Here is a 1,027,369-nt window from a genome sequence, read left to right on the forward strand (position 1 = left end):
GCTAAAGAATCATATTTATACTGCCTGGAAAGGATCTTCAGGGGTCTCTAGTCCAATCTCCTGCCCAAAGCACTACTGCCAGCACTAGCTCAGATTGGCCTTGGCTTTCTCTAGCCAAGCCTCAACAGCTTCATGGGGAAGGAATTCAGACACCTCTCTGATGGCCTGCTCCTCTGCTCTATTACCATCTGAGTGAAAAAGGTCCTCTTACTGTCCGTCATCAGGTTCCTAATATGCCCTTCATGGCTGTGAATAGCTCTTTGATATATTACCTGTCCATTACCAAGGCTCTTCATCTCCCCTTTGGCAGACTAAACCAGCCCTGCTCCCTCAATATCTCCTTGTAGGTTGTGGGGCCCAGGACCCCGAGCATCCCTGTACTCCCCATGATGCTCCCTCTGGTTCTCTGCATCCCTCCCGAGCCAAAACTGGACACCGTATTCCAGATCTGGCCTCACCCTCACCAAACAGCGGTGGGTCTAACAAACGCCTCTTGGTGTGCTGGCCGCACTCCTCCAGACTTTTATCATGATATAAAGAAACTATCTTTCTTTGCCACCCACACCTACAATCCTACACCTCAATTTGGTGTAGTGAGGCCTGACTGAAAACTCCATCAAAAGCAGTGGAACACCCTCCACGTATTTCACTGGATCAGACACTCGTATTTTATTGGCTTTACCACAAATCGGATGATGCCGCCAGATGCCCACAGAGCACAAATTTGAATTTGCCTTCCTAGGATACTTGGGCTTTCCCCTCCCTCATCCAAATAAGCAGCGTCACCCAGCTGGGATTGCAGAGAACGTTACGTCTCGCTGCGTCCCTCTCAAGCCCAGGTACTTGGAAAGTATTTTTAAAATCCCTTTTTTCCCTTGGCAGCTTTGAAGCTCCCTGCGGCTGCAACACCCACATCATTCCTTGGCACCTCATTCACCAGGGCGATGCAGAGCAGGTTCTCTGCATGGAAGCAGCCTTCTCAGCAGCCTTCGGATATGGTGGTGGGGAGGAAACACCACTCAGAGTGGATGTCGAGGAGAGCAATGGGACTTTCATCCCACGTGGTCACAACCACAGGTTTCCAGATTTTTATTTTTATTTTTTTTCCTAGATGCATCTTTACAGAAACCATATACAGTGATGGAAGTGGGAAAGAACTGGACATGTGAACAATAATGCAAGAAAATTATGCTTTGCCATATTTCTGGAACTTCCCTCTCCTCCCCAGCAGAAAGAATGGGATTTTTTTCTGCCGTAGTTCAAGACCTTTATGAAATAAAGAGAGTTGTCCCTCTCTTCCTAGGCTCCACTCAACCAACAGGATTAGAAAAAAAGAAAAGAAAAAATACTGCATTTTTTCTTAAACATCTTCTGACTTAATCAGTTCTATAGGGGCCAGGTGGAGTCCTAGAGCCCTGGGCTCATCAGCATTTTTCCCCAGAGCATCTCTCTCAGGAAACATGCAGTGAGTGGCTGTCTCAAGGTATCCTCCCACTAAAGGTCAAAAATCACTGCAGGGACATTTCTGAGGCACTAAGGCTTCTGATTCAGCTCAGACAGACCCAACCCCTTGGCCGGCGGTGAATGGGGAGGGGGAATTATTGACACCTTGCAGCACCTGTAAGAGAGGCTGGTGAAGACCGAAAGCACCATATGGACATTGAGGCTGGCAGCATCAATGCTGGGCTGACCAGACAGGGCTTGCTTCGATACAAGACCACAACCAAGAGGTCTCGGTGCTCCTGTACTGCTTCGGGAGCAGCACAGGATGCCAGCTGTGAAAGCAGAGAGGCAACTGCAAGCAGAAAAAATACAGTTTTTCTCTTACATTTCTTTGGAGAAGTCCTGTTGAGGACCACTGTGCAAAGACCAACACCCGCTGGCACAAGCAGACGCACCGAGACGGCAAGTTGTGCAGCTCTCGACCTGGGATCAGGAGGTTGTCCCCAGTCTTGCTTGCTATGAGTATACAGCAGATCTGCTTGAAATAGTATGAGGGGAAGTATCAAAAGTCAAAGCCATCCTGCTCTGCAAAAAATGACATTTGGAGAATCCCTAAGCCTGGTCCCAGACCCAAGCCTTTGCATTTCTGCATTTAGTCATTTGTAGCCTAGGCTTTTCTGGCAGAGATGATGGATGGCCAGGTGAGAGGTGGTTAACGACCAGAAGTTGGCCTTGCCCTGGGGTCTGGTCTCTTTTGTAGCCTCAGAGAATATTTGGAAGAGCTCAAACTGACAAGTGCAAGCTGGAATCCATAGAAAAAATATCAGAGGAAAGTAGAGAGAGCTGTACATTGGGTTCGTCTTGCTAACATCTGTTCATTGCACCACAGTCATACCAAATTTAACATGAAATAGTTTAAAATTCTGCTTCTATTTTTAGCACAGTCCTTTTTCTAAGCTCAAAACCAAAGCTACTGCACAGGAAAATAATGCAACAGCTGTTTTTGGCCAGTGACCTCAAGACATGGTAAACAGCTGGAAATGTGCTTGTGCAGTGCAGCTTGTATTACCATAAATACTCGTCTTCTCATCGTCACTGTTGCATACTACGACAGTCGTAGGTTTTGTTTGTTACTGCAAGAATACACGGAATTTCCTTTCTGTGGGCAATGCTCAGACTTTTGAGTTTGTTTTCCTCCAGTACAGAATGAAAAAAATGTAAACTTTTTTCTGAACAGAATTTCTTAATTTGTCTAAGGTTGAATTTCATAAGAGTTGAGATGCTTCTTTGCAATTTTGACCAAGCGAAAGGGAAAAAAAAAAAAAAGTGATTAAATCAGTATGAAAGTAAGTCCAAGTAAGTCAAAACAGGACAACCAATCATCATTGTAGTTAAACCTATGGATGACTATTCTTCACAAAAATAGTGCTATTCCTCCAAGAGTTTTCAGTTCATTCAAGCAAAATTTTCCTCCAGAAGAAAAATATTTCTATCACAATTATTCTGGTCAGATCTGACATGGCACAAATTGAAGGGCCAAGGGATGGAGGTGTCCTGGGGCTGATGGCTTGGATCTCATACTCTCTGAACCCTGTAACACCAGGCTATCTCTGGTGCTCATATTCTCTGCCATACCATGATTTTGACTCAGGTGGCAGATGAGCTCATCATTGCAGCACATGGCAAATGCAGCAAGTGGCCTGCCTGGGGCTGGCAGACCTCTGTATTAACTCCAGAGAAGGGGTTTCCCATCAGACCAAGAGAAGAGTCCCATGAGCTAACTGGTCGTAAATTACAATAAATTTCCCTTAGAGTTGCCAGCCCAGGTTTCCTTTCAATTGCTACCACCTCTCTGTCCTGGACAGTCCTTCCTCCTTTTCATACAGATGCATTTTGTTACTTTTGTGTTAAACTGCACCAACTGTGGCGCAACCCATTTGTGCTGCATGTATTGCATGCACAGAATGAAACAACCCCTGTTCAAACTGTCTTGCAATGGAGCTGAGAGGCAATACATTATTTTTATTTTTTTATTTTTGAAGTTCAGCATTGAGGCAGAGGCCATTGTGTGGCAGTCAGGTTTTTAAAAGCACTTCAACACCTATTTCACTGTCAGGGATCAAGAATGATTTCCAAAAGCAACTGAATATATTACATGAGAACCATTCCAGATGAGTGTTACTGCATTTGCACCAAGGATCAGCATCACGTTGCCACACCTGGTTTCCCAAATGAATAAAAGAACAGTACAGAAAAGTGAGCCCTCCAAAAGATGTGTAAGTTCCCCTCTCCACAGTCAGCATGGCAGATGGCATGCGCTTTGTGTTATATGATCTGTGAAGACATAGAAAGTAATTTCCGCACTACAGCTGCACCCCTAAACAGGTTAATCTCGACAACACTGCTATTGCAGGTGAAAACATTATTAGCATTTAAGAAATGCCTGTTGCTGAAGACAACTCTTTATGTAATAATAATAATTTATTATGGAAATCCCCAGGCGCTTTACAATTAAGAAGCCCAGTGTCGTAGCCCATATTTTCCAAGTGTAAATTCAAAGCCCAGACAAGCAAAGCAACTAGACAGTGCAGAATGAATGTTTTTAAACTGCAGGTCAGTGCTCTGACCTTTTCCTCCTCTTGAAGGCATTTTATGCAATACCTGTAGCCTTCAAAGAAGTTTGCAGTCATCTTTTAGCCACATACTTCATCTGCGTTTATGCCTCATGCTGTTTACATTCTCCATACCTCTAGTAGTCCTCGCTCAGTTTTCCTAGAAGACCTTAATTGAACATGCTGCTACATAGATGCTAGAGGAAAGTACAAGATAGCACCTTATGGTATTATTTCAGGTATTATTTTCCATGGGAGCTCAATAGAAAACCACTTTGAGACCAAATGCTCAGCAGCTTTGAAACACACAGAGTTGACTAGCCTTCTCTGAAAGTCATTTCCAAAAGATGATGGTCCCCCAAACAACCACGTCCCGCCACTGAGGTGATTTGTGCACCTTGGCTGCACAAGACGTCGTTGGGTTGGCAACAGAGCCACCCTTGTCCCTTGCTGCAGAGCTGTCCCCTGGCACCTCAGCGCAAGGTGGCTCATGGCACATCTTTATGTGCTGTAGGTGACAGGGATTGTTCAAGAAGTGACAGTGATTTCCAAGGCCAAGACGACTTCCCTGCCACCAGAACAGTCATGAGAATGAGAGCTATTAACACTGCTTATATTATCTAGCTGCTGCGAGCAGTCAAGCAGTCAAACCCATGAATGAGGAAAGAACTGAACCGCTTGATACCTGCAAGAAACCCTCTTTGCAATGTGGTGTTAAACACAATTTGAGAAAAAAATATAGAGGAAAATGAAAGAAAGAACAAGACAGCCCTAAGTGAAATAAAAGCCTTTATTGACTTACTAGCTTTTTTGCCTACCAAATGTCTGTAACTTCCATTAAAGACAATAGTTAGTCATTCCTGGTATTAATACCTTTTGACCCAAATATCCTTTCATGACTTGTTCTAAGAACCAGTCCTAGACAATTCCTCAAGGGAGATTTTTCCTTGATTTCCCAAGGCTTTAGGTAGCTCCTGCAAAATCCAAAGGGCTCAGTGATGAAATATCACACTGGGAGTTTGGGGCTAAGGTCCAAATGATAGAGGAAGAACATTCAATGGTATAAAAAATCATTATTGGAATGACCCAGAGGGCAAGGGAGGGGGATGGAGCAGGGAAGGGAGCAATTTGGGAAGACAAGAGAAACCGTGTAACTCAAGAAAATGGTGGAAAGGTCCATTGGAAAACAAAAAGGAGGAATCTGCTAGCCTGGGCAGCTTAGTGGGAACTGCTTTGCGATCTGGGCCCATTTCTTTCCTTCCATGCATCTGGGAAGGCAGCTCTGCTAAAGGCTCAGTGGAGCAGGAAAAAGGAAGTGCACGGGATATTTCATCCAGCATCTACTCAAAATGAATGCATGTTGACTATTTCTGTCAAGATTGTTTTGCTGAAAAGCTATAGAAGTCACTACAATGACCCTCCTGCAGATTTCTACAGCTTCATTACGTTAAGGTCACTGCCTTTTCTCAGCATACAAGATGATTTGATATGTTTTTCCCAACTTGCTATACTTCACAATTTTAGATTACAGGAAATGTTTCTGGGAATGACGTGGCAGCCTACACAGCGTTTGTACAAATGGAAAAGCTTTATTAGCCATTATAGACATCTGCTACAGCTTTCCAAAATAATTCACCAGTCAGCAACAAAATAAGAGATTTTCTTCAATAGTAACTGCAAATAAATGGACATTAGTCCTTCAGCTACAGCCGATGCCATGCAACCTATACATGACACAGAGAGACTAGAACATTGGCTATGTTTATTTTGCAGATTTTGGAGAGTAGTGGGGCACAGAGGGAAGCTGTGTTCATCTTACTTGCTCCACCTGTGTACAGCATAAGGGAGAGAGAGGGTGTGATTTGTGCCAGTTCTCTTGTTCCAAGTTGTTTAATAAGTCCTAAACATCAAATTCTCTCTAAGTACTTCAGACTGATCCCCTAAACTTGATTTGCTCAAATTCTCCAGAAATTTCTGAAAGTCCTGGTTCACATTTTTCAGCTTGGTAGTAGAGAGACGTAAGGACAGAAAAAAAAGAGACTAAGGAGATGAGGCTAAAATTCTTCTGCCTACATCTTGTTTAATTTACCATGGCAGCTCCACAGCCCACTCGCAGTCCATCTGCACTTCTCCACAACCTGCCCTGCACCTGGCCCCTTCCCACTCCCAAAGCTGGGCCCACCACACAGCTGACAAGGAAATAAATGTCCTTGGAAAGGCACTTCTGTGCCTGGAGAGCAGGATGTACTTGGGTCCAGAGTGCCTTCTGGACGGACACACCACTGTTGGCTGATATGGCCAGAACACTTTAATCTATCTGTGTGTATGTTACATGACATTTATATGCAGCAAGGTGAAATTGGATGAAGAACATAGAATACTTCTGACATGCTTCTTCCCTTGCACTGCAGGATATCATTTTGTCTAACAGAATTTTTACTTCCTGCAGCGTTCTCACCCTCCCTGCAGTCTCACCACACTTCTATTTTTAGATTACCATGGCCAGAACTTTGCAGATCGAAGAAAAACCAGAAGTGATTTGCCTTTAACAACTGAATGGGGGCAGGTATCAGGGAGCATCCTTTCTTTCTGAGAGGCCTGCATGCTACCTATGTCGTAGCTTAGCCATATCAAGACATTTTTTCTCCACTGATAAGACTCAAAAATCAGAAAGTGTTCAGATCACCAATGGCAGTGTGTTAATTTGTTTGGTTCAAATCCCAACAAATTGGGTAATTAAGCTTTCTAAAGGCTGATCATTTGGGAAGCATTATGGTATGACATCTATATGTAAGTAACAATGACTTTAGACTAAAGTGTAAAGACAAGTTGATGTTTAACCTGGGAAATGAGGTGCACTTAAAGATATGAATTATATAACTTGGTACAATTTTGTGATAATGCACAGACTATGTTATTTATTTGAGCAGCTGTTTCTCAGAATTTTTCCTGCGTAATACTTTTAATATCCACTACTGTCCTTTTGTTTCCCAGAGAGGTCACAAGTGTGACAAAATAACAAGCTGTTAGCATATTTTGCTTTTTCAGATAATTCCTTGATCTCAGCTATTAAAAATTGAATGTTTACAGCTCAGTATCTGCACAGGTTAACCAATAACTTCCTATAGCAACTTCAGCTGAGAGTTCAGCTCCACAAAAGTAATGCGCTTTAATTAGACCCTATCAGCCTCATCAGATAGTCAAAAAGTCAGAGTTTTGGTTGCGGTATAGTCACATCCTGTGTCAAGAGATAGTGATCCTTCCAAGAGCCACTGCTATACCCCAGCAACCCTATTATTTCAACCACCGGAAATCTCAGCTCCAATGCTCCGTGCAGATAATTTCTGCTCTTTCCCAGAGGTTACTGACTCACTGGGTTGGCCCACACAACAGGACTGGGAGATGAGGGCTGTTGCACCACTTGTCCAGGCTCATGGACATACTGGAGCACATAATGGCTTTCTCCCCATTTGCGTGCCCACACTTGCACATCCCCGAGCACCCAGAGGATGGTGTGGTCCCAGCCCTTGCTCTGGCCTGCAGGAGGGGCATAGACTGAGAGCACACCCACAAACTGGGACTGGGCAAGTAGCAGAGGGCTCCTCATCCCATAGGTGAGATTCTGCCAAGAGATCCCAGGAAAACAGATAAGGGATACCAACCTGCCACAAGTTTCAGGAATTGACTCATTAACTTCCTCGGCACTTGAGAAAGGCTCAGTTAAGAAGAAGCAAACTTCTGACCTCAGAAAGCAGCCAGAAACGTTAGCCTCAGAGACTCCTACCAGGAGCCTTCATCTGAACCTGGGCTGTTCCAACAAGTCTCCCTCCTCACCCACTCAAGAGGTAACTTAACCTAGGAAGCTGACAGAGCAATAATACCTTGCAGTAAATTGCCTAATAAACACACCCCAGTGGCTTTTGCTTGTGCTGAGATGAATCTTCCCTCCTCTCATGCTCTTCTACTCTCCCAAACAGGTAGGCTTCAGAGGTGCAGCTTCATCCTAATTACACCACTACTTTTACCAAAACTGGCTCAGTATTGGAGCACACTTTATCTGGTTGCATTCAAGCCTTCTCTAACCTGATTTCTTGGATATGGCAGATTCATTTTCCCACCTCAGGTCCACTCAACCAAGACCCTAGTGGCTAAGCAATCACCAAGCTCCATCAAGTCCTTCTGCACAGGTTAACCATGAGATTCAGCCATCAAGCCTTCCACGGATCGTCTTCCCTGACTGCTCTCTGTGCTCCTTCTGCCACATCTATCCACAAAGCCAGGTATGTCCATGGTTCAAGACCATCCACCTTAAGCACTTCCCTAATCTGCTCTGCTCATTACAGAACTTCACTTCCTACTCCAGTTCCTACCAACACCAGGCTCATATACCCCCTCTACAGAGTGACCTGGGCAGTTCCCTTTAGTGGTCCCGTCGTACTGTTACTTAGTTTGTTGCTCCATAGTTGGCTTTGGTGCAGATAGTAATTTTCTCCCTGGTCAGCATTTGGGCAGTGAGCCCTCTGCACGCACCACAAGGTTGCAGAAGGACGTTGTCCCAGCTTACTAGCTAGCCAGTGTAAGCTGCAGGCATACTTTTGCCACTGAATATAGTCCCACAATGAATCGTAAGGGGGCACCAATTCCCAGTTCCCTGACCAATTTCAATGAAATTAGAAATCTGAAATCAAAATCTCAAGTCAAATTATGAATCTCAAAGCAAAAAACTCAAAGCTCTTGCACTGGAAGAAATGCATGCAAACACATAGCTCTCCTGATAGGAGACTTTCCTTCACACAAAAGTCAGCTCAGAAAATAGGGAATTCCCTGGCTTCATTCCAGTTCAAATGGTGCATCTCAGGAATGCACCACTTTGTCCTTGGGGAAGCTGCAGTTTGTTTCACTCTTTTGAACATTAGTCCAAGTTTAGCAGGTCTAACCTGTCGAAGAAAAGCAGATCTCAGTAATGGTTCATATGATATCTGCATTATTGGGTGCTGAGAGGTCCAGTGAGTTAATATTGACAGAACGCTTCACAGTGAGAGAAGCCATGTAAACACTCAAGGTAAATGATGCATAGAGCTAATCTGATTGTTTTGTTAATTCTATAAAACCCACATAATTTTGCTCTTCTGTTCAGATTTTCCGGATGCTTATTTCAGCTCTGAAACAAGACTCTGTTCACCACTAAATATAGCAAAGCTTTAGTGAACGAGGCTTGAGTCAGGCCTCTTCGTTCACATTTGTGTCACTTCTGCATTCGAAGGCATGACAGCATATTTTGTACAACACAAAAATAGTATCTTCTCTCTCTTTGTGATTCCCTTCCTGCTGTCCCACTCATCCTCGTATAAGGTGATTGGTTTCCTGGCTCACCATACACAGCATTTGTCCACCAACAGCAGCGGCTCCTGAGTCCTGAAGTCCACAGTGTCTCTTGCTTTGATTTTCTAATTTTTGATTTTTGATTTTTTTTTTGATTTTTTGATTTTTTTTCTTGCGTTTCAGGCTGAAACACCCATATGAATCGCAAAGAACTTTACTGTATATTAATTCAACAGAGCCACTTATGCATTGCCATTTCCAGGGACAAAAATCAAGGTCAACCCTTTATGGATAGATGGAAAACAATGTTAATGCTAGCTGACAACTTGTCTCATATCACCAGGCCATACAGGGGTATGATATATGTATATACATATGGAAAATGTATATATTTATTGATAGTTTTGCAACAGAGAAACATCATCCTCAGTATGTATCTACATCATCCAAGTATGTATCTACAAACACATCCAAAGGCTGACACTGAGAGCTCACTGTCCTCCCCTCACCAAGACCTGAGCATCTCCTGTGCCTTTGGCAACACAATATTTATTAATCCATCTTGAACAAAAAGCTTCGAAACAGAAGGATATTCACCATGCTTTCTTGTACATCTAACAGTCTGCTGTCTCTCATCTCTACAAAGCAATATTTGGGCTGCAGTACCACAAAATATTTGCTTTCATTAACCAATAAACGTATTTTTTACTGGAGGAGAATCAATAAGCAGCAATTACCCCGTTGCAAGGTAAACTGTATGAGCTCAAGCCTGACCAATATTAGTGCCTGCATCTTTTTTTCTGTCATAACAAAAATCTACAATTGCTTGTCTCTACCTCTAATTCAACAAAAAGACACTTGTGGCAAGTTCATAATCTCTGTGTCATTAGAAGTAAATCCCTTCTGTTTTAATGAGATTGTGCAGTCTCACACAGGACCTCAAAGAGAGAGGAGCTGAAATGTTAAGATCAGACTGAAAAAAAATGCTGCATACAATCTCCCTGCCCTTTTCAGCCTACTTCAGGTCTGAAACGTGTATTTCCTTCACAGGTTCAGAAATGTAAAACTGGTCTCAGGGAACTTTCCCATCCTATTTCCACCCTGGAAACCTGAAATTTCTCACAATACGTCATGGTTCGAAGATCAGCTCCTGAGGAACAGACATGTGAACCAAGCTGACTCTCCAGCCTTTATTAAAGTGCACTTATTTCTTAATCTCAAGCACCTGCATTTCCTTTGAGGCAGGGGAAGAGTTTTGTGTGGGCAAGAGGTTCTTTAGAATTGCAGCCAACAGAAAGGGTGTGTCGGCGGGAGGAGAGGAGCGATACAAGCGAGGATTCTCCCACGCCAAGCACACAAGGCGACTGCCAGCAATCCCTTTGGGGATACTCTTCCGCAACCCACCTGGGGAAACCATAGAGGTATTACTCAAACGACCAAGTTTCTGGAAAAGACAAACAAGTGGGCTGAAAGGCTCAGCTCAGGAAATGTCTAATTTTACTAATACAAAAGAAGGAAGCAGCCTGAGCGTAGGCCTCTTTTGATGTGGGTGCCCGTCATCTGCTGGTCATGAAGATGTACCCATACCACTCTGCAGCTATAGCCTCGAGACCTGGTCCAGTGACTCCATCTATTTCCTTCCCTTGAAGCAGTGGTAAGTCACCAGTATCAGGAAGTCACCGTGGAGATGTTTCCAGATGTGTCCCAGTGCTGCCTGCAGTTGGAGATCCTCCACCAGGGCATCTCCGCAGGCACATGCCAAATATCTCTGTCCCTGATGCAGATGTAGATGTATAGGGCAAGCATACAAAATACCTAACCAAAACATTCCCCCAGCTTCCAGCAACTGGAGGCCCATAGTCTTCCTGAGACAGACACAAATTCTGAATATTTGCCACCCACAGAGAACTTCCCTTCTATAAACATATCTAATAAGCCCTTGAACCCAAATCAACTTTTGGCATCCACATTATCCTACAAAAAGGAGGTCTACAGCTTAAATATGTAGGGGGATAAAATACTTTTTTTTTTTTTTGGACATATCTCCTGCTGGATTTTCATTAAGTTCTGGCAAACCCATCCCATCTTTAATTTAAATGGTTCAGGTTGCAGTGGACATAAAGACCTGGCAGTGAAGGCTAATAAAGTATATGTGCAAGTTCCTGAGATGTTCACAGACCCCAGTGTGAACCAAGCTGTAGATGTCCTCACCAACAATATCTAAATATTCTAAATATCTAAAATTCTGGTCTGCTGAAAATTGAGCATCCTGCCCAAAACCAGAGAGGCAATGACCTCACTGAGGTTTCTTCTCATGCACTTATTACATCCTCTCCACCCAAAAAAGTGCTTTCTCTGTATCATGATGCACACTAATAACTTTTATATGGTGACAGGCCACCGGTCTATGCATCACAAAACTCAATGGTGGCTGAGCTGGGCCAAAGGCAAGTCCTACCTCCAAGTTGTGTGCTGAGGAGTCAAGGTTCCAGCGCATGTCTAACATGTGGCTATGAGGTAAGCGTCTCTTCTGCTCACACATATTCCAGGACCACTGGGGAAGAAGAACTCTGAAATAAGGGTGAGTGAAGGTTTCTGGCCCTGTGTTTGTTTATTTACCTGCTAGGGTAGTGAAGGGAAATGGGCCATAAGGTCTCCATCAAAGCAAGCCTCAAAGCTAATAGAGAAACACACGAAGGGCAAAATATTTGATTATAAAGTGTGGCAGGAGATGCATAAATAGGAATGAAAATACCTCACAGCTCATTTCAAGAGAAAAACAGGGTCATATCAGCACCGGGAAATTGTCAGCACATAGAGAAACATTAACTACTCTCAGATGCAAAAGCTAAAGTTCGCTGTGCTACTGGCATGCAAAGAGAGACATAGAAATGCTGAGGTTAATCCACACTGATTTCTGTTTCCTGCCTCTGCCTTTGGCCCAAGCCTGTTGCCTGAGATGAGGTTTTACGATTATACTGGCTTATGCAAAGTGATACAACAACGCTCCGATACAAGCAGAGCAATCTTCCTTTCAATCCCAAGTAATATTCTGTTTCCCAAAGCACAGTGAGTCTGCATTCAATCATCTCGGTACTCAGTCAGCGAGGGGGCTTTATCTTTTGCCAAGCTGTTCCCTCTATGGCTCCACAGACACCTCTCTTCGCTGTACCTCTGAGCCAAGTCTGATGTCAGAACCTTTTCCTTTGTAAAATGGCTTTTCAGCACTGGAGAGAAGCTGAAGCTAAACCAGAAATACGGTGAAAAATGTTTGGATCCGACACAAACCTCATGCCATAAACTTTCTCAGAGCATATCTGGAAGACACCTCCCGAAATTCCTGACTCGTGCAAAACAACTCTTTCTCACTGAGCTTTGCCTGAAAGCATCTGCTTTTTGCTTCCTAATTTTTCTTGCCTGTGAATGCATCCCTGCATGCTTTGGCGATGCCCCTGCAGCTCAGAGGAGCAGGAGCAAGGGCAGCGGTGGCAATGGCACCCTGGCTCTGCTGAGCTCTGGCTCCGTGTTCCTGGCTGGCACGCAGCCCTGCCGCTTGGCACAACGGCAGCATGCCACATTTCAGGCACACCTGGGACTAATTTGGCAGACGTCATCTATGGAAACTACAGACCTTTTCTGAGGAGACATGGGGCATCCCTACAGGGAAAGGCAAAAATGAAAACACTCATGGGTTGGGATAAAGCCAGCTGATAAGTAAAGCCAAAGCTGTGCATGCAAGCAAAGCAAAATAAGGACTACTTCCCAATGGTGGGCAAGCATTCAGGCATTTCCAGGAAAACAGGGCTCCATCACATCTAACAGTTATTTGGGAAAATAAACATAACTCTTCCTTTCCCCGTGCTGCACATGACGTCAGTCGGGGTCAGCTGTCCTGGCTGGGTCCCCTCTCAGCCCCTTGTGTACGCCAGCCTGGTGACGGGCAGGGCAGGGTGAGAAAGTGAACAGACCTTGACTGAATAAGTGCTGCCCAGCAACAGCTAAAACATCCGTGTCTTATCAACACTGTTTTAATCACAAATCCAAAACATAGCATCATACCAGGTACTATGTAGAAAATTAACCCTATCCCAGCACCTGCACACGTCATATGCTGGTAACAGCCTAAAACTTGAATCCCTGTCTTGAAAGTGAAATGGGCATCACTCACAAACATGCCTTGGCAGGCTGAGCCACAAAGAACATAGGGGACATTGGGAACATAGGGCGATACATGCTGAGACCTTGAGTTGAGAGTATGCCACCACTGCCCTGCATGCAGAAAGCTGGAGTCTGGAGCAAGTGAGCTGCAGGATACTCTGATCCCATTGCTCACACTTGACACTTTCCAGACTGCATTGTTCCCAGAGAAGGCAACAGGAAAAGGAAAGTTCAACTGTGACGGGCCATGACATATAAAAGTAAGGTCATTCTTCCGCCAATCTATGCCATATAATCCGTTCTAAAAAATTACCAGGAACTGCACTGTGTAATCAGATTTTCTTCACTTGTTTGCATTTACCACACAAATATGCATCAGTGATGCTGTTTTGTGTATCCTCAGCAACCTCTCAATGTTAAGACAACAATTGGTAGCTGTGGTGTGCTTCTGTAGGACCAGCAGGCACGTTAGTCCTGGGAGTCAAGAGCCCTGATTCACTGGTTCATTTGCTAGGGACAGTTAGCAGCAAGGAGGAAAACAAAACCCTGCATTATGAAAAGAACACTTCATGGAGCCAGCTTACTTGTAGTTACTGAAACAGGTGGGAAAACATCCAGCTAACCTGCTACTTAAAATACAAATGCATTCTTGCAAAACCTGAGCAAGACGACACTCCAGCAACAGACGGGGATGAGCAATGCCTCTGTACGTACACCTTGTACTCAGCCCAGGAGAAAAACCCCATATGTCTGACCTGATCATATTATTTCCGTCAGGTACTGTCTATTCCCAGACAACCTCTTGACAAGGAACAGGGTCCAGACTTTGCTACCATGCACAGGTACATTGTGTGAACCTCACAGGGACAACAGCAGGGAAGTTCATTCTTGACTGATGCGCACTGGTTTCATGAACTGACTTCAGCTCATATGTACTGATGTGGTCTGAAATAGAGCACTTGCCCCTGAACATCTTTTTTAAAACCTTGCTTGAAGTTTGGCTAAGAATACTTTTCTCAGTTCTGTGACTGTTTGTGCATGGACTACTGCAAAACTAAATGGCAAATTATCATTTTGGTTCACAGAACAACATTTTCCACTGGTATTAATCATTTCCTCCTTATCTTTGACTATTTTCTGATCCCGGGAAATTTTTTAGGAGGAAAAGTATAAGGAAAAGCTGAGTTTCTGATGGATGGAAATGAACAAAGACAGTGAAAAGATCTCAGATCACCACAAAAGAATTTCTGAACGAGTAAACCACCTTGTGTGGCTGAGCCACCAGAGCTCTTAAGAAAGTGCTGGAAGCAAAATACCTTGGGCAAATGAAGAAAGCTGAATCAGAGGAGAACTAGGGAGCCCTGCACTTCGGGTCTCTTGGCTTCGAGAGACTGGATAGACACCAAGGTGCTCTTCCCTTGTCTAGTTGGCTCTTCCCTGTGTCATGCCATGATCCTTATCCCTTGGTCATCTAAAAGCTGTGCCCGTCATTCCCTCTTGGGCACCAGTTTGGGGCAAACCAAGTAGTTTCCCTGATGGGGCAATGCAAGATGATTTCTTCCAGGGTCTACGCCCCACAGGAACCATGTCAGATTTGTGTCAATATATTGCCTCAAAATTATTCTAGAGACCTTGTGCCCTTGCCCCTTCCCCCCCCTTATGCCATCCCACTTTACCCCAGTGCCCTCAATACAAGAAGTATTTGCCTTTCTCTCCTTGCAGTAAAGGTACAGGGGTGAAGAAAGGCTGCTTGGGCACCAGAGATCTGGTGATCTGGTGCCCAAAGATCTGGTTTGCCCGTGCCCCATCTAGTGTCTTCCTGCCGGGAATATCTCCTGGCAGCAGTAGGGGGTGAGGCAGTTCAGCACAGTCACAAGAGCGGTGCCCAGAGCAGCCACTTTAAATTCAAGATATTTCAGGTTGTCCATGTCATGCTGACAGGAGCCACAATTTGCCACAGCACACACATGGGGATAGACCAGGATTTGCTCTGAAGGGCTCTCGCAGAGGTGCTGGCATGGCCGGGGAGGCAGCTCCTCTCCCACAGCCCCTGCCTCCTCCCCAGCCAAGGCCAGTGCCAAGGACAAGGGAGCGGCATCCCCTGGGGCCATGACATTCCCTCTCCTGCAGCTGCTGGCACCGCAGGAGAGTTTGCAAAGACTGATCGTCTCCTCAGCGTGCGTGGGAGGGAAGCGCGGCAGCGGGTAGATGAGAGGTCACGGCCGGGACATGGCGCTGCAGGTAGGGAACCATCCCGTGCCCTCCCACTCCTTCCCGTCTCACGTCATGCCCTGGCAAGGGGCAGCTCAAGGAGCAGGTCCCCATCTCCTCTCTGGAGACAAACCCAGTCTAACCGGAAACATTTCCACACAGCCACCGGCCGTGGCCTACCTCCGCTCATCGGTGGCTGGGAGCAGGGTTGCGTAACAGCAAAGATGGGCGTGAAAAGCCCCTCGTGACACACACCCGCACCTGCCCGTGCCCACAGCAAACCCTCCCACAGCCCTGGTGCACAAGGCAGGGCACACGTCCTCTTCCTAGGTGCTGCTGGACACGGCAGGATGAGCATCTGTCCCTCCTCGCAAGACACCAAGCCAGATGGAGATGGCGAGGCTGAGGGGGGCAGATATCACATGCTGGTCCTCTCCTCCCAGCTGAAGGATGCTCTGTTTTTCTAAAGGGAATCACACAGGCTTAAATCTCAAAGATGAAACATTAACCATGTTGAACACAGAGGAAAAAAGAGCACTTTGCAAATTCTCAGAACGCGTGTAACATAGTCTTTGAATGCTTGATTAATATTTCTCCAAACTTGCTGCAAGCTTAAACACTAAAACCGCACCCACTACCTGATGTAGAAAAGGAATGAATGAAGATGCTGTGTGCTGAGTATCTGCCAAAGAGTACCTGCAGTACCACCTGTGTGTGTACTACTTTATCTCACAATATATGTGATTCAGCATATTTGACCTCAGACAAGATGTCCTCATGCATATCATGCACAAGCTTGCAGAAAGAACAAAAAACACTGCGGAAAGAAGAGACAAGGCAGCAGCATGCATGCGGCAAGCCCTGATGACAAGCTGTTTCTTCCTCCTCTTGAGGATGCCTCACTCCCTTGGTACTTTTCCTTCTCAAAAACATCTCTAAGTCCTATCTAACTCTACAGTAAAATATGTGTCCCGTCCCCCCCCCCCCTTTAGATCACTAAACCATGGAAGTGAGCTGGCTGGTAATCACTGCAGACTTTCTCTAATTAGTACAAACTTGTCAGGGATTGCAGGCGGGGACATGCCTGACATGAGCAGGGGAAATTACCCAACACTGGGCTGAGCTGGGGGCAGAAGGGGAGCAGAATGAGGCATTTGGAGAGCACCAGGACAGACAGACATAGACAGACAGCCGAGCAGGACCACCCCTGCCTGCAGTATGCCTGCACAAGCCCAGCGCTGCGGAAGGGAGCGATGGGAACTTTGTGCGCACCCAGGGTCACTGGTCCTGCCTGGGCAGCAAGGGGATGGCAGCAAAACCTGGTGCTCCCCATGCCTAGCAGCACAGCTGGGCTGCAGGAGGTCTGCAGTTGTGCCGTTGGTTTGGGCTGCTCCTGCTGAGCCGCCTTCTGGCAAATAAAAGGCACACCGCATGCCAGGTGCACTTGAACTCTCGAGAGTCTCCTTCCTTTCTAGTGATTTTTGTGAACACAGAGCCCGGTTTAACATGCCAGGGGCAGGGTGTGAACTTGCCCCCATCTCATCCCAAGGGCTCTGGCAGCTCATCCCCTTCCAGCCCGGGGTCCGCAGGTCGCATGCCACTGTATGGACTCTCAGGCCAATACAAACTGGTGCGAGCTGCCTGAGCTCAGAACTGGCTCTATTCAAATTCCTTGGAAAATAAATTTGAAACAACAACAAAAAAATCAACTCCAGAGGGTCTGCTGGCTTGGAGGTGGGGATAGCAGTGGCTGCCTGCTTTTACATCACATAACATGAAGATACATTAAGTAGTTGGAGGTACTCACAATGAAGAGAAAATGAACTCTGATGCTCATCTTCACAATACAAATATTCATTTTGTAATACTGTGTCCTAGAATTAACATCTGGGATTCTAGCAAACAAAAAATCACATCTCCCCACAGCACTTCCACAGAAATATGAGTTTTCTTTCTGCTGCTACTCTTAGGAGCACATTCCTGCCCTTTTTAAAAAAAAAAAAATATGACAAATGGAGCCACACGTGCCCTCAAATCAGTTCCAGATGCTGGAAAAAAAAACAGAGGATAGTACTTGTGCTCGTGATTTTACAGCCTAAATGAACACAAACAATGAAGAAGGAAGAATACCTAGAGAAGGAAACAAAGTCAGAGACCTGTCTAAGGTCACAAACGGTTTATGGGGCTTAGCATAGATTAGAGTACACATCCTTTGGTGTTTTAGCAGCTCTCATCCCACCGCCCTAAACCAAACCGTGTTTCAATAATTCCTGCTTTACCTTCACACTTTCCCTGACTTGTAACACTGTGCCCCAGTAAGGATCCCAGCCCTGGCCATCCCCACAAAGAGACACCTTCTGCTCACAACGTGGCTTTTAGCTTCCTAGCATATACCCAGCTGCACAGGACTATTGCAATAGGCAGATTTCTAACAGTGCTATCAAAGTGCAAGTGATAACAGCCGGATGAATTTTGATTGATTATTCGTCCTCTCCAAGTGATTTGGGGTGGGGGGTTGGGAGTGGCAGACATTAGGATATGAACAGAAGTTTTTCCTGGTTACGTATAATTTTGTAATAACAAAAATGTCTATTTTTTTTCTAATTTGGGAGGTGGGGGGAACCAAAACTTGTTGCTCTCTCACTAAAAAAAAAATACATTTCCACACGGAGGGAAAAAAAGAAGAAGTCTCTATGCATCAGCTTGTGCGTGTGTATAAATCAAAGTTTCATTTTTGATGAGACCACGTTTTCACAGGAAAAACCTTCCAGTTTCAAAAACCTGGATCATTCCAAATGGCCTCATCTCCATCAAAGGCTGCTACCAAGCCCCTCCTGAGGCCAGTGCATGGATGGGGACAGCGCGGCACGGGACGAGCATGCAGGCAGCCCTCGTAGCGAACAGCCAGCAAGCACTGCGGCTGAGCTGGCCTCCCCAAATCGTGCTGCCCTGCAGCTCCTGGGGTGCTGATAGGCAGCAGCCCTTTTTAATCTCAGATAGCAGCTATCAATGATGCAAAATGACCTCACATTTTCCCAAGTGCAATAAAGTCACAGCTTTTCCCTTTCCAAGTAATGATAACAGGCTCCTGGGAAAGTATGGCGATGACGAGTTCAGAGAGCAAGCCCCCGTCGGTCGGGGAGCCAAACACCCGACCGGGGCCTGAGCCCAGGCTGCTTGGTGCAAAAGGCACTCATCGTGCAGCCTGCAACCTGCCTCACGTTCTGCTATTACGCAGGAACAAAGTGACATCCCAGAGAAACAGACTCCTTCTGGGTGTCACTTGCAGCCTGCTCACCTTCCCTAAAAGCCTCTTCCCTTTCATCCCGAGGCCGTGCTGAAACTGCGGCACTGCGGCCGCTCGCCCTCGCGCTCCCCCTTTGCTTCTCACTTTCACTCCCATTGGTTTCACGTTCCCTTTGCCACGCGGAAAAGCTTTCAAGCTCATCCAGCCCAGCAGCAGAGTTTATCCTGGTTCCACCCACTGGGACTTTCCTAGCTTCCTCCTACACGCGAGGGGAAAAAAAGGCAGAGGGAGGCAGGCAGCAGGCACCTCGGGGAGCTCGATGAGCCGCGGTGCTCCCTTCCCTGAGCTAGGTTTCTATTGTAGGCGGTGCATTCCTCGGGAGGGAGGGTGCGCGTGTGTCGGTGCCTTCCCACACTCGGGGCAGCTCTTATTTAATGGGGGTCTCCATGCAGGGCAGAAGCCAGAGGAGATTTTGCTGTTGCCAGCTCCCAGCCAGGCTCAGCGGCAGCTCACACGTCAAGCGCCGGCATGGACCGCAGGGCTGAGATAACCCTGGAGGAGGAGGCTCCGGTGATCGGCCAAGCCTCCAGGATGCACCTCAAGGAGGACTTGAGGAGGATACGATGCGCTGTGCTGCTGTGCCTGCTGGCCGTGCTGCTGCTGGCATTGCCCACCGCCTACCTGCTGGTTGGAAACCTTCGAGCCCCCACCTCCTGCTCTGGCCAGGTAAGGCTCTGCCGTGCATCGGACCTGCTGCCCTAAGAGGAGGGGAGCGTGGCGTTCCCCATCCCCCATCGTTTGCTTATTTGTTTTTCTGGTTCTTCTCTCTTTATGAGTTTCTCATGTTTAAGGGAAGGCGAGAAGTTCGCCGTTACCTTCCGCCTTCCTTACTCAGAGCCAGTCTGCCAGGGACAACTCTTATGATTGTTCGGTCTTTTTAACTAACGGTTTCTGTTCCTCTTGTCGTAATTTCACTAAGGTCACAGCACAGCATACACCTTTAAAACTTTTACTGGCGTGCTGCAGAAAATGCTTAAGAGAAAGCTCTAGTTGATGGAAATTTGTGTCTCTCCGCTGATTTCAGCCAGATTTTGATACTACGGGTCATTTTCCTCCTTACTTTTGGATTAGCTCTGAGACTTCCCCTACCATGTCCTGTTCCAGCAAACATCTGCTGAGTGTGCTGCTGATGTCAGTGGGTCAGTGCCTTTTGTACATGATTGGGCAGACAGCTGGGGCTCTCATGTATTATCAGTGCAAACTCCTGCGGAGATAAGATTTGGGACAACTACAGTCTGATCCTAAAGCTTGCATCCCACTTTTTTACTCCCCAACAAAGCTTTCTCTATATCCAGGGAACTTCTGAGCTCTTTTGCTTTGACAGACAGCTAAACTCTCTTTGCTCCTAGAAATACAGGCTGGCTGGTGCAGTCACTTCTAATGCTCTCCTGTGCTGCCCTACTCCTGCTTATGTTAGCCTGCAAGTGTCTACACTCACTGCAGACTATGAATCCAGTAGGACTGCCACATGCCAGAAGGAAGAGTTGTGCATTTGGGTCTCAAGAATTAAGGTTTAAAGGAATTTTAGTTTCAGGTTTGAAATTCCCCACCTAATAAGCCTGCTTGTCATATAGCCGTATGCATACTTAGGAACAGCAAAAGAAAGCAGTGTTAGTAAGCGGCCTTGAGAGCAAACTTCGGACGTAGGAAACATTTTGCCTGCAGATGTTTGGACAGTCTGTCAGCTGTGTCTGTAGCTGCACGCATGTGCGTGCTTGGCTGCACGGAGCAGCACTAGCCCTGCTTTGAACCTGAGCCTGCACAGCCGGCGTGTCACACCCAAGCAGAGCCAGCTCCTGAGTGCATCTTCCACGTTACCCGGTTATAACTTCAGGCACAGCTGAAAGGAAGTGTGACAGCCCTGCACAGTACGTCAGACTGCTCAATTTGCTGATTTCTTGCACGTGTACATTCTGCTGCGCTGTCCCTCTCACTATTATTTAGGCCAGTTGGAGCGGGCGCACACAGACTAAAAAGGCATTTCGGATGGTCTCATTGCTCTTTCTGTTCCCATCCTCTGAGGCTCTGCAGTACCAAGCAGAAAGTTCCATTCTTGAAACAATCGTAAAAAGAAATAGTATCATAATGTTAGCTGTTTGATAGGACTAGCGTGTTCCTGGCTCTTAACCCTGCTGGAAGAGTTAGTGGAGAAAAATATTTGTGACCGGGTTTAGCTTCTTAAGAGGAAAAGCGCAACATAAACCATTAGATTTGCTCTAGCCTGGATTACATGAGCATGTATTTCCATGTATCTACACTGACTTATTAGTGCATAGTATTCCCACAGTGATGTAACGAGGTGATCAGATGAGTTACAGCCGTTGCACGTCCCAGTGAGGGAGGGAAAATCATCAGGGCTGGCCGCCTGCCTGTGGCGCTTGTGCCAAGCCGAGTGGGTGGAGCGCCTAGCTGCAGTTCCACAGGATCCTGCCTTTGCTGCCTATTTCATTCACTCCACGGATCACTGATGGTGTCACCAGTGTTGTCCAGCAACAGAGCGCAGCTGGGCGGATTTGTCTGCCTGCGGAGCTTGCTGTTAATCCCCCCCTAAGAGCCGTGCCACGGGCTGAGCGTGGGTGCTCAGTCCCACAGCTCAGCACAGCCCAGCTCAGTCCAGGGGAGAGTTTCTGGGTGTACAGGCTCTCAGAATCACGTCTTTTCATGTTTCCATCTGCATTTGAAGACTGAGAACTGCATGGCTAAAGGATGCCTTCTTCACACACCCCATTGAAATCCTGGGCCAGAAGAACTTGTCTGGGACCAGGCATGCGTGCTGGAGCTCTCTGCGCACAGCTTTTGGGTGCGAGTGTCCTGGGCGTACCGGGAGCAGGTGGACCGGCCCCAGTTTGCACCAGATGTGGGTTGACTCGCTGTCCCTTGCAGCAGTGAGCTCACAGAAGGAGCTCTCTCGGTGCCCCAGGCCCAGAGCTCAGCCCGCACCTGCCAGATTGTCCCCTCCTCCTGCACTTGGGCCAGCCCGGGGCAGCCAGAGGGACTTGGCTCCGGCATCTCCTGGGAGGCACTGGTGCAGCCAGGCAGGTGAGAAGCAGACGTAGTAAATCCCTGAACCCGTCCTTCCTGGAGCAAGGAGGAGGAGAAGGGTTGTGCAACAGGGGTGTGCCTCTTCAGTTTGCCTGCGGGGTATGACAGTTTGCTCATCTCGGTTTCTGTGTGGGTGCACATGCTGTCACATTCTCCTTGGAAGGGGTATAAACTCACCTTTTCCTCTGGAAATGCCCCTTTCAGGAAAGAGCAGGGCAAATTATGTCATTACAGCAACATGTGTTAACCATCAGCTCTCTCTTTCTTGTGGTATGCTGCGTCTTGCATGAATAATTGGTGCCTTGATGATGGTTTCCCTGCACACCTTCCAGGCTCGCTACATGGCTTCCCTTTTGGAAGTACAAATCACTTTCTTCCGTGCTTCAAGACAGAGTGAGGTGAGGAAATAGAGTTCTTTAAGTAATGACACATGGCTTGGGCTATTAGCAGGAAATCTGTAAAAGGGAAGTCAAATTTCAGCCTGAGTGCACAGATCCACCAAGGGGAAGAGCACAGCAGCCAGGAAAGCATCTCCATCTGTCTTAACAACTCATTCTGCTAGCCCCGTAACGCAGAGAGTCAAGTCCTGACCTGCAGATGTTGGTACTTGGGCTTGTGTTGGTGGCATCCTTAGCATGGCAGGGCCACAAGCAGTGAAAAGGGAAATTCAATCCAGAAACTGTCCAAAAGGTTGCACATGAACATGTGTGCCATGTCAGCCTCACAATGGAGACGGGAGGTGCCACAGGATGGAAGGGACTTTAAAGTCCTAGCAGCTCCTCCTGGATCTCCCTCCTGCAGTACAAAAGGATATAGCAGCAAAGCTTAGATGAGACAGGCAGAACTATAACCTGTGCAGAGCCAGAAGCCCTTATGGCCTGTCCAAATGGGAACAGAACCCCAAATGGCTTCATGATCCTTAGGGATGGAGAGGTGCTTGGGGAGCAGCAGGGAGCATTGCATCCAGTCCTCCGTGTGCGGGACTGTCTTTCCAAAAACCACAAAAATGCTGCTTGATAATGCTTATGGCTCTCGCGGGCAGAGAAGCCAGCACATGCCATGGCCCAGCCAAAAACCTCCCACTGGAGGCATCTTTCAGCAGCAGGGGACCAGCAGCAGGGGACCTGTCCAGGCCATGCAGCAGCCCTGGAGCATGCAAAATTGGAGGTACAGGTACTGTGCATGCCCTGCAGAGCCCTGCCTGTAAATTAGCATGTTGCGCTAAAAACAGAGCGGTGGAGGAGCTGGGGGGGATTTTGTTTATTAATCCCCCTGCCTCCAGCACCAAGCTGTGTTTCCCAGGCAGTTCCCCTGGACAACCCCCTCCTTGAGGTGTGAGAGGCAAAGCGCATGCTCAGGGGATGTTTGGTCCTTCTCCTTGGCTTTAGCGAGACATGGATGTAGATGCACTGGGGCTTTTGGACGTTCTTGGTATCAAAGCAACAGAGCAGTGTGTTATGTGCTGCAGTTTTCAGGGTAAGCAGAGCTGTTGGAGAAGTCCTTTGTCCCCAAGTCAGCTGTAAGGTGGGATTTTCAAAGTCACTTGGCACTGGCTACAGTCTCTCTGGAGTAACTGAAGGGAAAATTGAGGCCATGGTCTGAACTTTTCAGAATCACAGCTAAGCAATAAGGGAGAATAGAGAAAAAATCTAATTGCGTAAATGATTTCTGTACTGTCTCATGCTGCTTGGCTCTCCCTCATTTCCTTCATCCTGAAAACTCCTTATGCATCTCCACTACGCCATCAATCTACATCTTTAGGACAAATATTATTAATACCTGGACATTATGTAGCATTTTCTGGTACTGAAATATTTTTCTATGGAAGTTTAGAAGATTTGTATCCCTATCAAACAGCACAATTGGGGGAAAAAAAAAATACCTTTCCCACTTAAAAGAATAATTCACACTCTGGAGCACCCTGCTTATGCACTGCCCCTTAGCACGTAGAAAAGCAGCTGCTGCACGAGGACTATCCACTCGGCATTCTTTGGAAACGAGTAAATTGAAGTTCCATGAAAAGCTTCTTTGTGATTTTTTAGTCAAGACCATTTCAGCGTTTTTGATAAAGCAGCAGGATTCTTCTTGAGATCCTTCCCACTTCCCCATCATTTCTGCTTGTATTGCAATGCTGCGCATATATAAACTACTTCACCAGAAGTTAGGCTTTAAATAACTGGTCCCACTGAAGTTAGATGATTAAACATAGGTTTGTGATTGATTTATAGCTCCCTGTGGTTCTTAGCATTGTTAGGAAATATGTAACTTGATAAATATGTAGAAAGTGCCACATAAATAAAGCTGCAAATATACACATAGGCATCTGGCAGAAAGCAAGGGGGATGTTTGAGGGAAATCCTCGACACAAGCTTGTGCTTCCCGCCAGGGGAAGGACAGTAACCTGGCTGTGACTGTGTCCCATCAGCTGTGTTCAGATACCACAGCAAGCAGGCAGGACCTCAGAGAAAGTTGCTGGTGACAATGAGAGGCGCAGACACCTCGGCACCATTCCTCTCTCAGCCAACACCGAGCTTTCTCCCAGCCTCTCTCCTAGATGACGTTTCCTGCAGGGCAGATGACCCCCGTGCCTGGGCTGTGTGTGTGTGCGTTTGCAGCAGAAAGGGAGGGAAAAAAATATAGTTTTCCTTCTCCATTTCTTTTCCAGCACACTGGAGCCATTATTTCAGAAATGATGTTTTTCTGCAGCAGCACATGGCTGCTCGCTGCTGGTGAAACACTTTGGGCTCACCAGATCAGCCAGCAGTCCCATACAACCTGATTCTTCCCCTCACATACTCTCCTTGCTATAACCTGTGTAAATTATGCATTTTCAACTTCTCCTGCAATACTTGGAGCTGTGTGAGATGCAGCCACTGGGAGACAACTTCAGCACCTACATGCTGGTATTATTTCAGCCTGGTTTTTGAGCAATGCACATCACACCGTCTGTTGCAAGCCGATCAGTGGCAGCTTGCTGTACCCAATAAATTCATTGCAGCCATCCCTGATGCACACCATACCTCACCAGGCAGCCCCGAGCTGGCTGCGTATCACCAACCACTGGCCACCTGCAGCCACACTGCCAGCATCATCCTACCAAGCACCGTGCCTGGCACAAGCACAAGGGACGATGCTCCCCATGCTCCGGGGAGGCCGCATCCAGTGTCAGCATCCCGCAGCTCCTTCCTTCCCCCTGCAGCGTGCTGGGTTCAGGCTGCCATGGCAGGGCTTGCTCCTGGCAAGGAGCCACGGGCCATGCAGGATGAGTCAGGAGCCACCTGGAGGCGCACGGCATGCAGCCGGTGGCTGCCCTTTTTTTGCTGCTTGACCCAGATGTCAGCACCGCTTGGCACAGGCCCTGCTACCACAGGGACGGGTCATAAATATGCTGGTGCGTAGTGCTAGAGGAACATTTAAGATGCAAGCGAACATGAAACAGCCTGCCTTGCCTTGGGGCTCCCAAGAACTCAAGGCAGACATAAGTGATAGACTTACAGTATGAAATAACTCAGAAAGGGAAGCAGGGGAAGCAGCAGGTCTGTAGCTGGTACAACTCTTAGTTTCTTTGCTAGCGTTTTGGATGCAATTTGCTCAGCCCTGCTGAGGCGTGAAGCAGGGAAGAAGGGAAGAATGTCTCACATTGCTCTGCTCGCTCTGTTTCGCTGCATGGATGGAGACAGGAGTCACCAAGCAGTGGTGCTGGGTAGGCACACGGTCCCATAAGAGCGTTAGCGATGGCCTCTGCCCCAGCACTGCCACAGGCTCACAGCCCACGAACAAGGCTGGAGCCAAACCCAGCCATCACACGAGCCCAGCTCCTGTCCCTGGCACCTTTTCTGAGATGTGGGTGGTTTCTAACAAACAGTAAAAAAAAATAAATAAATAAACCTCTTGCAATGAGGCAAAGCTCTGTTGGGGCTTGTCCTTTTACTTAAAAGCTGTAGCTGAGGTGGAAGATATCAGTGTCACATCTCATGTTTTCAGGGATAACACAAACTGGACCCTGGTGGAGGAGCCCTGGAGCTAACCATTTGCACTTCTCTCCCACAGGTCGCAGACGAGAGGGGCTCTCACCTTCTGAAGCAGCGGGCAGTAGAAACTGGTAAGTTTGCTGTCCCCTTCCCATCCCCGGCACATTTGTTTACTGAGGTTTTGCAATTGCTGCCGCTGCGCCCAGGGCTGACACCTCCCCGCCCACTCTCATGGCCCAGATCCCCACAAGGCAGGGAGGAATAAGCCACAGGAGGCAGGGAGGTGGGGTACAGCAGGGGCCGTAGCGAGGGGCGAGCACTTCTGTCCCCATTCCAGCACGGGCCCACACCTCCCCAGCAGCTCACTGGGACCAGTAAAACTCCCTCAGAGAGCCAAAGTGCGGTTTCGGGAGCCCGTGCACACCCTCACCCAGCCAAGCAGGGGAGTGCTCCCCCTCCACTCACTTAACCCTTCTTTTTTTCTCTTTTCCCCTCAGTCACAGATACAATTCCCAGTGCAGAGAAGCCAAGAGCGCACCTGACAGGTAATGCTCGTTCAATACCAAAGCGTTCCCCTCAGGCCTTACAGCTGTCGCAGTGCAAAAAACCTCGGTTTATACGGCTCTGATAGGATCAGGTGTTGTAAGAAGCAGGGGAGCAATAGTCATTGGCTTTGCTCTGCGCTGCAGATTTACCACGGCGGTGTGCGTAGGGAAGGGCCTGCAGAGGAGAGGCAGCCAGGACCGGTGCCGCTTCTCCTGGCGGTTGCTGTCACCAAGCGAGCACTCGGGCCTCTGAAACCAAGCATCAGTGAGTGCCCGCTTTCTTAGGAAAGGAGCCCAAGTGAGCTGTGATTTACGAAGAACTACCAGCTTCGAAGCCAAATGAGGTCATTAAGTCCAGTTTTAGGGCCCCTATTTTTGTAAGCCCTGACTGAAGCCACACATACTACGTTCCTATGAAATAGCCACCTGTTTTTGGTGTGATCATCTCTAACGCACGTTGGAGCAAGCAAGGGAAGAGCTGTGCCCAGCTGAACCCCTCTGAGCTCGTACATGTGACAGGAAAATGCCCTCACAAAGCGCTGCTGTGGGGCAGGTGATCTCGCTGTGGAGCTGGGGCTCTCATCACGTCAAGGCCCCTGTCCTGAGCCCTCCTCCCTCCCTCCAGGTCCACCTTCCTGGAAAATTTAGGGATTACCAGAAGGGGAACAGGTTCACGGCGGGTTCCCATCTGGATGGGACTGAGTGCTGAAGGGCCCCCCAGCTGCTCTGAGCTTCTCCCATCTGTCCACTAAGGCAATTTGCACTGCAGTCTTCCCCAGCACCCTGTGTGCTGTCCCAGGGGAGCACCATAGTAACCTGAACCACGCAAGACGCTGCATGAAGCTTCACACAAATTTACATACAGGGTTGAAGCAACTAGTGCTTCAGGGCTGAGTTTTTCCCTGGCATTGTTTACTTTTGCTAATCCACAAATTCCTTCCTAATGCACACTCTCAGTCCCATCTCCTTCCTCTTGCTAGAACATCCAAATGGGCCTGTCCCTGCTCAAAGCACATCCTTGCGTAAATGCAAGCTGGCAGGAGCAGAAGGACCACGTCTGCTAATGTAGGTCCCCCCGTTTCCCAAGTTGCCACATGACTGAGACCCAGAAGCTCCCGGGGTGGCTGACTCAGAGCTGCAGCCAAAGTGCTGCGCTGCTGACAGGAACTTCCCTGGGTTGCACAAAAGTCCACTTGTCACAGGGAAGCACCCAACAGTTTACTCCAAATTTCCTCAGGCCTCCCGTTTGCAAGAACTCCTTCGCCATCATTCCCAAGCAGCGCCCCTGGGACGCTGCCTGTCCTCCTCAGCCTGATGTTTCAGCCCCATCACTGTTAGCCATGAGAAGGAAAAAGCTATGTTTTTTCTCACTCCTTTTGTGTGCAAAATGGAGCTGGGGACCTGAGCTGAAGGCATCTAGGCTGCTGTGCTACATAGCCATCAGGAAACCAGACGTCCATGAACTTGTCTTTAAGCTTTTTTTTTTTTTTGAATCTCAAAATGGTTTGTGTTAGGAGGGACCTTAAAGCCCATCTAATCCCTCCCACCAGCCCAGGCTGCCCCCAGCCCCATCCAGCCTGGCCTTGGACACTGCCAGGGATGGGGCACCCACAGCTCCTCTGGGCAGCCTGTTGAGCCCAGGCATATTTTGGGGCTTCTCTGCACCCTGTAAGCAATGACTTCCCAAACTTAGTGGTGCATCATAGTCAGAAAGCTGTGCTGTTCTAAACTTGTTATATAACTTCTTGAGTGTCATCCTGCTCTTTGCTTGTCAGAATCTGTGACTGACTTGTGCATAGAAAGTGAAAAAGGAATAATTATTCTTTAGATATTTCTTGCATTCCACCAAATCTGGCACCTTCTTCAGTTAAAATAGTAGACTAGGTACTCTCCCTCACAGGAAATCTCTTCCAGATCCCTATCTGCTCCTCTCTGTCTCCTTCTAGATTTAGGAACATATATTCTGAAGGTGAGAACAGAGGAGTGAGGGGAATGAGAACTAGCTGGAGTACTTAGCATGGGAATGCACCACTGAATTAACAGTAGCAGGATGACTCAATGTTTTGGTCTCTGTTCCTTTATGAAAAATTCTCCACCTGCTCTTGGCCTTTTTAACACGCATCGAGCGTGTTGAACCCATCATGACACTGACATCTCATCTCCCTGGTGGCTGTAGCTAGTAAAGAATGGCATGGTCAGCATAAATAATCACTTGGGACTTTTCTCCATCCCCATTCTGCCCCATGCACTAGTTCATACTTGGTGCTGGCTGCTCCATGCTGTGCCATCATCCCCACTGTTGTACTGGGCTGTACTTCAGGGGAAGATGCAGACCAATGCCTATTCCTCCTTGTCACCAGCCTGGAGCACAGCTGGATGCAGCATGTTGCAGAAACCCCATCAAGTACCTGGCTGGCATTTATCATGCTGCAATGCTAATTATAATAAGCACTCCACTAAATCTGGGTAGAAAAACACTTTTTGGTTCCACTTGGTTGTCGAACCTTCTAAGAACAGTTATTAAACTCCCAGGGCACAATCTTGAGCAACAGAGACTCTGCAGCCATTGTGCTTTGCAATACGGCATGCCGCACAAAGCTGTACTCCACAGGAGACTCATACCCTCATCTCTTTCTTATAATACAGCTGACAGTATTAGGCCATCACACCAGTGAGGGCCATGAATTGTAGAAACCCCACAAGTTCACCAACATGCCATGAATGCACCCAAGAGCTGCTAAGCAATGGGGATTCCCCAACAAGAAACTAAACCGAAAGGGATCTTAGGAAAAGAGAAGAAATCTGGCATGTAAGTGATACCAGAAACTAAAAACGCAGAGGAAACTTGAAGGAGCTGTAGCAATTAATCCCTTACTAAAAGCAGATTTTATTTACTTAGAGGATTAGCATAATATGTATATTTGCTGAAAGTGCGGCTCCATATACTTAAGAAATAAATCAATGACAAATACAAATAGTGCTAGAAAAGGAGCTATACTGTATTCAAAGGCATTTGAACATGCATTTTTTCCTCTTGGTGTATCTCTAAAGCATAGAAAAATAAAACCAACTTGGAAACAGAGCATCATTTCAGTGAGCACTAGCCTAAAAGGAAGGTTATAGCTACAAAACTTAGAGTTGCCTAATTCTAGAAGTTATGAAATCATGTACTTCGAGATGCGTTTTAGTTATTTAAAAACATTGAAGAATTGAGTGTCACTGACATTTTAAGTGCGTCATTGTACACAGCAAAAAAAAATTCTCATGAAGCTTCTCCTCAATTTTCCCCCAAACTTCACAAGATGGAAAAGAGCCCAGGACATTTTTGGGAAATTTTCTGATCCTCTACCTCAAACAAGCTTCCCTCTGTTACCACCTCATCTCTGAGAGGTCTTACCCCAAGCTGTTGTAATCAGCATGACCCAAGTGCTACTTTAGTTTTTGCCAGGATGCAGCCCAGTCCCTGGATGGACACCTGAGGCAGATGAGATGAAGGCAGAGGAGGATGAAGGCAGACCACAAATACTTTCACTTTCTTTTACTCCTCTCTTTCTGTATCAGGCAACGCTTCGTTGGCTCTAAGCCTCATAGTCCTTATAATACTTCTATATTTTAGCTTGGCTTGCTGTCACAATCCCTGTCTATTGCCCTCCCATACAGAAATACTCTCTTCATGTGCTTTGCCTCCTGGGAAAAAATAGACAGATATAATTCTTCAGCAGCACTGACAGGCAGGCTGAGAAAAAAAAAAAAAGCCATTATTTTGTTGGGCTACTTGAAGAATATGCAGGAAATTGCACTTCTAACATCAGCTTGTCTCCTTATTGGTTATCTATTGCCAGAAAAAAAAAGGATGCCATGGGACTGAGCATATTCATTTTCCTGAATCTCATGTCACCCAGAGTAAACATAAAGGTCATTGCCAAGCACTTCAAAGTGCTCCCTTACCTGCATTCAGCTTGCCTCCCTGCCCATGCACACACACCTCTTCCCCAAACACTGAATCAAAATCAACTTTAAACATTAACCTAAGTTCATGAAAAAGAAAAAGGGTTGGTTTCCTGGAAATCAGTTGACTCAGTCTTTCTCAGTGTTTAACATCAACTTTCCAGGTTTGCTCTAATACCTGGCAGAATCTCAGCGGTATGTATGCTCTCCACCACTTCGGCTGCTGTTTTAGCACAACAATTTTATGTGGCAGTCAGTTAAGGGCAGAGAAAACTCTTCTGCTGCTGTGCAGAAGGAATAAGTGCTAGGGCTTGTTCTGCTGACTGTCGTGTGAATAAAGTCAGAGCGGCAGAGGAGAGGTGAAGGGAAGAGGGCAGCAGCTCTCTGATTCTTCCTGAGAGCCTCTGCAGCCTGGGGAGCATCCTCAGCCTCTGCTTGGATCAGACCAATGCTAGGGTCTGGATTAGAGATCTGTTAACTGCCAGACCATTTTGTTTGTTTGTTTGTTTTTAAGTAAGAAATAAAGCTGAAGATAACATTAAGCTTAATGTTTTGCTCCATCAAAACATTTTCAAAACACTGAGGTAAAACTGGGTTTTAATATGTGTTACTTCGAAACTGGTCTTTTTAAAGCACATTGGGGTATTCTAGTTTTATGGTAAAATCAAAGGGCACCAGTAAATGAAAGGCAGTTGTACAGCAAAAGGTTTCGTTGTGAACACCCAGAAGGAAAGCTGGGTGCAAGGGCTAACCAAAAGCAACTTGGCAGGAAGAGAAGTTCAGGGGTCTCAGTGCTCGATGACAGATTGCGCTGACTGTTGTGAAACTTTTGCAAGCAAATAGTGTCTGTTATCCTCTGTTAGCACTATGGTGGCATAAACATAACTTCAGTCCATTGCAACTCAAGAAAATGTTGCTCTAATGCTTCTTACTGCTGCCCTGAACCAAGATGTACAGGTGTGAACCATCGCAGCACAGGTCTGTACAACTCCCTAGCACTGCTTTCACTTAAGGACAAGGTTCGTACTCTGAGAGCCGTGGGGTAAAGCAGTCTGTGCTTCTCGATGGTGCTGTGAGACTCAGCCTTTGGGAAGGACGGCCTTGTCGCACCACCTAGGACATCCAGTTGTAGCCCAGCCCTGCAGGCAGCCTGCTTTGGCCGAGGTCTTCCAGCTTTGGCTCCTGATGGCTCAGATCTGGGCACCACTAGACACGGTCCAAAAATGCCACTTGCCAGTTGGCCTGCAGCCAACTTTGTCTCAGCTTTTTAGCTGTAAAATAAGAACATTTCCCTCCTGGTGTTTTAATTCCCCTTTGGAGTAGAGATCCATTATCATGTTCAGCAGGATTTCCCCAGGCAGAGCAAAGTAACCCATCTCTTCTCCCTCTCTCTTTGTCCTGCAGTGAAGAAACAAGACCTTTCCAGCACCATGGGAAACCACCTGCCAATCCTGCAGTGGGAAGACAAGAAAGGCTTGGCCTTTACCAAGAACAACCTGAGTTATTTCAGCAACTCACTGGTGATACCTGTGTCTGGGGACTACTACGTCTATGCTCAGGTCACTTTCCGAGGGCCCATTGAAAGTTCAGGGAAAGCAAATTCTGTCACTGCCATCATCACCAAAGTCACCGACAGCTACCCCGAGCCCACCCAGCTGCTGACCAGCACCAAGACCCTCCGTGAAGAAGGGAACAGCTGGTTCCAGCCCATTTATCTGGGAGCTGTGGTCTCCTTAGAAGTAGGGGACAAGCTGATGGTCAACGTTAGCAACATTAAGCTGGTGGATTACACTAAGGAGCACAAAACCTTCTTCGGTGCCTTTTTACTGTAGGTCTCTGGCAGCAGCTGGTGGGGGCTGACGTGGCCCTGCTGGACTCTGGTTTGGTGGGGGCGCGTTGGGGTGCTGGTCGCTGTTCTGTTCTCCTTCTGTACTGTCACTCACCTGCAGCACTCTCTGCAGCCTTAAATTAAGGGGTAGGGAAAGCTGAAGCTGCAGGCTGAATTGAAACAAAGCAAAAAACTCCAGAAAAATGCAAGTCAGGCTAGAGGAAAATAGAAGGTTTTGAAAGCAAAAGCTAACAGCTCTTCAAAACTTTGTATGCTGGGGAGGGACCTGTTATATGTGTGGGATAGGCCTATTTATCCTGAATACTACAGCTAGGCTGCATCACTAACTCCTCTTCTAATATACAATTTCCTCATCTTGAAAAAAAAAAAAAAGTGTTTTAAACTTTCCCCAACACTTCCAGTATAGTTTTGCATTACCACACTTCAGATTCTCAGTTCTAAAAGGTAATTATTTTTTGTCATTTCCTTACAAATAGATTTGCTCAGTACTTTGCACTAATATAAAACCCACATTAATCATTAACTGCTTAATTAATCCCTTCCAACTTCCCTGTAAAGTAGATTAAAATTATATTGCATTTTGCAGAAGCTACCTGATTTTTTTTTTTCTCCAGGAAATTGTTTACAGTTATGTAAGTCAATATGCAGGCTTAAGCCTTTATGCAAAACTTCTAGGGAACATGCAGAAATGCTTTCTGTTTCAGCATGACAGCGGAATCCCCCTGTCAGATCCTAACATTAGGAAAACAGAAAAAAACAAGGCAGAGGCACGCAACAAAGTTTTCTGCACTATTTAAAATCAACCAACGAAATTTCAAGAGAAACCTTCTGCAATATCTGGTTTTCCAATTCGTTTAATGCAAAGCAAGTGCAACTAAAGAAATCACTGCCTTGCTGCTCTCCCCCCTTGCAACCACTGCTACAGCAGTCTGCAAAACGCAAAGGACTCCCCAGCCTTTGCCTGGGCGAGGGCTGCCAACCAGCAGCCCGTACAAAAAGTTCTCGGATCCAAAGACAAGATCATGGTGTGCCACAGCCAGGTGCAGAGCTCAGGAGCACTCAGCTTCCCATCTTGCACTTCTTTTTTTCATGGACTTGCTGTCTCTCCGGGAAATTCCGCAGCTTTCCTTCTCCTCCCACAATAAATACATCACTGACAATGACTCAGGTCACGTTCCAGTAGATGCAGGCCTCGCACTCTTAACTGCCCGGAGGTCTCACACCTGAGCACCTACCACTCAGCCATTCTGCAGGGGCTGGCTAGCGGCCAGGCTTTACTCACTGCAGCTCTCTTTTTTTTTGCCTTACCTCATTGGGCTCCCTCCGTTTTCTTCTTCTTGGTCAGAAGCAACAGCAAGGCGTGATTCCCTAGCTATTGTTTCCACCCAAAGCCATGGCAGGGCCCAAAAGCACGCTGTTAGTGCCAGGGAGGCACCAAGGCTGGAGAACCCACGGGACTGGGGACAGGGGCTCGCAGCTGAAGGGCTCGAGTGGGCAGAGGAGCTCCCTGGTGGAGGCAGCCCAGCTACAAAAGACCACGTGCGACATTGCAGCCTGACCGGCAGTAGGCTGCTTTGGCCACAGCAAGCCACTTCCAAGCAGAGACAATTTATTGCTATATAAAGATCTGTTTGAGGTGAGAAGGCAAAACACTACAGAAGCACAGAGAAGGGCCAAGCAGATCAGAGTATGAAGGGAAGAGAGAGGCAGAGAGGTGGGAAATCCAGGCAATATCTGGGTCTCTACCTCTTCATGGCTTGGGTATAAGCACTTCTGGGCTAACAGCAAGACTATGCTTCTTAATCCTAGCAGATCTTTTATCCAGTTAAATCATCTCAGAAAAGCAAGCTTTTTGACCATCCTTCCCTATTCTGCAGTGCCTTGGTCCCGTAGTAGGTTCTCAGTCACCCTTCACTGTTCTATCTACACCGAGGCAGTATTAAGCACAGTATTAAAATACACAGTATTAAAAGCTGGGGTGTTGGCATCTTGCCTTGCTCTTCTTTCCTCAGTGGATGTCTTTCTTACTTCCTGCTCCTCCTTGAGTCTAGGCATCAGATGTTGGTCCACTGTACAGTATAGCCCACCTAAGACACCTTGACATTGCTGCTGCATCAAAACCTCCTTAGAGTTAGCTTCTCATCCTTTCTTTGACTTGTCCTTCACTTTCCCCACACCCACATCTCAGCTGTCCTCTTGATCCATTTCTCCCTCAGGCACCTTCCTTCCTTCTTGGCCCTATCCATTAAGCATAAGGACACCTCTTTGCCCAAACCTAAATTTCTACACACAACTTCTCTCTTATAATCATCCCAGTGCACAGAAAACTGGTATTTGAAAATAGATCAAGACAGCAGAAAGTAAAGGTAGCATACCTGCTAGTAGCTGCAAATGCCCTTGGCCAAAACATCCTGTAGTTCTTTTATTAGCTAGATTCACTTCCATTTTTAAACCCTTATTGCTACGTTTCCTTCATCTGTTCAGTCTTTTATGCTAAAACTACCTCTTGGAGACAAGAGGAGTTATTCCATATGTATCCACTCAGCACCTAGCATACAATCTGGTCTTGTTATTTCTCAGAAAGGGCAACTCATCATTCACCACCTTGGCAGGGCTGTTCCTACTGCTCAGAAATCCCATTTTTTCCCTTCGCACCATCAAAAAATGTGGTGAGATCGCAAGTTCAGGAAAAGGTTGTTCTCAGGGAAACCCTAAGACTTGCCATTTCTTAGATTTTCTCAAACATTCTCTCAGCACCCCATACTGAGTCCTTCTGAGCTGCTGATCCCTTCGTTGTGTGCCCAAAATACGATCCAAATTCATGAAAACATGACATTTGCAGGTCTTGCAGACCACCACATGGAGGCACTTAATGTGACTAGCACACCAAAGAACATGGCATATCTCATAAAGAGGAGACTTAAGTGACCTCTCCAGGACAGGTGATTCTCAGCAACTATGTGGGAAAGCTTTTATGAAGTTATAGAGGATGAATTTGATGTATCCTTGGAGAAAATTGGAGTGCAAATTCTAGCTGTACTAAGTTACAGAAATTCAGAAAGCTCTTTACTTCTACAAATGAGGTAACGTAGCATTCTTCTGAGGCCATAGGGCAATCCTGATAGGCTTGTAGAGCAGATTTCCATAAAAATTATATCTAAAGTCATCATCACTTAATTACTGTTGCACTGAATATGATAAATATGAGTTTCAGGGGACAGAAATTGTGCGTGCAGTATATAACATAATAAAAGAAACTTCTAGGGAATACATACACATATAGACATGTTTATATATTTATACATATTCCATACAAGTTTTAGGAAGTGCTTTGGCAATAACAAGCCCCTTCTGTAACAAGGTACATCATTTTTGTCCACTGTACACTGATGATAATTTTCTCAAGCAAAACCTTGCCTGCTGCTCTAACAATACAGGTGTGACTCTTGTTCCATTAGCCATGTCACAAAAATATTTATTTTAGTCCATAGCAAGCTCTCCTACCCCATTATTTACACCAGCTTGTAGCACGTTTAGCACAGTAGCACACTTTATATATATCATAAAGTAATTTATCTGGCATTACTTGTTTTAAAGTGGTGCAGGCATATTAACGTGCACACATCTACCCCAGTGGAAATTCTCCCTTTCTCCCCTTCCCTCCATACAGCGCTAATGTTTCTGTAATAGTGACTAGCAAGTATAATAGCAAGCACACGGGCTGATTCTGACCCAGGGACTCCACAGAAGCCAATAGCACAACCTCAGGGTAAAGCTGCTTAAGATAGAATTCAGGCTCAAAGAGAAATATTGCAAGTAGACTGAACCCAAGTTGCGAGTGATCTGATTTTCCCAGAGCTAAATAAGGATAGAAGTGTTCCCAGAAAATCACGTTTATTGAATTAGAAAATTTCTTTAATGTAAATCATTTCTGGAGATGTGAAAATGCGTATACATCAGCATTTTCAATTGAATGAGAAGATGATGAAATCGGGCCTTGTGAACAAGTGACCTTTCAGTTTGTGGTCACACTGAAACTATGTTTTGTTTTGGGTGGATGTGAAACTAGAACAGTTATAAGAAAAAGTCCAAGCTGGAGGAATAGGGTTCAAGTAGGCAGCTTGTGCTACATGAACTAAAATAATTACATGATTTCAGATTTTGACCCTTTCATTTTCCAGTAAAAGAGATATTTAAGCACTATACAGAATAAAAACATTGAAAGAAAAATAAATTTATTTTTTAATATGAAGTATGATCAAAATATTTTTGTTCTTAGGAATTTTGTTCTTCCCCAATCACTTTGATCTCCAAAAAGCTGACACTAAATATAACCCAAATTCATACAATGGTTCACTTACCTACTGCTTCCTTTCCCCTTAAAAACTAATAATAAGCATTAACTCTCTCTCTGTATAGATATCCAAGTAAATTTAAATCAAGCTATAAAGGATTACAGCTCCAATCTTACCAACATACGCTTTACTTAGCATGTGCCTAAGATGGGTGACATTGTAAAAGCGAGCTCAGTTTTCCTATCTGGTGTATTTGAGGAGTAAAATCAAATTAAAAGCGATGGGTTTTACCTATGCTTACCCTGAACTACACCATTATAGGAGGAACCCCCCAAATAAGGAGCACTCACACGGACCATCGTCAGCACATGTATGTTGGCAGGATTAGGGTCTAGAGGTGGAAAGTTAAAGGTCATGTTCCTTAGTAAAACATGACCCAAATAACAAACAGTAGGCTGCTGAGATGATTTTGGACATTGCCGTTAGCAGATGTCAGCTTGAGTAGACCCCCAGAAGGAAGGGATGTGACCAGTCTGTATCACAGCGCAGCACAGACCGAGTGGGATGGATTAAGGTATTACTTGTGATTTTCAATACAGATAAACCATATTTTGAAAGATTGTCATTTTTGAACTCTGTATAACTGATCATATTGTGCTCTGTGTTTATTAATCTCCTGGGTGGCCCATCATTTCAGATGAGAAATGAAGAGAAAATTCGTTCTTTAGAAGAATCAGACAGCGTCAATAATTTTTGCCCAAATCTGGGTATTAAGCACCAGTATAGCATTTTGCTACTGTAATGTATTTTCATTAAGTGATTGTATATTGTCTTATGCTTCAGTACCGATGTTCACTTTTACCGGTAGAACAGACAGACTTAGTTTTTTGTTTCTAAGTTTTATGATAATAAAAATGCAAGTTAACTAACGTGAGAGCTTCTGATCCTGGTCCCCTTCCAAAGACACTAACCCAACTGCACACATAAGGTTGATCAGATAATACAGCCAAACACCCATGCTGCTGTGTGTTAATCACTGTTACTGCAGTTAGCAATCCTGCACCAGAGTGAACTCAAATGTTTTTCTTTGCCCCAGGAGTTAATAGGGCTTCCCTTTCAAAAGACAAAACAGAAGTCGACCAGATTTTCTTTTCCATTCATTTTTCCCCTTTGCAGTGTGGGAAACAGCTGGTTCCTTTTTTTTTTTTTTCTTCTTCTTCCTTTGTCATTTCTTAATACATTTTGAAGAAAGCCCTGTGGAAAAGCAATGCTCATCAGAAACTGCATCGCAGTCATACTGTCAGTCCTGAGTCAGGGCCCACAGCTGAGCAGATAAGGGAGATGGGAACCATGTTATTCCAGCCAGGTTTGAAAATCACCACCTGACCAAAAAAAAAAAAAAACCATTTGCCCTGACTACAGCTATACATGAGAGCACCTTGGCAGTTTAGGAACTCAGCATTTCCAATTTCTCTGCTACTGACTGTCAGACGTAACCCAGCTGGGAAGCATTGGCCAAATGAGGGTTCAAGACTTGAGTGAAGGCAACAGAGCTCTGGGCACCCTTAGTCCTGTTCTGCATGGAGCTTTGCTGTCCTTACACACTCAGTGTAGTAGCAGTACCCATTGGATATGTACTTCTCATCCTGGATGGTGTTATCTTCAATCCTTTGCTGCCAAGAACATAAACTCTTCCTCTTCCGCTAGAAGAGTTAAGAAATATGCCTACTGGGACAATATTTCTGATCTCCACAACTTGTCATTTTCCTGGCTTGAATGCCAAGTAGCATTTCTAAGTTAATTCAGAAGTGATTTCTGATTTAAAGCTACGTGCTCTGGCTCAAGTAAGGTTTTCACTTGGAAACTCTGATGGAGGAAGCATGTTTACCCTGGCTTTCATCCACTCACATACCTGAGATACTTTGTTAGGCAGGTGGCAGCTTCGGTAGAGCAGCCAAGAGTTAATTAGTAGGAAACAGGCTTTCCCCCATAAGAATTCCACAACAAAAAAGTGTGTTTCTTTTGAATTCAATAGCTACCTCAGATTCAAAGAATAGCAAAGGTGTTTTTTTCTTTTTTAATCTTCCTGCTTTAACCTGAGCTAAGCGGAATTCCCTCATTTTATTGTACTTTGTTTAGAGTGAAATGGCAGTAACATAGCTGTAGTAGCTTGAGTTACCATCTTTGTAGTCTAAATACACTGGCATGTACGTTCCCTCCACATGAGGATTTTGCTTCATTTTCCCTACCTTTCTCATCCAAAAGTTGGATATTCTTAATAAATTTTTATGTTCTCTTTCTAGCAAGGGTAGAGATTTCTAAAAGGCCACCTCCCCTGGAATGGGTGGAGATAAGACCTTCTCGTCTCCCAAAGCTGCAGAGGAATGTATAAAAAGATAATATTTTACTAGCTAAATGCAAGTGAGATTATAATAGCAGCACTCAGCAAGGGACAGCTCTCCCCAGCCCCCACACAGCACTGCACTCCCTTCCCAAGAAGGCTGGATAAAGCTGCCCAGATAGTTACTGCCTGAGCAGAATCTTCACTAGGTTTGGTGTTAACAACTACATCCATGGACATGGGTGGTGAAGGGAGAATCTTACTTTCATGTGATGCATTTGTTATTCCACTAAATTCACCCGGGACAGTAGGAAAGTTTAACTTCTTGAGGTGCCCAACCACAACTAGATCTGCAGCTCACCAGCTTTGTTCTTGCATGAAGACCCCTTTTCCAGGCTGGGAACAATTTCAAAAGTCACTTAATACACCCAGCTTTTGGGAGAAGCTTTGAGTTCACTCTGGCAGGGCTTGAAGACTGTCTCAGTTGGTGCTCCATCCTGCAAGATGCTTAGGAGACAAAGTGGGTGAATGGAAGGAACACTCATAGGAAGAGACTTTACTTCAAAAGTCTCTGCTCATCGACAGGCAGCTGAATAAGGGCCAATTTTTTCCAACACACTCAGCAGCTGTCAGACAGGCTCTCAAAGCTAAGAATCCATTGATTCAGTTTTTTTTGACGCCTGGTGCCAAAGCCAGACAGGAATCTCTTCAAAAGTGAAGAAACAAGCCAAGTTTATTAATAGCAGCAGTTCCAAATTCATTTTGCCTTAGAAGTATTACTACGAGTCCTTTGGAATAGCATGCAAAACATCGCCTCAAAAGCTAGAGCCTAGTACCATAAACACCGGGTTACTGTAAATAGTACATCATTAAGTTATTAAATATTACATTAAGTCTTAAATTATTAAATACTATATTATTAAGTGCCATAAGTAGGAAGGTTTGGGTGGTTTTGCTGAATTATGAACTAGCTTCCAGATGCTCTCATTCTTGTACAAATCAAGCTATGTTTTCATTGATTGCAGAGTTCTATCAAAATGTCAAAAAGGCACTGAAAATGTTTACTGCGTATTTATTGGTACTGTACATATAGATGTCAGTTATATGTAAGAAATTGCAAAAAACATGGTATAAAGTTGAGATCTATTAAACGTAACAGCTATTTACTTTAGCAGATGTCTTTGATGTCTTCTGACAAGGAAGTTTATACATATTTTTTTAAATATGTGCTTTAAAATAAAAAAATAAAAGCACTTCTATTCACCTTGATTCCTGAGTCCTCCTATATTCTAATATCTACCAAGTGCTCATATTTACAGCTGGGAAAGGCAGACATTTGTTTACCCATAACAACATGGTTAAGTGTGCTATATTTTTCACATAATACATGATTTCACAGATGTGTAGTTTTTTTGTATGCAAGCTATTAATACATTTGCATACAGAATATACACTCAGGGCGTTATTAATCCTAATATTTCAGGAGCAGTGAAATTCATCCCTCTTCATCTGAGGACCAATTTTGGACATTTTCTTGAGCCTTTGTTTTAAGGCCTGCAATTAGAATATTTTGGTCCAGTAGCATACAATCATATATCAGGGAACTGAAAGTTATAGTCTCACTACTCTTCCCCCTTCCCTTCCCCCAGACAAAGCTAGCTGAATCTCACCATCATTTAAGGTGCTTAACTCTGTGGAGAAAAAAAAAACACACAACCAAAGAGTCAGTACATCCTGAAAACCACCTACCATGCTTCGGTATGAAAAAATCCCTATTTAACTGCTTTCTGCTCTATACTAGTAAGATTTAGTAAAAACTCATTATGTTCTGAGATTTGTATAGAATTTCAAAACATTTGAGCAGGACTACATCTGCAGTCCAGAAAAGACCTTTGTGTGGGTCAACTGAATTCTGAAGTCTCACAACAGGATCCATTTGACCAATCCTATAAACTAATGTTTCTGCCAGAATGGCAATGAAAAAATCCTTTAAAAAAAAAAGCATTAACACATTTTGTTCATGGCTGTCAACTAAAGTTAGTGGTGGCTCCTACCTGCAGTCTGGAAGCCTGGCATTAGTCTGACTTCCTCAACAGTCAGAGGGAGATGGGGTGGCTTGCTCTCTGGGTACATCTCCCTTTCTCTATTAACTGCATACAGCTAGAAGTTCCAGCACAGCTGAGGTTAAGCAGTAGGAATCACGCACTGAGCTTCAGCTCTGGGTTGAGAAAGTGACCGTTTGGGTCAGCAGCTTGGTCTGCGGCCTCTCAGCAGCTGCCAGAACTGGGGCCTGAAGCTGGCTACTGCACCAGCCCCTGTGGCTGTTCCCCTCCAACCACCAAGACTACAGCAAGGCATCTGGCTTTTCCCTTGTATTCCACCCCTTTATCTGATATAAATTCGTTAAAGTAGGAGAGCCCTGCCCTGTACCACAGGAGGGGAAGAGGTCCATCGCTCCCTGCTGATGGTCCAGCCAGGGGATTACCGCAGAGGCACGCAGCAGTCTCCCCTCTGCAGGCAGGATACAGAGGCAGTTGTGCACGCAAAGGTGAAAGTGGAAGAGAACTTAATCAAGCAAACAGCTGCCAGAGCAGGATTATCTGTCAAATCATGCAGAATAGTTTTGTTCACTACACTTCCCCTTTCTCATCAGTTCCTGAAAGCAAAGGATGGAAAACGGCATCCTTTCAAAGAGACGGCTAGTGCTGCTTATGCCCCAGCCCTTCAGCTGGATGACTTCACTTTTTGCAGATGTCCCACTTCCTTTTCTGCATGTAAATCAGGGAAATCTCTAGCACAAAAACAAGGAGATATGAAACAACTTTTTCCTATAGCAGTGGGACTGTTCCTCTTTGCTACTGAATTATCTGGCAAGTAGGTATTAACGTGTGGAGAACTCCCCTGTCTGTACAAATATCTAGGTCCACTGAAACTAGACAGTTCCTTGGGCTGTTACCACCACCTTAATCATGGTGACATCTCATTAGTTTTCCTTCAGAGGTCATCCCTTCATACTTTAATGGAGGCGGTTAAAAGAAGAGGTGAGACAAAGGACTGAAGAAGGCTTTTTCTTTACCCACTGTCTGCATCTAGTTGTCACTTCTGGCTAGGAACATGGGACTGATCTCCTGCGTATCCCATTACTGCTGCCCTTCTACAGTCATAAACCAGATTTGGATGCTTATTCGTCTGGCACATCCGCTATTCCTTACCCCAGCTCCTCAATTACAGTCCAAGCTTCAGAAAAGCACTTATGCAACTATTCAAAGTACATAACCACAAACCATTTCTTTTGGCAAGCACAGTTTTATGTGGGAGTACTTTCTTGCTTCAGTGGGGCACCATGGGGATCGTGCTATAAGGTTGTAAATGCAACAAGGACACCATAGATCTTTAAGGAGGTTTTAGTTTGTTTATTCTCATAGATGGTTCCCAAGAGGTAGCTGAGGAAAACCCACTATTTTTACAGCACTGATCCTGGGCAAAGCAGCACGCTGGCACAGTTGCCACAAGGAATTTTCATGTAATTTCTTCCCAGAAATGCCTCACTGTGTCACAGGGTGGATCTCCCGAGTGATAAAGCTGACTATCATGCTACACCAGCACCTGATCTCTACTTCATGGAAAATCCCAGAGGAAGGCACACATGCTATGATCATGGCTGGAGTGAGTCAGCCATGACCTCAGGGCTGACCTCCTGCAGGCAGAGAGCAGGTCAAAGCAGTGCCTGCAGTCTACCTGCCTATGTCTTCTGCAACCCAAGCCAGGAGAAAAGGGACACCAAGGGACACAAGGCAGGTTCCTGGGACACCCCCAAGCCCAGCGGTTCTGAATTGTGTCATTTCTCCACCCACCCTTTAGTATATACATCACCAGGATAAAAACTTCAAGTGCTAAAGCCAGCCATCCTTATTTCCTAAGTTACGGGTTTATACCCATCTTCTGGTAGCCTAAGAAGCTAACTGATAGCCTCCTTAAGGTGCGCAGCCCCATCATAGCTTGTCTCTGCTCTCTACCCACCTCTGCCACCCTTTTAGAAGGAAACTCATCCCCCAGCCCCAAAGGCTCCCAGGTCCCCTCTGCTCCCACACAGGACAACTCTCCTCCCACAGTAGACAATACAGCATAGACTATTTTACATTAAGATTTCTCTAGTGCCAGATCGGTACGAATACCAGTCACACATTTAGTTTTATATTTTTACAGCTTAGAAGTCAGCAAACAAACAGCAACTTCAGCTTGTGCTTCACAAAACACACCCGTAGTCCTCACTGAAGGGCTCCAGTATCATTTAATTGACCTCAGGAATCGTTACCCCAGCTTCTGAGAAGACTCTGCCTTCAGTGGCTTTCCTCCAAGCCTTGAATAAGCAACCAACCACCACTCAGAGGAAGGAAACCAGACTTTTACCCCACTACACATACAGTACTGGCAACATGCAGCACACTTCATTCAGCTCAGGGCTCTCTTACACCAAGCTTTCCATGATGGTCATACACAGCCTTCAGAGTAGTCCCATACTGCAGCTGCAGGAGGAGGGGAAGAAAGCCAAGTGACATTTGACCTCTCTTGCACTTGTTATCAAGCCAGCAGTCGGGCTAACCTCATGCTCAGGGCAATGCTGCCACTCCCTTCTGCTTCTTGGAAGTCACGGGAGCAAATGGCTCTGCCTCAGGACAAGCTGTTGGTATGAGTCTGTAGGTCACCCCTTCACCTCCCAGAACACCACTTGGTAACACAAGAGGTTTTTGTGAGGAGATTGCAGCTTTAACAGAAGTTCTTGAAAAAAAATTTGTCCACTCAGAAATGAGATTTCTAACAACCTTGGAGACCATGAGGGTCCTCACAGTGCAGGTCCTCCAGGGGTCCCCTACTGGAAGGCCCTGCCATGCTCCACAAAGGCTCTCAGAGCCCTTGACCCTTTTTCCAAGGGCTGTGCCACTAAAAAGTGATTCTTCTGAGCTGGAGCTTTTTACATGACAGAAGCTACAGTAGCCAAGAGTATTGCCAAGTCTAAAGAGACCTGGCAAGAACCAGAAACCACACAGACCCAGGAAAAGGCCATCTCACCCTTCTCCTGCTTTCCAGGGAAGGAACTACACACACCAGGAGCAGACAGAAGCCGCAGGTTCCTCTTGTCCAGGCTCTCACACAGTGCCCTGAGTGTACCTTTACTCCCTTCACCAAGTGGTCTACACACAGCCCATACCTCCCAGGAGGCCTGTTGGGGTCTGAGACACATTGCCAGCCAATAACCCAGCAGGCAGAGCATTCTCCCACTAAAACAAAAGACTGAAGACCTTAAAAGCACAAGAAACATCCCAAGGTATCAGGCGAGTCCTTTAACAACAGTGGTAGGAGATGCTGTTTAGGGAAAACACATGGGTCTGATCACTGGTTTTGTTGCATTTCCCTCCTGTACTATTGCATCACCATCCACTGTAGCAATAACTTCAGAAAGTACATTCATGCCTATTCCTTTTAATATTAAACTCATGACTAAAAGAAAGGCTCGTGAACAGATTAGTCACTCTGTAAGCAAGTTGGTAATAATTATTTGTGCCTCAATTTCCTCTGAGGGATTCCTTAAATTCCGTGTCTGCTGTGCCAGAACACTCCTATCAGTTTCAGTCTGAAGATTAGAAAAGCCCTTGAGCCAGGGCAGCACATCTCACCTGGAGCACAGGAGCTATGAGATTAGTCTCGTCTGGGACACACTCTCCTTCTTGGCTGAGGCTTTGGAACACAACAGTTGTGTGTCAGCATCCACGTTTCCTGTTACTTGTCATCCAGGAACCTGTATCACATTAGAGGAACCTCATCAGAAGCCACAACCATGTTGTCTTTACTTCCCATAGGGATACAGCATCTGAGCTGTGGGCCTTCCTCGCTACCAAGTCAGATGTGGAGCCACAGGGATCAGCACAGATGCTAATAACCCAGAGGCTGGTCAGCTTACAGCAACATTTGAGAGCATTCTCCATTGAGCAGAGAGCTTCTTACCAGGGCCCTGTGTCAAAGGGAGCTGCAAGGACCAACTTAGCCAAAGAGGTCAGGACTAGGTGATAGTCCCAGCTAGCTTCCCATCTCTGATAGGAAACACCACTGAGAAGATAAACCTTTTTGTCCTGCCTTCCTTCCCTCATCTTTACATGCCCTTAGTCTTTGATCTGGGAGACACAAAGAAAACAGATTAGCCAGGATATTGCTGGCTTGTTAGCCTTTTCCCCTTTTTAAGCTTTCCGATGTGGCTCCTCAACAAAACTCAAGTATTTCTTTTCTTCTTTCCCAATTGACTCCAGAGCACACAGCCACAGAGCCAGGAGCCCACCCCACGCTTCTCGGAGAGCCATGCTCCAGGGATTAAGGAGGAGCATAAGGTTGCTATCTGCCACAACACCGCCTTCCCACACAGCAGGAATTTACAAGGAATTTCAGAAGTCAAGCCAACAGGCTCAGACTGCAGGATGATGTCTCCTCGCTCACCCTGTAGTCATCCCTGTCAACTACTTCTGTGGATAGGGTTCAGAGAAAGCCTTTGGCTGAAGAAGCTGAGCACTAACTCAGAGTCACATGGAACAGGAGACATCACATAAGCATTAGCCTGAACTATTGCATTATTTGAGCATTTTCCAATCATGTCCTTAAAGAGACTACTTTTCAGAGTTGACTAAATAAACAACATAAGAAGTCTCCCTCAACTCCTCACTGCAGCCTCCCCAAACAAGACATAAAAACCTCACTTTTCCCCGTACCTTCAGTGATGGGCACATCCAGACACCCGGGCCCTGGCACACACTGCAGACCACCCCCCTCTCCCACCCTGCATAAAGAACCCCAGTGCAACACAACCACCTGCTTCTCCCACTCACCCATATATCATCTTCCCCAAGCACACAGCTGCAGGAGCAGAGCAAGTTGGGGCTAATGGAGCCAATTAGCTGTCATTAACACCTTCTTGACCCAAGCCAGTGCTACCCCATCAGCCCACCTGCCCTGAGAGGACTTCTCCAACCTAGTGCAAGCTCTGTGTGTGTCCCTCTGTGCTGCACCTCCGTCTTCAGGAAAATACAGCAGCTGACAAAACCATATCAAAACCCTCTAGCACTGCCTTGGTGCTTTCCAGCTCTCTGAGATGTCTCGGATTCTTCTCCCCTGCTGCATGGGCCTGGCCTCCAAGCCAAGGTTCCCATCCCCATCACCACTCTTCTGACTTGTGCACCCCACTTGCGAGTGATGCCCTGATCCCCATCCACAGATGGCTCCCTTCACTATTGAGCTCCTTGCTGTCAATGTTCTCAACAAGAATATGTACTGTCTACATTGGAGAACATGTTATGTTCTCCATACTCTCTGTTTCCTCTGTCTTTGCGGCCTTTCCTGCTTGTATTCAACAACCTAAAGCAGCATCCTGTAATGAAACCAAACTACAGCATCCTATAAATACCAAATGAAATTAGTTATCAAGAATGTCTCCCAAACACCACCATGTGCTCTGATGCCATCATACAATATATTGCTTGTTTTCTTAGGAATAACTCATGTGTTCTCAGAAGACCAGGACATTTTGCGGCTTTTTACTCAGTGGAGGTATTCACTTAACTGTATTCAGTTGGCCTACATTGGGAGGGTATCTGAGGCTCATTAGCATATTTATCCATCTATCATTCCTGTGAGATTGGGAAAGTCCGTTTTTGCAAATGGGGAAGTGCGGAGACACTAAATGACTCGTCTACAGTCACACAGGAAATCTGCAGTGGGGGGAAGAAAAGGGAATCAGACAGGTCCCCCTGGGTCGCCACTTGTCCTCTCACCTCTTTGCCATTCCCCAGCTCCATATGTGGGAGCTGCTGGTCAGGAGACAGCGAGAGCCCCCACGTGTGGAGCCAGGCAGGTGGGGATGGTGCAGACATCCCCCTCCTGCACAGGCTGAGCCAGCGGTGGCTGCTGCTGTCCCCTGCACTGTGACATGGGCTGTGCCTGCCCGCCACTGCCTGCGGCCACCGAGGAGGTAGCTCGGATGAGTGCTGGAACGGATGGGTGAAGGATCCCAGGAATACCATGCTCAGACTCCCCATGGGGCAGTGCAAAACCCCCGATGGTCAGTCATCAGGAGTGGAAATATATTTGGAGATATAGAGTGGAAATACAGTGGAAATGCAACCTTCTTTGGGTAAAAAAGGGGTTGTTCCTGTGTTCCCCGTGATGTTTTTATGGGATGTGTCCTGTCTGAGGAGCTTGGGCTATGAAGAGGATGATCCCCATTGTGGTGACCCACTGGAAATGGGGAGGGAAGTCAGGATTTAGTGAGCAAAGTTCAAATCACAGAGGGGACAGAGGAGAAAATCTCCAGGATGGTCCCGTGGCAGGCAGACTCTGCAGCATACTTGTGCCTTGGACCAGATACCCTTGGGAAAACCCTCACCGCCAAGGGGAATACCCTGCACTCAGGAAAGCTTCCGAAGGTCCACAGCCACACAGCTGCCTGCAGTTATTACGAGCTAGCAGAGCACACACTGGAGCACACACACATCAGGCTCCTTAGCAAGCAGCAGAGCAGAAGTTTCCAACTTCTGCTGCAACAGATGCAAACACCCACAGCCAGGCTCAGCGGCCATGGGGCTGGAAAAGGGCTCACCTCCGTGTCCTCATCCATCCCTGCCTGCTGGCTTCCCTCCTCTCGCCCTGCAATGTGTCTCCCCACGCTCATGTCCTGTCTGTTGCTATCTTAACAGGAAACCAAAGCCAATGTTGACACAACATTCCTCTCCTCGTCCACCCCTGCTGGAGACACATCATTAGATTTAAAAAAAAAAAAACAAAAACAAAAAAAAAAAACAACAACAAGGAAGACAGATTAATCCCAGCCTAGAGGGTTTTACTTTGAATTAATATGGGCTGTCTCTGCTCCTGAGCTAAAGCTATTGATCCAGTCCTTGATTATGGTCATACACTTTCATTCCCAGACTTATTATCACCTGTGCAAGATGAGAGCCTCTAATTAGCAACTGCAGTTTCTGGTCTCACTCCAGAGAGTCACCAGCCAGGAAGCCAGCAGCCTGCCAAGCCCTGGGGACAGGTGGGGGCAGCAGGGACAAGTGCTGCTCAGGAGCTGCAGGCAGGCGCACCTGCAGCCCGGCAGCTGCCCAAAGCCTGCGTGGAGCTTTTGGAGGTCAGCAGTTCCCTGATGTTTCCCCGGCCTCCCACAAAACCGCTGAAGTCACAGGGGCAGCGAGAGGTCCCACGTGCAGCTCCTTTGGGTAACAGATATCTGTCCCGTCTTCCAGATTTGTGGTGAAGCAATAAACTTTTGTGAAGCATTTATTATCCTGCCAAGTGACTTGCTTTGCTGTTAGCACCCCACGTTTCCCCCTGGCTGCCCGTCACCAGTTCCCAGGAGCAATGCAGAGCAGAGGAGATGTCAGACCACAGTGCCGTGGCAGGGCCTCCAAGGGGAAATCTGCTGGCATGAAACACCTTCACCAACTGCTGCAACAAGCAGGAGAGGGGGGGTGCCAGAGAATAATTACCAGAGGCTGTTCATAAAATGTTGTGAATTCCCTTAAATAACGTTCCCATGAGTAGTGTGAGTGGCTGCATGTCAGCCATCCTCACCACGATGGGACAGGCTGACGTCCAGCAGGGGAGCCCCTGTCCTCTCCCAGAGCCTGTGCAATCCCACCAGCATCAGAGGAAGTTTTTTCCACACTGAATACAAACAATTTCATGTCGGGCCAGAGCCTCCCTCACCCAGCTCGGTGGGAAATGCAAGCTCCAGCTGCTGCTGCCGCCTGTCCTGAGCATCCAGCTGTCCCCCCCATGGAAATTACTGTGGTTTGGGGGCAGTGGTTGTTGATAGCTGGGCTTCACCTGGGTGTGATGTCAAGGCATGGCTGGGATACACCCTTGGACCCGTTAAATAGACACAGCTCATGAGACAACGTGCCGTCATAAAGTAAGACATCACCTCCTGCAGATGTTTCCAGCTGAGTGAAGTCAAACTCTGCACTCCAGAGATCGCAGAGAACAGCTGAATTAGCACCCCAGCTGCTGCAGTATGCCAAAGCAAGCAGAAAAATATGTGTTTAATTGTGCAGGCTCATAAATACAGTGTTCCTACAGAGACCCTGCACCATCTCTGCTCCTGATACACCACAGCCAGAGAAAGCATTGGCCTCCTTGGGGCAGCATCAGCAAGAGCAGGGGGTAAATCACTGCAGAGGAGGCTGACCGGCAGCAGGACACTCACCTCCTCTCCCCAGGGAGCTGTATACAAGCTTTTACGCAGACTTCTACGCAGACTCTTTGAATTTTCCAAGTACACTTTTCTATAGGAATCTTTGGGATTAGGTGTCCAAAGAATTTCTTCCTCTGGAGATAACCTTTTATTTGACTAATCTCTCCAAAAACAGAGACTTCCTGAACAACGTCTGACAGAGCCATAAATCCTGCATGCAGTGTGTGACTTGTAGATTGCTGTACTTTCGGGAGTTTGGGATGTTGGACTGAAGGTCTTTTTGGCAAGAGTTGCATCAGAGCAGACTGCCAGATGCTGTGAGTAAAGGCTCGATGACTGCAGGGGCCTGTCTGCACCGCAGCACAAATGTTGCTCTGCACCATGCCAAAAGCCACGTGCACAACATCTGCCTGCACAGCTGAGCTGCATCTGAGCTTTAGCTTGAACTGAGCAAGTGTTCATGCACCGAGGTTCTTGGACAAGACCTTTCCTTGAATGGCTCATCACTATCAAATTTGTCCTTCAAGTATTTTTTTTTTAATGGATTTGCTATTTCTAGGGATCTCTCCCTAGGATGTTTCTTCCCTGACTCAACTAGACTCACTGAATAAACAAAGTATGCTGAGAAAACTCACAAAACAAACAAACAAACAAACAAACAAACAAACAAAAACAGCATGAAAACTTTGGGACTTTGACTGTTTGTCTCCTGTGCACAGACAGACAGACAGCCTCCCTGTAGTTACCCCAGGGACCGAGCACTGTAGGTATCACCAGGGCTTCTCACCCAGGACCTCACCAAGTGCTCTCCCTTTCCCAAATTTACTTAAGCAAAATTAAGGACTTGTCTGTTAAGGCTGGAGACAAGATAAACATGCAAAGGGATATGTTGACAATTGCAAAAGAGAAGAGACATGGAAGGAGGAGCACAGCACAGAAATGCATGGAAATGTCTGGGAGCAAAGCAACGGAGCACCCAGAGGGCAGGAGAAATGTAAAACCTGAAGACTGTAGCACGGGGAAATTAAACATAACTCCACTTTCCAAAATTACACAGCAAAGCCAGGAGATGGATCTGAGCTCACACTTGTTCGACACCACTGAGCAAACTGGGATTTTCATTTTGGAATATTTGTTTTGGGGTATGTTGGTTTTGTTGGGTCTTATCAGTTCCTTGAGACAGGCAGCTTCGCTCAGCCAAGAGCAGGGGGCTGGTCGAGGCATTCGACCTCCAAAACGCAGCCTGATGTCTTCGACGCCTCTTCTTTTGTGGCTGACTTGCACAAGAGGTGCAAAGCTCCAGCCCCACAATTTCCCATCGACCAAACCCCAAGAGGGGAGCAGCTGAGAGCCACGCTCACCTGCGAGCCCCTGAGCAGGCACGCGAGCATCGCTCACTCTGGTTTCCCCATCCCTGATGGCAGGAGCTGCTGGACGCCGGTGAACTCTGCCACAGGGGCTGCAGAACAGGTTTTCCTCTGGGGAAGTCACCTCTGAATCTCCCTGACATGCCCAGGGGTGGTTTTAGATCAAACCTGACATTTCAGAGGCTGAGGTTTGGAAAAATGTGATGGTCGCCCATAGGTAACAGGAACCTAACTGTGCCAGTGGGCAAGCATGGGAATCCTACGTCCTTTCCCCAAAGGAAAATGTGAGGGGTCATCTCCATGTCATTGGATCTGTAGTGAATGGTTTGCTTGCCTTCCTTCAAGCCCGACTGTGAAAGATACGGGGGAAAACAAAAACAAAAACAAACCCCCCCCAAAAAAAACCCACTTATTTCTGCATTTACTCCTCACGTAAAAGTCCTCACAGCTTTGAAATATTTAACATTCAAATATGCAAAACTATCAAAGCAAAGAGGGAAGAACAGGTTGAATTTGTACAAACAATGATTTTTTCTAAGCAAGTTTAATGATGGGAACACGGAGGCACTTGTGGCCTTGAAGCCTCAGTCTACCACACTCGAAACCAGAACTTCCATCCCAGGGCAATTTCTGACATTTGCTTTTTCTACCTTAAAGGGGGACGAAAAGTAAAAATGTAAAAGTTCACTGAATAAAGCCACCCAAGAATTTTTTTTCTTTGAAGAAGCTGAAACAAAAACTTCTGTAATTTCTAAAGAAATATATTTCATTTCCAATGTTGGTGTTTCAAAACATCTCCCCTACAGATATTTTTCATTTAAGTTTCCTTATCTTCAAACCAGAAGTTTTGCTTTAAAACATGATATTCCCATGAAAAATACCCAATTTGGTGTATCATAATGTCTCGTTGGGATTATTGTTCTAGTTATATTCAACTTTTATACAAGTTAAATTTCAAGTTTAGGTCCTGAACCCTACTTAATGGTTTTCTTTCAATAAACATTTTCAAACCGCTGCACAGAAACACCTAACATGCTGCAGAGAAATAAAATTTAGAATGATAATGGGTTTAATGCTCTCAAAAGGAGTCGGTATTTCAGTACCATGCCACTCATTTCATACTAAATGACAAAGAACAAACATTGCAAACCTCGAAGAAAATGGCATTAGACTTGGAGTATGTATTTGTTAGTTCTACGCATACTTTTGCCACTGACAAGAAGCCAGAAAATGACTCACATTATTTTTCAGAGGAAGAAGCTTACAACCAAGAGCCCTTTAACATACAAATGAAATGAGACATGCAGGAAAAATAAAAAAGGGAAATAGATCAGCAACAGAAAAAAAAAATCAAAGAATCAAAGTTGCTTTTGAATTTTACAAGGTAGTTTTGTCTTCAAGGTCATCAAAAAGATTAAAAAAAAAAAAAAGAGAAAGTGCTTGACAAAACATAGGAAAAAATGCCCTGGTGAATGGGCAGAGAGGACAGCCCCCCCCACAGTCAGCCCAGTTTTCTCTTTCTGCTTATTTTGCATTAACATGCCAACTACCAACTCTAAATACACCACAGGTAACAATTTTGATAACAGCACTCAGGCATGCATTAGCAATACATGCACAAAGATGACATTTGGATCGATTCCAGCCTCAGCAATTTACTGACCCTTGCTACAAAATCAGGACAGCATTTCCCCACTTTGTGAACATCATTACAAATTATCCTCTCCGACCTTTAGCAAATAACATCTCCAGCCACAAAGCAGCTCTCTGACCTGCAGGGAGCACTCGATGACACCTCCAGCTTGGATTCCTCCTGTCTTTGTCTGAAGGTTGCAAGACAAAGCTGCTGCCAGCACTGAAACCTCTGCACAGACATAAATACTTTCCTCATCTCATGTTGAAGTTACCAAATCCCATTGCCCTTGGCTTGCAAAGGATACTTTCCTTGTTTCATTATTCCTGGCTGCCTTTTTCTGCTTGGTTTGCTGCTGTAAGAGGTTTCTGTGGAAATACCATTGTAGGAAGAGGGACCTTAGGGGAAACTAGGGAAGTCTGGGTTTTTTTGTTATTTACTCTCATCCTTGGCTTATCACATCAATGAAATGGAACAGGATGTTGTATTTATAAAGCACGAAGATAAGGAATATAGGAGTCTTGTTTTTTAATTTATTTTCACATGGTGTAGACACAATAGCTGCTCGTATGTCAGTTCAAGGCGTGCTGAGGAGACCGGGGACAGCTCTCAGGTCACCGTGCACGACACAGAGGCAAGGAGCCAAGCACCCCAAACCACAGCCCGGGCTCAGATGGGCATGCTGAGCTGCTGGGCTCTCATCCCCTGCATAGGGCTGTCACATCTCTCTGCTGGTTTTCATCCCTGGGTGCCCATCTGCCAGGAGACCGGCAGACGACTCCAGTTACTGATGGGTGGCTGTGAAGTCAGGACTCACCTGGGAAGTCCTGCATCGGGGGGAGCTGAGGTTGGGGCCATGGCTGGAAGCAGGGCAGGACGTCAGCCCTGCGTGGACAGAGACTTCACGGGTGGCAGGTAAAGGAGCACACCATCGTGGCACACTACAACGAAAACCAGGGAGAAGAGTGCCCTTAAGACCTTGGAAAACCAACCTGGGACTTAAGATGCTGCCAGTGGTGCATGCTAGACCTGTGACACCTCATAGACACCTCTGTAGACAACCTGGTGAGCTCCTTCACTAACCTCTAGTGACTTGTTCATGGCTTAAGTAGTCAAAAAGGTAAAAAGCAGAGAACCAGAGGTGAATTAGAAGGTCACAGAATTCACCTATGTCAAAGCTGGACTAGCAATGAGGGCTGCTAACTTTCAGGAGAGTTCCCAGTACCATTTTCTAGTTCTTCAACTTTTATAATACCCCTTGTGTGGCCTTTCTGCAGCTGGTCCTGAACTCCACCAGCCTCAGCAACGAGCAGATTCCCAAAACTGATGGCCATCATGAAACAGCAGTGCAAAAACCTCCCAAGGAGATCTGGTAGAGAAGCAAGAGCAAACAGTTTTGAACAGCTTTGGGAAGCTTTATTACTTCAGGAATATTGCAAAATATGAGTAACTTTGGCCTGGAGCAAAGAGGCAGAGAATAAAGAAACCAAATGTACACATGGAAACATGACAAACCCCAAAACCAACATCTCTCCCTCAGGAGTGTAGAAAAAAAGCACAGATGTTTTCTTGGCTAGGAGAGGCCAAAACATCTCTCCAAAGGCCCTTCCAGAAGAATTAATAGCACCACATTAAATGCATGAGGCAGGCCTGCTATTACCTTGGCAGTGATCAGCAGTAAACAGGGTGGATTCTCACCACGCTTTAGAGAACAAAGGGAAGGGTTCACTCCCTATTATCTCTTCTGAACATCAGCTGCGAGTTCAAAATCTTCCCAGAACAAAACCGAGCCTACCAGGAGGCCAGGAATTGCCTCCCAACATCGCAGTGGTTGAGCCTTTGACCGGGGCAACCAAAGGATGCCAGAGCCAGAACCAGATGACTCCACTGTGCCTGCTCTTGAGAAGCAGCCTGAATTCCTTAAATCAGCCCCAGATGGGACACGGGGATGCACAGGGGTACAGCAAGCCCATGTGCCCATTGTCATTCCGTTTCTCTTGAGAGGCTCCATGTCAGACAGGACAATGGTTACAAGGGTCCAAGTGCTGGATCAGTCCTGCCTGAGTCTTATGAAGGTTGGACAGAGTTGAATCTCCTGGCCATGGGGTTCAGGTTGCATGAGAAAACTAACCAAAAGAAGTTTGTCTTCTGTGACACAAAGAGAAAAACCTTCTTAGATATCAAATTGTTTTTCATTTCATATAGAGGCCATCAAGAGATCAGTAAAGTTTGTTCTTATCTTTGGTCAGAGGCCAGAGTGATGGATGTTGTCCAGTTTCCCTTCCTTGACTTCCAGGAAAAGACTGGTTTTCCCCCAAGTGTTCTGTTAAAACTGGATGGGAATAGGCTACCTGATTCTAATTAATAGGCTCTAATCTCTAAGAATCCTAATGCAACTTCCAATTAAAATGTCAGGAAAATCTATCACTTTCCCTCTGATTCAAAGAGCTCATGTATCTTCAAAATGGCCAGCCTGCACTGCCTGCTGCTGAGTATTGTCCCAGATAACCAATGTATGATTTCAGACATGCTTACCTGCTTCAGAAACATACAGGATTGGAGCGCAATTTGTAGTGCTTAGTCAAATGAGCCCACTATAAATAGTGCTGTGTAGGTAGCAGCAAGCACACCTTGCCCTGTGGGTCAGTATATACAATTTCAGACAAATTACATGCAGGAATTTTAAAATTAAATATTCTCTATTCAACAGTAGAATATCTGGAGTCAATAGACTACATAGCCTCTCCCTTCCTGTTGCAAGAAGCATCCCACATAGGAATTAATCATACCTCAGAAACAGTACAACCAATGGCAGAGCTATTGGCACCTACCCATCTCATCACAAACAGGGAACTCTTGACATAGCTTGAGTCATCTTCCTAGTAGGTCTTTTCAAGCCTACACTCATCAGCTTGCAAGCGACCAGACTTATGATTTTCAGCTAATGTGACTTTGACCTCTCCAGTTTGGGCCAAATTAAGCAGCCCACAGAGGGTGATAATAGCTGGCTGTAATTTAGTGTGAGCCTGACCCCACTCCAATGAGCAGAACTGATCAGAACACAACAAAAAGAACTTGATTTGCCTTGGCTTGCCTTAAAAGCCAATGTGATTTGTTTTCATCTTGCCTTGCATTTAGCAAGACCATTTAGCATTTAAGAGTAAGAATATGAAAAAGAGAAACTGAACAAACAACAATCAGATCATTGGTTGAACTGACATTCATTTTTAGCAAAAAATCTCCCTTCTGAGAACTTACCTACTAAATAAAATCATTTTCTGGCCCATCTGGCCATTTTGGATACAGACTCAGAAGGAGGGCAGTGGCAAAATGCCACAGCTGAAGCAGCAGCACCATCCTGATACCTGGCCAGGAGCTGCACTCCATGCTTCTCAGGCAAGGCAGTTCATAACAAAAAGTATTTAAAAACACATTTACATTTACAAGGGTATTGCTTTACTGACTAGTTTCTTTTTCTAGATGCAAAATTGCATTTTTACTTGTGTCCCAGTAAGATTTGGCTTCGTACAAAAGAAAGCAAACTGCAGTCAAATGAAAGGGAGGAATGAGAGTGAAAAAGGTTCCAGCAGTGCACTGAGCCTCCTGTCCTTAAACACCTGATTGCTAACAACACTCTGCTGCGCAGAATCACACCAGGGACTGAGGTCTAAACCAAACCTGAAATGAAATATCACTCAGCTTTGTGTATCCTGTTCAAAAAATAAGGATGGATGGGCTGATGGACGCACCTTAGCTCAGTAACTTAGACCCCAACTTTACACAAGCTAGATATTTCCAGCAGCTTCTTGCAGCAAACTAAATGCCCTCCAGGCCAGCTGCACTGAAAAAGGCACACGGGACATTTCCATGAGGGTAAAGTAAAGGCAACTGTGCAGTTGAAATTGGATCAAGAGCATCTGTGAATTTGAAGTTGAGCTTAGAATAGAAATCTGAATGCTGTTCTCAGTGAAGCTTTGTCAATGGTTCATTTGTGAAAGGAAACCAAAGGCATGAAGACCAGAAACAGGGACTCAAATCAAGGATCCAATGGGAAATTCTGTTCATGCCTATACCCTAAATCAGGGTCTATCATAAAGAAAGCTCTTGCTGGTGCCATTTTGAATTTCTAAGCAAGGTGGTAATTTGTAAAGCTACATTGTACAAGCAAGAATTTCTTACAGCAAGTTTGTGCCTACTCATCCCTTGTGTTCACTGCACTAAGTAATGGTCTGGCTCTTGCATTACGGCTGTTATGCATGAGGCAGCAGCTTGAATAACTTCCAGATGAAATTACAGAAAGCTGCGTATAATTAAATTTCTAGCAACACTGAAGCAAAGGTTTTAGTTCTAGCCTAAACATACCTTCTTGAAGTTCTTTACTAAAACTCAGAGAAGGGAGAGGAATGGGTAGAAGACACTTTCTGTCAACTCAGATATATTTACCAAGCATGGAAAACTGCTTGCATCCTACGCCAGAACATGTTAAATAAACCCATTCTGAAGTAATAAAAACTTCTCTTTGACAGCATAGGTCAACAGTTCAGCAGTGTATGATTTCAGCAGGATTTCCATCTAGTCTTCCCTGTGCTAGGTTCCATTATTTACTTGGCTCCAAGATGCTAGCAGAGCTCTGCAGCACTGCTTGAGTCTGCCCCATTTTAGGGTGAGGATGCGTGAGAAGAATGATACATGCAGTTTTCCAAACCAAGCCAAAAGGATCTGGTTTGTTTGTTTGTTTGTTTGTTTTAATGTTAACAATATCACCAGTAACTGGTTTTGTGGCTTCTTTTTGTTTGTTTTTCTTTTTACAAATGTAATTGCCAAAAAAGAATGCCAATTTATGGGAACAGAGGATTTCTACCTTGTGTATGCCTTTGGGTCTAACATCTGAAACTCCATGGTAAACACTTGGGATTTTAAACTCAGTGCCAAAGCCAGGCTTGATTTTCAAGCCTTTCCTTGGTTCCTGAAGCTATTTATTATAATTGAATAAATTTAAAATATGATATAACCTCCTTGGTGGACTACAACATATGAGACATTAAAATGTACAGCATTATGTTATGGCCTTACTTGTTCCAACATTACTAAAGACGTACATTGTGCTTTTAAATGGATAAAGATTTCCAATGGCAGATGGATGATCCAAGACAAGTCTATGCTCTCTTACAAAGCTATTGGACTTTGAAAACCTAATAGATTAAGTGCTTATTTTTAAGTGTTTTTTTCAATTAATTTCTGTTACTTATAAATCTTACACTTATTAATTCTATTTCTAGACAATTCAAAAAATTTGGTTTTCTTCTTTGGCAATTTGCATAGAGGAAGCATGTTTTTTTTAACAAAAGCCAGCAAAATTCTGCATACAGAAATACCTGCACTCAAAAGGAGTCTGCCACCCGCCCCAGGATGGAGCAGGCAGAGGACTGCTGGCCCCAGACTCAATTCCTTGGGGCTTTGCTCCTGTGCTGCATGGGCTCGAGGTCAGTTCTGCTTTGGGGTGAGGGCAGAATGTCAAATTGCTCCTTGGGGAACTTAATGGCAGTGAAACGTAAAGAAGCACCAAGTAACCAAGCACGTGTCTTGTATCAGTTCATTTGTCGTTAAGACAGATGTTCCTGTTTTAGTCCTGCAGTAAAAAGGAAACCAAGCTCTACTTGGATATTATTCTCTAAGCTTTTTTACAATGCCAGCAGATGTCAATGAAAGGCTTTACAGATCCTTCCTTGGAGTCCCCTCCTGGGGAGGAACTGAGCCGTGAGCTCAGCTGCACCAGGAATCCCCTTATCAGATGAACCCCCAAGGCTCTTCCCCAGCAGAGAGAAGATAAGGGAAGGAAGGGAGGATGCGCCCCTGGGCTGATGGGAAGCCCGTCCACCTTCCCAGAAATGCCTTCCAGACATGGGCACAGAGGGGAAGGGGAGACAGGGCCAGGCAGGAAAGAAAGACGTAAAGGGTGAACTGAGAAGCCTGCGCTGGTAAGAGCTGACTATGTTGTAATCAAATTTTCCTCACCTTGCCCCTTTGACGTCCCTACCCATTGGTGTAATTTCCATGTTCCTTTCAAATCAAGCAGTGACTTAAATCCCCAGGGTTGAGCTTGCAGGAGAAAGCTCTTGGAAATATTTAGGCTTTTGCCCATATGGGAAAGCATACTTGTTCAGGAAGGGATGGTGGCAACTAAACAAACATGCCCAAAGGAATAACTGATAAGGAGAATAAACAATGACAAATATTTTGAGCTTCCCAAACCTGACAACCAGGGAAAAATCTGAAGGAAAAATAAATCTTTAGAGTGAGAAAGCTTTCTAGCGGCTTTCTGCCGCTTAATTATTTTTTTTCACACAATGTGTAATGCATTATGGAATATCCCCTGAAGTGATCTGATTAAGTCAGAAATCATATGTTTTGCTGTTTTTGCCATGGAGAAATGGTGGGATAACATTATTTATCAGGGTCTCGGCCTCCATTTATTGCCAGGTTCCCTTATCAAAGCTGTAGAGATATGGAAACAGATGATGCAGAATTGGTGCCTTTCTAACCACAATGATTAAGGACAGTGTGGCGCTGGGTCATAGGGGCCCGTCTCTCTGGGATAACCCCTTCCCACCTCTGGGACAAGGACACCAGATTTCTGTGTGAGGTGGGAAGACCTGGCTGAGTCTGAGGCAGGCTCCTCAGTTGTTCCCCAGAGCAGTGAATTGGATGTGATCCTCGAAGAAAATGCCATCGAGGAGCTTCCAGTAAACTTCCAATGAATCAGCATATCCCAATAAATATTTCCAGCTTCCTTTCCCCTTCACTTAAAGTAACTGTGTAGTCTCCAGCCCTTTGAATAAATAATCGGTGGCAGCAGAATGCATGTGTGAGTATGGTATTTGAAGACCCCTCAGGTTTCCCATGAACTATCAAGAGAAAAGGACAATCCTGGGAGACATAGCTGTGCTCCTGACACATTAAGGTCATCTGTCCACACTGACCACGGAGTGAAGCAAAGTTGGGAATTTGTGATGTGGATCTGGGTCATGGCATGATCCTGTTTGCTCTCCTGTTAATCCTTCCAGCCATGGGCTGGTTTTGGAGTTGAGGTGGGATGAGTTTAACAGGCATCCAGCTGCTGCAGCATCTCTGAGTAATAGAAGCTGCAGTAACAAAATGTCCCAAGTAGAGCATCTGGACATGACAAAGGTTTCCTTGAAGAATTGCTGGAAAGGAAGCAGCACAGTATAATAGAAGTGATCATTTATATAATGGGGTCATTACTGTAACAAGATTACAAAACTACCCATCTGCTTCTTAACCTTTAACCTCAGCTGAAGGAGGAAATCAGACCATGATGTCTGCCTACAGCTGTGCATGTCCAAGGTCTGTGCTAAGGCCCTGGTCTCTGGGAAGAGACGTGCCAGGAGATGCTGTGCTGGCCGTGCTCAGTTCTTGCACAGCACATGTGTTCCCAGAGCAGTATCCAGCTCATGGCACACGCTGGAGCAAGCAGAGGGTGAATTGCTATGGCCTGACACAACGCTGGTTTGGCGCCGCAGGTGGCTGTCACCTTGTTCTTCATGGGGATGGAGACAGGAGGAGACCAGAAAGGTCCCCAGTCTTTGGAGTGATTCATTCTCAGACTGGAGACACCGCCTTGCCTTGCCTCGGAAGCATCAGATCAAAAGACTCAGAAGCATCCTGAGGTTTCCGGGTGTTGTTTTTGCACGCATGGCAAACCCAGGCAGCTACCTGTGCCAGCGACTAGTCCCAGACCGGAAAAACTCGAGTGCGTTCAGCAGACACCCAAGTCTGCAAATCTGTAAAATATCTGATCCTGGCCTGCTTCCACAGACCGGCAAGGGCTGAATTTCCCAGGTCTGCTGAGGCATGAGGGACAGCATGCGGGCAGGGAGGCTGCCCCGTCACCCTGGGCTCTGGGGAACCCCGTGACAGCGACACTGACCTCGTCATGGGCATCTCCGAGAGGCACTGGCAGCTCAGGCCTCCTTCAACATTCGCAAGCAGAGGCTTGGTTCCCCTCTTCCGAAACCATCCTGAAGTTGGGTATGGGCCTCGTGAGGCATGGCTCTGCCATGTTTACATAGCTTTGCCTGAGATGTCAACAACATCTCTGACATTTCCACTGCTTTAAGCTCTCTGAAGCAGTGACTTCCCCGACCATTTGGTCACATATGTCCAGAGAGTTTCAAGGAAAATAAGGAGTGTTAAGTCCCTACTGCTGGAAACAATATCGCCTGCTTAGCTGAACCCAATTGCAACATCTTCCAGGAGATGAGAACACAACAAACAAAAGCATCGTATGAAGTATGTACAAATGAGTAGTTGTCTGCTTTTCTGCTGCTGAAGACAATGACAGCTCCCACTGCAAAAGCAAAAGAAAAGCCCTGGCATTTTAAGGCCAAGACTCTAATGTGCAGCACATGCTGCAGAAAATCAAAGAATTCTGGAGTAAAATTTAAGAGGTGCTTAGGGAACCTGGATGCCTTTTCTGTCACCTTTGAAGGTCCCAAGTTTCCAACTTGTCCTTTGCTGTGCCAGCCCGCTCCCAGTAACTGGCCTGGCAGCTCACAGCATGGGGACACTGCGGGGAGCCAGGTGCCCTGGGGAGCTCCATGCTCCGTGCACAGCAGAGCTGGCAGCGTCACAGGCTGCTTAAGGCACACAGTCACACAGCTTTCCTCTTGTGGTGACAGCAAGAATGTCACACCAGGAGCGGCTGGTAGCTGGTGGCCAGGAGGTAACCCCCTGGGCCAGCTGTGTGGGTAGCACTGTGGGTATCAGTGCCTGTCATCACAAATATATGGCACGACGATTTCACGCAGCCCTTTTGTTGAAGGGATTGGTCCCTTCAGCACCTGTCCCTTCAGCACCCATCCCTTCAGCATCTCTCCCTTCAGCACCCATCCCTTCAGAATCCTGCCTGGGAAACTTTCACAGTACAGGGCTGGGCACGATTTGTGGATGAGGCTAGGACACCGCTGGTGCCGGCCACGCTTGTGGCTGGTGCTCCTGCAACAGCTACACCTTGTCCCAGCCTGCAGGAAGGGAAGAGGAGAAGCAACTGAAAGGGCAGCATGGAGCAGGAGTCAGCATTGCAAAACCTCGGAAGCAGAACTGCTCGCTTCCTGAACGCATCTGCCAGGCAGCTGGCATGGAAAGGGGAACCCAGCTGCAGCGCAGACGCTGGGCAAGCTCAGAGAGGCCACAAGGAAGGAGGAGGAAGAAACAAAACTGAACGCCGGCGTCCTTACTGTAATTGTCTGCACGCTGCTAGGTGCTTGGATGAAGAGCAGCACAGCCCAGAAGGCTTGGCAGTCAGGGGTCTGAAGGGGTTTTCAGGCCAGAAGGTGTCTTAGTTTTGCTGGATTCATCCAACCTGTGCTCGAGGTGTGGGAAATGCAGCGCCCTCGCTGTTAATGACAGCAAGGGGATGGAGCTGGTACAGAGGGGAAGTAAGGCAGGAGGTGTGACAGGGTTGTCCATCTGCTCTAGGGCTGAGAAAAAGCTGACGGAACTGGATGCTCTGCAGACTAATAAAAATAGATTTAGTCATCTTGCTACATGTGAAATGACTTCCTCAGCCCTGTGGGACAGGCTGGGTGTTACAGCAGTTCGGGCCTGCATCTTAGAGGTGACGCTAGCAAGAGGGAACTGCCAGAAAAAGGCAGAGTAAACCCAATTCCACAGCTCAACCACAGGTCTGGCGTTTTGAGACAGTGGTTTTCCAGCTGAGCTATGAAAAATGTGAAACGTTGATGTCAGGAGTGTTGCTCAATGCCCTCGCTACCCAACACACCTAGCAGGCAATGCTGCCCTGCAGCCCTCTTGCACTGGGGCCACCCCAAGGCACAACCTTGGGATGTTCCTCAGACACCTTCTCAAAGAAGCTCCCTCTGCTTAGGTGAAGAGATATAAAATAAACATCTTAAGAACCAGCAATGCAAATACTTTTGGTTTGGGGCAGTCACCTGGTGGTGGTAGTTACAAAAAACTTCATTTAACTGATGTGTCCGTTTTGGTCCCTCTAGGCAGCAGTAATTGTACCACACATGCCTTCCATAGGAAGGGAAGGAAGAGGAGTGACTACTGTGGTTGTTTCTTGAGGATCAAATTGTGCTGTATTGATTGAGTCGCTTTAACCTGAAATCTCATTTCAGCCTTTTCTTTAGGAGCTTCCTCATGGCACAAGGGAATTGAACAGCAGCAGCTCCCCTCCCAGCATGACCCCCAGAGCAGAGGTGCACGCACAGGGGAGACCCTCATTTCACCTGGGATTTCATGACAGCTCGATGGACTGCAAAAGGGAAGAGGAGTGGAGGCCAAGCAGAGCAGCTGAAGCACTGACAGCACAGCCCTGGCAGAGAGAGGGAGTGCTGGGGGCTGGAAACATCAAGCCAAGCAGCTGGCAGCCCTCCTTTGGCTCCTCGTAGACTCCGGAATCAGATTTTGATGAGCAATCGCCCGTTTCTCTTTCAGGAGAAGCAGGCTGGCCAGGCAGGCCAAGGAGGACATGCATCACCCTACCTGCCGTGGAGGTACCTGCTGTCATCTCCATCACCTCTCAGAGCCCAGGCACCGTCCAGCCTCAGATGTAAACGCTGAAGCACGCAGAACCCCAGCGGACCAGGAGGCCTTCATCTACCCCGCTCTCATCACAGGCATCAGCGATGCTCCAGCAACCCCACAGTTCGGCATGGGGCACGTCCCTCTCAGCTGGTGCAATGCTCCATTTCATGTCTTCGCTGATTTACACCAGCATAGATCTTTGAAATAGCTCAGGTAGACAAAGAAAAACAGAGGGCTGCTGCAGCTCTTTCTTCTGCTCCTGATGTTTATACACTGGCTTCAAAAAGATTTTAATAATAAAAAAATGAAAATACAACTAGGCCATTGATCCCAATATTGTTTTGCTGAGCAACAGACCTCCTGCTTGCCACTGAGCAAAAAGGAAAAAGCAATTATAAGAGATGCCTGGATGAATCCCCTGATCTGTCGATATTTCTGATGGAGATAAATTTGGTTGGTAAAAGCAAAGTTCCAGGCCTGAGAAAAAAGGAACCTATAGACATTAATACCAACAGAAATCAAACTGCCAGACTCATTCAAGGAGTGGGGAAAGACAGGGAGAAGGAGGGGGAAGAGTAGCTCTGTGATTCTGCAGGGAAAAAGAGAAAAAGGAAAGAAAAAAAAAATAGAAAGGGAGGAGGAAACTGAGCTGGAGGATTTAGTAGGACACTGATCTGGGAATCAGCCCCTCATCAGGCACCTGGAAATGGACTGAGTTAATGAAGAGCAGCTGCAGAGTTTGAAAGTTGGCTCTTCTTTTGGCCAGTAATTAGCATGTAAATGCTAAGTCTTTCATAAAGAGCTCCAGGCCAGGTATCTGCCAGTGCAGCAGCATGGGACCAGACTAGAAATCTTCCTGCCCTTTGGAAGAGACAGCAGATAAAGCCAAGTTCTGCAGTCTTGATTCATTCCTAATTCCGTGCAGATCACAACAGCAAGCATGGGAGATGCCTTCAGGTCTGACTCCTCCGGTATGACAGACCATTGATCTTATGGTGTGATTTCCCAGTCTGGTTCCTTGCGGATATGTTTTGCTCTTTTTCCGGGGAATTTTGCCAATTAATACCAAGTGAAAACCTGTCCCATGGCACTCTGTCCTTGTTTATCATAGCTTCTTGAGACATGCCAGGGAGGAACAGGGTTAAACTGTAACAAGAAAGTACTGTTGGGCATTAACAAACATCCTGGTGGTGGGGACAAGGATGCATTGGTACTGACTGCCTGGGCAGGGTGAAGTCTCCTCGGGGCAGGCTCTGAGACTTACAAAGGTCCTTCAGAAATATGCTGGATCACACCCTGCAAAGGCCACCCCTGCAGCCTGTCTCTGTCCTCTCCTAGCCGCTGGGACAGCAGCTCCTGCCTTGCTGCAGAAGCGCAGACCCTGCTGGGTCCCCGGTGCCGCCATCGTTCCCAGCTCAGGTGGTGCAGCAGGACACGGGGCTTTGCTCTGCTTTTAACTTCTGCAGCCGATGGGGATCCATCTAGAAGGCTTCTTTCCGAAGGCTCTTGATAAGAGCTAGGTATCTCTTGGAGATGACCTACGCTGGAGATATCCCTGTGTCTCTGCCCTAGATTCACTCTGTAAAGGCACGAATGGACACCCACCCCTCCCTGGTTCCCCCAACACATTCTGCTGTGTTAGCCTGCAGAGCTGGTGGGGTTTTCTCTGGTCTCTTGATGGTGGGATGGCCTCCACAAAGGCTTTTAGAAGAACTGGGTTTTGGGAGACCATGTGCATGGTGCTTGCTGCAAACACGCCAAAGATGCACAATGATTTCACGGCATGAAACGCAAGGAGTTTGCGGAAAGCAGTGGGAGACTGCAGCAAACTTTGGGCAAGTTGTGCTTGAAGCTGGTCTGAAGGCTGTGTGTACACGCTGCTTACTGAGGAGCAGCTAAGATGGTTTCCCAGAGCTCTTTACCAAGAAGAAGAGGATCCCTTTGCTCTTCCCTCTTTTCCACCCTCTAGCTCTGCATCCTACCTTGTGAGGCTGATGCTGGATGTGGGCTGGGATGGACGCCAATGCTGCAGCCTCCAAAAGCTGCGTGTGTTATTCAGAACTAATACATTTATTTTTTCTATCTAATGTAAAATTAAGGTCAGACCTACTATAAACTTTTTTTCTTCCTAAACACAGAATACAAGTTGGGAGAAGGAGGCTGATTACGTATTTTCATGGGAATTAAACTATATCGCATTTTTTTTTTATGAAATAGTATCTGAATTTAACACTGTAGCCTCATTTTTAAATGTAACATTGAAACATTTTAAAATAGTATCTGAATTTAACACTGTAGCCTCATTTTTAAATGTAACATTGAAACATTTTATACTGAAAAATGTTGAAACGTAGCAATTTGGCTCAAAAATAAAAAACTGCAGATTTTAATAAATTGTCTTGTTTGACCTAAATTTGACATTTCAAACAACACTGCAACACTGAATTAAAAAAAAAAAAATCATGCCTGCTTCTAATTAGCACTGAGTGTTACCATCGGTCAGGTGAAATAACTGTGGTCTTGAGCTTCAAGTCGATTGCAAAATGCTTCAAGTGAAATAAGCGCTAACGCAAACAACTTTAAACAGCCCAGCAGAAGTCTCCTTGCCAGGATGTCACAGTTTCATTAATTCTCCACCACTCTACGCATTTCCCGAGCAAAGGAGAAGGCTGCAACAACAGAGACAGAGAACAGGAATTTTTTAAGGCCCTTTCAGACCTGATAAAGAAGCAAGAGGGGACACAAGTCCTTGGGGTGCGCTTTTAAAGTCTGTGAAAGTGCAGGTGGGAGTAGGAAGCCACCGGTGGGCTTTATCGGGGTTACCCGGGAGCAGGGTGCAGGCGGCACGAGGCGCGGAGCCTCAGGTCACCCAGCTCTGCAGCGCTCAGCTGAATGAAGTAGCCATGGCAGCTGGCCTGGATGCTCTCTGCTCAAATTTAATCAGCCTTATGCTGCTTTAGTTTAAGTAAATTAAATTAAACCTCAGCTAAACCCAAGTAAACCACATGTCTGTTCAAAACAAGGGGGAAACTGGCTCCACTGCAGCAGCTGGGAATGTCGCCGCTGCCAGCCCTGGGGCTGTGGCTTCGTTCACAGAGTCTATAAAGGCGGCCATGGGGGTTGATGGAAAAGCTCATGGACAGAAAACAAGTGCAAGTTCAGCAGGGACAGGCAGAGTGGGGCATCAAGAGTAGGCAGTATCAGATCCTGGGAGATATCCCATACTGGTCATCTCATACAGGACAAGCCCAGGAAGGTCCCGAAGGGCAGGGAGATATCCTCACCAAAGTCATCCTCTCCAGTTTCCTTTTTCTGGGGCACAGATTCATTATGGTAGCCACACAGGGCTGTTATTTCCCACACTTCTTTGCACTGCTGTATCCTGTGATTGCTCCTGGCTTATAGGAGATGAAGTTATATTGATCAGACCTGTGCCAGCCCCAAAAGTCCCTCTGTGTTTCTCCCAAGCCATTGCCAAGCCCTCCCATAAGTTGCTCAAGACAAGAAAGCAAAAGGAGCCCCTCCAGTCTTTGCATCTGCTCTGCCTCCTGCAGAGCCAAAGCCAGATCCTTATCGCCAGGATGTCTGGGAACATTTAGGCACTGAACCAGTTGGGATTTCCTCTGGGGAAGTGCCCTAAGGATGGCAGGGAATGAAGGGGGTGAATTGCACGCAGCCCTTGAAGTACTTCACTTTCATTCATCACAAAAATCATCCAGCATTTCATTCTATGGATGCCAGCACGAACCCATTCCATCCACATTGCCAAGTGCTGAGCTGATATGTGTAGGCATGAGGAATGAGTTCAGGTGAAATATGCCTGAAATACTGAAATATTGCTCTCAGAGGGCTCTGCTCACGCTGCAGGCAGCAGGGCAGCTGCTTGGCAAGGCGCTGGGCTGAGCAGGACACGGTGCTGCCCCAGGAAACCCCCAGTGCCCCCCGCCAAGCATTGGGAAATGGAGTGGGGCCCAGAGGCTTTTGGTGTTTGCCTGAACTGCCCTTTGGAGGGCTTGGCTTAAATTTTATAGTTATTTATAATATAAATACGCACTATCATGCTTTAGAGGCAGAGGAGGACCTCAGCTAGCTGCTACCTGCTTGCACAAGAATAAGTCCTTGTCATTGATAATTAAATTTCCTTTGTCATTATCAGCAGTGGTCTTGACAGTCGTTGCAGTAAACCAGTGTGACAGCAAAGTGGGCAAACACCTTGCACAAGTCTTTTCTTTTTCTTTTAGTGATCCATTATTTGCTGAGCTGTCCAGTGCCAAAAAATAATAAAAATAATAAATAAATCCCTGCTGGAAGAAAGCCCAGTGTTTCTGGTTAGGTGATCAAAAGAGTCTGGCCCACCACACTATTCAGACAGTGAAATAAAAGTGTAAAGGAAGCCAGACCTGGGAGCACTGAGTGCCGGCACACCAAATGATGCTGCCAAATGCCTGAGATGCTGAGACCCTGCGAAAATCCGCTCCACGCCTTGTTCTTGTCCAACCTGACAAATCGAGCCTCTGAGCTTAAAAGTGAAAGACGGCACCCACACTTGTTTTTGTGGGTGAGGAGCGAAAACAAAGCCGTTAACCCTGCCTGCCACTCAGTGGCTGTAGGAGCTGGCACCGCAGCACCTGCTGCCATGTGAGAAATGCCCACGTCCTCACCGCAGAGCGAGAAACCGCGGTGCAGAGACCTCACCGGGCTTCCTGCCGCCACCTCATTCACCGCTGGGGACGGCAGGAGGTGGTGGGACGCGGCCGGGACCAGGGCTACGAGAAGAGAGCTCTGCCTCATTACCAGAAGAGAGGAGAGGAGGAAAGCACTGAAAAACCATCTTCAGAAAGGCTGAGAGGGCTCTGAAGAGTTGGTTACAGAAAGAGATCCAGTCCCGAAGACTTTCGCTCTGCACAGCACCAGGAGAAATCGTAAGGACTGCAGTACTATTTTCGTTGTCATTTCTCTGGGGGGCTTTATGGAAGCAGGGCTGGCTCGGCTTTCTATTGTCAAGAAACAAGGCTGGTTTTACACCACTTCATAGATTTTGGAAGGAACCCATCTGTGCAAAACAAGCGTGAGACAGCACCAAATCAAGGCTTCCCACTTCCACTGGTGCAAGTGCTTTGCATGCATTTCCCACAGGTTCCATTCATGGCAGACAAGCAAAGCACTGAAGAGTCAGACTTAATTTTCCTCTTGGGATCAATAAGTCACCTCCAAAGCTCTGTAATCTCAGCTAGACTGTTCCCATCCTACACTTGCTGTTTGTGGGGAGTGGGTAGCTGCGTGAGCAGGTGCTTCTGCTCCCTGGAGGAATGACTGACATCATGTAAAAAGCTACATTGAAATAGATGTGAGAGTTGTTTGTGCGGATATTTGTGAAGCATTTCCAATTTGCAAGCACAGTCAGGAGTGGTACTGCAGGAATCCCTGTGCTTGTAACCAGAAACCGGTGTCACTGCGGGCCAGGCAGGTGCAGGTCGTGCAGACGGGCAGCTCATGTTCATCTCATGGTCTTTCTAAGCATCAAAAGCAGGCTGGTGTGGGGCCTGAGAGATTCCCTGCATGTTATGCTCTGCAGGAAGGTGAATTTCCAGGGAAGATGTTAGCAAACCTGCTTTCCCCACTCCTGTTCTACAGCTTGAGGTTAGCAAAGTGTGAGCTATTCAGTGTAACTACTTGAAGAGATTGTCTTTGCTTCAGGAAACTGGAAGACATTTTTATGTATTCTGGAGAGGCAGAGCACCCAGTAAGTGGAAACAAATATAGTTGTCGTTCCTTTCAGTATAACCCAGTAAGTGGAAACAATAGCAGGGAGCTTTGTGAAAGCAGGGCAATGCAGCCTTGGGCTTAGTAGTTGTATGCTTTGCTTGCACTTCACATTGCATTTCCAAATCAATTTCCTCTCAATAGCAAAGATCTCATTTACCCATCTGAGATATTTGGGCCCATTAGGGTTCAGCCTGGATGGCTTCCCACACAGCAGCTGGAGAGGAGGCTCAGCCGGCGCCTGCCAAGGTTCCCACAGGAGACATCAGCGAGCACAACAGCAGGCGGGGAAGCTCTGCCAGTGGCACCTAAAAAAGAAGGAAAAAAAAAAAAAAAAAAAGGTTAACGCAGCAAAGAGCAGCACCAGCACCATGTGGCTCCCACTGTGACCGGGCTGTCCCCATCACCACAGGACCACAGATGACACCAGAGAATGGCCTCGGTCATGTTCTCTGGGCTAGGAGAGGCTCCAGCCTCAGCACCTTCTGCCCAGCCTATGCAGAGCTCAGGTAGCAGGGGGGCTTGCAGAAGATAGAGAAGCAGAAATGGTTAAAAAATGGAAAGGAAAAGCAGGTAGGGCTGGTTGGCTGAAGCCAGCAGCACCGAGCTTTATAACTGAAGGGGCAGAGGAGGATGAGAACACCCAAAGTTCAGAGTAACAGAGCCACATGTTGGGCTGGCAGCTTTGTCCCAGCACAGCCCCGGGTCCCTCTCAGGTGGCCACCACAGAGCACAGGAAGATAGCTGGTGACTTTGAAGATGGAGAGCAAGAAAACAGCGTCACGCCCTGGAGCAGGTGTCCTGCAGGTGCAGGAGGGTGCCCCAGGACAGCCTGGTGCAGAGGGTGGAGGAGGCTGTGGTAACTGGAGGAGCCTGCGTGTGGTGTGGGGAACGAGAATCATGGGTTTGATTCTGCTTCCATTAGTATTGGGGTAAATCAGGAGCAGGCCATGGTGCAAGAACAGCAGAAAAGCAACAAGCTCTGAATCATGGGGAAAATCTCAAAATCAAAATTAAAACAAAATTGAGAACTTTGTAGAAAGTTTTGAGACTTATGAGGATGGGCCTTTTTCTTTGCATCCTACCACGTGGAACCACCGGGATCGTCACAACCAAAGAGGCAGCTGCTGCCAGACTTATTGCAAACCACTGAAGTCAGCAGAAGACCAAGGCAGCCTTGCTGCAACCTACAAGCAGCATCCCTAAAACCAAGCTGACGTTTCACTGCCTACAGCCTCGGGGCATCTCAGCTCCAAAATTAAACATTCCTTACCGAGTGCTTGCTAAGCAGGGCATGGAGCCTTGGATTAAGAGAGTGCTGAGAAAAGTGAATGGTGGGTACGTCTCGTAATGGACAGGATATTTCTCTAATTGAGAGAGTTTCCTGGCTCTGACGTAACCAGGAGAATTATTTCTCAATGTGTCATCTTTACTGTCAAGCTGCAGCCACATGCTCAGTATGGGCTCAAAATTGTCTTGCTTGCGCCATCAGCGCGGCAGTTATTTATAGGTGGCATTTACACGCCGCTGCTCTGAGCACACCTGCGACCATCCCAGTTTGAGGGCACTCCTGTGCACTGGGCTCCGTCAGGGACACAGCCGAGGGATGGAAGGACACGGAGGCTCTGTGACTTCCACGCCAGCCATCCAAGTCCCAAACAGGTTCCTCGGCCTTTCTTCTCTGCTTGCTGTGGCTCAGGATGGGCAGAGGTGATGGGAAACCAAGGAGAGGTGCAAAGCTTGGAGCACTCTGCATGTTTACCTGAGCAGCAAAATCATCTTGAGTTTGCAAAACGGAGACGGAAATTGCTCAACGGCAAAATATCTATTGCTTTCTGCTTCCAGTCAGGCTAAAAATAAAATAAAACTTTGTGCCAGGCTCATTGCTGCTGCAACCACATTCAGCCTCAGCACAGCAAGACTGGGGTGAGCACAGGCTGATACCACGCTGGTTTTTGGCAGTGCAACTCCCAGCCCCAGCCAGGACAAGAGAAAGGAAGCCGGGAGTGAGCAGCCAGCCCAGAACCACTCCTCTGCAGATCTCTGTGTCCCCAGAACTTGCCCCGTCTCCTCCTCCAAGGTTTCTGCAAACAGCTCCAAGCAGTGTGTATCCGAAAGGCTGGAGGCAAGGTCTGCTGCAATCCTGCTCCTGTAACGTCCCGGCTTTGCGTTGGGGCAGGAGATGGATGCACCCTTGGGTGGTTTCAAGCTGCCTTGTTTTTGCCAGGCTCTGTCTTCTTGCCTTCCCCTGTACTTTGCAAAACCGGTGTTTTATCTTGGTTCTGATTGCTCGGAGATGATTGACTTGGAAGTGCCACACAGCATGTGCTGTGATGGGGAGGAAATTGTTTTTTCACTGTGGGTGAAAGCCTGCATTAGGGACCTGCCAGACAAATTGCTGGTGTGACGGGGCTGATGAGGCTCAAGGGATGCCTGACTATTGTCTGTGTGGAGCTGTGGGAATTGTGACTGGGGAACAGCAGCCAAACATGGGGGGGCTGGCTGGATGCCCTACAGCAGGTTTTCCTCCACCCTGGCACAATCAGCTCCCCACAGTGACATTTTCTACTCCTGAGCTGCACACCCCAGCAGAATTGGGGCAGGGGGGGAAGGACCAAGCCCACCACCTGTGGCCCTTTTGCTGCAGCAGGTCCCACAGACGGTGATGGGAAGGAAACATTCAAGTCCGGCAGTTTCTGCTGGTTTCTGCTGGGAGCCAAACACGAGCAGCACAAGGAAGGGTTGGCTCTGGGTGGAGGCTGCGTGCGTTGCAGAATGTCATGATAAAGGGGAAAAGGGAATAGTGGAGGAAAGGAGCACGCCAGGTACTTCGGAGGAACTGCTCGGGTATGGCCGTGAGCCAGGGCATGGCTCCTGCTTCTGAGCACTGTGTGAACTCCTTCCTACCTCTGTGCTGTCCCCCTGTCCTCTGCGGACACATCCACATGGATAGCAGAGCGCCACCCTCAAACACGTACGTACAGATGCACAAAACCTTACAGAGTCACTTCAAAACAGACCTTTTGGAGCCCTTGCGTTCTTGCTGCAGGCAGTAGAAGATGCTCCCGTGGCAAAGCCACCCTCCTCCAGCACTGCAGAACACGTTCAGCGCGCCTCCGCAGCCCATGGCTGCGCTGCCAGCGAGGTCTCCGGGCACTGCAAAAGGGAAATCCCTGCCAGCATCATGCCACTCTGGGCTGTTTTACACCCAGTCCCCTCCACCCAGTGGCTTAGCACAGGCACCTTTTAAAAATAAGATGAAACCTCCAGTACTCTGGTATTGGAGCTCAGAGCTTGACCCAAGAGTTTTAATGATTTGTCTGGTCCCAAAGCCACAGTCAAGCTCAGAAATAAGAGCAGTCCCACCAGACGGAGCAACAAGCAAATTTCGATCAAATTAATGGGGACTCATCTACGCAGGCTGTGTTGTCAGCACACTGGAAGGAGATAAGGCTCAGCTCTCACTGCAGAGATTTCACAAAAATTGATCATTTTAAACCCTTGCAATATCTAGCAGAAGTAATTCTATTTCACACCTCAGATAAACAGAAAACATCCTCCAACATCTCCTGCTGTCTCTGGGAGTGTGAGTATGGAGCTGCAGTTTCCCTGGGACAGGATGTCTGGGTCAGGGGTAGAGAAAGCAGAGAGAAAGGTCAAAGTAACACGCAGATGCTAAAATTATTCCAACTTCTACTCATTTTCTAATCAGTTCTGAGCTGAGAAGTAGATTAAGAAAGAAAAAAAAATCATTTGAAACAATGGGCAGGAAGGCTTCCAGAATGAAAGCTGCTCGTGCCAGGCTCCCGCCTCATTTTCCTTTGACCAAGCACTTTGTTCAGCCTGGCTGAGCACCCAGCCCCACGGGAAGTGCCTCCGACAGGGGGCTGGCAGCGAGGCCGGGGTCTCCATCCCGGCCTCACCCAGCCAGGGGGCCCTGCAGGCAAGGCTTCAAAGGTGGAACTGGGGTGTCAGTGCAAGGACATGTACTGCACGCGGCCGAAGAGCTAGTGGAGGGACCTTGGAGATGCAGGAGAGTTGCCTAACTGTACGGTTTCCGAGGCTGACGCCTCTTACCCATTTACCGCAAACTACTTCAGCAGCCACCTGTTAAATCATTTCAGAAAACACATGGAAATATTAAGCAACAAAAAAAAATTCCACCCCGTCTTTCCATTCAGTCAGATATATGTATATAAACATATTTTTGAGTGAATAAAAGCAAACAACAATGAGTTGAAGTGTCATTTGTACCTTTGCGGTCCCAGTAAAAGTTCCCCTTCCCTTCTCCGGTTGCCGGTTCACAGAGAACAGGTACAGGGGCCAAAGCTGAAATAACAAAAATAGGTAGAGGGGAAATTCAACAACCCGTGTGCGATGGTGGCTCTGAGGTTAGGCTCATCGCCGAGCCTTGGGACTACTTCCCAGCACCTCATGCCATTGTGACCTTCAAGATAACCGCATGAGAGAGGGCTCGTCGGTGCTCTGAATCCTGAAATGACTGACTGCTTACTCAGGCAACATCCTTCTGGGCAAATTAGTCACTTTTTGTCACTTGTTCTGGTTTCTTTGCTTTCGCGTTGGCTCTGTGACGTGGCACTGGCCGGCCCTGCCGTATCTTCATCACCATCTGGTCGCTCTGCTCAAAGGGCGCCTTCATCTCTTGGGTTAAGCCCAAGGTTCCGCTAGGCAGTTCTGTGCATCCTGGGCTGTGTTTGCTCATACGGGGATTTCTCCAAAGACCCTTTATCTTCCTGGCTGTCCTTTGCGGCTCTTACTATTCATGCTTTCCCAGAAATCTGCCTGACTGGAGAAACAGCCACACGCCTTGCAATAACTGCAAATAAATTTGTCTTTTCCACACCTCTGCAAAGTGTGACTCTCACATCACTGACCGTGATTACTTCAATAAATGATTCTTATTCCTTCAAAACTGGCAGGCCTTAACCTTTTACTTAGGTTTGTGTTTTCTCCTTTGTCACTGCTCTGCCAGGAGTGAGCCTTTGGCTGAAAGGGTTTCAGGAAGGCTGGGCTGTGGTTTTGAAGATGCAACCAAAACGTTTTCTTCTGGCTTCCCACTGATGCCCCATGGTCACTTCTTCGCAAAGTTATGTACAGTCCCTTAATCAATTTCTGCCATCCTTGAGTCGGTCCTGCATCTCTCAATTTCCCTCTCACTCAGTTTTTAAGCTCTTAATTGTACAAATTCAGTGCTGAGCCCAACAGAGACGTGCTGCCCCCAGAAGAGCACCCCTGGGGGATGCATCCCCTGACGAGACCTCCAACCCCTTCACCAGCCCTCACTGCCTGCATGGGGCTGCCTGGAGCTGGCCTCGGACCCCCATTGTGAAGGGAGACTTTGGGGGGATTTATATTGTCCTAATAGCTAGTTCCAGGCAATCTCTACTCCATGTTCTCATTACACTGGCACTCTGTGCTCTCTTCCCTCTTTTACAGTAATACAGTTTTGCAAGCAGAAAGGGCTGGTCAGGATGATCTAGTTGGCTTACTTCATTAGCCACAAGGTTTTCCTCATTTTGCTGAGATTAGGTACTACCCAACGGGAGCCAATATTATACTTTTCTGTTTGACTCTAGGTGACAGCTCAGATTCTCCATCAATCACCTGCTTTAATGTGAGCCAGAGGTGTCTGAAGGCCTGCACACGAGGTACATGAAAGGCTGGCACACAAATAACTGCTGATCTCAGCTGCAAGCCATAAATCACACGTGTGCTTTGTTACTGCAGAGTGGCAGCTCTATTCCTCAGCAGAACAATTATGCTAACAACTCTCATAAATAACTTTCCTCTTTATTGTCACTTGATATTGGTGTGAACGCAGCTTGCCTCATGTGCTGATATGCAAGACCATTCACCAGGCATGAATTTGGGCAGAGCTTTTAAATCTGTTTTTTAAGCTTTAGCTGGTGTAAATTGGGGATGATTCCACAAAAGAAAATCGAACTTTTTTTCCCCTCCATTCATTTACCTTTCATCTGTTGTAAGTTTGGAGAAACTTCATGACTACACTTCCTTTCCAGGCCATTCTGGTTTTCTGCCCCTCCCCAAATGCTGCCATGCCGTGCGGGGCACATGGGTGTTAGCCCAGGCACCACCTATTTGCCTCTGGGAAACACCGTATCTGTATCTGGCTGCAGGCCAGGACTGGATTCTGCTTTCGTCACCAATTTCCTCCATGAGCATCAGCCAGTGACTCGTGCTTTGGATGTGTCACTTTACGCAGAGATGTGAAAGGGCAATGATGACATGTTCTTCTTGCTCGTGTGATTCACGTGTGATGCAACCTCTTGGGACAGGGCCCCCAGATTCATCCAGCCCACCCTGAGACCTGAGTGGCCATGGCTGGAAGCTCGGCCTTCCCTCGGTCCCTCCCAGCTCCCAGGCGGTGGACTTGCCACCTCAGGGAATGAGGAGACAACCAGCCCACAGAACCTGGAGATGTGGCAGCACCTCCAGTCAAAAAGCCAGTCCTGTCCCCAGTAGCTGTGCCTAAGTAACGAGAAGCAACTGCACATCATTTACTGGATGGTAAAGGTGTTGAACGGCCCGTTTGGAAGTGCTGGTCTGCCTCCTCAGCCCTGCTCTCAGTCACACTCGGAAAAAGCTGCCACCTCGGCCCTGCTCTCAGATATAGCTGCCACCAGCACCACCAGCAACCCTGGTGCTAAAATTCACAGTTTGCTGGGATGGCAGCAAGCCTCCGTTCTTAGCAGCACCCCTGGAGATCCGTGCCTGGCCCCTTCGCTGGGGGGCTTTACCACCATCTTAAGGGTGCCAGGCAAAGGGCCGACAGGGCCCGCTGGTGACATCGGCACAGCGCTGACACACTGCTCCCCACCAGATTTTGTTCCCTGGACACCCCCAACCTCCTGTCCTTTCCCAGGGAGGATGATTTTCATCACCCCTCACTCTGGATGAGCACTATGGACCCATGCAGTGACAGGATCTTCCCTTCACCAGCCTCCTGACGGCACGGCCTTATCAGCACAGTCCCGCAGCCGCGTTGGGCTGTGCAGCGCACCCGGGCATAGACGCATCAGCATTGCTTAGCGCAGGAATGATAAGCCTAATGACAGAGATACCTCACGGGCTAAGCACACAGGGATGTGTTTATCACCATTTCCTGCAGATAAGGACCTGAACCACAAATAAACCCGGCACATACTGCAAGTCCTGTGTGCGTCCAGCCCTGTGCATGTGGCTCGTTCTGCTCGAGCAGCAACTCCTCACAGCACCTTTTTTTTTTTTTTAAAGCATCAGTATTGCTTGCTAAGAGCATCCCTGAGCATTACACCCAGCAAAGCATCACTGGTCCGTGGAGGTAATTTTCTTTATCAATTATCCCCCAAGACCAAGTCTTCAGGCCTGAAGAAAAGCCTGTTAAAAAGGCTGGCTTTGCACCCTTGGCACCCCAAAAGACAGGCGCATCTCTGCTGCAGGGCACACAGCCAGCTGGAGTCCAGAAAATCGGAGAACAAGCCTCTGACTGCCGTCAGAGCCACACCAGAGGCTCAGTCCCTGCGGCACGTTCTTCTGACACCTCTGCTTGAACAAAGGGGTGCAGGGTGGAGGGAGAAAAGCTCATCCAAGCAGCCTGCCAGCAACAAGCTGCTACCTGGCCTCTCACCCTGCATATGTGAGCAGCACCGGAGGAACCCTCTGCACCCCTGCAACCTTGTTTTGCCTAAGCCCTGCCTCTGGCTGTATTGTTAACCTGGGATTTCCGCTAAAGCACAAAGCATATGTGAAGCCCAGCTTGTTTTCTTCTGAACTCAACAATAAGCCTCATTTCCCAGACTGCTGTTTTGACTGGCCAAATGGACGCTGCTATTTGAACAGTAAGGTGCTTGCTTGAAAACACGAAGTGATTGGCTAAGCTACTCCAGAGTGACGAGCTCAGATCCGATAGCCTGGCTTATTTTTAAGTCTCTGCTTTGTTTATTTCAGCTAAACTCTCACACTCATCCAGGAACTGGGTGCTGGATCCAGGACACGAATGGAAGCGCATCCAGCAGGCTGTGCAAACAAACTGGCCTGAGTAGCTTCCAGCTCCCCGCCCGCAGCCCCCACGCCTGGCACCTGCACAAGAAGCCGGCCAGGAGGAGGTACCTGACCAGAAGGGGGAAAGGGTGATGGGAGAAGCTGAGATCCAAAAGCTAATGCAAAGCATGGGGAGGGAAACATTTTACGAGCACGGAACCGATGCTGAACTTCATCAGCTTCCCAAAAGGCCCGGCTGTTTCAGCACATGTGGCTGCTCGGAGGAGTTGTTTCCCTTTTCCAAACAGAGTAAACAAGGGTGCTGCCAGCTGGCAGGGAGGGAAAGGTCTCCGTAAAGAGACATCCACTCAGCAGCATCCTACAGAAAGCCATTTGCTGCGTGCAGCATGGTCAGCCACCACATTGCACATGCTTCAGGCACGTCTCACCAGCAGCCACCAAGCACACGCTTTCCCTGAGCTCATAGCCTGCCCTGCAAAGCTGCTTTCAGTGGGTTTGCGTCAGCATTTGGTTGTTCCTTGGTCACGTCCTCATGCTATGCCACGCTTCAGAGGATGACAGCAGCTCTGCTCCCTGCACACAGCCTCCACTGTTGGTTTTATTCCTTCTGGAGCAAACTGCTCACGCCTTGCAAGGACCAGCCCATCCATGCTCCTTCTCTGAACCAGCATCTCGCAGCCCAGCCAAGACTGGCATTTTGCAAGGGGCTACACATAGAAGTGGAAAAAAAGGTAGGGTCACTGCTTTAGAGGGTTTGCAGGTGGGATGTAGGGGAAGCAGGGGAGGCAGCATGCATGCTCCCATTTAGAAATAGCAAGCAGAGAAGAAGAAATCACAGTGGTGTTTGCAGAAAAGTTTCATTCCCGTAATCACCATGGGCAGAAAACCAAAGTCCCCAGGTCCTAGGGAGGCCCAAAAGCAGAGGGTGGGCTTCAGAGCACTTGATCCCAGTCATGGAGAAGGCAGTAACAGAGGGAGGATGGAGCTGGCACTACCCAAGCCCCCTTAGCCAGAGGACTCTGCACCCCGACACCAGCAGCCTCAGAGCTCCAGAGGAAAACCACGCCAACGAGTTTTCTTTGCCTCTCAAGCATGTTGCAGAAGCTTCTGGCAACAGCATTTTGTAACACAGATCTTAAATGCTATCTAGAAGTTAACACAACACTTGCTCTACTGCCAATGGACACATCGCAGCGGAGCTGTTGGAAGGGATTGTATGCAGAGCTTTTGACCAACAGAAATATAGACGAATGCAAATTGGAAAGAAAAAAAAATACCAACACCTCTATATTCTTATAAAAGAATAAGAACAATAATAGTGTATGGTAGACAAGGGAAAATATGAGCTAGTTGGGGTTATTTCTGTGAACAGCAATAGAAATGAGCTTGAACACACTGTGGAAGTAGATGAGACCATAATTCTTAATAGGCATATATTTAATAATCCAAAGGCTGAAAGGAGATGATTAATTGCCTTTATACAGAATTCTTCATTAAGATTTATGCCAAGGAGAAAACAGCATTTTCCTGGGATCAATGCAACTTCACCAGTAATGTTAAAATAAATAAATAAATATGTGATCAGTAACTTTTTGAGCCCTCTCTTTTGACAAAACCTGTACAGCCCAAGCCACATCAGCCGCTTTCACCACTGGTGCTGCTCCTGCCCTGCCCCTTGCTAACACCAGGAGCGGGGCAGGGGCTCGCAGCCAATGTCTCGCACAAGCACAAGTGGAGAGGTGCTGTGGCTTTTATCCCCCCGTCTTCCTCCACTGACAGGGCTTTGGACAAGCAAAACAAACAGCAACACATGCCCAGAGAAACAGCCAGGCTAATCGGACACAAAGGAAAGGGAGAACTGAGGCAGCTTGCATTGGGAAGCGCAGGGAGAGCAGAGCCGGGAGCAGAGCTGGTATCTTCTGCCCTTCCCCGCTGACCCCACCACTGTGCCCCTTTAGGAAACCTCCCGTGGGCTTTGTCACATCCTCTGCTCCCAGCTCTTCTCACGCTAAAGGGGACAGCGAGGAAAGGCGGCAGGGTCGGCCCCAGCGGGTGCCTCGTGGCAGCGGGTGCAGGAGCTGAGCGCGGCGGGCACCATGGCCCCAGGCTACCTGCTGTGCACTGATCCTGCTCCAACTTGTGCAGGGAGCAGCGGAAGGATGTCTGCAGCCCGTGCCAGGTGGCAGAGCCTTCTGGCATTTTATCACCTGCTGGAAAACACCAGGAGACATCACCGGTCCCTTCCAGGACTCCTGAAGCTCTTTTAGCCCTGAGCCCCCTCTTTCCTCTCTGAAGAAACTGATTCTGGGGAAATCACCTTTGAAATGGGAATAAGGTGGAGGAAAGGCTGGGCTAAAGGCTTCACTTGGGACACTGAGGAGGCTGGATGCACATACAGCAAGAGGAGTTACCCCCTGGTGACAAAACACGGACGCAATAGTTATTAACCCATTTTTCCTAGGAACACTTTATTCCAGGACACTGAGAGTGGACCTCAGAATCGAGTGCTGTGCCCTGAGAAAGCCACCTTTTCTACCATGTGGCATGGAGAGCAGCAGGAGGCTCAAGCTAGCTCACACGCTGGCGGTTTGAACTCAGCAGCTGCTCCACGTGGATCTGCAGCACAGCACTGTGCTGCCTGCACTTGCAACCAAGCATGATGTGTGCATGCCTTGGGCCCCCTACTCCCGATTTCCAGCCCTGGCTCAGATAAGCGGAGCACAACTCTTGCTCACCATGCTTTCCCCATGTAGCAACAAGAGGCTGCATTTACTCAGGCATTGGTGTCAACCTCAAACCACAAATCTTCAGCTGAAACCAGCACCACCACAAGCCATTTTGACCACCCCCCATCATCACCCCCATGCACAGCACCGTGCTTGGACAGTGTCTGCAAAGCGGTGAGAGACAGCAGCAAGCAACAGGTCTCATCCCCGTTAGTGCTCATCCAGGGTCCATCAGAAATCTCTGCAAAGCTTCTGAGTTCTTTAAGGAGTTTTCAGCACTTCCTGATTCTGGTCAGGCAGAGCATCTTACAAGAAGCAGCCTCTTGGTTTTGGGCACCACAGGCTCCCCAGAGCCCCTGTGGTGGCACTTGTGCCCACTTGGCTGCTGTAGCCACCTCCCGCTGCCACATCCCCTGGAGAAAGTGCTGCTGATGTAGTCAACCTGATTTAGAAACTGCTTTAATCAGCACAATCCCTTTGTGCTGGGTCCTGTGAGTCACTTGGAGGCAGCTGGCCTTAGAGGGGTCATCAAGGCCCTTGTTTGGGATTTTCAAAACCTCACAGCCCACAGCACCAGTCCCACTGGAGGTCTGTGAGGGGTTCTGAAAATCCATCTCGCCACCTGATCTGGGCTCTCTGTATCGCAGAAGCTTTGGCTGGCTTGGCTCATGGCAGAAATGTCAAGTTTGGCCTTGAACATGCACAAAATACTTGAACCCGCACTTACAATGCTGTAAATTCAGGCTAAATGTATTACAGTTAAGAGAGCTGGTGTTGGAGACGTAAAGCTGTCATGGGGAAAAGTCACATCAGGCCTGTGGAGTCAACAGCCTGGCCTACTGCCACCCTGGGCTCATTTGTAAAGCGGCCCAGAGGGATTTTTTTTTTTTTTTTTATAAATGTCCCATTAATGTTAACAGCTAAATCCCTGGCCTGCTCTAAAAACCTCACTCCTGTTTATGTTAGATGCAACATCTTCATTTAATTTGCTCCCAGAGCTCACCAGCCATATCTTCTGATCATCTTGAAAACCATCCAGCTCCAACCCCCTGCCGTGGACAGGGACACCTTTCACTAGGCTGTGTCACGCAATCATCATCCCTTTAAGCATAAATTGTTGGCATGTTGGAGGAATCTTAAGAAAAAGGCAGTTTTCCAGATGTCTCATTCATTTCTCAGGGTCCCTCAGCCCTCCACTTAATGCCCTATCAGTAGCTACGGAAGACTAGAAACACGAGGTTAGTGATGATATTTCTCTGGCTTTATTTGAGAGCCTCCTGTTAAGCTCAGCTCAGGAACAAGCTCTGCCTGTCCAGAACTCGCAGGCACAGTTAGCACCACCTGAACCCATTTGCAGTTTGCTGTTTGCAACCCAGCTAATGCTCGTCCCCCCTTGCCCGCCCTGTGCCAGACCTGGGCAGCAAAATAACCCAGGAGCTCGAAATGCTCAGAGTGCAGCCACTCATCCATGCTGTCACTGATGGCTCCTGATGCAACTTCCACATTGTTTCGGCCTGAAAATAAAATAATAAAAAAAAAAATCTGTGGTCCAACCACATAACAACATGCAACGTTATCAGGGGAGATACTTCCCTTTCCTTGCTGCTGTGGTTTTTCTCTTGTTACTGGAAGCTCTGCTGTGCCTTATGAGCCACAGTTCATCACTGACAATGAATCTGGATTACAACAAAACCGAGTCAGAATACTTGGAGGCATGAACCAAGTGTCCTCAGCTCGCTTGGCTGACCTACGGGGCTGCAGCATGATTTAACCGCAGATGGGATTCCTTCCTAATAAAGAGCTGCACCACATGCAGCCTATTGCACACAGCGCAGCAGTCGCCAAGAACTGAGGATGAATACTTTCTGCGTGAGTATTTAAGGAATCCTGATGCTACTTTTGGTTTCAGTCGAAAACTATTTCCTCTCTTGAAGTCAGTTCTCACTCGTGGCAGTACGTGAAACCGGATGCCGGCAGGAAGGGAAGAGGAGTGTTTGCATCACTGTGCTCCAGGCAGCGCTGCCACCTGGGTGGTGAAAGGTCAGGGACTCCATCGCTCACCCACCTCGTGCTAAATCCTTGCTTGCAGCGTGGCCGCCAATGCCCGAGCAGAACAAAAAGCACAACCCCAGCTCTTAGGGAGAATGCAGATTCATATTTGTAAGCCAGGTCATGAACTGACAGTTTTAGTTCATATCAAGAATGTGCTGAGAATCTGAAACTGGAAAGTAATCAAAGAGAAGCAGAAGAGTGGGCAGCTAGTAAAAGACTAATAACGACACAGCAGCAACCCCTCCTCCTGCAGAAAAACGGAAAGTGTTGTGAAGAACCGGCACAGCTGCCGCAAGAAGTCTTTCAGAAAGCCAAAATGAGTAACACAGCTCCTGGGAAGGGGGACACAGCTGAACATTGCACAGGAGAGCAGCACACATAGCTGCTGAGATGTGACATATAGAGAAAGGAGGGGTTAGAAGGAACGCTATGAGTTTTCTGCATTCAGCAGAACTAAGAGAAGAAAAGGAGGCCTGCAGGGGTTTTAGTGGGGGTTTACTTTAGAGCTGCCCTACATCAAGGCAGGCTGAAGACAACACATTCAAGTGCTCACAGCTCCGACTTGCATATGATCGCTCATTTATGTGTGTCCACAGAAGACACAGGGAGCAAGGAGCTTTATCCCATGCTCCATGGGCAAGTTATCTCAAAATGCTGTTCCGCTGGAGGTTGCAGCAATTGTTAGAAATGCCCAGCAAAGAACAATAACTGGAGCAGGGCCAGGCGATGGCTCCCCTGCCACTGCGATGAGCACCAAGCAGCAGGAGATGCCACACACCCGAGGGACATCCTGTGCCGGCGCTGCTGCCTCTGCCTGCTCCAAGTGGCTGGCGACGAGCCCAGCCAGGCCGGCATCCCTGCCACTGTGTGAGGTGCTCCACGAGGGTCAAACAGCACCACCACAGTCCTGGGGCACTTGCAGCCCTCAGCTCCTGGAACCCTCCCCACCACGGCTGGGCACCTTCCACATCACGGACACGGATTTCTGTGTCCCTCTTCCCTCTCAGCAAGGATGTCACCTTGCCATGGGCCGGGAAAGGAGCAGCCAAACAATTATCAGGGTTATGCCGAGCAAGATTTGTGGCCGCCCTCTTCTCTGCTTCACTTGCAGGTGCCAGGACCAGCCCTCTGGAAACCTGGTGTGTTTTGTGTCTCCCACTCACCCCCTTTTTTTAAAATATGTATTTTATGTATTTTTTGCAATTGCTGTATGCATTCTGGAGTAAAAGAACTTGGTGGGGCCGGTGACCCAGGCCTGCCAGCAGAAACGACCCCCATGCTGTGGCAAAGAGGTCACCGAGGTGCCAAGAGCCAGTCCCACCTGAGGAATGTTTGATTCAACAGGAATTCCCCACCACTGATGCCAAGAACATAGCGTATAGAAAAACACTTCACTAACTTTGGCTCCAAAAATGCTTCTCGTCTCGTTATCTGTAGAGGCCAATAATTGCTACCTCAAAGAGCCTCACTGGCTCTGACACACCAAGACCACGCTGGCCCCTCATGCCAGGCATGGGAAGGAAAGCTTTGTTTGGAGTAGCTGACATTTTGCTTACGTCTCCATTCGTCATGATGACAGCGAGGTTTTTCCGACATGGCACAAGATCTGCCTCTGGCTGATGTTCAGGGCTGAAATAAACAGCAGCAGCCCCGTGCTTGCAGAAGCGTTGCCTCCTCGCTGCTGCGTGGTGCTCGGCTGGCTTGCTGCAACCCCAGCCCAGGTGCTGAGCATCATCCCCCCAAAAAGGACCAGAGCCCTAAATCCCACTTATCCAGCTTATTTCCTCCGAAGCACGCAGGGATTCATAGAAAGGGGAGGCTAACTGAGCTGCTCAACTTGTTCTGGGAGAAGTGCAGGCATAGCAGCACTGGGGATAAAACCCACCACTGAAATTGGGAAAATAGTAGGCATTTTGCCCGTGCTATTAAGGTCACAGAGTGCTCCTTGTCAAACTCACTTCCTTCAAGCTAGAGATGTCTCCAGGTCTGCCTGCACAGCCTGCAGGGCTGCACAGCAGTGATGCCACACTCCCAGCTAGAGATGCCATCCCTTGGATGGCTGCTTTGACATCAACCTGCTGCGGGCACAGGCAATGTCAGAGGTCCTCAGGGACGGTTGGGTGCCTGCAGCCCGTGGATTAATGTGAGGGATATGTTTCTCAGAGGTGCTCGCACTCCTTGAGAAGAAAAGATGAGAGAACGAGGAATCTCTTCTTCAGAAATGCTCAGGTCTCACGTCAGCACACGTAGCTGCCCTGTATTTCCCAAGAGCTCAGAGGCTGGGTGCCGAACTTTACAGCAAGCTTTGCAGTTTATGTCAGGATACTCGAGGCAAGGTGCTGAGCCCTTATGACCATAATTTGCTGCTTACAAAAGAGTTGAGCTGTTCTGAAAGCCCAGCCCAGATTATGGGTTTCAAATGCTTGAAAATCTGTCCCAGAGCTCTTAATCCAACTTCTGGGCTCATCATGAATGGAGCCAAGCCATTCTCAGAAGGAAAACTTGGCAAAAGCAGCCCTCCTACACTGTATCAGTAGAAACTGCACTCACAGCTGATGCCAGCAGATCCAGCCTGGAGAGCAATTAAAGCCTGTGGCAGCCCCTCTCTGCTCGGGGGAAGTGGTGATAAGGGGGCAGCAGCCAGGCACAACAGGTCCCACACGGAGACACGCTCCCCAGGCTGCTCACACCTGGGTGGGTGCTGACTGCTCCCCAGCTCCACTCAAACTAAGCCTGCACGTGCCACGGAGCATGTTCCACGGCCGTCCCGAAAGCTGCAGGTCGCGTATGGGCAGGATCAGTGCACACAAATGCCTTTACCTCTGCAGAACAGGGAGCTCAGTCCTCCTCTCCCAGCAGCACACTGCCAGCGAGGCTGTTCAGTAGGGTTGGTCTTCCCCTATTTGTACTTGCAAGAAGAATACTGACCTGAATGTAGCTTGCTTTCTTTTTTTTTCCTTTTTTAATAGTGTCTTCTAACAGCTCTCTTGCAACAGCATACGTACTGCCCATCCAAAATAAAGTCTGTTCAGCTGCTGATCCGAAAGATTTCCCCTGCACAGCTAATCCCCAAGGTCCTTTGCTTGTCTCTGAAGGCCAGGCTGTATGCTCCTGGATGGCCTACCTCAGTAAATTATTGGAAGAATAGCAGGCATTTAGCCCATGCTGTTATGACCACGCTGCTCCTTGTAACAATGAGTTTCCATCATGCTAGGGATATCTTCAGGTCTATCTGCAAGGGAAAATTATTTTCTCACATATTATCTATGCTTAAATTTGGCAGAGTCTGGCCGATGATGCATGAGAGGAGGAGGATTGAGCTGATATAGTCTTAGCCGTGTTGCTCAGTAAAAGTGGTTGAAGTGGCTAAGAGCTAAGATGGATCTTTGCCATTAACAATCAACTTATCTGATTTAGTGCTTGGACAGCAGCAGATGAACTGATTAAAAACATGCTGCACTTGTGGCGTCTCACACATCAGTAAGTGAAATATGAAGTGACAGAAGGGCCTGAGAAGCGTTTGCTGCAAGTAGACACAGCGAGTGCTGCAGGAGAGGACTGGTACAAGCACTCGGGCACGGTGCTGGGAGCACACAGGGAGCTGCCAGGCTCTCCCAGCCCAGGAGACCTCAGCAGCACCAGGTGTGCAGAGGCGTGCGCTGCAGGACAAGCTCTGCTCCAAGGCCACCGCCTTTTCTCTTTAGCTTAGCACCATCTAGAGGGATGCATCTGTAAAGCCGAGGTGCCAGGACGCACCAGCTGATGGCACACGTTGGGCAAATAACGCCCATCTGACCACGTTGGATTTGGGGGCAGGAGAAACAACTGGAAAGCAAAGCCACAGAAGGGCAGCTCCCTCCTCCAGCTCTCCTTCCCATCTGGACAAACACAAGGCTGTGCTGCAGCCATCCCCCTCATCCTGGGGGGCTCTTCTGCAAATGGGCAGATGTGTCTTCCAGAGAGGAGTGGAGGCTGTGGGATTGGGGCAGGATTTGGGGGGTTGGCAGGAGGAGGATGCTGGGGGTTGTTTTTTTCCCCCTTTTCTTGACTTTATTTTTTAATTTTAAAACACCTACAGATCTTGCATCACCTATTCCTGCAGGCTTCAACTCATCTGGTGATGCAACGGGAGCCTTCTAGGCTTAAGAGCCAGCATCTTCCCTCATGTCCATTCAAGCCCTCGTTTTTCACCAGCACTGCACAAGAGCACATCAGGATGCCTGCTGAGGTAAAGGTCTCTGCACGGAATTTCAGTTCTCAGCCCCATGCATCAGAGCTTACTGAAAACTCCTGACATGAAACACCAGAACAAGACCAAAGGCGAGGTGCAGCGACGTTATCTTCTGTCTATCTCACACCGTGATCTTGCACTTTCTTCTGCAGCAGCCCAGGCTGCCAGCTTGCAGCGCCTTGACACGCAATACCTGCTCGTCATCAGCCACATCTCTGACCTTATACAATCCCAAGGCAAGGTCATTGAGATCAAAGTCCAGCCAGTCTGATGCAGTGAGGAGTGGTTAGTGGGAGACAGGAAGCACGTTGCCCTGCTCAAAGGGCAAAGCACAGCCTCCCAGAACTCACCTGACTTTTGGATTAAGGAAAAAGTAGCAAGAAAGACCAAGAGCAAGGTTTAGCTAAGGATGCACAAAACTTGTGTTTCTTTATTAACCGGCTGCAGTGACCCTGAGGATCCCAGAGACACCAAGACCAACGCTGCTGCCTGCGTCTTGCCTGCTTGGGATTGCCCTCACCTTCCCTGTGCACAGCGGGGCATGGTGCAAAGGGGCTTGGGGAGGGAAGGACACTCACATGCCAAGAAGTGCCTGCAGTGCTCAGACAGCAGCAGGAAAGAAATATCCCTTTACCAGATGACCTTTACAGTCCCTTCCAACCCAAACCTTCCTTCACTGCTGCTCCGTACAACCCAAGCGCATGCTGCAGCAATCCTCCATGGCTCAGCTGGGAGTCTGAAGTACAGGGCTGACTTCTCCTGCCTCCAGGAGGATGGTCTCCAACCCATCTCTGCCAGCCCCCAAGCACCAGCATCTGCTCCTCCTGCCGCCACCAAGCCCAGCCGATGCTCCCAGACCTTCCTGCTCCCCTGCCCACGCCCCGCTGCACCCACAGGGAGCGCGTCACTGAGCAACATCCCCATCGCCAGCCCTGCAGGAGGAGGAAGGAGGAAGCCGGGCTGCAGAGACACAAAACCACGGCAAAACTGGCTGCGAGGGAGCCAGACAGGCTGGCTGGGAAGGACAGCTTTGCTGAGCCCGGGAGAAAATGGTTTGAGTAATTATTAACGGTAAGGAAACCTTTCATTTGAGGCAAGAGAGCTTAAGAGGAATTTCTGCATGGTAATACTCTGCATACTTTGTGCTTATGGGAGGAGAAAGGCTGGTGATTGAGTGGTTTGAAGCACAGCCCGGACGCCAGCAACTCCCTTTCAGCCTGTTAGATCCCCTCCCTCCATTTCCAATCTTACTTTTGGCTGCAACCTACCTGGGGCATGCACAAGCCCCAGCGGATCCTCCTCAGCAGGGCTCCTGTCTCTCTCAGCTCTGAGCTGTTTGGGGAGGGCTTTCAGCATAACCTGAGCTTTGCGTTGCTGCGGTCTGCTGACAGTTGTCTGCCCCTCCCCAGCCTGCCGCTATGTGGCCAGGAAGATGGGGACCCTGTGCTGCCAGCAGCCCCAGGAGCCACCACCCAGCCCGGAGCAGGCAGCCCCGCGGAGAGGCCACCAAGGTAAGTTGTTCTGGGGTTAAAAGCAGGGGTGTGTGGCCGTGTCCTGATGAAGCACAGCCATCCCAGAGCAACGTCTACCTGGGGCGGTCTTTGTGCCCTTGCATCACCAGGCACCAAAACACAGCACCACGAACCCCAGCCAGCAGCCAGAGCTTCCTGTCCATGCTGCCAGCCTTCCCCAGCCCCTCCTCAGCCCATTTCAGCCCCCAAAATCCCAGTGGCTCAGCAGATCACTCACACAGTGCCCCACAAGCAGCCCCCCCCCCCCCCCAGCTGCCCCTGATCCACCACTGGGGGCTGCTCCCACATCACCCAGCCACACTGCTCACACCAAAAATGAAATGCTTCCCAAACATCAGGCAGAAGGACCTCAGAGCTCACCGGCACCATTTCAGTGGCCCAGCTGAATCATGCCCAAATCTCCCTCGAGCAAACAAGCCCAGAGCTGCACCCAGGTGTGACCGTGTGGCCTCCTACCCCTGCCAGGAGCTGGGGCCTGCAGGAGGCCGGGCTCTTCCCCCTGCTGCTCCCACACGCTGGCTGCCTGGGGGCTATAAACCCTCCAGAATATCACCTTGCAGTATAACAGGCAGATCCTTAAGGGAAGAGGAGGGGTGAAGAGGGACGTCTCTCATCACTAATGCTTTAATTAAGTGCAAACGAAGGAAAAGCACATCAACCATCTGGCCTGCAATGGGAACAGAGCACAGCAGGTGCTTGGGTGTGTGAGCAAGAGGAACCAAACTCCTCCACTGAGCACGGTTAAGCTCGTTCTGTGCGGTTAATCACTGGGTGTTTGTTGCAATCAGGGGAGCTGCACCAATTAGCACTAACAGAGGATCCACAGCTTCCTCCCCGACCCCTCACCCCCTCAGTGCTGTGGGTGAGGGGGCTGCGTCCTTCCCCGGGGACACCAGGGCTTACACGAGGGACCTGCTCGGTCGGGGCTTGGCTCAGCTCCATCCTCTGGGGCAAGGCCCTTGCTGGGGAATTCTGAAGGTAGAGCACTACCATTCAGTGAGGTGATGTTTTCGTGGTGCCTCCATGCTGACTGAAGCAGTGCCTCCAGTTCGCTCCGTGCCACCAGCACAAGCCACGTGCTCGGTCTGTGCCTCCCGAGCAAGGAGCGCTGCGGTGTCCCGGAGCTGCCAGGATGGAGCGAGGAGCTCACAAACCCCACCAGCTCCTGGTGGGATGCAGGGATGATACAGGGGCACCAGCAGTGTCCAGGACACGGCATGGAAGCTGCTGAGCTTCGTCCTGGGGCCCTGCTGGAGAGCTCTGTGCTAAAACCCGGCCCGACTCCCTGCACTAACCTAGTACTGGCCATGGCTGCTACCAGCAGGTTTTCCAAGCAGCAGTTCACATCCCAGCCTTGTCCCTTCAGGAATGGTCTTTGTCCGTGGCTGATCCTGACCCCCTCTCCTTTCCCTGATTCTTGTGCATTTGCAGATGTAAACGTGGTGGTATCGGCACCCCCACAAGCCACAGCCTCACTTTCCATGAATAACGATGCAGCCCAAGCCCAGCCCTGCAGGTCCTGAGGGTAACGGCCCTCGTGGTCCTCTCCTGAAGGCCATGAGCTGCCTCCCCACCTCTCCGACCAGGGGATCTGTGTGCTGGGAATCCTGAAGCCCAGGGACAGGGAAAAATCAGCAAATCCCTCCTGTACCTGCTCTCGGCACAAAGCACAATGACAGAGAACACCCTGATCGATCTCCCTAACAGAAATTTCCAGATGGCAGAAAAGATGCGTACCAATGTGTACCAGGTGCTCCTGGCACTTCTGGGCTCTGAGGAAGAGCACGAGCCATTGCATTCCACCAGCAAATCAGATTTTTATGCCGTGAAACCAAGCTGTGCTCCCGATGACATTGCTCTACCTTCAGACCACTTCCAACAAGGTAAAATCAGCTCAGGAGCTGGAATGTGGAGTCCGAGAGCCTGGCCCTGTAGAAATCCCACGATGTTTTGAACACCCCCTGTGCCCAACAAGCCGGTGACCCAGCAGGATGCGCAGCACACCGAGGGCAGAGGGGCTGCAGGGACCACCGCCACATCCCCCCGCCAGCAAACCCTGCGCCGTCACAGAGCAATGAGGGCAGAATTGCAAAGCCCACCCCTGTGGGGGCAATTCTGCCTGACCTCTTCCTGTGACAGCCCCGGCTGAGCCAGAAATAAAGATGGATGGAAGGAGGCTGGTGGGGAGCACGGTGGCTTTTTCTCCTGGGGGGCATTTGCTGTCATTTCGGTGTTTGCTCAGAGCAATGCCTGAGGCTGCAGTGGGGGCTGATGCTGAGGCTCACTGGGAAGACTTTCTTTATCTCTCCATTGCTCCTGATGGAATGAGGTGGGACCAGGAGGAGGGAGCGGAGTCATCCCGCACCTCGGGGCAGAGCTGGCACTTGGCTCCTGGTCCCCAGCTCCCTGCCTCTTGCTGCCACCATAGGCGATGGCTCAGCCTTCAGTGCCGTAGACTTCCCTGCTACGGTGCCACACGGGGAGGAGATGATGGCAGGGTAGGGTGGCCGTGACTGAGGGCACGCTTCGTGCCCCTGATTTTAGAGCCTTTCCTGGCTTTGTGTGCACTGGGAGTCCCACGTGGAGCTGTGTTCCGGCACTGCAGGAGATGGGATGGGGGGCACCATGCACGCCCGGCTGCAATGAGGCTAGAAACCACAGCCCAAAGGACCTCTTATTCTGACCAGTGCCACATCCTAGGACCACGCTATGGTCCAAGCTGTGTGGTGAGGTGGCCAGGTAAGTGACAGCGCACACAGTCACAAGAAGCTGTGGGGACAGAGGAGGACACCAGCAACCCTGGCCCATGCAGCTCTGCATTCATGGCCTCAACTAAGCCCACAACCCCTTGCAGGCTTACAGCACCTCATTTCATTCCCCATTCCCTCCCATACGCCAAGTGCTGGGGTCTCCTGCTCACCACTGCCTCCTCTTACATGCCGTGTGCAAGCACAGCAGGGGGAAATGAGGAAAAGAAAACCAAAAGGACTCAACCTGGCCCAAAGTGCAGCAGAAAAGGGAATCTAACAAGAGCCATGCCCCAGGCTGCCCTGCTGTGGGCCTTTTTTAAGGCCTAATTCCATGGATTTTCAAATGTCCAGCACCTCATCCCAGGGGAGCTCGCAGAGGTGGCAGTCACTGGACACTGCCCCAACCTGGCCCCTGAATGGCAACTTGGACGAGGTCTCAGCCATTGACTTAGCAGTGCCTGGCACAGGACAGAGCTCCCTGTCACCAACAATTGCATGCCACAACCCAAATCCGGAGCAGACACCACATTTGTAATGCACAGATGTTCCCTGTCCTTCTTCCAAAGACCCCATGTACTGCAGTGCACAGGCATGGGGCTGCCATCTCCTGCTGTTCCCCGCTGCTCTCCCAGACCCCTGGGTCAGAGCAGGGGCCACCCAAGGGTGCTCTGAGCTGCCACAACATTGTTCCTGGCACCCAAAGCAGCTCCTCTGGACAGAGCAGGTTTCAAAGGCCAGCAGCTTCCTGATAACTTGCATGTTTATTAGAGTTCCACTTGTTCACCCCGATAAGTCCAGGATGGGGCTTACAGCCCTCTCCTCTGCTTCTCCTCACTGCTGTGCATGGGCAGCCTGTGTTTCGGCCTCCTGCAGCCCCCAGGGGTCACCTGCCCGGGAGGCAGCACTGCTGCGTGCTGAGCACGGCGCTCTGGATGAACTGGCACAGGCAGGGCACGCTGCTCGGCTCCACGTGCCCGGCTGCTGTGGTCGGGGGGAGCCGGCCGCTGACCAGGAGCCGGACGTAGCAGCCGCTGAAGATGACCAGGAGCTGCTGGGCCATCACCTGGAACGAGCAGGAGAGGCGTCAGTGTCTACCTGCGTGGGGAGCACATGGTATGTTAAAATCCATTTGTGCCCTCGTTCATACACCATCCTTGTCCGATAGAAGCAGGGCAGGAGCCAATGACAGATACGTAACTGCCCCAGATCCCCTTCTGGTCAGCAGTGCTGGCACGCTGTCCCCATGGGACGGTGACATGAAACGAGCCGCTGCCAACCACCTGGCCCAGCACCACGCTTGGTGCCAGCAGCGAGGCCAGCCCTGGGGCAGGGGGCTGCAGGGGTGGGGTGGTCAGGGTGCCAGGCTGCTCAGGGACCCTCCTGCTCTGTCACCTCCTCCTGCTGAATTTTTTTATTACTATTTTTTTTGCCTGTAGTCAGCTGGAGAGCTTCAACCTGCAGGGATATCACCTGCATCAAATTTACTTAGTAACAGCAAGCAGAAAACTGCAAAATAAATCAAAATCGTCTCTTTTGAAGCTTCTTGCTGAGCGGGAATGAGGACACATTTGTCACTCAGCAGGGCACAAGTCTTTGAGGGCACAGTCCGTGGAGGAGACGAAGGCTCAGCATGGCCAGGCCCAGCCCCAGCCCGGACACAGGCACCAGGTCCCCGTGCAGACCCTGGGGAGAGGTCGGCTTTATGGACCTGGCCCGTAAAAGAGAGAGCATCAAGGCTATAAGCGTTGATGGCCCAGCATTGCCAGCCCTGGAGGAGGTGTGGGTGGACCTCCAGGTCTGCAGGTGTTTCTACTGGGGCAAAAGGAGGTGTCCCCATGGCGGTGTCTGCTGGGATGAGGCTTGGAGGCAAGGTGCCCCTGGAGGCATTCTGCCCATCGAGGAGGGATACTTCTCCTTACCTCTGGTGGGCCCTCGGGAATGAGGCGGAGCAGCTGGTTGCACATCACAGGCTCCTTCTTGAAGTTCACCCCATTGGATAGGAGAGGGGACTCCTCGCATGAAGCCTCCTCTGCTGCCGGCTCAGGCTGAACCGCCGCCTCCATCACCACGCAGAGCTGGTCCAGGCTGTGCCGCAAGCCCGACTGGAGGAGAGGGAGAGTTTGGGGCAGCAGTGGTGTCCTGAGGACACCACTCAAAGCACATGATTTCCTATCAAAACTATCCTCCCAGGAGTTAAAAATAAATAAATAAATAAATAAATGTGGGATTGGCTACGAGCCGTTGCCAGCACTGGGAGCTGAGAGCCTTCATCCCGCAAGGGAAGGTTGGACGTGGTGCTTAGGGACATGGTTTAGTGGGTGACATTGGTGGTAGGGTGCTGGTTGGACCAGATGATCTTGGAGGGCTTTTCCAACCCTAATGATTCTGTGATTCTGTATGCTCTGCGTGCTGGCAGCCGTCCCCAGCAGGGTGGGGGCAGACTGGCACGGTGAGGCTGGGCTTTAAGGACGACGTGCGTGACATCGGCCCCTATGTGCAGTGGTTCATTACAGTCAGCCCCCAACCTGTGCCTGTCGGTTCATCCAGGGAGGTGAGCAGCCGTGGGATTTGGGGGCTTGCACCACCTCACATCCCGTCCCGTGGCTGTCACCGGCCAGCAGCACGTGGATATGCACGCAGCCACAAAAAGGAAGAGACTTTCTGAGGGCTAGGAGGACAAAAACCCCACACAGCTAGCCCAGTGTGATGTTTAGTTACTCCTCAGGCTATCCCATTTATTTCAGGAGGACAGCTCAAGGTGTCAGCTCGTTCCAACAGCGACACATGCCGTCAGAATTCACCCCTGACTCCTGGCAACTCCTTTAACAAAAGTCACAGTTAATTATCCAGCCTTACACAGCTACGCTAAATAAATTCCTACTGAAGTGGGCACCAGCACATGAAGTTTGTCCCCCTCCCAGTTCACCCAGCTCCCAGTATACAGCAGGGGACACCCAGAAGGCAACTCCAACACGTGCTTCTCATCGCCCACCTCCACCCCACCAAAGCGGGGCCCTAGGGGTGGCCACGTGTTTGTCCCCGCAGGCTGTGCCCGCTGTCCTTTACCTCTCGCGTCCGCCGCAGCTCGGCGAGGTGGGCTGACAAGGACCTGAGGCAGCGCTCAGGGCTGAAGTGCACGAACCACAGCTGGGATGGGGGGGTTAAGGAAGGGACCTCTCCACAATGTCCTCCCCAGAGCCCTCACAGAGGAGAGGACCTCACAGAGGGGGCTGGTCCCCAGGGGCCGCTCAGGACGCAGCCAGCAGCTGAGTGCCACGTCGCAGCGCTGATTTTAAGCTTGCTCTGGGCTAAGGCAAAACCTCCAGGACTGGCGAATGGGCAGGAGAGCGGTGGCAGGGAAGGGGAATGTTTCCCCTCGGCCCAGACCTCCTCACATACCTCCTGCACCACGGCAGGGACAAGTGGGGTGACGCATGGCCACTGCTCGTCACTCACCCCAGTGGCATCAGGTCTGAACAAGCCGATGGGTCACACTGACTTAGCCCCCCTAAACTCCTTCCTGCAATCCTCTGTTTCTGGGAACCCATTCCATTTATTTGTACAAGATTTGCTGTACTCGCTGTACGACGGAGGCACTGCTTGCCAAGAGTCTGCCACGGGGATGCGAGTCCTGCTTCGAGAGCAGCAGCCCCCCGAAGGCAGCCACGTGCTGTCAGCCAAGGGACTCAAGCCCAGCGAGGAAGCCAGAGGGATGACACAGACCTGGCACAACAGTGGGCAGAAGAAGCCTAAACCCGTGGGTCCTTTCTGCTCTCAGGCAGTTCTGGGACATGTGAAGGCTGTGATAGTCCTCACTTACTCAGGTGTGAAACTACGCTGGGCTGAACAAACACGTAATTCAGGTTCTTCAGTGCTTCCTCCTCACGCTGCATGACCTCACAGCTGCCACTGCTGCTCCTGTGCTCCTCTCTGCTCCTCTCCATTTGTTTTCACCCCATGTTTTGCCTCGTTCCCTCTCCATTTGTATTTCATGCCTTTCAGTACCTTGGGGGTGGTGCGAAGTCCACCACTGAATCTGGGACAGCATCTCCCTCACCTTCCTTTTACACTTTCATGCTGTCTTAAAACACACTTCTTTCCTCTAAACATTTGTCCAGTCCAGAGAAGGCATCCCTAAAGAGCAGCAAATGAGGCTCCCCCATCCCTGGCTTCTTCAACCTGCACTGTTATAAGGTGATGAAGGTCAGAAGTGCCTGGCAGCTGGAGACGTGGCTGCCAGCTGCTCACTGCACGAAGTTAGGATTCTCTCATGTGCCTGAAGGAGGGAGCCTGGGGCTACAAATGACTCCTGAGAGCAGAGGCGCTTGGATGCTGCTGGCTGAGCTCCTCTCTGCAAGGCACAGCACAAGCTCCTAGGGAGAGGATTTCTCTTGTTTTGTTTTGCCATAGGCACATTGCTGTCACTCTGCTGTTAGTAAGAATCATCATTGTCATGTAAACACAGTACGCTTGCAGGAATAATTGTCTGCCCCAAGGACTAATTCCACTTCCCTGTTTTAAACTCTTTATTTCCAGTGGCCTTTGGGTATATCTCAATCCCTGCGGACAGGAGAAGAAAAATACCCAATTTCCCATGCCATCCAATAGGAAGAAAAAAATCCTAGAAATGCCACCCTCTGGAAATCCTCCTTGATCACCACATCAATAAATAATCCCCCCATCATTAGCTACCCAGCAGGGATACGAGCAATTCCGCACGGAAAGGATACTTGTAGGATGCTGTGTGGCCCGTTCAGGACATCTGTAATCCCCAGAATTAAACTGTGTTTGATAAAGAATTCATTGACAGCTGCCAGCCTCACATCCGTATTCATATTGATCTATTAAAGAACGCAGGAAAAATTAACATGCTCTGTGACAAAACCTGGGCCAGCCTACAGCTGCAGACAATCCTGCAGGCTGCTGGATGACCCCAAACACCGTGTCTCTGAAAGGAAGGCAGCGACAGAGCTGCAGCCAGGGCAGGGTTGTCACCAGCCATCAGCATGGCCTTGCCACCCCCGGCTGATGTCTGTGCAGACAGAGATCTCACGAAAGGTTACGTGTGTTATGGACAAGACGTGTGAAGTGGATGGGCTTCCAGCATCGTGTCCTCTCTTCCTTCCCCCAGCTGTCCCTAAGTGAAGGACAACTCCACAGGTGAGGAGCTGCCTTTTTGTGCTGGACCTGGGGCAAGGTGGGTGCAGGAGCATGGCCAGGCCCTGCTCTGCTGGTGCTCCCATGGGGCTCCCCACCAGCAGTGGGAGCACAAACCATGCAATGGTTGCTTTTTCTCCAGCAACAGCAGGCACTTCGAGCCAGCTTTCACCTACTTTGTAGGCGTTACGACACCTAACTCTATAATACCCTTGCCTGAACCAGATCTCTGAGGCTGCTCTAAAAATACTCCCACCACCCCCGATAGCCATGTTCTCCATCTGCATCTAGGAGGTGAGCCAGGTCCCAGCACGTTGGTGGGAGGGAACCCTGCTCCCGGCGCTCTCCGTGTCCGCACACGAACCACCTCCTCTCACCTTTCTCTGTCGCCGGTCGAGGACCAGTATCACGACCACGGTGATGGCCACGGCAGCCAGGGTCACCAGCACACTGGCCTCCCAGTAACGCCCGAAGGAGCACAGCTGGACTGTGGAGTAAATGTTTGTCCAGAGAGACATGTAGAAGACCTGTGAAAACCCAGAGAGATGGATGATGCTTGGAAAACTGTGGAAGGGAGAAAAGTCAAGGGGAGAAGAAGCCCTGCCATAAATTAATTAAGTCACCTGGGATTTTTCAGAGGGTGAGAAAGGACAGAAGTTCTTTCCAATAATAAATGGGGGAGGAAAGGGTGTAGAAGGACTGAGTGAGCATTAGTTTATTATAAAAAACTACCAATCATTAAAGACAGAGACTGAACTCTTAATGATGATTCATACCTATGAAGGATTTCAATCCAGTTCTTCCATTTAGATAAGAAATGCACTTGCTGAAGCATATTGATAATACTTGCAATAGTCCCTCTATTTAGAGAGCTCCTATGTCAGAGCACTCAAGGTGGTGCAGAGGTTGCTCAGTTACAGCAATGCTCAAATGATGGACAGTGACACGGGGCTCAAGGACTATGCTAAGGACTAGCAAATGTGGCCTTTGCATAAAAAACAGCAAAACTGAATTTGTTTGGCCTTCACTTCAGGTGTCATGCACCTGGGCAGAAGATTGCCTAGAAGCAAGTATGCTATGTGCAGCACAGCTTGTCACAGCATCCCCTTGCAGTGATACAACTCATTCCACCCCTGCAAGTGCTCAAGGCCAGGCTGGATGGGGCTTTGAGCAACCTGATCTGGTGGGAGGTGTCCCTGCCCATGGCAGGGGGTGGAATTAGATTATCTTTAAGGTCCCTTCCAACCCAAACCATTCCATGATTTACACTAAACAGGCACCAAAGCCCTCGAAACAGCGAGCACCAACTCCTGCAATACTAGTGAAAGGAGAACGCACACATAATGACTACAAGAAAAAAAAATCTAATATGAAGGAGTCAATTTTTATCACTCCTTCAGCATGCTGGAAAGTAACCTTAAGGTAGCTGTTGGTGGCTGGGGTCTTTGGAGGAGCTTGTCTTGCCAGAAGAAGCAAAGCAAGACTAGACAAACCACTTGGTAACCTGCATTGCCTGGGCCATTGGTCTGAACGAGCATCAGGACCAGATCACCTTCAGGTTTTTAAATTCCAGTTAGAAAGAGCGTGATAGGGTACTACTACCTCAGCAGATGCTGGTTACCAGCCCACTCCGAGGAGACTAGCAGCAAGAGGCTGGGGAAGGTGTCTCGCCCTGTTTTTGGAAACACGTCTATGGCAAGCCTGGGAGAGACCTGCAAGAGGCCCTTACCACAGCGATGGCGATCTGGAACGCCCTGGAGTTGTAGAACATGTACCGTCTCACTTCGGGCTTCAGGACGGCCTCCTGGATTAACCTCCTCCACTCGTCTGCTGCCACCTGCTTGGGAAACAACCTCGGGTCACCGGCGTGGGGCTCAGCGCCACCAGAACAGGCCTGGGCACCGCTGGTGGGGCCAGGCCCCAGCAAAGCAAACCGGGCCCCGGGGCACCTTCCCGCGGAGTGTACCAGCCCAGGCTCCATTCCCATCTGTACAGCTGTCACAGACCAAAAACCTGTGTCCTTGCCTCATTTGCAGTGAGTGATAACTCCCTGAAAAGCACAGGGAAAGTCACAAGAGAAAAGCGTGCTTTTATGACAAAGGACAAGGCGAGACAGATTGTCCCGGTATGTTCCATCACACCGCAGTGCTCTCAAGCAAGTCGGCTGAACCTACGCTGAATGGGTTTCTTCACGGAGGTTTAAGCCAAGATCATTACAGTTGACTTGAAGTCAATGAGGAATAGATTGAAATTAAACTGAAACAAGTCACTCTTAAACCAAAAAAAAATAAAAATAAAAAATGCCTGTGGTCTGGGTGCAGGTGCAAATGGTGCCAATCCAGCACTCACTCCTACAGGGCCCCGGGGGAGTGCGGAGTTTACCTGAACCCCGAGGGACTTCAGCTTCTCTGCACAGAGCTCCATGTCGAAGGAGGTGGCCGAGCAGTTATTGTCCATACTGAGCACCATGAGCACCTGCCCGTTGGGGGGGTCTGCAAGAGGAATACAGGCCACCGGTACGTGTGTTAACTGGGTGCAGAACCCCCTCGGATATTTCTAAGAGCATCACAAAGAGCTCCAAAAGCAGCACAGGGGTCTGCTGTCCCCTGTGAGGAAAGCACCCACAAAAAGGGAGGAAACCCAAAACACATTCCAGGAGCGAGCAGTCACAGATAACCTGATGCTCTGACCGTCAGCAGGATAACGCCTTGCCTCGCTGATCCCTAACTGGGAGGACAATGGACTCGAGCTGCTCGGTGCTGGTAAGGCGCTCTCAGAGATTCCCCGTTCCTACCCACCCCACCCATCAGGAGAAAATGCTCCAGCAAACAAATCAAGGTGTTTTCCAACAACCACATTGTCTAGGATGTGGCAGGGCTGTCCCTACGAGCTTTTGGCACCCAGGTCCCTGCTCTAGCATTGGCAGTGTGGCTCTGCTCAGGGCTCCCTGTGATTTCTGGCTTCAGCTAGGGCTAGGATCAGAAATGTAATCCAGGGACCCAAGCTGCAGTCAGGAGCCCAGGAAGCGTGAGGACAGCCTGCCCTAGATTTGAGGAGCCGTCTGCTCGGAGCTGAGACAGAGCAGCCTTGGAGCTGCAGAGCAGAGCTGTGATCTGGCATCCCATCTGGCACTCATCTAGAGTTTACACAAGCTGAGCTACGCCAAGAGGAAGAGATCGGATCCAAAGAAGTGGCGTGTTCAGATGAGATCCTGTTTCACCGACACATTTCACCCAATTTTCCTGCCCCTCTGCAGCTCCGGGGCCAGCCAAGCGTCCCCTGGGGCTGCTCCCTGACACCGCCTGCTCGGTGCTCTCCACTCTGCTGTGCTGGCTGAAAGGCAGCGCACACTCACCCTTCCCTTCTCTCCTGCTTTCGTCTTCCATCTTCATCATCTCTTCACTGCTCAGGAACGGGAGATGCCAAATAAAATGAGGCAATTGCATTACAAAAGGGCGTGACTGCATCAGCTCCAGAAGGGAAGAGTAGATGCATCTGAAACCTCCAGGATAACAACGTCCTGTTTGTTTGCTGAGCTTAATCTCCTCCAGACACCGAGGCATGGAGGCGGTGAGGATGAAGCAAGAGTGAAAACAAATGGGCTGGGCTCTCCTGTTCCCCACAGCTTTGGTCAAGCTGCTTGGCACAAAGCCTACTGGGTGCCAATATCAGATACCTGAAATTCGCAGAGGGGCTCAGTTCCTTGACCCCTGCTGGGGCAACAGGAGCTGCTTCACCCCGCTGAAAGCTGAGTGCTAAGGAAGTGCTGCGAATTGAGCAAGCAAGAACCTGCTGAGCACAGCACGCAGGTCTCGCTGCGGCAGGGCACCCGTGGCACTACCTTCTGCCTCCTCACAGCACTGAAGCATGGCTACAGGGAGGGAGCAAACTGATACTGGGGAAGAGAGTCACTTGGAAAGCAAAGCACAGGTCGTTTCCCAAAGATTGCTTGACTTTTGAAAGCTGAGAAAAGAGGACTTCAGAGGTCCTGGGTTTCAATAGTTAGATGTCCACTCACTCCTAAATATCAGGCTTTCCAAAAAAGTAACGTGTATCCATCCCCTTCCCCAGATGCTGAAACATCCATAACATTTACTTACTTTTGCAAATGAGGTGCTGTCAGTGAGCATCGCTGAAAAACCTGCCACCTGCCATTTAAGAGCACTGTGCTCAGCACTGCATTTCTCAGCAAGTTCCCAGAATCACAGAGCAGCCCAGGTTGGAAGAGGACCACAAAAGACCCCCCAGTCCAGCCTCACTCGCTTACCTTTCGCCCACTGCAGGGATCCTTCCTTTAAATCGCTCTTGCAATAGAAGATGGAGGAAAGCGACCCGTTTTTCTCAATTCCACCAGCTTGACTTTTATAGGCCATGCTGATACCTCTCCTTCGGTGACTCTGCGTCGTGTTGTCAGAAGTTCAGCACTTCATCTCCCTCCCTTATCTTTGGCAGCTCAGAAACACCCAGGCAGCAGGCAGCCAGCTTGCTCTTCCTGTTGGGGACCAGGTTGTGAAATCTTCACTCACACTCCCACTGGAGGCTTCCTCGAGATTCTGCTTTCCATGAGCAAGGAGGCATTTTCTAGCCCTGAAAAGAGGAAGGAAAAATGCACACATCTTGCAGAGAGAGCAATTAAAGCGTAAGAGCACAGAGCCCTTGGGTGCACCCTGCTCTTTGGAGCCTGCGCCCTGTGGATGTTACCACCGGGCGGGTGGTGGCCAGCCATGAGTGCAGCGTGCACAGGCTCTCCTTTTGCTTGAAATACTTTTTTTTGTTGTTGTTGCCACTAGGTGAAAAAGTTATCTCCAGATATTCCTTAAATTATTCCAACGTCCTTAAATATTCACACTTTGCAAAGAATCAGTCACGCAATAGAAAGGACTTCTCTTTGTGAGGGCAGAGTGGGGAATTCCCCGACACACGCTGCAGTCAGCGCAGGAAACACGCACGCACCTGCGCAGGGGCGAGCAGCCCTGCTCAGCCAGCAGCAGCTCTTTGGCACGCTCTGCTCGTCTCTGCCACCGTCCTCTGCTCCCTGCTGTGCCCACGGGTTTCCTGTGTAAATGCTGCTGGCGTGGGGCTGCAGCCACCAGGAGCTGCGGGTGGCTGTTCAAACCCAAGGCGTGCAGCTCCGAAGTTTAATCACCTTCCATTCAGGGAGCTCAGCTGCAACCCTGCCGGCTCTCCAGAGCTATCGTTTCATTTTAACCTCAGCTCCGCGTTGCTTTTGCACCGGGAGCCTGGTTTGAAGGTCCCTTGCGGATCTCAACAGCTCTCCTTCAAAAAGGATTGCTTTGCTTTCTTTACCGGTGGCTGTTGCTGCAATCACCCCTTGCACAAAGCCAGGAGAGCCGCCAGTGAAGGACTGTCAGACAGGAAATTGAGGCAAGGGAAGCAGCACAAAAGGTTCAGATGCTTGCAAAAAACCTGCAAAAGGCTGGAAACTCAGCACTCAAAGGAGCCAAGCCCTGGTGCATGAGGTGCGTATTGTACCTGTGTGCATGGGGATGGCCGCAGCACCTGCTCTGAATGCCGGCTGCTCCCACGTTTTTAAAGTTTTACTCCAGAATGAGTCTGCTGCACGTCCAGTCCCTGTGCAACAGCCCCCGGTGAGGTGCCCACAGCGGATCACGCTGCTCTGCAGTGCGTTTTCCTCACAGAACACGGGCAGACACGTTACACAGCACGTCCCCATGCACTGACAGTGAACTCAGGGAATGTCACTTCTTTCCCCTTGGCCTTCGATCCCTTCGGTTTAGTGTCAAACAGAAGGGAAAATGAAAAACAAGATAAAATAATAAAAAATAAAAAAAAGAAGGAAGCGATAAAACAGGAGACAAAAGAACAAACTATTTAAAACCTGCCACCCTGCTCTTGCTGCTGTCGCGTTACATTAGAGGTGAAGCCAGGTTCTCTGCCTCGGACACCTCGGGAGCACCAAGTCCCAGAGCAACCCCCAGGAGCTGCCAGTGACTGGCGCAGCAGGGCCAGGGCAGCTCACTCCAGGGGCCGCTGCGCCTTCCCCAGCGCAGGTGAGCCCAAAAACAGCAGCTTTGCTTTACACCATTTGTGCAGTATAGACCTCATTTGGCTCCATTGCCTATCGTTGCAGAATGGCTGCCGGGGGGAGGGGAAGGGGGGAGGTTGGTCCCCCCACGTCTTCCTCTGCCCTCTCCCATGCTAATGTGAGGGGTATCCTTACCTCCTGCACTCTTATTTTTTGTGCAAAACCATTCCCTTTGCCTCCTTCAGCCTAAGGGCCTTCCCAGACACCTCCAAGCCCCAGCTATCTCAGCGAGTCCTGCTGCTGCATTTCTGCAGAGGCTGCCAGAGGCTTACCTCGCCTGGCTCGCCTCCTGGTCCTGGGGTGCCGGCTCAGCTCCCTCTCCTCCTCCTCCTCCTCCTCCTCACTGTCCTTCACCTGGCACCGCTGGGCTCCGTGCTGTCCCACGGCAGGACAGGGGGGTCTCAGCCCAAGGAGGGGACACGGCAGGGCAGCCTTCCCTGCCTCTCCCTGGAGGACGAGCGATCAGGCGCCGTGAGCTGATGGCGAGGCGCCTGCGCCCCCGCACTACCCGCTCTCATTACCCCAAGCTGCAAGCACCGACTTGCAAAATCTCCCTGGTGCATGTGACTTTTCCCCAGGCTCGCTTCAGAGCTGTGGTTTTAACCCTCTACAGTTCCTCAGAAATGCTTCCCCACCAGGCGCAGCCATGGGAGACTCAGCAGCAGGAGCTGGAGTCACCTTTTGAAGGATGGGGGTCCAAACCTGGACCCCGGAGGGCTTCTTCAGAGGGGGCATGGGCTGAGCAGTGGCACAGTCAGAAGGCTCTCCTCCTCCTCTTCCTCCTCCTCCACCAGCCGGGCAGGATTCACCAAATACAAATCCCAAAGTTGCATCAGATGAGTCGCCGCGAATACATTAGTCAGAGACAAGCATCAGCAGCGGGGCTGGAGAAATCAGGAGAGGTGAGCAAAGACCTCAAGGCTGAGAACACGCTGCTGCCTAATTAGCAAATGGTCACAGCAAAGCACAGTGGAGCAGAAGCAATGGGGAGGGACCCGCAGCCCTCCCCAAAACAGGAGGCTGTGCTGATATGGAGGGCGGGTGGGGTTTCCTCTCCATTACGTGCTCCAAAAAGCAAAGAAGGGTTGGACACACGGCCAGACAGACCCCCCAGAACATTTCACGTGCTGGGGGCTGTGACCTGCCTTCAGGCCAAGAGGTAGCGCTGGGGATCACAGCTGCAGAGCCCATCAAAAGCTAGAGGATCCCCAAAGGCTAAGAACAGAGTCAATCAAATATCATAGTGCCTGCTAGTGAACAGTTAAAAAAAATATAAAATGCTTCATTGCCCTGTCAGAGGACACTTCCTGGAGAAAAGGCTGCTCTGCTCTCTGAGGGCTCGATTTCTGCAATCCTGTTGGCTCCAGACTTTGCTGAGCAATGCGTTCATTAAATCACATGGCTGCACGGGGAAGAGAATTGCCTCCAAAACCACTTACCACACGGCATCTTGTTACGCTGGAAGCTGGCAACTCACAGAATAACATCACCCAGCTACTGAGAAAATCAGATTAATCTCGCCGCTGTCACTCGCTGAGGCCCGGCTCACATCCCCACCCAAGGCAGGCGAAGCGCTGGGCTCTTTTGCAAACGCTCATCAGATCTGGCTTCGTTTCCTCCCCTTCTTGCCCACGCAAGGATCCTGACAGAGGCAGAAGACGGCGACCAAAGTGCTTAGAAAGAGCATCGTCAGCTCACTGAGAAAAAGCGCCCAAGGCACTGAAGAGACAAGAAGCCTGAAAGCAATTCCCCTAATTACCTGCAGCACGTACACCGTACACCTCTTGTTTAGCAAGAAGCGTGAGTGCACTGATCTTGGCATCGACACCTCGTCCTATCAACACAAGCAAACCCTGCCAATGTAAGAGGGGTGTTGCAAAAAAAAAACCAGAAATAAAAGAAGCAATTCCAAGTTTAAAGGGCTCCGATGTAGCCAAAAGGCTTTAAACCATTAAATCTCCAGGATCCTAACGAAGGCTGAGAGAGGGTCGCAATGTGCCAGAAAAAATGCACGCTGAGGCAGGAGAAAGCCTGCTGAGCAGGACCCAGCTGCTCTCCAGATGCCGGTGCCGAGCAGACCCACTGGGCAGGGGGCTCCTTCCAAGCACGCACCTTCTCCACCTTGCTGCATGTTCGAGTCGGGCTCCTTGCTGCTGTGGTGAAATTGTAAGCCGCTGGGCTTTCCCTCTGCAGGTTTTCAAAGCACCTGGTTCACGCCTACCTAAGGAACCAGGGAAGAAGCTCCACAGCACCTTACGCCAATCTAAACCGAACGCAAGGCTTTCCAGTTGTTTTTCGGAGAGTTTTCCAGCCAACAGCCCCCCTGCACTTGCTGATCCCAGGGTCACACCATGCAGGTGCTGGCCCAAAGGAGCCGGCGGAGCTGCTGGTCAGCCGTGTGGAGCCAAGGTCTCCCAGCCCAGCTCTTCCCGACTTCAGCAGTCATCAAATCACATGCTCAGAAACCTCTGCCAGGTGTTAGTTTTCTGAGCACCTTATTCAGGACATAATTTTGGTGCTTTTGTTAGTCAGATGAGATCTTACCTGCTATCTTCTCAATGCAAGCAGACACCCTGTAGCCACAGGCAATAGATTAATCGCTGAATGTCTTACAGACTATTTCAATAAACAGCAAATTTTAGATTCTATTTTGGATTCTAGCCTGACAACAAGCTAGCCTTTGCATAGATGCCTTTATACCCAGGCTTCTGAAGCACAAAGCTGGGTCTGTAACGTTCTTGTCCCACCTATTAACAGTCCCACCAAAACTTTAGCATTAAGCAGAGAACAGAAATTCAAGCCTCTTAAAAAACCAGCAGGGAGTACTGCAAATACAAAGTCAAACAGTAAACTAGAAGGGAATTTGGAAGGTCAGGCGAAAGCTCACCAGAAAGAAGGAACTATCTACCTAAAACAGAAAGAGGACACTGGCAAGACCCCAAACAGACGTGGGGTTCTGCGGCTGCACGGCGCCCAGCTGACACCCTGGGAGACTGGCCTTGTTTAAAAAGCCAGGCAGAAGCAAAGAGCCTGTGCCCTGCGAGTGGAGGTCTTCCAAACGTCCCTGGGTTGGGTGCTCAAAAGCTGAAATGGGAACGAGGGAAATTAAAACTGAACAAAAACCACAGACTCTTCTACTCCAGAAAGCAACGCGTTGGCTGAATGCTCGGCTTGTGCAGGCTGGCAGGGGATTTGGTTTTGTGTAAATCAGAATTAATGCAGCCCGAGGGTTCTCTTAAGCTTCCCTCTTTGGCGTCTAAAGAAGCAAGTCCTGACTTATGTTAACCCAAGGCAGAGCTGCTGGCAAAGCCTCCCTCTCCCACTTCACTTGCTCTCACTTGCCAGTCCCGGAGTCACCGCAGCGGGCTCGCTCGCCCTGCTAGGCAGCACCTCCAGGCTAATTCATTCCTGGTGCAAATTAAGCCAAGGACTTCTAGCCTCGGTGAACCTGGTGTAAAATCAACATCTGGCCTCTCTGAAACAACTCCTGGTTTATCTCAAGACTCCGTCATTCTGTCATGGGGTCTCAAAGCTCCGCATCCAAACAGGGGGCAGAGACCTCACCCCATGCACAACCACAACAAGTATTTCTCTCCTCCATCTGACACGGGACACTTGTATTAACGTGCTGCAGCACAGCGGCTTCATTTCAAAACTAAAATACTTGCCATCTGAGTCTGGGGGAAGTTTAATTGTCACAGTTTCTGCAGTGCCGTGCAGCTGGTTATTGGTTGGGTTTGTGTATTTGATTTCACCTTTCTCAGCTCAGGTTTGGACTTCTCTTTGGGGAGTTTCACGCTATCAGTTTCAGATCATTTCTCCCATTTATCAAGATCATTTTAAATTGTAATTCAGTCCTCTGTACTGTTTGTATCTCTTCCCAGCTTGGTGCCCTGGACATACATTATAACTGTACTCTCTATTCCATCGCTCTGCATTAATGAATAAATTACAGGGAACCTGATTCCGGGAAAAAAACACTGCTGTTTGAAATGCTTCCCCAGCCTGACAGCAACCAGTTAGCCCTGTCTTCTGGGATAACCTCATCCTCTGTCCTCTTCTTAACGCCATTTCTGAGATCTTGCCACTTACTTTAAGTCCCGCTGCTTTAAATACTGAGGCACATACTCTTCAGTCTCTTTTTTTTTTTTTTTCTTTTTCTGACCCCCAAGACCATATTCTCTATTAATTACATGGTTTGATAAATATAATTTTTCTGCAATATCTCAAACCAGCCAAAGCTGATGGCACATCACTGTTACCTCTGCCCTGTTTGTAGTGGTCTGCACGCAATTGCAGGCTCTCCCTTCGTGGGTCTCGTTTGCAGCTGTGCCTGCTGCAGCAGCGAGCAGCAGCCAACACAGGCAGATCTCATTTCTTTGGATGAATTTGCACTTTCAGCAGAAGTTGAAGATAACTTTCATCAGTTTGTTGTTGTTTTTTTTTCCAGTGAGCCTTAATGAGAACAAAGTTGTCGAAAGCCTCGCCTTGCCCTTCCCCTCTTCCAGCACACAGTCTTCTTTTACAGAGTGCTTTTTTTTTTTGTCAAACAGCTCCACAAAGCTGACAGATTGACAGTCATTAAATACAAAAACTTCATTTCACAATATTCCTAAAATACATGTTTCAAATGAAAAATGACACTCGCTTAAGGCATAAAGTGAGGTTCTTTTTCTTCCCTACTTCTGCCTTTTTTCCTATGAAGACTTAAAATATTATGCTTTTTATTATGGTAATGCAAAAGCCTCTTTCTTGCACCTCAGATTAAAAAAAGGACACTTGCTATGTGCCTTGGATAATGATTTGGCTATTGATTCAGCTGGTGCTTTATTAGATTATTTTGAGACAGCCTAATATAATTGCATACCTATTTATTTTCTATTTCTATGCCAGTCCAAGATACAATCTTTTCTGCAAGAAATTAATACTTTCTCCTTTCAACCTCAAAGAAAGATTAAACTAACCTTCTTACTTGGATTATTTTGGGGAACTGTCTTTTTCAGCGGAACATTTATCTTGAGGGTTTTTGATAGTCTTTTTACTAATGCTTTGAAGCCAAAACCTCAGTTGTGAACAGTCGATTCTAGGCTTTTCTTTCTTATTTTGCACTAATGCAAGAACTACTGGTGTCAGATAAGTGGAAAAGAGACTCCAGATGAGGAAAGAAAAAAAGGAAAGGGAAAAACAACCAGCTTTCATATAGGCAAAGAGAGAGGAAGGTAAAAGGAATTGTATTGTTCTTACACAGTTATCTGCAACCAACTTGTCCTGCTTGCTGCATCTGATGGGCGTGAGTGCAGGGAAAACAGCAGGAGTCTGGAGCTGTGGACAGAAGGAAGGGAAGGACTGCCAGCAGCCTGACGGGCTTATTCCTAACATTAAAAGCTCCAGACTTATTAAAGATCATCAGAAGTTGTGCAAGGGTCTTGCAAAAGCAGGAGGAATTTAAGGTTGGCAAGTTTGGATTTACACACTGGAATACGCTGAATGATTCCTGCAAGGCAAATCCTCTACGTTAGCACCCAGCCTGGCAGGACAGCAAATGGCTCCAGTCAAAACCAGCTGCAGCCACAGCACTGGGAAGACTCAGGGTCCTCTCTCATGCTTTCGCACTGTCCAAGTCAAGCTGCCTGGGGACCTTCTGATAAAGCATTGGCAGCCAAAATTGCTCCCCTCTCGATGAAAATGTTCCCAAATTCCTGGGTTCTAGATGTGTGGCTAGGGATGATCTGCCTGCTTTGCTTCTGTTTGGACCCTGGGAACAGAGCCAGAAAGGAAAAGGAAGCAGGGATGATCTTCAGATCAGAAAATTACTTGCCCTGAAACTGAAGTCACATGCTAAATTTCAAACAAAATGTTCCCATAAAAATAATTAACTGCTTCTTGTTCTTATTTCACAGGAAGCACCATCAGCACTGGTTTGCCACGTGCCTGCTTTCTGGGGCACCTCCTGGGATCACCCAGGCTGTGAACGACCAGGGAGGGTCACCCCTGCCACCCCTGCACACGCTCCTGTCCACTGCTAGGCCCTTCTCCTACTTAGATTCTGTATTTAACTGCAAGAATTGTACAAGGGATGAAGCCCAGGACATACTGAGCCTGAAAAGACAAAAAAAGAGTCAAGCATCATCAGACAGAGCAGAGGTGTTGAGGGGCTTTGATTTCATCCCTCCCTTCCAGAGGGGGGTGCTGAGCATAAGATCAAATTGTCCCTTTTATCCTTTTTGTCTCTCTTTGGCCACAGCCGGCACACCATCTCTCTCCTGCAGTGGGCACTTCATTCCACATCCCCACTCGCTAACAAGGCTGCAACCATCCATCTAGGTGGTCTACATAGGATACTGATGTCGAAACTGCCCTGAGGTACCGAGCAAATTTGCGCTCAGCTTGCCCAGAAATGCCAGCGGCCAGTCCGTCCTCAGCATCACCTCCAGCAAGGACTCGAGCAGCCTGCCTGTGCCAGACCGCAGGAGCTTTATCTGGAGCGCTCCTTAACAGGCAGCAGCAAGGAGATGCCGACCTTCAGACCGAACATCACAAGCTGAGCAGGGAGCAAGCTCCGTGAGCACAGGCAAGCCCTAAAAATTGAGCTCGGGCTTCAAGCAGCACAAATGTGTCCTAATTGTACCTTGTACTGCACGTTAAGCCATCCAGATGACGCAAATATTTTGGTTTTAATAAGCCATTTGTCCATCTGGTGCTCTCCCCACGGTACAGAGGACAAGTCTTCTCAATGGTATTTTAGAAATGAAAAGCATCAACTGTAAAGTACACATGATGTCTAAAAAGAAATACCCCAAAGACCAGCTCCAAACCATTGCTGATGAACATGGATGGGACCGGTGCCAAATCATGCTGTGCGAGTCCTGTACTATGCCCACATTGATCCCAGAGAACTGCTCATCTGCACGCATCCTCATCCAGGAGAAAACAGCCACAGCTACTCACCGGACACTGCACGAACAAAGCGGAACGTCGGTGCTGAACACTTCTTTACCTCCATACTGCACCAGGACTGACTGGGCTGGCAATCTGTCCGTATTTCCAGAGGTCAGAGCTCAAAGTAAAAGAATTGGTGCTATAGATGCTTAAAGCAGCTTCTGATCCCTTTTTGGGGTATGAGAGCAAGTTACATCACATATACATGGGTTCACATCTGCCAGGGACAATGCAGACAGAGCGGCAGCAGGGAGACTTCAGGGACAGGTCTGTACTAGCAGCTGGGGCTGGTTTTACTAACCAAACTCGTTGCAGAACAGGTGGAAGTCTAGATCAGATGCAAGAAGCTGTGTGTCTACCTCCATACCTCTGTATTTCTAACTCCATACACCTGCCGGTAGAAAACTGCTCCCTGCTGAGCGTTTGTCAGGAGTCTGGCTTCAGCACACAGACAGCAGCAGGCCTCCTTTTCTCAGAACACCTCATTGTAAGATTAAAGAATCTCAGTTTAAAACAACACATCTACACTGTAACCAAAGCCAGCCTTCCTGGCGAGCAGTAATTGGAAATCCTTGCTTCTGCGAGAAGTATGCAGTCAGGTAATTCTCACCAGCTGAATCTCATGGAAACATCACAGAAAATTGATGTACTTGCAAACACTGGAACTTCTGCGTGTTCTGAAGAATAAGCCTTCACATCCTCTTTTGCCAGAAAGGAAATAATGGGGGGAGAGTTTTACTTCTTTTTTTTCCCCTTTCTGTCTCTCCCTGTTCTAGAGAACCGGGGTAAGAAGTGCTCATTTAACAAAGGGATACGACAAATCAGTAGGAGAAAGTGGGGACACGCACCATATTTTTTCTGGACAAAGAGCCTTCTTTTCCTGATAAACAAACTGGATGAAATTAGTAATCATAGCCTGGAGCTAGGAGAACTTTTTTGAGGAGTATCACACTGGAATCTGAGCAGCTGTTCTCAACAGGAGGAAAAGTTTCATCTCCAAAGGACAGACCAGAATTAGCATGGCTACAACCTTTTATGAGGCCATAGCACTTCTCCAGCCATTAGACGAGACTGATTAAAAATGCTTTGGTCCTGTTCTCCTTGTACCAAACCTGGCTTTTTCCCAGCTTGACACATTTTACTTCACAGGAGGCATTTGTTTCAATTTTACAACCCATTTAATAGCCTCGATTCCTAAAGGGATGCTTTCAGAACTACAGTACACTGGCATTAAAGTATTACTACAGGAGACACCACAGCAGTCTCCTCTTTCATTGCCCTGCGTGACTGCTGGCAGTTAGTTGTTTCTTTAAGACTTCCATCCACCCTGCTTTCCTCCCTCCCAATCAAACTCCACAGGTCTGAGAGGCTTTCCAACGCTGCACTAAAGGTCTGCAGAAATACCCAAGGTTTTGCCTGAGGAACAGCGTCAAGGTTTCTTCCAACTGCACGAACTGCAGGTTGGATCAGCTACGTGCTGATTGAGGTCTCCTTTTTGCAAAAAGCTTGAAACTGAACTCAAAAAAAAATCAAAGTTACATTTAATATTCTGCCGGGGGAAGGTGTGGTGGAATAAACTGCTAAAACATGAAAGTTCTTGATGTACCTGTGTGTATTCTTGACTGAAGAGTGAGACAATTATTTCACGCTGTTCCTGAGCGCAGCAGGATGCTACAGGATTCAGCATGACCTTGGTATAAACAAGCAGTGCCTAGGACTTGACTAAAGGAAGGACAATTACTGCACAGTCCCTGGCTATCAGACTATACTAGTGAACTGGCAACGTTTTATTTCCCCTAATAGTCCGAAGAACATTTGTTCCTGAAGGTTTTCAGAACGATCTGGCTGGCTCCATCAGACTGCAGCCAAGAGGAGGAGCTCTCTAACGGGTTTTAAACTTACCTGCTGTGACCTTCAGATATTTGCTTTCTCTTACCTTCTTTTATCAATATTTGATATTCATTCTTTGGTCCAGACTCTTCATGCAACACACTGAGAGTACCGACAGTATTCAGAACAAGTTAGCAGGCACAAGAAGACTGACTAAAGAGACTTTGGAGTTCACAGAGTGTTTTTACTTTCACGTGTCATGGTGCCAGACTTGTAACTCAAGCTAACAGCATATACAGAGGATATTCAATACAGAGAAACTCAAGCACCTGAAGATTATCAGCGAGCACTGTACAGCCAGAGAATTCTTCTTACGAGGTTTAACCCTGTATGAAGGCTAACAACACACTGAAAAATGCATTTTGGTCAACAAGAATACAGTTACACAGGTCTAACAATTACTGACTCAAGGCCAGCATCTCCCCCCCCCTTTCTACTTCTCAGAGGAAAGGCTCTCATTGAATTCCATCCCAAAATAAGGGAGCATTAATGTGCCAACCTGAACACATGTTTAATAACTTAACACAGATCTGAGACATGGTCATGTAATGTTTGATTAAGCTCTAAATCTACGTCAATGAAGAAACTAACAGAAGTCCGACAAGATGCTGATAGCCTACAGCTCACTGAAATAATTTAACACCTTCACAAGAGCAGTCTGGGTATGGCTATGAGCTGTACGTTCCACCTGAAGCTCAAATGCTGCTACCAGCATTTCCCCCACACTTACTCCTTCTTCCACCACTACCCATTGATGCGGTAATTCACGTGGATTTCAGGTTTGATGTCACACACCAGTGACAACAGCTGGGAGAGGACCACCTCACGATTCTTCTGGAAGTTCTGCTGGATTACACTCATCTTTTCCTGGGTCTCTTTCTCAACCTCAGTGGTGCAGCTGCCATGAGATCCAAGTGCCTACAACAGCAAATGAAAGAGGAAGCTCACATGCAAGTTGTTTGACAGAGAAAACATTATGATGAGCTCTGTATTTTGTCGTTCTGTACTGCCTCAGTGCACCTCAACCATTAGTCTTTGCTGGGGAATAACTGCTCTGAAAAGACAGGAGTACACTCGGATTGTACTCTCAGATTTCCCACAAAACTTGCCCTAGTTTATCACCCACAGCCCATGCGTTTTTATCTTCTCATTCACCAGCTACCGGTTTAGAGCAGAAGCTTCTGAAGAATTCCAGAAGTCAACATCCCACTGTACCAGCAACTGGAACTGTGAATCCCTGCACACTGCTGTACCTGATGGTTTAAGAAAATTAGTACTTGTGATTTAGTTTAAGCCTGGTCTTCACATCATCCCACTGCTAGAAGAACCTTTATAACAAGCCAGGGATTTTTAACAGGACTGCAGGCTGTGTGACATAGAGTTTCTCGCAGATTACAGCATCTCCCTTGCTCCATAAGCAAAGGCAGAGAGAGCAAGCTCCCATTTTAAGCGGCGAAAACAGAGACATGGAAAAGTATGCTGAGACAGAGAGTACCCTGGGACTCAAATTCAAAGAGCTTCTCTCTTTGTAGAAGGGTAAGTTAAACAGAACCAACTGTCACGCAGTAAGGTCTACTTTTTAGCCTGGAATTACCTGGTATCATACACCCAGTGAACCAAACTAAAATGTGATTTTAACAAATTAATTTTGACCAACTGGCAGGAAGGCTATCGTACAGAAAACAGAGGGGGCGTTACTGTGCTAACCGAAAACTGGACAGAGGGGAGAGCTGCCAGATCGTTTCCTGAAGATTTCAGAAGGAACGGCAGGGACACACAGCAAGCAAAACCATCCTACCTGTGCTACAGCCCTCGGTGGGAAAGGGGCCTCAGATGTGCACCTCTGGGCACTAACTCCTCTTGCTCAGAACCAGAGGAAGACGTACACTGTGGCACACCGCCAGGCTGCTGAGCAGAGCACGAGCCTTACAGCTTCCTCAGCAAAAGAGCGCTGCCCACAAGGCAAGCGGTTTCTACCAAGTTAGCACTGTGGACGCCAGCTGGCCATGGGAGGAACGGGCTCTGTCTTTTCTGACGCTGCCACACAGAGCGGGTCTGGGGAGGCTGAGAGCCCCCCAGAGCACCAGGGGGTACGTGAGCTTACCACGCTAATTCACTGCCCCTGCGTAGCTCTGGCTCTCAAGACACAACATACCACACTGATTCACTTCCACCAGTCTCTCCACGACACGTGGCTGTGCGTCACAGGAAGGCAGTTAGGGAAGTAGACCTCTGGCAACACGTTCCACCCCGAGGGTGATTCTCAGGGCAAGTACCCCCAGTTTTAGGGCTAAGGGGCTGGGTAGGTAACAGTGAGTGATCTAGCAAACCAACCGCTGCTTCCTTGGCCTTGAATTCCTTCTCCCTCTGCAGGCGGTACTGCTCAATCTCTGCCTGGGCTTCTTCTTTGGCCTGCTTCAGCCTCCGATTCTTTCCTGTTTCCAAAGAACAAGACGTGTGAAATAAAGAAGAGAAAGTACTGAGAGCACGTTGCCCCTCACCCCTCCAGCGACCTGATGCAAACCATGACTGTAGCATTTGCTATCGCAGTACCCCCTTCTGCAGGGGGCTGTCAGCACCGCACGAACTGCACACCCGCACGGCTTTGTGGTGTCAGCCTCAGAGGCACCAGCCTGCCCCGAGTAACACCGAACCACTGCCCGGCTCACCAAGCAGCCAGCTTCCAGCAGCCAGAATTGGCGCAGTTCTCACATCCAATGGATACATGAGGCAACCCGCAGGCCTGGCTTTGCTCACGTGAGCATCTCAGAGTGATCCCAAACAACACGGCAGGAAGAACAAAAAGTTTTAGCTTTGCTTCAGGTCAGTTGTGGAAGCAAGAGAGAGAACTGGGTACCGCATGACTTCCCCCCCGGGCTTCCCATCAAACCCTTCACTCAGGGTTATCCTCAGAGAGTGTTACAACAAGCTGCTCCTTGCAATGCCATCAGCAGGTACAAGTCACAGAATCACAGGATCAGTAAGATTGGAAAAGCCCTCCAATATCATCTGGTCCAACCATCCCCCTACCACCAATGTCACCCACTAACCCATGTCCCCAAGCACCACGTCCAACCTTTCCTTGAACACCCCCAGGGACAGTGACTCCACCACCTCCCTGGGCAACCCGTCCAAATACCTGACTGCTCTTCCTGAGAAGAAATGTCTCCTCATTTCCAACCTGAACGTCCCCTGGTGCAACTTGAGGCCGTTCCCTCCAGTCCTATCACTGGTTACCTGTGAGAAGAGGCTGACCCCCAGCTCCCCACACCTTCCTTTCAGGCAGCTGCAGAGAGCAATAAGGTCTCCCCTGAGCCTCCTCTTCTCCAGACCAAACACCCCCAGTTTCCCCAGCCGCTCCTCACAGGACTTGTGCTCCAGGCCCTTCACCAGCTTTGTAGCCCTGCTCTGGACACACTCCAGGGCCTCGATGTCCTTCTTGCAGTGAGGGGCCCAGAACTGAACCCAGCACTCGAGGTGCGGCCTCACCAGGGCCGAGCACAGGGGGACGACCACCTCCCTGCTCCTGCTGGCTGCACTACTCCTGACACAAGCCAGGCTCGCGAAGGGAAGAACCCCACGAGGCCAGGCAGAAGGCGGGCCCCCACCCCCGGGGCTGCTTCTGGGGCCCGCACAGCGCGGGGCCGCCCAGCGCCGGGCCCAGCACCGCGCCGGGCCCCAGCCGCGGCCCCAGCGTCCCCTCTCCGCCCGCCCCGTGCCGCACTCACGCTTGCGGGCCTCGGCCACCTTCTCGGCCGCGCGCTTCTCGGCCTGCAGCAGCTGCTGGATGCCCTGCGACTGGCTCGCCATGGCCCCGCTCCTACCGCTGCTGCTCCGCCGGCGGCCTCTGCGTAATGCGTCACCGCGCCGCTGCGTGCTGCGTCACGCCTCCCGGCCACGCCTCCTCCAGCGGCACGCGCGCTCGGACACGCCCCCTTCGCACAAGCCACGCCCCCTGGACCAGGCCACGCCCTCCTGAACACAGGCCTCGCCCCCCGGAGCTGTGTCCCCCCCCCTCCCCGCTCCCCCCCCCCCGGATTTTCGCCCCATCCCTTGAAAATTCCGAAGGGAGCCTCTCCTAGGCGACGGGCAGGGGGATGGGATTCGGTTTTTTAAAATTTAAAAGATAAAAAAGTTATAAAACATACATTTTAGAAATTACAAACTTAATAGAATCATAGAATCATAGAATCATAGAATATCCTGAGTTGGAAGGGACCCTTAAGGATCATCAAGTCCAACTCTTGATACTGCACAGGTCTACCCAAAAGTTCAGACCATGTGACTAAGTGCATTTTTTAATAAAATTAATACATTTAACAAAATTAACAAAATTAACAACATTTAAATTATTAACAAAATTAACAAAAGTAACAAAATTTAAACTAACAAAATTAATAAAATAAGGGTTTTTAAAGTATTTATTAAATAAATAATTTTAGAAGTTAATTTTATAAATTCTAAAATTAATAGGATTAATAAAAATAAAGGGTTTTATCTTCTACTAAATAAATCAATTATAAGATATAAATTTTGTAAATTCTAAAATTAATAAAATTAACGAAATAGTAAAAATAATTAATAAAATAGTGGTATCAGTTGAAATCATGGATCATTTTTTAATAAAATTAAAATTATTTTTATTTATTATAAATTGATTTTATAGATTTATAAATTATAACTAAAAAAACTTAAAGGGTTTTGATCATTTTAATTGTCGTGGCAACCCTGGAAGCCCGCGGCGTGCTACTGGCGGTAGTGCTAGCATTAACGTTAATGCTGATGCGGATGTTGGTAACGGTAATGGCAATGCGAATGTTAATGTCACTAATGCTAACGGTACTGTCGCTAACGGCAGCGCTAATGTTAATGCTGATGCTAATGTTGTCAGTGTTAACGTTAATGCTGTCAATGTCGCTGTCACCGATGTCAGTGCTGCTGTCACTGATGTCAGTGCTACCCCACCCGCAGCCCCGGGGCCCCCAGCACAGGGACATGGCGCTGCTGCAGAGGCCCAGGGGAGGCCGCGGGGCTGTCCTGGGGCTGGAGCCCCCCGCTGCGGGGCCAGCTGTGTGCTGGGGTGCTGGGCTGGGGAAGGGAAGGATCCAGGGAGACCCCACAGGGGGCTTCCAGGGCCTGAAGGGGCTGCAGGACAGCGGGGGAGGGACTTTTTGTCCGGGGTACAGTTATAGAACAAAGGGTAATGCCTTTAAATTAAAAGGGTAGGTTTAGATTAGATATAAGGAGGAAATTCTTCACTCAGAGGGCGCTGAGGCCCTGGCCCTGGCTGCCCGGAGGAGCTGTGGGTGCCCCATCCCAGGCAGTGCCCAAGGCCAGGCTGGATGGGGCTGGGGGCAGCCTGGGCTGGGGGCAGGGGTCCCTGCCCATGGCAGGGGCTGGAAACAGACGGGCTTTAAGGTCCCTGCCAACACAAACCACTCCACAGTTCTCATATTGCCCCCCGAACACAGAGCCACCGACACACAGGATTCATGGCCACCCCAAATACCTGCGCTGAGAGCACCTGGAAGGCCGGCCCCATGTACAGGCACCAGTACTACCCCACCCAGCCCTCGGCCCTCACATCCCCGTGACGATTCAAAGCCCTGACCGCGACTCCCTGGTACTTTTTGGAGCATAAATCACGACAATTGCCAGGGTGGAAGTGCCAGAGCCGAGGCAGTGACTCACATCCCCTCAGGGTGGTGGCTGGTACACAGCTCCCATTCCCCGTGATGGAGGGGACACGAGACAATGAATCAAATACTTATTTACAGAGGGGAATGGGAATGATGAGCGTGCAGCAGGGTGACCTTCAGCAGGGCCCGGAGATTAACTAAGTGGGCCTGTCAACCTAGCCTAACGCTCGCTTCAGCGAAAGGAAGATAAAGATGGGGAGAAGAGCTCTGGCCATAAATCTCTGTTTTGAAGCAAGCCGGGGATGGGCAAAGTGTGTGGCCACGGAGCAGGAGCAGCTGGGTGCGGATGTGGGCACGTCCCCAAGGCACTGACAGCCTCATGGGGATACCCAGCAGACCTGGCCAAGCCAAAAAAAGCCACCTCAAGGTCTGGTGGTGGTCAGCTGGTGCAGAACCAGGCTGTTTTGAAACAGAAATGGCCCAGAAATGAAATTCTTCTCATCTTGCTCCAAGAGGAGCCCCCTGTCCTTCTCCCACCTGTGCAAAAGTCTCCAAATATTAAACTCTTCCTCCAACTCCCGCAGCCCTCGGATAATGGTCGTTGTTCCCATTTCCATCTAGGAACTCACCGTCCCTGTTAGCTGCTGCCAGTCTTCAGAGATGTTCGTATGCTGCTAATTAAAGCGCTTGAGCTGAACCCACAAATTACTCCGCGGTAGAATGCTTTGAAAGCATTGCAGCTCATCTCCAGGGGCTTGCAGAAAAGCAACAGTCACCAGGATGTTATTTTCCTCCAGGAAGACTGGGCTTTTTGGACTTGCTGCTCCTAAGATAACGATTCCCTTTTCTACCACCAGACATATCCTGGTTATAATTGCACAAATCTTTCAGGCAAAAATCCCACCTAAAGTACAGCTTTGGGTTGACCAAATGATGAGCTTTTGACAACTTCGTTTTGATGCTTAACAAATAAGATAATAATAGCTTGTATATAAACAATTCTTCCTTTGGTTGCGCTGATTTTCAGCTTAAGATTGTTCAAAAGCTAACTGAAGCCTCTTGGTGTTGGTCACATGAAGCACATGTGAATTTCAGAGCTCTTTGATCCATTTTCCGCTTCAAATTTTGAAAAAGAATTTTCTCACTCACTGTGAAAAATGGGTTTCCAATTCCCAGACCTGCATTGGCATGCATAAAGAGATACTTTTACAGCTTTAACCCTATCAGCAAAGGATTTACAATTGAGCAGCGTAAGTACTTCTGAACTTGTCTTTTATTCCTCCAAGATTAATTGTACACGAGCTTGTCACTAGCTAGTACAGAGGAAAAGGCTGCTGCTGCAGCTGGTACTAGCACCCCATTATTTGCCTGGTGCTGATTCATTAATACCATAAACTCAACTCATCCTAAATTTCATGTACCCCACATTCAGTGGAAGACTGTAGGAAGAGCATCTTTAGAAGACAAAGGCTAGCCCCATTCTCTGCCATGGGAAAATGAGTTGCTAAAATCCTTCTGACACAAACCTATTGCCCCTGGACTGCCCTGCCAGGGCTGACCCACCCCAGCCTGGCTCTGCCTGTGCGTGCACTGAGATAGGTAGCAGCAGGAAAAGTTCAGTATTTCAGAAATACTGTCTCGGTGTCAGGAAAAGGTTGGGTTTTCTTTCTTGCAAGCCTTGAAGACCGATTTTCATTTTGGACTGGTGCCTGTTGCCTTTCTGCTTTTGTTCTGTACTGGCTCATGACTCTAGGCACATGCTAAACCGGTTTCAGAATCAATCAATAAATCAGATATTTCTGGAACTGGGAAGAAAAAAAAGGGAACAGATTTCCTTCGTCTTTGTTTTTCTTTCAGTTTCTAAGCACAGAAAACATGCACAATGTTTTTTGAACCTGAAGTCATTACGGATTCCAACACATTTCATAAGGAATGAGATTTTAACCATTATGTTTGGCTTCTTTCCAAATCAGGTAATCACATTTCCCCTCTCTAAATTCCCCTGCACCTTCAGTTGGATGCGTTATGCTCCATTCCCTGACTTATGTTCTGCTGTGCAATTGTCTGCTCTTTCAAAAAGGTTTTGTGTTGAACGCCTGGGAACTGAACTGGTTTCTCTCTTCTGAGGTTTAATTCATTAACACAAATCACTGCGGCATTGAGATGATGCAACTGTTGGTTGTGGATAAACGATCGTCGGTTGATAGTTTAAAAACTACCAATAAATAATTAACTAGAATTCATAGTTCGGGGAATATTTTACATTTATGAGCTGAGTAATAGAAATCCAAGCACAGCATGGCAGTAGAATTTAAAATTGAAAAATCAAACCTCCAACTGTACAAGTTGATACTGCTTGAATGTACCCAATCTACACCAAGAATTTGGCCCAAAATACCCAAAATAAAAGAAAACCTTTCATTTTTCATTTGTAGTCTGTGATCAAGGGCAATTTAAAGCCTGCAATAACCCAATTGCAGTGACAGAATTACACCAGCAGAATGGACTTATGTTTGTACCATAAAGAATTGATTAAAAAAAAAAAAAAAAACAGTTCAAGAAACCATATTTCTGGTGCCAGCTCTCATTGCCTTTCTCTGGGACAAGCGTGCAGCCTTGGGATGCTGCGAGGGAAGCCGTGCAGGCTCGCCTCAGTGGGTAGCAAGGCAGCACGGGGGCTTCCCAGGCTTCGCCCACCGCACATATGCCCGGTGCTCCCCTCAGATCCTCCTGCCCACCGCCGCATCCCAATCTCCCCAAGCCATGCCACAGCCCCTCTGTGACCCAGGTGACAAAAAATAATTACCCCCGAGCCTGATGCTTGCAATGCCATCAGTATCCCAGTGTTAGGGAGCATGGCTGGCAGTCAACCACATCCATACAGCGCTGCCTGGGACAGGGTTTTAGACGTGATGATGGCAAAATAAGTCAGGTCCTGTTGCACGTTGGTAAGTGGTTTATCCTCTAACACGTAGCACCAAAGCTCTGACTGCTGAAGGCAACTATCAGTTCTTCATCAGCTTCTGCAAGAACACAGTGTTGCTCCTGTTCCACCTGAAGGAAACCTGCTCAGTGCTGCTTCCCCTACTGTTTAGCCTCTCCCTGGGCTTTTCAGCTTGGCTTTGTCTGCCCCAAACCACTGCTTTCTGGTGGCTGCATTTCAGTGATGGATGAAATAAACCCCGTGTATGTAGATTGCCTGGTGCTTTGAGACATGTTTGAATAAATGACAGACTGCAGTAGAAGTCTCATTCATTATCAATATTGCTCAGAAATATCAAGTGTCTGACGCCTCTATTTTATTTGGATGCTCATTACAGGCTCTGGAGAAATGGAAACAAATACGCTGTGGCACACCAGAACCGAGCAGCACAGGGATGCCAGCCAGCATCGAGCAGTGGGAGAGAGCTCTTTCGTTACTAGACCACAGGGGAAGATGAGGCTGCTGGGGGATGCTTCTCTAACACGTTCTCCTCCGAAGGAACGGCACCTGGGGTGCTAGCAAGGGCCCTGTTTGCCCCCGGGCTCGAGGAGATGCCTAGCAGGAGTTCCCCGCAGGCAGGCTCCTCACAGCACTGCTCACATCAGCCAGCCGCAGGCCGCCTGCCTGCTAAATGAAGCAGAGTTTCTCCATAAGCAGCAGCGAGAAGCTTCCCTGCCGAATTTCAGCCAAGTGCTCTGGATGGCCCCGGGAAGGGGAACGTCACCCACTCCCGGCCTAGCTGGGGTCGGAGCCTGCGGTCAGACAGCAAGTGTCTGCCCTCGGAGCTGTGCGAGCACCTACACACCGCTACCTGCTGCAACTGCTTCGTTCACAGCATTCATGGAAAAATCCTAATAACTAGCTTCTATTTTCAGGCTGTTAAACACCTTGGGAAGCCTGGGCTCTGTATCCCCACGCTTACCGGCCCCATCCCTCACACGGGGCTGTGGGAAGAGGCCAGAAACAGGCCAGCAGCCAGCACAACCCTCCCATGCTCCTGATGTTCCTGCCAAACAAGCCCCAAAGATTGCTCTGCTCTGGCAGTGCTCAACACCTATTTGACTCCCGGTTACCAACATTGCAGAATTAAATCCACCTAGCTTACCCGAGTTACCCCCTCGTTCTCCTCTTGCTCTTCCCTCACCAGACCAAAACCCAGCTCCATCCCACTCATTTCAATTGCAGTTTTCAAGACAGCTCTGAGCTGCAGGAAAAAAAAAATAAGAGTGTTTTCCCCACCACCTCATCCATCAGCTTCACGGCTCTCCCTTCTGCTGCCAGGAAGGGTTCTTCAGCAGCTGGTCACAGTGGAGCCAGCCCAGGGCCATTCGGTTTGCTGCATTACAGAGGCTGCAATCATCATCTGCTTAATTGTGTAACGGGCAGGGGCACGGGAGCCGAGCTGGGTGCCATGTAATGAGATTGCAGTTCAGGAGGTTTCAGGACATTAACAGTGTGAATAACCTGAAAGAACCATAGTAACAAATTGGTTATCAAGAACAATAAATTGTCTTCTTACATAGGTGGCCTGGGGTTTTCCTTGCTGGGCTGTTTTGTGCCTCGGAAAGCCATGAGTCTGTCTACAAGACTATAACAAATTCAGCACAGAGCAATACCCAGGAAAAGACCAAAAGCACTTGATTAAACACTATTTTGGGAATGCAGAAGACAAAGAAAATGAAGGCTGCTGGCTTTTAGGTCTTTAAGGTGAGGACACAAGTAATGCGACAGCTTTCATCCCATTTCCCCTCCCCAATCTACAGGGCAGTCCTTTTGGGGAAGACTTTGGGACTGACATTGCAGGGCCTGGAGCCAGGACAAGACGTGGCTGCTCCGGGCATGAAGGACATGGGCAAGAGCATCCTCCAGCACTGAGAAATGCAGAGCCCCAGGATGTGCTGAGCTGCTTGGTGGTGGGCTGGGGACCCCCATACCCCAGGCCCAAGCAATCCAGGGTGGTTCCTGCAGTTTTCGCTACACAACCACCAAATGCAGACTCCAGGACATTGCCAAAGAATCCAGCTGCCTTTCCACCATCTGCATGCCGGGAGTCAGCAGCAGGGCTGGGCCAGGGCTTATTCTGCTGCCAGCCATCTCCTGGGTGCTCTGGAGTGTGCTTCACCTGTAGCAGCCCTGCAGGAGGGTGCTGGGGCTGCAGCCCCTGCCCGGGTGCCCTCCATCAGCCAAACCACAGCTGGGTGGCAGCCCCCAGGCTCTGTGGTGCGTGAGGAGCATGGAGCAGCTGCGTCGCTCCTGGTACGAGGCTAAGTGTTCAGCTGGAGTCTCCACGTAGACAGACGGGACAAGCAGCACCAACTACTGCTGTCAGCAAGGCACACAAAGCAGCTTTAGCAAAACAGTTCAGATTCAGGGCCACAGCTCCCCGTGTTAATTTGAGGCAAATTTACAGCTCATGTCAGAAATTAGATCCAAGTCAAGGAGAGCCCTGAGACATCCAGGGACTGAGCCAGGGCAAGTGTGTACCATGCTGTCTATTGACCTGTGTGAATTTTGGCATCAGAGGAAAGGCAGACTGTGACCCATTTAGGCTTTCAGGCCTGTTGGGAACTGCAGGAAGGCTGCCCTGCACCCCATTCACTGCCCCCTTCTTCGGGAGACTCTTGCAGAGGTCTCTGGGCCAGGGGGAATCCAGATGGAGACAGGCAGGTGGGGCATCCCAAAGCCTGTTGCACACTGCAGTGCTGGAGGAGTCAGCACCAGGGAAGACCGAGAGGGCAGCTGGGAGAAGTTGCCCTCTTCCAGCATTGGCAGCCCTGCTCACACAGGTGAGGCTCCCCTCTGGGAGTAAAACTCACTCCATCCCATTGCATCTTCCCGTAGAACAGCTTCCAGCACCTTAATTTAGCTCTGCTGCCATCCCCAGAGCCACCCAGTCACCGCAGCACTCTTCTCCCACGGAGGAAACTGCAGGCTAAATGGACAAAATACCTCGCTGCTCCTAGGACACCCAAAATCCAAAGGCCACGGACTCGGGACTGGTTTCCCCAAACTCCCCTGCACTCCCTTCCCAGCAGGGCAGGATCCCTGCAGCCTCAGCTCACTGCCACGAACTGATGGCGAAGGTGGAGAAGAGCAATCCATTCCCTCAATCTGCTGGTGACGAGACATGGGATCCCAAGAGAGACGTTACAAATCTGTCTCACAGATAACAGCATGATTTAGGAACCCAGGCCATTACTTTGAGGAGGACAAGGTCTGTCAAAGCATTGCTGGCCCCTCAGCACCGCGAGCAGAATTGCCGTGGCTGTGTTGGAGCTCTGCGTTCACCCTTGGCCTCACCTGAGCTCCAACAGCATGGATCAACACAACCTATTGATTTCAGCAGGATTTTGATGGCAATCCTAATGCTCAAGGCAGAACAATGCTCCTGCAAGAACTTCTTTGCTTACTTAAGGCTTTAAATCGTCACTTGGGTTTTGCCAGTGTGCGTGAGCTTGCTCTTTCCCCACATCAGGTGTTCTGTTGGATTGATCTTTTCACTGCGTTCTGCAATCAATGTGTCTGGGCTTAGAAAGACGATAGGCATGGAGTTCAGCAGCCAGCCTGGATGGCAGTGCTGCAGCACTGTTATTTGGGTTGTATCCACCTCCCTTTTAAGCACAGACCCTGAGGGGCTGCATGTGTGGGGCTTTCAGTGGCTTTGAAAAGGTTTCCCACTGAGACGAAAGGGCTCAGTAGTAGCAGGTGCCTGTGATAATCACACCTTATCTTCACAGACAGGTGCTGAAACATTTGAACACTGCAAGGCCAGGCTTTTAAAACCATTTGGGCATTTACAGATGACACTAAAGGCCACTTAGTAAGAATCCCTCTTCTGGGATTCTCAGAATAAAGCCCCTAAATCCTCCTCACAAAGATGACAGCCTAAAACCTTTAGGTCTTGCTCGTACACTAGAGCTGCACAGACTTAACCACGTGTAAACTGACACCCGCTCTTACTACCATGAATGCAAATACAACTAAGATTATTTATTCTGCTCCAGCTGCTGCCAGAGGAAGGAATCGCTCTGCCAGTGGAGGCATCTTTATACAAGTGAACCTGCCCTCACCCACGGAGTTGTACCTTGCATCAGCATCACTAAACAGACAGGAGGAGACTCAGGTGATGGATGCATGGAGAGAAGTGAACCCCGAGGAAGAGACCTGGAGCAACGTCCCCACAAAGGAGGCAGCCGTGCCTGCACGTCTAGAGGCAGGCATGAGGAAGTCGGAGGGAAGTGCAGCTGATTCATCCAGGGATAAGTTTGCCACTCCTGGTGTATGGATCCATCGTTTTCAGACTCGCAGTACACCTGCCCATGTATTTGCAGCATTTTCGGGTGTGGACAGCTTAGTTTGCCACACGTGAATCCATTGTCTGAGTGACATCTGTATTCAAGCAGAGTCTGAAAAACCTCTGCTTTGTACCTGGCAAAAAGTCCACCTTTGCAGCCTTTACTTACGTGGTCAGTAACCTTCATGGTCCAGCCACGATCCTGGTGAGATGCCAGCATAATGAGACAGAGGTCTCAGCGTGGTGTGACTGCACTGATTCTTGTACTAAAGGATGAATGGTGGAGTTACCCACAGCTGTTTTAGTGGGAGCTTCTGGCTGATTTATGTAGCAAAGCCGTACAATCAAGTGGAGGTCAAGCATACACAAAAATAGAAGCTCTTCTCAGGTTCTTCACATGAAGCATTAAATAAGGACTGACCCCTGATTAGGGACTTTGGGCATTGCTAGTTTCAAGAGACAGAGTTATTTACTGCTGGTACTTGGCAGCAACTTTTGCATATTAATTCTGACAAGTTTTCCATGGGTCCTTGCTGTATGGAAAGAAGACGTTATTAGCACGTAGCACAGGTAGAAGTGCCACTCTTCCAGGTGGAGCTGTGCAGGCAGAGCACGCAGCTTTCCTCCCCCCTCCTGCAGGGCACTACGTGCCAGTCTGACCTACACAGCAGCTGCCCGTTTGTCCTCACTGTGCAGATCCCTGCAGAACAGCAGACCTTAGATAAAGGCTGACAAAACCTCCCTTCCTCAGACCACACACCTAACCCAGCAGCTCACCGGGCAGCATGCTAGAAGGGGCTCCGTGAGCCTGGGGTTGGTGTGGAAGCCAGGATCCCCTGGCAGAGCCCGGAGGCATCGGTGCCATACATTCTCTTCACATCCGAACTGCACTGATTTCACGACCTGCTGCTGATGGAGCCCCCATGGAGCAGTACACGTTAAGTCTACCTGGCTCCAGCAGCACAGCCCCAGCTGGGCTCCTTGCCACGCTTGTTGTTCTGCCCAACATGAAATACAAGAAAGTGAATTTGCAATAAAAAGGAAAAAAAAAAAAACATGAAATTTCTCTTTGCAATCTCATTCTGCTCCAGGGCAGGACTCTGGCAGACTCCGAGCTCCAGCTCTGTTTCAGCCAGCCCGGCGAGGAGGATTAGATCAAAGTTTTGCTTGTTCCTACCACAGGCGGGGCGTCCATAGCTCTGGGAAACATGGTCTGGCTGCTGCTACTGATACTGAAAAACAGCTGTGATGGGTAAAACCATCAGTTTTTTTCCATTCAAGCCCAAGTTTACTGGTTCATGATACCTAAGCTCTGGCATTTTGTTTAAAAGGAATTTTTTGTCTGTCTACAATGCTCCAGAAGATCAGATTCAAGATAACAGGTGTGCAGATATCTGCTATATCCACACCTGGAATTGTGTTTAATAGCAGGCAATTTAACCCCCCGATGTTCCTCATTTTGTATGGAAACTGCTGGGATAGGAGGGCAGCGAGCGCCAACCGTGCTCGGTTGCTATGTAATTTCCTTTTCTTTTTTTTAATAAAAAGATGTCTGTTATCAACTCCAAACATTTAATACATACAAAAAGTATATATACACAGACATCCCTCCACGCCCTTCCTCCTCCCATTTTGGGCTGACGCACTGAAGGAATTGCATCCAGCTAAGTGAAACACCCCGCACGATCAGCTACACAGTTCATTACAAAACGCTCAGACCTCCCCGTTTAAATCCATTTCCCGTGAATGACGACTGGTGTTTAAATAAGTACATAGCATTTTCTAGAGCATTTCACTCACTTTAATTAAAAGCTAATATTTATAGAGCCAGGCACATGTGCTATACACCAAGAGAAAAGAGGTCTCCCCTCCTGCCTCGCCAGTGCCTTTCTGCAGTAACGACCGTGTAATCGCTGCTAAACTGGAGTAAGCACTATTGATTGGTGCCTCTAATAGAGCATATTATTTTAAAGAACTCGCAGGAATGGACTATTCAAGCTCGTTTTATTTATTGAGACTATGAAGGCTGTAATCACACGGGAAAACAGCTGGTTATTTGTCACGCACTGGTCATTCAGAAGGTGTATCCGACACCACGGCCACCGAAGTGAAGTAGAACAAGCACAGCCTCTGCTGTGGAAGGATTTTGTCATCATCCCATGGCACAAACTGGACTGTGGCAGCCCACAGGCTGCTCCTGGCGTCACAGCAGCTTCTGACCTCCTCTGTGAGCACAGGAGGCCAGCAAAGCAGGACCCCGTGCCCCACACAACACCTTGCCCCTAGAAGCAAGGGGGCAGGCAGCACCTCCCTGACCGCCGGTGCCTGCAGACATGTGGCATATCACCAGCTTCAGCTAATGGATGCTGCTGGCATTGCACCCCCACGGCAAAACCCCAGTGTTTCTGCTTCAAAGAGGAGCCTATCTGCAGAAACACTGGAAATACGGGCTTCCCACAAGGTAACTGCGTGTCCAGGATTAAGATGGAAACAAGCTCGTGGAGCAACACTTCATGTAAGTGCTCTTAATTTGCCTCTTTTTGCCTAGTAACCAGCACCGTTACTCCAGAGTTTTCTGCATTACAGCGTCATTTATTGGTAATTACACATTATCTTCCCTCGGCACATCCCATCACGCAGATACCGGCCACAGCATCACAGCTCCCCAGAGAGCTGGGCTCGTGCTGCGGCTCTGGGAGAAAATAGCAGGGAGCTGCAGCAGGGGATGGCCCTGCAAGGGCACAGAGCAAAGGGCAGGGGACAGTGACACCCTACCTAGGCAACAAAAGAGCTTTGCTGATAACAGCCAGTGACCTCCACACATCCCTGGGCACAAAAAAAAACACACAAAACACAGCCTGGCTCCTGGGCTGAGCTGAAATACATCTCCTGAGCCAAGGGGGGGAAAGCCCCAGGCGGGCTGCTCAGGGCAAGCAGAGCCAGCTGGAGCCCAGGCAGGACACTTCACCTGCACAGTTCTGCCCTTCCACCAGGATAATTAAAGAGATATTAAGCAAAATCAGCCCTTAGAGGAGCTCCATCCCTGCTCTCCTGGCAAGCACAGCCCCCCTTGTCAGGGGCTGTCGCCATCCCTCCTTTCACCAGATCCTCTCCCTGCTTTTCTCCTTGTCTCTGCTTCACCTTCACTAAAAATTTCCCACTACAGTCTCATCACAGGTGCTTTACCAAGGAGCACCTACATGATTTAATGTCTTTCTGTTGCCTATTAAATCCAGGATCCTAGGAAAGAAGTACTAAATCAGTCCTGCATGTTCCTTGTCAGACCATTAGCCATTTTGACTTTTAGGCTCTTTTCCACTTAAGTCTGGGCTTTAAGTGTTTTCTCTCTCAAATTTGTTCTAACACATGGCATGTTATATATCAAATAAAAGGTCCTGTTTGCTGTTCTTTCGCTAGCCGTAGTGCTGAGGATTTCCTCGTGACAGCTTAGAGGTAAGCTCCTATCTGTGTGCAAACACCCGGCGTACGGCAGTGCTGGGTTTCTTCCCCTTTGGGGGGAAGAGGTGATGGAGGCTGGTGCTTGGAGAGAGATCTGTGATGTGGGAGGTCAGTAACCGAGCGTACAGCACTACAGACAACCCTCCTTTTGGAGGCTGTGATCCTGACCCATCTGTCCTGAAACAGGGAATTGATTTGGTTCTCGGAAGGCCAAAGGAAGTTCAGCGGTGGTGGCAGGGATGGTTTTCACAAGAATAACCCGCTGCAGCTTTCTGCTGGTCAGAAGGACACAGTCCCCTCTGTTAGAACAAGAGACAGGCAACTCTGATAACCTGAAAGATTTCTTCTTGTGTTTCTGTCCCTAGCATTTTGTTCGATGCTCCTTGCAAAGTCTCCTGTCTGCAGTGAAACAAATGGCCATCCGGAATTGCAGTGGTTAACAGCTCTAGGAGCCTCCCCGCCTCTCTCTGAATTATTCTATGCATCCCAAGGATCTAATTTACCGCTTAAATGCTCTATTTTGTCCCCAAAAGGAGCGCTGCCTACACCAAACACCAGGCGACAGGAGCACTGCGGAGCTCACTATGGAAGCTGCAACTTCACCTTCGGTCCTGATTGATCTGAGACAAATTAATCTAAACAGTACCTACTTGTGCCAAACTCAGTAAACTTGGTGCTGTTGGGAAGCCCACTGTGTGGGATTAGTGCAGGGAAGCATCCAGACCCCCTCCCCCAGGGAAGGAAGAGCACGTCTCATGCCTACCAGACTGTGGACACCACAAGAATAAATAAGGAGGGGGGAAGGCATGGTGGTGTTGGACACTTGATGTTTCTGTGACCCTAAAACACATAAAAAGGCTTGCAAGCTGCGGGTGGAAATCACCCTAAGACGCCCCTGCAGCTCTGGATGCTCCTTCTGAGCTAAATCCCTACAAAGGTAACAGGGCAGCTCCTGCTTCTAGCACAGACAGCTGCACTGGCTGTTCATTTAAATATAATGGTTAGTTCAGGAGTCAGCAGTCCCCTGGGTATCCCAGAACAAGGGAAGAGCTCGGGTGGTGGAAGACTTCAGCCCCGATGAGCGTTTATTGGCAGGAGGAGGTCCCCTGGCTGCAGGAGGGCAGGAGCCCCTGGCGAAGCTCAGAAGGAGCGGGGTGGCTGCAGCTGCCTCGTGCCTTGCTGGCAAAGAACTGGGGCTTTCTGAGGGAGCCCTGGTTTAGGCTCAGTGCCTTTTCAAGGCAGTGGAAAAAATACTCCCGGTGCAGATGTACTGATGAGCCCCCAGCCTCGCTGGTCTCCTCTCTGGACTGGCCAGCGGTACGCGTGGTGCTGGGGAAGAGAGCTCCTGCGGGGTCAAGGAGGTGAGCTGGGACTCGGGTGGGTGCACCAGGAGAGCAGAAAGCAGCTGTTAATGCTGACCCTGCACGGGCTGGGGGAGCTGACTTCGGTCCTGAGGGCTGCCTGGTGCAGTGCTGGGTTCCCTGTGTAACCCCTGCCCTGTGCACAAAGGAGAGGAGGGCGTTAAGCACCGGCTGTCCCTGCCCACCCGTTCGTTGGCTGCTCTCCTCCTTTATCATCCCTGGAAGCTTTATTGCCAAGTTTTTATGCAAAGTAGAAAAGGCTCATTAGATGAGGTCTGAAGTGCTCCTCTGTTGCTGTTAAAATGCAGCAACCGTGTAACTGAACAAAATGTTCTGGTTGGGTTAATGCTGTGTGCAGGTAAAAAATGGCTGAGCTGCAGAGCAGCGAGAAGCCGGGCCTGGAGAGGAAGGTGAACGGCCGGAGTCTGCAAACGTGGCAGGCTTAAAGTGTGGGGAGAAGCCCAGACATCCTCACTCGAAGTTTAGTACCACATGTGCTGAAGGTCTCTGACCTCCCTTACAGAGCTCCGGAGAGCAAATCCAGAAGAGGACGGACGCACCCCTGGTTCACTCTGGTCTCTCACCCTTTTTTGGAGGCCATGGACACGCAGAGATCAGTTTCACGAGGCTCTCGGGGTTGCACTGTTTAGGGTCTGGTCCTCAGCTAGTGCCAGCTGGGCAGCACTGTCACAGTCTACACAGGTGAGGTTGCTGCAAGTCCCTCTGCCCACCGCCTCCAGGAGCACCTGATCCACAAACACCAGCCCAGAGCAAATCCTGGTGGAAGAGGGCTAGGGGTTAGGTTCAGGGGGGCAGTGCCTTGGGACATGTCAGCAGCTCTCCTGCACCCCTAGGTGAGAGCTCTCCAGGCGGGCAGCCACAGGGAGCAAGAGCAAGCTGGAAGTGCTGGTGGCCTCTCAATTCTGCTTCTTCAGCTTGAGCTCTTACAAAAAGATGCTGAGATGGGGAATCGCAAGCTAGCCATAAGGAAGGTTTTGGGCCTTGTGATAGTGTTTTGTTTTTAAAAAATGCAATACTGCTGTGTGCAGGGAACTCTGGGTCCTGCTACTAAAAGTCACAATCCCTTCATGCTTCTTTGCCCGGGGGGAAATCCTCTCGTGCTGGTGCCTGATTGAATCCCCAATGCTTCCAAACAGCAAAAAGGGGGTTGGACAAGGATTATATCTTTATATCTTTTGCAATTCCTTTATTCTGAAGGTCTCCAAAGGTTATAGAAGTGGCACCTGTTCAGCTGAATCTTGCACTGGGAGCAAGGGTTTGATTGCTTCTCTTTTGCTTATGCTATGTAAAAATTGTTTTCATCTGCCTGCTGATGGGCTGCAGGGAAAGCGGAACACAGGATGTAGAACTACAGAATTTATCAGATAAACCCGTGCTTAAAATATCCTTCCTCGCTGCATCCCATTACATCTCTTCTCCCTGTTCCTGGTCTCGTTCAGGATACTATTAACTCAATGGCTTCAGTCCTGGCTCTGCTTACAGCACAGCATTAAGTCAAAATTGAGCATCAGCTGCTTGAGCTGCAGCAGAATTCATCTCAGTCTTCTGTTAGCTGTAGGCCAAGAGCCCGCAACCAGGAACAAGGTAACAAGTAATTCATATAGAAAAGGTAGAAAATTAAATCTGTTCTACTAAAGAGAGGAAGATTTAGACAGGAAAAAATCCATTTACGCCCCAAGTCCCTGCTGTTGCTCCTGATTTCCAGCAAGGACATGATGCTGGGGGCGATGCTGGCTCGGGGGCAGCCTTCCTCCAGCTGCCCAGGTGAGCAGCTGTGCAAAACGTACTGCGAAGTCTGTCTCAGTATGGCTTAGGCTGAATGAAGACATCTTTATTCCAGGCTAAACGAGATGTCTTAATGCCAGCCAGTAAATTATCTCGTGTAATCTAGCTGCTGCCTCCTGCTGAAGCAATGCCCGTGCTTGGGAGAGAAGGAGCCGTTTCCCTGCGAGTGTCTGCAGGGCAGCCCGGCGGTGACCTTGCTCCGAGACCTGCTGCGGAGCTGCCAGAGGCAGAAACCTCTTCCCCTCTCCAGGTAGACACCGAGATGCAAAGAGCCCAGGCGAAGGAGCAGGGTGTTGGGCTGAGCTCTGCTGGCTCTGCCACCAGTCTGTGGAAGGATCATTGCCTCACCCATGTAGGTTTTTTCTAGCTTGTACCAGCTTTTATTTAGATAGGAATCTCATTAATAGTATTTAGGAACAGAGTGGCTGGGGTTGGTAATTCGGATAACAGTCACTGACTGTCCTGTTGGCTGAGAGCAGCTTCAGTGTGTTCTGCTCCGGCGCGACAGAGGCAGAGAGGATGCTGCACCAGGAGCAAGCCTGAGGCTGAGCTTTTTTTCCTCCCCGTCCCGGATGGCAGCATGTCCTGCCTGGATGCATCTTAAACTGCTTTGTAGTGGAGCATATGCTTAAAATTCGGAGTCAGTGGATGCAGGCTTGGAGGCTAAAGACACCAGAGACTGCCAGACTGAAGCACCAGTTCTGGCTGTGCTGTGATCCCGTACCTGCTGCTTCACGCTCAGCGTGTTGCTCTGGGAAGACTTTACTCTCTGTTTGGTGCAGATTTATTGCCAATTGACTTTTTCCATACCACGCTGCAGCCTGCAGAGCTTGTCCTGCTTATCTCGAGTGTCGGAGAGGTACCTGGGAGGTGAGGAACAGCAGGAGCAGTGCTTGCTAGGTTGTTCACCAGGTTCATGCAGTGAGAGACGGAGCCCTCCCATTCCCTTTGCTTCCCCCAAGCAAGGTGGGCTTCCAGGTGGATGGAGGCTGGCTGGAAAGCTGCTGGAGAGAGACTGGGTGTGCTTTAGCCTTTAAAAGTCTGTTGTAAAGCAGCTTGGGCCGAGCACACCAGGAACTCCAGCATCTCGAAGGAGGCTCAGGCTGGGTTATGCAAAGGGGGTTTAGCATTCACGGCAGCGTGCTGGCTGCTGGGCTTCCTGCACTTCATGCATTACTGCTGCCGGGAGCTCAGCGAGGGCCACGAAGCCAGCTCCTCAAAAAAGAATAACATCATTTGGTGTAATAATCCCGGTGGCTTTCTACTCTTTGCATCTAAAAGGATGCAACCAGGTGCCTTCTAGTGTAAACCCAACTGCTTAGTGCAGATGTGACTCCGTCCAGGTTTCTGTTATTTCTGCCTTTCCTTGCTTTGATATGCGGGATGTAAAATCCACAACTGCTGTAACTAAAGAGATTCAGACCTTCCCCTGGGAGATGCTGCAGTAAAAACCTCACCGAACGCCTGCTGGGGCTGCCTGCAGTGCTAACAGGAGGAAAGCAAAAACCCGGGGGTCTCAGACATGCATCACCAACTCTTCTGCAGCCCAGCTGGGGACACAAAGCAGGAGCAGGCTGCGTGATGTGCTGCAGGGCTGGTGGCTGCCAAGGGTGCTCCGGGCTGTCCCTTGCCCTCCTGGGAGGGCATTTGGCCAGATCTCCTTCCTCTGTAGCTTCTGCAAAACAGCTGTGGAAATAGCTGGCTCCTAGGAGGAGTTCTGTAGTGCACTCTGTCCCAGGGTTTCAAAGCACAGAGGCTTATTTCACATCCCTCTTCAACCCTGCCGCTGGGTCCCTGGGGATTTGCAGCCCCACGGACCACCCTGCACCAGGTAACAGGCACAGGGGGCAGAAGGCTGAAACCACCCTCCAGGGCCCAGGGGGGTTGGTGTAAATACAGCTGGTAGCGGTTAGTGAAGGATGATAAATAAATACTTATTCTTTTCACGCCTGCTAGTTGGCTCACAAACAAGTTTGGCTTCTTGTGTCTGCAAAGGTTTTGTGCTGGGTGGTGTTATCTGGAGTTCAGGCACGGGGACGCACAGACCTGTGCACACGCCTGCATGTCCAGCGGTGCAGTTCTCCATCCTCCTGCGCAGGTGACTAGGAAATAATTTAATTCTCGTCTGAAATATAAAGTCATGCTGAAAATCCATAAGGATGAAAGTTTGTACCAGTGAAACTGCTCTCCTTCAGGGGAATGTGAGGGCTGGGCTCCGCGCGTCGCTGCCTGTGTGGGGCTTTGCTTGGAGCGAGCCTGGGTTCAGAGCCTGCAGCGACGGACGATCCTCCGCGGGGGAAGAGAACAAACACTCCAAAACGTAATCAGTCACTGGGGAGATGCGGCGGGATTTAAATGATGACATAACGTGCTCGTCTCGTCTCTGCTGCCTCTGCTAATGAGTACGATTTGGGAGCATTAGAGATGTATCCGCGGGCTTTACTGTGTGTGAGTCAGGGGATCGCAGCCGTAATTAGCCTCATCCTCTGCCAGCAGCCAAGCCACTCGCCTGTCCAGCACAGGCAGAAGTGCCCCGCGAGTGCCCTGCACATTTGCCCAGCCCAGCGGTGCCTCCGTCGTGCCTCGGGGCTGCCGGGCAGTGCCTTCGGCTGGCTGTGCGGGCTTCTCTCATCTTGGCTCCTAGAGAGATCTGAGCAACCACTTCTGTTCTGGAGAGTTTCAGAAATGTGATGACAGCTTAGAGGCTTTTTCATGCTCTGTTGGCTGTTTCTCACTTTAGGAGAACTTTCAGCATCCTGAACAGCTATTTTTTTCCCCTCCAAAAACAATATTTGCTTCCCCCAAATGCATAATTACTATAAGAAAATGGGTTTGGGGGAAAACCTTCACAAAGCCTGACCATTTAGTGGAGGGAGGATGCTCAGCTGAGTCCCAGAAGTCAGCTTGTCAATCTGTTTGACCTTTCTGAAGAGATGTGGGTGCTCGTTCCTCACCAAGACAGCGCAGGCATCTCCGCAGGGGCTGTTGTGGGAGCAAATATGGTGGAGGGGAGGATGCAGAGATTTCAGATAAGGGGACGATTAGAAACGACGGGGTGTGTGGCCAAACGTGGCTGTGCTGAGCAAAGGCAAACTCAGGATGAGTTACTCTCTCTGAAGCCTTTTGCAGCGCGGTCTGTGAGCTCTGGCAAGCTCCTTCGTGGTGCGGAGCCCTGCTGGAGCTGGGTGCCTGTGCTCCAGCCACTGCAGCTGGCCGTGGTGCTGCACGCCAAGGCACAGCGAGGGCTGCGCTCTGCCGAGGTGCCCATGTCTGTTCCCTGCACTGGAGACGGGGACCGTGCTGTTTAATCGCTGGTGGCACCACCAGGCTGGAGGCAAATAAAAGCCTGCAGGGACAGGAGCCAGGCTTCAGGCTTGCCCTGGCTTTTTTTATACCCCTTCTATGCTCCTCGTTCCCCTCCACGGCCTTTTTGGTGAGGTTTGGTGCTGAGCTGTGGTGGGTGCTGGGAGCTGCTCCGTCAGCCACGGTCCTCTGGCACCTCTCAGCATTGCCCCTGATGGCACGGGATTAATTTTGTAAAAGAAAATAAAATGACTGATGTGGTTGAAATGCCTTTGCCCTGCTACATTTAATCAGCGGCAGTAGGTATTTATTGCCTTATATACTACTAATCAATAGCGATTAGTACCTCATTAACCTTTTCTGTTCTTTTGATTGTCTTCTTGCAGTGTTGTAATAACAGAGCATCCCTCTCCAGCCAGCCAGAGGTGGTTCTGTAGGCTGCAGAAGGAAGCACAGGTGCTTCTGACGAGGACTGTGACCCTATCACTAAGGAAGAATCACCGTGCCACCCATCCTCACCAGGATGTGGCAAATCCTCTCGGGGTTTGCTCACCTCCAAGCTCCCAAGGCAAACATCTCAGCCCCATAGCTCTGTGACAACGGCTGAGCGGGAAGCAAAACCCTCAGGGGTGCAAAATCTCTGGTGTGGGGGAAATTCCCCAGGAAGAGAGAACGGCCTGGTGCTCTGGTGTTGTTTCGGGGTGGTCACAGCAGTCGGGAGAGCATTGCTCCCCTGTGACTTGTTGAGTTTGCACCTAGGATGCACTTACAGCCTCTGTGGTGACAGATGCACTGAAAAAACAAAGTGAGCGGCCGTGGGGAATCGCTCCCTTCCTCCCCGGTGCATTTGCTCCCCCACATCTGTGTGACCAGCCCTTGGAGGCGAGTTCCGCGGCTTGCTGGGCTGAGCGGTGCTCCCGGTGGAAACCTGCGAGGGACGGAGTGCGGCAGTGCAGCCCGCAGGGAATTTAGCATCACAGAAAAGGTGGGGGGGAGGTGGGCCCGAGGAGCGCAAGGTGGGCCCAGGAGACTGACAGGCTTTCACAAGCAGCAGACTGGGATACATTTATTCAAATTAGATAAATTTATTCAAATTAGATTAGCTCTGTGTGGGTTCATTAATTCTCAGTGTGAGTGAAGCCCCCTGAAATTCCCATCTGCTGGGAGGCTGAGCTCATACCAACGAGCTCTGCGGTGCTCAGGCCAGCTCAGAAACCGTCAGGTGCATTTAGGGACCCCCTCGGGAAGGGGCTGCGCTCCCCCCAAGTGCGTTTGGTGCCCTCCAGCCACAGCGACTGCTCTAAGTGCCACAGCTCACATGCAACAGGACTGAGAGGGGTGTGAAATGGGATTTAATGGGTGTGAAAGCATTCCAACAGCATTGAAACAAAAGCATGCCTGGTAATATAGGTGAAGCTATTGCTCTTTGGTTAACTTTTTAACGTAGGTAGTATCTATAAGTGATCCTGTGGTGTCCAACCTGTGGAAACAGTGTCTTGGTGGTCTGGAGCAAAAATACTTGCCTCTGATCTGCTGCATAATGGGGAACAATGAAATTCCCACCCAACCGAATTTGTTTTGGGCTGGATTTGCTCACAGCAGTCTCAGTGTGGCACTGAGCAATGCGAGCATATGGATTTCTAGGTATGCAGCTACAGAAGGGTTTAACAAGCGTCTGAGTTTCCTGCCCCTCTGCCTGCCTGAACCTTGCTCTTAGCATCTGCCGTTGGCTGGAGCACGTCAAATTGAACTTCATCTGATTAAGCACGGCAGTGCCGACAACTTGGAAATGGTCCTGTTGTGAGTGGATTACACTTGTGCTCGTAACTCAGGGCTCAGAAAATCCCCCTTGAAATGACGATTTCCCACCGCTCCTCGAGCTTTGCTTCAAATGTGACTTCTGCCTGTTACACCTGGAGCTGAAGCGACGGAGCACGCGTCTCTGCTGCTCACGTAGCACCCGGCGTGGTGGGGAACTTGTGCCTGCATTGTGCTGCGCTCAGCCTTCCTGCAAAGCAAAACAAACGGTGAGATGCTGCTGGACCCCGCAGTGCCTGGGACCTTTTTAAAAACCCCCGATGACGCTTTTTCCTCTGCATTGGCTGTTTCTGTCGCCCGCTGAACTGCGGCACTCAGCTGATTCTCATCCGTGCTGAGGAAAGCACGTGCTCAAGCCGTGCAGACCAGTCCAGCCGCCCAGGGACAGAGGATCGGGAGCCAATCTGCTAAACGGGGATTTAACCAAGAGGCAGCCCCGAGTGCTGCTGTCTCCTACCGCTCCCAAGCAGCACAGGGAGCCTCTGCTTCCTCCAGGCCCTTCTCACAGTTCAGCCCAATCCTCCAGCTCTGCAGCAAGGGATTTCCAACCAGAAATAAGTTTCCCCATCTTCTTGCTACGCTGCCTTTTAATTAGGAGCACAGCTGCTCTGGAAACGCGGAGCTCACTTTTCAGAGTGTGCTGGAAAGTGATTAGAATGGATTAAAGTGGAAAGGTTAGGCAATTTATTCATCTGGCACTTAGCAAATGCGTTGGATTGTTTTGTGCTGCGGGGATGATTTAAAAAAGAAAACAACACCTTTTCAGCTCTCACTAGCCCTGAGGTACCCTGCTGCACGAGCTAGGTGGTGGATCTGAAATGCTGTTTGAGTAGAGCTGTGCTGCATGCAGTGACTGTAACGGAGCTGAGGCGAACGTGCAGGTGCTGTGGTTTCCTTCCTGGTGTCTGCACCAGCCCCTCTGGCTACCGAAGCTCCAGCTGAGTCAGGACTGAACGTGGACTCTTCCAGCCCTCACAGAACTCAGCTCCAAAGGACGACTTCCCTGAGTGTTTGCAGAATAACGCTGTTTGTAAATGGCATCAACTTTCCATCCTGAGCACCTGCTGCCGAATATCCAGCTGGCAGAGCTCTTTTCTTTCCAAAAGGACTGTTCTGATTTATGGTGGTGAGAAGCTGGCCCGTTTTGCTGAGCAGCCCTGCCAGGGCACTGCGAGCCGCCGTTCCCTGCAGCTGTGGGGCCCTTGCTCAGCAGCTTTACTCCTGCTGAGAGCTCCGAGAGGTTTTGCCTGGGTGTGGGAACGCTCCTGTGCCTAAGGGCAGGATGAGCCCCTTTTCCTCTCTGGTCCAAAGATGTGCGCGGCCCTCAACTGTACAGCTTAAGTGCTTAAAGCAGTGGAGAGGATAAAGCCTCTAGAAATTAATCAGCCTCGCTTCAAAGCTGAGGGTCTTTGAGAAGATCTCAATCCCTTTCCCAAGGAAAAGCAGTGGGGGCCCCTGGTTGGATGGTACAAGGTGAAGACCCGACTCGCACACTGTGTGAACAACCTCAATCTGAAGAACACCTGGCAATAAAACGTTGCAGGTGTTTTGGGAGCAGCTGTAAGCAGAACTAGAAGAGGTGTCGAGGTGTCGCATCCAGCCCTGCTCCAAAGGGGTGCCTTGGAGATGTCCTGTGTCTACCAGCAGCTGAACGGGGCATCCCAGGGGCGAGCAGCCTCCCCCAGCAGAACCCTCGCAGCAGCAAGAAAACAGAATTCTTCCCGAGCACAGCTCCTCCTGTTGACTTTGTGTGTGCTTCTGGGGGATAGCATTGGGTTCAGCTTGTCTGCAGTTGGGAAACCACCTTTGTGATAGCTTCAAGAGTAGCAGTCAAAAGATCAGGGCCAAATTCCACCACTGGGGAGCGTTGGGTCATTGAATACCAGCGGTGGCTGTGGTTCTGACGCTGCCAGGGAAGACCTGGATGGGCTGCTCCAGACTGGGGCTAGCGCGCTGCAGGGCTGCTCTTTCTGCGTCGGCTCATGTCGGTGTCCTCGGTACCTTCTGGTAGGATTAAAAAATAAATAAAAAAATTTGGAGATGCTCAGATACTGTGCTAGTGAGAGTCACAGCACTTTAAATAGCAGAGTCTTCAAGGGATTTCCTAAAATTAAAATTGTTTACATGCAATGTGAAGACATGAAATATCTTGTTTGCCCTTCGCATTTTGTTTGGCTGATGTGGGCGTATTTTTGTTTTTACTCACTTTGTCATATATTGCCCCTTTTTTTCCCAGCAATGTTGACTGTTCCATCTGCTTATTTATCACCCACAGTTAGAACCCGAATTTCAATTACCAATCTGCTTTGTTTGGTCTTGTTTTATACGAGGCATTGAAAGCTCCAACAAAGCTTTAATACATAAAACTACTTGTAATGCAGCTGTTACAGCTTTTCGATCATATCCACGAACAAAATGAATTCTATTGCTATCAAGATGCGTCTGATAAATTAGGTTTAATCCTCCTTGACTGCAGTGGATAGAAGGCACTTCAGCAAAGATAGAAAGATTTCATATGGATGAGATGAGAAATGTTTTTGCTTCAGAGATGTGAAAGAAGCTAAGATCTCAGGTAGTAAGAAATAACTTATCTAGCAACTGGAAAAGCAGTCTTTGGATTTCTGCACTGGCTTCTAATCTTGAAGGATCACATTTGGATCTGAAGGGTATTCGATGGGAAGAATGTGCCAGGTTTCCACCCTCTGGGCGTTCTGCTGTCTGGCAGCAAGTAACTGCAAAAGGCAAAGCTCAGCTGTAGCCAGGTGATGGTTCTGGCGCTCCCGGTGCTGGGGAACCTGCAGCGCTGCTGGCTTTCGTGTTCTGTCCCAGCATAGCTGGGTGGCCAGGAGATAAGTTCCTTGCTAGGCTCTCTAGACACACATAAAGCCAGTTCTCCCTGAAAGCTAACAGCCCAAACTGGTGAGGAAGCTAACAGCCCAGACTGGCTGATGTGGAAGTAGAAAAGTGGGTGGCTAGGTGTGAGGCAAAGTCCTGTGCTCCCCTAAATCCTGCAGGTCTGTGCTGTGTGATCTGCAATCTGGCTGCCCATGGCCCTGCTGGCTTCTCGATCGCTGTGGCTGCATCTGGGGATCCCTCATGGAATGGTGCTGTGAGGCTCACCTGGCTGCTCCTTGCTAAATGCTGTCCATGAGCTTAATTACATCTTGATCAGGTTTACCCGAGCTAGCGGAAGGGTGTTTAGGCGTGGTGAGTTTGGGTTTGACTTGAAGCCTGGCTTCGTGAATTGCTCCGGTACCAGCCGAAAAGCCAGTCCATCCCCGTTCCGTGGAGCACTTGCCTAAATCCCACTGACGCGTGCCTAAACCACAACAGCTGAAGCTCCCCACCGAATCACAGCCAAACAGGTGAATTCCCGCTGTTATCTACAACCGGCCGCCATTCCACCTGGCGTGCCAGGCAATGGAAAAAAACCGCCGGGCGGGTCAGATAACGGGGTCACGGCGGGCTGGAGGCCGGCCGGCCCCGTGGGGCTGCAAGCTGATCTGCCCGACATGCTCCAGCCCTGGCAGGGACGGAGGGGAGCGGGCTGGGGAGGCGGCGGGACTCCCCCCCAGGCTCCCTGCCTCCCCCCGGGCCTCCCCTTTGGCCTCCCCCCATCCTCCCTCAGGCAGGGGCTGGCTGCGCGGCCCATCCGTGCGATGAGCTGCGCGCAGGCCTCAGCCCGGTCACAGGGTGCCGTAACCCCTCTGCAGCCGCTCAGCGGCCCCCCCCGGTTCGGGCTGGTGATAGCGGTGTGTGCTGAGGGGGGGGGGGCGTTAATTAGCGCCTCGCTAATTGCCGCTCGGCGGGGGCGGGGCCTAGGCTGGGGGGGGGGGGGGGCGCGGCCCGGCTCTGTATAAGCCGTCTCCTAGCAACGCGCGGGCACGTCACTTCCTGGGGGAGCGGGCGGCCAGGTGGAGCGGCGCGGGGCCGGCTGCGGGCCGGGCTCGGAGCCCCGCGGGCCGCGGGTTCGAATCCCGGCGGCGCCCGCGACGGCGGCGCCATGAGCGCGGAGCCGGACTCGGCTTCGCTGCGCTCCTCGTCGTCGTCGTCGGGCTCGGCGGGGCCGGCTCCGGTTCCCCCCCGGCCGCTGTCGTCCAACGTGCGGCGGCTGCACCAGGCGCTGACGGCGCTGCTGAGCGAGGCGGAGCGGGAGCGCTTCGTGCTGTGCCTCAACGCCTACCACGGCCGCCGCAACGTCTGCGACCTGGTGCGCTCCCTGCGAGCCCTCCTCGACGGGCCCCGCCGCCGGCAGCTCCTGCCGCTGCTGCGCCTCGTCCTGCCGCGCTCCGACCAGCTGCTCTTCGACCAGTACACGGCCGAGGGGCCCTACCTGGCGCCCCCCCACCCCCCGCAGCCCCCCGGGGAGCTCCGCCAGGTCAGCCTGCGGCGGAGCAAAGCCCACCAGGGGCTGGGCTTCAGCATCCGCGGCGGCGCCGAGCACGGCGTCGGCATCTTCGTGTCCCTGGTGGAGCCCGGCTCGCTGGCCGAGCGGGAGGGGCTGCGGGTCGGCGACCAGATCCTGGGGGTCAACGGCAAGCCCCTCGACAGGGCGACCCACGCCGAGGCCGTCAAGGTAACGCCGCCTTCGGGCTCTGCCCCGTGGCCGGAGGGGGAGGTGGTGGCGCGGGGAGGCCCTCTCGGTCCCCTCGGGGACCCCCCTCATCTCCCGTGGCTTGTGGTGCTGCTGGATTCCACAGGAGCTGGGCTTTAAGGTGTGTAATCCGTCCCTAAACTGTGCTGCCCGCTCCCAAAAGTGGGGAAACTGAGGCACGGGGAAACTGAGGCACGGGGAAACCAAGGAGCTCCTCTCCCCCCCCCCCCCCCGGAGCAGGGGCTAGTGCCAGAGCCAGAACTGGTCCTGGGGTGCAGGTCCTGGGGTGCAGGTCCTGGGCACGGGAGTTCAGCTTTAAGGTGTGTAATCGGCCAGCAAACTGTGCCGCCTGCTCCCGAAGGTGGGGAAACTGAGGCACGGGGAAACCGAGGAACTCATCTCCCCCATCAAGATCAGGGGATGGAAGTGCCGAAGCCAGAAGCGGTCCTGTAGTGCAGGTCCTGGGGTGCAGGTACGCAGCCGAGGTGCCTGCGGTGCAGCCAGGGTGCCTCAGGCAAAAGCCCCTGTGTGCAGGTAGGTGGGGGGCAGGCAGCCGGGGGGCTGACCCGGTGCCGTTGTGGGGTTTGATCCACCTGTAAGTGACCCGAGCCCTTCCCTGATGCCGTAGCCGCGATCTGGTGGCTGGGCTGCGGGGCTCGGCTCGCGGCGTTCCCGTGGCACAGGAAACCTGCGGAGCTGGGGAGCCGACCCTTAGGGCTGGGGTCTGTGGGCGGCGTGCGGAGAGCAGGTGGATGGGCGACGGGGCTGCTCCGGGGCTGCTTGTGCTTTAATTCTTCCGTAATGAGCTAAGGCACTGCTGTCCGCAGCCCGCTTCGCGTGGCGTCTTTCTCCAGCTGTGCGTTAATCTTGTGCGGCTCTGAGCCGTGCCTTGCACAGCCAGCCTGCCTGCTCCCCACATGGGCTTTATAAGTCTGTGCCCCGGGCAATGGCACAGCTTCCAGCCTGGCAGCGAGTCCTGGGCAGTCCTGAGGCTGGAGGAGAGGTTTGCGGGAATTCTCTCTTTCGCTGCTTTTTTGTTCTAGTCACAGGGTGTAAGTTTCTGGAAGTTTGTCCTGCAATTGTGTGCTCTTAAGGTTGCAAAAGCCACGTCCTTTGTGTGCAGGGATGGGATGGGTGGAAGCCAGGCGTCAGGAATTCTCTGTTAAGTGACTTCACCTCCAACTCAACCCACGGTGCTGGGTAATTCATGTAATAACTTTCAGTTTGTTCTCTAATACAATGTACTCCCTTTTAGACTCTGAATTAGGCTCTATTAGCATTGTGTGAAATAAGTGCTTCCTGCACAGGAATAATTCCTGTAGGATGCAATTTGCCAAGGGGCTGCTCTGTGACAAGAGCTATATTTTGCCAGCGTGATCTTTTGATATAAAGAGAAGCTTAGAAATTGTCTGCTCGTGAGTTGAACTTCTTTAAGCTACAGTCTTGTCACTCACCCGGCTGTGCTGGCATCTTGTAGGGCTCCTGCCGCATCCCACGAGGGTGCTCTGACCGCTCGTGGTGGTGGGAAGAGCCGCAGCGTGATTTACAGTACTGCTGTAATAGTTCTTGGGAGGCTTTAGAATGAAGCAAATGCTAATTCGTCCTTGCTGCCTCTTGTGGAGGGGGGGGATGAAGAGGAGACTGCAACCAGCGATGCTAAAGGGCTGTCCTTGGAGGGCTTCCTTGGGGTTGAGGTACAAATGCCCGCGTTTGGATGCGGAGCAGGGTGTCTGTGTCCTTAGAGGGAGGTGGTGGTGTACGGGGGGGCAGAACCCGTGTGGGTTTGCTTTCCCTGGACACCAGGACCTCAGCTCAGCCTCGAAACCGGTGTTAGCAGCTTCACAGAGTCCCCTGGCTGCCTTCTGGTCTGTGAGACCAGAGCAAACTTTGCCCTGGTGCTCTGGTGTCCTTGCTGGTGCCTGTTGGTCTGCTCTGTACTGGATCCGTGGAGAGGAAAGTGTTGGTGAAACTGGGCTGGGTTTGGTCCTGGGATCAGATTCGGACGGTGAAAAAAGGTGAGCGGAGGCTTTCCTAATGCAAAGCCTCAGCTGCATAGCTGGGTCTCCCGAATGCTGTCTGCCTGCCTTGGACCAGATGTGGTGAACGCCTCGTCCACCAGGAGCTGCCTGGGGAAAGCACGGCTCCTGGCTCTGTGGGCAGCGATGGCCTGGCTCTGCCTGAGAAGGAGCCCCTTCCTCTGCTGCGTTTCCATCTTGACTGTCCTGCGGCAAGGAGCTGTCCGTCTGTGGCAGCCTTGTTATGCGGAGTATGCAGAACGTGGTGTTGTGGGAGAAGTTGTGAAAGCTGTTCTGCAGGGCGTGAGATGGCTGCAGAGACCAGGAAGGCTCCTTCTCCCCTCCAGCCCTCCCGCTGCTGGCCTGGGCTGCTCCGGGCACGTTGTGTTCCCCCAGCCAGAGTTACGGAGCCAGAAATCAGCTTTCTGCCCGCTGGGGTGCTCGGGGGTGCCCAGCTGTGAGTACGGGCGGTGAGGCGGAGCAGTGAGTACCCCCGCAGCACCATCTTGCTCATGAAATCTGGTAAGTGCACTCACAGGGCGATCGGAGCACTCATCTCACAAATTGTGGTGCTCAGTTGCCTCCTCTTGTGCACGTGTGCAATGCAGGAGTGCCCCGGCCTTGTCCAGTGCTCCCCTCCAGGAGAAAGGCGCTGTCCCGAGGGGTGAGAGCAGTTTCTCATCTCCCGCTTTATATTTTCAGGCATAAACCAAAATTGGAACTGTGGCACTGAATGAAAACTGCCGCGATGCTGGGCAAAGAAATCAGAAGTAATGAGCTGTGCGCTGCTCTGGCTGGAAAGTGACCAGTGGCCTGTGACCAGTGCAGTGGGGCTTGTAGATATTTTTAGTGAAAATTACATTTATAATTCCTTTTTTTTAAAACTTAAATGACAAGATTACCTAAGCACTCCAAATCAATTCACTTAATGACCAGCTTCTTAACCTTTATGTTGGTAGTGGAGTTTTATGTCTTGGCTGCTTTGTGCTGTTTCATTCAAATCAAAATTAAACGACTCCATTACAATTAGAGCTCTATCATTCCGGCGTTCAGGAGTGCACTTTAGAAAAAAGATCACCGTAATTTGAATTATGGTGTAAGGGGAGAAGTTTGTATTACCTGTCATATTTTTAGAACTCGCTTGGCTTTCAGCAGCCTTACCGCAGTACACGCTTGACGTCGACGCAGTCGTGCTGAAAGTTTGTGTTAATAAAGCTGTAACGTTTTGTCCAGGTGCCTGTGGCTTTAGACCATCAAAGCACTACACAGGGAGGTGTTTATCCTTTTCCTGGGGGTTTGTGTTAAACTCGCACTCCCCTTTCTACCCCAGCCCCTTATTGATGTTGCTTTGCAGTGGGTTTTCACGTCCTGAAAGACTCTGGGAAAGGGAGAGGTGTGGGTGTGAAGCCTTATGACCGACTGCTGATTGAGGATTGGGCTTAATGAGTTATGGCCAGCCTTGCGTGAGCTGCTCTGCTTCTTGCCATCAGACCGCTTGCCCTGCCTCGTCTCTCTGCGTTTGCCTGGCTGTAAGCATGAACAGAGGAGCCTGACAAAAACCTCTGCAGCTGGGCTGACTTGTGTGCAGCCGTCCTCCGTAGCATGGTGCTTCTGCGGTCCTTCTGCCTGTCTTAGGCTGAACCCACGGTGAGTTTCTGTCTGTCTGCCGGGGGTTTTCGTGCCTCCCAAAGCAGCCTTTCCATCTCGTCCTTTGGGAGCTTAGAAATAATAAAAAGGAGATTCCAATTCTGTTCATTTGGCCGTATGATGGCAAGCCAGCTGGTCTCCTCGGTGGCCTGATACCTCGCAGGAGGCAGGGAGGCCCAGCTGCTGTGCACGGGGCGCTTGTGGCACTGCTGAGACCCCGGGGAGATGACAGAGCCGTGCAGCCCTGAGCCTGGGAAGCAAATCTACAACAATTTAACCTCCCAGGCGGTTTACAAGAACGCGAATCTCACTTCAATGTTTCTTGTGATGCCCAATTAATTGATTATCGTTATCCGAGACTGCTTATGTGCTGTAGTCAGTAATCACCACTGTACTTTATGTGCAATTTATAATATGTGCAATTAATTTATGTGCAATTATAACAGCTAGTAGGAACGAACACAGTTTGTTTCTTGGGTTTTTAACCCTCTGAGTTGTGGATCATCACAGATGGTCACGGTTAGGGTGGGTGGGGAGGAAGAGCGGTACATCGGTGCCCTGGTTCTGTAAGAGCGTCAGGTTTGCTCCTTTAAATGCCTGCTTGCTTATCTCTGTGTTTTAAAGTCACTGATCCAGAGCTAGAAACCTCTCCCTTTCCCAAGGGATCTCTCCGGTATCTGGAGCACAGAAAAGGACGTGACTGGCATCTGTCCCAATAGCTAAAGCAGTAACCTGTTCTTTGGTCTCTGGACCTGCTTAGAAACTGAACCCCCCAGAACTGCACACAGAAGAAGCCCCCGCAGGGCAGAAGGCAGGTGTTGTGCAGTGCTGCAAGCGTTTGCTCTGCTGCTCTGTCCTGCAAGCGGTTTCCATTTTAACTCACAGAGCTCGGAGGAGGGGGGTGGGAGGTGTAATGTCACCAGGATCCCTCCCCAGGAAAAAGGGGACGGGAAAGAGGTTGCTCCTGGACTCGGAGGCATCTGCCTTTTAAATGAGTTCTCCTGCTCCTTAAAGGGAGGTGCTGGTGGCAGTGACAGCGCAGAGCAGCCAGCGCTGCATGGGCAGAGCCGGTGACACCGTGGGGCAGGCTCGAGTGCCCAGCCTCACCTGGGACCCAGGGTCCGGCTGGGGATTGATGCCTGTCACTGTGCACTGATTGAGCTGGTCCAATTAACGTGGTGGGTAGCATTGGGGTGTGTGTTTGGAGAGCATCCTCTGGCCCTGCAGAGGTGGGGTTTGGCTCTGGTGCTGGAGGTGGGCTGCGTTCGCTGCTCTGCCGCTGCGTTCCCCCAGTGGCAACTTAGCCATCTCTTTCCCTCCGTTCCACCAGCAAATCACAATCAGCCCTAATGAAATCAGATGGCATTGTACTGATGAAAAAGATTAGAATGAAGTCCTTGATAGCTCCTTTCGTAACACAAGGGTGATAGTACTTGGTTTTGGCATCGGCGTCTTCGTCGGGGTTAGCGTTGCTAGGACATCCTTGAGTTCTTGGAGTATAAATGGTGTTCAGTGCGCTTGCTGTAAATAAATAGTTTTGTCTCACTGGAGAGATTGATACGATAACCCAAAGGATAAAAGCCTGCCTTTCCTTCCAGCCTCCGTTAGAGGAAAATGAAAGCATTAGTGTGCAGCATAGCCGGGGAGTTAAAATCTCTCTTACTCACTTCCTCTGGCCTCGGGGAAGATGATGGATTTTCTTGACACCTTCCTCAATGCCCCGGAGAGTTATTGGGCTCTAAATCCCCTCTCCTAAACTGACAGCGTATCTGCTGGAATGATTTGGCTCGGTTTCATCTGACTGGGTGCCCCGTGAGTTCTCCCGTCGCAGGTGCAGAAGCAGGGAGTGGGCAGCCTGTAGCTCCTGCCGGCTTCTTGCTGCTGGACCCAGAAACCGCATCTGAGCCCCTGGGGTGGGACGTGCGGGCAGGGCCCCTGCCTCCTGCCGGCACTGCCTGCGTTTCCTCTGGAGCTCGGTCAAGTGCCTGGCTCATTTCTTCACCTAGATTCTTCCAAAGTTAACTTCTCACCAGGTAACAAACCATAGCTAGGCAATATGGGTTTGCTGATGGCTCTTGTGATATTTAATACTACTTCAGTGCTTTTTGGTGTGGAGAGGGAAGAGGGGAAAAACAGAAGGGAGGGGTTGCTTTGATCCTTTTTTTTTTTTTCAGAAAGCACAGGACAGGTTTCCAGGCTTACATTGAAATAAAGCTCTGAAGTTTTTGCTGCTTTTAAAGCTGTCTGGACTCGTGTGAGGGATGAGCTGGGCGGTGACCGGCTTTGAGGGGGCAGGAGGTGACAGAGCTGTCGTCCTGAAGCAGGGAGGGGATGTCACTGAGAAGTCCCCAGGGCTAAGATTTCATTTGACCTTCCCAGGTGAAAGGGACATGGGCTTCCTGCCACCCTGGGGCTAAATGTGTGCAGTCACCATAGTTATGCATCCATTTGCATACGTTTGCATAAGTACTGCTGCTTGAAAACCAAACTGCTGTCACCTTTGCCTTGGCAGAGGGGGAGAGGCTGGACCGGGCCTCCTGCAGTTGTTGGCCTTGCCGAGGCGTCCACCTCGCACCTCTGTCCCTGTGCCTGTCACCCCCTGCCTTCCTCTCTTGTTCATCTCCTCCTGTACTCCATCTGGGGTGCCTCCTCTTCCCCTCCATCCCTCATTTGCTCTCCTCCTGCCTGTGTCACCTCTCCCTTGCACGAGTTTCCTTCGTCCCTGCTGGCTGCAGCCCCGTGCCCTTCCTGCGCCTTCAGGTAGGTTGGTGCAGGCCCTCCCGGCCCCTCAGTGCTGAAGCCGTTCCCCGGGCTCTGTCAGGCAAGGTGAGGGCGTGCGCTTGGACCAAAGCCTCTTATTTACAGCCCCAGGCTGCGGTCTGCAGCGGGGGACTGTCCTTCCCTATGCATTTGTACGGCACCTGGTGAACTTGGCGTTAACCAAGGCGTGCAGTCGCAGCTGTAACAGCCTCTTCACCATCTGCAGGCAGGACGAGTCTTGGAGCAAGGTGCTGGGGCCATCTCCTGCCCTGTCCTTTCTGCCTGCAGAGGAACCGTTTTGCCAATACACCTCCAGCAGTCCCCTGCAAAAGGTCTCACGGTCCTGCCCTGCAGCCACAGGAACTTCTTCGTTCCCACTGGCACCGAGGTGGCTTTGCTCGGCCTTGCTGGCTCCCTGAGCTTAAAACTTACCTGGGTCCACCCAAATGCCACGGCACATCCCAGGGGAGCACAGGAAACAGCATTTAGCCAAACTTCTGCAAATTGCTCCCACCACGGTGCTGTTACATGCTGTAAAAGCTCCCTCTGCCTCCATCCTGTGGTACTTCTGCATTTCTTTCCCCTTCAGTTTTTTTTCCTCTCAAGCCTGTTGCCTCACTTTTTTTGGACTTAGTACAAAATTGTATGGTACTTCGGTGATCGATAACCTCCCCGCTGACCTTTCCAGCTCGCAAATGGAGGGAGTGCGTGGATGCCCATTATCTGAGCAGCCCGAGAAGCCGAGCAGCCCCGGCGAGTCTATTATCAAAAAGAAAGTGGCTGCGGCAAGGGGGAGGATGGCTCCCGGTTAATGCTGCTTGTTTCAGACTGATCTACCCACTAAGAGAGTGAATTGGAATAGATTGCTCATTTCATTAGCGACGGAGGTAAGTGAGTGGGCTGTATCTGTACGAGACGCATGTTTTATTCAGGCTGCCAGAAGAGTGCTGGTGATTAATTGCCATTCATTTCTGACATCTGTGTTCCTACTGGGGGGGGTTGGAGGTCTGGAAGATGCTTTTACAAAGCCTTTCAGCTCCCTTCAAGTGGAAAGAACGGGGGGAAAACTCTCAAGGTGGAAGGGGAAAGTCTTCAGTAGTGTGAGACTTGCTGGGCACAGATGGGTTTCGGGGAGGGTGGCAGCTGTCAGTAGGTCTCAGCAAAGAACACACTGTATTGTGTGTTTTTTCCGAAGGTAATAGCAGTGAGTACATGAGATGTTTCCTTTTTTTTTTTTTTTTTTAAGCAGTCTACCTCACTCCCAAAGGCTTTGATAGGTAATTAAATAATGTGTTGTCAGAGGATCAGTGGCTGTATGGAATCAGTCTGCCCTTCTCTCTGGCACTTGCTTTTTCTAATAATATTTCCAGGCAATTGGTGACTGTTTCCCTGCTAAATGTTTTGGCGCTGATCTCCACATTCGGTTGAATTATTTCCTTAAGCTCTTCTAGCAGGTGTGCTCGTGCATTGTGGTGCCAGTGTTAAAGCTTTCACACTGTGCTCTTCCAATGCATTATCGGTGGGACAGAGCCAAATATCTGAGCCTGGAGCAGAACACAGCAGCACGAACAGCGTGGTGCAGGTCCCTGAAACGGCTCGAGAAAGGAAAGTCGGCGCTGCCTGATGCTGCAGAGGGGATTAAGGAGGTGGAATTATTTTATTTAATGGTCCAGTGTAAATGGGTTAGGTTTAGTATGCCCATCGAATAGCATGCTTTCCCGAGAGCCTGCAGGCTGAGTTGTGCTGCTCATTTTTGTGATGTTAACTCTGCAGTCGCTGGGCACAAACTTGGTGGAGAAGTTCGTCCAGAGCCTGTCCATGGGCCGCACGCTTTCTCTGGTACGTGCAAGCTCAGGTCTGGTGAGCTCTTCCCTCTGCCCCAGGGGGCTGGGGTGACCTGTTTAGGGCTAGAGCTTCGTTCGTATGGGCAGGCGCTGGCCCTCTTACGTGCTGTTGGTGGCTTCTCTCCTGATGCTGAGGGGGGTCCAGGACCTCGCTGTGCCTTATGAGCAGGGCTGACAGCAAAATTGACGTCAGGGGACTTATGCCAGTTGGGTAGCACTGTGGCACCTTGGGAGCAGGGAAAGGCAAAGCACTTGATGTTGGAACAGCTGCTAGGCACGGGGCAAGCAGCCTGAAGGCTGAAGTGGGGGAGGTACAATGATGGAAACCTGTCAGAAAGCCCCCTTCACCAAGGGGCTGGTGCAGCTTTGCCTGCCGAAAAACACCCTGCTCAGAGGGGGGTTTTGGGACCCTACGTAACATTGCAGGAGGTACAAGGTGGGAGAAGTCAATGTGGTAAGGCTGAGAAATGATTCCTGTTGATTGATGGACATCCAGGAAGACCAGCTGGAAAATGGACCCTGTCCTTTGCCATAGATACTGTCCCTGCCGGCTGAAATCCCTGTGTGATGGCGGGGAAAGATGTGCTGAGGAAGCTGCCTGCATGGTCTGTGAGTAAATAGCACCTTTGATCCCAGATCGTCAGCTGGCTTTTTCTCACCAGCCCCAAGAAATTAAAATGAAACAGAACAATCCTGGGACAGCAGGGTGGAGGTGAGGAGACTTTAGAGGTCCCTGATGTCAGCTACAGCAAGAAATGTGGATGGAAAACAAAGGCTGCAAAGCGTGATTCCAGGTGGGGCTGCTGAAGCTCCAGCAGAAGGATGCCCAGGCTTGGCTTCTCCGTGCTGGAGCTTTGGTTCCTCTCCTGGCTCAGCCCAGAGCCCCCTGTGCCACCACGCTGAGCTGCTCGCCTCCCCTGAAATGACTCTTCTTTCCATGCCAGCTATTCCCACTTTCCTTTATTAGAAGCAAGATTTTGCTCTCATTCTGCAGTCATCTCCATGGGATGCTCCAGCACCTCGCCGTGTCCCGAGCTGGGGAGCAGCAGTGCTGTGGGAGCTCCCTGCAGCCCCCGGCCAGCCCGCGGGGGTCCCGGCTGCGCTTCGCATTGCTTTGGCCCTAATGCCCGTGGCGGTGCAGCAGCTGGCATAAACAGCCCCGTTAAATCCACCTCGTATCTCAGTGCTGAAGCAATAAAAATCGACAGGACCAAGGTGGTGTTGTAAGAAACTCACTGCAAATGCTCCGCTAGGGTGGTCACTTGGGTTCCTCTTCAGATCCGGCACTGGGGTTAGAGCCCCCTTTAGTGGGTGCCTTCTCCCAAAGCATGCTGTAACCATTTGAAGAACAGCTGGAAAGTAATTATCTCATGCTGCTAACTTTCCAAAGGTGCTTGGTAATCATGCTCAGTGGATGAGAAAATTACCTGCCAACTTCTTTGGGATGTCAAATCACCCTGGTTTCTTCTGGACTCTGAAAGCTGCTGAGAGCCTGCTGGCTGTGTATGTTTGCAGGGCTGAAGGGACTAAATGGGGAGGAGCAGGGGAGGGCACCCATCTCTCACATGCACCAGGCACGGTGAGAGCCTGCCTGGGTGCCTGGATGGAAAATCCAGATTATGCAGCTTGGAGGGGACTCGCTGCTGGGGCTGCCTCAGCTTTCTTTCCAAAACGGGAAGACGTGTCAGCCTCCTTACGGAGAGAATAAAGGCTGCTCCCAGTCAAGGCACCGGGATGGAAAATAGCAAAAGGCAGTGGCAATGCTCAGCTCTGCTGCCTGGCAGCCCTGCAGTCATACAGCCCTGCTGTGATACAGCCTGGTGTCAGCGTGGGGTTGGCTTTGCACGTAGGATGGGAACTGGCCTCAGCCCTTCACCTCCAGGTGAGTCACAGGCTGTGCAGTGTCAAGACAGTCCCTTTCCATCTGGGGCCCTGATCTGATGTGGTCCTGTGCCTCCAGGGATTGGCCCCCCAGCAGGTTCTGCTCCAGGGGTCTCTCCGGTGCCTCTGGGAGCATCACTGTTCCTCTGTTTCTCCCAAGGGTATTGGGTTTCATCTCCCCAGGTACCAGGAGGGGAACTGGTGCGAACCAGAGGATGAAACCAGCCTCGGTAAAGCCAGAAAAAAATAAAGAGAGTGAAGAGGAGAAACTTTCCCTGTGCAGGAAAATGGATAGCTGCTCCGTTCCCTTGGAGCTCAACAAAGCAGCTGGTGGGGATTTCTGTCTCTGGATGTGCTATGGAAGCTTCTCCCACTTGGCTCACCTGATGCTTCCTCATCTTGCAGCTCTGCCTGCCAAGGTTTTATAGGCTCATGCCAGATCTTGTTCCTTTGCCTGCTGTGCTTTATGGAACACCTGTGGTGCTGCCATCCGAGGGGAAAACACTGCTTCCCATCTCTGCTCACAGCCCGCCAGCTTGTGTTTAAATCTCTAGTGGCTGCCTCATGGACAGAAAGTTTCCTGGAGGCCCAAGTGTGTGAGCAAAATGGACTTCAACGGTCACTGCGTTGGAGAAGCCGTTTGCGCTGACCTCCCTGCGATGTTTGACAAGGCTCGGGTGGCCCGAGGGAGGATGCAGGTGGTGCTGAGCAGACCTTGTGCTCCTCAACCTCCTGCTCTCCCCCCCCTCAAACAGGGGCTGTGCAGGAGGGGAAAAGCAGATTCCTTTAGCTGTTTGTACTCGCAGCCAAAGGATTTACCCCCTGAGCTGGTACAAACCCAGGCTTATATTAAAAATAAAGTCTTTTCAAGCTGATGCACGACCATGAATCAGATCTATTCTTGTAAATCAGCTACAACTGTGCTTCACCGGCTGCGTCTCAGAGCTGTGCTTGAGCATCCTCTAGGCAAGGGAGGGAGGAGGGTTGGTGCTGTTGGCAGCGAAGTGTTGTTTGTGTTGCACTAAAGATCCAGTCTAGGTAACAGGATGCATTTGTTTGTGCTAAGAGGCTGATTAATTTGCTGACTCTGGCAATTAACTTCCCTCTGTAATGCTGCAGCTTGAAGGAAGCGAGCGGCGAGTTGCCTGTAAAAGCTGAGGGAGGAGGGTTTTGTTAGCAGAGGGCAAAAACTTAGGAGCCCCTTGCCTGTGAAGTTAGGAACAAATGGAGCAATTCCATCAGTGTTTGGGCAGAAACCACACTGGGCTTGTAGGACCAAATTGTTATATTATAGAGCCCTGGGTGGGGGTGTCTGGGTGCTGAGTGGGGCAGCTGCGGTCCTCTGCGACAGCCAGGCAGTGTTCGAGCATTGGGGAGAGGAAGCGTGAGCCTTGCTGCTTCATGCCTGGAAACCTGCTGAGGATGACGTGGCAGCCCCAGCCACCACCGTGCCTTCCATGGGGTCTGTCAGCAGCAGCATCCCGATGGCACCACCAGCTTCTGCTGGCTCCCTCCTCTCCTGCCAGCTCCTCCTGTACCTGTGCTGCTGCCTCCCGGCAGCTGCTCTGCTCCCCGCGGCGCTCTGCGGCCACCCCTATGCATAAAACATCTCACCGCTGGCGGCGATCCCGTCTCCTGGTGGCCTTGTCAAGGGAACTGCAGAGAAACATAACAAGTCCCTCGTAAATTTCTGGCCTCTCATCATGGGAACGTTTGCTGTGTCTGCAGAGAACAGCCCTGCTGTCCTGTGCTTTTGGTGGATGACATTAGCCCAGGCAGGGCGGGAGCTCCTGGGGCTAGGGACACGTCCTGGTGCTGAGCCCTGCCTGCGCCTGCTGCCTTCTCCCATGCCTGGTGCCTGTGCTGTGTGGTGCAAACCGCGGGGTTATTTTCGGTTCCCGTGTCACTGCCAGGATGGGTGCTCTGAGGAAGGGAAGAAATGGGGTCCCTGCTTGTGTGCCTGGCCTGGCCGCAGCTCTTGAGGTATTTCCATTTGCTCCTTATTTAAATTGCACCGACGTTCAGCTGCTGGCTTTGGGGCGCTGCATGAACACCCAGGCGAGGAGTGCCCCCAGTCAGAGCATGCAGAGCCCCCTCTTTCATTTAGAGGGGCAGAAGGGTGGGAGCATGGGTGTCAGTGGATAGGGTCACCTGGTGTTCCTGGGTGGAGCGGGGACCGGACCCTGTGTCCCTCGGGACGTGGCTTGGTCACCCCGTGTGTTTGGTGCGATGGCGTTGTCCTCGTTGTTTGCTGGTGCCTGATGAGGAGCTGCAGCCTCATTTAGAGACGAGGTTTTCCTCGTGGGACTCTCAGTGCTGTTTTGCCGTCTCGGTACCTAGTTACATAAACAGCATTACTCAGACTTAAAAGAGGATTTCATAGAAATGGCTCCAGTCTGAATGAATGAACAACGAGACAGGAGATGGGGCGCAGCTCCCCACAGAAAGCAGGGATCACGCTGCACTGGTGGCTGTAGGGCAGGTGAGAACCACTCTGCCACCCACAGCTCATGGGTGCGGTGTCCTAGGGCTGTGTGCGAGGCTTTGGGCTGGGAAGCCGAGCTGTGCCCTGAAGCACTGGGGCGTGCTGCTCTGCTCTCAGCCAGCCAGCCTGGCCTCTGCGAGCTTGCTGGGACAGGGTGGCAGCTGGTGGCAGGGCTGGGACAAGTCCCCATCACGGAGGTGGGGCAGGGGAACCCGGTGCTTGCCGCTGGCATGGTGAGAAGCGAGGTGTAAAAGTGCAGGGACGCAGCTGTGGTACTCCTGGCAGGATGGAGCCCAGTGAAGCCACAAGGAGGGATTTGTCTCCTGGTTTGCTTATTTTGGAAAGACCGATTCATTGGTTGTGCGTACCAGTTAGCTAAAGCTCGCTGTCTGCTTCAGAAAGGCTGACCTACCTGTGGCAGAGCTTGGTGGTCCGGGTAGCCTGGGAGGTGCACGATGAGTTTGCCGTGGGACGAAGCAGCACCCCTGGCTGTGCTACAGGGTCTGGGGGAGCTAAAGGGATGGGGGCTGGCTCAGCAAGCAGCCCGGGCTGTTGTAGCTCTCTGCGCTTGTCCTGCTGGGGCTGCTGGTTTCGTGGTGCTCGCTTCAGCTCTCCAGGCACGCGGTGACCTTGGGAGCGTGTGACCGACCGGCAGCCAAACCGCGGTGCAGGACGGAGATGCTGAACGGGGAATTGGCGAGCTGGATCCTCGCTCTGGCAGGGAGGACCAGGAGCGGTGCCAGGTCAGAGCTGGGACCCGGCCAGCCCGGCGTTACTGACGATATTACTCCTTCCCCAAGAGCTGCCGGCGTTTGTTCTTCCCCATCACGATCTTTGCTTGGCAGCTTCTGCTCGGTGGGGAGAGGAGACCTTGCGGGGGCACCTCAGTGAAAGGATGCACGTATGGAAGAAAACAAAGCAGCTCCTTTATGAGAGCAGGTCCTGAGTGCTGATGTTGCCAAGGCCTCAGAAGGGATCAGCACTTACAGCCGTCCCCAGGGAGGACTCCTGTAATGTTAATGGTGTTTTGATAAAAGCTTTGTCAGCTCCTCGCAGTGGAAGCTGGGGAGTCACAGGAGCAATTGCAAATGGCCTTATCTGGATCTCAAGGCCATCTTGGTGCGTGCTGTCTTATACATATTTATATATGTTTGTTAATGAGTGTACTCGTTAATTGGCTGCTTGTGCTGGGAGGGCAGCTGGTAACGAAATGGCAAGAGAGGCGAAATTTCTGGGTGCACTGTCAAGCAGCGCCTACTCCTGACGGCAGGATGGGGTTTGGGACCAGGCTGGGGGGGACCAACGGTGCTGTTCTCCCCAAGCAACGATCCCTGTCCTGCTTTGACCGCGTTCTGAGGCTGCTGAAAAGGCTCAGTGTGGGATTGGGTCCACACCGCGGTTTCCCCTAGGCATGTCACGGCCCAGCCTGCCTCCTAGCCTCAGCTTCAGCTGCTCTCTCCCTGGCTGGTGGAGAGAGCATTTCCTCTGTTGGCAGCAACATGGCCTGGGTCCTGCTGTAGTTCGAGAGAATATAAAAATCCCAGATCTTTCACTAGCTTTTCATGTAGCTCAGTCATTCAAGCCATGCTGCAAACACTGACAGAGATTTTTCACCCTCAAGGAAAGACAAAGCCGTGTCACTCCATAGCCCGGAGCCAGGTCGTCCTTTGCCTCCGCGGGCATTAACCCCCTCTTGTCTTTGGCTTGTCTTCCAGGTCCTGAAAGGCTGCAAGAAGCTGAACCTGTCCGTACACTCGGTGGGCCGCATCCCCGGGGGCTATGTCACCAACCACATCTACACCTGGGTGGACCCGCAGGGCCGCAGCGTGTCCCCGCCGCTGGGCCTGCCGCACCACCAGAACAGCTCGCTGCGCAAGGACAGCGAGAAGAGGAGCCACCTCCAGCTCCTGCAGGAGGGCGATGAGAAAAAGGTGAGCGGGGGGGGCAGCCACGGCCCTGCAGGCCCGTCCGCAGTCACCTGTTCCCGTGCGAGTGCCATATTCTGGCTTCCCTTGGGGCAGCCTTTATAGCAGAATATGCCGTGTCCCATTCTCCCCCCCGGGTCTGTAGCTTTCCTTCAGTTTCCACTGGGGAGCTGTGTGAGGCAAGACAGATTGGTTTTGGTCCCGTCTGATGCAAGTACAACTTGAGCCCATAATCCTTCCTGAGCTGGAGACGAGGCGCCGTCCAGACGCAGACTTGTCTGGCAGTGAGAGTGCTGTCAGGACGGTTAAATGAGAAATTGCTTGTGAGACTTTTCCCAAGCAGGTTGTTGTTTTGGCTCGAGGCCCTTTGCTATTATGGTCAGTGGGAGACTGACCCTCTGTTCTGGTCGGGAGGGCCTGTGGGTGCGGAGGGCTGGATCCCAGCGTGCATTACTGTCCTTCTGCTGGCCTTTCAGATCTTTCCTCAGATGTTTCCATCAGGCTTTCTTGGGTGTCTTGGCAGGTTTGCCTAAGTAAAAATAAATAAATAAATAAATAAACTGCTTCCAAAATTGCTATAAAATAAAACAGATACTTTTCTGCTTGGGGAGAGGCAAGCAGAGCCAGGAGGGGCCTGGACAGTGCCCGTGCAAAGCCCTGGCAAGTGAAAACGGAGCAGGAAGGGAACAGTTTTCATACTGGTGCCCAGGGGAGCTGGCGGGATCTGGCCAGTGGTGGGTGGACCACTGCAGCGGGGCCTGTGGCAGAACAGAAAGCATATCAGCATGTCTCATTCCCAGTCCTCTTCTCTGACTGTGAGCCCATCATCCCTTGAGATAGGCCATATAATAAGCAAAGCCACCTGACTGTGTGTTCACTGTGCAATATCTCATCTCAGGGATTTAGTTTTCTTCTCCTTTGTGCTTCTTGTGCACAGAGAGACCTTGAGACTTGTTGCAGATGCAGAGGAACAGCGCTTCGATGCCCTCGTGTTGGGGCATGGGCTGGAGGGGCAGATGCTGCTCCCAGCAGTGATGGATAGGGAACCTGTTTGTCCCGTGCCAGCAGATGGTATCGCCTCTGTGGTGTTCGTGGGACTGTCATACGAGTGAGTGGGGGCACTTGCTGCCCAAAGGCATGGAGTTATCTGAAGCCTCGACATATTTCCTTCTGCTTATCCTGAGATCACTCTGGCTGCCCCCAGCGCTTTGATTGTTTGCCCCAAATGTCCTCAGCTCAGCCTGGAAAGCTGTAAGCTGGGGCCTCCCAACTCAGCCAGAGAGGGAAAAATCTAATTCAGGATGAGGCAGTTTGCTGATGAAATATTCATGTGGGCCACAAGGGAGAAGGGCACATTATTTTTACTTTAAGAAGAGAAACTGCTGCTAGCTTGCTGGTGTCCCCCACCCCCTACCACTCTGTGTCACCTTGATACAGCCCCTGCAGAGCACGCAGAGGCTCTTTGAAGCTGCAGATAGGAGGTGTTTCTGCACGTCGTTCCTTTACAGCTTGCTGTGTAACAACATGAGATGCTCAGAAGCCTGCTGCTGTGTGAGTCCCTTCCCAAGCGTCTGATCTCCAGGGAGATGTGCTGCGGGGCTCTCTGGCAGGGTTGGTGCTGCATGGGCTGCCGTTGGACCAAAGCACCCTCCTCTTTGCTGCTCTGGTCCCAGGCTCGCCAAAGCTGTATCCTGGGGGTGCACAGGAAAATGAATGAACTTTGCAAGTTAAACCAGCCTTAATTACCGTAGCTTCATTTGCTTCGGAAGTGAATTCAAGCCAAGTTGAATGAAGGCCACATTAAACTTCTAAGAGCATCCATGGCTTGGATGCTGTTGCCCAAACTCACTCCCAAAGTGCGAGGGCCCCCAGCTCCAAGTGTGGCACCATCCTGGCCTCAGCCTGGCTGCAGGACCTTGGTGTGCAGGAGAGGCTGTCCTCGCTCTGAGCTGTGCTCTGGTGCTGTTGCTGGCTTTTCCCAAATCTGTGCTTGTTCTTCCATTCCCTGGCACTGCCTTCTTGCAGTCTGGGCAAGCAGACAGCCCTTTGAGTCCTTCTAATGGAGGATCACGCATTGATCCCAGGGCAGGGCATGAGCACCCCTCTATTAACTGGGAAGAGTCAATTGCAATTGCAGAAAATGTTTGAAGCTCACAGAAATGGGTTTGTAAAGAGCTGATGCAGAGGGCAGTGCTGGACCATGAGAGCAGGCACTACTCCACCTTCTCCTGGCATCACTCCTCTGGGGCACATCACAGCTGCCACTGCTGTTCCCATCTGACCCCCCAGGCCCCACTGGCCACGTTACCCTCCTTTTCCCAGCAGCTGTGGGCTGGGTGGTGTTCCAGTCCTGGGAGCCCGACGCAGCTTGCGCCTGGCCCTTGGCTCCTCGGCTCCTCCAGACGTGATGTGGGGCAGTGAAAGCAAGCCCCACCGTGATCAAAGGCTGGCTGGCAGCAAGGAGAGCCTGACCTGGCCGGTGGCTTTGAGAGGGGTTGTTTGGTGTGACTGCATGTTATTGGTCTGAATATGTGCTTCGGGGCATGAATTTACAGAGTTGTTTTGTCCTGCCATTTCTGTGCACCACTGAGAGATGAAAATACACCCCAGAACAGGGGAGCGGTCTGCCTCTAGCTTTTTTCTTTTCCACTTGTGTTTGTTTATATATTGCTGTTAGAAATGGGGTTGTTCTGTTCACAAATATCATGCAAATAAATGCAACGTATCCCTGGTTAATTCAGCCCAGTCAGCTGGAATTGACAGGTATCCCTGAGGGCTGTTTGATTTCTGGATGGCTTTACATCCTAAGGCAAAGGTTGGGGATTAGTGGGGTTTTTCCACCCCTCACCCCCCATTGCTAATCGATCTGAATGTCCTGGAACACATACACAAAAGCGTTCTAGCAGGCACTGTTTGGGAAAATGGGCAGAGATCAGGCTTCAGCCCTACAGCAGGAGGATGTAAACCAGGAACTTTGTTAATGCTTTGCTACAGTTCAGTAAACCTGCAGTGCTGCAGTGGTTAAGGAGATGTTTCCAGCTTTTGCAAGGTTAAATTCGAGGTTGGAGGTGTCCTGCATTCATCAGGCAATAGAGATATCCCTGTCTGGCTACCTTTCTCCCCAGTGCTGCTGTTCCTGCTGAAAGGATGGATTTTGTAGCGTAGTTTAACAAGTTTGCTTATCTGCAGGCAGGAGCATTCATTATCAAAAGGCTTGAAATGGAAACCGCTGCTGTTGGCGTGCGTGTGACAGCGTAAGCGATCTGTCTGGCGGCGGAGGGACGGGCACGTGGCTGCCTGCCATCCCGCGGCGGGCACCCGGCGGTGGATGAAGGCACGGAGCAGATGGGCTGCAGCGGTGTGTGGCCAGGCTGGGGGGGCTTTCAGCTCACCGGCAGGCTCACCTCCTCGGGGAGCTTGGCTGTAGCACAGGTTCAGCCCAGAAGGCAGCCAGCACTGCTGGTGCTTTGCTCACCCTTGGCTTCGGATCTTTGCATGGACGCTGGGATTCCGTTGCTTTTGGCTATGAAAGGAACTGTTTTGGGGATTTGGGAAGCTACCAGTGGGCTGTCCACTGACTTTGCTTTCACCCTCCTTTCCAGGCAGGGGTTCTGGGCCAAAACGCAGCTTGGGTCAGGAGCTATTCTGAATGGACAAGCAGGAGGTGGATGCTAAGACCTGGGTCAGTCACTCAGTGTAGTCCTGACCTAGTATGAATAATATGTCAGGAGAAGGCACAAGGGGTGCAAGAGTTAATGGGAACGGAGGGATGAGGGAGGTGCTGGCACATATGCACCTGTGGTTGTGCAAGTTGTTGCAAATCTTGATGCTGTCCATGTTCACGTTGTCTGTGCCAGGTTGAAGAGATGGCTGTATTTCCAAGTTTTCCCTATTACTAGTTTCAGGTGGTCACAAACAGGCAGCCTTCCCTGCAGCCAGAATGAGTGGGTTTGTTGTGCACTCTGTGCACATCTTCCCCATAGGTGAAGTAGCCAGGGATGGCGGGCAGTAGCTAGTTTGAAATGAAGAGCTAGCGGTGCTGCAGAGGTCAGGGGACATTCCTGGAGCTGTCCGTCTCCAGGACAGACACAGCGGCAGGGCACAGTCCCTCGGCAGCATCCCAATGGAGGAAGCAAACTCCTTACTGGGGAGGTGGGACCTGTTTGCAGTGGTCACCCCACGTTTCAGAGCAGGTTAATGTTTATGATCTGTTCAGGCTCAAACCGTTGGGATTTTGACAACAGCAAAAACCACTTATGCTGTGAATTGTCATTGATGCTCTTCTGGGATCAACAGCTTATTTCATTAAAAGCACTTTGGAAACCATCAGCCAGCAAAAACTCATAGGTGCTGCTCAGCTGGGAGGAAGACGAAATGCTCTGCAAGTGTTGCACTGCTAATTCCCCGAGAAATGCCATTTCATCAGCTGAATTGTTGCTCTAATGTGCTGATTGCCAAGGGAGCTGCTTACTCCTTTATGCTTTCGGTGCAGCAAAAGAAAGAAAAATATATTCAGAGAAGAGAATGAGAACCTCTCTTTGCCTCCAGGCAATTTTGTATTCAAAAGTAGCTATGTTTGTTACCAAAAAAAAAGAAAGCAAAAAACAAAAAGAAAAAATACATCTGTGATAACATTGTGTGGCTTGAATGCTTTCGGGAGGCTAATGGTGACTACTTGAGCATGAAGGATAAGAGATGCAGGAGAGATAAGGACAGATTTCTTTCTCTTGGGTTGTGATGACGTTTTCAGCGCGGAGCAGCACAGCTCCCTGCTTCTCCTGCTGTTTGCCTGCTCTGACCTTGCTGGGTTTGTGGCTAGAGGCCTGCCCAGGCTACTTACCGACTCGTGGTCACCTCCCCACCTGCCTGCAGGTTTTCTGTGGAGATTGAGCATGTGCCATGGGTGGCTGGTCCCTCGGTCCCTGAGGTAAAAATTATCCCTCTGCCTTGGGCCGCACTGCCCTGGCAGGCCTCACCTCAGCACGGCCCTCAGGTCAACCCATGCCGGGGTGCTGTCCTTCGCTACAGGCACTTTAAGCAGAAACAACACCCAAAAGTGATGTTTGTTCCCAAAGCCATGGGGACTACAAGCCCCAGTGGGGTTCAACAGCAGCCGGGTGGATGGCCCGGCCTGGAGACCGTCGTGTGGTGCCGCTGTTTTGGCCTGCCCGTCCCCCTGCGCCAGGTGTCACCGCTCAGCCGTGGGAGGTGGGCTCGCACCTCGGCACGATGTCCAGACATGAGCCGGTGGGGTTCCCTCCGTAAGCAGGAGGGGAGATGAGCCCCGCGAGCCCCCTTAAGTGTTGTTTTTGTCGTGTGTTAGCAGTAATGGCATGGAAATAGCTGTCGGCACGGGTGAAACCTCCTCCGTCTGTCACGCAGCTGTGCGCTGAATTGTACCGATGCAGAGCAATTCTTGTCTGAAAGAGCTTTTTCTAATGGTAAAATTGAATCTGTCAACAGGTAATTTCATAAACCCGGAGAAAAGAAATCCCATGCAAGAATCAACTCAGAGCAAACGCCTTATCGATTATGTGGTTTTTTTTTTCTTCATTTCCTGCAGCAGCAGGAGGAAGATGTTTCAGTGCTGAAATTGAGATTAAAATTGTGTCCCTGACCTTCCAAATGCCGCATTGTACGTGCAGGGGTAGCCTAGGGCTGGCCTCGGCCCTGGTGAGGCACAGGGGAGGAGGTGAGCGCTATGTAGCCCCAGGGACAGCACGGCTTGGACCGTGCTCTGCAGCTGTGCCACAGCCCCCGTCCCACCCCGTGGCCATGCTTGCAGCATGGGCTTGAGGAGCAGGAGAGGTGCCCTCGGAGGGCATCGCAATGGCTGGGGACCATCCCATGCCTGGGGGAGCCGGTGTGACGATGCCAACCCCAGCGGCAGCCTCACAGCGTGTCTGTGGCAGGCCCCGTCCCTGCAGACAGCCTCCTGGAGGCAGCAGGCCCTTGAGAAACTCCGCAAACTGCCTCCCCCATTATCCCTAAGCCCCTGAGCAGGGATAGGGGCTTCATCCTGGCAATCGGCTTATCGCTGGGTTTGGCTCCTGGAGCGCCATCTCCCTGCGCCTCCTTCCTGCCTCCCTCGCCTGTCCTCCGTCTGATCAAACCGAGCCTCCTGCCTGTGTGCGCTCGCTTCATTTCTCGGCTATTCCCTAAATCTGCTGTTTGTCAATAAGCCGAACGCTTTCAGAGTTGTTTTTTCCTCCAGCCCCTGCTGTTGTGATGCTTTCCCAGCAGCCTGAGGTTCTCTTGCAATTTCTGCAGCGTTTATTTGGAGAGGCGTAGGTAGTTGTTGATTAAGAAACGCAATTAAGCCTTCAACAACCCAACTTGCAGGGATTGCCAGCAGTAACATTTTTAAGTGATGCTTTTTTTTTTTTTTTTTTTTTAACCACACAGCTGAAGCTTGCAGGGAGGAAGGTCTTTCAGACCTTTATTGCTCGGGGCTGTATTCATTGCTTTCCACTTGCTGCTTCTTGAGGACTAGATTCTCCTGGTACGTGTGTGAACATAAACTAGCTCTCTCAGCACCACCCCAGCTTTGAAGGAGTATCTCTTATTCAATCCGATGATACTGGGGTGGGGAGATGAGCTTCCAAATCCCTCGGGCGGTGTTAAAAGGAAATGTAAATGTCTTGATACGGAGCTACTGCTTGCGTTGCTAGCCTTAGCGCAGTGCTGGTGAATTTATTTGTTGTTCAGGGATGCACGGAGGGGGAGTGTGGCCAGTACCAGGCTATTTTTACCCTGATCTGTGGTTTTGTGTGCTTTGCTGCTACGTGTATTTTTATCAAAGTTGGGGAATTTTTGAAATGCATGGCGATGGTGCGGTGAAGAAATTCTAGTAGGGGGGGAAACCCTGAATGTTGTTAGGACAAACGGAGAGAAAAGAGAAAGATTTTGGACAAGTTTAATGTTCTTTTGGTTTAAAAAGCACAGTGAAACTTCTGTAATGTAATAGTTCAATCAGAGCAACATTTTCACGTAAAAAAAAAAAGTTAAACTGCCCTTGATTTTGGCAGGCAAATGCTCTGCTGGGTGGGTAGTCTGCCAGCTTTCCTCTCCAGCCTGGAGCATGAAGGTGTCTTTATGGTTCCTTTATAATGCTTCAATCCTAAAATTGTTTCCAGCAATTTGTGCGCTGCAAAGCAGGTGAGGGATTAACCCAGGGGATTTCAGTTCTGTGCAGCCCCAGACGAGGGCGGTGATGCGGGTGGATAACTTCTCACAGCTCCCGTGCCCGGCTTTCCGAGGCACAGCCATTCACCGAGTGCGAGCAGCGGGTGCTGTGCTGAGAGCGGCGGTGGCGTGTTTGTGGGATCACCCCAGCTTTGGCCCACAGCCCCACGAAGCACAAGCTGATGAGGCATTAGTGGAGTTTCCAGCCGGCTGTGATCCCAGCATGGAAAAGCAGGAACTGTTTTGGCATCCACGTCGTAAAGTACACAATTTTGCAGCTCCTACTCCCTGCCAGTCCCTAGGCAGACTTCTGTCCTGCGGCTGCTTTACCACCCAGATAAAAAGGATTTTCATTGCCAGTCTCCCTAAAGCTGGGCTGAATTCTCTGCATAATGCGGTGTCCTCCAAAAAGGCAGGTTAATTAATGAACTGAAGCTGGAAATGACTTTCCCATCCAGGTAAACGTGAAAGCTTTTGATTTGACTGGGCTGAAGAGTTTAGATATAAAAACCCGTTCACAAGCAGGCCTGGTTCTGGTTGTTTCTGCCAGAATGAAATGCGTCTTGGCTTTTCCCATTTGTTTTTATTCCTGCTGTCTGCTTTTCTCCAGAATCGGCTTGAAACTTGGGACAAAAGAGAAATAAAAAAAAACCACCAACAACCTGGAGTTATTAATTTAGAAAATGTCATGCGGTGACTGCACAAAGGCCGTTTTAAATTGAGAGCCCCCACGGGAGCTAAACACAGGCTTGCTTATTCCCACTAAATTCTCACCCGAACCTTCATCCACCACCAGGCCCTGCGGGCAGGGGAGGTGGGAGGCGGGCAGCTGGCGGTGCTGGTGGCTTTGGGACCCCTGCAGCATCAGCGACGGCGGCTCGGGTGCTGCACGGTGCTGCTGCTGTCGGAGCGCTGCGGAAAGCGCTGAGCATCTGTTGTGGTATGTGCTGGTGTCCTGAGCAGCACAGGTGGAACATCTGCCCAAGCGTTATTAATGAGAGATAATCAGGCACGTGGCTGTGCGGAGGGTTCCTGAATGCCTTCTGTGCAGGATGCTCTGAGGACGGGCGAGGCGTCCTGGTGGGTTTAGCAGCGAGATGGAGGGGACCACGGGTACCTGTAGGAGCGAGGCTTCAGGTACACGAGGGTGTGCTGCTTGCTCCAGCAGTGACCGGATCACGCCCGGGTGTTTGGGTGACCCATTCAGTACCTGCACATCACATTTCTGCTCAGGTCCTGAGCCTGAGCTGGAGGTTGGGAGCAAAACACCACAGCGTACAGGCAGGGCCAGATTTGGAAGGGAAATCAACTTTGCGGCCCTGGTTGCTGGTTGCTCCCTGATGGGGAGAGTCAGGCGCTGCCCCTGCTGCAGGCATGAGCTGCAGGAGTGCCACTGGGTCTTCTGCAAGCCCCGAAGTCCTTTACAGGGACAGGCAGCAGGACAGGCTGGGGCTAGGACATCTCGTCCCTTCCTCCATGGTATTCCTTGGTGAAGCAGTTGCAACGAAGTCCTCGCTGGAGCAGTTTTTCTGTTGCTTGTTCTCTGCCCTCCCTCCAGGGAGAGAGCTTCTGGGGCAGCCCCTTGCAGTCGTGCTGTGTGAGAGAAGGGCAGAAAAGTCGAGCTGGGCCGTTTCCCAGCCGGGATGGCTGTGGGTAATTACTGTGTGATCATGTTTGCACAGGGCACAGGCAGGGCAAGGGGGAATTCGCAGCCAGCGCAGACCAGCACCGCTCCATCAGTGTCAGCGGTGCTTTGGGGGTTTGTCTCAGCTAAGAGAGCTGCTCCTGGATGTGAAAGGTGTTTGCCATAGGTAAAACCAAGAGCCTGTTTTTTCGGTTGATGTTTTTAGTCCTTAACACTAAGGGCTGGTTTTCTGTCGAATATAGGGAGGAGAAAGGAGCACTGGCATCCAGCGGTGCTGGCAGTGCCCTGTCTGGCTGATCCCCTTGCTGGGCTCCAGCCCGCAGAGCGGCCTTGGTCCGTGGCTGAGCTGCGTCTCCTTCCCTGAGTCCCAGACCCCTCCATGAATAACATTGCTCCTCCACATCGGCTGTCTCATGCCTCCTTCACGTTAACCTCCTGCCATTGCAGTGCTCTCCTGCTGGATTTGTCACCTGGGCCTTGCCACCTTCTTTCTCTTCCAAGTTTTCCGAGAGCTGCCGTCCTCCACGCCTTCCCAGCAGGGTCAGCCCATCCGCCCCATTTGAGTCCCTGAGTCATTGAAAGACAGGAAAAGACAAAACAAACCCAAATCACGGGTGCTGCAAGTTCTCCATGACCCGCTGGAAAATGTCCCCTGGAAGTATCACCCCGTCTGTTGCCCCGGGGTTGGTCGTGCTGTCCCCTGGTGGCGCACAGGGCATTGCCCTCCCTGCAGGTCCGTTTGCCTCCAAAGCATCCTTTGAGCCACAGCCACCCCGACAATTCCTCTAGATGGGGCGATGGACAAGTCTGTCAGAAGCGTGGAGCTGAGGTGCAGCTCCCGGACACCACTCAGCGTCTGCTCCTCCTCCTCTGCAGGTCAATCTGGTCCTGAACGAAGGGAAGTCCCTGGGGCTTATGATCCGAGGAGGGGCAGAATATTCCTTGGGCATCTACATCACCGGCGTGGACAAAGGCTCCGAAGCAGAGAGCACAGGCTTAAAGGTAAGAGCGACCCCAGAGCAGGCTGGGGGGGGAAGGAGAGCTTCACACGGCCAGGGCTGCAGGCGCGGGGCTCTGGCACACAGCTGCCTCTGCTCCTGCTCTGCAGGGCTGTCAGTGGAGAGGTAAGTGGTGTGTTTCTGGAGGTGGTGTTTCAGGGCAGGCTGGTGTCACGTTTTGGGTACTACGGCTTGAGGGAGTCAGGCTGTCATGCAGAAAGAAGTGCAGCCTTACGGCCTGTGGAGCAGGTTGTACCCACCTTCTGCCTTAGCTCACCCCCTGCCTGATTTCTCCCCCTTGAGACAGCCTGGGGTTGTTCTCGGTACAGGTACCTGAGGCTGCAGCACAGACCTAGCAGGTGAAGGAAGTCACTCTCACCTCCCTGAGCTGGCAGGGACGAGTTTTCCATTAAAGCTCCTGGTCCTGTGCCCTCTCCTCGCGTCTCGCATCCAAACCCATTAAGTTTGGAGCTCGTTTTCTGCACAAGGAGCTCCGAGCCCGCCTGCAGGGCTGCGGTTAGCTGCCGCCGTGCGAGGAGGGCAGGATTGCTGCAGTGGGAACAGGTGTGTGCCACTTTCCTCCCGCAGCGTTGTCATTTGCAAGGATCGTGTCTTAACAAGCCGGAGCAGCAGGTTCACCCTCGGGGCTGGAGCAGAGCCGATCAGTCAGCAGCCTAAGAGCTGGTGTGACTTGGGGTTATGGCAGGCACCCTCCATGCTCAAGCAGGTTCCTGAGGGGTTGTCTGGGCCCTTCTGAGGCTGGACTGCTCTAGGCCAGAGTTTGATACAGTTTTGTCATGGACCTCTTGCAAAGCAAGATGCTACATCTCTTTTTTATTACACATTTTTTTAATCCCACCACGTACAATGCACGCATCACCTCAGAGCTCCCCCATCCTTCCTGCTGTACCGGGTCTCAGAATACGATGGGACACAGTGGGACCTCATTTGTGTGTGGTCAGGGTGTTTGGGGGTAAATTTTTATTTGTTCTATAGCACTGACCAGTAAAATAAGTTGAAAAGGGAGCTGTTAGACGTCAGGTGCATCTCCATGCTGCTGATCGGCGGGGTGTGTTCGAGACTCAAACTCTCCAGGCTGTAGCATTTTACTTCACCACTCAGAGGTTCTTTTCTGTCATTTTTCTCCTAAGAGACCCTGCTCCTTGCAATCTCACTGCACTTCTTGCTGTCTCCAGTGCAGTCCCATGGGCTCTTACAGCCAGCTCTTTCCCTGCTACTTGTGTCAGTCAAGACTGGATGGATATTAAACTCCCTGGTGTCCCCTCAGTCCACTGCAATGGTGCTGGACTGCTGAATATCGAGGGGTAATCCCCTCTGATCCCCTCTCTGCATCACGAAGCGGTACGTTTCTCCCTTGATCAACCCTGGCCAGTTTAGGGCTAAGCCTTCAGCTTTGTCCCAGCGGCCTCACAAAGTCACTTACATCCCCCAGGGCTGCTGGGGTGAGGAGGGTGGGCAGTGGTGGAGAGGGCTGGGACAGACAGGATCCCGTCTCTCAGACAGCTTTGTACAAACCGGTTGCATCTGTCAGCACTGAGGTCACTTGGGTCCCCTTTATAGACACGGGAGAAGGAGGGAGACCTTTGCTGGGGTGATCCAAGCACTTCTGAACTTAATTGTCTGCTCCAGGCTCCCGCTTCTCTCTGCCAGCTCTTTGACGCAATGAAAATGCTGAACTTGGAGGTCTGGGTCAGAGCCTTAACGGCTCAGGTCCTCAGCAGGGAAACGGGGATTTGGGCCCTGCCGTGTGAGAGGGTCACTGGGGGAGCATCCCAAGGAGACATCTTGGTGTTTCTCTCTGCTCACCCGTCCTTTAAAGCACTGCTCTGAGGCCGTGCGGCAGACACAGCCCGGGAGGGGTGGGTGCTGACGGCACCTGTGTGTGAGGGCTCGTGGAAGGTGGAAGCTCACTTGTGAAGGGCCGTGCCCCTTGCAGGGCAGCAAGGAGTGAAAGCTGCTGCTGCAGGCTCCCTGCAGACCCCCCTCCTGTCCTGCATCTGTGCTACTGCCCTGGGCTGGCACCTCGCCTGCGCCGTCCCCCAGGGGTGTTGGTGGAACACGAGGTGGTGGCAAGGGGCTGCAGGGACAGTGCTTGGGGCACGAGGATTTCAGGACAGACGATGAGAAGCATGGGATAATTTTTCCTCCTGAAGAGCAGAGGAGAGGGATTGGCATGAGCCAGTGTGTGTCACTTAGGTCGCTTTGCGGAGCCAGGGGAGCAGCTGTCTGGAAGCAAACGTGCTTGTCCCCTGTCCCTGTGCCACAGGGTCAGACTTCACCTCACAAACACCAAAAGCCAGAAGGATTAAAGGCAGGAAAAGGGAAAAGTCGCACTGTTTTCCTGAGGTTGTTTCCTTTTGTTTCACGTGCAGTGCTTCTGTATTGCCCCAAACCCCGCTCCCCGCCGCACGGGGTGCGTCGCTGCCTTCCTGCTCTCAGTCTGCCAGTCGGTGGGCTCAGACAGCCAGCACTGCGAGATGCAGGCAGACAAGTCACAGCAGCACCACACGGCCAGCCCTCCGCCTCTCCTGTTGTGCCTGCCACGAAGGCAAGACAAAAATCACATGCACACGTAGTCCAGGCGGGCGGCACGCTGCGCGCCGTGCGGTCGGTGTGAGGGGCCGTGCCGCAGCGCTGGCTGCACGCTGGAGCCTCTGCTTGTCTGGTCTTTATCCCTCTGTCCTTGCTGTTCTGGTTGCTAGTTGCTGATCTGTGCACGCCAGCAGGCTGATGCTTTTCTGAACGTCAGGCTTTGTGTGATTTCAAATACGCACGCACACTTCCCCCCTGAGTTGTATATGCTGCAAGCTATAGATTGAGGACCGCTTGGAGGTTTGGAGATAAAGAAAGGCCTTTTAATTTCTGCTGTTAGACACAGTTGGGTGTAGACTGCGTCCACAAGCTCCCTGTGCTACTGCAGGTGGTGGTGCAAGGCATGTGGTACCACGAGGAGGGAACTGATGGCTTAATGCGATCGCCAGGTAACGCGTTGCTCTCTGAAACAGAAAATCTGTGGTTCTGTTCAGGGAGAGCTCAGCCCGGCCTGGCTGGAGTTGGTGGAAAGGTTCCTGCTGATTTCGCAGGCAGAGGATCCACCTGAGGGTTTTGCTCCTTCCTCCAATGTCGGGATATGTCTCTTGCTCACCACATCCATTAGAAGTGTTTTGTCAGTGGGTAATTAACCACAGCCCTTTTCAGTGCTTAGGGGCAGAGAATAAAACCCCATGGAACGGGGCAGAGAATAAAACCCCATGGAATGGGCTGCCGAATGTGGTGCCTGGTCTCTGAGCCCTGGTGTTTGTTCCTTGCTGTCACAGATTCACAGTGACCTTGGGAAACTTGCTGTCAGCCCTGGAGCTCAGCAACGGATGCCTTGGTGGTACCGTTGAACTCCAGCCTCTTGAAATGGTGCCTAAGTGGGGGACAGGGATTTTAGGGAATCTCTGACATAAATCCATGCGTTTATCTTCTCCTTTCAGGTACTTCTCTGCCCTGTTTTGCGTAGCCGTAGCTAAGGCTGCTCTGGGTGGGGCCAGTCCTCGTACTGTCCTGGCAGAAGCCTTTGGACACCAGTGTCCTTTAAGTAGCATGTGGGGAGAAGAGATGCTCTGGGGCAAGGGGACAAGCAAGATGAGACTAAGAAACCAAGACATTGTTTTGCATAAAACAATATTTGCTCAAAAAAAAAAGGAAAGCAAAGATTTGGCAATACTGAATTTGTTACCAGATTTTTTTTTGAGTTGATTCTGCCAGATCTTTAATTTTAGGGGAAAAAAAAAAAGAAAACAGGAAGCCTTCTTGTGTCCATGGCACCAAATCAGAATTTTAGAATGTTGTATTGGGATTTTTTTTTAATTTCCCTTAAATGTTGATTAAAGGGCGAATAAAACAACGTCAAACCAGTTGAAACCAAGGCAGCTGCTCTCAGACCCGAAGCTATAACCTGCCCGTCCCCCCTGCAGAAACAGGGGGACAGACCAGCCCCGCTGCCACCGTCAGGCCGAGGTGACGCTGTCTGGGCACCGCGGCCACCAGCCGAGCGCTGTGCCGGTGCCAGCAGCAAGCAGGCTGCGTCGCTGCAGTCAGTAATTAAATGTTCGCCCTCTTGGCCTCGGCCTGTATGTTTATTCATTCTTGAGACTTCGGACAGTGCGTTCTTCAGGCGGGCTTGAAAATTTGCTGCTTCAGTGCAATTTCCCGGGCTGAAGAAGTGCAGGGTGGCAGAGGGCTGCAGAGTTGGAGCGTGAGCCAGCCTTGTTTGCTTTCAGCTCTGCCCTTCCCTCGTGACGTACACAGCGATGCCTCCGGGAGGTGAGCTTGTTCTGTTGGCACTTGGGGCTCTGCTCATCCTGATTTCTTCCGCATTCATTTTTTCCTAGTGTTGTATTTTATCAGGATGTTTTTTTAGGCGGTTTTTTTTTGTTCTCTCCTTGACCTTTACATCAGAAATAGCAGATTTCAGGTAGCTTTCATTGAGCAAACAGCTCGATATTGAGTTTGCAGCACAAAGGCTGGGGTAGAAGGAGGCTGCCACAATCCCTATATATTCTCATACAAGAGAAGTAGAGAGAGGGACTATAAATAAGAAGACGTGAGTGATTTTGCATCAGCAGTGACATTCATGAAGCTGTCCCTTGAACAGTGGCTCACATTTTGAGGTCTGCGCAGAGATAAAGATACTGATAAAGAGAACATAAAAAAGAGCCTCATGGGCAATAAGCTGTAAGGCGAGAGATGGACTATGGAGGCGCGTGCCTGTGGTGTGCAAGGTGTAGCCTCTCCGAAGACGTCCCCTCTGTGGGGACACGTCGCTGCTTATACTGCTCCTCTGCTGGGAGGCCACCAGAAACCTCCCCGCAGCAGCGCTGGAACCCCAGGAGACATCTTGTGTGCTTTTGTTTCTAGTCTGTGTTTGCTTTGCTCCCTGTATTTGTACTGCAAGGTGTTTGGGGGAAGCAACATGTTTTCCGACAGCACTTGGCACATGCTGCTCTCTTGCCTTGCTCCCGGATCTGTCTGATCCTTCCAACAGCCTGCGGTGGCCTCATTCGACGCGGATCATCTGCCCTGACCACTTCCCTCCTGGGGCAGTTGAGCACCTCCTTATTTTTCTGCGAGTCTCTATTCAGCTGTTGGTAGATTGATTCATACATTTTCCTGCCCGTATTTTTAATTTCTTAAGGTCTGCTTTCGTTAATTATTTGTGCTAGAGAGAGATTCCTTCTACTTCAGTGGTGTCTGTGAGGGTAATTTAACCTCTCTTCTGGCCCATTAGTGGCATTAAATAAGACTGGTGCTGGTGCCAAACCGCCTGGCATCCTGCTAGCCCTGTTATTCCCAGCTCAATTTGGTGTCATTTAACATTAACTCATATTTAAAATCTCTCACCTAGTTTTCTATCTGTGTGACTGAATTTCTCCCAGAGCCAATTTTTATCATTTTTAAGGGGCTTGAGGAGATCAGAGCCCTAGTCTTAACTCCATTAACTTTTCTTGACTGCACCTCCCTTTACCGTATTATTCTGTCTGTCTCCAGAAAGAGAAGGGGCCAGGCCCGTCGTTGAGGTACGGTTTTTCTCAACTCTGATCGGTTCTTCTCTGTGGTCACCTTTTGCACGCTATGTTCGGCCCCTGCATTTCAGGATAGATATTTCTCTAGAAAGTGAAAATAATCCCATTTCCAGAAGTGATCAGACACTGGATCCTCAGTATCCCCCCACAATTTGCTGAGCACCACTGAAAACTTGTCCCTGAAACGTTCAGGGCAATAGCTTTTCTGCATGTTCTTTTACAACTTTTTTTTTGTGTCTTACTATTTCTTCCTTTATTCTGTGCCGGTCAGGACCTGCGCGTACAGCAAATAATTTGCTAGAGTCAACCTTTATTTTAACAGATGGTTTGTTTGCATTTCTGCACTCTTTTATTCCCTTCCCAGTTGTCCTTGACTTCTGGAGGAAAAAAAAAAAGATATCGATGTTAATTAGCAAAAATCCTTTTCTGCCCTAATAGGAGTGTGTCATTAGATAGGCTGATTTGCAGTCGTTTAGGCTGTCCAGTGATTCCTTATCTGCCCTTCAGCAGCAATTATTTTTGCAAGGTCTTTTTCCCCTGCACGAGGTGCTCGCTTATCCAAGGATTTCGTGGCAGGTTCTTCTCACCCCTTGTTAATATTCAGGCAGCACCAGACAGAGGTGGTCTGGTGCTGGGCACCGCACTAACAGGACACGAGAACAGACAGCCACAGAGAACCAGGGAGAATAAATGATAAAAAAGCAATGAAGACACAGACAGACGTCGTGGCTCAGCCAGGGCCCCTTCTGGTCTCCCTGCCAGCTTCCTTTTGGCCGGCTCTTGAGGAGAAAAATCTAAAGAATGGTTCATTAAATCTGTGTAACTGTCTTGAACAAAAAAATCATGAAAGTTTAATCCCCGATATGGGAAACTATTAAAGATTCATGATTACAATAAACGTATCTAATCGAATTTGGGTCTTCATTCTTTTGATGCTGCAGTGAGCCCAGTGCTCCTTCTGTGCTAGCAGCAAAATAAATCCCTTCCAGTGGACGGCCCAGTAAATTAAAGCGGCCTGGGAGATGATGGCCATTACACCTGGGTGCGTTTCTCTTGGCAGTTTAGTCACGTCCATAATCCACCCTCCTTGTTATGCTGGTGGTCAGCAATTTTCTGACTGCTGGATTCAAGCTGACAGATCTGGAAAAGATCTTGAAAGGAACCTAAGATATTTCTGCTGTCTGGTGGTTGGGAATGTGGTTGTCTGCGGGGTTTGCCTTCTCTTCGGCTCCCTCCCTCCCTGTTTCTGGGTCTCTCCGAATCAGCTCAGGTGGAGCTGGTGCCTCTGGCTCTTCCTGCAGCTGGTTCATAGAAGCAAGGCTGCTTTTCTTTCAGACCAGGGAAGCTTCACATCCCTGGCATGTGATTTTGGCAGTCGGTCTCTGCTCCGCAGCCTGCTGGAGTAGGTGTGAGCATCGCACCTTGACACAGCTCTGCTCTGTGCTCTCCCTGCCAGCCACTGCAAGGGGCCATCCTCTGATCATGACCTTGCCAAATCCAACGCATCCCTCGTGTTGCATCTTGTCCTTCCACAGGGAAAGTCAAAGGAGGGAAAGGCAAGCCAAGAGCAGATGGCTCTGATTGCAGGGGCTGCTGCTTTGAGAACCTTTCTGGAGCCAGAGGAGAAAGAAGGAAAGGAGAAAGAAGGTGCAGCAGGACCTGGAGCATGCCTCCCGCAGCGCCTTGCAGCAGCTGGTGCAGTGCCTCTGCCTCATGCTCCCTCTGCTCAGGGCCTTCATCAGCCCTTCATCAGCCCAGGCTTGACTTTGGGTCTCTCTCTCATCTCCAACATCTCTTTTGCATTATTAGCTGTGCAGCTGACCCATTAATCATGGTTACAAAAACAGTAAGCAGAGGGCATTGGCTGAACCATGCTGAGGCCAAAATGCAGAGGCCCTGACGGTGGTGGTGGTGGAGACTGGGCTGTCCTGGGCTGCCACAGCCCTTTCTATTCACCAGCCCCTCTGCACGTCACAGAGGAAGGAGATGTCCCCAGAAGAATGAGGCAGCTCAGCCTGAGGTGGCTGGTTAGGGCTGAACACAGAACTGAGCTCTGGTGCATCTGGGGTGCGCTTGGTGCCTTTGCTCTAGCTCCTTTCCTATTTTCTCCACTCAGTTTTTTTCCAGCCTCACTCAGCATCCCGTGTCCTTTCATCAGATGGAAAGGCAGACAAGAGCCCTTGACTTCTCATTATTGCCAGCATTATTTTATATAGCTCCATCAAGTCCCCACACATCACCTCTTCTCTAAATTTAACAGGCCTAATCTTTACAATCTGTCCTTTCACAGGCACCTTCATCGCCACCAGTCATCACTTCCCTTCTCTGGAGCTTTCCTTTCTGTGTCTCCTTGCTGGGCAGGCAGGGACGTACCAGGGAATGCACTCACAGCAAGGTCACACATTCACGTGGATATCTCCAGTACAGTGGTTTTAGAACTGTTCTTGAGATGTTTCTTACCACTCTTTCCTATCGCAGATTTTCTTTTGCATGCTTATTTGATCCTTCTCAGATCACAGCTGCACGCTGAGCAGCAGTGTTCCTTCAGCTGTTGGTTGTAGTCCCTCACCTGTGTCTGCTCTTATTGTTCAAGAGGCATCACTCATGTCTTGGCCAGCTGCAAACACCTTCCTGGTCCTTTCAGACCACCTTTACCAGCCCCTTCTGGCACCTCTAGTCTGAACTAACCCAGATAGCTGAGTGGTGCTGGTAGATCCTGACTGGTCTCACATTGCCGCTACAGGCATCTTAGGATCTTCTTCCCTTCTCTTTCCCCCCTCCCAGATGTTCAGTAATCCTCAGCTTCTCCAATTCCTTTTGTCTTTTTGTGGCTTCTCAGGGAGACCCTGCGCCATCGCTAGCTCTGCATCTATTTTTGCAAGGCCAGAGGAGCAAAATGAGCTTCATGAATGACCCTCCAAGGCCAAGCATTGCTTTGGCTACGAGCAGAGCAGGGGAGCTTGAGACTGGAGGAGTCGACATGGTCAGCACAGGTCTCCTGGCAGGCCAAACGGTGCTCGGGAACAGCTCTCCTTATGGTGACCACGAGTCAGGAGGCTTTCCTGAGCTGTGCAGCACCTCGACCTGCCTGCTGAGGCTCAGTTGTGGACACAGGGACGAACGCAGGTCCCCATTGAGGCTTGCTCACACCCAGCCACGACCTTTAAAAGATGAAGGAGCAAATTCTGTGGAATTTGCCCTGCATGTTCCTCCTCCTCCCACTATTTCTTCCTGAAAAGCTCTGCCATCCCAGTTCAAACTGTGGAGAGGGCAGAGGAGAAGAGGAGAGGTTTTGCCCTTGTACCCAGAGATCTGTCTGGGGATGAGTTACCAGGCCCTGGCTTGGACTCTGGGCCAGCTGCAGAGGTGGCAGCCCAAGTGCTTTTCTCACGTTTGACCCGAGACCCAGGGCTCTAATCTCTACATCCTGGCCATGCGAGTCAAATTCCCCTTCTTGGCCACTTGCTTTGACCCAACAATAACTGGTCTTATGCCCACCTCGTGCCAGCACTGTTTGGGGAGCTTGCCACTGTGGAGGTCTGATGGCCGATATCGGTGCAGGCAGCAAGGAGGGAAGCTGCCCTGCATCCTCGGCACTTGGAAACTGCCTCTGTGGTCCCTAAAATAGCCCTAGCAATGCTTGCACAAGTGCCATACAGTGGGTTTGGGGTGCCACTAGGGAGAACAGGCCCGGGGCCTCTGTAACAGGCATCTGGAATTTTCTTCAAGACTCATTTCAAAAGAAAACAAAGCAAAATGTAATAACAATTAGGCTGCTGCAATTTCCCCTCGAGCACTGCTGGGAGGAGCATAATTTAAGGTAATTGTGGTTTTCTTTGCTATTAAGCCAACTTTGCTCTACAGCAGCCTGTGGGGGAGGTCTCCTGGTGCCACAAAAATACGTAAAACTGGCAGAAACGGGAGGCTGAGACCACGGCACTGTGGAGTATGGGAAGGGCACGTGGAGCCGGGCTGTGGCCACTGCTTTGGTGTGAGCCCTGGGGTCAGAATCCCCGCGGGCTGAGGTGATTGTGTTCCCCTTAAGGCCCTGGGTAGCGCTCACGGTTGTGCCCTGTGCCCCTGGCTGGTTACACGGCAGCTGGGACAGCCTCTCGGTGCTGGGTATCGGTCCCTGAACGTGGCTGCTGACAGGGCCAGATTCTGCTTGTGAAATACTCACCACAGTAGGGCTCCGGGCATGCGATTTGCAGTGGTTTCAGGTGGCTCATGAGATGAGCACGGAGCCGTGGTCCTTCGGCCACCCTGGGACTCCCCACCAGCTGCTCTTCCCCTTCTCTCCACTTGATTTCTCATAAAATCGCCCCTCGGGGGGCTGCGGGGTGCCAGTCACACCACAGGCCTTGGTACACTTGGGGCCCCTCTCACCCAGGGACAATGCTGCTGTCACGCTCTGCGCCAGGCTTGTGATCGCTGGCGGAAGGGAAAGGTCCCTGGGAAGTGCCTTTCTGGGTCCTTCTAGCCTTGAAGCTGCCAGTTCTTGTTGGCTGAACTGGCTGCCACAGGCCTAGCAGCACGGGCAGGAGTGTGTGTGTGCAGGGGGCCTGTACGTGTGCCAGTCCTGCTGCTGCAGCCCCCTGCCCCTCAGCCGGCAGCGCTGGGCCTGGAGAGCAGCCGGTGCGGCCCTATAACCCCGTGAGGTGCAGCACAAAATGGAGGGCAGGGGGCGTGCTGCACGTCCTGGCCCTGCTGCTGGGTGCTAGGGCCTGGAGAGGCTTCCTCTCTGCTGGAACAGTCACCGGGTCTCTCGTGTACTCCGTGTCGAGTGGAGCTTTGCTGGTGGTAGTCCTGGTGTCCTTTATTTCAACCCTATGAAGTTTGGGTAGCGCTGCGGGAAGCTTGGTGGCAGCAGAGCCGCAGCCCGCCAGCAGTAAGCTTGGCAGCAGTGAGTTGTGGCTTCTGGCCGGAGTAAATTTAAGAGTCTGGGGAATTAATCCCAGTCCTCTGAGGCTTCCTTGACCCAGCAGCAGCAGAGTGAGATGGACGGAGCTGAAAAGTTCCTACTGACTCTTTGTGCTGTTACTTTAGCCTCAGAAACACTTCGCTCTCTCCCTTTTCTCCTCCAAGATGGGGGTGAATTATTTAAAGAACTATCTTGTTCTGCTGGTATCGCAGCATAAAGAAAACCAGATTGTGTTTTCACAAAAGCTGAGCAGAAGCCTATGGTTAAGCAAAGATATGAAGGAGCAGTTTCAAAGAGGTGGCTTATCAGGAACAGGGTGGATTTTGATATGGGAGTGAGAAGTGCACTGCATGCCCTAGAAGCAAAGAAAAAGGGGACTTGGGATGAAGGAGAATCTTCCAGATGAATGCTGTGCCTTGAACATGGCCAGGCTGTCAGGAGGCCCCTGAGTACAACAAAGGCTGTGGCCACAAGATGAAAGCTCTCAGGAGCAGCTGGGGAGGAAACGGGGGGAGAGGAGAGATGAAATCCCGGCTGTCCCAGCTCCCCCAGTGACCGAGCTGGGGCTGTGGTGAGACACTCAGAACGAGCCCCTGGGGCTGCACGCAGAGATCTGGGGTTTGGAGCCTCTGCAGATGGCTCCTGGCCTCCCAGCTCAGAAGGAAGGAGTGGGTTGGACTTCTTTGTATTCTCTGGGGACTGTTTCCAGCCTGATCTGCAGACCTAGTTAATGGAGGGGACTGGGCAGATTGGTCTGACTTGGGATCCTAAATAGGCTCCTTCAGGCTTCACAGCCTGGCCCGTTACTGGCTGTTGGCTTAAGGGCTTGTTCTCCAGCCACCAGCACTTGGACCCTCTCCCTCATCTCTGTTCATCTCTCCAATTGCTGTAGCCCTGGTTTGGCATTGGTGTGAAGTGAATAGCTCCTCTTCAGTGGAAGAGGAAGGCACGTTCCTATCAGCAATGCCCACAGGGCCTGCCGGGCTCACCCTGCCCTTACTCTGCAGGTAGGAGACCAGATCCTGGAGGTGAACGGCCGGAGCTTCCTCAGCATCCCCCACGACGAGGCGGTGAAGCTGCTCAAGTCCTCCCGCCACCTCATCATGACTGTGAAGGACATCGGGAGGCTGCCCCACGCCCGCACCACCGTGGACGAGACCAGGTGGATAGCAAGCTCCCAGATCGGAGAGACCCTGGTCAACTCAGCAGGGTAGGTGCCTGCTACACCCCATGCAATAAATAGGGCTGCCAGGGATCCCGTAGGGTACGTGCAGCCACACAGGGTGGGGTAGAGCAGCAGCGTGTCCTTTGCCGGTGAAATGCTGGCAGCCCGATGTGTCTGCCAGCTGTCTGTGGGAGCACCCCTGGTGCTTAGCTGGGTGGCCCTCATGTCTGCTGCTCAGAAGAGAGCACCCTGTAAGGTGGGTCACGTCTGGGCAGTATGCTGCTGCGCCGTTCAGAGCTCCTTCCCTGGTCTCTCAGGCTGGGAGCTTTCCCCCATTAGCTTATGGGTACAGGGAGAAGAGTAGATAAGAGATCTCCTCAGGTGATGACTGCTCCAGGAGACGACTGATGGACATATGGCACTCGGTGCTAACTCAACTTCTCCCTCCTCGCAGGGCAGCGGGCGATCACGCTGCGGAGGCGGCAGCCAGGGTAAGAGATGCCAGCCCCCCCGGTGCCTTGTGAAAAAGAGAGCCATCTCTCTGTGGGAGGGAGGGCTGTGTGCTCCTGGCGGTAAAAGGGATGTTAGTTTATGAGGACCGCTGCCTTTTAGCTGGCTCTAGCCTTTCTCCTGCCTATCTCGCTTTGCTAGTTTTATTTCTACAAAGCCTGGTGTAACGAGAACCCCCTCTCCTGTACCACTGCTGGGCCAGTTGTGTGGAGCCTTCCAGCCTGGGGATGATCATGGGCAGGGGCAACGGGCAATGACACACGGGGGCAAGGGCGTGGGGATCCCATCCCATCCCAGGATCTCTCCCACCCCGCAGCACGAGGGTAGCAGGGCCCTGCCCGGGGCTGTGCCTGCAGCACCACATCAGCCTGTCTTCTCCAGCCAGCCCTTTGCAAAGTGCTCTCCCTTTAAATGGAAATGAAGCCAGGAGGTTTCACAGGTGGCTTGCACTGATAATGCCTTTATGCTGTTTGCTTGGCAAAACATGCTCCCCAGCCTCAACTCTTTTCAGTGTCCCCAGGATAGTCGAGATGTTTTCTGGCTCCATATCTGTACGCTGACTGCTAACGCTGCCGGGGAGGGGAGCAGCAAGGACCTCCTCTGTTAGAAATCCTCCCCAAAGAAAAAAGCCTTTTGTCGGACTGCCTCTGCAGTCAGACATCCCTGTCCCTGGGACTCCTCTGGGTCCGTTAGCTCTTTCTTCACCAAAGTCTGCTTTGAGCTTGCAGTGAGAGTTGTGCATTTTGTACAAGATGCATTTTGCACAAGATGGAAAGCTTGCCTGCTCTCATGGCACCCATTCCCCCAGCTGTGCCAGGAAGGAATGCAGCCTGCTGTTAAATCAATGGCTGGCCGAGGGGTAGTGCCTGTGCTTGCCGAACAGAGCTGGGAAGCTGGTTTGTTTATTCAGCTGGAGCTGCCTAACCTCGTGGCTTCCTTACTCAGAGAAGCAGTGACACTGAGTGGCTGTGCTGGTGGCCCCCAGGGGTAGCTGCCCCTGGTCCTTGGCATCCCCCTGCCCATCCTGCTTGCCAGCCGTGCTGCAGGTGATGTGGGAGCAGCAGTCTGACAGGCACACAGCTCAGGCATGGGGGCAATTCTGGGCCCTGACTTTGCTGCTTTCACCAGCTCACTTCTCAGGCCAAATCCAATCCCCAGTTTTCTTCCGCAGCCTGTGTTTTACCGGGGCCTGGCGGGCTCGCAGGTAACGCTGAGCAGCATGGTGAACCAGACCCGAGTCATGCTGGAGGAACAAGCGCGGCACCTGCTGAACGAGCAGGAGCGAGCGACCATGGGGTACTACCTGGATGAGTACAAGGAAGGCAACATCTCTGTGGATGCTCTGGTCATGGCGCTCTTCGAGCTGCTCAACACGCACGCTAAGGTGAGCTCTGCACTGGGGACAGGGACAGTTTCTCCCAGCGGCCTGAGCAGAGCCATCGTCACGGCGTGGCTCAGCACCTCCAGGTATTTGCACAGGGTCGAGGGTGAGGGTGTGAGAGTGAAATCCAGGGGCAGGACGTTATGGGAGGCACAAGCTGGTGTTCGGTGGCAGAGGAGCTTCTGGTAAAGCTCAGGACCGAACGTTTTCCTTCGTTACCTGCCCGTGCATCTCGTTGCCACCACTGAACAGGGGGAGGATAGGGCTTCACGTGCCCTGGAGTGTGGTCATGCTCCAACCTCTCTTTGGTTGTCTGTCTGCCTGGCCCAGTTCTCACTGCTTTCAGAGGTGCGGGGCGTGATCTCCCCGCAAGACCTTGACCGTTTCGACAACCTGGTGCTGAAGAGAGAGATCGAGTCCATGAAGGCCCGGCAGCCCTCGGGGCCCAGCATCGGCACCGACTCCTACTCCATGATGTCCTACAGTGACACCGTCTCTTCCTCCAGCAGCCACTTCACCTCCACAACCGTCAGCTCGGCCCGGGTAAGTCTCTTCCAGCTCTTCCTTTTCCTTTCAAGCCCAGCTGGTCCCAGCAGGTCCCCAGCAGCCAGGCCAGCTGCATCCTGTCCCAGCCTCCGCCCACTCCAGCATTAAGCAGCAGCGCTCCCACGTCTCGCTGCCAGGCCTTCGTTGCACGCACCGTCTAATTAAGTTATCGTAATCACCTCAGAATGTGCAGGCACACAGCCCCCAAATTAATTTCCTGGCCATAAAATGCCTTTCATCACAAATGCATTAGCAACCTTGGAAATTAAAACGTTCTTGAAAAGAACAGATGATGATGGGCTTTCTGCTTGTTCGACAGCAAGCAAACCGGCCCACGTGCGGGGCGGGTGGGATTGTGCTGCAGAGGGGCAGCAAGGCGGGGGGCTTTCCTGGGGCTGTATCTTTCCCACAGTTTGGTCCAGCCTTCCAAGAGGCCTCGGAGAGGTTCAGAGCATCAGAGCCATGTTTTTGTCTTGCTGACTTCAGAAATACCCAAAGGATGGATTGCGGTGTTCAGGATGGATTGCAGCGAGGGCCTTCCTGGATCAGGATAAGCGGGGCGAGTTTCACGCTGCTCTGCGAAGGGAGAAATCTTTCCAAAGCATCAGAGGGCTGACCCAGAGGCCTGCCAGGGCTCATGCACTGAGCGTGACACCCTGGTCCTACCAGCCCCGTGCCCAGGCTGTACCCTGTGCTTCGGGTGTGCCGCGCTCACACTCCAGCTCCATGATGCCCTTGTGGCACAGAGCAGAGAGTGGACACTGCCGCCCCGTATGTAAAATCTTCCTGCAAGGACACATGTCCCTGTGTTACACCACACCCTGGCAGCATGGCTCCTCTTCCCATGTCCTTTGAGCGTGGATGTGAGGACAGACACATGCCCGCTGCTCTACTCCGGGTGCTGGGAACAGCAGTGCTTGAGGTGTGGTAGCAAGCAGAGGTGGTAAGCTGCTGCCAAGCAAGGAGCAGGGGCTCTGGGTGGCAGGTTCTGAGCAGCTAGCAGGGGAGAGAGGAGGCACAGAGCTTGTGGACTGTTTGCTCTCACAGGAGGGGCTGATTGCAACCTTCATGCTCAGCACAGGGATGTGGATTCTGCAGGGTGGGCTTGGGGGAGGAGGGATGCATTGTGCTGGGATTTGCTTCTCTCGCTTGTTTGTTCTGCATCCTCCCTGACGTTATGTTTTCGCTTTTATGCTTGTTTTAATCTGCTTTCCCCTCGCACATCCCCAGGAGCGGCTCTTGTGGCTAATAGACCTGATGGAGGTAGGGACCAGCAGCGAGTCGGGGAGGTCGAGTACCGCAGTTGCCATAGGAGGCGAGCTGCGAGTGCGTGCGGATGTGCGCTGGGCGGGAGGCAGGGGACAGGCCTTTCCCAGTGCCAGCACGTGTCTCAGCCACGTGAGCAGCCACCTCGTGTCTCCCAGCTCTGCTTCTTCTCCCTGTGGCTCTACAGAGCTGTTCCTAAGTCCCTTTGCCTAGCTCAGCAGCAAGGCTGCGGGTCTCAGCACCGCAGTGCAGGCCAGGCTCAGCTGTGAACCAACCCTGACTGGTACCAATGTCCTGTCTGCATGAAAACCCCATCTCAGGCCTGGGCTTTTAGAAGGACCGGCAGCACTGATAGCCAAGGGACCCCCGGCTGTGCCCCCTGCCTCGTGGCCCTGTTGTGCCAGCTCTCCCTGCTGTTGCCCTGTCTCCCTGTGTAGGCACCCTGGTGAAGCACCGCTGGGCTGTCACATCGCATCACGCATCCCCAGGGACTGGAGAGCTTTCCCTACAGACCTCAGGTGTGCAAAGGTCTGTGCAGGAGGGGCTGGTGTACTCACATTGTGCGTGTTCAGCCTTGGAGAAACCCTTGCACACATTTCAGAGCCTCGAATATCTCCGTGTAATCACAGAGCTCAGGGTTGGGAGGAGGCCAAGGGCTGCATGCTCGTGCCCTGCAGTGTGGCTCCGCTGTGCAGGGTGCGTTGCCCTCTCCCGTGGCTGTTTGGCATTGAATGGTGGCGGTCAGCAGGGTGAGCACACACAGCAGCTCTCAGCTCCACCACTCACCAGTAGTGTTTTGCGACGCAGGACCTCTGTTAGCTGAGAACCTGACCCAAATGCCTCATCCCTCTGGGAATGACAGTTGCCTAGAAGAAGAAAGCTGTGAGGTTTATCAGAGACATCCTGAGCCTTGGGACAGGTTTCTTTGATTTCATGAACAAAGTCAGTGATTTGGTGGGCAAACATGCCAAAAATAGCTTGTATGGGGCTGATGGGGACTGTAACGAAAAGTGATTTTATTACGGAATGTCTGAAGGATACTCGGCGATGAGACAAAGTCCTGTTCGGTTGTGCCACCCACTGGCTGTGTGTCTGCCTGAACGTCATTGCCACCTCTTCTGAATGGAAGATTTGGAAGATTTTGATCTCAAGATGAGACCTGCAAAGCAGAGGTTAATTGTAGACTGCAATAATCAGATGTGGCTTGTCTGATCAGAGCAGTGTGAGTTTCTAATTTGCTTACAACCAAGGCAGTCCTTAAGGGATTTAGCATTGCCTCTGTCCCTGCCTCCTGTCCCAGCACTCATTGTTAGGATTAAGGATTTGAGATCCCCGTTGATTTCATTTTTCTTCTCCACTGCCTCCTAGCAAACAGACTGCCATCGAAAGTGCCTTCTCCTCCCAGGGTCTGACTCCCCAGGAGCTGCTCCCAGCTCCCTGAAGCTGCAGGGCTGCTCCCAGTGCAGTAACTCAGCTCGTTCACTGGCCTCTGCCTGCCGCCGGTCTCCGTGTCACCATAAGCATAAGGAGAGGATGATGGTGTGAAGTCCTGAGCTGTTCCTCTGCTGGAAAGAGAACCTCAAGCACAAGAGTCCACAGAACAAGAGCAGAGGAACAGGAGACCTCTTCCAGGTCCAGCAGCCCCTGTGGGAGGATATCACCGCTCCCCATACCAAAAGAGCCCTCCACATCACGAAGTCTGAGATGCCTGTGCTCAAGGGCTCCTGGGGACCTGGGCTTCTGGGCACCCTCATCTTTGGCCTCAAGCTGTGCAAATGCATGGGAGAGGGAGAAGGAAGGGAGGAGAGGGGGAAGGCTGGGCTGCCGCTCAGGCTGGCGCAGTTACTCAAGAGCTAAAAACCCTGCGGGAGCTGGGCTGCGTGGCTCTGTAAAGCTCTTGTTAGCAGTTACAGGAAAATAAGGGACTCATTTGGAACTGTGAGGTTAATTAAAGGTTGATCTGTATCCCCCGGGGAGCCGGTGGTTTTCTCCACCAGCTAATCCGTGAATGGAAATGGGCTCCCTGTCTGAAAGATGCTCTCCAGCTCTGTCACTCCACCCGGGGGCTGTGCTCGAGATGGGAAGGACAAAAGTCCCCCAGCTGCACCCTGCAGAGGGGCTGGAAGGGCCCTGCCTGGCTCCCGCTTTCTGTAGATAACTAGGAAATAGATGGGGCAAAGGAGAGGCGGTGAGAAGCAGCAGCAGCCTCAGTAAATTCCACTGCCCATTTTTCAGAGCAGCGGCGCATGGCTTCGATGGGTCTTTTAAGGGAGATCCAGGAAATCACGGTCTGAAAATAGCCAATTCCTGAAAGCAGTGTGCTCAGCTTAAAAGCCATTACATTTTACAGCCCGGAGCAATTTCTGTGTAATCACTTTTGCCCCCAAAGCACTCAAGCAGTGGAAAGGCAAATCTCCTGCTGGCACACCTCGGCACAAAGAAGAGCCCGGGCAGGATGAGCAGCGCTGGTGTCAGGGGGCACCGAGCTGGGCAGCAGGATCGGGGCTGGCGGGGGGCTCTGGCTGCGTCCACACAGCCACCGTGTGCCAGGAGGCCTGGACTGGGACGTAGCTGGTGATGTGCTCCAGGATGGGCTCAATGCCGTGGTGAGGGCCGCAGGGTTCAGTGGGGCAGATCGTAGGGCGGCTTTTCTTTTAGTAACGATGCAGGTTTGGAGGCAGGCTGCTCCTGCCTGCGTCAGGAGGCTCTGATCCTCGCTCCTCTGGCAACTCTCTGAGGCTGGCAGAGGCAGGGCAGGAAGGGGAAGAGTTAGGGATGTAGATCTCAAACAGGGCCAAGTTGGTGCAGAAGTAGCACCATCTGTGCCTGGGCTCCCCTCCGTGCACACAGCCCTGTGCCTGGACTAAAGGCTGCGGGCAGCAGCGGGAGGTGGCTGGCGCAGGGGGGTGCTGCGTGGGCAGCTTCGTGCAGGGCACCTTGCCCGTTAGGGCACTTTTCTGCATTTTGGTGCCGTTTGCCAGCTCTGTGCGTGGCCCTGGCCAGCCAAGTCTCTCTGCTCCATGGTGTCACGCAGGGAGGTGATGGCACTGCAGCTTTTTGCACTCGCTGCCACTTCTGTCCAATCTGATGTCCCGTTGCACAGCCCCGAGCGAGTTCCCCCAGTCCTGGTCAGCTCTGCTGGGCGCTCAAACCAGCACGGTCCTGGCTTTGCAGGTGCAGTTCACGATTGTTTTAATCAGTTTAAACGCAGGTTCCTTTCGGGATAGTCCCATCCATCTCTTCCCCAGCCCCAGAGGTGTGGTATCTCCCATCTTTCATGCCAGCACTTGGATGTTCACAGTCCTGCGGTGCGTCAGACCTGGCCAAAGCCTGATCGTCCTGCTGCCGCCGTGTGTCAGCCACATCTGTCCTCAGCCCGGGCTTGCCGCAGTTGGGTCGGAGACCCAGCGGGCAGGGGATTTGTGGATTTGTCTCTCCCAGAGCCTCCATTGGGTCGAATCGGGGGTGAAATCACCCTCGTCAGGGGAAGGCGCAGTCTCGCAGGCTGGTGCGTTCCCCGCAGCTCCCCGAACAAGCTGTTTCTTTTAGCTCTCATTCTCCAGGGCTCCTTCGGAAGACACAGAGATAAAAGCAATTTCCATCAATGTTTTTGCTGCTTCTCTAATGCTTTTAATTGTCTCCCATGTCTATTTTGGGATGCTAACGTCTTACAGGCACAGCAGCAGCCTCCAGCAGATGGGGAAAATGCAGAGACACCAGCTTTTCAACTAATCAGTTGTTTATCCTGCGATAAATAACCCACACTTAAACACAAGCTGCACCCTGCCCGTTCCACCCCAGATGAACAAACAGCCCCGGGAGCGTGATGAGAACGAGGTGGGCTGGGTACCTGGAGCCTGAGGGACAGGGGGACACAGCCAGCAGCACAGCCACGGCTCTGGGATCGACTCAGGACCAGTTCGGTCCCTTTTGGGGCCAGGCCAAGTGTGGCTCGCCAGGACAGAGCTCCACAGCCAGCCCCTGGTTCTGCCAGGGGGATGTTTTGCACTTCCAGCTGCATCCATGCCCTCTGCTGCGGGACCTGTGCTGGCCCTGCAGGGGCAGGCTGTCCGATTCTCATGGCCTTTCCCGATTCCTGGAGCCGTGATGCGTTCCGAGCTGTGTTCTAGTATTTCCTAATGACATTTAGACTCGTAACAGGGAGGCAGTGGCAGCAGCTCCCGTCTATTTGCATCTGTGACCGCCTGGTTTGCAGGGGAGGGAGGATTTATCTTTTCCATTGCCCTTCTCCCTGGAAAGATCCAGGTATTGAGCCTCAGAGCTCATTCCTCCCCTCCTCCAAGCTGAGCACAAGGAGCAGAGCTCTGGCTCAAGAGGGCAGAGGACATTGCCCCACCGGGCAGGTTCACAGCATGCGCTGAGCACCTTCCTTACCCTGGGACAGGCAGTTCCCAACTGTTTTGCTTTGCTTGTGTGGTGTGTGAGTCTTCAGGGGAACCACCCAGAAAATAAAACCCTCTGGCTGAAGGCCCCTTACAGGGGGTAGGGCGATGCCCTGCATCACTCTGCATGTTCCCTGTCGTGCTGGCCCTTTGGTGGTCGTTTGTTGGTGCTGTGACCGGGTTGTCTCTTCCTTTGCCTTGTCAGAACACGTCAGAGTTGGAGGGAGGTGGAGACGGCCACCAGAGCAGCATCAACACCCTGCCGGACATCTCCCTGGTAAGACACCGCGCCATGCCTGGGTGGCTGGAGGCGAGCCCGATGGTACTGGGTTCTGCCTCAGTTTCTCTTTGCTATATCACCGACCGATGGGTATCACCGAAGGAAATTAATTGGATTGCTTGAGAAGAAAGGTTTGGGATGTTTGAATAAGAGTAACGTCCGTGGTTGTAGGAACCAGGGCAGAAGTTGTGTGCTATGTCCTCCTTTGTGAGTCAGTTTCTTATCGCCATTAATGGGTGTTTCTGTGAAAATGGGTTACTTTGCCACAGTCACTGGAGACAGAGGTAGGTGACCAGTTCCGTTCTTGGTTCGGCAGGATGACCTCTCGTCCTTCCCAGAGGAGCCACCCAACTTCAAGCCTCCCCCTCCTCCTTCAGCCCCCCAGATGCTGGACCCCTCTGCTGCCCAGCACCGGAACCCGGGGAAGGACAAGCCCAAGCGCCCGTCCTCCGAGTCCTCCCAGTCCGGCCTCTTCTTCGTGGCCCCCCGAAACCCCACGCCCCCTCTTAACCACTCCGCGCAGGACACAGCCAGCATGACCTCCACCGCTACGACATCCACCGAGGAGTCCGCCCCGAGCCCCATCTATGCTACCATTTCCCCATCCCTGCACAGCTCCCGGCGCCAAATGGATGCCCAGCTCTCCCTGGTCAGCCAGCACCCCATCGGGCCCTTCCCCAGGGTCCAGTCCCCAACGAGGCTGAAGAGCCCCACCGCGGAGGGCCCGGCAGCCGCTGGGCACCACAGCCCCGCTTCCCCGTCCCCTCCGCCCCCCCCGGCGCACCCCGCGCCCCCGCCCCCCGACAGGGGCAGCCCGCGGGCCGTGGCCAACCAGCACTTCATCATGGTGGAGGTGCACCAGCCCAACAGCGAGCCCGACGTCAACGAAGTCAGGCCCTTGCCCCAGGCCAGAGGTGGGTGTCCTGCAGGGATGAGCGGGGTGGGGGCGTCCTCACTGCTGTTGCTTTATTTATGGGGGTGCTGGCTGTCAGGCCCGTTTGGCTTTAGCTTGTGGACGTGCTCCGGCTGGTTGTGTAGGCCTGGTGCCAAGCTGGGCTGAGGGGTGGACGTGTGTCCTGCTAGTGCTGCAGGAGGTGGCCTCCACCAGTCCAACCTGGAGCCTCCGCTGGCCCAGTTTGTGGCCTCCACCGGCCCAACCTGCAGCCTTCTCTGGCTCAACCTGTGGACTCTGCTGGCCCATCCTGCAGCCTCTACCGGCCCAACCTGTGGCCTCCACTTGCCCGACCTGTGGCCTCCACTGGCCCAACTTGCAGCCCCTACCAGCCCAACCCATGGCGTCCTCTGGCCCGACCCGTGGCCTCTGACCATCTGGGCAGGTGTGGGACCGTGGGTGCACACAGCCATTCCCTGGCCTTGGGACGCTCAGTGCCTGTTACTGGCTGTGGGGTAAAAAGAAAGAAATGTTGGTGTTGCTCAGGAGAGAGGAACGGGAGAAGAGAAGACAGAAGGCGAGGTCCCAAGGGAGGGTGTTGGGAGAGCGAGCCCTGCGCCAGGCCTCAGGTCTCCACCCGAGCATGAGGCGTTGCTGCGGGTTTCCCTGTTCTCAGCGGGGACGTGGCTGGCAGTGAGCGCCAGCGGGGGGCCGCAGAGGTGAATTTGGTGATTCCTGTTCAAACTGGGGTAGCAAAGCTGGGTGAAGGCTGCGGAGGCCGGGTTGGTGTGGCAGCATGCTGCCGTTCGGTACTTGTGGGTTGGTTTGCTTTTTTTTTTGGAGAAAAATTTTCAGTTTCAGAAAACAGCTTGACAGCATCATGGCAAAAAAAAAAAGAAAAAAAAAAGAAAAAGAAAAAAAGAAAAAGGCAACACGTAAGCCCTTGGCAGTGTTACTCGCAGCAGTAGTGCTAAGCCCTGAGACAAAGCCCTCAGCTCTGGCTTCTGGCAGAGCTGGAAAACCTGCGAAGCCCACGGCCATGCCAGCTCCCCACCAGCCTTTGGGATGCTCCTTAAAGCCTCCCTGGGTCCCCGAAGCAATTCAGGCTGACCTTTACGTAAAGACCAGGCTCCCGTAGGCAGCTGATTGCAGCATCGTTCGTGCGTGGGCTTTGCTGTGTTAATATAACCTGCTTCCAGTGGAGTTTTCAAAGAAAAAAAAAAAAAAAACCTAGGATTTTCCCATTTTCTCCAGCTTTTTGAAGAGAAAACCTCGTGCCAACACTGAGCATGGGGCTCAGGTTGATCCTGAGCATATCCTGGGAAGAAAAGTGGGAGTGAGGGTGCCCTGGGGTGCTGAGGGTGCCCAGGACGCTGGGCCCTGCTTTCAGCCCAGACCTGGTGCTGGTGCCCCAGCACCCCGGGGTACCCCAGCATCCCCGAGCCCCCCCCAAATGCCCTGTGTGCCTCCAGGCTCCCTGGGACCCCGGTGCGAGGAGCACTGTCGCCCTCCGGTGGCACCGTCCTCCCACTGCAATTAGTTCATTAACCTCAGCGTAATGAGGGAGCGAGGGGCTTGAGTGCCCCTGGGCAGGGCCCTGCTTGAGGGGTGTCGGCGGGGGGACCCCAGGGGGTTTCCCCCGGTCCCCGTGCTGCTGCCACCCATCCCCAGAGGCAGGGGGACCTGCGCCCCCATCCTTCGGGGATCGAAGGGGGGCAGCTCCCTCCCGGCACCTCGTGCTCCCGGGGACTGGAGGCGGAATGAAGGCCCTGGGCTGGCCCCAGCAGGATCACGGAGCTCGCCGTGCTCTCCCGCATCCCAGTTCGGGATCCCGGCTGGATCCCAGATCCAGCCTCGGGGCCATCAGTTCCGCACACAGCTCTGCTCTTCGGGAGGGGTTCACTTGGGAACCCCGCTCTAAAGCCACGTCCGAGTGCCGGGGAGCCGCCCGGCCCTGGCAGCGGGTGCCATGCCCTCTCCTCGGCCCTCTCCTCGGCCCACGGAGGCAGAGCCTCGCCGCCGGCCTCCCCCCTGACAGCCCCCCTCTCCCCCAGCCTCCACGCTGTCCCAGCTGTCGGACAGCGGGCAGACCCTCAGCGAGGACAGCGGGGTGGACATCGGCGAGGTCGAGATGGGCGGCAAGGACAAGAGCCGGCAGCCGGTCCCCGGGAAAAGCCGAAGCCTCAAGGAGGCCGCCAGGAGCGAGGCGGCAGCAGAGGGGGCCTCCAAGCCGGTGAGGATGGGTCCGGGGTGCTCACGGGCCTGGGTCCTGTGGGAGGAGGGCTCCTGGGGCTGCTGTAGGGCAGAGCTGGTCCCCACCGCCTCGTCCCACCGTGGTGCACGTGGTTGTGCTCCTTCTGCCTGCAGGCCGCAGCCCGCCTGGGGGTTTCGATGGGTGATTTTGTTTTTTAATGAGCTGAGGCAGCTCGCTGCTGGGAGGGCAGCCAGGAGCAGCTGAGAGGGGCACCGTAGGGCTGATTTACCCCATCTGGGTAAGTCCGATCCCTGCCAGCTCCAGCAAGCAGCCGCCTGGGACACGGCAGCGTTCCTGGCACTGAGGGGACATCTCCAGGGCAGTGTCCCACGGCTGAAGTCACCTGGCAGCCTGACACAGAGCAAATTGGCTGTGACACTGGGGATCAGAGGGCTGATGTGCTCCTCCCCAGGCCCTTCCTGACCTGCCGCGGGTTGGGGTGGCTGCCGGGGGTCGGCATCTGTCCCCCTGCCGACCGAGGGAGCGCAGCGGGCAGATGGTGCCTGGCCTCCCTCGGCAGCCCTGCCGTCTGCCCGCAGCCGGGGCTCCTGGAGCCCACCTCGTGCCTGATCCGGGTGTCCAAGAGCGCGCCGACCCTGGGAATCGCCATCGAGGGTGGAGCGAACACGCGGCAGCCGCTGCCCCGCATCGTCACCATCCAGGTAGGGCAGGCTGAGGGTGGGTAAAGCTTGGTGCACATCCCACCCCTCTGCTCCCCGCTGGCCATGGGCAGGCTCAGGAGTGCTCAGCCACGGCAGCTGCAGCCCTGCCCCAGGGGGATTTTTGGGGATGGATCTGCCCCTCGATAGCCCCAAATGTCCCCAGTGCCAGAGCATCATTCTGCGGGGGGGGAGGATTTGCTGAGCAGAAGTGTTCATGTGCCATGGGTGATCCCATACCGTAATGCATGTCCTGGGAACTCAGGACTTGCTGCAGATGTGTTTGGGGGGTCTGGGCAGCCCCCAGAGCTCGGCTGGCCTGCCAGATGTCTGGGAACCCTCTTTTTCTGCTCAGATCAGGATTGGGGAGGGGGAATGGTGGATGAGAGCTGAGGAACTGAGCCCACAGCCCCGTTCTCATGAGCTGTCTCCTTGCACTGTTCCCCCTGCTGTTTACTTGGGGCAAAATTCACATTACAGCACCAGCAAGGCAGAGCTGAGCCTTGGTTGTTCTTGGCCATCCCAGCTGGCGCTGCCCTGTCAGCTGAAAGCCAGCGGTGTAGAGACGAAGCCAAATTCCTCTTCCCCAAAACCAAAACATCTCACTTGCACGATGTTAACGCTGACCCGGCAAGGAGCAGACCCTGCCTTGTCTCCCCTCCCTGTGCCCAGAGCCGGCCGCGGCTCAGCCCTGGGCCGAGCGGGGGGATGCGGATCCGTCCCGTGTCCCCCCACTAACCCCCCATCCCTGCCGCAGCGCGGGGGCTCGGCACACAACTGCGGGAAGCTGAAGGTGGGCCACGTCATCCTGGAGGTGAACGGCACTGGGCTGCGGGGCAAGGAGCACCGCGAGGCCGCCCGCATCATCGCCGAGGCCTTCAAGCTGAAGGAGAAGGACTACATCGACTTCCTCGTCACAGAGTTCAACGTCGCCCTGTAGGAGCCCGGCAAGAGCCTCCGGACGGGCACCAGAAGAGACAGGGGGACACCCCCATGCCCTCCCCTGCCCCGCCGCCACGCACCCAGCTGGGACCCGCTGTCCCCACGGGGCCGTCCGGCCGTGGGGCAGGCTGAGGACGGGCACAGCTCAGCGCACGGCCTCCGCCGGGGCAGAGGCCGCATCCCCACAGGGCCAGGCGCGGAGGGCGGCGAGGCCGGGGTGGGAAGAAGGACAGAGGAGGCCGAAAGGAGCCGGACACCGTGTAAATTGCTGGCGCTGTCGTTGTGTTCATACGGACAGAGCTTGTGCTTGTCGTTTTGCAATAAAGCTGTCGGGTTAAGAGGAGGCTGGTTTGGCCTGGCCTGGCTGGGCTCGGCTCAGCCTGGCTCGGCTCGGTTCGGTTTGGTTCAGCTTGGCAGGGCTTGGCCCAGCTTGGCTTGGCTGGGCTTGGCTGGGCTCGGTTGGGCTTGGTTGGGCGTGAATGGACTTGGCTTGGCTCTGCCTGACCCGGCTTGGCTCGGCCTGGCTGGGATGGGCTCAGTTCGGCTTGGCCTGGCTGGGCTCGGCTCGGATGTGCTCGGCTCAGCCCGGTTCGGCTCGGCCTGGCTGGGTTGGGTTGGGTTGGGTTGGGTTGGGTTTGGCTGGGCTCGGCTCGGCTCGGCTCGGCTCGGCTCGGCCCCGGCTGCGCCCCGGTTGGCGCCCCCAAGGCGCTGCAGGCGCTGCATAAATTATGCCAATGAGCCGCTCTTCCGCCTCTGATTGGCCAGCTCCGGCGGGATATGCAAATCTACAAAGGGCGCGGCTTTATGCTAATCGCCCCCTGGCGGCGCGCTGCGATTGGCGGAAAGGGCCGAGGGGGGCGTGTCCGTGAGGAGCGCGGAGCCCCGCCCCCGCCGCCCAGCGCCGCGCTTTGTCCGGGCCGGGCCGGGCCGGAGGCGGCCGGGGGGGGCCGGGGGGCGCCGGGCCCCGCCCTGCAGGTGAGGGGGGGCGGGGGGGGGGGCAGGTACCGGGGGGCGGGGTCCGGGTGCCCCCCCCCGGCTGCTCCCCGCTGGGGGTACCGGGGGCGGGGGGGAATCGGGGGCACGGGGCGGGGGGCGCGGGGGAGGGTCCCCGTGAGCGGCTCGGGGGGGCCGGGCGGGGCTGGGGCTGGAGGGATGCGGCTTGGGGGTCCCGGGGGGGGCGTTCACGGGGTCCTTGCCCGGCTCCGGCTGCGGGGGGTGCTCAAAATCGCTACCGGGAGCGGTGCGAAGCCCCCCCGGGGGTTTGGGGTCCGGCCCCCCCCCCCTCCCCCCCCCGAGGGACGTCGCGGGGCCGCCCCCAGCTCGGTTCCTCCTTGGGGCTCCCGGGCTGGGGCGTGCTGAGCGCCGCCACCCCGCCGCGCCGCGCTGCCACCGCTGCCACCCGCCATCCCACGCTGTGCCACCCTTGGGACCCGGCCCCGCCATCGCCCCCACCCCAAACCCGTCACCGGTGTCACCCACGGGACCCGCGCTGCGGGGGCCGGACGCCGCCCGCGTCCCCCTGCCTGACGTGGCCGGGGGTCCCGGTGCCGCCGGCTGCGTGGTGCCGGTGGCAGCCCCGCACGGCCACCCCATGGCTCGGCCATGGGTGAGAGCCCGCGGCTTTGTAGGGTGGGACGTGGGGATGGAGCTGCGCGCCCGGCCCTACAGAGCTGGGCTTCGGCCACCTGTAGGGTTTGGGGCCACCAGGGCACCCACCAGGGGTCAGGCGGTGACACGGCCCTGTGATTTCAGCTCCTTGTCCCCATGGGAAGGGGTGCTACGGCAGCAGCGGGTCCTGTCCTCTCCCCTCCTTCACACTCACAAAAAACTCTGGGGGCTTTAAAAAAAAAAGCATCATAACCCAGGAATTATCCCCTGCTGAAAACAGGCGGCCCGGTGCCGAGTTTCGGCCAGGAGGACGGCTTTGGACCTGCCTAAAGCCCAAAAGAGGCTTTGGGTGGAAGTGCCAGTGGGGTGAGAGCAGGGACCCCGAAAACCCAGCTCCTCCTGCAGGTGGCTGGGACGGGGCCGGGGGGGCATCGCCCCCGCTTTGACCCGTGCCGATGTGTGTTGCTCCCGGCCACAAAGAGGTTTTATTTTCCTGCCGTGCGTGCCCGCCGTGCAGTGCCCCCGGGCTGTGCGGGGAGGCGAGATCGGTGCTTGTCGGTCCAACAGCCGTGCTTTTGGAGGTCCCCGTGCTTTTGGAGGTCCCCGTGCTTTTGGAGGTCCCCGTGCTTTTGGAGGTCCTCGGCTGCAGGCGGGCTGCCGACGTGACCAGCTTTCTGTCTGCGATGCGCCGAGGTGCCGGTCCGGCACCACTGGGGGATCGCTGGGGTTAGTTTTTGGAGCTGCTGCTTTGCGAATGTCCCCACTGCCGTGGGCCTGGAGCTCAGCCGAGCTGCTCGCCCGCAGCCCTTGCGAATGGGGCGCGGGCACGTGAGGGCTCACCGGGGTCTCCTCTAACCCCCCACCCCGTGCTGCCTGCTGTCCCCGAGTCCCCTCCAGGCCCAACGTCCCCACCCCTTGGTCTGCTGGGGTGGGGATGGGGGCGATTCGGGCGCCTGTCCCCTCAGGGACCGCTGCGGGCTCCCTGTGAACCCGGAGCTGCCCCCACAGCCCTGCCTGCCTAGGGGTTAAAGCCCCCCCGAGCCTCTCACCCTCCTGCCGTGCCCCTCGGCACGTCCCCACGGAGAAACCCGTCCCTTGGGGCGCAAGGACAGCTGTCCCTCCTCGCTCGAGGGACGTCACCTCCTCTCTGCAGGGATGGGGATGGGGTCTCCGTGCCCCCCCCGTCCCCACAGCCCCCAAGGACGGCAGTGTTGCCCCCCCCGGCTGGCACCGTGGCCGTAACCAAGCAGGAGCCGCGGCGCGTCCTGGCGCGCTCGCAGGGGGTAATTAATCCAGCCCGTTACTGTGTAATTAGTGGCACGCAGACGAGACCTTGCGCAAGCTCCTGCCTGCTATTGAAGCCGCAGCATGGCCCCGGGGAGGAGACATTTAGGATAGGGATGGTTTTGGGGTGCTGCGGGTGCCCTGGGGGCGGCTGCTCGTCGGTGACGGGCAGACCTGCGGCACCGACCCCGCTGCGGTGCATCTGCTGGGGGAAAGCCTCTAATCCCAGCCCCAGCTCTGCAAATCCCCCAGCATAAATCCCGCTGGAGGTGCCTGGATGCTGTTTCTATGCAACCTCTGCTGCCCAGCACCGACCCGGTCATCCCGAAGCCAGGCAGAGCTCTGCCAGCCCTGCCTGCCCCCTCCGAGCTTTTCGGGCACCGAGCAAACCCCAAATCCTCCCTTAGGGTCCTGCAACCCTCCCGGGAAGGCCGCACGAGGCTTTTTGCTATACACTGGCCAGGCAGCCCCGCTCTCCTCGCCCTGAGGCTCTTCCCCGTTCCCGCTGCCCGGGGAGGACGGGGATGCTGCGGGCTCTGCATCTTCTCAATGCGACTAAAGAGCAATTTTGGCTCCGGCCCCTCTCTCAGCTGGGACGTTTCCAAACGCAGATCCTGGCCCGCTTCCTGGCACGGCAAAAGAAAAGTGGCCTCAAGCCCCAGGGGGGAAGGGGAGCCCCAGAGCCCTGCGCCGCGAGGTGCCCTGGGGGGGGGGGGGTTAAATCGGCCCCCTCCACCTTTTGGGGAGCCCCCTGGGCTGCGGACCCCCAGGTGCTGCTGGTTTCTGGGCTCTGCTGGGCTGGGAGAGCTGCAGCTCCTCGGTGGTACCCGTGTTCGTCGCCTCCCCCCCTTCCCAGGCAGCATCCCCCCCCCGCGCTGCCCACAGCTGCAGGTTTGGGGTTTGTTTCCGAGTTCAGCCGCGTTTATCACCTTTCCAGAAAGCCCACCACCAGACGGCATGATGGGAAGAGAGAAAACCCTTTTTTTTTTTTTTTTTTTCTTTCTTAAACTTCCCTTTAAACGAGTCGCTAGCAGAGAAAAGCCTGGCCAAAAACGATGTGGCCCTGGACTCAGCAAACCACAAAGCAAACGAAAACGATCCCAAGTGTGTATGTGTGTAGGGTTTTAATCCCACTTGAAAGCTTGCATTTTGGACAAGGAGCCAAAGAGAAGCGTGGAGGCCTCAGCTCGGAGACCCTGAACCCTCTCTGCCCCTCTGCATCCCCCCTGGGGCCGTCCCGAACGGTGCTTGGGGTGGGAGGGGATGCGGGGATGAGCGCTGTGGGGCTTCTGCCGGCCCTGCCCTTGTTCCCGTCCCAGTCCCCCAGACCCCATGGGGTGGAGGTGTGGGGCTGGGACCCCCAGGCCCGGAGAGTGGGACCGGGGGGGGGTGACAGGGGACAGGGCTGTGACACCGCCTGCGCTGCGTCGGCCCTATCCTGCTTTCCATGGGGGGGTCAGCCTGGCTGAATTTTGGGGCCGCTTGTCCCCACCGGTGACATCGGGGAGGTCCTTGAAGACCTTCGGCCCCGTGGCAGCTGCCGACGGTGCCGGGCATCCCCGCTTCGCTTCGGCGCCTCGCTCCCGGCTGGATTAGACGCAAGAAGAGATTTTTATTCCCCTGGCTGTGCCGGCGGAGGCGGTGCGGGGCTGGGCCGCGCCGCGCGGAGCCTGCTGGGCTGAGGGCGGCTGTGGCGGCCCGCAGGAAGCTCCGAGCACGTTTCCGACTTGGGCGCAGGGCTCCCGGCCCCGGGGGGGACGCGGCAGGGCTCCGGGGGCCGCCGTGGGGACCTCACGGTGACGGGGACGCGCTGAGGTGGGTGTGGGGGTGTGGGCTGCGAGCCCCCATCCCCGTTTGGGGTTCCTGCCTTCCCGCTTCGCGCCCGTCCCCAGCCCCGCGTGCACCCCCAGCCCCGCAGCCGGGGGGGGCTCGGGTCCCATCTCCCCTTAGGACCTGGGCTGCTCCCAGGGCTGGGGGCTCCGTTCCAGCTGCTAGAAAAACCCCGGAGAGCCTCGTTCCCCCCCCGCCGCAGCCAGGTTTTGTCCCGCTGCTGCTATGGGAACGCCGGGACACATCCTGCTTTTAGGGCCCCGGCGGAGCAAGCGCGCGGGGCCTCGGCGAGGCAGGATTTGGGTCCCCCCCTCCAACCCCGCTCCCCCCACGCTCGCTGCTCCTCGCCCCCAACCCCAGCCTGGACCTCGCTGCCGCGGGCTCGTGGCTGTTTGGGGTGGATCGGAGCCCACCGGGGGCTTGTGGGGGGGTTGGGGGGTCCCCAGGCCAGGAGAAATGGGGCCGGGGCTGGTGTCCTGGGGGGGACGGGGATGAACGTGGGGGTGGCAGCGCGGGAAGGAGGTGATGGGATGGGGGGAGCACTGGAAACCCCCCCGGCGCGTTCTTTCCCCTGGGATGTGGTGTGCACACCCCAGGGTGCCACGGTCCCCACCATGGGGGCGACTCCTGTCCCCGGGGACAGGGAAAAGCCCCGGCAGCGGGTGACATCTCCGTGCGGGGAGGAGGGGGGACCTCGAACAGAGCCCGCTGTGTCCTGCTGAGCATCCTTCCCTCTCTCCCTCCAGGATGCTGCAGCGCTGAGCGCCGCGATGTGACCTACATTCGCCGCAAGGAGGTCCCCAGCCCCGCCGGGCACCCGCCCCTCGCTGCCACCCTGCCATGAAGCGGCACAAGTGACAAGGGACAGCGTGGCACGCCGTGCCCTGCCCTGCCCTGCCCTGCCGGCCATGGCCAGCTCAGCGCCGTGGCTGCGCTGGACGCAGACGGACCTGGGCAGCGGCTGCGAGGAGCTGAAGCGCTGGGAGGAAGAGGAGGAGGAGGAGGAGGAGGAGGAGGAAGACTTTGAGAGACACATGGACGAGAACGGTGTCATCGGCCTGGAGGAGGATGGGCTGGTGGCTGTCACCAGCCGGCCGGGGAGCTCCTGTTTCGGGGAGGCACCCGCCGGCAGCATGGACCTCAGCGACCTGCAGGACTCGGGCTCGGAGGAGTGGGGCCGGGAGGATGCCGGGAGCCCCCCATCGGGTGAGTCCTCTCCCGCTGCCCCAAAGCCCTCGTGGGGGGGACCCGGGTGTCTCGGGACAGCAGGAGCTCGCCCTGGGCAGCCAGGGGGGTGTGGGGACGGTGCGGGCTGGCTGGTGGCAGTGGCGCTTTGCAGGTGACGGCGAGGACCTGGACGAGGGGTCCCCAGTGGAGCCGGCTCGCTGGCACCCACGGCAGGACCTGACCGAGGAGGAGGAGGAGGAGGAAGGGGAGGAGGAGGAGGAGGAGCGGGGCAGCTCCATGGAGGATGAGCGGCTGGAGGGGCCCTGGGGGGCAGAGAGCGATGGGGAGCTGCACCCCGAGGCAGGGCCCCTCCAGAAAGCCCCGGGTGTCACCACTGATGGCGGTGACACCTCGGGGCCTTCGGACACCAGCCCCGGCCCCGCCACTCCCTCAAGACGGCGCCGGGGCTGGGGCAGGGCCGGGGACACCCACGGGAGCCGCGGGCAGGGCTGGGGCCCCAGCCAGAGCCGCTCAGCGCCCCAAAACACCGCTGGCAGCAGGGCTGAGCCCGGCCCCAAGCCTGGCCCTTTAGGGAGCCCCCAAACCCTGCACCAGAGGCCCCGGGTGCCCGAGCCCGGCCGGCTGTCGCGGTCCCTGAGCCCCCGGCGGCACGCCGGCGCCAAAAAGCCGAAGGAGACCACTGAAGGGTGCCGGTACGGCCGGGGGCAGCTCAACCACCCCCTGCCCGACCTCTCCAAGGTGGAGGCGCGGGTGAAGTTCGACCAGAGCTACCGCCCGCCGCCCAGCAGAGCCCTGCCCGCCCGCGCCAGGACCCCCGGCGGCCCCCTCATCCCCAAGTCCCCGGCCGAAATCGTCCGGGAGGTGCTGCTGAGCAGCGGGGAGGGGGCCCCGCCGCAGCCCCCCGCGCCCCCCGGCGTGCCGCAGGAGCTCAGGTCCCCCCGGCAGGCCACGGCGCTGGTGCAGCAGCTGCAGGTAAGGCCCAGTTCTCCCAGTTTGGGGCTGTACTGGGAGGGGCTGCGGGGGGACCTCGGGCCGCCAGTGGAACGGCGTGACCCCTCTGGGGAGCTGCGGCGTGGGGGCGTTGGGTCTGGTCTGCTTTTCCCTGTCCTGCGAGGACCCAGCACCTCCAGGACTGGAGCCAGGGCTGCTCGTGTCCCCCCTGGGCTGCTCGTGTCCCCCCCATTTGCTTGTGTCCCCCGCCCTGGGCTGCTCGTGTACCCCCCGGTGCCCTCCTGTCCCCTGGGAGGAGAGGGAGGCTCCCGTCCCCCCCACGCAGGGAAGTGAGGCCACATTCAGGGCCCCTTTCCCCCCCACTGCACTGGGATGCCTCCTGCCACCCCACCCCGGTGGCCGTCCCCATGACACGGGGACGTATCCCCCCCGCCCCGGCTCCGCAGGACGACTACCACAAGCTGCTGACCAAGTACGCCGAGGCCGAGAACACCATCGACCAGCTGCGGCTGGGCGCCAAGGTGGGTGCTGGGTGGGACCCGGGGGGACACGTGGGGGTGGCCCTGCCATAGGGGACACACGGCGGTGGCCCTGCTGGAGGGGACACGCGGCGGTGGCAGCGGTGCAGCTGCGCAGCGCCTCCCCTGCGGCCCCCGCGCCTTCCTCCCCCAGCCGCGCTCTTCCTCCCGACGGAGCTGCGGTTGAGGAAGGGTGGCGGTGGGGACGGTGACAGCGCTGTCACCGCAGCGAGTCACCCTTCCTCCCTGCGCCGGGGCGGTGCCGAAACCTCCCCAAAATGGCCGGGGAGGCTGACGCAGGGCACCAAAATGGCAGGAAGCGCCGGCGGGGCCGGGGGTGTCCCCGTGTCCTCCCGCGCTGAGGCAGGGCACCCGGCGGTGCCCAGGGTGCCACGGGGGTCCGGGGGGCACCCATGGGTGCGACACTGCGCTCCCAGGCTCTCACTCAGAGGGGCTCCGTGCCTCAAAGACCGGGTGCCATCCCCGTGGCACCTTCGTGTCGGGGTTTGGGGTTTGGGGTGCTCTCCCCGGGGTGCCCGAGCCGTCTGTCCCGGCACAGGTGAGCCTGTACGCCGACCCGCCGCGCGCCAGCCGCAGCGCCCACGCCGGCACCCTGGGCAGCGGCTGCAGGGTGATGGCCTTCAGCATCCCGCGGGCCAGCACGGCCACCGTCAGCACGGCCCCGAACCCGAATCCGGCCCCAAACCCGAATCCGGCCCCGACCCCGCCGCTCTCGGTGGATGGAGGTGGGTTGAGCGCTGGGGGGGTCGGCCATGACCCAACGCATCGGGGCCCACGGCTTGCCCCAGAGAGAGGGAAGCAGTGCCGGGGGGGTCACCCCAGCAGCATCACCTTGTGCTGATTGCAGATCTGGGACCGGCCGAATGGGGGGCGTCGCAGAGGCCCCGCTCGCCCCTCTCCTCCTCGGGGGGCTGCCCCACGTGCGCGGGGCAGTGCCGGTGCCCGGGGCCCCAGCTCACGCGGACGCTGGCGGGGCAGACCCGCAAGCTTCAGGCACAGGCAAGTCCCACGTGGCCGTGGGGTGGGGTGGGGGGGGTCAGACCTGGACCCTCCAGCAGGAGCACGGAGCGGGCTCGTACCCCGGCTCAGCCCCTGCTCTCCCAACCAGGTGGAGTCCTTCGAGGGCTGGGTCCGGGCAGGGAGCGCGGTGCCGCAGGAGCAGCTCCAGGTGCGTCCTTCCTAGGGCCGCGCGGGTGCCCGGGCTGGCTGAGCCCCTCGCTTTTACCCCCCTGCTGTCCCCAGGGGCTCCATCCCCGTGCCGGGAGAGGCCGGGTGCAGCCCCAGCGCTGAGGGGGGTTTTGGGGCTGCGTGGGGCCGAGCTCTCAGGCTGCCTTTTCGCTGCAGCGGTTCAGGCGGCTGAAGGAGGCGCAGGACGCGCTGGAGCGGGCGTACCTGCGGGCGCGGGAGGAGCACGGGCGGCAGCGCCCCGCAGCCTCGGGGGACTTCGACCCGGAGCGGTGAGCGGTTCGGCATGGGGCACACGGGGGGGCACACGGGGTGGTTCCTGGGGTTGTGCTGCTTAATTGGCCCCCGGCTGTGGGGTGGGAGCGCTCTGCTGGGCTCCTGCTCGTTGGTTCTGGCTGTGTGCGTTTCCTGGGGGTGCCGGTGACCTGCCAGCAGCACCTCAGCCAGCAGCATCCCAACCCCACTGCTCCAAGCCCTTTGCAGGAGCAGCCCCCCCCGGCTCGGTGTCCTGATGGGTTCTGTCTTTCAGCGCGGTGGAAGGAGAAATATTCTGCCTGGGGATGCGCCTGGAGGAGCTGAAGGAGCGGCTGGAGTGGGCAGCACGCCCCCCAGGCTCCCCGCGCCCCCAGCTGAGCCCAGCGGTGACCGAGGCTCCCCCCGGCACCCAGGGGACATCGGGGGACGGCGAGGTGGTGGCAGGGGGGCTGCCCCGGCCCCTCTGGCACAAGCAGCTACGAGCGGAGGATGACTTTGGGGACCTGCTGGAGCAGTAAGTGCCCCTCGTGGGGGTGTGGGGGGGCAGCTCCCGGCACCCCAAACCCACCCGCTCCCTCCTGCGCCTCTCGCAGGTACCAGCACTTCAAGTCCTTGCCGGCATCGCTGAGCCTGGAGCACCTGAGCCTGGCGGGCAGCGGCTCCCTGGAGGAGGCGGATGGCCCTGTGGCAGGGGACGGCGGCCCCGGGCAGGTCCCCTGCAGGGCACGGTCACTGGAGGAGGGGACCGACCTCGAGACCTCCCCCTCGTAAGTGCTGCGGGCGCACGGATGCCCCGGCAGGGTGAGCGTGAGGGCCCGGGGAGGGGTTGTGTCTCGAAGCAAGCTGGCTGCCGATGCTCCCCATGTGGCTTTATAGGTTGGGTGCGTTTAGGAGCCGTTGGACATCGTTTGTTTGGTGTGCTGGGTGTGGGCGCACGGGGATTGAATCCCTTTGGAGACCAGCTGGCCCTCGTGGTCCTCACCGGTATCGATAGGCTTCAGGGTTAACAGCCTCCGTGGGGCAGCTGGCTGCTCGGCCCCGCTCCTCATCCTCTGCCCTCTCCCCACAGGCCCCCCCCGCAGAGGAGAGCAGCGCCGCTGCCCCACGGGGACCCCCTGCGGCCGGAGGGGACGTGTGGCCACCACCAGGAGCCCCCAGCTGCCCCCCGGCCGCCACCACCGGCGCTCCCCGAGCCTCTGCCAGCACGGCTGCCCTTGTCCCGGCACAGCAGCGGGGCGGGCACCGCTGCCACCCAGCGCCGTCCCCTCAAGCCCTGCCGCCAGGTGAGCGCTGGGGGTGGTGGGTCCCCGCTGGCCGTCACCCTGCCGGGGTCTCCCAGGGGTGCGCAGCACCAATCCTGCTCCCATTGCAGGAGCAGCGCATGGTGTCGCCGGAGACGGACAGCGGCTTTGTGGGCTCGGAGGCCAGCCGCGTGTCCCCGCTGGTGCGCACCCCCGAGCATCGTCCCCTGGGCACCGGGTACGGCCCTGGCACCGGCTGCTTGCTCCCTCCGATGGGGTTTGGGGCACGGGAGGGCAGCGGGGTGCGGGGAGAGAGGCGGAGGAGAGCAGGGAAAAGGGGCGCTGGGGGGGTTTGGGGTGTGGGTGGGATGTGGGGGGCTGTCTCCATGCCCTGTCCCTCCCCAGGACGCCAGGCTCGCTGGGACCGCCCGCCCCGATCCCTGCACCCCTCCGTCCTCCGCAGAAGAAGGATGCACAGCCGCTGCCCCCCGAGAAGGCGCTGATGGGCACCTACCCGTCCCCCAGGCACCTTCCCTCCCGGGGTGGCGTTGGGGGGCCCAGCCTGCCCCCCAGCACCGCCTCGCACAGCAGCTCCCCCCCGCGCTGGGCCGAGAGCCTGGGCAGCGAGCTGGGACCCGACGGTGACGGCGGCGAGCAGCCGGCACCCGGCACTGCCCCGCGCCCCCCCCCGCCGCCTTCACCGCCCCCTCCCTGCTCCCCAGCTCGCAGCGACTCGGAGGGGGGGGGCAGGAGCTGCACCAGCGCCTGCGGCCCCCTGCCCGGGGGGGGCACCGCCTCGCCGTCCCCTGCCCCGGCTCCCTGCGACCTGCTGGGCTCCCGCGTGGAGCGCGAGTGAGTTGGGACGGGGTGCGGGGTGCGAACGGGAAGCGGGTCCCTGAGTTTATTCCTCGGGTTGGTGGTTTTTTTTGGGGGGGGGGGGGAGCTGGGCTTGGGAGAGCAGCTCCTGGGTAGGGCTGAGACCGGCAAACTCGTGACACGTGTGGGCTGGCCCAGCTCTGCGGGCACACCAGCCCTGGTCTCATTTTGAGGGTGGGCATCAGCCGCGTCCCGAGGTGGTTATGGGGACGGGTTGTGGGGCTGGGGCTGGGGCCGGCAGCCCCCCCTCACCGTGCCTGTCCCCCGCAGCCGGGCCATCCGGGCGCTGCGGGACGAGGTGTGGCGGCTGCGGCGGAGGCTGGAGGAGAGCCTGCGCCGGTCCCGCAGCTACCCCGAGGGCAAGGCCGCCCCGCGGAGCGCCCAGGCCAGGAGGCAGCCGGCGGCGAGAGGACCCTCGTCCCCCCGGGACGCAGCGCCCGCGGGGTAGGTGGCACGGCAGGGCCCGGCTTTTCCCCGCATGACAGCAGGACCCAAGCCCGTCCCGACAGTGCTGTGGGACCTCGGGAGGGGGACAGCAGGCTGGCCGTGGGTGGGGTGGGGAGGGGACACACGGGGGTCCCCAGGGATGCCGTGAGAGGGGGGTCAGGTCCCTTGAGGTGCCCCCCTCCCAGCAGCACCACGCCGGGGGTCACAAACACCCCAGTTTTCTCCCCGTGACTCTGCTGCCGAAGTCTGGGCCCTGCTGCGGACCCGGCTGGGTGCTGACAGCTCCGTGCCCTCCGCAGGGAGCCGAGCCCCCCGGCACGGGGCAGGGTGGCCCCCGCCGCTGTGACAAGGGGCAGGTCGGCATCGCTGCCGCGGGACAGGACCGAGCTGGACCTCAGTGAGTGGGGACCGTGCTGGGGCGGAGGGGGCGGTGGAGTGGGGCTGCTGGCTGGGCCAGGGGGACCAAGGGGACCGGGCACGTCCCGCTGACCCCATGGGACCCAGCACGGCCCACGGGCAGATCCTGTGACCAGCGCCACTTCCTTCCCTGCAGGCTCCGAGTCGGGCCGCTCGCTGGCTGGGCACGGGGACGGGCGGCACCAGGGCACCCCGGCCACACAGAAGCGCTCTCGGAGCCCCCCGGGCATGGGGACGGTGCGGGGGCAGTACACAGGTGGGTGCCGGGCAGGCTGACCCCACACGGCGGGTGACGGGGTGCTGCCGTACCCTGGCCGTGCTGACACCGGGATTTGCAGGGACGCGGTACCAGGTGCCACCGCCCGCCACCCCGGCACCCCGAGGAGAGCCCAGCACCCCGGGGTGCTCCCAGTGCCGCGGGAGCAGGACGGCATCGGGTGAGCATCCCTGGCCCATTCTGGCTGCTTCCCAAGCCTGTTAATTAATGAATTCAGGCATTAATTACTTCATGCACAGGGAGCTGGGGCTCTGCACGCTGTCCCTCGGCTGGACCCGATGGCAGAGCCGTGGGTTCCTGCGGGGAGATGGCTTTGGTGCCCGCCACGCTCCCTGCTGCGCTCTTCCCAAAACGCCTCGTGCCTTCTCCGTGTGCTATTTTCTGGACGTGTTTCCTCCCTCTCCCTGCAGCCGGTTCCCCGGCGGGCGACGCCGTGCGGCAGCCCCGGCAGAGCACCCCCAGGACACGGCGCTGCCCCACGTGCCGGGCACCCCGGGCCGTCCCCACGGCGGGCAGCAGGGATGGAGCCACGCAAGGTGCGTGGCAGGGGCTGGCCCAGCTCTGGGGGGGGGGGGCAGGGACAGGGGACACCCCCTCCATTAACCCCAGCACCTTTCTCCCCACAGCAGAGCTTGGCACTGACGCCACGTCCTCACCGGGCTCCCGTCCCCGTCCCCGAGCCGAGCCGCCGGAGCAGCCGGGACTGTGGTACCTGGCGGGCGGCCCCCCCATCGGCTACCTCGCCCCCGTCCCCCTCGTGCCTTACGCGCCCCCCCTGCTGTAAGGATGCTTTGCACCGGGTGGGGGGGGGGGGACGCCAGCTTGTCTGGGGGGGGCCACAAGCACCCCAGGGCTGCCCCACATCCCCTGGCGTGGCCACGGACCCCAGGCACCGGGGCTGGGCTGTGGGAGAGGGGTCCCAGCAACTTCTGGGGGGGCTGAGGTGTCGGGGGGGGGGGGAGATGGGTGAGATTTGGGGGGATTTAAAAAAAATTGAGGGGAGCAGACTGCGGGGGTGCAAAGCAATGTGATGACCCCTTCTTCTTCTTCTTCCTCCCCCCAGCTACTGCTCCCCGGCCGTACCTACCTCAGCCCCGGCCCCCCCGCAGCGCGCCCCCCTCGGCCTGCCCCTGGCCGACCTGGAGGAGCTGCAGCGGTCGCTGGGCCGCGCCGTGGAGGCCGCGCAGCGCGCCAGGCTCACCACCAAGAGGATGGGCCGTTCGCTGGCCTCCGAGCTGAGCAGGGCGCGGGGCCTGCGGGGGTCCTGCCTCTTCTGAGGGCCCCCCCGGCCCGTCTCTGGGGCAGGAGGACGAGGAGGAGGAGGAGGAGGAAGGCTGTCCTCCCATCAGCATCCCCGCAGTGGATGCTCGCCACGAGATCTGGAGCCGGAGGCGTCTCCGTGGGGCTCTGGAGCTGCCCCGGCCCCGTCCTGCTCGCTTTATTCCTCCCCTCCTGCACCGCTGGGCCCTCTGTCTGTCTGTCCGTCCGTCCGTCCGTCCGTCTGTCCATCCGTCCGTCCGTCTGTCCGTGCTGCAGGAAGGGGTGAGGCCACGCACACACCGCGCCGAGGGCACAGCCCCCCCAGGGGGACGTGTCCGTGGGGCTGCCCCGAGCTGGGCACCCCGAGGCGAGGCTCGGACTTTGTGTAGGCCCTACCATAACACGGGGCCGGGCCCCATTTGCGGCTGCGTTTACCCCGGTGCCATGCCCGTGCAGAATTAGCCATTTTTTTTTGCAGCCACGTCTCGCTGCTTTGACCATTCCAGGTGTTTTTAGGGGTTTTTTTTTTGGTACGTTGCAGCTCACCGGCTGCCCCCAGACCTCGCCCCGGCAGTGCCCGCACTTAACCCCCACCCTGCTGCGTCGCGAGCCTCTCTTTTGGGTCCAAACCTGGGGTTTTTAGGTACTGTCCCTGCATTCCAGCCCCTTTGGGCACCCTGCTGGGGCTCAGCCCCCGCAGCTCAGCTCTCCTGCCCTGTGCTTTCTGCTCTGCCTCCAGTCCTGCCCGGCAAAGCGCCGCGGCCCCGCTTCGTGTGGCTTTCCCCAGGCTCCGGTGGGGCTGTTGGCTGTACAATAGGGCTGTGTGTGTAGGTATCTATTTATAGGTACGTATATGCGGTTCCTTTTTAATTTCCAGCAGGATCCCGAGGGCATTCGAGGGCTTTTCCCGTAATTTATTGCTGCCGCTCTGAAGCGGCCCCTGAGCGGGTGTCTGGCGGTGGGGATGGGGGTGCTGGGGGGGTCTCTGGGGTCCGGCCCTGCACGTGGCTGCCTGTGCCCGTGTCCAGGTAGAAAAAGAAGGGATTTCGTGTTTTCCTTGGGATTTCCAGGGAAAGTGGGCTGGTAGAGGGAAATGAGTCCGGTGAGACCCAGACGTGGGCAGGATGCGGCCCCGAGGCGGTCCCAGGTGGTTTTATAATAAGATAACATCTGATTTTTAGCAAAATGGTTGGGATCAGACGCCTTGTGCAGCAGCACGAGCTCCCCAACCAGGTCCTGTCCCCAGGTTGGGGACAGCCAAAATCCCCTCCAGCCCCCACCCTCCCTGCTCAGAGCCCCCCACCTACGTTTGTGTAGGACCTACCTGAAGTGCCCGCCTCAAGCTTATTTATTGTTGAACTTTCTCATACAAAGACCCGTTTCGGGGGGCGGATTGCTCGCGCCCAAGGCGACTTTACTCAGGTCGGGAGCCTCCCCGAGGGCTTGCAAAGCCACCAAACCCCTGTCCCGTTCCTGGGGCCACCCCACGGGGCCGGGGTCGGGCGCTGCGGGCATCGCCACGGTGCCCAAGCAGAGCCTCCGGGTCGGGGGGATGCCCCCAGCCTGGCTTCAAAGAGCCTGAAATGCAGCGGCGAGGAGCAAAGATGTCGTTTTTTTTCCCCACGTTTCCTATTTTGTGATACCCAACAGAGCCATCCAGATGGTATTTTGTAATAAGATAATTGCCTATTTTTTAACGAAATAAACGCGGTTGTTTTGCTTCTGGTTTTCCCTCTCGTTTTTAAGCTCTCTCTTCGGGACGCTGCCCGTGGGGTCACCGCTTCGCCTCGCCCCGGAGGGCGTTTTGGGGGGGGGGTGCTCCCCAAATCCTGCCTCCCTCCTCCCCGCAGCCCCCAAGCAAGCGGCAGGCGCAGCCTCCTTGCACTGGGTATGGAGATCGCGTTTATTGAGCCACTCGAGTGCTTGGTACAGAACAGCTATACAGAGATGATACATGGTTGTGCTTCAACACCGTCAAACATTTAGATTCCAGTAACTTCAAGGTAAACAAGTTCCAAGACAGACTAGATTTTTTTTTTTTTTTAGTTTTTCTTTTTGATAAATTATTTTTTATATAAATAACTGTAACAGAAAAAAAAAATTAATATTGTCCAACATACAGGATCCTGAAGCGTTCGCATTGCTAAACTGAGAAGGAACTCAAACGGGGCAGGAGGACCAAGGGGGAACCAACAAATATCAGTGCAATGATACAGCCTTTGCCCTAAAAATATATATTTAACTTTATGGGCAAGGAGCAGACAGGGAAAGGAGAGAGGGGGAGAACCACCAACGAGGCAAGAAAGAGATTTTGGGGAAGGAAAAGGGGTCACAGCCTTCAGGGGGAGGGAACAGAAGAGAACAAAACGAAGGACCCCAAAATATTGCAGTGCATCTAGTGGCGGGGCGGGGGGGGGGGCAATCCTGGGATGTAAAAAACAAAATAAGAGGAGTTTTGGTTAAATCACTATACACCAAGCTGTAAGAACTGCACGAGACACATAATTCATATACACAGGGTCCGCTGGGGGGCCCGGGGGGCTGCGGGGCCTCGGGGCGACGGCACGCTCGGGAACGCTTCACCACGGGGGGGACACGAGCGGGGCGGGGGCCTCATAGCTTCCTTGTCTGCAGGGATATATATATATATGTGTGTACGTGTGCTGCCTGTTAAAAATATATATATATATCTGTCGTCTGAAGGAGTACGCAGCCTGACGGGGAGGGAGGGGCCGTGCAAGCAAACGGGTCCCATCTGCGGGGTTTGACCGTTCTGGTCCCTTTTTGCGTGGGGATTTGGGGCAGCGTGGGGCAGAGCACCCCCCGTCCCCTGCCAGATGTTGGCACGCGCATCTGGGGGGGCAGCCGCCCCCAAAAACAAGGGAAAGGGCACCGGGGGGAGGCTTCTACCCCAAAAAGAGCCGGGGGGGGGGGGGGGGACACCGCCAGCAGCAGCACGGGCGCGATGCGGGGCAGGAGGGGCGGCCGGCTGTCCGTCCGTCCGTCCGTCCCTGCAGGAACCCAAGGAGGAGTGAAAATTTCAGGGAGGGTTTTTGGTTTTTTTTTTTTTTGGTGTTTTTTCCTGTTGTTTTTTGTCGCCGCCGTTGGCGGGTTACTGGGAAGTGAGCTCCTCAGACAGCGGCAGCTCGGGATGCGGATGTTGTTATTGTTCCTTTTCCTCTTTAGCCACGACGCAGCGCTTCTCTGAACGCGCTTGCATCTGGTGTCCCCTCCCTGCGGTCAGAATGAGACGGGGAAGGAGCCGGGGGGGGGCTCAACACAAGAACAAGAGAGAAAGCTCGGCCGGGCCGGGGTCAGGTTGGGTTTGGGGACAGGGACGGGGACGCGGTTCGGCACGGGAGCGCGCCCCGGGCCGGGTGCCCGGCGGGGGGGTGCAGTCGGCGTCGGGTCGCTGGCGGCGTTTCCTTTTAACTGCTGCTTTCCTCCTCTGTTTTATTGAGCTTCTTCAGCGTGTCCAGCAGTTTCTGTGGGGTGAGGATGTGCGTGGACCCTGCGGGGGGCAGAGAGGGCGAGGGCGTCAGCGCCGGCTTCGTGCGTCCCCCCACGCCCCGGCCGATGGCCCCGCTCCCCCCTCCCCCCCAAAGGGTCCCCGGCCCCCCCCGGCGAGGCCTTACCTGGCGGGAGGGTGCGCACGCTACTGGAAATGCTTGCACAGAAATGAACGCCCATGGGAGGAAAAACGGGGAAAGGAAAAGGAACAGGAGAGATGAAGGAGATGGATGGAGCTGGAGGGTGGCGGGATGAGGCCGGGGGGGCCGGGAGGTGCCGGAGGCGCAGCGGGGACGGGGACGATGGGGACCCTCCTGTCCCCACCGTGGGATGCAGCGGGCACCTGCTGGAAAGCCGGCGGGGGGGCATTGGGGTGGGGGGGACGCATCGCAACGGGGGGGGGGTCAGAGGGACACGGCACCGAGCTTCCCTGGGCAGAAGGGGTGCCGGGGGGGGAAAAAAGGGGTCGGAGAGGAGGAGGAGGAGAAGGGGGGGGGGGGCCTGAGTTCTGCAGCTCTGCTCCTGCCTGGCTGCCCCCCCAGGCTGTGCCTTGCTTGGTCCCCGTGTCCCCGCGGGGGGCTGCAGGGGGCTGCTTGTGCCCGGAGCAGGATGCGGCTGGCGCGATGCTGGGCGCCCTGTGCCCGACCGCTGCTGCGGCAGGAGGAGGGACCTCTGTCCCCGTGTGCCCCGGGGGGGGGGGACAGCACGTGGCCCTGCCCCATCCCGGGGGGGCCACCACGCCGCCACCACGAAGAGCCGAGCAAAACCAAGATGTCCTACAGAACCAAGGATTTCAGCCCAATTTCTCCCCCGACGCACCGCAACGGCGAGAGGAGCCGGGGCAGGCGGCGGGGGCTGCCCCACACGCACACGCGGCCCCCCCAGGGACACCGCTCCACGTGTCCCCGAGTGCGTGGGACCCTGCCCCGCCGTCCCGGCCCCTCCGGAGCGCGCGATGGGGAGCGGATGGCATGAGGGGGCCGGCGGGGCCGGAGCCATGGCGGCGGGATGATGGAGGCGACGCTGGAGGCGTTCCAGCCCAGGAGGCAGGAGGAACTGCAAGCATTTTCTCGTCAAAAGAACCCGAAAGGAAAAGCAAACCGAAATCATAATTAACGGAAGGACGGTAGAATCAAAGAAAGCCCTTCGGGGAGGAAGAGTTTCTTTTTTCGTTAGTAGGCTGCCTTTACTTGGTTTCTTTGGCTCACTCCATTGCTGGAGCCTGATCCTCAAATGATACCCTAGTGGAGTCCCTGAAGTCGGGGTGCCTCAGGTCCATGAGAAATTTGGTGGGAGTGAGAATGTGAGTAGAACCTGCGGGAGAACAGAGCGGGGCTGACGTCCCGGCCGCAGCCCCGGGGGGCACACAGCATGCACCGGCGCCGGCCGGGGAGCCCGCGGTGGCTCGGGCGCATTTTGGGGAAGGAGGGGGGACAACGAAGGATGCGCCGCCCGCCCCGAGCATGCGAGGACGGTGGGCGCGGAGAGGTGCGCGGCATGAGATGGGCGAGACGCGGGACGGCGACGGGTCGGGGGGCAGGTGGGGGACGGCGACCGGCTGCCCGAGCCTGTCCTGGGTCTGGCTGCGTTCCCCCAGGGGTCTGGGGGGGGGTCTCGGAGCCTCCGCTGGCAGCAGGCAGCGCTGCCACCGTGCACATCACGTCTGACCTGCAGCCCCTCCGACAGCACGGCGGGTGCCGAACGCGGGCGCGCTGCGCAGGGCAGGATGCACGCACGGCACGCATCCTGCAAGCCGTGCCGGGTTGCACACGCCCTGTTGCACACCCGGTGCGTTGCACACCCGGTGCATGCTGTGGTCAGCGTGCCGGGTTGCACGCCGCTTCCTTCCTCCCTGCGACACGCCCCCAGACGAGCACGCAGCGCTGGGTGCGACGGGGCCAGCGCCAGCTGCACCCCCCTCCCCAGCTCCTGCACGTCGCGGAGCAAAACTCACCCAGGCGACGAAGAGGGGGGCAGAGAGGGGGGCGGCTGGGGGGGTCACGCTGTGTCCCCAGGGGGGGTGACACCAGCAGGACACCTTCGCGCAGAGGCCCTGCAGTCCCCATGAGGCCGGATTTGGCGGCGGCGGCGGCGCGGGGCGAGCGTGGGATGAGCAGCGGGCGGGGGGCGCGGGGCCGGGCCCCCACTCACCTATTAGCACTTCCCACTTGCCGCTGGCTTGCGTCACCTCGTAGGCGCAGCGCATCTCGTTCATGCTCACCCCCCCCAGGATGAAGATGATGAGGCGGGGGCCGCTGCGGTACTCGCCGGGGGCCTTGTTCTTGTGCCAGTGGCCGTAGCGGGCACTAGAGAGGGAGGAGAGGGGTTAGGGCCGGCTCTGCAGCGCACCCCGCATTGAATTATCTCATTAAAAAAATCCCAAATTAATTAGTTCCCAAATTGCTGCGAAAGCAGGTGACGTCCTGGGTGGCTTTTCAGCCATAAGGGCGGCTCTTTTTCTGTTAGGGGTGGGGAAACTGAGGCACGGGATGGCCGCGAGGGGTAGGGCAGGGGCTGGGTGCCGGTGGGACCCACCTGACGGCGGTGGTGCTGAAGGAGGCGGAGGAGCGGGTGGAGATGTACGGGTAGTGCTTGGTGTCCAGCTTGTCATCGATGGCATCCTGCAGGGGAGAGCCCCACGCGGGCGCTCAGCGAGCAGCCGGGCGCTGCCCAGTGCCCACGTCCCCACTCCTCCCTTTCCCTGTCCCCAAACCCCACCAGGGTACAGCCTCACGGCACAGACGTTGGGCAGGCAAAGCCCCGTCAATTCAATTAGGTGTCATCCATTTGCATATATCTGCATACATTTGCATGGGCTGGCTTTGGGGGAGGATTTGGTTGAGCTCCTGAAATTCAGCGCAGCTGGGAGGGGGAAGGTGGTGCCTTTCCTGAGGGGCAGGGGCAGCACAGGGGCTGCAGCGCGGCGCGGGTCGAGGCTCACCCCGACCTCGAGGTGCCTGCCGAGGTGGGGAAAGGAGGACGGCGCCTTCCTCTGCTTGGCTTTCTGAGAGCCTCAAGGGCTGGAGCTGATCTCCAAGCATCCCAGCTGGGGGACCCAGCCCTGGGGTAAGGTAAGGAAGCTGCTGCTTTGTTCTCGGTGATCGCAGGTGGGGGATTAACGAGCTGTTTGCTGGGACCTGGCTGTGCTGTGCAGTCCCCACATATCTGGGGGATCAGCTTTAGGGTGCCCCAGGTGCAAAACAGGGCGAGAAAGTTTGCATGGAGTTGGGTGGAGGAAGGCAAGAGCGAGGCTGTGTGCTTTTGGAAAGGAAGGGTGTCTTCGGGCAGAGCCTGGGCTGCCGCCGTGTCCCCCCATCAAAATATGGCCCCGGGGCCGGCTGGCCAGTCTGTCTGTCTGTCTGTCTGTGGGAGCAGGTGGGAAATGCCCGTGCTGGGGTGCAGCCTCGGTGCCTGGGATGCTGTGGGTGAGCCCCACGAAGTTACCCTGATTCAAGGGGTGCTCAAGGGGAAGCAGTGAGGAGGAAGGCGATGCCTGGAGAAAATCATTTCTTGGCTCTGCCCGAGCGCAGGGCTGGGCTTTGTACTGCGGGGACACTTGGGACGCCGTGCTCTGGGGGCTGTGCAACCCCCCCACAGCCCAGCGTGCATATGGGGGCCAGGAAAGCTTCCAAAATCCCCCCTGCGTTGGTGCTATCTCAAAGAAACCCCCCGCAGCCACTGCCTGCATGGCACCGCGGGGCTGCGAGCGGCGCAGAGGGCGTGTGGCAGGGAGATGTGCTGGGGGCGTTGGGCTGGGAGCCCCCTGCTCCCCACAGGTCCCTGCCCGGTGGTGCTGAGGTCCCTGCTGTGTCCCCCGTCCCTGCCGTCGCTGTCTCACCTCCATGATGTCCTTAATGACGGGGGTCCATCGGGAGAGCTGGTAGGTCTGCTCGCTGATCCGCTCCTTCCGCTCCGGCTTGCTCCGGCGGCGCAGGGTGGACTGGGCACAAGGATGGGGACACCCTGAGCCACGGGAGAGCCACCCCACCGGGGATGTCCCAGGGGACACGAGCAGGGTGGGGGCCTTCCCAGGGGCCGAGGGGGGGGCGGGGGGCGGACACTCACGTCTGTGATGATGGGCACCCCGAGGTGGGCCATGTTGGTGATGATCTCGCTGTCCTCTGCCGGGATCTGGGCGTGCTGGATCAGCTTGTTCAGGTTCTCCTCGGTGATGCCTGGAGAGAAATGGGGAAATTTTGGAAAACGGGCCCTCCTGAGGAATGCCTGCGAGCGGGGGCACGGCCCCTCCGTGGTCACCTCGGGACACCTGGCTGGGTGGCGGTCACACAGGGCTGAGCTTTTCCACCCAGCTTTTGCTGGCCCAATCCTGCACCCTGCTCCCAGAGCTGCCTGTGCCCCTTCTCCCCCCGCCCCGCTCTCCTCCTCACCGTTCTTCAGGAAGATGTACAGCAAGATGATGCGGATCTTGTCATAGGTGCTGACGTTCCCGTCCAGCAGGATGGGGACGATGGCCCTCATGGGGTCCTTGATCTTCTCGCCTTCGGCATCGGTGCCCATGGCCAGGTCCTGCAGAGCATGGGCACGCTCGTCACTGCTCAGTGGTGGCTCTGGGCTGCCGGGCAGGAGCCGCTGTCCCTTGGGGATGCCGGGGGGTGTGAGGGGGTGCTGGTACCTGTTCGACTCTGCAGAGCTTGTCCACCGTGCCCTGGTAGTGCTTCATGCAGTCCTCGGCCAGGTGCAGGTGAGTGGAGTACTGGGGAGACACGCGCGGGGCGGACACCCTTGCAGGGCTGGAGCAGCCCAAGGTCCCCGTGCCACCACCCCAGTGCTGCCAGCCCCAGCCCGGAGCCACCTCCCATGGCCACGGACCCGCCGGGAAAGCCACCTTTGGGTGCTGCCCGTGAGGCTCAGCACCAGTGGCCTTGCTCGGACCTTTCCCCCGCCTGCTTTACCTTGCTGAGCTCCTTCTGGTACTGCGGCATCTTCTTCAGCATCTGGGACAGGTCTCTCATGGTGGTCTGTGAGGGAAGGGGATGAGGTCACCCTGGGGGACCTGGGGCCAGGACCCTGAGCGGGGAGGAGATGACCCTGCCCAAACATCCCCCTCTGTCGGGGTTTGGTGGGACACACGTGCACCCCGTGCTGGGGGGGACCCTGGTGCCCCTCCAAGGGCACCTTCCCCATTCCCTCAGCCCCAGGTGCGGGGCCAGTGCCCCACGGCTGCCCCCCTGCCCATCAGGGACCCTTTGCAGGTGTCCCCGAGAGGCTTTGCTGTATCCTGGCCCTTGGGTGCCTGTGCTCGCCGGGAGGTGTCACCTTATCGCCTGTGTTCATCCTCTTGCTCGATGAAAACTCCTTCAGGGACCGGGTCACCTCCCTGGGGACAGGAGGAGGGCGCAGCCGTCAGCGGGGAGGGCCCGACCCGAGGGGCCAGTGGGGTGCCCAAACGCACCCACGTGGGGCAGGGGCAGCAGCGAGGCGCCGCGGGGACACTCACTGGGACACCTCCGCAATGTGCTTGTGGCGAAGGGAGACCCAGAGGTCGTCGTCCTCGTCCAGGAGAACCTCCTTAACCCGGGCTTCCCCGATGCCGCTCGTCTCATACCTGGGAAGAGGGCAGGAGCGGGGTGGAGGGGACAGGGCGCACGGTCACACGTGGCTCGGGGGAGACAGGGGGGCAGGTGGGGGCTGTTCTCGGCTCTGCCAGCGACGGGGCGAGGTTATTTCACAATTTGATTTTACTTCCCACCACCTTCTACCCATTTATAGGTTGGGAAGGGGTTTAGAAAAGGCTTTTGCATCAGCCCTGTGCTGGGCCAACATCGCGCCCGCCAGGCTGCGGCTGGGGACGGGCTCTCCGCGGGGGCAGGTCACCACGGGGGCGGCACTCACTTGTAGACGTCGTTCTCGATGGGCAGCAGGTCGTAGCTCATGGCCTGGAAGGTCAGCTCGTGCAGCACCGGGGAAGCGGGGTCGAAGCCGCGGTCCAGGATGAGGAGCTGGGAGCGAGCCTTGTCCGGGCCCTGCCGAGCCACCGCGGCCGTCAGCAGCGGTCCCCGGTGCCACCCCCGGTCAGGGGGCGCCTGCCGAGCAAAATGCCCCCCCTCGTGCCTCCCCCTGCTCACCTCGCCCATGGTGGGGTCGTCAGCCTTGTAGGCATCCAGCTTGTCCTGGATGAGCTGCGCCAGCATGGCGTTGTCTTTGTAGTCCCTGGGGAAGGAGGAGGAGGGAATTTGCCTTTTCCCCTCTCCCCTGGGGAATCTGGTGCTCTGCTTTGCCCTGCTCCGTCCTACACGAGGCGTCACCTGGGTGCCAGGCTCCCAGTCCCCGGCTCCTGGGTGCCTCGGCGTGCCCCTTTGTGCCACCTCCCTCCCGTCCTCACCCGCGGTACCGCACGGCCGGGTACTCCTTCAGCGTGGCGCACAGCGTGGCGATCTGCTCCGCCAGCCGCTCCAGGATCGGGTTCTTCATCTGGGCCTTGTGGGGGCTGTAAAAGCTCTGGAAGGAGTCGGCCGAATCCAGGGAGTAGACCTGGGGGGTGTGGTGGGAGGGCGCTTAGCGGGGCCGGGCTGCAGGGGGATTCGAGCAGCCCTGGCGGGTTGGGAAACCTGACCCAAACCCAGGGAGATGCCGGGTCCTCGCTGCAGGTTCAGCGATGTTCGGGGTGTCCCTTGGGCTTTCGGCTGCCACCTCCGTGCCCCGACCCCCTCCCCATCCCCTGCTCCTTGGTGCAGCCCCCAGGCACGTGCGGAGCCCCCAGGAGCTCGCCCAGCCCCTGCACGCAGCATCGCCTGCGCCCAGGCAGGGAACCAGGGAGGCGAGGAGGAGCAGGGACGGTAAAACCAAAGCCAGTTTTGGCATGCATGGGGCCACTAGGAGCTCATCTTCCACCTGCCCTCACCATGGTCTCCCCCAAAATCTGGTGCCACCCGTTCCTCCCTGTCCCCCTTGGCAGGGGGCTGGCTGCCCGGTGCCCCCGGCTGGTGCCGTGCCGGGGGGGCAGAGCCTGACAGCACGGGCGCGGGGCCAAGGCGCTAAATCCCCCGCAGCCGATCAGCCCCGAGACGTAATCGAAGGAGACAGGCGGTGGGAGCAGTGTGGGGAGAGGGCTCATGGGGGGTTGTGGCTCTTACGCAAATCCTGCTGGGCTGGGGAGGGACCCGGAGCACCCCCCTCTGCCCCGTCCCCTGGGCCGTCCCCAACCCGGACCCACCTGGGACTCGGAGGGCAGGAAGGCGATGTTGATCTCGGTCAGGGTCTTGATGACCTTGGCAGCTCGGGATTTCACCAGCTCGTTGAAGAGGGCATCGGGGCAGGCTGGAGGGGACGGAGAGGAGGAAGCAGCGCTCAGGGCGTGGTGGCCGTGCTCCCGTGGTCCTGCCCTGCCCAGGCATTCCTCCCACCCGCTTTTCTGTGCATGTTTTAGTGGAATCGTTCCCTTCTCTTGGTTGCATGATGTGTTTTGTGATGGGGGGGACGCTGCCTGCAACGCCTGGGGGTGAGGAGCCCAGATCCCACTTTTGGTGCGCACAAACCCGCCTGTGGCCACGGCCCAGCCCCGTCCCGCAGCTCCCCGCAGGCACCCCCCGCTCTCTGCTCCTTGCCCCGGCCCCGCAGTACTCACAGTCAGTGAAGAAGACGTGGGCAGCTCTGTACTTGGAGGTGGGGGGGTCCTTGAAGTCGTTGATGAGGGAGTGGATGGACTGCAAGAGAGATGCGAGCGGCTGGGCTGGGCAGGGCGGCCCCGCGTCGCGGCACCCCCGAGCGCGGGGAGCAGCACCCTGCACCCCCAGCCCTGCACCCCGCGGGCTTGGCACAGCCCCCTCGGCACCACGACCCGTGCCAGAGCCCGGGTGGCTCCCATGGGCGCAGATCCTCCTCCTCCTCCTGCCCCCGGCCCCTGCTCACCTTCTCGGAGGGCGTGATGAGATAGACGGCCTCCAGGCTGGGCAGCGGCTCCCGGCGCTTGTTGATGTCTTCCACGACTGGGGGGGGGAAACACAGGGGCTGTGCCAGGGTGGTGGCACCAGCTGCCAGCCCCCCGGTGACCAAAATGTCCCCGGCTGCTCATCCCTGCCCACATGGCAGCTGGGGCTGTCCCCAGCCTGTCCCAGCCCTCTGTCACCCTACGGGAGGCACTTGGGTGCTTGGAAAGGTCCCGGGTGGGGGCGGTGGATTTGTCTGTGTGTTGCTGTGCCGCGGCTGCTTTGGTCCGTCCCCGTGTCCCTGTGCTGCAGGGGAACACTTGGGGGTGATGCTGTGGCTTGGGACGTGGTGGTACCCCCTGGGACAAGCCCCCAGCACCTCCCGAGGCACCGCCAGTATTTCTGTCTCCTCTCCGAGTGCCGCAGGCAGCTATTTATAGGGCTGAGATAAAATAACACCCGGCCTCCTCCTCGCCATCCTCCTTGGACCCAAGCACTGCCAGGAGGCAAGGTGCTCGGGCTCCCTCGGCCCCCGTGGGCTGGGAGGGGGCCCACAGGCACCCGGCACGGGATGGAGACGGGGGGCTGAGCGCCAGGGGTGCGCCTGCCCTTCCTGCAACAAGCTCTGTGGGAGGTGTGCGCGGCGCTGTACTCACTCGTGATGCCCTCCGTCATGATGTCGGTCATTTTGCAGCAGGAGGACAGCATGCGCATGCTGAGCTGGTCCACCACCAGCACCTGGGGAGAGCGGACACCAGCTGGGGACGGGGAAGCAGGGAAAAGCCCTGCCCTGCACCCCACCGGTGCCCTGGGGCTCCCAGCCCGCTCCGACCCCTTCCCAGCTTCATCCTCCTCCTCCTCCTCCTCCAGCCCCGCTGCTCACCTTCCATTCTCCCTTCTTCTTCACCTTCCGGATCACATCGTGCATAATCTCTGCAAGAGACAGGGAGCAAGGGGTGGTGTGAGCACCCCGAGCCTCCCCGCAGCACCCCGGGGTGCCCACCTGCAGCTGGGGGGTTGTACTGGGGGCGCTGCAACCCCCCCATTGCTTATGGGGCCGTGCCAGCCCCACCGCACCCCTCCTGGGGGTCCTAAAATTGCCACCCTGGGATGGTTGAGGGCAGCCACTCGCTCAGTAGGGTTTCTTTTTGGGGTGGCAGGGGTGTTTTGGGGATCTGGCACAAGGGGTGGCCCCCGGCACCCACACATGGCTGAGCACAGGAGCTGAGCCCACGGAGCGGGGAGCAGGACCCAAAAGCACGCCCCGGATGGCAGAGGGACATGGGGGTCCCCAGGGGCCACCCCACGCGCCTCAGCCCTAATCCGAAGGGCCGGGAAAACAACAGCGGCTTAAGGGCTCCTTTTAGCAACAAGACCCAGGCGGCCTCGGCCTGCTCCTTGTAATCCCCCGCAAGCTCATTTCGCACCCGTCCCTGCCGCGCTTACACAACCAGCCCGGGCCGTCGTCCCCGCGCTGTCCCCTCGCGGCCGGGCCACCCCTGCCCGTCCCCTGGGCGCAGGCACCCCGGTATCAGCGCCGGGGTGGGGGGGGCAAGCCCCAAAGGTCCCCTTTGTCCCTGGCAAATGAAGGGCCACCCCCTGCAGAGCTGGTGCACTGCCTGGCTGGGCTTGGGGAAGGGTCTGCGTCCGTGTGGTGCCGTGCCACGTCCCGGTGCTGCCCTCCTGGGGGGCTTTGCTCCGACCCCCTGGTCCCCAGGACAGGGATGGGGGTACCCAATTTAAACCCCAATTAAAACCCCATCAGGAAATGTTTCTAAATTATATAATGTGGAGGGCTGTGGGGGCAGCTGGTGCAGGTGCCACCCTGCCAGCCTCATCCTGGGGAGCTTCCCCCACAGGAGCAACCCCACGGGTGCTGGTCCCACGGGCAGAGCTCGACGCAGGTTTATATGGGGCAGCTGGGGGCCTGAATTTGCCTCGTTCCAGGACAGGGCTTGAGGGAGGCACACCGAGGGGACTGCCTGGGGAGCTCCCGGCCCTATAAATGTCTGTGTTTGGGTGATGCTCAGTTTGGGTGCACAGCCCCGTTTTCCTGCCCTACCAGGTGCTGCAGGGGCACGGGGCTGGCAGCAGCGTAAAACCCGCTGCAGAACTCGGAGGTTCCCGCTGCTGTCAGTGCACACGTGGCTCCTTCCCTGCTAGGTCCCCCTGGGGAACCCCAAAAGATGCTGGCCGTGACCTTGGGGTGCTGCCCGGCCTTGCTCACATCCCGTAGCCTCTCCCTTGGGTGCGGGGCACCTGCAGGCCATGGGGGTGTAACTGGGAACAGGCGGCGTTGGTACCGCGGTGCGGCCGCCCTGTGCGCCCCCAAGCCCCGTGGTGCACCCAGACCCAGGTCACCCAAGCAGCAAAAATGCAATGCCTTAACGGGGAATCTTCCTTTGCCGTGGGCAGGATGCAGCAGAGAGGGCTGCCCACGCTGTCCCCTGGTTCCCTGCTGGGGACCCTCCGCAGCCCCCGCACTGCGCCGACAGCCGCGGTCCCCACCGGGGCTGCGTTCGCTCAGCTTTGAGCAGCCAGCGCCCGGTGACAAACATTGCCGGCTCCTGCCAGAGGCTCCTTCCCTCTTTTCATTCCTCATCTTTGGCTCCTTCCCCCGAGCGAGGACCCGGGGATAACAGCGCCGTTTGCCAGGCACCGTCCCACACCCCACGCAAACAGAGCACCGAGGCGATCCCGGTGGGGACAGGGCTGGGCTCCTGGAGCCAGGCGGCCGGGCAGAAATCCTGCCCCTGCAGCAGCGTTTTGCTCCGGGACAGGGAGAGGAAGGAAGGCAGGAGGCTGGGAACAAGAAGGAAGGAGGCTGGGAATGAGCGTCCTGCAGCCAGGGGCTGCGGGGAAGGTGCCTCGGGTGCCTCAGCTGCTGCTGGCCCTGCAGCTGTTTGTCCGTGGACCAAAACTGGTGAGGATGGCAAGGGAGAGGGGATGCCAGCGAAGACGAGCCGTCGAGGATGAGCAATGCAAAGGCATCCCTGAGCCAATTCGGCACTCGGCAAGAGGGGAAACGGCAGCTCCCCTGTTCCCTGCGGCCTCGAGTCAAGCCTGGTCGCTCCTGGGAAGAGATGCTCTCACGTACACACGACAGCAGGTCAGATGCTGCAGCCCGTGCCCTCAAATGGTCTCAGCCAGAGCTTTTGGGCTCTAACGTCAGCTGGTGACGCCCGCAGCCAAGCTTTTCATCCTGGAGATAGCCCAGGTTTCAGGGGGGAATACGTGTGTGTATCCAACCCACCCAGTGCCTCCACCTCTCGGACGCCTTCAACGCGTTGCTTCTGTTCCCTTCAGGCTGGAAGGATTTTAATCACAATTTCTGCTGAGAACGGACAACGCAGACGGCTCGGGGCTTATCCTCCGATGGAGAGAAGACACCAACACCTTTGGACAAGGAAGCCCGTCTCACCTCAAACGGAGGACCTCCACTAAGATGGTCCTAACACGGTGGCACTTTTGTGCCACCCTGGGACACCTTGAGCGACGCACCCACGAGCTGCTACCTCCCCGGCCACCCCCTCCCTTGGTAGGGCTCCTCCTGGGGTGACGGGTGGCAGGAAGATGTCCCACCGCATCGTCTTCAGCCAGGGCCAGAGGCTGGTGACACGGTGGCCTAGTAGGACTCGAGCCCGTCCGTCGCTGCAAGAGGCTTAGTGGTGTTACTGACCCGGGGCTGCCCTGCCTGCCTCCGGGACCGACCCCACACCTCTGCTCCTCGGGGGAAAGGCACCGAAAAAGCTGTGACCAACTCAGGCTGGGTGGGGACAGACTCATTTGGGGTGCCCCAAGCCAGTTGTCGTGCTTCAGCAAGAGCCCGGAGCCCGGTGAGCAGCCCCAAAGCCCACCGGCAGTGGAAGCAGCAGAGCCGGGTCCCAGCCAGCACCGGGTGCTGGAGCACCAGGACAGGGGCGCTGCTCCTGGGGGTGTTCGGCAGCGATGGCCAAGCCCTTCCCTAACGCAGAAATCACAAAACCAAACTCCTGCTGCTCGGAAATGCTCCTCTGCCACCACGTCCCCGGCCCTCGTGTGCGGCACACCTTGTCCTGGTGTGGTGCGGGATGGAGTGCCGTGAGGGATGGCAGGAGACCAGAACTGCCCGTGGTCCTACAGGGCTGGGTGACCCTAACCACGGGCTTCTCCTTGCCACAGGCAGGGCTCAGTCCCTTCACCCTCCTCCTGTGTCCTCCATTTGGGATCCAGCGTCCTGGAGCCACCCGGGGAGCTGGACCCCAGGACCCACGGTGAGGTTTGCTCCAGACCCACCTCCCTCACGGAGCTGTCACGACGCATCCTTGAGACGAGCGTGTTTGTCTTCGGGTTGGCTTGGCAACTGCTTTTTGCTGGTTCGTTAACTAATTGGTGAAGGCAGTGCGAACGTTACCTAGACAGAACCACACTCGGATGTAGCAGACCACGTATCCACCTCCAAACCGCCCTCAGCTGGGGACCTACAGGCGCCAGCATCCCGTCCGCAGGCAGTCCCTGCTCAAATAGGACCAGAGGGTGGCAAGGAGGCCACGAACCCATTGGGGCACAGAGAAGAACTGCATTTATGGGAGCCAAAACGACTTCACAGCCTCGACAGGGGCAGGGCAGAGACCTGGAGAATGGCTCAGGACGTTGGGAGCATGGCCAGAAGGACGTGAGGAAGATGAAAGGCATGATCAAAAAATCAAAAAATGGTAAAATTCATAAGGATTTTCACTGCGGGACCGCTCCTGACACGGGTTCTTCAGGTCTGCACGAGGACCTGGGAGTCGAGCAGAGCTTCTCCTGCTGGGTGCTCAACGGGGCACAGACCACAGCGGGTCCCTTCTGAAGGCACGGCCCTTCCCTGTGCTTGTTCTCTTCCCCGAGGCGTTCCCATCCTTGGTGGAGATGCTGAGGAGATGCCGTACCCGGCTGCCAGCAGCTGCAGGAGCCAGGAGCTTTCCTGTGGCAGGATGGGACATGCAGGGCCACCGCGTCCCGGGGTAGGTGACCCCCAGGGGTAGGCGATGCTCTCCTCTGCGCACAGCCATGGCTTTCTGCCCTGGTTCTCCTCCGCGTTGACCGAGAGGGAGCAAAACGCCAACAACCTGGGGTTGCACGGGTCCAACTCCAAGCGGTCCCCTAGTGGCACATCTCCGCATCCCATGGGCTCCACGAAGGACCCTCCGTGCCATACGTGTGCCGACCTGTGCGTGCCCATGCGTGTGTTTCTACGTGGTTGATGTGGAAGCCCCCACGTCACTGCGCCTTCAGCCCGATTTATTTTCTCCCTCCAGAACACAGCAGCCGTGAGCTCCCTCCTGCACGGCGAGCTGGTGGGCGCAGCATCTGACGGCCGCGTGGTGCTGAGTCTCTTCTTAAACGCCTGGGTTTTGGGGGGATTTCTCCCAGGCCATTTTTTCCTCAGAGGCGCCAGGGAATTGGGCCCAGACCTTATTTATTTATTTATTAAGAGAGGAAATTTCTAGGTCTGGTGGCTTTTTCTGCTTTCCTGCACATGCAGACATCAGTGGGTGGACGCACACCTGCCGAAGTGATCTGTAGCGCTCACAGCGACGTATGGAAAAGATTTTTTTCAGGCCCAGGTGTAGACCATGGACTGGAGGCTAAAAGTGCTAAATTTTCAAGCCGTGACCCAACTTGGAGCCGATGCTGGAGGCAAGGCAAAACGATCCCCGAGGACAAACACAAAAGCCCCAGCAGGGGCTTTGCCAAGCGCCCGCTCCCATCAGAGTTGTGGGGTCTGCTCCTGGCTGTGAGGACGGGGCGTGCCGAGCTGATGGCAGGGCTGGAGGCTCTGCCCCGTGCAGGGAGGAGGATGAGGAGGATGCGACGTGCACCCACGCCATGTCCCCACCACGCTGGCCTGGTCCCGTGCCCTTCATCACCTCCTCTTCCTCCTCTTGTGCGTGGCAGGGGCCTGCCCGGAGCTGGCTCTGGGGCAGCACGCACGCCCCATACCCCAAGATGGACTCGGAGCATCCTGTATTTGGCCCCCAAATCCTCCCGTGCCCTCAGAAAGGTGTTGGCAGCACGAGGTGCCCCCAGCCGCCCGGGTGAGTCACGCACCAGCTCCGCAGGTCCCCGGGGGCCCCGGCCGTGCCCTGAGGCTGGCAGCGAGCCCGCGGCCCTGCCCTGCCCTGCCGGTGCCACCCAGCTCGACATGCACCCGCTCCCTGGGCTGTCACCTCCCCGGAGAGACAGATGGGGACACCGGGTGACGTGGCACGGCCTCGGCGCTGGGGGTCCAGGGGGGATTTTAGCGTGGGCTGGAGGGAGCTGCCGTGAGGATGCTCTGCCCTGGGGCAGGGTGGCCCCGGGGGGCAGCAGGGCGCTGGGCAGCTGCCAGAGTCCCAGAACCACTGAGGTTGGAGCTCTCCTGGGGCTGCTCTGCTTCAGCCACCCTGGGTGACAAAAGGGCCCCCCCGGGGACGTCGCTCCCCTCTTGCAGGTGAAGGTCTCCGGGGGCTTTCAGACCCAGCACCGTGGTGGCAGCTTGCCTCGCTGGTGATGGCTCGGTGAAGTAAGCCCACCTTCCTCCTCCTCCTCCTCCTCCTCCTCACCGCAGGGTGCTGCGGGAAGGCTCGGGGACCCAAAGAGGCCCTGAGGCTGCCTGGGGGCAGCGTGTAGCCCAGGGACAGGCGAGGACAGGAGGAACGTCCACCTGGTGGGGGTTAGGTGAAGGTTTGGGGATGGGGGGCCTCGGAGGTGGGCCCAGCTGCCACGATCGGGCAAAATTTTTCCAGCTGGCACCCGAAGACACCGGGAGGACCGGCCCCAGAGGAGAGCGGGTCCTGGTATGGATGCGGCCATCGCTGCTGGATGCGGGGAGGTGCAGGGACAGCCCAGCTGGGGGGTGACAACGGGTGCCCGTGGCACCTGCGACACCCTGCCCACCCGCTCCCAGCTCTCTGGGGGCCCCCGGAGCGCATCTCGCTCCAGCACCAGCTGGTCAGAGGAATAATCCTGGCCTGGAGGGAAGCCAGGGCGGAATGCAGCTCTGGAGGTGGGGCCGTGGCAGCGCGCAGCATCCCTCCATCCATCCCTCCTCCCTCCTTACTTCCCTCCTCCGAGGATGCCCGCAGAGGGATCCTGCCCTCGGGTCAGCCCCAGGGCACGGGCTCAGCCCTCCTGCTCTCCTGGGTGAGCGTTTCCCCCCCCCCCCGGTGGGTGCCCCTCGGGGAATCGCTGCCCTGGCGCAGTGGGGGAGAGCCGCAGCGGGGAGGGGGAGCTCCGGGTACCCTGCGGCTCCTGGCACCGGGGAGCAGCCCCGGCTGAGAACAGCACCACAAAGCAGGAACGGCCCCAGTGAGACCCGGAGCATCCCACGGCAGCCTGACGAGCCCCCAGCCCCACGGTGGGGGTGGGCTGGACCCCCCCGGAGCTCCCGTGGGGGCCCCATCCCTCCATCCTATGCAGCATTTTGCCCGCACGCGGAGCCCTGCCCTCCCCTTCCAGCCACCCACGCTCCGCAGGCAGCCCGGCCGGGGGGCTGGCGCCCTGCTGCCCCTTACGTTCCCCAGCCCGGACCCCTATTTTGGGGGAACCAAACCCCGAAGGGACGGATCCGGCCAGATTTCCACGATGCTGGCTTGCACCCGTGTGCGTGCACACGCGTGTGTGTGCGTGTGTGTGTGTGTGTGCACAGCCGTGATCGCCCCCAGCCTGTGACAATGAATGAAAATAAGGGACAGGGGACACGCAGCGGTGCCGGTCTCTGTCCCCTCGTCACCGAGGGCAAGGTCCCGGGGCCCTGTTTGGGGGGGTGCAGGATCCGTTCCCCTCCCCCCCCCCAGCTGGGGGCTGCCCCTTTCTCTCCCCAGCCCCCTGCTCGGGCAGGGGGGGGTCCAGCCCCCCAGGCTGACACCCAGCAAAGCCCCCCCCTCCCAGAGCCCATCCTGCAGCAGAGAAGCGGGGGGGTGGGGGGGGGCATTTTCCTGCATTTTCCATTTCGTTTCCCAACCTGCTCGGCTCCGACCCCCCCCCACCCCCCCCAGCACCCCCCCTTAGTGCAGCACCCCAGGGTGGCTTGGGGGGGGGGACGACTTGCGCAGCCCCCTCCCCGGGCAGGTGCCGGCTGGGAACAAAGCGGGGCCATCAATCCGGGGGGGTGGGGGCATCAATTCGGGGTTTGGGGGGGGATTTCCCCCCCCCCCCCCATCCCCACCCACCCGATCACGCCACCAGCCCCGGCCGCACCACCCGCACCGCTGCGGGAGGCTTTCGCTGCCTCCGCAGCCGGGGGAGCCATCGCGGCCGCGGGGATTTCTCCCATTGCTCCCCCCCCCCCCAAAAAAAAAAATATATATATATAAAATAAAACCCAGCCCCTGCTACGGAAATCAGTCCCGCAAGATGGGCGCGGAGGGGGGGCAGAAAGGCTGCGGGGAGCCCCGGGGGAAGTTTCCCCCGGTTCCTGCCCTTTTCGCTCCGGTTTCCTCATTTTCTCCGCGCAGATTTTCGCACCGGGGAAGGGAGGCACAGACATTTCCCCCCCCCCCACCACCACGTCCAGCCTGGGGGGGGCTTTTCGGAGCCCCCCCCCCCCCCGCTGCAGGCCGTTGGGGAGCAGCTGGGCTTGCGGCAGGAGGGGAAGGAGGAAGCGGAGCCGCGGCTCCTCCGCTCCGCCCCGCAGCCCCGGCCAAAAACAGCGACCCCGGGGGGCGCCGAGATCCCCTCGGCCCCGGGGGGGGGCTGATCGGGGTGGGGGGGGTCACCCCCTCCCCGGGGACGAGGGGAAAAAATTATTTATATTTGCATTAAGGACCCCCCCGGGGAGGGCTTTGGCGCAGACAAAGCGGCGGGCGCACGGCCTGGCGCGGCGCTGGGCACGGACACCCCCGTGCCCCCCCCCCCCCCCCTTTTTATGCCCCCCCCTCGGTGCCCCCCCCCCGGTCCCATTTGGGGGCCGTTCGGCTTTTGCTGCTTGCGCCCCGCTCGCCTCTCGCCCGTTCAGATCCGGGGAAAAAGGCTCCGGCGCCTCCCGCTTCCTCCTTCCCCCCCCCGCCATTTATTTATTATTATTATTTTTTTTTTTTTTACCGCCGCTCCCCCCCCCCCCCCGCGCCGCCCTTCAGCACTGCAGACAAACCCCGACAGCTTCAATACACCCCCCCCCCAAAAAAAAAAATAAAAATAAAAAACGGAGGGGGACAACCCCCCGCCCCCCCCCCCCGCTGTCCCCGCGTCCTGCCCGTTGTCCCTCGAGCCCCCCCCCGGCGCCGCTGCCCCCCCCCGCCCCCCCCCGGCTCCGTTTGGCGCATCCGCAGCATCCCCCCCCCCACCCCCCCGGGGGGCATCTCCCCGCGGGATGCCCCCCCCCAGCCCGGAGCCCGGCCTTTTTCATCTCCCCCCCCCCCCTTTTTTTATTCTGCCCCCCCCCCCCGGCTCAATTTTCAGCCGCCCCCCCCCCAGCGATGCGCGGCCGGGCTCTTACTTTCTCCGACCACAGCCTTGAGTCCGATGGGGGCCATGGTGCCTGGGGGGGGGTCGTGCCGGGGGGGGGGGGGGGCAAGGAAACGAGGAGTAGGGGGGGCGGGGGGGCCGGACAAACGGCCGGACAGCCGCTGCGGGTGGCGGTGGCAGCGAGGATGCGGGGACAGAGGATGCGGGGGGGGGGGCAAGGGATGGGGGGGGCGACACCGGGGCCGCGGAGGGGGGGGGGGGGGGACACCGGGCTCCGGTGGTGGCCGCGGCGGGGCTCAGCTGACTGCGCGCAGGGGGCGGGACGGGAGGGGGGGGACAAGGGGGGGGGGCACACACGTCACTTAGCCCCGCCCCCCCTCCCCGCCCCCCCCCCGCAGCGACCGCCCCCCCCCAGCATCCCCCCCCCTTCCATCGCTGCGCCCCCAGCCCCGCACCCCATTTCGCAATATTTTGCCGTATTTTGCCGTATTTGGCCATGTTTTGGACTATTTTTGCCATATTTTGCCATGTTTTGGACTCTTTTTGCCATATTTTGCCATATTTCGCGGTATTTGTGTCCTGCCCCCCCCCCCTCCAGTCTCCCCTCTACCCACACCCTGGGGTTGGTGGGGCGGTGAGAAATGTGCCCCCCCCTCCCCGGTCCCCAGCGTGTTTTGGGTTTATTTTGGGCAAAATATCCGCGCCCCCCCCCCCCCCAGGATGCAGGGGATGGGGACACTCGGGATGGGCACAGCCCCTGCTCCCACTGGGGGGGGTGTAAACGGGGGGGGGGCAATGCTGGGTGCTGCTGGGGGGGGGCATTTCCCCGGGGGGGGGGACAGGGGGGTCCCGGGGGGGGGTTGTGGAAGCCTTGTGCCGGCTCCCAGGGCCGGATTCGGGGGCAGGGTGTAACGGGGTGTAAGGGGCAGGGGGGTGGGGAGGGGGCTCGGGGGGCTCCCGAAGGCCCCCCCATGGGTGCGGGTGCGGGGCCGGGTGTTTGCTGTGGGGTCACGCACCCAGCTTTGGCTCTATTTCCACTCTGCTCCCACTCCATTTACCGGGATGCTGTGGGATGGCTGAGCTCTGCCACGCCGGGTTCCCGGCGCGTTTTGGTGCTTCGGAAGGAAAATGGGGGCCTCGGGGAAATCCAAGGGGGTGGGAAGCTCGTCCCGGCCCCCCCCCCCCCCCCAGTCACCCCGGGCGGACGTCCCCATCGATCCTCCGCTCCCAACGCCGCTCTCTTTGTTAAAAATAAGCCGGAGTTTGGTTTGTCAGAGCTCCTGGACTCGGTGCCAGCCACGAGCTATAAATACCAGCCTGCTATTTACAAGCGAGGTATTTATATTGCCTTCCCATCGCCCCGTCAATCTTCCCGGGCAGGCCGAGCATCATCAGGCCGAAGGCAAAAACACGGCACGTGTCCGAGCCGGCCCCGGCCCTGCCCTCGGGGACACCCGGCGCCCCAGCGTCCGTGTGGCTTTCCTTGCTTCCATCGCATCTGGCAGAAAAAAAATAAATAACCAAGCAGCAGCATTTGCTCCGTTCAAGAAATCCAGAGGAGCCTCTGGATTTGGGACCGGAGGCTGGACCACGGCACCCAAAACACCTCGGGGCAGCCATCCTGCCCTGCAGCGGCCATTTCATGCCACCGGAGCCCCGTCACCTTGGCTGAAACCCCAAGGGCTTCCCCGCAAACGGCTGCTGCCTGCTCCGGAGGCCGCGAAAAGGGGAAGCTGTTTCCACCTCGCCAGCGCTGGAGGCAGACATAAACGGGTAAAGAGGAACCAAAATGCTGGACGGCTTCCCACCTTACAGCTTCCCACCTTACAGCTTCCCACCTTACAGCTTCCCACCTTACAGCTTCCCGTCCCACCTTACAGCCCAGGGAGCCACCAAACGACTTGCCCCAGGGGCTGCAATGTGTCCCCAGGGAAGGTGGCTTCAGGGACAGAGAGGGCACAGCTTCGCCCGTTGCTTCCGTCCCCCCCGGGGGCCCCTTGGGGACAGATGTGTGACTGCACGGTCACAGCTCCAGCGCCCCTGGGTCTGCACCCCCCATTCCACCATGCCTTTCTGGGAGCAGGCACCAGGGATGAGGTGGGGATCGGGTACGAGCGGGTGGGCTGCTGCCCTCAGCAATCCCACAGAGCCAGGTGAGCGCGTCTGGCCCTGGATCCTGCCCTCCCGCCCCTCTCTGGTGGGGCCCGAGAGGGCAGGTTGTAGGGTTTGGGGGTCCCAGTGGCACTGCTGGGAACACCAAGTGGTGCCAGCCTCCTGGGCCTCGGTGCTTGGCCACCAGGCTGTCCCCGTGCGCCCACATGTCCCCCAGCCCTCGGGACACCGAGCGAGGACAGCAGCGGGCAGGGTGCCCCTCTGTCCCCAGGGTGGCAGCTGGATGCTCTGAGTGCCAGCAGCGCCCGGGCTTTGTGCCTGGGGTTTTGCCGCTGTCACCGGCTGGTCTGCATTGGGCTGGCAATATCGTGCTCGTGTTCGTCGGTGCTCCGTGCACGTCCGCCTCCAGCGTGGGCTCCCTGGGTCCACCCCTGCTGGGGTTCCTGCAGCAGCCTGCGGGCAGCCGGAGGGGCAGGGATGGTGCTTTCTGTGCCCTGTGCCCATGTCCCGTGCCCCGTGCCCGTGCCCTGTGCCCATGTCCCGTGCCTCTGCCTGGTTCCCATGCCCCCTTCCCATCCCCATGCCCTGTCCCCATGTTCCTGGCGGTGCCCATTCCCACACTGGTGTCCATGCCCCATCCCCATCCCATCCCCACGGTTGCCCCCCCCCCCAGCTGCACCGGCCCTGCCCCAGCCCCCTGCCCGTGCTGGCTTGCCAGCCACCAGTTATCCCAGTGGCGACCAGCAGAGGGGACTGGTGATCCACAGCAGCCTCCAGAGCCCTCCACTAGCCCCGGCCGGGCTGCGGTAGCCCCGCGGGTCCCCCCCTAGCCCTTCATGGGGCTCCCCCCGGGCTGCTCGCCCCCCCCCCCCCGGGCTCCCCGCAGCGGGGTGGGCTGCCTGCCTGCCTGCTGCACCCCCTGGGGCACGTTTGGGGCTTTTTGTAGGGTCCAGGCTCGTGTCCAGCCAAAGCCATGCGTGGGGCTGGTCCTTGCCCCTCCAAAAAGGGGCTCAGGAGGCTCCGCGGCCAAGCAGCAGGCGGAGGGGCCGGATCCTGCCCTGACTCAGCACGGTGTAATCGCGGCGTTATCTGGGAGCGCTGCTCAGCGCCATAAATCCCGCTGGAGTCGGAGGGACGGAGGGTGCCCAGCCCAGGGCAGGCGGCCGGGCAGAGCTGCCCACGGCCTTGTCGGCACGGAGGAGCTGCGGGGCCCCAATTAGGCAGCGGTTAATTGCGCCAACGCCAGTTCCCGTGAAGGAGAGCAGTGAGCAGCCCCCGGAGCACGAGCTGGGGAGCAAAAGGAAGGGTATGGCGATTGCTTCTTCTGTGAGAGACAGGGAAATAAATCTTTACTGCGCTAACAGCCTTACCCTCCCGAGTGCAATGACTGCAATGATTCTGCGAGTCCTGAGGGCAGTGGGTGACCGGGAACAGCCCGTGCTGGGTGCTCTGCAGGGGCACAGACCGGGCTTTACACCACGAAAACCAAGAGGAGGACAGCCGGGGGTTTGTCCCCATGGGTACCGAGCCTGCGGTGAGCAGGTGAAGCCGAAAAACTTCGGGAGGGGCGCGTTTGGTTTGACCGCAGTCGGGATAAAAATCTCACAAATCATCGTTTATATTTTTGAAATGCTCCCTCGCTGACATAAATTGAGGCCTTGGGATCGCCCAGGAGCATGTGCCGGGTCCCAGAGGTGGAGGAGACGTCAGCAGTGCTCTGCTGATCGCCGTGGATGTCGCACGTGCCTCGAGGGCTTTGCCAGCTCGGGGACTGTCCCCGGCAGCTGGCTGGCACCGGGAGCACATTTGTCCTCCCCGGCTGTATTCAGAGGGAAATCCTTCCTTTCGAAGCTAGTTCGTCCAACAGATAATTCAGGCAGCTCCAGACAGATAAGCATTATTTACATCCGCTCAGAGAGATGTAATTAGCTGCCATGATTAGACTTTATCGTGGTGCCGTTTTTAAAGATCTGTCTCTAACCAGAGGGAACTGCACGGGGGCAGCGCGGGGCCGGGCTTGCCGAACCCCTCTGAGCATCGTCTGTCGCTTGGCTCCCTCGGGGTGCTGGCACCCACCCGGAGCTCCCTTTGCACCCACAGGGGGGCAGATTCAGTCCCATTCTCTGGTGCTTACTGGGGTGTACTGGGTGTACTGGGAGTGTGGGGGACCGGGAGGGGAGAGCAGTCAGGGCTATGCCTTGCCCGGCCACCGTGGGATGGGGCTCATTGCTTGGGTGCTCCCAGTGCCCCCAGTGCCCCCAGTGCCCCCAGCGCCCCCCGTGCTGGGCAGCAGGAGGGGCAGGACACCTCTCCCCATCCCTTTCCTCAGCGGAGCCACAGGAGCAGAGGAAACCCGGACCAGACGTGCGTGCCGGGACAATTTCCTCCACAGACAGGAACGCGTCGAGAGGTGCTCCAAGTGATGGCACCGCGCAGCTTCGAGCCTGCTGACGCTTCCCGCGATGACGAAGGGCTTCCAGTGTAAGTGCCCTCGCTCCCCGAGCCACCAGCTATCCCGGACCCCCCAGGGTTTCGCAGCCGAGTGCCTGCCACCAGCCGGAGCACAGCCGAGGCGCCGCAGTCATGGCACAACCACGACCCACAGGGCCAGGATGCCGGGCTCATTTTCAGGAGGTTTGTCGAGACAGAAATGCCCTTTGTGTCTGTGCTGCGGCCTCCAGCCGCCGTTTGCACGCTATTTCTGCGTGCGACAAATATAGCCTTCCTGTCTGCAGATCAACAATATCAATGCTTGCTATTTTTTGCCTTTTAATTATTATTTTTCCATTTAGGAAATACGTCAGCAAGCAGAGGAGACAGGTAGGGGCTCAGTGTGTAGTGCTCCGGTGCTTACGTGGATTGATTTTTCAAAAGTAAATATTTTAAACCATTTTGCTGGTCTGTTTAGCAGGACTCTGCGTGCACTGCTGAAATTATATTCCCCACATTTCTTCTTCATAAAGGAACGAAGGTTGGCTTCTAATAATGAAGTTACTGCCGTGGGTGGATATTTACGTGTTTATAGTTTGGGGGGGGGTGCATTTTCCCCACCTGGGAACTACCCAGCCCTTCCACAGCTCCAGTAACTCCAATTTTCAAATGAATCCAGAGCCAGCCTCCTCCGGGAGCAGCGCTAGGGAAAGCATTTAAAAGCCTCCAGTGGAAGAATTTTCTATTGGAAACGAGATTTCGCCGAAGCTCAATTTCCCAGGAGAATCCCTCAGCTTCAGCAACATTTTGGCTGGGGAGACAAGCTGAAAATGAGCGTGTTGGTGAGGGCAAAGTGCTCGTACAGGGCATTTCTGAGAGAAAGGCGAGCCTTTTGGGGGTGAAACGCCTTTCAAGGCCAAGGGTAAGAAATACGTGAAGGGGGAAAGGGCAGATGTCGAAAAGCTCGGCTTTAGCCGGGGAGGCAGCGTGTCAGCACGGGGGGATGGAGCCCATGGCCCCCCGGGTGCCAGCAGCAGGCGATGGGGGATGTTTGCGGCTGCGCTGGTGTCAGGGAGAGGCGCGGGCACCCTCCTGTCCTCCTCCCCATCCCGCAGCCATCCCAGAAGAGCTATTTCGGGCAGGGTAAACAGGATGGCTCACACACACCGCCACCTCCTCTCCTCCCGCCCTCCTCCCTCCAGGAGAAGCCTCGCGGCCTAGCGATGCCGGCGTGGCCGTGGCCCACCTCGGCCTGCGGCCCCGCGGGCCTCCCCGCGGCGGGGAACGGCCTGAGCTCTGCGGCCGCGCCGCCTCGGCCTCCCCTGCCTCCTCCTCTTCCTCCCCCAGTCACACCCCAGCCCGTCCTGGGGCCGGATCCTGCCCCGGGAGCCCGCCGGGGCCGCTTCCGCCTGTTGCTCTCGGGAGGCAGTGGAGAGGAGCCGCAGCCTCGGCGGAGGAAGGAGGAGCTTTTCCAACGCTTCCTCCATCGGCTTCACTCCGTCTGCTTCGCTCCCTCCCCTGGCTGCCGCAGCCCAGGCCCGGAGCTCGCCCGCTCCCTGGCAGCTCAGCGACCTCCATCCCCGGCGGTGTGCGAGCCGGGGAGGCTGTGCCGGGCCGGGGGGCTGGCTGCCGGTCCCGGGGGGCCTCTACTCGAGCCTCCCCTCCCGAACCGCAGTGGCACTGTTGATACCAGCACCCTCTCGTCTCCCCGCAGCACGCAGCCTCCCTGCCCGTCCCCCGTGGCCGTGGGGCGCCGCGAGGCACCGCGTGCCTCCCCGTCCCGACCTCCCGCCTGGCGAAGGAGGCCGGCGAGGCAGAGAGGCCGCTGGCCGCCCTCCGCCCCAGCGAGGCACGGCACGCCTCGGCGCTGGCGGCAGCTCAAGGCTGAGGTTTACGAGGAGCTGGGCGTGAGCGCGCAGGTAGAAAGGGAGGCGCGGGTGTTGCAATCGCCCTCTGAGGCAATGTCAGGAGCGGAGGCCGGTGCCAGGAGGGAGCCCGTTCGGCTGGCGCCAGAGGCCGCGGGAGCTGGCACGGGTCCCGCTGCGTGTGCGCGCAGGGGAGGCCACGCGGGGAGGAAAAGCGGGCTGTGCGCCCCCAGCACCCTTCCCAGGGCCGATCTATCCCAGCCCTGAGCGAGCAAATGAAGGCTGCTAATTAACGATGTGCGCCTGAAGGGGGGAGGCTGGGGGCTGCGGGTGGGGCTGGGCGGCGGGGTGGGGAAGGGAAGGGAAGGGAGGGGAGGGGAGGGGAAGGGAAGGGAGAGGAGGGGAAGGGAAGGGAAGGGAAAGGAGGGGAGAGGAGGGGAGGGAGTGGCCGGGGGCGGCTCCGCAGCGCCGCGGCCGCCAGAGCCGGGGCTGCTGCCATGGGGCTCCGCAGCGCCTGAGCGCCCGTCCCCGGGCACCGCTCCGCACCGCTCCGCACCGCCCCGCACCGCCCCGGCGCCATGGGCGATGTGCTCTCCACTCACCTGGACGAGGGCCGCCGGCAGCACATCGCAGGTGAGCGCCCCCCGAAAGTGACCCCCCCACCCCCCCAGCCTCCTCCCATCCTCAGTGGGGAACCGAGATTCGCGTGGTGCCCCCCCCCCGCCATCCCACTCCGTGCCCACCCCCCCAACCCCAACCAACAACTTTTCGCCAGCTTTATTTTAAACTTTTCCACTTTTTCAATCCCTACGCACCACGTTGCATTTCTCCCCCTCCACGTCCTGCCTGCCCCCCGGCTGTGGGTTTTTTTTGGGGGGTGGGGGGCAGGACCCCCAAAGTGCCTGCCTGCACCCCAATAAAAGGCTGGGCTGTGCGGGGTGTCTGTGCTGGTCCGGGGACGGGGTCGGGGGCTGAGCCCAGGAGGGCGGGGGGGGAGCAGCGATGCTGGCACACCGGGCTGTCAGCACGGCCACCAAGGGTTTTGCTGGTGCTGGGCTCGCAGAGAAACTTTCCCTTCCCTGGCAGTGCTGGGGGGGTCCCAGGGGCTCCAGGAGTTGGGGGAGGACCGGGGGAGCCCTGCTGGCAGGGACCGGGCAGGGTGACAATGTGGCCATTGAGATCCCCGGCGGCCGTGCCGAGCGTGCGATGCCCGATTAGTGCCGCCCGGCGCGGGGCGGTGGCCTTTGCACAGGCGTGGGGCTGTCTGGGGCTGCCTGCGGGGACTCGTGTGACCCCCAGAAGAGGGGTCACCCACCCCCCACCCCCGGGGGTGCTGTGCCTCGCTCTGCTCCAGCTGGGGCCGGGGTCTGGCACTTTGCTCCCTTAGTTCGACCTCCCGGCCCCTTGGTGCTCAGACAAGCACAAAAAACCTCTCCAAACCCCTCCCAAGCACCGGCACCGTGCACCCCACAAAGCCACCCCCAGCCAGGTGGCACAGAGGAGCACGGCTTCATGCGGGACGCTGCGTGGTGGCACGTCTTGAGGCCCCAGGAGGCTTCAGGGCTGTCGCTCTGCCCCATCATTTCTCCGGATTTTTCTACGTGCACGGCTCTGGAGCAGGGGGACCCGAGGGCTCCCGGCGGAGCCCATCCTGCCTGCCAGGCCCCGCGGCCGGCTCGCAGGAATGCTTACGTGGTATGCGGCTCAGCAGGACGCCAGCAGGTTTGCGAGCTTTGAAGCAGAGCTCTTAATGAGCTGTGGGTTTTCATGTTGCGAGGCTCGGTGCAGCCGGTTTGCGACGGGGGCTCGGGGCTTTGCGCCGCGCCGGGTCTCGCTCCGTGGCCCCGAAGCACGTCCTGCGTTGCCAGAGCGCATCCCCGCCGTCTTAACCCCGAAGAGCACGAGGAGGAGAAGCCCGGCCGGGCGCCCAGGCAGCAGTCTGGCTCTGCTGGGCACAACCAGGGCGTTGGCAAGGCGAGGCAGAGCGCCTGCGCCTGGCGGGGACCCAGCGCTGTGCCGGTGGGTTTCAGCCCACACCGGGGGGTCTGGGGGCTGTAGGGGATTTTTCACGGATCCGTGCAATAGAGCTCGTGCTCATACGTGTCCAGCCCGTGCTACAGCTCTGAAGTTTCAGGGTGAAAGAGGGCGGACCTGCACTTGCCCTGGGACACCCCCAGGAGGGGCTGGGGTCCGCCGGTGTCACCGAGCACCCCTGTGCTTTAGGTCCGGGCTCCTGGCGGGGTGGGAAACCTCGCGAGCTGGGAGGGGCCGCAACCCGACAGGCAAGGCACGACTTGCTGTCAGGCATGCAAAGCAACTCGGCGGGGAAAACTCAGGGTTTTCCTGCTAGCTCAGCCTGCTCGCTGCTGCTGCTGCTGCCGGCACCCGGAGCTGGGGAGGGGGCTGCGGGCTCCGGGTGGGGGCAGCGCGGGCGCGAGCCCTGCCTGCAGCAGGGACGGGGGCTCCCTGGACTCTGCCCCTTTGCTCTGCTCCTCCTGCAGCCCGCCCGCACCAGTGGGGTCGGTGGGATCGTGCAGGCCGGGTGTGCAGCAAGCCCTGGAGCAGCGGGGAGGTGACAGCCTGCGCCGGATCCGTCCTCCCCGCCGGGAGCAGAGGTCTGAGCATCCGCAGGTGGGCTCGAGGCAGGAGGGAGGTGGCAGTCCCCTCTGCCTAGGGACCTGGGGTGTAAAAAGCCATGCTGAGACAGTGGTGAGGCTGGTGCCAATGTCTCGTGGAGGTCACGAGCTGGAGGAGTGCGACGGGCGTGTCGGCAGCTCAGGACAGGGGGCTCCCTCGGGAGCAGGGGGCGGCGGTGTGGCTCCACTGGTCTCCTGCAGCCGGAGCAGCCATGCGGGGAGCAGAGGGATGCCTGGGGACGCTGCACTAGTGCCAGCGGGGCAAGCTGGGGCTGTGCTGACACCAGGGTGGATTTCGGGCAGCTCCTGCCTCTGTTCCCCTCAGGTCTCTGCAGCCCCATGCTGGGGAGCTGTGATGGTAGGGGAACCGGTAAGGGCTTCCTTCTGCTGCCTTCCCTTAGGACATCATCCCGGCCTGAGTCACCCAAGCTTGTTTGTCAACACCCTCTGGCTGCCTTCCTCCTCCTCTTCCTCCCCTCTGTGGGTGGGGACTTGTTCCCGTCCTGCTGCACGGGCTGGAGCAGGGACTGCGTCCCCCCTCCTTGCGCAACGGCGCCCGGCGCGGGCACCGTCAGCAATGGGGACACGAAGGTGGTGGGAGCGGGGGGGTCACAGAAGGGAAAAGGTTCACAGGTTGTAAAGCCCCCTAAGGTCACCCAGCCCAACCTAGGCTCCCGCTGGGGCTCCTGGCAAGGAAGGGATGCCGCTGGCTGAGCTGCGGGGCTCCGTGTCCTGTGCGCCCTACTGATCTGGCACGAGGTCCTTGGTACCCAGCGGCACAGGATGGGTGCCCTGGGTGAAGCTCTCCTGTATATCCAAATAACTCATCCCCACGATCCCCTTCTCCAGAGGGGTTCATGTTGGAGGGCGCAGGGCTGAGCCGTGGCAGGAGCTGGGTGCCTGCGTGGGGCTGGGGTCCCTGGTCCTGGCACCCTGCGGAGCCCCCCGGGCAGGTGGGTGGCAGCACCGGGAGGGTCCTGGTGAGCTCACGCCTTGTTCTGGCAGCTCCGGGGAGTTGCCAGCTCATTAATTGCTAAATAAAGCAGCTGTTAATTTGGGGAGGGGCCAGATGGGACTTCCTGCAGACACCAGCCCACGCAGCTGGGGCAGAGGTGACAGGGAGCCCCACCGGTGCTGCCGGACCTGCAGCTTTTTGGCTCGGCAAGGTCTGCCGGGCACCGGGAGCTGCCGATCCCCAGCCCCGAGGCGAGCAGCCTCGTTCTCTGCTGGCAGCACCGGGGCTGCCGTGCGTGCCGGGGGACACGAGCAGGAGGAGCCTGGCCGCAGCTTCCTTAAGCACGACACTTGTCTCTTTGCACCGGTCTCGGACAACCTCCAGGGCTCCGGGTTTAGTCTCGAGGCTCAAGCCCTCGCCTCGCCCCAGGGTTGGTGCAACCAAACGCGGCCGAGCTGGGCGAAGCCCTGCGGTGCCCCGGCTCTGGGTGCCGAGATGGAGCCGGGGAGGTCGGGAGGTTTCTCGTAACGCGGTGCGTGTCTTCTTTCATCGCAGAGTAAATACCTCCCCTGGCATGTCGGGGCCGCGCACCAGCGGGGAACGGCTGGTTCTGGCGTGCTGGGGCTCACCCGCAGCCGTCGTGTCGGGGCACGGGGCTGCTCGGAGCCAGCGTGTCGGGGCACGGGACAGCTCCGGCTGTGGGGGCCTGTGGGGCCGGCAGGCGGCAGGAGCCCTCCCGGCCTCGGGGACAGGAGGAGCTGGGCCTGGATTGCAGCCGAGAGCTCTCCTTGGGTCCTCGGATCAGGCCCAAATCCTCCCCCGGGTCCCAGCTCTGCAATCAGCCACCCCTGCTCCCATTGCAGTGACCACGCACAGCCAAGAGCTGGCATTTCCCCAGCCTCTGCCTCCCTCCTGCCCCCAGATCCCTGCGGGGGTCCCAGCCACAGCTCTGCCACTGCCAGTCTGGCTCTGCAGAGGTGACACACGGTGACACAGGTCGCCGAGACAGCCTGAGCCCCCTTCCCATCCCCATCCCTCCTACAGTAGCCTGTGACTGGCTGCAGGATCCCAAGACAGTGCCCCAGGGGGCTCCTCGCTGCCCTCACCCCCCGGGCGAGGCTGGCACCGCTGTGCCCCCAGCTCGCCCCGAGCCTGGATGCGCCCCACGGAGAGCCCGGTGCCGGGGGAGCCAAGGGGAGGAAAGGCCGGAGCAGGGCTGCTGATTGCGAGCAGATTTCCTGCGGAGCTGCTCAAGGACGGAGCGGGAGAGGAAGGAGCCAAACTCCACCTTCTCCCCCTTTTCCAAGGGAGAGGGCAGTGGCGCTCAGCGCGGGTCCCTGCTGTGCTGGTGGGGCACCGTGCCCGTCCCCGTGCCCCCGGCAGGATCTGTCCCCAGACACTCAAACCCCTCTGCTGGGGGTGCTCCAGCCCCCGAGCTGGGTGTCCCCGTGGAGGTGGCACGGGACATGGGGCAGGACCTGCTGCCAGGGGCACAGGGACTCATCCTGGCTCCCTCTCCCTGCTGCCAGCGCTGCCCAGTGCCACGCGTGGTGCCCATCGGGGGTGTCCCTGATGAAGGGACGTGCCCTGAAGCTGGGCGACCCCAGTATCACTGCTCAGAGCGGTGGCTGCCGACCGCCTCTTGGAGCAGGGGCAGCCTGGCCACGGGAAGCGCCCCGAGCCCTTCTGCTGTTCCCGGCCGGGCCCGGGGCTGAGCACCGCCTCCCTCGCTGCGGGACCAGGCGGGTGCCCCACTGCGGCCGTGCCCCGCGTGCTGTGGGGCAGGTGGGGGCGCGGAGGAGCCGGCGCGGGCAGGGAATAGGAAACTCTCCAGCCGCAGGGACAGAGCCCAGAACAGGCTGAGGGCTGTTTTGTTCAAATAACTCTTCTTTTTTTCTTCTTTTTTTTTTTTTCTTCCCTTTGACGTACATAAAAGTCTTTGTTCGGTCTCCTCCCCCGGTGCTGGATTGGGTTTCCCGCTGGCACTGGGAGCGGGCCAGCTCCAGCTCTTCTCCCTGGGGCTGGGCGAGGGGCAGGAGGGGGCCACCTGCTCGTGTCCCCGGGTGGGCACTGCCACCTGCAGAAGGGACCACCAGGACGTCCCCAAACGAGAACCATCCACCTCCTGCTGTCCCCAGCACCTGGAGACGCTCGGAAGGCGGGCGGGGATGCCCGCGTTCGGGCAGGTCCCTTTGCCCCGGGGACCCCAGGACCCTCCTGACCCCATGGAGCTGTCGGGTGGCTCCCAGGTGCCGCCGGACCCTGCGTGGGTGCCCGGAGGGTGCTGCGAGCAGCGCAGCGTGCAGTGGCGGTGATTCAGCCCCGGCCGGGGTTGCGCCACGCTGGAGTGACTCCGATCCCGAAAGGCCGGTGCTGGTGGAGCAGCAGCGTGGGGAGGGGCGAGGCGGGGGCCTCTCCCAACCCCTCGTGCCCCAGCCAGGCACCGGTGGGACTGGGAACCCTGCAGGGACTGCGTGGGGACAGCCAGGCTGTCAGGGAGCGCGGTTACCTCTGGTGGTGGGCTTTATCCTGGTCCTGGTGCCCAGCGGACGGTGGGACATGGGGCCGGGACCTGTGCCTGGGGCCTTGGGGCAGCAGGAGGGTGAAAAGGGGCGATGTGGGGGGGCTGCTGGGCCTCCACCCACCTCCCCGCTGGCAGCGGGGGCCTGGATCCATCAGGGTGGGAGCGAAGCTGCGGGGTGGGAGGGGATCTCCTCTGCCCCGGCACACGGGGGCTGCTTGGGGCAGGGCAGGCGCTTCGCACGCCTTCGGTGCTGCAGCCCTGGGCTCAGCCCGGCCACCGCCGCCTTTCCCAAGACAGGCAGGGGCCCTGGACAGGCCCTGGACGCTGTTTGTTATTCAAATGCACATTCCTTACACGCAGCCGGAGCGGCCCAGTTCCTGGGTAGCAGCAGGAGGCAGGCATCTGTGGGGCGGAAAAACACAGCTCCCACCAAAAACGCGGCTCCCACCAACACCAACAACACGGCTCCCACCAGGGCGCTGAGCCCTCCCCATCGGGCTGGCTGCACCCTGACCTGCTGGGGGGGCTGCTCCACGGGGCTCCGCGGCGTGGTTGGGGGGCACAGATAGAGCAAGGGGCTTGATTCGGCCCCTGCAGACCCCCGGTGCTTCGACCGTGCACAGGGCTGGGGACACGGCAAGGAGAGGACGCGAAGCAGGGGTGGTGCAAGCCCCTCTCTGCCCTAAATCCCACGGTGCCGGCACGGCGTCCGGCAGGCTGTTCCTAGGCCGTGCTTAGCTCGCCGTTTCGGTCTCTCCCCCGTGGATTTGTGGTGTGCTGGGGCTCGTCCTGCGGACGCGCTCGGCGCAGGTTTGTTTGCTTTGAGCTGGGAGCGCCGCTGGGAAAGCACCCGGCTGGGCGCGGCGCTGCGAGGGACGGGGAGGGCACAGCCTCCGCGGGGACAGCACCGGGCTGGGGGGGACACCGAGGGACAGGGGCTGCCGTGCCACGGCCCTGGGGACACCGGGGAGAGCGGCAGCACCGCCAGCAGCCGGGATGGGAGCACCTGGAGGGGTGGGGAGGTGGCTCTGGGACAGCCGTGTCCCCGCGGGCAGCGCGCTGTGCCCCGTTTGGGTGGCTGGGTTGGGGTTTTGGCTCCCTGGGCACCACGGGTGCTGCTCCCCCGGGGGCTGAGCACGAGCCAGCAGGGCGCTGAGCCCAGCTGCTTTCTCCTCCGAGGCTGTGCTGCCTCATCCCTTCCCGCTGCTCAGCCCCCGTCCTTCTCACCCTTCCCGAGAAGCGCGTGAGTCAGAGGGCGAGCAGGGCTGAGCTCAGCACCGGCGCTGCCAGCGAGGGAGCGCACGCGGGGGCTGGGTGCATCCCCGCGGCCCTGCTTCGTCCCGTGCTGTGTCGCCTCGTGTGGTTTTTAGGGTGTTCGTTACCCCCCCCAAAATACTCGGCGTGGTTTGAGAGCCCGTCCCACCGGGGTTATCGGCGCGGGGCCTGTCCGAGCACGGAGCCGTGCAGCCCGGTGATAGAGCGAACAAAGAGCTGGGGAGGGCAGCCCCCGCCTTCTGTTTGTTCCCCAGCTGGCTCCGGATAAACTTAATCTAAATCCTGATAATGCCCTCGAGCAGAAAGAGGCTGGGGGAGCGAGGGCTGGCCGATTGCCCCAGGGCTGAGGGCACAGGGACGGAGGTGTCCCACCACCTCTCACCCCTCTGAGCTGGTGTCAGCCTCCCCTGGTCCAGGAGAGGGGAGATGCCGGCACCCCGGGTCAGCCACCCCACTGTTCTGCCCCCCTTCTTGTGTTGGGGAGCTGGTGCCTGAGCCCCCCCATTCCATCGTGCTGGGAACCCCCTCCCGCAGCGGGGATGCTGTGCTGGGGCTGAGTCGGGCCCCCACGGAGCACTTTGTGTTCTCTGGGTGGAAGCAGGGAGCTGAATTCCCAAAACACGTCGGGCTTGGGCTTAACCCTTCAGGGGCGGCCGTGCAGGGTGATTTAAGCAGACGAGACGCCCTCGCATTGCTCCTGGGGGGCACCCCTGGCCCTGCTGCAGCCCCCAGCCCTGCCGGGCAGTCCTTAGGGTCGGCGGTGACGCTGCAGGGCGCGGGCACGCACATGGGGCCTGCGCGTCGTCCCCTGCTTCGTCTCGGAGCATCGTCCCCTGCTCCTGGCGTGGCACCGAGGTCGGTGCCTCTGCCCCGGCTCAGCGCGGAGCCCCAGCCTCCTCTTGCGCCATCCCTTGGGTGCTGTTGTCCTGAGGCTGCCCTGCTGCTTTTTGCTAACAGCTCGTTTCGGACACGATCCTGCCCTGCCCTGTGCCCAGCTGCGAGCCAGAGGGCGGTGCTGGTGGCACGGCGGGGGCGCTCAGTGCCGTGGGGGACTCGGTGCCCGGGGGGGGGGCACCCGGTGCCTGTGGGCATGCCCAGACGCGCTGGCTGTGTACCAGCAGGATCTGGGGCAAGGAAGTGTGCCCAAAGGGCAGCGAGGCACCTCTGGGCACATTCGGACCACGGTGCAGGACCGCTGGAGCACCGGGGGGTGACCTGGGCCCCCCTTTGCCCTTCCACCACCTCCTTGCGGTGTCCCCTGGTGGACCCCCAACCGGGGGGGCCGGGGGGGCCCCCATTGTCCCGCAGGAAGGGTCGGGGCGGTGGGACAGGACGTGCGGGCAGGGCGGCGTGGGAAAGCCGTGGTGGGGACAGCCCCGGCTGCCAGCAGCCCCGTCCGCACCCGGGGGGCCGCTGGCGGGCGAGGGGGGGCCCGGCTGCTGCTTTGGCTTTGTTTGTCCGCCTGGAAGGCGGCTTCCGTCCATTCTTCGCCTGGCGGAGGTGTAAGCTGGCCGGGCTGGGGACGTCCCTGTCACTGGCCTGGGAGCCTACGCTTCCCCGCCAGCACCCCTTCCCGGCTCGCTAATCATTTACCGGCTAAATTAGCAATTAACTCCTGCCCCAGCAGCCTGGCTGCGCCATGGCCGGGCTGGCACATGGTGATCACGGGTTCCCCGCCACCGGCACGTCCCGCAGGCCGTTACCACCACCGCGGGGGCTTTGCCGGGTTGGGGACACCACCAAGGGGACCGCAGGCGGTGGCACGGCCCCGCCGGGCTCTGCGCAGCGCCGGGGCTTTCCTCGGGCCGCTGCTGACTCAGGCCGTGCGCGGGGACAGAGCCAGGAGAGCTGTCGTCACCGTGCGGGGGACACGGCTCAGCTGGCCCGGGGCGCGGGCTCAATGAGCCTTTTTGTCTCCTTTTTTTTTTTTTATGTCTCATTTTTAACCCTGAGCTGGGGGGGAATTCCTCCGTGCCCCGTGCTCCCTGCTGCTGCTCCCGCTCCTCGTCGCAGCTGGGGGGGACGGGGGAGGCCGGGATCCCACGGGCACCCCCCAGCACCCCCAGATAACATCAGAGAGGGCGGCCGCGGCCCCTGAAGGCTGCATCTGCCGTAAGGGATATGGGGCTCCGGGCTTGCAAAACGGGATGTGGGCTGGAGGGAGGTTTCGGGGCAGTGCTCCCGCCCGCATTTGTCAGCCTCTGTGTGTGTGGACAGGGGCACGCCAGCAGCCGTGGCCACGTCACCTCGTCCCCCGTCACCTCGTCCCCTGCTGGCCGGGGCTGCCGGGGAGGTGCTGGGGGACCCCGAGGGGGCAGCCCCTTGTCCCCGCCACCTGCAACAGGGGCTGGGGACCGGACTTTTGGAGCCCCCCCCTGCTCCACTGCGCACCTCTGTGCGGCGAGGCATTAAATCCCATCCCTCTTCCCGTTAGGCTTTAACACTTGGCTGCCCGCACAAGGTCCTGATGAGTCAGGGAGGGGAAAAAAAACCCACCTCCAGTCCCAGCTGAGCCGTGCCTTTGAAGGGTACAAGGGGGATGCTCCGGGGCCGACAATGGGATGGGGATAAGGGGTGGAAGCTTCTCTGGGCTGCTGGAGCTGGTGTCGCTGGTGGCTCCCCAGGCCCAGCAATAGGGGCAGCGAGGCTTTGGGGTCCGCCAGCACGGGCACAGCTTGTGGGGCTGGGTGCCTCCGCCCCGTGCCTGCTGGGCCGGGGATGCTCCTGCGGGTCCCATGGCTGGGGGGGGGGGATCCGCAGCCCCGTCCTGTCCTTGTCCCCGTGCCAGCCGGCTGCAGGCTGCGGTCACCGATGCCAGCGGTGACCCAGCAGGATCTGACCTCCTGCAGCCAGACCTGCTGACTCGGTGGCTGTTGAAGGCATCACTCTCATTTTCACATGATTTCCAGGGGAAGGAGCCGCTGGGGCCCCGCACGCTGCAGCCCTGCCCTCCCACGCCGCGCGCTGCAGCAGGCACCGCTGTCTGCCGGGCGCCAGCAGGAGCTGGTGGGGCTGGCACAGGATCGGGCCCTTCCCTTCCCGTTGCGTGGCTCCTTTTGGCCTTGTGGTGAGGAGGGAGAGGGCCCGCGACGCTGCGCAACGCTGGCTCTGCGTGGGGAGCACGGGGTGCTGCAGATGTGGTTGCACAAAAAAAAACCACAAAAGCAACAAAAAAAATCAAAACGCAGAGGGAAAATGTGAGGAGCTGGAAGGAAGGGGGCACAGGAGCTGGTGCTGGGCCCCAGGAGCTGGCAGCTTTCTTTGGGCCAGCCCCGGTGCGGGAGCCAGCCGCGCTCGCCTCCTCACCAGCATCGCAGCCAAGGGCTTGGGGCCGTGGGGACGGAGATGTCCCCTGAGGGCCTGCAGGGGCTTTTTGGGTTCTCCAGAGGGCCCCCGGCTGCTGCTTGTGGCTCCGTCGTGCTGCTGAAGCTCTGAGTGCCGGGCACCGCTGAGGGTGCTGGAGCTGGTGCCACTCTCCAGCGATGCCACCTCCGGGCTCGACCCAGGACCCCTGGTTGCTTTTTGTCCTTTTCTTTGCTCTGGAAGGTGCGGAGCTGGGCTGTGCCCGGTGACGGGGCTGGCGGGCCGAGAGCTGACTTCTGCTTTGGGGTGTGCGTGCGTGGGGCTGCCGGTGGTGCTGGAGACGTGCCCGGCGCAGGCAGCTTCTGCTCTCCGGCTTCTCCCCAGGCCGCTCGCTGCCTTCCCAGCCGGGCTGGCACAGTGCTCAGCCTCCCGCCCGGGTGCCCAGGGGCTCGGGCTGGCCCCAGCTGCTGTGGCCGGGCCGTGAACCCTCTGACGGAGCGAGGCCGGAGCGGCACACACCTCTGGGAGTGCCGGCGGTGGCAGGAGCTGCCCGGGGGCTGCGGCCACCCCCAGCCTCCTCCCGAGCCCTGTGCCACTGCCCGGGGCTGGTGCCGGTCCCAGCACGCTGCTGCGGCCGCACGACCGGTCCTAGGGCTGGGCAGGAGCTGCCTCTCTGGGCCGGTTTCACCGAGATCAGCCCAGGTAGGATGCAGGGAGCAGCAACCCCGTGCTCCTCGCTCCTCGAGGCGCTGCCGAGGGGCAGCGATCCGCCAGCAGCACCCCCCCCCCAGGAGCTGCTCCCCCCAGCACAGGCACCCCGTGGGGTCCCGGCACCCTGCCCAGCCTCGTGCCGCTGCCTCGTCCCGCTGCTGCCGCCCATCGCAGAGCCCTTTTGCGGACGCCAGCGCGCTGCAGAGCTCCTTTATCTCGGCGTGCAAGGCGCCACGTGAATCTTAGTCATCAGGATGCCACTGCAGCGAAGGAGGGAAGGAGGGGAAACCCGGAGGCAGAGGAGCAGATGGAGCCTCTGATGAGAGGTGCCAGCGAACCCGGCAGGAACCCAGGCTCGGGCAGGGAGTGGGGTGCTGCCGGCACCCCTCGGGGACCACAAGCAGCCCCCAGCCCCATGCCGAGCCCCTCGTGTGCGCCCTGCCTGCGGCTTTTTGGGCTGCCGGGCTGGGGGAGAGTCAGCGCTCTTGGCTACTTGACTGAGAACCTTTTGTTTCAGTATCTGCAAGTAATTGACTTTTGCTTTCCCATTTACTTAAGACCTCCTAATTGGCCCCGTTGTTAATCAGAGAAGAATGAGTGACTAAGCCGTCTCGACTGCTGGGGGACCAGGGCTCTTTTTTTCCCATGAACTGAAAGGAAATGAAACCTCAGAATGTCCTTCTAAATCTCAGCTGTCAACATCGCTGCCCAGAGCCCCAGCCAAAATAACACATTTTTGGAGGCGCGTGTTGCAACCGAAGTACCTAGTGGACACCAGCGCGCGGAGTAACAGCGGGCTGGGCTTTTTCCAGGAGAAAATGCCAAAACCGGGGTGAGGAATTTCTCTGCTCGTACGAGCAGGCTCCTCGTTCTTTGCTCTTAAAAACTTTCTTAAACCGAAGGGATGCTTCAGCCTCAGCACCGTCGGCGCTGACGACACCAGGGGAAGGAGCGCCCTGGGTGGCAGCCGAGCCCCAAACGTGCCGGCGTTCGCTGCCGTTGTGGTCCTGGCGGTGCCAGCACCTCCCGCGGGCTGCGCCGCCTGCCCCCGTCCCCTCCTGTGCCGCGGGGAGCTGCAGCGTGCCGGAGCCAGCTGCTGCTCCGCGCCGGCGCGGCTGGCGGCCGCTGCTGGATGAGGATCTTGGCTCCCGCCGCAGGCTCCGGGCTCTGCCAGGGTCTGTTTTGTCTGGGTTCGTGCACCCAGCGTCATGCTGGCTCCCGCGCCGGGGATGCAGGGGCAGCGTCGCTCCCGCTGCCGTCGCCGGAGCTCCGGAGCAGCCCGGTGTGGGTGCAGGCAGCTTCGGCCATTTCCACATCGTACAACCGGGGCAAAGCTGAGCAAAATTCCAACCCGAGTCCCCGTGCGCCCGGGGGAGCTCTGGGGAAGTTGCCCTTTTGCTGGAAGTCTCTCCCCAAAGCGCTGATGCTTTGCGGTGGGGTTTGCTGCGGAAGAGCCCCAGAAGGAGTCTGGAGATGGGCAGGGTGCCCGTGGGGCAGGGTGCCCGTGGGGCAGGGTGCCCGTGGGGCAGGGTGTCGTGCCGGCAGGAAGCCGCTGCTTCCACCGTGCCCTCCCCAGAGCAGCACGGGTGGCACGGGGCTGGCTTTCGGGTGCTGTGCCAGGGCCCTGGATGAATCAGGCCGTGGGAGTCCCTCGGGCACCTCCAGATTCCTGCGTGCTGAGGTCAGGCAGGGCGGGGGCTGCGGGGGCCGGCGGCTTTGGGGTGGGTGAAGGAGCCTCCTGAGCCCCATGGGGGGCACCCCCAGCCGTGGCTGCGTGCCTCAGGGCTTGGAAAGCACGGTCCCTGCCGCTGGGGGCGGATTTGCAACGTCCTCTCTCATGCATGAAGTGATGGTGGGGTGCAAAGGGGCACCTCGTGCTCAGCTTGCTCTGCAGGGGGTTGTGGTGGGGGTCCCCACCTCTCGGGGGGGGTGACACTGTTTGGGTTGTCTTGTCCCCTGCAGCACGCACGGCCCCGAGCATCTCCACCTGCAGAGCGTGCAGCTGCCCAGCACCTCCGTGTGATGTCCCTTATGGGGGTACCACAGGGTCCTGGGCGTTTCAGCAAGGTCCCACCCTGAGCGTGGGGTCCAGGGGGGGGTTGCCCCCCATTCCCAGGCAGCCGACGTGGGGGCAAAGGCGCAGCCCTTCCTGCGGGGCTGCAGCGGGGCTGCACAATGCGCAGGAAGCGCCGCGGTGCCGGAACCAGCTTAATGTCAGGAATTTCCTGCCTGGGAGAGGAATCCGTGGCATTAACATTAAGGGCCAAAAAAAGACTGCGCTAACCCCGAGTGAGTCCCTGGGCTGGCCGGGGAGGGCAGAGGGCAGCGGGCTCGGCGGTGGCCTCGTGCTGAACCCTGCTCCTGTGGGCACGAGGGCACCGCGGCAGCGCCTGCCAGGTGTGAAGCTGCAAACGTGCCCAAACGTGCCATGTGGGACGCGGCAGGGACCCAGCAGAGCTGAGCCTGGGGTCGCTTTGTGGGGCTGCCCCACGTGGGGGGCAGAGCTGCTGCAGCCCCCATCAGGACCCGGTGCTGGGGATGGGTCCCCAGGGCACAGCCCGCAGGGGTTGGGGCGGCGGGAGGAGGACGGGGTGGGGAGCACGGGGTGCCCGATGCCAGCCCCAGCCTAACTCTCCCCTCCTCTGCTCTCCCCTTGCAGAGAAGACCGGGAAGGTGCTGGGGGAGTTTGCCCGCTGCTACAAGGAGCAGTACGGCGTAGCGCTCTTCAACAGCGTCCGCTATGAGATTGAAGGCAACGGGGGGCCGCAGGCGCAGCTGCTGCACCGCAAGGTAAGAGCCCGGCCTCATCCTCCTGGGCAGGGATGAAGGCACAGCCGCATCTTCCTCCCCCTGCTTTGGGCAGCCCCATAGGGATGGGGGCACCACAGAGCCGGGAGAGGAACCCCCAGGACAAGGTGGTGGACGGGGTCTCCAGCCCGTGGGGCTCTCCGGGAAGGTTTTCTTCTCAAATCAGTGCAACAAGCACACACCCAGTGACAGGGCGAGGCTGGCTTTGGGCTGCAGCCCAGCGTGGACGTGTTTGTGGCAGGCTGGCTGGAGGTGCTCCTGGCTGCCGAGGAGCTCCTGGGAACTGCTCGTGCCCAATAAATCCCCGAGCGAGGCTGCTGGATGCGGGGCACGGCCGGGTGTGCTGGGCTGCCCTTCCCCTACTGCTGGGCACTGGGGGCGGGGGGAGGAAATCCTCCCGGAAATGCATCCATCGCCCTGTGCTGCTACAAGGAGCTGGTTTGGACGTGTGGGGATGCCTGGAGAGCTTTCGGGTTTGCTTGTGCTGGGCTGCTCGAAATCACCACTGGGGTTTTTGCTGCAGAGCCTGGGGCTGGGGCAGTGCCGTGGGGTCCCCGGCTTCCCTGCATGGTGCTGCCCTGGCCCCCGCGGCTCTCCCTCCCCTGGTGTTACCACGGCTGGCGAGGAGAAGACCTCACTGCCATCAGCGAAGCCGCAGTGTGTTTCCCAGAGCCCCTTGAAAAAGGGGTGTGGAAAGGAGAAATTGGCTGAAATCTGCTGGGGTTCCCAGATCCCTGCTGGCCCAGGGTGCCCAGCACATAACGTGGAGCTGTGGGCACCCGCACGCCTCTCCCGGCTGGGAAGGGTGGTCCCAAAGCACCCAAAGCCCCTGGGAGCAGGCGGGTGTAGGCAGGCGGCGTTGAGCATCCCGGCTCCTGCGCCCCTTCGGCCTGGGGCAGCGGGTGCCCTGATCCCCTGGGGGTGGGGGCTCGGCCCCCCTGGTGCTGAGCAGGGGGAATTCGTGGCTGCGGGTTGAAAGCAAGCGGGGCCGGGGCCGCAGGCGTGGCCGGCCCTCTGCCTTGCTCAACGCCTTTTGGAGCAACCCGGGGGTTGCATCAACGAGCTCACAGCAGCTGGCTGTCCTCCGCGCCGACCTGCGGGAGCGCACATCCACCGCCTGTTTTCGGGAGGGGAGCACCCCACCCCGGGCACCGGGACAAGTCCCGGCCCTCCCCGAGGGCCGCCAGTCCCTGCACAGCAGGAGGTGACAGCTCCCGGGCTGTCCTGACCGGTGCGGGTGGTGCTGCGCGGGTGTCGCAACAGCGGGCACGGGGCGTGCCGGGCGCAGGGAAGGTGTGGAGGTGCGTTCCCGAGCGGGGACAGGGAGCCTGGCGCCCGCAGGGAGGAGCCGCTCGGGTTCATCGCGGTTCGGCCGCTGCCTTCCCCGGGTGGTGCCTCCCGAAGGCCTCTGCACCAAGCCCAGGAACGATCAAAACCGGCAGCGAGCGGCGAGGCCGGGGGCACAGTGCGGCCCCGCAGCACCGGGGTGTAAATGGGGTGGTCCTCCTGCAAGGAGCCCCCCTGGCTGCCCCTCTGCCTCACCGCCCGCACAGCCCATAGCCAGAAGGGATAGCCAGGGGGGAACATGACTGGGGGTCCCACGAGTGCCCCCAGGGTGAGCTGGGTGGGAGCTGTGGGGTCCCCGTGGGAGCTGGAGGCACCCTGGGGCTTGGGGCAGGGTCTGGGGTCACCGAGGAGCGGGGAGTCGTGTCCTCCAGCTTGGCTGGGCGCTGCCCCAACTTGCTGAAAATGCTGTGGAAGTCAGGATGCAAGGTGGTGTCCTCCCTCTCCTTGGATAGAAGTCTTCTAGCTGTTTGTTTTTTTTTTTTTAATATTATTTTTCTTCTCATTTTTTGGCCACCTCAGTGCCTAGCAGCACCTCCCACAGCCCTACCAGGAGCTGGTGGCCCGGAGGGGGACATCTGGGCCACGGTGCCAAGCGCATCTCGGTCCCCTGCAGCGCTGGCGAGGAGCAGCAGTGACCAGAGTAGGCCACAAATATTTCTGCCCTCGGTGCCCCCAGCAGCCCGTGCCACCCCCGGCAGCCCAGGCCCCACGTTCACCTCCCGTTTGGTGTCAGGCCGTGGGGACGTGACCAGCCCCTGGGAAGCTGTCCCCGAGCACCCTCCTTCGCCCTCCCCCGGCACGCTCAGCGCCACCTCCCTGCCCCTCCTAGCAATTCGGCACATACCTGCGTGCCCCAAATACTTGCCGGGGGTGTGCGGGGCCGGCTCGGTGAGGCAGGATGGGCAGGATGGTGCTCAGGGCTGCTGGTGGCCACGAGCTGGTTTATGCGGGACAATCCCGTCGTTTGCTGGTGGGGGCTCCAGGAGCTGGCGTCCCCTTGGCCCTGCTGGCCCTTCTCTGTCCCCATCCCCGCCGGGTTTGGGTTAGGGCTGCCACCACCAGCTGCTTCCCCCCGCAGGGTTTGCTCCCTGCTCTCTCCTCCCCTCTCCCCGTATTCCTTCGGGAAGTGCTTTGGGCAGGGGGAGGCAGCGTGTGCCAGCCCAGTGTCCGGCACCGGGGTCCTGCTCCTGCTGGTCCCTCCCGGTGGCCACCACGGTGAGTGCTGGGTGGCCACCACGGAGAGGCAGCTGCGGAGCGCTCCCACCGCCAGGAGAGCTCTTGGCTCTTGTTTATACTCCTGGGGTCATAAAAATTCCTGGGACGAATTCTTGGCCGGCTCAGCGCGCCTGTCTTTGGGATGGTGTCGGGGCAGCCTGCGCACGCTGCCAGGCGCTGGGCAGGCAGCGAGGGGGTGCCCGGCCGGGGGACGCAGGGTGTCCCCCCCCTGCCCCGTCCCCTGCTTCTGGGGACGTTGCAGCATCACCTGCAGTCGGGCTGTACGTGCCCCCTCCTGCCTCAGGTGGGGGAAATCACAACAATTTAGGTTTGGGAGGACTTCTGGAGGCCCCGGTCCGAGCGGGCACTCAGCCGGGCTGTTGCCCCGAGGCACTGTTTGGGCACTGGGATTTGGGATACGACGGGGGGGTGCTCCTGGCAGCCCCTGTCCCTGCCACCCGGGTCACCGCGGGTCTCCCCCCGGCAGGTCCCGCTGGAGGACCACGTCATCTACTCGGGCAACCTCTTCCAGTACATCGAGGAGAACAAGAAGTGGAGGAACCGCTTCTGCGTGGTGCCGCACAACTACGGCTTGGTGCTCTACGAGAACAAACTGGTGAGGACGCCCCGGCTTCGGCATCGCCTCCCGACAGGGGGGCAGCGAGCTCAGGGTGCTCAGAGCACCTGATGTCCCCCCTCTGCTCCCGTCCTGCCCTCCCCAGGGACAATGCTTGGGCTTGGACATCCCCGAGATCATCCCCGATGCTTCCCGGTGCCCCTTGGTGTCTCAAAGCCCTCCCCTGAACACGCAGCGTTTCTTCCCCCCTGCACCCCGACGGAGGAGGACGGGGACCCTCTCGGCCACCTCCCACGGGTGCAGCCCTGAATGGAGCCACGGTGCCGTGCTGTGCCCCCCCCCAGTCCTCCCCACACTCACCAGCTCTTTCTGCTCAGGCTTACGAGCGGGAGCTGCCGCCCCGCGTGCTGATCAACAGCGCCGGCTACAAGGTCCTCACCTCCGTGGAGCAGTACCTGGAGCTGGTGAGCAGCAGCCTGCCTGGTGAGTGGGGGCTGCGGGGCGATGAGGGACACTCGGGGGTCCCCAAGGTCCCTGCGCTGCTGAGAACCCCGTGGGGACACCTGGGGAGGGGAGGGGTTGGGGTTGGGGGGCTGCAGGGAGGGAGAAGGGCCCCGTGGTCCCCCCTGGTGGGGTGTGGGGTGAAGCGTGCTGCTCTCCCACAGGGAGGCAGAGGGATTGTGGCAGAGGCTCTGGAGGAGCCCAGGGGTCTCGTGTGCCCCTCCTGCACCCCCAGAAGCTCCGGGGAGTCCCACATCCTGACCCCTGCCAGGCAAAGCACCCATCTGCGCGGGTACTGTGGTACAGAGCCCCGTCCCCCGGGGCTGTGCTTGGCCTTGGCAGTTTGAGGAAGAGCCTTGACACCTCCCCGGCAGGAAACATGCTCTGGGTTTGTCGGCGTTTGCTTTCATAAGATCACGAAGCCCTGCAGATGCCTGCACAGCAGCTGCCTCCGTCAGGATGCTCTGCCCCTAATAAAGCCCTGGGGCGCAGAGGGGCAAGGGACCGGGGGACGGCCACCCCCTGCCCCTTCAGAGCATCCTTCCCCCCGCAGGCGTGACGCCCAAGTCAGGGAACGCCCCCATCGTGAAGTGCCCCACGGATTTCCCCCTGATCCTCTGGCACCCCTACGCCCGGCACTACTACTTCTGCGTGATGACGGGCAAGGAGCAGGAGAAGTGGGGGGCGGTTTTCCAGGACTGCGTGCGGCACTGCAACAACGGTGAGCTGGGGGCTGGCCGGGGGGGTGGCCGCCTCCAGACGGGGTGCTGGGGGCCCTGCAGCGGTCCCTTTTTGGCCCTAAGGGGGCGGTTTGGGGTGAAGAGGGGGAATTGGCTGGGAGCTGGGGAGTGTCTCACCCCCGGTGAGGGTGGGAGCGGGGGGCTCCGGCCACCCGGCACGGCCCCGTGTCCCCGAGGAGCACAACGCCTGTACCAGCGTTGACAAGAGCCAGCGTGGAGCCAGCTGGAGAGACGCCGGTGTGGGGAGCCCTAATGACTATTTTCCACCCCGAGGCAGAAAATATTTGGCAATTAAAGTCATTAAAACTGCAGGCCACCAGGTCCTGCCCTCCTTCCTCCCACTCTCCGCCGGCACCAGCTTTCGGGCAGGGGCTGCGGACAGCCGGGGCAGGCAGGGCCGGGCGCCCACACCACCGATACCCTGGCAGGGAAAGACGATTTTCCTGCTGAGCCGTGCCTGGGACGAGCCCCAGGGCTGCGCGGTGCGAGCGGCGTCCTGGGGAAGGAGGCGCTGGCCCTGCAGCCTGCTCCGTGTAGCAAGCAAGGAGCCACCTGCCCGGCCGGCGAGGCACCTTTCCCTCCCGGGAGGTGCTCATAGCCCCGATATTTTAGGGGCAGAGCCACAGGGTGGGTGCAGAGCCTGAATTCCAGTGTGGGCTGTCATCCCCCCGTGGTAGCTGAAATCCGAGTGCTTTGCTCTTTCCCTTCCTTTCGGCTCTCCTTGCTCCAGAACACGTCCGTGCGCCCTCCGTGAGCCAGGGATGTCCGGGCTCAGGGGCTGATTTATTTATTTTGAGCTTTTATTTATTTTGAGCTTTCCCCTTTCCCCCCTGGCCGCCCAGGCTCTGAGCGGGTGAAGGCAGAGCCGTGAGCCCCGGTGGAGCTGCCGGAGCCGTCCCTGCGGCTGTGCTGCTGGACCCTCTCCTCCTCCTGAGCTGGAGACGAAACAAGGCACAGACACGGGCACGGGCCCAGGAAGGGATCTGCTCGGGTGGATTTCTTGATTTTTGCAGGCTGTTTTTCTTTGTGAGACATTTCTTCCCTCCCCAGCTCCAGATTTCTGCCCGCCGCTGCTCTCGCAAGGTTTCGGATACTGTTTCAAATCCAATGAAAGATCTTTTGTTGCTGTTGAGCAACTTTTTCCCAAATTAGAGGCTCCGTGTCTGCCTCCGCTTGTGATTAGTGTGGGAAGTTTCACCTCCCCTTACAAGTCTCTGGATTTTTGTAACACCAGCTCTTCCCTAAGGACAGGGGACGAGCGATGTCACCCCTCGTCGGGGGTGTGCAGAGTCGTGCCCCACAGCCTGGGCACCCGCGGGACCCCCGCCCCATTTGGCCTGGGTGCAGCATCGCTCCTGGTGCCCAGCACCCGACACACGTCACCGTGGGAGCCTTGCCAGGAGAGGTCCCAGGCCTGGCATTTGCACCCCATCCCGGACACCGACGTGGTGCTGGGTGAGCCCAGCCGCCGCTCGGCGCTCAGCAAGGGCCAGACTCCAGCTTTCACAGCGGTTCCGATTTCTCCCCACGTCTCGAGCTGTCCCTTAGGAAAAGCTGCTTAGGCTGGGAGTTAAAAGCGATCATCTTAAAAAAAAAAAATCCCTGTGTGTTGGAAGACGCCAACAGCCCGGGGCTGCCCTTGCTGGGACAAAGCCAGCTTTGGCTGAGGCTCCCCAGGACCTCTGCCCCGGGGGTGTGGTGGGTCCCTCCTGCCCCTGTCACCAAGCCCAGGTCACTCTCCTGGGGGGTCCTGCAAGGCAAGGGTGCAGGGCCAGCACCGAGGACCTTTACCCTCGCTGCTCTCTGCTTTAGCATGGAGTTTAGCAGGGTGAGGGCTTTGTGGGGGTGTCCCAGGGCTGTTCCCTTTTCCTGCAGGCACCCAGCCTTGCTGCGGCACAGCGCCAGCGCTCCCGGGGCTGGGCAGGGTGCGCGTGGGGCGGGTGGCTCCGGGCCGTCCTGTCCGCTCCCTGGGGTCTGTGGACGTGGCAGCAGGGGACAGGGGGTGACATCTGTGCCCCCCCCTTGCGTGGCAGCCCCACGCCGGGGTGAATCAGGGCGCTGACATCCCGGGGGCAGCAGAACCGGCTGGAGCATGCCGCTGCTGCTGCTGCGCCTCCCCGCCGGGCGCTGCCGTGACTCATCCCCGCCGCCCAGCGCCTTCCTCCTCCTCCCCTGCTGCTCCGCATCCCACGGGGCCCCCCTGCCTCCAGCGCGGCCCGGGCACCCCGGGGCCCCATCCTCCAAGGAGGTTCGCAGGGCCCCCAGGTCCCCGTGCACCACTGGGATCCACCGAACCCCCTGCCCCTGCTGTGCCCCTGGGGTTTGCAGGGCCCCCAGGTCCCCGTGCACCATCAGAGCTTGCAGAGCCCCCTGCCCTGCTCAGCTCCTGCTTCTGCCGTGCTTCAGGGCTCGCCGAGCCCCCGAGTCCCTTATGCAGCACTGGGGTTTGCTGAGCCCCTTCTCCTGCTGTGCCAGCAGGGCTTGGTGAGCCCCCAGGCACCACTGGGGCTTGCAGAGCCCCCCCTGAACCTGCTGTGCCCCTGCTTCAGGGCTCGCTGAACCCCCACGGTGCATAAAATCCCCTGGTCTTGCCGAGCCTTTTTCTCCTGGGTGCTTTCCTGCCCTTTTCCTTCCCAATCTGTGGGAGCCCCCCCTGACCCCTGGTGTAGCTGGGGAGCTGTCAGGGCCTCCCCCAGCCCCACTGACAGTCCTGGGCTCTGTGCAACAGCCCTGGGGACGTGGGGGACATGTGATGGCAGGCTGGGGATGCTGCCAGCGGCTCCCCCTGGTCCCCAGGCTGCCCTGCTCACTCGCCCGCTCCCCCCCTCGCCCCCCAGGGATCTCCGAGGACTCCAAAGTGGAGGCCCCAGCCTTCACCGACGCCGTCCGCATGTACCGCCAGTCCAAGGAGCAGTACGGCACCTGGGACATGCTCTGCGGCAACCAAAGCCAGGTGAGGGCTGGTCCCTGGGCTGGGGGGGGTCTGTGGGGCCGGGCGGGGTCTCCAACGCCTCCTCCCTTCGCAGGTGCTGAGTAACCTGGTGATGGAGGAGCTGCTCCCGGAGCTGCGGAGCGCCATCGGCCCGCGGCTCAAGGGCAAGGCTCAGGAGCGCCAGCGGACCTGGATCCAGGTACGGGTGGTGGCCGTGGGGACACCGGGGCCAAACCTACACCCCCCTACAACCTCCTGCCCCCACACTGGGGCACTGTGTCAGTCCCTGTCCCACCGGGCTGGGCGCCTGGTGGCTTTCCTGCTGGTGGCACCCCCCCCGGCACCCCTCTGTGCCATCGCACGCAGCCCTGCCCGTCCCTCCCTGCTTCCCAGAGTGAGGGAAGCAAACGGGAAGAAGCCCGGCCCCCGAGCAAAGCCCAGCCCAGCTATATTTAGCGAGCCATTTTTAGGGCAGCGCAGGCTAAATCCAGCCCAGGACCTTGCCAAAGGCTGAGCACATTTCAGAGCTGCCCGTCACAGCCTTGTGGCCAGCGGGGTTTCCACCCAGCACGTAATGTGCTGCTGAGGTAGCGTACGGAGGCACAAACACTGCTTTTTCTGTAGTTCTGGTCTCCACGGCACAGCCCAGGGTGAATGTGCAGAACTGGGAAGGGCGAGGGAGGGAGGGGAAGGACAGCCCTGCCGCCTGCTGGCCCCAAAATCGCAACATCTGGCTTCACAGGGAGCTCCAGCAGCCACGTGGGGCTTGCGGGGTTGAGTCGTGCCCGGTGTCCCCCTGCTCGGGGACCTCCCGTGGCTTTGTACACGCCGGGGGCTTCATTTCACCCAGCTGGGTGCTGGCACCCCCCTGTCCCTCCCCAGATCTCGGATGCCGTGTACAGGATGGTCTACGAGCAGACCAAGGCCCAGTACGACGCCATGGTGGCCAAGTGCGAAGTGGAGCAGGCGCAGATGGAGAGCACCATCCGCACCGACATGGACCAGATCATCACCTCCAAGGAGCACCTGTCCAGCAAGATCCGAGGTGAGCCCCGGGGGACGGGGCGCAGGGGGGGCTGTGCACGCGTGGATGTGTAGGTGCACACGTGTGGACGTGTAGGTGCGCGTGCACGTACGACCAGCTCCTGGTGGGACGTTTTGCCAAGGTGCTGCTGTTTCTGGGCGCATTGTAGCTCCTGTTGGCACAGCCCGGGGCAGGTGCCAAGCGAGCACACACACAGACCTGCACTCCTCAGGGAGCTGGGGGATGTGGGAGGTGGGGGGCAAGGTGGGCAGCGAGCCCCAAGCAAGGCAGTGGGGCAGGAACAGGTTCAACACAGAACAAGGGCCACCTTCAAGAGCTCTTTGCCTTGCCCTGTGGGTCTGGGAGACTTCTCCTGGAAGTCTCCAGGGCTGTAGCTCCCCGTGGGGCTTAGGGACTGACTTGCAGAGCTGGGAGGGCGGAGGAACCTCGCCGTGCTCACCCCTGCTCTCTGCCCAGCCTTCGTCCTCCCCAAGGCGGAGATCTGTGTCCGCAACCACGTGCAGCCCTACATCTCCTCCATCCTGGAGGCCCTGATGACCCCCACGAGCCAGGGCTTCGCCGAGGTGCGGGAGGTGTTCTTCAAGGAGGTGACGGACATGAACATGAACATCGTCAACGAGGGCGGCCTGGAGAAGCTGGTGGAGGTGAGCACTGGCGGCGGGTCAGCGGGATGGGGCTTGGGGTGGCAGGGCCGGCCCCGGGGACAGACCCCATGGGGATGGAGCTGGGGGACCCCAGGCTGAGAAGATGCCTGGGGACGATGCCCGTGGGGTGGTGCGGGCTGCTGGGCAAGGCGTGGGGTGGCGTGTGCCAGCCCCGGCCCTGCTGAGCATGGCCATGTCCCCAGTACATGGAGAAGCTCTCCCACCTGGCCTTCCACCCGGTGAAGATGCAGTCGTGCTACGAGAAGATGGACCAGCTGAAACTGGAGGGCCTCCAGCAGCGGTTCGACGTCTCCAGCACCTCTGTCTTCAAGCAGAGGGCCCAGATCCACATGAGACAGGTAGGACGAGGACCGGGGAGGGGGACAAATCCCAAATCCTGTGTCCCCGAGGCTGAGCAGCTGGGACACGGGGACAAAGCCACCCCAGCACCCTCAGTCCTCAGGGTGGAGCCTGTAGATGCCAGGCAGAGCTGCTGGGAGCTTTGCCAGTGTACAGGCTCGTCCCGGTGTCCCAGTGCCCCCAAAAGAGCCCCCCGCACACCCCCTGCTTGCCCCCCCGGTTCCCCCGCTGGCACTGACCCCATGGTTCCTGCCGCAGCAAATGGATGACGCCGTGTACACCTTCGAGACGCTGCTGCACCAGGAGCTGGGGAAGCTGCAGGGCAAGGATGACCTCTGCAAGTCCATCCAGCGCATCCTCGAGCGCGTGCTCAAGGTGAGGGCTGGGGGCTGCTCCTGCACTTGGGACCCCCCGGTGGCCTTCACCCGAGGGTGAGGAGCCTGGGGAGGAGGCCAGCGGTGATGAATAACAGGAGTCTTCTGGGGGAATACTTCTTCCTATTGAGACTTTCATGTGTTTTGCTGAGTTTTGGGGCTGAGTTTTGGAGGACTCAGGGCCAGGGTTTGGAGTGGCCCAAACACTTCTGCAGAAAGTGGGGGGAGAGCACAGAGACTGCATGGGTGGAAGGGTGCAAGGGACAGAAGAACCCATTCAGCCCCATGGAAATGGGACCAAAACACGGGGTTGTGCCCACGCCACCCTGCGGCCCTCATGGGCGCTGACCCGAGGCCGCTCTCGCCTGCCCTGCAGAAATACGACTACGACAGCAGCACTGTGCGGAAAAAGTTCTTCAGGGAGGCCCTGCTGCAGATCACCATCCCCTTCCTGCTGAAGAAGCTAGCGCCGACCTGCAAGGGGGTAAGAGGAGGGGAGCAGCGCTCCGTGGAGGGGCTGCGGCATCCCTCACGCATCCCTCGGGACCGGGACCTCCCCGTCCCGCACCCCGCTGACCGGCCTCTCCCCCCGCAGGAGCTAGCCAAGTTCCAGGAGCTCATCTTCGAGGACTTCGCCAGCTTCATCCTGGTGGAGAACACTTACGAGGAGGTCGTGCTGCAGTCGGTGATGAAAGACATCATGCAAGGTAGGGAGACCCCAGAGTGCGCAAGGCCAGTCTGGTGCTGGGTGTCCCATGAGGAAGGGGTGACCCCCACGCAGGGTGCTGGGTGTCCTATAATGGGTGACCCCATGCAGGGTGCTGGGTGTCCTACAAGGAAGGGGTGGCCCCGTGCAGAGTGCTGGGTGTCCCATGAGGAAGGGGTGGCCCCGTGCAGAGTGCTGGGTGTCCCATGAGGAAGGGGTGGCCCCGTGCAGGGTGCTGGGTGTCCCATGAGGAAGGGGTGGCCCCGTGCAGGGTGCCAGGGGCTGGTGCCGGCCCATCTGACGCCTCTCTCGGTGCCGCCAGCTGTGAAGGAGGCGGCGGTGCAGCGGAAGCACAACCTGTACCGCGACAGCATGGTGATGCACAACAGCGATCCCAACCTGCACCTCCTGGGCGAGGGCATCCCCATCGACTGGGCCGAGGAGCACGGCGGGCAGCCCGAGGCCGAGCCAGCCGCCGACAAGCGCCGCAGGGCCAAGCAGGTGGTGTCGGTGATCCAGGACGACGAGGGGGCCCTGCCCTACGAGGCGGGTGCCGAGGCGCTGCTGCCCCCCAGCTCCCCAGAGCCACAGGAGCCGGAGCCTGCGGTGCCGCCGGGGTCCCCAGGCGGGGTGGCGGAGATCAGGGAGATGCTGGCGAAGGAGAGCACGGAGGAAGCTGCCGGCGGCCAGGCTGAGGAGCGGCTGACGAACGGTACCCACGCCACGCGGCAGAGCGGGGCCACCGAGGAGGTGGTGGCAGCGGGGTCTGCGCCGGGAGACGACCCCCCGCGGGGTCCGGCCAGCGATGGGGATGGGGCGCGCCGTGACGCACCGGTGCCACCTGCATCTGGGGCCGGGGTGCCTTCGGGAGATAAGGTGCACCACCCCACAGCACCATCACCTGCACCTAGAGCCGAGATCCCATCAGGAGATAAGGTGCGTCATGCCACAGCAGCATCACCCGCGTCTGGAGCTGAGATCCCAACAGGAGATAAGATGCACCAAGCCACAGCAGCGTCACCTACATCTGGAGCTGGGGTGCCATCAGGAGATAAGGAGCACCACCCCACAGCACCATCCCCTACATCTGGAGCTGAGATCCCATCAGGAGATAAGGAGCACCACCCCACACCAGCACCTGCACCCAGAGCCGAGGCCCCATCAGGGGATGAGGTGCACCACCCCACAGCAGCAGCATCACCTGCACCCGGAGCCGCGGTCCCATCGCCGCCCGCCGGGACGGATTGCCACCAGCCCGGTGACAAGGAGACGGGCGAGGAGGTGGCCCCCCCGGTGGCTTGCAGCCCCCCGCAGCCCGCGGGCACGACGGAGAGCGTTGTTGAGGGGGTGCAGACTGAGTTCTAGCCCTGTGCCCGCCGTGGACTGGTCCTGGGGCTGCCGGGGCTGGAGCGGCGCTGCGGGAGAGGGAGGGGATGGGGAACACCGAGGTCACCCAACGGGGGGGGGGGTCCTGCTGCTGCGCGGCTGGCCGCCACCCGGGGGGGCCGGCTGGGGCCCGGCTCAGCACAGGGCACCCGCTGCACTCTGCTCTGTCCTTCTTCTGCCTTATTTCCTTCTTTTCTACTGGAGAGATGCTTTATCTGCCCCCCCCCCCCGGGCTGAGCTCATATGCGTGGGGCCGTCTGGGGGGGCTGGAGCCCCGCTGCCTGCAGGATGCTCCCAGCTGCTGGACCCCGGCAGCGGGGACCGTCCCCTGCCCGCATCCGTGGGGTTTTCCTGGGAGCCTCCCCACGGGGAGCATCTCCCGGGCGGCCTCGTGCCGTCACCAGCACCGAGGGGAGCGAGGGCTGCAGGGGCGGGTGGGCAAAAACGGGACGGCGAGGGCTGGGGGTGCCGCAGCTCTGCGTGGGGGGTGAAGGGCGAGATGAGGCCAGGAGCACAGGGATGTGTGGGGCGGGAGGAGAATTGCGTGGGGGTGCTGGCACAACAGCTGCTGGCCCTTTGGGGGCGAGGTGTGGGGCTGCCTACGGCCCCCAGGCTGCTCCGCACCCACCCCGGGGCTGCTGTCACCCCGTGCCCAGGCTCGGCTGGGAGTTAAAAAAGCTTTTTTGTAGGGGAGGTGGCAGCGGTGCGACTTCAGCCTCGGCCGGCTGCTGCCTGGTTCCCAGCTGGGCATCGCCAGCGGGACCCCCCCGGCCTCCAGCCCTCAGCCCTCAGACATTTGGGTTCTGGCAGCAGCTGGGGGGGGCGAAGACCTGGGGCTTCGGCAGAGGCTGGCGGCAGGGTGCTGGGGGCAGCGCTGGGAGAAGGGCTTCCCCCCGCACCGGGACCCCCCGCAGGGTCGGTCACAGCCCCGGGGGACGCACCGAAAGCACTGGAGAGGCGGCTGGGGGCACTGGGCGAGACTCAGGAGCTGGCAGCGTGCGTGTGTGTGTGTGCGCACACGTGTGAGCGTGCGGCACGGGGACCGACCGGGACCTCGCCCCGACCTCCGCCTGCATTTTTAGGTGCCGCTGTTCCTGCCTCTGAAGGGGGTGCCCAGCCCAAACCACTTGGGGAGCCCCCCCCCCCCCCCCAACCAAAGTGCCTTGCCCTGGGAACTTAAAACCTGTCTCTTCCAAGATATTTTATTAAGAATGTTATACAAATGTTTAAGATATGCTTATAATAATTAATAAAAGAACTAAAGCTTTATTTAAAGCCAGAGGAGACTGTCCTTACTCCCCAACTGCTCGGCCCCAGGACACTGCTGTGTGCGGGGGGGTTGGGGGGGGGCTGTGATGGGGCTGAGGTGCAGCCCCCCCGAACCCGCTGTGAGCCGGGGGTGCCAGGGCCCCGCATCACCTCCGGCAGCCCCACACCAAGCCGGGAGCCGAACGACCCCAGTGGTTTTATTGCCACAGGCAGCAGGAGGCAGCAGCTCCCCATGCTAAAGTGCTAACCGGGAGGCACGGGGGTGAGGTGGGGGGGGTGGCCGGGCCCCCCCAGCACCCGGCTCCTTCTGCAGGCACCCCCAAGGCACAGTGTGAGGGGTTTGGGGCAGGGCAGGATGCAGGATCCGTGCTGGAGGGGAGCCCAGGGACCTGCCCCGATCACACACGAAGCATCCCAGTGCCAAAACCGCACCCCCCCAGCAGAGGGGGGGCCCAGCACCCCCACCCCCAGCAGTCAGCTCCCCAAATCCCGTGGCCAAAAGCTCCCTGAGAGCCGGGGGATAGCCCCCAGTGCCACCCCCCGGTGGTGCCGCGTCCTGCACAGCTTGGGGACAGGGACGCAGCCAGCAGACGTGACGGTGGCAGTGTGACAGCGGTGACACCCCAGCACCCCGCGGTGTCCCGAGGGGGGGATGTCCCCACGCCTAGTCCACCCTGAGCAGCGGGTACACCACGAAGTAGCCGATGGTGGAGCCCGCGAGCACGCCGAGGAAGACCCAGGCGTTGTAGGACATGACGGCCAGCATCAGCGCGTAGCCCAGCACCACCTGCACCACGTGCAGCAGCGTCTGGGCCACGTGGAACTGGAACCACCTGCGGTGGGAGAAGCAAAAGCCCCGTCAGCAAGGGGAAAATGTGGGTGTCAGCCCCCCCGGGGCACCGGGAGTGACGTGCGGGGGGTTTGTAGGGCGCGGGGAGGGAGCTGGGCATGGGGCTGGGGTCAGCGAGAGGCTGGCGTTACGAGCAGCCTCGGGCACGGCTGGGATTAAAGGTAAGATGAAAAACCCAGGTTTTGGCTCAAAAGGCTTGTGATGGGAAGGAAATGCCCCGGCTGGCCTTGGTTGGGGCTGCACCAGCTGAGCAGTGCCCGTCCCCATCCCAAAAGGACCCCGGGGGCTGCGGGCACTGAACGCAGCCGAAAGCACCGGGGGCAGTCCCCGGGTACCCGGCGGGGCTGGGACCCCCTGGGGCTGGCTCCTGCCCTCCATCATCCCTGGGAGCTCCTTGCTGCCCCTTCGCAGCCTTCCTTCTCCGCCATCCCCACCTCCCAGCCACCCCCGGGCACCAGGCAGGGCCCAATCCTGCCCGCGCCGGGCCGTACCTGCCCTGCGTGGCCCCGTGGCCGCCGTCCCCCTCGTCGGGCTCCAGCAGCGCCTCGCGGCTGAGGCTGGGGGGCACGGCCAGCAGCGCCCGCCGCAGCACCCTGGCCTTGCCCATCTTGACCACCTCGTACAGCACCGACAGCAGCGCGACCACCAGCACGGAGAGCGCCAGCCCTGCACCAGAAGCACACCCCGATGAATCAGCAGCTGGTTTTGTTTTTTCTTCCTCTTTTTTTTTTTTTTTCCCGAAAAGAGCAGCTTGCCCTCAGCTGAACAAATATTTTTCAGCGGGGAAAAAGATTAAAAACAGCTTGCCAGCCACTTGCAGGAGGAGGGTTTGGTCATCTGTCGCTTTGCAGGACCGGACCTGCGGGTCTGGGTAACAGCTGGGGCCCCCCCCAAAGCCCCGCAGCGTGCCCGGTGCTGCGAAAACCCCAGTGTTAAGTGCTGGGTGTGGGGGGGCTGTGCCCTTCCCCAGCTCCCAGCCCACCAGCAGGTATCACTGCTAGCATTACCTAGCATTATATGCCAGAAATGCAAAAATCCCCGGTGGTTTTTGTGCCCTGCGCCCCTTTCCCCGGCTGGCGAGCACAGCCAGCAGCAGAGGGACGGACGGACGGGGCCGGCAGCCTACCTGCGGGGGTGTGCACGCTCCAGAAGTCAAACAGCAGCACCACCCTGTCCGAGAAGAAGAAGGTCATCTGGAAGAGAGGCCGAGGACAGGGGTTAGGAACCGGCTGGGGGTGACGATGCCACCCGCACCACGGCACACATGGCCCCGTGGCTTCTGCAGGGCCGCGTGCTGAGCACCCCACGGCCCTCCCAGGGCTGACACCGGCCCCTTCCTGCCCACGGCCCTTCCCCAAATCAAAGCCAGAGGTGTGTGCGTCTCTTCTTTCTTCTGTGCAGGTTTGCTTCTTTGAGCTGCAGACTTCAAAGGGCACCTGGTGGCCCTGCCCCTCCTGCGCCCGACGCAGCCCCTGGTGCCGGGAGGGCTGGGGCTGGGGGCCGGCTGTGGGCAGGGGGCTGCCACGCGGTGCAGTTTTTGTCCGGATCCCGAAATAGAAAGAGGAACTCAAATCCCAGCCACGCAAAGCGGGCTCGACACGTACCTCTGCCTTCTTGCAGGGCAGCTTTTTCCCTCCAGCCCGTGTCTGGGCTGGCGAGAGAAATCCTGAGCTAACCCTTGTGGTGGAGAGCCGGCAGCCCAAAGCTCCAGCAACCCGCACGCGCTGCCAGGGCTTGAGGAGTGGGAGGCAGACAGCGGCTGTGGGTGCTGTCTGGAGCCTAGAGCGAAACTGGCCGGCGGCTGCAGCCCAGCCCAGGAACCCTCCGCTTTCCTGCACCTCCCACAGGATTTTCTTGCCTGCTCCAGCCGAAGCCAGCATCACCCCGAGGCTGCTGCGGCTCCGGCTGCCGGGGGCTGCCCAGGACCCATCCAGGACCACGACTGCTTTTTAGGGAGGGCTCGAAGCAGGCAGCAAAGCCGCCCAGTGCCGGCATTCCCAGCCCCGAAGAGCCTTTAACCGGTGACCACCCGAACGAGAGCTTCATCGCGCCGAAACAGGAGGAGAAAGCCTTGGCCTGCGGTTCTTCCCCAGCGAAACCGCCCGGAGCTGAGGGCACGGCTGCCAATTCTTGGTCCTTTGCCACAAAAACCTGCACTGGGTTTTCCTCCTGCCCTTGTTGGATCTCACCAGGTCCCTGCAGCTGGGACCCCCCCAGCCCAGGTCTGTTCCCCCCCATGCTCCCCATGCCCACGGTGAGCAGTGCCCGCGCCGCTCTCAGGCTCTAATTACACGCTCTGGCCACTCGTTACCAAAGCACATTAGGACGTATAATTGGCTTACGCTTTTAAGCCTCCTTTGGCAACGGATTTATGATAATTAGCCTTTAAATGAAACTATTTCTCCTTTGCATGGTTCAACCCTAAGTCTGCAGGGCCGGGCACGGCGGAGGTAACGTTACTTTGGAGACGCAGGTGACTTGCAGAAGGTCCCCGCGCTGCTCCTGGTCCCAGGGCGCCCAGCCTGGGCAGCTTCTGCCCCGTGCCCTCGGGTACCCAGCACGTCCGGGAGGCCAAAACGATGCTCCTGGGGCCAGTGCTGCCCTGCTCCCCTCCTCCATAAAGTCAGGGGAGGTTTAGATGAGATGTAAGGAAGGAATCCTTCACTCAGAGGATGGTGAGGCCCTGGCACAGGCTGCCCAGAGGAGCTGGGGATGCCCCATCCTGGAGGCGTTTAAGGTCAGGTTGGAGGGGCTCTGAGCTTTAAGGTCCCTTCCAAACCCTTCTGTGACGCTGTGGCTCCATCCTACAGCAACACCACAGCGTGAACCCTCCGCAGACAGCAGCCATGCTGACTGTGCTGTCAAAGGTTCAGGGTAAATCCTAAAAAAAAAAAATCTCGCAATTTGAGAGACCCAAGTTGCAGGGTGACATGCCAGCAGGACTTCTGGTCTGAGGGGCTTGTTCCGTCCTCACCCACCAGTGGTGACCCACCAGGTGCTGTGGGGGCAGCACCCAGCACCTCTTCTGCACCTCGCCTGGCTTCACGCACCCCAGCAGGGCTGCTGGGGACCACCCCACGCTGCAGCTCCTCATGTGCGCGGCACATCCACGTCGGGGCTTCGCCCGTGGGGTTCCTCTTTTGAAAAACTCAGCGCCGCCTGCTCGGCGCGACGCGGGGCCGGCTGCCCGCTGCCTCCCGACCTGCTGCTCCGGTCCGACCGGGGCACCCGGCCCCGCACGCCGGGCTCGGGCTGCCTGGGTGCATCCACGGAGCCGGGGCCGCAGGCAGCGCCCGGGTGGGCTGTGGTGCCAGGCTGCCCACGCTGCAGCCCCGTGCGGGCAATGCGCCAGCCTGCGACGATGTGGGGCTCATGGGGGGCGGTGTGGCTGCTGTCCCCATTGCCTCCGAGCTCCGAGCGAGCGGTGACAGCACTTGTGCAGGGCCTCGAGCTCCCGAGGGACGTCTCTGCTGTCGCTCCGTGCCCGTGCCAGGCCCTGCAGGGGCGAAGGGAGATCCTCCGGGTGGGGACACCGTGCATTGGGGTGCGCCATGGCCGGCTCCCCGGGGCCGCTGCTGCGTGCGGTCCCCGTCCCAAGCCCGGCCAAGTCACAGGCACAGCACGGGACAAAAACAGGAACCGCGGCGCAGCTCTTGCGGGAAGATGCGCGGTGCCAAGGGAAGTGAATCAGCCTTTACGCGGCCCCTGGGAACGTGCAGGGGGGAGGCACGAGGTCGAAGAGAAGAGATTTAAAGGAGGTGGCTCTGCCGGCTGCTCCGGGGGGACCCCGGCCCCAAAAGAAGGGGGGTCTCCGGGGAAGGAAGGGGGTCTCCAGAGAAGAAGGGGCTGCTGCCGGCCGGGGAACAGCGTGCCCCGGGCTGGGGCGGCGGGGCCGGGGGGTGCCCGCACCCACCCGCACACCAGCGGTACGGGGGGCTGGGGGCTGCCCCCACCCACGGGTGCCAAGCGCGGACCCTCTGCACAACCGGGCTGGCCGCCGGGCACGGCACGGCTCGGCACGGCTCGGCACGGCTGGGCACGGCTGGACCCGGCGGCAGCCTCACCTGCATGGCGGCGGTGCAGAGCGGAGCCCGTCCCGTCCCGGTTCAGCCTGTCCCCGTTTAGCCTCTCCCGTCCCGTCCCGTCCCGTCCCGGCTCGGCTCGGCTCAGCCCGGCGCGGCTGCGTGACGCGCGGCGCGGAGCGCCCCGGGAGTTGTAGTGCCCTGCCCGGCCGTGCCTTCTCCAGCCGTGCCGTATCCAGCCGTGCCGAGCCGTGCCCAGCCGTGCCCAGCCGTGCCGTGCCCAGCCGTGCTGTGCCGAGCCGTGCCCAGCCGAGCCGTGCCGTGCCACCGGCTGTATTTTTCCTTACAGGCAAAGAGCTGGCACTGGAGTTTTCAGGCTGCATTCGCTGCTTGAAATAACGATGATGATAAAAGTCTCCCCCCTCCCCCGTGCTGCTTCTTAAAATCCTGCCTCAGCAGCTCCCCGCCGCACCGAACACCCGCGTTGGGGTGGGCTGGGGCAGCACGCCCAGGGCGCGAGGCGAGGGGTGGGTGGTGGGCGCAGCTCTCCTCCAAACCCGCTGCTGCTGGGCAAACCAACCAACCGACCGCCCTGCCTCGAAGGGGAGAAACTGGACTTAGCTCACAACTGATTTTTCTTCCTTTATTTATTGCGAAGCTGGCCAGAAGCTCTGGCTGGGGTTTTCCAGGCGGGGTGGGTCACCCAGCACCCTGTTACAGCACAGCGCGGATCCAGCCTCCTCCCGGGCTGCCCAGGGCTGCGGTGCTGGCGTGCACCCAGTCTCCTTTCCTACCCCTGCTGTGCACAGATTTCCTCTCTTTTTGCTGCAAGGTTTGACCTCCCCCTGCCGTGACACCCCCACGCACTCCTGTGGCCAGCCCTCGGCTGTTAGCAGGAACGGATACGGGACTGGGACCAGCAGAAAGGGGGCACCAGGCCAGGACTGTGCTGCAGGACAGGGACCACGGGGCTCCAACCCCCGCTGCTGTGCCTTATGGTGCCAGGGTGCTGGTGCTGAGTGTGCCCATCGCTGTGTGAGCTGCAGCCCCAAAACGGAGCTGGGGCGCGAGGGGACGAGGCTCCAAGCATTCACGTCCCTCCCCAGCAAAGAGAAGCCCATTGCTCTCCCCTCTTCCCACTCTGGTAGCATTTTATCCTTTTGTTTTTTTTCTTTCCTGCTCTCATGATTACATGATTCTCATACATATATATATAATATATATAATATATATAATTTATAGAGCAATGACTTCTGTAAACAATATTCTTCTACTTCAGAAGGAAGTGTAGTCCATGGCACACTGCAGCTACAGACCCGGGGGGTGGGCCCCGTGCCCCCACCTCCACACGCATCCCCCCCAGGCTGGGTTGTGGCTGGGGAGGAGGGTCTGGTGCCGCGTGGGTGTCCCTGGTCTCAGCTGAAGCAGACGGGTCCCACTGTGAATCCGAACTGGTGCGAGGCGTCGCCGTTGTGGAACACGGCCAGGTCCCGCAGGGGCAGCAGGGAGAGCTCCTCGGTGGTGAACTGGAAGATGGTGTCGGTGATGGAGGACTCGTTGTCCAGCTGAAAGGAGGGCAGGCAGTGCTGACACCACGTCCCCCTACCACATCCCACCCCGTTCCCCAAGCCTGGGGCAGCTTCCCGGGGATGCTCTCCCATCCCAGCCCACCGAGCCCAGCCAGGAGCTCTGCTCGGAGCCCTGGGCACGCGATGCACATGGAGACTGGTGCTTCTTCCAGGCTCAAGCCCCCCCAGCTCACCAGGCAGCCCTGCAGGGTGGCTGCGTAGCTCTGCTCCCGGGAGTCCGCCAGGAAGAGGATTTCCTTCTCGGGCTGGGGCTGGCCCCGCTCCGGGGCTGGGCTGCAGGAGTAGGAGACCTTCTGTGCGGCCAGGCGGCTGTGCAGCCGGAGGAAGCGCAGCTGCACCGCGCTGGCCCCCGCGTACTCCAGCTGCAGAGGCAATGAGAGAGAGGGAGGGGTGCTGGGGGCTGCTTGCAAGGTCCGTGCCCACCACCCTGCCCCAAAGACAGGGCAGGACGCAGCCCTACAAAAGCACAGCTCTGAATTTCCTTGCAGAGGGAGAAGGTGATGCTTTTTGCCACACAAGGGCAGCAGGATCCCCTGGGCCCAGGCATCCAGGAGCTGGGAGGGCCCCAGGGGAAGGGCTTCGTGTCCCCTCGGCTGGGCACTCACCAGAAAGCCCCCAGGCAGGGTGCTGAACCACTCGAAGGTGTCCTCGGAGGCATAGGTACTCAGCCAGGCCTTGATGGGGACCTGTGGGGACCGGGGACCATGTCCCGGTGTCCCAGCAGGGGTTGGTGGCACCGTCAGGTTGAAGACCCGGCCGTGCCAGCCCACGCAGGATGGGGGTGACCCGTGGGGCCGTACCTGGTTGTGGATGGGGGATATGCAGGTCTCACCCCCTGCCGTGAAGTTGCAGAAGGCCAGCAGGGCGTCCCGGGGGCTGCCCTGGTTGGGGTCGATGTAGTAGTGCCCTGCGGGGATGCAGAGCGGGGCTGGAGGCACAGGGAGGACAACACACGGCTGCCATCCCTTCCCCAGCTGCAAACCCACAAGCCGGGGATGTGCCGTGTTCTTTCCACTCCTCATATCCACCCGCACCCTGCTGTGCGTGCACGCAATGCCCACGAGCACCCCAACACACACAACTCCTGGTGTTGGAGCTGGTGCAGGAGGACATCCTGCATGGAGGAGCTGAGGATGCCCATAAACCCTGCTGAGCTCATCCCCAAATCCTCATTCTCCATAATGGCATTTATAGAGGGAATCCTGCCCCCCTGGCCCTGTCCTAAAGGGCTGTCCGTGGCTGGGGGACAATGCAGGGTGTCCCCTGTACCGTCGGGCAAGCTGGGGTGGGCCAGCAGCAGCTCCTTGCAGGTGGCCGCCGGGTTGTCCTTGGTGCCATCGGGGTGCTCCACCAGCGCTCTCAGCTCGCGGCTCAGGGCCTCCAGCAGAGCCTGCGCCACGGTGCGGTTCAGGCGGTCGGAGGGGTGAAGGAGGTGCTGGAAATCACGGGGAGAGAGCCCAGCTCCTGTTGGCCCCACCTCACATTTTGGCCAGGAGCACGGCCAAGTGCTAGGGGAGGTGTGGGGTGGGCAAGGACCGATCCTGGCTGGGTGCGGGAAGGATTAACCCATCTGCGGGCTCTGCTCTTTGTGCAGAGGGCAGCGATGGGACGCGAGACAGCATCACTGTCCCTTTGTCCCCAGCAAGCAGCAGGCACCAGAGGCAGGAGCCCCAAGCCCCACGCAGCGCCACTCACCCGCAGCTCCTCCTTGGACAGCGTCAGCGCGGGGCCGCTGGGGCCGGGGGGGCCGGCGAGACCCTGGGTGACAATGACACCGGTGACGTGGCAAGCCCCTGCCACCCTCGCAGCTCCTCCAACTGCACCAGCACGGCCCGTCCCCATGGCACCAGCCACCACTTTGGGTCCCCAGGGGACGTTGGTGGCTTTGCTTACCGGCGGTCCCGGCTTGCCCCTGGGTCCCGGCTGGCCCGGGGAACCTTTCAGCCCCTGCTCAAAGATGAGGAGGAAGAGGAAGGAAAAAGGCGAGGTGGTGACATGCTGCCTTGCGTCCCCAAAGTGGGCATGGGGCTGTCCCACACCCCCAGGACGAGGACAGGAGGGGACAGTGCCCTGCAGCAGGGCTCACCCCACACCCGCTGCCCCCGCACTCACTTTTTGTCCCGACAAGCCCTGGAAGAGAAAAAGCAAGGAGGTGCCTCAGCGGGAGGCTGCCGGCCCTGCAGACCCCCGTGTGCTGGGGGCGAAGGACTTACCGGCTTCCCGGGGAGCCCAGGGAGCCCCCGTGGGCCAGGGGGGCCAGCGTCACCCTGCGGAGGGACACGGGGACATCACACACGGCCCCAACGGGGCATCTCCCAGCCCTGAATCCTTATTACCAGCCCCTTCCCAGGTTGCTTGTGTATTTTGCACAGAAGGAGAAAGAATTCATCCCGAACACAAACACCTGCCCCATCCGCACCCACCCCACAGGTACCTGCAGTCCCTTGGGTCCCGGCCTCCCAGGGACGCCGTGGGGTCCTTGCTTGCCCTAGGAGACGTGAAGGGGTGTAACATGGGGGTGTGACACGGGGGGTGACACGGGGGGAAGAGAAGCACAAGCCCTCCACGCACCTTGAAGCCATCGTCCCCTTGCTGCCCCAGGTCACCCCTGCTGCCCTTCTCGCCCTAGGAGAGTCAGGGAAAGAGTTGGTGGCCAGGAGGAGGGTGGAAGTGGCCAGGGGCACCACCGGGGGGGGGGACCCTGCCCCGGAGACCCTGCTCTGGTCACTCCTGTGGCCGTATTTGATGGGGTGGGCACAGGGGGTGCTGCCTGGAGGCAGGGAGGTGTCTGCCTGGCCACATCTCCCCAGCGCAAACAGCTCCCGGCCTCCAGCAAGCCGGGCAGGCGGCTGGGGATGGGAAATTCCCAGGTCCAGCCACCTGCAAAATTTCCGGAAAAAATAAAAATAAAAAGAACCCTTCCATCTGTTAGCTCATATCGCTTGGGGAGGAGCAAGGAGCATTTTCGTCCTCTGCTCAGCCGCAAAGGCAAGCCTGGGAGTGCTTTATCCCAGAGTAAAATATTATTCTAGGAAAGCTCAAGGAAATGCTTGGAAAAACTCAATACGAGGAAAAACTCAAGGAAAATAAAGAAAATCCTGCGTGTGCTGAAGTCCTGTGGGAAGAAACCCCCCCGGAGCACACCCCAGCAGCTCCCTGCAGCCCCCGCCTGCTGCCCCAGCCCCCGGCCTTGCCAAATGCCCTGGCCCTCAGCTTCTGCCATTCAGCTTGCAATAAACTGAAAGCTTCATTTCTTGCTGCCTTTCACTTCCCGAAGGCTGTGAGCAGCTCCCCGCCCCCAGGGCCTGCTTGTCGCTCTTATTTACGGCCTGGAGGCTGACGGAGGGGGCGTGAGGACGCGCGGGGCTGCCTGCATCAAGGACGCTGCAGTCCTGGGCTTCAAGGAGCGGGGAAGGGGTGGAGGCACCAGCTCAGCGCCGGCCCGTGCCCCTGCTCGAGCCCCGCACACGTCACCCACCTTGGGTCCTTTCGGTCCCGGGTCTCCTCTGATGCCCTTCAGCCCAGGGATGCCCTAGGAGAGACGAAGCGACACCGCTGGCCCAGCACAGCCCGCTGCCAAGGAGGGGCCTCGGGAGCCACAAGGGCTGCGAGAATTTGGGGTGTTTTTTGGGACCTCGACGCATTCCTCAGGTTTGATTTTCCCTTTTGGCAATCCCTCCTCGCCTCCAGCAACCCCTGCTATAAACACGGGTCAGGTCCCCTGGCTGGCTGCAGAACATCCTGCCTTCATTTTCCTATTGGTGCCATTTCCAAAGCTGACATTAATTATTATCATTACTATTTAACCGGAGAAAATGCAACTCCCAACAATCAGAAAATAATCTTGGCCATTTTTTTGGCTAACACTAAGCTGGGAGGAGAAGGCAGGACGAGAGCTGTGCAGCACCTGGAAGCCCCGCTCCTGTTAAGGTTCCTGCTTTGGTTGTGGGGGGCACCCACAGGGTGCAAATGGGGAGCAGGGGGCACCCCCAAACCTCGCTGCTCAGCACCAGTACTTACGTATGGTCCTTGTGGGCCCTGGGGCCCCGCCAGCCCCTCGTCACCCGGGTGGCCCTGCAACGCAGAAGCGAGAGACCCTCTGCTGGGGCAGGAAGGGACTGGGAGGAACTGGTGGGGGACAGAGCCCTGGCTGTGTGCCGCGGTGCCCCTCTATCAGCCCGTCCTTTGGGCACAGCCAAAGGATTCCAGAGTCAAAGGCACCCAGAGCACCCCTGGCCACCCTACCTTGGGTCCGCGGGGGCCCCTCGGGGGCCGGTGGCCTGCCTTGCCTCGCTTGCCCTGGGGACAGGAGACTGCAGACTCAGAGCACAGTAAATGCACCGCCCCCACCGCCTGCGTCCCCCTCCCCATCAGCCCAGCTCTCCGCCAGGACGAGCACGCCCTTACCCTCCGGCCAGCTTCTCCAGGGACCCCTTCTTGCCCCTCGCGCCCCACGTCGCCCTGGGGAGAGAAGGGAGGAGCTGGGAGATGTTTTGGTCACCAGCACTGGGACATCTGAGCCTGGGGCGATGCCGAGCAAGGGCTGCCCAGCTCCCGGAGATGGTTTCTCCCCAGGGACCATGGCTTGAACCCCCCCACTCTGTGCTTCCCCCTCAGTGCCCCGGGCAGGACACTGCCCGTGGTACCTTTTCTCCTTTGCAACCTTTCTGCCCTTGGGGACCAGCTTGTCCTGGAGAGCCCTAAAATCCCAAAGGAGAAAGAAACCCCCCTGTAAGGGTGCTGGGACGTCCCCACACTGCTCTCACCCACTCCGGGCACAGGAGCAGGGTTTGAGCTGAAGTCTCTTTGGGGCAGTGTTTCGCAGGAGCAGGAGCACCCGTGTGGGGATTTGCTGCATCTCCGGGAAATCCCGGCTCAGCCACCCGCACCGGAGAAGCACCAGCACGGCCGCCCCAGCCCCTCACCGTGCGCCCTGGTTTTCCCGGTGTGCCCGGCTCCCCTTTTGCACCCATCAGGCCCTAAGGAAAAATTAAATAAATCAACCCAGCTCCGAAAGACAGGCTTCGGGACCTATGCCCCAGCTCCTCGGGCAGCCCGGTGAGGTCCAGGCTGCAGAAGCTGGATGAGGGGAAGGGAGCGCGGAACAGCAAGGCAGCCACTCACCCCGGCGCCGCTCGACCCCGGGGCTCCAACACTGCCCGGTGGCCCCAGAGCGCCCTGGGTTTGTTGGGAGACAAAGCAGGGACCGGCATCAGCTCCAGGCATCGGGGGCAGGCAGCAGGGTCAGGGCTCGTGTTGCTCCCCAAGGGACCCCGGTGCCACCCCCACCTTTCCACCCCGTGCCTCAGTTTCCCCACAAATCCCACACCTCACCTGCCGGCCCGGCTTCCCCGGTGCGCCCGCCGCTCCTCTGGCTCCTCGGTGCCCGGCGTAGCCCTTGAACCCGGGGCCGCCCGGCTGCCCACGGGCACCCACCGAGCCCTGTGGGACACACGTGCTGAGGGCACAGCCGTACCCGGGCAGCCCAATGCTCGAGGACGGGGCTGCAGGCAAGGTGCAGCACATTGCAGCACCCTCAGCACGTGGCAGCGCTGCACACCGCAGGACCACGGCCGTAACCACATCGTTTGTTTCCCGGCCAGCCCTTAGCGAGACCCGCAGGTTTGCTCTCTGAAAGCTGGAGGAAAGGAAGCCAAACGAACCAGACCTGCTTCGGGCAGGCTCGGGCAACTGGGGATTAAATGCACGGTGGCCACAGCAAATTTTGATAATTTTTTTTAATAGCCCCATTAAGACGCCTTTAATGAGCTGTGGTTCTAGAGGAACCAGGGAAACGACAGCTCATTCCCAGGCGACTGTAGAGCCAGCCAGGGCAGAGGAGCAGGGTCTCTGCGTGCCCCCAGGCTCCTGCCCCCAGCAGCAAGCAGCCCGAGGTGCCCGGGGCTGCCCGCAGGTGCCGTTCCTCCCGTTCCACGCTGCACCTTTGGAGGGTTTGGCACGGAGGCAGGCCGGTACTCACCACGGGGCCAGGCTGGCCGCGGTCTCCCTTTGCTCCATCGTCTCCTGCAGGTCCCTGCGGTGATGTTGGGGGTTCAGCACAAGCCCGGCCCCACCATGTGCTTCGTGCTCAGGCCCTTTGCAGGCATTTGGAGCATCTCCTCCCACCCGCGGTGCTCAGCCAGCCAAGGGGTGCACGACGGTGCCTGGTGGCACCTGGGTGCCACGGGGACATCGATGTGCTGAGATGGCAGGAGCAGGTCTTGCACAAGGCATCGGCACCCCTAAATGCCAGGCTGGTTTTTGGGGTGGGGGCACAGTCCCCCTGCTGGGACTCAGAGCCTCATTTCTGACCCCCCACCCCGAGCAGTTATGGGGCAACAAATCCTTTGGCTTCAGTTTGTACTAGAAATTGTGAAGCCCTGGTGAAGCCTCGGAGAGCTCCCAGCTCCACAAGCCCGGGGACATCAGTACCTCCAACCCGGTGGCACCAGTGGGTCCATCCCTGCCTCGAGGTCCTGGGTCTCCCTGGGGAAGAAAGGGAAACGCTCCCAGCTCTGTTCCTGGCAAGCTTCTGGCCTTGGAGATCTTGGCTCGAGGTGCCAGGCTGCCCCGGCCCCGGGTCTGACCCAGGTCCCCAGAGTGTCCCCCCCACCAGCCAAGGAAAGCAGTGCTTGGGCAGAGCCCAGAACGAGAAGGGCTGGAGCATTGCCCTCCCTACCTTCGCTCCCTCGAGACCGTCGAGCCCTGGAGGACCTCGCAGACCTGTGCTGCCCTGTTTGGGGTAGAAGAAAAACACGGGGCTGACAAGCATCAGCCCTGCCCAATGCTCCCGGTCACACGCGTGTCCCCCGTGTCAGCAATCAGCCCGAAGGGAGACAGGGACACGAGGTGACTTACAGACCGCCCTCGGGCTCCTGCAGGTCCTGCAGCGCCGGTGACACCGACCTGGCCCTGGGACAGAGAGGGGGACGCGCTCAGTGGCAGGAGCTCGGCTGAAGGCAGCATGAAGCAGGCACGCGGCCACTTCCTTCAGGCCAGCAGCCCCTCGGGGACAAGAAGCTGTCCCAGAGGCAATGGTGGTTCCTCCCTCCCTGGCACTACAGGCACACGGGGAGAACAAGACCCACAGACACCACTGGCTGGAGGAGAAGAGGCGCGAGGCCAGACCAGTCCTCCCAGCACGCAGGAACTGGGCAGAACTCTGGGTAGCCTGGGCTCCTTGTGGCTCTGGGGTCCCAAAAGCTTTCAGAGAGACTGAAATCCACCTCTGAGAAAGTCGTGCAAAGGCAAAACCCATGAAGGTGTGCTGATCTCATGGGGTCAGATGAAACTGCACACCAAGCTGCATTTTTCTGCCCAAAGGCTCACACGCAGGGAGCTGCTCCTCCCCGGGCCCAGCACTCATCCTTTTGTGCCAACAGGACCCAATTTGAGTGCCAGGCCCATGAGACACAGAACTCCCAAATTAAGGACATTTGCCAATTCTTAGCATTTTCTGTAGCTCCTGGAGCCCGAAGTCTCCTGCTGGGGGCAAGCCCTGTTCCTGAGCACCCCACACCCAGCTGGGGGAAGCACTGGAGCCCCACGGCACTGGATTACTCCCTCGCTGTACTTGCCAGCAAACCTTCCTGGCCCTTCTCTCCTCTGGGGCCTTTGCCTCCAATTTCCCCCGTAGCAGCTCCTGGTCCTGGCGCTCCAGGAAAGCCCCGAGGGCCAGCATCTCCCTGCTCCGAGATGGAAACAGCGGTGTCACGGCGAGGAGGAGAAAGGAGAAGCAATTAAGTGAGCGTCCCCATGAGGACACGTCCCCCAGGCACCCAACAGGTCCCGGGGACACCCCCTTCCCGCACCCGTCCCACAGGGATGGGCTGGGAGGCGGAGGCAGAGCATGCTGCGGGTGGCAGCACAGAAGATGTGCTCCCCACCTTGTGTCCCCGCGCTCCCGGCTCGCCCGGCTCTCCTGCGTCACCGACATCGCCCTGCCCGGGGGTGAAGCACCATCAGCACCTGAAGCAGCGGCCGTGCCCCATCCCTGTCCCGAGGCAGCTGCAGCCCCCCAGCACAAACCTCCTTCCCCTGCTCCCCGGGCCCCCCCGGTGGTCCTGCTGGCCCCTCGTCCCCTCGCTCCCCACGGCTGCCTCTGACGCCCGGAGCTCCGCGGGGTCCTGCTTCTCCCTGGAAAGGATGAAGACCACCAGGGTTATTCTTAGCCGACTTCTCCAGCTGGTGCTGGCCCTGCCCATCACTTACCACCACGCAGCCCCCTCCTCACCCCCAGTTTTCCTTGCACCGGGTGCTAAAGCTTCAGGAGGGCCCTGCTTCCCCCTCCCACACCCAGGCACGAGCACACTGGGGCCGTGAGAACTGACCTGCTGCCCCTTGGGCCCCGGCTGCCCCTCTGCTCCTGGTGGTCCCGGTGGTCCCTGCGGAGGAAGCACACGGCCAGTCCCTGGCACACCTCGTCCCCACTGAGCTCCAGGGCTGGGGATGTTCTCCTGGGCAGGCTGCTGCCTCCACTCCCCCCCCAGTTTCCTTCACCCCACGTTGCACAAAGCCCTGGCCCCACTAGCACGGACACAGCCTCACCCTCGGGCTCTAGCTGAGGGTCGCCAGGAGGCGGGCAGGGTGTGGGGGTGTCCCTGCCACCTACCTGCTCGCCATCCAGCCCGCTGACACCGGCGTCCCCCGGATCTCCCAGGGCACCCTGCCAGGGGACACAGGGATGTGAGTGCAGGCAGCCGTGATGTGCTCACAAGGCTCATCTCCCGCCTTGCATCGATCCCCGTCCCACTAGCACAGACTGGGTCCAAACCAGGACAAGCGCGTTTGGCTGCAGCCCAGGAGAGCGAGCACCCCTTGTGCCAGCACAGCCAGCCCTGCTGGGTGGCTCCAGACCCACAGGGCTGGCAGGGGGGAACCAGGCCTCCTCCTCCTCCCGTACCTGCTCTCCTCTCATCCCTGAAGGCCCCTCGGGTCCTCTTGGACCTTCCCGACCCTGCAAACGAAGAAGCCACGTTAGCGACAAGGCATGGCGTTAACCCAGGTCCCTGCAGCTCCTGAGCTTGGATGCTGGGGGGCTGACGACACAGCAGCCCACGTCCTCACTCTCTCGCCAAGCCCCTTGTACCAGCCTCCCTCCTCTCCTCCATGCAGAGAGGGAAGCCCTCGTCCTGCTGGAAAAAGGCAAGGCTGCAGCAGGAGCCGTGCCGTACCCCACAGCAGCCACGTTGGCACTTACCGGGTACCCAGGGGGGCCAGCAGCCCCTGGTGCGCCGGCTGCCCCCGCTTCCCCAGCCAAACCAGGCTTCCCGGGGACACCGTCCAGCCCCCGCATGCCGGGGGCTCCCTGCAAGGCCAGAAGGATGTTAGGGCACCCCAAGCTGTAGCCCACGGGCAGCTCCTCTCCCCCCGGGAGGGCAATGAGATGGGAGAGACCCCCAGCCTGATGGCACCCCAGGTCGCTGCGGGTGCAGGGGGGCACGGCACGCAGCCCCAGCCCACAGAGCAGCTCTGCAAGCTGCAGCTCTCCCACTCACCGGCAGCCCCGGAAGCCCCCGAGGACCCGGCTCTCCCGCTCTTCCCTGCAACACAAGGGCTGTGAGCAGCCAGGGACACCAAGTAGGCTGCAGCTGAGCCACAAACCTGCCTGGGTCACCCCAGAGGTGCAGCAGGACAAAAGCCAGCAGGCAGTGAGCAGTACCAGGGTCCTGCCTGTCCCTGCCGAGAGGAGATGGGTCTGGGATCCACATCCCTAATGCTATAGGTAGTGCGTGGTGTGTATGGTGTATGGTGTATGGCACTGCAGAGCATTACGTGGCATATATTGCAGGGCATATGCTGCAGGGTATTGCATGACGCGTTGCAGGGTATTGCAGGGTATTCCGTGGTGCCTGCTGCAGGGTGTTCTATGGTATATGTTGACGGGTGTTCCATGGCATATGCTGCAGGGCATTGTAGGGCATATATTACAGGGTATCACAGGGTATTATTACAGGGCATGTGTCGCAGGGTGTGCAATGGTGTACGCTGCAGGGCATTGCAGGGCACTGCGGGGTATCGCATGGCATATGTTGCAGGGTATTCCATGTTATATGTTGCAGCATGTTCCATGGCATATGTTGCAGGGCATCGCGTGGCCGCAGGGGCCAGCAAGCCCCGCAAGCAGCCCAGAGCAGCCCCGCTCCCCCCGTGGGATCCAGCCCTACCTGGGAGCCGGGAGCACCTCGTGGCCCAGGGGGGCCTGGCAGGGCCTGGGGGAGGACAGAGACGTCAGAGCCCCGCGCCCAGCCCCGACCGCGGCCCCGCAGCTCCCCCATGGCCCCGCAGCTCCCCTCTCCCCACGTAGCCCCTTGATGCTGGTGGCAAGGATTTCCCACGCTCTGTGTCCAGCCCAGCAGAGCTGATCTGCTTGGCGCTGCCTCAGGGGGCGGGGGGAATTTGGAGCTGCCCGGAGGCAGCGAACAGCCCTCACCTTGGGACCAACTTTTCCAGGGAATCCGGGTGGGCCTCGGGCTCCCGTTTCTCCCTGTTGGGAAGAAAAAAAAACCAAAACCACACACCAAAACCCCAAACCCTAACCCTTCCTTTCTGCCATATGTTTCAACGCAGTAACTCCCCGAGGGACAAAAGATAGCAGCCTGCCGTCTTATAAAGAGGCTCAGGAGCTGACGTGCTGGGAGAGCTGCGGGATCGCCCTGCGTGGGGCCGGATCCTGCCACCCTCCTCCTGCCCAGCACCAGCCATCGGGGTTGGTGTTGCCATTTCCCAGCCCTACCTTGTCTCCCCTGCGCCCCGGCCTCCCGCGGTCACCGGCTGGTCCTGGGTAGCCCTGGGGGAGAGGATGGTGTTAGGAGGCAGCCGGGGCCGTGCTGTACCCGTGGGGTTTGGGTGGAGGTGATGGTGGTGCTGCGCTCATCCAAAAGCATTCTGATGCCACCTTGCATAGAAAGAGCTGCTGGCCATGGGGATCCCCTTTCCCAGCAGCACCAAACCTTGCTCCTCACGCACACCCTTGGACCCTACGCCTTCCCCGGGGGTCTGGGGAGAGGAGCTGTGCCCCAGATAGCCCCCGGCGCTGAGCACAGCCAGGCAGCAGCTGCAGCACTTACATACATGCCGACGGGTCCCTGCGGCCCCTCCACGCCAGGCTTCCCGGGCAGACCCTGCCAGGAGAGACAGGAGCTTTCACCACCCTGCTCGCATGCTGGCAGTGCTGGGGGTCTGGGCTGGGCAGACCCCACGGGGGAAGCAGGTTGTCCACCTAGGAACGCATCTGAGGGACGTGCATCCTGCTTTTTGCTCCATTTTCAGGCAGTCAGCCTGCTCTGAGCAACGTGTGTGTCCCTCTGCGTGTCCCTGGTGGGGACCTGGGCCTGAACTTTATGCCCACCCGTGGTGAGAGCAGCTCAGATCCCCCAGCACCATGTTCCCATCCTGGGTGTCCACCCCCAGACCTCAGCAATCACCCAAATCCTCCCCATATCAGCCAAGAGTCGCTCGGGGATGTTCATCACCCCTGGGTGCCCCAACCAGCCCCCCGGACACCCACACCCCCATGGGCACTCACCTTTGGGCCCAGGGAACCCAGCTCTCCATCAGGTCCAGGTTTTCCTTGGGGGCCCTTTATATTCAAGGGAAATATTCAGGGAGGAGGAGGGGGTTGCAACGAGACAAGCCCCACCGAGGCACCGGTGGTGCTCCTGTGCTCCGCTGCGTCGGGGACAAACCCTGCCTGTCCTGGCAGCTCCTGCCCACCAGCACCACAGGGCTGGCAGCCTGGCAGGACTGTCACCATGCAGGGTGACAAAAACAGAGGGCTTTTGCTCTCGGGGTGCCCACCAAGCCCAGGTGAGAGCGGCCTCCCAGAGGTCTCATCCAGCTGCATGAGCTGCTCCAGCTTCCAGCACGGGCTGGTGTCCATCGCAGCCACGTGGACAAAGGCATGGGGTTGTTCTCCGTGACCCTGCACCACCAACTCCCACCCAGGGAGGTGGCGACGGAGCAAGCGCTTTGGTCCCCTCCAGTCACCCAGGACCATGCCCCCCGGGTGGGGAGGGGTTCCATGGGCTGTCCTTCCCCACAAAGACCACCCCTGGCAGGGGGAAGCTGCAGGGCCCCCCAGGCAGACTCAATCCCTGGGGGAATTATTCTGCTATCCCTATTTGCGGCTGATTCTGCTGCTGAGGACTTTTTTTAATGCTTTTTCGCACAAAAAGATACAGGCCCCACAGATAATCTGATCCCTTGCTGGTTCCCCAGCAGCAGCACCAGCCCTCCCTGGACGCTACGCTGGCTTTCTACCTGCACGGCTTTGGAGAATAGGAAAAGGGGGCATCCATGTATGTTTTCCTTACCGTAGATCCAGGAGGTCCTGCGTGTCCTCTGCCCCCCTGCACACCAACAAAACCCTGGAGGGAAGGGCAGAAGATGAGCTCTTGGGGGGGGGGGAGGGAGAGAAGCACAAGGGTGAGAGACAAGGGGCTGGGAGGAGAGCAAAGGCAGAAACACCCGATGTGGAGAGGAGCCCCACTGGGAGCACGGGGGCAGAAACCACCCCAAAGCAGCGCACAGCACCCGCACGGCAGTGCCCAGCCTTTGGCTTTCTGCTTCAAAGCAGCGCTCCGGATGCTTGCTGCTCCAGTGCTTCGGCTGTGCGCACACACAGTGCCCATGCAGACGTCTAGACTGTGCTGTGCAATGACAACAGCAAAGTCAGAGGCGCTTCTCTGTGACCCAGAACAAGACATTTCCCCTGTTTTGTCATCAGGGAAATGCCAGCTTCCCACTGCCCTCCCTTTCTTTCAGAGTAAAAGTAAACAAATATTAGAATTCCTGCAGAAGGGACAACTTGCCACCGGTGATAAGAAACACCAATTTTGCAATAGTCATTTCTTAAACGCATCCCCTGTTCCCTCTTCCTTGCTTTTTGAGGGCACAGCCCCCACAAGGGCAGAGAGATGGGCAGTGACCTGCCAAGGGAGAGCAGAGGGGAGGATGGACGGACAGAAACGAAGCACACAGACATGCAGCTCTACTCACTGGAGGTCCCATCCTGCCCGGGCTGCCCACGGCCCCCGGGGGACCCTGCAGGATAAAGCAGGTGATGGTGAGGCTGGGGAGGGAGAGGGAGCCTTTCCATCCCATCCCATCCCATCCCATCCCATCCCATCCCATCCCATCCCATCCCATCCCATCCCATCCCATCCCATCCCATCGTGCAGGGCTGCAAAGCCCCCGTGAGTACAGTCCTGAGCCAGCTCATTCCCATGAACACAGTGAGGGGCTTCCCCATCTCCTCGAGCCCCACAGTGTTTAGTGCCTGGCACCAGTGGCCCCATGGCGCTGTGCGGGGACAGCACTAGGGACAGCCTGGCTCTGCGTGGCTGGACAAGGTGTGACACAGTGCCAAGCCCAACGCACGCTCTCAGAGCTCCGCCGTGCAGAGATGGCCTTGACCTGGGTGGCCCTGGGGACAGATAGGTTTGGAAGAGCCCCCCCTGCATGGCTCTGCTCCACCTCTCCGAAGGCACTGTGACATGCAGCCTTCACCTGTGGCCCCAGCCCTCGTACGCCGTGCCAGCAGGTAAGGATATAATATATAGTACGTAGTACAGAATGGGAACCTGTGTACCAGGCTTTCCTTCTGCGCCTTCTGCTCCTGGCATGCCTCGCGAGCCCTGCAAGGAGAATCTCATCTCAAAGCAGAGCCCAGTGACAGGCACAATAGCTTTCCAGCATCCATGCCTCCCACAGCAGCCCAGATCATGCAAAAATAGCAACAAATACACAGTGACATCGTCCCCAGGGTCTGTAGGAGCCTCGGGGCCTTCCTGAGCTGTCAATGGTTCTTCAGCATTGAACCGCTCTTGACATGCTTCTTTTCTGCAGCTTTGTGCATGTGCCTTGTAAAGCTTAGGGGTGAAATCAGAGACTGCAGAAAGGCGGCCCCGAAAGCAAGATGGGCGAGGGGTTGAGAAGAGACCCAAATTCCTGAATTTTCTAAGCCCAGGACAAGGGTGGAGTGGCGGTGCCTGGTGGGTGATGTGCCACAACCTGCTGTGCAACGTGCCGGAGCCCGAGGCGCTCACCTCCAGCGCTTCCAGCACCAGCCCCAAGCAGAGCCGAGCCTCTGCCCGGGCCCCCCACCCGCTGCCCCCCTTCCAGCCCTACGCACGGTGCTGGACGTGGCACTGGCTCCTTACGGGCAGTCCTGGGACTCCAACCAGCCCGCGCTGGCCCACGCGGCCCTGGAAAAGAGTGAGCGCTAAGAAAAGCATCTTTCTGGCAGCATTAGAGCAGCAGATTGAGGGGACTTCCTGCAGCAAAGCTGGTGCTGGGAAATATTACTGTGAGAGGCTGAGTGTGAGGTGCTACGGGCCTTCTAAATGCAGAGAACTGGGCAGAGTTCAGCACAGTTTGGTTAGGTTGTGCTCCCTGGTGCCTCCCCCTTTGAATGGGGGCACAGAGGAGGAGAGGGAAGGAGCTCTACACCTCATCCCAGCCATCCTTCCACCCCGGGCAGTTGTCGTGGCACTGTTCCATGCCACCCAGCAAGGGGCTTCCAGGGCTGTTTCAGTCCCCCCCACCCAAAGATGCTCCCAGATTAGGCTATGGGTACCACAGCCCATTAGTTACCCTGGCTCCCCGTGGTCCTGGGGTTCCCTTTGGGCCATCTGGTCCTCGGCTTCCCTAAAATTCACACAGAGGGAAATGCAGGCATTTTAGGTAACCCTGAGGGTCCCCACCACCCCTGCACCCCAGCGAGCACTGAGGGGACTCATCCTGCCCTGCTGCCAAGGCGGCAGGTGGCAGATACAGGGATGCCATGCAGGGGGACAGGAGGCTGGGGACACCCCGGGTTTGGCCACAGCCTGATCCCCATGGGGGTGACGCTGTCCCTGGGTGCTGGCATCCACGCTGGGGTGACAGGGCAGGGTAGCCACGTCCATGTCCCTCCACGTGGGGCTGAGGGCAGCCCCATGGCTGCCGGTGCTGACCTTCGATCCTTCACTGCTGTTCAGCCCCGCCGGGCCGATCTGGCCTTCTTCGCCCTGCGGGGAGAGGAGAGGAGGCGGCCGGAGCTGCGCCTTGCCCTGGCAAAGGCAGCACCCAACCCCCTGGGGAGGTCACAGACCCCAAAAGCAGAGGGACAGCGGGCATGGAGGCCGGAGGGGACAGTAAGTAAAAGGTGCTAAGAGCCATAGCACCAGTCCAGGTCGTTGCGTGCTCTGGGCCGGCGGCTCCCCCTGCCCCAGGGTTATAAAGTAATCCATAGGAAAAAACAAAATGGGACCGTGTTGGCCCAAAGCAGCACAGCTGAATATTTTTGTTTCCTGCTGATCGAGTTAGGGGCAATTTCAAGTGTTGCTGAGGCTCCCGCCTGCTTGGATGCAGCCCTGGTGCCTGGCTCCAGCCCGGCCGCTGGGCCCGACATGACAGGAGCCATGCCTGGGGCAGCGCGGCCTAGCGAGGCTGGGACGGCAGCGAGATGAGCGGTGCCACCACGCCGTGTCCCAGGGAGGTGGGAGGGTTCGCTTCTCATCCCGAAGAAAAAACATGAGGGCAGATCCAGGCGGGCATCCCAAAAGGCCTCCAAGATGGAGGGCGCCATGCGCAGCACGGCGTCAAAAAGGGGGAAGACACGTGGGAAAGCCGCTGGAGGTGTGGGGCCAGCCCCAGGGAGAAATATCGATCTGCAGCTGGGTTCAACCATCCTGACGGCTCACTGGGAGCATGCACTGTGGGAAAAGGCACCTGGAAAATCGTGCCTTTTTTTCTGTGGTCCTTGGGCATTGTTGTTTTGGCTTCCAGGAGATCAGGAGGGCGGGGGCCGGGCAGTGCCACGGGCGCGAAGCAAGGCAGCGGGCTGAGGGATCGCTGCCCTCAAACTGCCAGCGGTGGGGTCTGGAGCAAAGCACTGCGGTGCTGCGGGCTCCTGAGTCCCCAGAGCAAGTGCGGGCCGAGCAGCACAGCGGGTGGTGTCATTAGAGGGCTCCCGAGCTCCGTGCCAGCTGCTGGCGGGGTGGGGAGGGCAGGAGGGTGGGGGCCCAGGGCCTTCATCCCATGGGAGGAGGATGAGGAGGCAGCGGTGGCAGCAGCTGGTAGTGTCGGCCACACTCCTTGCAGCCCTCAGGGCTGTCCCCTCCCAGGCCACCTGCCTGTACCCCCCCCAGCACCCTGCCTTACCTCGGGTCCCCGGGGTCCTGCCGCCCCGCGGGGGCCGGGGAAGCCCTGCAAGCCTGTTTGACCCCGCGGTCCTGGAGGCCCCGCTGCTCCCTGTGCTCCATGAGGACCCTTGGGAGACAAGGTGGCAGCACGTCACGGCCAGCCTGCAGCCCCCGCCTGGTGACCGCCCCACAGCCCCCACCGAGAGCATCCCGAGGACCCAGAACAGTGACTTTTTTTAGACACCAAACCAAGGCAGGATTTTAGACATCAAACCAAGGAAAGGTGACAAAGGGCGGCTGAGGAGCAGCTGCGCGGTGTGAGCATGCAGAGCTCGTTCTGGCTGATTTTCACAGCTCTAGAAGGCAAAGGGACACAAAGTGGCTCCAAGCCTCAGCCTGGGAACCTCGTACCTTGTCTCCTTTGGCTCCCAGGTCTCCCTTGGCTCCAGCAGGACCTTGGCAGCCCTATAAGAGCAGCAGAGGCAGAGGGCACCCTCAGACCTCTTACACTCTTCACTGCAACCAAAGCGTGCTGTGATCTGATTTGGGCATCAAAGAAAGAAAATTTGGACTGGTTTGGAGCAGGGCTTTGCTCCTGAGGGGCCTTTCAGAGCTGCAGCGGGTACGTGCTGGATGTGCTCCCCAGCACGCGGTGACCCCCCCAGCCAGCCCTGCAGCAGCCTGCAGTGACAGCCCAGCTGCACCGGCCCAATGTCAGCCCCTCAAGAACCTTGTCCTTCTTAGCATGTTATTTAACACATGCTGAAGTGCTCCCACTTTTCTTGTCACCTCCCCAAAACATGTTGTCTTAGGACACACCATTGTGTCTAAAAGCTCCTCTTATTACAGTGTTTCATGGAAGCCTAAGTGCAGCTCAACCTTCCCCAGAAAACTTCATTTGCCACCTATCCCAATGTCAGGTCTGAACACAGATAAATAACACGAAGCTGGTGCTTTGGGCTGCTCTAATGTGGCTGTCCGGCACCCTGAGCCATGCGTGGTGTGGGTGCCATCACTCACCCTCTCTCCTTGGGTGCCTTTTGAACCCGGCAGGCCAATAAACCCCTTGAGAGAGACACAAAAACGCAAGTTAAAGAAACCCAAACCACCCACCGCAAAGCCAAATGAGCTGTGCACTCATGGGGACACCACTTCGGTTCCCCAGAGCTGCCACTGGTGCCCCAGTGGGATTTTTTCCGCAGCAGGGACCACGCTGGTGCGGAGCTGGGGATGCACGAGCCCTCCCGAGGCTACAGCCGCCCACCCAGCAGCCTCCCAAATGTCAGACCCCAAAATGCACCATCCACATCGAGCAGCAGGAAGCCCGTGCTATCCTGGGCCCCATCAACCTTCAGAAACAGCAGCTCAGCACCCAAACTGCTGGGGGGAAGCGCACCTCACCGCGCGCCGAGGGAGGAGTGTGCTGGCAGAACTGGGGCATCGCTGCTGGAAAGTCGGGGAATGTTCTGGTGAGCAGCAGCCAGGCTCCTCCTTGGAGCTGTGGCCTTTGGGGATGAGCATGAACACACACGAGCCCACCTGTGGTGGGACGTGAGGGTCCCTCCTCTGTTCCCCAGGGATCCTGGCCAAGGAGCGGGTGAGGCCGTTCCCCTGGGGGTGCAGCAGCACTGGGGCACCTCATGCACAGTGGGGGCTCGGGACTGCCAGCATCACCCCATGGTGCTTTAGGGTGCCACAAGGTGGAGGGAAGGAGGGGAACACCCCACTGGCCACCCACTCCCACGGACTTACCCCAGGTCCCTCCTGTCCCAGCTGTCCCCTGAGGCCAGGGACCCCCTCTGCACCCTGCAAGGGGAACGTCAGCATCAGCCAGGTTCCCCCCACGGCTGCGTTCAGGGGGTCTGCTGCAGGCACAGCCCCTCTGAAAGCAGCACGGCACCCATGGAAGGGGGCTGCCTCCAGGGGAAGCTCTTGAGCCCAGGTTTCATCCCCACCAGAGGCCAAAGCCAGCTGGGTGAGAAGCTCTTACAGTGTCTCCTTTGGGACCAGAGGACCCCTCCATCCCAGCTGGACCCTGCAGAAAAGCACACCGGGACGGGGCTCAGCAGCTCCCTTCCCCCTCAGCATGCACGAGCGGGGTCCTGCCCCTCAGAAAGGCAGAGCTGAGCCAGGACAGGACCTGCAGTATCATTTACCTGGGTGCCCCCCATGCCAGGGGGGCCGCGACGCCCCTGCAGGCCCTGTGGTCCCTGAAATGCAGGGAGGGGATAGAAAGCTACGATTAGGATTAAATCCATGCATGGCTGGTGCAAAGCCTGCAGTCCCCGGCCATGACCTCCTGCGAGAGGCACAGAAGGGATTTCCGCCCCTATCCCAGCCTCTGTGCAGGTTTTGGGGTGGGCTGAGGTCCCAGCCCTGCTGGAGGGGATGCCCTGAACTGGGTGACCCCTGGACCACCCAACCTCCCCCTCCCCGCAGCACCCCACAAGCTCTCCCAAGGCACCCCATTGCCACGAGGTTTGCTCGTACCTTAGGGCCCTGGGGGCCGGGCAAGCCAGGAGGACCCATCTCTCCCTGGGGAGAGAGCAAGGAAGGGACGGGGTGAGTGCAGCAGCTGGAAAACCCCAAATATCAGAGCAGGGTGCCCAGGGCAGACTCACCTGGGAGCCGTTGACTCCTTGGCACCCGACGGAGCCTGGCTGGCCCGGCTCCCCCTGCAAGGTGAGCGATGCTCAGCCCTGGGGCTGTGGCACCAAGTGGGGGCCGCGGATGGAGCCCCCGCCACGGTGGGAACCACAAAGCTGTGACTTACCATGGGGCCGGCAGGGCCAGCAGCACCCGCTGGGCCACCTTCTCCCTGGAGCAGGAGGGAAACGATGCCTTTTTTTGCTTTGATTCTCTCCATTTAGATTTCACATCCCAAATTCCCCCTCCTCCTCTGCATCAAGCATCAGCCACTTGAGGACCCTTCTAGGTGACCTTTGCTTCCCCACTCCCTGCCATGAACCACTACCAAACCACTTCAATTTTCTTTTTAACCCCCCTGCAAACCCTTCCCGGGTGCCTCCCAAGGAATTGCCAGCAGCTCTGCTATCAGCACGGAAAAACCCAGGTGCTGCCAGGCCAGGATTCACCTCAGCTGCAGGTGGGCTCCCAAACCCAACCGTGGCGCAACGCGCTCTGCAAGGGCTCGGCTCTCTTTGTCAGGCTGCTGTGTGCCTCTTCTGGGGGAGCTGGGGGCCCAGAGAAAGCCAAACCCCTCACCTCCGGCCCTGCAGGGCCCTGGAAGCCCATCGCGCCCTTCAGACCCGACATCCCCTAGGACAGAAGGCAGAGCAGGGCGTTAGCGAGGTGCCCGCCCTGAGGTGACGGCTGCTTTTGTCGCATCCCCTGCAGCAGGGCTGGGGGAGACACGGAGCCCCGAGGGCTTTGCCCAGAGCCAGGGGAGCACGTGCAAGATGGAGCCAAGGGCTGCCCAAATTGCGTCTCCAAAGGAAAGGGGAAGTCGGTCATGGAAAGGGGAATGAGGATGGGTCGAGAGAGGGAAGGAGAAATCCTGACACAGCAAAGATTGGGATGCCCTGTGGTTCTGCACCAACTCACCGGAGCCCCAGCAGGACCCGGCGGGCCGCTTTCTCCTCTCACCCCCTGGAAAAGCCAAGAGACGTGCAGGGGAGCGTGACCCAGAGGCAGGAGCAGGACGGGGAAGGAGAGGTCCCTGCCCAGTCCAGGCAAGGCTGCAAAGGGCAGGGGCAGACCCCCTCACCTTCGCCCCCTTCTCTCCTTTCTCACCGACTGGTCCGGGGTCACCCAAGAAGCCCTGGAAGGGAACAACAAGGATGGATGAGGCACAAAGAGAGCATCAGGAACCAAAACACAGCTGCCGTGCCTCAAAGGAGCATCAGCGTGGTGCAGGGGATGGAGACCCTCGTGCTAAGTGCCCCAGTCCCAGAAGAAAAAACAAATAGCCCTGGAGCCTGTCCCCAACATATTGCCACCTTGCTCCAGTGTCCCAGGTCAGCATTGTGCCACGTTACGCAGCAGTGGCAGGGACAGGGCCATGCCCAGTGCCAGCACCCTGGAGGATGCCAGGTCCCCAGGCTGCCTGCAGAGGCTGTGAGGCATGAAAGGAAAAGCTCCATCAGCAGCCAAGTGCAGCGAGGTGGACCCCAGGGCAAAAGGTTTCCTGTCTGGATGGTGGAAGGATGCTCAGAGGGGCATGGAGTATGGGCCAGAAAAGATGTACGAAAAGGCACCCGGGGTTTGTGCTTCCAAAAAAAGAAAAAGAACCTGGGTTGAAATGACCAAGGGATCCCCGGACACCCTGACCTGATCGGACATTAGAGGTGCTCAGTGCCAAAATCCTTCGGGCACTCCCTTGGGTGAACTCACAGCCCAGGTATGGGACACAGGCACTGGGTGCTACTGGTGCAGTACCAGTCAAACCAGTAATGGAAAGGTGTTATCACTTGGAAAACATTCACAGCACGAGGTGCTGGGGATGGCGCAGACTCCCACCCATGCAGCACCACCTTACCTCTTCCCCCTTCTCGCCAGCCAGCCCCCGGTCCCCTCGGAAGCCCTGCAGGCCCTGCGGAGATGAAGGAAGGAGCAGAGCAGGCGCTGGGCAAACTCCCAGACCCAGCTCCCCAGGGATTGCTGCCCTCTGCAACGTGCTCACCTGCTCTCCTGGCAGCCCTGACAGCCCGGGTTTGCCTCCCAGGCCTGGGGAGCCATCTGAACCAGGCTGCCCCGTGCGACCCGGCAAGCCCTGCAGCCCTGGCTCACCCTGCAGAGAAGAACCACACACAGGGAGTGAGCCCGGGCTGCCCCAGTGCTGCCCACAATGAAACGCCAAAACTCCCTGCTGTTGTGAAATGGGTGGGCTGAACGCTGAGCTCTGCCTGGCTCTTGCCCCGACAGCAGTGCCTTCTAACCACCACGAACCCCCCAGGGACAGGGACACGGGGCAGGGCAGAGGCTGCACGTGCTGCAAGCTTCATCCTGCCAAACCTGAACTACAGGAGAGCCGCAGCCAGCACTGCAAGAAGCAAAGGAGGAGGCAGGGAATGAGCAATGCACTGGGAACAGGTCAAGCAAAAGCCCTCTGCATCTGCTTCCCAGCTCTGGGGCTTGCACTCAGAGCCGTCTCCGACCTTCCGCACATGCACGAGCCGCAGCAGAGCCCCGGTGCTGCTCACCGAGCCGAAGCCTCGGGGCAGCTTTTTGATTTTCCTCAGCTCCCTGGTAATTCTGAATTAGGAAATGATAAAGATCAATCTGGAACAAGCAGAAGTCATTTCCCTTCCAATTGCTTTGTTCGGATTTCCTGAGAAGTCTGGAACATTTTGTCACCCCCAAAACCAGGCTTTGTTTGTGTCTGGAAAGTCAGGGTTCAAGGGAATTGCAGAGCAACACAGCTGCTTCAGTTACTTTTCAAGGGAAGAATCTGGTTTGGAAAACACAGAAGCTTGTCTGGGGGAGGTTTTCTTTCCCAGCTCCTTTCCTAGTGATCCCCTCGCTCCCCACAGACCTCCACACGTGCAGCCACCCGCACCGTGCTTCAGCGGTGCCTGCTCACAATCGGGGCACACAACCCAAAGGAACACCATTTTGTCCCATTCCGCTTCAAGTCCCCACTTCTGGGATTTGGGGAATATTTGCTGTTATTTGTGATTTGGTCTGTGATGGGCGAACCTGAGCAGAGATCCCAAAAGCAGAACAGACCACGGGTAAATGCACCCTGAGCCGGGCTTTGGTGCCTGATGTGGACGTGAAATCTCTCCTCCTCCTCCTGCTGCAATCACACCTTCATCACCAGGGTCCTCTAAGCAAAGCAGAGCAAGGACAGATCCCTCTATGAGCGGTGCTTCGGATTTCTTTGTGCATCGGGCAGCAGCATCCACGCCACCAGACATGGGGACGAGGGATGAGGCACAGGCAGTGCCCAGCAGGGATCTGCCATAGCATGAATGGGCATCACAGCCTTTTGGGGCAAGTTCTAGCAGGACCACGGCACCTTGCCCGAAGTGGTCACCAAACCCACCCTGAACCGCTTGGGATGAGCTGAACAGACATCAGGCTCACAGCTGGATGGGAAAAACGCTCCTGTCCATCTGTGCTCCCCCTGCAGATCCTGCTCACGTGAAGGCAGGGAATGATTTTGGCACCTTCTGGTTAAGCTCCGCTGACCGACTCCAGTGTTTACACTCAACTGACTTAACGCAGCCCGTGAAGCCTTCCAGATGCTGGCAGCTGGTAGCACGCCATCCCCACGTGCATCCCTGCTGCGAGGGAGTGGGGCCGGGTAGAGGCCACGTTGCTGCAGGGTATGTGATGGGGAGCGGATTTACTCCGGCACTCAGCGCCCTGCAGCGTAGCTCTGATCCTTGCTCAAGATTTCACCTCTAAACTTCACCGTGGGCTTTTGGGATTGAGAAGATCCAACACAGGTGGTAGGACCTGGCCCACATCCTGGTTGTCAGCCTGTAAAGTCCTCCTTTAGACAGCAGGGAGAAAGGAAGGTCACTGCGGGAGAGAGCCGAGGGGACCAGGGGACCGGCCTGAGGGTGCTGGGGAGGGACGGGGGCGCTGGAGGGCTGAGGGAAGAAAACCGTTGGGCTGAGCGGTGAGGAGCAGCAGCAAAGGGCACTGCTCATCCCCTGCAGCAACCAGGACAGAGACCACGAGAACCAGAGGTGCCAGGGGACACCTACAGACCAGCTCCCCTGAGGTAGTATCAGGCTTGGGGTGTGCCAGCTCATCCTGCGAGAGTTGGGCACCACCGAGCACTGGTGGGGAGCCAGTGGAAACCTCCAGCAGTGCAGGGAGATTGGGATACTCGCTCTCATCTCCTTTTATCCACGGGGCGTTGAAACACCAGAGCTGTGCTCACTCATCCCTGGGCAGGCAACGGGGTCCCAGGTTCCCGCTATGCAGCGGTGCCCTTCTGCCAGCACGGCCAGAGCTGAAGGCTCACACGTCCCATCAGCCGCAGGGAACTGGGGGGATATTTTCCAGGAGGTGACAAAGGGACAGTGCACGCTGGTCCTGCAGAGGGGACCGGGGCTGCTTCTCACACGACCCTTCAGGTCACGCACACATCTCTTTGCAGAGGTCCCAAGCCAGCAGCAAACCTTATTTTTAGGATTCCCCTCCACACAGTGCTCCAAGCCTTGGTGCCCCAGGAAAGGCCCGGCTACCAAGGATCTTGCTGAGGGCACGTTCAACCTCTCTGAACAGAACAACCTCTCTATCCCACACCCCTTATACCAGCCCGCACCCCTGCCAGCAGCCCCCGAGCCCCAGGCACTCACCGTGTACCCCCGCTGGCCTTTCTCGCCCGGCTCCCCTGGCTCTCCCGATGGCCCCTGCACACAAACAGGCAGCGAGTCAGCAAACGCTGGCCACGCTCCCCCCGGGTCGTGTTGCAGAATCCACCGTGCTGAAAGATGCCAGGGCCTTGCGGATACAGTTACAGGGAGAACAAAGAACAATGCACAAAAGCAGCCTTGGGATTCACATCCAAGGATGGATCTGCACCCAAGCGCCCTGCGGCTGCACCAGGGCTCGCTCACACCTCAGCACCCTGCCCGTGTTCACTGCTCTGATACCCGCGGGAGGCTGGGATGCACGTAGTGTGGTGGAAGCACGGGGCACGCAGACCCACCACCCTCTGCAAGCATCCCACGAGCTGCTCCTTGGGTTGTTCTCATGCTTTTCTGAATGACTTTATGCTGTCCTTACCCAAACACGTGGGCGCACACAGGAGCAGCATCGGGAACCCAGTCCCCAGTGAGAGGGGCTGCTGGAGGGAGGAGCAGGGGCAGGGAGCGGGGACATCGAACGCCACCTGCCCATGGGTGGCCCACAGACAAGAAAACCACGAGGCCTCTTTGAAACCCAACCCCAAGACCTTGAGTTACAGCTGATTTTTGGGGAGCCCAGGATTGCTCAGGGGCTGGGACATGAACTCAAATTGTCCGTGGGAAGGCAGGAGCAGCCCGGAGGTGGCCACGCTTACCGGCACTCCTGCTTTCCCTGGGTGTCCTGGAGGGCCGGGGGCTCCGGGTTTCCTCTGGATGAAAGAGAAAGAAACATTGGCAGAGCAGATCTCACTGCCAAGGAGCTTGGAAAGAGGAAAACTCAGCTGGCCATGCAGAGGGAAAACCAAACCACAGAACTTTGCAGCGGTACTCACCGGCCAGCCTGCGTGCAGAAGCTGGTAAAATGGTGATTGCTGAAAAGGGAATGGGAAAAAAACGTGAAAAAATCCTCCCCAAATCCCTGGTCTCTTTCTGCTGGTTTCAAAGTCTTTTGGGAACAGGCAGCAATCAACCATTCCTCTGGATGGGTTATTTTTTACAGTACGTGTATGCGAGTCATGGGAGAAGGCTGAATCAGCACACCACGAGGTGCAGGACATGAGGAACTGCTGGCCTCACTAGCAAGTTGAGATGACAGAGAGCCCACGTCTTCAGGCGTGGGGGGACCAAGCAGCCAGGTCACCTCTGCTGCTAAACAGAGCTTGGAGAATGTTATGAAAACTGTTGTCTTTAGCCCAGGTTGAACTAAAGCAGATGTCGTGACACGTGGGTTGGCTGGGTCGGAAACCTGACCCCCCCAGCAGCCCCAGAAGGCAGAGATGCTGAGCTTCCCCTCACAGCCAAACACATTACACACTTCCAGCTTTCAGAGGACCACCAAGGGACAAGCAAACACCCCAAAGCCACAGGATGGGCTAATCCCACCTGGCCACAGCTAGCCCCACAGTGCTCCTAACCAGCATAAGGCTCCTGAACACTTCACGGCACAGCCTCCTCTGCATGCTCCCAGGTTCTGGGAGACGACCAGAAAACAAAGCAGAATGTATTGAAGGCAACCAGCCAGCCTCCTTTTCTCCCAGCATCATGAACCACAGACATTCAGGATGCAAATCCCATCTCTCCTATTCCTCCTCCTCGCTCCACGGCAAGGTCAGACACAAGGTTCAGGCAGCTCCTCCAAATCCTGGATTGCATAAAATGCTAAAAAAAACCCCAAACCCTGCCTTGTTCCCCACCAAGCAGCTGGAGGGGCCGGGTTCCCACGTGCTCAGGTTTTACCCAGCACCAGCCTCAGGGGCTCAGAGAACCCCCCCCGAAATTCACCCTCCGATACCGGAGGAGGGAGATGGGAAAGCCAAGGCACTCATTACTGAACATAAACACAGACCTTTCAACATGTGGAAATATTTCTAATAACGAGCGGGGCTCTCGGGGCAGATGATGGATGAAGGCATTTAACGAGCTCTAATGCTGCACCAGGCATCTCGGCTGCTTTCAAGTTGGTCCCGAGCTGATTAACGCGAGCAGCCCCCGCCAGGCTGCGGCCCCCTTGCTCAGCCACTTCTCATTTCCCCCAAAAAGCTGCTCAGGACAACTTTCGGGGGGCTGGAGCACAGCCAGCGCTATTGCCTTGTCTTGTGAATCGGTGAACTCGGGTTCACTCGGGACAGGATATTATTTCATTAGGCTTCAAAAAAAATAAAAATCCAACCTTTTGGGAAAAAAGAAATCCCGCAAGAGGTGAACTCGTGCTTCAGAGCAGCAGGCGCCAAGGAGAGGAATGAATGTTCTTCTGCAATTTAAGCAGGAAACTGCCCAAACTTTGCCTCCAGCAGCTCTGACGAGTGGTGTGATGGACACCGGGACGGTGTGGGGACCGGGATGGGACTGGTCACGGTGTGCGACCCATCCTGCAAGGCTCCAGCCCCATCCCAGGGCTGGGAAAGCCTGCAGTGAGCAGGTCTGCCCACACCCCTGGGCTTCTCCTCCTGCCGTATTTCTTTTTGCTCTGGAGTTACCAGCCCTTGCTCCCCAGCCTGACCTCCTCACCTACAGCAACACCAGGGCAGGAGAATGTGGATGTCAAGCAGGTCTGGCTCGACAGGAGCGAGCTGTCTCCCCGCAGCCAGCTCTTGCACCCTGCAGCGTTACAGACCTCCTGTCCTATGGTGGGGCCCGCGGCACACCGGTCTGTGCCATGCCTGTGGGCAGACCCCGGCCATGGGGGGATAGCCCTGCCTCAATGAGCCCCCAGGACAGCGTGTGCTGGAGCAACCAGAGAACTTCCTAGGGGCTCGGTGGACGGACCCGAAGGGAACATCGCTGCTCCCATCCAGCACGAAGAATGCTTTTGATCCTTGGCGGGTGCTGAATAGCACAGGCTGCCTTGCTTGTAATCCCTGCTTCCCTCTCATCTCCTGCCAGGCACCTGCTGGCAGGGGGCAGGGGCAGCACCAAGAGATGGGTGCAGCAGGAAAACCATCGCCCCAAGCGGGCTCTCCCCTAGCATCTCCCCTCTGCCCTGCAGCAGGAGGATGGGGTCCCGGCACCTGCCAGGCCATGCAGGGGTCTGGGGGGTTGGTGTCAGGGCACAGCAGGACGGGGGTGAGCCTGACCCCCTGGGGCTTTTGGGCGAGACCAGAGATGTTTCAGAGGAGTAAATACAAGGGAGGTCGCCTGCACTGCATCCATGTACGTGCTGCCAGCACTAGAGGCACTTAGAGAGGGATGCCGTTACCCTCTGCACAAATGCAGAGCTGCAGATAAGAAGTTGAATCTCTTTGCCCATGGTCTCTGAAGCTTTCAGGAGCTGGAGATCCAAGCCTGGCTTTCAGAGCAGCCCATCGCCCCGGCCCACACCAGCTCCCCCAGTGCCACTGGGCAGGTTGCAGAGACAACACGGGGACATCACACACACACAGCGCAGAGCATGCCCGCACCGGGGAGCTTGAGCCCAGGCTTTTGGAGTGCCTACAGCAGCCAGAAACCCAGCACCTTCAGCTGCTGCCCTGCCAGGCTGAGGCAAGGCTCTCCAGGGCTTGAGATCCAGCTTAATGCCAGCAGGTGCTCTGCCAGGGGGAACCTGGATGAGGCCGCCTGGGTCTCTGCAGAGGTCGCTCCCACGCAGAGGTAGGAGCAAGAACCCCCTTTTTCCTTTCCTCCCCTCCAGCCACTGGATTTAGGAATAAATTAACAAGCTGTTTCCATTAACAAGGACAGCAATGATTTCTTACAGTGGTAACATCACGAGGCGTGTGGTGGGGTGCCCAGGCCGAGCAGAACCAAGCAGAACCGAACCCCTCATGCTCGGTGCTTGCAGCCACCAACGCTGCTGAGCAGCCCTGTTCCCCTCCCAGCAACATCTCGCCCCAGCAAGGAGCCTGATGGCAACAAACTCCACAAGTCAAAGCCAAATGGTGAGCATCTACTCTCCTTGCATCCTCCCTCTCCTCCCATCCTGACAGCCTCCCCTGCCCCTGCTCCTCCCTGCTGGCCAGGAGAAGATGGAAAGGAACACCTTTGGAAGTGTTAAATAGAAAAAAAAAAAAAAAAAGGAAACGGATAGGAATCCCAGTGCGCATCCTGAAGCCCTCCTCCCAGCCCCGTGGGGCACAGAGCTGGTACCCCGGGTGCGCGTGGGGCTCCCGACTCACGGTGAAGGTCAGCCAGTCCTCCCGGGAGTTCCTCCAGAGGATGATGGTGGGGACGCCGGGGATGCCCATGGGACCCGGGTCCCCTGGGGGTCCCGTCTGCCCCATGGCTCCAGGGTATCCCTAGGAAGAGAGAGGCAGCTCCTTAACACCAGCGTGGGGTTTTAACGTTCGTCACAGGCTGGAAACAGGTCCTGGCCAGGCCAGAAGCACTCTCACCGTGTCACCAATGGGGAAGTGGTGACAGAGATGTTAGTGTGAGCTGTGATGTCCCCAGCAGCCCTGCTGGGGGCTGCAGCAATGCCCTTAACAGCCCCATGCCTGTGTGCTGCAGGAGAGCAGTAGGGCACAGCGAGGGGAACCCACCACCACTAACCCACAGCATGTCGGTGCACTGACTGCAGCAGCCCCAGGGTGTCCCTTCCTCCAGCAGGCAAACTTGCCCCTCTCTCCGTGATTTAAGCAGGGTCCTGCTACTTTCGCCACCGAAAGGTGGAAAAGGTGCTGCAGGACCAGCACCCATGGGGCTGGCCACCGCGGTGCATGGGGTCAGATGGGCTGGTGGGTGCAGCATGGGACTGGACTTTGGGACATGGCAGCATCCCTCCAGGTGACCTGAGCTGGAGCAGCTTCACGGGCTTCAAATACCCAGCTAAAATAGTTTTCTCCTCCTCCAAACGCACTTAAGGGGCCACCAGGCTGCAGCATCAGATACTCACTTAGCTATTCTGATCAAAAAAAACCAAACATACAAGCAAGCTGCAAACCCCAACCATCGCTGGTATTTTCCCTGGACCCTCGGCCACATCTCGAGGCTTTATGCGTTTTCCCAGATGCTCACCTTGTCTCCTTTGGGCCCCACCAGCCCGCGTCTCCCAGGGCACCCCTGCAAGGCAAAGGAGCAGAGCTGTGTCACCCGACTCTGCTGGCTTCCCCAGCCCAGGGAAGCGAGAAGGGATTCAGCCTCCAGCTGAGAGCAAACCAAGAGCACCGAGTGCCCCAAACCCAGCCCCGAGAGCTGATGGGGTGGGAGATGCATCCCACTTGGTGCTGCCCTGGCACCAGGATGCAGCTCTAGGCCAAGAGGAGCCAAGCGCTCCTGCTGCATCCATCACACAACTGACCCTGAGCACATCTCCTGACACCTGGTGAGCAAAGGCAGAACGTTAGGGGGAAAAAAAAGGAGAAATGGAAAGCTGGACCGTGGCCATGGACTCGAACAGTAGTTTGGGGGAGGATGCAAACATCTGCAGCTTTTAACTTGTAGATTTGATCTGCCTTGTCTCTAAACAAACGTGTGCTTGTTGGCCAAGTGATGACCCCACTTGAGGGCTTACCAGAGCATCTGTCCGGACAGAAATGAAGCCAGCTGGGGGATCCCAGCTTTTCCTGATGAAAGGAACGTACGTGGGAGATGTGCGCGGAGCCAGGCACCGCTGCAGCGCAGCATCTGCTGCAGAACTGCGGCTCTGGTGGCCTCAGCAACAGCCAGCCTCTGCCCTCTGCTTGCAAACTGCCTGCCCGAGCCCTGCAGCCTGAGATCGGAGGCACCAAATTGCACTGGGAGGCACAGATATGGCCTCGCACCCACCACAGCCCCGGCTGTGTATCCAGAAGCAGCTTTGGTACCAAGGAACATGTCACCAAAGGGATGTTCATCACCTGCTGTGCCCAGACCCGAACCAAAGGGCCAGATCATGTCAGGAGACAAACAGAAATTGATCCAAAAGATCTCTCCCAGAAGGGAGCCCCGCAAACTGCACAGCACCACCGTGACCCCCTTCCTGTGGGGTGTCCCCACAGCAGGGACTGCGTGTGCCCCAGCCACGGGGGCTCCTCCAAGCAGAGCACAGAGAAGTCTGCGCTTGCCCACCGTGCAAGCTTGTGCCCCTAGCAGGATTCGGTTTAAGCCTACAAAGAGCAAATATGTCTCTGCTCCCAACCAGCCAAAGCTAAGTGACAGAAGTAAAAAAAAAAAAAAAAAAAAAAAAAAGGAAAAAAAAAGTGGCACATGGCTAAGAAAAGCCAAGCAGCTTTTGAATGCTGGCAGCGAAACCACAGCAAGGAGGATTAGCGAGATCATAAACATCAGCAGCTCGGAAAGCAATAACCACTTTCTGCTCCTCGCTGTGTTTGCTTCCCCTCAGAGCTCTGGTGCCTTTGCAGAGGTCAATGGCTGTGATGGGAACCGGGGCCATGGTCCACGGGGTCTGTAAGTGTCCTCACGGGGGTTTGGGCATGAACAGGAGGTGGCAGGGCGCTGGACAAGCCTCCATCCACACCTCCCTACCAGAACAGGTACTGAAAATCGTTCTGCAAACATGTGAAAACTTCTGAGGGCGGCAAACCAGACATACATGAACCTGCACCTCCAGACTCCAGAAAGCAATAGCACCAGTTTCCCCCAAAACACACTGATTTCCCTGAGGGACACTGCCAAGGACGAGAAAAATCCCCATGAGCAAAAACGTTCATGCTAAAACTCATTGTTTCCAAGCTTTTCCTCTAGAAAAATCAGGAGACAGCACCTGCAGACACCCGCCCTGCTTCACACCACGTTCCTGGAGGCAAGGATGCCCAAGGTGACCCAGCAGAAGGGGGTGCTCCAAGGCCAGCACACAGCACCACCAAAACCAGCAGCAGAGCAAGGCCATGCTTCCAAAGGAAAAAACCTTAAATTCCGTGCACGAGCTGCATTTGCGCACCCTGATACACCCACTGCGTCCTCGCTGGCATCGCCACACGGTGACAAAGGACAGCAGCAAGAGGTGCGGGGGCAGTGGCCACCTCCCTGCCTGAGCCCAGCAGCTCAGAAGCCCTTCAAGCTGCTCCAAATCCTGATCCAAGCCACCATCAAAACACATCTCAATGCTTCCTATGGGGGGGGAAAGCAATTCCCTGCTGGCTCAGCCTCCTCCTGCCAGGCCACTGCTGGGCTGTCAGCCCCCGGGATGCTTCTGTGGCTCCTGCGATGTTTCCTTCAGCATCTGCTCCTTTTGCCGCTTTATTTTATTTCCACAAGCAATAGCTGCAGGAACAAGGAGCTGGCTTGAAAGGGAAGCTAGCAGTCCTAAATTTAGCCGGTGTCCTACAATGCCTGGCACACCGATGACAAATTTAGGGCCAGTGCACCGAACGCACCGTATGGACAGATGGCCCTGCACAGAGACCGGCCCCAAGGTCCCCAAACCCAAAATCCAGCCAGGGCAGCCCCGTGCCCGACGTTCCCACATGTACAGGGTAGGAGGAGATGATGCCTGTGGTTGCTCTCAGCTGTGCAACAGGGTGAATAAAATGCAGTTTTCTGCTTAAGAAAGCCTAGCTAAGTGAAGGCTGACAACTCCTCTAAAGACCTAGCTACTCTAAATTTACTATTTCTAAATTTTCCCTTCTTTTCTCATCCACTACACAATGAATGAGAACCACGGTTCACTAACAACTTGAAAAACCAATAAAACCCTGTAACCCTGGGTTAATTCAATGCTTTGAATTTTGGGTGTGACAGTGGTGGAAAAGCAAAGGACAGCGATGCCAGCAGGGGCCTGCTGTGGGGACAGGGGCTGGAGGTGACTGCTTCGACTTCGGGCAGCATAAAAACAAAGCCAACAGCACTGTTAAATGACTTGAGACCATGTCTAGGGCAGGGGACTGAAGGAAATGGTCTTCTCCATCTGCCTGTGAAGCTGCCACCTGCCTCCACCACCCACCCGTCCCTCCCCCTCACCTCTACCACTCACCGGCAGCCCTGGTGGCCCTGGTGGCCCCGGGGGTCCTGGCTTCATGCGAGCCCCCTGCCTGCGTGCCGCCGGCGAGATGGGGTACCCCAGGGTGGTGGGAGGGTGCTCCGGGTCACCTGCAGCCATCCCCATCCCTGGGGGACCTTTGGGTGCAGCCGCCTGACGTGCCGATGGGGACAGCTTGGGGACAGCGTTGGGCGCGATGGCATGGCCGGGTTTGGTGGGTGGGAGGCGGCGCTGGGCACCCGCAGCACCCTTCTGCTTCTCCATGGTGATGTTCTCCTGCTGGGGGTCGGCGGCGTGCTCCTTCTGGGCTGCTCGCTGCGTTTTGGCTGGTGGCTCTGGGGGGATAAAGCACCGTCAGGTACGGGGCACTGTGCCTGAGCTCAGGAGAAAGGGAGGAAAGTGAAACAGACTCACTGGAGTTACCAGTGGCCTGTGGTCCGCTCCTGCTGAGCCCTGGCCTGCCAGGGCCGGTGATTTTATTGTAGGTGGAGTTCAACAGCTCAAAGCCTTCATCCTCAATAGAACGGATTCCCTCCTCCTCCTCCTCGTCTTCCTCCTCGGCCGATGGCATCTCATCAGCAGAGAGCGAAGGCAGGGTGCTCCCATCCGGCTGGAGGTTAAGGGTCTCCTCGGTGTCCTCCCATGCCCGTGGCGGCCCCGAGGTCCAATCTGAATTGGAGAACCTCCAATCCTGAAAAGGAAAAATAATGAAATCTGAAGTTTTCTCTCTTTTTTAAGCCAGCAGCTTGTTTCATCGGGGCTCCGGAGGCCACCACTGCTCTGATGCCCTGTCCTGGTCCAAAGTGCACCCACAAGCCCCTTTCAGCACCAACATGGAGCAGGAGTTGAATGGGCTCCAGGCAGCTCCCCAGCCTTGGGAGAGCTTGTCAGTGCCAGGCGGGTTAGTTCAGCCACCTGAGTTCAACGACATTTAATTTACCACAGTGGTTTGCAAGGGATTTGCCTTGCCTTCAGCTGCCCCACCAATGGTCACTTTAGGACAGCGCAGGGCACGATGCCTCCCTCCGCCCTACAGCCCCAGCAGAGCCCAGGCACCAACCACGGATTGAGAAAAATGGCAATATTGATAGAAACATCCACAAACAAAAGTTGTGAATGTGGAAAAGGAGATAAGAAATAAGCATTACAGTGCCAACCCACACCTGCAGCACACTTCGGTTTTACATCCACCACCGATGTCAGTGTCACAGGATGGACTCGTACCCCAGGTCCCGAAGGACCTGATGCTCCTTGGTAATAGCAGTGTTCCCAGCAGCCCCCCACGCCTCCCAGTGCCCGCTCAGAGCTTGCCCTGCGGGGCTGGGCAGCCCAGTGCCAGGCAGCCACCGGAGCCCATGGGACCGTGGCTGGGGGCTCCTTGGGGCTGGTGCAACGCAGCTGACGAACAGAGTCTGGGAGAAGTCACTAGAGGGAGATGCAGGCCCGTGAGTGCCTCGCTGGGCTGTGGGAGGGGAGCAAGCACAAGGAGACACCAAGCATCCTTCCCAGTGCGCCTTCTTTTGACTGAACCCATTTCTTGGCCTTGATCCTGCTCGGTTGCAAACCCGTCCTGGTGCTCCCAAGCCCCCCCAGCAGCAATCCCACTGCCAGAGGTTCTGCAGGTGAGGCCCCAGTGACACAGGTGGCTGTGGCCAAACCCGCTTCTGGAGAGCCCTGGAGGCAGAGGAGCTCAACAGGCAGCAGCATTTTCCAAACAGCTGAACGCTTTGCGTTCAGGTGTGAGAACAACAACCGGGAGGAATCCACCCCAGGTCACCTCCATCCCACGTTACCTGAGCCCAACCGCTGCAGCTGCAACTGAGCGGGGCTTCAGGCCAGCCCTTGACCCCAGTGCTCACCCAGAGACAATATTCTTCTGACCCAAGATGTTATCTAAGTACAGGGATTTGGGGGAGCACAGGAATATTTCCACCTTCAGTTTCAAGGTCCTGAGGATGCAGAGCTGGGTTCTGCGCTGCCTGCTCAGACACACACACCACGTACTGAGGGTCTGACTAAGCCCCGCACTTCAGAGCCACCCACGTCACACTTCTGCTTCAACCAGAGCCAGGAATAACACCACGAGGTGCAATCCAGCCTCCCCAACTGACTCAGAGGCAGCAAGCTCACATTTTGGTGCCCGACACCCATCTAACCCCTCCAGTCTTGTGCGCAGCCCCCACACAACAAAGCTGGTGGTGCTGGGGTGAGGCAGAAACCCCCAGCTCGAGCAAAACTTCCCTCATGCTCAGTCCTGGAGCTGCTGAAGGCAGCCTGACGTCCCTGGCATCGACACAACCACGTGCTCAGCAAAGCCAGGCAGTGGCAAAAGCCTGATTACAAAGAGAAGCTGCCAAAAGGCAGATGACAAAGGGGAGAGCTTCGTTCAGAAATGATGTGGCCGTGCTCTGAGTATACACCACAGATTTCTTTTTTTTTTTTTTAAATTTTTAAAGCCATCGATGATTTGGATTTAAATGCAAAGAAGAGGAAGAGCTGGGGGAAGCAAAACACATCACATTCCCACGCTCTAGACCTCCCTGCTCCATGAACCCCATAAAGTAGCACAGCACTGGGGTGCTGGCAGGGAGCAGCACCCAGTCACCGGCAACGTGGTAAGAAGGTAAGACCCAAGCCCCAAGGAAATCACAGAGCTCTGCTCTTAAATCACTTGGCCATTGTTTTGAACCCCGAAACTGCTGTGATAGGAGTAGAAATGGTGAAGCACACGAGGACATCTGCTCTACCCACTGTGATGTTGGCTCTCCAGCCAGCCACGGCCGTGTGAGCTCCCAGGAGGATGAGGCAGGGGCCATCAGTGCTTCTACACCGCACGTTATCAGCCGTACACCTTCCTCCTCCTAGCGCGTGGGGTCAAGGTGGAGCAGAGCTGGGAGACCAGAGCTGGGGAAGGCGCAGACATGCCCTCCCTCTGATGGACTTTCTCCTCGTATCTCCATTTCGCAGCCTCTCCACCCACAGCACAGCAATTCCTCTCCTTTCTCCATCCCCCAGTGACCTCCGAGGAGGCAGAGCCCCAGGCATCCGCCCCCCACCACACAGCACCCCCAAGACCCAGCCCCCTCCTGGATGCTCCCCCAGAGCAGCAGCACCCCAGGCAGCCTGCTCTGGGCACAGGGGGCTGCCGGCCCCCTCTGCAGCCGTCCTTACACCAAGCTCGAGGTGTCGCTCCCCTGGGGGTCCCTCCGGGGGGCTCAGAAGCAGCACTCCCACCCACCTTCAGGAGGCTACCGAGGGGACATCATTTAACAGGGCTTTTAATTAAAACTACCCCAAGGATGCACATCCCTGCCGGATGACTGCTTCCTTGCTACTCCTCACCTGTAGCTCTGCTTTCTCCAGCAGTGGGGCACCTCTCCCCATGGGCCACATCCTTCCCAGGGCTGGGGGCTACGGTCCTGAGCTCAAAGCCCACCTCAGCTGCCCTTGGCTCTGCCCACAAACCTCTCATCAGACCCACAGAGCCCAGGCTTGGCTTAGGTACTGCTGCTGGCCTTCTTGAGTCACCATCCCTGGAGGTCTTTAAGAGAATTTTAGATGTTGAACTTAGTGATATGGTTTAGTGGAGGACTGGTTAGTGTTAGGTCAGAGGTTGGACTCGGTGATCTTGGAGGTCTCTTCTAAACCTAGACAATTCTGTGATTCCCATCACCCAGCTCCTAGAGCCTGACCTGGAGTTCCTTGGTAGGAGCGATTAGCATCTTAGAGTATTAACATGCTATAATTAGCAGCCATTAGCTCACTTTCCCCCCAAATAATGCAATTTACAGCCCACACAGTTTGTTAGCAAACCACAGAAAAATTGGGGTCAGCTCCATGCACGCTCCAACATCTGCGCGGCAAATATTTAATGCTATTTGTAAACCTCCACCTCCAGCACCTGGCAACCTGAAGAGGAGCATCTGAAATAGGAAAGGGAATAAAAACTCATCCTGAGGGATGAAAGAGGCTCGGAGGAGCGGTGGCACCAGGCATCAGAGGCTTCTCCACGAGCCTCTTCCTGCAGCCAGGCACGGTAATTAAACCCACGGTCTCTGCAATCACAGCTGCATGATTCAATTTGGGGTTTGGCATGTAGTAAATCCGAGGAGAAATGAGAGCTGGTGGGGGCTGGGGACTTGGCCTCTAGGTTCACATTAAAATAGTTTCAGAAATTGACTCATTCCTGGTTAGATTTGGGTTTGGCTCTTTTGTAGTTGGGGGCGCAGAGGAATTCTTTGGTCTTCCCCAGAGAAAATTTCTCTTATTTTTAACTGAACTTCTCATTAATGGACAGAGCTGCGGCAATGCAGGACACTGCGGGAGGGCTCTGCAAGCTGGAAGGGAAAATGTTTCAGTCCTGAGGGGGCAAAACGCAGTGCTGAAACCTGCCCCGGGCTGCAGCCTGGGTACCGACCTGCTGCGAGCTCCTACCTCCTGCAGCACCCAGCTTCATAGAGGTGCAAGAAACTTGGCCAAGGGCAGTTTTTCATTTCATTTAAGCAGGAACTGACAGCTGTTTTTGGAAAAAATTGGGGCCTTTTGCTTCCCAGGTCCCTCCTTGGGGTCACAGACATCATCTCCAACTCCCAGCCCAAACCCCAGCTGAGCCCATTGAGCATCCACCAAGATACAGGGGGCAAAAAAACCCATTTGCTTCACCCCCTAGGCAGATGTCCCCAGACTGTCCACACCAGAAACAGTGTGTGCTTTCAACAGCTGCCTGAAGGGATGATAAAACCGGGTCTCTGTTGACTGCCCTGACATCATCTTCTACCCTACAAAAAAAAAAAGCCACAGCAGTTTCTGTGTGAGCTGAAGTGAGAAAATTGATTTTTTTGTTTTCTTCTGAAAAACGAAATTGTGCAGTATTACAGTTTTAATGTTAGGTCTGTTGCTTTGGGAGGGTTTTCTGATTACAGTTTTGAAATACAACTGTAATGGTGAAAATTAAAGTAGTTCACGAGACCCCCATTCCTCCCCCCCTCACCAAGAATTTTGTCATTTTTAATTCAGTTGGAAAGTGCTAATTTCTTTAAAATAAAATTTGCAATAAATGAAACCATGATACCGAAACGTGTCAGCTACAGCCGCTTCCAAGAGAACTCAAGAGAACTTTACACTTCATCCTGTATGTCTTACAGAGAGGGCAACCAAGAGAGACAGCAGCACCTCTGCTTCGTGCTGCAGTGCGAGGATGGGATGGTTACGAGGATGGGGTGGTTACGAGGATGGGGTGTTTAAGCCCACAAAACACACGGACATCAGCAGCCAGAAACCCTTTGACAGGCAGAGGACAGAGGAAGGTTGAGCTTAAAGAGATGCTGAGATCCCAGCCTCGCTAATACGCCACAAAACCCTGGATCTAAAAGCCATTTCTTCAAAGGAAATCAAAGGAAAATCTCCAGTTTCTGAGGTCTGGGAGAGGAGTGAATGGGAGCCCACCGTTGGTGCAGCCTCGGAGACCAGGACCAGGCTCAGAGCTGAAGGGGCTCCTCGGGGAGCTGAGGAACCAAAACACCGATGAGCATCGTGGGCCAGACCTCCACATCGGAGACATGAAAGCTCTCCCCATTGTTTGCTTTACAAAGCACTGACATCGCTGCTAAAATAAAATCCAACATAAACTGTTAGCTGCAGAGGAAAGGCATCTAGGCAATGCTGGGGGATGGCATCAAGCGAGGAAGAGTGTGGTAGGAAGCCTGGGCTCTGCTCCCACTTGCCTAAAATACCAGGCTTAAAGGTTCTTGATGCCAGATGCAGATGTGATTAACCAGGAGTGAAGCATTCAGGTGTGCAGTGGGGGGTGTCAGGGCAGGACAAAGGCGTTGGTACATTTATACTGCATAAGGGAATGAGGCTCAGTAGGAAGCCAGGGTGCAGCCCTGCAGCCTGCACCAAAAAAGCACTGGAATTTCAAAGAAAATGCTTGTCTGCAATTTTTAAATTCAGCTTGAATGTCTGGCATGGGAAAGGTCCGTACTAGAAGCTCTCATCTGGCGAGCTCCGGGGAAATGACCGGCTCTAAGCTGAAAGTTACTGGTCCCTTACGCACCAGTAATCACAACTGAATTATATGGGTTCTGTGTAAACAGACCAAAGAGCCAAGATCAATAGCATCCATGTTTGCTCCTTTAAATGGCCAAATTTAGAGGTAGAAGCCATTATGAGAAGAACCAGCTGAGAAACCCAATCTGGGAACTGCTTCAGGCAGCTCAGGAGCTGCCCACAGCACGGGAGGCAGAAGGCATAGGGGGGGCGAAACCCCAGAATGACGTACGGGGGGGGGGAACCAGCATGAACTGAAGGCAGGCAGGGGATGCTGCACTGTAAGAGAGCAGAAAGGGGAACAGCCCTGGGGTTAGCAACGGGGAGCCGCATCTGTAGGGGAGCAGTGGCAGAGCCACCGCAGCCACGTTCCCATCCCACGTTTGGGAAAAGCCAGGCGACATGACCAGAAGACAGCGAGATACTTTCCATTCCAGCAGTGACAAGGAGGAGGCTGGAGCCAGAAGGTTTCTCGGTCCAGCCCCGTTGATGCACCCCCGAAGCTCTGACACCGCAGGCTCTCCGCAACACGTGTGGATGTTCGACTTGGCTCAGAGAGCTGGGGGGAGTCCCAGGGGACTGGGAACAAGCTTTAACTTGTGCCAATACAAAAGAAAATAAAAAAAGGCAAACAGGAGGCCTAAAGTAATTACAGACATTGTCCCCAAAACGAAGCCCAAGCTAAATAGTGGAGCAAGTGATAGAAGGCTTGTTAATACGAAATCTCAGATAATGCAATTAATGCCATGGTTTTGAGGCATAATCCTGTGCAACCTACTTGGTATCTCACCCAAAGAGATTAAGAGCATCTTGTTGACACAGAAAAAAACAGTGTCAGGGTAGTGATCCCAGACTTCTGTAGGGCTTTTTACTTGGTACGGCTGCACGACACCATCCAAAAGCTAAATTCGTTTGGTGAACGGGAAGCAGGTTAAAACCCAGCTTGGGGCACATCCGTCCGCAGGAGCCGAGACAGCCAGCGTACCGTGCTGCACTCGTTTTCATCAAGGTCAGCCTAGGGAGAAGGTAATTCAAAGCTTCATGCCTTCCCTAGCAGGAAACACAGGTTTATTAATAGAAACCTCTTCTATCCAACAGTCAAAGGTACAATGCGATTTATGAGCTCGTGATCAGAGAAAGACAATTTAAAACTATTTAAACTATTTAAAACTATTCCCCCCCCCCCCCCCCCCCCCCCCCCAAAAAAAAAAAAACATCAAACCCCTGGAAAAGCTTTCTGGGAAAGATGAAAACCAGGACTGGGCTTTTTCCCAAGTGAACTAATTTATAGTAGGAATAATCACCAGGGAACCCTACGGGCTGTGTTCAGCAGAAGATAAAGTCAGACATAATTATACCTGCAGCATCTGCAGCAAGAGCCTGGGGGAAGGAAACTTTCTATTGCAGACCAAAGGCACAGGATCTCGTGTACAGGAGCTGTTTGCTCAACCAAAAAATGGGTTGACTCAGCCCAATGACCACCCACACCACTGCTTTCCGTGACCAAGGGCAGCAACGTTTGCTCAGCAGGTTGATATATGGCACTCAGGTGCTGGAATTGGGAAGGAAATATGTTGTAAGCCTAAATATGGTTTCTTTTTTTCAATGGTTTCTTTTTAGTGGTCCTTGTGAGCTGCTGCAGAAGCAGCCTGTTTTCACAGAGCAATGCTTGGGGTTCCCTACAGCCTATCACACAGTGGATTTTAAGTGCAATAAACCATCCACAGGCACCTTCTGCTGCCTGAAAAACCAGTTTCAGGGGTCTTCCGATGGCTGAGATATTAGAGCTGCCAGACCCAGGGATAACCACCTCCAGGACGCTGCTGAGAGCAGTGGAGACATCGCTTTGCTCAGGCCGTCAGAGCTCCCCGCCGGCCTTCACGACAAACCTGCCGGGATGTTTGAGATCAGCCCAGGTCACCCAAGAAGCCCAAAGGCCAAGGGAACAGCAGGGGGAGAGCTGGCAGCACCCACCATTAAGCAATCAAAGGCACTAACAAGAAATTAGCAATTAAATCACCATTAAATGCTCTCAAAAGTTGTGTGTCAGATGGGCCTTCTTCCTGAACTTTAAGTAGAGCCAGCATTCCTCTGGCCATAAAAAACAAAAGCAAGCTTTCCTCTTCTCTACGTATGATTTACCTGTAACCATCACGAGCACCACACTGTGATTTGCTTTTCTCTGCTGGAATGTGTCTTGGCACAAGCAACAACCAGCAAGAAATGCTGTATAGTACACTCCACTATCATCTTTTACCCTAAACACTGAATATTTTAAAATGCCAATAAAGGGTTTTTTTTTTTTTTTTTTTTTTTTGTACAAGCTCATTATATTCCATTTGCACTGCTACTACCAAGCACTGCTTAACCCAGCAGAAATACACACTCAAGTTGTGCTGCACAGGAGCATCTCCTCCAGCTTAAGCCTCTGCAAATTGAACAGCAGAGATCAGGTTTTTGCCCAGTGCGTTCCTCTGGTTTATTTGGCCTCTTTCTTCCCAGAACTGTTTCCAAAAAATTACTTGCAAGGAGCTCCCTGGCCACTGGCTCACACATACCGTAAAGCTAAAGAACAATACCAGCCCTACTCGTTTCCCTGATCATGCTCATAAAGCTCTCAGGACATTTCAAAATCCAGATGACATCTAGGAACTAGTTTGGAGAGTCGAGAAGGTTAAACCTGTGAAGAATGGCTTTGGGATCTCACATTAAACTGCTTTGGGAAAGTCCAGTGATGAGCCCAGCCCTCACTCATGTAAAGAAAGGAAGACAAAAGGGAGCAGAAGTGGAGCAGCACCACCCATCTCTTGAAGATGACCAATAAATAGCAACATACTTTAAAAAAAAAATAATCACAAAAGGGATAGACTGCATTTTAGATAAAATTTAGGCTGCCAGTAATAAACAATTCATCTGTTCGCTTCATTCACTTACATCTTCCTCCACCATCTCCATAGCACTCCATAACTAATTAGCCCTAATTAGGAATTCAGGAATTTAGCAATATACTAATTTAGTTCTAAGTGAACAAAGACACAGAAAGCGCAACCCCAAAGCACAGCTTTGCACAGCCCCAGCAGCAGGGCTGATCTGCTCTTCATTATTTTCAAACTGCGATACGCTCGTAGTGCATTTTTTTCCTTTCAGTAAATCTAAACGTCAAAGATCCCGAGACGTCTCTGGTCCTGATTAAGTGCTTGAGAAACAAACTTGTCCCAAGCCCAGCGTCTCGTTAGCCTTCCCCTGTAAACGTCACCAGTTCCCTACCACGGCAGCATCTCACTGACCAGGGTTTGATGACCAGCCCCGGTGAGGTGCAGACCGTTTTCCAGATGGGAAGAGCAATTTCACCACTTCGTTTCACCGTTCCAGCTCACCTCAGTACTGAGAGTTCATTGCCACCATCACCACGACACCAACCCACAACACCCAGCAGGACAGCAGCGTCCTCACCCATAAACCTGCCTCCTGCTGTGATATCAGCTCGTGGCTCAGCCCAAGAGCGCAGGACACGAGTCCAGCTGCGAAGCCCACTTGGCCCTGCAGAAGCCTGGCTTACACCAGGGGGCTAACAAGGTGCAGCAGGCAGATTAAGCCAGACAAGACCAAGAACAGAGGCCACGGTCAAGTGGTAAAGGGCAGCGCCTGAGGGGGAGAGGGAAACGCAGAAAGCAATCCCTATTGCTCAGTCATACAAAAAAAAAAAATCTCAATTTACATTTGCTGGAAGGCTTCCCCTCAGAGTGTCTGTTTGCATGAACTTGAGCAACAAATCTTGGCTAGAAATCCCAAATAAAACAAGCAGAGGCTTTGCAGCTCGCCTCACTGCGAGCATCACCTCCCGCAAGACTCCGAGAGCAGGAGGCTCTGTCCGAGCTCCTTCCGGGCGGGTGCCACAGGCAGGCGTTAGCACTGGAGGCAGCAGTCACCCAGCTGCTTCTGCTTGCACCGCACACAGACCTCACCACCCTGCCAGCCCCACTGTTTGCTTCCCTCCAAGAAATCCCAGCCGCAGGCAGGTCCACAAACACCGCTGTGCACGCAGTGAGTTGGTCCATGCCTGGTCAGCACCTCCACCCAGCCACCCCTCTCGGGCTCAGTGCAAACTCAGGAAGGTCACCTCGGCTCATCTTGGCTTCCAGCAGCTCCAGTACATGTCAAGGTACATTCATGAGATATTGCAAAAAATATAAAATAATCATAACTTGTAGCTCTGCCTGGCCGTTTGGCTTTTTATCCAGTAGCTCAATGGAGCACCTGGAGCAAACCTGCCCATAGCTCCTGCTGCAGCGCAGGAGAGCCGTACCTGAGCAGACACATCCCAGATTTCATTGGTTTCCTTTGGCACCTGCACAGTTGGAGAGAAAGAGGAAAAACATCACTGCCCAAGAACTGCACCGACATGTGTAGTTATTGCTGGTGCTGGGATTTGAGCACACGCTGCCTGCTCCAGCACGGGAAGCATCCCGGGAGCGCACGCTGGGAAGCAGCCAGTCATGGCGAGCAGCGAGCAGCTTCCCATTAAACCTCTCGAGTCGCTGGGTGGCTTTCGCGGTTTCCTTTGTTTTGGTTTCGAAGCTAATCAGCCCTGAGGAGGCCAACAAGGGATGGGGACTGGTGTGATTTGGGCGGAATTACCCTGGCGTTCCAACTCGCAGTCAACTTAGTGAAGCTTAAAATAAAATCTTCTCCCTGCTGGGTAAGCCACCGGAGCCATTCAGTGAGTGTTATGGGCGTTATGGCACAGGGTAGTATTAATAATATCATTAATTGTGATAATAGCACATTAAGAGGAGCCCATCCTTGCGGGCTGCAAGATGGATCTTGTAGCTTGCCAAACCAGAGATTTGCCCTCATTGCTGAGCTGCAGGGAGTGAGTTTGATTTATCTCACAGCACCCCAGCCAGCACCTAAGGGAGGTCAGCAGGGACATGCCTGGGGTCATTTGGTGGATGACCGGGGGTTAGGTGTCCTGGGAACTCAGCGGTCTCCCTCAAAGCAGGCAGATAATCAGCACGGGCCGTTTTTCACTGCTCTGCATTATCTGCCCCGGCCGTCCCTGCTGCTGGCACCGGGACAAAGAGGCTGGCAGGACCCAGCAGGGCAGATCTCCCATCCCACACCCAGTTCCCTCCCTGACACTGCCCTTTCCAGCCCCTCACTGCACCCCCAGGGAAGGGTATTACACACAGGAGGCTGATGCAAACCCTGACATTAAGCAATTGTCTTCAGTAAGCCTTGTCCAGGCAGCTTCAAAGCCCTGCTGGCCTGAGATTTCAGCCTGCCCGGTGTGCTAAGTGCCCTCCTGCCACCAAAAATCTCTTAGTGGACTTCAACACTCAGTCAAGAGATGAAGAAACTCCTTGGGCAAACTCCTGGCTCCCAAGGAAAGCCTGGGTGCTTTGTGTCCTTGGGAATTTACTATGGGATCCAGGCTTGCGGAGACAGATGTATTTCTTAAAAAATGCTGAATACGGTAATAAAATTAAACCCACAAATTTCCCATTGACAATATAGAGGGAAAAGCCTTCCGAAGGCTGATGCAATGCAGCGATCTTGCTGGATGTGAGCAAGACCTTCGAAGCGATGCACAGCTCCTGGTCCCAGCTCTGCGCCACTCCCAACAGGGAGCTCCAGCTGCAGCACTACTCCGGAGCTGAGCACAACTTTCCTGTGCTCAACACTTGGGCACATGCAGTCATGCACACACCCAGGCTTGCTTTGGCTCCGAAACGCTTCCTCTACCTCATTCTCCCCTTTGCACCAAGCCCATCTGTGACTTCAAGGGAGGGTCTGGATGATGGGAGACCCACCACCACCACCACCACTCAGCTCAGAGCAGGAACCCGAGTCCTCCCAGGCTCCCTTAACCCCCTGGCTTAGTCCTTGCACTCGGCACAGGTTACTCCAAACAGGAGCCTGGTCCAGCACCCCCAGAATTTGGCAGCCACACCTCTGTCCAGGCCGGTGAGAGGTCCCCTGGGGACGGCAGGCGGCTGAGGCCGGGGGTGCACGCTGTGCTGTAGCTGCGGCAGTGCTCGCTGGCGGCCGCTGGGTCTCCCATCATGAAGATCAGCTGCTGTAGGGTGCCCTGGGGGGAAGACACAGACAATTTACCCACCTGCTTCGTCCAGAGGAGAGGGAAAAGTCTGGGGAGTGCGCAGCTTCCCAGGGCCTCTTCACAGGCTGCTTTGGGCAGTCACTGTGCAACAAGGCCCCACCAAATCCTTCGCATGCTGACTGCACAGACGACTTCTGTACGTGGCACAAGCCACGGGCACAGCAGATGAGACTGACCCAGAGGTCTGCACCGCTGCCCTGACCCAACTGCAAACACTTGGCACATCTCAAAGCCTTCGTGCAGCTCATCCCCAAACAGTGAAGATCGGCGGTGGGTTTTAGCAAGAGAGGGCAACGGGCTCTTAGGTGGAGCTGCAACCTCCCTTCAACCTCTTAGGGTAGGTTAAATTAGATGTAAGGAAGGAATTCTTCACTCACAGGGTGGTGAGGCCCTGGCGCAGGCTGCCCAGAGGAGCTGTGGGTGCCCCAGCCCTGGCAGCGCCCAAGGCTGGGCTGGATGGGGCTGGGGGCAGCCTGGTGGGATGGGATGGGATTTAAGGTCCCCTCCAACCCAAACCCTTCTCTAATTCTATGATTCATGCAGCTAAAGCAAACTATGTCCCCAAACACAGCCCCGCCAGCTCTGCCCAGCTCTCACCTCGAAGGGGATCTCGAAGGACTCGACCAGGCCCCCGAGGACGACCAGCCCCTCTGTGCTCACTCCCATCCCGACGTGGCCGGACCAGCTCGCTCTCCCCACCAGCCGGCAGTCCACGTGCAGCTCCAGCCCCTCCGAGGAGATGCCGAGAGCCACTCGGTGCCAGCGCCCATCGCTGAGCAGGGAAACCGGGAACCTGCACTCCCCAGAGGGGTTGGGAAGAGACAAAACACAAAATTTGGGTCTGACAGCTCATGTGTCTCACCTGGGCTTCACCCGTAGCAGCTCGCAGGGTCCCTCAGCATCCATCCTCAGTGGAAGGGAGGTGCTGTGACCCTCAAAGACCAGAAACCACCACTCCTGGCTCTACAAACAGCTTTTAGCAGGTGACAAGTGTCCAGGTTCCTTACAAAGGAGGTGAGGGTTGTTACTTAGGGAGCCTGAGGGATGGTGCTGGGCTACAGCCAGTCACCAGGAGGTTCAGAACACAGTCCAGGTCGGTAATAAACAGCCTGGTGGCGCCCCGTTTTCTTGCCAAGTCCTCTTTGTACTCTGGACTGGGAACTAGCTGGTGAGATGGTCGACCAGCATGGGCATCTGAACCTCTTTGTTTGTTGCTTTGTTTTCTGCATCATTTTGATGGAGCAGAGTTCGGTCTGAGGGACCATCAGGCAGGAGGGAAAGGAACACAGCCTTGCTTCAGCAGAGGTGGGATGGGAACAGCACTGCTCGGAGACCCACTGGGAAACATTGACTCTTGTGGCCAGTGTCAAGTCAAAGAAAAAAAGGCAGAAAACAGCACGTGAGCTGGGACTTACTCATAGTGTCTCCTCCTCGTGGTGACAAAGACCAAGCCGTAGGGGCTAACCCGGATCTGGAAGAGCATGTGGCTCCGGTGGCTCAGGATGGTCACCAGGCTGGTGTCCTCCTTCAGCGAGTACCTGAGCCTCATCAGCACGCTCAGCTCATCTGCAAACCTGGGGGGAGAAACGGCCTCTGGCACCCTGCAGCAGTGGCTGAATCACCACAGACTGACAGCTTAGGGCAAAAAAATGAGTCACAGCACAAACGAACTCAGTGAGAACAGTAATAATAAAATGTAAGAAGCCAAGAGCAAGCAGCCTTTCAGATTGCAGGGTCAGGTGCTCAAAGAGGAGCAGCCAGCCCCAAACTAGCACTGCCCACACAACCTTAATGTTAAACCTCACTCACAATCTCAGCACGTGGCTGTGCACGATTTTCCCCAGGACTCGTGCCTTGCTCACTGCTGGGGTTGGGCAGCATCCCTGCCACAAGCAGTGGCTCGGTGTTGCCTTCTCTCACTGCACCCAGGAATGGTGGAAGCAAGCCCAGCCTGTGCCATGCACAGCACGGGTCTGACCTGGTTACTCCTGTGCCTTGGCCTTAAGCTGTGATGAAGGATGAGGTTGTGCCCTCTCCCTCTCCAGTCCTGTGCTGGAGCAGAGAGGCTTTCCTGATGCGAACACCAAGAAAACACTCCTGAAAATGGTCGGGCACTGTGCTTCTCCCCTGCACCCAACCCACGGGAGCACAAGAAAGGGAAGAAGCACCAAGCTGCCAAGACCGTGGAGGGGATGCGTTGTCTTCATGGTGTGGAACGGGATCCTACAGCCAGCCCTCAAACCCACAGGCATGCATGGGGTGATTCTGGGCTGCCCCCAGCCCCGTTCCCCTTCCAGAAGCCCACCTGTCCCCAAAGGCCTCCCTCGTAGGGATGCTGAGCGTGGAGTACTGCCCGATCCCCAGGACGCTGCAGTTGGCCTCATCGTAGCTGAAGGAAGTATTGCTGAGGTCCTGCGCGTGGGAGGTTATTTTGTCCAGCAAGTTCACTTCACCTGCATGGGGAAAAGAGACAATCAGCAGCTGAGCTGCCTTCGTGGCGGGGCTCTGCTCGTTGTTCTTCCTTAGGAGATGGACAACAGCTGAGCCCCCAACAGGATGAGAAAGAAATGTGAGGAAAATGAACACAGGTCACTAATTCAGCAAACAGCTCAGGCCAAAATGAACAACTCAGATAGCCTCAGAAGCAGCCAGGTGATATTTCTGAAATACAACATGCATTTTGAGACCACAGACAAGAAGGGCCATTCCCACCCCAGCAGTGGTGGTACCTTTATGACCCGTTGGGATGCTCAGGACCACAAAGTTGAGCTTAGGGCACATGTCCCAGCTCAGCTGGGTGCACAAAATCCTGCTCAGTCCTTTCCCAAACTTCCTTGTTGAAGTTTGCCCACTTCCAACAAAAAAAAAAAAAAAAATGGAATAAAGGGAGAGGGATGAAGCTATTGCATCCTTCCAGAGGCAGCTGCCCCAGCCAGGCTGCAGGCCCCCCCTCTGCCCAAAGCAGGGCACTGCTGCAAGGTCTGAGCCCTGTGGGGAGCCGTGCATCACGCAATTCCCCTTCCCCAGCAGGTGGGAAGCCCACTCTGAGCAGCGTCCTGCGAACACACGGGTGTTTGAGTTGGTGAGAGGCCCTGCTCTGGGCTGCTTGGCAGCTCCAGCACTTCAGTCTCAGGAGGAGTTCTACCTCCCTCGGTGAACACACACACTCTCTCTTTCCAAGTTCATTCGTTAAAGCAGCATACAGCTGGGAAAAAGTTGTTAAAACCCACAAGGCTTCTTGTTCCCCTCCCTTAACAAAAAATAATAATAAAAAAAATTAAGGACAGCAGACACTGGCTCTACCCAGACACGCTAGTTTCCACCTCTGAGACGCCTCCAGGCCCCTCACTTCTCTGCATCCCCCCATGCTGCTGGTCAGCACGGCAATAACCTGCAGGGCAGGCAGGGACGGTCCCAGCCCCGCAGGAGGGGGCCGTGTCCCCAGGGCCCTCAGCCCCATCCCTGGGAGGGCCTGGGCGATCCCACTGGAGGACTCCTCGGTGGGACTCCTGCCAGTTCCATCTGCACGAGCATCTGCCACCGCCTGGGAGTCGCCAGCCCCTGCAGCCCCTCCGGGGCCCACCGCAGACGAGGTGTGAGATTAATTCCTGGAATGAACAGCCTGGGGCACGCTGCAGCCCGACAGGGCGCACACGGGCTGTACAGAGCCCTGCTCTGCTAAATAACAAGTCGACGGAGCAGAAAGCTGCTTTGATCCCGTTCAGGCACTAACATAGCAGACCTGCCACAGGCCCTTTGGAAGATTTTTCAAGGGAAAAGAGGAGGAGAAGAGGTGCTGCAGGGGTGCCCCGGCCATCCCTGGTGACCTGGGACATCACCTGGTGCTTCCCCAGCTCCCCACACCGTTACAGCACTGATGTGCTCCCAGGCAGCTCTCAGCAAAGCAACACGAGCACACAGCAGCAGCTTTCGGCAGCAGGAACCTCACAAACATGGTACAGGACCAGAGGGTGCAGGGCTGAGCTCCTCGGAGAGGGCAACAGTTGGGAGCCCTGAAATGGTGCCAGGCCTGCAGGGCTCATAAGCACCAAAAGCAATGCATGTGTGCAGGGTTGGGAAATCATCTGGAAATTCACACAGCTGACGGAGGGAAAAAGATGAGGGATGTTTGTCCCTGCTCCTTCCCAAGCAGCTCTGGGAGATTTCCCAGCTGCTGGCAGGCGTGGATGTGCCAGGAGCTGTGTGCTCCGTCCCCAGGGCCTCCTCACTGCTGGGCTCTGCTGGTGGTTGCAGGCAGAGCAGAGTGAACCCAAGGGATCCCATCGGGTGATGATCTTCCTGCCTGGGCTGCAGCTGAGGACATACTGTGACAAACAGCGTGGTGAAATGGAAGCTCTCCTGGGGGGTATGTGCTTTACTCATGCTTTGAGCACCTGTGAAAATTAGCTATGTTCCATGAAAACACACTCATGCAGGGTAATGTTGAGCACGTGCTTGGTGCTTTGCTAAAGAAAGCAGCAGAGAAGCCTCTCCCATGGCCTGGGCACCCCACACCATGACCAAGGAGGAGGACAGGTCACCCTGGTCCCCAGGGAGTCAGCACTCACACCCTGGGGTGCCCCAAGCACCGCTCTCCTCCTCTCCCTGACTCCCCCCGGGAGCCCAGAGAAGCACTGAGATAAATGAGGAGCCCCTCGGACACCTGTCCTCCCGCAGAGCTGGGCAGGCTGCTGAGCAGGTGCCCTTCTCCTGCTTGACCACCTCCACACCACAGCTCTTCCACATGCCAAGCTCCGTCTGCCCCCTCCGTGCCCTCCAAAAGCAGCTCTCCTTTTGTTTATTTTAGCTTAATCCAGCTGATGTGTGCTCTGCTGGGGCCTCAGAAATGCCTGCAGCAAAACCCCAGTGCTGCACAAGCCAGCAAAGCCTCAGCTGGAGCCGATCTGCTGCAGACACTTTGAAGAGCATCTCGTGGGGCAGCCACAGCTCGTGGCACTGGATGACGTGCACAGGGCTGCTCCTTACATCTCGTGGTGAGCCACCCCCAGCACTGAAGCTTCTGCTTGCAGCTTCTCCCCGGGATTCACCAAGGGTCACTCCCCATCCTGACACTGCTGGGTTTCTGCTCATTACAGGAGCATTGCGGATTTGCTTTACGTTTCAGAGCAGGTTTGTTTTCTCTCTTTGCCTTACCCCCCAGGAACAGACGTGCTGCTTCTCAAGGACGGGGATTACCGTGGAAGCAAAGCTCAGCTGCAGGCCTGAGTCACCAGATTGGGGTCACAGCCTTCCTGGGAGCAGACTAATCCAGGTAGGTGGATGCAGAGGATGCAGCGAGGCACAGCTGCAGGCAGGCAGGGACTGGCCACACCGCATGCCTGCTGCTGCAGCTCCACATAAGGCTGCCCGCAGCTCACCTCTGGGACATGTCCTGTAGGCAAACCAACACCTTTCCTGTTCGACCTCAAGCCAAAAGCCTGCAGGAGGGTCATTTTGTGTTGGAAAGGGGATCCCTGGAGCTCAGCAGCTGCTGTCCACTTCAGCTCACCTCTGGGCACCTGAAGCAATGTGCAAAGCACATTTTGTGATAAATGCCCCCTGGGATGGGGAGCGCAGCCACGGCAGCCTGCAGGACTTGGGGTGCCCGCAGGAAGCTCTTACCCCGCGGAGCTGTCGAATCATAACCATCACTAAACCACTGCAGTGCTTGGTGCTGTGCCACCAGGCCTCTGCCTCCAAGAGCCCAGAAGCTGCAGCAAGGGACACAGCCACGGGGACCTCGTGTTTCACCTCCGTTGTCCCAGCAATGCCAAGGGGAGGGAGCCAGCACAGCCTTGCGAAGCCCAGCAGCAGAGGATGCAGCCTCTGGTTATCAGCAGCAGGCCTGGGACCAATGTTACTGCCCCCACCTTCCTCTGAGCACATCTGTGCGCTGAGAGAAATGGCTGTTTCAAAAACTAGGATTTCTAGTTTGTTTCCTTTAAAAAAAAAAAAAAAAAGGAAGGAAGCTATTCAGTAAATCTAAATAAAAGCACACATCCCTGACTTAAAATGAAATGACTTAGAAAAACCACATAGAAATAGGGAGTAAAGACTCTCCACCACTCTAAGAAGTTACGTACAAATTCCATCTCTAATATTAAGCACACAGGAAGCACCAGCATTTCTAGGATAGGAAGGCCAGGATATTTGAAGACAAAGCGTCTGCGTGTGCCCCTACACTGCTTGGTACAAGGGATCTGGCCAATGGACCTGCAGCACCAGCAGCAGACCACAAGCACCACTTTTCCACGCAGGCTTTCCCTGCCCCTCATCGGTCTTTCGGCCCCACTCAGAGTCAAAACTCCCAAGGAAGACGAGGAGGACCAGGAGACACAGAGGATGCTTTGGCTGAACCCAGAGGACAACCCCAAAGGCCGGCCCACTGCAGCTCTCAGTCAGCTGCAAGAGGAGAGGGGGCCAGAAATGGGTCTGAAAATAGGGCTACAAGCTTGGGTGGTGCAAAACCCACCTGAGAGAGAGAGGAAAGGCAGGAGAGGAGGCAAACACACGAGGGGTCCTGCTGGGAGACAACTACCTGCAGCACGAGGCCGAGGTCCATGCAGGGAGCACGGCCAGAGGCAGGGCTGCAGGCAAGCACCCCGCATCACAGCTCAGGGGAGGGCTGAGCACCCAAAATGGAGCTTAAATGGGCTCTGGGGCAGGGGGTGTGGGTGGAGGTCCCAGGTGAGGCTGCTCAGGTCCGTTACGGCCCATATGTGCTCTGAAGGCCACCGCTGGTCCTGTCCCTTCCTCTCCCACCCCAACCCAGTGCTGCAGCTCAGGTGGCAGGGCCAGAAAAACGCCTGCTCGGGTTAAAGTTCTCCCCAAAGCGGGGAAGCAAGGGAAAAAAGGGTGATTTCAAACAACAGAAAACACAATTGGAGCCCTGGGACAGCTCCTAACAGGATCTGTCAGACCCATCACTTCCCCGGGACGGCAGCACTGCTTGGGGTGTGAACTAACGGGGTTGGACAAGTCCTGGGGACAGCCCCGCAGGAGGGCCCTGGGCTTGCTGCCTGGGGAGCAGGGCCTGAGGGAAATACCGCTGGAAGTAGGCTCACAGTCCATGCACTTCAGCAGTGTTTCCAAACTCTGAATTGGAGACACGAGTACATCACTAGAACTTAATAATAATAACGGTTCTGTGCATTAAAGGATGGAAAAAGTGGCCTTTTTTACCAGGGTAAGGGTTTCCTGGCACCTCACGCCGCTGACCTCACCGCCTTGGCACTCATAGCCAATAACCACATACCCAAAACAAGACGGCCCTCCCAGAGCACCGGTGCTCCTCCACCCCTCGGCGTTTCCATTTCGCTCCTCAGTGCAAGGTTTGCGCCGGTGGCTCTGGTCCGACCGGGGCTGCTGCAGGGCACACACCTGGGGGCAGCCCTCGTCTGCGCGGTTAGTGCTGGTGCCGTGCAGAGCTCCATTTCCATGCACAAACTCTTTCCTTTCTCTCACTTCATAAAAACCTGCATACAGATGACCTTCAAAAATATTGAATGCTACAGCAAAGAAAAAAAAAAAGAAAAAGAAACAGAACGGCATCTTCATATTTTTTTGGACTTGCCTGATGACTACACGCACACTCCGCAAGGACGCATCAGTAGTACTGTACCTACAGGACAGCAACCCTTTGGCAGCTCTTCCCATTTCTCCCTATCCTACCGTTATTTGTAACCAAAAAAAGTGTCCGCAGCAGCCATCCATGTCACCTCCTGCACCACGTTGCTTTCCTGCTGTGTCCAGTTCCCCTGTCACCCCACAATTTCTTTGTAAGTGCTACACGAGGCACGGGAGAGGAGGTTTAAGCCGACGGTGATGTACGTCCACTCAGAGGTTATGCAACGGGATTTAAACCTCCTCCTGCTCTGGGGAGCGCAGAGGATTTGGTTTTGACTCGGTGGCTGCGAGCTGGAGAGGGCAGAGCCAAGGCAGGAATTAAAAAGAAAGAGCACACTGCTCTTGGAGGTCCTCGTAGCTACTTAGTGGAAGAGTGAATGCCTCTAACCACCCACCCATGGAGAGGACAGAAATGCCAGGGAAACCTTTTCGGAAGACAAGCTAGCTGCACACATTGTTTGGACAGGAAAACCCGGGCACAGGCGGTTTCTCAGCTCATTACGCAGATCCGCAGGCGTGCTGCTGCTGCTTTGTTCCGGCGCCTCCAAAGGGACGGGGATGGGGCTTTGGGGACAAAGCCTGGGGAGGAGGAAGGGCTGCTGGGGACACGGGGTGACCCCGAGTGAGGACATGCTGGCCACGAGCGAAAGGAGGCCAAGAGGCAGGAGGAGAGAGGATGCACAAGAGCTTTCTGGAGAAGAGCAATAGGAGAGGAAGAGCTGGGATGTGCTAAACCCCCAGTGAGGACCATGACACCAGGTGGCCACAGGAGCAGGGAAGCAGGCTCGGTGGGCATCACAGCCTTCAGCTTCATCATCCTCTTCTTCTCATGGATTTTCTTCCCTCAAATCCTCATGACCAAGCCAGGAGCTGGCACTAGGCCCCCAGCTGCAAACTAAGGAGCACGTCCCATGGCCCCTGCCCTCCTGGGCTCAGGGCAGGCTTTGCAAACATGGAGCAAGTCAATATCCTGGTGGTTCGGGGAGTTCAAGAACCTTTTGAACAAGATACAGGGAAGGACAGGGGAGGAAAGCTCACAGCGGCTGGCTGCTCTGCAGGATTTGGTGGCCACATTTGCTATTTTTTTTTTCTCCTCTTTTAAATAAGAAAACAACAAAAAAAGAAGCCACTTTTGACCTTCCCAGACATCAGCCTGGAGAAGAGAAGGCTCTGGGGAGACCTTATTGAGGCCTCCTAGTGCGTAAAGGGTGCTACAGGAAAGCTGGGGAGGGACTCTTTGTCAGGGAGTGGAGTGATAGGATAAGGAGTAATGGCTTTAAACTCAAAGAGGGTAGGTTTAGATTAGATATAAGGAGGAAATTCTTGACTCAGAGGGTGGTGAGACCTTGGCACAGGTTGCCCCAGGAAGCTGTGGGTGTCCCATCCCTGGCAGTGCCCAAGGACGGGGCTGGGGGCAGGCTGGGCTGGGGCCAGGGGGCCCTGCCCATGGCAAGGGGTTGGAACAGAATGGGCTTTAAGGTTCCCTCCAACCCAAACCCTTCTCTGACTCCATCCCGCAGAGCTCCTCAACAATCTCCTTCCTGAGGACCAAAGCTCCTGACCTCCAACCTAAGCTCCTGGTCTCCAGGGAAGCACCCTTGGGTGTCACACTTCACCCAGCCCTGCACTCCCCACGGCGTCTCCCATCCCCTGCTCCCCACATGTCCCAACCCCTGCTTGCTCTGCTCTCTGCCCCCATGTCCTGTCCCTCCTGGAGCACCGACAGCAGATGCCATAGGGTTGAGCTCAAAGCCCCACTTCACTCAGGCCAAACACCGTGGAACCGATGTTTTATCTACATTAAAAGCTTAATAAGGTTTAGCTAGAGGGGAATTTTTAAACGGATTTCATTTAAACCTGTGCAAATCCCCGCACAGCCACTCTTCAATCAGTTCAAGTCTGCTTTACAGCAATTAAACTTAATTACTGAATTACAGTGAATCAGCACAAACCAGATTTGAATTGGTCTACAGTGCTTATGCAGAGGAATCTGTGTGATTAATTTAAAGACAAGTCAGAAACATGCTAGTAAAAGTTGTGTGACACTGAGCGGGGACAAGTCCCAGAAATATTGGCCTTCACTGTCACTAGTAAATAAACTTGTATTTGCTGCTTCATTGTCAAAGTAATTTAATAGCAAGATCTGCAAATTATCACACTCTGGGGGCTTGTGTCCAGTGCCAGCTCTCCAGGAATCTCTCTCTCTTTGTTTTGTAGGGTTGCAAAGCACAAAGTCAATGCACACTATGTGTCTGCAGGAAATGCGATTTCAGTGTTTGGGGACGGAGCAGCTCTTTGATGGGAAACAGCTACTTCTGAAACGCCTTGGTCGCCTTTGCTCGTGGAAGTCGATCTCACAAACATCGCTGCAGCGTAGCCTCCCCGGCAGCAGGCTGGTTGTTTAATGCCTGGCAGAGCCTCAGCCCGAGCTCTTATTTCAGCAACGTTTGAGGTGACTCGAGTAACAAGGGAAACGGCCCGGTTAGTTTTATCTCCTGCTGCAGACCTACACATCTGGGAGAGATTACAGCCTGAAGAATAACACCAGGGCTGTCCAGGCTCCCATCCCGGGACTCCCTCTCATTTCAACGACCAGCCCAGACCGTCCTGCAACCCCCCTGCTCCTTCTGGTGATGAGTCAGTCCCTTTGGGTTAATCTAACAGCGCCGATAAACTTCCCTGTAACGCCACCTGAGGCCGAGAGGGAACCTTAAACCCGATATCACCGAGATGTGCAAGGCAGGGCAGAGCTCGGGCGGCGCACCCAGCCCTTAGTCACTGCTGGAAGGCACCGCAGGAGCCTGACCTGTGCCAGCAGCCGCCCAGCACACCATGGATCCCTGCAGCACGGCAGCAAAATGTCCTTTGCGTGTCCCCAAAACTAGGGCTGCCCTGTTGGCTCAGACCACGGCACCCAAAAGCACGGCTCCCTTTCTGCCTGTCTTCTCCTGTGCCCCCTGCTCTCTTGGCTCTGTGTGTGCCAAGCAGGGATCTGCCTCCACGTGCAGCAGTCAGCGCTGCAGCTTTTGACCCCAGCAGCCCCACAATTCAGTCCTTGCATTGGCCAAACTGATGGCTGCTTTGTTCATTGCAGCAAATAAAATAAAAATAAAACCAAAACACGTTTATTGTAACCTGGCTGAGTTTCACCTTAAACTGTGCTTCCAGCAGACCCGAGCAGCAGGAACCTTCAGCAGGGCTAGAGAAGAGCAGGCAAAGGAAGGGGCAACCTCCACGTAAGCCAAAGATGCCCAGAAGGAATCTTTCCGTGGTCTTTGCCTTTCGTGTGCCCAGAAGGGGATCTAGCACTCAGGTCCCTCTTAACAGAGGAGGCAGGGCAGGATCCCACAGCCTGCCCCCATTGCGCCTTCGAGGCAGCGATGATGATGATGATGATGATGATGATGAGGAGGAGGAGGAGGAGGAGGAGGAGGGGGATGTATTAACTCTCATTATTCAAGGAACTCTCATTATTCATGGCACATTGCCAACCCATTAGAAGAAGGTAGTGGCAGTTGCATTTCTCTGGACAGGTGGAGAAAGAACATCCTTTCCCCACCAAATAATGGAAAGTAAATTGTCCTGGGACAGAAACATCCCGGGGAGGGAGTCTTCCCGTAAAGCAGGGGCACTGCTGCCTACCCAGGAGGGTCTGAAAGCAGTACAACCAAAAATCAACGCTAAGATCATTTTATGGGCAAGCTGAAACATAAACATGATAAACACGATAAGCCCATCAGGAAGCAGCCCTCTGCAGCGCCCTGCTGCCTGACTCAGGCTGGGCGGGTGGGAAAGAGCAGCTCAGCACTGCGGGGAGCACAGAGCAGCAGGATGGGACCAGCCTTCCCACAAGGAGCCACAATCTCTGCTTCGCCCTTCCCCTCCATCCTACAGCCAAACCCCGCTGCCTCCTGCTCTGCTCCCAGCAGCCAGCCCTGGCCATCGCTGCCCCTGCTGTGTCTTGGTGCTTGCATGCCCCATGTGCTTTATCAACAGCCCTGAAGGCTAATTGGCTGGGGGAGGGCAGGGAGTCAGATAACTTAATTCTCCAGGCGTGATAAGAGCTGGTGACTTCACTGGGGGAGCAATCATATCTTGCCAGTGTAAAGGCTTGGCTCGGGTCACTCCCTCCTCACCCGCCACAGAGGCACTGTGTTATCACATCCCTGTGAAAGGAGCTGGGGGACGGGCAAGGATCCTGAAGCAGCCAGAAGCAGGCTGCAGTCACTTCCCAACAACCTCCCAACAGATCCTGAGCTTGCAGGGGACCGGAGGCAGGGAAGGCAGCTCCCTCCCGCCTGCTTTTCTCAAGAGCACAGGGTCTAACGCAAGACATTCCCTATTGCACAAGCGTCTGGCAAAGGTGCTGCCTCTGTCTGAACCTGTCCTAACGTGGGGAAGCTTTCCCAGCCACGTCTTCATTCAGCAAGGCCAATTTTCCCCCTTTTAGCCGTGGTTCTCCTCGGTTCAAATACAACCTTCCAGGCTGCACTTAGTCACTTTGGAGATATCTGAGCTCCCCACAAAGCACTGTGATCTGCCCTGGTGTTAAAATTCATTTGGTGGGTACTGATGTTCCAGAGGTCCTAATCTTGGTCCCACACATCCTTAGGACTGGGAGACCCCAGGAAAATGGGGATGAAATGAGAAGGAGGCGTGCGGGGCCCCCGTACCAGCCCAGCCCTCCCACCCCTGCGCACGCCGCTCCCTGCAAACAGCTCACAGCAATGCAGAGAAAAAACAGAAAAGGAGCGTTTCCCAGACTAACAAGCTGACATTTCACAGCCAAAAAGCACTCCAATTTTCACCTCGGGCAAAACATGTGCACGTTTGTGATTCACTCCACACCCGTGGCTGCCAATTTTCTTGCACAAACCATGGAACTGTTGCAGTTTCCACCTTTACGGAACTCCCGAACACTCCCCCAAGCTCTTTATGCTCAGCATTACTCAGAGCTGCTCCCCTCACCACCCCAATTCCCTCCCCCAAGGTATTTCTGCACCTTTGGGTGCCTGCGAGCCTTCAAGGCTCATGGACATGGGCTGCTTACAGGGGCTGGACACCCATCGGATGCCCCATGGAGGTGCCGGATGCCAGCTGGGAGATGTCAGAGCCCCCGTGCCATCCAGGCATGCCCCCAGCTGTGCTGAATGTGGCCCTTTTTCATCAGCTCTCCCATCCACCACAGCCACCCAAGGTCCTGAGGCTGAGCCTGGCTCACCACGGGCAGATCCTGGACTGGAGAGGGGCTGCAGGCTTGGGTGAGGATGCGCATGGATGCTCCACGAGGACCAAAGCAGCCTCCTGCAATCATTTACATGTTAAATCCCACAGCGGGCACGCTCAGCACATGGGCATGGGGTGACCTCTGCAACCATCAGCAGTTATGCAAAAGCCCTTTGCTGGATTTTAAGCTCTCCATCCCTCTTTTCTCCCCAAAGGTTGGTTCGTGCCTACTCCTGCACCCCTAAGGCTGCACTGGAGCATCCCCTACCCACTGATCTGCACCTCCCAGCTCAAATAAAGTTTTCTTTTCTCTCCATCTCCTTAGTAACCTAGAAAATTTCCCAAGGAGAAAAAGCAAGTTTGTTACGCAGAAGAACCTAGAGGAAAAAAATCTCTTCTCCCACCAAAAAAACAGCTTTCAGGCCTTCATTACGCATCACAAGTAAAGCTGAGGAGGCTCGGGCCACCCATGCTCACACCTGCACGCTGCGGACCCGAGCAGATGACACTGAGAAAATCCTGGATTCGGGATGTGGGGGAGGTCTCGGGGTTGAATGAAATTGCTGGAAAGGAATCGGTGTCAAGCAGAAAACTTCCCCAGTATTTCTATGTTAAAAAAAAAAAAAAAAGTGAGTCATTTTGAGTCAGCCTCATGCGGGGCTTTGTCTGTGGGGATGACTTGCCTCTTTCATATTTTCTTTTATTCCGCACAAGTTAACTGTAGTTAACTTAAGCACAGACAGCTGGTTTGAAACCGAAAGTGAAGTTTTGTGTTTAAAACCTGAGATGTCAGGACATTTAAAAAACCAAACCAAAACAAACAAACAAAAACAACAAACAAAAAAACTGATTTCTTTGTAAAATACACAAAACCAAGCTGCTGTAATGGCTCTGAGTTTCTCTCCCAGCTCGAAGCCTCTCCCCTCGTTTCATCCCCCTGCTCCATCCCCCCCTTCTCACCCCGCGCCCTGGCTCACTCCCTTGGCAGCTCAGCTTCGGGTTCCACCAAAGCCCACCAAGGTCCACCCAAGCAGATCCCCAAGCTCACCCTCCCTCAACTTCACTGTTATTTTAGCTAGATAAAAACACCCTGAAGGTCATCCCCAAGCACATTTTTCTTCTGTGTAGCTCCATCTTCCCATTTTAGTGCCTCCGCACCATGTCTGGCAACCCCTGTGGCAAATACTTCGCTGCATCCACATCCCTTGCAAATCACCTCCAGTACAACACACTGAGCTGGACTCTCCTGCAAAGGGACCACACAAATTACCTTCTTTTTAGACACATACGGGTTGGAAGCCACCAGAACTCCTCCAGCCCAAAGCCCACTTTGCCCATAGCCCAGCCTGGCTTCTCCCAGCTTCACCGACGTGAGCAGTCACTGCCCTGCCACCTCTGTCTGACTGTTAAAAGGAAGGAGAAAAGCTGGAGCCATGGGCTAATTTCCCAGGCTGAAAAATAAGGGTTTGCTAATCTGAAAAAATGTATCACATAGTGCTCCAAAACTGCCAGGATTTTTTTTTATGAACCACATACTGCATCCAAAATCACAGTGGGAGAGCTCCTTCTGGTGCAAGGTTTCAAGGTTTCTTTTTCTGAGACATTAAAGTGTTCTCAGTTTGTGAAAAGTAATCCTTGCCACCTGGCCTCGTCTCTGCGTGCCAGCGAGTGGGACGGCCCCACCGAACTGCGGATCTGGGGGATTTCACGGTTAGGCCAAGGTCTCAGCCAACACAGCCCAGCCCCTGTGGGCAAACTGGGAGCAGGCTGAGGAAGGCAGACAGGAGGAAAATGGTGTGGCACTGGAAGGGGGCAGCTCAGGGCACTGCCAGCACATCTATCAGGGCATGTCGGGGTGGAGCAGGGCTGGCGGACACCCGGGGACACCCGCACAGCATCCCCGTGGGACAGGCGAGCCCCGACACCTTCGCATGCCTCCTGGGCCTGGCAGGGTCGGTGCCCACGTCCAGCACCTGCAGCTGCCCTGGGCTCCACCAGTTCCTCCCTGGAGCTGTGCTGAGGATGCCCAGACCTGCAGCATCCTACACCCCGCCTGGGCAGGCTGCGCGCTCCCAAGGGAGGAGGGGAGCCAAGGAATGGGGACCCCACTGTACCTACAACTCTTACAGTTCCAAAACCCCTCTCCACAGCTCTCTCAGGACCCTCTGCCACAGCACGGCCCTCCCCAAAATGCCCTGATAAGAGCGGCTCTACGGAGGCAGAACAAATTCCTCTCCGAGGCCGGCGTGCTGCACACACCACGGGATGTTCACGCTCGCTCTCAGCACCTGCATCTCCTAAGGGCAGAGAACATCATCTTCCTGCCTGTCCCCAGCACTGCCCGGTTGGTTTATGGGCAGAGCAATGTGTGGGTTGCTGCGAGCACAGCCCTGCCCCAGCCTCCTTCACGTGGATGGGGTGAGCTCGATCCCCAAGAGCAGGATAAGTGTCCTCGAGGCTGCTGCAGCAATCGCTCACGCTGGCTTTGCAGCGGTGCTCCCAGCCTTTGCAGCACACTTCAGTGCTCTGTCAGGGCTACATAAAGTGATTTCCTTTTTTTTTTCCTTTTTTTTTTTCTCCTTATCTTGGAAGCAAAGCAAACAAAACATAATGTAAGAAGTCAATTTGTCTCGAAGAGCTGTACTTTCTTACCACACCTGCAGCAAAATAAATGCTTTAAGGAATCAGCTCAGCTCCGAACACCCAGTTATTGTCATTCAACATAATATATGAAAAATAGAGAGCCAAGTTCCAGACACTCAAAGTCAGTGAAGCCATTCCCCTCCTGCCATGTCCCAGAGACACTGCCATAAAATATGGGAAAACTGGGGTCAAATGCCTCTTCTCCCTGAACTACCCAATTCCTACATTTCAAGAGGCGCTCGACTCCCCAGCCATCGCTGCCTTGCGGTGCTGCGAGCTGGCCCAGCCACAGCCCCAAGAGCACGGTGCTGCTGGCAGCACCAGTAAGGGTTGGGCTGTTACTGGAGCCGGGCTTCCCCGGCACTGGGCGAGCTGGGTGCTAACCCCTCCGGGAGCAGCAGCAACGGGCACCGACTTTCCTTCAGAAAGCCACAGGTGAAGTGCACATGGAAGAGGCACAAGAACCAGTCTAGGTCAAGGTCCTGGGAGCCCCGTGGCACGGTGTTCAGCAGCACGCGTGCACGTTTTTGGTGAAGCTAAAATGAAACCCTTGTTGGAGTGTGGGGGTCCTTCAGGAACTCCCGACAAAGCTTTGCTCTGCTCTGCAGGAGCCGCAAAAGCAACAAATCCAGGGCGTTGCTTTGAACACCACAGCCATCATCACCCGGAGATGTCAGCAGTCTCCTGATCGTCACAGCACACTTGGAGCAAGCAGCTCCTGTGCTGTCTTTGGTATGGCAACTGTTGGTGTTACAGGCTACGAAAAAAAAAAAAAAAAAAAAAAGATAGCTGCTCTCCTACGTGCTTAACCCACTTTCAGGTTTGAGATGAGAAGAAAAATCTACTCGTTTATCCAGGCAAAGCAACAAGCAACCCTTTAAGTTAAAGAACAAACAAACAAGCAAACAAACACCTTGCTGCCCATCCCTTTCTTCTGGGCTTTCAACTCCTGTACAGGGGCAGGGCTGTACAGCAGCTGCAGGGGATTAAGACCCCACTGCACCAACCCATGCAAAACCCCATCAAAAAGAAGCCTTCTCCATGCTGCTTACAACCCAGAGCTTGAACTACATCAACCCACGCTCTCCGCAGCAATATTTATAGGCCGGTATTAGGAAAGAGAACAAGCAGAAGAGATGAGCAATTAACGGGGCTGTCTCAAGCCCTCTCCAAGCGTGAGGAAGGGGTGAGGACAGTCCCACGCCAGCCAGGCTCTGGCTGCTCCATCAGGACATTTATCTCAGTACCCCAGTACATCTCCAGTCCAGCTCCGCTGCCTGCTCAGCCTGGGCCCTGCTGTAATTTCAGTGTAATTTCAGGTGTGCAGCCAGCACCCTTCACATCTTCTCTGTGAACTGCTCGCTTTGGAAAATGTTAGTCCATGCTAATGTGTTCACAACCTGCTCCTGCACAGGAAAGCTCTTTCTGAAGGTGGAAAATAAGCACAGCAAATAAAAAAAACTGATGCGCGAGTTATTGTAATTAGCTTCAGGAATGCATTTTGCTGTGAACACCTCGGTCGTCCACACTGAGTGCACTTTAGATGGCACTGCACAGTAGTCTTGGTCCACGCAAACGGATGCCTTTCTGGCAACAATAAGCCAGAAGAAATGCTCTGGAGGACATTTAATGCCCTAAACATGAAGAGCATCCAGTGCAATGGAAGCCCAGTCCAAAGTAAGAAATATAAAAACTACACAGGGTGGATACAGGGGCCTCAGACCTTTATTTGAAGATCTGGCTTTGGTAGACAGCACAACTTCCTGACACAACGACTTAATGTTCCACCTACTGGAGTCATGAACAACTCTGTGTCTCTTCAGTTAGCCTTCCTGAGCCTCTCAGCCCGAGAGAAAAGCTTGGAAAACCTGGCTGCTAACGGTCCAAGCCAGAGGTTGAATGCCAAGGTCTGGAGACAAATTTGGAGGCGAACTCATGGCTACAGTGAAGCACCTGAAAGAGAAACTCCTAGTGGATGCTCGGGGACTGCCCGCCTCTGCAGAGGGGTGCATGGTCCCCAGCACCCACCTGGGGCCTGGGAAGAGGGGCTCCTCCCCTTCCCCACGTCTGGGCAGGAGAGGACAACGCTGTGCCAGGGACGGGACATCTGGGTGTCCGTGGTGGTCTCAGAGCTGGGAAGGGATTCACCGGGACGAGCTGATTCCCTTTTCCAAAGGGCCCCTCGATGAGCCCCCACCGAGCTCCCTGGCTGGGAGCCAGCCGTGCACCAGAGGAGAACAGCTGGAGTCATTTTGGAGCACTCCTTACCCTATGACAGCCAAACCCTTGATAACCTCCAGCGCAGCCACCAGACCCGTTCACCAGAGGAAGCTTCCTGAACACCGTGAAAGGACGAGGGGTGCCCGAGACATCCATCTCCCTGGGGGCCACTCCCAAGGACCGGGTGTCCCCCTGGCAGCCACCAAGCTGGGAACAAGCACCGCTGTGGGGCTGCAAACGCATCCCAAAAGGACGAGCAGGGCAAATGCCTGTGCAGCTCCGGCACAGCTCTGCCAGCCCCAGCAGGCAGGCATGTGCATGCCAGATGCTCCTTGTTTTGGGAGGAGGGGAGGCAAGGTTTGGAGGTCAAGGTCACGAGCGAGGGCTGACGCCGTTCTCTGCGAAGGGGCCATGCAGGGGGAGAGGGAGATGGGGCGGAAATACCAGCCTGTGTGTGTAAAACGTGCAGGGTGGGATCCATGGCCACGTCTGCACATGTTTGGCTCGGGAGATGCAGGGAGCTGCAAGGCAAGGAGGTCCCAGGTCTGAAATGAAGGGCTGGGCAGGATGCAGGCCAGCACAGCGTTACTGGGGACAGTTACCGGCTTCTCCTTCGGGCATCACTTTAATGCCTCAGAGGCTGCAACCGCCTGGCTTCTGGTCAGGCTCCAGCTACTGATGCGTCCCCACTTCTCCTTCCCTTCCCTGGGGCAATAAAACACTGCCTTGAGTAGCAATTCCTGCATCAACAAGGCATGAGGGTCCCTCCATAGCCCTGCACCTTCTGGGCGAGCATGTCAACCCTGTCTCCCCATCCTCTCCTCTCCCCTTGCCTGTCTGAGCATCACTTGGCTGCTTGCACTGCAAGGAGAGAGTCACAGTCACTCCCCAGTGTCCCTCTCAGGCACTCTTTCCGAGGTTCAAGACCAACTTAAACTAAACCTGATTGCACAAATCAGAAATAAGAGCCCAAACCTAAAGGAACAGATTTGGAAAGGCCACTCATGCCCTCCCAGGAAAATGCCCCCCCGGCAGCGGTGACCTCCCAGGGGCCCTTCCAGCAGCCCTGACCCAGCTGTGTGCCAGCACCTCCAGAAGTCTCCAGAGAAAGTTACGCTATGGTGCTCTCCTTCTCCTGCAGAGAGGCCTATGGCCTGCCTCCTGCCTCTATACGCAGTGCCAGACAGGCTTGGGGTGCCTCAGCAGCCACAAAGCCTGATTTCTCAGCCTAGCCCTCCAGAGAGAGGCAAGCAAGTACCCCAACAAGGTCAGCAGTGCTTCTGGGGCACACTCACGTCCTGCCCACCCCGAACCATGCCTGTCTTGTGGATTTAAGGCAGAAAAACAGGAAATGTAAACGATTAAACCACAAAAAAAAAAAATGCTTATAAGCACTGTCTTCTAAAGCAAGCGTGCTTGAGATCATCAGTGCGGCTGTCTGAAGTTAATTTGGGGTCACTTTGGGATGCTCAATCAGCATCCATAACACAGTGTGAGACTGGGCACTTTTTGATCTGACTCCTACGAAGAATAAGTCATAGGAGGTCTCCAGCTTAATTACTCCTTTATGGCCAACACCTGTGGCTGAATTAGGAGAAACACTTTCCCTCTGGAAGAACCTTCTCGTCCGGATTTGAAGTCCTCCCAGCCGCTGAGACACGTCCACAACCCCGACCGTGAGGCAGGCCAGCAGTGAATTAAGTAATGTATACAACCAACATATGGGTTGTTACAGCTAACGTGGGAGGTTACAATTAAAACCAGTGGAGCTGTGGAAGAAAATTAATAGCACTTTTACTGCATGAGTTGTAGGAGTCCCAAAAGTCCACTCACTTGCAGGGGAAAAGCACGAGCGGGGCATTATGAGACCAGTAATAAAGATTCAGAAAACTGCTTAATGCGGGCCAGTTCCTGATCCACTTATTAGAAAGACCCACAAAAAGAGTTATTTTTTTTGCTCAAAGCAAGTTTAGCAGCTTAAGGGCTTCTCCTGCAAGGAGGGGAAGCATCGCGGACCTCCAGTGCTCAAGCACGGCAGGTCCAAGCAGGATGCTCAGCATCCCCCGAGCCGCAGGTGGCCACAGAGATGGGCACCACCGCAGACAGCACCACTGGGGACAGCCCCCAGCAGCACGAGGGGCTTCAGCCTTCGTCTCCCTCCTGGTTCTCTCGCCCAAATCTTTCTTTCTTTTTTCTTTTTTCTTTTTTTTTGCCACCCTCATCATTAAAACCTTCATAAAGCTCCAGCGAGGAAAGAAACGCACAGAAGTCATTTAAAACCTGCTCACGCAAAGCTCACGAGATCCGACTTCCCAACCCCTTTAATGACCTTTTAATAGCACATTAATGACCTTGCCACAGCGCTCCTGAGAGCGCCTCGCTCAGCCCCTGTGCACCCAGGAATGGAGCGCAGCATTCCCAGGGCAGAACCCAGCCCTTTAATTGACCTGTTCAAGGATTTCAGAAAAGTGTTAATAATGCCACTTTGCCACACTGAAGGTCTCACTCTGCCAGGTGCCTTTGCAGGACGCCGGCTTGCTCAGCCTGCCTCGCACCCCGCACACCGCCTGCTCCCCAGGGGAAGCTGCCTTCAAAAAACGTGGCTCTGAAGGCAGCAAAAAACAACAAACCAAAGGCTCGAGAAAGGCAGAAAAAGCCTCAATAAAGAATATCCCTGAGCTCCGAGGCAGCTTCCCCCCTCGCCCGTGTTCCCCAGCTCTTTCACAAGGATGGAGGTGCTCCTTCCCTGCCAGGAGACACGCACGGAGCCGCAGATGTGAAACGCTGCCTGCCAGCCTCACCACCACGGCTGTGAGAACCAGCCTTTGCTTTAGGGATTGCACTGGGGGAAAAAATGTATTTTGGCTGACTTCAGAGTGATCTCTGCGGTCCTTGCTAACCCCACTGTACCAGCAGCATTCTTCTGGCTGAAGGACTTCAAGTCGCTCCCTCCCCACCTCCCTTTTTAAGGAAAACTTAATCTCAGCAATTCATTTTGAGGCACATACTTGGGAGAAAAATAGAAATTTCAAATTCCAGCTGGAGCTATTTCCCATATTCATCAGGAATTTCCAGACCTAGCCTGACACCAATTTGCAGATTTTTGGTGAAAAGTTGACAGCCCAGACAAAGAGGGCCAGACCTGGCCCTCGGGTGGCTTCAGGAAGGTTTTTTGAAGGTTGCCTGCAAAATAAATTTTTCTCCCTCTCACTTTGCCACCCTAGAACCCTAAAGCCTTCACGCCTGGGGTCACTGCACATCTCTGCTTGGAGTTGTGCCCCTCGGGGACAACTCGTGTCCGTGCAGAGGGGACACCTCTCAGCGTGGCATTTCCCCCCGGCTGCTGGGCTCTGCTCCGCCCCAGGCAGGGCTCTGCAGGGGCAGCAGTGCTGGCACTTGCAGGGGTAGGGGAAGGGAACGCAGGAGCATAAGGCAGTGGAAGCTGGTGAAGGAACAGCACTTCTTCGAAATGTCATGTCTAGCAGGTTAGAAAAAAAGAGAGAAAGAGAGGAGCTAATGGAACATCAGCTACCGCCTGGCTGCATTGCGTCTGGCGAAGCGATCTCGCAGTCGGAGCCATGACAGGAGGAGTGGGGGCACGCAGCTGCCTGGCATCACACCCTGCTTCTCTGGGGGAAACGAGCAGCAGAAACGACAAAACAGCAAAGTGAGGAACCAGGGGTCCCGGCCCCACCATGCCCCACAGCCACCCCATCCCTCCGCTCCCCAGCCCTGCCCTGACCTCAGAGGCTGCAGACGTTTAATTCCCCGAGAACCACGGTCACCGAGGAGGTTGCAGCACACACCTGTGCCTCCCCAGCACCCCGTGCATCCTGGTTTTCATTGCAGCTGCTGTGATAAGATCTGCTCCAGCACCCCCCGTAGCCTCCCACAGTACGGCGGCAGCAGAAGTCATCCTTCATCCGTCTGTGCGGGTCTGGGGCTCCGGAGGGCTTTGGGATGTCTTTGCGATATATTGCCTGCCTGCTTCTCCTCTTCCTCCGCATCCCAGTGGAAATACTTTGTCTTCTCTAAATGTTCTAACCCGGAATACAGCCATCTTCTGCAACTGGGAGCTATCTGCATAATGCTCGTTGTTGGAGCCATCAGTTTTCAAGAAATAAAAGTTAATTCTCTTTATTTTTTTGTTTGTTTTCCTTTAAGAAAATTGCAACTGCTATTCAAATGCTTTTAGGAGAGCGAAAAGAAGACAAAATAATCTCTCCTTTGCTCACGCTCTGGTGAAAACAACAACAGCAATCACCTCTTTTCCTCTTTTTTCCCCAGACTAACCAGAGGGACCTGTGCCCAGGCCCTGCCATGTCCCCCAGCAGGTGCAGGAGGGGAGCTCTGCCCCCAGCCCATGGAGCTATCGAACACAAGGAGGGCTCCCCGCTGAGCACCACTGCAGGTTTAGGTTGGATATTAGGAAAAACTTCTTTACCGAAAGGGTTGTTAGGCATTGGGATGGGCTGCTCAGGGAAGTGGTGGTGTCACCATCCCTGGAGGTCTTTAAAAGACGTTTAGATGTAGCCCTTAGTGATATGGTTTAGTGGAGGACTGGTTAGTGTTAGGGCAGAGGTTGGACAAGGTGACCTTGGAGGTCTCTTCCAACCTAGATGATTCTGGGATTCTGTTATGGGCTCCTCGGAGTGGGAGAAGGCAAGGTGCACACACACACCAAGCCTCCCAGTGCTCAGTACCAGCACCAAATCCTTGCCGCAATGCTCTCTGATGGCTTTCACATGTACGTTTTTGCACATGGGGAAGTGTTTCCATAAGAAAGGAGTGCAGGAAAAAAACACCACTGCCTGCCCCTGCCCGCAGGATGCTCTTCGTGCCCATGCCTGCATCTGACTCTGCGACCTCCTGCTCTCCACCTGGCCAGGGAACCACACGAATCCCTTGGTGCAGGCGGCTGATTCAGTGTGCTCAGGGCTCACCCAGCCTGGCATGAGCCCCTGGTGCTCAACAAATCCTCTTGACCACGCAAAATCCCACCTCAGGAGCTATCTCCACCCTCGCCTCGCTGCCCCGAGGTGACCAGACGCTCAACGCCTCTGCCCCCTCCGCCTGTTCTCAGAGCAGAGAAAACCTGCTGGCAGAAGCAGCGATGCTTTAAAAATAGCCAGGCAGCTCGCTGAGAGATTTTTGGATCAAAAATAGGATATTCTGACATTCCTCCCGAGTGAAACATTTTGAAGGAAGGCTGTGGCAACAGACCATCATAATTCAGCTGGAGGGAGCACAGCATTGACCCCGTGGAGCAGCATCCATCCCTGGGACGAACAGAGCTGTCCCCTGCTCACTGGGACCGGGAGCCACCCACGGGGACAGGGAGCAAGGTGACAGGGGTTGACACAGCCACGTAACACCCCTCAGGCTGTGGTGTCCCCCCCCCAGCTGGATGTAGCGTGCCCGGGGTTGGACTGGCCCGAAGAGGAAAGGATTTTCTCTCTTTTCTCCGTGCAGAACTTAAATATGATTTCTACGAGAATATTTTGTGTAGGAAAGCCCCAGCATGTTAACAGCAGGAACTGCATTTTTGTGTCAAAAGCACACCAAAGACATGGAGGAGGCGCTGCCAGCTAGCTCTGATGTGGGGCTAGGTTCCCTTCCCAGCAAACCTCCATTTTCTGCCAATTTATCTACTAATCAATTCCATCTTTCAAATAATGAACTCATTTATGAAGATCTCGACTATGTCAAAAACCCTGGCTTACTCCCTGATACAGAAACTTCCCCTTTGCAGAGACCTCCCAGCCCCCGGCCTCCCCAGCACCCCTGGCCAGGGCAGGATCTGGCCTTCTCAGATCAGAGCTGCATCTGCACTACGGACGGCTGCATCAGATAGCTCAGTCTGCAAGTGGTTTCCTTTTCATTTAAAAACAATAATTAAAAAAGAAAAAAAAAGCATCCTTTTTGGCCCTGTTTGCTCTTTCCAATGCCCTGGCCGTGCCCAGGCAGAGCCAGCTCTCTGGTGGCACTGGGGACAACGCTGCTGAGCCCCGGGACAGCCGTTTGGGACAGAATACAAAACACCCTTCATCAGATTGCTGGGGCTCGGGGGGGGATTGCAAAAAGCGGCACTTAAACCCCAGAGCATGAAACAATGCGTCCTCAAACCGAAACAAGAGGATGTGCCCATGGTGCAGCCCCTGCAGAAGCAGCTCTGGTCCCTTCGGGGGATGCCACCAGCTCCTCCACCCAGCCCTGCTGTCCCCACCCGCTCCTGCTCCTCCTCGCAGATGCTGCGAGGGACCTGCCTTACCCCATTGCCAAGGGCAAACCTGCAGGTTCTCAAAGTCTTGTGCAAATTAATTGGTTGGTGAGGGCTTTAACGTGGCTCAGGAAGGTTGCACTGGCTCAGCTACGCAGGTGGTGCAGCCAGCTCAGCCCCAGCCCCCTCCAGGATCTGTGAGAATTGGGCAGAAATGTCTCTTGTTCTCTACAGTGTGATTTACAAACCTGCTTCCTGTGGAAGTAAGCAGGGCAGTGTGTATCTCTCTTGGTACTCAGGAAATAAATACTGCATCCCTTGAGGGACTGTTCAAGTGTTTTGGACTGGCAACGCTGCCACAAAGACTCTAAAATTAGCAAGTATCAAAAAAGAGGGCTGTACAATGAGGGATTTGGCTTTTACCATCTCCTAGTGTAATGCAGTTCCTGGGATTTCGGAACTGGCTCCCCCTTTGCATTCCCAGGCAGAAATCCCACTGCAAAGCTTCCCCATCCCACCTCCTGTGATCGTGGTGGGGAGCAGCAGGCTGGGACCTCTGGTGGCCTGCATCCCTGCGGGGATTGCTCGGCCAGCAGGCACGGCAGAGTTCAAGCTGGGTAATTAGCGCTGCACTAATTACCATCATCGCGGGACAGCGGTGCGCTGTCAAGGTTGACGTGCGCTGAACAGAGGGTGGTTTTTGTCGATGAGCTGCTCCCTTGGGTTCTGGGGGTGGGAAAGGCAGGCGAGGAGGATGTCACAGATTTTTTTTTTCCCCAACTGACGGCCACGAGGGAGCGAAGCTTTTCAGCCAAGCGACCCATCGGAGGGGCTGCGGGTTGGATTCATCCCTCGCACAATGAAGGGACGCCGGGGACAAGGAGTCCCGTTGCCACCAGCTGGCAGACAGGGGGTAACCTCACCGCCTGCCCCCAGCGAGCAGAGCCCGCAGCGGGGCTGAGGATGCTCGACCTCTCACTGGGCTCTCCCACGCTCACCCTGCGAGGTGAAGGCAGGGCACGCGGCCAGCACGGCTCGTTTAAAACCAGGGAGCAGAGCGCACACAAAAAACAACCTTGCGATGAGATGCGGGGAGCAGCCACCCGCCCCCAACGCGCAGCCCGGGGCAGGTGAGGTTTGCCTTGGGGAAATGTTCCGTTCTGCTCGGCTTGGTGTTCTCTTTCCAACGCGTCCCAGCCTGAGACTGCTGCTGAGAACCAGGGCAATTTAGGGACACAAAAGCCCAACCTGGGCTACGCACATTGTGATTAATCAAACGCGGTTCACCGTGGAAACCACCATCCCGTGCAGATGTCCCCATCCATCCGTGCCCCTGTCCCCTCCATGTCCCCTGGATGTGGTTGGATGGGAAACAGCAAGGGGGGGACAACTCGGGGCACGCAGGAGCTGGAGGTCCCTGGGAACCAAACACTGCCAAGGCTGCAGCAGCCTCCAGAGCACAGCTCCTCGTAAGGATTTCTAGGCCAACAGTGACTACGGCAGGTTCTGGAAGCCCCTACTTCCCCACCCGGTTAGGTAAAGGAAGAGCCTTGCTTTCCACAAGCTCTCAGTAACCTCAGCCTTTGCTGAGGAACCAGAACTCCAACAAGCGCAGCGAGGACACCTCGGAACCAGCTCTCCTCTCCAAGAGCCCAAAGCGCATTCAGCATCCTCCCTCGGGCAGCCCTGTGGCACCAGGAGCTGCCGACGGGCAATGCGCTCAGCACCGAGCAGCAGAAACCCCGCAGAGATAGGGGCAAGCTCAAAGGGTGGATGGAGCAGGCACCCCAAGATTTCCAACACAGCTGGGGCAGCAGCAGGTGCCGGGAGGCTCAGCCGCAGCTTTGGCAGCTCCAGATGCAGGGGGGGGGGGGGGGCTCCTGCATTTGGGTTGTGCCTCCTGCCCCCAGCTCCTGGCTCCTCAGTCCCACAGACGGGGATGCTAAGGCATGTCCCAGTTGTTCTGGATGGGGTTCCTGAGCTTTTCTCCTCAAGCAACTTCAAAACTGGCCCAAACCAAGAGGAATGAACACACACACACACACACACACACACCCCATCCTGCAGGGGGGAGGGAGGCTGAGCTTTAATCACTCGCAGCTATCAACAGCGGAATTAACGCCAGCATCCCCTGCCCACCCGGGCCTGACATCAGCCCCACGGCTCTGCAGTGAATTTGTGAGAGCGGAGATTGATGTTTATATAGCACATACTGAACGTACACGAGGGGGGCCATCTGCTTGGCCGGAGGAGGAGGAGGAGAGAGAGAGGAGGAGGAGGAGGAGGGCGGCTACGTCAGCCCATGCAGTGGGGGCATCACCAGGCACCCGCTCAACCAGCAGCGGACGGTGGCTTCCTTGCAAGAAACTCAAAGACGGGGCCATGTCAGAGCCTGCCTGACACGAGGAGGGGACAGAGCAGCCCCACGCTGCATCGCAGCCCAGCCAACGGCCCTGCCTCATGCCCAAACCCCCGTGCCCCCACCGGGGATGCTGTGTTTGGCCAGGGGTCTCCCAACAGCTCCGGGCACCCGAGCCCATCGCTGGCGGCAGCTGCACCAAGAGCAGCTGCAAGATATCTGTCCGGGCTCTGACAGACACGGGCTGAGGCAAAGCAGCCGGGCTCACGGTGTTTATTTTCCCCCGGGCGCGAGGCATACATCATCTCGCCCCGCTCCCCGGAGCGGTTTGTGCAGTTATAAACCTGCGGCACGCAGACTGCCCATTACGCTGCTTGTCTAAAAAAATCTTCCCCCCAAGGAAAGGCGCGTGTTTACCCTTCAAACCCTTTCCCAGCACGCTGGAATTTAAAAGCAATGATTTTGACCCCTTCCGTGTGAAAAATAAGGGTGCAAGAGGCACTGGCATCCCTGGCTGCAGGGAAGGCAGGCGTACCCATCCTTATTCATGCCGGGCAGCGGTAATTGTGGGGCCGTGGGCTGCCGGAGCCACCCATGGCTTGACCCAACCTGCTGGCACGGACAGGGGGCACTTAAATAAGCAACGGGGAAAGTAGGAAATGAGGCTCTGTCTGGCCCGCTGCTAGCGGAAAGGTTTAAGATTTTATAACTCAGCCTGATCTGAAAGGATTTCGCGTGGGGATGCTGCCAAACCTCTGGTGTGCGCTCCAGCTCACAGGATCGCAAATAATGGCTAAAGGCAGTGGTCCTGGAAGCCGCTGGATGGTTTGGCTGAAATTTTTCAAACAATTCCCCATGAGGCAGGCGTACAACAAGAGTGTTCAACCCAAACAGCTTGAGTTTGGCAGAGGGACCCACCTGGCCAGAAGCATCCTCGGGGCAGCAGGCTCTGTGCGTGCACCCCCGTGTTCCTGCACCCCCACGTCCCTGTCCTGGACAAAGGGACCAGAGGGCTTGGGGGGCAGGGGGCTCAGCCACCTGGCAGGCAGATACACAACGAGATCCAGCACTGGAAGCTCAGCGAGCTCAGGCAGGTGACAGGCTGGTCTCCAGCTGCGAGGGCAATTCTCATCCAGGAATGTGCCACCTTTGTCATTGCTCCCTTTTTTTTTTTTGGTACAATAAGGCATTTTTCACATCACATAGGAAAACAGAAATGCTGCTTCACTGCAGAAACCGCTGTGCATCCTTCTCCCTTTTTTTCTCCTCCTTTCTACAGGGGAGTGGAGCCGACAACCCCCACAGGTCCCACATCAACCCACGACCCTAATACCAAAGAGCACTGGGGGATGTCATTGATCCCCCAGGGAACATCCCCATCCTCCCTCCGTGGGGTTGGGACCCCCGACCTGCCGGCAGAGAGCTCCCCCTCTGCAGCCCTGAGGGTTTCCACCAGCTCCTGTCCTTAGCACAAGCATCCTTTGTGCCCAGCTGTCCCCCAGACCCGGGGGCTGGCTGCAGCGGGGTCACCACTACGACCCTCACCCCGTGCCCATATCCCCCCTGTCCCACATATTTCATTCTCTTACTTATTCTGAAGTACTCTGGGATAGGAGGTGCATTGTGAGCGCATCCTGGTGGGCTCTGGCCCTTTGCTGGTGGCTCTCAGAGCTCCTTTGAGCTGAAGTTTGTCATTCACAGGGCTGGGCAGCCGCAGGGGACCAGCACACAGCTGCTCTGTGGCAGGCGGTGACCTCTGTGTTCAGGCCACTTGGAGTGTGTGGTCTGGGGTCTCGTGAGGGTAAAAAAGCAATAATGTCATATGATAGCATAACCGAGGGCCCAGAGTAGTATGCATGCGCTGGAGGGTCAAATGCAGATGACGTGAGGAGTCCAGAACTGCTATTTCTGGGTCCTTAAGCAATTTGACTTGCAAACTTGTTAAGATTAACCTGATTTTGTAAGCTTGATATACACCGATTAATGTGATCTATACCGTATAGAACACATGCTCTGTACACACACAAACAGCATTAACACCTTGCAATATATACAAGATTTTATATATTTATATTAAATTTTTCATTTAACCAAGTCCACGTGCACATCCTCACTACAAGTGCACCCCAGCGTAAGGCCCCAGATCCGAGGAGGTTGCTGCACGACGCTGTATGTGACATTTCAGAGCACCAGATCTCCAGGAGAATAAATTACTGAAAGACAACTTTCACCAGCCCTCGAGCAAGAAATACCATCTGCAGGAGCCAAGTGCTGCATCTTCAGATGCTGCTCATCCCTTAATTAAGCAGATTTTAATTGGGTGACTCTAAGATTTAATTAATGGCAAATTGTTCAAGCACATTCATTTTTGGGTTGTGCTCGCAGACGGAATTTTTCCTGGTTGGTTTGGGTAGTTTGTGTTTGGGGGGCTGGGTTGCAGTTATGGCTCCTCCTCTTAAAACCGAGCATCCCGACCCCTGCGGGCACATCTGGGCAAGTGGGGGAGAGGGGAGATGTTCAGCTGGGGCTGGAGCAACCCAAACGTGGGGAAATGTTGCCTGCAGCACAGGTAGGAGGTGATTTATTCATCCCCATGTATCCCATGCAATGGCTGCATGGAGATCAGCTCCCACCCACCTCCATATAACGCTGCCCTAAATATCGTCCCCCTATTTCCAGGGGGGTTTGCTGCTCTGGGTAAGGTGAGGATTAGTGCCCAAGGGACAGATTCAGTTCGGTGCAAACGCTGCTTGCTTTAAAGGGTACAGGCATGCTCTGAGGCAGCAGTGCTCATGAAGGATAGGACCACATCCCCGGTGCCCTGGGTCCAGCCCCCACCCACTTCTGGCACCCTCAGTCCTCCCGGGACCGTTACTGAGCATCTGCTGGTGACAGCTGCAAGCACAATGCTGGTGACAGCTCAGTTCCCCTCCTGGACGGGTCACCTCCCGCTTTGACAGCCCAAAGCTCCCCTTGGGGCTTGGGAACTTCCAAAGTGCCTTTTCCTGGGCACAAGCCATTTGCACCCTCCTCCAGGTAGAAGCAAAGGAAGGGATGAGGGATGGTACCGACCCTGTGACGGTGACGCTGCAGAACCAATAACTGCTTGCTCCCCTGACCCACGCAGAAGACCAGCAGCCATCGCTCTCAGCCCTAAATCCACATGAAATCAGCCCGCTGCGGGGCTGGGCACGAGGCAGGACCCCGTCAGCTGGGAGCTTCGGCTGGGGGAAGAGGGGGGAAATCTGGAAGCTGAGGGTGTGCAGGAACAGGGGTTGCACGGCGGAAGCCGGGCACCGTGTAAGGGTGGAGGAGTTGTGGTTATCGGGGCTGGGGTGGCACAGCAGGGGCAGAGCCTCAGCCTGGAGAGCTGCCTTCTTCTGTGGCAAAGCCCCAGAAACCCATATATTTGCAGCACCGTGCCCTGTTTGCTGGGGGGACCTACAACACTTCAGAGCTACCAAAAACCTGACCAGCCCTGTGAGCTGTACCAGCACAGAGAGCAGCAATCGAAGGCGAAGCCACACACCTGGCTGTCCTCGGGCTCCCTAGCACTGCAGAGGGCCCTGCTCCCACCCTGCACACAGCCCCCTACCTCCCCGCAGTTGTTAACTCCCAGCTTCCTCACTTCCACCCCAAAATCCCCCCGGTGCCTTATCCACGCTTGGATCTCGCTCCAGTTTCAGCCACTGGAATGCGGTTCCCAGCTCGGTTCCCAGGCTGCGGGCTGCATGGCTGCAGCCTCGCTTCCCAGCCAAGGTTCAAGCGGAGTTAAGCTCCGCTGAGATAACTCGGTGCTTTCCCTCTCCCAACCGCATTCCCACCGAACCAGGCTCCAGGGAAGCCTCCGGCACTCTCTGCCCCGGGCCAAGCACGCATGTTTTGGGCAGGGGCTGTGCTGAGCAGGGGGTCACCGCCTCTGAGCGGGACCCATAGGCGTTAGCACAACGCAGGCAGGGTAAAGTTTGTCTTACAAGCAGCCAGAGCTTCCTGCAAAGCAAACATCTCTTTTATATCAACGCGATGGAAGTGCTCCCCCCCCAGCTCACCACTTCCCAGTGACACGTCCCAGCCCCACGCTCCAAATTTTGGAAGCTGCTCGCTTAAAGCCTCCACCCGGCCACCCAGTCCTGAGCCCCCTCCTATGGGGGGGAGCCAGGACCCCGCTGACCCCCAGCCTGGACAGGAGCCTCTGCCACTGGGAAGGAAGGGGCCCAGCGCTCCCAAAAAGTTTCAGTGAAACTTTCCCGACCACGACCAACCATGGAGGGGAAATACGAGGGATGTGGAGACGCTGCAGTGCCCCAAATTTGAGTTTCATGCCCACAGAGAGGAAAGGTGAGGGATGTGGAGACATGTCACAGCACCCCAAATACGAGTTTCGTGCCCGCACAGACACGTTATGTTATATTACACATATATTATGTTACATTATACACCCGAGGAGCCATGCACACTCCGGCTGCCCTGCTTCTGCAGCGAGACCACCACCGCGCCCCCCCTCCAGCACTGCCCTGCCACCGAGACCCCCGGTGCCACACTGAGCCCCCCACATTCCTGCCACACACTGAGCCCCCCCAGGTTCACTCCCCATCACCAGCAGCCCCCCAGGGACATGCCTGCCACCCCCCCAGCGCCCCGGTCCCAGCACCAGCCGCGACCCGGGACGGTGGGAGATGGGACCCCCCCCCCCCCCAGCATCCGAGGACCCCCGAGCACCGGGCCGGGGGGCAGCCCCGAGGCTGCAGGAGGGGGCACACCGCACTGCCGAGCCCGGGGCTGCAATCCTGGTTGAACAGTGCATCCTAGCGGACACCGCCTCGCCTCCTCTCCCGGAGCATCCCCACCGGCCGGCGGGGAGCGTGGGGAGCGGGGACCCCCGGGCGAGCCTCCCCTTGCTCCCCCCCGCCCCCATCCCACCCCCGGGGGGGAGTGCAGCTCCTACCTGGGTACATCCCAGAGCCCGTCTCGGGGGGCTCCGGCCCCGCTGCTCGCAGGGGCAGGGCGCAGAGCAGCGCCAGAGCCAGCGCCCCGCAGCGCATCGTGCGCCCCGGCCCCGGCCCCGTTCCCGGCCCGGCGCATCCCGGCCCCGCCGCCCCCGCCCCCGCCCCGCCCCGCGGGACCCCCGCAGGGAGGGGACGGCAGGGGGGGGACACCCGACACCCTCCCCTCCCTCCGCCCCCTCCCCGGCACACGCCTGCATTGCCGGGCCGTGCACGCGCAACCGGGAGCGCAGGGGTTAATGCCCCCCCCCCCGCGGTGCTTGGGGCACCGTTAGTAAACTAGACTGCACCCCCCCCCCCCCAATAAATAATTAAAAAAATAAATATATCGACCCATAAATGTTGATGCGGGTGTTATTGGGGTGTTTACCCCCAATAAATAGCGTTTGGGGCCGGGGGAAGGACCCCAACCCCCCTGCCAGGGCTGCCCCCGTGTCCTCTGGGTTCCATTCCCCCTCTCCTCGCCCCCTCCATGGCACTGCAGGGGTTAAACCCCCCCCCTATGCTGGGGGGCTTCGAGGAGCTCGGTGGCTGCGGTGGGCACCCACGGGGCACTGCCACCCCCTGCTGCCCCGGCCACAACCAAACGGCATCAGGGCGGGAGGTGTTTGCGGGCAGATGCCCCCCGAGTGAGTTTGCCCCATAAATGCCACAGGCGGTGCTGAGGCATCACTCAGCCCCATGCCCCCATGACATGTCCTGCTCCTGTGTCCCTACATCGTGTCCTGCTCCTGTCCCCACCTCCCAGCCCTTCCCCTGCTGCGCACCGAGGGCATCCCGGAGACAAAGGTCAGAAACACTCAAGGAGCCACTTTTCTTGCAGCGCAGAGGATTTTATTCACATGTGATACAGGTTTGGCTTTTCAGTATCAGGTGTTGCTGGATCCCATCGATCTCCACAGCTGTGACCTTCTGCCCAGCAGAAATTCTCCTGCTGCATTTCTTGTCTGTCCTGCAGCAGAGCTCAACCAGGGGACGTGCAACCTGCCTCGCAATGCAATGCAATGCCCTTTGTTCCTTGCCCAAACTGCCATCCCACTGCAGCAGCAGCTTTTAGGTGGATCACCTGCACACCCATATCTTTTAAATGCTCTCCACTCCAAGAGGAGGAAAAAAAAAAAAAAAAAAAACAAGATAAAAACTTGTGAAAGAAATACATTTACTCTGTCACAGCCCCACTGCTCAGCTGCACCTTTTCATGCAGGTGATCGTTTTGCTGAACCCAGTGACACAAGCTCACCCGCTCCCTTCCTCGGGCTCCTGCAGGAAAAGGGGGCTCTGCCCCCGGTGGGTGCCGCAGACCCCTGCAGGCACAGCTGGGCTGGGACGGTGCCATCGCCCCACTTGTACTGGGCTGGGCACAGAGAAGGCTGCCGGGAAGACAGAAATAATAAGAACAGATGTAGACAAAGCCCGTGCTGGGATATTCTGTTTCAAAGTAATCACAGAAAGTGGAGACAAGGACAAAATGAACAAGCTACGGTTAGTGATACGTTTTTCTTGGACTTATCACAGCTCTGCTCCATCAGCATTTGCCAGTGCGTCCTCTGCAGGTAAAGGGGCTCCGTCCTGCTGTTTCCATCCGTTGGCTGGGGAGATGTTTTGCTCTGGCCTCCCTCCCCAAACAGCCTCAGCAGCGCTGCTCCTTCACCTCGGGGCTTCCCCCAAATATCCGCACGGTGTTATCAGAGCCCCCTCCTCCATCACAGCACAGAGCTCCTTGCAGCTACCGCCATAGATCAGTCCCGGACCTTCTTCATTGTTCTTATTTCTTCTTTGAATCGCCTCCAGTTAACCAAAATGCCTGTTAGTGAGGTGCCAAATTTCTGGTGTTGCCTCGCTAGCACCCTGCTAGGAGCCTGCGGATGTACAAAAACCACACGTGCTCAGGGGATTTTAAATACTGAGACGTGAAGGAAGCAGGAGCCTGTGCAGGAGCCCTTGTCCTTGTTCTGCACTCGCTTGCTGGTGACCCTGGGCAACTTGTTCTCCTTCAGGTGCCTCAGTTTCCTTTCTTAATCGAATGAAGGTGCTAAACCAGCCTCTTTTGCCAAATATTTGTGCTGAGGGAAAGCGTTAAGCAAAGGCTCGTTATTACCATCAGGCACTTCTGTATCTTACTTCCCACAGCTTTGCAAACACCGGGACAGCTACCTGGGGCTGTTCGAGAGGGATGAATCCGAGCAAGCTGCTGGGATGGGCAATTTGTCACCTTGGAGTCTTCGGCGCTGACTGCACATGGGGCTGGAACGGGGATTCGGACGGGTGGCATGGGGCTGGCCTGCTCCCAGCGCACGAAAGGCCAGGCGAGCCCTGGGCTCAGATGTGTGCAGCTCTCACCCGCAGCTTTCTGCATCCTAAGGCAAACGTCTCAGGGAACGACCTCTGCAAGCTGCGAGGGGCCGTGAATCAGCCTTTTTCCTCTTCTCTTCCGTAGAAAGTAGAAAAGGCCTGAAAATGCTACCCCCTAATGGCAAAACGAGGTGTGGGGATTGGGAAATGCTGCTCCACAGCCCGGATTCTGTCTGCAGGGCTAGAACAGCTACCAGGGCCTGAAACATAGCAGCAAGGTGTGCCTCTGGGGGCAGACCCCTTGCAAACCCCCTCACAGCTGCGTGGCACCAACAGCATTATGCCAGTTCTGAGACCCAGTGCCCTGCAAGAAGTGCACCGGAGTGAAACTATGGTCCAAGGCCTGTTGCTTTCCACCAGAACAAACACAGGGCCACTTAGCAGAGTCCCTCAGGACTCAAAACCATTCATTCCAGCTCCCTCCTGTGCCTTGGCCGGGGGAGATGCTCCAGGGCCTCTCCAGCCCCTTCGCCCCAGCACCAGCAGTGCCCGGAGCGGCAGCGGGGTGTGCTGCTGCCGGCCTCTCACGGGCTGAGGGAATGAGGCTCGTACGTAATAAAGATGATAGAAACAAAATTAAAAGTCCCCCAAAGGCTTTCAGGATTTGGAAACACGTACGGGATTCTAAAGTGGTGTTGGAGCTCCTGTGCGATGCGCGCCTGGAGGGCAGAGGTTGCTGCTGACCCCAGGCAGCTTCCAGCTCCCCAGTGGCTGCGGGGCGCTGACCCCAGGGGTCCCGGCTGCAGTTGGGATGCACACTAACGCTCAGGTCTTGCACCATTTCTCAGACCTTTCCTTGCTCAGACACATTCAGAAATCTCCATTTCTCCTGTTTGTTTGGGATAGCTCAAAAAAAAAAAAAAAAAAAAACCTACACTTCTCCCCTGTGCTCTGCTGTTCCCAGCTCCAAAGGAACCCAGACCCCACACAGCCCACAGTTAACAGCAAAGAGAAATTACTCTGCTCCAAACTTTGTCAGTAACTTGCTGTGGGACCTCAGGCAAAACCATTTTTCCCATGCTACAGCCCGACCTGTTGATTGAGAGGGAAAAGACCTTCTCCTTGCTATAAACGTGGCCCATGAATCTCGGGTGGGACCTCAAGTGGTCTCATCACAGCAAAGATGCAACAAGAGAGAAGAAGAATGAATCCTAAACTAGACCTTGGGCTCTGAAGAACACTGAAAAATGCAAAAATGCAATGCTCTTTCTTCCTCCTGTGCTCTTCAACTGCTAGTAATTATTTTTTTTCCAATACTGGAGAGTTCCTAGAGTTGTCAGAAGTGTCACAGCAACAGATCCCAGTGAGGGAGATTCATGCAGTGCTCGTCCCGGGTAGGAAATAAGAAGGTTATCCAGGTACCAGAAGAAATTGAAAGTTCCTTCCCTGTGTGCCACCAGCCCTGGGGTTTGCCTTCCCCTCATTGCAAGCCTCGGTAGCTGGAACTTCAAGGTCCTCTCATCAAGCATTGTTATTATTCTTATTTTTTAACAAGTGCTGTGGTACAAGCTAGACACCCAGCAGCCCCTGCGTGCTGCTGATTCCATGCCCGTGCCTATCCAAGGTAGCACCAAAAATTCTTGCTGGGAGAGGGAAAGGTTTAATAAGGGTAATGCCAAAGGAGTCGCCTTGCCCGCGTTTGTCCGCCTCAACAAGAGAAAGGTCCGTCTGTTAACGTCCTCCTGCAAGCCGCAGGAATCAATCACTGCTAGATGCTTTGTTTTTTTTTTTTTTTTTTTTTCATTTGGAAACCCTCAATTAAATGATGTGATTTTGCTGCCTGTTGGACTCCAGGAATCAGAACCTTCACACTGGATCCACTCTGAAAAGGCAAATTTGCAAACGCCTCCCTACTCAAACCGAGCATCTGCGGGGCAACACCCACAGGCACGGCCAATTGCTCACGGCATCCCAATTCGGCACCGAATCCGCTTTCACTCCGGATTTCACAGGCTGCCACTGGAGGTGGTGGCAAAGGCAAGCTTCGGTCGGAGGCTGCGCTCAGGATGGCGGGCTCCCGGTCACCAGGCACACTGCACACACCGTCTTTGAATTTGTAAGGTTTTTTGCTAAGTTTTTATTTTAATTCAAGGACTTTGCTTCATACAAAATGTAATTGTAGAAACAACTGCAGAATTCAAAGTTTGGCTGATAAATATTACTCAGGCAGCAAACTAGGCAATCACAGAACCTTTTTTTTTCTCTTTTTTTCCTTTTTTTTTTTGGGCAAAGTTCCAGTTGTGTTGCATGGTTGGAACTTTTGTAATTTTTAACACTGTTTTTTTTAAATATAAAGTTTTGCAACAAACCCCCAATTTATATCAAATATAATTAAAAATTAACAACTGATGAATACATTGTATCAAAAAAGTACGAAGATAAACATTTTCCATGCACATACTTTTTATATATATGTATATATGTATATATTTTACATGCAAACATTACTTATTCAAAGTACAGCCACTACGAGACTGGTTCTGGATGCAGAAAACTGATCGGTGCAATTCAAGTTTGGCAACTCACTATGAGGATTCTTGGAAATATGATGTATGCATTTAAGAGACAGCAGAGAGGCTGTAAAAATAGAGGAAAAAGGGTTATATGAACAACCGTGGTCAGGCTTGACTGTCACCGTCAGCGTTTGAAGCAACGCCTACGAGGCGGGTGGAGGATTAGACAACTGGAGCTTCTTCGTTGTGTTCTGCATAAGGACTGAAGTGATCCCACGCCATCGCTGGGCTGTGCGCTTCCAGGGGGGAATTAGTGAGGGGCTGTGGGGTCTAAGGTCTAAAACGATGGGGGAAGGGGCAAGGCCGAGGGGAGAAAAGGCAAAATTGCTGGGTACAGAAAGACATCTCTTTTGCTTTCCGGTGTGGGTACAATGTTTGCATGCACTGTCAGAGAGATTGCGTTTTCCCTCTCCCTCCTTGGAGTGAAATAGTAATGTTTCCTTTAAAATTTCAAATAAAGTGTTTGTGCCTTCATATAAGGAAAATGTATAAAACATTTGGTCACAATCATGCTGAAGCCTGAAACAGGAAGATCCAGCAGATAAAGCTACAGAATGGATGAAGGTCTTTCTGTCTGTGGTGTGGATGTGTTTCCTTACGTGTCATCTTGTTGCATAGCCCTCCGTTTGCAAATTACAGCCATTACCCATAGCGGACCTCTGGCTACCGCACTTCCTTTATTCAAAGTGCACATAAATACAGAGACAGAGATAGAGACAGGAGTTATCCTTTAGCAGAATCCAGGGATGAGATCGGCCAGAGATTATCATTTAGTAACGGAACAAAAAACACGCAACGAAAATGCAACAGGTTGAATTTTCTCAACAGAAAAGCTACAGATGTGAAGAACCACCCTACAACAGACTGCTCCCCGCGGGAGGCTGGAGGACTTTGCTGAGAGCACCAGCAACCTCCTGAGCGTTTTGGTAGCATCCCCTGAAACCACCCTCACTGCCAAACCTATCACCAGGGCCCACCGGGATCTCCCCCCGGTTTAAGCGACCGCTTCGCCTTGAGAAGTTTCACAGTTCTGGGGCTTGGTAGAGCCTCCCACAAAACACAGCTGCCCAATCCTTTCCTCTTTCCTATCATTGTTTTTGCCCTACCGGCACCTCCCAACCCTCCTCCTCTAACCTTCTGCCAGCGTACCACGCGTCTTCTGGCCTTCCTGTGCCCCAAATTAGCCCTACAGAAGTTCGTCAAAGCCATGGACACCGGGTCCTTCCCAGGCTTTTCTTTCCGCACTTCCTCCCTGCCGGCATGTCATCTTTGCCTCTTCCCAGGCTCAAAGTGCAGAAATCCACACGTGCAACAAAATAAAGAAATTGTCCAACACAAGAGTCGTTGCAAGAACACAGAAATCTCATCCCTGAGAATCAGAGTTAGAGGTTTTGCTTTTTCATTTTGTTTTTTGTTTTTCTCTTTTGAACAGGCAATAAAAACAAGACTCTCTCCATCTGCCCCCAACACAAACGACGCACCACGGGACACGGCCGCAGCTCTCGCAGCCCGACTACGACTAGACATGCAGTGCGAAAGATGCTTCTTCTCCTGCAGGAGCACCGCTGCAAACTCTGCGCCGCCACCCCTGCACCTCTCCCACAGGACCTAAACGCCAGTCCACGAGCAAAGGCCAGTTTCTTCTGCTGCAGTTACACCCCTCCCGCTCCCAACAATTAAATTATAATTAAAAAAAAAAAAAAAAAAGGAAAAAAAGGCCAACAAAACCCAAACCAACCCCAAAGCATGTTTGCCTTCCCCACTGTCAGCTTCCAGCCCGGCGCAGGAGGAGCTGGCCGAGACAGGCGCGGGGGCAGCCGAGCCGAGCGGCTCCTCTGGGCGCTGCCCCTGCCCCCCGCGCTCCCCCAGGTCCGAAGCGAGAGGTTTGCATCGTCGCTGTGAAAGATTTCAAAGGTTAGGCACTTAGTAGTGAACAACTGGAGCATTCGGTAGAAACGGTGGGACCTGGAATGACAATTGGACTGATTCTCTACATAAAGAGTAAATTTTTCTTTTTTTTTTTCCGTTTTCTTTTTTTTTTTTACTGTACAATTTACAAAAATGCACACAATGAAAAGTTAAAGTTCTATCTAATAGCTTGATATAAAACCAATAACATTTCTTCTTCTCACCCCTACACTTTTTTCCTTTTTTTTTCCTGTTTTTTAGGTTTTCTTTTTTTTTCTTTTTTTTTTTTGCTAAATCAAGCTTATATTGTAAACAAGACAAAACAGTGAGGGCGTGTTGCAGTCGACAGGAGAGAGGGACGGGAAGAAAAGTCTCAGCAGCAAGGAAGCAGTCCTGACGAAGGGGCTCTCGGGTGGCTTTCTGGTGGCTGGGTGGGAAGGACCCGAAGTGGAGATGAGCGTGAGGGGGCCACGCAGCGGCGGGGGCAAAGCAGCGAGTTCCTGGCTCGGCTGGGAAGGGGCGCTGCGGCTGAACATCAAGTCCCAACGGACCGTCCTTTGTTCCGATCTGGGGGTTGTTTGTTTTTTTTCCTCCTCTCCCAGTTCCTTAGGTAGATCTCTTCCCTCTCGGCGGTGAATGAGATAAAACACGGGGTCAAGCTTTGTTCGCCGGTGTCCGTTTTTGCAACCCCGACTCCCACCCCGACTGGGGCGGGGAGAAAAATAAAATAAAAAATAAAGGCATAGCCCGACCAAAACGGTGCCAAGCCCGAAAAGGATCGACGGCCTGCTTGTCTGCCGTCGTGGCTCCTCGCGTGCCTCGCGGGTTTGGCATCTGGTGCACGTCTTTGGAGGCAGCAGGGAGGTGGGCGAGAAGGGGGGAAAGATGCACTGCCCCCCAGGAGGGAGCCTTCTTCCTTGGTATATTTTAGTGGGGAAAAAAAATAATAGAAAAAAAATAAGAAAGAAAAAAAGGGGGCAGGAGAGAGGCTGCACAAGTGTCTCCGGAGGTCTCGGAGTGGGGCAGAGCAGTTCCGGCGGCGGGGGCTGCCCCCGGGCACCGCGTGTCTGAGCGCACAGCCTTCCAGATGATAAAACTCATCGACTTTGCACACCTCCGAGGGTTTCGCCGTGCCGCTAGCACCAGTCGTCCTCGTCGGCTTCGTGGTAGTAGCTCCGTCCCCGGGCGCCAGTGCCGGGGCCCGTGTTGAGCCCCAGCGTGTAGTGGTAGCCGTTGGGCACCCGTCGGGCTTGGTGAGACTGGGAGGTCAAGGAGGAGACGTAAGAAGTCCTGGAGGAACGCCCCGAGTTGGTGGCCACCGCCTCCTCGAAGGTGAGCGTGTCCTCGGGCGCCGCACCGCAGGGGCTGTCGGCGGCATCGCGGTGGCCCAGGTAGGGGTCGGAGCCGATGCGGGCCACCGCGGCCGGGGGCGGCTGCTGGTCCCCGCGCAGCAGCGCGTTGTGCTCGGACAGACCGCGGCTCAGGCGTCCCGGGGAGAAAGGGGGCAGGCCGCCCGGGGAGGTGGTGAAGTGGACGGGCGAGGAGTTGGCGGTCTTGTAAGTGATGCTGGGGCGTGGGGTCAGGGGGGTCTGCGGGAGCTGCCTCCGACCCCGGCAGGGGGTACTAGCACCAGATGTCGACAGCAAGGGGCTCCCGTTAACCGAACCACTGCCCTAGATAAAAATTGGAACAGAGCAAATGAAAAAATAAAAAAAAGGGAAACGCCGGACGAACACAAAGGCAGGCAGGTGTAAAACAGAAGGAGAAGCGACAGGGGGGAGAGACAAGTCACAAGAGGAAAGAGAAGCAAAAAAAAGAGAGAGTTTAGACACGCACAGTCAGGGGAAGGAGGTTCTCGAGAAATAATCAAACAAGAGATGTGAAGAGCTGGAGAACTAAGGGGTCTGCGAGGAGCAGGTAGGGACAGAAACGATCAGAGCATCGGTAGGACGCAAACTGGCAGACGGCTCCAACAGCAGGGGACACTGCCCGGGGGGAAGGCACCCACAGCACACACAGTCCCGACATGCCCCTTACCTCAGCAACGCCGTGGGCAGCTCAAAAACCTGCTGTTTTCTTTTTTTTTTTTTTTTGGCAAACACAATTTTGCAAAACAGCACTCTCTGCTTTGGGGCAAATTTTTGCTTGACTTCACCTTATGGTTGTGAATGCTGATGCTGGGGAACATTTCTGTGCTCAAAATTGGGTTATGCAGGAGGAGGATTTGGGGACTGAATTTTTTTTTCATAGTTTTAGGAATAAAATGCGATTTGATTAAATAGCTACTTCCTGAAGAAACAGCAACAAAAAGATTTTTGGATAGGCTTTGGCTTTAACAAGAGGGCTCCCTAAAGAAGAATACTGAAAAATGTGTTCACCACCTTCTTGTTAATATTACACCCGTACTACCCGAACAGTAGAAGAGACCGGCAGCTGCCTGCATGACTAACAGTGGTGCATGGGCATGAACTAAGCTACAACCAGGAAAAGTGCCCTGAGCGAGAGGAGCAGCCTTTTTTTGGCATTTCTGTTCACCTTCTCCCTGGGCAGGGCAGGAACCGGCCTGGGAGAACATTTAAAAAATCCCTTCACCCTTTCTGCTACAGCCCCGTGGTCCCCGCCAAGCTTTCCCCACGGTGGTGGAGGTGAGGGAGACGCTCACCGCCACCCAGTGACCTAAACTGTCCGAGGGAGGAAGCCCAGATCTTTCCAGGGGCCTGAGGCTCAAAATTAAAATACTTACAAAAAAAAAAAAAGAACTAAAATTAAAAACATACATGCTATTTAAAATTCTGGTAAACCAAGCATGTAAGAGAGCCCTTCCTGAGCCACCCGCAGGCTGCAGACTTAGTGGGGTTTGGAGCACGGCCAGAGCCCCTCCTGGTACGTCACATCGAGGTGTTTGCAGGGATCCTGCTGGCCTGGGGCTGGGCCCTTTCCCTTCCCCCAGGTCCTGCCTTTCCCTGCGTTCCTGCTCTCCCTTGCTCTGGTTTCCTCTCTCAGCTCGGGAGCAGCTTTGCAGATTGATCTGTCACCAGGGGAACAGGACTTGTTCTCGAAAACCAGATAAATAAATAAATGTACCTGTTCCACGATACAGCACGCTACAGGACAGCTCTGAGGCCCACACATCAGCAGCTGGAGCCTGACACCTCTGATACCACTAACATGAGTGAACCCAGCTGAAATCAGGGATTTGGCCGCCTGCAGCCCCTGCACTCGAGCTCATGTGGCCACGGCAAGGATTTATCCTACAGTCACCAAGTGCTTGTGGCACTGGGCAGGTGCTGGGGGAGTGGGCCTTGGCTGCCCAACGGAGCATCCCTCCCCGCGCTTCCAGCCTGCCTGGGCTCATGGATATTATTTTCCACCAGCAGCAAGCCCAGACAAGGCTCGGGCCTTCCAGATTGCTGCACTGAACCTGTTAGCAAGGGAGTCATGAGCGGGGGCTCTGCGAGAGGCACTGAGTCACTCTGTGGGTGGCTGGTAAAAAACTATCAGGCGACATTTCCATCCCTGTCCTGCACCTGGAGCAGCAAGCAGGATTTTTGCAGCAGGGACTGTCGTGGTAGGACATGGGACAATGGTTCTGGACTGAAAGAGGCTAGGTTTAGGTTGGGTATAAGGGGAAGTTTTTCACAACGAGGGTGTTGAGACACTGGAACAAGGTGCACAGAGAAGCTGTGCATCAGTAGAAGTGTCCAAAGTCCTTTGAGCAGCCTGGCCTGGTGAAAGATGTCCCTAGCCATGGCAGGGGCTAGGACTAGGTGACCTCTAAGGGTTCCTTCCAGCCCAAACCATCCTACAGTAAGCAAGACCTCAAAGGCTTTACCTCCCACTGCCTGTGTCCTTTATCTTAAACAAACCCCAGAAGAGGTGTGCGGGTCCCTGGCAGACCCCAGGGCTCTCCTCCCAGCCCGCACCCCCTCACCTGTCTGTGCGGGCCTTGCTCCGGCCCCCCGTTGGGCGAGGTGGGCCTGCTCTGATCAGCAGACTTGGGCTGGGAGCGGTCCCGGCTGCCGTAGCGGTCGCAGGAGTAGAAGCGCTGCTTTTCGGAGGAGGAGGAGGAGTGCTGCTTCCTCTCCTGGGACCGGCCGCGCTCCTGCTTCTTGTCCTTGGAAGAAGACTCGCCAGACTGGGCCACTGGAAGGAGAACATCGGTTGTGGGGGTCACCAACACGCTCCTTCCACGGGGACGGGACCCCAAATCGCACCAAGTGCCCACCCCGAAGGGAGGAGGAGGACAAATCCCCGCTAAAGGCAAAGCTCGTACCGGCTTCCCCGTCGGCCATCTGATGTGGGGACCTGTCCAAGGACTTCTGCTTCTTCTCTTTCCGCCGGTGGCAGCGGTGGTGGTGGTGGTGGTGCACCTGGTCGGTCGGCATGCGCTCCAGGGAGTACTCGTAGAGGTGCATGGCGTGCGGGCGCTGCGGGGTCAGCGTGGAGATGGAGCGCTTCATGGGGCTCGTGTCCGGGATGGGCTGCGAGGGACAGGGGCGCAGGGAGCAGGGTGAGAGGGCAGGCGCTGCAGGCACCCTGCTCGACCGCTCGGCTCCCACGGGAGGGGGTTTAGGGTGAGAGACGGGGGCAAGGAGGGGCAGGAGAGAAATGGTTAACCGGCTACGACTGGAACGGGCAGAAGGACTTGTGGAATGGCAGACTTAGTGCTAGGTTTGAGGAGTAAATGTGAGCTCCGTTTGCTGAAATGGGCTTTGCTTTCAGCATTGTGCCAACCCACAGGTACCACGGCGGAGCGGGACGCAGCACGGCACACCAAGCACAGCGCCACGGGAGGCAGCAGGAGTGAGCAGGGGCACAGGGCAGCACGGCAGCCAAGCATCTCACAAAGGTAGTTCTCCAAGACCAGTTTCACCCAAAGCTGCTCCGGGGCCTGGGAGCATCCCAAAGCAACTCCAAAGAGGGAAGCATGAAAGCGTTTGTGGGCACCACACGGAAAGGGAGGAAGCTCAGAAATAAATAAACGGGCAAGGTGCAGGGCAAGCCGCCTAGTAACTGTGTCTGTCTCCCTGCACTTGGGGGTGATTTCCATCAAACTGCTGAACCTCCCCTCTTGTCCCACCACTGCTCCTCCAAGCCTTTGTGGCTGGGACGAGCAGGATATCACCTATCCCCTGCAACTCCACCAGGACATCTCTAGAAATGACTACTGAGGCTTGTTACGGCTGTTTTCAAGTCAGCCATGGCCTGAGAGCCAAACATTAGGACCCTGTGCAGCCCTCCAGCCTCCCATGGGCACTGCTGGCCACTGCCTCCGCCCCAGCGGCAGCTCCAGACTCTGCTCCCTTCCCTCTGGGTTCAAAACCTTACAGAGATGTTCTGCAGAAACCAAGACAAGCAGACTGCAGGGCAGCTGTTTTCACCTCCCTACTGCCCAGCCACCAGCTATAAAGCTCAGAAAACAAGAAAGATCCCTGTGTTTCCCTCTTTCATTCTGCTGGCCTCCAGCTGCTTTGCAGGCTGCTCCGAGGTGGAGGCAGGGCTTTGTCCATCCTCTGGAGGCTCCCTGGAGTTCACCATCACATTGGAGCTCCTGGCAGAGGAAAGCCCTGGGTGCACAGTGCTCCAGCCCGGTGGGGAGGGAGCTGAGGATGTCCTTTAGCTCCTCAGGTCTCAGCCTTGATTCCTCAGCCCAATACGTGCCTCAAGGGCCACTTCCAGCAGAACATTTACTTTGCTTACCGTAACCTTTCCAGAGAGCCTTGCGTTATTTTTATCATCCCTGCTATTTTGTTTGCTTAGCCTGGGTTTCCAATCTCTGCTGCCCCTTGATATTTGCACAACGCGGAGCCGGTCGCTCCGCAGCCCTGGCTGGTATTTCGGGCAGGACAAGCCGCTCTCCCTGCCGGCGTGCTGTCACAGCTCTCTCCTTGAATGCAAAGGGGCAGCCTGAGTGTTTCCCATCTGAGTGCAAGGTGTGGTGTTAGGGATGCAAAGTGTGCCGCAGACCCAAGGGGGGACACAGCACAGCCTGCGGCATCGTGGCGTGCCCGGGGGTGCCAGCTCGGGCTGTGAGGTGACCCTGTGCTGTGCCACACCGCTCTCTTCCCAGTCACATTTTGGGGCTTCACGTCTGTCCTCCCTGCTTACCATGGGGCTTGAAGATGAAGGAGTGGGTTAACGATGAAGGAGGACAATAACATGACCATCAGATTCACAAATTGACTGATGGGGGGCAAAAAAAGTGAAAATACTTCCCACCAAAAACACTTATCAGCATTTCCTAAATCCTTTTAGGAGCTGCCAGGAAGAAGACAGATTTCCCAACAACAAGCCAGACAAATCTATAAAAAATGGATGTTTCTCTTTGGACCCAATTCTGTGCTTATTCCAAGGCCAGAAGCTGCTGCTGACCCTAATGGGAAGTGGATCTTAGCAAGGCAAAGCACACCCTCCCCAAAAATCCTGACGATGCTCTCCTTACATTAACAGGACACACACAAGCCTCGGGAGACTATACCATAACCCTTCAGAGACTTACTAATTGCCTCTTCATTAGCAAGCCGATAGCTTTCACCTCCTAAATCCCTGCGCAACAAGGCATACAAACCAAATAAATAAGCAAAACAAACAAAAACCCCTGCTATCAGCGTGCGGCGTGCAGTCGTGGGTGGAGGGAGCTGCAGCACAGGGGGAAGAGACAGCAGCTGCGCCGGTGCAACATTGTGCTCCAGATGGGAAGGGAGAAAAGTAAAGGGTTAAGGAAGGTTAATCGTTTCTTAACACGGATTTAATAGGATACAACTTAGTGCAAACTACATACTGCTAGGTAACTCCCAGGTGACCGTGCTTTGCTCCTCTGCAAACAATTCGGACAAGATGAGAGACATTATTTGAAGCAGCCCCACAGTACAGCCATGGTCAGACATCGCGGCAGATGGGCAGCAGACACGGGGAGGGCGGGGAGGGATGGAGGGAGGAGGGGGGTTGAAAGCATAGGGAGTTTGTTTTTTTAATGGCAAAGTAAAAAAAAAAAAAGATGGAGGAATGACAGATAAACAAGAAGGAGGATGTCCAGAAATCAGGAGGAAACAGAAAGCATCACAAATAAGAGTTATAAAGAATTCAAAGTTTGGGGGAGCGGAGGCAGCGTGTGAGAGGGAGGGTGGAGGGCACGGAGGGGGAAGACACACAGAGAGTACATCGGTTATTCGGCTGAAGCTACAACCACCAGAACATTACATTACTACGTGAGGACAGATCTGCTCCGTACCACAGGCCTGATTCATACCGAGACCAGGGAGCTCTCCTGGGGGCAGCTGTGCCCTGGGGACACGGACGGTGCTGCAAGCAAGGGGAGGTCGGGCACGGACGGGACCCTTGCTCCTAAAGGCAGCAGTGGCTGCAGGGTGCAGCAGGAGCAGCCCGGGAGAGTTCCTCTCTGCTCAGGGGCTCCAAGCAAAGGGCTCGTCCTGTCTCTGACCGTGACAGTGTTAAATCGCAGGCATGCTGTCTGGGACTGCAACGGAGAGGAGTTTCCCAAGGAAAGGCTCGTGCCACTGGCTTTCCTGTTGGCAACTCCATCACCTTGCAAGGGAAGATGCTACTTGAGGCCTGGAATAAAGGACAACTTTGTTCTGGGAAGGGAGGGAGTACAGGATTGTTTTGGGGTCTGTTTCTTTTATCAAGCATCTCGACTAGTGTTGCTAACCCAGAGAATCCCAGAAGACAAGGTCCTATTCAGTGATTTTCTGGAGCTCTCACACAAAGAGTGCAGTTTCTCATGTCATCTGGGAAATTTGTTAGCCAGCAAAGAGTAGCTTGCACCAGCCTAAGCACATTTGCAAACCGATTTAATCTGTTGGAGCTATTTCTGTGCATGCAAGACACAGTCTTTAAGTTTAAGGATGCAGAACATCTACGTCCTGCTTCCCATGGAGAGCAATGGGGAAGAGCCCATGGGCTGCTCACTTCTTGCTGCATGAATCAGGCCCTTTGAGCAAGACAGACACGACTATGGGGTGTTCAGACACACAGGAGGCAGGATGGTGTCTGGAGAGCATCTGGGTTAACAAGCTGGCAGCGAACATGTGGAGTGCCCAAAAATGATCTGTGAAAACCATGACATCCTATGCACTAAGGAGCGTCCACAATTAGTCGCCAAGTTGCTGTAAAGGTCAGCCCTAATGATGAGATTTCTTTACAAGAAGCCAAACAAGGAAAATGAAATCCTTAACAACATATTACTAATCAAAGTCACAATGCAAGATATGCTAATTACTGTGGGAAGGGAAAAACACAGGGAGACTGCTTAATGTCACAGTGCAGCCTTCCAGGCACAGGCTCCCTGGTATTTTCCATACCTACTGCATTCATCAAAGAGAACCACAGGAAATCTCCAGCTTATTTTATGGCTGGAGCACTGGAGCATGCCTCGGCTGTCTGTCTGGATAGATGGCAAACAACTGCCAATGGGAAACGTATGCCTTCCAGGAATATAGGCTGGCAAACATTATCGTCCCCAGTTAATCAGAACAGGCACTCCATGGTAGGCAGTCATCATTTAGCAACCCAGACAGATGGATTTCTCTGTGTTCTTTTTCTTTTTTCTTTTTTTCTTCTTCTTTTTCTGCAACCAGGAATGAGTAAACCCGGGGAAAATGCTGTGCCTGCACACAGATGCCTGTGATCTGAGCCCCAAGGCTGGTTACCTGGCTCCAGGTTCAGAGAACACCTTTATTTCACAGAACTTGCAGGCAACTTGCGAGCACAGAGAATGCACTGCACTTCCTGGCTCGCTCTCCGTCTCCCACCCCAAAAAGCCTCGCTCCCTCCCTCCCTCCCTGCTCACCTGAGTTTCGGCAGCCAGGCGCGGCATGGAAGCCGCCCGCCCCTGGCTCTCCAGACCCGGCTGGTGCTCTCCATTGGTGAGAGTGGGGCTGATTTCCCTCATTTCCACCACCTGATCCAAATCAAGAAGCAGTTTCAGGAGCAAGAATAGGAACATCAGCTTTGAAGCCATCATCTGAGCAGGCTTCTGCTAAGTTTGATTTGGGAAGAGGTGCTGGTAGGGGAGAGAATAAACTTGGAGCCGTGGAGCGCCCAAGTTACTCTTTATCAACAGCACTGCCTTCAGCAGGGACAGCGGTGGGACTAGTTCATCTGCCAGCCATGGCAATGAGCCCTGACCCGTGACACCTCTTCTCTGGGTTTGTACACTAATAACAATGGGATCGGGACAAGAGGACTATGAGGAAGACATAGCTCTAAGTGACCTACATCTCAGCAGACACGTAGTCCCAGGATAAGCATGCCTACAAGTACAGCTATTGGTGCTGAAGCTCTCAGACTTGCTTTTTCTCTATAATATTCAAGCAAGCTTTGGGTTGTAAGAGATAGAACAATGCTTATCTCAAAGGGCAGAAGACCCCTTCAGCTCTCAGGGAAGCATCTAGCCTGATACCAATAAAAATCTACTGCATTTCACCCCATCTCCACCTGTTTGCTTACCCGCTCAATAGGGATTTCTTCTGAGTGGCCTCGTTCAAAAGCTGGTGTCCTGGTTTCATAAAACATGTCCTGGGTGCGCTGGGTCCCCCAGGAGCTGGACTCTTTGATCCCACCCTCTGGGGGTGGCCTGCCAGAAGATCAAGTAGAAAAAAAAAAAAGATGAACTCTTTTGCAAAGGGCTTGTGCTGACCTTATTGTGCTGAAGGTAAAGCACCTGGGAACCCTCTGAAGTCTCACTTGTGAAAATGGGTGCAGGGTGGCTGGTGAAGCTATCAAGTCCCCTAGGTTTTCCCAGGGCCACTTTCTTTCTTTCTAGCCCAGAGATCCCCTGAGCAACAAGGAAACCAAACAGGTCAGAACATTATTTTTCAGTAACTGAGGAAATCAACTTCTGCTGCCTAAGAAGAAGAATGATCAATTTTGGAATTCAGGCAAATTATGTATGCAAAACCAGCTAGACAAATAGCCCTGAGTGATGCTGGTCAAGCACATCCGTGGCTGTGCTACCCTATAGTCACTGAATGTACAGTGGTACAGGTAGCCCCAGTTTTACTGCTGGGTCTGAAGTTGGATTCCTGTTGGGGTTATCCAGGACATTTCAACCTCAGACATCCATCATTAAAAATCCACGGCACTTGTGACCATGAAAGTTACCTGAGGAGCAAAAAATGGCGAAACGTTTAGGGACTGCCATTACTGTAACTGTTTGGTAAGCTCTCTGGGGAGGTATTATTTTGGCCAAAGAGAAGGAGCCACAGTCTGCCCTGGAAAGTCTCAGGAAGCTCTTGCTGTTACCACGTGCCATGGGCCTGAGGCAATTCTTTGCTCCCAAGGACCTTTTGGTCTCCCAGGAACTCACTGCAGTAGTGATACAGTGCTTGGTTTGGGATTTGTCTGGCTGTTTTGCAACGAATCCAACATCCTGAAAGCAAAATCACGATTAAAACTAGCCGCAATGGAAAGCTCTGCACTTCGGATTCGGAGGAGACCACTAAGGCAACACGCAGCTCTGGGGAACCCATTGCCACCACCACCTATAGTGGACAGATAATTGCACCCGAGGCCGCAGCGGGAGGCAGAGCCACGTGCAGCAGGTTGGCAGCCACCAGCAGGACATTGTCCCAGCCATGGCACGAAGGGGCTGCTGGGCTCGGGGTCACTGGAGGTGCCACGAACCATCCAGGGCAACTGAGTCAGCAGGGGCAAGGCTGGCGTCCGCCCTTTGTGCCCCTCGGCTGCGTCACGGCTGTGTCGGGGGGTACTCACAGCGTGCCCCCGTTGTTGAGCGATGCCGAGCTTTTCTGGCGGAGGAACGCCTTCGCGTTGCTGAACGCCGCGGGCTGGGTTTGCTCCAGGGTGGCCTTCAGGGGGTGGAAGAGCGACACCGGGCCGGGCTGCAAAGCACAAGGGAAGGAGTCAGAGAGAAGTTTCCCCCACGCAGGGGTTTCGTGCCCTGACACAAGCACTGGCACTGACCACCCCGTTGTGGCACTGCCACCTTTTTTTACAGCCTCCCGTCCTAGGGACAGACAGACAGGGCCATGCTGGAGGCTAGCAGGATGATCACCCTGAAATCAAGCAGCTATCTGGCCCACCAGAAATCTTTGGGGTTTCAACCCCAAGCCAGATGTGTGAAAATACCTTCAAGAAATTGTAAAAGTCTTCAAGTGTGTTACAGCCAAAATAATTTTGAATTATTCCCATTTTAAAAAACAACTAAAACATTTTGGAGCCAAATATCATCAGTTTTCAGTGATTCTTTGGTGTCCCAAAAACATCTCATGCTGTTCCTCAGTGTTTACACCACTTCTGAAAATAGGATCGAAGATTAGCCTGCCAAGTTATTTGGGACTCTTTTTTTGGAAAATATCCTTCCAGACCTAGCGGAAAAGGAAATTGCATCTTTTCTTTTTTTCTTCTTTTTTTTTTTTTTATGGTGGGAGAAAGAATTTTGGGAGGGGTTTCCATTTTTCAAATAGTGCCTGGGGAAGCACCCAGACCTTCTGCCCGCAGCTCAGGGGGAAGCTGCCCGAGAGGGAGGGCCGAGAGCAGCACCCTTTGACTGAGTACCTGGCACAGGCCCCCAGGAGGCTGGTGGACTTGTTCCCTGCTGTTCTTGTTCTGTTTGTAGAAGTCGAATATCATGAGTGCTGCGTAGACCTTCCCCACGGTCATCTCATCGGCTGTCCAGGGACGTTCAGGTGAGGAAAGGCAAAGGACCGGGGGAGGAGGTGAATAAGTCACAGTGCATGAGAAATAGCAACGTCAAACGGGTGTGAAAAACAAGGAGGAAGAAGTGGTGGCATTGGAATGATGAGGCAAGACAGACACAGGGAAAAATGGGGGAAAGGCAAAAAAGCAAGAAAAGGTTATAACAGACTTCTTCATATCTTTGCCTGTTGCTGGGAGGATGGCCCCTGTCTCTAACCCTCCACGGCAAACATTCGCAGATGCTGGGTGGAAAAGAAACAGGCAGGAAAACTCTGTGGCATTGCAAGCACCGCCAACAGAAGAACCACTAAATTAATGCCAGATCCACAGCCAACTTTTTATCAACAAAGAAACCTTATTCCAATTTCTCTGAATTACAGTCAACTGGGGCATAATGGGCTAACGTACATGCATTTAAAGAGTATTTCATTTTTCCAGATGTCTTTTTCACCCTCGCAGCTCTGCTCCCAGCCCTTCCCCGCACCGCAGCTGAGCACATCCCTTACAGCAAGGAGTTAAAGCTCCAGATATAAAGGCACCCGGAGAGGTGGGGAGGAGAAGAATTCAGTAGTTGCTACCCACTGCTCTGCCCCTCCTCAGCTCCCTCATTTTTCTTAATTAACATTGCCTTTATTGCTCTGCACTGTTTCTCATTAATCAGGAATCCAGAGCCCTTGCTTTGGCCAATCAAGATAATGGCAAACTTTCCGTTTTCTCAGCATGTTCACCTAAGGACATCATCGAGTAACACAAAGGCCTTTAGCTCCAAGATATCTCACTTCTGGTTCTGTAAGTTCTCAGCAAACCTTTAATCTCCTTCCCCTGGTTTTCTGTAGCAGACTGAGCGCAGATGGCAGACGTTGCTCTCCTGTCCTGTAAGGCACAGGCTGGAGGCAAACAAAAGTTGTGAAGAAGGTCTGGGAGAGGCCACACAGCTTTGGTCCCTTCTTGGATTGCTCTAAGGACGTGAAACCCACTGTAACGTAACAGAACTCATGCCTGGATGTGACCTCGGCTTCCCTGCTCCTTGGACGACCATGGCATGGAGACGTGGGCTGGAAGCCTGCAGAGGTGACACCTGAGCACTGACCTACACCAGGTTTCTTTGCTGCATCCCCCAGATGCCCGTGCACCTCGATGGGGCTTGGGACAGAGCAGGCAGGGAGGGGAAAACCTACAGTGGGCTTCTCAGGTGGCTGGGGACGGCTGGGTGCTTGCTGGTGGACCACTTACGTTTGTGAGGAGGCACCAGCAAGTCCAGCGTCTTCTGGGACAGATTGGGCCAAACCAGCGAGATCTCCTTTCTCAGCTCAGCATCACACTGGTGCTGCTTGACACCCCCTGAAGAAAGGGAGAGGAAACAGGCACATCAATGAAAACCCTTGTCTGTTCAGCACATCCCACTGCTCGCACAGCAAGCGAAGGCATTTCCCCCTCTCCCATTTCTCAAGAGCACCAAACAGAAGCTGGGCGACAACTTAACCAGGAGGAGCCGAACAGAGCGGCGTTATTCAAGTGGCCAAAGTGAGGTCTCAGTACACAAGTGGAAAGTGATTAAAGTGTATGTGAGCCAACGGGTCTGCTCCCAGCTGAGTACACCACGCAGCTGGCAATTAAGTAGCTCATCTGAGTGACAGAGATTACTTTTCTAAGAGGAAAGCAATGGGAGGAGACTCTGGGTGCGCTGCGACAGGGCGGTTTGAACTCCCACGCTCAGTCTCATTAGGGAGGGTTTATTAAGGGCCCGTTAGTCCCACTAAAGACTCAATTAAACTTAGCACACAAAACTGAGCACGTAGCCACAAAGCGGGTCAGGAGCTCACAACCCGCAGCAGATATAAGCCTTGTGGTGGTGCCAGCGCTATCAGCTGCCCTGGCTCTTTGGTTCCCTTCCAGCGTGTGGCAAAAAGAAAGGAGGGGGAGCCTTTGGCAGCTGAAAAAGTCTGTGGGAATTGCCTTTGCTGACAGGTAACTAGGACCCTAAAATCAGACAAACTCTCAGGGCTTCAGTGGCCTTATCCAGAGTTATTACTGAAATATGGTGTCAGCCTCTAAAATCCCAGACAGTCCTAAGCGTGTCTTTGAAAACAAGCATCTGGTACTTGGGGTCACTCTGGGGGAGCTCTCCAGCAGCCTCAAAGTTTTGTCTTCTCTCAGCACTGCATGCCCAAAGCGTCAAAGTTTCAGTAACATTTGAGCAAGGTAATTAACACAGAGAGGCTGGAAGGTTGGCCTAAAACCACTTGGGAAAAGCACAGCACCCTAACCCAGCCTGCCCTTTGCTCACAAGAGCATCGTTACCTCCTGTTAGCTTTTAGATTTGGAATAAAAGTGCCTTGGCCCGTCATGCCTTGACTCTGACCCCAGCCAGCCTGATTAAACAGCGTACCAACCCACAGAAAAGGCCGGCGTGCTTTACTATGTTGCAGTGTTTATTCGGGAAGTTAAGCGCGTGCCTGATTAAACACTTAAATAACTTAATTTTATCCCCAGGCGCCTTGAGTCACTGCCTGGCCACCAGCAGACAGCAACGCTGCCTTTTTCACCCCCGTGCTGGAATAGCAAAGAAGTAAGGTGCGGAAACTCTCGTGGCTGTTAGAGAGCAAGGAGCTGCCCAGGGCTTTTTGGGGAGCTCTGCACATCTCGGCTGCTGCACCAGGGTACAGCCACCCCAAAGGGGTCGGCACTTCTGTGGTTTCAGGGCCGCAGCGCATCAGGGTGTGAGGCCCCACGTGCGGTCACGCATCGCCCCCCTCTCACCTGTGGCGAGTTTGATTTCGAGGGCGGTGCGGATCAGGGCCATCAGCGTGGACGTGAAGTGGACCGTCAGGTCCTCGGGCGAGATGGGCATGTTCATCCGCACCAGGCGCTGCGGGGAGGAAGGCGGGCACTGTGAGCGTTGGTCGGGATTTCTCCCCCCCACCCCGTCCCTGCCATCCCGTGAGTCCCCAGAGGCAGCCCCACAGCTGCCCCACTGCCGCCCCGATCCTTTTGTGCGCTGAGCTGAGGCATCTCATCCATAGCAGCTCCAGGCCCTCTCCTGGAGCAGGTCCGAGCTGTTGGCTGTGGCTGTTAAACAATTGATTTGCCAGCATTTGTACCGCAATCCTACAAAGAGATTTCTTCCCAAAGACGACGATTTTAATGTCCTCACCCCATTTCAGAGATAGCTATGCTGCTCCTGACGGTCTCCAGCTACGGTCCTACCTGCAGCCCAGACACGTGGCTGGCACTGGTGCCCCCTGCCAGGTCCTTGTGTGACGGTGGGGGAAAAAGAAGCCAGCACTGGCTCCTACATCAGTTACCTTCACCTCTATTCTGGCTCTGCAACAGGAGCAACAGCAGCCGACGGGACCTGGCGCTGCCAGCTGGAGCGAGACGATGGAGGACTTGCATCCACCACCAGAGGATGCGGCTCCATGCAGACAGCGATCATGGCTCAGGTTCTCAGGGGCTGTTTGGGGCTGGCTGCTAATGGGTAAAAGGGTAAAACTTTCGTTTTTGGAGACACGTGGGTTCGGTCTCCTGCCTCCTTTCCCTGTGGGCATCCCAGGAGCTCTGAAGATCTCCTCCCTTCAGTCAGTGAGCTACACAGCTCCATCCAGCTCTTACCCCCAGGGGAAGGAGCCGGGCTGGTGAGAGCAGGGCTGTTACTTCCCCCTCCTGTGCTCTTGCAGTCCAGGCATGCAGTAGTCCCTCCAGATCTGCACGTGTCTTCCAAGATCTTCAGCCCCAGTAGCAACTCCTTCCCCACCACCAGTCAGGACCACCTCCGACAGGGCGAATTCATCTCTTGTAAGCACTTTGGAAGCTGTGGCTCCCTTAACACGCCTGGCGTCAGAGCAGCTGAATGCAGACAGGCGGAAGCACCCCGAGCCTTGCTGATAACCTGAGCAATGCGTTTAAAGGATGGATTTCTTCTCCTTTGGCAATCTGCTCATTTCTCAGCTCCTCGGCTTTCAAAAGCCGTCCTGCAACCTCCTCGCTCGGAGCCTTATCAGACCAGCCCCGCATTCCTGCTCTTGGAGGGAAGTCACTGAGCATTAATCCGGCCGCGCAGAGCTCCACAGCGGCTTGCAAAGCCAAGCATTAGCCTGGCTGGGGCCCCTCGCTTGGGAGCGGATTTCATCTGTGTCTGAAAGCTGCTGGGGCTGTTATGTTGATCCCTATCAGCACACAGAAACCCTCTCGTTGTTCAACAGCAGCCCAGAGAGCTGAGCGATCCGCGTGGGGCTGCAGCAGGGAGGCTCCTGCTCCGCGTGCTGCGACACCGTGCAACGTTGAGGGCTGCTGGGAGACATCCCCGACACGCAGGAGTTGTCCTGCTGGTGCTGATGGGGATGGAGGGCACGGGTTTGGTGCAAAAAGCCTGCTTTTCAAGACATTCAGAGGGGGTGAGACCTCCTTGTTTATCTTGCTACGCATCTTTGGGTCTCATTATGCGCCGCACAAAAGACTCATGTAACAACATACCCCGTCTCCTAAAGGCTGAGACAAACCACTGTGATCTCAAAGAGCTCTTAAAGTGTGCCCAGAGGTTATCTTCCACATCCAACAAGCCTCTGAGAGGGGAAAATCAAAGGCAGGGCTCCCCTCCTTTTATAATTCAACGACGGTAGCAAATGCTGGCAAGGCCACATCTTTTTTTTTTTTTTTCTCTTCACTTGTGTCAAATGGAGCATCATTTTAATTCAGACTCCTGCCCTCAGCGCACAAAAAGTTAGCACAGAATTACTGCATCGGTGTGAGCCCACACACCACCGACAGCCCCACCACATCCCACCGCAGTGGGACAGAGTTCAGAGATGGAGAGAGAAAGAAGGTGCATGGCAGTGAGAGCAAGCAGGTGAGAAATAATTCCTCCAGGAGAGCTCTATCCTCACAAAAACCAACACCAAGCATCATTTGGGGACCGAGATGTCCCAGGTCTCCCCACTGACTTCCCAGCTTGAATTCACAACCAGGAGGCAGAGCACAGGGCGAGTCGCGGCTACACACACAGCAGGGCTGCAGGAAGGTCTTTCCTCCTAAACCGCAATCAAGGGGGAAGAACCCAGAGGGAGATTTTCCAAAGACAGAAAGAAGGAGGGGGAACACGCTTCCAAGTGTGCCAACATACAAACCGCTCAAACAGCTCAACCCGGACACCTTTAAGCCAAGGCAATTTCCAATCTAATAAACCTTCAACCTGCAGAGAGCTCAGCACAGGTCCTCCCACATCACCCAGACCTCGCTGGGGCTGGGCGGCTCCAGCCGTCCCCTCAGGAGATCGAAGTCCTGGTCCCACCTGGGGGAGCAGCCCCTGCAGCAGGATCTCTGCTGCTGGTCACCCCTTTGCTCCCTCTCTCCTCTGTTGGGGTGGCAAACTGGGGTGCATCCCCCCATCCTCTCCTGGGGCAGGTTTTTGGCAGCCAGTTGAGGTGCACAGGCACTGCAAGTTGCACCTCCCAAGGCAGCGCAGATGCCCATTTCTTAGCCAAAAATAAAAATAAAAAAGATGTGAAAGGGGACAGAAGTCCCTTATAACCCACTGCACCTAGGCCTAGCAGATTGTAGCTATGAGACTCCCTAAATCTCTGCCAACATCAGCCAGAGCAACTTTCTAGGAAGCCATTTGACAAAAAAAAAAGTGTATATCTAATGCATATACTGCATTTGGGGGACAGCTCCTGCCGAAGCAGGTGGGAGAAAGGAACTGATTCACATTTGGCTCAGAATAGCCCTGACACCACCCCACGCAGGGGAGAAGGCAGCTTGGTGGGAGGTGCTCGCGCTGTGTCCCCACACCGGCACCCAGAGGGGTGAGGGATGGGGTCAGGTGTGGGCACGGCCACCCGGAGGAGAGACCCTGCCCTCCCTGCCTTTAGCACCCTTTGATGCATTTCCCAAGCACCAGAAATGCAACTGAGAGTGCAAACAAAATAGAAATATTTTTTTTTCTTTCTTTTTTTCTTCCACTGATATTATAAAAAACACCCTTATGCCAACAAATATATCCACAGGAGAAACCTCAAACAAAATGCAGTGAAACACCAAAATTGTCAAAATGTCTCTTTCCAACAAGTGCAGAGCAAAGAATTTCAGTGACTTGAAACCTGCTTTCCAGGTTTTTTGGTTTTTTTTGTGAAAAGTAAAAAAAAGTATTCTAATTCATTTACATTTCTATAGGTGTTATTTAAAAGGGACTATCACCCAACGGAAACTGTTAAAATTTCTCAGAGTCAAATATTTTGACTGAACTAAAATTACTCTTTGAAAAATTAAGAACTTTGGATTTTCATCTCTAACCAAGATGGAAGAGAAAATCTCAATGTTACCCATATTGCACAGGTAACACTATGGGTAAAAGTAAAACCTGAGCCAGTTGTTTAGCCTGTACACATTTTCAAACAAAATTAACATCTCTCCTCATTTTTGCTGTCTCTTCTGGTTGAGGTCACGCTCCAAGACAAACCCTTACTGGTTCCTCACGCTTTGCAATAGGATGCAAAAATATGATTAAAAAATAGAGAAAAAAAACAATTTGTAATTTTTTCCATCTTTCTAGACTCCAGAAGGAAACCACAAGGGCACGCTGATGCAGATGGCAGGGGAGCAGATCCTTCCCTGCGCTAGCAAGGAGCTTGCGCTACTCTGGTGTGCCGTGGGAATCGATGGCCACAAATAAAGGGTGTTCAGGTGAATTAATAACTGGAGGGCAGGAAAAAAAAAGATAAAATCCACCCTGGCCTGGCAGGAAAGTGCTCCCTGTGCTGCTCCTCTCCCTCCCGCTTCCCCCAGGAGCACCCAAGGAAGGACACCCCGCAGCTGGTGGAGCCCTGCTCCTCTCCCCAGGGGGTGGCTGGGGAGCTCTCCTCCAGCCCTGGGCTTTCATCAGGAAGGCTGGGAGGGAGGGAGAGGGACTGGCACGTGGAGAGCTCGTTAATATTTCTGCAGGAAAAGGGCCCAGAGGCAGGAGCTGCAATATTGTCTCCAGAGTCCCCTAATTAGCTCTATGCACCATGAAAAGGGGAACGAGCAGATAACGAGATGGTGACCGATTACAGCTGGCCTACGGGAGGCAATGCTTTTTGCTCCAGTTACTTGCGTGGCCAGAGGGGTGCAGGCACCTCCCGGCAGAGACTTAATTTCAAATAAAGATATGGCTAACAAAACCAGATGTGTGTGTCAAATAGAACGGGCAGAATTTGTGCATGCTCAGTGTTCCATTTCTGAAGGTCTTCTGCTTGGCAATTTCTGGGGCAGTGTCCATTCAGACAGGGAACATCCAGTAGAAATGGCGAAATCCATCCCAGTGTCAGAAACTAATAGAAAATTGAGGCAGGGTTTGAGCAGGACCTGGGTGAGGCTGAGGTCTTCTGCTGGCTCCCAGCCTGGCCCAGAAAGCAAGCGCTGAGCTCAAGCACAAATATTCGCACTGTAAGTCTTACTCACCATTGCGTTTGCCCAAACGGTAGCAGGAAGAGGAGCACACTGAGGTGCAGGTGCTGGGAAGCTAGCTGGCACCCTGATGGATTTTAATTATTAAGAATACCCTACCAGCAGCTCCCGAACAGCCTCTGGGACAAGAACTGCTGTGGGAATAATCTCCAAATGTGAATAAATTCAGGACGGTGGAGCCCTGCTTGTGGAAGACGAGGCTGAATTCGGTGAATAAATTATTTGCTATGAATAATTCACCCTGACCTAGTTGTGATTAGTCTGCTCTGATTTAACTCTTCTCTCAGCTTCAGAGAGGCTGCCCGAGCCTTCCTCCCCCCCACAGCAAGGGTGGATGTGGGTTAGATATTAGGAAGAAGTTATTCACTATGAGGGGGTGGGAAGCTGTGGATGCCCCATCCCTGGAGGCGTTTTGGACAGCCTGGGCTGGCGGGAGGTGCCCTTGCCCTGCTGGGGACAGCACCACCGCGTCCCCAGGACTCAGCCCCAGGCTTTAGGGCAATGCAGTGCTGAACAGAGAGGTTTAGCAGCACCAGGAGCATTTCCTTCAGCCATTTTAAAGCCCCAAGCTGTGTGGGTCATTTTAAAGCCCCAAGCCATGTCCGTCAGCTGGGATGCGCACACCTCAACCACGAAGCTCTCCACGTCTCTGTGTAACACGCAGCCCATTTTCCTGTGGTACCTCCTCAAGGGGAGGTAGGCGAACAGCCACGAAGTGCAGGGTTCACATACACCTGCTGGAAATACTCCTGCTGCTGGATAACATTAAAAACCAGGACCCTTCGCCCCAGACAAGCTGATTCTAAAAGGCCTCCAAGTCCCAATGAATGGTGTAAAACCAAACACCCCCAACCTGCCAGTGGGCCAGAGATCAAACCTGAAGGCACCAGAGTGAAGTCAAAGTGGTTTTCATCCCTCTTTCCAACCTACTGAGCAGAAAATATTTTAAAAGGCATTTCTGCCCTCCTTGCCCCCCACCCCGGTGCAGGATAGAGCTCTCCCGGTGCCCCAGGACCCCGACATGCACGGCCGGAGGGCGGCGAGCCGCGCGTACGGAGCTCGGCTCAGGCTGGGCACGCCGACCGAGGGGGACGGCTGAGAAAGGGGAACCAGAAAGCAAGAGGAAGGAAGGACGGCAGCCTGTGGGGCTGCAAGGAGGGATAAAAACGAACGAAACAAGTGCTCACACACACTGAGAAGGGTGAAGACGGGAGAAACACAAGAAACATTAACAAATGGAGCAGACTGGGAAAAATATATATATATGGAAAGGAAAAGGATGGACATGTGGGGCAAAAGAGCTTTTGCCAGACAGAAGAATATTTAAAAAAAATATTTAGAGGGAGAGAGCAGAAATAGTGCAGAGACAAAGCCCTGCTGCTGGCAGTCATTGCCTCTCCTTGCTTGGTTGCTTGGAAGGGGTGTGGATGGGCTGCAGCATCCTTCCTGAGCCTCCCATCATCTGGGAGGGCAGCTGGTGATGCTGGTGGGTGTAGGACTAGGGGACTCCATGAGCCACCCGCAGCCTTATTCTAGGGCAAGATGCTCAGCATGAAGCTGCCTCTGGGTGCGTGCTGCTCCTAACACTGCCTGCAGAATTGGAGGAGGGAGGGAACTAAAGCGGGTGCTGCCTCCCTGTGAGGGTGTAATTTAAGCAGCAGCCGTAGCTGGGAGCAGGGCTCAGCCCAACCTGTAGCCTTACACCATACGAAAAATCCAGATCTGGTCTCAAGTCCATATTTCTGCAGTTTAGGGCTCTTCGATAATGTGCAAAATTAATAAGATCATCCCTAGACTCAGCACTCTGAAGTTCAGTTGAGGTTCAAGTTGTTCGGCTGGAACCCAGCTCTAGTTCTGGCTCAGCCCTGCACAGGCTTTAGAGGTTTCTAAGTAGATAGGCAAAAATTAAAGATATCTTAAGAAAAGTCTATTTTAGAAGCAAACTATTCATGTGTACCTGAGTTCTGTGGATGTGCTCTGCAGACAGAAACTAGGTACCAGGTAACTCACAAGGAGAAGGCAGACCTGGGAATGCACAGCAGCGGTGCCTCTGCCCTGCGAAATCTGCTGCAGCAGCTGAGAACATCACACAGGGGCACGGAGACACCTCGCTATGGAAATCAGCCCTGTTTAAAATGCTTCTTTAAATATATATTTCTTTGGTATTCCCTTTTCCCCTCTCTTCCTTTTTAATTGCACGAGACTGGGGGGAAGACAAAGGGGCAGCTTGATGCTTGTGGCGCACACGTGTGACCACAGCACCGAACTGGCTGCCCAGCTGCAAACACCTACAGCCCAGCTCCCAGCCGTGACCTGCTCCATGTGAAAAGTCAAAGGAGACTCAGAGGTGCTAAAAGGAGCCATTGATTACTTTAAAAGCTTTGGGTTTGTGTGCATAATTGCTGCCTCTGTAGAAGTGCTGTCTAGCTGCCCATCTGTCTGAAATAGCTAAGAGCTGGGACTCGGTTTCTTGAGGGCATTCGTGGTAAGGTGGGCATGAATTGCTCCTAGCAGAGATGCTTCTTCAAAGCAGCTACCATAGTGCCCAGAAACACAACAAAACGAATACAGAAAAGATATCTAACTGGCTAATTTTAAGGTTGTGTTTACTTTTTAAAATCCTACTACACTGAGGAAGGATCTTACAGGACATCATTTTTGAGTCTCTTCTTGCTGCTACATGCCCCGCACAAAGGCAGGCTGAGGTTTGGGTTTAGTTTAAGTCACTTTACAAAAATCTTGCTTTCATATGGGCTCAGTAAAAAAAAAAAAAAAAAGGAAGGAGGTTGTGGTCTGGATCCACTGCACCCCATTTCACCAAGCACAGCGAGGTGCAGAAGGTGGGCTTGGTGGTGGCCAAAATGAGGTCAACAGCAGAAAAACAGACCAAAAAGACAACAAAAAAGACCCCGTTGAGTTTGATGGACACTGAATAACCCAAATTCTAAGTGCCTGGGACAGACTTCTCCCTCCGAAGCAGTGAGGTTCAGTGTTCAAAGATCCCAAAGAGTTGCCCCTGCAGACGCCCAAGCTCTGTGCGAGCTGTCGGGAGAGCAGCGCGGCTTTTCTGGACCTGCTCTGTGATTTCGGCTCTGTCTACCCGAGTTTCCACTGTGTTCATCAAGGCAGCAGCTAGCAGCCTTTTGGATATAATGCTTTTTTTTGTGGTTCAATTAAAAAGTTTTCAGAATCAACAGTCAGTTTGAATGATTTCTTCATCTTACCGTCTTAAATGTTTTGCATTAAAATAATTTCTTTCACGAGGGTATTTAAGGAGCCCTTCTGGCATTGCCTCTGCTTAATAGCTTGCTAACTCCTACAGCACTGCCTACTCTAATTACGCCAATCTAATTTAGTGGGGGGGGAAAGCACCATAACACTGAAGGACTAGTGAGAGCGGGTAGTCAGAAGCGGTAAGAAGACAAATGGGGATTGTAGTGGCAGGGTAATTTGCTCGTTAGCATCCTCCCTCCCCAGCGTAGCCTAAATGGAAGCAGAATGAGAGAGAGAGAAACACTGATAGAGATAGCAGAGACACAGTAAGAAAGACAAACCGACGTGCCATCGTTTCAAAGACCAAAAAAATGGTTACAAAAAAAAAAAAAAAAGCAGCAGATCCAAACTCCAGGCTGCTCGGGAAGCAGATAGAGCGCTAGGAAGAGCCCAGGACAACCACACTAACGTCACAGAAACCCGGCACCCGCTGCAGCCACAGCACAAAAAGCTGGTGGGTTGGCAGGAGCTGCTGGGGTGGTCTACCTTATAGGCAACGCGAGCAGGGCATTTCTTTCCAAGGCCTAGAGGTGGGGACATGTGTCTCAGCATCTCATACATGTCTGTGTAACTGATGCGCCCGCTTGGAGTCAGAGGGAGAGAGGCAAAAGCAAAAGGAGACGGAAATCAAAGCAGACCGGGGTGGGGGGAAAAGGGGAGGTGGGGAAGGGAAAGGGCAACACAGCGGGATAAATGAGAAGGAGAGAGAGAAAAGGGGAAGCGGACAAGAGAACAGAAATCTGGTTAATCAGGTTTCTCAGGAAAACGGAACCAAAGTAAAGAGGTGGGTGAATCGAGAGGCTCTCCGCTCCCGTTCCTGCGGTTCGGCGCCCAGCGTCTCCACGGGGAACTGCCACGGCCCCTGCAGCAGCGGCCGGGAATGATTGAGGTCTTGTCCGGGGGGGAGGCATGGGGAGGGTTTGGGGGGCTCTTTTGGGGGTGGAAGGGCTGCTTCCTGCCCCCCCAAACCAGTCCGAGAGGTTGTGGTCACCATGCCGGGGAGAGCTGGTAGGCAGAGTTATGGGACAGGGGGCTCAGAGAAAACGCTCAGCTTTCCCTCAGTGCATGGAGAGTTTGGTTTGGGGGTTAGCTTATGGGCTACCAGCAAAGCAAAAAACCAATCCTAATTTGCTCAGAGACACAGACTGGGGCTGCTCTGACTCCAAGCCAAGGGAGCAATTCTGCAGAACCCCAAACAGCCTGAATTTGGGGCTGGCAAAACCCCAACCCAGCACTCAATCTGTAGGACAGTGGAGGCAAGGGGATTTGTTTCTGCCGTACTTTTAATGGGCCCCTCTTTCCTCACGGCAATGTCCACCACTTGTTTCCACCAGCGAGGTTTGACTGGCTGTCCCGCGTGCTAGAGGGAGCTGGGAATTGCAGAGATTTGGGCACAGGCCCTAAGACCCATCCCTTAATGATGGCATCTCCCTTCAGTGCATGCTGCTGGCAACTGAAATCCTGCCCCGAAAAGCACGGCAGGCAGACACAGCAAGGAATGCTCCTGCTTCTCCTTTTTCTAACTGGGAACATGCCTGTGGGAATCTCATTTTGCTTCACTAATATTAAAAACTTGGAAAAGCAGGAAAAAATTGCCATTTCCGCTGTACCAGGAGGAAAACTGAGACCTAAGCACTCCTGAGACCCTTTCCTCGAGCAGGGCAGCTGCAGAAGCAGGCACTGCCCAAACCCTGCAGAAAGCATCGATGCAGAAGGGGGTGGACAAGAGAACTTACCCAGCCAGCACCATCTAGTCCTGCCCTTAGTAACTAATGCCCTCAGCATACCTCCCAGGCTTTAAAGCCCAGAGCTAATTTGAAGGCTGATGAGAGACACAAATTGTAATTACAGCCAACAACTTCCCCCTGGCCTCCCTTTTCTGCCCCTGTTCCTGGCAGAGGCCCCGTGCCTCCTCTGCAATGCGAGTTAACCCTTAATCCCTTGCCAGGTGAGGGAATTACCCGGGCTGGAGTGCTCGAGAAGAGCCAGGGCAGGCTCCTCGCTGGCTGCTTCCTCCTGCCTCCCCTCTGCTCCCCGTGCACTGGCAGCAAGGAAATCCCTCCTGTCCTGGGACTGCACTGGCATCCAGTGTCTGCCAGTGCTGATGTCTTGGCAAGACCTGTCCTCAATTCCCCCCTTTGCTTCCAAGCTGGGGACTCCTTTCCTGGGCCAGGAGGTCTTCTGGTATGCCCCCAGTAGCTTGATTCACACGTGTTGCTGCCAGGGCAGCCTCTGGCTGCTACAGTGGGGTAGACTCAAAGCTCTCCCTTCATCTCCCCCCGCCTGGACACCCGTCCCTACTGCCCGGTCCCCAGACCAAATGCCCCTTCAGCCCAGGAAAGCAAAGGGTTCAGATGTGAGTCACTCAAGCAGAGGGGCAAGGCTCTGAAGCCCCAGAAATGGACTTGATGCTCCCTAGAAATCTCGGGACAACATTTCTCTCCGGTGTGTGTATATATACAAAGATAAAAAGCTGCGCTGCTTTTCCCCAGCACTTCCCACCCAGACCTGCGAGGTGCAGGTCGAGGGTTTGCTGTCTCATAAGGCTGCCTGGCCCCAGCCAGCTGGGTGTGGGAGGGGACGGGGACAGGGATGGGCGAGATGCTTGGAGGAGCGAGGAGGCAGTCCGTCAATCATTCCTTGGTCAGGCAAGGGGGCGGTTACGTTACGGTTTCTGTTCTGTACCCTTTGCATTTGCACTTGGGGCGTTAAAAAAATAATAAAAAAATAGAAACGAAACCAAAACTGAGAATGCTGGAGGGAGTCTCTGAAGTTGCAAACCTTGTATGCCACCCTATGAGGGCACTTCTTTCCTAAGCCCAGGGGTGGAGCAATTACACGTAACAAATTGTACATATCCTTATAATGAATCCGGCAACTGGAAAGAAAACATCAGATATTACGAGAGCACAAACCACGGGGAATCAGCCTTCCCTCTTCCAAACAGGAGAGACTGGAAGGACAAGGCGTGCTGAAAAGCAAGGTTAGTCTGACAGCAACCAGGTTTGCAGAGAAAGAGGCACCTTAACACAGACCGAGAGAGGGAGAGGACTTCCAGCGGCTCAACAAAAGCCATATACGCACGTTTTCTTCTGTGAAAACCGTCCGTGTCACACGGCAGACTTTCCAGCCCTTGCATTTAGTTACCTTTATCACTGTGTTTTATTTCCCTGTGCCTGAGCATCTGCCTACAGACACCTACCCACTGCCCCGGCACGGCAGCAGCCCTGTGAAACCAGAGCCCACAGCACACAAATGGCCTAATTACTGGATTATTACTGGGATTCAAATGAGCTGGTTCAAAAGAGCTTGGGAACCTCCACCTCCCACCGTTATTACCTGCACAGCCCCAGCAGGGCCATACTTTGCTGCGTGGACAGCAAACAGTTTGCTGGAGGGCCAGCAACTGCATCTCAAGGGGCTTCGCAGGGCCACCGGTGCTGGGAAAATGGAGCTTTCCTCACCAGGAGGCGAAATCGGACGCTTCGTGTTCAGTTTCATTAACTCACAACAATATTTTCAGCCAATTTAACAGTGGGATTAGATTTCTTAATCTACTGCAAGTAACCAAATCATGTACAGAAAGAGCTGTGCTGAACTTCAAAACGACCTCTGAAGAAAAATGAGATGATTTGGCTTCACTGTGTTTATTTTGGTATGTTGTATAAAGAAGGCTGGAATATTTTGGAATAGCTCCTTCAATATTACTGCTTTTTTGGACGCGAAAAATTAAGGTCTATTCAAAACCTTCACAATCAAGTCAAAACTATTAATTTAGAAACAGATCAAATGGGACTGTGCAAGTCTTGGCTGCAGGCCTGACCATAGTTATAAAAAGTATATTGGCTTAACTGAGTCAAGTCAAGTGGTATACCAAAATTTTAGAATGGTTTTGCAAAATCAGCATGTGGAAAATACAAATGAGCTTTTCCCTGCCTTCTCTGGGAGTCGATGGGAGCCCTCCTTGGCTGTCCCTTGTGCCAGCAGCACCTCGCCCAACGCTCAGCAATGACGATGGCAGCAGCAGGACCGAGCGACATCTCTAATATCGCTAAAGCGTGTGCATTGGGGAAGGGGGTACAAGGGACAAAATTCTCACCTTATATGTTCTAAAAAATAAAGGTGGACTTAAATCCACTTTTCTTTTCTTTCCTAGTTCATCCTTCAATTCAGAATTATCCTGGTTAGCTTGCAGCCCTGGACCAACCCAATGGCTGTTAGTTCTCTCGCTCTCTCCTTTTCTGTGATGCCTGAGGCTTCTGCTGCCTCTAAATCCAACAATGGTACCACACTTACCTGTCCTGAATGTTACACGCATTTACAACAGCTGCTAGCTGCTTTTTTTTTTTTAACTTCTTTTTGAATATTATTCCCCAGAAAATTTTAGATCAAATTGGAGGTTGAAAGAAAGACAAAGGTGGTTATAAGAAAAGCATCAGAAATAGGTATGTAAATACACACATAGTAACCTTATGTTGAAAATACTACCATAACAAAAGCAGAACAATACTTGTATTTTTCCTCAGGCAGCATCTTTCACCGAAGGACTCAAAGTGGACAAGCACAGTCATTTCTTTTTGTGTGGGACTACCAAGGAGGAGACTTTGAGAGAGGGCATGAAACAGTGAAGGATGGCAACACAACCTGGTGCTGCCTGGGAGTCTCATTTCGTGCAAATTGTACCCTGGTGGTTATTTACCATTGCACTACATATACGTGTACTGGGAGCCAAAATGCTGTGAAGAAATGACTGACATGGAAAAAGACAAATTAAATGGACATTTTCTTTTAGTGAGTTTCACCAACCAAAGGACAGGTCCTCTACAGCCCTGAATCTTCAGATCACAACCGGGTGATTTGTCCTGCTGGGAGCTCTGCCTTAGGCACCGGGATTAATCTCAATCCTCAGATAACTACCGGGAGATGTAATGTCCAGAGCTTCACAGAAGTTCAGCCCAAATGATCAAAAAATCCGTTCTGGCTTTAAACTACGAATGAATTTCACATTACTTTTAAATTGCAGAAGTGCTAGTCCCACTTGTGAAAACATAAATGATTTCAGTGGAACTATTCACACATGGAAAATCCAGAACGTGCACATGTTTTGAGACCCAGCCTCAAGTATCATGTCTTGGCCGTCCCTTGGTTTGCAGTTTGGCCCCCCCTGTCACTCTGCCAACATCAATAGCTTCACACCAGAGCAAAACAGGAACAAGGTTAGAGGAAAACAGAATTAGGATCTTAATATTTGCTGTATTTTGTATTAATAGCTCTAGAAGTGAATGGTTTGCCCCGAGTGCTTCACAAAATTTAACCTTTGTGCTCAGAGTTAATAGAGCAAGAAAATCTTTAAACTTTCTTGGATGGAAAGCTCCTGAACACATAAACATTAAAAAAAACCACAGAGGTATTTATTTTTTCCCTTGCATGTGTGTGACTTCTCCCACAGATGCTAATCAGAGCCCAGATCATGTTTTAAGGAGAAAAAGGGTGCTCCCAAGTTCTCTGTCTCATTGAGATTTTCTAGTGGTAAGAGATAGGATTGGATTTGAAAAAGAAAAATAGCTATTTATTGCCTGCCAAGTACCCACAAAGGATGTGTCTGTAGTATAAAGCACGTGGTAACGGAAATCTGCTTAGAGATTACGAGCTGCTCGTATATGTGCCATATATATGCAGGCTCGTGGTATAGATAGCTCTGAGATAGTTAAAATTGCACACAGTTCAGAGAAATGCAGTCGTTCTGGAATAGGTTTACATTTAGAGTTAGCCTAAATCAATTTAAGTGAGATTTTTAAGCAGCTTAATTGCATCCTAGCAGGGAGTTTCAGATCCTGATTATACAACCCCTTTCTACATCTGTCTCTGCTGAAGGGAAGCAACAACAAAAAGTGGAAATATTGGAGGAGCTGGAGGCAGATTCATGGCAAATACAGAGGAACTCACTGCAGAGTAACTCAGGGGGAGGACGGCGGAAACAAATTTAGCAGGGCTTGGAAAAAAAAAAGCCTCCCAGCAGGCAAATGCCCAAGCTGCAGAATGTTACTGAAATTCCTGTGACCTGTATCTCAGAGCATCTAAAGATGAAAATAAGTCAACAGGACTGTTGTGCAGTGGCTTTCTCTGGGCAAGGGAGAAAAGCAATATGTTGAAGTCAGTGTTGCTCTAAAAGTGATTGCCAGTCAAAGCTATTTGCTTATATTTTGAGTTCATAAAATGCTGCAGCGGTGGCTCTTGGGTCTACCACTGCCCAAAGCCCCTCCTCCGGGGCCGTGCTACCAGCATAGAGGTGCAGCTTCCCCTGTGATTGTCTTTGAACAGGAAAAGCAAAGACAAAACGTTAAAACCAAATACCTCGCTGTCGGGTTGCGAGAAAAGCATTTTCTCCTTTAACATGCCCATGTATCAGGAATGTTTTATCGGTGGCTCACTGAGAACGGACACGCTTCCAAAGTCAGGCTAACTGCATTTTCTTATTGTTATTTCACGTGTCTTAGATTTCAACTGAAAACCCAAAAAGCTAAAATATTATTTATAAAAAAAAATTCCCCTCTACAATGATGATGTCATTAGAAGGAGGCTTCCAAGATCAAAACATAAGCTTTGATGAGAAATGTCTGTTTAAAAAAACGCGTTTTCAGCAAACCAGCCTTATATTAAGGATCATTGCATCACTCCCTGCTGCCTCACAGGTGCATGCAAGGAAACGATGAATTCTGGGCCACAGCACTTAATGTGGAGACCAAGCAGTGATCAACTCCTTTTAAGGAGAGACATCATTGTGAAAACTTGAATTTTCTTTTTTGAGTGCGACATCAGTGCTCTGCACAGGATTTGTGAAGCTGCTCAGGCGGTTCTCAGCTAGGAGAGGAATGCTGCCTGACCAAGGAGTAGCAAGATTTAGCTTCACAAGTTATTGAAAGTGCTGCCAATGGCAAGAGATTCAGCATAATTTTATCTTCTGACTGGGATGCAGGAACCAAAGGCAATCAAAGCTGCTTTTGGAAATGTTAAACATCTTTTCTGCTTGGCCTTTTAGCCAAAATGACTTGAATTTACCATACTATTTTTTGGCTGTGTGCACACATGGGCTGGTGCTGGTTGTGTTTGTCTTTACTGAGTTGTTGGTTTTTGTCTGTCTCATATCTACTGAACGGAAATTCCCTTGTAATGACATCGGTTCATCTCCAATACATGGTAAATTGAACTTGGAGTATTCTCCTCCAATGTTACTTAAAGCCTTGGCATTTTTTTTTTTTTACTTCTGGAGCTGTGCTCACATTTAGAAGTCTGTGTGTGTGCATATCTGATACCTACACACAATGCATATCCTTTCCTCCATGTGCAAGCATAACAGCATACATACCAGGCAGCTGGGTCATATTCAGCCCAGACACGAACAAACTCATCCAAATGATGGGGCCCAAGGATGGAGGAGTCTCTCGTCAGGTATTCAAAGTTGTCCATAATCACAGCCACAAATAGGTTCAACATCTGCAGAGATGAAGCAATGATGGAATTAGGGATAAGAAAGAAAAAAAAAAAGCAGGAATGTAACAGGGTTAAGATTTCCTTAGCAGGATGTGGGGTTTCTACACTGTGACCAATTTAGGAGCAGGAATTGTCTACATCTCCTACAGAAACTGCTTTTTGCTCTCAGGAGGGTAGCACGGCCCTGTCCTCCTTGCTGCTATTTCAAAATCCCTGCAGGAGCCAAGCACTGCAGGCAGATGGGGAAGGCAGCGACCCTGGAGTCCTCCGAAGTGTTTGCCAGGAATATCAGCCCCTGTCCCCACCTGAAACCCACCATGGCCTCAGGCCAGAAGGATGCAGGCTTACAGGACGTTGAGCAGAGAACTTCTGAAACCACGTGGATTTTAATATATAGAGAAAAAAAATACTGTGAGGATATGCTGATGGGCAAACATTTTTCTCCTTACAACTACAAAGTGAGGCGCTTGATTTTCCCATTCTTAGAGCATGGCTACTTCTTTCCAAATAACGGCCCAAACCACACAAACAACTCAGCGCAGGGCAGCACCACGGGGTGCTTCTGACAACCTCGAAAAGACCAAGCAGCAGCTGCACCCCAGGAAACAACCTTGGCAAACCCAGCCCTGGGTGCCCAGGGACCTGCTGCCACCTCCTCCTCCCCTGCCCTCTCCAAGGCAGTTCCAGCTTTGTGTACGAGGCAGGTTTGCAGGCTCATGACCATCGTTTGTCACCATCTCCATCACTCGTGAGGTTCCCCAGCATGACCGCGGACTGCCTGGGGCTGCCCCCTCACGCCAGCACAGGCTGGCCCATGAGCTGCTGCTGCTGCTTCACCGACCGGATCGTGCCAGCTCTTCCAGCACTTTCATAGCAAGGCAAATCAAGATAAAACGGCTAGAAGAAAAGCCGTTCTTCAGCCTGAACATCCTATTTTAAGCTCATAACAATTCAAACCTTCAAAGATCCCCTGAAAGACAAGGGGCAGGACACATAAAAAAGCTCCTCTCCCTAATGGCTGTTAACAGAACTCTGCAAAGGCTTTTGGTTTATTCAGTCTCCTCTCGTTAAAGCCAACGGAAGAGACACCAGGATTTCAATGGGAGAAGATCAAGCTGCAGCTGGCAGAACGGAAGAGCAGGAGGGCAGGTGGGAACGGATGCTCCTGTGCCAGAGAAAGACCTGAGGGGCACGAGGAAGGCTTCTGTCCTTTTGTCACTCGTAGGGAGGCCGAGCTGCTGCTCTAAGCCACGGCCACAAAGCAGCAAAGCCGAGCCGAATGTGGATGTCCCCACCTGGTCAGCACCTGCCAGCCATAAAAGCAAATCAGACAGTGGAGGTTCGGGGCTTGTGCTGTTTAGAAGCGATATTCCTGAGCGGTCTGGAGGGAGAGGCCCTGACTTTGGTGAACACGTGGTACATGGGGTCCTGCTGGGACGTGATCCACCGGTGCCAACAAGCACAGTCCTTAATGAATCACCCACACAACAATCCAGGGCTGTCCAAACTAGCTCTGAATAAGCTTCTCAAAGACTGGAAGCACCATGAACACATCAGCAGTGCTCGCTCACACAAGGTGAGGAGCACCCAAACGGGGCATTGCTGTGCCAGGACCCAGCCTGGCAGCGCCTGCTCGGCTCCCTCCCACAAACACACACGGCCATCTGGGTGTGCTGAAGGTGTTCGGGGTGTTTCTGAAGATGCTGAAGCTCTCAGGACTGCTACAACATGGGCAATGCTGCAGGAACCCCTCACTTATCACGGTACCCCCAGAGCATCGAGAGGTAGCACAACTTTTGTGAGTCTGCCTCTTGATCCCAAGCCCCTTGCACTGATCCCAGCTCTGGCCGTGGCTCAGGACAGTTTTCCCTTGCTTGCATAAAGCTGCTTCTAAAGTTCCTGTATTTTTTAATTTCAATTTATATTTTCCTACTGCGTAAATCTACAGGAGGAAAATGATGTCAGGCTGGCCATCCGCAAAGAGCAAGAAACAACACTGAAAAACAAACATTACCCAATTTCCCCCACCGTTTTCCCCACGGTGTAACACCACCCAACAAACCATTAAAACATTCCCTCCCGGCTGGGCTGTGGCTCTGTAATGCTTTAATCGCCTGTGGGGACCCACACGCTTCCTTGCAATGAAGTGCTGAGCGCATGTTAAGAAATGAGTTCCAGCCCTGGTCGCCCCCCCGGCTCCTGTGGGGGCTCCCCCCTCGCCCTGCCAGCAGACCCAGGCTGTGGTTTCACTGGGTGTGCTGGGAGCGCTGGCTCGGAGGCGAAGCTCACGCAAAGCCGTGGTTTGCACACGTGTGCCCCAGCCTCCGTGCCTGCTACTGCATTTCCAGGCAGACGTCAGCCAGGAAGGGTGAGCTGGGGGACATCGGGGTTTTGTTTATTTTTTTTTTTTTTCTTTTTTAAAGAAAAGGCTTTAGGAACAATGACGCGCTTGAAAATACCAATGAGAACGTCTGATGTTAGGGAAGGATTTGTACAAGAAAGGATTTAGGATTTAAAGTACAGAGTGCTGAAGGGATCTGTAAATGGAGCATTAACTTTGCATGAGCTTTCAGGGCTCCACGTTTTTTAATATATGCAGAAGAAATAATCCCCAGGATGTCAAAAGGGCAGCAGCAGCTGGACAAAGGAACTCAGTAGGGGCCACTGAAGCGGCTCTATCTATGTATGGCATCAAACCGCCACATGTACCTCTTTTTCCTGGTTAAAGGTTTCAGATGATAGCAGGGATTAGCTGCACAAAGCATCGAATCTTATATTTTAAAAAATCAAGCCATGGAACTGAAAGCAGGCTTGATACGTAGCTTTTTGGGACATTTCAGAGCTGTGATCTTTATCTCTTGCTGCTTGAAGTTTAATTGGGTCCCTGTCCCTGGTTTTCCATTCCTCTGCCCCAGAAGTGTAGGGAAGAACCAAGCCCTGAGAGCAGAGAGGTTTTTATGCACACAAGTGATTACAAAGACACTGGCACCTATTAAAAGCTTAGGCTCAGCCCCGTACGATGGCCACGGGCATAAATCAAGCACATCAGCTCCACATACTTTCATGTCTAAAGCTTTCCTGACACCATCTCAGAAGAAAATGCATTTATTTGTCAAAGAAAACAAAATACACCATCTAACAAGCGTGATGCTCCTGGCTGCCTGCTACAAGCACTTCTGCACCAATGTTATCTCGGCCATTCTCTCCCTGCCCTCCCCATCCCTTTCTTCAAAGGGCCACGTTACAAATCAAGACAAAACAGATTAATGCTTAATTCCAAATATTAGACCCCCCGTGGGAAGAAAGATAAAACCCTTCCCTTTAAACTAATGACTAAATGGTCTCTTCGGGGATTAAAGGGATTTTATCACCAGGATGATAAATGGGTTTAGCAAAGCGGGCTCGTAACGTTGTACAAATCCCAGTCAGGGCGAAGGGGAAACAAGGGGGTGGGGAGGGCTTGGCAGGAACCAGCCCAGCACCCGTGTTCTAGGAGCAAAGGGGACTGACTTACCAGGAAGGAGCAGAGGAAGATGAAGGACACGAAGTAGAAATAGGCAAAGTCGCTGCCGCACTCGTTCTTGGTGAGGCCGGAGAGGGGGTCGCAGGCCCGGCTGCTCAGGCACGACAGCATGATCTCGTGCCAGGCCTCCCCCGTGGCGCTCCTGCGGGAGGGCAAGAGGAGGGGGTGAGCTCATTGCTGCCCAATTAACTGAGGTAATCAGGAGGAAGGTTGTGTCCAGGTGGTGAGAAAAATATTTGCATTAGGAGTCCCAGCGGCCAACAAAAGAAAGGAGAATATTTCCCTCTGTTATGGGGATGTAAAAGGAACCAAACAGGCTCAGATAGGCTATGCTTAGGTTATGGAGAATAAAGCCAGATGGAGTTAAGTAAGTCAAGAACGAAGCAGAAACGGGAATAAACACAGATTATATTGTGTCCTTTTGGAGCACCTAACATCTCTGTCCTAGATCTGGTGGCAAACCCAGGGGAGATGCTGGGAAATGAAGCCAGGATCCTCCACTTGAATTCTCCATTGCTCTTGTCAGGAGATGCAGAAATACTGCACTGGTCTGCTTGGTCACAGGGCTTTGGGTCCAGGTTTCATGACAATCTCCTGGGTTTTCTTCCTCATTTCCGGTCTCCCGCTCATTTTGGGTGTGAGAGCTGAAGTGACAGGTAGGTGAACCCCAAGCAAATCCTAACATTTACCCTCTATTGTGTGGCAAAAAATAGCCAAAAGGAAAACCTTGGCAGGCCCAGAGGGTCTGCCCTCAAAATAAACCAACCCCTGCAGTGTGCATGCATGGATCGGAGGCTGAGGGATCCCTATGTTTGCTTACTCTGGCTTTTCACAGAACCTCAGATTTTCTCCCAGTGTTTCTGCACCCAGCTCAGAAGTTAGGGCTGTCCTACAGCTCTGTGAAAAGCCCAATCCATTGCAGCATTGCTTACAACCACGCAGAGTGGGTGCAAAGCTGTTCATCCTCATATTGAAACTTCAGCTCCCCAAAAAACCCTCGCAAACACCCAGAATTTGGCCCCACTTTCAAAGATGACAAAATCCAACAAGCAGCAGCGCTGGGCAAAGACCCTGGGGTGCTGGTGCCTGGGATGACTTAGTGCTCAGTGCAAACTGAAACAGCTCCCAGGCCACTCTGCATTACACAGCAGATTGTACCAGTGGCATTTAGTCCTTAAGCCCCGTTCCCTCGTGCAGAAACCTGCTCCCCGTCATGGTCTTGCTGCCTCCACCTGCTTGCTCCCACTGCGTGGCTCCGGAGAGGAACCAGAGGTTGAAGAATTATCTGGCCTTACTGAAATTCAGAGTTTTGTTTCAAGTGACTATTCTGAGCTGGAGGGGGCTAATTTCATTTCTGGAGATGCTGGTGTGTTGAATCTGATCGAAGAGCAAACCCTTAGCGTTAAGGATGAGGAAGCAGGCGTGGGTGCTTTACTTCAAATGCTGTGTACCCAGCTCCCAGCATATGGGAAAACAAAGACTTATTTACTGCTTGCATACGAGTATGTTGTACTCTACTTACCTGAACAGAAGCATCAAGGCTTGCAGGAAGGTACGGAAATTATTGTGCCGATTGATGGAGGTCTCGTCATCCAGCGCAATGTTTCCAAATACCTGCCACGGAGAGCAGAAGTGTTACAGGGCAAACACAGCCTCACGTAGACTCACATAGGAGTGGTCAGCAAAGGTGGATCAGGTGGAGTTAGAAGCAACAACAGGAAAAGAATTTGCCCTGATTTGAGAGATCTGAACAGCTTGAATTGTTTCTGTGCTGAACAGGGAGGTAGAATTGTGTTGTGGAGATCAAATGGTGGAAAAAATCAGGATAACGTGCTTCGTCTTCATGCAGACCCTTTCCAATGCTGCTGTTCAGCTCCAGCACAGGCCAAGAAAGCTTTCTTGTCTGTTTTCAGGAAGGAGAGGTGCCTGAGCAGCTCAGTGGCCACAGCCGTGTCCCCTGCTCTCGCCAACGGGCAGGGCCCAGCACCAGGTGCCTGCAGCCTGGATCAGGTCTGTGAGCTCTCCCCTTGTACACCCACAAATATTAGCACCAGGTTCAACACAGGACCTGGCAGTAAGGGTAGGAAAAGGCACCCCTTTTTTGCACTTGTAGTTAACCTGACACCAGGCAGGAAGAGCTTTTGTGCCTCCTCCTAAGGCAGGTATTGATGCTGCTGCAGAGGCAGTAACCCACCCCGACTCTGCAGGACAAAACCAGGCTACTTACGGTCAGTATCAGAGCCAAAATTTTACCTGCATGCCAATAATGGCATAGATGAAGAAGAGCATTGCAATGAGGAGACACACATAAGGCAAGGCCTGTGGGAAAGGAGAGGAAGGTATTAATGACAGCAAATGCACGCTTTAGCTGGTAGCATTTAGTTCCTGGCAGCACTACATGCTGTGGCGTTTGTCCTCCAGGTGAAGGAGCTGGGAAGAGAAAAAGGAGCAATCCTGGCAGCTTTCAGCAGCCACAGCCCCAGAACCAGGCATTTATCAATTACAAACCAGCCTGGATTTTCCAAGAGCTCTGTACATATCCCTGCAGGCGGACAAGCAGTAACCAGGGAACGTACAATAAGAAGCCCTACAGCAGGCACTGTGGCTACTGGCAGGCACTAGTGCTTCCTATGCATAATTGCAGAGACAAACCTTAATTTTTAATGACCCTGCTATAAATTTAGTATGAGGAAATATATATATCCAAGGAACAAGCTCCTGCTCCGAATTAGGCACAGACTGCACCCCAAGAGCGCAAAAAGATTCCAAATTTTCACAAGAAATCAGTGAGCAATACAACATAATTATATCGCACAAGCTGGGAGTAATAGCTACTTTGCACTCAGGCTAAATGAAGGAGTAATTAATGCCTCTTAATTAGCAATAGCTGGAAAGCTGAGAAGCCCCGACCATGGGAAACGTGGGGACAGGAGAAGGGTTATGCAGCCCGCAGCCAAGGGCCGATTGGTTTCTGCTAGGCACCTCTGCACAAGGATGAGAGCTCAGCTTGGAGGGTGGCCAGAGGACGGACAGACAGATCCTGCCACAGACAGACAGTTGTATCCCCGTCGACCCAGCACCCACCAGGCTGGGTGCCTGTGCTGCAGCCCTGCCTTTGGGACACACCAGGTTCGTGTCCCCCCACTTTTGCAGGGGGACAGGGGAAGGCTGCAGCCCATGCCACGTGCGGTTTGTTTGTGCAAGGCGCCTCTGGAACAGCACATTTCAGATTGGCATCATTGCCAATGTGTTAACGACCTGGCACCTGCCCAAACCACTTAGAAACCAAGACCTGGCTAAGCCCCTTCTCTCAGGTCCCACCAAGACTACGCAGTCCAAGGACGCTCTCCTGGGTGGGAACATCCCAGACCCCACCTCTCAGCCTCTAGGGGAGGCTCTCTTGGCTGCAGCAAACCTCATTAGTTACAAGGTGAGAGCAGCAGCAATGTTTTCTCCCTCTGCCCTCAAGAAAAACATGGCCTAACGAATCTCATTGCTTCCGTCCTTTAAGGCACTGCATGCCCCCCAGTCCTTTCCCATTAGTTGCTTGAAGGTTGGGTTTCTCCTCTGTTAAATTCTACCAGGACTTGGATACACAAACAAATTACTCTGGGTTAACACGTCACCACGCTTTTACTAATTGACTCTGTCTCTTAACCTGCAGAAAAGTGAGGTAAGTTTTAAACCTAAACCTTGCACTTGCTGCAGGCAAATAGCAGGCACGAAGGCCCTCAGTAGTCAGACTGTCCTCTCTTTTTGCTAATACCTGAATCCTGAGACTTTGCCCTAAGGATTTTGTGATGGTTTCAAGGGCAACCTGAGTGTTATGAACTTGTTCTGGGTGCTTTCAGACTCATACTCCAAAAAGCTCAGCACCTGCAGCGTTCAGGGGCTGCTCAGTGCAAATCAGCTGATGTTGGTGCAAAACAAGCGTTAGTGCAATTGCATGGTGGAGCTGCAGTGTGGCCAGTCTTTTGGCAGGGGGAAGCTCTTTGATGCTCAGTGGCTGATGCTGCAGAAGTGCAAAGCATTTCCCCACGTCCCTTCCCTGTCTCCCCACGGCCCAACTCTCACCTTAAAAGACTGCACAAACGTCCAGAGCAAGATGCGGATAGTGTAACCCTGGCGGAGGAGCTTGATAAGTCTGGCTGCCCTGAAGAGCCGCAGGAAGCTGAGGTTGATGAAGTTGTCCTGCGGAAAGTAAAGGTTTTGTGTCCTTCAGAAATTAACGCGATGAGAAACCACAGCCCGCAAAAAAGAAATTAAAATTACCAGCTTCACGATCTAAGCAGCAAATCGGCCACCAGAAAACCTTCCAAAAGAAACATTCGTCAGTGCAGATCACTCCACATGCAGCAAGTATGAGAAAATCCCTCTCCACAAGAGCCCTCCCCTCTACTCCTGGGTCAATGATAGAAAAGGAAATGGCCCTTCCACGCTGTCCATGGAGGTCTTGTTTGCTTTGAGTAAGGCAGATTTTCTCCCCTAAAGACTCAGGGAGAGGTAATGGTGCCATGTTATCATTTTTATAAAGAACGAGGTTGTTTTGAAGTCTTGGTCAGCTTGCTTTCTGCAATGAATTGAACTTAAGCCAAGACGGTTGTAACAGTCTGGATATGTAGCCTCTGCTATAACAAAGGAAGGCATTGTCCAGGGAAGATTAAAACATCCTTGATAAAATAAGGATGTTTTCTAACCTGCAGATTTTAAGTATTTGTATACAACATGTGACTGGACAGGCTTGTCAAGGAGAAATGGCACCAGCAAGACTTTGGGAGATGGATCACTGGTAGCAGATCGGTGGGGGAGGTCAAGTGTTCAGCAGGTGGATGCCTTAGGAACCCGCTGATTTTTTTCATTATTACTAAATATGCTTTCACAGGTGGATCAAATAACTGCTGGAGACAGGTTCTGATTTCCATTTGTGTGATTCTCCCCACCCCACACCCTGTTTTTTTTTCCTTCCTTTATGGAAAAGAGGTTGCTTGCCCCATTGAGCTAATCTAGAGAGGGTTCTTTCCAAAACAAAACATGCAAAAGCCAGATCCCTCTTGCCCTCCTGTTTTAAGGAGATGAAAAATATCCCCCTGTTCTGTACCTATTCCAATTCACCTATTTGTGACTCTCTGGTCACAGCCACTTGTTTGACTGAGTTAGCTAAAGAGAGAAAACGGCCCGCTTCAAACTGTCAAGCAGTGGAGGGGAAAATACAATCGTAAGGAGCTCATGTTGGCAAAGATGAGCAGAAGCAGTCTTTCTCTTGTATTATCATTTTACCAGAAGACACCCAGTCATGTTAACGTGACCCACATTTCTTGCTCATTTGGCTACAGAGCTCGTGCTGAATTTGGGGGGCTTGTTGGATCTATTCATTCCTTTAAATGCCAGCTCAGTTTTTGGGCCATTAGCATCGCATTCCACCAATCCCATCAAAGAGTTCAAGAAATCAGTCTCAGGCATGCACTTGGTTTCTCTCATGTTAAAAACGCAAGCAGCTCAGAGTTAGGCACAGACCGTATATCAGACTCAATCCTCAAATAAAGAGAAAAGAGAAAAGCATAGGTATGTTCCATGAAAGAGCAGACAACACAGAGCTCATTCAAGTCAGCAACAAAAAGCAGCTCTGGCAGGCAAAACACAAGCAAGGATTCCCCTGGGTTGGTCAAGGTCAGCGCTAAAAATCCAACACCTGTCTCTTAGCATCAGTTCTGTTTTATTTTTCGCATTGGTTACCTTCCCTTCACTGGCTGAACTCACCTTAGCAGGTAAGGGCTGTACAAGAGCCAGGGGACAGAGCCTGAGCACAGCTGGAGAGCCGGGGAGCCACCGGGCGCCTGCTCTGGATCCTCCTGCCTGGGCTGCAGCGCGGGCAGCTGCACCCGGCGAGCAGCAGGGCTGCATCCAGCCCAGGGCAAAGGTTTAACTCAGAGCCCGTTGTAATCACGGGAATATCCCTGCAGGAGCTGGATCAGGTTTTACGTGACCCTGTTCATTGCACTACTGCAAGTCAGGCAAATTATTACCTTCAGAGCATCGCTCGAGCCACATCTTCCCCATGCCTAAGGCTCCTCCAAGGAGCATGCACACAGGCAGCATCTGCAGCATCCAGTTCTCTGTGTGTGAGCCTGCCTTACCTCCCTCTTCCGCATTAATACAGCTTAGCAGCAAAACCTTCCTTTTACTCAGACTTTGCTACAATCTCATCATCCCATTTAGCATGACGCTCCATGTCTGATTTGGTCTGTGCTGGCTGCAAAGTCACACTTCGCACCAGCTGACCCTGCGCCACCTGGGGCTTTCTACAGGATAGCGGTGTGCGTGCGGGACGAGTGGGGGCTTCAGAGCCGTGCTTGTCTGCAGATTTCCACTCCCTTCGATTTGGATGGGCAAATTGTTTGTTTGTTTTCCCTCCCAGTTCCAACCCCTCCTTTTTTGGCTTATCCACTGCCATTTCCCAAAGGGCAGCAGAAGCCCCAGCTCTGTGAGGAATCCCTCGCAACCCAGGAAAATCCAGCATCACCCACGTGCGCAGAGCCCGCAGAGGACTGTTCTCTGCGCCGTTCGTCGTGAGGCAAAATTACACACGCTTGTGACGGGTGGGAGGGCTGGGCGTGCGTAACCCTCGGCACACTGCGTAGAAAACCCCTCCTTTGGCCACGCAGCTCTCCAGGCAGGTATCAGCATTGCATGCAGTTAAAGGGGAAACTCCACGTTGCGATATTTCTCGTGTATAGCAGAGTTTTGCATTGATTCTCCTTCCTTCCACCTAACCCTGTAATATGTGACATGCACATAGTCATCTTCTGGATCATCAGGGTCTTTGTTTCCAGGGTTTTGTTTGCTTTTCTGTTGCACAGATGCTGAAAAAGCTGCCAGGTGCTCACAAGAGGCACGGTTGCTTTATGGTTTTGTGATCCACCTGAGGACTGGCAAACGGTTTGAAAGGCATTTCTCTCTGCCTCGTCACTATTTCCCTGTAAGAGGAGGTGGCTGGGGTCTGGTGCTGAGGGCACCCAGCTGCCCACAGACCCCATGGGGTTCCATGCAATGCGTCCCCAGAGCTCAGTGGAAGCAGGAGGGGAGGAGGGAAGGGGGAGAAGAGACATCACAGAGAAAGAACTGGCCTTGCCTGCTGTCCAGCCATGGACAGCCTGCTCTTTACCCTTTCTCAGGACATTTTTCATAGAAAAAAAGGCAGAAAATGCATGATGGATAGGGCATACAACCATTACCCAGATCTACTCCTCCTGCATCTACAACAGCAAAGTGTTTTCCTCCCCAGCACAGGAGCTGTGCCCACTGACCACAGGGATGCAGAATGAGCTCTGCCCTGCACGCCAGCAGCAAAGCACCAAGACTCAATGGATTTAGTGTTTTGGACTTTAAAACCTGAAATGAGCACTTGAGCTTTCCCTGGCACAGCTGGACGTGCTCTGGAGGATTCAGCGAAGGAGGTTACCCAACACCGCCACAAAACAATAACCCCAGCAGAAGCTGGGCTGCTCACCCTTACCTCTCATGGGTGCCCAGTTGCAAAACACAAAACAACCCGACATCTTGGAATGTCAGATTTCTGTCTTCAGCATGCCCGAAGTTGCAAAGATGCTGTAGAGGCATAAGAAGAGGGGTCCAACCAAGCCAAGAACAGGAGTGCTCAGGGTGCTTTGGCCGTTCTTCTGGCAAGAATTAACCTATGCTGCTAAGGAACTACCACTGAGGAAAAGGTATTTAAGCACATGAACTACCTTTGATGAGTAGTCCAATTTAAACATCTGTGACACTGCCAGTACCGCAGAAGAACCACTGAATCTTGCTATGCAAGCTTTGTCCTGGCTTCCTTTGAAGCCTGGGGAAATCCCTTCCTGATTTTCAGAGGCTGAATATTTTTACCTCGCCTGCCTGTGACTCTACCATTACAGCTGTATCAGGTCCTTTCATCCACAGCCAGAAAGACTGGAAAGGTGGTTTTATAAATCCGTAACGCTGAGATCTCTCCCCATTCCCCACCAACTTTTAACTTCAATACTTCTGCTGCAGTCATTGGTGGCTCCCATCAGCAGCAGCAGCAGAAGGAAGAAGGCAGCTCGGTGCCCCCAAGATCTAACTCATGGGTCTTGGACACCAAGCGATGGAAGGAGCCTTGGACCTGGGCATATGGCCCCAGAGACCACAACCCTAACAATCACAGGATAAACACTTAAACTCGCAACACTAACAGCAACAAGGCCAAAATTTGGGCAAATGAAGATAAGCTCATTTTTCCACTATTCACATGAGCAGCTGATGCCAGAGCACTTCTCTGTGCTTTCTAGACCCGGGGTGCCCAAAGATGAATTACCCAGAGGTCCCTCAGCTCCCACACACCGCCGTGGTTCCAGCCACTGCAGCACCCACAGGGGGCTCACTGCTTTGATCGCATGGAGCAAACCTCTAACTTACACATCCTCATTTCCTTCTTTGCTGTTTCCTAGCAGAAAGTTTCCTCCTCGACCCACTGTTAGGCAAGCATGGAGGTTATCTGCAGGCTCTCACAAAGCCCCACATTGATTTGTTTCTGAACAGCAACTGTGCAAGAGAAAGTCCAGACGTTAAGTTAGAATAGATCCAAGAGCTTTGGTCAGGTGACCAAGCATTTTTTGATAAGCTCATGGTCTCATTCGTGTTACTATTAATCATAGCTAGGACAATTTAGAATGGAATCTTTTTTGATTACATTTTTCCTTATTCATCCTTTTTTGCTTAATTTTTGATTTTCAAAGACCAGTGTTTCCAAAGACACCTTTGGAATTAGGCATTCAAATTCACATTGGGATCTGGTTCCCAGTTCTCAGCCCTATTCATAGTGTGGTTTCTGCATTTTACTTGAGGTATTTGCTTTTGCATCCAGGGACTCTGTGTCCATTATGGTGGCAAAATACTTCCATATCTTGGTATGCCACAGTTTTCAAAGTTGAATAAAAAGAATCTTTCCTATGACTTCTCTTTTGATTTGAGGGAAGCAAGTCCGTAATGGCTTTAAAGTTTTCTTTTTTTCTTTTTTTTTTTTTCTTGCCTTACAAGAACTATGGGCTTGAAATACAAAGACAGTCCTCCTAAATGTTCTGCTTCCCTCTCCAGAAAACTCAACACATCTCATCATAAAAGGAAAACAAAACCAGTTTCTGAGAACTGAATTTGGTGCCACCACTTACAAAAGGAAGGGTTTCCCATCCAGGTCATCCAGAAGCATCCTTCCTTCTTATTCAATTTTCCACGAAAATAAAGCAAGTGTCAGTCTCCCCTTTATCAGTGTCGGGTGTAACAAACAGCGGAGAACAGGCTATTGGTAACTGCATTTGCCTCACGTCACCAATTAGCCAAGGGGAAGAAGATGCAGAACAGAAGCCAGTTTTGAGGCACGCTGCAGTGAGGCTTTTTCACCAGTGCAATCGGAAATCTCATCAAAACAAATTAAATTAAAGAAAAACGAGAGAAAATAAAAGCAGAGAATTTAAATAATTGTTTAAATTCAATGAAACCAACCGTGTCCTATATGTGATGTTTTCATGGATGGATATTTGCAAGATTATTTACAAATTTATTTTTTTGAGCAGCAGGTGCACAACATACAGACGGAGACATGGTTTTCGCATTGTATGTTGATTGGATGGCGTGATTCAGCAGGTAGATAAGGAAAATAAAGAACAAAACAGGAAACAAAAGAGAAAATGAGTAATCAGGACAAGCAAAAAAGGAAACTCTGAAAATTTCACTGGAAAAGAACTGTTGGGCTTTTGGGGGTGTTATTTTTATGATAATTATATAAATTAAAGAATGCTTCAAACCAAAACAGGTTCTGAGATCCTAAAGGTAACACAGACAGTGCAGTTGTTATTTGCATTTCTTTTTGTAATGCAAATTGGGAGACAATTCACAAACACTTCTCAGGATGTTTTTTTTTTTTTTGTATTTCCAGGCACAGAAATAGATGTCAGTTTGCCATACACCCATTCGGCCTCCTGAGGCCGGCTGGAGGAGCAAGGACAGCTTCTCCTTCGTGCCACCTGTTTTACTATTTTACTCCAATTACCAAGAGGGTAAAAAAACTGACATGCATGTTTTTTGCCTAAGGAAATAAAAAAATATGTATATTCCACTGCATTCACAAAGTAAATTACATATGACATGACTACCAAATTAAAATAAAGCAATTAATCAACACATTTCTTTTCCTTTTATCTTTACTTTTCAGTGGTTCAAAGTACCGATGCAGCAAGGCTGGTGGAAGCCGAGACTCTCAAGATGAGACCGCCCAGGTGAGCAGACTCAGTTACCTTGGAGGACACTCACAGTTGGAAAACCATAAGTTAGTCATGCAGAAAAACAGTGCTCCTGCAACTATTTGCTAGCCTGACCTCAAAATCAAGCAAAATACATCCCTGGCCATGGAAGGGGTGTTGGACTATGTGATCTTTAAAGGCCTCTTCCAACCCAAACCATTCTGTGATGCATCCCCAGAAAGCATGCCATCACGACAAGCAGCAGGAGGGCTTCACGGTTTGTTTTGGGGATGGGTATCCGCAAATGCCATCAACATTGTGGCTATCACCTGGGCTTCTCTCCACCTGAGAAACCTTCCTGTATAAATGGGCAATGAGGGGGCTGAACACACAGGGGTGGGCCAACTGCCCCCAGGTGCCTGCATGGCTGCCCAGCAGCTGTGGGCAGAGGAAGGCAAAGAGAGCAGAGGGCATCCTGCAGTGGGGACACAGCTCTGGGTCACGAGGGGCAAAGACCCGATCTCCTCTTTGGTTACTCCCAGCTCTGTCACACGGTGCAGAGAGCTGCTGCTCCCCTGCTCGTGCACCGAGCCCAGAGCCAGGCTAAGCATGGCTACGGCATTTGGTGCAGAGCCAATGTCCACCCTCGGTTACTTTTCTCCTCTACCTGGAATGTGAAGGGCAAAAAGCAGCTGGGCAGAGTCAGTAGACGCATGGGTAAAGACAGGGCATGATGCCTGCAAACAAAGAAATGCCTGCCCACTGGTCCTCGCCTCAGCCCTGGTGCTCTGCATGGCCTGGGCTGCCTGCAGACAGCTTCAGCACTTCTATTTGTAATTGGTTCTAAATCACAGAAGTGTTAAAGTGACTTAGGCACAGACCTGATTTAAAATAGCAGGTTTAAAATAGCAGATTGAAAATAACATAAAGTAACGTCACTTGGCCTGTTCAGCCTGGAGAAGAGGAGGCTGAGGGGGGACCTCTTCGCAGTCTACAACTTCCTCGCGAGGGGGAGTGGAGAGGCAGGGGACCTATTCTCCGTTATCACCAGTGACAGGGCCCGCGGGAATGGTGTTAAGCTGAGGCAGGGGAAGTTTCGGCTGGACATCAGGAAGAGGTTCTTCACCGAAAGGGTGGTTGAACGCTGGAACAGGCTCCCCAGTGAAGTAGTCACTGCACCGAGCCTGTCTGAATTTAAGGAGAGATTGGACTGCGCACTTAGTCACGTGGACTAAACTTTTGGGCAGACCCGTGCGGTGCCAGGAGTTGGACTTGATGATCCTTATGGGTCCCTTCCAACTCGGGATATTCTATGATTACAAAGGTGGTTGAAAATGTAAATCTATCACTTCACTTCCCAGACAGCAAAACAGTGCTGGTGTTTCCCAGGCAGCTCTGGGACCCTTGGGCTCCCCCGATGTGCCATGGGTCAGGACAGCGCACTCTGCCACCTCCTGTGGCAACAAAACGGGACCAGAGCAGCGTGGCACCCTTCTGCCCATCTTCCACACAAGGTGCCATAAAGTGTCCTCAGGCCTCAGAGGGGGGTTGCACTGGCCGTGGAGAGCCTGCTACAAGACGACCTGCACCGCGAGGCTCTGGATGAAGCAAATGCTCTGTGATAGAGAGCCTGCAAGCTGCAGTTATTTGCTGCTGTTAACAGTTGTGGTATAAACGCAGTCTTCAGGGCACTGCTGCAAATTCTCCCTTGAGTAGTGAAGCAGTGAGTCAATGCATCACCTTTAAGCCAAGTAAGCTACTTCCTAACGCCTCTTCGGCACGATGCGCACGATGTACTTGAACTCTCAGCCCATCGCCCTGTCTCGAGGCTCAGAGATGGATGCAGGTAGCTTAAAAATAATACACCAGTGGCTGCAAAAGCCATCCAGCATGAGTGTGCTGCTGCAAGCAGGCACAGGCTGGAGGGAGATCAGAGAAGTGCCATATGAAAGAAGTTTTGAAAAACAGCTCTAGCAAGTAGGCAGGGGGGACCTCTAGGCACTCTGCAGGGGAAAGCGCATGGGCAGGAGACACGGTGGCTGTGCAGAAATGCTGCAGAAAGGGAAGATTTAGTGAAAATGCAGCTCAAATTGGTCTGTGGATTGAGAGACAGAACCAAGAGGTAAGGAGCTGGAGTGGCAATGGGCAACACATGGGTTTGATATGAAAGAGATGTCTGTGAGCAACTTTGTGCTGGATGCACTGCCAGAGCAGGCTGAACTCCAGCAGGCAGTCCTCCCTGAGGTTTGGCTTGATGGATCTAGTTAGTCAAACCAAAATATTCTCAATTATTATCTGGAAGGATAAAAGAAAAGTGTATAGATGCTTGGGAGCTTAGCTCTAATGGATTTTGCTGCCTGTTTTAGAAAGAATTCATGCTGCTCTCCAAAGGCATCCCTGCACTGCTGCACTATCTGATGCTGGACGCCAGAGGAACCAGTGCAGAGCAGAGGTTAATGCAGCTGCTCCTGCACCATCAGGGCTGCTGCACCAGCGACCCCCAGGTGGGTCTCTGGGAGCACATTTAGCCTCAGCTCAAAGACCAGGAAAAGGTGAGGAGCCTCTAACTATGCACTAACTCTTACCCTTTCTCTTCCTGAAGGAGCATTTACCAGACCTGGAGACCACAGGCTCCTGTAACGACTGCGAGTTCACTGTGCTGGTAACACTAGCAGAAGGATGGTTTGAAAAGAAGTGTCGGTCTGTGTTTGTGGCTGACTTGCAAACATTTCCACAGATTTTCAAACCAAGGCAAAGGTTTGAGTGCCTAAACCTGGCAAGAAATCATGTCCCAAGGCAGACGGAATGGAGGCAAACATCCAGTACCTGCCACAGCACAACAAATCTCCTGATGCACACGGAGGTGGTAGCCAGACCTTGTGCTTGAGCTGAGTGACTCTACCCTGGCTGTAGGCTGTGTACTACAAGCAAAAGGCAATGCAAACTCTGCAAGATTCATCAACTGTTAAACACCATTTGCATGGGGAGTAAAAGTTGGCTTTTTCTGTATTTTTTTGTACCAAGGAGGTTAGATGATAATGTATTTTGTTAGCAGCTGCAATATGGTCTTCAGCACCAGCTGAATGTCCTGTAAAGAAGTCTGGGGAACACAGTGCTTAGCACACATAAAACAGGTCTATAAGCAAATCCTGAGGACTGAGAAGAAAAAATTATGGTAAAGTTCAAATCCATTACATACAGATACAGCATTATCAGCTAAAACATGCATTGGGAAAGGAAAGGAGCACATTCTAAAATTGGATAATTTCAGGCTCGAGTCATTTGCTGCCCTTATGGAAAAATCCTCTAGAATTTAATGGTACATTTGTGCACTTAATGTAATCTCCAGGAATCATTAGCAGGGAGAGAGCAGACTTGGGAAGGGTGGCCAATGAATCCTGTGGTATAGTTATGTTTTGTTTTTATTTAATTAATAATTGCCCTGCAAAACTTTTGTGCACAGAACAGAAACTGTGTTCCCCCAGTGCAGACTTCACAGGCTGGTGAGTTTCTGGTTGCTTTTATGTTCCCATTCTCTCTTCTCTTATCACCTTTGCCCTGTCCCATAATCAAGATGAGCTGGGAGTGACAGACGAGATGCTGGTGTGCGTGTGTGCCCTGCGAAGCACTGCACGCTACAAGCCAGCAGTCTTCATTAGATTCCTTTTAATATTGTCCCTCTCTTACGTTCAACAGGATTTTTCCATTAATAAGCAAAAAATGGCTCGGGGTCAGAGCCTTTTCCTGAACGAGAAATAGAGCCTGCTTCCTGGCAGAGTCACCAGCACTGTTATTCTCATCAGAGCTTTTGGCACGAAAGGCTTTGGGGCAGCCAGCAGTGCTCATCTCTGTGGAAAGAGCAGAGCTGATGGAAGCAGGCTGCCAGGTCACCCAGGGACCCTGTCACACCGTGGGTCCCTGAGGCAGCTCTAGGGCTGGTGGGGAAAAGGTGCAATGTCTCGACAGGGTACAGCTTTGTTGGTAAATGAAGCAAATTGAGCAAACTGTACTTACCGCAATCTCTGTTACTAAAATATCAGTAATACTTCCCAACACTGTTACAAAATCAAAGACGTTCCAGGCATCTCGGAAATAATTCTGCCAAATGAGAACACAAAGGGGATAGAGGGGTCCAGGGGTTATTATCTCTTTGCAAGACAGTTTTTTTTTGTTTGCTTGTTTTTAAATGTGCATCATGAAATAGAAGCATTTCACGTAGAAACAGTTGAAAATAAACGAGGAAGGCACATACCAGCACACCAAAGGCAATGATCTTCAGCACACATTCCATTGAAAACATGGACGTAAACACAATATTCAGGCATTTCAACATTTCTTCATACGCTTCTGGAGCATCATAGAACTAAACCAGGATGGAAGAAAGGATGTTACTGAAAGATCCCTTATGATGGCAGAGTAAAACCTTCCTGTCTGTCTCTGCAAGATCTCTGCCCATTCTAGTGTCTTGCTTTAAGCAAGACTTTGGATAGGAACATGGGTATGCATGCCATGCCAGAATCACAGCATTGCCTACAGCTGGGGCTACCCCCGGGACTGGAGCCCTGCTGCTGTGTACATCTCCATGCAAGCACGTCATGGACCAGCGGGGAGGAAGGACATTTTCCAAAACCAGAAAACAAGTGCACAACTGTATTTAATTTCAGCAAACCCTACGAAGATGATGACCACTTGGTTGTGAAATACTCTACGCTAGACAAGGGTTAGGAGGGGAGATTATCCACGATAACCAGACACCTGCATCTTCAGTCCTTCTAGGGACTGTGGATCTTGTCCCCAAAGCCTGGCACAAATTTGAGCAATCTCCCTGGCACGGCCGGATTTAGAGCACCCCAGGGAGTGAACCCGCTCTGTGCAGGAAGCACGGGCTGAGCCCAATTCCCACTCACAGTGTCTGATCACAACCAAACTACCTCCTAGGGACAGACGAAATTCCCCATGGCCTCTAAAACCAACATGAAGGAGATCAGAAGTGGCGATGTTCCTGCCGAACCCCCCAGCCGAGAGCACAAAACCTCCACAGCAAACACCATATTTTCTAGCCCGAAATTGCAAAGATTCAGTAACAGCCCACTAACCTTCATCATGAGAACAATAGTATTGAGTGCAATCATGACCATGATAAAGTACTCAAAGGGAGGGGACACCACAAATTTCCACATCTTGTACTGAAAAGATTGCTTGTTCTGAGGCATGTAGCGGGTCAGTGGCTTGGCACTTATGGCGAAGTCAATGCAGGCCCTCTACAAAACAGAAATGGGATGAAAAGAATACAAAAAAGGGCTGACAGTCTCCATCAGTCAGGATATTTCTGGGAGTGGAGGATGTAGCAGAGGATGGCGTTTCTAAGCCTTTCCGACACTCAATTCAAGTACTGAATACTACTGTGAAATGCAGCACACCAGCCCCAAACTGTAATCAATCCTGGACACTCATGGGAATCCCAAACCCCGCAGTGCTCCTGTAGCCTCCTGCAACCCCTGTTCATCACCCGGTGGGTACCAATCCCCTCCTGCTTAAGGAAATAAGCTTAAATTCATGGGCTTGCTTAAGAAAACACTTTGCCAATTCCTTCTGACACAGAATTCCAGAAACCAGAGGATTGGTGAAGATGCTATCTGTGTTAAAAACAAAAGTATTGTGAAGCTCAGTTGCGTCCTCACACACAGCAAAACCTCTCCACCTAATAACTTCTATGAAACGTGAACTGAACTCAACCAATAAATCACCCAAAAAGTATTACTGGTTGTACTCTCAAAGACACCCTTAGTTGGCAATTTCTGTTCACATTTTTATAAGTAGAAAAGTGCTTTAAAATTTATTTTTACCCACAAGAAGTTTTGATTCTGGAACATTTTCTCATCTTGGATTGAGATAAAAATTCAAAATCTCAAATTTTATCATACTGCAAATCTCAAGAAGAATACTTTCTGCCCAGTTGAAAAAAATGTGGGTAAATCATCTCAAAATACTCTATTTTGGACTTTTTGTTCAAACAGACAAACAATTGAAACACTCAGTAACTGATTAAAAGTCAACTCTTTTAATCAAAAATCAAGCTCCAGCTTCAAAATGAACGAGATTTTTTCTGCACAACAGGTAGTTGAAGCCCAGTGACCCCAGACAAAGGATTCTGCAAATGCTAAAATTTTGCCTGCGTTCTTGAGGAAACTGGATATGTCTGTGGAAGAACGACAGACAGATGCTGCTAACTACAGGGATACCACGTCCAATTCAGGATGTTCCTAAGCTGAAAATGGTTGCATTTTCTACGATGTTAAACAAAAGCATTGTGCGTACTTGCCCTGTTCTTACGCTCTTCCCAAGGAATCTCCTTTTGGCTGCTGGCAGGAGGACGCTGTCTCAGCCAGGCAAAAAAAAGCCTGGTGAGAGCAGCTTTCCACTGGGGAGCAGCAGCAACTGCATTTCACTTCGATTTCTGACGAGCAGCCCCTCTCTCACCAAGCACTTCTGCCTCCTTTTGCAGATGCATGCTTGAGCTAACACGCAACGCTATCTCCACTTGGAAGTGGAGATGTGATCCAGAGGGATATGGGCACTGCTTAGCTCAAGTGCAGCAGCTGGGGGCTTGCCCTGGTTTTGTTTTAATGCAAAATATGAAAATCTCCAAGAGCCTTGGTGCCTATTCTCTAGGCCCTACATTCAGCACATCACACCACATGTTCTGAAGCCCTCCCTGCTGCAGGAGGGACGAGGAGTGAACTCCCCTTGGTATCAAGGTGCTCTGGACCCCCAGGTGCTAACACCCACAGTGACTGAATTCGTAAGACGTGGGTACCTCGTTTTTCTCTAGGCTGCATTCTGACATCACTTTATCTCCTTGCTCTTGGAAGGTGATGATGATTAACGCCACAAAGATGTTCACAAAGAAAAAAGGGAAGACAACAAAATACACCACGTAAAAGATAGACATTTCCATTCGGTAGCCAGGGCTGGGACCCTGTTCCTCGTAGGTAGCATCCACTGAATGCTTCAATACACTGCAAGCAAGCGCAGAGAGAGAAGAAATGTCAGTGGAATCAGTGAGAAGCACCAGTGACACCCCTACAGTTGCTTGCTGGCCTTCACTCGCACGAAGGGTTTTCCCACATATGCTCAGGTCAAATTCATTCCCATCTTAGTGGCTGGGAAGAAGCTTTCCTTGAGGATATTTTAGGGAAACCTCTGTTTTCACCATTCTGATGAATGATTGCCATCTGCTATGTACAGATCCACATATCCAAGTGAGGGGGAGAGGATACCGTCAGATCTGGCTTCTCTTCTGCTCTGGTCAATATGAATAAAATACGGGTGGGAAAAGAAAGGTACTGATGATCTCTTGAGTATCCAGGGGAACAGTGAGGGTTTGGAAAGGACATGCTGATGCTCTAAGTTTTATTCTCTATTTTATTAAATAACTGAATATGGAAGACAAGGAAGTCCTGCCATGTAGACACCCCAACCATGAACTGCAGTCCCAGCAGAAACGTCTGCCAAAATAGAGTCATATGCTGAACAGCCTGGAGGCTCAAATACCCAGTATACTTTCAGCATAGGTCACAATACTTTTCCCCTTAATTTTCTTATATTTCCATTACAAATTTTACACTCAAGAAAGGTGCGCAAGACCAGGAGACAGGAGCAAGCAGGCTAGTCAGCACTGAAACCCTCCTCGGCATCAGTGTGCAGACTCAGAGGAGTGCCGAGAAAAAGGCAGAATGCTGCCCACTGACTCACCCATGAATGACAGAAGGGGAAGTTAAAGCTTGGCTGATAAAACTGTTCCTATTCCACAGGTCACCTGCCCTTGACATGTCCCTCAGCATGGAAAGCTGCTGCTACCCCCACCCAAGACATCTGACCCCGCCAGCCCCACGTACTCACGTTGGCCACCCTTCTCCCGTGGAGACGGTGAAAAGCGTCAGCAGAGCCCACAGCACGTTGTCGTAGTGGAACTCGTATTTTTTCCATTCCCTGGGCTGTGCCTCCACCTCATTTTTTTCATAGTCAAGGTACTGGCCCCTAGGAACAAGAGATTCAGACCAAATGGGAGAATTTCAGACCAAATGGGAGACCAAATGGGGAGAATACCCCAGTACAGCAGGGTCTGACCACGCACAGCCCCTAGGTTTGTAGATTCATCAAATGGTTTGGGTTGGAAGGGACCTTGAATACCGTCTGGTTCCGAGCACATCCCACCAGGCCAGGCTGCCCAAAGACAGGGAACACAAGCAAAGTCTAGGGGAGCCTCAGGACCTGGGCCTGACGTTTAGAAATTAAATAAATGTCATCAAGACATTCATTTGCTGGACAAAGCTGACAGCTAATGGCATGCTGGCCCCAAGCTGTCTGACCTTACAGAAAACTCTGCTGTTTGATGGGGAGCAGCCTCTGGTTCCTACTTGAAGGCTGTATCTAACTTCAGAGTTGGTCCTGCTTTGAGAGACAGGAGCTTGGACCTGGTATCTGGAGAGTTCTTCACCACCCTAAGTTCTTCTATAATTTCACACTTTTCTGCAATGCATCTGCTCTGTTGCAAGGCAGAGCTGCAGTGAGAGCAGGCGTGCTGCTGCCCCACGCTGCAGGGACACCAAGGGGAGATGGATGGACGGACGGACAGGCAGCCCCAGGCAGTGCTGAGGATGCAGTTTGGGTGCCAAGGAAAAAGGCAAGCGAGGAAGACACCCGCTGCGGGGAGCAGCACACCTCCACAGTCTGCTGCCAAGGACAAAGCATGATAGGGCTCTTAAGATATTCAAATGCAGTCCTTTTTTCTAGCTAATTAGGAGTTCTTTAACTTCCTACTGACTCACTTTTGATTATTTATTCATTCTGTTTTCTTAATTTGCACAAGCTGTGAGAATCCAGGCAGCAGGTAGAAAGAAGAGTCACGCCACCTGTCCCAAGGTGTTCTTTACCTTGAATTCACACCCAGCCCTTGCTGGGAGGAGCTTTCTCCCCTGTATTGTTCAGCATTTGAGCAATCATTTACTAGATCACCACCGCCAGGAACGGTGAAGGTATTAAAACAACAAAAGGGAAAAATCACCTCTCCGGTAAATGTGCCGAAGCAGTGCTCTTACAGGAGCCTCGCCGCACTCGGCAGATACCCAATTGCTTGGGTAGTAGCTTGGAGACAGCCCGGAGCTACTGGTGCCCAAGGAACCTCAGGCTCCTCCTGCAGCCCCTGCCCAGCCATACCTGCAGTCCTTCTCCAGCTCCTTCGACTCATCAGTGCAGTAGAAGAATCTGCCTTTGAAGAGCTGCACAGCGATGACAGCAAAAATGAACATGAAGAGCATGTAGACTATGAGGATGTTGAGGACATTCTTCAGGGAATTCACCACGCAGTCAAAGACGGCCTGAGGATGGGAACAAGGTTACAGGGCTGTGAGGAAGGCAGAGGGCATTACCCTGGCACCTAGCATCTACCTGCACGTGGGAGTAGTTACCCAACACGTAACCCATGTGTGGTGTCATTGACTTGCACAGCACGTTTGGTGCACGCTCGCTGTGGGAAATAATTCTGGCTTCCTACAGCTCCTGCTTTCTTGGTGGGTTTGGTGTGCCATCGAATTCTCTGGTGCTGCCCGTAAAATTCATCAAGACAGAAATACTAGTCCTAAGCAAATATTCCCATGGCCAATTATGAAATGAAAAATTTACTTGTGTTTAATTTATTCACAGTGAATAGGGAAAAACCTCATCAAATATGTTCCTCATTGACTGTTATTTGAACTGTTTGAATAATAAGAAAAATATACCAGATGCAAAACAATCAAATGCTTTGAACAATATATTTCTTTCTAATGAAGTGTCTACCAAAATCAAGTGTGAATAATCTAGTCAGCATATGTCACTTCTGAACTCCTCAGGAATAACTTCTCAAATACATTTATTATTTAGTTATTAGTCACTGATTCACTGTTACAAGTAATTTGCAGTTTAATTTTAGTCTGCGAAGTCTGTCATAATAATAGAAATGGAGCTGCGTTATTGCCTGAGCACGAGGTTTGTACAATAGAGTTTCTGTTTCTCTGAATGGCAGTGAATAATTCCCAGAATTACACTCCTGATGCAACCCAGAAACCCAAAATTAAAACACTGGAAGCATCTCTAATCACCCTATTAATCTTGCTGATTGTTGCATACAAGATCATATCCAGGAAAAAAAAAAAACAAGAAAGTATTTTGAACACAAACCATGTGAATATGACTTCTGCTTCATAGAGATTTCTGAATTCTTTAGAAATGGTAAAATTACTCTGTAAAATGACTTGAAAATAAGGAAGGCGTTCAATAAAAAGCAAACGTTGTGTTCTGCAGTAAGGCAGAGCTGCTGTCGACTGTTGCACAACCCAAGAACTGTGCATTTCAGATTTCTAAACAAATAAAGACCATTTTCTACATTGTTCAACATTACTCTTCCTTATCTTGTGAGGTAAATTTAGTACGCATAAAAATGCATGAAATGAAAATTAGTTAGGCATGAATTGCGGGTAAGGACAAAGGCAAATCTGTATAATAAGTAACCCTGATTTTTACGTAGCATTATGTGAAAAGAAGAATTGTCAGACATTGCTTCACCACTGCACAAGCACCCTTTGCTTCTCCCCTATCTCCCACAGAAAAGAGCCTGAAAGCACTGCTGACACATGAAGACATTCTATAGCAGATATTCCAGAGCTCCAAAACTCAGAAATGATTAAATTTTGTAACTCCTTCCACCCTCTGCTTCCAGGGCTGGCTCTATCTCAAAGCGTTCCTGAAATGGTGCTGAATAAGTAACCACAGGCCATTACATTTATTTTACTTTGTAACTTAGTATTCTAGAGATGAAAGGGTACTCCTATAAGCCCCGGCACTATATATTCTTTAATAGAAAAGATGAGCAGATTAAAACTCCTCATACAGCAATGACATTTCTCCTTAGACAGGCTGTGGAAAATCTTGCAATATTCATATTAAGCTCTCTAGTGAAAGTCAAAGACTCCAAAGCCTATTTTTTCATGTATCATTTGTAGGAGCATCACACGTACAAACTGTAATTTAATTTATTTGCTTTTTTTTTCTTTCTTTTTTGGGAACTTTGATTTCTTAATGTGGATCTGCAATAATTCATAAAATTGCATACAATGTTTGCAAAAGAAACAAGTGTTTGACATTTGCTAAACATCTGCACGGCTATTTTTACAAATCTGGCAAAGAGATTAATTGCAACAAAATAAAAGGAACAAAAATAACTTGGATGAAGTTTACTCCATCAGCTTCCACTTGGATCAGTTGCAAACCTCCAGAGAAAGAAATATTTGAGGTTATTCTCTAACCTTTAGTTTTGGCAGCCGTTTAATGGTCTTCAGTGGTCTCAGGACCCGCAGAACTCGCAGCGACTTGATCGTGTTGATGTCCTTGCCTTTGGTTCCTCTGCAAGGGATAGAGGGCACAAGAAAACAGAGGGAATAGTTTAGTCCTCAGGCCATGAACAAAAACACCTGGAGAGAACCAGTTTTCTCACAGGTGCGGGGTGCCAGCCTCACCACAGATGCCGCGTACTAGCCAGGACCGCAGATGAACTCCCACCTGGGACACGTTCGCCACCACGCAGAAGGGATGCTTGGGCAGGACACAGACCTTGCCCTGCTGAGCCCCCCGGGCTCTCCAGCCACGGCTCATTTCCCTGAGTGTCCCCAGGGAACCGGAGGCCTCTTTACCCCCCCAGGCAAGAGCCACGGCCGGGGCAGCCGCACACACGGGCTGAAGGCACTGGGAGAGGAGGCTCAGCGCGTCCACCCCAGCCGCGGGCAGGAGAAGGGAGAAGGTCACACGTGGCACTCGTCCTGCCCCAGGCACCTCGGTGAGACAGGAGGATGTTTCTCTGTGCTTCTTGCACTTCTCCGGCAGGGAAGTGGTGTCTGGACAAGCAGGCAGTGACCGGAGGGAACCGGAGCCCTTGGGAGAGGGGCAGCGCTCTGTGTGCCCATACCCTCATCCTCAGGTCTCTTTTGGAAGACATGCTACCAAACCCATGCTGGACCATGTAATATGATGGCATATTACATGCCTGGAGCAGTGCTAGGACAACTTCCCACTTAGGCATGCAGATGCTGTAAGTCACGTTTTGTTTTTAGTTTTTGTGTGTGCAAGACATGAGGCCGTTCCTCTCATTTCCATTAAAAGGGTTTAGGGAAGGACAGAGTTCCTTTCCTCGTGCACTTCCAAAATAAACAAAAAAGAATTACTCCCCAACACACACCAAGACACAGTCACATCGTCTTCCAATCCAACAGCAAAACAATAGCATTCCCCTTCATTTAGTATGAAGTGAAAAATGGGATGGAAATCTTTAACAGCAATTTATTCATGACTGTAGACTGGGTCTGAGACTCTACTGGAGTAACACGGATGGGAATGGATAACACGTTGAGCAGATGTTGATATACCTATCCTACGCTCTTCGGTTTGCTAAATAACGTTTCTCTTCTCCAACAGGAAAGCAATAAAAACACAAACAACCCTAGAGACCCACACGAGGTATGTGCCAGGAGCAAGCTGCAAGCTCCCCCACCCCCTGTTAGCAGCCAGCCCTCTGCGCTGTGCTAAAGGAGAAGCCCCGAGAGGGGAGGAAACGACCTGGTTTAATTCCTGACCGACCTCTTTGAGCCCTGGAACGTGGCTTTTTGTGATTTATCTGCTTCTAAAAGACTAACAACTCAATGCTAAGACTGTTTTAATCAGTACAAATACTGGACTGGAATCTGCAACCTACAAATACGCATTCCTGTCTCATGTCCAGACTCTTTTTCCAATTATCAGTAACTGCTGTTGCCCTGAAACGTAATTGGAAGTGAGACACAGGGAGTTTTTGAGGGCCATAGGATACATCCCAATGACCTATATGTTGACCACAAGTTTCCTCGGCAGAATAGAAATGGAGCAGAGGAGGAGCAGAATGGACCTTTACCTCTCCTCCCCCTGCCTGGTCTTTCAGGGGTGCTTTAGGGCCATTTTCAGCAGCTGCAGATGGAAGGTGCCTGCTCGCATGCCTGTAAGTGCAGCTGATTGTGCTGATACAGAGTTACAGGATTGATTTAACTATGCAGAAGAACTACTATATATAGCAGAAGTGGAAACAGGTCAGCAGGGAGGAGACAGCACCTGGTCACCCAGCCCATGGCCATCACCTTGGCTGCTCCCTGTGCCCACGGAAGGCCAAGAAAATTGATCTGGGCACCCCGTGTGGTCCAAGACTTGGGGTTTTACTGGGTGAGGAAGGCAGAGCAGAAAGGCGTGAAGAAGTAGGGTCTGGGGGATGCAGGGGTGAGAGAAAAGCAAAGGTGAGAGGATGGAGGGATATGTGGTTGGGGTAGCAGGAGAAAAAAAAGGCATTAAGTAGAAGGGCAAGGGCACCTTGGCTCAGACATATAGTAAATTCTTGATCCTTTATGGCCACGTTTCTGTTTTGCAGATACCCTCACAGCCCGGATTAGCAGCACAGCCACTTGCAGGTAACCATTGAACTAATAAGCCTTGACAGTCTGCATCTGGTTCCAGGCAGACACACACAGTTTCTGCACTGTGTCTTCTAGTACTCTTGATTCCAGGAGGTCTAAAAACCTGTTTGCTATGCTGCCGTGCATTTGTGTTAAATAGCAATTGTACCAGTAAGGCCTTCTGGAGGTGGAGTTTGGGATGGGAAAAGAGATGCTTCTTGGCTCTGAAGGGGCCAACTGAGGTCTTAGAGGGCTTGCCCCCAGCCTGGAGCAGTAACCTCTGTGGACTTAACAGTGCAGGAAGGTTAATCCGACCTTCTGGGGACTAGTGAATAGATGGAGCAGAGCAAATCCTGCTGTATGACAGAGGAAGCTGCTTTTCCCTTGCCCAGGGAGGCGTGCAGACTGCAGTGAGAGCCGGGAGGTGGGAGGAAGACAGCTCCAGTCCCAGGAAATTCCTTCTGCCTCAACAAAGACACTAAGAAGAGCTGATTTTCTTTTTTTTTTTTTTTCTTTTTCTTTCAGGCACATAAGCAAATAAAGAGCATGAGCTGATTAAATGTTAATGGGATTTATGATCTAAGTCATATAGAGGATCCTGAAAAATCCTCTAAGAGTCTTGCTATAAGAGAAAGCTCTTCTGAAGGACTGGGACTTTGAACCAGAGCAATGCAAACTACACTTTGATGAAATGCAATTTTTGCAACTATTTCAGCCTGTCAAATAAAAGCTTAAGAATTGGTTTTGGTGTTTGTAAGAGACCCCTCTGTCAGTATTGTTTTTACACCTCTCTAGTACAAAGACAGATATCCTAAAATAAAAGGTCCAGATGGAACTAAGATTAGGTCAAAAGCTGTGTACAAGCACACGTTGACCAGAGCAGTCCCAACTGCATATTTTGTACCACAAAAATAAATTGATGTGGAAGGAAAAGATTCTGCCCTTAGGTGAAGAGCAGAATAACAACTAGCAAAATTCAGAAGATCTACAGAAGAGCAAGCACGAGAAGGACAGACCGCAAACAGAACCCCAGTGACTGGAAGAAAAAGAAAATTAAAAAAGGAAAAACATTACATTGGGTCAATTCAGGTTGCATTAGGCTGGTTCAGCTTTCCTGGGGCAGTTTACAGTTCAGTTATTTAAAATATTAAAAATATTTAAAAAGCTTTGCGTGGCCTTTTCCCCTTCAATAAATAAACGATCCTTTAAAAAATTAATTGCTCTATAAAGCGGAAGCTTCTTGTTTCTGTTGCTCTTGCGAGCAGCTCTGATTTCACGTACAGGGGCCTCTCAGAGCCACACCATCAAATATTCAGAGCAGGGTGGAGCCACTGCCTCCTGCAGCTGCCTGAACTCCCCAGGCAGAGCAAATTCCTCCAGCGATGGCAAACGAGGGCACCCAGCCCTGCCCCAGCACAAAGCTGTCTTCTCCCAAGGGGCCCAATGAGCCGGAGCCCTAGGCAGAAGACAGAAAGGAATGTCTTGGATCTCAAAAGCCTTTTTCTTTGCATCCTTTCCATTGCATCTCTTGGTGGGCTGCTGCTGAGGAGCCCACCCCAGCTCCTGCCCTGCAGGGGCTGCCATGTGGCACTGCCGTGTCCCATCTGGGCCACCGACCCAACAGCCACCTCCTGTGAGCAGCAAAGCCCCGCTTCTCCTACCTTCTCCTTTTGAAATCATCCCTGCCACCTTCCCAGCAGCTCTCCTGCTTTGTTTCCACACCAGGGGCCGACAGCCAGGGCCAGATCACAATGCCCACCCTGCACGAAGCCAAGCCTGAAGCCTTCAGCACTAGCACAGTTTAGACCACCGAGCCTCTAAATGAGAATAAACCCACTTCTTTAAAACTAGTTATTAAGATTTTTGTGAGCTGCAACTCACGCATATAGCTACTATATCATTCCCTCTAATCTTTTTGGTGCAAATATCTGTTTATCATAGCTGCTGAATTTCTGGTCAAATGCAACACTTGTCACCTGGCTTTCTAGTCTGCTTTTATCCTCTGGTTAAAGGAAATTGGAATGAATGAGAACTGTTGAGGAAAACTACATTTCACTGAATAATGTGACAAAGGAGTCGATGTAATGGGTGTAACATGGTTCATTTCCACAGTGGCAAGTGTGTGTACACATATTTGACAGGCATAACAGTGCAGCAAGATACAGGAATAACATATTACCCCATGAAACTCCTAGAGAGAGATTCCAGCAAGAAGAAGACAAAGAAAGAGCAGAGTCAATGACAAACATAAGGCTGTACAGTGCACCCCATGCACCTGCAGACACGTGCTGGCAGAGAATCCCATCCCATCCCATCCCGCACCCACCAGCTCAGTGTTCATAAAAATCAACAAGTGAGGAAGCAACAGACTGGCTATACAGCATATACCCACATATCCCCCGGCAGAGCACCAGTCCTTCTACTGACAAGCAGGCAGGGCAAATGTGCCTTCACCCTACTGACACTTCAGGAGGTAATAACCCTGGTTGCTTGGCAAATGCCATTTGATTTTTCAAAGAAATAGTGTGAAATTCTATGCATCTCAGCATAAAGCATCTCAACACCTTTCTGGTGTTGAAAATGTAAAACTGCAATCTCTTTGCTCTTATTCATCAGCTATTCCTATGGAACAAATGGAATTTACACCTGGTGCTGGTAAATTTTGATGACAAATTTACTTGCTTGCTTTAAGCTCTTCTATTTCCCTAAAGACTAAAACATGTCTGTATTTTTGTGGAATGTTTATCTGCAGAATAAGAAAGGTATTTCCCTTTGAAATGCATTGCTAAATGGAGGACATTATTTTATCATCATCATCAGTATTAGTAATCTTTCTAGCATCTCACTGGGGATCTTGTTTTCAAAGCTGTTTGAACTACAGTCAACCACAGAAGAGCTTCTAGAGCTGCAGGCAGAAGGCAGGCTGCTCTGAAAGGCTGAGATGAATGTTATGTACCTTGCAGCAGTGACTGATACCTCATATGGCTAAACAAACAGGCTGTTGGGGTATTCCAGACGGAAGGGTTTCAGGGAGGTCTGTTTTCCCTAGGTTTTCAGGGACACGTCTGTTCAGCAGGAAGGTAAACCACACCGCCTTTACGGGACAGCCACCAGGTCAAGAACGTGCACGAGTTAAGTCACACCGACCGAGTGGCAATCACATATTCTTGCAAACAGAAACTACTCACAGCCACATTAAGTACGTTTTTACAGTAACACAGGTGATGAGCGACAGGACTCTAGTATTTGCTATCAAAAAACACTAACCAATGGAGATTACCCATTTTTTTTATCCAAAAGCTCATTTTCAGGATTATCAAAATTCAGCAGGGTCAGTGCATCTATCTGGCTTAACCAAACAACGCAGTTGAGCTAAGGACATGACTATCTACCCCACTTTTATCTGAACAGCCTGAGACTTGTTAGTATTCATAACTGGACTGGTGGGAACAGAGAGCAAGCCATCTCCTACAAATGACTGGATTTCCTGCTTTCAGATTAGACCAGAGATACTACGAGGATTCTCTGAATCAGATGTCAACACTTGCTGCCAGCTGAAGTATGGGCACCCAGCAGTGGTTAGAATCATAAAAAGAAATCCAAAATTTTCTGCGCCTCAGAAATAGGTTTGACTCACTTTAATCTGCAAGATAGTAAATAGGCAGACAGGTTTTATTCATTCCCTTCTGTAAATCCCTGCTCAATAATTGCTCAAAGAGCATGTAAAATAGAAACAGCTTGGGGCATGCTATTATGAAGCACAGTCAGGGGATGTACGAGTCATTTATTTAGAGGCTGATGAGGGGCTGTTAGATATTCATGTCCCAACATGAGCAATGGGAAACCTGAGCACAAAACAACTCAGAAGGATTAAAAATTATTCATTTTAATCAATAACTTGTCCAAAAGAAAATTTTGTTTGAAGAGAAGATGTTTTAGATGCAAACCCTGATGTTTACTCTTGCAGCACAGAGCTGCTGTGTGAGGGGTTTACCTACTGCCCCTTCCCCAGTCTGTCTTCATGGTTTGAATTCCTAATGGCAAAAGGGAAATTCTCAGTGAATCACAGACTTGGGCAATAATGCTTTACACACTAATACTTGTGACTAATATAATTTGACTTTTATCTCTCTCTTCAGCCTTTACATCTCAAAACAGATTTCCTTTACAACAGAGCACTCAGCCTCTCTGAAAAACTGATTTCTAATGAACAGTGACAAAGCCTCTAAAGAGGGATGGCAGCCTCCCTTTGAAAAACTTGCGTTGGGCATGCTGGCTCCCAGATCAAAACAGTTCTTCAGCACAGGACTGGGCACAGAAAGCCCAGACCCCAATGTCTCTATTCAAAAATTTGCCACTGTCACCTCCACTGAAGGACAGCAAATGCTGCACACCTCGATCCTCTAATCAGATACAGGAAGGCTCTGTTCACAGCTGGTAAAAAAAATACAAGCACAGAATTGAAGAATTTGTGCATTCTTCGGGTGTCCTTTCTCTAATCCATCCTTAATCCATCCTCCTTGGAAAAAGTGGCACAGGAGAGGTGATGTTCCTCAACGGGTTCAAAAACCATACCAGCAATTCCAACTCCTGCTCATCTGCTCCTTGGCACGGGTCAAATCAGTTGAGATATTTTTTATCCAGCATTTGTTATGAAGAATAAAAGATCTAAAACATAAAACTCGCAGCCGTCATGTGAAAGGGATCTTGACACCCCAGAAAACAAAAAAAATTCCTGAGAAATATTCCAGGCCAACATTACCAGAGAGACCCTGGTAACATTTTTTTGGCTGGTAGTGACACGAAATCACGTAGGAAGAGCAGCGGATACGGCCATCTGCCTAAATATTGCCATCAGTCTAAAGTACTCAAGACACGCTTTCACAGTTTCCTGACAAAGGTGAATGCTTTTTCTCATTAGCAAGTAAAACACTGCTAATTTCTTCATCTTCATTAATCATCATGTCAACAAACAGGTGAGTAGATTTTGGGCACGGGCTGCTAAACATTCACTGTAATTACTCAACACTAATTTAGCAGAAGATTAAACTGGCCAAGTCCCGAAGCCTGTTTCCAGGTCAAGTCGTAGAATTTCTTGGGAAATTTTTTGCACTACGATTACTCCATGGCCCAGAACTACAGGAAGAAATTTCTTTCCTCAGTTCAACTCTGAGCTCCCAGATTTGGGGCAACCTGCATTGCTCCTCCTCTGGCCTGCTCTGAGAAAAAAAAATGTTCAAACAAAACGCTAAACTTTGTTTTATAAAAATGATTCATCTATGTATGTTGCTCAAAACCCTTTACAACATTAAAGAACCCCATGGAGCATTATTTAATGTCCTAAATAGAGAGCAGTGATTGAGGGAGCAATTAGCATTAAAGTGAAACTCTGTGGAAATACAAATGCACTGAATGAGAGAGGAGGAGGAGAAATACCAAAGGTATATGAATCAGAAACATCCATGACTCTAGAAAAAACATTCTGTAAAGAATTCACAGAGCTATCAGTTCAGTTCATCAACTATTTTCTCATAGTAAGAACAATTTTGAAAAGAATTGCCTGAAGACACAAGACTGCCACAAACTGTTATAATGCTTCCTTGAAAAGAAGTTGGCCAGAAGGTCACAAAAATCTTGGCTCAACGTTTGAATGAACAGCAAACAGACTCACCCTGAAGCTGGGAGAATTTTCAAGAGATTCTACAACTTGAATTTAGAGCTTTTTTCCCCCAGCTCTAAGATGACAAAAGGTAAAAATTGAACATTTTGCTGAGAAATGGAGCCACAAACACTACACTTCTACTAGCTCCGCACTGTGATCCTGCCTCTTTTGCGGCTTATTTCCTAGAAATTCGGGTGTTAAGAAAAATGTACTTACGAGAAGGCAAATGCCACCAAGGCCCCACTGACCACAATGAAGTCCAGGATATTCCACAGGTCACGGAAGTAGGAGCCAGGGTGCAGTAACAGCCCCAAGTCAATCATCTTCAGGGGAAACACATCAGAAGAAGGTTTTAGGGGGAAAAAAAGAAAAAGTGTCAAACCAGTGTTACTGAGGTACAGAGAAGCATCCTAAATTGAATGACCCTTCACAAACCCTTCTTCAGGGTTCAACACCAGCAGGGCAACACTGAGGTACTGTGTGTCTCTGTAGGCACATAGAGCTCTAGCAAAGCCAAAGCTGAAGCCAATAAAACGTAACCAAAAGCACGACAGAAAAAAGCACTATCTGCTATAGCGGGTTCTTTGCGCAGACATGCATTAGTTTATGGGAACAGCCATCTGCGCGTCAAGCATCAAAATAGTTTAAGTTTATTCTACCTCAATCCCACCAGATTTGTAGTAATTAACACTTGGAATAGGATATTACATAATAAAACTCAAAGAGAGAACGGAAGACCCACAGCCAAATGCGGCAAAGAAAAACGCCCACTCTGGAGCAGTTGCTGGAGGCTGCTGCTCAGCGCGTGGCCTCGCTCGCTTCTGTACACGGCTGAGTCTTGTAATGCTGCTAAGGATCTTCTAAAATTGAGCCTGAAAGCGCTTGCCAGAGATTTGATCAGCTTTTCTGAGAGTTCTGCAACTGCCCACGTAAAGTTGCTTTTCTCAGATAGCTTCAAGTCCTTCCATTGAACAAATGAGAAAATCTGCTTTTGTTTTTTAAAATTATTTAAGTATTTTTTATTCTGCATCTCTTTTGCATCTTGCTCTGACAGTAAAAAATAACTCCATCCTTACACTTAGAATAAATTTTGTTAAATTTGTTAGAATTATGCTTTCTAGCAAGTTACCACCCCACGGTTTCAGCAAAGCCCATCACTCTGCTAAGCAAAGTACAAAGATAAATGCTCAACTTCTTCAAAAAATGGTAAACCAAGCATCAGTCGTGATTAGTGTTCCTGATCAGCATCAAAGGAAAAGGGAAGAAGCAGACGTGTCTCAGTAAGGTCTATCAGCTCCTGTGTCCTGAGCCACGCACAGACGTTTCTGCATCATGCACCCACATTTCTTAGCCTCTTACACAACCACAGCTACTAAAGATATCCTTATTTTTCTGCATGAAATGTGAGACTGGAAAAAATTAGGAAGGCAGCTACAGAGAAGCATCTGTTATGCATTGGCTACTTTTGAGTGCTGTTCCTCATTTAAAGCTTTTTCATCACCAACACCTCCCAGGCACCCCAGGAAGCTCTGCCGTGCTCCACCCTCTTTCTGCAGGTTCCCAGAAATAGATGAGCGTGGAGCTGACAGGGGACATAAACACTTCTTTTGGGAAAAACTCCTACCTTGATCACCATCTCGAAGGTAAAGACACCCGTAAATATATAATCCAAGTATTTCAGAGCCTAAATTGGAAAGAGACATGAGTATTAGACCGCACACTGAAATGATCTGCACATGAGAAAAGTGTAAAACGTTTCTTCCAGCAACAGTCTTCTAGCCCCAGTGTCAGTGGATAAATGTCATCTCATGGGAGGCTGTCAAATAGTTTAGGCACAAACTTGAATCATCTAATTTAAACACCAACATTTTTCCCAGTCCTTGCCATACTGCACAAAGTCTGCCCATGGGTTGCTTCAATGCACCTGCATACATGGCAGGACTAATAAGGCAAAATGGGTATTGGAAATCAGAATATTCGAGTATCTTTTTCCTAGACAGCTTATTTGCCAGCATCTGTGTAGCAGTATGGGTTTTTCTGCTGTAACTGATGATAGCATTATTAAAGACATCGGGAGGGTAAGAGTGATAAAATCCTTTTGTTAAAGCTCATTGCACAGTTATTAAGGATGAGGAAGAAAGATAGCTTGTAGATACTTCGGCTCATTACTACTATCGGGATTCCTCGATCCTCCTCTGGAAACAGCTCATACTGACCAGATTCAGAGCTGGCTGCATACCACAGATACCCACATTGAAATAAGCCAAAATTAGGCAACTGCACGATGTAATTTCTATACTTAACCTCCAGCTCTGCACACCCTCAGGTGTCCACCTAATGGGCCAACATCCTCCTGTGGATGTGCTTGAGACCAGACACCGAGCTATCTGCTGCACAGACCAGTGCTACTGGGCTGCGGGCACCCACCTGAAAGGTGCCACGCTCCCACTTCTCATAACATGAAGTGCCTGAGTTTGGCTTGATACCCACGGATGAGTAGATTTTCTACTTATCCTAGATCATTATTATAGATCATAGGTTATAGGTTCGCCCCTGGATCACCCACTTGCCAGTGCACCGTGCTCTATTCGTGAGATGAGGATGGATGTGCCACGTGTGTAACCGCTGGCAGAAGCAGAACAAGTTTGTTCAGGCCATGCCATGCCATGCAGCACTCACATCGTTCCTCGGTGACTCGGCTTGGACAGGGTCTTCTGCAGCCAGGGCAATGCTGCTGAGGGCTATCACTATGAGGATGACCATCTCGAAGTAGCGCAGGTTGACAATGTAGTGGAACAGACGCCGAATCCTGCAAACAAAAGCACGTGGGAGGACTTCTGCAGGTGCTGAAAGTCAAGCACTCTGCAGCAGTACAGAAGATTGGCAGAAGGACAACGTTCAACAGGAATATCACCTTTAGGATTGCTAGTACAATAATGGTAAGAAAATAAAAATCAGGATTAATGGCTTTAATCTCAGGTTTGCATCAGATCTGCAACAAGGTTTAAGGCAAGACGTTTGACACCTCTGCACTGCTCTCTGCCCCTTCCACAAAGCAACGATGTATGTCTGTCACAAGACAGTGAGAGCTTTGAGTATTCAGACTCAGTTCTACAAATTATACTTACATGCCCCTCAAACCTATTCTCAGAATAAGTCAGAATAAGGCAGAAGTCCTGTGAGTTGAGAACTAGTTTTGAAATCCTTATAGTATCAAATAGTCCCTTTGAAATTGATATATGATATGTACTTTGACACTCTTAGCTGAAACTGGCTTTGTATCTATGACTATTATTTCTAGTAAGCTCTCTTCCCAAGCACCTCTAACTGCACTTTATTCTAAGCCATTCTTTATAAGCTGGACAAATACTTTACAGCAGTATATTTGATTACTTTAACCTAATATTTTGGTTCATAAACTGTATTCAACAAAAGTGACAAATGCTTCGTTTTCTAAGCAATGCAAAACTATTCATAAATTTCAGCTAATAGCTCTCTATCTGAACACAGTTCACAAATACTTCACTGCAAACACAGAGAGCTCTATATTTGCATTGTCAGTTGAAAAAAGGACTTAGGTTCTGCCCCAGAATCAAATTATATGTGTAACTAACCAACAACCTTGTTATCTGAGAATGTAATTCAGTTACTATAGTGCATTTTTTCTAGCCAAATACCTGAACAGTTGGATTAGATTTCAATTTTCGCATCTACTTATATGTTTTTTCTCTGGATTACTAATGGATGCAGAATGAAAAAGAGCTACAAATACCAAGGAAACAGATTTGGTATGAAACAACATGAAGAAAATTGCTTCTTTTGTTTCCTTAGCTTTGGTTAACCACCTGACTGGAGAGGTCTGTCATCTATGTGCTCTGTGAATCCCTAGAAATGAAAGGCAACATTTTCGACAGTGCTTGTAACTGTAAATCATGCATCAAACTCAATTCAGCGAAGAAATAACAAGTGCCTATTTTGAGATCTTCATCATTCGTAACAAGCAATGAGAAGCGGAAGCATTAGTAAACTGCCAGTGGTGCTTGAGAAATCATTTTAATGCTTGTGTGTTTTAAGAGGGTGGGTGGCACTCTGAAAGGAATACATTGCGTTAATGTTTCCCACAGCTGTTTTGCCCACTAGCAGCACCCAGGTCGTGCATCCTCAGTGGAGTTTGGAGAGGAGATATTTAGAAATAGATGTGGTGAAAAACTTAGCAACAAGGTTTCATGAGAAAGCAGAAAGACCTCTCTAGAGAAGTTAGCACCAGCCAGAACACCTGAGGGGATACAGCTGGGTCTGCATCTTGCCCAGAAAAAGAGAAACAAATTTTTGACATCCTTAAAGCTTGGACTTTATGTTGTCATTTCCCTTTGGCCCTGTATTAATAATACCACTCCTCCAGTCAACTTTCTTTTTCAATGGCCATTTACTAGAGCTTTTGTGCAGGGGTGCTGGAGAAACAGGCAAGAAAATTCAACTACCACCAAATCCTGATGATGAGACAGGACAAGATGAGAAAAGACAAGCATACGTACAAAATGACAAAGCCTCACTGGGCTTGGGGCCACCTCGCTTCCTGTTGTCAGTGCTCCCTACAGCAACCTTTTTGCAACTAACACTCATTTTTAGCTGTCATGTCACAACAAAAAGACTTAAGTTACCAAATAATGGGGAAATACTGTCTCCTTATGCAACCAGATGTGGCCCAAGCTCCATAATTCAAGACTGCTGCAGAAAGTTTAATCTTCTGTTACACTGTGGGTCGGTTCATTTCCTTTGGAGATTAGATTAGCAGCAGTTTGGGGTCATTCTCTCTCATATAACATCTGACATTAATGGAGAGCCTCCAGCTTCCCTCGCTGACAAACTCTGCCTGCCCACACACTAGTAGCTGTAGCATCCTGAAGCACATAGGGCTGTAGCCTGAATTACGTTGTAGGCACTTGCATTTAAAGGGATCCATTCAGCCTGCTGTGCAGGGGTGCCAGACCACAGCCCCCACCACAGATGCATTTCTGATGTCAAACATGAGTGTACTGAGTAGCCCCAGTTTTACTCTGCTGACTGCACAGGCAGCCAGGACATCAGAGCCCCCAGCAGGAGATGGCAGGGAGCCAGTCTCCGTTCCTTCGAGTCCAGGTGCCAAAGAAAGGACCTGAGTCCACCTCAGGAACCTGAGCGAGCAGAGGACAGCCTCAGAGAACATCTAGGACCAGCAACATGTCTACCTGGGCCAGAGAGAAATGATCACATCTACTCCTAGCAGGTACCTGGGTTGGCAGAAGTTTCAGACACACTCTGCTGCCCTAAGTTACTGCTTTAAGTGACTCAGGCCTTTATGCTACAATTATTACAGCCCCTGCTGCACTCGTCTAGTCCTGCGGCCCTTCAGAGCAACACATTCTCTATTTACAGGCTTTGAGTACAAAGCTCCCCATGAGGCAGAGATGCCTGAAGTAGAAGAAATGCTGTAATCCCAACATATCCCACAAGCTGTACTCTCAGCCTTAGCAAATGAAAAATATTCACGCATTCCCAGAAGTTCAAAGTTAGCAGTGATGCCAGGGCGCTAAGACAGAAAGAGCATGAATTTCAGCTGAGGATCCTGCAAGGATTTGCTGCCATCAAAACCACCCCATAGCCTGCTCCTCCAGGTAACCTCTTCTCCCAGTGGTGCCCCATGTCCTTGGCAGGCACATTTCCTTCAGTGATCTGTAACTGAACCCAGAATTGCCCACCTGACCATCAGCAGGGCAGTTAGGAAGGGACTGCCTAAACCATCTCTTCCCTATACTGGCAATTTATTCCCCTAGAAAAGCTCAGCTGAACAGCAGCACCTGGTCTGCAGCCTACATGAGCTTTTATTTAATTTTTCAATGCGTTTGATAGGCAGAGATGAAGATCAAGCTAATGATATTTGTCTGAACACCCATGCTTGAAGTACACGTAACCGATGAGCAGCATTATAGAGTCAAAGGACTTACGGGTTTGTAGGACTTAGGATGAACATTGAACTGTAAGGCAAGATTGGTTTAGGCCCATTTTTTGTCAAGTCATCAACATCCTTCTTCTCCTCCGTTTTACTTTCAAACTCAACGTTGTTCACTGAAATGCGAATTCAAGGAAACAGAAACAAGAGAGTTAAAAATGCATCTCCACTCTTCACAGAGCAGGCTGCCTGCAACAGCTGGATATGCAAACAATGCAGCTGGGATAGAAAACAGCCTTTGAATATGTTGATTAAATGTGATGAACAATCATTTGATTATTATCACTGCTATTTACTACAGTATGATATACACTGCAATTATACTCCTTAACCGCTGCACTGATGAGCAATATATCAGAAATGGCCAGGAAATGAAGATGCCCAATGGAGACAAAGAAACCTTGCATTTATTAATATGAGAGCTGCCAACAGGGGATGGAAATCCCATTCCAAATATCGTAAACCACTACGGAGAGAAGATCAGCTAGGGAACCTTGGAAAGAAAAAAAAAAAAAAAAAGTGAATCTAATCAACCTCATGATTCTGATTTTTTTCCCATAGACCAGTAGCAGGATTGGTTTGGGAACATGTAAAAAAGCAAATTCATAGATGAGCTTTAATAATTCTCAGGCTAAGACTGCTGAACCTCCCAGCACTAGGAGCAGAGGCTTGGAAAGGACTTCTTGGACCACCCAGCTCCATGCCTGCATAGCGTACCCCAGTTTTGGCAGAGTTCCCCATGTACAAAGATGTCAAGCTCCATCTCACAACAGATTTTTAACTTACAGGATCCCATTTTAAAAGGTTGTTCTGCATCTCAGTCCCAGAGGGTTAGAAAATACATCCTATAATTTCCATTATAAGTTTACTTGCAGTGGGTTTATAAGTTAATTTACTTAAGATAATGCTCAATATATGAACTAGAAGACATTTTATGCTGCAAATTCTTTTCTTAGACAGATAGATACACTTGTCTATTAATTCACAGGACCTAGCATCCCAAACCCCCACCCACTTATAATCTGTTGGATGAAGGTTTTTTATTACTTTTTATTTTGTTTTGCAACGAAATGACGTTTCATTGTGTGTGAGTGACATGTTCAATAATTCCTTACTGTATCTCAAGCCAGATACACAGGAAATGGCCAGGAAAGAGAGAGTCTGATAAATTGTGATTGATGGGAACTCAGCACTGCAACTGAGTAAAATTATCATCTAAGAAGAAAAGAAAAAGAAAAACGACAGGCAAGTCTTGTGTAGCTGACAATGCTGTGGAAAACAACGTAGAGAAACCATTAGCTCTTGGCTGTGCCCCTTGAAAGAAGGGTCCTGACCGCCCGCAACCTAAAGTGGACCTCCTGAATTTCACACTGTGCTTCTCCTTAAGAGGAGAGGTTTTAGAACTACACAGACTGCATTTTTTGCCGCACAGCTCTCAGTTACAGCACTTCATGGTCCTTCTTGCTCTTTATTCTCTCTGATCTCCAGCTGACCCGTAAGGGTCATGCATAACATGGGTGTGCTCTGGGTGAACCATCTGCAGGGAACCTTGAGGCGTTCTCCAGAGCCACCAGGTGACCCTTCTGGTCTGGGTTCCTGCAGGCTGCATGACCCACAGAGCCTGTGTTAACACCAAGATTTCCCGTCTCACTGCAAGGATGCTGGTGGCCAGGACAGACCATCGCCCGCTGTGTGCAGGTAGCACCTTGGACAAATAGCTCTTTTCTAGCAATTTCATAGCAAGCAAAGGCACTCACTTGGTATGACAGTGGTTTCTCCCGGCGGGGCAGTGATGGTCACGGGGATGTTCACAGTGGTGGTTTTGTCCAGAGGTGGCTGAATCATGCGCGTCACGTTCTTCTGGTTGTCGGCATCTTCTGGCTGCTCAGGCACTTTCTGCAGGTAGGTGCTGGGAAGGGTGTGCACGGGGACGCTCACGCTTCCACTAGCCTCGATCTCACACTGATTCTCCCTAAGGCAGAAGAGCAGATTTGAATAAATATGGCCTGACAAAGGTTCATAGAACATACGCTGCAGCTCTTGTTAGGTTTTGCTTGGCTGTTTTCTACATGGAAGTGCTTTGCAGAAAACTCACACGCTGTAGGAAAACTTACTGACAGCACAGTATGCGACTTTTACCTCCGAGAGCTTCTGAACCAACATCCAAACACAACATTAAGAGGAACTGTATCACTGAAAGTAACTTTATTCTATTTAATGAGACTCAGGACCAAGGTTCATGGGTACAGACCACATGGCAATTGCATATAGCAGTGTCATTAGCTCTCCAGCGTCAGCTGCTTTCTGAATGAAGTCTGCCATTCTGCTGCTTAAATGTTCTCCCGAGGCCCTATTTAAATTTGGTGACTCTCTTTTCCAATCCTGAACCACTTCATAATGTGGTTGCAAATGGCTTCTGCAGCTATTCCTCTGCAGCAGCAGCGATATTTCAGTGAGGAGGAAAGTGAGCTTGGGCACGTGATCAAACTAAACAGTATGCAAAGTGTTTTGATATCCATCTGAAAGGAAGATAATACAGACAGGAAAATGATTATCTGAACGCCACTCACAGCTCTCCATGGTGACATGAACTCTATTCTAAGGAATCCCAGTGAAATTTCTTTTCCATCAGATTAATAAAGCTGAAAAGGCAATCTATCCTTCTTTATTAACTACGCTAAATGCTTCACCAGTACCAGTTTTCTCACTTGACTTACATAAGAATTAAACAGACTGGGATACTTCATTGTTCTTAATGGAAGAAGCCACTTCCCTCACAGCCAAGTGCTGTAATAATAACTGGTGATGCAGCCCAAAGGCTCAGCATGAGAAAAGAGAAAACCTATAGGACTGACTGGATTCCATTTAAAAGTGTGTCACTCAGAAACACCAGGTTCCTTCAGAGGCTGTGAAATTCTCTGCCTTGTGTTACTTGTCCTAGCGTGTCTGCTGGTTTCGAGATCAAGGATAGTTCCTGCCTTAACCCTGAGCCACTCTGTGGGCCAGCACGGATCAGAATCATCTTTGGGAGCCTCTTTTGTTACTGATTTAAGCAAAATGAAACTGCAGGTACAGCAGCAACCAGTGCAAGTTCAGGAACAGCAGGGAATGCCACAGGGAGGGGAATAACCTGATTTCTGAAAGGCATTTGGGGTATCACAGCCCCCGAGCTGCCACAGGGAGGTGTCCGGCCGCTCACTTACTTGGGCTGATGATTCCGGTGCTCCTTCTCTCCAGCCTCCCCCTCCTTCTCCCCATTCTCCTTCTCCACTGAATCGTACGTCGACAGCGCCCTGTTCCTGAACCTGTGCCGTCTGTGAGGCTCTTCTCCGTTCTCGCCCTTGGAACAGGGCTCTCCTTCCCGGTTCCCAGACCTCGACCCTCCCCGGTGTCGGGAACGCCGCTCGCCCCGGGCCCCGTTGATCGTCCCGTTGCCTTCCTTGCCCTGCCTTTCAGCAGAGTGCCGGTGAGTCCGATGCCTACGGTGCTCCTTCTCGGCACCTTCCTCCACCGACCCTCGGCGGTGGTGCCTCTTTCCCCCTTCCTGGCCCCTGGTGCGGTCACTTTTCCCTTCCTTGCTGCACCCTTCCACCTCCTTGCTGCGGCTCCTGTGCTGCCGGTGCCGCTCCTCCTTACTGTTGGTGCCAGACTCCCCGTTCTCCTCCTTGGTCACATCGCACTTCTCTTGCTCTCCCAGTTTGTCCTTATCCCGATGCCGGTGATGCTTTCGTGGAGCTTCTGCTCCATCGGCAGAGCTGACCTTGCTCTGCTCCACCTCCTGCACGTCCCCAGGGCTCAGCTTGCTGATGTTGTTCCTCCCTTCGCCCCTCGGCTCCACCACCAGCGGCCGGTCCAAATGCGTCTTCATGTCGGGACGGATGTGGAGGGTGGTGGCGTAACGCACCCGCTCCTCGGGATCCAGCTCGTTGTACAGCGCCTCGCAGCTGGCTCGGAAATTGTGCATCCGGATCTGGCTCGTCCTCTGCTCCCAAACTGACTTGGATTTGGAGGAGTTCTGCTGCTTGCTACGGAGGGGAGGAACGGGGAAAGTTAGTATCAAACTTTGCACCAGTTCCCTATAAAGCAACCACCCAAAAAATAAAAAAATAAAAAAAGGAAATTTTCAGCTGAGACAGGGTGTTAGAGGGTTGAGCCAAAGAAGTTATAGGAATGGAGAGAGAATGGCTGGCGGAGAGTATGAGCAGGGAAAGCCAGCAGGATCATCTGTGTTAGTTTGCCCCCACACGCTTCAGGCACTATGAAACGGGCCCTCAGGAAAGGATTGCCCTGCTTTCTAAAAGGTGGTGATCCCCCGTGAACACCTCAGGCATAGTTTGCAGGGTTAAAGTCAGTACTCACAGAAACTGTATCGTACAACCAGAGCTTTTAAATAGCCTGCAGGGCTTCCCCCCAAACCACAGCACCTTTCTGCCCACCTGGAAATGTCTAGATGAGCAAATCAGTGTCCAACAAGTTGGAGTGGAGGAGCAAGGGGAGATGAAACCTGCCCAAGGGCCCTACCACCATCCCCTGCAGCCAGAGGCGCCCCTCTGCAGGCAGGACAGCCCCTGACGGAACAGGGGACATTGCTCCAAACCCAGGGCATCCAGCCCAAGCATCACAGGAGTCTGGAAAAGTACAAGTAAGGAAGGAAAACTGTTCTACGTAGCAGGGACTGGGGATAACATGTAGATGCAGACAATGCAAGCACCTTTATTCCCTCGAGAGACTTGCTGCTTTCCTTCTCTGTTACCTACTACAGTGAGAATACCCTCTTTGACAATGCCTTAATGCTTTGATTTTTTCGGCATAGCACTCGGTTTCTGACCACCACATGTGAATGTGTCACGTACCCAGCCACTGCAGGAAGAGAAGCCTTTTTTTCCTTTCCTCCTAAACAATGTAAATCAAATATTTGCAAATTCTGCTTTCCCATAAAATCAAAGTAAACCCCCTGGCTTCCATGGGGGGGGAGTTCTGGATTTAGCCTGGTTGAAGTTGGCACCTGTTTTCTTCCTTAATTAAACTACTTCTAACAAAAGAGAGGAAAATCATTTTCCTTCCACCGAGCTGCTCAGACATCTCCATTTGCTACGCATTAGCCTGACCTCTGCAGCCAGAGGGGCTGCACAGGGCTCACGAATCTCCACTGCTTCACGCACGCCCCACAAGGCTGTGGAGATAGGGAGTCAGACGCAGTTTCCTTACGTACTTTCTGGGCTCCCCTGACAATAGCAGAAGGCAGCTTTTGCGTGCGTGCGTGCTGATTCAGAGTGTCAGGGTCTGTCGCCGTGCTCGGACCCCGGGGAGGCAGCATTCAGATGGGCTCACGGAGCACAGCGGGAGCTGTCGGAAAGGCTTTGCATCTCAAATGCTCTGCTGTTTTGTTTTTTTTTGGTTTTTGTTTTTTTTCTTCACTGAGGGTGCTGTTCTCTGGTTCTGCTAAAAGAGGTAAAAACCTACTTAAATGTTCACTGTAAATGGGATGAGGGCATCCAGGCAGTTGTGAATGAATCTGGTTTAACCCAGAAAGAAGAGGGAGCACAGCTTACCACCAAAACTACAAATCAAAGCCCCCTGTTCCCAGGAGGCACATCCTGGATCAATTCTCTACCAGCTGAGTGCCCCGTTTACACCACAGCAGAACAATGGGTGACAAAAATCGCAGCTCTAAATGCAAATAATATCAGAAGGTGCTGGGGACACAGAACCCCACTCACCCAACTCCCCACATCATACAGAGGCAGGCTGCTCACAGGGGTGAGCACCCCCAGGCTGTCCCCAGCGACAGGAGATGAACAGCTGGCAGTAACCTGGTGTTTCTTTGGGGTTCAGTCCTCTGGAAGGTTCAACCACTATCACCCATGAGCAGATTTACGCGGTTTTAATGGGAATTAATGGGTAACATGCAAAGTCTCCTCTAACTGCCCAAACCTGCTGTCCCATACAACGATTTCCCATGGGAAGACGTAATCTGCAGTCACAGCTCTGCACCATCAGCTGAGACCAGCAGAGAGCTGCCTGGCGTGGGTGTCCCAGTATATCCCACACGTCCTCCAAAGCGGATGGGTGCCTTGCTCTGCACTGCCTCAGATCTAGCAGGGACAGACCAATCTGGGCTATGAAAACCTATGAAAACGTCCTCGTTAGCACAGGAACAAGGCAGCTCGGCTCTGTGCATGTGCACGTCCGAGCTCCCCAAGCACGGGCTCTGTGTAGCCACCAACCACTCTTGTTCTTTGGGGACATTTCTCACTTGAAAATGAGAGAACCTGGGGTGAGGACCGACTTCTGTTTTGCACTTTGAACATCCAGAGCAAGCTGCCAACACCGCAGTGATAACTAGGAACAACTTGTTATGAGTTGGGAAACTGCCTTTGTGCTGGCTGAGACCCTCAATTTCTCCCCAAAACAAGAGCACAGAGCGCAGCACAATCTCCTGCTCCACACGCAGGCACCATCCTGGGGTGGGATGCAAAGCTCCCGGCCTCCCTGCACAGACTCAAGGCAAAGCCAGGGGTCATCAGGCAGCTGTCATGCGAACAGCCCCTCCACCAGTGCCTGCACTGAGCCCAGTCTCTGAAATCAGGCTGGACGTAGTGAGAAAGAAGGCTGAGGATGCAGGACTGGCACCCATCACACAGCAGGAGAGGAGGTGCTCAGGACGGGGACTGGTGACCTTCCCTGCTATGAGTGGTGATAGCACTTCTGGACAAAGCCTATAAAATCCCTCCAAAACACTCACACATCTGCAGCTTCAGAGATTTTCTGGCTTGTATTAAATTTTAGTTCTGAAAACCAGATGCTCACAGGGGATTTCAGAGCCTCTCTCTCAAGGGTTGGGTCATTTACCTACAAGTGGAGGAATGGTTTGCTCTGACACAAGATTTATCACTTCACGGTAACTTTTTTCATTGTGTTTCCTTTACCCTAAGAACACGAATCAGCCTTAAAAGCAAAGCTCTCTCTGGGGTGCTAAAGCTTCCATTGTACTTGGCTCACGGCTAGCTGACAGGTGAAGTTGCTGCTGGGTGCACACCTCACTGAGAACCTGGAGCAACCGAGCAATGCACATGTTAACTAAGCCTATTTTGGTAAAATCACTGCCTTAAAACAGATACAGACATTTCAGATTTCTCAGCACGTCTGGAAGTGAGATACATCCTTAACACTGGCACAAGTAGTGGAGGTGATTGCCAAAAGCCTACGACACGCAGCCACCCACTGGCTTTGGTCACTGATAAGCTAAAGAGCAGGAGGCTCAGAAGTAAGGACTGCATCCCGTCTTCTTGCTGTATGAAAACTCCTTCCCCCACTCCAATACAAAAAAAAAATAATAAAATAAAATGCATAAAGCGCAGTAAAATATCAATCAGGAAAACGTGAGGCTTGCCTGTGAGCTCATTATTGCATTCAAACGAGTCAAGAACATCAGGAGCAAGTGACAGCACGCATAAAGGCTGCTGTAGGAAATGGACGTAAAGGAATGGAGCAGGCGGGTCCCTCTGGGGACCTGTGTTCAGGGTTTTTCAGAGAGAAAGCGGCAGCAGCTGGAGGGAACGTGTCGCCTGCTTGTCCAATTACATTTATCTGACTCTTGCTTTCTACAAGTTCCCACAGCAACTGAACGTGGACACGTGTGACAGCTTCTTCTCTCCTGTTGCTCTGCTGCACATCTTCTCAGAGGAGAGCTTTTGAACTTATTTATGGCACAACAGGAACGTCACCTTACAACAAAGCCTGCTTACAACCGCCTGCCTGCGAGGATACGGTGCCTATGCACGCAGCACAAAGAACCACGGAAGAGATGGGGAAGAAAACATAACTGGGGCAAAAAGATTTCCACTGCTTCCTCCACAGTTTGGTCCAGTAAATTATTAAATGCTGTATGAACTGGGGCAGACTCAAACCACCTAAGGTACAAAGCATGATATGCCACAGCATGGCGTGACTTGTCTGTAAAATATCCACACTGAAAAGAGAAAAAAAAAGTGGGGCGGGGAAAAGAGACTCTGTGATAACAAATTTCTTTCCACAAAAGACAACTATTTATGATTCCATCTCCTTATCCGAAATCCTGCTGTTTGCTTCTTAAAATTCTTCTGAATCCATTAAGAAAATGGCATTGATCACCTCTGATTTACCGGCACTGTGCAAAGATTAACGTTAATACACTTTCTTTACGATTTTTTTCATCCCTATTTTCTGTGTACAGAATATTTCAAACTGTTTAAAGGGGTGCTGACAATGCACTCAGTTTTCAGGTCCCCTAGGCTTGTAATGTTGTAGTAGATACTTCTGCTAATATGCTTCTCTGAGAAGCTCCATTGTTTCTGCTTGGATTAAGCAGCCAGTAGTCAAATCCTGGGGCTAGAAAGAAAACCATAACCTTCTCGTAGAATGAAATAGAATTCATATTAATGAACCAGTGACTAATATCGACACAAATAAAAAATGCAGCCAGTAACTGTGTACATCACTAAAGAAAGCAAAGCATAATTTTAAACATACTCTAATCTTAGGGTATTCCTTAATGACTAAAGATTTTGTTATTGTAACCTTTTAAACACAGCTTTAGTTAATGGCACTTTGCTTCCCAGACCTACTGGTTTAATCAGCTACATAAACGCAATCCTTAAAATTTTGCTTTAGTAAATAATGAGTGAAACCTGACTATGAACATACTAATTTTACATTTAAAATACCTACGTATTAGATTGTGGGTATGAAAGAATATATTCTGATTACAGATGAAAGGGATTTTTTTTTGTTAAAAAACAGTTTCAAGAGAAAATGGGACATAAAAACCCTTTTGACTAAAAATTGTATTTTCTATCCATAAATCTGGAGAATTTTCTCCATGTTTCAATTTTCCACTAGGAAAATACAAATGAAGCATATCAATCTGGGGTAGGCACACGCAAAGGAGAAGGTTTTCTCTCTGGTTTGATAAAACAATTTTCTTTCAGATGAAGACACTGCTAGCATTTCAATTTGCTTTGCCCATGACCCTGGGAGTTGCTGCTTGGATGCTTTCGTATCTTCTCTTCTTTATGAGCCACATTTCCTGCCCGGGCTCTCTTGGGAAACGCACTGTGCTCTCCCACCGAGCTGATGTGGCAGCGTGCATCGCAGAAACACTATTGCCAGGGATGAGCATGGAAAACACTGTCCAGTCTCTCCCTGTATTACTCTTGAATTTGATTTTTCTTTTTATATATTAGATTTTCTGATATTTCAGTTTCTCAGAAAGAAACTATCTTCTTTCATAATGTTTCTCCTTAAGTCCTTTGGCTAGAAAAACTAAATTTTGAATATGACCTAGGTTTAATATAATACTGGCCACATATCACACCCTCATATTCAGAAACTTGCTGGTGAAACTTGAAATGCCTTTCTCATAGACATCAACTTCCTAGATCAAGAAGGTTCACTAAATTCAACATATATATATATATATATATAAATATTATCACCCTCAGACAGAATTTCTACTTCCTTTACCAGCTCCTTTAGACAAATCCAAGAACTGTGACTGCAGGCTGGCTTCACCCCATCCTCTGGAGGAGCTCCTTTGGTAGAAGGTCAAGTCTGGGCCAGAGAAAGGCTTCCCTCCACCAGCCGGCCAGCCCTGCAGGATCTACCACCACATGTGAACGTCTGAGAGAGGATTTCCTGAAAACTCACTAAGTGAGGAGTCAGCTAAGCAGCATTAAGTCAGCTGAGACCACTGAGAAAAACTTGCTAAGCCACAAACAAGCTGCTGATGTCCCTGCTGACCACAGGTAATTGGTCCCAGCAGGAGGAATAATCTGGGATGCTCGAGGAGGACCAAGCCTGGCACCGTTGCAGCATCAAGCCCTTCAGCATCAAGCCTTCGGCCAGCACAGAGGCAGAAAGCTTCCAAAATGCATCTGAACAAAAGTTTGGAAAGCTCTGCTGTTTCATTACCACTCCCATGGGGTGTCCATGGCCACGATTTCCTCCGAGCAGTAGAAATTATCTGCTGCCGCTTAGTATTTGACAGCTGCTGTGTCGCCTGTTTTTATACAGCTCTGCAGTGATGCAGAGTTCATCCAAGCTTCCCGGTGTTAACGTAGCAAAAGTTTTGCTGCTTTCAGCTTAACCTTTTCCTAAGGACAGAAGGATTTCACTCAACCATAGATCACCCACCTGCATGCTGCTTCCTATCACTCTAACCTGATGTTTTATATATAAAGATATACACAAATATAATATCTATGTATAAATTTATATATATATCCTGGAATTAGAAAGTGACTCACCTTATGTATTATTACTTTTTGTTAAGAAACTAGCACAGGCATTTTTCCTTTAGGCTCTTACCTATTTTCCTAAGGAAATTTATAAATTATCAAAGAAAGAATATGGAAACAAACAAACAAACAAACAAACAAGAAACCAAACCCCCAAAGGGTTTTCTGTCTCAAAAGGGTTTTGAATAAGCTTCGATCTTTCAAAAGTCTGGATTTGCAGATCCTGGTTCTCACTGATGTTAAAGACACCAGGACTTCTATGCCATTTGAGCTATGTAGAGGAGAAAAGGAACAGGAATTTTTTGCACCTTTTAAAAGCCTTTTTTTAAATGACTAGACTACTGTTCAGCTTTCATCTGTGCACAAAAATTAGACCACTGTTCAGTATAATTACAGCAATAGCACTCACAGTGGGCAGAAAAGGGTGGTATAAAGGCATCTTGGACTGCTACTGGCTTTCACTGGGGACAGGGAGACCACAGTACCTGCAGGTACCTGAGAGGAGTGGTTCCAATTTATTTATTTGAATTTAAAATAAAAAATACACTTCTAACCATGACATTTATACCAAGCGTACGAGACCTTCAGATGCCTTTACCCTTCAGGGGGCTCTCAATGCTCTGTGATGGCTGGTACTTTTACACATGGCACGCTCTTATGGGGCCCAGTCATTTAATCAAAGCTAGGGTGTTTGCTGCAAAAACATGAGGGAAACGTCTGGGGATACCCACAGAGAAGAAAATGCACACTCATCTGTCAAAACGATCTTGTTTTGCATAGGAAATTTTAAATTACTGCCCAGACAGCGCATAGAAATGTTAAATACAATGCAAATTATATTTGCCTCTACACCAGGGCCTCTCCACACGACTGAAGAGAGGTAAAGGGGTTTCACGTGTAGAGAAATGTGGTTTAAGCTGCCGTGGTTTTGTCAGTTTGGCTAGCACAGAAAAGTGCAGGCAAAATGAAAGCATCTGTAAACAGCATATATTGAAAAACCACCCGAACACAAGCACAGATATACATTTTTTTCAGTAAAAATTCATTCTCTTCAGAGAATGGATGTGAGTCATAAGAGCCAGAGATGCCTCTTTCTATTCTGCACTGTCTCTATTGCTGGTGGGGAGTTAGCAACAGACCTCAATGGCAAACACAGCTGAACACAGGCAAAACCTCCTGCTAAGTGGATTTTAGTTCCTGCAGTTTGATTTAATCTTTTTTAATGGTAGCTCCAGAAGTTTGGAAAAGGAGCCAAACCCTTTGTTCTCTCTGATTTTATTAACTGTGTGAATGTGGCCTCAGATGGGTTTGGTGCAACTTCTGCTGGCGTGCACTCGAGTGCCGGGAGGTGAGGCACTGGGCAGCACCTCTCCAGCATCACCACCTTTAACCACGTTCTCCCTTGCCCCCCTTCCCCTCCTCCCTGACAAGTGCAAGGCAGGATGAGACCCCCAAAAGGCAGCTGGCTACTCCCCGCACCTTTGTGGCTGCCCAGAGTCCCAGCAGCCAGACAATGCATTGGAAAAAATGAGCCAAAAGCTTTCCTGGTGTAGTTTCCTCCCCGGTTTTCCACTGTCCCAGTCCTGTGAGATCTCAGATGGGTGCATTTGTCCCATCAGAGCCCTTAGCACAGGCACCTGCTTTTGCCAGATGCAAAAGTTCAGTCTTGGTCAGAGAAACTAAATCCACACACTGTAGCAACCCAAGTGTGCCTGAGATCCATCAGTGGACCACCGAAACACCCAGGGCAGCAGGGAACAAGGTGTTAGGAAGCTGGTGGAAAACCTCCTTTGCTTCACCGTGCCTTTGGTACGCTGAATCCTGCCATGGTGCACATAAGGACAAACCCACGAGCGTTCGAGTTGCACTTACTTGTCTCTCCAAAAGCATTAAAGAAGAAAAACAACGTCAGATGGTAACAGTATAACTCAAAGCAACAACGCTAAGATGGGTGGATGACAAGCTGGTGACAAGTTTTGTTGTATTAGTCGGCGGGGAACGATGGTTATTTTCTACAAACCTGTATCGGTGTCAAAGCGCACCCGTGATTCACAGCAAAGCCAGCAAGATTTGGTTGTTAGGAGGTGCGTGAAGTGAATGGAAGATCTACCACTGTGTTTGCTCAACCACGGGTACATAGGAGCTTGCCGAGTGCCTCATTTTTGCCATATCTGTAGCGTTAAGCACCAGCTCAGGAAGGTGAGAGAGCACAGCCATAACTCATGCTCTAAGTTTCCCAAGGATATTTATGCAGAGTTTTCCAATTTGGTCTCGCTCGGGCCCTAATTCCAGAAGTTTCTCCTCCAGTTTTCATTTAAAGAGCACGCTCATGGTGGGCACCCATTCTCCTATTGAACCCTAAGCGCAAACACTGGTGGAACATCAAAGCCATCAGCCCAGTGCATAATAAACACAGAGAACAAAAATACAAGTGAGAACAAGACGAACCATCAAATGAGGGCAGAGGGGAGAACAGGGAAGATAATTAAGGAAGGAACAAAGGCGAATAATTAGGGGGATGGGAGGAAAACAAAGGGAGGAGGAAGGAAAAATCACAGTCAATGTACAAAACACTACAGAGTTGCTCACGATCAAATCACAAGCATTATATGGCAATGTCGCACACCTTCCAGTCCTTCCACCGTATGTTGGTCTGGAGGCTTTCCACAATGATGGGAATGATTTTTGGAAAAAACAAGGGGGGAGTGAAGGCATTGGGAGAGGGGGAAATAGGGAGGTTTATAAATATAGAGATATATATGATAAATCCATTTACTGAATATCGTAACAGAGAGCAACTCACGGTGAATTTACGCTGGAGACTGACGAGCTGCGAGATACAGTACCTCGAGTTTGCTTTACAAAACTGCACATGCAAAAACAAAACAAACAAAGAAAACAAAAAGTGAGAAAAAAAAAAAAAGAGAAGAGAAACTATAAGAGACATCGGGAGGAGACTCATACAGGCTGTGTCCTATCGAATGCAGACTGCAGCGTGCATCTTGGTAGGAGACCAGGCAAGCTTCAGAAAGTGTGGAAGCCACAGACACACCACCTTCTAGTCGACAGGGAAACAACCAAAGAATCAAAATGGAACCAAAAGGGAAAAAAATTAAAAGGTGAACCAAAAGCCACACGATGATATTAGGACTTTATGCCTCCATATGCTATACTCACAAAATCAAAGTCCTCCGCAGAAGTCATCTTTAGGACCTCGGGGTAGAGGTCTTTGTAGAAACAGATGGTGATTGCTTTTACAGCTGTGCTGCAAATCATTACTTCCAAGTGGGAGCGGGATGCAAGACTGCTAATTCCCCCCTCCGGCACCACGAGATGAGAGGAGGAAGCCTGGGAGCAGCGAAGAACAGGGCCTGGAGGGAGGACCCCGGGCCATGCATCGAGAACCAAAATCCATCTGAGCCCCAGCAGCTGGTGCCAGGCTGCTTCGGTTCGGTCCTTGTGCCAGGTGGGCTCTCCAGGGGCACCTACCTCTCTCCTCTGCCAGGCACAGGGATGTGTCTGAGCTCAAACCACCCGAATAGGGCTCACCGTGTCTGAAAACCCTACGCCTGCTGCAGATTAGGCAACGGATTACACTTTATTTAAAGGAACTTGTTTCAATTCACGTGTAATTTTGTAGATTCTCCTCCATTCAGTGTGTGTTTGTATAAATGCCATTACACATGGGGGGTTCTGAATATGGAAATAGCCGAATTACACAGAAAAAAAAAGTTTATTCTTCCTCTGGCAGGGAATCTACACAGAATCAGGATTCTAAATATCTTGATAGATCTTGGCTTGAGGCACTAACGCTTCACAGTTATAAACAATAATTTTTATAAATCTACATCATCTGAAGAACCCTCTCAGATGACAGAAAACAAAATCCCTTCACCTCCTGAATTTGCCTTTTCAGTTGCAGCAGTTTTCCCTGCTTCCCTGAGAGCTTCAATCTGTTAACAATCAGTGCTATCAAGCCAGAAGGTCCAATTAAAATCTAATGTTCTTTGGATATCATATGAGTAGAACTTTAAACATACATTTCCTTAAAATTACCAGAATCTCCTGAACAGAAATGTTGGCCCATGTGAAGTATATAACACAACCACCCAAAGGCCAAGAAAACTGCAACAAATATAAGTACCATTATGAAAAGTGTTTATAAAAGTTTCACTTGGAGAAAATCACCTGCTGTGCAGCCACGTAAAGCATTCTGCCCCAAATTTACTATTTCTACATTTTTACCTTGCCAAAGAAAAGGGGAGCAGGAATCAAAGGGGGGGAGGGAGGGGGTTGCATGCTCTGCTGGTTTGCCAGGGAAATTGCTCCCAGGTTGCTCAAGCTGGGGACCCCTTTACTTCTTGGCTGGATGATGAAGCCCCAGGATGGCAACTGAACCCTGCAGAGAGCAAGCCCCTGCCTGCACAAATGCCTGAAGCATACATAAGGGATTTCTTGGGCAAAACAGGTGGAAAACTTATGATGGAGAAGAATGTACCGGGCTGCCTTAATTTACCTGGGAGTCAGCACCAACGTCATGCAGTACTTGTGGAAATGTTGTTTTTAATTGCATAAAACAGCTCTCAATATCCCTTGGCAGAAGGCTTGAATGAATTTTTGCATTTTTCCCTGCTTCATTTGGTGCAGTGCAGGATGGAGGCCATGCTGTGATCCTGCCAAACATCCTTGTAACTTGGCCAGGCAACGTTATGCAAGTCCTGCAGCACTCCAGGTTCACTTCTTTGCTCTCGTTCCTGGAGCTGTCTTTTCTGAAACTGTGACCGACTACATTTTCCCTGGAATCGCGGAGAGGAAAGCTGGGAAGCCAAGAGAGCCTCCTTTTCTGAATCAAAGTGACAGAAGTCCTTGAGCTTTGCTCCGTGCTACTTACCATCGGAGACGGACACAGAACAAGAGAGCGTCTTTCTGTGCAGCTGTTTGAGTCACCGTTACACCAACAGCAAGGGCAAAAAGGTAAGCTAACGGGAAGAACCACAGCACCTCACACATCAACACACATCAGGGGGGAGAAGAAAGGGAAGAAGTCACAAGCCAGCAAGAGAAAAAGAACACCTCTGCTAGTCTACGCACCATCGAGCACGGGACGTTTCATGGGCTGGGTGTTCAGGCATACTTCTTGCTGGGTTCTGTTGGGTACCGGCAGCCCAACAGGGATTTTGAAAGAGACCACAGTATTCCCAAGACAAAAGGAAAACATGGAGTCTCTGAGATGGAAAATGTCCTAAAGAAACAAAGCAACCCCCCATCCCCCTTCATCCCCAGACCTGTACAAAAGGGACAGACACCTCGGAGAAGTCACTGAAATGACGTGCCACCTCTATCTGCTCTCAGCAGTTTTCTAAGGAGTAGTCAACTCGCTCGTGTTACCAGGCAGTATCTACCTGTAGGCACACAATTAAGATGCCAACTGCTTGGAACAACCATGTGAGGGACCAGCAGAAACCAGTCACGGCCTGGAGAGAGGAAGAGGTCTTTCAGGGTTGGAACACTGTGCTGAGAAGCATGTCAAGCTTTGAAGAATGGCAGTGGTCAATCCCATTGGCAGTGTTTAGCTCTGGTGCCCAAGTTTCACGAAGTGCCTCTGCTACTTCCTACGAAGTTTCATCCATCACATCTGAGAAACTCTTTTCCCATCCAGAGCTCACCCCTTATACCTAATGCTTAAATTGTTTCCTTGTGTCTGGCCACCACTATAACACATTGCCATGTAGAATTAAAAACAAACCTAAGTAAATAAATGCTAGAAGTTTCACTCAGCATGACTTGGACGTGACAACTTAGCAGGTTCCTACAAATTTAGCATTTGCGTGCTGTTGTGATTGCTTTTTTAAGACTCTTCCCAAGAAAAGGTGAAGGCAGGCCACTGGAAAATACACAGGAATAAACGAATGCAGAGGCTGTTTTAGCCACCAGTTCAGAATCCCTGGAGCAGCCATGGGGAGGACTTGTGCTTTGGGGCTCATTGACTCTCCGACTGGTCTGCTGGCCCGTGCGGAGCACCCGTGCCATGTGTGCGTAGCGCAGCCCCTTTTGTACGGGACATTGGTGCAGCTCTGGACGGAATAGAAAAGGCAGAGGAGGTATCCGAATGCAGGGAGTTCAGGCTTTGGGTTGGCAAAGAAGTAAGTTCATCTACAGAACGTAAAACCATTTGCACTGGGGTCTTTGTGCTGGCCATGAAATAAGCCCAGCAGCTCTCCCTTCCACTGGCACCTATCCAGTGGGGACCTTGAGGTGCTTTGCACATTCAGCACCTCAGTAGTTGCCCCATTTTCCCCCCTGCTCTGTTCTCACCGCCAAGGAAGCTGCACCAATGGCTTGCTCTAAAGACCCGTCGGTCAGTACAGCGGCTCAGTTCGAGAGGCTGAGTGGTTTCGATGTTGTACAAAACAGAGGGTCTTAAAGACAATGCTGGGCAAACTGGACAAACCCAGAAACTCACCTCCAGAAACAACAAAGCAAGGAAAATGCTAAACAGAAAACAAAAATCACAAAAATAAGAATGAAACAATGGGCTAAAATTAAAACGCAGTAACTTATGTTAAACAAATATTCTGTTTTAAACCAAACATTGCAACAATGACAAAAACAATGTACCATCCTAGCTTTTTCATCCTGAAAATCCACAAAACAAAAAAGCCCACTCAGGATAGAGTTCACCAGGTGAAGAACAAAAAGGTCAGAAAAATCCATTCCTGCAATTCCTTTTGCTGGAGCTGGGGGCAAGTCATTAAAATCCTGGGAGAGCAAAGAACTAGGAGCAATAAACCAAGTGCAGGTAGAATATTGTAATAAAGCACCTCAAGTCAGCTGCAAGATAGATACCTGGATGCTACTGTAATAATGAATAGGTTATTAAGCAGATCCCCATGACACAGCAGCACTTCACCATCTATCAACCATCAAACACACGTAGATGTGAAGGTACCACCTCAGACTCTCCAAGCAGGCTGACAGACCGAATCAGCAACCGGGTTCATAAGCCTATGAAATTATATTTGTAACCGATGCAACAAATTGAACATTTCCCAGAGCTGAGCTGTTGAGAGGCTCAAATGGCAGAGGAGAGCAGATGAATCAGTGCAGATAAACTGCAGGGTCACGAGAATGCAAACGGGGAGCGCACGTTGTATTTGCACAGAAAAATGCCAGGGGTGGAGAAGTAGATACAAGGCTACAGAGCATGCAATGGCCTGGAAGGAGGCGTAGAGGAAGATGTACTCTTGCAGTCCTTGATATGGGACTGACAAAGGAAAGAAACAAAACAGCAAGCACAGCACCTCACCGGTGAAACAGCAGAATGACCACTAGGACTTTTCACCAGCCTGAGCTTGTCACCTCTGTGGGAGGTAGACAAGCACGCCAGGAACGTGAATATCATGCCTGAGGAAATGCAAGTCACGGTGCCCTCTGCTTCAACATCCGAGAGACCTGGTTTAATTGATGAGGCAGAGAAAATGTTGATGTTCTCAGAACACTGACCCATGCTATAGATGCCTGTTGCTGTAGAAAATCCTTTTCCTACATTTTGAAAATAAAATTGAATCAGAATTCCAAACCCACTATTCGTTAGAACAAACTGATGGGGTAGACCCACAAACGGGATTGCAGCAGGACCTTGGTAGCTCAGTCCCGGTTTTTCCCTGCCCCTGCTCACCAGTCACTTAGGGGAGCCCAGGCTCTACAGGCATTTGCTTTTGGCAGTGGTATTTCCGTAAGCCAAGAATCCTGTTTCCAGGACCTTTTCATTCTCAACAGTGCTGAGCCACTTGCTGTACCTCACACCTAAGCCCTGGTGGGGTCCCATCAGCACGTCCATGCCTGAATCACATCAGAGCTTGATCCGACAGGTTTTGCCATGAACACGGCATCTGCTCCACCTTCTGCACCACTCTGTAGCTTAAGACCATAAGAAATGAATTAACAGGGTACATCTGGATGTCAATCGTGGGTCTCTATCATCAGCCCTACTGTGCTGGATAATGGTACCTCAGGGATCAGTGCTGTAAACCCAAAAGCTGTAGCTGCTAAGCCCCTTTTGGAGCTCTCACTATGGGTTAATTTCTATACTAAACATGACTTTGGCATGCACTCATTAAACATCTTTTGGATCATCAGCCAACAATCCATCCATCCATTAATCTCTTGCAAAATACCTCACTTCTCCCTTGCCTTCTCCTGTAGGTCATCACTCATTTGGTCATCACCCTACTGACCTTATGTTTTTTTTAAAAATCTTTTTTTTCCCCAAAAAACTGAAGTCCTGCATGCCTTGTGAGTGGCTGTGTAAGCACCTCGCTGGCACTGCAGCAGAGGGGACTGGAAGCCAGGTGACAGTGGTACACCGATGGCCTCCCATGCAGCATGCCTGATGTTGCCCTGGTTAGTAGATGTGGAAGCAACTGGATGCACTTCTAAAAGTGTCCCTGTGATATTGAAAACCAGGCGAAAGTCTGGTGAAAAATCACAAAATAAAGGTTATTTTATGTAACTAACAATGCGGTGTGAACTGTTAGCTCTGTTAAAGATCTTTGTCTGGTTTCTAAGAAATTCTCACGTGCACCGTACTTTTGATTAAAAAGAGAAGAAATAGAAGAAAAATAGAAGAAAATAAGTGTTATCATCTTGTACTATAAAATAAAAGTTCCAGGAAATTCAAAACAAAACAAAACAAGAGCAAATATCCTCATATGACTTCCTGTCAAGACTGGACATCATTGTAAGAAAAGGATTATATTTAAAACTAACAAATAGACATGGCATAAATAGTAGATGATTATAGCAGTAATTGCAAAATAAAATGGTAAGAAGAATAAAATAGTCAAATTAACAATATTCTTTCCCTTCGTATATAATGAGCTGGCTCCATTTGGCCTATTGTCTGGGCTGAAGTGGATTAAACTCCCCCTAAAAAGGTCTCCTGGGGATCTTTCTTCATTCCAGATCCTTTGGAATAAAACTGCACAGGAAATTCATTTTTCTGTGCTTCAGCTTGCCTAGACCTAGGAGGTCTCCCCTGCAAAAAGGCATTGGAAAATACCAGCAACTCTCAGCAAAATGCAGGTCCAAATTTTTGACGTTGCTTGTCCTGATGCTGATTCCCGAAGAGTTAAATGAACCCCTAACAAAAAAAAAGTAAATCTACCCAAGGCAGGCACATCTCAAACATGGGGCCATCATCCCATGCAGGCAGAACTCTGCTCTGTCCTCAGTGACATCTGGACAAGTATTTCCACCTACAAATAAAAGTTTCACCTCAGTTTAGATGAGTATATGTGAAAAGGTGGGCCCCAAAGGAATATTTTCTAAGGATTCTTCCAAAACACTATCACAGAATATGTGCATACGTCTACATCCATGTATTACAGAAAAGCCTGCATTTGAAAATGCAATTTATATTTCTAGCTATGAACCAGTGACTGTTCATGTATGTGACTTTATTCATTCCTGCAGTCTTTCAGACAACAAAGAGAGAACATTCAAGCTTTTTTTCTTCTTTTTTTCCTTTCTGATATTTAGGAGGAGGCATTTGCTCTTGAATCCTCCAAACAGAGATCATCAAACAGTATTTAATATAAAATATGCACACATACCTCTCCGAATTACAAATCCAAAGTGGAATGTTAACAATTCACCTGGTGAAATCTATCCTAAGGACAGCTTAAAAAAAGAACCAACCTGCTAAAATATGGTTATTTACAGCAAGGCAAAAGATGAAACATTACAAAGGAAAAAACAAACTAAAAGGAGTACTTCGATCCATGGTTAAGTGATCAGCGCTGAAGTATTCAGTCAACCTACAGCCCTGTCAGTAACAGAGATGGCATAAAAAGGCTCACAGAGTACTATGGGATGGCTCCAGTTGAATAGACATATAACGACACTGAAGAACAGAAACCACATGATAAAGGTCCCAAATAATAAAATAACGCTTACGCGGCTATGGAAATGTTAGCTGCTGACATGGGGCTGACTTCTGCTACTTCCTTGGCCTTCTGCAGGGCAAGCTTTTGGTTGGTGGCTTCCTCCATCTCCTCCTCGTCCTGGTGCAGAAAATCAAGACAAAACAGAGCACGCATCACGTAATGACAATAACCACAGCTCCCCGAGGCATGGGTGTTGTGTGACTGTGACCGCTGTGCTGTGAGGACAGCAGATATTCATTAAGGCAGAATTTCATAACTTCTTGCAAGGACCTCTGCTGACAGCAAAACCATACCCAAAGAGATGAGAAATACAGGGTCTGCTCAAGTGCTTGGTGCATTTTTGCTGGGAGCACATCTCCCTCATGACGCTGTCTTACCTCTTTTGGGTCTCTTCTTATCCCTCAGCGTTCTGGCACAGCAGGGAGAGACCTGAGCAGAGGTGTGACATTTCTGGGGTAAAGGCAGCCCCCTTTATCTCAGACTTGCACATGTAAAAACACTCAAAAGCCTACGTCCTACTGAAGTGCATGAGACAGACTCCTAAAGCCTTCGTGACTTCTTGCCAACACGACTTGTCTGAAACAATAATCCGTATAAACACCAAAGGATTTGACTGGCCTTGCTCACACTAGTTTTATCCCAAATATTTCCACTGATTTGAGTTGTATCACTGTGAACGTACAGGGTGAAAACAGAAAGGAGAAGACGTTGAAGTGTAGCTGGTGGAGTCAAATGCCGATCAGAAAGCTGGTGACGTTCATGCTTTCTGCATACCCCTCAGATCTCATATTTGGATTTTAATTGGTATTGCAAGTTCCCTCAGAGTCGAACTGTGATTTATTTTCTCCTACGTGGTGTAATTACTAGAGAAATAACCCTTAAAATCAGACTGTAACTGTAGTTTCTTTAGCAATTGGATGAGGACAAAAGACAAAACAGGATCCCGTTCGATTCCAATAGTCGTATGGGTTAAACTTCCTTTGAATTTTTCTAGCAAGTCAAATTAGATAGCAAAATCGGGGCAGGAGAAACACCAACACTGACGGCAATGTCAGCACCATCGTTCAGCGTGCTGAACCACATGCCAAGACAAGAGCAGGCACAGGCTCCTCTGTCAAACGGCCTGGGTCTGCATCTGCTCCTCAGAGGTAACACTGTGAAACACTTATGTTTAAAATAATGAATGCGGACAGTAAGACATCTAACTTTGAAAAAGGAAGGCACAGAGATTTACCCATCTTGAATGCCATATGCATGATTCCTTGCTCTGACTTTGGTGTTATTTGCTTAAACTGAACTCATTTTGAAACTGTTTTCTTTTTCTCTTTTAGGAGGAAAGATAAATTATAGGGAATTTATCAAAAAATCTGTTACTGTTAAGATTTCATATTTTTAAAATTTTCCCCTTTCCAAATATTAGCAAATCTATTACAAAAAAAAAACAAAACTTAATGTAGTGAATAAAGAATGAGGCCACAAAAAAAGCCTTGCTGAACCATTATACAAAGTCAGCAGTCAATATTTCTCAACGGCCAACTTCCAGTAAATTTATCAGTGGTTGGGATGCTACCTGTAAATCTAGGGTATCTGAGGACATACATCTTTCAAGAAATAAATTCCCAATGAGACATCTTTGGGGGTTTTCTTTTAACTCAGCAGGTATCTTCAAGCCGTTCCTTCTCTCGAAAGCTCTCCAGGACTTTTAATTTTTCTTTCTGTGCACCTCAAGCACTGGGTGCAGATTTGAGCATCTTTTTTAAAGTTCTAGCTTCTCCATTCTCCCCAGTGCATCCGAAATGCAATGGAAATATTCATTGTCATAAACGCAGCCATCCCTAACTCAGAACAAGCACACTCTTTAGCAGATGACTGCTTAATAATATTTCTGCAGCTCCTTCCACCCAGAGATTTGCGATCCCTCTACAAATACTAATTAATTCTCTGCCTGGTACGTGCCCTGCGATGTCTCACGGGGGCAGAGGCTCATCCTACTCTGCTTGAAGCTGGCAGGGGCGATGGTGCACGACTGAGGCAAGCTCTGAGCTGTGACGGTGACTTCAGTGCCACCTCTGGGAGCTCCATCATCGCTGTCATGGATGAAGGCGCTGCCTGTAAGGACAGCTCCCTCTTACATTTCCTTTCCATTTTCTAGAGCTCTAAATCTTCACTGAAACCACAGTTTATCACATGGCAAAGCTTGTCTTCAGAGCTAACCGTAATTATGTGCATAGTTAACGCTGTTCTTCATTAAACTCCCCCAATTAAAGACCTCTCCATTGGGACGGAGGAGGAGTCCCCATGGCTGCTATTCCTCTGATTTCTGAGGAATTCTGGACTAATTTTATACAAAATTCACACATCCCTCCTACTGCATGCTTTTATATGGCTTTCTCGGAGATCGCTGGCAGGGTGCAGAGATCAGAGAACACGCTTGGAGCTGGAAGACGTTTAGGAAAGCCGAGGGCTGCCCTGCTCACCCACCCGCGGCAGCTTTCCACGCCAGTTCAGCCAGGATGAAGAACAGCATGCCGTGTCACCAAAGAGGAGATACTGCAAGCAAATCTGGGGGCAATTTCAGATTCTACTCTGAATAAGCAAACAGGAAGAAAGATCTGCCAGTAGATGGAAATAAAGAGAGAAGGCGACCCAAAAGATTCATGATAGGTTTGAGAAATGTCTAGAAACAACACTGGGAGAGTTCAAGCAAGCGAAAGTCAGAGCCAGCACGGAAGGAGGAAGAGAAGACCTGGGGATGAAGGGGCAGACGCTGGAGAAGATTCTTTATATAGTCAAAGCAAAGAAGGTGGTTATTATTTTTTCCCCTTAAATGAGTCATTCCAAAGTACTGGTGAGTTTTGTAACAGCCATCAGATGATCAAGCTGAAGTTAAATATAGCCACAGCTCCAATGCTCCCTGGTACAGGTCACAGGGCCCAACTAAGGCTACCAAGTAAATGTTCAAATGCCACGATAAATGAAGTCCAAATACACATCCAGAACTGGAACTGTTGGTCGAAATGTTTCAGTCCTGAAGAGTAGCTGGAAAGCTTTCTATCCTTCCAAAATAGAGGCAGTTGCAAACCACTTACGGCTTTCCCACACTACACGCAGCACAGATCTTGATTAGTTTTACAGTGTAAATGTCAAGAAAGTCTCCTGAGATCAACTGACTCCCAAGTAACTTAATTATACCTCCAGGCCATTTTTGGTTTTGCATGATCATATTTACTTAGCCATAAATCCCTCATTCTCCAGGTATGCTATACAATTGAATTATTTTTAACTTTTTCTTCTTTTGAAATCCCCACAGAATTTTGGGGATCATAAATAAAATTAAAGCAAAAAAAAAAGTTTCTCAAGAAGCATTATGATTTTGCAATGTCGCTGAATCCATTAATATTTAATTATATTTTGTAAACATCAACAAAGTTAGGTTACTAGCTGTTCCAGTCCGCTGCTGAAATATTCAGAAGGGAGCACTAAAAAGATTAAGAAAGGAATAGGATGAGTTTCATTACCCAGGAACTGTGCAGGGCCTGATCCTCTCTCAGCACATACCAGGGATGCCCGTAAGTCTCCTGAAGGGGCTGGGAAGATGCACGCCTCTGGGATCAGCCCTGAGCTGCATTATAGCAGAGCAGGGAGGCAGAACAGGGTCTCACAGACATCGGCACATTCGTTATCCATGCTTCTTGCATGGCCTGCATCAGCTCTCAGGAAACAAGGCTCCAGCTAAAGCTAGGAGCTGAAGCCAGTAACGTGGCAGAAAGGAGAGCTGGTAAAGACAAGCTCAGCCACAAGAGCCATGGATTTTAGCTGCGAAGAGTTGGCTGCTTCCATCCTCAGCAGCTGGAGTGGGATAGGGAATGCCTTGAAATCTCTGGGTGTCCCTGGACTGCAGTGCTGCATCCCGTACCCATGCACTACTGCACCTTTCTATGGCTCTAAAAAGAGAAAGCATCCCTGCGAGCCGCTGCATAAACACACAGATAGTGATCCTCTCACCCGATAGGGAGCACACAAGCTGAAGGTTGTAAAATATAACTGCTAAGGTGGATGCGGTGCTTTTGGAGACAGCAAGTCTTTGACTTATGGCCATGGGGGCAGCACAGCAATGGGGTGTGCGTATCCACATCCACTTGGTGAGAGCAAGCAAAAAATGTGCAAAGAAAATCTAATGCTGCCTCATAAACATGACTGAGTGTGCTACAATGAGAAATCAAAAGTGTGCAATAATATGAACACAAATGGCAGTATTTGGACTCCTTCCTGCACAATACAGAGGCTATACATTTTTTTTTTGCCCATAGGGAATGCTTCAATATAAATCCAAGCACACAGAGAAGCTACAGCAGCGTCATTTCCAGCTCTTGCCAGGACCTGGCTTCCTGCCTGTGCCTGGGCTGCTGCCTCAGATTGCTCTTGCACCTGGTGAGAAGCAGGAAGGTTTTAACATCTTGACTTAAAAGTCACTGTAGCCTCTTCAAGTTGTTTTCCACAGAGTTGTTTGGAGAACGTTAATTCTTTGATTCATTCCCAAATTCAACGAGCTAAGAAACACTAACGTGAGACAGCAAAAGCAGCAGTACAACACCTGCAACTCCCCAGGCTTGAACTTCACATATATTACTGAGTCAGCCAACACCCATTACTTGTTCTGCCTCTGCTCTTGAAAACAGTAAAAGCTAAAGTCTGCACACCTCCACGCAGCAGCAACACGAGCAAGGCCTGCTGCCCACCCTGGGGTGGAAGGAAGCTGAAAAACACGAAGCGGTTCACAGAAACAAGCCTCCATGACAAAACAAAACAGTGACTAGACCCTCCTTACCAGGGGTCTCAGCAGTGCAAACTGGTACACAGAGGTACAGCATGGAAGGAAATCCCTGTCTCAAAGTGTCTGCAACGTGTGCTGTGGATCCAGCAGCTATGGTCTAAGTTTGAAGAACCAGAAGTCCAAACTTACCTTGGTCAGCTCTTGGGCATTTGCCAGATTGTCCACGGCGATAGCCAAGAAGACGTTCAGGAGCGTATCTGTTGGGGAGCAGCTAAGGAAAATTCTTCACATAGCAAATACAGCAAATGGTTCCTCTTCTGCTACCACTACCCTTCTTTCCCCATTCCAGCCATGGTATATTACGGATAAACCCCTCACACTGCTGCTTTGTCGTTGTCATTCCCAACTCACCCACTTCTGCTGGGAGCAGCTGAGGAGCACAGCAGGTGTTGGACACCTGTCTGTCTTCACCAGCACACATGTCCTGGTGGGGATACACTCACACCCACAGGATTTCACCTTCATTTCTCCCTTTTGCTTAGCAGGATGACTGGCAGCTCCTGGAAATGGCTCATTTTAAAGACAACACAAAGGCATTGGGTATTACAAAAAAGTTAGGCTGAGGTCAGTGCTCTGCTACATGCCAGTGGGGGGAAACGCTCATGACTTATCACACCGGAGTCGATGTGACAATTAGAGCACCACGAACATCCTCTGTCCTGAAAGCTGCGGCGGCCCGCAGTGTACAGCTACAGCCGAGCCCGCCAGCAGGACACCCAGCCTGAGCTAACGAGCTCTGCCGGCACACGGGCCCTTAGTCCAGCCACCGCACACAGCCCACCTAAACCACTGCCAGTGCCCACGCCAGCCAGGCTTTCTCTGCGGAGCACTGCATTATATCACTAAGACATCACGTTTCCCCATGGTTATTAACTCATTCATTGTTCTCACTTTTCCTCTTAATGTTTTCAGCTATTACTTGGCCCTTCATGTATTTTATTGTTGTTGTTCCAGTTAGGTGTCTGCAAAACAGCCACAAAGTCATCATAAATCAGACACCTCTGCATGTGAAAGGAGAGCAAGCAAAGCAAAACCAAGCCAAAACTAATGCCCAAGAAGCAAATGCATTTTGCTCTCGTACATTGCCTGGTGACAGGACAGTCACTCACCCTGGCTGTGCGAAGCTGTAACTGCTGCTCTGAACACGAGTGTACACGGCAATGAAGTTGATCTCATGTATTTACCCTCTGGAGATTCACAAAGGCCTGAATAGCAATGTGCTGCTGTTGCATTGTGTTGTCCTCACCTGAGCCAAATGCGAGTCTGGGACTCCAACTGCAGGAGCTGTAGGCAGATAACTGACCCAACATAAAATAACTGGATGTGGTCCTGCTTTCGTCTGTGAGTTGGAAACGATGCAGAAAGCCACACTGCAGGTGGGGCAGGAGCCAAATGCAAGGGCTGAGTGCTGGAGGGAGCAAGATGAGCTCCCAGGGTGCCGGCAGACCTGCATAGATTTCGGGAAACCTTCACCTCAGCACCCCCCAGCTGCTTCCCATTTCTCAGCAAGACTGCTGGGAGGAAGCACCTGAGGTTTCTCTTCAAACAGAGGAGCCAGGAGTGGTGCAAGGCTGATCCAGCTGCAGGCTGGTGGTGCTGGGTGTCTGTGCCCACAGGGAGTGCGCCCAGCAGCCCTCGTGCCCCGGCAGCCCTGCTACCTGCAGACCCTGCTGGCTGGGGAGACATCACCCCATGCTGGCAGGGCTTCAGGAGACATCTCCCGGGGCAGCTGGGAACCAAAGCTGGCCCAGACAACCAGCTCAAGGCTTTGCTTTCCTCCTCAAGAGCATTCTCCAAACTTAATTCAGCCAAGACTTCAGAACCAGACATTCAGGCCTCTTATTCCCATTGGGATAAGTGTCTCCAGAGCCTAAATACCCATCAGAAAACAGATCCTCTGCCTGCGACAGTGGAAGCAGGAGCTGTATTTAATATTCTAGGATGCGTCTGCATCCTGCAGGGGATGGGACACAGAATCCAGAGGTTTCTCCAGGCAAAGGCCAGGTTCTCTCCATGTCAAATAACAGAGAATAGAGGTTTTTATTGTGTGAAGATGATTCCCTGGGGGCGTCAAGAGGTTTGAAATGTGGCGCCCATCTATTGCCGCTTCCTCTGTTCAAGCAGGACAGCAAGGAGTATGGGGCGGGAGCACCTTGATCCTGCTGAGCCCAGTGAATAAAGAAGCAGAAGAAGGGAAAGATGATACTGAAATGTCCCTGCGTCCCTTCACCTTGGAAGTGAAGCATCCAACTCTTGCTCGGGGGGAACGAATATATCAGTAATAAAATTGTCTTGCTACCTCTGCTTCCTACACACATGTGCTGAAATTGTCTTGTGTAACGTAATCAACTACTGGAAATATAATTACTTTTTAAAAACAAACAAACAAACACAACAGTTCGGGCTGTTTTGATTCATCTCCTAGCAGACGCATTCTGGTGGAATTGAGTGTTTCTGCCCCCAAAGAAGGTCCCTCAGCCCTTTTTGTAGAGCTTGGGGGCTCCCAGACACCAGCTGAAATCCATCTTCCAGCCCAGGCTGTACCCCACAGCCAGACCCACGGACCACCCTGGCCAGCTGAGCCGATGCTGGTGCTGAGAACGGCTCTTCCATGCTGGAGGAAAGTGCAAAAGGCAGCCAGAGGCCAGGGCTGGGAAGGGTGGCTGGCTCCAAGCATTTGCTGCTTTTCATTTCAGGCTTTTCTGTAGATTTTTGGATTTTTTTTTTCCTCCTTTTCCCCCTCAACAGATGCACCAATTTATTAATTTACCAGATAACAATGAATACAGGCATGGTGTAATTTCCTAGAAAATGAGCCAAATCCTGCTGTCACTCTAATCATACTACTTTCATTAAACCATTTAAGACAGAGAGGTCTGGCTCCACATGGGCTCTCTGCAACTGGAAATGCAACGTGAGAGAATTCTGACTTTTAAAAACAGTTTCTGGATCATTTCCTTGCAATGTGCCTTGAAAATATAAACCGATTCAAAAAAGCAACTGAGCTGCAGCAAAAGCAAGGGTAACCAGCACCCTCCCATGCTCCTTCATGACCTGGAACAATTATAGTGCCCCAAGCAGCTCTGGGAGAGGAAAGGAGTCCTTTGTGTTTAAAAAGTGCAGGTTTTGCAAGCTGACCCCAGATCACTAAAGCTGATTCTCTAACAGAGGAGATTTGATCCAGTCCTCCTAAACTCTTAAAATTGAACTCACGACACGCCTATGTTCAAAAACTGAAAATAAAACCACTCCCAGCAGAAGAACCAGAGTGCCTTAGATGGGTCTTAGACTGATTTCAACATTAGCCAGAAAATGAAAACCGAAAGGCCCATGTAAGAAATTCAGTCACAGTCTGAATTCTCTGCATAGGAAGGACTGGAGGCAAATCCATGCTGGACAAATAAAAAAGACCCAGTGCATAGAAAAAAGCAAATTCTTATCACTTTTGGTGGACAGTTCTGCAAGGCAAAGAGGAGAGAACTTTGTGAAAGGGAGACTGACGGTAACATTCAAGTCCCAAGTTAGAGCAAAAAAGAATTTTACATTAAGCTAATCGATAATTAAGCTAATCAGCAGCCCAGCCGGTGCAGGCTGCTCTGCACAGGGTGTCCTGGTGCCTGCCAGGCTCGGAGGCTCTCCGTGGGAAGGGGAACCTGCGGCTCCCCCCGTGCCTTGCCCTGCGCTGCAGCATCGCTGACATTAATGACTATTTTACTTCCCGCAGAAATGCGGGACTGTTATTTTCTGGCAAACTGAACTTTATTTTCAGACCTTCCTGGTTATGTTTTGACAGTTACGAATAACTTAAGTCCCTGGCAAGTCACACGGTTCAGCTTTCCCTCCGAGATAAATGACTGCCTGCTGCTTGCTCTCAGCATCAAAACCATAACTACTGAAAAGCAGGGGTAGCACTGACCTTACCGAAACCCTGCTTGAAACATCAGCGCGAGCATTAGTGGGCTTCTTGTGGCAGCTCCTGCAGTAAACACAAGGAAAAGATTTAACCCCTTGTCCTCTGTTGTCCTGCTCATGATGCTTAAAGGCAAACAGGGCCCGTGTGATGCAGAGAGATCATCCAAACCACGGAAACCTTCAACAGACAAAATCTTGGCCAGATCTCCAGGTCTCCTACAGGGTTGCAAATCTCCGCAGAAATTAATAGATAGGCTTCGTGTTTAAGACCCTGATCACTAGAAGGTGGTGAAAGAAGCCTTCTAGGATCAGTTTGCCCATCCCTGTTCTTTGTGTTCACAACAACCCAGTGGCTGCAGCAAACTCATCTCCACCTGCCCGGTTCGGAGGGGATTAAAGTCTCGCACTTGACCTGTAAGCACCGCTTCCTCGATAAATGCACAAACAGTGCACCGAGGAGTGCTCTGGCCGTGCTTGAGGCGTGCCACCAGCGTGCGGCCATGGACAAAGGGGACGGGAAAGGCACCGGAGATGTCCCAGGGATGGCAATGCCGGCGGCAGGCAGCATAAGGGAAAGCAACACACCAGAGCTCTGCCAGCAGGATAGCTAGGGGAAATGTGGGCAAGTTTTCAGCCCAGAGCTGTGCCACGGCAAGCAGAGGCAAAGACCAAATTCATGGCAGTCGCGAGATGCGAGGCTGGTCCTTATTCCAGCCACGCGAACTTCCCCTGCTCTCTCTCCTTTCATGGAAACACAGGGGAGAAGCCCCTCTTTTAACTAAAGGGGAAAGAAGGGAATTCATATCCTGTTCTTCAGAAACACTGCATCTTCGCTGCTCTAAGGTTAAAAGTCTTTCTCTCTCTCTCTGAGCCTTGCTGTCAAGCCTGATTATGGCTTAATCTCATTTCCAAATGCCAAGCCCCGAGGACTGAGAGCTCTCCCTCCCTCCCAGCTCTCCACTGACCCAGTTTTCAGATGCCTCGTGTTTCTGGAAGGAGCATGCTGAGGCTGGTGTCTGAGCGGAGCTGCCGGGCCGGCCCACGTATCCTGGCTGCTGCTGTTCCGACACCGCACGTTCATGGGGAAAATCCCACAGACACCCCTGTGGGACAGGCACGGCTCGCACACACTCTGCCCTGCTGCTCCGTGTCACGGCTCCTCATGCCAACGGGGAGATTTCACGCAAAGCAAAGGGCTGGAGCCCTGTCTCCCAATCCAGAGGCTCTGATGTCCCATGCCATCTTATCTTGATCCCCTGTTGTAGAGATCTACATCTGTAACAACTGCTTCTTTAGCACGGGTATGGCCCCCTGCATACCTTTCCCTTTCTCCTAGGTACCCAGCCAATGTTGCCAGCCCTAGCAGGACTCCTAGGGAAAGACAAAAGCTGGAATGGTAACTGGCAGGAAGGTTCACAGTGCTGGGACACCCTACAGAGAGCTCTCCAGCAGAACTGCAGCACTCAGCATTATTATCCCAGAACTAATAAAGCAGCCACGCTGCCTCATATACGCAACAGTTTTCAAGTTTTGTTTTTAAGGATGCTGTTTGCCACCACACGGCTTATCACTGCAGCCAGCAAACTTCTTGTGCCAACAAATTTGTACCTTGCTAATGCGAGCAACGCTACACAACACCAGCCCATCAGCAGAATCCATCATGAAACGAACAGCCACCACAAATTCTGAGCTCTGCTGGCTCTCCAATCTCACACAGCCATTAGATGTGAGAATCTCTGCTCGGTTCTGTGCAAAACACAGCCTCCCTTTCTAAATCCTTGCTCTGTGTGACTGCTACTTTTGGCAGACTCCTCAAGACACTTCTGGAGGACACAGGCTTCCCAGTGCCCTCAGCAGATTTTCAGGACAAAGCAGAACAAGACATCTTAATAGATCTCATCTGTCTGGTCTTGAAACATGACCAAATACTCCCAGAGCCCAAAATTCAGGACCTGGACTCCTGGTTTAAGCATTATGTGGAGACAAGACATGTTCAAGCACTTAGAATAGCACAGCTGGTTAAGCTGTTGTGTAGGCAAAGGCGCCAAGACACTGGAGCCTGATTTACGTGATACACCAACTTCAGTTCTTTCTCCCACTGATCCAGTACCCATAAAGATATTCAAGGTACAGAAGTCCTGCTCTGACTCAACTTAATTACTTTTCCCACAACATAAATTAACTCACAATAGAACTTTCTTAATCTAAACCATGAAAAATAAAATGGACAAAGACTGTGCTCACATTGCCATCAGAAAAGTGATGCCAACACGGACAACTTGCCTACAACTCTTAGCCCAGGTGCTGTAAGGAGCAAAGCCGTAGCAATAATCCGGTTTTAAAAAGTGCTTGTGCATACACACAGGTGTGCGTGTGAGAAAGGAATAATGTAAACTAAACTAGATTTTTCTAGTACCCCTGGAAGGGTGCGTGGCACTGTGCCACTAACACAAGGCAGCATGCAAGGATACAGTTACCAAACAACGTCAGGACGATGAAGTAAATGGAGGAGAACATCCCCGAGTGGACACCACCCTGCGACTCTATGCCGTGGTACATCACCGCGTTCCAGTCTTCCCCCGTCAGGATCTGTGCAGAGAAATTTGAGAGGGAAGAAGGGGTGACACAGAGGGAAGACAGAGCAGAGACGGTCAGAGGCGCTGTGCAACTTGACGCAACCCAGGACCGGTCTCCCGAGGGGAATGGATCAGCACGTCGGTGTGGCAGGCTGCGGGACAGCAGCCTCCCAGCCTGCATGGTCTCCCCCCAGACTGGATGCACCTTTCTCCTCTGGGCTAAAGAGGAGCGAGGGACTTCAGAACTGCTGCTGGGGGAGGACGGGTGCACCAGCTCCTGCTCTGTTACGTGCCTGCTTCACACCTCTGCCACCAGCCTCCCCGCAGAGGCAGTAGAAGCCACATTCCAGTGCTTCCCCCCCAGCAAAACTCCTGACCCCTCTCTGTTAAGTCATGCCGAGATGCCAGGGTTCAGCACTGCCCAGGCACCCAGTAAAACCCTGCCTCCAAAGCCCAGTGCCCTGAGTGGGATCTCCACCAGCTTCAACTCCTTTCATTCGCTTCATACAAGAAGGTTTTGCTCAGTCATCACCCCAACACACACGCTTTAAATACACTTTTTAGTGACCCACATAACAGGACAAGCACCTGCAAACCCCTTCCACTACTCCCTGACCCCCCGGTGCTGCAGACAGCCTTGCTGCAGCTGAGCCTGGCTCAGCATGTCAGCCCCCGGGCAGCAAAACCACCGCAAGGCTTGCCCAGGCTTTGCACCACTACAGTTCTTCTCCAGGCTTCCTGCTTCCCGAGGCCACAAGGAAGCTCAGCCACCCAAACAGCCACCAATCTCATAAAAACCTAAGCAGAAGCAATACCCAAATGTGAGGGAGGACAGAGGAGGGCAGCTTCAAGGGGACTCCGCTCCTCCTGCGTCCTTGTGCACGAGCGCGACCGCAGCCCAGCCTGCAGAGCTGTCCTGGCTGCAGGCTGGGATGCTGACCTGGGGCTTATTAGCAAACACATAAATACCAGAAAAACTAACCTTAATAAGCGGAAGTACCTAAGTCTAAAATAAGCCTTGTCACTCTAGACGCTAATTTTGCACCAGTCTGAACTGCCTGCCATTGCTGTTCTTCACCAATGACTGTAACACAGCAACATTTTCAGCAGATCAATCCTTCATCTGCCCACCGGGGCCAAGTCTAACAATAGTTACCTTCAGTACATTAAAAATGCCCACTGGAATTCAGAGCTCAAATGCCCAAATAGGAAGCTGTCTCTTTAGCAGAAGTAGTACGGAAAAAAGAAAAACAAACCAACAAAAAAACCACCAACATACTAATCAATCCCAAGTGCATACAGTACTCTAGAAATAATTGCAAATTCCAGACTAACCATAAGCTGCTGATAGAGAGAAAATTTCTTGCTGCAGGGTTGGTGCTGATGACAGCATTAAAGCAAGAGCAAGGAGGGACACAAGGCTACACAGTGCATATGCAACCTTGTTTCCTAAATGCAGAGTCTGGTCTCAAATAATTCAGTGCAAGCCCAGAGCAGCCCACCCCACTGGAGTTATGCTGGGTTTACACCAGTGAATATGAACCAGGCCACTGGGTTTTCAGCTCTGGCACTCGACTACACAAAACCGTGTTCAAAAAACTGCTGCTCATCTCTTTTCCGTGAATTCACAACTATCCCTGCTTTCTAGAAATAATCAGAAAGTGATTCCTGTTCATGCAGACATTCACAGAAAAGGAACTGGTGGGAGCACTTCTGTGCCCTGCATAAGGCCAAGGGTCACAGGTGTCACAAATTACAGGCTGCACCTGAACCCAGCAGGACTTGGATTTCAAAACCCCAACCAGGTTATTCTGTAAGTGGAACAAAATCTTAAAGAATAAAAAAAATGTTTGTTTTATGGAATTGTTGCAGAGATACAATTGGTCTAAACTCACCGGACATCCCGCGCTGAGCTGAGGATGCTCTGAGGCCCCGCTGGGAAGATGGGGACACTGACCCGGTGTCCTTCCCCAAATTTACACTGTCACCCTCCACAATTATTTAGGCAATTAGGTAGCAGCCCTCAAAGTGCAGAGCACATGAGGTCTTTCTGGTTTATAAAGTCTGTGTTTACGGATGCAGTAAGAACGGCTTGCTTCAGGAGAAGGGACAGCAGTGCAAAGGGGCAAGCGATAAGGACTTTGGTGTACAGGGAAGCCCAAAGATTTTGGATTTTCCTGAGCCCCAAGCTGCTTTTGGCTGTCCCTAACAAGCACTTTGTCCAGTGCAGCACAGCTTTTAGCAGTTAGGCTTGGCTGAGGAGCTGTTGGATGACGGAATAAAAAATGCTTTTAAGATCTGCTGTGAAATCCTAAAGGACTAATGAACATGCAAGGGTGGAAGACACTCAGCTGCTGGGGATCAGCACAGCACCATTTCAAAGGGCTGTCCTGAAAGGGAGATGCTTTCCTGAAGGACCTGAATAAACGCCAAATCACTTAACTCAGCATCATATCTCACAGTGGGGTCAGCAGGGACAGCTGGGGCACCAAACCCTGCTCTTCCCAGACCTCAGCAAGGGCTGAGGTCCGGTCGCATCCTGCCACCGCGACTCCTCACCTCCCCCAGCAGCCACCAGGGCTCTGCTTCCCTTCCTCGCAGCCGGCAGCATGCAGTTACTTAAGCAGCAGCTCTCCAGGAGCAGAGCACGTATGGTTAATAGAGGTCTTGCCGCTTTATAGTCTCCGTGTTTATGGATGTTGTAAACACTTGCAGCTCAATGACTGCTGCAACAGGGAGATGTAGCTATTTATTTTTCATGCCTGTATATATGAATATATATACAGTTTGTATTTTGTATACACACAGTTGGGCATTCAGCTCATAATATCTTACTCGAGGGCCAAGAGCTGGAGAAAAACGTGTGATGCTCCTAAAGGGAGTTTAGGGAGAGCAGGACTTGGTTGCGCCAAATACCAAGTCCAGTGAGCTGCCAGGTGGACACAGCATGTCCTGGGAGTCCCGTGACAGAGGACTGTGACCCAGCTGGGTGTGCTCACACAGACAGGGTTAAGTCAGGCTGCGGTACCTGCTGCTGTGGTTTGGTTTTATCGGATGCTGGGGGCACCGGCCCGATTCGGAGGCAGTCAGCTGGGGCTGAGCCCCTGACAAATTGCCCACATGTGGAGCCATTCCCCAGCCACCACCTCCAACCGATCCCCAGGTGCCCCCAGCCCACCATCTCTCTCTCCGTCTCCCCCAGGTTATAGCAGAGGGGTTGGTGCCCCAGCCCCCCTGTCCCAGTTATTCTTCCCTGTTCCCAATTAACAAAGAGATCACCACCGCCTCCAGCTGGGTGACTGCGTGCCCCATGGAGCACAAAGTCACACACCAACATGTTGATGTTTGGACTTGAAGATCTTGAAGGTCTTTTCCAACCTCATTCTATGATTCCGTGTTCAACCTCATGCAGACCTGAGCTGGAGAAAGAAACCAGGAGAGGAGCAGGCTGTGCCTTAGGGAGATCTTCCAAATCCATCTTAAAGCCTCAGCAAAGGGGTGAGAGATGGATAGGCTGTATCTGGCCTTATTATATTTGTTCACTGCATCAAATGTGTTCACTGGATGCTGCTGCTCTGCTCGTTAGAGCAGCAACCGAATGAGCCTGCTGGCTGGCTGAGGTTAGAGGAGGGTCCAAAGCCTCTACTGAAGAAATGTTAACGTGATACTCGCAATTCAGGGGTGCAGGGGGATGGACCAGGAGGAGAGGTTATTGAAATATCTCTGTGAGATTGCTGAGAGTTAAGTGAGTGCTGAAGGTTTTGCTGGTTTTAATTCATAGCTCTGATGTTCTTCACAAATGACATAAAGCCAGCAGTATTCTCCTTCATCCCACAGCCACCACATTACAGGGGCATTCATCTTGGGAACAGAAAGGAAATATTTCAGCTAAGATTCTCAAGAGACAGCTATAGTCCCAAACCAAAATAGCAATGAAATCTCCAGATGCTCATATCCGGAGACTGACTCTGTGGCAATACCTTTACATTTCTGTAAGCCCCTTTTTTGATGAGCACTAAAATAGTATGAAAATATTAATCTACCATGATTTGCAATATCCTACAAAACCTGTTTCACATCTGGAAAACAACAATACCTACATGAAGCTGCTTGTGCAGAGGTCACGGGACACATTTTCTTTTAGACTCTTTTTCTTGTTTAATCCGAAAACTGTCATCCACACAATTTTTATTTTTTATTTTTTCCTTTTTTTTTTTGGAACACGAAATACATACTCCTGGATCCATACTCCTTGCAGAGCTAGGTTGGGGTGAAGTTTGAGCTCAAGCTCACATCAACAATTTGTGTAGGACAACACCCAAAAAGCCAGAGGGTGCTCCATGGACTGGTTACCTGCACATTGAGCAGGGTTGTGCACCCCCAGCTCTCTGCTGAAACACCTGAAGTGAATGCTTAAAAATGGCACGCAGGCAAGTGCTGCAAAATGAGGCTTTAAATCTGCGCATTGCATCTCCCAGAGCTGCTACTTCTTCCTGCCATCACACGAACTTGCCCAAGGCTGATGCCTCTTTATGTGCTCCCCCATTGATTGTAATTCTTATCCAGCATTATCTTATCTTGAGCTATTACAGTGCAAAATGCTACATTATTTCCTTACTGCCTGGAGCTAGCTCAGGCATGTCTCCTCATTAAATTACGGCAACTGCAGGAGAAAGTGGAACAGGTCAGCCCCACACGGGCTGGCTGATTTACGGCAGGATGATTTACACAGCCCGCCACATGCAGTGCTGCCACTGCAGCATGCACCCCTGGGGGCAGAGGCCTCAGGAAGGAGAAAGCATGGACACACACCATCCTTGAGCACGGAAATACCTATTTTAGTGAAATTTCTTACCTAGCAAAAACTCTTTTGTTCTAGTTTCCCTTAATTCCATAGCACTGATCTTTAATGGCACATTGACTGCTCAGTGTAGCCAAGATACCTAAGAAGGAAGGACTTCTCCTTTCCTAAGTTCTGTGGACACCTCTCTGCTCACCACAAGCTGGAAGAGATGCCCAAGAATTTCTTTTCTAATGCTGACCCAGGACAAGGGATGGCCTTACCTGGAACACCGTGAGGATGGCGGCTGGGAAGGTATCAAAATTTGTGGTTGGTGTTTCGTCTTGAAAATTGAATCTAGAGAAAGTAATAAATAAAAACAAAGACAGTAAGGGACAAGGGACAAGCAACTCTCCTGCAGTCCCGTAATGCCCTGTAACCTGAGTCACAGAGCAGCACTTGCTCCACCTGGAAATAACATCCCAATGAGTGCAGCAGAGAACATGGCATCACTGAGAACATGGTTAGCAGAAACATTAGCAGAAATTAAATTTGGATCCTGGAGAAAATTTTGATACTTTGAAACTAACTGTGTCCACAGTTCAAACGAACAACCAAAAGCCCAAACAATTTTGCAGAACAAGCCATTTCAAGAAGTTTTTGCCCACAAGTGTAAAAGTCAAAACTGAAAAACTGCCCCACTTATTGGGGCAGTTTTATTTAAAATTTTTAAAGATAAAATAAGAGTTGATTGAAAAAAACGTTATTTCATTTTAAAATGTTATTTTGGAGTTTAAATGGTAATATTGTAATATTTCTTGTTGCAAAATTCATTACAACGGGCATTTCTTAGTGGAAAAAAAATCAGATTCAGCAAAACTGTTTTCAAGCAGAAAAATATTCCTGTAGAAAAGAAAATCCTGCCACTCTGGCTATTAAGGAAACAAGTTGCTTTTCCCCTCAGCAGAAAAAGCGCTGCCTCTCCCAGTCCTATCTGAGAGATCTGGCTGAACCAGGGGATCACAGAATGGCATAGGAGCCTTGATGAAACCGTGAATTATGGTAACTAGAAGGAATTCAGCTCTAGGAAAAACATCAGAATGAAACCCATCTTCTATAAACCAGAGACCACTTCTCAGCAGCCTGGACAGATATTGACATCTTTACCCTTGACGTCAACCTTTCAAGCCCTACGGCCCCTCTCCCCTTGTGTATTCCAGGTGACTGCTCTCAGATTACCCCTGAAAGGACCACGATTAATTTGACTTACTGTCCTCCAAAGAGCTGCATCCCCAGCAGAGCAAACACCACGATGAAGAGGAACAGCAGAAAGAGCAAACTGATGATGGACTTCATGGAGTTCAGCAAGGAGACCACGAGATTCCTCAGGGAATTCCAGTATCTGTGGTGGAGATCAGAGCAGCCAAGAGAGAACATTAACGGGAGAAGAGCCTCTTTAGTTTAGAAACTGATAAGATCTATTCTTTTATTAAAAAAAAAAAAAAAGGAGAGAGACAGAGGAGAAAGAATGAACAAAAGGAAACAAATAACAAGGAATGGCAGGGATTATTGACATCTTTAATCTCCTCTCATGGCCTATATGATTGAAAAGCATAGCTCAATGACAAAATCTCCTGTAGTATCCCAAGGGCCGAGATGGTCACCCTGGTGCATGTGTACCAGTGCAGAGAAGTTCTCTGCAGTGAAAGGGGTCGGTTTAGTTTCTCAGCAGCCCCTCTCCTGGTGTAGGTTTCATCCTTTCTGTGTATGCTCTCCCATCTTTCTCATCCCGAACTGCAGTCAGCAGGGGTGTGAAAAAATGGGATGTGTCGATATCAGTGAGTGGCTTAACCTGGAGACAGTGAATCCTTGGCTTCACGAGGCATAAAGCAGGAATAACCATAATTTCTGCCAGGAAATGTCCCCTTCCAATTTATCAAATGCCCCGAGTATTCACAAGCAGGCTTAAAACCTCACACGCTTAGACACTTCTGTAGATGTTTAACACACACACTCATGCACAACAGATGCCTTCAGTGCGGGGCAGTTCAGCTGTGCAGTTGAAGCATCCAGGACCAAGCAGCCACCTCTGAGGATGAAAACAAATCCAGGACATTAACTCTGACGTGACAAGAGGGAACGGCTCAGCCTACATCACAGGCAATACAACCACACCACATCCTGCCATCTGCTGCAGCCCCTTTTTGCTTCTATCCCCCAACGTGCCCAGAGGTCGCTCCGGGCACACGCACAGGCAGGCACGCTGCGTGATGGGGAGGGTGCCAAGGAATTGCCCCTTCCCTTGCTCTATTGCCCTACTTACATTAGGAAAACTAATGAATCCGAATATGCAGAACGAGCTATTAAGCAAAGGAGCTCTTTGACAACCTCCTTTTGGACAGTCAGGCACACGGAACAACAGGCTTGGAGCAGACAGAGCAAAACATGCGATTTCCTATGTTAAAGGTTTTGAGACCAGGAATCTTTAAGGCAGGATTTTTTCCAAAAAACTCATTTTCCTCTTCTTCCTCTCCCCCGTGCAGCGGGGAGGAGTGAACCACCCCACAATGGGGATGGCAGAGGCAGGTCCACGCCAGGAGGAGCAGGAACACCCATTCCAAGAAAAGTTATGTCCATAACACAGTGACAACAGGTTTCAGGGGGAAATTTTTGTCTCGTGGGGGGATATCTTCAATTTTAAGAGATGCAACCAAACCTCTCCTTGGAGAAGGTGGACGGGTTTGTTTGTCCCAAAGACTTCGCCCTGCTTGGCACAGTGCCTTCAGGCAAAATCCACCACCAGCACCTTGCAGCTAACCCAGCTGGACACTGAATTCCCGGAGAGGCCCCAGCTTGTCTTGGAAGAGCTCAGCACCAAATCCTGCCTGATTACTGAGCACAGGATATAACAAGGGGCTGCATCTCTGCAGTTGCCAGTCCCCATTTGATTCAGTCATGACTAAGAGGAAAATACGTGAAACTGTCCTCTGTCTTCCTCTCTGAATTTTTCCCTCTTAGGCTGTGTCGACTCTTAGGGCATCCTGCTGTCACTTTTGGGACTGCTGTAATTTAACTTTTTAGCTATTACATCACTGCCAGCTGCAGTCACACAGATTTGGGCCATAGGAATCAAAAACTCTGACATAAATTCTTCAGAGCCGGGTGGACTGCTATTGTCTGCTACTAAACCCAGAGGCAGGGAGCCTCAGGGGAAAACAAAAATATGTGAAAGATACAGAAAATGGGCAAAAAAGAAAACTACTTAGGATCAGGATATTTTCACAGTGAAGAACCCGATAAGAGCAGGTGGGCATCAGTCTGTGCGTGGTGCTATGGCTTCAGTTGCTCCCTAAATTGTGCCCAGATCTGCTGGGGGAGCTGGGAGGGACCTGGTGACACAACATGTTTCTGTCATGCCAGGGGGGGAAAAACAAACAAGCAAACAAAAAAAACCCTCTTAATTAGGCTAAGGGAATTCTGCACTGGGGGGGGACAGACGACAGTTCTTTCTTACTGCCCTGAGAAAGGGGTGAGCACCCAGCTCACTTTGTGACTTGTTTTGTTAGGTTAAACCTCAGGCTTTGTCCCTTTCTTATACTGGCTAATAAACCTGAACAGTCAAAACTGGCAAAAAAATCCTTTAAACTTGCAAAAATGTCTTTTTTTTTTTGTAAGCACAACATACAATCAGATACACCCAACCTCAGTAAGTAGCTCTGGATAAATTTTAACTGCAGACAATTAGTTACTAGAAATTTGCTATAAAATGCAGAGTTTTCCATAAGATTTCCGTAACATTACAGCAGAGGTAGATTAAGCGACATTTCTGGAGCAACATCCCACCCCTTTTGCTGGACATTTACAGAACTTCATCTTTTCTACTCCTACAGTGCCTCAAATGACACCTCACCATGCACAAACTGTTGATCTTCATGGTAATTAGCAGATATAAAACAGAAAACACTACAGAGCTAACAAATATCACACGTGAATAGTTAGGAAAGTACTTAGCTTCTTCAAATTACTGTTTTGTTCAAATGTGACAAACTATGCTTTATGCATTTGGGTTACTGTTCTGGTGCTTGTTTGTTTGTTTTGTGGGGTACGTTTTTTTTTCCTCTTTATCTTTTTCTCTTTTAATCGAAGAGAGTGATGGAAAGAGGGGAGATGTGAGGAGGTAATTCTGCAGCAGCAAACAACAGCAGGAGCACACAAATATTTCATCAAGTTCCACACTACAACATCAAAACCATGTGGAAATTGCTCTTGATGGGTTTACAAGGTGCATGGCAGCTATTTCCTAATGCCAGCACACAGTAACACAGCACATAAGCATGAAAACACCTGAAAAGCTGGGGCAGCCCAACTCTAGCGAACGCTCAAATTCACAGACTCAGTACAGAAAACCCTAGGCACTCCCAGACCAGGTAGAGCACAGACAGCAACACACTTCACGTTTGTGTCAACGCTGTGGTTTGGTCATCAGCATTCCTTACCCAGCCGTAGCCAGAGTAATTCAGCTCACCAGATCTAAGTATTTAAGGAACTATCACCAGGTCAGCAGCAGGTAAGTGGGAAGTTGGTAGAGTTTAGAAATTAAAGAAACTTTTTTCTCCTTCCACAAGAAATGAGGAATCACCTACTGAGACTCTTGTTGTAAGCAAGCTTAAAGCCAAAGGAAAGCAGGATGCTCTCATGCAGCCCTGCCCCAAGGGTATAAAAGGGCTGAAAACTGTGTCAGACAAACCTGTATGTACATGAGGCTGGGGAAAGGGCTGTTAAAAGTCCTCAGAGATGCAACTTCCTTGGAACTCACTAACTTCTGACTGCCAGAAACCCGAAGTGCCCAGCCAAGGGAAGGGCAATTCTGCTTCTACAGTTTTCTTCCATTCCCACACCCACTTAAGGCCATTGCCGATGTAGGATGTTAGGACTGACAGACCTTTGTGCTGCCAATTACAGGGTGTTATGTTGTTGTTGTTACTGTATTATCGTTATTTTTATTATTAATACATGTGGAAAGCACTACTATTTTCTGTGGGGCTGGTGATACAGATCTCATATACTACTAGAAGTCTAATGGGAACAGAACAGGAGCTGGACTCACTTTGTGACTTTGAAAATCCTCAGCAGTCGAAGAGCTCTCAGTACGCTGATGCCAAATGAGGTACCAGGCTTCACCGCAGCCCAAATAACTTCAAAGATACTTCCCACGATCACCTGCAAGAGAAGTCCATTTTATAGACGGCAAAACATCTCCTGCGTTCTTTGTGGTGCTGCTATAGAGGCCGAGAGCTGAAGAGTCAAAGCGCGTACTACGACGGCTTTCTTGCGGAAGCTTCAGTGCAATTTTGAAAGAAAAAAAAAAAAAAAGCCTGGTTCTAACTTTCTGCAGTCCAATTTAAAAAAGGGCAGTACCTAGAGTAGGATAGAAGAGATAGGAACTTGTTGCTTTCTTCTCTAACAAGCGAACTACCTCAAAATAGCATTTCTTGAAGGACACAACTACTTTTTTTTTTTTTTTTTTTATCTACACTGGCACAACTGCAAATACCATTTGTACAACTACTTCACCTGGCCAGTCCAGGCAGCCCCCAGAGACTCACGGGGCCCCCGCCCCACCCTCCCCATCCCAACAGAAGCACCATGGCTTTGGCTGCAGCACTGCAGAACAGCCCAGCGTTAACCTTGTGCAAAATCACCAGAATCTTCTGGCAACTCAGAGTCTTTAGCAGACTGATTAAGATACCAGCTATTAAGAGAGCCTATAAAGTCTCTAGCATGCACATCCAATTGTCTGCCAGGCCCTCAGGCTCCAGTTATTGAAAGAATTGTCCCCAGCCAAGGGTTTTAGCTTTGCTTTGTTTTTAATTTTTGTTTGTTTTAAGGTTGACAGAGAATTAACCTCAATAAATAATAAGAGTTTTTCTCTGAAATCCTCTATTAAAAAAAAAGAAAGACAAAATAATAATGGGTTAAGCACAATTAGAAAGGGTGATTATATCAACACAGGCTATTGCACAGTTAATAAGAGAAGATGGGCATTTTGTTGCCAGTGTTATTATTTGCATTAACTTAGCATATTTCAGAGCTCGCACGGACCGTGGTCCCCAGTTGCGTGACGCACACCATTAGCACGTTACAACCAGACCCCAGGGAGCAGCTGGCTCCTCATGAGAAAGGCAGCGTTAACGGCACGGCAGGGCACGAGTTGCTGTGCCTGGGTACCCGAGCAGTGCCGTGACCCTCGGCAGCTTGCAAACCCCTTCCATGAGCAGACACCTGGATGTCTTTTGAAAAACGCAGCACGGCACGCAGCCGCTCTGCATGAAACGCTGTACCCTGATCAAGAAAATGTAGTGGAAAAAGGGGAACATACAACAGTTGCTCACCCAATCGCTCCCATTATAAAAAGAAGAAATTAATATTTCTCTCCCACAGTCTGTGACTCTTGGGAATCCCTCATGAACCAGCAACAACCTTTCCTTAGTCACTCCACATATTACATTGACAATTAACTTCCCTGGCATCCCAGCATGGCCTCTTGGGAGTGGTTTCACATGAGACCCCAGTGGACCATTTCTCCCAAGACTGATGTTGCCCTGTTTTGTTGTTTCTCTTTTTGCTTTTGAACCATTTCATCGTGATGGTTTGTCAGACTAAACTGGCTACAGATCTACATGGTGTTCCAGTGGGGTGCAGCAGCAGCATTAGTTCTGGGGGCTGGAAGGTGGGTGAGGAGGCAGAAACACAGACAGAAGTAGAATCCCTGCGGATTCTCTAAAGGAGGCAGAATTAGAAACAGATCAACAGCTTTACCTCCTGGGAAACACCCTGCAAAGCTTATTGCCAGTGCTGCACTCCTCATAGCATGACAGTTGAGCTTTGCTGTGAGTTGGGTGCCTCCAGTTGAGGGAAGCTTCTCTGGCTCTTGGATTAGGTGCCAACTCTCAGTGTGCAGACATGCAGTTATCTTACATTGTCTGGGTTGTTTGCGATCTGGTTCCTGTTTGTAGAAGTCTGTGCCTTAGTGGTTACGCAGCCAGAAAGATCTGCACAGCATATCTCAATGCTTTGATCCCCCATCACTGCACGGGGCACCCAGGGATGAAAGTCCCACACAGCAGGGTCTCAGGGCAGGCACACACAGATGACTTTTGGGTTTGACCTCAGTCTGTTTAGCTCTGAGCTTTCCTGACACTGCTGCCAACAAGAGGATCTGGTAGCTCTAGGTGTAGTCTTGGCTTTAGGAGCTGTCACATACCAAAAGCAAAAATACCTCCTCCTCCCATGTGGGACCAGTGCTGAAGCAGGGACTTTAGCCCATAGGGAAAAAAGAATCACTCTAAGCACTTTGGCAGATTAAGACTAGAAACAACAGACTAAATCCATCTTGGAGAGAAGGACTGGATGGTGGCTACAATGAACTTACCTGTTTTCCCCTTGCTCATGGCTGCATCAGAAGCACCACATCTGCTTTGTTAAAGAAACCTTACAGCCTGACTCCTGCTCTAGGACCAGTGCTCACCCCACGCTAAAGATATAAAAAGCCCAGTTAACCCTAGGTAATTAGTCTGTAGTTAGTACAGACTAATAGCTTTTAATAAATAAACATCTACCTGCAATGTTCTTGTACAGTTGTGTCAGAACTGGCCCTTCTATTGACATGTTACAGGTATGGTTTTAGCAGGAAAGGGAGAGCCTGTACTTCTACAATGAAACGATCAGAATTAGGGCTTTTCTGTCACCTCATTATGTGTTTAAGCCTCTGCTTCTGGGCACTCATGTCTGAAAAGTTCTGCCTATGTATCCTGACATAAAGGCCACTGAAGGGACAATAGGGGAGATGAGCAATAAGATGTGTGGGCTTTTTGTCTTTCAATCACCTCATTTAAATGGGAGAGAGAATCTCACATTAATCAGAGCATTTACTGGTGCTGACGCTCGAGCACCCCATAACTCCTGTGGAAATGAAATCCCTGGCTGTCACATTTCTTCAAGAAGGATTATAACTAGGGAAAGCTTAATGTGTTTCACTGCAGCTAATTTATATGACAACTGCTCCATGGAAAAGACACCTTTGTAGCACCATTTCCCATACACAGTCTTAATCACTGAACCCCATTTAATAATGGGGGAAAACGCACTTCATCCATGCAGCTGAAAGCTACTCACCCCAAAGTCAAAGCAGTTGAATGAAGAGTGGAAGTAATTTCTTGGCCCCAGTCCATACATCTTCAAAGACATCTCAGTAAGGAACAGGCCCAGAAAAACAAACTCTGCGAAATCTAGGAAACAGAAAAGAGATTAAATTAGTCCACAAGACCTTGGTAGGCAGAGTTCTTCATGCAGGAAACAACAGTAATTTTTCACAATGCAGGCTTCCTCCTGCCAGAAGAAAATCCCTTTGCAATGGCAAACAAGACCCTGAGGAGAGTTTCACATAAATATTTCTATATGAGTGTGAGCTGCATTCAGATTGAGGAATTGGGAAGGGGGAAGGCAATGTTTCATGTGTACTGTGGGAAGCTTGGCATGAGCATTAAATAATATCATCATCCTCTTTGTAAAGGAATTTTGAAAGAGTTCTGGATCTAGAATTTCCAAAGGTCTAATTTCATTGCACAGATGTTTTGCAAATGCATGTTTGGAGCTTCTGTACCTACGTGAGATGGGCATTTTTGGAAGTGGGGTGTAAGCTTTTATAACATTCTCTCACGATAAAAATACCTTCTTACCCAACAGAGCTGCTGCCTCTGTGAGCTCAGATTCAGAGGTGTTGGGTCTACTGTTAGCACACAGCCACTTTTATTTTTATTACGCCTGCATAACTATATAATTATGGAAGAGCAAGTTCAGTTTCCTTCTGCTTCATATATCACAAGCAAATAGGCTGTGAAGCTTTTGATGGGAGAATTTATCACCTATGGTGAAACAAAGGGCAGAAAGAACATAGCTGGAGCTTTCAACTTCCGTATCAGGCTTTTTAGGACTTGAAGCTACAGAAAACATTGCCTTTGGCATTTTGAGTTATGCAAGTTAGGTCTGGAAGCCAATGAGCAACAGAAACAATGGAACATTAAAAACAAACATAAGGTTAAAAATCCCCTTGATACTACCAAAACAAACCAAATGGCACACGGCAAACCTCTCCCTCTAGAGAAAAGGGGAAGGAAAGGGTCAAACTTCGAAAGGTAAAGATCAGTCATGTTGCTTACCGCAGCACAGAAGCTTCTCAGATATTGTAGCATGCAGATGCTACAGGGAAGACTTCTGTAAATCAAGTTTTATGACTCCAGGAACAATAAAGAGAAGATGGTGCTAAACTTTTCTCAAAGGTGCACTGACAAGGGGCAACAGATACAAGTTGCTACAGGGAAAAATTCAATTAATCTGAAATCCCAGTGTTCTGTATGCCTCCTGGAATACATGGCTTCAGCTAATGAGTGTGGGGAAGGAGCAGGGAGGGAACGAGGGTCCTTTCACACTGCATGGCTTTTGCTCAGGTCTTTGCCTTGCACATTCATACCAAGCGAGTGCATTTGGCCCAGGTCCATCTTGCACTGATGCTTGTCTTTTGAAATGGCTTGAAAAGCACACTTCCACTATCAAAAATTAAAAGAGGGATTTTACATTTCAAATGAAGACAGTCATGAAATATCACAGGCATGATGCTAAGTGAAATGCAGGAAGCACTAAGTAGATGAGGAAGGTTTATTAACACTTCACTGGGTAGCCTACAAGGGCGCTTCTGCCAACATTTTCAAGAGGGGAGGAAATACTGGGAGAGTATTAATTACTCCATGTAACCTAGTCTCCTTGTAAATAGGAGCAATAACATTAAAGGAGACTACAAAGGGCAAAGTTCACATTTGACGAATAAGATGACAAAATATGAGATCTGCACACTTCTCAGTGTTTTTGCTACCAGCAGGTAGGCTCCATCTGCAGGGTCTCAGCACTCAGGGGGCACTGCAGTGGCATGGACTCACGAAGGAGCAGCACATCTCCGCCTTCCTTAGTGCCAGGAACCTGCTAGGAGAAGCATGTTCCCACCACACCATGCTAAAGTTCTCTCCTTCCTGGAAAGACCTGTAGCAAATCAGTGAGCAAAAAGTTCTTTTCAACACAAGGGATCCCAGAGTAGGAATTTTTGAGTTACCCTGGCAATATACTTGACTATTCAAGTGCAGAGAAAGGGACCAGAGGAGCTAGTGTCAGGCGTGACGTTAGATAGTAATAACATAAGAATATGAAATCAAGAAAACAAAACCAACAAACAGCAAAAACAAGGAACCCCTCAAAATGTGTTCAATGGTATCAAATTTCCTTGCACACAATTGAAAAGATTGCAAGTAGCAAGAACATTAAAATAGTTAATTATTAATAGCTGTTGCTGCAAATCAGCCACTTAGACAGTAGCTAACTTCCATTCTGCACCCTGCAGTCTTTGGAAATGGTAAGGAGCAGAATGAAACACTCCCCTAGCAAACCAGATACATCTTCCCAGAACACAGAAGAATTTGTGCTGCTGCTGTCACCTCTTCCACTCATTAGCCCCGAGGGAAAACTTGCACCAGCATTTATGCCGTTTACAGAGTCGCTCTCTCGCTGGGAAGTTAGAGCTCCCATCTTAGGTTTCATGCTCAGCAGAGCTCAGCAAGCCTGACGACATTTATTTGAATATCTTCAGTGTAAAGTCCTCCTATTACAAGGATCGATGTCAAACCAATGCTTTGAAACTGATGGCCTTGCTTAGCTGGCAGACAAAACTTGGAATTGCAGGGAGAGGTTGTAGGGAGGGTCCAGGGAAAGCATTGCACAGCCTTCACCCCTTGTATCTCACTTTGGTGGGGAGATTCTTATTTATCCAGCAGACTCACCTTTAAGCGTTATATTTCACGTATGCCCAGAATAATGAAAAAACAAGGTAGAATTTTTATTACAATTTTCACCAACATATCCCAGTGCACTTTGCCAAGATAACTGCAATCATTTTGTAAGAAGAAAAAGGAGGAAAGAAAGGATTAATGTTCAGTCACCCATCCAGCAGAAGCATTTCCAAAAAAAACCACAATTATTATCCAGTGCAATGTTTTGTCATTGAACAGACACAACCTGAACAAATATATGCAAGACCAGATTATCATGGGAGAAAAGCAGCAAGCAAATGCCCTAAGTAAAATAGAATCAAGTGATATTCAATAAAAAAACAGAAGAAACACATAAGAAACTCAATAACCAAGGAACAACTTCCTTCTGCCTCTCTTGAAAGAAGAGCCCAACTCGTCTTTTCACGCCAGATGCCGTCCGTCTAGAGCGGAGCTCGCAGCGATAGCTGGGCCTCAGCAGACACCAGGTGCTACACATCACAGCGCCGCACGGACAAGGGATGGAGGCAAGGAAAATGTGGGCATAGTGAACTCCTTGGGCAGAAGGAATTGACTCAGAATGAATCAGCTCCTCCAGCTGATGGATCAGATACGTGATTTCTTCTGACATGGCCCTGCCCATTTAATTGAAAATACAATTTTGTTGTTTGGACCTCCTGGTATTCAGACCCCACAAGTAATTTAATCTGCCTTAAACAGAAGCATTTTGTAATGTGATTGAAGCAAAGAAAGTTTGATACAAATACTCTTATTTAATTTAAGATTTGTACTATTAGCAAAGGCCACGCTAGTATCTTTTTGCCCCATACTTTTGAATTAGATGGTTAGTGGCTCTTTTTTGACAATCACCAATGGATTAATTCCATTTCTGCCCTGGCTCCAAGTCTGATGACATTAGGAGCAGGTGTTGAGCCTGCCACTTCAGTTTCCTTTGCTCTTCCTCCTCGTACATTAAAGCAACCAGGAGGAGAACCTCAGTGAAGTACAACTTCTGCCTCTGACAAGGCAGACGTGAAACGTTCAGCAGACATAAATAAATATGCTCGTTTCAGAAAGCCTTTTCCCTGCAATTGCAAATGCTGCATATTTATATCCAGAGGGAGCTGGCTATCTACTTCAAAGGCAAACACAATATCATCAAAAAGGCCTAATTGCATCAAACACATGGTTCAGCACAGCACAGCACACAGGGAAGACGTTCTCAGGCCATAATGTCTAAAATACTGTTTTCAAATATTGTATTTATCAGAAAGGAGGCGTTCTGGAACTCATTTTTAGACAGAAACTGAGAAGCAAGCTAAAGATCACTACAGAGTTAGCCAGGGAAACCCAGAGAGAGTTCCTTCATGGAGGGCAGCCACAGGCAAAGGAAAGCCTGATGAGAAGGCTCCCATCCTCCCAAGGGAAAACTTAGTGATTTAATCCTAAAACCTTCTCATCGCAGTCCCTAAAACTCATCCCGGGGAAGCTTCCACAGCCCTTCCTTTCCAACTTTCTTCCATAGCTTTATCCAAGAGCAGAGGAGACAACCACCTGACCTGAATAGCACAGAAATGCATTCAGCTGCTTTTATATCAGTCCTGTAACTTCTGCTCATGCTACAACATGCATATTTTAGAGGGCACAGTTCTGAATGGAAAACCCTTAAAATGCTGCACCTCCACTATGTGCCTACGTTACAGACTTCATGGTTGTTGTCCTTGCTGATGAAGATAGGTCTTTGCTGCAAATAGATCTCAAGCAATGCTTTCCTATGCTAGATTACACAGTTGTCTTCTGACAGAATTCTCTTGGTGTAAATAAGTGCAAGCAAATTATGATCACGGATATCCTTCTATAGGGAACTGCAACTTATTTAACTGAAGGTCCATGCTCTGGAGAGCAGCAAATGCCAAACATACATGTGCAGTGTGAAAAAACTCATTGCAACGTGGCACCAGAGCCCTTTTCATACTGAGAAGGAAGTTTTCCCATCTAATTTGGGCATAACTGTGGAGGCATAAAGTATGTCCTGTCATTTACCATACCCCAAGAATTCCAGGAGTTTCCCATCAGGGTAAATAGCCAGCTCTTTCAATGAGACTAAACAAACTCCAAGCCCCTTTGTAAAGCTCCCACTGTTCCTTTTCAAAGCAGTTGCAGCAACACGGAATATCAAGTAGAGAAAGCTAATCAGAACAACTCAACAGCAGAAAAGTTAAAAGAAAAGACCAGAGGAAAATAAATCAATGCAGACCTGTAAGGCTTTAACCAGCCATTCTTTAGGTAAAATTAATTTGTAAAGTAATTAAATGTTCCCCAGAGGGACAGGTATAATTGAATTAGAGGTGCCTGGGTAGCATTTTGTGGCTTAGCAGATCCTCGCAGACTTCACCGCACTCCTGTCCCCCTGTCACAGTTCATACAACTCCCCACCAGCCCAGCTCCGAGCACCTTCCATGAAACAACCTAATTAGCATTGGCTGCTTCTCTCTTGCTCTACATCAGACCAGCCAAGTCCTGCTCCTCTGCAGGGAAGTTCGCTCATCATGGATTAACTTTAAAGCCACTTTTAAGCTCTGTCACTTGCACAGTTAAAAGATTTCGCCAAGTATTTCCAGGAGTTGTATAAAATCTCCCAGTTTTGTAATATCTTGCTCTGCCTTTATCTGATGGATTTGTGAACGAATCTTGGACATAGGAAGACTTTCAAGAAGCACTCCCTGAGGACTGAACCATAGATGGGATCATTCACAAATGTGTTTGGTGCCAAGGTAACCAGACTGGCTGCAGTTGGTGTATGCAGGAGAGAGAGAAGCCAAGTCCAGTCCTTACCATGACTGCAATAAAGAAATAACCAACTAGCCCACACATGTACTTTATGGCATAAAATATTCTCTGCATTCTATAATAAACTCTCGATTAGTTGGAAATACTATACCATGAAAATGATAACTTTCCCCATGAAGTTGGGAATAACTCACTGGGATCGCTTGCTCTTGGCTAGGTAGTATTCTATTATGGAGAAATTAAAGTATGGTACCCATGTTTTTCTGAAAGTAATTCCCAAATTGGGTGGTAGGGACTTGTCCAGAGCATCTGAAAGATGAACCCACCCCAGTCCCTTATACCGGGCAGAATACAGTTCCAACCTTCCCTAGTTTTTGTCTGCCGCTGAGGTAGGTAGGGAGCCTGATTTATGCTGACTGTACCAAATACATTTCCCACCTGGAGGTGCAACTTTAATTCTAATCAGCACAAGCAATCCTTCCTACTCACATGTGAACGTTAAGCAGAAATCGCTCGCTCGTGGCTTTCTTAACGTTCTCTTAGAAAAGTTACTGCGTAAGGTGTTCCCAAAACTTACTTTGGAAATCTGAATTCTTCTTTTCTGAGATGAAAGACTTAAAGTGTTTTATTTTTTTTTTCCTAGACATTTAGTCCTAATTCAAGAGGAAATCCTAAGCCTCAAACTTCTAATTACTCTGCCAATCTAGCTTTCCTCTGTTAAATTTGGAAAACGAACAGGCAAGACAGATTTCTCTGTGTGACCTGTCTTTTCCACCTAAATCTTGTAAGAGAAACAGTTGAAAGGAGCTTCTGTCTTCCTTATGCATCTCATTACATCTTCAGTTACCTGGTGGCATTAAATATTTTAGCAAACGTTAATAGGGAGCTTTTTTGAAGTTAGAACAGCTAGTATTCTTGACCTTTTAGGTCTATAAAAGAAAAACTTCAAAAGTTAGCTTCTTTATAATAATGTTAGACCTGAAGATCTGGGTCTAGAAATATTTAAATAAGTAATTTTAGAGAAATCAATGAAAATTAGGTGGATAAGTAACTTTAATGATCTAAGCCACAGTTATTAAGTCAGACTGTTTGATTTTTTCCCTAGACTTTTTTTTTTTTTTGCTTCAGCACGTTTGATGTAATTTCTATCACTACTGCACATATTTTCACAGACGGACACCATGACATGGATCCCATCTGATCACACGCCATTAGCAAGGAAGGAACAATTATTGAAAAAGATCTGTAAAATTGCAACCCTTTAAAGAATAAAGAAATAATTGCTAAAACTGTGATGAATTAGCATACAATTCTGTAAACACATATGGACATGTTTTTTCCTCCCAAGTAGCCTTGGTCATGGCACATGCTGTTTGTTATCCCAGGGACACCACCACAGATAGAGCTTTAACTATGTCCACAACACAAATCACCCACGGATGCAGATCAGCTGCGAAGTGGGATGAATTCTGCAGTTCTCTAAGCAGCTGATGATTAGACAGAGCAACTTCAATTTGCCCCAGCATGCAGTCTTCACCCCTCCTTTCACAAAGCCTCCTACGGAACAAATCCTCGTGCAGTGGTGCAAGACCAACACGTGGTTGAATCTGGAGTTTGAGGTAAAGTTAAAGATCACGTTCCCATGTCATCTCAAATGGATATCGTGTCCTGATGTGTTGTTTTGCTGTCTGAATCATATGACTCAACGACCCTTGAGTTACTAGAGGCACTCATAAATGCATTTGTGACCCTACTCTGAGGGTCATGGTGATGGGAAGCCCCCAAAACAGACCTCAGAAATACTGTGAGCAGCCAAAAGCACAAGACCTGCTTAGAGGAGAGGTGCAGCCCCCGGTACTCACACAGCGCAGTGGTGAGCTTCTCCGGCTGGTCGTAGTGCACCATTGCCACGCAGAGCGTGTTGAGGGCGACCACGCAGAGCACGATCCAGTAGAAGCTCTGAGCTTTCACCATGCGCCGGATGAAGAACCGAAACATTTTCTCTTTCCTCCGGAAGTAGGACGAGCTCTCGTTCTTCCCGCTCTTCAAACTGGCACGGGCAAAAGGAGACCCTGGGCAGTGGGGCACAGAAACAAGAGTCACCACACCAGATCCCAGCAGGCAAAAGGCCAGAGGACGCTCTGGGGAGCGCAGACCCACTCCCAAGCACCAGAAACACAGCTGAGCAGAAAGCTGGGCACATTGAGAATGGGCTGAGCAAGGGCATCTCGCTTGCAATGACTTTGCGAGGGATGAAGGCTGGGATTACAGAGCTTCAGGGATTAGCGCCCAGCTCCATATTCAGAAGGAACTGGGCTTCAAGGCCCCCGAAGCTGTCTTGAATGTCCCGGTTTAACTCATGTCCATTGGGCTCCTGGCTGACTGCAGTCACGGAAAGACCTGGGCAGTGGTGTTTGTGTCCCCAGTGTGGAGCACATCCTCCTGGAGCTGTGCAGCTGGCACCTTGTCCCTATATCCCCTGCTCCAAGAACCAGGCAAAGCCCCAGCCCTAACTACCAAACTGAGCAAAGTCTCCTTATTTTACTCTCTGACTTCATGTCTCTCTGCAGCAGAGGGCTCAGTCTGTCTCCATGCATCATATTTTGGGCACAGCTACTCATTTGTATCAATTCTGCTTATATCAGCTACATTTCAAGTCTGGTCTGAAACCTTGGAAGAGAGTCAAATGTTTTAATAATAGGAAGCTGACTGAAGAAATGATTCCTAATGTAAGCTCTTCCCCTGAGGTACTGTTGAAACGAGCACTGTAGAAACGAGCGATGAAAAGGCCAGTGCTGAGGCAGGAGAAATCAGCACCCGCTGGAGTTCCTCTGCAACAGCCGCAGACGCTGTTGCAAGCAGAGCAGGTCGTGATGGCCACAGGCTGTCCACTACCTGTTTCACACTGTGCTGGCACCCCTCTGATTGCCAGCGAGCCTCATTGCAAGACGGCTCGTGGCAAGGTAGCACGCTGATGCCCTTCCCCATCATCAGATGTTGCCTGCCAGCAGGTAGGGCTGACCAGGACACGCACCATCCCGTCTTGGACCAAGCTCCGTGACAGCAGGTGACTCGCACGGGCTCTCCTTGGAGATGGCTGAGTTACATGAACAAAGTGTTCAGGCTGCGGCAGCCAATTTTTTTTTTTTTCCTGAGTGTACTTGCTTACATTTCATCACTTCCAAGCACGGAAGGGGGTGCGAATCTCGCCCTGTTTCATCTTGCAGTAACACCAAACACCGCACCCATCGGAGGGATGAGGCATCCAGCTGTGACAGCGGTGTGTCCTCCACGCCTCGCAGCCCCACGGGAGCGTGCTGCACCACCTCCCTAACAGAAAGCAAGCTCTGTGCTTCATTCCGCATTTCTGGCCAGCCGCTGACATGCCAAGTGCAGAGCTGCTCCTGGCCAGGGTTTGAACAAATGCCTCACTGAAAAGCTCGGCGTTCTGTTAGTTTGATATCCTTCCCTGGGCAGTTTAAAAAATAATAATAGTAATAATAGTGCTCATCTATTGTTTTCAGGTAATAAAATGAACTACAGTATAAAAACATAGGCTACAGCTGTATTGTAATAGTGTTAAGCAGGTAAAGACCTCTCAGAAATCCGAGCCAGTCCATACTTTCAGACTTGCACAGGAACAGTCTGCTGCCCTTTCATCCCCTCTCTGCCGGCTCTGCCGATCTTCCAGGAAAGAGCAGCAGCAACAGGCCATGTTCTGTATTTAAACTGATTTAAACCTGGAAAACATCCTCTTTTATAGATTTCATTGTCTGGAAATCAAGACAGTGCCCTGTCTCCAGTACAGCATGGAGGGTGGGGAGCCAAAAGGAGCCAGCATCAACAGCTGCAGGCTGGTTAGTGCAGAAGAAAAGGCACGGAGTCAGGAGGAAAGAAAAGAATAAATTTTAAAAATAACTCCAGAGAGCACAGTGGGAAGTGTTTGCCACTATATAGCTTTATAATGTAATTATAAGGCTCATTGAGGTACTTGTGTTTGAATTAAAGTGCAACGTATTCAGGCAACAGCCAGCAAGAGACCTGTCAACGTCTCTGCCCCTCTGGTCTGCATCTTCTCTCTGCGTTCAGCAATTGTATCGCTAGTTCTTCCACAGTTCTTGTGCTGCCATCAGCAAGACATGATAGCTCAAGGAAACCATCCAAAAAAACTTTTCTCAAAACTCTTTATGCATAATCACCCATACGATCCGATCGTTTATGTTATGCAGAGCTTCAGTCTTCTCAAGAGCCTGCAGAAGTATCTGCTTTATCCACTTCTTTTTTGTCTTGTTCCATGAATCAAAATCACAAACACTTTTCCCCAGTGGATGAACCACTCACAGAAGGTGGAAAGCACTGCTGTTATTTTCCCTGCCATATGCTCCTGAGACAGTTCCCAGCTCTGCATCAGATTATCCACGAGCCCAGATGCTCCGTCATCCGTTGCCACCTGAAATGCTGAATTGAAAGATCTGTTTGCGTGGCATGGGTGCCCAGAGCCTAGAGGGACTTGGATGTGAATGCAAAGATCTCATAATTATTGCAGCCATAAACAAATGTTCCAGAAATGATGACTCCATGTTATCCATGCAGGGATCCGAGCTGCTCAGAAACAAAACAAAACAAAACCGCACACGGCTGCTGCAGTTTCGCCTTCTTTCAGCAACAAATCTCACATAGGAGTGTCAGCAGTTTAGCCACAAAACCTGCAGCCTGTGGCAGTCCAACAGAGGGTGATGGTGTCAGGAACATGCAGAGCAGTGCTTATTTCCTGCAAGCAGGTCTTCATTTAAAGTGGAAAAAAAATCCAGCAGCAGCTGTAATCTCTTAAAAAGGTTAATGCCAAATTTCCAAAGAGCATTTGAGACGCTCATGCTTGCAAGCATACATGGACACGTACTCTCAAGTGTACTGTTCATGTTGCTGCCCTTACACATCCAGGATTTGCTGCTTCGTGGTAACCGTGGTGCCAAGGCATTTCTTTGGAAGATAATGAGAACATCTGCTGCTTCAGCAGCAAAACAAAATACAGACTCGAACAACGGGGACAGGAATAAGCAAAATAACTATCTCCAAAGCGGGCAGGAAGATGTCTCTCCAGCCAGCAGGGAAAAACCACAACTGAAAGGTTTTTCTGCTGATATCCACAGAGATGGGTGCACAGAGGGGTGCTGGTGCTCCGAGCCTGCCTCCCATGTAAACCAAAGAAGATGCCAAATTTGCACCAGCAGTGGCAGACTTTGCAGGATGCCACACTGCATCGGAGGCACAGGGGCAATCGCATGCATATCTCTGTATCTGGCTTTAGACGTGGAAAACTCAACAAGAACCCCTTCTAAGGCAAGGATGAGGAATCTGGGGCCACTGCCCAGCATTTCCCAGTGCCCATTCACTTGGCAAAGGCTGCTGAGCCATACTCTGTGCTGTAGTGGCACGTGTGACCAGATGCCTGTCCACTTCCTCTCCTCCCCACAACAGATGAGGCTTAGCGGTATTGTTTGACATATTTGGGTTTCATTAGCATAAGTGAGCATGTTCCAAGCAGGACCGCAGTGTGCCCAGCACAGCATGGCTTCTCCAAGCGTTTTGGCAGGGCTTTCTGAAAGGGTGCAGCATGCGATAGCTGAGCAGGGCAGCGAGGGGAGTGGGTGAAGCCACGATGCCTTCGGCTTTGGAAAGCTGAGTGCTGCTGTAGGAGCAGTGACAGTTCCCCTTCTCGAAACTACAGTTTCTGGAGCAAAGGAGCCACTCGGAGGAAACAGGACATGAACGCGTTTAGCCGAAGATCTAAACCTGGCGGAATGCGAAGCCAGTACTCACCAACGGAGCAAATGTCTGTGAAATGGTCCTCACCTTCTTCAGCATGAATCAGGTCATTTTTGCTCTTCTTTATTGCAGCTCTTTTCAACACTGTGTGCAAATTAAAGAGAAAACGCCCCGTGAGCTTTCAGAGTGGATTCTCTCTCCCCCTCCCCTCACTCTCCAGGGCCAGCATTTACTGCCCGACGTCAGCTTAAAGCTCTCATACGAGCATGTAAGCGGGAGCAAATCGGTCAGCCTACAACTTTGCAGGGCCTCTGCATGCCAGGGTGGTTACTTATTTCACCTTCTAGATCTTGAAGGTTTGCCAGGCACAGTTCTGCACACTTACACTTCACCCCCACGGCAGATGCAGTAGGGTAGGGGGGTCACTGCAGCTGCTGGACCTTTTAGCACAGCAGAAAGGCTGGGCAGGGTCACTGAACCTTTCTGAGCCCCTGTGGGTTACGAGACGAGTGCTTCTATCCATTAAAAACATTAATGTTGTTTACAGCGTGCACCATTAAGAAGTTAGCATTTATGGGGCTCGGATACCGTTTACCGCAGAGTGATGCCTTAAGCAGCAAAAACGCTACGTTGAAAGCAACGGCTACAACTCAGCAAACGCACTCTTAATAGCACCCACTGCACAATTCCTTCCCTCTGGGGATGTCCTAGCTCTCTGAGAACACTCTTTGTCCAACAGCATCTTCTGCAGGGAGGATAAACACCGCTACACCGTTTTACAAGACGGGGAAGGAGAACTGCAGCCTAAGGCTCGGAGAGGTCTGCACTGCTCACCCAGTGCATGCAGGGAAGCGCAGGAGCAGCGTGGATGCTGGGCCCGCGACCACCTACCTGCAAACCTTGAGAATTATCAGAAAAAAATACGTTGATACAGTTTTGTAACAGCTTCAAGACAGACAGTAACTAAGCACCGTTTGCTATCAGCAGTAAGACACCCCACGGTGTGGTGATACAAACTGTTCGGTAGGCACACACAGCAAACCCACGCACTCTGCAGCAGCTAACCTGGGTGTAGGTTCATACGAGAGGACCCCCTCACCTACACCAATTTCCCTGCCTTGGCAGAGAAACAGATGGACTCCTTCCTCTGCAGCTAAGTGTTCGTGCTTGTGCCACCTCGAGGAAGCCCCCAGAACATCTCCCAGGTTCAGAGGCTCAAAGAGGAGAGGATGCTCTCAACCTGCGGTCTGGACCCAATATTTTTGCAGATAACCTCTTCTGCTCTTTTCTTCCCCACCCAGCAGCAGGACTGGATCCTCGGTCCCTGCAACACCGGGGCTGGGGCCCTCCAGGCTGCAGCTGCCCCAGCACCATCCCCAGCACTGGACCTTAACCAACCCTGGGAGCAAAGTTTTACTGCACTCCTTGGCGTGAATCAAGCACCTTCTCCTTTATCTTCTCCCCCATCCCCACTCCCTCCCCCACCAAAAATAAAAAAAGAAAAAACACCCTAAATTTAGTAATTAGAGCATGCCATCTCTACAGGCACTTTGGATGCAATGACCCCTGCGTAGGAGGCTGAGGCCATTTACTAGCAGAGACGTGGGCTGCTCTATACCAGTTGGCTTCAAAGCTAGGACCATCACCGGGCTCCTTCAGCTTACTCGGATGGGTGGAGCCTCAGCGTACCTGGGACTTTGCCCCATGACCTGCACCCACCTCTAGTTTGCTTACAGCACTCAGCCCTTCAGCCTGCTCTTCCAGCACTCATCGCAGCTCGAGACTACAAGCCCTGGCTACACCCACGTGCCGGACGACACACCCACGCACACACACACCCACGGACACACACCCACGGAGATTTTCCAAGTGCACCTCAGCCCTGACCTCCTGCAGCCCCAGCTCGTCCATCCCCCAGCCCTCCCCGAGCGCAGGTCACCCAGCCAAGCCAGCGGCCAGGCACGGGATGCCCCAGGAGCCACCAAGCTCGGGGCAAAAGGAGCCAAAGCGGGTAGGAAGCATCGCCGGTGACCTGGGCGCTCGGGGCGAGGGGGGAGCGCTGCCCCGCTGTGCCGCCTGAGCCCCTGGTGATTTGCAATCCACTCACTGTTGTAGCTGCTGCCGCTGCTAGTCTCTGCCGGTGCCGTGCCTTGTTGAATCGGCCCTTCCGAGGCGGCCCTCCCTGACAGTGAATGGGAGGAGAAAAAAAAAGAGGGGGGAAAGGGAGGGGAGGGGAAAGGAGGAGACATGGGAGGACGAAAGATGGTCAGAAAAGGGAGAGGGAAGAATCTTTAACTGAACTTTGACTGTCGCATCCTAAGAGCTCATCGGTCTCGAGGCACAGGGAGAGTGGGCCCCGCGTCCTCACTGCACTGTGTCCAACGCTCCAGCCGGCCTGACACGCTAGGGTCACACGTCGGAAGAGAGGATCACCACACCCTGTTATGTCTTACTGCTTACAAGTAACAGGGGTCTTAGTCTCTTTGTCAAATCCATTTGGAAACCTTGGTTCAGAGCCCTGCCTTCTCTCGCTCAGCGCATTTCTCTTCTGGCATCCGCCCTGCGGCCTACCCCCAGGCACAGCCGCCTCTGCTTGGGGCGGGTGCCCCTGCCACCCCGCGGGCAGATCCCCATCCCAGAGTGGTGTCACATAACTGCTCATCATCCACCTGCAACCTCAAAAAGGCCCGGTTCAGGAAAAGGGACTCTTTTGCCCGACTTATTCCAAGTGCATGCAAGAGCGTGTTGCTCACACCCTCCTGGTTGCAGCAGAAAGCCACGTCAGCATACAGCAGGTGAACCTCTCGTGTGTTGCGGGAGGAAAACCGCACAGCAAAATGACCTACCGTCCAGAGGAGATTTCTCTTCCGCATTCTTGTCTTCCTCAGCCAGCATGACCTCCTCTGTAAGAGGAAAAACAGCCAGGCTCAGCCTCAGGTTTATCGCATCCCCACTCTAAAACCAGCTGAGCTGGGTGCAGCAGACCTCTGTCCCAGCTGCCACCAGCCTTGTCCCACTGTATCGCCCAGTTACACCAAGCCTGTAGAAAAAGGGATGGTTCACAGTACCAGGGAAGGAGGTTAAACAAACCACCTGAAGACTGCAGTACTTCCTCTTCTTCACAATGAGCCATCCACTCCAGTTGCTTTACTAAGCTCCAACCCACAAGGAAGTTCTGTAGAGCAAGAACCTTCCTCCAGCTCCAAGTGAGGCCACAGGTCTCCACAAGGCAGAGCATAGTCCCTCGTGCCCAGCCCCACTGGAGACACCAAGGAACGAAAGATGCTCGGTGCCCATTGCCACACTTATGTCTCCATCAACAATACCAGGATTTAAGCTGGGGGAAAAGGATCCATGCCTCATGGCACAGGGTAACACAAGCAAGGCTGTGGTACACATCAGCTCTGCCACATCACAAGGGACAGAAGGTCACCAAATAGACATCAGGTCAAATCTTTGTCCAAATAAAATCCATGGCAAAGTTGCTACAGTGGAGTTCAGGCTAGCACAGTTCAAACTGCTATGTACGTGAGATGTCACCATTGGTTTTCCATTGCTGTATATCTTGTCTCCAAAATATGAGTTTATACTTTCCTACAGAACAAGAACTCAAAGAGCACTGAAAAAAACACACACACACACCCAATCAAAACTGACTCATTTCTGTGTGAAAGATGACCAAATTTCCTGAGGTTTCACAATGCAAATGTCATCACCCAAGTCAATTTGCAGCACGCACCACGCTGCACCAAAACTTGAAACCTTACAGTTCATATGGCCTGAACTGCAGATTTTAGCTTGCTGCTGTAAAATTGTGTAAGGATCTTCTAAAAGACAATCTAAAGCATACAAAATATTGAATTGGCAGCTGGTGAACTGTACACTTCCTTGTATTATTAAAAATGACAAATTCTTTCATACGTTTGACATAGATATTTTAATAAGATCCCAAATTACGTCTGATACTGCCTTCCTATAAAACTTTGCTTAAAAGTCCATTTAAACCAGCCTAGATAGAAGGCTAACTACAAAAATAAAAGCAAACCACAGCCAAACATCAAAGAGCTGTCTGGAGGAATACTGGAGGGATCAGCACTACCACACAAGTCTTACATAATCTCTTTATTAATCATCTGGGGGAGAGAGAGAGTGAATGATACTTTAATAAGACAGCAAACTGAGGAGGCTCGAAAATGATATTCAGGACTGAGGAAGACCAGAATCCAAGCAGAGGAAAACAAACGAAAATGCAAACTAATGCACCAAAGACTCAGAAGGTGGGAAGGAAATCAATGGTGCTGAGAGAGGGTTAAAAATGTCAAGTGAGCTATCAATCTGCTTGTTAATAGGCATGAAGTCTTTCAAAAAGAAGGAAAAAAAACCACCCTCAAACATGAAAACAATACAATTCAGGTGTTTTCTGAAGCTCATTACCACAGGTCAGACAACTAAAATGGGCTTTTTTAGTTCAAGAACCACCTCTCTCAAACCTCAAAACCAAAAGGTACTTCTGAAGTCTTGCCTAGGGTGTACTAGTATATACCAGCTATACTGGTATTCTGGGGTTAAAATTACAGAAGGAGTTTAAAAAAAAAAAAGTTGATGACAATTAATAATGAATTTGACTGCTGTAAAACAGAGGGATGGTTAGAGAAGCTGGCCCCTTCCCAAAGGCAGCTGCACAAAGGGCCTGCAAACGTGATACCCAAAGCAACCCTGTGCTGGCAGAAGTACGAGCTCAAGATGCTGATACAGTAGACAATTTCCTATAGATTTTTTTTTAAAAACCTGCATTGTTCATGGAGTGTGATTTAAGGAGCTGTATGTTATATCTGAAATGGGCTCCTCCACGCTACACAGGTAGGTTTTATTTACCCATGCGACACGATAGCAAGTTGCACTGGAAATTCACAACCATTTGGGCTGGAATGTATGTTTAGGTCTTGTGACAAACAAGCCCAGGAAGGCGAACACGTCCCGGAGGAGCTCTTTGGCCACTCCCAGGGAGAAGCTGAATTTCAGACTGCTTTTGGTAATTAGATGTACTAATACAAGCTACCCTGTGGGACTGCAGGGAGCAGACACGTGGCCAGAGAGGTGGTGAGCAACGAAAGTAATGAGCTAGCAGAGGTCAGAAGGCAGGCAGCTTTTCTTTAGGAGCTACACCCGGCTGAGTACAACGCAAGAGAGATGTCTGCTTAAGGAACATCTCAGCCAGACCCAGCACATTTACTGGTCAGCGCTCAGAGAGCTGTCAGCTTCGATCACTTCTTATTTAAAGAAAAAAAAAATTAAAAATTAAAACACTCCAGTAAAGAAAGCTCATTTGCTCAGGTGGCGACTCAATTCTGTGCTTGATTTGTACCAGTGGGAGAGGAAAATCGCTGTATTTGTTCCCTTCACAGATCTCTGACTGTGAAGGAAAATAAATTATTATTTTCCCCTGTTTCTAAGTGGCCTCAGATTGCATGTTCCTGTAATAGTTTGCCATGGCTCTTTACCAGCCTTTGAGCAGAAGCTGAAGAAAAACCCCAAGTCTCCAGATCACCTGGGGGTTCCGTGACCTGTACGGACATCACGATTTGCAATGGTGTACTGATGACATCTGATGTTCCAGTGTCACCCGTGCCCACGTGGCCAGACTGATGACAGGTTTAGCCATATTGAGGTTTCAGAAACCAGGATGATAAATGCCAGTGGGACATCCGAATTTATAAGTGACAATTTGATACCAATGTATTTTCACCTACAAAGTACAGTCTTGAGACAACTCTGTGGACCAGCTGAGCCTTTGCCCCAAATATATCTCCCTCCACAGACATACCTCTTCCATGGCTCACTTCTGCTGCCTCTTTAAAATAACCAAAAAACGCGTCTCACCCATGCAATTGCCTCAAGCCTGTCTCTCCTCCACCCTTGCTCTTTAGTCCTCTCCCTTGACAGTCACTCCCATTTGTCTTGTATCCTCCAGGGAACCGAAGAGCCACATCTACCCCAGTGGGGCTTTATAAGGCTTTTAAAACCTGCTTATAAGATAGCTCAGCAGAAAGAAATCACATTATTACCATTTTTTTTTTTTTAACCATGCAGCATCCTTAGCAGAGGCTCAGAAGTTGCATTGCCTTTAGTCATCACTAACAGACACTGGCAGAAGATAATTAGGAAGCCTGAAAAACCTCCAAACAATAGTACCTCCACATTAGAAGAGATATCCAACAAAGACACGGTATCAGATCAGCAACTTCTAGCCTCCAAACAAAGGCACAGGGCCTTCACTAGGATAGCAAAGTGAGAGGTGTCTCAGCAGAAAGATTACTTGCTGGTCATTAAGTACTGACAAACCTCAGCACGATACAGGGCTGGAAATAATGGCAGTCATCTTATACTGAAGAACCAGCCAGCAGAACAAAACAGGCAAAGCAGCAGAGAAACATGGTGCCCCTTCTCTTTGACAAGGGGAGATAGGACATAATGTACTCAAAAGGAGAGTGTATTACAGCAAATAACTCACTTTAAACAGGCTACAGAAGTTAAAAAAAAAAAAAGATTTTAACTGTTGAAGCTTCAAACTTGTTAAATAGAAAAAGTGGATAAAAATGCATCCCTTAGAAAAAGCCATTGCATTCTCACAGGGGTCTCTAATTCCTAGCAATCCTCTCTGGCCATCTCATGCACGTTGCTGCCATTTTTCATGGATGCTGGTTACTTTTTCCAGCTGTGTCAAGGGCTTGTTGCTCTGTTTCTTCTACAGAAAGCTGAAGCCTGAGGTTTGTAAAGCTTTGTTGCGTCAAGGAATGACATTCGTGTTACAGTGAGCTGAAAGAGAGAGGTTAAATCCATTCCCAAAGCCTGCTTACTACAGGAGAAAAGAAATGTTCAGAATCAGTGCTGTGTGAAAGAGATGGACTGGGAAAGAAGGAAAATGCAGAAGACCAGCAACTTGATTAGCTCTGAACAGAAAGAATTCCAGTCTCTGAGCAGTGTTTTCAAAATGATGCATGTCCTTGTAAGATAAGAGAAACATCTTCAAAAGAGTATTTGTGGGCTTATAAGCTCTTTACTCTGTGCAGAGAACTTCTAGTTCTCCCCTCTCGATTCAAAATGCAGCATGACAGCCTAACAGTTGCTATAGTTTTGAGGAGTTTAACAGGGAAAGCAGCAGTGGCAAAATCATTTGCATGGATTACATTGCTTGACTTCACCACTTTCTAACTCCTCTGAAAGGCACAATTCCGGATTGACTTGCTGCTACTTTTGCATGGAGCCAAAAGATAAACATGAAGCAAGGAGCAACCTTGTTCTGATACACAGCAGGTGGGGAAGGACAGGGTTGCTGATCACCAACAAGACTTTATTTGATATTGGTTGAACTCAAGAAGCACCGTTTGTTGAGTACATTTGACTCGTGTCTAGAGGAGCACCATGGTGTGAAGCATTGCTTTTTGCACCCCTGTCCGCTGGCTTTCAGCAGAGGGAAGAGTGGGTCTTAAGTAATTTGCTAAAAGCAGATAATTGACTTCATTCTTTGAGATTAAAGTTAGGATTACAGGTCCATTTCTAAATGAGCCATAGAGTTTGCTTCTAAATGTTACAGCCAACATTTACAGGTTTGGCATAGCAATTACCATATGAATTACAGCCTGAATTCTGCAAGAGACAAGAATTCTGCAAGAGACAAGAAATCATATGATTTAATCATTGCTTCTGGCCTGAAACTCACACCACTGAACACCTTACTGCTTTGAAAACACTTTCAGGTTTCTAAATCACGTGTGGCAACAGGACATCTGCTCACAACACTATCAGAAAGACTCCACTGAGTAAAAACTTCCATGCTTAGTCTTGGCTTCATGATAAACATATATGGGAATTTTACATGAAATCTCCTGTTATTTCACTTGAAAAATATGTAAACTCTCCTGACTATCCTATGTCTTCATTCTTTAACATGCACACAAGAAATGGGTTTAAAACCTTCGTACCTGGTCTTTGGATGATCCTATTTCATGGAAGTCAACCTCTAAGGAAACTGTGTGGACAGAGGGTGACTTTTTTGTTATAAGTCATGCATGTCTACATTCAGCACTTCAGCACATCAGCTATGTTACAATTCTCTCCTTTGTTCCCAACCCTTCACTAGGGAAAGCCTTTGTTAAGCACTCCATCAATTAAGACTTCCTGTATTAAGTATAGCTCAGACAAGTAGCTATACATTAAAGATATGATTGCGTAAAACACCTTGGTATAGATTCCTCAAGCAGATACGCTGCTGACTGTATTAAACAATCCACATTTAAAATAGCCTGAGCTACCTGTGCTTCAGTTTCAACCATTGCTGCACTTCTGGTGATTTATCAGTAGTGAGTTGGCACCACAATATTTTAGCTGTACCAAGGTACCTCCTTGAAAACTTCACAAGCACTTTTTGTTACTATTTTCTTCCTCTTTATAGCCTTATTTCACCACTGGAAAAAATTAAAAGTGCCCCTAGAAAAAAAGGAAAAATGTAGTCAGATACTTAAGGGCCAGGCTGCTAAAGATTTCCATTCTTACAACACCAATGTCTATTAAGAGAAGTCATTAAACCAGGTCTGGAACATTATCGAGTCAGACAGCATTTAAGAAGTAGAAAAAGACCCACTGTTTTCTTATGGATGACTAAACAAGCTACAATTTCAGTATAAGAAGGGGTTAATAGTAAACAACCTCCAAATTTTATCAGAACTACCTTTTTAATGCAACACGTACATCAAGAGGTAATGTTATTCACTTTACAAATAGAGAAGGCTCTACGAAACATTAAAGGCACTCAAAAGTGGTCAATAAATAATGAGTATAATGCTAGATTAAAATCGGTGTTGACAAATGGGAGGTACTGTACAGATGAAGGGAAGATTTTAGTCATTCAAATACTTTTCTTGGTTTTAAACCCATTACAGCCCTTCAGGTAAGAACTTGAGCACTGTTGAGAACAAGGAAATCTCCTTTCCAACTCCAGCAACTACTCAGAATATGTCAAGTGTTACAGAGCAAAACCAACCGCATTAAGTATTATACTTAAACATTTAGTATTAAGATGCCCCTTTATGAACCAATGGAACACAGTTTTCCATTCTTCCTACCTTGCATCAAAAATAAATAAGAAATAAATGAAAAAACAAAATGCTCTGGGATGGATACTATAAATACTAGAAGCCTAGAGAGCCTTCCATGCGAAGAGCAGAAAAAAGCAGATTGGCTCTGCACGCTTTTGAGCACAATAAAATAAGGTGAAACAAGGTAGAGACGCAGCAGAGAATGAGAAGTAATAAAAAGAAATACCAAGTACACTCCTCAGCTCTTTCTCCCACTACAGCAGAAAGACATCATACTTAAAATCAAGGAAAAAGCATTTTTCTTCGATCAAATCAACTATTAACATGTGGAACTCCTTGCTACAGGATTCATTGAGGTCAAGGGTGCTAGAAGGATTTAAAAACAATTAGATATTTACATGAATAATAACCAAAACCCTCCAGAGTTACATTACAGCAGAACACCAAGAGCTTTTGCTCTTCCATTTATGCAAAGAGCTTATAACATTTCACTGCCTGGGGCTGTTGCAGGCTGGATAGCCTCTGACCTCCATTCTGCTTGTTTTTCTCCAAAGCACTTTGCTTTGGCCACGGCCACACACACGGTCCTGGGCAAGGAAGAGTGGCTCGATCCGTGATTCACATGGGCATAGCTGAAATCCTGGCTCCAGAAACAGACATGGGAAATCCCCATCAGTTGCACAGTCCCACATTGCAATGCCTGAATTCCAAACACATGACTCTCTCTTTTGTCTAGCCTTCATGATATGTTTGTTTTGTATTTAAAGATTTAATAACATTAAGTTGATTAGTTGACTTTAATTATTGTTATTATTCAGCTGTACTAAGAAGCTTTTTTAAAAAAAAAATCTTATTGTATTTTCAACAGTGCCTTTACAGAATATTTTTATTATTCCCTGATTCAGCTATTTTGCATACACTTGCTTGTTCTGTAAGACCTTCTGGGTCTTGTGTTATTAGACAAAATAAAAAAGATGAGCATTTTAGAGAAATTTCACTGTATATTCATGTGGCATTTATACAGCACTGGCAACACAGAAATAGAATAGCCAATCATTCCCAAAGGGATTCAGTGCTTGGAGCTGAGGCTGGCTGTGTATTTTATAACTTCTCCAGCTCAACTTTCAGACCTCAAGGTTCAGCTAATGACCTCCTCATAGCTTTTATTGGTACAACAGTCCCCAAAATAAAACAAAGCAACCCACAGCCCTCCAAGGAAATTCTCATCTTTATTTTATTAATGGGGAAACTGGGTTTTGGAGCCCAAGAAATCACAAGAGCCTTAAAAGCAAGATGGCAGCAGAGCCAAGGCAGAATCACCGCACTCTGCTCCAGCTAACCAAAAAGCCATTAATTAATTTGAATTTGAGGTAGCAAAAAGCTGTAAACAAACGAGAAGACAAGTTCTAAATGGAAAGGAAAGCAAATGGCCCTTGTTTTCCTACAGAACCACAGAATTAAGGGGAGATAAAGAGTGGTTGCCTAATTGAGGGCACTAGCCATTGAACAGTCACCGTGAATAAAAGTCAATACAACTGGCACTCAATTGTCACTGCGCATAGTGCTCTGGGGAATAATGGGATCAAGCCACCATATAAACTGCCACTAGCTCTTCCTATTTTACATTTCAGACCTCTTTCTCTCTGGCCAGGTTGTTAAAACTCATGTTCAGGCCACTCCTGTCTGAGAAGGCTTCTGCAGTCCCCTTCCCTGCTGGCCCGTGGCTCGCAGAGGGCACCAAGGCAGAGCAGAAACAAAGGTCACAAAGGTCTGTCCCATGGCTTCAGAGCAACACAGTGCCTCCCAGCTGCTGTCCACCAAATCACTACACAATGCTGGAACTCAGTTTCCCCATTTGTAATGGGCAGAGGCGAAGCTGACCTGCCTAGGAAGGCAGCTGAAAACCTGTTTGTGAAGCCACCGCTCCTTTTCTCCCCGCCGTTATTCCAAAAGGCGTTTTCGGTTTACTCAGATGTTTAAGCTTTGCAGAAATGCAAGCAAGGAAGCAAATCAGCCCCAGAAGTTTTCTCAATGCTTAATGAATTGCACTGCGGTTATGTCAATATATATTAGCTACTCTATAACATAGAAGAGTTATTGGTAATCTTTACCATCCAATAAAAAGAAAAACCTGCTATTTTTGTTAAAATAGAGATTTTAGGTCTTTCTTAAAGTTGATCACTGCTTTCAATAAAGCCTAATGTTCAGTTATAATAGTTATAAAGCACTGTTCACACTCGCCAGGATAAGTTTCATGAAAGTGATCTTTGTAGCTCATAAAAATGACACTCCAGTGTATTTTGCCATCATAGCAAGAGAGGCTTATAAAATAGCTGTGGTGGAAAGTAAATAAAATATAAATGACTCATCTCAGGCAACAGTTTCCCCACCACAGAGACTGTGCACTGTATCGCTTTTTGTATTATATCATATTAAGACAATTGCTTTGATCTCAGCAATAAAGCAAGTTGGCGCAACTCCTTTATTTTTGCTTAACCAAACTGGGATCTTCTGCAATAACTTTAGTGTGACTGCGCAGGAACAAGCACAACAAAAATAATAAGTGCTAGTTGGGCCCTGTCCAGGCTTTGCTGGCCAGGGACGCCAAGAACTGGTCCTGGGGTCCTTGTCCTTGCCATCACCAGACTCTATGTGCCACGCACCTTGGTCCAACGTTAGCTGTCTCTCCTTACCTGCTTTGAAGATCCACTCCAGGTATCCATTTAGCTCCCGTTCTATTTGCTGCTGCCTACGGAGTTTCAGGAAAGCTCGGCGATTTTCTACCCTCTCTCGTTCTTTGGCAAATTCACTACAGAGCGAGAAGAATAAGAAAGCACATCACATAAAGTCAGGGAAAATATGCAGCCCTTCTTTCACCGTTGAGATTGTCTCCACAAAGCCCGTGAAGTCGATAGCAGCGGGAACCACAGCACACTACACATTGCTGCCCAACAAGGCACCACTTTGATTCTACCTCAGCTCTTTCTCTGCCCCTCATCCTGCAGGAGGACTGCAAAGTCCGAAATGCACACAGTTCTGTTCTGGGGCCACACAGCATCCTTGCCAATGAGATCCTGATGCACTGCTGCATACATCTGTCCAGCCAGGCAATATGAATTACTGTCCCCAACACTAAAAGCTCTCCTCCATCCCTCTCCACCACCTAAATCACTATCCCCAGATAATTCCCCCTAGAAGCAGAATATTTTGTCAGAGAGGCACCAGTGGTCTTTCAGTTCTGGAAGAGATTTACTTTTCCCAGTTCACCCTCCTCAGAGTTTTCCCAGGCTTAAGCCAACTTTGACGAGCACAAGTTAAATGAGAGCTGTAGGTGAGGTTGGGTACTCTGCAGGAAGTGAAATACCCTCAACCCAGAGCATCCGGGGTAACAATGACCTTACTAATTGATAAGATCACATGGAAAGCAGGCAAATTGTCATCAGATTATGACAAGGCTATACAGTGTGTGGGGGTGGGGTGAGTGAGAAAGGAAGCAAATAACACAGGCTCGAAAAAAAAAAGAAAGATTCACCCAACCACTGCAAAAGCCTTTTCCAAGTACATCCTACAGCCTACCTTGAAACGATGCTGAGATGACAGTGCAGTAACAACCTGCACACACCCACACTAAGGCTTTCCCCAGGCCGGCCTGCGTCACCTCTAGGAGGCTCCTGGTGCTCCACTTGAAGCGACCTCTGCAGATGTTCGTGTCCTCTACCATTTGCAGGGCTCCGAAACAGCCTCTGCAGCCCCTTGCTTTGAGCACACACCAACGAGGGGTTACAGGACTGAATCCCGTGAGAGCTTAACCTGCGTGGTCAGAAGTGTGGTGAGGTTTTGTCCCTCACATATACCAGTGCCCCAGTCTTTGTCCCACTTGACATCTTAACATCGCTGTCTCCTTTCTTGCAAGCCTTAGTTAACCCCACTCTTCACTAATCACCTGCTCATTACCCATGCATGCTCCTCAGTAAGAATTTAACAAGGAGCAGGAGACAGAAAGAAAGAGGAAGAATGGGGAAAAAGGAGCTGCAAGGGCCAAAGCCAGCTTTGTATTCACAGTCTCCATTTCACCCCTCCAAGCTGACAATTTGCTTAGTTTGGCAGGACTGCCTGACCCGCGGAGAAGGGGACTGCAGGAGGACTTGGCTCAGCACTGCGACGCACGCAGCTACCAGCCGCGGATGTGAGCTGCCATCAGCTGAGCTGCTCTCCTGATTTTGGCAGCGCGCTCCCAGTCCCCTGATTCCCCTCTCCTGTCCCCCACCTGACCGCACAGCCCATCCTTGAAACAGAGGAAGCCGAAACACCGCTCTGCTCTGACAGCTCCTCCTTGGCATGTGTCCGCCTGGTGGCTCAGGAGCCTGCACGTGTCAGCTGGGCTGCCCATTTCCCCCCTCTTCCTTTTTAACGTGCTCGTTTCTGGTTCAGCGCCTGCTGGTCGGGGCCACGGACCTCCTCTCCTTTTTTTGATTTCTCTCTGGATGGGGAAGAATGGGATCGGACAGCACAAGGTGACAACGCGCATTTAACCTGCCAGGCACGGAGGGGTGGGGGATGATTTCCTGCATTGCTGGCGTGTGTCGCCATGTGCTTCCAGAGCAGGGCCGTGCCGGGGGGCAGCAGGAGGCGATACCCAGCAGGGAGCCTGGCCGAGGGCCGCAGCGGGCAGGAAGGGCAGCAGGTGAGCCGTGGCACCGCTCCCGCGCCCCTCAGGAGCAGGGGAGGGACAACTTTGCTGCAAAGCCTTTCATCCTCTGCCAGCTCCTAGCTGGCCTAGGGACAGTGAAAGCTAACTAGGTCTTGTCTCTTTGTTCTCAACTTTAAACGTGTACGAAAATGAGGTAGAAACCATGCTAAGTTGCAAGCCTCCAGTACTTTCCGTGCAGTCATGCACTCATTTTGCAAGACACCGGGGAGGAAACGTTGCTGAGCCTGAAGCTACCTGCGCCCACCAGAAGCTGCAGGGAGGCACAGCCCTGTGCCAGAGCCAACCAAAGCAACATCTCGTGGCCTAACAGCCCCAGTCCAGGCCTCCTGCTCCCTGCAGCTGCCTGGTTTGCCCTGCCAGAGCAGCTGGGAAGGCAGCTTTCAGGAGACAACCCCGGTACCCTGGGTCTCTGCTCACTGACTGTCGTCCGAGCGCAGCAGCCTGGGGACTGGAGTGCCCTGATGGGTGCTCTTCCTAGGGGAAGGAAGCATCGTTCGCCCTCTCAGCTCTCCCCAAAGATTTGATTAAGCTGGAACTTGACAAAAGACTTCATCATGAAATGCATTAATATAAGCATGCTTCTCTCTCCGCCACTACGTTTATCATCATTCAAGAACTGAAATATTCCCTGTTTGCAGTACCTGGAAAACTCTCAGAATTCCTGCATGAGAACTTCTCAGCAAAATTTCAGAACATTTTCAAAGACAAATGGAGAAATTCTATCAAAATGTTGTGTTTCATCTAGAAATACTTGAGCTGAAGTTTTCCTGACAGTTCTAAAAGAAATCACTGAAAACCCCATAGGAATATTTGGCAGCAGTAAATAAGTTTCCTGTTTTATCCAGAATAATTGCTATTTATGCCACTGACTTTCAAAAATCTCCCAAACCTTCTGGGAAACTTGGGCAGGAAATATGCTGCCTCCTGACCAGCTTTTCCTTTAGGACTTTCTTCACAGCTGGTCCTCCATACTTTGGCCAGTTTCGTATGGCAGAATATTGAATAACACTCCTCCGTTGTTGCCCTTCATCAACCACTTTTTCCCCCAAAAAGCCCCCCCAAATGCTCCTCTTCCAGCACTGCCTGGTGAGGCATTAGGAGGAGGAAAACTGGAAGGGCTGGTACTCCTACACACAGCACAGCATCGGGAGACACTGCTTTGGAGGAAGACAAGCTCTGCCTTGGTAGATGACTACAGTGCATTTTAGTTATAACATGACAGTTGTGAATAACTGATCCTACAGAGACAAGAGGAACAGACATCAACGGGAGGACATTCATCATAGAAACCATACGCCACACCAGTCAAGCTCAATGTGTCACTTTTTTTTTCCCCCTCAAGAGTGGTTGGTGCTTAAAGTCACCAGGAAAATGGATGATTGTCTCTTATCACATTAGATTAGGGGGAGGAAGAGCAAAATATATCATGGTGTAAATATGCACTGGAATGGCCACTTCAGAGAAACTCATGAGCCTTCCCAACCACGAGAGAGACAAGGTCAATCCATGAGTAACTAGAAGGGACCATAAAAGATTATAATCCAATGACATTCTTACAAGTACTTTACCCGTGTTGGTCTTAAACGGAAAAACAAAAAACAAAAACAATAAACTGTCACACCAATCAAAAAAAAAAATTCTGATCTCCATCCTCCAAGTCCCTGATTGATTTTCGTATACAAGAGAAAAGAGCTGAGATGGAGCACCATGTAACATGCCTCGTGGCCTTGGGTTTCATGGTGCACTCCCAGGCTTGCTACAAGACTAATCACACCATTCAACCTCTGCGATTCAGGTTTTCCCAGTAGAAAGCAGACACAAGTGCTTCCCACTCAAAGGAAAGAGGCAAAGAGAGACGATATAGCATTACTGTCATTGCTACCACTAATAGTGGTGGTGATTAGCAATTCATGATAATGACATAGATAATTAGCTCCTCATTCAGAACAGTACCACTGAGCTACACATGATCTCATGAAAACTCAGATCTTATAATGGGAGAGCAGCCTTCATCTACTGAATCTAAAGCACTGTTCAGAGCAAGCAAAAACAGCACACATCCCAGAAGGGCCTCACTAAGGACTCCCAGAAAGGAATTGAAAAGGACTTTAGAATTTTATGTCTAAAACAACAGCACCAAAAAAAAAAATATCTATCAGTTTAAGGATTGGTATCATCTCTAGCTCAAGCATTTCAAAGGAATGAGTAAGGCTGAACCTGGGTGGCACGTGGCATTGAGGGACATAGTCATGCCTGGAAAAATGCAGCCCCCAAGAACCAAAAGGAGCCAGATAAATTCAGGGGGGTGAGCTGCTAGCTAAGGAACTAGCCAGGCCTACAGATGTTTGACTGCCTGAGTTACTCACAGGCCAAAATGAATTCTCCTGGTGGAGAAACAAAATTGGCCGAGACAGGAGGCTTAATTTGTGAGCTTTGTTGTTCGAACATGGAGCAGTGCCCAAGTACAGACTTGATATTTGACAGCAGCCTGTTAAACAGCCCACATCGCTTGGGAGCAGTGAGGGACAGGCTGGGGGTAGCTGATGGAATACACCAACTCCTCTGGCTGCCTGGCGTGCAAGTTGGAGGAGCATCACTGCAGGAAGCATGTGCCAGAGGAGCGGCGGTGGCACAAACTCACACATTTCATGCTACTAGGGGGCTGCTTGGATGAGGTGAAGCACTAAAAATTCCTGTTTCAGTTCATCCCATTTAAAGCCAGCAAGGAAGGAACCTCAAAAAAACGATTCAGTGCCAATTACCTGGCTATGTTTCTGCAGACTTTCAGAAAGAACAACGGTGAACTAGGAATATCCATAGGATGCTACAAGTGGAACCTGGAGATAAGAACATGCACTTGTAGGACCCCAACGTACGAACATGCTGGGTGATAAAACAGGAAAAAATGGGCATGATACTACCTGCATTTTTTTCAGCAAAGCCAGGTCTCTTGTGCTCCTGACAAGCTGCAACTGCTTGCTGAGGGGCTGTACATTACTTACCAGACCTTCCAGAGTGCCCTAGGGTGAGTTAGTGCACAGGGATCATGCACATCTCTAGGCCTCCTGGCATCCTGAGAGCATCCACATGCAAGCAGAAACGCTTAATTGGATTTAAGGGTGGAAGCCCATTTCCTAACATTTATTTTTGTTAACCATCTGTGGGAAAGAACTAGAAAGAGATCCTTCATTTTTGTTTTGTTTTCTTTCTTTGTCGGGTGCCTGTGATGAAGAGCTTTGCCACCTCATCCTAATCCAGCCAAATCCTTGCTGCTTGGGTGAAGCCAGTTTTGACAGCATGGTGGGGGGCAGATTCCTGCTGAGCCCTCCTCTTGCTCCTGCCATCCTACAGCTCTTACAAGGCTTACGTGACTGAGTTTGCTGCCACATACACACGGTCCTGCAAAGACCCCTGCAGCTTGCTTCAGCAGGGTCTGATCCAGTTAATACTCCTAACATTTCATTCACTAACGGCATCAGCATCCAAGTGTTCACAGAAAAGCAGATTCTTGCTGCAGGGAAAGAATTTGTTCTGCAGGTTCGTATCTCTGTCTTTTGTCTTCCTGAAGAACAGTAAATCCTTCAGAAGGGGAAGTGTGTGCTGGATGCAACAAAAAAAGCCCAACACCTTTATGACTGTAACTGTTTATACAACAAAGGACACAAAGCCTCGGCGGTGCTAAACATTTATCTTACCTTGTGCAAACCTGTACTTTGAGAGGCAAAGGCAGAGAGCGAGTCCTGGAAGAAAGGGAGCCCACAGAGAACCAGCAGCAGCAAGATGGATAAGCAGCAGCAAGATGAAAGGAAAGAAAAGCAGCTGCTGGGGGTCCTGGATGAAGGTGCAGGAAGAGCCTGGGGACCTGCTGAGCATCCCCATCCCCCTCCTGAGGCTGCTGTGGTGACTCAGACCAGCACAGAGAGAGGTGGGCAGGATGGCCAGGAAGGAGTGAGGGTGTCCGAGCAGGGCAGCAGACACCATCTTCCCCTGATTCCTGAAGCATTTTGCTTCAAGCAGGGTGCGCTGTCACTAGGGAACCAACATTGATTGCAGCACCAGAGACCCTTTGAAATCTCTCTGAGATTAAATAACCGAGCAGAGGCCCAGCACGGCTCCAGGAGCCTGAAAGGGGCTGACAGGGAGGCAGCAGCAGGGGAGCAGGAGTCCTGCAGGGGGAAGGCAGCCTCCACCTGGCCCCCTCGGATGCCCCAGCCTTTGGTGTTTCTCAAAGGAGCTTCACCAGGAGAGGACCAAAGGCAGCCACAGCAGGGGCCGAGTTATTCGTGGCAGCAAAGAGAAGGCAAGGAGCGAGGGAAAGGGATGGGGAGAAGAGAGCGCAGTGTTCCCTTCAGGGCATTAATCAGGGTGGATGCCTGTAGAGGTGGAGGGCTGAACGGGTAGAATCCAATTTGGCTTAGGAAAGAAAAAGATGAAAAGCAATACATCCAGGAGTAAAAAAATAAAATAAAATCCAGAGCCAATCTATCCTGGCAGAGAGATACGGGAGGCAGCAAGGTTGAGAGAGAGCTGGGCATGACAGCGCAGCACGAATTACGGAGTTTGCAGCACTCCAGGGAGCAAGACAAGAAGTGCAATTTCCAGCTGCCTGCATGTGAGGGGTCACGGCCTGGGGCTGGGAACCCACAAAGCCAGCAGCACGTGGCTCAGAGCTGTCCATAGCTGGCACCTCGGAGGGCTGCAAACAAAATAGGAGGAGACCAGCAAGGAGCCCCGTTCTCTACCACAGCATCAGACATCTTCACCAAAGTCAGCCATGGGAAGACTCCAGGATTGACCAGGGTGTGGTTATCCTCATGCATAGGCAAAAACTGCAAGTGCAGAGAAATCTGCAAGCAAAACTTAAAATAATGTGATGCCTCTCTGCCTTACTGATTTGTAACCACGAATAGAAATGCATGTAGATTATTAACCCAGTGGTCTTAAATACCTCTAAAAATCGGGCCCGGGTCACCACTGAGCACAAACAAAGTGTATTGATTAGAAAGCTTGTCTGAAACAAGAAGGGAAAAGCATAGAAATGCACTTAGTTTGGGCAAGAAGAAAATCTGAGGGAGGTGGAAGAACGCTCCTCCCAGGGGTGCAAAGGGATCATACAGGAAAAGTGCTGGAATGAGATGAAACTAAGAAGGCAATTCACCTGGAAAGCCATCAATAGGAATTTCTTCATGCTGATGACTTTTGCTACCCCTAAGATACTATTTTCTCATCCAAAAAAAAGTGCTTTGCTGCAAGGTCTGAGTTTTGAACCTTGGTATTAAACAAGGAAGCCCAGAGGAGGACTGAGATTCCTTAGTGCTGAAGATGACAAAGTTCTGTGGCTCCTCACCTGCCCCAGGTTGTCCCATCAGCTGCATGAAATCCCAAATACACCCACTGTTATCTGTCTCACCTTCAGCTCCAGCCAACCAAGATGACCCTGGGCATGGTCCGAGGGGTCATGCCCACCTGCCCCAGCCTGAGCCCAGCCACACAGACCCAGCGGGCTGAGCAGCTTCACCCATCCCAACGTCCACCACGCAGGAGTAAGGACCAACTCCATCAATCCTGCACAGCCAGAGCTGCTGCTGCTTCCTCCTCATTGCTCTTAAGAGGGGGGAAAAAAGAATTTCTCCTCAACCAGCTGATAAAAGATGAAAGTATCACTGTGGGATTGATCACTCGGCACCAAGCCAGGCTTCACAGTCACTTTTATCACTGAACATAGCAGGAAGATGGTTCAAATGCAAGCTAGATACGGGATACGTCGTGTATTTCTAGAAGGAGAGTGCAGAGGTGAAGCCTTCAATGCATCTTCCTTCCTTTTGTCTTTACATCCAGCTTGTGATAATTTCACTTTGATTCCATCTAATCTGATTTGAACTGCTGCAAGTGCCACAACTGGGCAAAGCTGGTCCCAGTGAGGCAGTGGCTCTGGGCAGGGGGACATCGTTTGTCTCGTAGCATCGATTGCCCAGTTCAGCTCAGTGCACGTACTGGATAAACCTCTGGCTCTGTTCTTCAAGCCTGCACCCCAGAGTCAAAGCAGAATTCCTAGGCAATTTAGGTCTCCTATGCATCACTCCTATCTTGCAGGCTTTAATTTCCATTGCAGCATAACAGAAGGTCAAATAAATGTAGTCCATCTCTCCCGTACAAAATCAAAACACAAAAAGAGCAAGGGAGCTACACTTGGTAGGACATTTAGCTTGTCGAGAGGAAGCTCACATGAAAAGTCGTTGCTCCTTCTGCAAGAACCACACGTGCTTCTCCCAGATTTGTGTGCAATGGTGGATTTATTAAAAAGGGTGATGAGCTAGGAACAACGGGAAAGAGAATATTCCTTTTGTTGTGTCTTTCCCCTTGTTTTTAAGGGCAGGTTGAGGAAAGACTAAAAACAATGAGAATGCAAGCGGAGTTTCATATCTTTTCATGATGCAGCTCTTCTAATGCAAATAATTAACAGCAGCCAAAGTCAGATCACAGCAGGTAACAGCGAACTTGGAACTAATTTTCAGGGAAAATGAATGATTGCCTCTGTAATGAGGGAGAAGGAGGACAGAAGAACGCTTTGCCATTATGACAAATTAATCAGCCTAATTCTCCTCCAGCCAGTGCATGTCTTGCAGGCAGAAGTTTTATGATCTCAATCTGGCAAAAATCCTCAGGCTGGGAAAACATGTCATGAAACTCAGCAGAGCAAGTCACCGAGACAGCCGGGTCGGTGAGGTCCTAATGGGGCCGTGCTTGCCCCTAGCAAGCTGCTCGAACAGCCCCAAGGTCTCAGTGACCCAAGGCACCACAGTCAGCAGTGGAAACAGATATCCCCTGGGGAGACCAGAGGACAAGGCAGGGAGCGTTTAATGTGGCTCTGCCCACAGAGCATCACCCCACAATGCAGACTGCTCAGAACAGCGTGCTGCAGTGAGGAGTAAAAGCACCATTTATCCTGACCCTCAATTCACCTGCAAGGTGCCAGCACTGTCCGTGGCTGTGTCCCTTGCCAGGCTCCTGCTGTTCCAAAGATGCTATATCCATAGAAAACGTCTCCCTGCGGTTCCTACACCAGGTGGTCTCAGACAACAAGAGGCAGGCGTTGCACAGCTCAGGGCAGAGCAGCTCTGGGCAGCGTTACAGAAATACACGGGGAAGATGCAAACTGGCCATCGTGGTGCCTCTTCCCACTTGGTTATTGCAGCCAGATGAGTAAACCTCAGGAAAGATAATTACTCTTTGTTGGCTGGTCTGGAGATCCCTCAGGCTTCACCATAAATATTTGAGGATGTGACACGCAGCATTTTTCACACTCGAGAGGCACAGACCCAGGACTCAGATGCATCATCCACAGTGCACTGCCCTCTCTGGCCACGCGCCGGCCGTCTCGCCACCCTCGCCCCTCCTCACCACTGCGTGAAATGGTGCCAGAAAGCACTTAGCCTTGAAATAAGTCAAATCATCTTCCTCGCAGCAGCCCGTGATCATGTTTATCCTCTTTGCATCGTGTAACCCAAAGCATCCAAACAGTCACAAGTGTATTGTACGGAACCACTCGGCTCATTACCAGGCAAAATTAACGCCCAGTTCAACACCCAGGCAGTATGAAATTCTATAATCCCACCAGACCACAGAAGGAAGATGCTAGCTGGGCTGAGAGGGGAGCAGCATCAGGATGAGAAACATAGCCTTGAAAATCACTGCTAAGGAGGGACAGCGGGGAGCTAAAGGTGCTGATGGAGATGGGGGCCCATGTCCTGGTGGCAACAGCTGCAGAGCAGGATGGCAGAGGGCTGCAGCCTGCTAGCAAGAAATCAGTCCAAAGGCATACAAATGAATGAGCATTGGTCAGGACACCTCTGCTCCATGGGGGATTTTCTTCTTTCCTCACTGGAAACTGCAGAACCATGCACAGAGTTCAATAAAAATTTTTATCAGGATCATCACTGGGCATTTTCTGGTTAGAATCGAAGCCCAGACCCATGGCATGCTCCGCAGCAAACAACCCTGCGTTCAGGGAAAAGCAAAAGGTGTCTGGGGTCAACCCTTCTTAGCATGACTTGCAGCCAGAATGTTCCCATGGTGCCACCAGTGACAGTCAATCCCTTTTTCTTACAGAAAGTTTGTATTCCCCGTGATGGATGCCTTTATTGCTGCCTAAATCACAAAGAGTCTACAAATAATCTGATAATTAAGCATAATCACTCGCCTCATTCGATGGAAAAAGGTGTCTCAAGAGTAAGAGCTTATGGATACAAGTACCTAAACATTTTGCTGTTTCACACTGCTCTGGAAACCTTACAAAATACTGCCACAGGTTCTGGGAAATCACGTACCCCAACATCCTGGGAGGAGGTCTGCATGGCTAGGCCAGCTTTTCATGATTAAAACAGAGAAACAAAGCCAAGTGCAGCTCTCCAGCATGAGCAAGACGTGTCTCATCTGTCTGTTTTCAAGTGGCAGACCACTATAGCTCCAATAAAAAAGCAAATGAGCCTACCGAATGTCTTAATGTTACCAAAAGGGAGAGAAATCTCTCCTCCCGCTTCTGTTCTCCTGGCCCACACAGCCCCGACCTTCTCTTGAATCAGCCATGGCACTCATCAAACGCTCCTCCAGAAAAATTAACCTGTCTTTTCCTGCTCCACTGATTTCTGCGGGGCTGATGAGTTTTATCAGTTCGCAGAGAGATCAAACAGGCATCAGAGAGGGAAAACAGAGAGCAGGGGGAACACAAAGAGAGAAGCAGAGAGGAAAGTCCCAGACACGGAACACAAACCTGCATTACCTCTGCCGCACCACAAGCTGGATGCTGTGCTTCTGCCGTTGAGCCCCACACCTTTTGTGAACAAAGGCTGTAGGACTGTAGGAGCTGTTGGAAGTGTAGCTCACTTGTACACGTGTACCCACCACACCTCACTGGGAAAACTAAATCTGACCGTATCCACAGTTTGACAACAGCAGAGTCTGCCTTTGCCCATGATGTGCAGCCTGGCAGGGGGGAAACTGCTACCAACTTCCCCAGGCAGAGCCCCTTTAGCAGTGTGTGGGCAGGCTGACACACCAGCCACTTCAACTCATATCTGCGGTAAAGATACAGGAGAACACAACAATCCTATTGCACTGTTGGATAATTCATGTTCCCAGGTACTGCACGACCCATGTCCTAGGACCACTGGGTGGTCTACATCTACTGCATCTCCATCTGGTAACTACATCTCAGTACTTGGTGGCACAAGGAGAGCAGAGCTCTGCCGGCAATCTGGCCCACAGTGCTTGTGTCAGGGAAGGGAAAGGAACAGAAAGCAGAGAGCACCGTTTCAGGAGGGTATTTAAATATTAACTGATGACAAGAGCACTGGCAGTGCTTTGATCAGCATGCTAGAGGAGGACACGCTGTACAGCAGGAAGAGTCTCATTTAGTCTGGATGACAGAGTCAACATGCTTTTAATTACACCCATAGCCATGCACTTGGAGGATTATGTCATATCAACTGTGGCCCAAGATTTGGGGTTATTTTTATACCAAGTTTTTACCAGCATATACATATTTCCACATCTCCCTGCCACTTTCCTGTCTTCACTTTTATTATAATTCCAGAAGCAACAGCAGCAGAGGGGACAGGTTGTTTGCTCTTTATTTTGAAACAGGTAGCATCTCTTCTGTAGCGTTTGCATTGCAAATGCTGCCATATTTTGCTAGCAGAGGAGACTCAGGACCCTAACCAGATCAATCTATCTCCACTGCTCAAACAGATAAACATGGGAGCTAAGCCCACCTTATGAGGCAGCTGCCCAGTGTTGACATGGGTTCACAAATAACTACAGAAAGGCAGAAAATTCCATTAGGAGTTATGGAAAAACTCTGTATAATCTAATATCAGTAGGAAGCTCAATAGCTTTGTTGTCATTTCATATTATTTATTTTGCCATAATCAGTGATAGCGTCTGCATACCTACTTCAGAAATCTCTGCCTTCCTTATTGTCCACTGAGGAGCACAAATAAGTGAGAGAAAATAGTTCAAAACCAACAGCAATGAAAAATACTCAGGTAAAAGACTTTTCTGTGGCTTCCCAAAGCACAGGCTGGCATGTTGAAGCTGAACTCTAATACTCGTGATGAATATGGCAGAATATTGGAAAATAAAACACAACCTTCCCAACAGGGTTTTTGTGGAAAAGGGCAGTAACAAAGACCATGCACAAGCCTGGGAAACCAGTGATCTAATCTCAGCTTGCCATTGTGCCTGGGGACATTACGTCCCCTCTTTCTACTCCACTGCTCCCTCTCTAATGTGCAGAGAGGGAAGGTGGCAGAGCTTTGTGCCACCCTCAGGAGACTGAAGGCTGCAAGGTGCTCAGATCATGAAGATAAGAAGCAGGTAAGCGAATGCTGAGATAACCCTGTTGATTTTTTTTTTATTTTTTCTATTTTGTAGAACCCCTAACCCTAAATCAACTTTGTTTTATAGAAAACAGAAGGTGGGATATTGCTGAGGATCCTCCACTGCAGGAGCCACGAGCTGACAGTCACTGGAATGCAGATTGCATTACGCCCTTGGGTGAAACCCTGCCCTGTGGAAGTCCACATGCACTTACCAGTGACACCTTCTCTGCAGTTCTTTCAGTGGTCAAAATCTCCAGGCACGGAGACTCATGCAAAGAATGTCCTCCAGCAAAACCACTAATTTTTCTAAAGCGCTGTCTGGGACTTTTTGTTAGAGAATATAATGACAACAGTCTCTGCCTTCAGAGGGTCTTTTTGTCTTTGTGGTGCCTTCCCCTCACCAGACTGTTCACATATACCCAGGTTCCTACATTGCTCAATAGCTGCAAGCCCACCAGGAGCCTGCTGAGCAATGTGGTCAACACCTGTGCTACGATGTTCATTTTCTTCAGCCTCTCCCCAGGAACTCTTCCAGCCAAGGAAATCAAACCACTATATAGAGTAGAATTAAAAAGCTTCCCTCTGTGAAGAAAATATTACAATCCTTACCACTAACAAAGGGGAACTTGACATACAAAGCTGCCTTCTCGTTTTGTTTTCAACAGAAGATACACATTTATATAATATTCATAGCTTGCCCCAAGCAACCAGAGGCTTTCAGGGGAGCCAGGCTGAGGTTCCCATCTTTCAGTCACCAAATACGCATGAATCCATCACAAAGGAACAGGAGCCTGCAGGCTGCCGAGCTTCATTTTAGATCACAAGCATCATTTCAGCCAATGTGGGCTGACCCCGCTGCGCAACGAAGAAGATGAACTACCTAACAAACCACACGCGGTCCTGCCTCTGGTGCTCGCTTGAAATTGTATGTCAAACAAGCATGGTCACAAAGCTCCCCTTTGCAAAGCATCTGATTATGGTGGGATGTCTGAGGAATGGCTTTGATTCAATGGCTTTCATTGGTTATTGATCACGGGCATTATTCCTGGACCAGCAAAGCGCAGCACCTGGCCTTCTCCATGGGCTCTCTTATAATAGTCCATCTCCCTGTCTTCAAACACAATTGCACTTCTGCTTCCTGCTCCTTACCCCAGCTCGTGCTCTGAGGATGAGGATCCCGAACAAAGTAACTACACTGAGCATGAATCTCTTCTTTGGAAAACACTTTTCTTTCTCTAGTAACTTAAAGAGCAAATGTGCAACACTGGAAGGCATTTACCAGTCAACAACATTAACTCTTTTCTCTCTTCCCCAGCTGCCAAGAGCCAGAAATAAATCTAGATTTTTATAGATCTATATAATTGAGATCACCTGGATGGGCAGGAAGAAATTGTGTGCAAAATGAGGTGCCAAAGTCTAAGAGCTCACAAACCATTAAGATGAGTCAGATTGTTAAATGCAGATCAAATTTCCACAGACGCTGGGGGCGTTCCAGCTAGCCTTCAAACTTGGCAGCTCGATCTCTACAATGGCCCAAACCCAGAACTCATATCCAGCAAACGCTGAATCCTTGGCTGACCCCCGGGCTTTGAACATCAAGAGACCGGTACGTCCCCAAACTCCAGACGTTGGCTTCAACGGCTAGAGATCTAAAATAAATAAATAAATGAAGCCGAGATCTTTTAATTGCCTTTTGTTGGAGCGTCAAATTTCCCCATGCTGCACAGCTAGACCAAATCCATTATGAGCACTTTGATTTTTAAGGCAACACAAGAGCAAGTGGTGGCTCAACAGGCCTGAGCCAATATAATTAGAGGAATTCGCTTAACTTCTGTCTGCATTCAGAATCATCTCAATTTAGCCTACCCTGCGCCCTATAGCTCTGCATTCTTATAGGAATAGCCCACAGCAAGGGAAGGACAGGGTAGGAAGTGCGTGGAGACGGGCGATGTACAGTGCAATGTATCACTTCGTCTTCTCTTTGTCACCTGCGTCCTCTCCACAGAGCTAAAACCCACAAACACGCCTTCCCTTCTCACGTCCAGGTGGAGACAAGCAAGTCATTGGTGTCTTACCCTGACAGGACGCCCAGCACCAAGTTGAGCATGAAGAAAGAGCCAATGATGATGAGAGGGATGAAGTAAAGCCAGTTCCAGGTATTTCCTGCAGCGTCATTTGTCTGGAAACCAAGAGAAGGGGAGAGAGAAAAACAAATATTAATCAGGCTCAGGAGCACCGCAGCATAACGTGCAGGGCAGAGGGCACTGGTGATTCCCTCAGATTTCTTGGGGCTGTCTACCACCAATGTACTGGTTAGTTATGATGTAAATATGATAAGTTTTAACCACCAGCAAAAGACCTAACAAACCAAGCTGACTGTCCCACCGCCCACCCCACAATCCACCGTCAGCTCCAGCACAAAGATTCACCTCTAATTCCAGAGGGGGCCAAAATATGACTTCAAATGACCCACCTCTGTGTAGGCCTTTTGCACCAGCCTCCTCCCTCCCTCCCCCGAGCTGCGAACTGCCATGTGCTGAGCATCAGTGCTGTATTTACATCCGAACCGAGGCACATGAGGACAGGAGGGAACCACAGCCTTCCCCTAATCCGGGCTGCGTGGCGCCGTGCCCAGAATCTGTGCACGCACACGGCGCAGGAGAAGACAAGAAGTCTGCAAGAAACCGAGGCGTCCTCAGAGTGGCTGCAATCCCACATCTGCTTGCTCAGCACTTAGGAATTCTGTCATCAAAACCCCGTCTGAGGCTCCCTGATTAAGCAGCAGCCTAGATTAAGGGGAGGGAAGGGTGTTTTAGTTTATGACAAAGTTTCTGCATTCATCAACCACAAGGGAGCTCTTTAAGGAACTGCTGAAAAGTAAAATGCCACATGGCCATTTACCGAAGCCAAGAGAAAAAAAATGCAGATTCTTTTCTTGCGAGTGAAGAACACAGCAACTTGAGAATCTGATGTCAGGTGTAAGGGAGGGGGAAGGGGAAGAAGAAGAGAAAAGACCCAAAGACATTCCTGCTCTCCTCCCTCCGCCTGCAGCAGGTAGAGAATAACATGGGCACAGGGCTGACCTGTCCATCCTGAGATGGAGGAGCCCACAGAGCAGCTCTTACAAACATCACCTTGCAGAAAATGCAATCATTCTAACTGGTATCGGTGCCTTTTCTTTGTTATCCATGGTGCTTTTTAGCCACTATCCCCTATCATATTTGCAAGCGAACTTTTGCTGACCAAAAGAGCCACCGAAAGAGTAAGGGCTTTAAATGCAGCCATGGATATTCCAGCCGGGTGTGCTCAATGCCATCTCAAAGTGTCTCTGCACAAGCCACCCGTGACGTGGGTGACTGATGGCACAGCATTTTCTGCAGGTAATAATGTTTAGGGCACCAATGCAAGCCAATACCTTCCAAGTTGTTTTTAATATGGTGCATATCTGCACAAATCCTTCCTGGGGAACCTTCTCCAGATCACACGAACGACAAGCAGTTCTCCAAATAGCTAAGATCTTCAGAAATATCCGTGTCAGTTGATCAGTGACTCACCGGGAGGAACAGGGACTAACTAACCCAGCCACCTACCATCCCTCCGAAAGGGACGCGTGTGACACCACCGTGTGACAGACAAACGAATTTGAAGAGAAAACAGGCTGGGAAAATGAGAGCAGAAGGACAGGAGAACTCTATCCAGTCCGTTATCTCATTTTAGGGATTTTAATATGCCTTTACCAACACTTGCCATTGCACCCCAGCCCTGATTCTCATTCTGGTGACCAAGGTGGCAGCGCTCGTGCTACCGGCTGGAGCAAACGCTCCCGATTCAGCGAGGCGGGGAACTGCCATCAGCCAGGCAAGGGGCGCTGGAAAACCCAAAAGGAAGAGCTGGAGGAAGGGAACAGACGGGAGAAGGGAAACCACATAAACATGCAAAGAGAGTGCAGTAGGTTCATTGCTGCCAAATGATCGTTTATCATTTATTTATTCATTTGAAGCCCAAACTTGGCGACAGATCTGCAATTCCATGCCACGATCAAAGCCCTTAAAATGAAATGTGCTGAAATACGACTAATTAACCACCCTCCTCTGAGCGCTCGCTAGACTGCCTTATGCTCAGGGCAGGGCAGGGCCTTGCTCTGGTAGTCCTTTCTCACACAGGGATCCAGGACAAGCCAGAAGACAAAACACCGGACACAAAGGTGAGCAGAATAACCCTCTCGAGAAAGCAGAGCCTTCACGGACATGCAGCATCTTTCCCAGTGCTCCCAAACACACTTGAACCCAAGCAGAGTTTACAGCAGCTGCTCTGCCATGGTGAGGTGCTTTCACAAATCAAAGCTGGGAGCTGCCAGGAAAACCAAACTCCTGTCCTCCAGGCACCTCCCCGTGCAGAGCAACTGGGTCTCGGGCTACGGCCCACCTCCAGGCTTGCTCATTAAGCAGGATGAGCCAAAAGATCAAATCAATTTTTATGTTCCAGCTGAAATACTTCACCGGAGTAATGCCTGGCTGACTGTCGGTGCCATTTGATCCTAACCACAGGTCTAAGCCACCAGGGAAGAAGCAGAAACAAAACACTTCTAATGATGCACCAGATTTACATTGGGAAACAGCAGGGCTTACAGGAGAGCTCCCTCGCTGCTCACCTGCTGATAGCAGCCACAGGGCTCTTCACAAGCACCACCTGAGCAGTGCCCAAAGCGAGCTGAAGGCTTGCTCCAGGAGCACCCCGGGCACAGGGACCGAGCACTTTGTGTCCATTAAACTTGGCAGCTTCAGACTCCCACGGGACACAGGCTGCACAGGGGGAAACTCAGGCACGGGAAGTCCAAGGGACAATTTGGGGTCACGGTGGAAGGCAGGACCCAGAGGTCTGTTTGTTCTGCATCCAAAGCCCATAAAAACCGTCCATCCACTGCAGTGCTCTTCCCAACAAGCCCAGCTGCACCACGCAGCAGGATGGCCCAGGGCACAGCAGGATGCCCCAGGACAACCTTGGCTTTAGCCGCCTGGGGACTCTCTCCTCTCCTTCGCACAGCACCGAGCACACTGACAACATCCCCGAGCAGCAACACCATGGCTGGCTATCTGCGGAGATAAATGGGTGAATACTGTCACCTGTAACAAATGCAGAAGCTAAAAGGTTTCTGTCACGCTGGGAGATTAATGCCCTGAGCTCCCAATAAAGCCAAAGGGAACAGAGCGTGCTCCAGCAAAGCACGAGGAGCCCCGTGCAGCCCGTCCAACAGCAGAGGAAGGCCGGTGCTAAAGCTCGCTTTGTCTCCCAGACACAGAGAGCAGTTCAGCCACTGCTTCGTTATGCTAATGAGATGGCAGCTGCATCTAATTATTAATTCATTTAAAGGTATGTTTTGAAGCAACCAACTTGAAAGCAGCCTACTGCTGCTTGCAATGTGCTGTGGAGAGCAGAAATGTTTTTGTGCTACCTTTTGGCTTCCTTTCTGCAGCCCTGGCCATGACCCTAGCTCTGGGGCAAGCAGGGAGGCAAAGCCCTGTGTTTGGCTGCCCTGAAGGGTTTTTTCATGTTGTTGGAGCTTCTTGCTGCTGCAGCGGCTCTGTCCCAGCCCGCCCCAGCCCATCACCACCATAGGACTTCTCCAGCCAGCACAGGTCAGCCAAACCCTCCCTGCTCAGCCATCCCTCCCCATCCTGGCAGCACACCACCAGCTCTGCGGGGACCCTTCCTAAATCCAGCTCTGCGCTCCCTGTGGCTGGGGCATCACCAGGGCCCTCACAGCCCATCAGCCTTGCAGCCTAATCCAGGCTCCAAGGGGGGCCGATCAGAGGGAGCAGATGTGCTCGGGCAGGGGAAGCAGCACGTAAACGCTGCAGCGCTTCCTTGCCAGCACGGCTCCCACCAGAAGTGGGAAAACTGCAACAGCCTCTGCAGAAAGAGACCCACAGCCCCGAGGAAGGGAAGCCTGTGCGGTTCCTACCAGGGCTGCTTAATCACGGTTTGAATCAGCGATGAGCTCCTGGTTCTGGAATCCCAAAACGATGAACGTGCATTAAGTGACTTTTGGTTTACACGCAGCCTTGCAAACAGGCAAGTTACTGCCTCTGTTCGGATGGTGGCAAACCTGAGGTTTTGGGAGATTTACAGACTGAAAATTAGAGCAAGTCAAACAAGGAATAATCCCCCAAATCCTATCCCCCTCTTTTCTCTAAGCAGACAGCACAGCTGCCCACACGTTCCCACACTCCTCCAGCTTCTACAACAGAACCTAAATCTGTATTTCACGTGGGAGGCGGATGGGGGATTCCCACACAGCCAGGCTTTTGTGCCGCCTCCCAGCAGCCAGCAAATCGAACACTAAAGCCATGGCCCGGGGGTGAACCTGAGTCCCGAGGGATCTGCAATCTGGAGCTGACAGCTCCTTGGAGCTGGTGCGAACAGAAGACCTGCCACCGCTTTGCACTGCCCACAGCCCCATTCAGCACATGCCAAGCAGCGCTAGCGCATGTTTAAATAACAACCTCTTCAAATAAGCTATTAAACGCTGCTGTACCTGATTAAATCCTCTTGGGCAACACAAAAGCAGCAGAACAACAAAGACCTTTGCCATAGGAAAATGCCTGGTGGCACAAGGCAGGGATTCTGAATACCCTATTTGTAGACTGTCATGCTACAGTGAACCTAAGCAATAAAATCTCACTTTTCAGCTTCTGATTTCCCAGTTTTTAATCAAAATACAATCATTCTAATTGCCTCTCTCCCCAAATCATCACCGTCTCCACTTGCAGCCCCTTTATACCTGTGCTGAGAGGGAAAGAGAGCTCAGGGATGCCCACACGTCCTACGCCAGACCAACTCAGTCACCACAGATCCTCATGGGAATACACCGACCTTATTGTAAACTTATAATTAACAAATTATACAGACCTCCTAATGACTTGGACCTGCTTTGAGGAAGCCACTGCAGGTTGGGATGTCGGTGCAGGCCAGCTGCCTCGTACCACCCATGCAGCAGCGCCCAGCCCTCCGTGGCATCCTCCTTTCTGTGCCCGTGCCCCCATGAGTGCAGCCACCATGACGCAAGAGCACTCCCTGCTCGCAGCCAGAGCTACAGAAATGCTGCAAAGCTTCACGGCTCGGAGATGAATGCCCTTCTGCCACTGCTGCGGGTGGGAGGCACCTCTGGAGGCAGCACTGAACAGAGGAGCTGCACAGCCTTCACACCAAGCCCCTCTGCCACTGCTTGAGGGCAGCCAAAATACTGTCATAGGCGTTCATCTGTTGACTTTGCAACTTTAAATGAGACCTTTAACGGCAGCATCTACAGAGGTGTAAAGTCACAGACCATCATCCACACACAAGCATCACCCTGGATGCAGACCCTGAACAACGTGCAGGTTGGTCCTGCCTGTGGACTTCCAGCTAGGGTTCCCTGGCTGCCTAAACCAGCTTGAGAGCCCAAAGCAGCTGCTAGAAACCCATTTACCCTTAGAATGACTCCACCTTTTTTTTTTTTTTTTTTAAACAGTAAACAAGCAAACCACCACCCTTTTCTAAACACAGAGCCATTCTGCTGCTTACATCTTTCTTTTTTCAGCCACTTCGGGCAAGAATCACAACCCTGAAGTAATTGCCCCACGCCTCCAAGGAAGACTTTGTTCTGTCCCATCCTTCAGCATATTCTCTGTCGATACGAAAAACAAGCAATTAGCAGACTAACATACAAACCTTGGAAATGTTTCCAGAGTAGGGTTCGATAAAGAAGGGATCTAATTTGACAGATACAGCCAAAGCTGAAACAACACAGACCTTAACTATTTACTATGATTTTAATCAAAATGTGTAGTACGCCTAAAGTTCACTCTTTAATTTAACCAATGCCTGACATATATGGGGCAATTAAAGTGCAATCTTCCCTTAAATAAGTTATTTAGCATTGGGGAAAACTCTCAGCTGTCTTTGACAGATGAACTTTATTTACCTTTCATCTGATTTTTCACAATTCTCTCTTCACAGCTTCTGTTAATTAGCAACACTTTATGTTTGATTTATTTCTGTTTCCATTCTTAGGATTAGGTGAACAGAGAAATTTCCAGGAACAAAGCGGAATCAAAACCACGTAAAGCATGTGCAATCAGCACATGGAGCCCTGCTCTGTCCAGCACATTTCCTCCAGGCACCAAATTACGCCTGCTGAGCTCTTCATCAGAGTAAGACCTTGCACAAGATGGCATTAAGGCAGCAAACCCAAATTTGCTGTGAAAGGCTTTTCTTAGTTCAGTCTGTGGAATTAATGACTACCCAGTCTATTTGCAAAAACAGTCACAGACTCAAACGAAGCTTAATGTGGCTACTTCTCTAGGATGCTACGTGGTCCACGCTACCATAGCATCAGTTTGCAGTTACGGAAAGTAACAAGTGCTTTCACAGATGGACAGTGAGGCACATAGGCTTCACGTGAACTTAACAGGACCAAGTCCAAATCCAACTCTCTGAAGTCCTTGAATACATACCTGTGGGAAAGCATAAGCTTTGTCTATTCAAGGCAAGAAATATTCATTGTTATTTGAGCTATATTTTTAACTGGAATCCCTGCTGGAAAGTCTGGACCCTGTTCAACTGAAATCTCTAGAGATGACAGATCTGCACCAAAATCCAGCCTAGTCGACTGCAGACCCATGCATTCAGCAGAACATGAGAGATTTGGTTAGAATCTCAAAAAACAAAACAAAAAACACCACCAACAACCCTCAAGCCTAAAACCTAGCAGGCTATCAAATAGCTTTATTGTATTCTATGTTTTATTTTCAACAAAGATGGTCACAAAACAGTTCTCAAAATACTGTAACCCTCAGAAATAAGCTTAGGGGACTAGGAAATAGTCAACGGGGCTTCATCTCTTTCAGCAGAGCTTTGAAACATTTTTTTTTCCTCTATTCCATGTACTTAGTTATCAGAAAAGTTATTAATTTATTTTCAAACATTTATTTTTCTCCCTTTTTTCCTCCCTTCCCTTCCCTATCTCTCTGCATCAACTGAAAACAGAAGGAAAAAAATAAAATTTTAAAAAGGCTTTCATCATTTAAATCTTGTACATCTCTTTTCACCCAGAAATACCAACAACCCCTGCACTGAGGACAACTTTATTTCTATTCCCAGCTTTACAGAAGGTGAAATAGGGTCACAGGAAGGTGAGAGGAAAGCTGCTTCCACATTTCCCAGTAGACCAGTAGGAGAATCAGGAGAGAAAACTACCTTAAGTTCTGACCCCATGTTCTGGTTCATCACATAAAATATCAGAATCTGCAAAATAGTCATTTATTATTTTTTTTTTTTGATAGTTTCTCCTTAAATTCAATCTTGGCACAAAGTCAGCCCGCTAACTTTAGTTACTGACTTTCAGATGTTATGGTCCATTTGCAGAGAGCATCTGGTATTTAGCTCTGCAGGGACTTGACAGCCAGGGAGTGCTGGCGATTGACCCTTCTGAGCAAAATTAAATTGGCAGAGAGGTGCACGTCCGATTGATGCTCAGGGGTTGTACTACCCACAGGAGGCAGATGACAGAGCACCTGCCTGGTGTGCTCATCTGTGTGAAGGAGAAAACTAAAATGGGTTGGTTAATGAAATTAGTGGTCGGCCCAAATCACACTCCTGCACATGCTGCATGCACTGAGACAGAGTTGGACTGGGATTCAGATGATCTTGAGCATCTCTCTGTTTGGGATCAGTGGGATCAGGTCCATTCAGGTGCCCCTGCACGTAGAGGAAGTGATTCAAAATGGAAGAGCCCCAGGCCAGCAAGCTGCAGAGAAATCTGGAGTCAGGAATAAACACTGGTGGTTTTGTCTGCTTACCTGTGTTTTGAGGCAAACTCCCTAACTGGAGGTCTCCATGTGTGCCCTGGGCTGGACAGGATCTCAGGAAGCCCTAAAGTCCATCTGAGGTCCAGCTAACAACCAAAGGTTGGAGGATCTTCCTGTCTCCCCCTCTACCCCATTACAATTGCGCCTTCTGTGCCTCTACAGCAGCTCCCACGTGGGTTTTGGATTTTGGGGCAGAGGATGTGTTTTCTGGGGGGGCCTTTGGGATGGGATAGCTGTTGTCCTGAGGGTCAGCAGTTGCAAGAAAAGCATTTAAAGAGCCCACTGCCCCCCTGCACTTTTTACATTTAACATTGGCCAAAACAAATCAAATCCCGCATACAATGCCTGCTCAAAGTGAACTCTCTGGGAAGAGGTGCTCTAAACTCCTGGCACATCTACACCCAAATCAGCGTTGCTGAGAATACCCTCTCCTTCACAGAAGATGTTTGAGTTATTCCACTCTAACTTTTTACCGTCAGGATATGGGTCATCCTACCACACTGTTGTAAGAAAACAATAATCCACCTTGTTCAAAGCCCCTGGCTACTGCTTGGATCCATCCGTAACTCCTGGTGCCCAAGTGGGCGTCAGAAAAAAAATAAAAATATCCACAACTCCTCTGAGTCTCACAACACTAAAAACAATGACGGTTTGAAATGGAGATCATCCTTCTGCCCCCCTAAAAAGGGGGTCACTTGCACCCAGCACTGCAGTCACCTGATATGTAGAGGAGCAGAACAGTTATTCACTGCTAGAATCAAAATCCAGAATATTTCACAACCTGCAGACAAAGTCAAACTGCTCATGGCTTGAAACAACACAGAATCAGCCTCAACTGCAGAATTTAAAAGCCTTGGCAGCACCAGCTATGCTGAGACACCAGGCCTGGCATTAGCTCTTGTCCTCTTGGCCCAAGAGCCCTACCAAACCTGTAAGAAGCTTGGGGTGCTAAAGTTAAAGAATCCCTTTGGAGGTTTTGGTGGAAGCATACCGATAGACAATTAGCACTTTGGGTTTCAATGCTTTAGGATTCAAATTTTCTAGCTTTTCTTTCCAATGATGAGAGCTAAAATGTCCCAAATAGAGAGGAAGTGAGTTATGATTCTCTCAAGCACATAATTCCAGGAACTGGGCTTTCAGAGGAAAGCATCCAAATGCACAAAATCAACTCAAATAACAGAAGATGACCCTTGGAAAAATCCTCAAAGCTTGCAGCATTAAAATTTTGCTAGGATATTGCTAACCACATACAAACATGTACTAAGTACAGTTGTTGCACGCAGTAATAATGTTAATTCAACCAAATTAAAATAGCAGCTAAATTCCTCTCTGTTTCTCCCCCTACCCTTTCCAAAGGCGCACAGAGATGGGGAGACTGAAAAAGCAAAAATGCTGATGGTTTATGCCTTGATCTGAAGGCTTATGGCACCAATAAATCAATACATAAATATGCTAACAGGATTTCTTGATAAAAAATTCGTTCTATCCTCTGATAGTGTGGACTCACTCGGCTGCTTTATTCATGAGTGTGCCTGCCTGCCCAGTGCTGTGAAAGCCTCATTCACTGTCAAAAATTACAGGCAGGCCAAGGGACTCTACCCACTTATTTTTATTAATCTCTTTTTTTTTTTTTTTTAAAACAGGTTTGGACTTTAATGATGAATGTGAACTAGGTCTAAGCAACTCCTATTGGAAACAGGCAATGCGTGTTCATGCTAAGGAAGGTCAGACCTATGGTGGAGTACCTAGGACAAAGCTCTACCCCAGCAATCATGCAACCAACTACCCCGTGAACCACCCTGGGCGGTCACAGCACAGAACTTGTCAGCAACATGCGTTTTACATGTGAGAGCATCTTCTTCGTGGTCACACAGCAAGCTCGCAGCACAACAATGAACAGAGCCCAGAATGCCTGAAGTTGTAACCAGAGCCACCCAAATGCAGCTCACGGGCTGCTTGCAGCCTCCCAATCCTGCAGCTCCCATCTGGCTGTGGGTCTTCAGATATGACAGCAGACACAGGCACTGTATCACCAGTGATCCATGGTCCACCCAGCAGCATCACGGGGCATCTGCACCAAGCCGCACCCATTTATCTCAAAGCCCTCAAAAGCAACGTCTAGCAAATAAAAAACCTTCCCTACCTGCACTCAATATTCTCTGTAAGTTTAAATGTCAAATTATTGGTAAAACCAAGTAATTCAAATAGTTTCACCTACACGTGACTCAAACAGAAATGTTAATGGGCAGTCAATTCCTCCAGCAAAACTTCAGAGCAATCTATTATTAAAACTAGCACTGCAGAAGCCTCACATTATTGTCTTCAAGTCTCTTTTCTCTGAGCACACAGCCAAGTCCTGCTTTCTGGGAAGGAGGAGGCCTTGTGTCACCAGGTGCCCACAGAAGGAGAGCACAGAGGCTGCTGGAGTTGGGCTGTGGAGAGTTTCAGGAGTGGTTTCTCCTTGAAAAACAGGCACTGCTTTGGAGTTGGGGATTCTTGGAAAGCAAGAGTGCTTTGTATGTCACTCACTGCTTGAAAAGACTCATGCATAAGTAAAGTTACTCTTAGAACGAATCCAGGGTTCCCTTGAAGCTTTTTCTTCTGCTGAGAAACCAACCATCAAGGCTTCAGGTACCTTTTATCTTTCATCACATAGCCAAATTTGACCCTAAAAGCACTCTTAAAGTCACAAGGAGGGCAGAATGCACAAAATTATGCACGCACAGACATGACACGTTTAGAGTCTAGTTGCTCAAGGATATGTGCAATATTCACATAAGGATAAAGATACATTCAGACCACGATATGACTTTTGTTGGTGTGGTGAGATGATGGAGAACAAACTTTCCCTCCTACTCAGCAACCCCTGTGGCCTGTACCCCTAAGTCAACAGGACAGAGACAGTCACATGGACTGATTCCCAGAACACTTAAAGAAACCAATACTCAATCATTTTCCGACAATGACCATGGGAAATTGTGGATCAATGCCCGAAATCACTGCAGATAATGGCAGTCCTCAGAATAATGCACAGGCTTGCTTGTCATCTTAAATGTAGATCTAGAGTCTTCCTGAAAGAATAAAGCCTATATACCTCAAGCACTGATTTTCCCTCCAAACATCGCAGGCAAAACCTTCCCAAGAAATTTTCAATACCAGAAAACTGTTTAAATGAATTAAATTCTTGATTCTGTTGCATGAAATATGAACAATAGACTATTGTACATGTGCATTCCTCGGCAGAGAATTGGGTTTGTGCAGAGCATGGATCTGTTTGGGTCAGGCCACCTTCTCATTTTGTCTTCTAATGAGAATAGCTTTAGCTGTACAGCTTCTTCTCTAGTCCATTATAAGCAAAATATATACTTGAAGATCTCTCTACAGCCCACAGAAAGAGCTAGAGCTGAGAGTTTGGCCACACAAACTTCAAAACACAGCAAAATCTCCAAGTCCAACAGTTCTTTGTTAATGCAAAACCTACTGCTCAGGGCAGGAGTCCAAAACTGTTTTATCACCACCTTTTTCCTGCTTCAGACAAAAAAAGTGGTAGTTGGTCAAGATCCTTTCTGCTCCACCTAAAGATGTTTCACGAGGTTTTATGTAGACTTTGTAAAAAGGGAAGGATTGTCTGCTAAAGGAAGAATACATATTTTTTGTTAACCATGAGACTTGCCAGATTGTTCCACATTTGAATGAAAACTGTGAGATTCCAAATCTTAAGTGTGAAATTATTTACTATGATATAAATTCATTAAATCTGCAGAAAATTATGAAACCGGCCCAAAGCTCTTCTCCATATTCCAAGAGTGTTCACTGGGAGGGGCCCTCATGGGCCAACCAGCCAAAGATTTTGCCACAGACCACGTTCACAAACAAACTAACCCTAAAACAAACACATACCCAGCTTTTCGGTCACGTTGATCAGCAGATGACTTATTAAAAGCCAGATGAGTTCAAACGCTTACACCTGTCCTGCTGGGAAGCATCTTGTCAAGAAAGCTGGAAATATCCTTTCATTTTTTTTGGTCTTGGCTTCCTCCCATGCCGTACAGAGCAGCTGTGCAAGCCTGGTCTCTGCCAGAAGGTCTCGCCACACTTTAGGTTGTCCCGATAATTACTCCCTGGTCCTGCGAGGAGCTGACCGACCTCTGGCCAGCGAGCTCAACGCCTGACTGTGGCACCACAAGCCCTGCGTGGCATAATTGCTCCAAATGTACCTGCTTCTCTGTTGAGAAACAAATAAGCATATGTTTTTAATCCACCTAAATGACAACCGTTTTAATCTAGATAAATGGCAGCATAACAGCCAGTTCAATGGGCTATACCCTGAGCTCCTGCAAACCCACGCAGACGCTCTCACTTCACCAGGACTTTTCATTTTGGACAGCAGGTAAGGCAGATGTAGAGTTGCTCTTATTTCATGAGCATGTTGCTTTCCACACTTGCTGGGCAATTTCCTCCCGTAAGAGAGCTGCAGAGTGTTTGCTGGACTTTGGCACAAGAATATTGTTGGAAAGAGCATCTGGATGAAAATCCCACTTGAAAGTCCCTGTAGCCCTGGGAATGTTACCTGCTGGAGGAGAAAGGAGGAGGGAGGCTGGCATCTCTCAATTGAAGGCAGGCAAAGGAGAACGATGGCACTTTCTGCCAAAGAGCACCTTCAGCTTGCACCTTGTTGCAGCACCCTCGCGAAACACGCCAACAGGTTGCCCAGAGCATCTCTGCCCCAACAGGCTGTTCCCTGCCTCTCTACCACTGACACAACGCAGGAAACAGCCCCAAAACCACCATCTGTGCAGTTTTCTATGCCCAGTACCTCCAGCCTCTCTTGCAACTGCACACTGAGAACCCTGCTCATCCTACTGCCAAGCTGCCTGGAGACAACACCATGACCCCAGGACACCAGCGCTGGACCCATTACTGCAGCCTGGCTTGGAGCTGCTTCTGTTCATCTCCTGTGCCCCAGAGTATGTTGTCTGGAGGTCAAAGAACAAAGACATTCTCCTGAAGCCCATGCACATCCAGCATCTTCTGCAGTAGCACCTAGCTGCAGATATTTTGGGTTGCCGTAGGGTTTACAAGAGCAAAAAAGTCCTCGCTTTTTTTTTTTTTTTTCTTTTAAAGAAGTGTTCTGTTATTCTCTTCCACTTCAACCACAGATGTAGCAGTCATGGCATAAACAGGCTGGCATGCTTCTGAAAGCACCCAGCTGCCTTTATTTCCCTTTGTAGGAAACCAATTGTTGAGCATGTAAGAGAGCTGCTTGTACCCTCGCTGCTGTAATGTTGTCAAGCTGCAAGTGAATTTCTTCAGCTGGAGTTTTCACTTCTTGGCAAGCACAGATGATTAAGCTGTTGTTTGGAGAGATTTTAATTTCTTTTCAGAGAGCAATTGCTCCGTTGAAAGGGCTCTTTAAGTTTGTATGATGTATGTCACTCTCCTGCTCTGTATGTTAAACGTCTCCCATTAAAGCCTGGGGGTGGCTGCCCCACAGTCGTTTGGAACATATCTTCACTGAGACGTTAAAGAAAATGCAGAAAATTCAGTGAGGAACTTAAACCCTGTCTCAACTTTACACGTTTGTTCAAGTGGTTTTCTGAGCAGGGTAATCTGCTGAATCAGGGCTGAAACGTCCAACCCTTTTAGCCTTAGAGAGAACTTCCATGTGGCACGGGGTCAGACAGTCTGTTTTTCCAGACAGATGGAGACCCGGGCACGGTCAGAGAAATGCATCAAACCTGTCTTGGCATCTAGACATTTCAAAGCCATTTTAGCCTTAGACAATCTCCCCATTTTCTATTGTAACAACTTTGGATTTAAACAAAACTTTCTGGATGAGGAAGCGCGCAACGCACGCCATACAGTAATACTGCATCTCTTAAAGATCTGGGACTCCAGCCCTTTGGCAAACAGGCCCTACAGCCCTCCAAAATCCAGTAGGAGGGGGAGGGAAGCAAGAATAAATGGATATCGGCCAAGGCAGAACTAAGAGCAGAAGTCTGTTGTACAGACAGGTCATCATCCCCCGAGGACCCACCAGGTGTGCAGATTCCTCCATTTACCACAGAGGTTTGTTTCAGGAGCCAGCAGAGAAATTCAACTGAGCAGGTAAAGGTTGTGCTGCTCATTCTGTGATCTCCACGGGATTTTCAGCTGAGCTACAAGCCTGCTGATGAATGCACCAATTTATTATACTGCTATATATTTTACACATCCAACTAGGTCTCATTAGTAACAAACACGCTACCCGAACGCCTGGTGTTGAATCTTTCTCGGGGGAAATGCAAGGGAGAAATCCAATCCACCTTCTGCTCAAGAGCATGATGCTCAGGATGGTTTGGACATGGAGTTCCACGGAGGGTTTTAAGACATGAAGAAGTTTAGTTATTTTCACATTGCCTTTAGGTTTCTGCTTAGCAGCAGGACACAAACAGTAGGTGGTTCTGTTTATAAAAGAATTTTTGAAATCTGGGAAAGATGCTGAGGACTATGTGACTGTCGCAATCAAATGATAATAACAATCTAAATGAATGAACATTGACCTAAAAGATTCATTTTCCTACACAGTAACAATCCTCCCCACTACTCAAACCAAACGTATATTGCAAAAACACAATGAGGATGGAACAGGCTTAAATTGAGCAGGAAGCATGGCTGAAATCCACACCTCTATAACCAGCGGGAAGAAGGTCTATGCACCGACCCATCCAAGACCCCAGAAGAGGTATAAATGGGGCATGGACAATGCCCTGACCACCTGCAGGCTCTCTCCATCAGGATGAGTTTCACACATGGCAAAGCTGCAGCCAGAACTTCCTGCGTGGTTTTGTGCTTGAATTAAAGGCTTAGCTACTCTGTTCTGTGCCTTTCTTACATGGGCTTGGTCATTCCTAGGTAGGTCCCCACCTCCAGCAGACTTCCAGTACCAGTTCTGAACAAGAACTGATCCACAGCCCCTGTTGAACAGTAGGGAACAAGGAAGGCTTCTCCCTTCTTCTCTCCCAGCTCTATTTTACTACCTCAAAAATCCTGCACTCGGAGCTGCTGCCAGACTCTTGGCTCCCTGCTTTTCATCCTGTCACTGCTGCCAAATTTTCCTGCAAGCGATCGGTCATACCAAAACCCCAGAAATCAACACTACCCCCACAGCAGCAGTGAGAGGCTGGGAGTTATCCATCACCCTTGTGTGCACATAGAAAATGGCTGATTCTTATTAGCAGATTACAGTCATCCTAACTGAATAGTAAATACAATTTAACACTAACAACATTAGGGGATTTTCCCTTCTCTATGACACTGCAGGGAGGAAAAGAGCACGAGCACATCCACGCAGCACCTAAGCCTGGCACAGCAGCTCAGCTCCCACGTCCACTGAGTGCCCGACTCCAGCACGTGTTACACGTGCACTGCCAGCTCTGCCACCACTGCTTGGACCTGGGCATCTCCCTCGGCTCTCAGCACATTTCCCAGAGCAACTTCACGCTGATGGTAAAAGTTTAGCATCGTTGAACACCAAGTCCCAGGGATGATCTGTCCCCTAGACAGTGCTATGGGGAGTTTTACACTATATACTTACGTACTCCCTACACTCACATTCCAGCTTTTAGGCAAACGCTGTGTTCACGCAGCATTTCAGCTCATGCAACACATTTCAGAAAGCCAAAGTGAAGGCAGAGCATCCTTTTTTAATGCTGCGCTGTGGTACAGGTGCTAAAGCCACACTCTTTGGCTTTGGGGGCGCTGTGCTTTTCCAGCCCCAGGTCCTGGCACCCCAGATTTAGGTGGAGCAGATCTTGCCCCTCAGGCACAACACTGACTGCGGAACAGAAAAGAAACCTTATCAGAAAGGTGCTGTATGATTCAGAATGGCAAAACAAAACTTTCCTTTATCCTTATTCTTCCTGCTGAAAACGTAAAGAAAGTATGTTAGCCAATATTTTTCCCCTTATCCTGGCTGGCTATGCTTTTGCTGGCTAAACAGTTTTATCCCTTGATGCGTTAATTCAGAACAAGGAGAGCTGATGCACACACACAAAGCATGAGCACAGGAGGCTGAACCATCACAAACCCCCTCAGCCAACGCAGGCTGCCAGCCCCAGGACATGCAACCAGCACCGTAAACAAAGCCTCATTTACCCTCATCCAGCTCAGTATCTAGCTGTTAGGGATTTGTGCTTTGTAGACTGGCTGCAGGTCACTGCTAACAGCCAGCAGTACGTTAGGCGATTTAGGAGAGAGGAGCGATTTCAAAGCCACCTCCACTGAGTCCCACAGGGTTTGCTGTTGCACTTGCTGCTACACCAAAGTAGGCATGACAGTCGTGCATTAGCAAAGGCAAGTGCATTACCTCAGAGGAAACCACAATCGTGAGCGAATGGCCAGCAAAAAGCCACTTTTAAGCCTTAACTGACAGGTTTAAGAGGTGCCTGAAAGCACAGGGGCTCTCCGGGCAAGGAAGAATTTCACAAGCAGGCAACAAGCCAGGAGGAACCTTAACACCAAGCCTCCAAGGTGAAGGGATGCCGTTTTATGATATTTGGGTAAAACCGATTCTCTTCTGCCCCTACATTTCCAGCTCATCCACCACCTATGGTTGGGCTGGAAATGGAACAATAATTACATCCTGACCTTCCCTTTCTGTATCCTTATACGAATCAGGAAATTGAAAGACAGAAAAGAGAATGAAAAATACCAAGTGAATCATAAGCTATTCTAAATTCAGTGAGGGTATAGTTCTAGTTAGGATCCAATTTAGGGTAAACTTACATTTTATTTGAACTGCTCATTCCTACTTACAAGCATATTAGGTTAGGCCCAGTCCACAGTCTTGAAATACCCACTGGACACTAATATTTGACAGTAGGAAATAGAAGAAACAGGAAAATCTCTTGCCATTAAGATCAAAAGAGAGTGAGTGTACTCTTTGACATTTTTCCTTTCCTGCAAGGAGTCCCTGTTTTGCAAAGCAAATTCCACCATGTATCTTTGAGCTCCTGCAGAGGAAAGATAAAAGGTGAAAACCCAGCTCTTTCAAAGTCAACATCAAGACTTCTACCAGCTTGAGGTCTGACCCATGATTTTCTGTAGGAGAACTGGGACCACAAAGCTCCAAACCACGCTCCTCAGCTCCTTGGAAACTCAACCCACACCCCCACTGCGAAGGCATGGCTGCACCCACAGAGGGGTACGTATGGGTAGCGTGAGCAGGGCTGGCTGTGTAATGACCACAGAGCAGAGCTCAAAAACCTTCCAAAACCCCTGAGTATATAACAAAAAGCATTGAGCCCCAGCTAACCACGGCTATGGTATTATGTCTAGTGTAGCTATCTCATCTAAGGTTACCAATGTCTCTCTCGCATCCAGTTACAGGCTCAGTAGAGTAATCGATGCTGTTACATACGGCAGTAAAGCAGCATTTTACATGGGGGAGTTTGTAGGCAGGCACAAGACTTCTCTGCGTTTTCTCACTTTGTAAAACATTGTGAAGTCCCCACAATAATCAGGATCAAAGGCAGGAGTGTGTCTTATGATAGATGAGAAGGTCTTGCACGGGAAAATCTGGGAATCATTGCTATAGAGAGAAAACCAGGAATCACACTATCATCTCTTTAAAAAGTTTTATACCTCCTAACACAGCCTATATTAACAGTTTGCAAGAGAAGAATCACCATCATTCTCAAAAGCTAAGCACAATCAAGATGATCCAAAATACCATTAGAGAACTATACATGGAGGAAGGTCAGGACAGATTTGCTTTAAGCAGAGTCTTCTTGAGAGCTTTATCTGCCCTGGTTTTAAAGGGCTCACGTGCCAGGGGCACCGTATTTTCTCTTGCTGAACATCTGCATTATTTTACCCCCCCTCTGTATACGTGTCCGCAGTACTTAGCCTCAGTTTTCTTTACCTTGTCCCTGCATCTTGGTCTGCCAACAACTTGGAGGCCATCACTGGGGGTGTTCTCCCTCAGCAGTGCTAACATCAGCCAGCTATGCTTACAGCATGAGAACAAGTGAGAACAACTTTATGAGCACTAATTAATACATTTACATAGCAGTCCCAAGAGACAATCTGCTCACCAATTACTACTTCTCATCACAATAACGGTGCTCTAAGGCACAAGTGAAGCAGACACCACAACCCCTGCTGTTTTACGTCACTCCCAGCCCTAGTGTGATGCTCCAGGTGAACTTTTCTTACCATGGGAAGGACCTATCCTGAGCAGCAGAGGCACGCCGAGCCCCGTATCAGCACCACCAAAGCGGGATGCAGAATGGTTGCATCAGCCCGGTGCAGGGGCTGGGCTGCTCCACGTTGCTGAGAGGCACATTGTCTCTAGACTGCCGTGGGACTAAACTAGTCCCAGTTGCAGCTAAAAATAAAAATAAAAGGGGTTGCTACTCCAGAGCACCTTGTACTTGAACAGCATTGCTGCCCACAGCAACTGGTGCCCTAGGTAGACTTTCCCTAGTTTCCCAATCCAGAAGATGCTCTGCCTGTACTTCAGGGATCTCTGATCTGTCTGCACTGGATTACACTGAAAACAAAACAAAACAAAAACAAAAACTGTTCACAACACCAGACTGTGACATTTAGTCCTCTCACTGTGGGGAAAAAAATAATAATAATTTATTCTGTTTTAATGTATTTCCAGATCATGCTGAAAGCCTAGAATGCACTTCATTTGCAAGAGAAACGGTGCTTCCTTGTCTCCTGTCCTCAGGACACAGCAGCTTCCCTAAATCACCTGTTGCTCCTTGGACCTCTTTGAGTAGAAACAGGCCACAGCTGACAAACCTGCAGCTCACAGAAGCGCTTGTTTGGAGATATTGCTCTGATGCTATTGCACTGCTGATTCAGCAGGGAGTTTTCCCCAGCTTATTCTCAAAGCATTTCACCTGATTGATGATTCAGTCTTTTTGCTTCGAGCATAAATCACCTTCCAGATAAAGGCTTGCTAGAAAGCTTTCTTTGGCCCTAATTAAAATGAAACTCCATGAAAGTCTAAACAGCAGATCAGCAAGGAAAAACTGGGCTGAGATTTGTGAACTAGTATTCTCCCTGACCTCCTAATTTCTCAATTTATCACAGGAGAAGGAGCAAATATTCGCAAGGTAGATTACTTAATGCAAAGCCTTGCCTTTGATGGTATTTTTCTCTAAATCTGCATGAAGGCTGTATCCGTACCACCTGTGAAGTCATCTCAATCCTTTGGAAATGACTAAAAAGTCCTCGCGAAGAACCTCCCACTGGAGCCTTTGGAAAGACCTGAGCCAAACCATCCAACTCAAGCCCACGCTTCCTCTTTTGTGAGCATCAGTCTGCAGCAAACTCCTCAGCTTGCCTGTTGCCACCACAGACCTAGCAGACTTATTTTTCTGTCTCAGAGCTGCTTTCAGGACGGAGCCAGCTCTGTCCCTTGGTTAAGTTACTGTTGAACTGGTGAAGCATGTCTCACCCTGCGACTGACCCCAGCCATCACGACTGCAAAGAAAAAAAATGAGCTGCTCTTAGCACCCCACAGCAAAGGTCATAGCAGGAAAAGAGGAGCAATAGCAAAGCCCCATTGATGCAGAGCCATCAATCTCTCACTGTTTTGCAGAAGGAAATGAATGGCCCATTAAGGAAGCAGTCTGTAACCTCAACTTCCCCATAATGGGTCTCAGTCCTAGACTGCCTGGCATCGAAGGGATTTCAGCTCTAAGAATGGACCCCGTGCAGGGCCATCTGCTTTAACAGCAGGAAGGGAAAGGGTTTGCAAAGCAAGGCAACAAACCTACCCTAGCCAAGCATGCCCAGCCTGTGGCAGTGGTCATACAATAGCTGGGTTAAGGCTGAGCCTGAGGAGGATCTGGTCAGGTTTCTAGTTAGCAGCACAAGAAACACCAGCTTTTTTCCTTATTAATGCATAGTCACAGTTTACACAGACTGCATCTTGTGGTCCCACTGCCTTTTGCAAATCTTAAGCAACACATTGAAAGCAGGTTCGTAGCTCAGCTCTGACACCTGGGGAATGGAGGTTTCCTTGAGGAGACCAGAGGCTGGGGCTAGCAGGAAAATTCACTTTATCACTGCAAAATTTTTCTGAATGCGAGGCGCAACATCTTATGATAATCCAGTATGGGTCCAGTAGGAACCCAGCTGATTCCAACAGCATTACTGACAAGCACATGCAGGGCTGAGCAGTGCTGGAAGGACTGGACTTTGCACTGCTGCTACCTCTGCATCCACAGACACTCGCCATACCAGGCTTGCAGTCATTGCTGCAGCAAGCTTTGGGCTTTTGTTTCATTTTTACATTTGACAAACCTAGAGTGGGCACGGAATAAACCAAGCTAAAAGCCAAGCAGCCAGAAAACAGATGACTGAAGCTGTGAAAAAGTTAAGGACTGTACAAAGTGGATCTTCTCTCCACCCACACCTTTTCTTGGCTGCTAACCTGCAAAAGCACAGCCAGCTCTTCAGCAAGCAGAGCAGCACAGGACGGGGTGGGTCTGCAAGGGAGGGCCAAGGAAGAGGGCAGAGCTGGCTGCTGGTGTCGGCTGTGTGCAGCCTGCCAAGCGGTCCAGTAACACTGCACACTGCTCATCCTCCACCCAGAGATGTGAGCCCACCAACCATTACAACCTAACCCGGGGTCCGAGGCAAGACCTGGCACTGTACAACAAATATGTACTGCATCTCATCCAGGCATCTGTTTCCAATTAGATTAATGGACATCTAAAATGATACTATAATAATTTTCAAAGCAACCCCCAAAATCAATATCCCAATACTAAGCTCTGTTTTTTTTTGTTTTTTTTGTTTTTTCTCGTGTATGGTACAAAAGGCAGTTTGGGAGAAGATGATCTAATACACCACGTATTGATTAATCAATTCCAACCAGGATGCTAATGGGCTTTTCTTACAACAGTTGGCAGTAGAAGGAGGCAGTGGGATTGTTGAATGAGAGTAGGAGAAACCGGTTGTGTGATGAAGTTTCAGGGCAAGGGGAGGGCATGCAATGGGGAAACGAGCCCTTCTTGAGATCACTCTAGGGCAAAGACTTGGAAGAAATGGAGGAACTGAGCAACAAATGGTAAAGGTAATAAATCAGATATATTGGCTTCAAACACAGCAGAATTGTACCTTGCAATTTACTGTGGTTGATATTAATAATACTCTCCTGTTGCTACAGAAACCCTCACAGGAAGGTCTGCAAACGAGCCCAGCATGGGCCCAGAGTCTATAATGAAGTAGACTGAATATTTTGTCGTCCTACCGGCCACTGAAATGATCTATTAATGCCTATTCCAGTTATTTTTCCACATTAGCAGTTTTGTCTAAGACAGGGTGGGGTAATTCAGATCATCCACACATAGCTGTCTCACCACCTGTCCCCATACAGTCAACAGCAGCAGCTGCTGTAGGCATACATTGCTAAATCATCATCATTGCTAAATTATCATCATTCCTAAAGTGAGTTGGAAAGTGCTCTCTCCTTCGTGCCCCTGGACTTGACAAAGTCCTTTACTACCACAGAAAATGAGAGTACAAACCAGACAGGCCATCCCCCAGAGCTGTTACACCCGCTGTGGAAATATTGGAAATATGGGAAGATCCAAGCAAAGCATGAAGCTGGGGACAACAGGTCTGCGACAGGCACACAGGCCCCTGCTGACTCCCAGAGAGAGGCTGGGCACACTTCACAAAAAAATAGGATACAGTTGCTGGAAACCAGCTGGAGGGATCTATTCCCAGCCTGTGTAAATCACCTCCTGGCCCACAAAGAAGGCAAGGATTAGGAGCTTGCCTCAGTACAGGGCACCTCAAAAGCATAAGTACAAATTACAGACACAAGCGACAGCATTACGCTACCAGAAATACAAAGTCATTCAGTTGTTGTGAAACGTCTGGGGTTATTGCACTTTTTTAAGAAGGAGAGCAATAAAGCTGACCAAGAGGTTTTGACCTTGAGTGGTTGCAACAGTCGTGGTTCCGGCTGGCCGGAGGTGGAGGCAGCAGAGGCCCTACCGACACAATTCAGCCTGGCGTATCTTCTCGTTAGCCAGGGTCGTGCCAGGCATGAAGGTGATGGATAGGGCTTTGTAAAATTCTACTGATGTTGCCAAAATTAGTACTGAATCTCCACGCAAAAATCCAGCCCTCACTGTTCATTGCTGCAGATTACAATGCCCATCACGAAGGCTAGACCCAACCGAGAGAGGAAACCTTCAGGTGCTAATCAATATGAAAAAAAAAAAAGGCACGAACTGACTTCTTTTTTCCTGCAAACCATTCTCAAACTAGTGCAAGCGGGACCAGCAGCCCCAGAGTCCCACAGCCCCATCAGCAGACTCACGTTGTAGAGGATGTCGGTCCACCCCTCCATGGTGATGCACTGGAAGACGGTGAGCACAGCGAAGAGGATGTTGTCGAAGTTGGTGATGCCGTAGTTGGGCCCTTGCCAGTACTCCCTGCAGGTGGTCCCAATCTCGCACTGCCTGGCGGGGGGCTCCTCTCCGCAAGGAAAATCTCCCACCTCGTCGCCTGCAGAGGAGAGCAGAGGGGAGAAAGAGTCACCGACCAAAGCCAGGCAGGCAGCTGGTGCTGCCGTGTCCTCCTTGTGCCATCACATGAGGCTGGTTTGTATTTCAGGCTTCCTTGTGTCATCTCTGGGCATGTAAAAGATGTTACACTCACGTGAGCATTTATACAGTGCCATGCTGTAAGGGGGCAGTTTAACAGCAGGGTGGAGCAGAGCTAACCCCAAAGCGCCCAAGATTGACAATGAATTCTTCAGCCATGTCATATGTAGAATCACAGAACCATGATCATCTAGGCTGGAAAAGACGTTCAAGATCAGCTTGTCCAACTTGACCTATTGAGTTCCATCACTAAATCATGTCTGTTAGTGCCACAAATGAAAAACACCATGAAAAACAACAACAAAACAAAAATAAATAAAAACAAACAAACAAACACCACAGCACAGTAAAATAAAAACAAAGGCATGGGAACGGTGCACACACAGAGACACTGAGACATCCATACACCTTCATACAGCCTAGCTAAGTGCTAAACATTGGCACTACAACATTAAAACAAAAGGCAGGTTCTGCACCAGTGCCTTACACAAGAGCTGCTTGCGGAGAGCCCCAGAGCTGTCCAGACGCTGGACCACAGCTGCATGGGGAGCCTCCGGCTGCGTTACAAGGCAGCACCACCACAGCAGCCCCTGAGCTGGACCAACAGCTCCAGCCCCTCTGTAAGCTTTGTGTTTCTGCCCAAAGGGCAACGCTGGCAGGGAAAGCATCCAGCTACCAGCTTGTCTGCAGCAGGGATGGGGTCACTGCACTGAGTTTTGGTTCAGACCCAGCGAAGCAAGGGAGAAAAAGTCTGTCGTGGTTCAGGACCTCCAGGGATGGCCAAAGGAGTGGCCCATGTCTTCCAGGGCCAGCTGTGAAGCATTGCAGCCCTCCAGAGACATCGTGAGCACCAACAGAGAGCAGTTTGAAAACCCAGCACTTTATTTTTCTAAAGTAAATAAATACACTAAGCGATGTTCCTATTTACACAGGGATGCAATTCTGGAAATATTAAATGGTTTTAAAAGTGACATGTTATGGTAATGGAGCAGCAAACTCCACAAAATCAAATTCACCAGGGGGGAAACAAAATCAGCGCTAACAATAATTAGGAGTAATCATTCCATAGAGCAAAGCCTGCAGGAGGAAAACAAGACCGTCACTGGCTGCAGGACACGTGCGCGCGCGTGCGACCTTTTTCTGTTGACTCAACACCTTAATGCAGGGCATCTCTCCCCAGCTCCCATATGGGTCACCACAGGCTTTCGTAAGGGCTTGGTGAGACAGGGCTGCACAAAGAAAACACCAAATCTGGCTCTTGCAGACCGTTCGTGAGCGTGCCTTAACAAAGAATCCAGTTTTCTCTCTGTTTGGCCTTTTGTTACCAGATAATGCTCTGAAAATGCAATGCGCGTCCTTGTTCTTTTTGAGAGAGAGATGCTGATGGACCAGAACTGGTCCCTGCTCCCACGGCTGGGGAAGAGACAGGAGGAAAGGGGAGTGTCAAGGAAAAAAGGGGGGAATAAACGGGATGTCCTTCTTTCCTACAGCAGCTTCAGGGTGCTTGGGCTGGGTGAGGAGCTGCAGAGGGCAGTCGCTTAAAAACCCTGTGTCAGCAGAGTAGGCTGCATGGAGGATGCAGGGAGAGGAAAGCAAGTCAGGCACTGGAAAAAGCACAGCCAATACTTTTTTTTTTTTACCCATTTTTCATCAAAATTAAGAGGTGTTTTCACTAGCTCAGAACAGTCTGTCCATCTGAGCGGCAGCAGCCCTGAACGACCCGTTTGCCGTATTTTGGTCCCCAGCATCCCTCTGGTGCAGACTGTTACTGACCTACCCAGGGCTCCTGGGCTGTAGCAACATTTACTGCTGACACCTCCACTCGGTTCCCTGCACAGTGAGCTGAAGTCACGGCTGGTACCACTCATCTGGCTCCCGATTCCAGGGAAAATCTCCAGAGTTCGCTCACTTTGGGGATTTAGAACAGAAACCAGCGTGAGCAAGTCCTCATCCGCTCATTTGCTACCCCTTGACAGAGGCATCTCTTTAATGAGGTTCACATTTCCATGCTGAAGTCAGCCTTTGGAGCCCGTGGTATCGGGCCTGGGCTTGTTAATGCACCTCTTCGGAGCCGACGAGCACTTAGGACTGAAGGGCTGGGCTGACGGCACCGCGGGATGCTCCGCTGCTCTGCTCACAGGGGACCGCAGCGCCAGGAAGCCTCGCCGCCCTGCCTTTCCAGAAACACCACCGCGCCGTTTCCTGCGCAGCGGGTCGAATCGATCCCCGTAATTCGCCCAACAACAGGCGCATTGCCCCTCGAGAAAAGCAGGGGCAGTGCCCGTAAGCGCAGGCGCCTTCTGCACCGCCGGCCCGCGCTGCTGCCGAGCCTCCAGGTGCCGCGATGCCGCGATGCAAGGTGCGCGGCAGCATCTTCTGGCTGTGCTCCCAACTCCTAGCTGGGCCCCCCAGCAAGCAGCAGCCACTTACACACAATTTGTACACGTGGCAAATCTGTCCTCAGCCCCCAGCTCGGCACGGAGACCTCAGCCTTCACCGAGGTCAGAGAGCTGTTTGCAGAGAACACGAACAGCACTGGGGTTTATCTTTCCATATCGAGTTAACAAGTTTCTGGAGGGGCAAATAAATAAATAAATCGTTCTTTTGCCCGCTGGCGACAGTCACCGCAGCAGAGAACGAGGCGCAGAGCCCAGCACTCCCAGCCTGCAGCCACCACCTGCAAACCAGGGATGCGAGAACTCACCCATCTCGTTCTGGGGCTGCAATTCAACAGATCTGAAAACGCCCCTTGAAATCGCAAACCTGTTCAGAAGTGCTTTCTCCTTCACCACCTCAGCGAGAACGCTGCTACGTCCTACACACCAGTGCTGTCACCGGTGTTATTCCTCTGGGATCGCTGCGGTAGCCTGAGACGTCGCAGTGAGCTGAGACCTCTTCTGCTTGGCACCAAACACGCGCACACCAAAAAGATTTCCCTCTCCTGCAAATCCAGCCTGAAAATTCATTTCTTCCAGGAAGCACCGTGTTTTGCTCACAAGCAACCTCTAAACACCCGACTGTCCTTTACAAGTTGTGTTCTGTTTCGCTAATGAACATAGACAAGAAAACAATTTCTCCCTGCTTTTGCAAAGCTCTGTGTAAACTGAATACATTAAACTGTTTCCATGTTGTTGTTTGTTATAAAGCCTTGCGAAGGATGCCCAGAGATTTGGCTGGGATGTTCTTTTATTACCATTTGAATGCATATAAATAAATCAATATGAAGACCTATTAGTGATAATCACTGAAAATACAAGACTGTGCTTTAAAGACAGTCAATTATACCTTAAATTGCAATCTTTTGGAGACAGGAACAATATTTCCATCTGTGGATAGTCCAGATAATCAGCACATATTAGCACTACTCTAACAGAAATATTAAAAAATTACATGGGGAAAAAATGGCTTTTGTTTGTCTGTGTGCTTTTAAATTGAAACAAATTCGACGAGCCTGAGCACCTGCTGTGCTGCCAAGGCTGCACGGTGCCCCCTCACCAGACCCTCTTCCTATTCACCTTCATGACCGCTCCCTGCCCTGCTCTGTTTGAAGGACATTTTCATCCCTTCTCCATCATGGGGCCCCTTGCCTTCCATTTATTTACCTTTTCTTTTTTTATTTTCCTTTGCTTGCTCCCAGTCTTTCCACCCTTTCCGATCTCACTGATGTTCTCATACCCTAGAAACCTTCCAAGGAAATTTCCCAGTCAGAAAACTGTTCAGAAAGTGAAACCCACTGAAAACATGACCAGAGACCAACAAACTAGACTAAAACCCACCCTTCAACAAGCTGGAACCACGGGAATTTTTTCTGCACGTCTGTAATGAAAAACAAGTCTCCCACACCAGGAGGTCCTAAGCACCTTCATCTCACTCTTGTGTGGACTGACAGCAACCCACCAGCATCAAGGCTGGGTGTAAAAGTGATGGAAGGACCTGTCCCAGTGCTTGTAGGGTGAGCAAAAGTCAGGTAAAGACAGAGGGAATACAGCAAACGTTGAGAAGGAAAAGCAATGTAAGAGCAGGATGGAGAAAAGGATCTTTTGGAGACGGAAAGCATCCCGATGAGGTGATGGGGCCTGGAAGCGTCACGACAATCCGCTGGGATGGCAGCAAAGCCCCAGTCTCACCTGTCTCGTTGGAGAAGCAGGTTTTGTGAAACTTCCCCATGTAGAACTCCAGCCCGATGATGGCAAACATCACGATGGCGAAGAAGAGGAGCAGCCCGATCTGAAGCAGGGGCACCATCGCCTTCATGATGGACTTGAGGACAACCTGCAAACCTGTGGGGCGGGGAGAAACAGGTAGTCAGCGAGGGACGGAAAACAAGGGTTGGAGCAGGAAATAAGGGGGTGTCTAAGGGCAAGATTAGGACTGGCAACGTCAGGCAGTGCTGCGTTCCCCAGGGTGCTGTAAAAACAACACTACACACATCACACTCTGCAGATGTCAGACACGCAGTCAGGAGTTATCTTTTCCTGACCCCCTTTCTTCAGATCACAGACTCAAAGCCCTCCTAAGCTTCGGAGACACAAAAGGGACTTTTCCTGCAGCCAGTGGAGTCCCAGGACTCAGCTGGGAGCTGAACCAGGCCCTTAAGGCTGATCCTGTGACCATGGGGGTGGCCTCAGGCCTGCTCCCAGCAGAGCAACGCAGAAGGAAAAGGGACAAAAAGAGACCCAAGCACCGTCTTCCAGGGCTCTCCATCTATACCTTTTTCACTGGCTCTGAAACTCGTTTTCAATTAAAACCAGAAGAGATAAGGCTAGAGAGGCTGGCGAGATGGAGGTGTCAGATAGCGTCACACAGACGCACATAACAAAATAAATTCAGCGATAACTGGCAGCTGAGAGCCACCTTGGCAGCCCGCTCGGAGGTGCTGAGAAGGAAGGGTCATCGGAGCCTTGCCACCTTGTTCTGTGCAGCTCTACCGAGGTCAACGTGGGACACACAGAAAATAAAGCATTCAGATCTGTTGGAGAGGAAAAAATACCTGGAGTGTAGAAGAAAAGAGTATAGGATGCTCGTGTACGAATGAACCTCAAGGCCGTACATTTACTACAGGGTGGGAAAAACAGAGCGCACACAGCTTTTGCAGCATCACTAGAACATGAGAGCAAATGATGCTGTATGGGAAAATGCTGTGCTGGACCAGGGCATGACACCAGGCAGGAGAGCATCCCCCAGGACGGGAACACCCTGAGGGACCACAAACCCATGCAGGGACACTGGGGCCCAGTGTTTATGAAAACATTTATACGATTACTTGAGTCCTTCTTTTCCTCATTACCCAAATCAGTGAGCGGATACTTGTGTTGGCTGGAAATAGTTTGTGTCAAAATTCCCCAGCTTGAGGCCTTTCCCCCCCCCCCATAACACTCATCAGCAGAAGCAATATCTTTTACTGAAACAATTGCCGTATATAGAGAAAATTGAAAATATTTCAGGCACACAAGGACCATTCTGAGCTACCCTATTAAAAAAATACCAGTACTTCCACAAACCTTACTTCCCTGACATCCTTAGACGTGGGCAAGACAAACAAGAAAAAGAGCCAGCAGCATCTCCTTATTAGAGACCCTATAATTAAATAACACTTTTCCCAAGCCTAGCCAAGGACCTGTGCTATGTGGGGATTCAGACTGAAGCCCTGCCCGTGAAAGGATGCTGATTTCAGGATTTTTTGGATGCTGTTAGCATCTGACATAACCCCTTGCTGGATCTCTATGGCACTGGCATTTCAGCCCCACGGTAGCAGAGCTGATGTCCCAGCCTGCAGTCTGGGAGGAGAGGGGCTGCCCAGGGGTTAACGCAGAGCATTCCACGGAGCTAAGGGGTTTGCTGCAGGCAAAACCTCCCTGTTCCATGCTCAGAAATGAAATATGCTCCTGACAGCCATCCCCGCTAGCGGGCAGAGCAGCTGGTGAGCAACAACAGGCAAAAAGGCAATAAGCAATGGTGCCAGGGCTTGGGCAGTCTCAGGGCATAAGCGAGGCATGATGCAGCCCCCCATCAGACCCTTCACATTGGCATCTAAAATCAATCAAGTTGCCAAGGAAAAGGCAAGAGTAAGTCCTATCCATTCCATGCCTTAGTTTTTCCCCTGGTGTTACAGAAGGGACAAACCCCCCAGAGTGTGAGACGATCAGCTAGAAAAGTGGTTGGAAGATCCAAGCTCGGGGCTAGGGGCCTGAAAGCTGCAAAGTTTTGGTCTCATGGCTTCGTATCCGAATTGAAACGATCCAACCCCAGTGTCACAGGAGTCCCAGGACAACTACCTGCCACCCACCTGCAAAGCCTGGGAGTGCATTGCTGAAATCAGGCGCTATCCACAGCCTGGGGGAACAAAACCAGGAGCTAGCAAGAACAAGGAGCCACAGACCACGAAGGAGCAGAGGAAGAACATATTGCTCAGAAAAGCACGTTACACCCCAGAAGCTCCAGAACCCTTTGGCTGTGAAGGTGACATTATCACGGCACTCACTTGGGATTCCTGACACCAGCTTCAGGGGCCGCAGCACTCGGACAGCTCGCAGGGTCCGCAGGTCAAAGTCAGTCCCAGCGGTTGCCAGAATCCTAACGTCAAGAAAGAGAAGAGAAAAAGAGGGGAAACATTGGATTAAATGCAAATTCCTGTTTCCAAAGCATGAATAGACATATTCAGGCTGCTTCAGATTTTATACCTGTCATTTTATTGTAAATTGTATCTGCTGGAAACCAATAATTTGTGGAGCTGCTAAGCTTTAATCAGACTGTAGGAAAATCCACAGTATCGGCTTGTTTAAGAGGCTGCTTACACACAGCGAGCAGGCCTGGCTCTGGCCCTTAGAGAACAGCACCCTGTACTTATAGGAAAGAATACACCATTTTAAGAATGAGACAGTGAAAAGAAAATAACCCCCTCAGTTACGCTAGAAATTACCTGCCAGAGCTTTTCACTACAATACATTCAGGAATTCCTCAGGTACCAATGCGTGGTGTTTCTTAATATCTGAAGTAGGGTCTGGTTATATACTTTATCTGTGTGAAATTAATTTTTGTTCAGAGCACCTTATTCGTGGAGACCATCCAGAGAGCAGGGTGCATTTCCTCCGGTATGCTGCTGTAACTCTGGGAAGATACACAGATCCCAAACCCAAATGATTCTTAAAAACTAAAAATGAAATTGCTTCAGAAAATGAAAGAGCTCTGGCGTTTCGGGACACAGTAAAGGAAGAAATATTGTCACGGTATCCACAATCCACAAAGACATGAACTCCTTGAGTGAAGAGCTGCAAGACACACACTACCCACAGAGAGCATGGCAAAGCTTCCTTCACTAATTGGTGTAGCTCTTCCTTCAACATTTCAACAAAAAATTCTTGATTTAAGACACAAGCCAACCATGCAGTTAGGCAAAACCCTCTCACTAACTCCCTCTTCACTGCCCAATTTAAAGTGATGATGGGTGATTTCCACTAGTTTTGCCAGGTTTGTCCCCAGGCTGCTGTATCAAGGCAGGGGGTGCTGAGCAGCCAGCCCACGGTGGGATGCGCAAGCACCCAGCCACCTGGCAGTGAACACACGTGGAGCCACCACTATTTTAACCGAACCAATGAAAGCGTGCCCACGCGGACCCAACCTTTACTACAACCTGACGCTTTGCCAAACCTTCCCCAAGAGCTACAGCAGCAGAAAGACTTGAGAAAATGATTAAAATGCGATGTCCCAGAGCTGCCATTAAGAGCAGCGGAGGACCTCTCCTGCGGAGCATGGGAGAGCTGGAAGGAGGTTATCGGACACAGGCATCCCCCGGAGATGCAGCACCACGGCACAGCAGCACCAGGTCCCATGCAGCGATGCTCCGAGAGGCACAGAGCACCCACAGCATGCAGCAACCCAAGACTGATCTCCACCTGCCCAGAAGCCATTTTTTCTCAGTGCCTTATAACGCGCTGCCGAGCTCTCAGGGAAGTGGCCAGCTGCCATAAAGGCGCCAGGAAAATCAGCGTTTTTCAAAAGGAGGCACACGGTTTTACTGTGTGGCAGGTATTACGCAGGATGTCCTGCAAACTGGGAGGACGTGGCTGTGCTCACAGCGCAGCTCCACGACTAAAAACCCTGTCCTTGACTTACTGACTGACTTAGCACTGCTGCCAAGCGTGGGCCAGGGAAGCGCAGGCTCAGCATTGCTGTGCGGAAGGGGCCAGACTCAAGCAGCAGGAGGTGCTGGGGATCAGGAAAAACCACACTGAGATGTTGGATGGCAACAGAGGCAGCAGCAAGCCAGGACCTGACGAGCAGAGTATCTATTCTATAGGACACCTGTTCCTACCTTTCCACGACCAGAAAATTCACGTTACGTCAGCTCTATTGATGTCATTTGAGCAGAAGCAACACGAAACAAATTTAAACCAAGGCCTATCACATTCAGAGACTTCTAATTTTAACTTCTGCACCCATGCCAATGACTTCACTCCTCTTTTCCCCTCCCTCCACCCTCACAAGGTAATTGCTCCCTTATAAACCCCAGCAGCCCGGGGACAGCACACACTTCAAACCAGCAGATAATCTCGAACATCCACCTGGGATGTCGCTGCGAAAGGCACCATCAGTCTCTAACGAGCTAAGATGGATTTGTGCTGTCATCGGGCAGGTTCGTGCTCCAAGCTGAGAGCAGGGGTGCTCGATATGTTCATTGGTTTGTTTCAGAGCTCATCAAGGAGGAAACAGGAGCGAGGGGGGGATCAAATAGTCCCATGGTGCCAGTAAATGCTCAGCGGCTGAAGGTCTTTGTTCCAGTCCTGTCTTCCTTAATAGGCTTGATGTTAAAAACAGTCTGCTCAACCTGTAGCAAAGCCCCCTAGTCAAAAACCCTAATTATTCATTAATTCTCAGATCTTTAATGTTTTAATCACCTAGCTAATTTATATAGGAAACCCTACAGCTCACCACCTTCCACGGAGAGTTGCCCCATGGATGATATTGAATTTCAGTCTAATCATAGGAAAAAATCATGGGAACTGCCCGTGCCCACGTGGCTGAGCTGTCACTGCCAGGTCAGCCCACAAATCAGCCACATTTGAAAAACCATAATACCCCAGACGGATTTTGTCTTGAGACAAAGAAATACAGCAGCATCCTAAACAAAGCCACTTGCATTGAAAGAAATGGAAGAGCAAGGGGATGATGTGGTGGTTCTGGGTCTAAAAATCCACATTTGAGACTTTCGGGTAAACGAGGCAGGTGGCGGGTGCCCAGCCTTGAGCACGGCATTTCTCACAAGGAGGGCTGGATGCTGCAGCCTCTGCAGGCTGTGACCATTGCCAGCAGCCCAGGCAGGCCGTCCAAGCAGTGGCATGAGGAAAAGAGGGCCCTACAGATTTCAGAAGTGTTACAGGTTAGCGTCCATCCCAGGAGCCCTGGGGTCTTACAGCTCCGAAGGACCAGCTGGCAGAAAGCTGGTGTCCAGGAAGTGCTTGGAGGACCAGGAAAGAGCAAAGGGGCATCTTCAGCAAAACCTGCAAAAACAGTGCTAATTTACTGCTGCACTGCAGCCCGTGCCTCTAAACCGTTCACAGATGTGTGTGGAAAATAGCCTCAGTGCCCCAGTGAGGGAAGGCTGCAATCAGCTCCGTGACATTTGCCCAAGCGCCAGCTTTCTGCTTCATTTTTCCCACTCTCCCGCAGTCCAGCTGAAAGCTCACAGAAGCCACTGTGAGTTGGGCCAAAATGAGTCGGAAATGGTCATTAAAAGTATGGGAAACCGAGAGACGAAGGGAGCCAGCTGGCAAGCACATCCTGACAATCCTGCCGAAGCTGTCCCGGCTGCGCAGCAAAGAGCTGAGAACAAAGCAGAGGTGCTGGACGAGCCAGGGCCGGGAGCAGGGATCAGCTGGGGAAAGCAGAAAATAGCACAGACAAGGTTTTAGGAGATAACTGCACAAAGATAAACGCATTGATGCGCAGCCTTTTTTGTTTCTTCATGGGTCGTACAGAAACTTTGAGATTTGGTAGGCTTACAGAAAGGAGTCTCGTACAAAACGAAAAATCGGATGGATCATGGAAGTGTGATGACCAAAATTAGCATCAAAAGGAGCAACCAAGCACAGGACTGACACAGCAACACCAGCACAGAGCCTGGCCAAAGCACTGGAGACATCCCCTTCACCACCACGACGCAGACTGCATCGTAAGGCATAGACTCTCCCAGACCCATCACTGCGTGAGCACAGAGCAGGACTCATCCCGGCCTGACCTCAGTGGTCAAGGCCTGCCCCACATCAAGCATCGGGGTTCACATCCCCACCAAAGCACAAACAGAAATTCGAGTGCTGCAGTGAGCGCAACAAATCTTGTTAAATCAGTTCTGTGCCTACCTCGCCTTTCACACAGGCAGGGTGCCTGGCCGTCCAGACCCTCCCTGCTCACGTGCTCCAGTCTGGAGGTCTGGGCACACATCCTGCTAGCTCACTGGTGCTCAGGACCACTGCACGCCGTTCCTCACTTGGATGACAACTTGGCTAGGTACTGCTTTCTGTACCACCACCTCCACTAACAAGCTCTGACATCTGTTCCCCGAGACAAAGGCCAGATTTGTGATGAATGCCTGATACCTTTTGTTCTAAGGAAGCCTGGAATAGATTATAAAAAGAGCTTATTCCCTTGGGTATAAAAGAATGCAAAGAACAGAGTGAAAGTGTCCTTCCTGAACATTATGCTAACATAAATAATGAGCAATCCATTTCTTTAAGTACCGAGGAGCTCAGTACTTCGATGAACAGGTTCAACAAGGCACGCATTGTCACACGATGCTGCACGTTTCCGAGCTGCCTGATATCATCGGTATCTGCTGGTATCGCTGTCCATAAATCACATCGGAGGCAGCCTGAGACGTGCACCACGGAGCTGTGACTGGCTGCAAATCCAGCAGCTTCGGCGTGCCTGCTTGCGAGCAGATAACACAAAGCTACAGCAAAAGGCAGCGAGATGAATGACTGAGAATTATTAACACTTCCAAGCTGATATCTCTGCCGGACAACGCCGGTGCCAGGGCAGGTTCTGCTAGAGGAGAAATCACTGGCAGAAATTGTAAGCATTTTTTAACGCAACCTTTTTATTTACTATGAACTCTAGTCCTAGAAAGTAGGGGAAAGAGCAATTTTTTTTTCAGACTTCTTATCCCAAACACCCATTTCTAAGAACTGAATCAATCTTTTCAGCAGGATTACGAGAGAGACTAAATACCCATGAGACAGCTTCCCTGGGAAAAAAGAAAGAAAGAAAAAAGAAAGAAAAAAAATAGCCAACAGCACGGCAGCTGTCTGGTGGCAAGAAACAGCAACCACCACTTCACACCCACAGACCCAACCCCAGCTAACACAGACACCTTGGCAGCACTGACCCCAAAATCCGTGGCAGAAGGGGGAGCACAGAAAACTCCAGTAAACCCCTCCCACGTCCAGAACCAGGCTTTGGGCCCAGGCTGCTGACGTTTAACAAGCCCCAGCGACCAGCAGGTCCTGCTTCGAAATAGAAACCACGGAGGGAGCAGAAGGGCAGGCTGTCCGCCCTGCCTGTGCCTCGAAGGAGCCGTTCCTGATGGCTGCCAGCTGTGGTGGCTCTTCATAAGCATCAGGCAACCACTCGATGATGTTTCCCTGGTCTGGGAGGTTGATTTTCACCTCTCTCTGTGGCCTCTACTAGCTGCGATCCTCCCCTGCACACCCCTGTCTGATTTGTCTTCCTGGGGGTAGAAAAGACCCTAACCCCAGCCCAAGGCAGTGGGCACCACCACCAGGATCGCTTGTCGTGCGTGAGGGCTGGGGACCCCAGCTGGAGAACCCACAAGCTTCTCTCCATCCCACGCCATCATCTAAACACTTGGGAAATTTACAGGAAATATCGGGGGAAAATTTCTATCGAAATGAAAGGTTCTATCAAAAAGTTTCACTTCCTTCTAAAAGAGTTTGTAAAATTCATATTAAGTAGATAAGCTTTTTAACTGGCGTGTTTCCTTCAGAAATATAAGCAGAGCATTAAAAATTTACAAAAATTTATATTCTCCATTTCTTCTTTTCCCTGATCACGTTTGCCACAGGACGCTGCTCTGATTGCTGCTGTCCTCAGTGGCTGAAGCGTGTTAATCCCAAACCAGCACAAAGCACATCGCTGGCTGGAGCCGGCAAGACTTTCAAGGATCAGGAATGCCGGCAGCACACCAAACAGCGTAGGATAACCACCAGCCTCGCCACACACGTGCTAAGCCGTTGAATTAATGATCTGTATTTGGAAACACAAACTGCTCTCGTGTCTGCCCTGCACAACGAATTGCTCGGCACTGACTCAGACCTCAGCCCACTACCAGCGGATTCCTGGACTGCTTTTTTTTTTTTTTTCAGATGTTGTAGTTGCAACTTGAAAGGGAATCAGCCTTATTTTGAGTCAGAATCAGGCCAAATGGCTGTTGGGTTTCTGACCAGAAGGAGCACGTTTCTGTGGGAAGCATCAAAAGGAAGACCATTGGCGCGCACGTACACCAACCAGCCCAGCATGGAAACGAAAGAGCCACCCCCAAGCCTTTCTGTGTGTCAAAAAAATTAACACGAGCTTCATCCCATGAAAATGGGAAGCTAAGAAGACTGACTGAAACTAACCGTAACATCTACAGCCACTGTAAAAGCTTATTACCCAGCAAATCTGATTCTTATCGTATTTCATATGACATTACGGGGTTATAATCTCATCGGCTCTGTGACACACTCCTGCTCGGTGACAGGAGAGGCGAGATCCTGCCGTGGTGGTCTCCAGACTGCGCAGCCTCTGCATCTCTGTGTTTGCTGCCGGAGGGGTTACCCTGACCCCACAAAGGGCAGATGCCCTCAATTTTGGAGGAAGATGGAACATCTCCACCAGCAAGCCGAACACCTGAGCAGCACCTTTCTCCCCAGCACCCACAGGAGCCCTCCTTTGGATTTCACGTCCCCAGCCCCACTGCAGACAAAACGAGATTGGGGGTGCTCAGACGGGGGCAGCTGCTTCGCCCAGCGCGGGGAGCCGGCCCCGTGTTCAGGGTGCAGCGACGCGGCCGTCAGCCCCACCGCCTCCCCCAGCTGCAGCACAAATCTGCACGCGAGCAGGCACCGGAGCTCTTGGAAAGATGCCCTCTTTCACTCAGTTTGATTTCATGCTGTGTGAGCTTTATCTGACTACCGAAGACACACAGTCGACACCAGGTCGGAGCCGATAAGTAGATCTGGCACGCTAATTGCGCTGTTTAATTTATGGCAGGAACAGGTTCTTCTGTTGGCTTCAGCACTCCACATCGGTGACATCCCCATCAGCTGTCCCCAGGCCCTCCCGTATGAGAGGACCCTGCTTGCCAGCCCTCTGCCTTTCTTTGGATGGCCAAAACCAAGTCTCGGCACCTAACCAAATATCTGTGTCTCAGCTTTCTCCTTCCCTTCAAAACACAAACACAACACTACATAAAGCATCCCAACCCTTTCCTTACCACCAGCCTATCCAGAGCAACTCAGACTGGTCAGCTTGCTCAGATAAATGTTTGTCCCAAAACTGCATCCATCAGAATAACCTCACGGGAATGAGGGATGAAGCTCCCTTTAGCTATAACAAAGAGAACAGAGTCTAAAATAAAACACACGGAAGAAATAACAATATTGAACAGTAAGGCAATACTCTGCTTCAGAGCCGCAGCCAGCCAATTCGTCCCTTGCTCTCACGCCTCACAGGTGCATTTCTGAGCTTTCTGTATCATTAAATTTACCACCAGCCCTCAGCTTACAGCAAACTGTCTACTCTTTGTATGGCAGAAACGCTGCAGAGTCCTAGGAGTAGGCACAGCAAAACGAGCAGAATCCAGCCCCCCCAACCCACCTGCAACCTACTTTCCTGTCTGCAATCCCTGAGCCAGGCTCCAGGGAGAAGAAAGGGAGAGGAGCATCTGTAGACACGCACTCCTCTGCTACAGCGAGACAGCAGCAGCTGAGCAGCGTGCACCACTCAAACAAAAATGGGGTTTTGTGGAGCGGGGAGAGCTGAGGGTTGGCATCTGCCCAGGACAAACGAATATATTCGGGTTACAACCAGGCAATTGCTCAAATAAGTCCTTGCTGCCTCTGAGCAGGAAAGACATCAACATACCACAGCACGTAGCATAAAAGGAAGCTGATTCGCAATAAGCCGTGACAGCTGGCAGGAAAATGCACGCGTCCAAACCATTTTACTGAGCTCACACTGGGAAAACTGAGCACAGAGGAGTTAAAGCCATCCTGCACTTCATCGTGGCTGGAAAGTAGGTCATACCTTGAGTCTGCCACACTAACGTTACAAAGGAGAGATGGCTGCTTCCTGTCCTTGGAAGTGGGCATCACGAATTTCATTCCTGGCACCAGAGGATGTGGGGAGCAACAGCTGGGAGGCCCAGAGCATCTTCCTGGAGCTGCCCAGTGCCACACGTCCCACCCTACGGCCTCTTGTGTACGGGCAAGTGATGGAGGGGTCGGCATCAGAAGCAAACAGGACTCGTTAAGAGCAGAGGGGAAAGCTGGGTTCTACAAAACATTCCAAGTATCTTTACTTCACGGCAGAGGAGAAAAAAAAAAACACGACATGAAACATTGTTTGGGATCATTTGTTCCATTTGTCACATTCTAAAATGACCTATGCCGACTTTTAATGTGTTTTCCTTTTTAGCAAAAGCAATTCTTGTCAAGGCCACATGTATTTTAGACTTGATTTAAAGCTGCCATTTTCCTGAAAAATGCAAAAACCTCAAATCCTGTGTGCATGAAAAACATCACCCAAACTAGACACCACGTCTCTCTGCTCTGCCAGCACGTCGGGAGGAGCGTGACCATGCTCTCCACTAGCTGCCGGATCAAAACTGGGCAAAGGGCAGAGGACAGCAGGTAGGTGGACGAGGGACGTGCTTTTTCTGCCAGGTGGGCTAGCAGGGCAGCACAGACGCTGCAGAAGGCGAGAGGTCTGAGTCACTAAAAGCACGTCGCAGCCCTGCTTCGTTACACGGCCCACCCAACCCGAGCCTCCTTGCCAGGCTGCCCTGGGAGCAGGGACAAAATCGGCATTATTAGGGACCAGAACCGCATCACCCCTGCGTCTGGCCAGTCCCCAGTGCGGGTAGTTTGTTCGTGAGCTGAGCAGAAAGTGGCATCACTGTCGAGTTACACTAGTGTCTAAAACGAAAAGGACAAATAAATAAATACATCTAAGGTTCAGAACAGAGCTCAGCCCGCCCTCCTGGGGTGCTGAACTGGTGCTGCTGCAGCAGGCAGCAGAGGGATGGGGAGCAGCAGCTGCTGACAGGTAGGTGCAAAAGGGAAGGCAAAACATTCAGCAGCACTGTGCCCACCGGTCGGGATGGGAAGGAGATCCTTGTATCAGGTTATTGTCTTCTGGACCCTTTTGCACCTCAGGCTTTCCTTCTCCACAGAGCCCCAGCTGAGCCACGCCGCAGTTTCTCGGTGCTATGTGCGGAGCAGAGACCTCCCTCTGCGTCCAACCCCCCCACCTCTCACCGCCAGGCATCGTCACCTCCCTGAACCGATCCACTTCTGAACACCAAGTCCCAGGACAAGGAGTTGGCTGATCTTCAATGCTCTTTGAAGCAAGAGCCATGTTTCCCTGCTCTGCCACGGTGAGGTCCTGCCCATGGCCGCACTCCTCAGTGCTGCTGTAAAGAAATATAATGCAGCACTTCGCTGCACCACTCTGTGCTGTGACAGCCTAGAGATGGGCAGATAATGAGCAAAGATAAACAGGCCATGCAAAGTGATAGCCAAGAATATTCATATAATAAAATGAGGGGTTAGAAAGCGGAGAATTAAGTAGTTGCTTCCAGATTTGCACACATTTCGTGCTTTCCCTCCAGCACGCAGCCGGCTAAGCCTCGCTGGCACAGCCATATGGATGAGAACCAGCAGAAAGGCATCGGCAGCATCATTCACACCTGGGTGTACTCATGCACTTGGCCAATTCGAGGCCCAAAACACCCCATGACTCACCAAGCCATTCTAGCAAGAAAGCCTGATCAGAATTTCAACTGTTCTTATTTTTTCCCCCCACAACATCACAAAATACTGCCAAACAGCAGGCCCCTGCTGCCACCAGCGTGTCATTGCGCCTCGCCTGCCCGTACTCTAACGGCCTCCATCCTCCCTGTACGTGCATACTACGTCCAAGCAGAAACGCTCAGGCCATGCTGCTCTTTGTATGGTGTAAAAGATGAACCTGATAAGCCACCGAAACACCAGATGGAGTCAAGGGGTGTACGAGCGCCCACCGCTCGCTGGTGCTTCCCTACGGACACGTCCAGACACTCGCTCCCCAACCTGCTCCTACAGCCAGGAAAATCCTGTGCCATGGAGGCACAGCCTGGCTCCGTCTGCCTGCCCGGGGCAGCTGACTTCGTGACTCGGCTTTGGCACGGTGCTCATGACGTCCAGCGTAAGACGACTGCTAATAGATGAGACATCGAGCTTTGAGTTCTCAGCTAATTACTGAAACAGCGGATGGGAGCTGACACCGAACTCCAGGGAGGTCAGGACAGGACCCGGGTGTATGATTATTCCCCAGGTGTGTGTTGAATGTCCCAGACCTCTGCTCAGGGCTGCAAGCGGCTGTCACCACGTTACACCACCACGTTACACCCTTAGGGACAGCGCTGGCTCCCTCCTCACCTGTGCCTGCTGCCCCGCACCTCACAAGGTGACTTAGCTTGAATCAGGCTGTGCGACAATGGAGCTGAATTCAGGCAGACTACAAGAAAATTGCACCCCATCCGTCTCTGGTCAAATTCACGGGGACCTCTGAAAACCCATTGCTTGAAGAAGGACAAAGCTGTAAGGTTTGCTGCAAGAGGGGACAGGGCTGTAAGGTTTATTCTCCTTGGGGGCTGGCTGGACGGCCCGTCCCCAGCCGTTCTCCCACGAGGGTGTCGCAGATGGTCGCGATGCCCTTCGCCACCCAAGCCTCTGGTCTCTGGGGGAGGTTTTCCCTATGAATGCCCTGAACAAGCACAGCTGCACGTGTTCCTCATACACCTCCCATCCAAACCTGCCTCCACAAGGGACCCGAGCGTTTTTCCACCCTGCAGCAGCCGCCCCTTGCTCAGAGCTGCAGCACTGCCAGCAGTCGCGCTCCGGAAATAAGTAGTCAGGCCCAAAATTCACGGGGCTAGATTAGAAGTCATAAGACCATTTAAAAAAGTAACAATAATAGGGCTATTTGCCTTGATTTCTTTGCGAGCAGCCGGGGTCACGTTTCTAAGCTTTAATCTAAGAGCCATGAAAAAATACGCACTTCCAAATGAAAGCTGAAACTCTCCTCTGTCACAGGTCTCTGTAAGATGGGGATTAATGTAAGGCAACGGAGATCAAAAGACTTGTAACATAATAGCTCTTCCTTAATGCACACCTCATTGCCACTCCTAAAAGATACTAATCTCCATCTTTCTTAGAAATTTTTATTTATTTATTTATTTTTGGCCAGAACTATCGCAGCAAACATGTAGTGTTGTTCTGAGGAAAACACAGTTTGCCAAGACATCTAAAATATTGTGTATTCCCTCCATCTGCTTCTCCTAAATAAACCCGGGGCCTTATCTAATATAATGAGTAGATGTTGGCAATAATTGCATAGCCATCTGTACCGAGCTTTAAACCTGTTGCAAGCTGCGCTGTGGACACGAGAAAGTCAGAATTTATTCCTTCCATACTGCAAACAGAAATCGTAACTTCCCCCCTTCTGTTTTTTTGGATAATTTAGCTATATCAGCTCATATGCTTGGTGCTTGGGGAGCGGTATTTCATAGCTGTGACAGATAAATCCCCTCTTTCCCCTATCTTGCATAGATAAGCTCAAGTTTTGCAGCTGACAAGGTTCAGAGCGGTCCCAGGTGAGCAGTTTGCAGCCCAGCAGCTTTGAGGAGCAATTTCGGCCCAGCTTGGTGCAAGCACAGCGCGACACGTTCCAGCAGCGACTACACAACACCAGCGCTCTGCCTCCATCTGAGCCCTGCCGGGAGGGACCAGTCCCGAGGAGACTGCCCCAGAAACGTTTGTGCTTAATTAGGAAGTCCCTTCTGGCTGCACCCGGCTGCTCGCATCACTGCGTGCAAGTCTCCATCACCCAGATTTGCTGGGGAATGACTGATGTGATCGTCCCCACTCAAGCTGAGCCCGCAGCAACTGAGGAGATCAGACGAGTCTTTTTTTTAACCTTCTGCTGCTGAGTCTACGGGAGCTACCACACCAGCTCCTCGCTGGTGAAGCTGCAGAAACAGGGATTTCCTGGCAAGAGCAACGCTGGGTCGGGCCGCAGGGAGCAGGGCCGCCCGGCAGAGCAGGAGTCACCACAGGGGCTCGTGGCAGGTCCCTGCCCTGGGGATGCTGCGGCCACGTTCACTCAGCTGCTGAGCTCCCTCGGGGTGCACGCAGTCCCACACCAACACCTGGACACGCAACACTCAAAGCCAGGCCCCAGGTTCTTATACAGAGGGAGGATGGCCATGAAATCCCAACAGCTTTTTCTGGATGTTGAACAAGGCACTGGGAAGCAGGAGCCATGCTACTACTTTGGCTGCATTCTCTCCTATATCAAGCAAGATCCTGACTCCATCGCCTCCCCCACCTGACCATAGCTGGGTCTGTCCCCTGCCACAGGCAGCGAGAGTAGGACATCTGATTTATTTTACCCTCTGTAGGCCATAATTGAAGGCTTCTGTAAGAGAGGAGTGCTCATATATTCGCTCAAGAGTCAAAAACCCCAAGATCCTTGGATAGGAAGAACTGGAGAAAAGACAACCTGCTGCCAGTGAAATCTAATCAGCTAGATGCACCCAGGTACGCGCTGGTCTGGCGTCAGAGAAGACAGCAGAGCTTCTGCCATGCCCCGTGTGCTCAGGAGGCAACACTAAACGACTGCAGGAACCCCCATCGGTGCCAATACGTGCCATGCCTCCCTATGAGCGTTCATTTGCCAGCCCTGCTTTCCACCTCCTCCACTCCACGCTGCGGTCGCCCACTCTCTGCCCATTTTCCCCACCCCTTCTCACCCACCCCAGCGCGCCAGCCCCTGCCCAGGACCAGCACCATCCCCCTGAGGGCTACCAGCCAGCGACACGAGCAGCAGCACGGCCAGGCGGCACTGAGCGGAGCCGGCAGGACCTCAGAGGCCAGAGCAATGTCACTGGTGCAGAGAAGTGACATCTTTATATCAGGAGAGGGGAACGTGCTTAAATTAATTGGCAGTTCAGATAACGGAGGCTTTCGCTCTCCACTGGGCTGTTAAGAATGCGGGAATTGCTGCAGATAAAAGTCTGGCAGCATTTTCATCATAAGCTCAATGTCTCTGGGCTGTATAATCCAGCCATTAAATAATATATGCTCTGGGCTGAAACTTGACATAGAAGGTCCCAGCGCAGCAGCAAATGTTTGTGTTTTCCAAATTTCCAGAGCAGTCTCCCCGGGCCCGCTGGGGAGTTACAAGCCGGCAGAGCAGAGATGGAAGTTGCAGTTTTCCAGGCGAGGCTGTGCTCGCACAAGTCTTTGCGGGTTTGGGGGTTTTGTTTCATTGCAGTGGCCACAAAGGCAACTTTGTCTGCGTGTTGCAGCTCCGTCAAACAAAAGCAGGAGCATCTGGCGGGGAAGACTGGGTGTTCGTCGGTGCTGCTGTTTTGCTGCAGTGAGTTCCCCCGTGACACGAAGGCAGACCTGAATTATGGGGTAGGAGAGAGAGGTCCTGTGGGGGATTTCTCAGCCGCAGGAGAGGCAAGAAGCATCCTGCAATCCACAGCAGCTTTCTGACAAGGCAGCGCATGAGAATATAGCACAGAGGGCTTTGGGATGTAGGCCAACGGCATCAGATGCTTTTTGTTGATCCAGCCTATTGCTGTGAAATGATCCAGAAATCCCTCCTAGCTTTTCAGCACCAGAGTTAAGTGTCCAGTTAGGAGCTAAATCACCTCCGCAGCCAATGGAGAAGAGCAAAAGCAGAGAAAAAGAAACCAAAAGCAGCACTGGAGACCTCTGGCACCCAAAATGCGTGGCTCAGGTTCACCAAGGAGCAGCAAGAGCGGCTTTAACATCTGACCCGAGTTTAATCACCAACAGGACACGTCACTGCTTTATGCTGTGCTTCTCTTTTCCCTTTATCACACACCTCTCTCGCTTGAGCTGGGATTTTTAGGAAGGGGATGCTTCTCACTTGACAGGGTTTCAATCTCAGGGCACCCATAGGACCCAGCTCCCTCTCTGGGACCTAGCCCCAGCTCCTCTTCAGCTCACAACACCCATCTCCGCTAAACCACCCAGCTCATTGCTGAGCAGGAAAAAAGCCCCAGAAACACAGCTCCGAGGCTGCACCCGGCTAGCAGGGAGCAGACCAGCGTCCAGACAGCGCTAAGCGCCGAGCAGGAAGGTGCGGGGAGGACGCAGCATGGTTCCAGGGTAAGCGTTTCTGACACTTGCTTAGTCATCGCCTTCCCTCCTGCCTGGTACGAGTGATTCCTGCCTCCTGTAGCCCTGGAAACCGCGGGAGGAGGCAGCTCCAGATGCGTACGTGGCAGCTCCGGGCGTGGGCTGTCACCGCGACGTGTCGGGGGGGGACCTGGGGATGTGCCACCCCTGCCCAGGTCCTCGCTGCCACCGAGGGGACCCCGCGAAAGAGCCTCGGGTAGGGCCAGGGACAACCTGTAAAAGCTCTGGAAACTTTTCTCCATCTTTTAGGTCAGGAAGACGACACCACAGCCAGGGCTGAGAGCTGTAGCACGCCCCAGCGCCAGCAACGAAACTGTAATTGAGAGGTTTCAGCTAAAATCCGGGTGCAGATAACTATCAGAAACCTCCTCCCCACATCGCTGCTGAAGGACTCCGAGAGGTCATTTACGGTTTTAGACTCTACACAGCATTTCAGAATAATTTTTTAATTATTGTGAATAATTAAAACCACAGAAGGAGACAGTCCAGCATGTCCCTAGGCCTCATATATCACCCAGATCAGCCCATACAAGATGAGATAACCCAACACAGGGTCTCCTTACTACGTGGTGCATCAACTGTGAAAGTCCATTCTGCGAGTTATTAGTGAGGATGAATAGGAGAGGAAGAAAACTGGCATGCCCATAAAGCAGAAAGGGCCCCTGGGACCGCTGCCAGTCCATCTTCCCACAGCGAGCAAGGAATGATTTTGCTTGGTAACTCCTGCATCAGATCTCAGGGATGAAGCCGGAGTATCAACTCCGGGAAAACCAGCGAAGATGAGGGCAGGGTCGGTCATCCTGCTTGTTGCCAGAGAGCAACGAACCCCCTCTGGCCTCCTGCAGGGTGCCAGGTCCACACCCCAAACCGTCCTCCGCAGGGAGGAACCCAGCTCCACCTCAGGGCTCCCAGCAAACGATCCTCAGGAGAGGGGGCACGGCCCGGGGGGCTGCCACCACAGCTCTGCCATCCGCCTGCCCCGAGCTGTGCCCATCCTTCTCTGCCCCCTGCCCCAGTCACATTTCTGCTCCCACAGCTCGGGGCTTGCAGCCTCAGAGGAGAAAGCAGGGTTTCAAGATTTGTTTCCCCTGGCTATTTTTTCTTTCCTCCTCCTCCACCAGCCTCTCTGAAGATGCAACAATTCCTGGGCTGTGCAATAGAAGGGAGCATCGCTGTGTGTTATCGCAGACCCCACCGTGCCGCAGACCCCTGCGCAACCAGGGGCAGCGGGATGAAACGCATCCGTGGCAGGTGTGTGGAGACACCGAGAGCGAGGAGCACCCAAAAACCAACTCAAGTCCTACTTCAATCAATGCCCCAACTTCTTTTGGGAACATCAGCAACTTGATTTTGCTTTCCTCCTGCCCCAATTGTTTTCTCCAGCATCACTGGGCCAGCCCATAGCCCTGGCCGGGTGCTGCCAGCAGCTCTGCAGAGCTCCAGCGCCCAGCACAACGGCATCGCCGCCTTGTTTCAGGGCTCTCAGCGCTACCTCGGTTAAGAAACAGCAGAAGAAAGCACAAAACACTGCATTGTGTAACTCCTACACTAAAACCAGCCCCGGCAAAATGCAAATAGGTGGCATCTTAGTGGCAATAATTCAAGCAAATCAAGAGGTATTGCTAGTTCTTAGAAAAGGCACTCAGCAAAGAAGGTTCTTGAGATGAAAAATACCTTTCTTCCACCCCAAAAAAAAAAAAATGTTTGTTTTTAGAGAAACATCAATTTCAGTTTTCCAGTGGGAAATAACAAAACATTTTGGTTTCATTTTTACTTCAAATATGACTTCAGATTTTATTTTTATTTGGTTGTCTTTAACTGCAATGATATTGTAAAGCTGGCTGAAAGCAGACATTTTCACTTAAAATCAGGTTGAAACCTCCCAGGGGGAAGCTCTACCTTTTGAAACAAAACTTTGGGAACCAGGAATTTCTCCCCGCTTTTTCTCATTGGGGAAAAATCTGGATTTCTGAGCAGCCATCCTGCACCCCTGGAGAGAGTCTGCCCTCGCACCTGGGTCAATTCAGACCTTCCCATTGGGACACGGTGGGCGTTGAGCATCTGAGATGGAAGCAGAGGTCTGGCTGTTTCTCCCCAGTGCTGATTTTGCCTCCAGAGCTGCGTGTGCTCCGTGTGCCCAAAGCCTTCATGTATGGCCACCACCCCAGCTCGATTTCTCAGTGCTGAGAAGGAGGGCTCAGAGAAAGCCACTCACCCTTCCAGCTGCTGGTGGCTCAGAACTGATTGTGCTTTGGTATTTATACAGCAGTGCTACTTGCCACAGCTGTCTTCCATAGATCACGCTCTGAACAGGCAAGGGAACTCCTTTGGTTCCCTGCAACTCATTGAGAAGCACTGGATTTACGTTGTCTCTTCCCTTTTGTTGTCATAGTCCCCAGCAGCCTGGCACGGCACGGAGGTGAGGGCAGGAAAGCTCAAACACAAATCCAGGTTGCAGAGGAAAGCAGGGATTCAAAGCGGGCTTTGCACCACCAGATCGGGGAGGAGGTGGGATGTGAACGCAACACTGGGGGTGAGCAAGAACTGCCTCAGAAGGAGCGGACAGGGCAAGATGCATCCTCCCCCTGGAGGGCAAGTCCTGGGACTGTGCAGGACGCAGGCGTCCGAAGTTTCCAGCAAAAGAGGACAAGTGAAGTTGTGGGAGGAGGAGAAAAGCAGGGGAGCAAAGAGGGAGGCTGAGGATGCCAAGAAACATCGATTGCACGGCCTTGCCAAGAGCACAGGTGGAGCTGGAGCAATAAAGCTTGCATATAACAAAGTTTGTACGTCTCTAACCAAGCCTGTAAGTTTTGATCACATCTCCTGTAGCTCTTGTACAGCCTGAGACAAGCGTGGTTCAGTCACCCCTCCCACTGCAGCTCTTGCAGGGCTGCAGGTCGCAGTTAACGTGGAGCTGTGCTGTCCCACCACGCTCCACGCAGCTCCGTCACCCCTGATAGAAGCAGCACTGATGCACACAGCCTGGGCACTGCCGTCCTGGCCCTCAGCACCTCACACACCTCTTCCTGAGCCAGGCGCTCATCCTCACATCCCCGTACCCCACCCCGTATCGTGCTGATCTCATCTGCCAGCATCCATCCCCACCCCGGCCCCAACGCCTCCCAGATTTGGGCTCAAGCTCTGCCACAGATTACAACGGTGAACCCAAAACAAGGAGAAAGCTGAGGCCACCAAATTCATTATGCTGGCTGGCCCTGGAGCAAGTTTTTAACTCCCACACACAGGAGAGAGAGGCCAGGCCTGTGCATGCAGCCACAGCAAGCCCCTGGAAGGCACAGCTCAGTGCCAGAGCTCGGTTTGCGCCGTTCCCCTTTCCCTGCCCAGCTGCAGGACGGAAGACTTCCTTCCCCTTTCCATTCTCCTCTTGTTCCAGTTTTCTCCCTTGTTAAATGAATGAGACGGCAGAATTTCAATGCCTCTTATGTTCTGCGAAAGGTAACAGCAAATGGTACTGCTCTGACCCTTCCAGCGCTTCCACGTGTGGCCGTCCAGGACCGCTCTGCCCTCTCGTGCCCACCACGAAGAGCGGTGGCTGCTGAGGGCACCACTGCACTTGGAGTAAAACAGCAACGGGAAGGATTGAAAAAACCACCGTTTCCATAGGGTCAACCCCTTCTATAGGAACAGCCCAGCTGCCCAAGGGGCAGAGGATGGGAAGCAGGAGCTGCCACCAGCCCCTAACACGTGTCCCAGTATCAGGCTGGCGGGCACGTGGTGGGCATCAGGGTGGGCAGCAGCGCAGCTTTATGGAAGGTGGTGATGGAAAACCACTTCTGTGCTGTGGGGAGAGGGCAATTAGCTCTTCCTGAGCACAGAAAACAGATTTTTCTTGGTCTCACCAGCCAGGGAATGAAGACATGGTGGAGCCCTGCACCTTACTCAGCACACAAACACCATCAAAGCCCCAGACCCATCACTCCAGGCTGTTTTCCAAGCACTAGAGAGGTGCTGTCACCTGGCTGGGAGGAGGACATGGAGCTCTGCTTCCTGCCCTCCCAGGGGGATTTGCCTCCCTCCCCCTGTCCACGCAGCTCCAGCAGTCACAGAAGGAGCTGCCCAAAGAGCAGCACCAGCAGACGGGCACACAACAGCCTTGGTGGGGAAACTGCTGATGGCAGCCAGAGCAGCCCCTCTCTGTGCTCTGATTCACACCGGCCACGGATGGGACCATCTCCAAGCACAGACTCCCACGCAGGACAGCCTATCTTCCTCCAAGCTGCCTCAACACAGCCCAAAGGGCTCCTCCTGCTGCTCTCCTTCCTCTTCCAAAATCGCCCTCTTTCCCAAGCGTTGAACCTGAAATCCCCTCTAACAAACTCCTCTCCACTGCGGGGAGAAAACAGCTCTGACTGCCACAGGCAAGCAATAACCTAGTAAATTTTAATCTTTGCCTGTTATTGTATTACCACTAGAAGTACACGGATTGAGATAAAAGGCTCACCAGCCCAACCATAATTATATTAAAAAGGTAATTATCTCCTCTTCCACCCGACTTTGTGCTTTCTTTCTGTAACGAAGTTTCCAGCTCATGTTTGCAGCGACAGGGCCAGCCGCCACGAAATCACGGGGAGATGTAAAAGCTAATTGAGTGTTTCGAGCATGAGAAACAGCGGATCGCGGCTGCGGAGAAAAGGAAGGAGCGGGGGAGCCCTGCGCCGGGAGCACACCAGAGCTCCCGACTGCTGCTGATGCCCTGCCATAAAATACGCTAGGAGCATATTTAAAAAAAAAAAAAAAAAAGACATTTACACCTTTCAGTTCTACTGATTTACTTGCTAACTAAGGAGAGCGGCTGCTCTCCCATCCGAAACCATCTCACCGTGGTGCTGGCTGTGGTGGGAAGGTTACAAAAGAGAAGGGAAACTGAGTCACGCAGAGGGACTTCAGGGCATCCTGCAGGTGCCCCAAGCCCCCACCCAGACACGCTCTCTGCATCAATTTGGGCCGCAGCTGCCTCTGTCCTCACTCCTGTTTCTAAGCACGGAAGCGACACGAGGACTCTTCTCCAGCAGACAAGAAGTTTTCTGGGACCAAGCGAGCTAAATATAATTCTGCAAAAGCACACATCGTACGGATCACAACACGAAGATGTTGGCTGACATGTGTTGGAGCTATTGTTTCACAGAGGTTTCTTTGTGCTATGTACTATTACTGAGCAGCATAAAATTGCCATTTAAGATGTTTAATTGTACTAATTATAATCTTTTGGGGAACATTTTGAAAAATTACTGTTTTGTACCAATGCGTAACTGACCATATGCTGCCCTCTATGGTATTGCCACCAGCTTTTCTTCTAGCCTTCCAAATTACAAGGTAGGACAGATCTTTGCAAACTCCCAGCAGGATCGGTTCCCACCCAACACAGCAGCTTGGGTTGTTTGTCTGATGCCAATGCAAAAGAGGATCTTAATTTCCTAAATGATAAGTGATGTCCTAATGACTTGGAAAAGTATCCTAAAAAGCCAAAAGTCAAACCACTTTTCAGCTAAAGTTTCTCAACGGCAAAATTTGCCTTGATTTTGCTAGGACTGGAAGTTTGGTGTCTTTGGGCCACTGCTCCCCACTTCCAGTGCTTCTGTTTTCAAGGTGGAGCTAAACTACCCCAAGGACTTCAGTCCCAGCCCTTAGGAACCACTCAACACCTCCAGGTGCAACAGAAGAACCAGCATGGACACTGGCCTCCAACTCCACCAGTACTCTGCTGGGCACCAGCAGACCGCCTTCCTCCATCTCTTCCCACTTGATAGCACTCGTGACCTACTCTGCAGCACAGGGCTTCGTTTTCCCCTGGTGTTCTCAAACACTCAGCCCTTCAGACCACAACGTCCGTGCACCGCAGTGATACCCAGAGGTCTCAGTGTCAGAGATTTTCTGTGCTGGGCATCACCCCCCAAACTCTGCAAGGATGTGACATCCCAAAGAGCTCACAGCATCCTCCCCACGCACTGACAACCCTCCCCAGGACTCCTGATGTGGCAAAGGGACACTTGGAGGAGTTTCTGCTCCCCAGTGCACAATTTTGTGAAAACTGCTGGTCTGAAGCAGCATCACCAGAGCAGGGCAGGGGATGGAGGACGATCGCATCACGGGAGGATGCGGCAGGGAGCGAGCACCTGCTGCATCCCACACCTGCTCTTCCTGCAGCATCGCCTGACAGCGCACAGCTCCAGCAACATTTTACAGCTTTGCAGGATGCGCTTCCCAAAACCCAGCCAGCCAATTCTAGAAACTGCCTCGAAAGGAGCCTGCCACTAGCTATTCACAGAGATGGGGCAACTGGGAGAGGAGATTTGGCTGGAGATAGGTGTTTGTTTTTTTTTTTATTAGGTTTAAAACTTCCAGCCTGTAAACAGCTCTTCCAAGGTAGTTGCTGGGTGCAGCTGGATGAATCTGGATGCAGCAGAGAGGAAGAAGTAAAAGCACATAAAATCAGTTGTGCAATCCAATGCCATGTTCTTCCAATGCGGCAGTTTAGAGACCCCATGTGCTTACAGAAATACCTCTCTAATCCCTCATTTATCTAGGGATCTGTCCCGCTCATCATTTCCAGGGGACACCGGCAGTGGTGTAAGAATAGCAGAACAGCAGAATTGATTTGCTTCTTGTTCAGGCAATGCAGACCCCAGGCCCCTGCCAGCTCCAGCTTCCCCTCCAGCACAAGCTCATCGAGCTCTGCATTGACACCGGAGCCAGGGCCAGACATGCAAAAGGCCCAGGGCTATGGAGATGATGTGACTTCATCAGGTTACAAATGCATGCGTTAAATTGCTTCTGTGCGAATCCTTATCCCCCACTCGATACCTGGGGAAAAGCCACGACAGAGTCAGCACCTCTCTGCAGCACAGCCAGTGTCAGTACCTCAACCACAACCACACAACGAGCAATTTTGGAAGAGCAAACAAGTGGCAGCCACTCTCTGTACCGACTCCTTTCCCTCCGAGCCCACCACTGGCCCTGAAAGATGCTGCCCTCTACGGTCCCACCCCACTGACGGATCGGTTTTCCTTGCAGCATCCAACCTCTCCGGAGGGTGCAAGGTCAGCAAATCCTCCTCCGCAGCTCAGCCTGCAGGTCACCGGGCTCCAGCGTTTGCCTGCAGCCTGAATAATTGACTCATCTGTAGGCTTTCATCTCCTCCCTGGGCTGGGAAGATTAAGTCAAATTGCACCTTCAAAATTCAAGCTGCCTCTTGCCACCCTTGCCAGTCAATAAATCCCTACCACCCTCACCCTGTGGTTTTCAGCACAGCAATGAAAAGATCAGGCCAAAGCACTTGCGGAAACGTCCCTCTCATCTGTCACACAGCTTGCTCTGAAACATGAGCATCCTTTAACCTGCCTTTACTTATTTATTCACGCAGGAGAGGGAGAAAAACATCCCAGACTAGGCTGTGTCAGCAATTAGGAGCATGAAGTATCTGGCAAGAGCAGCTTTATAATTAGAGCTTTGCCTTGTCCTTCTCTTCTCCCCCTGCCAAAAAGAAATCACTGAAACCTTTTACCTCCCCACCAACACCGCTGGCAGAGGAGGAGGTGTGGGCTATGGAAGCAGAGGCAGCTTTCTGCTAGCAAGTGCCAGGAGGACAGAGGGTGGGAAAGGCGGGTTTCTCAGCCCCTGTTGATCTCACGTCCCTGTTCCACAAGCAGAGCAGACATGGGGATTAAGGTGGGTGCCTTTCCTGCTGGAAGATCTGAATGTCAGCCTTTTATGAACACGAGCAGCACCTGGATGTTTCAGCCTGTGAGCTGTCAGCAGGCGATTCCCTGCTTAGTGAAGACATTTGGATGCTCAGAACTCATGAGACAACCTGCTGCCTCACTCCCTTGACTGAAAAACATGCTCTTCCCATTCCCTAATGCACCAGTGCTAGCCCTCAGGATACTCCTACCTTCCCCACTGCCTTCAGACCACTCACATACACACACCACACGTGTCCACCCCACTCAGAGTACCGCAGTGCCCCCCAGCCCCTCTGAAAAATCACCCCAAACCAGTGCCACCAGCATCAGCAGCCTGCCTGCACTCCGCACCTGCAGTCACTGTCCATATAACAGACAAGCCTTTTTTCCACACCCCCAGCCATTGCCAGCTTGCTCCATGTCAGCTCTCTCTCATCTCCCTTTTAATTCTTAAATCATAAACTGCATTTCTTCAGTACTCTGATGTTTTATACTCTTAGGCTAGAGTAAGTACATTGACCCTAACTTCTACTTATCAACAAGATTGGTCCCTTACAGCCAGAGCCTAGTGGATGACTGCTGCTGAGAATAAAATAACCAAATACAGTGCAAACCTCCAAATGTCCTGAGAGCAGAACACAGAAGACAGCTGCGTAGTAGAGCTCTGCCACCCCTGGGCCACCTGTATTGACATCTTCTGGGCCAGGCCAGCACCTCCGGACCACCCTAACTCCCATGTCCCACAGGCATGGTGGCCAGAGCCACCCCCTCTCCACAGGGCTTTTTTTTTTTTTTTTTTTTTTAACTCCAGCCTGATGAATTTGCGGGGCTTCAGCCTTGCTCTTGCACTGCCATGCCAAAACGCACTACCAAAAACACAGGAGAAGGAGAAGGGAATGGACACAGCTCTGGGTTCAGCTTGTCCTGCTTCTGCACCTACGCACACAGAAGAGACCAGCCCTGCAATGAGCCGCCCTAGGCCCAAGGGAGCATTTTTGCCCTGTAGGAAGTATCCAGAAAGAAGGCAATGTTTGTGCTACCAAAGTTTGAAAGAGCCCCAGACAACCCAAGGCCACAAGGGCACAGAACGGTCTCTGCCCATAGGGCATGGCAGGAGATGGGATTTCTCTCCATGGAGCAGCCGCAGCAGGCCTGGTGGACACCACAAAGCACCCTGGGGGCTAGTGACGTGGTAAATGTGGGCCACCAAACTGCAAACTCCTTCCTTGTGGGTCTGAAGGACAGCGCTGGCACGGAGTGCGTGCAGAGCGGCTGCTGGGGCTTGGCAGGCTGCAAAACCCAGACCCGGCACAGGGAAGGCCCCGAGCTCAGACACTTCACAGCACCGGGGCTCCTCGGGGCAGGGACCAGCACTCCCAGGACTCATTTTCCCTGCCCTTCCAGACCCTCAAAGCTCACCATTTAAGCCAGTCCTTCAGGCTCCCCATCCTGTCTCACCGTGGAGAGAAGCCCCCCGGAGCATGGATGCCTCCCCCAGACTTCAGCAGCAGACTTGGAAATGAGAAACCTGCTCCCCGCCCCCATGCCCAGACAGCACCTCCCGGTGGCCTCCCACTACCAACACAGCACCAGCAGGAACAAACAGCAGTAATTTATGCAGTAGAAAAGCTGAAGACGGCTGTGCTCCGAGTTTTGCTCAAAGACTTCCAATGCAGAGGGCCTTACTCTGAACAAGGTTGGCTCCACGTCCCACGGCAGGCATTTCCATCAGGACCCACGTGCTGGTCTCCCCAGCTCAGGGCCACAAGTGCCAATGCCCCTTATTTTATTAGTCCAATTTGAGCCATTTCCTTTGCTACACAGCTCTGCATGGCTTCCAGCGCCAGATATTGATGGAGTTTAACGAGGAGCGGCTGATGCCCGCGCACATTTCACTTCCACACCACACATAGCAGGAGGCCCCTGGGCTTGGCAGTGACCTGCTCACCACGAGGAGCCGAGCCCACTGCCCTCCTCGGCCTCCACACATCCTTTCCCCTCGGAAGCACAGACAGGGGATACCCCAGGCCCTTTCATCTTCACCTGAACTTGCAAGAAGAAATTTGAGGAAAGGCAGCCGGGCATTGCCGTCTCTTCCGAATGACCAAAACAGTTTGAAGACTGCCCCATAGCTACCATTTCCCTTCTTTATCAGGGGAAATCCCTAAATGTGTCCCCTCAGACTGTTGTTCCCTCTGATCTCCAGGATACACTGCCCTTCCCATTGCACATCTGATGCCAGCCCTCAGGAGAGTGCTGCACCATCCCCAAGCGCAGCCTAGCTTCACCCAAATCCCATCACCAGCCTGGCCCTCTCCAAATTCCCTTGCAAAAGCAGCGCATCACCCAACAGGATGAAGGCTTTCCAGACGTGCCCTCAGCCCTGTACGTGGAATCACCCACAGCCCACCTTCCACCTTGCCAGACCCACACCTACATCACAGGGCTAGCAGGAGAACTCCAGCTCCTTGCCAGCCAGCAGAGCGTTGCTGAAATTGCTTTGTAATTCGTTACCCCTAAACAAGCCAGGGTGTGCCAGGAGCAGGTGGATTCACCGGCAACATCTAGGGCCAGCACCTGCCCTACAAAGAAACCCCATGGACTGTTTAAGGGACTGAGGAGGTACAGGACACAAGGGGACGGGGCTGCTGCACACCCCAATGCATGGCTGGAGGGACACATCCTGCACTGGGAACCCCGGGTGCCTTTGGGAGGCAGCCACGCGTTAGCACTGCCAAACAGCAAGGCTCAGACAAATCAATTCTTCACCAGGGCTAATCAAGGTGACACATGAGGATTTCTGCTGAATATTCAGACAGCAGAGCAGGTTAAGCTGCCTGAAGCCCTGAGATATCGCTGCCAAGGCCAAAACCCGTGCCCAACCCTTCTCACCCCCAGAGACAGCTAATGGCTTAACACACGGTTTGCTATCTTGCACCAAAAAAAAAAAAAAAATTATATAAAATCTGCGCAGATGTTAGTAACTGCTAGCATCTTCAGAGATTTGCAGTGTTTGTGCAGTAAGTGGATTTCAATTAAAGCCATCTATTAAGAGAGAGGGCCCCTCTTTCTGTCGAAATCACAGCCGCACATCAGAAGGAGCAGAAAATGTATTTTTAAGCAATATACCTCAGATGGTGGAGAGCAGCATCCGCTTACATGGAGGGGGAAAACAAATTAATTGATGCAGGTCAAACCAGAGCAAGCCTCTCAATTATTCTGCAGTAATTACCCTAATAAAAATTTAAACACACATAAGCCAACTCAGTAGGTTTTAGCCTCAATATTAACTACATGAGAAACTTGTCTTCTACAGCTGCACAAGGAAAAATTTGTAGTTGGAGACCGATACCCAGACCCCCGGACAGGTCTCCCTCCCACAAACAGCCATTTGGGGCACACAGTAATACACTACCAGTACACACACACGCAGATTCCCAGGTTCTGTACAAACACAGCTGTCGCTTGAGGAAAATCCGCACATAACACTATACATCTCCAGTCCACACACTGATTTCTCCCTTACAAAAGCACTGGTGTGCATCCTAAGTAACATGAGTTTCCCATCCAGCATCCTCTGAGGTTGAGAAATATTATTTTCATCTCATTTCTAACAGTGGGAATGCGTTAAAAGAGCTAACTTTCTGGAAGATACTTTATCAAAGGAAAATGCGTGTGGAGTGAAACCAAAAGTGTTGGCTAATTTGGGCTGAATACAGTAAATAGCCTCAGCCAGGAAAAGTGAAGAGCTGAAAGAGTAATCAAACATTTCCTCTCGGTGTTTGCTAAATTAGGTGGTTCGAAATGGTGTTTTAACTTCAGCAATTCTCCATATGTCAGCGTAAATGAGCATTAAAAAAATATATATAAACAGTAAAATGGAGCAACACATCTTATTTTCATATCTTGGGAAAAAATAACAATGAGAAATGTACCTAGGGTCCACCAGCTGTGCTGGGGCTTGTTTTTCTCAGACTGTTCACCAGAAATTGAAAATAATTGACCGAGCACTGGAGAAGAGGATGCCTTGAGGCCCCCAGAGCACGCCACTCGTCCCCGTGCCAGCCCCTGCCCCAGGACCTTCGCAGCCCGGTGAGCTGCACATTGTGGTGGCCCAGGCTCCCAGGAAAGGACACCCTGAGTAAGGTGCCCGTGCTGATAGCAAGATTAGGAGCCTCACATTGCAATTTCCCCGTGGCCAAAGCAGTGGGACCAGGCTGCGAAGTCGTTCCCTGCTCCGCAGCCACCAACATCCCCACCTGTCCCAAAAGCAAGGGCTTGCACCACGCAGGCGGTAAGCCTGCCCCGGTGCTTCTGCTTTTCCCAGGGATGAGCAGAGGTGCAAAGGCTCAGAGGACAGGATGTTTTAGGAGTTCCTAGACACACCTTGTCTGTGTACTTCCACTTGTTCTTCAAGGGCCCGTTCCTCTCGCCTGTTGTGTGGCCACAGTTCCTCAGAGGCTAACGCTTCAATAAGGAAAACACAAATATAGAAGTCTTCAGCAGATTTGGGTGATGCTTTTTGCAGAACCTCTGTCTGGAGGAATGCACCCCTAAACCTCCTGATTCAGGTTGTGTTTGGTGATTCTCAGGGTCATATTTCAGCACTAGGGGAAAAAATGGGATTGGAAAGAGGGGGGGCTAAATTCAGGAGAAGGACGAAGCACTAGTGCCACCCTCCTTCCCCCAAGATCTAAGCACTGGCATGCTCCTGCAGGCACAGGAGGCCTCAATCCCTCCAAAGCAAGCAGACCTGGGCTCACTTCTGCCAGAACAGGGTCCTTGCTCCCTGCACACCAGAGTGAGGACACGAGGCTCTCAGTTCCTCCTCTTGGGGCTGCATCACTCGCTGCAGATGAATGTGTGCCGAGCAGGACAGAGAAGGCAGGTGCCCAAAATGCCGGTGAGGGACCCTGCCTGCTCCCTGCTGCGACAACTGCTCCCTGAATTCATATGGAAGGAGGAGAGCTGCTCCACCAAAGGGATTCAAAATGCCTGGCAGCCCGGTGATTAGGGTGCTCATTAAAAATAGAACACTGCTTTTGATTCCCATCCTGAAATCAACCAGGGCTTAGCTCTGAAGGTTGCTCTCCTAAATCCAAAAGCTCTTGAGCGTGATGCAGCAAGGAGCTCTTGGACAAGTTGTGCCTCTTCACTTGGAGCTGTTCCACTTCATTAAACACCCTTAAACACCCATGGATGGCATCAGGGAGGCTACCAAAGCAAGCAGTTATGGTTTCATGCCTACAGCAGGACACCCATGCTCCTTTTTATCAGATGTACCACTCGGCTAAACACCAAGTCAGATCAGGTGAAGAAGAGCACTTAAAACAGGACAAAATGTTCTTATTTTGTTACTCTAATACTCAAAACCTTCATTTGCCTATTCTGGTCACCCAAAACAATAACTACCCCTCAACTCCCAGCTGGTCCCAGAGCAGGGAAAGGGCATTCTGCTCCATCACTTCCCATCAGCAACAACCCTAGAGATAGATAGCAGGTATATCATGCAGAGACACGCTACAGCACACAAGCGGATCTCCCCAGTAGGTGCCCAGTTGCAAAGTGGTGCCCATCAGCCACACAGGGATCACTTCTCAAAGGGAAATGAGTTGAGTATCAACATAGCAATGACATATATTTCCTCGTTAGCTGGCGGATTGTGAACACATGCAGATCCAGATGCGTTGCTGTTGGACTGACAGGTCCTGGGAAAGGCCATTTCATGCCTGTTGGAAGCTCTGGAAAGCCACAGCCCAGCCATTTCATACTTGTTGGAAGCTCTGCTTGTGCAAGATGAAGGCAATGCTGCCACACAGCCAGCACACACCACTCTTGGTGAAGTCATTGCTGCCCTCAGGCAGCTCGGTTCTGTCTGGCACATGCACATCTCCTCAGTGTACACCTCTCCTCAGTGCCTGAATCAGGGGCCGTGAGTCTGCTAAGGCCCCAGTTTAAATGGGCAAATGTGGGTATTTTTCATGTTATGTAAGAATTTGTAAATTCCCGACAGACAACAGGTCAGAGCAACAGGGCTGGTAGGAGAGGTGATGTTTCCTCTTGGGCCCACTGGGAAAAACAGAGACGCTTTCAGGATTTCTTTTGCCATTAGATGATTGCTTAAAAATAATAATAATAATAATAATAATAATCGTGTGTTCCTTGCAGCTGTATCAGTTGGTCTAACAACAGATTACAACTCTCAAAACACCCTGTGCTGCTTAAATAGCCCCCACTGCTCAGCTCCAGCCCTGCAAATCTGTGCTCTTAGCTTGGGAGATCACCAGGCTCAGCCTCAGTATTTCAGGCAAAATGGCAGAATTACTCAAACCTCATCCCATCGCCGCCCCACAGGGATGCTCCCCACCAGCCCCGCTGCACCTAATGGTGCTGGTGATGCTTTGGGGTCACGTCCCACCAACCCTTCATGTATCACTTCCATACCATGATGTACATAAGGTGGCTGCTCCCTGCAGGAGGGGCTGGGGGCCAAACGCCTTCCACGTGTGCTGCAGGGACGCACAGCCTGCCTACGTGCCCCACGCCACGACCCCTCCCGATGTGCGTTTTCTCCCGGGATTTCCCAGCTTGGTTTCCAGCAGAGCTGGACTCCAGATGCCTGTAACTAAGCCAGGGTGTTGAGACCAGCATGGAAAATGCTCTCGAATTAAGGATCAAAGGCAGGAAAGGAATTCAGGGAGCACAAATGTTCCCACTGACTCCTGCAACTGCTTCCATGTGCAGAGACCCAAGCCCAGCTCCCACCTGAATCCTCTTAGCGAGGCTGCAGCTCCTCACTGCTTCCCTGTGCAGAGAAGCCCTGACATAAACCTTCCTCACCCCGCTGGCTGCTGTCATCTCCAGGACAAACCCAACCCTGCAAACCCACTGCCCACACACAGCATGGCTGCTCCAGGCTCCACGGGGCTCTGCGTGGTGCACCAGGAGGGATTCACTGAGACAGGCAGGGTCCAGCTTCGTGCCCAGCTTCACGCCACAGAAACAAATTCTGCCGAGCTCAGCAGCCTGTGGAAGAGGCGGCTCAGCGGCAGGGAAAGGGTTAAAAAGCTGCCTCTGTCTCCAGGTACAATTCAGTTCAATTATGTCACCAGGAGAAGGAAAAAAAAAATCACAATGAAGTGCCCCAAAATATTCATTTCCAAGGGTGCCCAAGCGGCAAGAAAGGAAAATATTGATTAGAACCGGCTGCAGATTTTCTGGGAGAACAGTTTTCTGACAGAAAATGCCAACTTGATCATATCAAAATATCCTGCTAGAATGGGTCAAACTCATAAAAATTGCATTAAGGAAAACAGCCACAATCTGTCTTCTCATTGAGTTGAACATGTTTGTTCTTATTTTTGAAACCGTATTTACTTTCAGTAAGATTCTCACTGAAAATAAATTCTAAAAACAAAAATATTTTGATCTACCCCAAAATGAACTATTTTCATTTAGTAGTTTCACATTTCAGCTTTCCAAACACAGATTTTGGCATCGCAAAATACTTTTGTGTGGTGGAAACTCCAGGTTCTGCCCTGACCCTGAGTATCATTTATGAATATTTTTATGAAACCTTTTTACCCAAAAGGATTAATAAGAAGCTTACTTCTATAGATTATTTGTAATACTTGTCTTAATTCTTAAACTGGTATAATCTGTAATCATACACCCGTCTCAATGAGAATGAGCGAGGCTGAGGCCAGCTCATGTGCTTTTTACAGAAACTCTCATTTGATCATTCCCCCCCTCCCCTTTTTTTTTTGTCATTAGGTACAACTCAGGGCTAAATCCTGCTCCAGAAGCCCGGAAATACACTGACAAAATCCAACAGACCCAGCTGGGAATGCAGAGCATGACCTGCCCCATGGATGGGTGGTGACAAGTCAGAAACGTGCCACGGGGGCATCAGGCTCTGGGTCATTCAGCATTGCCAAAAGTAGAGCAAAAAACTGCAGGGTTCTTAGCAACAAAAATTAAGCGAAATACCTGTGGACCAGAGTCACAACAGCATTTTTGCATCTCGCTCCTACTCATTTCAAAGCAAGCCAGAAAGCAAATCCTTTGTGGATCCAGGCCGGCGATGTTATTTCTCACACCTGCTCTGCCCTCTTTCATTTTCCCCTCACTCCTGTCATCACGCCGTTCATTTCATTCACCATCGCCTTTGCCTTGTTCCCTCTGGTACTCTGAAGGCATTCCTTTCATTTCCATTTTTCAGACATTAAAAGCTTTTATTCTGAATTCCGGTGCCTTCAGCATGTAAATCAGCCTCAGCTGCGCTCAGAAAACAGCGGCCTGATCTCGTTATACGCCCGTTCATCCTGCAGGGTTAAGGCAGGGAGGGAACCTCACCGGCTCTCAAATCACCCTGCTCATTCTCCACGCTCCGGGTTCAAAAGCTGGATGTGGAGGACGTGCCATCGGGTCCATACCCCGCTGCTCGCACCGTGTCCTCCTGCGGTCTGGTCTCAGGGGTGGCCAGCAGTGGTGGGGTCTGCACTGACTTTTTCCTTGGGTGCTGATAGTACTGCAATTTAGAAGTGGCCGTGGAGTGACCAGAAGGGGTGGAGACGGGCCTCTGGAACAGAGGAGCCCCAGGGCCACCACCTCTCCTCCCTCACATGAATATTGCTGTGCAGGTAGGGGGCTGGAGGCACTCATCCCACCCTGGGGACACAGCTCAGCTCAAAGCACCCTTGGGGCAGGATGCAGCCAACCCACCCTGCCTTGCCCACAGCCTGCTATGGACCTGGGTAACCTTACCTCACCTCCCTCCTTTCCCCCTAAGGACATGGTGCACTTTCCTACAACTCTCCCTAACATTACCTCCCCAGCAGGAAAGGAACCTGCGTGGAGGTTCTCCTGCCGTCCCATCCCCATCAGCACTTTGCATGGGGCATCACGCTGTGCACACGCAGCCTCAGCAACTCACCCTGCCCTGCAGCACAAATGCACCCGCCACCACCTCAGCCAAAAAGCTAGGCTCTGCAGCTGAGGAACCCCATGGAGCTGTGCTGGGGCTGGTGAAAGATCCTCCAGAGACCTGCAGGTTGAGCATCACAAGCAGCTCCTGATCTGGGCAACGTAAGCAGCACCACACTAAACCCAGAGCACTGCCGGCATTGTTCCACAGTGCTGAGCGTGAATTCTTCGTTAATGCCAGCAGCGGCGTGAGTAAGACCTGTCTTAGCACGGCTCCGGGGAAGCAGACGGCACCTATGTTATATATACAATAAACCCCGCCAGCTTTTGCAGGCTTTGCCATTCAGATTGCTCAGCACTGGTATTTCCCCTGTGCAGCACTAACACACATGAGCTGTGAAGCCCTTTGCTCCTTGTTTATCCCAGCAGCTTTGTGGGGTGATTAGGATTTCAGTAGATTTTAACTTTTATCCTAAAGTGAAAATGCACCCAACCAAAAGAAAAAAAAAAAAAAAACACTAAAATCCAAAATCGTTAGACTGAGAGCTATCAGTAGTGATTAACAATGTGAAAAACAACAAACGAACTCCCAAAACACACAAGCCAGGAACAATACAGGGGAGCTCTTTGAAAAGAAAGCTCTTCACCCGCTCCAGCATGGCATCGAGCCATTCCTCTGATATGTCATCTCCTTTTTCTGACACACACAACACCCCGGTGTAAGGTCTATTTCCACAAGCAACCAAACTTTTAGGATTGAAAGTAAAGCAGGATAATCTGCTATCTGTGTGATCTGAACAGAGCAGCAGAAGCTGCTGGAGGCTGCGGGTGACGCCCACACCTCCCCCAGGGGAGGACCTGGGAGCACGGTTTGGGCTTCACCGCCAGCCCACCCACTTCACCTGCAGCACTTTGCAGCACTACCCCGGGGACCAGCATTAGCTCCTCTCCCCCAAGCAGGCAGACAACCTGGAGAGACATTAATTGCCTTGCCCAGGGTCACATAACGAAGCCACTGGAAAGCTGACAGAAGGAGCCGGAGGACACTTGGCTCCTTTCCCTGCATTTCTCCCACGAGATCAGGCCACCTCAGTTCCTCCCAGACCGTGCTGCATCCACTCCAGCCCCCCCAGCTCAGTCTCCTCCCTGGGAGGGCCGTGGGGACGCAGCCCTGCTCTGCAAAGCACTGAAGCACACACCTGGAGCTGGCTTGTGCTCAACAGGGAGCCACCAAAGGAGACGTTCAAGTGCAAAGACTTCCCAGAATAATAAGGGCATAAAGGTTAATGCGGTATATAACCACTGCAAACTCTTACACACCCTGAAAGCAATAAGGATCTGCTCAGCTCCCGTGTCCCTTCCCTCCCTGGACATGCAGGTGAAGCTGTCCAGGCAAGGCAGAGCTCACCAGCTCCAGTTGGAGCCTTCAAACCAGACAAAAATCAGAATCCCCCAGCCTGGATCCTGCACCCATCTCCAAGCTCCCTCTGCTGTTCCCAAGTGCATGTTACAGTCCCTCATTCCTGTTACTCACTTTTCCGTCCACAGCAAGCCCACGGCAGAAATGATGTCCTACAGCCACCAGAAGATCCTCCTGCCTAGGTGGGTCTATCAGTGAGATCAGAGACAGCTGCACCAGAAGAAAACCCAGCACCAACTACCTTTGGGGACTTTATCTAGGATGCAGGTGATGAAATGAGAAAAAGCAACAACACCTGGGACCAAATGGGAGGAGGGGGGTCACCACCCTGCCTGCAAAGGGCTCAAACCTTAAGCTCAAAACCAGGAAAAGCAGCTGCATTAAATAAGTGCCTGAGCTGCAGGTGACTGTCCCACCTCTGGTTCCCCTCTGCTTCTCCCAGGGCACAGCCCGTCCTTTCTCATACTCTTGCAGTAATATTGCCATCTGCAAAACCCTCCAGCAAATACTCAGGGTTAGCATGAGCCCTAGTTCTCCTCCCACTGGTCCTTGGCCTTAACCCCTCTCCGTGACTTGTAGTGACCACCATGACTAATAGCAGAAGCAATAACTCTCCGAGGTCCACTGCAGCCTTCAGCAAAGACTCAGCAGAAAAGGAACTAGAACAAAATATCCTGAATTCCTGCAGTTTTCCAGACTAGAGTTTAATTCACCCAAGCTTGACCCAAATGACACACATTATCCCTAACCAGTTTGCAATCCACCACATGCTTGGACCAGTCTCATAAAATTCAGTCTGTCTTTAGAGCAAAGGAAAGAATGCAGCTAGCACGGCCTAAATACAAATAAGTGTTCACTTGGGTCAGTTGTCTCCCCCCGAGTGGGTTGCAACTGCATCTTCGTACATGGAGAGGCACGAAAGGAAGGCACAAGCTCCTATCATGGGGCAGACCAAAGGTAGCAAAGCCCTGCTGCACGGTGCTCCCCAGCCACACAGACTTCTGCCAGCATCTGCCTGAACTGGTAACTGATTCATCTCAGTCTCTGGAGGATTTTTCTGGTAACCGCTGCAGATCTACCTTGGGATGACAGAGCAACATGAGGAGAAAACCAATCTCATCACTTCTATTGTTTTTTCTACCAAACTAATAATAATAATAATAATTTCAGGACTGGGAAATCAGAATCAAAAGTAAAGATGATCTGACTTTTTATACAGAGATTTTTTTAAAACAGTTTTCTGCAGACCAGTGTTCAGCTACCATGGGCTGATGCCTGTGGATTTATTGGCGAAACTTATGAGCCAGCGAGGAAAGCCACCAAAAGAGAAGGAAGCAGAATCAATTCCAAGTCTCAGGACAAGAAACAGGCTTCAGTAAGATTCAAAGGTGTTAAAGTCAGTAAGCCAGAGAGAAAGAAGCATGAAATAAATACACGTTCCTTCTAATCCCCAGCTCCTTTGTCTGGAGGACACCAAGCACGGTGCTGAGAACTACAGGCAGTAACTCCCGAAGGACGACGGGGGCACGTTACCAGGCAGCCCCCACCCGAAGCAGCCCACGTCTGTGCACGAGGGAAAGGGCAGCGGCTGCCACCCCCCTGCCAAAACCTGCCTCTCTTTTGGCCAGCACTGACACCGGAGACAACATCCCACTGCAGCTGTGATAATGAATAAAACCATCCCATAAATGTCCTCCCACAGCCTCCAAGGGGCCAGCCTCAGCCTCATGACCCACTGTGGCACAGCCACAAACCTATGGCAAAGAGAGAAAGAGAGGAACAAGCCCCCAGAATTGTTTTTCAGCCTGAGAGGCAAATCTTCCAGTTTCTCAGATGTTATTCCTCAGATGTTATGTATATATAGATGCATGCATATGCACACAGACAGCGCTTTTTTGCATCAGCCCGTTGTCAGTTGGCACCTGGGGGAAGCAGGAGGTTTGCTCTGTTGAGTCATCCCTGCCTTCAGCAAGAGCACGGAGCTCAGCAAGAGCCGGATGGGCTGAGCTGCACAAAGAAAGCACTTCCTTTGCAAAGGCCTCCTCCTGAAAACCCATTTGGAAATTCCTAAAAAGATCCGTTTGCTACAGAGAAAGGAAATTTGAGGTCACAGAGAGAGAACCACAGTTACCAGAAAGGCAGGGACAGGCCAGGCTCAGCCAGCAAGGGCACGCTCTCGGGGGAACCACGCCAGCACCGCGTTGATATTGCGAGCTGTTTGCCATGGTCTGTAAGAGCAGAGCGCTGGTGGGAGAAGCTGGCAGGAGGCAGAGCTGGGGCCAACTGAGAAATAAGAACCAGAGCACCTGGCTAGAGAAATGGCCTCAAACATCCCAGCTAATTAGCTCCTCGGCATATTTCGTTTATCCCTTGCAGCAGGAGTGAGTTAAAATGAATCGGTACCTAACCAGCAACTTGAAGCCTTCAGCACAGCGACGTTTTCAAGTTGGTAAGGGAAACAGAGCTGCAAATTTAACACAAGGTTTCAGGGCTGGAATAAGAGGCCATTAAAAAAAATGATTGAACTCAGAACACCAAATCAGGGGAATTTATGGGGATTTTTTTTTTTTTTTGAGGCTCTGCTCAGTTTTGCTTCCAGCAATGGGCAATGTAGGGGGGTTATTGCTTTTGGCCTCGGATGAAAAATAACCCACGTGGTTGCAGCTAGGCAGGGTGGCTCAGAATGGGGACAGATGGTGGTTGGGCCAAGGCTGGAGGCAAGGAGAGATGGACAGTGCTGAGCAGGGATCGAAAGGAACCGTACCACACTCACTCAGCCTTCCTTGGTGGGGCCAGATGTACGAAACCTCGTAACCCAAGAGCTCATGACGATGAGGGATGTCAGACATAAGCAGAACATGGCTTTCTCCTGCAGCACCGCAATGGTCCTGCGCACACGGCCGCAAGCAAAGCTAGAATTCATTTGGGAAACACCTCCAGCAGCTCTCCGTACCAGTCCAAGCCCTTCAACTGCCTGCCTGTATGCTTTTATCAGGAGGAAACTGCCCACCACTACCTCTGCAAAACCTCTCTTCACATGAACCCTCACGTTTTCCCCTATCCTAGGAAGCCACCTGCAGAAAGCCCTCCGATATCTCCCACCAAGCTTCCCCCAGTGGAGCGCCCAGCACCAGGGTGGGACAGGAGCACTCAGCCTGCAGCTGAGGCTAAAGATCCAACCACAGGCAGAGGAAAGACCAGGGATCAAAGAATAGGGAGGAATTAGTTTCTTCACAATCCCAGCTCCAACAGGCATGAAAGGAAAGTTTAGGATGCTCTCGGGAGATGAAGGGTTCGTATCTCAAGGCAAACTGGCCTACTCACTCTATTTATAGACAAAAGGCAGCATTTTAGCCCTGCTGCAGCTCAGCAGAGCCCACTTGGATGCTCTGCCCATTATGCAAGTGCTCCAGAGCCACTGGCCTTCTTGTGGGTGGCTACCAGGAGCCCAGGGAGATGTCCTGTCCCAGGCAGGAGCACCCATCTGTCTCATGGGGATGACAGCAAGGAAGGAAAGGACCAAACTGAAGTATAATACCTGGTGCCTGTCTTCTCCATTGGCATAAACTGGGCTCAGAAAGGCAATACAGTGCCAAGAATAAGGAGACCCAGAGCACTGCAAGCAAAAGAAAGCAGAAAATTGCATTATTTGAAAACTCCTGCATTGAAGGGAATGGCAAAGTCTGGTCTCAGGCCCAAATACCAAGAGCTGGTTTTCATCATGGGGCTGCTCAGGGACAGGATGGGGCCATCTCCTGCTCCCCAGTACCTGACCTCTAGCAAGCAGCGCTGTGGATGCTGCAAGCAGGACATTGGCCTTCAAAAAGATTTCTGTGCTTTCAGGACCAAAACTCTCACTTTGGTCATGAGACACCATTTTCCACACAAGGCTGACTTCAAATGCATGTAGCCACCATGATGCAGCCAAGTTAACTCTCCTTCATCTTCCTTCTCCTAATCTTTCCAGAGCAACTTTAAGCTTCTAAAGATCTTTGCATGTCTCCTACCTTGGCTATGAGTAAGGGTAACAAAGAGAGAAATTCCCATTAATGGGAATCTTGGTCTCTAGGACAGGGTCACAAGGGTCTACAGGGATAAATCTCAGTTATCTATTCTGCTCCCATTCTCAGCACGAGAAGGGCACATTTAGCAACAAGATCTTGTAAATCTCATGCTGGTGGAAGTCCTCAAGACCAGAGATCTGTGCTTTATTGGGAAACCCAAAACCTAGGTGCACAATACATGTAGAAACACTGAGCCCTGCCCTTACATCCATCAGACCTGCCCTCAGGAGTTCCCCAAGGCTGGGATCAAACCTAAGGGCCACAGAGGGCAAGCTAGTGCCCAGCAGCATCTCTTTCCATGGCATCTGCCACCTTGACCAGCACAAGGGCCTGAATTAAGGTCACCAGAGAAAAACATAGAAATCTCAATGGAAAAAATTACCAGCCGAGTCAATCTCTGCAGAGACAGGGGCACTTAACGCACCAAGCAGTGGTTAGAGCTGGGCCTGCTAAATAATACAGTATAATGCTTTCTAAGGATAATTCACAAGACCCGGACATTTCCTGGACTGCTCACATCACCCCCACCAACATGCCTCATTATTTATTTATCATACTTGCTTAATATTAACCTCTGAGAAACTAGTTAACCCTGCAAATCCAAACACCACAAGGGTTCATCCTGCAATAATCATAATCCTTGGCCCTGAAGGAACAATTCAAGGCACGGAATTCAGGAGCTTGTTGTTAACCTCAACCTTCAGCGAGAATGGAGCAAGATTCATAGCTGCGTCAAGGAGCTGCAAGGAGTCGGAGGGCTACAGCGAGCAGTTTCACTTCAGTGACCCTCCAGGCAGCTGCGTGGTATGCAGTAGTTCATAACACCTGCAGAAACACCAAAATTTACCTTCTAGACATGGCTCCAGCAGGGTACAACAGCTGAGAGCAGCTCGATTTCTCTGACATGACCACAGCGTGGGCTGCCAAGATGCAAGAGAGCAGCTGTGCCTGCTGGGGCTAAATGCTTCTCCATGCAACACGGCACCATGCTGCAACATCCAGCCTAGCTCCAGAGCTGAAACCGCACTGGTACGTGAGCACAGCCCTCCCCCTGAGCCATGTAACCTTGCTGGGAGGAGGGGCATCTCATCCAGGGCAGAATGGCCCCTGCCAGTGGCACCCAGGCTGTCCCCTATGGATGCTATCACAGCAGCGTGGCTGTGCACAGCTCACTCTGTGCCAGCTCGGGTCCCTCTGGCACAGCATCACATCCCAAAACGTCAAAACTTCCCCTCACTAGTGCCTTGGGCTGTGCCTCTGGACCCTCCAGCTAAACAAACAGCCCCGCTGCCTCCTGCATGGCGTTAGGCTAATTAAAGGGGGAAGTGTGCTGCGCTGCCGTTCACTACAGGAACGCCAAGAGAGAAATATCAGAGAGCTCTGCAGGAGACCCCCCGCCGTTAGCTGGTCTGATGCAGGGTGAGAGGAAAGGCTGCAGCACAGGGAAGAGCCAGACCAAGCACAAGAAACCCAAGGCACCAAGGGACATACCCAAGCTGCAAGGATCCAGCAATTAACACTCACCCTTCGTTATCATGCAAATCACACATTGGCTACTAGAGACAGCAAAGCAATCAGCCTTCTAGCCCTCACTGAAGGCCAAAAAATGGTTGAAGTATGTGTCAGGCTGGTATTTTGGACTGCCCAGTGGGCAACAGTGGGGTCTGCCAGGATGCTTCAGACCCAAGTTGCATGCCAAAGGTAGGCTGGTGCACGTGGTATGTCCTTGAAAGACACCTGGGAACTGTCCATGCTCAAAGCACTGAGAAGTCCAGCTGGAGCCCTGCTGCTTCTGCTCTGGCCTTGGGGTGGGAAACGGAAAGGAAACAAAAGCACGAGCATCGGGTTTGGGTGTGGGAAGGGGTGCAGATGGCTGAGACTGGCACTTCAGGGAGGATCGTGGGATCTTGGCAGGTTCCTGAAATATTACCTTTGTCTGTCTGACAAAACATTGGTGAGAGCTGAGTGTACCCTAAAACAAAATCTCCTAATGAGAGTGCCAGCAGAGTCAGGGAAAGTTCTAAGGTATTAGGTAAAGACTGAAGAGGAAATGAGGGCCCAAGACCGTAAACATGTCTGCATGCCAGAATGAGAGTCATGGGTCAAATTTTAATATTTGACAGTTCACTGCCTCTGTTTGTGTCAGGCTCACGGCAACACAATGAATATGGCATCAGTCTTCATGCGGAGATGACACCAAGTGACAACCAGTCATTATTTACCATACCCTGGAGTGCAAAATCCACTACTGACTTCAGGGCGGAGAAGAGGAGGGAAATCTGGGAGCAGTTCAATGATTCAGAGCATGGACTACCAAGCACACACTCTCAAAGGCACGTAGCCAGTGTGTGCCTCAGTTTCCCCAACATACAAAGAGGGATTAAGGAGAGCATTCACCTGGCATCAGGGGATTCTTGCAAGACTGATCTAATATTTCAGCAAAGGAGGTTAAAAACATTCAGTATTGTTCACTTAACACCTGAATGTATTTGGCATATATCTGCTACAGCGCACTGTGTCAGAGAGCATATTTCACCAAGCACAGCTATTCTGTAGGAAATGAGCCATCCTCCATGCCTAGAGAGAGGTGACCCTCTGCTGGTGGGTGGAAAAGCAGAGGTGCCAGCATCTGTCCTTACCTCTCCTCCTCCTCATGCAAGGGCGATAGCTTTTAATGTGAGAAATTAATAGGACAATGCTGAATATCAAGGATAACGCCAAGTACACTGTCTGTAAGATGCTGGCAGTGCGTCTGCCTTCTCAGCAACGCCCTGAGCTGCTCCAGCAAGAAACATCCAGATTACCACTGCACCAGTGTTGTCCTACCATTGACTAAACAATCCTTGGGTGGAAGGTGGTGAAAAGGCCACCTCCATCTGGAAAGCTGAGTACGGGTCAGCTGACAGCCCAGGGAAAACCTTCTCCATCCATCCCCTTGTCCCCTTCCTAGGCTTGCTCACGTTTCATGTCTCAGCTGGGAAAGCCACAAATGACCCCACAAAAATGGGGGCTGCACTGGCTGCTCAAGGCTACTTTGGGAGAGTCTGGTGAGCCCATGGTACAGACTGAACAGACTGCCAAGAAAGCAAGTCAAAAGCAAAAGAAACCATGTCTTTAAGAGAACAGAAAAGATTGTTTTGGGTGAGAGCATCAGTTTCCCAAAAGCTCTCAATGTATTTCATTCCTATCAGATGTTGAAAGAGAGGATCCCTCCGAGACCCACCAAATCCAATTTTTCCAGGCCAGTCAAGCAGTACCTGCACACCAGTCCTAGTGTGTCTGCTGGCAGCACACGCCTGGAGGGCTTGAAGGAGAGCATTTGCCAGCAACCCTGTGCCAATAACTGGGCTGTTCCTCACAAGTTCCCATCTGGATGTTACCCTACAAACCAGCTTCTGGCCAAGACAAACCAACTTGCAATTCCCTCCTCATTTCAGGGGTTCTAAGCTGCTTTAAATCACTTCCAGCCTGCTCTCAGGGACTTTATTCTCTGTCATTTGCTAGGTGGTGCTAATGAGCTCAGCATCATCTGCGGTGAGGCCGATAACCTCTTGAGATCCTGCTACACCTACCAACCCCTACCGACCTCAGGAAACCATCAGCCAGGAGCTCACAGAATTGTAGGGGTTGGAAGGGACCTCAAGAGATCATCAGGTCCAAGCCCCCTGCCAAAGCAGGTTCCCTAGAGCAGGTTGCCCAGGTAGGCGTCCAGACAGGCCTTGAATATCTCCAGAGGAGACCCCACAACCACACTGGGCAGCCTGTCCCCGTGCTCCGTCACCCTCGCCATGAAGAAGTTCCTTCACATGTTGGTGCGGAAGTTCCTGTGATCCATTTTGTGGCCATTGCCCCTTGTTCTGTCCCCACAGACCACTGAAAATAGGTTGGCCATATCCCTCCATCTCCCACACTTGTATTTGCAAACATTAATAAGATCCCCTCTCGGTCTTCTTTTCTCCAGGCTGAACAGACCCAGGTCTCTCAGCCTTTCCTCATAGGGGAGATGCTCCAGGCCCCATATCATCTTTGTGGCCCTCCACTGGACTCTTTCAAGGAGATCCCTGCCTTTTTTGTACCGGGGAGCCCAGAACTGGACACAGTATTCCAGGTGAGGCCTGCCCAGGGCAGAGTAGAGGGGGAGGATCACCTCCCTTGACCTGCTGGCCATGCTCCTTTTAATGCACGCCAGGATCTCCTTGGCCTTCTTGGCCACCAGGGCACACTGATGGCTCATGGTCAATCTGTCGTCCACTGGACCCCCAGGTCCTTCTCCACAGAGCTCCTCTCCAGCAGGTCATCCCCAGCCTGTACTGATACGTGCGGTTGTTCCTTCCCAGGTGCAGGACTCTACACTTGCTCTTACTAAACCTCATCTGGTTTCTTCCTGTCCAGCTCTCCAGCCTGCCCAGGTCTTGTGGTTAGGCAGCACAGCCTTCTGGTGTATCTCAGAAGCTGTTTTCTTAGCTCGGAAAAGCTTCAGCTCCAAAAGCATAGCTTTCCTTGGTCTCCATACTCCATCTAACGTTGTCCAGCAGAGAAAGAAACATATTTTGTGCCCCTTCTGCCATGGGTTGCATATACAGAAAGTACTGTGCTTATCCAGCATCTAGGAGAGCCAAGAGGACTCCATGTCCCCAAGGCCATCAACTGCAGGACCAAGATCTAAGGTTACTAAGCAGTGTCTCTTGGGAACGCAGGTCAGCCACAGGTCCTGTTCTCTTCCAGAAAACCTAATTATTCACCTAATGGGTAATTTGCTGCCATCTGGACATTCAGAGCTTGACCTGCAATATGCCAGACATCCCAGTGAAGTCAGTGTTTGGCACCGATGGGGTGCTACCACAGCCTGGTACCACTGGAGAAGTGGATGCTGTTGAGTATGACAGCACAAATCAAATGAGCATTAGAGCTTTCAGGTGGATATTCTGGGTCTGCTTAGCAAATGCTCATCCTCTTTCCTTCGAAATGAATGTAATTTGAGATACAGGTGTCGGGCAAAGCAGTGCGTGGGAGGCAGCCTATATTCTGTTCCTTTCTCTCTAGAGTTTTCATCAGCTCCTAACTTTCATGGGCAACCAATTTACACTGTTAAACATCATTTTGCAATGATGCAGGCTGTTAATGATGCAGGCTCAGAGCCTTGAACTCTTGGCCCTGAGCACTTCTCTGGGAGTTGGCAGTCACTCAGGATTGTCACCAGCAATGGAGCACCTCAAGGTTGTTCCAGCAAAGAACAAACCCCCCTCGGCACCAGGTGCTAGTCACTGAGAATATCAGGGCACAGAGATGGCTGTGAGAACACTGCTGTCAACAAACCCTCCTTGGGTGGCTGAAGTCACACCTGTGAGATCTCCATCAGGATTCACTGTGAAGAAGCAGGACTGAACCTAAACTCCCTGCCCCAGCCCAGCAACCAGAGGCAGAAGCACTGCTTTAATAAAGGAGCACAAAACATGCTGATTTGATTTTATTAGCTCTTAGAGAAGCACAGAGTCCCACTAAACTGTTTCCATTTCAGTAGCAGACCAGTGGCAACATGCATCCATATGAAGGTACGCTAATATAAAGACCATCCAGAGCAGCACAGAAGTTAATTCTCCTTCTTTTCGACACTGAGGTGGAGCTGAGGACTTGGCAAAGGATGTGAATGAGTATGTGCATGCGAGCTGGGATGAGTGAGCCCAGCGCCTGTAACCACGTGGAGGAGCGAGTACGTCTGAGCGAACAAGTGGGCTAGAGACGTGCATGCTACGCAGAGCAGCAGCACTACGCATACCTAACTGCTCTGTGACAATCTTTCATCCAAAATTCAATACAGGCTCGTTTTAAAGTTATGAATTGCAAAGGACCCACAACTACACTCTAGCGGGAGAAGAAAGGGAGAAGAAAGGGAGAAGAAAGGGAGAAGAAAGGGAGAAGAAAGGGAGAAGAAAGGGAGAAGAAAGGGAGAAGAAAGGGAGAAGAAAGGGAGAAGAAAGGGAGAAGAAAGGGAGAAGAAAGGGAGAAGAAAGGGAGAAGAAAGGGAGAAGAAAGGGAGAAGAAAGGGAGAAGAAAGGGAGAAGAAAGGGAGAAGAAAGGGAGAAGAAAGGGAGAAGAAAGGGAGAAGAAAGGGAGAAGAAAGGGAGAAGAAAGGGAGAAGAAAGGGAGAAGAAAGGGAGAAGAAAGGGAGAAGAAAGGGAGAAGAAAGGGAGAAGAAAGGGAGAAGAAAGGGAGAAGAAAGGGAGAAGAAAGGGAGAAATCAGACATGGGAAATGAGGACCAGGGAACAGGAAGCCAAACACAGAACTATTTCCAGGAGGAATAACAGCCATATGGAAAAAGTTACCAAGATGATGAATTCTGCCTTCAATATGTTCAAGAAAGAACTGCATCAGACCCAGTCTGGGGGTGGCCAGATCCTTCAAGAGGGGAAAAAAAAAAAAAAAGCTGCCACCCCAGCTTGAACTTGAACATTTGGTGTTTCATTTGCATCTTGGAATGAGGCAACTGTTATCATTCAAACTCTGCATTCTCCTCTTGGATCTCTGCCTTCCCGGGTCACATTTGTGGCTCTCACATAACCAGGAATCCCCCAGCTACAATATGCTTCTCCTGGCTCGGCCCTGAAACCAAATTCCAGAGCAGCTGACATGGAAATTTACCATCAAACAACTATTAAAGTTTTACCTCAGGCTGTAAAAACTGCTGTATGTGCTCTGCATAAACAATGTAAATACACACTTGTCTCACGTGCTGAGTGGCAGCATGCCACAGAGCTTCACACTGCAGTCTCAGATTTCGGAAACCAGGATGGATAAGTGTAGGGATAGTAACTGAAGCCCCAACATTACCAGTCTGCAACATAAAAATGATCCCCGCATATGGCTGGAGACCTTCTGGCTCCATTGCAAATCACAAAATCCACCTGAACGAGCCAGGTGATTTTCAAGGATTAATGGATTTAGCTTCACAACCTCCATCTGACCCAACTCTCACCCTCTGACTGCCACGTCCAGTTTCATTTCCCCACTTTGAGGACTGGGGGAAAGCAAAGCACAGCAGAGCCTGAGAGGATTGGCACAAAGGGCAGATGGGGTAGAGTACCCAGCAGCACACCAGCTGCCCAGAGACATACTCACTTCTCTCTCCCGACTGCACTCAGGTGTCCCCTGGGGCAATTCTACCACCTGGAGAAGCCCCATGGAGCTGCTTCTCTCCACAGTGCCTAATCTCCTGCCACAGGCACCAGATCCAAGTACCTAAAGTTAACTAGGATGAAACCAGGCTTTTCTCCAATTAATGGCAATTTCTTTTTCTACTTTACATTCCAACTTTATCTTCCTTCTTCCTTTCCATGCAAATCACCACCCACTTGTCTCCAAGGGTGGACAGCCTTTGCCAATACAAGTACCCAACAGAGAATTAAAGCTAGAAACTATTAACCATTGTTGTTTTTTTTTCCCATCACCATCAAGCTCAAAATTGTCTTCTATTCAAGCTACAAGTGGGCTGATGTATATCTTCTGCAGATGTCTGTGTTCAAGGGAAAAAAACAACAGCAACGAAACCCTCTTTTGGCTAATAAACAGAAAGTAATTGCAGTTTCTTTACTGCAAAAGGAACTGTGCTATTGATGGCATTGGCTGAGTGTGCCTAATTTGTATCAGCAGCTTGTATCATTAGCTTTACAGTCTGCTGCTAAACCCTACCCACAGAGTAACCACATCTCCCTTGGTCATCTGTTTTGTCCACCCAACAAGGAGGCAATGCACTCCCTTCATGGCAGGGATTATTATTCTTTCCCATTCCTTAGCATAGCACACAAGACAATGAGATCAAGCTTTTTTTTTTTTTAAATCCAATTCCTAGTCACCACATAACACAAAAATAAGCATAATTAGACATTCTCCAATGCAGCAATAGTCACAACTGTGTGCTAGACTATGAGCCCCACATATGAGATGTAAGGAAAGTTATTTTGCCCATGATGCAGAAGTGATTCTGCAGCAATGAGGAAACCAAAGAGATTTTGCCATAAGCAAGGTTAAAAAAAAAAATGCTTCTTCCTTTCTCCTCTATAAAGCAACTTGCTGATTAATTCAGAAGCAAGGTAAACAATAAACAGTGATTATGTGCATGGGGTAATGATTCAGCCGAAGAAGCAGATCAGCACTTGAGTAACAGGCTACAAACATGTGCTTTATTTTCTCAATGATGATTCTCCTGTGAGCAATGGAACAAGATGTCTTATACAGCCACCAGGCAACAGCATGGTCACAGTGTCAGGAGAATCGTGTGACCATCAACCTGAAAGACCCACACGAAAGCTAAAAAGAAAAATCAGCTCCACGGGGTATCGTATGTTCTAGGACCAATTTTTTTTTTTTTTTTTTAACATTCAGGCAACAGAAAACGCAGACCAGCTGGGACATTTCACCTAGCAATAGCATGGCAGTGCCTAGAACGCACTGTGTCAAAAAAAGAGAACTTCTGGAAAAGGGAAAATGCGTAGGGACACCTGCAAAAAAGCTACTGCTTACTCGCATAACTGAGCTCTGCAAAATGTAAATGGGTAATGCAAGAAAAACACACTGGGGAAAGCTCTCCTATAAAACCATATAACCCTTAGCCGCAGAGGGGAACAAAGAAGTCATGAAGGAAAGCATTTGTGCTTCTGTTTTATGCCTCGTATTTTTATTTTGCCTCATCACAACCCTGATTTGTTCACGTCTGTTACTTGGATAAAGAGAAGATGGAAATGCTTTCTGTTGCATCAACAAAAGCCAGCATGAAAGATAGCTGCGAAGGCAGCGAGCCAGATCTGAGGTAGCTGGAGGTCAGCGCCATTCTGCAGCAGTCAACAGAACTGCGTGGACTTGCAAAGACTGAGATTTTGACCTCCTCAGATGCACGATCAGAGTGATCTGCACAAAAGCAGCTAGCTTGCAAGCCCATAATATTTTTTCAAATGCGATTACCTGTGTGTGGATGGGGGAAAAGACAACGGCTGCATCTGCAGCTGGTCCTTTGAGACTGTTGCTGGGCAGCTGCGAGCTGTGCAAGGACATCACTAGAACTGAAGGCAAGCGAGGATGAATCCAGTAAATTCACCTCCACGTCCTCGGCTTGCTCCTGACCCGAGCATACCTGACACGTTCATCGGCACAGCCCTCAGGCCAGCTTTGCCTGCCTAAACCTCACCTGCCACTAACACAGCAGGTGCCTTCCAATAACACCTGTAAGCTTTGTTATATTAGCAGCAGCCAAGTGGTTAACTAATCTAAGAAATATATCCACTTTACTTAAGCAAAGGAAAGCAGCAAGGGGGCCCCGTGGTGTTGACAATTCTAACAGCAAATTAAGAAGCTAAAATAAAATGCACCATCAAGCAAGCAGCTGGAGTGAGGCCAGAAATCAGAAAAAGATGTAAAGAAAACTGTATCAAGAAATCAGCTCCAAGCAGGCTCATTGAGCTCAATTACTAGAAATTAGAAAAGGAAATGGAAAAATTTATATTGTAAGGACACAATGCATTATGTGGCATCAGTGATGGCTGTTCTGTTTATTGTCTCTGTTCTAATCATGTTTTTATAGCATGGAATATGTAATACCAGATCCAACTGATATTGATACAGAAGGAAGCCTGCCACTTCCAGGCAGAAATCCACAGCTTACATTCAAGACATCAAACCAGAAGTGAAATTCCGCAGCTGGGGTCTGTACTCACGACCCTGTCACATTCCCATGTGCTTACACCTCCACAACCAGGCCCCCTCACAAGGCAGAGACTGTCTGAGAAAGTGGAGTTTTCCAAAAGACTCCCAAAAAGGGTGTATCTAGATTTTGAGACAGCACAGTCCTGCTTTGAAACTCTACTCTGCAGTCAAGAGCAATAAGAGAGAAAAGGCATTTATTTAAGTAGAAAAGAAAGCCAAACAAACATCTCATGCAAGTAGCTGTGCAAGTCCAAACTAAACAATGGAAACGGAAAACCACAGAAAGTTTGAGCAGCCAGAGCTACAAGAGCTAGCAACACTGCAGCCAGAGAGCAGCACCTGTGTGTCAGTGCCCACACCGAGATCTGGGTCCAGATCTTCAGAAGCTTCAAGCACAGCTCGCAACAGCATCTCCTCCCTGCCCGTGCTGCCAGCTCTGGGGTCTCCTTTCCCAGGAGCAGTTCTGAGCCTGCCCATCTCTTCCGACCTGCCAGACCAAGGAAAATAACTTGCTCTCTCAGCAGTGACACATAACAATGATTCCCCTCTCAAGCTCTGGAAGAGGGGGAATAGGGTAGGCACAGATTTTTATTTTTTTTTTATGTGCCTTGTCCCCATAGCCAGACCCAGCCAGGCCCCCACTCAGGTGGGTCAGGGCTGGGAACCATCCTCCTCTTGCTCTGATCTGGCCCTTGCTGCAGCACAATCTGGCAAACCAAATCTGTGCTAGGCTGAAAACCAGCCAGGATCTTGTGACATCAAGTGTCAGATCATACACAACCCATGGCTAGCTCAATCCATCGCTGCCATACACCTCGTGGAGTCAAGCCCCATTGCAAAGTAAGCCCCATCTGATGCTGTAACATTTTCCCATACTTTGAACTACTGTAGATGACCAAGTCATGGGAGTAGACAAAACAGGCTGCTAGGCATAACCTGAAGATACTTTAAGTGAACAAATCCTCCTTGGCTGCAGTCAGCGGCACCCAGAAAGCCACCACTAATCAGACAAAACTCACTTTCTCTCAAAAATCTGCTGGCAGTGCTTCGAGGCTGGTTTGGTGAGATGCAGGGCAAAGAAAAAGCCCACAGCATCCATACATCAGACTCACTCATCCGGTTCAGCAGAGCACTGGAGCAGCAAGATCTCACCCAATCTGCTTTCCTGACACAGACCTTTCACTTCCCCAAGCCCAGGGAGGTGGTGGGGTCACTGTCCCTGGGAATGTTTAAGGAAAGTTGAACACGATGCTTGGAGACATGGTTTAGTGGGTGACATTGGTAGTAAGGTGATGGTTGGACTAGATGATGTTGGAGGTCTTTTCCAATCTTGATGATTCTGTGATTCTATGTCCCAGAGACGTGGAGGCCAGGAACAGCTCTGAAGTCTGAAGGTCCTGGTGCTTCCAGCTCACCACAGCCATGCCAGCACCGTCCTGCCTGATCTAAGCACTCACTGCCGCCTCACCTGCCAGCTGCAGCTCACAGACCTCTGGAAAGAAGGCCTCTGCTTTATTTCTAAAGGGACTACAAGAGATGTAAAAAGGAAGTCTACTTTATCAGAAACCCAGAAGTCTGCATCTCCTTCCTGGAGATCCAGGAGCCAGAAGAAGTATAACGCAGCTCTCTCAGTTTGCTGAATGCCATGAGTCCATGGAAAACCACTTGTTGAAGCTCTCCTTAGTGCTTGGGGGAATTTGTCCTCAGTTCCTGCAATCCTTTGCCTGAAAACAAACCTCTTCCAGCAGGGCCTTTGCTTAGTAATTGCTCACTTACAGTTTCCCTTCAACCCTCCTGGTGCGGCTCTACCTCTGTCCCTTGTTTCCATTTCCCACATCTTTCACTTGTGTTCAGAGATATAAAGAAATTCAACCACTCAAGAGAAAGCAGTCCTCTTGAAACAGGAGCAGGACTACAGAGGGTCCCCATAAGAGGGGCAGCTTGGACTTGCCACCAGATCTGAGCAATCCCCATCCCACAGCTCAGTGCTCAAACACGGGTACCACCAGCCTGAGGGAGGCCACCCCAAGCAGGACGCCAGCCTTGCTCTCAATTCATCTCAATCTAGTTTTGTTCCACTTTCTCCCAGCAGAGATGGAGATGGACTGGGGAGCTGTAGGAAGAGCTCTCTCTTCAACACACTGTTTAAATTGACGTAATTTCTTCAAAATGTTTTCCTTTATTAGATTCCAGGGGCAAAAATTAAAAAAAAAAAAATCGCATGTGCAGTCATATAAGCAAAAGGAAGAAAACTTATCCCTGGGCTTGTTTATTTACACAGCTTACTGGTATATATCTCTAGAAGTTCACTCTTTCAAAGCAACCTGTTCATCAGGGCCGTATCCTTATAACAGATTTCCTCTATTCCTCCAAACTGCATTGAGGCCCCCAGCAGCTGTCTAGAAAGCCTAAGAAATAACTCTGCCCTCCAAGGATGTCTAGTCTCATGTTAGGCATATAAGTGAGTTTTATTGTATTGACATTCCCTACCCCTGAGGAAGGGCAAGGCCGAAAACACCACCTTGACGCTTTGGTGCTGTGCAGGCCCTAGTGCAGCACTCTGACATGCACCTACCTGTGTGTCCCCAGCACCCTACGTGACAATGGTCGCATTTGCCTGGCCCTCAGGCTGCTGGCATGGGCCCAGCAGAGAGCAGCAGGGATGCAGAACATCCATCTGATGGCTGGGCAGAGGCTGGTGCAAAGCATGTGGGTTTGGTCCAGGTGCCCATGTGTGTGTCAGAGCCACCAGCTGCAAGGAGGTGGGGATGCCAGGCACCATCGCGATGGGGTCCTCTGAGGTCTGCTGGTGGGAGGCACATGGGCGCCTGCCCTGTGGTCAGATGCTGGGCTCTGAGTCCGGCACCTTGCGTTGCAGAAGCCACAGCTTTGCATCCCTGTTGGGTACTGCAGTTTCTCACCTCTGTTTCTACATCACATCCCTTCCCCCTGCCCACGAGGCCCATAAGACCTCTGAGCCACACAACAAAGAGCCTCTGAAGCCACAACCATCCCAGCTCCCCTCCCAGGCATGGTCCAGAGAGGTGGTGAAGGGCTCACAAGCAAAGCAAGCAGCGGAATTAACACATTTTGTGGTTTGTTGTTTTTTTAGCAAGGACTTTTTGCCCATGGAGGCCTCAGCATGGAAAAGAAAGAAGGTGGCGTGGGTCTGAAGCACCAAGGAAAGCATCAGGGTTCATCAGAAAGTGAAGAGAAGCTGTTGAGAAGGGGGCGATGAGCATGCCAGTGAGAGAGACCACGGGAGAGCAGGGGTGGGTGCTGGAGATGCTTGGGAAGCTGAAGAGGTGGAGAACTGTCAAAAAAAAATGAGGAATTCTGGGTATAGAGTCTGGGACTTGGTAACGCAGCCCTGATCATCAGAAGGAAAGGGGGTAAATGCCTTCAGTCAACCAATGCTTGGCACAAAAATCCCAGTCTGCCTAGGACAGGGCTTGCTAAGGGAGCTTGGATTCATCCCAGAAAACCATTGAGAAGGAAAGATTCAAAGGAAAGGGAGATGGGTCTAACAAAGCAAAAAGCAGCTCTGCTCCCAGCCTGAATGAGAGCCGCAGTCCCAATGGGCGCCGAGGCGATGTGAAGTGGTGGGGCTTTGCCCGTGCCCAGCAGAAAGCCCCAGCAGCCTGGCCACAGGGAGCCTCGGGGCAGACACCTCTGCGCAGGAATTTGAGCTCTGCAGCAGCGCAGGATGACAGCATCGCTCCTGAGTGGGCAGCGCAGCCTCATCCTTCATGAATGAAAATTTAAAAAAAATAAAAAATACAAGAAAGAATCACACCACCCACTAGCAGGTATGCTATAAATACCGTGGCAGGGGGTGTCTGCAGAGGAACTGGAGGTATTGAGTTCATGGCGTACTTACAGAGCCGCATATGCGACTTAATTACCATGTAGAGCACTTTGCTGAAGACGTTCAGCCGTGCTGTGGAGGTCTGAGCAAACAGAAAAGGTCTGGCTGCTCTGCTACGGCCACGCAGCCCACGGCAGAGCAGGAAAACTATGATTGTGCTCAGTCACCTTTCCTAGAAAACAGGCAAATAGCCGCATTTATACTACAGGGGCACCCACGGGCATCCCAACCCTGGAGAGACTTCGCAGCAGGAAGGGTTCTTGTAAGAGTATAAACTCTGCTTGTAAGATCCTGGACAAAAATATGACGTCCCAAAGCCTGCCTCTAGCATTTGTTGTCTAAGTTGAGCTGAAGAAAGTTGGTGCAGCTAGATGCTGACCTTCATCACAATGTGCAACGTGCTGAGCTTTGCAACAGCCAAAGGAGGACAAAATTAAAATATTTGGCAAGGTCCATCTGAGATCACCTACCTGATGTACTCGCTAGGCTATAGAGAAATGAGGAATCCCAGCATAACCCTTCCTAGGAATCAGTTTAGTGTTCCAAGTTATTGTTTTGTGGCCGAATCAATGTCAGTCGGGCTCCAAACCTGGGCTGAGCTGCACGTAAATGACAAGAGGGGCTCCTTTCTGGACTGGCACATCCCATAAAACAGTGATCAGGCCCCCAGTCCTTCCTGCTCAAAGGCCCCCCTAAAAGCCTCCTAAAACTCAGATTGCAGCAGCGGTTGTTCACAAAGCCCCAAAAAAGTAAAATAAAAATCACATAACAGCACAAAGAAACCTGTCTTAAGAAAAGTGCTTGGTTTTACTGTTGCGGAGAAAGAACATTGTTACCTGGAGAATGATCCTAGAGGAAAAGCTGAAATAACATGAGATGCTGGCAGAGGGAGGGGAAGAGCACACGGGATGGCTCGCAGCAGGCAAAGCGGTGCTGGGCACAGGCAGAACCTGCTCGCAAGGGGCCCTGGAGTCATTTTTACCAATAGCCCCAAATAATAAATGAGGCCATGTGGACTCAGCCATGGTGGTGGCTGTGTGCAGCCAGCCTGGGCTTTGCCCTGCAGCAGCAAAGCAGACAGAGGGAGCAAGGAAACACAGCCTGCCTGCCAGCAGGGCACATGGGTGTCCATCAGCCTCACATTTAACCTGAGGGGGTCCCAAAAGTGCAAAAAGGGCTCAGCTTATCAGGCTGATAACATCAGCCAACCTCAAGTTTCCAAGAGAACAAGCTGGCTCCCTGGGGCACAGCCAAAAGCAATGGCTGGCCAGGGAGCAGGGGAACATGGGGAGGTGCTGAGCCCTAAACCAGCACCTGGAGCCACCAGAGAGCTTTTCCCAGTACCTGGCTTAATGGTAAGAGCTCGTGCTGGGAGTCCCATAGATACCACCCCAGCACTCTGTAAACCAGGTATTCATGGTATTACGTGACTTTAAGAACCCTATTTATGGGCTTATACGCTCAGTGCAGCCAGAGCTTTAGGGGAAACAATTAAACAGCTCCAAAGCTATCTGTAGAGACATCTCGTCTGCATTATCCCCAAGTTTTAACCGTGTGGTACTAAGACGCTCGCACACTTTAGCTTAGTGTTGAGCACTAATGGGATGTAACTTGTGATTTAGTCTTTTCTGAGCACAAATGCACCTTGCAATCACAGCTGTTCAATCCTCCAGGCTCCAACAAAGGAAAGCTCATGTTCCCCTTTTCTCAGTGGATATGTTTGAAAAGAGAAAGCAAGCATTTTACCAAGGCAACAGTGGTGCCAAGTGCCAAAGCACAGGTTGATCCCAGCAAGTCCACAGAAGAGTTGAACAGAATATGCTGCTCCTTCTAAAGCATCCTTCCAAGAAGGAGTTGAATAGGGCAGAACTTCTTGAAAAGAGACATTGTACATGAAATTTCCCAGCATTACGCAAGCTGCTGCTTACAATCTTGCTGGAGCTGTGATACTGGAAATCTTTATTCCTGCCACTCAGCCTCTTTTATCAGAAATGTTACTTCAGCAAACTGCTTTGCATACAGACAAAATAACAATACCCAAAAATGTTTTTCCACATCTTTTCCAAAGAACATACTTTCCAGGAGGAGGCAGAGGTCTAGCTCACACAGTTCTAGCACAGGGAGGCCAGCTCCAGCTCTCACAGTGATCAAACACTTAACAGATGAAAAATAAACCAGAGCTGGAGCCATCTAGCAGCTAAAACCCAGCTCTAAGTTGTTTGATTTTCCCTCTCTGCTCTGTGTCACAGAGACATGGGACTCAAAGATCGCACTCCTGACTGTACAAAACAGGATTATACTAATTACCAGGCTCTGACCTCAGGGCTGAGCACCATTAAATACGTTACTCTGTGGTGAGATGTTCCCATCGAAGCTGGGACCTGGCACTCTGTGTGCGAACACCTCTCTCCTGATGCTGCCAGAGCGGTTCTGGAGGCAGGAGCTTGCCAGCAGAGGAGTCAAATAACCAAGAGATGTGACATGCATGAGCTGGACGGTGTCAGCACATGGATGGAAGCCAAAAGGCCTGGGGCACTGGGGGCTCCCAGGGGACAGACAGACCCATAGACCTGGAGGGAGACTCCAGACAAGGTCCAGGTCCACCCAGTTGCCCCAGAAGGGATGCTTGTCAGTATTTTCTCAAAGATCCCCACTGGAGGAAGATCTCACTGCCAACACCACATCTGCCCTGCCCTCACCTCTACAAAGCCTCCCCTGATGCCTATCTTGAATTTTTCTGGGGACATTTTAGCTTCTCATCCTAGCCACTCTGGGCACAAAGACATTTGTCCCCCTTAGGGCAAGCCTCAACAAATTGATCCTTACAGCATGTGAATGCAGGGCACAATGAAGCCATTCGCAGAGAAGCAGCAAGAGGCCACATTTCTTGGACATTCAACTCCCTCACAGGCCTCTCTGGTAAGAGGTGGGGTCTGTGGTTATTGCCCTGGGGTGGTGGGGAGAGGACACCCGAGAGGTTGCCCGTCTCCTCCAGCACAGCCCATGGCCCTGCCTGCCCACTCACTTCTGCTTTCCTCCCACCAACCTTTCAAGCACGGTTATCTCATGCAAAGACTAAGCTATAAAAGCACTTTGAAACACTTTCTCACCATTCAAGCATTTGACAAAGTGAATGCTGAGGACCACAACATCAGGAGAGCCATGGTTGGGGCCAATTTCAGCTGCTTTTGGTGCACATGGAGGTTGTCTTTTTGCACAGATGTACCTTGAACAGCAGCCGTCCATGTGCATCATGTCAAATAATGTGTCACTTTTCCAGACTAAATTGTTGTCTGAGGAGCAACAAGGTGGAGAATAGATTCCTCCTGGAGACAAAACAAATTTTGCCTTCCCCTATACTCCCAGCCTGGCCTGCTCAAACTACCTTCCTAGATCCTCTTTCTCTAACTGAAAAGGGAAGGAAGGAAAAAAATTGCTTACCAAGATGATTAAATAAAATGTTAGCTATTCCAGCTACCCACTGGCTCTGGGTTTGACGTCAGTGCTGAATGCATTAACTATATTTGTCGCTCAAGGTCTAAAAATATCTGAGGCATTAAAAAAAAATAGGGCAGTGCTGGGAGAACTGTAGGTCCTTAGGAGGCACAAAGCCCCTCCAAGACTTTGTGGGGCTCACTGTGCCCCAGGAGCTGCCCATGTTGTCACACAGTCTGTAGGACTGGGATGCTCTAGAAAAGATGCTGATGATGAACAGCCAAAGGGAAGGAAATGGGATGCTGCTACGCACCTGCCATTCAGAGCACTGAGTTGCCAAGCATGCCTAAGAGGCATTTGAAGCATTATCCCTCATACCCAGCTTCCCAAACTGGGGAACAATGTAGTTGGTATGCTGGAACTAATAACCCATACTTTTAGGGGTATCTAGAGGAAAGAAAATCCTCTAAAAATGATGCATCAGATCCACGTGTTGAGTTTGGTAGCCAGCCTCATTCTTTTCTGTTCCCTATCAACATTTCCCTTCTTTCAGCAAGCTCAGTTTGCTCACAAAGAATGCTATAGGCACTATAGGTGCAGTTTCAAAACCAGAGCAGTCTAGGCAGAACAAACCCTGGAGCAAAGCCTAAAGAAGCTGTTTACTTTTGTTCCTTGTCAGAGACAGCACCTGGTGAGTCAAATATCCTTCACCCCCTCTTCACAGATTGCTAAGAGTCAGGCTGCTACTTAAGGAATTCCTACAGGGGCTGTTGCAGGGTAGTAAATATCCAAGCAGGGAAATCAGCTGCAAAGTCTGGGCTGTTGCGAGTTGCTCGAGGGTAGACACGAAAGAACAAAGAAAGAGGGCCAGAAAATTTTGGCTACAAGACAAAACCAAAAGGAAGTAAGTCTGGGTTTTATTTAAAAGTTATGGAAAGCAATCTGCATCAACAACTTTCCTTTTCACTGTTACTACTTGTGTAGGCCCTACTGTGTAGCACAGCCTGTAAGAACACATTTAACCACAGGAATAAATCCTGCTGGCTTAAGTGTGTTACTAAAGTTTCACCGATCATGGATGGATTAAAGGATGTGCTTTGTATTGGTTACAGAGACCCTGCACGATATGTAGGGAGTTGTGGCCGGGAGGACCGCAGCTGCCTCCAGTCCCTCCTGTTGCAGTTTCTATTGAACCATGCGACGTTTGAAGAGGAAGGTTGGCATCACTTGGGTTTTATAGCAGGGTTACGTATTCTGCCAGATTCTGCATGGGAAAAACAGTGTCAGGAGACAAAAACCAGAGCCGTTGACCAATGCACTCAGAGAGACCATTTTAACAGTGTGCTGATACTAAAAGCAGGAACACACAGGCAGTGATTCTGCAAACTCACAGCCAAAGTCCTGGTAATACAGTACGGGGGAGGAGGAGGGAGAACAGCTGATCCATGCTGGGATGATAGCTGGACCCTGTGGGGAAATTCCCTCCTTGTAGGGCTGGAAAAAAACACAAACTCAGCAGATTTTCCCCTCCACGAAACGCCTCCGGCCCAGCAGGCTGAGCCACAGCCCTTTGCGCTGTCACAGCCCGGGGTTCTAGGTGCAGGCTCCAGGAAGACGAAATTCAGACGTGTCATTAAGCACACACACCTGATGAATGACATGAAGCAGAGACCAGCAAGTCAAAATCGATTTCCTGGCTCTGTAAGCTAGTGCGCAGTCGGCACAAAAGGAAACACACCACCCATCCCTCCGCAGCCAGTGTGTTACAACCCTTCCTGAGGGAATAAAAGTCCCCACTGCTTCATACACAGCATGGCGTGTGGGTTCTCCTGGGGGGGGCTGGAAGGTGCCCACCCACAGTCATGTTTCTAAAGCATATTAGGCACAAGCCAGGCAGGGAGCAGAAACAACATCGCAGGTCTTTAATGAAGTATTAATGTGCAGTAATAGGGAACAAGCATAATTGGCTTGAAATGCCAACTGCGATAAGATGGAGAGCAAAATCTATTTTCCCCCAAAACATAGATGATTCGAGGTTGCAAACTGCCTAACGTGGAAAGCTTTCACGGAAGGATAGATGGAAAAAGGATACATGGATTACCATCAGGAATGCCTAATTTTGTAACAGCAGCCACGAGCCTACAAACTGCTGAATTCCCTAACCCGAGCCCCAGCAGAGCCGTTCTGTCACGGTTACCTCCTCCAGCAGATCTGCAGCTCGCTCACCTCCATCTGACACTTCTTCCTCTCTATTGTCTGAGATTAACATATGTCCAATCTGTTGAGGGTTATGGGAGGAATTTCTCACTAAGAAAGGTTAATAAATAAAGAAGTCCTGCAGTAACAATGCAACTAGTGTGTGAAAACTTAATTGGATCGGCAATACATCGAATATGTCAACACATGGACAAACCTGTAAAATGATTGTTTAATCTCAGCCCTAGGTCATAGGTTCAGTGAGTGCTTTGCAAGAGACTGCTTTTAACTGCACTGAGATGTGGGTTACAATATGCCGGAAATAAAACCTGTTTGTAGCTGTTTCTCAGTTTGAGGCAAAAAGTTATTGCTTTATTAAAGATTAAAAAAATCAACTGTAATCTTCTTTAAAACCATGTGTTTTAGGAAATAAACGCTTTTTAAAAAACAAAAAGAATCCTTATACATTGTCAGTCTTTTTATAATCAGGTTAGACTAAAGAGAACAGGAGTAAGTCCATCAAACCAGGGACTGCATGGAGAAACTGAACATCATCTACCAACAGCTCCACTGTACCCCCATGAGATAACTGGGGACATTCAACCCCTGAAGCCCAACATTAAAAACTTCATATTTTCAAATCAACTGTGAATTACTGGATTTCCCTTGAAAATGTCATGATAAGCCAACATTCTCCAGAAAATCTGCCAGCATTGCCCAGTGAAGCTGTACTAGTGTTTAACTTTAGAGTACGACTTCTATCCACTTTGAGTCACTCAGTTCGAATTCGACACGAGAGGCCCCCGTGGTACTCAATTTACAGGATTGCTTACAAGAACCCCGCATCACTTTGAAGCATAATAGATTATGCTCATCAAAGCACCTAATTTCAACAAGGGGTAGAAAGCTGTTAAAAAAAAAAAACAACAACAAAAAGAAAAAACAGTTTCTGGGTGTCTCAGTTGTAATTAGGAAAATTTTAAAAATAAAGAGAAGGTGCCACTGACAACCCGATGCAGTACCATGGCCACATCTGCTCTAGTCAAATAGATGCTATTCTGTATTTACTAAAAGGTCCAAAGTCAGACAGACGTCTCAAGCAAAGAGCATTTTAAAATTGACCACAGGAGGGAAAAATGCCCAGGAAATGTCATTCCCCTCCTGAATGTATGGAGAAACATAAATTTCACAGTGACTAGGTAGGAGACTTTTTCTATTTTTTTCTTACTTCTCTGGTTTACTCCATATCTGGGAAAGAAATCCATTTTGATGTGGTATTAGCAAAATGGCAGCTTCCCCTGGGAGAAGCCATTCACAGTTACAAATACCAGAGCAGTGGCATTTCTCATCAAATCACTCCTCTGAGAGCTGAGCAGAGGAATAACGGGTTGCAGTAGGAAGGGGCTGGTGAAAGCCTGTGCGTGGAGCACACTCAGCAGGCCAGGCGCTGTTCCCAGCTCCCTGGGATCAGGGCAAGTCTTTAATCCCCAGATACCCAGGGGTTAGAAGCATGGCATAAGCATGACCTACACCTGGGTACATACCCATGCACAGCATTGCTTCAATGTTTTCGTCATCCCAAGGCATCGTGAAATGCCAGCAGGAACCCAACCCATAGCCTCATGTGGCCATCAGAGCCTCTGTTTGTCCTGTGGCACAGGCAACTCGCCAGCCTCTTCTATCAGCCTTGCCCCATTCAGGAACACCAAATTGTTTTCCGTGTGCTGGAGAGGTGCCTAGCAAGCTCATTTCTGGAGACTCAGGTGGAGCCCACCATCTCTGACGCTTCCTGCCTTGTGCATACATACTCTGTCCCAAAGGGGATGATGATACAGACCCACAGATTCCCTCTGTTGAGTGGCTCATCACTATTTAACACTCTCAGAAGGCTTGGACTCATTCCTAACCCTCATTTGTTCACCCTGGTTCAGAGCAAGCCCCACCTGGACTTGGGAAGGTCCCACTGGAAACCCACCCTGTGCAGCCTAGGGACCTTCCCCAGCCTGTCCCAGCACACACGGTCCTGGGCAGTGACGTGTGCTGCAGCAGCACAGCCCTGCTCCTGCCCCCCAAGTTCCCATTACACCCACTAGCCCCACACCTGCCTCTTCTGCACCAGCACTACCCAGCGCTGCCCCATCCATCCTGCCCTGCAAGGGGCCAGGCTTAGGAAGGCATCCAGGACACAAGCTCCTGCTGATGTCCAACTCCGACATGGGCCTAACCACCAACATGGGGAAGAAAAGACAGGGCAGGGGCAGCAGGCTGGGTGCTGGAGGGAAGATAGGTGAGAAAAGCTTGGACCTAGCTGCAGTTCAAGGCCAACACAGGAAGAACCAATGCCGATGAGAATTTTCTCCCGTGGTGGGTGTCCAAACAGTGCCCAGCACAAACAGCTCCTCTCCATATCACCTACTCCTTCCCCTATAGCACATCCTCTGGATCCTCAGGCTGAGGAGGTGTGATCCAGATCCCTCCACAGACAACACTGCCCTCTCTTTTGTCTCTGCACCCAAAGACGTGCCCCCCAGCACCACAGGCTGCTGTTGGGCCCCTCCCTTCCCTGCCCCAGAGCCGCTGCAGGGCTGCCACCCCTCCCCTCCCTCCTTCCCACCTCCTCCCAGCCACCACAGCGCTCATCCTCCCGCTTCCATCTTCCAGCCTGAATTATTGATCGGTGTCAGCGATGGCGCAGAAACACAGACAGAGAAGAAACCTGGCTCTGAGAGATTGGGGAGGCTGTCCCAGCCTCTGTCAGTCTCCCAGGCCTGGGCTCCTTCTGCTGCAGCGAGCTCCAGAGGCTATGGCAGCCTCCAGCCCCAGGAGAAAAGGGAACAGCACAAGAGCGACTCTCTAATGTTGCAGCACACAGGCAGCGATCAAAAACTCCTGCTGAATATGGAGGAGAAGAGATATATGCTCGCACATAAAACATAAATGCCATCATGCATCAATATTGATGTTTGCTTGCTCCCACAGACCCAGACCAAGGATAATTACATGCAATTTTTATGCTGCCTCTGACATGCTTCAGTCTCTGAACATCAAAGCACAGGTAGGTAATGCTACAAGTTGCCAGGAGGAGCGTGGATCAAAATGGAACTTGTGGAGAGAAGCAATAGGTGGCAAGGTGGGTAATTGCATCAGCCTTTCAACGCTGCAGATGCTGCCTGCGGTTACAAAGAGAATAAAGCAGGTGATCACAGGCTGGCCCCAATTATCCGCCGTGTACAGCCCCAGCACCCTTGCTGGAGCCTGGAAGGGCAGGGCAGGCTCGGCAGGACATCAGCGAAGCCACATGGGGGCAAGCAGAGGGAAACAGCAAGGGGTCAGGGAGAAGGAGCAGGACAGCACGGAGGGGTTAACAGCGGGACAAGCGGGAGGCCAGCTGCACCCCAGCCTCCACCCCAGGCACAGAAGCACGGGCTGCTGCAGCACCTCCAGGGAGCCCTGCTGAAAGCTTTTACTGGGCTGGCATGTTTCCACACCACCTCCGGCCTGAAGAGAGGCACACCCCCATCTTCAGACCGTAAATGCATCTAAATCAGACGCTGGGAAGCATTTCCCACAGCCTTGGGAGGCAAAAGTAGAGTCCTCTGGTCAACACTGCCGATAAACAAGCCCTTGCTTTCCCTCTCCACCTGTGGCTGCATGAAAGCTGGGCCCATGCACATCACACCCTGGTCCATGCAGCCAAGTTTACCATGCAACAGTTTTTCAGGGAGCACCAGGGATGCAGTTACGCTCAGTTTGGACCAACAGCCCCTCCAGCTGCTTCTGCTGGCCCCTCTCTTTCCTTCAAGGCGGGGATTTTGCAGCCATCTGAATCTCTCCATCCCAGGGACATGGATATGAGCTGCATCCGTAGTTGCAGCACGCAGTGAAACCGAACGCACAATTTAACATTTTTCCTTGAATGACAGTTTTAATGAAAGGCATTTTGGTGCTTAGAAAAATCAGCATAAATGATCAGTTGCTAATCTTGTTCTCCCAGTAACTCTGACAAGTCAAAAATAGAGCAGGCAGAATAAACTGGGGGCTGAAAACGGAGGTGGGGATGGAAGCGGGGGTATGTTTTGCTCCTCTTTCTGAGAAATCACGTAGCAATTGCCACTGATTAAAAACCCGCTTTCTTACAACAGGCACAATTTGCTGTGCCACCGATGTTGTGCAATGGTTGAGGCCATCTCTGTGCACAGCAGAGGGAACTGAACAGGCCACTCTCGTGCACCTCCACAGTCCCCAGGCTTTGGCACCACCGTAAGCCAGGCACAGTTTCTGGACCCCGTACATCCCTGCCATCATCGCACATCCCTGAACACGCAGCAAGGACAACACAGCCTTTATTACTGATCCTCAGGAGCCATGGCTCTGGAAATCCTGTGACAAGAAACTTCACCAGATAGAAGCGGCTGGGAACAAGGAGGGATGAACGGATGGCGCAGATTTCCTGCCTCTTAATAGGTGCAATGCCATGAGATGTCCAGATGAAGACAAATACCAAGAGGACACCTTCACATTCACTGGGCAGAACTTGCGTGCACACAGATGCATACAAAAGCACTGCCCCCAGTTCATTATTACCTCAGGCTAACAACCAGTTATCATCTCATTCCTTCAGCCCCAGGCAGCACAGGGAGGACTGCAGGTACCCAGCAAAGAGCTGTGCCCAGCCCTGGGGGCACTGACCCACTTAGTGTCCTGTGGCCCCAATCTGGCCCAGGTCAACGTGGAGGTGATATTTCTCATTATACAAGGTCAACAAGGCATCTTTGCTTTGACTTCACGCTTCCCATCCATCCTATTCTACTCAAAATCTTACTCTGGTCCTGTCACCATGGTATCTGAGCTCCCAGTGGCAGAGTATTATTCTTTACAGCAGAGAAGGGCCCATTTTCACATCAATATATGGCTTGTAACATCTACTGACTGTCTTCATGATACTGCCTTTTTAGCAGCTCCTCTCGCTTCTCTACATTTTTATGAGGCTATTTTCTTTACTAGCGCATCTTAATAGCTTGTGCAACACCTTAAATGCCTCCAAGAAGGTACTTTATAAATAAAGTTATTAATAAGATTAAGGATTTAACTTCAAGAAAAAACACAGCTTGCAAAGTTATGAATCCCACAGCCACTGTTACATGCCCTTCTCATGCGTGCGGGTCCTGGCATAGCCAGCAGGTAATCAGTTCTGGTGCCTGCACTACTGGCAAAGCAGCTGGAGTCGCAGCATATCTAAGCATTTCAGATACATAATTAACAGGGCTCTTGGAAATATTAAAAAATGTTCTTGATTTCCGTGCAATTCAGATCCTAGTTTCAGAATTACGCTTTTTTTTTTCTTTTTATAAAGGCTTTTTAAAACGTAAGCAGTACCTGAGCCACCAGTTATCTGCAGCCAGCAGGACACAGAAGAAACACAGCCCATCATGCCAGAGGGTGCTGGGATATATAAATGTGCTGCTCCTGTGGCTATTTTACTTCTAAGTGCAGCAGATAGAGAAATTGTGAAGACTGGGCTAGATGCCTGTAGGTCACTAAGCTACCATTACACGTGTAGCCATGGGGTAAATCAAGAAGTACTACACACGGATCTCAGAGCTCCCCCTCTCCAACATGCACCTCCAATTTAGGGGGGATTTGAGACCTTGTGCAAGTGAAATTCTGGGTCTATAAGGCAATACCCATTGGTTTAATACTGGTATTTAATTAATACCCAGACAGCACAGCCTTTAACAGTGCAGTCTCAGTGCAGCCACCTTCTTTAGCAGGCAGGTCTGGCACTTGTGCCCTCCCTGCACCACGTAGCAGACGGCTGTCATTGCCCACTACTCAGGATAACAGCAGAGCCTTTGTTCTCTCCACAAAGAGGCTTCATAAGCTTTATCTATCAAGTGAATAGTCATATCTCTTGCGCCGTGGTAGACCTTAATGCAGTATCAGCCTAATATAAAAATAACAGGCTTCTTTAATGTGATGCTACTTCAAGGGAACAGCAAGCTGAGGTCCAGAAAGCAGCCACCTTGCAGCAACCCATCATAACCACCACAACAGCCCCAGCAAACCTGACCTGGCCAACACCCCACCCACCTCAAACACTTTCTATACAAAAGACACATACCTAGCACCAGGAAATCTGCATTCTCAAGAGACTCGACAGACAAAGATCTGATCCAGACCAGACAAATGTTGTTATCCTTCTTTCATCATGAAGGAGTTCCGCAGCAAGGAGCTCCTCACAGCCCTGGAGGAGAAGTCAGAGCCAAGACCTGAGCTCAACCCCTTCCTGCACCCAGCCTCAGCCTCCCTCTTTAGCACCAGCTGAGCTGCTGGTCATCCTCTACCCTTTAAACCTTCCCCTCACTCACCTGGTCCCAGGACTACAATAAGGGTTTGAGCCACCTGGCAGAGATCAGCTCAAGGCTACAACCACCTGGAAGCTTGGCTGAGGGGGGCTCAAGGCCTCCAAACAAAACCTTTCCTGCTAAACTCAGTGATATTTCATTTTTCCCATCGGTGCTCCCTCAAGCACGTACTTATGAAGGGGATCTTTCACCGGGATCCCCAAGGAAATAGGGCAGGCAATGCATTGACAAAATATTTTTCTCTAAACCCATTTCTGCATTCAGAGCCTGCCTGTTGAGCTGAGGGAATTTGTGTTACAGCACCAGAGAAGCCAAGTTTTCAGGACAAACCTATCAGTTGGGCTTCACAGGAGGTCGAACCGAAAGCATGGCCAGGACAGCAGCATCCCACTGACAGCAGCCCCCTGGCAATGGCTCGGTGCCTGGGCACTGCAGCGGGTTCCTTCCCTGCAGACACTTCCACCTCCTCCACACTACTCTGCTGGGAAGTCCTGCTTCAGATCTGATTCCAGAAGTCTCCCAGAGCCTGAAGATGAAGTGCCTTCACTTCTCAGAACCCCCTTCCAAGCCCCACCAGCTTATCATGGCTCATCGCAAGCAAAGACCTCTTGGCCCATGGAGTCTGTTTGCAGCAGCAGCCCGTAACTGCTTGTCAGAAAAAACACCATCAACACACATTGTGTTAATCAGTGCTATTCACAGAAGAAAAGCAATTTCTTCCTGATCCCTCCAGGTAATTATATTTTGCCCTGAAGCATGAGATTTGATTATGTTTAGTCCCATTTTATTTAGAGCCTGAAGAGAGACCATGAAGTCTCAGATAGGAGTGATAAAAGGAGACGATGCTCAAGTCCAGCCTTCTGCAAGTCAGCATCTGACCTAAGTTAAAATCATTCAAGCACAATAGGGAAAAAAGTCCTTCAGATTTTAATCTATTTGCAGAGGGCAAAAATGCTGGCTGAATCATGAACTCCAGGGAACGTGAATGCCTCCCAAAGGAAAGAGGGCTTTCTTGTCAATGTTCTTTAAAAAGAAAAGAATGTTTCATGTGGGTGTGTGCTGTTGTTTTTTTCCACTGTAGAGCAAGTGTCCCATCTTATTTCTCAAATGGTCTTTTCTTTGTTGATGCCTCATCTATTAATAATCCTTCACGGGAAGGGGAAAAGAAAAAGCAAGCTTCTGTCAGACATACAAGCTGTTAGTCTGAGATGGACAAAAATAAACCAAAGCAGCACAATTAGCTGCAGCACAGGTCAGTTGTCTGTAGTTGTTCGGTGGCTAGAACGATAACCGTACAAAACTTCCCTTATAGAACAGGAGTTGGACAGCGCTTTGGATCCATGAGTGTCCTGGAGGCTTGGAGTACATTTAGGTGGTTTCCTAAACTGCTCAGCCATACCAGCTACATCGATAACCTCTATTTGGGGCCAAGAAAATATTCTTCATGTCTTAAAAATACAGAGGAACCAGATCATGCCTGCACTCCATGTGGAGTCAGGATATTCAGGGAGCTGCCCTGGAGCCAAGCGCCCCTTGAGATATGCAGTGTTTTTTCCATAACATTCATTGAAAGTGGGCTCTGATCCCATCAGAAATGGTAATGATTTCCCCCAAATCCTTTCTCCACAGCAGAATTACCTCCTCCTGCCCACAGACAGGGCCCTGGCTGCCGAAGTTGGCCAAGGAGCTGGGGGCTGATCCCAGGGGTGGGAGCAGAGCTCGTGGTTGGGGTTTTTCTCCTCCCTCAGCCACCCCAACCTCAGGAGGGGGGCAGCATCCTCAGGGGGAGCCTGCATCAGCTGAAGTTTGCCACTTGCTAAAAGAAACCTTCGTGCGTTTTCGCAGGTCTGCTCTTAACTACGGCCCTTTGAAAACGGAACAGAATTTGCTGGAAGCGTCAGCCCGGAGCTTTGGTGGTGGGTATGTTAAAATGCCACTGGTAAGTGAGATCAGTCATACTTCTGAGAGGTGTGAAGTGTATCAGGGAAGCAGCCAACTACCTGCGTCACACTGCAGGAGACTTGATGGTGCCACCACATTTCCTGTGAAGGCACAGATGCCGTCTGAGCCCACAGCAGACCTGCTTTCTTGCCTGCTCACACAGCACCCGCAGGAGGAGTCAGCATTACTGAGACTCTAAGACGTTTCTGAAGATGGCAGCCCTCAAAGCAGGCTTTAGCCTTGGGACAGGGAGGTGAAGAAGTGAGAATGAGAAAGAATTGAGCCAAGAGTCCAAGGAGAAGCACCATGCTTTGCCCCAGTGATCAAGATGTTGTCACTTCACAGCTCCATGATGTGCTACAGGGTCCCTGGTCCCCATCAGTGTGACCCCAGAATTTGGGACCGCCTGGCAGGAGTATTCCTGCTCAGAGCAAAGCCATGATTACTAGCATCAGTCTTTGCCATGAGCTCTGCTGCAATTTTCCCAGTCTCCCTCTTCTCCTCAGGGCACTCACCTGCAAGAAATTTTATTCAGTCATTAATATGGTTGTCTGTACTTCTCAGCTCCTTCCAAAGGGTCACTGCCTGGCTTGCAGGGTTGGGGGTTTCTATTTTCCACCCAGGTTTGTCTTTCTGCTGCAGCAAGCTCACTGGCTTCACCCAGGTAGGTGAGCATCAGTACACTTGCATCATCTAGCAGGAGTAAACCACTACACACAGCAAAAGGGAGAGACTACAACTGTCACGGCAAGCTGCTGGGGCAAAGACAAGCTTTGATCCATGTTTTCTCTGGAGCAGTCTGAAGAGAGCATCTCCCTTCCCAAACAGCACCAAGTCAAAGGTCAGCTGCTGCACAAACTCCTGCAGCACCTGGTGCACCAAGCAGCGGGACCAAGCCTTATTCTCTGCGATGTGATTGAAGGACGGGGTCCGCAGGGATCTCAACAACTGATGTTGAGGGGATGGATGAGCTGTAGCCCCTTCAGCCAGCATAAGGGTAGGTGTGCAGCAAGCAGCCAGGATTGGGACTGCACCAGCCCCAAGAGCAGCAAGAAAGCAATCTCCATCGTCCCCCTCGCATATGGGGAGACAGTCATCACCTTCTCTTGCCAGCAGCCAAAGCATTCAAGGCATGTTGGAGAAAACAGCAGGTGGACCTACTCCAAAATCCTTCTAGGTGTACCAGGGATGGGGACTGCAGCCACTCCAACGTGGAGGGAAAGGGTGTGAATTACTCACCTGGAGTCAACACGGATCTAACCAGCCGGAACATCTCTAGCAAAACCCCTTTCCCACTGCTTCCAACACCCTCCTCCCACACCTCTTTCCTCCTACATCTTGTGCTGTATTTCAGCCTTCACCAAGCCAGAGCTGGCGGTCCCTGAGCTTCCTGCACCACAGAGCATGGAGGAAGAACATGAGACTGCACATTTCCACGTGTCTCCCCAGCCTTCCAGCTTGGGGTGGCAAACAGCAGCAATAAACAATCAAAATATTAGTTTATGAGATAATGCCAGCTATTGCCAAAGCCAGCAAGAAATACGTTCATCCCAGAGCCGTTTAATTTCAGTGGTACGAACCCTCGGCTCGTTGCCAAGATATAGAGCCCAGGCTGCGGTATATTAGCATAGGCTGCCTTATCTGCAGGGAAATAAACTCAGACCTGCTGAAAACAGTTGAGTGGAATATCACCATAGAAACTAGGCGAGGAAATGGGTGAAGTGTCTCTCCACAGCTAATTTCAACGTGACAGCAACCAGAGAAGGCCAACCACTTTGGACCGAGGCAGGGTGGGCGAGAAGGATGCTCGGCACTGCACTGGCCCGAGGGCAGATGCGTGCTGGTGGGGACACCCCCCGCCCACCCCCGGGCTTTATTTGCAGCCACGGGCAGGCTCCCTCGCCCGCCGCCCACCACTGCTCTGCATCCCCCACGGTGCTGCCGTTGTGCCGCGCTGCCTCGTCCCGCGCCTCCGCTACGAGCACACGCACCAGCCGCAGTCACGGGTGCGTGGCAGGGACAAAGCTCCCTTTTCTTTTTCACCTGCATCCTTCAGCAGCGGAGGAAGGGAGTGATCTGGGAACACATCACAGAGCCGCTGAACCTAGTTCCCACAACACAAATTTAAATCCATCCCTAGCCTGGAGACAATCTTGCGTGCAACTCAGCCTTTCCTGGAGAGAGATATCTCAGAGAATACATCTTCAACTACAGCCTGGAAAAAATGCTTTGGAGAAAGGCAGGATATCCAGGAGCATTCCTTGCTTACCCTTTCCCTTCTTTCCAGGTTTTCAGGTGCCACAGAACAACCATATCACCATGTCTTTTATGCAGCACCAACAATGCTGGGCTGTCTTGAGATGTCATGTACGCAGGTCCTCAGCCTCTATAATATATAGAGAATAAGCTCCCCAGCTCATGTTGTTTGTAAAAAGTACAAACATTGTGCTTTCCTTGTGTGTACTTTATTATTATTTTCAATAATTACATGCAATTCCTACCTGTGTTTCATAAGGAAGAAGAGGAGCCATTGATTCACCGGCCTACCATTTCTTATTTTTCATATTTCTCATGTCCCCTTTTAGTCATCTCTTTACATTAAATGACCCCAGGCATTTCATTAATATCACTTCTACTGTTTTTCATCTTGACAAGTTCTATTTCTGCTCCATATACACCATTAGACACAAGGATCAGAGTAACTCAAGAAAGGGTCTTTCACCGATATGATGGTAAGCTTGTTTTTCTATCCCACTGTAATCCTAGCGTGTTTATTACTATTTTCACCATTGCTATGCATTAAGCATATTTTCCACTCACTCTCAACAACATCACCTGGATCTACCTCAGCCCCCTCCCTGCAGTTACTATGCTTTCTGGGTGCGGTGACCATGCCAGAAGCTCCAAATATCCCCACCTATGGTGGGAGCTGTGTGCCTGTCGGCACTGACTTCCACCTGCTATCTTCCTGCCCATCCTGCTAGCTTGGTTGCCGCCTCCTGAAATCCTTCAGTCTTGGCTAATCTCACTAATTACATGAGACTTTGACCCCTGCATCTTCACAACCCTCTTTTCTGGACCATTAACAAATACATTATAGATCAGTGCTAAAACAGATGCTGCTAGTGCTTCCTGCTAGCGGAGATGCAACAATTACAGTCTTACATTCAAGCTTGATTTCTTCTGAATCCCATTCCCAAAACATAGATGTGTAGCTACTGTACTGGAGAAAGTAGCTATCCTGTCTAGCAAACCAGAGATTAATAACTGACCTACATGTTTAAATAGAGCCTCTAATTGGTTTCAGATCTGATTCATATTTGTATAGGTCCTAGTATAATGGAGTGCTTGGATCATCTGTGGGCTTCTTGCAAATGTAGATAAATAGGTTAATAAAATGAAAAGGTATGTGATAATTTCTTATATTAAAATATTTTCAGCATGATGATTGGGTGCTAAGATTATCCACAATCGAGCCACATTTCTGTTCAAAAAGGAATTTGCTTAAATTAAAAGCTCTTCTTTTCAGATGTTATGAATTTAGGAGTTCTTGAAAAAAAATACATTGACACCAGCCCAAAGTTATCTATATGTGTGCATGGGGGAGGGAAGTTATTATACGTGCACATGTAGATATGTAGATAAAAATATATATGGGAGAAAAAAATGTACTTTTCAACCTTAACAGCTCTAAAAATGGTTCCTGTTTGGAAGATCCAGTGTGAAATATTAAAGGAGCGCTTGGTCCCAATGGGGCAAACAGCTATCTAAACACTGCAAAAAGAATTCAAAAAAAAAAATCCTTGACCAGATTTTAGGTTCCTCCTCCTAAGTGAGATGAAACCTGCCTGGTCCTGCCTGGGCTGAGGGATGGAGCTGGTGGGACAAGCACCAGCAGATACAAGACCCTAATGAATAAGGATACACGTTTGTCAAACCTCCCAGCTCAAAATAAATGAAGGTGTACATAAATATGTGTATGCACACGCACTTGGGAACAGAAGAAATCCCACATTTGGAAGCAGCTGGAAAAGGATGAGTGGCCTGGCTGCACCTCTCCTGCCTGAGGGCTTCCAGGACTGGACCACAGCTGGACCGGGGCCATCTCAGGCAAATTGCTTTACAGACAAGTGTACAAACAGGCTGTAAGACAACCCCGTCACTGCACAGCTCAGCTCCGAAAAAAGCCCAGACAAAAGGAGACAAGCGTACGGCGCGTTCGGGGCGGTGATTGGCAGGCGACACACTCGATCCAGGAATTTGTTTTGAAAACTGTGTGATCATTTTTCACTCCGCTCCAGCTCCTTTTTCCTCTCAGGGAGAGGCAGAGGGGACACAGGAATCCTTAATTTGAGAGAGGGGGTGGTTATTGAGTGCTTTTCACCTTAAGCTCGTTCCTCCCCTTCCTAACCAGAGCCCCATTTTATAAGCACACAGCTCTTTTCACAAAGATCATTAAATCTTTAAAGCATTTCATGAAAAATAAAATGAAGTGAAGGCTGCTTTCTCAGGGCTTTACTGAAATCTACAGAAAATGAGGCACCCCTCCATGGCTACTCCTGTCAGTGCAGAGGCAATGATTGGGGGATAAAGGAGGAGAGAATGAAATCTTCAAGTGCCTCTTCAGAAATCCATCTTTTTTTAATGCTTTCCCCGTGAAAACACAAAAAAATAAAAGGCTTTGTTCCTTATGGGACAAAAGCCACCTATGCTTTCATTTCCAGGGAGCGCTGCTCAGACACAAATCTTTCTGGCTCTTGCCAGGCTCGGGTATGTCTTCTGCTTGACCAGAACCCTTCCGACCACCAGTGTCTGAAGACTGCCCAACCTTCTCTTTGTTATGCAAAAGCATCTGTAGCTCTCCGTGTTTTCCAGGAAAATGCTGGTAGGAGATTCTTAACCTTTCAGCATTTCTTTTTTTGTTTGCTTCTAAGGTCTGAACTGCTTCAGTAGACTCTTTAGATGTTAAACTGAATTTAACAGCCAAGACCTGCAGCCAGCAATACCCAGATGCCACATGGACAAATCATGTCTTACATGTATCTCTTCTGGCATTACAGACTCCAGCAAAAGAGACATGCTGCTTCTTTGTGTAACAATATTCTTCCTATCAACATGCTTCTTCAACAGAGGTTTCAAAACCATCCAGACAAACAGAATAAAAGCTCTTCTTTTTCACCTCATGCCAGACTACATCTTTCTATAGAATATCCTTTCAGGGCTTGGTGCAAGGAAGCAATCAAACACTTGCACTTAACCTCGTTTCCTCGTTCTTCTGCATCTACTTTGTTCTGTTTCCCTGTCAGGTTTGAGTACTTCCCATGCCAGCAGGCACAGACCCTTTTAATTCAAGAGGAATGCATTTCAAAGGAGGCTAGCAATGGAAATTCCTGATTGCAGACACTTCCCTGGGGTGGGGAAGAAAATCATATTTCTGAGTGTGGAAACAATGAAAAAAACGATTATTGCCACCTGGAGTTGAACAAGAGAGATTTTCACTTTGATGATCCAAATGAAGAACTTAAAACTCTTGTGAGAATGTTTGAAGTGCTTTCCTAGGGAAAAAAAGCATTTCAGAGAAGCCATGTTAGGTCAAATAAATACTTAGTTTGACCAGAAATCAAATGACTCAGACATCATAAATCCTTTAACTCTAATTTTCATTTACAGCTTGGATTGGTGTTATTTCGAAGCACAAGGAGTATAATTTCAAATACATAAAAACAATGTATTAAAGAGTATCCAAAATTAAATACTTTTCAAACTTCCTTCCTTCCACGTATTTGTTGAATGAAATCAACAAATGTATTAATGGATTGAAAAAAATAAATCTCTTAACTTCCTCACCCTTACGGTATTGCTTCTTTCCCTATGTATGCTCTTAAGCAGCCCTTTTCTGGAGAGCCCTTTGTTCAGAAATACAGGTAAAGCAAGGATGCTTTGAATGACTTTGAAACAGCTCAACAAACATGTTAGAAACAGAATTTAGAAAATGGGGGTGAAGGAGAACTGGTGCGTCCCAGCCCCCAGAGCAAGGTTAAACCAGAGCTGAGAGACTTCATGCTGCCTTTCCTAGGCAGCAGTCCAGGTGGCCAACAGTGTTATAACAACCCATTAACAACCTCACCCAGCACCAAAACATATAAAACACATCATTTCTTGGGGGAAAAAAATATAATAAAAATCTCTTTTCCCTACCATACTCACTTAAAGGTGAGTAAGGCAATAACCTCTTTCTCCATGCAACCCCTGTTTTTACATGATATTTGAGACAGCTGAGCAACTGTGAACACAAGGAAGGATGGTAACATTGTCCATAAGCAGAGGTCTTGTTATTTTTCAGTTGTGCAATCTCCAGCCACCAGAACCATCTGAATAATGTCTCTGACATCAAATGCGAGTCTCATGCCCAGTTTTCATCCCTTCCTTTCCAGGCTGTCTGGATGGACCAGGCTGCAGATCCCCCTAGCAGGCTCCCAGGCACTGTCTCGGCATCAAGGAAAACATGTTGGTCCCAACCATGCTGAGCCCTTCACAGCAAGCCCCGAGCATCTCTCCACACCTTTCTCTGTCCCACACACCAAGTTACCGTGCCCATTTATTGCTTCAGGGCAACATTTTCCTGATTCAGCTCACCAGGAATTTCTGAGGGTTTGTGGGACAGTCTGCTCAGTGCAAAGAGGCAGAAAGTATAAACTAGGCTGTGAGGAGAACTGTTTGCAGCCTAAAACCCAGAGAAGAAGCTTGCAGAGCTCATTTAGAACAATCTCAGACTTCCTTCTCTTACTTCCTCTGAAGAAAAAGATCATGAAGTATTTGGTCCAAATTAGCTGAAATAAACTGTACAACAGAAAAATTAGTCATTCTGTGCCTCTACCCAGGTGGGTGAATAGATTCTCCTGACCACAATGATTTACAGCCAGGGAACAAGATGAGAATCAGACCGGGTATTTCTGCCTGACTAGGAGTATTTTCAAGGCTCAAGAAAAATAACATTATCCAAGAGGAATAAGTGAATCAACTGATTATGGAAGAAGCAGTCGCTTCCAGGAAGACAACCATAAAATCTCCAATGCTGAAACAAAATAGCACCATTGGTATTTACCACTGTCATCCATCATTTTTAAGATTTTTTTTATTTCTATTTTTTTAACACGCTGGGAGGGGTTCAGCAAGCTTATTCAAAAACTACCAGAGGTGCTTTCTGCTGCGTTTGAGGTCCCCAGATAACACTGTTGTTCAAATACACAATGACAGTAAAGAAAAAAAAATAGTTTTCCACCAGAAACCACATTTTCATTTCTTTCTCTTTCAGATTTCCAGACTTACGTAACAAGGAGGTCCCAGTGATAGTGCTGAGTTTTTATAAGAGCCAGGGATTCTTCACCCAGCCTGCAATGGGTCGTTTTTCTCATCATTCAGATAGTGACTGATTTTATGCAAAACTCAGCTCCGCAGGAAAGACACCCTGTATTTAACAGTCATGACCCTAGATGTGCACAGCACCTCTCTGGCCAGGTTGTTTTGCGAGGTGCAATGCTCTCCTCACACAACACACTGGTGTGACCACTGGGACGGATGGCAGGGAGCTACTGCACAGCCTACAGCAGTGCTCTGCAGCTCCAGCCAGGAAGCTAAGAAGAAACCATACGCAATTAAAGGTGCAAGGAAGACAGATGTTAAGATGTGTCATTGCCAAGATGCTGGGACGGGAAAAAAGAAAGTTCAGCTAGAAGTGCTGTGTGGGCTCAGTGACCTCGCTGGGTTGGGGCCTCACTTTTATATCTGCATGAGGAAGATCTGCAATGAACTTCACACTGAGCTCCAGAGGAGGAAGAATTTAGTATGCTCTGCAGCCTGCTCCCTTTCCTGGTCTTAAAAAAGCAGGCAGCTGCCTAAATCAAACATGAAGACGACTGCATTTTTGTTCTGTGTTGCTCTCTTACTATTCTATTGCATCCCTCCTTCATTTCCTCTCCTAGAAGATGGGTAATAGTGATGTTGTTCTCGCATCTTGCCTGAGATATTCAGTAATCATCTACTTGCCAGCTGCCTCAAGCTCTTTGGCGAAAGGTGCACAGAAGCTGGAAGTATGACCATCTCCATCAGCCTTCATGATGGATTGCTTGGGGGAATGTCTTTGTGGAGCCACTTTGACTTGCCATATGTCTCAATAAAGATTTCATTCTAGAGCAAAAATATGTCTCATGTCATAGTTCCTGTTTTATGAAAGTTTCCAATAATGATTATCAGTAGTGCAGAAACGTAGGGGCAGATGCCATGAACAGAAAGGTGGTCCCTGTCCTCCAGAGCAGGCTGGTCTATAAGAGACACTGACTTCAACATTTAGTCGTGATGTAACAGACTTCCATTTTTACAGATGGGGAAATAGAGGAAGTTTGGCCTGAGGTCAGCTGCTATAATGGAGGAGTTCTTGCCTTGCAGCACCTCATTCATCCTATTTCGTCAGCCACTTAATCATCATTTAATCCAAGGATACTCATTCATTCTGGAGTCTCTCAGCCCTGCGGGGAGCCTTTCACAGTGTCATCTGAGATATTTAAAGCTGGGTGGCTGGCAAGGACATCTGGGAGGATGGCATCAATTGTCTGCATCAGGTTCCTTGACCCTTACTTTGAAAGGCTCCCTTAAACCAGGAGAAAAATAGAATAGTGTTAAATAAGCCTTATGAAAATGGAATGGCTCAACAGCCGCACATTCATTTTCTTAGATCATAAGGGCCATCTCGCTTGTGATCCTAAGCATGAGAGAGAAGTGAAATCTTTTCTGAAAACTTCTCTTAGAAGACCCGATGCAGATCTGCAGTCTCCAGAGATTCATGCAGACACAGGCGCCCAAGAGATTATATTTTAATTTTTAAATAGCTCTGGTTCATTGGGTCATTCCCTGCTTAATGACACAGACTGATGGTCATTCAGGTTGGGGTTGATTTTTCCTGAAGCTTTGGGCACCAACTAGTCATTATGAAATGAGGTAATTACAGAGCCAATTCATTAGCCTGCAGACAGGTTCGGGTCTCAGCCATACGTTGCCCAGCCTTTCACATCCCCAGAGGCTCTGGGGTGGACAGAGAGAACTTGTCTGCATGGCTTTCTGTTCATGATCTATTTTAAATGAGAAGACGTGAAAAGACAATCTTAGGGTTTGGATTTATACATAATAGATAGAATAGTACTATAAAAATTGACAAATTGTAAACTTCAGAGAACAAACCACAGAAGAAACACAAATCTGAGTGGTAGTCTGTAAGATTGAGTGATCACCTCAGAAATTGTGGAGCTGGGATCTATATTCACATTGCTAAGGCTTCTTTCAGACGCTGGAGTCAGTTCCTCATCTATAACCAAGACAGCAGTTTCAGAATTCAGCAAGATCAATCACAGAGCATTGGCAAAATGGAAGAAATTACTTTCCTGGAAGAGAGTGGACTGAAATTTCCAGATGCTCGGTGACACCAGTTGTTTCTCTCGGTTGCACATAAAATAACTGGGGCCAGATTCTTACTCACGGTGCCTCAGGCACTGAGACGCAGAAGCTAACTTGACACACAGCAGGATATGAGTTATGTTAGCCTGTACCTTGGTTAGTTTTTCCTCTCCTTTCATCAGCAAAATCCCGTCATGAGATGTTTCTAGAAGCATCTATTCACAGGCACAAGAACAGGGTAGAACACATTTGCAACAAAGGACGATGGCAACAATTTGTTATTTGCTCCAAAAGGATCAAGAATGAGATGCAAAATTGGCATGCTGTTCTGAAGACCTAAAAAGCAACAGGGTGACTGCAAATCATGCTGGTGTCCAGGACAAAGTCATCCAGAGATGTGTTCCAGCCACACTCCCAGCCTCAAGCAGTTCTACAAAACCAATTAAAACAGCTGGAAAATTATCGGGCCCTGGAGATTATGCATATTTTTGGTTCAGACCAACTTGAAAGGGACAATTTGAAGGACTTTGTGGCATGAGGGGCTGGACAGACTTATTCTGAGGTACAAAGGATTAGTATATGGGACAGTAATTACTCTGCAGTAATGGACATTAATCTGAAGTTACAAGGGTTCAAGATATTTCATTATTCGTTCTGCACCCCATTTGCAATGATATCATTTCAAAGTGATGGATTCAAATTTACGCAAGTGATGCTGGAATAGGACTGAGAATATTCTTTCTATGTTTTATGAGCATGAAGAGATCCATAAATTTCGAGCGAAAGAAGTCATTACAAAGAGAAAAAATATTTTAGCTGTCAATCTGATTCCCTCTATTGCTGAGAGACTAATTCGGCAGGGTACAACAGCCCTGATGGCTGCTCCGCAGGCAGGTGCCAGCAGTCACAAGGATGGAATTCAACACCACAATGTGGTCAAAAGATGTGGGGACTGATTTGAAACTCGCTGAAGTCAGCAACATGAGTGTTGAGGCCCTACCAACTAGAGCAACCTGCTCAGTCATGGATGTGAAACCTCTGCCTTTCCACTGGCACAAAGAAATGCCCTTTCCAAAGAGGTGTACGGCTCACCTGAAGCAACGTCTGTGCCACAGGTTAGAGGGTGTCTCAGCCAACAAGTCTTCAGTAGGGATGAACATGTTGAAAAGCCCCTCTTGGCACATGACACCAGAGAGGAACATTTCTAAGCTGGAAAAGAAGAGGCTCACTGGGAGCTCGTTCACCATCCCATCTCACTCTTGCGTTGGTGCAGAACCCAGCACGCCAAAACACTTGGAGCTATATGTCCTGGTAATGCCTACACAGAGCCCATACTACAGGAACAGCACCACACAACTTTAGGGTACAAACCATTATAATACCTTTAGAAAGGCTGAATAAAGGGAAAGAAATCCGAAACCTCTGCCTGAATTTGCACCAGAATCAAGTTCATCTGTCAAGTACACGAATCAGCCCAAGTCAGCTGGGGTTTGCGTCTCCCCTTTGGAGCAAGAAGTATCAAGCACTGACATAAAACACGCACAGTCTGCAGGATCACATGGCTAAGAACGTGTTGCTTTTCCAAAATAAATAAATAAATAAGTCTCAAAAACTGTTTTAAATCTGTTACTGGAGAATTCTCAACCTGGCGAATATAAACCCACCTCAGCAAGAAGAGTAGATATTAACTCCAAATGACATCATTCCAAGAAAACTAGTTTGAATATACATTTAATATTTCAAACACCTTTTCCTATGCCTGCTAAGCACTTCTGCCTGAACCAAATTTGATCTCAGTTTAATTTTATATATACCAACAAAATGCAAATTAACAGAGCAATAGTCTGGAGTCTTCATCCTTTATCTTGTCTGTATCCCAATTCTCCATACTTGCAAACTGAATATCTGCTCACAGATTTTCTTTTTTTTTTTTTCCAAGCATGCAGCCAAATATCCCATGCCACATTGTGTTTCTTCCCTCTAATATAAATAATGTTCACTTAACAGTGAATGCATTAGTTTAGAGAACTATATTTCCATTGAGTTGTCATTCCCCAAAATAATCTTCTTTTGAGTAGAAATTTTCCATTCTCAGTCTCAGCTGAAAGGTAATTTTTCTCCCCACTTATTTCCATCTTTTCAGCATATCTTGCTCTTATTTTTAATTTTAAAGCAATGGGAATATTTCTCAGCAAGAAAGCAATGCACCAGAAGCCCAGACATCTCCCTGAACAACATCTAAGGCTTAATTTGGAGACTGTTTATAATCCATTTGACAATCATTCGAATGTTTGTGAGCAGGTCAGTAACATTAAGGTGCACCATTCACTGAAAACAGTGCAAAGCACCAGAAACATAAAAACAGAGAGAAGGGCAGAGGAAAGTACCCACAAAACTACCAATTCCTGTATCAGTGCAGCTGAGAAAGCAAGGCAACAACTAGTGCCTGGGGAAGCAGATGTCACATTTGGGTTTGGAAGAATTTTGCTTTGTTTCTCCAAATTAACGTCGGGCAGAGGGTAGCAGGCAGGGTTAATTTTCAACCACCCACTCATGGCCTAATCTCTTCTCCTTGTTGTCAGTCAAAAGGATCATTTTCAAGGGCAGCCACTATAACCACTAGTGTGCTAAACTCATCTGGGGGGTACAAATACCTTTGCAGAGCTGCTGTCTCAAATGCAAATTGGACCACCGTGGCATCAATAGGGCTATGGACCCCCAAACACTACAGCAGTAACAGTGATGAAGATCAGCATTGCTCAGTGCAGGCTTGCAAGCAGTAGGTAACATCAGCAGGGACACATCCATGCCAGAGCACCCCATCCCCTCTCCCAGGTGGGTACCATCCAAGCTCCGTGCCATGCCATGCAACGTATCAGGTTTTGTCCTGTTGAAAACAAAAAGCCCACAGCAGCCTTTGAGTCGCCCTGTGCAGAGCCCATCTACAACAGCTCTGGCCCAAGCAGGCCCAAAAATGGGGAGCAGGACTTCATTTACTTTTTTATTTTTTTTCCCAGACAATCTTTGATTCAGACACCTGAAATGAAACCAGGTGCAAAGAAGATTTTATTTCAGAGTTACCACACATGATGTTCTGGGTTTTTGTTGTTGGTTGTGTTTTTTGTTGTTGTTGTTTTTCCCTCCCCATCACTAGAAACAACTTAAAGCGAACTCAAGCTGTTTTTGTCAACTCAAACAAACAAAAAATCTTCCCCATGACACAGATGCACTCCATTTGGGGTTGTTTTCTCCCTTGCTCCTCCTGGAAGGAGTACACGATCTAGGCCAGCAGCTTCATCCACTTTCCAATCCTAAAAATAAACAGTGTTTGTTCCTTGCCCCTTTTGCTTCACAGGATCTCAGATGTTAAATATTCAAGCAATCCACATATAGAGAACTGATTCATCTCAATTATTCTTGGACATTTTCTTCCTAAAGTACATATATACCAAATAAAGAAATAATACCACCAGGGTTTTTTTCCCTCCTCAGTACAGCTATATCACCAACAAATTTAAAAGCCACTTTTCACTAACAGATGGCAAAAGGGGCTAAATGATGGGATGAGTGGTAGAAGGTTTCAGATGAGCATTCAGTACAAGTTGCATAAACTGTCATCTTCAAGCTAAAACGTCCACTAAGACGTCCCTTATCACTGTCACCTACGTGAATTTTCTCTTCCTGTGTGCATCTATGCATCATGGGGTAAGTACACAGAGACAAAACCAGACTCCCACCTCTTCTTATTGCTTATAGTTTTACACTTCTGGGTGAAGTTTTCTAGGTGTCTGAGCGATCTTCAGGAACTGATGAAGTGGCAGAGCCCCTTCCTAAATCAAGGACTGTGAGAAAACTCCCATGACTTTATGTGAAGCCCTAGAAATCTTTTGCTTTGTATTGTTGCTCTGAAGCTTGATAGAAAAGGAGTCTATACAGGAGAAATGACTCTATTGCTGTTCCCAAAAACATTCTTTGAAAGTATTAAGTGAAAATTAATGGCTACTTTTGTCTTTCAGATTCCTATACCTCCCTTTCCACTGTAAAATAAGAAACATCATTCTATTTCACAGGGGTGTCGTGAAAGTGAATTATTGTTTGCATGGAGCACTCATACTATAGCAATGAGGTCCATAAAAAGAAGCCCAGAAGGAAATTAGGATTCCCTTCTTCAGCCCCCAGTTTGAATGGAGAGCTGTAAATAAGACCCAGGGCTGTGCACTGAACAATAAAGACGACAAATGAGATTGGTGCAGTCCCAGATTAGTGCAGCCTCAAAGCCGGACCCTAGTGGAGAAGCATGGGGATGATCAAAGCCCAGCACAGAGCAGACAGTGTTCACAGAGCACTTCTGTGCACCATAGGGGTGCAGCTGGGCTGAGGCAGACCAGGAGCTCTCTTCCCGTTGTGCTACACCCCACAGGAGCAAAGCACTGAGATCAGATTGAGCTGCGATGGCACCTGTCACATGCACACTGCACTTATGGGTTGTAAAAGGCTCCAGGAGCAGGTGTGCAAGTTAATATTCGACTGAGTGAGAACATCTGCAGCCCATCAGCACAGCATGTACCTTCCCACCGGGCTGGTGCTCAACCACTCCATCATGGGCACCTAGTTCTCCTCCATTGGCAAGCATAAGGTCGAAGTTCAGCTTTTGCAGAGTGGGCCATCCCTTCAGCAGCAGGCCATCAGGGAGACTTATTAAGGGAGAAGACATTGCAGCAAGAGGTAGCATCATTAAGGATGCTCTGACTGCCTGCTGGCCCCATCTGCAAAGGAGCTGGGTATCACAGCAATATGATAGAAGTCTTTTGCCAGCTTATTTTGGTTGGATTTTTTTTTTCCCTCCATAGATTTAGATTAACGGCATTACTTCAGTAACTCTTGCCAAGCTTGCCAAAACATCCCCTTGAAGGGAACATGGAGATGATTTCTTTTTTTATTTTATTTCAACATCATTGAACTGAAACATTTGAAATTTGATCTTTCCTCTGTGGAAGGTTGTTACATTTTCATGTCACAAAGCTGAAACTACTGAAATCACTAAAAGATCAAAAATTTTTCTTAATCCAGATTAAACAAGAGTTACTCCTCATTTCACTCAATTGTCTTGCCTTTTGAATCTACTTTCCATCTGAAAGTCAGTTCTTTCAGTGCTTGTGTATGGCATGAAACAATTTCCTTGATTTTTCAGAGTTACAAGTGAGCCAAAATAACAGTTATTTGCACAACTAAAGTGGTTGTGCCACATCCATTCCAATACCTATCAGACAGCTAAATTTAACTGCTTAATTGCGGGGGGTAAAGAGGGGAACAGCAAGAAAGGCTGCACCTGGCAGCAAACAACTCTCTCTCTTTGCTTCGGGAGCAGCATTGGGGCTGCCTGAATAGTCTCCACTTCATCCTTTCATTCCCCTGCTCAATGCAGGAACAGGATGTCAGATCTCAGGTTGCACATTTTGTCCAATCTTAAAATCTACACTTGAAGAACTACAGCAAGTCTAAAAAGGAGAAAGCTGAGAGGTTTAATTACTTTTATCCGTGTTTGAGAGGCACTCTTGAGTATATCCAGGGTTCCAGGAATCGCAGCCCCAGTGCCGGGGAGAAAATGAACAGCAAGTGGCAAGCTTAAAAAAAAAAATCCCCGGTTCCAGATATTTGCTGAAACACAGCTCGCTTCCAAGAACGTCGCACCGTTAGTCTGGCTGGGGCTGGTCTGCATCATCATCTTTGTATCTTCATCTCCACATCATGGGCTGCCCAAGGCGGCCAGAAGGGGCAACTGTCTCCAGCATATCCTGTCCCCTTACCAAGGGGCAGTGATGAACTTCTAGTCTGGAAATTGCACAATGCCAAAGATTCCTTACTATCCACAAACCTTTCTGAGCTCTCAGAAGTTGTTTTCAGTTTTTAAACAGAGAGATCCACTGTCCACTAAGAAATCCAGGCTAGTTCGTAAAGGAAGAACAGGTATGCAGCCTATGTTTTACGTGCTTCCCATGTGAAAAATGGTAGCTCAGTTACAGTCATGCATGAAACGAGATGAGAGCATGGTGAATTGCAGTCTGGGAATTGGAGGTAAAAACATTGTTCAGTGGAGGCAGGCTGGGGACAGCATTATTTACTTGGCCATTTCAGAAAGCCGCACATCCTCCCTTACTAGAGGGTGTGATTATTATTATCACACTCCAAAACATTCCTCCTCTCAACACACTTACGTACTTATGCAATGCAGTTATTTCACAGATAAGGACCAGAGACACCAAATGGTCCAGTTTGTACTGGCCGTTGTGCAGTAAAAGCTGGTCTCCACTCACCCAGGCTGGTTTCCAACCACTGGACTGTCCTGTTTGGGACTGGTGTGAGAACAAGGACCATTTGTCACACAGTGAAGTGGCAAGCCCATGGTCATACTGCAAGGAATACCAGATATCTCTAGGGTTTCAGATACCTGCTGTGCAGATCTGGATGATCAAGACCCGATGGAGCTCAGAATCAGAGAAAGGATGAGGCTGGAAGGGACGTCTGGGTGCATCTTGTCCAACCCCAGCACACAAGCAGGGATCCCTACAGCTGTACGCCCAGGGCCATGTCCAGGCACCTTCTGAAGGTCTCCAGAGGAGGGAGACTCTACTACCTCTGGAGCTGATAGTGATGTGATAATTTTATGCAAGCAGACCATGTGTAACATGGGGTGAACATTTATAATAGGGCAGGAGGATTGCTCCCTCCAAACCCCACTGGCAATAGGCTTACACCAAGGTGCATGGCACTTGCCACTTGTTCCTGAAGAGCTAGGTTGGCTTCTGCAGAGCTGCCGAAAGCAAGGATCAGGTTTGGTCCGTACAGATGTGACTGGGAGGACCAAGCGGAGCAAATGGCTGCAGCACCACGGGCCCTGTTTCAAAGTCACTTTCCTTGATCCTATCCATATTTCAGAACATCTCCAACTGAGCCCCATTAAGGTAATTGATTTTTAATGGCATTCTCAAAGAACGAATGTGAAGATTTTAACGGGCTATTAGGTTGAAATTAAGCCTCACCTAAAATTTCTTCTCTAAAAACAAAGGTTTCCAAACATGTAGGGTGTTATTCCATTCCTGCTAATGGACTAGGAGTTGCTGACCTGGAAGAGGGACACTAATTCCCCATATTCCACTCCACATAATATTGATCCAATCACTGCTGAAGATCAGAGGTTTGTAATTACAAAAAGTGGAGTTCCCTGGTACAAGGGAAGGTTTTTTCCTGCTTCCCACACAAACAAGATCAGAAGGCAACCCTAGAGGATCAGAAACAGAATTTGATAAGCTGGAAGACTTACAGAATTAAAAAAAAAAAAAAAAAATACATGCCCTGCTTGCTTTTGTTCTCTGGGCTCCCAGAGAAATCCCAGACATTGGCTGATTTCTCAGATCAGGCCTTCAAGACCCAAACAGCTGAACCCTGCAAGTGGTTATAGTCAATGGCTTTGACAGTGCTGCTTTCCCAGCGATGCTCATGCTGCAATAAACCATTGCAGCTTCCAGCCTTTTCCTGGGGAAAGGGATACCGGGCAAGGACCTCCTACTTCTCCTTTTTATTCATTACCTGTAGTCACCACAACTTTTCAAACTCCACCCATAGTTCAACACAAAGCCAGGACATTACCCTGAAAGACTGACTTTACCATAGCTGACATTCATCTTTCTCTACTCAGTCACTTCTGCTCCAGCAAGAGTTGAGCCACTCCTTTTTTATTCTCCGGCAAATCAGTGACAATACTTCTGGACATTTTGACTCAGAGCATGTCACCTCCCCCAAAGGTCCAATCTTTTCTCAGGTTAAAATCTGACAGACACCCACATTTGCAATTTCCCCTGTGTGGCACACCATCGTTTTAACACATTCCCCATGGTACATGAACACTGAGCTCCATGCAAGATTCTCCCACTCACTGTGAGTGAGCATCTGCATTTCTAGAAGATTATGCTGTTGCCATTTATTTTACTTCTGATTCAAATTTTCCTCACTCGATTTCAACAGTTTAAAGACTTATTTTTACTTCTTTTGAGAGATTTTAAACTCACTTCTTTTCAATACTGTCAAACAGTCTTTTTCACTAGTATATTATGAATTCAGGTACCATCATTATCTTCATTTTTAAAGGCATGGAAATATGGACACAAAAGGGAAAAGCAACGGCTGCAAATCTTCATTAGCCAATGGCATAAGCAGGAAAAAAAAAGAAAAAGGACACCCAAAAATCCCACTCCGTTGCTCGATCTGCTAGGCAAGGGAACTGAAACTGTATTATCCTGGATCTATCTCAGACACAGCATTATCTGCAGCTATAGTCTCATGTTCTTTCATGTCTTCCAATTAAAGCAAGAAAATTAGATCAGACAGCTTCCTTTGTCCTTTTCACCTCTCGTGAAAGTCAGGGGTTACCATGATTTTCTACCTGTTATAATTAGCTTTAATGTTGTAACCTGGGAGGAAAAGAATAGTGTTCTTTTAATAACAGACTTAGGGGATCATAGAGAGGTGTTTTATCATCTTTTCCACAACTGATAGCTAAGTTTATTCTTTCCAAATCCTCTTGGATTTTACCTAACCAATTTAAGTATTTTATTCATTTCTATTGAAAAATAAACTTGAACTATGCAACAAGCTCAGGATTCACCCAGACAGTCCAGGCTTGAACTTCTGGACTGTATTGCTCCTGCCCAGGAAGCAGGTAAACAAGGCTTGGATTTGGCATCAAGAGACAAGAAAGGCAAACTTTTTCATTTCAACACATCTGTCAGGGCAGCAATAATCTGCATAGATAAGTGATGAAGATACAGATGTTATCAGCTAAATGCTTTTGGGCCGATACAGCATCACTTACTTGGAGCACGTGGTTATTAGCTTTCAAAGATAATGTGATTTAAAAAAAAAAAAAAGACATTTAAGGAGTTTGCTGGACTTCAGTCTTTGTCCCTAGCATCATCTCCATGAGGAGGCAGAACCTTTAGCCATAGCAGCCAGGCTGCAATGATACACACCTATCAAACCAAGACTTCAGGCTTTCTTCCATCTTTTCCCCAGACCTACTTCTGATGCCCATCAAGAGAGGTGTTACCCATCTACCAAACACACCAGACAAACTATTTATTTCTTCACAGTGCAGAAATAGGTCACTGCCACTTTACACAGCCTTTGGCTACCACTCTTAACCCAATTTGGAGGGCCAGAAAAGAGTCAGATTTGTCTTGGTATTGAGAGGGAGCTACATTAACAATCCTACCCAGCATGAGAGCTTTGGTGCCCAACTTCTGGCAGCTATATGTGTGGTCATTCCTGCTCAGTGCTTCATTCAGGATAAGGTCCCCCTCTGACAAGCTAATTTCATCTGCCAGATGTTCCAATATCTGCTTCTACGTTCCAAGTCCTGCAAAGTTTAGGGACTGCAGCCAAGGGGAGCCCTCTCCTCCCAGCACAAGGCCAAGGTGATGTTCCATCATGGAAAGAGAGCAGGAAAACTTCTACAGCATGTGGCCTGATCCACGCTCCTCTCCAAAAACCAGAACACCTTTATCAAAGTGCCATTGACATCATTAGAAATTACCTTAGATTCATTTTTAATGAGTGACAGTTTTCAAACTCAGATCTTCCCCTGAATCTTAGCCCTGCAGGTTTTGAGGGCACACTTAACACAGTGCTGAAGCATTGAAGTTTTTCCTCTAAGCTCTAGCACAGCTTGCAAAAAGATGTTTGATCTTTAAATCAGACATTAAGTGATGGAATACCACTACTCTTATTGATATTGTTTCATGTATAAAGAGATGAAGTTTAGCCCTTGACACACACTGCTGCATTTCACAGGTCATGCTGTAACAGACTGGATTGCTGCTCTGGAATCATTTCTCCAGCACGATTCAGAAGAAGTTACAAGATAAAGAAAAGGACAATTATGAAACAGCCCGTCCAGAATTTCACACCTATCTCCTTTCAGGGAGTAGCAGGAAGTAAAAGGGCCTAATCATTCTCCTTCAAAAATCCATTTCCTTTCTGGTGAATCTTGATCTTGAGGCTCTTTAGGTCTCAAGAACCAAAACAGACCATCTGAAGCAAATTCTTGTGACAGCAAGTTCCATGAGTTAATTATATTTCCATTAGTAAAGGAGTTCTAAAACTTCAATTTCTTTGCCGATTCTTTTTGCATCCTGCCAAAATAGATAGGGAAACACAATTTCCTCTTTTCTTTCTTTTTTTTTTTTGAACTATCTTACCCTTATGAGACTTTCCTCTTAATTTTAACTCTCAGCCTTTTCATTTCTCCCTAAATAGAGATTCTTTTCCAACCCTTTAATCATTTTCACAGCTTTCCTCCTAAGCTCCCATGCCCAAACTTAAGAAAAGCTTTATTCAAGGATGTTGGTTCAGGATGTTCAAGATGGGAAACAGACAAAGGACAATTTCATCTTCCCTTTTTCTTTTTGAACTGGAAAGTAAGTTGAAGGCCTAACCGCCTGCATAGATAGAAATGGAGGCGGGAGAAGGAGACAAAGCCATTTATTGTCAGCCATTTGGCCTGACCAAGCCAGGAAGGAAATATTTAGGTGGCCAGGCTCCTTTGCAAGGATCAGGAAGCTTTCCAAATCCTCTAGCTCACACTACAGGTTTGACATGTGCCACAAGTAGGAAGCAGAACTTATTTCTCAGCCCAAGCTGCCAGGATTCCCCACTGCATGAAAGGGGCCTTCCCATATAGCCAGGAGTTCATGCAGTGTACACCCTGCTGTCACTGAACTCATTTACAGAGGAACCCTTTCCTTGATCCTGGTTCTGTCAGATTCTTCAACTCAGAAAATATCCAGGATAGTTGGAATTGGGCAAAGAGCATCTCCAGGTACCCAAATGCCAGGTACTGACCACAGACCTTGGGTTACCTACCTACACAAAAATCTGGATCCACCCATTCTCTTGCTTCCAGTTTCCAGCACTGAAGTCTTGCCCCGGTCAGGAGATCCCAAGCGCTTTGTTAGTGATTCAGCAAGAACAAAGCAGAAGACCAGTTTTCCACCTCCACTAAATTTCCCGGATGCTTTCAGAGAGCCCTGGGGAAAATGGTGGTCCCAACACACCAAATCCTTTGGGGGTGAGTGGTGGACTCAAGGGTGGTTGTGCAAATGTGAGGCTGTTGCTCCTGGCACATAGGATTAGATTGCAATTAAGATTAGGCTGATTTTCTAAATCTTCCATCTTTTCAACAATCACAGCCAGGTTCTTATCATCTCAGATGAGGAGGCACTTTGCCATCAAAAGCTGGCCACTTGGGAACTGGGACACAACAGCAAGAACAGCAGTTGAGAAACACGAGCCTGAGAAAATCCTGCACTCCTCCACATCTAATCATGAGACAGCACTCAACACCACATAGAGGGCTCGGGTGATTTGTATTGCTTTTTTTCCCTTGTAACTGGGAAGAAGTAAGAAAACAAACATTAGAGCACTTCAGATCTGCATTTTTATTCATTGTTTTGATTTTGAAATCCTACCATTTATACCCAGCTGTAACAGCAGTTAGATTTGCAATGTTTTCCACCTATAGAGAAGAGCAGGCAGTTAAGCAGATGCCCACACTACATGACTGCCAGGGCAGGATCAGACATTAGGGACAGATCACAAAGTCCAAAGTCCTCTCCGCACCTGCAGTCTCTATGATTGCCTTTGCGTAGTACAGCTGGTCCACTCAGAAGAGACAACATTTCCCTGCCACCTTCCTCCCTTCAAGAGCCATAAAAAAGCTAAAAACAGTGTCTGGACTCTGGACTAATTATCCTGGCTGGCTTTGATTAAGCTCTGGCTGTGATGAGAAAGCAGACCTCCCTTTCACTTGCTATGGCCATTTTTATCGTACAGCAGCCCAGCTTCAGAGCCTGCGGGTCAGGGAGGCAGAGGCACCTTCAGATCACATCCAACACTCCCCTCTTCATGGGCAAAAAGCTTCAGAGAAGCATAAACAGGCACAAAGCATGGAAATCAGTACAAAAATGGGAAACTGAAAAAATGTGTGAGTTTCCCCTCCATTTGGAGAAAAGCTATTTGTTGGTGTCTCATCCTTCTGGCTTGTTGCGCAGTACCCATCATTTATCAGTTCGCATACCAGGTATTCAATACCTTGCAGTCACCTCTAATAAAGTAAGAAATAAGCATGTCAATCTCATTATTTATTGCCCTTGAGAAATACACTGACCTGAACTGTTCAGTGTGCCACAACAAGGAGAGCAGAGCCTTGCTTCGAGCTGACATCTGCCAGGAAAGGGCTGCACCCACCTGCAGGTCCTCTGAGGGTCCGTGACCATCTGCAGCCTTCCTGTGAGCATAGCCCCGAGCCTTCCTCTGCTCAGGAAAGTCTCCTTCCAATTTAGCAGCCAGCCACACAATTACACACCTACCTGCTCAAACTCCTCTATCCACCCCACCAAAATCAATGCACAAAAGCCACTGTAAGTAACAGGAGAAACACAAACTCTAATTAACAACCCAATGGGCTCAGTACAGCCCGGGACCCCCTTCGGTTGTTGTGAGACAAACCCGTATAGAAAGCAAGCACCAGCCCCCAAGGAAACTGCTGCCCCACTGGGTAAAACTGGTCATAAGAGGGGATAAAAAGGAAGCAGAAACATTTGCCAAAGTAAGTTTAGAGACCGTAAATCATCCCTCCATCTCCAGTGTCTTCTCCTTTGATGGAAGCTGTTTCCTAAGCTCCCCAGTGTGGCTTCAGCTTCCCAAAAGCCCAGATGGTCAAGTGACAGACAACAGGACAACTTCAAACTATTTCAGACTGTTCACCGAGTCCTCACATGCCCTCTCCTCTTCCAGTTCCCAGCCACTTGTTTTCTCTGCCTTAAAAAAAAAATAAATTGGTTTCTTTCCTTCTTCCATCACAGCTCCCATACACCTATCAAACCTCCACTTCACACCTTGCATTCAGGAAAGCAGGTAAATTCCATTTCCCTTGTCACATTTTTTATCTGATTTAATTTCAGAAGGTACCCTTAGCTTTGCTGAGCCAGCAAGTATTCATTCATCATTGGAGCATAAAATATATTGGAAATAGAGATCAGCTCCATTAAAATCTAGAGGTTTTGCTTTTACCATGACTCATGTGCGCAATGCTAATAGCAATCACAGCCTTAGTCCGTCACCACCCATACTGTATAACCATGCAAAGAGACTTACTGTTTTCCATGTGATAATTTATCAGGATGAAGCTTGTCCCTCATAAAGCATCCATTTTCTCTACTCCTGTTGCTGCTCAGCTTTGCTTTCTAGCACAGACATGCCAGAAGTTCCACATAGGAAAGGCAGAGAGAAATCTGCATTTCCCTGCTTCTGCCTCATTTATTCCCTAGGTGTCTAGATCTAAGGCTTTATAAAGAAAGCACTGAGCATACTGTCTAAAGCATTGCTGGAAGTACTTTCAAGGGTTTTTGTTTTGTTTTTCAGGCATTCAGATTATTACATTCTATGGTTATTTGGGGGTGGGTATTGAACTGTTCTGGGGAGTACACAAATGCCAGTCACACAGGGCCTGTAATTCAGCCATCCTACTCCACGGGCTTTTGAATGCACAGAGATTTGTGTGTGAAGAAAAAATGCTAGAGACTACAGGCAGCTACGTGTATTTGACAGCTTCAGAAATCCCAGCCCTACCCAGACATTCACTTTTCTAGTGCTTTCCTAGTCACATCACACCCCACACCCTGTCTGGGACCTACATCCACCTCAAGCTGAAAGATCAGAGCTCTGCAGCCTGCTGTAGAGACCAGGCTCGATGGTTCCTACGCTTCCCCCTTTGATAGTCATCACCGCAACCAAGACTGCTGCTGCTCCTCATGCACTGCGCCAGGAATAGCATCTCAGACTGCCCACATATGAAGATGATCCTGGTAACTAGCAAAGCTAATATCAAGGATGAACAGGTCCTTATTATTAAAAGAGTTACCTTCCAGATTATTAGCATCACCAGTGAGGCTAGGAGCACATTTCTGTCATCCAGACAATCAAGATAATTCTAGCCTTTGTAATTTGTTCCCAACAGCCTGAGACATCAGTAATTGCACAGATACTTTGTGCACATCATTTGGCAGCTCCCGGCCTGGCACACGCTGTCTCTGCCAGTCCCACCCAGAGATCCAGGCAGCTGATCCAACTGGCTCATGGCACAACCAGGACTCTTCGAGAGTGTTCAACGCAGGCTGATTAAATAAAATAAAAATATATATAAAAAAAAAACCTAACTCTGCTCATAAAGGACAGAACACAAGCTTGTTAAGTGCTCCATTTATTTGTACCAGTCTTAGCAACTCTCACTGTTGGACAAACACTGCACATGGTCACGGTCACTGGTCCGAGAGGATACTCTAGAACTAGGGAAGGAGCAGAACAGCAGCACAGGTCAGTGGTGCACAGAGCAGCTCTCAGGTCAAGGGAGGCCAGGCAGAACAGGACTCTGACAGGGGAAAAGCTGGAAACTCATAAAACCAAAAGCATACAGAAACGGGATCTCACTACACAAAATCCAGAAGACGCTAAGGGAAACCTCAGGTAGCTAGTGATGGGAAAAACAGGATAAGCGGCAGCTTTTCTTCTGGTCCATAGTTAGATCATGAAACCTTTTATCCAGGATATGATGCAGCCAAAATTATAAACAGGCTCCAAAATACAGCCTAGGAGGAGAGTCCGCTTGGATTACCCAGTTTAAACATCATCACACCCACCTTTTCCCCAAAAATCCCTGTACCTATGAAATTTGGGAATCAGGAAGGTAACAGGAAGATAAGGATTCATGGTTTGTTCTCATTCTTCCCCTAGAACCCAGACTATTATACAAGCTCCAGGGAGAGAGAAGCTCATAGTTTGACCCAGCACAGCAATTCTTCAGGCCATTTCATCTAAGGCTCAGGACACCAAGAGAAATTTTATAAATAACTCCAACAGAAACAAGTTTGAACCTTAGAGGTCCTGAATGCAGGCTCAGAGCTCCATTCACTGCCGTGTAACTGAGGGCGCTGGGTGTGGGGAGGACTTGGTTCCCAAGACAACTGTGGATTTCTGAGGTTTCCACCCCAAGACAGGTTACAGCAATAGAGTAAAAAATCCCCTTTCTCCTCCCTTGGGAAAAGTACGTTAAGATTATATCGTCCCAGGCCAACTGGGCAATTACATTCTTGTGTGATTTAGAGCTGCTAATGGGTGATGTCATCACTGGAGCAAATGCAAGCCCATAAAAACGTGAAAATAAAATGAGCAGGCACTATAAAATGTGTGTCTCCACAACAGCAAAAAGCACATCACAGTAGGGCAGCTTTCCTCGATACTCATCTACAGCTATAGGAGTTTAAAAGAAATAACTAAAAAAATTACAGAGGAAAAGATCTTCCAGGGAGCAGCAATCTATTATTTTCCCAGGCCTTTATTAACAGCAGATCAGCAGGCTTCCTTGAAAGTAAATGAGAAAAAGGCACCGTGGCACTGCTGTGGAAAGAAACTGGGGGAGTGTTTTCTGGAGCAGCAAACCAAGCCGTTTGGGGCCACTGTCTATTAGTCTTCAGTTTAGCTCAATAGGATATTGATCCTGGCTGCATATAACAGCACCCTGATTTATTTTCTGATTAGCAAGTGTGACTGTCTGATTTTGACAAGCAAAATGTCCATCATTGCAGGCAAATAAAAAAATACATATTTATCAGTAATAACAGTACGCAGGCCTTGAGTGGCGATGGAAGGGGTGGTGACAAAAAAGAAGCAAGTGGGAAGGGTTACTGCATGATCACTGACATTTACATAAGGGTAAATTCAATCAATGCAGAGCCTTCCCCCACAGCCTCCTCCAAAACACACCCAGACACTGGCTGGCCCTCTTCCTATGGAAACAGCCAACGAGAGCAGAGCTGCTCTTTGCTTTTATGGGCTTCAGCTAAATGCTGAAAGTGAGATCGGATTTTCTGATGTTCACCATTTACCTTAAAAATGTGCACCCAACAGCATTAACAGGTGTACAACTCTGCATGCGATATCATGAAAATGCATTTCATGATCTTTCCTGCTTACATGGAAAAAAAGAAAAATCAAAATCCCTCTATAATATTGAAGATCAGTGTGAAACTGAGCTTGGGAACTGAACCTTGATCACTGCCTGAGAAACATGAAGCAACATTTAAGTGGAAATCTTGCACATACAGCAAAGGAAAGCTTTTGATTATGAGTAATAAAAGTATATTTCAAAAACTGATGTCCTGCCTATCCATATTTATAAGAATGCATAAAGTACAAGTTCAGCACTGTCCTTTTATGTTATTATTCTCTGGCTTTTTGCCTTTTTTTTCTTTTCTTTTTTTTTTTTTGAAACAAATCTGTGATCGCCTTCCCCAGAAAGGAAAATGAAAGCTCCATTTGTGCCACCAGCTCCCTGGAGAAACAGCCGGGGCTGTTAGCAGTAAGCATCCCTACTCAGCAACCTGCCTTCAGTGTCTCCATGCAGAAACGCCAGGCAATATTCACTCCAGGAAGAGGCCGTGCTCAGGCTCCTCTCGAGCATCAGCTAGCCAAGCCGAGGAAGGCAATGGGTGGCTGAAAGCGTTTCTAGCCTCTGAAGGAAGCCTGAGGAAGAGAAGCTTCTGCTTTCTAGCACAGACCAATGGCAACACAGGAGTGAGGTAAAATACAAGGATCTAGGAAATTCAGAGCGAAACACAACCATCTACAGAGGAAATACTAATTTAACCCCCCCCCATGTGAATCTGCAGCTCTCTCAAGGCTATTTCTCTGCCATAGGTGCCTCCACATTATCAGTGGGTTTGTAATTACAGCCCCAGACATTCACCTAACTAAGCATTTACCTAACCAAGCACACTTGATGTTTGCAGTAGGGCCCCTCAGACACCAAAAGTTGGGCACAAGCTTAAGAACCTCGCTAAATCCAGGCCTCAATTTAGCAGATTAGCAGGCTGTGGGTTTCCTCACTAGAGCTAACTCTTGGGCTTGATGTTGTCTGGTTTACACATTGCTTTCCCTGCACGGCCTGCCTGGTGGGAAGTCCATGTACAAGACAGTTTCAATGCAGCCCAGCTAGCATCACCATTGGAAACCAGAAGCTTTGACGTTAACAGGATTGTACTTCAAAAGAATACGTGTGTTTGCAGATGGCAACAGGGTTCCTTATTACAGCTGTCTAATCAAGCCGATATTCCGCAATTATGCTCAGAGATCAAACAGCGCTGCAAACAGTGCTCACAATAAAACCAGCACCAGTAAGATGCCCGTGTCACGCCTATAGCATTGCACAGTCGTTTGTGACTCCACAAGCATGGCAGCGTTTCAGATGCTGTTGCAAACCTTTGAACATCTCCATCACAGCTAGTCAGTTTTTAAATCTACATTTTTAGACTCTTGGCCTGTGTTCATTAAAAAACAGAAAAAAATTATGCCTAAACAAATAGCTATATGGCTTTAATTCAGGAAAGCTTTTACGTAGAACCTAAAGTATGGAACCATTGAGTCAGCTGAATTCAAACATGTACTTGAATGTTTTGCTGAAGGGTAAATCAAAACATGTGCCGAAGTCCTTTCCAGAACCAGGGCCTTGGTTTAGTGATTTATTTTTTTTTTAATGTTTGGTTTCTTTTCGTATTTTTTTTTTAAACACTCAAAAGGGCATAGTGCAAACTAGGAACCAGAACAGACCATCAGTGCAAATAATTGGAACGTCTGTGTTAATTCTCTTTTCATCCCAGTAGCCCCTATGCTTCCAGGTATGTAAATCTAATTCTGCTTATGGCTCCACTGAAGTTTCTATTGATTAAATACCCAGCCCCAGCAGCAGGAGGATCAAGCCCTGCATATTTATTTTCTTCCTCAATACATAAAGAACTCCCTTTGGCCTCTCAATTGCTGTATCACATGATACACTGAATGCAAATAGAATTACAGCGCTAATGCATCTAATGAATATATTTGTATATGTATGCAAGCATTTTCCTAACAACATTCTACTGTACACCACTAAGCAGACCAAAGAATATGTGTTTGTCACACACAGAAGGTGTGTGAAATGAGTGCACATTAATAACAAGAACCAGGGTTCATCTTCATGGGGAAAAACTAACCAAGATCATTCCAAGGTCAGGACCTCATGCAGACCTTTGGAAACCCTAACATTTCATTTGGAGCTTTAAAGCACAATTTGTAGACTTCAAGAGTTACTTAATGTTTGCATTTTCATTATCCACTAGCTTTACATTACACATACATAAAAATAGAAACCGTTGCAACGCATAACAAAACTGTAAGCATTTCCAAGAAACAAATTAGTGATATCATTTCAACCAGGGTACAAAACACAAATAACGTTTTCAGCTGCAGCCTTACAAGACATGCACCCTCGTTGAATTATTTTCAGCAAAGTTATTTTGTAGTAAACCAAATGCATTCCTGCAGAAACTTCACTGATTTCAGAGTTATAATAGCTTAAAGATGGGATGCATTTAATTTGCTAGCTCACTCCACATTGACTTTTGAAGTCAGCCTGTAATGTCAGGAGAAAGATTGATTTAAATCAGGTTCAAGTACCTAGTGGCAATTAGAACCTGCAAAGCCTGAGAAACGTCAGTGAGCATCTGGATGAGAAACATGCCAGCATATGTACAAATAAATATCCTCAAAGCTTCTTTTTACTTGGTTCAGACAGTGCTTTGAAAGTGACTCACTCAGCACAATAACCATTATTTAAAGACAGCAAGGTCACAAACGTAGTTTTAGGGTACTATTTCACCACAACCGCTCCCACCCCAACCTGTAGTTTAAGAACACCACAAATCAGAGCAAGACTCCCCTTTAAACTTAGGGCAAGAGGAGGTCACTTACCCTGTGAGGACCACAACAAAATCCATCACGTTCCAGCCATTTCGGAGATAAGAGCCTTTGTGAAAAACAAACCCCAGAGCGATGATCTTTATACCAGCTTCAAAACAAAATATTCCAATAAAGTACGGCTCAGTGTCATCCTGAAAAGAATAAAATCAGAAGTGTCAAGGAGATACCTGTGCTTCTGCACTCGCATCAGCAATTATATAAGCAACTATGTGCACCAACTTCACGCCCTTTTCAGCTCTCTGGACAGAGTTGAAACAAAAAGGTTCAAGCATACTGGAACTAAGCACAGAAGAGGATTTCAGAATTATTCCCTCTGACAGTAGATTTGGCTTTTTGCATGGAAAATTCTATTTGCCTTTATTCCAATGGTTTCACCCCACACTTTGCACCATTACTCAAGATTCTGGAAGGAGTTTCAACACTGAAATCTTGCTCCAAGGGTAAATTTAAACTTGAGATCACATTTCTGTAATTACTGATGAAGAAAACATGCATTTTGCAAATCATCCAGGAAACAGAAACTAAAGAATGTCTTGGGAAGTAACAGTCAGCACAGCAAGCTTGCAAACACAGGCAGGAAATTATTTCTTTATCCTTTATTCCATCGGTTCTTACTTCACGCTTTCCCCTCTGTGTTCCTAATTTCCATAGCTGCAGATTCATTTATTTTTGTTTTGCTGTGTAACCAGTTCAGGGAGAAAACCTCATTCCCTTCTGTTATGGTGGAAGCAGTAAAATTTGTGTCTCAGGCCCACAGCTCCATGCCCTAGCTCAAATGACAGGAGACCGAACTTAGCCTCCACGGCTTTACTAAACATCTTCTCCATCTTTGGCACCAGATCCCTCAGTATTATATTGATAAGAGTTTCAACACAAATGGTATGCCAAATAGAATTATTCAAAGTTGGAAAAAATACGTGGACAAGAAATGGGAACAAAGTAAAAGGTGAAAGTACCAGGCATCAGTTTCAAGAACATGTTAATTAGCTTTGGCCTCTGTATCCAATTTCCAAGCGTGTCTTAGATCCATGATTTCTGCTGACGGCAATGGAAGTACGGCAGCCCTACCCAGAAGGAAGCAAACTCACAAATTAGGAAATTAGAAATCTTTGTTCCAGGGGCTTTGGCATTTCTGACCATTAGAGCCAAAGAGCTGAGCAGCTGTTTCGTGCACAGTTGTTTATGTTTTGCAATTCTGCTAATGACAAAAGGTGATTTCAGTTATCCTGTGCAGACAGAACATGAATGTCAAGTCTTCGTGGCCACAGAACAAAGAAAGGAGCGGCTTTGATACAGGCATTTATTTTTACAAACATAGCAACTCTTGCTGAAATTTGACCCTGCACCAGCACACAGGCCATGCTTTAGGCACGGTACTTGTTACCGAAAGCCAGGTTTTCACACATAGAAGAGCAGCATAATAGCACACCCCTCCCAAAGAGGCTTAAGCACTTAGCACATCGATGTGTACCCAACTCAGCAAGTCAACCATGAAGCACTAATCACTGACGGCACCTCTAAGCTGTTGGAAGTGACTACCTCTGGACAGGATTTTCCATCAGTGGCTGAGTTGAAAAGATTTGTTTCCAACAAATCAGCACCCTACACACACTTCAGTGACCCCAGCTCCCCCATATGCTTCACCCTATAACATCTCTAATCCCCTCCACCTTTCTTAACCTCACAGCTCCCCATTCCCATTCCCCTGTGGCCGGGCAGGAAGGCCAGCTACCTGCAGATCACACACGCGCAGGCTAGCTGGCTAGACAGCAAAACAGAGCAGCTGACTGTTGAGATCACACTGTTGCCCTTCGACTGAAATGGACAAAACAAAAATTGGCTTCTCCTCCAGCCAAGGTTTTTCTACAAACTGCAGCCTCCAAGCTCGCTGCCCCTCCACAGAACCTCGCTGGTGCAGCCCAGAGGATTCAGAACCTGTCAGCGACCGGACTGAGAAACTCCAGTCAGCCCAGTGCTATCTACCCACAGAGAAACAGGCGTAAGGCACGGCTATCAGACGCTTTTTGACCCTCCCCAAACACCATGCACTAAGAGCTTTCTTCTAGCAGTTTCTCCACAACAAGAGCTGGAGACATCCCAGGACTACAAGCCAGTACAGAAAAGAAGGAAACAGGAAGAGAGGTCAGAAAATGTCATTTGGGATTTCAGAAGAAGCTACCTTACTGCTCCTGCTCCTCAGCTTTCCCTTATGCACACAGGAGCACTCCAGCTCCCTTAGTCTACCTGCTCCTCCACCCCTTCTAGCTCAACAAACATACAAAATCTTTGCAAACAAAGACCCCCCACCCAGCCCATCCTTCACAACCTTCCTACATCTACTAGTACGCCTCTAAAAACTACTCATCTTTAAAATAAAATTTAAAAAAAGAAACCACCACCTTACCCACACACACTCTCCCACCTTATTCCCTCACTTCCTGAAAACCTTACATCTACTCTGCCACCAGCCGCTCGCTCAATCTAGGTCAGGTGCCTTGTGACTACAGCTCACAGCTTTAAAGGACCACGATTCAGGTACTCAAGGATTTTATAGAATATGCTCTTCCCAAAGCTAAGACTATGCAGCGCTTTTAAGAAGTGGGTCAAAAAAAGTTATTGTCAGCTTCTAAGAAAGCAGGACGGATCACAGACGGGCTTGGGTATTATTACAAAGAAACTACCATCGATAGGGTTGGGAATGAGTAGCTGGGGAAACAAGAGGGGATAGAAAGAGGGTCTTTTCTAAGGCCTGTCTCAATTTAAATTAACAGTCTAAGAATTAGGGCAGTAACAAGGACGGGATGAAAAATAAACAATGCCCCACTAAGTAGTGGGGGCGTGCTGCTGAAGAAAAGGATTTTTGCATTACTGTGTGTGATGGAAGGAGCTAGAGTATGAGGAGCTGGGTGACTTGCCCTGAGCAGCACTGAAAGGGCAGAGCTGTCGGCTCAGAAATCCTGTTGCCAGGGCATCCTGCAGCCCCCTTCAGATAGGAGGCTGGGTGTGGGGAAGCAGGTGTTAATGAATATCAGTGTGCACGCTTGGAAGGAGGGTGGAGAATTTGGGCAGCAGCCAGAGCTGTGCCAGCAGGTTGTTTGCTGTGGACACAGCAAAGCTTGAGACTGGGCCAAACTCACATTCAATCAATATGTTTCAGATCAGAAACAACTTCTGAGTCTGGGAAGTCATTACTATTCCTAGTCCATGTCCTAATGTCTTTCCTTGGCCTTTGGATGTGACAGCCTTGATAGGTTTGGGTGTGTAAGGCTTTGTTCATGCAAAGCTTAATATGAACAGCTCACATATGACTGCACAAAGTGCCTGTGGATAGGATAGAGAATTAAATCCATTAGCCAAGTGAGGGAGCTGTCATGCTGAATATCTGAGAAAACAGTTATGCTTTGCCCTCACACCAAAACCATCCGGGGAAGCCAAATACTCAGAGCCTACAGTGACACGCAGACGAGCATCCTACAGACCCGCTGGTGTCTTCAAACATGGTGTGCCCCAAAGCAGGGCAGAAAATAGATTTCTTGTCCTGTAAGTTCTGACACTGTCAGACTGGGACAAATTCATGGTCTACTGCAGCTTCTCATGAAAAACTGAAAATTTCGGAGGGAGACAAAGGGAGCACAAGCACACCTCAGGTTGGATATCCAAGAACACCATGAGCAAGGCATCCACCTGCAAGGCCATTCATGCCTCAGACTCTCCCACATCTGGAGCTCTGAACACCAGGTGCTGGGCCACTCATTGCAATTCCCTGAGTACCTTTTCACTTGGCATCCCTCCAAAGCAAGAGAATCACTAAATTCCCAGTGATAGACTCACTCAAAGGTACATTTCTACCTGAATGGTTGTGTTTTGACAAAGTCTTCAACCTTTGGATATAATTTTCCTGGATTTCATTAATAGGCTAGTCTCTCCCATCCCAATCTGGTAGAACAGTAACTGTATATGCTTTCAGTTGTGCAGAAGCTCTAGACAAAAAGAGCTAGGAATTAACCAAGCCCTGGAACAGGGTAGGTACGAGCAGTTTTTCTGTGTAACATACTACATACAGAAGATGGACTGAGAAAGATTACTTGTAACTCAGCCATTGCAACTCTTGAAATATTGTGTATACTGAGACATCGCTTGCTCTTCCCATGTGCTCAATTAACCCTGCTTGTCAGGTAACATGAGCACAGAAAACAGCCAAGTGAGATTGCACTGCAGGTTCGTATCTTGGGTCTCTGGGGAGAAACATAGAGGAATATCTTGAACAGCAGAGAAAAATAATGACAATGTTTCTATTGACTCCTCCATCATCTTTTTCTCAACTTTAACGAATGGACAATCTTAAGATTTTGTCTTTCTACCTATGGCACAAAGTATCGGTGCAGCTTTGTTTCTTTCTTCAACAACTCTGCCTACATCTCCCAGTTGTAAAACATTGATGATGTGTATCTCATCCTTAAGATCTGATTAACTCTTCAGTGATGAGCCCTCACTCCAATTTCAACGAACCCAGGAGAAAAGAAGATATATCTGTAAATCATTAACCAAAAAATAATAATAATAATTAAAAAAATCCAATTCTCTTCCTGCCAAAGACAGTAATAAAGGACTTGCTGTGATGTATGGACTTATAATTTGGCTTAACAATGCTGAAAATATATGGGAATGTTCACCCACTATAGCTTAACAGGGATTCATAACATTTTCAATGAAACAACTTACAGTTTGTGGAAGCGACAGGAGCATTCTAAGGAGGTTTCACTTTGAAAACCAAAAGACAGTTTTTCATATTCACAATGCTTAATTTTTAAAGCATATGTTGCAAATAGAAAATTTAATGACTTGTAAATATCCTCACTGTTATTCTATGATAAACCTTTTATACTTCAGTTACAAACGTGCTATAGTTAAAATGACCCTGGAATATCTGGATCAAAGACAATGCTAGGCAGCAGTATTTGGGACACAAATCAGGGGTTAATTCTTCTTTCATTGCTAAGGCAGAGCCTTGAAGGTGAAGTCTTCACCTTGACGGTGAAGACTGTGCATTTAACTCATTCAGTAATCTTACACTGTTTGCTGGTAATGCCAGTGCTCCCCTTTGTAATGACCGGGACAGAAACTGAAAGTGTACATGCAAGTACCAGGCATGGAATTAATGCAATGGGGAAGAGGACCAGTAAACAGCATCTAGGATTCCCCTTATAAATCTAGGGATACGGAGGTGCATAGAAACAACATGCTAACCATACTCCCCCCTGCTTAAAATAACATACCACCAAAAAGTTACCAACCCAGAAAATTCACAAAACTACCTTTACTCTACATTCAAGGACCGTAGATGGAACCCTGGCATTTCCCCAGCTCAATCATTGTCCTGAGTCTAAATCTGTGCTTTGCTCACAAACACAGATTTACCTTACTATCAGATCCCAAAGCATGCAAAGATATATTGTCATCTGATGGCAAAAAGATTAACACGTATTCTTCATTTTTTCCTCATCGTTTCTTAAGTAGAAATTGTTCACATAAAAAGAGACTTAGCAAATACAACGTAAGTGGGCACCGGTATTGGTGGATATATTTCCAAACAGGCAGTATCAACTAGCTGAGCCTGAAGCTCTTTCTAGATCTATCACTTATACACCTTTTTTTTTGTTTGTTTCTGAAGAATGAGATTGTGAAAGTTGCCCACTGCTATGGGCCAGCCTTGGAAACTGTATTATCTTTGTTTCAATTATTTAATATCTCCACGTAATACACATATGGATACATATTTATTCATACATTGAATATAAACCAGGACTAATGCATTTAGGCTTAAAAGATGTTCCAGATCATTAACAGCAGAAGAAAAGAAAAACAATCGAACTAAATATTATCCTTTTTTTCCTATAGTGGTGGTAAATGGAAGAATGATTCTGAAGCTATTTTTATATTTCCTTTTGAAATAAGGTAATTGAGCTCATTACCATAAAGCCTGCTGGTAAATTATTTTCCTAAATTCCTGCTTTTTTGGCAGAGAAGCGTTACAATCTAAACCCAGAGTTTGTATTGTAGGTTCCTTGATATACAGCTGTAGCAGGAAGAGAGCTGAAAGGCACATGAACATAAAAGGATACTCTGTTCTACCACTTTCTGTGAAAATAACACAGAGGTTCGTTGGATTCTACAGATAATTCTGAGCTTTTGGCAGTCCCTTCCTGTCCTGGTCTACAGACAACCCAAGTTTGCTGCTCTTCTGATATACTGTAAGGTCCCGCTTTTCTCGCAGTTGGGCAGGGCTGGCTAGAGTGATGAAGCATTCTTGTGGAGATGGGATCAGGAGGTTATAGTTATACTTGTTGTCACTAGCTTATTTGTTCTGATTGTCAGTTCAATGCCATTTGCTTACATGCAGATCTTAAAAATAGATACAAGCACCAACAACACTGGATGGCTGATTGCTTTTTGTATTAGACCAGAAACAAAAAATCTAAATAAATAAATAGAACTCACCAATCTCTCTGACATAGGTGTCTTGTCTCCATCCGGCAAATGTTGTTCCAGAGCCAGCACAATACAATTGGCTATGATTGTAGCTAAAATCATGTATTCAAACGGAGTGGGAATCAGAAGTTAAAGAAGAAACTAGACAACATGAGAAGCACCTCATTGAAATCCCATTTCTACCTAAGCAGTTACATTGGTTGAGCGTTCAAAGATCTCTCATCTGTTTTGAAGACGTTTGGTCTCCTAGATTTCCTCAGTTCTTTCTGGAGTGTCTCTGGAAGAAGAGTAGGAAACTGGCTCTCTTCTTTGTGAGAGTTAGTGGCTTACACAAAAGCTGAGCTGCTCAAGGAGTACGGGAACAAGGATGAAGAAAAGAAAAGGTCGAAAAGAAACACAAAGCTATTATTTATTCTTTTTAAATGAAAATGAGAAGCTAAACTGCCACAAAATAGATAATACAGCTAGATATCATCTGAAAAATTATTTTTCAGAAAGACGTTAACGTTAAACATTGTCATTCAACTTGACCGCATAGCATAAACAAGTAATGGGCTAGAAAAGTTCAATTTAGAGCATCTACACTGGGCCAAAACATGAATTACTGCGAGATCGCAACGCCTGCTCCTGATGAGAACCAAATCATCAGCGCCCCATCGAGCCGTGCAAGGGATGAGAACCCACAGGACAGAAGCAAACCCGGAACCAGGTACTCCCGCGCCTCTCACCCTCATCTCTAGCCCTGGCTCATGGCAAGTCCCTGCGCTCCCAGGGCGGAGCCACAAAACGGGCAGCTCCGCTCAGCACTGCTCAGCACCACGGGCAGCTCAATTCAGCAGTGCTCAGCACTGTGGGCAGCTTTGCTCAGCACCGTGGGCAGCTCCATTCGGCACCATGGGCAGCTCCGCTCAGCACCGCGGACACCTCTGCTCAGCACCATGGGGAGCTCTGCTCAGCACCGCTCAGCACCATGGGCAGCTCCCGCTCAGCATCGCTCAGCGCCGCCCCTGCCCAGGCCCCCTGGGCGCACCGCGGTGCGGGGAGCAGCCGGGGGCTCTGCCAGGAGGCTGCCTCCGCAGCACCGTGGGTGCCGACCCCACGCCGAGCGATGAAGGGGACGACCAGGCACCCAAGGGCTGGGCAGGGAGCAGACCGCATCCAGCCTTGCAGGAAATGCACTGCTCCAACTGCCACTGGGGCTTCGGAGCTTGTTTATTCAGGCTGAATGCAGGGAAGGAGACGTGGATAAGGAAATACAGCACTGCCTGTGATTTTATAACAGGGACGGAGAGATCAATATATGTGCGTGCGTGCATGTGTGTGTGTGTTCAGGAGGAAAGGAAGTGCATTCACTCTACTGGTGTGTATTTTTTTCCTGTTAGCCCCTCTGGAAGTGAAAGCTGGGGAAGCCTGAAGGGAATGGCCTCTGTGGCAATTGAAAGTGTTGCTAGGAGGCTGGGAGAAGGCCTTACTGATGTTAGCTAGGATTATTAGGTGTGTGATATTAAATGAAAAGCAAACAACCAGCTCCCTTGAGATCACCAGTGTAATGCACTCCTGTACATGCACACACACGCACACACACACACGCACTCATGTACTATACCTACTCCCTGGTAACCTCAAATAATCTTGGAAGAAGAGCCTGCTTCCCTTTCTCACAGCTTTACAACCCCACCGTGTGCATCATTACAAGCAGAGCCCCCTTCTAAGGAAGATCTCCGCAGCTCACTTGGCCTAGAAGCTGGTTCTGAGACAGAAAGCATCTGCCCCTTTCACAATACAGCAGATGAGCCTTCTCTTCACTTACTGCCTCCTCCTGTCACGAAGCTTTGCTTTTTTTTATTTTTATTTTTTATTTTAGAACACCCTAAGCTTAGGCGAGGTACCTAGTTCAAAGTGACAAGATTCACGTCGGTGCCAATGCATTCAGGAGGTGATGTACTAAAAACCCAGCTGTAATGGTTGTATTAATCGGATTTTGCAAGGTATCTTGGCTATCGATATCTCTACTATCAATGCAGCTTCAATGCCAAGATGTCACCATTTTTATCTTACGTTTCTTCCTCTATTCAGACTGAGAAATAAGAGTTGTAAGGCTCTAAGATGGAAATAACAATCAGGCTTCATTAGCAGGAATCTCACAGATCCCTTTGCATTTGGTTTAAACCATAGGAAATGCAAATCCATGCAACTGTGTATCTCACACCTAAATACACACCAGAATTCACGTATGCCTTACACCCCTGACATAGTCAAAAGCACACTCTGCCGCTCCCACAGAAGCAATTTTCTGTGGTACCAAGCTACACGGCCGTACATTACGTCGGACACCAGGCTCCATGTCACACACACCCATCACACACCGGATCACACATGCACGTCTGTATTAGCACCAGACACTCACCCTCAGCTGACTAGAGGGGTCTCTTCCCCCAGTCACCCCCTCCCCACCTTCCCCCCCCCGGTGCCCACACACCCTCCCTGAAAGGATATGGCCATTCTGTTATTCGCTTGGCGTATTTCCGTATAACATTATCTTCACTGAAGATGAAGAGGGATCTGTTGACTGTGAAGCAGTTCTGTTTGACAGGGATGGGGTTGTAGAGAGCCATAGTCCTGGCTCTCTGAGCCATCGACTGCTTATACATCCTTTGGCCGGCCTGGGGGCCACCTTGCCGGCTGCTCCCTCTTCCAGCCCCGGCTGGCCCTCCACCTCCATAGCGTGTTGGCAGATCATCCCCGAACCGAGCCATCCTCGCAGTGCACGGAGCCGGGCGCTACAATCCAAACTGGCAGCCGAGGCGAGAGGAAGACGCATCACAGCGCGCAGCACTTCTCCCTCCGGGGGCTTCGGTTGCGGGGTCGGGATGGATCGCACCAAAATATAGAGCTGGATTTAAAAAAAAAAAAAAAAAAAAAAAAAAAAGCAAAAAAAAAAAAAAAAAGCCTTCCCTTCCAACACCCCCTCCTCTTCCCTCGCCACCGGGGGGCTGCCGGAGCAGGGGAAGGCTCCGAGGCTCCGCTCACCTCCCCGCACAGGTGCCGTGTCTCCGGCCCGACCTCATGGCCGGGGCCGCGGGGCTGGTGCCGGCCGGGCGCGGTCCCTCCGGCGGGGCTCGGGGCTGGCAAGGGGCCGCGCTGCTGCCGTGCCCGCCGCCGGAGCGCTCCGCCGTGCCCTGCCCAGCCCAGCCCGGCACGGCCCGGCACGGCTCGGCTCGGCTCAGCCCGGCCCGGCCCCGCCGCATGTGATGCCCGGAGCCAATCCTTCGCCGCGGCTCCGCCCGCTCCAGTCACCGGCACCGGGAGGCGGGGAGGGAAGGATGGAGCCCGGCCGCCGCCGCCCACCCCGCTAAATACGGCGGAACCGCGGCCGCCCCCCGGGACGGCGGGGGAGGGAGGAACCGAGCCCACCGCCCCCCGACCCCCGGGGGGGCGGGGGGGAACAGGGGAGGCGACCCCTGCGCCTGCACAGCGCTGCCCAGATGCTGCACCCATGCCTCCACCCCCCCGCCCTGGGGAGTAGGGGTGCCCCAGACCCCCATATCGTACCCCACAGAAGGCTGGGGGCAATGGGGGGGGGCTCATTTTGGGAGAGCTGGACCCAACCCAGCGACAGGGACAGCTGTGGATGGGGGGGGGTGCGAGCCCCCAGGTGCCCGGGGACACGCAGGTGAGGTCGTGCAGAGGTGGGCGCACGCAGCCTGGTTTGAACCGGAGAGCTGCACCCTTTTGGACAACTTACTTTGCATCCCCCTTGGTTTGAATGACTCCTGCAGAGCTCTGGATACCTTTAATCCTGTATTTACGGGTGAAATCCTTTAATCCTGTTTACTCCAACAGCCTCTGTTGCTCCCATCCACCACAAGTCAGAAAGCTCACCGTGCCTTGCTCCCAGAGCGCCTCACGTCAACAGTCACTGCAGTAGCTGGTGAGGACACTCTTCTTCTACTTTTAGGCTAAATCAGCAATAAAAACTATTAATTTTTAGAAAGGACCCTCCAGAGAAGTCAGGGCTGTCAACAGGGGGACATTTTCACTTCCCCCACAGTAAGGAAACCCTGGACTCTGCTAATGTGTTTTTGCCTTAGTCATCCAAGCTGTCTCAGTTCAAAACCAACCCACCAACGAGGCAAGTCTGTAGCAATAACATCTGCTGGCTTCAGGAGACAGCAAGAGGGTTTTCACAAATAAGGGCTGGCAGCGTCCAAAAGGGTGACTCTCCGGAAGAAACCCACTTCTTACACGGGGCTTTGGCATCCGAAGGGCTTCCTCGCGCTGCAGCACAGCCAGGAGGTGCCCTCGGAGGCAGCACCGGCTGCCGGCGTGAGCAGCATTGACTCAAGGAGCTGTAGAAGGAAGCAGCAAGGCAGGAGGGTGCAGCACATGCTGCTGCCTCGAGGGCTGGGCGCAGCAACAGCGGCCACCCTGACGTGGCCACCTGGTCTCTGCCAGCCCTGGGGACAAGGTCAGCGAGCCTTGCCTTCCCACACACAGTCTGGGAGGTCACGGGGCTGGAGAACTTAAAGCAGGACTTACCCCTAAGCCCAGTGCTGCTGATTTGTGGATCGAACCAAACGCTGGAGTCACTGGGAAAAGCTGACGTCTGTGGGAAGCAAGGCCTCGCACTTCAGCTGCCACCAGGTCGCTCCAGTGCCCGCCAGCTCAGCATCCCTGGGGCACGCAAACTGTCCCTGGGCACAGACCAAGGTGTGTTCCCTCGCATTTCCTCCTTCACGCCCCGAGCATCACCCCAACCTGATCCCCACGGCTGGGCCACCAGGGGACCCCTTGCTTTATTTTACAGGGGAGAAGGAGAACGCAGGGAGCGCACAGCCCTTCTCTTTCCCCTCTACAGCTTTCCCTAAAAACATCATCCTCACTGCAGTTTTTCTTTTTCCGTAATGGATTTATACTTTCATCTGAAAAGCAAGTTCCTCCCAGCTGATCTATTTAGTTGTCTAAAATCTTGCTTCTCTGTTTCTGGTCACTAAACCTAATATATGCTGTGGTCTTACATTATACAGCAGAAAAATGGGGCTCTTTTTGTCAGTAACCACTGGAAGGGGAAATGCCATTTTCAATAATCCCCCATCTCTTCTGAGAGAAACCAGCACCTGAAAAATTAAACACATTAGCTTACACAATTCTTTGTGCCTGAGTCCAACAAGATCGGTGGGGGGGGTAGGGGTGGGGGGGTGGACAGCTCTGAAAAGTCCAAAACATAAAAATGCACAGTACCAAATGGCACTGAGAAACAGGTAAAACCTCTGACTTCCCTGTCCCCTTCTCTCTGCCCAGAGCCCACGAGCCACCGAACCCCTGCGCCTCCCCCGAACCAACTCCCCAGCACCGTGCTGCAGCAGCGTCATCCAACAGTGGTGGGGGTGTTGGTGACAGCTAGAAAGTGATGCCAGCATGGCGTGGGGATGTTCTGTTAAACCACCACTTGCCCTTTTCCTCAGTCTGCATGCTCAGGGTTTGTTTCTTTCTCCCCCCCCCTTCACACCATAGTGGAGATCACACAGATCTTAAGCATTGAAAGCCTTAAACACAAGAAAGTGATTGCAATTGCAAGGATTATTTGAGCTTTAAAAGGGAAAGCATCTGGATTTAGCTTGGCTTTTTAAGATTATGAAAAGAGCAGGGGAGTTAAGAGAAAGCAAAAAAATAATGGAGCACTAAAACAGGTCAGACGTCTATAATCTACCACTACAGGAGGGCAAAGAGCATTTCACGGCAAGTTCTAAAAATGGATTCGGTCATGAGTAACTCCTCCTAGTAAGCCCTAAAGACAAAGGTGAACAGATGACACCACTCACGGTTGCCTCGGCTTCAATGAGGAGCCTTCCTCCCCTCCTCCCCCGAGCAGCTTTGCCAGGCAACCAAGCATTTCCCCGGACTTTCCCCTCCGCCCGGATCCACAAGCCTGAGGCAGGTGGCTGGGCTTCGGTGCAGCACTTCCATCTGGCCAGGTGAAGCCTGCCTTGCTGGGACCAGGCAAAGACACTGGAAGGATAGCCCAGGTGCCTGCACCTCAGAGGCCTGGGACACTCTGCCCTGGCAAAGTGGCTGATGAGAACTCCCAGACAGTCCGGATCCATCTCTGGGGGTGTTTCTTGTTGGACCACCTGGAAGGGCACTTCCAGCTCCAGGTGCCCCAGAGATCTGAGCATAGATGTCCTGGGGAGTAGGGACACAACCCCAGTATCCCCTCTGGTGCCATCCACCACCAAGCAGGCTACGAGGGAGATATTTGCAGGAACTGCAGGTGAGCTCTGGGGTCAGAGAGCTGTAGGTGGGCTCTTATTTGCCTCTCTAAATTTGCAAGGCTGAGGAACAGATCAGCTATTTCAACCCCCTGCATGTTGGAGGCCTGGACCCAAGTTATTGCCAAATAGCACAGCTCCCAAGAGCACATTTCCTCAAAACAGTTAAATGACAGACTGCATATCACCTTCCATGCCACAGGAAGGTCTGTAGCTCCAGGCCAAGAAAAGCAGCTTACCGAGGCGTTCCTGGTCAGTGACTTCTCTCCTCGCTTGCATATGTGCATTTTGCACCAGCTGTGCTAGAGGAAGATCCTGCTGTGAGGCAGGTAGAGAAAACTGTTAAAGGTTGCAGTTGAGGCTACCAGAAGAAGCCGAATGCCACTATGCAAAAAACAGCAAGGGGAGGGCAGTGGAAAAGATTCTGTTACTTTTTAATCAGTAATACCAGGATAAAACAGTGAACAAAAGGAAAGAGAAGCCTCACAAAGATACAGCTCCTCTTATGCACGTGTCATGATCATGGTATTGTCTGCAACACAAACAGTGCCCTGAGCCATGGGGCCAATTACCGTTCATTAGCTGCCGTACAAATGCAGAGTAAGAGAGACCCAGCCCCCAGAGCTCGGGGCATGAGCTGGGAGATGAGGCAAAGCCCCTGGGCTGTGGCTGGCAGTAACCTCATCCCTGCACAAAGGTGCACAAACCTCCAAGCTAGCACCCATGGCACAAAACCCAGCAGCCATTCCTTGGCTGTGGAATTTGTTAGCGAAACAAAGTCTGCTGGCATCTTTGCTGCATGCCCCAAGCAGCCAAATAACCAGGCAGTCAGCTCAGGAAGGACCCCAAGAAGCATAACCAAAGGCTGACTAACAACACATTAGTCAATTCGTGGCAACTGTTAACTGTGAAATCACAGGACACTGTGACACAAGGCTGTCCGTGAGCTGAAGACAGACCAGAACTCTGGTGCCAGTGGCCCACAATGTCCCTGCACCATGCCCGAGTCCCAGCAAGACCAGGCTTTCCTTCCTCTGCCAAACAGCAAAGCAACCCACTTGCAGGCACCCAGGTGCTCACAGCAGGGGGACTTGAGCAAGATTAAAGATAGGAAGAGCTAATCTGTTTTTACATCAGGCTTCATACTTGAATTCTCCTTGGCATTTCCAAGACTGTTTCTACACCACTCATCTCCAAGACCAACCAGCCAGCAGGGAAAGGCAGCAAAGTGCACCCCTTCTCTTTCATGGCTATGGACTTCAATTCAGATGAGGACTTGGTCACCAGAGAGGAGGATTTGGTGAGCCTTGGCCTTTCAGCATATATCTGTCTGTGGCACAAAACTGATTAGACATCTAATCCTCATTAAGATTCAGGTCTGGCCTCTGCTTATGCTCTTCTGAAAATCTGCCCAGTTGCTTCTCAATATATCTAGATGTCAAAACAACTTTTCAGACTAAATAGAGTAATGTGTAGGCCCAGCTCTGGGTGAGAGTCACTCTTGAAATCCAAGAGTCAGGAGCATCATAAGAACTGTAGGAGCAACCAGGACTCTTCTGGTCCTGATCAGGAGCTACAAGGGTTGGCAAAGGAAAGACAGAGAAATTTACTAAGAAGGAATTTTATCAGTCACTTACCCAAAGGTCAGTGCAAGTTGAAGACCTGTTCCCAGGTTCCTTTCTGCACGGAACCAGCAGGGTGTATTTGGCCCCCACAGATGCCTGCTGTATATTTTGTAAAGCTCCCAGCACATCATGTGCATGTCAAATCACACTGCAAAACGAATCACACTTTGCCTGGATTATCTTCTGTGTTCTTACTGAATACAGATTGATCAAGGACCAAGGGTTTGTCATCGTCTCCATGATGGGCAAGCAGAACTATTCAGGCATAAAGAGAGAAGAGATGGAAAAATGAATAGGGACTACACAGGGAAATGGCTCCAGGTTTGCTATGAGATGTCCAGGGACAAGGCAGAGGAGAACCCAGACTCCCAAGGTCCTCTGAGGCTTTGAAGAGCTCGGGGACTGAAATGCAACATTGCACAAGGAGAGGAACACCCTCTCCTTCCCCAGATGCAGGATGGCAGTTGTGCTGACAGTCCATATTCTAACAGCAAGGAAGATGACAGTTTGATTTTGGATACCTGCAGCTTCAGTGGCTGTTTCTACACCTAATGTCAGCAAAAATTTGCCAGTTGCACTTACCACATCCTTAACTGAGCACTTGTGTGTGCAGTGTGTCTGAGAGAGGAACAGAGGCAGGGGGAACCGATAACCTCTACAGTATTTTCACGTGCTATTATAGAGCCTTTGCTCCGGAACAGCTGGGAACAGCTGTCTGAGCAAGCTTATCTCCCAGAAGGCATCACTATGCATGAACAAAGCAGTAAGGAGTAGAGACAGTATCTGAAGAGCTGCAACTGCAGTAAGTGGGATTTAAGCCTCATCCCTTGATACAGATTTAGGAAAGCCAGGTGAAGCCTGAACCATGCCGGTGTCACTAACCTCACGCATCATGTCGCCATGCAGAATGCTACTGCAACGTTCCTCAGAGTATCTTTGAATCCTTTCACATCCTAGGTCTTCCCAGTTTCAAGGTGATTTGGGACCTTTTAACCTAGGAAATTAAACAGGTTTTAGTAAGAGCTGGTCAGGTGACAGAAAACAAGGGTTAGTTTCCTATATGTGGTCTTCAGTTCAAGTGGCACAAAATAAAAGAGATAAAGCATATGAAGATGCGGACAGAAATTGTCTTAAAAATTGAGCATTGAGAGGATGACATTGTAGATAGTTACCTGATATGCAGGCAGAAATCAGTTCTCCCCCTTTCCCAAAAGCCAGAAACTGCAGGAGTTACTTTGGCTAATGGGCAGCGTGGCTGGGCTAGACCCAGGAGACATGGGGTCCACAAAGGCTTTGCTTTGGGCTCTCTAGGTGACTGTGGGCATATGAACACACGTAAGGCCTTTAAATCCCTGAATTTCCCCCTTCTGGAAACAGGCATCAAGATGTCCTTTGCTTACCTTTTCCCTGTTTCAGTTATCTCCAGAGTCCTGTGATGCTCCCTCCTCCTTTGCAGAGTGCTCAGCTCAACGAAGCCTTAAATTCACTTGGGACCTCCAATACACATAACACACAAATTTCAGAGACAGACTGAAGGTTTGCTGAAGTGCTCGATGAGACACAGTTAATGGGTGGATGTGCTGTTACTCTGTCTAGGACCAAACTGAGAACCATGCAGCAAGCAAGAATAATAGGAATTAAAAAAGCAATGCACACTCTGCAGCCTTCTAAGACTTGAAAGGTTAATGCACACAAAAAGGGAGAAACACAATAAAAAGCTCTGGAGCTAGAGATTAACTTGCACTTCTCAGAATCTATTATTGTTATTAAAGCAGATATTGAAAGGCGGGAGAAAAAAAAATAAAGAGGAGCTAGATGCCCTACTTCCACCGCCTTGCACTGGGAGTTGGGATTTTTTGTTTCATGCCTTTCAGTATCTTCCCTTTTTTTTTTTTTTCCCCAACCTGCAGTGAAATGCAAATGGCAACGACTTTGATAAGCAGCCTGAAAGCCGGAGAAGGTTGACAGGCAGGGAATCCCCCAGGCTCAAGGCAGGGTGGTGCTTTGCAAGGCAGCTCCCCCTCACCACGAAAGCCCCGCTGGCAGCTGGCAGGCAGCGCCGTGCCAGGAGATGGCTCTATTTATAACGGGCACCTCTTAGGCGACCCATCCGTCTAGCTTGGGTGCTCGTTGTTTATTCAGCTAATGGGCAAAGTTATGTCCACATTCAAGCGTAAATTAAGTATTCAGCTATTTTACAAGGCACGGTAAGTCGGCCAGCCTTAGCCTCGGTAATTAGGGCTTACTGTTTAATTAATCTCTTGTGGTCACACAGAAGATAGAGCAATCTCTATCTCACTCTGTTGGCTGTCAAGGTAAATAGAAGACCAGAGAAGGGAAAGGAAGAGTTAATCCTTTAAAGGCATCACTTATCCCCACGGCACAAGCATTAAATAAAGCAGGGGGCTGCTCCCTCTCTTCCCTGGTGGGACACATTTGGGTTACGAGGCCGCAGAATCGCTCGTGACATTGGCTCCTCGCCCAGGGGACCCATCCGGGCTACGGGCAGGGAACAGGGCAAATCCCACCGGTACTGTTCCTTGGGGAAGGGAAGGGAAGCATTGCCTTTGACCAGGGAATCGCTGAGCTAACGGGGCTGTGCTCACCACGAGCCTATAAGGCAGCCACGCAGACTGAGCCCCAGGGCCCGGTGCCCATAGCAGCCTCAGGGGACCAGCAGGACCTGTCCCCCTCCCCAGTGGGGCCGTGTCCTTGCCAGGAGCAGCAGAGGGTCAAGGCCCACACAGGGGCCACATTTCTGCTCACTGCTGGTGTGGGACCATCGTGATGGAGATATCAGAGCCCCCTGCAGCTGGAGCAACGGGGACATCGTGCAGCCAAGGAGGAACACGGTGAAGCCTGAAAACAAAACCAGAAGGTCAAAAAACAGGAGAAAAACAGTCAGCAGACCAAGATTATGGCATTCAAGAGGGAAACAAGCAATTTGAAGATTTTATTCACGTGACAGAGCCAGCGCAGAGGGGCTGAGAGGGTGCTACCCAGTGTCAGCCCTGAGTACAACAAATAGACGCAGCCACTTGGGTTTTATTTAAGGTGCTGTTCCCTTTGGCAAGGAAGTACCAGCTGCTCTGAGCTGATGCAGGATGCCAGGGGAGGGAGGCCAGAAACCCAGAGCTGCAGGGAAGCAGGCAGGGATCTGTCTTGGAGGAAGAATGCTGCCCAGCCTGGTATCACAGCCACCGGCCTCACTAGGGGGAAAACTGCCCGTCACAACGAGTACAACAAGCAGACACATCCTGCAGAAGCTGCCCCAGCCACGGAGCCCAGGGTCTGTCCTTGGGGCTGCTGGCTGCAGCCTTGGGATTTTCCTCAGGCTCCAGCACGGACAGAACTGAAGCTCCTCTCGCCCTGCTCTGTGGCCACCATCCCACAGCCAGGGGCGAGGACATCCCACACGGGGAAGCGTCGGGTTTGTCTCCTCTCCCTGTGCTGAGCAGCCAGCACAACCCCAGCACACAGCATGGTGGCCTTCAGAACAGAATCAGTTTCTGGCTTATGCAGTGCTTCAAGACATGGATGATTTGCAAGGGAAATTGCTGGGGGACATTTGCAACCACCTGCGTGGTGCAGAGACCTCAGCTCTCCTGGGCATTGGGAACATCTCTGGAGAGCTCTGGTTACAGCTCCATCAGGAGCACAAGACAGGGCCTCAGGGCTGGTGCTGAGTTCTGCATCCTCAGAATGAACAGAGGCCTCTTCAGGTGTATGCCCAGACATTTGGCCACTCCTTGCTGATTCCCACAAGCGCTAGGAGCAGGCAGGGACAGAGCACTCGCTGCCCCCTGTGCGCTCTCCTTCCTGCGACGCTGACCTCAGGGAAGCCGGGGCTCTCATCCCCACGGATGGGTCCAGCTTCCCCACCACAACCCAGGAAATCCTTCCCAGGGCTGGGCAATGCAGAAGCCAGCCCGCGTGCCAGACGGCTGCTCCTGCAGCACTGAGCTGCTCCTGCAGCTGCTTTCCAAGCTCACGTGCCAGACTCCGTGGAAGGGCCAGACTAAACAGGCTAGGCTGTCTCAGCAGAAGGAAGCTGCTAGCGTTCATTCAGAAAAACCTGCAACTTTTCTGAGCAGCAACAAGTCACCGGTGCTTTGCACGGAGAGGTTTCCCCTCAGCAGAGGGGAGCAGAGGTTTTGCCTCATGGTCACCCACAGGGACGAGCTGAGGTTTTCATCCACGTTCTGGCTTCCAGCCACAGAGCTGCTGTAGGTGATTGGAGACAGTCACGTGCAAAAAGAGACATTTTAAAATGTAAGGAAAGTGTCTAGCTCTGTTTGGAACAGCTCCTGGCAGTGCATGAGGGTGAAGCCACTTGCTCAGAGACACCTGCACGGCCCCAGGTGCCTGCAGTAGTGATCATCTCCCCTGCCCAGCTGCTCCCTAGCCTCAGAGAGGCCTCAAGCCTTTAAGGCTCTGAGTTTCCACCAGGAACTCTCCTTATGGCTCCAAACACCCACCTCTGGGCATGTCCGGACTAACCCAAGCCTGCACAGTGCTGCAGGAAGGAACCACACGCTCACTTCCAAGCAAGAAGCTTTGCAGATGAGGCACTTCCCTTCCCACTTACCGCACTCCGCAAGGCGCTCCTGATGCTCTCAGCACCGGGTTGCTGCACCCCAGAGGCCCAGCAGCACCTCCTCCAGCCCCCGGAGAAGACCTGCCCCAAGGGAAGAGCACGTAGGCTACGACTTGAGGAATAAGCACAGCAGAAACAGATCCCATGCCCAGATGCTCAGTATGGATTTCCAAGACTCTTAAAAAAAATAATCAAATGTTGCTATATATTTTTAAATACATCTCTCTGCACATAAACATGTATATAAACATATGTTATAGTTATAACATAGGACTGGATTCTGCCAGGCCAGGCCTTCAGCGCCAACACCTCAGTGCAGATGGAGCAATGGCAGCTTCTCTCCATCACAGGGCTGTTTGGAAAAGAAATGTGGTCACACCCCCTGAGGTGCTCCATCGCTGTTCCGGAGGGGTTACAAACTGCCACAGGCTGCAGCCAGGCCTCGGGGACACCACAGCACCACCGACCTCCTCAGGCAGTGACATTAGAGGTGGCATTAGGGGCCAGCGGGTGATCGGTACACGACGTGTGATAAAACCCCGCTGCAATCACTCAGCACCAGGACACAAGGATGTGGCATCTCAGGAACACAGCGCTGATGATTTATGATGCACTCAAGACTCTCCAATGGCATTATTTATTTGCATTACCAAGAGGACTTAATTATTCCTCCTCACATTAGAAGAGACACTGAGAGCTTCTATTACAGAGAAAATAATTTCAATCAGCAAACAGAGCACATGCCACAACCAAACATTTATCACAAGGAAAGTCAGATGTCTGAAGAGTTGGTATTTCCAAACCCCACTGCATACAGCTGCGTGTGCCTGAACTGCACGGACTGACCCATAAATGAGGGAAAGTGCCTAATTGCAGCAAAGCTGATCAAGCTTTTCAGTGGGTAGTGCCGCAGAAAAGGCCCAGCATCGCCAAAAAAAGTAATTAGAGGAAAAACGGCAGCTAATAATTTCGCATCATAAGAACTGGCAAGAATAGCAGATAATAATAAAAAAAAAGCAAAACTGAGTTAGGACCAGGAGGCCCATTTTCTTGCCTGAGTTTTGGCAGCGAGTGAAGGCTGGTGGTCAGGAGAGGTCTTTGAATTCTCACGAACACCTCCAGGAGCTGTGTGCCTGTTGCTGAGAAGTCAGCCCCTGCTTACTGCAGCGCTCTGCATCTCTGGGCGCACCGTGGGGCAACCCTGCTGCCGTTGCTGTAGCTCCCAGTGGTGACAGTGACACCAAGGACATGGTGATGGGCACCATCCAACACACCCGGGGCCCACGGCTGCCAGACAGGAAGGTGATGCCCCCTCCCCAAACACACAAGACCAAGGATGACAACGACCCCTCGAATGCTTTGGTTTGCTTCCTTCCCTGGGAGGTCACTGCTTGGACTAACGCAGAGCTCTGCACCTTTTTTCCCTGAGTGAAGGTAAAATTCTTTGCAAGACTGAAAAAAAATGGTGTCATTAGGAAAACCCATGGGAATCCAAAAGGAGGTCAGATGTATTTCAAAAAGTTAGGTCTGAGCTCATGGCTTTTTTGCTCCTTGCAGGAAAACACTCCTGGGCCATCACTTGGTTTTCTGGAAGCAGAGAAATTGACCAGGGTCTTAAAATGACAGAAAATCTTTCATGATTTGGAAAAAAAAATGCAAACCCCACCATCCTGCTCTCATTGGAAGTTACCCCATCTCAATGTGTTGTGGAACTTGGACTTTTCCTGGAGAAAGAAAACTGAGGAGCAAGTGGGGCTCAATGCCCAGCTGAGGAAGGCAGGCTGGGTGGAGGCAGGGCATCCAGCATGAGCCATCTGCCTTTCACGTCCAGCTGCTTGATGTTTCCTTTAACATCCCGAGAGCTTCTTCTCAGCAGTTACCTGGCCCGGGACCTTTCCACCAGACGCAGCAGGGACTGCTCAGCGCTCCTCCACAGGCACGGCACCGCCGTGGGCTCTGCTCCCTCCCTGGGGAGGAGGCGAGGCCCCGCGTTCCTGTCAAATGGGGGTGTCCACTGTTCAAATTTATCCACTGTGAAGGACAATGTACAGCCAGCTTCCTCGGTACTGGCATCTCTTCAAACTAAACACAGTAATTACGGCGCGCTAGCATTCAGGGGAGGGTACGTTGCTCTGCCAGGGAACGGGGACTCAGTGCCCGCTTGACATCTCCCAGTAAGTGAAAACCAGAAGGCTCATTGCTGGGGTGGAACAGAAACGTGCAGGGCAGTCAGCTGAGCCACCAGCACTGCTGTCACCTTGCCTCCCCACGAGGCCATTTCCCAAAGCCCCCAAGAGCTGAGCTGAGCCCACCAGGACCAGGAGCTGTCTGGTGGCCAGCAGGGCTCAGTGCACAGCAGCCAGCTCGCTCTTTTTGACTGGGAAGGAGTCAAACAGGAGCTGCTGTGGGAGCAGGACTTGACTCATTGGGTATTTGAGCCTGGTGAGGTTGGTGGCACCTCCTGTGCGGTGAGATGAGGTCTGGCAGTGGCTTCAAAGCATCCTTGGTAGGATCACCACTAGCATTAGCAGCCTGAGCTGAGCAGCAGCAGAGGGGGATGGCACATCCTCGTGCTCGCAGTGCTGCCAGGACCACGACCCTCTCTAAACACCTCTCCTGGGCATGCTCTTCATCTATCCGTATTCCCAACCATTCCAACTGCCTTGCTTGTTTATAACCAAGTAGAACCCCCTCAAAGAAAACCATTTATTTTGATCAAATTTCTTGTTTTCTTGATTCTATAACATCCAATAACATGCAAAAACCAAGCAGCCCCATTCACTGTTTAGAATATTTCTCTTCACTGAGGTCTTTACAGCTCCTATTTCAGACAGTTTAATAAAGGATTAGTTCTCGGGCATGGCTTCATTTTTCACTTCACTGAGAAATAAACATCAGGCTCATTTTCCTTTGCAAGAGAGCTCATGGTTTCCAAGACAAGCATTATGCACTCTTGCTGTTCCCTCCTCATCCCACCTTGAAGCCCTCTGAACTCTTCCCTCACTCAGGGCGATGCTCTCCCTGCAGGAATCCTGCAAACACCACGGATAGGGCTTGGGGGGCACAGACTAAACCCAAATCTCTCTGTAACTCAAAACAGCAGCTCCCAGAGCTGGGTGCCACACCAGACTGCATCCTTGTTTCCTCCCTCACTGCTTTCTCCCATTGTTATCTACTGAAGACCATTGAAAATTACATTCAGTAAGGCTGCTGGGTTGTCAGTGGCCTGCAGAAACACAGCCTGTGTATGACAGCGACCTGGTAATTGTTCAGCATCTCTGATCTGGGGGTTCTTTCTCCTGGGACGTGAATAAAAACAGCTTCTTAATTAAGTCCTGGGTATTGATTTAATTTTCATCCTATTAACTGCTTTGCCCTACATGTGTTTGCTACACACAGTAGGATACCCCTTACCCCCACCCCGTATACACGCAGCCAGCAAAGATAAAACAGCTTCATTAGTCCTATCTACTCTTTAGGCACCAGCTTCATTTCTGCTTTAAAGGGCTCTTGAAAGAGCCTCCCTGACAGCTCCCAGGCCGCATCTCCCTGGCAAAGATGCACAAACCAGCATCAAGAGCCCTGGGTCATTCAAACCAGAGGAGAGAAAACTGCACAGCCCATAAGGAAACCCATCTGGGTTTGGGCAGATGGTGGGGCAGGTGATGGGAGTTTAAGGGGTGAAAAGAGCAAAACCCCTAGAGCCAATGCCATTTGTTAGCCTCTTTGCAAAAGAGCAGCGGCATTTTGTCCTTAAATACTGAGCTCCTGCAGATCCCAAGCAGCACAGGGTCAGAAAACCCCACACTCCCAGTAAGAGTAAATCCAGAACTTTCTCCATAAGCAGCTACAGGAGGAAGCCTCATAAGTGAGAGCAGTGAAGCATATCCGAGGTTGAAAAATGGAAAGACAGAAAAATGGAAGAGTAGAAAGCTGATAGATTGAAGAGAACAAGCAGAAAATTGGCATTTTCCACAGGGCTATAAGAGAAGGACACCAAAAGATCTGAGTTTGCACCACATCCCCCATGGTTATTTGCGCCAGTAACCAGGGCTGAGGCTCACTCGTGCTCTAAGTTCATGAACTTACAAAGCCACATGGTCTTTGCACAAGAAAGGAAAACAACTGGAGGAAGACTTATTACACAAGTGAGTAGGGGAGACATAAGCGTTCTGAGAAGAGCTATTTCCAACCGGTCAGTCTCGTTTCTTCAGGACATCACAGAAAAGGACTGAAGGAATGAGAGCTGGCTGGCAAGAAGTTCCCTACAGAAATTTGAGCTAGCAGAGAAATGGTGGCACTGAAGCCTGGGACAAGCCCAGAGAAGGAGATCAAGGCCTGACAGCACTTCCCACACTGTCATGTGTACTCAGCTTCCTTCGATTTCTGAGCTGAAATCCCAGGAATTCTCAGCGTATGTAAATATTTGTCACCCAAACCTGAGCACCGGACTGAAGCACAGCTGGGTCAGGGGACCTGCCTGGCAGTTGTTTGTCTCTAAATACCAAGGGCAGCTGCCTAAAAGGTCAATGAAGAATAATCAATCTGAGCAGCGAGTTTAACTTTTGTTGTAACTACTAGCTTTCAAAAGCATGGTTGATTGCCAAAAACTTCTGGTAAAGCTTCATATTTGGCTCTGAGTTGTTTTTCCAAAGCAGAGCTGAGCAAAATAATTTGTCTGGTTTCAGGCAGTACTTGGATGTTTACACTGATCTAAGAATTAGCTTGAAAATTTTAATATGCGCCAAGTTAAGTGGCAGCAAGGACTGACTGCATGAAGTGCACTCAAGCTCTACTTCGCAGTCCAGATTTTTCTGTTTTTCTTCAAGAAGGAAGGCTTGGTAATGTCAGAACAACACGGCCTCAAGTCCCACTTCCACCAGCCGAGGGACGTCGCTGGAGCTGCCCCATCTCCTTTCTGCAGCCCCGTAGAGCAGGCAGCACTTATTTCAACTGAATTAGCAAGAAAGGTCTGGAATGGTTAATTGAAATTATTTAGCCATAATGTTTTGCCCTTCTCCTCCTCTCCCCGGCATAATGTTTTCTAAATTGAATTCCTTTAACAGAATCCAATATGCAGCAAAACTGTTGTTCCAGAGAAACGTAACATTTTGGGTCTGGCTCATCGCCTCCCCCGCGGCGCAGGGAGGCAGCAGCTCCTGGTGACCCCTTTGCCGTCCCCATCCCCTGCCCAGCTCCAGCAGGGCCGGGCACTGCATCCCCTTTGGGCTGGTCCGTGGGGCAGCAATGGACCAAGGGGCACACGGGGCTCAGCACCAGGAGCTTCCCTGGAGCCTCCATCTGGCAGCTGCTGCGTCCTTGCCGTGCGGGAAGGCTGGGGAAATCAGAGCTTAACCAACCCGGGGTGCTGGCCTGGTGGTTTTCCTGCATGTAATTTGAGAAGAGCGCTGTGGGGACTGCTGTACATTACTGTGCAATACAGCATTACCTGGCTGGCAGCTCTGGCCCCAAATTCCCATCCCATTCTTCATCCTCCTCCCAAGGAGGGCTTCTCCTCCCCTCTCCTTTCACAGCACAGCTGAGGCTGGGGGCACTCCAGGTCCCACTGGCCCAACTCCTTTTCCAGCTGTGCCACCTCAAGCAGGGTGCCCAGCACCACATCCAGGTGGCCCCTGAAGGTCCCCAAGGAGGTGACACCACAACCTCTCCGGGCAGCCCATCCAAGCCTGCACAAAGCACTGCCCCAGCAGAGACGGCTCCAAGCCAGAGCTGCAGAGCAGCTTCCATGTGCTCCGAGCTGTTTCACTGAGGACCGGGGGGGCAGTGATGTTTCTACAAGAAGCAAACACGTTCTCCATGGCTGCCCAAGGATTTGCCCTCAAGCTTCACATCAGGTCCGGGTGAGCAGAGAGTCAGCTCTATCCACATGCTGTCCATCTGTCCCCTCCAACCTGCACATCAGCTTCGCTCCCACCATTCCAGCTACATCCCCGCCTCACTCCTCTGCATCTCGTAGCAGCCGTTGGGTGCGAGGGCACAGAGCGCTCCCCTCACCTCCCCTGAGCACCAGGGCTTCTCCCAGCACCTCGAGCACCAGCCAGGTCTCCCACTGCAAAACTTTGCAGGATGCATTTGCTGTCCTCAGCACAAACCCTCCCATCGCAGCCGCTGCCTGCCGTGACTTCTGAGGACGGGGACGCGCACACAGAAGTCAGCTCAGTGTCTTCGCGTGCCTTAGGTAACCAGTTCCTGACTGCCCTCCCCTGGGGTTTCAATTTTTTGTTTAAAGAAACCGGATGCTCAGAGCACAGGGAGAATTAGAGTCCTGCTCTTTCTTTTTAATAGCTATTGTAATTTAATTGTAGAGCTTTATTCAAACCTTGAGCCCGCATCTGGAACAACATGCCTTCTTACCAAAGGGAAGCTTTCTACGCAGAGCCAGGGCAGACGAGGAGCAGCAAGCACAGCCCTGCAGGAGCAGCGGGTCTGGCAAGCACCTGCTGGCGGGGCAGGGGCTGTCATCATCCAGGCACAAGGGCCGTGCTTCTGCAGAGAAAGAGGTGCATCAGTTCATAGAAACTGGAGTTCTGCACAGAGGAAACACCTGGAGCAGCCCTGAAGCAGATGTCACGGCAGGCGGGGAGGCTGCTCACCTGTAAGGGCAGGTGCTGATACTGGGGGTCCCACCGGGACAGCCCTCTGGAGCCCCCTGGGGTGCCCAGGGCAGCAGCCTGCAGGGAACCACAGAGGTGGGGGTGCAGCAGCCCCCCGTGGGACTTAGCGAGCACCCAGCCCAGGGGATCGGCACCGTGCCTACCTGTGGGCATGCCGCATGGAGAGACAAGGATGGAAAGTTCAGAAAATTTGGTTCTCTCTTCCCTTCTCTGCAAGAAGCTGATGAAGTTTGCAATAATACTTTCACAGGTGGAGAAAAATATGGATATATATTCCAACCCAAACAATTGGGGTGTGCTTTCAAGGCTAGTTTTACAGTTAAAAAAAACAACTTGGTCCTCTTAGAACCCAATGTCACCAAACTTCCTATTTCAACCCCAACCTCTCCAGGAGTTTGGCCCCAAAGCCTTGGCCTCCTGACTTTACGAACCCGAACCCAGCAGCAAGGCCTCGTACCAGCAAAGGACCCCCCAGGCCCCATTTTACTGGGGGGGGGGGGGCTGAGGCAAGGACATCACCCTCTGCCCCCACAGCCACACAACTCCCCAGGCCTCTCCGTGCCCAAGTCTGTCTCAAAGGGATGCTCAAGGTATAAATGAGAGCACCCTCCCAAGTGTGTTTTTTTTTTAAACTCATTTACACAGCAATTTTGCTAATGTTGCAGTCCATGCTTGCTGCTCACAAGTTTCTCAGCAATTTATTCCAGCTATTTTCCCCCAGCAGATTCACAACTAGAGAGAAATTCTCATCCCGGCAGAGGCAGAAGAGAAGGATGTTCATCTTATTATGTCTGGGTAAAGCTTATCTGCTTAGCTGCTGCTCTGAATTATATTTACAAAGCACAACGACAAAGCCAAGTGCACTAATTGCTGTTGCTCAGGTGGAATATCTTCTGTCCACCCTAAAATATGAAGCCCCGCTGATGTGGGACTTATCTAATATAAGTGAGCCACACAGAAGGCGTTTATTGTTTAACCACCACCACTATTTCATTCCTACTATATTTTATAAAAATAAAAGGAAGAAAAAACCTCAGTGATTTCTCGCTTATTGCTTTGCCTTTTTCAGGCAAAGATTGCTGATTTTTTATTTATTTATTTTTTTAAAAAAAGCTCATTACAGACAACAGACAGATACATCAACATTTAAATCAATCTCGCTCAGAGGATACAGATGGAGGCTCCTCCAGAGGACAGGGAGGCAACCCATAATCGGGTGTTTTCCATCCCCAGCACGGTGGGCTCCAGCCACCCACCTACCGGCGCCCTCAAGGGATGCACATGATGCAGCAAGCAACCCATGAGCAAAAATGACTTCTAGCCTCAAATCTGCATATTTTCACCTTATCAGCACTATACATCCTCATCTTACCTCTAGTTCAGCCGTAGGGCTTCCCACAGACCCCACACTCCCAGAGCAGAGCCCAGCCTGGACCAGTCACCACCACACAACAACATGCAGCTCCCCCAGCACCTCTATTTAAAAGCATCCCCAGGAGGGTGGCAGCAGGGTGGGATGAGAATTAATTTGCATCTAAAGAGGGCCAGCTGGTAATGCTATGGGAGAAACATCCCAAAAGCTAAATGCAGCTGGGGCTTTTCCCCCCTTCTTGGAGTCCCTACAGCTCCTTGCCCCTGCTCCAGTCCCTCTCACTACCCTCGTCCTTAAAATCAGCCCAAAACGCACCCTGCTCTGCCTGAGGTTAGAGGCATTTCATTTCTCTTGTAAACCCATCCTCGGTGGTTAACTGGGCGTGTAGGATCCATATGTGTCCAACGCTTTCTATTCCTGCAGCAGCATTAAAGACTTCTGCAGGAAAGTTGGCAAATGGCTCCCTCCTAAAATAGCCGGCCCTTGTCGTAATGTAATCTCTTGTCATTCTTGTTAGATAGCAGAGCTCCAAGTATTTAAACAAAGCTTTGGCTTCCTTTGTTGATGCCCTGCTCCTACCAGGTCAGATGGGGAGGTTTGCTGTAAGGATGAATTTCATCCCAGCCAAACATGGGGCTCGATAATGGGTAGCAGCCTTAGGGCATGAATATCCCAGACCCAGGAATCCCTGGGAGGGGGCAAAGGCCAAGGCTGGGCTTTCCCCTCGGGGACCTGCAAGGCACCCAGGGTGGCCAAGAGCTACCTAACAGCCCCCGGTGGCAGGGAGCTTTGCTGGCACTGAGCTCATCCTGCTCAGGGTGCGACATGGCTGGGACCCACTTGCTGCCTGCGTTTCCTCCCTTCCACCTCCCCACCCATTGCAGAGGGCAGTTATGTAGCAGAAACGCCAACTTTCTGAGTGTGGGGGGCATTTCCTTGCTGCTAGGGGCTGCTGGGCTCCCCTTGAGGGGTAGGAACAGACAGCGCACAGCTCTTGCAGGACGCGGGTGGGCACGAGGCAGCGTTCAGCAAAGTGCCCTTCTGGGCAGCCAGTCCTTCAGCACCGTCACCTGGGGGAGGGAGCCCCCCCTGCCCCACACATTTGCAGTCCTTCAGCCCGAGCCTCACACAAGGCTCCTGAGGCCTTCCCCAGCCTCTGGGGCCAGGCCAGGGACCACAGCTTCTCGTTGCAGCCCTCACACTGGATAGGAAATGAGCGGGGCGATAAGGGAGCTCGTTCGGCAGCCAAGGGAATATTCTGTGCTATCAGTAGATAAACTAATATCCCTTCCAGCCCTGGCAGAGGCTCAGGAGTGAGGCGTGGGGTGACAGCTCGCACTGATGTCGGTAACTCCCACCTGCTCCAGGGTAACCATCGCCCTCGCTCGGGTCGCCTGGGGGCGGGCGGTCAGCGCTGCGGGCACAGGGAGCCTGCGACAAGGAGAAGCCCCAGCCCCAGGATCCTGCGGTGATGTTACAGCCTCTGGGTCCATCAGGACAGCTCAGCTGCAGGTGTCTCGCTGGGGCTGGACCAAAAGCAGCAGCTCGCAGCCTGGGCAGCTCCCCTCCATCGGCCCTGTGGGCTCGTTACGCTGACCCCCATGTAATTCTTAGACGGTTGAATGGTTTGCAGGAATCGCAGCTCCCTGAGCTCCCCGTGCTTCTGGCCACTCGAGTTTGCAGCCCGTCCCCAGAGCCAGCGCTGTGCAGAGGTCCCAGCTGGGTGACCGGAGGGTCCTGAGCCTGCATGGGGGCCCCCAGAGGTGTCCCACACAGGGATGGAGAGCAGCGTCCCCAGCAGCTCAGTGAGATCAAGCTTCCTACCCCATTGCCCTCCTCTTGGCAGCATGGACAACACAGGATGCTGCGGGATGCTGCGGGATGCTGCGGGATGCTGCGGGATGCTGCAGGATGCTGTGGGACGCACAACCTCTCCACGTCCCCATCAGCAGGTCCCACGTCCCCCTTCCCACCTGAGCTCAGGGCCCACATCCAGCTCCTGGCCCCAGGGCAGCTGCATGACCCTGGGGATGCCCCAAAGCACCACACACCAGGTGCCGAAAGCCCCAGGAAACAGCAAATGAATCACTGGAGTTTTCTTTGTGTGTTAAGTGGAGCCAAGGGGAGTGTTGGCGGTGAGTGAAAAGGAAAAGAAATCCTCCGGTGCCAGCAAACGCCACAAGCAACGCCGCACACGGCAGCTTGAGAGCAACGCCTGGATCAGATGCTCTCTGCCTGAAAAGAAAAGAGATCTTGCTCTTAAACAGCAGCAAAACCAGAGCTGCAGACAATTCCTCGGGCAGCCCAGGGCGTGCACAGCGAAGGCTTTGTACCAGTGGTTCGAAGGAGCCATCGATTAACTCCAAAGCTTAGCTGCAGGCTGCAAGGCAAGGTATTTACATGAAAATCGTTGCGTCCCTCCAAACGAAGCACCCACCAGCAGGCCCAGCCCCACACAGCCCCGTTCTGCCTGGGAGCACGTTTTGCAAAGCTGATGTTTTTCAGCTTTTTAATCCCAAACGGTCAGGTTAACCCAAAGAAAGCCCTTTTTTTTTTGGCTTTGTAAACAAGTGCCTATTTTTGGCAAAAGGTGGAAATTCAAAATTTGGAGTTGCTGCAGGAACCCAATAAATCCCCAGTAAATCCGACGCGGATGGAACTGGCCCTTCCACATCCCCGTGCCCACAGGCATCGCCGGCTTAGGCCCCAGTGGCGTGACAAAACCAGGAAAAATTCCTACTAAAATCCCAGCCAGTGCTGCCCTGACGGGCATCAAATGCCTGCATTTACCGTGTGGAGCCCTGTGCAGGCTCCGGGACAGGCGGAGCCCCCGAACGCCGGCATTCCCCACGCCCTTCCCCAGGAAGATAACGGATTTGGGGACGTAACGCTCAGAGACTGGATTTCTCCAGGGTTTTTCCAGCTCTCACCTTCAATTAAAGCCAATTATTTTCATTATGTTTAATTATACAATATCAGAACGTGTTATTGTAATTAGTGTTGGCCCACAATTAAACGGGCTCCGCATTGGGCACGTCGGCGTCTGCGGGGTCCTGCCCGGCTCCCCTGGGAGCTGCGGCCAGCTCCCGCGGCAGCCCTGGAAGTCCAACACTGCAAACCCAGGACTTCTTGTCCAGCAAAGCCCACGGACAAAGCATTTTATTGACCAACCGCCCTCCAGCCTCCAGACTTTGATGATTTTACCTTTTCCACAAGCAAGCAAAACCGCCCGGAGAAATGGGGATAACGGCGAAGCAGGAGCGTTGGGACGGAGCCGGGGGAGGTCGGAGCCACTGGAGACATCCCCAAAGTCTTGGTGCAACGCGGGGAAAAGCGCTGTGGGAGCTCCCTCTCCTGGTCCACACCTCGGGAAGGGCTTTACCACGGGACCTGGGTGCAAGGGAAACCCTGCGAGAAACCCTCGTGGTGCATCCTAACCCAACAGCCCCAAACTTCCCTGCTCGCTGCTTGGACACGGTGCTTGGCAAAGCCACGTCCCGGGGTGGGGGGCAAAATTTGGAAGGTGAGAAATGGGCACAGCAGCACCCCGCCTCGCCCCGGGGTGCAGCACTGCTCCATCTCCCATCTAAAGCAGCCCCAAAAGCAGCCCCCCCCCACACACACACTCCTCCCTGTCCCCAGGTGGAACAAACACTTTGATGGATGTTTCTATGAGCCATCGAGTGCGCGGCGCTTGGAGGGCTCAGTACCTTTTGAAGCCGCAGATTTGGGGAGGCAGAGCGCGGTGGCCGTGCTAAGGCACCTGGCGAGCTGCCACCGGGCTCAGGGGCAGCATCCCACGGACCACGGGGCACCCACTGGCACCGCAGGATGGCCAAACCTTCCAGAAACAGCCCCGAGAGGCCGCGCAAAGCCAGAAAGTCCCCGAACTAAACCCAAAGCAAAGGCAGGCGCACACTGGCTGCCACCTCAGCTGACGGTGCTGCTGGGGCTCTGCTACCTTGGGCCAGGGCAGGAGGAGGGGGCGGCACTGCCCACCCCCAGGGAGAGCCCAGGATCCCCAACAGCTTGGGATTTCAAGATTTTAGGATTTCAAGATAACGAAAAATTTAAAAACCAACCAACCAACCAACCAAGCCACCCAGGCAGCTGAGCTTACTTTTTACTGGCTTACTTTTTTACTACCTTTTTTCTGAGAGTATCTTTTTTTTTTTCACTCGCTTTCTTCTTTTCCCTTTGAGGCCCAAGGATGGGAAATGCAGCCCCAGCACCAAGGGCTCAGGACCCCCAGCCCCACACTCCGGGACAAGCCCCCACGTGCTGGCAGTGCTGCAGGCAAACAGAGGCCGAACTCATTTTAAAGCACTTTTTTTTTTTTTTATTGATTTCATTGAAAACAGAACAAGAAAATGATCAGAGCCAAAAGGCTGCTCCTTTAAAACTGTCAAAAACATTAACAGAAAAAAATAATAATAATAAACATGACGGCATTATGAATGTTCTAGAAGAGATGAACAAAAAAAAAACTGTTACTGCACTAATTACAGTATTTAAAGATATATGCAAAAAAAAAAATTAAGATAATGACCTGCCCAGCCACCACACAAAAGGTGATGGCAAATTTATTCACACTACAATACTAACAATTTAAAAAAAGTTTTGTGTTTTTTCCTGCATTTTATACTAAAATCACTTTGTTCTTTTTATACAATTGATAGTTTATATTCACGTGGTGAGCAAAAATCACACCAGAATCAGCACCGTTTTGTTTTGTGGTTTCTTTTTGTTGTTTTGTGTTTTTTGTGGTTTTTTTGTGTGTTTTTTTTTGTGTTTTTTTTTTCTTTTTTTAATGCTAGTCCCCGATGTTTCAGTAATGGTAAAAAATAAATCAGTTTATTGAAACCTCATAGCATGTGGCTTAAAAATTAATCGAAGGTGCCCAGCGTTGAGAAAAGTGATGGGAACAGACGAGCTGGTGGCATCCGGGATCTTCTCGCTGCGACATGTCCTGTCTGCTGCTCGCCCCAGCCGGCAGACGCGAGTCGAGGTTCTCTATAATATATATATCATCCGCTTTATCTTTAAAAAAGAAAACTGATTTTCTTAAGAAGTTAGTGTCTTGTACAATCGCCTTCAACCTTCCCTCTCCACAACTGTTAATGCGGCAGGAGAGGGAGATCCTTCCACCGACGAAGCGAACACTGAAACTGTAACGCGGCCAAGAGCGCAGCCGGGAGCTGGTTCTAACGGAGACAGCCTGAACAGAAGCAGGGCCTGAGGGACGTCTCTGGTCGGCTCGGGAGAGACGGGGACCGAAGGGGGTTAAGTACTGTGGATTTCGTCTCATCAGAAGAGGAAAAAAAAAAAAAAAAGCCGGTGGATTTGGTAACAAGGAGGCATGGGTTAGAAATGCCCTCTAGCTCCAAGGGAAAGGCCCCACCGCAACGTCCTGCGAGATGCGGCAGAAATTCGAGGTGGTTTTTTTAAAAAACAAAAATAAACCCCAAACTAACCAACGAAACCAAGCAGCAGACCCTGCCCCGGGGCTGTGCCAAGACAAGCGGCCGCCAGCACCTCCCTCCCCCTCCCCGCTCCCCCCCGGCTTTTAGAAAGAAAGTCCCATCAAGTACTCAAAGTTTATTACAAGTGAACTGGAGATGACTTGGCATGAGCGATCCATTCAATTAACAATATTCGGAGGACGGGCAGCTCTCCCTTGGCTCTGACAACACTTAGCACATTAAGAGACGGAGGCCGGGACAGCTTGCATGGAAAAAAAACGCAACAGCCACCCCTCGGCACGCACTGTAAAAACCAGCAGCTTTCCAGGACCGGGGAGGGGAGAACAACGCCACGGAGGTGGGATTTGCTTTCACTTATTCCTCAAGTAACAGTCGGTGGCACAGCCCTAAGTGTCACGAACCCTTGGCTTTCCTTGAGCGGGTTTTCTCTCTTTAAATGGAAATTCAGACAGTATGTGAATCTATAGGGTTAAAACAAGTCAGTCTCTGGGGAGCGGAGCCTCAAAAGGGGCCGGCTGCTGTGGCAGAGCTGGTGTCGGGGAGCCCGTTTTCCTGCGTGTCCTGGGACGAGGTGCTCGCCTGCCGCTGGGCCAGCGCTGAGCTCGAGTGTTTGCACTTGGGTGAACCGCACTGACAGCTGAAGAACTTGCCTTTGATGTCCCAGAACCTGTCGCCGTAGTCGAAGCTGCAAGAGACAGAAAATGGGGTCACTGCAATGTGCAATGAAGGAACGATCGGCAGCAAAAGGGGTCGTGCACCTGCCCCAGAAGCTGGGGTTGGCAGCACCTGGGGCAATTCAGTGGCAGGCGATGCTGTGCTGCAGGACCCCAGGGACCCTGGGGACACGGCTGGGCAAGCGAACACTGGAGCAGCAGAGCTTTTGGCCCTCTGCAGAGGAAGGGGTTTGAGAGGGAAAAATTCAGGTGCCTAGCGCTGTGCAGAACCTCCCCATCACACCCAGAGACTACCCTGGGCCAAATCCACGGAGTTCTGTTTTCTGTTTCAGTCCCACTGCTGGATAAAGCCACCCAGGGCCTGTTTACTGAGCAGAGCTGACCACAACGCTTCCTAGCCAAAAACGCGGGGAAATTCCCACAGTGAAGACCAGAATGGTGAGCAAGATGGGGACAGGCAGGCTGTGGGGTCCGTCCCTGGGGGAAACGCTGCAAAAAGGGCCTGTGAGGCCTGTTAATACACTGCGTTCATCCTCCCACACATGGGAAACAGAAGAAGCAGAGGGGTCTGGGCTCTGAGCACAGCCCCACCGTGCACCATCACCTCTGAACCATCCCTGCCCGTGGGGCGCAGATGGAGCCTTCAGCCCCTCTTCTGCTTCTCCCTCCGAAGGTCACAATCAAAGAGAAATGCTGTGGGAAGGGCAGTTACTAGGTATCACCAAAACAGCAGAAGAAACGCGAAGAGTACAAAGCACAGTGACTGATGTCACTTAATTTGGAGGAAACCCTAGTGCTCAGAACACCGGTCAGGACACCTTGTGGGTGTCTGTGCCATCTCAGCACAGCTCCTAGGACTCCAGGGCACACACACATGGGGAGCAGCAGCTTCACAAGACCGGCAGCTTGGGCCACCACATATTCTTTGGCACAGTCCCAGTGCTTGGCACCAGGGCAGCATCTTTCCCATCCTGCCAGGACAGAGGCAGCAAAGGACCAGCCTAGGGAGGGCTGCATTCCTCCCTCCTAAAGGCACCAAGCCCAGCGACCTCCCGCTGGAGGAGTTACACTCACTGCTGGCCTGTACAGTGCTCCAAAATCCACGTAGGTGGGAAGCCAGGGACGTACTGCAAGAGGCAATGGAGATGTCCAAGAGAGGACCCCCCTCCCTGCCTCCTTCAGACCGACACGCGTGACCAGTGCCAGTACTCTGAACCCTTTTAAACCCACGTGCAATGTGCCCCAGCCCCTGGGCTGAGCTGCGGCTCTTCAGGCAGCTCTGTCCCTCGGGCAGCCACCCCCGGGCGGTACCTACCCGATTTCTTCTCCGGCTTCTATGTGCCTCGTGCTGAAGAAGGCGATCCTGGGAAAGCGGAGGTCCTGATGCGACATGAAGACCCGCACCGGGATGAGGTTTGGCTCGCAGAGGTGGTTTATGAAGCGGCTGATATTGCCGTAGAAACGGGCATCTATGCAGTACACCTCTCCATCCTGGAGGGAGAAAGGTTGCACGTTCTGTTAGGTGATGTTGGGTTTGGCATTATTCCTGCTACTTGCTTAACCAATGACCAAAGCCCTGGTCCGTCCACTGATACTCTGGAGAGCTTCAAGAAGAATGACCAAGGAAGGCTCAAAAGGACTAAACGCATCCTTTTGCATTAACGGTACCCTGAAAATAGTTTTCTGCACAGCACTGTGCCCCGACAAGCCCAAAGACCTTCTAAAAATGCTCCTGACACTGGCTGGCACATTGGCTCTGCACAGAGCTGCTCTGCTGAAGCCCCAGTTTGGTGCGGTGGGGTTTATGCTCTGTGCAGACAAACAACTTATGGGTAAAAGCCACTGGACAGGGGAACAGGCATCTGTTCTGTCCCCTAATTGAATGTGACAGCGAGGAAACACAAAGCCAGAGCCTAGAGAAAATAGTTTTTTGCAGATAAAAGTGAAAGTGAGAACACAAATCCCCTTTCCATAGGGCCCAGACAGCAGTAATATTTTGTTTTCCATGAAAATAAAAGAACCCCCCTCCGGGCTTTTTTATTCCAGCAGAGAATGACTGTGCAAAGCAGATACTTTAATTACAGGAGCTAATTTCAGTTGCAAAGAGGCCAAAAGCAAAAGGATCCATTAGCAGTGCTCAAACTCCCTTTTGGGCAAGCACCTTGCAATCTTTAATGGATGAGCTGGGTCAGATCATACCGCCCGACTGGTGCAGGAGCCCAGGGAAGATGTCCCAGTGCCTGGAGAGGCGTCACCCACACGGTCCCACACCACACCGAGTGCTCCAAGCTCTGATTTCAGTCACAAGTAATTCTCAGCACTGCTTTCATCCACGGAAACGCCACCTTCCTTTGGCAAGGACAACATCACCCACTGCTACCCTGAGTGACCGTCTGGAAAGATCCGAGCTCTCCGCCACACGAGGCGAGATGTGTTGCTCGAGAACGGAGCCAGCTGCCCCGAGCAGCACAGGCGGCATCCTCACTGCGGTGCGGCTGAGGGGGACAAGTCCCAGAGCAAACCGTGTCCCACCTCGCTACAAGTTACACGGGTGTCGGAGTCGCATGGTGGCAGGTAGAGAGGAAAAGCAGAATCGTGACCTGCTCGGGGGGATGGGGCTCCTTGTCAACAGGGCAGGCAGACTGTAGGGCCGTGCAGAAGTCTGTGTTCGCCTCTTACAAGATCTTCAGTGCTTAAAGCGGAAGGGCGTTTTGATTTCAAATGGCTTTCAGTGACTGTCAGCAGCGATGCAAAAGGTTCCCAGTCGGGCACGAGTCCACACGTGGCTTTTTGCTGGCTCGCTCAGTGGCCAGGTGAGGCACCTGGTGCACCTCAGGGCAGCGATCCCACCGGTGTGCCGGTGTCACCAGGAGCGGGGTCAGCAGTTGTGTCGAAAGGCAACTCAGGCACGGTGAACGGGGAGGCTCTGGGGTTTCTCAGAAGGGCAAAGCCCCGGGAAAGCCCTTCTCGCCTGCAGCAGGGCTCAGCTCTGACCGCAGCCTCTCCCAGGTGGAGTGCAGCAGGGCTCAGCACACGCACGGGACTGCAGAAGGTGGGCCTGCCCGTGGGAAGGGGCGGCTTAACCCCAACAGAAAGCAACCACAGCAGCTAAAACTCAGCCTCATCTTTCCCACAAATAGCATGTCTCTTCCAGCTCTCTAGTACAAAGAAAGCTCCCTCTTTCATCTGTGGAAACCCAGAGAGCACCCATTGTGCCGTCTTCCTCCCTGGAAGCCCCGAAATGGCAGCAAGGTTTGGCTGTTCGATCCCTGCCCTCTGTCAGACAGGGGGAGGGACGTGACTGCAGGGCCTGGCACGCTGCATGATTCACCTCGCACAAGTGACAACTCAAGAACAAGGACATCAGAAACGATGTCCCCATCCCGCTCTTCCACTTCAGCTCGTGCCCCACCCAGGCCACTCCTCCAGGGCACAACGGGACCCCGGGGCTGCCCTCCCAGGGCTTGCACCCGTAGCACGTCCCAGTGCTCGGGAGGCAACGGGACCTGCCGGGCTCTGCCCTGCCCTCCCTGCTCTGCCTCGGGGTTCTTTGAGCGATCCCTCACGAGCGGTGCCTGTAACACAGACGCTCCACTCTGAAGATGTGGTCTCTGAAAAAAGACCCCATGCTTGCTCCTGTACTTAAAGTCTCCCTCCTTGCTTTACAAAGATAAAATCCAGTTGTTCTCCCTCGAGGCTGCCAGCCAGGGGCTAACCTCAAGGCCAGGCAAGGCCCAGGCAGTCTCGTGCTCATAAACACACAAAGCAGCGTTAAGTCCCCACTGCTCTTTCATTTTTTAATTACGATTTGACCCCTATGTTTTCAGACAGACTACAAGATTCACACTTACCTTTTTTCAGCTGTTGAATGTCTGTCACTTTTTAAAAAAAATAATAAAGCCAAACTTCTTTGTCACTAGGTGACGACAGACACAAGACAAAGGCTATTTTACAGCTTTCCTTGGGAGCCACCCCACTCTCCTGAGTCACCAGCTTACCTTTCTCCTCCTCTCCTTTCCCAAGGGAAGTCTGAAGTGACAGTCTTGTTTAAAAGCTTTAGATCGCACTTTTCAGAACAAGATTTCTGCTATGAGCCCTCTGCAGAGCAGTGCAGGACAACCAGCAGCAGAACAAGCCTCAGGTCCCTGCCAGGGGATCTGACGGATCCCTTTGTAAGTGAATGGCACCTTTTTCAGCCTTCCAGCTCATGCATCAACATCTTTTTATGAAGAGCTTACAGAGCTGCCAATCAACCCTGCCGCAAGCCTGCACACTCCTGTGCACACACCTGCATACTAACAGCCGCACAGCTGAACTCAGGACGTCCGAAGTTTTAACAGGGGAGCATCTTGCATTAACAACCCCTGCGGGCGGCACGTAACACGGTGGCCTGGAACTGCTGGGCTCTGTTACCATTTTAATGAACCCTAAAGCTTTACGCCTTATATTCTGAACAAAACCCAGGGAGGAAGCAGCCCTCCTCTTTGCAGGCTTTCAGACCGTGCTGTACATCAAGACAGAGATGAGTAATCCCTCTGCTCTTTTGGAGGAGCAAGACCTTGGGCTTGCCTCACGAGGCCCCTTCAGATACAGTACCTTGTTATCAAGGTCGAAGAGGTAGGAGTCCTCTTCACGGACGTCTGCCTCGGAATCGGATATCAGCTCACCAACATACCTGCAGGCAAACAGCAAGGCAGGAATAAGACGCTCGTGCAACCATAAGCTTGGTTTCACCACCTCTTTGTGGTAGGAGGGGAAGGAGGAAGGGATGCAGCCCAGCACTGATCACAACCCATAGCCCCAGGGTCATTTCAGATCCACTCAGGCGAAAGGAGCTTTAACAACTGAAAGCAGCTAAAATCTGGCTCCAAGCCCAGTCTTTTCAGGGCAACACTTTTAATAATAAAAATGGAGTTTTGTTTCCAACTAAATTTACTTTCCCAAGGACCATGTTTTGTTTTGCAATCTCCTTTGTTGGCCAAGATCAAGACATTAATCCAACTCTCCTTATGTTCACTGTCAGACACACGTCCTGGCTCTCCTGTACAATACTGTAATGTGTGTGTTGTTTACATCCCAGTGTAAAAGGTTTGTTTCTGTTCTTCATTTTCCAGGGTATTTTGGCTGACTACATACACTACATACCTGTGAAAGTCTTATTTTAAGAGCCTTAGGTCTAACCTAACCTCGCAGAATCCCTGGAAGGATGTAGGCTTCTTTCTCATCCTTCTCAGACTAGGATAAACCAGAGCTACGATCTCAGTAACAACCACATGTTGTAAAAACAGGCACAAGGCAGCTTTCAGTCAGGCCCTCCAAGCACCACAAAACACATGCTCCTTGGCCTGGCTTGCTGAGAAGGACTCAACATCCACGCCACCTTCCACGCTCTGGCCAGATGCTGGTTTTGATGCAAAATCCCGAGTCACAGCAGCCCCTGCTGCCCGTGTGTTCGCTCATCCGTCTTCCAACCTGTGACACTTCCTGACCTGAGCAGCTTGCAGTCAAAACAAGAGACCCCAGGGGAGAGAAATTGAGCCAGAGGAAGGAATACAAGAAATCAGCAGCACAGTAGATTCTGGTACCAAAGCCTTCCCAGCCTTTACCACAACACCACGGAGTTACAAGCTAAGGACTCACAAAACAAATATTCGTCGTAGCATCAACAGACGCTTCCATGATCAGCACTCTAACGGCTTTCCTCCGCAGCTTTCAAGGCATTTTAGAAATGTTAACCAACCATATCCATTTCCCCCTGTGGCTCGAGGCAGCATTTAACTCCTGGGCTCGGGAAGAGGAAAGCCACGAAACATTAACCCGGGGCGGACCCACGCGCTCGGTGACAAGGGAGCCTTTGGCTGCCGTTCCCAAATCTGAGCAGCCTGGCGAAGCCGCTCTGCCAGACCAGGAGGCTGCTGCAGCCGTGTGTGCTCCTGTTGTTCGCCCCCGCTGCATCTTGTTATTTATTAAGCGCTCCCGCAAGGCTGCAGCATTACTGGAAACCACACACTCACCGGTGACCTGAAGCAATAGGAAGATTATGGCCAGGGAAGGAGAGAAATTGCTGTAGTGTGGCACAGTAGCCAGCAGCAGCTAAGAAAGAGCTGAATAATGCTGCACGGAGAGGAACTGTGCTCAGTGGCAGCCACTTCAGCTTTACAAGTCAGTGAAACAAAATAAAAACCAATCTAATTAAAAACTGCTGTTTCCATGTTCCTTTACAGACCATTCCTGTAACTCCTCTCCTTTGCAGGACTGCTCACCAATACAAACTGTTCCCTAATTTCCCTGGTCTAAACAAAGACGTTTAACATGCTGATGGCAAGTAACCACATCTCAGAGCTGCACGCCGCCACTCCTCGCCACAAAATCAGAGCACACCGTGCAAAAACCACGAGCAACAATGAGTCCCTAGCACAAGCTACGGCATTTCCAGGGGTGTGGGAGATGGGACGGGGCGTCTGGGGCGCCTCTGGCTGAAGGTGTGGTTGCCATACCTGGCTCGATTCAGATAACATCTTATTAGACCATCATGTTTTGTACAGGAATTAAGTAATTGGAAACCACATAATGGACACACGCCAAAAGGAAAACACCAGAACCTTGGAAAAACCTCTGGTTTCTGCATCCCACTAATTCCAAACCTCTCCAAGGGAAGTCCTTAACCCACCATGCCACCTCCAGCGTGAGCAGTCACGCTACTGAACAAAGAAGCCTGAACAGAGCAGCTTCAAAACAACCCACAGCGACTGTACTAGCAGCAGCAGGTTCTGAGGAGCAGCAAATTCTGGGGTTCGGGAGGAATCTGCATGGAGCAGGTGGTGGACTTCCCCAGCTTACAGGCGTGGAAGATCCCAGAGCGCGCCCCCTCTGCCCTGGAACCCGGCAGGGCAGGCACAGGGCGGCTCTGCCGCATCTCCCTCGCCAGGCTGCTGCTTGCAGGACCTTGCTGAAGGTACCGAGGGGGCTGGAGGGCAGCAGCAGCAGGGTCTGCAGCAGCTGCTCCCCAGCTGCCACCCCGAGGTGACTGCGGAGGGGCTGGCTGGTCACCGCGCTGGCAGAGCCTTGCTCCCAGCTGCTTCCGAACGCTGCTGAGTGCTTCCTACAGAAGCGAGTGCTGCGTGCTGCCAGAGTCTGCAAGCAGAAACGGGAAGGGAAATCATGTTTTGAGTGGTCACACAGAAAAGCAGAAAGCACAGAGCAGGCTGCAAACTAGTATGTGTGTGTGTAAGAAGGGCATTTACACGCAGAAAGAGTCTGCACGGCACCAGAGCCTGGAAGAGTTTTGCAAAATAAAACCACTGGGAGAACTATTCCATGCTCCCCGTGTGGGCATACGTGAAAAAATATGGAATAAAAGTCATTCTCATGCCAATACAATTAGCAACCTTCCAAAGCGGAGGAATAAGCCCAGCACAAATTGACCACCCAGTCAGGGCACTGCTCCAGGCAGCCAATGCAAAATGCTCTTCCACTGAGCTCATCCAGGGAGCTGCTGTGTGCAAGCAGCCCCCGAGCACCGCAGGCACCGGGGCTTCTTGGCCAGAGGTGAGGAAAAGAAGGAACAAAGCCTAAAGGGCTGCACACGCAGAATTAGAGAAGAGGAGATTAGGGCAGCTGTCTTGAGGAAGGGCAATGGAAGAGACTGGAGTTGGTGAGTTGTGCAAATAACGTGTGAGAGAGAGAGAGTGACGGGGACAAGGAGGAACTTGCACGGGCAAGACGTGAATTAGTTCAGCTGTTTAGTATGCAGCTCATTTAGATAAGAAGAAGATAGTGCCTACCACTGAAACAGCCCCAGCAGCTCCTGGCAAGTGTGGAGGAAGAGTTAAGTGCGACTGTGGTATCTGAACCCCACCAGCTCTGACGCGCTCCCCATTGCACCTGTCTGTGTTAATTATAATTACACCGCTGCGCAGAGCTGCCCCGTCTCCCCGGGCTGCCTGTTTACCACTGCTTATTTCTCTCGTGGATTAACATTCCAGCAGGATTTGGTAAAGTCGGTGCCTTTATTCTTTAGAAATTTGCTCGCAGGCTGTGGATCATCTCTGGGTGCTTAACCAAAACAAAGAGACCTGTGGTACTCAACAGGAAGCCCCACCTGAGGACAGACTTGAAACACTCCCCCACAAACAGCAGAGTTTTAAGAAACTCTGGAGAAAAAAAAAAGAAAAAAACTCTGAAAAAAAGCAAAAAAACATTTCAGCATTTGGCAGCTCCTGGATGCCTGGAGTCTGCCTGGATGAAACACTTTGCTGATTTACTGCAGATTTTTCTTTTCCTTTATTTGTTTAAATTCTGCAATAATCTTCATCAATCCCCTGCCCGATCCTATACAGCATCAACAACTAGCTCTAAAAAACCCTAGCAAGCATTTTCATGAAGGTCAAGAGTCCAGTCTTATTTAGAAGATCTTAGCTCACTAGTACCATAATGAAAAAAACACTTTCCAAAATATTTAATAAAGTACATGTATCACTTTAGAGTCTAAAAACTGTGGGGTTCAGCAGCAGTTTTTTCACTTGCCATAAATCTCAACTTTTTTGTTCCCAAGTACTTTTATTGAATCAGGGCCTAAACTTATACTTGACGCCAAGTGCCTTACTGTTCTGCTGAATCAGACTAAAGCCAGAGCTGTGACCCTGGGAAACCTCTTGGGAAGTCAGTACTGAAACGGAAAATGATCCGATTTAAAAGTTGTTCCGAATTCCCACAACCTTAAACATCCCATATATACGTCCCATATGAACAGGCGATGCACCTGCAGCATGACCCAAATCTGTTTTTTCCCCATTGCTCATGTGTCACAGGGATAACAGAGCCCCTGACAACAAGCTCACCACAGATCCCAGCACGATGTAGAGGGGTAGGAAAAGCTCCATGCTGCAAGGAAAAGGACAAACGGAGCAGGAAATGGGATCAGGAAGCCTCGTAGTGACGGTGAGCAATTCTGCTCTGTGCCAATTTGATTTGCATGAAAACCTCTCCTCAAAAGAGGAGCGAGTGCAAGCCATGCCAGCCCTTGGGAAGTGACGCGTTTGCGTGAGCTAATGAAAGCTGAGCGAATAACTTACTCGCACACAAAGGTTCCCAGTGGAATGTCTTGCATCGTTCGCACACCCCAGCCCATTTTTTGTGTCCGGTAGAGCTGCAACCGAGTCCTGGAGAAGAAGAAACAAAACCGTATCAATGGCAGCACGGAGCAGAAAGGCAACAGATTTTTTTTTTGCAGAGGGAAGAACAAAAAAAAACTGCAACCTTCAATCAGCAGCAACTCAATGATGGTTTTGGTGTTTGATCCCCCCGTTCTCACGCTGGTGCCACTACACGCGTGCTCCGCTCCCAGTGCTGCTCCAAGCCAGAGGACAGACACCGGGGAGGTACTGCCTGGGGACCAGGAATGGGTGCCCACCACCCCCTCTCCCTGCCCAGCTGTAGCTGGTGAGGCGCACACCTGGTGCCTGGACGCATTCAGGACTGGGGAGGAGGGCACGGGGCTGGATGCTCTGCGTGGTTACACCGCTGAGGATTCGCATGCGGGACCCCAGAATCCCACCACCTGAATTTCTTTCCCTTTCACGCACACACCTGGCACTTGGGGGAAGGCAGGGAAGCTGGAAAGGGACTTAAGGTTCTGAAGGGAGGGGTGCTGCAGGGGGAGGCAGGGAGCTTACAGTGAATTAAGAACACCCTGAGCTAAGTGCTCTGATCCCTTTGCCCTCTGCTGAGGCCAGTGCATTTAGCTGCTCCATCATATCCAACTCCCTGGATGAAAGACAAGGAAGAAAACGCTGCAACCTGAAACTTCTTGGTGTAATAGCTGCTCTGTGGAATTTTACTGATGGAGTTTATAGGCAGAGAAACAATGCTGTAAGTCATTCTGCCTCCTGCTCAGCCAGAACTTGAGTTAAGTGCAGGATGAACGATCTCCAGGGCTAGGGAACGCTCTCTCTCCCCCCGAGGGAACCAAACCCCACTCTCAGCAATGCTGTTATCGGAATAAAGAGAAATCCGATGCTCACCTTAACTTCACCCTGTTGCTTTTTCCAGTATTTCTCTCCTCTTCCCCCCACCCATCCCCTCTTTGCAGCGTCAGCTCAAACCACGCTTCCTCTCCAGGGCCGATCATTTTCTCGTATTTGTTCACAGCTCCTGGAGCCTTAACCAGGAGCAAAACAGGACGTCAAGAGGACAACTGCTCTCATAAACTGGCTATAGCGCTGCATTGCAGGCTTGAGGAAGATCCCCTCTGTGTTGCCTCGTTCATCATGGTACGACAGAGCTGAGCTCAGGTTCGGGATCTGCTGCTGGGGCCAATGCCAGCAGCCGTGGGACCACGGCTTCCCTCTGAGCTGGGTCAGCCTGCCAGACAGGAACATACGTACTGCCTTGCAGAGTTCACTTGGAGCAAAACTGATAAGGAAACACTGAAAATGAAAGGGGAGCACCCACGTGCCAAGCTGAAAACCAAACAGCAGGAGTTTTACACATTTTCTCCGCAGGGACCTCAAGCACAGCTCTGCCAAGCACCTGACCTCGCCATAGCTTCCCAACAGAGCCACGCTCCCAGGCTCCTGGTCGTGTTTCCAACCCTTCCTGTCTTTCAGAGAAACGCTTGAGCATGCAAGAAAGCAGCAGCATCAGATCTAGCTGTATAGCTCCTAAGTAAACACCCACGTAGACACTGGAGCTCTGGAGTTTGGCAGGGAAAACCACAGAGGAGTAAAGTTCTGTGGAAACGCATCCAGCCTTTTCCTTGCTTATTTTTAATGTTGCAAGATGTCCTTGGACATACGAAGCCCACAAAAAGTGTTATCAGTAGCATAAAAAAAATGCAGAAGTTTTTTTTCCAGTGGCATTCCTTAGAAGTTTGTCCCGATACATTCAGTACAGCGGCGAACTTCTCCAAAGCAGAGGTGCAATGCAAAACATTTTAATATTTAGTCTGGCACCAAAGCCATAACAGCCTAATCTGCAGCACTGAAGCCAACAGGTATTCAAATATCCAGTTCAGGGGGAGTCAGGCCAATAACTGGGAAACCTTAAGCAGCCAAGTTTGTGCATACTGGCCTGTATCTGTAATGTAAACAGCTAGCTTACAAGTTCTTCTGGACGCAGGCTTTGCGTTTTCTGTTGCTGTTGTTTTTTTCAGAGCTCTCTACCTGAGAAGATACATGCAGGCTGCTCATGCACAAGCAATTTGTATGTTTTATGGTCAGGCTGATGAAAGAACAGCGCAGTTCCCACATGACGGGGCAGAGGCAGGGCACAAACCAGCCTGCTGCTGCTTCATTCCCACCGGCAGCGTGGAGGAACCCACTGTGCCTCCCACCACCGCGTGGTGGCACCTGCCCCACCTCTCTTTCACCCCTGGAAGCCCTGGCTTTTGTGGGTTCGCAGGCGGAGCTGAGGCTGGGGGGGCTCTGTGGTTTGGGGGTGTTTTTGCCGTGACAGCTGCGTGTGGATCCTCCTTCTCACCTGAGCCCATTCTGCACCACCCGGTTCCTACAGGTCCGCCAGCACGAGCACGCGTGGTTACACTCAAAGATCAGCGGCGGCTCGGCCATGTTGAACTCAGGCAGGAGTCGGCCGTCCTGAAGAGGAGATGCATTGAAGACTGGGTTAGTTTTCTGTTTCTGTGACCCCTCCAAACCAGAGGCAGGCCCAGAGCAGAATTTCCCCGAGTACAAAATGGGCCAGACAACCCCAGCACGGAGGTATGCCCCGACCTCCCCCAAAATAACCTCAGACCTCAACTTCTGCAGAGGCTCTCCTCCTCCCTGAGAGTGGCACACAAGCCGCTATCACAAACAGCTGACGAACAGCAAAAAAACACCTAGATTTTTACTGCCTGGCATCACCCTATGCACCACCAACAAAAAACTATTTTACAGTGCTTTGCAAAAAATGGTGTGCATCATCATTATCATCATTTTGCAGTGCTGGAGGGGAGAAGCAGATGCTTTGTCTATCTCTGGAATAAAGCCTAAACATCCAGATTATAAGGCCAGTACACCCAAGTTCTAAACCACATTATCTTCCCAAATAACTCTCCCAAAAAAGCTACAATTCAATTATCTACCAACCATATAGGATTAAGAAAGCGATAGAGGCAGTTCATCATATTTAACAAATTTAGCTTTTATGGCTTTAAAGATGTAATCACCTATTAATGTGTAAATAAAATGGCTACAAAGCAAAGAAAGATGCCAATATTCCCCCTGGGAGAAACTTGCAGAGATTCGCAGAACTTCTGATCTTAGCAGAACCTGTCCAAATATTAACCTCAACACCTCCCTGGAGGATTGAAGCATACTTACCCAAAACAAACCAAGCTTCTGGCAATGCTGAAGTTAAAACATATTTACTTTGCCTTCATCCAGAAGGATCGCAATAAATAAAGGCAGGCAAAATCCCTCTACTACCCTCCCCCTGTTTACATATTACAGCATTTTCTATGTTGCTCTGAGATGGAAGCTGATTTCACGCATGGATTTCTAAATGCTCTCTATCACATGGGTATAATTAATGGCTCAGCTGGCATGACAGCAACACAAACAAATAACAATGGAAAAGCTTCCCTGAGTACACATTTTGTTATTATCACATATGCCTCAAAGCTGAGACTGCAACTTTAGGCATTTTAAAGTAAAAATTAGAGGAGCTGTGCAAGAAACTGTTTTTAGGTACTATTAGAAATTCTGAATTTTGCCAAATTCAGCTAGCCAACACTCATCTAACCAGATACAAAGTTCTGTGTCCTCACCTTATCATACCAGCAGCGCATACTGAGTTGGCCACACATGCAGTTACTGGAGGAGCAGTCGTCTATACATACACAATACTGAAAGAGAAGCAAAAGGGGTCAACTCCAAGCCACTCTTGTGTAAGTGAAACAGCAACTTCTGTAGCTGGGCCAGAGAGGAAACCACAAGTCTTCACCTCCTGCCTGTTGCTGGAGTGCCTCCCAAGCACTTCCAAAAGAGGCCCTTGCTGCAGCTCGTTAGCCAGAATGATAACCAGACTCATCAGTTCAGTGGAATGTTTACTCAGTTCCTTATTTCTAAGTACAACGAACAACAAAGGACTCTGGCTTGCAGAAGATCCCATAATGAGCCATGTTACTAACCTTCCTCTGGACCTTATGAGCTGTACTCCACGCTTGAGGACAAGGAAAGCTCTGAGAAGGGACCAGAGCTGGGGATGACACGATGATATTTCTCAGTCCTCCCCTGCTGCATGCCTCTCCCCACACGGGTGCTCCAGCTGGCTGCTTCCCCAGCATGCCCCCAGCCAGCGTGGTCCCACCACCGGCTGCTGCACAGCGGGGCTTGGCCTGGGGAAGTTCCCCTCAACCATCCACGAGCTGCACATGGAGAGGAGTCACCCTCTCTCAATGCTTCCCCTCCTCTGCTTCACAAGCCAGCCTTTTGAGGAGATCCAGTATCACGATTGAAGGCCTTGGCCTGGGTGCTGCAGTCACTAGAAGACAGCACGAGGAAGGGCTCCCAACAGCTTCACTGCCTCTCCAGAGCCAGAACAGAGGCAATGGCTAAAGGGGAGCTGCATCAGGCAGCACCAGATGGCTGATGCTGCAGTGCACAGCCAAACGCAGAGGTTAGAGTAAGTCTAGGAAAGGACAAAAAGCAGAATCCTGTCCCCTAGAGCAAGAGCTGGAATCCAGGACTACAGCCTTAGCTTGGATTTGATGACAACGGTAGGACGAGATATTCCCATTCTGAATGCAAAACCTGTGCTGTGGCGCAGCGCACTGCAACGTCTCTAAGCGCACACACCAGGACAGGAAAAAACACAGGGATACATACAGTCCCTCACCTGTAAATGAGTGATGTTTCTATCGATGTCCATTGGGGATGTGACACAGTTCTGCGAAACGTATTTGTAGTTGCTAGGACAAGGCTCACTGTCCACTGAATTGACGCAGGGAATCGGGATCCTCTCGTAACCCCGGGCAATGTCTCTGTCAGAGGCAGAAAGAATTGTCACAGAAGAAAAGCTCCCCCGAACAAGGGGACATTCAAATGACATCCTGGGGCAGAATTACTGTCTTTGATCACTGAGCATTCAAAGCCTGAACGCAATTCAGACTAGAACAGAGTTCATTTCTTTCCGCTCTCCCTTACAGATTGTTCTTTGTGCGTGCAAATATTTCCATTTAGAAGAATGAATTTACAAGCCTGAATCAGCATGTGTTTAATTCCCGCTAAGCTCAAACTGACCTTCGCACCAGTTTAGAAAGCTAAGCATGCACTTAGAGTCCTTTCTCAAACCAGGCCTCCAGCCTCCCCCTCGCCAGGGCTGTATTTCACAACCACCAAGCAAAGCCAGCCAGATTCTCACCTGCTCACTACCTTCTCTATCTGGGCAGGCTTGTCAGTCGACGATTCTCTAAGAGTCTTGTTCATCTGTAGAGCCACCCAGACCTGAGAGTTAAGGCTGGAGCACTGGAGTGGAGTCTCACCCTCCTTGTTCTTTAAAGTGACATCCGAGCCACGGGAAAGAAATAGACTGCAAAACAGCAAGAAAGGATAAGCATCCCCCAGAGAAACTGCGCAAAGGGAAAAGGAACTGAATCACGTCTCCAGCCAGCCCTTAAGGGACAAGGTAGAATCTGTAGCAGTGAATAATCACCTGAGTTTTCTTTATTAAGCATGGTTCAGTGAATCCTTCTACACGAAGGCGCTGGCAGAAGCCACAGACTGGAGCTCTGGGCAAATCTTGCCTTGCTCCAGGCATGACAAGTGCCTTGCTGGTAGCCAGCCTGACTTCAGGCAGGCTGGAAACTCTCTCTGGCAGGGAAAGACAAGGGGAGGGAAGAGTAGGATGGAAATGGAAGAGTCCCATGGGAAACTGGTATTGGACTCGGCCCCTGTTTACATTCACCAGCTTTTGGTGAGGACACATACTGAATTTATTCCTAGCAGCGCCTAAACGAAACAAAAGCCCCGTTACTCTATTATGCCACAAAAAAAAGCTTTGATCGAGGATGCCCAACCCCTTTGTGCTGAGAAGCCCATGCTGAGCAAAGCCCTTCAAGCCTTCTGCCCAAGACTCCAGGACTACCCCATCTTTTGTGACCTTTTTTACAACAGCTCTGGCAGCAGCTAGTATTTCAGACCCACCATGCCTAGGAGCAGGGCACCGGAGAAACAAGCCCTCCATCCCAAATTTGGTCTGTGTGTCAAAGCCAAAGGCTGTCCTGAGCTTCCAGCCAGCACCCGGGCAGAAAGGAGCGACCAGGGGAAGGGGGAGAAGTGGTGGGGCTGGAGCCGTACTTACACCACACACTCGTAGCGGTTCTCTCTGGCTGCGATGTGCAGGGGGGAGTCTCCGTGAATATTCACCGCGTGTAGATCACACTTAGCAGCCAGCAGTATCTCCGCAATGTCAACGCAGCCAGAGAAAGCAGCCCAGTGCAAACAAATATTTTCCTCCTGGAGGGGAAGAAAACAGAGCAGAGAGGCTGTTTAGCGCATTACAATCCTATTGCTTTGGGACTTCACCATCCTCAGCTCTGCACCTGGGGCATTCAACACGTAGTTCCTTTCTCCTCCCCTGCACTGCTCATTCCGGCTGGGAGTCCCAAGGCAGGCAGGGGAATCTCTGCGGAGACGAGCAGGGAGTTCTCACTCCAGCCGCCTCCACACGCCGAAGACGGGGAGGCTGCACGCAAAGCGGCCCATCGCCTTCCCTGTGCACGCAGACAAATCGTCTGTCTCTAAGCCACAAAACAATCTGGATCAAACCACAAGAGAGGTGACAGACACGAACAAGCACACTGGAAAAGGCTAGAAGCTGAGCTTCCCCAGCCCAGACACGCAGCAAAACTAGCATGTCTCCCAGGGTTATAAAATGAGAGAGAAGAAGCGTCTGCCGAGCCAGAGCAGAGCACAGGCTGTAGGGTATATGAAGGTGCTAGAAAGAGAACCAGGAGGCACACGGAAAGCAATCAATCCGACTTCAGGCATCTCTTAAATACTGTATGTACTCATCGCTCACTAGCTGCACTAGAAATAGCTGAACACTCATCTTTTTGATGGAGGTATTTTAAGCGATGATACTGTTTTCTGTTACAGTGCAATTTGCAGCACACTTTAGAGTCCTTCCCCCTGACAGGCTCTAAAGACGCCGAATACAACAGTGCAATGATAGTAATGATCACTGAACTTCTTTTTTCAAGTAAAAATAAAGCACATCTTTTAGTCATTGCAACTTAACTTAGATGTTCTCTAAAACGAGGAGGCTATTAACATACACCAGGGAGTGGGGAGGCCTCTTTCTGCACGGCTTCTGCCTCCCACCATGGGTAAAACATATAGGAAAACTCCTCAGCACAACACACCGATCTACGAAAAAATTAATCCTGTCGACTGCACACCACACGCTGCTGCTCAGACACATTACAGACACCTAGATTTGCTGCTTCGCACCGGCTACTGCCTAACAGCAGCGTAATTACAATCAAAAGCGTTTCTCGCCAAGGATGATGTTTCCCAGCACAAGCGACAGTGCTCCTTAATGGCTGCAATCAGGAGACTCCGCGCTGGAGGTACTGTAACGGATATGCCATGCATACATCTGCTAAGGGGATATTTTTCTTTTAAGTAAATTGTTGACTGAGACGATTTGATTTTCATCATTTAATGTGTGATCTTGTAGCTAGCAGCCAAAGGCTTCTGTGACAGCTCAGACAAGAGACAGTTCTATTCGGAGTCCGTGCTAGGGCTCTGAGGCCATGCAACAACCCAAAAAGTCACCGCTCCCACCTCGATTCTTGCTCTTAGGAACAGTACCAGGTCTGGACCTGCCTGGAACGATTTCAGTTACCAAGGAAATGGAGACTCCTACTGAGAAGGGACTTTCAGACTGGGGAAGGCGACACCCTGAGAACAGCTGGGGTCATTCTGCGCTCCATGAGACAACCGTGCCTGCACCTACCCCTGCCAGCACCCAACAGGCGCTAGAAGATGTGTTTGGGAAGACAAATACAAAACAGTGCTTATATCCATTGGAACCAGAAAAGCGCTAGCAGCCTTGGACAACAAAACGTATCACCATGAGGTATGCTAGGGAGTGAGCTGACGGCAGGGTAAGTACTTTGTTGTAACCTCTGTGAGTGCAGGAAGCAGTGAAGCCAGTTGCCCCTCAGTTACTAAACTATCTCACGTCTCCTACAGACCAAAGCCTGAAGGAGCTCATCACACCCTGATTCATACCCAAGCTTGCCTTGCAGGCACTTGTGGGGTTTCAATACCCTAAAGAGAGATGGGAAAAAGTAAGGAATACATTAGTAAGAAAAAAAGGAGTTGTGCTGATTAACAAGCTCCGAGCAGAAGTGTGGATGTAGTCTCCTTTTCCCCCTTCAGTCATCTCCCTCTCCTTTTCTCTTTTTAGTTGAAAATCCCCATGAAAACAGCTGACGGACACACGGGGCCCCCAGAGCGCCCACCTGAGGTGCTGAGCAGCGGAGCCCTTCCCACTCAGGCAGGTTTTACAGAGGTGAAGCAGGCCAAGAGCAAGCTCTGGCACGCTGGCACACTCCGTCCACGTTGGTGGCTAGGGGTTTGTTGTGCCTAGGAAAAGCCAGACGTGCAATATTTGCTGGCAGAGTGGCTGCAGCATCTGCCCAATCCATCTGCAGAGCACGAGCATGAGCTCGTGCCCCACAAAAAGCACGCAAGATGCCCTCAACACGCAGTGGCCCATGAACAACAAGGAGCAGTCAAGTCTGGTCCTGAGGGCGATCGTCCCGGCACAGCATCCAGGCGACAGCAGGACAGACCCAGGCAGACCAGAGGCAGTGATGCACAGAGCTAACTACGCCCTGCAGCACCACGTACAGCATCCTTACAGGCTACATCAGAGGAGCCGGAGGAGGACTGCTTGCCCGCTTGTAAAGCTTCTTCTACAGCACGGAAGAATATTCTCCCACCAGGCACTCGCCTCCACCTGTGTCAAGGGATCACTGTGCCTTCCTGCACTGAGCCTGAAATCTGTGTTCTTGGGCTCGTTTAGTTTTTAAGCAGAGATTGTGAATTAATTCTAAAACCAATTGTCCAGGAGGAACCTCACATTGTCTCGAATGTTGATGTCCGACCCCTTCGCCAGCAGCAGCTTCACCAGCTCGATATGCTTGTACTCAGTGGCCCAGATCATCGGCGTCCAGCCTCCGTCGTCCTGGGGAGGGAACAGAAAGGGTGAGACATGCAGAAGGGGCAGGACTGTCTCCTGCTGACGTTCACATGCGCCCTGGCAGCCACAGCAGGGTGCACTGCCTGGGAGCCACAGACCCCTTCCCTCCCCACGTAAGCCTCACTGCACTCCTTCAGTCTATGCTGCTGCAGGGAAAGGTCCCTCAGGGTCCTGCAGAGCCCGGCAGGATTCGAACCAATCTGCCTCAGCAAACTCCAGTTTATTTGCAGCTCAGCACAATGCTGATGGATCTCAGGGGGTTCAAACCCAGATGACTGTCCAAAAGGCACGATGAATGCCGAGCGTCTGTGAAAGCTCTTGCAAAAGCTCACAGAAGCTCTGCAATGGCGAGTGCTAGGCTAGACCTGTCCCACAGCAAGACCACAATCCCACCTCTCTCTTAGAGGAGCACAGTTGCACCCTTGGGGAACAGGCTCCTCCAGCAAATTCAGGGTCAAGGAGAAATTGCAAATGGAGATACACAGAGGAAAAGTTTCCATGAGGTCAGCGGGGCGAAGGTTTCTGCAGCAGGGCAGAAGGAAATGCCCACGGCACTGCCACCCTGTCACCTTTCTCACATCCTCCCCAGCAGCAGGGCTGCCTTCCAGCGACCAGACAGCACGCTGGCAAGACTCTTGGCCCTGCCCGGAGAAGAGCAGCTTCTGCACCTTGCAGAAAGACCTCACCTGGCAGTTGACATCCATCTTCCCGTTGGACAGGAGGTACTGAACAACATCGTAGTGCCCCTTCTTGGCAGCCAAGTGCAGACACGTGGAGCCCTCCGCATCCTGGACACAAGCACAGAACAAGCACTCAGGGAACACCCCCTGAAAAGTAGTCTTGTTTCAACCCAAAATATTCTGTTTATACTTTTTTTTTTCTTTTTCTATTAGTACAGGGCTTAACCCAACACTTGGCAGCAGGGCAAAAGGAGCTGAGAGCCTCCACAGTGACCGAGACCCAGCGTGCCCACAGCCATGTACCGAGACAGGGGATAAAAAACATCAGCGATTGTTGAAAGGAGAAATGCTTCTGGGAGCTGAGAATACAGGGTCTGGTGTAGATGGGCAGGCTGGGGCTGTGAGTCATGATGGAGACACTCCCACACCAACACCGAAAATCTCGTCTGGAGTCTGATTTTTATCAGACGCTTACATCCCAAGAGCTTAGCACACAGCAAGGCCTGGAGAGCAGGAAATAAAGAGGAGGAAATGAAAACCTGACAAGCAGAACGATTCCTTCCTACTACGGAGTCTTCTGATGGAGGATTTGCCCTGAACAGAGAACACAGCACAGGGATGGGGAGCAAGGATGGGAAGCCTCGGGTCAGGGACTGTACCGAGGGGGCTCCCTGGGGCAAAGGAGGGGTTTGCACTCTCCCCTAAAAGCCTGACACATCTGAATAACGCCACAGCCTTCCCCTTAAATCAGTATGAGCCAAGTGCAGCTTCTCCACGGAGAAGCTCTCTGCAGAGAGCCAGCATGTTCTAATATAGATTTTCTACAGTTTTGGAGTGGGGCTGGTACCCTCCGTTACCAGGATCGGCAGCTTCAACCCGGGGTCTGAGAAGCCCCCACCCCTCGCCCTGCAGGCCGGGCACGCTGGGGCACCCCCTCACCAGCTACTTCTTGATTCTGCAGTGAAATGGCTGGAGCTGATTTCCAACTGCAATGTTGCCACTTTCAGAAGATGACTTAATTTAGTGCAAGAAACTAATTAACATAATAAACTAGTCTAGACTTCAGACATGATCTCAGGCTTCTAATTTGCTTTCGCAAGCTCGGGATGTTTTCCTTCCCTTTACCTTTAGGAGCAGGAAACCTCTTTCCTCTCTGACATGAATAAATCAGGTGAGAGACATTTAGACTGCTGCAAGGTGCTCGGGACAGCGGCCACCATGAACACGCAGGAGCCTCCCCTGCCCTTTCCCCGTTCCCAGCTCAGAACCAGCCTCCCAAGGAGCCATTTAAAGGCTCATGACGGACTGCCGTTCTTATCTTGTGCAATCCACCCAGCCTAGCTAGCTGCTTCACGAAAAGAGCACCCCAGCCCTGCCGTACTCCCCAGCAGCAGGACAGGAGCGAGCCAACGGCTGCAGGCTGTAACAATAAGAAGTTCACATGGGGAGGGTTCCCGTGCTCCAAGCAGAATCTGATTTAAGGGTTTGATAAACGATCTGTGTATTTTCCAAGATTGCAAAGCAACCAGAGCATGCTAAAGATGAACAGACAGCTGCATTTTATTGTATTTGTTGAAATTAAGGGGTAGAGAGTTTAAAGATGGGGTCCAATTTTGCCACTGCTGCGTGACTGCGAGAAAGCACACATCAGGCCTTTGGAAATCAAAGCTTCCTCTGTCATTTTTGCTGGCTTTGCAAGCACCTAATTACCAACCCATTTTAAAATGTCACCCCCAAAATCTCATTATTAATTGCCTGTAGAGAAGGAAACGCTGAAATCAAACTCCAAACGCACTGCAGTGGGCTTCTGACAGTAATACTCAGTGGTCTCGTATCTAACCAAATACCCCCACATTTGGTGACATGAAGTGATGTAGTAACAACAGCATTTCCCCACGTGCACAGAGCCATGACACTGCATCATTAAAATACCACCACCACCAACCACAGCCTTTCCAAGCCTTTGAGCCCCAGGCAAACAAGTCCATTTCCCTCTTCCTGGGCACTTCCACCCAAGTCTTAAAACCCATCATGAAAGAAATAACAGACAGAGGCTTCTTCAGGAGAAAAGGATAAGGAATAAATTGCTACCTTAGGATCTACTAGTGCTCCAGCCTTGATAAGGTATTTCACAGTTTCCAGGTGGTTGTTTTCCGCTGCTTCCATCAGTGGGGTTCTCTGGTCTTCAGAGCAGCTGTCTATATTCGCACCAGCCTGTTAAGAAGCCAAGGCAAATACAAGGACAACTGTAATCGTTACTAGTTAGCAGAGGAAGGATGTGGGAGTAGAGATTTAGTAGCAAGTTGTTCCTGAAATTTGGCCATATTAAGCTTGAGGGAAAAAAAAAAAAAAAAGGAAAGAAAGCAGTCAAACTTCACCTGTTATGGAAAGCAGCACACACTGCTTGCCCTCTCTCCTGCCTTCTACAGCCACCAACCAGGGCATAAGGAAGCAATGAGCTGCTGTTAAACAACTCTTGTCGCTAATGCTTTTTGTCCTGATGCTTCTTGGATAGCCTGGGTAACAATTCTGAAAAAAATCAGTACTCTTCTTTTTCCAGAAGCTTTGTCCTCCCTGCTCTATCATTTCTCCAGACACGATGAACAGGCAGACAGTGCTTCCCAGCACCCTAAGCAGTAGGAACAACTTGCTGATTGCAACAGAGGTGGGAGATGTCAAAAATTCTGGAGACTGGCTGTTTCTGTTGAAGTCAACGGTAACATTTCTACAGATGTCTCTACGAATTCATTAAGTCCAACACACAGTGCCTTGGACCAAAATCATCTTCTTTTCCAGAACTCTACCGTCTCATGCATCTTGCCTATTTTAACTCTTCGGTTTAGCTCAGTAATCCACCCAATACTTAAAACCAAAAGAAAATTTGGGAAACAGCACAACTCTTGGCAGATCACGCATGCATATATGCACGAAGCTAAGAGCTGCTTACAGCAGCATCACACTGACTCAGCTTCACCTGGCACAAGATGGCCCCACTGCTTCTAGGTGCTTCCCACTGAACATATTTGTTTTGCTTACTTTTAAATAGTGAGAGCGACTCAGACCAAAGAAGAGGTATTTTAAGTTTAACACGCTGGGGACAGTCCCAGCCAAACACTGCACTACTGCAATAGCCAGACTTCAGGGAACAGACAAAAATGTGAAGGATCCTGGAAACAAACCAGCCCTTCTGATACTTGATTCGAATTGTTTGTAATATCTTGCAAATTTTGCTCCTTTTACTCCTATGAGTCATTCTGTTGTCTTCACTTGCAGTAACTCGAGTGAAGCTGCACCTTCAAACAGCACTGTGCATACTGAGATGCAACATCTCAGCGGGCTCATTTTCAAAGACGTGGCATTGACACTTTCTCAAAAGCTTTTTAAGGTTTACTAGTCACAAAGGGTAACCAAAACACAACCAGGCGCTCAGGACGATGTATGCCAGTACTAAAAATGAAAGCTATAGCTCTTTAAAGGCTTCTGTTTCCTTCACATCATATTACAGGGTTACTCTCACTGAACTGCTATGCCTTCCACCATCTTCCCTCACTCAAATTCATCACAGCCTAAATCTCAGACAACAGGTGAAACTTGCATCTTTCCTCCTCTTCTTTTCACATACTTGGCATTTGCACTGCAAAGGAAAACCCTGCTGCAGTTTCTCAGTTTTTGACAGAAGGGAAGACAGGGTCTGCTAGCTCGCAGGCTCTAGAGCCTACCCACCATCCTTACAGAGAGAAACTTGGCAGCAGCTCGCAGCTCTCCCGCAGACTGCCAGTGGTCAGCCTGTGCTGGCACATCTGGCAACGCACTACGCTGCCGGGTGTGCTCAGGCACACGGGCTCCCACCTGCTCCACGGTGCCCTACATCAAAGCTTCACGTGCTCACTGCCCAGACAGCAAAGCTTGTCTGGAGAACGGCCTAGAAAGTCAGCTTCAGTCGTGTCATCTGAGTGTTCACACTACTCTCCGCCACTCCTCCTGCAGCAAACCCTGAAAATCAGGAGGTGTTTCAGTGCTGATTTTCAAGCGTGCTTTAGCTGTGTGGGGCAGGAGACCAAAAACCACAGAAAATTGCTTGTACAGAAAAACGTAAGTGGAGACAGACCTGAATCAGCATATGGCAGATGTCCACGTGGCCAGACTCAGCGGCAGCATGGAGAGGGGTTCTCTTACTCTGATGCTCCATTTTAAAATTAGGGTCAATTCCATCCACTGAAAAACAGAGCAGAGATGCTTTCAACCACAATTCAGAGATTAGAGAAAAGTGTAACAAGAGCGTCCCCAGCCCATCCTCAGCCCTTCTCATGTCTCACTACGCACACAAGCCAGAAAGCTCTCAGGGTAGTCCCATGGACATTCGATATGCAACAGCCCTCAAACCAGGCGCTTCAGAAACACCATGGAATATAATACCCTTAAAGCACTCCAATTTCTACACAGGCCATCTCCCTCAGATTCACAATTCCCCATCTCTCACTGCAACAAATACCATCAGAACTACACCAGGATAAAAAGGAAAAAAAATGCTGCTGTTGTAAACAACAGAGTCAGTACTACCCAGCTTTTTTGTCTCAGGACCACTACTAACTGCACTTGCTATTAGTGATCCTCTTTGCATCCCTGTAAGCACAAGCTGCAAAGTGGATGGAGCTCCTCCAACGAACACGAGCTCAGGATCTGGCCAGAGATTCTCACAGCTGTGCAAAGACTGACAGATGATGATGACAGCCAGACAAAGATGTCTGGGCATGATAACATGTTGCATATGATGAGGCCATAGTTAAATATCAATGAATAACATTTTGGTGCTATTGAAGACATGAACAATGAAGCTAACCCTTGCTAGGAGAAAAGAGAAGAGTCTGATAACGCAAAAGAACAGAGAGCATCCAAAAATGTACTGCAAAGTACTGGAGTGGAAAGGAAATGATCCCAAGTGAAACACTGTGTCCTTCACAGGGGGAGATTCCTCTGGAATATTTGTTGGTAAAAACAACCCCAGCCAGATCTAAGTCAGCTGGTGACAGACAGTTATGTACCCCCAGAGCAAAGCCCCATGTATTGAAGGTCTCTTCCTTTCTGCTCTCTTGCTGATTGGTCTTAACTTAAACACACTCCCATCTTTTTACCTCTCCCCTGGATGCAAATAAACAGTTACCCCACTGCATGGAGAGGCAAAGTTCTGCTGGACTGGAAAAATCACACATAGGTCATATGGGGGCAGGAACAACTTCTCTGGATAAAACCATGTCCAAATGCAGAAGCGAGCCGGGAGCAAGTCCACATTTTCACAGCCATTTCTGATGACACATTACTTGCAAAAGTGGCTTTCTCCTCCAACACCACTCACAAGGGGCAGTGGGGAATATGACGTGCTGCCATGCTGGGAACTGGACTCTGGCAACTGCCTGGCAGGAGCTGGGAGTACTGCCAGACACGCAATATCCTGGGAAAGAGCCACCTACCCAACATAAGCAGGACCTTTTGCAGCTCTCCTTGCCTTGCAGAGAAGTATAACTGCTTTGGATGGAACCGTAACTTCTTGGGTCTGCAGGAGTGGGGAGAGAGGCAGAATTAGTACTCACTGAAGAACATCCCCAGCATTTTACCCCAACCCACACCATGGGCATGACAAAGTCTGTCCCTAGAAAACAGCTCGAGTGCCAGGAATAACCAAGAATATCAACACTCCAGAAGGAGATATTCAAACTTCCAGCTCCAACCACAGCCAGCCTTGTTGTAACAACGGCCATACCTATTTTCATGATGCTAATCAAAAATCCTGGATCCTACTACTGTAAATGGGAACTCCTAGTAGTGACAGCTGAAGTTAGAGGGCCGAAGAAAAACTAAATCTTCCAGACAAATCACTACGACATTTAGAGCTATAGCTGCTCTCTTGAATCGGTGATCTGTTGGGACTAACAATTGATTGGAGTGAATAACAATGCGCAAGGTATCAGTGGCAACAAAATCCAGAGAAGCTAAATCTCAGTATTCTCTACATTAAGCAACTCCTCTGGGAACTGGAAGACACAGAGGCCTTTTTCTTACTTTTCTGAGTCCAGGGCAATCAGGGCACTTTCCAGAGTTTCTTTAACTGGTCCCTGGGTCAGGCTAGTAGTAGGCTTTGGAAAAACTGAAGACCCAGCTAAGTCAAACCCCTCAGCAGCCGAACTTTCTGGCTTGTCTTCCTCTGACAATCGCGTTCCAGTGCCACTGAAGAGAAAAACAAGAGACAGCCAAAGCACAACCATTAAAAATATACAACATTACGTGTATCTTATGCCAAAGAAGGGAAGGGAATGGATTTTAAATCGACAGATAGTGTAAGCAAAATTGAAATACAAACCAATATATTTTACAGCCTTTTTGGTAAGAACTTGCCCTGAAAAGTAGTTTCATTGCCCTATGATTACATTTTGATGTACTCTGTGCAATAACAAACAGAAGAACACGGGGCTGAGTGCACTGCCCTGCTCCTGCAAGCCACGAAAGCCATCGGAACAAGATCAGAACACGTGGGAACTCAGAGCACTGCTCATCACAGGGATGGCTCTGTATTTGGTTCTGGTTTGATTTTTGATTCTTCATACCTGTCTCCATTGCTGTAAGTCAGCAGCTGAGGCTAGATACACCATATGAATTTCCCTCTCATTCACCAAACCTGGCAACATCAACTCATTTCACTATTATTTCTTTGCTAACAATAAGAGGAAGGAATCGTATTAACTCCTAAACCCTTTCTATCTTCACAGCCTCTGCCCCAGCTCACCCTGTGGTTGCTGGGCTCCTCTCTGGCACAGCGAAGAGCACAGAATACGCTTGTAAATTCCTGTATTGGAGCTTGGCTTATCAGAGCAGGACCAGAAAATGCTTTCCTCTGCCAGGAGGAGCACAAGCATTCAGATGCAAAGCATGGTCTGGCACAAGGGTTGAGGTTGCCACATGCTCCCAAGCTCACCTCCCTGTCGTGGTGTCAGCCCTTCCCTCCACAGCTGCTGGTTTCTGCTGCTCGTAGGTCAGCGACACTGTTGAGGTCGTGTCTGCTTTTGCTATTGTCACCTCCTTTGCCTTGGAGGCCTCTTCCCCGCAGTGTGGGCAGTAGCTCGTGTCGTTGACCTGGGAGGCACAGCTCTTGTGGAAACGGTGGGAGATGCTGCTCTCAGGCTGACACTCCATGAAAGTGCCCTAAAAAAACCACAGAGGAGATATTCACACCTTGGTCACTACGTGCCTTACCCCTTCTACATGCTTCATCCGCAGAGCTCTTAAATACTTCATTCATCACCACTCTTGTCCCTTGCGCTTCCAGTACAGTAAGCAAGCACTGCCACTTTAGAAGAGAACAAAACCAAGGTAATGGGAAAAAACTCACTTGGTTAGGAACTGCAAAGCAAGTTTTTAATTGCACTTGGCAAACAGAACCAGAAAGTCCCATTTTCCAGCTCTTTCCTCTAACACTTGTAAGTTCTTGCTTACGTTTCTAGAAGTGCCAGTGTACTGTAAGGATGCCCCCAAAACTGGAAAAGAAAACTTCAAACCTGTGTGCTGAGCCAGCGTTAAAACTACCTAACAAACCTCCACGCAAACCTTTCAAGGAACTACATTAACGTAATTAAACCAGCTGTTAATCCCAATGAAACCCAAAGCATGCGACTTCTCTGCTTGGACCAGCCCTGGTTTTATGCTGTTTAACCCCAATAACGTGGCTGACTGCTCATTCAACAGATGTGAGCAACCTTTCCTAAAATTGTTTTCTCTTTCCAGCGAAGTCCTCCGAGCTGAACTGACGGTACCCTAGAATTCATCGCTCTATCCTGTTAGAGCTACCTAAAGCCCTACCGTGCTGTGTTATTAGTGACTGATAACCCAGACAAACACTCCCAGGTTCTCCTTTATGAACTATGACATGTCACTCAGAGATGCAAGAGCATTTAAGGAAAGGTTAGCCAAAGCCCACTCTTCTCCTGAATTCATGGTCCTCCCAAGAAATCTAATTAACTCTATTTCAGCTTTGTAAAATGTCTTTAAGGGTTTTGAGGATTTTATCTTTTAAATGATCTTTGACTCAGCATGAAAACTCAGGATGGCTCCATTTATTACACTTACTATAATGTTGAGACTACTGTAGCATCTTTCATTGAGTTATCTTAAAGAACTCTAACATCAGACAATTAAGCTGCCCCATCACCCCGGGAGGCCCTCGACTGGTGTTTTACCAACAGGGAAATAGGACACTGACATCTTAAAGGACTGGACCAATGCTATTAAAAGCCTCAGTGGCAGAGGTGGAAGAAGCAGCTGGAGATCTCAAACACTGCCTTGTTCAGGTGCCGTCACTCAGGTTCTCCACCTAAGCCTTCATGAGCGGGCTGGGGGACAGAACCACTTCTTGTGTACGCAGACTCATTCACAAACCAGGCCAATACCGTTTTTGATGTGATTGAGTGTACAGAGGAAGAAAGAACCCTTCTTCCAAAAAATTCCTAAGGCGAGAGACTTCCACCCCTTCGGTAACACCCCTCGGGGTCTCCAGAAAGTTAAAGGTGACAATTGCAGCTACCCTCACACACGTTGCTGTTGAAAACACCATCTGACGTGCTGTGGAACGAGGTGGAGCTTATGCCAGGAAGTCAGTAAACCCCTTTAGGTACATCTCCACCTTCAGCTCTTCCAGCTACTGCGACACGTACCCCGTTCCCTAGATTGAGAGCACGGACTTACTGCAGTGCAAAAGTATCCACAGCCAGGGCAACACTGGTGTTTCACCATCCTCCCTCTATGGTCCTCACACAGCACCAAAAGCTGGACTTTGTTAGACGGGCGCATCAGTTCATACTTAACCACACTGTTTGTGCATCGGCCCAGCTGGAACAGGAGAAATTAAAGGAAATGAAATTACTGGAGACCAAAACACTCTCTGTGCTTGTGCGGAGGAAGATTTTGCACACTGCCTTGATGAGCCCTGGCTTTTTCACAGTAATTCAGATGTGTGCCAGATAGCATTAGCAGTGCAGCAGGAAGCTGTGAAAGCTGCTCTCACAGGAAGAAATGCATCATTTACTAACTAACATGCATGTGGACCAGAGTCGTTCGTTCCTTGCAAGAAAAATCGTAACTGGAAATACGCACCAGCCAAGCAGCCACAGAAGGGGCAGTCCCAGGGGCCTGACTCACACAACACACGCTCTTGTTTTGCCAGGGAGAGCGGGTGTCGGTGACCAAGAGAACAAGACCATACGCACTAAATCTTGTTACTGTTCAAAAGTATAAGTCACAGGAAGATAAAGGGAAAAATAATTGCTCTTCGTTGCCAGCTAAGTTATCGTCTGTACTGGTTCCAGCACTGGCCCCTGCCCAGACCACAGGGATGAACAGACAGGCTTTCATGAGAGCTCAGCTAAAGTCAGATTTCGAGCATGTTTTCCAAAATATTTTACCAACGTACAACTCTGGGCTTACAAGCTGTCTTCTCTTATACCACACCTTGTTCTGTTAATAACAGCAGGCTCCGTAGCTGGGGCTTTTCCCACCGGAGTTACTCACTGCTGTGTCAGAAGGACCGGTGCTTCCTCCCTTCTGCTACCCGGTGCACACGTCTATGACATTTTCACATCCTAGTTGCCACCTGCCAGCATGATGTGGCAGGGTTTGGGTTCTCTAACTTCCCCTAATAATAACCTTGCTTACCCCAGATGTTTGGCAGAAGACATTTCGGAGCTAGAAATAAAAACATGCAAGGCTCTTACAAGGGAACAGCCCTACCGAAATCTGGGCACGGTTTATTGTGTACTGCCACCATGACCAGACGGGTCGGTAAGGAACACAGTGTGTGCTCATCACTAACAGATTGTCTACCTGAGGATTGATTTGCTGCTTTTTCTCAGCAAAACTAGACTTCTTCTCTTTTTTTTTTTTTTTTTTAAAAATCTACACTTCTCCTACAATCAACATCCCTACAGAAAAAAAAGAACAGGTTTTAACCTGAGCTCTTGTTTCCCCCTTAGCATCTCATCCAGCTTACCCAGATTCCAGCTGCAATGTCTACCTGTGCTTGTGACACCTTGGCAGAGCGACCACTGCTAACACACAGACCCCAGGGGCTGCAGGACAGCACTGTTCCATTGATTTTTACTTATGAGGGGAGGAAATTTGATTAAGACGGAAAAAGCTGCACTGTCTCTGCAAGGAAGTCCCTGCGTTGTTGTGTCACACTATATTATTTGTTAGAAAAGTCTAAAAAGTACAAAATGATTAATTGCTATTTTCCAGCCATTAGAGAGTGCAGCACGGTGCTCATAACTATTTATAACATTATCCAAGGACACGACAGTCTTAAGAACCCACTATTCATACATATAATATCCTTACAACATCTATGAGTCACTTATCCCATTATGAAAAAGAATCTGACATAAAGCATGGCCTTTGTTATTCCTTTCTCTGATTTATCTGGGGAAAGAACTGTCAAACAACCATAGAAACTCTTCTGTATACTTTGTGTTTATTTAGAAACGCTGGAGCCCCCCTCTCTCCCATAAATCTCCAGGGCATTCTCTCCTTAATCCTAATCAACTTTGTCATGCTATTGAAATTCCTTTCTCTACAGGTACTAGCACATACTAACAGTAGTAGAGCTGGGCTGTAAATTTGATCATCCCTTCCTCCCTCCATCCTGGGATCCTCGAGAAGAACCAGGAGTACTCTGACTCCTTGTCCTACTACCAGTAAGTGTCAGAGCACTGCAGCACGGCTGCATTTCAGCCAAAACTTCCAAGAAACCCAAGTGCCTCCCAGAAAAAGGAGCATCTACTGGGTTTGTTTCCGTCCCGCAGTCTTACTTTTCAGACAGTGGGAGGGAGTCACTTCTGCCACTTACTTCCAAGCCTCCTGGAACCACCCGAGCCCAACTAGCCCAGCTGTGATGACAGAGAGGCATCAAGTGCAACCATTTCCAGCCAGCCAGACCTGGAGGCTGCGCGGGGCTGCCAGGACATAGGAAGCTTTGTAACAGAAGCCTCTTGGGGGGAGGAGGAAAGAGGAGGGCCAGGGGAGACTGAGCTGGTGGACAGCATGCCAAGTTCCAGAAACTCAAGAGCTGGCCATGGAAAGGTTTGCATCAGCTCCTTCGTAGTCAAGGGAAACCAGCTCCAAGCTTCCCCTGATTGGATTCTCTCACTTTGATGCATGCTGATGTATTTTAGCCCACTTGGCCTGAAGTGTGTCTGTTACATCAACTCGCTCCAGCTACACAGGCCAGGACAAGCAGGAGATCCACCCAGCGCCTCTCCAGTTAGCCCTGCAGACTGCACCTGCTCCCTTTAGAGTGGCTTTACCCCAAATGTGTGATAAATGCAGAGTGTTGGAGTGAGATGTTTGCCCTGCCATTCCGGCACACCAGCAGGCTCCCAATCTAGCAGGCTGCGGAGCCTCTGCGTGACCCTGACGCATGCTCCTGGCACGGCTTTGTTTTCTTTCTGTCTCTGTCCTCAGGAGAAAAGTCTGCGAGAAGCTGAAAGACAGGCTCCTACCTCGTTATCCACGCTCTCCGTGGCCATGCACTGGTTGTTGGCTAGCGTGGTGATCTCTCTGCTTTTGGGGGTTTCCATTCGACAGCTACAGAGGGGGACTTCCTGGAGACCATCTACTTCCATTGCTTCAGGGCCGTTGGAAAGACCTAGGGTACAGAAGACTGGTAAACAAACTCTGAAGTCACCTTCCAGGAGAAAGGACGCAGCCGTCTTATCAACACCACCCATGTCCTGTAGCATCTTCCCACTCCACACCCTGAAACGCTTTGAAGGCATCATCTAAACCCTGTAGGACAGACCCCTTCTTACACCAGATGGAGTTTGCAGAAGCACACCACACTTTTCCAAGTCCAGCCACGCTACAGATGACAGTGCTGAATTCAGGACAGTAAGTTAAGAACAGCTTATTCTGAGAAAACCCCAACATGTAAAGCAACGACGAGATACAGATTTTTATCAGTCTGTCTCTCCTCCACACCTACTCCACAACGCCGTGCTCTGGCATCAGCAAATTTGTAGGAAACCACCTGGAGTTGGAAATTTGTATAGTTAGTGGAGTGATAAATGGAGAAGATCAGGAAAGCACAAACTTCTATTTGCAGGAGCTTATTACACAGACGGGAAAACACAATTCCTGGGCCTATTTGGTCTCAGCCAACCAAAAATTATTTTTTTTGGAAAGAGAACAAGCCCGAGAAAAGAAAACGGCAAAACGGTCAGATGTTCTTGCTTCCTCCTCATCTCTTTCTTTCAGATTTTTAACATTTCCAAGCCTCTACAAAGGTGGATAAAGGCTGTGAAGGGGACACAGGGCCGGGTATGGGGGCACAGTGTGAATGTTCTTGTGGCCCCTCTGAATTCAGCTCAGCGACTTGGTTACCTGCGACTGCAAAACACTGATCTAATGACACAGGGCTTACTTCTTGTCCTGAACACCTACTTTAATCCTGCATAGTTGTAACATCTCTTGCAAGGTTTTAAACCCTCAAATATTTACCTGCGGTTCACCCTGAAGTGTCCCAAGGTTCCTCTACCCAAGCCTGCTATGGGTTTGAGTCCCAGTCTGAAGGAAGCGTGCCGCTATTTATTCTTCAAAGGACAGTTATTTTGCTGCACAATTTCAGAAACTAACACCACTCCTGAGGGAGATCCCTCTGTAGCTGTCCTGGCAAAGGCAGCGCTCCCCCCTGTTCCTGCCCGTGGCTGCGGCCCTATCAGCTGAGCAGAAACTCCTTTCATCTTGTAAGGAGTTTCCTTTGGCTGACAAGTTGCACGACCAAGCCCTGAGAGGGGATATTTCAAGTCATGTAAGCAGAAGGAAAGGCCTTGTAGTTTTCATGTAAAATCCTGCCCAGATATTAAACGTTCAAGAGCTTTTTCTATGACCACAAATCACAAAGCTCATTCCTCGCCTTCCAAGCTGTCACTTTCATGATCTTTTTGACATCCAGAGGCTCCGGTGAAAGCATCCCTTGTCCATCCTGACCCTCCCTTGGTGGTAAACACTCCCACCCGTTCTTTGACACGCCTCTATCAAAAGAGCCAGACAACCTTTGAAAGCAAAAGAAGCAAAAGAGCAGCAGGGGACGGGCGGACAGATCGAGGCCAGCGAGGACGTGCTGGAGCCCAGGTTCAGCACTGGGAACAGCGGCTGCTCAACCCGGGGCCGAGCACCCAGACACCCCCAGCCACCGCTCCCCTGCTCTGCTCCCCAGCCACCACGGCCGGTCCCTTCCCCATGGTCCTGGGGCTGAACGAGGGGATACGGCGGGCACCCAAACGAGGGGATTTGGGGAGAGGCTAACTACGCATTGCCCAAGGACAGGAGAGGGGGGCAGACAGACTGACGCCTCCCTCCTCAGCAGGGTTCTCAAGCCACTCAACTCCACCGCTCCCACCCCAAGCCGGCTCCCGGGGCGAGGACACCCTCACACCCTTGCCCAGCGGCCGGGTGCCTCTCCGGCGAGGCCGCCTTTCGGCTCGGGGTGCTGGCAGCCACCAGGGGGCATCCGGGGCTCCGCTCGCTGCTCGGGCTGAGCCAGCGAACAAAGACCAACATGGGCCATGGCCGGCGTCGGAGCGCGCACTCACCTTCCGCCTGCGAGGAGAGAATTCCCTTCACCCGGAGATCCAAGGAATCCAGAGACACCTCCATGTACTCCATGCTGTTGTCCTGGCCTGACCCCTCTCTGCCTCCCAAAGATGATTTATAGGCTTCAGCACCTAGATTAAAACACGCATATTTACGCAGCTAAAAAATAAATAAAAAAATGCGCGCGTGTGGAAAGGCCATATTTAACCACGCAGGCTGGCTGCAGGCTCCTCGGAGCGGCTGGGAGCACAGATGCACATAGAATTATGAAAATGTGACATCTGGGCATATATGGCACAATTGATCTCTCATCTCTTATCTCCTTCCCTGTCTGATCAGACAGATTTTCCACTTCCACTTAGGTAGGTAACAAAGAAAAGAAGAAATGAGACCAGTAAGTTCTGCCTCTGAAAGGCACATCTGCCTGCTGCCGTACTGCTACAGCAGCAGAAGCTTAAATGGCACGAGGAAGGGACGAAACCAGGGCTCGGCACATTCTCCTGTCTCCAACCTGCTGCCAAGGGCTCCAGGTACGCTCCAGCCAGGCAGGGCGAGCCGGTGACAAGGCGCGGGGTGAGGAGGACGAGACAGGTGACATTCGGCTTCACGGGAGGGGAAAACATAAAAGCCAAGTCCTGGCTCTAGGCGAACAAAGCGGCTGCTGGAAAGGGATCGCGTGGGGGATCCCTCGCAGCCTTCGTGGGAATTCTCATCTCTTCGCATTCCCTTGGCTTCAGCTCTCTCTCCTGGTTTGCTTCTCCCACTCAGGCTTGGCCAAGAGACTTGTGTTAGCCTGAAAGACTGGCTGCCACCTTTATTGAAGGGACGGAAAACCAGTCTGCATCTGAAATGAAGAATTAGCTATTTGCTCTGAAAGGGATCAATGGCCCCCGCTTCCTTTTTAGAAGGGGTTTGCCTCAGGAGGAACAGGAGCACGTCAGATGAGTGACAAACGCCAGGCACAGCCCAGAGGCTGAAACGTGGTCATTTAGAAAAGAGGCACCAACAAATCTGATGATAAAAAGTGGCCTGTTTGCAAAGAATTAACAAACACAGAATAAACTCTTTTATGGCTATGGATGTGTGAAGCCTTAATAAAGATGCTGAAGGCACAACTTCACTTCAGAGAATGAACATTATTTTTTTTTTAAACCTGTCTTGGTACTTTTCCTGAAGATGAAGAATCAGATCCAGCCTGCATCCCCACTCTCCCCATCCCACAGCTTTCAGAAGACAAAGGGCACTGAAAACTAATCTGGAGTGCTGGGTAACTTCTGAGTGCCAGGTCAAACCAGAATGGCCGCCTGCACTACATCCACACCATGAGATGGGCCAGAGGTTGCTAAATTACACGGTGTGGTGCTTTCAGAATAAGCAACAGCCTGCGCACTGCCTTCAGCTAGACAAACATCCACAAAAAGCAACAGAGCACCACTCTGGGACGGCTCTTCCTTTTCCTTCTGCATCTAACCAAGCCCCCCAAGGTCACAGTTTACATGAACCACGCGGTCTTTGTTTGATGTTCTGAAATAAGGGGAGCACATGAACAAAAAAACATTTCTCCAGCATGCCAAGGATAAGGTCGCCTTGTATTTAAACTGCTGTAAAAGCGTGGACGTGAGCCTCACATGAGCATGAGTGAGATACAAGCTCAGGCCCTGGTTCACCATGCAGCCTACCCTCAAAAGGATCAAAGAGCTCTGCCTACAGCCCCTGCCTTATGGGCCTCAGGTCCTTACCCCCACTTGGAAGGCTACTTTCTGTGCAATTAAAGAACAAAACACAATCAGTTACCTAGTACACTGGCTTGTTTCTTTTTATTCCTCCGTCTCCTCTTGCGGGTGGGTTTCAGCCATGGGCTGTCCGTCTTGCCTTTCCTCTTCAGCAGCTTCTTCTTGATGCTGGACTCCGAGCTCTGAATAACCAGAGAGGCCACGGGCATGTCAGGCATGTTGGTACCAGCATCCCAGCAGTCCTTTGCACCCATGTGGAAGAGCCCCCACACAGCTTGAGTTGTGTGAAAAGGCCTTAAGGACTGGGGGTTTGAAATCAAGTGGTGCAAAGATGCCTTTATAGCGCCGAAAAGGAAACACAGGCGCACATGTGGGTGTATTTCCTGTCATTTCAATAGTGCATGCTTCACTTTCTCTTCCATGTAGGCTCTTACGCCACACTCATCACAGGAGTAGCTGAGTACCCCTGTGCAGCAGGGTAAGTATGCAGTTACACGCACACTTTTAGCTTCTCCCCAGAGAAGTTTTTTTCAAACTAAAATGTTCACATTGCCCCACGGTTGTGCTAGAAAAAAACAAACAAACAAAAAAAACCCTGTCTTGTACCTAAAAGAGCCAGCTTAACAGGGCTGGGACAGACCTTGGGGAGTTTAACCCTACAACAGCAGACAGGCCCCCTCCCTGAGCAAGGTACTGGGTATCACGTCAGCACAGCCTAATCATGCAGCAATCTTCAGGCATGTATGAATCTAGACAGGGTTTGGGGTTTTTGTATGTTTCTTTTAAATGCAGGAAATACAGTTGCCTGGGGTGGGTTTTCAAAGTCAACATCAGAACAGGGAACCGGGCACCCCAACCCTGTAACCCATGTTCAAAGCTCCAGCCATAAAATTCGTGTTCAGACTGAAACAGCCGGCTCCTGAGAGCTAACCGTCTCCCACCGAAGCCTATAAAAAAGCTGCTGCTGCCTTCAGCGGAGGCTGGATCAGGCCCTACCTTCATGGCCTACTTCAACAGGAAACCGGTGCTGCACGGTGAGTACAGCCGGGCAAAGGTGGTGCTGAGCGCTGGCTCCCGGGCAGCTCCGCGGCGCTGTCTGCACTGCCCTGAGGATACCCGTGCCCGAGCACGGGCTCGCCTCTGCCTCGCCACGTGGCTTACAGCGGTTGCGTCACACCGCTCGTGGGTGAGAGGTTTGCGTTTGAGCCAGTCCCTGTCTGGGTTGCTGACTGACTCACCAGATATGAGCACAGCAAAAGCCACAGTCTAGGATGTGTAGATATGACTCGGGTGTTCAGACTTGAATGCAAGCTCAACCCTTGGCTTGAGCCAGCACTGCAAACGTGCCTTGGCTGCCCCGTGAAGGGCACAGGCCACACAGTTCCTCCTGCCTAGTCCTCTCTGGCTCTCGGAGTGTCAGAGAAGAAGGAACAAGATTCTTCAGAGTTTCACCAATTCATCTGGTATAGTTACTTCTACCTTCAGCCCAAACCATCAAGACAATGAAGTCAATAATTTTCTCAAGGTGACTGAAGAAGTGGGGTGCCTTAAATGCTGGCTCCTCAACTTGAGATGCTGCGAAAAGGGAGCACAATTTTTAAAGTAAAAGGGAGGGTGGGGAGACAGACAACCAGTGAACAGCAATTTCAAAAACAAGAAAGTATCAGGTTACCTTCACCAGCCATCTGAAAAACAAAAAGTAAAAATCACCACCAGCTGGTGAAAATCTTGCTTTAGCACTGTCTGTCTGTGTGCTGTCTGTACACCTCCCCGGTAAGGGCTGCCAGCTCATGTGGTAGTGAGGTGACATGTCAGATAGGCGTGAATTTGGGCAGTGGCTGGCCCAACGGATTTGTGAAGAACTCCACCTGGACTCTGAAGATGCAGGCTGAGCTTCAGCTTGCTAAGAAAACACTGCCGGCTCCCACCACTTGCCAAGTCTGCCTCCAAAGAATGTAAGCACCCTTAAATATTTCTACTAACATTCAAACGATTAAAAGCAGTCAACACCTTGTTGAAAACAACAAATAAAAGCCCATTAATTAGCATCAGAAAGCAATTAATTGTATCACAGATCATGGTTAAGCACCTTGTGGAAAACAATACTGTGTGTGTGGGTGGCTCCAGCGAGTGAGTTTTGTCAAAGAGACCTGAAACTACACCGCTGCTCTCTTTCTGGCAGCAGTGCAAAGGGGAAATTATTATCAGCAGGACAAAGGCTTTCAGATGCAATCAGCAGCCCGGCTTACCAAGTCAGACTCATCTCCATCTTCCTCCTCCTCCACAGATTCTCCAGACTCTTGCTCCTCCTCAGACTCGCCATCATCCATCTGCAGCCACCATTTGCCCAAGAACAGAAAGAGTCAGTCACGTCAGGCCCCCCAGAGCACAGCACCCCCCATCACCCTGCCGCCCATGTGTGCACTAACACCGTTTCCTCTCCAGGACAAGACCTCCAAGGCTGTTAATGCACATCATGGTTCACCCATCAGGATAGTACAAGAGAAAAAAAAAAAATCCAACTCCAGAAGAAAGTTTTCAAACCAAATCTCAATTTCTCTGATTATCGAGAAACAGCCTCATACCTACACTACGCAGCGTGATTTGGGAGAAGTTAACTAAACCAATTTTAGTGCTTTACCGGCCTGTAACAAGCAAGGGTAGGAAGACATCTCTTACTGGTTTGGTGAGTAATATAACTAAGTGTCGTGGGGGTCCTGCACATGCACCAGACCACAGCGCATTACATAGCAAGGCTGAAACAGGAGGGTAGGTGAGAGACTCTCACGGGGGAAAGAGGGAGCAGGAAGTGGTCATCAAAAGCCTCACTTCCACCGCTGAGCTTTCTGCCACCTTGCAGACTAAAAAAATCCTAGAAATTGCCTCAACTGACGCCACTCCTATCCCATGGGTGTAAGCAGTGTCCCGTCCCGCTCTAAGTCCTGCACGGGGCATGTGAATACCTTTCTGGCATTGTCTGCGTCAGACGCGCTGTCTTTAGAGGTCCTGTTATCATCTGCAGGAAATGCAGCTGCCTGTTCTGCTCCGTGATCATCCTCCTCTTCTAACTCATCAGAGTCTTCCTCTTCAGAGTCTACATCTATGCTTTCCCCATTCACATGAGGGCTGACATCACCTAGGTCCTTTTCACTCTGGAAGTTGTCCAAGCACATGAGCCACAAAGACAACATCAATTCATAGCACAGAGCAGCTGAACCCATCCCAGACCGCCTCTGTGTTAGAAGGGTTACAGCTGCCAGGGGAAAGCTGGCTTGATGTCCCTCCAGAGCTCTTAAACGCTGCCAGCAAAGCCAGCCCCAGCGCCTGCCATGTGCCACCTAACCCTGTCAATCTGGGGAACGAGACACCACGAGGAGTCATTCTAGCCTCATGTGGCTGCACGAGGCGTTACGGGGAGGGCTGCTGGTCAGGAGCTTTCGGCCGGCCCACGCAGCCTCATTTAAACATGGGAGGGCAGCTCCGCCGTGGAATACCAAGGGCGCAAAGAAGGTTTCTAGGGAATGCAAAGGGACGTTAAACCAGAGCGAGGAATTTTTTACCCCGCTCCATGAACCCGTAGTGCTCAAAGACCAAAACTTCAGGGCCCAAACTGCAGCAAAAGCAGAAGCTGATCAGGAGGGAATCCTAGTCTAAGGTCTGTTTTTAAGTAACTGCTTGTTTTGCCTTCCGGCCTCAAGCAACGCTAGGCAGCAACCTTGAGGACTCCAAAACAGAAAGGTTACCGCACAGCGTAGGCTTGAAAACTCTCCAGTTCCACAGCACTCACAGGACAGAAAGGAAACATTCACTGGAAATGTTTAAGAGCTGGTATCTGAACAGCCACCCTCAAAAAGCCATTTTCAAAGCAGCGAGGCTGCTGCGAGCAGGATGCTGTCACCAGAGAGATGCAGTCTCAGAACAGAAGATGCTGGCGGCAACGAGCCAGCATGTTCCCACACCTACCCATGGGGTTGGTGTGCCAGGACAAGGGGCCAGGACAAGTGCCCAGAAGGCTCAGCGCACCCCTCACCTTGGCACCCGCAGAGGAATGAGTTATGCTCTTAAACATCTCAATCATTGTTCTCTGTTTTAACACTTTGGTCTTTTTCTTGGGAACCAGGCTATAGGTTCCCATTCTCCGTTTTTTCTTCCGAGATACTGCAGCAGCTGCAAAAAAAGCAAAATAAACCCAAAGTTCGTTCAGAAATGAAAAGAAGGGGAAGAAAGTGGAGGCTGTAATGTGGGAAACCATATTTGAGGGCATGATCTGAGAAAAAAGGCTTCCCACTCCAACTAATTTGTTTACAATTCAACTAAATGATGACACACGCATACGTGCAAACACACAAAGAGCTTTTTGCCAGTGCTGCAAACTCACCCAAATTCTGAGTATCCTCTCCATGTTCCTTCTGGCCCCTACATCACCACACATAACATCAAATCCTTAAATTAGCCTGCGTTTGGCAGTATTGCTGATGCCGTAGGAGGCTGAATAGAATCCAACTTGCTCAAATAGATACTGCAAGGCTAATAATACTGACTTACAACAAAAGCGATCAAATAATAACTAAAGAACACAGAGGGAAAAGGAATCTTAAATAAAGAGCTGTTTGCCGTTTAACCTCATTTCACACCTGCCATGGAAGTTTGTTTGATTCCTTTCACTGCTTTGATCGGGTCTTAATTTGTTGAGTCTCCCTCCTGGCCTTCTAATGAAGCCAGCCATCGCTCCTCTCCTCCTGCTCCTGTCTTTGGTGGATGCACATCAGAAGCTCGCCTAGCACCGGCTCTTTTAACAGCAGACAGCAGGAACCAGCACCGGCAGCCGTACAGGCTGCTCCTTGCAAACATTTCCTCGTCTCTCACTGTGATGAAGTTTCACCAAAAGCTATGAAGAATCCTTTCAAAAACTTTCCGCTAAGCCAAAGCACGTTATCTACACTACTGTACCTCACGGGGAGCAGCTCTCACATTGACAAAGTCCCTCAGAAACAGCTGCAGAGCATCGCAGTGAGGTTTCAGCAGCGGCGATCCCTGGCCTGGCGGTGCCTGTCGCAGCCCAACCACCTCCCCACGGGGAACAGAAGCACAAGGTGCCGGACCCTGGCGAGCTCGCCCACCAACCTGAGGCTCAGCCCCTTGATCAGAACTACCGCTGCCTTCCACCCCATCCCTCCACGGACCTGCACCCGGTGACCGGGTCCCAAGAAGGACAGCACAGCGCTCCCCAGGGAGCGAGCTTCACTTCCGAGCCCACTTCAACAGGGGTCTGCAAGGATAAACCCCGCGTGTGCAACACCCACGGGTGACTACATGGAGTCCAGAGGACACACACATCATGCAGTGCCAGGGCCAGCTGCACACAGGTGGACAGATGAAAGGCGTCTGTTAAAACACGGCCCCCAGCTACAGCCCTACTGGTGCCAGCGGGCAAGGAAACCCTCAAGGATATTCAGCACTGAGAAGGACTAACAGGGGTGTCCGTCCTTGCTAACCTGCCTCAGCCCACGCACTCGGACTCACACACACGTCTGGGAGGCGGGTGCTGCCAGGGATTTTAACTCTGTCCTTTTTACCCGTCTGCGACTTCGTGGTGGCCACATAGCTCTGGTTCTGAGGTAGTGACTGGTGAAGGCCCGGGAGAGAGGGCAAGGGCAACGGCTTCCCAAACTCCAGGACATTTTTGTTGCCTTCCTCCTTAGATTCTTTTTGATCTCTGCTGTCTCTCCCATCTTTGGGGTCTTTACTTGCATGCTGAAAAACAAAATGAAGTTACACTGAGCCTCTGTATTTAAAGAAATTAGAAAGACAAATTTAATCCCTTTCTTTCTAGCATAACCACCTGCATTTGACCATGCACTCAAAGCAAAAGCACTCGGCCCCTCCTCTAGCAAACAACTTTACTTTGCCTAAAGACTGCAAAACACACTCAGGCTGCTGCTCCTTCGCTCGGTGAAGGCTGTTCCCTGCGAAGGTGAAGGACTGCATCGCAGAGACGGCAGCTCTCTGCACAGCGCAGATGACGACAAGCACCAGACACTGTTTACGCAGGCGTTTGGTTGGCTCTGGAGAAGACGAACAAACGCAACAAAGACGCCCATTCCCTGAAACACAGCCGGAGCGTGGCTGGCACATCCCTGCAGGTACCAGGATCTGAGCCTTGCAGAGATGATGTGGAGGAGCGGGCAGCACGGGAAGGGACCCGTCCTCCTGGCCACCACCTGGCACGCTACTAAAGCCTCAGCAAAGCCACGGGCTCACACCCGCTAGCCGAGCACAGAGCGAAACAAAGGCAAGGAAGGACTGGCCTGACACCGCACGTCCAGCCACAGCACTGCCCTAGCCAAGACCTGCCCAAGCTTCCCCTGAATTAGGGAGGCCAGCTCGGGCAGGGCCGGTCTGGCTGTTGCGACACAAAACGCCGAGCAAGTTATAAGCTCCTGCGGAGAGCTGGCAAGGCTCGAGAGGATTCTGGAGTTGTTCCCATACCCCACATCACCGCGGGCTCCCAGGCCCCAGGGCAGCTTGCGCATGCTCTGATCTGAGCTCACACTCAAACAAAGCACCCAGGACGGCTACGGCTGCGTGTCCACCGGGCACCCAACGGCAGCCAGGGGTAAGCGCTGCCACTCCTTTCCCATTTCACACTGCATTTGCCCTCCTCCGTACTTAACAGATGACCTATAGCCACATCCATGTCCCTCCCTACGCCTGTCCACGCAACTGTCAAGCAGGAGGCAGGTTTGGAGGAGGTGCTCCAGAAAGCCAAGGGCAGGGTTAGCAGATGACAGGCACTGCGATGGCAATGCTGTAGTGCTGCTCCTCCTGCAGGAAAACGCTTCTCCTACGGGACTTCTGAAGAAACAGCCGAAATGCCAAAACAAAAAGAGGAAGCCACGCAAAAGAAAAGGAAGAAAAGAAGCAGCAAGCAAAAAAAAACCCCACTTTTTACAGTCCAGGTTCGTATAGGTACTCCTAGACACAGCTTTCAAGTAACGCGTGACCTTGTGAACAAATGGGGAAGCGACCGATGCTCCTAACCATGGCTCTGCCACGGGCGCACTGCTGGCAGAGAGCAAGGGACTGCTCACAGCCAGCAGAGCTATAACGATCATCAAAAAGGGCCTGAATAAAGAGAGGCCATCAAAGTTCCAATGATTCCTGCATCAAGCCCATAACTTCTGGCTGAATTACCACGGCTTTTCTTGAAAGGCATCTAGTCCTGGATTAACGATTTCAGAGACGACAAATCCACCATATCCTTTGATACGCTGTCCCAATGCTTAATTGCTCTCACTGCCAAATAATTACATGCATTACCCTTTTCCCACTAAATTAAAAAACCCTGTATCATCAGAAACTCTCACTCCAAGAAGACACTTATAGACTATGATCATGTAAATTTTTTTTAAACTTTCTCTTCAGTAAGTTTAAAAGAACGAGCAAGTGAAGTGCCTGTAGGATCATTTTCTGGACATTGGATCACTCCTAAGACTGCTCCCAGTTGTTCTGCCCCTTACAACGAGTACGTCAGGAGTGCTGGGCACAGCGTGCCAATAATAGTCTCAACAATACTATTTATACCTCTTCAAAGTCCCTAGTTTATAGATCGAAAGGTTAACGTTAACTCTTGGATACGGGATTATTCTGAGAATTCCCAAGTCCCCCGGAACATCCACTGCTTTCCATATTTAACTTAAAATTAGAAAAATGAGCTTGGGAGAGGCAGATCTGACGCGGAGCTGCCTGCAGCTAAAGGAGCGTACACAAGAGCCGCACTCTTTGTCCTTTAAGTGCAGGTTCTTGCAGCTGGTCTCAGAAGCCTGCTGTTACCCCCAAACATTAAGAATTCACATCCAAACCACACCAGACTGCTTGGCAGAACACAAGCAAGTTTGAAATGAAAAAGTAGCATGTTATTAGCTTGGGGTTTTTCTCTCTCCCTGTAATTAGAATATGGAAATAAATTACAAATCTTCAATGGGGCTGCGTGACAACTGTTCAATGTGACTTTTTCGTGGCAATTCTGGTAAAACAGTTCTAAAAACCAAATTAAGCCTTGTGCGATCTGCATCATTGCTTGGAGCCATATGCAGCAACATGACAGAAGGAGAATTTCTGCAGAGAGGTGACCAGATCTCTCAGGAAGCCTGACAGCACAGGAAGCTGAGCAGGCCAGCAGTAAAACATACATTATATATATGTTTTATATAGAAACAAATCAGATCCTAGATCTAAGGACTGTAATAAAAAAGGTCAGCAAAGATTTGAATGCATTCATGCTCAGTACATACTCAGCTTTCTCACCATCTTCCTTCGTTCTTCACCAGATGGAACAGCTGTATCTTTGCTGTTCTCATTAAATTTTCACCTTCCAGCACGATTATTAAGAGTGTTTAGTGGATTCAACTTTATTCTTTTCCTGTTTCTCAAGTCTCTGCATTCTGCCAGTTCCCTAGCTCCAGCCTGTAGGCACAGTCCCTCCCGCTCTCTTACACCAAGCCCTTAACACTGCTCTGCTCTGTCTGCTCCAGATCTGAACACTCCCAGAAAAGAAGCTTTGCTAATCTAGCGCTGCTCCGCTGGGAAATCTCTTCTTCCTTAAAACCACAGCAGGCTGGCGGACAGCGGGTTCAGCGGGCCCTTCCTTGTTCTGTATCCTTCACCGGCATTTACACCCCGGCCCCTCGCAGCAGAGGAGAGCTAGAAGGTGCAAATAAAAGAGGCGAAGGCAGAAGACAGACCCTGGGCCTGGGAGCTGGGATGCTGGGCTACTGGGGGCGCAGCAGAGTCCCTTCAAAGCAAAACAGAAGCAAAATATTACAGCGATCCACTGGAAGGCAAAGCTCACAGGTCTGCCTGCACGCCCCCAGCACGACCAGAGGACTTCTGCAACTGCTCCGACATGGTTTCTGCTAGGGACAGGCTGTCGGAGGCAGCCCCCAGGTGAAGGTTTCCCCTGGGGAACAGGGGGACAAGGCAGAGCAGCTCCTGCTGGCCCAGCCCAGGGCTGGCAAGCCCCAGCTCCAGCCCCATGAGCTACTTGGTCACTGCCACAGCTGACTGCAATTCACGCTCCTGCCACGTGCTGCTTTCTTCCACTGTCACAACGGACGGACGGGTTCCCCCCACCCTCCCTGCTCCTAGCACGAGGCAGAGCACCAAGCAGGGGTCCGTAAAACTGCTTGCAGCCCAACAGCCACCCAAGCCAACTCTTGCCTCTTGGCTTAGAGCTTCTCTTACCTTTTCCCAGCCTGGCAGAGGAGGTGAGAGTGAGGCTAACGGCAGCCGAGTACAAACACGGGGGCTGCAAAGAGCACTTCAGTTAGCCCCTCCGAGCTGATCGCAGTCAGCATCTCCTCATCCAGTTTGCCATGACAAATCCTAACACGTTCCCGCTTCGACTGCTGAAGATCCCGGCTCCTCCTCTTCGTGTCTCCCTGCTCAGGGCGGAAAACGCCCGGCTGGCCGCCCTGCAGCCCGCACCAGCAGCGAGCGTGCCAGCAAAGCGACGCCTGGCTTCCAGGGGCTGCTGGGCACCGCCTGACCTGCTGAGAGCACCAACGAGGGTGCGCACGCTTCCAGATGCATTTTTAGCAAAATAAACCACTACGCTCAGAAACTGGATGAAGATCAGCTGCTTTCACTTAAACCAACCAGCGCTCGAGAGCAGAGGTGCCTTCACCTAACCCCCGCGTGGGCTGCACTGCAGACAGCCGAACTCCAGGCAAGAAACACGACTGCTGACACTAAACTTACTCCACTGCTCTGTTATCCCTGCCCAATAAGGCCGGGGTGTTTTTCTTTCTTTTCCCCAATTACACTGAATTTTTTAACGGGTGAGCGGAGTTCTGCTTTCAGCTTCCCATCACCTCTCGGAGGACAGTGGCAGGCAGCCCCAGGCCACGGTTTGATCTCCACGGTCCCCACGCTGTCGAAGGCACCACACGTGTGTATGCCACCAACAGGCAAGAAAGGACCAAAAACGAGAAGGAAAGAAACTGGGTGTGTTGCTACCGCCTGTGTTTCTTGCAGCTTCTCACGTGGCGTCAGCCGATCCCGTGCAACAGGCTGTGAAGTCACTATTTCTTGCTGGGCATCGCAAGGGATAGGCAAGAAACAGCAGCAGCTATCCCAGGGCTCAGGGCAACGTTTCCAGAGATGTCTGTCTCTGGAAACAGAAAAAAAAAAAAAAAAAAAAAAAAGGACCACAAATATATTTGATGCCACTGTGAGAAAAACGGTCAAGAAATCTGCTCAAATTGGGACAAGAACACATCATTTTGTGTGTTGATGAAAATCATATCCAAGTGATTTCTACACTGTAATGTGATCAACCACGTTTCTATCACTGGCGCAGAAATCCCCTCCAGCAGTCGGGAGAAGTTACTAAAAATGGCAAAGACGGAATATCCTGCTTTGTCTTCCCCAGAAGCAAAAAAATAAGAACAAACAAACCCTTCCTAATTAAAGCCCGTGTTGCTTCGATAGACCGCACGCGGCGTTCTTCCCACAGCCCCGCAATTAGGGGCTCTTTCGTTCCCGAAGCGAGCGAGCAGCGACCGAGGAGGAGCTGGGCTGGGAGCACGGCCACACGCTGCTGCGACGCCACCGGCGCGCTCCCCAGGCTGCCGCTCGCGCTCGGCACCCAGCGCCGGCCCCTGCGCGCCCGTGGGAGCTGTCGTATTTCCCCTCTCATCTCCAGCACGGCACGAGCTTGCAGCCAAAGCCAAATAGCTGGAGGACTGCACTCAGCACCGCTGCCACGGGGCAGCGAGGCAGCTGTCAGGGCGCGAGCGCCTCTGCATCCGTCAGCGGAGGGGAACGAGCCGCGCACCCACGCGCTGCCTTTGAACTCCGCAAAGCACCGGCGTCCCAGGGGCTCTCACAGCCCGGGGGACGATATTTAAGCAAGAAACACCGGTGTCCGCTATAAAAAATGTCTCACAAGCAGATGACAGCGCCTGGAGGAGCTGTGGCAGCGCCGCTTTCCGCTCCCTCCACCGGTGCTGCGGAGTTGCAGTTTTCAGCACGGAGTCTTACAGCCGCTGCTGGGGAATCCTGACAGCTGCCTAAGCCTCGCCGTGGAGCACCAAGAACATTGATCAGACAAGATGCACGACCGATCCACCCCGTAACGCCCTTTCAGCTGCAGGTTGAGCACGCACCCACTGGAAGCGCGACCCCGCTGTGACTTGACCGCGACGGCAGCAGCCAGCAGTGCAGGCACAGCACCAGCACATCCAGCTGAATACGAGGCGAAAGCACTGCACAAATCCACTTTCTAGCTCCCCGCGGTAACCCATCTAAGTAAGAAGCCCTACGCCAGCGGCAGCCTGCGGCCTCTTCACTCCTAAAAGATTCCCCGCACGGGACATCTGACCACGGCCAGGCTCACACTCCTGGACCTCACACCTCCAGCACATACACACCGCCCTGAGTGCCAGGAGAGGACCGTCCATGGGAGCTCCTTCCAGGTCCAGAAGAGCCAACAGCAGCTCTTCAAATCAGATGGAGAGCATTATTTCACTGTGCCCCTTTACTCTTCTTTTTCTTATTTTTTTTTATCGTCTCTCAAGGAGACAATACCCCAACACCACCTCGGTTAGGACCTGCCCTTTGTTTAGAGGGTTGGAGCCTGCTGAGCAGTCCCAGGTGCTTGCAGACCACCAGCTGCCACCTGCCTGGCCCCTAGAGAAGAGGTTCTGAGGCCAGGAGCCCTGCTGGCAGCCCACAGCCCACGTCAGCGCGGCGCTGCTGGGCACGGACGCAGAAAACCAGGCCTTACAACGACAGCAACACCTGTGTGCACAGAGAGCAAGCAGCCGACCAGCCCCAGGATCAGCCCCAGAAGTGGCAGACAGCAGAAATAACCCACATAAGCCCAGCAGCTTCTGCTCTGTGCTCCTCCTTCCTGCCCAGGCCCCCAGTTGAACTGGTACCCACAGTTTGGGCTCACGTTGTGAAACGGATTAATTTCACTCTTTCTTCTGGGAGCTCGGTCCCCCCAACCTGGTTCTCCACACAGCACAGGAAAAATACCACCAAAGACGCACCTCTGGCTACGGCCTCGTGGTCACCACGCAATGACTGGGAACAGAACCTGGGATTCCCAACTCAGCTGCTCCTCCTATCTCAAGAGACAACTACGGGATGCTTTCACCGCCTAGATCCTTTATTCATTCCTCCCAGACACGTCTCAGTGAAGATAAATGCAGCAACTGCAGTTTCTGAGCAGGAGGGGCCTCCGCAAAGCTCAGGACACACACGCACACTTCCCTTTCAGTCTGCTGTCTCATCCTGGAAACTTTTGCTTTCTTAACAGAGTTGTAAACGGATTAAGAAGGAATGGAAGAAATTCGTCCAAAGGTGCAGTTTGTGCTAGTGCACCAACTGATCAGAAAGGGGGCAGAGCCAATGCTTCAACCCCTTCTGAGATCTGTTCTAAAACCCCCTTAACATGCGACAACATCAATTAAAATTGTCACCTGTTTCAGATTCAGCTTCGATCCCAGTTCAGGAAGCAAATCCTAAACAGAGAAAAAGCTGGTTAAATTCGTGAAAAAATTATTTGCTTCCTTTCAAAGGCCAATCTGCATGTGCAGAAAAGGCGACTGAGGTCCCCTGGCAGCTATCAGGTTGAAGAAAACAATTTTTTGGCCCCAGTGGGTTTCTACATGAGCCAGGGGGAACAAATGTTTATGCTTTGCAGGCACTAAAACACCTTTTCCCTCCTCTCCTTCTCTTAGGCAGCACGTCTGCAAGAGAAGTCTACCAAGAAAAGAGCAATGCTCTCAAAAAATTAACGAGGAAAACTCATGTGTCCTGTAACATGAAATTCTGGGTGGTTTCCACAACTTACTTCCTGCAGTACACCCACCTGCTCTCGTAGTGTTTTTGAAGGGGAAAAGGTGTGAATGTGGAGGCTGGTGCATGGAAAGTTATTGCAGCGCCGTGCTGACGAGCCCCTTGTAAGCAGCTCAGCAAAGAAATAATTGGGACAGAAAAATGACAGTGAGGAAGGACTCCGCTACTCAAAAGAAAATAATATGTAAATTCAAAAGACAATGAGGGAAAAATTAGGGACTAATTATCGGGAAGGCTGAACAAAGCAGCTGTTTTATTGTCTTGCAGAAATGAGATCAATTCTTGGAGCCCAGTGGGTTCAGACGCAGAGGCTTGAGTGGGAAACATGTGAACAGCCTCTTCTCACCACCTCCTTGTGAACTTTGTTTCTTTCCCTATTTTAACCCCACGGAAAATGGCTGGGGCTGCACAGGACGGGCTCTGCACTTGTTACAGTGGCCTGAACAACTGCAGGCTTTGGCTTTTGAAGCCGCTGCTACTGTGCGAGCAAATAGCGATCACCACCACAACCACAGCACCTCGCGTAACGGAGCGATGCCAAAACACTCCCCAACGCTGCACGCAACCTTCTAGAGAGAGGCCTTAAAGCCCAAGGGGTTGCATAAAAATATTCTTTTGATGTATCATAAAACATGAATGATGAAAACACTCCTTCCTAACCTAGCTGTCGTCTTTCAGAAGGGAATTGCCTTTTTCAAATGCTCAGCCCCGCGAGATCTCTCCCTGTCAAATTCCACCAGGGTTTGGGGTTTTGCCCTGCCTCGTTTAAGCGCACAACAGGCTGCTGGAGGAAAGCTGCGAGGCCGTTTCAGTTGCAAAGCCTTGTTCGGATGAGGAAGCCTTACGCAGGACTTTCGTCAGGCCGCGTGTGCTGCGTCGAGGCCTCCCCAGCCGCTAGCCAAAAAACACAGCAGGGGCGCGCGAGCGAGAGAATTCAAATGCAATCAGGGGAAATCAGAGGGGAAATTAGCGGTTTGGGAGAATGGTTGGGAAATCATGGCAGGCGTGGTTTCTGCCCTGCTCTCGAGGCTGCGTGCCCACGAGGTTTGCAGGCTCGATGTGCTCTTTGGACTCCCACCTGCTTCCGGAGTCCCAGGTGGTGCGGCAGCCGAGGGCACCTTTCTCCATCTGTGTCTGGCTAGGTGCCACCAACCTTTTTTTTTTTTTTGTTGTTCCCCCTTCCCCTGCTCCAGACCACAGTGATTCACAGCTCTTGAGACCTTTACATCGTACTACTGCTGTGCTGCAACATGTGGGTGACATCTGAGGATAATTTGCCTTTTGCTTGTCCACAAGATGCTGGTAGCTAACAGCAACCCGTTACAGCCGCTTTTACAGAGCTGCAGCAGCTTCCCATTTATTTCTGGGCGCCCCTCAGGCTGCCAAGAAGGGCTCGCAGCAATCCTCTCCTTGACCTAGGTACATGATGGTCTCTCTCCATCGTTAGACACAGCATGATGGAAGGATCTAGCTCATCGGAGCTAAATATAAAGTGTCACAGGGCTGGAGACCAAGTGCTCGCAGTAGAGATCTGCTTGTTCCCAGCATCTATTCCCTACCTCCCTACCTTCGGCCAAAAAAAGAACAACTTGGCCAATGTTTACGACAAACGAAGGCCCATTTCTGCTCACCCCCACTATTACTTGCAGGCACCAGATGACTTCAAATCTCCTTTTGCCTCCTAAACAACAGACAGATGTCTCTTTTATTAAGTGATGGTAAATCCACCCCCAAGGGTTGTGGAGGGAAGGTTTCTGACAAGGTGCGTTACTGTAGGCAACACATACGGAGGGAGAAAACATCATCTGGTTTACTACTTTAATGATAAGCAATGCAATCAAGTTGCCTAACATATCAGCTTCTTGACAGCTTCCAAGCTTAGGAGAAGCCTCAAGTTAACACGCTATGCTTAATTTCCTTTGGGTCAAACTTATAAAAAATCTAATTTGCTTCACAAGCAGCTCTGGATTTCAGCAAACGGCTGATGAGCAATACAGCCAAGAGAGAAAGGCCATTTAGTGTCTCTCATAGATCTGCTGGAGAAGGTAATTGATCAATTATATATTTAGCAACACAATGGGGAAGAGAGCTGATTGTGGCCACGTGACTATTTTAACACCTCTGTCTCTCTGCAGGAAGAGAAAAAATAAAAATAGAAAAATAAAAAGAATAAAAAAAAATCAATCCTCTCAGTGGGACACCTCGGAATCACACGCGCTCCCATGCAGCAAGGTATCCCTCTCACGCGCTCAGAGAAAGCCAAGACCGATCACAGCAGCAGCGCTGACTTCTGGGCGTATACATTACCAGGCTAGGGGTGGGTTTAGGCATTGTCTTCCGTGCTCTGTGGACCTTGACTTCAGTGTTAGCAGCGGTGGCTTTTTTAGCATCCATGTCCTTACTGCCCTCCCCAAGCTTGGCTGGCATCGTGGCTTGCATCTGAGAAAAGGTGCCCACAGTCCTCCCTTTGCTTGCTCCTCCTGGAAGGGTTTTTGCAGCATGGCCGGTGAGAGAAGCAAAGGTGCTGGTAGTCCTTAGAGGTTGCTCCTGTGCCATCTGCTTGGTTAGGATATATCCATTGCTCCCTGTTACAGAAGTCTGCGTGAAGTCATTAGCTTTCATATGGTTTTGCTTCCCAGTCTCACCATCTCGTTCCGAAATGCCATTTTCTGCTATCCTATTTAATTTAGTACTAGAGTCCTGCTGGCTCACTTTCGTATTGTCCTGAGTGTTTTTTGCTGGGTTTGGGTGGCTACCAGCTTCGCTGTGCTCACAGGAACCGTTGGTTTCACCGTCTACAGCCATTTTTGGTTCCCCCACTTGCTTTTCTGTAGCACTTTCATCTGCAGCCATGGCATTGAACCCTGGAGAAAGAGGGAGGGTAAGGAGAAGGGAGGAGAAAGAAAAGGGTCACAAGGGTCATCGAAACACACTTCGAGCGGCTAACAGAGAGGAAACGGCTCCCCAAACCACCGCCTGCTACATATATCCTTTCAGGCTGCCTACTTACCTACCTGACTGGCCTGGCTGGATCCTCAGGTGGGGAAAAGTGGGGCAGCTCAGCTGAAAGCAGGGCACTCAATCTCACTTGCCTCAGCTGCCGATGTGGCCCTCTATTCCCAACTATGGATTTTTCAAGGTAAATATTATCTTTAGCTTTTCTAATAACTACATTTATTGGACCGTATGTCAACACCTCACACGTCAAACAAAACGCTGCCCGATCTTGCACTCACATCTCTGGCAAGGCTCTTCACAGTACCAGACTGACACAAGGAAGGCCTGCCGGTGGAGCTGGTCGGGGACGCTTCTGTGGCACAGGCACAGCTCAGGGGCCACAGGGAATAACTGCCTCGCAGACACAGCTCTGCAGGCACCATTGCCCACCCAAAACCACTCTTTCACAGGAAGCAGCAGCACAGGAGCAGGACTCCCAGTGTCATTTCAGAGGCAACAGCCGGATTAAACACAGGGGGGAAGCACGTTAAATGCAATTCTAGCCTAAAACAATTACATGATTAAAATGTAGCAAGGTCTTCACAGATTAAAAGCTCGCTCGCAGATAAAACTGGAGTGTCCATGCAAAGAGGTTTTTTTTCTCCCTTCCAAATATTCCCATGCTCCCCCTCCAATACTTTTGTCCCACCAGATTTCAGGCCCGAGCTGACAGAATCCAAGTATGAACACCATGTACTTGCAGAAAGGTTTCCAGCATGACAAACTAGCAGCTCCCCAGGCAACCAGGGATGATAACAATTCACTGGCATGTTCAGCAAAATGATTAAATCAACCTGCTGTTAGGGATTCCTCGTACTGTTTTCCTTCCAGAGGCCAGACAGTTATGAAAAGCATCAGAAGTACCACCAGCTAGAGCTTTGTCCGGGTGGGCTGTCAGAGCAGGCAGGACTGATTTATAAGCCAGCTCGAATCAAAGTTATTTTAGCCCATAGCAGAGCCCAGAAGGCAAACCGAAGGCCAGCTCTGCACACCAGACCAGCAAGCTGGTATCAGCATCTCGCTCCACGCTGCTCTTGAAGCCCAAACACTCACGCAGGTCAATATCCTGAACATCTCTGCTGATCTGGCAAATACCCTACGCAAGGCTGAAGCATGAAGAGGAGCCCAGATTCTGGATCTTGGGATGTCAAACCCGACATTCCTGGGCTCCTGGTTTGAAGCCACGCTGTGCCAGACTTTGCTGCCTGCCTCCGAGTGTACGGGCAGATCAAGGCAAACACCAGTAGGGCTGGGGGAGTGCAGAGCAGCAGCACTGCACCACTGCTTCCACTTTTCCCTTTTAAAAGCATCCATTCAGTTCATTTTCTTACCCTTCGGTTGACCTCAAAGATCTGTTTTGATACCAATTCCTGTACAAACAGCGCCCACAGATGTCACCTCTAAAACCAATGCATTCTAGTACCTGAAACTACTATATTAGTCCCCAAACCTGCTTTTAGACGCTCATCTGGGACTTGAAGACAAACATTTCCAACATCAGCTTCAGAGCCTTGACTCAGTCAATACACTCAGACCATCCAATCCGACCTCCAGCTCAAAGCACAGCCAACACTGAACTGCAGCCAGGCGCTCAGAGCTGGCCCAGGTGGGTCTCCATGACCTCCTTCAGCCCTTGACCTGCCCAGCCTCACCCTAACCACAGATTAAGTGGAGACGGCCTCGCCCCTGCCTTGTAAAACTCTGCCCCTTGTTTTGGGCACTAAACACCTTATTGTAAGGTGTCTTCGAAGCCTGACAATGTTTGGTAGCTCCTCCCTGAGGTTCAATGTGGGCAATGTGTGCTGAGGGGACGCTTGTGCTACGCAGACCGTTCCCCACCAAACCCAGCCAGGCTGCCGTCATCTCCCACGTGGGCACTGCAAGGCAGAGCTGGGTGAGCTCTGAAGAGAGCAGGGGCACAACCCCTCCGGCACGCAGGAATTCAGTGGCTCTCCAAGCACGACTCCAAGTCAGCAGCCCTGTCCGCTGCCGTCTCACGGCTCCCAGACCACCTTCTGTGTACTGAAAGCTCTGATAAGGCGCACAAGGGTTTGCTTTGGGTAGCAACGACTCTGATTAGGAGAAGGTAAAGTGCTACTATGTGTTCTTTCACTGTTATTTGTCTATTTGAGAAAACTTGGGCAGGGGCAGCAAACAGCTGTGCACCTACTCTTTCAACCCTTATTTCTCATCCTGCATCAAGTGTCTTTAGAAGACCACGCTAGTGCCATTTAAACAATTCTTTCAGCAAAGTCAGCACCAAAACAAAGCAAAAAATGGGCTCCCTAATCACAGCTGGAGGTTTCTAGTGCTCAGCAGCAGGCACCTGGCCGAGTGAGGCCTTCAGTATTTGTTGATTCAAAGGCTGTGCACTCCCACCAGAACAGTCAAACAACTTCAGTGGCTGAGCATTTGATAAACAGAATAAGCAGAGCGCTAAAATTGCTCTACCTGCCAGGAAGGCAACCAAAACAAGGTAAATTAGAGCACTGCCCTAGGGAAAAGAATAACTGCATTACCCCTGAAAGCGTAACGGACTTTATGAATCCATGAGGCTAAAATTAAAATCCCACATACAGCTTACCCCTCACACTCTTAGTAAGTGTCCAAAACGCAATCTGACTGTGGCAGTGCCATAAATCTCTACAAACAGACACCACACCTCCAAATCTGCATTACTAGAAACTTGACAAAACAAAGACATGAAATTTCACCATCCCTAAAGCCGCACAGAAGCGGAGAACTTGACAGCAGTTGGCAGGGGTATCGGCATGGTTTAAGAGGACCGCGCACACGCGCTGCCCTGCCGTAAAGGACCGCAGGGCAAAGCAAGGCCACACCGCCTCCAGCCCCAGCCCAGGCCAGCCACGCCGGCCGCACGGCAGCGGCAGCTACCACAGGCCTCGGGCAGGCCCGTCCTGCGGCTGCTGGGCTGGGGAAGGTCGGCCCCTTCCTCCTGCTCCCTGTTCTGGCAGCACTGAAACAATTTCATGACTTGGTTACTTCAGGGTAACGCTGTTTCCTACAGACTGAGCCCGCACGGTGCCCAGCTCGGTGAGCCCACAGGCTTGGGCCAGCCTCCAGGAGATCAACCCAGTGCCTCACCTGGGCATCGGCCTACAGCCACCCCCACTAACAACTGGCTCGTCAGGAGCTACGTTGCTAATTAATATGTGCTAACCCAGTCAGGCCACACAGCCAGAGCAGCCGTGTGGTGACAGGGACACAAGGAGCCCGGGGCTCCGGCCTCGGCTCCCCAGGCGCGTTCGCACATCTGACCACGGCCAGCAAGTCTTGGGCACACGCTTCCAGCAGTGCACGTCTGCAGGCGCTGCCGAACAGACGTAATTCAACTTGTATTTACATTTCTGCTGAACGGGGGCCTACAGAAGGGGATGGGAACACGAACTACAGAGAGCAGGAATCTCACCTGGGATAAATGCTGGATAAAAGCCTACAGGAGCTCTTCAACAGCACCATGCAGCCGAAGAAATGCTCGTTCCTTACGAGACCTTTTCATCTCCCCTTTTCTCATTTTCCAAAAAAAGGTTTAATTGCAAACCTGCTAAAATCTTGTCAAATATACTTCATGGCAATGAGTTCCATGGGTCAATCACAAGTTTTTCTTGAAATGAGTGCTTCAACTGAAGCCTTTTCTGCTCATGCTGGGAATGCAAGTAAATAAAAACCTAAAATCAATTACTTCTCTAAAACTTTACAACTTGACAACACTCATTTTGTTCTAAACAGACCTAGACTACATTTCGTCTGTATTCTCCTCTCTCTCCAACTCCCTCTTCGTTCTTTAACCAAAACTGAAGATAGAAAGACACAGCCCATTTCCCCAGATGTGTAACCTCCGTTTCTAGAAGCATCCTGGTATCTCCAGAGATGCCTTATGCACACCCCATGCCATATTCAGCAGTAAAAGCCAGTCACATTGTCTACAATGCCCCCTGCACCCCGACACAAGCATTCCCAATTCATTTTAAATCAGCAAGGTGTGGGACTGGTAACACTCCCAGAGGTTGACCTGTTCGGCCACGCGCTCACCCGCGAGGTGTCAGAAGCTGATACCAAGCTGAAGCAAAGTTCAGTCAATGTGCACCTTCTAGGAGTTAGCTACCTTTTAGTAACAGAAGGAATTCAAGGCTTAGAGAAGTATGCAGATATATGACCCCTGCAATTCCACAAGCAAAGAATAATCAGTAATATATTTAAATGGGCGCTCTGAATTAACAGCTCATTGACAGCAATGAGGAGTTCACACCCTCCCACCTCCACAGGCTCACACAGACCCTTTGCAGCAGCTTCCGTCTGAAGCTTTCTTCTCAATATCAAACACAGCTACTCAAAATTAAATTAAGACTCCGATGAAGAAAGCAGAATCTTGAGAAAGGAGAGGAGAGGCTAAGACAGATAGGCCGAGGACATTTCATCTAAACTGAGATGTCTAAAATATCTCAAAAGCTGGGGTGCCACTAAGTCACCATTGCCACCAACAGAGAGAAGAAAGCTCAGATAGCACGGTCTGACTTAACAGTAGACATCAGTCCTCGGGTAAATCACCGCCTGGGTGCATCTACCACGTGTAGGCAGAAATGAGGTGGACTAGTTCAGAATTAGAACGGTAAAATAAAAATACCTGAATTAGGCAAAACGAAACCCATCTCTGAAATCCCAGCCCAGACTCCTCTCCGCTGCCTTCGCCTGCCATCCGTCCATCCAGCAGAGCCAGGCTTGGCTACTGTCCTGCCCCGGACGGTGCCAGCGCCTGCCCTCGAGCACAGCAGGACAGATGCTCGGCCACCGGCAGCCGGAGGGAACCGAATCACCACTGCAGGTACAGCAGGGGACTGGTACCCACCAGAAACTTCCCCTGTGCAAGCAGCCAGGTGACCGGCTCAAAGCTCTGTAGTAACCTCAGAACCCTCCAAAAAAAAAAAATAAAAGTCTTAAATATGTTTTTTTAAACTCATATCTCTGCTCCGTGAGACAAAACAAGAAAAATATGCAAGTGTTATGAGCGTTACTCCAAGCCAAACGGCAGTCATTGCTAGGTTTGAGGGGAAAAGAAAAAAGATCCTACAAGTGAATGCAAAATTATCTGATCTGGAACTTTAACACATTTTCCTGAGCATCTTGGTACTGAGCACCGGTGGAGGCGAGACACACGGCTGCTCACATCCGGCGAGGTATTTCCAACGCTTCTTGCGTGCTCACAGTGGAAGGAGGGCAGGGCAGCCTTCAGGTGCTGCAGGGGCAGTGCCACGCTGAGCGAAGCACAGGCAGGACTTAAACGAAAACTCATGATTTGGAACTCCAGCAGGTGACAGTGAGGAGGTGATAGGTGAGTACTGCAAACATTTATGTTTATAACACACACATTTCACAGATTTTTATCCTAAGCACTTGCAGGTCACCTTTAAAACACCACAGATAGCACAGGCATTTATCCGATATCCAACTGTCCTGCTGGAAAAAACTTTCAAAAGCGAGAAACACACCTGCTTGCTCCTTGGGTTGCAGTTCCTCCCGCCCCTTCCTTCTCAAAGCGAAACAAAATTGTGAAGCAGAGAAAAGCCCAGCTGAAATAAAAAGGTTGCCAAAGAGATGCGAGCTGAAACAGTACAGACCAGTAAGAAATGGGAGACTGAGATCCTCTGCTCCATTGGAAAGGAAAACCCCACCTCTGTCATTCAAGCCAAAAAGCTGAGTGTTTTGAAGCCAAGAAATGAAGAGAATTATAAGTTTCAGGCCAAAGTTCCTCTCTGGAGTGAGTTATTGATGGTCTGGTGTTTTTTTTCCCCCTGTTTACATCTGTGCAAGCAGATGACATCCATCTGAGAGCTTGGCTCTGTATTTCCATGATGCAAGTGCCACCCCTCCTACTGTCCTGGAGTACACAGGCACCTGTGGGAGCCCGCCTCCCATCTCCTGCACGATCTACCAATAGCCAAAACAGGGAAAAACAACAGCAAAAAAATGTCTTCTGCTGTTACATGCTCCACACTGAGCTTACACAGGTTGAACAAGTGGGATTCAGGTTCTTGCCGATGAGCCACCCATGAATACTGGTGGACTGAAGGCTGTTTAATGTCCTGCATGAAATTAATTTGTTCCTTTGCTCTGGGATGGGGTCCACAGTGTCATGGGGCCGCAAGGCCCCAACCTGGCCATGCCCGGTGATCGCAGCGCTCCCGCTCCCCGCAGCTGCAGACCCGAGCACAGCGAGCACCTGACGGGCTGTCAGGGCTTGGGTGAACACGTCGAGTGTCTAATGAGCATCGTTTTGTTTTATCTGCACTCCTGGCTGCCGGTCTCAGCAGGGAATCCCAGTGCTGAGCAGGTCAAGGCAAGGAGATTATTCTTTTCCTCCTTTTAGAGCAGCCATCTCTACACCTGGGAATGCAAAGGTTGCAGCGGCTCAGTGGAGAGCAGCACGTTCCTCACCCTCGGCAGCTTCCTATCTGCAGTAAGAGGGAGAGGAAAAAAAAAAAGAAGAAAGAGAAACGGCCCCTCCAGGAATTTAAAACCCTGATGCTCTCTAAAAGCAGTTTTAAGTTTATTTGAGAGCAAAGTGACTGTGCATGTCTCATCCAGCAGCGCTGCTCTTGTAAGCAGCTGCCTCGGGTGAAGTCTGGGAAAGGCTGAGCGTAATGGAGAACTTCGTTACCGGCTGCCCTCCCTCCCTGCTCGCCCTGCTGCAGCTGGAGTGGGGCTTCCCACCTCTGGGGCTGAGGAGTAAAAGGAGCAGTTGGCCTTGAAAACTCCAGCAAGACGCGCCACGGAGATGGGAGCTACAGACTTCAGGAGAACTGAAATCCCTTGCAATTCTTTCAGGAAACCTCTCTTTAACTAGTTTCTGAGTCAGACTACATACAGTACTGTCTAATAAAACCGTTTCCGCTCATCTCTTCCAACTCCCTGCCCCTTTTGCCTGTCAAAGGGGAAGAGAGACCTAAACTTTTACCCACACATAAAACCAAACTGCAATGTTTCCCCACGGATGACAAAACGCAGTCTCATCCACAGCTTTTTTTCCTATCCGCATTGAGCAATTTTACACAGAAGGAGACATTAAGCCTAATGAGCAGCTTAACCTGAGCTTTACACAGGCTGGGAATCAATCCCAGAATCGGAAATTAAAGCACCAAGAACACCTGAAGATCTCGTTCCTACAGATGTATGTTAAATTTATAGTTCAATTACTTCTCTTCATCGGTGCCAGGATGAGGCTAGCAGAGGACGTGCCAGCTGACAGCAACGGCGCATTGCTGCAATACCTTTCCCTCGAGGAACAAAGAAGGAAACACCACGACTGCATCCCAGCTCCAGCTCCCCCCCGGAGCCCCGACCTCCAGGCTGCTCCCCGAGCACCCCCCAAGGGCTCGTTCCCGTGCAGCCACGTCCCAGCCACCCCAAAAGGCAGGCTGGCACGCCGAGGGTGGCCGAGATAGGGGGCACAGGGCCTCACAACGCCCGACTGCAAACTGGGCAGTTCAGCTATCGCTGCACAAGCGCTGGAGCCTTCCCTGCAAGAGAAGACCTTCAGGGACAGTGGCGGTGCCGGACAGCAGCTCGCAGAATCATAAAGCCACCGAAGGGTTTGGGCTGGCAGCTGCAGGCGCTGCTGCAGCAGGGCCAACGTGCCTTGCTTGTGGGGCAGGCTGCTAAATCTCATTTAAAGTTGCAAGCTACCTGAATTCCCTGGCACGGAGAGAACAGAACTTTGCATGCAGATGTGTAACACACACACAAAAAATATTTGGTGTGGCAGTAGCAGAGCTGAGACACATGCTGGCACAGTTCGAATGGGGATCTGATACCAACCTCAGTATCGGTACCGTTCTGAGTCAAGGGAGAGTAAAAAGGGGGTTAAACACAGCGATTCACACTAAATCTTTAACCCAACCAGCACCTTTAGTCAGCCTTTGGGTTTGCAAGTTCCAGCCTCTGGAAGTTTTAGATCTCAGATTCAATATCCACAGATAGCCTGCCAAGGGAATTTTCCCAAAGGGAACAAAACCCAGGAGAGATCTAGCTTCGTGTTACAGGCGACAGTTCCTAGCAAACAAAAATTGATCTGCTCAGCCTAAACCAGGACCCGGAAGCAGCAGTAGCCTTGTGGGGATGCCCAGTTCCAGGCATCCTCCTCTGCAGAGGAGAGAGAAGTTTAAAAGACAAATCTCAGGCGGGGGGGGTCCTCATCCAGTCCGCACAGCCCATCTCCACCAACTGCTTCCATCCTGCAGTTCGGAAACTGGGCTCAAAGAAAACGTTTCGTTCCAACTTGCAAGTCTGCTGTAATGACTTCACGTTCACATCACGCTCCGAAATGTAAATTCCCATGCAAACGCTGAACGCTGTTACTAGCGGGCTTTCGGACCGTTGGCTAATTGAACCCCTATGACGATCACAGCTGGTTAACGAAGGTCAGCTAAGAACAATGCGTACAGCGCAGTGACCAAGCAAACCATTGTCTTTTACACATGTGGTATGTTTGGGAAGAAAAAGGACACAATCCGACTGTTACCACAAGAATGGAAACTACGCAGTTCAGAATTTAGGACCCTTTCTGCCATGGTAACAGAACCGTACAGCAAGCTGAAGCGCCTGAAAGTTGAGCACCTTGTGGAGTCTCAGGACTGCTCCTGCACAGGGAGGGGTCTCAGCTTCTTTTTCACACAGAGTCATTTGCTTTTAGTCAAAATCGGTCAAGACATACAAGGCATAAAGTTTCTCTATTCCAACCCTCATCCTGCTTTTTCACCTCCCTGGACTCTTGACACTTACCTTGAGATCATCCTAGAGCTAAATAAACTCGCGTGATGCTCCTGAGCCAAGCAAGGCAAGGGATCAAAGCTCGAGTCTCTGGCCAGAGCAACGCACCCCCACACCGACATCTCAGACTTCATTTCTGGTCTTCCCAGATCAGAGGTCCACGCGTGGCTGGCGTCAGCAGCAACTCTCACGTGCTTCCAGTTAATACGCAAACACCGTGGCCACATCTGACAGAGCATTCAATATTCTGCTTGTTCTGAGCTTTACTTTCTAACCAGAGCAACTTGACAAAACATTATGCTGGACAGAAGAGAACAAAAAGGCAATGCTGTACTCACACGGATCTAAAATAAGTACAAAACTTTGTTTCTAGCTAAGGCTGGGTATTTTGATGGGGTCAGTCCAGTGCTATTCTAGTGTTCTCTTACGGAGAGGAGAACAAAAATAACACCAAATCCCTACAGATCAATGAGAAGTAGATACTCAAGGAACAACGGAGCCATGAAAAGGGGGGAAAAAAGATAAAAGGGTTGTGTGTTTCATTTCTCCCTAATCCCATTGACATTTATTAAGCCCTCAGATCTGTGTGTGCGCCTCTCACACACAGCCACATAGGAAAGACTTCACCAAACTAACACATGCACTGCAGCCTGCAAAGTAAAAGCAAGCAGAGACAACGCAGAAGCCACGAAGCAACCCTGAAGGGCACGAGGTGCCGAGAGTCTCCCCCCACCAGCCATCCTGCAGCGACTGGTGCCTCTGGAGCAACAGAGAAACTCAAAGGAAAACAGAAAGTTAACGTTAATAGAGAGGAGAAGGGCTAGGTCACCGTGTGGCTCAGAGTTCAGTTAAAACCAGCCACACAGAGGAGGTTCAAAGCAACTCAAGCCTCCTTTGCGTTTCACAGCCACACCAAAGCAGAAGTGAAAATCAGATATACGTCCGTAGGTGGGTGGAGATGGATGGACTGCAAAGCAACTTTGCATCCGCTGGGGAAAAGCCCTGCTCAGGGTAACACAGGAGGAGAACAGAGCCACTCTTTCCGTGAGAGCACATCCGAGACCCCTGGGGCACAGAGCGCATCGCCGAGCCCCAGCTCTCGTTCCCAGCTCGCCACGTGCCGACCCCCGGAGCCAGGCTGAGGTCTGGCCCCCCGCCCAGGCAGGTGCTCACCTTCCTCCTTGTTGTTGGTGATGTCTTTCAGCAGCTCAGTCTTCATGCAGGCGTCTTTCCTTGTCTCTCCCTTATTCAGCACTGTTCGCTAAGGGTGGGGAGAGAAGGGACGGGGGAGAAAAAGAGATTTCGAGGTTTAGCTCCGTGCCCATACACACGCTGCGTTTAAACCAACAGACGGTCATGGACATATCCTGTTTATAGCATGGGCAAACCTCATTCTGCCAAATAACGCTGCCAGGAAACTGCCAAGGCGCAGGTCACAGATAAAGGGCTGGAAGGCCTGTCCTAGCCGAGCCCAGCCCGCCCCAGGGGCAGCGGGGCCGGACCCGCGCTCGGCCGAGACTTCGGGTCCCCGGGTAAGAGGCAGCCAGGCAGTTCTGAACGCAAACCCAGCCCAGCGTGTCTGTACGCTGAGAAGGTCGCGAACGGCATCCCGAGGAAGTGACCCTCACTCCCCCAGACCGCTTCGGTCGTGGGGAGGAGGAGGCAGAGGGACCGCGTTTCTCACTGCGCACCATCTATCCACCAGCGGGCCAAAGTACGCGCCTGTACCTCTGCTCTCCGTGGTTCATCCACACGTAACTTACAAAGTGCAAGCCGCCAGCGAGCTACACCTAACTCGTCATTCCTACATCCATGTTTATTAAAGCTCACGAGCTCATTTTTTAATTCCATAGAAAGCAATTTTTCTTTTTTTTCCCCCCTTCTCTTTTTGTGCGGAAAGGGAACAGCTGCTCTCTTCTCCGCCTTTCACACGCCTGGCGTCGCGTTGCTGGATCAGGTTTGCAGCCCTAATACCTCTCCTGTCGCCTTTTTCTTGGAGGGGGGGGGTGACCAGACAAAAAAGCCACCGAAACAAAGGAAAAAGGTATTAAATAAAACAAAACAAAACACAGACAAGAAGGGGTCCTTTGCCGCAGCTCTCTGGTTGAGCAGAGGAGCCCGGGGAAGGCGCGGTGCCAGCCCCGGGGCCGGGTGAGGCCGCCAAGGGCTCGCTGCGTGCGGCGCAGGAGGAGAATAAGCCCCCGGTCAAGCCAACTGTCGCAGGCCGGCGCGGAGAGCAGATGGTGCCTGCAGCCATGCAAATCAAAAGGTTTAAGGCGCGCTGAGCGATAAAGGGGGGAAAAAACAACAACAACAAAACCAACGAGCCTGCCCATCTCCCACAAAGCAAGCAGGAGATAAGAAATACGCACGAAGGCCCATCGGCCTCCAAAGCACCGCCAGGCAAAGCAGGCTCTGCAGCGAGCCCTTCCCCAGCACCACTCGCTGCTTGAAGCTACCGGGGGCACGGGCCTCGGGGCCGCCGGCAGGAGCCAGCGCGTGATTTTGGCCTGCGCGTGAGCTCAGGGGCCGGCCGCGCTGCAGCGCGGGCTCCTCGCCAGGGGGATCCCGGGGCGGGCAGCGAGAGCCCTGCAAGGGGAGCTCGGGGCACCCGCGGGGTGCACGGAGCTGGCACCCCGAAGGATTGTTCCTCTCACGAGCAGGAAGCTGTGGGTGGCCGGCACCGGGGCTAACACCGCACGTGGCCACGGCAGGAGGAGCTCGGGCAACAAGCACGCGGCCTTCAGGCTTTAACAGAGAGACAAAAAGCAAGCTCAGGGTGTGAGCATTTGAAACCTCGGCTCAGCCAAAGGATCGGGCAGCCTGACACAAAGCACACTTCCAACAGCTTCCACCGAGAACCGGCCACGGAAGCACAGCCTCGCGCTTGGGCACAGGTCAGCCGTTCTTTGCTAAGCCGGTGACATGCGTCCTTGCTGCGAGCATCGATAAGTAAATCCTTCCTCTCCTCCGCCCAGACTTCTTGTAAACTGGGAACAACTCTGTTTCCCTGCTGGATTTACCCTGGTGCTAGAGCAACGTGGGGAGCTGTGACAGGCCGCAGCGCTGTCGGGAGCTCAGACCCGCAGCTCACCCGTGGGCATGAGCACCCGGCCCTGGCCAGAAAGACGGAGCCTCAGCTCATGTCACGGGGAGCAGCCGGCCTCCCCGGCCTTTGTTACGACAAAGAGAGGTCTGGGCATCCCCGCTGTTGGACTGACTCCTACTGAAAGCCTCGGGATTTCCAGCAGGCCGTTCTCATCCATCCGAATCTTTGTTTTCCAAGCAGCATCCCCGCTCCACACAGGATTCACGCTCTCCCTCCCACGGGGACGTTGCCGCTGCTCAGACCACGAGGCCTGAAGAGAAGCCGCTGCAGGAACCCCGGAGCGGAGCAGCCCTCGGCAGCTAAGGAACACGCTCCCTCCTCTCTGCAGTGAAGAGGAGCACGGAGCCGCCCCGGACCCCGGCCAGAGCTCTCAAAGCAGCGTTCCCAGCGCCGAGAGGCGCCAGGGAGAAGCCATTGCTTCTTCACGTCAGAGTAAAAGAGCTCGGTGCCAAGGCAAGGCCACCCGAGGTGGCTTCCAAGGGGCTCTTGTAGGGCAGAGCCGCAGCCAAGCGGCCCCGGCCAGCAGCAGCTTTACAACCTCCAGGCACCGCTCTGGATCAAATGAAAACCCAGCAGCGCGGCGCACACCGCCACTGCGCCTTCACAGCCCTGTGCGGAGGCAAAAAAAAAAAAAAAAAGAAAGAAAAGAAAATTAGGCCAATAAAAAAAAAAGATGGCTGTGGATTTGGAAGCACTCTCATCAAAAGGAGGCTACAGAAAACTACTGCAAAGCCCTCGAAGCCTCTTCCCCGAGGCCAGGCGCTCTCCCACCCGTGCTCCATCACCCACGGCGGGCGGGAGGCAGCACCCATGGGTGTCCGCCGCCCACCGGCCCACGACAGGGCTGCCCATCCATTCCCACCGGCCCACGGCTCCACCCAGCCGAGTCAGCAGCAACTTCGCTGCAAGTGTCAATACCTCCATGTTTGGGTGGCTTGCTTTTCCCCCCTTAAATTCAGAGCAAACTTCCCCTTCTGCTCACACCCCATGGCCCAATCCGTCGGCTCCTGATTGGCAGGGAAATCCTATACCCACCCTCCCCGCCAGAAGTGTCGGCTCTTGCAGCAGTCCCAACAAAAGCCAACTGCCAAGCTCAGGCTGCTTCACAATAAAAGTCTCGCGCTCTCCTTTTTTTATTATTTATTTTTTTTTTCCCCCCTTTTCCTGCAGCCGGCTGCCTCCATTCCCCGGCTGACCCCGGGCTGATTGTTAACCTCCAGCCACTGGAGAGCCTCCCCAAAGGTTACGTGCCACGACCAACGAAGCGTTATTCCCCCCACCACGACCTTTTATTTGTAGGTTTTGAAGGAAAGAAAAATGGCTGCGTCTTAAGAAAGGTGTTTGAAAGGGCTTTAGAAGCCATGAGGACCCAAGCAGAGAAGCAAGCGCCGTTTTTAGTCTTTCCTCTCCAGCTCTGCTTGCAAAAAATAAGGCTCCCCTTCCTCCACGAGGTCTTTGGAGGGGATGGAAGAGAGGTCAGACCAAGCAAAGGGTCTGCAGCACTCCCAGGCAGGCAACCACAAACGACGCTGGTGCCTTTAAAACAAAAAACAACAACAAAAAGGGCAGAGCTGGGAAGCACAGAAAGAGCCTTCTCATCTCAGCCTCCTCCTTGGCATTTTCAGCAGCCATCCGCGTGCCCTTCGCAAGGGTCCGAGCAGGTTTTACAGGCAAAGACAAAACACGCACAGCACAGCCCCAGCACACCGCAGCTTACCAAGCCCAAGAGAGCAGCTAGCTGCATCGTGACCCAGCGCTCCCTGACAGCACACCAGGAAGGAGCAGAGGTGGATGTGCTAAGATGTCCACCTTCACCAGAGTCCCTCTTTTTTTTTTTTTCCCCTTAAAAACCAACCTTCTAGGAACCCGAAACTTCGCAGCAACGTTGTTCTGATCTGAGACAGGCAGTTAATGCAGGTCGCCCTGAGAGCGGGCTGCCAGCAGGACGAGCGACCCCGCTCCAGCTCCGCCGCACAGAGCCGCGTGCGGGAGCACCAACGCGCTGGGCGAGAGGGACGGCGCCGACCCTGCAAGCCCTGGGGCCTGCAAGCCCCAGACCAAGAGGCCGGCACCCAGGGGACACCGACCCCCCAGGGGTGACGCCGCCAGCACACGGGTCCCCACGAGCCACAGACCCCGCCAGCTCCCACCCGCCAGCCACAGGGCAGGATTTCACCCCCAGCACGGCGGCGGCGAGGTCTGCAGAACGCACTGCGGCCGAAAGGGAGGCAAAGCTCCCGAGAAATGATGCAACTCCAGCAGCAGCACATCCCCGTTCACTCTCGTTTTTCCCTCCCGAAAGAAAACCAACAAACCCAACTTGCTCATAGTAACCTTTGCCTTAAAGAGAAGGCGAGCGTTTTGTAGCTAGTTATAGGGGAGGCACTGATTAAGAAAACACTCGTGGAAAGGCAGCGTTCCTCTTGTAGGCAGGAGGAGATGGCCGATTTCAGACTCCAGCACCACTCAGGTCCTGCCGCGCATGGGCAAGGTCTGGGATCACCGCTGGTGGGGGACGCTGACCGCAGGCCCGTCGTTAGAAGCAGCAGGAGAAGCATTTGATTTGGAGAAGGAAGGAAACGTAACGCCAATGTACCTGGCCTACAAAGCAGTCACCAGTCTCAAAGCTCCTTTTCTAGGTTAAGGCCACTTCCTTATAAGCCTCGTGCAATCATGTGAACATGGAATTTTATCTGCAGCTCACAACAAGCACTCCTCTCAGCCCGAAGTTTGTCCCCACATCAAACAAGACCTGCAGTTCTTTTGTCTCCCGAATCCCTCCCTTCCAGGCTCTTCCTAAAAGGACAGAAACATTTCCTTCTCTGCCCCCATGGCTCCCTCCTACTCCAGCCGCGCAAATCAACTCCCCAGACAGGGGGAAGGGTAGAAACGAGGCGCAAGTCCCTGCATGCAAAAGCTGGGAACAAGGAGACACTTGCATGAAAGGCAACAGGACCTCGTATCGCACAAGGCAGCCCACAGTGGTGCTCAGGCTTCTGGCAGGGGGGTTTGCAGAGCCCGAGCTCCACGGAGCTCCTGCAGCGGCGAGGCCACGAGCAGGGCAGCAGCTCTGGCGAGGCCGCAGCGCCGCCGTCTCACTGCTTCCATGCTGGGAAGCGTTGCGCCCATCTAACTGTGTCCCAGTAGAGTTAAAACCAGTACGACTTGTATGTGCAGACAAGTGTAAATCCAGAGCAGACAAAGGCATCTCCTCCTTCCACCGGCTGAGGTTAGCAAGAAGTACAGCTGCCGCCTGCCTTCTCTTAGCACCAGGGAGGGGGAGCAGGGAACCCTAAAACGGAGCCAAAGATTCCTCGTCCTCTCTAGCAGAAGCAAACCAGCCATTTCAGAAACACCAAGTCGCCAGGAAGGCTCAGCAAGGATGAAACCATAGCACCAAGAAGAGCCTGGAGCGAGCAGTCTGCAGCACCCTGGCACACTGGGGCGCAGCAATCACCCCATCAACAGCACCCAGGCACCTCTTCGGCCTCCACGCTCCTCTTCCTCCCTCCCCCAAACCACCGCAGCCAGAGGAGCAGCTCCCTCGCCCCTGCCCGGCCCAGGGACGCCGGGCGAAGGGGCTCCTGCTCCAGGCCGGAGCCGAAGGAGGTGGCCCCAGCCCAGGCACTTCCTTGGGAAGGCCCTCACCCCGCGCACACCACCTCTTCCGTGCCACCTGCAGCCACAGCGACGCCTGCGAGCCGGGAAAGCAGACAGGGAGAGGAAAAAAAGGCAAAAAACAACACAAAAGTTGCACCCTAGGGCCTGTCCCTCTAATAGCTACAGCAAAACCTCACCAAGACTTTACTCTCCTGGAGGGTGAGAAAGGCACGCAGCGCTGCCCAGCACCCGAAGTCCTAGAGGTGGCAGCTCCTCACCACCTCGCCTCCATGGCCTACGGGCTTCGTCCTTCGTGGGGCTTTTTTTCTGCTCTGTCATTAAGAGTGGAGCCTGGTCTTTTCCTTCAATCCCAAGAATTGCACTGAATTAGATCATCTTTCTCGGCTCACCTCCCCCTACAGGCAGCTCCCGAGCATGCTCAGCTCGGCCTGGCGCTGCCATTTCATAACTGCATTGTTTACAGACGCACACTGACCTGCCATTTTTTGACAGTAAGAGAGGAGCTGGTGTTTGCAACCACGGTCGCTCGCAGCCCCTGCTCCTCGCCACCGCCGGGGCGCAGGCGGGCTCCTGCCTCGCAATAAAAATCCAATTTGGAGAAGGGAAATTGCAAAGTGTGGAAAGTCGCAGGCTATTGTTCTTGTTGTTGTTTTTCGCCTTGATTTAGGTCAAAATCCACCTGCTCTGAAGGCGCAGTCTAGGAGGAAGAAGTTAACCCCTCTCTGGGGCGAGGGGAGCACAGGTCTCGTCCAGCTCAGTGCAGAATGCCAGCCATGATTTCAGCTTCTTCAAATCACAACTGTGCTTCGATGTCACCTAAAAATATAATGCTCAGCACGGTCTGCCATCCTCCGTCAAGCCTTCCTCTGAGAAAGAAAGGGTTGGAAATATGGTATTTCCCTTGAATAAACAAGTTGGCTTAGTCCCAGCACATACAGTTTTCTCCTTTAAATGCAAACCAGAGTATTTTTGCAGGCACACAGGAAAATGAGGAGAGGAGGAGGGGAAAAGTTCCTCATTTAACACCAAGAGCTCCATGAAAAGCCTTGTAAGGTTGCTCCCAGTCCCTCTCTGTTCCAGTCCTCTCCCCGTCTGTGCTTATCACACTTCCCAGGTGAAAGCAGCTCCGAGTTATGCTGGAGAGAAAATGCCAGAAGAGCTGGAGGTTTCCTCATCCTTGGAACAAGGACAATTTGTGCAAAGCTTCCTTTACAAGAGGCACTGTGCTGCTCCGACACAGTATGGCAGCGTTGCAGGGAAGACGCTCGCACAGCAGATCTTCTTAACCCCCACCGCCTCTCCCCTTCTCCACCACTTCCACCAGGCTTCCCCCTCCTGAGGGGACTGAAGGGAAAAAGTATAATTACCAGCTTTGGGGGAAGCAAGCTCGTATTTTGGATCCCAGAATATTTTTAAGAGCTTGCTCTGTATTTTTTTTCCCTACCAATATTATTTTTTTTGCCCTTTTTTTTTTAAACACACATTCCAATTAAGCTTATACAGTGCATGAGCTTCTCTCCCGCTGCTTTACTGACTACTGTAAACCCCGCCAGGCAGAGCTGTGCTGCCCGTCCTCCTCCGCTGCCCCCCTCCAGGTCCAACGCCACCAGAGAGCAGAGCCAGACATTTCCTACGCCGCAGAACAGACCAAGGACTTCAAACAGGCACCGGGAGGGGAGGAGGGACGGACGGACGAATCTGCAGAGGGCCGAGACGGGACGTCAGGGGAGATCACGTTACGGCTGCTGGGGTCTCCTCTGCGAAGAGGGTTTGATTTCAAAACTCATTTAATTTACAGTAGTTGAAAAGAACCGGCTGAAAGTGGTAGTTAAAGGTTATAAATTCAAGATTTGCTTCCAAATCACTGACATTGCAGTTCGCTGCAGGAACATATGGTCCTCCGAGCCTCGAGAGCAGGGAGCGCACGCTGCCAGAGCCCCAAGTCTTTGGGCTGAACCAAAAGCAAGAGATTTCTCCCATTGCAGGGCGGTCGCTGCAGCACTTCCTTGACCTTTAGCAGCTCCAGGAGCAGGATGGGCAGAAGGAAAAAATTAAGGGGAAAAAGAGAAAAGCACAACAAAAAGCCACACCAGGAATCGAGTCATCCATCCCTCCCCCAGCCATCCACAAAGCAGCTGGCCATGACAGCGAAGCTCCTTAAAAGTCCTTGTTTACCTGAACGAAATAGCTCCCTGCCATTGTACAAGCAGCACACGATCCAGAGATGGCACCAGGCGGAGGAGGTGGCTCCAGCACCCCCGTGCACACCCCGCAGCAGGATCCGGCCCCCGTGCTGGAGGGGAGCGGTGGCTGCGGCATGGCCCGCGCCGAGGATGCCTGGGGGCACGAGCAGCCCCCCTCTGCCAGGCCTACAGGGAGACGTTTGGATAACGGGGGGGGCTGACCAGCTGAAAATACATCCCATAGGAAAATCCAAAATCTTCTTGCAAAGAGGGGTGATAAAAAAAATAAGGTGAAAGGTGGGAGAAGGGCGTTGTTTTTTTTCCCCAGAGGTGACCACCACGGGTGGGCAAAGAAAGCGCCTGGGCTCGGGAGGCCTCATGGTTATTTTGAAAGGCTGGTGGAGGCTGCTAATGTTGGAGTTAAAGGAACTTCAAAGTTGGTTCAGTAGGCAAAGGGGAAATAAAAAAAATAAAAATAAAAGGCCCATTTTTAGGGCTATTAACCCTTACAGAAGGGCAGCATGGAAGTCCAGACCTGGGCTTGCTCTCCTCCCTCCAAAAAGTAGGTCAGGCTTTCCAGCACGGTTTTGCCAACGCTTTCAGAAGGCACCAGCCAGCGGTACCGGAGCACGAGGTGCTTTCGGCAGTCGGTCACGCAGCCTCTGGTGGCGCGGCTCCTCGGCCTTCACCCCGCCAGCACAGCAGCTCTCCGGGGCACGAGCCGACCAGGCCACTCCCAGGCCTTCGCTCGTTGCTTCTAGCAAGAAACCTCTCCTCATGACTTCTTCCAACGCCCTTTCCTTCCACACGTTAAACGACAAACGGGGAGCATGCTGCTAGTCGAAAGGAGACAGGCTAGATGCTCAGAGGGGTCCCCTCACACCCCCAGGCGTGCTCCTGGATGCCGAGCCCCACAGCAGGGCCGGCGCCGCCATGCCCGGGGCTCTCCTCACGCAGGCTCGGAGCCGGGTGGCTGCCCCAGGCCCGCCCAGCACACCAGAGAGCATCTGCGTTTAACACAAACAGCAAAAAAATGCCAACATGGCAGGGCCAGGGGGCTGAATTTTAGCTAAATAAGCTGCAGGCCTGGGCCTCCTGCCATGAGACCAACCACGGACGTTTCATTTTAATCAGCTGCTTGGATTGCAAGCTACTACCAAAAGAAGGGGGGGAGGGGGAGGAGGGAACACCCAAAAATTTGTTTTTTTCCTGGTAAAATAATATTTGTTCTTCCCACCAGCCTCAGCAGAAAGCTGTAGGCCTGGCTGGACCCAACTGAGGGCTTCCAGCCCCGATCCAGCAGCCGGGGTCCTCTCCTTCTCTCCTTCCCCTTGGAGCAGCCCAGGGACCCCAGCCTCCCTCCGCTCCTCTTGCCCACGGCTGCTGCAAGCAGGGAGGGCTGCTGGTAGAACCAAATTTTCCAGAGACTTCATGCTTTTAAAATAAATAAATAAATAAATAAATAAATAAAAAGCACCAACAAAATTAAAAAAAAAAAATGATACCCCCAAACAAGCCTCCCCACTCCAGAAGACAAATAAAAGACTGCTTGGATACAAAGCCCAAGCTTTCCCAGAGCCAGGTAATTCCAGATGTACGTGCAAGGCCATGGAACAGAACAAAGTCACAATCATAACAACACAAAAGAGCAGTCAAAGGCTGACAAGGCAGGCTCCAGGCTGCTCCCCAAACCGCCCCTGCGCCCTGCCCCACGTGGCTGCCTTCCTGCCGCGCTCCCTCCCTCGCACGGGGCAGGAAAAAAAGAAAGGATTGACAAAAAATAATCCAGCCATGATTATCTGAACTGTCTTCCTCCTCTCCGAGGCTTCTCCTTTCCCACCTGGCGCCAGGCTGCCTGCGGCCACAACCGGAGGGAAGCTGCTATTTATGAGGCATGGGAGATGGACACTGCGAGCTACTGTACCTGCAGACATCTGTGGTCTTCTCCTGGGGAAGACTCAAAGAGTTGCATATTCCAGATCCTCATGAGCAGTGATTCAGTTTCTGCTCATGTGATAAAAGCTCCCTCTACAGAGTGAGCATGCCCAGAGGAGACCATTTCACTGCTCCCTCCAAGCTGCAGCCATTTCACAGAGAACCTGCAGGCTCCAGCGTCCATTGGAGCGGCGATCAGCCCGGGCATCCCGGGGACGCCCCGGTAATGCAGATCATCTGTCAACTTTCTGACAGGGTGCCAGGCCTCAAACTGATCGCTCGCCTGAAAAAAAAAAAGCCTTTTAAGCCCAGAATGTGTTCAGTTTCAGTGGCCTTCAAGAGTAGCCCTTGCCCACAAAAAAAAAAGGGAAGGGGAGCAGGGATGGGGAGGGATGCTGCGTGGCTTGGGGACATCCCTGTGCTGATTTTGTTTTGCTTAATCGGGTGCCTGTCCTGCGAGGAGGGGGATGAAGGCACACGGGTTAAACTGGTTAAGTGTGCAGTGTCCAACTGCAAGTGAATTTGAGATGTGATCTGCTGAGCTGAAGGGGTGCTGGTTTCCACTGCGGGGATTTATAATACAACATGACCTGGTACAACCAACCTTAAAAGCGTATCACAGGCACAGTCATTAAAAAGAGAGGGGAAAACATAATGAAGAGATAGTGAGTGCACTGTGAGGTGCAGTAGCTCTGAGCTCAGCCTATGTCAAACCATATGATACAGCTGGCCCAGCCAGCTAGATAAAAGAAGGAAATTTTAGCTTCAAAATAAAAGTTGTTTGTCTCTGTTCCTCTGAACAATTAAGCACAAACTCTTGGCAACCTTCGTAGCTGCTCAAGCTCCCGGTAAAACGTGCAGGAACATCTGCGAGCAGAGCTGGGCTGGGAGGGAGGCGAGCGCCCGGCCGGCCCTGGCGGGGAGGCAGCGCAGCGGGGTGCCCGCGGCCCCCTGGGACCGCCCGCCCGGCAGGGGGAGGGCGGCCACGGCGAGGAGAGGCGAGGAGGAAGAGGAAACTCAGAAACGGGCTGTGGCACCTCCCGGCTGCTCTTGGCCAAAGCAAAGCAATTCCTCCACGAAATCAGAGCACAGAGGACAATTGTCTTTAAGGCTAAGTGTTAAAGTGAAGAGGAGCTTGGCGTAGTGCGTTGCAGTGGGCTTGGGGGGGAGGGGGCAGGGAACAGGCTGCACGGTGGGAGGAAAAGCCACAGAAACCATGGAGAGGTTTCGAGAAGCCCAGTGATTTTATTTGCCTTGCACCTTGCATGAAAAGCAGGCATTCAAACCGACGCCTTCAGCACAAGCATGAAGCCATCGGCTGCTCTGCTCTACCCATCCCCTGCTCTGCTCTGCTGAGCGTCGCCAGCGTGTCCTGCTGTTGCATTATCGCAGCCTGGAAGCATCAACAAGCCACGTTTTCCCCAGACCAAGCAGCTACTTCACCACTGTGTCCACGCACATTTGCAAAGCGGCAACAGTTAAAGCAGCAGAAGAGCCTGCCGTGGGTCTGCCTCGGCTGCAATGACATTATTTTTCCCTCCGCACTCTGGAGAAGTTTCACTCCTAAACAGTTAAAGCACACAAGGCTGAACTGAGATGGCTGAAATTCGTAGAGAATGAATATTCGGGATGACAGTACAAAGCAAGGGTCTCTCACCCACTGGGTTTTTGTTTGATGTAAATTTTAAGTTTTAACATACATAAAATGAGATTTTGCTGGCCTTTCTATCAATCACTGAAAGGTAGAGAAGTAACTAATTTAAGACTATCCCAAAAAGCCCAAAACAAAAGCAGACTGGAGCTGTATTATCCACTGCATCGAGAGATTACTGTAGTTCAAACCAAAGATGGCTTTGTCGATGTGTCACCCTTCCTTGCAGCATGAAATTACCAAGCTTTCATCAAAAACACAGAAACAGAAACGAAGATATTACTAAGTGCAAAGTCAGCGAGCTACCACCATCCACATCCCTTTGCAGAGAGCAAAGGAGGCCGGAGACCCACGCTGCAGCGCTCGGTCCTCCTGCATGCCCAGGGCCGTGGCGCTCCCCACTGCATCTCAGCGCTAGAGATGTTTTCACTGCCGAGGTTAAAAATATACTGAGAGCAGAAGCGACCGGAGACACTTTTCACATCTCATGTTCATCCTTGAAAGTATTAAAGACATTAAAAAAAATTAAAAAAAAAAAGAAAGAGGAAGCGGCTCAGGCTAGTGCAGATGCTTCAACAACCAACCCAAGCCAAACAAGGGATCTGCATCAGCCCAGCACCTCCTGTCCCAGCCCTGTCTCCCCACGTTGCAGAGCTCTGGGCTCCCTCCTGACAAGTCCCTGCAGGACACACGACCTTCCTTCGCCCCGCGACGCACGGGTGGCATGTCGGGAGGGATGAGCAGTTTATCCGCTCAGGGACCGTATGCAGAAGCCTGCTGGACTGCGCTCCCCTCTCCTGGAAAATGAAATCCGTCTCCAAAATGGCTGGGGAAGGGGGGTTGCTCACACAACAGCCCACACCCCACAGAGCTTTCCCCTTTATTTACCCCAAGCAGCTCCCCCTTTATTTACCCCAGCAGTTTCCCCACCTAAGCATGCCCACGGGGGGGACAGCGCAGCCCTCCGCATTTCAAACCACGTCCTGCCAGGGACCAGCACAGTACCCGGTATTCTGACACCGAGCCTCCCTGGCCTTGGTTCTCCCATTGAAAGCTTGAAAATCCCTTTCAGAAATCTCACGTTTCCAAGAGGAAGGCAGCAGCACAACACAAAGGACACTGGGTTCCTCGGGGCTTTTGCTTAATTACACCATTACACACGGCATTTTCACAGCTCCCTTGCAGCGGAAACACAAGTGGGAGGCAAGGGGAGACGTTGCTTTTCTCTAAGAAGAACAATATTTAGCTCCGCAAAATGCAGGGGTTTCTCCTCATTTCCATCAGGCTCCTCTCTCGCTTCAGCCCCTCCACTTGCTCAGATCCAAAGCTCGCTTTCAGCCTCCTCAGAAGCGATCCCATAAACACAACGAAACAAACCACCACCACTCGGGGGGCTTTCAGTATAAGAAGAGCATTTCTGCTGGAATCCTGATTTGCTTCTGCCTTGCTAAGAACCGCTCCTCAGCTCAGCCACAAGCTCTTAAAATGCCTCCTTGCCTCCTCAGTGATTATTTACAACATTTCCTCGCCGGAATGCCCATTCCCAAGACACAGCAAGTGTCCTCAGCATCCTCCAGGAGAACCAAAATGCCCACGTCCAGGCTCAGGTAACAGCTCTGAAGGAGCAGTCACTCATCAATGCACACTTCTGGAATCACAGTTTTCTCCACCTTTTGAAACCTTTCTTTTTTTTTTTTCTCCCAAAAAAACGTTTTCAAGCCACCTCCTTCCCTCCTGCTTTTAGTTTTAGAAAACTGCCTTTAGCTAATAAGAAACACAAAATGTTCCCTGGGACGCTGTGTTGAATACATCACACACACCAAAAGGAGGAAAAAAAGAAAAAAAAAGATGCTGCTGCGACAGATGTTGAGATGTAAGCTCTCTGGAAGACGTTGCTATGTTTTGATAAGAATACGCATTGAGTATTTCATTTATAGGGCAATCCTAGAACTTTATTTAGAAGCATATTGGCCAGACAGCTGTAATTCAGAGCATGCTGTAGTCCTAACAGTTCCCAGTTATAAACTCCCTCAGCTTTAACTTATAGTAACCACGGCTCCTTCTGTTCTGGAAATGTGCAAACACCGTTCCTCTCCTTCGCTCAGCTCTTGCACACCAAGAGCTCCCACCACAACAAAAACAGCCTTGCTCGAGAACGGTACTAAACAGCACCCCTTGCACACCCCATCTCACCATTTGCTCAACGGACAAATGGTTTATGGGGTTATTTTGGGGCCAGGAGGTGGGGTGGGAGCAGCACAAAGCCGTCCTGCTTATTAGCAGTCTTCTGCCTGCTTTCCTGGCAGCGAAAATGGCCGCTCGCTTTCAACCTCGCTTGTGCTGCAACGCTCAGCTCAAACACCAGGGCTCGGTGTGGATCCTGCCCACGAGCCTCACGTGTTCAGCGGTTCCCTGTTCTTTGACCTCACACCTATTTTTTTTTCAGCATTAGGGCATTCACGTGAAAACAAGAGAGCTCTTCACTGGGAGGGAATCAGAGCTTCATGGTGCTTTTCTCCCCCAAAATCGCGAGTACCGCAGTCGATGGCTCTACGAGCGATTCCGCTGACATCACGCGCTTCTGCGAGGAGCAGAAGGAGCAGATGAACTCCTTAAACACAAAGCTCCTGCCTTCACGCAAATATCACTAGTTAAGAAGAGCGGAGGAATAAAGCAAGCATGATGTGTGTACAGAACTGGCTCTGAAGAGGCTGCTTTTCAGCAGCTGCCATAAGGTGGCAGTGGGTCTTTAAGGCTACCTTACACCTTCCGCACAAGCACAATAGGAAATTATCACACCAGTGGTTTTCAGCATCTGAAACTGTTTAATCAAATTTCCTCATCAAGGGAGCCAGACCATACATGAAAACTTGGGCCCAAGATCGTTTCAGTGCCAAAGTCACACGAGGAGAAAAAGCCACCGGGATCAGTTTGGAAAAGCTGTAAATGCAGCCCCGATCCGAGCCAAAGGAAATCAAAACCTTTTACTTTCAGCGTACAATTACAATGCCGTTTATTTTACATAAACACTTCTCTTTGTGCATTCATCCAACCACAAACAAGCCAGCATCCATTAAAAAATAGCGAAGCTTGCATCGCCGGGAAGCTGGGACTCGAGCTGGCTTTCTGCAGGGACTGCACAACCAACGCCTTCGAGCTCGGCACGGAGCTGCCCCGTGGCCCGGGTCACGCAGAGGCTGGATCCTGCCCTGCCCCATCTCTTGCAGCTCAGAGAAGGCGGTGGAAGCGTTGGGTATGCCAGAAATGCAGAACTGGGCAGCAAATACGCAAGTAACTTCAGGTGGCAAAGGGACTCGTCACGCAGACTGACCAAAGTGTGCGAGACCATCACCCGGGAGGGAGCAGTAACACAAAGATGTACGTGTTGCTCTTCATCACAAGCTGAACTGCGTGATGGAAAGCAGCAAGAGTGGCCCTGAAGAGCGAGCCGCCCTGCTCACAGCATGCAGGCTGAAGACTGTAACCTCAGAGATTCCTGCTAGTAAAAGTTAACCACGGAAACTTTGCAATACCAAAGTCTTCCTGAGGCCCTGACGCAGCAAGCCTTACCTTCAGAATCACAGAATATCCCGAGTCCAAAGGGACCCACAAGGATCATCGAGTCCAAAGGAACCCACAAGGATCATCGAGTCCAAAGGGACCCACAAGGATCATCGAGTCCAAAGGGACCCACAAGGATCATCGAGTCCAAAGGGACCCACAAGGATCATCGAGTCGACCTTTGCTCAGACCTGACCGACGCCACCGTGGACACCCAGCAGCACCGCTCCCAGGGGGCGCAGAGGCGGCCAGCCCCTCCTGCCCCACACAAAGCCCCATCTCCCCTGCCCCTCGCTGACACAAGCCTGGGAGCCCGCCCGAGTGTCCCAGTGTCACCACGGGGCCTGCCTGTGGGGCAGGAGGGGTCAACCAGCTCAGCAGCACGGAGCTGCTGGTGCCTTCCATCTGTGAGAGCCGGCAAGCGCACGCACGCTGCACGAGCCCAGCCTCGTACACGCTCCCATTCCTTCCCCAGCCTCGCCAACACATGAAACCCAGAAAGCAACGCACAGGAAAAATAACAATCATCATCATCATCATCCCAGCCAGAGGAACAGACACTCGTATTCCTTCCTTCCCTTGCAAATCTGGAAGGGCCGATTTGGCAAGGTTTGTTTGCAACCCTTGGAATGCAAAACAAGACCGAGGACGGGAGCTGGAGTTTGACATTCCTTCGCCCTCCCACGATCAGGGACGAACCTGGCCTCGGAGCGCAGAGCAGGTCGGTGCCCCGCGAGGCCTCCCATTAATAACAATTAGCACCTGAGCGGTGGGGCCGCGCTCGCACGCCTTCCATGGGGAAGGCGCAGCCCAGCGGGTCCCCGCAGCCCTGGCTGCCGGCCCTGCCCCTCGGGGCACCACCCTGCTCGCCAGGCCCCTGCCTGGTAGAGGCTCGAGGGCAGCCAAGGTCAGGGTTTTCAAATCCTCCCCGCTGATCCGCGGGAAGCAGCACGAAGCCGGCCGGTGGCGGTGGTTGAACTGTGCTGCGCCTGAATCGCTGCCCAGAGCCCCGCTCCCGGAGCCACCGCGGCCCCGGGCAGGGCAGGGGCACGCAGCCGCCCTACCTGGGCGCCGCGGCCGCGTCCTCCCACGTCCCGACTGCAGGCCAATTCCTCCTCCAGCCACAAATCCATCTATCTATCTCCCTCTATGGGTGCAGCTTCCACCCCGGAGCATGCTCAGTGCGGGCTGATCTTCAGCCATTTCAGAGCTTTGATGAAATGTGAGCGTAAGGAAGTGTCATTAGCAGAAGGGGGGGAAAAAAAAGAAAAGAAAAAAGAAAGGGAAGGTGAGGGATTCACGGGGATCCAGGAGACCTTCCTGCTCCCACCAGCCAGGCCAGGCTCTGGCTGCAGGGCTCGCAGGAGGGATGAGGCTGCGAGCATCTCGCTTCAGAACAAAGGCAAGGCAAGTCCTGGCTCAGGCAAGCCTTGTGCAGAAAGTAGTAGTGCCTACAGACTCTCGAGCCAGCATATTTTTCACTCTGGGCCTTCCACAAATTAGTGTTTTTCACAAAACGCCATTAATATTTCCCCCCCCCCCACAACAGGCTTCACCTGACGCTTTCAGCCCGCAGTGCAAATAGCGCTTCCCGTCCGTCCTAGAGCTAAACCCACAGCTCCCCATCCCATGTAACCTGGGCAATTTCAACTCCATTTACAAGAAACTCAAAAAGCACGCCAGAAGAAGGGGGAAAAGCCTACAGCACATACACATCATGCTGTGCTTTCCTAAGAACAGGAATTTTAAGAGGTTTGGTTTTAGCCCTGAAACTCCGCCATCGCTGCATTTTGTCTCTCTAATACAACAGGAGTTTCACAGCAGAATACGTAGAGAATTTTTTTTCTCCTCTCCAGTCTTCCAAACAACAAAATACGCAAAGACAAAAGATAGCTCCTGCAGAAGTCAAGCTTTGCAGGCCAGGGCAAAAACTGGCCACTAATCCCACACAGGTTTCAATGCGTGCCCCAACCCTCCTGTTGGGCCCGAGCCAAAGCCAACTCGGGGTGTTCAAATCCGTGAATTGTCTGTGCACAATGCCGAGCGATCCTCGCTTCCTGCACACTCATGGCTAATATTCCTGTCGTGGACGTATAGGGTCTGCTTCGGAGCCGCCGGTTTGCTGCTCCAAAGGAAGATTAACAAATAATAATAATAATCAAAACCTTAATCAACGCTGCACTTCAGAAAAAAATCACGGTGATAGATGAACGCCAGAAACGGGCTCTTTGCCTGAACTATGCTTCCAAGGTAATCACAAAAATACTAAGAGATTCTGTAAAATGCAGTAAGCCAAGTTAAATGTCTGACTGTCAGCAGCGCCCAGCACACTCATGTCAGATGCGCTATGCGAACAGCTCTGCATTTTGTTCTCCCAGTTGAGAGAGAGCTCTCTTCCCCGTTAAACTCCAGCTGAACACCAAGCTGGAGCTTTTTAGCAATTATTCATGATAGCAAAGTCCTGGCATTCACATTTGACTTCTGGATGCAAGGCAGCCTTCCGCGCCAAGCGCTGGCAAGTTGCTTTTTACGAAAACATTTTCAGAGCACAAAGCATTTGGTAAAGCGACCCAGGATGAACCACGGTAATTTGGAATAAAGCGTGCGTGCTTAGCTGCCCCCGGGCCCCCACCTCTGCTGCAGCATTTCAGCAAAGCACCGGGGCTCAGCCCGGCAGGAGCATTGGGTCCCTCGGCGCCCCTTCTCTGGGGACACTCGTTAGGGACACCATTTCCAGAGCAGGATGCCACCCCCCGGCACCGCGCTGGGAACGCCGAGGTACCACACCGCGCACCAAGCACAGACTGGCAAACGCAGCCGACAAATTCTATTCTCGTCCTCTCGCCTGCCTTTAAATTGGAGGTGGTTTAAAAATAATATTCAGACCATGGGATCCTGAGGCATGTCTGCTGAATCTAGCAGTGTTTGCATCTAGCACAGCTCAAGCATGTCAAGTTTGTTTCCTTGGAAACAAAGGCCAATTTGCAAGCATTGCTTTCTTCCTTCATTTTTTTTCCCCTTAAATATAATGAAGACATACCTGCAGCTGTTGTTGATACAAAGGAATTAAAGCTGATTCACGTACCAACAAAGTCCATAAGAGAATTATTAATACATTTCACTAATGAACAATTGGCTTGCTGCACTAAGGGAAAACCACAGTTCATCACTATTTAAAAATCCCTTTTTCCCTTCAATAGATGCACACTCAAGGCACGGCATTTATATTGTCTCCTTGGGGAGAAAGAGGAAAAAGAAGGAAAGCCAGATTCATTTGCTTACCCTAGGCTAGGTACACGGGTTCCAGCGGAGGAACAATCTAAGAGGGAAATCCTGTATTGCTCCTAACACCGCTCCGAAAGCTGCACCAGCAGTGCTCAGAGCACACCTGCTTAACGCAGGCTGAAGAGCCAGCACAAGCTCAATAAAGAGGAAAGCAGCAACATCTCCTAGATGTGTTCGGCCAGTTTTAAGCCCAACTTTTTCTCGGCAAGGGCATGCATTAGGGCTTAAGTGGGGAGTCAGCCTTTCCGTGCAGCCATAACTCTTCTCCCAGACAGAGCCTGCTCACATCAGAGGTCCTCACGCTGAAGGCAGTAAATCCCGCGGCGATGACCCACAACCTCTGTGTGGGCAAGAAGGGCGGGAGGGCAAAAAGTGTCAGAGGTGCGCTATCCGCAGCCTGCTTTGCAAAGGCACCTGCACCTTCCAGAGCCTTCACTGGGAATCACAGGTGCTCAGCACCTTTCAAAAACCTGTCAGATAAAGAGTAACATGGACACACATGAGGACAGCAAATAAAATCGGCTCCTTGAACACGCTGTCCTGGAGGCTGACCTGGCACAGAGCTCGCTTCCCAGCATGCCAGGGCTCCAGCTGCAACCTCAGCTTGGGGACCCGAACGTCCGAGGGAGCAGATCCTGGCTCTTCAGCTGCACCAACAGGAGCTGGCGGAGCAAGAGCAGACTCCTTCCCCCACATCAAGGACAAAGCCTCGCGATTCCCTGCCCCTGGAGGCCCAGTTTCACCACCAGAGCCATCAGCACCCACCACCAACCCCAGATGCTCCGGCACTTCTGAAGGTCAGGGCTCGGACTCCAACGCACCCCGTCCGCCAAGGAGGCTCCAAGCTTGCAAATGCCTCTTCACTGACAGAGCAACCTCGCTGTCCTCTTGAACCTGCTCACAGCAGGACCAACCACTGCACTCAGCTGTAGACAAAAAGCACCAAAAACTACCTCCAAAATGTCAGGCAGAACTGCTCAGTGTCTCACCCTAGAGCCTGAGAACCGAACCTCCGCTACCCTGCCCTTCGGTGCGGACGAACAGCACCCAACAGCAGCAACACGCTTCCATCCCTGCTGCAATCGAGCAACCCTGGAAGCAAATCCCCCACTCTGCAAATGGGAGCACCCTACACCGAGTATAGGTAGGTATTAAAATGACTTAATTTTATCCCCACCCATGCCAGTCTTAGGGCTTTGTGCTGTAGCCACCATGAATTCTGGGGGAAGAGCAAGGAAAATGATCTAGCTCTTTTCAATCAAAAGCAGAACATATCCTGAAAAAAAAGCACCTAAACACCACCATGTAAAAAAGAACCAGGCAGATGCACTGTGATTTGCTTAAATATATCGCAACTATATAAATAGTTATGGCTTCTTTATAAAGGAATTCATAACAAGAGATGTGAGTAGTAGATAACATGACTGTCTCCATTTTACAGACAGAAAACCTGAGGCTTGGAGAAGTAACTGCTAGAAGTTTCTGGAGTGGTCCTACATACATGTATGGGACAGAGGAACGTGGGACAGGTGACCTGGACCCGAGGGCCTGCTCTGCTGCTCTCCTGCCGAGTCGCATCGGGTGGCTGAGCTGGGGCAAGATCCAAAGGAGGTGCTGGGACAGCCAGCGCGGGACAGCTTCACCTTGCGCCTCAGTGAAGTTCGGGCATTTTAAGCTCTTTTGAAAATCTCATCTTCCATTATTTAAAAATAAATTAATTAAAACAAAATGCATCAATGTAATAACAAATGTCTCAGTATTTTCTCCCTCTGTGGGATTCCCTGTAACGAATATGATTTTTGGAGGGGAGGGGAAATATTCATCCAAAACAGCAAGCTTTCAACCCTGAGAAGCTCTCCATGCCCACTGCTGAGGTCCGAAGCAGGAGGGTGCCACGGGGGCGACTCCGTGACAGCAGGACGCAGCCCAGACTCACGCAGGAGGGAGGTCAGATCCGAACTGAGCAAGGGGAGCAATAAATTCAGATTAGTCACTTCGCAGAAATTTCCTGTCAGATAAGCGGGTGCACGTCAAAGCATCTGAGGCAAGGACAACGAGCTCGCTTAGCTATTTTTTTTATGCAGATGTGTTCAACACCTGGCAAACGTTTAGGTGACAACGCTGTATGGAAACCAACGCCGACATGGATACAGGGCGAGGGTACGCCGCTTACTAGCAAACTTGAGACTTGCTTCCCTTCCCTTCTCTTCCCCTCCAGCCTGGCAGGCGCTGCCGCGCCGCTCGCAGACATCCGAGGGCACGGCGCCAGCGCCTGGGGCCCCACGTATTCCTGGAGATTTCCGAACACAGATTTAAATTCGGGAAGATAGTCACAGGATTTATTTTAATGCCCAAATCATTAAACCATCCTCTTTGATTGGGTTCCCAGAGCTGCGCTGATAAAGACTTGCTGTATTACAGCAAACACATGCGAGGCTGAGACTCAAAGCTCAGCTCGAAGACTGATGAGCTCACTCTGATACTTTCCCACATGAAAGCTCTGTAGAAAGAGCAAATTTCAAATCAAGAACCGCTCACTGATCTCGGGTGGCCAGCCTGGACAGCGCCTTTCAAGCCTGCATCTCCTACAGCAAGGTGCAGCACTCGGTGCACTTGACAATAAAGCACCAGTTTCACATCAAAAATTAAATCACTATTGCAAAAAAAAAAAAAAAGCCTTCCTTCCAATTCTCCCACCTTTTCCCTCCATGTGTAACATGCTTATTTGCCTCTCAGGGAGGCATCATTGTGTTAACATTTTAAATTAAAGTGCTCGGAATAGAGCAGAGCGCTAGAAGAACAGCGCCCGCACCAGACGCTGCGGCGATGCAACCAGCTCGCAGAGCCCCGAGCCAGGGGAAGGGGAACGCTGAAGGTTGCAGAACGGCTGCAGCCCAGCCTCGGGCTGCCCGCTCTTGGCCACTGCAGCCAAAACGTTCTGGAGGCAAAGCAGAAGGCAGGAGGCTACTGGGGGGAACTTCTGCACACTTTTGTTATAGGGGGAAAGGGCTCCAGCCCTGCCCCTGCCCTGCACAAAGCTCAGGCTCTGCCTCCTGCTGTGAGATCTGCATCCAAAGCCCCACAGACCCCTGGAAGCTTCTCCTCCACTCTCGTGTCCCGGAGAAGAGGCAAGCAGAACTGCTGCTGCTCTGGGTTGGCAGCACACCAAAAAAATAGTGCACAGGCAACAGGAGAAGACAAATCCTGATTTTTTTTTCCCCCTTCTGAGACAGGAAGCCAAACATCGGCCGTCGGCAGCCGCCTGCTCGCTCTCAGGCCTCAGTGAAACAAACTTGAGGACAGCCGAGGTCAGCCGGCTCCTGCAGCGCTCTGCCCAACATTTTCTCTGCAGCATCGGCCCTGCTGCCAGCCCCGAGCAGCGCACCCGCACAGCTCCTTCCCCTCTGCCTCTGGAAGGGGGTGGACGCCCGCTCGGCCCCGGGTGAGGGCCGTGCCAGCTGAGATGGCCACAAGGGGAACAGCCCCTGGGTGTTGCCATCATCACGGCAATATTTTTGGTATTCCCCTTTCATTACATGCCTCGGATATCAGTGTGAGAACCTGCACGGGGATATTCACAGGCCAAGACGGTGGCACGCCTGCAGCACCCCTATTTTTTCCTTTTTCTAAATCCTTCTGTAGAAGGAGCAGAGTAAAGGACCAGCTGTAAAGCAACCCGAGATGCTTGCCATTTCAAACCGTATTTAACACCCTTCTTCCTCTCTGCAGCGAGCAGAGCCCTGCAGGATTCCCGCAGAGCCCCACCTATCCCCCTTCCCACTTAAACGCACCCGTTCCCAAGGAGGCTGAACGGATGCCATAAAGCAAAGTTTAACTTTAAACTATAAAAATGCAAAACAGGCTGCACCCATTGCGATACGCAGACGAAAGGAAGAGAAACGTGGTTCATAAAAGCCACAGTAAATGCAAATTCTCCTGCAGCAGTGTAGCTCACATGGACCTACCCATGGGTAAGTGCCAGGCTGGGCCGCCCGCACAGCAAGGCAACCCGCGGGGAGGGATGTGAGCATGTGGGAGCTCCTGCGTGGGTCTAAGCAACAGAGGGAGGACACCGACACCGATGCAGGACACCAGTGTGTAGATGAAGTGACCGAGCCCAGCAGCCTGAGGGATCCGTTTATTTTTGTCAGGTGCTCACACCTCATTTCTGATCCCTGTAACGCTGCCCTGCGCTGCCAGCTAACCTCAGCTTCAGGAGTCCACCAGGCTCCTCGGGAAGGAGGACGGTTGCTGCCATCGTTTCGCTTCACAAGGGCCATGTCCCGGCGGCTCCCGCCCCGATGATTTGCGCAGCTGCAGCACAGCGGGCTGCTCGCAGAACCGCGGCCATCTCAGCCTGCGTCCCACCATAAAAACTCACCAAGTGTTTTGTCCCGTAGTTGTATAATGCACTGCTAGAGGTGAAAGCCGAGCTTTTTGGTAAGAAGCAAGCTCCACTGAGCTCACGCCTTCAGACTGGCGATGCCTGCTGGTGACACGATTCGTTTTTCTCTCCATGTGTAGTTAATTAAGTGCAGCATCTGCCTGCACTGCAAAAGCCAGTGCGCTTCTGTGTTAAAAGGGCTACCTGAAGGTAGGTTGCATGGAGGTTGAAACTTTATCACCTTGTAAGCATATAAAATACCAAGTTGACTTCAATTAGCCAAATAAAAACATGCTTTGCCTCCGCCAGGCTGCAGGAGCAGCCACCAGCTGGATGCCAGCACAGCGCTTTCGGCATCGTGGCCAGCGCGCGACTGCGGCACGGCCACAGAAGACAGGCGTGTCAGGGCCGTACCTTGGGACACGCGACCAACATGAGCTCTTTGTTCGTTATCTGTGTCCGGCTGAGCTACCTTCTCTTCCCAGTTACCCATCTGCAGGGGTCTGGGGGGAGGCCTCCAAAATCAGAACCCGCAGAGCACTGCCTTCCCCAGCCTCTTAAGCAACAAGAATTGGAGCCCCCCTGCCATGCCCAAGGAGAGAAGTGGGGCCAGCTCTTCCCATTCATCACTCCATCATGATTCAGGGACTTGGGGGAATTTTTTAATCATTTTTTAAACACCAGTATAAAGGACAAAGCTGCTACAGAGACAATGATCGGAACTTGCCTCCAAATCCCTCATTTTGTTTGCCATCTTCAACCACTTTCCATCTTCCTGCCTACATATTGAGGTGTCTTTCCTCATTTACTTTGGGATCAGGGATTTTTCTGTTTTCAGCTGTTCGCAAACACACGTGCCCATGTCTGCATGTTTCAAAGTTTCATTGTGTCATTTTTTTTCCTTCCGTTTTGAACTCTATTCCCCTATTTGTAATTCCCATTTTTAATTTCTCCTCCATTTCTGATTTATTTTCCATCCCACTGCTCCTGTTCTAGTCCTCCCACTATCCTCCCAAGGTAGTGCACAACACCAGCCCTGTTCTCACCTCTGCTGAAGTTAATCTGTGCTACGGGGTCCCTACAGCAAAGCTGCGAAGCCAAGAGAGGCACAACGGGATGCGCGAGCAAGCAGCCAGATGTCCTCCCAAGGACCTCATCGAGGCTGGGACCTCCGTCAGGCTCCGAGGGCACAGCCAGGGGGTGGCCAAGGAAGGGGTCGATGCTCCTTTCTCTTCCGACTCCAGATCTCTGCCTCCCCTCCCCAGCAGGCCCACTGGCTTTGCAGGGAAGGTTTATGGTGACGGCCTCCGCTACATTATGCCTTACATTGCCACTTGCTTTCTTCTACCTTGAATCGTTAACGATCCCCGTTTATCATCACACAATTATTATTCTCTACATTAAAATAATTAAGAAAATTGCACTAAGCTTCAGGTTTTAAGAGAGACAAACTACCCCACAGGAAAGTACGCGCTTTTTCTTCCTTTTTAGCAGATGAAGTAAAGCACAGCTGACTTTTGAGCCCGCCAAGCTGCCGTTCTGCCCTTTTTACGTCTCACGCAAAGAGGCGATGCACTCCGGAGCCACAGCAGCATGATCCCGCTGCCTACTGCTTCGCAGCGAGGTATCCTTTTAATACAGCGCAATTAAAAAGGCCTCAAAACATTTTTAACCTTAAATGATAAAAAAAAGGCTAAAATACAGAACTTACAAAATGTGTCAAATTTAAAAAAGAACAGTTCCCAGCTGCCCAGCAATGATGCCTCCCACCTGCTACACAACACGAATGTATTCCCCAGCGCCACAGTGCCTTTGCACATCCACGGCAGCGAAGCCCTGCCAAAGTAAAGCACAAGGGGCCTGGCCTCACCACGAGGCAATGAAGAATTAGGAGAAATAAATAGGCACAAGCAAGATGCCGTGCCAAGGCAAACCCCAGCCTCCCCTGCACCCCAAGGAGGCTCTAAGGGATCAGCATCCTCATGGCGTGTCCAGGACACGCGTGGCTCCTTGGTGGAGCAAGGAGAGCAGGGATGGGTTTTAAGCGCTCTCGATCATTCCTCGGAAATAAAATTTTAAAAAAAATTAAAAATTACTCATTGAGCTATTAGAATGTGCAAACATTTTGCCTCGTGTTCCGACTGCCACATTTAATATTTCGAGCAACATCCAGGCCAATATTGTTGCTTAATTTAACATAACTGGATCCTGAATGAATTTCTAACAGATTAAACCACAGAAATATCCACATGTTTTAATGAGGATTTGGCACTCCTCAGAGCCAAACAGATTTTAGCAATATTTTTGGACTACAAATTCTTTCATAAGAAAAGAAAGCCCACTGATAATGTATCTGCATTCCCTACATTTCAAGTTTGGGGGGATTTAAGTGCAAATTGAAAAACCTAAATATTTAGTGCCATTCTAATTCAAGCAACATCTGGACAATTTTCTTCGCCTCGTAAAAGACTCCCGCCAGCCCCGCGGAGGCTCAGCGCATGGCGCTCACGCAGAATGGCTCCTTCCCCATTCGCATGCCTCAGTCAGATCCTGTAGTTTCTATGCCAACGAGCATTTGTAACTCTTTAAAAAGCACATTTGGAAGTGGGGGGAGAAGAAAGATTTAAAATGTGATAAAGATTTTTTGTTTGGGGCGGGTTGTTTTTTTTTGGTTTGGTTTGTTCCCTCTGCCCCATCTTAATCATTCTTTTTTTTTTTTTTTTTTTTGAGGAAACCTCAACAAGGCCCAATAACCACCACCTCTCCAGTGGCAGCTTTTCCACCTGCTTCAAAATAAAGCAGTACTCAGTAAAAGAAGCAGAAAGTTTGTTCAGTTAAACCAACACATAAATATATACATATAAACAGACACATATATATATTTATATACATATATATATTTATAGAGATCTCTCTCCAGAAAGAATCAATGCCAACCATCCACCGGCACCTCTCCCACCAGCAGCTCCGCAGGCCCGGCCCCAGTCCCACCACGATAACCGAGCACAGCCAGACAAACCCATGGCCCCATCCCTGCCACAGCCAGCAGGGCCCATACCCGTCTCCCGCTCCCAAGTAAAAACACCAGAGACCAGGCCCAAGCCATCCCCCCAAAGCCCACGGGCTGAGCTTTAACCAGGTTTTGCGGCACCACCTCCCCTCCTCCCCACCCCTGCCCTCGCAGCTGGCTCCAATTTCGGACTTAACGCTTGAGCTGGGAGCCGGGGTGCTCGAGGTGCACGGAGACAAACCCACAGCCGCGAGACAGCAAAGTAAAACATCTGAAGCAAACAATATGGCCTCGCTCGTACCTTTCCTTTTGTTTTTGTCCCTTCACACAGACATGGCCTCCCAAGCGTGCGGTCGCCACAAACTCCTCTCCCACCCGCAGCTCAGGCCCGGCAGCCCCAGAGGACGGCAGGCCGGGTGGCGCACGGCTGCCCCCCGCACCAACCGTTTGTTCACAGGCCCAGTGTTAGTGACCCCACGTCTGTGAGCTCCCTCACTCCGCCCTGTGCACGTCTGACACAGGGCCTGACGCTCTGGGCTGTGAGGATGGCGAGGCTGCTGACAGAGCCACGGAATCACTCATGATGGAAAGGCCGCTCAGGACCACCAAGCCCAACCATCAGCCTGACCCACCAGTCCCATCGCTGGGCCATGTCCCTTGGTGACACCTTCACGTCCCTTAAATACCTCACGGGGTGGGGACTCCGCCACTGCCCCATGAAGCCTGTTCCGGTGCTCAACCACCCTCTCCATGAAGGAATTCTTCCCAATGACAAAACGAAACCTCCCTGGTGCAACTTAAGACCATTTCCTCACATTCTACAAATTATCACCTGAGAAGAGACCAGCACCCTCCCCACTGCAGCCTCCTTTCAGGTGGATCGTGTCCTGGAGGAACATGAAAGGACTCTTGCCACTGATGCCACACAACACTCAATCCTAACCACAGGACCAAGAGAAGACGTTCTCAAGGACCTGCATATGGCAAACTTCTCGTCCTTCAGCTAGGCTGTGGGCATGCAGAGGGGAGCCTTGGGCACCCGCAGCCCAAGCAGAGGGGAGGCTCAGGCTGGGTGTTAGGAAAAGGTTCTTCACCGAGAGGTGGTCGGGCACTGGAGCAGGCTGCCCAGGGATAAGGTCATGGCACCGAGCCTGGCGGAGCTCAAAGAGTATTTGGACAAGGCTCCAAGACATAGGGTCTGGGTTTTGGGTGGTCCTGAGTGGAGCCAGGGGTTGGACTCAATCATCCTTGTGGGTCCCTTCCAACTCAGGCCATTCTGTGGTTCTGTGACTCTATGAAAGCACTCACACACTGCTCCTCTGGCAGGGCAATGGCTCATCCCCTCCATGAGTGCCATAAGGCATAACACAGCCGATGTCAGCAATAACCAGCTGGATGATAGGAAAGGTTACATCCAAAAAACACTTAGTTGGAACAGGCCGGCAGGTCATTGGCACACAAAAAGCCTTGAGAACGAGTGAGGTGCTGTGCAGAACAAAGCCGTGAACGCCCATTTCTTCCACCCTTCGGTGTACTGCCCGGCCAGTTCCCGTCCTCTCACTGCCCTTGCCACCGATCGCACAGCCTCTGCCATTTCACAACCCTCCTGACAGACACGCCAGCAAGCACAGGGCTCTTCTACAAAAACTCAATGTGACTGAAGTTCAGACTCTTCCTCCACACTGTGCATACGTAGCAAATGCTTCCCGCAGAACAGGACCATAACCGGTCAGTGATTTACACCCAGTGCAGCAAACTAGATAGAAACCTGCACTAGCTGGACATGCTGCTCCATCGGTGACTTTAGCAATGGATCCTAAAATGCCAAAATCAACAGCAGCTTTCTATGGAGAGGAGATGGCCACCCACGTTCTGTGACTGGAATAACTTCTTCCATGCCGTGCACAATGACCCAAGCACACTGTCAGCAAGCAATAATCGTCCCTATCAGCTCAAGAACAAAGCGAAGGGGCTGGTTTCCTGCTGCAGCCCCCCCAGGACTTCTGCACAGGAAGCGAAGGGGTCGCTGGTGTGTAAGCACAGGGAGCGATCCTGAATCAATCCATGACAGAATCAAAGTTTGTCAGGAGTGGCATTAATGAATTCCCCTGCCAGGTTTGTGATGGTTAAAGGCAAACAGAAGACTGAGAGGCACAGCAGGTGGACCTTCAGGAGCATACCCACATGCCCAGTCTGGTGGTCCCCAAGCTCGCACTGTGGCCAAGAGGCTCCCTCCCTCCCTCCCCACTGCTAAGGCTGGGAGCTGAGCATCACCACATCCCCACCGCCCTCCAGCTGGGTGCCACACAAAGATCACAAACATAACAAACTCCTACCCTGCTCTCCTCCGTGATGATCACACTCTGCTCCTTTGGAGCAATTTCACATAAGGGAAGGGGCAAACATGACAAACGTGAGGAATTTATTGCTGTAGGGTTTCTCGTGTTGAAACAGCCCTGAAACTGTCCCTAGTTCCTGCACTGAGCCGAGGAAAGCCAGGGCCGGGCTCAGGTCTGGTGCCAGTCCCTGGTCCCCACCTCTGCTGTGCCCTGGGGAGACAACGAAGGGGACATCACGGCAGGGCAACAAACCCTCCCTGTCACACCAGATGTTAAAGCACCTCGCACCTTCTCTTCACCTGCCCCCAGCACAATTGCCCATCGATCCCCAAGCCAACATTTTTAGCTGTTTCCCAAAGCCTGTTGGAAGGAAACCGAGGAGCCAGCCGGAGGGCAGCCTCAGTGCCCCCCTCACTCTGGACCAAGCCCGGGCTGTGCCAGGGCTGTGCCACCACCTCTGCCCACAGCTGGCGAGGGCATGGATGCACGGCTGGGAGGAAAAAATAAATGTGCCAGGAGATAAAATATGAAATTCCCTTCCTCAACCAACGCACCCACAAAAGCTCTAATTTAGCTCTCGGGTGCATCACTGCGTATTCCATCACTTCTGAGCCTTTTAAGGAAGCGCTCCAGCATCTTCCCAAATTAACCAGGTAACGCTCTGCGGTCGGACAAAGTTAAAAATAACCAAGAGTGGGGGCTCAGCGAGAAGCTCCTGCAGGGAAAACCTCGTCCCATCACGGCCGCAAGGAAACAGACCCTTGTCCATCCGCGGGCACTGAAAGGCAGCGAAGCCACCTCCCCGGCAAATGCGCAACGAAACCCAAGGACAACGCTCCCCATTAATGCCAGATAATTATAGGGCTTCAATTGCAGGCAGTCCATATTGCAAGGAAAATCCTACATAAGACTTGCACTATCTACCACAGCAGGCTTGACCCCATTTTAATATGCAGAAGAAAAAAAAAAAAGAAAAAAAAACTCATAATCCTACAGAACACAGAGCAAATAGCACTCTCTGGGACTACTTGAATACCACCCCATTAAAATACAAACATGTTCCTACAGTAGCTCACTGATTTTAAATATTCACCATCTTTTCATTTCAGGTTTTAAGCACTTTGCCTGGCAACTGTCTGAAGGGCAAATCATTATGGAAATAGGAAGACAATTAATTTTCTTTTATTCTGGAAGAGGATTATTGGAATAAATAAAATAATCAGCTTAGATAAAAACACAATTTGCAACTTACGAAAAACAGAGGACTTTTTTTTTTCCATTCTTATTTCCAAAGGAAAGATGTTCTTGGATGGAGTTTGCAAGGCAAGAGCAGAAGTTTTGGAACTAAATAACCTTGGACTGCTAACTCACAACCCCCTGTGTGCCATCAACAGGAGGAAGGCTGTCATTTCAGACACCTTCAGAGCCACTTCTTTATTTCTGCTGTTATTTAGCAACTTCAAACACCAGGGAAAAAAAAAAAAGATGCCAAGGCTAATTCTCCTTTTGCACATGTGGAGGAGCCCCCAGCTACAGGCAGCCCTTATCTGAGCAGGAAAGGCTTCACGGCAGCACCACACCAACACCAGCAGCCACAGACCGGGCAGTGACAACGGCATTTTAGGGTCCCCTCCCACCCATGCCTCTGCACCCAGTAAATCCACATCAAGTCCATTGAAATTAATGGATTTATCTGGATTTCAGACACCGAAGGGGGTATTAGAAGGGGTTTCAAAATCAAGCAGAGGAGGGCTGTATGCTAATGCTTGCAGATGAGTTCCAAGGGGAGAGGTCTCATCAGTGCCGCTATCTGATGGCAGCTCAGCATCACCACTAACATGGCTGAAGGAGTATCGGATACCCTGTGACCTGCATGCATGCCTGCAGACGTGAATTAAGCCAGAGAGAATGCATTTAACTCCCAAACCCAGCGGTAGAAATGAATAAAAGGACAAGGCAGCCTTCAGGTGCATGTTAGCATGAGATGCAGTTGTTATCCACTGAGAAATGTTGGGATACCTGGTAAGAAGCGTACCGTTGTTTCTGAAAGCCTTCTCCAATAAGCAGTGTGAGGTATAAAAATAGCGTGGAACCTCTGGTTCAAGGTTGCTACAGCCTCGAAGAAGATAGAGAGGTAATTGATGGAGGCACAGATTCCTGGGAACACTAAGGACTGTAAAAGTACTGAGAAATCAAATTGATGATCTGGAAAATAAGACAAGATTAAGAACGATCAGGTTAGTGGGGGCTCCTGAAGGAGCAGACGCAGGAAAAAGCAGACTCGTGGCTCACAGTGGATTGTGGAGGAGGTTAGGGATGAATAATTTCTGATGTCGGTTGCATATCCCGGTGAGCCGGGTCCCCAGCTGGGACCAGCAAGCAACGCCGTGCGCTGCTGGTGAATGGGCTGCCTCACGCCTTGCACAAACCCAAGCCTGGATCCGGGCTCCCAGCACTGTGCCAACACACCCTGGCTTTCTAAAGCAGCCTCTGCACAGCCCCAGGTGCCCATGGGCACGTGGCAGCAGCTGGAGAAGGCAGCAGCTGGATGAGCTCCTGCAGGCACCGGCACCGCAGGGCGCAGCCCTCTGCTCTGTTTGCTTTTTAGCTGCAAGCCGCCACGGCAGCAAGTAGGTCACGGGCGAGACGGCGCTCGAAGCATCACCTGCTGTTCACTTCCTCTTCTTTTAGGAGCCACCAATGCGCTTCCATCCCTGCACTGCCACCCTTGGGACCCAGCACGGCCCTGCCGTCCCTCCTGTCCTCTCCTCCTCCGGCTGTGGCAGTGCAGTGAGGGGCTGCCTCCCTGCCCCGCTGCACCCCGTATCTCCTGGCCACCGGGCACACGGCCCTACAGCAGGGTTTTCACTGCAGACCAAATTTTTCCAAGCACAACAGAGAAGTCGTAAGCACGTTGCATTGCTCCTCCAGCACTCCGAAGCCTGAACATATGCCTTCCGCGCTGATCAATTCATTAAGCTTCATCCACCATGGGAATGGGGTTATCCTACTAATTTCACAGCCAGGTTAAGAAATGCTGCTCCTTCCCCTGAGCCTGCCACTTCGCTTACAACAACCCCCGGGGATAAAGGGGTGGGAATCCTCTGCTCCCAGCTGATCAGGTCCCCTCTCCAGGCAGGGCTCCCCAGGCACAGATCTCCGTGCCCGGCGAGGAGATGCTGCGCAGCCCTTCCCCGCTTCACCCGGGACATGCGCAGGGCACGAAGCAGCAAGGAGGCAGCACAAGGTGCGAAGGAAGCCGAAACGCGGCCGTACCCTGGATTTGGAAGTGGCTGGGAAGGCAGGAGGTAAAGCAGCTCGTCCGAAGTGAGCCTCGGTAAGGCACAAACACAGAGGGGCTGAGCTGCTTGGCAGAGAGAGGATCCATCACAGCAACTAATGACAAGGCTGATACCACAACGTCTGGTTTTAAAGTCGTTACCAATTGACTGCAGGTTGGCTGAAGCAGTTAGAATGAAGAGAAGCAAAGGCAACAGCCTTTGAAGTGGTCGTTATTTGATTATTAGAGACTGGGACTTGGTGCGACGTATCACCCAGCAGTAACTTTCTCCTTCCTGCGATCGCTGCGGTTGTGCCAGGCTTCTTCAGACACGCCTGTGAGATTCAGTCCCATTTTCTTGTGCCAAACACTGGCCTTGGCTGCTACCAAAGTCCCAAATTCGTGTTTCAGTTCCTCCACTGAGCAAGGTTATGCCAATGGAAAAGAGACACAACTGGCCACATGGACAGGTTTTTCCACAGAAATCCAGGACGTTGAGGCAACGAACCCCAAAATGCCACGTTTCACATCTCAGTAAAAGCCACACGGATGCACCCCCTGCACGCACCGCAATCCTGGCAGCCCCACCTGGGCTCCACACGATCAAAACACCCCAGGTACTATTTGGGGCTGGGCTGACGTTCCCGTTCTGCCTGGAGTACTTCAGCTCAGCCCGAGCACTGGCCAGCACCTCCCACAGACACCCCCTGTCCCCAAGGGTGCTGCTTCCGCCGGCCCCACAGCTCGTGGCAGTGCCCGTACCACCCGCATGGTGCTAGGCTGGTGGCTGTGCCCTGTGGAGCTCCAGATCGCATCTGCAAAGTTTTAAACTGGACGGAAATTAAATGTGGATGTAGCTTTTCCTTTTTTTTTTTTTTTTTTTTTTTTTTTCCCCTTCAGACTTCGCTGCCGCGGGTCCTGCCGGAGCTGAAGGTCTTCTTGGCAGAGCAGAGGAGCCCTGCTTCGAGCCGGAGGCACAGCATCCCCGGGACACTGAAAGCTTCCTAAGAGCTGCACTCCTTCTAGGGGCTCCCTCTGAAAATAGCTCCTTTTCCCTATTTTCCTCCAAAACAAGAAGAGGAGGAAGGCTCTACTCTTTGGCTTTGAGCCACAAGGCATGGCATAAGGGAACAGTGCCACATTTCTCCTTTTGCTAAACTTCTTCCCTGTCTCCTGGTGCCCGCGCTGGGTGACCTTGCACCAGGCAAGCAAATGGGGCCGTACCAGAGACCAGAGGAAGGAGTTTAAAGCCCTGGTGCCACCCAGGCACTTGGTCCTGTGCTTGTACAGCAGGCCCCCACCTGCACACCTCGGGTTAATGAAGTAGTTTTGTTACATCCTGCTCAGAAGTAAGTTTTAAGGTTTATTTCCATGTTCTTGCTTTCCCCTTTTTTGAAAACGTTATTTCCCAGCCCTTCAACCAAGCACGCTTCCGCCAGGATGGCACTGCTTTCCTCACAACTCAAAATCCCTTCTCCTGGTGATAATTATGTCACTGGCGTAAGGTAAAAGGCCACACCAGAAAACACCGAACCACAGAGGAACACGTAGCACCGCCGGCCCCTGCAGAACCTCGGTGCTCCGAGAGGACAAGTCTTTGTCCTCACGACTTCCGAAAGGCTGTTCTGAAAGCAGCGACCCTCCCCATAGATATTTATATTGCTATATCTCTATCATTTTCCTCACACCCATCAGAATGAAGATATAATTAACTCATCCTCAATAGAAATTACAAAGATTGTGAAACAGCAAGAAACAATCCATTTGCATTTGGTAGCTAATTATTCCCCGTACGCGCACACCCATCAATGTTCCCTAAAACCATCCTCAGAGGGCAGACAATCTGTGCTAGCCACAGCTTCTGGAAAGGAGGGGAAAAGGAGGAACCGAGCGAAAAACCTCAGCGCTGGGCGGGCAATATTTCCTCGGAACATGCAGCATCCCTAGCGCAGCAAAGCGCAGGGCAGGACAGCCCTCCTGAACTCATCCGACAGCTTCACCATCCACCTGCGAGCTGACAGCTACCACAGGATGAACCCGGGGGGAGCTGCTGACACCTGCACAATTATTGAGTTATTATTCCCTTCTTCGCACCGCGCCAAGGAAGCGCCGTGCCATTCTCCAAGGCACAGCACCGCATGCAGATCCTGCTGCTGTCGGACATGAAGGTAACAGCGGGTGATGCTGGAATGACCATCACAGCCATGCAATACCCAGATTTCTGGTAGCACAAGGGTTGCACCCTGTATTACTCGCTGCTCGAAGGAGGCAGGGTGTGCCCTCCTTTGAGCAGGTCTCCAGGATTGATCCCGAACACCTCGAGCTTCAAGGGAAGGGATTTCCTCCAGCGAGGTGCTCAACACCCAGAACTACGCCTGTGCACCCCCTAAAGCCAGGCGTGTTTTGCCAACAGTTCACCTCGATCTCCTCCTCACCCAGCACGATTAGTTTGAGGTTTCTAAGTGGAGAAGACCCGAGCCGTGGTTAGGGAGCTCTACCAGCTCCAGCACCGCACTGGAGCAGCCCCAAACACACCAAGCCAGGTGGGTACCACTGCCACCAGCCCGCAGGCTGGCTCTACATCACTTGCACTTCAAGAATTTGGCCGAAGCAGACGTAGGGCACCAGGCAGGTCCCATCCTCCTCCGACCTGGTGTTCGCTCACCAGGAACCCTCCTTCCCCTGGGCATTGAGCGCTCAGTTCCGCGGGGTGCAGCCACGAGCTGCCGCACTTACCTCACCCTCAGGACCACGTATCCTTTACAGCAAAGCCAAAATTGCTCAACGGTTGGGTTTTTTCCCCCCTTCTGACACAGGTTTGCAGCCCCCTCAGGCACGGAGAGGAGTGGGGAGCACGTTCAAAAAAAAAAAAAAAAAAAGAAAAAAAAAAGGCCTTTTTCCAATCAAAGCTAATCCCCTTACGCATCTCCTCTCCAACAGACGCAGGATGCACCAAGCCCCGCTGGGTCCTGATTGCCCCTCTGAAGGACCGGGTGTTTCCAGCCACCAACGCCGCCCATCGTGCAGCAGGCCTCACCTCAAACCATCAGGCCTCACCTCAAATCATCGTTTAACTCAGCACCGGGTCGGCCGGGAGCCTGCCCCCGCTCTAGGAAGGCAGCCGGGGCCTCGGCTTGGCCTTGCACTGCAAGAGGATTGCTTTGGCCTGGAGGGAAAAAAGAAACCACGACATGAAGGTCACCCACAAAATCATTACACAGCTCCCTCTTCCCCGGCTCTCCTAGAGAAAATCCTTACCAAACCCTCAACCTTTAAGGAGAAACACAAAAAGATATGTACGTTAATCCCATATACCTCCGTCAATTTTTTTCCTCGTGTCTTTAGAGCAGTTGTTTACTGCAGCCAACTGCAGAGAAATTACAGTAGCTTAACTCTCCAACTCCCTCTAAAGGATTAATCTTCCAGTGAGCATGCTCACGCGAGATCTTTTTTCAGCAGTTGCATCCATTTCATGAAATGAGGGCTGCTGCAGACATGAGGAAATGCCATTTCAGGACGACAGGCAACGGCAACCAGCCCCAAAAGCCAGCGCTCATCCCCTGCTGGGCTTCCAGGAGGGCTCCGTGCCCAACCCTCCACCTCCGGGCGCTTTCGAGCTTTTACATCCCGGTGCCCTCTGGGGAAGGGGGGGCGGTGGCTTCTCTGCCAGACCCCTTTTAAACGCCCGATCTTGACTTCTCTCTACAAGCTGGTGGACAATTTGTCCACGGCGTCCCAGGGCACAAGCAGCCTCTCCTCCCTGGAGCTCTGCCTTTTGTAGCACTTGTTGGCCATCTCTGCTTTTTTGGAAACTAAGGGAGATAATTTAGGGCACGGGGGAGGGAGAAGCGTTCAGATGAAAAGGAACAGCTTGAAAAATCCCGTTCTCAACTGCAGCACAGGAGACAGCAGAGCCCCAGACACATTTAACTCCATAGATTAAGGACCCATGCAAATGAGGATTTGCGAGTAGACGACAAATCCAGTACCTAAACTAGGCTGCCCAGGTAATCTCGTCCATTCATTCCCAGACCACTGGGGGTTATAATTAAACTGCCCCACTGGGGGTATCTCCCCCTCACCCCAAACAGTGCACGGTGAAGCGGAGCTTTCCTGGTGGAAACAAAGCTCCAAAATTAAAGACAGATATTTCTATTTTAGGAAGAGCTGCTTCCATTTTCAGCTGCTTCCCCCGTTACCTGGCATTCCCTTTCCCATTTCTCAGCTTCACACCTGCTCCCTCCCTGCTCCCCCTGCCCCAGGACAGCCTCTGTGCCCAGCTCCACAGGGACCAGACCGCAGCTCCTGAGCACCAGCAAAAACCGGAGCAGGATGAAGCCAAAAGCTCGACGTTGCATCCCAACCCACGCCAGGCTTCACCCACGTCCTTACAAAGACCTAAACATGTTTGGGTTTTATTTATTTTTTTAAAGCCTTGAATGCCTTCGATGCCATGAGTCCCCTGTTATGTTTTCAGCCCTACACGTGAACCACGAACAAGAGAAGACGTCACGATAGTGTTAAATAAGGGCTACGTCTGCCTTTTAAAATGAATGCTCACCATAGCGACCGTCTCTATAAGGGATGATAAAACGTCCTGGTGACACTGGATATTTTGTTCTGCTGTCACCTAACTAGATTCACCCACAGAAAGGAAACCTCTGTTACCATGCATTAAAATAGACGCTTTGTTTTATTTATAAAGCATCCAAACTGGTTGGTTTGGATGTGTCACAGCACAAGGCTGCTCGTCCACCCTTCCCTGCCCCATCCTCTGGGGACTTTAATGAAAGATGCCTTCACTCATCCTGCGCACCCTCCTCGCCTCCCACTCAGTTCAGGTGGTGCTCAGGCTGCTCCAGCTTCCTGGAGAAGGGTTTGGAGCTCCGCTGGGACCTGTCCCTGAAAATCCCTGCAAAGAAAAATCCCAGGCTCTACGGCAGGCAGACGTGAAAGCCTTGATGCAGGAAGATTATGTTCTGCATTTCTTCCTCCAGCGCGGGATTACACCCGAACACGAAGTTGGGATGTGAGATACGGAGTTACCCTGACCTGTCATTCCCCATTTGGAAACGATTCATACTCCCCGAGCTCAGACTTTGAAGATTGACTGCTATTGATTCTTCTTCAAGCAAACAGCCCAAGCTGGCAATCAGTCAATAATAAGCAATTACTCGACAGCCTCTTATCTCCAGATGCCAGCCCAGACAGCTCGATTCATAGAAGCAGCAGGTCAATAAATCAAAGCTGCTCTCAATTTTTAAATATCATCATTTCAAAACCCACCCAGCCTTCAACCTGGCTGAAAAAGCAGCCGGGACAGAGAGCTCCCCGCAGCACAGGACGGTGGCGTGTGACTAATTTACCGAGTGGCAGACAGGACGCCATGTGGTGAAATCCACCTCTGACACTCCTCGTTTGTCAAGAGGAGCATGAAAGTTCCAGCTGGATGAAGAGGAGAGGGGGAAGCAAACCCTTCTCCTTCAGGCAGGTGCCTGCAGGGAGGCAGCAGAGCCGGGCAGCCATCCTCAGGTGCTCCCCATCCCCGGACTCGGCTCACCTGGACTCTCCTCGCCGTTTGCCGGGAGCATCCCAAACACCACTGTAAACGCGTTTAACTGGGACAGCAGGTTTCATCCCAAGAAAGGCACTTCCTTCTAGTCTGCTCTTCCACAGACTAAGCATGATACATACAAGTGCATGAGCCCACGTCTCCTCTCGTGCACTTGAGTGTGAGCCAGAAGCGATGCTGTCACATCCAGTGGTGCCACCGCAGTGCCTTGCCGAAATCTCACGTAGACATTTTGTGCACATTGTGCACATTGCCTTTAAAGAGCCAATTGTTTGAAAAGAACTGAGAATCACCTATATAACTTGCAGGAGACCATGCATCCGGACCATGAGCCTGATGCAAGGGGAACCTTCTGTCTGGTACCGCAGAACCTAGAAGCTCTGAGAACTTCACTGCTTAGCCCCAGGTTCTCATGTAAGTCATGGGAAAGGCCTCGAAGTACCAACAAAACAGAGCAATGCTCAGTAAGTAACTCTGCTTCTGCTGCTAGAAGAGGAAGGTGACCTACAGGACGCTGTATTCTCCACATTGGGTATTAGCTGCTGACACAGGAGGTACACGAGGTACCAGCACAGTAAATCCAAGACCCTCAGTGCCTGTGAAGACAGCACTTGCAGAAAGGCTGCCAGAGGTCTGAACAATACCAAGTGCATAATGCAGTCAAGAGAAGAATAAGGCACGACCTGGGAACGTGGTATCTCTGAGTACGGGGGACTGGCAGCCCCAAAGCACACAGAGGGCAGAGGCTTCTCACTTCGTTTGGTCCCAGGAAGGAACGCATTTGGACAACATCACGACCAAACTGTGCAGGCTGAGAATCGCCAATCAAGCTAGCTCGCAAGAAAACAAGAGATGATGCTGAGCCTGAGCCCCAGAGGAGAAGGGTGACCCTCTTGGAAGCAGGATCAGCCCACGGCTGGCACTCACCAGGTGGGCCAGGCTCCCGCGGGAGCCTCCCGAGGTTTTCATCTTTAGCTACTGGCAGCGCGCTTGCTTCTTTTGTTCAGCGGTGGCCGGGACAGCAGGAAGCTGTGGGAATGCATGCCCAAAATCTGAAAAGGATTTTTCCTCTTCTTCTTACCCACAGAGCACCTGCAGGTGGCTTTTACACTGTCAGCCTCACATACGACATCGTGGCAAAGCATGGAAGAGCACTCAGAAAAAAAAAAGTGTTAACTCACAAGGCTGCATCACTGTCACCGTTTATAGTACAGCCACAAAATGCCAAACCAGCTGACAGGATCCCACAAACCGCACTGCAGAGCGACAGCGGGCTCCTAAGCCTTACAGCCTACCGGAACAATTTTCACACCCCACCTGCATTTCCCTGGTACAAAACACTCCTCTCCCCCAAGGACGGACAGACGGATGGCAGGTTGGTACATCCACGCTGAGAGGACCATGCAGTGGCAGCACAGCCCTGGAGAGAAGCCTAAAAAAAAACTCCTGGAGATGTTGGCTACTGCAATAGGTACTTTTTTCCCCAAAAGTAGAGGCCATTCTGCCTGGCTTTGCTGGATGCACGGCCGCAGTCTAACCCACGCTGTCAGCATCCAAAATAATACAGCAATTAACAAACCATAAGCAAGGCAGCAACAGAAGAGCATTCCTGATCTTCTCTGATAAAAGCAACGGCAGCTGCAAAACGAGGAGGCATCAGGACCTGTCACCCACGCCCCCATCTCAAGGCATGACCATTTCACACAGAAGTTGACGCCGACCTGTTGTGCTCGGCTTCCTTTTTGCAGCACCACGTTGTCTTCGCCCCAGGACCCTGCTGCTCGGGGCTGACTTTGCTGGGACAGCAGCAAAGTCTAGAAACAGAGAACAGAAGGGTGCCACGGCCCCACCAAGGATGTCATCTCTGCGAGAGAAGAACACAAAATGGGACTGAGACACTTCCCGTAGGGCAGGGAGCTGCCATCCCCACCACTTCTGGTGGGCAGAGCGATCACTCAGCCGGTCCGTCACCGCAGCGAGAAATGACAGCGGCGCCCCGTGGCTCCTCGCTATCAGGAGCCCCGTGCCTGAGCGAGGCTTTGCTCCTCCTGACGAGCCTTCGTTTCATGCCCAGCACGGAGGTGCCGTTACGCCCCGGGACCTTACTGCTGGCTTTGGGCAGAGACAGGAACCAGAGGACAGATGTTCCTGCAAGGCCAGAGTCGATCCCTACCCGCATGCTCAGCACCTGGTCAGTTACATCTCACTGAACAAACCCAATTTGGGTTAAATTCCAGAGGTTCATTGGGCAGGGAAGACAAAATTAGATCCGTAACGGGACCTCAGCATAGTCCAGTCATCTCATCTGCGTGGCCCGCACGGTTGCAATGAACGTGGGTGCTTCATAACATAATCCTCCGAGCAGACGGATTCAGGGACTTCCCTCTGGCCCTTCCAGCACCTTCAGGATGAAGACACTGCACCAAAGGCGTGTGCGGGGTGCTCGAACTGCAAGCATTACCAACAGCGGGCTGCTTCTGTGTGATGGAGGCTCCTGTTCGCTGCGGCATCAGCTTCGATACTGGAGAACCGCGGAAGAGCTCAGAGGGTCCCCGTACCTCAGTTCGCACGGATTCGTTTCGCCCCACGCTGTTCACAAGGATCAATCTAATCCTGATTTGTCTCCCAAAATAAACAAACATGGTTCAAGGTGATTCTTTCTCATTCAGAAGTGTTAGCAGAAACTGTCCCTCCACGCCTGGTCTTCCTATCACCTACATCAGAAGTTACAACCTCTGATCTGACAGGCACCTCCAGAAGGCTCTGAAAAGTAGCCAAGAAAAGCAAGCCACTTTCAGGAGCCATATTTGTTGCACAGATATTTACGCCCTGCTGGCACAGGATTAAAAACCACTCAGACAAACCAAGCAGAAGTAGCAGAAAGGAAGTCCTGGAAGCGTCTGGCTTTAAATATAAAAGGCAAAAATTAGTAGTAGTAAATTTTTTTTTTTCAGAGCTTAAGCAAATGGTTTCATGAAGCTGACAAAGACAGAAATTCCCGTGCTGGTTTATGAAAACGAGCGTGATGGCTAACAAAGGCAGCGCCGGCTTCAAGGAAGTAAGGCTCAAAGCCTGGCTGAGCTGGCCATGCCTCATGTTCGTAACACCCGTGCTGTGACCCTGTACGGGTTACAAGACACACCGAGAATAAAATGAACATAATTTTTCCCCTCTCTGGATTAATGTTCAAAGGTGGAGAAGTTACCTGCACTGCTGAGGATGGCAGCGCCAAGAGGCTGCCGTGCCCTGGAAGCAGATGGCCAAGCCCCGCGCTCCCAAGCCTGCCGTAACGCGCAGGGAACTGGGCGAGATCCCAGACCTTGGTTAAACAAGGATTTTCCTGCACCTTGATCCAACGGCAGCACAAGGATCTGGACACAGCCTCCTGGAGCAGGCAGGTACCGATGCCCAGCTGCCTCCCAGCGCACCGGCTCACCACTGCAGAAGCATCGCCTGCACCCCATTGCTGGCCCCGCTCGGTGATGGACCCGTCCCGCAGCATGCCAAGACAGCGGGCGGTGGGACAGGGTCCAGCACCCCCTCGTCTGGGATCCACATTCCAGTTTTTCATTTGCATGTTTCCAAAATAGCTTGTTCCCCATTTGACCCATTAAAACAAAAAACAAAACAAAAAAAAAAACACAGTACACACACAAAGAGAAACACAAGCCCATGGAATGACAAGGACTGAAACAATATCATGTAAAAAAGCCGACTAATTCAAGGATCTGATTACTGGCCCAGCCACAATTTCTGTATCTTTGTAGCTACCCCTGCTAGAGGCAGCCTTTACAGCATGAGACTGCTGCCGGGACAGCTCAAGGCATGTCCAGAGTTATGCCAACAGCCGTGCTTCTATCATCACGGCCTTGCTCCGCACGCATGACGTGCGGCACGGCCACACGCACAGCAGTGTAAACGTGCGCACACCCACGTGGCCGAGCCCGGTGCCCTCACGTAAATCAGCCGTACCCATACAGAAGTGCTAACCTTACCTGTCTGTTAGTGGGGATTTGTACAGGTTCAGTCTGTATGTAAATGAGCTCTCACAGTACAGTCTTAATTAACAGCCGCAGCTTTCAACATGCAAAGGAACCATCAAGATCTCCAGTCAATGGTTACTTCTACAAACCCAACAGCTCCCAAAACCAGCAGCTGCCATCTAAGGGAGCCCACCGCCAGCTCCTGCCTCCTGCCCTGCTGAGGGCTGTGACACCCTCATCTGCCGGAGCCCTCGCCAAGAGGTCCGGATCCCACGGCAGGAGCGTGCTTCACCCACGGGGCTTTTTGCCAGCAAAACGGCACCCACACTCGAGCAGCACAACGCAGCTGCACAGCCCCAGCGGGGAGGCGTTGCTGGATGGAGGCACGGCTCCTGCCTGCCCTACACCTGGGGCACAGGGGTGCAGCCTACGGCCAAGGAGCAGCCAGCACCCTGCCGTTCCGTCACTGAGATCAGCTCTTCCCGTAACTCTGAATACTACGGCACATTACTAATTATTACTCAGATGTGTAAATGTTTGCAAGATCAAAACCTACCTGTCTGTGCACAGCACGTAATTACAGAGCAGAGCACTGCCGCACGCGCTTCTGTTCCTCCTCCACCCCACTCGGACCCGCAGCGCACCGCGACGAGAGGCACCCTGGGCTCGCTCCCACCTCGAGCTGCCTTTCAACAACCGACCGACGGCACACACCGCTCAGAACCACGGAATGCTTTAGGTTGGAGGAGACCTCCAAGATCGCCTCGTCCAACCATTCGGCACGCCCGCGGGGCGTCACGCTGGGCTGCCAGGACAGGAAGGGGCTCTTCTGTGATTTTGGCCTCCACGTCCCTGGAGAAGCTGATACTGGCACATGAGGATCTACTAGAAAAGACAAAGATTTTAATGACTCCTCCCATTAACTACAAAGATTTTAACGGCTCCTCCCACCCGCTGCCCAGCCCAGGAGGCAGCGGCACGAGGCAGCGCTCCCAGGTCAGGAAGGACAGCTGTGCTTTCTGTTCTTTCCACCACAGACGTGCTTTCTGTGCTTCCTATCGCAGTGCAGCTGGTGAGGTAAGGGAGGGGACAGCACCCAGAAAACGGCAGCGGCTGCGGACGGTTAGCTCTGCAACCAAGCTGTGCAGAACAGCACCTGAGTTCACATGATGAATAACAAAACCTTCGACTCAAGTATTCCCAGAGAAAGAAGCAGGGAAGCGACCGTGTTCCTGGAGATTCGTTTGCAGAGGTGGCATGCATCCAGCAGTCCCTGGAAGAGCGATGTGCTGAGACGTTTGGCTGAAGACCCACCGCCTGGTTGTGCTGCAGGCTGGGGCTGGAAGCCCTCTGCTCCTGCCTTCACTGCTCGGGCGATGCAACGCTCAGGGATGCTCACAGACAACAGAAAACGTAGCTCACGTTGGCCAAACCTTTGCAAAGCTCTGGTAATGCAGTGCAAAACCAGTCCTGGTTGGTTTTCCTTCCATGCAATTTAACTTGCAGTACTCGGTAGAACACACTCCTTCCCACTGCTGTGCCCAGTGCCAAAGAAAAGCGAACCCACTGCAGGTGTTTTAAGTGGGATTTACGATAGCCTTGAACTTCTGATGGCAGTCCACTAAGGAGTGGATCCTGCCCAGGCTGAGCAAGAGACTGCAACCACATGGTTTTGTCACGCACAGAATAAAAGGAAGTATTGTGAATTCATGCCAAAATATCAAGGGCTTTTCCTCATTCTAAATAAATAAATAAATAAAAATAAAGCAGCTGAAAAAAACCAAGAGAGCGGAGCTTTTCCTTGTGCTTTTGCAAGGTCAGACGCAGCCGTGCCAGCCGGCGGCAGGGAGGAACCTGCAGGGACAGGCGCTCCGGGGCCGTGCCAGCCGCGGCGGGGACAAAAACGGGGACTGCGCACCCGTGTGTCCCCTCTGTCCTCTCCCCACTCACCTCCACTGCACGCCTAGGCCTGGATCTCCAGCTGCCACTGCTGTGCTCCTTGAAAACCACGTTAAAAAAAACAAACAAAAAAAAAAACAGATGTGAACAAACATACAGGAAAGTTCACCAAAGTGCCACTTTCTTTTCGTTTCCTAGCATGGCCAGAGAATGGCTCTGTAGCAGATGCCACAACTGCACAGATTTGTTTGGGTTTAAGACACCGCTACAAGTTCTTATCACAAATAAGTTCTTGTCACCGTCAAAGCTATCTGCAACCCAAGCCAACTACTCCTCAGTATCTCTGCAAGAAATACTAGGCTGGAATAGGCAGGGCCTATTCCTAATTTAGGAATGTATTAAGAGGACATGAGAAAATTATGGGTCGCATTTTCCAGATTTTTATGGATCACATTTTTCCAGCCCAGTGTTGTTACCTGAAATCCAAAGGAGAGGTGCTGGAGTTGTACTTGCTTTATTCACAAATGCTTCATGTGTTACAGAGTGTTTTTTAAGTTTTCCATTTCTCTTACTCAGGGTCAGCCATGACCTCGAGGAAGGAAGCCAGGAACCAGAACCCAGAACCAGAGCTTGTAAAATAGGGAAAATTTTGACCTGTGTTACTTGCCATCTCTTACCCAGTGAAGATTACACGTACAGCTCAAAATTTACACTCACCATTTCTACACCACTCCCAACCAAAGGCTTCTAACACCAAGTCACCCACATAGCTGTGCACCATTGCCTCCATCTCACAGCTGAGAACAGCATCACCGGGAGCCGCACGCCCCGCGAGGTGCCCCAGCTGTCCCAGGGCGAGCAGCAGGGGCTGGGGAGCTGAGCACCGCGTTCGGTCGGGGCCTCTGCTCCCCCCGGGGGTCACCCCCAGCACGAGAGGATCAAGGGAGGCGTCGGGCTAGGAGGCCACCCCACGGACCCAGTGAGAAAGCAGCACACGCAGACACCCACCAGAGCTCCGCGGGCCCCAGTGGCTTCCGAGCACACGGCCCCAAACTGGTGGGGATTCGCCGATCCCAAGGCACCAGCGCACCCCTGCACCCCAAAGTCCTGCGGGGCTGCAGACGGCAAGGACAGACCGTGGTTGTGGTAGAGGAAGCACCACAAAGGTGGTGCCAGGCCAATTAGCACCGTTTGGACTCGCTGGCGCTTAACAAGGCTCCCGAGTCGTTCGGGGCGCAGTGGCGCTGCAGCAGGGACACGTCCCAAAGCTCAGCAGCAGAGCCCGCCAGCCAGCCTCGCTTGGACAGTTCTGTGACCCCCTTTGCCTGAAGTGCTGACGGCCCAGTGCCTGGGTACGTGGGAGCAATGTGCTCTCCCGAGGCTGACGGCAAGCCTCCCCCCTCCCGTTTCTGTGGTTCTGGATCGGCTCCCAAGACCCTTTTAATGTAATACTCTATTTTGGTCTGTGTAGTCTTACGGAGGGTCGATGTTGCAAACTCTTCTGGCACGTAATTCCTATTATCTGCCTGCACTAATGCTGCATACGGGGCATTTACAGGTCCTCAGCTCTCTGTTTGTACGGCTCCCCATTCCCCAGCCCCAGGCAGCAACGAAGCCGGGCATCTGCTAACCAAGAGGGAAAAAAGAAAACAAAACCCAGAGATTTACCTTACTTCAGTATTCAACAGCACCGTCAGTTTTTCCAATGCTCCCGTTTTGCACATTGCACACCACGCACTCCAGAAACTCTGGGAAACAAGCTGCTTCTGTCCTGTGCTTGCAAAGCACCATCTATACTTACAGAGCAATAAAAATTAGCTTAATTAATAATACATCAGCAAGAAAACGTTAATGAGCACCCAGCAGGGAAAAGGACTGCTGCCTAATCTCCTTGTGCGGACTCCTTGCTTTGGCAGCAATCAGCAACTGCATCGGCGCTCCCGTCCCAGCGCAAGGAAGAATCTGACTCATCCGGGACCGCGCAGCAGCCAGGGGCTGCCTGTCACAATTTACATTTCTCTTTAAAAGCAGACACTGTTGCATCAGGAGCGGCTCTTGGCAGCCCCACGCCGACTTCCACTCGGGGAGTTTTTGTCATTTAAAAAAGAATTTTGACTATCTCCGGGCATCCGATGTGTAAATACCCATAGGCGGAGGGGCCTCCTGCAGTTGGCTCTTTGGCCACGTCTGCAAAAAACACGTGGTCCTGCTGCCAGAGTCTGCACGGGCTTCAAGCTGCCGACACAAGCGGACCGCGAGCACGCCGGGGGGAGCGGCACGGAGCCTCCCTGCCCCAGGAATATTCTCACTGAGAATACCCAAGCCTTCTCCCAGGGGCCTGCCCGCCCTCGCCGTGCCCAGTCCAGCAGTGGCCAGGCTGGGCATGTTTTGAGGCAAGATGCTGGAAATCCCCTCTCCCAGCTGCTCCTGCCGGGGCTGCCTCCCAGGGCAGGAGGCTGAGCTGGCAGAGGCTGTGAGCAGGAGCCCAGGGCACGCAGCTGCCCGCACAGCCGTGCCACCGGAGCGCATCCACGCCAGTACGAGGCCACAGCGCATCCTCATCAAGGGCTGTGCAGCACAGGGAGGTTTCCTTCAGCCGCTGGAAAAGCCACTGTCTCTGCCTTTCATTGTGAAGAAGGTTGGAAACAAAGGTCCAGCGAGGAAAGGCAGGTGGGCTGCTAAAACTGGCCAAGCCTCGGACCCGACGTGGCCGCCCGCTCCCGACCACCCCGTGCCCTTGTCCTCCATGGCCCTGCCACGCTGGGTGCTGTCCTTAGGGTCGCTGCAAGGCTGGCCGGGGCGAGCAGGATCCGCGCCACACGGCAGGGTCCTGGGCAAACGGCAGCAGCAATGTAACACACACCTTGGATCGGCATGCAGCAGCAGCAGGGCATCTGCAGCAGTCGGTGACATCCGAGTCTGCTGGCACATGGGAGCGGGAGGAGATAAAATATGTCTCCGAAGAGCCTCTCTGAGGTGAATCCGCAGGCATGGATTGGAGATGATATCAAAGCAAGCAGCTTTTAAGAAAAGCCATAAGCAATTAAAAGCAACGTGCTATCAACATACAGCTTCGTGAGAAGAGGCGCTAAACCGTTAGAAACCCAACTGCGTAACCACATCACCCGTACGAGGGGTGCTTCCAGTAGGGATGAGGACTATAAAAGCACAAAGTAATTCCAAAAACCTGGGAGTCAGGCGCAGAGTGTGTGGCAGACAACCTAAATCCCAAAAAGCAGGGGAAATACAGCTTGCAGTAACTGGAAAACACAGTGGAAATAACCAAGGCAGAATACGATCCACCCTCGCTGATCTTTCGAAACGACGCAAGCCGGAGGCTGTGCTAACCTCTCTCCACTGTAAATTCTTACAAGTCAAAGCAGACACATCTCCAGCCAACGTGCTCGGTAGCAGTTTGTTTGCTCACTGGTGGCGTCTCCCTGGCAAAGGGGGAAGTTGATTAAAAGACAGCAGGGCTCCTCACCTCGCCTCTCCACACGCGCTGGAAGCTACAGGATCTGGCACCACAGCAAGAGTAAATATTACGTCTCATCCGAAGGCCATCCTTAAAGGAGCATTCTTCATCTATCCTCAAAGTTTGGCAGAGACGATTGTCTGCAGATCCTGTAGGACATCTGCTTATAAACAATCACCTCCGCGTATTAAAGAGGTAGTAAAGCACCAGTTTAAAATGATGCATCCTAAGAGTACTAAAAAATGCACATCCTACAGACCACGAGGCTTTCAAGCATATGGGATTCACAGATCCTTAACGCGCAGAACACAGACAAGCTGACAAAAGCTATTACATGCAAGTTTGCAATAAAAACCACCTAATGTTTGGTTACCACTTCAGCAGCTGTCTGGTGACTTTTGCAAAGCCTCCTGGATGTTGATTTAATTTATCAAATATTAATCGTGCTCCTCAATTAACAAAACACTTAGACTCGTGCTTTATGTGCTTGTAATCTGGAGTTTTATGTTCAAACTCACAGGCCAGTAGGATATGAGATGGAATCCTATAAACCAGCTAGCAGCCCGTGCTCTCCTGAACGCCGGTATGGGCTGTTTTACATCGACAAAACCCTAGTTGATGGGGTGTAAACTTGCTGCCTACCCCCTTTGACATAAGAAATGCACCTTGGACATAAGAAACCTTCCCTCAGTTCTGCGGCACGGCACAGCTCTGAAGCCAGAGGTGTTTGGGCAGCTGCGTGCACGAGGCACCACCGAACGCCACCTTCCAACAACCACCTCCCCGTGCACCTTCCCAACTCAGCAGCTGGACGAACTGCATGATTTCGGAAACCCTTTCGTCCTTTCCAAGTCCTCTACCACGTGCACGTTGAATTTCCCACTTCTTGAAACAATATTATGATTTTTGAGAGGACCTGACTATAGCTTCCGAATGCCTTCGGTCAGCAGTATGAAACATCCCCAATTTCTGCTGAAATTGGTTAAAACATCTGGGTAATTTGCCTTCTGGCTTTGAGCCCTTGGGAGAAATTACCTATTAAAGCTTCCTCTGAAACTGCAAAGACTAGAAACAACTGCAGAGGAGGAAGGCAGCTGAGATTCTCGAGAACCCAGGAGCTCACGCTTAAAAAGAAAGAAAAGAGAGAAAAAACAAACAAAAAAACGCAGTGTTTCACAACACTCAGGGCTGCGTTCAAGGCATCAGCAGATCCTGGTCAACAGTCCTAGTGAGACCAGGGCTCCCTTTGGCCAGCCAACATGCTGAAACACATCTGTTCCCATCGACGCTCAAGTTCTGAGATGAATTAGAAAGCCGAAGTAGCACTCTGAACGACACACGGACTTTTTCTCTTAACCGAAGCAAGGCTAAAGTACAGAATATTCCACTTCAGCCCCCCGGGCTGCAAAGCTCTCTTCATGGCGATGCTCGGGCTCTTTCCTCAGGCTCTGTGGGTGGCAAAAGCCGTCACAGTCACCCTGGCTGCCCTCAGAAGAAATAAGCTCCACGTCCCTCCTCGTTTTAAGAAGACGAGCACGAGCGGGCACGTTTTCCTGCAGAATCATGAGCTTGCTGGACTTGGCTCAAATACTTCGTCCCACATCACAGGTAAGGGATTGCTGTAGTCTTTGGGCTTCACTGTTATTTCCACTTACCTCAATTTGCTCAGCTCTCCAGCTCCCTGCGGCTGGTTTTGAATTCTTAGTGACAGCAGCTCGTAACCATCTCCTGGCTCACGCACTGGCCCTTCTGACCCAAGAAGCTCTAATCTCTCTGGATATTTTCATCCCTGTTTGCATAATTTTGCATTTCCCTGTAACAAATGGGATACGTCACTTACCTGGCCTTATTTTGAGTTTAGCCATGTCGGCCTGGTTATCTCGCTCTCTATTTACTTCCTCCCCAGCTGTGCCACCTGCAGATTTCCTCCCTTTCCCTGCGCTCAGCAGGATGATGAGCCATATGCAAACAGAAGTGGACCTGAATTTTCTGCTCTACCAGTCCATCCCACTCACTGCCTCCCTGTCCTGAGCTGACACTGCTCACCGCTGCCTCTGAGAGCTCTCCCTCGAGAAGGGGATATGACACTGAAAAGGATGGATTTAATATTTAATAGCGCGCCTCCAGCCCCAGGCCAGTCCCTTCCGCAGCCGGGCAGCTCAGCCCTGCACCGTGTCGGCTCACCTTGCTCGGCAGCTGGCTGCTCGACATGCCGGCCTGCATTTTTGAACAGCGACTGCTGCGTGGAGCCAAACCAGCTGAAACGCAAACTCGGGCAATACTGCCCGGTGGCAGACGGCCGGACAGTGGCGAGGATCAGGTGGGAAACAGGAATCCTCTTGGAAGAGCGCTTCCTGCTCGAAAAGCGGATACATGGCACGTCCTTGGTACTTTGCCTATGCTAGAAATTTTTAATTAAAAGCAGGAAAGCCTTTCTATTTTAGACACAGTGATACTAGCGTCAAGAGCTTTTATAAGCAGTTTATTCTGGGTTTATATGCATTTCACAGAGCTTGGCAGCCAAGCTAAGCCGGCAAACTCTTCCCCTCCCTGTCGGATTTACTTTGCCACTTGAGCCAGTCCCCATCCGTCACGGCACCAGGTGCCTGCCCACGGGAGGAGCGGGGACAGCTCCCACGTCTTCTCCCTAGCCCGACCCCAGGGCACAGACAGCTCGGTGAGCCTTCAGACAGACACGGAGGGGGAATCTCCAGCAAAGCACGGCTTGGGGCACTCAAAGGGTCCCCCGAACCCCTCGCAGTCCTGCACAAAGCATGCCCCCAGAACAGGAGCCAGGCCTGCAGAGCCTGGGGAAACGTAACCCCCCTCCCCAGGGGATCCGGCCTCACCGAAAGGAGCAGGAACTGTCCCTGCAAGCCCTTCTCTCAATGCGGGTGGTGGAGCAGAGGTGGCAGCGCCTCTTGCTCACCCTCCTGTAAAACCTCTGCCTCTGTGGGAACAACCCCCTGCCACCTCCTCCTTTTCGGGGCCCCAGAGGCCCAAAACACACAGCCGCAGTGTGCTGCTTCAGCACTTTGCGAGGGAAAGGCAAGAGGACCGCAGGCTGCCTCCAACCCCCCCACAGCCCCGCTACTGGAGCAGAGGCCGTGAGGTGGCATTGCCCCAGCTCCAGATCACAAAACGCCAGGACAAGTCACGCAGAGCGAGGCCCCAGACAAGGGTTTCAGAGCAGGGACAGTGCAACAGCCTCAGCCCCTCGTCGTTCTGATATCGGCTGCTCTCAGGCACACGTGGAAGTGCAAAACCCCAGGGTGCGGGCGCTGCACTCACTGCTACGGGGTGCTGGTGCCGGTCGCGGGGTGAGCGCCCACCCCGCTACCTGCCTGCGCGGCTCGGAGCGGCCCCGCCATGGAAGAGCTGCTTTCCTTCTTGTTCTTCTGCTGCTAACTGCGTCTCTGCGAGGCCTTCTGCTGACACAGCTACGGCAGAGGGGAGAGCAACTTCTTCGCAGTTGCAGGCAGACAACTAAGCCTGCAAAACTTCTCAAACGTATACCAAGCCTCTGCTTTAGAAAGCAAAAAGAGCTACCCTGGTCTAAAATCACCTCTACACTAATAGAGCTACATCCACAGCAAAGACTTTTATTAGTGTTACTACTTCAGCAAAGAAAAAGAAACATCATCCTGTCCAGCCAGCATAATTACACTGGAAGGGCTCTTTCAAAGTACAAACCAGGCCTTTGATTCTGCCTTGACTTGACAAACTGTTCTTCAGACGCTTCCTTCAGTCACGTTGGCTCAGCCACATCGGCTTAGCCTCAAACGAGCCCTTCAGTTGTTTTCTTAAAACTTCAGGAGCCGCATTTGCCCGACCTGTTATTTAAAGTTTGTGCCCATGGAAGGAAAGGACGGTTTCCCAAACAGCCTCCGTCAGCTGTCAGCTAGCTCAGCACAGCCCAAGCACCGCTGGGAGAACTCCCGCTAGGGCAGGCGATGTTAGCAGCTATTTGGGGTGGTAAAACTTTGTCAGGGGCCAAGGCAGGGTGCAATTTTAACATATTAGCAAAGTAACCCTAAGGTAAAAGCCTCTAAAGCAGTTACAAACTTTCCTGCCCTTACCAGGCGCTTAGTGTCTGAAGCAGGGAAGGAACTCCTCTCCGCACACAAATCGCTGCTAAAATGTTTCACGCCGTGTTAAAGCTGACCCAACTGAAACACACACATTTATCCTGTGGGGGGGTCTCACATCAACATAGTATCATCATCCCCACCGCCCTAATGAGGCCGCAGAGAACTTCCGTCCAGCAGCCACAAGGCATGGAGGCTCCCAGGCAGCTCACGAAGGAGAAGAGGACAGGGTTTAAAGGGCACCGAGTTTTCCTGAGGCGGCTCACGGACACAGACTCCGTGCTGAAGGCAGCGGCCCTGGGAAAGCAAAGCAGAGCCCTCTCCTCGCCTGTGACACCAGCTGGCAGGAGTAAATGAGAGAGGAGGAAGGGCAGGGCAGGCCTGAAAGAGGCCCTGGATTTCGCGTCACCTGCAAAACAGAAAGCGGGAAACCGAAGAAATCGCCTGCGTGCTGGCTGCTCAAAGGCACTGCTCATTAGGTCCTGGCTTTTCCTATTATCACTCCTGCACTCGGTGGCCTATTACAGCAACCTCCTTCCAGCCAGGGACCCATGAATAGGAAGCTCTTTGACATGAGTGAATGTTGCCCCTTAATCCAGTAGGGAGTTCATTGCACAGGCGGAGGACTGCCTACAGCGTGCTCCCAGCACCAGCTGGCTAAGGGGATGAGAGCAAGGATCAAAGCCGGGGCGAAGCCGCAGCATCGCGAGCCTGATTTTCAAAACCGCTCGGGCTGGCGAGCCCTCGCCTTCAAAACATGGGGAGCAGCCAGGTGCTGAACTCACCGAAGCTCTGCTCTCAGCTCAGGGTGCTGAACACTGGGGAAATCTGTCCTCTATGTGGCTTGCACGCCGTCTCTTCGCTTTAAAGATCAAAGCTGCATCTCCAGAAAAAAAAAGATGTTACAGATCTGAACAGATAGGAAAAAAAAATGATGAAAAATGCAGTGTAACTTCTGAGGAGAACCACTTCATTCAAAGCCACACGCGCACCTTGCTTCCTGCTCAGCATGCAGGCACCAGCCTTCCTGAGGTTAGCACGAGCCTGAGGAAAAACATCGTGGCTTGAAGTCTGTGTTTTCAAGCTCACACCGAATGATCGTTTCGGGAAACACACAGTCAGATGATTCTCTTTACACTAGAACTGACACGAACTGGAGTAGCAGCGTCAAACTCAATGAACTTGTGCTACCATAAAACTTGCTGAGCGAGGTAAACTCAATCCCTCAAACTTTAATTTTAGTCCTGCATTCACCGTAGGTCTAAAACATGTAAAAGCACCAAACCAGACGGGATACGAGAGACCTGCCAAAGGAAGTCAGCAGCAGAACCAGTCTCCGCAGCGGTGCGGTCAGTGACTGCAGCTCAGCCACCCACCTGGCAGCTCAGCCGCGGGGCGGCCACAAGACACCGCCGCTGCAGCTCTCCTCTGAGAGCAGGTGAAGCCTCGGTGCCCGCAGAGCTTCTCCCTCACGCCCCAGCCCCGCGGCTTGGCCAGGAGCTGGTCTGTCCCGCAAGGTTTTATCTTCAGCCCACGGGCTGCCGGAGCTCTGCCCGCACAGGCTGGCGCGGGGGCTCGCCGCAGGCACACAGCGGGGCCCTTCCAGCCCCCCAGTGCCCCCAGCTCCAGGCTCACATCTTCCCCCAGGACCGCGCCTCTGCACCCCTCGCCCCTGAGTCAAACAGCCCCTCGCTACTGCTCCGTCTCACGCTGCAGCCGTGGGACGCCAGTCCTTGCTTTCCCCTGCACAGAGCACCTAGTGCAGGCTCTAAATCCCAGCTGGATTTACAGCGACCAACTTCCTCCCCTCCGGCCTCAGAGGGGTATAAGCAAAGCCAGATCTGGCCCCAGATTTAACTCAGCGTAAGGGGGAGGGGAGGAATTAAACTCCAAAGGAGTCACCGTTCCCTCCCCATAAGCCACGGCAACATCTGTGGGTATTAAGCCTGGCCCTAAGACCAACACTTCCTAACGCTCCCCACGCAGCAGACCCAGCCGGGTCTCCTGGGAGAAGCCCCCTGACAAAAGGTGGGTGTCTGCGTTTCTAAGACAAACCTGGGCATTAGGAGCCGCGGAGCTACGGGCCCAGTCCTGCCCCGGCTGTGGCCGTGCATCGTCCTGCACGCAGCCCGCTGAGGGAGCTGAAGGTGACACCAGGCCACGGAGCAACGGGACCACCCGCGGGCTCGTTCTTCTACCGCACCACAGCACCCGCGCCTGGCCATCGCCAGAGCCCAAAGCGAGGCAGCGGGACCAGGCCCTGCGACGCGGTTGTGACGGAACCGAGAGCAGAAGGAAAAAAGGCTCGGACAAAACTCGGACAAGGGGAGCCTCACTCCTTTAATAAACGCACACCGGCCCTGTGGCGCTTCCCAGAGAACGGCTGCCGCCGGCACGGCCGCGTCCAGGCAGGGCCCCCAGCCGCAGCACGGCCCTTGGAGCGCGGTGTCCGAGTCCTGCGGTCGTTAGGGCTGGAAGAGACCTTGGCGGCTTTCTGGTCCAACCACCCCCTACCACCACTGTCCCCACCGAGCCCTGTCCCCAGGCACCACGTCCAACCTTTCCCTGAACACCCCCAGGGACGGTGACCCCACCACCTCCTGGGCAACCCGTCCCAGCGCCTGGCCGCTCTTTCCGAGCAGAAACGTCTCCTCATTTCCAGCCTGGGCCTCCCCCGGCGCAACCCGAGGCCGTTCTTGGTTGGGACAGGGCCGGGCGAGGAGCAGCCGAGCGGCCGGGGGGTGCCCGCTGCGGCCCGTGCGGGGCCGGTGTGCGGCCGTGCCAGCAGCGTGTGGCCGTGCCCCCGACACGTGGCCGTGCCCTCGTGTGGCAGCCCCAGGGCTTTGTGCGAGCCGAGGCCCGGCGGGCAGCACCGCGCAGCTCCGCACGGCACCGCTCGGCACCGCGCAGCCCCGCGGCCCGGCACCGGGCCCGGCAGCCCCGCGCGGGTCCCGCGCCCCCTGCCGAAGCGCGGGGCTCGGGGCCGGTGACCGCCGGGTTACGCGGGGGGCTCGGAGCATCCCCGAGGCCGTTCGGGCCCGGGGGCCGCGGCCGAGGCCGGGCCCGGGACCCTGCATGGCAGCGGCTGCCCCCGCCCCGCCGCCCCGGCCCCTGCATGGCGCCCAGCAGCGGCCCGCCCGCCGCCGGGCCCCGCCGGGCCCCGGACCCTGGATGGCGCCGCGCCAGCGCCGCCCCGAGCCCGGCCGGCGGAGGAGGAGGGGGGGGGTGAGGGGGGGGGGGGGCGGCCCCGGACCGCGCATGGCGCCGGCGCCGCTCCCCGCCGCCGTCGGGGGGGGAACCCCGGACCCTGCATGGCCCATACCACCGCCCGGCCGCGGAGGGGTGTTACTTATACAGAGTCCCGGGCCGCCGCCCCCCCCCCCCCGCACACAATGGCAGCGGCGCCCACATTCTTCCCCCCGGAGGGGCCGGACCGAACCACGGCGCGGCGGGGGCACGGCCCCCTCCCGGCCCGCGGCACGAGGCGGCCGGCGCCGGGCCGTACCACTGCGCCCCCCCTCCCCCCCCCCCGGCCGCCTTCCCCCAACCCCCCCCCCCCTCCCCCCCCCCGCCCGGGCAGATGGACGCCGCCGCCCGCACTCACCTCGGCATCCGCTGTGGCCATGGCCGGAGCCCCGGAGCGTAGCCCCGCCCCCGCGGCGGCTCCTCGCGCCCCGGCTCCGCCCCTCTCCCCTCGTTCTTCTCAATGGAGACGCTCCGCCCGGCAGGGCGCGTGCGCGCCGCGGCATGGCGGCCCCCAGCGCGGCGCTGGTGCCGTACGGAGACATGGCGGCGCCCATGGGGAGGGGGCCGTACGGCTCGGGGCGGGATGGGGACGGGGAGAGCGGCGGGGTGGGGACAGGGACAGGAATGGGGTGGGACGGGGAAGGGGGGCGGTAATGGGGACAGGAACGAGGACGGGATGGGGACAAGGTGGGAGAGGGATAGGATGGGGACAGGGACAGGAACGGGTGGGATGGAGACAGGGACAGCAACAGGGGTGGGGGTGGGGTGGGGACAGGTGGGGACAGGACGGAGGGGGAGCAATTGGGGTGAAATGGGGACAGGATGGGATGGGGACAGGATGGGGACATGGACAGGAATGGGGGTGGGATGGGGACGGGGTGGGACGGGGACAGTATGGTGACAGGAACAGGAACAGGGGTGGGATGGGGACAGGATGGGGACAGGGACGGGAATGGATGGGATGGAGACGGGGCAGCAACGGGGGTGGGATGGGGACAGGGTAGGATGGGGACACAGGAATGGGGGTAGGATGGGGACAGGGTGGGATGGGGACAGGATGGGGACAAGGACGGGAACGAGGGTGGGATGGGGACAGGAACAAGGGTGAGGTGGGGATGGGATGGAGATAGAACAGGACAGGGACAGGAACAGGGACAGGGATGGTGGCCTCAACCACCAGGTGCTGGCACTGTCTGGTGGGCGCAGACAGGAGGGGAGCGACGCGGCCGCCCCACAGGCGCCATGTCCAAAGCAGGGGCTCCAGCACTGCCAGCGGGTCCCCGACACATCCTGGTCCCCACCAGGGCAAGCGGGGACACTTCTCGCCCTTGCCCTCGTTAAGATAACGATCCGCGTGGAAACAGAGCGCTCAGCAGAGGGGGGGACTCGGGGACACAGCGACAAACCCGGAGGCAGGGCTGCGCTGTGCCGGGTCCCCTCGGTGCCACCGCCTCGGCCCTGGGGAGCACAGGGGAGCTCTGAGCGTCACCCGCGGCACCGCGCCCAGCTGGGCGCAGGGCACCGCCGCTGCCTCGTTTAGCGGATAACCGGCATTTCCCAGCCTGGCTGCCCAGCAGTGCCACCGGGGCTGCCCGGGGCCAGACAGCAGCGTTATGCCACGGCGTCGCCCCCGGGGAGCGGCCCCTCGGGCACCTCGTCCCATGCCCGCGGCCTTTCGGCCCTGAGCACCCACGGCGGGGGTGGCCGTGTCCCCTCGTGGCCACCCTCCCCTCACGGCCACGTCCCCTCAGGCCGGCCCCCCCCACGCCAGGGCGCTCGCAGCCGCTGCCTGAGGCACGCCGGGGCCCTGCGGGCGGAGGGGCCGGGGCCCAGCCCCGGGGCCCAGCCCGGCCTCCGAGCGCTGCCCGGTGCCGGCCGCTGCTGCCCCCGCCCGGCCGCGCCGCGCTTACAACGAGGGGCGCGGCGGGGGGAGCCCGGCCCCGGGGGGGAGCCGGCACCGTCCCGGGGAGGCCGAGCCCCCTCAGGCCGCTGGGCCCCGCTCGGAGCCCGGCCGGGCCTCCTGGGGCCAGGGGGGGGAGCGGCTCCCCCCGGCCGGGCCTTGCCCGGGGCTGGGGAGGGGGCCCCGAGCCCCTGAGGTGCAAGCGGGGGCCCCCGAAAGGCCCGGCCCAAGTTCCCCCCTCCCCCCGAGCAACGGCAGACGTGGCCTTACAAAAGGAGAACTTTATTTACGTTTTCTGCCCTTTACATTTGGTGGTTAAAAACCCCCGGACACAAACACTCCCCCGACACCCTGGTAAACATGTAAAACTCTTCGTTTGTATTTAAAACCGTGTAATAAATCACGCAGAAGCATTCGGTTGTACAGAGCCGTCAGAAACGTTGCCGTATAAAAGCCCGAGGTCTGTGAGGAGAACCCCGACAGGAATTACAGCCACGCGCGGCGGGACGAGGAAGGGCGCACGTGTTGGGCGTTCGACCCCAGCAGTCCCTCCCGGGGAGGAGGGATGGGACGTGGTCCTGTTGCAGACAGTTGGAAATAAATTAAAATACAGAAACAAAAACCAAACAGCCCCCAGAGCACCCTTCATCTTGTGTCTTAGAAAACTTCCTTCCCCAGGCACTAGCAGAAAGTACTTGTACAAAACTACCGAAAGTTCAGTGGAAAGCTGAAAAAGAACCCAACGTCCACCGAAAAGAACCGGAGAAGGTGTCGAGGCAAAGCCCTTGTGGCCCTCCCGCCGCCGCGCGCCCCGTTAGCTCAGCTCAGCGCCCCGGTGCGTCCCCTGAAACACGGCCCCGGCAGGGCAGGAGCCGGCCGAGAGGCTGCAGACAAAGGGAGGCAGCAGGGCAGCAGCGTGGTGGGGGAAGCGCGCCCGGAGCCAGCGGACAGCTTGATGAAGACGGATGAGAGCGGGGCAGAGGCAGCGGCCTCCCCCCGGCCCCATCGCGCACAGGCGGGGAAGCAGCAGGTGCCAAAGCGGAGCCGGGTGGGACACAAACAGCACTGAGAAAGCCAAAACTATGGAGGCTGCACATGTGGAGAGCGGGACGAGGACAAAGACATGCAGGACGAAAAACGGCGGCATTAGAAAGGAGTGAAGATATTTTTGGTATTTTCCATTGAATGCTGAGTTTGGAAACAATTATCTCACAAGCTTTGCTCACACCCCACCACTTCCCCTCCCCATTTCAAACAAAACGAACAAACAATTGCTTAAAAAAATTGAGCCAGGAATTTAAATGAATTCCTATGTACTAACGTTTTCTACCCAGAGCTGGGTTCGGAAGCCAGGCTTTTCTGGTCTTTCTTGTAGAAAAAAGAAATTCCCAACTCCTCTTCAGAAAGAAAGAGGAGTCAGGAATGAGGGGCCTCCAGGAGCTCCCTGCGACTTGAAGAGGTTGAAACCAGAGAGGCTGCAGAGAAGGGGCAGCAGCGAGGCAGAGGACAGGAGGGACGGAGCTGTCGCCCCTTCCAGAGGGGCACATACACCCAGCGATTGCTTTTCTGCCCCAAAAAGTACTGCTCAAAGTACTCACAGACCCTGAGGACCCTGCTGCCACAGCGCTCGGTCACAACCGCAGGTAGCTTTAGGAAGAGGAGGACTTTTCCTCCTGCAGTCCCGGACCACTGTCCGTGAAACACGAACAAGGCTCTTTGCATCAAGCTTCAACCCCTGCCGCAGGGCTGGGATGGGAATGTTGGAAACCACAGCGCTTTGCCAGTAATTTCTGTGCATTTGCACAAGAGCACGGCTCTCACAAAGTTAGGGTGCCACCCTAGGGTGCCACCCTCCTGCAGCCTGGCCAGAGCCGGCTCACAGGGCTCAGGGAGGCTTCTCCCTGCAGGAGCTGCGCGTGCCCAGCCCTAGCACCCAAAAGCAGCAGCAGCCCCCAGGGCCTTGCCCAACTCCATCCTGTGCCCTCCAAACCCGCAGGCACCCCTCCCCAGAGCAGCGTGCCGCCTGCTCCTTGCTTTGCAAAGGGGCCACCACGGAAAGCACGAGGTGCTGAAGGACCAGCCAGCTGCTAGCAAATGTAAGTCAGGTGAGCAAGCTTGGCAGCCAAGCTCGAGGCCCTGCCCTTCAAGAACATTTCTCATGCCAGGCACAGACACCAGGCAAAGGGGAGAGTCCTAAACAATGAAAGCTGGGCAGAAGCCCAGGTTGGGCAGAGGCCGAACAGGGAGCCTTGTGTATGAGACAGGTCATGCCTCAGGCTGCTGGCAGGGACAACATCCAGACAACACCTACATGCTTCAGACATGGTATCACCAAACTCCATGGGTGTGGGGGAGCCTTCCTTTCCATTTTGAGTAAGTTTCTTCCTAATGACTGTTCAGGAGAGGGCACAGGCTGGCGGTGTCCAGCCCTAGCAGCCTGACCTTGGCTGTTCCACCTCCATCCTCCTGAAGGAGGAGTCCCCTCTCCCCTTCCTCCCCAGCACTCCACCTCCTCCTTTTTGACCTGAACTATGCAGAGCGCTGAGTAAGACCTGGGGGGCCAGCCACGGCTTCAGGGCACGGTGGCGGGGAACCGCACGCTGCTGCGGGGCAGTAAGGGCTCTCTCCAGAGCTGAGCCCACACGGAGCCAAACCCCCCTCCGCCCGCTGGAGCTGGGAGCACAGCACGGCACTCAGGCTGTTTTCCCAGAGCTGCCTTGGCAGAAGTCACCATCTTCCCGGTGAGAGCAAAAAGCTTGCTTCGTTTTGTAAGAAATCAGCAAGGTGCATTCCTGGATTTGGCATGAACAGGCATATGGGTAAGCGTCAGAAATGGATGAAAGAGCACAGCAGTTCTCTTCGAATAATTTATTAAATACAGCATTAAAATTTGTATTTATGAATTCAATCATTAAAAACAAAACTTTATCTCATATATATATATATTTAGGGACAATGACAATCATTCTTTCAACATTGGTGCATGTTGTGCCAGCACTGCTCAGAACAGCACCTTCTCTGCACCATCCTTAAAGCAGTTCAACACTTTTAAAATAAAATAAAACAAAATAAAAAGCATTTGCAAAGGAAGAGTACAAAGCGGGGCTTGTCCCCAGCTGCCTGCCAGGGCTGTGAGGAGGCAGAGGCTGTGGCGCTCACAACAGGTTTGTTACATATTGCCTGCCCAGCACGAGGAAGCGTGGGGACCAATTCTCAGAGGTGCCAAAGGTGCAGTCTGCAATTTCAGCCTTGGCTGGGTGCCTACAGCTCTGAGCTGAGTGTCTGGTTTGTGGTTTCCTCAGCTCGGGCAGTCAATACTAAAAAGCTAGACAATAAGGGAAAAAAATAAAAGCACAAAAGAAAAAATGTTGTTTTCAGTACACCAGCTTCTTCCCCCGACCTGCCAGGTCCAGCAGAGGCTGCAAATGAAGCGTAGCAGTCGGTGTTCCCACTCACTCGTTTCTGCATCCTGCTGTGGCTCGAGGTGGCTCAGGAGGCGAGCAGCAAACCAGTACCAGCTCGCGGAGAGCGCCGTCCCCAGGCCACGCGCACTGGTGGGGCACCATGGACAGAGAGGCCGCAGGCTGAGCCTTGAGGGAGGCTGATCCCAGAAGACTGGGCTTCCACGGATGGGGTCCTCGGGCAGACACAGAGGTAGCATCAGGCAGACTTTTGTAACTTGATTGTCGTGTAATTCTGGCCTGCCTAAGGCAGCAGCAGCAGGGATGGAGAGGGTATCCTGCAGGAGCAGGAGTTGGGACGTGGGACCTGACTAGCACTGGTTGTCCTCGCAGCAAGCAAGGACGGTCTGTCTCCTGCAGGGCTTCTGAAAAATTATCCTTGCTGAAAAGGCTCCCCGCTGCCAGGGCCTGTTCTCCACTCACCGCAAGCAGGCAGCGGTCCAGCCCACTGCCAGGGGACCAAAGGCTGCCAGTCCCTCACCCCACCACACCGGTACAGCGAGGGCTTGTGCTTCTGGCTCTGCAAGAGTCCCTGGCCTTCCAACCCTGCTTACTCCATGAAACCTGTTTCAGCTACGCTTGAGACCCCCGAGGACAGGGAGGGAGGGCTGTCTGAAGCGTTTCCGGAGAGCACATGGCCCTCAAAAGAAAGTTCACACAGCCCAGCCTTCAACCTACAGCGGAGACGTGCCAAGTCAGGAGCATTTCAGATAAGGCATCGCAGGTGCTTTGATAGTAAAGCAGTTAGTGTTGACTACAGTACTTTAAACACAGGCTGCTGCAGAGGGCATCCCTGGGGCAAAACCAATTCTCCAGCACCTGATGCAGCAGGAGACGGTTCAGACTTCTCCTACACAAACGCGCACACAAGCGCGGGCTGCTCTGGCTGCCCTTTGTTTTTTTTTCCCCTCCCAAGAAAGTGACTCAAAAAGCCCAGGCTGGGATGTGCCATTTACCCTGCCAAGCAGCCACAGAGATAAAAAGACGCCTTGTGCTGTACCAGACTTTGCAGTAGGCAGGTGAACCATCGCGCCAACGGGACGCGAAGCAGGGGAGGCTAGTTGCCGTTGCTGATGCTGGAGTTGGCACTGCTGCAGCTCTGCTCGTAGGACGGAGGCGCCTCTGCGGGGGAAAGACAGAACAAGAGTGGTTATAGTGGGTGTTTGGGAGGCTCCCTGCACCCCATTCTGTGTAACTCAGTGTTAGCAAAGCAAGCTGCTAACACATGCATGCAGGCAATCTCTCCAGCACCCTAAAGCCTGCCCCACGAGCGACACATCCGAGTGCCTCTTGTCAGCCCAGCGCTAACAGACTGGTTTATTCGGCCAGGACCATGCCACAGTGCTGTTCTCTGCCACCCCAGACAAGCACCGCTCGAGGAATGCAGCGTGCTGGGATTTCCCCAAGCTTTTCTGTCCTGGACAGTCTCTCGGCGCCCGCCCCCACAGCTTCTGTCTCCAGACCAGATGCAGGCCCACTCCAAGGCAGACATAAGATTTCAGTTATATCACTTTCCTGGCTCTGCTCCCGCCAGCCTCGCCACAAGCCAAGAAGTTTTTATATCTGTGGGAGGCTGAAAGCTCATTTCAGAACAGGGAGATCCTCTCACGATGAGCCTAGGGCAGCACGAGCGTAGACGTGGGAACGGACAGCAGGCTGTCACAGCCACGGGAGGGGACGCCTCTGGAGAAGGCAGGCAGGGAGATCTCACGATCCCCTCTGAGTCCAGCCCCCGGTGGGCTGACATCCCCATACTCCAACCTTTTCAGCTAGCAAAGAGACTCTCGTCATAGCAGACATTTGCTGTGGCACCGCCAGCCTGTTCAGGCCCCAGGAGCAGGATGCTCACCGTACGGGTAGCCCCACGTGCTGTACTCCGGAGGCAAAATGAGAGAGCTGGCAGTGGGCACGGGCACCACGTTTCCCTCGGCGTAGTAAGGGACGGTGGCTCCCGTCGAGAGGCAGAGCGTGGGGTGGTTTGGGGAGCCCGTCTGCTCAGAGTCCGCTTCCTGGAAGCTCAGTCCTGGGGCGTAGCTGAACGGCTGCTGCTGGGAATGGCTTTTGGTGGGGATCAAGACATTGTCCATCGGGTGATAGCCGCTGGCAGCCTCCTCCTCCTCCGGGGGGGCACTGGGTACCACTGCAGATGGTAGGTGCTGCACAGATCGGGAGGGGCTCAGGGGGACCCTGTTCACCGCGATGTTACCAATATAGATGGGAAGGGTGACTGAAACCTCTGGTGACTTGAGGGAAACCTGGAAAAGAAGGAAAAACAGTGGCATCCTCTGTTGTACATTGCACAGGGCACAGCCAGCCTCACCTGATGCAAGGGCCCCCTGCTCCACACATCTGCTGAGCTCAAGTGATCAAGCATCAAGGTACTCACCTGGATGTAGTAGTCGATGTGTATGAGGCTACAGCCCTGCAAAATGGACTGGGGCAGTGCCGGGACGAGGATCTGCTCCTTCCATTCCGCGTGTTTCCAGGCCTTCACTCCTGAGCCTTCCACCTCCGCGATGGTCCTCAGGTCGTAAATCCAGCGCTTGGATTTGTAAGCCACTTTCTGCGCAGACAGAATTAAAAAGAGCTAACAGGAAGACTGCAGATGTTCTTCTGTCTCCCACAAGTGCAAGGCAGGACACAAAACCACCCAACTGCTTTGTCAAATAAGCAGCAGTACAAACCTAACGTGCACGTTACAGGGCAGGATAACCCATCGTTACACGACGGGCTGAGTTGGTATAAGCACGACATGTTCTACCACCTCCTTCCCCAGGAAAAGGGAGAGAAACAAAGTTAACCAGAGGTCTGCACTCCTCACTGCCACCTCTCAGCAACGTGCAAAGAGATGTGCACTGTGGTGAGAACTGCACCAGATTCACGTCGGCCTCAAGGAGGTGGAGTACAGCCCAGCTGAGGGATCGTCCTTCTGGATGCTTACCTGGAGCAGGCTGGCTACCACAGCCCCGGTGTCCCGGCCCGATTTGTTCTCTATGTCTGTGCGGAGCTGGATCACCTGCCCCACGACGTACCCTTTCAGATCTGAGGTGGCGGTCAGGATAACGTTGCCACTTTTCACAAGCTTGTAGCTGAACTTCTTGGTGACTGACATCGTGTTGGGCTGCTGCAGAACAACAGAGACACAGAGATGTTGACCCAAGGGAGTCAGAGCACCTCCAGGAAAACACTCAGGTTCAAAACAAGCAAGCAGAAATACTGGTCTAAGAGGCCTCAAAGAACCACTCACACAGCACCGCCACAGACAACAGGTCTCACTCCTCCATCCCCCCAGTTTTGCTGTCCTATCAGCGTCTCTTCCCTTCGGAAAAAGTTCCCTAAACGCAGGTCCCTACAAGTACCTGGGACTATTAGCAGACACCTCTCTCAGGACACTGAAAATTCACTTACACCATCCAAAGTATCCTGTGTAATGTGTGGAGGAGCCAGAAATCACAGAGAGCAGGGACAGAAAGCAAGACAGGACAGATCAGAAGCAGGAGTCCCCATCGTGCTCTCGCACAGCAGGACGTGCAGTCAGAGAGGTGTCCAACCACGCAGTTATTCCCACCTCTCACACATGACAGGGACAAGCACTGAAGCCTTGTTCTTACCTCAATATCAGGGATGTCATTCAAGTTGAGAGGGCAGAGGACATAGAAGATCTTGTTGCACTTGTAGTCCTTGGAGAAGCGAGGCGTGTCTATCACAGCTTTAACCTGATGGAGGACCTTGCCAAAAGGGCCTTCAAATGATGTAGGAGCAGAGGCTGGAGTCAAGAGAGAGAGAAAGAAAAGGCACTGTGAGACTGAGTCAAGCCAAGTATGTCCAAACATGAAAAAACTTTCCTCTTCACCTCAAGAGTCCTGCAAGTATCTCAGCGCAGAATTCCCAAAAAAGGCTTGGGGCTGAACACTCGGGTCACCCAGTGACTGTGCTGCGACCTCCTTGCAGGAGGCACCGCCACACCACAGCAGAGCGTGCTGCAGGCAGGACGGACGGCCAGGAGCCCACCTGAGAGCCCGCAGAGATGTTCAGAGCTGTCAACGACAGCGCAGGCCTGGTTTTGCACCAGGCAGGAGGCGTTTACTTGCCTAAGCTCCTCCGCTGTGTGCGGCCAGCCTTACACTCCCCCAGCACCTCTGGGCCTCGCCGCCAGCCCACCCTACCAGCCAGCCCAGGGCTCAGCTCAGCTCCCAAGGCGGGGAGAGCCACAGCTTGCATGGCAGGGCCTTCAGCTGGTCGTCTGCATCATACCTGGCAGCAGGAACTGGAAGGAAAAGTTGTGCTCCCCAGCTGAAAGGACTCCTGTGGGAAACAAGAGGAAGAGGTGAGGGACAGGTGCCTTGGAACGGCATTTTTGGAGCACGAGCTTCTGGTGAGAGAGGCCACTGCCGGGGGAAGGCCACGCAACTTGTTCAGCTACCTTCACCCCACCGGACACCACCACGCTCATCCTCCAGGCCCAATGAGTTTCACATCCACTGCTGCCCACCTCTCGTGGGGTCAGGAGACATCCCCGTGCCCAACGAGTTCTAGGTTAACATACTCTGGAAATAAAGTCACCTGGGGCACAGCTGAAGGGATGCCGGTGCCAGAGAACGCTTCCCGGGGTAGTTCACCCCGGCCCGCCGACACAGGGCACCAAGAGGGGATGCTGCGTGTTTATGTCCCTCCGGCAGGCTGCAGCCGGCCGGGAAGGTGAGGAAGCCCCGGCACTGGGCTGGTGGGCACCAAGCTGGAACCAGAGGCCCAACTCCTAGGCCTAAATCCGCCCCTGCAGAGCCTGGTCCCAAGATGGGACCTGCAGCACCTCAGCCCGTCTGCCTGGATGACAGGGGCCAAGGAGAAGCTTCCACAACGTCCCCGAGTCCTTCCCTTGGGCAGAGCCGTGCCGCGGTGCGGGTGAGCTCCTGCAGAGGCTATGCCACGCTCTGTGCCTCGGCTGTGACGTGGGTGGCTCCTGGTCCCTGTGCCACCAGCAGTGATGTCCCTGGCCAAGCCTGATGGAGAATTCACCCCCAGTCCCAGCTTTGGGCCTCTCTTCCAGAGGAGACCCCTGCTCTCCGTGCAGAGCCACGCACCGGCAGCAAGAGGCCGCGCAGGCTGAGCGGGGAGAGGAGCCTGCGAGCAAACCGAGGCCGTGAATTCCCCCCCACCGCACCGAGCACTTCGGGGAGGGCCGCGGGCTCCCGGCCCCTGGCTGCAGCCCAGCGCTGGAAGCTCAAACCTCGGCGCTGGTTTTCTTCAGCGATCTCACTCCCCAACAGCAGCCTCGAGGGCACAGAGCGGAGCCAAGACACGGCTAAAACCACAGCTACAAGCCCAGGATCCCCCAACCCGCCCTCCCCAGCGCCCAGCCGGGTCCCACACCCCTCCCAGGGCAGCGGCGACCCCAAATCAGGCCCACAGCGCGACCCGGCAGCATCGGGCAGCTCCGCAGGCCGCCTGCCGTCAGACGAGCCCCGAGACGCAGAGGGCCTTCCACGTTTGCTGAACGTGTGTAAACATGGGAGGGTTTGTTTCCAGCTTGGCTGTGCTAACAGCGGACCTGGACACCGAGTAACTCACGCTGCATTTGTTCCGCTTTGTAGGATCGCTGCTGGAGGTGCCGAGGCTCGGGATTTGGCTAGCTGCTGGGTTGGTGCAAGGAGGCAGCTTGCCTGTCCGCAGTGCTGGCTCCGCAGAGCTGACAGGAAGGGTCCCAGCGCCAGGGGACTGAGCGGATCACAGGGCCGGGGGGGGGGGGGGGGGAGAATCTGGGGGGAACTGCCCCCATTTGCAGCGTGGTTCCAGGCAGACAAGGCGGTGTTCGGCCCCGTCCCCTTCTCACGTCAGGCAGCGCTGCCCTCGCTGCTGGCAGCCCGCCTCTGGCACAGCCCCAACACGTCTGGGCTGGGGCCGCTGCAGAGGGAGCCAAGGAGAAGCGAGCGCTGTCCGTGTGGGATGGAAGGGGACGGTCTGCTCATTCCCAGCACCCCACCAAAACACCCCCCCGGTGATCGCCCTCCCCGTCGCCCAGACAGAACCAGGCTACGTAGGCTGAAATGCAACGTGCCGGCTTGTCACAAGGTGGAGGCATAAAGCAAGGCAAAGCCCGCGCTGCCAGCCTCCGGCCACCCCAGGCTTCTGTTCCCTTCTCGGGAAAGTCTCGCTGGGTGAAAGGCAGCAGTCTGGGAGACGGGCGTCTTTTCTGGTTACAGGGCAAAGCCTTGCTAACTAACCCGGTGCTTGGTCACTGCTCCAAGAGTTTCTGGGGCTCCATGCGACGCTGCGGCCTCACAGCCGGGCCCTCGCTCTCCGCAGGCCCAGCTCCTGCCCAGCCCACGTCCACCAAACAAAGCCGGGCTGGAAGTGAAGCTGCCAGCGCTTCATGCCCTCAGTTTCCAACCCCTAGTGGAAAACCAGGGGTCCTTAAAATTGCACGGGGCGAGAGATGAAGCCCACCCCGTGCAGCACCAGGCAGGGGCAGGCTGCCAGGCCCACGCCGCTCGCAGAGGATGCGGCTGGGCTCTGGGAGCCGCCAGCAACTGACTTGGTGGCACCGATGCCATTCCCCAGCCTCCAGCGGAGCTCAGCGCAGAGCACCCAACAGCGCACACCAAGCCCAAGCACCAGCGTTAACTGAGAGCCACAACGAGCCAGGGGAACGCCACGAGCCCTGCCCTCAGCTCCATTAAGCGGAGAGACGCTGCAGGCAATTAGCAGCAGCCCTGGTTTTCAGGCCTGAGCCTTCCCATCGCACACCCTCCCTCCCCCGCCACCCCAGCAGCACGGAGCAGCTCTGTGCCAGCCCTGAGGCCCGCCGTGCCCAGGTAACGGAGGGCTGGGTGCTCGCAGAGCCCCAGCTCCCCCCCAGACACCCGAGTTTCTTGCCCGTGGTGCCAGGGCGGGGGCTGCTGGAGCAGGCGGGCTGCGAGCACCAGCCCGGGTGCACGCAGCAGCATCCAGGAGCCTGCACAGCGGGACGAGCGCAACCCCTCAGTGCCAGAGCCGTTCCTGGGACAAGGGCTAATAAAAATAGAAGAAAAACAGAAGATCCTGGCCAAATGGGAGGCTCCCACAAAAGCACAGGTGTGTTCGGGCGCCTGGCGGAGCGGCAGGGCTGCCGGGAAGCCCGGGTCCAGCAGGACAGGGGCAGACATTTGGCAGCAGCCCCATGCCGAGCTGCTCCCAGGGCTCCCGCTCATCTCTGCTGGCAGGGATCCCCCCGGCACGGGCACAGAGGTAGCTCCGCGCCTGCCTCGCCTGGGATCACAGAGCCATTTGGGGATTTTGCCACGTGTCGGGTGGCTTTGGCAGAGGGGAAGCTGGCGAGCCCGGTGCGCGGTCCCCCCTGTACTGGGACAGGGAGGTGACAACCACCCCTGAACTCTCCAGCCGGCAGCTCTGCCCCACAGGCTGAGCTCCCATTCCCAAACGCCGGCACGGTTTGTTACAAAGGGGACAATCTGCAGCTGCCCTTGCCCCAGCCACCCTGGCTCCTCTCACCCGGAAATCGGCACCGAAAGCCACCCTGGCACCCTGCGAGGGACACGCAGCGCTTGCCCTCCCTCTGGCACGGGTTGGAGGCAGCACGGCCAGGCTGTCCTCGTGCACCACGGCCCTACAGCGGCAGCGGGACACCCAGGCTGGCTTCGCGACAGAGACCGCTGCTGGCAGCTGACAGAGGTCCAAAGGTTTCCTCTGGTGGCCGCCCCGGCACGCAAACACTGCCCCAGCCCTTTGGGAAGGCAGAGGGCTGCCTCGGGAGCAGGAGCTGCGCTAAGGACACGCTCCAGCGAGAGACCGGGGCGGCCCTGGCAGCGCACAGCACGCCCAAGGGCTCCCGGGCAGCTTTTAAATGCACAAAGCGAGGGGAAAGGGCCGTGCAGGCCACCGCAGCCATTACCTCGATGTTCCCCGAAGCCCAAACAAAGGCCGCTGTGTGTTCAGACGCAGAAGCTTTTCCTGAAGTTTACGTACAGCTAAAAATACCTTGAGAAAGTCACTAGGCAGTGGAGGCAGCCGGATTAGCAGGGCTCCGACACGGGGCCGTACCTTTCCTCCGATAGGAGCTGAGCCAGGGGGCTGGGCTGCTCCCACGCTGGAAACATCCTCCCTAAAAATTCCTGGAGAGAAAGGAGCTGCTGCCCCGACAGGCTGCCACAGCTGGGAAAACAACAAACCTGGAGCAGCAGGGACACGCTAACGGCATGGAGAGCACAGAACGACCTTGGAGATTTCCCTCCTTGCTTCTGCTGCCAGCGGGGATTTGTCTGGCCTCAGGACTCTCCCTTTCACGGCCCTGCCAGTCCCCTTCCACGTTTGGACATGGGCCGTTCGCTTGTCAGGAGGAGATGAGGAAGGGCTTGGTCCATCGTGTGCAGAAAGGAATCTCCTCCATCCACAGCGAGCCCTCTCCCTGGTGCCCAGGAGGTGACTGGGGTGCAGCTCGGCTCCCCGATGTGCCATGGAGGGACAGAGGTTAATGGGCTCTCCCCAGGGCCACGCAGCACTCCCATGCAAAGCTCGAGCCGAGCGTACTCCTGAGCCAGCCCCGGAGCCGGACGCACCCGCAGACAGCTCTGGACTGACACATGAAGGTTTGCCCGTGCCCCCTGTAAGCCAGCACGCTGCCTCCATCCTGCTCAAGGCACGGCCGCTGAGAAAGCAGGACGCTATTGTAACCGTGGGAGGGGGAGAAACCGCAGCACGCCGGTATTTACACTGCTGAACAAGTGATCCGAGCCAAGGTCCCCCTGCCACAGCTCAGGTGCGCCCGGTGCTGGCAGTGATGCGGGCGAGGGCAGCGCTGTGCCCCATGCCATGCAGGGAGAAGCGGCAGCAGCCAGGGCTGGGGCTCAGGAACGAGGAAGCCGGCTCTCCATGGGTTTTTCTGCAGCTTTTCCACTGGCAGCCCATGCGGGCAAGCTGCTCTTACCCTACAGGTGGAGCCAGACCTGCCTGGGCCACGAGTTCAAACCAGCGCTGCCACAGAGATATCGGCCAAACGCCTCCTCCCAGCTTTGCTCCCCCAGCCCCAGCAATTCCATCCAAGTTCCCCGCAGGACCAAGGAGCTCCGCGCCTCGCAGCAAAGCACCTCCTGCACCTCGGCAGCGGCCTGCCTGCTTCCGAGCAGGCTGACCGCCACCGGGACAAAGCCAGCGCCGCTGGGCTGCTGCCAGCGGGGCACGGAGCTGGAGAGAAGCCAGCAGAGGGCAGGGAGATGCCTCGGCCACCGACACACACACAGACACACACAGCCTCAGTCGAGCCTTGTTACTCACCCCACTGAAATCTCATGCTCCGATGCACCGGGAGGGACAGCCCAGACGTCTGAGCACGCGGGAGCCTGCGGGGCCAGACAGCAGGAGCGGCAGCGCAGGGTACAACGCACCTCGCCCCGCCTCGCCAGGCTTTGTCCACAGCTCGACAAGGGCTAAAAGCAGGAATACTCGGTGCATCGCTCCCTCTGCTCCCCAGGGAGGAGGGTGCTGCCTGCTCTGCAGCCGTGACCAGGAGGTAGATGTCCTCCACCCCGGGTGCAGGAGCCAGCTCCTGCCCCGACCACCAGCTCCCGGCTGGCACCGGAGGCCAGCAGCCACCGCTGCTCCAGAGCAGCAACAAGCCGAGCTTTTGGCCCGCGCGTATTTCTTGGTTCTTCTAACAGAGGAGCAGCAGGCCTGGCCATATGGCAATTCCTCTCTGGCTACTTACTGAGCGATGCATTAACGGTGCTGGCCAAGCCACGCAGCACAGACTGGTACCCGGTGCCCCCCGTTCCCCTGCTCGTGGTGATGCGAGCCCCTGCTGCCCGCGGCCAGCCCCCCAACGCCCCCGGGCAAGGAGAGTTCAGCTGGTGGCAGCACTGAAAATGCACAGCTCGGGATCCCTCCTGAAGCTGACGGGGTCGGCGTCCGGGTGGAGGCCGGGAAAGGCGCAGGTCGGCGCCTGATATTTGCGCGAGGAGCAGAAGGCAGCCCCGCGCTGCGCGGCAGGACGCGGAGCCCTGCAGCCCTGCCCGCCGGCACCCCCCACGCCCCTGCCCTGCTCGCGGCCCAGCACGCTGCGAACGAGGCGCGCACGAGACCAGGGCTCCTCTTGCTCTCAGAGGCTGCATCGGAGGCGTCAGCCGGGAAGCGCTAATCCCGCCTGCGCCAGGGCACTCCAGGCAACGCTGGGCCGGCGCAGCATTAGCACGAGGACTCCAACTCGGTCTCTGGTGGATTAAGCTAATACACGGGATTACAAACCTCAACAAACGAGGGTGAACGCGCCCATTCGCTGGCAGCGGCCCCGCAGCAGTCCCTCGGAGGGAACAGCCCTGGCAGCCAGCGCAGCCAGACCTGCCGGGGAAGGGCCCGGCGTTCGGCTCAGCCCCTCGGTGGGCAGAGATGGTGTGAGCAGTTCCAGGCTCCCATTTGAAGCAGCAACGTGCTCACGCCAGGTCTGCGTGCATGCAAACACACAGCGGGAACAACCTGCGGTGCTCCCACGTGGCTGGCGCTGCCCAGGCCGACCTTTCTGTAAGGCAGGAGGCGCACACACAGGAAGAAGGCACACCGGAGTGCCCAGCAGTGAGGCTGCAGGAAAGGCTCCGCTGCTCACGGATCTCTGTATCAGCAGCTTTCAGTGACATTTTCAAAGAATTAGTAGGATCTGGCAGCACGGCAACGCTGCAGAAATTTCTGAGGATTAACAGCGATCTATTGAGGCAAGAAACTGGGAAGTGCTGAGAAAGCTGCTGCGACCCACGGCGACTGCGGCTCCTTCCACGTGGTTTTCCTGGGCTGAAGGTGCCGTTACTGCTCCACAACCCCTGCGTGGGCAGGGGCTGGCACCAGCGAGTCCTTACGGCTCCTCATGGCCCGTCCTGCTTGCACCACGGCTCCTGAGATCAGACCAAGACCCCTAGGTCCTTCAGTGCCTGTTCGCTCCAGTCATTGTGATTTTTAATTCAACTGGCACAGGATCGTCACCCTGTGCCTGGGGAGGTGGCGTGCCAGGCCGGCAGAGAACCACCCAGGGAAGAAGCAATGCGCAGCTGCCCCCTTTTAGCACTTTGTGCAAGAAATATGCCAGCAGAGGAAGCAGGTGTAGCAGCCAGGAATTCCCCGCAGCGCCTGCTAGCTAGCTAACAAGCTGCCAAAAGTAAGGTCAGCTGGAAATTACAGCCGGCTCTCTGCACGCATTCAGCTCAGGTACAAGAAGGATTAAAAGGAAAAAGGAAAACACTGCCTTTGCGCACGCAGGGCAAGCTGTGCGCGCGCTCAGAGACACAGGGTGGCCGAGGAGAACAGCCCCGTGCAGGTCCAGGCACAGGACCCGCTCCTCTGGGCTGAACGAGGCCAGAGCTGCCATAGGGGAGGGGAGAGGAGCGCGAGCCCTCCGCAGAGCTGAATTACTCCATTATATCGGGTCAGGAGAAACACCCCTCTGTCTGCGAGCGGCGGGGACGAGCGCCGCTGTTTCGTGCTGGCTGCCACTGGTGCGCTCGATCTCCTGCGCTGCGGACGCCCAGAGCAGCCCAGCACCGCTCGCGCCTGCAGGGCTCCCCCCGTCACCGCGTTTCTTTGGTTTCCCTCCTTGCGAGATGACCTAGGACGAACCAGCGAGCGAGGGTCTGCGCCAAACACCCAGACCAAGTGGGAAAGGCAAATCCTCCCCACCGGGAGGCAAATACCGAGTGGCCCCGTGGGCTAGCGGCCCCCCAGCGCTGCTCCGTGCCCTGCAGCAAACGGAGCGAGAGGCCCCTGCCTACAGCTTCTGCGTAAGAAGCCCGAGTTCACTGAACTGCTGGCCTGCGGGTCATTGCCAAGGCTACAGCACGGCCCCTGTGCAATCCCCAGCCCTGGCTGCTGCTGCTGCTGCCAGCCCGGCTGGGGGCTGCCTGGGAATGCGGGGCTGAGACACTCAAGCAGGGACGAGCAGGGCAGCGAGCGGGGTCCTGTGCAGCACGGTCACGAGCTGCTGCGGTCCCTGGAGGGAGCCTGAGCACCCTGACGCCGCTCCGAGGGGAGGAAGCAAGAAGAGAAGTTAAGGCCAGCACCTTAAATAAGTGCCTTACGCTGCCAAGTAGGCTCATGGGGTATTTCGGGGCCGGCCTCCTTTCTCACACAATGTACACCCTTAAAAAAATATATATTAAAAAGTGTGTAATACGAGTGACAACTGATGCCACGTAGGACTAGCCGCCCCCTCCCCTAGTTCAGTGCAAAGGTGCGTGGGCGGAGAGGTGCAGAGTCACCCGCAGATATTTAAAGAGCGATCCACATCTCAACAGTTACGCAAACCTCGTCTCCCCTTTTCCCTACGTGTGTGTCCTCAAAGAGCACGGGTCGCTTTTTTTTTTCATTATTGTTATTTATTTTGTTGCTCGGGATGTGGGAAGAGAGCACGCAAGCATCTCATTTTTCAGGCTGAGCTTCCCTCCCTGCCCTGTCCCCCCAGGCACCAGCACCGCCATGGCCCTGCTCGCCCAAGGCCAGTGGAGCTCGAGACACACCGGCAGCATCCTGGGGACACCTGGGTCCTCCCGCGCCAGCACCAGCACGGTCTGGCTGCACAAGCCCTCTGGCAGGGCGCTGGGGATGGTGCCAGCGGGGAGCCAGGCGTCCCCTTGCACCCAGCCCTGCGCAGGACCACCCCCTGTTTTTTTATGCCCAGGTTCAGAGAGGAGAGGTAAGCAGCGCTCAGGAGCGACCTGCCCTCTCCGTACCTACCTCCCCAGCACCAGGGAGCCATCCTGGGGGGCCCCGGCTGTGCTCCACCGCCTGGTGCTCGTACAAAGCACGGAGGCTGTACAGATCAGAGGGCACCGGGCCTCCACCACGAGCCCGCACCATGCTGCTCTGCACTGGGGCCGGACAGGGCAGTAAGAGCACCGCAACGCACCTGGGCTCCAAGCTCGGTGGTCCTACCCAGCAGATTTCCCCCTCACTGCCTTCACGACTTCTCGGGTAAGCCACGCTCCGCTGATGCTCGCTCCCGCCTGCCGGGAGCTGCACTGGCTGGAAGGCGCTGGACGGCCTCATGCGGCTGGCAGCGGGGCGGCCGCCAGCTCCACGAGCAGCGCCTGGCGCAGAGCAGCCCGGCCCCAACACTGGCACAGGGCTTGGGCAGACAAACAGCGACAGTGAACTGAGCAGCACACAAAGGTTTGGGTCCCAGGAAATCAAGAGCACAAGCCTAGGGCTTTCCATGATGACTTTAAGAGCTGGCAGTACCAAACTTCGGAGGCTTTCTGGAATGCAGGTATTCAAAGGTGTCAAATTAGAGTGAGAGTGTGTGGCTATCGACACATTTTCCTTCCATCCTCCCCAGCCCACACTTGTCCCAGATGTCACGGCGTTAGCTCCCAAGGGCAGCCCTGCAATAACCGACTGCTGAACTGGCTGTCAAAATTCCTCAGGGGCTGCAAAGCTGGGGAACAGCAGCCCCACCTCCTCCCCCTGCCTCATGGCTGGCTTTTGCCACAGCTCAGCTCTACCAGAAGAGAACCATCCACAGCATCACAGTTCCCTCATGAATCATTAAATACGAGACACAAATTTGGAAGTTCGCTTTCAGCACAGTTGCAGGTTTAAACCTCGCCAGGAGCCCGCAGTTGTTCAGTCTCCAGCTCACCTACGCTCAATTCCCTCGAGCCCCTCGTCAAGCCTCCAGGATTTTGCTACCCTGACATTCACAGCTGGGCTCTCCGGCTGCGATCAGCACCGCTTCCAAAAGCAGGCAGGAACATTTCTCATCGCCCTCCCCGGCAGTTTACCTCCCCCTGCAGCCCCTGGGCTGGGAGCCAACCCAAGCGGCGAGCCAGCCAGCTGCCTCCCTTCCCCGGGACCTGAGCAGGCAGCGCTGTCTCCGAGCGCTGCGAGGATGAGGTCAGCCTCCCCTCGGTGCTAAAAGCTCCGCTTGAAGAATTGCTGAGATAGCAGGAGCTGCCGTGTTAGTTTTACCCATTTCCTGTTATTAGATAAAACAGCATCAGAGGGCTGAACTGCTGCTGGCTTGGCCTACTGCCACGCTGCAATTACTGCCACAGCCGCTGCCTTCAGCAGGTGAATACGGGTACCTCTTGATTTCCATGGGAGCCAGAGCCCAGCATAAATTAATTGTGGTAAGGTTGACCTACTTAATAGCAGAAAGCCAGCATTCACTCGAGCCCAGATTCCCCCAGAGGCTACAGGTGTCACTTTACCCCACAGGACGGCGCAGCCCCGCCGTTATCTCCAGGCATCTCGGCTTGCAGTGCGCTGGGAACGGCGGGGGGCTGCTCACGGCGCGCTCTCGGTGTTCCTCAGGGAGGACTGGCGACACCTCCACCTCCCTGCTGCTGTAATCAAACCACTCCCGCCCTGCAACCAGCTTCTGTTGACCAGCTTTGATGAGTGTTTTGTGACTTCCACAGACAACACACGCGGAAAGCAGAGCAGGGTGAACCCACAGGGACTTCACAGCTGCTGCGCTCGTAGACAACCACCAGCAGCGGGGAAGTGGCTATTGACAGCCCCGTTCCAGACAGACCAGCACCAGAGGACACGAGCAATGTTTAAAGGGGGCTGCCAAGTTCTGCAGCTATTCAGGATGCCTCCCTGCACAGTTCTTGCAGTCTAATATTGGCTCACATCCTTTGTGCACAGGCCAAAGCAGCCTGTGAAGGGGCATTTCACATCAACGAGATGCTGAGGTCTTGGTGACGCACCGCTGCAGCCCAGAACCACCCCATCTCCCCGCAAGAAACCGCACAGTGGCAAATCTCCACCACGTGCTTGTGGACCTTACCTTTGTCTGCCAGAGACAGCGTGGTGTTGAAATACTGCTCCTCCACAGTCCAGGCGGTGTCGTTGATCTTGTTGGACACCCCGCAGAATCCAACGCAGCTCACCTTGATGGCTGTTAACAGAAACCACGCACATAAGCACCAGGAGAAAGCAAAACCACAGCTTCAGACTTGCTTCAGGGACTCTACGGGGACTGGTACAGGAGCAGAACCTCACCGACACGCGCAGGGTGGAAAAAGGGAGCAGGGGAATTCGGTCACACCTTCAGCTCGGAAGCACATTTTCCCCTTACTCACAGCACTACTGCACTTGCTCTGCTCCCCCAACGCCATTCCCAGCTGTCAGCGCCACCAAAGTCCTTGTGCTGGCCTCCGTGCAGTGCGAAAGGCCTTAACAGCAGCGACTTCAGCTCCCCAAAAGGCAACCTTCTCCCTGGCTCTCCCCCAAACAAACCAGCATCCCCTCCCAACACCCACGTCAGCCCCTGCGCTCAGGTTGAGAGCAGAAACCTTTGTGGCAACACCGCCCTCCTCCAGCTCACAGCAAAGCCGCACTGGAAGCAGCGTCTGGAAGGGTCTGGAAGCATTTGAGATGCCATCCGACCCTCCCAGCCCAAAGAGAATTTGAGCTATGCTTGTGCCTTGCCTTGGGAAGGTCATCCCTGAGCTCTCCCTGCTTGTTGTCACACACCAAGAGACATCCGCAGCGCTTCCCCCGCGCAGGGAGGACGCAGACAGACCCATCCCAGCACACGGTGGGACTTCGGGGCGGCCCCAGCCCAAACATCTCCTGTCCTGGTTCCCAGCAGGTTCTGCAACAGCTTTAAGAGATCCCACAGAGCTCCCTCGCCGGGTTTGGCAGGTGAACGTTTCTGCGTGCAGGAAGGTGACGGGAACTACCCGGCTTTTCCCATTTCACCCATCTGCTTCCCCGCATCCAGGCGGCATCTCGCAGGAAGCCTCTGTGAGAGGCGGGCGGCCAGTTTGTGCTGGCTCCAGGGCTCCCTTCCTGCTCCACTCGAGGTGTCTCCGCCACGCCAGCCTGCCCACCTCCACCCACCCAAGCTCCTCTGGGCTTACAGCCTCCAGCCCCACCAGGAGGAACAGCCTCCCCGGCCCCAGCCCGACCGTGACCTCCAGCCCGCCGCAGTCCGAGCGCTGTTTCATACCCAAGGGCACGGGATGAAGAGCTCTGGATGCCGGCTCTCATTAATCAAGCCCTGCCACACGCTCTGGCTCTCCGTCCTGGACTGCCGCACACACCAGCACTTCCAAGGCCCAGGACAAAGAGGAGAGCGGGGCCAGCACCGTGCCGCAGCACAGAGCCACGGGTCCTCTCCTGGATCACAGAGCACACCCAGGACCCCACACGGAGCCGAGCCCACTCCTCTCCCATCTGATGGCAGCAGTTTTAACAGCCTTGGTGCCAGCTCTTGTCCCGCCTCGGGGACGCCGCTGAGCCCCAGGGCCACAAGGAGCCTGCCCCTGTCCGAGTCAGCCCAGACAACTCGGCCGGCTCCGGTGAGACCAAGCCCGGGCTCAGCCACGCCGCTCCCAGGTTTTCACACGGGAAAGGAGAGAAAAGCCCAAGGGAGAACTGGAGACGGTTTACACCCTCCAGGAGGGACGGCCCCCGAACAGGCTCCCCACAGCCTCCCTCAGCCAGTTCACAGATAACGACCGACCGTGAAAAGCTCACAGCTAACCACCATCTGTCGCAACACCCAGATAAGGGACAGGCAGGCAGCCTTTCATCCCAGCCCGCTGCACTGCGGCGCTCCCGACCCTGCGAGGCAGGCGGGTGGGCGCGCTCCGACACAGACACCAGGGCCCCAGCTCCCTTCCCATGGGAGGCAGGGACTCGGGGACCGCAGGCAGCGGCTCTGCAGCCCGGCACATGGCGCTGGCCCTTGGCTGGTGCCCCCTGCTGCGATGCCGGGCTCCCCTGCAACGTACCTCAGGGCTGTGCCGGCCCTCGTCGGAAAGCCCTACTTATGGTTTTCCATCTTGGACACAGGGCTGTCAGTTCCAGGGCTTCTCAATTAACCACTGAGAACCCAAACTGGCTTGGCACTGCCAGCCTGAGAAGGAGGGAAGGCCTCGGCCCATGGAGGGAGATCCTGGGGTCCTGGGTCACCCCCAAGGGCAGCCCAATCCAGCCCCAGTCCCAACGGTCGCTCCTCCTGGGGCAGGCCATGACCACAGCTGTGACCATGGGTTGGCACGTGGAGCATTCCTTGTCCCGGGCTCTTGTTGAGGAGATTATCAGCGGAAACGGCTATGGGCCCACAGCATCCTCCCCTACACCATGGAGAAGGTTTCGCCCCTGCTCCTTCACACGCTGGCTGGAGGGGAGCGATCTGACCCCAAACCAGTCCCCGAGCTCTTTTGGGACAGCGCCGGAGGCCTGGCAGGACACCCCGGCTGCCGTGTTTCTGCCTGCCTGTTGCGTTAGGGTAACCAAAGGGGCAACACGCAACACACCGAGCAGAAAAGCTCCAAGGCAGTTTCACAGCAACCTCACCGGGTTTTGGAGCAACCAGCTACGACGCCAAACCCCGGGCAACAATCTCGTGACCCGAGGAGAGGAAGAAGCTGGGGACGCGCCTGGCTGTGGCGTCAGGGATCCTGTTCACAGCTGCCGGGCAGAGCCGTGGTGCTGGGGGCAGCTGCGAGCTAAAAACGGAGTCGGGGGGACAGGTCCGGCAACCCAGCGCCGTCTGAGCTGCTGCCACCAGAGCCACCCGAGGTGCAAAGCTCGTCAGCCCGACTGCCAGGACGCTAAATGCACAGTCAGACTTTCCAAGGCCTCCCCTGCAGGCAGTCTCTGTGCCAAGTTGCGGGTATAGCAAATAAGAAGAGTTTCTGCTTCGGAACAGGCCAATTGCCGTTGTTAGAAACCCATAAAAATGCCTCCGGAATCCAGTGCTACCAGCGGCCCCAGTTACCAGGCTCCTGGGTTGCTTTAAATAAACACGGTGGGGGGAAAAAGTCAAGTATCTGTAAAGGAAGCGGAGGGGCAAGACAAAAAGCAGCAAGAAGAGAAGGGAATTACGGAGCCATGCAGACGGCGAGGGCCCTCCGCCCCTGCAGTCCCCCGGCACTCAGAGAAGCAGCAGCAGCAGCTTTGCATCCAGCCAGACACGTCTTTAGCAAGGCACCGCAGCACTCGCCAAACGCTGGAAATATAAGGAGACAGCTCAGCCATATCCATCTCTGCCCTAAGTAAAAATAGAGAGGCCAGGAGCTGGGCACGTCCGCCTGCTCCCAGGGTGATTTAAGGAGAGCAGCCGGACACCTCAAATGTCTCCTTCAGTCGATCCAGGGAGCTGCCCTCCCAGGGGAGCTGGCACCGCAACGCGGGCGAGGGGAGAGCCGAGGACGCGCATCCACACGTCCCCCTCCTCGATTTCCAAAATCCAGTTGTGCTGAGCAAGCAGAGTCACGCTGGCCACCGGCACAGCCCTCCCTGAACTGCAGCCGGTCCCAAGTGGCTTCAGGTCCCTTCTGTGCCACGCACCCCTGCAACAGGTACGGGCAACAGAGGGGAAGATGGCAACGGTTTGGCTGCTTTCGGCTTGCTGAGGTGGGGAGGGAAGGCGGCCCCTGGGGTGCTGCACCCGCTCAGCCCAAGCACAGCGCCTCTCACCACGGGGAAGCAACAAAAAGCGACAGCAGGCGGGGCGGCGGCTGTTGCATTTGGCAGCGGCTCAGGCGGGACAAACGCGCCGTCCTGCTGGCATGTCGCTGCTGGTGTCCTGGGGCTTTCCTTTCTTCTCCTGCAAGGATGGACGAGGAGGTGAGTGCCGGGCTCTGAAGGACAGCTATGGGCAGCCCTGGATTTCTGCCAGCTGAAGCCCAAACAAGCCAGTTCCTGGCCTGCGGCTGACCCAGAGGCTTCAGCCGGGATGGGGAGCCCGTACCCGCAAGCGCAGGGCTCAACGGGCTGCAAAGCCGCCCCGAAGCACCCACAGCCGCACAGCACGAGGGACTGGGCACACGTCCATAAAGGGCAAGGAGAGCTGCTCCTACACCTTGCTGGGGGCAGCCCCACTCCTAGAGAAGGCGAATACAGCACCAAACCCAAGGTGACAGCACACAACACCCCTAAAAGAGATGGGGGACGGAGGTGCCAGCACCCCAGCACTTCCCAGAAGGTGCTGGCAGGAGGGCCGGCGGGTGCCTGGGTCCTGAGAACGGGGGAGCAGAGGGGGGAGAGGGCTGCGAGAGACCAGCGAGCATGCGTCAGACAAGTCTTCATTTCACAGAAACCGGCCAAGAGGAGCCCTCTCCTCACCCCTCTCACCAGAGCCGCAGCAGGCCGTACCACCACTTTTTAATTAGTTTTTCTCCAGCTGTGCATGAGGACAGAGCCGCTTCTCCCAGCCCCAGCAGCCAGGCACAGTCACGGTCCAGGCCCAGGGAGAGGGAGGGGACGGATGGCGCCGCTGCCGTCCCCACCGGTGCCGGTTCTGGGGACTCAAGAGGCTTTGGGAGAGCGAGGCCGGGCCCCAAGGAGAGCAGGTCTCGTCACAGGCAACCTCAGCAAGCCATCAATGCAACTCCTAGGGCCACCTGCCCAGACACGAGGGGGCCGAGCCACCTCAACACACAGTGCCGCAGCTTCAAGTGACAAGCAGCACGAGTCCGGGAGTGCCCCGAGGTCTCCTGGCCCTGCGAAGCCCCTGCCCCAGGCCAGGTGAAGTTTTGGGGTTATCCCGCTCCCAGCGCAGCGGGGCCGGATGGTGCTGGGAAGGTGGGAAGCCTGGGAGGCAGCGAGACCGGCACGTAGGACAAGTTGCTCTCAAGCAGTTGGTAGAGACCGGGCAATTCCTAGAAAAGCTCCCTGAAAAACATGCACCGAGGAAGCCGAGACCACAACGAGCGGCACGCCGAGGCCTTGCACTGCTCAGCCTCGCACAGGCACAGCAGCACGAGCTCAGGCAGAAAGGGCTCACGTCCTCCTCTGCGCAGGACGGCTGGATGCGCACGAGGTACACTGCTCCCCCGGCTCCCAGCCCTCGTGCGCAAATATACCGAGACAGCGCTAATTAAACCAGCAGCTCCTAATCAACTCTCGGCTGTCCCCATCCTTCTGGGTCCTCCCTGTCAGTTCCTGAGACACAAACAGTCCCGGGCATTTCACGAGCCAGTGAGGCGAGAGCGGAGCTCACACTGAAAGCCGGAGGCAGCGGCGTGTCTGGCACAGAGCGAAGGACTGTCTGGAGAGGTTTCCGTCTCCTTCCCCAGGGCTCAGCACAGGGGCAGGAAGGGGATTCGGCCTCCAGCTGTGGAAGGAGGACAGCCCTGTGCTCTCAGGAGTCATCTAAGAGAGTTGCTCAGGCTTTCCTGACCCACGGCGAGCCCACTCGCAGGGCAGCAGCAGCTCACCGAAACCCACCGAGGGCCAGGCCGTCTGCTCCCCCCGTGGCGGCGGCAGGGCTGCGTTTACCGAGCGAGCCAGGGGGTCCCAGCGGGGCCTCACACGTCCTCACCCCCCTGCTACACCCACCTGCAGGAAGCCTGGAGCAGCTCCTGCACCCAGCCTGTACAAACCCGACCTGCAGCAACACCAGGGCGGTGACAGCCCCGTTATACGGGTGAAGTGAGCCATTCTTTTGGCTAAGGCCGATTTGTTGTATCCAGAATCCATCCCGGGTGCTACCAACCCACTGCGGGTGCTGTCATCTGGAAACGCAGAAGTCTCCGACGACAGACCGTGCAGGCGCACGCCTGTAAGCGCAGAGCTGTGACAGCCACGTCCCCTCTCAGCCAAGGTCAATCCTCTCCGCTTTGCGAGCGCTTTTCTCCCTCACAGGCTGAGCGCAGGGAAGCTTGTCTTTTCCAGCCCCTCCCCAAAATCAGGAGCCCACAAGACATCCCGAAGGAAGAAAGCGAACTGTTGGACAACCTCCTGTTCAGAGCCCAGGCTTTGCTCCCTTGCAGAGCTGCCAGGTTTATTTCTGGCGTCCCAGACTTCTATCAGCGCTCCGGCTGCCCTGGGAGGAAAGGGGTCATCTCGAACATCTGGAACAACATCCCCGGTTGAGCACGTTTAACGAGCCTGTCTGCACCCACGCCAGCCTGCGGGAGAAAACCTCTCAGTGCCACAGGGCTCCTCGGTGACGGGCACAAATGCTGCAGCATCGGCACGCCGAGCCCAGCACCGGCTGCGCTTCAGCCTTCGCCCCGGATCCCGGAGTGCTGCTGCCTCGCTACCAAGCTACCCCCCAGAAAGAGCTCCCCCAGCACCCCTTTTCCTCAAAAACCACCTCTTGCGAAAAAAGGAGTTTTCCCCGAGCTTCAGGCTGGTGCAGGCCCGGGTGCTGCGGCACCAAGGCTGGGAAGAGAGGCGGGGAGGGACGGGGGGACTCTGCCTGGATCCTGCAAGGGCAGCGCCGGCTGCAGCGTCACGGCCGACCTGCAAGCTCATGGGCTTCCTGCGGGACCTGCCTGGGGCTCCAGGAGAGCGGGGAAGGAGGAAAGCTGTACCTCAGACCGGTTTTGGAAGCCCAAACTCACTCCATCAGCACTGCTCTGTGCAACGTGGAGCAGCATCAGCCGCACGCCGAGGGACAGCCTCTCCCCACGCTGGGACAGCAGGTGCGGGCACCCCTGGGCGCTGCGAACAGCCGGAGCGGGCAGCAGCACAGGAGGCACTGCAGGAGACTCAGTATCTGGCAGAGAGAGGCAGATCTTACGCTCACCATGGAAATCTTCATGCCAGCCACCCACCTCGGCTGCACTGCCAGCACTCAGCCTCCTCTCCCAGCATCTACCAGAAGCGCAGAGGGGCTGCAGAGGAACAGAAGGCTGGAGGGGATCGCGGAGTCATTTCGCGTGGGCCTTCTCGGCTCTGGCGTGCACAGCCAGCTTTCGGTTTCGGAAAACCTCTTCCCTTTCTGCTTCCCTAGACAGAAGTTCAGGGAGGGAAATTCTGACCTGTCTGGAGGTGGCTGTGCCTGCCCTCCTTCTGCAGCTGCTCTCCAAATTCACTCCTCCTGGCTGCTCCACGAGAGAGCGGGCTGCGGTTTCCCTCGGACAGCACCCGGCTCCAAGCAGGGCTTAGGAAAAGAGCCACGCACCAGCCAGGAGCGGCTCAGCTCCTCGCCCAGCAGATCTCAGCAAACACGACCGCTGCCAGTGCCTGCGCTCTGTGCTCGCCTTCCTTCCTGCGCAGAGCTCGGTGCAGCCCGGCAGCCTCACAGCCAGCCCTGCCGAGCCGCGTGCTGCCTGCCGGCACACGGATACCTCCCGGCCACACACGCTGCCGGCGTGGTCAGGAGCACAGGGATTCAGTATTTAGGATCCCAGCGAGGCCCAGGCAAGGTTTAGTCACGATCCCCCGACAAGGCAGATCCTAACCCACAGTCATCCTGCTCAGGGGACACCGGGAAGCTTCCAGTTGCTTTTGCAAGCGCTGGGCGAGCTGGATTTACACAAACCACGCTCTCCAAAGCGAAACAAGGCTGTACATGAACAGTCAGAGCATCTCAATCTTCAGGGTTAGGACCCGAAAACAGAGCTGTGGGGGGGGAGAATGCAAGTCCCACACGGCTGAGGTGCAGCCAGGCAGCAGAGCGGAGCCGGCAGCTCGCCCAGGCAAGCTGCCAGGTGCCAGGACCTGCCAGCACTCAACGCCTCAGCCAGCCTGGCCGCAGCCGCGTTTCCTCGGGCTGAGCACTGCTGAAACTGAAGAGGGGAAACACTTTTTTTTTTTATAGCTTGCCCAAAGCAAAATAGGTTTCCACCCAGCACTTAGCACTGCTTTAGGCCGAGGCAGTTCGGATATTCCAGTACAGTTGACTTCCTTGTCTCAAAATGGAAGAGGAGCCTGGCAAGAAACCCCACCAGCTGACCACACCGCAGGTCCCGGGAGGCGTTCGGTAGGTGCTTGAAGACAGGTCGGGCTCGTGCTGTAACAAACTGCCCCTGTAAACTCATTAACAAAAGCAATTGCTCCTTCCCTGCCAGGACACCGTACCCCATCTCGCTGGCAGAACCAGCCGGCCGTGCAGCCGACACGAGGAGCGCCCGGGGAGGCCGAGCTCTCTGACGTCCTGGGAACACGCCTGTCCTCCTGGGAACACGCCTGTCCGTGACCACCGCCAGCTCTGCTCTTCCCACAGCCCGGCAGGTTGAGCGACCGCTCCCGTGACGGCCTCTCTGCCCTCGCCCCTCCACGCTGGGTGCAAAAGCCACGGCGGGCAGATAAAGGGCCGACTGATCAGGTTTCTCTGCTTACCACGGAGAGGTTGATTCACCCGAGACTACTCCCTTTTCAGGCTCCCTCTAAATAAAGGCTTCAAAGGGTTCTGGAAATTCGTGCTTAACAGGCTTACCGGAATGCCACGGCACAACGGCTCCTTTGGGCCAGACTGCTGCGCGACTGAGTCACTGGTCCGGGGAGCCGTGGCTCAAGCAGCTCCTGCTGCCTGGTGCTCTTCGGCAGACCCTCGCCGCCACCCAGATCGCCGCCTGACGCAGGGCTCCAGGGCTGCTCGGCACCAGGCAGCGCCGCAGGCACAGCGCCGACGCCGAGGAGAGGAGGGGTCGCTGCTCTGTGCCCTCCCGGGGCCCAAGGGACGCTCCTGGGCACGGACTCTCCACGCCTCATCCTTCAGCATCAGGGAGAGGAGCAGTTGCAAAGTCATCTCGATACTCGGCCAGCTGGAAAAAGGCCTGTTAGAGGCTGAACACCCCCTGCCACGCACACTTCGGGCCGAAAGGACGCAGCGCGGACACCGCTGCCATAACCAGCCTCCTGCGCACACCACGGCACTGCTGAGAAGGACCAAAGCAGCGAGCTCACACCCGCTCGGATATCCCAGACACGACAGTTTTGGGGTGAGGGGTGGGAGCCCATCTAGGAGGAAAGCAGACAGCAGCATGGGGACAGGCACCTCCCACAGCTCTGCGCTACGGCCCACCGAGACACCGCGAGGCCTCCACACAGCTCCCAGGCATCAGCCCAGAGCCGGCCCACCCCTCCTAGCAGGGCCCGTTTCAAGTGCCCTTTCCTGGAGAGTGTTATTTACGAGCAATAAAGCCGCCCTGCATCCGCTGACCCCCCCGACGCAGCCGGGTACCTGCGCGGCCCGGTTCTGTGCCCAGGAGGTGGGACGGCGACGGGAGCGCAGCCCCCGGGGCCGCGTGCTCCCCGCTGAGGATTTCTCACGCCACGCTGAGCTCTCAAGCATTGCTTTCACACGTCTCAGCTGTCAAGAAGCAGCCCCAGCGACTTGGGAGAAAGCAGCCAGAATCCACTTCATTCTGCATAAGAGCTGCTCCTATGATTTCCTTTGATGCCATTCAGCGCAAGCAGCTGGATTCTCTATTTATAGCCCGATCATCAGTTTGGAAAGACGACTTATGTTCTTGTTATTACCAGAGCACCAGATCCATAACAAATCCCCGCTGTGCTCGGAGGGGTGCGGGATCGCACGACAACCCTCACGGTCAGGCCAGACACCTGCAGGTGTCCGAGCAGACAGAAAACAGCATTCGGGACTCGGAGCTAAACCTCCGGCCCCGACATCCAGTCCCGCGCTGACAACCCCCGTCAAAAAGGCACCAAGTCAAACGCACACGCTGAGCTTTCCTTCCCGGGGATGCTGCCTTCCAAGCCCTTTTTATCCGTGCCTTATTGCAGGGAACATGTGGGGTTAAGGCGGGTGCGTACGTAGCGGGGCTGAAGAGCAAGCTGCAGCATCGTTACCTCCAGCTGGAGCCAGAACGGCCAAGCAGCAGCAGCAGCTCCCTCAGCAAGAACAAAGGATTGGAAGTTACACGCATTAATGCTCCAGAAATGATTCACGTTTCTCGGAAGCAGCCTTTTTGCTGCGGATATCTGATAAGCTCCAGTTTTTAATCAAGGGTAAGGTGCTCAAAGGTCAGGATGTTTTTAAACTAAACTAGGTCTCTAAACGATTCCAGCCTGGCACTAACTTGTCACCCCCACCTTGCTGAGGGGGTCTGTCCGTACCTCGGGACACCCCTCTGTCCTCTGCAGTCACCCAGCACCTCCCTGTCCCAACACGCCTGCCAGAGTTCACTCGCCCATTCAGTTCAACCACGTGGCACCAAGCCTCCTTCTCAAAGCAGCACACAATCCTGGACAAAGCAGTACCCGGCCAGGGCTAAGCCCTTTCTGGGGAAAAGCCTCCCCTCACGAGCTTATTCACAGCAAAATAAATAAGAAATAAAAAAAAAAATCTAGCTCGCACTTGACACCTGCACGCCATCGGCTATTTTTAACCGGCCATCACAGAGTGCTGGGGGATGGGACGTTGGTTTTTACAAGCCACCGTGAGCAGACAGAAACCTGCACATCTTCGTGGTCTGAAGCCGTTCCACCTCCAGTTTCAGCTCCCAGACACGAAACAGAGCCCACGCGGGCACACCTGCGCGCCAGACACAACCCCGCAGCCCTACAGCCATCCGGGCCCTTCGCACCTTTCCTCCCCTCCGAAGCACTTCGCGCTTCCACGTTTTAAGGGCACACAGAGATCGCTAACTTCCACGGCAGTGGCCATCCTCGGAGGTCACAGCAGCAGCCTAGAGGCTGCACATGGGACATCTCTGATCAGCCCTCGAGTCAGCAGGCACCGAGCAGAAACCCCAGCCCTGGTGTGCTTGTCAGGCTGTTTCAGGAGCAGCTGCCCTGAGCGGGAGGAGAAAAAGGCTTGCCCTGATTCCCCGCAGAACGCCTTTTTCCGTGCTTTTCCACAGGTCACGGCTGCAGGAGCCTTGCATCACAGCCCAGCCACCTCGTGGCCCTTCTGCTCTCGGAAGGCCCCCGAGCATCCCCTTCTCCAGGCAGCAGAGGACAGGCGGCAGGTCTGTCCTGCTCCTCCTGGCTGCGACAGCCTCTGGCAAGACTTCGCCACGTCAACCGACGGCTATGGGGCTCCTCCACGTGTACTTCCTCCTCTTCCCCTCTCCTCCGAGGGGTGACCTTAGCAGAAAGCGCTCCACAGCAGGCTGCAAGCGGAGCGGAGCACGTCCGCCTGCACTGCCACCCGCACCGCCCCGGCAGATGCTGGAGCCGGCACCCACCCTACTCACTCCCTTTTGTGCCTGTTTGCGGGGCCCCTGCGAGGGTCAGGGAGCTGCCCCCAGAAGGGACGGACAGAAAACCACGGGCTTCTTCCTCAGAAGAAGCCCAGCCCAGAAAGACAAGCCCAGAAAGACAAGCTGCGCCTCTGCCCGCTCTGCGCTGCTCCAGGGAAAGAATACGCAATCACACCCCGTTTGTCACGCTTGGAAGCGAATCAGACAGACAGGGCTCCACTCCACTTGTTCCCTCGTTTTGTTAAACAAGAGGGAAGGCCGCAGCACGTCTCCTCGCCAAAGAAAGCGGCAAACAGTTTCTCAAGATGAGCACAAGTGGTGCGCGGGCGGGGGAGAAGCGGAGAGCGGCGCACACTGCGGAGACAAGAGACACAAAACAATCCTGCGATTAGTTATTGACTCCAGAGGAGTTTCAGTTCCAGCAGCAAGCCAGCCAGGATAGCAAAAATCCCTCTTTTGTTCCCCAGTCTCAGACAGGCTTGGCCACACAGCTCACTGCTGTCTCGCTCCAGACAATGAGAAAAGAAAGTTAATCCACTGCCACCAGAGCCGGAGCCATCCAGCCTGCCGGAGCGATGCTGCAGGACGATACGCGAGCGTTCCCGTGCATCAGTGCCAGCCTTGCCTCGCCCTCGTGCCCACGAGCGGATGCCAGGCGACCCGTCGGCCTCCCCGGGCACTGCCGGTACCCCTGCAGCTTTGGGGCCGTCCCTGCCTTGCACCAGGACCTCGCTTGGTTCTGCGCTGCAGGCATCGCGCTCCCTCACCGGACTGCACCTGGAGCAGAGCCGGGCCCCAGGACCCTCCTGCCCCGCCGATTTGGGGTTAGACAAGGGGAGCTGACCTCTACTGCCAAGCACAGGAATCTGAAATCCACCTTCACAAACTGCTGTCACAGGGCAGAGCATGCTTCGGGCTGCTTCCTGGGGATTCAACCCATCCTTCCACCGGCACTTTGCAGAGCAGCCCAAGCCATGGCCCTCCTGCAGGAACAACACTTCCCTGTTGCAGAGGTCAAGTGGTACAGAGGGTCCTGGCTAACACAGAGCCCCCAGATGTCACCTCTTCCCCCCAGCAAGAGGGCAGGCTACACGAATATCAGAACCACCTTATGCACTGGCCAAAACCAAACTTCCTCATGCTGCCCCTCCACAAAAACAGAAGTGACCTTTTAGTCAGTACAAGAATCTTAGCATGGCTCAGGATCCGAGTGACCTGCTTTCAACTCCTCCTTCACCACCAACTTTCTCGGTTTTCCTTATGAGAAGTGAAACCTTTTACTGCATTTAAGATTAGAGTGGAAAATTATGATTCGCAGGCTCTGCAGAAATGGAAATTATGTACCTAGGTACTTCTAGAACACAAGCAGACATCGGTACTTCTGTCTGGAGCCTTGTAGTTCAAGGGACTGATTTGAAAGTCATCACTGCATAAACCTGGACAGCTAAATAATAGAGTGCAGAAGAGCACAGTGCTGAAATCTGCTCCAGAAAGTGCTTTCAAGGTTCTTTACTCTCGGTGACCTGGGAGAGAGGGCTGTTATTTTATCATTATGCTTCCGCCCGCGAGAAGCCCAGCTGAGCAGTAGGCAGCAAGACTTAAATAATCGGTGCGGCCCTGGAAGCTGCAGAGCAGAGAGGAAAGCGCTCCAGCACCCCCGAGCAGCAGCAGCTTTGTTCCAGGGCTGTCCCCAGCTCCGCAGCGACTTCTTTCCCTCCCCCCAAACTAACTCTACACCCAGCCGTCCCAGCACCAGCTTCCTGTTAGATTAATTATTCTTTGTACACAGGCGCTTGATGATTTACCCAGCAAGTTAGGCACAACGATTAGGGACCTGCAGTGCCATTAGCGCTCTCCCCAGAGGCCCGGCTGTCAGAGGACCACCTCCATCCTGGCAGGGCCACGGGGGAAGCGCGTCCCCGTTCGCGGGGCTGCGAAGGTCCGCGCGGGTCACCACAAAGGCGAGTCACCGCTCGTAACACGGCCGCACGGCCAGCCAAGGACGGCGTGTTACTGAACAGCCATTATTGCTAGTCAGCAGGGCTGGCAAGGAAGCCAGAGGAGGTGGGAGTATTTATGATCCTGAAAGGTGTGTCTCCAGTTAGGCTTTTCTGTGACCCAGGACTTCCAGCATGTCTAGCAAGGCAGAACGAGCTTTGTTCGCTTGTATTGTCCACCTCCTGATAGGCGCAATCTCCAACAGCCATAAAATGAGGCACGGTGTGAAGTAATCGTGCGTGAGCTTGTCTGTGGTTTCAAAAAAAAAAAAACAACACAACACACAACCACACACGTCAGACTGGTCCAGCTCAGGAAATGGAAAGTATCACAACTGGGTGCCGTGGGCCTGACCTGCAAAGGGCGAGCACCTCACGTCTTCTCCAGGGAGCTGTTTATTCCTCTGAGGAGTCCTAGCTGGTCACAGGAGGTGTGGGTGGATGGGCCTTGCAACACCGACCCGCACGGCTGCGAGGCCTTCGCCCACCTCTCCCCACAGCCCAGCAGAAGCCACAGCGTGGCAGAGATCATCCAATCCCTCTGCCGCCGGGCCCGTGAGCCTCAGCAGGGCCGACTGGCCCCAGGCCCTCCCCGAAGACCTCCTGTTGCACCAAGCAGGATGTTGCAGCAGCCACCTGAGCCTCCTCCCCTGTTCCTGGAGGTGAGACACGTCCAGCAGGGAGGACGCCCAGCAGAGGGTCACCTCGCGCTCTGCAGACGTAGGCACCCCGTCCTCAGGCGCGCCGGTTACCTGGGCAGGCGCGGACACCCGTTACAGCAAGCTGCCGCCCCCGCTGGTAGAGCCGATTCGGGACCTCAACCCAAACCAGCCCCTTGTGACACTTCCGACAGAAGGCGAAGGAACAGCTCAGGTTCGGGCTCGAAGCACCCAGCAGCTCTCCGAAAGCCCTGCTCCGCCGCCCCAGGCTCGTTAGCGAAATCACACCTGAGCCCACCGAGACCAAACGCCCCCCTCGCACCCACGGGGTGCGTCCAGAACAGGGGTGGGAGCCGTGGGGGGAAGTCGGCACACGCTTGGGTACGAATGCCTTCGCTGGAGCCGGAAGGAACGTTGCTGGGAGAAGGCTCCAAGGAGATACGTGCCCTGTTCTGCTCCAGGAGGAGTTAAACAGCCTACAAGTCTGCACTTGTCCAAGGCATTTTTTTTCCCCGAGGAAGCCTCCGAAAGCTATCGCAGGCAGCTGGGAGAGGCGCTGGTGAAAGCACGAACATCCCGGCCGAGGCAGCGTGAGCACCATCACCCACTGCCTGTTCGGGAGACTTCACATTTTAACCCCTCCAGCCTTCCCCCCCCACACACACACACAACTTGTCACGAAGGACGAGGCACACACCCGGGCGAAGCGAGCAGGACAGCCTCGGTAACCACCCGGAAACCAGCCTGCGCCTCCCGGCCTCCAGCACCCGTAACCGTGCCCGGCTCCTCTCGGGCAGGGCAGGGGGTGCCCAGAGCAGCTCGGCCACCCCCCAGCTCAGCGAGCGGCCGGGGCACGGACCCCCGGCTCCCCCCGGCTCCCCTCGGGACCCCCCGCCGGCACCCCCTGGCCGCTCGCCCTCCGCCCGGGGGGGGCGCCCCCGCCGTGCCCGGAGCCGGCCGGGGCGGGGGGGCGGCGGGGGGCAGCGGGGAGCCGCGGCCGAGGCCGGGCAGGCCGCGGGCTCACCTCGGTACTGCAGCGAGCCCGAGAGCCGCACGGTGACGGTGCCGGCCAGCGGCTCGCCGGGGCTGTAGATGACGCGGCTCTCGCCCAGGCGGATCTCGAAGAGCTGCACCTTCCCCATGGCCGCGCCGCTCCGCTCTGCCGGCAGCGGTACCTGCCCTGCCGAGCCGTGCCGTGCCGTGCCGTGCCGAGCCGTGCCGGCCCCGACGCCTCTGCCCCGGCCGGGCGGCTCCGCCCTGCCCCGCCTCCGCCCGGCCCGGCCCGCGCTGTGGGGCCGGGGCGGGCCCTGAGGGAAGGGGCGGGCGGAGGGGCCGGGGCCCTGAGGGGCCGGGCTCTGGGGGAAAGGCCCGGCTCCGGGGCAGGGCTCGGGGGGAAGGAGCCGGCCGTCCCGGGGCCATCTTGCCTCCCGGTGCACCCCCTAAGCAGCTGACCTTGTAATTCCCCCTGCCCAGCTGTCACCTTGCCCCCTGCTTGTTCTTACGTCCCCAGTCGCTTGAAGCGGCCGGTGGGAGTTGTACAGACACAGCGTGGGGCCAGGGCTGGTAAACAGCCGCCCCACGGATCCAAACAGCCGCCCCATGGGTCCAAACAGCCGCCCCACGGATCCAAACAGCCGCCCCACGGATCCAAACAGCCGCCCCACGGATCCAAACAGCCGCCCCATGGATCCAAACAGCCGCCCCACGGATCCAAACAGCCGCCCCATGGATCCAAACAGCCGCCCCACGGGCCCCCACAGAGCAGTGGGGTGAAGGCCAGCACCCCAGCTGGGGCATCCCGGGGAGCGGGGGGCGAGCAGCCGGCCGCCCTGGCTCGCACTTGCTGTGCGCCCCCTCTCAGAGCTGCTTTTAACTCCATGGCTCAATTAAAAAAAAAAATCAGTAAAAAAGGCATTTTGCTATTTCTTTATTTCACATCAAACAGCAAACACAGCGCTGGGGAAAGGCACCTCCCGGAGAGGCCTCCCAGCTGATGACAAGCAGGCTGCATACACGGGCAGAATGAATAAGTGCGAGGAGGGCTGTTTATCCATGTTTATCCATTTATCTGCAGAGCACACCCAGCGCAGACCCAGCAGGACCCGCAGCGACACCAGCCCGAGCTGCAGGAGCCTCCAGGGTCACCTTAGGGTGGCCATCACAATGTCAAACCCCACGTAAAGGGGTTTGAGTGCTACTTGAGAAGTAGTTTGTATATCCGCAGCGCACCGGGCTCCTGCTGGGGAGCTCTTCCAGGCCCTCTGTCCTCCGCTGCTTAAAAGCTACTTCTTCTTTCCAGCCTGAGCGTCATCACAGGCAACATACACCCCGGTGGGCTTGTGCCAACGCTTTAAGTAGCTCATCTCCTCCTGCGGTGCATACCCTCGGAGGCTTCCATACACCACTCTCCTTGCTCTGCCCTTAGCTTTTGTTTTGCCAGGCTACACGCACCAGTCTCCTACTGTAAGATGAGCCTGCAGCCTCTTTCATCAGCCTCTGCAACTCGGTTCCTTTTCAGCCACCCCAGGTGGCACTGCCAGCAGAAAACAAACAAATGAGGGGTGGCAGAAGCACCCTGTGCCACAGCAGATTTTACCGAACCTGTTTCCCCCATGGAAAGTCTCTGAAGACCCAGGGCTTTGCCCACGGAGCTACCCAGCGGTCATACCCTCTCCGTCCCCATCACCAGGGCAGCACCACCACCCTCACCCAGAGGGACGCTGAGCAGTGACACACAGTTAAAAAAAATCCTTTGACGAGCCAAAACAGAGCCCCTTACGCTGCACTGCAGCTCTCTTGATGCAAAGATATTTATACTCCTTGTTTGCAGAAAAGTAATTTTAAGCATGGTAAAGTTACTTGCCCAAGGTCATAACAAGAATAAAAAGGATTCCTGTGCTAAGAGCTGAACAAAGGCATCCTGGCTCCAGCGACATGCTCGCTGTGCACAGCTACAGCCCTGCAAGACAGTCGCTGAGTGCTCTGACAAACACAGGAGCTCTTCTTGTGACACGGCCGGCAGCGATGCCATGGCACTGATCCTTCCCCAGTGCTTAGCTGTCCATAAAACGTAATGAGATGGGCACAATTATGAGCCCTGCAGTGCCAGGGCACCTGCCATTCCCTATACGTGGCACGATGGTGCTCAGTTCAGGAGGGTTTTGCTCATTAGAGTCAAATGCCTGTTTGCATTCCTGCCTCCCTGCTCATCTGCATGTGCCCTGGAGTCACCGATGTTGTCTAATTGCCTGCAGATTCACAGGCACTGAAATTCAGAGTAGATGGGGGAAAAAAAAAGAGGTAAGGATGTTTGATAAACTGAAGAAGATTCCCTTTCCTGCTATTCTGGCCTGTTGTTTTGCTTAAAATTGTTTTGAAGAATTTGTTCTGCTAGTGGGAACTCTCACTTCCTCTTTGCCCTCATTTCTCCCTTCCTCTTTTTTCCCGTAATAAAAGGGAAAAATCTAAAGAGAGAAAAATAAAAAAATGCTAACCCCAGCTTTAGAATAGCATCTTCCTTTCAGATGTCATCACATTCCACTAACTTTAAGGAACACGAAACTTCTTGACGAATAATGTAGTAGTAAACAAAACAAAACAAAACAAGCACCAACACACACCCATGGCGCCTGAGCCGTGCTCTGCCCACAGCACAGCTGAGCTTCTGCCACGGGCCTGGGAAAGTGGCTGGGAACAAAATATGCCCACGAAGGGACAGCTGTAGCTGCAAGTCTTGTGCTACCTATATATATATATATATATATATATATATATGTATGATGTATATATATATGATGTATGCAGAAGGCTTCATGGTTAAATCATGGGCAATTTCTTGTAACTAAATGTGTCCCCTTCTGGCATTCCCAAGGCTGTCCCCCAGCCACACACGATGACCCAGCACCTGGCCGTGCCTCAGCTTCCCCTGCCCCACGGCCATCATCGCCCCAGCAGGACCAGGAAGCCTCCGGGAGAGGCAGCGTGGAAGCACCGGAGATACCAGAGCAGTGACTGGCACAGGCTTTAAGGAGGTGAGCACTCCTGGGTGAGGCATTAGCGTTATCTCTGGGCCAGTTTGTAGCTTGCAAGGTCATCGTCACCTGCTCTGTCACTTCAGGGTGCGTAAGGGCTGGGGAGAGGGGCAAGCCTGGCCTCTTGGCCTCTCTTCCTCTCCAGTCCTGCTAGAAAGAGATGAGGAGTCTTCTTCTCAATCACCCTTGCTCTTCCAGTGCTCTCCCCATCCTACTGGACAATGGGGTGGAGGCTCAGCTTCTGGCTGGGGACACCCCAGCACACCCCGAGACATCAGGCACTGGAGCTGCTGTGACTGAGGAGGAGAGAAAGCAGCAGCGGCACAACCGAGGAAATTGTCCATTGCATCTTAAACCTCCCTTGGGCTAAAACTACACATTTGAGCATGGAGCCCCTGGAGGGCTCACTACTGATGTATTTGTACTGTATATATCACTCATAACTTTTTTTTCTTTACACATATATATAGAACCCACAATACTGACATATTTATAATATAAATATAATATAAAGGTTTATAACCTTTCCAAACCCCTTGCCCTGCTTTGCTCAGTATCTCACTGCTTCTCAGCCGGCTCCCTGGCCAGCCAACCATGCCACCTGATACTGACAGCAGCAACACCGATTATCCATTTGTGTTGGGCTGACACCTTTCATCACTTCACACCGTGCTTAGCACCGTTCTGCCACACCTCCCGCACACCTTCCTTCTCCACCGGCAACACATCGCTGCCGTGGACCCCCTCTGTGCTCGGTGGGTGCTCTGCCAGACAGCTCACCCAAGGGCACACGGTGGCATTCCAGCTAAGTGTCCCACCCCAGGGGTACAGGCCTCTAGGATCTCGATGTCCCAGGGCTTTCTAGCAGCCCCCCATGCAAGGAGGGGGGTGGGCAGACAACTAAGAGATATAATAGGGTGATGATTCAGCTGAGGAATCTCCACCAGAGAGACAAAACTATCCTTTACCAAGAGAGGAAAAAGTCCTGCCACAGGCCTTGGCAGTCTGCTTCCACTCCTCACCTCTCTCGCTGCTAACATACACATCTGCTTTCTAGTCCCTCTTTGGCAGGCTTCTGTTTCAGCCACTGGTTCTTGTTCTGCCTTTCCCTGACATTAAGGAGTACTCTGGTGCCAAGTAGTTTCTCCCTGTGATGGTACTTACACGCTGAAATCAAGACACATCTCAATTTCCCTGATAAACCGAGCAATTTGAGCTCTTCAGGTCTCTCCCCACAAAGCATTTTCTCCAGCCTCCATGTTATCGTGCTGGTTTGTGTCTACGCAAGCCCACGTACTGGCATTTGTGTCTCTATGGGGGAGGCTGCTCCTGCAGATTTCCATCGACACGCATGCAGGAGCTGATGCATTGGATTTTGTCCCCAAAAGCACGCAGAGGTATTGCAAGCCCTTAAGCTCACGCGGGGGCATTTGTGTCTCTTTGCTAGGGACCAGATGAGCATCCATGGGCAACACCAGGTGCTCCTGACCTGCTTTTCCCCCCCCCATAACCCTCACCATTGTGGGAGGAGGCTGATTCAGGGTCACCCCTCCTAAGCCAGCTCCTCCCATTTAATTTCACCCCATTTTTTCATTTAATTGAAAAATCGAAGGACAGAGCAAGACCCCAGCAGAGGCACTGCAAGCCGGTGGCACAGCTGTCACCTGTCTCCATTACGTGGGTGCTGCTGCTTTAATTGCCTAACACCCAGCCAGCACCTGGTGAGCCTTGCTAGAAAATCCTTAGAGAGCAGCAAGGTGTTAATTACTATTGTTATTATTCTAATCTCACTGATGGGATTTGTGATCTCCTCCCTCACTGGAGGAGCTTCTGTTGCTCAGAGTGGGGCTGGACAGGAGGATCAGCAGGGATGTCCCTTCCCCATGGGCTCCGCATCGCAGCCCAGGCAGAGCAGGGACTGCAGCCTGTTTGCTGTCACCTACAGGCTTCAGGGACAGGAGGACTGTCCCCTGCTCTGAGACCCCAGCAGGACCTTTCCTGAGACAAGGGCCATGTTAAAATTAAGGGCTGGACTCTTACACGTGTTTTACATTTCTCCTTCGCTCCCGTGCTGCTGACAGAGGTAGAGATGACCTCCAGCAGAGGCCTTACCCAGGGGCAGAAGGCAGCAGTGGTGTATCTGAGCCCACCCCAGCTGCCAGCCAGAGGAGTGATCCCTGCACCTCTCAGCAGCCCCCCATGAGGATTAATTTAACCAGCCCAGCTGTCCCCCTTCTGGCTGCTAAAAGCTGTGGGATGCACCCTGCCCTAGATACCGGGGACAGAGCTAAAAACACAAGTCACCCAGAAATTCCCCCAACCCTCTCCACAGGCCAGGAGGAAGTGCCTGGGGAGAGGAGGGTGGGCACCAGGGTCATGTCAGCATCCCACACCGAGAGCTTTTGGGGAGGGGACACCCCACAGCCCCCTCCCAGGGCTGGCTGAGGGACATCAGCAGTGCAGCCCCACGGACCAGGGAGCCCCCCAGACACACTGCTGCTGGAGGGCACCATCAGCTGCTGAACACTTTTCAGCATGAAGCAATGCTCTCTGAACAAGTTGTGCTCTCTGACTGCATCGGGGTGGATGCCAGGTAGGGGAGCAGGAAGGGCATCCCCCCCTGCACCCTGCTGATCCTGCCCCTACTCCTCTCCCCCTGCCCACAGCGGGGCCGTTCCACGCAGGGTACGTCCCTTCCGTCAGTCATCATTGATCTGTGTTTCCATGAGCTCAAAGGCCGCTGGTCTGATGCCAGCGGAAACGTCAGGAGCAGGTGAGTCACCTCTGACAAACCTGCCCCAGCCTGAGCATCACCAGGCGCGTGCCCCCAGGGCCTGTCCCAGCCGCCCCTCCCAGCACTGCTCCACCTTGCCGCAGCCATGACAAGGGACATCCCCTGCCAGCCCATGACGCTGCCAGACGAGCTGGCGGCTCGGTCCCACCGGTGAGGAGGTGAGGTCCCACCTCGACAAGCCGCTGAGGCCCGCAGCCCACCTTCACCGAGCGAGCAGGCAGCACGGATGCTTCTGCAGCCAGCAGCTTCGTGGCCCTTTTGTTGGGCTGTATGGGGAAAACCAGAAGCCCTGCCTGGGGGGGGGCACAAGCAGAGGACAGAGCAGTGCGTGACAGCTCTAGGGAGAGACACCGCTCAGATGCCTCAGGGAACCAGCTCCTTGAACAACCAGTCCCCCGGAAAGGCAGCTTGGAGCAGACCAGCGGTGATCTTCGTGCAGGGCCTGGTAGCCTGTCCCTTCCCCAGAAGGGTGGGAACATGGAAAGAGGAACCCCTGGGCACTGCAGGGCTCGTGTGATGAGCCCTGGCACCCTTGGCTGAGGGCAGGGAGGGAAGGATGTTGTGTGCCTGGGTCACAGCAGCCAGGAGCCAGGTAACAGCATGGCCCGGGAGCACGTGGGCGAGGTGGAAACACCCCAAGCATGACTTGGGTCTGTGTCCTAGATTAAGTCCTCCTCCGGCCCAGTGTGCATTCACATTTCAGCCACTGGTGCAGCCAAGCCAGCCCACACACCTGCTGCAGGGGGGAATCAAGGCCAACAAGAGTGTTGGATTCACAGCATCACGGTGCCCAGGCCTAGAGCAGCACCCGAAGTCACTTCATTTGGGTTTGAGCCCTGTCTCCAGCAGCCACCTGCCTGTCTACAGACCACTACAGCTCCCCTCCCTTGGCAAGTGTTAAAATCCCACCACTTGCCTTCCTTGCTGCAACCCCAGCACCTGCATAAACTGCATAAATGAAATGGGCTTAAAAAATAAAATACAGCATTTGCATCTCATTGTCCCCTTCAGATGTGTTCCTGCTCACAGCATCCCATTACCAGCCTTGCATCTCTGCAGGAAATGAGGACTGAAAAAGAAACTGGACTCTGGCCCCAGCCTGCCACTGCCTGTCCCCATGCATGGGGAAAGGACTTCTCTGGTGGGGACACACCGTGGTGTCCCCAGCTCCTCACATGGGTACCGGTGTGAGGTGTCACCACGCATCGCACCCCAGCCCTACAGTGATGGTCACTGCACTGGCCCCAAGCCACATACTTGTGGCAGTGAGGGGAAGTTCAAGGTTCTCGTTTCCCTCTCCTAAGCTCAGCAGACACCACAGCCACAACCACAGCAGCCTTCAGCCAGACACAGACCTGGCAGCAAAACAGAGACCGCTGTCGGTCAGGAGCCTGACACCCATGGGTGCAGGGTCCCCACAGTGAGCAGAGCCTGAGAAACCAGCAGCAGGGTCCCAGCCCGAGCACACAAGCAAACCCCTGCGCAGCACAGCGCTCCTCACACACACCAGGCACCCAGCTGGGGGTGCCACCACCCTCCGGGGACCTCACCATGGAGAGGCATCAGGGAGCACTGCAAGGGGCACCATGGAGGGGATCCTCCTACCCCACCCCAGGGGGCACCACCCAGGGACACCCGTACCCCACAGCCCACCTCTTCCAGCACTGTGCTTCCTCCTACAGCCTCTTGCAGAGCCGCCCCAGCCCTCCACCCCACCTATTGGGGCACAGCAAGGCCCATCAGGGACACCACAGCCTCAGGGCAGGGTCTCCCAGCCGTGGTCCTAGGTGTCTGCCTCCAGATGTGGCAGGCCCAGAGATGCTAGAAACGTCCAACCGAGAGCCCAGACCATCAGCAAATTCCCCACAAAAACACAAATCCAAACTGAAGCCAATCTGCAACCCAGGCCCGGCAAAGGCAGCCAGGGTCAGGCACAGCCTGGAGACCTTCCGGCAGGTCTAGGGATGAGACAGGCCCAAGGTCAGGCTGGGAACCCAACCTACAGGTCAGGGTCTGGATGACCAAGGCTTCATCCAAAGACCAGCACACCCCCAAGGCAGCTCAGGCAAGGATCAGTGCCCCTGGCTGAGCTTAAATGGAGCCCCTGTGGGTGGGGGTCCCAGCTGGGGCCGGTTGGGGCCACCAAAGCCCATTAGTGGCCTTATGCAGCTCCTGCCCCCACCCAGCACCCCTGCAGCCCCCAGCCTGCAGCTCGCAGGGGGCTTTGGGCAGCTCACCTGGCCCCGCGGACCCTCCGCTAGCACCGGGTGCCTGGGGGGTGCTGGGGTGAGCAGCAGCAGCTCGCTGAGGGCCCATTTGTGGAGGCTGCTCCGTGGACACCCCATGAGCACAGAGCAGACGGGAGGTGCATTTGCGGCATATGTGTCTATCGCCCTCCCCCAGTGCTGAGCCCCCCTTGCTTTGGGGGACACCCATCTGGTCCCGGTGCCCTGCCGTGGAAACAGCTTTCCTGGAAAGCCTGAGTGCTGAATCTTCCCAGCAGCGAGGGCACGTCAGGTCTCCAGCAGCCGCCGCCGCCCCTTCCCCACTCGGTTTTTAGCAGTGACAGGGCCACGCAGTTGGTCACAGGCTGGACAAGCTCTGCGGGGCTGCATCGCCATCGTGGCCAGACACAACCCGGGGTGTCCCCAAGGGGGCACCTCCCCGAATGAGGCACACCCTGAGGGCTCTTCATCCTCTTCCCTATTTTAGGGACCAAACAGAGCCAAAAGCTTGGTGCAAAGCCAGCCAGAAGGAGCAGGGCTTGCACCAGAACAAGCGTGGGGCTGGGACCAAACATCCCCAGCCAAGCCCCTGCCCAATTTCATCTCGTGGTGTGCTGGGTGCCACTGGGTGCTGTGCGTCCCCCTCGGCTTGTGGCTGCGTTTCCGCAGCGGAGAATTGCTGGTGCTGGTGCCTCCCGCCCAGGCTGAGAGCTTCTGAGATCAGAGATGCTCTTACACGAAACCCAACTATTAACGCCGGCTTTTAAAGGCCAGACTGAAGTTCCGAGGGAATAAAGTTCAATTTTCCATAGATCTAATTTGAAACCATTTTAATGCTCATTAAGATAGAGAGACTCAAGCGGATTGTGCAGGCTGGAAGACAAGGAGAGGGAAAAAAGTTATTATTGACATTTCGGTTTAGGTCTTCGTTCTACCCAGAACTCCCCGCTTCTGCCCAGCGGCTTTGAGTAACGCGATTGTTAGGGTCGGAATTGCGGTTCTGATGTCCTTTTTATTACCGGAATAAAAAACAACCCTGAAGGCCTCGCCTGAAATCAGCCTAACGGCCTCGGCAGCCATGGAAAGCTGGGAGCTGCAGGGTCCCCTGGGCAGTGCTGCCGGGTGCCGGCTGCTGGGGTGACCCCGCAGAGCCCTGGGCAGCGCCCGGCTCCTGGGACGCGTATGGGATGAGCCCCAAAGGGGGGTGGTTTTGTTTTGGGGGTTTTGTTGTTTGTTGCTTTGTTTTTGGGGGTTGCTTTTCTGTTTTTGGGGTTGTTTTTTGCTTTTGTTCTTTTTTTGGCCGCTGGGGTGGAAATGCCGGCTTGGGTGCTGGTGGGCTTTTGGGGCTGTCCCGGGGCTGCTCTCGCTGCCGTTCGCCCCGGAGCCTGCTGAGGGCAGCAAACCCCCAGGCAGCGCTAGCGCCCGGCCGCGGGCTGTGCAGGATGAGGCCCGGCCCGGCTTTTTGGGGAAAGCCCCGGAGGGTGAAGATCCCCACAAAGCAAAGCCGAGCCCCTGGAAAACCCCGGCAGCCCCAGCAGCCCCATCCTGGGTTGGGTTTTGCCTTGGGGTCCCCCATTGCCGCCACCTATCGTGGTCTGTTGGGGAGCACTGGGTGGTGCTGGGTGCGTCCCGGCCCATTCCCAGGGCTGGATCCGTCCCCAGTGCCTGCCCCGCAGCCGAGCCCCACAGCTCGCCTCCAACAGCAGCAGGCACAGCGAACTGTAACAACGGCTCTTGTAGGAACACGCACGTGTCCTTGTTTCCCCTTTGGTGCTGGCCCTGTGAGTGGAAATCCTCCTGCTTTAGGAAAAAAAAACAAATACGGGCTTTGACCCATTTTGACCTCAAAAAGGACCAGCGAGATCTGTGTTTTGGCAAAGGAGAGCAAGAAGGCATTGGAGCACCATCGGCGCACAGAGCAGCTGCAGCAACCCCTGCGAGCAGCGGCCAGGGCTGGCCCCAGCTCCGGGAACAGCCCCGGCTGTGGCTCGGGGAGTCCCTGGAGCCCCCCAGTCCTACCCCAGGGGAGGCTGCTCCAGCAGAGGGGAATCGCAGCGTGAGACCCGCAGCTGAGACCTGGAACAGGCACAAAGCGCCGGGCCGGGTCCCACGCGGCGCTGTGCTAAAGGCGCTTGGCAATGCGGATTGATGCGCTTCCCCAGATTTAGCCGCGCGGCACTGCACTTAGAGGCGCTGGTACAGCCAGGGAAAGGAACACGAGCATCTTCCTGCTCCACATTTAGCTCTTCATTGATTTTCCAGCTGCGGGCAGCAGTCGCTGTCCCAGTGCTCACATCGCCCGTTAAAGACACCACAGAAACGAGAGGAAAACGAGGCAGCATTGTGATTTTGATGAAGACGACTAAAAGCTGTGACTGGCAATTTCTGGAAGGAAAATTTGTCCCTCTTAGTGTGGGGACCGGGCTACATTAATCGTGAGTGGCTCAGAGACACCAAGGGCACCCAGCTGCTCATGTGTCCAGGTCGCAGCAGCACCCCCAGCTCACTCTGGCAGCACCGTGACCAGCAGGAGGGACCTGGGGTCCTCAACTGGGGCTCATCCCTGCGTAGGTAAAGGCAAAACCAGGTTCAAAATCCCCCCGCCCGTGCTGGCCGCCCACCCGCCGTGCCCGGTGCTGACTCAGCGGCGCACGCCCTGTGTAAACGCCCGCCAGCTGCTGCCCCGGCCGCTGTTTGCTCAGGCTGCGCCGCTCTGTTTGCCTTGCGGGGATCACGACGCAGGGAGATGGCCTTTCGGCCGCCGGCAAATGGGGCAGGGCGGCCCCGGCAGCTGGGGGAGACCCTCCCCGTTTCAGGGCTAAAACCTGCCCAAGGTGCCTCCAGCATCTCAGCTCCTGCGCTCCCCGGCCCCAGAAGCAGCAACTCATCAGCAAGACCCCAATTAAATCCTGCACGGAGCTCGAGGAGCCACAGAAAAATGCACCCGCCGCAGCGTAACCCGGCTGCCACACAGCCAGGAAAATTATTTATTATCTTTTCCTTGCAACAGAGATACAGGGAAAAAAAGCACCCACCCACCCCAGGTGCAAACAGCAGCAGCTGCAGCTTCCACGTAGGAATCTATGTACATCACAGTGTAAAGTCCATCGGAAAAAAAAATTCCATCCAAGTCTTAAAAAACTCCCCAAGGATGACCTAAAACCAGGAACCAGAAAAAGTGGTTGAGAAAATAGGTTGGGCCCCTCCCTCTCACTATAAAATATATATAATTTCTAAGGCGACATTTCACAAAACCAGAAGCGAGCTTCCTAAAGAGTCTGAGCTGACAGCCGACGGCACCGTGCGGGCACGGCTCGCGTCGACATGAAAACCTCCACCCACCCCGCGGCCTCAGTGGTCGGCATAGTCCTTGGTCTCCACGCCGGTCTCGTTGAGCACCGTGGTCCTCATGATGGCCTCAGTGACCGCGTAGGGGTCGCAGTTGGCCGCCGGCCGCCGGTCCTCGAAGTAGCCGAAGCCGTCCTGGCCCACCTGGCGCGGGATGCGGATGCTGGCGCCTCGGTTGGCCACGCCGGCGGAGAACTCGAAGATGTTGGAGGTCTCGTGGTGGCCGGTGAGCCGCCGGGAGTTGTCCCTGCCGCCCCGCGGGTCGTAGACGCAGATGTGGTAGTCGTGCCGCTTGCTCAGCTTCTCGATGGCCGCTTCGATGTGTCTGTGGGGGACAAGGACAGGGTCAGGTTTGGCACAGGGACCAGCAGAGCCCAGGGGCACTCTCAGGCCACCACACATGGCAACGTGCTTTTAAAATCAGTCACTCCCCCCGGCTCGGCGCGTGGCCCCAACCCTCCCGCGTGCAGCCCAGGGCTCCCCCAGGGACTCACTTGAGACCCCCGTCCCTCCGCATCTCCTCGGTGCTGTAGTTGGTGTGGCAGCCAGCCCCGTTCCAGTTGCCCGTCATCGGTTTGGGGTCCAGAGTGGCCACCACCCCGAAGTCCTCGCAGACGCGGTGCAGGATGAAGCGAGCCATCCAGAGGTGATCGCCCATCTCGATGCCTTCGCACGGACCCACTTGAAATTCCCACTGGAAGGGGAGAGTAGATGTGTTGGGGGGACGGGAGAGATTTGTGCCTCAGCTGTGGGGCAGCTCATGTCCCTGTCACCCCCCCGCAAGAGCTGCCAGCGTGGGGAATGGCTGAGCTTTATAATTCACCCATCAGGAATCAGCGACCAGATGGGGAGCATTGAGTTAAGCAGCAGGACAGCTTTTGCACGCCAAAAAAAAAAGGGAATAAACTGCTCACAACGAAGGAGAGAAAATCGGAGGGCTTTTCTCAAAATGGAAGTAAACAAGTATCACGCCCTGCTCCAAGGCTGGCGCTCGAGCTGCTGGCATGTAAGATCCTCCTGCAAGTTGGGCACGGGACTAAAGATGTCCCCACGAGTCCTTCCTGGGGACAGGGTTGCGCCACCCTTGGTGACTAAGCTGGGATGACGCATCCGCAGCTGCTGGCACGGCCCGGCCGGAGCGCGGGGTGCTGGGGGCAGCCGAGGAGGACCCTGAAAAGATCAGGGCAAACAGCAGGGGCTTTAAAAGCCTGTCTCAGCCCCGCTGCTGATAAACCCCCGCTTATCAGCGGGAGAATCAAATTGCCGTCGGCCAGTCTGGCCGCCTGCATAAAGCAATCAGAGGCTCCCTTGTGTCAACTCCTAAAAAACCCAAATCCCCTCCAACCACCCCAAGGCTGTGTCCTACAAGAGGTTCCCAGCACTTAGGGCAGAGGAGCAGGACGCAGACACCCTCAGCTCCACTTGCTGCTCCCGCAGCCCACCCTGGCTCACGCTGATGCTGTGCTGGGCACCGCAGGGTTGGCTCAGCCCCACTGACCGCTTTCCATCACTGGGGACCCAACAGCAGAGAAGCCCCAAGGAGAAATGGGGAGCACAAGTCTGGGAGAAGCAGACCTGGAGCATCCTCGTGGTCAGCACCTCTGAGCCCCACGGGCACCTACCTGGGAGGGCATCACCTCCGCGTTGGTGCCACAGATCTTCACCCCCGCGTAGAGACAAGCCTTGTAGTGGGACTCCACGATGTCCCGCCCGTACACCTTGTCCGCTCCAACCCCACAGTAATAGGGGCCTGGGAAGGAAACAGAAGGCACCACACAAATAAGGCTTTGGGGAGGAACGGCAGTGTGCCCCCACCACCCCCAGGCAATGGGACCAGCATCGGCTGCAGAGGATTTACGGAGATCAAATGGGGATCCGTGGCGCATCGGGCCACCAACCCCAACTCAGGGGAGCAGTGAGCGACCATCTGTGCAACCTGGGCCTTATCTCTGCAGCTCAACAGGACTTGTAACGCCAACTGGGAGGCAGCCAGGAGATAAGGAGAGCTTGGCTGGGTCTGCCCCGGGGCACCCCATTGACCCTCTGAGCACTTCAAGCTCTGGAGATTGTTCTGCCAACAGCTGGCATTGTTCGTGCCCAGAACAGTCAGCTGGCTGTGGTTTCACAGCGCTCTTCCTCATTCACGCAGATCAGAGGAAGAAGATATCTTCTCCCCGCTTAGGGGAAAGGAGATGTTGCAAACAGCCCGTCCCTGCGACGCGAAGAAGTCGGGTTGGGAAACCCCTGGCCCTCTCCCAGGAGGTGCTCAGCCTCGTGCGCTGCAGCGCCCGGCCGGTCCTTTCACCAACAGCCGCGGGGAGATTTTTCCGGCCGAGTTCTCCAGCCCTTGACAAACAAGTCGTGCAGCCCAGAGCTGTTTGTGCAATGGGCTCCGGCGGGAGCGGCGCTGCCGGCCGGCTCACGTGAGCCACGGGGCAGTCGGCAAAACAGCTCCAGCCCTCCTTCTCCTGGCTCCCACAAGGGGAAACGTGCCCGAGCACCAGCAGTGGGATGGGATGGGGATAGGATGGGATGCTGCCCCGGTAGGGACATCAGCAGCAGCATCCCCCGGTGAGCATTCGGGCTGGGGCTCGCAGGAAGGCACTTACCCTGCGGGCCGGGGAAGCCGTTGTCGGGCCAGCCGTAGGGGTGGCCGTTGATGCCCAGCAGCGTGTACTCCTGCTCCATCCCGAACCAGGGGTGGCTGTCCTTCACCAGGTCCATGACTTTCTTGCAGGTGTGCCTCAGGTTGGTCTCTGCGGGCAGGGAGGTCCCGGTCAGACCCACGCCGCGGGCATGCGTCCACCGTGCTCAGCTCCATCCCACTCAAGTCTCAGCCACCTCCCAGAGCATTTCCCGCAGAAGCCTCAGGGAAAGCGGTGAGCGAATCCCCCTTCCTGCAGGGCCTTCTGCTCACCAGGTTCCTCCTTGCAGAGCCACTGCATGCCCACAGCATCAGGCCACAGGCCCAGGAGGTTTCATTAAACTACCCCCAAAACCACTGCCTCCGCCCCATGTCTTCCTCCCGAGACATCAGGACACATCCCCAGCCCCGTCCCCGGGGCACCCGGCACATCTAGGAGCAGGGACTGACCACCTCCCACCACTTCTCTGCTCCCATCCCCAGCTTATTCCTCATCTCCCTCCAGCCCCGTGGTTTTGGGAGCAGCTGGGCTGGCTCAGGAGCAGGACAACGTGTCACACGAGGTCCTTAATGGCAATGCAGCCCCGCTCCGGGAGGAGCTGGAGGGCTGGAAGCTGCCGGCTCCAGCACCCAGAGCTGGCTTTAAGCCTTGCTCCGGCAGAGGCAGCACTGCCGGGCAAGGATCCCAACCCAAACCCTTCCCCCCAGGCATCCCCTCCTCCATCCTGGGCTTTATCAGATGGACAGACAGATACCGGGACTGCAGACTTCTGCCCTTGGCGATAAGCCCTTGCGTTTGCAAAAGGACGCCCCAAGCCACGCCAGCACCTTCGCATTCCTTTCCTGCGGCCATCAACAAGGCGAGCAGCCACCAAGCCGGCGCATTACAGCGAGCTGCTGTTCCCCTCCCCGAGCGCTTTGAACACCGCTTCTCACCTACAGTTTCCCCTTATTTACAAGCCTGAGCACTGATGCTTTGCACGGCCCCGCGGGGCTGGGCGTGCTCAGGATTAAACCCTGGGCCACCCCGTGCCACCTATCCGCACGGGAGCAGGACGGCAGCCGCCTCTCGCTGCTCTGCTCCTCGCCCTTCGCAGCAGCTGCTGCAACAGGTCCCTGCACGCACCCGCCTCTGCCAGTGCTCGCATTTCGGAGCCTTAGGCCAAGAGCTCAGCGCAGGTTGGCGAGGAGCAGCGTCAGTGCCAGCGGTCTTCTTGGAGAGAGGCACCCCGAGTTATAGCGGGGTGGCTGGGATTAGTAGTTATTAACGATACCGGTGCTCACCTGCAGGCTTCCTGTTGTACTTGAGCACTTCGCACAGCACCAGCTTGTTGGGGTCCAGGCAAAAAGGGTCCCTGAACATGCAGACGGGCACCAGGAACATGTCGCTGTTGGAGCCCTCCGCCTGCGCTGTGCTGGAGCCATCAAAATTCCACTCGGGGACATCTGTGGGGTGGGAGAGGGACAAAGGGGAGAGCGGGGTTGGGAGGAGGTATCTCACGTACGGATAGCGCGAGGTGCTGCTGGCTTAGACCCGGCATGGAGCACACAAGAGGGCACCAAGCGCCGTGCCATGACAGCCACCGAGGTTTTCATGCACAACCCTGAGCAGCGGTGCATTCACCCACCCCAGTGCCATCGGGGCGCAGGCAGGATCAGCCCCGGAGCTTTTCCTCCCCGCCGGCCACCCTCTGCCAACGCCTGGCGCGCACCGCGCTGGGTGCCAGCCCGGCTCCACGCCTGTTTGCCCGGTGGACAGGGGCGAGGATCTCACGTTCCCCTTCCCACCCAGCGCTGATGACAGATTACAGATTAGGCAAACGGCAGCCTCGCAGCCGGATATTTACACTGCCACTTTATATAACCCCGTGAGACGGCTGCAGCGGGTATCACCGGTGCCACGCAACCAAGGAAGGCGAGCACTGCCTCCCACCGCCCGAAGCGCCCCAAAACTTTATCCCGGCGATGCTCGGCGCCGTCAGGAGGGAGCGGCGGCGGCGTTACCTTCGATGCTCTTGGGCTCCTTGTCGAGGGTCCTGCTCTTGCAGCGCACGCCCTCGCCGCTGCCGTCGATCCAGACGTAGGTGACCTGCACCTGCCCGCCCTGGGGCAGCCGCATGTACTGCTCCCGCACCAGCTTGTTCAGCCTGGAGCTGTGCGACACCGACATGGCGACGGCCCTGCGGGACGGGAGCGCGCCGTCACCCCGCCGCCCCTCTTCCCCTTCTTTTGCCCCTCTTCCCCCCTTGCCCTCTCTTACTTTCCAGCCGGCCCCTCCGCCAAAGCGCCCCCCCGCTGTCCGTCACCCCCAGCCGGTCCCCTCGCTCCCCGTGTCCCCCCCCCTCCAAATGCCCCCCCCCCCCCCCCCCCAAATCTCCCCGCCGTGCTCGGCGCTGCACCCGCAGCGCTGCCGCCCCCCGCGGGACTCGAACCCGCGGCCCCGCCGCTCACCGGCCCCGGCGCTGCCCCCGGCCGCGCCCGCCGCGCTTTATAGGCGGGGGGGGGGCGGCGCGGGGGCGGCTCCGCCCGGGGGGGGCGGCACCGAGCGGGGACCCGGCCCCTGCCGGGAAGGCGGGCAGGGCCGGGGGGTGCTTTGGGGGGGTGCTCCGGGGTGTGGGAGGTGCTCGGGGGGCGGGGGGCGCTGGGTGAGGAGCCGTGGGGCGCAGAACGGCCCCGGGACCACCGAGTGCAGCCCCCGGTTCTGCTCAGCACCCCCCCAAACCAGCCCCTGTGTCTTGGAGCTTTGTCCAAACGCTCCTTGAGCTCCAGCAGCCCGGTGCCGTGCCCACGTCCCCGGGCAGCCTGTGCCAGCCCCGGACCACCTGTGGGTGCAGAACCTCTCCCTAACACCACCCTGACCACCCCTGTCCCAGCTCCGTGCCGTCCCCTCGGGTCCTGTCGCTGTCCCCAGGGAGCAGAGCTCAGCGCCTGCCCCTCCGCTCCTCACCCATCTTCCCCTCCGGAGCCCTCGCCATCCCCCTAGCATTCCCTTGGGTGCTCTCTGACAGCTCTACGTCCTTAAAAATAACGCATCCTGTTTATTCAAACTCTTTTCTACCACCTCCCTTCTGGCAGTTTGTTTCTGTAGGGTCGTCCCGACGGCATTTTGCCCCACAGCCCCGCTCCAGGGCAGGAGGCTGTGACAGAGGGCCCCGGTGGGTGCCACGCTCCTCCCCGGCCCCCCCAGGACCATACCCCCCAGGAATCCTGTCCTGCCCCTTGCATGGACAAACCATTGTGCTAAAACACAATATTCTACATTTTCAAGCACTAGAGAGTCGTTAAGGACCTTCAGAAGCAAAACCCGCCCGCCTGCAGCAGTGGCTCTGCTCCGACTCGCAGTCAGCTGCAAGAACCCAGCAAACAGGTGGGAGCTGGAGCCGACTGCTCCAATACAGCGGCGACTTCCAGCTATCGAGCTGAAACCAAATCTCAATTAGATTAATCAAACAGGCCGCTGCCGTTTTACTTCGCCGAAGATACGGCGTTGCAGGGCTCCCCGTTGTCCCGGCAGGCAGAACAAAACCGCCCCAGCGCACCGACGGCACGAGCGCGGCCGCGGCGCAAACAGCCAGCGCTGGCAGCTCACGGGCGTTATCTCAAATCCCGATAGTGTTTTTTGGGGGGAGGAGGGGAAGGATTTCAAATAAACCCCCAAAAGTCCCAGCTGCCAGAGCTGCAGGAGCACACCACAACCCCATACTCTTCCTTGTTTTTCTATTTTAAAAGAGGAGAAAATGCTTTAAAACATGCCCGGGCTCCGAAGCAGTGCGGGGCTTTGCTACCTCAGGCAGATTCATGCTTTCGGCTGTCTGACTCACCCCCAGGAATGTTTCTGTGCAAAACAGTGAAACATCTCCATGCCACCAGGGCAGCTAAAAAGCCCTCTTGCAGCAAACCCTCCCCTGCGCGTCCTCGCCGGGCACCCACCCGCAGCTCTGGTTTTCTTCTGGAGGTGTTTTGCTCCCGCAGGCAGATAAACAACCAGGAAGGCACACAAAAGCATCTGCGATTGCACAAGCACCAGGAAATGAGATCGACAGACACAGAGGCAAAACCTAATTAGCAATTTTGGTCCCCAGGTTGTGACATCAGCGGCACCTGGACGTCACCCGCCCCGCCACTGGTGCTGCCCCGGGGGAAGGAGGTCAGCGCCCAGGGATGTGCCCGAGGTTACCCGAGCGGCGGTGGCAGAGGGCACGGGGCTCCTCGGTGTCACCCTCCGTGCTGGGTGACACGCAGGGACTTTGTGCAGGAGCCCCTCAAAGCACGCGGCTCCGAACCAGCCACCTCCCTCGGCGGGGTGCTTTGGGGACACATCCATAAATCTGGCTGCGAAGCCCAAACGTTTCCTCGTTCCTGGCTGGAAATTGTCACGAACAGGGCGGCAGCCCAGGAGGAAGCGTGTGCCTGGGTGTGCGGCCCAGGCGGGGTCCCGGAGGTGTTCCCGAGGCGGCTGCGTGGCCGTGGGCGTGCTGGCCGTGTCACTGCTCCCCTGCCCACGCTGGGCTGCGCCAAGGCTCCCGCACGGGAACTGGAGCCCACGGGGGATGCAAGGGGCTGGTGCTGCGCTTCCACGGCTGGGGGCGAGGAGGAAGAACCCACAGCCCCCATCCTGGGAAAACAACACAAACCTGGCCCCAGGAGCAGCCAGCACTGAGCCCCCCACATGTTGCATGGGTCTAACACAGTGGTGATGCTTTCAGGTGAGCTGTGCAATGCCAGGGTTCAGCCAAGGTCCACGCGTCCTCACTTTATGCCCAACAAAAGCTCTGGTTTTCCCTCCTGAATGTGCCCAGAAACACCCCAAAAGTGCATACACAGCAAGCTCAAAAATACAGAGAAACAGAACAAAACGCCAACTGCACTAAAGTCCAGTAGTAACTGTATGGTTCAGGGAGGAAAACTCATTTTTGGGCAGCTGGAAGTGCCGAGCACCAAAATAGTTGCAGGGGTAATCCCCGGTAATCCCTTCCCTGGTCAAAGCCCAGCCAGGCAGGGCAAACAGGGCGCGTTTATGGCTTGGGGCAGCAGGGACGGCTCCAGCCTGCAAGCGCAGGGTCCCACGCCTGCCCCAAACACCGCCAACGGGGCAGCTCACCAAATATTTGATGGATACCACAGCGTTGTTTAGCCACAAAAGCCTGCTAGGGATTTTAGCAAGGTATTCCTGCCATACAGTGTTAACGCCTGGTTATTTGCATTTTGCTGTCCACCCTGGGATCAAGTCTTATCTCACCACGGTCTAATTCCAGCCATTTCCATAGCATAAACTCGACGGTACGCTAATAGCAACGAGCACAATTCCGACCTGGATCCCTGAGACTCTTAAACCACCTTTTACCCTCCAGCCAACGAGCTCTGGGCTCTTTGCAAACAGCGGGCTCCTGCCCGCCCGCTCCGCGACAGGCACAGCAAACATCAGCCACCGCCGGGCGAGGGATGCGTGAGCCGCCCAAGGTCAGCGCGCCGGAGGGATAGAGGCAGGAGCAGGGATGTCCTTGTGTCTGTGAACGGTCACACATTAAATCTCCGGAGGACTTTGCAGAAGACTGTTTGGGGAGGGTTTTCTCCAGCTAGAGGACTGCAGGAGGAGCAGATCCCTGGTATGGACGAGCCATCACCTCCCTCATGGTGGTTGTGAAGCTCGGAGGTGAGCACGGGCTTGGCAGGGGTCGCCCCCGGCTCCATGCTGAGCCCCCTCACCAGCACCTGGGTTTTGGGTCAAGCTGCAGTCAGCAACCCCTGGGGAGCTCTGGCCGAGGCTGAAACTCTTCCAGGTTTTATCTCCCTGACTTTGAGGCTTTATCAGCCTGAGCGTTTCCCAGCCTTGCCAAGATACACCAAAGATATTATTAAAGCCTTTGCTTTATTAACAATAAAAGCCTTAGCAAATTTTCCAGGTTGAAAAACTTCAGGAACACAACACGCTCTACCAAGAATGGGTTAAACAGATACAAGCTGGGGTGACTTTGGGCAAAGGACCCATCGCTGCCCACACCTTCCCCAGCCACAAGCAGCGGGGTGGGCACCTGGGGCTGGGGGTGCTGCAGCCTTGGGCAGTGCTCAGCCCCCCCAGCGCCCAGACACAGCACAAAGCAGAGCTAGCAGGACGGAGAATTGGGTTTTTATTCAAAATTATCCTCCAGGAATCAGGGCGCTGCTCTGAAATGAGGGGTGCCCTGGTTTCATGGGTGAAATCTCCAAAGCACCGCCTGCAGCCCCAGGCAGGAGCGCTGCCTCTGCCCGCTCCAAACAGCACGTGCTGCTCTGTCCCCTGCCCAAACTGTTTGACGGGGAGATTAGAGGGAAGGCAAAGAGCAGGGTCGGCGTGGGGGAGCCCGGCACAAACACCATAAAGGGATTAGAGGGCAGGGGGCTGGGGGTGTGCGGGGATTTTCCTGCGCACCACTGGGGAAGGGGCGGATATCTACAGGTAGGGAAACACGAGGGGGATGCTGCGGGATGCTGGAGGTGGGTGTGCGCTCCCCAGCAGGTTTGCAATAACTTCCTGGGGCTGCTGCTGGGACGTGGCAGGATGCGGCCAGGGTGGGCCAGGTCAGCCCCGAAGGGTTTAGCAGGGGTGAGCCCGCTCTGGTGCTGAGGGACACGGCTGATCCGGCTGTCCCGTGGAGCTCACCCTGTTTGTGTGGCTGTGCTGCGGCACCACGCACGAGCATCGCTGGGCGATGTCTCCTTGGAGGGGTGAAGCAGCATTTCTGCCTCCGCCACACACTCACTTTTACACTTTTCCTACAAAACATCTGAAGTGACAGTTTGCATTCACAGTTAACACACATTTAAGCAACACAAATCTCGTTATGCCTGGATGTTTGCACCCAAACCACTTTCTCTTCATTCAAGCAGCAGTTACACCTTTTCCTATACACAAACGCGCACACACATACACAGATAACTCCTTAGATAACTCACAGATAACTCTGTCGCACCAAAGCACAACTGGGCAACCCACCGTCCCAACTCAAATGGCACTTTGGCAGCCACCAGCCCTATTCTGGTAGCCCAGCTCCCAGCCTGGGCTCTCCCTGGGTCCATGAGCCTCCTGCTCAGGCTCACCCCAACTCACTCTCACCCTGATGGAAATTGAGAGACCCCAAATTGGGATTTTCCCACTTTTCCTCTCGTCAAGCCCTGCTCTGAACCAAGCAAGGATGGATTTTGACCAGGTCCATGCTGTCCTACAAGCTCCAAGTGCAGGCAAGGGCTAATTTTGGCACGGGATGAGCCTCTCCATCTCCAGATACGTGCTTTCTCTGGCACCAGCTGGATGCCAGCACAGCCAAGCCGTGTCCCTTCCCTGTGCATTGTCCGGGCTGGCTGGGGCAGCTCCGTGCCCAGCAGGTTTTGGAGGATGCCCTCCAACCGCAGGTGACCAGGAGATAACGCCTTGCAACACCGACTGACTGCGATGAGCCAGAGATGTGCTCAAGATCGCAGCAGGACCCAACTGCAGAGGCAGCGATTCATCACCAGCCTCACGTGAGTGAGTCAGCCTGTGAGAGCCCCGGCTCCCACCCCTCACGCTGGGGGTGGTTTGCAGGAAGCTTCTGTAGATGGTTTTGGGGCTTGTTTCCAGCTCCAGGGACACGCGGGCACTTGTTTCAGTAGGGTTGCTCCCAACAGGACGCAGAGCTTTTGCAAAGTCCCCGGGGCCCCTGCAAAGCCGCTGGCTCCTCCAGCCCGGGTGCCTGGAACAAACCCAACCGCCCTCCTTCAGCAGCATTTTTTTTTTTTTTTGAATTTTCCTTTTTAATCCTACGGCAGTGACTTTAGGCTAAAGGGAAAGAAACTGGAGGAAAAAGGCAGACATGGCACTGGCACAGCCTCAGAGAGCTGAGGTGACAGGGTCTGGTCTCCAGCAGAACATGGGGAGTTGCACGTTGCCGACACGGGGAACACGAAGCAGCACCGAGCCTGGTCGATAGCTGAACACGAGCTGGGGGCTCGCCCAGATCCCAGCTTTTTCTGCAGGGATGGGACCACCGCTGCCCTGTAAAAACATCCCCAGCATACATAACCATGTTTTATTTTTATTATTATTATTTTTAAACCATCGGCATTCATTTTAGCAAAACCAAACCTCAAGGCTCACCAAAACCCCCGTAACAACGAAGTTCTCTGAGCACAGCTGCCAAACAAGCACGTTAACCCTCTATACCCCACTTTAGTTATGATCAACAGCAAGCAACGCACCCAAGCACAAGGGTGAGTAGCACCCGCAGCCTCCTCGCCCAGCTGCCTTCCCAGCCCGTATCCTGTTTGGCAACCCAAATTTACAGCCTTACACAGATGCAAAGCTTTTTCACTTCCCTCGCCGCTTGCGCTGAGCCTTTGCTGATGTCAGCCCCTGCACTCACAGCAGCGTGACTTGGTTTGCCAGGGTCGGGGACGGACAGACTTCAAGAGAAAACAGGAGCAGGTATTTAGTTGCTGTTTTTGGTGGTGGTGGTGTTGACCCCAAAATGGTGCTTTTCTCTGCAGAAGTAACATTATCTCTTTGCAACTACGTGATTTCAGGAGCTGGATTTTTTTTTTTCCGTAAAGTTAATTAAGCACTTTAAAGGCACTTCTTGCAGCCTGTAGGATTTGGCCTTAGATACACAGAACCTTGAGGAGGTGCCCCGTAGTGCTCTGAGGCCATTAGTGCAGCAGGGGAGAAATTTCTTTGGCAAAAGCTTTATTTTATTTCTTCTTACCACTGAAGGCCACCTCACTGCAGCCCTTTGCACAAACACGTTGCTTTTGCCAAAAGTTGGCTTTGAATTAGCCCGGAGGAAAGCAGCCTGGTGTGCATGAGTGCTTTGGGCTTGTGGGCGTTGAACCTGCCCAGGCTGCAGCTCGCTTCTTGTGGGGTGCCCGCCCTGCCCAATTTAAAACAAACGTGCCAACCCTACAAACTCCCTTGTTCTAGGGGAAAAGGCTCACTAAGAACTTTATTTTGGCCTGGTTCAGCCCATTTTACAAGCAGTTGTGTTTGAAAGGCGTTTCTGTTGTTCCCTAGCACAGCGTCTCCATCCACGTTGGCTTTATTCCCAACGGGAGATGCTGCTGGTGCAGGTTTGCTTTGCTGCAATAGCAGCGCTTGGCCCGGAGCTCCCTGCCCCCTTGGGTGCCCATCCTATGCCTTCAGCCCAAAATTCCCCTGATCACTATGAAGCCCAAAGTGAAGCCTATTCCATCGCCCAAACCTTGGGAGCACTGCCCAGCATCACCCAAGGGCACGCTGGTGACGCAGCCATCAGTTGCCGCCTGCCTTTCGGGACTTCTGCTGCTGGAGCACACGGCACAAGTTATGGTGCCCGTGCACTTACCCCAACCTGGCTGATTAGCAGCACGTTGCATTTCCAGCTGCAAGGGAGCAGAGCAGGCAGCATCACTGCTCCCTCTCCTCCTTCGGTGCCTGCACGGCCGTTGCGTTGCCTCCTGCCCAGCCGTAGCGGGGCTCTGCAGTGAATCACTCCTCGATTCCACCTCCAGCTGCTGGCTCAGTAATTGCTCCTGGCTCACAAGCACCAAAGACAAACGGTCCAGGACCGGCCAGGCTCTGTAACAGGCTGCGTGCCTCCAAGCCTAATTACTGGTGTCATTTTGTGCTGTGCATGCGTTCAAGCTGCTGCTGAAATGGGTGCTGCCTTCTCGTGCTGGGTCTAAAGCTACAGGGCCACAAGGTATCAGGGTAAGTCACCAAAAAACTTCAAACCCTCCATGTCCTTCTCTGCCCCTTGCAGCCAGACCCCACCACCGCTCCCTGCCCCCCCTGCTAATGACCCCATGGAGCAGCCCCTGGGGAGCTCGACCATGCTGCTGCACCAGGAGCGGCCCATCTCCTTCTGCATCCTCCCTGCCCCAGACCTGGGGACGTCCCAAATCATCTTCATGGGGCTTTGGCCCCATCCTGCCTTGAACACATACGTCCCCTTCCAGCTCCCCTGCCCTCCCTGCACCGCTTGTGAAGGAGCAGAGCAGGGCACCAGCGACAGTCCCCAGGGTACCGCCAGCTGAGCCCCACCAGCACCCCCCACAACCCTCCCCACATCGCCACCTCTGCAAAAAGCCAAAATAACACCACATGCAGCCCTTACCAAGCTGAGCCCAGGGCTAGCACCATGACAGCTGAGTCCTGCAGCCCTTCATAGCCCCCGGCACCATCAGGATCCCTGCTCCCTCTCCCCAGCTTTGTGCCCTGGGGCAGCACCTCCCACCCCCAGCTGTGGGACATGATCGCCCTCATCCCACACCTGCCCCAGCTGCCTGAGGTTTGCTGCAGCCTTCAGGAGTGGGGGATGTCGGGGAAGGGTGCTGGGTGGCTGGGACGTGATGATCTGGGGGGCTAAAACACAGAGCTTTGGGACTTTTGGAAGCTCCACTGTTGATTCTTCATCACTAGAAGGAACAAAGGATGGGTGGATGGATGGAGCTGCGTGTGGATGGACAGATGGATGGAAGGAAGGAAGGATGGAAGGAACGAAGGATGGATGGATGGATGGATGGATGGATGGATGGATGGATGGATGGATGGATAGAGCTGCATGTGTGGGTTTATGGCCCCAAACTCAAGCCTTACGCGTTGTTGCTGGGGTGTTCCCACATCCTTTTTTTCCTCCTCCTGTGTGAACCCTGTGAATTCAGCTCTTCACTTCAAACCCCCCCGCTGTCCATCCCCAGGACAGGTGACAACCCTCAGCAGTCAGGCAGGGAGGGAAGCCGAGGCACAGCACACTGGGGTCTCGCAGCCGGCTGGAGGAGGTGTGTGGTTCTTTGGTTTTTCCTCCTTGAAAATAGGAGCCTGCCTCCAGTCTCACACAATGCTGTTCTCCTTCCTCTGCTTTCCTTTCCTGCTGCCCTGAGCTCTGTTTTCCCAGCTGTGTGGGTGCAGGAGCAGGGATGAGATTGCACTGATGGGGGATGCCCTTGCCTGATCCTCAGTGCAGGCAAGCAGCCACACACCTGCCCCACAACCCAGGCTTCCCCGTGCTGATGCTCGGAGGGGACATCCCTGTGTTCCAGGGACCTGTGGGCACCGATGGTGGCACTGATAGTTTTGACTAATCCTTTTTAGCTGGACTGGGTTTGGAAAGGCTTCACAATGAGGAGAAAATAAATGTTGTCTTCTTCTAGGGGCCACCAGCGAGCATTCCTTTCCCAGCAGGTGTGGATCTGGGTGGGTTTTGTCTTAGTTCTGGTGAGGTCTCCCCAGCCTGGTGGACACCACGAGCCAGCTCGGCGTGTGGCTGGGCAGCGGGACAGGATTCAGTGAATGGCTTTTGTTAACCAGAAATGGTGCCAGGGACATCTAAAGGCCACTCTCCACACAAATCCCTCTTGTAAACATTTCTTCCACATAAGCACCCGTTGGCGATCAGCCCCAAAGTGCTCAGAGCCCTCTCACCAGGACCGCAGCTTTGGGCCCAGCTTTGTTTGTGTTGGAAGCAGCAGAAGGCACTGCAAAGCTCCCTGTTTGCAGGGCTCGAGGGACACACAGCATTTAAGTCTCTTGCCCCTGGCTCCATGCAATCACCCCCAATGCCCAGTCTGCAGATTTTCCATTTTCTGTTTTGTGTTCAGAAATAAACTTGAAAAAGCACCTCATTCCCTCCTGGAACACCCCTAATTAGTGATGAGAGCAGAGACTGCAACCCCTGCAACTGTTCTAAAGCTGATTTAGTGATTTACAGCCCCAGCTCTTGGTTTCTGAGCTGCTGGAAGAGGAAGCAAGCTTTCACAACAGCACCAAGCCAAGACAGCATCCAGTAAATGCCGTGGCGGGGATGAGCTGGGCTTTGGCATGGTGTGTTCATCCAGGCTGTGGTTGTGCGTTATCATCTCACAAACAGGAAGCCTGCTTGCAAGTCAACTACTAAAAATGTGGGGAAGCGGCCATCGGCGCTGCCGGGTGAGCAGGTTCTGGCAGCGCTGGTTGCCCACGCGCCAGCTCGGAGCTGCTGGGCTCCTAACGCAACGCAGGCAGCATGTCCCAGCCCCGTGTGGCAGGCGAGGCCAAGGGCTTTCCCCAGCCCACGTCAGCAGTGTCCTTCCTCCCACTGTGCCTGCCGGGATGGCGCAGGAGGGCTCCCACGTCACGGGAACACCTCACTGTGGCTCGTCGTGGGCTGGCACCGTTTAACGTGCTGATGGGCTGGTATCTCCCCAGGGGAGGGAGGGGTTGATGGAAAACTGGGGAGTCTGCGGAATGAAGTGTTTGCACCTGAAGCGACTGCCTTCTGCTGAAAACTTCGCTGTTTGGCTCTCCAGGGCAGAGCCCATCTGTAGCAACCCCGCTCCCATGCACACACTTTGCTGCTGCAGCACCACGCATTGCAAACCTCAGTGCAATGTGCCATACAACACAGCATACAAGGCGAAACCATGCAATCAAACTGCAATGCAAACCTCAGCACCATGCTGAGCACCGTGCTTTGCAAAGACTGACACATGGTTTGGGTTTGGTGTCAGCTGGGAAGAAACCACTGGTTTAATCCAGAGGTTAAACTCAGCTGCACTGTGGAAAGGCACCATCCACCCATGCTCCAAGACGTTTCTGTGGTTTTTAGTGCTTTAGCAAACTCCTCACCCACTTTGCTGTGCTGCTCAGTGAGCCTAAATACAAAAAGATAAATTAAAGGCTGGTGGATCTGCATGGGACCAGGGTCTCTATGCCTCCAGGTTGTACAGAGGGACTTGGTGCCATGGTGGTTTTCTGGGCTTGGGTTCACCAGGGCTTGTCCAGAAGACCATCATGCTCTACAGAAAATCAGCAGTGGTGCTCCAGTCAGCCTTTTGTTCTTGTGCCCACCTTTTACCCTTGAGTGCAAGGACTCCAAAGCTGTGCTGAGCACGGGAAGGTTGTTTGGAGGATGAGGGATGCTGAAACAAGACCGCCTGCAGCGGGCTCCAGGCCTGAACTCAGCTAAAAGCCACCACAGAACTGCCTGTGGCTGTTCGTTGAATGGTCAAAAGGATTTGGGAGACCAGTAATAGGATTACAGAGCCTGCTCCTTTGGTCACCACTGTTCACATGAGCTCAGTCAGTAACTGAACCCTTTACACTGTTCATCCTGGCCCAGTGATGCTCTGCCATGTGCACAGGGAGTAGGACCTGATAGCTCTTCCCTGCCTTAAAAAAAACAAAAATAAAAACAAAACAATACAAAAAAAACCACGATTGTTAATCACAAGCTGCTTCTGTGCACGTTTAACAAATGGCCTTATGAGAGGTTCATGCCGGGGCCAGTCTGCAAAGACAGGGCTAGAGCAGGCCACTCAGCCGGGCCTGCAAAGGCTGGGCCAGGCAGGGCCGCAGCCTTCACCCAGGGCCACGTCCCAACCTGGACACGGGCGTTCATTGCTGGTCACAGCCTGTCACACTCCTGCTGGGCTTCGGTTCCCCTCTCCCCTTCAGCCCAGCGACGGAGAGTTGGTGGAAGGAAACCCCCATTTGCTGCCCCCAGCCCTTGGCCACATTTCAGGGGTGAAGCAGAGCTCAGAGCTGGGGGGAACCAACATGAGCTTAGACTGGAGTGAAGGAGATGGCATCAAGATCCTGAAACCTGAAAGTGGTAGAAATCAATGGTCTGAAACCATCAGCATCTTCACCTTTGCTCAAAGCTAGAAACAAACGGTGTCTGCCTTGCGAACCAGGTGCCTGGTGCGGCATTTGGGTGAGGCTTCAGATCCGGTAAAGGTGCAGCTATCAAGCAGTGATAACCTACATTTAACTAAGTAATAGTGTGGTTGTGCGCCTCATAAGTGCACGAGCTCATCTCAGAAAGGTGTAAGAATCACCTTAAAACATCAAAAGCTTAAAGGCAGTCTCCTTATAGCAAGTGAATAGGGACCATGATCCCAAAAGATTCCGTAAGATCAAACACGTCTGAAACGGACACAGTACTCGAGAACAGGACACAGTACTCTAGGCCACACCCGGAGCGCTGGGGCCAGCTCTGGGCCCCACAGAACAAGAAAGACCTGGACGTGCTGGAAGGAGCCCAGCAGAGGGCCACCACGATGTAGAAGGGCCTGGAGCCCCTCTACTGCAAGGGGAGGCTGAGAGCTGGGACTGCTCGGCCTGGAGAAGCGGGGGCTCAGGGGGGATCTCATCAACATCTATAAATACCTGAAGGAAGGCGCAACAAAGAGGGAGCCAGGCTCTTTTCCATGGTGCCAAGTGCCAGGACAAGCATCATAGACTATCCCAAGTTGGAAGGGACCCACAAGGATTGTCGAGTCCAACTCCAAGAGGCGCTGGGCAGAAACTGGAACACAAGAGATTCCCCTGGTCATCAGGGAGCATTTATTCGCTGTGCAGGTGATGGAGCACTGTCACAGGTTGCTCAGAGAGCTTGTGGAGTCCCCTCCTTGGAGATCTTCTAAAGGCACCTGGATGTGGTCCTGGGCACCCTGCTCGGGATGGCCCTGCTGGAGCAGGGGTTGAACCAGAGGGACCCAGTCGTGCTGTGATTATGTGAAATGGGATGCTTTCACTGCAGTTACCAAATACTAACAGCTCAAACCCAGAAAAGAGGATTTGTGATCATGCTTATGGTGGAGTTGGGTTTTTAAATGTAGGATGAGATAGAGTCACATGCAAGACTGCAGATATGTTTTGGTGCCCAAGCATTGGCTGTAGCTGTACTTGCCTGAACAGCTGCTGGTATTCAAGCCAGCTGTCCTGGCTGAATTACTGACTGCCAGTTCATTAAGAGCAGGAAGGTGAATGTTGACCAGGAAAGCATTTTGCATCAAAATTATTCAAGCTATGCTCCCTGGTGGAACAAAAAGGGATTATCCTGATGTGGTTCCTCCCCATCACTTGCTCGCCTGGGTTTTGAATATGAGTCTTCAGCTTTCTGTTGGCCACTTTGGCAAATGCTGTGATCGGGGACAGGGAAAGTCACCCTTTCCACAGGCACATACAAATGCCTCCTCATTTATGTATCAGCTCAACACAAAAATATTTCCTCCTTCAAGCAGGAGCCCGAAACCAAGCTGCTGCTCGCTGCCACCCACATGCCCATGCAAGGCAGGACTATGAAGCTTGCCTGGATGTTGCAATAGGACCCATCCAAGAGCAGCATTACTAACAGTAAGGAACAACACCTTCCGTCTGATCACGCAAGGGATTGACTATCATTATAGTCACAAATCAAACTAAGCTGCACAACTCCCCCCTGGAAGGCAGGCAGGCAGGGATTAGCCAAAGAATTAATTAGGAGAGAGAAGCAAAGTTAGAAAATGAGTCTCCTGGTCACTTCTGGGTGCCCTTGGTAGCAGTTTCCAGGATGACTGCATTATTTATTGGGTTCTGCGGGCAGTCAGCTGGCCACAGCTCCGCTGATGGACCAGAAGGGAAGGAGGAGGCATGGAGGCAGATCCAACAGCTGAGACATCCAAATCCAACCTGAAGTGGGGTACTGGGAACCAAAACCTTGATGAAAATTCCAACCACAGCCCGGTTCCTCTTAGGTGATGAGGTCTTGCTCCCTGTTGTCCTGCCAGCAGCAGACACTACAGCATCTTCCACGAAATCCAGACAAAATCGAGATCTCTGTGCCTGGCTTTGCTCATACAGAAAGTAAACTGTGGGCATGATCTGCGGCTGTAGGTTTTCAGTTGAAAGAGGCAAGACAGAAAAAGGAAGGGCAATTAGATGCATTTCAGAGATGGAGAAGTGAAATTTGGATCCAGTCTCATGCTCACAAAGTGTATAGCAAAGCCTAAAAATAAACCCTGAACATTCAAGCCATTGCCTTATACCCAGCCAGCCTCTCCTCTCTCTGCCTCCTTCTTTGCCATGGTTTGCCACCCTATAACAAAAACGTGCTCAAATGTGCAGCTCTGTTTATTCAGCACAACTCTGCTTGGCTGGGTCTGTTTTACAGAGAGGTGAATTGAGCCAGGGCACAGGGAAGGGCTGGAGCACATGACCCTAGGGGAAGTGACGTTACAGCTCTGCCCACTCTTTTAAGTGCTATTTTTGCACCTCACTTTCCATTATGAGTTTGGAGCTGCGGCAGTCAGAGCCTCCAACACTCTCACATCCTCCAGTGTGAAACCCGGTTTAAAAGAAGCCCGCTCCCCCACAAAATTATATACATTTTAAAAGTTATACTGTATTTCTAATCTGCAGAAACCCTGAGCAGCCCAAGAACTGCCGGCTCCTCCACCTCGGCTGACCCAGCAGCCAGCTCAGCAGTTCTGCCCCCACGAGCTCAGGCTCTTCCATTCCCCCTGCTCCTGCAGCAGAGAGCAGCCACTTCCCACCACCCCGAGGGAGAAGCCACTGCCCTGGGGCTGCCATACTCCCAGAGCACAGGCACCCATCTGCATGGCGCGATGGAAGAAGGAGAAGACCATGAAGCACAGTTCCCTGCCGCAAGGTAAAGGTGCCAAGGACGAGAGCAGCCACAGGGCTGGGGGCTGGCCAGGCAACATGCCCGAACAGGACAAGCACGGCCTTTGCGTTCAGGCTCCAGGTTTCTGCACCCTTTACCCAACACTTTTGTTCTCCCTTGCTGCCACTCAGAGGGGGGTGAAGCAAGTTCCTCGCAGGCTTTCAGCCCAGCCTTTGTGGGACAAGGGCAGACTGACGAGAGGGGCGCACACAATCCTGTTCCTGAAGACCTTCCAACAGACTGAGTCCAGATTTCCTACCAGGCTGATGAAGCACCTTTCCCCATCCACACACCTCCGGCCTGTACCCCTTATCCGTGGCTCAATATCTGCCACTTTGTCCTTCCATCTGGAAAGAGAAAATGCATGGGTAAGGGGGAGCCTGGCCCCAGCCCGGTGGTGCATGGGGCTGGGGAGATGCTGGTGCCCAAGGGTGCCTGGACAGGGGGCATTCTGTGGGTGCTGGGACCTGCACCCTCCTCAGCTCCGCGCACACGCAGAACCTCCTCCCCAAAAAGGCACAAAAACATTCACAGTCAGGAATTCACAACACTTTTCACTGGACTTTCTCCTGATTTATGACTTGAGGCGTAAATTCGCTCCCTATTCCCCCCTTGTACCCAGCAGGGCTTGGCTCTTTCAGCACTCTCAAGAAACTCATGTACGAGAGGTCCAACCAGCTGGGGTACAGCCAGGAGCTGTGCATAGTCAGAGCTTCCTTACAGCCCATGGAGCCCCTGCCTGCAGGAACAACCCCTTGGTGTCACTGGGGGAACACAGAGAAACCCCCAGGTCCTGCAATGTTGCCAGGCTGAACTGCTGCTGGTAGCTCTGGGGACCTGGGACAGAAAAAAGGAGGGAGAAGCTCAGGGTTCAGTTCTTCAGCATCTGCCCTCGGGGAGCTCCCAGCTCCCTGCCACACTCACTTGGTGCCCCAGTGTTTGCGGAAGGAGTCAGCAAAGCTCTTCTTAAACTTGTCATTGGCAAACACATAGATCAGGGGATCCAGGCAGGTGTTTGCCATGGTGAAGACCCAGCTGATGTAGTAGGCAACTTCCACTTGGTGCAGAAGCTTGCAAGACATGTCGTAGTACTTCACAACGACGCCTGTGGTCCTGCAGACGTGCAGAGGACCAAAGCAGATGGCAAAAATCACCAGAGACACCGTTATCATCTGCAGAGACCTGTTCTTCATCTTCTTACCTCTGGAGCTTCTCTTGGCTGCTTTAGCAATGGCAGCTGCTAGCAGAGCACCGCAGGTCAAGGAAACAGCAAAGGGCAGGAGGAAAGAGAACACAACCACAACCATGTTGTAGACTAAGTAAACAGAGGACAACTCCGACTGGTGAATATTCAGGCATCTTTCTGAGCCATCAATAACTGAAGTTTTAAGGACGAAGAAAAAAGGGAGCCCTTGGACAAAGAGGAGGAGCCAGACGAACAAGCACAGCTTTCTCAAGAAGGTTTTCTTCTTCCAGAGGGACTTGCTCTTGTACCGAACAACCACAAAGTACCGGTGGATGCAGATGAGCGTCAGGAAATAGATGCTGCCGTACATGTGGGTGCTGTGCAGGAAGACTTCGAGCTGGCAGAGAAATTGGCCAAATGGCCACTGGTTGCCAAGGCTGAGGTAGGAAATCCGGAGTGGAGCAACAGGGATGACGGCGATGTCTGCCAGGACCAGGCTGAACTGGAGGATCATGCCCGAATCCCACTGCTTGATGTGGAAGCAGAAGACCCAGAAGCTCACGCCGTTCAGCAGGATGCAGCCCAGCAGGAGAAGAGTCCCCAGGGCGGGGATGGCGGGGTGCAGCCCCTGGGGCAAGCAGTCCGAGCTGGTGTTCATGAAGGCGAGCGAGGCCAGCAGCTCCTCGGACACCTCCGTGCTGACCTGCAAGGGTTGGGGTGGAAGAGAGAAAGCAGTGAAACCACCCGAGCTCATCTTGCACACAAAGGCTGAGCTGCATCAGAGGCGGGTTTTCAAACACTGTCGCTGAGGCTGAAGATCTGTGGCCAAACAATGACTATTAATTACCACAGGCACCACAGAAGAGACCTGGCAGGTGCAAGGGGCCACGTCCTGCTCTTCACAAGCAAGCACGACCTCGTGGTAATCGGACCTGACCCCGCCACGCTCAGCTTGGCTTCCTCTGCTTGTGCTGCAAAAGAAAGAGAAAAGGCAACAAAGGAACCACAGGAGCAGCTCACAAGTTCACCGCTACTAACTGCTCACAAGAGAAGATGAAATGAATGATGCTGTCACTGCCTGGCTCCAAAAGCCTCTGCATTTAAAATCCCTTGCAAGAGCCCAGCATCACCCACACTACAATCATTTAGCAGGTTTTGTTACAGCGCAACTGGCAAGCGGCCGACTGAATTACCCCACCTTCTGCTGCCAGACTTCACCGCCCGGCAGACAGAGCAGCTCCCGCACACCCACCCCGCTCAGCTGCCGCATCCGAAATCCTCGCACCGCCCGCCAAGCACAGTGGGACACCCCAGCGGGTGCAGGGCGCTGCACAACCTGGCCCAGGGAGCAGCTCCGGTGTCTGCCTCCAGGAGGGAGGACCATGGGGCTGCTGCTTCTGCTGCTCTCCACCCCGCTGGGTTTGTGCCTTTTAGGTCTCGTTATTTACTGCACAAGGAGCTGGGGGCTGCCCGATGCCATTCCCGGGGCTGTGCTTTCAGCCAACAACACTCGCCACCGTGGGATGACCCGCACTGCTGTCCCGCTCCTCGGCAGCAGCGATGGTGGGGCGAGGAGCAGGACCACCACAGCAGTGCCGAGCCTGCTCCTTTTTGGCACGCAGCCTCCGAGCCCTTCGGGGTCTCACCAGCAGGAAAACTTTCCCCAGCCGCTTGGGAGCCTCAATCCTTACCTGGATGAGCCTGAAGTCAGACGCTTTTCTTTGCCTAAGTTTAAGCACTTGGCTTTAAAGCCTGGCTCTCTGGGAGCCGTCGCTCACGCTGCATTTAGGGTATGAGCCCACCACTCCTGAGCATCCCCCGGTGCTCAGCGCCGCTCTGGGATGCAGCCCCTCTGCCCAGGGATGGACCACAGGGAGAAATGGGGCGTGAAGGTGTTTTCACAGCTGATGCATTTTCAGGCAAAGGCACCTTTGGTCTCTCTTGGATTCTGTCGTCCAGAGAAACCTGCGATTAAACCAGACCTTTCTGTTTGCTCAGGACTGGCTGGATGTGGTGGGTGATGGATATGGCCTGAGAGGCTCAGAAAGGGCTGAGAACCAGCCGCCCACAGGGTGCCACCTCCTCACTGCAGCCTTTAACTCTCCTTTTGGTGAAAACAGGAGTTTAAACCCATGGGCACTATGGGTTAATAACCAGCACTCCCCTGGTTTAGCCAACACCTAAAGCCAGTGCCTTCTAATGCAGAAATGTGTACGGCTATCGCAGACACACCTTTGCATTAACAGTTTGCTCACCTCTGTCTTTTTTGCCCTAGAAGTGAAGCTTTCCAAAATTAAGCATTGTTTTTAAATCAGTTTTTGTTGCTGCTATCATCCACAAGGATTTGCAACTGATCCAGAAAACCCAAACCAGGGCTGCCCCGTTGCAGAGAGCTGGCGACAAGCAGAGCCTTTCCTTCCTTCCCGGAGCAGAACCACTGCAGCCGCAGTGACCAGCCTGGCTCTGGGGGTAGCAAACACCCCTCAGGCTCCTCGGCCTCACTTTCCCTGTGCTAGTGAGGGCTGGGATTGATGCCTGGGTTCACCCTGCCCTCTAGAAAGTGAGTTTACATATAGGCAGTAATTTCTTCATGAAAGAAACAGAGCCTCCCTCCTCTGAGTAAGAGGAGAAATTAAAAGCAGTAAGAAGAAAACAACTAAGAATTACTCAAAAAAAAAAAAAAAAGAAAAAAGAAAGAAAGAAAGAAAGAAAAAAAATCAGAATTGACTTACCAAGGAAAGGCAGAAAAAAAATGAATTTTCACTTACCTTGAAGGTGAATCACACAAGCCATTAACCATACACTTACCTCAAAAACAGCGCTAAGGATCAGAGCAGGACCTGGAGAGGAGGAATGCAGAGCAGCACCCAGCCCTGCCTCTCAGCACAGCAGGGATTTTGCTCCTTCTTTATGTACAAAATTCCCCTGGTTTAGCCCGTCACCCAAAGGCGAACTCCTGCTGCTCCACCCCAGAGAGCTCTTTGGGGCCAGAGGGGAGCGGTCCCCACGGGTCACGCCAGGGCTGGTGGCACCGCGGTACTTGGATCCCTCCCTGCGCCCAGCCACCCGGGGATTTCTCTGGCTTGACATGGAGGGGCAGGACTTCTCTGAGCCATTTCAAGGCAAAAGGGAAGTTTCTAAGAAAGCGGTGGTTTGGAGCACAGCCTGCAGCCCACGGAGCCTAATCATAGCAGTGGGACAGCATCGACCGCAGTCTGAGCTGCACGCGGGGACTTCCACCTGCAGCACTCTGCAGCGCCCCACGAGAAGCCTTGAGCGAGGGCTGCGGCGTGGCTTACAGTAAGTACTTTGTTCGTTTCTTATTTTATTCTTTTTCTTTTAAAGCACAGAACGTGGCCGCGGGGCTGCCTCCGGGCTGGCTCTGGTCTCTGTGGAGCCCACCGCCCCTGAGCTCTTTGCCATCATCAGCTCCCACCGCAGGAGCGCTCCTCGGGCAGGAGCTTCCCCGACACAGCTGCAGAGCAACCTGGATATTTGTGTGAGAAGGGGAAAAAAAAAAAAGGGAAAAGAACAAAGCAAAGCCTACAACCATCCAAAACAAGACTCTGGATTGCAGCCACATGTTCCTCTGCGGAAAAGACAAGAAAACAAGCATTTGTGTTACAAGTTCAGCATTCGAAGATGCTTTTAGCCCTACTGAGTCACCGCTTACGCTGCCAGCAGCCACTGCCTGTGCTGGCTCCCAGGCTGCGAAAGCCGTGAAGAGACATGTAAGGGCTGAACGAGAAAGGAGATGATGTAAACAAGATGTATGTAAAAGAGTTTATTGGAAGGAAACAGGAGGGTATTTACAGGGATAAATCCAGCATGTGATCAGCAAAGCAAGGCATTCCTGTCCCTTCCCAAGGGTGCGGCCGTTTGGACATCTCGGTCCCATTTGGGGCCGCCTGCCCTGCTGAGGCTGGGAGCCCAGCCATGTCCCGCACCACTCCAGGAGTTAAGGTACACACCTCTGCATGCTGATCGCTCCCAGCAGATTCCCCCAGACCAGCAGAAGGGCAGGCAGAGCACCCAGCCACGTCCCCCACAGGCTGGGGGCAGGCTGAACGCCAGGAAAGCAAAGCCCCCACCACCCAGAAATGCTTTCCCACTGTTATTCCCCCCCCGACATCTTCTCTTCGTTTGTTCTGTTCTTTGTGGATGCACCTGTGTGTACTGGGACAGGCAGTGGATGCCTCGGGGATAGCCGCAGTGACCCAGAGCTGAGGCACATCTTTGCAAGTTTATCCTTTGGGATGTGCAGAAAGCAGGTTCCTTGCTACTGCTAGCTCCTTTCTCAAAAAAATCTCAGAACTGAAGACAAACTCCACCTCACAAGGCCAGAACTTCATCTCCTGTAGGAGCAGAGGTCTGCATCCAAGCTACTTTCCAGCTTGCCCGGGCATCTCAGGAGCAGGGTGCCTCCAGCTTCCTCCTGCTCGGGCTCCGGGTGCCCCACTCAGGCACAGATCTCTGCCCTCGCCCAGGCGCTTCCTGCAAGCTTCAGCAAACGCAGCCCCCACCGCAGGAGCGCCTCGCACACAGCCGGGAAGCAGACGGACATGCAAATGCAGCAGGTGGCTACTTCGGCATAAGGAATGCCTGGTTCTGAGTCCCTTCCCTATCTACTGCTGGATAACGCGTCTGCGAGCCTGAGTCAGGCTTATAAATGGTTGGCAACGAGAAAAACAGGCTGTGTTTGAGCCAGACGTTATGTTCAGCAAACAAGGCAGTCAGTTTTGCCCTGAACACTTGCTGTTAGGAGCCTGGTGTCAGAATCCTGCCAGCGCTCAGAGATTCCCAGTTCTGCACATGACTGTAAGCAGGGTGGCAGGACGCGAGGACTGACTCTTGCCTCTAAAATCTAATTTTATGTCTAAATCACAGACTAATAAAAGAGCAATATTGTATTCTTTTGCCATCTATCTGCTCATTAGAAAGTCACTTTTACATTTGCCTCGACTGCTGGGAATGCTGCAAAGAAATCTAATTACAAGGTCATTGCAGCAAATTGCCTTCAGTGGCATAGCTCTGAGTCACCAGTTCAGGGTGCTTTCCTTCCTCCAGCCCAGAGCCACCCACTCAACGGTGGTGACGAAAAGCAGAAAGAACGTACAGACCCCCGTGGCTGAGACTTAACAGGGAGCCAGCATTTCCGCAGCAATGAGTGCCATTTCTTTGGGTGCTGCTGTGGAAGCACGTCCCTCTGGGGCTCTGGGGACGGGTCACCAGCGGGACACCAAAGCCTTCCATCACTTTGGGCAGCGCTGCTCACCAGCCATGCAGCCCTCGGGTGGGCGAGAGGAGACTGAAACCCTTTGGAGGCTTCCCACGGCTGCCCAAGGAGCAAATTTCATTAATTTCATTCTGCCCCAAAGCAATCTGTTCTCCATCTACCCAGCCCTTTGGGAGGATGAGAGAAAAGTCACCTCGCTGCGCTGGGTGCAAAAACCTCATCCGGGGCCACTGCTGCTGGCTGGGGGCACCTCCCCAGCCCCTCGCCACGCAGCGCCGGGTCCCTGCGAGGAAGGGGCTCTTTCCTTCTCGGCCACACCAGGCTCAGGGGAAGGAGAAAGCTGCAGGGCGCAGCTCACGGTGCCTATGGGACACTCTCCCACCGGCTGCTTCACAGTAGTCGGTGCGGGCCGCACGAGGGGTGGTGTCTTCGGGCTCGGGAGGCTCTCCCCATGCCCCCCGACAGACCTCGGGGCATCCTCACGCCTTCCTGATGATCCGTCCCGGTTTCCTCCAGTCCCGGTACCGCTCCCTGCGCACCGAGTGGACCAGCGGCCTGGAGAAGCTGGAGTGGTTCGGTCTGGTGGCGCTGCTGGTGAGGAGAAAAGTGAGACAGCGTCAGAGGCGTGGGTCGGAGCCAGGGACATGTCCCCTGCATTTATGCCCGGACCTCAGAGACCAAGGGGTGGCAGCTGCAGGGGTATGCGCTGAAATTCCCTGCAAAAAGGGGGGCATGGGGGTGATCTGTGGGGCTGGCGAGTAGAAATTTCCCCTCTTTCTAGAGCCTGCTCAGCACCACGCCTCCTGTGATCCCCAATAACTCCCCACCGTGCCCACAAGCAGCAGAGGGGGCTGGTGGAGCCGTGACCCCTTCTGTGGCCGAGGAAAACAGAGCTGGTGAAATGCTGTGAGCGGGAGAAAAAGCTGCTTTACGCCAGAGCTCGTTACTATTCGCCATCCACAAAAGGAGGACGAGCCCTGAAATCCCTGCCTGTGCTGCAAGTGCAGCCAAGAGACAGCTCTGTCGCGTCCTAATTAGCTTGCTGGTTTATAACTTCATTTCCTAATTGGTTTTCAGATTAATTACTTTAAACTAGCAGGCTGGGGAGGTGGCAGGAGGCAAAGCTTCACCTGACAGTGCCGGCCTCCTCTCCCAGGGAGGTCTGGCTTCTGGGGCTGAGCTCTTACAGGAAGGCTTTGGGTGACTTTCTTGGCAACGCCTGCAAATCCTAAAATTCAATAATCCCCGAATCTTGGATGGCACCAACCCCTTGCTCACGTTGCCCCTGGCAGGAGGTGGAAACGAGCAGCGCGGAGGCATTCAGGGCGGGATGCAGCTCCGTGGCTGCCCGCGCTGGGACCCGTCGGCCGAGCTCGCCCAGGCACCGAGCTACGCACACTCAGCCCCGTGCAGGTGTGGGCGTGCGGCCACTTTCTATCCCCTAAACCAACGCAGATGCCGTGGTTTTCTTGGTGCCAGGGCTGCATCAGCTGCCAGCAGACGGGTGACCGGGGCTGGCAGCAGGCTGCTGTGGGCAGATGGTGCCTGGCCCGGCGCTGAGCCGCGCGGTGGGAAAGCCACCTCTGAGCTGGCTGGCGCTGCCCCTGCCCTGCCGATGGAGCTCTACAGATGTGAAAACCATTTCTGAGCACTTCCTAAACCCAAGAATATACTGAAGGGTGAACGTCTGGCACCAACTGTGCTCTCTGAGCACTGGGAAACCTGGCTACAAGGGCTCATCACCCGAGAAAGCTTCACCAGGCGCTGCCTCATCGCGGCAGCGTGTAGTGGCTACCACGAGCCCAGCCCCTGCACACGCTCTCCCTCCCCTACCGACACTGAGCTGGTTTTAAATCTGCTCAGCCCCTCCCCGGGACAATCTTACTTCCACTAAAAGGATCCCAGTTCATCCCATAATTTCACTTCTCCCCACTGCAGAGCTACTCCTGCTGAGGGTGCAGCCTGTGAAGGCTCGGAGTGACGCACGCAGAGCTGGCGGCTCTGCTTTCCCAGGCTGGCTGGAGTCAGCTAAAAGAGCAAAATGATGCCGTGGCCAGCACCTCTACAGGGACACAGGGTGCCCAGAGATGCCCTTTCCCCAGCTGTGCCACAGCCCAGCCACAAAAGGGACCAGCAGGTGCCTACAGCCTCCCCACCCACCTTCTGCCTTGTGCTCCAGCACGAGCCCTTGCATCCATCCTGCGGCCACAGCCAAACGTCCTGAGCATCGCCACGAGTCACCGCAGTGACTAGTCCAGGCCAGGTACAACAGGGACAGGCACAAGGGCTGGGCTGGGCTTGGATGGGAAAGGCAGGGACGTGCCCAGGGTGCGGGGCCCTGCACAAACCCTCCTGCCCGGTCCCAGCTCCCCAGCAGAGGCTGGGTCAGATGCCAGCCCCCAGGGATGTTTTTGTTTCTGGTGGGGTGCCTTGTTCCCTTAGGTTCTCTTCGAAAGCTCCATCCTACAACATTATCCTTCCTGCTGAATGCAGGTTGTTTGGTGGCTGCTGGTAAATAAAATATTCATTAGGTTTTTCCGCATCACATCCGTTTGCTAGCACTGGGTTGCCTCATACCCAGGCGAGTTATTCTCCAATACCTCCCTGTGCCCTTCCCTGAAGCCAGCGAGGCAATCTGTCTCTGTCCTCAGTTATAACCCAGCCAGTCCATCGCTTTCAAGCTATTTCTCCACTGGAGCTGCCTCCACCCATGGCTGCGTTCCCAGTGCAAATCACGTTACTCGTACAACTGCACAGCACAAGGTGCAGTTCAGCTTTGCTGGTCAGGAAATTCAGCCAGCAAATTTATCCCTGAGCTGCAGATGAAGAGTCTGGCGTCTCCTGGCTAGCGTCTGCCAGCAGGATCTGGGGACAACCGGGGACAAGCTCGCACCACTGCCTTCCCCTCCGTGGAGGCACCGTCAGCGCGTGCAGCACGGGGCTGTCGCTGCGGCTGGGATGCTGCACGTCACGGGATTAGGATTAACGGTGAGCCGCCAGCTCTGCTCGCTGTGCTGCGGCTGCCAGACCGAGAGCAAACTGGGTCACGGGCATCATCTTAGGTCCAAAGCCACAACACGTTGGTGCCACGGCCCGAGACCCAGCAGGAGGTGAATTTTGGATCCCAGGGTGCGAGTCTCTAACCATGCAGTCGACACAGAACTGCCGAGATATTTTTCTTTATAAGACAGTACTAAGACCATGATTACCCCAAGCACACCATACACTGTTTGCAGAAACATATATGTATTTTAAAGGTTCACAAGGTTTTCCTGTTATGGCCTTATTTCTAAAGCCTATTTTTGTTGTTGGGCAGAAAACAAGAAAGGGATTTGTGTAGTGGGCACAGCCCAGAGGGTGGGAGGAGACGGAGAGATAGTGACATGCACGCTGGTGATTTAGCAAGAAATACTCTGATTACAAAGTCCCTAGAGGTTTGTGTCTCATTGATGAGCATCTTGCCTAAAGTGGTACCCACATTTTAATCTTCAAGGCTTGTTGGTCAGGAACCTGAGTCATGGGGAACATGCTGAGCTGCAGCACATTGCCACAGAAAAACAAATCACAAAAAAATGCCACACAAAAACAAATCCGTACCTGTGTGTCAAACGCACGGCATGCTCAGACAACACAGGCTCAAAAGATTAACGGACCTAATCCTACCTGTGCGCATTGACACACAACTGACAGGCACATGCACACATCTACAGGGAGTGAGGTAGGCACACAAAAGGCAAGCTTCCCCACCAGAACATCCCCGCTTCAGGACCGAGCCGCTCACCCTTCGAAATCACAACAACAGCAACTCACCTAGAAGACCAAACCGGACCCGCCTGCTTCTTCGGCTTGGCTATCTGCTTCTGGTACTCCATCCAGCCACTCACCAGCTCGTGAAGGATCATCACGTAGAGGAGGAAAATAAGAATCCTGGGATCCATTCGTGGCACTTCGGGATCTGCTTCATTGGGTACAGGTGACATCTGATCCAGGGGGGGCAGCTGGAGGGGCGCCGCTCCTTCTGGCCGGGCTCTCGGAACCGGCGAGGGCTGGAGGCAGGAGCGGGTGGCTGCCGAGGAGCAGCCTCACGGCCGGGTTTCGTGCAGAGGCAATTAACGCCGTAACGATCTCCCGGGGGGGACGAGAGGCTGGTGCCTCTTGCGCGAAGCAGCATCAACACAGCTGCAGAGGCTCCGGACGCCTCCTTGAACGGGGTGGATCACATCTCCTGGGACTCCATCCCTTTTGTCTGCCTCTCACTCCTGCTTTGTCTGCATTACTCCGCAGCCATCGCCTTCCTTCACGTTCATGGCAGGAGCAGCCCGGCTCAGCGGCGGTGATTGGCTGCGGCGGGGGCGAGTTGGCTGCCGTGCCCGCAAGCCGGGAGCGGGAGCGCTGGCTGGCTGCGAGGAATACATTAAAACCAGTCAATGACTGGGGAATCTCCGAGCCGTCTCTTCCCAGCAGCTCAGGATTTTGGTCTGCAGTGAGCCAATGTTGTTTTGCAGCGTTACGGAGCGTTTTGCAGCGTTACGGAGCGTTTTGCAGCGTTACGGAGCGTTTTGCAGCTGAGAAAGCTTTTCTGCTTGCTATTCTCGCAGTCTTATTTTATTCTCCTTGTTATTAGCCCTCGCTTAAATCTTTAGCCGCTATTCCCACTGTAGTAAAACCCTCGGGGTGTTCCCGATGGGCAGAAAAACCCTGCAGCCACAGCTCCCAGCCTTTTCCACACCAGAGCTCCTCTCCCAGCCCCTGGATCTCTTCCTGCCTGGCAGTGTAGGATCCTGTTCAGCTGAGGTGCCTGTGACACCGGGGCCCCAGGGCCTCTCCATTCCTGCCGCACAGAGCCCCAGGACACCACGCAATACACACACCTGGCATTTCCAGCAAGGCAAAATCATAGCTCAGTCTTGTTCAGACACTTGTCTATAAGGAAGGTGAAAAAAAAAGCAAAAAAAAAAAAGCCCTTTTTTTCATCATTTAAAATCAAGCCGTATCAATACCTGCCTTGTATTTCCAAGTGCACCTTACACAAAATTTACATTATTCCGTGGAATCGTTCCACGGGAGAAACAGTAAGCCCTCAGCAATTAGTTCACTACCAGGATTACCTGGAAGCAAGAAGGCAGGTCGAGCACCCTGCCTTTGCTCGGTGGGGCCGTGCCAGACGAGGGGCAAACGCAGCGGCCCCCGAGATCTGCGCAGCACCTGCAAGAGTGCACGCGCCTCTGGGCTTGTGCTGGCCGTGGTGTGGGGTCTGGCACTGTGGACAGCACAATCTGCCAAGAAGCACGACAGCCACATCGCACCCAGCCTCGCAACAAACCCACCATGGGGATGTTTCTTCTCTGCTAACGGATTGCCTTACCCTTGGGCCTAGCACTCAAGGCAGGATGTTTCTCTCAGAAACTTTTGCCCTTTGGTATACAGCTGCAGACAGGTGCACAGAAGCCACAGATTATGATAGTTTTAAGTATGCCAAGACAAATATAATGCACAGCAGGGGATGCTAATTACACTGTGTGTCTGCACGTGAAACAAGCCCAGGGGCAGTAACAACATCCCAGCCAAATGCGTGCCTCAAAGTATCGTGTGGCGTTTCTTCAGCTAACGAACGCTGTTTCATTTACGAGTTCAGAAGTGCTGAGTAACTCCAGATTCGGAGGAGAAGCACTCCTGGATGGGAGCAAGTGAATGAAACACACGAGGGCTGGAGGTGTTGTAGCAGCTCCGAAAACGGGAATGCTTGAGGTTCTCCGTGACAGGGTGGCGGAGCCGTGTCCCTATAGCAACAGAGAGAGTTGCCAGGCTGCAGGAGATGGGTTCTGATGTACGGCACAAGTCATACAGTGAGGGGTTTTAGACAACACTGATATTTTATACATATGCAATTTTTAATGAACAAAGGCAACATGACTCCTTTGTTCCAGGGGACAGCAGCGTTTTACATGAAATTCAAGAGAGAAATTACGGGGGAAAAAGACTGGCAGGATAGCACATTACAACTTACTCCTAGTTTTGTATTAGGTGCTCCTACTTATGAATACAAAATTGTAAAAAAAAAAAAAAAAATAAAAAAAAATCTTCTTGTTGCTGTATATTACACCTTGATTGACTAATGCTCATTTAATACTATTGAAAATCCCAGCAGACTGTAGACTTAAATGCCTTGCTTCTGCTCTTTTACCATCCTCTATATTCAAGCAAATGCTGCCTACGTCTGAAATTCTTCTTAAGTCTTTAAAACGTTACCTGAGCTTTACCATACAATTTTAGTCTCCAGTTAAAAATGTCACCAATTCAGTCAATGATATGCAAGGCAGAAAGCCAATAACCCCCGAGTTATTGCCAGAGCCCACAGCTCTTATTAAGGTATTTTTTTTGTTTCCAGACAGCTTAGTGACTTGTCAAAAGCTCCAAGTTCTTCTCAAAGGAGTCAAAAAAAGTTACGGTGAAAAATACTTGCTATGAGCAATCTGATCAACTCTACCGAAAATCAAGGTTACTCTTATACCAAAGAAACGTGCCAGGAAATTGAAATATTTTCTGCTTTGGTCTGCTGCACCCCGCCACTAGGAGCGGCGAGTTAATGTTTGCTAAGGGATTATGCGTGGGACTGGGTGTGAATTCCCATTGCTAAACACACCAGGGAGCGTGCAGAGGGAAGCGCCACGCCTGACTGAAGCGTGCCGGTGCCAATTCGGGTCGGTGTTTTCAGAAATCTGCTGCAGCCGTGAGGGAGCTGAAAGGGCCCGGCTGCTCTCCTGGAGGCAGAGGCACCGTGCCCCGGGCCGGGGGGCAGTGCACAGCCCCGTGGCCACCTTCCCTCTGCCCCAGCCTGAGCTGGGGTTCGGGCCAAGGGCCCAGCCTTGTGGAACCACGTGCATGAGCCCGGCTTCCAGTCATGCCAGTAGCCCCCAAGCAGAGGTCCAGAAGCAGCTCGCAAGCATGCTGGGGACTCCTAAGGGTATGAAGCAAATATTAACTGGGCTGTTGCACACGTTGGCAGTCAGCTTTACAAAACAAGCATGGCAATAAAGCATGGATACAAGGCTACCACGTAACAGACACCTGCATGCTGAAACACACCTTACCTGCAGAACACAGCCTTGATTTGCTTGAGTTGTCCACTGTTCTGCAAATATTTTTAATTAAGAGCCAGCACCCCTCAGATCCATCATCCCTCTTCCTCTCCTGCCGTTTCCAGACAACTCTGTACAAAAATGACAAATAGGTCAAATATGGATAAAGGCTCTGTGAAAGAGCTGGCACAGAAGAAGATTTCTCCAAGGCTGGAAGCAGGGCAGCGGGAACAGCAGCGAGCCTGGACTCAGGCAGGCTCAGAAAAACTGAAGGAAATGAGGAGCAGGCTCTGGGACATGGCGTGACGTGCCCAGGTTTTGGTGGGACAGAAATCCATGCCGAGGTCAGTGCTTTCAGCTCATGGTTTAAGCAGCCAGCAAACAAACTGTGACATAGCTGAGCCACTAGTGCACTGATGAAATCTGATGCTCCAGCAGCAGAAGCAGCCGCACACCAAGGCTTGTGATTCCTTTGTGAAAGCATGATGGAAATGAGGCCAGGCTCCTCTGTCCGAGACACCTGACCCAGCTAGTTGGGCTGGAAGAAAAATCCAGGATACCTGAGCCACCTGCAAGCAGCACAAAGCATCTCCACTGGCCCCACTGTTCCCATTCTTATGAGCCAAGGGACTGAGGAACAGGGCTGTGTCACTCTGGGCCTGCTCAGGGCCTCTTTCCCTCTTTGTTGGATGACAGTTTGGGCCTCTTTAGCATTAATGAGATTTTTAAAAGAGAATTGGTAGATGTCAGTATTTACATTCATTACAGCCCCAAGGGCACACTGCAACACCTGCAGATCACCTTCCTTCACCTTCTTGGAAGCACTCATCACCCCATTTCTCCACGTGGGAGGTGGCACAACCAACTAATGACCTGGAAAACCCACCCTTCCTAAAGTTCACAGAATTCACGCAGTCTCTAAACTGCATCACAGAAAGGCAGCAATTATTGTTCTGGGGCAGTAAATCCAGTTAACACACTAGTCAAGGACTGGAAACACTGAACTTCCCTCAGACAGGCCAAACGGAAAGGTCAGGACAAACAGCTCCTACAACGAGTTGTGGGGTTCTGGTCCAGAGCCCCTGTGGGGTGCAGAAGACACAGTGATCCCCGCAGCCAGCAGTCAGAGCTGACTGGTGCAAGTACCAGCTTTTCGGTATAGTGCACATAAAAGTGGATCTCAGGTCTTCAAATATCCCAGAGAGCACCCTATTAGCGACAGTGTTGCTTCCTGCACCTCTGTACAAAGTCCATGAATGCGGTGGTGCTGGGAGAGGTGAGATGGAAAACAGATTCCCTTCTCTGCCCTTTGGCCTCTCCTCAAGGAACCTGTTTGTAGGAAGTCCTTTGTAATTATATGATTGCTCACTAGAGATTAGACAGAACGTGGTGCCTGTTTGGAGTGGGCCATGGGCTGGGAACAGATCTGGCCGTGACCTACGGAAGCAGATGCTTTGCTGTTGCTCCACTGGCATCGTTTTGTGAGTCACCAATGACGCAGGCCCAGTGACCCTGACATCTTGAATGAGCCTTCAAGAGCACTTCGGGGGAATAAACTTCACCTGCCTCTGGCTCCCCCCTTTCTCAAGCACATGCAGAGTTTCCTTCCTGAGCTCAGAGGACATCCAACAGATTTGGAAGCAGAGGTTGATGTGGAAATACAACTGGCCACAGAGCCAGGAGAGAGCAGAACCCAGCCTTCACAAGTGGGTAGGCAACAGGATTTTCAGTTACAATGGAAAAACAAGCACTGCACGATTCGTCAGCACCTTCCACAGCGCTAATCAAAGGCAAAGAATCTGCTCTGAGACAGATTTCTTCTGAGGATTTTTAATTGCTCCTACCTATACATGTGCTTGAAAAATGGGAATACAAAACTTGTGTTCTTAGTCACCAGATTGCTTTCTATGCTAATGACTCATCACCAGGATTTTAATCAACATTTCATCACTTTCTAATTCTGTTAACCCTGATCAGCCAACAGAGCTTTGGCACAGCAACTTGATGCTACAGGAAAGAAAAACAAAACAAAACACAAAACTCCGAAATAATTGCCTCCTGGGTTCTGGACTTTTTTCTCTGACAACACCACGGGAACCAGAAAGCGATTCGTTTGACTCAGGCTGCATATATGGTTACAGGCATTTTCTTACTTACTCCCTTACCACAGAGCTGACATCCACAGCACGTGGAGAACAAGAAAGACACCGCTGCTCACTTCTGGGCAGCTGCTTTTAACGCAAGCAGGTGCAGGTGCTGTGGTCTAATGCTGCTGCTTTTCCTCTTCGAGCACTGATCAGGAGAAGCAGCAACACAGCTCCTCTCTGAGTAGCTGTTTATAGGCCTAGGTAAGACACCTTTGCCCATTGTGCAATTGTTTTGCAAGAAAAGGAAGCTGGTTTTGCTGCATCCAGCTGCTTCGTGTCCTTCTCACCAAACCCCCCCTGCAGGTCCAGCAGGCCAAAGCCTGCCCACACAGATTCGCAGATTGTTTCGTTGCTTTCTGTGCAGTTATTCTTCAAGTTGGACTGACCTCATTATCTTTAAGAAGGTCTCTAAAAGCCAATGGGCACTCCTCTCTTCACTCGTGGTCCTTCTTGCATGCTGGAAGCTGGCATTAGCCAGGTTTAAAAGCTGATTCCCCTAGGAAGTAAGGAACTTCCCAACCCAACAAGAATCTTTCTAGGTGCTGACTTACAAACCCAGCACAGAAGTAAAGGCAGTTTTTAATAGAGCTTGCAGTAAAGAATTAGAAGAGGCAAATACCAGCTGCTTACACCCTTGTCAGCACCCTGAGCTGGGGCTGGGACATGAGCTCCCCACCCAGCCAAGCAACACACAGCAGAACCCCCCCCCCCGCTGCCCTGGCAGACAGGCATGATGTGTCCCTCGGGAACCTCTCCGAAGGAAAGGGGGAAAGCTTCTGCCCTCGCCTAGATGGGAAAGATCCTCGCCATTTACACCACATTGTTTGCTGGGATCACATAAGGGAGAGAATGGTGCTGAAGGCAATGGACAGAAGACAAGGTAGCGAGTGCCAGGTGCCCCAGGGCAAGAGGCAGAGAGGAGAGGAACTGGAGAAGCAGTGAATGCAGGGTGGTAAGACTGGAGCACCCACAGAGCTGAAACCCTGCCCAAGGTATCCTCAACACCGTGACCTGTACTTGGGAGGAGCTGCCCTCAATCCCTGCCTTACACCCACCTGGAGCTCCAGGAAGCTGACTTGCCCCTTGTTTGTGCCGCCGAGCCTGGCTCTGGAGGAGGGAGGGTGCTGGCAAGGATGCCCAGAACTCGTTTGTGGGCTCCAAGCCAGGGCAACGGAGCTTGGACGAGTCCACGAGCCCTGCAGGGATCAGCCCTTATTAATAGCGTGGCCTGATGAGATACAAAGGTAGAAAGCAAAGCTGGAGAGCAGACACCTCTTCTGGGCACAGTAGGATCTAACAGAGCTGTGAAGACAACTTCGTGGAAATACTCACTCCTCCTGAAAAGCTGCTCCACTGAGATGTCTCTCCAGAGAGACAGCTTATTAATAATGGCATTTCTATTCCATAGCTTTTTACCACTGTATAAAAGAAAACATAAATCAGCACGTGTACCATCTGTCAAAACTGCAAGAAAGGCCAGAAACTGCCCAAGTCACCCTGCATCATTCAGTCTCCTCCCTGCTGACAGAAGAGCTCCAGAAGGCGCAGGCTGCAGCACGGCTCCTGCCCCACGCAGCCAGTACTGCTGCTGGTTACCTCTCGCCACCACTTCCCTTGGACCAAGACAACCCCAGCGTAAGGGGATCTAAAATAGCATTTAGAGCATCCAGAAGTACCTGTTTATATACCTACAGGTAACATCTTTGTCGTTCTCCATCCTGAAATGGCTGAATTATTCTGAAAAAGGAATTAACAAGATTTTTCATCTCTTCATTTTCTGGACTAGATGCTTTTCCAAAATATAAGCAAGACCTCCATCGCCAGGGAAGCTGGATAAGGGGATCCTCGCTTACAGTGGAGGTCTCCCACTTACCAGAATTAAGCTGTAGGTGACTGCGATGCCTAAACTATGTAGCAGCTCCCCCAGAAGAGTATCTTGGGGAGGGATAATTCAGTTTTCTGTTGTGTGACATCTGCTCCAGACTTTGTGACACTCCTTTTAAATGCCCAGCTTCCTTCCGGCCATCTGCATCGCAACCCATTGTTCCTGACCACTTTTCAAACAGCTCCCTGCCCACAGCAGTAAGGGGGAACAGGGTGTTCTGCCAACAAGCAGATGCTCGGGAGCATTCAGACATGTGAAGATGCACAACAATGCCTTCAAATTGCTGGGTCCCCACCTCTTTTTATCCTTGAAGTTACAGATTGGTGGAGCCCACCCTTACAACGGTCCCAGCTGTGAATTTTGTGGGATTATGTGGGAAATACTGTCAACGGGTTGGAAATCCAAAGCCAGCAATCAGCGCTCTCTAGGAGGTTGATTTCATAACTGTTCTTTTCCACCAATTTAGGTTTAATCCGGAGAAGTGCAGGAATTACAGCTGTCAGGATCCAGCCCTTTTTGAACAATAAGCTTCCTTCTATGGGAGGAAATTGGTGCAACGGGGTTTCTTGTTGCACCCCTAATGACTCTATTGAGACACTGTGGCCGTAGCATAACTGGAGGTTCTTCTAGAGAAAAAGGCTCCTGAGTACTCCGTCACAACAGTAACCATCCCGTCTGTCAAGCTCACCCCTTTCCTTGCTGTCCTTCCACTGCTTCTGCGCAAAGGAGGTGTGAGAGTGGCTCCTGTCTAAATTTTAGAGCTAAAGGCACTGGGTGGACACACATGGTCCCTCATCAAAAGGTCAAGGTTTAAATCCCTGAACTGGATGGATCTCAGTGGAAAATCAGGAGCTTTAACAGTGAGGACATACTAGAATAAAGTGCTCAGGTTCTTCCTGAGCCCAGCAGGACTTTGGTAGATGCTGCCAAGGCACTGAAACAGCATCAGCAAGAACCACGTTTTCCTCCTAACTGCCAGGTCTGCAAACTAGTGTTGGTGAGGCATCTGCCAAGCGAAGGACAAGCCCTTCCCCAACAGGGAGCAGTAAATCAGAGATATTACCCCAGCCCCAGGGAGCTCCAGGGAAGCAGGGCACCAGAAGGAGGTGAAGGCAAGGTGAAGGCACATGCAGAAGCAGGGGTATGGGTCCAGCCTAACATCAGGTGCTGCAGGCTGCTCAGGGCAAAGTCAGTAGGAGAAGGCCAGCAAAGGACCATGCTCCTTGTGCCAAATAAGAAAACCACCACAGGAATTGACACCACCCAAAGACTTGCTGAGAAGGGGAAATTCAGCAACAAACTCGCTGAACTGCAGACAAAGCCAAGATGAGCAGGACCGCCTACCAGCACAGAGCACCCAGGATCTGACCTCGTACCCAGATTTGACCTCCTACCGTTCCCTGCTCTGACCTTCCACTCCCACCAAAGGGGCGCATCAAGCCCTGGTACCTCCGGTGCAGTTTTGCACTTCTCCATGGCACAAACCTCATCAGGCTGAGAAGACGCATGTAAAGATGCATATATCTGCTTCAACAACACACACCCCAGCAGCCAATCTTGGAAATCATAGCAAGAACAATTTGGTGGCTTTCCAAGCACTTCAGCAGTACAGAGAGAGATCTGGAGGGCTCTGTGCTGTCTGGGGCTGACAACCTCTGCTCCTTCCCAGGGAGCTGCTCAGGACCCCTATTCATTGTCTGTTGACCCAGGGACCTCTGTTCATTGTCTGGTGATGCAGCGGTACAGCAGAGGAGGTAGCGAAGAACACATCATGTGAAAACACAACAGATGCTTCCCTGTGGTTCTGTGGCTGCTGAAATTATTAAGACCAGAAAACCTGATTACTTGGGTTTTGAAGCTTTAAATGCTTGAGAAAGGGAATGCTGCGATGTTTGTACGTCGGTAACTTCTTACCAGGCTCACTTTGGTGAATTTTCATACCTGTTCCCCAAAGTGATACTGGTGAGGATCGTGCTGGGGCAGTGTTTGGGGAGGCACAGAGCCTCCCCTGCAGGAACATCCCTGCCACTGTAGAGTCCTGATGGGACAGAGCAGAGGACCAGTCACTTGTAAGCCTGATGCCCAGCTCCTTGCTTTGTCCCAAAATTGAGCTTTACCTGAGGCAGCACAGTGGGCTGAGGCATGAAATTAGAACAAGAGGAGATTGCTGTTTGCTAGAGCATTACAGGTAAGAGACATGACGAGACCAAGTCACGTAGCTCAGTGTAAGGCAGGGGAGATGACGATGGTAGAGCATCGTTTTCCCTGTGAAGGGCCATACACCAAGGGCTGGCCAGCGTTGAAAGATGAAGGCTGGTCCCTGGCAAGTGCTGACAGCTGTCCAGGTGCGAGGAACCGGCTGCTCCACTAGCAAGGCAGAACTGCCTCACATTAGGAGCAGCGAGGGAGCTGGCTGCAGGAGCCTCCTCATCCACGCCATCCTCACCTGCTGGCCGACCTGTGTCCTGAGCCAGACATCCAGGGACCTCAAGGGGGAAGTTCAGGACAGCCCGAGCTTCCCCTCTGCAAGAACAGGCCCCATGTGCACTACACAAGCAGGCCAACATCTTCTAACTCAGTTCTTCAAAGTTAAACCTATGGCAGGTTTCCTTTTTACTTTTATATAGAGAGGTGGCCAGGAATCACCTAAAAACCTCAGTTCTGACAAAACAGAGGAGACTCTCAGCAGCTGATGGGTACCCAGGGGGGGTCTTCACAGTCCTTCTGTTCAAGTAGATTTGTTCTGTCTCCTTATAGCTTGGGTCCACAAAGAGTTTTCCTGCATCAAGTCAGTATGTCACAGGAAGGTATATAGTAACCATCTTTTCCACTAATTTTGTATAAAGTAGACCCAGTTCTTCTGCCAGTGGAGGCCTCAGTAACTGAATTTCAGAGCTGCTTTTATCAACTGCAATATTGCAGTTACAGTGCTCTATCAACCTGCTAATGTAGCTCAATCCAAATGACTTGTTTCACAGCTCAACATAAAATTTCAGTTAAATGTTAACCATCCAAAAAGCCTGAAGAACCTCTCTGGGCTATTAGTTACTATGATCTCCCTGGAAAAGCACACAGAGAGGACCAGATTGCTCAAGCTAATTAGAATTCATTGCAAAAATTCATTCCCCAGTCAGGCGCAGCAGGTTTGGAGAGAATGCACTATTTTTCCGTACCGCAGGTATCGCATCCCCGTCGTAAAGACAAACTGTAACATGAGTGCAAACAGGGAGCAGCTCCAGCTCCCTGCTCCATGCCAAGCTGGGAGGGATTTCGGGCGGCAGGGAAGGGCAGTCGGTGGTGCGCTGCCCTCCAGCGAGCATCCGCAGCACTGCACGCTGCTTGCAACCGCGCTGCATCTCGGCAGCAATTGCAAAGGGCTACTTGAAGAGGGAAAAAGAAAATACAATTCCCATTAACAGCCCAGTGGTACTGCACCTGGCAGTGTGCCGCTGGGCAATCTGACACAAAAGCATCAGTCTGTGTAATTTCTGGAGCAAAACTATCTTCACCTCAAAGAACGGTAACAGACTTCGATGCTCACTTCTGAAAATATTTTCTGAAAATTGTTTCCTCTAACTTATCACATCTTTTTGCAAGAAAGCTGGCCAAGAGAGCACGGACTGGCAGCCATTCCAATTCTCCCCTGCCCCAGATTTTCCCTCTTCAGCTGAAGCAACAACCTGCAGAGTTTGGGCTCTGGGCTTCGATGTCTTTGCGCCATCTGAAAAACCAGGGGAAAAAAAAAATCAGCACTGTGGATACGGGCTAAAACACAAGAGGCCTTTCTGCCTAGCAGTAAGTAGCACAGTCAGACTGGATTAAAAGATGTTCATGCTTCAGGAGCAGAGCAAGTCAGCCTGCTGTACATGGGAAGCCTTTAGTGACAGAGAGAATCCCTAACACAAACCTAAAAGAAACTCAGAGCCTGAACAGAACATGGACTTGAGAAGGTTCATTGCGAAAGGTTCACCAGCAGTGTGGGATGTTGCTTTGTGTAAGTTACATGACAGTTTAAACGGTTTAAAAACAAAGCTTTGCAAGAAAGGATTGATTGTAATAACCAGTTCCTGTTTCCAGCAAGTTCGATGCCAAGAACTGCCGAGAGTCTGCCAAAAGCAATACTGACCCCAGGAGTCAGAGTGGAGACGAGGTGCACAAAGGCAGCTTGGACTAGAGGGCAGCACCCTTGTCTGTACACAAACCCAACCTGCCTTCCCAGTTTTCCCACGAGATACAGGCAAGTCCCTGCATAAATGGAAAAACAAAGAGGCACGGAGGCAATAAAGAGAGATGGTGCTCGCTTTCCTCATGCGGAACCCAATCTCAGGAGAAAGAAAGTGACACAAAGAGGGAGTCAGCAGCTTTGGGGAGGGATTTCCATCTCTGCTTAATGAGCACCTTTTTGGGTTTTTTTGGACACAGCTTCAGGAAATGAAGTCTCATGAATATGACTTGGCATTGGGAGTGCTCAAGTTCCAAGAAAAAAAAAAAGGGTGATGGGAAAATAAAAGGGCAAGAAAGTAACTGGGCACAGCCAGCATGGGTGGGCTCCGAGGGTTAATTGTGCCTGACAAACCTGATAACCTTCTAAGAAGGGATACCTGGCTTGGTAGACGAGGGGAGAGCAGCAGAGTTTACCTTGACCTTAAAGGGCTTTGGACACAACCGTCTGAAGAACACATACAGTCAAATCCCTTTGCTGTGGTGCAGATTGCCACGTGGAAAACTGGCAAGACACCAGGTCCAGAGGGTTGTGACCAACAGCACAAAGTCCAACTGGCAGCCAGTTACACGTAACATTCCTCAGGGGTCAGTAATAGGGCTAATATTATTTAATGCCTCTATTTGTAACCTAAAGACAGAACACGCCCTCAGCAAGTTTGCAAATGGTATCAAGTTGTGAGAATGGCTGACGCACTGGGCAGAGCTCCTGTTCAGAGGGAACTCAACAGGCTGGAGAAATGGCCTGACAGAAACCTTAAGAAATTAAGAGGTAAATACAAAGTCCTGCTCCTGAGCAACGTCATCTAGGTAGGCACTAGTCTGAGGGTGAACCAAAGACCCTCAGAGGTGCCTTCAATACCTGAGTTATTCTGCAATTCGGAACAATTCATGCAGACAGCTTCCTGCTTAGAGGACCGGTGAGATTCTTTTCAGATATATTGTACCTGCTGAAATCAATGCAAAGTCACTTGTAAACTCACACAGCTTATTCTTTTCCCATGCTCACCTTCCTGCACACTCTGCCTGACATTTACACTGAGGCAGCAGTAAAAGCAGAACAGGAATTAACAGTATCAGTACAGACAGCAACACAGATAAGTCATGAAGACACAGGCTATTTTTTCAGTTAGAATGTCACTCAAAACCTACACTCAAACCCCACTGCCATTTGGGAACATAGTAGTTCTGGTTTTACCTCACTGGCTCCAAGATTCACTCAAAGCTACTCCTCTGAAGAAAAGTGGGGAGAAAAGGCAAGCAAGAGCCAGACTCAATTTCTGGCCTTCTTCATAAGATGGCTGCTCATTGCTTCTTGGTCTACTGACAGTGGTAGACATCTCTGAGTAACGCAGCATGTCTTACCACGTAGCGAAGAGCTAGAACCTCAAACAGGAAATCGTATCAGTGGAGCTTATTTCCTCTGACATCTCCATCTGCTGAGCATCTGATCTAAAGACCCAGAGGAGCACACTAACAGCCAGGGAAAAAGTCATGCTTAGCCTTCAGGAGCTCACACTATCTGCTCAACCCTAAGTTAGACACTCATTTATCAGTTCTTGAAATAGAGTTTAAGAATACAAGATGCAAAGCTTAAAAATACGCCTTTTGTTTTTGAAAAAAAAAATTGTACAGTCGGTTTTAAGTGATCTACAAGAAGACACTCAGCTATCTTTATGAAAAGTAAACCTCTGCAATGCACTGCATACAGAGTTTTCTAACCAGCAAGAGCCAGTGAGTTGGGTAAACTGCAGTGTTTCCTGAAAGAGCTTCAGTGGCTTTTTTTTGTTTGTTTCCACCCTGTAGGCAGAGACACTTGACAAGGCAGTACAGTGCCTTCACGCTGCTGAGCACTAGGTTAGTTTTTCTCATGTCTCACTCTTGCACTACAAACATAGCTCAGCGTGAGGCTGGTGTGGGCACAGTGGGCAAGGGCAGTTCCATGGAGGGAGTCTCAGTCACTTCGGCTGGACTAGGCTTGCGAAGCTCCAGTTTCTCACTGAGTTGGTTATAAAGCTCCTTCACAGCTTCCCCGCTCTGCAGAAAGAGATTTAGAGAAGGGGAAAAACAGGAGAGTCAGACTTCGTTCTTGCTACTACTAGCTACAGCACTAAATATGCAATTACCCTCAATGTTTTAACACAAACCAACACAGAAAGAGGAAGTTACAAGGTAATTAAGACAACTTGGAAAGCTGCTATCTGAGCAGAGCACGTGTTCCATTAAGCAACGTCTGGAAAGGCAGCTGCTTTCATTTGCAATTAATTTTCCCTTTCTCATGTTTCCCTTCTTACCTGTTTGGTGGGTTCCAAAGCCTTCTGGAGAGACTCTAATTTGGCAGGCGCCACTTTGTGATGCAGATGAAGCAGCAGTCTCAGCACATGTCTATGTACATTGTCCTTTCTGCAAAAAGCAATTTTAAAGCAGAGTAGCTGATATAAACAATCACAGTTTCAAAGAATGAGAAGCCTATAGCAACACTACCAGAAGAATACCTAACACAGCCACAGACTGCCAGCTTTGTTGTAATCTCCCCAAATAACTGAGAATTGCCTGCATGCCAAAGTGCTATCCCTGCCTTAGACTTCCAAGCAATTCATGTAATTAATTCAACAAGGGTGGACCAACTGTAGCAACCATGGGGGAAATAGAGGTGGATTTTAAGCACAGACTACAGCACAGGGCAGATATTTTTGTCTCTCAGCTGCACCGAATAGGCCACGTGCACATACAGGGGGACGTTTGGCCCTCAGTGCATGCGGAGGAAATGGCGGTGGCAGCAGCAGCACCGAATACTGCTGTGCCTGAACAGCAGCTCTAGTCACATCTGGGGAAGCCTCCCAGATCTGGCCACCAGCTGAACCACACTGACTTAAAAGAACTAACAAACAGGTTTGCTGTGTGCCGCTGATACTGGAAAGAGCTGCAGTTAGTGCGTCAAAGTCACAGCTATCACAAAACACAAAGGATATTATCTTTTGCAACTCCAATTTGAGAACAATGAATTACATTTTAGGCAATAATTTACAATTAACAACTAACAATTTTTTTTTATTATTTTTTATTTTTTTAAACAAAACATAAGCCTTTCCTAAAAGAAAAACAGAAAACAGTATCAGGCTGATTTCAATTATGCATGAATAATTTGCTGAAATATTAAACAACAGTTCAGAGAAGTACAGGCTCTCTCAGCTATCTCGTAAACACATCTGAGGAAAATCAGATTTACCTTGAGCAAGCAGTGAGAAAGAAGCCATCAAAGAGACTGGTGCAGAACTCCTCGAGTGCAAATTCATCACCCAGCAGTGTGAGGTTACCAGTGAGCAGATGCAGAAATATGTCACTGAAGGCCAGGTCACTGAATGTCTCAACTGTACAACACGAAAAAAGAGACTGAGACTCGCAAGGATGTGCCAAACCTTGACTACATAAGCAGATGTTCTTGTTGAGAACTTTGCAAAAACTTTTCCTTATTGGCTTTTACAACAGGTAGTCCAGGAAGGTGGCTATGACCATCCACATAAGGAGCAGAGGTCTGAGAAACGTATGCAGAAAACTCGTGATATCATCAAGACTGAGGTCAAACAGAGCAGCTTGCTGCTGCCAAAATCACAGGGTCCCTCTGCTATACTTCTCCGTAGTCCTCTGCTTACAGCCACATCCACCTCCCTGCACTTCTCAGACCTCAAAATGAATAGATGCAAATCACTTACCAGTGGAAAAAGTCGCCCATGTAAACGAGCTGGTAGTTAAGCAAAGGGTCCAAAGAACACCAGTGAGGGAGAGAGTGGGAAGTGAGCCCCCCATTATTGGGAGCAGCAATTCCTAAGATTGCTTCAGAGCTCTCATGCAACTTAACCCGGAGAAGTCAGGTAAGTCAGAGAAGAATTTAGGGCTGTGTTCAGTCCTGTTTTGTTACAGGTTTTTTCACCACACAAAGCCAAGTCCCAAGAATTTCTGGTCATATGCAGTTACTGTGAGCAGCAGCAGAATTAAGCCACCTGCTTTTTATCTTTCATTCATTCCAAATAGCTCTCAGCTAATCCCATTGTTAATACAGCCTTTGATGTATGGAACTACTGACTTTCAGCCACTACTCCTAAATTCTTGGATCAGGAGAAAAGTATCCTAATTGCAGACAAAAACAACCATGTCATTCTGCAGGGCTTTACAATTAAGTTACCAGAAGAGCCAAAAGCTGAACATACGTCTTTGTCTCTGAAACCAGTTTCATTTCAGATTGTTACTTGCCTCCTGGGTCTCCAACACAAGGCAAACAGCTACAGAATAGAAGACAAGACCAAAACGCACCTAGTGCTGGCAGAAGCCTGAGGAAAGCATTCTTGTTCCTCTGTTTAGTGATGTGAAGGATGTAGTATAGCCCAATCTCACAAGCTATTCTGTTGTCCTGCAAGAATCTGTCACAAGAGAAGCAAAGATTCTTAATCAATAAAACATTTTTTTTCTTTAAGAGAGTTTAGAACAATGATGGACAGGAATCAAGCAGTTACAGGAATGACTAACCGCAAACCCACTGAAAGCAGCTGCTCACTGACTGAGCAGATAGATGATCATCACTAAGTCCACTGGCATGGTCCAGAAAAATTTACTGTTCAGCCAGCATTGCATTGCCTTACAATCAAACAATTGGATTTGATCGTGCACATTTTAAATAGTATTAATGATAAGTGATCATCCAAAATGGATTTTAAAAGAAGTCCTAGTATTCAAAAATGATACAAAGCACAAGAGTGTTTTGTTTTAAAGTTTCCCAAAGGTCAAATATCAGCACTGTCATAGAGCAATTTTAAGTACAAGTACTGGGATGTAGTACTCTATGTTCTAGCATACAAACAAGAATTGTGCTGGAAATTAGTGCAACATCTGAATATGACAGAGCACAATGAGGATTTTTAATTATCTCTTTGAAGCCCCCAGAGTGATAGGTTGTCTACAGAGAGTGTCTGTGTAACAAAAATGCAGAACTTATGATTTACAATAGCACTCTCCAGATGGCAAGCATGGGCACTTTTCCAGCTGCACCCAGATGAAATTGTATCACTCAAATACTCATCATTCACTGCTTGGGAAGTTACAATCAACACATTTGAAAGGAGTAATACCAAGTACTTTCGTATTCACCCTGCTGAAAAAATGGTCATAGCAAGAAGTGGTATTTTATGTAGATGTATTTTATTTGAGGAATTGTGGTGCAAACCTGTTCTGCAGGAGGTAAAGTTCAAGCTTGATTAACCAGGACTAAATCTTACCCAAAAAAGTCTTCATTTTACCACATGCAGTATTTTCTCCTGTCAGTGTTGGTTGGCTCCTTGATGGTTTGCTTTATCAACAAGACTAATACGTAAAAGTTTTGTAAGGCAGATTACGTACTTGGTGAAAGCTTCTGGAATGGTGCTGGGGTAGGGAATTGGCCCCTTCTCCTCCGAGGGCAGTTTCTGATCTACATTGAACGTGTGGTCATCCACCACAAAAGACATCAGCATAGGCAAGAACTTAGTGATCAGCTCAACTTCCTTGGAGGGATTGAAGAGAGGGGAAAGAACAATGTTTTCATCAATCAGTTCATGCCACCTAATAGTCCGACAGCATTGTAACATATTAAGGCAACATCAATAGCCCCACCCTACACCTAGGAAAGCAAGCTTTCAGACATCCAGTTCCCTTCGAACTTCTTGAAAAATTCACTTCCACATGATCTACTGGTAATGAGGAAAGCTGTATTTCACCTAACCTGCGGAGAGAATTTGAGCACAGCTATTTCTCTGGACAATTACGTAGCTTCTCTTCCAAGAGACCTTTTCCAATCTGCAAGTACTGCATGTTAAGGACGCTACCATCACTTTTTCAGATATTACAGATCATTTTCTTCATTGCCTTAACTGACAGGGATCAATGTGTAACTAGAGTAGCAATAGAAAGTTTATGTGCATCTTCTCTCCACACAAGGCAGAACAACCCGTGTTCTATCAGATACACAGAATGGAAGGCTACAGAATTTAATAGCAGAGCAGTTCAATTTAGAAACAGTAAAGGCCAGACATCCATGTAAATGAGGAAGCAGGTAAACGGAGCTTACAGCGTGTCCATTTGAGCTGCTGCTCTGTGACCCCTTGCATGCCTTTTGCTAAATCACTGATGAGGGGAATGCAGGAAGCTGACTTGAAGATTAAATCAGGGACTCATAACGCAAATCAAATAAGAATCAAATCTAAAGAAGCTCACCATTTTTGGTTCCTTGAAGACTTGACTGTCAATCATGTCCCAGGCCCCCTGTCCCAAAGACAGCATCCTAAGGAGCAGTAGTAGATCTGGACTTTCCTCGATTTTTAAGGAGTGGGGAAAAAAAAAACAGATAGTTTGATATTCCACAATTTGCACTTACAGATATTTCTTTGGAAGCAGTGGTTTACAGTCAAAGCACTCCTGGACTAACAGTCTTCTCAAATATTGCTACAGGCATTCAGTTCTCAAATTTAATCAATAGCTGATTCCTCAAATGGGAATCAAACCGCCACAAGAACAACAGGCACACCTGAGAGCTGTTTTTTGTAACATTTTATAATGTGCCAAGAAGTATGCAGCCAGTGTGATCAGGACACTGCTTTTAAATGTGTCCAGCCAATTAGCATACTGAAATACAATGTGACAGGATGAATCAAGTCATTTCAGCAGAAGTAAGAAATGGGAAGAGCAAGAGTTCTTCATTTATATTGTGCCCTAAAACCAAAACAATTTTCAGTCAAACTGCCATGAAGAAGTTATTTCATCCAACAACAAAATTTAACGACTCCAGGATAAAAACAGCAAATGCCTCACACAGGGAACAAAGGCTGCTGCTGTTAGGTAAAATGATGCAAGGACAAAGCAGGGATGTATGTATATGCATAGCTGTTAGGAAAGAATGAGCCATGCAAAGAATTTGTTGTCGGTTCAGAGCTCCAAAATGCTCATCTCCAAATAGTGCTCCTGCAGAGCTCTAAGGCATGTGCTATAAATGGGAAGCCGGTATTACATTTCTCTTATTTCAATGTGCACACACATTTGAGAACTTAATCATACTTCTTCTGTATTGCCAGTCTTTTGCTGATGAATGCTATTCAATTAAGAGAGATTCACACCAGGTACACGTGCTGTGACACTCACCCTGGGTAACGTGTCCTGCCCAACCAGGTCCTGCAGGTGCCTTATGGTACTCAAGGCTAAGGTGTTAATGGCAAAGGGATCACACAAGATCATTGATAAGTCCCTGAGAGAAGAAGAAAAAATCAAATACATGTCATACATAACAATCACCCCTGTGGCCCAGTTCCACATCCCACCGTAGGACACTAGCTTCTTAAGAAAATGTGTCTCACTGGAGTAAGATGTTTGAGCCTGTTCTTGTAACTCTGTGAACTATCACATCTAATGTCAAAGCAGTACATGCATTTCTGTACATTTTTTTTAAAAAAGAAATAAACACAAAAAACACATGGAAACTGCTGTTGAAGAGGAGAGACACAAGGCAATTACTGCAACAATATATAAAGGAAAACCTGAATTTCTGTCCCTTATTTCCTACAGGTGTCCCCCCATGAAGCTTCTCCTGCCTTTGTAAAAAAGCTGTGAATGTTTCTTCAGATAACATGCTCCTTCATGTCAATGAAAATAATTACTAAAGACCTTTTGTGATGAAATCAAACAGGAGACCTCACCCAGCCCATTACCAGGCCATAAAGGAGACTGCAACAATCACTCAAGGGTAGTAGTAACTTAAGCAGTACAAGCTTTTTCACCAGAATGCGTCTGCAGTAATGCTGATGAATTCACGGCATTTGACCAGGCAGAAGAACTACTAGCTGCTACCTATCTTTACGGAAGAATTAACACCGAAAATACAAGCTAGATGTTGTGACTGCTGGGAACCTATTTTCAGTTTCTCAATAAACAGCCTAAGTAGCTTACCCCAAAACTTGTTCTTGTCCCTTCTTCACTCCATCCAAAAATCCTTGCAATTCCCGAGCTCTCTTGTTGTCCACAAACTTCTCCCGAATGCAGGCATCAAGGCACCAGGTGAACTGTTCAAAAAAAAAAAAGAAGAAAGCTTAACAACAATGACAGAGGTCATTAAACTGGCAATAGAAAACACAACATCAGAGAAAACAGGCTTGGAATGACCTCCAAATCTCTGGAGTTAATAAGCTTTGTTAATACACTTGGGTATGGTAGCAAGCTGATCACAAATACAGAGGAGGTCAAACGTACAAACATCCCAAGAAGAGGTCAGAGGTACCGATGTAAGTTAAACTGTTGTCACTTTCTCCCCTCCTAAGACAGGCATTCACTGGCAATTGAGGCTCACACTGAAGCTGTATCAATTAGCAGCAATAATGTGGGATATTTTAGCCATGGCACTACAACTCGCACCTTGTAAGAAGGGGTTACCTTCTGGAGCTGTCTCTGCTTTCATATCAAATGGAAAAGACAGTTGAATAAGACATTTTATCTGGCCTAAAACTGTTGGGTTTTTTTTCCGCCTTTACGAAAACAACACACATTTTTCTCAACATTTCAGCTGTCAAGACAGAAAAAACTTGCTCAATTTTCTGAGCTGTTTTCATCGTGGTTTACTTTCCTCACACCAGTCACTGCATTATATGGTGGCAAAATGCAGTCACCTGAAAACAATCCGTAATTTGAACAAGAATTGCCCTTTTCTATTCGGTCACTGTCTGTATACTGATTTTGAGACTCTTGATCTGAAGAGGTTAAAGAGCATGCAGCAATATTGATCATCACTCGAGGACATACTGCCTATAAGCAGAATACACATAAAACTTGGCAGTATTACTTCGAAAAAAAGTCTTCTTGTAGATCAGAATGATGCCAACATGGACAAAAGACCAGTAACAAAATCCTGATGTGACAGTAACACCAGGCCCACCACACCCCAGTATTCTAATAGTTTTTATAATTTGGGATCCAAAGTATTTAATGTTATACACACAGTTTACTGACAGATGGAGTGTATCACACCAGCACAACAGGAAGGAAAGCAAGCTTTGATTAAGAACCTGGGGCTAGCTAATGTTTTCGCTTATTTTTTGCAGCATCTACATAGGTCAGATTAGATGCTATTTTTAACGCTCCACAAGTATCATAGATTTGAATGATTTATGGGTTATGAAATGAAAGCAAGCTGCTGGTTAACCAAGATGAAATTTTCACCTGAAGTTCCAAGGACTATAAGATGACTTTTGGATTCAAGGCCTGAACTCTCTTCACAGAGAGGACTCATCTTCTCTGGTCTGAAGTCCTGCAGGGCAGCAGGTATGCACAGGAGTGGGCGAAACAGAAAATTCTCCAGTAATACTCCCATCTGTCCCACATGATTAATACCTTATGACAGGGGTCAACGGTGCAGATTTCACTGATTTCCAGGTCATGCAGCGACATCAGGAGCTCTGCCCGTAGAGTGCAGTAATGAACGTTCCTTGTCCGAAGGAACAAGGTTCTCAGAAACTGCAACACCATATCGTAGAGCTTCACGTTCTTCCCAATCATCTGAGTCAGCTTCTGAACCACCTAAACCCAAAGGGGAAAAACGTGCACTCAGTACCAGGAAATACCATGACCACAACACACACGCAAAATGTAAGTTATTTCTCCTAAGTGATTTATCAAATCTGAAACATCTGCATTGACCTGAGCTCCTTAAAAGCAATTATTTCAAACCAGGATTTGACAAAGTGCTTCTTTAAGAGATGCTCAGCAAATCTTTCACAGCCATGAGAGAGCCAGGAAGCCAGGCATTTTGAAAACAGGCTCTCTCAGGGAAAAAAAAAAAAAAAACAAAACAAAAAACAGCGGCATATGCAAAGTTACGGTGCTCAGCTACCTGGTATCAAATAATGTTATCTACAATTACTGGAACATGGAAAGCAGCTCAGTTTTCTTTGAAAGACTTGTATTTCTATCTATTTTCAGGCTGTGGACATGAGAATGAAGGTGAAGTGGTGAAGTCTGCAGTATAAACCTGAAGCCAATCGCACCAGAGTACCTGTACTAGAAGTGGGCTTTTGAAAGCAAAACAGATCCAAACCACATCCCCCACAGAACAGACCTGGTACACTCTCTGAAATTAAAGCTTTATACTTCCTTATCACTGGTATTCCCCAGCATTCTCAACAGCAAGGTCCTTACAGAAACTCTGGTATTTCCCTTTTGGAGAAAAAGTCCCCTGAAGTGACGCATTGCAGCCGATCCAATCTAATAGCTTGCTGTTGCCAAAAAGAGAGAGACACACTCATAACATCTATGCCACTGTTCCCTGACACATCAAGGATGGCTCACACAGGCAGGCACTTTGCAAAGGGTTTGGTCCCAGATGATCTCTTCTTTGAGTGGATTTAACTCACTGTCTTGGAAACCCACTTACTGGTTTTATTTGCTGAAGATTCTGTAGCACTTACTGAGCTGAATCAGCTCGTGGAAGGGTCTGATATCACCAGAGCCGGAGGGAGGGAGGAAGAGAGGGGAAGAGCACCACCTGCCTCTCCAGCAGCAGTGTTAGATCAGCTCTGCCCCCTCATGTAATTCCATCCAAAGAGCAACTTTTCTGAAAGCCAGCTTAGGATAGGAACTTTTAATGTTCCTTTCCAACTAAGAAATAAAAAAGTTGGTCTCTCTCTGTCCTGCTTGAAAAGGGAAAGGAAAAGGGGAAAAGGAAAAGAAAATTGATTTGATAAGAAAAGCTCTGTCTTCAAAACAGCTGCGGGATATTAAAGCCAAACTGAGCAATACAGAAAAACATTTAAAGTTCATAAACAGCTCAGAACATTAATCAATTACACTGCCTCAAGTAACTATTAAAGTAATTCCTGCTGCTTTGATCAAGATGTGTAAGACGTAATGGAATGTATTTCTTCCAAATACTTTGTCCAGCCAAAGTATTTTGTTGCAAAATACTTTGCAAATTTGCTAGCAAAGTTGGGTGGTTGAAACCAACACCTCACTGTTTGATGAGGTTGACTGAAAGGTGACAAACAACATTTGCAAGCGTGTTGTAAGAAGTTTCCTTGTCCTTACCTCCCCCTGACGTCTTGCTTTGGGAGATGGACTGAAGAAATTGTTCAAGACAGAAATCTCATTGCTGAAGAGAATGTTTTCTTTCTCCAGGATATATTGCTTCAGCAGTGGAGATACCTCATCACCAAACAGAGCCTGGTTATCCTGCCAAATCTGGCGCTTCACCTCCACTGCACATGCTTTATACAAATCCTTATCAGCCATTACCAACTTCAGCTTCTTCTCAGGGACCTATGATCAACAGAGCAGTTACCTAACTGTAGAGAACCTCACCTGGCTGACTGTTCAAGTAATAGGTAACTGACTGCAGAAGACATCTAAAGCACCATCCCAGGCAGTCTGGTAATTTACAAAACAATGCAATTAAATAAAATATCACAGTCTCATCTTCTGCCTTCCCTACTCCAGTAGCAGTAAGCTAGTCCTAAGACACTTAAATTCTTAAACAAGCAGGTTACACATCAAGTTTTTCCTTATTTCTTCCAAAGAGGACAAAAGACTTTCTTTAAGTGTATGACAGTAAGACTTGGAATGATTATTTAAAATTCAGTGGTTTATAAAAGTTCTGAAAGTAACAGTTCTGAATCCATTACTTTAAGTACAATATGATACTTTTAATAACGCTATTCATAGAGATTTTTGTTTCACAAATCTGAATCTCAATCCTGCCTGCTTCTAAATTCATTCTTCAAGTTTTACTTTCCACTTGCTATGGATTTTCAGTCAGCTATGGAAAAATTCACATATCAGTGAACTTGACTTCTTTTAGAATGGTGCACATATTAAATAAAATAGGGCAACTGTTCCACCTGGTTTTGAAGAAGTCAAATGCTTTTTGAATTTACATCTCAGTACTGAGCTGTTAAAAGCCATGAGAATCAAGTAAGTTTTCCAGTCAGTTCCTAACACTTGCAGAGGGTCTGCAGCCAGAGCTTGCAGCCCAGCCCAGCTAAGAGAAGCCGTATAACAGAGATGTAACAGAACAGGCCAACGGGAGCAACAGTTTTACCTTGGGCAAGTGCTTCATGACACACATTACCACAGGCTGTATGGAAGGCATCTTGACCAAGGAAAAGCTTTTCTCCAGGAGATCTTCCAGCTTCTTGTACCTGAAAACACAGAACAGCAAGATGCTCTACCTACCATTTAACAGCAAAGACCAAAGCAGCTAATCTCAAACGCTGGAACTTGAACCCCCAGAAAAGTCAACTCCCCTTTGCAGAGAGTTTTCTCCTTTTCTCGTTTGTTGTAGCTTTCACGTTTAATTCCCAGCTCACTCCGAATAACCAACAAGCCTACCGACAAACCTTTCCTCAACTTTGCCTTCCAAAGCGATGGCTGAGACCCGCTCCAGCAGCTTCTCCCTCAGCTCGTCGAACACCGACTGGTGGAACTCCAGCCGGGGGGTGCCGTGCAGGTCCAGGAAGGGCAGCGCCGACTGCAGGGAGGGCAGCAGGACTCCATTTTCTGTCTGCCAACACAAACACGGGACAGGGGGCGGTCAGGGAGCGACAGCGAGGACTGCTAAAGCCGTGCTGGTTTTAAAAGAAAGAAAAAAAGGAAAAAAAAAAAAGAAACCAACACACAAAACAAAGCACAGACCCCCCCCCCGGGTCTTGTCGCCCCCTCCCCACACACAGCCCCGGTCCCCGGGGGGCTCCCGCCGAGGCCCGGTGCAGGCCGGGCGTCTCCATGGCGACCCGCCTCACCTGGAACTGCTCGATGGCCTTGAGCGGCTCCGTGCAGTTGGTCAGCGTCTCCTTCAGGTCCTCGCCGTTGGCCACCCCCAGCTCCTGCAGCCCCGCGTACATGGCGGCCCCGCCGCCCCCCCCCGGCCCGCTCCCGCCACGGCCCCGCCGCGGTCCGTCCCGCTGCCGGGTCCCCCAGCGCAGCGCGGTCCGCCGCCCTTCCCCTCCCGCGGAACCCGCTGCGCCGCACCAAAGGTTCCGGGCCGCCTGCGGCCGCCCGGCCGACAGCAGCTTTTCTTCCCCGGCAGCAAGTGGTGAAATCAGGAAACGCGACCAAAAACGGCACGCAGCGGGGAAGAGGCCTTTCCCCGTCCGTCGTTTGGCCGCCGCCAGCGCGAAGTTTCAGGATAGTTGATACAAAGTGGGGATAAAAACCAAACAAGCCTGCTTTCTTACTTCGTCCTCCGTGAGCTCCACAGCTGGGCACCAGGGCTGTGCTCTTCCCTTCCTGGCTGGAATCCAAAGTTTGTGTGAGTTTTTACACGGACACCTCATACCTTAAGTAAATTATCCAGCCATGGGGCACAGGAGCAGGTTGCATTACTTTCTCTCTTGGCTGCATCAGGATATTTACATATCTAGAGTTTGCAGGAGTTCAAGTCATCGCAGAAAGCCCTTTGGCAATTGCCCAGCAGTTAGCAGAACAATCAAAGCAAAACCTACGTGATTTAGAGCCCCCAAACGAGTAGTAGCAAGGGCAGGACTAAGAGTCCTGCGTCTCAAGGGTGCTTTTTTATCAGTACTCCAAAGTCAGTCTAAACTACTGTGACCAGCCCGCCTCCGTAAGCCCTCAGACAGCCACCCTGGTGCAAGCAGCTGCTGCACGCACCCCACCTGTGTGCACAGCATTTCTTTGAGACAGGAGGATGCCTGGGGCACCTCGTTTGCTTGCTACGCTGCAGCAAGCTGAACTGCGGTACGGATCTTTCCCAGCAAGCCGTGTGAAAGCTTGCCTGTCCTTCTGGGCAGACATGAAAGCATGGGAACGTCAGCGCTCTGGTGATTTAATCCGTGTCCCCGTTGCAAATTGAAGCATTTATGTAGACAAAACACCAGCATATGCCTTCCAGTTATGCACCAGCAAAAATCTCAACTGGAGTCTGAGCTCTGCAGGAAGATAAAGGCTTAAAACAACTTTCAGACCAAGAGATGTGTCTCCAGATACACCCTGATGGTGTCATTCTTCCAGTCATTCTGCAGGTAGAGGCCCGGCTGGTGAAGGCTTCTGGTGGCCACGGAGACAAAATGGCCTTGCCAATAAACAGCCCAGTTTGCACAAGCCCAAACATTTCTTTTGAAGAAGCCAAAACATTTCTTTTGAAGCAGATGCAGTTTTATTACTGACCCAATCACTGGGAAGCAGAGCAGAACAGCTCGAAAGAAACACCTCTCCTGTGGCTAAGAGATTCTCCTTCAGAAACGCTGGTTTCGGGGATGTGTCTTTGTGACACAAGAACAGAGAAGTGTGGGTATGTTTTATAAAGTCTGGGGGCTGTCTTTCCGATGGAGACGTTGGGAAGGGGCATGCAGGCGCTGATGCTGATACTGGCCTGAAGGCCAAACGGCCTGAGCAGCCCCGGCTTCCTCCCACCCACAGCAAGGAGCAAGCCAGCCAGAGCCTCCTGTGTGTGGAAACCCAAAAATGCAGATGTTTTCCCGTCTCAGCTGCCACCTGGGTGCAGATGAGGCACCACGAGAAGTCTGGAGGCAGCATGCCAGTGCTCTGCCCCATTGCAGATGAAGGCATCCTTGCAGGGAGTGCCTCAGGTCCACACCAGAGCCAAGCACGGCCCTCAGATGAAAAGGAAACCCAGCCACGAGGAGTTTCCCCATTTCTAATTTTGGCAGCTCCTGCTAGCACTGCCAGGCGCAGAATACCAAAGCCATGAGTTTGCCTGCTTTCTGCTTATTAAACAGGAGAGTTCACCCCGCATTTCTGTTTACCCTCAACACCATCACCCGGGGCGGTTTCGAGATTGTGGCGATGCCTCTGCCAAGCGAGCACCGGAATCGCATGAAGCTGTGGTTGCACTTACTGCGTGCGTGGCCGGCGGAAGGGCACGCTGCCCGGCCCGTCGCAGCCTGGCCCACGCGCTCCTCGTGGTCCCTGTGGCTTGGGGCTGGGCTGAAGCCAGAGCCTGGCCCTGGCCCCGCCTTTCTCCTCTTTTTAAAGCCCGTAGAAAGCAGCCGCTGTCAGATGTGGGCTCGTGTTCGCGGCTCCTCTGCTTCCTCTTTGACTCTCCGACGAAAAGTGCTTCATGTCTTGGCGTGAGCTCCTTCCCCCCTGGCTGGTGATCGTAGCAGGACTGACGGGCATCGTGCTGCTCTGCGTCTCCACCAAAGACGTGCCCGTCACCCCGCTCAGGACCAAGGTAAGGGCGAACGGCTCCGACAGGGTTGACGAAACCAGGGGTCAAGCGGGGCAATAAGCAGAGGATGCTATCCTTGGCTACGGGGCTGCTGCTTAAGGAGAACCTGCCTGTTTCCTTGTGTCTCTCCCTGGTGCAAGCCAGGCATTTAAACTACAAACTGGTGTTTTGTTGCTTTTTACATTCATTGTGCTACTAAATTCCTAGCATGGAACAACAAAGCATGGACCAGAACAAGGCTGTGAGGATGGCAGAGCATCCTTCAGCATAGTGTAGCTTTTGCAACCAAAACCAAACCGAGCCCTTGGGTCCAGGTGCCCAGCTGGTGAGGGGAGGTGCCGGCTGAGCATCGCCAGCAGAATGCCCCATGCGGGCTGGGCAGAGGCAGCCCCCAGCAGGAGCCACCCCACAGCAGCAAGGGGCCGTGGTTTCAGTGGAGGGAAAGAGCTGGGTCCCTCTTGGAAGTCGGAAGGGTTTTCTCTCCTACTTCTCTTCTGTCCCTTCCCCTCTTGATTTCAACTGAAGATCCAGCCTGACATACATAGCAGACAGATCTGCCTGTGCTTCTTGATGCAAAGCTGCTGAGGTGTGCTTAGTCACACACTGTGGTTTATTCAGAACTAGCCTAACCTACAAGTTTAGAGACACTATCCTCCCCCAGGCTTCTCAAACAAAACTGGATTTAAAAAACCCTGTTACTCCGTGCTTTGCCAGCAGCTCTTTCCTTCCCTGATGTTGAGCTGTGGCACTAATGCAGCAATCCTCTCCCCGGCCTTGCGCTCCCAGCAGCGCTCTCTCATTTTGTGAGGGAGGAAAAATCCCGGCTTCTCCACCGAGACCATTTGTTTCCTCCTCTCCTGCGGCAGCTGACATGTCCCTGCCAGAAATACGAGCTGTCACTCGTGTGGGAGGATGCCAGCAGGCTCGGGCAGGGAGCTGCGTCCCCCTTCCGCATTCTGCTCGGGCTCCAGCCGCACCAGCTCCAGCCCCGGCGCCGAGCCCGGGAGCTCCCAGGAAGGGCGCAGGCGGCTGGCAGCACGCAGGGCTGAGCCAGGCTCCATCTTCTGCTGAAACCCTTCCGACGGTGCAAGCACCAGCCTCTCTAGAGGCCTCTCCAGAGCTTTCTCCTCCCACTCAGTCACAGCTATGAATATTTCTGCAGAAGATGCAGCTTAGACCACGCACTACAGCATACCTCCCAGATCTCCTACACTGCTTTCCTGTGTAGATGTCCCAGACTGGAATGGGGAAGCGATACCCTAGGCTAGCACGAGCGCTATTTTAAGGGCATTTTGAGAGCTGCACTGCAGGGTACCCCTGTGGTCTCTCCTTTCCTAACCCGCACGTACAAGGTGCAGCTCAGTAAAGTTCAATTCGTGGCAAACAGACCAGACCCTGGGCTGCAAAGAGACTAAGAAAACCCTCAGCCACACTACTAGGCAATAGGAGAAATATGACAATTGAAAATCTCATGCTGGCTGCTGCTGTTTTTGCCAAGACATCATCTCAGCCTCCATGGGACGGCTGCGTCGGACAGTGCATGAGATAGTTAGTCCGAGTACGCTGCAGCTCCAACAGATCTGGCACACATCAGGGCAAACCCAACCCATGCTGCTCTATCTCCAGTAGGGAAGTGAGTCTCGTGTTCCTTAGAAGCAGCAGAAAGCCACAGCCCTCTGAGTTCTGCATGAAAACCTTCTCCCTCTAACATAGTAACCCAGCAGCAGCCTGAGTCTCAGATTCAGCTGAGACACTGTGTAGTTCTGTCTCCCACTGCACTAGGACCTGTTTCTCCCGAGCTCCAGATGGCTCAGCTTGCCATGGAAGCCCTCTGCCTGGTTTCAGGAACAACTACAGAGCATGCCACTATAGAAATCATGTATTTCTGGGTGTTTCTCCACTTCTGCTGCTCCTTGTGTATACATTCAGAAATGCAGATGCTTGACTCTAAATGAACATCATCTTCTGCCTTCACTCTTTCTTTGAATGTAAAAAGCTAAATCAAATACTGCAGTGTAGGCCCATGGGTGACCCAGAGTACCTACAAAACAATGAGCGGCCCTACAATAACAAAGAAGTGTGTATTCAGTGTTTATCTAGAATGCTTTTGGGGTTTTCCAGTATGGCGTTGTTCTGGATGCTGGCCCATCCCGCACCATCCTGTTCATCTACCAGTGGACCACTACCATGGCAAACAAGACCGGGGTGATCACAGAATGCAGTTCTTGTGTCGTGCAAGGTAAGATGCCCGATCCATGAATGCTGGGCTCTGGGATTAGCACAGGATGGAACAAAACAGAGAGGTCTGCACGTGGTCCACTGCTGCAATTTCCTCAGCTCCTGTATCATCTAGCTGAACACTGAGATGTTGGCAACAGTGAAGCGCAGGCTGCTTATTTTCAGCATGGGTCTTCTTCAGCGTGGGCAGATTTATCCATACAGAGGTGGGTGTCAGAGCACTCTGCAGTAGCAGGTGACAGCTTTGGTGGCCTGCTGCAGCTGGGGGAGCACACCGAGGGGTGGTTCCGACATCCACGTGGGTCAGTGGACGAGCCAAGGTTGCTGAGGTCCTCACCTGGGGGAGATGGTGAGCAGCAATGGAGACAAGTCTGGCTGCAGGGTGACTCGTGGTAACTTCTTCCTCCTCCCAGCTGTACTCTGGGCAGTGAGTGGTGTAGCCCCACAACAAGAGGCATGACGGCTCCAACCCCTTTGATACCAAAAGTATGAGTTCAGCTTGGCTTTAGATGTCACATTAGGCACATTTTTAGGCTCAGGGGCGACCTTATCGCTCTCTACAGTTACCTTAAAGGAGGCTGTAGAGAGGTGGGGGTTGGTCTGTTCTCCTACGTGCCTGGTGACAGGACGAGGGGGAATGGGCGAAAGTTGCGACAGGGGAGTTTTAGGTTGGATGTTAGGAAGTACTTCTTTACCGAAAGGGTTATTAAGCATTGGAACGGGCTGTCCAGGGAGGTGGTGGAGTCACCATCCCTGGAGGTCTTTAAAAGACGTTTAGATGTACAGCTTAGCGATATGGTTTAGTGGAGTACTTAGTGTTAGGTCGGAGGTTGGACTCGATGATCTTGAGGTCTCTTCCAACCTAGAAATCTGTGATACTGTGATACTGTGATACTGTGATTTTGGAGAATACTGGGGTATTCCTCAGTAGTTTTGGTCGCTTAAACCCCACAGGTGCCAGCTAAAAGAGTTTTTTGCCTTAATGCGCTTGGGTTTTTTCTTCCCTATCTCTAAATCTTGCTTTGATGTTGAAGCACGATTACAGCAAGATGCTGGGAAGCCCTGAACTCTGTGTAGCAGGGCAACCTCGCAACAAGCAGGGAAGGGATGCTCTTGCAGACTGCTAGCAAAACAAACCGCATACAGACGATGCACTAAGGGCTCCCTGAAACCTTGTGTTTGTCTTGACTGCTGCCACGGTCACAGGCTGGGTTAAAAAACCAACCGTAGCTCCATGCTTGAACACTTACTTGAAGCTGCTGCAGCAGGGTGTCAGCAGCAGCAAGAATTCCTTGTCTGCAGGTCTCTTTCCACAGGTGAGAGGCAGCCCTTGGTCTGCGTGGCAGCACGGTCGCCGTCTGAGTGGCCACAGGCAGGCTGCAGCTCAGCTCCATACGGGGCCCAGGAGAGCAAAGCCCCTGGGGAGGGAGTCACACAGCCAGCATGGCAAGAGGGCCAGAGGATGGGGAAGCAAGGCTTTTTCTGGGTGGTTGTTCAAAACCAACTTTTCAGACCACATTGAATCTCGCTGGAAAGATGAGTCAAGGCTTGCACAGAGCTTCTGTCTGCGCTGCAGCAGCTTCCTCTAGAGCAGAGGTGTCCTGTTTGTAGATATCTGGTTCAGAAGCCACCGCCGCCAACACAGAAGGAAGTGGATGGAGGAAGGAGATGACATCAGTTTCGATGCTGCCTGCGTGGCAGCGTGCCCTTTGCTTATCTTTTATAGCAGTTAAATTTTTCCCTCTGAGCTGAGACAGCCTCAGCTGTTGCAGCAGTCATGTGGCTGGCGCACGGTCATTTACAGGGTACCTTAGCAGCACAGCTGGGGTTAGATTAATGTAATTTGCTATTTACATATTCACCATTTTGCTCCCAGAAGAATGAGATGGAAGAAGTGGGAGAGCTCCTTTGTTCCACCTGTGACAGGTCCCGGCTTTGTGCATGTCCTGAAGGACAGCACGCTCTCTAGTAACAGCTCTCACTTCTCCCACATCTTCCCACAGAAAACTCCATTCTTTCCCCTGATCCTCAGGTCCAGGAATCTCCAACTACTCAGATTCTCCTCAGAAAGTAGGGAAGAGCTTGGATACATGTTTGAACTGGGCCCAGAAAATGATCCCGGCAGAGCAGCACAGCCAAACTCCCCTCTACCTGGGAGCAACCACCAGCACGAGGCAGCTGAAGTGAGTGCATGTTGCAAACCCACACCCAGAGATCAGCACACGTCATGTGGATCAGTCTGTAAATGAATCTCACCCTGTCTGCTCTGCAGTGTTTCATCCCTAATCTGCTGGTCAGGTAAACCTTCTTCAGCTCCCCATGTACTCGAGGGGAGCATGCCATGGCTGTGTCCATAGCCTGTTCCCCCACGCAGCCATGAAGACGACAGTCTTGCTACTGCCACTGGTCACCTTCACAATCAGGGCTGGGGGAAACGTCTGTCAGTCTGGAAGCTGAAGGTTTTTTTAGTTTAAATGGCAATCCACATGAGCCTGTAGTGGTGCTTCTTGGCAGCAGGTTGGGAGCAGTGGTGGGAAGGTCCACCTCACTATAATACATACTGCACCTGTTCTCAGTCACCTTACTGGGACCTCTGTCTCCTTTTAGACATCGGGGAAAAGTAAAGTCTGGAGTCTGGTGGCAAGGCCACAGGATCCCTCAGTAGCAGCTCCCAGATTCTTGACGGGTGGCACAGCTGCTCAAACCTTCCCTCTGCATTTTCGTTGTGCAGGCTGTTGCTGCCACCAGCACTGTGCGAGGGCAGAGGGAAGTAGCAGCAGGAGGAGGATTATTGTTGTGCCTCACGGTGCTGCTACCCAAAGTAGGGAGCGCAGCAGATGTCCTGCAGCTGTGCACTCTGTGGGCTGCCCCTGCAAAGCCCCGTAACAACAATTGCACCTGCTTTTTTTCTTTTCTGTCTAGCCTCAGCCATCCCACCCTCTCTGACGATCTCCTCGCAGCCCTGACCGTGGCCCTGAAGTCAACGCCCTTTGACTTTCAGGGGGCACAAATCCTGTCCAGTCTAGACAAGGAAGCATTCAATTGGATTGCTGTTAACTACGTCCTGGAGAACTTCTTCAAGGTAAAGGATGATCCTGCCTGGGAAGTACAGAACTGAGCCAAGCAATTCCCATTAACAAACAGCAACAGAGACAAGAGGAGGGACCGTTAAAAATCCCTGCACTTGAAACAATGCTTGAGCACAGCTTGCACTGTCTTTTAGAGAAGGCAGGTTATATCTAACACCAGCTGGCTGGGGGGACGTGATGTGAGATGGTTAAAACCAGGCTGAGGGACCAAGCCTCTATCATAGCCTTGCCTGGATGTGCTCACGTTCTTGCCCTGATGTGAGGCTTTTGGACAACGCATCCAGGACATTCACAAAGACAACCTTACACAGCCTGGTCCTGCGTGTGAACAAGAACTCCACTGCCCTGTTCAGGGACCTTCAGTCCTAGCTCAGAGCCACTGCTGAACAGGCATTGCTGCTATGTCTGCAGGGTGCTGTGCCATTGTCACCAGGATCCATCTGTCTCAGGGGACAGCCTGGGGACAGAGAAGCAAGGGAAGAGCCCATAAATGTCCCTCTCATTGAGAAGCCAGCACGAGTACAGCTGGGTGTCCCCAGCATAGGCGCCTGGTCTGTATTCAGAAGGCACACACTGAACACAAAAGTGCATTTAGTTTTCCTTGCTCCCTCCATGGCTTCTCAATCCAGTGGCTCCCAAGAAAGACTCAAAGTGCAAAACAAAGGCAGGCCAGACAGCAGCTGAGTAACTCCACAGCAGGGAAGTGAAACAGAGTTCTGAAAACCAGCAGCAAGCGTGCACTAGCTTGGGAATTGCTAGCCCTGCTGGCAGCAACACAGCCTCCCCAGGCCAGGGACAGAGCACTGCCTGCAGTGTGAGCTTTCCTGCCTGCACTGCTAACTTCAGCATTGCCAAAATGAGTCCTGCAAGACCGCAGGAGATGAAACCACAGCGTTCTTCTGACAGGAGGAACACTTCAGCATCTAGGCAGCACTTGAAGCCCGTAACTGCCCACCTGGAAACCTCCCTCTCATTCCCCACCACCATCCTCTCCCCTGCTTCTACCTTCTGAGACCACTGCCTTGAGCAGCCATCCAAGGCTGTGAGCCGTTTGCTCTCGGTGGCTGTGGAAAGCTCTGTGCAGACGGCTGTGGTTCTGCAATGGCACCTCTGTTCCCTCCAAAGCCTGCAGTTCAGCATCCTTACGTCCTGGGGGTGGAGGGGGGCAGCTCTACTGCACCAGGAAGCTGCTTTCTCTGTGCACTAGTGCTTATATCTGACCATGACCCAGATGTAGAAGTCCTAATAACCAACCTCTCCGGTTCTTTTGGGGTCAGTATGACTGGCGAGGACACTTGGTCCCTTCCGGAAAGGGGATGGCGGGAGTCCTGTCCATGGGAGGAACCTCAACACAGCTCACCTCCAAGATAGAAGAAGGGAACCAGGCGCCAAAGGAGGGAGTGAGGCTGCAGCTGTACGGGCGGACACACAGCGTGTACACCCATCACTGCCCCTGCCATGGCACAGACCAGCTCCGCAGGAGGCTGCTCTCTATGCTCATACAGGTGGGTACCTGCCAGAAGGGCTGTTGCGAGGCTCCCGGATATAATATCAACCCTTTGCACTGGGTGACAGTTGCATAGGTTGTAGCTGCTAATGGGCAAAACGTCAGCCAGTCTTTTGCAGAGTGTGTTCACAATCATCGGGGAAAAAAAAAAAAAAAAAGCCCAGTGCATTTGTCTCCATGCCTGAACCGATGCCCTCCAAGCAGACACACAGTTCAGGGTTTCCTACCTGCAGACTCCTTGGCTCCCTACTTAATACACGAGCACAAAGCTGCTCTCCAGAGGTGCTAAGGTCACATTCAGGGTGGGGAGAGGCAAAGACTTCCCTTGGATCCCCATCCTAGAAGGGGAGCCCCTGGGAACCACCAGGGACCTTCTGTTTGGGATATTGCTGTCCTGCTGACCAACTCTGCAGCACTTTTTAAAGGAGCAATATTTCATTTTAAAAACATGCAGCTGTTTTGATTCTTCCAAACATTTTTCCCCACTTGCAGGGACTGGTGGCACAATCTGATGCAAATTCAGGAATCATTCTTGTCCCCAGCAAAACTGAATTTTTCATAAACAAGCTACTCAGTGCCCTGCCACACCTCCCTCTGGGGAGCAGACCCTGATATGAGACCTGGATGCCCCACAGAGGGCCCCATTTACCACAAACGTACTGGGGAACTCCTAGAGATGAAAAACACTGATCCTCAAGGGGTTTCCACAGCCCCGCATGGGCAAGCAGCTAACTGGCATTGGGAATTCACATGCCATCCAGGTCACCTTTGCTAATGGGGAGCACAAGGGCCAAAGCATCATGAAACAGTGAATTGCCCAGGCCTGGCTGACTGCCTGATGCGAGCAGGATTACCCAGGGTTTCAGCGACCAGACTCGTGAGCGTGGACAAAAGAGGAATTGAACGTGTTTGGAAGGCAGACCAGAACAGCCTTTCTTTTAAGTGGAAAGAATACCTTATTCATTGAAATGGTATTTCTGGCCTGAGAGCAGGTAGGGCCGTGGCTGTGGCTCCTCAGCCTCCCACAGCAGACCCAGTCATTGCAGCTTGCCCTGAACTCAGCAGGAGCTGGGACCCTGTGGCATCTGGGTCTCGCAGTAGAATAACTGAGACAAAGTTTGGCAAACCTTTTCCAGCCTGCCTGCTCCATTACAACACTGTGGTGTTGGAAAAAAAACTCAGCTGTTCCTTATTGTATTGTACTGTCTTCGCCTATAAAGCCTTGGGATGCCAACCTCCTCTCTTGCTGCCTCTACTCTTGTTTTATTCTCTCCCTAGGATCAGAGAAGTGCCAAAACTGTGTCTAATCCCTGCTGGCCCCTCACCTACTCCCAGGAAGTGCGGTGGCATTCAGTGCATGCAGGGCCTTGTGCTGTCAGTGACGACGCATCGGACGTCCCTGGCCCTGACGAGGTCTTCAACATCACCGGCTCCAGCAACCCGTCTGCCTGCGTGACCCTCGTGCACAGCCTGCTCAACTCCTCCTCCTCCTGCAGCTTCCTCACGCGTTCCCTCAGCAGTGCTGTCAAGCCCTTGCGGACCAGGTTTCTGGTGGGTTCTCATTGACAGTGGGGTAAGCAATTAGAACTGGGAACCCGTGAAATGGGACCAGTTTGGTCATTAACAAGTACAGTGGGAACAGCCACGGTGCGTCCTCTGCTAGCCAAGAGGGCCAGTGCCACACATGCACTCCTGTTGGGGCAAAGGTGTTCAAAAATGGACCACAGGCTTCCCACCAACAACTCTGGTAAGGCTTTTCCATCCCATGTCTCGGCAATGTCTGCTTGTGAGACAAACGTGGGGGGCTCCACAGAACCATAAGGGAGCTCGCATGTTCCCGCAGGGCTAGGGCTGCATGCTCGGGTCTTCCCACATCAAGTCCCTGGTGAAACTAAAGTTCCTCTCTCACTTTGAGCAAACATCCAGCCATGTTCCATCACAAGCGTGCTTATACCTGAGATCTTGGATCTAGTGTCCAGAGTCACTAAGTTGTTAAGCAAGGACCAGTGCAAGATCCTAAGACACACTGACTGCATTTCAGAGAAGGCACCCAGAGGGAGGAATCAGAGAAGTCTCCCCAGTTCCCTGCTGCTGCATCTCCAATAGACAGAGTGCCAAGGAGCACAAGGACTAGCCTACTTATCCAAAGGGCCAGGAAGGCTGCCGTGTGCAAGCTAAACTCAGCCCTGTTTCCTTCTCCAGACAGCAACAGATCTTTCTTGTTTCCCTCACACCCATAGAGGCACTGTAACCACCAAACACAAGTGCATAGGGAGGGCACCTGGGCAACGTGCCCCATGCCTACTGCCACTTACTTCCTACAGACGCTGCAGGCAAGGATGCACAGTCCAACCTGATGATTATTTTTGCTGCCTTTGCAGGTGATTTCTGAGGCCATGGACTTCCTGAGAAAATCTGTACCCTCTCCTGACTTGGGTCAGGCAGTCAACAAGCTTTGTGGGATGTCTGTCAAAGAGGTAACTGTAGAATAATTTAGCATACAGGGATAGTGGGAAGCAAGGGACAATGTTATAAAAGCCCACATGGGTCAGACTAACAGAGCCATAAGTCATTGGCTTCCTCAGGGAAAATATTTTTTTTACACTTTGAGGAAACAGGCTCCATTATTTTCCTTCCTCTCATATCTCAGCTGCTACTCCTGGCAACACCTGTACTTAATTCCATGAGAAGTCACAAATACCTTCTACTGCATATTAAGGAGTAAACAGGAAGCCCATCTACTCACTCCTGCACATCACCTTGGTCTTCCTGTTATCCTCCACTCATTCAGTGCAGGGGACACATCTGCTTACACTCCGGGGAATATCCCATTTCACCTGGGCTCACACAGCCCAAGCCATGGGGTATTTGGAAGTTCTCTTCCTCAGTTGGTGTCTTATGACACCACCCTCATTTGAGCATACACCAACCAAGTGTCCCTTCCACAGCAACATCTAAACTGGCCAGTTCCTACGGGTTTTGCAAGTCCCATTAGCAGTTCCCTGAAGTTCTCTCTTCTGGATAGAAGGGAAAGGCCTTGTTAATACTCCTGCTGAAAGGCTGCAGCATTAGCTTGGCCTAATTAGAGAGCAGAAAATCACACCGAGCAGTTGACCTGAGACCTGACTGCCAGTACTGATGCTCTTTGAACTGCCAGATCTTTTAACAAGACGGGAACAGAGGCTCCAAGAGGTAGCACTGATCCCCAGACCGCAGCCCAGTGGGTGCAGGAAGCATGGCTTCAGACTGCGCAGGACACAACCCCTTCCTCCAGTCCTGCAGTCAGTCCCAGAGCAGGAAGCAGGGGGGGGTTTAGCAAGCCTGAAATTCAGCTACTGAATATTTACTTTTTTTCCTCCATTCTTCTTCTGGAAATGACACCAGCTAGTCCAGGAGTCCCAGACAAGCCTGGATGCAGTTGCTGATTACTGCCTTGTATCCGCCTTCATCTTTCATCTCAGTACAAAGGGATACACGCTGGACTTCGATAAGTCTGTTCAGACTGCGTTCCGAGAGGTCAGTTACCTAAGTGTGGTATGTCCAATTACAAGGGAGGGATGCTTTCAGTAAAGCCAGTCTGCTCCCAGTCCCACAAGCCCTAACCAACAAGATTTCTCCAGCAACATAGTTTTGCAAAATAAGTTCACAGTTTTTAGAAGCAGGAAAGAATGTCAGAGAGCTAAAGATTCCACTTGCCCCCACTGAAAAACAGAAGGGCCAACACCTTATTTGAAGCAGTATCATCTTTAAGAATCCACATCTAATAAACAGGGGAAGGGAGATGCTCCATCACCACTTAATGCTTAGGACAAACTGCTGATAATATTTCCTGAGCCAAAAGACCTCAGCTCATTGACGAAGGCACGTTCCCTAGTACCTGAGCAGGGGAGCATCAGCGACAGCAGCTCAATCAGCCACATGGAAGGTGTCAGCCAAAGGCAAGGTAACGAGTTAGGTCCAGGATCCATCCAGCAAGCTCAGACTGGAAAGCCAAAGACAAGCTACTGACACCACCACCCTAAAATTCAGCCAGGCAATAGGACCACAAGCAAAGGTGCTTACAGCAGAGGCCTATCTGGGAAAACCAGTCAGCAAGCAGGAGAAAGAACAGCACACAGATGCACCTACAGCATCACTCAGGGGAGAGCTGGCTGCCCAGGCCAGAGTTTAAATAGAGCTCCAAGGCCAGCAGGCAGGGGGTGGGAGGAAGCCCCAGGTGAGGCTGGGCAGGGCAGTTAAGGCCTGTCAGTGTGCTCTAAGAGAGGAAGAGCTGCTCACTTCCAGCCTAATCCTTGTGTCAGTCTCAAATAAAGTATGTAAGGCCATGGGCCTGTTTACAGAAACACAGCTGGGCTCCACACTGTCTGCTTCTCTTCCGATCTCTCCTCCTTTTTACTTCAATAGATTGGCGATACATCATCTGGCTGGACTCTTGGGTACCTGCTGAGTCTCACCAACACCCTCCCCCAGGACAGCCCAAGCTTCCTCAAGGGGATCGAACCAGGTGTCTGGTCTTTGCTCCTTATCCTCTTCGTTGTGCTGCTCACCGGCTCTTTCATGCGCATCTCATACCGAGTGATGGTCAAGGAAAACAGCTTCAGTAACAGGAACAGCAGTGTTTTTGACGACAACTGACTCTTATTCCAGGACTCTTGCCAGAGGGCAGTTAGCAGGGTACATACAGAAATCACCTCGGTGTAATTCACTGGAGGATGCAAGCCATTTTCCTTCAGGACTCAAGAGCCTCAGTGCCTTACTTCAGCCTGCTACCATTTGCACTACTGTACATTGAGAAAATAGATCCTGCTCTGCAGGAAGTCCGAGATTCCCAGTGGAAGGCAAGCTATATGTTCTCCAGATGAGACCAGTTTGTGCAGATCTTGCTTGGGCTGCAACTGAGATTACTAGTGTCAACCTAATGAAAACATGCCCTTGAGGAGGCAGGCCCTGAGCACTGTCGCAAAGTTAATATTGAATAATCCTACCTAATTAGAAGAGGTGATAACTGGAATAGATGCGCTGTCTTCTCTGGCCACAAGAGAGAAGATATCTGCAATGTCTCCACTAACGAAGACTGGAACAGACTTAAAATACAATCAGAATACAGCAGCCAACTTGCTTGCATGTTCCAGAGAAGAAAGCTTCTATTTTCTTCCTGCTACTACTGACCTGTCCTTCCATGTTAGTGACAGTACCCACGCGTCCCTTCCAGCGAATGCTCCAGCTGACTGAGAATCCTTCAAAAGCAATGGGTTTTGGTCTTGGTCCGCACAAAACATACACAACATCAAAGGAGAAACAGAGGGCACAGACATGCAGCTGAGTTCCTGTCTTTCAGCTAAGTCTTGGCATCTCAGGGTTAAAATTGTCAATTTAAACACTTTAATCAGGATTTAAATTAACACATCTAATCTCATGTGTTAAAATCGGGTGCATGCTGGCCTGAGGTTCCCCAGCTCATTCATTTGCACTGAACTGCTTGTCTCACTGCCTCTAGAATGTGATGTGTAATACTGTCCTTCAGACGAGAGCAGACCCAGGAACAGAAGCTTTCCCAACTGTCAGTCCAATGACTTTCATGTTACACTGTGACCAAAATTACTTTATAATCCAATACTTAGGATTCCTCTGGGACTTGGCAGTCATTCCAGCTCCTCTGGTCTGCTCTGCTCTTCTAACATGAGGCACTATACAAATTCCCCATGTTATCGTGAAAAAGGGGATGGATTTAGACAAATGTCCTTTGACTACAGCATTTAGAGTTCACCTCTCATATTGCTTCAGAGACTTAAACACACAAGCTGTTAAAAGCCCGAGGCACAAGTGCCTCCAACTCATTTCAGACCACTTTAAACAGAAATTTAAATGCTCACAGATGCAATGATGTGCCTTGCAGGATATTTAAAGCTACCACGGCACCCAAATCCTTTCGAACCCAGTTATTAATCCTTTGTGCTCCTAACTCATATATATCACCCTCCTGATTCTTAATATTGGTGTATTCATAAATTTTCAGGTCAACTAATGAAGGGTTGTAACCTGTCAGTCAAGTTTGGAGGGGTGTGGAAACAGATCGAAACAAGCTTCATATTCATTTCTTTGAGTTGCACGTTAGATATTTTTAATTATATCATGTTATTAAAGATGTTTTAATACACTGTCTGTGTTATTCTTGGCAAGAGATCAAAGCAGGGTTTTTATTGTGAATACAAAGTGTTTCAGAGAGCAGGATGGGGGATGCTGATTTTGCCACTGTTTACTCAAGAGCTGTTGTGCTGTGTACTTTCGGGGTACACAACGAGAACCCCTGAAGGCACTTTCTTCCCAGTGGCAGGCAGGCAGAAAATGACTTTAGATAACCTGGCTTCTGGTATTTAGCTGATGAGAGATGTGTCAACATCTTTGATGTGTTCTTTGCTCAAACTGCCTGAATAAGGCAGGAGGGATTCAGAAAGGCCTGCATTGAAAAAAAAAACTGACGTTATGAGGTAGACAGTGACGGGGGGAAATTCCTGCGACTTCATTCCTCCTGTTTCTGGAAATGCAATTTTAAAACTGCTCTCCAGCTCTGTGACCTGTCAGCACATAGGACAACCGTGGGATTCCAGGCTGAGATTTGCAAGCTGCCCAGAAAGAATCCCATGGTAGCACTGTCAGAAATGGAAATAAGGAGGTGAGATGCCAGGAACACCAGCAACACAGGTGTTCTGGCCTGCTCAGTCATTATGCTCATTCTTGATTTTGAATGCTAGATGACAGGTTCCAAGAGAAAGAACTCTGCAGGGAACTTCCCCAAGCTCTTGTTCAGACGCTTTGGTACTTCCATGCAGATAACAAGTGAATAATAAGGCAAGAAGCTCGGCGTGTCCTCCTGACATTTCGCTCTTGCCTCACAGATGCCATGGACCTGCACTGAGTGAGGGCCCACACAGAGGACCTGACTTTCCACATTAAATCCATGACACCTCAGCCACCAGCTGACATCGAACTACGACTTTGCAACATGAAGACAACCACAACTGCTTGATTTGGAGCAGATTCTGAAACGCTTGAGCTAAAAGCTGCTGTTCTTAACAAAGGCACAAGAAGAATATTTTGATGGCTCAAGTTCTTTCCCTCAGTGGTCCCCACACCACATGTGGCAGCTCCGCTCCCTCCTTTGCCACCGCTCCTCTTCCAAACACAGCCACTGCTGTGTCCAGCTGCAGGCCTACTGCTGCCCGTTGTGGTACCAGTCGTGGGCAGGCAAATTTGTTTTCCTGTAATGATTATGCCCATTCCAGCAGGCAGCCCCCAGCAGCCAGGGTTAGCAGGTGAACCGGGCTTCAGATGGGCAGTATTGCAAGTGCATAACATTCTCTTTCTACCTGGCAATAAAAAAATAAATAAAAAATAAAAACATTTACAGATCTATTCGTTAGATACTGAGCTAGACTGGTATTTTAAAAGCCCTAATGTGGGGGTTTAGTCATAAAAAGAATAATTAAAAAAAAAAAAAGCAAAATTGGGAACCTACAGGGACAATGGAAACTAATAAAAGTAACCTACTCCTTTCTCCCAGCTTCCTACAGAAGCAGCTCCACCAACTCAGCACTACGTAAATTTGCAGAACTAATCCCCAGATTACCTGGACAGCAGAAATCTACTTAAAAGGAGATTCCAGATCTACTCACTCACTTTGAAACAAAGACATTTGCAGCCTTTAGTTACAGTGTGATATTTAACTGCGGAAATGATTAATGAGGATTTTCTAACTGTTCATAAATTCTGTATGTTTATGCATAGCTCCCTCCCTTCTCACTCTGGGCTGAGCGATGGGAGAGCTCTTCCGGCAGGTGATGTCTGCTCACATGCAATTGTAGTTCTGCTGCTGTCAGCAGGTATCAATAAGAAAGAAATCAAAAGTATTAGACACCAGGAAGAGGTTTGTCTACTTTAGCTCCAGAAACACAGTAACTTAGCTGACCTCCTGATGACTATTAGTGTAAATTTCACTTCAGCATGCTTGTAGGAGTATAGTAGCTCCTTGTCTTTCTTCCAGTTTGAATCATTTCCAAAGTATCGTGGATTCCCCGCCAGCAGATTCCATCCACTTGGTACCAATGAATTACCCCACAGATTGAGATGAGTAATGGTTTATTGCCTGCAGTGCAGTTGTGCAGTACCAAGTCCACCACCACAGGACCAGAGTTGCTCTCTTTTTCCTGTTTTGATGCACCCACGTTCCCTGGGGTTGTAGGAGAGAAACCTAAACGGAGTCCTAACCTCTCTCTCGGTACCTGACTGTATCCAAGGCCGTAGCCAAGTTCTGCTTTTTGAGATATATGTGTCTTGTATGGTGCCTATGGATGAACCAACGCATCAGGATTTCACAGAGACGGACTCCCTACCCATAGGTGATCTTGGCAAGTCATGAGAAGGTCAGGGAGAACGGCATGCTGCATGAGCTTTGCAAAACTTGTCCTACTGGCTGAGCTCCAGCTTCCCATTATTAAAGCAGCGATCGTGACTCTTCCTCTCTTTCAGATACTGTCCTGCCTGTGAAGATTTCCAGATCAGTGGTTAGGAGAAGGTCTAGAAACGATGTACAGCACCAAGTACTGCAGTGCTTGCACTCATTTCAGTTGTTTGTGGCTTTTTTAACAGCCAGTAGTGAAATCACTTGAAAACCAAGACCACTGGTGGAGTGAATCCAGCTGAACAATGACTTTCATGATGGCTGAATTTGGAGACGGGTCAGTACTTTGTACATTTTTTTCTTATGCCATGCCTATGATCATGTATCTGACTATCTTCCAGAGAAGTAGAAAGCCATATGATGTTTATATCCTACCTCATGGACTATCACTCCTACTTCAAGAGCTAATTCAGAACACACTGAAGTAGATGAAAACGCTATTAGTAGAACAAGCCCAAATTAAGATTGGGATAAGCAAAACACCAATTTTTGCCACAGCTATCTTAAAATAAAAGTCCTTTTACAATGCTATCAAACCCAGGCTAGTGGATGCTTGAATTCAAGTGTTCTGAGGTTTTTAAAGCGTAGCATAGCCAATTTCTCCAGTGTGTACCAGTACGCATGGAGACTAGGCAGATGAGGAGTCTTTGACTTGGCTTCCACTACGCCCTCTATATGAGATATTAAAGAGTCTCCTTGCAATAGGATGATCTTAGAAAGATAAACACTGATAGCGTAAGCTCTTGTTCCCCTCGGTTGTAATGACGGGGATTAGTCACAAGAGGGAGGCTGGCAGGACAGCGCCTTAAGCCTCAGGAAATCTCCAATGCAGCCAGTCGCTGGTCCCACCACAAATCAAATAAATTAGCAAGCAGGCTTGTCTGGAAACATGACGAGGAGACTCCTGATGTGGACACAGATGAAAGACTCGTCGCAGTATGGAGGTTCTCTGTATGTGGGAGGCGAAAGCAGTTCTAATCAGTGAATTAAGAAACTGCGGCATCAGTGGGAGAAGGTTTCTGTGCAGGGAGATGGGCACTAGCATGGAGTACGGATGAAGGGTCTCTTGGAAATGAGGAGGAGAATGAATAAGCCCTAATAGGAAGAGGACTGCACTGGGAATGAAGTAGAGGAGATGGGAGAGACAAAGAGGAATGATAAAATCAACTTTTGTGTGAAGGAAAGTTTATTTTTGTTCACAGCAGGGGGTGTTACCATATGCCTACCTCATGATCGAATTAGTCACCACTTCTCAGTGGAAATTCTCTGGAGGAACAGATCTCCTGAGTGAAAGGAGGTGATACTTACAGTGCTTATCTCTGGACAATGTACAACAGTGAAACTGTGTAACCAAATGAGGAAAACACGGGAGCAATGTTCAAAGTTCACTGGTTTTAAACGTGCAGGAGATATAAACTGCCAGTTAATACTGATATTTATGTCAAGTAAAAGATGCTTTAGGATTACATTTGATTTTATGGTAATCACTGACAATGTTTGACTCTCAAGTGCAAGCTTTGAAGTAATAAGCCCACAGGATTATTCTGAACCGAGGAGCTCCGTAGAAATCACGAAGCCAAACTGAAGGAGCTCTTCTTCCACACAGCTTGTGGTTAAACCATGGGGCTCATCATGACGGGAGGTTGCTTATGCCAAGTTTATTTGGCTCCAAAAGGTGATTAGATAAATTCATAAGAAAACAATCCACTGGGGCTATAAAACAACAAGATGCTTGCTTATGGCTAAAGAATTGCTGGAACCACCCCAACATCCGAATATGTCTGCCCTGTTCTTCTTTGGCTGCTGATCACTAGAGACAAGATACTGGCCTGAATGGACTAGCGGTTTGATCCCAGCCAACTGTTCCTAGTCCTCTCAGCCAGGAATCCTGCAGCTGCACCTCTCACTCACCAGTCTCTGGAAGTAGCCCCTCACCTTTAATAGCTGCTTCCTTGGAAGATCCATCTGAGGTAGAATCTCTCGAGAGCAGTAATTTCTAGACAACAAAGTATTGTTTATCTTTAGAAATAACAATCAGAAGGACCAGAATGACAAATGTGCGCCCATACCCATGCCATACGTCAGTTTTACTATAAACCTGGAACACCACCACTGAAAGCTTTTCAGTTTGGGAAGAGGGCTTCCACTCACATTTATTCTGCAGTGCCCCTCTCTTGAACTCTGAGCTTCAGATTTTTACCTACATGGACAGAATTAGTTCTGTGATTTCTGTTTGGGCTCCTGCCAGCCCCATCCCCAACCCCACCCCAGATACTAGGCTCAGTTTAGACAAGAACACTATTTCAGAGACAGACTGCTGTCTCGCTGGTTAAGTGTAAAAACAAGAATTACAGCCATTGCCTGCTGGTTGGCTGAGTGGAGGGATCATCTCTAAGTACCCCATGACACACAAACAACAGTGGTTCCGTAAAAGGGGGAGGCACTACTCAAAGGTTAACAAAGGTATCTCTCCACTCTACTCAAACCAACTGTATTCACAGCAAAATATGTTTCCATGCTGAAAGCAGCACAAAAAGTTCATAAGAACAATTAAAAGTTAGAAAATAACTAATATATAATTAAATAGAAACACAAATTCCAGCTTACTTTTAACTTCACTAACATGTCTTCTTCTGGATTAAACCCAGGGACGTTGGCCTGGTAATAGCAGCCCCTAATGTTTTCTAGTGTCCCTGTTACAGCCATTAATTCATACAGCAAACTTACAGATGGGAAATTCAGAAGCATCTAAATGAGGTAAGGCCTCCTTTCTTGTCACTTGCAGCAAGGTTTGAGGAGAGCTTCCAAAGAAATCAAATACCATTTAAAGCAGATGTTTTCAATAGAAGAAACGATGTAGGAGACATGTTTCTCCCTAGCTTGCTCTAGCTGTTCCCTTCTGTGACGATTGCTTTCCAACTGCCCCTGCTCCCCTGCCCTGGGAATCCACAGCAGCTCCTCTCTGCAGACTGTCCACTAAACGGACGACATTTAGAAACATGCTTTATCGTTTTGTTCATGCAGGGCCATAGAATTTGCAATTTTTTTTTCTCCCAGACCTTGCTGAATTGTCAGTTTTGTGCAGATGGTTTGCCTTTGAAGGAATGCTTTATGTGAGACAAGGTTCTGGCAGAAATGTGCCTCGCTACTTGCCAGCTCACCTTCTGGTAACACAAATTAGGCTGCTGGGCTGGGCTGCCACAGCACTCGAAGTCACAGGGCTAAGATGGTCTGCAGCTCCAGCAGCTCTCCATAGAGACTCCTGGCAGCTTGGCTGTGTTCCTCCTCACAGAGAGCTTAGAAATAATGGTATTTTACTTTAATTTAAAAAATGCAAAAGTATTTAAAATGGCATTGTCATTTCCTGTGGATCTGCATGTAGCTAGGAACAGAAGTACTGACTGACTGGAATAGAAATAGCAAAAATAAATTTTGCATGTATAATTTGAAATGCTTCCCGGTCCATAGATCTTTAGGTAGCTGAATCTCCCAGGGAAACCTCTGAAGTCTCAATCACAGGAGCAAAGTTTTAGCTACCCCACAGGGTATTATCACTACTCTGCTGGGCATGATCCTGCTACCATTTAGGAGCCAGATATCGGACATCATAACTGAGCAGAGTATTTCCATTTTTTGCTACCACTGGGGATGTTGGGGGTGGCAACCATTTCTCACTCTACACATTACAGAACAGCTTCCCCAACACTAAAGGCAGCAAGGGCTGAACCACAAGCACAAGCTGGCAGAAGCATAGGCTACAAAGTCTCATCATTTCAAATGAAGTGAGGAAATACATCTTTGGCACTGATACGCAGTCCTCTGCTTTCTGGCTGGAATTAAAAAAAAAAAAAAAAAGCCCTGTATCTTCACGAAATACAGCAGCACTTGTACCAGCAAACCTCCTGCTGGCCCTGCAGTGTCTCCCTCTGCTCTGCTTTTAGGGAGAGTTTTCTAGGGCTTCATGACCACAGATGCTTGCTAACGCTGCTCTGAGCAGGCCTTGATAATAATTTAATTTGTGCTGAATGTACTTTCCTAGACAGCAGAACACTGCAAGCAGCAAAACACAGGCACGATAAAACTCCCTTCTATCTTTTTAATCAGAAAGAAGATGGCATTTGTTCTTTGTTACTCTGAAGATATGGCATGACATCCTGGATGAAAAGCAGTCTTTACTGAGTATTGCACACGCGTATGAAATCTTGAGCAAACCTGGTCCAGACTGATCCTTGCTGCCTTTGGTACTTAAAATGAGATACAGACATTTTGGATTTGGCTACTACAAACACCCTTATGGACCACAGAGAGGTGTTGTCAGAGGACTTTTCAGAGCTGGAGCGGGCTGAGCCATCCCCTTCCACGGGCTCTGGTGTGAACGCAGCCCAGAGAGAGCAATTCAATTCAATGTCTGTAATTATGTGGGATGGATCTGGGCCCTAATACCTTTGCATTACTCAGCTATCTTTAAGTAAACTACATAAACCTCCTACCTTCTGGCTTTGAATGTGGAGGATGAGCAGTATCTGTGTCTTCCTAGTCCTGCCTGGGCACCTCTGGGGCTATCTAGAGGGCTCTCACAGGGCTTCTCGGGGCTGCCGGAGCTGCTCTCAGCTTACCCCAGATGCTCCAGGGTCTCCGGGGGCTGTCCAGGTGCTTCTGGGGCTGCTCCGAGTGCTCCTGGGCTCCTTCCAGCATCTCTGCGGGTGTATGTTGTTTACATGCCAGAAATATCATTCACACACACCCTTGCATTAAGCCAACTACCAGAGGCTATTTTATCTCCTGCAAAAGTCTTCATGATACTCTTCTTCTCCTGCTCACCTCCTCACCTGACCCTGTCACAGAAACAGTTGGGTTATTGTTATCCAAGCGTAGATCGTGATATGTATACAAGTCATAACGTAGCTCTGTCTTATATGAACACCTGAACGACACGCAGAGTGCTGTTTGTGTAGAAAGAATCGAGGTCAACTGCTGCTTTTGCCTCAATCCACCCCCACATCAAGGCACCAGTTTGCGACTAGCTAGGTTTGGAGCACCCAATTAGGAGCCTCTTTCAAGTTCTAGCTCCATTATGAAACAAGAAGAGATGCTAGGACTTGTAGACCTTGCTGGCACCCTTAATGAATGTGTATAATCATAAAAAGGCTCTGCTAAAACAACAGTCAAAGTATGCTCTGTAGAAGCCCTGACCAACAGATGAACCGCCCATGCAAGAATGTGCTAACTAAGTCGGGCGGTGGAAGGCGACAGCGCCGCAGAATGAGACAGAGAAAGGGTAAGTGAGGGAGACATTTATTCGGCTCGGGACGTTTGGCTGCCTAATGACAGGGCTGGGCCACAAACAGCCAGCTCAGGATAAAGGTGTCGCCTAACGCAGCTCTCCTCAGACGCCATTTCAGCTGTGCCGTGGGGAAACCCACACGGTTCTGCATCATTTATCACGTCCACCGGTGCGCCGGCACCCTGCGCACCGAACGCGAAACACAGCAGGGCCGTGCCACACGCCGCCCGGCCCTTCCTGCGGCTGCTCGCGGGGCTCGGAGCGGGGCCGCGGCCATGGCGCCCCCTCACGGAGCGAGCCCCCCCCGGCTCCTTCCCGCCGCCGGGCGTGAGGCGCCGTTGCCATGACAACGCCCGCCCGGCCCCCGCCGCCTCAGGCGGCTGCGCGCCAGAAAGTGCTAGAAAGGCGCCGCAGCCCGCGCCTGCGCACTCCGCCTCCCTGCCCCCACAGCGCCGCTGCGGCGCCCCGGGGCCTGAGGAGGGCGGGGGGCGAGGGAGGCCCGGCCGCGAGGGGGGGGGGGCGGCGGGGGGGAGTGCGCGGGGCCCGCGGCGGGAACGGCCCGCGGAGGTTGCCGCGGCAACCGCCCCCCCCCCCGGTGGAGAGGGGGAGCGGCCGCCCACGCTGCGCAAAGTGCGCAGGGGGCTTCGGGAATAGGCGGCTGCGCCAGCCACCGCCCAGGGCCCGCTGCGGAGTCATTGCGACGGTTACTAGGGCACTTGGTCGTCGTCCAATCAGATGGCGTGAGCTCATCGCTGAGGCCGGCGGCCAATCACGGCCGACATCAATCATTCAATTCAGCCAATGGGGGCATGCGCTGGGCGAGCAGGGCGGGAGCTCGTGGCAGCCCGTTGCCTAACAGTAAAATCAACAGACAAACGGGCGGAACGAAGAAGAACGCGGGTTTGAGTGACGGTGCCTCGACCAATCAGGGCTCCCTATTTGCAGAGCCTCACTATCATCAGCCAATGGCCGCCACGGACGGCCGCTCGGGCGGGGAATAGAATGCTGCGCGCGCACTCCGCTGCTATATAAGGGTTGGCGGTTGCCTCACGCAGCCAGTCAGTTGGGGGACGAGTGGCGTTGGTCGAGGGTGCGCTGTGCCGCCGCCATCATGAGGGAGATCGTGCACCTGCAGGCCGGGCAGTGCGGCAACCAGATCGGGGCCAAGGTGCGGGCAGGGGCCGGAACCGCGGCTGGGGCCGGGGGGGAGGCGGCGGCGGGCGGCAGGGCTGCGGCGGGCGGGCGGGGCCGGCCCTGACGCGATTCTCCCCGGCAGTTCTGGGAGGTGATCAGCGACGAGCATGGCATCGACCCCACCGGCACCTACCACGGCGACAGCGACCTGCAGCTGGAGCGCATCAACGTGTACTACAACGAGGCCACAGGTAGGGCCCGGCCGCCGCCCAACGTCCCCCCCATCCCCCCCCGGCGCCGCAGTCACGGCTCGTCCCTGTCTTGCAGGTGGCAAGTACGTGCCCCGCGCCGTCCTGGTGGACCTGGAGCCCGGCACCATGGACTCGGTGCGCTCCGGGCCCTTCGGGCAGATCTTCAGGCCGGACAACTTCGTGTTCGGTGAGTGCGCCGGGAGCGGGGGAGGGCCCTGCCGTGTAACCGGCTCGGGGTGGGGTGGGGCGGGCAGGGACGCTGCACTGCGGGCTTCCCCGCTGCACATGCTCCCAAGGCGAGCGCGGCCCCGGGAGGGGGGTTAATCCTGGCGCTTGGTGACGGGCGTGGAGTCACCGGCGGGCTGCGGATGGTGCACGGTGGCAGCTGCCGGGAGGGCAGGTCCGAGAAGGCACAAGAGGTCGTTGGTCTTCCGAGTCCTATTATTCCTCGGGAATATCGGGAAATGAAAGGGTTGACGCATTGCCAGGCACTGAATGCTTTCTGTGTAGGTGTACCGAGTCATTTTAGAGGTGCTTCTGTGAAACCGCAGCTCAAGGCATGATAAAATGAAAGCTTTTGTGGGAGGTTGCTGTAGCCTGATGCTCTTAAGCTTTGCTTGCAAGCAGGAAGCAGTGACCGTAATCTAATATGAAAATGGCTCTCTTCCAGGTCAGAGCGGAGCAGGAAACAACTGGGCAAAGGGCCATTATACGGAAGGTGCTGAATTAGTTGATTCCGTATTAGATGTTGTAAGAAAGGAGGCAGAAAGCTGTGATTGCCTCCAGGGCTTTCAGCTGACTCACTCTCTTGGTGGTGGTACTGGCTCTGGTATGGGTACCCTCCTAATCAGCAAAATTCGTGAAGAGTACCCAGACCGAATTATGAATACGTTCAGTGTTGTACCTTCCCCTAAAGTCTCAGATACTGTAGTAGAGCCCTACAATGCCACGCTGTCGGTGCACCAGCTTGTGGAGAACACAGATGAAACATACTGTATTGATAACGAAGCACTCTATGACATATGCTTCAGAACACTGAAGTTAACTACGCCAACATACGGTGATCTGAACCATTTAGTGTCAGCGACCATGAGCGGTGTTACCACCTGCCTGCGTTTCCCAGGCCAGCTTAATGCTGACCTGCGGAAGCTGGCAGTCAACATGGTTCCCTTCCCCCGTTTGCACTTTTTCATGCCTGGTTTTGCCCCGCTCACAAGCCGTGGGAGCCAGCAATACCGTGCTCTGACCGTACCAGAGCTAACGCAGCAGATGTTTGATGCAAAGAACATGATGGCTGCGTGCGACCCACGTCACGGCCGCTATCTGACTGTAGCTGCTGTGTTTAGGGGCCGTATGTCAATGAAAGAGGTCGATGAGCAAATGCTGAACGTTCAGAACAAAAATAGCAGCTACTTTGTTGAATGGATTCCTAATAACGTTAAAACAGCGGTCTGTGACATTCCACCTCGTGGCCTGAAAATGTCTGCCACGTTCATTGGTAACAGCACAGCTATCCAGGAGCTGTTCAAACGCATCTCTGAACAGTTCACTGCTATGTTCCGCCGAAAGGCTTTCCTGCACTGGTACACAGGCGAGGGCATGGATGAGATGGAATTCACAGAGGCTGAGAGCAACATGAATGACCTGGTGTCTGAGTACCAGCAGTACCAGGACGCTACAGCTGAGGAGGAGGGGGAGTTTGAGGAGGAGGCTGAGGAAGAGGCAGAGTAAAAGCTATGCATATGAACACCTGTAAATTTTGTTTAAAGCTGTATGAACTCTTTCATTCAATACTTCCCTGTCTGTGTTGTGTTCCTCTTCCTGTCTTAAAGTCACTTCAGATGCTGTACAGGCACCATTAAAGCATTTTTCACAGTGCACAGGCTCGTCTCCTTTGTTCCTTTCGGTAAGCTTTTCGGGTGCTGTTTCCAAAAGTAAGTGCATAGGTGTGACGGAGGTCTGGAAAAAAAAAAGCAGGATGGGGCATGAGCACTGGCCCTCCCGCTGATGGCGGCCACGCTTCTCCCTGCTGTCTGCTGGCCTGGACACCAGTTGCTTGTGTCACTGGATATGGCGACAGTCCTACTTGCTCCTCTATTGAAGAAATGCTCTGATGCTGCTTTGTAACGAAGTGTACTTGCAGAGGGGGAATACCCTTAACATGGAAGCTGAAATCCGGCTCCAGCCTGCGTCTAAATTTAGGTACCTGCCCATGGATTCCTATTACAGGTGCGGGGTCAGCTGGCCGGGCTGCAGTCTCAGCAGGAGCTGGGCAGCTCTTCTGGCCAGAAGGAAAGCGCAGGCTCGGAGGGAGGTGGCTGGAAGCTACAGCTTGCTTGGGCTGCCTGGCTAATAAAATGGTGCCTGCAATTTGCCTTTCAGATGCAGGTGGGTGGTTCTGAAGGAAGGGAGCTGCCCTCACCCAGGCTGCACCTAGGCAGCAGCACCAACCCAGCAGGGAGCTGGAGCTCAGGGCGAGTCATGGCTTCAGGTAGCTGCAGCAGGCGAGTCATGGCTTCAGATAGCTGCAGCAAGCCATGCTGCGTCTACTGCTGCAGACAAATTATGCTGAAGAGCTCCAGTTTATGCAGCTAAAGAGCTTGATGGGCTTTTTTTTTAAATCAATAAGTTATGAAAATATTCAGAAGTTAGTGTAGCCCCTTTTCCCACTTCGGAGGTGACCATGAATAACCTACCTGCTACTAAATAGCACTACTGTCTGTCAAGAAAAATGCTATTAGCAAAGCAAATCTAAGGATTAAAAACTAAGTTTCTCCTTCTGGAGTAGTATTTGAAATGGCCCCGAGCAGGGGTGGAAATCAGCCTGTCGAGAACCAGGTGGCCGGCTTCAGACCTACGCAGGAGACTGCTGTTGTAGGTGAAAAGATGACAAAAGATTTTTAAAGCATGAGGTAACGCTTACAGCAGTTGGTGCTTACGCATTCCCTGGCCTCGGGGTTTTCCCCCAAAGCCCTCCAGGCAGTGGTGGCCCTGCTCCTGCAGGGCTGTGGCTGTTCCCCTCGTTTCTGATGTTGGCAGAGGACAAACCGCCCAGGCAGTACCAACACGGAGTCTGGTTTGCTTGGGGGCTTGTAGAAACCTTGCTCCGGGGGGCTCTAACCTGAGGGCCTCCAGTGTGAGCACAGCCCTACCTGCTAGCCCTGTGCGGAGGAAGAGATCATCTGGAAACACCAGCGCAGTGCCTTGAGAGCCCCATGCTGGGACAGGGACAGGTAGGTGCCCTGCGCTGGGGACAGCAGCTGCTGTGCTCGACCTCCCCTTTCCCAGAGCAGGGGGTGGAGGCAGAAGCCAAGAGGAGCAGTAAATATTTTTTCCTCTTTTCCCGTGTACAGCGTGTAATGCGCGGTGAGGGCGTGCGCACAGCCCTGCAGGCGGCATCCGCTTGTCCCCAGGGCCCAGTTGGAGGGGCCAGGAGGCAGCTGTGGGATTCAGTTCCAGGCCATCGGGTGCTTGGGCAGCCCTCACACTGATAACTGGATCAGCAGTGCTTAAGCATTTAGTCCCGCTGGAACCTCCCGTTAGAATACAACTCCTCATATTTGTCCCTTTGGCTCTCTGGTTGCTAGCTGAGCAACTGAAACGCCGCTCGTCGTGGTTCGGGGGCAGACCCCAGACCCCACACCGCCCTTCACACCTCTCCTTTTTGGTACCCCCAAAGCCTGGCAGCCAGAACGGGGCCGCCACCACCTGCGATGGCTCCTGCCAATTCACAGCTTCTTTTGGTGCAGTCTCCACCCCTTTGCATCATCTACCTTTTGCTTTTTTTAAGCACCCTGTAAGCTTTTTGGGAACAGAATCACTTCCTTGATGAAGAAGCTGCCACGCAGCCGTGGGAGCCCCCTGCGGGTGCTGCTGCGGGGGGACAGGTGAGGGCACGGCTCCACCAGCCCGGCACCTTTACTTCCCCTGTGGAACATTCCAGGTCTCTACTATGACACTGCAGCTATCAACAGCACTACTTAACGATGGTAATTAGTGACTTTCATTTTCATTCAGCTGATGAACTTACGTGGTACGAAGCCCGTGTAGGAAGGTATCAGTCCAGCACCCGTGTAAATTCTGTTGTTAGGCCAGTAAGTTTGGGGAAATCTCTTGCCAAAGCTGTGAATCGGGTGTCTCTGCAGGAACTGGAAAACAAAACCCGGCACCATGAGTTGTAAACCACTGCTACCCAAGTCGTGTGCTTTGACTCCTTATTAAAGGAAATACTTGAGATAATGAGAAGCAATTCTCTTACCAGTTCCCTTTTCTTCTACTTTAAAGCTACATTGCAGCTTCCCTCTATCAAGTTCTCTTTCCACTGGTGCTGGCAGGAGCCCCTCTACTGCCCCGGTCCTGCCAGTACACCCCCACCACCCACCCAGAGCAGCTCCTGGTGCTGAGGATCGCTGCGGCCATCACATTTGGGCTTGGGCCACAAGTCCCGAATGCATTCTGCTCATAGAGCTGATGCACCGAGAGCCAGCAGTGCCTGCTGCAGTGGGATGTGCCTCGTCCGCTCCTCTGCTACCACTGCACATCGGTGTTTTGGTGTGACCCCCCCGAACTGGTTTTGTTTTTCCGTGCGTCCCACTGACGGCGATTAGCCCGTAATTCCCAGCCTAGGAGGAAGAGGAAGGCTTAGGGCGCGTTAACTGAAGGGAGAGTGAAATCTTCCTCCGGCTCCGTCACCTGCCCCAGAGGTCAGACCGCGCTAACGCTGCGCCGAAGGACAGCGCGGGTCTCACATCCCTGGGGTGGCAAAGCCCCAAAAGCTCTCGCTAAAGCCCCGCTGCCCTCGTTAGCGTGGACCCTGCTCGGTGGTAAAGGGAGGGTTCACGGAGCCACGCGAGCGGCTGGGGCCATCGAACCCTTCTGTGACCGTACGGATTGCAGCGGTGCAATCCTCCTGCCTCCCCAGAGCAGCGCTGAAGCGAGAGGATTGCATTATTTTGCCCGATGCAGCCAGTAAGAAACGATCCGTGGCGCATCCTAGCATGTAACCTAGGGCAACAGAGATTTAGGGCAGAAGATTAGTGGCTTGAAGGCAGAAGCCATCTTAGATAGAAATGTGGTGTGATTTTTTTTTTTGGTGTGCTTACATTCATTCCTTCAGTGCCTCCTGCACTGCAAAAAACCTCTGCAAGCCTGAATTTTTCTGGCTCCTGCAATGGAGAAACACCATCCACCTCCTTCACTGGCACACGTTTCTTAAAAAAATCAGGGCAGAAGGGATTTGCAAGCAGCACTTTCAGTTTTGATAACGTCTGCTTTTTGTTCTCTGCTTTATTTCTATTTCTATTAACTGCAGAAGGAAAGGATAAGGAAACACATTATAGCCAAAGCATCAGGATGCTACCGAGCATCCTGATCCTGACAGCCCCACTGCTGTCCCCACAGAGCCATTTCTTCCCAGCCAGGGGATCCTTCGGGCTTGGACTTTTTCCTACATCCGACCCCCGCACTCTGGGACAAAGGCACCACAGTGAATCCTGGTCACCAGAAAGGGTGAAAAATTTTGCAGCCTGCTTTTAAAAGGAGCTGTCACCGAGCCCATCAGTGCTCACCGGCACTCGCCCATCGGTGCTGCAGCATCCCGGGGCTCTTGCACCAGGGTTCTTGCTACTTCTGGTAGCAGGAAGAAATGTGTGGCTTTGGATGCAATCTGCTAATTGGGGTGGGAGGGATCTCATTTTCCCATGTAGGAGGGTCATATGGCTTTGCAGGGGGGGATCTTACAGCGAGGGGGCAAAATAGGAGATTTTTTTTCAATAGGGATATTTCTCCGCTTTTTGGGATGGACACAGAAAATGACAAGATCTAAATCCTTTTAAGACAAGTTCCGTTAGTAAAGGAAAAATCTCTACAACACTTGAAAGGGAGGAATATCCATCCAAGAAGCCCAGGAAGCCGTCCAGCACTGCCAGCCAGGTACCAGAGGATATATTGCATAAGGGGAGTGCAGATAGCTGGATCCTGCATTTGTGCACCCAGAGCAGCATTTTTAATAGCCACCCTTAAACCAACCCTCAATAGATTTGCTTAATCCTTTTATGAACTCATTTATCCTCCCTTGTTTCCTTGGGACATTAAGTTACAGAATTTAATTGCTCATGATTTTTTCAACGTGTTACCTAATAGCGTTTTATTTTGCTTGTACTTATAACCCCAGCTCAAATACTGCTACAGCAAATGCAACTGCTTGTGGTGCTGCAGATGACTCAAGACCAACATTATATCATTGAAATAAGGTTTGTGCATGCAATCTACCTGATGTCTGTCAAATTCAGCCATGGCTTCCTTCACGCCCTGCAAGTAGTTAACACCAGTAAACCAGGTGAAGCGGGGTATGTATCCGGTGTACCCTTTGGATGAAGACGAGAGAACATACATAATCGTTTAAGTATCCATCACGCTGGAAGTGGAAGAAGCTAGGACAAATATAAAATCTTGGCAGAGTATAGGAAGGAAGAATTTCACTTAAATTCATCCATTTAAATTGGACGTAAGATTTATTCTGAGACAGTCATTGTTATGATCCCCTGGGAAAACTCAATGGGCTAAACCATTCAGGGATCTTCATGAAATGAAAACATTTCATTTTCTTGCAGTCTTTTCTTTAAAACAGCAGCGCTGCCATGTTCTCACCCAGTTTCATACATATGCAAGGGCTAACAACCAGGTCTCCAACCTCTCTTCCTCATTTACCCTTCCTATCCAACAATTTTTCACCAGTTATAAAAGAGAAACTACATAAAATGTTAAAATGAGGTGAAGTGGAGAGAGAAGTGCAACCTAAAAGAAGCCAGAATTCCCTCTTTTCAGGGGAGTGCTTTGGAGAGAGAAATTTTTGCCTACCGCATCCTAGACTAGCAGTGCTTGGCCTTCCCTCTTTCGCCCCGTCTGAAATATTTCGCCATGCGTTCATGGTAGTCGCTGTGGTCCGTGAGAAGTTAGGGAGCACAACGCCTTGTCAGAAAGAGCGCTGTACCTTTGTGAGGTGCAGTGCAACACTATTCGTTGCTTTGGTTATTCAGGAAAGCCTCTTACGCTTCTAGGAGAGAAATCACTACCTCGGGGGTAGCAGACACCGGTCAGGCTGCTGCAGAGAGCGCAGAGCCCACATCCTGCACATCCCAAAGAAACGCCTTTGTGCTGAGAGGAGCAGGGGAGTGGGGGCATTTTCCACCCTGAAGCGTTCAGACACATGGGGACAAGTGGCCAATGCAGCTCCTGTTTCCCACAGGGGCTAAAGGCGATGCGATTCCTCCTGCTGGGGACTCGTGCTGCACACAGCCGCCCTCTCTTTTACCTGAAATGACTTTCTGCTGGATCACATTCGGTACATCCAGCTTTGGTAGCCGATCATTTCTCTCTACATCCGCAGCTTCAGTCACTCCTGGCAGAGTCACACCTTCGATTTTTACAGGCTCAAAATAAAAGCAGAAATAAAATAAACACCAGTAAAACCTGCTTCCTCCTTTGACTCTAGTACTTAAATCGCTGCCAGAACCCAGTAATCACAGCTGCCATTTCCATTGCTCCCTGGCTTTCCACTAAGAGCTACTGCAAGAATTTCTGCTGCTGCCAAATTACCAGGCGCGCTCCGCGTGCGCAGGGTTTGCAAAATACCCATGGGAGACCAAGGGGGGCTTTCGGGGCTGAGCTCCTTTGGAAACCTGTTCCTCAGGCTGCCTCTCAGAGCAAGGCACTGGGAGGAACCTTCTCGGGCTTTATATCCGAGGCAGCTTTTGACTTTGATACGTCAAATCTCTAATCTCTGCCCTCAGGGGATTTGCGCAGCCCTGGCTGACTGCCCCATGACAAATAGCATCTCCTGCTCCAGCAGCAGGAAGGGGACCAAACCCGTTGTCCCAGAGTAATTAAGTCAAATCCTAATGCCCGTGTTTCAAAGAGAGGAATGAAGGTAGGAAATTTGGGTGAGCTGGGGAAGGCAGGGGATCAGGAAGATGGCACTGGCCAAAGGTGCCCTGAGCGCGCACTGCTCTGCGGGAGGAGGTCCACGAGCCCAGCGCAGGAGGGCTGGTTTGCGTGGCACAAGATCTGACAACTGGGATTTGAAGCTAAAATGCACGTGAGTGAGAAATTAAGCCTTTGTGATTAGGAGTAATTATCCATTACAACAATTTCACGATGATGTAGATTTGCTACTGCTAGAAATGCTCTTGCAAGTTTGATATTTCCCAACAATTTCAACGTTTGGTCGTCACCATCCCTGCTATGTGTGCTCCCTGTCGGCTCCCTGTCCTCCCAGCACAGCAAGCCCGAGCCCCCCAGCCCTCCCCATGCCTCCCACCCCCCCAGAGCCGCTCACCTGCCTGAGTCCTGCCGGCGTGCTGCCGAGCCCACGAGATGTGGTCAGCTCAGGTAATCGCCACTCCTGCCCCTCCGACGGCCTCCACGGCACAGCAGGACAGCGTGCCACCCTCGGTGGGTACCCGTATTCCGGCTGCACACTTAGGGCACGCTCGCTGGGGCCGTGAGAGGGCATGGGATCCACGTGCGTCAGCAGCAGCTGCTCCTCTGCCGGCCCTGGCGGGGGAGGCTTTGGTCCAAACACCGGTTCAGGAAAGTTTGTCATGGCCCCAGCTCTCTCATGGGGAAAGTAGCCTGTAGGGCAGAGCCAGAGCGTGGGGAAGGAGAGGCCAGGGCATCGCCATAGCGCCTGCCCTTGGCCCCAACCAGCTCCTCTGGAGCAGGGGAGGGGAACGGGGACCCAAAGCATCCCAGGCTCCAACGCACAAACCCATCAGCCCCAGCCGACAAACTGCTGCGCACAGACTACGCAAGGATCGGTTCAGTTGTTTAATGTTTGATCTAGACCATGCCCAAGCTGCAAAATATCACCAGCCAAGCTATAAATAGCAAGGAAAAAAGCCCACATCCTTCACTGTGCCCGTGCACCCCTAACAGCCCCCGTGCCCGACAAGGAATTCCTGCACCGGCATCGGGGCTGCTCAGCCAGGACGGGGCTGCTGACGCCGGCTGGAAAAAATCCCACGGCCAGCGTGTGCTGAGCGTCTGCGCGATGAACCAGGGATGGCCGAGTTGGCAGCTTTTGTCTGGCTTTCCCTTAAAAATATCCTGTGACGTGGCTCCCCCGGCCTGTCAGACACCTCCAGCCCCAGCGCTGCCTAGCACGCTTTGCTCAGCGCCATGCCTCTTTCTCCCTCCTTCGTGATGATTGCTCTTACACCCCACAACAACCTCTTCCTAATTGGAAAACTGCTACTATGCCTGACTTTTGTTTGTTTGTTTTTAAACAAACCAAATTCTTTCCATTTTTGTTCCTATAGGTCATTCCTCTCAGCCCTCTGACCACCACTGCCCTGTTGCGGGGACATCTGCAAAGCCCGCAGAGACGCTCGGCCAGCGCTGGCTGCGGCTGCAGAGGCCCCCGTGGGAAGCCACCGGTCCCAGCTCTTAGCAAGGAGCAGATTTTGCCCCTTTCTGCACAGGTGTAAGGCTTTTGACTGGTGCTTGGGTTTGCAATCTGCTTCTAATCTTGTTATAAAGCATATATATGGTATATAACTTCATAAAATTTTATATACATATGCACGCTCTCTATATAACAGTACTATCAAGTGCTGCCCAGGCTAGCAACAGACTAAAAATAAATCCTTGATGGAATTGATTTTTCGATCTATTGTGCAAATTTTAAAGCAGGTTTGTCTTTATATTTCTTACATTATTAATGAAAATATTGTACCTACACTTTTTTCATCCAACAAACCAGTTATTCCATCAAAGGAAAAAAATTAAGTCATTTTGTACTTGAGAAATCCTTACTAGCTCTTTGTTATCAGCCTGTGCCATAACCCCTCACCATGGCCACAGCCACCCTGCAGCTCCGTGGTTCACATCCCCGTCACCCGAGTGCAGCCTCACTTCCAGGAAATATCCAACACAGGACTCAGCTGAGAGGAACCAGCAACGTACTTTGTGCCCATCAACAGGATTTTATCAAAAATAGACCTTGAGAAACAGCCTTCAGGCTCTTGAGTTCACTAAGGGCAAACCCACAGATGCAGTGCTGCTGGGAGCTCTTTGACCTTGGTTGGGTGAAATGTTGTGCTTAAAGAATGCCACACAGTACTCGTGGAAGTTTGCAATGAAGGATTTGAGGGTTGGACAGCCCTACAGCAGGAGGAAGAGTTATCAGCACAAGGTGCTTCTTGGGGCCAGGTTCTTCAGCATTTCACCAGCGAGAAGCAGAGGCAAGCTCCCGGCTGCAAACGTTTGTGGGTGACGTAAAGGCTGGCGAGGGGAGGACAATAACAAAGACAGGGTAATGATGGAGAGCAACCAGGCCAACTGGTTAGTTGGGTCCATTCAAACTACATTTTAGTCCAAGGAAATGCAAATGGAAACATCCAGGAACAAAGCCTGTGAGCGACACCTGCGTGGTGCAGACCTGGATCCTGCAAAACACGGCTGGGAAGAGCAGAAATGCCAAAAGCTTGCAAGAAGCTACGTGGCGCGATTCCCAGCGTGAAGCAGGAAACGTCGCTTCAGTGGGGCTGCCTCCGGGGAAGCAGGGCCCAGATCCTGCCCAGGCACACGTAGACCCTGCACGGAGCTGCTCTTGCTGAACAGGGCCCCACAACAGCTACGGCCGAGGCTCACAGCACGATACATGACGAACGGGCAAGGCCCTGAGAGGGGCCGATATGGACCAGAGCATGGCTGTCACTTGGGGCCTGTTCAGCTGGCATCAAGCACCCTGCTCAGAGGGGCTGGGTAGGAGGTTCCTGCAAATTCCCGGTGTTGGGAATCTCCGTGAGCACATCTCAAAGCAGCCGATGGAAGCGATGGGGCTGGTTAACAGAAGGGGACACGGAAAGGAGGGGGCAGACACGAGCCCTCTTGCAGAGCTGAGGCAGGAGTGCTACGAGCCAATCTTCCCCAAAGAGCCAGAAAGAGAGGGGCCTACAGCCTTTGGAATAAGGAGTTGGGTGGCAAGTTCATAAATACCATAAAATCATTTCTCTTCATCTAACTGAAGATAATCAGGGGTCTACGATTCTCCCTGCTCCACCAGATGCCAACGCCAGAAGCCCAGTGTTGCCCCTCTGCTGAGGCCATGCTTCAGCTTCACGCTGGTGTTGCTCTCCAGCTGCCCCTACACCAGGCCTACGGGGGCTCTGTGGAAAACTTCCCCTTCCCCCAGATCCCATGGTGGACAGGCACCAGCTTCACCGTGACCAAACCTGTGCTCATTCTGGTGCAGACGAGAGGCCGCTCACCTGGGTGCCCGGGGAGGTAGGGCTGGAGGCCGCCCTGCGTCCCGCTGAAGTCCTCGATGAATCTTTGCTTGCACAGCGGCGCCAGCACGGAGCGAGGGCTCTTCCGGACGTGGGGGTCCGTCAGCAGACGGTAAGTGGTTTTGCCGTAGGTTTCTCCAAACTGATAGTTGTACTGAGGGACAAAGCCCTCATAGCTGGGGAGGAAACCGAAACAGAGCAGTCACTGCCGCGGCCTGTGCCGGAGGATTGGCGTGAGAGCCGCCGTGCACCGGGCAGAGCAGGGCCAGGCACGCAGCACCGCATCAGTGGGCACAGGGACACCTGACCCGCACGTTTGTGCCTGGGCATTTCCCAGTGCCCCTTGTTCAGCACAAACTGCAGAACTGAGAATTGTGACTTGTAACCTCTGAGCCCTCATAGCGAGGAGCAGGATGGGCTCACGACCCAAAGCAACCTGCACTGCTCCTTCCCTTCCTTTCCCTTCCTTTCCTCAGGTGACTTTGCAGTGGTTCTGGGGACAAGGGGCCTGGCCCAACTCTGGCTCCGTCCCCAAGGCCACCACACAGGCCACAAACTCCAGCTCTTCCCAGCACCAAGTTTCCCAACAGCGACGTTATTCCATCAGCGCAGAAGGTAGAGCTGCCAGTCACAACGTATAGACAGAAATACTCGATCAATGATCCCGCTGTGTATTTGGGGATAAAGGCAGATGATGCATGAGGATCATAAGACGCTGAGTAAGTACTTTCCCTTCCAAATACTTTAAACAACAGCCAGCAGAGCAATGCATTTGCACTTGGCAAGTTGTCCTATTTTGCATGCAGGTTCTTTTACCGGCAGCTGCTGGAGGAGCTTGGTGGCCCCTTCCCATTGATTTTCAATGGGTCTTGCAACACAGAGGAACTACGCAGGGACGATAAAGCTGAGCGGGAGAAAAAAATGACACAACCTAAATAATTACAGGCCAGCTGAAGGGATTTTGATCATGAACAAAATAATGGTAGGGCTGAGAAAGGATTCAATTCATAAGCAATTAAAAGCGAGGTAATCCGAGGAGCTCAGGCGAGTCAGTCTGGGTTTACGGGGAATGGATCTGCCACGTAAGTGAATCACAAGAGCTGCTGATAGAAGCTGTGGTGCTTTGTGAAGAGATCAGGACTCCTGCAGGCTGTTTGACTTTCTCTTCGTGGTATTCTCATTAAGAAACCAGAGAAATCCCTCGTTTCTGTAGTTCACCGTTGCAGCCATTGATCTTAAAACCCCTTCGCAAGCAGCAAGTCAGTGGCTTTCTGGAGGCTGTGCCCAATTTCCCTTTCTCTTGCTCAATCCTACCTTCAGTGCCTGCTCCCAGGGCTGCGTCACAGAACAGGGAGCAGCCCTGGCCCTGTGCCCGGCCCTGCACCGCTCCGCACCGCTCCCAGCTCCGCCGGGACAGGCAGGGCCATTCCCAGGACAGGCCCACAACGTGGAGCTTCACCTTCTCCCCGTGCCAAGTCCTTGCCAAACCGTTCTAACATTGCGTTTCACTTCCCAACGCCTCCGAGCACTGCGGGGGTGACTGCTGCCTGGTGCCGGAGTGGTTTGGATGCCTGCGTCGTGCTGGGGATTCACCAGCATGGGCAGGCCCCACACGTGGGACAGCTGGAGAGGTGCTGCAACGCGTCAGCTTCCTCCTCCTTCTCTTCCTCCTGCCGGCACCTCCCAACATCTGCAGGCTGCGACGTCGGCAGCAGAGCCGGGCTGCAGCGATGCCCAGCAGGCAGCTCCTCCTTGCATGCAGGCACCCAGCCCGGCAGGACCCTGGGCACGGGAGGAAGGAAGCCTCAAGCAGCAGGAGCTGGTGCCTCCTCCTGCCTTCTGCAGCTGAAGCAGCAGCCCGAGAGGAGCAGTGCAGCTGCAGTGTTGGTATTAGGGCTCAAATCTGCCTCTTGCAAGGGTTGTTCTTAGGCAGGAGGGAGCTAGTGAGGATTTTGAGGCTTTTGGCTCCAAAAGGGAGGTGCAAGCCCAGCACAGCTCCCTCCTTGCTGCTGTCAGCACGCAGGGTGACAGCTCACAGCAGCACGCACACCGTTTGGACAACTGCAGCAGTGCAAGAGTAAGGGAAAAACCCAACCCCAGCACTTAGGTAAGCTCTGAAGGCACAGAGGTCAGGAACGGGAAAATCCTGCACCTTGCTGTAATGGGAAGGACCAATTTCATCTTCGCTACCAGACAACTGCTGAGGAAGGAAACACACGCTCCAGCCTTCATCTGCAGCTCAGGTTCAGCCTCCCCTCTTGCCCATGGCCATGCGGGACGACTCGGGCTGGTTCCCTCTGTGCTGTTTCACTGCCTCTTCTGCCACCAGCTCCTGCCCAGGGAGGGCTCCCAAGGTGCCCTCAGACTTCGCTGACCCAAGTGACTTTGTACCAACAGCTGCCTGCTCTGTTTCGGTGGCCGTCCAGCCCTTTCCAGGTCACCCACGTGTGCGGGGGACCACACACACCAGGGCAGATCACCAGGGGACCCCACGCACCACCTCTGCTTCACCACAAAGCTTGTCCTCATATTTCTGCCTTCAGTGTTTGTGTTTCAACCAGTAGCTCATTCATGGGGAACCCACCTCTCACCAACCATGGCTTTGTTCCTTTCAAAGGCCTTCAGAGGACTTTGCAGAAAGCTTTTTTTGAAGAAAAACTCAGCTACGTATCAGCCAGATCACAATTACCCACAGTCACAGACTTCAGAGGACTGTGCTCTACCCAATTCATCGACGACGTAATCATGTTCATGCAAATATTTATTCAAAGGAGATCTTCAGACATCCTTGGTGCAAAAATTATTTCAGTTTGGAGCCAAAACCCAGAAGCTCTGGAAACATTTGGCAGCTTAGAATAAATGGAAAAAAGGGAAAAAAATAGTTTTGAAGTTCCCCTCAATGCCCTGTGTCATGGTCTTTAACTACACCTGCCATAAGGTGCTGTTTTCCCCCTGGAGCCACGTCTCCTTTGCTGCACTGTTAGATGGCACTTTTATCAGTGTCTTTAAAACAATCATGAACCACAAGTGGTGTCCTATCCCAACCAGAGGTATTTGCGTTGGAAATGACCAGACTTTTTGGATGAACTTCAGAACTTACCCGGGGACATGGTGAGGATCGGGAGGGAAGAGGCTGCTCTCCCTGGAGGCCGTCATGGCACAGTGGCAGCTCCGGCGGCAGGGAGGAGATGCAGCAGTCACCCGGGAAACCTCTGTGATGCTGCCGGGTACCGTGGTGCTTCCAGCCACACCACGCGGCTCTTCAGGTTTTTCTGGACGAGTCTTTCTTTTCCCAGAAAGGAAAGATCTGGAAATCTTGGATGAGCATGGAAACTTCATAAAGTTTGTCAGATTTCCTGCAGGCTCAGCACCCTTGGGACAGCAGCAGATGTTCCCCGTAAGCAGCCCCGGCACGTGTCCGTGTTCACACTGCTGTCCACGTCCCACACGTGCAGACGGGGAGCACTGTGCTGTGCACGCCCAGGTCACTGCACAGCACACGCACGGCGAGGGCAGCGCTGCCACTGGACGCATCCGCCCTGCTCTGCCTGCTCCTTGCCCCGGCTGCAGGAGGACGCAAACCTTCACTGCCTCGCTACAAACAGGGCAAAGGAGCTCCCGTCCTCAACACGGCATAGTCACGGTGCCTGCTGTGGGGTGGTTCAGCCCCTCTCTGCCCAGCTCTTCTGAGTGCTGAGCTGCTGTTGGGAGCGCTATGTCCTTACCTTCAAGGTCATCCCACCTGTTGGCACCAGCACCACTTCCACAAACTGCAACACCAGGAGTGAGCCTGGCTCATTGCCAGTGTCCCTCTGTGGTCTCGAAGAACTCCGGCCACATGGCCAGCACCATCATTTCAAGACCTCAGAGATACTAACCAGAAATTGGATTATTCCAGCATTGTTCTCACCTGTTTAGGTGCCAGTACTCTACCCAAAATTACACCTGAGAAGACAGATGTGCTGCTTTGACTCCTGCTCTTGGCACCTCAACATTTTGGGAGATCTGGAGTTTCCAGACCTTATGAGTTTGCCCCAGTACCTGAACTCTGTGGGGACAGAACTGCACAGCATCCCCAGCTCCGCAGGGTGGATGGGGCCGCGAGGGGTACGATGACTCTTCTCAGTGGAAGATGAGGGGCAAGAGGCTCAAGTTGCCCCGAGGGGAAGGCCGACTGGACATAAGGAGAAAATTCTTCCCCACAGGAGCAGTGCAGCCCTGGGGCAGGGTCAGAGCAGGTGCCCACATCTCCATCCTTGGGGACCTTCAAAGCCCAGCTGTGCACGGCGCTGAGCAGCCCAACGCAGCTTTGAAGTTAGCTGTTTTTAGAGGTTGATTGGGTTAGAGACCTACAAAGGTCTCTCCCAACCCAGATCATCTTTAGAATTTAATAAGAATATGAAAAAAATGCTTAAGGAAACACAGCACCATATTCACAGCACTGAACAGTGACCCCAGGCCACTCTGGGTCCCACTAGCCCTCTCGGCTCCCTGGGGCTCAGGCCGCCCTGCCAACGCTTTCAAAAAGTTCCTCCAAAGTCCGCTCCTGTCGGAACAGCAGCTGCATTGCACTGGCTGCTCCTTCCAAACCTGGGGTCACAGACTTACCAAAGTTATTGAACAGTCACACCAAAATATCTGTCCTCAGTGCAGACACCTAGACCTAAGTAAAAAAAATAAGCAGAAATTCACTTTTGTCAAGGTTATCATTAGAATTTATTGATATGAGAGAAACTTCGTATGTCAGTATGTCAGTGGAGGAACAGCACGTCCTGACATAACAGAAGGACAAAGCCCACCCAGGTGACATTACAGCGTTCTGGTACCTCTGAGCTCCAAAACACAGGAGATCACGCACATGGCTGTGTATTACTCGGGTCTGTTTTCCAGGACAGGATGGAAACTCTCCAGCAATAACACCAACGCGTGGCTCACCAGCCACCAGTGCATGGCTGCATACATGACCACAACAGCTTTGACTCCTGTCACCCACGCCAGGCACTTATGGCACACACGTGTGGCAGCAGCAGCCCACCCAGGGCCCCTTCAGGTTGAAGGGGACAAACACCTGCTTTGCGGTGAGAGCCACCCGAGCCCGTGCAGCCCTCGCAGGGCGTGAGATGCCTCGTGCTCCATCACGTGAAGGCTGCTCAGAGGACCAGCCCAGCCCACGATGCCTACATGCAGTCCGGGGACTCCCACACCGACCTGCAGCAGGACAACCGGCGGCAGCTGGGAAGCTTCAGGACCAGCTTTGTTCTGCCTGGGGAGCAGACACAGCACACTCAGTCCTGGCGTCTGCCAACGCAGGGGCAGGTTTTCTCTTTCAACGTAACAGCCATAATTACCCTCTTATTAGAGCTGTTTTGGCATTCCCTCCGTCAGCGGTGTCCGCTTACAGAGCTCGTAGCACAGACACTATGTAGCTCGTAGCACAGTGAACACTATGCTTCTGGCCAAGATAGGAATTATCTTTATAACCTTTACTGGAAATACATGTTATACTGGATGCTGTTTGGAAAAATAAAAACAAAACAAAACAAAAAGTGCTGAACTTTAACCTCCCAGCTTATGAAATACTCAGTTTGGTCCGTAATATCTTGCTAAACAGTTACAAAGGGAACAGCAGAGTATTCCCCAGGCACCTGATAAATCCACAATGGATGTACTGTAGAAACAAGCTGAATTCTCTGACCCACTCCAAGGGTATTTCAGAGCCCTATAAAATATTCCAGAGAACGAGCCATTTGTGACACAACAAACAAAAAGACAACCCCGGTTCAAGGAATAAGTTGTCTCGTGTTGTACAGGAAGCATCCAAAATCAGACGCAAAGCCACCCTGATCAGAACTGGCGGGATGTGGCAGTCCCACCCTGATGCCAGATTTGATCACAGCAGTAACAGAGCCTGGGCCGAAGTGCATCTGCCTGGCTGACAGCGCTAAACCTGCTGCAGACCTGAAGAGGGACTGCAGATGCTAGAAATAAATCCGAGTGTGTGCGCAGGTGCGTGCCGGCGATGGCACGTGCCCTGTTCCTTCTCCTCTCACGTGAGCTATGACAAGTGACATAGCGGGTGCTGCTCTCAGCCATTCGCTTTCACCAAATCTAAGTTCCCCCTGCACACTTAACAGCATCGACTTAGAGATCTCATATTAATGGGTACTTATACAGGATTAATTGCACATCAGTCCATTGTGGCTACAAGTTCATTAGGCTAATAAATCTACGTAGTGACAGTAGTACAGTATCAGCTACTTTTCAATACAAACTCCCTACCCTAGCCTTAATTTGCAGGTCAAGAGAAGATCTTCTGTAGTGATCTTCCTATGACCTTTAACATTCATTTTTTTAATTTTCTTTTTTCTAGAAAAAAAAATCCAGTGTGGGGAAAATGCACATATATAACAAAAGCAGTGCTTAACAACCACAGGAAAAAAGAACATGATCTTGGACTCTATCAGCATCCTCCGTAGACCCTGGTAGCATTAATTCCAAAGGGTTGCTAAATCCAGCTCCGTCAGTTCTCAAGTCTGTTAAACCATTTCCTAGCTCTAGTCAGTTCTAGTTTCTTACTATACATATCATCTCTAGCAAGAGCCTACAGAAACACTTGCTAATGTGCACAAGACTTCCATTTGATTTAATGGAATAGTTTTAGAAGACTGAAGTCTTTACTTCTACAAATCTGTTCTTGAATTGTGGCTCTCACTCAGGCTGGCACCTTTCTGTTCCAACCAGGAGAGAGCTCCAAGTCCCTTGTAAAGTTTTACTCATTCGTCTTTCCCAAAGGTGTGTGGGTATCTAACAAAACCCCTCTCACAGTATTCCCAGGAAATGATTCAGAAGAGGAGATGATTTTTCAACCAAATGAGATCCTCTGGTCCTGCGCGTCAGACCATGGCCAATAGAACGAGCAGCTGCCATGGACGTCTCAATTAAATACGGTACAGTCAAGGGAGGAGAGCAAGGTGGCCTGACCATCTTCCTGTGAGGTACAGGCAAAGAGACACCAGAGTCACTCTGTTCTCAACAGTTTGTCTCTTTTTCTGGAGTCAAATGTTTGATTCCATTTGTTCTAGCAGGAAGTGGTGAATCATGTCAAAAGTGGGACGATCTTTTATATCCCTGCTCCAGCATTTCAGCATCAGGTCAAACACAGGGTTAGGGCACAGAGGAGTCTGGGAGAGATAGATCTGCAAAGAAGAATACAGCAAGTTCAGTGTTTGCTCTTTAAAAGAATCAAACCTCGACTAAATGAAAACCACAGGACAGCTTCAGTCTAGGCGTTACAAGACGCAGCAGTCATGCAATGTTTGAAATCCATTAAGCATGAATCTGGCAGCGAAGCCTGCATGGAGCTGCGACACCACCTCAGATGGCACTGCAGACACTTTGCCAACTTGTTTGATGAGCCGGTCATAAAACAGTCCTTTGTCCCGCAGGAAACATGAATGCTTCAGAGAGATTTGTGTTCCAAGTGACAGAAAAACACAAACCAAAACCAAATTTACCACAATAAAATCCAAATACTTTCACTCACCGTAGACAACCCATGAGGCTTTCTAAGCATCGTGACAGCTTGTTAGCAGAGACAGAAAAAACACCTTTTAGAGCTTATCTACAGCACAGGTTGGCAATTTTTTTTTCTTTTCTCTCATTTCAATACACTGATCTTTTAGACTCTTCACTAGATCATTAATATCTGGGAGACAATGAATAAAACCTTGCATTATTTTATTTCCCTTAATCCTTTAACTTATTTGGTACTAAATGTCAATGCGGGGAGAAGAGTAACAACTGGACATCCACTCTTGGGGCACATCGATCCTCAGTGGTGCTGGATTGTCATGCTCTATTTACCATCGTCACTGATATTTCTGTTAAAGGATACGAAGGCAACAACAGTGAACTGTACACTCCTGCCTGGAGCAACAGAGGATAATGAGACAGAAAAGCCTTTCAGCAACTAGGGATGGCCAAAAGCTCCTCAGCATAGACAGAGATATCACAGGGAGTATCTAACCCCTGGGTACTAGCAATTCCTCCTTCCCCACCTCAGTGAGTGCCTCCTTGTCTTTTAGAGGAGACACTAAGGGCAGAGAAAACTGACAAAGCAAAAGAGCAAAAGGTTTGCGTAGGACAGCCCAGAAAAGCTAAGGAGGACAGTGCAAAGGCAGATTGAAACAGAATAGCTTATAACATGGAAGAAGCACTGGACAAGCCAGGAGGCTCTTCCAGTGGGACTCCAAGAGAGGAAAGCCAGGCCAACGAGCCTGGACGAAGGGCAAGAGAGGTGGGACACATTTGAAAAGACGAGTAATAGAAGCAGGGACTTTTGCAGATGATGTAAGGCCAGCAGAAGGGTCCCAAGGAGATCAGTTTGGATGCAATCAAGGTCAAGTGAAGGAAGAAGTCACATTTGCTTTCTTACCTGCCTTCCCTGGCTCCGGAAGAACTCTCCCGTGTTCTCGATGACTTGCTCATCTGAGAGGAGGCTGTAAGGTTGCTCCTTACACAGTATGAACATCTCCCAGAGGGTGACCCCAAATGCCCAGACATCACTGGCAGTGGTGAACTTGCCCTGTGAACAGAAAGGATGTTGTAAGCCTGGTTTGCTCACAGTGCATATTTGGCAAAGGCTATTTCAGTCTGCTCTCTCTAAACACAAGGATTCACACCTGGGAAAACGCCCTCCGTAAAGACAGTAGAGCAGGTGACCTGCTCTGAGCAATGCACAAAGGGACCAAAGCACGACATTGCTGCTTTGCAGGGCAGGAGCACCATGTCTTTGTGGACCCACGGTCCCTGATAAGGTGCAGCTTTCACTGGGGCAAACCTCTTGAAACAGGGGGAAAGTGTCAGAGAAAGCTAGAGACTACCATCCCTCCTGAGGAAGTCTGCATTTGCCTCCAGCAGTAGCACAATGCTGTGGGCTGTGGCAGCGGGGTGGAGAGCTGCTGCATACCTCCACCCAAAGCACAGCAGTGCAGCACAGAAAAACCTTTGAACAAGGAGCAAAGCCCTAGGGGTGAAAGCAGAGCTGAAGCAGACTCTTAGAGGAAGGCCAGAATAATTTAGATCTTTGCACATGACAAAGTTGGTGACAGTCAGCTCTCTGCCCTGCTTTCTGTCTTTAAAAAAATGCGCCCAAACTGGATGTGTTTGGAACAATATGTTTCTGAAGGAAAAAGAAGCTAAAGATTGCTCACAAAATAGCACACAACAATCGGGGGCTGGAGGGCTTGTTTTGTCAGAAAACAGCCCAGACACGGATTGTCCAGGCTTATCTGGCAACCCTGGTAGCCTGCAAAGGTTTGGAAGATATTCACACAAGAAAGGAGAGGAGTGATTTATAGTCTAGATGAAGCTCTAGCCATGAAAAGAGGGTGAACTTAGAAAAGTTTAGGCCCATCAGCCTTTATGGCAGCCATAATTACAATACCCCCTCCAAGTACATAGAAGAATTGTAAGGAAGTATAACTACATGACCTAACAACTTGTTTGAGAAAGAAATATTGGGATGAATACTAGGAATCGCCTCTGGATTGGGTGTGTTTGGGTTGTTGAACAATCTCCTGAGAGGAGCCAGCAGGACCCTTAAACACAAAACAAAACCCCAACCTCAAGCCCAGACTTGGCACTTGATGCTCATCAAGTTTTGTTCCTGCCCCTCTAGGCTTCACAGCTGGGGAAGCAAGCTCAGAAAGGCGAGTTGCTTATGATTCCAGCAGGAATCCTGAATGTCAGAAACAGAACACAAATTAGGCTCCAGATAATCTGTGCTGTATTTGCAAGGGCACCCTCCTTTTCCAGGCTATTAGATTTAGATACGTCCAACACAACCCAACAGACAACTCACCAGAGGCCATCTGTAGCTGTAAAGACCGTTACACATACACGTTACAAGTTCGGGGGTATAGTGAGAACCAGAGGAAGGGAGACAGAATGGTTTTGTGCAGTGCCTACCAGGAGGATGCTTTCCCAGGCCATCCAACGTATCGGCAGCACCGCTCTGCCCTGGATACGGTAGTAATCCCCACTGTAAAGATTCCTGCTCATGCCAAAGTCTGCGATCTTGATGGTGTAGTTGTTCCCCACCAGGCAGTTGCGAGTTGCCAGGTCTCTGTGCACGAAGTTCAGAGATGCTAAATACTTCATTCCAGAGGCAATCTGGGTGGCCATGTACAGCAGGTTAGAGTAGCTGCATTGAAAGATGACAAAACAAAGTCAGTACATTTCTTGGCACTCAACTCTTCCTTGGCATTTCTTACTGCTTTATCTTGCATTTGATGTACTACAGTGACCTGACATTTTATTTTTTTTGCCCTAACAGTGAAACTAAACTGTCTAGGGCACTAACATCCCAACCTGCCAGGCTAGGCCAAGTTCTTGAGCTGCAGAAGCAAGAACAGACAACCTGTCCCTGAAATTCAGGGCCCTTAGGATTTGACATCCCTTAGGTATTTAATATTAAGCATTAGTATCAAGATTTTCAAAGAGATCATGCAACAAAGCACCAACTTTTCATAGAAAGCCAGGAAAAATGAAGCTGTACAATCTCAGAATTTCAAGTCTTAAAAATTGCTTAGTTTAGTATTTCAAACCGTCATTATCACATACTTGTATTAGTAAACGTGACATAACATTAAAGAGAGCTTACTTTTTATGTTTAATATAACTAAATATGTAAACTGATGTATTTTCCATTTGTTAAAATTTCAATTTTCCCATTACCAAAATGAAGATAGTTTTAATAAAAAAGTTGCACAATACACAGACAGAATTTGGACCACCTGACTTTCAGCATTCTTCACACACCATTATTTTGTGATGCCCAGCTTCTTTCCCACTGTGCATGCTCAAACACTTCATATAAACAAGCACTTGTCAAAACAAATCTAACGAACTGTTCACAGTATTTCTCTGTAAAGCTCAAGAAAAAAAAGCCTTACTCAGTGTTCTGGTGGCAATGACAGAAGCTTTATCATTTTATCTAAATTAAATGATTTATCTAATGATAACATATCCAATCTACCTGTTCTAATCAACAGCTAAGCTGCTGCTACAGAGCTTCAGAGGCAGCCCCTTTCCCCTGACACAGCACCAGCCGGGGGGTCTGGGCACCACTTCCCTCCCAGCTGTGACCCCCACGGCTCAGGCAGGTGACACTCAGCCCTGTCCCATTGTTAGCTCAATGCTTCTCCTGATCTGCATGGAGCCATCGTGTCCCCAGAGAAGGAACTCCGGCACCCACTTTTACCTTGTTAACCTGGCTGTTGGCTTTCTGCTTCAGAGGGGGCTTAGCCTCCAGGTCCTACCTTCTCCCTTCCCCCTGATCAGCTGCCGCCTTGTCTCCCTGCTTGGCGATGCTCCTCTTCCAACCCAAGATGCCCAGTCCACCCCATCCCCTCTGCATTCTGGCAGGCCTTGCCAGCAGCTCTCTTCTGGCTCCCAGTGCCCAGAACATGCAGCTCTGCGTATGGAGGAGCAGACACTTCTCAGCAGACTCATCTTCATGACTTGCTACATAGCCAGAGAGGCAGTGGGAGATGCATTTCAAACACCGAAGAGCTGTACGGACAGCTGGACCTTGCCACATCAATCAGACACCCATAGGAACTGGCAGAGAGACAAGCTGCACTTTTTGGCAGGGGCATTCATTTCAATATCAGTAACTAACTCCTACACAGACAGATATCTGAGCCAGCCACACAGGCTTCCTTTAACGTGAAACTCTATCTGGTTGGGAGGGACAAAAGGAGAGACTGAAAGAGCAGCTGGAAGAGAAAGGAAAACTTATGGGTAGGGCCAAGTAATGGAAAGCAGGGAAGAACCCCGTGAATGCCAGTGCTGAAGTCAGATGAGGGGTGAGGAGGAGAAGAAAAAAGATAGTCCGAAGCTATGGCCAGGAAAAAAAAAGAGAAACCGAGTCTAGATGTGAAAGCTCTTTCTATTGTGTGGAAGAGACATGAGACTGGAGAGAGCTGGAACACGCATCAACTCAGATGTAAATCCTCTCCCATCCTACAGCAGCTCCTGGTGTGTCATGACTCTGTTGCCTGACGTTCCCAGACAGGACCACTAACCACTGCCAGCTACTGGCAGAAGCAGGGGTGTTGTCTAGACATGGTAAGACATCTCTTGTCCAGTCCATCAACAGAACTTGCTCTGCCTAACTGCCTAGCTCTTTAACTAAAAATAAATTAATTTCTTTGTGGGCGTACATGCCAAAGGCTAAGCAATGCAGTGATTTCTGGTCAGTTTTCTTTAATCAAGCTGAGTACATGATAGCTGTATGTGCAACTCTCATCTGTGAGGAACGAATTTCTGCAACAGTAGAGATGTTTTCATGTTAGATTTAATCCTTCCACGGAGGAGGGAGATAAGCGCCACTGCAGACAGAAAACATTTGTGTTTGCCAGTGAAATACTCTCCTTCTGTCAGCTGATGAAATCTTTCCTTCAATGAAGCTCCACACTCAGCTTCCCTTATGTAATATTTTTTAGGCATCCAGAGAATGTACAAAACATCTCAAAAGCCTAAGAGAAATTCTTGATTTTCATCCCAAAACTCTAGCTGTAATGCATCTGGTTTGCCACTTAATGAAGTATTTGATGCAAGCCCACTAATGTAAACGGATGGGTACATCAGTAAACAATGTATGTCAGATGGTCACTGTGACCAGAACAGCCCCCAGTCAGGGACACTTCACAGGAACATGCATCTCTGGAGGCCTCAAGAACAATGTCCCACGCAAAGTGGGACTAGTACCCACAGTATGTGCCGTGGCAGTGGCCAGGCTGGAAGGTCACTGCCTGGAAAGCACAGCACAAGAAACCGGCAGCTCTGTATCACCAATTCATCCTAAACATGGGCAGCTCCTCTTACCTGACACAGGGAATGTTGTTTGAAATTGCAAATTTACTGTAGATCTCCCTCTGCGACAGGAACTGATTGAGGTCTCCATTCTCCATGTACTCTGTTATCATGCACAGTGGGTCATCACGCACGCACACCCCCAGAAGCCGGATGATATTTGGGTTCTTCAGCCGTGACATGATTTTGATCTCTTTCAGGAAATCATTTCTTGTAAAATAGAAAACGGAGGTTTGAGTCCTAAACTATTCCTTGGTTTAAAGAAAGCAGAAGCAGCATGTAGGAAAGTCCCTGACCACAGAGACTTTTACACATCTGCATACAGTGAGTTTGAGAGATGGTTCTGGGCTTGTGTGCAGCATCTACCCCTTCCCCAGAAAACAGGATTAATACAGCATTTCAGTTTGATGTCGTCTGTTCCTACCGTCAGCTCTCTGCTTACATCCTGTTCCTTACACAAACACTCAGCACCCTCCGAGGCTTCTCTCTTACAGAGTCAATGGTGTTAAACCATGTGAAACTGTTGCCTGGGGAGTATTTGCTTTCCTTCTCAGGTGGTTGGCATTGGGGATGTACTTACCTGGCTGTTTTGTTGACATCTGATCTTAGCATCTTCACTGCTACTAGAACCGGCTGGTGAGTGAATTCTGAAGAAGAGACCCCCAGGAACTCCAGCAGGCCATCAGCTTCACAGAGGTGCACCTGCAGAAAGCAATGGCAGCTATGAGAGCGTGCACACGCAGAAAGCCAGAGCAAAACGACGACACACTGAGGTCATCAATTTGGTCAGCACTGGCAGAATGGCCAAGTGAATGATCTAATGGAAGTGACATCGTTCTGATGACAAATAGCCCACAGATCGGCCAAAAATCCTGGACAAGACTGTGTGTGTACACTATTTAGCCCACAATGTAGAAACAGACATGGATTGCAGCCTAATGTTTCCCCACGGCATTGAATTTACTCCACATGCGTATCAACGGCTCAGTACATGACTGGGGGGTCCAACTTGCCCAGCAAGCACTGGAGATATTCAGGAAGGCCACTGTGCCTGGAGCTGTCTGCGTTACGATGCATGTGCATGCAGACAACGTGGCTGCAGCACATTTGGCATATATAGCACATCACAACAGCTGTACACGTACAGAACTGTCCTGCAGCCTAGCCTGGCTTGAGTCACTGCTCAGACTTAACTGAGGAGCGTCCAGGAATTACAGACAGCTTTCCAAATTCCAGAAAAAAAGGGGAGCAGTGCATGTGTGTGTGTGGTGTGAACACCTCACCTGCGAATGTACTCAAAGGTGAAGAGGTGAATGCTCTTAGGAAAGCACAGAATCCAAAGTTTCTTCAGATCAAAAAAAAAAACAAACAGTAAAGACATGAAATTACTGCCAGGGTTGTATAAAAGAGAAGGTGGGGGAAGGGATGCAATAAAACATTTGCTTAAGAAGTTATCAGAATGCACGTTTAAGAGGAGAACTGGGCAAGAAATGCTGGAGTAGGTAAAACAGACAAACTGAGTGTGCAGGATAGGAAAAAGGACTGAAGGAGGGGAGCAGACCAGATGTGCTAGCAGAAAGGTGAACATAACGGGAGCTTAATTTCATATCGCTTATATATGTTATATTGTTTATATATTTTACAATGCACCAAGAACTTATGCAAGAAACATGGTGAAGAGAAAGAGGAGACAGCATAGAAAATGGATAAAGCTACAATTCAGAAACAGAAGTACAAAAAGGCTGCTGCAGTTACATGGAGAATGAAATCTGCTGGGGTGAAAGTACAGTCACGAGACTCACTCTCCTTAAATTCTGGAAGTCTAGCAACAACATCAAGTAGAGACCAGCTGTACAAGCCAGGAATAAGAAAGAGAGCCATGGTGCTTAGAGCTTGTATTGTAAGTGCTCACAGTGTATCACTGAGTCCAGAAAGCAGAAAGTTAGGAGCAGAAAAAATGCCTTGAAAGTTATGGAAGCCCTGGGTGAGAGGTGAAAAAAGCATGGATGAGCCATGTTGCTAGAAGCAAAATTGCACGCTAAGCCAGAGCAGAGGAGCAGAGCGTAGGATGATGACCAGTTTGGTGAGACTACAAAGGTGAGAAGCAGAGAAGGAAGCACAGTGACACAGCAGATTTGCAAAAATGAGGAAAAGAGCCTGTGACGCAAGGAAAGATGCAGGCCATGAATCAAACTCCAAGGAAAACGGGAATGGAGAGCCTGTCTGCTGCTGTTTAACAACACAAAGGAGGAGGAGGAGAAAGCTTTGACAGTTATTAGAAGGAAAGGAATGAGTAGGAAAGAAAAAACAGAAGCAAAACAGTGAGAAAAAAAAACAACTCATTTTTGGAGTACAAACCAAGACAGCAAGATTCACACCACAAAAGGGGCTGCACTGACAGCCAGGTGAAGAGACTGAGGATGTTAGCACCTCTCCAGTACTCTGATTGATCCAGAAAGAAGTGAGGGGGACAGGGAAAGTGTGGTGTCAGTAGGAAGAAACTAAAAGTATTGAATGAAAAGTATGGACATCCACAGATGAGAAAGCAGTCAGTAAAGAGCTGTGCTTTGCCAAAATGTAGCAAACAGAATTTTTAAGGTTGTGTTTGAGGAAAAGCTGGGGAGGATAAAAGAGAGAGGAAGAGGGAGCAAACGAGGGGAAAATCTGGCTCAGTAATGTGTGGACACAAAGCAGGGAGTAAAGAAAAAGAGAGGGGAAAACATTCACAGCTCAAAAGAGGCCCAAGGAGTAAAGAGAGAGCTTGGCAGGAGACAGATGCGTGTATCATGCTGCCTGAGGCTTCTGACACAGACTGGGGCTTGAGCAAGCAGTGATGCCAGAAAATATGCAAGGGCACCACAATGCCTGGGCAGTGTCTGTCTTGGCCAGGGCCAACGTGCAGAGCCCCATCAGAACCTCCACCTGTTAATGTGAAAGCTCTTTTTACACCCAGGATGAGTCTGCCTTGGTTGGAATCACTGCTAGAGCTGACATTAATCACACGTTTGAGGTGTCCGTGGTAGAGCATGAAACAGTCTGAACTCACACTCCCAGGCCTTTTCTATAGGGCCATAAATAGGGATAGAGGCAGCAAACAGCTCGTGTTTGTAAAGCTCATCTGCTATGAAAGACTCACACACGGCACCGGGCAGTAGCCTCAGAGGTGCAGAACTGGGCTCTATGAAGCCTGCCCTTAAAGGACATCAGTGTAATTGAGCGACCTGGTCTAGGGGAAGGTGTCCCAGCCCATGGCGGGGGGGTTAGAACTCGATGATCTTTAGAGGTCCCTTCCTACGCAAACCGTTCTACGACTCTAGAGCAAGGACATGTACTAAATACAATACTGGGATGCAGGCCCCCCGGTCCCCATCCATGTGTGCAGCTGTGCCAGAAAGGCAGCTGAGAGGATTCACTGTGCCACTCAATTCCTTCCTGTTAGAGAAAGCACAGAAGAGAATGGCTGTACCTCTCCAAACTGTCCTTCTCCCAGCTTCTCCTTGAGTCGTAGCTGCTGCCGTGGGAATTCGCCTACTGAGATGTCCTTCTTGGTAAGTGAATCCACAGTGAGGGCTGGGACTGCATACATGTTGTTGCCTGTCACACCTTGGAGGTGGACAATATCCGTTTCAGCGTAGTGAGGAACATTGTTCTGAAAGCCTTGGTGAGGCGTAGACTTGGTCAGGTCAGGCTCAGCATAGTCCCCGCTGCACACTGAGGAAAAAACAAAGATGGGGAGTCAGACACTCTCGCTCCCTTAAAACCAGCATAGCCTGGCTTCCACTCCTCTGAACCCTGCAGACCTCTGGGAACCAAGCCCAGCTGCACGCCTGTTAACCTTACAGCAGCGTACATCGAGATGGAAGACTGCACTTTGTTTTAACTAGGGCTTAAACCAGGACGAGCTGCACTTCTTCCAACTCCAGAACAAATGCCTGTGAGTTGAGTGAATTTGTGTTAATCAGCTCCCTGATCTATCCAGAGAGCTAAAATTCTTGTCCAGACATGGAGGCATGAGTCTGAAGTAGTTACTTGTTTCTGATTCATCCTAAATTTGATCTGTTCCTTTTACCTGACGTACGGAATGTTGCTTGCAACATCAAACTTGCTCTAGATTCCTCTCTGGAGATTGAAGTCTCCATTTTCTACGTACTCTGTTATCATGCTACCCTATACCTCTTACAGCTTATTCACATAACCACCATGGGATAACTCTTTATAATTAACTCCCTGTATGGTCAGTAATACCCAGAACTATCGTTCTGCTTTAAATTCACATCCTGACTCAGTCCAAATCAATCTCCTTCTGTAGCATAATGCTGGACCTTAGCACATTGTTGGTGCTTGAGGAATGCAGCACTGCCCTTACACTCGTTAATCAGCAGTGCCATCACTGAGTACAAAAGCCTCTTGGACGTGTTCCCTTCTGTGTGCATCCAAAAGCTCCCCAGGGGCTGGAAGCCAGTGCACCACTGACAACCCCCTGCTGCATTTGCCTCTGCTTTTTCTATGGGAATTTCAAAGAGCCTTTGCTGCAGGGAGAGGTGCTAAAGGCCTTCGCCTCTTCCACCAGCCAGTCTGGGCAGCCTGGGAGTGCTGCAGGCAGTGATTCCACTGCCAAGGGGCTGAGACAAACGATGACTTGCTGCTGTACTTGCCAAAACCAGCTCCTAGAAGATGACCTGGCTAACGTATAAACAATCTTTAAAGAGAATAATAAAAGGCCACCACCCTCTAGTGGGGCTGGTGCTTCATCTACCGAGGTTACATACTAAAAAGTTTCAGAACTTCAGAATACTGTCTTATGTCCCTGGGTTAGTACTGCATTGTAGTCAGAGAAGATTAGTCAGACACTGAAAACTGGCACATACTCACAGGTGAGGGAAATAATAAAAGAATAAATACCTAACTTCTGGTGACTGATGATTATATTACCTGAATCCTCTGCACTTTGGGAGAGCTCTGGAAGCTTATGGAGCAGTGTAGCTGGCTGGTGGTATTCCAAATCCAGTGGAAAAGCACGTTCATAGGTGGGATTTGACTGGTGGATCTGTGTCTGGTTGTTGGCGATGGTGTAGCTATAGAAGGAGAGGCGAACTGTGGCATCTTCCTCCAGGATTCGGCGTGGGGCCTTCCAAAAAAGAGAAAAAACTGCTGAGGTGATGCTCAGTTGTTGAGTAATGTACTGGCTGCAACTGCAGCAATTTCCAGTAATGTCTTGGATAGGACCTGCATCTTCCCCTGCTGTGGGAACAGAGATTTAGCTACTAGATGGAGCAGGGAAAACCCTGTACTTTCCCGCATAATTCAGAGCTCTTTTGGGTTAATACTTAGAACTAAACTTGTGCCTGCAAAGTAGCCCCATTGTATTACCTTTTCCAACCTTTTCTGAACATACTGCTTCCAAAGAATAATGACTATAATCATCAGGAGCAGAAGAATAATAGCCACAAGGCAGCCCACGAGGATGGAGGTATTGGAATCATCTGCCTTCTCTCCTATCCAGGTGCTGGTTACAGAAGATGTGGTTTCTGCAATCACAGAGGAATTAAGAACAATCTGCCATCAACAAAGCACAGGTTGTTATACGTGCTGGCTGACTTCCATGAGCCATGTCCTTTTCTATAAGCTGGTACAGAAGAGTATTAACATTAGCTCTGCTCCCATTTTGCTCTAATCACAAATTCTCACTGTGGAGGCTCACAGCTAAGAACTGTGCAGAGGGCTTCTGCAACCACACACTGTTCTTAGCATTGGAACAGATTCCTTGGATGGATCCATGTTAAGGCAGACAGCTCTCAGAGTTTCACTGGCTGCACGTGCGCATTCGGCCCACTTGCTCTGAGGCAGCCTAGGCCAGAAGACACAGGTGAGGCTTGGAGGACTGCAAGACTCAGCCCTGTGTGCAAGGGCAATAACCAGGCCATACCCAGGTCTCCAGAGGAGGAGACACTGCATGAGCTAGGATGTTACTATGAAATCCCCCAACACTTGACACCTTAGTGACAGAAGTCCTTACCCCAGGTGCCCTCGGTAACGTTGTGTGCTGTTTCCAGGAGATCTGTTGTGCTTGTGGCTACCGTAACCAAAATAGGATTTACGCTCTCCATGTCTGTGGGAGGGAAGGGAAGGTGTCAGTCCAACAAAATCTCTCTGCTTCTGCCAGCAGTCTGTGCAATCCTGACCATAACCCCTGCCTTCCCAAGTGGGACTGGGCTGAGACCCACATAGCAGATCATGAGCAACATGAGCAGTTATCTGCTCCCTCCGAACTTCCCAGTGTGCCTGCAGGAGGCTGCACAGCCTCTCCACTGAGCAGCCCACACCTCCGGACCACAGCAAACTGCCAGCGCATGCAGCATCCTTCCCTGAGCTCAGCCAGACAGCGGGGACTGAATCAAGAGCTTTTTTTTTCCTCCCACCTTCCTTCTCATTTGAATACGATTATAAAAATTGTCACCCTGGGCTGGACTGAGAGCCTGCCTAAATCTCACATGTAACAGGGAGGGCAGCCAGCAGGGGCTGCTATCAGCAAGATAAGCAACAAGCTGCAGTCAGAGCTCTCCTTTCCAGCAATGTCTTCTCACTATAGCTGCTGATGGACCTTTGAGCAGAAAGCTAGAGCAACAACATTAATGCATCAGTGACAACTGTTTTCTCCTAGACTCTGTTGAATCCTTTGCAGAACTTTTCAAAGTACCTCATGGTACTTACTTCTGTTTTATAGTTAAGACATAAGCAACAAAAGTTTCAGCCTCTTGTGTTTGTGGATTTTTGTTGTTGTTGGCGGTGGTTTTGTTTGTTTTTCTAAATATATAAATCTGCAATCTGCTAACTTTATAGCTACCTATAGATGTAGTTCAATTATTCATAACAAAATGCTTAGTAAAAACAGGTGAAAATCGACCCCTTGAGCAGCAGGCAACTGCCTCAAATAGAAATGTCCTACAGTCCAATTTTTGGTTGCCCTGGTTGCATTTTCGCTTATGTGTATCAGTATCAGCTTGAAAAGCATCCTCTGTAGACTGGACCTTTCTTTCTGCCTTTGCAACTCTCTCAGTGTTTCTGCTACCTTCTCCCCACTGTGTAGCCCCACAGTGCCTTACTGTCTTACACTAAGCCCACAGGTCCTGCACCTCCCCACTGTCATTTCTGCTCTCCACCCTCCCCAAGATCTAATCGACTGGAGGAACACTCACCTGACTGAAAGGAAATCTCGCTCATCATCATCCAGGTGTCAGCAAAGTAGAAGCGGCAAAGTATGGCTTTACCCACATGCTGATTGAGGGGGACAGTCACAAACCTAGCACTGGGATTTTTGTCATCTAAGACAGTTGCCACTCCAACAGGTTCGGGCTCCCAGTCTGCAATCAGGCGTGGTTTGAACAGACACTCCACTTTCTGGAAGATCTTCACCCCCTTGGAAAACATGTTGTTGCAATGCACCTAGCAAAACAAAACAAAACAAAACAACAAAAAAACAGGTCAGATAGGAGGAAGATCTATTGAAATCAAATTCAATCCCCAGGGATTCTGTTAACAAAGACGTTCTGTTTCTAACATCCCCCTGTATGAATACTCTTAACCCAAAGTAAGTGACTTGTTCCAGCATAGCTCCATCCACCCAGTGTGCAATGAGAGCATTTGTGCAAAAAAAGTGATTCTGAAATAGCTGTTAGCTGTACACACAAAAACAACAACGGTAACATTTTGGCATGCTCTTCAAATGGCCCATATAAAAATCGATCAAACAAACCCTGTACTCATCTAAAGCATCAGATCAATTCTCCTTGATCCTACAAGGGAAGAGAAAAATGTACCTGGACTCGAGCCTCTTTCAGAAAGCCTCCAGCTTCCGCAGTCTAAGAAATCTCTTCCAAAAAATAAACAAGCAATACGTGCAACCTTGAGAAGAAGGTTCCCCTGACATACAGGGCTTCTGCTGTGGTTGCACCTTGAAGACAACTGAGGATCTGCGTTTTCTTTATACCGTCACGTAAGCCTGCATCCATCAACCTCTCCTGGTGACTCAGTACACCGTCAGGTTGTCCTTGCCGCACTGACTCCACTAGTTTAGTCAACGATGCTGGAATTTAAACCACCATCACTGTGCTGCCAAGCTAACAATGCAGTGAAACATAGACGTCCTCTCCTGTCTCTGAGTTACGGCTCCACACTCTCAGCTTTCAGACTAAGCAGCTTGCAAACTGCTTTTGAGCTGACTTCACAGATCTGTATTTGGGAGGTTTGCCTTACCCTCCCTGGAGCTGGCAGCACTTTCTCCCTGTCCTGCTCCTGGGCTGCACCCAAACCAAGAGGCTCCAGCACAAGTGACATCTCCACCTCCCCGGGCTGCAGCACTGCAGACCACTCAGCAAACACGTGGCACCCTCCCAGGTCTCTGGCACTTCCAAGGAAGTGGGCTTTGCAAAGAGACGAGGCTTGTAAGGATCCTTTACGCTGTTACACTGCCTAACAGTTATGCAAATATTGCCCTGCCCCTTTTCAAATACATAAATACAACAGTTTAAGTTCTGCCATGCAATCCTGAAGCCCTGGACCACTGTATTTGGCACTGCAGCCAGTGACCAGGAACCAAAGGTATAAGATGATCCTTGAAGCCGTCAGTGCCCCTCAGCCTGCTCCTCTGTTTTCGTAGCCACGGTGGTCTGAACCTCCCTAGCGACTCCAGAAATTATTTCCTAATGACTGTGGAGTATTTGCAACTGCGACAACAACAGTTTCCAAACTGAATGCAGCTCTGAACCCTATTAATTGCTTGGCCTCTGAAATCTTGCAGTGAATAACAGTGAAGCAGTAATGAGGACAACAGGCCTAGTGAGCAGGGAGAAGACAAAAGAAGGGTATTTGAGCATAATTAAGAACAGATGAAGCTTAGACAACATTATTCAATATGGAGATATAGTCATCCATAACGAGGCAGGAAAGCCTGACGTCTGCAATATACCGTCTGTGCCATATTTGGATGGGAGTTGGATACATTCATGTCTTGGACTGATACAGAGACACTTTCTATTCCAAACACCACCTACTGAAGTCCAATTTTATAATATGCAAGCCTAAGTAGTTTGCAATGCAGTTGCAATATTTGCTAACATTTATTTTTAGTACTTTCTTGGATATTGGGGAAGTTCAGAAGACTGGAATGAAGCTAACAGATATCAAGATATAACACAAAAAAAAGCATTTACAGACCATCTAGTCTGTGCAAAATAAATGCACAGCTGAACAGCTCACATTCAATAATGAAGGAAGAATAATTTATGCTAATCAATAGTTTTATAATGAAATACTAAATGAAGTAACTATTTTTATGAGCTTATGTGTTTGGTTGATCAGGATCACTGCATTTACATGAAAGATCTTTATAAGGCATCTGATTTACTCAACAGAACACCCGACTCCGATTAGCATAATATGAACTCATGAATTATATTAATTTGACCAAAATTTGTCAACTAGTAAGTCTTATAATGTAAAAGGCACAAATGACTCTTTTCTAGGTGTTTTGCTAGTAGGAAGGTATTCCTCACTCGAGGTTATTCACTACTTTTTTGAATGACCTGAAAGAAGGAGCACAATCACCAACAATAAATTAAGTGAAATGAGAAAAAGAATTGCAAAAGTCAAACAGCTTCCTCAAACTAAATTGAACAATGGTCTGGGTTTGCTGGACTGGTTCATTTCAAGGCAGTGAACTCCAGAACAAAATGTAAGTAATGCTTTCTGCACTGGAAGCCAGTAACTTTGAACTGACTTTAAGCACGATACCAAAGTCTTAATGAACATTGGCTCCTTACCCTTTGGCTAAGAGGACTAATATGATCACAAGATTCATAAACAAAGAAGAATTGTCCAAGGCCAGGAAATTGGTACCATTCTTTTATGTAGTTTGATGAAAAACTTGCATCCAGTTCCAGTTTCTATACCTCCAAAGGAGTACTGGCAAACAAAAGATTGGAAGATAGCTACCAAAGTGATCTTGGATCTCACAGGACATTGAGAAGTTCAGCCAATTTAGTTTACTGAAGCAAATATTAAGAAAGTGATTTAGTCACAGTATAGAAGCAAAAAAGTTTCTGAGAAGGCAGGATTCCTACTTTTTGCCAGCAAAAGCAGGCTAAGAGCCAGGGGTTGCAAGTTAAAAATAGACAAAATAAAACCAGGGTAAGTAACCACCAAAACAATTTACTTAAGGATGTGGTGGGTTCTCCTTCATTTGAAATCTTTACAAGAAAAGCCACTGATCCTTTTAAAGAGATTCTGCTGTTTACTACAGACTTTAAAAGTTCAGCTCACCCTTCTCCTCTGTGTGTTTTAAGTAAGTTCTCGCAGCACAGGTGCAGACCGAGGTGTCCAGAGAAGTTTTTGGTGAAAATGGAAACACAACCATCTTCCTTTACCTCAAGGGTCAGGCAGGCCTTAGACAGTAAGCAGCTTGCATCCTAAATTCATCTTAATTGCCAACAGGGGCTGCCTAAACACTGCTTCAGGTGTCTGCTTTTTATTCCTTAGTTATTCAAGCCAAATACTGAAAGGAGAGTGCCCAAGCTCCGGAGAGGCAAGCATTCCACTGCTTCACCTACCTATACCAGCAAAACTGGGATATCTCCTGCACAAATTTTGACTCTGGTAGTTTCTGCTGTCTGTTGGGCACCTTATATCCTCTGGATTTGGGGACAGAGCCCAGAGGGGTAACCTGGAAGTGCCCAGACCCAAAGCCCACCCCAGGCTGCTGCAGAGGGACAACGCTGAATACCTTCATGGAGGTGAAGTTCCGTGGTCGGTCAAACTGAAACTCCATTTCAACAGAGCCCGTGCTGAAGCTCTCGTTCTTCCAGCCAACATAGTCATAGCCTGGCCACACACGGTACTGGTGGCTCTGCGTGAAGTCATCCAGTCCCAGCACACCGTCCGTCAGCTGGCCCAGGCCGCCGTACAAGTGCCTAGCAGGAAAGAGCCAACAGTTACATAGACCCCAGCTGGGAGAGCTCAGAGGGAAAGCACTTGGGTCCTTCAGCTGGCACCAGAACATTTGTTCGTTTACTCTTCACACATCCTGGACAAGAACTGGTTCCCTATTATCAGGCAACATCACATTTATTCTGTTCAGACTGGGCTTTTAAAAGCCTCCTCTGCTCTGGAAGAGGCAGGAGTCTGTGCACTGATACCAAGCACTGACAGAAAAGCCCAGCTACAAACAGAGTTTCTCAAGAAGGAGAACAGAGACCACAGACAGCGATGGCGTATGTTCTCCAAGCAGCAACTTTTACTTGCAGCATTTTACCATGGAGCTGCATGGGAAGAAACCAGTTCCCTACCGTGGGGAAATCATGGGGGAAAGTTTTGCAGACAGGCACAGAAAAGCAGAAAACAGCAATGAGACCATGGGTAGCTCACCCAGCCACAGCCAATTGTAACTGGGATTATTTCTGGCATTGCTGCTTGTACAAGAGGAGAGCGTTATTGGCCCCACTTGCAAAGCTATTAAGATTCTTCTCCCAGGACCCTACCTCATTTCACTTCCTATCTGAGATTGCGAAGCCCACTGGGACAGTGCTGAGAAGCTGTACAGAGTAAAAGATGCCAGATGTGGAACACTCCTGATCCATCTGCCTTTCGGCAGTTATTCCTGGTACATCCCTTGTCTTAAGCACAAAGAGTTCAGCAGTACTAGTGCCCGAGCTTGCTCCCTGGGCTTGTTTCATTCAGCTCCTCTGGGCAGTCTTCGTAACCTGGGCTGCTGCTGCATATGCTGAAGCTGAATAAGCTGAAGGTCCCCAAGCCCATTCCAGGTGTGCCCTCAAATCAGAGGGATTTGCATAGGCATGCATACCTTGTGAACTCCAAAGCAGGACTAACAGTTGGAAAAGGTGGACTCCTGCTTCCAGACTAGGCAGGCACGCAACCTAGAGTTCAACTAGCCCTAACGACTCCTCGCTTAGCACGTTGGGTTTTGTGCCTGCTTTTAGAGCTTCCTGACATTCCCCAACAAACTCATTTTCCTAAGTTAGAGCAGGACAGCTAAGTGCAACACCTACTTCTTTCTGCACCTGTAAACCCACCTTTTCTTTTATATCTAACCTCCCGCTATCTCAGTGCGGGTTAGTATCTGATACTTTCAAACGTAGTTACTTGGTATCTTGCAACATCCTTCACTCATGAAGAATGTACTTTTTAAACCCATATTTTAATCCCAAGCATAATAGAACACAAATAACTTAGAAATTACCTCTAAGCATAAGGAATTTTAGGCATTAGTAAAAACTTTCATGGAAGTTAATGAAATATGAAATAGGACTTGGAATATAAGCACCTTAAAAATCAATGGATGACAACAGGTCACTGAAGTCACCTATTAGGCACACTCTTGCACAAGCAGGGATATGCTGCCTCAAGAGGAGACCCATGCCCAAGTCTATCTGAGGTTTCAAGCCATCTAAACACATTCAAATCCATTTACAACAAATAAAGTGGTTGCACAATGTCTGAAAGTTATTTAATATTTCATATTCCGACTGTTAATGAACTCTTTCCACAGAAGTTAACTGTTGGTTAAACCATAGTCACCTCAAAACATTAGTTACACACCACCCTATCTAATTAATCTCAATGATATGAAAAATTAATGGTCCTTGTAATGAGCTGTCGAAATCCAGTTATTTTAGTCTTTTTGACTCCAATTTGGAAAAGCATCATACCCAAGAAATCTCTACAGTGATTAATCGGGCACCTTCCTCTCAGACCACTTTGGCAGCGGTATCTCTGCTGACTTGAAGCTTCTTGCAGGGAGTGATGCAGCTTTCCAAGTTGTTTCAAGTCCATCAGAGCTTTCTTTTCAAAAACAGTGTCTGAAATCTGTCCAGAAGCTCAGAGTTATCAAGTGCAAGCCTAGAGTTCAAGTGCTGAGCATTTTCTCAGATGCCCAGTTTACCCTGAAGACCTCCTGCAACAGTTTAAGATGCAGTCGGCTGGAGAATGCACTTCAGATACCAAACTCCAGAAGCAACAAAAGCAATGGAGAGGGGAAGGACCTTCATCTGCTCCAGGGACACTGGGACTACATGGGCTGAAGGTCCAGCCAGCTCTTCCACTCCAATCTGGGGCAACAGAACAGTAGCAGCACCTTATGATCTGCAGTATCAAAGACAGCTTAAAGCTACACCTGACCCAATAAAGAAATCAGTGCACTGAATATAGTCACAATTAGAGACCAAGAGTGATGAGGGCTTTAAGGCAATCCCATACATCAGGACTGTCTCATCACATCACACCGCACAAAAATAGAAGCCATGAACAAAGACAGCACCAAGCTGTATAATGACAGACTTCCTTTTGAAGAGAAGCACCAACAATTTCCAAAAACAAAAGTTTGTTTCCTGCCAGCCCTTGCCAGCTGGGGGGAATGAATCTGTCACATCATGAGCCCATGCCCTCCTTTAAAATAGCAACTAACAACACGTCAAAGGACCTGGAACAACAAAGCCACTGAAACAGCAAATGCTTTGGAGAATTAAGAGGCTAGCTTGCAGCCAGAGAGGTCTCACCAAAGAAGAGTTGGGGATACAAGACACTAATGAAAAGGTACGTAAGAATAGAGAATTTGCACAGTGACCGAGAGAGAACAGGACGACTTCTCCCACCTGCGCTCCTGGTAGCCATCATAGGTCGAGTCATTCAGATAAACGATGGGGAAGCCAGGAGCCGCTATTGTCCCTCCTTCAGGAATGCTATAGGATGCCAAACCATCTAAAAGAGAAGGCCATATACCTCAGAAACACAGCAGCAGCAGCCTTCCATCATCTCTGTCCACATGATCCTTTCATTTATGATGTGGACCAACAGAAGCAGTTCGGTGGGCCTGGAATTCCCTCTGCATACTTGGGGACACAGGTGAGCCCCAGACAGCGTTGTGCAAGGACTACTGTCCTGTGGCAGGCATGGGAATTGCTACTTACCGTACCAGACACAGCCGTACAGCTCCACCCTCATACAGACAGTCATCGGCAGCTCTGTCACAGGGATCACCCGGATAAAGCGAGCAATGATGGGAGGCCGAAGATCTTTCAGGACCACGTCATACGTATCAATGTTGCCTTGGATCACCTGGAGAAGAGAAGTCCTTATCAGTAACTTCTCCCTGTTGTGCGATTCATGTGTACAGGGGTGTAACTGCACCCCATCACTTCAGACCGGAGAGATTTCCCACACAGTACCTGCAGAGGGGCGGCTGCTGCTGCTCCCCTCTCCTACCCAGGCAGTACTCTGGGGAGAGGAGAAAGGCAGGTGGGAGATGAATGCACATGTGGACCATATGCTGCAGAGACCTTCAGAGTTACTAGTTCATAGCCTCTCTTTCCCTCATCGCTAGTTACCTGGCAGAAAAAGGACATCAGGACCCTCTATGAAACACTGTACAAGCCAACAAAATTTCAGAGGTGCCGCAGCAGCTGGTGGACGAAAGTTCCCACAGCACTGCCATAATCACCCCATCCTGCTGAACTGTGGCCTGATACGTCAGGAACTTTTACCTCCCCTTCCCCTCAGCCTCACTGCAGTTCTGGGAAGGGTCCCCTGCTCGTTCTGGCAGTCAGCGAGTGGAAACAGCTGAAGCAGCCATCCTCCCTGCTGGTGGTGGGCACAAAGTGCCTAAGGGATTTTGGAAGGGTCTGGACCTACAGAGACAGGATAAAAACACTTTTGACATCAAGAGTGAGCAACAAGCGTGGGGGCTCCTGTCCAAAGATACTACTCGTGGGAAGGATGAAGCAGAGGCTGAGGTTGCTCAGAAGACTACATGGATTGCAACTGCCGGTGTACGGGCAACTTAAAAGACGAGGGAGGCCAATAAGGGAGCAGAAAAGTGGCTTCCCCTTCACAGGGAAGATCTCCAGAGAATAAGGGTGACTCATGAGCACACTGAGAAGCAGGAGAACTTATGGTACCACAAAAGGAAGCCGCTCAGAAGGCTGCATCTCTCTGAAGATGAGCCAGGATTACAGCACAGAAAGGCTGCTGAAATGGAGAGGAGGTCACCTCTGGGGGTCCTCTGAACTGCACCAGGAGAGCTGGGAAAGTTTCCTGCACCTCGTTGTACAGGCCTGCAAAGCTGCACCGTCCCAGCAGCTGACCAAACAAAACCAGAAGCTGACTCTCTTAAGGGACAGGAGACACCTAGATAGACTGAAGCATCGTGCAATCATCAGCAACACAGAATTAGGCAAGGGTAAATGCTGGGTTCTGCACTTGGGACTGAGCAATGCCAGGCAAAGGGACGGGCTGGGAGACGAGTGGCTGGAGAGCAGCCCTGCAGAAAGGGAGCGGGGGTGCTGGTGCCAGCAGGCTCAACGTGAGCCCGCAGCGTGCCCAGCAGGCAGTGTGCCAGCAGGCAAACCGCATTTTGGGGTGCATTCACCACAGCTTAGCCAGCCGGTCAAACAAGGTGACTCCCACCAGGCCTAGCACTGCTGCGGCCTCAGCCTGAACACTGAGTGCAGGTCTGCACAACGTGACATGTTCTCCACAACGCGGAATGGATGTTAAGAAACTTGAATGCATCCAGAAAAGGACAACAGAGTTGGGAAAAGGGACGGAAAGCATGGCCAAGAGGAGAGGCTGAGACACTTGGGCCATCTAGTCCGGAGAAAAGGAGGCCGAGAGGAGGCCTCACTGCTCTGAGGGAAGCACAGAGGCAGGTGCTGGTCCCTGCTCTCCCGTCACCGATGATGGGACACGTGGGAACAGCACAAAGCTGTGCCAGGAGAGGGTCAGACTGGACGCTCGGACAAGTTTATTTACTGTGAGGGTGGTCAAACACCGGACAGGCTTCCCAGAGAGGCAATCAGGGCCTCCAAACCTGTCAGGGCTCAAGAGGCAGCTGGGTAACGCCCGCAGTAACACGCTTGTACTTTTGGTCAGTCCTGAAGTGGTGAGGCAGTGGGACCTGGTGATTTTTGTAGGTCCCTTCCAACTGAGCTATACTAACTCTTCTTCGGTAAAGGACAGTCAAAAAGTTTGTTTCTTGAGACTCCTCAACAGGCTCTGAATCTGCAGCCTCTTACCATCCCTCTTCCTAGGAGAAACACCCATGACTTCTTCCAATGAACCAGGGACATAAATAATCCTTGTCTTCAGGAACCAACTGCATAGCAGGGAAAAAATGACATTTTTGCCTGCCCTGTATGGACATCTTCTGAGAGAAGCAGAAGACAAGATGCATTTTGCACAGCACCTCCACAAGCTGCCATTAGGTTGCTGAGCACACGGTGACAAGCTGCCTGTGGACAAACTCAACACCTGTCTCCAGCCCCAGCTGCTGCTGGTGCCGACCAATGCTCCCAACAGTATCGGGAAGGAGCGGTGCTGCAGGCAAACCTCCACACGTGGCTGATGCCACAAGTCAGTGAGGGACCAGGATCCCACAGTGTTGCAGCATCAGTGCCACTGGAGAGCACCATCCTTAGCTGGTGCCAGAGACAAGGGGACAGCAGCTTGAACGTTTGCCTTTACTGAGCAAACCAGAGCTGGAAGCGACTCCTGGTGAGGAGCAGCACATGCTACATGTCTGATGACCCAACATCCTGCGAAGTCCGAAACTCAGCAGCCCAGAGAAGGCTGGTATTTCTGTGTGCGTGTATTTTTATTTTTATTTATTTAGAGATCAAAACCATTCATTTGACCTCCTTGGACAGAAACATGCCAAGACAGGCTCACATAATCGCAGTCCAAAATCCCAGTGACTGGGCATCTATCAACTGCAGAACTGGAAGAGGCCTTTTTAATGCACACAAACAAGTATACCAGGATCTTGCACCTACATCTACATGTCACTGCAAGGCTTGAATGATTTTACAGGACATTTTTACCAAATGATTTGACCAGACCACACTGCTTTTGAAAAAGGGTTTCACTAATGGACTATGCCCCTTACTGTTGACACATTTTGAAAAGTACATGTTTTACAGAAAGTCATTTTTCAGAGGAGCTGAAATGGCAGGAGTAAAACACCATTGTGCACATCATGCCCAGAACAACAGGAGCAGAGGAACAGAAGCATCTTCTCTAAGGACACCAGGAGGGACAACTTCTAGGTCTCACGATGGAGAACACGTGCACACAGTGACAGAATATACGTGGACTTACACATACACAGAATGGAATAGGGGATAGTTTAGATTATAGTATCACACACAGCTCATACATGCTCATTACCTTATTATGAGTTAAGAGGGAGATCTTGCAAATAACTGACCACACTAACACAGACGTGAGTGCCTGAGAACACTGCCCTTCACAGGACTGGGATGGGGAGAAAGGGGCATTTAGCTGCTTGTGGACATTGTGACCAACTGAACTCTGGTGCTACTCGAGACGCAGACTTCACCTAACAACATACCAGTGAAGAACAGTGACCCCCACAGCGCTTGAACTTCTCTTTCCAGCCTACAAACAGAGCATTTATAGCACACGAAGTCTGAGGGACGGGCAAGTAATATTAAAAGCCAAAGGTCTTTACTAATACTACTAGGTATTAGTACCTAATACGATCTCTGGCATTAAATACAGACCCCGCTGTGACTTCCAAAGCAACCCCAGTGCTAGAAATATCACTGTACCCGCTACCTTTCTAATCTGGCTTAGGTCTTCAGCCTCCTGAGGCAGGGTTTTTCAAGCCAGCTTGAAGCAGGGTGATCCAACTCAGACAAGCTTATTCCTTCCCAGGAAGTTTAAGGAAGGCTTATGAACATGACCAGAGTGCTGCTAGTGCTGCACCGTGTGCTTGAGTCTGCAGATAGCAGGAGACTGCTGCAGAGAAGCCCCTTTGGGTATGCGTGCTGAGTACGTTTCCTACCCTCTATAATTCTTCCTCCCCATAGCTCCCTACATTAAACACTGCTACCAGACATCCAGATCCTTATCTCCTTTCTCTGCCACCTCCCTTTCTTTTTTAATCACAAAACAGAAATCTGCTTTGCAGCTTCCAATTTAAAGGTGAGTGTCCAGCTGGCAGAGGGACATTCACATAACGTTTTGACTATGGACAGAAAGGTAGCAAAAAGCCACAGTTTTTAGTCAAGGCAACGGCTGTGATTTAGGGAAGCAGGTCAGGGGAATAACAGTCCAACATCATAGCAAACACAGGAGTAAGACAGAGGACACTGAATGCCTGATGATAAACAGGGAAGAGTCAGAAGAAAGTAGGATGCACCAGGCAAGAAACAGAGGACATGCCTTCTGCAGTCTAATTCATAGAGACTTGACTTGAATTCTGCATGCTCCACGATTCAGTTCCTACTACACCCACCTTCCTGCCCTGACGATCCTTCCAGGAGATCCAGCGCTCTCCATTGCGGCTATAGTCAATTCGGTAAGCACGGGCGAATTCTTTGCCCGTGGCACGGGCATGCCGTCCCTGAGTCCCAATCAAGGTGATGAAAAAGAGCTTATGCAGGTCAATCTGGAGGAACTGTACGTCTTCTGGTTGCAGCAAGCCAGCTGGGCACCAGGCTCCATCCCCCTCTTCCCTTTGTAACCTGGGGGAAAACACGCACATTAAAAAAACTTGACTTCCAAGGACCCATCCTTCCCAGTAGCTTCGGAGACACCTTGAAACTGTGAGAACTGGGTGAAAGAGGCCTATTAGCAAGTGAGATGATAGTTGGCTACCAAACACCTCTCCCTGTTGGGCTGATTGTCTATTGAGACTTATCAGAATGCTGTAGCCAGTTTTGCACTGTTCAGATCAACTCCCTTGGATTTAGTTACGTCTCCTTAACTATAAAGTCATTTCTTTCCCAAAAGCAATGCTTTAATGCTGATCAGAAACAACTACGTTACTCAGTAGGAAACTGCATATTGCTTGCTTTTTAGCATCATGCCTGGAAAGTGCATCCTTGCTTCTACATCTTACACAGTATAGCCTCAACCTCTGTTCGACCTCCTGCTACAGCTCTAACAAGCACGAAGAGGAGCTATCTTAAACATTTTAGAAAGAAAAGCTCTGCCCATTTACAAACTTTTCTGGGTCATCTCAAAACGTCTTTCACATTTCTTTCATTCATCAGACTTGCTAGCAGAGGACACTGCCAGTGACATGATGCGGAACCGTCTGGTTAGGAGTTGAACATTGTGGCACCAGATGCAGAGCTTCAGGTTTTTGTCCTTGGAGACTGCATGCCAAGAAGGGTGCTCTAGCAATCAGTAGGTGGAGCCACTAAAGAAAACTCTGCCTTACCTAGGCTTCTCTAGGCTGAGCTGTGCAAGCCAGACGATGGTGAAAGATTTAAATGTGGAAAACTTATCTGGAAACAAGATGGCTGTGGTATCTTCCACAACAGATTTTCTAGCAAATGGGAAGCCCTTGAAAGGTCCTTGTCTTTCTGACAGCCATCCCAGCTCTACTTGACGGGATCGCTGAGTGCTGTCAGCCCTCATGCATCAAGGAAAGAAGTGCCCAGCAGGAGACACTGGAGGTCAAGGTACAGGCTAGAGCAAAGACTTTTGTCTCAGGTTGGTCAACAATGTGCTGCTTGTGCAAGACTTTCTTCCAAGATGTGGCAAGTAAAACAAGTTACACGAAAGGCATGAAGGTGATTGTGAAATGACAGGGGCAGACATCTGCGTAGGACGGCTATGATCTCTAACAAAATTAAGTCAGCTACGGGATGTCTTCATGTCTGCACTCTGTGGACGCCCAGCTGCCCTAACAAACAGATGATGGTAGCAGATGGTAAGTGCTGCCTCAGGTATTTGCAGAGCTAGGGATAAGCCATACTTCAGAGAACTAAATGTATCTCCTGGGTTTCAGGCCCAGGGGCTTGTTAGAACTCCATTAACACACGTGACATGTAAATCTTTGATCTACCACAGACTAACAACAAAATCAAGCATTAGGAGAGTTTTATGATTTTTGATGGCCCAAATTCTTTGTAAAAATGCACGCATTGTAGTTTACCTGAAATTCCTATCTGACTCGCTTAGAAACTAAAGGAATGTTTGATATCATCAAAAAAAAAACCAAGTCTAAGGAAACTTCGGTTTGTAAATATTTTGAAAATCATCAGTTAGTAGCTTCAAGAGAAACGAAACAACAAAAACGAAAAGCTGACTTCATGAAAAAGACCGTAGTATTGCTTGACCTTGAAAGAAAATTCTGAAGCTGCTTTTTTAACAGTTCTCCAACTCTATGATTTCCAGGTTTTTGGGTCAAAGTGGACACAGCCCATTTCTTCAATAGGATTCAGTTGAAAAGTCCATCCTCATTAATGATTTCCAATGATTTAGCTTCAAACGCTCAGGAAGAGTCCCAGGAGCACTCTTCCTAGCTGACCTTTACTTCACAGATCCATTAGAGATTTATTCATAGAACTACAGGAAGACCAGGGTTGGAAGCAACCTTTGGAAATCTAGTCCAATCTCCTGCTCACAGCAGGGTTAACTCCCTTGTGCTGCTCAAAGCCTTGTACAGCCAAATCCCGCAATTCTCCAAACACCAAGACATCACCACCTTTCTGACAGCTCTACCACTTCACTCTCATGGGGACAACTCTTAATATTGAGTCAGAATTTTATGCGTTGCAGCAATGCAGTACTTCAAGGGTGAAGGTAAGCAAAAGCTTATTTCTCAATCATATCGGATATCTAAAAACATTTCATTTTTTTTTAAGTTACACGTTTTGTCAGGGATTAACCTACCGTGCATACTGGGGTCCTGTGGAATCATACCACTGGCTGGAAGCAGTGATGTCTTCATCCCTTATCGTCCCTTCATGCATTCCCAAAGGGTAACGGCATATAGCTGAAAATGGGAACAAAAGCAAGTAAGAATCAGTACCAACTCTTTTTAAATCACCAGACAAGTTTAATTAAAAGACTATCATGCCTAGGGAATAAACGTGGTAACGATAAAGTTAGAATGCAAATAAAAAGGATGAAATACTTCATAATTGCTATAAACTAAAATTATGTGTAATGAAATACACTCAGAGTTAGTGTCATTCAGCAGAGTTCTGGCACAGCAAAAACTTTACAAAGAAGCATTTTAAGAACAAGAAATCCAAACCCATACTAGTCTTACTGGTTGCATGGAGCTATTCTACAATGAAACATTATATAGGAATAACGGTGCAACATAAAAAGGAAGTAATTGTTAAAGTTTTTGCTGCTTCCTCTGGAGTAACCCAGATGCTTGACTTGCAATCAATAAGAACAACTGTTATTATTCTCACCATAAGTGAGAAGTTAAAGAGCACCTATCACAGGTGACCAAACAACTCCAGCTTATGGAAACATCCGCACCGTTGTGTCACTGTGGGTTAGAGCTTACATTTGAGTGAAGCCCCTGATCATCCACACTGCTCCACCCTGGTCTGCCCCTGCCTCTAGCCATGAGCGGAGCAAGCATTTCTCTCCAGGCATGCTTCTCACTCCAGCTTGGTGCCTCCAAGGTGTACAGACAACTGCCTCAAGCCACAGGGTTCTGCATGCTCAACACAGCTCAATCCACCAAGGACAGTGCAGACGTAGCTCACAAATCTATGCGGGCCAAGCCCTCCCCTCTGATGTCATGTTTTAAATATGTTTTGGAATATTAGAGATGCTTCGGAAAACTCAGTCTTAATGTATTCATTAAGGCTCAGTATTCAAAACAGGCAAGCAAGATATTTTTGTCAGACTGACATCAACAGTAGATTAAAGAAGTTATATGGGATTAAATCATGAAACAATTAAAGGCAAAAACACAGTCACTGACAAGTCCCAGAAGAGAAGGAAACGCGCCCTCTTATACAGCATCGGTCTTTGTGCCCTGAGCTCGCAGCAGCCCCAGCTCTTCCCCTTGCCTGGCGTGACACAGGCAAGTGACAGCACATGCTGCAGCCTCTCCAGAGCAGGACGCGTGCCGGCTGCATCCTCAGCACATCCCCACGGCCACGCTGCCTGCTGCCACGTCAGCAGCTCTGCCTGCCCTTCCCTCGGGGAGGGCACTGCCTCGGGTGTCCTCGTTTCCGTTTCTCATGACCGCTGCCCTTACACCAAGCCTGGGTAGGGCTGTTCACTGGGTTCTGAAGCTACGAGACAAGACACAAGCCTGAAACCCACCTTTCCATTACCACCATGCAGAAGAAATGCAGGCTGAATTTACCTGCCAGATTTAATGCAGAAATGCCTGTGCACAGAGGTTACCGCGATAGGGTTGGGCTGCAGCTGCTGTCAGGCACAGCATCAATGCACGTGTGCGGTTATTCAATAATCTTGATATGTTATTAAATAATTTTGTAGAGGAGATGGATGGTGAGATGACAATGTTTGCTGATGACCTCAGATTATTTAATATAAGAAGATTCCAACTGACAGAAGAAAGCTCCCAGGGTACTGTCTGACTGCAGTAAAACAGTGCAAGAACTAGGTGAAGAACAACTTAAATGTACAGACACAACTAAGACTCCAAAACAGCTCCTTCAGGATACGTGGGTTACCATGCAGAGGAAGGAGACCATTCTATGAGCAGCTGAATGCACATAAAATCAAACAGAGAATGCAAAAACCAGAGCACACCATTACCCAGCTGTCTGCATGCATGGTCAGATGCTGGTCAGCTATGGAATATAGCTTCCTTTTCCCATCAAAAGGTAAAGAAAGCAACATAGATGATGCACAAGGAAGGATCAACAGACTCATGACAGAATAAATTACTAACGTATGACAAAGATCATTTACATCCTGAACAATCCCTTGCCGCCTCTCAAAATCTCAGAACTAGGAGGCATCAAAAGATCAGGTAGCTGAGTTCAAAACCAACATATGCACCCTTAATCTGCTAAACACTACGAATGCCAAAGTTTCACATGGCTTCAAAAATCGGCTAAACTCACAGAGTCAACATGCACTAACAGCTACCAAACGGAAACACACACGGTGCTAGCTCAGAAAGCTCCGAAGCAGCTCGCTGCAGTCAGCTGAGAGGGTAGCTGGGGGAAGCACCCTGTGCACTCATCCAGAACCAGCCAGGATGGGATCCTGCTGGAATCAGGACACCGAGCTGGGTAGGCCTCTGGTCTACCCTGAACATCGATCCATCTGAGGATCAATGATTGAACCTGTCTGAGGTTTCGTAGAAGGCCCGTTTACAGAAGAAATCACTAGAAGGTTTTGAAGGTTTTGGTCTCTGGCTGCGGTCAGTCCCGACACTCAGGCACGATGACTGTGGCTGCTAAAACCAACCCAAGGCGCTGACCCTGCTCTGATGCTAAACAGTAAGTTCAGTAAACCAGCCTGGCCTCACCTGGCTTAACTCTGACCTGTCCCACCATAGACCAGTACAATCCAATCCATTGCTGGAAAGCTAGTAGGCTGCTGACTGGTGAGTACCTAGAGAGTTCCCAAAAGGGCAGAATTGTCACCTGAAAGCAGAAAGGGCTTTTGTGATTCTGCAGTGGGAGTCCTCTCTGGTCTCACCTTTGTTAAGGAGAGCAGCCCCTACACCAATGCCACACGGAGAGCCAGGCAGGGACTCTTGGAGACTGGGAGTTATCGCAGTCCTGAACAAAACTCACTCGCTCACACATCCTGGGCTGGCAGATGGAAGCCAGAGCGGCCCTGGCATTGAGGGATGTGCTCTACAGGCGGCTGCGATTCACAGCAGCAGAAAGCTCTCACCAAAATGCGCATCCTATCAGACTCCTGCTCAGACTTCTCCGACTCCTTACTATGCACCCGGGGACACACCTGCCTGCCACGCAGATAGACACCCAGAGGGTGAGAAAAACGTCACAGCTCACATCTCTTATAGTGAGGTCAAACATCTGATGGCAAAAGGACTACACAGGATCCTTCCCAAACAGGTCTGGCATCATCCACAAAGCAGCCCCTTTGGTTCAGAAGGCACCTGCATCGCTTACAGGCCTGCAGCCAGTCTGGAGAGGCTTCAGAGAGCTCCTGGAACAGATCAGGGCATCACAAGGAAGAGGCATCATTTGGGCTGTGCGTCTGGGTGGGAACAACAGGGCACAGCCCTTGGGACAGAGGCAGCTGAACAGCTGGGGGAGCTGAGAAAGCAAAGCTGCTGGAGGAAGCCACAGCCAGAACTGAGAACCAGCAAAGCCACGTGCTCATTTCTCAGTGAAAGAAATTACTGCGAGAGGGTGGTACCACAGCCTGGTGCTCAGAGCCCACTCGACCAGCCAGGTCCTGCGGTGGGAGAGCTATTCCTGCACCTTTGGGTGCGCTGACTTCTGCACTTGCTACCGCCAAAAGGGATCTGCACGTGATTGACCCTCTGGCTGCTGTCTTCCCTGTCCTGTTCTTCCACTAGTTTTAACCATCGGAACCAGCTGGCAACCACTGCTCAAAGCTGGGCATTAGAGGGAGGCACAGCAATGCCTGCCGAGCTTCCTCACGGGCTTCGCGTCACTTCTGTTCAGTGGCAGTGACCTCAAGCTGCCGGGAACATCCACAGGCCAGAGCAGCCAGAGCCAGACACAGTCACAGGACTTCAAGCAGAGCCAGACGCAGCAGGGCAAACCAAGCCCCTCAGGGTAGCACTGCTGTCTCGCCACACCTTGGGACAAGCTGAAAAAGGCCTACAATCATTATTTCAGACTGTCTCTGGCTGAAACCACCTCATTATTGTGATTTTCGCAATATATTGCAGACCGTTATCTTACTCATCTCTGTCAGACTTCCAGCTTGCTCCATGCTGTAGGACAACAAGGCATTCCCTCCCCAAGGGCTCGTAGGCTTGTAACCCTGTCTCTAGCCTTGCTTTGAGCCAGGTAAGGTTTTTAAACCTTTCCTTCCACATCTCTCTCCCCAGAACTCTGCTTGCTGGCTGGAGAGCTGTGGTTTATGGTTTGCTAACTGGTAATTTGTTTTCCACAGCAAGCAAAGGCTCTCTGAGCCACTCTAGAGCCAGGTTTCTTCTGCAGGCCACATGGCCAAAGAGATGAAGAGAGGCCCAGAGCTCCAAGCAGGCTTGCTGAGGGCACAGACCCTCAGGTGGGTGCAGAAAGGAATATATATCCATGTGCCTGAGCCCTCCAGGGACTGTCAGGTGCTCCTCTCCAGCACAGCCATCAGGGAAGACCACCCATCTCGGGCACCCAGGGACTACATTAGTGACTGTGTGCGTTCATTACAGTTACGTGCATCCACCATGAGAGGCAAAAAAAAAAGGCTGCGAATGAAGACATGAAAGGTGAGAGGGCACGGTCCCCTCCCAGCCTGGCAGCTCCCTACCAGGGTTGACTTCGGTGCCAGAGGGCTCGGGCAGTGAGGCCAACAGCAGCATGCAGAAGATCATGGTAGCAGTCGGAGGCGCTGCACAGGGTCGGATGGGCGCGAGTCCTTCACAGGTGGCAGCTGCCGTCTACATTTCTGAAAGACAAAGCAGAGAGAGATGAGAGTCCTCCCAAGGCAGGACTTGCTATATTGTCATTGCCTCGTGATGGGCTGGGCAATTTTTCATGCCTTCAGAAGCGTCCTGACCCTGCTCTGATCCATCTTCTGATCAGAGGCTCGCTGATGAACGAACAGCTGCCTGATTACCCACATCACCTCTGGTGCTGTTAACATAACCCAGCTCGGCTGCCACATCTACCGTGCGGACACACTCAATGACTGCTCTTAAACAAGTCCAATGAAAAGTCATCTCTCCCCCATTTATTGATTGCTTTCCTCGTTATATTCACGAGTCCGGCAGCTGCTTCTACAGCAAACCTGCGTGGCCCAGCCGGGCTCCCCGAGTGGCACTGATCCATCCAAATGCACCCTTCCACCTGCGCCAACTGCCTGCTCCAAGCAGGCACTCTGAAACTTGTCACTCGATCTCAAGATAAACGTCTAAAACAGGGTGAAAACAATCTCTCCCTTCACATCTACGTGGCTGCCAAAAAAGCATGTGCACTCACACATGCAAGTACACTTAATTTCCTGTTTGGAAATGAGGAAAACTGCAAAGGGCTTAAACTCTGGCAATTCCAGTGGAAAGCCATGATACAACCCCTGTTCCTGGAGGTGTTATCAGTGAAGCTACGCGAATTCTTTGCATCCACATTCACTACAAACTGCCTCGGGAGGTTCCCATCCTGGAAGATTGCTTTACGGAAGGCAGGCTAGAGGGTCTGTCTCGTACTGAAATGGTAGAAGAAAACAGAACAAAACGATAAACAAAAAATTGCCAGAGCCAGAAGGTATTTGCTTAGAAATCCTCAGAGGGGCATTAAAAAGGCAAAAGTGGATGTTAGGATTTGTCAGTAGAGAAAGGGACCATCACCATGCCAGTGCGAATGCACATCTAAGAATGACAGAGCATCAGATGCCATTAGCTCAGAGTTGTGACAAAAGGCTGTATTTTTTCCACCCAACATAATTAAACTGTACAAGTCTCAGCCTTCAGTTGCTGTGGATACCACAACAATTGGCTTTATTCACTACAAAGATGCACTATGGGTTCTTAAAGCCGAAGGTAAAAGCTTTGGCTCCAGAAATCCCCCAGCTGGACCCCCAGGAGCTAAATCAGGGCTAGAATCACTGCGGCTTGCCCTGGTTTTATGCTCTTTCCTAAGGATTTGTTACTGGCCATTGTCCCTGCTGGATTCCGTCAGAGAAAACGCCTCCGAGCCCGACAGCCGACCTAAGGGCCTTCTTGGGAAAAACCAAACGGGGAGGAGGGGAACCAACGAGGCGGGTGCTGCCCCGAGGTGCTGTGCCCAGCACCCTGACACTACGAACAACGGGCAGAAGGCCTTATGATTGCCAGGGCACCTCCTGCTTCAGCCACCTCTTGGGACCCCTGGGAGCACCTTGGCCACGGCCATAACAAGGGTCTGTGATCCTGAGACCTCATGCAACCTGAGGTGGTGGCTGTGTAAAAGCAAATCAGAGGCGAGGAGAGGTAGCCCATGTCTCAGCAGCGGGGTCCAGCCATCAGGAGAGAGGTTCTGGGCGAGCCCTCGCGAGCTGCGTGTGCATCCGTGATGGTCTCCCCCCAACATGGAGGGGACCCCGCGACAGACGGTGCAGCTGCAGGTGCCATAGAGCAGAGACTTGCTGTAACTCCCTGGAGGGCGATTTTGTGAAGACGTTTTTGCAGCAGAGTTTGAAGACAGAGCTGGATGTTCGTCTGTGCGGGCGGTTTGCTAGGGTGCCCCAGCTGACAACGCAGGGCTCCCAGTGGGAACTGGTGAGAGCTGTGTGCAAGAGGACACCGTGCTCACACAGGGCCTTAGGAAGGAGAAGATCATGGGTCTTAAGGCTTTCACTTTATTCATCTTCCCGACATAGGTGGTGGGAAACCCAGCAGAGAGCATGGGGTGCCCTGACCATGGCCCTGGGCTCTGTGGGCACAGCCTGGGCTGGAGACGGTCTTGCCCTGGGGCCCTGGGCTGGAGCAGCCATGGAACAGAGCTGTGAGCTCCTGAGGGGGTCCCTGCAGGAGGAAAGTGCCCTGGAGACATCTCCCCAGTGACTTCCCAGACGGAGGCTTTGCAGCTGGCAGCCATACGGGGCAGCCCTCAGGCGGCAGAGGACGAGCACCCCGCTGCCCCGTGCCCTCAGAGCCTAGGAAGGGCCTGGCCAGCAGGAGGGCAGCAGGCGCATGTACAGACACAGGCAGCTCCCAGCAAAACCCTCTGGGAACGTGCCTTGTAGGTCAGCCAGGGTTAAGAGAAAGTGTGGCCAAAGAGCAGCAAAAGTCATCGTACATTGCCAGGTGAGGACAAGAGACGGCTGCTGATGCAGAAAAGGAATCAGAGCAACCCCAGATGTGATTTAAGTGCTCGAATGCCGTGGCCTCCTGTCTGATCCAAAAGCCCAGCAAAGGGCTCGGTAGCAGGGAGGCAGCCGCCCAGGGGGAGCCGTACAGCGTGGGGATGAAGAAGCACCCATCCTGTGGCTCAGCACCCGCAGCCCCACTGGGACAGGCTACCACCACCGCAGGGCTCCAGTGGCTGCAGGAGAGGCGCTAGGTCTTCGCGTAAGGGTTTGGCCTTTTAAGAGGATGACAAACTTAGCACAACTCTTACCAGGTTATGAGAACAGCCACCAATATTCCTGCAATGTAACAGATACGACGTGCAAGACAAGCAGCAACATTATCTCATTCGACCAGGTACAGAACAAACACCGTAATTTAATGCCCATCTCTGCAAAGATCATGTTCTAAATCACACCCATTGTATTGCCATCACGTTGTCATTTAGCCACCTGAATACAGCAATCAGAATGTAAAAATTAACATGAGGGAAGAGGGAACTGGGGGGAGCAAGGTAGGTCACAGAAGTGCCCAAGCACCGCGCCAGCAGCCAGCGGGAGCAGCAGCGGTGCCGGCCCCATCCTGCCCTGCTGGCTGCGGCCAGCACCCCGTGGGCCTGGGGCTTCCCCAGGACATGACAGGCACGGGGAGCTCAGCAGGTCACACACAAGTGGTGTGGCCGGGGGGAGCTGCCAGCTGAAACTGGAAGATGTGGCCAGAAGCCAGGCTGCTCTCCAGGAGAGACGAGGAAAGCTTCAGAGCTGGCTCCGGAGCTCACCTGTGCAGTTCTGTGCCCACGAATGCTGGCTTTGGATTTGGCCCTGAGACCTCTGCTTCCAGCCCCGTGCCCAAGGGTGTCCACGACAAGCAAGATGAACCCTCTCAGGAGGCGGCTTTCTGCAGCGATGGCAGAGGGAACCCAAAGGGCTGGCTCGGACCAGCCTCAAATCCCCAGGGAGCCACAGCTACGTGAGACGAATCCTCCCCTTTGTACGTGGCCGTGAAGAAATGCTCCCAGCAGGTCAGCCCTACGCGGGGACCCAGCAGCTGGGCCTCGGTGGCTGGTCCTGGCCCACCACCGAGGCCGTGGGGGAGTCCCGGGAGAGGAGCCGCACGCAGGGAGCAAACCGCGTCACTTCTCATCTGTTCGTGCCCTGCAGCTGTCACTGCCTCGAGCAAGGGCACCGAGAACGCTTTTCGATCCTGTCCCGTACTTAGAGGAGCCTCAGCCCCGCTCTGGAGCCCTTCCTGTTGGAAACTGTTTGAACAACTGCTGACGTTGAGTTTTTGCTAAGTCCACATCTCAGCTGGTAGTAGACTTGGTTTCCCAACTGCACACTTCCACGTGCCAGAACAGACAGGAGTACACCAACTACCAGCCTCTGTACAAGCTGCTCGGAAATCGTCTTCCTAATGACTTTTTCTGCCTAGACAGCTCGCTTTTCTTCCTAGCTCCTTCAGCTGCACTGGAGTCCCCTGCTTTGCTTTATGACCTGCCCACGTACACGGGAAGTGCCAACACTACAGCACAAGCCTGAAACCAGCACAAACAGGATTAGCAACATCCTCACAGAGGCAAGAAAGTGTTAAACTCCGTTCCCGGACTGAATGGATCAAGTTGCTAATTGCTAACAGCTGGCTGCAGGAGAATAAAATCCTGTTACAATCATTGTGAGAGTGGAAAAAAAAAAAATCTTCTTGCCGAAAAACTCCCTAAGAAACGCTAGGGAGGGCAGTTTATTCCCAGCGTACCCAGCAGATACCACGTCTAAAACCCGATCCATCCTCCCCAGAGGAGCAGCTCGCTGTGACCCCGCGCTGTCCCCAGCGCGGCGTGGGGCTTACAGGCAAAACCTCGGCACAGCGGGCGCAGGAGGGAGCTGTTCTTTAGTGATCCGCATGAAGAAGGTGGGACTTGGAGCTCCTCCAGGTACTGTTCTCCCTCCAGAGATCCATTACGGAGCTCTGGCATGTTTGCAAGCCTCTCTAGATCCCAACTGAAGCAGGCATTTGTATTAACTGGTTCCTTCGCAGATCATTACCTCGGAGCGGGACCTTTGGGTTTGTTGTAGGAATCCCATTAGAGATGCCCAGCACCGTGCCAAGACACACTGTGGTCACGACCAAGACCCACAGGTGTGCATGAAATGCGTGCTGTACAGCACGAGGATCTATCCAAAAATCGAAATATCCCCAAAGGAGGTTCAGGAATGGCAAGGACCATCCAACGTACCTGGACATTACAGCCACAAGTCCTAAAGGCCTTTAAGGAGGAAACAGCAAAGCTACTAATTGGGGCAATATCTGAAGCCTGAAGGCCAACAGGTGTGGTTTCCAGTTTTGTGGCTCCAGAACAACAGTGGAATTATTCCTCTTTGCCTCAGAACTAATCTGAGCCACCCAAAACCCAGCAGTCTGCCTCCGGAGCGCACACCTGAAGCCCATACAGCTCCGGTGTGACCAAACAAAACACGCTGAGGAAAATGCTCAGCAGAAAGCATTCTGATCACCTCCTGGAACATTTCACTTGATTTACAATTCCAATACTTTTCCTTGCTCCTCGTATTGATTTTTTAAGAGGACTTAAAGCTCCAGTCACCTCCTCCCTACACCCCCCCACTCACCCCTAACAAAGACCGTGCCTTTGCCACCCAGCTGGCTGCAGCCAGGAGCATGCAGGGACGGCAGTCGCAAGGAAAAGCAGCGTCTTCTGATTAAAACAACTGCCACGAGGCTGGGGAAGGCAGAGCTGCTCTCGGGACCCCTGGCCTGAGAAGATGGCTGCCCGGCAAGCAAGCACCAAGCTTCCCCTTAAGCAAAGTCGCAGCGCGGCCCCGGCAGCCGGCCCTGGCTGGGGTCAGGCAGGCAGCACGAGGAGAGGTCTGTGACAGTGGGGTGGGACCAGGCCTGGCTGAGCACAACGGGGACCAAAATCAACATGGGGACACTAACGGGGGAGCCAGGCAGGCCCAGCACGATCCTCACGTGAGGCTCCAAGGGGAGGTCTTGGATGCAGGTACCAGAGACGGTCGGGAAGGTGAAAACCCCGCAGCAGGGTTGGGAGTGCAGCGGGGAACGCGGGGCAGGAGCAGCGACCCCACAAAGTGGTGTCCGGAGCAGGGGCACTGCCGGACAGACGACAACAGCCAGACTTCAGGTGAAAGGGTTGGGTTAACGAGGTGCGTGAGAGAAATAAGAGGAAGTAACAGAAAAAGGGAGGAGTAACTAGCCTCAGCGTGACCCCGGAGGTAGCGTTAGGAGGCCTGTCCCCAGAAGGAACCCCAGAGCCGGGTGCGTGGCAGGGGCAGAGCAGGACGTGGAGGTCTTCGCGCACCTCCAGGTGGGTGAGACGGGGCTGCTCCGAGGCTGAGGAGGCTCTGAACCTCACTTCCACGCTGTAGCCAAGTATCTGATGAGGCCATTACAGAAAAGGAAAGCGACACCTCACTCTTGCAAGATTTTAGGAGAAAAAACACACTTCAGTCACCCATGCGTGATGGTTACTTAGCACTAGGAGAAGGCTCAGCCCGCAGACCCAAGCCCACGAGTGCCACAGCTAGAGCCAGGAGAGAGGCGTTCTGGCACACGTTGGATCCCCACCAGTCCTCCCATTGCCCATGGGCTGGTTCCAGGGGCAGGAGGTGCCCTCGGTTTGTGCAACTGCTTTGTCACAAACCAGATTTAAGGATAACAGAATAAATGCAATTTAATCCGCCGAGGTACCCGGGCCTAAATTACAACCAGAGAGGCAGAGCCAAAGATAAGGACCCGCAACTCGCTGTGCTAACACCCCAGCCGTTGGCTGTCCCCTTCGCAGCCGTGCCTGCCCCAGGGACACAAGCACACCCCGTGTCCCCAGCGAGCCTGTCCACGTGCAGGTGCCCAAGATGCTGGAGCCACCTCTAGGCTCTGGTCTCTGCATGTCGGGTGGTGCTGGGAGGGGAGAAGCGGCAGGATAACGGAGGATGGGCACAAACACGAAGCTCTGATCATCTCCTTCCCCCTTGGCCAAGCAAAATGATCACTTGGTCCCCATCAGAGCTTCCTTCCCACGCAGAACAGGCACGGGAGAGCACGTGGCATGCACATTTCTACTCTGTGCTTTACACTGGCATCTCTCTCCAGTTCTTTTCCTCCTCCTTTCTTTTTTTTGAGGTTGTTTACTTTTTTTTTTAAAACAATCCTTAAAACATAGCAACTACAAGCTCGCAGTATTCCTCCCCAGACCCACCATCTCCCACTCCGAGTCTCACGTAGCAGCCCTTTATATGACACGTTAACCACACAGATGACAGATGGAGTATTAAGAGCACTCAATCTAAACCACCTTCCTCCCTCCCCGTTCTCAAGGGGCTCCACCATAACCTTTTATTTAACTGCGCTCAAACTCGCACTCCGAAGGAGATCAGGTTACCGAGGCACAGAATTATTCGGGCTGGAAGAGATCCTCGGGAGAGCATCTAATCCCCCTCCTGCTCAGAGCAGGGTTAGCACCAATTTCAGAGCAGCCTGCGCGGGGCTTTGGCCGGCTGGGTCTTAAAATCCTCCAAGGATGGAGGCTCCCCCGCCTCGCTGGGCAGCCTCCTCCACTGCTCAGCTGTCCCCAGGGGGAAAGCTTTCTGCTCCTTATGCCAATCCAGACCTTCCTGTTATTTCCACCTGTGATCACTACCAGCCCTCCTGCCACATGCCTCTACCAAGAAGAGGATCAGGCTCTTTATGACCTCCTCTTGGTACCCCAAAGCCTTCTCTTGCCCCGGCTAAGCCACCCTCACTCCCTCAGCCTCCCGAGTGAGGTCACTATCAGGGCAAAGCTCATTAATATTTTCTCCCCAGTGACCACAGGAGAAGTCAGCCCTGGTTTGATTTCCCTCCATCTCCCAGTGGTTTCCTCATGAGCAAAGCAGGGACCAGCAGAGCTCGCCTCACACGGAGCCAGGGAGGAGCCCCAGCTATGGCCAGCATGGATCTACTCCCAGCTATTTCTGAGAGCTACCGTGCGGCACCATAAATCAGCCTACTCAACGCAGTACCGACCGGCGACACGGGAACTGGGATGCTGCCACCTTCGCGCACCTTAACAGCAGACACGGAGCAGACACCACCACCGCCCCCCCCAGGAGGGGCTCTCAACCCAGCGCCCACCAGCTGTGTGAGCACCACAGCCCCGAGCTCGCCGGGCGAGCGGACCCGCTGCCACCGCCGTCCCGACGCGGGGCCTCTGCTGCCTCCCGGGAGCGGCACCGCAGAGCTTCGTTGGGTCCAGGTACGTCATGTCAGCCCGGCTACTTGTGGCAACCGGGGCAGGAATCTCATTAAAAACCACAATCTGAGCACTTTCGGACAGGATCTGCTTTCCATCGGAGCACGTGGATCACCGAGTGGGTTCCTTCTTTAATTTGACAACCATTTACTAACCCATCAGCTCCCCCGGACCTCGCTCTGGCCTGGAGTCAGTCCCGGCTGCCTGCCGGTCACCTGCTCCCCCTCTCTTTTAAAGCACTGCTCCAACATTAACGTTTTCCCAAACTCTGGAAGCGCTGCAGTCTTCCCAGCCTTGTTCCCCAGCAGCAGGGATTCAGAAAGTTGTTTTGCCAATTTGCTTCAAGCAGGCTCCAGTCGTGCCCGAGTTTCGAAGATTGTGAAGCATTATCTGGTGTTTAACAGCCTCCCCCGTTGCCAGTGCAACAGAAGGTATTTCAACAGCCTTATGAAGGAGAGCACAGCATCCAGCTTCTCCCCAAACGGAGGGGACGCTTTGCTAGTAACAACACAGAAGTAATCAGTGGGTATTTGTCGTCTTTGTTTTTTAAATCTTTGCCAACAGTTCTATATAAACACCACCGATGAAATTTGTTGTCACACAGATATCAAAGTATTTCTCACTGCCCTGAGCTACATTTGTACTTTTTCGGTTATCTTCAGCTTTCACTAACTGCTGCCTTCCCGAATACCCAGCTTACAGCAACGGCTGCCTACCTGCACTTTTTTACAAGAATCTAGACAGAGCACTTTGCATTAAAAGATGAAATGAGCACCGGGCCGGGCTCTTTGCAAAACCAGAAGGGAAGTGAACTAGCGTATATAGCAGTGCACAATATCCAACACCACGCTGAGAATCTGCTGGGTTTTACAGGGGTGGAAGCCAAACACATAAGGGATGGTTCAGTGAAAATGAAAACAGAAACTCTGCGTTGGAGCATCGACGAGTTTAGCTGGCAATCTACTTCCCATCAAACCGCCGCAGAAATGCTAATACTACCAAGAGCTACGTTTTATGAGCTTTGTGGAGTGTCCCTTCATTCAGGAGGAGGAAATCCCACGCACCTGTCACTGCCCTCATCCCGAGCTCCAGGAGCACCACCAGCTCTGCTGTAACCCTACCACACAACATTTATAAGCGTGCAAAGCCGTGCGTTTACAACAAGAGGCCAAACCGGAGGAAGCTCTTCCAGTGTCAGAAAGAAGCGAGCGTTACCACCACTGATGGCACAGAGCAGAACAACTCCGAGGTGCAGGCAGCAGCGGTCAGGGTCTGGCTCCTGCCACCCCACGCTCCAGGGGCCGGGCTGACGGCGCTCCCGAGGACGAGAAGCCTGGGTGCACGTGGCTGTTCCGTGCTCTTCGAGCTCTGTTTACTACGCAAAGTGCTTTTAAAGTGTCATTTACAAAGTGCCTGGCAAAGGGGGGAGCAGCGAGTGGCAGCCCTTACCGATCAGCCGAACCCCGGCCACAAGCCCGCGGAGCCCCGGGAGGATTTTCAGGCAGGTCTAACCGTGTCCTGCTGGGTTTACTATTTACTAGCGCAACCCTAAAAGATAAAGTTTAACTTCTCGTGGAATTTTAATGAGCTCAGTGTTCCAACAAAATACCTAGCACGACCAGAGACAGCTCAGGGAAGATCTCTGCTCACCACAGTGTATTGCAAGCAATCAAACCAAATGTTTTGTTTATAAACAAAGGAAAATACAAGAACACTGGAAAAGCTCTCCTAGCGTTCAACAGCCATGGAAAGGCACAGAGGCAGAGTCTGATCAAATTTTCTCAAGATGGACCAGAAACAGGAGCTCACGGAGAAGTAATAAGGTTTCACAGTTACCCAGAGAAGGCAGGTAGCTGTAGGGAAACCTGAAAATCCTGGGATTGTTTAAGGCAATGAGGAGAGAAATACGAGAGCACACGAGGAAAATAAAACATGCAGAATAATGATGTCTAGACCAAAGAAAGGATCCCATTTACCTCTTTTCCATATTGAAAATGAACTGAAATTAAAAAACAACAAATTAAAGTTGAGGAAATGAAATTCCATGGCAGACCATGCACATTAAGCCTCCGGGACACGCTCCCGCACCGCTTTGTGGCAGTAACTCCTTAAAATATTGGAAGTGGATCCCTGTAATAAGAACATCTGCAGCTACGTTAGCAGAGTAAAAGGAAAGGTGCGCTGGGTGCAAGTTTCCATCCAGGCAGGCAGAAGCAGGCCCGTAATTAACGCGACCAGGAAGCTCTCCTCCAGGGGCAGGTTATTCCCCGTGGCCGCAGCCGAGCTCTCGTGGCATAAGGCAGGCACTGCCCGAGACGAGGCTGGGCGCAAGGAGGTGGGCTGCGATCTGCCCCAGCTCAGAAAGCTTTGTGTCTGTGCACGGAGATCACTCCGAGGTCTTGGGCAGCTGGTTGCGTGGCCTCTCAAAAGACAACAACGCTGTCCGCTTTTTTTTTTTTTTAAACAGATTATCCTCTACGACCCAGAAAGAGGTGGATGAAATTTCAGCTAAAGCTCTTAAACAAACACCCACGGAGCTGAGAGCGACCCTGGAATGGCCCAGTGTGAACGGGGCTATTTTGTAAAGTGCTCAGCACCTGAAAAAAGGGGGTTTACTGGGGAAATAATCAGACTTACCAGGGGCGGCTGCTACTGGAAAGCCCCGTGCTTAACCCTAACAAGGATTCGCAGGAGCTGCTTCCTGCATGCTTCCACTTCTGTGTCTCAGGCTAAATGTGAGCCTGAAAAGTTTTACAGTGAGAAAAAAAATGCAGTGGGTGCATCAGGAGGGGACAGGGAGGTCTGCACCTCCCCGGGAGCAGAGCACGGGGCTGGAGCCGCGGGGCTCGGGCGAGCTGCTGCCAGCCCCGGCTTTCGTGCATCCCCCTCGCCGCCCGCCCCGCAGCGCTTCACACAGGCACGACTGACAAAGCTCAAACACCACGGGCTCGCCTGGAGAGCCCCAGCCCCAGAAAGGGCGTTTGTCCCGGGGAAGGGCACCAGCCAGCTCCCCGTTTCAATCAAACACAAGAGAGCCCAGATGCCAGAGGGCCCTGGGCACGCAGCGCTGCGGCAATACCCGCAGGGCCGCGAATCCCCCCGCAGCCATGGGAAGCGAAACAGGGCACGGAGAGCCACCGCCTCCCTCCCAGCAGAGCCAAAAGCCTTCAGCTCCCAGCTCTGCCACCCCTACAGCCCCCAGCAAGCTGGCTGTTTCGCCAGTTTGGGACAGAAAGGCGCCGGGGGAGAGCTGGCAGGAGGGAGTTCAGAGCCGAGCCACGCTGGAAGGACCCTACCTGCCTCGCTCGGGGGCTGCTGAGCGCGGGGAACGACTGCAGCGGGGCTGCTGGGCTCCACAGACCCAGCCAGGCTGTAGTTTCGACATTCCTTGCAACTTTCCACCAGCACACATGATATGTTCAAACTTGAGCAACTCCTCCCTCCTCCCTCCCTCCGCGAGACGCAGACAGGCCCAAGAGATGGCCCTGCCTCTATCATCGCAGTTCCTATAGCAACTCCCGGCCGAGCAGATGGAAACAGAGCTGTTTGCTCGGCAAACCGGCCTCCTTGGATTCCTCCGCTCTTCCCCGCTCCGCTGGCCCCTCCTCGCTCCAGCGCTCTCCCCAGGGGCTGCTCTGCTGGCACTTGGCCCAGGCTTTGCCTGGATAGAGGCCAAGCTTTGAATTCATTTAGTAAAACCACAACATAAAGCAGCTCTCCTGCTCAGGAAGCAGGGCCCATGTAGTCCCAGGGGCAAGCCAGGCCCCGGCACGGCACCGCAGAGCCAGCTTGCACCTTCTTGTTTAACATGGCTGCTTGCGCTCGCTGGAAAAACCCGGCGCAGACGTCACCGCAGCCTGCTGCCCGCGCTCAAAACCCTCCGCTGGGGAGAAAGGGGGAAAGGTAAAAAGCAAAGGCATAGCCAGTCACTCATTAAGCCCGGCCGACAGGCTTATTGCAGGCAAAGAGCAGAGCAGGGGGCTTCTCCGTCACCTGGCCTGCTGCTGCTGGAGCCTGCCCCAAAGGAGGGAGAGCCCAGCACCAACACTGGGGTCAGGGCAGCTTTGCCACAGCTGCTCACCCCTATGGCCCTGCGAGCGCTGGGATCCCGCAGAACCGGGCTCGCTAGAAAATATAAAGTTACCAGAAGGTGGCACTTGGTGAGGGGGGCATCACCGACGCTGCCCAGCATCGCTCCTCCACCTCGCGCCGCTGCCCCTGTCCACAGCCGGGCTCTGCCCCACAGCTCCAAGGCTTTGGGGAGGTGCGAGGAGGCACAGGGAGCTGCGCTCATCTCCCGGTCCTGCCCCCTGGCACGGCCAGCAGGAGGCTTAAACCCCGCAAGTGACTTGGGGCCGCCCAGACCCCTCCTCTCCTTCCCAGGGGAGGACAACATCGCCAGCACAGCCTGGTCTCCTGGAATTCACAGCTCCCCGCCTGCTCAAAGGCTGTAAGGTAGCTGCTGTGTTTGGTGCCCTCGCGGCCTGTTTGGTGCCAACAGCGCCAGGGCATCACCACTCCTGCGCTCTGCCACGAGAGGCAACGGGACCGGGGCCTGCAGCAGCAGCAGCACAGCCCCAGGGTAAGGGGCACACGGAGGTGGGTGACAGAACACAAGGCCACTGCTATGATTTCGTGTTTTGGGGCACCAAGCGTGCTGCTGTTGCTATATGATCAGACACCTCTAAATGCAGGGGCTGGAAAGCAGGAGGGACAGAAGGGACTGCACTAAAGAGGGCCCCGGGCAGAGACACCAAGGAGAACTGGCATTGCTGGGACTCGAAGCAGGGACAAAACGAGGGAACTGCACAGAGGCTGAACAGGCAGGTGGCACCCTGCCACGGCATGTCTGCAGTACCAAGTCCTTTGGGACGAGGGCATCAGCGCGGTGACCGTGGGAGCGAGCGGGTGCGTGGGCTTGATTCAGGAGCTGGAGCAAAAAGTCGAGGAGCTGGTGCCTCCGCAGCGGGAGGCTGGCCTGGGGGGCTGGAGAAACAGCACAAGGGTCCCACGGCGAGGTAACATCGCCACTCGTGTGGTCAGAAACCCATTCCAGATGCAATCGATTCTGGGAGCTGGGGGGGCAAGGTGCGAAGCTGCAAAGCCACTGCTGCAGCCACCGGCCAGCCCCGCAGTGTGGCAGCCCCCAGCAGGCTGGGCCCAAGCTCACCTGGGTGACGGAGGCTGCTGGGATTTGAGAGGAACGTCACCTGGGGTCACCGGTATGACCCCGCTGTCAGGGGGCCAGCAGCAGGGATACAACCGCAGAGGGAGGTGGAAGAGCAGAAGTGCTTGGCTGGCTCGTCAGTTGGGAAATGTGGGTGCTGGCCTCCCTCCAGCGAGGAAGCCACAAGGCAGGGACAGGGACAGGGCCACCACGTCCCGCTCAGACACCCAGCAGAGGGAGGTGTCCTTCTGGGCGAGTGGCAGCTGGGCAGGATGCTGGAAGCAGATGCTGCTGTTGTGTGCGGTGACACTCACGGGGATTCCACAGCAGGAGGCTGAGAAGCACAGATGGCAGCAGAGCGATTCAGCCCATTCTTCCAAGATTTATACGCTGCATTAGGCTTCAATGAGGAATCACAGTGAAGCATGAACAAAAGTAGCAGGTATTTGGAGTATTCAAAGAGAAGAGAAGCAGCAGCCATGAGCCAGACTGTGCCCACGCCAAATCTGAGCTGGAAAATGCAGCTGCGAGATGAAAGACGTGGTCATATGGGCAAGTCAGATGCCTCCTGGCTCCATCTTCCTCCCTGCCTCCTTGCCCCCGCTCAGCCACACAATCCACCTCTGTACTGAGAACAGAAAACTATTTACTCTTCTTCTCGTGTTTTAGCGCGCTAATCAGCTCGGATGAGGGGACAATCCCTAGGGCTCTTCTGCAGCTTGGGACGGGAGCACATGATGAGCGGTAGGCTGGAGACGAACAGACACGAGGTCTCTCCGGGCCTGGGAAGTCCCACCCCAAGAGGGTGGTACCGATTCAGATAAAACACTTCGGATGAGTTTTGCCAAAATCCGGATGCCTGCCCTGTCGGCATGACTGCACGTGGCCCGAGCTGGGCACAGGCCCTCGGGGTACGCCGGGACCACCAGGACCATGAGCAGTCAGTGGCAGAGGGCACCTCGGGGCATCCAGCACAAGGAACCCAAGGGGGACACCAGTAACAGCACGGGAGCCGATGCCCACCCCAGAACCAGCATCGAGGGGCTGGCAAAAGCTTCCCATGCCCCCACAGCCCCGGGAAGAGCAGGGGCCCGGCTTGCCCGTGGGTTTGAGGAGCTCCTTTCCCAGGGGCAGGACGGCGCCGCGGAGGCACAAAGAAATCCGCTGATCTTGCAGTTGGCCTCGCCTGCCTTCAGCGCCTCGACGCAGCAACAGGCTCCCTGCTGGATGCCCTCTGAAATGTAACTTTATCCCACCGTGTGCGCTCCCTAATCAATCCTAGGCATAAAGCAAAGCAGAAAACAGCCCCTTTTTTTTTTCCTTCTTCACTGGAACGGACCCAAATATGCACGATAACAGATCCCACTCAAAGCTATTACAAACTGGAGCACTGCAGCGCGTTTCGCATCTCGCATCGCAGAGGGAGCATACTTCTGCAATAGCATCACCGCCTCTCAAATTGTGTGTTTGAGAGACTTCCTAATGACCTCATAGCAGCACATGTGACCAGTAAGTCATCTTCTCAAAGGACTAGAAATAACATCAACAGACCCTGTTTTGGTTTCGCACAGAACAGCTTTCTGCAGCATGAGCAGGTTTCCAGGCTGCGAGGAAGCGGAGCCAGCTCAGGCCAGGGCTGGCATTTTCAGCTCCCAGCAGATCGTGCTTGGCTTCGGCAAAGATCAGAGCAATTAACAGAGGAAGACCGATCAGCAGATACTTCAATTCCATACACAGATTTAGACACAAGAGCTTGTTTATCCTGATACGGGACAATTCAGCTACTTTCATGGTGCCCATGTGGTATCCTGCAACCCAGAAATATTTCAAGAGCGTTGTCAGAAGAGATAAAAGGTGGTCTCACAGCATGGAAAAAAAAATGCCTTGAAAGTGCCGTTAATTATTTACAAGCCAGACATGTTTCGGCAGGCTTAAAACCAGCTTTTTCTTCCAGTGCTTAAAAACAACAGCTATACTCAGGTGAGCCTGAGCAACAAAGCAAGGAATCTGAAATTTGTGGCTGACGAACAAGCGAGCAGTTTGCACCAAAATCGGAAAGTTTTTATCCCAGGGCCACTGCCTGATCAGGTAGTGCTGGAAGTAAATGGACAAACACTGATGAGCGCTTTGGTGCTAAGTGAAGGCAACTTAAACAGCTAAAGACAGACTGATGGTGTTGAATATCTGACTCTGTACTGAGCCCAGAGCTCCCCGGGAAGAGGAGCTGCACAATCACGCTGCAGAAATGAAGCCAGGAGAGATGCCCCAGACCTTAATGGCTGTGGCCAGAAGGCAGCCACAGTTACCAGCTGTGGGACAGGAACACGTGTCCAAGTGAGAATAAGGAAAAAACCAACTGGAGTAGAGCCTGAAATCTTTGTGTGCCGGGCACAAAGCACCACCCTCCTGCAGCGGCTCTGCCTCAGGCCCCTCGTGTCCCTTGCCTCTGAGCCACCCCCAGCCCAGCTCTGGCAGGACCACTGCCTGCCCTTCCCGAGAAGGCCACGGCAAGCACCAGCACCTCCTGTCAGACGGGACCAGGGCCTCACCTGAGCCATTGCAGGCTGAGCAGGGACAAGGGAATTGAGCGAGGGACAGCCCCACCGAGGGGTCAGGCCTGCACGCAGCTGCGCTGCTTATTCTTTCAGCGAGGGGTGGTGGAAGCCAGCCCCGTCCCCGCCTGTCACAGCATCCCAGAACGGCCAAGGTTGGAAGGGACCTCTGGAGACCATCAGGTCCAACCCCCGGCCGTGCAGGATCACCTAGAGCACACGGCACAGGATGGCACCAGGCGGGCTTCGAACATCTCCAGATATCCTCTCCATCGCGAGAGCATGTCAGACCCCAGGGGAAAAGGCCGCTCAGCTCAGCCCAGCTCTGCCAGCATCAGCCTTCTGCTGCGAGGAGAGCCACCACCTGCCGCCCACCTGGGAAGAGAGGGAGGAGGAGCAGAACCTGGCACAGAGAAGCATGGGAGGCAACCTCCAAAAAAAAAAAATACCTCAAAAAAAACCAAGCCACTGCAGCATACAACATGCCGCTGAGAGCTGCGCTGCAGGACAACGGAAGGTGGCTCAGACAGGACAAGGCAGCGCATGTGGTGACATGTGGACACCTGATGCGGGACAGACCCTCCCCAGGCACACTCGGAGCTTTAACACTACCACAAAAGATCCAAACAGCAGCACCCAGCAGCCTCCCGTGTGCCCTGTCTTTAAGCACACGCCCCAGCTGCCACGTTTTGGGCTGCCTCAAAGACAGGGGTGAGAGCAGATGTGGAAAGTTGTGCGTACTTACACCTGCAGGTCAGAACATGCAGAGCGAGATCAGTTTGCTGCAGTTGTAGGGACAGAGCCCCAGCGAAGACGTCATCCAGACGAAGAGTAAACTCCCGGCGTAGAGCAGCACTCAGCACAGACACGCTTGTAAACACTCTCCCTGTCCCTCTTTGCCAACTGAGCCGTCAGAAAGGGGCAGAGAAAAAACACTGTCTGCAAACAGACCCCCCTCCCTATCCCTGGACACCGGGACCTGCCCAAGCAGGCTCCAGCCTCTTCGCTCTCGTCTGCGGGACGAGCCAAGTACCTTCCAGCGTCCTGCGAGAGCTGCAGAGAACCGCTGCTGCTGCAGGGAAGGGCTCAGCTCGCTCGTACGAGCAGTAACCTTCTGCTCCAGGCTTCTGACACCTAATCCCTGGAACCAGCGGATATATTCAGCAGGCAGCAGGCCTCTTTCAAAGCTGACCTTTCTGCTTTAAGCACTAGATAGTATCCGATGTTCCGAGCATTGTCCTCACGCGTTCTTCCCCCGCACGGCGTGCCAGCTCCTTCTGCCCTCCAGCTCCGCAGTGAGGTTGGAGCAGGGAAGGTGCAGGGAGCGCCGGCAGCAGAGGGGGCCGCACAGCTCGCAGGACCGCTGGGGAGAAGCCCCGCTAACACCTGCAGCGATGCTGCTCCACCTCCATTGCTCTCGCCCAGAAGTTTTCTACGTTTCCTGCGCTGGGCAGGTTTCACCAGGAAGGCCGACGTTTGAACATGTTATCACGTCTGGCTCCAGATCAGCCACCGTCACTGGAGATTTTCTCCCAGAGACACGGAGAAGACAAGCAGAGGTCACCACAAACCGTAAGCACCAGCTCTAAGCTCCAGCGAGGAGGCACAGGGACAGACCCCTGCCAGAGTTACCGGTGTACGGCTGAGCCGCTCAGCACACACGAGCTGTCAGCCGAAGCCAGCCTCTTGCTGACGGCCTGCAGAGCTGCTGCTCCCGACCCTGCGGCCAAAGCCTGACCTCTGCACTTCTGGCCCAAGGCTCCGTACGGAGCAGCTGTCAGCAGCAGTCGCCTGCCACATTTCTGCGATTCCTCAGCAAGGACCATCACCTTCAAACAACCAGAAGACAGCAGACGCCAGCGCTCCCGGCCCTTTCCACAGCCCCTGGTATGCAAGACGAGGCCCGGGCAGGCTCTCGGCGAGCAGGACACCCCTTGGCCTCTCTGCTGGCAGGGACAGAGCTTCGAACCCACCCAAGCTCACCGCTGCTTGCTGCACAGTGCTGCAGTGCTCCTCACGTGTGCAGGAGCACCACATCGAGCCCCAGGTGAGCACAGAGCAGAGGACAGCACGATGATCGCAGCCACCGAGATCGATCGGCTCACGGGTCCCCCACCTGCACGCCGTGAGCACGCGCACCGTTCCACAACCGCCCCGCTCCACGCGGGGACAGCAGAGCCCAGGGACACGGCCACATTTCGGCCCAGCAGCACAGCCCCGGCTAGGGACTCTTTCACCCCCCCAGCAGCTCCGGTGTTTCTGCCACCCCCCTCCCAAGCGAGGCCCGCCGGCCCCAGCCAGCGCGGGGATGTTGCAATCCCCAGGCTCTGTCTGAAGAAACCAGCCCAGCCCAGATGACACAGGAGGCCGCTGGGTTGGCCTCGCTACATGCCATTCATCGGCTTCCAGAAGCTTGTGGCATTTCTGGAGGCAAGTTTACTCCTCAGATGTTGAGAGCCGTTCTGCTCTCGGGAGCGCGACGGGCGACTCAGATGTGCGCTCCAGCAGGCACGCTCAACCCATGACCTGGTGTTTTTCTGAAATAAATGCGAACCCGGGGGAAAACGCTCCCCTCCCAGCTCGAGGGGCTGAGGAGGGCAGATGAAAGGCAACCACACGCCTTGTGTATGTGTGGCCTCGGCCCGGGCTCACAGCTGGCCCGCACCCGGTCCCATGCACGGCTCGGGGCCGGGGATGTGCCCCGCGCTCAGCCCACACCTCCTACGAGCCCAGCGCCCCCCTGGTGCCGAGGGGCAAGCAGCCTTGTGCTCCTGTGAGCAATGGGACACATCCTGCACGTGCTGCCTCACTTGCTGGAGCCCGTGCAAACATGAGAAAACCACCGCACGCGGGGCCCTGGCTTCTTCTCTGTGGAAGCAGCGCTAGGATGGGCTCACGTTTCCCGTACTAGCACGGAAAAGGCAGGAGGATTCAGATTCGTTACTCGTTGTGCTGCGAGCCCTACTGGGACATTTCCGAACAGCTCACTTAAAGGCACTGAAACCTGCAGGATGAGGTAATTCAAAGCTAAACGCATAACCCACGCGGCAGGGCGGTTCAGTAGGTACGGCTCTCAAGCTAAAGCAAATAAAAGCTGATCCGGCGCAGTACCCAGCTCCATCCCCGTACGTCTCCAAGACTTGGCCAGACAAAACCACGGCTGAGTCAATCACACGCTGGAGACGGTCCCACCTCGAGCGGGAGGTCAGGCTGAAGGCCTCCAGATGTCCTCTCCAACCAGCATTTCCACGGCTCTGTGATAGCGGCGGCGAAGAGGCAGAGGAATTACTGCCAGCAGCTTTATGAAAGACTCGCATCGGGTTTCTCCGGAGAGATCTCTCTAGATTAAATTAAAAGGCCCGGTTAACGAAGATGTCGGCACTGACACAATCTGGGCTGACCACGTCCTGGCAGGGATACTGGAGTACCAGTGCCTGTGCCTCGACGCGCCGCACAGGTCTCAGACGGGGTCAGCACACTGCGTCAGACTGTCCCAGCACAAATTAGCACCCGCCATAAGAGATTTCTTCCTGGCATTTAACTTCAGCTGTGTATTCAAGTGCAAAAGCTCGCAAGACTTCACAAACACAAGTTAAAAGCGAGGCGGCCATGAGCTCGCAAGAAGTTTGCAGCAACTTAGCAAAGTGATTTCCCGCTAAGTCTGTGCTCCAGGGAGGTCTCAGAGGCACTGCTGCTATTCCGTGTCCTTCCAGTGCTGGGAGGAGGCCAAAAATGCCACCCTGGAGCCCGAGCCACTGCTAAAGGCGGGGGGCTGAGCCCTCGGGAAGAGGGCAGCACGCCTGCACGAGGGGCTGCCCACTCCTGTTCTTGGGATGAAGCCGGGCCCAGGTTGCTGACACGCAGGGGAAGCTGCAAGATCGCTGCCAGCCGTGCGGATGGATGGCATCAAGCTGACGGGAGGAAAGACACTTTGTGGAGTGGGGTTACTTGAATAGTGCCCATCACAATCCGGACCAACGCGAAACTCACCACTGCAAAGCAACGCGCGCGGGACGAACCCAGAGCGTTGGGACCCCCGTGGGGGGGCAGCGAGGAAGCTGGCCGCGAGCCTGGCGCTGCGAGCCTGAGATCTGTTCTCACCTGCTGGGTCGCAGCGTGTGGCCCGCGCCTCAGCCCCAACAATATCACAGCTCACAACACGCCCGTGCTCACAGGCATCCCCAGCTCAGCTCCTCTGCAAACACAGGAACGAAGGAAATCTTCCTGGCCCATCGCCTTCCCCAGCACGAAGGTGTGACGGCTTCTCGCTGCGGGGCAGCCCTGAGCGCAGGGAAAGGCACCCACCACAGGCTGACGTTTTCATACCAGTGCCCCAGCTATTTCTGCCTGTGAGTGCGCTTTGACAGGCAGAAACAAACGAGCGCAAGTGAAATAACACAACAGTAATATGGGTGGGTGATGAAACCTGAAGCTTGGCTAGCGTTAGCTCTCAGTAAGAACACAGCACGAGTGACCGAGACCAGCACCAAACGAAACACGCAGCAGAACATGCCCAGCTTCTCATCCTTCAAGGAAAAATAAAGGCTGAAAAGACAGCGTGCTCTGCAGCTCTGCCTCTGCTCGCCCCTCAGCAGTTCTCCGTTGCTGATGGGTGGGACATTTTTACACCTTAAATGCTATTCCCAGAGAAACTCGCTTTTCATTTGCGCTGCATAAATTCATTTGGTTGGAAGAGAATACCCCGCCCTCTTCTCCTGGCTCCCAACTCGCAGCTGGCAGGCTCGGGACGTACGACAATCCTCGGGAAGAAGCATGACTGTTTGCTTTGTCCCTCCCTCCCCTCGCCCTCTCCTCCATCCCCATGGCACATCCAAAACCGCCACCTCCCTGCCACCTCGTGTCAGGCTCTCCCGACCCTGCGGCTCTGCAGGCAGATTTGGGCTCGGTACCCAGGCATCACGAAGGGAAGTCAAACCAGGTCAGGAGAGCATCATCCACGCCGGGAGCCTGTCCAAGCAAACACCCAGAGAGCTGCTGCCTTCAGAGCAGACAGGCCCCAAACCCAGATTTTGGGACAACCCCACCCAGTTAATTCCTCGCTCACGCGTTCTGCGAGCACCAGCTCTGAGCAGGCGGGCGTTTTAATGCTCCACGGGCAAACCGAGGTTTGGGCAGCGCTTCTCGGGTACAGACCCACACCTCCCATGCGTGTGCACGGTCTCCAGGTGGGCAGCCGGCCCGCCACCAGGCCAGCAGGATCCCGTCCAGGAGCAGCGTGAAAGAAGACACGGTCGAGCTGCTCTGAAAAATAAACAACCTCAGTGCAATCAGCCGGAGCAACAAGTGCTTTACCAGTCATCTTCGTTAGGAAAAAAATATAATATATGATCCTGGGATTATTAGGCAGTACATAAGGAAATGGAACCAAATCAAGTCACGTTCACAATGATTTTACCTAGAAAATAAATCACAATGACACAAAGTGGATATTTTAACTTGCATTGGACTACACGCTCACGAGAACCCTAAGCAGCTCTACGAAATACCCATGTGCAGGCATGCCCTGGGGAGAACGTCTACGGAGCTCCGGAGGAGCAGACGTGCAGAAAGTGACACAAGAGCAGCGCCACCACGTCTGTGCCCACCCGGAGGGCCGACTTGCTCCCACTTGTTTCAGCAAAAGCTCCCAGAGGCGAGAACAGAACAGACTGCACTGCAGGCAGAGCAGCGCGGTGCAGAGGCAGCTGGTTTAATGCGTCTTGCCTTCTACACGCCTGCCTTCACGTTACATAAACCACCGTCAGATTTCAGGTTTTGATTTGAAGTTATCCCTGCCTAGTCTAACTTTATTTCATTTTTAAGAGACTGGAAACAGGGAGCTCCTCAGCTCCCATTTCCGTAACCAGTATCAGTGAAACTCCCCCCAGATCAAACAGCTTTGTGGAAGTAATATGTCCTTGACTCAGAAGAGGGAATCATTCCGGGCACAAGGAGACCCATCAGAAGGGTTACCTTCCCACCTGGCCTGTGAGAACAGGCTGTGCTTAAAGCTACTGGCAACAAAGCTCAGCTCGTTCCGCTCGCTGGGAGCGCCAACCCACCACCACCCCACAAAAGCTTTATGTAACTCTCAACATCCTCAAACCGTGCCCGGGATGGTTCTGGAAGAGCAGGCCTTCCCAATAAGGACACCTTCAGCCCCGCTGCTGTCGAGAGAGGTGGAAAACATCCCTCTGGAGAGGGCCCGGAGGTCTGCGGGATCCCCCGCAGCACAACGCTAGCATTAAGGCTTCGCTGCTCACTAGGTTCTGATGCATTAAGAGCAAAAATATCATCAATCCTACACAAATTCCTCTGCTGACGCCAGCAGAAAAAGGGCCGGGGAATTAAGGCAGATGAGAGCTTTCCCTCGCTTGGGCTTAGCCCAGCGCCACACACGCTAAAGAGAGAAACAGAGCTGAGGAAAGATGAAATACTTCCTCGCTCTCCTGCTGCTGTCCAAGCAACAGGACCCAGCGCTCAGGAGCATCCCTTGGCACGCTTCGTATTCAGCGAGCTCTTTTTGGAGCACAAAGCCGTCCTGAAGACGGCTGCTTTCACAGCCTCTAGTGTTTTGCGTGTGCCATGAGGCCACTGGGCATGTGACTGGTGTGTTAAAGCTCCCTGGCTCCCCAGCCCAAGCTCAGATTCTTTCCCTACAAAATACACTGCATGAGCTCATCTGCAAGCAATCAGCCTGAGAAATCAGCTTGTTAAAGGAAGCTTCTAGGAAAGCAGAGATGTCTCCTGAGAATTTGGGGGCCTACACGGTTTTAACCAGTTTGTTAAACCCCAGCTGCTCTTCTCCCCATTGGGGTCACACAGCCCAGAAGCCATCTCTCCTCCCACACAGCTCCAGACACCAGGACGGTTTGCCGGCGCCTCACTGCAGCATCACGTTTTGAATCTCCGCAGCCTGCGAGCACTCACGTTTCTGTGCAAACTCTTTCACTTTAAGCAGGCTCTTAAGAGTGTAAGAAAAAGCTCTGAGCTGCAAGTTGAGCACCATCCGGAAAAGGAATCCATTAAAGAGGTGAGAGCAGTAACCTGGACGTAAGACAGTATTTTCTCCACTTCTGGATTCTGGACGTGTATCAGCACTTCCCCACAGCCAGCTCGCAGATCCCAGGCGCTCCCACGGAGAGGAGCCACCGGCAGAGCGGGAGCTCTGAAGAGAAGTAAGGGAACGAGCTCCTGGAGAGCCACCTTCACTCTGAAGCTGATTCAAGTGATGCAGAAGAACTTTCCCCAAGCTTGCGGTGAAGCTCCAGGAGCATCCCCAAGCCCTACGCTCCGCCCTGTGCTACGTCCCCACAGGGACGCACGCTTTCCTTCCTGGTGAAAGCCTTGGGGAAGCGCGAGCAGAGCAAAGAGCAAGGAAGAAGCGCAGCAGCAGCTTCCCAGACTCCGCTATCTGCCCGTCTTTGTGGGGCCAGCTGCGCCTTGTTCCCTGAGGAGGAGCACCATGGTGGTAGCAGAACAGGCAGCACCGCTCTCGTGCCTGCACATGCAGAACTGCAGCCCCTGAGCTTTCAGGAGAACAGGGACTGCTGCTCTGGAACCCCAAAGGGGAGGCAGGAGGATCAGACCTCCTTGCTTTTCACGTCTTTCCATGAAAGCGCTCACACCCTGCCTCAGCTCTCGGCCCCGACACCCAGGCAGCCCTTTCCTACCTGCCCCCAGCTGGTCATTCAAGTACTTGGAAATTTCTTCCTTGAAGTTCTTGGATAGAAATCGCTGTTCAATGTTCTACACAGCATACAGGAAGGAAAAAAAAAAAAGTTTGCCTGTTTCTAACAAGAGATCATGAGGACTGAATCCTTGGCTCTTCCCAGCCCGGGATTATTCCAAGGGAAGTGATTATTCACCACTTCCAGCGCCTATTTTCAATTCAATTCGCAAAAGTAACTGTTATGAAACAAGCAGAAGGAAGCAAAAATCAGAGGGGAAAGGTAAAATGCATTAATCACCACGAGAGCAGAGGATCAAGTTAACCATGCTGGGGCTGGGATCTCCCTCAATTTGTCTCTTCACTAAAGCCACTTGCTAAGTACTAAAAAGATCAGCTCTGGCACAATCACTAGTTCTTGAAGTCATGGAGTCATTTAGGCTGGAAAAGACCTCTGAGATCATCAAGTTCAGCCATGAACCCAGCCCTGCTGTCCACCGCTAAGCCATGTCCCCAGGCACCGCGTCTACACGACTCCTAAAACACCTCCAGGGATGGTGATTCAACCACTCCAGAAATGACCATGAGAATCCCTGCGAGGGGCTTTGTTCTGTACAGGACGGGGTGACGGAGTCACAGTGTGACCGTCCTGGTCAACAGCGGCACCTTCTAGCTCCAAACGCGACTCAGCCTCACGCGAATTTGAAACGCTGCCCTAAAGAAACTGGTTCTTTAAGGAAGAAATAGACCTTTAGCTCTGCTTGACTGCAAACATTCAGGCTACACAAAGTGTTGTGAGAAAAAAAAAAAAGAAGTCTCCAAGTTCCTAATTTTGTAAGATTAAGAGCAGACACCCCCAAACGTACGCCAGCTACTAAACGCAAAGCGCCCTGCCCAGCAGAGGACCGCTGCCCCCATGTCCCTGGGCACGCACCTCGCGGTAAGGAGGGAGAGCGGGGGCAACACCACCGGGCTCAGCTGCTGCACCCCACAGTGCAACTTCTCAACCAAATCATGGAGGAAAAGAAGGAGACTTTCCGGCTCAAGTTCGAACTCCTTTTTAAAAATCAGTTTATAACCACTAAAACAAACACAGTAAGAACAACTGTGCAGTAACCGGGAACCTGCAAAAACAGCTGCAGCGTAAGAGCAGTGCAGGCGGTGTTTGGCAAACAGGAGCAGAGACAAATGGCCCAAGGGGATGGCAGAACATTTAGGGAATAAGGGAACCAAGCAGCAAGCCCCACCCCGGGCCCACAGAGAACCTGCCTCGAGCCCATCCAGCCAGGGCGTGCCTGGCAGAGGCAGCCACCCCGTGCTGTGGGCGCTGGCTCCACGTGAGATCTGCCTCTCCTCTCAATGCCTCCCCCTTTCTGGATGCCCAAGCCTCTTCCATGCCTCTGACTTCCCTGGATGGTCTCAGGCCAGCTGAGAGCATCCACAGGGAGAGCACAGCACCTGGACATGCCGCTCCCTGCCCCGGTCGCTCACTCAAAGGGGCTCCAGGCTGTTACTCCATAGTCCAAAAGCACTCACACAGGACATCCTTGATCCCGCCAGGGCCCCCACTGCAGGCAAACTCCCCAGGAAAGAGCCATCTCGCAAGGAACACGGAACAAGCAGAGTGCTCCAAGACCCCGGTTCTTGGGCATTTCAACCACTTTGAAGTTACTCGAGGACACCTGCAGCAACGGCAGCCAGCGACCACATCGGGTGGCACAGAGCTGCAGCAGCAAGCAGCACTGCTACAGAAAAATCACCCCGTCCAGGTCCCGTAGCACCTCTGCTCCAGCTGAGACAGCTCCAGGGTATTTGGAGAAAAAGGCAACTTTTTGCCACCATCTCCGTAGTGGCCGCTCAGGGCTGGAGGATCCAATCTCCACCCGGTTCCACCCATGGAACTGCCTCAAGCCCCAGCTGACAGCCGCGTGCTTTGAACACCCTCCTCCGTCACAAGCTGAGAGCTTTCAGTGACACCCAGGTGTTGTTCTTGGCTCTCCCTCCCTCACCACAGACCTCTCCATCTCCCTCATCTCACGGCCTCTCCAAGGCCGGGGCTGTCACTGTGTACAAACCAAATTCAGTGAAGATGTGCCAAAAAAATATAAAAAATAAAAAGTCTTCTTGGGCAGCGAGGCGAATGAGAAAGAAGAAAGCTCCTGGGAAAGGCACGGAGCCCACGCCAGGGGAGGAGGAGGTCACCTGGGCAATTCCCAGGGCAGGAGAAGGAAACCGAGCCTCAGGGTCTCTCGTGGACGGCTCCTGAAAGTTGAAGACAGGGCAGCGATCTGACCGCAGCCTGCAGCCATCGGAAGGCCACGGAGCACTCGCTACCAGCAGAAAGCCAGCACACCCTGACGTCTCCCGGGGGACAAGCACGCACCGGGGTAATAGAATTAGGTCTCATCAAAATGCAATTGCTTTCCTCGATTAGACACCAGAGGCCAGGACAAGCCACGAGAGGCACCACAGCTAGTTCCCAGGGAGCTCCTCGTTGCCCCACGCGGCTGGGGGCGCTCGGCCAGCCGGGCAGCGGCGCCCTGCTAACGGGGCCGGGGGCTGCTGGAGGGGAGCGGGGCCCTGCCCGCACACCGCTGCTTCTGGCTCCAGCAGGGAACCGCCGCTACGCTTTTTACAATATATATTTTTTTTCTTTTTCCAAAGAAGTCCATTAGAGACAGAAGAGCTCAGCATTTGAGACCGAAGCGTTTCAAAGCGCTGATTTATCTTTCAATCTCTGAGCACAAAAAGCAGTGAAATAGGAGTCTCGGTGTTGTTCCCTTGTAACATTTTTCCCCTTTCTACCCCAACAAAGCCAAGCACACAGAGTTCCACTTTATCACTCTTTCTTTTCTTTCCTCTTCCCTTTTGCGCTTAAAAATTCCACCAGAGGAACAGACAAAAAAAACAGGGTCACACTCTCGTATTTTATCTTTGCTTCTACCTCCCTCTGCCCCAAATTAACCCCCCCGAGAATCCTGACCAGCCGGAGAAACAAAACCACGCCAGGGACCCGGTGCAGAAAGGCAGAGGGGAACGCATTAACACCACCAGAAACCCAAACACCGAGCGGCAACCAGAGAAAAAAAAAGCCCGAACAAAAGTTTAAAAGCGATGTTTTCCCACAGAACCCTACTTAAGGAGGGGAAAAGAAAAAGAAATAAAGAAAAAAAAAAAAAGGAATGCTTTCAGAAAGGGGAAAAAAAACCACAAGGCAGCCGAGGAGCCAAGGCAGCCAGCCCTGTGCGTGCCACCCCCAGCCCCGAGGGGAACGCGGCTCCGGGGGCGGGAGGCAACCGAGGCCCCGCGGCCGCTCCGAGGGGCCCCGGCCGTGCCCCAGAGCCCGGAACCGGCCGCCAGGAGCCGCCGCCGGCCCCGGGAGGGCGCAGCGGGGCCTACGGCGGGCACCGAGCCCCCGGCTCGGCCGCCGCTCCCCGCCCCGGGCCCCGCACCGAGCGCCGCGGGCTGCCGGCGGGGGGGGGCGGAGCGGAGCCGCCCCGGGCAGCGCCTCCCCCGGTGGTGGCGGCGCGGGGCCGGGCGCTGCCGCTTACCTGAGGGCCCGGCCGGCGGCTGCGGGCGGCCGCGCTGCGTCCCGGCCCCTTTCGGCCGCCGGGAGGGCGAGGGCGGGGGCGGCCGCGGCTTCGCCGCTCTTAAAGCGACAGCCCGCGGGCGGCGGGGGCTGCCGGGGCCGCGGCGCTGAGGGAGGGAACGGGGGGAGCGGCCGCTGCTGGGGCACGGAGCGGGGCCGGCTCGGGGCCCCCGGGAGCGTCGTCTCTCGGTGCCTCGATAAGGCCGGGCTGTGCCCTGTGCCTGTGCCTGCTGCGTGCCTCGGGGCGCTGCGTGCCTCTGTGCTCCTCAGGGCTGAGCCTCGTGTCCCTCTGTGCTCCGCAGGGCTGAGCTCTGTGTCCCCATGTCCCTCATCACACCTCAGTGCTGAGCCCTGTGTCCCTCTGTGCTCTGCAGGGCTGAGCTCTGTGTCCCCATGTCCCTCATCACACCTCAGGGCTGAGCTCTGTGTCCCTCCGTGCTCCACAGGGCTGAGCACCGTATCCCTCTGTGCTCCGCAGGGCTGAGCACCGTGTCCCTCAGTGCACCTCAGGGCTGAGCCCTGTGTCCCCATGTCCCTCATCACACCTCAGTGCTGAGCCCTGTGTCACTCAGTACACCTCAGGGCTGGACCCATGACCCTCAGTGCACCCCAGGGCTGAGCACCGTGTCCCCATGGCCCTCAGCACTCCTCAGGGCTGAGCCCCATGTCTCCCGTGTGCCTCAGGGCACCTCAGAGCTGAGCCCTGTGTCCCTCAAGTGCTTCACTGCCTTGTTGTGTCCTTGTGTGCCTCAGTGCACCACCGTGTCCCCATGTGCCTCAGCGCACCTCAGGGCTGAGCCCCGTGTCCCCTGTGTGCCTTGCAGCCCTGTTGTGTCCTCATGTGCCTCAGGGTGCGCCATGTTCCTGTGTCCTCACATGCCTCAGGGTGCTGCCATGTTTCCTGGTGACCCCTTGCGCCTCAGGGTCTAGCTGTGTTTCCCTGGTGCACCTCACATGCCTGCCATGGCCTAAGTTACCTCGTGTATCCCATGGCACTGCTGGGTCACCCGTGTATCTCAGGGCCCTGCCATGTCCCTGGGCTATGGCTTCATACCCCGCGCTACCCCTGGTCACTGCTGTGTCCCCAAGGGCTCCCATCACTGCCCTGGTGCCAGCATGTCCCCCACCACCCCCAGCACACTCCTTAGGCAGGCTGGAAGAGGAGACACTGCACTAGGGTAACCCTGTGGTCTTCATCACCTAGTGCTTGGTTTCCTGTAAATGATTTTCACTCTTGGTTTTTTTTTGGTTGGTTGGTTGGTTTTTTTTGCTGAGTGAACAGCAAACCCAACTTCAACCCATTTTCGATTTCATGGATCTTAGCTGTAGAATGTCTCTTTAACACTGAGGCAAGGAGAGGCACGGGCTCGGGTGTGGTTTCACTAGGTCCTTCATTTGTTTATTGATTCCACATCATTTTCCTCCACTTTTGTCTTCTCCAGTTGTACTTGCAGTAATCTTTTCAGGCTCCCCTTTTCTCGACATCCAGCTGTGCAACACAGTGCGTAGGATTGCGGTGAGGCCATGCAACCCAGCTACGAAAACTCTTTTTAATATTTCATCCATTACACTCCTGAGACACCATCAGTGTGACAGGCGGGATTAGAGGGAGCCAGAGGGTGAATAATGTGTCTAATGAAAGCAGCTGTGTTTACAGTTCCCATGGCACGCCTCCGCACGCATTGCTGCCCCTCGCGCCCAGCGAGGAGAGGAGCTCCTGCCTTGGGCAGAGGCGAAAGCCTGACGCAGATCTCTCTGTTATGGTGCCGGAGACTGGGTCCCCACTAGCAAGGTTGAGAACAATCTGTTTGTGTGTCCATCAGAAAAAAAAATATTGAGTCACTGTAGGATGAGCCACTGTGCCCACTCTGGGATGGCCTTGTGGACTGGGAGTCACAAGGGTGTTGTAGGATCGGGGACACAGGGCAGGCGAAGCCCTTTTGGAGTGGCTTTGGTGTGCTGCATCTTGCAGCATGCCTGGTCCTGAAGGATGTATCCATAGCACTAATGAAACAGCTCCTGGGGACACTGCTGGGCACAGGAGAGTTATTATGTGTAATGTCAAACTGAGCTGGGATAGCGCATCCATCGCTCTCCCCGGGGACATTCCCAGGCAAGGCACAGGGCAGGAATGCCCAGAGACTGCCCTCAGTAGACATCTGGCTGCTGTTTGCTTTAAAGGCCGAGAGATTTTACCAGCAGGGACACGTGCTGGAGAAAAGGTCCCTGTGCCAGCGGGACTGGGAGGCTCCAGGGCAGCAGGAAGGGGGCTGAGGTGGTCCAAAGAGCCTTGGATAAAGAGAGAGGTTGGAGGAAGGGGAGGTTCGAGGATAGAGGGGCTGGGGATGTTGTGTGGATTGGGAAGGCTCTGGAGCGGGCAGAGCAAGGAACTGGGAGCTGTGGGAAGGGATGGAAAGTGACACAGGCTGACAGACTTCAAGGGGAGGTGGAGACCTCCAGGGTGACACAGCTGGCGTCTGCTAAAAGTGCAGGACTGGATCCCGGCATGTCCTGGCTGCAGAGCCTGTCTGGATATGCTGCTCTGAGACTGGAGCAGACACGTTGTACCTCCAGGGCACCACAGGGCTCCCAGATCCGTCCTTCTGGGCTGCCCTGTCCCCCACCAGCTCGGCTGGAGCTAATGAGTGTAACTGTGAACTGACGTGGTGACGTGCATGCCTGGGGGCAGCCACGAGAGGACTGGGTTAGGGTCGGCTGCGCAGCAGCACTCGCACCACCATGCCACAGAGCAGGGACATGGGCTCCTGGCAGCGTCCTTCACTCCGGCCCTCGGCCTGAGCAGAACCTGTCCACGTTACAGCCTGCCAAAACAAGTGTTGGAGCAAACAGGAACTTACCAGGTGGGTGTAGGGGCTGACCACAACATGAAATGCTGGACTGCATGCAACAGACCGGCTGTGATGTTCCTTTTTGCATTTAGCTCATTCAAGTCGCCAGGTCTGAAATGAATTTTCCTTGGTTGCATAGGCTTAGGCTGCTGATGGCTGGCCTGGAAGTTGGTTGAAAATGGCCTCTGTTACATCTGCATTGCCTGTATCTCAGCTCACCGTCCCGTGACATAAGGAACGATGAACTACCCCGCCTGTAAGACTCAGTGATTTTTTTTTAATATATATTTAAGGGGTCTCTGTATCTGCTGGTTTACATTCCAGCACACTCATTTGTTTTGACAGATTCTGCTTTCCCACCAAATCAGCTCTCAGCAAGGTAGCGAAAGCATCTTCAGCATTTCTTGCAGATGCGGCATTGCAGGTTCATATTCGGGTGTCTAAAACACCACAGGCCACTCTTGTGGGTCCTGCTCAGGTTCTGTCTCTGCTGCCCTCTCGTGATGCCTTTGGGATGCGCTGCAGGAAAGTCCTTGCTCACCAAATTCGCAGTCAGCTCGGAAAGATTTCAACCCGCCCGCCATTGCTGAACGACCTTTACATTTTCAACAGCCTTTACTATTTCATGAGCTTACAAAACTCCACATTTTGTCATTCCCCGTGATGCACGTCTTCCCCAGCACCTCACAGGGGATGTGGAGCCCCACTGCAGGACTGACCCTGGACCACCACTCACAGACATCATGTCCCAGCAGCTTTCTCCAGACAGTTCCCTGGCTGCACACTGACCGATTGCTCTTTTTTTTCTTTTTTTTTTTTTTCATTTGAAATTAAGTAGCCAAGTTCTGTTGGTGATTCAGCTTTTTCAGTTAAATTTTTTTTTTTTGAGGTAAGCAGGTCTCTTTGTAACTGCCATGAGCTGCAGCACCCTACAGTACTGTGTTTTGGCCCGCAGTGCTGTTCTTGGCTTTTCCACACCTCTTCTGCAATCACTGCACGTGCAATCCAGCTTCCTTCCACTCACGGGTCACGTGCAGCTGCTCTAGGTCATTACAAAACATTTGAGTTTTGCTCTTATCAGGGCCTGAGGAACTAATTGCTATTTCCGTGAAAAGACCTGCTTTCTGAGACAAGTGAGTCACACCAGCTGGCTGTCATGGAAATGATCTGAATTAAGCTCCAGGTGATGGGGTGAGGCTGGCCAAGGAGGTGGTGGGATCTCCATGCCTGGAGATTTTGAAAGTCTGTCTAGACACAGCTTTGAGTAGATCAGCAAAACTTGGAAGTTGTCCTGCAGAGTGAGAGGTTGGGGTGGAGGTCTGAAGGGCAAGGCTGGGGCTGCAAAACCAGAGCGTGGTCTTATGGGACCGACCCTCATGGGCCAAGCCCTGCCACGCAAGATACACATGGCTGGAGCATGGGCCATGGCTTGGGGAAGGGTTTCCAGGTGGCATTTCCCAGGTCCGGGCTCAGGGGCAGACTCTTCTCAGGGTGCTGGGCTGGGGAAATCCCAGCCGTGACTTATGCAGACTTCTTTGAGATGCATAATTAGAGGAGCTGAATCCCAGCCTCAGGGAATGAGTGATAAAACAAACTAGGATACTCAGAGCAGCTTCCACTGAAAGTCCTGGGCTCTTCGTTTCCAGCAAGGAGATATGAGTGTCTCTTTGCTACAAGCCCTATGGCCAGACAAGGAGAAGAAGCAGGTCCTGAGCCTGGAATTTCTTTATTCCTAACTCAAGGAGCCTGTCCGTGTCTGGGAAGCAGCAGCCCCTCTCTGAGCTGCACCTCACTATGTGGACCCCAGATGCAATCACATTTGCTCTGTTCAGAAAAATCTGGGGTCATGCTGCCCTGGACCAGTCACTAATCCCATCCTTCACACAGAACTACACTGCACTGCTATATTCCCAGAAACACTTTGATAAACACATGGTGGAAGTGTTGGCTAGAAGAGACCTCTGATGATCTCTGGATCATCCTCCCCCTTGAGCAGCCCTCTTTCCCAGCAGCTTCTATGGTTTCCTTCAGGGATCTCCCAGCTTTTTCCCAAGATGAAATCTCACCCCAGTGCTCTGGTTCTCGTTGTCACCTGGGTCTCTGAACCCTCTCCTGGTTCTGGGCACCAGCAAGTCTGTTCCCAAGCCCTGCTGTGGTGCTGACCCCACTATTCCTGCTGTTTTGGCAGTTTTATTTCCCCAGGATGGTCAGCAGATTTGAGGGTGCAGCAGGGAGACAACTCTTAATTTTAAAGTTTCAGTTGACACATGTTGTGAAAGTCTGATCTTAACAGTTTTATTCCTACAGCATTACAGAGGGAGAAAATCACACAGGATTTTTGCACTCTCCTAGCTTTCTTCTAATATGTGAGAGCTGACACCAAATTACAACATGCAAACAGAGGCACTGAAGGAAGTTATACAACAGTCACAGAAAGGTTAGCACAGTACAAACCCGATGCAGGCATACAAATGTAATGCCTGCAGCCTTTTGTTACAGCTTGTGGAAGTCCCATCTCTAATTGCAGTCACAAATGGATCAGCATTAAAAACTGCATGGCTCTTGCTGCAGCCCCGGGCTTGCTTCGATGCCTCCTCTGGTTACCGCTGGCCCCGTGTCACCATCCAGAGTCCTCGTGTCCCCTTGAGGGGTGCAGGAGTTCACAAGGGCACCTGTGCTGCTGACGGTGCCCCAGCAGCTGGTGTCCAAGAGCAGGAGCAGGACAGCTTCTCGCACGCAGCTCAGTGCTCTGCACGGGAGAAACCAGTCAAGCATTGCCTGCAGAAGGTGTGTGGCTGTCTCCTGGCTTGTTGTGGCACATCTGCTGTGGTCTGCATGAGAGGCTGGTGCTCGTAAGCCGATGAGAAAGTGATCGCCAGGGCCTCTGAAATGGCTCTGTCTTCTCTGGAGCTGTTTGCTGCTGCCCCGAGCTGTGAAGCCGGCGGTACTGCTGGTGCGCAGAGCGGCTGCTGCCTAGGACCTTTTCCCCCAGCCAGTCTCTCTTGCTCAGGCTCCTCGGTTAGGACCTGCACGAGGATGATGCCAACACAGAAGAGCAGCCAACGCTTGACTAGGTCTTTCTCCGGGCGTGGCAAATATTTTCTCACCCGGGCTGGGTACAGCACCTTCCTGGCTTTCCTGCTTCGCTTTGTTGGAAGGCCTGGAGGTCTCCCGACAGCTCGGACAGCAAGCATCGGCCCAGACAGACTTTCTGAACTGTTTTTCAGCAGATCTGTGCTGGAGAAAATATTTTCTCCCGTGTAAGACAGCATGTCCTTAGCAGCCTGTCGGGGTAGCTCAGAAAGTTGGGAGAATTGTATGGAAATCTCTCTCTGCTTAAAGATAGTTTTAATTGAAAAAGCAGACTGATGAAATAATATTAAGAAATATTATTAATAACAACAGCGCTTTTATTCGTTCTCGTTAACGCAAATAATGTAGAACCCCAGAGCTGAACTCTTGGAGTGATTTATGCTTCTTTATGGGGAGCTGTTCTTTGATTTCTCTCCCTACTCCTACCCGTGCTATAAATACCAACTTTGATGAGTGAAGTTGTCATGGGAGGAGCTCGGCTGACTCACAAACCGCCCAGGAATGTCTCTGCCCCCAGCACCCCATACCTGCCCACGGGCACACGCTGCTAACAGAAGGCTGAGAGCATGCTCCAAATTTTCTCCTTCCCAGTTCTGCTTCCCTGTGTTACAGCTGTCTATCAAGGCTTTGCCTCAAGACATTTCGGTGCTTTTGAGTGCGTAGCCTTCATTAAACTCCACAAATCTGCTATAAAGAACAGAAACGGAGTCTGAGGACAGGTAAACTCTCAGCTGCCTTCCCAATCCATCCGCCAGCATGGCTGGAGGGGTGCATTTGACCCCAGTTTCTGTTATGACCCTGTGCAATCTCAGCACTATGCCCCAGAAGATGAGCACCTCAGCACTTGCTCTGGCAAGCTCAATCCCAGATATGCCCAGAAAAGGAAAAAATAACACTTGTGTTCAAATTCTTTGTGCCTTATGATGACTAAACAGAGCCTGAAAGGGCTGGGTGCCCACAAACCTTCTGGAGAGGTCTCCACAGCTCTCCATGGGATCTTTGTGATGAAGTTAGAAGATTTAGCTGCTAACTTCATGTATGTTTGTTGGCATGGGGTACCTCACGCGCTCACATCTGCCAGCGCAGGTGGGAATGAAAAGTGGGCTCCTGCAAAATGTCTTTGGCAATCAGCTGTGGGATAGCCAATGTAAAACCCAATATAACTTGATCTCTGCAAGGTCTTCTCAGGCAGCCTGTAGTCACCACAAAAAAGCACATCCAAAGGGCACAAATTCACTTTAAAACTGTTTTGGGCTCTGTAGCATAGCCTGCTTGACCCTTCTTGGAGGAACAAAACGGTGGTTGGCTTTAAGTTGCAGGGCATCCAACTCCTACCTTATAAAGCACCATCATGTCGCTGCTGTGGTGATGTGAACACTCCCATGGGGGTGATCCCACTGGAAACCAGGTCTTGGGCAGAAACAAAATTTAGCTACCAAGGCAGAGACTCCAACCTGTGGAGTCCCATTTCCAGGTCTCTGTGCCACCTAGATGCAGGAGCTCCATGAGGCAACACCGCCTGTGGCTTTTGCCATCAACCCTAACCCCATTTAAACCAAATGCCGGAGCCAGTGACTTGCCTCAAGACACTTGCACCTGCAAAATGCCTTCCTGAGGGCAGTCACACTGCCCAGGCATGTGTTTAAACCTGAGACACAACTGGGGTGTGAAGACAGATTTTGGTGGCCTTTGGTGGTCATTTTTCCCCTATAAGACAAAGAACAGAGGGTTGGGAAACAGAAATCGCTGCCTCCACAATCACCTAATCATTGTCAGTTCACAGGAGGACAACTCCTAAGATGTAAGGAATCCTTTCAAGCAGCCTCTTTAGCCATTACCTCTCATGGACACTGGTCAGAGCGGGGTGAAATGGGTCTTCCTTCCCCTGATGGCTAAACACGGGCCCCACAGCAGCATCCTAGCCCTGCCGGGCATCTGCCTCCCACGGCTGGTGCAAAATCCCTGCAAAATCATCAGGAAGCACCTAAGTCATGCAGGTGGTTTAGAAGAAGCACGCGATAAAAGCATTTTTCATGTGGGGTTGTTGCTGCTTTGCCCTGTGGTGCCTGAGCCCTTGGACCCGCCCTGGTCCCCGCACGCGAATGAGTCAGGCTGGGGATTAGTAAGGAATCCTCCCGCTGCCGGGACGTGGGCTTCAGGCCTGCTCGACTCAGCTCGGAGGGCAAAGTGGTGCAGGCAACTGCCCAAACCAGGCACCAAATGCACCCGGGCGTTGGCTGGATGGTGGATGTCAAAAGCCCAAATCAAACATTTGGTGGTACAGTCAATCCCATTTGTTTGAGCCAGGGTCATCCCCACGCAGAGAGGCAGATCAATGTAGTTTCTTCCAGCCCTGTCCCACCATGAGCTGTGTTTATCTCGGTGCAGGTAATGGGCAGCTCCCAGTGGCCAGGAATGTAGCCTGTCCAGAAGCTGTCCCCGGTTCTGTCACCAGCGGCATCACTTTGTGTTAATCACCCAGAGGTTTCTCAGTGAGGTTCCACATCCTGCACCTCTCGTGCACCTAGCCCATCTCACCAGCACTGCCCAGCACCCAGCTGTAGGAACGTGAGTAATAACCCAACCTCAAAACGAGCCCCAGAAATAGGGGTCCCTACCTGTAGGGACAAATCCTCTCCTTATTGGCAATCATCATTACCCATTAGCTTATCATGTGAGTATGATTACACAAGGATGTATTTATAACTCCCAGGTGAGCTTGTCCAAGCAGGTCACTGGATCCTCCTCAAATGAGAAGAACTAAGATGAATCAGCACTGCACAAAGCAGATCTTCTGCCCACCAGGTGCAAGGAGATGAAAAAACAATTTTTGTTGAACTGGATCCAAAGAATTGAACGTTATCCATCCCGTCTAATCCAGAGACTTCAGTGCATTTCACCAATGGATCACCAAGGCCAAAAAATGAGCCTTGGATGCATCAGGAGCAGCATTCAGAGGTGGAGGTGATAGATCCTTGGCATAAGCATGCAACCCTAAAGGCCCCAGCATGGGTAATGGGACTGACAGAACGGGTGTGGAGCAGCTTTTGCAGCTGAGGATGGAGCCCATAGCACTGAACGAGCTGAGGACACTGGGTCGCGTCAGGCCAAGGCGTTCCGCAGTGTTCAGTTCTGTGTTCTGACCTCAAGACATCCGAGAATCACGGTGCTGTTTGTGCTAGGCAAGTTTGCAGGGAGGGGCAGAAACTCTCATTACATCATCTGAAATAGTTGGGATAAACCCAAGGTCTGAGGCACATGAGCCCTTTTTTGCATCGGAGAGATAAGCAACAACCTTGAAGCCAAGGACCAGCTCACACTCAAAGAAAAAGCTCAGCGCTGACTTTCCAAGGCCCCAGCAGCACCCGGAGAAATGGCAGGACCCTGATGAAGGCAAAGCAAGCCCATGACAACAGGGGTACACAGGGTACATGCCATGCCTTTGGTTGCAGCCTCAGAAAAGTTACCGGGAAATTAAGAGTTGGGAAAACATGGAAGCTGGGGGAACATGGCACCAAGCATCCCCTGATTTCAGACAGTCGTGTCAGCAACTCTTTTTGTAGTTGCACACAGCTGTTGCTATTTAAGAAGTTTAAGAGGGAAACCATTCAGATCCAAGAGTATCTTTCTCCAGGTTTGTGGTATTTGTTTTTGTTGGTTTGTTTTTTTTTTTGTTTTGTTTTGTTTTTTCTTAGAAGACCAGGTAAGACACCACCACATGGGGTTGATTTGAGTGAGAGCATTTGGCTAGCATGGCAAGTTACAGGAGCAGGAGAGGGGCAAAACAGGTTTTCAGCTGCGGTTAATGATTTACCTCTCCCTTTACATATCAGCTGCTGACCACAAAAATGCCCACTGCACACACGTCTCTCAGGGGTCAGGTGCTGGGATCCAGCGCAGGATGGGTTTCTGAGGACTCTTCCTTCTGGTGAAGCTGGGGCTAACGCCAAAAGTTAGAAGAAAACAAAAACTGTGGAGAACTGGTGAGATGCCGCACTCTGGAGCACATGGGTGGGAAGAAGACTACGGTCCCTGCAGGCTTGTCCCCAGGGTTGAGTCCCTGTAGGGCGATGCACGATTAACAATAAAAGCTGAATGCAGGGCAAGATGGTTTGGTGGAACTCACGCTGTCCTAGGCAGATGATATTGGGTGAGGATGGCTGGGTACCATGGCAGGGCACCTGGGGGTTGGATGTGGTGCTGGTGGCTTCCATCAGCAGCACACTGAGATTGCTGCATCAAGGATTGCAGAGCTGCACTGGGCTGGCATAACCTGGGGGCTGCAAGGGCATCGCATGGCCCCAGGGACCTGACCCTGCCCGGGGAGCACAGGGCAGGAGCCATGGCTCAGGGAAGGTGGCACTTCCCAGGTCTGGGCTCTGGGACAGGCTCTTCCGAGAGTGCTGGGCTTGGGAAATCCCAGCCCCGACTCACTGCTTTCTCAGGATGCATAATTAGGAGAGCTGAATCCCAGCCTCGGGGATCAGTTGATAAAAAAACTACCCAGGAAGCTCAATGTCAATAAACTCAGAACAGCATCCACTGAAAACCCCAGACCACGCACATCCAGCACATGGCCAGGAGCAGCTCTTTTCAGCGATCCCCACAGAGGAGGAGGAGGAGCAGGAGCTGATGCTAAGCCCCATGGCAGAGCTCTGCATCTGCCCAGTGACCCAGGGAGCAAGAGGGTCTGGAACTGCGCAGCAGAAAGCTGCCCCTTCTGCAACATTGCTGCCAGTCCTCTGAGGTGGCTCCACATGTACCCTGTAAAATCAAATCCAAAAACTATTAATAAACTGAAAGGTTAAGGAAAAGTGGAAGGGAAGTAAATGGAGTTCTAGCCTGGTTTAGTTAAACGATTAACTCTGCATACTCTGCTCTTAGTGCCGGTTGATTCCCTCATCCTCTAATTCACCCCACTTGGGAAATCAGTCCCTTTGGGAAGGTTGCTGATCTCACCACACTTCCCCAGCCTGGCTCTTTTCAGATACAGGTGCCTGAAACTTTGCACCTAAACCCAGGTATTTTACAAACCCAAATGCACCCACTAGAGAGGTGTAACAATAAGCTGGTGCAATCTCTGTGAAGAGACCAGCTGTCTGCTGGGCAGGACAAAGCTACAGCTGAGCCATTGGCAGGCACCAAGGGGTGATAGAAGACAAGCAAAACAGGAGCTTGTGAGCCCACCAAGGCCAAGCCCTGCTCAAGCATCCTCTTCCATCCCCCAGCTCAATGGCACCAATTCTGCAGCTGCAGTCATCAACCCATTTTGGTGCTCTGCTGCCGCAGCAGTTTTCCTGCACTTTAACCTAACCCATGTTCTCCGGAGCTGACTCCACGCCCTGTATGAGGAGAGCCTGGCAAACCGAGCCCCGTTGTCTCCTTCCCATCTTTTGCATATTTGAAAGCTCTTATCGTGTTTCACCTGAAACTTTCCCCCTGCCACAGTTCATGTCTGTGGGCACGATGGCTCGCGCGATGCAGCCCCAGGCTCCCTCCTGCCAGGGTGCCCAAATAAGGCCCCCGCACACCAGCCGCAGCCCCGCATTACTTCATCCCTTGTATATGCAACACACCTATTTATACATTTTAATGGGATGCTTGCCTTTCCTGCAGCCCCATGGTGTTATTGCTGGCGTGGCGATGCCCCAGGGCTGTTCTCCTTCCAGCCCTTCGCTCTCCCATCCCGCGACGTGCACTCGCTCGCTCCTGCCCTCCCCTGCTGCTCCTTCTGCCAGACCTCACTCCGGGTTGCCCATCCAAACAGCGTCCCACAGGGACCCAGCTCTGGAAAGCTCCTTCCAGTCCATCCCAATAACAGCTACTAACAGATATTCTCCAAATACCCCAATAAATGAGAAAATTAAACTCTGGGGTCATAACTTGGAAGATGTTGGGTGTTACTTCTCCCTTGTTTGCTATGTGCTTGCTGCTAATATATTTGCTCCTGTATTTCCCTGGGCCTTCCCACCCTTCCCAAGGGGGTGCTCCTTTCCCCTCAGCCTCTTGGCATCCCACCCCACCTCCGTGCAGTCTCACAAGCTGTTGCAGTTTCCTCTGCATTAATTTCCTCCAATGAATTTCATCACCCACAGCTGCTGGGAAACCCCAGCTGAGCTGTTCTCAATTTCTTTTCCCCTACTGCAGCCCAGCACATGAGCAAAGTTTGCTTTCCCAGCTGCAACTACAGTGTTTCGTGAAGACTACGGGGAGAAACACCTTGAAGCACTGAACCTTCTAGGGTTCATCATCAGTTTTACGTTCCTCTGTGCAGGACAAGCATATGTGGGGACTGCCTTACTCTTGCCCTTGCACCCCCTACAAGTGGTGCCCCAGTTTGCATCCGTCTGCAAGTACTGCTCAAGTGCTCCAGACCGATGTCACACCTCATCTGCAGTTCTTTGTAGAGCCATCACGGCCACAGGCACCAGCCAGCGAGGACAAGGTCCCTCTGGGTGGCACCGAGGGCGTGCACGCTGCGGGAGGAGCAGCTCTGGTGGCACTGGTGGCATTTGGGGACTGGTACGGCTGGCACATTTCTGCGGTGCAGCACCACCACTGGATCATTGTCCCATGGTGAAAAAAAAACAACGGGGGGGGGGGGGCTCAGCCTCATCAGCCAGCACCCACCTCCGGAGACAGCTTTAGGCAGGCTCTGATGGATGGAGCCAGCTCGGATTAGCTCCTTTTTAAGAACACTTGAACACAAACCCCTTCTCCTGGAAGCAGCTGAAGTTATTCAGAGCCCACGCAGAATGCGTGCGTGCCCCCGCTTCCTCGGGCTGGAGCTGGGCCATGTTCATGGAGAAATGCAGGGAAAACCCCAACCACCTACCAAGAGCCCAGACTGCATGGAGGGGGCTGGGGACACCCCTGGGACAGGGGTGCCCTGCACAGCTTGGCAAGGACATCTCCTGCACCTGGAGGGAAATGAGATGACTTTGGGATGGGGCACGGAGCCCAGCCGGGCTGCCCACAGCCTGCATTGGGATTTGCCCCAGGGATTTGTCCCACAACCCAAAGCCAGGCTGCTTTGTCAGGGAAGGGGGTGAAGGTATCTGAGGCCAGGCGTCCCCCACCTCGGGGGGTTCCTCTGGGGAAATGGGAGGGGTTCTGCCAACGCGGGTCACACCCCAGACCCCGCTGACCCCAAAAGGAGGGATGTCTCTGTCCACTTTAGATTTAGGCACCCACGGGGAGAAGGCGGTTGGTGCCTTGACCACTTCCTTCCCTTGCATCTTCCCCACCAGCTGCGTGCTCGGCCTGATGGCCTGCCGGCCTTCCCTGGCCCCCACAGTACCTGCATGGGCCACCAGGGCAGGCCCAAGGTGGTGGCCAGGTCCAGCTGAGAGCCCAGAGTGAACCACGAGCCCAGATCCAGCAGCGCCATGGTGCCGAGGTGGGGCCGGGCTGAGGCTGGGAAGTCAGCCCAGGGATCAGGGTTGTGCTGGGCTGGTCCACGGCGATGAGGTGAGGATGTCGGGCTGCAGGCTGAGCCAGGCACGGGGCTGAGGTGGGCCCCAGCGCTCCTCTGACACAGCTCCCGCAGGGACTGGTGTCTCAGCCGTGCTTTTATAGGATTTGGGGGTGACTTGGCACAGGGTGTGGCTGGTCAGGGCAGGCCCTGCTGGTGATCTAATAGCTGCCATTAATTAGGTGTGTCTCTGATATTGGAAGATGCTCCTGGAGCTGCCACTGCCGGGGTCTGACAGTGCCACACGTGGTGGTGACGCAGCCTGTACCCAGGAGCCATGGGGATCCCCATCCCTGACCTGAGCCCAGAACTGACCAGGCCAACGTGGTCATACCTTCAGTGCTGGGCAAGACAGCACCATTTCGTGTTTACTTTCACCCTCCTTTATCCTTTGCCTCTTCCACAGGCAGCAACGTCAGCAGTTTCCACGTCCTCACCAGCACATACCTGGTATCGCTCTGTGCTCTCCCCAGGGTAAATGCTAAAAGAGAATTCAGCCCAAACACAGCTCTGGCTTCGGGGTGCAGAGTCCCCACAAGCACCCACCAGCCCGTGATGGGGAACAGTTCTCACAGCACTGCTTCAATTACCGAGCCACCTATGCCTTGCTTCGGGGCCAAACGTAGTGCTGTGCCCACAGCAAAGCACGGCTCCAAATTCAACAAGGAGGTGTTTCTGGCTGAACAATAGCTCTCACCTCCTTCTGCCAACCCAGGATGCCATCCCAGCCACACCTACACCAAATATATACGGTGGCTCCCACATTTAGAGCAGCTACCTTTCACCTGTGGAACTGATGAAAGCACAGGACAGAGATGCAGCTGTCATCAGTGTCTTTATCCCTAGTGGGATCTCCTACTAAGCCATATTTCCACAACTTTTGACTATAACAAAGATATCAAGAGGAACAGGGGCCAGCATGACGTAGCTGCACTGAGCAGTGAGGCTCATTTAGGTGGAGAAACAGGGCCGGGGGGGGAAAGTGGACAACAGGTCCCTGGGAATGCAGAGAGGTTCATCTACATGAAACCGTTGCACCTCAGCCATAGCCATGGAGAGAAATCTCTCTGGGAGCACCCTGGGTCCTGTGTCAGGAGTATTCGAGACAGAAGAGGACTAAGGACAAGCCACTGTTCTTTGGTCATCACATTCAAGTCTCACCAGAGGAGACCTTTACTGCTAGATCCAGACCTCTCACCCAGCATTTCGGTGCCAGGTGGGTGTAGGAGCAGCTCTGGTGATTCAGAGGAGCAGCTCCAGAGAAGCTCTCCGTGGTCACGAGAGCTCTCCTGTGTTGTGCAGAGGCCAAGAGCCACAGACACCCTGCATGACCACTAGTGAAAACCATGAGCTTCAACTCTCTTTAGCAGTTCCTTTCCCTTAGACCAGCTTCCCTTACACACAGCATTCGAGGTATGATCCACAGATCTCCCGGGCCTCAGAGCTGTGGATTGCCTGTGTGCCATCTCCACTGCCCTTTGGAGCACCTGGCATGGCTGGTGGCTTTGCAGAGGACCTTGGATCAGCTTGGGGATCAGGGCAGCACAGACAGACATCAGAGCAGGGATGCTGGGGGAGGGTGGGACTTGGGACAACCTGGAGAAGTTGTCTGAGTTGGGATCCCAGTCCTGGAAACAGCCTGGAGAGTCATCCAGCAGGGAAAGTCATCTCTCTAGCCTGGAAGTGCCCATGCTTTCCAACAAAGGCCTCCAGAGGTACAAGCTGCCAGGAGTGCTGGGAGCACGGGGAGGGCCAGCACTGGCCCTTCAGCACCGAGGTGGTCCCCAAGGTGCCCTTCATGCAGCAGAAAGCTGCGCCTCCTTCTCAGAGGAGCTTCACAAGAAGCAAAAGCCTTGGCAGTTCGTTAAATGCACGAGCGCACCTCATGCCTTGTGCTCAGCAGAGCCAGGACTGCTTTGCTCCCTGCGAAGGCAGCACTGCTGCTTGTCCTGACACCACCACAGAAGCCATCTGCAATCCAATGCCCATGGGTGCCTGCTTCAGCAGGACCCCAGAGCACAACACGATAGCCGCTGGTCACATTTGCCTCTCCCAAGTGCGGGCAGCGTGGGTGATGCTTACCCCTCCCGTCATACGCTTGAGCTTTGAGTTCCTCCCAGAAGAGGGAGACCGTGGCAGAAGAAAACGGAAATAACCTCTGTCCCTCTCCCAGCTGGATGGGGAGGGAATCTGGTCCTTGTGTTGTTTCTGTTTCTTATCCAGGATAAAAATACATTAACTGTGCTGGTGGTAAAATCTTACTAAGCTATGGAAACCAGCTCACACACGTCGCTTTTTGTGGAGATTGGCCGTCTTGCGCTTGTATCTAGAGGGTGGCTCAGCTTCGTTCAGAACCCTTCCCCTAAGCCATGCAACCAGCCCTGTGGACTCTCTGCCCAGCTGCTCTCACAGGCAATTCTGCAGGAGAAAAAGGCTTCTCCACGGAGTAGCTGCAAGAGGAGAAGCCACGCACAGGCTTCCCAGCCCCGCATTGTCTCATCCAAGGGCCCATTTCCATGGTCTCTGACCTCATCCTCCCCCAGGCAGCTCCATAGGGTGGAGGAGCCATGCGGCACCCAGCTTTCATTGCCGCTGCATTGTGTGTTTTGGGGCATTTGGCTTACCACAGGCAAACCCCAGGAGCTGCACACGCTGCGTCGAGGTGGTCTGCAAAAAGCACTCAGCAAAGCTGCAGCCTTTGCTCCCAGTCTGAGTCAGCTGCATTGATGCAGAAGAGAAATTTCAGAGGAAAACCACATTTCAGTGAAATAGAGGAAAAGTACTTTGAGTGATTTTATTCAGGATAGGTTGGATTTATTCCTGACAATAGCTCTGGAAGCAGGAATTTGTGACAGAAGTCTTTGGAGTCGACAGTTAGAAAGAGGCAAATCAAACAACCAGTGCAAACATCCACAGGATTATGTATATGATAATTCACAGCAAACTGTAGAAGGGGATCTGGGCACAAAACCAAAACCTGAAAAAGCAATGCCATAAATACCTGCTCCGTTTGCCTGCTCAAAACAGGGATCTGTGCTTTTCCTGAAGTGCTTCCAGGCCACATGCTCTCCATGGGGTCTCAGTGGCACAGAACCTCTTTTTGGCCTTGCAGCACTGGGAACAGGCTCAAGATCTCACCATCCTTGGCCCAGACAGCCCAAATTGTCTTTTCCAGTGTGTGTTGCTTAATATCTGTCAGTTGCTATTTTGGGCTTTCTAGATAATGAGCATGGTGAAGTGTACCCAGGAGCAAAAAGCAGAAGAGCTCTCGGGACAAGTTGCCTGCACCAGACCCTAACCACTCCGGCAGTGCTTTCTGCCCTGGCTGGCACGGCTGAGCAGCCTTCGAGGCGAGCCCAGACAGACTCACAGGGCAGAAACCTCGCTGGAGGTGCCAAAGGTGAGCTCAGGTATGAGCTCAGCTGAGCAACAGCTCAGGAACCAGTCCAAGAACACAAAGCAACCTCAGGAGCGTGCGGTCACGTAGGAAATGGAGAAGGCAGAGCTCTGACTGCCCAGGCATTTAGGGGTGAGGAGCCACAAATTCTCCATTCTCAAGGCATCCCCAATGCTGGCAGCATTGCCTCTGCTCTGCAGAGCCACCCGCCTTGCACAACACCAGCCAGGACCAAGAAGAGGGAAGGGGTGAAGACTGAGCCTGGAGAAGGAGTGAGATGCAGCTCCCTTTGCTGCCGAGACAGCAAACCCAAATGGGTCATGGTTCGTTCCCTTTGGTCTGTTCTCCACAACATCTGTTCTCATCTCACAACTCCTTAATGACCAGTATCCTGAACGAGCACGTAAGAAACAAACAAAGCATCTCCAAATTACTGGGAGGCTGCTTGGGCTTTGTTGACCGTGCCTTGTTCACAGCACAGCAGGAACGAGTGAGGCATCTGGAGAAGAGCGATCGTGCTGCAGAGGAGCCTGGGCTGCCGTCCCACTGCCTCGACCAGGGCAGCCTCCGAGCAGGTGGCAGAAGGCCACCTGGACCACAGTCCGCCGTAACTCTCCTCTGTAAGCCCAGAATTTTGTAAATCCTGAGCACAGGATTTGGTCTCTGCAGCAAGTCACTACAGCAGGTTGACTTTGGCCACGACCTGCTTGCAGCCCATCCTGGAGTACTGCTTGTCGCCTGTAGTGTAGTAACTGAGCTGGCTGGCTAAATTCTCAACATGGTCCTGGTCAGGATACAGCCCTTCCCTCCTCATCTCCTCTAGGAAGCAGTTGATGACGTGACTCTTCTCCAGGAGAACGAAGGGGATGACATCTGCAGACTTCCAGAGAGGGTGGGCATGGATCAGCACAGGCTGGACAACTCTCAGCAGCTCTTCAGCTCCCCTCTTCTGACGCAGAAGCTCAGCAGATGTGTTCTGGATAACAAACTGAGTGATTTCACCACCTCCTATGTTGCTTATTAAGATGTAGATGGCATTCAGGAACTCGTTGGTTTGATTGGGTTCAAAGAATCGGCTGAGAGTATCCAGCAGGACTGGAGACATGAGCTCAACCTCATCCAGAATAAACAACGGTATCTTCTCTTCTATTTCAGCTCTTGTAACCATGTCAGAAATTTTCTTAGACAAATCTATTTCGCAAGTAAGAGGAGCCGCACCGTTTGGGCAGTGATGCATAACAAAGTACTGAAGCACGAAGTCATTGTCCATGACAGAACGAAAATGTTTGGCCAGCAGCCAGCCAACGTGACTCTTCCCAACCCCTGTTGGGCCATTTAAAGAAATTACTAGAGGCTTGTTGTGTATGTGGGTAGCCAGATAGTCTTTCAGCAGTTCCATAATACTTTCCACAGCAACCTTCTGCCCAAATACTTCCCGGTGCATTGTTTTCTCTAAACCATCGAGGTCGTATTTTTGGAGGTTGTCATCCAGGTTCTCTATAGCATTGAGAATCTGGAAGAAGATAATGACAATGAGCAAGAGGAGGCAGCGTTTCGCATTGCTCTTCTCCTCTGTTGGAAGGTATCTTTTTGTTTTATCTGGATACAGGACTATCCGCGATTTCCTTCGTTTCTTTTTCCGCCTGGATTTGTTCATTGCACGCTGCTCCACAGATGTGTCAAAGGTGAAGTACTGTGACGTTTCAAAGCCACTCTGATTAAAGAAGGACATGGAAGAGCCGTACAGGCTGGGTCGGTTCAGGGAAAACTGCCTCTGGAGCAGCCGCGTATGGACATGCTCCGACGATTTTTCTCGAGGGAGCTCTAAATGCAGACGGCTTTTCTTTTGCACCCGGTATCGCCGTCGAAGGCGGACAATTGCCCTCAAGGGAGAAGAAATAAAAGAGATTTTCTTTGAAGAGGCAGGGTTTTCAGTATCAGGCCCTTCTTCCCCATCGCTCTCATAGTACAATGCCTCTCCTCTTGCATCAGTCTCAGCACGGGGCATCTCTCCCTCCCCGTCACTGTCTGTGCAGGGCATCTCTCCTTCCACACTGCCCTCAGCACAAGGGGCCTCTTCTTCTGCATCACTCTCAGCACTGGACATGTCTCCTTTTGCATCACTCTCGGCACTCAGCATCTCTACTTTCGCATCGCTCTCAGCACTCGGCATATCTCCTTTTGCATTGCTCTCAGCACTGGACATCTCTCCTTTTATATCACTCTCAGCACCGGGCATCTCTCCTTTCGCATCATTCTCAGCACAGGACATCTCTCCTTTCGCATTGCTCTCAGCACTGGGCATCTCTCCTTTTGTATCACTCTCAGCACTGGGCATCTCTCCTTTTATATCACTCTCAGCACCAGGCATGTCTCCTCTTGCATCACCCTCAGTACTGGGCATTTCTCCTCCCACATCCCCCATGGCAGCCGGCATTTCTCCATCCGCCTTCTCACAGGACAACTCTCCGTTCATCTCACTTGGTTCTTACAGCACATTCACATCATATTTTTTTCTGAAAGAAAAAAAAAGGACAATATAAAATCAACCTATGTAAGACCAGAAAGTGGCTAATAGCAGCCAAACGAGGAAGCTATCCCACTGTCTTACAAGCAGAGCAATTATGTGTAGCCATCAGCCACAGGAGGGTGGCAGAGGGAGACTTTCAGACTTCAGCTAACTTTCTGGAAGACCTTCCAGACACACAAGGCTACAGGTGAACTTCAGTGTGAATAAATGCAAATCGATGCCTCTCCCAGAAGATAACCCTGGCCTCACACACAGAAGGAAAACTCGGAGCTGGCTGGATCAGAAGTCATGATGTGTGCTGCCAGGAGTGCATCAGCTCAGTCCTCGACAGGGATCAAAAAAAACCCAAAGCGACATTAAGCATGATTGGAAAAGGAACAGAAAATTAAATGGAAATATCATTATGCCACCGTACAACCCCCTGGTGTGCCCAGATATCGACTCCTGGAGGGCAGATGGGTGCTGGTGGATGGAACCTGGGGCTGGGGACAGGCGGGCACCCGCCTCTGCTCTGCCCAGCTGAGGAAGCAGCAGGACCGTGGGCAGGCAGACCCTGCCCTGGACCAGAACTGCCCCCTCTGATTTCCCTAACATCTGCCAGGCAGGAGCAGCACACAAAAACCACACCTCTGCCCCAGCGTATGCACACATGCACGTACGCACACCCCCATAAGGAAACATTCGCCTGTCCTCCACGGAGACCTTTTGGGGTGTGGAAGTGTGCACGGGATAACTCGCTGCCAAAAAGCTCAGGCACGGGTTGTTGTGGCACGGCGACTGCCCTGGGGGTGATCATTCCCAGCTGTGCTGAGGCTTTGCAGACAGACACAGGGAGCAGAGTGGAGCTGCCCCACAGCCCCATCACCCTCCTGTCCCCCATCCTTCACTGCCCCAATTCCCACATGAAACCCCAGAACCGCACAGGGGAGCACAGGGCCACAAGCATCTCCCCAAAATTATAGCTGCATGGGTAATGCACGGACAAACCTCGGTCGGTGAGCAGGGAGGAAGAGGATGCGCTCCGGCAGCGGGACACGACGATGGGAGCACAGACCTGCCGGGGAAACCCCCAGGCGGAAGCAGGGCTTCGGGTCTGGATGCGGCCACCTCCACGTGCGGCAGCGCCAGTGCCGGCTCCGTCCCTGCCCTGCACGAAGATGCTGCCGGCGGAGCTGTGTCACGGTGGGAGGGCATTTCCCCGCCGCCTCCAGACCGCGCCAGCACTGACGCAAGGGGACAGTTGGCTGCGGTGACATCGCCAAGCCCGCGAGCAGGAAGCGGGGACGGGCAAGGCGAGCAGAGCCGCTTCCATCGGCCACCTGGAAAATCAGCCCCAGCCCCTGGCAAAAGCCTCACGCCTGCGGGGAGGAGGTGGCCCCATAGGGCTCGGTGCTCGCTCGCCACGGCGCAGCAGGAAGGTGCCAACCTGCAAAACGTCGTGCTCAGGCAAGGGTTTTACTTCAGGGAAGCTGTGCCCAAACCCGGCACTCAGCTCCTTGTGGGAACCGGGCCAGGGCAGGCGGCTCGCCGCGCGCTAATGGCTGTGCGAGCTGCTGCCGTGCAGCAATTAGCCCTGAGCGCTAATTGCTGACCCTGCGCAGGATTTGGCCGTGCCCTGCAATAAAACCAGCCAGGCAAGATTCCTGCGAGGACGTGCAGTGGCGGTGCGGGCAGCAGAGCTGGGGGCCACTGCTGGGGTCCCTGAGCTGTCCCCACACCACCCCAGGGCCACACGCTTGCTTCTCCCCAACTCGTTTGGTCTTTGCCCACGCGCTGCCTGCAGCCCCTTGGCGTGGCCATCCCAAAAGCTGCTGGGAGCAGCCCTGCGCTATGGAGCTTTGCCTGGGGACCGCCCCCCTCTGTGCTGCCACACACACACAAAGTTTTCTTATCCCCGTAGGTATAGAGGGGTGTGGAAATGCGAGGGTTCAGGGAGTGGAGCAATAACGTGAGGAGCAGTGCCGCATCCCGAATACACCCCAATGGATGCTGCAGGGTCGCAATGCGCTGCCCCACTGCTGCCTGCAGCCCTGGCGAAGTGCTGTGTGGCTCCACGACTCTGCCACCATGGTGCCTGCAACTGGAGCCCGGGGGTCCCCAGGCCCCTTCCCCAGCAGCTGAGAGCCCGAGCAGCCCATCCGTCCCCCAGCACGGGATGGCAAGGCCTCCATGCTGAGCTGAAGGAGGCTGGGTGGAGGCACCAAGCCCCGTCTCCAGCAATGACTACGTCCAGTCATGCATAAAATAATCCTGCTAATACCGTGAGTCAGGGCCTAATACCTGCTGTTACTGAGGACTTGAATTTTGTAAGAGCGGCCCCTGCTTGCTCAATAGGGATGGGGGAGGCAGCCGCGGCAGCATGCGGAGACGTGCCTTCAGCACCCTACTAGGACGTCTGGTGAAAATAATAAGCAAAATCACCAGCAATGAGATCTGCGGCATCCCCAGTGCTCGTGCAAACACAGTTAGCCACTTCCCCCCAACTGCTTCAGCCCTACAGAAGGGACTGAGCTTGGAAACGCTCTGGAGGAAGCTCGGGATCTCCTCCGCCAGCTTGTCCCTCAGTCCTTGCTCATCTCTCGCCCTGCTCCAGCCCAGCCTGACCCAGCCTGCGGGGCCACGTCCCCACGGCTCTGAGCACCCAGGGAGAAGGGAGCAGCACCCCGAGCCTGGCAATTTGGGAAGCAGAAGAGGAAAAGTGGGGCTGGTGAAGCTGCTGGGAAATAGAGAACAGCTGGAAAACCCCAAAGGATGATTGCCCACCCCCACCGCACTGAAATCAACCACCTCCATCTGCAACCAAACATTTCCGGGGGAAACGTGAGCAAAAGGGCCCCGTGCAGAGGGTCAAGGACCAAGGGGCCAGGAGGGGAGACCCTGGCTGTTGGGGAAGTCCGAGATGCCCAAAGCTCCATGCTGCCCAAATCGCTGTGCCACCCAATTCACTGTGCCACCCAAGTCGACGTGCCACCCACATCACTGCACCATGGGGCCAGCCTGGGAGCGTACCCCAAAACCTCTTTGTGTCTCAGGGCACGCACATGCTCACCGTCTCCCAAAACACCGCATGAAAATGGTAGCAAAGCAAAACCCACCCGCGACGCCCCAAAAGCCAGCTGTCCACCCAACCCCAGGTTTTCACCAACCAGAGCTCGGTGCGTGCGAGGCCGCAGGGCGTGCAGGGGACGGGGCCGGACGGAGCGCAGGGACCCGCAGCTTCTCCTCGGGGCTGGCCGCCGGCGCTCCCCTTCGGTCGCCCCAGCCCAGGCTGAGGCCTCGGACGGGCCGGCCGCCGCGCTGCCCCTTGCATCTGTATAAAAACCCAGGCGCAGGGAGGAAATGGCGCGGAGGAGTGGCCCCGGCGGCACTTCCTTCTGCTCCGCCGGCCGCTCTGTTTTCGCCCTTCTCTTGCTCAGAGCCCGGTGCAGCCGCTTCGTGCGAAGGCTGCCGGGCGTGGATGGGGCTCCAAGGTGAGCTCATCAGCCTCGAGAGCCCCGAGTTTGGGCAAAACATCCCCACCCCGTGGGGTGTGATTAACCCCAGCCCAGCACCGGAGAGGTTACAGCGGTTGCGGTGTGCTCGGGGGTTATCGGTGCAGCTTGGGGCAAAGCCAGGGGGTGAAACCAGGAAAAAGGAGTGAGTCCATAAAAAAGTCGTGAGTCTGCCAAAAACAGTGAGCTGGGAGGCATTGGTTTGTGTCTTCCTGGTCTTGCAGTGCAGGAGCTTTGCCCCCCCCAGGCTCCACTGATGCCTTTATCCCCCTACAGCACCCATGCCCGCTGCAGAGGGGACCTGACTGAGCTCAGCCCCATGCAAAAACTCACCCCAGACGGCTTCTTCCACTCACAAGATTAAGGGAGAGACAAAAAGCAGTGGGGTTTTGCAGCCCTGGTGGTGCAGAGGCTGCTGCACCTGCAGCTCGTCCCCCCAAGCATGTGCCCTGCCAGCCCCACGTTCTCACCTGTGCTTGCATGGCCCTGCTGGGCTTTTCCCAAAAACCAGCGCCAATTGGCAATGCCTGCCCAGCCCCAAAGCCATCCCTGGGCACTCTTTCAAGCTCTTTTTTTTTTTTTTTTCCTGGGTGAAACCCCAGGGGAAAGCGGACAGAGGGAGATGAAACCTGGTCCCCACAAGAGCAGCTGCCCAGGACCAAAAATAGGTGGGAAAAAATAATCCTAAAACTTTTCCAAGCCTGCATGGGGCTGCTGAATCTGCTGCAGCCAGGGGGATTTGCCTAACAAATCCTTGCAAGCGTGGGGATTTCAGAGTCACGAAGGCACAGGGGCTCGGCACCTGGGGTGGCAGCCGCAGCAAGGTCCCCTCCGGAGGAGCTGGGGTGGGCATTTTGGGAGCTGCCACCCTCACAGGTGGAAAAAGAGGCATTTTCTGGTTAATTCAGGGGTTTGCAATGGGGGAGCTTCTCCCCAGCAGAGCTCAGCGTGGCTGAACACCATCAAAAAGAAAAAGGCAATATTCCCCACTTCATTAAAAGCAGCAATTAGGAGGGCAAGAGGCTTCCAGCCACCGCCTGAAGGCTGTTGGGGAATGTTAACAGCCCAGGAAAAATGGGCTGCGATAATTTGGGAGGGGAGTGAAGCGTCCCCAGCACGTGGCTCAGGGGAGCAGGAAGCCCCCAAAACGCCGCAGGAGAGTGAGAGGAGGGTGAAAGCACCGAGGGATGCTCGCCTGGTGGTGTTGTGGGGCGCCTACATCCCACCGAAGCTGGGGGGACAGACGGACGTGCTGGGGGGGGGCCGTGCTTTGGGGGACCCACATGCAGGCAATGCAATGGGGGGGCTGTGTACATGGGGGGCACGCAGTGGGGGAACAAGTAGGGGCATCAGGCAGTGCGGGGGGAGGCCGAGCATTTGGGAGCACTTGGGGGGGGGCAGTGTGGCTGGGGGGGGCCATGCACGTGTGTTGGAGCAGTGCAACAAGGTGGGGGCGTATGCGGGGGGGGAAGGATGGAGCAGTGGGGGGAGCACGCACGTGCTTGGGGCAGTGCAGCGGGGAAGGGGGCAAATGCGATTTGGGGGTGAGTCCACGTATTGGGGCAGCGCAGAGGGGGGGCTGTAGGCATGGGGGTCATGCAGGTTGGCAGAGCAGGGGCTGGGTGTTGGGGGCAGCCCCCTCCCCTCCCAAGCCCCCCACTCACCTCGGGACACCTGCGAGCCCCCTGCCCTCGCTCCCTGCCTGCCCCAGCCTGGGCCCCCCCCCGGGAAGGAAGCGGCCGCTCGCGGGGCCCGCACGGGGAACCGAGAGCAACGGCTGCGGGCGCTGCTGCGGCCCTTCCTGCAGGGCCAGGAATGCAAATCCTGCCCAAACACGGCCTCTCCCACGGCTCGGCCCCAGCCAGGGCCTCCCCGGGGATTAAAGGGATGAAAAATCCCAGGGGAAATGATGGGGTACCCATCGACTGCAGGTAAGCGAACCAGTGGGGTACCCCGTCCCTCCTGTTGGTACCCAGCGCACTGGTTTGGGGCACCCACGCGTTCCCGTTGCTGCCTTTGCTTTCACACCAACTTTGTTGTTTTCCTCCGCGTTGTGGCATCTGTAAGCCAGGCGCATGCAAATCCTGCCCCAGCGTGAGGGCAGTGAATCCCCAGGCGCAGCTGGGGCTGAGGATGCTGCCAGGAGCTCAGGAGCACCCCAGGATGCAGCTCCCATGCTCCTGGGAAATATCTGGGCCATGGGAGGCAGCCGGTGCTGTGACCCCAAAAAGGGAAGAATAAAAGAATTAAAAAAAAAAAAAAGAGAAGGAATTTGTAATCCTTCCCACGGTGGGCACAGCAGGCTGGGAGCATCTCAAAACTCAGCGTTTTGGCCAAAAGCACAAATTGCAGCAAGCTCAATGCAAAACCACGCAGCAGAAATGCTGATTAGAGGCTGCCCGGGCAGGATGTGGCCCCGGGGCCACTGAGCTGGCCCCAGCTCCGCGCTGTTCCCTGTTTCACTGTTAGCAAAAATTTCCAACTTTCGTAAGCAGCCCTGGTTTAACGTGTCCTGAGTAACCCAAACAGTTTACGTGTGGGCTGCGGAATGTCCCTTGTAGGGAAGAGGCATCCTGCTCGGTTTATGGTGGGCTTTCTAAACAGTTTATAAATAGAGCAAGGTGAATGATTGCCGCCGCTCTTCTCGCAGCAGAGCAAAGATTTCCACCCAGTTTCTTTTTAAAGAAACTCAGAGCAGAGCACTCCAGATTAAAACCCTTAAGTGCCAGTTTGAAGCCATTGTTTCTCCCCGAGCAGAGCTGTATCCCTACCTCGCTAAAACAATAAGAGAAGGAAAAAACAAAGCAAAGCGGCTTTGGCGGCTTCAGCCCCTCACGTGCCAGGCTCGGTGGCGTCGCAGGAACGCTGCGGCCAGGTCAGGGAGGTCCCAGCCGTGCAGGGACAGCAAGCGGGGGAGGCACCGGGAGCTTTTCGCATGAGTAAAAATGTGGAAATTCAGGGGTGGAAAAAAAAAAAGAGGAAAAAGATTTGGAAAGTACAGGGAGAGGTGAGCAGCCCCAGCAATCCCTCCCACGTTACCCAAGCACCATCACATCGCTCGCATCCCCCCGATAACATAAATAACGTCTTGTTTCGCAAGCGGTGACAAATAAAGCGCTCTTAGCACTTCCCTGTGTAAACGAGCATTCGCCAAAATAGTTTATGTTCTATAGCGGGGGCATTTATAAAGTGCCACAGAGGGACTGAAGCCATTTCTAAGCACCTAAGGAGGAAAGAAGGATCAATACACGTTTTCAGGCTTTACGTTTTTCTTTCTTTCCTCTGCCAGTGGAAGAGATTTGCAACGGGCACGTACCTGGGGCTCCCGGCGTGGCCTGAGCCGGGATCCGGTCAGGATGCGGCGTCTCCTCCGCTGGCCGGAGCGCTCCCATTGCACGGTGCGGGGATGAGCCAATAGCCCTGATTTGTTTTTCTTTTTTTTTCTAGCTTCCTCAGCTCAGGCTGAAAAATTCCCTCCCTGGCTTGTTTCAATTAACTCGAAGCCCTTGACGTTCCATCGCAGCTGAAGCACTCATTAAACCGGAGTTTTTCCTACTGTAGCACTTTGAACCTACCGCAGCAAAACTCGCCCCGTGGCTCTGAGTCAGGGACGTGGCGGGGACGGGCGCAGCTCCTGCCCGCGCCGCTCAGCCCCAGCAAACTCATCGGGGTCAGGTTGGTGCAGGCTGCTTGTCCCGTGCTGAGCTCCGCTGCAGCTCCGTGCAGGCTGGGAAGAGCCCCGTGTGCCCCGTGTCATACGCACGCCAATCGAGAAACTTTTTTTTTTGTGGCTATCAGCAAAACACAACCAGCCCCGGCAGCGCTTGCAGCTGCGTTCGAGCCCCGGCTGCCAGCTCTTGCTCCATCACTGGTGGTGGCTGGGGACAGCCCCGCTGCAAAGCTGGTGGCGTCTTTGATCTCGTGTGACCGAAATATGTCTGCCCTCCCCGTCCCAGCCATGGAGCATCCAGATGTTTGGCATTCAGAGCGGGACTATGGCAAATGCACCCGATGCAGCCGCTGTCTGGCTGCTGCTGTTCCATTTGCTCAGATGGCTTTATTTCCCAAAACCAATCAAACAAACGAAATAAAATCAGAAGAAAGATGAGAAGGTGTGAAACACGGTCTCTGCTCCTACAGCCCATATAGAAAATAGGTACCCCCTTGGGATGCCCGTGCTGTGCTCCCTCTTGCCTTCGCAGGGCATGTGGGGTTGGGATGGAGCCCAGGTGCCTGGGGGCTGCTTTCATTTATCCAGGGGGGGCAGGGGCTAAGCCAGAGGTGAACAAAGGCACGAGGAGGCGAGCGGTGTTCAAGAGAAGGTGGAAAAGTCCCTGGGAAGCATTTTCTGCAGGGGAGAAAGTGTCCCCTGTAACCAAAACCAGGACCTGCTCCAGGAGCAGAGACCAAAGCCTGGGACGCGGGAAGATTTTGTCTCGTGTCCTTGTCCTGTGGCTCCCAGGGACATCCCACGCCACGCCCTGGCCACCCCACTCCCCTTCCTTGGCCCCAGACAAGTCCAGCAGGGTGTCCTACCAGGGCCTGCTGGGCTCCGCACTTGCTCCTGGCACATTTGGGCACGGATTTCCTTCCCTGTCTGCTGCCCTTTGGGACTTAGCCACCATCTATCCTTCTTGGCTTTACCTAGAGCAACGCCCCGTGCATTTGCTGTTAAAAACAAATTTTCCTGCCCTGCTCAGGGCTCCTGCTCCTTGCAGCACCACGTGTGCGCCCGAAGCCCACCTGCATACACCCCACGGTCACGCTGTCCCTCCCCATGTCCGCCTTTGGGCCACCAACCCTCAGCTCCATGCACCCAGCACCTACCCCACTGCCTGCAGTGCCCCATGTCCCAAACGTCCCCGTCCCCTTCATCTGGTCGCAGACAGCCCTGCACAAGGCGCCCACCCTCCTGCCACCCGTCCTGCCCATCAGCTGTCACCACGGCCCCCAGGCCACGGACAGGCACAACCCCCCGAAGGTGCTCTGGGGTTGAGGGCTTCTCAGCTTCTCTAACCCGGACAACACAGCTGAGAGTAAAAACAGGATTTGTGGGCAGCACTTGTTCAGCTTCAGGAACCAAAACAGCCTCAACTACCCCAAGTGCAGCACCACCACCACCAGCAGCCGAGCCAAACCCTTCTTGGTTTTCCAACGAACCCGAGCACAGCTACTGGGGTGGCAGGGGGCAAAGCCCTGTCCGCCAGCAACGGCTGTCACCCGGAGCGAGAGACCCAGGACATCCTGCTGTCCTTCTCTGAGCGGCAAGAAGCGTTGGACCGGGGATAGCCCAAGTCCAAGTCATCAAGGAACGTCCTCATCTGCTGGCTGGGACACAGAGGATCACCACGGGACAGGCTCTGACCAGGGCACGGGGTGGTCCTAGGGCTTTCCCAGCTGGGATTTGCCCACTTGGGGAAGAGCAGGGGGCTTGGAGGACAGCCCCCAGGGCATCTCCAGGCACTGCTTCAAATCGCCAAAACTTGCACCCCCACACCAGCTCCAGCTGCCTGAGAGGAGGACACGGGGCTTTTGTTCCCCTCTGTAAGAGGGACAGAAACCCCTGCTGCAGCCTGATCACAGGGGTTTTGAGGGTTTTATTTAGTTATTAACAGCCCCTAGAGCACAGGGAACATTTGAAGCTTAGTAATAAAACACGTTAACCAGTTCCTAGTGCCACAAGACCACGAGCCTGGAGCAAAGTGCCACAAGACGTGCTCTCACCCACAGAGGAAGAGCTGCAAATGTGCACGAGAGGGAGATAAGCCGAGAGCCCACAGCAGCGCTAAGGGTGCCCACACTGGGGGACTTACAGGCCTTTAATTTAAGTAAGAAAGACAAGGCTGGATGTTAAATACAGGTTGTTTTATCTGCTCTAAGAGTCTCTCATGCACCCGGACCCACAGCAGAGCAGCCAGGGTTACAGACCGCCCGCCCCTGTACGCTGTGTGTGGCCGCTGGTAGCAGTTTCAGCTGCCTGGGCTAAAACATTCAGCAGGGGATGGAAAGACTTCTTGGGGTGTGGAAACTCATTCTTTGCCTCACAGAAAGCACATTTTTTAGGAAGAGCCGGATTTCCCCAGCATATTCCTCCCAATAAGCAAAACCCACCTGGAAAGCAGGACTGGAACCCTGAATGCTATTCAGCAGAGACCGAACGCAATCCCAAAACACATCCATTGCTCACATCCATTGCTTCATCTTGTATCCAGGCTGGGGACACAGTGTCTAAGCATAGCTCAGGGATTATCCCATCCAACTGCCTCACTGATCTCAGCAATGGCAGTAACCCTGAAGCACGCCAACAATGCACACTTGATTGTAACAGCGGTGGTTTTCAAAGGGGATGTGCGTTCATGCCGTGGTGGGGCTGCCCTGCCAGTGCCTGGGTAGTCCGCTTATATCCTCTAGGACTAAAGAGCTTGCCTTGAAAAACTGCTGCATGTCATCATCTAAAGCACTCTTCATTCCACAATAAAATTATTCCACCCATCTTAAAAGTCCTGAACAAGGCTAAGGGGACCTTGGAGTCTCCTCGGAGCCAAAGGAGAGAGGATAAACACCACACTTGTTTTTACGTAGGGCCTCACTCACCACAACCAGCCTCAAGAAGCTGCTGGAGCCACACAAGGAGACCCAGACACAGCTGCAGCCAACAGCCCCCTCCCAAAACCTCCCGGGGCTGCAGCTGGAGACCCAAGGAAAGGACGATGGTGCCCAGCAGGCTGGGGACTTTCCTGCTGGCCCTTTCAGCGTGGGAAAACTGATGCAAAAAGCACTCTGCCAAAAGGAAAGAAAAGAGTTGGTACCATCTGAAAAAGAGGATTGCTGGTTTTTATTAACCACTGAAGTAGACCCAGACACTCATTTATGAGCGGAAAGTAATGCGAGCAGCGGCTCCAGGCCAGAAGTTCTGTGGGGTGCACAGCCCAGGCCTCTGCTGAGCTGTCTCCACGTGGAGAAGGACACCCTTCTGGGAAGGGGGCACAGCAACACCCCCTCCAGCAAGAAAAGTTACCCAGCAGGACACAGGGAGCTGGGTGGCACTGAGGAGCTGAGCACAGGCCCAGAGAAGTGACACACAGGAAAGGAGGAACACTTGCAGTCTAGTTGCAGTTCTTGGGCAGGCGATAGACACCTCCGGAGTAGATGAGTTGCTGGTCCCGCACCTTTTTCTGGAGGAACCCCTGCAGCTCTTGTGTATCAATTTCTGTGACCACTGGGCCTGTCATCACGAACATCTTCAGCATGCTGTGAATCCTCTCCAAGGAGAGGCTCTCGAGGTTGGTCAGCATTGCCTGGATGTACGTCCAAAACAGCTACAAGGGGACAGGCAAACAACAGTAAATCACAATCGCATTGGTGCCATGAAGAAAAGGAGTGCTTTAGTATCCCATACCCCAGAAGCACGGCAGGGCTGTAGCTGGCAGTAAGTTCTGCTCTCAGCCATGAAGGCCTGGCCTTTAAACAGGAAATATCCAAGAAGAGCACCAGGTGTCAGGACGCGCAGCTAGAAGGCAGGATCTGGCCTGCAGCACATGCATGACCCTTAGTGGATAAACACAGGTAGGACACCTTCATGCTGCAAGGTGGCACAGCACACGTGCAACATTACACACAGGTACAAAAAGTGCTGGAAGTGTCCAGGGCCCCCACACAGACAAAGGTCCAGCCAATAGTGCTGGGTAAACCTTCTTAGCAGTCTAAGAGCAAATAAATACTGCTTGGGTAAATCCAAGTAATGTCAATTTTCAAATATGAAATCAAATCTCAGGCTACTACTTTTTTTTTTTTTTAACCGAATTAACACATTTACAAACATCCAAATGGTTGCCTGGCTCAGGCATTTTTCTGGAGTGAAGGCTGCTGTACAATACCTGCATCGTCATTGTTAATTATGTTAATTATTTATCACTTCAAAAACCCCTCAAGCTGGACTTGGTCACTGTAGTGGAAAACGCAAACCCGAAGTGCAAGTCAAATCCATCATCCGAATCGGATCCCCAAAGCCAAAAGCACTGGATGTCTGCACAGGCACCCAAGACACACGGACAGGTACCTGCAGCTCTTCCTCCTTCTGGTCAGCCTGCGACGCCATGGCAGAGTCCCCCTCCTCGTCGCTGTCGATCAGAACAACCTTCTCCACCTGGTCCTTCTGCTCCTCCTCGATCACGGTGAAGGTGCCTGGGGGCTCTTCGCGCAGCACACCCTGCTGCAGCCACAGCGTCATCTTACGCTTCAGCGATGTCACGGGCACCTTGAGCACTTCACTCAGCTCCGTCAGCGTCCACGTACCTGCGGAGACCACCGCCGTCAGAGAGGAGCGCAGGGCACCTGCCCACCCTGCAGCATGCCAGGATTTAATCAGAGGATGGGGAAGGCTGGTGAGACACGGCCAGGAGCAAGCAGCTATGTGCAGTGACTGCCTGAAAGCAGACTGGGTGCTGAGCTGTGACGCTTCTGGGTGCTGTCTCCCAGCAGAGCTGGAAACCCAGCCCTAGCTACAGTAGATCCAAGCCCAAAGCAGGTCTTCCTCCTTCTGCGAGACCTCTCATGCCCCACAGCCACCAGAGCAACGTGGCCTTCCCACCCACCCGTGGGTGATACGAGGAGTGCCTGCTGTGTCACTCACTCTTGGTCTGGAAGTGCAGGATGATGGCAGCATGCACAGGAGACACTGACAGGGAGAGGGTGCGATCGGCCAGCTCCACGTCCAAGTTCACCAAGCCCAGGTGGTACTTCCAGTTCAGGGTCCTCATGGCCTGGAAAAGGGGGAAGCAGCAGATCCTCCAGCCCCTCTGTTGCCATGGTGAGCTGATCTCTATTCACCTCCAAGAAATACAAAAGCTGCTCCCCTCCCCAGGAGTCTCCATCCCACCATCCATCCATTCCCCACACCCTCAAAGGAAACATCCTTGGCATAAGTTGTTGTCCCACCCTTGCCCAAGACCAAAGCCCCTCTCCTGCCTGAAAACCTCTGGTAGGGTCAGCACAAGTTGAGGAAATGCTGAAATTCCAACTGCTCCACTCAGGACAAACTCTGACCAGAATATAAATACTCATGTGGGGCGGGATTTCCTCAGAAGAGAGGCAATCTCTTCTGATACCAATGTGAAAAGAGCATTGCTTGTTTTGACGGCTGAAGATGCTCTCAAGTACCAGAGTCGAAAAAATAAAAAATAAAAAATAGAAACAAAATAAAAGGCCACTATTGTACCACCCCTAACTACTTTTTGCAGGCACAAACATCAGTTGGCATCCACATCTGGCACACAGCTGCAGCAGCAGGAGGAGAGAAAATACAGGATCTAGAGCTAGGAGCCTCCCAGCCTCATGGCATGTACCACCTGGTATGTAACAAGTTCAAGAAAGGATACGGAAAACCAAGCCTCAAGTGGAGTCAGAGAACAATGGGATAGGCAAATGGAAACATCAGTGTGAGACACCAAATTGTGTTTGAGTTAGCTGCAAAGAACCATCTGTGCATGCACACAGACTCTACACTGGCATGACAAGCAGCTTTGAGTGATCCATGATCCAGAGGCGTGCTCTGCGCTCCACCAGGTGAGAAGCAAGGAATAAAGGTAAGACCACAGCTCTGGAAGTGACCTATATCTCTCCATAACTTCCAGACAGATGCTCCTGCTTCCAACACGTTGGCTAACTGCCAGGACCAAGTGCTGAGCTGCAAAGTGACCAAACGCACTTGCACCTAAATCACCTGTCACGGAGCTGAGGGACCATCCTGAAATGAATGAAACATCCCAGGAAAAAACACAGAGAGAAGACACAATGTTCACCTCGCTCTGGTCTGACACTGAATCTCCTGCAACAGGCTGGAAAGGAGACCATGCGAAAAGAGCTTCTTTTCAAGAGGACAAACAGAAAAGTGACAGGGTACTGAAGATGAGAGGTCCAGCATGGACAGGATGTCACTCTTGTTACTATAGCAGTTATGCCAACAAGCTTAGACCAGACTCAGATGCCTAAGTCCTTCCACCTCACTGTCCATTTAACTAACACTGATTTGTCTTAGAAAACTCTCTGAACTTTTAGAAAACCCCATAAAGGCTACTAGTCAGGCACCCCATAAAGAGAGAAACCATTCTTTTCGAAATAGCTAAGCTACTGCAGCTTCTAATCCAGTTTCAAAGCTGAAGAGCTTTGGGATTCCACCATAACAGTGCAGGTGTTGTAGCAGCTACACCTTAATGTTAAAGGGAACTTCGGAAAAGCTGCGCAAAACCATGCTATAAAGTGGAGGTAACAGCATAAACCTCTTTTAAGGAGGGTTAAGGATGGCTCACCTTTAATTTCTCATACTTCTTGGAATAGGCTTCCATGGCTTCCTTGACCTGCTCTGGAAGCTCTAGCTTCTCCTCTTTCAGCGGTGGCCAGAACTCACTTGACAGGATAACAGCAACGAGGCTGAACGGCGGCCTCTCCTCCTCTGGGAGCTTCTCTTCCTCATCACGAATGTTGGCATTAATGCGTCTCGAGTCAGCCATATCCTGGAAAAGGCAAAGGAAGCTAAGGCAGCTCCTTCTCTTCCAAGTCAGTGCTAAACCTTAGGAAAGGAGAAGCTTAAACAGGGCACCTAACATTGTGTCCAGGAGATGATGGGAAAAGTCATCAACATTTGTGCCTACTAGCCACTAAGCCAGGCTACTAGATACTCAGAAACGTGTGGGGAGGCTGGGGAAGGACTGACAACTCAACACTGCCCTACAGCGGAGCCCCTCCAGACTTGTCTTCTTCCCACTGTGCCCCCAGTGAATGAAACTCCATAGCCCCAACCCTGGAGGAGCTGGAATAGTCCAGCTCCTCAACAGCCAGAACCCTGCACTGCAAGAAGGGCAAGAGAAACAACAGCACCGGAGCAACCACCCCCGAGTCAATAATCCTACCCACAGGACTTGAAGAACAGACATTAGTGAACGCAATTCTGCCAATTCAGCCCCCTCACTGGGATTCCCATAACCCCATTTCCCTAAAAGACCCTTTTGGGGTCACTAAATCCCTCACCTTCACCAGTGAGCTCAAACACCCAGGACTTGAATTAACAACAACAAAATTACCTTTAACATGACTTCGCAATAGTGCATCTGAGCTTCACCAAACCGCAGCTTGAGCAGCTCCACGTTGCGGATTTCCCTGGCAAGAGAAACAAAGGATCAGACACATGTTCCTCTGACAGGCTAGCCTGGCCTGGCCCCTATCCCTTGTGACACAGCCAAAAAAAAGGAGTCCCTGACATAATGGTGCTCTTCCTAGGAAGCCTCGTAAGGCTTCTTGTCTGCAGAGGATGCCTCCCAGCATCTCAGTGAGGAACAGTCACTTCCTCTGTAGGCCAGCAGCTTTTTGAAGACCCTCCAACCCCTTTCGTTCGGACAAGCACAGCAGCAGGCCAGCCTCCCTGACTCCACAGTACAGCCCCAGCATTTGGCGAGCTACGCGCAGGAGACTGCTCGTCGCAGACATGGCCCGCACTGGCTGCACGTCACAGAAAGGAAAACCACTGCAGCTGATGATTCAATAGACAAACCGGGTTGCGGCTGAGGTTTCCTGATGCTTCATCCCCTTTTTGTACCTTTACACTTTCTGCTGACCCAAAGCAGCCCCTGCAGGTTGTCAGAGCTACCAGAACATACGGGATGGAGCTACGAGGGTGTCTGTGCTTCCAGTTTCCTACATTAGTGCAAGCCAAGGGCAACACTGAGCAGGAAGCAGCCAGTGAATAGGTGAGCACATGAAATTCTAGGTGCAAACCCGAAGCTGCAGGGAAGACAGAAAGATAATCCTGACTCCAGAAATGCCATTTTGTAGGACCAAGTCTGAAGCACAGTTTTGTCAGGTGATTTTACCTGGAAAGCCCTGGGGCTGGGCATTGGGACCTCACCTCTCAGCACTGTAGTTGAACTGATGGAGCAGCCGGTCTGCCAGAAGCGTGCGGTATTCGTTGATAAACAGGTCCTTGCTGCCATAGATGCTCACCAGCAGGCTGATGATGTCTGAGGACCGACGCTTGGAACTTGATTTCCCTAGGGAAATCCAGCAGACAACAGTGGGAGATTATCAAAGACCTGCCCCAGCACAGGTCAGCTCTAGAGGACTAACGAGTGACTCAGGACTACAGACAGCCACGGGAAGAGAGTGGGGTGCCTCGACTTCTGTCCTTGGCATCTAACCTGGATCTGCATCAACCGGGTCAGGAACCCAGTCCCCTGGTTCTGAGATGTCATCATCACTCTCCTGGCCATTCTCCAGCGTCACAGGATCAGCTTTCGAGAGCTCATTTGCAAGATCACCAGAGCCCTCGGCATCCCCTGTAAGGCCGGCCACAATCTGCCGCACTGTGTCTTCCCGAGTCCTGCCGAAAGGCAAGAGAAACAGCAAATGAAGGGGAGGGTAGAGAAGAGGAATGCACAAGACTGCCCTGCAAGCCTCTTACCTGAGGTACTTCCTGATGGGCTCGCAGGCAACCTCCAGAATAACCATGGAGGGGTCAAGCTCCCGCAAGGCTTTGATGGCTGAGATGTACAAAGTGATGATGTCTGATGTGTTGACACCTACAAGAGAGGGGCAGGGGGGCAGTTCAGAGTCCCAGAGCACAGACTAACAGTCTGGATGCAAGACAGGCTGCTCCAAGCCCTCTGTTAGATCTATGGAGCTGAAGGCAAAGGGCTTGCTGCCCTTCTGCCCTGTCCACAGGGATAGATCAGACCCATATGACTGAGAAACCAGTCCCAACCACAAACACAGGCTCAGAGACTACAATAAACCAGCTCAGCCCAGGCTGTGTGTTAACAGAGAAGCCTTTAACCGCTTGGATAAAAGGTAGAGTTCTAGGTCGGCTTCTCACTGTACCCCAAAAATGAGGCAAGAAGGGGCTGGGATGTAATCAGCTACTAGTGCCCAACACGGGGAGCACACGATGTGCAGAGCCTGGCTGCCTCTCGCTCAACAAACACAAAATGGGATGACAGCTCCCAGCAGATCCCCACTCATGACCAGGCTTCTTACAGTGTTGTGACATACACAGGGATGTAAAACCCACCAGGATGCAGAAGTCGCATTTCCAGAGCACTTTTTAGGGAGCTGAGCAGCTGCTGCCTCTGATTAGTCCTTTCCAGGCAGAACTTGAGGTCCTCCACAGCAGGCTTTGACTCTGGGAAATCTACAGACCAGGCAGTGATTAGAAACTGTGCCACGCTCCATGGGGAGGCAAGAGGAGATGGCATGGCACATCAGGAGGTGACAGATCTATCATGAAGCCAAGCCCAGGAGTCAATGAACACTGAATGGGTCACGCCTACCTCGAATAATGCTGAAGAGCTCTTCAATGCGCATGCTGGCGTAGATGCGGTAGAAGAACCTCTGGACGTGGCACCGCCAGCGTTTCAAGGTGCTGCTAGCTTCTGGAGTGGAGCGAGCCAAGGGACCATCCTGCAGGAAAACTCTGCTGAGCCAGCCAATCACTTTCTCAATCCACTGCAACGGAAGAGGGAGAGCAGAGAGCTGGTGAGCACAGCATCACCTCTAGCTGCTCTCCAAACACACCCTGGCTGGGGTTATAGCTGGGGAAAGCCTAGCTGGAAGAAGAGCTGAACCCCATGACCTACAGGAGGTAGACTCTGCAGATTTCTCTGAGAAGATCAGGGGTGACTGAGGACCGTGCACAGGTGCTGGGCTCCAAAAAAAAAGGACAAGGTATATTCAAAAACTTGCAGACTATTCAATTCTTGCAAAATTCTGTTCTTTTCTATTCCACACTTGCAGAACTATTCTCTTTATGAGAATTTGAGTAAATTTCCCATCTCACCATCTTTGGCCCAGAATTTCTGTGCTTCCTGAAATCAATAAAGAACAAGCAAGCCACCTCAAAGACTCGCAGATATAGTCATACCAGCCAAACTCAGGCACTTGAGACAAGACCACAAATACCAACCTTGTCACTTAATAATTAAATCCTACAACCTGGCCAAAGAGCATCAGGTGGTTAACTTTGTATATTGGAGATTTAGTTTTCTACAGATAAATGTGCATTTGTCGTTATTTCAAATGTACTCAGCTACAATATCCAAATATTCAAAACAAATTGTTTTATTTTCTCTTTAGGGTAACAAAAGCATAACACTATCTGAGGTAGTATTTGAGTATTAATAGTTACTAGATATTATCTTTTGATAACCAGATTTGGACAGCCTGAAACAAAAATGCTAAGTCCAGATCTGTTTTGCTGATGTTAATTTTTAGTTATCTGTTTGACTGAGGGAACACTGAAGACGTGAGGAATGCACAAGTTCTGCTAATAATTACAAGGCAGTACAAACCTGAGAAGTACTGAACACCTGGGCAGCAATTCTGGGCAAAACTGTAGAAAAGCTGATAAAGCATTCTGCTAAAGAACAAAACGAAAGGACTGTAACTGATGCAGAGCAACTCAGTTTTAAGGAATAACCTTATTATCAAACAAACCCATTTTTTATCCTGGGCGTTTGTCTTCTCTGAGTGTTCCTGTTATAGCTGGATTATCAACTGACATTCCGGACTGCCTCTGACATGTCTGAGAAGGAGGTTTGCTCTTAGCACTTGTACATTTAGCAAGCTCTTTCTCAGTTTTCTCCTATTTAACCTTTAGCTAGCCAGGTTTGTGCCTTTTTTTCTTTAATGTCTCTTCCTAATGCTAACATCTTCTAATGTCCTGCAGCCAAACACACTGGCCTTTTCTGAAGACGTGGGAGCACGGGGACCTTCTGCAATGTGTGACAAGTGGAGCGCAGCTGCATTTTCCCTGGTGTCCTTAAACAGTCTCCAGGTCACCTGAAAGCATTTTACACTAGGGCCAAAAAAGAAAGTGTTGCGCAGCAACTACTGGGAAGAAAATTCCAAATCACTGCCGCTGTTTGCAGACAACAAAAAAGGCCAGCATGACAAACAGCAAGGAAACTGGGACAACCACGCAGAGCAGCCTGGTTCGCATGGCAACCTGACCTCACGCATTGTTCTTCAACGCAGGCAAACGCAAGGGCATGCACCAAGGAACAAAAAGTGCAGAGCAAGCCTGCAGAACAGAGCCCGTATCCCAGAAGAGCCATAACTCTGAGAAGAATTTTAAGGTCATACAGAGCAAATAACACAAACTCGGTTTAAGGTAGCAGCAAAAGAACTGGATAGATGCAAGGAAGGATTTTAATTCTGTATGCAGCCCACTGGAGAAATGAATACCAGAACACTATCTCCCATCCTTGCTTCCTGATTTAAAGGGATGCTGAAAAATTAGAAAGTGAAGAGAAAACAGCTGCACAAATTGAAGTTATGGGCCCACCTATACACAGGGAGGGCCTTCTACAGGTTAGGTGGCACTTCACGTTCACATAGATTGTAGAACAGAACCACAGAAATTCCCTCGTTAATAGGGACATCACCAGGTGAAATGTAGCGGTGTGCTATGCATAGGTCAGAGCAAACATTCTCCTGTAACATTAAATCAAAATGGAAAGTTTTAACCACTCCTCTTCTGCCTGGGATAGTGGAAGTCACAGCCCAGGAACAGACATTTTCAGGGAGAATCAGGAATTTCACCTGAGCAGCTACACCAGTAACAGGAGCAGCTCCACATCTCCAGAGCAAGGGCCCTGACTGCCCCCACGCCTTCCTCACCTCCTGGAACTCATTCAGGAAAGAGTGCTCATATTCGCCCCTGCATCTCTGCTCCATCCTCTCCTCGATCATCCTGTGCAAGATGGTTGTGACAGCATCGGCGCTCACTCTCTCCAGCAAATTCAACCGGCGGCTGCAGACACAGACAGAGACCTGTTTCAGAGTGACCAAAAGCGAAAGTACAAGCAAATAAAGAAAATCTAACTAACTGAAGGCACCGACCTCCCCGCATGGTCCATGGATGTACGAACAGCTCTTAATTTAAATGCTCTGAGAGCCTGCACAGATGCACTACATATATGATAGATGAAACTACTGCTATCCCATCTTATTCAGAAGCATTATTTTCTAGCTATCAAAAGCTTTTTCATTTAGAGAAGTTTGCTTCTTTGGGACAGAAGGCCTTAAAAAAGACGGTGATATTCCCACAGCCAGTAAAAAGAGCTTCAGTCTAAAAATCTGCTCCAGTTCAGCCACCAGCTAGCCAGCAGCCACAGAAACTCTGTGTGAAGTTTCCTAGGCGGTACTATGTCACTGCCTGCGTAACCCCATGCACAACTCCTCCAGTTTTCAGACACAACAAGACCTGCTGCTGCCACCCTCCCTGGACTATCTGCTCGTTCTGTGAGACACCACCAGCCCATAACGTACGTACAGAATGTCATTGAGCTGCTGAAACTGCTCCATGGCTTTGGGACACCAGCACTGCTCCCTCTTACTGCCGCAGCCTGCGCACACCTGGCTCTCCCCTCCGCCCTCCTCCGTATCACTCTCTTGCTCGTTCTCACTCATGCTGCTCTCACACTCGTTCATTCCTTCTTCTCCTTTCTTCCACTGCCGCATGTATATCCGGAAAGTGCGGCTATAGAACTGCTGGATCATTTCTTGGAAGGACTTTGTGGTGGAGAAAAAAAGGATAGCTTTGAACATGGTGTAGACCTTCTCTTGCAGCATCTGAGCGCCTGTCCCCAGCAGCAAGCCCGCCTTGGTCCATCTCTCCAGGAGCTCCAGGCTGTTTAGGTAGGGGTCCAGGCGGCACTTGAGAAGACAAAACGCGTCCAGAAGGAGCGAGGAGCACTGAGGCTCCTCCGCGGTGTTTTCATACTGGCCAATGCAGTTCCAGAACTCAGGAGCTATATTCGCCTGAAGGTCCGTCTGCAACACCTCGATGAACCACTCTTCCACGATCGAGTGCAGGTCGTAACAGCGCAGCACCTCCAGGGCAGCCCGTAGGTCGGCATCCTTCAGCGGCCCCACAGGATCAGACCTTGGTGCTGCCTGGAAAGCAGAAGGGACAGCAAGTCAAGCACACTTCTGTAGGTAGATCTGTGGCAGAAGAGACCGCTTGGCCCTGAGGAGTGGAGACCAAATGCACGCAGGCTCTGCTGAACAGCACCAGGCCAGGGTCTCTTCCACTGCTGGAAGCCAACCATCCACCTCAGAGGCCCAATTCCCAAACGCCACCACCCACCGCGGTCCCCGTCGGCGGCTGCTGCAGGAGGCACAGGCTGGTGCCACGTGCCACCCCAAAACACAAGGCCCTGGAACAAAACCCCAAAATTGTCTTCTGCAGGGAGCAATCAGGCAGACAGCTGCAGCACCGAGGGAGGAAGCAGCGGTCTTTCTGGCCGCTTTTCCACCACACAGCTCGTCACGGAGGGCGTTGGGGCCATGGCACCTCATCACGGAGGGCTTTGGGGCCACGTCGAGAGAGCGAACAGAAAACCAGACCCGAAAGTAGAGGGGCCGGGGCCGGACCCCGGGACCCCCTCAGGCACCACGGCTCCCCCGGGTCCCCCCCGGTTCCCCCCGGCCCCAAGACGAGGGCGGCTGCGGCGCCCCCCCCCGCGGCGCCCCGAGCCCCCGGCACCCCCCGGCCGCCCCCGGCCGCCCCCCGCTCACCAGCCCCAGGGCCGCGGGCGGCACCAGGGCGGTGCTGAGCTGGTGCCAGGCCGCCGAGAGCTCCTCGCCCGCCGGCGGCTCCATGCGGGCAGCGCCGCAGGAAGAGGCGGAGCGCGGCGGGGCCGTTGGCAGGGCCGGGCCGGGCCGGGAGCCGCGATGGGCGAGCCGGGCGCGGCGCTGCAGGGCTACAACGCGGCGCTGCTGGAGGGTGAGCGGGGCCGGGCGGGTGAGCGGGGCCGGGCCGGGCCGGGCCGGGTGCTGACGGGCCGGGCCGGGCCGGGCCGTGCCGGGCAGGGCTGGCGGAGCTGCGAGCCCGGCGGGAGGAGCTGAACGGGCGGATCCGGGAGGAGGAGGCGGAGCGCGGCCGGCTGCAGGCCCGGCTCGGGGCGCTGAGCCAGCGGCTGGCCCGCACCAACGAGAGCCTGGCCGGGCACCTGGCCGCACGGAGCGACCTGGACAGGAGCATCGCCGAAACGGAGGCGGCTTACGGCAAGGTACCGGGCCCGACACCCTGCCTGAGGGAGGAAAGGGGATTTGGGGCGGTCTGGGGGCTCTGCTGGGCTGCCCCCGGCTGAGCAGGGGCGGGGGAAGCCACAGAACGCTGTGAAAATAGAGGGAAATGGTCCCTGGGCCCCCGAACCCTGACAAAAGGCCCCCTCACCAACACTGTCATCCGGGGAGAGGGGAAAGGAAAAGGAGGAAAGCAGACACGGCCAGAAGACCAGGAATCCAAGCAGGTAACAACAAACCGATGCCAGAACTGTTGGCCCCGCTCTTGCTGGCCTACGCTCTTTTTGCTTCACTTTCATGTAAACTCATCTTCCGTCTTTCTATTAGGCAGCATCTGCCATATCGTCACTGAAAGAGCAGGAATGTCAGAGCAGTAAGGGGGCAGGAGGCAAGCGAACAGCACAAGGGCTGACCATCGCTGTCATTTCTGTTGTGGGATGGCTCAGTCCCTTCAGCTTTCCTGGATTTGTAACCTCTGTTGGGCAGGGACTGCTTCATTCCGCTGACAGGATAACAGCTGAGTTCGCTTTTAAAATAAAACTCCAATCAGCTTTTGAAAAAAGTAAAAGAATCTTTCCAGGTAGTTGCCTAAATTTTCCTTTTCCCCCCTTTTTTTGAATGCAACAACTGCTATAAGTGTTGAATCCTCTTATCTCCTCAGGCCAGTACCTTCTGGCCAGCCTTCCTGGCAGCAGCTGTTTTTCAGATGAAGCTGGAGCTGATTTCTCTGCCTGCTTCACGACCTGATGGTTTAGGGTGAAGGGGAGAACTCACATAGAAAATGTAACAGCTTAGAAATTTTGTTGTAAAGCTACACAAACAACAGCAAAGGTTCTAAAAGAAACCTCCCCTGAGATACAAGTCACAACCCCCTATCCTACAAACAAATTCATGTTTATTGAAATTAGAAGACAAAGTCACAGTAGGTAAAAAGCCAAGGTGGTTAGGAGAGGAAATGCAGACATCCTGCAAATAGAAACAAGTAACAAAGTTCCTTTCCTGTGGATTTCCATCTCTTGTCTGTAATCATACTCTTTGCCTTTCCCCCAGCCCATGAGTCGCAGGACTCCGTCCCCATCCACCTCATTCTTCCATGGACACAGACAACAAGATCCCAACTTCTAGTGGCGTGTCGGCCTTCGGGGCACTTGCCTTCATCTCTTCTCTGACCACTTAATGATTTCCACAAGTTCACAGGAGTGTAAAAATGATCTTTGGGACTACAGCCCTGCTACAACATTTTGTTACAGTTGTCCACCGTGTTACAACTTTACAACGGGGAGATGGACAGGCAACAAGATTTTCTAAGCCTAGCATAGCCTTGTATCCTAACGCACCACAAGTGCGAGTGCTAAATTATATAAAACATAAGCTAAAAACAGAAGAAAATGAATAAAAGTAGAAAGATTTAGTCTGACTTAAGGTCATTGTGGAGTTGAGTAACATCTTGAAGCAAGAAACCTAAAGTGTGCAGTTTTAATAGTAGAAGACAGTTGAAACGGTGTCTGAGTACAATTCTAATACTGATTTAAAAAGCCCAAGTATCAGCATCTCTTAAAAACTAAAGTTTAGTCCACAGCCTGCTGCAGCAGGAAGTTCTCTGTCTTGTGTTCGAAGACAGATAAATTGCTTAAGTTATTTCTCATTCAAAAAATGGGCATAAACCAGAGAAATTCCTCCACGGATATTCCTGCAGTGAGATAGAATACCTAATTCTCAGCGGTGTATCATCCTAAGGGATGGAGAGTCCCTCTTGCTCCAAGGTAGATCAGGTGAATTCAGAGAGAACTGTTTAGTTGATGTAAAAAAATAAGCTGTTTTTATTTCCTTCTTTCCCAGATTCTGGAGAGTTCTCAGACATTGCTAGATGTCCTGAAGGGAGAAATTGGGAGTGCTAGTAAAGCCAGTGAGCCGAAAAGCACTTCAAAACAAAAAGAAAAACTAACAAGTGGACAAAAGCATTCCTAAACTCGTTCTTCAGCCTGGCAAAGCCTGTTGGTCTGGGACAGCTGCTGTTCTGGTACAAGGATGCCACATTTAATAAAAGTCTTTGTTTGCAGGAGTACGTTTGCCTTTCAAATGCACTTTGGTATTAGTTAGAGGACTGCTAAATGTAATCCCCTCATGCTAGGGATCAGGGTAGGTATCCTACAAAAATACCCTTTCTTTCGGGCACAGTGATACCAAAGCATATCAGAGGAGGTGACACACGAGCTAATGCTCCTGCCCTCAGCCAGCCTTCAGCTTGCTTTGCCAAGAACAAGCTAAGCATTCGTCTGGTACAGACAGGGATTAGCACGCAAAGCCGGGAAGTGCAAAGGCAGCACTCAGCGAGGTGCGAGTCACAGCCACAAGGCAGAGCGGGCAAACTGGGAGAGGGAATAGAGAGGTCAGCAGTACACCAGAACACCATGGGCCCCTCTTGAGATGCACGCTGCGCTCTCGGGCCTCCACCGAGCCCGTCCTAACTAGAGAAGGTGCAGGCACAGAGCTCATTCACTGAGATCAGCACGCAGAGTACCAGAGCAGCATTTCAGTCAGCTGAAGTCAGTGAAGCAACCTGGAGGATATTGTTCACTTTGATCCACAGCAGAATGAAGCCAGGACTAGTTCAAACAGCTTGTCCCTAACTTAAACTGCAAGCAGCTTTTGCTTCACCACTTGCAGTTTTGTTAGGCTGCAACTCTAGAGACGGGGCCGCTATAAGGCCGTGGCCTGAGCTTTCTGCAGTAAAAGATGCTCACTGGGACCTTTTCTACTAGAAAAAAAGTGCAGAATGTTTTCCTCCCTGCTCACCTTTGGCCCTGTGTGCAGCTACTGGCTGTGGGCACTGCTCAGTGTTCACGTATCTGATAGCTTAGTTTTCCCTTAAATCACCAGCAGTCTTAGCATCTTGCTTTTTAAGTGTTTCATTACTGGGAAAAGACTTCAGCACATAGGATTCACTGCTCTTTCCACTGTATTTCTGCCATTTCTAGATAATTTTGAAAGGACGAGTCTTAGAAGTGCAAGGAGAAGAAAAGTGTTCCTTGTACCTCTAGCCAACATTTAACAAAGTGGTATCTCATTCTTACGGATTATCTTTCCTGAAATACACAGGCACCCAGGGCAGATGAAGAGGAGAACAGGTAGAAGTAGGTATGGCCTAACATTTATCCTCAACTGTATTTTTCAGCAGAACTTCCTCCTGCTGCTACAATATACACCAAAACGAGTGCAAGGCACACAGAACATTTTCAGTTCTTAGATCGGTGTCAGCTTGACTAGACATTCATTGTCTATATGTAATAGACAAACCAATAAAAGCATCAAATGTAAAAGATGCCAGCCGGGTCCTTTAGATAGAGCCATATGCTGGGGTACCACTCATTTCATCAAGCCCAAAGAGGCCATATCTATTCCAACCGCATCTCTTTTAATCTCAGAAGTACAAATCACATTAGCAGCAGTGTTCAGTCTTTTCCAGAGTGCAATTTTGACCCTGAGTTTACAGTAGTAAAGAATTTAAATGGAAGAGTCTAGCAGATTCCTTTGCATATTGGCTGCATTAAACATTTACAATGGAACTATAAAAACACTAGAAAAAAATCATATTCCTTGTTCAAGTTCTGCAGAAGAAAGGAGTGAAACAGCCCTTCTGTGCTTTGCATAGAGAAGCAGAGTGAGCATGGCAAGAAGCAAGTCTCCCCGCCAAGACAAATACATCTTGGACCTGGCCTCATTAGATTCTGGAACAAAACAAGAGGAACTGGCAAACAAGCACAATTAGCAATTATTAGAGACTGGACAGCAGAGGCAGTTACGGAGAGATCAAAGCTATGGCCAATGTTTGGGAATCTTCAAGAGGCTCAAGCCAAGCTAGCCTGGACGCTTCTTTACAGATCAGTGCAAAAGTGACACCTAAAACTAAAAGCATTTATTCCCCTTCCTACCCCTCACATTCAGCTTCCTTCACAAGAATGTAACTGGCACATAAATTCCCTGACAGCTCAGGGAAACTAGACCCAGAAACATGTTGGGAACAAACCGTGAACCTTCAACAGTTCTCCGAGCTGACACCCGCTGTCATCCCACTGTCATATCACAACCACAAGAGCTACCTGCCCAGATATTTCCAGGGCTCAACCTTCAGAACTGTTCTCTCGTTAGGGACCCCAGCGAGGAAGTGTTACAAAAGCTGTCCAGACCCCATACAGTGCTTGGATGAGCGGACTCGGGTAAGCACTAGGAGAATCTACATCCATCCTGTATTACAGATGGGTTCTTAAGAGGCTTGTCTAATCGACAGCTGATCTTGAACAAGGAATATATGCAAGGCCACAGGTAGAATAAATCATATGCCCTAAAAGTAGTAGTTAGGTCCCAGAATCCAGTGCAAATATCCTCCATAGACACCCAATGGCATCTAGTCCACCCTTGGCATCAGGATCCTATGAAAACTGTGATGAGGGAGGGACGCAGAAGGTTATTTCTGTGGTGCTTGCGTGGAGTCTCAGGAGGTGCACTGACGGGTTCTGTCCAGCAGCTGCTGCTGCAGGCTACAGGACGAAGCGATCAGAAGTACAGGGCAGGCTCACTGCTGAAGTCGGAGAGTCCGCCCTTCTCCGCTGGAGTGAGCTGTGGAGAAAGCAGAGTCGAAATGGAGGCCTCATCAAATCTAGAGCAAGCCAGTATCCACACCTCTGGGTGGTGAAGGCTGCACTGGCACCTTGCCCGGGGCTAACGCGCGCATTTAATTCTCCTCCAGAAGTGCCCTGCAGTACAAAGCGTGCCAACTGCCTTAAGACTTCCTCACACACAGGGAGAGGCAGGGCTGCTGGGGGCAGTGGAAGCTTGTGTTGATCTCTGCTTCCCCTGCCCAGGGAGACGTGCCACGCAGGTGTTCAGGGGAAGGCACGTCCTGTCCCACCCGCTGTCCAGACTAATCCGAGAGCCGGATAAGAGCGGGACAGGACAAAGCCGCAAGCTGCTTTGAGGTCTCACCATGACTTGGTTCCCATGGGAGTCAGCTTCCTTCAGGGGGGGTCTCTCGGAGGCAGGCATCTCCTCGTACTTCTGCTCCTGCCACTCGCTGAACTTCACAGAGTGCTTTGGGGTGTAGCTGGATAGATCTGCTGGAAGGACAAAGCTGACGTGAGCATTTCTCACCACCCCAAAAGGAAGAAGGGTCAGGATCCTGGCCAGGGACAGGACGGAAGCTGTCCCTCTGCAGGATGGGCAAGGAACTTGTTCCTTTTGCAGGTGAAAGCCCATGTCCTGTTCTCTCTAGGGGCTATCAGCTCCCTAGCAGACATCATGGCACACCACCTACCCCTCTCAGTTAACCTGGCAAGGAGCATGAAGCATATTTTTAAGTTTTGGGCAACGCATAGCATCTTAGGCAAGAAAGGTCTGGGAGTTCCCTGATCTGGTTCAAGCCCTGTCCCTGCTAAGCCCCAATTCTGCTGTCAGCTGGCAGAAGATCACTTCCATTAACATTTCCAGCTGCGCAGAGCGCCAAAATGGGCTGTAGGAAACATGGACAGTGTCAGACACCACCAATAACCCCGCGATGCAAACAGAGCACCTCGCTCACCTGAGTTAGGTGTACTGGGATGCAAAGTGCTATTTGGGCGTGGAATGTGAAAGGTGCGAGACTTCTCCTCCTCCGTTTCAGAAGCGTGTCCTTCCTCTTCGTCCTCTTCTTCTGCCAGCGAGCTCTCTGATGGATACTCAAACATGGTCTGCAAACTTGTCTCATTGAAGGAGATCTTCATCTAGACAACAGCAAAGAAGAACTGTTACAAAGCAGCATCAGAAACCACTGATCCCCAGGTTTCTTCTGACAAAGACCACCTCCCATCCCAGGGCTTTGCCCTCCAGTAAGGAAGCCATCACGTCTTCCCACGCCTCTCCCCGTATGCCTTGCTGAACCTCATAGCGCACTGACAGAAACCACAAAGGCAGATGGCCAAACAGATGGGACAGAGTCAGGAGGCTCAGAGGTGCTCCGGTGTTTTGCCCCAGCACACGCCTTGCCACCATCTAACGCCGTGATGCCAGCGGCCAGGGAGCTGCCGGCATGTCCCTCAGGAGGACACTGACAAGGAGAGGAGAGCATCCTTATGTTGAAAAGGTGGCGTCTCTAACGCCTGCCGACTCGTTTGTGTACCCATGCTCTAGGCAATAGAAATATCAGTGACTAGGACCACGTTTTTGGGAGGGTATCATGGCAAAAAGCTATTCATGCTCTATAAAAAAAAAATTAAACACCAGAAGTAAGAAGATGGAAGCAGCTAAAGGAAAAATGGTAACAGGAGGTATTAGAGAGTGAAAATATTGGACAAAGGGGAGGTCCTTAAGATTCTGTTTCAAAAGCGACACATGGGATGATGTTTAAGGCCAGCCCTCGCTCTAAGAACCTGCTTAGGATTTTAAATTCATCACGTGAACAACTGAGAAAGCACATTCTGAATTGGTTACAGGACTGTAATCATCATTAGGATGCTGCTTAAATAACCCTGGAATGAAGCAAGGAATTTCCACTGGGAACTAGGACTGCCTGGCTCCAACCTCCCTCTAACAGCCATCAGGAAGTGGGAGGCAGGGATCAGAGCCTCCTTCTCTCCTCCAGGCCAGCAAAACGGCTTCCTCAGCTTCCTGGCCAAGCCCAGGGAACCCCTTGGTGGCCTCTGAAGGACTTGCTCCAGTTTCTCAACATCTTCCCTGCAGTGGGAAGGCCAAACCCAGATGCAGTAACTCCAGATGTGGTCTTCCAAGTCCAAAGCAAAAGCTGAGGGCAGGGGTTGTTCACCTGCTGCTTTACCTGTCCTAATCATTACCTAGAGTCCTGCTTAGAAGATCTGGTTACAATTCATCATTCTTGAACAGGTGGAGATGAAATTCAGCCCGTTCACGCTAGCAGAAATAAAGGTCGAGAAAAAGCATAATGGCTCTTTGTAAGTGCACCAAGAAAATAAACACCAAGGCGCAGAGAAGAACTGCTGATGCCAGCATACAACACAGACAAACAAGGAGGATAAGCTTGCCAGGAATAACTTTAAGCCAAAAATAAGGAAGTATCTAGCCAACTTGGATCAAGGTTCAGGACCAGCTGCCTAAAAGGGTGCTGAGATCCCTTTACTTATAACTGCATTTAAAATTGAGCTAATAGGGTTATGAACAGAATTAAACAGACACGGTTGCTTGTGACAGGCAGTAGGAGCCGGACGATTCAGAAGATCTCTTCTGATCCTGTGTAATGACCGGTAGGAAGAAAGTACAGCACATCTGCCCCACGTGCCGTGTTTGCAGTTTCCCTCACGTGCAAAATACACAACAGGCCGAGAAACAGCACGCGGCCCTAAGCAGCTTTCAGGCAACCTCACACCAAGCGTGCCGCTCAGACACACATACTTCTTGCAACAGCAGCAACTCCTTCGCCTGGTACAACCCTGCTGCTGCCTTGTGCCCTGCTCAGGCCGAGCCCACGATTGCAGGGGTGGGAGCCTGCGGACACAGTGGAGCCGGCTGCCACGTTGTGCTGCTCTGCCCGAGCCCAGGATGCGCCCCGGGCACAGGCTGGCTCCTTTCCCCACACCCCAGGAGAAGGGGATGGAAACAGAGGGGGCAGCCAGCCGCCTCGCCCCGCTCCCTGCCCCGGCCGCTTTAGTTGTCCCCGGATGACACGGGGCGCGATTACAGTTCAGAGAAAAAGGACTGCAGTAAAACAGCCCTGAAGATCAGAGCACCCTGGTTGCTGAGTTTCTCACCCCTGCCGCTGCCCTAGATGCTCCCTGACCCGAGCCAGGCAGCGAGTGCTCACAATGTGGCCTCTGTGCTCCGGGGGCTGTGAGGACAGCCCTGCCCTGTGCTCCTGGAAGCTGCGGGGCCACCCCAGGACCAGGCACGGCACTGCCAGCACATGCTGCAGGGCAACGCATGGCTAAGCATGGCAAGCACAGGGGACAGGACAGATCAACCTGGTTTCTCTAATTCAAGCTTGGGAGACACAAGTAGGTTTTTCCTGGTTTTCTGCTAACAAAAGGAAATCTCTAAGAAAAATGACTTTGAGACCAATTTAGACCAAAGCTGTGCGTAGAGCAAGGGGAGAAAGCAGCCCCACCCAGGGAGCGAGGCCAGGGCAGGAGCAGGAAGCAGCAGCAGTCACCAGGAGATCCCTGGCAGCGCCCGAGGCCGCGTGCCACAGCCCAGCCCAAATCACAGCAGCCCTGCTTGGTTCGCCCGCGACCACGCAGGAGGCTCCGCGCTTGCCGGGTCCCTGCTGCTGAGGGGCCACGACGCTGTAGGAGGCAACGCTGAAGTTATTCAAAATGAAAAGCAATCGCTGCCTGCAGCAGTGCCAGCCGGACGCATCAGGGCCCGAGGGAGGGCTCGTACCCGGAGGGTTTGCTGCTTCAGCAAGCCCTCCCACTGAGGCGGCGCAGCCTGCAAGAAGGCTGACTCCAAGCACAAATTCACCACGGTGCAGCCCCCCCAGCACCTCGCTGGCCTGCCCCGTGCTGGCATCCCAACCCCTGCACCCAAAGGCGCGGCACCAAGGAGCAGGAAGGGCCCGGCGGCCGCCCCAAGGCTGCAGTAACGCTCTCGAGGACGCGCCCAGGCAAAGCAAACAGTGGGGGAACAACCGCCCGCTGGCACGGGGTCGGACTCCAGCACCACCGCCTTCCCCGCTCCTGCGCGCCGCCCCGGGGACACGCGTCCACCCCTGGCCACGCAGAGGGAGAACCGAGGGGAAAGGGCCCCAGAACCAGACACGGCCCCGCAGAGAGCCGGCCGGGGCAGCGCAGAGCTGCTCAACGTAGCCAGGAAAAGATGGAGAAAGACTTATTAAGAGAAAACAGGAGGAAACGAAACGCGGTTATATGGCTGCCTCAAAATGCCTCTAAGCAGCAAGGAACAGAGCTGGGCACTGTCAGAAACTGCATGTAAGGAGCGCGGGCTGGGTTGGCCCCAGGAGCACCTAGAAATAAATAAACCAGAAACCCAGTAATGGTACAGTCAGCAGCCAGGCAGCCCCTTGCGAGACCGTGCAGACTTTTACAGAAACACAAAAGGTGACGGGGTCATTTTCTTTAGAAGAAAAATGCGTCCCAGAAGAGCCAAGCACGCTGGAGCCCCGTCGGAGGAGCCCGCTCGCAGCGTCTCGGCGCGGCTCCCCCGCCTCTGCTGCGGCAGCAGCTGCCAGCTGCGGAAAGGACAAACTCTGCACCCTTCAGCTGTGGATGTTTGCAGGGATTAATCAGTATTTGTTCAACTGAATGCTTTGCGCAGAACCGTGTCGCATAACCAGAGTTCAACCCCACGCCGTGTATCTATACAGGAACAGTCCGGCCAGCCATCAGGGCCACGCTGGGAAGAACGAAGCAGGTTTTTCAGGGAATATCGTGCGGCTCAGCCACTAGGTTCTTGTTGCCATAGCAAAAATCATTTATTTATTTGCTAGGATTTGAGCAGTAATGAGTAATAGAGTACCCAGGAAAGGGAAGCCAGGGTAAACATTGCCCAACAAGCCTAAATCTGGGTAGTTATACGTGGCTTAGGAAAACAAGAAGGAAAAAAAGGCAGACTTGCTTCAGGGGATGCTGTCACGACCCAGTCTGCACCCAGACCAACAGCAAAAGAGCCCCCAAGTGCAGAAACAGATTAGAAATAAAAATAGCCAATTTACAGAAACGTGCTACACGAACAACAAAGGTTGGCAGACACCAAGGTGGGAAAGCGTGCGCGACTCTGCAGCTGATGAAAGGGCACACGCACCCAATGGCTTCTCACAACCCACGGATATCAGAGTAAATCTCCGCAGCAAACCACGGGGCTAATCTGCATCATTAGCTCCAGAAGCAAATTCTTTCTTGTGGCTTTTCTCCACCCATTAGCACACTCACTTCTTGGCAGGTGTGGCAGAGCCAAAGCAATGTCAGTGCAGGGTGTTTTACACCTTGTGAAGTCTTCAGAAATTGATATCCTTGTCTTAAAACAGAAGAAATTTGTTCTAGGCATTAAAAGGAAAAAAAAAAATCACCCTTTTCTTTAAGCACATTCCAGTGTGGACTCATCTGACGCAGGGACCATGATAGGGCAGTGGCTGCTGCATGGTGACAGGAGGGACATGGCAATTTTTCAGTGATGCGGAGATGCTACCCGAGTATTCATGAGACACCAACACTTGCACAGCATCAGGGATCAAGAGCTTTTCAGGTACTAACTTCCCCCTAACCATTCTCTCTCTGAGCAACATGATCCTGAAATGACAGGATTAGGAACTGCACTGTCTCCTACAGCCCTAGGACGTGCACGGGCTGCCAACAAGCTGCTGGGCGTGATTTATGGCAGCTGGTTTAGCAGCTTTTCACGCCTGGTCAACCAAATGCCTCCTCCTTTCTCAGCAACACCAGCAGGAGGGTTTCGGTTGATACCTGCTGGGAGCATGGACAATTCAGCGTGATTACAAAAGAGTGAGTGACTGAAACCTCAAACAGGCATGAATAAAATCAGTGTTTTGAAGAAAAAAATCACCGTGCACTTCTGTATAGCCTTACATTGAGTTTTGTTTGACTGCACCTTCAAACCTTTGTTTGACTACACTGGTAGTCAGAGATTTGGCTGATGATACGAGCACAGGACGTCGCTCCAGAGACCTGAGGCTGCAACAGCAGACAGCTGGGCGTGCATCAGGAGGCCTGCCAATATGCTGCACCCCACAGAGATCCACAAGAGCTGTCACCAGCAGGGCAGCAAAGCTCCTGACACACCAAGACCCATTCAGCAGGCTGGCTTGGGCGGCAGGGCCGTAACGCGGAACATCCTCCAAGCTCCGTGCTGCCGTGGGGGGCGCTGGGCAAGTACAAATAACTGCCTGTGAGTACAGAGGGTAGAAGCAGACAGTGGACAGAGATCCCCAAAGGGTTTTCCCTGGACTTTCCATCTGATCCAGCCTCAGCATTCGCACAGATCAGCAAATTTAGCAGGAGGTGGCGGTGTCCCAAAGCCGCACCCTCTGCAGGGGCTTTCATCGTGACCTGCACTCGGTGATCTCCCACCTGATGCACTTTTCTCTCTACAACTTTTAGATAAAGGATCTTTGGGAAGACTAGCCATTTCAGATGAGTTAGTGATGAGCTTATCGACGTGCCTGTACGCGACCTGAAACCGGGTTACGTGTCAGCTCAAGTTGTTGAATAACTCCAGGCACAAAATCTACGCATGGCAGCCTGGAACAGTACCCCGGGGGCTGCAACGTACAGGCCAGCTTTGCAGTAGCATCAGCGTATTAAAAAGGCATTGGCTGTCATTTAGGAGAAGATAAGGAGCTTTTGTACATCTAAAACCTTTCCTTGACACAAGAAGACAAGACGGATATGCCTAAGAATGGAGGAGATGCAAGATTTGGTTCCTCTATCCGATTAACCCCATACTGCTATGGCTGACGCACCCTAAACACACTCAAAAATTGTAGATGGTTCTGTTCTGCCACTCTGTACAAAACCAAAGAGCTCTGTTGGCTGCTCCACCTGAGGTTCACTTGATCATGCTTTTCTGAGAAGTGTTTTCTAAGAGCAACACTGAGTTCTCCTCGACGATTAACTGCATAACAGAGCTAGTTACTGAATAGAGATAGAAACACTAAAGATTTACAGCAGTAGCACATCAAGGCAGTGCTGTGTTGCTGGCAAAGGAGAGATTGCCTCCAGGACTGCATCCCAGCTCCCAAACCACAGGGCAAAACAGGAAAGTCTCCATTTACAAGGCAACCCACAAAGCCAGCTCTGTGTAATCAATATGCTGAAGCACATGGTAGATAGGAGCAATGCATGGAGATTCGAAATATTAAACTCCTTGTACAAGACACGGGGAAGTTTCAAATTCCTGATGAGAAGGGACAGGGTAGGGACAGTCCCGGAGAGCATCGCAGGGCAGACAGCTCTTGGTTAACTCTTCCCTCGGGTCAGCCAAGAAGAGCTCCCAGCGCCCAACCACCCGCCGGGCAGCCGCGTCCAAGCCTGACGTGGCACAAAGCAGCCATTCACCAAAGGACCCCTTCATTCCTTCGCACATCTGCAGACAGAGGAGCCAGAACCCTCGACAGCTTAACAAGCAATTCAGCTATTACTTAGCCCATAAGAATCGGGCAACTCTCTCTACATATACGGCACAGGTCTCGTCTGAATGCACAAAGAGAGCAGGCACTAACACGATACAATTGGTGCCAAGACTTGGTGTCTTCACGAGCGCCGTGCGAGAGGCACACAGCAGAGGATCCTGCTCCAGAGGCAGCTCCGAGGCGATGCAGACAGCCCTGTGGCTACAAAGCGGGGCAGTGTTGGGAGAGGCCGCCCACAAACATTTCTGTGCAGCCCAGCCTGACCAGCGCGGTCCGAACAAATGCTTCTGTTTCGGGGGAAGTGAACCTTCTCCAGCTGGAATGGGTCAGAGGGAGCATCATTTTCCAGGAATACAGGGAAGTCGGGAACAGAAGTAATTCCCACCCTTGCAAGGAGCTTATTCCAGACTTCAGGGCCCAAAGGCTTCACGTATATGCTGCATGTCAGAGTTCACACCTCTCTTGCCCTCTGTCTGTACTACAACATGCAAAAGACACTTCCTGGAAGAGAAATGACTAAGTGCAGCAAGTTCACCGTGGGGCTTACAGATGTGTCCTCACACCTGTGTTTTCACTAGCTGCAAGCTATGCAATTTCCCTAAGCACACAAGCGTTTTGCTCTCATACTGTCTTTGAGATGTTTTCCTTCAGCTTACTCATAGTCCATCAGATGCTGGTGAAACAGCAGATCCCTGCCAAATTCCCAGGATCAGCTGAAGGACACTTCTCAGAAAACTTCAGCGCAGAGTTCCTTCAGTCCAGATCTTCCCAGGATGTTTACAGAAATATCTCAATATGATACAGACACTTCACATGACTTCCTACACAAACCATCCAGACGGAGATAACGCGACAGCCTCACGGCATACCCAGACCCACTGCGGTCGCTGGAAGAGCCTGGCTTTGGAACTGGCTTTACGATGGCACAGGTTTTCCTCAGCAGATGAGTGCTGAAGCTGGGCAGTTGCACAACCTTGGGGTGCCCAGAGGTGGAGGAGATGCTGCTGCAGCTCCTACTGGGATTTGCTTTACTGCCACAGAGCCTGGAAACTTGGTGTTTTCTTTTCTGCAGCCGCTTCCCACACAGCAGCCGACAAGCAGGACTTCTCCCCTAGTCGGTGTGAGCATGTGCTCCCTACCCTTTCTCAGGAACACCATGACCACATGCTGGAAAAAACAGAGTGCGTGGGGGGAACCCAAACCCAAGACAAGCTGAATACTTGAGATAGAGGGAAATTACAAACTATCTCCCATCTGGTCCATAGATTGAGGAAACTGATTAAGATAACGTTAGCCGTAATCCGCATGATCAGAACTCAGAGCGCAAAGCACTCCAAATCTCCTCTTGAGCTCTGGGGCCAGGCTAAGCCCTGGGCACGTCCTACCCAGCTTCAAAGGCAGGCTCCTCTCTTATTTGCGTAAGAGTTTCTATTTTAGCTCTTCGGTCCCATTCATCAGGCTGCGGGCAGTGGCAGAAGATGGGAGGAAGAGCACTGCGGGAATTTGGGAGCAGCTCAGGCTGTTGCTGCTGCACGGGGCGAAGCCTGGGAGTGGCAAGGCCACAGAGAACCTCAAGTTGCAGAAACTTTCCCACTACTGAGAGGAGATAAACATGACTCAACTGCTCTGCCAGTGCTTTGGTACAACACGGTACCAGCACTTGAAGGAGCTGGCAGGCAGCAAGGAAACAGAAAAAACAACATACCTCCCCACCGATGTCCTCAGGTCCAGCTTGTGAGGTGGTTTAGACTACAACCACAGCGAGATCCTGGTTTCTACAGTCTTCAGCCATCACCATCATAGTCTAAAATCAGCAGAATTAGAAAAGGGCAGGGAAGTAGCACTGTCCTGGTGTCCTGCTCAGATCTCACCGCTGCTGGAAACCATCTCCACAGGGGAGGGACCAAGTCTGATCACCCGAGACATGTATTTTCTGAGCAGCACTTGTGACTGCTGACCTCATTTGCCAAAAATTCAATACATTCATGTCAGATACATACTGCAGTCCCTCCTTAAAGGCAGCAGATGTATTTCCATGACAAAGTACAGTCACAAGACAGAAAATGGCAAGGTACAGGCTCTCCAAGTAGTTCAATAAAACAAATCTTCAACCTGAGCCCTCCAGAACACAGAGAGGGAATCTGCCAGGTTTTTGCAGACAGATTTCTGCTTCCACCACCGGGCTAATTTACTTGTGCTATACCTTGCAAAAAATACTGCAGGCAGTCACCGGTATTGAGATTCCACACTGCACAGACCTGCTCCAAACAGGTTTGGGCAACAGCTTGAAGTGTTCATCCCTGCCAGCATCTTGAGCCTACATCTGGTTCTCACAGGAGCCCATCTCCAGCAGAAGTGAGCAGATGGAAAGCTACAGAGCAAGAAGTTCAGCAGGTTAGACCAACAAAACTGCTGCCCAATCCTGCCCATGCTGAAAAGCTGAGGGGTGTTTACAGTAGTTTTTCAACAGACATTAAAGTGGGCATTTGCAAGCCACGTTCAAGCTTTAAGCTGCTCAAAATGTTAGAAAATTGACTGTGCTACAGTGCACATAAACTGGGAAACTCCATCTTCAAAGACAATTTGCAGAGAAGCAGGGACGCGTTAGGTTCCAGCTGTTTGGATCCCACTAACCCTGTTCTTGTAAGCCCTATCGATACAAAGCTACAGCTCACCTTCCAGCAGTCAGCAAACTGCCAGCCGACAAGCAAAAAACATTAACACCATCACCAATCTGATGCCTGTTGGCTCTCAAGCCCTGTTACTTACAGCATTTGGGTTGCCTGGCTTAGAAGTCACCTTTCCTGCAGGGTCCTCGACAGGTACCAAAGTCCTGGAGAGGGCAAACTGTGACAGGGGATGCACTGGAGGAGTGACAAGACCTAAGGAAGGAGCAGAGTCTGGGCAACTTCTGTACACACGGGACCTTCACGGCAGAGTCCAAGCTCCGTCGGGCTGAGAGCGTGAAGCCTGAGGACTGACAACCACTCCTCAGCACCCCACTGGCTCGGCAGCTGGTAGTCCTTCCCGATCGCTCGCTCCGACATGCCAGTCACATGTTCTACAGAAACTCAGATTTCTATCATGCCGACAACCCTACGTACATTATTTTGACAGGTAACCAAAGGAAGATTGGTTCTCGTTAGCTCATCCAAGCCAGATTTTATCCGCTGAGATCCAGCAGATCCACATCCTGCAGCAAAGCCTTCCCTTCCTCCCGGGGCTGCCGTGCTCCCCGGGGACTGCTGCCAGGCTGAGATTTCTTTATTTCTTCTGTGATAACAGAGGATGAAGACAAGCGCTGAACAGAGGTCACCAGCCGCGCTCTGCATCCTCTCTCCCATCCCCTGTTTAGAACAAGGGTCAGCAGGTCTCCTTCCACCCCGTGCACGTATCCTGTCCTCACCGTCAGAGCTCAGCCAGCCTCTTCCAGCGACCGCCCAGCGCTCCCCTTGAAACCAAACATATCCGTTCAGGGCAGCAAACGTTCGCTTGGCTTTCCAACTGAAGCCACACCTCTCGCTGTACCTGAACCACATTGCGAGGTCTCTTCGAATGGCCATGGAGCTGAAGGGCCTTGCCGTGGCTGCAGGACAAGAGCTCAAACCCCCTGCCTGTACGGGCAGCCCGCTCCCCACTACGAGCACCGCCAGGGCTCTGCCCTCCTCCTGCACGGCTCGGCCATGGCCCATCTCACACAACCCCATGTTCACCACCACAGCCCTCAGGGAATGCCTGTCCCACCACGGCAACTCAAGTTGCCTGAACAGAAGAGCTGGGAAAACTATTTTGCCCCCTAACACCGCCACAGCATTTCTCTCTCCCCTTCATCAGCTCCGTATCTAGCTGGGGATGACAGCTCCAGCCCCAAAGCAAACAGCTGCTTCACATGCTTGAAGCGCCTGGAAGGAGCAATAACGCTGTTTTCCAAAAGACCTTGAGCACCAGCTGCAAGAAGGCAGCGTCCTTCAGGCCGCAGCCAAGCCAGGAGCAGGACTTGGCCCTGCAACAGCCACCGTGCCCCCGAGAGCCGGGGCTGGAGCTGCTGGCACGCAGCCCCCCGCAGCGCTCAACCCGCTCCTGCCCGGCCCCGACACACCAAAACACCCCCAGGGACATGGACAGAGCCAGCCCCACGTTGCTGGCACCTTGGTGGCCACACAACGGGACGGGATGGCACACCGGGAGGCTGAATTTCAGCATTTGAAGAAAAACAGAGCTTGAGTTCCCCAGAAGCATCAGCGTCCCTGGTCACACACCACCGGCCCCGACGCCTGCCCACCCCCAGGAGCGCGGCACTCCCAGGCCAATGTTTGCTTTGCCCCGATTCCTCCCACGCACCAGCAAGTGGATGAAGATTTTCAAGTAACCGAAGTCTCACTGAACGCTGCTTTGCTGGCACACACAGACCCGCCAGCAAACCCCCGGCCGGGTTCAGACGCGAAGCTGCTGTGGCAGGAGGCGGCTGCGCCCGGGGAGAGCGGCCCCGGAAGGCCCCGGGCACCGCGTGCCACATCCAGCAGCAGGAGAGACGTCGGTTTTACCAAACTACGGCTTCCAGCTCGCAGAAGGGTTTGCTTCTGCCCAATCCAGGCCGAAACCAAGTTTCTGCAAACCCCGGCGTATCTTTAAACAGAACCCTTGGTTTTGGCTGGTTGCCTTGACGACACAGCAATCTCTTGGGAAGAAACCAAGGAATGCGGTCTAATACAAGCTCCTTCCTTTTCAGGCATCAACACGCAGCCTGATTATCCAGAGTAAAAGCCACAAACATCCTCTAGGCTACGAGTAAACAGAAATCTTTCCATTTGCTACAGCATCTTCTAAGTCCTGGCTACAAAGTCAAACAACATCCCACGCTTGCCACCTCTAGCGAGGGGAAATGAACAGAGAGAAAACCCGGTGCTTCTCCCACTGCATCGCCACGTTTTACCCAGAAACTTAAGTCTCTTTACAGCTTCTCCTTTAGGCCGGACCTTATTTACTAAAGGGCTTACCCATTTATTTCAGCCTCGAACTCTGCAGCGTAACAGGCAGTTCGCTCCTTGCCTTTAATCTCTCTTTTACCAGAAGGCAGCTCTTTACGCGAGCTCTCCCGCAGGACAGCCCCTGCACACAAGTCAGTACTCACCGCGCTTCATCTTCAAAACGCCTGCGGCGGGGCACAGTTAATGCTATTATGCCGATAAGAACAGAGGCAGAGAAGCTCCGTGACCCGCCCGACACCACACAAATCCAACACACGGCAGACAACACAGCTGTCAACCCACTGCAAAGGATCACGCGGCATTTCAGGCTGGGGAAGGACCCCTCGAGGTCTCTGTCCCAAAGCCGTGCTCCAGGCAGGCCCAGCCAGACCAGGCTGCTCAGGGCTCTGCCCAGCCACGACTCAGGTAGCCCCGAGGACGGAGATGCCACTGCTTCTCTGGGTTCTGTTGCAGCGTTTGTCTGCCCTTAAACAATTCCATCGCTGCACCAGCCTTGTCCTTATCTCTCTCCCTCCTTCCTGTAATATTTAAGGATGGCTTCCACTGCACAATATTTAACGGGTTTTGTTTACTTGAGGCTTAATTTTCTTACAAGCAAGACTACTTGCTGCGCCAGCAGCAGCATCCTGCACAAAGCAATCAGCCCCTCTGGCAGCATCACGAGTTGGGCATATCTCAGAGTTTGCCTTGCAGGGTTTCCTCTGTATTTTCTGCTCCATCCTCAGAGTACCCGTAACTGTAACACATCTTGATATTTTCACAGTTTATACCATGCATGTCACACAGGATTTGGTGTAAATCCTACTGATGCCCCAAACTGAACAGAGCAGAGCCAAGAAAACAGCTGGAACCAGTGGCAGCGTGGAGGTGTTTAGGAAGCAGAACAGCTCCAGCCTGATTAAGAACTTGCCTGCAGGAGACAATGAAAAACTGCAGCAGCACTTAGCGAAAATCCACACCTGTGCAGATTTGCCTATTCTGATACCTGGCTCTCGTGCTTCAGATTTGCCACCTGCCTTAGTCATGATCAGATTAATATACACAGTGTGCTCCTATGAAGGAACTTAAAAACATTAAGCCAAGAGAAACAGCACTTGCTGCCTCGTTTCCAAATGAGATGCATCCTATTCAAAGGGTTTCCTTGAATTATAATGCTCAGTGCCTCAGGCACCCATGTGGATTCAGTCCATCAAATATTTAGTTGAATTTAGGTAACGGAATGTCAAACAACACTTCCCGCTATGGAGAAACATGTCACGCCGCAAGCCTAGAAATCGGGATTTGTAATGACACGATGCCTATGCTGCCTGTCACCACGGTGTGCTGCTTTCTGAGCAGAACGATTCACGCCTACTTCTTCAGTTCAGCAAAATAACCCGCTCTTTCTACATGCCTGTGTCACATCCAGACACATTTCATCGTGCCACACAAAGATTAATTCCCAATTTAAGGCTCCCAAGGATCTAAACTAGATCCCAAGCACTGAGAAAACCTGGCATTCGCTCCAAAGAAACTTGGAGCACTTGAAGTCTCCTGGCTCTTCAGAGATGAGCAGCAACTGCACATGAGCAGACAGGTGGTATAATCATATCAAGAGGAGCTAAGTTGTTGCTGATCTCTTTCTGCCTAATAGAGACCTAGTTCTTGAGCCTCTATCAATAGATCACTAATCTGGGGAAGACACCAACGTCACACTGCCCGTTGCACTCTGTAACCAGGCAGTGATCAGAGGGACCTCAACGCATGAGCAAAAACAGAGTGAGGGACAGTCTGCAGCCATTCAAACCATGCAGCTCATCTCAATTTTCTAAATACCACAAATACCTCCCTTTCCGTTATCATACCTCCAAGAAGCAATGGTAGGCAGCCCTGTGGTTATCACAGGTGATATCCCACTCCGACCTACTCAGTGGGACAGCACCAACCCCGCTCCCCACAGGCACGCCTTTGGCTCTCAAAAGGAGCAGAGCACAAAGCTTGCTGCTCATCTCCCCACCCAGCAGCTCACAGGACTGCTTGAGATACAAACAAAGCACTTGCCAAAAGCCAAGCCAAAAGCAGTAGGAAGCTACTTTTGGCCTCCCTGTTCAGAGCAGAGGCACCCAAGGCAGTTACCTTCTTGCGGCGAGAGCCTGTCTTGCTCATGCAGGACCTCTCCAGGGACAGGTACCCACCGATCACTTCGATCTCGTTGGCGGTGGGGTAGCGCTTTTTATGGGACAACCCCGCCTGGGGCCCATCAGCGTTCTCCACAGCTTTGCCCTTTCCTTTGCTTTCCTCCTCCTCCTCCTCTTCCTCCCGCTGAGGCCTTCCACCAGCATCAGTAAGAGTCTGTGGCCCCGAGGCAACGGGCTTCCTTTTGGGCACGACAGTGAAGGTGTTGCCTCCCCTCTGATGGAGGCCAGGGGAGGCAGAGTGAGGTCTGTAGAGGGGCACAGAGGAAAACTCCATCTCCAGGTCAGGGCCAGCTCCCCCAGGCTGATCCGCCAAGTTCCCCGTCCTCGTGGCCAAGTTGACCCTGGGGGAGACCTCCCCGCTGTCTGGCTCCACAATGTCATCGATGTAAGTCACAGGTACCAACGGATCCAGAGGCGCCGGCAGGGAAGCGACAGGCTCTTCCTGCTCCGGAGCGGAAACCCTCGGGGGCTCTTTCTGTACCTTCTGCTGCGAGGACAGCGGCGGCCTCGCTCCCGTGCTCTGTGCCGCAGGCAGAGCCGGGCCGCCCTCCCGTCGGGGCACGAAGACGAAGGAGTTGCGCGAATTCAGGCGCAGTTTGGCCAGGGCCTGCGCTTGCAGGTCATGGGCAGGGATGGCAGCCAAGTCAGGCTTGGGGGCCGGGAGGATCTCAAAGGAGCCCCCAGCCCGGGGGGCAGACGCAGAGAGCGGCTGGGTGGCACTGGGGGCCAGACTGGCACTGGGTGGGGGCGACACAGCCGCTTCGGCCTCCTCCGGCTTTGGCCTCCTGGCGTTGGCAGCGCTGGTGGATGGCACTGTCGGCCCCTTGGGCGGCACGCTCCGGCCGGAGGGCTCAGGAACACGGTCGATGGGCTTGGGGACACGGCCGATGGGCTCAGGAACATGGTCGATGGGCTTGGGGACACGGCCGGGAGGCTCAGGGACACGGCTGATGGGCTCAGGGACACGGTCGATGGGCTTGGGGACACGGCTGATGGGCTCAGGGACATGGTCGATGGGCTTGGGGACACAGCCAGGGGGCTCAGGGACATGGCCAGCAGGCTCGGGGACACGGCCGGCGGGGGGCAGACCCCGCGGGGTCACGGTGAAGGAGTTGGAGCCAATCTTGTGGAGGAAGCAGTTGGCCTGGGGAGCCGCGGCCTTGGGGACACCCAGCGGTGCCTGGGGAGGGAGTGGGACCGCCTGGGGGGCCACAGCCCTGGGGGAGACCGGGACCGCCTGGGGGGCCACAGCCCTGGGGGAGACCGGGGCTGCCAGGGGAGCCGGGGGCTGGGGGGCAGCAGCCCGGGGGGACGCCGGGGGCTGGGGGGGCGCCGGCAGCGGCTGGGGGGCGGCGGCCCGGGGGGAGGTCGGCAAGGGCAGGGGGGAGCCCGGTGCCGCCGGCAGGGGTCCCGGTCCCGTCTTCGGGGCCGAGGCGCGGGGGGAGCCCGGCCCCGCCTTCGGGGGAGCCGCGGCCCGGGGGGAGCCCGGCACCGGCGGCGGGGAAACCGGCCCGGCCCGGGGGGTGGCGGCGGCGGCGGCGGGCCCGGGCAGCGCCTCCCCGCCCCGGCGGCGGCGGCCCCGCGGTCGCTGCCCGAACTTCTCCAGGAGGCGGCTGACGGTGCCCGGCTCGGCCGCCTCGGGCGGCTCGGCCGCCTCGTAGATGAAGACCTGCTCGGCGCGGATCTCGGCGAGCGCGGCGCCCTGGCGGGCCAGCAGCTCCCGCAGCGGGTCCGGGCGGGGAGGCGGGGAGGCGGCGGCCGGCTCCCGGCGGCGTCCCGGCAGCGAGTCCCCGTCGGCGAAGCAGGAGGCGGCGGCGGCGTCGGGCTGCGACTCGATGATGAGGATGTTGTCGGCGCGGATGGTGCGGATGCCCGGCACGGCGCTGTACAGCTCCAGCAGCTGCTGCAGCGGCCGCGCCGCCTCGGGGCCGTGCCCGGGCAGCCCCTGCCGCAGCCGCCGCCGCTCGCTCTCCAGCCGCATGAAGGGGTTCTCCCGGAGCGGGCCCAGGCTCTCGGCCACCACCAGCCGCTCGCCCATCGCCGCCGCCGCCGCCGTCGAGCCCCGCGCCGCCGGCCCGGCCGGGGGCTCCGTCTCGCCGCCGGCCGCCCCGGCCAGCTTGGCCCGCTTGCGCTCCAGGATCTCCCGTTTCCAGGCGGGCTGAGCCCGCGGCCCGGCCCCGAGCGGCGGCGGCGGCTCGGCGCTGCTCATGGCGGCGGCACAGGGGGCACTGCCGCGCCGCGGCCGCCGCCTCCGCCCGCCGCACCTGGGCAGGCCCCGCCGCCGGCCGCGGAGCCGCCCCCGGGGCCGCCCTCGGCGGGGCGGAGCGGGGCGGGCGGCCCCGAGGGCGGGGAGGGCGCCATGACGGGGAGCGGGCACGGCCGCGCCCTGAGGGCCCTGCGGCACCCGCGAGTGTCAGGGCCGGGTTCACGCAGATCCGGTTTCGTACTAAACCCGGCGGGGGTATCACAGCCGTGCGGGCCCCCACGCGGAGAGGGGGCCGCAGGAGCCCCGCGGGAGGGAACCGACGGGGCCCGCACGAGCTGTGGTGTGGCCGTGGCATCATGGAGATGGAGAGCCCAAGAGTCGGGGCTGTGCGACCCCCAAGCCATCCAACAAGACTGTGGCCCCACCAAGTGGGTCTCTGTTGGCCCCAAGCTTTGTTTTCAGGAAGGGCACTGTGCCCTGCTCAGAGGGGAAGGGGGCTCGGCTGGCTCAGCTCCCCTGGGGCCGGCACCCAGCCGAGGTCCCTGCCCACCAAAGCCTCGCACCAGCTCACGAGGGGACGGCCAGTGGGGCCACAGGGGTGCCAGCATGGTCTTCCCCTCAGCAAGTGCCATAGCTGTCTTGCCCCCAGGCACTGGCTGTCTGACAGGAACTACAGTGACTAACCCTACCAAAAAAAAAAAAAAAAAAAAAAGAAAATCTGTTATTTTTTACCCCTCGTTTAGCAGCCTGGACAGGCCCATTAAGTGTCAGAACAAGAAGCAGCAGCAGCAGAGGAAGGGAATGAGAGACACTGGTCAGGATCACCTCACTGTCAGCTCAGCCATGGTCTGAGAAAGTGCAGATGTCTGGATGTGAGTGGGCAGCAAGATAAAGGAATAAGCAACAGGCACCAGAGCAGCGTCATACCAGGCCCCTTGTGGGCAGCACATCAGAGAAGCGCTTTAAGGGAAGCTCTGGAGGAGACAGCGGGGTTTCTGCATTGCAGGGCCGCAGGCACGGCTGGGGGAGGGCGATGGGGAGCAGGACCACAGGCAGGAGGAGGGCGAGCCTGCAGAGCACTGCGGGAGGTTGGCTCCGTGCAAACAGGATCACAGGAAAACATTTTTCATACTGCTTTCGCCATTCTGTGATGGCTGCTCATTACACACAAAAGCGCGGAGAAAAGTATCGCCACCACGTTGTTTCCAGGCAGTGCCTGTTATCAACTGCCACCACGTTTCTTTGGGAAGTCTGTGCAATCAGGAAACAATTGAGAGCTCAGGACTTTCCATGCCTCAGATAACACTGTGTGCCGAAATCCTCAGCCCATGAGGTGCGGGGCAAAATGGCACGCTTGCTGGCACACAGTGACGTAAATAACCTTTGGCCAGAACTTGCTGAGGTCCCGGCCTGCCCCGAGCCGCACCCCAGCGTGAAGGCCTCACTCCACCGTCTCGCTGAAAATACAGGTCTGTTTACTGGAAGGAGCACTGTCTCTTGCTGGTAAGGCTCTTACCTTTGCACTCCTGAGCCAAAGCAGAGCAATCGTGCTCCTTCAATGAGACCTGAAGTGGGCTGGTGGTGGTATTTTGTTGCCAAAGTTGCCAGTGTGCTGGGAACAAATGGTACAGTGTCCACATGTGCTGCCTGCCCTGTCTGCGTGCAGGCAAACCTGAGCGAAATGGAAGGAGGCAGCTCTTTGCAGTTAAGCTTTAATAACACAAGGGCAGTTTAAAGTTTACACACAACCCACTGTGCTCAACCACAGCACAAGACCATGGCACGTCGTCCTGCATCATGGCCCTCACAGTGGCCCTCAGCGGGTGCCCAGGGTTGAAAATAAGGACAGGGCAAACGGGTAGTGACATTTCCCCGCCTCTGGTGACTCATGGCTCAGGCACTTACAGAGCCAACAATGT

The 1,027,369-nt window shown here is 52.2% G+C and overlaps 24 protein-coding genes and 7 long non-coding RNA genes across 81 annotated transcripts; 11 read left to right on the top strand and 20 right to left on the bottom strand.

Annotated features, from left to right (window-relative positions):
- Positions 1–18,786: 18,786 nt before the first annotated feature.
- TNFSF15 (TNF superfamily member 15) lies at positions 18,787–32,992 on the top strand. 2 transcript variants are annotated; one of them, XM_080561391.1, is made up of 5 exons: positions 18,787–19,343; positions 19,446–19,719; positions 26,146–26,197; positions 26,564–26,611; positions 31,964–32,992. In XM_080561391.1, exons 2-5 carry the CDS (start codon positions 19,522–19,524, stop codon positions 32,389–32,391), a joined length of 726 nt encoding a protein of 241 aa, XP_080417517.1. In that variant the 5' UTR covers positions 18,787–19,343; positions 19,446–19,521; the 3' UTR covers positions 32,392–32,992. The 2 variants fall into 2 exon arrangements, with proteins under 2 accessions (XP_080417517.1, XP_080417516.1); XM_080561390.1 differs by having other exon boundaries at positions 18,788–19,719.
- On the bottom strand, positions 26,618–46,953 carry LOC308180183. 2 transcript variants are annotated; one of them, XR_013940792.1, is made up of 3 exons: positions 45,800–46,357; positions 44,720–44,841; positions 26,618–32,010 (listed from the first exon to the last, which is right to left on the bottom strand). It is a non-coding gene; the product is annotated as an uncharacterized lncRNA (long non-coding RNA). The 2 variants fall into 2 exon arrangements; XR_013940793.1 differs by lacking the exon at positions 26,618–32,010 and adding an exon at positions 32,935–41,835 and having other exon boundaries at positions 45,800–46,953.
- Positions 46,954–58,406: 11,453 nt separating this feature from the next.
- Positions 58,407–88,186, bottom strand: LOC308180283. Of its 3 annotated transcripts, XR_013940862.1 has the most exons (5): positions 87,540–88,186; positions 72,871–72,945; positions 72,153–72,239; positions 71,637–71,772; positions 58,407–68,924 (listed from the first exon to the last, which is right to left on the bottom strand). It is a non-coding gene; the product is annotated as an uncharacterized lncRNA (long non-coding RNA). The 3 variants fall into 3 exon arrangements; XR_013940863.1 differs by having other exon boundaries at positions 71,637–72,239; XR_013940864.1 differs by having other exon boundaries at positions 71,637–72,945.
- Positions 86,442–89,355, top strand: LOC308180282. The gene is made up of 3 exons (XR_013940861.1): positions 86,442–86,718; positions 87,057–87,158; positions 88,611–89,355. It is a non-coding gene; the product is annotated as an uncharacterized lncRNA (long non-coding RNA).
- A 1,317-nt stretch (positions 89,356–90,672) lies between these two features.
- TMEM268 (transmembrane protein 268) lies at positions 90,673–102,896 on the bottom strand. Of its 5 annotated transcripts, XM_080561578.1 has the most exons (10): positions 101,426–101,811; positions 99,354–99,673; positions 98,442–98,488; positions 97,469–97,578; positions 96,816–96,923; positions 95,464–95,613; positions 94,660–94,770; positions 92,996–93,076; positions 91,849–92,031; positions 90,673–90,992 (listed from the first exon to the last, which is right to left on the bottom strand). In XM_080561578.1, exons 3-10 carry the CDS (start codon positions 98,479–98,481, stop codon positions 90,813–90,815), a joined length of 963 nt encoding a protein of 320 aa, XP_080417704.1. In that variant the 5' UTR covers positions 98,482–98,488; positions 99,354–99,673; positions 101,426–101,811; the 3' UTR covers positions 90,673–90,812. The 5 variants fall into 5 exon arrangements, with proteins under 5 accessions (XP_080417704.1, XP_080417702.1, XP_080417703.1 ...); XM_080561576.1 differs by lacking the exons at positions 98,442–98,488; positions 101,426–101,811 and adding an exon at positions 102,593–102,896; XM_080561577.1 differs by lacking the exons at positions 98,442–98,488; positions 101,426–101,811 and adding an exon at positions 101,832–102,493.
- A 7,249-nt stretch (positions 102,897–110,145) lies between these two features.
- ATP6V1G1 (ATPase H+ transporting V1 subunit G1) lies at positions 110,146–113,901 on the bottom strand. The gene is made up of 3 exons (XM_080561580.1): positions 113,711–113,901; positions 112,317–112,417; positions 110,146–110,900 (listed from the first exon to the last, which is right to left on the bottom strand). Exons 1-3 carry the CDS (start codon positions 113,790–113,792, stop codon positions 110,727–110,729), a joined length of 357 nt encoding a protein of 118 aa, XP_080417706.1. The 5' UTR covers positions 113,793–113,901; the 3' UTR covers positions 110,146–110,726.
- A 24,636-nt stretch (positions 113,902–138,537) lies between these two features.
- Positions 138,538–188,777, top strand: WHRN (whirlin). Of its 2 annotated transcripts, XM_080561584.1 has the most exons (13): positions 138,538–139,221; positions 153,587–153,802; positions 163,503–163,628; positions 175,144–175,346; positions 175,756–175,792; positions 176,983–177,195; positions 177,523–177,735; positions 178,969–179,001; positions 183,613–183,684; positions 184,004–184,601; positions 186,634–186,812; positions 187,373–187,495; positions 188,250–188,777. In XM_080561584.1, exons 1-13 carry the CDS (start codon positions 138,649–138,651, stop codon positions 188,430–188,432), a joined length of 2,769 nt encoding a protein of 922 aa, XP_080417710.1. In that variant the 5' UTR covers positions 138,538–138,648; the 3' UTR covers positions 188,433–188,777. The 2 variants fall into 2 exon arrangements, with proteins under 2 accessions (XP_080417710.1, XP_080417711.1); XM_080561585.1 differs by lacking the exon at positions 178,969–179,001.
- A 313-nt stretch (positions 188,778–189,090) lies between these two features.
- Positions 189,091–204,728, top strand: AKNA (AT-hook transcription factor). 3 transcript variants are annotated; one of them, XM_080561581.1, is made up of 20 exons: positions 189,091–189,409; positions 193,903–194,362; positions 194,496–195,316; positions 195,742–195,816; positions 196,373–196,559; positions 196,682–196,833; positions 196,943–197,002; positions 197,179–197,291; positions 197,549–197,788; positions 197,868–198,041; positions 198,344–198,557; positions 198,647–198,753; positions 198,921–199,367; positions 199,662–199,835; positions 200,138–200,235; positions 200,392–200,511; positions 200,594–200,692; positions 200,943–201,068; positions 201,159–201,312; positions 201,596–204,728. In XM_080561581.1, exons 2-20 carry the CDS (start codon positions 194,065–194,067, stop codon positions 201,807–201,809), a joined length of 3,873 nt encoding a protein of 1,290 aa, XP_080417707.1. In that variant the 5' UTR covers positions 189,091–189,409; positions 193,903–194,064; the 3' UTR covers positions 201,810–204,728. The 3 variants fall into 3 exon arrangements, with proteins under 3 accessions (XP_080417707.1, XP_080417709.1, XP_080417708.1); XM_080561583.1 differs by having other exon boundaries at positions 201,162–201,312; XM_080561582.1 differs by lacking the exon at positions 189,091–189,409 and adding an exon at positions 189,753–193,141.
- A 114-nt stretch (positions 204,729–204,842) lies between these two features.
- LOC308180287 (syntaxin-binding protein 1) lies at positions 204,843–222,929 on the bottom strand. 2 transcript variants are annotated; one of them, XM_080561586.1, is made up of 20 exons: positions 222,628–222,929; positions 214,072–214,121; positions 213,845–213,926; positions 213,172–213,248; positions 212,888–212,966; positions 212,477–212,580; positions 211,646–211,794; positions 211,389–211,473; positions 211,156–211,286; positions 210,761–210,868; positions 210,580–210,640; positions 210,216–210,281; positions 209,936–210,016; positions 209,691–209,829; positions 209,368–209,477; positions 209,141–209,242; positions 207,838–207,923; positions 207,454–207,608; positions 206,493–206,616; positions 204,843–205,303 (listed from the first exon to the last, which is right to left on the bottom strand). In XM_080561586.1, the coding sequence occupies exons 1-19, from the start codon at positions 222,662–222,664 to the stop codon at positions 206,507–206,509; spliced, it is 1,812 nt and encodes a 603-aa protein (XP_080417712.1). In that variant the 5' UTR covers positions 222,665–222,929; the 3' UTR covers positions 204,843–205,303; positions 206,493–206,506. The 2 variants fall into 2 exon arrangements, with proteins under 2 accessions (XP_080417712.1, XP_080417713.1); XM_080561587.1 differs by lacking the exon at positions 206,493–206,616.
- A 6,516-nt stretch (positions 222,930–229,445) lies between these two features.
- NIBAN2 (niban apoptosis regulator 2) lies at positions 229,446–256,317 on the top strand. Its single transcript, XM_080561815.1, has 14 exons — positions 229,446–229,636; positions 243,067–243,197; positions 246,265–246,393; positions 246,732–246,837; positions 247,409–247,576; positions 250,433–250,548; positions 250,622–250,726; positions 251,410–251,572; positions 252,029–252,216; positions 252,420–252,575; positions 252,835–252,951; positions 253,327–253,434; positions 253,546–253,657; positions 253,979–256,317. Exons 1-14 carry the CDS (start codon positions 229,582–229,584, stop codon positions 255,019–255,021), a joined length of 2,697 nt encoding a protein of 898 aa, XP_080417941.1. The 5' UTR covers positions 229,446–229,581; the 3' UTR covers positions 255,022–256,317.
- SLC31A2 (solute carrier family 31 member 2) lies at positions 256,230–262,250 on the bottom strand. Of its 2 annotated transcripts, none has more exons than XM_080561817.1 (4): positions 261,226–262,250; positions 258,288–258,354; positions 257,653–257,827; positions 256,230–257,144 (listed from the first exon to the last, which is right to left on the bottom strand). In XM_080561817.1, exons 1-4 carry the CDS (start codon positions 261,229–261,231, stop codon positions 256,976–256,978), a joined length of 417 nt encoding a protein of 138 aa, XP_080417943.1. In that variant the 5' UTR covers positions 261,232–262,250; the 3' UTR covers positions 256,230–256,975. The 2 variants fall into 2 exon arrangements, with proteins under 2 accessions (XP_080417943.1, XP_080417942.1); XM_080561816.1 differs by lacking the exon at positions 261,226–262,250 and adding an exon at positions 258,766–261,202.
- Positions 262,251–262,389: 139 nt separating this feature from the next.
- Positions 262,390–337,625, bottom strand: LOC308180350 (uncharacterized protein). 2 transcript variants are annotated; one of them, XM_080561810.1, is made up of 69 exons: positions 312,721–314,357; positions 308,554–308,701; positions 307,664–307,822; positions 306,846–307,041; positions 306,081–306,218; positions 304,434–304,475; positions 294,494–294,770; positions 294,074–294,414; positions 291,178–291,222; positions 290,340–290,459; positions 287,061–287,099; positions 286,884–286,937; positions 286,177–286,230; positions 283,542–283,649; positions 283,398–283,451; positions 282,627–282,680; positions 282,464–282,508; positions 282,125–282,178; positions 281,673–281,717; positions 281,521–281,574; positions 281,390–281,434; positions 281,056–281,109; positions 280,890–280,934; positions 280,652–280,705; positions 279,920–279,964; positions 279,311–279,364; positions 278,919–279,026; positions 277,730–277,783; positions 277,368–277,421; positions 276,935–276,979; positions 276,356–276,409; positions 275,772–275,816; positions 275,087–275,140; positions 274,300–274,353; positions 273,842–273,895; positions 273,508–273,561; positions 273,205–273,258; positions 272,939–272,983; positions 272,270–272,314; positions 271,972–272,079; positions 271,675–271,728; positions 271,384–271,437; positions 271,103–271,156; positions 270,801–270,908; positions 270,659–270,712; positions 270,350–270,457; positions 269,631–269,684; positions 269,452–269,505; positions 269,205–269,258; positions 268,753–268,806; positions 268,107–268,214; positions 267,897–267,950; positions 267,698–267,751; positions 267,419–267,472; positions 267,180–267,233; positions 267,018–267,071; positions 266,793–266,846; positions 266,251–266,304; positions 265,344–265,397; positions 265,207–265,260; positions 264,986–265,039; positions 264,885–264,902; positions 264,666–264,719; positions 264,468–264,530; positions 264,042–264,207; positions 263,573–263,679; positions 263,378–263,458; positions 262,946–263,134; positions 262,390–262,748 (listed from the first exon to the last, which is right to left on the bottom strand). In XM_080561810.1, the coding sequence occupies exons 1-69, from the start codon at positions 312,854–312,856 to the stop codon at positions 262,599–262,601; spliced, it is 5,412 nt and encodes a 1,803-aa protein (XP_080417936.1). In that variant the 5' UTR covers positions 312,857–314,357; the 3' UTR covers positions 262,390–262,598. The 2 variants fall into 2 exon arrangements, with proteins under 2 accessions (XP_080417936.1, XP_080417935.1); XM_080561809.1 differs by lacking the exon at positions 312,721–314,357 and adding an exon at positions 337,488–337,625 and having other exon boundaries at positions 275,772–275,844; positions 276,364–276,409; positions 276,907–276,979; positions 283,398–283,649.
- A 4,319-nt stretch (positions 337,626–341,944) lies between these two features.
- LOC308180364 (voltage-dependent N-type calcium channel subunit alpha-1B-like) lies at positions 341,945–625,737 on the bottom strand. 14 transcript variants are annotated; one of them, XM_080561844.1, is made up of 50 exons: positions 625,523–625,650; positions 624,989–625,343; positions 622,502–622,607; positions 615,995–616,134; positions 524,034–524,125; positions 521,680–521,832; positions 517,267–517,454; positions 495,156–495,259; positions 480,684–480,799; positions 471,742–471,798; positions 471,003–471,077; positions 468,950–469,039; positions 464,992–465,201; positions 457,644–457,756; positions 454,576–454,688; positions 450,739–450,870; positions 449,753–449,825; positions 444,584–444,701; positions 438,330–438,397; positions 433,377–433,483; positions 426,223–426,285; positions 416,346–417,167; positions 414,900–415,114; positions 413,138–413,258; positions 409,833–409,962; positions 408,778–408,837; positions 407,370–407,476; positions 399,329–399,425; positions 397,203–397,363; positions 395,886–396,023; positions 394,801–395,002; positions 393,080–393,244; positions 392,236–392,346; positions 391,998–392,081; positions 381,799–381,915; positions 379,978–380,043; positions 379,247–379,338; positions 377,716–377,866; positions 374,077–374,204; positions 367,197–367,293; positions 358,758–358,866; positions 357,231–357,338; positions 355,857–355,969; positions 355,053–355,180; positions 353,787–353,913; positions 353,128–353,238; positions 351,100–351,135; positions 348,592–348,799; positions 348,250–348,461; positions 341,945–345,991 (listed from the first exon to the last, which is right to left on the bottom strand). In XM_080561844.1, the coding sequence occupies exons 2-50, from the start codon at positions 625,246–625,248 to the stop codon at positions 345,455–345,457; spliced, it is 7,131 nt and encodes a 2,376-aa protein (XP_080417970.1). In that variant the 5' UTR covers positions 625,249–625,343; positions 625,523–625,650; the 3' UTR covers positions 341,945–345,454. The 14 variants fall into 14 exon arrangements, with proteins under 14 accessions (XP_080417970.1, XP_080417964.1, XP_080417972.1 ...); XM_080561838.1 differs by having other exon boundaries at positions 624,989–625,385; positions 625,523–625,649; XM_080561846.1 differs by lacking the exon at positions 625,523–625,650 and having other exon boundaries at positions 468,983–469,039; positions 624,989–625,417.
- A 21,569-nt stretch (positions 625,738–647,306) lies between these two features.
- EHMT1 (euchromatic histone lysine methyltransferase 1) lies at positions 647,307–763,102 on the bottom strand. 14 transcript variants are annotated; one of them, XM_080561854.1, is made up of 29 exons: positions 743,724–750,470; positions 743,466–743,574; positions 709,224–709,311; positions 698,577–699,133; positions 695,891–695,932; positions 688,979–689,156; positions 687,433–687,569; positions 686,366–686,554; positions 685,652–685,732; positions 683,464–683,584; positions 681,669–681,800; positions 679,578–679,723; positions 676,771–676,914; positions 675,008–675,234; positions 674,098–674,262; positions 673,509–673,591; positions 672,149–672,255; positions 670,132–670,254; positions 668,047–668,148; positions 667,241–667,345; positions 664,448–664,602; positions 663,509–663,676; positions 662,984–663,128; positions 661,914–661,991; positions 660,626–660,741; positions 658,222–658,308; positions 653,744–653,822; positions 650,463–650,638; positions 647,307–649,158 (listed from the first exon to the last, which is right to left on the bottom strand). In XM_080561854.1, exons 3-29 carry the CDS (start codon positions 709,267–709,269, stop codon positions 648,975–648,977), a joined length of 3,873 nt encoding a protein of 1,290 aa, XP_080417980.1. In that variant the 5' UTR covers positions 709,270–709,311; positions 743,466–743,574; positions 743,724–750,470; the 3' UTR covers positions 647,307–648,974. The 14 variants fall into 14 exon arrangements, with proteins under 14 accessions (XP_080417980.1, XP_080417988.1, XP_080417981.1 ...); XM_080561862.1 differs by lacking the exons at positions 743,466–743,574; positions 743,724–750,470 and adding an exon at positions 763,030–763,102; XM_080561855.1 differs by lacking the exons at positions 743,466–743,574; positions 743,724–750,470 and adding an exon at positions 750,520–751,901.
- A 4,322-nt stretch (positions 763,103–767,424) lies between these two features.
- On the bottom strand, positions 767,425–797,803 carry ARRDC1 (arrestin domain containing 1). 2 transcript variants are annotated; one of them, XM_080562532.1, is made up of 8 exons: positions 797,545–797,803; positions 782,794–782,904; positions 772,287–772,337; positions 771,644–771,798; positions 770,974–771,156; positions 770,419–770,595; positions 769,882–770,287; positions 767,425–769,154 (listed from the first exon to the last, which is right to left on the bottom strand). In XM_080562532.1, the coding sequence occupies exons 1-8, from the start codon at positions 797,660–797,662 to the stop codon at positions 769,090–769,092; spliced, it is 1,266 nt and encodes a 421-aa protein (XP_080418658.1). In that variant the 5' UTR covers positions 797,663–797,803; the 3' UTR covers positions 767,425–769,089. The 2 variants fall into 2 exon arrangements, with proteins under 2 accessions (XP_080418658.1, XP_080418659.1); XM_080562533.1 differs by lacking the exons at positions 782,794–782,904; positions 797,545–797,803 and adding an exon at positions 773,601–774,013.
- On the top strand, positions 786,533–797,527 carry LOC308180199 (uncharacterized protein; the record flags this gene model as incomplete). Its single annotated transcript, XM_080561424.1, has 3 exons — positions 786,533–786,590; positions 788,842–796,379; positions 796,447–797,527. 2 exons carry the CDS (start codon positions 786,533–786,535, stop codon positions 789,858–789,860), a joined length of 1,077 nt encoding a protein of 358 aa, XP_080417550.1. The 3' UTR covers positions 789,861–796,379; positions 796,447–797,527.
- A 10,717-nt stretch (positions 797,804–808,520) lies between the features above and the next one.
- Positions 808,521–815,439, bottom strand: LOC308180214 (glutamine synthetase). Of its 3 annotated transcripts, none has more exons than XM_080561432.1 (7): positions 815,384–815,439; positions 813,567–813,742; positions 812,847–813,008; positions 811,528–811,674; positions 810,541–810,668; positions 809,413–809,612; positions 808,521–809,243 (listed from the first exon to the last, which is right to left on the bottom strand). In XM_080561432.1, the coding sequence occupies exons 1-7, from the start codon at positions 815,422–815,424 to the stop codon at positions 808,922–808,924; spliced, it is 1,176 nt and encodes a 391-aa protein (XP_080417558.1). In that variant the 5' UTR covers positions 815,425–815,439; the 3' UTR covers positions 808,521–808,921. The 3 variants fall into 3 exon arrangements, with proteins under 3 accessions (XP_080417558.1, XP_080417560.1, XP_080417559.1); XM_080561434.1 differs by lacking the exon at positions 815,384–815,439 and adding an exon at positions 814,014–814,047; XM_080561433.1 differs by lacking the exon at positions 815,384–815,439 and adding an exon at positions 813,995–814,025.
- On the top strand, positions 814,127–816,132 carry LOC308180218. The gene is made up of 2 exons (XR_013940838.1): positions 814,127–814,929; positions 815,645–816,132. It is a non-coding gene; the product is annotated as an uncharacterized lncRNA (long non-coding RNA).
- Positions 816,133–820,894: 4,762 nt separating this feature from the next.
- On the bottom strand, positions 820,895–851,175 carry LOC308180215 (P2Y purinoceptor 2-like). The gene is made up of 7 exons (XM_080561435.1): positions 841,488–851,175; positions 838,207–841,354; positions 833,328–834,987; positions 831,969–832,749; positions 830,008–831,125; positions 821,666–829,863; positions 820,895–821,236 (listed from the first exon to the last, which is right to left on the bottom strand). Exon 6 carries the CDS (start codon positions 829,816–829,818, stop codon positions 828,895–828,897), a length of 924 nt encoding a protein of 307 aa, XP_080417561.1. The 5' UTR covers positions 829,819–829,863; positions 830,008–831,125; positions 831,969–832,749; positions 833,328–834,987; positions 838,207–841,354; positions 841,488–851,175; the 3' UTR covers positions 820,895–821,236; positions 821,666–828,894.
- Positions 851,176–851,319: 144 nt separating this feature from the next.
- On the bottom strand, positions 851,320–862,711 carry NELFB (negative elongation factor complex member B). The gene is made up of 13 exons (XM_080561429.1): positions 862,526–862,711; positions 862,124–862,287; positions 861,826–861,925; positions 860,817–861,047; positions 859,128–859,313; positions 857,694–857,806; positions 856,893–856,995; positions 855,972–856,067; positions 855,120–855,262; positions 854,040–854,146; positions 852,958–853,099; positions 852,023–852,131; positions 851,320–851,765 (listed from the first exon to the last, which is right to left on the bottom strand). The coding sequence occupies exons 1-13, from the start codon at positions 862,625–862,627 to the stop codon at positions 851,628–851,630; spliced, it is 1,734 nt and encodes a 577-aa protein (XP_080417555.1). The 5' UTR covers positions 862,628–862,711; the 3' UTR covers positions 851,320–851,627.
- A 147-nt stretch (positions 862,712–862,858) lies between these two features.
- On the top strand, positions 862,859–877,925 carry LOC308180211 (ectonucleoside triphosphate diphosphohydrolase 2-like). The gene is made up of 9 exons (XM_080561430.1): positions 862,859–864,936; positions 867,055–867,172; positions 869,204–869,354; positions 870,094–870,253; positions 871,538–871,765; positions 873,046–873,318; positions 874,149–874,244; positions 875,152–875,283; positions 876,172–877,925. Exons 1-9 carry the CDS (start codon positions 864,823–864,825, stop codon positions 876,400–876,402), a joined length of 1,503 nt encoding a protein of 500 aa, XP_080417556.1. The 5' UTR covers positions 862,859–864,822; the 3' UTR covers positions 876,403–877,925.
- On the bottom strand, positions 875,015–876,152 carry LOC308180216. The gene is made up of 2 exons (XR_013940836.1): positions 875,645–876,152; positions 875,015–875,292 (listed from the first exon to the last, which is right to left on the bottom strand). It is a non-coding gene; the product is annotated as an uncharacterized lncRNA (long non-coding RNA).
- Positions 877,926–880,653: 2,728 nt separating the features above from the next.
- LOC308180217 lies at positions 880,654–883,378 on the bottom strand. Its single transcript, XR_013940837.1, has 3 exons — positions 882,953–883,378; positions 882,161–882,221; positions 880,654–881,174 (listed from the first exon to the last, which is right to left on the bottom strand). It is a non-coding gene; the product is annotated as an uncharacterized lncRNA (long non-coding RNA).
- Positions 883,379–886,518: 3,140 nt separating this feature from the next.
- On the top strand, positions 886,519–888,774 carry TUBB4B (tubulin beta 4B class IVb). Its single transcript, XM_080561431.1, has 4 exons — positions 886,519–886,677; positions 886,786–886,894; positions 886,971–887,081; positions 887,565–888,774. Exons 1-4 carry the CDS (start codon positions 886,621–886,623, stop codon positions 888,623–888,625), a joined length of 1,338 nt encoding a protein of 445 aa, XP_080417557.1. The 5' UTR covers positions 886,519–886,620; the 3' UTR covers positions 888,626–888,774.
- CIMIP2A (ciliary microtubule inner protein 2A) lies at positions 887,690–898,372 on the bottom strand (the record flags this gene model as incomplete). Its single annotated transcript, XM_080561822.1, has 6 exons — positions 887,690–888,853; positions 890,925–891,042; positions 893,165–893,259; positions 894,207–894,324; positions 895,230–895,525; positions 898,165–898,372. Coding segments are annotated over 6 exons (924 nt in total), but the record flags the coding sequence as incomplete, so codon positions are not given.
- A 4,502-nt stretch (positions 898,373–902,874) lies between these two features.
- On the bottom strand, positions 902,875–963,184 carry LOC308180209 (discoidin domain-containing receptor 2-like). 2 transcript variants are annotated; one of them, XM_080561428.1, is made up of 17 exons: positions 963,030–963,184; positions 936,313–936,450; positions 931,774–931,876; positions 929,384–929,612; positions 925,038–925,185; positions 924,723–924,828; positions 921,839–922,025; positions 918,258–918,504; positions 917,078–917,170; positions 916,432–916,589; positions 915,994–916,189; positions 914,528–914,772; positions 911,642–911,763; positions 911,074–911,271; positions 908,152–908,386; positions 906,617–906,766; positions 902,875–905,378 (listed from the first exon to the last, which is right to left on the bottom strand). In XM_080561428.1, exons 2-17 carry the CDS (start codon positions 936,374–936,376, stop codon positions 905,238–905,240), a joined length of 2,622 nt encoding a protein of 873 aa, XP_080417554.1. In that variant the 5' UTR covers positions 936,377–936,450; positions 963,030–963,184; the 3' UTR covers positions 902,875–905,237. The 2 variants fall into 2 exon arrangements, with proteins under 2 accessions (XP_080417554.1, XP_080417553.1); XM_080561427.1 differs by lacking the exon at positions 963,030–963,184 and adding an exon at positions 947,387–949,869.
- Positions 963,185–964,119: 935 nt separating this feature from the next.
- Positions 964,120–979,114, top strand: LOC308180250. Its single transcript, XR_013940848.1, has 3 exons — positions 964,120–965,928; positions 966,056–967,363; positions 973,366–979,114. It is a non-coding gene; the product is annotated as an uncharacterized lncRNA (long non-coding RNA).
- A 138-nt stretch (positions 979,115–979,252) lies between these two features.
- TOR4A (torsin family 4 member A) lies at positions 979,253–989,565 on the bottom strand. Of its 6 annotated transcripts, none has more exons than XM_080561503.1 (2): positions 989,218–989,565; positions 979,253–982,396 (listed from the first exon to the last, which is right to left on the bottom strand). In XM_080561503.1, the coding sequence occupies exon 2, from the start codon at positions 982,354–982,356 to the stop codon at positions 980,557–980,559; it is 1,800 nt and encodes a 599-aa protein (XP_080417629.1). In that variant the 5' UTR covers positions 982,357–982,396; positions 989,218–989,565; the 3' UTR covers positions 979,253–980,556. The 6 variants fall into 6 exon arrangements, with proteins under 6 accessions (XP_080417629.1, XP_080417630.1, XP_080417627.1 ...); XM_080561504.1 differs by lacking the exon at positions 989,218–989,565 and adding an exon at positions 987,566–988,058; XM_080561501.1 differs by lacking the exon at positions 989,218–989,565 and adding an exon at positions 985,557–985,793.
- A 3,149-nt stretch (positions 989,566–992,714) lies between these two features.
- On the bottom strand, positions 992,715–1,003,599 carry ANAPC2 (anaphase promoting complex subunit 2). The gene is made up of 13 exons (XM_080561499.1): positions 1,003,467–1,003,599; positions 1,002,220–1,002,842; positions 1,001,565–1,001,697; positions 999,218–999,392; positions 998,959–999,078; positions 998,353–998,470; positions 998,090–998,271; positions 997,801–997,942; positions 996,980–997,055; positions 996,209–996,412; positions 994,534–994,663; positions 993,961–994,196; positions 992,715–993,220 (listed from the first exon to the last, which is right to left on the bottom strand). Exons 1-13 carry the CDS (start codon positions 1,003,548–1,003,550, stop codon positions 993,008–993,010), a joined length of 2,436 nt encoding a protein of 811 aa, XP_080417625.1. The 5' UTR covers positions 1,003,551–1,003,599; the 3' UTR covers positions 992,715–993,007.
- SSNA1 (SS nuclear autoantigen 1) lies at positions 1,003,570–1,006,600 on the top strand. The gene is made up of 3 exons (XM_080561519.1): positions 1,003,570–1,003,674; positions 1,003,761–1,003,960; positions 1,005,816–1,006,600. The coding sequence occupies exons 1-3, from the start codon at positions 1,003,623–1,003,625 to the stop codon at positions 1,005,942–1,005,944; spliced, it is 381 nt and encodes a 126-aa protein (XP_080417645.1). The 5' UTR covers positions 1,003,570–1,003,622; the 3' UTR covers positions 1,005,945–1,006,600.
- TPRN (taperin) lies at positions 1,004,852–1,025,513 on the bottom strand. Of its 2 annotated transcripts, none has more exons than XM_080561498.1 (4): positions 1,023,183–1,025,513; positions 1,009,552–1,009,732; positions 1,008,960–1,009,087; positions 1,004,852–1,008,593 (listed from the first exon to the last, which is right to left on the bottom strand). In XM_080561498.1, exons 1-4 carry the CDS (start codon positions 1,025,451–1,025,453, stop codon positions 1,008,531–1,008,533), a joined length of 2,643 nt encoding a protein of 880 aa, XP_080417624.1. In that variant the 5' UTR covers positions 1,025,454–1,025,513; the 3' UTR covers positions 1,004,852–1,008,530. The 2 variants fall into 2 exon arrangements, with proteins under 2 accessions (XP_080417624.1, XP_080417623.1); XM_080561497.1 differs by having other exon boundaries at positions 1,008,960–1,009,090.
- Positions 1,025,514–1,027,369: the final 1,856 nt, after the last annotated feature.

Source organism: Anser brachyrhynchus (assembly GCF_964034855.1).
Source record: "Anser brachyrhynchus genome assembly, chromosome: 19".
In the NCBI taxonomy this organism is placed as follows: domain Eukaryota; kingdom Metazoa; phylum Chordata; class Aves; order Anseriformes; family Anatidae; genus Anser; species Anser brachyrhynchus.

Bases quoted from the DNA above. Each gene is read 5' to 3' on its own strand.
- AKNA (XM_080561581.1), top strand. From the start codon at position 194,065: ATGGCCAGCTCAGCGCCGTGGCTGCGCTGGACGCAGACGGACCTGGGC. The intron at 197,003-197,178 runs GTGCGTCCTTCC...TTTTCGCTGCAG, and splicing joins TGCCGCAGGAGCAGCTCCAG to CGGTTCAGGCGGCTGAAGGA. The intron at 199,368-199,661 runs GTGAGTTGGGAC...TGTCCCCCGCAG, and splicing joins GGCTCCCGCGTGGAGCGCGA to CCGGGCCATCCGGGCGCTGC.
- NIBAN2 (XM_080561815.1), top strand. From the start codon at position 229,582: ATGGGCGATGTGCTCTCCACTCACCTGGACGAGGGCCGCCGGCAGCAC. The intron at 247,577-250,432 runs GTGAGCTGGGGG...CTCGCCCCCCAG, and splicing joins CGTGCGGCACTGCAACAACG to GGATCTCCGAGGACTCCAAA. The intron at 252,217-252,419 runs GTGAGCACTGGC...CCATGTCCCCAG, and splicing joins GCCTGGAGAAGCTGGTGGAG to TACATGGAGAAGCTCTCCCA.
- ATP6V1G1 (XM_080561580.1), bottom strand. From the start codon at position 113,792: ATGGCGAGCCAGTCGCAGGGCATCCAGCAGCTGCTGCAGGCCGAGAAG. The intron at 112,418-113,710 runs GTGAGTGCGGCA...CTTTGGAAACAG, and splicing joins GGTGGCCGAGGCCCGCAAGC to GAAAGAATCGGAGGCTGAAG. The intron at 110,901-112,316 runs GTTGGTTTGCTA...TTGCTGTTGTAG, and splicing joins TCAAGGCCAAGGAAGCAGCG to GCACTTGGATCTCATGGCAG.
- LOC308180364 (XM_080561844.1), bottom strand. From the start codon at position 625,248: ATGGCTCGGTTCGGGGATGATCTGCCAACACGCTATGGAGGTGGAGGG. The intron at 524,126-615,994 runs GTAAGTGACCTC...TCTTGACGTTAG, and splicing joins TTTGTTGTGGTCCTCACAGG to GATTCTGGCAACCGCTGGGA. The intron at 495,260-517,266 runs GTGAGTCTGCTG...CTTGGTTTCCAG, and splicing joins GGACCGACATCCTCTACAAC to ACAAATGACGCTGCAGGAAA.
- LOC308180287 (XM_080561586.1), bottom strand. From the start codon at position 222,664: ATGGCCCCCATCGGACTCAAGGCTGTGGTCGGAGAAA. The intron at 211,795-212,476 runs GTGGGTCCGGGT...CACACCCCCCAG, and splicing joins TCCTGCCCTCCGAGTCCCAG to GTCTACTCCCTGGATTCGGC. The intron at 206,617-207,453 runs GTGAGTGGGGGC...GTTCTCCCGCAG, and splicing joins CAAGTGGGAAGTGCTAATAG to GTTCTACTCACATTCTCACT.
- LOC308180214 (XM_080561432.1), bottom strand. From the start codon at position 815,424: ATGGAGATGTTTCACTGTTTTGCACAGAAACATTCCTGGGG. The intron at 813,009-813,566 runs GTAACGCCGCCG...CCCACCCCACAG, and splicing joins GGAGCCCAAGAGCATCGAAG to ATGTCCCCGAGTGGAATTTT. The intron at 809,244-809,412 runs GTGAGTCCCTGG...TGTCCCCCACAG, and splicing joins CGGAGGGACGGGGGTCTCAA to ACACATCGAAGCGGCCATCG.
- TUBB4B (XM_080561431.1), top strand. From the start codon at position 886,621: ATGAGGGAGATCGTGCACCTGCAGGCCGGGCAGTGCGGCAACCAGATC. The intron at 886,895-886,970 runs GTAGGGCCCGGC...CCTGTCTTGCAG, and splicing joins GTACTACAACGAGGCCACAG to GTGGCAAGTACGTGCCCCGC. The intron at 887,082-887,564 runs GTGAGTGCGCCG...GCTCTCTTCCAG, and splicing joins GCCGGACAACTTCGTGTTCG to GTCAGAGCGGAGCAGGAAAC.
- TOR4A (XM_080561503.1), bottom strand. From the start codon at position 982,356: ATGAACGGAGAGTTGTCCTGTGAGAAGGCGGATGGAGAAATGCCGGCT.
- NELFB (XM_080561429.1), bottom strand. From the start codon at position 862,627: ATGTACGCGGGGCTGCAGGAGCTGGGGGTGGCCAACGGCGAGGACCTG. The intron at 856,996-857,693 runs GTAAGCTACTTA...TTCTTCTCTCAG, and splicing joins GGACAAGAACAAGTTTTGGG to GGACTTATCAATGATCTTGT. The intron at 855,263-855,971 runs GTGAGCTTCTTT...AATCCCTCCAAG, and splicing joins TCTTCAAGGAACCAAAAATG to GAAGTTGAGCTGATCACTAA.
- EHMT1 (XM_080561861.1), bottom strand. From the start codon at position 718,950: ATGAGGATCTGGAATATGCAACTCTTTGAGTCTTCCCCAGGAGAAGAC. The intron at 675,235-676,770 runs GTAAGTCCGTGC...TGGTTTTTTTAG, and splicing joins GTGGATACTTTTGCACTGCA to GGCACTTTCATGGAGTGTCA. The intron at 670,255-672,148 runs GTCTGTCTCCAC...GCTTCTTAACAG, and splicing joins TCTGCCATATGCTGATTCAG to GCTGGTGCGAATATAGACAG.
- ANAPC2 (XM_080561499.1), bottom strand. From the start codon at position 1,003,550: ATGGAGCCGCCGGCGGGCGAGGAGCTCTCGGCGGCCTGGCACCAGCTC. The intron at 1,002,843-1,003,466 runs GTGAGCGGGGGG...TCTGCTTTCCAG, and splicing joins CGCCCGCGGCCCTGGGGCTG to GCAGCACCAAGGTCTGATCC. The intron at 994,664-996,208 runs GTGAGCCATCCT...CCCCTTTTCCAG, and splicing joins AGAAGTATGAGAAATTAAAG to GCCATGAGGACCCTGAACTG.
- WHRN (XM_080561584.1), top strand. From the start codon at position 138,649: ATGAGCGCGGAGCCGGACTCGGCTTCGCTGCGCTCCTCGTCGTCGTCG. The intron at 153,803-163,502 runs GTGAGCGGGGGG...CCTCCTCTGCAG, and splicing joins AGGAGGGCGATGAGAAAAAG to GTCAATCTGGTCCTGAACGA. The intron at 175,793-176,982 runs GTAAGAGATGCC...TTTCTTCCGCAG, and splicing joins CTGCGGAGGCGGCAGCCAGG to CCTGTGTTTTACCGGGGCCT.
- LOC308180215 (XM_080561435.1), bottom strand. From the start codon at position 829,818: ATGAACACCAGCTCGGACTGCTTGCCCCAGGGGCTGCACCCCGCCATC.
- SLC31A2 (XM_080561816.1), bottom strand. From the start codon at position 259,041: ATGCTGGCTTCGGCTGGAGCAGGCAAGAAAATCCTGTGGGAGGTGCAG. The intron at 257,828-258,287 runs GTAGGCTGCCGG...CTTCTGGTGCAG, and splicing joins GAGCGTGCACACCCCCGCAG to GGCTGGCGCTCTCCGTGCTG. The intron at 257,145-257,652 runs GTACGGCCCGGC...CTCCCACCGCAG, and splicing joins CACGGGGCCACGCAGGGCAG to GTGGTTCCAGTTCCACGTGG.
- TNFSF15 (XM_080561391.1), top strand. From the start codon at position 19,522: ATGGACCGCAGGGCTGAGATAACCCTGGAGGAGGAGGCTCCGGTGATC. The intron at 26,198-26,563 runs GTAAGTTTGCTG...TTTTCCCCTCAG, and splicing joins GCAGCGGGCAGTAGAAACTG to TCACAGATACAATTCCCAGT. The intron at 26,612-31,963 runs GTAATGCTCGTT...TTTGTCCTGCAG, and splicing joins GCCAAGAGCGCACCTGACAG to TGAAGAAACAAGACCTTTCC.
- TMEM268 (XM_080561576.1), bottom strand. From the start codon at position 99,459: ATGGCCTATAAAAGTCAAGCTGGTGGAATTGAGAAAAACGGGTCGCTT. The intron at 97,579-99,353 runs GTAAGCGAGTGA...TTCCTCTTGCAG, and splicing joins ATCCCTGCAGTGGGCGAAAG to ACCCCCCCAACGGGCAGGTG. The intron at 90,993-91,848 runs GTAAGGAGAAGT...TGCTCGTTCCAG, and splicing joins TTCCCGAGGGCCCACCAGAG to GTGATGGCCCAGCAGCTCCT.
- LOC308180350 (XM_080561809.1), bottom strand. From the start codon at position 337,584: ATGCGCTGCGGGGCGCTGGCTCTGGCGCTGCTCTGCGCCCTGCCCCTG. The intron at 279,965-280,651 runs GTAAGTCCGTGG...GTCTCTCTCAAG, and splicing joins TGGGACAGGAGGGACCTGGG to GGGTTTATTGGCCTGCCGGG. The intron at 266,305-266,792 runs GTAAGTACTGGT...CGTCTCTCCTAG, and splicing joins AGGGCCCACAAGGACCATAC to GGCATCCCTGGGCTGAAGGG.
- SSNA1 (XM_080561519.1), top strand. From the start codon at position 1,003,623: ATGGGCGAGCCGGGCGCGGCGCTGCAGGGCTACAACGCGGCGCTGCTG. The intron at 1,003,675-1,003,760 runs GTGAGCGGGGCC...CGTGCCGGGCAG, and splicing joins CAACGCGGCGCTGCTGGAGG to GGCTGGCGGAGCTGCGAGCC. The intron at 1,003,961-1,005,815 runs GTACCGGGCCCG...CTTCTTTCCCAG, and splicing joins CGGAGGCGGCTTACGGCAAG to ATTCTGGAGAGTTCTCAGAC.
- LOC308180211 (XM_080561430.1), top strand. From the start codon at position 864,823: ATGTCTTGGCGTGAGCTCCTTCCCCCCTGGCTGGTGATCGTAGCAGGA. The intron at 864,937-867,054 runs GTAAGGGCGAAC...GGGGTTTTCCAG, and splicing joins TCACCCCGCTCAGGACCAAG to TATGGCGTTGTTCTGGATGC. The intron at 869,355-870,093 runs GTGAGTGCATGT...TTTTCTGTCTAG, and splicing joins ACCAGCACGAGGCAGCTGAA to CCTCAGCCATCCCACCCTCT.
- ARRDC1 (XM_080562532.1), bottom strand. From the start codon at position 797,662: ATGGGGAAGGTGCAGCTCTTCGAGATCCGCCTGGGCGAGAGCCGCGTC. The intron at 782,905-797,544 runs GTGAGCCCGCGG...TTCTGTTAACAG, and splicing joins GGGCTCGCTGCAGTACCGAG to CCATCAAGGTGAGCTGCGTT. The intron at 772,338-782,793 runs GTAAGGTCCACA...TGTTTCCCACAG, and splicing joins GCTGTCTCTGGCAGACAAAG to GAGTCCTTTCAGCTGGGGAG.
- LOC308180209 (XM_080561428.1), bottom strand. From the start codon at position 936,376: ATGATCTTCTGCATGCTGCTGTTGGCCTCACTGCCCGAGCCCTCTGGC. The intron at 916,590-917,077 runs GTAAGGACTTCT...CTGTGATTGCAG, and splicing joins CGTTACCGAGGGCACCTGGG to AAACCACATCTTCTGTAACC. The intron at 916,190-916,431 runs GTAATACAATGG...CTTTTTTGGAAG, and splicing joins TTCAGAAAAGGTTGGAAAAG to GCCCCACGCCGAATCCTGGA.
- TPRN (XM_080561497.1), bottom strand. From the start codon at position 1,025,453: ATGAGCAGCGCCGAGCCGCCGCCGCCGCTCGGGGCCGGGCCGCGGGCT. The intron at 1,009,733-1,023,182 runs GTAACTGCCTTG...GCTGTTGTCTAG, and splicing joins CAGGCTCTCGCCGCAAGAAG to ATGAAGATCTCCTTCAATGA. The intron at 1,009,091-1,009,551 runs GTGAGCGAGGTG...TTGTCCTTCCAG, and splicing joins TCCCAGTACACCTAACTCAG to CAGATCTATCCAGCTACACC.